A 1153433-nucleotide genomic window follows, 5' to 3' on the forward strand; every position below is an offset into this window, starting at 1 on the left:
GACATGTCTGCCTTATGGGGAAAGGGCTCGGAGGGCCCACGCCAGAACAACTAATTTAAGCCCAGTCCCTTCTTGAAACCTGAGAAGAGGAAACTCAAGGTAGTTGGGGTCAGGGGTGCAGAACAGGTCTATGCTGGAGTCCCCTCCCTGCAGCTTCGCTCTCATGCTGGGAGCAAGTACATAAGCGCACAACTCATTCACAGTAACAAAGGGAATAAATCCCTTGCAGTAAATATTCTGCCCTCTTACTTGTTCAAAATAATGGAGTCTTAATACCAAAAGTTCTCACTGCAGCCCGAGGATATTAAACATTTGCTGAAAAGAGGCATGATTCTGTTGGGCTAGTTCTCAAAGTGTGCACAATCACCTTTTCACATATCACTGATCAAAAGCGAAATTTACCACAACCCCAATTCAGCAAAGCACATGATTAAAGTCCCGTTGAATTCAATGGGAGTTAAGCACATGCTTACGTGTGTTGCTGAATCAGAGGCCTGACATCCTAATGCACCAGGCTGTGTGTGTCTAACTCCAGAGCAGTCGAACTCACTGAACCTCTTCCCAGCTCCCTGGCTCCATCAGCGCGCACATGAAATAACTTGTGAACATGCAAATCCAAACCAAAGTCATTTCAGACAATAGTCGCTGGTGGGTTTTTTAATTTTGAAGTTTATTTTACCAAAAAAAGAGAGAGAGAGAGAGCCAAGCAGCAGTTATACCAACTTACAATTTATTGATTTTTTTAAAAAATGACATGAAACACAAGTAAAAATAAATACATCATATAAACAACAAATTGTTCAAAGTCTCTGTTCTGGGAGATCAGTGAGCACACCCCGTTAGACAGAGAGAAGAGGGAAGCACATGATCATGTGTGCAGCTGGCCAACCGACTTACCCTGCTACAGTAACTCCTCCTTCTGCTCACAAAAGACAGGCTAAGGCGGTATTAAAAACGGAAAAAACAAAATAAAAAACAAACATCAATGGATTCGCTCATGCTCCCCTATACAAGCAAATCTACCAGAGAGAGTTTCTGACTGCAAGCTGGATGGCTAACAATACAGGATCCAAGACACAGTGCAGCTTTGGGCAGCTGTTAGTGGTATTGTTTCAGTACAGGGGAATAGGGTGGAGCATATGGGGATTTCTGCTCTCTATTCCCTCCACCCTACACAGTTGATCACTTACAACATCCTCTCTCTTTGCAGATGGGCTTCTTTTCCTATTCAGCTTGCAAGGAGTCATTCCCAGTATATCCTAGTTGGTCTAAATTCCCCCCCACCCTCCGTCCCCCTCAAATTTGGGCTACCTGATCTCACTTGAAAGAGCAGAGAAGCACATTCATTGTGAATGGAGTTGCCGTATTTTGCCCCTTTCTGTTTGCAGAATGTCCACAGACCATGATTTTCTCTAATTTAGCAATTATTTGAAGTTATTAGCCAACAGTTATCTGCTTACTGGTGCAAATGCCCATGAAAACCAACCTGAATTTGCTTGCCTGAAGTATTCAAATGTGCAAGGTGAAAGGGCGCTCTCCCATCTCCCATCAGTATTTGTACTAGTGAAATTCAATCGCATGATTGTTCCCGGAGAGCACACCACCAAGTGAATTCTTTCATTCCCAGCAAAGCTTGAGAGAAGCTTGTTTGGCAGTTTTTGGAACTGACTGTGAGATGCTCCATCCTGCAGAACTGCGTGAACATACACTGCCCAAGACTGGACTGAGATTAGGTACATCCTAGAAAACTCACAGAAACATCACAGTTATGAGGTCACCTCTTCCCCTAATTCTGTCTTAGTATCTTGTAGCAGTACAGTGCGGAATTTGCCCTGATATCCCTGCTGCTCCAGAAATTGCCATCTAAACAGTTTGGCCTAAGTAAGTAAAATTTACTCATTACAGTTAGACAGTGACTGAAAGGGGCAGCCAAAGTGCAACCCAAGGATTCCACAAGTCCCCAGGGCTTCTGTGCTCTGCCCAGGAATCTTCCTTAGTGTCCAAGTGCTTATCAGAGAGTCCCTGTTCCTACTCTCAGTGTTATCGGCAGCACAAATATGAACTATAAGCTACTTTGGTCAGTCCATTTGGAGTCAGAAAATTAGCAGAGAAAGCCCCATCACAGGGGTCAGGAAAGTAAAGAGAGGACCTATGTGTCAGCTAGAGAAAAGAGGAGTCTGGAAAGGAGAGATCAGGGAAAGAGGGAGGACTGAGGGTTGTGGAAGAGGAGCGAGGTGACTAGGGCCTAGTCTACACCTAAAACTTAGGTACACCTAGCTACATTGCTCAGGACTGCGAACAATTTCACACCATAGTTAGGTCGACCTAACCCCCAGTCAAGACACAGGTAGGTCAATAGAAGGATTCTTTTATCCATCTAGCTTCCCCCTCTCGGAGAGGTGCAATACCTATGGCGATGGAAAAACTCTGCCATCCATGGAGGAAGAGCCCATACTAGGGCATCACAGCAGCGCAGCCACAGTGCGCAACTGTGCCACTGTAGTGGCTGTAATGTAGACATACCCTAGGTAAGAAAGTGTTGTGGAACAGGATTCAGAGACGTCTTCATTGTCAATACCACCTCTGAATGTCCAAGATATTCTTGAAGATTAAAGCAGCATCAGATAAAGGACTTTCTGACCTTCTATGCAAAAGTCATTAAACAATTCTGATTCCTGGCCTCCGCCATTAAATAGTTCTGATTCCATGGTCTCAGTCTGCATTCCCTGCACTTAATGTACTCAGAAGCACAGCCAGCCATCTGGCACTAGTAGCTGCAACTTCCTGGAAGATGTTGCACACCCAGTGGATCTCAGTGGTCAGCATCTGGGAGATGGGGGCTTTATCAGCACTAACAGAAAACTAAAGCAGAGGAAATCACCTTCACAACCCTTCCTTCACTCCAGGTGATAAGACCATCTCTCCCAAAGGTTGTGATGCCCCAAATCAATGGGGATTCATCTTTAAACCACTAGCTAGCTTTTGGGAGAGGACACATAGAAACTGGGAGGGTTTGTGGGGGAGGAGGTAGTCTGGATTGAGCATTTGTCAGGATGAAGCAGGAGAGAGAGAGGAACCCACCCCACCAAGTGCTGGCTGGGGTACAGGATGGGGGTTCGACCCAGGCACTTGTGGAGCTAATTAGTCTCCAGTAATTTATGGAGGATGTGCACTCTAAGCACTGAATATACTACGAACAGATAGGAGGAGATAGAAGTTTGCCAGGGACAGAGAAAGATCCCTGTTTACAAGAGTCAGTTTAATGCAGGAATCTGCACAATGCAAAGAGCATTAGTTCTCCTTGCTTTCTTGACTGAATATAAAAACCAGTGTTCAAAACAAGCACATTTTTAAACCTACTTGCTTGCAAGAAGTAAATATTCCATGTGAAACAACACTGTCATCCAGCAGCTGGGGAAGTAAATTACAGGGGTCCATTTCCTATGGCTATGAGAGGATCCATCAGTCTCCAGCTCCTATGGCTACAGGGCTTGGTTAAATTAATCCCATATGCACCTATTCCTGTGAGCAGAAACATTCCCATATTCCACCCACCAAAGTGAGGGTGTGCCAGAGGCCTGCCCAATTCAGTGCCTGCCAAAGTGCCCTCCAGAGGCCTCTGGTGCTTTCCTCGTGAGGCAATGAGCAAAGTCTCTGTGAAAGCTCATGCAATTACAGGTACAGCATCCAGAAACATACATTAACCTACTGTTTAGAGTCAAATCTTTATGCCTCATCTGAGCAGAGAAAAGACACACAACATGCCCCCATTACAAAGAACTAGCAGGATCATTCGGATTAAACTGTTACCCTGGCACAAACAACAAAGGAACCATAATCCATGCCAAAGGACTCTGGTTAAAAGGTCTCCTCTAACCCTAAATCAACAGTTGCCTTCTACAAGTACTGTTTAGATTTCCAGCAGGTCAGAATCCTTGCTACTCTTGATAAGAAACCCCGTTGCCTAGGTCCACTTCCCAAATCCACTGGAGTTTTTGAGAGCCTTACAAAGATACACCAGACAGCTGTAATACAATCAGCGTCACAGTATTTTGCACAAGATGGACACACAAACTGCAAAGGGCATGACTCACAGATGCAGCACTGTCAAGTCTTTGGAGAAACTCACATGGACACCATCAGTGAGTTTGCTTTGTTATTGGGAGGTGAGAGGGGAAGGGGAGTGAGTTTGTTTATTTCCATGGTGCATCCAAAGACAAGTTGTTCAGAAGTTTGCTCAGAACCCCTCGGTTTTCAACTCCTAGGATATGTTAAAGAAGAAAGCACTATTTCAATGTTTGTTTTTTAAAATAATTTGCATAGCTAAACTGTAGATCTAAGGCTTCTATGAATGGTGTGGTTATTTCTGACAGACAAGTTCCATTAAAACAGAGAACGACAGAGAGAAAGCCCCATAACGTCCTACTTTTGTCATGGTATACACAAACACACGCACTGCACCACCTTCCCTCAATAAAGCAGTTCCCCGTTCTTCATGGCTACCTTACACAATATGCCAGAATGCCTTGTCCCTCCCTCCTGAGCTGGTCTGAGTAGATCTCAACAACCATGCTGAAGCATCAGCCCTCGAGGTCTGCTGATAACAGGTTTGTGCCAACAGTTGCATTGGTCCAATGGCATGGACCACTTTCCAAGGACATTCACAGTCTCTCTCGTTCCCTGAGGTGGTGACATTTAGGTCCAGATCCTCAAAGGTATTTAAGATTCTAAACTTCCATTGAAGTCAATGGGATTTAGGAGCCTACATCCCTTCGAGGATCTGGGTCTTTAAGCAGGCATTGAGTTTCCAAGATTACTTAGCAGTTATCAGTGCGTGTGCACGCACACAGCGGACAGGATTGCAGGCCATCTATCTCAGGTGCCCAAACTCATGTAAATGTGGCATTTCAATGCCAAGAGCATGATTTGAATGCAGACCCCGAGAGGTAAACAGTCTGTGCTAGAGGCATTCTCTCGCTTTTTACTCTCATGTGACACCTCTCCAGTTGGGAAGGGCTGAAGTCCAGCAACAGCGCTCCACATGTCAGCCAGGGGGTCTGTTAAACCAACAGGAGCTCAAGCCTGCTGCCATGAGATCCCAAGCCCACCTGTCATGAGCCAAGATAACCAATCTCTCAGAGAGATAAGGATTCACTTTAATTTCTCAGCCGCCCAGCAAACTTTGTGTCAGAGTGATCCCAACCCCAAGACCAAAGGTTTCTCATTATCCCTTGCACTGCATGGACAGACACTGTAACTACCCCGTGCTACTGTCACACACTCCCCCAAAGGGGTGTATATGGCACAGGCCATGCCACATTATTGTAACAGAACCAAACGAGAGAACTGGCTACTGGGGAACATTCACAGTTGGTCCTGCTTTCAGATTATGCTTTGGTCAAATGGTCATTATGTCTCATCTCCCACATATGGACAATCCAACTATCAACTACTGCATTATGGAGGCCAGCAGGTTTGTTTTTCTTTTAAACAATAAAATTAATAAAACATAGAAAGAAACTCCCCAAACAAATAAATATTTGCCTTCATGAAATAAATTAATGTAGAGATTCTGCGGAGGGGGCAGTCGCTCCGGTCACAAAGTCAATGGAGACGGGCGCTGAGTCCACAATGGTATCCCTTTTCAACCTGTCCTGCTTGCTGGGGTTGATAGGAGTCGAGCTGCTCCACCTGCTCCCCCTGAGGCCTCCTCCTGGAGCCTGAGGGCATACTCCTCAATAGCCTGGTGAGGAGGCCACCACTGGAAGAGACGGAGGAACTGGGAAAGTCCCCAAGATTCCTCTCAAACCGCTACAAGATTTAAAGGATTCCTAACCCAACCCAAGCTCGAGAAAAAGCGCCAAAACTACAGGATCAACCTACTAGAGTCACTGCCTTCAGAGGGCTTCATAGAGAAGGCCCCCTGGAGGAGCAGACTGGAGAGTCATGTCACAGCTCAGCATTCCCCCCACTCCCCATCTCATCCTCCAGCAAGGGCCTGGCACAAGCTATCAGATTATTGTGTTTTGAATTTTTAAGAGGATGAAAGACAAATCAGTTTTCACATTTACCCCCCAACCCCACCCCTTGCCCTCCCCTCCAACACACACAACATATAGCCTGCTCCTCCCCAACCCCAATTAAAAATGCTCTTCATCGACCCTCTCCTGGGGCACACCCCCAGCCCGTGCCTCCTTGAGCGAGAAAAGTTCACAGATAAGGCAGTTCGCGCGAGAGGGAGCTCTTCCACACACAGAGATCAACCCAGTGTCTCCAGGCCTGAGAAGGGGCACTGAATCGCAATGTCAAGGCTCCCTTTCAGACAACACGGACAGACACACGGACAATGCAGGAGAGGAAGCAAGGGAGGCACTCCTATGGTTTGCAATGCTGCCCCCACTCTTGCAAGTCCGTTCAGGTTTTGTTCTCCCCACCCTCCCTCCCCAATACAATGCAGATCCTTGACATCTAAAAATTCTCGTCCTCCAGCCCTGCTGCCACAGCCCAGAGGGGAAATCCTGACTCCAGAGAGGTCCTGAAACTTTTGCCTCCTGGCTAAGCTGAGATCTAACAGGAACTGGGCCTGTTATTTCCCTGTGATCTCTATTACATCGTCGTCTTTGTCCTCGTCATCATTGGAGCTGCATCCCACCTCTGAGGCCTCCTGGGATTCAAACTGAGGCACCTGGGACCGCAGGAGGCCCCCAGCCGGGTAGCCCGAATGAGGGGACATGTAGCCAGGGTAGGCAGATGCCATGCTCCTGGGAAGGCTGCTAGACAAAACAGGGGCTGGGAAAGGAGCAAACATCCTGGGCTCAGGCAGGAGTGACTGCGTGAAGGGAAGTGAGTAGCTGGGCAGCATCCCCGTCATAGAGGGGTTTAGCATGAACGAGGGGACACTGGCGGTGGCTGAGGTAGCAGCAGAGGAGCTGGCGGTGCCGGCTGTCAGCAGAGGGTCAGTAGTCACAGGGAACACCAGCTGGGGATCTGGTAGTAAATTGGGCAGCTGGTAGTAGGATGAGCCAGTGCCCATGTACAAGGAGTTTCCTGCTTGGGGGGCAAATGGATGGGTTAGGTTATGGTTTAAAGAAATAGGGGGCATGGTGAACCCACCAGAGACTGGGTACCCGTGTTCGTATGACTGAACAGACGTTGGCAGGTGGCGCTTTTTCTGCTGCCGACGGGCTGGTTCCTCCGGGACAGAGGGCGAGGTCGACTTGCGCTTGTTGCCCCGTAAGTCCAGCACTGAGTGACCATCAACATGTTGGCTGGTGGCTGGCAGGACTGAAGAAACTGACGGAGCCAAGCAATGGAGGCCCAATCGCTGCTCAGCTCCCCGGGCTGCTAAGGTGGCTGCGTTGTCTGTCCGGGCAGGATGTCCGTGCACAGTGTTAGTGCTGGGGGAGTTGTGGCGAGACTCCCGGGCAGCGGCTGCCTCGGCATACTGCTGCAGCTCGCTGATTATCTCCGGGCTATCGGGGGAAATGGGCCGAGTGAGCTCCTCTGTGTTAGGGAGCTTGGGCGACGAGGCACTGTGTCTGCCATTGCTTGTGGATTCCAGAGACAGACCCTGAGAGCCTGGAGGCGACAAGGAGACGGAGTGGGTGAAACAGAGAAACATCTGGGCACTGGGAAAAGGGAGGAGAGGGGGGACTGAATAGACTCGGCGTGGGATGCGGGGGGGCGGGCAGGGGGCTGCCATGGAATCAGCCAGGGAGGAGACAAAATGTGGAATTTAAAGAAGTGAGAAGAGAGAAAGCTGGGGAAGACAGTGTGGTGAAACACCCCCCACAGAAACTCAACGGAGGAGAGCACTCAGGGCGTGATTCCCATGTAAGGAAATTCAGCCCCTACCTGAGGCAGCTGTTCGACGGTCTTCACTGCCCTTCGGCTTCCCAGTGGTCCGGATAGCAAAAATCCGCCCATCGCTGGTGCGGATGTACGTCCCTGAAACAGACGGAGGAAGCAACGGGTCAGACACAGGAACAGGTCCATGCCCAGCTGCTTGCTCCCTGCCTCAGGGAAAGGCTGCAGAACTCGCAGGCAGGCAGGGAGAGAAAAGGGCAGCAGAGAGGACACACTAGCCCCTAATCCCCAAACACTTGATCTCTCGCTCCATGTCCGTGAGCACTGCCATGGGGCAATGCTGGTGTCACAGTGCTGTGTCAGTGTCAGAGGCCTACAGGTCCATTACAGACAGGCCAGAGAAACCTAATCTGTGGCCAGGTGAGGGTGGTGCTAGCAACATGCCAGGGGCCTGCAGCCCGCATGCCATTTACCTAAAACGGAGCAGATTGTAAAACCAGGATGCAGCAGCTCCTAGGCCTGTACCTTGTCTAGCAACAAGGGCAGCCACAGACTGTGTTCTTGAACACTCTCAGTGCTGGAGTGCCCCTGCACTCAGGTGCACACTGGTTCTGTCCTTTAGAGCCTGTCTCCAGTCTGTCCCTGAAAAATCCCTCCCTCTGCTTCCCTCTGTCCCAGGGTTACACACACACACGTGGCTCTCCGCTGAATCGCTGCAGGACCCGAATCCCCTTCCTGTGCTCCCTTTTCTCCCCTAGGAGAGTCAAACACATTTTCAGGTCATCATTTCTGCCAGTGGCAATGACTCTGGTTCCACTTTCCCTTATGCACTGATGTCGGTGTATTTCAATGGCACTCAACTAGGCTCTGTTCAAATAACTGAAACATACGGTCCCTGTCCCGAGGGCCCCAACCGATCAGCCCTCCAGCGTTACAGCACTGAGAACAGGCCAAGCCCTGCCCCATCTCTGAGAAATGATGCCTGGCCAGCTGCTCCACCGTTGTTGGGAGAAGGCTTGTGGAAAGAGCTAGAGCTTGCAATACGCTCGAAAGGTGACAAGACGGACTCCACTGGAAGGGAGAATGTGCCGCCACATCTCCTCACAGTCTGACCTGGGACTCTGTTAGCTGCAACTTCTCCACTGGTTGCAACAGTCTAGTAAGTCGAGAGCTATTCATCCCCAAAACACGACAGAAGACTGTGTGTCAACATAATGAGATGGGCAACCCTGGAGCTTGAAATTGCTTCCATCCTCTTCAGAAGGGAAGGATGGCAGACCATTCCCCCTTTGGGGCACTGGCAGGAAATTCCAGTATCAGTGGCCTGGCCCCCTTCATCTCCCCATCATGGTTAAACCCATAACTAAGGCTTCTGTTTTTTCTGACTCTTCAAGCTTTGAAGAAGCCTGTTTAGTAAATGCATCTTGCCAGCAGAGCACTGGAAACAGGAATCGGGGGGGGTTATGGTGTTATAAGGGCCAGGAGATTAGCAGTTACTTCTTCCTCAAGACTGGGATTTACCTTTAGTCCCCCGAATTATGTGGATGCTCTCACCAGCACTGATTCTCGCCTGCACATCGGTGGATGTGTTTGTGCCTGGAATCACAATATCTGGTGGAGAAAGCCAGCATTTGAGAAGTTACATTATGGGCTCAAGAAGTCAGAGAGAGATCCAGGGCTAAATTCCCTCACCATCCAGCTAGCTTCCTCAATAAATTCTGCTACAAATGAGATCAGGCTTTAATTATGAGTAGCACAGAAGGCATAGGAGGCAGAAGTGGAATCCCTTGGGACTGAGAGCCCAAGAAGGAGTGGGGCTCAGGGGAAATGAAAGGCAAGTTGCCCCAGTACACAAGCCCCATCAATTAGAACACAGAAAATAGGACTGGGCAGAGCACTGGAAGGGGTACCACAGTGTAGCACGCCTGGCTTTTGAAATATGTTTGGTCTGCAAACTGCAAAGGGATCAGGGGGCCCCAATCAGTACTTTGGGGCAGATTCACTGCCCTGTTTTACGCCCTTTGCACACCTGTGGTGCAAAACCTGCTGCTGGGGATTCTGCAGGTATGAGGGAATCCATAACAGGCAGAGCTGGCATAGCTGGCTCCTACGCCTCCCTCCCTGGTAGGTAAAGGTTAGAGAGGGGTAGGGAAAGGGATTGGCTGGAGCCCGCTGCACTCTGGCTGTCCCCAGCTGGTGTATGGTCCCTAGCCACTGTTGCCAGTAGGTGCAAGATAGCACTGCTCTAACCTATGCTGGGGCCAGGACAGAGAATTAGAGTCAGGCACTAGAACAGCCAGAGTAACTCCTCTCCTCCGTTCCTTGCCATGAGGCAGGGGAGGTGTTGAGCAGCTGCAGTAGAGAAGGGACAACTCCCAGCCAAGCTGCTGCAGGGAAAGCAGCACTCCTCTTGCCTCCGGTCTGCACTAATGAATCTGATTCCAGCACTTCTGTTTAAAAACCACGGCACATGCTTCAAGGGACACATTTCAGTTCATAATCAAACACTTTTCTTCTTGACACAATCCCCCTCAAGAGGCTTAGCCAGCTCCTTAGGCCACAGATGAGATACCATGGCTGTCTAGGACACTGTTCCATCCCCAAGGGATGGACTGCCTGTCTTCCATCTCTGGATCCCAGGACTTTGTCTCAACCAGCTGTGTTCCCAGGGGGTCTTGGTTCCAAAGAAACGACTGACCTGTTGTGGTGACAATCTTCTGAACAAGGACACCAGCTCGCTGCAGATAGTTGATGGGGAAGTTGACAGCAGGGTTGGAACCAGATGCCGAACCCATGCCACCCAACGGGACATGCCGAGGCATCATAGGAATGGGGGTGGACTGAACAGGGCGGACGCTTGCCACTGGCTTGTCCTCACCCTTGAAGACTGGTCGCCTAGTGAGAAGAGAGAAAAGAAAAGTATCAAACTGAGTTATGTTCTTTTGGAGGGAGAGTCCCAACTGTATTTGGTTCCAGCATTCTCAGCTGTTCACATGGGCAATCGTGAGGCTCTTCACAGAGGAAATTGCTCCTGGAGGCAGAAACACCCAAAATGCAAAGCCCTGAAACTCTCTGGCTCTGCTCACGGTTCTGGAGAGTGGCAGTAGGAAACTCACTGGTCCAGGATCGCTGAGAGAGAATGAAATTGCTACATGGCAGGGAGTTTGATCTCTGAGTTAAAGCACAGGCCTGGCAGTCAGGACTCCCAGCCTCTATTCCTGACTGTCACTGACCTTGGGCAAGTCACTTCACCTCAGTGTCCCCATCTGTAAACGGGGGGGGGGGGGGGGGTGAAGACTTTCTTACCGACAGCAGAGACATGCAGAGTGAAGGCAGATGATGACACAGTGACTCTGGATATTAGCCAAAAAGGTTGGGGAGTGAGGGGAGGAGGCAGGTCTTGACACTTTCACTACCGGTCTGGGCATAGTACCATACTGAGAGATGCAGAATCCTTTCTCTCAGCCACAGCCATTGCAATCAGTGACACCCCCCTCCTACCCCACTCAGAAAGGCTGCATGTGCCCCCAAGGCTGCAAAGGGAGCCTTCCTCCCTAGTCAGCTGTTTTCCCCACCTTACTTGCTTCATTCCCCTTCTTCATGGATGCGTATTTATAGCTGGCAGGGGAAGGAGAGGGGGCATCACCCAGCCTCAGTATTCCCATTTCCTAGGAGCCAAGTGAGAATGCCCAGGGTAACAGGTTAGTCTTCATCTACCCCAGCTGTTTTTCCTGCCCCTGCCTTTCCTCTCGATTGAAGTCCTCAGCAGAACATGGAAAGAAATAAGCACCCACCAATTCCTTTGACTGAAGGCAGGGATGCTTGTCAGGCTCTGGTCACTGGCTGGGTAATACTGTGCATAGGACGGACGGGTGTAGGGGACGGATGCTCGCTTCTCTTCTTCATAGCTCTTCTTTGCTGCCTTCTTCTCTGCCTTGGTCAGCTTGTGCTCCTTCCGGTCAATCAGCAGCGACTCATGCTGGAAAGGCTCCTATGGTCACAGCACATAAACATACTTAGACACCAACATACCACAAGAGGGCAGTAGACGAACCCAAATGACAGCAATCCCTTCCTGTCTCCCAGGTAGGATAACATGGCAAATGGCAGGCTCTGGGCAGTATTCTGGGTGGGCTCTTGAGGAAGGAGTTCGAAACTAGTGCAATAGGCACATATGGTTACTTCTTGTAAAGAACCTGTGCACAAACTCCACAATGTTCTCACCACAGAACACTCCCAGGAACATGCTTATTCACAATACCCACAACACACGCAATATGACAGCATATAAATGGAGCAATTCTACTACTGCACTAAATGCCCCATAGCAGGCTTTCCTTTTAACCATGAATCTCTGCATAGAGACAGACAGGCAGACACAGTCCGTCATTTCTCCTCTCTTCAAACAGCCCTAACCATACTACCCCAAACTGTGTTCTTCCTAGATGCTCCACCTACTCCTGAGGGCATTCTGTGGCAAAAAATTAAAAATTCTGTGCACAATATTTTATAATTCTGCAGATTTTATTTGGCAAAGAAATGTGGAAGCTCCAGCCCCCCTTAACTGCACAGAAGTGGTAGATCACTTTGTAGCTCCCCCTGGGGGACAGACTCAGCGGTGAGGTTGCACCCAACCCTGACAACGCAAAGACTGGGCCTGCCCCAGAAACACCCAGTGCCCTGCCGCTCTGTGTGAGGTACACCTAGATGTGGGCATGCAGGCTCAGCCTGGCAGAATCCAAGTGTGGAGGGGCTTAGTGTGGGAGGATCCAGGCGTGGATTGAGAGGGTTCTGTGTGGGGCCATCTGGGTGTGGGAGGTTCAGTGGGGGATCCAGATGCACAGGGGATCTGGATGTACAGAAGCTTGTTGGGGGGGTTCTGGATGCAAAGGTAATGGAATGATGCAGTGGGGTCCAGGTGAAGGTGGTTGGGGCTCAGTGGGTGGGGCCTGGGAAGGTCTGGGTGTGGGAGAGATAGAGCTCGGCAGAGGGCGTGGGGGGGGTTTCAATGGAGAAGACAGATGCTGGGGGAGTGGGGCACAGTGGGCTGGCGATCCAGGTGGAGCTGGTTGGGGCACAGTGGAGTGGGAACCTGGGTGTGGGTGGCTCATTAGGGTGATCCAGCAGCAGCGGGCTCCTCAAGGGGGTTCTGAGTGCGGGCAGGTCTGGGCAGGAGGGTGTCTGGATACATGGCAGTTGGGTGGATGGAGGAGCAGTTCCCTATACAGTCATCCCTCCCCCTGCAGCTGAGGAGCGATGGGTGCAGGAAGCGGTGGGGGGAGGAAGGGGAGTTGCAGAGATTCCTGCAGCTGGAGGAGAAATCTGGGAGTGGGTCTGACCCAGCCCAGGATGCTATGCAGGGGAAGAGGAAGTCCTATCCTCCTCAGCTCAGCCGGGACTAGCTGAGCCACCAGCCAGGTCTTCCCCAGTCCCATGCCCTGCCCCATAGTGATTTAGCTCTCTGTCAGCTGCCCAGGGCACCCAAAACATACTGCTGGGGAAGGTCAAATGACTGCTCTTGTGGCTTCCCTTTACTTCCCAATCAGAAAGTCATTCTTCTGCGGGGAAGCAAAGAAATCTGCGGGGGGACATAAATTCAGCACATAGTTCCCCCAGGAGTATCTACCAAAGGCCTAAGGAAATCTGCACACGAACCTCAGGTCTTGGTTGGAACAACAGTTTTCCTGATACCCGACAGTGATCATGGACTTGTCTCAGAGAAATGCACACTCCCTTATAACAAATATTGTTTTGGAATACTCTTATCTTAACCAAGGTATCACACCACACGCAGGTCCATTTTCTCCTGAGGCAGACAGTTACTCATTGAGCTCAGTGTCATCCCTCACTGGCAATGATATCTGGAAGCAGCATTGTGTATCTTTGTTCTTACCCTGGTGATAAGGTGAGGGTATTTGAGACAGGCTAGCTGTAAGACAGACTCCTTCATCTTGTCTGGGTCCAATGCCAACTGGGCAGGATCTGACTCCTCTTCTACGAAGTGCAGCAGGTTCTCCACCTCCCTCCGGGTGAAGTTCAGTACTGGATTCAGATCATCTACAACACGATCTGGAGAAGGGATGGAATGCATCATTCAGAGAAAGGAGGAAACAGTTTACTGCTCTCTGCTGTACTCAATTTCCCAGCTCTTTATCTGTGCTTTCCACAGTACCCTGCTGTGGATATCTGCGGAGGGACAGGGATCATTCCACTGCATTTTGAGACATGACCATGCAGGTGTTTGAATATTGACACAAATCAGGCTAGGGAATGCTTTGCAAGGTGATGTGCGCCATTCACATCACGGCATACACAAAGCTGGAAGCTGAAGATACTGTACTTACAATATGGTTGAAGAAGTTCCCCATCTCACACTTGCACATCAGATGGCTGAAAATATTATGTGGACATTGTAATAAAAAGGCAGCTGCAAAGATGAAGATGAGCAACTGACGAGCCAGAACCACTGAGAAAGGCTCAAAAGTTTATAGTGACTAACCAGGGACTCAGGTTTCCAGGGACTACAACCATCAGATTCTGTTAAATTATTTGAAAGTTCTGGATAACAGCTGAGATCCCCATTCTCACCTCCACAACTTAAAAGAGGCTGAACTATTTCCCTGGACTTGATATCTGTATATGTGTCAAGATGGGTGTGGGTGTGGGTATGTGTCAGACAAAAGGAAGCATTACCAAAATCATACAGATTCCGTTCATGGACTACAGAATATAAGGAAATTAAGCACGATGACGTATTGGGAAAAGTATTTAAGTCTACCTGACATCCCCTGCTTGGAGACCTGGCGGTCATAGATTTTCTTCTCCAGGGTGTAATCCGAAACTAGTCGGTAAATGTGGCATGGCTTCCTTTGTCCATAGCGGTACACCCGGCAAACTGCTTGTGCATCATGGCATGGGTTCCAAGAAGCATCAAACACCACCACTCTGTTTGCTCCAATCAGGTTGACACCCAAACATCCAGCTCTTAAACAAAACAAAAATTAAGTTTCAAAATAATTTTTCTTCCCAGTCTTCAATACCTTTACACTTTAAGGAGTTACCATCCTGTATGATCTTAAGCCAAATCTTTCAAACAGAGCAAGTGCAAAAATCCTCTCGTCTGAACAGCCTCCACCACATCAATCAAACCCACTCTTTCACCCCACTCCTCCGTTCCAGGCAGGTGGCCAACTCACCGTGTGGACAAAAGGAAGAGCCAAACAGAGCTGTTGCTGGGGTCATTGAACTGGTTAATCAATCGTTCCCTTTCTGAGGCAGAAGTGCTGCCATCCAGTCCTGGTAAGAAAATTAGAAGGGTATTTAAAAACCCTTTGTAGTGTGGGATCCATCAAAACAAAACAGTTCCTGTCTGGTTCTTAGATTACCTGCACTGTGAAGAATGCCATTTCCCTGCAGACTCCGCAGAGATCCAGCTAGGGCAGAGCTTCCAGCCATCTCAGGCAATTGACCCAGCTTATCAAAACAAGCCTCAGCTGTCCCAGCCAATGCCCACATCCTCCCAGTCAAACATACACAGTGTACTCAGCCAGGGAGCTCGGGCTATGTCTAGCTGCAATATTGCATGAGTGCAAAACAGGAGTCTGGCATAGCCCAAGTTCCACAGCGGGCTACAATGCATATAGCCAAATCAAAGACAAGCAGTTTTAGTGCACTGGGATCCTACACTGAGGCTCATCATTCAGGTAAGAAGTCTGCAGTACCAGTCAGAAAAGCCTGAAATACCTGTATTGGTAATAGGCAAAGGTATATAATAGACCCATTGAGCTGGGATAGCACAAAAACAACCCAAGCGGCTGGCAAAACCCCACTGGACCAAATATGAGCATATGCAGAAGAATCAGAGAAGAAGAATGCAGAAAGACAGTGCATACTTGTGGTCATGGGCAGAACTCACTCATGATGAAGAGATGCTGCCACCCAGACCTTGAGTTAAAAGAGGAGTTAGAGCAGTTTATACGCACCAAGCATGCTTGCCAGGAGCTCTCAGGGACACCATGTCCATCCAGCTACCCTAAACACTCCTGTTGCCCTGGCACAAGAGTCAACTACTGAAGGGGACAAAGACTAGAACAGGAGGGAAAACTCACAATCACCAAAACAAGCAGTAAAGATTCTAGAATTAGAAAGTGTCCAAGTGGTGCAAGGGAAGAATGAAGATTTTTTTTTAAAGTTTTAAGAAGTGATAGTTAAGCTATTCAGAGAGCCATTAAAAAGAAAAGGGGGAACTGTGAAATTATCAGTTATTCTTCATCAAAACTAAAAACATGCACCCAAGATAATTCAGACAAATCAACTGAAAATGGCTGAGAAAGAAAAACAGATCTGCACGCCCACGGAAAAGCACAGGTAAGTGTGGAGAGAAACCGGAGGAAATCGCTGCAACATCAGAGGTTAGCCCAGCCACAGAGGATCAAATAGGGTCCCAGGTGAAGGAAGGAAGGACAGTTTGTACTCACTGTAATAGTTGAGATTTCGGACCCAGTTATGAACGCCTTGCACAGCTGAGCCTGAAGGATTGGGCATTGGTCTCTTGGCCAAGAACTCCTCAATGACAGACAACGTGGACAGACTCTGGCTGCAAAAATCAAAGTCTCTGCTCAAGAAAGCCTCTAATAGTGTAACTAGAACAACAGAACTCCATCTTTTCCCTGCTAGCAGTCTGAGGGTGCCACAGGACACCCCCTTACCACTGACAGCTATACGGATGAAGAGACTACAAAATCAATGGACAACAAAAAAGATTAAACCAAACAATGGGAAAAGACCAAACAACATTGCACAGCAGTGGGCAGCTGTCATGGGAGAAACATCATCAGTCTCATTCTACCACTTCTAATCTCCAAATACAGCACAGCTCAGGGCTCAGAGGAGCAGCCATTCATACTTCCTCTTACCTGAAGACCAAGATCTTGTCTCCGTGCTTCACGCTTTCCTCAATCAGGTGGAACAGTAACACCATCTTGGGCGAGTTCTCCAAAACTCCCGTTTGGTAATCACACAAAATGTCCTTGGCCTACCCAGAAACAAGATACTCAGTTACATGGGGAGGTACTCAAGTCACTGGTTAGTTCTATAAAACATACTTTCCATAAGAGGCTCCAGGTTCATGTACCCTATACAAAGAGCCAGATCTCCACATAGCCCTCCCAAGTTCCAAACACACACATCCCCATATTGAGAATAACTGGCCATCACCCCTGTCATTTAAGTCTGGGGACTGTTAGATTGAGTGTGAAAACTGCTGTGGCAATTCACAGGAAACAGCAGCCTCTAAGTGCCCTTAAAGGACTTCAGTCTACAAAGTCAATTCCCTGAATTGCATCTGGAAGTGAACAGGAAACCAATGCAATTCCTGGAGAACTAATATAAAAGGTGAAGACAGCCAGCGGAATCTAGCTGAGACATTCTGCCAGCTGTAGCTTCCAAGTGATCTTCAAAGGTAGCCCCTTGTGGAGCATGTTACAAGAACTCTGTCTCAAGGTGACTGTCATAAACAGATAGTTAAGGGTTAATGCCTTTTTTACCTGTAAAGGGTTAAGAAGCTCAGTAAACCTGGCTGACACCTGACCAGAGGACCAATAAGGGGACAAGATACTTTCAAAACTTGGTGGGGGAAGTCTTTGTTTGTGCTCTTCGTTTTGGAGGTTGTTCGCTCTTGGGACTAAGAGGGACCAGATGTCAATCCAGGCTCTCCAAATCTTTCTGAATCAGTCTCTCATGTTTCAAACTTGTAAGTAACAGCCAGGCAAGGCATGTTAGTCTTATTTTTGTTTTCTCAACTTGTAAATATTCCTATTTGCTGGGAGGATTTTACCTCTGTTTGCTGTAACTTTGAACCTAAGGCTAGAGTGGGTTCCTCTGGGCTACATGAATCTGATTACCCTGTAAAGTATTTTCCATCCTGATTTTACAGAGATGATTTTTACCTTTCTTTCTTTAATTAAAAGATTTCTTTTTAAGAACCTGATTGATTTTTCCTTGTTTTAAGATCCAAGGGAATTGGATCTGGACTCATCAGGAATTGGTGGGGGAAAGGAGGGAGGGATGGTTAAATTCTCCTTGTGTTAAGATCCAAAGGGTTGGATCGATGTTCACCAGGAACTTGGTGAAAAAGCCTCTCAAGACCGCCCAGGGAGGGGAAGGTTTTGGGGGGACAGGAAGTGTTCCAGACACTGAAATTTCTGGATGGTGGCAGTGTTACCAGATCTAAGCTAGTAATTAAACTTAGAGGTGTCCATGCAGGTCCCCACTTCCGTACCCTAAAGTTCAGAGTGGGGGAAGAATCTTGACAATGACAGAGGAATAAATTACTGTGGCACAGTCTGGATCCACAAGCATTCAGGTAGGTCCAGATGAAAGAGATGGTTTTGGCCATTTCTGACTCCCAAAGCCACAGAGGATCCAGGAGTTTCAAACTGCAGATTTCTTGGGCAATAGGTGGACAAAAACTTTTGAGTACAGGAACAGGAATCACTTCTGCCATAGCCTCAGGATGCCCACTAGCATCAGCACTGCCTTATTCTGCTTAAGTTTCAGCCATCTCACTCTCATCCAAGTCCTGATCTCAGCTATGCTGGTGAGAAAACACAGACACTGCACCATCCAGGTCTGATGAAAACAAGATGTACAGCACAGGGCCAGCTGTACAGTGGTCACATAATTCCCATTAGTAGCCTTTTATACACACTAATCAAGACAGACAGCAAGACAGAGCTTCATAGCAGAGATCATCTAGTCCAGTCCCCTGCACTCAAGACAGGACTAAGTATTATTTAGACCACCCCTGACAGGTGTTTGTCTAATCTGCTCTTCAGAATCTCAAACGATGGAGATTCCACAGCCTCCCTGGGCAATTTATTCCAGTGCTTAACCACCCTGACAGTTAGGAAGTTTTTCCTGATGTCAAACCTAAACCTCCCTTGTGGCAATTTAAGCCCATTGCTTCTTGTCCTATCCTTAGAGGTTAAGAATAATAATTTTTCTCCCTCCTCCTTGTAACAACCTTTTATGTACTTGAAAACTGTTATGTCCCCTCTCAGTCTTCTCTTTTCCAGACTAAACAAACCCAATTTTTTCAATCTTCCCTCATAGGTCATATTTTCTAGACTTTTAATCATTTTTGTTGCTCTTTTCTGGACTTTCTCCAATTTGTCCATATCTTTCCTGAAATGTGGTGCCCAGAACTGGACACAATACTCCAGCTGAGGCCTAATCAACGTGGAGTAGAGCTGAAGAATTACTTCTCATGTTTTGCTTACAACACTCCTGCTAAATACATCCCAGAATGATGTTTGCTTTTTTTGCAACAGTGTCACATTGTTGACTCATGTTTAGCTTGAGATCTACTATGACCCCCAGATCCCTTTCCAAACTACTCCTTCCTCAGCAGTCATTTCTCATTTTGTATGTGTGCAACTGATTTTTCCTTCCTAAGTGGAGTACTTTGCATTTGTCCTTATTGAATTTCATCCTACTTACTTCAGATCACTTCACTAGTTTGTACAGATCATTTTGAATTATAATCCTAACCTCCAAAAGCACGTTGTGACAGGTGAGAAAGTCCCAGAACTAAAAGCAAGGGTTTTTTCCACTGCTTTTCTCCAATTTATAATCAGCACAAAAGGGTCATGGGCCTTTGACCAATTAAGCATTCAGCTCATGTTTATTGAAAAAAAGCCATGAGACTCCTAGCTCTGAGATTGGTACTCACCCACTCGTAAGTAACTACTTGATTTGCTCTCTCCTGAAAGGGGTTGAAGCCAATGCCCTGAAGGAACTTGCTGTTGGTAGCTTCTCCAACTGGTGATGCCAAAGCATTAGTCTCTGTTTTGACTTTTATTCCCTGTGGCTGACAGCGAGAATTAGTTCCAGCTGTGCCAAGGTCATCCACATCCAGGTCCTGCTCATTTGCCAGATTCTCTTTTTGCAGTGCCTCATACAGCACATCTGGGTGATTCCAGATCTGAGAGATGAAGAAAAGGTAAAAAGTAACACTGCACTAGCACAAACCCAATCAAGGTGCTTGTGGATTTACAGCACCTCACATGCAATCAAATGCTAATTCCCCTGCAGGAATGCACAGACAATTTGTTAATCTAATTATTCCCCTCCAAATTCAGCTGAAAGGGAGTTTGTAAAGTGCCACAAATTAAGCAGGTCTCACCACTTTAGAATAATTTAATGCCAGGGACTCTGCCTGTGTAGTATGAAGTCCTCTGTAGTTAACTAGCATGGACTGAAACTTTGCCTGCTATAGAAGCTAGGCAGATTCCAGTCAACAAGTAAAAAGGAAAGTGCAATTTTGTCACAGCACAGGTACATGCTGTTTCAACCAAGACATGTTACCAAGTTTAATTATCTTAACGCGCCTCAGTTTGGTGACTGATGAATGAACATGCACAAGGCACACACACGCATATGCAAACACAAAGTGTGCAGCATGTTGTTTGCACTCTGGGAAATGAAGGATTATCCTGATATTAAAGGCTGGGACTTGGATCACCTGGGTTCAGTTCCTGGCTCTGCCACAGACTTTTTGCATGAATTTGGGCAGGTCAATTAAACGCTCTGTGACTCCGTTCCCCATTTTTAACATGGGAATAATGATACTATCAGGAGACTATATTACATCATGCACAGGAACTTGCACACTACTGCTTAAGATGCACCCAGATACTGCACTTGTATTATATCTAGATTCATAGACTCTAGGACTGGAAGGGACCTCGAGAGGTCATCGAGTCCAGTCCCCTGCCCTCATGGCAGGACCAAATACTGTCTAGACCATCCCTGACAGACATTTATCTAACCTACTCTTAAATATCTCCAGAGATGGAGATTCCACACCTCCCTAGGCAATTTATTCTAGTGTTTAACTACCCTGACAGTTAGGAACTTTTTCCTAAAGTCCAACCTAAATCTCCCTTGCTGCAGTTTAAGCCCATTGCTTCTTGTTCTATCATTAGAGGCTAAGGTGAACAAGTTTTCTCCCTCCTCCTGATGACACCCTTTTAGATTCCTGAAAACTGCTATCATGTCCCCTCTCAGTCTTCTCTTCTCCAAACTAAACAAACCCAGCTCCTTCAGCCTTCCTTCATAGGTCATGTTCTCAAGACCTTTAATCATTCTTGTTGCTCTTCTCTGGGCCTTCTCCAATTTCTCCACATCTTTCTTGAAATGCAGTGCCCAGAACTGGACACAATACTCCAGTTGAGGCCTAACCAGTGCAGAGTAAAGCGGAAGAATGACTTCTCGTGTCTTGTTTACAACACACTTGTTAATCTACATCACTCTTCTTGCCAATATTTTGACAGACTCCTACCCTTTCCCTGTATACTGCAGGAGAAGCTACTCTCTTGCCTATACCCACCTTACAACAGACACAGAAGGCCTTGAGTGGGTTCAATCCCAGCCAGCCACTGTTGCCTGCATCCCGGAACCGGTTCATGAATTCTGTGTAGAGAGCCCGTTGGATTTTTGACAGACGTACCAGGATGACATGTTCTTCTTTATAGGGAAGCTGAGCTTTTAGTACGTTATGGCCTCTCCTGCAGAAGCAATCAAGAAAGGAAGATCAGAAGAGAGCAAGAATGTTCAGGGCTAGCATCTCAGGGGCTGCCTTCGGGGTAAGATTTCTGACGACAGCAAAGAGAAGGAACTCTAGTTGTGAATGTTTCTAATGTAGGACACTCAGAAGACATTACAATTGAAGCCAAATAAAAAGTACAGTAAGTTCTATTACTAAAACAGCAAGCATTATAATACCCCAGGATAGTGTTAAGAAAGGGGATAAAGGTCTTGCTAACCCTGGTGCTAAATCAGGAAGAATGAGCTTGTGGCCGAAACGCTGCACTGAAAATTAAGAGACCTGGTGTCTATTTCTGTCTTTGCCAATGGCTTGCTCAGGCCACGTCACTTACTCCTTCTGTGCCTCTGAGTCCTCATCTGTAAAATGGGGAGGATTTCTAGTCCCCTTTCTTCTCTCCCCCGTAAGAGTACTGTGATGCTTACACTGTTTGCAGTTTGTAAAATGCTTTCAGATCCTTGGATGGAAGATGATACAGAAATGCATCTACCAATCTCCTACTAATACTTCTAAAGGAAATTAGGGAGCACTGTGCTGCCCTCTACCAGTCCCACAGGACAGTACTGGCAACTTTACACCTGCCACTAAGTCAGGGAGAAGCCCCCAAAGATCACTTCTTAACGGACAGGCTAAACCAGATGAAGTGCTTTTGAGAGAAACATGCAGGTGCTAACTTTGGGGTCCTCTCTAAGATTTCTCCTGTATGTCTACAATCTCCTTAAAGGACAACAGGGAATCCAGGGTAAAAATCAAGCTCGGGAAGACAACAGGAATTTGCTGTAATGAATACACTTCTCAATCAATGTGGCTAAACTATGATCAAGGAGCTGACTGCACAGACTACATTACTGAACACTTGATGTGGACTCACCTCTGCACAAACCCCTCCAGCAGACTATGCAGGACATGACTGCGGTACCTCATGAGACGGACATCCTGCGGCGTACTGTCAATACACTGCCCGTTCAGGATGGGGCGCTCAAACATGTTGCTGAACTCCTGCCGGGTACCCAAGAAGTCAGGACGGACAAAGTCTACCATGCACCAGTACTCAATCAGGTTGTTCTGGAGCGGGTAGCCCGTCAGTACCACCCGCCGCCTGGAGCGGATGTTCTTCAGGGCCTGGGATGTGCTGGCATGGCAGTTCTTTATCCGGTGTCCCTCATCACAGATAACTACATCTGGGCCAGGGCGGGATAAAGCCTTCTCGATCCCTGAGGGAAAGGAACATTGGGAGTTACTTGGTCAGCTGATGTTCCTGCTTCATGTAGCTCTACAGAAGGAAAAATGAGTAATTATGAAAGTTGAAAAATAATACTAGTAGTTTGTAGTGTTATTGCAGCTGTGGTGGTCCCAGGATATGAGAGAGACAAGGTGGGTGAGGTAATACCTTTCATTAGCCCAGCTCCTGTTGATGAGAGAGACAACCTTGCAAGTTTACACAGATCTCTTCTTCTGACCTGAAGGATATTAGAGAGCGGGTCTGAGACTGAGGAAGAGCTCTGTGTAAGCTCAAAAGCGTGTCTCTCTCACCAACAGAAGCTGGTCCAATAAAATATATTAGTTCACCCACCTTGGCTCGCTGAAATTAATTTTTGGCAGAGTGCCAGGATGGCTCTAGGAATTGGGAAAGGGCTACAGGGCCACCAGCTCCTATCCTGCCTAGGCTGGTAGTGACCCAAGTCACTGTCACCTCGTGTTTATTCAGTAGCCTAGGTGAAGGAAGTTGGGAGTTTCAGTCTAGTTCCTAGTGGTCCTTCTTGTACACATCTTTCACTAGCAAAAAAGTACTCATTGGCTCCTTTATTTGCAGCCTCAGCAGAGAAATCAAGGATTGAATGGGTATGAACACCTTTCTAATTCCAAGAATGATCCTTAGAGAATAGGGCTGGTTCAGATCAGTGATGCTGATAGGCAGCTACCTATTCTGCACCTGCTCTGCATAAAAACTGGGGGACTTCAGTTTCTAGCTAAGTCGCTCCTGCATCTTTTGCTAGCACTGAATTCATTTAGAACCTACACAGGAATAAGCTGTCAGCAAATATAGTGACTGTGTTAAAGACAACCACCTCTGATGTTGGTGCCTATGTACAATAAACTAACTATTTTCTGCTGCCAAGTGACCATTTGCTTATGGAGCCAGCTGGCATTAGTAGAATCTCCCAGCTGCAGTTCTGTAGACAGGAGGTTATTTCCCAGCAAGACTCGCCTCCCACCTTTCAGAAGCTCCTGCTGCCGGTCCTCCTCATCTAAGTCGATAATGACTGGGCCAGTTTGTTTCTTTGTTTTCTTCTTCCTGCCAGTGGCAAAGGACTTCTTCAGTGAGAGGAGACGGTACATCTCATAGCCCATCAGCAGCACCCCGCCATCTGTCACCCAGTCAGTCACCACCTTTGCACGGGCAGCCGTCGTTCTAGAAAAACAAACGTACAAAAAATGAGACCTCTTCCTTGGATACATCTAAACTTGCTAAAACGGATGCCTGCTAAGGGAAAGGACCTTTTCAAACAACTTAAAACATACGCTGGCATCAGACCAAATCAGCAGACAAGTGCGATGAACCCTTTTACATGAATATCTGGTAGAAACTTCCAGCACACTGAGGGTAACATGGCAGAGAAAGGTGAACCATTATAGGATGTTAATGGCTGCATGAAGAAGTTTGCTGTATATGAACCTAAATCAGATTTCACAGAGCAATGGAATCCTCTTATGGGAAGTATTAGGAAAGAGACCTCTTCAAAGCACATATTTGCATGAGGTGCTGATGTATGTGGCTGTCTTACTCTACACTACTTATCACACACCTATCCAGCAATCTGACAGTTAGCTGAATTATTTCCTCTCCCTCCCACCAATATTAAGGACAGGCTCAGATACGAGGCTGTCCACTCCACCTTTTCCATACACCAGAGCACGGTAATCCCCAATCCAATATGAGATGCACATAAGAGGCTCAAAATAATATCAATTGAATAGGAAGTATATTCCTCTCGTGAGGTGAGGACCTCTGCGGCCAAGTGTGTGTAAATACCAGGTGCCCTGAGATTAATATAAATCTCACCAGATTGCATGAGACAAAATGACTAAGAGTCAAGCAGAGCTGCAGCAGCCAAAAATACATACTGTATAAAATGAAAAGGACAATACTCTGCCTTACATGATCTCTCCCTTCTGTGCAGGAATGCTAACTCGTTTAGAAGCCCTCAGGCATAGCAAAACTGAGTAAAAGTTAAAATGTCTGCAAGAAGGAATCAGAGAGGAAAGTGAAAATTCCCAAAAAAGCCAAACAGAAGATTCAATAGCAATCATGCATATGGGCCAAGAGGGTGAAGGAAAGTACCCACCACAGACAAAACAATGAACTCCCTACTGGCCAATCCATACATAGCACAAGGTCGGGCATTTGAATTTTTTCATTGCAATGCATGAGGGGAAATGTGGAGCTGAGTTGACAACCATGATGGAGGAGAGTATAAATAAGGAATGAGAGAAATCCAACCCCTCATTAAAAGATGCACCTTTTTGATGTACTGAAATCCTCATGAAGTATATATACTGCAGACGTACAGTGGGAGAGAAACTAAAAGGACAGAGCATGGAATCAAATCAAATGAACAAACTGCAGCAGTGCTACAGAGACATTGATAATACAACTCCATGAGAAGCAGATTAATTGCTCAGGAGGGACATTCATGGCACCTACTTGTGTTCATCATTCAGGATATGGACTTTGAAGAAGCGTGGCTGAATTTCTTTTGGGTTATAGTCAGCAGGGAGGGCTTCAGGTGCAGGGAGCCACATGTTGAATTCTGCCAGCCAGTTCTGGAGAGTGTTTACCTGGGGAGGAAAAAAAATGCACCCAAAAGGACTGAGGAAGTAGTCCTCAGACTACAAAATTCCGTCACCTAGCAAGCACTTAGAATTCAAAGCTAACTGGGACCTGGGAATCACATCCAACTGTCCTCAGCTAGAAAGAATGGACCATGATACAAAATCTCAAGGATGGAAGGAATGAAAGCAGTGAAAATGGGAGTGAGGGTACCCAAGGGCTCTATCTAAAGTATGAGGGACCAATCCATCCTCTCCCCACAACAATTAAAAAAAACAAGTCCAAATTGGTGGACCTGAGACTGCTTCACACAGGCTACTTACAGGTACAATGGCAAGGACAGTCTTTGCCTCCGTGTGCCGGAAAAGTACATCCAAGAAAGAGATGACCTGGATGGTCTTGCCCAGCCCCATGCTATGGGCCAAGATACACCCAAACCCACTGCTGCTTTTAAATCTCTCCAGGGATTCCACCAGATTATCATACAGGAACCGGATCCCACCAATCTATAGAGAAAATAATGGAAGAGTTGCCAAATAAGTGATGGAAAACAACAAAATGGAGATGTAGCTACAGATTGACATATACACTGTATGAGTTTATATGGAATATAAATACAAGGGGAAATTAGAGATTCATTGCAGTATTTTCAGATACAAGGACTCAATAGAATTCCTTATAAAAAATTTTCTTTAAAGATGATCCTGATCATTCTAATGTTTGTGCAGAGCCTACAGTCTTTGGGTTGTTTTTTTGTTCTTAAATAATTTGATAAAATAATGCTCATCCAAGCATGAGGTAGAGGGGGAAAATCTCTATTAATACAATGTCATAATAGCTGGTTTTGAAACTTTTCCGAGCATCACTCTACTCCAGGGCTTGGCAACCGCTGGCACACGGTTCGCCAGGGTAAGCACCCTGGCGGGCTGGGCCAGTTTGTTTGCCTGCCGCGTCAGGAGATTCGGCCGACCGCGGCTCCCACTGGCCATGGTTTGCCGTCCCAGGCCAATGGGGGCGGCAGGAAGCGGCATGGGCGAGGGATGTGCTGGCCGCAGCTTCCCACCTCCCCCACTGGCAAGCCGCGTGCCAGAGGTTGCTGACCCCTGCTCTATTCTAATAAGCCTAAATACTTTGCATTTGACACTTGAAGGAATTTGATTTACAAACAATGAAGTTATAAACATGAAAATATTCGTATTTCTACATATTTTGACAACGTAATAGCACAGGCTCTAGGTCTAAGATGTGAAAAGCCTGCTTATCAGATAACAATAGTCAAAGAAATATGGGGCTCAGGATCTCCTTTAATATCTCTCCATCGTTTAACTGTCTGCACTGGGCACAGCCACAAATCCTGGCCACAAGCTTCAGGGCTGCAGCTCTGCCAAGAACATAACTATGGCCAACCATCAACCCACATGACATCAACAGCATGATTTCAGCTCCTGGGATAAGAAGGAGGTTTTGCTGAAGTCCCTGTGTGTTCTGGGCCTCGACTTCCTGTACCTGGTGAGGCTTTACTGCCCGTGCAAGCTGCGGAGCCAGGAAAATGTCCTCTTCATTGGGTGGATGGTTGATGTTGACAATGACCTGCCCCAGAGAATCCGACTGATTTAAGGCGTCATTCACATGAGAGCCACTGCTCTCTTCAGTACCATCCCCATCTTCTCCCTCGTTGGCAGAGTCGCTGCTGTCCACAATCTGGAGGGCCTCATCCTCTCCTGAACTCAATTCGATCACTTCTGTGAAAGAGCCAGAGTGGGGAGGGGGCATTAACTTTTCACTGGACTTGTAGACAGGAATCAAATTCTGTTAATTTTCAGCAAAGGACTCAAAAATACCAATTTCAAATGCAAGCTGAATACTCAAATACAGGGTATAGCCAGTGCTTGGCCCAAGGTGATTCGGCTCATTTTGGAAAGGTTAATTAAGGGCAATTTGGGAGTGGGACTACCAGAATCAGCACTACAGTCATAAAAAAACCTTTAGATACATAAAATCTGAAGATAGATAGCTTTGTGGGAGAACTGGCTGGATGCAACTGGGTAAATGGGACCATCTGGGAGATACATGGATGTGTGATGGATTGGTTGTGAGCCTTACCATCTTTAATGCTATGTAGTATGCCTTTCGTGTCATCTTCACTGCCACTGCTGGTGCTATCCAAGCAGATCACTTCCTCAGCTAACACCTGAGGTGGAAGCTGAGTGGCCTCCGCTGTTCTTAAAACTATTTCTTCTACACAAAAATAGTAAACAATAGTTAGCAATACTAATAATAATTAGGAAAGATACAAAACTGTTCAGAGTTAAGTCAACATTCCCTTCTACACTTGCTCCAGTCAATCAGTCCTGGGATTTTCCATAATCAACTCTTGCTGTTTAACCTATTGCTATGTCTCAGCTTAGCGGGTCATTTCGTCTCCTTTCCCCCACCTCAATGTGCTCAATGCTTCTCTCTAAACAAGATTCCCATTGCTGGGTAGCTCCCTATTATAAGCCACATGTGGAGTATATTCCTCACTGAGGGCATGGCTACACTTGCAGATATAGAGTGCAGTGAGTTAAACCCGCCTTTGGAGAGTGCAGTAGGGAAAGCGCTGCAGTCTGTCCACACTGACAGCTGCTTGCACACTGGCGTGGCCACATTTGTGGCACTTGCAGCGGCACTGGGAGCAGTGCATTATGGGCAGCTATCCCAGCATGCAAGTGACTGCAACATGCTTTTCAAATGGGGGGGGTGGGATGGAGTGCAACAGGGAGTATGTTATATGTATAAGGGGGGAAAGAGAGTGGGGTTTTGGGCGGCTGAGAGCATGTCAGCATGCTGTCTTGTAAGTTCAGACAGCAGCAGACCTCCCCCTCCACACCCCCCGCCTCTCTCTCTCTCTCACTCGCAGCATTCCACATTAATGGCTTGCTATAAACGGAGCTTTGAAAGGACATTTCCGCATTCCTACAGGAGTTCAAAACAATGACAAGAGTGGCCACTTGACTTAAGGAGATTACGGGATGTTTCCCAGAGGACGATCAGAGCGCAATAACCCAACACCTTGTTCACACGATGCCTGTGCGTTGTAGCCAAGGCACAGCAAACGTTATTCCTCTCGCTGAAGTGGAGTACCGGCAGCGCTGTAGCTGCAGAGTCAGAGCACTCTACATGCCTTGCCAGTGTGGACGGAGAGTGAGCTAGTGCGCCCGGGGCTCCTTTATTGTGCTGTAACTCACAAGTGTAGCCAAGCCCTGAGACTCCAAAGCCCATTTTGTTCCAAAAGCTGAGAAAAACAGGGCCATCTTTTAACCATCCAGTGCCATACAACAAGGGAAATAAAGTTCCCTTTTCCTTACTTTGCACTACATCCTGTAGAGAAAGCACAAGTGCTTAGGGCTAAATGGGGCCAGCTGTGGTCATCTTTTCCCAGCACTCTTGTGGTTACTTAAGTCTTTATGTTTGTGAAAAACATTTTTAAAATGCGAAGAGAGTGTAACTAATACAATGTTGTCTTCATGGGTCTGCAGATAGCCTGGAAAAAATAGCTCTGAGAGGTGTGAACTGCCTCATTCATTTCAATGAGTGTTGATTCTGAAGCCTAGCTGTTCTAATTTAAATGTCTACATTGTCCAGTATTTCACTGCTGGTCAAAACATGAAAGAAACAAGTGTGAGCATTTGCACCAACTACTCAGAGTGATGTTTGGTTTGAGTGTGGGACAAGGGCAGGGGTGGGCAAACTTTTTGGCGTAAGGGCCACATCTGGGTACGGAAATTGTATGCCGGGCCATGAATGTTCACAAAACTGGGGGTTGGGGTGTGGGAGAAGGTGAGGGCTCCAGCTGGGAGTGCGGCCAGAAATGAGGAGTTCAGGTGAGGGAGGGGGCTCCGGGCTGGGGGTGGAGCAGAGGGGTTCAGCGTATGGGAAGGGGCTCCAGGCTGAGGTAAGGGGTTGGGGTGTTGGAGGAGGTACGGGCTCTGGACTGGGGGTGCGGGTTCCAGGGTGGGGCCAGAAATAAGGGGTTCAGGATGGGTTGGGGAGGGGTCTGGGGGTTGGGGAGGGGACTCCAGGCTGGGGCTGAGGGGTTTGGAGTGCAGGAGGGGGATCACAGCTGGGACAGGGGGCTGGGGTGTGGGAAGAGGTCAGGGGTGTAGGCTTACCTCTCACAGCTCCCGGAAGAAGCGGCATGTCCCCCTTCCAGCTCCTACATGGAGGTGCGGCCAGGTGGCTCTGCGAGCTGCCCCGTCTGCACACGCCACCCCTGCAGCTCCCATTGGACACGGTTTCTGGCCAATGGGCACTACTGAGCCAGCAGCTGAGGTGGGGGTGGTGTGCGGAGCCCCCTGGCTGCCCCTATGCACAGGAGCCAGAGGGAGACATGCCAATGCTTCCTGGAAGCTGCGTGGAGCCACAGCACGCGCGGAGTGGGGAAAACCCCCCGACCTTGCTCCCTGTTTGGAGTGCAGGAGTGGGGCAAGCCCCCAACCCTGCTCCCCAGCGGGAGCTTAAGGGCTGGATTAAAAGGTCTGATGGGCCGGATGCCCATAGTTTGCCCACTCCTGGGCTAGGGAGAGCACCACTTTCTGCTCCTCTTCAGCTGCTACCCTTAAAACTTGCTTTAGTGAACACCCCCCTCTGCTTACCTGGAAGGAACTCTAGCGGTACAGTGGGGATAGCTGCTGGATAATCCTTTCGCTGCTGCTCCAGCCGTTTCCTTCTCTCCAACTCTTCCAGCTGGGCTGCTTTTGTCACAGCCTCAAGCTGATCCTCCCGCAACAGCTTTCTGAGCACAGGGGCAAACACAGAAAATGTTATTTCATTACACCCAGAAACAGTCTATCCTAAATAACTTGGATGGTTTCACAGCTGACCCACGAGAGGAATGACAAGCTCCAGAAAGAACGTAAGCTACGCAGACAAAGGACATCATAGCCAAAAGCCATAGCATGACAACTACAATTTTAGGGAAGGCTGCTCGCTTTTTCAGCTGCCTGTAACTGCTACTGTTGTATGAGGAAAGGGCTCATGTTTGACAGGAGCAAAATGCTAGATAGATGGAAAAGGTGCACGGACAAGTGTGTGTCTATGCTGAGATGCCTCGTAGCAGTAAACTTGAAAGGATCTTTCTGTAAACAGCAGAGGATATGTATGTTATTTATTTCTATGGTATTAGAGGCCACGTACAGCAGCAATGGCACATCATCAGGGAAATTTGTTAGGAGACAAAGCACGTGTCTAAAAGCCTTCAACAGCAAGAGAGGAAATAAGTACTTTCAAGCCACTTTTTTATTCTCCTGGTTCTTTCCAGGAACCGTGACCCCACATGCATTCCAAATATGCTTAGGGGTTAACTTAAATACACCACTTTATAGGTAATCCCATGAGTTTTGGAAAGTTCCATTTTTTCCCTTTCAGATTAATGTGAAAGGTGTGAGCTTTGCAGCTCTGAAGACTGAATTCCTCTATCCAGAATATAGGTACAGTCTGATCAGTGGCAGTCCAAGACTTCCCCACCCTGCCCTGCCAATTCACTCTAGCCCTCAAATGTAGGCACCTCCTCCTCTATGAGTAAGGAGGTATCTTAGTATCCAGGGCCCACTAAACTATTGTTCCTTGGGTTGAGGCTGCCAACAAGAGGGCTAATTACTACTAATTGCCATGTGAACCAGATCAAGACAACTAATTCTTTTCACACAAGGGGCATCAAACCGCCATCAGCTGGTGTAAGGCTCCACATTCCATTATGACTGCTCTGAGACATCTAGTTCCCCATAAATAAATGTTATTGCAAACTTCTTACAGCCCTACATCCTGCCACAGAATATAGGAGGGGATCTAAAAAAATCTCAGTTACTACAATGTAAAATGAAGGAGACACTGATTTTCAACTTCTTAGTCACTGGCTGTGCTCGGAGCTTTCTTGCAAATAAACACCTAAAGTAAGTGCAGGAAAAGGATTCATTTTAGGCTACTTACAATATCATCAGCTCTAGCAGAGGAGAGAGACACCCTGAACTCAGGCATTGATTAGAATGTAATGGTGGGATTGATTTTCATGTATTTGGTTTTAAAACCAATATGCGAGTTATTTTGCTAATTTCATATATTTGCTGCTGTGGAGCTGAACATGTTAATCTTCTGAGATCTCAAACAGTTTACTTGCATCCCGCCACAAGTAAAATGCTTTGGTTTTAAGAGACTGTCTTGTTTGCTACCGAAGCTGGTGGCAAAGTCCTAGAAGCAATACAAATTCAATCGAATAGACTCCACTTTCTCCCATTAAGACTGTGGGACCCTCTGCCCTTCCCAATTCTATTGCTGCCCACCTTATGTTCCTCCTCATGTGAGAAGGTTTCTGAGCCCTCTTCTTTTTGGTGTCCTCAGAGGCTAGGCTCTTGTGCTGGTTCTGCAAAAGTCGCTCCGTCCGCTCACTCTGAGATGAGGTAGTTGAAGTAGAGCGTTGCCATTCCCCATCGTCCCCATGCTGAACATGATCATTGCTGAACACATCTTCCCGGGGCTGGTCTGAAAAGACAGGGCAAGAACAAATTGTAAACAACCATCCCACTCTGTCAGGCAGTTTTTACACACCTGTTAACCCCACACCGAGCTCAGAGACCAACTGGACTCACTCATCCCTCTTCTGGTTCATTTGGTTGTATGTTTCTTCGAAGGCCAAAACTGTGAACTGACCTTTCTGCCCTGAAGATGCTACTGAACACAGTGTTAAAGTTTTCAGGCCAGTGTCTGTCTCCTGTAACAGAGAAGGCTGCACCACTAAAAACAAAGCCAGAGAGAAAGAAAACCTCTAGGGCCCTAACATGAAAACAAAGTGAACAGATTCTAACTCAGGCACAAAGTTTTCTGGCCTGAGACTCCACTTCCTTCTAGCAGCCAGAACTAGTATTGATTAGGAGAGGGAGCAAAAAATACCCCATACCCATATATACTGCATTTGGGCAACCTACAAGTCTAGATGCCGCTAAAAGTCAATGTGCGTTAGATGCATGCTCCTAAGGGCTGTAAGAGCATAAGAATGGCCATAACAGGTTAGACCCATGGTCCATACAACCTAGTATCCTGTCTTCTGACAGTGGCCAGACGCTTCAGAGGGAATGAACAGAACAGGGCAATTATCGAGTGATTCATCCTGTTGTCCAGCCCCAGCATCAGGCAGAGATTTAGGGACACGCAGAGCATAGAGACTGCATCCCTGACCAACTTGGCTTATAGCAATTGATGGACATATCCTCCATTAACTTATCTAACTCTTTTTTGAACCCCGTTATACGTTTGGCCTTCACAGCATCCCCTGGCAATGAGTTCCTCTTGGGAGGGAAGTTCCCACAAGCTTTGTAAAAGGAAAATGGTCCAGCATGCCATGAAAACTGCTGTCCAGTTTTAACAGCAGAGGGATAACCCGTACCCCATCTCAGGATCAACTCTGATCCTCCTATACAAAGAGTTAAATCAGAGAACTACAGTGACTGGAAAAGGGTCTGCCGGTGGGGAGTGGGGAAGGTGGAAGTCTGTGACAAGAAAGAGGAAAACATACAATATGTCAGTGATACCAGCATCTCTGGAAACTAGTGGAGTCCCCTCTGAAAGGAGAACATTGGCCTGCTAAACCCAGGGTTGTGAGTTCAATCCTTGAGGGGGCCATTTAGGGATCTGGAGTAAAAATCTGTCCGGGATTGGTCCTGCTTTGAGCAGGGAGTTGGACTAGATGACCTTTCGAGATCCCTTCCAACTCTGATATTCTATGATTCTATGCAGAAGGAGAGATGGCTACGGTAACGAAGGTTATATATGGAGATACACCTATCTCATAGAACTGAAAGAGACCCCGAAGGTCATCTAGTCCAGCCCCCTGCCTTCACTAGCAGGACCAACCAGGGTACCACAGTGTAACATGTCATGCACACAGGTGCCACTAGAGGCTGCCACATTAACACACAAATTACATTAGTCTTGCCACCAATTTCTTCCCCTCAAAGCTGGAGTCCCAAGAACAGTATTTTGCTAGCTGAGCAAAGTGAACAGTACTGCAAGCTCAGCCCAGCGGAGATTCCATTAGACATCTCCCAGAACTAAGTGCATTTGCCCCCAATCTAAATCAGAACTAGTGCAGGACTTCTGAACACAGCACATCCTGAGCCACAGAATGGGCCATTTTCTATGCACATCCATACCATTAAGCCTTGTCTACGCTAGAAGAATGGTTATCAGCAACAGGTGCCAGCAATAGGTACAGTTTACCTTGTGCTGAACAGGGAACACTGTTTTGCTGCAAATGTAGACATAGACAAACTGATCTCAGTGTTATGAACCTGGTGGGTTTTCTAGCATAGACAAAGCTTTAGAGCCTGATACTACAATATGCCTCCCTAAACAAAACAGGCTCACAGACCATGCATTACATTCATTTACAGGGAGAAATCGGTGCTCAGAAAAGAATCCAGTTTCCTGGGCTTCCCAGATAAGAGCTCTGCCATTCGAGTAAAAATGCAGCTTGGTCACATTACCCACAGGTCTAACATTGCTTTGTCTTGATTCACAATTATATAACTAGATCAAAAGATTGAATAAAATAGGGCAAAGGGAAACAGCAACAGCAGCAACGTGACAACATTCTACAGGATGAGTCATTAAACCAGTAACTTTCCCAGGGCCAAACAAAGCCATTGTTTTCCCTGCTGCCATCCTACTCTGAGCCCTTGAGACCTGGACACAATTAGAGAGGAAACATAAAGGCATGTTCATTTTGGAGAGGGAACCATCTCTCTTTCTGCCCCCGACAATTACTGATGCAGCACTCGTTCTTCCCTTTGCACTGACTATTCTCCAGCAGAATACCAGTAGAGGGTACTGCAGGGCAAACTCAAGCCAGAATCTACACAGAGGAAGGTAGGGCTGTATCCAAAACATGTTTCCCTATCTGTCATTCAGTCTCTCCGCATATTTACTTCTCTTCTATATTTGCGCCAAACCATATTTAACCAGCTGTGTGTCACCTATTTAACACATTAGGTGACGCACAGCTGTGCCCAGAATTTTTTTTAAAAAACCCACTCTTACCTGAGCAAGAATATGAAATTCAACTCTGATAAAATGGTTTGTCCCTGTTCAAACAAAATATAACTCTTCAAGCTAGAACCTTGCTCAACCATAACCATATTTCATTTAATAGTTAAACACAGTTGTTTGCCCTGTGTATACAATTCCTAAGATGAGGACTGCAGTATGACAACACACATGGTACATACCCAACTGGACAATATCATCTTGTCCACATTAGGGACTTATCAAAAAATCTCATCGGTTCAGCTGAAGAGGTATTAGAATCAGTGGGAGCCATCGTGTAGCAAGGTTCCCATGGCTGGGTGCATTTTTACCACTATGTTAAATAAAGCTGTAGGCTCAACACACACAAACCACCAGAAGATACTGGAATCTTGTCTAGGCTACAACTCCCAGTGGCTCTAACACCTGTGCACCTGAGCTGACATTAGAACCAGTGGGGTTTATTTTTTGTTAAATTCCCTACTGTAGACACACTTTAAATCTTGTGCTAAACACTGATCTCCCATCAGTCTTGCACTAGTAACACTTTTTCTCTTTGTGACAGAGGGAGTGAAGAAATGTTACACAGCAGCACTGCTCCCACTACACATTTGATTGAACTGCTAATTTAACACAGCTTCAATAAGCAGCTTTTTTCACAATGTAACAATTCGTCAATCATGTTTGAACATCCACAGCTGCCTAACCATGTTTACACCGTCAGTGCCCTCTGGGAAAGTCTCGGCAGTTATTCCATACTGCCTCAGCCAAGAGAGTGCCACCAGCAACATGTGCAGCACTGCACACTGGATAATCCTACCCACCCAGGGTTCTGGAGGAAGGCCCACCAGCCAAACTGGCTGCACTGGCACAGTTCGGGGGTTTTCGCTAAACACAGTTACAACCTGGATACAGGACAATAGTCATGTGCCAGCCCGGGGAGCTGGCAAGGATGAATCTGGTTTAGCTTCTGTGGTTACTAACCGTGTATCCAACGTGCTGCGTGTCAACACAAACCATATTTAGAACCAACTAGACTATAAACACTTTTGGACAAGGAACATCTTTTTGTTGCATGTTTGTACAGCATCTGGCACAACCAGGTCCCAATCCGTGACTGGGGATCCTAAGTGCTATCACTTGTATTAACACAAATAAATAATAGTTATGGCACCAACTGTTTACTCATTTAGCTAAAGGCTAGCGTAGATGGAGGCACAATGAGCCTTCTACACTAACAATTAAGTCAAGAGACCTGGTTACAACCTGGTTCTAGTTTGTAAGGCAGATAGGATCGTGACAGTGTTCTGTACCTGGCCTTGGACACACCGCATCTGCACGAGAGATTAGAATGGTTTTCTAAAAATCAGAGTACTGCCACATTGTAATTAGGTCTAATTCAGATGTGTAGATCTGCCCATAGATGCTCTGTCTGCACCATAAATCGCACTGTTGCAACTTTTACTGCTGCAAATGAACAGGTGGAAGCTGTAATGGTGTACAGCATGCACAGCAGGCATCTTCTATTAGGAGCCCAAAGTGTACCACAACCATACACAGCCCCTGCAGCTACTGTTGAAAGTCATGGGGATTGTTGCAAATATCCCACAATGCGCAGCACAACTACTAGGAGCAGGTTCATATTCTCTATGGTTAGGCAGTTGTGCAAAATTATAGGTTTTAAGCATTTTTTATTTTCATGTATTTAAATATTCAGTTGTGGAAAACTATAGGGGGGAATCAGACAATTGTTTAATTCGAGTAGATGTTGATATTCAAAAAGTTAAAGCTTTGTACTGTTAAAACACAAACTGTCAACATCACATGTCAAAATATACAAAGTAAATATCCTTAAATCAAACTCTAATCAGTTCTCAAGAAGCATTTTTCTTACTTTCCCAATCAGTAAATTTCTATAATTATTGCTGGATATATTTTTCATGGGTTTGTGTGTGTACAGTGACACCAGCATTTACCGATATTTACCAATAAAAATCTAATCTTTCCAAGCCTATCTGTGGTGCACAGTATACGCTGCGCACAGTTCTGTCCTGCACAGCAGCTGTAAGTGCACAGAGGAGAATGGACTACACTTGATATTTGCAGACTCCATGGTGAAGAGTCAACTGCTTCCTCTCCAACCCACGGGTGGTGTGTATAATAGGCTGGGCAAGGCTGTGGCTCCTCAAACAGCCTCATGTGGCCTCACTCACACTCCGCCATAAGGCCCCCTCCTGCTGCTAGTTGGCCCCAGCCCAGGCAGGCTGCTTCTCTTCCAGGAAGTGAAGCCTGTTGGGGTGGGGCAGGGGCGGCTGGAACGGGGCCACCTAGCACTGGAAGAGCCCCCTGTGCTGGGGCTGCATCTCCCAGCACTCCAGTGCTGGGGGGAAGGAGGGTCTCCATGCCACCCACTGGGTGCTCCAGGGCTGGGGAGGGGGGGGAGGCCACATGCTGCTCCCCCAACCAGTGCTCCAGGGCTGGGGGAAGGGGGAGGGGCATGTGCCACCTGCCCGACACTTTGGGGTTGGGGGTGTCTGTGCTATCTGCCAGGTGCTCTTAGGCTGGAAGGACTCAGGGCCCCAGGGCTGGAGGGTACTGGGAGGCACTGGGCTTGGGAGGGACAGACGGGGGGGCTGAGGCGGAAGGGAGGGCCAGGACGGGAGCGAGCCTCCCCAAGCCCATGGTTCACCCATTGCCCATGCTGCAACCACTGCCAGACTAGCAGGTAGGCCTCAAGGCCACTTTAGGTGTTGGTAATGTGGGGCAGGGATTCCATTTAATTCTTTTTCTGGGCAGGTTTAGTTTTGACAAAAGACAACTGAGCGGGACCTGATAACAGTCTTCAAATACATTAAGCAGCATTATGAGGAAGATGGTGATCAATTGTTCTCCATGTCCACTGAAGGAAGGACAGGCAGTAATGGGGTTAATCTGCAAGAGGGAAGATTTTGGTTAGACACTAGGAAAAACTTCATAATTATAAAGATATAAAGCACTGGAACGGGCTTCCAAGGGAGGCTGCAGAATCCCCATCACTGGAGGTTTTTGAGAATAGACTGAACAAACAACTGAGAGCGATGGTCTAGGTCAGGGGTAGGCAACCTATGGCACACGCGCCGAAGGCGGCACACAAGCTGATTTTCAGTGGCACTCACACTGCCCGGGTCCTGGCCACTGGTTTGGGGGGCTCTGCATTTTAATTTAATTTTAAATGAAGCTTCTTCAACATTTTAAAAACCTTATTTACTTGACATACAACAATAGTTTATTTATATATTATAGACTTATAGAAACAGACCTTCTAAAAACATTAACATGTATTACTGGCATGCAAAACCTTAAATTAAAGTGAATAAATGAAGACTCGGCACAGCACTTCTGAAAGGTTGCCGACCCCTGGTCTAGGTTTACTTGGTCTTGCCTCACTCAGCACAAGGGGCTGGGACTTGATGACTTCTAGAGGTCTCTTCCAGCCTTGTATTTCCATTATTCTGTGATAATCCCTGGTGATATGTGCCCAGACAAATTAATCCACCTCTTAGGGAAGGAAAAGAAAAACAGTCCCCACCAGCTCACAGGGTCCAGAGCCTTTGAAAACCTCTGCAGTTTCTATCAGGCCAGCTAATTAGAGAGAAAAAACAACTCTGTTCTCGTTTTAAAATAATCAGCCTCAGCCCTTCAAGCAACAAAGCAGCTTTAGGCCCCTCCCACCCAGAGTAGCCTAACAAAGAACTAATTATGTAACCATTATGTAAGCTGACACACCCACTCACTCCAGCACACATATACAACCACTCTTTCCCGGTCCCCCAAAAGCTAGCAGGGCCAAGGGGAATACACAAGAAATCTTCCCCGCCCCTCCCCTTGAATAGATCATCATGCTGTATGGACAACCAGCTCTATAACCAGCATCCATCACAGTTAGCCCTTTCACTTAGGTCTGTGATCCACTACATTTCATTCTTAGCTTTTGCTATCTTCCTCTTTTCTCTCACTCACATTCTCTTCTCTGTCCTACATTTTTTGCTTTTCCAGGTACTCAGCTCTTTTCTAGTCACTCTACTTCCCCTTTCCTATTTTCCCCACTCAAGCCTACCTTATGGCAGGGGCAGCGGCGCCTTCCCAAAAGTGGGGGGGGGAGCAGAAGCAGCCACCAGCTTTTTTGCCGCCCTAGGCAGCAGAAGGTCCCGCCCCCGAAATATCGCTGACGACTGGGGTGGCCGAAGATCTGGCCGCTGCGGTCGCTGCCCCCCAAATGTTAGCGCCCTAGGTGACCGCCTAGGTCGCCTAATGGGTTGCCCTGGCCCTGGGGGGGGAGGGACCGCTGCCCCCTCTGTGGCCCGCCCCATCCCCTTCTTCCCCCCAAGGCCCCATCTCTGGCCAAGCCAGAAACCAGGGAGCCTGCCCTCCCCAGCCTGTGTCCCCACCCCCCATATCCCCCACCCAGGGCAGGAGGATGGACCCTTAGTCCCCATAGCTGCCTGTGCAGCTCTCACCCCAACCCAGCTCCGGCTGGGGGTCCAGGCCTCGAAGCCATGGTAAGAGCCACCCGGGCAGCTGTGGGGAACCATGAACCCTCACTTGCCCTGGGTGGGAGGTCCAGGGGGCAGGGACATGGGCCTGAGGCTGTTCTCACCCCTCCACCCTGGGCAAATGGAGGGTCTGCGGCTCCCCACAGCTGCTCAAGCTCCCCAGCTGGTTGGAGACTGGGGGGAAGAGGAGGAGTGAGGCTGATGGTGAAAAGTGGACAAGACAGGCCCCTCCACTTTCAGAAAATTGGAGGGCCATGCCCCCTGGCCCTCCCTGTTCTGCCATTCCCGCCTTGTGGGGACTGAACAGAGGACTGCAGAAAACAACTTTCAATGTCACTCCACTGGAGAAGTTTGCTAAAGAGCCAAGTGAGGCATCCCCTCACCCTGCAGAAGTAGCCCAATGCAGCTCAGAAGTCTGCAATGCATAGCAAAGTCTTTGCTGCAGAGATGCAACTTGCAGAGACTACTGCTCCCAGCAGGAAATGCTTCATCTTGACCCCAGCTGGGCAAAGAAGTCGGTCACTACTGCTTAGGGACCCTAAACTCTGATCCCTTGGAAAGCACAGCAGCCTCTCTTAGCATAGCCTATACTTTACCCTCATTAGGGTACATAACCTAATTCCCACTCACTCTCCCTCCTCAGATTTGCACACAGTGTAGGCTGCTATAGCTTGTACCTTGCTATGAGTCACGATCATGGCTATACTCTGAGGCACAAAAGTGAATCTTCCAGTCTGTACATGCTCAAGCCCTGGAGCTTTCCTTCTGATGACTGATGCTTCCTCTGGCCTGTCACACAGCACACATATCAACTCTGTTGTCCTCATTAGCACTGCTGATTTATCTAGAAGTTAACAACGCCAGGTCTCTCTTTTGTACCAGTCTCAAAAACGAGAGGCAGAGTATTTTGTAGGAGTATAACAAACAGCTTAACTTGCAGTTCTAGTAACACATTTTTCATTTTTCTAGATATTTATGAAGTGATCACTCACTGTAGTATAAAGGCAGCATCCTTGGGGCCTGCAGAGAGAGGGAACAAGGCAGAGCACTCTGTATAACAGGACTCCCATCTGGCTCTGGAACGGAGGGATAACATGTTAACAGGCTCTGAAGAAGGTACCATTGAAGACTCTTCAGGACACAGTTATAGGGGTGCAAGTAAGAAAAGGACAAATTTTGAAGGGAGAGGAGGAGAGTGATCTCCAAATTCCTTCTGGGTGTGAAGGAACCCACAACACTGGAAGTTTAAAGAAAAATTAAAGATTTCCTCTCTTTTTCTGAGTTTTTCATAGTGCATCAGTTGCAGATGATGTATGCTACACAAGAAAACTTATTTCCAGGCCTAAAAGAATCATTCACAAGTAAGAAGAACCAATCAAACAGGAAAAAAAGGAGACAGAAAGAAGCAACACAAAAATGAAGAAGGAATGAAAAGGGCCAAGAGTGCTTAGAGGCAAACTGGAACATCAAAAGGCCAACTTTGGTGACAGACAATGTATCTTCTAACCCTGGGATTATGCAAGCAGAACCAGATCCCAGATATCCAAAAGCTCTTGTTCTGGCCAGGCCTCACTGCTGCATATACTAAAGAGACCCAAGTTACATAAACACTAAAGAGTACTTATATAAGCTTTTGTATGAAACACACTTACAAACATCGACACCCGGAGCTGAACGAGGAAAGCAGGTAGTTGTTCCAGCCAAGACCAAGCTATGCATAACTACATCCATCTCATAACAGCCCCCTTCTTAGTCTAGGTGCTAGACAACACTACTCCCAACACACAAAATTTGAAATGCATGCCACTGTTCAAATAACATCCTCTTCCTAACCTATGCCAAGAACCATGGTCTAATGGCTAGAGCCCAGGACTGAGAGCTAGGGAACCTGCTTTCTATTTCTAGCTTTGACACAGATGTACTGTCACCCCAACAGGGATGTTGTAAAGCTCAATTAAATATTCACATAGTGCTTTGTGATCCTCAGATGGAAGGACCCAGAGAAATGCAGGGTATTATTATCCAGCATCCTTATTATAAAATCTAGAATGTATTGACTTTTATAACCACCGCCCTCTCATACACACACAATTCAGGCACTAGCCAATACACCCCAAAATCATGAAACTGTACTCCATCATCTAGTATCAACCCATCTGTGATTCACTCACATTTGTCCTTGCAATCATCCTCCTCCACACCCAATTTAGTTAAACAAAACAAACGTCTGCATGACTCTGATGCTATAAAGCCAGGAAATGTTTCAGTTTCCAGAGCCGAGAAGTTTTCAGCAAGCTGCTACTTCAGTAACTGTATGTAGGAAGGCACTGAAACCTCACCTTCTGGTTAGCCCAGTTAACCAGTATTCTAGTAACCCAGGATATATTTTTTAAACTAGGCTGCCAAAAATTAGGTACCAAAATAAAAGTGACCCGATTTTACACAGAGCACCTACTGATTTCAGTGGAAGTTCAGAACCTCTAAAAATAAGGCCATTTTCATTTAAGTGCTTAAATATGGCATTAGACACCCAAGTTGAAAATTTCAGCCCCAGTAAACAGAAATATTCCTCGGCTTATCATGTGTCCTGCAAGATGGGTCAGTCTTGAAACTATCATTATTTTTGTAGATCCATGTAATATTCAGGGGCTCGGAAAACAGGATGAGCAGAGAAGATGAGGGAGCAGGCATTTTGCTGTATGCAATGATTACATAAGGATTAGTTTACTGTAGGAGGTTGGGAGTCATGGTATTAGTTTTATACTAGGATAGCCTCAGAGTAATGAGAGATAATAAAGAGGGGATTATTGCTGCCACACGCTTCTAAGGCCACCAAAATGGCAAAAAAAGCAACTACAGCAAATAGAACTTTATGCTAATCTTTGCTCCCAGCCCTCACCACAGCCTCATTCAGGGCTTGTTTACAAAAAAGGATATTTAATCTTGATCAGTGTTTAAAGAGCTGCATGAAAGACAATCCCTTCACAAAGTATCCTTCAGTGTCTGAGTGCCCCTTTGCCATCACTGGTATTGTTTATGGTGGCAATGGTGCAATGGAAGAGCGGTGAAACAGTAATACCTGGCACTTTCACAGCATTTTATGTCAAAGGGCTTTAACAAGCATTAAACGATCCTCAGGATAGCTATGTGAAGTAAGTAAATATCATGCCTATTTTACGGACAGGGAAAATGAGGCAATGAAATTAGGTAGCTTTCCTGAAGCCAGTTAGTATCAGTGCTGAGATGAGAACTCCTGAATTCCTAGCCCTGGTCCTACACTCAGACCACTAGACTAGGCTTCCTTCCTTAAACATAATTTTTACTGGAAAAATGGATATGGTATTTAGAATTTAAAAAAAACCCACAGGCCTCAACTCAATTGCCACTTTCTGCTTCAGTCCATAAAATAATTTCAGGGGAATTCTTAAGGACTTTGTTTAATTAGAAAGACTTCACTTGAAGAAAGATGCAAATTCAAGAGTTTGAGTCACTGTGTCATTGCCATGCCTTAGCATTTCTCCTGTTTTCCACGGCCAGAAGAACAACAGAAAGCATCTTGAAAAGCTGAATAAGATTGATATGAAACATCAGAGCTTGGAGAACTATTTGTTTTTGGGTTCATTCTAAAATATTGGTGCTGTTTAGCATACTCTAAGACAGGAGCATTGAACCAATCTGACACAGAACACAAAAGGGCTGCAAAACTGTTCAGAAAAATCACATCAGTCAGAGCCTGAAGAAGCAGCCATGATGTCAAGAGGAGGCACCACTATCAACCCCAGGCCCATAACATTTAAGATAGGAACAACTGGCTCAATAGATTCCAGAAAGAAAACAGTGTTCCCACAACAAGGACTGGTCCTGCACTGGGCTCACTGAAGGAAGATATTACAATCAGCACTGCCATCACAGAGAAGGGGTCTTGTAGTTTAGTTTTTTCATTAGCAGTCAGTCATTTACCTTACATGATGATATACTCAGCTGAAATAGGGTGCGACAGTGTACAGGAACACTGCAAAATTTCACCACATGGTGGTACCATAAAAATTTGAAAAATTTCCAAATCCAAAAACATGTTACAAAATGCAGAGCTGACAACTGGAACATAAATGCTGTGTGTCCAGCACATAGTGGCTGATCTACCCCTAAAGAGCTGTATATTGAATTAGACCAATCAATAGCCATTTGGGGGGATAGGGGGAGAAACGGAAGCACCAATCTGTGCAGAACCAGACAGGAGGTAGGATATCTGGGTTCTATTCCTAGCTCTGCCACTGACACATTGTGTGATCTTGTGCAAATTACCTAACCTCTCTGTGCCTGAGCTTTTCCCCGCTATTAAATGGGGGTAAGGATGATTCCCTACCTCACATGGGTAACTGTAATGCTGAATTGTTTTCAAGGTACTTCGAGATCCTGAGACGGAAAGTGGCTACAAAACATAAAGTATCACTGATGAGGATTATTAAAATTTAGTAAAAAGCAACAGAGTGTCCTGTGGCACCTTATCGACTAACAGACGTATTGGAGCATAAGCTTTCGTGGGTGAATACCCACTTCGATAGACGCATGCTCCAATACGTCTGTTAGTCGATAAGGTGCCACAGGACACTCTGTTGCTTTTTACAGATCCAGACTAACACGGCTACCCTTCTGAAAATTTAGTAAGTACACAGTGTTTGATCTCTGATCAGGGCTTTATGCCAATACAAATAAGAATGGGAAACTATTCTAACTTAACTTAAACATCCTAGAATTCTATTTCCCCCTGCCCCCCATCACATCCCCCACCCACACGACGCAGGAAACCCAAGTCCTGAGGATCCTCTAAATGAATCCTTCCCAAAAACGTGTACCATTGCAAACATCCTTGTCATTGGAGAGGGGCTGCTCCAGAACACATCAGCCAGACAGGGACTGCTGCAGAACACAAGCAAAATTCTCCCTCAACCCTCAGAGCTGTCTGTGCTCTGACAGCCTGGAATCTAGGACAGAGCTCAAGCCTCAAACTTCAATCCCTGTGCTATACAATGCTGTGCAGGACTAATCTGTGGTCTTGCCCCAGCTTTCATAACTTTCACCAACTTGATTTTTCCATTTATAATTCTTGGTTTTACTCTAACCTGGGGCTCTCCCCATCTCTAATCTGTAACCTCCAAGTGCACCACCACTGAAACCACCTTCCCTTCTTATTTTTTCCCCATCTTAAGCTCTGTTACCCTACATTGGGTTGCATAAATCATTTATATGTTCCATATTCCTAGCTTATCCAAGTCATTCTGAACTTAATCCCCTTCCCTTTTCTATCATGCCCTCCCTTCCAATCCTGCCTGCACAGTCACTCTTCCAGATAAAGGCATATAAAGCTAACAAAATGGATTCTAATAAGACTTCAGGAGGCTGTTCACTGGTCAGATACACACTGAACTGCTTGCTTTTACTCCAAATGAGGACCACACACATGGAGCCCTATGCATGATAGGGAACTTAAAGGTGGACCCTGCAGAGTCCATTGTTTCCTTTACATGAGGTTCATGAGCTAGAGCAATAGATCCCATAACCTGTATCCTTCCGGTGGGGTAAGAAGAAAAAAGAGCTCCATCTTTGACATGGGGTCCACCTGATACTAAAACCAAGATGTAGTACAGTAAGTGTAAATTGCTAAAGGAGAAGTTTCTCTCAAACATTACTTTTTCACATTAGAGACCAATTTTAGAGGCTCCACCTCAATGAGGCACACTATATGTCAATATTCCTTAGCACATCCCCCCTTAATGGGAGAGGGAAAATAAAGAAAAAAAGAGCTGAGCAGTTCTTGGCAGCCAGACACAAATTAGAGACTGCTAGGAAATAGGGAATGATGCTAGAGAGATCATGTATTACTTGACCAGTGCCCTGAGGTATTGCAGTTGTCAGCAAGGGTTTAACAAGTAGCAAGCGGCTTCAATATGTGATCACCATCCTCTCTCAGCAAAGATTTCACTAACATGTGTTCTTAGAACTCCATCAGGAACAGAGGAAAAAGAAATGCATCAAAAAAGGGAAAAGGACAGAGGATACTGAAAATACAATATCCTTGTTCACTAAATAACTACTCCTACAACTCAAAGAGCCACAGAAACTAGAGCTGTGATCCCATCAGACAGATGCAGGAGGTTTTATCACTTTCTTTACTAAAAATGTCAATTTTACAAACAAAACCAGTAACGCAAATAAATAAACAAATAATACTACGCAAGGAAAGATTTTCTTAAATTTGCTCAATCAGAATTATATGTGCATTGAAAGACCCTGAAAACTGAGCCAAATCCATCACCGTCAGACAAATGCCAAATCAAAAACCGTGCCTCACAAAACTCCCTTGGATCCCAAGTGAGCGATTCTAGGGGGAGCTCTCCAAGTATCAAATGCCATATCCCAACATGGAGGTATTAAAATGAATAGTGTCACCATAAAGCAGGAAAAGAAAGAGACAAAAGAAAAAAAAAACCTGCGTCTTACCTGGAAACTGCTGAGACTCATCCAAGAGTAACATGCTGTTCACTGTACTCCGCTGACTGAGGCAAGATCTCCGTCAGTGACTGAGTGGCTGGTTCAGCGTTTTAGCAGCGGGTCAATAAGGCAACAAGTTATCAGCCTCCTCAGCTATTCTAGTCTCGGGGTCCTCAGGCCAAAAGTTTCTAGTCACTCTCAACAGTTTGTTATCTCTGCGAGGAGCACAGTAAGCACTAAAGATGCTCTGCTAGCTTTGTGAATGTGTAACTGGGAACATGCCTCGTGACAAAGTAGTCCAGGGCGGAACACAGACTAAGTAAAATCCTGGTGCTTCGTATTCCTGAAAATAACTTTGGTAAATAGCACTTAGTGCTCTGTTCCACAAGCCCAGTGTTTGGGAATCTGTGAGCATATATCCTCCAGAACTCAGCTGTGCTGAGTAGGGTCACTGCTCTATTACTGGTTAAATATGTCTGGTTTCTACCCTCAGTAGAAGCGTCACTATCTCCCTCCTTTGCTCAGATACTCAAACTGCACAGTCCAGCGTAAGGTAGGCGCTGGATAGCTAGGAACCAACCATCAGAACTATTCTGTCCTCTTAGCTTGGGATCAGCACATGTGCTAAATCAGAGGCAGTAACCCCAGCCACTCTTGAGAAAGGGGAAGGTTTTAAAAGGCAGAAGAAGAGCATGTAAGTGAGGTGTGTGTATATGTGGGCAGGTGTCTCTTCTCTCTCTGGTGGCTTGAGCAGCAGCTGTGCACGCTGCTCAGATCTGATCCTATTCACTTTGCCTGCAATCCATTTCAACTAACAGCAGCAGAGGCGCAGACCAGAATAAAACAAAACTCCTTACATAACCATTCAAACGCAACTGGGGCCCCACAGAGGGGGAATTTCAACAGGCAATAGGAAATCTACAGCCAGAGATGCACAGAATCTTAACTATACACCAGAGATGATCAGGGCAAAGGGAAAGGGGGGAAATTAGAAAATAAGTAGTCTTTGGCTGTGGAAAGAGTTTTGTTATCTGTGATTTTGCTAATTGCTCACATGGTGTTTGCTAACCTAAAACAGACCACGCAAGTGAAACTAGAAGACTGGAAAAAAATCACTCAGGAACCTGTAACCACCTTACACAAGAGACAACAGAGTAACCTGTTGATTTTTTCCTTACATTAATGTGTTTTATATCATACCCCCTCAAAGGATCTGAACACAATGAAAATGCCACTAATAAGATTTGGGGTGTTGTAAAAGACAGATCTTTAGTGTTTTCCCCAGAAACTGAAATTACGGGGAGTGTTCGAATATACGGGGGAGGGGGAGGATGGATGAGGCTTGAGATTGCAAAGGTGAAGGTGGGCTGTATGGTATCATAATAAAAACTGAAAAATGTTTCACAATCATTTTATCAGATTTAACTCACGTTTTAAAATCATCCCAGAAATTAATGTTGGCTACTCAAGCCTACTATGAAGCACAACATCTACATCCTTCTTTGTTTCTTGTTGTAATTTTTGTATAACTCTGGTGTCTTCTTGTGTGTCCGTTACTTCCAGTTCTTCATGATATGCTCATGATCAGGTAGAAGGCGGCTTCTTTCAGAACACAAAATTCTATTCATTGAGGAAAAAACACTCAACTGTAGCTGTTGTGACTGGGAGTAGCAAGAGATGAATTCCTGCTTCTTTCATCCCAGGAACTATAGCATAAAGATCAGGTCAAACCTCTAGTGATGATAAAGAAGAAGTTGAGGTTAAAACTTCATTAGTTCGTTGTATGATATTCTACTCTGTGTTCAAAATTATCTATTCTATCGTGATCACATGGCAGCCCCACTTCTGGTAGTGCCTCACTCCACTCAACTGCAGGTGTTTTATAAGACAGGCATCTATAAAAGCTACACAGAGGTGGAGTAGAAACCAGAAATCGCTATTGTAGGTTTGTAAGAATCAAGTCTGTGTACTTTTTCAGCTGGCTTAAAAAGCACTTCTTGTCATCTTCACTTATGGAGTCAATATAAGTACCTTCATTAGTCAACTTCTGGACGGAAGTCTTTGTTTTTTCCAGTACATTTTCAATGAATATTTCTGATTGATCCAAGGGTAGCTTCTATTGATGGACAGAGATATATTACTGTTGTAGCAGATGCCTGGATGACATTGTTTAATGATCCAAGTGGTTTCAACAGTAGATTTACAAGAGAGAGAATGGCGATAGTCTTCTCTAAACTTAGTAACAAAAGCAGCCCACCAACCTCACTATTTGAATCTGTCCTATCTTGTTGGATACTTTCCAAAGCCAGTAATAATGGTTGCAATAATTTTAAGACCACAGCCAAGAATCGCTCATGAGAAAGCCAGTAGGTTTCCCCAGGTTTGTCTAATTAGAACTTCAGCCCCAGTGTATCTTCTATTTGTTTCCAACACATTCAGTCCTTTTGGACTCCTGCTGAAAAAAAGAGTACAAAAAAGCCATTACATTTATAGCTTTTAATGTCTTTTGAAGATTCTGCAGCTCGTACTAGCATGAGCTGGAGTAGATGGCCTCTGCAGTGTATATAGGAGAGATTAGGGTTACACTGTTCTCTGAGTAAAGCTTGTGCTCCACCATGTCTTCCAGAGAAGTTTGCAGCTCCATCAAATGCATAAGCAGCCATCTCGGGTTCAATTTACAAGTATTTAACTCTTCTAAGATGTCACAGATGCAGCTGATGGTGTCTTCTATAAACTGAACATCTAAACTGCATCTACTAGCCTATCATGGACAACAAGATAACATACGCAATGACTTAATATTTGATGCCTATTTGCATTGGTGCATTCATCAGCCACGTATGCTATCAAGGTCTCATTCCCACTTTGAACTTTAGCGTCCAGAAAGTGGGAACCGGCATGTACCCCTCTAAACTTAATTCCTAGCTTAGATCTTATAGTGCTGCCACCAACCAGAGATTTCAGTGTCTGGTGCGCTCCTTGTCCCTCCAAAACCTTCCCTGGGCAGACCAAGACCCAAACCCCTTGGGTCTTAAAACAAGGGAAATAAATCATTCCCCTACCTTTCCCCTCCCAGACTTTCCCCTCCCTGGGTTACCCTGAGAGATACTGTGATATAAACTCCTTGAATCTTAAAACAGAGAGAAATTCACCTTCCCCTCTTCTCCTTTCCCCCCCACCAATCCCTGGTGAGTTCAGACCCAGTCCTCTGGGGTCTACACAAGGACAAAATCAATCAGGTTCTTGAAAAGAAAAGCTTTTAATTAAAGAAAGAAAAAAGTAAAAATTATCTCTGTAAAATCAAGATGGAAAATGTTTACAGGGTCTCAGATTTACATAGACCACAGGGACTCCCTCCCCCCTAGCCTAAGTATAAATTACAGCAAACAGAGGTAAAATATTCTTCCAGCAAAATACACATTTGCAAATCAAGAAAACAAATATAAAGACTAATTCACCTTCTATCTAGTACTTACTAGTTAGAACATGAGGGTCTGTTTCAGAAAGATTGGAGAAACCTGGTTGCATGTCTGGCTCCTCTTAATCCTGAGAAAGAACAAACAACAACCCAAAAAGCACAAAACAAAGACTTCCCTCCACCAAGATTTGAAAGTATCTTGTCCCCCGATTGGTCCTCTGGTCAGCTGTCAGCCAGGTTCACTGAGCTTGTTAACCCTTTTCAGGTAAAAGAGACATTAACCCTTAACTATCTGTTTATGACATATGCACATTTTTTGAACATAGTAAGAGAGTTCTTCACTTTTTCAGCTGCTGAGTCTTTCACTGTTGTACTGCATGCTTCTAGAGAGTCAACTGAGTTGTTTTTTCCAGAAAGATAGAGAGCATTTGCCAGTCTTGTTCGAAACCAGTGTCCAACTTCAGGATTAACAAGTGACAATGCTCTTAACACTGACCTCCAGTTTGCAGTGGGTGGTATCTCTTGCTTAAAAAGAAAGTATGATGCAACAGCCTTGTTGGTTCACATAAACTGAGTTGTGTCTCCAGCATTCTTAACAGCCTCATTAAGTTCTTCTAAAAATAGCACTGACAGTGACTGGCTTATAAGGCTTTCTGCATGTTGAGGCAGTCCAGAGGCATGGTGTTTCCAGTTTTTTCATATAGGTTGCCAATATTGGCTTAACTGATCAGTCTGGCAAACCAAGCTCCTCCAGTTTTACCATATAAATCCATGATATGCCCACTTCTTGAATACTAAGGGCAGTTCTGGTCACCCCTCTCAAAAATGATATATTGGAATTGGAAAAAGTACAGAGAAGGGCAATAAAAATGAGTAGGGGTATGGAACAGCTTCCATATGAGGAGAGATTAAAAAGACTGGGACTGTTCTGCTTGGAAAAGAGATAACTAAGGGAGATTTGACAAAGGCTTATAAAATCTTGACTGGTATGGAGAAAATGAATAAGGAAGTATTATTTACCCCTTCACTTAAGACAAGAACCAGGGTTCAACCCAATGAAATTAATAGGCAGCAAGTTTAAAACATACAAAAGGAAGTATTTCTTCACACAACACACAGTCACCCATGGAACTTTATGCCAGGGATGATGTGAAGGCCATAATTATAAATAGGGTTAAAAAAAAGAACTAGATAAGTTCATGGAGGTTAAGTCCATCAATGGTTATTAGCAAGGATGGACAGGGATGCAACACTATCTCTCTCTCTAAACATGAGAGAGGGGCAGTCAAATAGTGCCTGTGATTCTTAGGGAAAGCCCACACCACCAAGCAAAACACCTGTGCCCCTCCCTCTCTTCATTAGGATAAGGCATCCAAACCTCCTGCTTAGGGAGTGCTGTTCAGTTGCAGGTAACCAGTGCTTAATTTGTAATAAAAAAGCAGTTACATGCTGGGTGCTGGGGAAATTCAGGGGGGTGTACTTCCCCTCTGGGGAGGTGTGGGGAAATCCCACTCACCTCTTCTCCCCACACACAGGAAAGTCACTCTTCTGTACTAGCAGGGCTGTCACACCATAACACTGGTAACAGGAGGGAACAAGTGCTTTCACGGCTATGTTTGACAAACTACGCAGCTAATGATCACGCATGACTAATCTTGCTACAGAGACCTTCTCCATGTCAGATTCCATTCACAGAAAAACTCAATCATAGTAGAAAGCAATGTGCCTGTGGGTGATGGACTGGAATGAAGCATCCACTGACTAGGGAATTCTTACATTACTATTATACAAATAAAAACCTCATTCACTGAACATATGATCATCTCAGACACGATGTTATCACAAGAGACAGCAAGGCCCTTTTCTCAAAAAAGGTGGGAGTAGAAAGTATATATATTTCTTCTCTTGTTACTCAGCTAGAGTTAAGCCCCTTTGTTTTCAGTTTAACAGATTTTTACAGGAAAAAATCCCAGGTTTTACAAAAAGTATTATTCAGTTTTTGCTGATTTTCACCCTACTTTTGTATCATTCAAATATATAACAAAAATTGTTTTATTAGGAAAATACAATACATTGCATGATATATATGTATTACAATAATACATTAGTCTGTGTGTATATGCAAAGCTGCCTGTTGAAGTAAGGACATGTATTAGTCTAGAAGATACACACAATAAACAAACAGGCACACACGTGTGCGCATCTGAATCTCATGCCCATCACATACACATTTCAAGTTGTTAGTAGATAACAGTTTAAAGATGTGACACACTAAAATGGGAAGAAAAGGAAAATCTGTATCAGAATACATTTCAGAACAAAGAAATATTCGAAAGTTTTCAAAAAACAAACTGGAGAAAAAGGATGAAGTTGCATGTAAGCAGTGCAAATGGTATGGCCCCATGTTTTAGTTCTGCAGCAAACCACATCCTCCTGTCCTTCCGTCAAACAAAATAAACCTTGATATTTACCTAGAAAAAAATAAGGTTTTTTTCCCACCAATTTTCACCTGTTTTTGTTGTCGTAGTAATAAACACTGATAAATTCCTGGGAAAAATAAAATAAAATTAAAAACTGAAAATGAAGGTCCCTAGCTACAGTGAAGAAAAATACTGTGGAGACATAATTTTACGTCTTTCACTCTTGTCACCTGAGAGGGGAGAGCACAAGAAACTAAATACTGCAGCAGCATAATGCAAGAATACGACCTCTAGAACAGTGGCATGTGAAATCAGTTTGACAAAACGTCAACTATTTCTTTGTGAACAAAAACAGTCCACAATATGAAACAACTGGTAGACAATACTAGGAGAGGATCAGCAAGAGCAGCCTGTGACTGAGAAATACCGGCACAGATATGCGGGGACTCCAGGAGTGAAATAGTATAATATGATCCATTTATTTAAGGACTGAAGTTCACTCAGAGGTCTGTTTCAGAAACTTGGGCAGTACCTATCGGCACGATGTGCAATTATAGCCATTGGTATTAGGCATCATTTTCAATGGCGTTAGAAGCATCAAAATATTTTTATTGCTTTGGAGTATATCACAACTTTGAAATATATTAGGACTGTATAGTAATTAGGGCTTGCCTGTATACATCTTATTGAGAAGAAGTTATCAACTCGGTAAAAGAAGGAATTGGATGGTTCAAAGGCTAGAGAACGGGATGCAGAGCCTTTCATCTCCATGTAACTGATTCAAATTCAGCCCAGTCTCGTACTTCCTCCAGGAAAAGTTTGCAATGGCCAACAGGGACAAATATATTAGGGAAATCAAACATGAGGCCGAGGCTTCTGCAGCAGGCCTTACAATACATGAATGGGATCGGTACAAGTGATCCAAGCATGAGCAGAAAGTCTGAGCAAACACATTTATGAAACTAGGAAGTAAGATTTAAAGGCAGGCATCCGAATGACAAGAGGGTAGTTTCCATAACACATTCGTTATGAGGATGAAACATCAGGAAAATGAAAGACTACTGCATCAGAGAAATAGGATGACCTAGGTCTTTCCTTTTCCATGGTTGAATAAACAGCACATTCCCTTCTGTGTCTTACAATGGAGAGTGGAAGTGAACTTTTCCATACAAGGCAAAGAACCAGTGCTGTCATCACCATTTACCATGACAGATATGCACCACGTATCATCAGCACACTCAAGTAGAGTTCTTGTGCCAGAAACTGTCAGTTCATAAAATGATCTCTTCATGGGAGGTAATTTATTATAGATAAGCCCATTTACGGAATATCCTTTTGTGAGGCCAGTCTTGTCAGAGTAACTAGGAAATTGCTCCTCCACTCATTTCTTTGGATCCAATGTTTTTGTCATATCCCAACTGTATTACACAGACACAGTATGAAAGATCTCCATGGCTGGACAATGGCCATGCTACATACTCTCTGCCAGCTGTGATGGTCCCCTCCTTTTCTTTCCTACCACTTCTTACATGCTGTTCACCTTCCAATAAGAACATACAAATGCTCATACTGGGTAAGGCTAATGATCCATCTAGCCCATCTGACAGACCACAAGAGCTACAGAACAACAACAGCTACTTTCTGCAAGCCAGACCACTCCTGCTCTTTCCCATCTTAACTACTCTGTGCCATCTGTGCTACGCCTCCTCATTCCCGCAGCTGTCTCGCATGCTGCTGAATTTCTAACAGCTGCTCTCTGCACACCCCATTGCTCATCAACAAGTTGAGGCTGTCTACAAATCTGGATTGCTTTAAGTTACTGAGAAGAATGGAAGGAGGACATACCTATTAGCATCTAGTACGAGCACAAACAATATTCTATGTGCTAGTACTAGATGATAATTGTTATGTCCTCCTTCCATTCGCCTGTTCAAATGCACTAAGTAACTTGTATTAGAAAAGGGATTTTATCAAATATGGAAGTAAAGTATAAAGCCTGAAGTTGCAGCTTTATGTCTATTTTTGTGTTACTTGTATATGTTTCCTCTCTCTATTTCATCTTTGAATCGGTGGTTTTTCTATTAAAGAACCTTTTGGTTTATTTTTACCCCAAGCAGGTCCCCAGTGTGCATGTGCGGAGTGTGTCTCCCAAAGAAAGTTGGTAACTGGGAGACTAGTTTCACGTCTTTGGGGGTGACAAACCAGTGAGGCACAGTCAAAAGTACTGATAATTAGAACTCAGGGAGGATGAATTTGGGGAGATTCAGGACTGGGCGAGCGGGGGGTGGGAGCGGTTACCTGGTGTCACCTTGCAAGGAGTAACTGGCCTGACAAAAGCCAGAGTGAGACCTTATGCTTGTGGGCTGGCTACTGGTGTCAGAGATCTGAACCACCATGAAGGCTCCCAATGTCACAGAGCAGTTATGACACAATCCCTTACTGATCTGGGTGGTCCCCAAAACATCACACCCTCTCCGTAACTTCATCGCCATCATGGAAAAAAAACACGAGAACATGGGGAGAAGATGAGGGGAGGGATGGTTTAGATGCTGCTAATTAATCTATAACTTCTGAACTACATCAAATTCTACCTACAAAATATGCTTATATGTACTATGGTTTGGGGGTTGGATTTTTTTTTTAAAACAGAATTTCATCCAAAGCCCACTGGGAGTCTTTCTACTGACTTTAATGGTCTTTCGATCAGGCCAAAAATACAAATTTGATCAACTTTATATCTTTGTTCATGTAATTTTGGTGTGTTTTCTTTCCCACATTAATTCACTGAAACACTCAATTACACTATCCATGAGCAATCCAACAATTATAAACCAGAGAGTACATAATGGGAAGCAAAAATGCAGTAATGGAACACATTTATCCATACCTACAACGCCTTTTGCAGGTCAGAAAGCACTATCTCAGCTACAAACTACATACAGTTTCAGATTTCAGCCTCATGATTCTGAAGGAGGATTTTTAAACTATATTGAGAAAAACAACTTATTTTTAGGGAATACCTTGACATTTAACTAAAAATATCTTCCTCCAAACCTGCTCTTGCACCCCTGCAACATGTAATATACAGTAAAATAAGTACATCTTTGATTTAACCTGAGCTACCATGTTTTGGTGAAACCAGCATATTCTAGTAAAATGCCTGCTGAAATTAAAGAAAAATTAAACCAGGAGCTGATATTTAGTCTAAGCCCACCCCTCAAAAGGAAGCGTTTAACTATGTTCATCATACGCTTCAGGTAACACTATTGGAGGTGTTGTCTAAAAGACAGAGCAGAGGACTGAGAGTTAAGATTCATGGATTCTGTTCCCAGCTTCATCACTGACTGACTAGGTGACCTTAGCCAAGTAGTACACCTCTACCCCGATATAACACGAATTCGGATATAACATAGTAAAGCAGTGTTCCGGGGAGGCGGGGCTGTGCACTCCGGTGGATCAAAGCAAGTTCGATATAATGCAGTTTCACTTATAATGTGGTAATATTTTTTGGCTCCTGAGGACAGTGTTATATCGAGGTAGAGGTGTAGTTATAATTCCACCTTGTTTTACTAGATCAGCGAGACCCAACACCCCAATTAGTGGGTTCAAGGGAAGGAGAGCTCTGGTGACATCACCTCCTTTTAAAGAAGTAAGGCAAGTCATTACTCCAGGTTCATAACATTTTGACTACACCAGGCTTTATGCCACTCTCTCAGAAAGGAAGCTGCTGTCAGAAAGCTGGGGTGGATAGGGAAAGAGACGCAGTGGGAGAGGTAAGAACATCACTTTTGCTTGGAACTTTTCTTTACAAAAATCACTGAAGACTAGGAACCAGAGTTTGTGCATTTTGAAAGGCTAAACACAGTGAGAGAGACGGACAGACTGGCCTGAAGCATTGTTAGTCTGTAATACCCTGAAAGGGGGGTGGGGAGTTAGGGAGGGCCTTGTCCTTTCTTCCCACATCACCATTCAGGCCATGCCTTTTAAATAACACTAGATAACCCAGTTCATGGGGTTAGTTAAAATGCTGGAGTCAGCCAGAAAGGCGCCCCCTCATCTTTTAAACCCAATAGTATTTCCCCATGTTCCTCCAAGACTTACTAAGTTATATCCTGTATACACTAAAATGCCCCCTCCCTCCCTCCTTTACACCCCTGGCAGAATATGCTCTACACAAATAGAACACAAGACACAAGTTCACAGAGAAAACTAGCAATACAGTCAACTGGCCCATGCCAGATTTACTAGAAAAGAAAAACAGAAATCAAAATGAAGTACACAGTGTTCTTCCCAAAACACAGAGAAGGGATTTTCAGTGTCACCACTGCAGACTTAGCAAAATGTCTATATACAGGACATGTTCTTACAGTAGCTGGTGCGGTTCTACAGAACATGTCCTGTACACAGACATTTTGCTGAGGCCTGGTCTACACTATGGTGTTAGGTTGAAATTAGCTGCGTTAGGTCAATTTAAAAATTAATGCGTCCACACAACCAACCCCGTTCCGTCGACCTACAGGGCTCTCAAAATCGACTTCAGTACTCCTCCCCAGCAAGGACCTTTGCTGGGTCGAATTCGGGATAATGTGGAGCAAATCAACAGTATTGGCCTCCGGGAGCTATCCCAGAGTGCTCCATTGTGACCACTCTGGACAGCACTTTGAACTCTGATGCACTAGCCAGGTACACAGGAAAAGCCCCGGGAACTTTTGAATTTCATTTCCTATTTGGTCAGTGTGGTGAACTCAGCAGAACAGGTGACCATGCATTCCCCACAGAATTGTAGAGCATAGAATGTTTCTATGCTCCCTTTATCATCTCCATCCCTAAGGTTATCACAGATTAGAAGGCAAAAAAAAACGCACTCGCGATGACATGATTTCCGAGCTCATGAAGTCCTCCCGCACTGATAGGGCACAGCTGAATCCATGGAGGCATTCAGTGGCAGGAAAGAATTAAGTGAGCGTGAAGAGTGGAGGCAGGACACGATGCTGAGGCTATTGGGGGAGCAAACGGACATGATGAAGCGTCTTTTGGAGCTGCAGGAAAGCCAACAAGAGCACAGACCCCCACTGCATCCGCTGTATAACCGCCTACCCTCCTCCCCATGTTCCACAGCTTCCTCATCCAGACGCCCAAGAACGTGGGGGCGGGGGGAGGCTCCAGGCAGCCAGCCACTCCACCGCAGAAGATGGCCCAAGCAACAGAAGGCTGTCATTCATTTTGATTTTTAGTGTGGTTACAATAAGCAATGTGGCCTTGTCCTTCCCTCCTCTCCCACCCCACCTGGGCTACCTTGTCCATTATCTCATTTTTTTTTAATTAATAAAGAAAGATGGTTTCAAAACAATAGTTACTTTATTTCGAAGGGGGGAGGATGGTTGGCTTACAGGGAATTAAAATCAACAAAGGGAGCAGGTTTGCACCAAGGAGAAACACACACAACTGTCACACCGAACCCTGGCCAGTCATGAAATTGGTTTTCACAGCCTCTCTCATGCACAGCACACCCTGCTGGTATCTGGTGCAAAATGATTGTCTGCCGTTGCTTTCACAGAGGGAGGGATGGAGGGGCAACTGACAACATGTACCCAAAACCACCCGTGACAATGTTTTTGCCCCATCAGTCATTGGGAGCTAAACCCAGAATTCCAATGGTGGCGGAGATTGCGGGAACTGTGAGATAGCTACCCACAGTGTACCGCTCTGTAAGTCTATGCTAGCCACAGTAGTGAGGACGCACTCCGCAGACTTAATGCGCTTAGTGTGGAAATATGCAATCGACTTCTATAAAATGGACCTAATTTCACAGTGTAGACATACCCTGAGTCTGCAGGGCCAATTCCCTCGTCTTGCATGAATTTACTATACTTTTCTCTGACAAAAATGTAAGACTTATTGTATCAAAAGGATACTGGTAGGTCCAAAATAAGGGGCGAAACCTGCAATCCTACTTACTCAAGCAAAGCTCCCATTGAAATTAATGGTGTTTTTGCCTAAATAAGAACCATAGGACTTACCCCACATTTAAAAAAAAAACAAAAAAACACACAACCTTACCTGTATTAATAATTCTTTAGATCATTAAAATGAAAGCATCAATATCACTTTATTTTCACCATTAATGTTGCTTATTAATTTATTATTATTATTATTTTGTATTAGTGAAGCATCCAGGAGCCCTAGTAACAGACCATGACCCCTCTGTGCTAGGTACTGTACAAACACAGAGCATTTCACTCATGTTGGATCATGGAAATAGAAAAGACAGTTTCTAGACATTTTTACTTTCTGTTTCTCATTAAACTAGCATAGTGCTACAATGTCTGGGCTCCAGAGACTGATGAGGTAAGTTTAAATGCAAGTAAAATATCCCTATTAAACAACTGTGGATATACTTCTATTAATTCTAGATCACTGAAAACACTTGTTTTTATAAAACAAATCTGAGACCTAAATGGACCTGAGAAACGCCTTTTTCTGATACACATACACTACATGCAGTTGAGACTCTGGGCTGGTCAACCACAACCAGCTGGCACATTATTATACACAACAGTCGTAGTCTTCAATTAATGGTAAGTCATGCTGAACATTGTGTCAGTTACTATGATCCATCAGAGTTGTGTATTAATATTATCTAATTTCCCAGCACAGAGAAGCCCACAAGGTTTAAATACATGCCAATACACAGGATGTTAACTAGCAAGTAAATCACCTGGCATGGAGAGGAGATTACTTATATGCCCAAGCTGTAATATACACCTTGCCTCAGAGTTTCCCACCAGCTGACTTAGAAGTAATGCAGATGGGCTCCAAAGGGAGCTGCATCCAGTTCTAATCAGCCAAAATAAAAAGGAGCAATGTAGAGTCCTTTAGCAGGGAAAATAAGGAGAAAAGGGAGAGATTACATACCTCGCATCCCATCAATATAAATCCTCCTGCTCTACAAATAGTATTTTGCTGGGTGAGTTATAGGCTATTGATAATGCTTTTATATTTATTTATAACTTTTATTATTTACTAGCACGGATCACTATGACATTTGCACAGAGACAGAGCAGGGCTTAAAAATACAAACCCTCCTGATTAATTTCAAAACCCTCCTGGGCTAGAGGCAAGTCCTTTCTTTTGTTTCATCCCCACCTCCATAAACAGAAGAGCCTGAGCCTCCTTTCCATACCAGTTTTATTATGTCCGACTCCACTTTTTCCCTGCCTCCTCCTCCAGTTTTCAGTCACACCAAGAAGTGCGGAACTGTTCAGACTGCTTGCATCACAGATCTGAGGCAGAATGCAAGGAGCAATAAAGTCTGTTATGCTCCTGTCTACCATAGCAGATGGAATCATCTAATAAAAATATAGTGTTCCCCAAAGAGCAGCTGCAGTGTCTTATACTGCCCAGAAAGAGGAGGAAGAAAAAAAAAATTCATTGACTTTGGGATCTACTTTCCCCTCAACATTCACCCACCCACATGAAATGCTGTTAAATCATTATTCTTAAATCTTCTGGGAAACAGCAAAAATGATACAACATTTACCCCCTTTCCTCTTGAAACAACCATCCCCACTAGAACAGGGGTTCTCTATTAGCGGTTCAAGAGATTGGAAGTCATCCATCTTCCCTCCTTGGAATCACAGTGGCATTTTAAAGACAGTCTTTCCAGGACTGAAAGGAGTTCAGCATGGGTCAAAAGCAGACAGCAACAGACTAACATCTATCTTCCAGCACTGCAGAAAAAGTGCAAAATTATATTTTTTCCCTCACCTACAGCACCTTTTTTCCACAATAAGGCCCTTCCTTGCCTTAGCCACAAATATTCCCCGATTAAATGGGATAATGTTTGATGGGCTAACAATTACAGAGACAAGGTGGGTGAGGTAATATCTTTTATTGGATCAATTTTTGTTGGTGACAGAGATAAGCTTTTCATCTTACACATAGCCCTTCTGTGTAAGACTGAAAGCTTGTCTCTCTCACCAGCAGAAGTTGGTCCAATAAAGATATTACCTCACCTACCTGGTCTCTCTAATATCCTGGGACTGACATGGCTATACCTACACTTCATACAACAATCACAGAGGCTATTGCATTCCTCCTCTATCCCTCATTTAGGATTGTACATAGACAGTAACAGGCCAATTTATAGGATGCTATCAGATTAAGTCAGGGCCCCATGCCCACCTACCTGGGTAACTGTCACATAGAGGACAAGACTCAGCAAATTTTCACTTGTCTTCCTCTCCCAATCCCACATATGTAACAGGGGGTTCAGCTTACAGAACCCACCGATCCCCACTGAAGGAACTGTCCCCAAGCAGGCCACTGTTGATGGAGCCTGCTTCAAGAAAGAACGCATAGAGTATTCACAAGAAAGAGAGGGAACTTTCTCAATATAATCCTGCGCTGCCCCTTCCCCACTTGCCAAAAGCTGGGTTCTGTGGGTTTTGGCACAAGTACCCCTACGATCACAGAAGCAGAGAGGAACACAAGTTCACATTTTTCATCTCCTTATTTGCTTTACAGATAGCACATGAGGTTGGCAAAACAAATTATTTTGGAAGTCTATTTAGTTTTTCACTATTTATGTTATGTACTACTTCCATTTCCATCAAACTAGACAATGAAAATAGGCTAGTCAGTTTCAAATCAATTTCACTTTCAATTTCATGCATCATCTTCACAATGCTGCAATTTATGGATTGCAAAATAGATGCAGAGGAATTTTTATTTAAAGAAAAAAAACACTTTTCCATTGGAATTTTAATAAATAAATTTTAAAATATATTGGTCTGAGGTTTATTTTTAAAAAACTTAAGTTATGGGGCAAAGTTGACCTAACTGTGTCCTTTTAATAATGTTAGGCATTTCTTTAATAAGGATTCAAGAATATCAAAGTTCTTTACGAACCTGAATGAAGACTACAAATCTGTGCAGCAAAGTATCATAATTTTACAAATTAGGAAACTGAGACCTGAAAAGATTAAAGACAGGCTCAAGATCATAGAGAATCAGCAACAGTGACACATCCAGGAATATACTTCTGAAGTCCTTATTTTCAGTCCCCTGCTCTAACCACAGGCCCCACTGCTGTTAGACTTCTTCGACACAAAGTTAAACTAAAGCAGGAGTCCTATGACAGTTTCTGTTAGAGACTTAAAAATACAGAAGTATATTAGATCACAGCCAGAACCACTAGATGGACAGCATGGCTGTTCCATTATTTCATTCCACCAGTACTAAATGAAGGTTTTCCAAATCCAGGTTTAAATACAAACATAACCAGAAGCCTTGGAGGACGGCATCTGAATGCCAATACTCACAACTGCATCTGTTACAGTACTCTAGATTTCATTTCCTATCAGTTATTCACCCTGAACAGCAAATTTTTGAAATGTGATTAATCCATATCATTTCTCAGAGGCAGAAAACAAGTGACTCTCTGTCAATATTAATGCTAGGACAGTACCACCAACAAACAAATGAAGTTGAATTCCAGCCACTGCAATCAGAAATAATCCCAGACATCCAGAAAGAGTGAAGACAGAACACCACAGAGGGATTCATTCAATAGTTCAAACAGCCAACATTTTTCCTCGGGAAACGTTTGATGCATGAGCAATCTCTACACTTGAAATGCTCAGCAAAACCCATAACAGATGTTTGTTTTCTCCCCTCTCTGTTTAGATTTTATTTCCATGGGGCTCCCCCAAACCATACATTGAGAATTAGCAGTTCCAATGATTATGCACAGTAAAGTATGTGTGTGTGCTCACAACCTCACTCACTCACCATTCTCATCAAGTAAGTCTTCCTCGTCATCCCCGTCATTGTCCTCCTCCATTGCCTCATCATCTTCCTCCTCCTCCTCTTCCATATCCTCCTGCTCCAAGTCCGGGTCCAGGTCTGGATCACTCCCTGAGATTGACTCGTCTGACATGATTCCCAGTGGTGCTCCTTGTGCATTACTTGCTCATGATCTATTGCAAGGCAGCCCTGCAGGAGTAGGAAGAAAAAAATCCATTCAAGAAAAACTCAGCCATGCAAAATTTCAGATACAAAAGCCACCCAAGTGCAGCCCATGACAAGTTTGTATGGTTCCATAACTGCAAGTTAACATTTATCCTGGACATCAGAATCCTCTCAGAAGAGAGAATCATGGACACAATCGTTAAATAAGAGATGAGAAAGGCAGTAACCCGCACCCAATCTATTCACAGATCTTGCTTGAGTTATTGCCAGGACTTGAAAAATTTAGCCAATACTCAAAAATTAAGCAAAGAAGCCATAGTGAAAGATGTCTATGCTTCCATGACAGAACCCACGCACCAAGGCCAAAACTTGCAGAATGCAAAGAAAATACGCATACACTGTTTATTGTGTACTGTTATTCCACTTTAGTAATTAAAAATAATAATAATCATCTCTCTTACTTTTGTAAGCTTTCTTCCCCTTGCTGGCTTCACTCCACCTATTCTTTCCTACAGCAGTGGTAATGCTGTCACTTTCTCTGTGGATTCCTCTTCTGAGTAGGTTTCCTTTTCTCCATCCTTTTTTCTCTCCCTACAGCTTGTTCACTACCTCTTCCTCTATACCATACTTCTCTTTTCTAATTTATATAATCAATTTCACTCTCTCCCTGCCACACACCCAAATCATACCCATCCACTTACACATAAGGTTTGGAAACCTAACTAGATGCCCAGGGAATTAAACGTATTAGCCAAAGTATGATATGAAAGATGGGCTACCTCCATGCTGTGCCCCGATCCACCCCCAATGAACTTTTCACATGTGCTTGCTTCCGAGACCCAAAGTGGATAAATACGAAACAAAATTAGCTCTCAACTTCTAAAAGGAAAGTTCTCACAACACAGGCAAAGTCATCTGTAGATAGCAGAGTCACCGCGCTCACCAGCAATGTACAAAGATGATGGAGACTCCGGAACCAGTATCAGAGGCTCAACTGACATGTAGCAACTAATCACTCAAGCCAGAACATCTTGATTGTTATTCTTAGTACACGCAGGCCAGGAAAATCCTCTTGTGAATACTGGCATAACAGACTGCCACTAAAATATTCATATTTTATATAAAAATGATGCAAACACCTAAAAAATTCCAAGATATTAATATCCAAATATACAACTATTAAAGACAAAGGTAACCTTTCAATCTGATTTCAGATGTTGCTCTGTCTCTGAAACATAGGCTCAAAATGCTAGCTGAAAAAGTCACTTCCAGGTAGGGTGACCAGATGTCCCGATTTTATAGGGACCGTCCCAATATTTGGGGCTGTGTGTTATATAAGTGTCCTCCCACCCCACCCCCATCCCAATTTTTCATATTTGCTATCTGGTCACCCTACTTCCTGGAAGTGGATTGAGTAGATCATTTGACACCTCTTTGTGATCCAGCAATTCAGTTTCACATACAGACTTCACGTCCTTTGGGATTTTACACTGCAGGCTATTTACTCTAGTATCCGAGTACCTTCAACTTTTCACAGTGGTCTGTGTATCTTACAGGCAAAGACAACCCTCCTTCAATATAACATGAAGAAAGACTGTGACAAGGGTTCAGGATCCATTGGCTGCACCATCCCTTTTAAAGGAAGGAAAGGAGAAGAATAAAAGCCCGGGAGGGGATAACAATACATCAGCCCAAAAAAGACAAGTTACAACTACTGCCTGTAGGGAACGGGACAGGAATGCTGGCCTATGGAGAAACTCTCACCTAGTCCCATCTCAGTTTGTCACAGTCAGAGTCTCTGTATACAATGACAAAGTAAACTGGAAGAAAAGGCCAAGGTGATCATGACTGGTTTGTCAGCTCAGACCACCTATTGCCCCAGAGTGGATTTCATGACAGATCTTTCTGTTTGGAAGTGCCTCAGCTGTGTTTCAAGGAGAACAGTGTCATATGACAGCTGTATAGGGTTAGGAAATCTTAGTACTGGATAGGGTGGGTAGAAAGCAAAGTGTCAAAGGAGAGAAAAATGAAGATAATGGCAGATAACAAATCCTTCCTTGGGAAAAAGCTAAAGAGGTGTTCAAACTTGACCTCTGAAAGGTCACTATTCAACATAACCAGCATGGCCCTACATGTGCCTTTTCAAACATTTTCCCTGTTCTTCATGGATTGTCAGTCATCTGCTTTTGCCCCTAGCATCCATGGCACTTAAGATTTAAGCAACAATGTATTTGAGAATCAAAACATACATTTTAAAAAGACATGAGTCTCAACCTCTTTTCCAAGCAGTTAAAATAAGCCTGTATGCAAGCTTTCAACATCTACATAAAACTTTTCATAACATATGCAGAACTTTCATTTTCTGGTATATTATTATTTGTATTAACGCAGTGCCCTAGTCATGGACTTGCTAAGCACTACAGGCTGGACATCCTGAAGTTAAGAAACACCTAAATAAGGCCTGAAAAAATACAAATCTAACAGCTAAGTGTGTTAAAATTATTCCAGTTAAAGTAACCAGACACCGGGAAGCTGACAGAGGCAAGAGTAACAGTGAGAATGTGTCGGCAAGACACGGAGGGAAAGCAAGAAAACAAAAGAAAATGAAACCAAGGTAAGAGGATGGCTCAGCTCTTGTGATACAGAGCCTTTCATCACTAGGTTCAATTCTAGTCTTTGATGTAAGCAACCAAAAGTTCTTACAGTTCAACAGCTGCTTAGCGGACTAAACAGGATAGGTTGGTTGTCGGAGTCCAACAAAAGGCAGATACAACACAAATCTCAACTGATTTAAATGGACCCATGGCAATTCACTCCAGCTAAGGATCTGTTCACAGATCCCCAGACTCACTGCCATTCGCTCGATGCTCGTAGGATCAGTGTTTCTCTACAACCGGTCTGTACACCGACGCTGGTCCTTGAGATCTCCCTGGCACAGTCTAGGAAGGCATCTAGCCAGTCCGTGGTATAAAAAACATTGAGAAACATTGCTCTAGATCACCCATAAATGACCACAGCAGCTGCTGAGAAAAAAGGAGGGAGCAAGGGAGGAAGCATAAGCCACTCTACTATAAAAAGTTTTTCTTGACAATAAGTGCTGTGCTAAATTCTGATGTTTATTTCAAAGCAACAAGTTATCTGCACCTGTAAGCAGCCGAAAACATACTTTCCAACTGATGCACAGATCTAAAAATATATTTCTATTTTGTTTTAGCTTAAATAGTCAGGTTGCTTTCAGACTTGTAATTGTGAAGCTGCTGGTGTTTCCTGTATAATTCCCAGAAAGATCAGTGCTGCAGCCTCACTGGATTTTTTTTTTTTTTTGGATCACTTAGTGTGTGTCTACACTGCATCATGGGTACGCATACCTGTAATAACTTTAATCTAGCTTGCCTGAGTCACAGAAGCAGTGTAGACACAATGGCATGGATTTCAGAACAAGAGTTTGCATACTGGACTTGTACTTTGCTAGCCTATGTTAAAGTGCGTGCCAACACATCTACGCTGCTATTGTTACTCATGCTAGCTAGGTTATAATTAGTATGGGTATGCCGACCCGTGCTATGGTCACACCTTCATTTTCAGCGCATCATAGAAATGCTGGGAAGAAAGGGATCTCAAGAGGTCACCTAGTCAATCCACGTGTGCTGAGGCACAACCAAGTAAATCTAGACCATCCCTGACACCTTTGTCCAACCTGTTCTTAAAAACCTCTAATGCTGCAGATTCCACAATCTCCCTTGGAAGTCTATTCCAGAGCTTAACCACCCTTATAGCTAGAAAGTTTTTCCTAATATCTAACCCAGATTTCCCTTCCTGTAGATTAAGCCTATTAGATCTCTGTCTTGCGTTCAGTAAACATGCAGAACAACTGATCACATCCACTTTATAAAGGCCCTTTACATATGTAAAGACTTATCAGGTTCCCACCCTGTCTTCTCTTGTCAAGTTTAAATATGTCTATTTTTTTAAACCTTTTCTCATTTTTGTTGCTCTCCTCTGGACTTGCTCTAATTTGTCCACATCTTCCCTAAAGTGTGGTGCCCAGAATTGGATACAGTATTCCAGCTGAGACCTCTCCATCTCTGAATTGAGCCGGACAATTACCTCCTTCATCTTACATAAACACTCCTGTTAATACACCTCAAAATATTAGCCTTTTTCACAACTGCATCATATTGTTGACTCACATTAAATTTATGATCCACTATAGCCCCTACATCCTTTTCTGCAGTATTACTCCCTAGAGACTAGCAGTTAGTCACTATTTTGAAATTGTGCATTTGATTTCTCCTTAAGGGCTTGGATACACTTGAGAGCTACAGCGCTGGTGGTGGCTTTACAGCGCTGTAACTTACTCCCCGTCCATACTGGCAAGGCACATACAGCACTGTATCTCCCTGGCTACAGCGTTGCATGTACTCCACCTGGACGAGAGGAATAAAGATAACAGTGCTGCTGTTGCAGCGCTGGGGTGCCAGTGTAAACAGTGATTAATCTTACTACATTGTAACTGACGTCTGGAACCTTCCCATAATGCTTTTAAGTAAAGATAACACTCTTTGTTTTGTCGTGATTCCTCTCTTTGTTTTGTTGTGAACTCGAGGCTCCCGGAACTGCTTATCTAAAAAACAAACACAGCTACTGTTTGCAGTGAATGAGCAGAGGCACGGGGATCCCTTTGGAATGTCCACAGCTAGTGTTTGCTTGAGGAGAGATGCAGCACGGCGGTGGGGGGGGTCCGTTTTGGAGCAACTGCTTATCTGGTCTGTGAGGAAAAAAACAAAGAAGGCTATTTGCATTCAGTGAATGAGAGGGGTGGAGGAAGGGGTTGGAACTTGCAAGGCAGCGAGCTGACACAGTGTCAGCTCCAAAAATCCACTCACTCTGTCTCCTCCATGCTCCCTGTGACACTCCACCTCACCCCCCCTTTTGAAAAGCACGTTGCAGCCACTTGAACGCTGGGATAGCTGCCCACAATGCACCACTCCCAACACCGCAGCAAATGCTGCAAATGTGGCCACACTGCAGCGCTTTCCCTACACAGCTGTACAAAGACAGCTTTAACTCCCAGCGCTGTACAGCTGCAAGTGTAGCCAAACCCTAAGTGTACGGCTTTGCACTTTCTTGTTGAATTTCACCTTGTTGATTTCAGCCCAATTCTCCAATTTGTCATGGTCATTTTGAATTGTAATCCTGTACTCTCAAGTGCTTTCAACCCCATCAAGTTTGGTGTCATGCAAATTTTATAAGCATACTCTCCACTCTGTTATTCAAGATATTAATAAAAATATTGAATAGTATCTGACCCAGGACAGATTCCTGTTGGACTCCCACTGGATACAGCCTCCCAGTTTGACAGCAAACATTGATAACCACTCTGAATACAAACTTTCAAAAAATTTGCAGTATCTTATAGCAATTTCATTTAGACCATATTCCCTAGTTTGTGTATGAGAATGTCATGTCGGACTGTGTCCAAACCCTTACTAAAATAAAGATATAGCACATCTATTGTTTCCCCTGTATCCACTAGGCCACTAATCAGGTCAAATAAGGAAATTAAACTGGTTTGACAGGTTTTGTTCTTGAGTAATCCATGTTGGCTGTTACTATAACTTTATTTTTCTTTGGTGCTTACAAATTGATTGTTTAATAATTTGTTCCAGTATCACTCCAGGTATCAAAGTTAGGCTGACTGAACTATAATTCCCTGGGTCCTTGCTGCTCCCCTTTTTAAAGAGAGGTATCATATTTGCCTTTCAACAGTCCTTTGGGAATTTACCAACCTTCCATAAGTAGATACACCCTTGGATTTCAGTAGAGTTTATTTTATTTACATATTACCAAAAGTGCCAGGTACTTTATAGTCAAAGCACAGACTTCTGCCAGAAATACAAAAGCAAACACCCCACCCCGGAGCAGTGCGGCATGCGTGCGCACACACACAGCCCTACCTATCTAAAAAGACAGCACACTGACCAAAAAGAGGGAGAATGTGATAATTGCTGAGTGTTCCTACTGTGCTAATTATGAGCTTATTCTTACATAAACGGGGGGGGGGAGGGGAAACACGGGGGGTGTCAGAAAAGTGTTCTGATTATACTAAATGAGACCTACAAGACTTCAAAATACAAGAGATTAAATAATCTAGTCTCAACACTAGTATTTTCCTGTCTCATCTTTCACATCTCAATGTTTGTAACAATTTACAAAAAAATATATTTGAAAGTGGTTAAGAGATCATAGAACACAGAACATAGAAAGGGAGTGGGTCTTCATGGTGTCTGTATTTCTGTGAATAAAATCAAAACTCAGAAGCCATCAGTTAATCACAAAAAGTACCTTTTAAAAAGAGTAGATTCCAGGCTTTTTTTTTTGATGCACAACTTATTAAGGTACTTTGAAATCAGTAGCAAGTGCATCTTAACAATCTAAATTATTCCGCAGTCTGCATGATATGCAGGGGTAAAACAGAAGCTTTTTAAAGGATTCCAGTGTAATAAAGATGATAAACTCTTCTGCTCATGTTGTCGTGTAGACATCCCTCTTGCCCCACCTCCACCCAAGATCCTGGCAGCTCCCCGAACAATTTTCAGTTGCATAAACTCTGCTTCTCTGGAGAGCTCCCAGCTTGCCTGATAAAACTGGGATACACAACCTGAACACTGAACAGGCAGGTACGAATTACACAGACACCAGCCTGCCCTTATTTCTCACACAGATATGACCCAGTTCAGAGCCTTCTCGAAGGGGAATTACATAACATACCCAGATTGCATCTGCTTCTATTGTTTCACAGCAGGGTTATTCCAACCTCTCACACACATTTAATCACTGCTGGCAGGGCACTTTGCAAGAGATAAACAGATTATCTTCAACTGATCGAAGTTACTATTCATCTGGACTTTCCAGCTCTCCCACATTAAATAAATCTGAACCTCCTCGCCCTAGAATGGAAAGAAACACATGGCATCATGCAGGGAGAAACGGAAGAGGGCAGACAGCACCAAGATATATAAACAAAGCCCTCTACTTCACAGGATTATATTAAAAAAGTCTGCGATTGATCCTGGACAAATTTCAAGAAATTGGGAGGCTGCCGAGTAAAGGGGGCAGGAGGAGCTTATTAAATGAGGAAACCCTAAAGCATTCCATCTGCTTACACAATAAAGAGAGAGAAGCTTTCGTGTTTACCACTGTTCAGGGAGTCAAAGCCTACATCAGCTGAACATCAAAATAATATCCAAGACTGCCTCTATCAGGCACTATACCTGCCCTTCAAGGAAGATAAAAGTAGTTTTGTGGTGGGGGTGGTCTGTTGTGGGGTGGTGGTGGTTGTTTTTTTTAAGTAGAATATTTTAAAATGTAATCTTCTTAAGGGAATGAGTGTCTCTTACTGTGTGTTAGCACAAGAGAGGCTCAATCCTGATTAGGGATTTAGGTGCTTCCACAGCATGAATATGTGTTTAAAAATTAGATTTTTTTTTCTTTAAATCTCAGTGTGCAAAGAGTTAAGGTCCATAATTCACTGTCTTTTCCAAGCTTTTCTCCACACTCCTGAGAGCAAGAAACTCACTTTTTCTTTTTTTTAAATGAGAGTAGGGATTCTTAACTCATCACTTGTCCTCAGGAGCTGGGCCTTTCAGTGAAGCAACAAATACTGTGACAGTCACTGAAACTGTATGCTGTACACATCATCTCTCTGCAATTTTCCATCACAGGACCCACCCACATGTAGTCCATGTCCAAACAATTTATTTAATGAAACATGATAAATATAACTGGATGAAGAAAGGTTACAGCCTGGACTGTGGAAGGAACCCTGGTGTTCGCTAAAACTCACTCTGCTTAGGGCAGGATCAAATCCGATCCACCCATTTAGAGGTGGGAAGAACTTTACTCCACAAGGGATAGCCAGAATACTCAAGCATCTGTGCTTCACCGGGACTCTCACTACCCCATCGTGCAGGTGGGATTTGGGTGCGGAGCCTGTGGGTCCACGACTGCATATATCAACCATCTAAATACCTGCAGAGGATGTAGGTTCAACCCTGCAGCCCTGAGGCAGCAATAGCAGCTGCGATGTAAAGTGGGGGAAGAAGATTCCATTCCCTGATCTCGCTTGAGCCAAGCCCATTATTTGGATTTATGGAAGATTTGTCCCTTAATGTCTGTTTCGTAAGAGATTTTGCCTTGGTTGTTGTAATGTCTGGCTATAAATAAAGTGTCAAGAATCCTGGGAAATCCTAGAACCCAAAATACTCCAGACTACCAGTGCATGCTGGGAGAGAAACTTATAGACTGGTATGATGCAATTTTGTAGCAAAGACATTTGTGTAAACAGAAATTAGGGTCAAACAGGTAATTCCAATTAGAACTGAACAAATAATTTTTTGGTTCAATGGCTGAACCAAAAAATCTGGAAAAAATATGTTTCATTTTTAACCCAAACTGATTTCTTGTCCAAAAAAAATGAAATAAAATAAAATAAAAATTGAATTCAGGTCAATCTGAATTTATGTTTTCTAAATGAGACAGTTCATTTAAAAGAAAAGTCTAAATGAACCATTTTGACCTAAAAAAAAAGTCTTCCTTTTTTATTCAGTTAAAACTATTTTCCAAATTCAACCCAAATTCATGAATAGTTTCAGTCATCCTGAAACTGAACTTTTGGGTGAGCAAAAAAATTTCACTCAGCTCTAATTCCATGCCAATTCTGCAGAAATTGTTAAGTTTCATCTTTACTATATCACTAGTCAGTTATTGTAATCAGTTGAGGGTAGGGCGTGAGGGGATTATTTTGGGTATGAATATTCCACGTATGGCCTTCAGGCACTATATAAATAAATAACATTCAGTACTTAATAGCATGCGCAAGTGCAAAACATACAAATAGATCATTAGAGAAGAAGTCATTCATTAAAGTTGCTCATGGGGGAAAAAATATATTGGTAATGTTTGTGTAATTTCAAAGTGACAATGTAATGAATATTTTGCTCTTGAATTTAAAAATACAATATGAAAGAAAGTGCAGAATGTCAGGACTAATGGTTTTGTTTAATTTAATTCTAACAATATACCTTACACAATGTATTAACATCGCCACAAATTATATTTAGTCAGTCATTATATGCTGTTGTGTAAAATAAAGACAAGTATTTGTTCAAAAAAGGCACAAGCATGTTTTCAAACAATAATCACTTAACAGGTAGTCTGTATTTCTAAATAAAGCAAATGCATGAGTCAAAATGCTTTGGCTCTTTCACAAATCAAAGAGATGGAACTTTTCTTTAGGAAAATGAAAGTTGTAATATTTAATATAAAAGTCCTGATTTAAATCAGATCCTTCTGCTGTACTCACAAATGGGATGGACTCAGTTTGCTGTAGCAGACTATTATGAAGCTAAAGCAGCAGTTCTTCACCTGTGCCTTATGGATAACTGGTAGCGCACAGAGCACATGCTCGTGATCTGTGAAGAGATGGCTGCTCACGTGATGCTGGCTCTTATTTCCACCTGTTTAATCACATCAGAAGCAGCTAAGTATACATTAAAACCTAACCCATCATATCAATCACTATTAACTTTTTCTGGAAGTAACTGATACACTTACTAATACAGCAGAATGAGAAAAGAAGTGGTCTGCGTAATTACAAATGGGAGGGGAGGATTCCACAACAGTCTCTCTGAAAACGTGGTCCATACTATGAAGAAGTTGGACAGCCCCTATCCTTAGCATTGACATTGGCAGTCCTTAGGCGAGCCCATCTGCCACCACATTCACAACTGGAAGCAAGCTCTATGTTAAAAGGGCATTTGTACAGTCCACACCAAAATGGTACATTGCTGGTTGAAGAAAACTGACTGTAATAGGCTGACAGTGTGTATGTGGAACACCCCACTCTGGAAGCAGGTGTTTATTCTGCTGGGAAATGGTTATGTGGTTTATGTTACTCACAAAGGCAGGTGGCTTACTACCCCATGCAAAGTGGGAATGGCTCGCTACAAGAATCCAGGGTATTGTTGAGCAGTCCTGAGATAGGTGCCATTGGAGCAGCTAAGCCCAGAGAGAAGTTTTGAGTTGAACTTTATGTTGCTTTATTGTAAAGGTCTGCCAATAGAAAAGGAAGCCACAGGGATGTAATGATTTGAGGCTTTATATAGTAAACTGCATTTGAGATTGGGAATAGAACCTGTGCTCACACTCACCCACTATTCTGAGGAAGAAAGGCAAACTCCCATCAGACACTGTTGAAAAGAATCTGCTCTCATCCCCAACCAGTTATAAATTGCAAGGGTTCTCACTGCTGTTGGCCAACATGATTTGTAGGGAGCAAAAGCTAGAGAAAAAACAACAAAGGGGTGCTTCAGAAACCCACTTCCACATGCCATATTTTGAAGAAATTCAGGACCCAGCCTTATTATCTTTAGGTACATGGATCATTTAGAAAGACAGCATGACACCAAAGCAACCTAAAGCAGCTCTTGCCTGGAGAAGTGAAAACAATAAGAATGTGTAAGAGGGGGTGAGAGAAAGAAAAGGACAGCTAATCCTTCCATGCTAATGTGACAATTCTGGAACGGAGAGTTTGACAATCAGCATTACATAAGGCCCAGTTCCCACTGTGATTCTGAACAAAAAGAGCTAAGGCGAGTCAATGGCAGCATCTGCAGATCATTACACAACAGAGGCAGCAGCACAGCCTGCTAATCAATCAACTGCTGCATGCCACGCAGAAACTTCTGGTGGCAGGGCGAGTACTTTCCCCCTTATGGCCTCTCATTTCATAAGGGACAGAGCCACACTACTACAAGCAATGTTGTTGATATTTTGTAACATTTAAAGAGAAAATCCTCTTCTTCATAAGGGATTATAAGTACTGAAATGCTGTTTATTTGTGAGTGGAACCAACAGAAAGGTGCTGATATATTTTTGCTCTAACAACATTGTGTATTTTTAAATATGATTTGATTTTTAGGCATATTAAATTGGACACTAGGATCATTTAAAATGTAGGAGCTTATTTGTACGAAATTCTTCTGCAAGTCCTTCCTACCCTGCTATTCTCAACAGGGCCATCTCTACATGCTCCCAAACCTAAACTGTAGCTAGTGTGCCATTTCATAGCGCATCAGACTGTGAACTCTTTGGACCAGAAACCACAGGGCCACACTATCAATCCAGAGTAATTCCACTGATGTTTTTCTGCACTGACATTACTGCAACTCAACAAAACCTGATCCCTTGTCTTATTTACTTTTTAGAATTACCATGTATATTTTTGGCTCTTGAAATTTTGTCCTTTTAAATATGGTTCACGGGGAACATGTGTTAACCCTTTTCTTTGCGAGTACCAACCTCACCCAACCACTGGCAATAGGTGACCTAATTCTAACCAATCGTAGAGGACTACAGAATTAAAACAGATTCCCCTGGGAGTTTAGGTTGTATGCATGGAAGGATGGCTTGGAACTGATTAACTGCAAGCTATGTAAAACAGAGCTGGTTCTAGGAGCACACTCCCCATGAGCCGTAAAGGCATGAGGTAGTATCCGGAGAAAGTCAGCACTGATCAGTAAAGAACTACAAAACTAATCTGTGGCACCAGCAGTTGGGATTTGCTGGCATTGCTGTTCATCTCTTTGACACAAGTGTCTCACAAAGAGACAGTTGCTGCCCATAGACAAAGTTTTCTCCTTTTGTAATAGGGAAAATGCATCTTTTCTTAACCTTGGAATCAGAGCCGTAACAAGGAATTTTTGCGCCGGAGGCAAGGGCCGGCACCAGGCTCTTCGGCGGCAATTCGGCGACGTGCCCGAGTCCCTCTCAGAGAGAAGGACCCGCTGCCGAATTGCCACCAAAGAACGAATGAAGCAGCGGTGGCAATTAGGCGGCAGACCCTTCCCTCTGAGAGGGACTCAGGGACCCGTCGCCAAAATTGCCACTGAAGCGCCGCCGATGCGGTAGAGCTGCCGCTGAAGCACCGCCGATCATGGTAGAGCTGCGCCCCTCCGCTTTGCGCGCCCGAGGCAAGTGCCTCACTCGCCTCACCCTTGTTATGGCACTGCATGGAATACCTGGTTAATTTGTCCAGAGCATTCACCATTCATATATCCCTCTCTTTTTACCACTCAGCTAGACAGATCTGATTGGTAGTGACTGACTGTCACTTCCTTTCACCCATTTTCGTGTCTAACAAGGGTCAATCATATGGCACAGAGGCATTAATAAAGCACGACCAAGTTGTGGTTATTCTGTCCCTTAGGTCATGTTTCTGCATTTCACTATCCAGAATGTTAAGGGGGGTTTTGGTTTCAATACTGCACCATTCCATCTCCTCAACATTGACTGAAAACTAGTCTTCTTGGCTCTGAATTTGAATGAAAAAAAAAATCAAAATTCCATCAGCTTCTGGCTAAAGGAAATAATGCAAAAACTTCTCCTGCCATTACCTATGACTTGGCAAAGGAAACTTCTGCTCAGGCAAGAAATAGACTTCTTGGTAAGAAACACACATGACCTTGAGTAGTTGGTCACCATCTGACCAGTTTTGAGAAAAACTGTCATCTTTATACTATAAGCTTTCATTTACTGTATGGCAAACTGGTTCAGTTGTGCCCAATCAGACACACAAGAATTCCCCAATGATTAAAAATGATTTTGACTAAGTTTCACACTAAGTTAAAAAGCCATTTAAGGATTTAAAAACAGGGGTTCTCAAACTGGGGGTCAGGACCCCTCAGGGGGTCACGAGGTCATTACATGGGGGGGCGGGGTCGCGAGCTGTCAGCCTCCATCCCAAACCCCGCTTTGCATCCAGCATTTATCATGGTGTTAAATATATAAAAAAGTAGCAAAGAGTCCTGTGGCACCTTATAGACTAACAGACGTTTTGGAGCATGAGCTTTCGTGGGTGAATACCCACTTCGTCAGATGCATATACATGTATCTGACAAAGTGGGTATTCACCCACGAAAGCTCATGCTCCAAAACGTCTGTTAGTCTATAAGGTGCCACAGGACTCTTTGCTGCTTTTACAGATCCAGACTAACACGGCTACCCCTTTGATATAAAAAAGTGTTTTTAATGTATAAGGGGGGTTGCACTCCAAGGCTTGCTATGTGAAAGGGGTCACCAGTACAAAAGTCTGAGAACCTCTGATTTAAAACCTTTAGAAACATGGACTTCATGCAGAATCATTCACTCCCTAAGGAATTCTGCTTCCTGTGACCTTTCCATGATAGCACATGCCTCTCAGGCAGGTTAGTTCAGCTGGCTCCCAACACATGTAGTTACAGCCTGATGGCCAGTCCCTGACTTTTTGCCCACCTTTAAAAGATGAAATAAGAGAAAATATGGCTCCTCCACCACCAAGCATACACACAGACTAAACACACGCTTGTTCAGTAAACATCCATGTCTTTGCTTTGCTCACATGTAAAGCGATGAGACTGACGCAGCTTACAACATTTTTCGATCCTTAAAAATGAAAGTGTAATCTAAGGTGAGGCTTCCTTTTCCCAAGCTCCAAATCTTCCTGACTCGAGAAACACACTTACATTTTTTTTGTCAAACTTACAAATGAAAGATCCAGCTCACTTCTGCTTATCCTACGCTATGTACCAGATCAAAAATATTTCTTTAGAGCAGGCCTGCACAACATGCGGCCCCCGGAGCCTCACTGTGCGGCCCGCGGGGGGATTCTAAATCCCCCACACAAGGCGCTCTGCGGGCAGCCCAGAGCCCTTTGAATCCCGGCCGCGACGGGCAATCTAAGGGCTCTGGGTTGCCCACAGCCACGGGGAGCCCAGAGTCCTTTAAATCTCAGGCGAGGAAGGGAATCAAAGGCTCTGGGCCGCCCTTTAAATCTCAGCCGCGACCGGGAGTCAAAGGGCTCTGGACTGCCCAGAGAGATTCCCAGCCACGGCTGGGATTTAAAGGGCTCAGGGCTCCCCACGGCTGACCCTAACTGCCCCCTAGGACCTCACCCCCTATCTAAATGCCGCTGCTCCTTATCCCCCGATTGCCCCCTCCCGAGACCCCTGCCCCTAACTGCACCTTTAGACCCCAGCCCCTATCTAAGCCTCCCTTCTCCTTGTCCCCAACTGCCCCCTCCTGAGACCCTCCCCAACTTCCCCCCAGGACCCCACCACCTACCTGTCCGCTGATAAACCTCTGGGACTCTCACGCCTATCCAACTGCTGCCTGTCCCGACTGCCCCCCCAAACCTCCGCCCCATCCAACTCCCCCTGCTCCCTGTCCCTTGACTGCCCCCCAGAACTCCCTACCCCTTCTCCAACCCCCAGCCCCCTTACCGTGCTACTCAGACCAGTGTGTCTGGCTCCGTGCAGCTCCAGACACGTTGCTGCCATGCTCCCCCACGGAGCCCACAGCCCCCCTCCCGCTTCAGCACCTGCTTTCCAGATTTGAATACCTCAAAATTCAGGAGTGCTCAAGCTCAGTTTGGGCAGCTGTTACTTCATTTCTCCCAAATCAAATATATTTATCCACTGTAACCTGCTGTAGAAAAAGTAGGATAAAATTGAGCAAGAAATGCTTATTAGGACTGGAGTTGCTGTTTTCAACAGCCATTGCCTTTTTGATCGTTTAAAAGGAAGACAGTGATATTACATTGGCAAATTCCCCATAGAAAGAAAGAGTGGAATAAAAGAATAATAAAGGCACCTCAACTTTTCCTCATTTTTGGAGGACAGTCTTATAATATGCATCCAGATATCCTCCAATCACACAAGCTGAAAATTGTTCCACTTTACTGCAGCTCTGTAACCACATGGGTTGTTCCACTTTACTGCAGCTCTGTGTTTTGTGCACATCCAAAATTCCTGCTGAATGACCCGCCCTGGGAGCGAGTTACCAGTGACCCAGGGCTAGGGTGGCAGGAGGTGTGGGGGGGAGCCCAGGGCTGGGGCAGCAGCAGGGTGGGGGGAGAGCACCGGTGGGGAGGAAAGGGGGAAGCCCATCGCTGGGGCGGGGGGGTGGGGGGAGAGCCCAGGACTAGGGTAGCAGGGGAGTACAGGGGGGAGCCCAGGGCTGGGATGAGGGGCGGCCAAATTTTTTTTTGCTTGGGGCAGCAAAAAACCTAGAGCCGGCCCTGCTGGGTTCCCCCAGCCGCCGGAGACCCAGGCCCTTTAATTTGACCCCGAGGGCTCCCAGCCACCTCTTTAGCTGGGAGCCCCTGGTTGATTTAAAATGAAGTATCACCTCCCCACCCCCAGCCTTCCTTTTTGGCCCACAGCTGTTTTAGTGGGGCGGCACTGGGGAAGGATAGTTTGTTTCCGCAGGGCTGGGCCCTAGGGCAGGGTGTTTGTGCCGGGCCGGGAGGTTTCAGCCCTCAGCTGTTTTCTTTGGAGTAATGTGGCCCTCGCCGCTTTATGAGTTGTGCAGGCCTGCTTTAGAGAATCACATGCATACCATAGAAATGCTCTAATCAGAGAAAATACATAACAGAAACTAAGTTATAGTAGCTCACAATGTCCCTTTAAAAATGTCAATATTGGCTTTGCACACTTGAGTTCTACTTTCAGGTAGAGTTTTAAAAACAGTACAATGCAAATTGTTCAGTACACTGACATATATAAATATAATAAAGTTATTTTAGGGGGCACCAGAGAATTTTCATAGATTCCATGGCCAAAAAGGACCACTACGGTAAACTAATCTGACTTCCTGTATAATAAAGGCCATAGAACTTCCCCCAAAATAATTCCTAGAGCATATCTGGGGCCATTATCTATAGGAGTATCAGGTCCGTCTGCAGATAGCTGATTAAAATCTTTAACAGGGAAGATATCAGTATATGCTGACTTCCATACACTTTAAGGCAGGGTGGATTTGATTATGATTAAATCATAATTTAAATCACTAGTTAGGAAGACTCAATTTAACCATGGTTTTCAACATACAAGTGAATTCTTGTTGTTTGTTATAACCTTAATACATGTTCTTCACAACTCAGAGACAGATGTAGGTTTCATTTTTAGAAGGTACACACTATACATTTTTAAACAGATATTTAATTTGAAAAATTTTCAGATTAGTTTTACGGCTACATCAAAAAATGAATGACTGTTTGGTTATTTCATTTACCAAAGGTAACTGAAACAGAGATTTATGAAGTCATTGGGAGGTGAACTATCTCCAATTCAACAGGTTAATCATTAAAATTTGGAGGAATTTCTTGTCACGCTGTATTAGGAGGAAACCATCACCAGACAGAGATTTAAATTGTTTTATTTAACGAAAACAACAATGTTAAGTATTCTGGATTTTCTTCTTCAACAACATAATATTTTAACAAAACAAGCATATGTCCCTCACTTCTCACATATATCTCCAGACTTCTTCTCCTTGTCCAGATCTATTCCGCCCCCAACAATCTTGTATTCATTGAACTTTTTGAAACTTTGGACTTCCTATCTACCCAATGGGACTTTGTGTACACAAATCTGCAAAGGGGCAACAGAGCTGAAGTCTGCTATTTCTCATCTCTATATATTATTTATTTAAAAACATTTTTGCTGTTAACAAGCATGTTACCTCTGGAGACACAAATCCACAGTCTCAGAACTGCAAAACTAAGCATCTCTGATGGTATCTTCTAGACTGAGCACTGAGTCCCATTGGGTAGATAGAAAGATTAACTCAAATAATCTATACAGAAGCCCGTGAAACCCCATAAGATTGGGTCCCTAATCTATGAACTATTAGAACTCATTTACAAAACTTTCTTAAACATTACATGAATATACTGTCTCATACTATAGAATTAGAATTTATAATCCCCATTCCATATGAGATATCTTTGAGCTATAACGTATCTTAATTAAAACTATCTTTAGATAGGTTTTTTCCTCAAAAAGCATTTTATCAAAAAAATCCGATTTAAATACAAAATCTGATTTTTAAATTTTTTTTTTAAATCACTGATTTTTATTCACCCTGCTTTAGGGATTTTATATGTTACTGCACCAGATCATAATGAGTTTTATATTAATATAAGACATAATCCAAATTTTAACTCCTAAAATTCAGAAGCAGAAAATCTCATTTTAGAAGACCACTAGACTATGCTCTTCCCAAGCCACTACCCTAGGTGCAGGAAGGACAGGTGAAAGAAGAACTATGCAGTAGTGTGGAAGAGTAGGTTTTAAGTGATCTTCACTTATAGATCTTCAATAGCTTTCAAGAGACAACTTTTTTTTTAAAGTCCGTTTAGTGTTTGTGAAAGGTGCTGACAGCCCTAAAGAGTTCGCTTTATCCACAAAGTATAAAATGAGCAGTAGCTATGCAAAAGTTCCCACAATACCTCATCCATGTGCCACAATCCTAAACTAGAGATATCACACACAGCAAGAGTAATATCCCACCACAGCCTCTGACATCTGCTAAAACAAAGGTCGGGGCAGAATTTCCTGTGCCTATCCCCCTCTTCTTCCCACTTCCATGAATGATTAATAACTGGATTGAGGTTGCCAAGTTATCCATCCAGTCCACCTAACATTCATCTAACTGTAAGAACTTTTGGTCATTGTTCACTTGGACTGAATTCAGAGATATTAATAATAACCATAACTTTTCTTTTCATGGGAGCTCATGTATGCTTAATAGCACTCGTCTCTATAAGTAACACCACATTCTATTTCATCCACAATTTTCTGAAGAAAAAATATATATCAAGACTTCCTAATGGATATTTTCTATGTCTCTCTCACATCGAAAAAGCAGATTTAAAAATAAGAATATTTCATATAAGTAGCAGAGATGAACGTCTCCATATCTCATTTTATTAAGATAAGCAGTTTCCTGCCCACCCTTTCTTGGACATAATTTTCAAACTAAGCATTCTTCGCAGACTTATTAAATCTGGTTACTATACAGAAATAAAACTCATACCACCTGTATTGCTTTTAAGAAGAAATAATCTAAGTAAGTAATAAACAAAACAGCACAACAAGTAGAGATAAAATATTAACAGGAAATAGAAACCTAAAAGGCAGAGAATATATCCTGTATCAATCAGTTTCACAAAATAGACATGATTAGGATTTATACTATTATTTACAGTCACACCTAAAAACCCCAACTGAGAGGGAGTTTCTATTGTGCTTGATGTTATCCACACACAGAGTAAGAGATAGCCCCTACCGCAAATAATTTCCTACTTAAGGAATCTGCTAATGGTTTAGTAGTAATAAAATTATTCTAACAATGAGCCAGAATGGTTCTATAGCAGCCAGTTACCAAGTTACAGTGTTGTGCCCTACCATGCAGGGAACCCAGTTTGGAATTCTAGTTCTGGTCTCTCCTCATATTCACCAGCAAAGGTAGCTTGCTCGGTTGTTGGGAGAAGAGGGGGTTTCTCACGCTGTTCCACAAGGGCTTCATTAGATAGTTAAGGAGTGAAACTGATGGCTTACAAAGAAAGTTCTTATCCACACTTGAAAAGATGGTCACTGTGGCTACTGAAAGGGAGAGAATGGGTTAGGTGGTGACAGTTCTGGGATAAGGAGAAGGGCCAAACATTTCAAGAAAAAAAGAACAGTGCTATTTTATGTATGTCTACACAAGAAATTAGGTCGATTTTATAGAAGTTGATTTTTAGAAATCGATTTTATACAGCTGACTGCATATGTTCACACTAAACACATTAAGTCGGCGAAGTGCGTCCTCACTACCGTGGCTAGCATCAACTTACGGAGCAGTGCACTGTGGGTAGCTATCCCACAGTTCCCACAGTCTCCACCGTCCACTGGAATTCTGGGTTAAGCTCCCAGTGCCTGATGGGGAAAAACATTGTTGCAGTACATGTCATCAGTACATGTCATCAGTAGCCCCTCCCTCCATGAAAGCAATGGCAGAAAATCATTTCACGCCTTTTTTCCATGCAGATGCCGTACCACGGCAAGCATGCAGTCCGCTCAGCTCAGCTCACCAACACTGCCATTGTTGTGTCCTGGGTGCTTCCTGGGTGCTGCTGGCAGCAGACAGTGCAATAGGACTGCAAACCATCGTCATACACCACTTCCACTGCAACTCTGCTTTCCTGGTCTCCTTCAGACCCCATACCATAGCAAGCATGCAGCCTGCTCAGCTCAGCTCACTGCCACCACCACTGTTGTGTCCTGGGTGCTGCTGGCAGCAGATGATGCAGTAGGACTGCAAACCATCGTCATACACCGCTTCCGCTGCAACTCTGCTCTGCTGATATTGCCTCAACAGCGAATTTCTCCATGTTGTCTGTCATGGGTTCCCGGGTCCTCAGGAAATTTGCACAGTGCTAACTGTCATCTTCCACTGCTTCTGCTACAACTCTGCTCTCCTGGTGCCATGAATCCACCTCGCAGGTCCTCTCGTCGTTCGGTATAAATATCTATTCTCATGGCATCCATCATCATCCGCCAATTCTACTGCAACTCTGCTTTCCTGCTCTCCTTCAGACACCAAACCATGACGAACATGGAATCCGCTCAGCTCACCGCTGCTGTTGTGAGCACTGTAAACACCTTGCGCATTATCATGCGGTACATGCAGAACCAGAATCTGCAAAAGCAGGCAAGGAGGCAACGGCAGCGTGGTGACGAGAGTGATGAGGACATGGACACAAACGGGCCCTGGCAATATGAACGTCATGGTGGTAATGGGGCAGATTCATGCTGTGGAATGCTGATTCTGGGACCGGGAAACAAGCACAGACTGGTGGGACCGCATAGTGTTGCGGGTCTGGGATGATTCCCAGTGGCTGCAAAACTTTCATATGCATAAGGGCACTTTCAAGGAACTTAATGATTTGCTTTCCCCTACCTTGAAGCGCAAGAATACCAAGATGAGAGCAGCCCTCACAGTTGAGAAGTGAGTGGCAATAGCCTTCTGTAAGTTTGCAACATCAGACAGCTACCAGTCAGTAATCAGTTTGGAGTGGGTAAATCTACTGTTGGGGCTGCTGCAATCCAAGTACCCAATGCAATCACTGAGCTGCTATCAAGGGTAGTGACTCCAGGAAATGTGCAGCCCATAGTGGATGACTTTGCTGCAATGTGATTCCCTGTGGTGGGGCGATAGACAGAACTCATATCACTATCTTGGGACTGGACCACCTTGGCAGGCAGTACATAAACCACAAGGGGTACTTTTCAATGGTGCTGCTAGCACTGGTGGATCACAAGGGACGTTTCACCAACATCAAAGTGGGATGGCTGAAAAAGGTACATGACACTCATGTCTTCAGGAAGACAGAACCTTAATCCACATTGACATGAAGCCAACGGTCAGAATGGCAAGGTATTTTCTTTTAACTTGGTCAAGAGGAACTTGCTTTAGTTACCATCCTCTGAAACTAGGGACTTATGCTCAGCACCATGAAGGAAGGGAGAAGAGGCCTACTCTATCCCTCTCCCATCCTCTTTTTTTGTGTTCTTTCCATTTATAAATAACTCTAGTGCCTGATTTGCTTATGTTATTCCAGGCAGGATTTATGTAGTGGAATGTGGCGCACTTTCAATATATTTAAAGGAGGACTGCAGCAAATAAGACTAAAAAATTTAAACTAACAGAAAAATCCACAATAGCAGATTTAGGAAAACAGAAAATATGAATTATTTGCAGATTTAATAGAGTTTCCCATGTGTTCTACATCACAGTTAAGCACAACAAAACACTCGAAGCCCAAGGGAAGAGGAAAGGGCTTGATGTGGCTATATGTCACCTCATGGCCTCCCAATTCTTGACTAATGCAGAGGCCAGCAATGTCCCTAACATAAGAGACAGCCTTAAAGGGCTGCCTAAATTATGGCAATCTGTCATTGCAGACCCACCTCCTCCAACAATTAAGCCCACTCCTACTGCAGGGCCTTTTGCTGCCTTTCACAAAGATTGTGCCAGGGCAAATTGTCTCCAGACCTGATCCTGGGCTCTGCCAGTCCTTTTCTGATGCCAATGCAGCATACTAGGGTCACAGAGGAGGAGTGAATCCATCCCCAAATTTGTGTTCTTCTAATTTAAGTACTTGTAAAACAGATTCAGCTGAAGGTGATCACAGAGAGAGCTGAGAGAAAGAACACATTTACTTCCTCCATTATTTGCCCCACTTGCAGTGATAGTAAGGACAAGGTGAAAAATGTGTTTACAACACCTCCCTCCCTTCTTTCCTTTGCTGTCTCTTCTTTAGTGGCAAAGTGGTAGAGAGGGAGATAAAAACAAAAGAGAGGGTCCCTTTAAAAAAGAAAATTAGGAGGTGAAATGATAAATATCTTCCTGCAAATCTCTTTTTGGTGAGCCTGTCAGCAGAGAAACCTGGGGAAAATACCTAGGTATAGAGAGAATAAAATATTTTCCTCCACTTTATGAACATAAGAACGGCCATACAGGGTCAGACCAAAGGTCCACCTAGCCCAGTATCCTGTCTTCAGGTGCCCCAGAGGGAATAACAGAACCGATAATCAAGTGATTCATCCCCGTTGCCCATTCCCAAATAGAGGCGAGGGACACCATCCCTGCCCATTGTGGCTACTAGCCATTGATGGACCTATCCCCCATGAAATAATATCTAGGAGACAAAGGGAAAAAGGGTAGCTCCAGACCTCAGGTGGATAGAGTATTGATGGAAGCAACCTTTAGCTGGTTCCTTGCAGAGGGAGAGGCTTTTAACCTTTCCCTTAATGTCCTTTTGGCTTCCAGTAGACAGGACAAAATGGCAACAGACCCCAGCTAATTTCCTGCAGTTGCCCAGAAATCTGTTAATTTCACTCTGATGCTGCTTGATAAAGCTATGAGCAAACACAAAGACAACACTGCCTCATTCTACATTTGATTCACATTCACAAGGCTACTCAACAGCACAGGGGCTGGCAACAATTTTTCAGTGAAAGATTAAATTCTGCAGAAGTTAATTGGCTTAGGCCCCCACACGTTCAACATAACCCTTCCCACCAACTACTGGTGAGTGGCCTTTGTCAACGTACACACGATTCCTGAGGAAGAGAGGGAGGGTGGGCATTGCAGCTTGTTAAAGAAGTGAGTCATGGTGGTTGTGATTTTTCCCCATTTCTTCCCAAAAGCCCATCCCCATAAACCACACATTTGGGGGCGGGGGGGGGGGGAGAGGAGGAGGAGGTCAAAAGTTTATGAAACCCAAACTAAGTGGTTTACTTCATAAGCATAACTATTCCTCAGGCAGAAAAAAGTACATGAATTGAAAGAAAAGTTTCCAATACTGTAAGTAAAACACCACCACAATAATCAAGTCCCCAGTCTACTAACTAGAGTTTAAGGACAGAAGAGACCATTAGATCACCTAGTCTGAACTCCTGCATACCACAGGCCACTAAATTTCACTTGGTTACCCATATGTTGAGCCCAACAACTACGGTTTGCCTAAATCATGTGTTCCAGAAATGCTTTAAGTCTTGATCTGAAGACGTCAAGAGACGAAGAATCCACCACTTACTTCACTTAGTAATTTGTTCCAGTGATTAATCACCCTCACTGTTAAAAATTGTGCTCAATTTCCAATTTGAAATTGTCTGGCTTTAACTTCCAGTCTTTGGTTCTTATGTCATGTCTTTCTCTGTTAGAAAGAAGAGCACGTAGGCACCCAGTATATTCTCCCCACGAAAGTACTTATAAACTGTAATCAAGTCACCTCTCAATTTTCTTTTTGATAAGTTAAACAAATTGAGCCCTTTTAGTCTCTCATTGTAAAGCATTTTTCTTCAGCCCTTTAATCGTTTTTCTGGTTCTCTTCTATACCCTTTCCAGTTTTTCAACACCCTTTTAAAAATGTCAGCGCCAGAACTCTCTCACCAATTACATCATTTCCCTATTCACCACTCCCGTTTCTACATTCAAGGATTACATTAGCTCTTTTTGCCACAATATCAGCCCTGGGAGCTCACATTCAGTTGCTTGTCCACCAAGATTACTAAATCCTTTTCAAAGATGCTGTTTTCCAGGATCCAGTCCCCCAGTCTGTAGATATGGCCTGAACTTCTTGTTCCCAGATGGATAACTTTGAATTTGGCTGTATTAAAACATATTTTGTTTGAATGTTCCTCACTTACCAAGCAACCCAGATCATTTTCTCCGACTGCCCTATTGTCACTGTTCATCACTCCATTAATATTTGTGTCATCCACAAATTTTATCAGCAGTGATTTTATATTTACTTCCAGATCATTGATCAAAATGTTGAATAGCATCAGACCCAGTATCAATCCTTGTGGAACCCCATAAGACACATTCCCATTCAATGACAATTCTTCATTGACAACTACTTTTGAGACCTGTCAGTTAGTCAGTTCTTAATCCATACAATGAGTGCTTTATTGATACTGTATAGTGCTAATTTTTTAATCAAAATGTTGTGCAGCACAAAGTCTATTACATTTACACAGTTACCTTTAGCAATCAAATCTGTAATCTCATTGAATGAAGTCAGGTTCGACAAAACTTATTTTCCATAAACCATGTTGACTGGCATTAATTATATTTCTATCCTTTAATTCTTTAACAATTGAATCTCATATCAACCATTCCATTATTTTGCCTGAGACTGATTCAGGTTAACCAGCCTTCAGATAGCTGGGTCACCCTGCTTACCCTTTTGGAATATTTGCAAAATATTACTCCCGGGTTTCTGAAATTTCCACAATATTCCAAGATATATTAAAAATTAACATCACTGGCTAGAGAGCTCTTCAGTCAACTATTTTAGGACTCTTGGGTGCAAGTTTTCTGGGCCTCCTGATTTTAAAATGTTTTTGTCTAGTAGATGTTGTTTAAAACCCTCCTTAGTTACTAATGGACTGGAAAATATGTCGTCAGCCTCATGTGATACGGCACAGCCTGCTTCTTTCCAAATACAGAAGAGAAATAGGTATTCAACACTTAATTTTTATGCAGCTTTATAAAAAAATTATTATTTCCATCTAGTAATACCAATGCTAGGATTGCGCTGGTTTCTGATATATTGAAACTCCTCCTTACTGCCCTTCACCCTGCCTGTCATGGATTTTTTCCTGATGTCTTTAGCTTCCCTTATAAACTTTCTACACTTCATAACTACTAATTGATATTGATTGCTATCTGCTGCCCCATTTGATAGACATTGCTTTTTATTTCTAATTGCTGCTTTCAATTCACCTCTGAACCAGAATGGGGTTTTTGCCAAAAGTATCCTTTTTCTTGATTGTGTAATCGTGGCTTTTTGACTATTTAATTTTTCTGCCTAATTTCCTCCCTTCCCCCCAATCATTTCACTCATAGTTTTCTTCTATTTTGGTAAACTAGCCTTTTGAAGCACCAAGTACAGAATACTCCCATTTATCTGAAACCCTATTATTGAAACCCAACACAATATCTGAATTTCTTTCTTGTCCCCCAACATGAGATACATGTTGCAGAGGGCAAGGAAGGGATCTGGATAATAAGGAGGTACAGCAAGTAGAGCAGAGACCTTCCCAGCCAAGACTGTGAGGAGAAGGACAAGCCCCTGGCCATGGGGGAAACCACTCTGCTGCTGAATGGCTCCTGTGGCAACACAGGGAGCCCTCTGCAGCCCTGTTGTCACAGGAGGCATGGAGGGAGCTACAGAGGGCTCCTGCACTGCCACAGGGTCACACACACACGATCCCTGCGGGTGGAAGATGGATGGAAGGCTGCAGTCCTGGCAGGGCAGAACAGAGTCCTGGCCAGGTGTCTCTGCTCTGACTGCAGCCTCCTCCTGCCACACCTTGCACCTGCAGGGACTGGGCGTCACTGGCCCTGCAGCAGCACAGGGACCCCTCTGCAGCCCCTGTCATGGTTGTGAGTGGGGCAAAGAAAAGACTCCTGGCCAGGACTGAGGAGGAGGAGAACGAGTCCCCTCCCAGCCGGTGAATAGCTCTGAGCTTCTCAGTTACATGAACTCCTGGTTATCCGAATAAAATCTGTCTCCCCCATGTTATTCAGATAATCAGGAGAATACTGTATATACACATTACTTGTTGGAACTATCTTATGTTTGCCCACACTGAACGTAACCAGGTCATGATCACTGGTCCCTCGGCAACCACCAACATCCAGTCCAGTGATTAATTCATTTTTATTCATCAGAAAGAGACCCAAAATAGAGTTACTGTATGTTGGGTGCAATACCCTGTGTGTCAGAAAATCATCTATAATTTTTTAAAAATCTAACAACATTCTACTGTTGGCTGCATGAGACCTCCAGCATGTTTCCCAAATTCAAGTTCCCCATAAGAACACAGTATTTTTTTCCACACAAAACAGACAGGTGCTTAAAGAGAAACTCATCCTGTTCTCTAGTTTGATTCAGTGATCTGTAACAGACTGACAGTAGTCATCCCTCCTGGCCTTTGTTAGATAGCCCATATGGGCTGAACCAGCTCCAATTCATGGCTGTGGAAAGCTGGATAAGACCCTGATATACCAACCCATTTTTACCAACTTAATCACATTTTCAAGAGGTAGTCTATTTCAGTGTATACTAAACCAGTGCAAATGCACTAGCAACATGCTTATCTGAGGCCAAGATTACAGGGTTGTTTTTTTTTTTAAATGATAAAATTCTGAATTTAACTGTCCTGTTTTCTGTCACATCACTTCCACCATTTCTCACTATTCTTATGGACTGTGCCAATCTTCACAAACTGAGATTTTGGGTAGAAACCTGGATCTTTGATTTTAAATACCAGAAGAAAAAAGAACAAACTCAGGATGATGTTACATCAGCCACGTTTCACCTCTTCTGTACTGGACTTAAAACTTGACCTTTCTATGTATTTGGAATCAGTCATACAAACTAAGAAACGGAAGGGTTCTCTCGATTATATGAATTATTCTCTTCTTGTGTAGTTCCAGTTCTTTATTAGATCAAGCAAGATTTTCAGAGAGATTGACTGTAGCATTATTTGCCTGTAATCTGTCAAATTATTACAAAACCTCCTTCCATTTTTTTAATAAGTTTAGTACCTCCTTTTAGATTCCCTTGTTATATAAAGCATGTATTATGTTTTGTGTCTTATGTCCTGATCAAAGTTCTCCTCATATTCAGTGAAAGTTTCAATATACTTATGGTATTTGGATGCAGTTGTACGGATTTGGGGCTTTTCTGCACTTTGCTCCTTTAACTCTGCATAATTAAAGCAACAAAAAAAAATCCCAGAGTAGACGCAATTATACTGGTCATTGTATCTTATTTCCATTTAGGAAATGAAATAAGCCATAATTGTGTCTACACTAGGGCTTTACCAGCAAAGTCATGTGAGCAAAGAAAAGAATCACACCCTTTACCGACAGTTATGCCATTAAAACTTTCTGCATGTAGACCAGGCCACAGTCTTCCTGTTAGTTCCATTAAGCGTTGTTGTGAACTACAGGCATCTGTTCTCCTATTTTCAACCAATCAAGAGGTTGATGTTAACTGTCAAAGAAATTTTGAACTTCCATCACATGCTTTAGGGCTGCAGTAAATGTTCCTTTAAATATTGTACTGAACACACAAAATTTTGAATGACTCCTAAGAAATACTCCCTTAGCTTCATATCTGAGCAACTGGCAAAGATCTTTTTGTTATGATTTTCTCTACATTCTTGAGGGAATCATCTGCCATTTGCATACAATTATTCAGCAGTTTAAGTAGAACACACATTCCCTCCATGGATGCTTGCCACCATTAGAGAGTCCTCTCTCATGCTTGACCAACCATCTTCCATTACTGTCAATGTTGATTCTTCTGGTTCTTCCTTTATCTTTTCCTCTATTTCTTCACTTGAAGCACACAGTGGTGGACGTGCAGGTTTAAGTCTAGGACAAAAGTATGTATCCAAGACAAAATACTTCAATCACTTCTATGTATTGCTCACTTTGGAAAACAATTAAGGTGACAATATAAAAAGGATGCAACTTTCTTGTCAAGTTCAAGTTATTTTAATGGCATTATTGCCAAGTAATCTTTGACATTTTGAGGCATCAGAGTCACACTGAGACTGGTCCTGAAGTTGATACTCAGTAGCTGCTAGAAGATCCTACACAAGATTTGAATCATCACAGCAACACTGCAATGACACCAAAGGCATTGAATATGTCTCACTTGCAGTTTTAAACTCATCAATGTTCTGCTCTTCCACTTCAACAGACAAAATTGCATTCAATGGCACATTTGATCTGGAAGAGTTTAATGAAACCAACTTCTGCACTTTTTGAGATGAGCACAAATCCATTCTAATTTTCTGTCTAATAATCCTTGAAAATGTTTAGACTTTACTTTAGAAAATGTCTCAGTTTTCATTATTTCAGTGCATTCAATTGCACATTTCCTGACACTTCCTTCAACTTACTGAATCAAATAGATGCATTCAACAATGTTTAGTAATCAATAAATGCTAACTGCCTGTACACAGTACTCACCAACAGCTTTTGTTCTTACTAGTTAGGATGAGAAAAAGATGGAATTACTTCAATATACTCCCCACCTCAGTACGTTATTAAGTATTTTTTAGAAAATATGTTAGATGCACAAAATATGCAAACTTATTTCTAAGCCAAGTTTCAAGATATCAAAGGTGTTTCCCCTCTTTGAGTATTAAATCCATGGCAAGCGTCAAGTTTTTAAAACTTAAACCCTTTTTTGTTGAGTAGAAGATACAGCAGCTGAAACGTTTCTTAACTCAAGAATACCCAAAAGTAATTTCACTCATTTGCTACACAGAATTCACATTCAGAATGAGCACAGAAAATTTCCCTGCAGAATTATTTCCCAAAAAGTTATAAACGTCTGAAAGCAGTAGAGTTAAAACTACAGCATAACTTAACTGCATGATTAGAAAGAACTGCATTATAATGTCTTTGATCTGCCACCTATAAATGTTATTTAAAAATAACACAACATCTGTGGACAACAAACTTTCTGTTTTTAAATTTCAGCTCAAATCCTGAAGGAATACTTATTTCAGCACCACCACCACCCTTACCCTAATGACCCAGTCATATTTAGAATAGTAGGTATTTGAAACAAAGAGTATTTTGGGGCAATCAAAACGAGATACAGCAAGACAGACAGGCTTGCAGGATACGGCACCTAACCAATGAGAATAAAGGTGAAATTATGGCATAGCAACAAGGAAGGGGCAGACAGTCATTTGTAGGAAATACTGGTGAAACACAAAACACTCACCCACCCATCATAATATACATATAAAATATTGAATTGATAGAATCCCAAAAGATCTTACAATGAATTCAATCTCACAACTGAAGTGCAGCCACATCTGTGATGGACCAGAGCCATTTTTTAAAAGCATACCGCCTACATTGTGCTATCGTTCAGTATAAACTGGAGTAGCATATTCCATCCAAGTGAACTTTCAAGGGGAATTTAGGGAGGCAGAAGTTACGCAGTAACTCTGGCTGGAGTCTGGCCAGTACACAATGGCTAAATGCTCATATTCTTCATTAAAAAGGCTATTGGATCTTTAAACATAAGTGGCTCAGTGATTACTGGTGGCACCCCAACCAACAGGACTGGGATATTGGTTCAGTGCTGACTCACCTCACATACTGAATCACCAACACCTCTTCTTATAGGAGCACCCGGGTTCTTCCTGGAGACCTCCTATTCAAATAGCAGGGGCCAATAATGTCATAAGAACATAAGAACGGCCATAGCGGGTCAGACCAAAGGTCCATCTAGCCCAGTATCTGTCTACCGATAGTGGCCAATGCCAGATGCCCCAGAGGGAGTGAAGCTAACAGGCAATGATCAAGTGATCTCTCTCCTGCCATCCATCTCCATCCTCTGATGAACAGAAGCTAGGGACACCATTCTTTACCCTTCCTGGCTAATAGTCATTTATGGACTTAGCCACCACGAATTTATCCAGTTCCCTTTTAAACACTGTTATAGTTCCAGCCTTCACAACGTCCTCAGGTAAGGAGTTCCACAAGTTGACTGTGCGCTGTGTGAAGAAGAACTTCCTTTTATTTGTTTTAAACCTGCTACCTATTAATTTCATTTGGTGACCCCTAGTTCTTGTATTATGAGAATAAGTAAATAACTTTTCCTTATCCACTTTCTCCACATCACTCATGATTTTATATACCTCTATCATATCCCCCCTTAGTCTCCTCTTTTCCAAGCTGAAGAGGCCTAGCCTCTTTAATCTTTCCTCATATGGGACCCTCTCCAAACCCCTAATCATTTTAGTTGCCCTTTTCTGAACCTTTTCTAGTGCTAGAATATCTTTTTTGAGGTGAGGAGACCACATCTGTACACAGTATTCGAGATGCGGGCGTACCATGGATTTATATAAGGGCAATAATATATTCTCAGTCTTATTCTCTATCCACTTTTTAATGAATCCTAACATCCTGTTTGCTTTTTTGACCGCCTCTGCGCACTGCGTGGACATCTTCAGAGAACTATCCACGATGACGCCAAGATCTTTTTCCTGACTCGCTGTAGCTAAATTAGCCCCCATCATACTGTATGTATAGATGGAGTTATTTTTTCCAGTGTGCATTACTTTACATTTATCCACATTAAATTTCATTTGCCATTTTGTTGCCCAATCACTTAGTTTTGTGAGATCTTTTTGAAGTTCTTCACAATCTGCTTTGGTCTTAACTATCTTGAGTAGTTTAGTATCATCTGCAAACTTTGCCATCTCACTGTTTACCCCTTTCTCCAGATCATTTATGAATAAATTGAATAGAATTGGTCCTAGGACTGACCCTTGGGGAACACCACTAGTTACCCCTCTCCATTCTGAAGCTGAAGCTCTTCATCCTACTGTTTTCAAAAATTATAGCTTTATACCTGGGAATGGTACTTTCAAATTACTGGACATAGGAGCATCCCAGTGAATAAGCACATTACCTGGATATTTCTAGTAGGTCTACCAACAGCTGAATAGTTAACCAAATGCAATGATGATAAGTAAGATAACTATTAACCACTTAAGATGAAGGGGCGAAGTGACATTCTGGCTCTTTTCACTGAAAAGTCTTGACAACGTAAACCCCTGCTGGCTTGGTGAGTCCGCAGTCAAGATGCTGCTGTTGTGTTTTAACTAAGAGATGTAAACTTTTTTAAAAACAAGAACTTCTATTCTAATAAATTCTATATAAATCCATGGGAAGACATATTAATGAAATGTACAAGTGTCTCACCGATGTGAGCTTCTACAGTCTTACGTCACAAACAAGAGGCATCAGTGAAAATGAACTGTACATTACTCAACATAAATACAGAATTATGGATTGGTGAAGAGGAAAATCAAATGAAAAAGTTACAGCACCACAGAATAATGAATAGCCTCCAAAACCCATCCACAAATATCATAAAGGGTCCTCACAGTCCATCCAACAATATCACAACAAAATACTAGAAACCCACATTGTTGTTTTAAGTATCTGTTTACTAATACTATTGAATGTGACTAAACAATAACATTTAAATTAGAAAAATGTTTTACACGTAGAAATTGATAGACTGGATCAGAGCCAAGATCCATCTAGGGCAGGTATCCAACCTCTGACAGCAATCCGTACCAGATGCTTCAAAGGAAAATGTAAGAACCAAACAATAGGCAAGTATGGGATAAGCTGCTGCTCCCCCCTATACACACACACCTTAGATCTCATCCTGATCACTAATAGTTAGATATTAGCATAAACCTTGAAGCAAGAGGTTTAATATCCTTTACATTATTATTAATTATAACTCTGGACGGCCTTGTTACCCATCCTAGCACTTTTTAAATCTTAGTAAGTTCTTGATCTTAACTCCTTGTGGCAATGAGTTCCACAGTCTAATTACATGTTCTGTGTAAGAGTATTTCCTTTTTTCAGTTTTGAATTTGACACCTTTTAATTCATTGAATGCCCCTTGTTCCTGTGTTATGAGGCAAGGGGAACAAGGAAGCACAATTAATTTCTCACATGCAGATCGGTTTTCTGTTTGAAGAGCAAGAAAGTGTATTCTGTTACACTATTATCTGTTCACCCTTATATAAATCTCCTTGGGGCTGTCCCTGTTCATTTAGGAGCAGGAGCCTGATTTCCAAGCTGTTACCTTCCCTGCCTCCAGTACGCACATCGCCCCGTCTCCAGACTACAGGTCCAAATTAAAAGTTCTATTTCCTCTGCTTCCACTTCACTCTGACCGTCCGCAGCTTCTGCCTAACTCAGCGGGGCTTCAACCCAGTGCTGGCCTGCCAGACCCTCCTCCTGCGGGGGTTCCGGCCCGGCGCACGGCTCTTCACTCCCCGGGAAGCCGGTTTCTCCCCTCCTCCAGTATAATCCCACAAGGCATAATTCACGTTGTCCAGGGCCAGGCTGCCCATAGTTGTGCCCCGCCCCCCTTGGACAGTGCCACACAACGGGCTCCAGCGTCTCCAGGTATTTGTCAGTCCCCAGCCTGCCCCATTACTGATGTCCCGCGTAAGGCTTGGCCCCCTCTTCCCCAGGGTGGGCGCGGCCTGGGCCTCTCCCCCAGGGCCCTGCTCCCCTGCCGCCAGCCCCGGCGCCTCCATTGTGGCACGTCCCCCGCCCCGTGCCTTCAGCGGCAGCCCAGCGCTCACCTCCCCGGCGGGGCTGCGGGCCGGGCTGCGGGGCTCGGTGACTCCTCCAGCTGCAGGTACCTTGCCGGCCCCGGGAGCGGCTCCGCTCCGCCCGCGCCTTCTCTGCTCCGCGCTCAGCCTCCGCTCGGGGTCCGCTTCGGTAAGCGTCCCCCCGGCCAGCGCAGCGATAGGATCCCCCGGGCGGCAACAGGCGCCTCCGCAGCAAAGGTTCCGCGGGGAGGAGATAGGTTCCCACCTCCCAGGGGGCGGGAGAGATGGCAGCAGGAGCCCCCTGGAGGGAGGCGCCTGGTGTTCTGAGGGAAGAATTCCTGCTGAGCCTAGTTTCCTAGCGGGGCCAGCGGAAACTCCTGCTCCCCTCCAGTCCCACAGCTCTCCACATGGCCACACCCAAACTTTGCCACCGAAGGGCTGGGTGGCAATCAGTCCTGGAACCAGAGGGTATCACGCACCATGCAGATAAACATCTGTTCCCTATCTTGAACCCACATAGGCCAAATACTCCAGTCTCCCTTGGTTGTTTATTAGAAAGTGCTGGATCCTCGAGTTCAGGTTGGACTGTAAGTCCCTGTTGCTCAGATGTGGCCTCACACTGCATGTTCTGAGACAGCAAGTGGCTGTATATGAAAATTCAGCAGGCCTCATGGGCCCTGGGAGCAGTGCATTTTGAATATCCCTGCTCTGTAAAAAAAACAATTCACCCCATCACATTAGCGCTGGCTCCACAGTCCTGAAGATGCACTTGACGCCTAATGATATCTGAGTGGTGGGGTTAAGTCAACCCCTACAATTGCTGAGAGGCAAAACAGACCGGACACGCATGACCACTATTCAGAAGCAATGTCCATTAAGTGCAGAACTGAGAGCAGGAAACTGTGAATTACAACACTTTAATTCCATCTAGGGGCTGGACCTGGTAAAGTCAGACTGCTTATTTCTAGCATTACCAATGTTGCTTTACATGGCTCCTGTGAACTGTGGCTTAGGTGTACTCACTGCTTTGTAGTACAGAGTCCAGTTGATGGTGCAGCCCAGAATTGTCATCCCAATGATGTTATCTGGGAAGTAAGTATTGCATTTGCATTGAACCATTTATAAGACTTTATTGTGCTGCTTTAGAGTGTGATTGTAGCAAACAGCCAGGTAGTGCAATTATTTAATGAACACCTACTATGTGCTTGTCCCTGTAACATACAAACTGGGCCCAAGCAGGAAGTCCAAGGAAGCAAGAGTAAGCCCACTAGGTTTACTATGGGCCATATTGTATAAACTATGCAGTGGGACTGTCCAGTTTGTATCTTGCACAGTATTAAGCTAGACTTTCACTAAAAGGAAAAAAATGGCAAAATGAACTGCTTGTTCTGGCAATCAAGTTGGCGGCCTCTCCCATATCACTGTAGCTCAACTTCTTCTTCCTTTACAGAGGTCATATACATTCTAGAGATGCAGGAGCCAAAAAAGGAGGAAAAGCAGCCTAAGAACAAAGGGCCTCAGATCACAGAAGGGCAGATTCAAAGGTTGGATCCAATTATAAACAGACTGGTGACCATCCACATTGGGGACTCAGCCAGGAGTGTGACACTGCATTACTTTGTTCATTTGAGACCTGTACTTAAGTTTTAATTTAGACTAATATTTGCTGTTATACTAGTGAGGATGCCTAAAGGTATGAATGCTAAAGTAGGGAGCAACAACATTGGTAGGGAAGTAATTATGACGAAACAAGCCCTCAGTGAAATGAACTAAAATGGTGAACAGAAACAGAAAATATCAGACTATTTTCAGAAGAGTAAGCAGTCTAAACAAATGGTTCTATTCCATTGCCAGCTAAACCCAGGGTTGTGAGTTCAATCCTTGAGGGGGCCATTTAGGGATCTGGGCAAAAATCTATCTGGGGACTGGGCCTGCTTTGAGCAGGGGCTTAGACTAGATAACCTCCTGAGGTCCCTTCCAATCCTGATATTCTACGAGTGAAATGTTTGCAGATTTTTGTGGAATGGACAACATGGTATCATATAATACAGTACTTTATTGACAGCACATCTGTAATCACTTAGGTAACATTCTGGCTGGAATGCTGCAGCTGTGTCACACTTTTTTTACCTTCAGAAGTAAATGCTGTACCCTCGGAGGCATTTTTAAGTTCTTTGTATATTGCAGTCAGTGATTTATGGTCTGTTTCAGCTTTTAAGCTATGACTGTACAGCCACATGCAAGACCTTTCCAAAAGGTCTTAAAAATCAGGAAGGCCAAATCACACTTGGAGTTGCAGCTAGCAAGGGATGTTAAGAGTAACAAGGGTTTCTTCAAGTATGTTAGCAACAAGAAAAAAGATCAAGGAAAGTGTGGGCCCCTTACTGAATGAAGAGTCAACCTAGTGACAGAGGATGTGGAAAAAAATAATCTACTCAATGCTTTTTTTGCCTCTCTGTCTTCACAAACCAGGTCGGCTGCTAGACTATGGCACTGGGAAGTACGGTATGGGGAGGAGGTGACCAGCCTTCTGTGGAGAAAGAGGTGGTTCAGGACTATTTAGAAAAGTGGGATGAGCACAAAAGTCCATGGGGCCGGATGTTCTGCATCCAAGGGTGCTAAAGGAGTTGGCAGATGTGACTGTAGAGCCATTGGCCATTATCTTTGAAAACTCATGGCAATCGGAGAATGTCCCGGATGACTGGAAAAAGGCTAATGTAGTGCCCATCTTTAAAAAAGGTAAGAAGGAGGATCCAGAGAACTATAGGCCAGTCAGCCTTACCTCAATCCCTGGAAAAATCATGGAGCAGGTCCTCAAGGAATCAATTCTGAAGCACTTAGAGGAAAGTGATCAGGAACAGTCAGCATGTATTCACCAAGGGTAAGTCATGCCTGACTAACCTATTTGCCTTCTATGATGAAATAACGGTCTCTGTGGATGACAGGAAAGCAGTGGATGTGTTATTCCTTGACTTTAGCAAAGCTTTTGATATGGTCTCCCACAGCATTCTTGCCAGCAAGTTAAAGTAGTATGGGCTGGGATGAATGGACTATAAGATGGATAGAAAGCTGGCTAGATCGTCGGGCTCAAAATGGCTCCATGTCTAGTTGACAGATGGTATCAAGCAGAGTGCCCCAAGAGTCAGTCCTGGGGCCAGTTTTGTTCAATATCTTCATTAATTATCTGGAGGATGGTGTGGACTGCACCCTCAGCAATTTTGCAGATGACACTAAACTGGGAGGAGTGGTAGATATGCTGGATGGTAGGGATAGGATACAGAGGGACCTAGACAAGTTAGAGGATTGGGCCAAAAGAAATCTGATGAGGTTCAACAAGGACAAGTGCGAGTCCTGCACTTAGGACGGAAGAATCCCATTCACTGCTACAGACTAGGAACCAAATGGCTAGGCAGCAGTTCTGCAGAAAAGGACCTAGGGGTTACAGTGGACAAGAAGCTGGATATGAGTCAACTGTGTGCCCTTGTTGCCAAGAAGGTTAACAGCATCTTGAGCTGTATAAGTAGGGGCATTGCCAGCACATCGAGGGAAGTGATTGTTCCCTTCTATTGGCATTGGTGAGGTCTCATCTGGGGTATGGTGTCCAATTATGGGCCCCACACTAGAAGAAAGATGTGGAAAAATTGGAAAGAGTCCAGTGGAGGGCAACAAAAATTATTAGGAGGCTGGAGCACATTAGGAGAGGCTGAGGGAACTGGGATTATTTAGTCTGCAGAAGAGAAGAATGAGGGGGGATTTGATAGCTGCTTTCAACTACCCGAAAAGGGGTTCCAAAGAGGATGGATCTAGACCGTTCTCAGTGGTATCAGATGACAGAACAAGGAGTAATGGTCTCAAGTTGCATTGGGGGAGATTTAGGTTGGATATTAGGAAAAACATTTTCACTAGGAGGGTGGTGAAAACACTGGAATGAGTTACTAGGGAGGTGGTGGAATCTCCTTCCTTAGAGGTTTTTAAGGTCAGGCTTGAGAAAGCCCTGGCTGGGATGATTTAGTTGGGGATTGGTCCTGAGAGTCTATGATTCTATAACCTAGCATCCCTTCCGTGATTTGCACTTACATTTTCTCTGTCACTCTCATAGCTGTCACTCCCATCATTCATTACAAGTAGACTTTAAATCCCTCGTCTCTGTAGCACGACAACTCCAAGCCCTCCCTCTGAATCATCTGTGCAGAGATGGATTTCTTTCAGCCGTGCGAAAGAACTTCAATTCTCATGTAGAAGTCAGTATTCTTTTCAAATCCTTCACACACACACACACACACACACACACACACACACACACACACACACACACACACACCCCCCTCTCTCTCTTCCTCTCCCCCTTCCCCTCTCTCCCTTCTCCCCCTCCCCTCTGGGGCTGTGCATACTCCGAAAGGCAGTCACAAGAACCAGTATCTTCCTACTGTTGCATTAAAAGAGCAAATATTGGAGTTGTCTGTGTCCATGGGAACCTGCCCATTAATCTAAATGACTGAAGAATTTAGCTCCTGCTATCTCAGCAAACATTTCACTCCTGGTGGTCAAATGGGAAAGCACTTTTAAAGTTCTTGTCCAACTTCTTTGAGCACAATGTAGACTCTAAATCTATTCTTTGTTCTCTATTATTGCTAAGGAAGTGAGCATGTGGTTTCTTTAGACTTCTTGAGGTAAGTTAATCGTTTACAGGATAAAATTTTCCAATTCAATTTTTAGTATTCAAGGCATCAACATTAAAGCCGTCCACTACTCTGTGTCTGGGATTTCTAGCTGGTGAATAGTATCATCCCACTTCCAAGCAGTAGCAGATACCCAGTTCCCAAGAAACATCTCTGATTCAAGAATTGACTAGTTAGATTGAGGCAGAGAGCAACTCCTTTGAGGCTTGCCAAATTTCCCCCAAAAATACCTTGTATCACAAAACTACAAACATGCTCATGCTCTAAAGAAAATTGTAAGACTATCATTATGGCACTATCTGTTAACTCCTACCATAACAACAGTATGTGAGGGGATAACTTTGAATTATAATAGCCCTCCATGTAGCTGCTATTATTGATGGGCCCACCAGTGCAGGTTATATCACTTACAAAAGTCCTTTCATCTCAAAAGCCTTTATTAAGTATACACACAGCATCACTGAAATGCAGACACCCCCATGCACCAGCTGGCTCCCACAATGAAGCCAACATACTGCACAACAGAAGGGAGGATTTTGGTGTGCACCTGTGTGTATAGCCCCCCACTCCTAGCTGGCCTATCAGGCATCTTATGTGACACCCATGCCAGCAGCCCCCACTATTCCTTCCTGCAGCTGTGTCATTCTGCCACACTGCTGGCTTGACTGCATGGAAGTTACTTGCATTTTTTCCTCCTGCCTCGGGCTGCTATGCCTATAGAGACTTGTTGAGCAGGCAGCCCATCTCCCTTGCTGTTCACTGCTCCCCAGGTTGGATCCAAGTGGAGAAGGATGTGTTAGTGATTTGTTAGTTTTTTAGCATATGTAGGGGATCACTTTCTGATTCAGAAAGTTGAAGAAGCAACTAAGGGGTCATCTATTTTGGATCAGGTGTTGACCAGCAGGGATGAATTAGTTGCAGATGCAAAGGTGGTCGGGAACTTGGAAGGAAGTGATCATGATCTGATAGAATTGAAGATCCTAAGGAAAGGAGGAATAAGAACAAAACAAGGACACAACTTCAGAAAGACAGATTTCAGCCAACTCAGAGAAATAGTAGGCAAGGTCCCATGGAAAGACCAATTAGGAAGAAAAGGAGTTGAAGGGGCCAGGCAGTCCTATGCAGAGGAAAGATAAGAAGAGCCACAGGAGGCCAATGTGGCTGCACAAGGAGCTTTTGGGCTATCTAAAAGCCAAAAGGGGATACATACAGGGAATGGAAAGACAGGCATGTCACCAAGGAAGTATACATGGGAGTAGTGCTAGCATGCAGGGACAAACATCAGGAAAGCCAAGACAAAGAATAGTCTCAGCTGGCAAGAAATGTTACAGACATTGATGATGGAAAGTTCCCGGAAGACTGGAGAAGAGCTAATGTAGTGCCCATCTTTAAAAAGTTGGGGAAGGAGTAGCTGGTGAACTATAGACCAGTCAGCTTGATCTCGATACCTTGGAACCTACTATACTAACTAGAGGTATATATAAAACATTCAGTTTGCAAATACCTAGAGGATGAAGAACTGATCACTAGCAGCCAGCTTGGACTTACTTAGAACAAATCATGCCAAGCCAGTTTGATTTCTTTCTTTGACAGTATAATTGGTTTGGTGGATAGTGGGAATGCAGTGGACATAATGTACCTGGACTTTAGCAAGGCTTTTCACACAGTCCCACATGGCATTCTGATAAGTAAACTGGAGAAATGCAGGCTTGGCAGAATTACCATTAAGTAGATACATTATTGGTTAAAAAACTGCAAACTACAAGTTACTATTAATGGAATGATATCAGATTAGAAAGAGGTCTTGAGTGGGGTTCCACATGGATGTGTTCTGGGTTTGGTGTTACTTAACATTTTTACTAATGATCTGGATGTAGGAATCGAGAGCATGTGACAGATTCCCCCCCAGGATGCCACCTGGAACTGGGGTACCACTGAGCCCCCCTGTCCCACCAGCCTGGGCTCCCTTTTACACTGTATTGCTGTGACAAGCTGCCAATCCCTCTCCAGGCTCCAGCCTGCACTTTCACCAGCACATATACAAGTAGGGACACACCCAGCTGCAGTTACATGCAGACATTCTGACCAGCTGCTGCATGGGAAGGCTCCAGCTAGGGTACTTCCCAGCTATTAAGGCACACACCCTCTCTTGAGTGTAAAACCAGAATTATACCATCTTGCGCTGCACAGGGAACTGTACAGCATAAGCTCATGAAATTTGCCCCTTCCCTCAGTGTGGAGAGGAAATATACAACAGCTTTCTGCCCCAAGTTATGACTCCCACACACTGGTTTTACATAAAGCAAAACCAAGTCTATTAACTACAAAAGATAGATTTTAAGTGATTATAAGGGATAGCAAACAGATTAAAGCTGATTACCTAGCAAATAAACAAAAAACATAAACTAAGCTTAATATAATACATTGATCAGATATAAATAGCAAATTCTCACCTTAAGTGATGGATACAAGCAGGCTGCAGATTCTTAAGGGGAAGGCTGCACTTGCTTACAGCTTGGAATCCCAGGGTGTTCCATTCACAGGCTAAAAATCTTTTTAGCCTGGGTCCAGCACTTCCCCCAGTTCAGTCTTTGTTCCTCAGGTGTTTCCAGGAGTCTCCTTGGGTGCGGGAGTCAATGAAGAACCACAATGATGTGGTTCTTCCCTGCCTTATATAGCTTTTACATATGGCAGGAACCCTTTCTTTCAAAGCTTGGTTCCCATGCCAGTCAGTGGAAGAATACTGACATCTCAAAATGGGGTGCCGCACCAAGTGACCTGGTCACATGTGCCTGTAGTGTCACAGCAGCCATTACTCAGTGGCTGTCTGTAGCATCCTCAGGAAGGCTCCCCAGGTGGGAGATAAGCATCTACTAAGGCCTATTCTCCTAATGGCCATTGTACTGAATAGGCTTATCCCCATCCACAGTCTAGAATGAAAATATCTTGTCTAGTGGGCATTACCCAGATGCAACTACGTGTGAGATACAGATACATAGTAAATATTCATAACTTCAGCTACAAAAGTGTTACATGCATACAAATAGGATAATCCTATTCAGCAAATCATAACCTTTCCAATTATACCTCACATGACTTATCTTGCATAAAATACATAATTATGTCATATACTCCTATCCATGTCACTATGAAGAATGTGGAGTTCAGTATCAGAGCATACTGATCAAATTTGCAGATGACACAAAGGTGGAGAGGGGTGGCAAACATTCTGGAGGACAGAGGTAAAATTCAAAGGGATCTTAATAAATTTGAGAACCAGGCAATAGACAACAAAATGGAATTCAACAAAGACAATGTAAGATGCTACATTTAAGGGAGAAAAAGCAGACGCACAAATACAGAATGGGGGAATAACTGGCTTGGCAGCAGCACTGCTGAGAAGGATCTAGGAGTTGTAGTGGATCACAACATCAACATGCATAACCAGTGTGATACTGTTGCAAAAAACAAACAAACCCCGCAAATGCAATTTTAGGTTGCATTAACAGAAGAATAGCATGCAAGTCATGGGAGATGATAATGCCACTCTATTCAGGACTCATTAGGCCTCAGTTGTAGTACCGTTTACAATTTTGGCCATCAATGTATGGAAAGGATGCAGAGAAACTGGAAAGGATCCAGAGGTGAGTGATAAAGATGATTAAATGAATGGAGTGCAACCCATATAAGCAAAGACTGAAGGAATGGGGTATGTTGGTTTGGAAAAGAGGAGATTAAAGGGAGGACATGATAGCAGTCTTCAAATACTTGAAAGGCTACCATAAAAAATATGGAGAAAAGTTTTTCTTTCTTGCTATAGAGGGCAGGACAAGAGGCAATGGGTTCAAACTAAAGCATAGCAGAAAACTTTCTAAGAACAGTAGGACAAAGGAATAGACTGCCTGGGAAGGTTGTGAAAGCTCCTTCACTGCAGGTTTTCAAAAAGAGGTTGGATAGCCATGAGTCTTGGATAGTTTAGACCAGTGTTTCCCAAACTGTGTTCCGCACGATGTGAATAGGTGTTTCGTGAAAGAATCATAATTTTAAAAAAGGGTCTTAAATTTGGCATATTTGAAGCTTAGTTTACAACTCTTTTTGAATGACTATAATTTAACATAAAACTCTTTCCGGTTATTGCTAGATCTCATATTGAACATCATGGTGACAAGAGAATGTGGCATGCAAGCATGTTGACGTCTACCCCTTTTGGGCACATTTCAGTTAGTGATGTTATGCCCTTTCCTCTCGAGGCTGCGCAAACTGCAGTGGTATGCAGACACCATTCTCTTTATGCCATGTTGAACATAACCTATTCACTCAACACATTCAAACCTGTGGGTCTTTACCATGTGTGTGGTAAGCACAACTAAAAGCTTTGCTCGGAACAGTATAGATTTCTGACAAACAAAATTTGACAAAAAAAAATCAGGATTTCTAAATATTATTACTAAACCTAATCACGATGGATTTGTGGCTAAAAGAAGAAACTTTGAAACGAAAAGGAAGTTCTTCTGGTACTCCAACTGTGGCCGAAATAAATGAGCAAAATATTGAGACACTTCAAAATGAGGATAAACAATCGCAGTCTTTTGTTGCCAAAAAAATCTGTTAGTACTAGTGAGTTATCCAAGGTGAAAATTTCCACTGAAGTATATCAAAAAACAAGAAGAAAGTGTTAAGACTGAAGCGAAAGTATGATGAAAGTTTTGTCTTTCGGTTTTACGTGTGCTGGAAATAAAGATATTCCTGATGCGCACAGCGTCGTGTGCAACAAAATACTAGCAAACAGTTCATTGGCTCCTGCTAAACCTTGTAAGCATTTGGAAACCAAGCATGCTGAATACAAAGACAAAGATATAATTTTTTTTCAAAAGGAAGCATGACTCACTTGGAGATTGTAAACTTTCGATGATTAAAATTGCTAAAACAGACAAAAGTGCAACAGAGGCATCTTATCGAGTAAGTTACGATATAGCACTTGCCGGAGAAGCTCACACTATTGGAGAAATGCTTATCAAGTCTTGCGTGAAAGATATTGTAACGTGCATGTTGAGTGAGCAGTCTGGTAAAAAAAAAGATGCAGTACAGTTGTCAAATAATATTGTTGCATGCCGTATTAAAGATCTTGCCGATGACATAGAAAAAGAGCTAGTTTGCCAACTGAAAATTTGCCATCAGTATTCATTCCAGCTAGATGAATCCACTGACGTTTCAGGACTTGCTGTGCTACTAGTATTTGTCCGATATAGATTTAATAATATTATTGAAGAGGATCTGCTCTTATGTGAATCTCTGCAAAGCAACACAACTGGAGAAGAAATATTCAACTGCATCAACAATTTTATCAGAAAGCATGAAATTAGTTGGGGAAAACGTATTGATGTATGTACTGAGGGTGCTTGGGCAATGATCGGGAAGATGAAGGGAGCTGTAATGCAAATCATAAGTGTGGCACCAAAAAGCACTAAGAGCCGTGGTGTTCTACACAGACAAGCACTTGCAGTTAAAAAAAAAATACCAGCATATCTGAAAATTGTGCTCGATTAAGCAGTACAAATTATCAATTTTGTCAAATCTCGACCACTTCAATCCAAATTATTTAAAATTGTGTGAGGAAATGGGTAATCATCACAAAGTTCTTCTTTTACATACGGAATTGAGGTGGCTATCCAAAGGAAAAGTGGTTGTGAGGCTTTTTGAGCTTCATAGTGAACTACTGGTATTCTTCACTTCAGATAATCCAGGACATAAATGTAATGACTGTCTGACAAATTCCTCATAGCTAATGATACTTGCATGTCTTGCAGATATTTTTGCAAAATTAAATTAATCTGTCACTGCAAGGAAAGAATGTGACCATTTTTACTACAATGGATAAAATTTTGTCATTAAAAAAGAAACTGGAATTCTGGGCATCTTCTGTAAAAGAGAAAAATTTCAACTGCTTTCCTACAATACATGAATCTCTAACTGAAATAAATTCTACAGTCCATGAAGAAGTTTCAAGCACCATTTTACAGCACTTATGTGACTTGCAGGCCTCTTTATTAGAAGATTTTCCTACAACTACTGATGATAACGCTTGGGTTCTAATCAATTTGTAATTACAGCCAAACCAGTCGGCTTTACTGCGCATAATTATGAAAGCTTAATTGACTTGATTTCTGACTCTGATTTGAAACAAAAGTTTAAGGATTGTCCGCTGAATAATTTTTGAAGCTGCCTAATAGAAGAGTACCCTAATGTGGCTAAACATCCAGTTTAAGTGCTCCTTCCTTTTGCTACAACTTATTTGTGTGAGACGGGATTTTCGTATTATACTGCAACAAAAACCAAATGCAGGAATAGACTTGATGCTGCACCTGACATAAGGATTCAACTTTCCAGCATTATTCCTAATATTAAGCGAATTTGTGATAGAAAAATGTAGAAATACCAATCCCCTTAAATCCAGATTTGTATTTCTATTTATAAAAACAGATTTTCCTAGTAAAAATTTAATTTGTTTAGTGTTTGTCTATATATAAAAACATGTTTTTTTAAAATAGAACACGGTTTTTAACTTTGACTCTTGCACTTGATTTTTGTACTACTTTATACACACTTTCTAGTTAGAAATTGTTAGTTCAAGTTATTTTAAATTTTTATTTTACAGAACAAAGCAAAAATACAATATATTTGAGCATAAATAATGCATTTTTTAATTTGAAAACCAAATGACTACAAAATAATATAAGTGTTCTTTAATAGGCTAAAAAGTGTTCCGTGGCCAAAAAAGTTTGGGAAATGCTGGTTTAGACAGAAGAAATCCTGCATCTTGGCGGGGGGCTTAGACTCCTTCTGGTCCTTTCTAACTCTATGGTTCTATGATTCTGTTTAAGGAGCAGAAAGGGCAGAGGCTACCATCAAGGTAACAAGATGAGGAAATAATAGAATAGTAGGTCTAGGCTTCTCACTACATAACCAACTTCTGTTCCCCCAGGCACTCACACCAGCTAGCTACTCCAACATATACGAGGCCCCCACCCAACTAGTTACCCCACCTTGCACCCACCCTAGGCAGCTACTCTAGCCACTCTCCTGTTAGCTCAGGAGTACCCATCCGTTACAATCCGGCCCTGTCCCACTCTCTGGATGGACTCAGTTGTAATGGGATCCAACTGCTGAATCCCCTGTGCTGTCCCCAGGTCTGGGGAGTGACTAGTCACTGCCCCTAGCTGAGTCTCTCAGGCACGTAGCCAGGTGCATAGCCCAGTAGCATTTAACTTCAGAAAGGGGAACTTCACAAAACTGAAGAAGCTACTGAAATGGAAATTAAAAGGTACAGTCACAAAAGTGAAATACCTGCAAGCTGCAAGGAAGCTTTTTAAAAACACCATAACAGAGGCTGAAATTAAATGTATACCCCAATTAAAAAATAATTGTAAGAAGACCAAAAAAGTGCCACCATGGCTAAACAAAGTAAAAGAAGTAGTCGGAGGCAAAAAGGCATCCTTTAAAAATTGGAAGTTAAATCCTACTGAGGAAAGTAGAAGGGAGCATAAACTCTGACAAGTCAAGTATAATTAGGGAGGTCAAAAAAAATCTGAAGCGCAACTAGACAGACTCAAAAACTAACAGCAAATTTAAAAAAAAAATACATCAGAAGCAGCATGCCTGCCAAACAATCAGCGGGGGCACTGGATGAGCAAGGTACTAAAGGTGCACTCAAGCAAGACAAGGCCATTGGAAAGAAGCCAAATGAATATTTTGCATCAGTCTTCACTGCAGAGGATGTGAGAGAGATTCCCACACCTGATCCTCTCTTTTTAGGTGACAAATCTGAGGAACTGTCCCAGATTGAAGCGTCAATAAGGGAGGTTTTGGAACCAATTGATAAATTAAACAGTAATGAGTCACCAGGACCAGATGGTATTGACCCAGGAGTTCTGAAGGACCTTGGATATGAAGTTGCAGAACTACTAACTATGGCATATAACCATTTACATGATTTAAATCACCCTGAAACCGGTGTTTCAGCCCTCCTGAGCACCCCAGCTGCTTAGATATTTTCCCCACAGTGTCCATTTGGCTGTGCAAGCTCTATTTTTCTCAATTAACCCCTTCAGGGACAATGTGGCAGTAAAGCAAGGAAATACAGGCTTAGCAAAGAAATTTCCTAAACAAATAAATACACACACACACTTTACTCTTAGAGAGCTCAGGAGAGTTACAGATCTGTGAAAAATATCACACTCATGCACTCTGTCCCCCTTGGTGTTCTCACCACCCTGGGAGACTTTGGGTTTGGTCAGCATCCTGAGCGGAGGTTAAACTGCCTCCTGAATGTAGTCTTCTGGTTCTGGTGATGAGATGACTTTTTGCTTAGGGAGCACAGCTCTTTTAAATCAGCCTCTGACCCCCTTTAGTCTGGTGGTGAGACTGCAGCAGATCTCCCAGCCTGTTTAAATCTGGGCATGGGTGAAGAGATAAAACCCCCTCCCCACAGACAGGGCTCTCTTTCAAGAGACCATTCAGAGTCAAAAGGTCCTACTGGCAGAAACCTCATTGTCCCACCAGGGTAGAGCAATTCATTGTTGATGAGCCTTAACTGTGTCAGGTTCCTGCTACAGAATGGATGCTCTAATCCACAGTAAGAGTTACAGTAGACAAGGGCATTTCCAAAACAAAATGGAGTTCTGAAGCTGGCACTGACATATCCCCTGAACTGTTACAACATCCACCCCCACTGCTACACTTGGCACCAAAACACCCCTTTCCCCAGACACCCACTCCAGTGCCACCCGCATACTTCCTAAAGATAAGGTCCATGGTAAGGTTTTCCTGTGCTGACAGGCCATGCACTCCGATAGCTGGCAATGTAGGGAAGCTCCTGCCCTATGAAACATCAGCCTCCTGGCTGGGAGAGAGGGCTGGGGGCTCTTCTACCCTCCCCATGCAGCTTCTCCTGATCCTCTCTGCTTAAGGCAGGTTCAGGGATACCCCTCCATCACTCCCTCCCTCTGTGGGATGAATGGCTACTGCGCTCAAGTTTAAAACCTCCAAGTACAGTCTCTCCAACATCCATTTTCTCCCCTTTGTTTCTTCCCATTCCCCACTCTGCATTGACTCCTCTCTCATACAGTTCACACCAGTGATAACAGGAGTGAAAGATGAGTCAGGCTCCATCTTTTAATTTTTGGGTTGCTTTGCCATGTGCACACTCTTCCAGGCCACATTAGAGAGAGTTTATCAATGGTTTAATTTACTGAGGCTAATTTTGGTTCACTGGAGTGTGGGGGGGTTGTAATTTTGCTTTTAATTGCTTTCCAAGCCCTCAAAATCCTTATACAAAAAGAGAAAGTAAATTAAGCAAAGGGTCCATTATGCAGCCAAGCAGCAAGCACCCATCATGGGGCATTGTTACAGATGGCTCAGCTTGGAAATGTTGCATAGCAACAAGAATTATGCAAAGTATGAAGGGAAATTAAAGGAAAACAGGAAAGATGAGAGAGAACAGGGCACAAAATGACAGATACTGCAGTCACATGGGATTAGAAACAATGAGTCAGATAAAGGGAGAGGTAATTCTTGATTTAGTCCTAAATGGAACCCAGGATCTGGTCCAAGGTGTAACTATAGCTGAACCACTTGGCAATAGTGACCATAACAATTATATTGAACATCTTTGTAGGAGGGATGACGTAGTGCAGTTTTTTGGTATTAACATTTAATTTTTAAAAAAAGAGTACTACACAAGAATGAGGTCACTTGTTAGATGGAAAATAAAGGGAGCTGGCACAAGGGTTAAATGCCTGAAAGCAGTATGGGGACTATTTAAAAACACCACACTAGAGGCTCAGACTAAATATATACCCCCAAATCAGAACAGACAAGAAGAGGAACAAAACAATGCCACTATGACCGGAAGAAAAGCTCTGTGTAGCTTGAAAGCTATTCTCTTTCACCACTAGCTGGTTAAGCAGTGGCTGTCCCTGCCCCAGAGAGCCAGCAATGAGCTCATATACATTGCCTACAGGCACGGTGGTTGTCATAAACAGATAGCTAAGGGTTAATGTCTCTTTCACCTGAAGCACCTGACCAGAGGACCAATCAGGAAACCGGATTTTTTCAACTTTGGGTGGAGGGAATTTTGTGTCTGAGGTCTTTGTTTTCTGTCTGCCTGCTTTCTCTGAGCTTTGGAGAAGTAGTTTCTGCTTTCTAATCTTCTGTTTCTAAGTGTAAGGACAAAGAGATCAGATAGTAAGTTATATGGTTTCTTTTCTTTGGTATTTGCATGAATATAAGTGCTGGAGTGCTTTGATTTGTATTCTTTTTGAATAAGGCTGTTTATTCATATTTCTTTTAAGCAATTAACCCTGTATTTGTCACCTTAATACAGAGAGACCATTTGTATGTATTTTTCTTTCTTTTTTATATAAAGCTTTCTTTTTTAAAACCTGTTGAAGTTTTCTTTACTGGGAAATTTCAGGGAAATTGAGTCTGTACTCACCAGGGAATTGGTGGGAGGAAGAAATCAGGGGGAGATCTGTGTGTGTTGGATTGGCTAGCCTGATTTTGCATTCCCTCTGGGTGAAGAGGAAAGTGCTTTTGTTTCCAGGACTGGGAACGGAGAGGGGGAGTCACCCTGTTTGGATTCACAGAGCTTGTGTCTGTGTATCTCTCCAGGAGCACCTGGAGGGGGGAAGGGAAAAAGGATTATTTCCCTTTGTTGTGAGACTCAAGGTATTTGGGTCTTGGGGTCCCCAGAGAAGGTTTTTCAGGGGGACCAGAGTGCCCCAAAACACTCTAATTTTTTGGGTGGTGGCAGCAAGTACCAGGTCCAAGCTGGTAACTAAGCTTGGAGGTTTTCATGCTAACCCCCATATTTTGGACGCTAAGGTCCAAATCTGGGACTAAAGTTATGATAGTGGTGCCAACGTCCCCTGCATGGGTGACCTCTGCGACATTGCGGTCGTCACGCACGCCTTCCGCCTCCTGACGTGCCCGGACGCCACGGTAAAGAACATCGCAGCGGCCGCCCTACGCACCGTCATCGAGAAGCGAATTGGCAGGCCTCCGTCCGGCCCGGATGTAGCCACTTTCCTGAGCGGCTCCCTGGATGGTGAATTCGCCCGGGATGGGGGCGACATCGCCTCACTGTGGTCCCGCGCCCGAAATGCCACACGCCGGCTGGGAAAACGACTGGGCTGCCGCTGGGTATGGAGCGAGGAACGGCAGGAGCTGGGAGTCCTGGTGCCGCGGATCGAGACGGAGGGCAACACCATCGTCAGCCCCGGAGCCAGGGCGTGCTGGAGAAATCACTGAAGGCCGCTGTCCACGCGCTCTACGTGGACACTCTGAGGAAAAAACCCGACCAGGGCAAGGCCTTTGAGGTGACCAGCAAGTGGGACTCCAGCAATCACTTTCTCCCTGCGGGCAGCTTCACCCATTTCACCGACTGGCGGTTCATACACCGTGCCCGCCTAAACTGCGTCCCGCTCAATGGAGCCGTCCACCACGGGAACCGAGACAAGCACTGCAGGATGTGCGGATACGCCCTGGAGACCTTGCCCCACGTCCTGTGCAGCTGCAAACCCCACGCCAGAGCCTGGCAGCTGCGCCACAACGCTGTCCAGGACCGGCTGGTGAAGGCCATTGCCCCACACCTGGATGATATTGCAGTCAACCGCACCATCCCCGACACCGACAGCCTGCTGCATCCGGACATCGTCGTCATGGACGAGGAACGGAAAAAGATCATCCTCGTCGACATGACAATCCTGTTTGAGAACAGGACCCCGGCCCTCCGCGAAGCCGAGCCCGCAAACTTGAAAAATATGCCCCCTTGGCTGACATCCTGCGGGCAAAGGGCTACGAGGTTTACACCGACGCCCTGATCGTCAGGGCGCTGGGTGCCTGGGACCCCTGTAATGAATGAGTACTTAGGGACTGTGGGGTGGGCCGTCGCTATGCACGGCTCATGAGACGTTTGATGGTCTCGGACACTATCCGATGGTCTAGGGACATTTACACAGAGCACATCACCGGCCACCGCCAATACCAAGAGTGAGCCGGCGTGGCTCTGTGCACCCACGGGGGGGAGGTGGCCTATAAACCCCCTACCGAACCATATCCCCTAAGCCCTAAAGCCACCGAACTAGATTCCACCATGTGAGGGTCATCCTGTCCCCATTACCCAGCCCGCTTACTTATACCCATGACTGCCTATAACCCACTGTATGAGCGATGTACCTTCACTGCTTCCCTACTGCTCCCTGATCCCACCCACCGTACACCCCGCATTGGGGCACCTTACAGACTGTATATGTTATGTGCTAACCAATTCCCAAATACCAGCATCCCCCTATACTCTGTATGTTGCCCCCAATGACCAACAACTGACGCTTTGAACTCTTTGTATCATCTTTATTTAAATATTCTCTAATAAACTTTTAAATCTGAAAGCTATTCTCTTTCACCACCAGATGTTGATACAATAAAAGACATTACCACACCCACCTTGTCTCTCTACCATGGCTAAACAGCAGAGTAATGGAGGTCATTAGAGGCAAAAAGGCATCCTTTAAAATTTGTAAGTCATATCCTCATAGGGATAAGAAGGTGGTGTAGGAACTAACTCTGGCAGGTTAAGTGTAAAAAGTATAATAAGGCAGACTAAACATGACTTTGAGGAGCAACTTGCCAAAGACACAAAATAGTAAGAATTTTTGTAAGTAGATCAGAAGCATTAAGTCTGATAGTCAGTGGGGCCACCAGACAAAGGAGTTAAAGGAGCACTCAAGGAAGACAAGACCATTGCAGAGAAGCTAAATGAATTATTTGCATGAGTCATCACTGCAGAGAATGTGAGAGAGATGGCCAAAACGGATAGCTCTGATGTGGCTGACAAATCTGAAGTACTGTCCCACACTGATGAGTCAATAGACAAGGTTTTCAAACAAGTTGATAAATTAAACTGTAAACAACTCCCCCAACCCAGATGGTGTTCACCCAAGAATTCTGAAGGAATTCAAAGATGAAACTGCAGAACTACTAAGTGTGGTATGGTGACAGGTTTCAGAGAGGTAGCCATGTTAATCTGTATCAGTAAAAAGAACAAGGAGTCCTCGTGGCACTTTAGAGACTAACTAATTTATTTGGGCATAAGCTTTCATGGGATATAACCCACTTCATCAGATGCATGGACTGGAAAATACAGTAAGCAGGTATAAATATACAGCACTGAAAAGATGGGAGATGCCTTACCAGGTGGGGGGTCAGTGCTAACAAGGCCAGTTCAATTAGGGTGGAAGTGGCCAATTCCCAACAGTTGACAAGAAGGGATGAATATCGGAGGGAAAACTATTTTTTGTAGTAACCCAGCCACTCCCAGTCTTTATTCAGACCTAATTTATGGTATCAAGTTTGGAAATTAATTCCGCAGTTTCTCGTTGAAGTCTGGTTTTGAAGTTTTTTGTTGAAGAATGCCAACTTTTAAGTCTGTTATTGAGTGTCCAGAGAGATTGAAGTGCTCTCCTACTGGTTTTTGAATGTTACAATTCTTGATGTCTGATTTGTGTCCATTTATTCTTTTGCATAGAGACTATCTGGTTTGGCCAATGTACATGGCAGAGCGGCACTGCTGGTACATGATGGCATCCCCTGGCGCCTTACTCTACTTAGGTTACATACCACACTTAAAAACAACGAGATAAATGTAGCACATCGCTGAAACAAACCTCTGATTTTTAAAAAGGCTCCAGAGGCAATCCTGACAATTACAGGCTGACAAGCCCAGCTGCAGTACCAGGTAAATTGGTTGAAACTATAGTAATGAATAGGATTATCAGATACAGATTAACATGATTTGTTGGGGAAGAGTCAGCACAGCTTTGGTAAAGGGAAACCATGTCTCAACACCATTTATAAGAATTCTTTGAGGTGGTCAACAAATATGTGGACAAGGTTGATCCAGACATGGAATTGAGGGAGACTGATTAACACACCCAAGGTCCCCTAAGAAGCCTGTAGTAGAGCTGCAAATTGAACCCAGATTTACTATAGCCCAGTCTAACCTTTGCCTTATGGGAAAGGCCCCCTAGGTTTGCACAGATGACAGTCATTTCCCTGATACAAGGTGGGTGAGGTAAAAGCTTTTCTTGGACCAACTTCTGTTGGTGAAAGAGACAAGCTTTTGAGCTACACACACCAAGCTTGTAGTCTTCAGGTCTGGAAAAGGTACTTTTCTCAGGTACCACTCCCAGCCCTGAGGAAGAGCTCCATGTAAGTGCACAAGCTTGTCTCATTCACCAACAGAAGTTGGTCCAAGAAAAGATTTTACCTCACCTACCTTGTCTCTCTAAGACCTGGTCTACACTACGATTTTAGGTCAAATTTAGCAGCGTTACCTTGATTTAAGCCTGGACCCGTCCACACGACAAAGCCCTTTTTTCCAACTTAAAGAGCTCTTTAAATCGATTTCTTTACTCTGCCTCTGACGAGGGGATTAGCGCTGAAATCGGCTTTGCCAGGTCGAATTTGGGGCAGTCTGGACGCAATTCAACGGTATTGGCCTCTGGGAGCTATCCCAGAGTGCTCCATTGTGACCGCTCTGGACAGCGCTCTCAACTCAGATGCACTGGCCAGGTAGATAGGAAAAGGCCTGAGAACTTTTGAATCTCATTTCCTGTTTAGCCAGTGTGGCAAGGTGCAGGTAAGTGCAGATCTCATCAGCAGAGTCCATGGAAACCATGGAGTCCCAGGATCGCAAAACAGCTCCAGCATGGACTGAACGGGAGGTACGGGATCTGCTCACCATATGGGGAGACAAATCCATGCTAGCTGAACTCTGTTGCAGTAAATGAAATGCCAAAACATTAGAAAAAGTCTCAAAGGGCATGAAGGACAGAGGCCAAAACAGGGACACACAGCAGTGCCGCATGAAAATTAAGGAGCTAAGGCAAGCCTACCACAAAACCAGGGAGACAAAACAGAAGGTCTGGGGCAGAGCCACAGACATGCCACTTCTACGCTGAGCTGCATGCCATGCTAGAGGGTGCAGCCACCACTACCCCAATCCTATGCTTTGACTCCATCAATGGAGAATCACGCAACAGGGAAGCGGGTTTTGGGGATGAGGAAGATGATGACAAAGATTGAAGATAGCTCATAGCAAGAAAGCAGAGAAACCTGTTTCCCCAACAGCCAAGATATGTTTCTTACCTTGGACCTGGAGTCAGTACCCCCCGAACCCACCCAAGGCATGCTCATGGACCCTGTAGGCGGAGAAGGGACCTCTGGTGAGTGTACCTTTGTAAATATTACACATGGTTTGAAAGCAAGCATGTTTAATGATTAATCTGCCTTGGCATTCACAGCCAGTACAGCTCCTGCAAAAGTCTGTTAACGTGTATGGGGATGGAGCTGAAATCCTGGTGTTTGCTGGCATTCAGACAACATCCGTCCCTTATCTCTCTGTGTTATCTTCAGAAGAGTGGTATCATTCATGGTCACCTGGTTGAAATAGGGTGCTTTTATTAAGGGGACATTCAGAGGTGCCCATTCCTACTCACTGTTAGCCAAGCGGTGGGGGGAGGGGTGAAGTGATCATCCCAGAGAATAGCATGGGGTGGAGGGGGAGTATTTGGGTTTGTGCTGCACGCTAACCCACAAACCGCAGCCCCTCCTTTTAAATTGCAAACCCATTTTAGATGGCCAACCCAATGGCTGCTTGGTATGGGAAATGGAACTGCTGTTTGAATCCATTCCCACATGTTATGAAGGTTAAAGAAGCCAAAAGACTGTGGCTTACCATGGCTGCCTCCAAGCCAAATTCTGTTGCCTGGCACTGCATGAGTGATCTCACACCACACTGGCAGGCCCTCAATATAAGAGGCAAAATGCAACCTTGTAACGAAAGCACATGTGCTGTGTAATGTGAACAGCAGGTTTAACAGGAAAGAGTGATCCTATTGTTCTCTAAAAATGTGTCTTTTTCACTACCAATCTCCCTTTTCCACCCCACCAGCTGTAAATGTTTCTCCTTCGCAGAGGCTAGCGAAGATTAGAAGGCGAAAAAAACGTACTTGGGATGAGATGTTCTCAGAGCTACTGCTGTCCTCCCACACTGACAGAGCACACCAGAATGCGCGGAGGCAGACAATTTCAGAGTGCAGGAAAGCACAACAGGAACGTGAGGAGAGCTGGCAGGCTGAAGAGGATAGGTGGCATCAGCTTGCTGACAGAAGGCAAGAGTCAATACTCCGACTGCTGGAGCATCAAACTGATATGCTCCAGTGTATGGTTGAGCTGCAGGAAAGACAGCAGGAGCACAGACGGCCGCTACAGCCCCTGCATAACCAACCACCCTCCTCCCCAAATTCCATAGCCTCCTCACCCAGACGCCCAAGAATGCGGTGGGGGGCCTCTGGCCTCCCACCCACTCCACCCCAGAGGATTGCCCAAGCAACAGAAGGTTGGCCTTCAATAAGTTTTAAAGTTTTTAAGTTTAAGTTTTAAAGTGTGGGGTGGCCTTGTCCTTCCCTCCTCCCCCACCCCACCCGGCACTTCCCTCCACCATAACCCCTCCTGGGCTACCTTGGCAGTTATCCCTCTTTGTGTGATGAATTAATAAAGAATGCATGAATGTGAAGCAACAATGACTTTATTGCCTCTGCAAGCAGTGATCGAAGTGGGGAGGGGAGGATGTTTAACTTACAGAGAACTAGAGTGAACCAAGGTGCGGGGGCTTCATCAAGGAGAAACAAACAGAACTTTCACACTGTAGCCTGGCCAGTCATGAAACTGGTTTTCAAAGCTTCTCTGATGCACAGCGTGTGCTGCTGTGCTCTTCTAACCGCCCTGGGGTTTGGCTGCATGTAATCAGCGGCCAGACGATTTGCCTCAACCTCCCACCTCGCCATAAATGTCTCCCCCTTACTCAGATATTGTGGAGCGCACAGCAAGCAGTAATAACAATGGGAATATTGGTTTCGCTGAGGTCTATCCGAGTCAGTAAACTGCACCAGCACATTTTTAAACGTACAAATGCACATTCTACCACCATTCTGCACTTGCTCAGCCTATAATTGAACAGCTCCTGACTACTGTCCAGGGTGCCTGTGTATGGCTTCATGAGCCATGGCATTAAGGGGTAGGCTGTTTCCCCAAGGATAACTATAGGCATTTCAACATCCCCAACAGTTATTTTCTGGTCTGGGAAGAAAGTCCCTTCCTGCAGCTTTTGAAAACAGACCAGAGTTCCTGAAGACGTGAGCGTCATGTACCTTTTTTGGCCATCCCACATTGATGTTGGTGAAACGTCCCTTGTGATCCACCAGTGCTTGCAGCAGCATTGAAAAGTACCCCTTTCAGTTTATGTACTCGCTGGCTTGGTGCTCCGGTCCCAAGATGGAGTGATAGATAGGGAATCTCATTGCAGCAAACCCATCCACTATGAGCTGCACATTTCCCAGAGTCACTACCCTTGATAGCAGCAGAACTTGTATTGCATGTGTTACTTGGATCACAGCAGCCCCCACAGTAGATTTGCCCACTTCAAATTGATGCCCAACTGACTGGTAGCTGTCTGGCATTGCAAGTTTCCACAGATCTATCGCCAGTCGCTTCTCCACTGTGAGGGCTGCTCTCATCTTGGTATTCTGGTGCTTCAGGGCAGGGGCAAGCAAGTCACAAAGTTCCATGAAAGTTCCCTTATGCATGCAAAAGTTTTGCACCCACTGGGACTCATCCCAGACCTGCAACACTATGCGGTCCTACCAGTCTGTGCTTGTTTCCCGGGCCCAGAATCGGCATTCCACAGCATGAACCTGCCAAATTAACACCATGATGTCCACGTTGCCGGGGCCCGTACTTTGCGAGAAGTCTATGTCCATGTCTATGTCCTCATCAGTCTCGTCAGCGTGCTGCCATCACCTTCTTGCCTCGTTTTGCTTTAGCAGGTTCTGCATATACTCCAGGATAATGCGTGTGGTGTTTACAGTGCTCATAATTGCTGCGGTGATCTCAGCGGGCTCCATGATCCCAGTGCTATGGTGTCTGGGCTGAAAAAAGGCGTGAAACGATTGTCTGCTCTGAAGGAGGGAGGGGCAACTGACAACGTGGCTTACAGGGAATTACAGTCCACAAAGGGAGTGGCTTTGCATCAAGGAGAAAACAAACTGTCACACATAGAATGGCCCCCTCAAGGATCGAACTCAAAATCCTGGGTTTAGCAGGCCGTTGATTTCACGGAGAGCAGGAGGAAGCAAATGAGTACAAAACAAAATCGGGTCTATTTCTTGTTTTGATCCACTCCATCTATCTTTTACATCTTTAGGGTGGCAGCAGACGGTGCAGTTTGGCTGCTAGCCATCATCAGCTCCTGGGTGCTTGGCAGAAGGAGTCTGCTCAGGCGCCCCTGACTGACCTCACTGAGGTCGGTTAAAAGAGCACCCAGGAATACAACAACAATGGCTACCAATCATAACGCACTGTCTGCTGCCAAAAGGCAAGGATCTGCCACTGTGTAGCAATGCAATCCCACATCTGCCAGCTGCCCAGGCACCTCTCACCGAGGTTGGTTAAAAGAGCACCTAGGAATATGACAACATTGGCTACCACTCATAACGCACTGTCTGCTGCCAAAAGGCAATGAGCTGCTGCTGTGTAGCAATGCAGTCCTATGTCTGCCAGCACCCAGGAGACTTATGGTGACAGTCAGCTGTGCAGGCTCTATGCTTGCCGTGGTATGGCATCTGCAAAGGTAACCCAGGAAAAAAGGTGTGAAACAATTGTCTGCCTTTGCTTTGAGGGAGGGAGGGAGAGAGGGGCCTGACAACATTTACCCAGAACCACCTGGGACACTGTTTTTGCCCCATCAGGTATTGGGATCTCAACCCAGCTACTCACAGCTACTCACAGTGCAATGCTCTGGAAGTCGACACTAGCCTCGGTACTGTGGACACAGTCCGCCGACTTAATGCACTTAGAGCATTTTGTGTGGGGACACACACAATCGACTGTATAAAAATGATTTCTAAAGAACCAACTTCTATAAATTTGACCTAATTTCATAGTGTAGACATACCCTAATATCCTGGGACCAACAGGGCTGCAACAACACTGCAAATGGTCTGTCCATGAAATAGGAAATTTGTCCCATTAGCACTGTATTTTAAGTTGAAACATCACTGACTACTTTGTGAAGTCATTCAGTGCCCATGGTAGGTATTGAGATGCCATGAGCAAGTTTAGCTTTTCTTCATCCTTAATCAAACTGTCTGTCACATTCATATTAGGGATTTTGAGTCTCATTTGCAGCATTCATGATATTTTCAAATTCATGTTTGAGTTTCACATTCAGTGGGGATTCCTAAGAACAACCAGACGTGAACACACCTTCACCGCAAATCTACTTTTACAGCACTTTTTAGTTTGTAGGCACTCACTGCATCAGCTGTTTCATAAGGAAAGTATATTCAGGTTTTAGACTTTTTTAAAAAACTTTCATGATTTACCTCACAGTGCGGGTGTTGGTTATATTACAGAAACTGACTACTACTGACATCAGAGCCCTAGTCCTGCACTACTAAAATCAATGAAGGTCAATGGGAGCTTTGCCATTGACTTCAATAGGCATCAGGTATCAAACATAAAACTCTCCCTTTGCTGCTGATCTGGGGTTGAAATGGTGTCAAACATGGCAGTTTTGGCAGTGTAAACAGGACCCTAAACATGATATTATTGATGTAGTCAACCCTACAAACCAACTGTTGTAAACTATTCAGATACTAATGAAACTGGAATTCAAGAATGAAACAGTCAAATCATTCCTGTTTACTCAGCTTGAGGCTATGGAATGATAGTCAATTGAGAGTGCAGAAGGCAATGCACAAATACTAAGAATCCACAAACCTTTCCTGGAGAAATCATGTCATAGCTCAGGGGTAGGCAATCTATGGCACATGTGCCGAAGGCGGCACGGGAGCTGATTTTCAGTGGCACTCACACTGCCCAGGTCCTGGCCACTGGTCTGGGGGGCTCTGCATTTTAAATTTAAATTTAAATGAAGCTTCTTAAACATTTTAAAAACCTTATTTACTTGACATACAACAATAGTTTAGTTATACATTATAGACATATAGAAAGAGACCTTCTAAAAACATTAAAATGTATTACCGGCACATGAAACCTTAAATTAGAGTGAATAAAATGAAGACTCGGCACACCTCTTCTGAAAGGTTGCCAACCCCTGCCCTAAATATTTGGGAGCCTTCAGAAGCCCACACCACACTTCAGCCTAAGTCAGCTGGCACTGGCCAGTCAGGGGTTTATCTTTGCTGTGTAGACAAACCTTCAGTGCACCTCCCCAGGTGTCAGGTTTTGTGCCTTTACCCACACCGACGAGGGTGAGAAAACACAGCCAACCAGCAGGGGGAACGCATTTCAGGACACGAGCCTTCTCAAAGGCAGTGAGAGATAGGCATCAACATCCCCCCTTCCTTACATTGGTGCACCAACTTAGCGCCTATGCTCCCTGCAGAGTTGGCATTCCATGTTTTATCCCATTTACTGGATCACAAGGTCCAGTTCTCTCTGCCTGTTTGCTCTGCTGCTGTGCCTCCTGGTGCTGCCGCTGACACTCCAGCTCTGCCAACCTCTGTCACTCCAGAGGCAGCTTCTCTCTCTAGCTGTAGCCTCTTCCACACTAGTTTCTGCTAATTTGAGGAGCTAGGACTGAATGGGGCCTGGTCGCTGCTGCTTCCGCTCTCATCATCATCCTCCAGGCCTTACTCTGTGAACTCATCCTCTGACTCTCCTGGTCCTGCAGATTATTTCTGGTCTTGGTCTTCTGGGGCATCTTCATGCCCTGTAAGGGAACTGGGGCCTCTCTATGTACTGGTATGGAGTTGGTACCTCATTCTGCCTTTGATCAGCTTCCTAGAGAAAAGACACCAGCCCTGACTTTTTCAAGATTTTTAGAGTTTATCTTCCTTTCTTTACATAGATCCCCCAGCATTGGAAAGGCTGCCACCATCTTTAGCAGACTAACTAAAAGAGCATGGAACAACTCAGTGCTTACCATCAAGGCCAAAATGCTAGTGTACTAAGCCTGCGTCTTCAGCACTCATGTATGGTGGGGAAACATGGACAACTTATACTCATCAGGAGAAAAGGTTAAACCGTTTCCACCTACATTGTTTACGTCACATACTCAACACTAAATGGCAAGATAAAGTCACCAACACAGAGGTTCTTCAAAAGGCAAATTTACCAAGTGTGACAGCCTTGCTCAAGCAAAGATGACTGCACTGGCTGGGCCATCTGAATAGGTTGGAAGACACTTACCCAAGGATATGCTATACAATGAGCTATCAGAGGGAACAAGAACAACAGGCTTTCCCAAGCATCACTATAAAAAGACACATGCAAGTGAGATATGAAGGAATTTGAAATTGATTCTGACCAATGGGAAATCTTGGCAAGTGATCATAACAAGTGGTGCCCTTGTCTCCATCAGGGTGTCAAAGTCCATAACAGAAGCTGGCTCCTACAGCTTGAAGAGAATAATACCAACAATAAAAAGTGTAACACTGTTGCAAAAAAAAAAAGTTATCATCATTCTGGGATGTATGAGCAGGAGTGTTGTAAGCAAAACACGAGAAGTAATTCTTCCACTCTCGCTGAGCTGATTAGGCCTTACTTGGAGTATTATGTCCAGTTCTGGGTGTTGTATTCCAGGAAAGATGTAGACAAATTGGAGAAAGTCCAGAGAAGAGCAACAAAAATTACTAAAAGTCTAGAAAACATGACCTCTGCGGAAAGATTGAAAAAATGGAGTATGTTTAGTCTGGAAAAGAGAAGACTGAGAGGGGACATGATAACAGTTTTCAAGTACATTAAAGGTTGTTACAAGGAGGAGGGAGAAAAATTGTTCTTCCTAACCTCTGAGGATAGGACAAGAAGCAATGGGCTTAAATTGCAGCAAGAGAGGTTTAGGTTTGACATCAGGAAAAGCTTCCTAACTGTCAGGGTGGTTAAGCACTAGAATAAATTACCTAGGGAGATTGTGGAATCTCCATCATTGAAGATTTAAGAGCAGGTTAGACAAAACACCTGTCTGTGTTAGCCCCCTCTGGGAGCAGCATGGGGCCAGGACAGGCACGGAGCCTGTCTTAGCCTTTCTGCGCCGCCGACCGAGAGCTATCCAAGGTAAGTGCCGCCCAGCAAGAGGCTGCACCCCAATCCCCAGCCTAAGCCTCTTCCTGGAGCCAGCACCCCAATCTTCAGCCCTGAACCCTTCCTGGAGCCAACATCCCATACCCCTTCCTACACCCCCAAAACCTCTCCTGCACCCCAACACCCTGCCCCAGCTCTGACCCCCTCCCAGAGCCAGCAACCTATACCCCCTCCTGCACCCTAACACTCTGCTCCAACCCAGAGCCTTCTCCTGCACCCAAACTCCCTCCAAGAACCTGCACCCCAAGACTCACCTCAGCCCAGAGCCCCCTCCTGCACATAAACTCCCTCTCAGAGCTTGCACCCCTCACCCCCTCCTATACCCCTTCCCTCATCCCTCATCCCCAGCCCAAAACCTGCACCCCCTCACAAACCCCAACCCCCAACCCAGCCCAGTGAAAGTGAGTGAGGGTGGAGGAGAGCAAGGAATGGTGCGGGGCTTTGGGGAAGGGACGGACTAGATCCTGGGTTGCCCTTATATTAAAAAAAGTGATCGTGGGTGTAAAAAGGTTGGAGACCACTGGTCTAGATAATACTTAGTCCTGCCATGAGGGCAGGAGACTGGACTAGATGACCTCTCGAGGTTCCTTCCAGTCCTATGATTCTATGATCTAAAGTCTGTATGAATACAGTACTTAATTTTTATCTATCACCATTGGGAGATCATTGACCAGCAAAACCAATGCTGTTTCCATACAAATACCCAGCTCAAGGCCAGGATCAAAGAACTCTGAGGAACGGACAGATTTACTTCCAAAGCATCTCCGCTAATGCAAAAGACCAGGTAATAATTGGCAAGGTTATCAATGTCCAAAGATGGTTTCTTCAGCAAGGGTTGAAGAATTGCTTAATTTAAAGAGGTTGGTAGTGTTTTAGACCCTTTGCATGAGTATAAATAGCAAGGCATTGGAGAATCAGACCTAATGTTGTTCGGCTCTGACTTGGTCAAACCATTTCTGGGAATGGGAAGGTACTTCATGCTCCTTGGCTGTTCCATTTCTTCTGAGACTGCGAACAAGGGGATCAATTAGTGCTGATTGTCAAGGTGGTTTCTGTGATGTAGGTACTATTTCTCCAACTCATTTCACATGGCAGAGACACCAAACAGTCAGCAAAAGGCAATAACTCATCATCCTGTTTCCATTCCCTGATAACATCCAGTCCATCAAGGTTCAAGTGTGTGTTTAGGTTATTTAAATTGAAAAAAAATCAGCTTTCCAAAATGCTAATGACACATGAGTGAACATAGAATGCTTACTTGTCTGGATAGATCTGCCTTCCTGGGAAAAGTAAAATGAGTTTAACCAATAATGGTTATTCTTTTGTCCAAACTATCAAAGCTCTTGATGATTGGCTAACTACACAGGTGTCTAATGAGAAAGCAGGGGAAAGTCAGCAGTACAGTAGTAGGCAGAGATCTTCAGAGGCAAAGCTCAGAGCAGGGGAGAATATTGAGTCTCTACAGTACACCAGTGGTATATTGTCTTTATGATCCTCCCTTTGAACATGCTGAACTTGAAGCACCATCATACCTTTCCCCCTTTGCAAAGTTTTTCTTCTTTAATGTGAGTGAAGCTAACAGTAAGCAACTGAAACAGATTTGCTAATTACTTCCAGGTGAGGGGGAACTAGCTGAGACAGCTGGAAAGAACTGGAACTGATGGATTCAGTGGCCTGTTTAGTTTATGTACAATTATCTATATTTATTTTGAAAAGCATTTAGCAGTAGTTACACAGGTGAATTTACAATGCAGCATGGAAGCCAGTATACAAATATGAACAGAGGAAAACATGCAGAAAAATACGAGTAAATACACTCTTTGGATCCAGTGTTAGTATATACAGTTTATTATATATACACAGCTGATGCAACAAAGATGTAGAGGAGTATGCACAATTACTCACTGCAGAATAAATATGTTGAGGCAGTAGATACACAAGATGATAGCATATAAACTGTTTGGAGTTAGAATAATTTTGTATAGATCCTGATTTATAAAGGGAAGACTGACATCTTTTCTGGCAGCAATACAGTGTGATTTGAATTTGGATTACTATTAACTTGTATGCTGACGTCAGGAAAGCTAAGGCCCAGATCCTCAAAGGTGTTTAGGCTCCTAATTTCCATTGATTTCAAATACGTTTGAAGACATGTGCCTAAATTTCAGGAGCCTTCTACCATCTGAGCTGTGATTTGTTCCTAGTGGGTAGGGCAGCACTCTGGAGACCTGGGTTCTAATTCTAACTCTGCCACTGACTTGTTGTGTGACCTTGGGAAAGTCATATCACCTCTTGGTGCCAGTTTCCCCATCCCCGGCTTTATCCATTTAGATTGCAAGATTTTTGGGGCAGAGGCTGTATAACTCGCAGAGGTGTAGTGAGCGCCCTCCGTACCCTCCGACCGGAGGGGGCCCCGCAAGGAAGGGGGCCCCTAAAAGTGGCAAAAAGCCCGTAAGGTATAACTAGGTAAGTGACATTTATTGACGCTATTGCACAATCCATGTCGGTTTTACTGACAAAACCGTGAAGTCATTATGATACATCATAATGCTATTGGCTACATCAGTTGTTTGTCGGTCAGTTTCGAATTTTAGTTGGACCCATTCAAAGAATGTGTATTTGCGTTCATAATGGCAGTCAGCGGATCAATGTTATTAATTTAGTTGTTTAGTTTTTTATTGTTTCCAATGCAGAAGCGTGCTTTGTGATGTCTAAGAGAATGTGTAAGAGCGGAGCTAGTAAACGAAAGGCAGCAAAAGATGCCGAGTAGGAACTTGAGAAAATTCCAAAGTTGTCAACATATTTTGTGCTGCAATCCAATGTACAGGTACAGGCATATGAAACGGACAGCGCTAGCAGCGATGAATCGTATCCAGAAGTATCCAGAAGTGCTTCAAGTGAGGTCGAAGGTGAAGCCAGTTGTTCTATCAAACAAACTGTGACAGATATTCCGTTTCTTGAAAAGGCAAACAACTTAGAAATAGACATTGCTGACATGAGAGGCCAAGCTTATGATAACGGCGCAAATATGAGAGGAAAGAATAAAGGAGTTCAAGCCCGCATGCTAGAAATAAATGACCGTGCCTTGTATGTACCATGTGGAGCTCACACTTGGAATCTTGTGATCTCAGACGCGGCAAAGTCATCGAAATATGCCGTTGACTTTTTCGGTCTGATTAACAGAATATACGTTATCTTTTCTTCTTCACCTTCACGTTGGGATATACTTCAAGAACATATGCCAATATCTGTTAAAGGGTTATCGGACACTCGTTGGGAGTCGAGAATTGATGCTGTGAAGCCATTGTGTTATCACCTTGAAGAATTGTGCAATGCTTTGTCATCTTTGCGAGAATATGCGCTCGAAAAGAAAGATCACAATACAGCAACAGAAGCTGGTGCGCTTTTAGACCATGTTACTATGTGGCCTTTTGTTCTGACTGTGTACACGTGGTACGATATACTATTTCACGTCAATAAAACCAGCAAATTAATTCAGTCACCAGATGTGTCAATTGACGTACTGCAGGCAGAAGTCAGTGCTACAATGAAATTTTTGGAAGACTATCGAAATACAGGATATAACTCTGTGGTCACAAATGCACGTGAAATAGCAGAGCATCTGGGTACTAAGCAGGTGTTTCCAGAAACCAGGGTGCAATGTAAGAAGAGAATGTTTGATTATGAATGTGCTGATGATTCGAGTCGTCTTTCTGCCGAAGAAAAATTCAAATCGCAGTTCTTTCTTGTTCTCACTGATCAGGCCATATCTTCTGTTTCGTTGCGATTTGACCAACTCGTGGAGTGGTATAAGTTGTTTGGATTTCTGTACAACTGCTAACAGCCTGAAGCAGTGTCACAGAGAAAATGAACTGGAGAATCACAGCAAAAATTTTGAAAGAAAAATGGGAGACATTGATGCCAACGAACTCATAATGGAATTGAATCGTTTTATTTATGTCATCGAGAAAGAGAGAGGACTTGTCACGGCAAACAATTTTTTAATGTACATATACAAGAACAGCCTTCAGGAGATATATCCGAATCTTTGCATTTGCATCAGAATTCTTCTGACCACACCAGTTACTGTCACTGGTGCTGAAAGGCGTTCAGTAGAATGAAACTGATCAAGAATATCCTGCGCTCAACCATGACAGATGACAGGCTTTCTGCGCTTGCAGTTATCTCAGTCGAAAACAAGATTGCCAGATCTCTGGACTATGATGCATTGATTAACCAATTTGCGGAGAACAAGGCTCAAAAGAAGCGCTTTGCGTAAATACGGAATACACGTACACTGTAGGCCTATGTATACATAATATGAACCCTGTATATTGTATAAAATAAATACCGCATTCCAGTTTCTGCATTGTAAGGGGCCCCGGACATATGTTCGGAGGGGGCCACGTTCTTTGTTGCTACGGCCCTGATAACTAGGTGTGTACAGTACCAAGTGCAATGGGGCCCTGCTTTCAGCTGGGACCTTTACGTGCTGCTGTAATACAAATACTATCTTGTATTGATTGTAGCCAGATCTGATTTGTAACTTACAAGTTTCTTTTCTGAACCATATTATCCAGGATACATTTCTTTGCAGCAGCCCCTGCTGGAACTCTTTTCCCCTAAGTTCATCCTTTGGATGTTGCCCGCAACCCACACAACTTGGGGGGATTTCATGTGATATTAGGGGAAAATATGAGGTGTAAGTTAACACTAGACAGCAGCAGAGTGGATACCAAGATAAAATGGTGTGAATTTGTCAGCCGAGAAGGGAAGTGCAAGTCTGCTGAGAATGGATCCAGATCAGAAAATTGTTAGAGGCCGACATGGCATTAACTGATAAGTGGCAATCAATTTCAAGAGTCCAGGGGACAAATCCTAGTTCTACTGAAGTCAATTGTAAACTCCCAATGACTTCAGTGAGGTCAGGCTTTCACCCCTAAAATCCAAAGACAAACCAAAATAAACCTCATTTCCTATTCGATGCACCGTGATCTGAATATGTGTATCATGGAAGCATTGCCAGTAGCAGCATTGTCTGAGAAGAGCATGGAAATATCCAAGGATGAGGATGTGCCTCACTCCCTTCCCTCCTTGGGTCATGGCCTTTGTAGCAGCCAGATTGCTAAATCCTCTACAGCAGAGGTGGCCAACTTGTGGCTCTAGAGCCACATGCGGCTCTTCAGAAGTTAATATGTGGCTCCTTGTATAGGCACTGACTCTAGGCCTGGAGCTACAGGTGCCAATTTTCCAGTGTGCCAGAGAGTGCTCACTGCTCAACCCCTGGCTCTGCCACAGGCCCTGCCCCACTCCACCCCTTCCTGCCCCCTCCCCTGAGCCTGCCCTACCCTCGATCCTCAGCCCTTCCCCCCCATCCCTCTCCAAGCCTCCTGTATACCTTGAAACAGCTGATCAGGAGGTGTGGGAAGGAAGGGGGAGGTGCTGATTGGCAGGGCTGCTGGTGGGTGGGGGAGCTGATGTGGGGCTGCTGATGTATTACTGTGGCTCTTTGGCAATGTACTTTGTTCAATTCTGGCTCCTTCTCAGGCTCAGGTTGGCCACCCCTGTTCTGCAAACATGAGTCCAAACAGCCCCTCAGTCATACAGAAACTTCATTCCTCCCCCATCTCACCTGTTTAACCTCCTCTACAGCAATTAGACAAAGACACAGGCTTTTGCTCCCAGAGTGCATGAAAATTCACTGTTAAATTCTCATATTAAAAACAAAAACCAACACCACATGAATGTTAAAGAAAAAAAATACAGAGAAAAATCATGTCCCTTCTTGTGACATCACAATGGGGGCTCATTGATGATAACAGTGGTACTTCCGATGAGGGTGGATCTTTGCCAGACACAGGGGGATTGAAGCAGAGAACAGTCATATGAAACACCAAGAGAGACTCCTACCATCACAAGGGAGCACATTAGCCCCTTCACGCAGTGGTAAGATCCAGAAGTCACTAGTCTAAAATACCAGTTCTTTTTGTGGAAGGGTCAATAATAGAAACATTTGTTTTATAAATAACTGGTTGTATTTTACAGTATTTAACCAGCATATAGCAATAAATAGATCCAGACTACAGCCAAGAGTCAGATCTGGTTATCAGGACTGAATTTTGCCTTGCAAATATAATTCATGAACAGTGACGTCCAAAATACCACATGTAAATACATTCAACAACAAATCATGTAAATGTTAGTAAAAGAAAAAAATGTGCCCAGAAGCTATAAGAATGGGCACATTACAAAAGCTTATAATGTTAGAGGAGAGAACATACGTTAAAGTGAATACATTTGAAGGCATGTGACAATTTGGAATGCAGAGATTTCAATGTATTATAAACAGAAAAAAATCAAATAGATTATATTCAATGTAAAACTATACTGACATGGCATTTGTTCCTCCTATCCAGAGCAAATGTGTTTAACATAGCTTCTCTAAAGGAACCTAGGGAACAATTTACTAACTGGCTATAAGACACAGAACTCTAACAAATTGCTTCTGAATCCCAGGCAAAGCACACAAGCAAAACTCCTAAGTCAGGATCCTGAGGTCAAGAAGGCAGAGATGAAGCAAGGGTCTTTCAGATCTCTTCTACATCCAGTTATAGGTGTTCAGTCATACAGATGCATATTGCCTTCTCTTTCTAAGAGAACCAGACATTTCAGCTATTGGCTTTTTAGTATACAGTTTCTATTGCAAACTCTCCATGCATTTTCATATAACAAGATCATTTTCTCTGCATTCTAGGATCTATAGAGTGAGCCCATAGAGACAACATGGCAGGGTTTATATCCTGTAGGAATGCAAGGAAGATGTGAATTCAAATGTCACAATTTGGGTGTCTAAACAATATCCATCAGATCCACTGTGAACACACTATGTATTCATAGGGTGTGTACTCGGTCCTGGGAGCAATTTGAAAGCCAGTAAGCTGAAAGCAAGCATTTATATATGCCAGATATTTGAACTTTCCCCAAGACATATTGTAATGGGTTCGGTCACAGAGATCCCCTTGGGACTGTCACCCGACATACTGAAATTACCTGAGCCCATCTTCCCTGTCAGCTTGGGACTTCCAGAACCCTGCCTTGTTGAGCCAGACACGCTAGCCTGCTGCAACACAGACCCAGGGGCCAGGCCATGGCCCCAGAGCTGCAGGCTTTAAGTGGAAACAGTTCTGCAGGGTACCCAACTCCAGCACCCAGACACCCAGCTCCCAATGGGATCCAAACTGCAAATAAATCCATTTTACTGTATAAAGCTTATACAGGGTAAACTCAAATTGTTCACCCTCTATAACACTGATAGAGAGATATGCACAGCTGTTTGCTTCCCTGGGTATCAATCACTTACTCTGGGTTTACTAATAAACAAAAGTATAAAAAGTAGGATTTAAGTGGTTCTCAGTAGTCACAGACAGAACAAAATAAGTCACCAACCAAAATAAAGCAAAAACACTCATGTCTAAGCCTAATATATTAAGAAACTGATTACAGGTAATCTTTCACCCTCAAAGATGTTCCAATAAGCTTCCTTCCTAGTCTGGGCCCAATCCTTTCCCCGATACAGTCCTTGTTAGTTCCATCAGACATCTTAGGTGGAAAGCAGAGACTCTCTTAAGACTGGCAACCTTCTCTGTCCTGCTCCATCCCCTTTTATAGCTTTGGCATAAAGTGGGAATCTTGTTTCACTGAGTCCCCACTCCTCCTTCTAAATGGAAGAGTACCACATTTAAGATGGATTTCATTATCAGGTGACATGGTCACATGTCCCCATGAGACCTCATTCTTCATTACCCAGGGGCTGGCCCATAAGTACACAGGAAGGCTTACAGGTAAATAAACCATTTACAATCAATTGTCGTAGCCAATGGGAGCCATCAAGATTCTAAATCATCATTAATGGCCCACACTTTGCATAATTACAACAGGACCTCAGAATTATCCTTCATATTTCTAGCTTCAGATACAAGATTGATACATGCATACAAATAGGATGAACACACTCAGTAGATTATAAGCTTTGTAATAATACCTTACAAGAGACCTTTGGGATAAAGCATATTCCAGTTACATCATAGTCACATTCATAAGCATATTTTCATAAAGCATATGGAGTGCGTTACACATATACCTTGCATTACCCATAGAGAGAGTTCTAGCTGGAATCTTGGACTTTAAACACCTCTCCACCTCTAGATCTGAGGAAAATCTGGATGTGGATACAAACAAGGTGGGCAGATATATCTCTGGATACCATCTATCAATGCTGGTTGATATTTCTAATAGGCAATATTATTATTTACTTCACACAATTGTTCAGTACAATGAGCAAACCACTATATGAGGAGCCCCTTACACAGAACTGAAAGGAGGTGCCAAAATATGAAGATTCCCAGAAGGACAAGGCTTATGGAAAATGCCTCACTGCACTTGCTAGTACAGACTTCGTGGTGCCCATGCTCATAGCCCAATAGCAGGCACTCATTTGTTTTGCATCAGATCAGACTTCTGGAAATTCAGGTCACCTCACATCCTCTTTTTTTTTTTTAATTGAGCAAAGAAGTTTGTGAAACATATTTTAGACAAGAAAATTTGCTTGCCTTCTAATATGATTATCAAGCACATAGGTCCGTCCCCCTGCCCACACACACACTATCACCCACCCAATATAATAAACAGAAGAGACATCAAAAGAGAGTTGGGAGAGAGTGCGTGTGCATGTCCTGGTACACTCGGTATCCTAAGGCACTAATAGAACTCATCTGATGGCAGCACTTGTGACCTCATAAGACTAGCTGACACATTATGAAGTCCGCAGTAACCAGGTATATTTTGGCTTGTAGTAGTTATCACCTCGGGCTGAGGTCTCTTACATTTCACAAACTAAGCTGGGTTGGAGTGACTAGTGCTTGGATGAGAGACCTCTGTGAAAATCCTATGTGCTGCAGGAAGTGATGTTTGGGGCATTCTTCCTTCTGAATCACTGCTGAATGAGGGCATCTAGCATAATAGTAGGAAGCACTAGTGATGGAGGTTATGCCTTTCAGGTTAAGAGCCCATGGCATATTTCATGGTAGAAGGGATATTTGGCAAGCTGTCCCAGGCAAGTTCCAGCTTAGGTGATTGCATTCTGCCTCCCTAAATTTCATCTGCAGCTTCAGCTTATTCTTTTTTTCCCTGTTTGAAGTTTAACACAGAATTGCTGTATGCTGCTAAATAGTTACAATGTTTCATCCCAAGTGTGGCTAATTTCAGTGGAGAGTGAAGTCCTCTCTCTTATCCATTACTGTGGTACAATATCTCAGCCTGGGTAGGGTAACACATAGTATTGGAAAGTGCTTTGTGATCTAAAGATGAAAAGCACTATAAGAGCTAGATATTATTAGTAAATACTTTAGGTACCTATATGGGAAAGTTTGAATTACTAAGGCCTTAATACATGTTTCTCTTTCAATCTCATCAGGCACGGTACATGCTATCATTTAAGTATCAGAGGGTAGCCGTGTTAGTCTGGATCTGTAAAAGCAGCAAAGAATCCTGTGGCTCCTTATAGACTAACAGACGTTTTGGAGCATGAGCTTTCGTGGGTGAATACCCACTTCCTCAGATCTGAGGAAGTGGGTATTCACCCACGAAAGCTCATGCTCCAAAACGTCTGTTAGTCTATAAGGTGCCACAGGATTCTTTGCTGCTATCATTTAAGGAAAACTTCACAAAGGTGAAGTGACCTTGGAGCTATTGAGGATTCAAAAATTAACTTTAGGGCATGGTGCTTACAGGTGCTGTGGATGCACATAGTTTCACTAATCTGTTCATTGTCTTCACATACGTCAAAATTGCCACATACAGGCAATTGACCCATTTAAGCAGAAGCCACGGGAAACAAATTATGTATGAGGGCAGATACAAAAATCAACACCGATGCTTGTCTAATAGCTCTTGAGAAGACTGCTATGAGAACTACTAAAAAGGCACCATCAATTTAAAAACCACACTGCTGCCTCACTTTTTTTTTTTAAGCTGATGTTGTTACAAGTAACCCCTAAGATCATTGTGACTGGAAGAGAATAGAGGGAATTGGTTTTGTTCCTAGTTTCTTTACTCTGGGCATTTGAGCGCACTTTGTGTATTGTCTGTGATGGTTTGCACCTGAGTAGCCAGTTTCCCTTGTTGTTTGTGAAAGTCTTTCACATGGTACTAGGACAGAGAAAGATCATTTACAAAATCTGGAAAATACTATTAAAATCACAAAAATTGACAGAGAACCTTGGAACAGGTGTAGTATCTAAATGAACTTTTCATTCACTCCTAATAAGAGAAACAGTGCAAACTGATGAGGATTGAAGCTAGCAAGGTATCAGCTAGCCCCTCTTGACCTGAGTGGTTAGCCAAATTGAGGGTGTTGTGGATTATGCAGTTAGGAGGAGACATTGATGATAAAGCCAGATGTTTGATACAATTGTGTTTATTTACAAAGTCCTGTGTCCCTGAACATCATAGAAATCCAACAGCAGGGGACATTCGTTTGCTCAAAGCTCAGAGCCTGCCTTTCTGGCCAGCACACTGTGCCCAAAAAGCAATGTCTCTTAGCTTTCTCTTAGGGCACATTACCAGCTCTTCTGTCTTTCTCTGCCCTCCAGCCACACAGACAGTTCCATCAGCCAAAGCCCTACCCACTGTATTTGCTATCAGAACTCTGGGAACAGAGCCAGCTCCAGGCACCAGCATTCCAAGCTGGTGCTTGGGACTGCAATCTGCAAGGGGCGGCAGTCCCTGTTGTTTTGCCCCCACAGCGTGCCGAATTGCCATCGCGGACTGCGGGGGCAGTCCATGCCCCCTTAGGGTGGCAGGCGCGTTTCCGCGGTGGTGGCAATTCGGCAGCAGCTTCTATATTTAGCTGTCCGCGGTGGCTTCAGTTAAACATAGAAGCTGCCGCCGCAGAAATACACCTGCCGCCCTAAAGGCACACGGACTGTCCCAGCCGTCCACGGCAGCAATTAGGTGCGCTGCTTGGGGCAGCAAAAACTGTAGAGCCGGTCCTGTCTGGGAAACCCCCTAGACCGCATGGTTCATTTTCTGCTTGAGCTTTTCCATGTGTATGTGTTTTGGGTGCTATGGTTATTATATTTTTGGGCTAAAACAATGCTTGTTTACATTTATCCTGAATGAAAGGCAGTGGTTATGCCCAGTCCATAAGGTTTAACCAAACCCCAAACAATTGCTATAATTCCTCTCTCTAGGTACTTACCACTTCAGAGTTTCTTTATGGTCTCTCTTGAATATTTTATCATCAATAATAAGTTTGAGCCCAAAATGTCCGTCTTTGCATTTGTGTAGTCTGAGACAACCTCAAAATTCTTTACAACCTCAAGTTACATGCCTGGATTATTCAATCCACTGTTGATATGTAGCTACCTCTAGAGCAGGGTTGGGCAAACTACAGCCCAGGGGCCACATCCAACCCTTCAGATGTTTTAATCTAGCCCTCGAGCTCCCGCTGGGGAGTGGGGTCTGGGGCTTGCCCTGCTCCATGTGTGCTGCGGCTCTGCACGGCTTCCGGAAGCAGAGGCATGTCCCTGCTCTGGCTCCTATGCATAGGGACAGCCAGGGAGCTCTGCATGTTGCCCCTGCCCCAAGTGCCGCCCCTGCAGCTCCCATTGGCCAGAAACCACAGCCAATGGGAGCTACAGGGGCAGTGCCTGTGTATGGGGCAGCATTCAGAACTGCCTGGACACACCCCTGCATAGGAGCCAGAGGGGGAACATGCCACTTCTCCCGGGAGCTGCTTGAGGTAAGCGTGACCTGGAGCCTGAATCCCTGACCCCCTCCTGTGCCCCAACTCCCAGTCCTGAGCCCCCTCCCACCCTCTGAACCCCTCTGTCCCAGCCCAGAGTACCCTCCTGCATCCCCAACTCCTCACCCCCAGCCCCATCTGAGAGTCCGCATGCCCAGATGAAGCCCTCCCCACACCCCAACCCACTGCTCCAGCCCGGAGCCTGCACCCCCAATTTTGAGAGCATTCATGGCCCACCATACAATTTCCATACCCAGATGTGGCCCTCGGGCCAAAAAGTTTGTCCACTCCTGCTCTAGAGTAAAACACAGCACTTATCTAACAGCATGGAGCTATACAACAGTTTGAAAGGACGTTTTCACTTGAAACTGCTGGGATAGTGTCGGGAAGCACAATGTAATGATCTGAGCTAGAATTTGACCAGGATACCAGGGTTAACAGCCACTCTGCATCCAGATTGGTTGCATGGCCAGACATAATCTTCCTCATGGCCCTGTCCTACCCCCATCTCCTGTACAGTCCTGAGTTCTCCCACCATGTTTATGTAGCTAAGCACTCATCCAGTTTGATCACTGTACTGCAGTAGTTTTGAAATTTAATTAGTCTGGCATTTTCCTATGTTTAAACTGTGCCTGGCAGACTGCATTTACTTTTGCATGATAATTGGCTGGGTTGGCATTTTCTAGTCCATCCGTTTTTTGGAGGACACAATATGCCTATGAGGTTTATTCTCTGCATAATATTTAATTAACAGGGCCTAAAGTTGGGGTACTCCCAGTGTATCTGTATCCATGTCCCTTTTTCAGAAGAGCATTTCCGGCAGGTGTCAGAAGGATGATATTTCTGGTGATCTAAATGGGTTGACATCCACTATATACTATGGGGGAAAAATAGCATTTGGTTGGACCTGGAGCTCATCCATCAGAAATTGTGAGCTGTTCTGGCAGCTGACAGACCTTTCCCATTGCTGAATAAACTTTTTGCAGCTTGGCCTCCTGGATTTTCTCTTGAGCTACAGCTGTGGTGCTAGCCTTTGGTTTAGCTATTTATAGATACTTGAGGCATGTGGTGGGAAATGATTCTGAACAGCAAGAAGTTCCAGTGTGCATCACAGACTGCTTCCTCCTTTAATCTCTGGATGGCTCTCTGGTGACTTCTTAATTGTTCATAGAGCCATATATGGTGGTTGTGCCAAGCCAGATTTGGACCTAATTTCTTTGAAGGTTTTTTGATATCTGTGAGCAGGCTAGTGCAGAACCAATTCACCAATGCTATGTAAATAAACACCAATAACAGTTTACCAAGAGTCATGATGAATTCTCCATCACTGGCCATTATTAAAATCAAGATTGGATGTGTTTCTGAAAGATCTGCTCTAGGAAGTATTTTGGGGAAGTTCTCTGGTCTGTGCTATACAGGAGGTCTGACTAGATGCTCATAATGGTCCCTTTGGACCTTAGGATCTATGAATAAATAGTTTCCAGCCCATGCAAATAATTAAATGTAAAGGCTAAAAGATTCATTGGGAGGCTGGAGCAATAAATGAGGAGAGATGCAATGGAGGAGACAGTGACCACAAATAGATTTTGAAATCTAGATACATATCTAGACTCTTAAGTATCACTGTTCAGCTAGTGTGTTCAGATTCAATCCCATTAGAGTGGGTGGAGTTGGAACTGTGAACTATCAGCTAAACTCATATCCAGGGTTCAGATCCAGTTTTAGGGCTCAGGACCATCTCTAAAGGAAAAAAGTATGTGGGTGACCAGCCTGAATTTATCTTAAGGAAGGGCATTCACTTGAATCCTTAATTGTTCTCCCACTCAATCACCCCAGACCCCACCACTGCCAGAGGGAAACAGATTATATTGATTATTTGCTTCTTATAGCAGAATGTTTCAATAGTTTAAATTGCTTAACCACTTTCCTATTAACTTCTACCTCTACATCATCATCCAAATACTCAGCTAGGCCAAGTATAAATACACTTGGTATCTGAATTGGAGTCTAAGTGGGGGTTTTAGCACCAGGATATATTTGGAGCAAAGTAATTTGGATATTAGCTGCCTGTTCATTAGCATTGGAGCCCATGAACTACATTCTCCTGTGTTTCTAGACAGATCTGGCTCCGCTCTCCAGTCTAGATTAAGTTCTCAATCAACTCTTTGCTTGGCATAGCTGGCTGATAAATTGTGTGGCTGAATTGCTGCAAACCCTAGCACTGCCTGAGGTCCATTATCCATCTGAAGTCAAGTCCTGCAGATCTTGTGTTTGTATAGGAGTTAATGTAACTGACCATGCTACTACCCTGATCTGTTGGATGAGCTGTTATCAGTTCTTTACTTGTAGAAGGTAAGTCACCATTGATAGTGGAGACCCATCTAAGGGCAGGTCTACACTACAGCCAGGATCAATGCTTTGAGATTGATCCACCAGCAGTCAATTTAACAGGTCTAGTAAAGACCCCCCAAAATCGCTCTCCAGTTGACCCCTGTACTCTACCCTCAACGAGAAGAGTAAGGTAAGTCAATGGGAGAAAATCTCCCATCGACCTTGCTGTGGTGCAGACCCTGCAGTAACTTGAATTAAGGTACGTCAACTCCAGCTACATTATTCACATAGCTGGAGTTGCATAGCATAGGTCAATTTACCAAAGTAGTTTAGACATAGCCTCAGACCTAAAAGTCTCTCCCTAATCCCAAATCATGGTGCTGGTCTTTGTTATTGTTGCTGTGCCAACTCAAGCTCAGGGAAAATGCAGCCTTGGGAAACCTGCTGCTTCTTTTCTTTTAATCCCCTTTTCTCTATATTCTCCCCACAAATACTATATTAAAAGCCTTCTGCAGCAAGGCCCTTTCTGACATCTCCCTTCTACTGCTTCCCCGTGGTCAGTCTCCATCTGGAGAGTGGAAAGATTTGATCTGCTGCTGAAAGCTTCTCTACTTCGCTGTGACTCTTCTGATGGAGAAATGACCCCAACATTATCTCTGTTTACCTGCACATCCCAATGCAGGAGTGACTCTCCCAGGCCACATAGTCAGCCACAGCAGCTTCAGCATCCACTTTCTTCTGTGCTCAGTCTCTTCACACCCTGCTCCTGAGCTGGTTCATCTCTCCTTCCCTTACCTCCTGCTGCTGCCTGTGATCTTGCTGAACAGCCCCATGAGCAGAAGATTGGACTTAATTTAACTCTGGAGCCTTCAACTGCTCCCCCTGCACCTGCCAGGTCTTTTGGATGCAGAGTCCTTGAATTACTAAAGCTTTTGTCTGTCCCCCTTTCTCCCCATCTCTATTTGTTTTGTGTGGCTAGTCCCGGTTCTGTTAAAATATCAAAGGATTGGTTGGCATAATTATTATTTAGATGTTTTGGTTTGTTTCCTTCTCTTTCCCCTCACACTAAAGAGATGATCCTTGTGTGCCTCCTCCTTGTGATTTGTCTGGGGTCTCCAGCTCAACCCCCATCATTCACATAGGGTCATATGGTATGCAATAATTTTGTCCCATGATAGCTGTCCAATCTAGTTTGTAAGTCATTTGTAGCTGGTACTGTATCTTCTATAGCTTGTAGAGCTTCTAGAGCTTGTAGAGCTGCTAGAGCGTTTAGGGTGGGGCAGGTTCATGGTATGAAGACAGCTGTCCCTACCCCACCATTGCTGGTCTAACCCTCCCAACCTTTCCACTGAAGTCTCTGGCCAGCCAAAAGTGTGCAAACGCAGGGAGCAGGGCAGACAAAGTGAGGACATCCTGGAAGTTGGCTTCATGGGCTTCTGGTGGCCAGAATCTGCAATATCCTTGGCACAGTACTTGGAAACCTAGCACTGTGCATGGAAAATGGATACTGTTGGAGCGTCTACACATCATGTAAACTCCCTCCAACAATATTTTGATGTGATGCCACTGTGACTGCTCCAGGGTATTGGCGAGTCGAGATGGATAGCACCAGGAGTGGGGCTGAGCTTTGCCATTGCAGTATACACTCCACCTGGAAACCAAGAATACCTTGCATGCACAAAAAATGAGGAAAAGCTTTCAAAGTTTTTCTGCCAGAGGGCTGCTCTATTAGCTGGACTGGGGTAGAGGCAGAGTGACCTCTAGTGGGCAATTAAGAGAAATGCCTCTACATTTCCTTAGGGCAATCCTTCATATTTCCTAGCAAAGAGGCCAATTTGTGCAGTCAGTCTGTGACACCAAAATCTGTAGCATTAGATCCTTTAGGTTGAAAATATGAGATCAGACTTTAGTCTTTATAGATCAGCTCCTGATACTGTATCCCTCCTTCAAATGCCTGCAGTTAATCAACCTGGGCACCGCACACTGTAGTAGAGGTTTAACACATATACAAGTGCTGATAGGAGACTGAATTTTGTTATCTGGTCCCCTCTCACCTGACATGGGGTTATATAGCAGGGGTCAGTAGTCAGACTCAATAACTACTGTTATACCTTCCCTTAAAACAAATCAAATGCAAATAATAAAAGTAGACAAAAATGGCATCTACAGGCTATTGTAGTCAGTTAATAAAGCCCTGTGGAAGGGTAGACTCTTCCCTAGAGCACCTTCTTCTAGCTGGGCATAGCATGGCAGCCTGTCCTCTCCAGTGCCCCCTGCTGACAGTCACTCCAGACCCACAGCAGTCAATGTCTTCTTGTAACTCAGCCCATTGGCCCGGTCACACTTATTCCTACCCTTGCTATGGTACTTCAGTCATAAGCCCACATAAAACAATACCCGGTCCTTGCAGCCCCTCTTCTCAGGCATTATTAAGACACACAAGTCCTCCCGTGGGATCTTCAAGTTAGACCATTCATTTAAAAAAAAAAAACACAACAAACACCCCAACCAACTCCCAGTACTTTGCCAAATTGTCCAGCTCCCCACCACAAAACTTCTTATCTCCTGCCATTTTAGTACTCCCTCATTTGCAATTCCATTTTTAAACCTCTTTTAGGCCTACTTCAGTGAGAATCACCACCTCCTATAAGCTTTACCTTTTAATTGTCCAGACCAAGGATTTTCTCTACCTCCATTGGCCTTCCCTAACACCCTGGGCTTCCTTGCCACATCCCCCACCCTCCTTCCCCAAGGTTTCTTGCTGCAGCTCAGGAAAGCAGGGCCTCCAGACCACCCAAACACCACTCACCCTTCTACCCTCTTCCTCAATAAATAAATAAATAAATAACCATCTACCTTTCATCTATCTCTCCTCCCTGATTTTTCTTCCACTACCTTGTGCTCCTTCCTTTATGAAGGCCCAGCCCCTCCCCAGCTGGGTTTGATTTCCAGTTATGCCTAACAGCGGCTCCAGGTGACATGCTCTGGTCTAATTGGACTCAGGCTCCTGTTAACCCATGGTTAACCAATGTGGGATTTATATACCATATCACAGCACACAAATGGAGATGTCTAGGTTGGAATTTAGGGTAAGAAACCTGAACCTTCTCAAGAGGTAAAAGGCCTCTTATTGGATATGTGTCAATAAAATCTCTCTGCACCTCAGTGACTTTCTGAAAACATGACCACTTCTTGTTATTAAAACAGTCCCCTTTGTGTGACCTGTTCAGCCGATAAGGTGGATCCGCTGCCTGGACCCTGTGTTTGTTGCTCTTCATATTTGTCAATGACAGTGACTTGGTGAGAAAGGTATTTTTGTCAGAACACAAGCACTGGAAGTAGTATTCTAGATGTTCTTAGGAAACAGAGCCAGTATATTCCTGGATTCTGTTTAGATGTCTTCTGTTCTTCCTGTTCCTTGAGCATTTGGCTCAAGAAACTTCTTAGATGCTGGTACTAAAGTTTTTGTCCTCTTGTCCATAAGTGTATGAACTGGTGATCCTAATCAAGTATTGTGAGGTGTATTGGGGTAGTATAACAATTCTAAATATGGATCTCTTGAACCTACCCTGTTAGCTCTTTTATATCTAACTCTTTATTATTCTTAACTGATTTTTTTCTGCTATCACATGTGACTGTGCATGGTAAGGGCTTGCTTGACAGGGTGTATTTTCAACTGATATATCAAAAGAATTAATTAAAATAGATCTGCACCAGCCTCGAACCAAAGATGATCACGAATCTCATGCCATTTACTGGATCTTCTTGCATTTTGTATCCTGCAGCAATTGAAGATTTCATACTTGGATTCAGTATTTTTAGTAGCAGCATTCATGCCTATGCAGGGTAGGTCTGTGATAGGGTCTTATACACCAAGGAGGAAGGAAAGGGTTAATTCAGACATTGAGAAGCAGGAAGTGCTTCAGCTGGAGTTGATTACAGAGCCTGTATCCTCAGAATGGAGAGGACTGGCTGACAGAGAGCGTGAAGAAAGGGGCTCTGAATTGAAACAACAAGGGCTGTTTAGAACTATTTACCAGCTACCAGGAAAGAAGGTTTCCATGAGAGGTTGAATAAAGCAAGCTGGCTCTGGAACCTTGTTACTATTTTAGCTTGGACTGAAGCAAAACCAAAGGAACTTATAATAACTGGACCTTTCACTCAAGAGGGGCTCATTTAGCATCTTAAAGGAATAGTATTACTGGACTGAACAGCTGCCCTGGTCAGAGCTCTCACAACTGGTAGGAAAAGTAGGGCTGTCTGGCAGCGACCGCCCCTTGAAGGTTTTGCCATAAAGGTGAAATTTAAGAGTCAGTATACTTCCTGGCCAGGAAACAAACTGTTGCCCAGGAAAGACAAGTATAAGCGCAAACTGCTATAGTGATAGGTATGGATACAAACTGCCATTCTGCACCAGAAGTTGCAGGTGGAACAGAACTAGTAGGAGGTGCAGCTGCTAGCAATAACTAATCCTGTTCATGCATCTGGCCTTCTTATGCAGCCCAAATGCATCAAGCAGGGTGAATGGTTTCTGTGGCGCTGGGCCTTTTCTTAACTAAGATGAGACCAGTCGATGACCCACAAGCCTTCCTAGAGATTTGTGAATGACTGTCCACAGGTACTTGCAGGTCCTTGAATCTGTGGAGATCTGATCTGCAGCAGCCCTGTCTCAAGTCAACTTATGGGGACTTGAATAAGCATACGGCAGTTGGACTCACAGCAAATGAGAGCTGTCATCTTCCTCACACTCAACCTCTTCCATATGGGGGGACAGCCCTCCCATTGGCTTTTCCATACCAACATTTGCCTTCTGTATTGCAATATGGGAAACGCAGGGTGACTGCAACCCTTGATGTGCCTATTTATGACACTTGCATATCCACATTCCTCTGCAGGTTAAACTGCTACAATCTAGAAATCTTAGAGACTTCGGTTCCAGGAGGATGGAGATCAGGCTGGGAGAAGTCCCAAAGCCATACTTATCAACTGTATGATCTGGACTAGAAATAGTTAAAGCCTGAATCAGTCTTCCCCTTAAGTGGCTGAACTGATCTTTTGAAGCAATTAATGCAAATGTTGCCTCTTGGCATGAAAGAATGAGTGTGCCAGCATTAGGTTGAGACTCAGCAACAAGTGGAGATGTCAATGGAAAAGTGGTAGATCACCTTTGCTGTAATCTGGGCCTGCTCAGGTCTGAAGTAAAACTGAAGAGACAAATTACAGAGAGAGAGAGAGAGAGAGAGAGAGAGAGAGCACGCTCCTCTACTTTGTCTCCTAAAGGAAATAAAATGTTCCAATACCTTTCAGCTTAGACCAAGCAAGCCCCTTGTTATGCAATGATGAGGCCCACACGGGGTAGGAAGCAATCTTACCTCCTTGGCATCTCTGTAGGACAGGTCGAGGGACTGGAAAATAATTTGTATTTGTACTGCAGGAAAGAGAACTGTGCTTCTTTGTCTCTAAGGCCTCTGAGGCTGATCGTCAACCAACATGGGGTCTCAGCATTTTGTCCATGTTGTGAAATAATTAAATGATGTAATCTACAGCCTAGATTGGGAGTTCCAATTGTGGTTCTGGAGTCATTGGGGATGGCTGTGTCTGATGACAAATGCATTAAAGAGAAGAACTAAATATTGCCCACAGGGCTTTCAGAGGGGAAGATGAAACATCCATGTGAACTTTCCTGATGATTGAGATCAGATGAGATGCTGCCCTTGGCACCACTAGAGTTGGAATTTGGGGACTAGTGGCAAGGCATTCTGGTTTGGAACTATCTCCCCTTCCTGGAAACTGCATGGTTCTGCTGACTCAAGTTTTGCTTGAGGGTAGGTTAGTTCTGAGGGAGTGTTTTCTTTCATTGCCCTGCAGATGTTGTAAACTGTTCTGATCATAGAGAGGATTGTTGGCTACCCTTTCTGTGTGTATATCTAGAACTACTCTGTGTACAACCTAAGCATGTCACAGGTGGAGGAAGGGGCACACTATAGCACTGTCAAAGTACATGACACTACAAAATGTAGAATAAGTCACTAACCCTCCCCTGCAGAGTGCACAAACTGACAGACAAAACAAAATGGAGAAAGGGGGAAATAGTTCAGGTACAGTGGTGGGCAGGTGAGAGGGCCAAGTAAATGTGTATTAGGTGATGAGCTAACCTGTCTTCTCCAAAGATGTGGAGACAAAATCTGTACACTTTGTGTCTTTGGCATAAGGTTAATGAAAAGTGGGCAGAGTTTGAAGTGGTTATGTAGATGAACGAAACAGAGACATTCTGGAGTTAAACTGAAAAACACTCTGAGAACCTCTTGGGTGTTCCAGTGAGTCATCTCTCCCGTCTTGAAGGGTGGATGTGCAAAAGAACAGACTGCTGCCTAGATCAGGGGTCAGCAACCTTTCAGAAGTGGTGTGCCGAGTCTTCATTTATTCACTCTAATTTAAGGTTTCACGTGCCAGTAATACATTTTAATGTTTTTAGAAGGTCTCTTTCTATAAGGTCTATAATAAATAAATAAACTATTGTTATAAGTAAAGTAAATAAAATTTTTAAAATGTTTAAGAAGCTTCATTTAAAAAGATCATGTTTCCTCCCTGTGATTAAAGTAACTGTGCCAAAGTGATCTGTGCATGGACAGAGTCAGAAATGGGGCGGATTTGTCTTCTTAAATGTAATAGTTTTCTATCTAAATGGCTTGCTTGGGGTTTGGTTCCTTTCTGTTCCCTGCCCGGTGAAAAGCTGCCCTGTTGCCAAAGTGAGCTGCTGTTAATGGGTGAAAGTAGTGCTGGCGCTGGGAACAGAGCCAAGGCCAAACTGATCAGTATTCATCAATGTCTCATTTCATGGTTGTGGAGAAAGACAGGAAGGGAAAGAAATTATTGAAATGAATAAAAGGGAGCTCAAAACCAAACAAATGCATTGAACTAAGGAATAGGTGAGGCTGGTATTGTGAAATGGTGACAATGAGAGATGATTTTATTATCTGGATTATATAGCCATCCATTGCTTGGTAAAGTACTGACCCCATCGTCCTTATCCCAGATTCCTGGAAGGACTTTGGAACAACCAGAGACACTGTCCCAGAGAATCCATCCCAAGTTTTATGGTGAATACAGTGCATGATGGGGTTTATTCAGCTGTGTGGATCTCTGTGTATTACAATATGAGTGCACAATTTATGTACTTAACTTATGAGATATTAGGAACGTGACCTGCTGCAGCACTATCAAAGAGGTGTCAACCATCTTGGAAGGAATGTACATGCTGCTCCGTTTGCTACAGCCTCTGTACCATCCTACAATAAAGATTTAATATCCCTAAGTAGATGTGCCCTTGCACAGAACTTATTTAGCATTTATATTATGATATCTCTTTAGAGCCCAGCCCAGTCTAAGCATTGTACAAATGCAGTAAATGATAGTTCCTGCTTCAAAGAATTTATAGTCTATAATGTGTAGGGCCCTAGCAAATTCAGGGCCATGAAAAATTCTTGACGGACTGTGAAATCTGGTCTCCCACTGTGAAATCTGGTCTTGTGTGTGCTTTTACCCTATACTATACTGATTTAATGGGAGAGAGCAGCATTTCTCAAAATTGGGGTCCTGACCCAAAAGGGAGTTGCAGGTGGGTGGTAAGATTATTTTAGGGGTATTGCCACCCTTACTTCAGCACTGCCTTCAGAGCTGGCTAGCCAGAGAGTGGTGGCTGTTGGCTGCGCACCCAGGTCTGAAGGCAGTGCCCCACCAGCAGCAGAACAGAAGTAAGGGTGGCAATACCATACCATGTCATTCTTACTTCTCTGCTGCTGCCTTCAGAGCTGGGCAGCCAGAGAGTGGTGGCTGCTGATTGAGTGCCCAGCTCTGCATGCAGCAGCAGAGAAGTAAGGGTGGCAATCCTACACCATATCATAATTACTTCTGTGCTATTGCTGGCAGCGGCTCTACCTTCAGAGCTGGGCTCCTGGCCAGCAGCTGCCGCTCTCCCGCTGCCCAGCTCTGAAAGCAGTGCAACCGCCAGCAGCAGTGCAGAAGTAAGGGTAGCAGTATCACAACCCTCCCTATGTTAACTTCCTTGTGACTCCCCTGACACCAAATCCCTTTTGGGTCAGGATTCCTACAGTTACAACACCGTGAAATTTCAGATTTAAATAGCTGAAAGCATGAAATTTACTATTTTAAAAATCCTATGACTTTGAAGTTGACCAAAATGGACCATGAATTTGGTAGGGTCCTAATAATGTGCCAAGACCATCCCTCTTGTAACTCGAGTGACTGATAGTTACTCCAGGGATAAATGGGATCCAACGTGATCAGTAATGGAGCAGGTGCAGTTGAATAGTGAAGAATAGTAATATGGTAATATTAGTCCCAGGTAATTAAAACTTGTATATTATTGTTTACACCTGGCTACATCCACGAGCATGATGTCAGGCTATTATCATGCAGTCCCATAGATGGTAAGTGCAGGGCAGGTAACACTTGGAAAGAAAATCAAGGGAAAAACAATTATTATTTATGTTCCTTTTATTTTCATGCAGGTGGTTCTCAAACAGCAGTTGAGATATTTGCACAAAAAAATGGCTTGTGCACATAAAAGGCTGTGTTGGCACTCAGCAGGTAAAGGAGCTGGCTGTTCTTCTGCAGGCAATGCCCAGCCTAAGCCCCTGTTGGTAACTTTCCAGGAGCTGGAGACTAAACCTGGTTTACATAAAATGGATCAGTTCATAGCTGCTCTTGTCTTGTCTAATAGAGGTGTGGCCTGTGACCACTACAGGTCTTGGCATGCTGGTCTCCATTTTCAGTTGAGTGACCTCTAGTAAAAAAAAACAACCAACTCTTCCCCACTCCCAGCTGCTGTACTGGTTGTAGAACTCCTTCTGGCCTTTGGGCTGCACATAATAATTTTGTCCCATGATAGCTGACCAATCTAGTTTGTAAGTAATTTGTAGCAGGTACTGTATCTCCTATAGCTTGTAGAGTTGCATTTAGGTGGGGCAGGTTCATGGTATCAAGACAGCTGTCCCTACCCCACCATTGCTGGTCTAACCCCTCAACCTTTCCACTGAAGTCTCTGGCCAGCCAAAAGTGTGCAAAGGCAGGGAGCAGGGCAGACACAATGAGGACATCCTGGAAGCTGGCTTCACGGGGTTCTGGTGGCCAGAAGCTGGTACATCAATCAATATCCTTGGCTCAGTACTATGTCTTTTTATGGGGGGTGGAGGGGAAAGGGAAGAGAGTGATTATGGGGTGGGGGCTGTGGGGAGGTTGGACTTATTGAATGCCAGGAGGCTATTCCATGGCTTGTGTCACTGAGGGGTGGGGTGCAGGGATTTATCTGTGCATGGTATCTGTTAGCTCTCCTGCCTTGGCTTGGAATCCTGCCTCACTCCTTCCCATGCTGAACCTGCCTGACCTCTGTGTGGGGATGCAGTTTTGCAAGTGCAGGACTTTGCCTGATGGGTGGAATTGGCTGGGCACTGGGGGCAGAGGAGCTGGGATGCCATTTAGGCCAGACCCAGTGAGAAGGGGGCACTGTGGGGACCGTGTATATGGTGGGCAGGGGCATAGGATGTGCCCAGAAGGAGCAGGCCACTGCCACTGTCTTCTGGGCGTTGGGCAGTAGGTACTATCCCCCTACTCTGCAAACGATGACTAGAGCCTACAGCCACGGGGAGAACTATAACTCCCAGCCTCACTTGGGCTCCCCACCATGGAGCAGAGACGCCTGCGCACTGGAGTCGTTTGCTCCCGAACTGCGTTTCCCTAGAGGCAGAGCGCGAGCTTCTTCCCTTCGCGCGCCGTGACGGCGCCGCAGCGCGGTGACGCGCAAAGTGTGTGCCCGCCATAGCAATCGCCGCCGCCGCGGTGTGTGCGGGGCCCAGCGCAGGGGCCGGGAGCAGCGGCGGGGACCCAGCGGGGCATCGGGCAGGTACCACGGGAGCGGGCACAGTGCGGCCCCCGGCGCAGCCTTATAGGCCGCTCCTCTGCCCAGTCCTCGGCGCCGGGGGTATTCACCTCACACACCGGCCGGGGGGGCTCGGCTTCCCTCTCCCGCCTCTCACGGGGCCGCCCCCAATCAGTTCCTTCCGCCGTCGGGGCTTCCTCTATTCCCCTCCCCCACTGCCAGGGGGGCTTCCACAAACATGCGGGTGTGTGGGGTGGGGTCTGACTTCTCGCCCCTCCTCCCCGCCCGTGTGTCAGGCTTCGCCTCACCCGGGTCATTGCCCCTCCCCCCAGTCAGGTGGGGGCTTCCCCTCCCCCACTCGTAGGGGGCTATAGCCTTCCCCCGCCCCCATCACAGTCACCCACCCACGGGGTGGAGCAGGTGTTATTTCTCTCGCCAGTCCCTACGAGGGGGCGGGGGGATGCGTCACTCCAGCTTCTTGCCAGGGTGATTGCAGACCGCTAGTGGGGTTTCAACTCCCTCCATGCACTTAGCCTATCCAGCTGCTGGGAGGGAGGTGTTTCGCCTCCCCATGTGTCTCCCCACGCCGCCGCCTCCTGCCGTTGTGGGGGGGCATTGCCTTCCCCCGCACACCTACGGCTGAGGTGCCTTCATGTCTCACCTTTTCTTGTGCCTTTTAATGGGGTGTGTAGTAGTGCTCCACGTATCCCTGAAGCACTTACCCTCACCTAATATTTAATCTTCTCCCCACCTGCTTTGGGTGGGGATGTGAATGCCAGCCCCCTGCAAAGGGGAGACTCCAACCACTTTCTTCCCCTTGCCATCTGATGAGTGTGTGGAACTGATGAAGTATTATGCAGTCTCTCTTTGCAGAAAGTATAGTAGTCTTTTGTAGTGGGCGTTGGAGCATGGTTTGCACAGTTTTTGTATCAGTTTTAACTATTTCAGTTAAGGGTATGATTTTTGTATCAAAATAGTTAAATCAGTACAATTGTTAGTGTTGACTCAGTTGTACCAGTATAGAAGATGTCTACTGATTTAGTTTATTCCCCTTCCCATATGGGAGTAAGCTGTACTGGTATAAGTGTATCCACTCATATAAGTATATTCCACGCTCGCTGTGTGTGTACTGCTTTAATTATACAGGCATAGTTAAAGCAGTATAACTTTTGGTTGTAGAGAAGTCCTTAATATTTCTTTTCAGTTATGTATGCAGGAATCAATTTGGAAATCTATAGCCTGAGAAATGGGGCAGCTGAAATTAGAGCATCGCCTTTTCATTGTGCTATTTTTTTTCCTGAGTTTTAATAAAGTTTTGTCATGATTGGTTAACAGCTATTTTGAGTTTTATTTCCTAGAAATTTAAATCTAGACAACTGACTGATTTAATATTTTAGGCAGGCCTTACAAAATTTTACTTGTAGTGAGTAAGCATTCCTTTTTTTTTTTGATAGGCAAGTAAAATATTGATAGTTTTAAAAAATAATTATTTAATGTTTGCAGTAAGTGCAGGTAAGTAAAGTTTTGTCTGGCTGGAGTTCAACTGGAAATAATTGGTAATGCTCTTCTAAGCTCCACCCACCTATCCCACTACAGAGTAATTTAATTCACATTAAATGGTGCAGCTTCATTAGATTTTCTTTCCTTTCTTATATAAATTTCTTTAAAATTTGTTTCTAGTTTTTCACTTCCCATTTTATAATTTTCAGTTACCAAATGAATATTTTGTGCTTGTTTCCTGACGTTAGTAAAATTTCAGATTGTACCTTATTTTTTTCTAAGAAGTTTCACGTTTACAATGCTTATCTATGCTGAAAACAACCAATTGAGTGCTTCATTATCATCCTTACTGTGAGAAAAACACAAAACTGATAAGCAAATATCTTGCTCTGTTCTTGTTGCCAGTCACATTTTCCAGTATATTGAAGTTCTACAATTCAAAAAAAAGTTGAAATACTTTGACCGGACTATACATTGTCAGGATTTGCAATTAGAAGTCAGTGGAACTTGTGATCCGAAAGTCTTTTAGGTGCATTTGAAAATCCAATGTTTAGTGCTTAAATATGGGCTTAGGAGCCTAACTGTAGGCTTCAATATTTTGGCCTTTATTCACAATAATTTTCTTATTGGCCACTGAGGCTTAAAACTTTAGTCGACATTGCAGTGGTGGTCGGAGTGTGAAAAATCCACACGAGTGCTGTAGCTATCCCAAGCCTACCTAATGTCTTATGTAGATGCAGCTAGGCCAAGAGAAGACTGCTTCTGTCTACCTAGCTACTGCCAGTCGGGGTGGTGCCACTCATACAGCGATGGGAAAACTGTTGCAGAGGGATTCCTCTGCTCTGTAGATTACGCTGTTGTGCCATGGTATGGATATGGTTTAACAGAGAAGTTTTTAATAAAAAACAAAAACAAAGAAAACATTTTAGCTCTTAACTTTGCCCTTAATTTTAAACACACGAATAATATGACTGAAGTCCATTACTATTTAGGTTTGTACAGTTACATGCCTATTTAAGTCGAATTGAGCCGAATCAGGGCCTTAATTTTCAATATTTTATATTTTCTATATAGCAGCTTCATAAAATTCAAATAAGGTACCCTGACAGGAATGGCATTAAAAAAACTGCATTTATCATTTAATTCATTATAAATTTTAATCTGTAGTTGCAGTAGCAAAAGTTTTCAGATTAGTTTTACAAGTCCTTAACCTGATTTAAATATTGATTTAAACCCAATAATGGTTTAAATTAGTGATTAAATCACTCCACCCTTTTTTTACCAGTTCCTGGAGAGCAGTTTGGGATTGAAATTGTCAACTGGTTTATTCAAGGGAAAAGATGAGAATTAGGGCTGCTCTAATAAGTATCCTCTCCTGTAGCATAGGAGCACTTCTTGACAGTTAGGCCATGTATACACTAGTGAGTTTCAGGCAGCATAACTGAACCGATGTAGCTGCACCACTTTAAGATCACTCGTGTAGCCGCTTTGTGCTGATGGGGAGAGAGAGAGTAAAGCTGCCTCAATGAGTGGGAGTAGCTATGTTGGTGGGAGAAGCTCTCCCGCCGACATGGTGATGTGCACACTACCACTTATGCCAGCAAAACTTATGTTGCTCAGGGAAGTGTGTTTTTCACATCCCTGAGCGACGTAAATTTTGCTAGCATAAATGGTAGTGTAGATATGACCCTACAATTTACACAGTTTATGATCTTGCCCTCTGCCCTTTGAGTTAAAACAGAATACTTGAATGAGGTGACGATAGTTCTGGGAGGAATTGGTTTGGATACTGTGTCTAACAGTGCCATACATGTTCTGCAAAAATGTGTGTGCTGGGAATATTGCAGTTAATACTTTGGAATGCAAGCATTGTGTAAATCTTAGGGTACATCTATAAAACCCGCCGAATCGGCAGGTAGTGATCGATCTATCGGGGATCGATTTAGATGCGATAAAATTGATCCCTGATCGCTCTGCCGTTGACTCCGGAACTCCACGGCGAGAGGCAGAAGCGGAGTCAACGGGAGAGCGGCAGCGGTCGACCGCTGTCCTCACGGCCAGGTAAATCGACCTAATAGTGTAGCTGAAGTCGGCATATCTTAGGTCAGCACCCCCCGCCCCCACTGTAGACCTAGCCATAGTGCTTTTCTACACTTAAAACACTACGGTGGCACAGCTGTGCCACTGTAGCTTCAGTCTAGATACTACCTACTCTGACGGGAAGGATTCTCCTGTTGGTGTAGGTCAGGCCTGCACAGCTCCTAAAGTGGCGAGGGCCATATTACTTCAAAGAAAACAGCTGAGGGCTGACACACCCCCAGCCCAGCCGAACTTTCCACCACCCAGCCCCCCCCCCCCCAGCACTGCTTGGCCCACGGAAGCAAACCCTCCTTCCTTAGTGCCACCCCACCAAAACAGCAGCATTGAACCTTGGAAATATGTTATAGCGGGCCCCTAAGGTTGTATAATGAAGGTAAAAGAAAACTGTCTTTTTGCTAGAAGTAGAATAAGATCTTCCCCCCACTTTGTAATCAATTGCTCTGTTAAATGAACGAGGTGTGAATGAGGAAGACTTGGAAGGCAGCACCTCCAGACAGCTGCAACCCTTGGAGAGGGGATGGGAGCCAGACCAGATCAGTAGAACAGGTCAGCCGCTCGCCTCCTCAGCTCCTCTCCCTGGCCGCTGCCTCAACTGCCCCCGCCCCCACCCACCAGTGCCTGCCTGCTCGCTCCCACCCCTGGCTTGCCTACTCATCACCTGCCACTGCCTGCCTGCTCGCCTCCTCAGCCGCCTCCTCTCCCACTGCCAGCTCACCTACCCCCCCGCCACTGCCTGCCCACTTGCTCACCTCGTCAGCTGCCGGCTCACCTGCCCCCCCGCCACTGCCTGCCCACTCGCCTCCTCAGCCCCAGCCACTTCCTGCCTGCTCACCTCCTCAGTCCCCCGGCTTGCCTACTCACTGCCCGCCTGCTTGCCTCCTCAACCCCCCCTGCCTACTCACCCTCTGCCACTGCCCACCCGCTTGCCTCCTCTCCCCCCCCCCCCCCCCGCTGCTTGCTTACTCACCCCCTGTGGGCTGCATAGTGAGCCCACATGAGCCGCCTGTTGTGCAGGTCTGGTGTAGGTAATCCCCATCTAGAGGTGGTAGCTAGGTTTACAGAAGAGTTCTTCAGTCGACCTAGCACTGTCTGCATGGGGATTTAGTCTGGCTTAACTAAACCACTCAGGGATGTGCATTTTTCACACATCTGATTGATGTAGTTATGCTGACCTAATTTTCTAGTGTAGACCAAGCCTGTCTTTTCTGATATATAGTACTTGTTCTATATGGTGGGACTTAGAATGTACTTGTTTTTGTTATAACAACAATTTTAAAAAGTGGCATGCACTAGATGCTTTGAACAAAGAGTTAAGTTTAAACTTGTGTGCATGTATGCAGATTGAAAAAAAATCAGGAATATACTAGAGCATGGCTAATTCTCGCATTAAGTCCGCATTATGACTTAAACAGGTAATGATCCAACTTTCTAGGAAAAGTTGGGTTTCCTGGTTTTTCAGGAATGGCAGTGCTGTATGTCTAGTAGGTTAGGATGAAGAATGTACATTCTTATTACTTCCAGACTTGAACTTTGCTGATCTGTTGCCAGTACTTCCAGAGCAATCTTTTTGCTTTTCCGACTGGAACTACTATGGCTGACAGGGAAGGGCTCCAAAATGAGGTGTAAACTACTCTTCACAGTTATAATGAATCAATGACATAGGGAGCTGGGAAGGCCTTATGAGGGTCATTTAGTGCCTTTGTATCCCTGGAGTACAGTACCGGGGTGGGGATGACTGAAAAGATTGGATGCAATTACAAGCCCAGCACTTAGCATTCCCAGTAGAAAAAAAGAGAATTCTTCTGTGGAAGTAATGGACTGAAATTCTTATTTGTAATGTGCAAAGACTTGAAAATGCATTAATCAGTAGCTAGTGAGTTCAGTAAGTGAGCAGGGAAACAATCAGGAAGGATTGTATATTTACTAGATATCTGCCAAGTTGTTTTAGAGGAGAGGTAACTGTCCTAAAGTGGAATCCAGCATTAGAGTCCTGGTGGGAAGTCCAGCCTGTCTTCACTCCCTGGAGCCAAGAGCTGACTTTCCTACGCCATGTCTACATCTAAAATTTTGCAGCGCTGGTTGTTACAGCTGTACTAATACAGCTGTATAGGGCCAGCGCTGCATTAGTACAGCTGTATAGGGCCAGCGCTGCAGAGTGGCCACACTTACAGCAACCAGCGCTGCAAGTGGTGTTAGATGTGGCCACACTGCAGCGCTGTTGGGCGGCTTCAAGGGGGGTTCGGGGGACCGCGAGAGTAAACCGGGAAAGGAGACCAGCTTCGCCGCGGTTTGCTCTCGCGTTCCCCGAACCACCCTGCAAACCGCAGGGAAGGAGACCTGCTTGCTCGGGGGTTCGGGGAACGAGAGAGCAAACCGGGAAAGGAGACCAGCTTCGCCGCGGTTTGCTCTCGCGTTCCCCGAACCACCCTGCAAACCGCAGGGAAGGAGACCTGCTTGCTCGGGGGTTCGGGGAACGCGAGAGCAAGCTGGGGAAGGAGACCAGTTTGATTACCAGAGGCTTCCTCGGTGATGCTGGGATACCTGCTTATTCCACGGAGGTCAAGAAAAGCGCTGGTAAGTGTCTATACTTGATTACCAGCGCTGGATCACCAGCGCTGGATCCTCTACACCCGAGACAAAACGGGAGTACAGCCAGCGCTGCAAACAGGGAGTTGCAGCGCTGATGGTGCCCTGCAGATGTGTACACCTCCTAAGTTGCAGCGCTGTAACTCCCTCACCAGCGCTGCAACTTTCTGATGTAGACAAGCCCCTAGAAAGACCACAGTGCCAGGACCCTTTGAGGGGAAGGAGAGTATCTTTTATATCTGCCTCTGACTAGTATGTATCTGTTATACGCTGAGGCCATGTCTACATCTAAAATTTTGCAGCGCTGGTTGTTACAGCTGTATTAGTACAGCTGTATAGGGCCAGCGCTGCAGAGTGGCCACACTTACAGCAACCAGCGCTGCAAGTGGTGTTAGATGTGGCCACACTGCAGCGCTGTTGGGCGGCTTCAAGGGGGGTTCCGGGAACGAGAGAGCAAACCGGGAAAGGAGACCAGCTTCGCCGCGGTTTGCTCTCGCGTTCCCGGAGCCACCCAGCAAACCGCAGGGAAGGAGACCTGCTTGCTCGGGGGTTCGGGAACGAGAGAGCAAACCGGGAAAGGAGACCAGCTTCGCCGCGGTTTGCTCTCGCGTTCCCCGAACCACCCTGCAAACCGCAGGGAAGGAGATCTGCTTGCTCGGGGGTTCCGGGAACGCGAGAGCAAACCGGGAAAGGAGACCAGCTTCGCCGCGGTTTGCTCTCGCGTTCCTGGAACCACCCAGCAAACCGCAGGGAAGGAGACCTGCTTGCTCGGGGTTCCGGGAACGAGAGAGCAAACCGGGAAAGGAGACCAGCTTCGCCGCGGTTTGCTCTCGCGTTCCCGGAGCCACCCAGCAAACCGCAGGGAAGGAGACCTGCTTGTTCGGGGTTCCGGGAACGAGAGAGCAAACCGGGAAAGGAGACCAGCTTGATTACCAGAGGCTTCCTCCTTCCACGGAGGTCAAGAAAAGCGCTGGTAAGTGTCTACATTGGATTACCAGCGCTGGATCACCAGCGCTGGATCCTCTACACCCGAGACAAAACGGGAGTACGGCCAGCGCTGCAAACAGGGAGTTGCAGCGCTGGTGATGCCCTGCAGATGTGTACACCTTCAAAGTTGCAGCGCTGTAACTCCCTCACCAGCGCTGCAACTTTCTGATGTAGACAAGCCCTGAGTCCTGCTATTCATCTAAACCTTCGTGGGTTTGGACCAGATTTCGTTCCTTATACACCTCTACTCTGATATAATGCAACTCGGGGCTTGGCTACACTCACACTTTACAGCGCTGCAACTGGGGTGTGAAAAAACACCCCCCTGAGCGCTGCAAGATACAGCGCTGTAAAGCGTCAGTGTAATCAGGGCAGCAGCGCTGGGAGCATGGCTCCCAGCGCTGCACGCTACACCCGTAAGGGATGTGGTTTACATGCAGCGCTGGGAGAGCTCTCTCCCAGCGCTGCCGCTCTGACTACACTCACACTTCAAAGCGCTGCCGTGGCAGCGCTCCGAAATTCCAAATGTAGCCATACCCTCAATATAACACAGATTCAGATATAGGGTTTGGCTACACTTGCAGCTGTACAGCGCTGGGAGTTAAAGCTGTCTTCGTACAGCTGTGTAGGGAAAGCGCTGCAGTGTGGCCACACTGAGAGCTACCAGCGCTGCAGTGCGGCACAGTTGCAGCGGTGTTGGGAGTGGTGCATTATGGGCGGCTATCCCAGCGTTCAAGTGGCTGCAACGTGCTTTTCAAAAGAGGGGGGTGGGGTGGAGTGTGACAGGGAGCGTGGGGGAGACAGAGGGAGTGGATTTTTGGAGCTGACACTGTGTCAGCTCCCTGCCTTGCAAGTTCTAAGGACTTGAAGATACACAGCACCAACCTTCAGTCATTTTAAAAGTTTCGACCCCTTCCCCCACCTCTCTCATATTCATTAAATGCAAATAGCCTTCAGACTAGATAAGCAGCTGCTCCAAAATGGACCCCCTCTCCCCCACTCCGGGCTGCTTCTCTCCTCAAGCAAACACTAGGGGATCCCCCCTCCCTGTCTCTGCTCGAGCAAACAGTAGCTATGTTTGTTTTTTAGATAAGCAGCTCCGGGAGCCCCGAGTTCACAACAAAACAAAGAGAGGCATCATAACAAAACAGTGTGTTATCTTTACTTAAAAAGCATTATGGGAAGGTTCCGGAGGTCAGTTACAGCATAGTAAGATTAATCACTGTTTACACTGGCACCCCAGCGCTGCAAGAGCAGTGCTATAGTCATCATTCCCCAGGCCGAGGTGGAGTACAGCCAGCGCTGTATGTGCCTTGCCAGTGTGGACAGGGAGTAAGTTACAGCGCTGTAACTCTCAAGTGTAGCCAAGCCTATAATATGGTAAAGCAGCACTCGGGGGGGGGGGGGGGCTGCACACTCCAGAGGATCGAAGCAAGTTCGATATAACGCAATTTCACGTATAACGCGGTAAGATTTTTGTCTCCTGAGGACAGCGTTATATCAGGATAGAGGTGTACCACATTTCAAATGACTGTATGAATTCTCATCTTCTCCTGTTTATTATGTGGAGCATTCATTCAACACATTAAGTTAGGCTGCGAGGTTTGAATCAAACATGCAGATCACTTCAGGGAGGCTCTCTTTTAAGACTGCACAAAATGAAACATTCACCTCTACCCCGATATAACACTGTCCGCGGGAGCCAAAAAAATCTTACTGTGTTATAGGTGAGACTGCGTTATATCGAGCTTGCTTTGATTCGCCACGATGTGCAGCCCGCTTCTCCCTCTTCCCCCAAGTGCTGCTTTACTGCATTATATCCAAATTCATGTTATATCAGGGTAGAGGTGTATGTCCCCTTTTCTTTATGCTTTTTTTGGGACATCCATTAGTAGATACTAACTCTTGTATGGTACTGTCAAAGTTAGACTCAGGACTCAGTTTGTCAGACCACTCTGTTTTATTAGCACAGCGCTCTACTAATAACACCCAGATAGTTTGTGTCTTGCATGGTGCTCACATTATCTTATTTATACAGATAAAAGGGCAAGAACTTAACAAGATAACAAAGGAAGCAGAATCTGATAAGTTTACCTGGGCTAGGCATGCATATCTTATTTCCTTACTAACTATTACCGCTTGTCTGTTAATGTTTTGCCATTAGCACCACTGTTTATGCCTAATGTTTCTTTTCCTAGCACCTGTATTTCAACATTTCTTATTTCTGCTTAAAGGTACATACAACATTTTTTTAATCCATTCTTATTTTTACAATATAATTCATTCTACTTTCACAATCTCTCCTTTTGGTCAAGCTATGCCATGACCAACATTTTACTGGGTTCCACATATTAACCGTTCTTAATCTCTTTGTTCATCAGCAATATTTAAAATCATCATATTAGCACTCTGTTTTGGGGCAGTCACTTGGGTGGCATGCCTTACACAATTTTGGATACAACAGGAGACTAACATACAAAAATTATCAGGATTCCAAACAGGATAGTCAGGGCTCCCTGAAACAACCAGTTTTCTATGCTAGAGAAATTGAACAGGTTACTTAGCTACTTCCATAAAGAACTCGGCTCTTCATGGGGAAGATATGCGATTTGTTCTAAGTGGCTAGCACGATCTATTACCTCATTGTTATCGTCAGGTATAAACACACAACATTGTTTTCCAGTGAGAGCACAGGTCCCTCCTTTGGCCGCCAGCACTATGTCCAATGCCTGATGGTTTTGGAGGGCCACCTATCGGATCGCCCCTGTTTCTTTGGCCAGGGCTCTTAAACTCTCTCTGGTTTCATTTGCCATTATTTTAAACTACTGCTTGTAACCTCAGGAGCCTTTTTGCATGGTGTATTACTCCAAGTGGGATAAAGGAACTGCCAGTAGCTTTTTCCCAGGTGTCATTACTGTTCCATATTGTGTTAAAACGGACAAGGTCCTCCAGTGAGGTTTGGGGAATTGAGTGGGATAGCCAGGACAGGAACACCAGTTTGAGAGTGGGCTGGGATGTGGCTGCAGACCCAGCATTTAGAAATATTAAGGGTCTGAGCTATCCACACTTGCTGCTGGATAAAAGAATTGTCATTGTGGACTCCCCAGACCTTAAGACACCAGCAGCCGAGGAACAAGCGCCATCAGAGGTGCATGTTGGAGGCAGGGCCCTTCTGGTTCTGACAACCTCAACTGAGGGAACCGCAGTGACGGTTTTACATCCACCAGACAGCAGGCGCTGGGCTTGCTACTGCTTCTTCTTGGGCCTTGCTTTAGGTCGTCGTCTGCTTCTGGCAACCCTTACGAGACTGTAGATTGTAAGATATTGCAGGTTGTTCCTCTACATCTTCTTCTGAAGTCAAAACTGACTCTGCGTGGTCCTGAGGTGGTGATTGTTTCACTGGGGGTGGTGCATTCTTACACTAGGAAGCATGTATCCACTCTGCGATGCCAGACACTTTAGCAGCTGTCTGGGTAGTAAGCAGTGCCTGATGATTCTTTGATGTTCTTAAGTCTCTTTAGTACTTCTTCCTTGACTCTGGCTATAACAGTGGCCTTCACACTTTATCTTTTCCTGATGCATACATTTCTCATTCACACAAACAGATTGAGAATAGAAACAGCAGTATTTTATATCCAGCAAAATGGCATTGTAAATTAAACGTTGTTAAGTTTTACAGTCAGTAACCAAGACAGTTTACATTGAGACCCAGGCCTTCAGTTTTTCTGTAATTTCCTTAACATAGACACAATAGAGAATCCTGTCTCTTACTAACTAAATCTTAAAACAAAGAGTTAGAGAGGGCCCAATTTGTAAAGCATATGGGAAAACAGAATCTTATAGTGCCAGAGGGTCATTTCTTTCTGCTATTCAAAAAGGGTGGCTCGCAGGATGAAATCAAATTATACATTAATTCTTATGGGACATTATAAAATCCTGCTCCTACATATCCCCCTTTTGACACTAAGATTATTAATCACCAGTGTCATTTCTTTAGTCCATGTAATAGAAAATACTGGGAGGAGATTTGGGCCTGTGGCTTTAGCTTTGGATACATTCATTTTATCCACCAGCACATTTTAAACATTAAACACATGCAATTTAAAACCAAAAACATTTAGGGGTAGTATCATTAGTATGCCAGTAGTTGTGGGAGACCATCCAGAAAATGTTACACCAATGGTAAGCTGTTACGTCTTTCTGCAGTGGCAATTCTTAACATGTCCCCATTTGCGTGTATAATATGAATGGTCCCGTTTCCCACATTGTTTTTTTTTCTAGGAACTATGTTACCTTCTAACAGGTAACTGTTTGCCATTTAATGCCAAGACTGGTAGAGAACTCAGCTAAATCACTGCTTACAGTAAGCTGAGACTTCTTTTTTGTTGTTGTTGCTGTGGCAAATAGTAAATGTGATTATTGGTAAACACAGTACTTACATGTACATTTGTCTTCTGGTGGGTTGCTAACACTTTTTAAACACTTTTCCTCAAGAATTAACACATACACATAGCCCATTATACAGTACTTTGGATTATCTGAAAGACAAATATAAAATTTTTCTACCCCTTTTGGGGTGGCATTGATTATTGATTAAAGATTCCGTTCTTTTACAAATACCCTTGCTGATTGCAGGCAAAACAGAGGAATTACCCCTATATTTTCCTGTGTCTTTTTGTTTTATAGGCAGGCCAGGTTTTAATGGCTTCTAATTTTAAAGGGTTATGGGGAAATTATTCCACTGTTTAGTTATTAAATTCATGAGGTGGTCTCCTATATAAGAGAAGAAAACTTGAGGTACACCAAGTTTGTAATGTTTTCCTGCTGTGTTATTCACAGGTAATAGCTGAGAAGCATCATTACCATATTACCTTAAAGAATTTTTCCAAAAATCATACACATTATACGTTGTTACAGGGGTACTTACTAACATTAAATTTCAATGTTTAATGTTAACAATAACATTAGCACCAAATCTATTAAAGGTATCTGGTTATACTATGTCTTTTATTCAGGCAATTTCTTTTGTGCTGGAAGTTCTCACCTTCCTTTATCAGTTAGGTAATTTGCATTAACACAGGCTTGGCTTTTGGGTTCAAAGCCATCAGCAGAGCTCAGAAACTCTGTCTTAAAAGGGACATAATCAACTTCCACCAGAGTTTTGATTTCTTTTCATTTTCAACTTCTGCTTACAAAACACACAGAGGTCTGAAAAAGAAAACAGTCTATTGCGGCTCTTTTTGGAGCCCCAATAGGATTTTAATTCAGTAGCATGTTTCATTTGTATTTCTTTTTTACCCCTTTCTACAATATATACTGCACATGTCCCAGGGAAAATGCACATTTCTTCTATACTATAACTTTTTAAAAACATTAGTTATATCAATTTTTACATAAAGTGTAACGGGTTCTTTTGTTCTTACAGAGTTTAAGTACCCTTATCAAAGTAACAGTCTGATTACACAGTCATTTTAAGGCTCAGGCCATGTCTACATCTAAAATTTTGCAGCGCTGGTTGTTACAGCTGTATTAGTACAGCTGTATAGGGCCAGCGCTGCAGAGTGGCCACACTTACAGCAACCAGCGCTGCAAGTGGTGTTAGATGTGGCCACACTGCAGCGCTGTTGGGCGGCTTCAAGGGGGGTTCCGGGACGAGAGAGCAAACCGGGAAAGGAAACCAGCTTCCCCGCGGTTTGCTCTCTCGGTCCCGGAGCCACCCAGCAAACCGCAGGGAAGGAGACCTGCTTGCTCGGGGCTCCGGGACCGAGAGAGCAAACCGGGAACGCCGCGGTTTGCTCTCTCGGTCCCGGAGCCAGCCAGCAAACCGCAGGGAAGGAGACCTGCTTGCTCGGGGTTCCGGGACCGAGAGAACAAACCGGGAACGCCGCGGTTTGCTCTCGCGTTCCCGGAGCAACCCAGCAAACCGCAGGGAAGGAGACCTGCTTGCTCGGGGTTCCGGGACCGAGAGAGCAAACCGCGGCGAAGCTGGTTTCCTTTCCCGGTTTGCTCTCTCGGTCCCGGAACCCCGAGCAAGCAGGTCTCCTTCCCTGCGGTTTGCTGGCTGGCTCCGGGACCGAGAGAGCAAACCGCGGCGTTCCCGGTTTACTCTCTCGGTCCCGGAACCCCGAGCAAGCAGGTCTCCTTCCCTGCGGTTTGCTGGGTGGCTCCGGGAACGCGAGAGCAAACCGCGGCGAAGCTGGTCTCCTTTCCCGGTTTGCTCTCTCGGTCCCGGAACCCCGAGCAAGCAGGTCTCCTTCCCTGCGGTTTGCTGGGTGGCTCCGGGACCGAGAGAGCAAACCGGGAAAGGAAACCAGCTTGATTACCAGAGGCTTCCTCCTTCCACGGAGGTCAAGAAAAGCGCTGGTAACTGTCTACATTGGATTACCAGCGCTGGATCACCAGCGCTGGATCCTCTACACCCGAGACAAAACGGGAGTACGGCCAGCGCTGCAAACAGGGAGTTGCAGCGCTGGTGGTGCCCTGCAGATGTGTACACCTTCAAAGTTGCAGCGCTGTAACTCCCTCACCAGCGCTGCAACTTTCTGATGTAGACAAGCCCTCAGTGTTTTTAACATTGCTTCTTTTTTGTTTTGTGCACTTCACCTCTGCTGTTGCTTCAGAGGGTCACTGTTAATTTCTTATTCTTTCACTACAGCTCTTATCTGCTATTGTTACAAAAAAAGCCAACCAACCAAACAAAAAGACTATAATCTCTCCCTATTCTCCTGATTTTGACTGCCCTATTGCAGCCATGACTTGGTCTTTACAAAATGTAAAATGTTTTTAAATAAAGAATCAAGTTACTCCTTAAGGGTTAAATGCTAAATCCCAAAGCCAAACAACACTAATTACCTGGGTCTTGCAAAAAGGTCTGTCAGTTTTGCAACTTTGAATTAAAAAGAGTCAAATTTTTACTGGCATTGAAAACAAAAACAAAACCAATTTCTTACACCTACAAAAGAGGAGTTTTACAAACCAGATGTGCTGATTTAGATTCTTAGAACTTTACATATTTTCACAGACAGATACAGTACACATTTTCTTTTCCTTAAAATTCCTTTACACTGCTTTGTTTTTACATAGTTGTATATATATTTGGATTATTTACAGGCACTCTTTTGGAAAAGGGCCCATTTTTCCTTCAGAATGGCTGCAAAGAAACCAAGAATTCTCTCTTTAACATGGTCCTTTTTAACATTTTCACAGAGTTGAACTGCTTAATTCTCTCCAGCCTCTGTAGAGTTAACTTTTCACTCTTTCCTTAAATCACTTGTTTATCTCCCAAAATGACACCTTTATCACCTCAGATTTCACCATTTTAAGTATTGTTCCAGGGATTCCTGCCTGCACTTACGGCTTTTCTTACTCCTGACACTATGCCCTTAGGGCTTCCAACCTGTTTTTCAGTTTCTTTATCTGTTGCTTGCCTGGGCCCGATCCTGCTTTTTCCAATGAACCGTTTGTGAGTGATATTGTGGTCATTTCACAATTTTGAAAGAAATTGTTAAGGAAAGGGACCAGGAAGGGTGGGGGCTAGTTGAGGAGCCCACTCTCCTTGCTGAATTGGTAGTGGAACATTAAAGAGTCAGTTTTTGAGGCAGACAACAAAGGGGAACAGAACAAGGGGCTTTTTGTCCTTTCTACAATGAAATGGGACTATGAAGGGGGCTGGGATCGATCTGGGGTTTGGAGAACAGGGTAAAGGGGAGCGCTCAGTCTGGTGGTGGGAGAGGAGGCTTTTAATAAAGCTTTTAACTTATTATTTGAATATTTGAAAGAGGCGAGTTTTGATTTTGTCCACCTACGATTTGTCTCTTCTCACCACTGCATGAAACAATTAACCTCTCCTTTAGCCAATTTAGTTTTAGTTTGGCCGAGTTTGTCCTTTAAGACGTCTGCTCGGTCTTTGTTCCAAGTTTTTAACAGTGTACAATGAGTTTTGGGATCGCTCTGAGTTAGCCTAGACCATTTTTCCAGAAATTTACAGGAGTCCGGACCCATCCTAAAATACATAAATGAGCTGGCGTTCGTTTAGGGAACTGTCCCTACTTAGACATCTGATTACCCATGCAGGAGGACTTCACACATCAATCGCACAAGGAGGAAATTCGGGTTCCTCAGAGCTATGCCTGGTGCAACACACAAAAGGAGCCCACAGGCTGCTGCCTCAGTCGCCCTTGCTTTCACACCAGGGGTTTTACCCAAAGTGTGGTGCTGCTGTGATTGTGCAGATTCCACTCACGGAGACCGCGGGGACAGGAACCCCTTGGTTGGCTGATCCCCGGACAGAGACGGCACCCAGACTCAAATACTCCACAGGAGGATGGATACACAAAGACAAGACAGTCCTCAGTCCGGACAAAACACAGAAATAATTACCTGACCAGATTCCTGATGTCAGAACCCGGGATCCCTACCAGAACGGAGTGGGAACCAACAGGTTTGATGGTGTAAACTTCACTGTGGTCGTGCGCCTTTCCGTTCTGGTGGAGGACCGCTCGGGCCAAATGCCCAGGTGCCGGCTGCCACATTCATCCTACTAAAACGGTCAGGAATCACACAGCTCCAGTGAAGACTGTTGCCATCTCAGTGGGACCTCCAAATTGTCAAAGTTAGATTCAGGACTCAGTGTGTCAGACCACTCTGTTTTATTAGCACAGCGCTCTGCTAATAACACCCAGATAATGTGAGCACCATGTAAGACACAAACTATCTTATTTATACAGATAAAAGGGCGAGAACTTAACAAGATAACAAAGGAAGCAGAATCTGATAAGTTTACCTGGGCTAGGCATGCATATCTTATTTCCTTACTAACTATTACCGATCTTCTGTTAATGTTTCACCATTAGCACCATTGTTTATGCCTAACGTTTCTTTTCCTGGCACCTATATTTCAACATTTCTTATTTCTGCTTAAAGGTACTGTGACAAAGTTCCTCCTCTACCTTTGGTGGGTCCTGCGCTTATTGGCTGATGTGCTCACCTCAGTGATCTTCCCCACAGTCTGGATCAGCTCCTTCTGTGTCTGATCAGGAGTTGGGAGGTTTGGGGGGAACCCGGGCCCACCCTCTACTCCAGGTTCCAGCCCAGGGCCCTATGGATTGCAGCTGTCTATAGTGCCTCTTGTAACAGCTGCATGACAGCCACAACTCCCTGGGCTACTTCCCCATGGCCTCCTCCAAACACTTTCTTTATCCTCACCACAGGACCTTCCTCCTGGTATCTGATAACGCTTGTACTCCTTAGTCTTCCAGCAGCACATCCTCTCACTCTCAGCTCCTTGTGCCTCTTGCTCCCTGCTCCTCACACACACTTCTCCTCCTCACCTGGCTGGAGTGAGCTCCTTTTTAAACCCAGATGCCCTGATTAGCCTGCCTTGATTGGCTGCAGGTGATCTAATCAGCCTGTCTTCCTTAACTGGTTCTAGCAGGTTCCTGATTACTCTAGTGCAGCCCTGCTCTGGTCACTCAGGGAACAGAAAACTACTCATCCAGTGACCAGTATATTTGCTCTCTACCAGACTCCTGTACCTCACTGGCCTGGGTCTGTCACAGTACATACAACATTTCTTTAATCCATTCTTATTTTTACAATATAATTCATTCTACTTTCACAGTACCTAGCACAATGGTGCCCCAGGGAGCTACTATAATATATATAACAAATAACCTTTGACAGGGGATTTTGTAATTGTGAGTTTAATCTTTCACTGTCTTTGAGTCTGTGTGGTATCCCTATCGCCAGGTCCATTAGTATAACTACAAATTTTTCATCCCCCCTGAACAATGTAGTTCTATCAACCTAATCACTGACGTAGATAGGCTATGTCAGTGGGAGAGCTTCTCCTAGAATCATAGACTATCAAGGTGTTTTTTGTTTTTTTAAAGTTTTTAAAATATCCCTTTCAAGTGTGTGTGTGTGTGTGTGTGTGTGTGTTTTCATAGAATCATAGAATATCAGGGTTGGAAGGGACCTCAAGAGATCATCTAGTCCAACCCCCTGCTCAAAGCAGGACCAGTTCCCAATTAAATCATCCCAGCCAGGGCTTTGTCAAGCCTGACCTTAAAAACCTCCTAAGGAAGGAGATTCCACCACCTCCCTAGGTAACCCATTCCAGTGCTTCACCACCTTCCTAGTGAAAAAGTTTTTCCTAATATCCAATCTAAACCTCCCCCACTGCAACTTGAGACCCTTACTCCTTGTTCTGTCATCTGCTACCACTGAGAATAGTCTGATCCATCCTCTTTGGAACCCCCTTTCAGGTAGTTGAAAGCAGCTATCAACCCCTCCCCCTTCTTCTCTTCTGCAGACTAAACAGTCCCAGTTCCCTCGGCCTCTCCTCATAAGTCATGTGCTCCAGCCCCCTAATCATTTTTGTTGCCCTCCGCTGGACTCTTTCCAAGTTTTCCTTATAGTGTGGGGCCCAAAACTGGACACAGTACTCCAGATGAGGCCTCACCAATGTTGAATAGAAGGGAATGATCGTGTCCCTCGATCTGCTGACAATGCCCCTACTTATACAGCCCAAAATGCCGTTAGCCTTCTTGTCAACAGGGGCACACTGTTGACTCATATCCAGCTTCTCATCCACTGTAACCCATAAGTCCTTTTCTGCAGAACTGCTTCCTAGCCATTCAGTTCCTAGTCTGTAACAGTGAATGGGATTCTTCCTTCCTAAGTGCAGAACTCTGCACTTGTCCTTGTTGAACCTCATCAGGTTTCTTTCGGCCCAATCCTCTAAATTTGTCTAGGTCCCTCTGTATCCTATCCCTACCCTCCAGCGTATCTACCACTCTTCCCAGTTTAGTGTCATCTGCAAACTTGCTGAGAGTGCAGTCCACGGCATCCTCCAGTGGTCCCCAACCTTTTTTGTCTGGCGGGCGCCAGAGGACGAGCCATGGAGATCGTTGTGGCGGACGAGTATCCTCTGAAATTCCTCAGACAAGCGGCAACGTCAGTAGGCATCACTGCCGAAATACCGACAAGCAGCGTCATCGAGAGGCGTTGCCGCCGACAAGAAGTGTCATCCAGAGGTGTTGCCGCTGAGATACCACCAAAAATTTGTGGCATTTTGGCGGCGACACCTCTGGATGATGCAGCTTATCGGCATTTTGGCGGATGCTCGTCTGCCGGCCAGTACCAGGACATACTTAGACGCCATGACGGGGACCCCTGCTCCAGATCATTAATGAAGATGTTGAACAAAACTGGCCTCAGGACCGACCCTTGGAGCACTCCGTTTGAAACCGGCTACCAACTAGATATGGCGCCATTGATCACTACCAGATGATTGAGCCCGACGATCTAGCCAGCTTTCTATCCACCTTATAGTCCATTATACAGCCCATACTTCTTTAATTTGCTGGCAAGAATACTGTGGGAGACCGTACCAGAAGCTTTGCTAAAATGAAGGAATAACACATCCACTGCTTTCCCCTCATCCACAGACCCAGTTATCTCCTCATAGAAGGCAATTAGGTTAGTCAGGCATGACTTGCCCTTGGTGAATCCATGCTTACTGTTCCTGATCACTTTCCTCTCCTCTAAGTGCTTCAGAATTGATTCCTTGAGGACCTGCTCCATGATTTTTCCAGGGATTGAGGTGAGACTGACTGGCCTGTAGTTGTCTGGATCCTCCTTCTTCCCTTTTTTAAAGATGGGCACTAGATTAGCCTTTTTCCAGTCATCTGGAACTTCTCCCAATCACCATGAGTTTTCAAAGATAATGGCCAATGACTCTGCAATCACATCCGTCAGCTCCCTCTTGCAGAGGTGGATTAACTATGCCAATGGGAGAGCTTCTCCCATGGGCGTAGGAGCATCTTCACTTAAGTACTGCAGTGATGCAGCTGCGCCGATGCAGAGTTTTTAGTGATTCCTGTCAGTTTCATGCATGACTAGTTTCCCATTTGATTGTTGCCTTGTGTCTAATAAACTAATCAATCAAAATACATTAAACTCAAAAGGACCTATGAGACAGAAGTCTGAGTAATAGAACTTACTTCATTCTGTTAACGAGAAAAATTCCAGGTCAGTGGGAGGTGCCCTGTGGTCCATATGATTTAAAATACTGACAGTTGACCGTATGAACTTCTAGCTAACCTGCGTTATCTGTAGTATTGACTAAACTGTGGTTCTCTACACGTTCTTCCCCTCAACTGACTTTCTGTAACGTATATTTGAGGAAGTGGAATGAGCACTGTGTGTGTGTTCTTCTTTTAGGTATCTGCGTTGTAAATGGCTCAGCAAAGTTTTATGTGTGTTCTGTTGTTTAATTATGACAGACTCGTTGTTTTGATAGTTGATATGCACTGGCATCTGTTACTTGTCAGTTTGTCACCACTACTCAAATACTGGAAGTCTTAGGGTATGTCTACGGCCATGTCTACATCTAAAATTTTGCAGCGCTGGTTGTTACAGCTGTATTAGTACAGCTGTATAGGGCCAGCACTGCAGAGTGGCCACACTTACAGCTACCAGCGCTGCAAGTGGTGTTAGATGTGGCCACACTGCAGCGCTGTTGGGCGGCTTCAAGGGGGGTTCGGGGAACGCGAGAGCAAACCGGGAAAGGAGACCAGCTTCGCTGCGGTTTGCTCTCGCGTTCCCCGAACCACCCTGCAAACCGCAGGGAAGGAGACCTGCTTGCTCGGGGGTTCGGGGAACGAGAGAGCAAACCGGGAAAGGAGACCAGCTTCGCCGCGGTTTGCTCTCGCGTTCCCCGAGCCCCCCTGCAAACCGCAGAGAAGGAGACCTGCTTGCTCGGGGGTTCGGGGAACGAGAGAGCAAACCGGGAAAGGAGACCAGCTTGATTACCAGAGGCTTCCTCAGGTATGCTGGGATACCTGCTTATTCCACGGAGGTCAAGAAAAGCGCTGGTAAGTGTCTATACTTGATTACCAGCGCTGGATCACCAGCGCTGGATCCTCTACACCCGAGACAAAACGGGAGTACGGCCAGCGCTGCAAACAGGGAGTTGCAGCGCTGGTGGTGCCCTGCAGATGTGTACACCTCCTAAGTTGCAGCGCTGTAACTCCCTCACCAGCGCTGCAACTTTCTGATGTAGACAAGCCCTACATCTACAATTTTGCAGCGCTGGTTGTTACAGCTGTATTAGTACAGCTGTATAGGGCCAGCGCTGCAGAGTGGCCACACTTACAGCAACCAGCGCTGCAAGTGGTGTTAGATGTGGCCACACTGCAGCGCTGTTGGGCGGCTTCAAGGGGGGCTCAGGGAACGCGAGAGCAAACCGGGGAAGGAGACCAGTTTCCCCGCGGTTTGCTCTCGCGTTCCCCGAACCCCCCTGCAAACCGCAGGGAAGGAGACCTGCGTGCTCGGGGGTTCGGGGAACGCGAGAGCAAACCAGGGAAGGAGACCAGCTTCCCCGCGGTTTGCTCTCGCGTTCCCCGAACCCCCCTGCAAACCGCAGGGAAGGAGACCTGCTTGCTCGGGGGTTCGGGGAACGCGAGAGCAAACCGCAGAGAAGGAGACCAGCTTCCCCGCGGTTTGCTCTTGCGTTCCCCGAACCCCCCTGCAAACCGCAGGGAAGGAGACCTGCTTGCTCGGGGGTTCGGGGAACGCGAGAGCAAACCGCAGAGAAGGAGACCTGCTTGCACGGGGGTTCGGGGAACGCGAGAGCAAACCGGGGAAGGAGACCTGCTTGATTACCAGAGAGGCTTCCTCAGGTATGCTGGGATACCTGCTTATTCCACGGAGGTCAAGAAAAGCGCTGGTAAGTGTCTACACTTGATTATCAGCGCTGGATCACCAGCGCTGGATCCTCTACACCCGAGACAAAACGGGAGTACGGCCAGCGCTGCAAACAGGGAGTTGCAGCACTGGTGATGCCCTGCAGATGTGTACACCTCCTAAGTTGCAGCGCTGTAACCCCCTCACCAGCGCTGCAACTTTGTGATGTAGACAAGCCCTTAACATATATTTGGAGGAGAAGGAATGTCTTTTGTAATCACTTTCCATCTCTTTCACCCTTACGAGTCACACATCATCGTGACCATCCCTGTAGATTAGGCCAGGGTACAACTGCCTTGAGATCTTCTCAGTGCCCTGCAACCATTCCACAAGAAGCTATAATCTACCTTCCCAGTAATCCAAGACCTATCAGGTTAGAAAGTGAAGGCAAAAAGAGCCTGGCTGCGTACTGAGCCATGCCCAGAGTTATGAACCATCAGTGGTTTAGAGGCATTTTTATCCAGCTTGAAAATGTTCTTTTGACGTTTGCTAGCTGGAGACCAATATGTAAGAAGAGAGGTGGTAACCTTAGTAAGGTCCAGGGGCAGAAACACCTTGGTATAAAGTCTAGTATTTTACCTTCATAGGGGCAAATCTTTTTTGTATCAGCCCCTGGTTTGCACTAAGTAGGTGTCTGATAAACTTGAAGTTATTGCTTTCTTGTTTCCTCCCATGAAGCTGTTGGAAAGGAGAATGTGTGTCTGTGTCTCTGTCACTTCCTCTTTTTCACTAGAGCCACCTGACTGTTCTTGGGAGGCTTGAAGGGACAGAGTGGTAGAGATCCTTTCTCTGCATCTCTTTTTGTCCTTAGTCCACTGTGAACAACTGTCAGTGCCTCCCTCTACTGCTGCTTGAAATCTTGTGGGACAGCAGCAGCAATGTAAGGCTAATATGATTCTTGTCACTTTCCCTGATGCCCAGAGGGTGTTGAACAGGAGCAGTGAAACTGATGAGAGTCTTGTCAGCTTTACTTTGCTGTTTCTTTGGTAAACCTAGGTGTAACAGCAAAGGGACAGGAGCAGTCTGCCTGTGGAGACTTATGTTAACCTGCAAAAAATCCTCTGACTTTGGATGCACTTGTGGTTATTACCCATCACAGTTGAGGATTTGCATACACCAGTCCAGATTTGGGTTTGCAAAGTTAGACTTGCATTTGTTTATGTACCTGAGGGTTGAAAGACAGCCCTCTGCTTTTTTTATGTCAAATTCTGTAGAATTTGATGGGTTAGCCTCCTCCCTGCCTTGCAGCTAAAGTTTGCTTGCCACTGCCAAGTGGATTTTTAAACCTTGATTTTTGACTCTCTTTGAGGAGTCAACATAACCGAGTGGGCCAGTTTGCTGGTTAACCTCACTTTATTTTTGTTCTTCCCATCTCGCTTAGGCTAAGCCATGACGTCAGGATCTGGGCATGTGGACTCCAAGGCTGAACTCACCGCTTTGCTGGAGCAATGGGAGAAAGAACATGGCAGTGGGCAAGACATGGTCCCTATCCTCACCAGGTAAGCTCTGTTAAATAAGCTCTGAGATGCAAATACCTCTGAGGCTCGACAGCAGCTTTTGGCATGTGATGACTTATACTTGAAGTTGTTCAGTTACTGGTAGCTTACGTTCTTTTTGGCCTAAAAATTAAGCAATGTGCAATACTTCACAATTCTTGTCAAAACAGTATAGTGTTACTTTGTATAGATTTTATATAAACTGTCTCCAAAGTATTTGAATTTAATACACTTAAAGTTTCTCTCCTTCTTCTACTATTTGAGATTTAGACAAGGGAGAAAAATTAGATCTGCCTCTGAAACTTGTAAAACATAGCCTGGGTGGAGAGTTACAAGTTTATTCCATCTGGTTGGGGTTACAGAGAGTCTTGCAGTAACAGTGGTCAGAATGTGTGAAGGCATGCAAGAGACTCACATAAGATGAACTGAGGTGAGCAGAGAGAGGAAGCTTGTGAGGTTGGCTTGCCAATTCCAGTGGAGAGTTTTGAAAATGAGCTGTGGCTTTCCCCCCTCCTTTAGTGGAATCCTTTAATGAACAGGGAACCAGTGGCACTTTGTGGATAGGATGCTGGTCCTATGTTGTATGTATGAGGAGATACTCTTTCCTCTGACCGTTGCTGCCTTGACTAAAGCTCTGTTTTGGTGGGAAGAGGTAGTAGCTCTGATTGCCTCAAGTAACTCAGGGTAGGAGGAGAGAAGTGTGATGTTTCTTCCACAACATCTTCACTAACTCATGGAAAAATAAGGGGCAAGAGCAGAATGGTACTCGTTGAATGGACAGCAGTATTGCCATTCTCAGACCTTTAAAAATCATTACCTAGCCCCCAAAATATCACGTTTGTTTTAAAAATCATGAGATATTAAAAACATACATTTAGGGCATTTATTATTTGTTTTCTGGTTTCCTGAGACTTCAGGGTACATTCAGTTCATGATTTTAGGCTTTTCCCTGCAACCACAAGGGCTAGAAACATACTCCTTTTTTAAGTGTAAGCCAAGATCCTTATGTTCTCTAGCTTTCCGAGCTAGGGTTTTAAGAAAAACACCAAGTATTACCAAATGTGCAAAATATTAAGAGTTTGCAACAATAAGATAGATAGCATCTATCTTGGCCCTTGAGGATTCCTGTCCAAGAATCCTCAGACATATCCAGTTGTCCTAATCTACTTAAAAATTATTTATCTGGGGTGTGTGTGGAGCGGAGGTCATATTGTTCAGAGCAGTCTTGCATTTCTGCTGCTCCAGAGAAGTACGTCATCTCTGTCCTCTACAGCATCAGTTTCCAAGTAAATTATCCTCAGAGTTTCCCCTGATCCTGCTTACAGGACTCAACATAGTACACTGATTACATATGTTTGGCAGAGAGGTTAGAAGCACCAACACCATCTTGCAGATGCTGAGGCTGATTACACCAGTGGTTCTCAAACTTTTTTACCGGTGACTGTTAGAGGGATTATTCCTTCACCCTCTCACTTCCCTGGTCCTTCTTGCATAAACAGAGAGCAATAATACCGGAAGTCTGAAGGTGCAAACAATTCAATGTTTATTGGGGTGAACTTCCAGAAAGCAATGATTCCAATTTCCTTCCTCAGTGTCCCCCTTCCCAGCTCTGACGCCTGTGTCCCTGTTCCCATTCCTACCCTTAGCAAAACATGATTCCCATTCCCCCCTCCTTACTTCTGGATTGACTGCAGACTATATAGTGAAACTTGAGTTCTGCTTAGCTATACCTTTACCAATCATTTTACTGAAATTTAACTAATCAGTCCTAACATATTGTAACATGATTATCTAGTCAGTTATATCCCACCACCTTAATTGGTTTACACCCAACAAAATTAATTATACATCAGACAGAAAAAATCACAGAACCACACAGATTATACAGACGACTAATAGGGAAATGGGGACTACAGTGATAGAACAACAAAGAAATGAGGATTTCACACTCCAGCTATTGATAAGTGAGTTCTTGCCAGATAGGATGCTATCAAACTAAGTTTTTTTAAAATCTTCTAGGCTCTTCCCTTTCTCTGGAGGTGATAGATTGGATCACTTTTTTAACAGCCTAAAACTGCCTTATTTCAGTGTGACTGGTGAGGCTGTGACTGTTGGCTTCCCAGCTTGTGGCTGCCTCTGCTGTTTTAGCCAAAGGCCTCAGCCTAAGAACAAGGCCTTAGACCAGGGGTTCTCAAACTTTTGTACTGGTGACCCCTTTCACATAGCAAGCCTCTGAGTGCAACCCCCCACTTCTACATTAAAAACACTTTTTTATAGATTTAACACCATTATAAATGCTGGTGGCAAAGCGGGGTTTGGGGTGGAGGCTGAAAGCTCGTGACCCTCCCATGTAATAACCTTGCAACTCCTGAGGGGTCCCGACCCCCAGTTTGAGAACCCCTGCCTTAAACTGTCATAGTGAGAGAAGGCCTATAAACAGGCAGACTGATTTTGATTCTTGTTTTGTACCTCTATAACTAGCTAAGTGATAAGAATACACCTAAATTCTTAAATTATAGGCCTTTGTAGACAGGCCTGAATATCTATATCTTAACAGTGACCCCTTTCACATAGCAAGCCTCTAAATGTGACACCCCCCCTTTATAAATTAAAAACTTTAAAAAATATATTTAAAACCATTATAAATGGTGGAGTTTGGCAGCTTGTGCCCCCTGCCCACCCCCCAGTGTAGTAACCTCGCTACTCCCTGAGAGGTCCCGACCCCCAGTTTGAGAACCCTTGGATTACACTGATGTTTGGAGTGAATGGTTGAGAGGATCTTTGTGTTGTCAGCCCATCTTTCACTGAACAGACTAACTAGTGGAACTTACCACAAAGAGTACTTTTACTGTGCAGACAGTTCTAATGGATCTCAGCTCCCTGCAAGGCAATCTCACTCATTCCCTGCTGGACTTGACAAACTCCATGAGCATACACTACTGCAAACAAGGTCCTCCAAGTTAGTCTGAAGACAGAGCCTTTTGGGAGAGTGGTTTCCCGAGGCTTTGCTATAGTGCTGTTCGGCGTCAATAGCTTCAGCAGAGTGGTTTGGGCAAGCAGCTGGTTGTTGCTCCTTGCTTTTGTGAAAATGATGCCAAAGCTCGGTACAGATCTGGCATGTTGTCATTTTTTGCTTCATTCAGATACAGAGATTCCTTTAAGGCAACTGGTGAAGCGGATCCATTGGACTAAGCAGTAGCTGAATTTACTTTGCTGTAGAAAGCAGTAAGAGAGTCCCAACTTTCAGGAGCTCAGCAGCATAGCTTTACTCCATCATCTGCTTTGAGGACAGGATGTAGAAGTGCTCCAGACTGGCTTCTACCTAGATTTAAGGGAGTCTCTTGGGGTGTCTCTGCTCTGGATATTAGATATTCCCCACGGAGATTGATTGTGCTCTGTGATGTTTCAAGGCACATGTGATTCTTTTGTATATTGTTGTAGACGCTAAGACTGAGGAACTTGTGGTCATGCTTGTCAGTGAGTGACATCTTTCTGTTTCCTCCCTCCTTCCAAGTTGAAATAGAGGAAATCTTTGAGGGGCAAAACTGCATGAAATTTGCTGACAGTACACACCAAAGTGTGGTGTTGAAAGCTGTATTGAAGCATCATGAGAAATGCTCTGAAAAAAATGGTTTGTCAGCTATAGGCAAACTCTAATGGTGTCAAGGCTTCAATGTAACCTGTGGTAACTATTAGAAATGTGACAGTAAAATTAAATGACAATAAATGGAAGTAGTCAGTGACTCACAGAGTGACAGGCTGCATATGAAACAATGTCTCCAAATAGGCTTGTATATCCCAGAGTGTCAGAAGGTACAAACACTGTACAAGAGAAGAGGCTGATTATAAGGCAGTGTCGATCAGCAAGTACTTCTAGAATACTTAGATATGAGAAGATGCAGCAGCATTCATTCAAGATCTGGGTGTAGTTCATATGAACCAGTTCTGTACCTGCTATGGGCCAGATTCTCAAACTCTTTACATAAGGGGATGCCTAGATGGTGTAAAGCCAGTGGCTCTATAGCACTCGTCCTGTCTGTATCCTCACCCACTTAGAATGGGGTATATCATGGTGTGAGGGGTAGCTGCAGCACACTCTGCTACAGTGATCTTTGCTAGAGGAAAGGCCCCTGGGGGCTGTAGTGATCAGGGCAAGATGAAGCAACCCTGAGACTACGCGAAGGCTATGTCTACACTACCGCCTATGTCGGCAAAACTTGTCATTCAGGGGTGTAAATAGTCTACCCCCGAGCGACATACGTTACACCAATATAAGCTCTGGCACGCACAGCACTACATTGGCGGGAGAGCTTCTCCCACCAATATAGTTTGTGCCACTTGTGGGGGGGTGTGTTTTTTTTTTTTTTTTTTTTTAATGCTGATGGGAGAGCGTCTTCACCAGAGCTGTATGTACACATGGCCTAACTTATACCACTTAGGAGAGAGAGAGTGTGTGTGTAAGTAAGTAAAGGAGGTAGAAAGCTACCTGTGCATGTCCCCTTACCTCACCCTCTCTCAGATGTGTGGAGGTTAGCTTAGGTGCACTTGAGGATCTGACCCATAGTCTTTTCAAATATAACCCGCAAAGAGAAGATTGGCAACGAACAAAACAAAATGAGGGGCATGTGCTTTTGCTTTGTCTTCACGTGAAAAACTCTAGGTTCTGCACTGTATAGATGACTGGAGAATTAGTAAGTGTATGATGTCAGATGCACCAAGGAAGTCAAGGAAACATTAACTGAGAGGGAGATGACTCTTATTCATTTTGTTCAAGACCTTATTTTTGTTTCTGGTTTTTTTTGTTTTAACAACCCCGGTTGAACTAAGCACTTGGGAAGGAGGGGAAGGGAAACTCTTAATTATTCACCACTCCCACTTCTTCAGTTAAGGGTTGACACAGCCACCAGTCAAAATTTGATTTATCCAATCAAAAAGGAAAAATGGGACTAAACACTCAAGGCATTTTTTGATTGAGGGTAAGGGGAAAAATCAAACAAACTTTCTTGGAGGGTGGTTGTGGGTGAGGCAAGAACTCTTTCAGACCACTGTCATGCATTTTGACTAGCTAAGTAATTGCACCCATTCATCTCAGTTTCAAACATAGTCCGTGATCTACCTATCTGTCTTCTGTATATCTCGTGACAAAGTTCCTTCTCTACCTTGGTGGGTCCTGTGCTTACTGGCAGATTTTGCTAGCCTCAGAGATCTTCCTGTGTTGGATCAGGAGTTGGGAGGTTTTGGGGGGAACCGAGGCCTGCCCTCTACTCCGGTTTCCAGCCCAGGGCCCTGTGGATTGCAGCTGTCTATAGTGCCTTCTGTAAGAGCTGCATGACAGCTACAACTCCCTGGGCTACTTCCCCATGGCCTCCTCCAAACACCTTCTTTATCCTCACCACAGGACCTTCCTCCTGGTGTCTGATAATGCTTGTACTCCTCAGTCCTTCACCAGCACATCCTCTCAGCTCCTTGTGCCTCTTGCTCCCAGCTCCTCACACACACACCACAAACTGAAGTGAGGTCCCATTTAAACCCAGGTGCCCTGATTAGCCTGCCTTAATTGATTCTATCAGCTTCTTGATTGGCTGCAGGTGTTCTAATCAGCCTGTCTGCCTTAATTATTTCCAGAAAGTTCCTGATTGTTCTGGAACCTTCCCTGTTACCTTACCCAGGGAAAGGGGACCTGCTTAACCTGGGGCTAATATATCTGCCTTCGATCACTCTCCTGTAGCCATCTGGCCTGAACTTGTCACAATATATATATCTATATATAGATATATCTATAGATATACACGCACATACACATCACAGCTAGATTTGTCTATGGTAATGTTCTCTTCCATGGGACCGACCGCTCATAACATGTGATTTGACTGCCCACCGAACCAGGTGGCCTGATGTTACATGTGTGTTCTGTACTATCTGTCAGTTCAGTCTTAAATTCAAGATGCTTGAAAGGCCTAGGGATGTAAAAGTGTAACTAGTTAACCAAATAAGCACAGTCTTCTCGGTTTAGGTTAACAGTTAAACTATGCTGCCTCCCATGCCTGGGTTCCCTGCGGCCAGCCCTGGGCAGCAGCCAGAGTGCCAATTCCAGGGCCAGCATGGCGGCAGCAGAGGCCCGTTCCGGCGGATGGAACCCTGGACGCAGGCTGGCAGCAGAGCCCCGCACCTGGGCCGGCAGCTGGGATGCTGGGCACAGGTGGCAGTGGAGCCCTGCATGAAATGTGGGAGTGCTGCAGCACCACACCCAAGTTCACCGCCTATGTGAACTCCTTAACAGTTAGCTATTTAGCTGATAGAATTTTAATAGGTTAAATGGTACTATTTTTAAGGCCTATTTACATCCCTTGAAAGGTCTAACTAGTCTATGGCCTGGTCTACACTAGGAAATTAGGTCTGTATAACTGTGTTGCTCAGGTGTTAGAATCCCTTCTGTCGGTGTAGGTAAGAGTCTTCACTGAAGTGCTACAGTGGTGGTGTTGTAGTGGATTATGTGTAGACAAACCCGTAGACCTGATTTCTCAGATCACATCTCCTTCTCTGCCTCCTCATGGTGTCTGTGCTCAACAGGTGCTCTCAGGGTGTTAATTCCCAAGGCAAAAAGAGTTGACAGTAGGATGTTCTATATAAAGGTGTACCCAACTTTACAACTTACTGTTGCTAGAAATCTACCAAAGCCCAGATTCAGCAACCTTTTAGTGTAAGATGCGGTTTACTTCTCTTTGGAATCAGGCCAAAATAATGATCAGTGTCTCTGATGACTTAGCATTTCCCACTCTCAGGTACCTCTTCTGGTCTTCCTAGAGGAGCAGGAACATAAGATTTCTTATAACTGTTCAGGCTACTAGTCATTGTCTGGAATTTTGCCTTTAGCTTTAATGTCATGGCTCAGGCAAGGGTAATGCACAACTTTAAAGCTGCTCCCACAACTCTCCTGTCTGGTACAGATGAACAGTTAATCTGGTGTAAGGCTCCATAGGGGGTTGGAAGGGTGGCTGCTTGAGTCCATCCTTACTCCAGCCCCACAACTGCTAACTAATTGTCTGAGGAATTGAGCAGGGGCCCAGCTGAGCAGTTTTAGATCCCTCAATGTTATTTCAGGTGGTTGAGGAGGGGGAAGAAATCGGAGGGTATACCCCCTTCGCTAACAGACTGAGCAGGGACAGGGTGGATAGCTTTCTCGTGTGACATTTAGTCTCCTTTACCTCTTGTAATAGAGTATGAGGTGGTGAGAAATTCCTCCAACCATCCCCTCCCCCCCAGCAAAAATAATAAAGCCATATGAATTGCAGTGGCTCATCTATATGTCAGGGAGGCAAAAAGCAATCTGAAGTGCTATGCAGGGGAGGCTAGAGTGGCCAGGAGTTTCCTACCTGATATCTTGTAGGCCATCAGTGCCAGAGTTTTGAGGTAGCGTGACAGCAGGATGGTTTTTCTCTTGTGTCCTCACCTTTGGCATAGCATTGAAGCAGTTCAGTTGGATGCACTGCCTCTTTCAGAGGAGGAAAAAAGCTTTCTCTCCATAGTTGGGACTCAGCAAAGAGAAGCGGTCAAGCTGTTTCAGTATAGCCTGCTAGCATATCATTAGAACATAGATATGTGATCAGTGTTTTGGGAGGGACAGCCATCCTCCTCTCACTCACTCTTATATGTATCCAGTGGATACCTGGAATCTTCTGGTGGTTCACAGAGTACAATCTGAATGTGAATTGATATGTTATTTATAGTATTTTGGCAAATAGACTGTTTAGGAGCTGTCCATGGGGGAAAGAAAATGCATGTGGCGTGTTTGTTTGATTTTTACTCCCTCCCTAGAATGTCTGAGTTAATTGAGAAGGAGACTGAAGAATACCGCAAGGGAGATCCGGACCCATTTGATGACAGACACCCTGGTAAGGCCTGGTAAACACAATGCCTTTTGTGTGAACCCACTCTGTTTCAGGAGAAAATTAGTCATTCGTATGTTTAAAATATACCCAAAAAACTAGCCTGAAAGTCCTTGCTGCTGGTTAAGTCCTGGCATCACTACTCAGCTTACTAACCTTGTTTTATAGTTTATCACCTGGCATTTCTGACTGTAAGAGGTCTCGGCTCCAGACACAATTTTGAATGGCTTTTCTGGATGTTGATGTGGGGACTAACTTGGAGATACTTTTCTTGTGCCCTGTCTATACTACAAGCATGATAGCTGCATAGTTACACTTCTGTAGCTATGTTGGCATAACCCCATAGTGTAGACACAGCCTACAGCAATGTAAGGGATTTTTCCATTGCTGTAAGTTCACCACCTCCCTGAGCGATGGTAACTAGGTTGATGGAAGCATTCTTCCATTGACCTAGCTGTGTCTACACCAAGGGTTAGGTTGACATAGCCATGGCACACAGTGGTCTCTATTTTTCACACCCCTGAGCACCAGAGCTCATGAGAACATAAGAACAAAGAACAGCCATACGGGGTCAGACCAATGGTCCATATAGCCTAGCTTCCTGTCTTCCAACAGTGGCCAATGCCACATGCTTCAGAGGGATTTAACAGAACCAATAATCATTAAGTAATCCATCCCCTGTCACCCATTACCAGCTTCTGGCAAACAGAGGCTAGGGACACATTAGAGCATGGTTTTGCATCCCTGCCTGTCCTGGCTAATAGCCATTGATGGACCTATCCTTCATGAATTTATTTCGTTCTTTTTTATAGTCTTGGCCTTCACAACATCCTCTGGCAAAGAGTTCCTCAGGTTGACTATGCGTTGTTTTAAGATATACTTCCTTCTGTTTGTTTTTAAACCTGCTGCCTATTAATTTCATTTGGTGACACCTAGTTCTTGTGTATGAGAAGGAGCAATTAATGCTTCCTTATTTACGTTTACCACACCAGTCATGATTTTATAGACCTCTATCATATTCCTCCTTAGTCATCTCTTTTCCAAGCTGAAAAATTCCAGTTTAATTAATCTGTCCTCATATGGAAGCTGTTCCATACCCCTAATAATTTTTTTTGCCCTTTTCTGTACCTTTTCTAATTCCAATATATCTTTTTGAGATGGGGCAACCAGATCTGCACGCAATATTCAAGATGAGGGGTATATCATGGATTTATATAGAGGCAATATGATGTTTTCTATCTTATTACCTATCCCTTTCCTAATGATTCCCAGCATTCTGTTAGCTTTTTTGTCTCCTGCTGCATGTTGAGTGGATGTTTTCTGACAACTATCCACAGTGACTCCAAGATTTCTTTCTTGAGTGGTAACAGCTAATTTAGATCCCATCATTTGGTATGTACAGTTGGAATTATGTTTTCCAGTGTGCATTACTTTGCATTTATCAACAGTGACTTTCATCTACCATTTTGTTGCCCAGTCACCCAGTTTTGTGAGATCGCTTTGTAACTCTTCACAGTTTGCTTTGGACTTAACTATCTTGAGTAGTTTTGTATCATCTGCAGATTTTTCCAGCTCCCTTCTTAACTCTTTATCCAGATCCGTTACCTCTGTTGACCTAAATTTTAAATGTAGACCTGGCCTAGGTCTCCAGATATCCAATTTGGAAGAGGTTAGAGATTGCAATCTGAATCTCATGCACTCTCTAGTGGCTGGACATAGAACAGCATTGCAGCCACAGAGAATAAATTGGTCCTTCAGTATTCCAGGACTACAAAAATTATAGTGGCTCCTGATGGCATTGAGTGAAAATTCTTTACACTTTGACTGGAGGCACTGTTTTAGGGAGGTGGAGCCCTTGGGCAGTATGGATTTGGAAGGAAGAATGCTACCTCAACCAGGGTGGATTTGATTTAAATCATGGTTTTCTACATAAAAGTGCATTCTTGTTGGTTGTTATAACCTTAATACATGTTCTTCACAACTCAGAGATAAATGTAGGTTTCATTTTTAGAAGGGGCACACTATAAATTTTTAAACAGTAATTTATTTTGAAAACTCTTCAGATTAATTTTACAGCTATATCAGAAAATGAATGATTTGTTATTTCATTTGCCAAGGGTAACTGAAGCAGATATTTATGAAGTCATTGGGAGGTGAACTATCTCCAATTCAACAGGTTAATCATTAATATTTGGAGGATTTTCTTGCCATGCTGTATTAGGAGGAGACCATCACCAGACAGAGATTTAAATTGTCTTATTTAACTAAAACAACAACATTTAGTATTTTGGATTTTTTTCTTCAATAGCAAACATATAATACTTTAACAAAACAAGCTTATGTCCCTCATGTCTCACATTTATCTCCATACACATTCTCCTTGTCCAGATCTGTTCTGCCCCCAGCAATCTTCTATTCATTGAACTTTTAAAAACTGCACTTTTAGAGAGAGGTAAGGAATTGACTCTATACACACAAATTTGCAGAGGGACAATTGAGGTGAGGTCTATTATTTCTCACCTCTACAATTTATTTATTTATTTAAACACATTTTTGCTGTTAACAAGCATGTTACCTCTGGAGACACAAATCCACAGTTTGAGAACTGCAAAACTAAACATCTCTGATGTATCTTCTAGACTGAGCACTAAATTCCATTGGGTAGATAGAAAGATTAACCCAAATAATCTATACAGAAGCCTGTGGAACCTCATAAGATTAGGTCCTTAATCCATGAACTGCTGGAACTCACTTGCAAAATTTTTCTTAAACATTACATGAATATATTGTCTCATACTGTAGAATTAGAATTTATAATCCCTATTCCATGATGAGATCTCTTTGAGCTATAAGGTATCTTATCTAAAACTATCTTTTAGATAGGTTTTTTCCTTTAAAAGCATTTTATCAAAAAATCTGATTTAAATAAAATCCGATTTTTAAATTTTTTTTTTAAATAATTGGTTTTTATCCACCCTGATCTCAACTACTGAATGTCTTAATTCACATGATTTCTTATGTAAGTCGTCTTTTATGTAAGATTGATCCTGCTAATTGGGGTATCCCACAGCCAGTTTTTCTGTGGCATGACCTAGTTTTATACTTCAGTGTTGGCCGTGAAGCCTAGAGCTCATTAAACGACAAGCCATTTAGAGCTGTCAAGTTTACCGAGCGACTGTCTCCTTTCTTTGCTCTTCCATTCATTTTTTGGTTTTAATATTTTGTTTGGCTAAGGAGGTTTGAATGACTAGCTCAACCCCTTCTTTGTGCCTTGCCAGGTCGAGCAGATCCAGAGTGTATGCTGGGCCATCTGCTGAGAATACTTTTTAAGAATGACGACTTCATGAATGCGGTAGGTTTGCCATTTGCATTTATCCTAAGAATTATAATTGGCAAGTGATGACACTTCCCTGTTACGGTTTGTCTTTATCTGCCTTGGGCTGGTTAGCCTCAGTGCTTGTGTTTTTTTTGTATTTTGTCCAGGCCACATTGGAGTTTTTCTACTGTTAGGAATATTTCTTACAAATTCTGGTTTTAAAACAGGGTTAAATGTGATTTGCCTCCCTCTATTAAAGTTGAGGGATGGAAGTTTTCTAAATGTAAATCATCATGCACACACTGATGTACAGTAACTCATCACTTAACGTTGTAGTTATGTTCCTGAAAAATACTACTTTAAGCGAAATGATGTTAAGCGAATCCAATTTCCCCAAAAGAATTAATGTAAATGGGGGCAGGGGATAGGTTCCAGGGACATTTTTTTTCACCAGACAAAAGTTTTAAGCAATTTAATACCGTATATAGCAATGAAGATTGTGAAGCTTGGTTGAGGTGGTGAAGTCAGAGGATGGGATATTTCCCAGGGAATGCCTTGCTGCTAAATGATGAACTAGCACTCGGCTGAGCCCTCAAGGGTAATGCATCATTGTTAATATAGCCTCACACTCTACAAGGCAACACAAATGGAGGGAAGGGAAACAGAGAGCGACAGACACACACTGTGTGTGTGTGTGTGAGAGAGAGAGAGAGAGATGCTCATTGCCCCTTTAAGTACGCTGACCCCACTCTGAGTACATTGCCTTTTTAGGTAGATTAGCAAGTTGAGACAGCAGCTTCTGCCAGCAAGCTCCCTCAGTCCTGAGCCCTGTAGTTCTTCCCCCCCCCCGTGGAGATAAGGTACAGGAGATGAGGGTACAGGAGCGGGAGAGAGAGGGATGCCCTGGCATTAGCACCCCTCTTCCCCCGCCCCCTACCCCCGCACAGCAAGCAGAAGGCTCCTGGTAGTAGCTCCAAGGCAGATGGCAGGAGCAGCACATGGCAGTGTGAGGAGGGACAGCTGAACTGCCTGGCAACTGATAGCCTGCTGGGCAGCCGCCACACAGGGAACTTAGGGGAGCAGGGAGCTGATAGGGGGGCTGCCGGGCCTCCCTAGTTCCAAGCCCCCACCAGCTAGCTCCAATGGGCTGCTCTTTCTGCAAGCAGTGGACAAAGCAGGCGGCTGCCAAACATTATAAGGGAGCACTGTGCAACTTTAAACGAGCATGTTCTCTAATTGATCAGCAACATAACGTTAACCGGGAGGACTTACTGTAATCATAGAATCATAGACTATTAGGGTTAGAAGGGACCTCAGGAGGTCATCTAGTCCAACCCCCTGCTCCAAGCAGGACCATCCCCAGATTTTTACCCCAGTTCCCTTAATGGCCCCCTCAGGGATTGAACTCACAACCCTGGGTTTAGTAGGCCAATGCTCAAACCCCTGAGCTATCCCTCCCCCCAATATATAATATATAATATGTAATATAAATAAGAAAAATGGAGTCCAGCCTGGTCAAGATTTGCCAGGTAAACTGTTAAAACAGTCTCTAATACTAGTTTGGAATTATTGCATTATATGGTTTTTAATGATTACAGGCTACACCTGTGAATGCTTTTACATGCTGGACTGGTTATGTGAGCTGGAGAAGAAAATTAGTTCTAGGGGACTGAGCAGAGGACTAAGAGTTACTGGTTCTTTTCCTCAATGCTAACGCTTTGTACTTACAACATCTTTTATTTAATATTTAAATTGCAGTAGCACCCAGAGGCCTAAATTAATATTGGCCCTATTGTTCTAGGCCATCTAAAAACTTGCATTAATACATGGACCCTTCCCCAAATTGCTTGCATATCACTTATCAGACTATAAAGACTCAGTGAAAAGAGACACAAACAAATAAGAAAAAATCTTGTGCCTTGAATTTTCTAAACGAAGTAAACGCCAGTTGTTCTCCTCTGCCTTAAGCCATCATTGATTTAGTTGGTTTCGTATAGGCATTGTAGCCTTACAGATCAGTCCAGGGTGGGCAGTATAGAAGAGAGAACTTCGTTTGGCTGAGAAAAAAATAAGTTGTGCTGTCCTTCCACTTCTTTTCTGATACAACATAGAGGAAAAGTCACCAGACAGTTGGCTGTGCTGTCTCTGAAGCTAGGTCTGTACTATAGATTGTCGGCATAACATATGTTGCTCAGATGTATGAATAAACCATGCTCCTGAGTGACATAAGTAACACCGACATGAGCGCTTTCCACACCAGTGCTTATGTCGGCAGGAGAGCTTCTCCCATCAGTATAGAGCGTCTTCATCAGTGCTGTATATGTAGACAAGCCCTAAAGTGTAGGTCAAGGGTTTACACACTGACAATACTACTGGTATCTTCCCCTTTGCTCCTGTGTTTTGTGAAGCTAGGGGAGTCACTAATGATTTCACTGTGTTGCACTGTTTTGAGTCAGAGTTGAATTTCAGGCCACTCCTATTCCTGATATTCTTCCCCCAGCTGGTGAATGCTTACGTGATGACAAGCAGGGAACCTCCATTAAATACTGCTGCCTGCCGACTCCTTCTGGACATCATGCCAGGACTGGAAACTGCCGTTGTCTTTCAAGAAAAGGTACCATGTATACTGATAGGTGCCGATTCTGTGCCCCTACCCACCCAGTGCCTTCAGTCCACCAGCAGCTCTGCTGATCAGCTCCTCCCTCTCTCTCCCAGCACCTCCCACCTGCCACAGATCAGTTGTTCCACGGCATGCAGGAGGCGCTGTGGGGAGTGGGAGTAGTGGGGGCAGGGTGCGCTTGGGGAGGGTTGGAACTGGGAGGGAAGAGACAGTGAGGGAAGAGATGGTGTGGGGTTGAGAGCTTGGGGGAAGAAGTGGAGTGAGGGCAGGGCCTAGGGCAGAGCGGGAGTGGGAAGAGGTGGGGCAAGGGTGGGAGCTTGAGGGAAGGGGTGGAATGGGGCAGGGCCTCGACCAGAGCAGGTGTTGAGCACCCCAGAAGCAAGGAGGAAGGCAGCACCTGTGACCACACTGGTTGATAAGAAGTCAGACACAATCTCCTTTAGGCATTCTAGCCTGGCTCCCATCCAGACAACCAAGTCTGATATAGTGAGAGGCTATTGAAAACACATTTCACCATATGTGAGGTTCTTACTGATCCCAAAGGATCAGACACTTACCCCAGATCAATATGTATCTCAGATCTTACACAAATATCCTTCTGGCAGCCAATCCTTAGTAAACTAACTAAAGATTTAATAATAAAAGAAGAGAGTTATAAAATATATCATATACACACAAATGATTGCAAAGTCTTTATGTCAGGTTTGTAGCAGTGATGGAATAGATGCAGGCTTGTGAAGTCTCCCTGGTAACTTCCAAAAGGTTGGAGGGTCTTCAATCTATAGTTCAAGTTGCTTCTTTTAGTTGTAAATCCACAGTCCAGAGAATTAGAGCAGGAAAGAGGCAAATTTGGTGTGTCAAGGGTCTTTTATTTACTTAAATTTACTGTCCCAAACAAATCCCACAGCCCCTGAATGTGGAAAGTTACTGGCCCAAGATGGAGTCCAGGGTCACATGAGCATATTATGTACCCTTACATGTTTTGCTGAATCACAGGGGGTGGTCATTTGCATCTGAGACATCCTCTGGAAGAGCTGTCTGGACGGGATGAATTTCTTCAATGGCCCATTCACAGAGTGGAGTGTCCTTGATAAACCACCAACACATAACTGTCTAGCCCTAATATAAATTCTCTCTGGGTGGTGTCACACAGGAATACAACACATGATTAAGATACAAGTACATAGCCAATATTCATAACTTCAGGTACAAAAATGATACATGGATATAAACAAGACATTCATACTTAGCAATTGTAATTTTTCCATTGACATCTTATATGATATATTTTGTACAAGATTTGTTGCAATTGTGTAACAATAGTAGCAACAATGATACAAATGGTACTTCTGGGGGAATTCTGCACCACTACATGTGCACAGAATTCATGGCCCCTGCAGATTTCTTTTCTTCCACACAGAAAAATGACTTGCTGACAGGGAAGCAAAGGGAAGCTGCAAGACCAGTCACACACCATTCCCTAGCTGTGCAGGTACATTGTTTCAGGCACCCAGATCAGCCAGCGGGGAGGTAAATCACCGTAGGGCTGGGGACATCCAAGCCAGTGGCTCCTACCCTGAGCCCGGATCAGCTGTTAATCCTGGCTGGGCTAGAGGCAGGAGAGGATGGGACTTCCTCTTCCCCTGCAAGGAGAGACTGGGGCTGTGTCAGACCCACCTCCAGAAACCTCCTCCAGCTGCAGAAAGCTCAGCATCCTCCCCTGCTTCCTGCCCCCATCGCTTCTCAGCTGCAGGGGGCAGGGGCACTGTACAGGGAGTTGCTCCTCCATCCACCCAACCCCCATGCATCTGGGCCTCCCATACCTACCCCTGCCAAGCCTCACCACATACACTCAGAACCCCCCTAGCCCTCCATACCTGAACCCCACCCCATTGAACCTCAACTTCTGCATCTGGAGCTCCCTGCACCCAGACCTCCTGCCTCCGGAACACCACCCCTGCACCCAGACCACCCCCCACTGAGCTTCCTGCACTCAAATCCCCACTCTGACAAACCCCCTGCACCACCCCCACATCTAGACCCCCACACCACTGACCCTCTATTAGCTGCACCCAGCCCCCACCAAACCCCACTTCCCCAGCCCCCAGATCCCCCTGCTGAGACCCTCAGACCTCTCCGCTGAGCCCCAACACTTTCACACCTGGAAGCTCTTGCCAGATTGTCCCACACAGAATCCTCTCAACCCACGCCAGCCCACACTTGAATCCTGCCTGCCTCACACCTGGTGCAGAGGGGCAGGGCCCCAGAGTGTTTTTGGGGCAGGCCAGGCCTTGTGCTGTGTCAGAGACAAGTGCAGCCTTACCACTGAGTCCGTGTCCCTGGGATGGGGGGTGGGAAGGCTGCAGGGTGATCTCCAACCTTCGTACGCTGCCATGCTGGAGCCTCTGCATTTATTTATAGACAAATAAAACTTGCAGAATTTTAAAATATTGTGTGCAGAATTTTTAATTTTTTGGTGCAGAATGCTCTCAGGAGTAAAATGGTCATCTTTCTTATACACAGCATCACACCCTTGTTATCTGTATTTGAGACTGTTTAAGCAACTGGCTTCTGACACAAAGCCCCTTAAATAAATTTGAGTGACACCAATATTTTATGGGTCTTGTAACATATTTTTGCACACACTTGGGGCTAAAACTATGACTCATCCTCCTCAAACCGATATTACTCGTTTAGACTTGAACCCAACTAGTGTCTGCCCTTTTTGAGAAGCAACATTTAAAAAGTTCTTTAGGATAAAATTTGGATCTACAGTGGAACTTGGGCCAATTTGATAAGTCAGAGAAAGTTCTGCCCACACATGCTACAAGACTGAGGATCTGTTGCAAGCAAGAATGTTGTAGGCAGCTTGACGTTGGAGTAAAGCCTTATCTACACTTAAAAGGATCTGTCGGTATAGATGTACCAGTAGAGCTATGCCAGGAACCCCCTCACCCCTCTGTCACTGGAGAGAGAGTTTATATGCCAGTGAAAAAGTTAAGTTTAAACCAGTTGCCTGAAAGGAATAAGGACTCTTTTGTTGTTATAATTGCAACTTTACTAGGGCTTTGCTGGGATAGCTATGTCAGTTAGGGGTGTGATCTCCCCTTCTTCCTCAGCTGACACAACTACACCTCTATCTCGATATAACGCTGTCCTTGGGAGCCAAAAAATCTTACCGCGTTATAAGTGAAACCGTGTTATATCGAACTTGCTTTGATCCACCGGAGTGCGCAGCCCCCCCCCGCCCCCGAGCACTACTTTACCACTTTATATCCGAATTCGTGTTATATCGGGTGATGTTATATTGAGGTAGCGGTGTATGTCTCTGTCTACAGTTAAACAGCTACAGCAGCATAGCTGCAGTGCTGTATCTGTGCTGCTGAAGCACTTCAGTATAGCCACTCACTACAGTGACAGGAGGAGATCGTCTGTCGTCGTAGTCAATCCACCTCCCTGAGAGGCAGAAGCTAGGTCAGTGGAAGAATTCTTCTATAGACCTAGCACTATCTGCATCGGGGATTAGGTCAGCTTAATTACGTTGCTTGTGAGTGTGGATTTTCATATACCTGAGTGATGAAGGTGGGTGTACTTAAATTTTTTAGTGTAGACCTGGCCTATGCCTGTAAATTTTATAGTGTAGACCAGGTCTAAGGGCAGGTCTACACTTAAAACACTGCATTGGAGCAGCTGCAGTGATGCAGCTTTGCTTCTGTAGTGCTTAAATGAAGACTCTCCTGCGCCAATGAGAGAGCTTCCTGAGTTGGTGTAGCCAAACCATCTCCCTGAGAGAAGTTCTCCCGTTGCCATAGCTCGGTCTGCACACAGGGTTAGGTTGGTATGACTGTCTCTTAATGGTGTGGATTTTTCACACCATTGAGCGACATTGTTAGATTGATATATGTCTGTAGTGTAGACCTGGCCTTAGTGGTTTTCTCAAGGTGCCATGCTTTGGCCATTGAACTTGAGTGGCACCCATGTACTGAGAGTTTGAGTCCTGCCCTATACAGCTTATTGAGGCCTTGTCTACACTTAAAAATTATGTCGCCCTAGCTATCTTGCTTAGGGCTGTGAAAAATGTAGTGTCCTGAGCCACTGTAGTTAGGTTGCCCTACCTCCCAACCCCCCGGGGTAGACATGGCTAGGTTGGCAGAAGAATTCTTTCGTCGATCTAGCTATTGGCTCTTGGAGAGATGGATTAACTCCATGACAAAGGGGAAAAAAAACCCAACCTTCTGTCCATGTAGGAAGTGTCTATGCTATGGTGCTCTAGCAGCTGTAGTGTAGACCTGCCTTGAGAGTGTGTTCTGAGAATGATTTACTCTCTGAATTTGCTTCTGCAGGGAATCCTGAAAGTTTTGCTCTTACAGCAGTGTATAAACTACAGTCAACATACAAAAATGTTACTCTAATCTACAAGACAATTTTTTTAGGGCTTTTTCACCTCTTTTAAAATGGAAATTTTGCTGCTACCACCACACCATTTAAATGCTGTGTCACATTGCTGAGGAGGCTTAAATAGAGACTTGGAATGGCTGAGCCATTACACACATTGAATCTATTTCCCCCATGTTAAATATCCTCACAGCTTCTTGTCAAACTGTCTTAAATGGGCTATCTTGATTATCACTACAAAAGTTTTTTTTTCTCCTGCTGACAGCAGTTCATCTTAATTAATTAGTCTCTTAGAGTTGGTTGGGCAATTCCCACCTTTTCATGTTCTCTGTATGTATATATATCTCCTCACTATATGTTCCATTCTATGTGTCCGATGTAGTGGGCTGTAGCCCACGAAAGGTTATGCTCAAATAAATTTGTTAGTCTCTAAGGTGCCACAAGTACTCCTGTTCTTTTTGCGGATACAGACTAACATGGCTGCTACTCTGAAACCAGTGGAATCTCAAGTAGAAGTAGAGTGATTATTTGACCTTTGCGTTTGGCACTGGTGTGACCACTGCTGGAACCTTGTGTCCAGTTCTGTGCCCACAATTCAAGGAGGATGTAGCTAAATTATAGAGGATTCAGAGAAGAGCCGCAAAAATGATTAAATGATTAGAAACATGCCTTATAGTGGTAGACTCAGAGCTCAGTCTGTTTAGTTTAACAAAGAGAAAGCTAGGCGGTGACTTAATTACAGTTTGCAAGTATCTGCATGGCGAAAAAATATTTAATAATGTGCTCTTCAGTCTACCAGAGAAAGGTATAACGTGATCCAATGGTTAGAAGTTGAAGCTGGACAAATTCAGGCTGGATATAGTATATACCGCTACCTCGATATAATGCCACCCAGTATAACACGAATTTGGATATAACACGGTAAAGCAGTTCTCCAGGGGGCAGGGAGGGCTGCACACTCTGGTGGATCAAAGCAAGTTCAATATAACACGGTTTCACCTATAACGCGGTAAGATTTTTTTGGCTCCCAAGGACAGCGTTATATCGAGGTAGAGGTGTAAATTTATACCAGTGAGAATAATTAACCATTGGAACAATTTACCAAAGATTGTGGTGGATTTTATCCATCACTTACCATTTTAAAATCAAGATGTTACTAAAAGATCTGTTCTGGGAATTAATCTTCAGAAGTTCGAGAACTGGGTGCACCGCAAGAGCGGGGCTGAAGCCCCAAGCCCCAGCAAGCACTTCCCTTGGGACCGAAGCCTCTAGACCCCCTTCCCTGCTGGGCAAAAGCCCTTAGTCCCACTATCCTGCTGCAGGGCAGAAGCTCAAACTCCCCTCTTCCCCTTCCAGTCTGGTTAAGTGGAGAATGTGGGATGGATGGAGGGCTTAGCGATCTGCACTTTAACTGTTAAAGAACCTCATGTGGCTTGCAAGCCCCAGTTTGGCCACTCCTGGACTAGATGATCACAATGGTCCCCTTCTGGCCTTCAAATCTGTTAATCTGTGGAAAACAAAAAGGGTTGAGAGACAGCAAGTCAGTTGCAGTTATCTACCCATTCTGTAAAACTGACACTATGTCTACGTGACAGCCTATTTCAGCATAATTATGTCCCTCAGGGGTGTGAATAAACCACCACCCTAAGCAACAAAAAGTGCTCGTAAGCACAGTGTTAGGTCTGCGGGAGGAGCTGCTCCCGGCGGCATACCTTCTGCCTTTCGTGGAGGTGGTTTTATTATGCTAATGAAAAAGCTCTCTCCTATCAGCATAGAGTGTCTTCGCCAGATGTGCTGCAGCAGCACAGCTGCATCGGTAGGTGTCAACATGCCCTAAGACAATACCAACCTCCAGAGGTAGTGAGGGTTAACTAGTTAATATTTATAAAAAGCTGTATAAGTATCAATATTTACTATTAAAATTAATTCCCAGTAGTGACTCCAGGACAACCTGGAAAGGAAAATCACTACATTTTTCCCTCTGTATGATTGAACTTAACACAAAATTTTCGGTATGTGTCCTGACAATAGCAAATGTTAGAACTTGGTGCTTTTGGTCAATACTAGGCTTTTTTTTAATACCATAATTTCTCCATAAGTAGGGTTCTATATTTTATCTGAATTTTTTTCAAAGATATGAAACCCTTCAGTAAATTTGGTAATTTTTTTATAACATTTTTTTCAGTCATACAGATTTTTTTGTTAACTACACAGCATTTCATTCTTTGCGTGGTGGTTACTTTTGCCATTATTTAATAGTTTTGTTTGTTCCTGGGAATAATATGGCCCTCTAGTGGTCAAAGTATTTCACATTTCATGGATTGTAAAGATTAATTTAAATGCTCTTAAAACATTCTTGAAGAAGAAAATATGAAAGAACTAAAATTGACAACATGTGTATATAAAGTAATTCACTAAAATAAAAACTAGACCGCATTTTAAACATTTGTTCTACTCAAATCTTGAGAGGTAAATTCAGGGTTCTGATTTCTTTGCAGCAATACTTGACCTTCTAGATGCCCAGTTATTATTACTCTATTATTAGTATTGTAATGGCTAGGGTAGGGATTCCAATTATGTATCAGAGCCCCGTAGTAGTAGCTGCTAATGAAACTTTGTGTTATGCTTTGGGGTCAGTGATACTGTTTCAAGAGAAAAGCAGGATTTGGCACTGTTACTTTTCACTTTTGAATTCTGTCTGAATTAGCTCTTATCTGTCAGATATTCTGTTCAAACAGAAGTAGGGTGGTATTCTTACTACAGAAAATAGCTTCCCTTTCTTAGTGAAATGATCAGTATGCTTCCACTGGTGTCTATTGCACCAAACCATTCTGGATTTAGGGCTAGATTAAGGAATCCCTTATTTTCGTTGATGAGCAATTACTTTCATTAATAGTTCTGTTGGCTCCAAAGGGATTACTTGTATGAGTAAGGGGGTTCACAATCTGGGCATAAAGAATAATACAATGTCTTGTTGAAGCAAAGCACTTTTGGCCAGATCCTGCTTCGTTATACTAGTGTAAATCCAAAGCAACTTCTCTGAGATTAGTAGAATTGCTTCAGGTTTACGCTGGTGTGACTGAGAAGAGAATTAGGCCAAATAGTCAGTGTTAACCTACTGAGTGCTGGTACTTTCTGGGCAATAAGCCAAGTGAACATGTAAGTGAATTCTGCATGCATAAAAATCCTGACCCAAACCATGTAATGTAAATTGTTGGTGTGTAACGTGGATAATGGGAAGTAAGGAGAACTGTGCCTCCACACAGTTGATGATGGGAGGGAGGACGGGAAAATTTAGTGTCTGAATGGCTTTTTTGTTTTACTTTAGGAAGGCATAGTTGAAAATCTATTTAAGTGGGCCCGAGAGGCGGATCAGCCATTGAGGACATATGCAACTGGGTTGCTAGGAGGTGCTATGGAAAACCAAGATATTGCTGCCAACTACAGAGATGAGAACTCTCAACTGGTAATGTCCACATGAGATGCTTTCCTTTTCGGGAGAGGGGCATGAAATTATAAAACCTTTTTTGTTTGCCTGAGGCTGCTGACATTTATGAAATAGTATTTTATGCACTCTTTAGTGGCTCTAATAGTAAAACTGAAGGAGTAAATGCCTTTTGGTTCATTCACCTTCTCCCCGAAGACATATTTTTTTTGATGGTATATTTTGTGACCCAATTTCTTGTGTTCTGTGGGTAGCATTTTCAAAAGTGCTTATGGGAGCTAAGAACACAAGTACCATTGACTGTCAGTGGGAGTTGTTAAGTGCATTTGAATATTCCACTCAAAGTCCATAGCTTTCACGTGTCAAAGCTCAGATACTGGACACACACTATAAAATGATAGGCTGAACAACAAAGAAACAACTTAACGTGAAATCACTTTTTTTTATATGAAGCCTGTTATCACTTTAGTTTTATGATGCCTTATGTGAGTTGTCAACACATAAATGGCATAAATTTAGATCCATACGGGACAGGTGAAATTAGCTCTCAAGTGAATACGATACATCAGTGTATGAGCAGGATTAAGTTCGTTCTTGCACATCTGAGGTGAAATTGGGGCTTGAGAGTTTTGTAGGAACTTCAGTCAAGTTTGATATAATTACTACTGCAGAGGTAGTGTGCACTTGCCACAGGCTAAGGGAGTAGAGGAAACGTGCAGGGGACACAAAGGATCTTCTAGCATATGTGTTCTGGCTATAGCATTTCTGTTGTTGATTACAACTCCCAGGCCATCTCTTCATCAGTCATAAAGATATTGAGTATTGTTGGCCTTATTTATACAGGAAGCCATTATAGCTAAAAGTACCTTCCCTTTTGCTTGATTAGAATTCTTTAGGTTTAAATATTTGAGGCAGATTATTTCTTGCCCAAATGCAGACCACAGCATGCATGATACCTTATGCCAAAGACCTGGATCTAGGGTAAGCGTGAGAAGACTTACAAATCTGGTAATGGCCAATCTTTGGAGCAGGCTAGATGCTCTATTTGGTTACTACATGAAGTCAGTGGATACATTCTCACTTGTTTGTTTTCATGACAGGTAGCTTTGGTTCTTCGACGGCTACGGGAGCTACAGGGTAATGAAATGACCGTGAAACAGGAAAACAAGCGTCCCAGTCCTCGGAAGCTGCCTTCGGAACCTCTGTTGCCTCTGGATGAAGAGGCTGTGGATATGGACTATGGGGAGATGGCAGTAGATGGGGAACAAGAGGAAGTTGCTGGGGATATGGACATCTCTTTTCATCTTGAGTCAAGCCACAAGACCAGCAGTCGAGTGAACTCTGCCACAAAGCTTGAGGACATGGGACTAAGGAAAAGCAAATCAGGGAAACAGCATGAAAGAGACAGCTTCCGGAAGGCCAAACAAAAACTGGGCTTCTCTTCTTCAGAGCCAGAGCGGATGTTCGTTGAGTTATCCAACAGCAGCTGGTCAGAAATGTCCCCATGGGTAATTGGCACCAACTATACCCTTTACCCTTTGACTCCTGCCATAGAACAGAGACTAATTCTGCAGTACCTGACCCCCTTAGGAGAATACCAAGAGGTGAGCATATAGGGGAGGGGAGGAAGCAGACTGAGTTTTAATTGTTTTGATGAGACTTTTGTATGTTTTAGGCTTGGCAAGATTTGCTTTTAATCAATAATTGTCAGTGAAAGTTGATTTCTGTTGACACACTGAAATAGACTAAAACAAATCAATTGGTGACACCAGGCAGAGGGTTTCTTGTGCTGCCTCAGCACCAGTGACACCTGATTTCGGGACTCACAAGATACAGGGAGGGGTGCGGTCCTGGTAGTACAGAGTAGAGATCTCTGGCTAGGACTGCAAGGAGGAGGAAGATGAGCCCTTGGCCGCAAGGGTGATCACCCCACTGTTGAATGGCTCCTGTGGCATGGAGGGTGCCCACTGCAGTCCTGCTGTCACAATCCCCTGCTCTTACTCATGAGTTGGGAGTGAAGGGGATCTCTGTTTTGCCCTTCCAGAACCGCGGCCTTTGCAACACCCATAGAGACTGGGTGTCACTGGCCCTGTGGCCATTCAGGCTATCCTTTGCAGCTCAGTGGTCCCTGCTTAGCTCCCTCACTCCTGTGACAGTGGAGCTGCAGAGGGCAACCTGTATGGATTGCTGGACCAGTGACATCTGATCCCTGCAGGCATAAGGTGCAAGGGAGGCTGTGGTCTCCTGGTTCAGAGAAGTGGAGACCCCTGGCCAGGACTGCAAGGAAATGGATGAGCCCCCAGCAGTTCCAGCCTGGGGCAGCCTCCATGCTTCTAGCTGGTGTGTGAGTGAGTGGAGCCAGTGACATCCGGTCCCTGCAGGCGCAAGGTGTGGGGAAAACTGCAGTCCTGGCCTGGTAGAAGAGAGACACCTGGCCAGTACTGCGAGGAGAAGTCTTCGTTGTCCCTGGCCATGGAGGATGCTACTCCAGTTCTGAATGGCTTTATTCCTGGGCAGGTGCCATTCAACAGGGTGATGTCCACCCATGCAGCTAGGGACTCACTGTCATCCTCATGGCCCTGGCCAGGGGTCTTTGCTGTACCCCATTAGAACCCCAGCCTTCCCCACATCTGCAGGGATCCAATGTCACCAGTCCTGTGGCCATCAAGGGATTCCTCTTCAGCTCTGCTGACCCTGCCCCACTTGCTCACTCACCAGCGAAGAGTGTGGGAGCTGTCCCTGGGCAGGAACTATTCAGCAGTAGGATGGCCTCCCCCCAGCTGGAGGCTCATTGTCCTGTTCAGTCCTGCCTAGGGGTCTCTGCTCCAGCAGGTCTGGATAACTGCAGCCACACCTTCAGCCCTGGTGTCTTGAGCCCCTCGGTTGCACAGTTAGCCCCTGCGGCCCCACTGTCAGCGCTGCTAACATGAACTCCAACCCTACATGCCCCACAACTGTAAAAATAAAAAGTTAAAAATAGAAAAAAAAACCCCTTAAAAATAAAAATAATTATCAAAATTAAAACCAAAAAAAAATCAAATTCTTCCAACCCTATGTATGGTATTAGGGGGAAAGATCTGAGTGCCAGGATGTGTCTTGAATGTGGCATAGGTCACAATTTACACTTTAGGAATCTATAATCTTCAGACTAATTGTTCTTTAAAATATCAGACCTAAATGGTTAAGGTGAAACTAAGTGGAAGTCCTGGGTAACAGTTATAGAGCAGTCACTGGGAATCAGACTCCTGGATTCTGTTTCTTTTTCTTAACTCTTAGTGATTTGTTGTGTGAGACGGGGCAAATATTGTAGGGAAATTGTATGTTTCAAGTTATCTGTAAAATTAAGATTAACACCCTACATTTGTAATGTGCTTTGAGAGGAAAGATGCCATGTATGTGTGAAATGTTAAAGCAAGTGCCTTGTGTGACTGCTTCAGTAATCCTGGTTTGTGGAAGTTAGCTCCATTCATGCAGCACAGAAAAGCTGAAAAATTGAGCTATTCGCTTTGTTGCATATCTGGACACAAATAGATCTGTCAAGAGGCTGTACCTTTACTTAGAAAATTTCCCTTGATTAACTTGATTTGAGATGTAACCCAGCAACACAAAATTGCCTTATGGCATACCTTATATGTGCGTATGCACCCTTTGCTTCTGAGAGAACCAAAGAAACTATGGGACTGTCATAATAATCCCCAAATATTGCTACTTGCTGGATGGCATGCAGTCTGTCAGCAATAATAAAGATATACAATTGAGTTAATACTTGTGCATATAATTTTATATGAAGGGGTTTTGGCTTTGTTGCCCTGCTGTCCTGTGTTTTGTTTGGTTGTTGGGTAGTTGTCTTTGCACAGATGGATAATGGAACCTATCGCCAGTGTGTTCCCTGTATGGACATGTCATATTCTTACAGAAGGAGTGGCTTGAGATTTCCATGTGGCCGCTGTCATGCACCTTGCTGCAGTCAGCAGATGTATTACAAGAGGTCTGTAACCTTTATTGCTTCCTATGGATGGAGCTGGGTACCTTTGACCTCTCATCACAGGTATCCTCTAATAGGGGAAAAGTGGGGTTTGGGAAAAGGGTAAAAAATAAAACAGACCTTTTAAATGCTATGAAACATTGAGAAAGTCTCTTAATTCTCACTGTTCTCAGCTGCTCCCTATCTTCATGCAACTTGGATCAAGAGAGCTGATGATGTTCTACATTGACCTGAAACGGACCAATGATGTGCTGCTCACCTTTGAAGCTCTAAAGGTAAATTACTCTCATAATGCAAAGAAGTTGTGTGTTGAATTGTGGTGTATTGAACCAGATATTTGCTCTGCAGGCTCAAAGGTTTCTGAAGTGAATGCTCTTCTCCTTCAGTAGATGTCACCTGTATGTCGTGCAGGCTGGCCTGGGATTGGAAATGGAATCAATTTGAATCAGATGCTTCCTCGCTCTGCAAGGACAAAGCAAACAACAAGTGGGAGAGACCACTTCCCATTTGTCATTTGAAATAAATGGGGAGTGATTTCTAGTGGCGAGAGCAAGTGAATAAATCTTGATTGCAGGTTCTAATCCTGGCATTACTGATAACTGGCTGTGTAACCTTGAACAAATACTGAAGTGCTGTTAGGTTAAGATTCCCTGTGTGTAAAATGAGGATTCTCTCCAGCCTTTATAAAGTTCTTTGAGTGTTAATATTCGCTTAACATCGTTTCATTTAAAGTTGCATTTTTCAGGAACATAACTACAACATTAAGTGAGGAGTTACTGTATAATAGAAAGGTGTTGATGTAAGTTAAATCTTACATTCTGCTGCCTGTGATGGTGGGGAGAATAGGAATTAGGGAACCAAATTTCTCTGCTACTTTCCTATACAAGTAGCACGGCAGGATCTTTCTCAAGTGTTGCCGAGCACTGAGAGAAGTATGGGGAATCCTACACTAACCTGATTTCTTTTCTTAGCATTTGGCATCATTGCTGCTCCACAACAAGTTTGCTACGGAGTTTGTTGCTCATGGAGGAGTGCAGAAGCTGCTAGAGATTCCTCGTCCTTCCATGGCAGCTACAGGGGTCTCCATGTGCTTATATTATCTATCCTACAACCAGGATGCCATGGAGAGGGTAAGAGACATTCCCTTACTAGGGTTGTAGTGATTCACAGGGTATCAAGAAGCTCTGTATCATGGTTGGTTCAAACAATGGAATGACCACTTCAATGGTAGAGCTGAAGAGCCAGCTACTGTTTTGAGGCCATGGCCTGTATAGATTAGGAGTGAAGTGAAGGAATATGTACAGTACCACTGAGAGTGTGTTTGAGTATGTTTAAGCATGAGGGTGTATAACTCCTTCCAGGGGGTGTATCTGGGGGAATAGCAGAACATAAAATCACAGAAAAATTCACCAACATTGCTTCCTAATTTTGTAATCTGTGTTATGTAGAAGGTCATATGATTATATTGCTCCCTTCTGGCCTTTCAGATCTATGAATTCATGGCTACTGATTTACTGGTATTGCTTTTCCACATAAAATCCAAGCTTGGGTGGCTGCTCTATTGCACGGTCCAGAGGGAGGCTCCAAAACAAGCAGTGAAACTTCATGAGGCCACCCACACTTCATTGTATAGTGCACCTGCAACAGTGATTCACTGTTAATCTTGGAGTGTGTATCTAATGGGATCCCACAGGGATTAGTCCTGGGTCTGGTATTAGTCAATATTTTAATTAATGACTTGGATAACAGAGTGAAGCAAAAGTTTATAAAATGTGCTAATGACACCACGCTGGGAGGGGTTGCAAGCACTTTGGAGGATGGGATTAGAATTCAAAATGTGATAATTTGGAGAATTGTTCTGAAATCAACAAGAAGAAATTCAGTAAAGATAACTGCCAAATACTATGCTTAAGAAGGAAAAGTCAAATACATGAGTACAAAATGGTTGTAGGCTATGTAGTACAGCTGAAAAGTATCTGCGGGTCATAGTGGATAACAAATTGAATGCGAGTCAGCAATGTGATACAGTTGCAAAAAAAGGCTAATATAATTCCGAGGTGTTTTAAAGAGTTTTGCATGTAAGATAATGGAGGTAATTGTCCCTCTCTGCTTGCCACTGGTGAGGCCTCAGCTGGATTACTTTGTTCGGTTCCAGGCACTGCACTTTAGCAAAGACGTAGATGAATTGGAGAGAATCCAGAGAAGAGCAATAAAAATCATCAAAGGTTTAGAAACCCAGAGCTGTGAGGAAAAATTAAAAAAAAACTGGGCATGTTTAATCTTGAGAAAAGAAGACTAGGGGAGGGGGAAGACCTAAAAGTCTTCAAACTTATTAAAGGCTGTTATAAAGAGCACAGTGATCAACTGTTCTCCCTGACCACTGAAGGTAGGACAAGAATTAATTAGCTTAATCTACAGCAAGGGAGAGTTAGGTTAGATATTAGGGAAAACTTTGTAACTATAATGATATTAAGCTCTGGAATACAGAGATTGTGAAATCCCCATCAACAGAAGTTTTTAAGAACAGGTTGGACAAACACTTGTTAGGGATGATTTGGGTTTTCTTGCTTCTGCCAGAGCACAGTGGACTGGACTTGGGACCTCTTGTGTCCCTTACAGCCTTGCATTTCTCTGATTCTATGAAAGCATGGACAGCAGCATCACCTTTGTTATGTAGGAGGTCAGCCCAGGTGATGATAATGGTCCCTCATGGCGTTCAGATCTATGAAGCTATGAATAGAGTAGCTGAGGAGAGTTGTTTCCTTTCCTGAATTTTTGTTTTGTATCTGCCACTAGGAAGTTTGTCCTTGTCTCCTCTTGTCAGACTATGAAAATCTGCTAACAACTTCCCTCCATTGGTCTGTTTTTAAGTTGCTTTCATAGACTATCATAGAATATCAGGGTTGGAAGGGACCTCAGGAGGTCATCTGAATAGTATGTTATAGAATGGGTGCTACAAATGTAGTTCTGTGCAATGACTGGCTGCTTCTTAAAATGAGACGGGCTGGATATAACTCTCTCAGAATACAGTAACTAGTTCTGAGTTGCCTGGAGAGGTCGCTGCGCACTAACTGAAGCTGTTCACAGTATAACTCCTGGAGCAAGGAGCCTTGCTTTTGTTGCTTCTATGATACTCTGTTCTGGTAGGTACCAAATTGAGGTACTCGATCGCTGGTCTCAAAAGGGTGTATGGTTAAGAGACTTGACCATAGATCATATCTTTCATTTAACACTCTGATTGTGGCTACGATCTCTGAGCCCCTTTAGACAGGTTTTGGTGGTACCCTGCATTTAGACCCACAGGTGTACCACACTTTCAGAGTGACAGTAGGCTACATGTGGTTCCTGGCCATATCACCATATCATCTTATGCTCTCTTTTTCAACTAAGGACAGTAGCAACTAATCTAGTAGTCAGCATAAGAAACCTACACTTCTGCCTATTAAATTCCTTAGTGTCTGGCTGTTCCTAAGTGTCTGCTTCTTTCTTTTCTGTTTGACGCCATCTCCAGTAAATAAGTAGTGTACAGATTTGTGGTTATCCTGGATGATGAGCCGTTAACCTGGCGCTAAAGAAGGGTTTCTGCTAGTATAGCCTGGTGAACACCACTATCCCAAAGCGATGGCAGTTACCCAAAATCTCAGGATAATTGACAGCCAGCACATCACTATCATCTGACTTGCTAGCCAGTTCCGCCAGCTGTTTGGCAGGAAGCAAAGGGGAATGGTTCCAGAAAACACAGGGCATTGGATAGAAAACTAGTTAGCTAGCTTGATCTAACTAGAGCACTTCTAGTTACTAGCACTTAGGATCCTCTTGTCTCTGTACACCCCTGCTGCCCTAATAAGGAGAACCTGCTAGACAGGCTTTTCCAATGATCCAAACCCCACTTTTCTGAAGCTCCTGGTTTATATTCATATGTTAACTCTGCAGGTCAAAGAACATTTCTATTAGTCTAAGCTGCCTCTCCTGTGCTTGATAAATATAAATAATAATCTGAAACAAGGTCATATTGTCTGACCTTAGCAAGGCTAATGGGCTTTTGGATTTTTTTTAAAAAGTATGGTATATGACTAAAGAGAACAGGTTAATAAAACAGCTTGTTAAAAATCACACTTCCTATCCAGAGAGGTGGGACCGTGGTGCAGTCAGCCACTGTGGGCTAAATGGGGCAAAGTCTTTTGAGCCACGCGCATGTTTTCGAGTTTTGTCCTTCGGTCTGAGATTCAGAGGTTGTGCTCATTGCTGCTCAGGATAAAAGCAGCTGTATTAGTAATTACTTCACTTCTTATGTAGCCAGTGGTGACTGTCTGAGTGTAACCACTCACTCAGTGTGTCTGTCCCCAGAGTGAGAGGGTTGTCATTGCATCTTTTGCTTTGTAGGTGTGCATGCATCCCCATAACGTGCTGTCGGATGTTGTGAACTACACTCTGTGGTTGATGGAATGCTCCCACGCCTCGGGCTGCTGCCATGCTACCATGTTCTTCTCCATTTGCTTCTCCTTCCGTGCTGTCCTGGAGCTCTTCGACAGGCATGATGGCCTCCGTCGCCTAGTGAACTTGGTAACGATTACAGTCTCCTTTTACGTTCCAAGACATTGCTTTAGTGTCAAGTATTAGAGCTCTTACCTTTATAGCTGTAAAGAGCTCCATTTTCTCCAACCCTCCCTCCCGTTGGAATGGATGGAGGTGGGATGTGAGGATTCTGTGTGATGGATATGAGTAGCCTGCCTCCCCATTTTGGGATCATTTTTACTCTCTTCTCACACTCAAAGATCCTATGATTATCAGGGTCGGCTCTAGGTATTTGCCGCCCCAGGGGAAAAAAAAAACACCTCAACACAACTGCCGAAGTGCAAAAAAAAAAAAAAAAAAAGAAAAAAAACCTCCCGGAATGCTGCTCCTGGAATTGTGCCACCCCAGGCACATGGTTGGTTTGCTAATGCCTAGAGCCAGTATTGATGATTATTGTCTTCAAGGCTGAGGACTGGGTGACGCTTCCCAAACAGCCTGTTAATGCTCCTCCTTGGTTGGGCAATGGCTTCTTGGTTGGGCAATGGTCTATTAAATTCTAACTTTGTCTTAGTTCTCAGACCTTTCACATCATGAGTGATACCATTCCACCAACATGTATTCTAATCCTCATGTGATTACTGTAGAAACATCTTCTCCAGATCTGCCCTGATGTGGCTATTGGATTTGCCTTTGGTTTTATGCATAATGGGGGAGAGGGAGCTACTCTTCCTGGAGAATATTGCTATTCACCCAGTCATATCTCTGTAAAAAGAGGCTTCCATTTAATAACTGAAAGAGAACACAAATCTACAGTTTGAGCTGTGATATTTGATATCCATCCTGATAGTGAGGTTAGCTCTGTAGGGTAAGTTTTCGTACATATGCAGTTGGCAGTTGTAGGCATCTTACTCCTGAAGAATGAGTCTAGTGAAAAGATGCTTCCCCTTTCTTGACTTGCTTTGTATAGATCAGCACCTTGGAGATCTTAAACCTGGAAGACCAGGGAGCCCTCCTGAGTGACGATGAGATCTTTGCCAGTCGCCAAACTGGGAAGCACACCTGCATGGCCCTGCGCAGGTACTTTGAAGCTCACCTTGCCATCAAACTTGAACAGGTGAAGCAGTCGCTCCAGCGCACTGAAGGTGGCATTCTGGTCCATCCGCAACCACCATATAAGGTGAGCAGTCTGTGTGTGACGTTTTCACATTATTTCATTTCCATATCTGTGACAATGTCTTCTGAAGTCGGTGGAATCCATGCAGGACACACAACAGACTGTATTTTTGGGGTTTTTTTCCCCCCAGTGATCTGATAGAAAATAGAAAAATGGCTGTAGCAAAATTTCAGGGGATATTTGGCTTCCATTTAACTGGGAGCTGCCACTTCTTTCCCATCAAAGAGTTAAGCTGAGTGTCTAATCAGAACTTTGTCATCACATACCTACTTCCTTCTCATGTCTTTCACGTCTGAAAGGGCAAGATCAAGAAAGTTTTTAAAGGTACTGAAGAGAATTTGGGTCATGTTGTGAGATTCTGCTCTGACAACAGAGGGAACAATCCTCTCTGTGCCCAAGGAGGACAATAGTCTTTAGAAATAAGTTAAGAAATCCTTGTGTTACCTTTAGTTCCTATTTTTTCCATGTGATCTTAAATTGTAAATCCATTAACCATTCGTCCTGAGGGAGCAAATTCAATACATTTATGGTTTCTATTCTGATCTTTTGCTGGGTTTTTAGATGCAAACCAAAAAGACAACTTCCCCTTCTGTGGAGTGACAAAAATTACACTTAGTTTCATTCAGAAAAACAAAGGAATTAAAAATGCAGCAATCTTATGTTAGTCACTTTTCTTTTATGTTGTAAAAACATGTTTATTGAAATATATGAAAGATGAAGTGACGACGGTTGAGAAAAAAGCCTATTCAGGTTTTTTCTTTTTTAAATGGTTTTTATGAATGGAATTTAGGGACTGTATCTCCATTTTACTGCAGCTTTCTGAGAGTTTGAATCATACTAGTGTAAAATTCTTACTGAACTCTTTCTAAATTGTGTAGTAGTTAGTGTATATTAGCCCCATGAGGCCAGAACTTTATTTTGATACAACCTCTTTCTTAGCTTTTCTCAAACTCACTTGTCATTTCTAGGTCTAGAGGGAAAATTGAAAGATATTGTTTTAGTCATTTCTCTAGCATCTATTGTAATGGCAGTTACACTAGATAGTATAGTAAGGGAATAAAGTGCAAAACAACAGCAAGTTAACTATGAATGAAATTGTATTTATTTTAGCTGCGTGGTATCTTAATGGCCACTAGACTTGGATGTTAATGCAACTTCCAAGGAGAGTGATTTCCTAAGAATATAGAGTACAATCTCTACTAAGCATATAACCTTTGTGATAGCTCTTTAATTCACCCTGCCTCCTCCCTACAGGCCTGTTCCTACACTCATGAGCAGATTGTGGAGATGATGGAGTTTCTAATAGAGTATGGCCCAGCACAGCTCTACTGGGAGCCAGCAGAAGTCTTTCTCAAATTGTCTTGTGTGCAACTCATGCTCCAGCTTATCTCTATAGCATGCAACTGGAAGACATACTATGCCAGGTGAAACAGTAGATACCCCATACTATACTGCTGCATTTCCCAAACTGTAGGGTGCAACTCTGTATTTGGGCGTTGAATACTTTAAATAAGAAATTTTTCCATTTTTGCATTAAACAGAGCCCCAACATCTAATTAAGGACACACATACACAATGTCTCGTGATCTGCAGGGAGCCTCTGCTATAGTCGTGTAGTTATTGTGTATGAAAGAAGGAGTATCATTGACAGTTGAACCACAGTGGAAACATGATGATGTGAATGCCATAAGGGCTCTACAGAGCCAGAATGCTCTAGTTTTCAAGAATCACTGGTAAAACAGAAGCTGAATAGATATTAAGCACAGTCTTAATCCACTGCATTTCCCATCCACCCCTAACTTTGCTTACTTTTCGTTGTGCTTGCTTAGTAGCAGAAAGCAATAACCACAGCATTGCTGGAGACTAGAAAACATAATCTTTCATAGTGCAGAGAGAAGGGAAAAACAAACTGTTTAGGCTGCCCTACAGAGGGCAGATCTCCATTAGCTGGGTCAAGGAGGGATACTTCTCATCTCTCTGTGTTGACTTCGCTGAATTTGGCCAGGTGTTTTGAAATATAAGCCTGTATAGAGGTTATGAATATCTGGCCAGTCAAAAAGTGGGTGTTGGAAGATGCTGATTCGCTATATTATGCTTAGACTGGTGACCTTAGAGGAAATTCTATAGTGGCCAACTCTAGAGTTGCATAGAACTAACCTGGGAGATGTCACTCCTAAAGGCCTCTCTGCTGTTTTTGACAATAGGCTCTCTACAGCGGCGTGTTGCCAGAGCATGCATCCTGAGACATCTCATCCCCCAGACCTCATCCTACATTGCAGTATCCAACCTGTAGCCAAAGAGAGAAGAATCTGCAGGGAGTCCTGTTGTAGTGTTACAAATGTTCTATCCTAGTATTTGTAATTTTTTTCTTTCACTGTACTCTTTCAGGAATGACACAGTACGCTATGCTTTGGATGTTCTGGCTATTCTTACTGTGGTTCCTAAAATCCAGTTGCAGCTGGCAGAGCCTGTAGATGTGTTGGATGAAGCGGGATCTACTGTCTCCACTGTGGGTAAGCTGAGCTTGGCCTTTAGGGTTTAAGTACTTCAACAATCATAGAATATTAGCGTTGGAAGAGACCTCAGAAGGTCATCTAGTCCAACCCGCTGTTCAAAGCAGGACCAACATGTCTTTAGTTAAATGGTATTTAGGTGACTTGTTTCATGCCCCCCACAGTAAGATACAGGGCTACAGCACTTTGTTCATAGTCACAGCCAGTGATGCAGATAAATGAGAGGAGATTGTGATATAGTACTTACATTGTAAACTACTGGAAGGCACAGCCTTTGTCTCCTCCTTGTTCTGAAGAATCCAGAGCACACTGTCAGTGCTCAACAAATAATACTGGCAAATCCTCATTTCCATGGGAGAGTGAGGGTCACTCAGCTTCCTGGACTCTTAAAGTATCCTCATGGGACATGGTATTGGAAGGGAGTACTGACTGTTAAATAATTAAACAGCTGATGAGTGTGCCTCTTTTTGATTCAGTCTCTTGGGTCAGTCATGCCACACACTCACAGCTTGCAAATGAATCAACTCTGGCTGATAGGTGGGCTCTAAATGTTAGGAGGAAGGGGCTTGGCATATTATAGAAGTCGGTGTGGGGGAGGAAAGGAGACTTGGTGTAGCTGTGAGAGAGAACCTCTCATGTGTGAGCACTTTCTCTGGGCAGCACATTGGTCCTTCCTGGAATGAAGGTTGGATTTGAAGAACAATTAATGTAATAGATGCTTTTTGACCAAAAAGCAATCAGTTCCAGCCTTTTTTCTTTGAGTCACTCTGGAGGGTGTGATGTATATTGTCCTTTTTTCATAAAAAGTTACCCTCTCCTCCATTTTGCTTTGTTACGTACATAATAGATAGCTCCTTTCTGTGATGTCAATCCCCATGGCCTAGCTGCAGTCTGGTGAGGTGCCTGGCCTAAAGCAAACATGGACCATGCCTGCTCATCTTCTGTGAGAGACCATATTTGACCCACCACTAAGTATTGCTGTGGTGTGATTCACGGAGCGTATCAGTGGGTGGTACTAGTGGAGGGGATTATCTAGCCTGGGGAGATAGAGGAACAGCTGTGGTGGTCAGAGAGAATGAGGTGACTGCAGAGGGCTCCAGATGGAGAGCGGAGCAATGTCTCATATTCTGATTTGTAGAACAGTGTGTAATGCTTAAGTAGGCTAGCATGGTAACAGAAGTATTCTCTCATTAGGTATCAGCATCATCCTGGGAGTTGCTGAGGGTGAATTCTTCATCCATGATGCAGAGATCCAGAAGTCAGCCCTTCAGATCATCATCAACTGTGTGTGTGGCCCAGATAATCGGATATCCAGTATCGGCAAATTCATCTCGGGAACACCCCGACGAAAGCTCCCCCAGGCACCCAAAAGCAGTGAGCACACACTGGCCAAGATGTGGAATGTGGTACAGTCTAACAATGGTATCAAAGTGCTGCTGTCATTGCTGTCTATAAAGATGCCAATTACGGATGCAGATCAGATCCGAGCGTTAGCCTGCAAGGCCTTGGTGGGGCTGTCTCGTAGCAGTACTGTCCGTCAGATCATCAGCAAGCTTCCCCTCTTCAGCAGCTGTCAGATCCAGCAACTGATGAAGGAGCCTGTGCTCCAGGACAAGCGCAGTGACCATGTTAAGTTCTGCAAGTATGCTGCTGAGCTGATAGAGCGTGTCTCAGGGAAGCCATTGCTGATTGGCACAGATGTCTCCTTGGCTCGGTTGCAGAAAGCGGATGTGGTGGCCCAGTCAAGGATCTCGTTTCCTGAAAAGGAGCTGCTGCTTTTGATTCGGAACCATCTCATCTCTAAGGGGCTAGGAGAAACTGCTACTGTCCTCACTAAAGAGGCAGATCTACCCATGACTGCGGCATCTCACTCCTCTGCCTTCACCCCTGTTGCAGCTGCTGCCTCCCCTGTGGCTCTGCCTCGCACACCTCGTATAGCTAATGGTATCTCCGCCCGACTGAGTAGCCATGCTTCTGTAGGTTCTACTGCCACCTCTGTCCATGCTCAGCCAAGGCCTTCTGTATCCCAGGGTCCACTTGCCCTTCCAGGTCCTTCTTATGCCAGCAACTCCCCCTTGATTGGCAGGATTAGCTTCATCAGAGAGAGGCCACCACCCTGCAATGGCAGGAAAATCAGAGTGCTGAGACAAAAATCGGACCACGGCGCCTACAGCCAGAGCCCAGCCATCAAAAAGCAGCTGGACAGACACCTCCCTTCCCCACCCACGCTGGACAGTATAATTACAGAGTACCTTAGGGAGCAGCATGCCCGCTGCAAGAACCCTGTTGCCACCTGCCCCCCTTTCTCTCTCTTTACTCCCCACCAGTGCCCTGAGCCAAAACAGAGGCGCCAGGCGCCAACTAACTTTACCTCGCGGCTGACCCGTAGGGCGGCCTTTCCGAAGTATGGAGGGGTGGACGGTGGATGCTTTGATAGACACCTTATATTCAGCAGGTAAGGAAGAAAGGAATGTTTCTCAAATCCTCTTGGGGTGGTATCTGTGCCAAAAGGTTTTACCTGCTACAAAGGTGGATGCATGTCCCAGAATCCTCATTCCTTGGACAGATAAAAACATTTCTTTTCTATGGTGACTGTTGGGAGAACTTTTCAAATCCAATTTGAGAAGCTAATCTGTTTCTCTTTGATATTTATTAGCACTTAATATAGCCCCTTCAAGCTTCAGAGTATTGTAAAGACACTAATGAAGCCTCATGACCCCACCCTGGGAGGTAAGTATTGTAATCCCCACTTTACAGGTGAGGCAATTGAGGCAGAAAGACTGAGCTACTGAAGGTATGAGTTTATCTGTCAGATCCAGGGCTTTTGGCAGATTAATGAATACAGGATCTCTATTTTGTTCTTGCAGCCTACCCATATCTCCTCTTCCTCACAGCCGCCAGTAGTGCTGTCCTACCTACACAGAAGTCTGTGACTTCTTCAGATGTGGAATAAATAGGAAGATCTGATAAGCCTGTAAAATGATCATATGTTGATGCAAATGTTTTTTGGTGGTGGTAAAACCACACTACCACCTTCAAAAGTTTATGATCCTGTGACACCTGATGTACCCTCTCTTCTTGTTTTGCTTGTTCTACGCTTCTTTCATGAGGTCTTAGCCACCTGGCCAGGTTTTCCTATGTGACCATGCCACAGATTTTCCACCAGTCCAACTTGGAAGGTGTTGAATCCAGATTTTACATGTTATGACTCAAGGATTTCATCTTTCAAGACACAAATCCCGAGATGTTACAAGTCACAGTGTCAGCTGTTTACTTCCTACGCTGCTGGTGTCATTCTCTCTAATCTTCCCCTAAAAAGAAAGCTGAAGTCATAATTGAAGCTACCTGAGCTTTCAAGCACAGGTTTTAAGATCATCCCACCCTAGTTCATTGTTGCCTTTCTTTTTCTCCCTTTTGGGTCACTTTTCTACATTCTTTCCTTCACCAGGTTTCGTCCAATTTCTGTGTTCCGGGAAGCAAATGAGGATGAAAGTGGCTTTACGTGCTGTGCATTCTCTGCACGGGAGCGATTCCTAATGCTGGGCACTTGCACTGGGCAGCTGAAGCTCTACAATGTTTTCAGTGGGCAGGAGGAGGCCAGTTACAACTGTCATAACTCTGCCATCACACACCTTGAGCCATCCAGGGTGAGGAGTCAAAGACCTCATCTGAACATTGAGTTCCTGTGGTTTAAACCTTGTCCTGTTTTTGCTCCATATGGATTACATGGACCCAAAGCACATCTTCTGGCTAGCATGCAGCATAGCCTACAAAAATACTAGCAGAATAACAGTGGAACAGTTTTTGTTCTCCTCCCTTAGAATTATATAAATCCTTCCTTTTACCTAACAGATAGCACAGGAGGGATGCAGTAGTGTTGTGTCTGCATAGATAACCTGTGTTTGTTAAGCTGACAAAGAGGGCTATTGAAGTGGCTTTGTATATGTATAGGAGAAACACAAGATGCTGTAACAAAGAACTTTCCTTTAGAAACCTGACGTGCAAGGATTTAGGAAGAAATTAAAAAAAAAAAAAGTAAGTAGCGTTCTCTTCACTCACAGGGCATTGGAGCTTAGGCAAGGATTACCCCCTTCTCATCTCATACATCATAATGTATAGCTCCTTTAGATGGCCATAACATTTTTGAGGAATATTGTATAGTGGTATAATTTACCACCTGATCACCATTCCTGAGTAGTGCAGTGAGAAAGGGTCCTTTTGAGCACTTCTTAAACCCCTGTTGTACATAATGAGAAAATACACTTGTGTAGCAATAACTCCAGTTTGTATTGATCTGCTGTTCTCTCGCACCATTGGGCTACAGGATGGATCTTTACTGCTAACATCTGCTACGTGGAGCCAACCATTGTCTGCGCTGTGGGGGATGAAATCTGTCTTTGACATGAAGTAGGTACTCTTTGATAGTCTGAAATGCACAAAATTGAAGAAGAACCTTTAAATGTACCCAAAAACCCCTGGAATGGCAAACTGCAAAAATGTATTCAAGTACTTGGCAGTTGAGAGCTGCTATGTGCTAGGAAATCTATTCCAACTAGGGCTGTCAAACAATTAAAAAAATTAATTATGATTAATCACAAGATATAAAAAAATCATGATTAATTGCAGTTTTAACCACACTGTTGATAATACAATACCATTTATTTAAATATTTTGGATGTTTTCTGTATTTGCAAATATATTGATTTCAGTAACAACACAGAATACAAAGTATACAGTGCTCATTTTATATTTCTACACCGCTACCTCGATATAACGCCGAATTTGGATATAACGTGGTTAAGCAGTGCTCCGGGGGGGGGGGCTGCGCACTCCGGTGGATCAGAGCAAGTTCAATATAACACTGTTTCACCTATAACGGTAAGATTTTTTGGCTCCCACGGACAGCGTTATATCGAGGTAGAGGTGTATTACAAATATTTGTACTGTAAAAAAGATAAAAGAAATAGTACTTTTCGGTTCACCTCATACAAGTACTGTAGTGCAATCTCTTTATTGTGAAAGTGCAACTTACAAATGTAGAATTTTTTTACATAAATGCACTCAAAAACAAAACAATGTAAAACTTTAGAACCTACAAGTCCACTCAGTCCTACTTCTTGTTCAGCCAATCACTAAGACAAATAAGTTTGTTTCTTTGTATTTTGTCAAATCTGCAGTTCAAGTGTTCTTAGATCAAAGAACATGTGCTGGGTTGTCACCTGAGACTGCCATAACACGAAATATATGGCAGACTGTGGGTAAAACCACAGAGCAGGAGACCTACAATTCTGCCCCAAAGAGTTCCATCACAAATGTAATTTAGTGCATTATTTTTTTAATGAGCATCATCAAAATGGAAATGTGTCCTCTGAAATGGTGGCTGAAGCATGAAGGGGCATATGAGTGTTTAGCATATCTAGCACGTAAATACCTTGCAACACAAGCTACAAAAGTGCCATGCAAACACCTGTTCTCGCTTTCAGGTGACGTAAATAAGAAACAGACAGCATTATCTCTCGTAAATGTACTGTTCTTTTGTTTATCCTTTTTACAGTGCAAATATTTATAATAAAAAAATTAAGTGAGCACAGTATACTTTGTATTCTGTGTTGTAATTTCAATATATTTTGAAAATGTTGAAAAAAATCTAAAAATAAGAAATTTAAATTGGTATTCTATTATTGTTAAACAGCACAATTAAAACTGTGATAAATTGCCATTAATTTTTTAATAGAATTAATTTGTATTGAGTTAATCACTTGGGTTAACTGCAGTCAATTGACAGCTCTCATTCCAACAAAGGTGTGAGTTTGGGGCAATGGGGGAAACCCCACCAGACTCCATATACTCTGAGACATTAACAACTTTTTTTTATAAAAAGAGAAAATACTTAGAGCACGATATGTACATTACACTAAATCTGGCTCTCTTAAGAGAGCATTTTATACTCAAAGGCCAAAGTAAGGAACATTTCAGCTCCTGGTTTCTTAGTAGAGTCATTGATGTGCATCCTGAAAGCAAGCTTCTGAATACTGCTTCAGTTTTAGAGATAAGGGAAAAGGAATCTTACCTATCCCGAGATTTTGTAGAAGACAGATCACAGAGTATTGACTACTTTAAAATAATCAAACAAAATCAGAACAATTAAAAGTTATCAGGAAACCAGTTAAATGAAATAACTTCAAAGGGGGAAAATGGTAGTGTTATTGTGTAAAAGGAAAGTGCAACATAACTATGACCAGAGCATTCAAATTTTTAGTGTTTGAATAAAAAAATCTGGCTCTGTTCCTATGTTGCTGTGTCTTCATCACTTCATTGGATGCAGATAGCCTTACTGTTCTATTTGCCTGGAGGATATTTACTTGAGACAGATGAGTTAAATAGTGATTTTGATAAAAAGCAAATAAGTAGCATTTTTTTTGTGTTTTGCTTCATTGGTAAATTATCAGGACAATCTTTTAAGGCTGGCTACTGAAAAAGTGTAGCATAGTAATTTGCATGGTAAATTTTGCATTACAGATGGATACTGTAAACATGGCAAAGTTAAATTCATTTCAATATTAACCATTCTTAGTCCCTTTAGAAAACAGAAGGGAGAGATTCCCATCTCTCAAAGGTTTAACCTTTGCCCACTAGACTATGAGGAATAGCATTAACTTTTTAATGTGACCATGTTTAAATTAACTGGAAGGCATGTTATGTCAGGAAATTTTATATGCTCAAATCTATGCATGTGGTAATTTTACAGTTCCCCCTAGCCTTCTTTAGCAAATATAATGTCACCTCTTGTCTTCTTGAGCAGCTGCAGTTAATGCTCTGAGGTGACTTTTGATCACAAGTTGCCTTGCTGATGTGTTTCACAGCTGTACTGTTTGTGACTGTGGATAGGAAATACTCTTCTGTCAAATGGACAACTCCCAGCTGGTGTGCACATTTTAGCACTGCCATTTGCTGTGGTCAGTGGAGCAGAGAATGCGCTTTCAGGTTTTATTTCTTGTGTGTTAAAAATTGTAACCTCTGCCAGAAGTATTTCCACAGTGTGTCTGATTCAGAATAGACAGTCTGAATCTGCTGCTCATTGACCTCGTCACTGATTGTTTTTGTGCAGGCATTCCTTCCCAGATGATCACTATGTGGAGTTCAGCAAGCACTCTCAGGATAGGGTCATTGGCACAAAAGGGGACATTGCCCACGTAAGTACCAGTGGAAATTGATTCCTTGAAGCCATGACAAGGTTATTGTCCCGCCCATACCATCTGTTAACTGATATGGGTACTGTGGAGCTGTATGTAACTGGCAAACTAAAAGGCTTTACAGGAACAGCTTCAAAAGTGTAGATTAGCTTATTCACTGCATTTAAAAGCATTGGGATAACCTGAATATTGAGTTAGGCTGTAATGCTGAATGGTATGCCACCTGCCTTTTAGACATACTGTGTCTCTAATTGTATTGGGCATATCTAGTATCTGGCCTGATGAGCCATTCATTTGAGAGATGTTCTCCAGGGAATTTTACTGGAACACATGCAACTGTGAAGAAGTTATGGCAGCTTTTTATAAATGAAAGGTTTTGCCATGAAGAGTACTTAACCAGCAGTTGAGGGAAATGGGATATTGGAAGTTTTCCAGCAGGAATGTACAGAATGAGCTCATTTTACAGTGCCAGATAAATTGGTTTAAATTATCTCTGTGTATTCTGCATAATACTCTTTGAGCATTTTGCACATATCAGGCCATGAAAATCCTGCAATCTGAGGGGTTCCTCTCCTTTTTTGAAGGTCACAGTGCTAGACAGAATTCATTACAGGGATTATCTCACCTGAAGAAACGTTGATAAAAAATGTCACAAAGCCTACTTATTCAGATTGTTCATCATTTTCCTTGCCACTCTTGCTAATTTTCATGTACATTTTTGTTTAAACAAATCAGTTATTCATCCTTGTAGAGCTCTTCCAGTGTTTTGGCACGCCAGGGAAATCAAATCTGAGTTTGCAATGTGACCATCTGGCAACAAATTGATATCCAAAAAACACAGGCTTATGGCTTCATTGCAGGGTCAGAAGGAAACTAGGCTGTGAGAAATACCTCTGAGAAAATAGTCACAGGCACAAAAAGTATGAAAGTTTTGTCTTTGGTTGTGAAAATCCTCTCAGGGAAATAAGGGCACAGTTTAGCGAGGCCATGTAGTGTATGTAATTGCCAGTAACTTGAACTCCTTCTCTCCTATATTTCAGGGTTTTCTTCACTGTGTGCTAATGGACTCTTTCTTTGCTTGTTGCCTATAAATATCACCACCTTTAAAATTAGTTTAAATATTTCTGGAGCAGATTGGCTAAATGTTGCCTTCGTCTAAAACTTTGCAACCTATTTTTCAAAACTGGGTTAGTTTTCTAGTACCAACCTCACGCTTGTTAAACATGTTAGAGAGCCCCAGATGAGCTAAGCATTGTCCAAATATATGGGGAAACACAGATTCTGGCCTGGAGAACTCTATCTGAACGTTTGATGCCTTGGAATGGAGAGTCTGACATTGGCAAGCTCTCATTTGTGATGCATAAGGAAAGCTAGGGTGAGAGGGATCACCAAAAACATTCTGGAAGGGATGGTACATAGTGTTCTTGGGCACTGATAGAACTACAAATCTTAACTAATCTTTCTCTTTCTTTTTAATCTAAAAGATCTATGATATTCAGACTGGCAACAAGCTATTGACTCTGTTTAACCCAGATCTTGCCAACAACTACAAGAAGAACTGTGCCACCTTTAACCCCACAGATGACCTTGTCCTAAATGATGGGGTGCTCTGGGATGTCCGCTCTGCACAGGCCATCCACAAGTTTGACAAATTCAACATGACCATCAGTGGAGTTTTTCATCCTAATGGGCTAGAGGTCATAGTCAATACAGAGATTGTATCCTTTTACCTCAGTTATAACACTAATGCACTGGAAACATAAAAACCTTGGACTGACAAACAGGTGGTCGGATTGCAGCAGCCTGTATAACTGTCTGGCTGCCTCATAGGATAAGGAGAAATAGAATTTCACAGACTGTGGTAGTAACCGAAGCTTTAATACATAAGTTAAATAGGGTGAGCATAGGAATTATGCAGGTTAGATCAATAGTCCATCTAAACCAGGTGTTCTCAATTTTTTTTTGGATGAGGACCCATTTACAAATGTTTAGGGCCTGTCGCAACCCAGTAAGTAGTCTAGGGGTGGAGGCTCTGGGATGGTTTTGGTTGGATCCTGCCCTTTTGGAGCCTTGGGTCATGCCCAGCACTCACCCACAGTGGCTGCTTCTGCATGTCTTGTGTTGTGGGTCTGGCTGGGCTTAGCTCTGCGCTCTGGGTGTTGCAACCTCCAGGGCTGCAATGCTGCTCATGTTTGGCCCTTCCCTCCCCCCCCGACTTGACAAAATTTGTGTGAGTGGAGTTGTGACCTGGCTCATGGGGTTGCAGTGCCATTCACGCAAATGGCCTACCTGGACTCTTGTCATCATGACAGCTGGGTTAAATCTGCGTGGCACTGGAACCCCAGAGGCTGCAGTGCCTGGAGCAGGGAAACGAGCCCAGCCCACTCCATGGGACAGGAGTCACAGGAGCTGCCACTCCACCTTTTGAAACATTCTGACAACCCAATTTTGGTTGAAAAACCCTGATCTTAACCCAGTGCCTGGTGCTTCAGAACATGATGTACCCTCTCTCTCCCCCCACATCCCCCACCCTCCCCAGTGGACACTTAGGGGCTAGCCTATCCATAGGTGAAACTTTTAACTTCGAGGATATTAATTACCTTTGGATAACTGGACATTTGGATTAAAGGTAAATGATGATTTTAGCTGCAGTTTCACACTGAAATGTCTTTCAGTCACTGACCACAATGACAGTCTACATGGGGAGTCAAAGTTCTATACCCAGCTAAAGTGGGGATAATGTTCGATACTTTGGCCTGGTCTACACTACGAGTTTATCTCAAATTTAGCAGCATTAAATCAAATTAACCCTGTGCCTGTCCACACAACGAAGCCCTTTACTTCAATATAAAGGGCTCTTAAAATCGATTTCTGTACTCCTCCCCGATGAGGGGAGTAGCGCTGAAATTGACATTGCCATTTCGCACTAGGGTTAGTGTGGCCGCAATTTGATGATGTTGGCCTCCTGGAGCTATCCCACAGTGCACCATTGTGACCGCTATGGACAGCAATCTGAACTCGGATGCACTGGTCAGGTAGAAAGGAAAAGCCTTGCGAACTTTTGAATTTTATTTCCTGTTTGTCTAGCGTAGAGCACTGATCAGCACAGGTAACGGTGCAGTCCCAGAATCAAAAAAGAGCTCCAGCATGGACTGTATGGGAAATACTGAATGTGATCCTCTGTATGGGGAGATGAATCTGTTCGATCTGAACTCTGTTCCAAAAGACGAAATGCTAAAACATTTGAAAAAATCTCCAAGGCCATGATGGACAGAGGCCACAACAGGGACTCAATACAGTGCTGCATGAAACTTAAGGAGCTGAGGCAAGTGTACCAGAAAGCCAAAGAATCAAATGGACACTCACGGAGGGAGGGGTGACTGACGACTGTAGCTATCCCACAGTTCCCGCACTCTCCAAAAACCATTTGAATTCTGGGCTGAGCTCCCAAAGCCTGAAGGGTCAAAAACATTGTCGCGGGTGGTTCAGGGTATATGTTGTTAGCCGCACGGTTGGGCCGTGAGAGCAAAGAGAAAAAAAATCATTTCTCGCCTTTTTTCAATGTCACCCTATGTCTGCTGGATGCTGCTGGCAGACATGGTGCTGCAGCGCTACACAGCAGCATCCCCTTGCCTTGCGGACGGCAGACGGTACGGTATGACTGGTATCCGTCATCGTCATCCCGTGGGTGCTCCTGGCTGGCCTCGGTGAGGTTGGCCGGGGGTGCCTGGGCAAAAGTGGGAATGACTCCAGGTCATTCTCTTCTTTAAGTTTTGTCTAATGGAGATTCAGTCCTGCCTGGAATATCATGGCAGCTGGAGGTTTCTGCCTCAGGCTGCTCTCTCAGTCAGCAGCATCGTGCAGTCGTGCCTACCCCTAGCCTACTCCTTGCTACCAGGGCTCACAATCAGATACTTAGACCTCTACTTTTTGCTGCAAATAAAAAAATTAAGCTGCCATTTAGAACTGTCACCCAACATACATATCCTGGGACATTTTGTATTTTACCAGTGTCAACCAAAGGCCCACGCACAAATAGAGATTCAGTCCTGCCTGTACTTCTATCCTAGTGCTTATCACAGATTCCCATTTTCAGCTATAGACTGAGCAAGTGCAGAATGGTGGTTCACTCTACTTTGCTGTAAGCCAGCCGCCCTCCTCTCCCCGCTTTGATCTCTGCTTGCAGAGGCAATAAAGTCAGTGTTTCTTATTCATGCATTCTTTATTACTTCATCACACAAATGAGAGGATAACTGCCATGGTAGCCCAGAAGGAGTGGGGGAGGAGGGAAGCAATGGGTGGGGTTTTTGCAGGGGCACCCCCTGGAATGGCATGCAGTTCATCATTTCTGCGGGATGCCTGGGGCTCTGACCCAGAGTGGCCATTTGCCTCTCTGGTTCTTTAGTAGGCTTGCCTATATTCTAGGCAGGACTGACTCTCCATCAGACAAAACTTAAAGAAGAGAATGACCTGGGGAGTCATTCCCATTTTTAAAAAAGAACAGGAGTACTTGTGGCACCTTAGAGACTAACAAATTTATTTGAGCATAAGCTTTCGTGGGCCACAGCCCACTTCTTTGGATGCACAGAATGGAACATATGTTGAGAAGATATATATGTACACATACAGAGATCATGAAAAAGTGGGAGCTGTCTAACCAACTCTGAGAGACCAGTTAAGTAAGAAAAAAACTTTTGAAGTGATAATCAAGATAGCCCAGTACCGACAGTTTGATAAGAAGTGTGGGAATCTGTCTCCTCTTGTAAGTATTCTCATACTTCTTATCAAACTGTCTGTACTGGGCTATCTTGATTATCTTTTTGCGGATACAGACTAACATGGCCGCTACTCCGATTCCCATTTTTGTCCAGGCGCCCCCGACCGACCTCACCGAGGCCAGCCAGGAGCACCCATGACAGCAGCAGACGGTACAGTATGACTGGTAAAAATCTTCGTCAACTTGCAAAGCAGCAGACGGTACAGTAGGGCTGGTAACGATCTTTGCTAACTTGCAAAAGGCAAGGGGATGCTGCTGTGTAGCACTGCAGTACCGCGTCTGTCAGCAGCATCCAGTAGACATATGGTGACAGTGAAAAAAGGCTGAACGGGCTCCATGGTTGCTGTGCTATGGGTCTGCCCAGGCAATCCAGGGAAAAGGGCGCAAAATGATTGTCTGCCGTTGCTTTCATGGAGGGAGGATTGACTGACGACATTTACCCATAACCACCCGCAACAAATTTTTGGCCCCATCAGGCATTGGGATCTCAACCCAGAATTCCAATGGGCGGGGGAGACTGCGGGATCTATGGGATAGCTACCCACGGTGCAAGGCTCCGGAAGTCGACGCTAGCCTCGGTACATGGATGCACACTGCCAAATTAATGTGCTTAGTGTGGTGGCGTGCACTCGACTTTATACAGTCTGTTTCCAAAAATTGACTTCTGTAAAATCGGAATAATCCCATATTGTAGACATACTCTTTCACTCAATGCATCCTTGTTTCCGATCTGACACACAAATCCTCATCCCCACATCATTTTGTTTGCCTTTTTCAAGCTTTTTTTGTTTTACTGAATTTTGTGTCTAAATAAAAAGTTCTGTGTCATTTAACACGTGACCCACAAGCTTCAATCCTCTTCACATAATTTGTTGGCATAGTGGTGGCTAATAGAGAGTTTTTGTCTGTACTATTATTTACTAGGCTATCGATTAATAACAGTTAACTCACGCGATTAACTCATAATTTAACCATGATTTAAAAGAATCACACTGTTGTACAATAGAATACTGGTTGAAATTTATTAAATATTTTTGGATGTTTTTCTACATTTTCAAGTATATTGATTTCTATTACAGCACAGAATACAAAGTGTACAGTACTCACTTTATATTATTGTTTTGATTACAAATATTTGTACTGTAAAAATGTTAAAAGATAATATTTTAAAGTCACCTCATACAAGTACTGTAGTGCAATCTCTTTATCATGAAAGTGTAATTTACAAATATAGATTACGTTTGTTACATAACTGCACTTAGAAACAAAATAATGTAAAACTTTAGAGCCTAGAAGTCCACTCAGTCCTACTTCTTGTTCAGCCAATTTCTAAGACAAGCAAGTTTGTTTACATTTACGGGAGATACTGCTGCTGGCTTCTTATTTAAAATGTCACCTGAAAGTGAGAACAAGAGTTCACATGGCACTTCTATAGCTGGTGTTGCAAGGTATTTACATCCCAGATATGCTGAACATATGTGTACCCTTCATGCTTCGACCACCATTCCAGAGAACATGCTTCAATGCTGGTGATGCTCATTAAAAAAACAATGCATTAATTACATTTGTGACTGAACTCCTTGGGGGAGAATTGTATGTCTCCTGTTTTTGTTTTACCTGCATTCTGCCATGTATTTCATGTTATAGCAGTCTCGGATGATGACCCGGCACGTGTTTAAGAACACTTTCACAGCAGATTTGACAAAATGTAAAGAAGATTCCAATCTGAGATTTCTAAAAGTAGCTACAACACTCAACCCAAGGTTTAAGAATCTGAAGTGCCGTCCAAAATCTGAGAGGGACAAGGTGTGGAGCGTGCTTTCAGAAGTCTTAAAAGAGCAACACTCAGATGTGGAAACTACAGAAGCCAAACCACCAAAAAAAAAAAAAAAAAAAAAAATCTTCTGGTGGCATCTGACTCAGATGATGAAAATGAACATGTGTCGGTCTGTTTTGCTTTGGATTGTTATCGAGCAGAACCCGTCATCTGCATGGACGCATGTCCTCTGGAAAGGTGGTTGAAGCATGAAGGGACATATGACCCTTTAGCACATCTGGCATGTAAATGTTCTGCAATGCAAGCTACAACAGTGCCATGTGAATGCCTTTTCTAATTTTCAGGTGACATTGTAAACAAGAAGCGGGCAGCATTGTCTCCTGCAAATTGTAACCAAACTTGTTTGTCTGAGCGATTGGCTGAAGTTGGACTGAGTGGACTTGTAGGCTCTAAAGTTATATGTTGTTTTATTTTTGAACGCAGTTTGTACATAATTCTACATTTGTGATTTCAATTTTCATAATACAGACATTGCACTACAGTACTTGTACTAGGTGAATGAAAAATATTTCTTTTGTTTTTTACAGTGCAAATATTTGTAATAAAAATAAATATAAAGTGAGCACTGTACACTCTGTATTCTGTGTTGTAATTGACATCAATATGTTTGAAAAAATAGAAAACATCCAAAAATATTTAAATGGCATTCTCTTATTGTTTAACAGCACCATTTTTTTTTTTATTCGCTTGGCAGCCCTATTATGTACCTGTTATTACTGGAGCACAAAGTGGCACTTCTTCCTCTGTGCTAGCTCGTTTAAGTTCAGCTTCATTGAAGTGACTGCTATGCAAAGGTAGCTCTCCAGAGACTCGTTTGTGAGCTTGTTTCAAGCATCATTCTTGAATGTGCTTCTGACTACAAATCTGGATTTGTTCATGTATCATCCGAACATTTGAGAGTACCAGGAGGGAGAGTTTCTTGAAGTTTGGGTATTTTTCTGTGTCCAGATAACGTGTCCAGGATGTCATGATTTTGGTGTTCTTGAATTCATTCTTCAGCATATCAGAGGTCTGCAGGTTGACTAGTTTTAGCTGCAGGGCCCCCTCATCTATTACCGGCAGGACCACGTGGATGTGAGATGAGAAGTCATGCTCAGGTGATATGAAGAAGAGATCATGTACAAAACCAATTACATTCTTTGGCGTGAAAAAAATCTCCAAATTGGGTGCTGAAATTGTCCTGTTGCTGTTAAAGGCAGCTTATCATGAGAGGACTGATCACATCATCTGTCTCCAGTGCTGAACAATGGTTGTGGAATTGAATAAAGCTTTCCAGAGCTCAAATCCATGAGAAATATGTCTAGCTTCTTCTGAAAAGCTTCTAGCTTCTATACAAGGTTGCGGCTTATCTTCTCCTGGCTTTGCAGCTGTACATTCAGGGTATTCAGGTGGTCAAATATGTTGCAAAGAAATGCTGATTTGACCATGAATTCAGTATCTCTAGAAGGAACAGATATTCAGATGCCTCCTTGTGACTGCTCAATAGCTTGAGCCTAGAGCTCGCAGAAGCAGGCCAGTGATGTAGCCTCACCAAGCCAGTGAATATCATTCTGGAGAAGATGATCTTCATGGTTTGCAGAGGGCCCAGCAATCAGCTCACAAGATAGTTTGTTGCGGACTTGAAAACAATCAATTTCATCAGAGCTTTCTCATCAGTCTCCTTATCTTTCAGTTCCCCATTCAACTTGGCACACAGCACGCTTTATGGAAGGCTTTCAGTTGTGATGCTAGTTCCGCTGGTTGTGCTGCCACTTGCCAGCATTGAAGGTTGCCATCTGTTACCAGAAAGCAAAAGTTGCTGAGTGAGAGTCGCTGTTTATCAAACGCTCCATTGATTTTCTTCAAATACGACATCTCCAGGGAAAAATGTTTCCAGGAGCATCAAACTCAAAAGTTCTTCTCAGAAGGTTTGGCTATCAAAGTAGCTCACATTCAAACACAGTTGCGCTATGTCTTTATTGTAATTGATTAGTCAATGGCCACTGACACAAACTCAGCACCTCTCAGACCTTTCAACAATCAATGAAACGCTTCGTCAAAGCCTGGACATGGGCGCAGTGCAGTCGTGTCTGACAGGAACTTGCTTGACAGTGTTCATGATGGCTGCCTTCATCTTCTCATCAGCTTCCACTTCCTGGAGAACAGCCAGCATACACTCTTTGGTTTTGGTTTTGGAATCAGTGAAGGGCTTTGTCTTTCATGCCAGAGTCCAGGCCACTCCTAGAGAAGCAGCCATACCCATCTCCTGTTGTGATGCAGAACTCCATGAGTATCTTACTTCCATAATTGTAAAATGTGATCAGGGAGTCGACCTTTGAATACCTTGTCTCTGAGTTCAAAGGATAATTGTCATTGAAAGTTGAGTGGTTCATATAAAAATGGTATCTCAGGTTGTATTCCTTTATGACAGAAACACACTTGTTGCACATCAAGAACACTGGCTTTACTTTGGCTACATTTGGTAGAACAAATATTCATGATCCATCACATGCCTCTGAGCACCACTCCCCATCTCCCACCCATCCCTATTGCCTGACACCTGCTGGCTTCAGAAGATGCTTTGCAGCTAGGGAGGGAAAGGAGTTGCCTGGCAGGTGAGTTCAGAGCTGGAGCCATGTAGTAGGGCCACCTTTAAAAAGGAAGCCCCAGTGGGGAGCAGGAGGGAACAATGTATGCCCGACAGGCCAAAGGGAAGGCCTCTGCAGGCTGAATGTGGTCCATGGGCTGCCATCTGAATAATGCAGGGTGAGTTCTTGAGGGGTTGTGAAAAGGGACAGTTATTGTGACACCCCGCCCCACCCAGACCTTTCTTAGTGGCATGATGGGAGAGAGGTCTGCAACTGCTTATTTTTTGTAGTATGGGGTTGTAGTGAAAAGTTTGAGAACCAATGCCCTTGTAAAACCCAGTACTTTACTTAAAAACAAAAGTGCCCTGTAAAGCAACTGTGGATGTTCTCATTATCCATATAGATGTCTATACTTCTTGGAATCCTGTTAAACCCTTGGCTTCAGTAATTCTTTGACAGTGAGTTGCAATATTAGTTAATGTATTATCTAAAAAGATTTGTTTTGTTCACTTTTAAATGTTATTGCCATTCAGTTTCATTGGACGTCCCTTGTTGTACTGTTATGAGAGGGTAAACAGGAATGCCTGACCTACCTTCTCTGTACCATTCATTATCTTATGTACTTCAGTCTTGTTCCCTCTTTGAGATGGTTTAGTATTGAGAACAATCTTTTCATGCTTGCATTTCTTGACCCTGATTCCCCCTTCTATTTCTGCTATCCCTTTTGAGCTAGGGTGGCCAGTGTTGACCCAGATAGGGGCAGACCATTGCTTTATATGAAGGCATTATGTTGTCACTTTTGTATCCCATTCCTTATACATTCTAACTTTTTGATTGCTTTTTTTAAAAAAAACACTGCTGTGCATAGAACAGAGGGTTTCTTTGTTTGTTTGTTTGTTTTCCATTGAACTGCCATACTGACAGCAGGACTTTCCTGAATGATTACTTGGTTCTAAATTGACTTGTAGTGAGTGAATAATTCAGATTATTCCTTCCAATGTACATTATCTTGTATTTGACAACATTGAATTTTATCTGCCGTTGTACTGCCTGTTTATCTAGCTTTGTTTAGGACTCTTTGAAGCTCTTCATTAATCTTGAGTGATCTAAAGACTTTTGTCCTCTGCAAATTTTACCTCTTCCTGTGCCCACGTTCATTTGCTCATTAATAAATATTTTTAAAACCGTCCTAGTATAGAACTTTGAGACATCCCCTCTAACTCTTTGGACACACTGAAAATTGACTGTTCCTACCATTTCTGTCTGATAGCCAGTTTCTAATCCAAGATGGAATGTTGCCACTTACCCTACATGCATTAGATTTCTTAACAAAGAATTTTTTTCAAAAATCTTTTATAAACTCAAATTATGTCAACTGGTTCTCCTTCTTATACCTCCTTTAATCTCCTCAAACAATTTGAGTAGATTAGAGGCACCATTTTTCTTCAGAGAAGCCATGCTATATTTGTGTATCTCACCATTCCCGTTTAGGTATTCTATTTTTCGCTGCTGTTCCAGCCAGTTTACTTACCTGATACTGAAGTAGGGATTGCTGGTCTGTAATTCTCACTCCAACACTTTTTTTTAAAGATACACGCAACCTTTTCTCCCCTCCAGTCCTTTGGTACTATAGCTGACTTTAATGATAGATTGTGTATATTTGTTAGCAGTTTAGCATATTCATTCTTAAATTCCTTTGGATTCTAGTCCTAGTAACTTCTTGCACTTTAACTCATCAGTTTGTTCCAGTACTTCTCATTTTAACAGCTTAATCCGATGTCTGTGAAGTGAAAAAAGTAGGTCTGAGGTGGGTACCCCTCCCCAGCATCTTCTGCAGTGAAGTTTGATGCACAGACATAATCTTGGGTTGTGTGCCCTGTCTTTATTCTCTTTACTTGTTTCCTTAACACTGTTAGTTCAGCAGATATAATAGCTCTTTTGCAGGCTTTCTGCTTTCAGTTTAAAGAATTTCTTGTTTGTTTTTGGTTATTTATACTTCAAATTCTCTCCTAGCCCTTCTGACTTGCAGCTTACACTTTACCTGCCTTAGGGCTTGTCTACATCAGAAAGTTGCAGCGCTGGTGAGGGAGTTACAGCACTGCAACTTAGGAGGTGTACACATCTGCAGGGCACCACCAGCGCTGCAACTCCCTGTTTGCAGCGCTGGCCGTACTCCCGTTTTGTCTCGGGTGTAGAGGATCCAGCGCTGGTGATCCAGCGCTGGTAATCAAGTATAGACACTTACCAGCACTTTTCTTGACCTCCGTGGAATAAGCAGGTATCCCAGCATACCTTAGGAAGCCTCTGGTAATCAAGCTGGTCTCCTTCCCCGGCTTGCTCTCGCGTTCCCCGAACCCCGAGCAAGCAGGTCTCCTTCCCTGAGGTTTGCTGGGTGGTTCCGGGAACGCGAGAGCAAACCGCGGCGAAGCTGGTCTCCTTTCCCGGTTTGCTCTCGCGTTCCCCGAACCCCCCTTGAAGCCACCCAACAGCGCTGCAGTGTGGCCACATCTAACACCACTTGCAGCGCTGGTTGCTGTAAGTGTGGCCACTCTGCAGCGCTGGCCCTATACAGCTGTACTAATACAGCTGTAACAACCAGCGCTGCAAAATTTTAGATGTAGATATGGCCTTAGTTTAGTCTCCATCTGGAAGGCAACATGTTCTAATGGATAGGGCACTAAACTGAGAGTCAGGAGACCTGGGTAACATTCCTAGCTCTGCCAGTGACCTGCTGTGAAACATTTCAGCAAGTCCATCTTACCCCTGTACTTCAATTTCACAATCTGAAGGTAATGATACTGACTTTATTTGGTGAAGTGCTTTGAGTGTCATGGCTGAAAAACACTATTTAAGAGAGGATTATTTATTTATTTCTAATGGCTTCACACTTCTATTTTCTGAAGGACACCTCTGAAACTGTTGAGCTTTGCCATTTAACTGTACTGTCTGTCATTTGTGTTTTATTCTTGTCCTCTTGATTCTTTTTTGCTTAATGGTTTGGTATGTTTAAATAACCTACATGTTGAGTTCTAGAATTTTAATTTCCTTTTACTTCTCACTAGCTGCTTTTATTTAATTCAATTTTTTTAATCCTCCTCAAGTTTATTATTTGGTCTAGTCTTTGGTATGATTATTTCCTTGAGGATTTGGAACTTATGTTACGGTGACTCTTGCTTAATGGCTCAACTGTAGTTACTACTTTAATCAACTCCTGTGTGTTGCTGTCCGTGACTTAAAACTAAGTCTTTCCTCTTGTGTTTTAGCACTGTCTGTTCCAAGAAGCAATCCATTTATGGAGTCAAGAAATTGCCTTACCCTTCCTTGTCTTGTTGTGACATTTGACCAATTTATGTGTAGGTGATTGAAGTTACCTATTATAATTTTTTAGACTTAGGTGCTTTGTTGTCCCTCACATTATGTTCTTTACTATTAACCTTCACATTTAAAAAAATTATTATTTGTGTTATTTTGATGTGAGAATTGTATTGGTATATGTTCTGCTGTGTGGTCCTCTGTACTAAGAAATCTTGTCTTGAGATTCTGTAGTGGTCTTTTTTAGATATATTGCTATCATATAATCTTCCTTTCTCATATAGCCTGTTGCCAGGTCTTACAATATCACATTACTTATTGCCATTCTATCATGTTTCAATAATGTCTTTGATGTCAAGGCCACTTTCTATTGTCAGGCATTTTAGTTCACTTGTTTTTTGCTTTTAAGCATATGTACTGGTGTATTATGCCATTGTATAGTTTATTTTTGGCCTTGTACCTCTTTTTACTCCTTAGTCTGATCCCCTGTTACTCTTCCAGAATTTTGCCTCTGTGATCTCAGCTAGTCACTTCTTCAGTGCAGCTGTATTTCTATTCTTTACTGGTTACAGAATTTCCTTCGTGTTTGTCCCAACTGCTCATCAGATATTGTGGCTTTTCCCCAGCTCCTACTTCAAATAAGACCCCAAAGCCTTGTTAATTTTCTCTGTCCTCAGGTTGGTTCCATTTTTGTTAGTGGAACCTATTGTTCTGCATAGGCTGTCCCTTCCCTCCACATTCCCTAGCATCTAATAAGTGTAAGCTCCTCCACTCTTCTCCATGCTCTCACCTATACACTGAGATTTTGAAATCAGGCCTGCCAAGTTGGCCCAGTTTTTAGAGAGAGAGGCTATGGAGGCCACCCCCCAATTTAACTTCCAGGATGACTTCTCTGTCTCTCTTACCAATATGGCACGTCTTATGAGCAAATCTCCAGCATTTGCTATAAGTCTGTCCAGATGTCTCTTTACCTGCACATTCAAGAGCCAAATTTCATGATCACCACATGCTGAACTGTTGATATTTCTAGTTATTTAATCTGTAACCCCATCTCTTGGAGTGACTGCCATGGTGAGTAAGAAATAATAGTGGGTTCCAACTAGGGAAATTTGTTCTTCTCTTCCACATTGGCTTCATTGGGAGACTGGCTTTCTCAGCTGGAGTTTTGGGGCAGCTAATTCTGAGGTGGGTTCAGTTTTCAGTGTTTTGTCTCTAAATATTTCTGTCTATTTGAATAATTCTAGTCTCAGGGTGCTGCATTTGGCCATAAGGCAAGCAGTCACACATTCTGCATTCTGTGCAGTAAACTGGATGCCCTTCATCTTGATCTGCTGCTGACATTCTACTACATCTCTACCCTGATATAACGCTGTCCTCGTGAGCCAAAAAATCTTACCGTGTTATAGGTAAAACCACATTATATCGAACTTTCGAATTCGTGTTCTTTTGGGTCACATTATATCGGGTGTACCATAATTTAAGCAGGAGTTTTTCCTCTGTGTATAACATTGAATGAACTAATTTAGAAGCTTACCTGCCTCAGTACCAGACTTTCACTTGGGCCACACTTCCTGTGGTAACTCTCAGTGGTGCTCTCCATGCAAGTGCAACTCCTTTCTGTTTTCATTGCGAAGGTTCTTACATCTCTGTAGTCTTGGTGGTAAGACACTGGTTATGTTAAAGATTGGGTGAGATGGGGGTGGGGTGGGGAGTTAAGACTTTCAGAAAGGGAGGCAGGAGAGGAGAGGGAAATATGGACCTCTCCAGCAACAGAGGGAGTTGAGAGGGTTTTCTGTTGATGCATGTTATATTCTGCCCTCTCAGGTGTGACTCATAGGTGTTTGTAGTTTTACCATTTTCATTTCATTCAGGGGATCATTTCTCTCCTCACCTAAAACTTCATCGTAACCACCATGCTTAGAGCTGAGGACTTCGTGCAACATGTTTAATTAAATTTTTGTTCATGCTGGAGGTCTGAGTATTTGCCTGACCTGGCAAGTAAGCTTCATTAGTTGGGCACTATTACTCTCCTGTTCACCATGGAATTAAAATGGAAAGTTTGTCGTGTGTTGTTCCTTAATTTCTTTTTTCAGTGGGATCTTCGAACGTTCCATTTGTTGCACACGGTACCAGCATTGGATCAGTGCCGTGTAGTCTTCAACTACACTGGCACAGTTATGTATGGAGGTAGGATGTCCCTGAGTATTGCACCATGGTATTGTTGTTCTCCTCAATCTCCTTGGAATTGAAGCCAGGGTAGGGGTGTTCTTTTCCTCATGTTCATGGTAAAGCAGACAAATGGAAACTTTTTCCAGCCAATGGCTGTACTTCGTAACTTACATGAGGAACGAGTGCTGTAATTGGCTTCAGTCATTTTTAAGGGAAGTTGCAACTCATAAAAGCTACAGTGAATCATTGCATGGTGGGGACCTGTAGTGTCCACCAACTCTTTAGGGTGCTGTTTAAAACTTCACTGGCTACACTTTATCCGTCCCTGTAGTAGTGGTATCTAATTTAACAGTGTGGAACTTAACTGTCAGTGGAGTGCCTATTAATCTGACGCTTCTGAATAGAGCAGTATGTTAAGGATACATGGCCACTGAACTTCAGTTGCGTTCCTCAAGGGGAATCTGAACCACTGGTTTTAGCAGTTTCTGGGGATTTTGGAACATAAGGAAATATACTGGCCACTTTTGCAGATTATGATATGATGGTCATATTATCAGATTATGATGCAGTTTGCTTCCTTTGGAGTACATTAAGTTGTAATCCTCTAGAAAGCAGAGACTCTTTGGGCCGTGGGCAAGTTGCCTTAAGGAATGAACACCCACTCAACCACGTTAAAAGAACATTAAGTTGCAATGTCAAGTAGTCCAAAGTTAGGAAATGCCACAGTTAAGATGGTCTGTGCAATGTTAATTTGGTCCCCTTTGCATATGCATTATGATAGCTTTTAATTACATTCCCTAGTCATGAATTCAGAATCTCCTGTTCTAACAATTAGATGTTCTCCTTTCCCCTGCTCAGAAGAGACCCAAGGGTCCTGACTCCAAATCCTCTGCCCATAACTTGTAGGGAGAAATTTAAAAAAAAAATCTGTTTATTTAGTAAATTTTAATAGGAGGCACAAAGAAAAGTTAGGCACTCTACTCCCACCAAAGGTCAATAGAAGTTGGGCATCAAACTCCATTTGTGCCTTTTGAAAATTTGTAATGCAGTGCAAAACTTTGGCTTGTAATGATTAGGGAAAGAATCTGCTTCCATTTATTTGCTAATCTTCGTAACCTTCAGTGTGGTGAAAGACAACTTGGGAACAGTACTTGTTGGTTAAATGGGGTTTTACCAAATTATTAAAAGCAAAAACCTAAAAAAAAAAAAAAAAAAATCATAGTATTGTGTGGACCCTGACAGGATCATAAAATGATTAGAAGTAGCATTGTAAATGGGACATGGACTTGCCTAATAGTCTTTCCCTTGTCAGCTATGTTGCAGGCGGATGATGAAGATGACCTACTGGAGGAGAGGATGAGAAGCCCCTTTGGCTCATCCTTCAGGACATTCAATGCAACGGACTATAAACCTATAGGTGAGGATGAAGATGCAGTTCCCAGGGGTTGCTTTGTGGGTTTGGTGCAGGTTGACATAAATTTTTCTTTATTTAACCCCACCTGTTACCTCCCCACAGTATCTTATGAAAACAAATTCTGCTTAATATACCCTGTTCCAAGCATGAACTTCATCTTCAACACTAAACTAGCTTGAGTTAGAATTTCTGCTCCAGTACATGATTTCTTCTCTTCACTCACTCTGTGGCCTACAGTCATCAGTTCTGGTTTTCCTTCCACCAAGTCAGACATGAATCTGAGAAATAGTCGGTGGTATGGCCTAGGCTTTAATTGCACAGCTTCATGAAAGAGCCCATTTTTCTCCCCTACATTCCCCTCTCCCATCAGGATTTGTTCCTATCTCTAGTTTAGATATCTGTCAGTTCAGCCTCCAGCCCACAGCGGTCCTGGAGCTGAGCTCAGTGCAGCAGCAACAGGCATGAGTAAACAAGGCCATGTGCTGAGATGAGAAAAGATGGCGCACACTTCTGTCCATCTCAGTCACTACCTCATTGGAAGTTGAGGGGCCAACTTGGTCTCCCCTCTTCACAGAAAACCCAGTAGCCATACTTGCACACGAGTTGGGGGTGCTCAGTATGAGAACTGACTAGCTCAGTGTTATCAGCTTAGAAATATTCTCCATTCCTGGTTGAAATTAGATAGATGTACTAAACATACTTTTGTTTTAGCTATAGCTGTCCTGCCATGTTTGTATATTGTATATTTGGCAAAGCATTGAATAATCTGCTGGTAACCATTATGTTCACTTTGTGTTGTTTTCTAGCCACCATTGATGTAAAACGGAATATCTTTGATTTGTGCACGGACAGCAAGGATTGCTATTTGGCTGTTATTGAGGTAAAGGATCTGAGATAGTTGGGGAAGAGTAAATACCAGTATTTGTGGCTGTGGTCTGAGAGCAATGCTTTAAAAAAATCAATATCTACCATCATTGGAGCTGGAAGTCCTGGAGCTCCTACTATCAGTCTCGGGTGTCTTGTGCACTAGAGTTTTGATGTGGATAGGGGAGTAGTGATCAGTTCCCAATACCTCATTGCTTGTGCTTAAATGCAGTGCTGTCTCTGTGTCTCTAGCATATGCACTGCAACAAAGTTCCTCCTCTACCTTGGTGGGTCCTGCACTTACTGGCAGATTTGCTCACCTCAGTGATCTTCCCCACAGTCTGGGTCAGCTCCTCCTGTGTCTGATCAGGAGTTGGGAGGTTTGGGGGAACCCGGGCCCGCCCTCTACTCCGAGTTCCAGCCCAGGGCCCTGTGGATTGCAGCTGTCTATAGTGCCTCCTGTAACAGCTGCATGACAGCTACAACTCCCTGGGCTACTTCCCCATGGGCTCCTCCAAACACCTTCTTTCTCCTCACCACAGGACCTTCCTCCTGGTGTCTGATAATGCTTGTACTCCTTAGTCCTCCAGCAGCATAACCTCTCACTCTCAGTTCCTTGTGCCTCTTGCTCCCTGCTCCTCACACGCACTTCCTCTCCTCTGGCTCCCCCCTGCCTGACTGGAGTGAGCTCCTTTTTAAACTCAGCAAAGAGTCCTGTGGCACCTTATAGACTAACAGACGTTTTGGAGCATGAGCTTTCGTGGGTGAATACCCACTTCGTCAGATGCATGCATTTTTAAACTCAGGTGCCCTGATTAGCCTGCCTTGATTGGCTGCAGGTGTTCTAATTAGTCTGTCTGCCTTAATTGGTTCTAGCAGGTTCCTAGCAGCCCCTGCTCTGGTCACTCAGGGAACAGAAAACTACTCATCCAGTGACCAGTATATTAGCCCTCTACCAGGCTTCTATACACCACTGGCCTGGGTATGTCACAGCACATTTTGGGGACTTCTTGGAACCCTTGCACCTGCATTCCTCAAACATTGTCTTGCTTTAAAAGAAATATACTACAGAGGGAGGAGTCCTCCTCACAGGCAGGGAGAAATACATTTTTATTTTGATTCTCTAGTCTTTGGTTGAAACTTGCACAAAAAAGGAAACTCCCTCTGTCTGGTGCACCCAGAGCTTTTATTTGGGCCTCTCTTACCCTCCCTGTTTCTTCTTGATAGGAAGGAAGCTATGGACATCCTGAAGTTAGGGGCTTGATGCAGGAATTTCTGGGTGACATTCTATGGCCTGTGTATGCAGGAGGTCAGACTAGATGGTCACAATGGTCCCTTCTGGCCTTGTAATGATCTGAGTTTCTCCATTACCCTGTAGTGATGGGGTGGCTAACAGGCTTGTATTGGTTGTCTGTTTTTTTGTATTGTAAGTTATTTATGGATCATTATAAAATTATTTCTTTCCCTGCTTGGAAGCAGTTTTAACTTTTGATAAGGCTCTCTCCTCATGCTCATACCGAGTGCCACCATAATACTAGCCCGGGGATTACTGTGCTGTTCCTGACACACCAGCAGGGTTTATGCTTAGGGGCACGATTAACAGTAATGCCATGGTCCCAATGCAAACTATTAGTGTATCAGCAGTTGGTCTATAAGAGTGGAGAGTTCAAATCCCACTTGGGACAAACTGTTTTGTTTTTAAAGCAATGGTTGTTGGCAAAGTTCAGGTGGGAAAGGAGGGGGAGAATCTAAAGGGAAGCTGGCATGCAGTTTTGGAGAGGGTGAACAAACCCAAAGTTGGACATGCGGGGTGTTGAATTGTCAAAATGGAGGTTTATGGGGTATAAAATTATTTGTTGAGAGTGGCATAGATGCTAGAATCTCAAAGCCAAACCTTTTATGCTGCTCTTGAGGTAATTCTTGCAGCATAACAGAATAATCGTTAGTACTAATTACACTATGTAAGTAGCAAATAAGATAAAATGCTTTTTTGTTGTTTGTTCTTGGTCGTAAGCTCTCTTCTGTAATGGAGATCATGATAGAGTTGAGTCACGTAAGAAAGCATAAACAGTTGCACTAGGTACTAACTGCTATGTTGGGGATTTTCTTCAGAATCAAGGGAGCATGGATGCCATGAACATGGATACAGTTTGCAGACTCTATGAGGTAGGCAGGCAGCGTTTGGCAGAAGATGAAGAGGATGAAGAGGAAGATCAGGTGAGTACTGTAGAGTCATTTTGATTGTTGCAGTCCAGTTGTGATCAAACTCTTTTCACTCATAGCTGGAATGCTGGGAGCTTCTGCTTGTTAAACTATTACTGTAAAATAGCAATTCTCTAGTCTAGTGTTCTTTTTTTTTCTAGCTGTCTTTAAGTCCGTATTTCCAAATCTTTAGGTTTAAGATTGGCTTGGTCATTTATGATTTGTAACCCTTGTAAAAATAGGATATGGAGCACAGTATTGCATTGTGAAATTGCACAATGTTTCTGTGTAATAAAGATGTTTAAGAAATTTGATAACATCTAGAGGTTTATATTGAGATGCACTAATATCTGGCATAAACTAAGCATTTGACCTCTGGATTCACTGTGTCTGACAATCTATAAAAGAGTTAAGAATTATTATTCCTCAGGATACAGTAGGTAATAGGATTACCTGCTATGCTACAGCATGTTCTATAGTTGGCTTTCAGGAGACCTCTTGGTGCCAGGTTTCATAGAACTGCCCAACACATATTGCTTTGGTTGGAGGAGAGCGGAAATCTCTCTCTCTCTCTCTCTCACACACACTCACACACACTCTCTCACACACACACACACACACACACACTGGAGTGGTTTATTATCACCTTTTTGGTGTTTGTATTGTGATACATTGATGTCTGCATCGTAGAAACACAGCCAACTTTTCTTTTTTCCTCTGTATTGGCGTGTTGAGGGGGCTGTAAAGAGAAGTTTGATTTCTTCAGACTGCATGGAAAGCTGGGGTTTTGGTATTCATTCCACTTCCTTAATCTCCTTTTAGAATAAAACTGCTTTACTGACTGTCAGAGGAACATTTGATAATAGCATCCATGGAGGAGACTGGATTTCAGTCTAATCAGTGGATTTATGCTCTGTATAATATTGGTAGTACCTCACATCACCTATACAAATTAGATTGGGAGAATGCTTTTCTTTCTCATCCCTGATACCACATTGGTTCAAAAGTTGTGTTATGGGGCGGTGGGTGCTTTACTATGAAGGAGGAATCCTCTATCTGCTACTCTTTGAGGCACACCACCAGACTGGATGGATCTGGTTTAGTAACTCTTTAAAACAGCAAAAATACTTTCTAATAGAAGAAATACCAGTTGTTGTCCTTTCCAAATAATATTCCAAAGCATGACTACCTAATAGCCAGCCAACATCTATCCCAGAGCACATGCATGTGTAAAATAAGGGTTTCTGGCTGTAGTCAGTGAGTGTGCCTCATGTTCATGCCTGTTTCCTCCTAAATTAATTTAGTATTCAGCGTTCTTGTGGTAAAATTTGTCATGATTTTGACAAATTTACAAAATAAACTTACTGTAAAACTTTTTTTTTAATAGCTGTTTCCATTTTTCACAGACAGCATTTATCAACCGTTACCAGGCAAATATCACTGTTCTCTTATCCTAAATAATAGAAAAATATTGTAGTACCAGATAATAGCTCATGGTAATGGTTGGTTGGTAATCACTGATTTTTCAGTGGTGATGTGTGTTTGTGTGGTGCCCTAAATGAACTTCTGTTTGTATATCTAGGTCTCAGGCACTGTTCGTGTACTGAAAAGCTATCACAAAACTTAAAAAGTAACAAAGCAGAACTGCTTCATTGTTTGGTACTGTGGCATCGATTGCAGAATAAGAGCATGTGGTTGACGTGTGCATTTATTGCTCTTGACTATCTTTGTCCCTTGACTTTATTAAAATGCAGTCACTTTTACAGTCACTTTTTGAGACTGTCAACATCAGTCTTGGGTGTGAAGGAGATTAATTTTAATGTAAACTACATAAAAGCTACCCAAATTTCAGTCACTGTATATGTAGCAAAATCTAAACCAGAAACATACATCCTTTTTGCTTCTGGTAACCTTTTCTCCATTGCATCCCTTTGTTTGGTTCAATACATTGACTTGCAGATTTATAGATCCTCAAAATATAGCTTTATATCTTCATAGAAACTTCCTGTGTTGAACTAGAATGGGATGGGCAAACTACGGGCTGCGGGCCACGTCTAGCCTGTCAGACCTTTTAATCCAGCCCTCGAGCTCCTGCCAGGGAGCAGGGTCGGGGGCTTGTCCCACTCCATGCTCCAGCCACTGAGCAGGGTCGGGGACTTTCTGTGCGGCTCCCAGAAGTAGCGGCATGTCCTCATTCCGGTTCTTACGCGTAGGGGCAGCCAGGGCTATAGGGGCTCCGCACGCTGCCCCTGCCCTAAGCATCACCCCCGGCAGCTCCGGAAACCATGGCCAATGGGAGTTGCAGGGTGGCGCCTGCAGACGGGGCAGGCACTGTGCCTCCATGTAGGAGCCGGAGGGGGGCATGCTGCTGCTTCTGGGAGCTGTGAGGGCGGTGCCTGCAGACAGGGCAGCGCACAGACCTTCCTGGCTGTGCCTCCATGTAGGAGTTGGAGGAAGGACATGCTGCTGCTTCCGGTAAGCACCTCCTGGAGCATGCACCCCTGAGCATGCACCCCAGCCCTAGTGCTGATCCCCCTCCTGCCCTTTGAACCCCTTGGTCCCAGCCCGGAGCACCCACCTGCACCCCAAGCCCCTCATCCCCGACTCCAGAGCCTGCACCCCCAGCTGGAGCCCTCAACCCCCCTGCACCTCTGACCCAGCCCTGATGCCACTCCCACCCTCCAAATCCCTCAGTTCCAGCCCGGAGTACACTCCTGCACCCCAAACCCCTCATCCCCAGCCCCACCCAAGAGCCTGCACCACCAGCCCTCCCCCAACCCCAATCCAGAGCCTCCTCCCATACCCCGAACTCCTCATTTCTGGCCCCACCAAAGAGCCCTCTCCTCATCCTGCACCCCAACCCTCCATACAATTTCTATACCCAGATGTGGCCCCTCAGGCCAAAAAGTTTACTCACCCCTGAGTTAGAAGGAGCAGAGAGCTCCAGACCCCTTTCCCCCACCACACGCACACTTTTCTTCCACCTGTCTTGTGTGTCTCTGTTGAGGCTGATCAAAAAAGTAATTTGTATCTTACTATATCTAATATAGTTTTGAAAGTTTGAGGTGCGTAAACAGTTCTACAGCATTGCATAGGCCCTGACAAATCAGAAGGGTACTTCCAGATTTCTCCTTGTTAGGTCTTCTCACTGAGTTCCTTGAAAATAGAGGCACAATGTCCTCCCTATAGCATATGAATCTGATGTCTCCTCTTTTGACCAGAACTCATAGATCATATGTTCTTAATCTGATTCACTAAATGTTCTAAGTGATGCTCTGGTACTAGATCAGTTGCAGCTTTTAGATAGCTGAGGTTGTTTGTTGGTTTTTTTGTATCATGGATCAATACCTCCAGGCCTTTTGCTTTCACATCTATTTCTTCTGTAAATGGTCTGCCAGCAAGTTTCCCAATTCTTGGTTTAAGTCCCCTTAGTGCAGTGAAGGAAGGAATTGAAGGTGTCCTGCTCATTTTAGTAATGGTATTTGCAACAAGTTAGGCATAGCAAGTAATAGGGGCGGATGGGAACTATAATAACCTCTTGGCTTCAGATTGTGACATCCCAGCATCAGTGTCACCGAATGGCTTTGTTTTCAGATGTTTCTGAGTAAAATGAAGCTGCAGCACTTGGGGTTTTTGTTTGTTTGTTTGTTTGTTTGTTGTTGTGTTTTTGCAAGGCATCTCTTTGCACCCTGCCCGTGATTTGATTGGGAGGGGTGGGAGAAGGTAAAATCAAACTGACTTGCTGCTGCTTAAGCTACCCTCAAACCCAGTGACCATGATGGATTAGCTGTTTTATGCATAGTGCCACTGCTATAAATCCGTGAGTGTTTTTGTTATAAAATATTTGAGGTTAATAGTTGGGGTTAGGGTGGGTTTCTGCAGCTGGTGGGTTTCTGCCTAGGCTGTTCATGCTAGACTTCATATTAGACCTCTGGAAAGCTGCCTTGTCCTAGCTGAGGGGAATACTTCAGAATATCAAGCCCAATTAAGCAAAACTAAGGTGAATCTTTGGTATTGTACTGTTAAGATGTTTCCTGGGAGTTATTACATTAAGTAAGGGGGAGATAAGGAAGAAAGGGGTTTATGATGGCCAAGTAGAGCAATGGTGAAGTTGTGGGCCTTTTTTTTTTTTATTAGGTCTTTATAACCGATGTTTGACGCTAAATATACAAATGAATTCAGTTCCACATCTAACCAGTAGGTGGCATTAACATTTTCTTTATTATAGCTTCCATTCTAACCTATTTCTCTCAGATTTAGGGGAGCCAGGTACATGTTTTGGCTTGCACACTTCCATTCCTTCTTTCTTTCCCGTTGTCTCTTAAGCTGGGAGTTTCATAAGAGGCCAAGGGAATTAGACACCCAGATCCTACTGAAATTCAATTGAAGTCTGGCATCCTTGTGCTCTTTTGAAAATTCTAGCCTTACTGACAAGTATCAGAGGGGTAGCTGTGTTAGTCCGGATCTGTAAAAAGCAATAGAGTCCTGTGGCACCTTATAGACTAACAGACATATTGGAGCATAAGCTTTTGTGGGTGAATACCCACTTTGTCAGATGAATGTGACGAAGTGGGTATTCACCCATGAAAGCTCGTGCTCCAGTACGTCTGTTAGTCTATAAGGTGCCATAGGACTCTTTGTCACTTTTTAGCCTTACTGACTGTCTTTGGCCATTAGCATTTAGTGTGTTTCAATGTGAGTTCATCATAATGCCCATCAGAAACCCTGGCAATCTTGCTTGCATAATATTTGCATACACAGTTTTTAGGCAAATAGAGTTTTAGGTGCAGGTGGCAGGCCCATTCCTGCAGTATCGTCAGGGTCCAGTTCCCCACTCTTTCTTGCCTTTAAGCCCTTTCTCTCCTTTCCTACTCCCTACAGTTTCCCTGGTCTTGCTCCTTCAGGCTTCCCCACTCTCTGAGGTTTTGACTGCACAAGTGGGCATCTGGGCTGCTGATGCAGATGAATCATAGAATATCAGGCCTGGTCCACACTACAGCGTTAAATTGATTTAACGCTGTACCCATCCACACTACAAGGCACTTTAAATCGATTTTAAGGGCTCTTAAAATCGATTTCTGTACTCCTCCCCAACGAGAGGAGTAACCCTAAAATCGATATTACTAGATCGATTTAGGGTTAGTGTGGACGGAAATCGAAGTTATTGGTCTCATTCTTTTACTGAGCTACCCAGAGTGCACCGCTCCAGAAATCGATGGTAGCCTTGGACCACGGATGCACACCACTGAATTAATGTGCCCTAGTGTGGACGCGTAAAATCGATTTTATAAAACCAGTTTTATAAAACCGGTTTTAATAATTTCGATTTTATGCTGTAGTGTAGACGTGGCCTCAGGGTTGGAAGAGACCTCAGGAGGTCATCTAAGTCCAACCCCCTGCTCAAAGCAGGACCAATCCCTAACTAAATCCCCAAATTCCTAAATGGTCCCCTCAAGGATTGAACTCACTGGGTTTAGCAATCCAGTGCTCAAACCACTGAGCTATCCCTCCCCCCTGACCATCTTTTAGCTGCTGGCCTGCTAAGGTCTCCTATTCTTCCTTCCCTAGACAGTTACTCATTTCATTCATTACCTGTCTTCTGTATTGAGGGACAAAGCAGGAGCTTTGGAGGAACTGGTACAGCGGGCAGTGAATGCACTGAGATACCAAGGAGGGAAGGGTGAAGGAGTCTCAGGTGCTGCCCACATACCCCTGCAGTAGGCAGGAAACAAGATAGATAAAAATCAATTATTTTTTTTTTAAATCAATTTTTTTAATTAAATCAGATTTTTTGATAACATGCTTTTTGAGGAAAAAACCAATCTAAAGATAATTTTAATTAAGGTGCATTATAGCTCAAAGAGATCTCATCATGGAATAGGGATTATAAATTCTAATTCTATAGTATGAGACAATATATTCATGTAATGTTTAAGAAAAGTTTTGTAAATGAATTCTAATAGTCCGTGGATTAGGGATCCAATCCTATGCTGTTCCAGGGGCTTCTGTATAGATTATTTAGGTTAATCTTTCTGTCTACCCAGTGGGACTCAGTGCTCAGTCTAGAAGATACCATCAGAGATGCTTAGTTTTGCAGTTCTCAAACTGAATTTTTCACCTTTACATATTATTTATTTGCTGGATTAACAGCAAATAAATAATATGTAAAGGTGAAAAATAACAGACCTCAACTCTTTTGTCTCTCTGCAAATTTGTGTACACAGAGTCAAAAAGTTCAATGAATAGAAGATTGTTGGGGGCTGAATAGATCTGGACAAGGAGAAGAAGTCTGGAGATAAATGTGAGAAGGGAGGGACAGGCAGTAGAAACAAAAGTGAAACTGTTTGAGCAGCATATTCTAGAAGTCTTGAGGTCTTTTTGAGTGGCAGGAGATGAAAACTTTAAAAATATTGGTTAGTCAAAAAGGCCAGAGATGGGGAGGAGGGTTGGGGAGGGGGGTTTGCTGGCAAGTAGAGTCAAAATCTACAAGTTAAATAGATCTGTGGTCTGGCCCATCACTGTTTTGAGATTAGTTGCGTAGAACGGAAAAAGTTTGGTTTATTATGCTTGTGCATTTTTGTTGATTGAAAACATTGCTTTTTTTCCTCAGTAATACTCATTAATAACTGTAAGTGTTATGGCATATAATATTTGGGGTACTCCACCACAGATGCATGAGTTTTGAGAGTCTCTGCCTACTTAAACTGTCCTGTTCACAGAGACTGGAGTCTTGAAGGGCAGGTTACAAAGCTTAGTAGTCTGTTACTGTTCCTAGACTGCTCTTGAAATGTGGTGTACTTTTTAATCATCAGTATTGAAAGGCTGTTTTTTCTTAGTCATCCTCCCACATCAGTATGTATCTAACAGAAGCTTCTCTATGTGGGAGGAGTGCTCTGTATAATTTGGGTTTTGCTTTTATGTGGATACCTTCGCCAAATGACATTTCTGAATATTTTTATTCGACTGCTGGAAATTCTGATTGTGTGGACCTACGAAACAAATATTTGGGGGAAGGGTCATTCTTCTTGTAATCCCTAGTTTAGCCAGATAGGGAACTCTCTATGTCTCAGTCTTTTTATTTTTGTATTAAGCATAAGACATTTGTGAAGCTCTGTTTTATTTCGCGTTAAAAATATCTCCTGGATACATCCTCCTCCCTCAGTGCCATCACCATCTAAACTTGGCTAGCTTTTCTGATGTTAAAAGACATGGTCTGTTTTTCTTCTTTTATATCTCTACAGAATACAGAGATTTCCCATTGCTAACATAGGTCTTTCTGAGTTGTGGATTGTGGGAAAGATATCTTGAGTTTAGGGAGATAATGTTTATATACTTCGTTAATATTTCCTAAATTCTATGGTCTTCAGGTATACTCTTGAGTGGAAGCTTAGGGTCGGGGACAAGGAATATCTGTCCATATTTTATAGCCCTAGCCAATGGTAATCTCTCCAGTATCTTCCTCTCTCACCCTTTTCATTAATTGCAGTGGAAAAATGTGGAATTCTCTATTTAAAATTTTAGAGAAAATCTATTTATACTCTGTAGTTATATGGATTTGTTCTGTGAGAATCGGTAAATGTCATTCAAGTTTAAATTATACTGGTTTTTGAGACATTCACCTTTTACAGTATAATGTCAACATTTCTATTGCAAGCTTCTGTAAATCTAGATTAGAGAGAGACTTGTTTTAGGTTTGCAAATTGGATCCTGCCAATGAAATCTCTCTTCTGCACTAACTGAAATTGTAGCTGCTTGTGGTGCTTTCATAGCATTATTTTTTCCATTATCAGCTCACATTCTGCCACTTGTGATTCCAGTTATGTTGTGTGTGTTTATTTAGGACTCTCCCTCCTCTGTCTAAAGCAAAAATCCTATGCTAAACCCATTTCTGTTAGAGAGAAGCCTGTAGTTTTCATGTTGATCCTTGTCAAAAAGCTTCCATGCAAATTGGCAGACATGTTTAAGAACCCACCAATTCTGCAAGGTGCTGAGTGCCCTCAAAAAGTCAATGGGAGTTGATGGTTCTCAACTCGTAATAAGAGGTGCTTATAATATTGCACGATAAGGTTTAATGTGAACTCCGGCACAGGATTACAGGCAGTAGTTTCTGTGAAAGAGCTTCGCTGAATAGAGGCATTATGAATGGACATTATCATACATCTTAGCAGGGCTGTCTGAAACCAGACTTCAGCCATGAGGCTAGCCATGGGATGGCTTTGATTAAAGACCTCTTTGTGACAGACAAGAGATTAGGGAAGGGCAACCTGTAAAATGGATTAAAAGGATAGTTTTTAGCCACATGCTCACCTTTGCTACATCTTTGCATGGCAACAAGAATTCCTGTTAGTTCTTGGTAAGGATTGCTAGCGTCCATCTCTGAACTATGCTGTAATTTCAGAAGGTGGCAGCCCTCTGGTACAGACAGAGGAAATTACTATAAAATACTTGCGATTTCTTAAACCTTTAGCTCTAATATCCTATAGTGCAGTTTCCCCGCTGAAAACAGAAATGAAAAAAGAACATTCAGGCTCTTCAGTCACAAAATCAAAATTTGATGCCTCCCCATAGCCCAGAGGATATTCCTGCAGCTGCAGAGCAGCTGTGATTTTAAAACAGGAAAAGCTATCACAGTTGCAGTAAAAAAATTAAACAAGGAACTAGGAGTGTAGAAATAAGGGAACATGCTTTCATCTGTGGTAGGAAAGTCAAACTACTATCAAATTGACAGTGTTTGCAAATGCTGCTGCTCTGGCATATGGGTACCAGAGGGATGGGCATATTTAAGAACATATGGGTAATAATTCAGAGTAAAGCCCTGCGCAGGACTATTTTAAATCCTGCTCCCACCCTGCAATACCCACTCCCACCCGTTCCTGCTATTAAGGCAGTGGGTCCAGAGGGACCCACGGGATCCCAATCCCACTGCAGGACTCTGCACAAGTCCTGTGCAGGGCTCTGATTCCCCAATTTCTGACTTGTGTGAGAGGAGGCGAATGGAACTAGCTGTACAGGGAAAAGGGAAAGAGTAGGAGAGCTAGTCAGAGATATTCCTGGCAGGGTGGAAACATATCAGGGTTGGATGGATTCTTTTCAAGAGTCTTGCCCAAGATTCTGTTCCTCTCCATCCCCTTCAACAAGAACCTCCTGTGAGCCTCAACAAACCCCTGGAAACTGGCCAGGCTTGAAAAAGGAGCACACTTGCAATCTTAACTCTTAGATCTTAAGGTTGAGGTCTACCTGGCCAGTGGGCTGCCTTGTCCTTTTCTGTAATAAGACCACACAGTAGCTGATGATTGTATTGATTATTTTGAGGTGGCACAATTTTAACCTGTAATAAAGTTTATATATGAAAAACAACAACAAATATTCTCCCCATTGATGGAAAAATTACCTTAACTGTGCTATTTACACAGTTAAGGAAATAATGGTTTCGGTTTAAATTGATTATTCTTAATCCCTTTATTCTTTAAAAAATTATGGTACATAGACAAACTTTATGGCCGTGTGTGACCAAACACGTTTCACATGTAAAGTAAAGGGTATTGATCATTAAAACGCTGAGCCACAATGAAGCATGATGTGAATCTCTCTGAGACTGAACTAATATCTCCAAGGTCTTGTCTAGCTGACTTGTTAAAAAGGTGTAATGGTAACCTCTTTCTTTACTGTAGATCTGTGGTTATTGTTAAACTGGCTAAGGATACTCTTACAGTATCCAGAGAATAACTGTGTTTTATCTCTTCGCTCCATTTTTGCATCTGTGACATATTGTATGCTGTGTTTGCTGTGCTCCCTGTATTACGTCTGTCCATGTCCTCTCCATCTGCATAGAAGCCTATGGTAAGAATCCTTACTCATTATATGTACTAATACATGTAGCCAGAGCTCTGTGTCTTTACTTGAATCACATCATTTCATCCACAAAGAAATTAAGCTCCAACACCAAACTAGCTGCAAAGGTGAAAGCAGGGGTAGCCACATGTTGCGGAGGACTCTGATAATGCCTAGCGTGGAGATAATAGGTGTGGGTTCAGATTTGGGGAAGGGAGGGAAAAGGAGGGCAAAGTTTAGACAGGGAAATGTGGTGATGTCATGACATGAATAAGACACAGAATGACTATTGCTATCACTAAGCATTCACTGCTATATAGTGTTTGGGGAAGCTAAAAAGTGGAGTTGGGGGAGGAAATCAGGTAACCGCTCCAACAGCAAAAAACCAGAACTTGTCTCTCCTTGAGAGTCAGTTACAGAGGGATGTGGAGCTGCTTATGGCTTTGGCAGCAGAGTGTTGAACTGTCAGAAGAATAAAGCGTAGCTTCGCTGTGGAGCAAGATAACTTACTAATATGGGGAAGGTTTCCTCCTCTGGAGTAGAACATTCTTTGTTCAACCTTTTGGATGAGCATGGAAAACAAAATCCTTTGGTATCAGGAAAAGAGGCAGATACCAATAGAATACTGACCTTCTAGAAAGGTTCGCATTGCTGAAAGTGAACTTGCTTTTCCACAGGAACAATCTGGAGAGAGAAACCAGTAAGATGTTTGTGTGTAGAAAATGGATAAACTTACCAAAGTAATCAAGACTGTGGAAGAAAGGAATTTCCTTTAAAAAACGGGAGTGGAGGGCAGTAGGGCAGAACATAATGTTCCAGAGGCCTAGAGAAAGCGGGGGGGGGGGGGGGCGGCTATGAAATTGGATCAGAAAATAAATGTATAGACTCTTCCGATTCAAACGTGAATGCGTAGAGTAGATAGTGACTGGCAGATAACTGAAGACTGCCTGAGGTGTGAAATAGGAATAGTGAGACATGAATTAAATATAAAAGACAAGATTAAGGAGGCTGGAAAGGTTCCACCACTATTTTATTCCTCTGGCCTCATGAGGCATAATGAGGGGCGAGTCTTAATACTTGGAAGTAGGAAAACAACCCCCAACAGAGGATGCACAACCGAGTAATAGAATACAAAATGTGGTTTATTTGGACTCCGAATTATTTCCTCACAGAGCAAGGAGAAGTGGTCAAAAAAATTAGACAGAGCAGAACTTATTTTGTGGTAATAGCTGTAACTATTTCAAAGGCTGAAACCCAGATTTATGTATTGTAATCCCCAAAATGAAGTTGTCTGAGGAATGCAAACCCAGCTGCAAGCATACAAAAAGGCTTGAGAGATCTTCTGATTTGATTTCAAAGCCAGAATCTAAACATGTAAGCCTGAGAAACTATATCCTCTTCCTGCTCCTCCTCCTCCTCCTACAGAGGAATCTCATTTGGTTCTGGACATCCAATCATTATGAAAGTGTTTCCAGACTTTAGAAATTCTCACAGGAAAATATTATACAGAAAGTGTTTTTTTAGTGAAAGTAAAACAAGCTGGTGTATGTTAGTCCTCATATAGTCTTTACCGTCTGTATGAGCCACTAAGCAACAGACTTGTTTGGTACCAAAAGCTCTTTGGAAATGGGATAATGAGGAAAGCCTGACCTATTTTTATAAACTAAAGTACCTATTGTGGATAAGAAGGGAATTCTAACTTTTGTAGCCTTGTTGTAATGCCATTTAATTTGCTAAAGCTCATTAATGGAGGGAAGAGACACCTTGGAAGGAGGTGAAGTACACTACAGCCCAAAGTTTTTAAGGGAAGAATGGTAATAATAAATCCCAAAAGACTGAAATCTAACACGTAGACCAAAATATGAAATTTCTACAATCTCCTATATATTTGGAGATTGTGGGCCATGAACCAATCTTTTGAGTTTAAATTTCTCTGATAGTTTGTTGTGCGACTAGACTACTCATCAGTACACTGTGGGAAATATCTGCGCCAGATCAAAGCCCATCAAATCTTTGGAAAGAGTTGGTGTCAAAGCAAGCGTCTCTAGGTCACTTCTGCTCAACTGCCTTCCAGATAATAGGAATCAGACCCTTGTATCAATCTGTGTTTAAAGCTGGCTTCCCTGTTCATGAAAACAATCCTGATAATGGGTTCCCTTTGTTTATTTGATGTTTCTAGAAGAGGAGGGATCCAACAAGTGTAACACTCCTTAATGACATGCCAACCAAAGGGAGTTTAGTCCTTCAAGAGTGAGAGGTGTAGAAAACACGTTGGGCCAGATCTCCATTAGTGTAAATCAAGATAGCTCCACTGAAGTCAGTGGAACTGTGTTAACTTACACCAGCTTAGGATCTGGTCTGTTCAGTGGAAGTATCTTTTCAATTGTTGCTGGTCTGTGCTATGCAGCTTTAAGAGATAACAGGGCAACTTCTGCTACATGTGATGGGTTGCTCTGCAGCCTTATATTCTTTAAAACGTGCAGCAGAGAAATGCTAAAACTCAACTTTACCAACAGTCTTGGAGTGAGTGAGAGAGAGTGTGTGTGTGTGTGTGTATGTACACAAAATACATATAGACAATCAGGCACCATGTCAGATCTGGACAAATAGTTGTCTAGAGAGGATGTGGAATACTGTTTTGTATCAAACAGTCCAATAGTAGTGTCCTCCCGCAGAACCTTTGTTCCATGATTCAGCTCATGTCATAATGTGGTCCTGAGTTAATCTCTTTTACACAGTATATATTCCATGGCTCAGGAGGGAAGATATCCTCTTCAGCTATGTTCTCATTCCAGGAACTTAAATAAATGTGATTACAATCTAGTGTGGTCCAGGATAAAGGGGATATTCCCTTAACTGGATAACACAGGGAAGTTCCATTGATACAGGTTGACATCCATGTCTTGTCTTGGACCCATGACTGTCGGCTGTAACCGGGGAACCTTCCTGTGTAAATGAAGGTTATATCTACTAATAGTTAAGTTTGGAATAGCACTCAATATATAGATTATGTAGCCTTATAGGTGTCACATCTCTTTGGATGCATTTGTATAAACTCCTGGCCCAGGAAAATGAATTAGGATTCCTAGTAAGATGATAATATACTTCATTTGGAGGCTGTTGTGCAGCCTGGAGGTCTGTTTGACTGAATTTTCCCTCTCCCCTCTTTCCTGTGTTTTCTCAGTTTTAGACTTCATTATCTGCACTGTTGATAAGTTTGTTTTTTTTCCAAATCTACTGGCACAATATCTTTTCTGGAGACTGAGCTCAGGAGAGTGATAACATCTGGAAAACTCCTTGACTAGCTTCTTTTATACTGAGGCTTTGTCTATACGGGGAAATATACTGGCATAATTATACTGTTACAACTGTACTGCTACTGCATATCTCTCTGTGTAGACACTTTCATTTCGGAGTTAATGCTGTTTTTCTGGTTTAGGTTAAACCACTTTCAGAGCAATGTACACCAAGCTGGAAAAACTCACTCTTATTCCAGAATAACAGTGTCTATACAGGGAGTTATATAGGTATAACTGTAGCAGTATGCTGGTAAATATCCCAGTGTAGGCAAGTACTAAGTGTGGTTCTCTTGTTACTAAATGCTAGTGTAAAACATTCTTCTTTCTTCCCCAAACTTTGGTTTTCATAATGCACAGTAAGTGTTTAACTTTCTATGGTGACCATTTGGTTTGGTAATATCTAAAATGTAGTTTTGTTTTGGTGTAAGAATGTACTACTATTTTTGATGCTCTTTGTCTGTCTACCTACCTCAGTAAGTCGGCCGATGTTGCGCTACTCCAGCTACATCAATAATGTAGCTGGAGTTGGCGTAACTTAGGTCAACTTACTGCTGTGTCTATGCTGCACTTGGTTGACGGGAGACACTCTTCCATCGACTTACCTTACTCTTCTCGTTCAGGGTGGAGTATCAGGGTTGACCGGAGAGCGACCTGTGGTCAATTTGGCTGGTCATCACTAGACCCACTAAATTGACCCCCAGTGCATCGATCACCGAATCATCGATTCAGCTGTAGTAAAGATGTGGCCTTTGTGTTCCCTTGCTCTGATAGCTCACTCTCGCTAGAAATCTGTTTTAAGATGATTTTGCCTTGATCCTTTGCAATCCATCCCTTTTTCATCCCATATTTTAAATCTACAGCTTCTCTTGTTTTCTTTATATTCTTTATTCCTTTAAATCTGGCTGTATGCAGTAAATCCCAGATCTCTCCATAATGACATGTAAAAAACCAACTTATTACTTGTGGCTCATGTGTTAACTCTCTTAATTCTTATCATAATAGTACATGGGCACAGGAAGAGACTACACTGTTCATGATTGAGCATTTTCAGCATAGCGGTTTAAAGGTTTTGATAGATCAGACAGATTCTCAAATAAGCCTAGGGGCCTGGAGAAAATCTTTACTGAGACTCACTTAAAAGTTCACGTAAATCCTTAGCCCTTGTTTTTCATTCCATCGTAGTATCCTTTTGGGAAATCTAAAATGTATAGTTAGGAGCACTGCATATTATTTAGGTTACCCAGCCTTTCCCATGATAAGACCCTGATTCTAATTGTTTATAACGTTGCCAAACTTCTAACGGTTTGTGCTGAAACTTTATATGCAGGGTGTCTGCCTTGGACTGAAAATTTGTTGTTGAAATTTCAGCTATTTGCAAGAATGGGGCTGAGGAATAATATGTTGTTCCCTCCTTCCCCCCCCCCTTTTTTTTTTTTTTTTAGGAGTAGCAAATCTGGGCAAACTTTTCTTTGAAAAGCTCTAGCACTTGAAATTTGTCAAGGCATGCCCTTTGTATTAGGAATGAGCCTTTTACCATCCCTATGAAAATCAACCCAAATTTGGCCTTTGAAAAAATCAGTTTGTACGTGCCTCAATAAAGACTTTTTAGATTTGAGCAGCTAAATTCTCTGAAAATTCTGACCACACTGAGTGTGCTGGACCCTGGGACAGAGCAGGACATTTCTGGGCTGCCGCAGGGTATGCCAGGTCCAGGTCTGAGCACCTGAACTGAGAGCAGATTAACTGAGACCAGAGGAGAGAAAAATGATCGACCCAGCTTGATGGTCTAGGCAGTGCAGAAGAGGAAGCTGCCTTATTTAAATGCAGAGTGGGCAGCAGCCGGACCTTCTGGTGTGGGGAGGGGAAGTAAATTGTGAGTAGTTTGACATGGACATGTCCCCCAATCTGTCACAGAGAGGAGACTGGGAGTTGGAGTAAGTCGAGGGAGGCAGACTAGCTGTGCAAGGAGACTGGGAGCTGGGACTGTGAGATGGGGTGGAGACTGGGTCTGGGAAGTGAGGTTAGGGAGAGGCAATGGGTTGGGTCTGATTGGGCAAGAAGACTGGCACTGTAGAACACTGGGATGGGGGGAAGGAGGTGTGAATGGAGGATGGGGAGATGGATCTGATGAGTTGAGGTGCTGGGGGAGAACTGAGACTGGCTGGGCAAAGGGACTGGGACAAGGAGCTGTAGGAGGTGCTGAAATTGGATGAAGAGCCTGGGGAGAGAGATTGGGGGGGCAGAGAGAAGATAGTTGAGATGAGGAGCTGGGAGGTGAGCCGCTAGGAATAGGTGGACAATTAAACTGGGATGGGAAGCTTGAGGAGTGGAGACTGGGCTAGGTGAAAAAGAATGGGACTGGGACAAGGTATTGGGATGGGGAAGAAGCAGGACTGAAATAGGGATAGATTCAAGGAAATAGGGCAAAAGGGGGTCAAGATTGTGGGAGGAACAGTCAAAAAGAGCCTATGCCCACTAGAGAATTTTTCCCTCCAGAATGTGGAATGGAACCCAAGTCTCACAAGTATCCACTGGCAAAGTGTTCTATCCCTCTCTAGTGCTGGTCCACGTAGAGGATGAAGACCTACCATTGCTATTACTGGCAAAAGTAGTAGATCTAAAGGTTCTATGCCTGCTGGTGAACCATGTGGGTGTCAATATGATGCTACATGATAGAATTAGTTTTTTTCATTTTGTTTTTTAAACCTAGGAAATTACACAAACTGTTAAATAACATTATTAAGGATACAAAGTCAAACACTGAAAAGTTTGGAAATGCCACAATAAAGGATATCTGTGAAAATCTTTCTTTGGCCATCTTGGGAGTATGCATTATGACAGTCTTTAATTACATACTACTTTTCCATAGTATGCCTGCCTCATTCAGTGCACAGGATGGACGGTGCTTACTTAATGAGCAGCTATTCAATATTTTGTTTTCTAATTGTTGAATGTATGGTCTTACGCCTTATTTGCTGCACACTGCCCAAACCCTAATCTGAAGACAGAATTGTTAATTTACTCATGGGCTTTGCTGTGGTGCCCATCACTACAATATCTGAGTGTTTCATAAACATTAATGAATTTATTTTCCCCCCACCCCTGTGATGTGAGGAGGTATTATCCACATTTTACAGATGGGGAACTGAGACACCTAGGACCTGATTTTTCATAGCACTTAGCATTTTATAACACGTTATATGTTCAAAACAGATTCCACTGATTTCAGTTGCTGCTTTGAGTGCTCAGCACTTCTGCAGACTAGTCCTCAGGGTGTCAAGTCAGACACCCAGAAAATGCGGCACATGCAGTTAGCAATAGTGATCACATGTGATGAGTTTGGATTAAGTGACTTGCCTACCATCACACAGGAATTCTGTGGCAGAGGCAGGGATAGTCCAATTCTCCTGAGTAGCATTCAACTGCCTTTATCATGAGACTTGCAATCTCTTGCCTCGTTCACTACACACCTTCCAACTTTTGCAACAAATGAGGCAGAGATTCTACAGACAATAGTCTTGTGGGCTACACAACCCTGATTCATCTCCAAAGCAGATGTGAATAGCATTGCTATTCTTCCATCATAACAGCAGCAGTACCTGGAATAGAACAAATGAAACTTCAGGTTTTTGTGTAAGAAAATATATATATGTTGAGGTTGTTCATGGCATCTTGTGTGATAGTGGGGCAGCTTGCTTTTCATTATCTACAGTAGCATCTTGCTAACTTGTACTAATGACTAAGGGACACCTTGTGAATAACTGAATTTTGGGAATTCATGAATCATAGTAATAATAATAATAATAATCCCTCTTGGTTCATTTATTTTTTCAGTCTAGTTTTCAGGGGTCAGATCGGTTACCAAAAAATAGGAAGATTTTAGTTCATCTCTGAAGAAATTGTACAAGAAAAAGAAACAATATTGGCATTTAAAGTTGTCGTTAGGCTTCATTGTCAACATCCAACTGCAATGAATCGGAACAATAATCCTTCCTATAGACCTCTCATTTCTGGCCGTCTGAGGACTCAGGCAGGTATCACCTGTGTCTTTTTACACTCAGGTCATATTTTAAAGGTGGTTCTTTACAACCATAAGGGCTAGAGACTTAATTTTTTTAAATAAAAGATGGAATTCCTGAGCTGAAGGTGATACCCATCTTGATGAGCTACTCCAGGCCAGCCTAACTGGACCTGTTAGTTGTATTTTTGAAGCTTAATGTTGTACTAGCATGGACCAAAAAGGGTGTTAAATCATATGGAATCCTATTATTTTTATTATTATTATTATTATTATACTTGACTCTAAAATGAAGTGCACCTTCCATGGATGTTGCTGGTATGGGGATGCTGGACTTCAGGAGGGAGAGAGTTTCTGTGAGCAAAGTTCATGATGCCTTCAGTTTCATTCCAGTCTTGTATCAGCTTGATTACAAACGCTGATCTGCCCTTGCTAAAGGAGAGCTTTGTTAGGAAGCTGGTACTGCCATTGCCACACTAGTTTATATGCAGAGTTCACCAATTTAGTTTTAAGGTGTGATTGATTTTAAAACATTTTAATTAAACTGATACAAACTCCTGCATGAACACACTTATTTCAGTGTAGTTTTAGTCAGTTAGGAACAGGTTAAACTAACTCGAAATAAGTGTCATAGAATCATAGGACTGGAAGGGCCTTGAGAGGTCATCTAGTCCTGTCCCCTGCACTCATGGCTGGACACAGTATTACCTAGACCATCCCTGACAGGTGTTTGTCTAACTTGCTCTTAAAAATCTCCAATGATGGAGATTCCACAACCTCCCCAGGCAATTTATTCCAGTGCTTAACCACCTTGACAGTTAGGAATTTTTTCCTAATGTCCAACCTAAACCTCCCTTGCTTCAATTTAAGCCCATTGCGTCTTATCCTATCCTCAGTGGTTAAGGAGAACAATTCTCCTCCCTCCTTCTTGTAACAACCTTTTACATACTGGAAAATTGTTATCTTGTCCCCTCTCAATCTTCTCTTTTCCAGACTAAACAAAATCAGTTTTTTCAATCTTCCCTCATATGTCTTGTTTTCTAGACCTTTTATCATTTTTGTCACTCTTCCCTGGACTCTCTCCAGGTTGTCCACATCCTTCCTGAAATGTGATGCCCAGAACTGGACACAATACTCCAATTGAGGCCTAATCAGTGTAGAGTAGAGCGGAAGAATTACTTCTTGTGTCTTGCTTACAACACTCCCTGTGTCCACACAGGAGTTTGTACCACTTTCACTAAAACAGTACAAATCTGTGTGTAGACACTATTTTTGGTAACATTGGGCAGGGTCTCTTTTTACCATGCTCTTTAATTATCATTTCAGCTTGTTTCTTAGCCTTAACTGTGTTATAAAGTGAACAACAGTGTACAGTACAAATCTCTTGCCGGGGCTTTTGTTGAAGCCAGGTAAAGTCAGCACTTTCCTATCAAATATCAGTAGAAAAGTGGGGCAAGCATTTTATGTATGAACCACAAGGGGCATAGATTAGAGTGGTTCTGCGTATATTTTGATTATCAGGAAGAGCTGATTTTCTGTTTCTTTACATATTACAATGGATTTCCCATGGTAGCCTATGCATGTTACATAGTTATACCACAGGAATGCTGAGGAGAAATGTTGGTACAGTGCTATGAAGGTGACGGTCAATAAAAATGTTCAGCATTCATAAACAGAACCTCTTCCTGTTTTAACTTACTACTGCATTTTTAAGGGAAGCAGTGGCTGGTGATTGACTCCTGGTGTATTCTTATCTCTCTCACTGATGTGGTGTTTTTATTTAGATTTATAGAGCAAAAAGAGGCATATATGACCTTTGACAAGTCATTTGAAGTAGGATTTTCAAAAGCACGTACGTGAGTTAGGAGCACAAGTCCCGTTGAAAGTCAGTGGCATTTGTGCACCTATTACTTAGATGCTTGTAGAGGTCCCAACCTTAATGCCCAGTTATCAAAGTTAAGCACCTAAATCTCCATTTTAGGCATCTGTGTGGTGACCTAACTGCCTAAACCAGCATGTAACTACCTAAAATGGGTGATTGTAAGGTGCTTAACCCATATTTGAAAATTGGGCCCCTTACCCCTCATGCTGATTTGCCCTGTTTCTTCAGAGTGTTGAATTTCTCCTTCCTCAGATGCAGACCCGGTTATACCGCAGACACACAAGTTTGGTTAATTTAACTTCAGTGGAGACAGGTGTGCATTTTGATTCTTCTAGATCTGTTCGCAATTTCCATTGACCACGAGGCTTGGCCAGCTAAGTTGGGGACCTTGACAGGGTTAGATTCTGGCTTTGCTGGTTCTTCTCAGATCCTAGAAGGTAATTTGCTCTTCTGCCCAGAACACCCTCTCTTGCAGAGTTGCACAGGGTTGCAGAGTTCTGTTCTGTCTGTCACTCCTTTCCAGTATGTATGGTGGTCATTGGGGAAGATTGTCACATGGTTGGGGGTGTAATTTTAATCTTCATATGGATGACAAAGTTTTGTCTTTTCTCTGAGACCTGGATGGTCTCACCTGATGAAGGTAAGGGCCTGCATTAGAATCAGCTGGTATGAACTCAGACCAAATAATGGTCTTGTAGATGAGGGATTCTCAAACTTCATTGCACTGCACCCCCCTTCTGACAACAAAAATTACTATGCGACCCCAGAAGTGGAGACTGAAGCCTAAGATCGCCCAAGCTCCACTGCCCCAAGTGGCGGGGCCCAAGCCCCACCACCCTGGGACGGAGGCCAAAGCTGAAACCCAAGGCCATCGGCCCCAGGCGGAGGGCCTGTAAAATGAGCCCTGTCACCCAGGACTGAAACCCTTGTCCCCAGTTAGTTTGGCTAGAAGATTGCAACCATTTTCACTCTTGCTAGTGTAGACCTTGCCACAGTTAGCTAGGCCTTTCACTTACACAGTCGATTACTACATTGTCCTGTACAAAGAGTTAGGCTTAAAGACTGCTCAGACACGAAAGCAGAATCCAGCTGCCTATTGTTTAGTGGGGGTACCACATTGCATCTATTCTTCAAAGTTGTACGGGCTGACATTTTGCTTCTGTGTACAATTCAGAGTGCTGCCTTTGGATCTTTAAGGCATAGATTTTAACAGGTATTTAGACAGTGCTGAACTCAGTGTTGCAGTTTCTAAATCTCATTTTCAAAAGGGATTTAGGCACTTAGGAGCCAAAATCCCATTGGTTGTCAATGTGATTTGGGCTCTTAACTGCCTAAATTCCTTTTGAAAATGAGATTTAGTCTCTTAAATCAGTTAGATGTTTCATCACTGAGCACAGCAACCCCATAATATCTTTACAGAACAGATTTGGTTCTGTTACTTAAGGTGCTCCCCTGTGTCAGATCAGATAGGGCACTTTCACTTGGTCCACCTAGACCTGAGATTATCCAACTGTTCCACCCTTTGCAGCACTCCTTTCATGAATTGCTTCCCTTCTCAGTACCCTAACCCCCTATGGCTTGGGTCTCAAAATGTTTCCTTCTGTGGCCCATTGGCAAGGGTAGATCACAGTTTGAGAATATCCTCAGATTGTAGCCTGAATGGGAGACTTGAGAAATGAGTCTGCTTTACTGGGGTTGGGGAGAGATCTGTGTAGCTGAGACAGTATTGTTGTGGTGTGTTAAAATCAGAGTGGACTGATTTAAATTGGCAAGCAAGAAACCTTGATTTAAATAATTGATTTTGATCTTATTTTGCACTGGTACTTTTTAGTTACTTTCTTAAAAGTTCATTTTCATTAGTTGATATAAATATTAAAATCTGTTAGTTTGCAACTAAATGTAGCCTTTGGTTCTTTTTGCTAACCACTAGGATAAACTATATCTATACACACTGAAGCAATTCTATAGGTCCATGTACACTTAATTTTTACCTTTTTTATTATTAGAAAAGGTTGGTTGACTTGTTTCTTATTTACTAGATGATTTTGTTTACTCATGTTTTGTGTCAAGCTTGGAATTCAATTACAAATGCACAAAACCAGCATTTTAAAATTTTTTAGTTAAATAAAACAACCCTAAATGTATTGGATGCATAAGAAAAAACTAAGTTTATTAAAGCATATTTTGCATTTAAAACTGATTTATTAAACAGTGGAAGTATATATTGTAGTTAGTGAGTTGACTGATGGTTTCCCATCACTGTGGGCCAGATATTCAAAGGTATTTTGGTGCCTAAAAGCAGGGAGAGATTTCTAGTGGGAGTTTCAAAAACGCTTAAACAGGTTAGGTACCTAACTCCTATTGAAAACAATTGGAATTGAAATCAGTAGAAGTTAGGTGCTTTAGAACATCCTACTAGGCGCCTATCTGCATCTAGGTGCCTAAGTGCCCTTGAAAATCTGGTCTCTTGGTTTTAGAATTAGTAGAGCTCATCTTCTGCTATTTGTTTTTTATTCATATATTTGAAGAGTAAAACAAGCTTTCCTGCTTTTTCAGCTCCCAGTTGGCATCTCAACTTTGAACTAGCTCAAATGAATTAAAAAAAAAAAAAAATCTGTCCACCCGCCAGCTAAACTGAAACCAAAAGTAATTAAGGATAATTCTGCACAGCAAACCGAAAGTACTTTTGGAAAAATGTAATTATTAGCATTTACTCAGTTGTAAAGGCTGACAATAATATAGTACTTGACATTGTGACATATTTATAAAACTCAAGTTGACCTCAAAAATTAGCTATTCTCCCCAATTCTGTACATAAAGCCGCACCTTTTAACTCATTGAAATTGAAGGAGGGCTTATTGATATAGCATATTGTCTTTTTATTTATTTAAATGATTTAAATAGTTTATAGTAAATTTAGGCCTTTACTGAGGTTGTTATTTCAAACTGAATTTTAAACAGGTTGATTTTGAAAAAGAAAAATGTCTTCAATTTTAATAAACTAGATTTTTTTTAAATCAGTTTTTTCTTTATTATTAACATCTATTTTTATCCATCCCATTTTAAATTATGTAAATACTTCCAGTGAGTGACAGACATACTTTGGAGGCCTTTCATGAATCTAAAAATAATAGAGCTCACTGGATGGATAGAATGTTAGGCCTTGCTGCTATTCCTAAATTTCCAGCTGTGGACAGTAAACTCAGGGTAACCCTTTATGCTGTGGATGCACATGCTTTTGGAGAACATTTACCTACTGCTTTTAGTCATAATACCATTTGCATGTATGTGTATTAGACAAAAAAAAAAGTGTGGTGTGGGGGAGCAAAGAAGATGGGGCTTCTCTTCCCTTAGCATAATTCTGAGATGGGGCTTCTCTTCCCTTAGCATAATTCTGAAAATGAAACCATCCAAAATCTGTCAATGCCACAGGAAGAGGCAGGATTGAGTATCTGTCTCATATGGGTTTGTCAAATATTCCCCAACTGCTTTATAATCTTGGAAGATGTGTCCCATATACCCCATCAGAATCCAGGGTTCAGTGATGTATTTTTCCTGCCTTCTGAAAATATTCCATCAGAGAAGAGGTGGGTGGGTGGGTGGGTGTGATATAGGTGCAAGAATACTAAAAGGGAACTGATATTCAGAGACTTTTTGGTGCAGCTGGTGTCCTCTCAGTTGTATGTAAGGATCACTCAGCGCTACCATTCTCCTTATCCCACTCATAAAACCATGCTTATACCAGAAATGACATGCAGGCTGGGAAGGGTTTAATTTATGGAATAAGAAATTCAATCACTAAACACAAACAAAAATTCCCATGGATTGTTTTCTTCTCTTTAAGCTATTCATTCAGCACACTGGTAGAATGGAGACCCTGATTCACAGTGTAAATTTCAGTAGTGAGACTGCTGAGCCACTTTAAAAGAATTTATAATCTGAGAATTGAATGGCTCGTGGTTTGGTAATGGGATAACAGAGATTTTCACTGGACCTCAAATCTCATCCTGGTCAGCAGTGACCAATACCAGTTACTCTGACTGAATTAATGGTCTCAGACCAATTGTGAAGAAACAGCTGTCTATGTAAGCCTGGCATGAGGCCAGGGATTGTATTGACCTGGGACTGAACTCATGTGCCTCTGCAGATCTGTGTGAGGCATGTTGGCAAGTAACATCATGGGGTGGAGGCATGCGATGTTACCCATAAAACAGGTATAACACAAGATAGTAACAAGGACTTCTCCGGGGCTGTCAATCTAGCATCTATCATGTGATTTAAGGGTGAAGAGGGTAGAGTTTACAAGTAATGTTGGATGATCTTTAGTTTGGGAAGGTATGCATTTCCCTCAGAAGGGTCCCCATATACTTTTGCATGTCCTAATGGGCTCTATTGCTGTCGCTGCAGGAGGAGGAAGAACAAGAGGAAGAGGATGATGATGAAGATGATGATGATACAGATGACCTAGATGAACTAGACACTGACCAGCTGCTGGAGGCCGAGCTGGAGGAGGATGAGAACAATGAGAATGCTGGTGAGGATGGAGACAATGATTTCGCTCCCTCTGATGATGAGGAGCTTGCCAACTTGCTGGAAGAGGGGGATGAAGGTGAAGATGAGGATTCTGATGCAGATGAGGAAGTTGAGCTGATCCTTGGCGATAGTAAGTATACTTCTAAACTGGTGGTCACAGGTGATCGCATCCTCACAAATATGAAAGAGAGAAATTTTCCCTCTGGAAAAATTTATTTCTCTCCTTCCGTCCCTGGATGAAAGGCACTGGTCCCCCCATTCAATCAGCTTTAGGCCTCCCAAAGAGCTTCACTGGTAAATACCAACCATGGTCTGAGGGAATCACCTTTGTTAGGTCTAGGAAGAAAACTGTTTCCATCTTTATTCCCAGATACACTTGAGAGAATTATAAAGCAGGTTTTGCAACTTCGTGTGAAGGATTGTTATATGTATGCTCACAAATCCTGCTCTCCAGAGGGACCCAGACCACTATGTAACTTCTCTCCTCTCCTCTCCTCTGCTTTGTTTATACACTCATAGAAATGGGAAGCCATTTTCTTCCTTGCTGGTTTGAGCCTCTTTCACCTTCTGCAATTACTTAGAGAATAACCCAGCATGGCATTTCTGAGCTTGCTTCTTCATTGCCCGTGACCGTTCCAATGCTAACCTAGCTCTGCGCATAAGGTTGAAGTTGTTCTCCCTCCTGGTTTGGAGAAACAGAGACTTCATTTAAAAGAAAAATAAATAAATAACGGCTTTGGAGTTTGTCTAGCACTTCAATTTTGAAAACGCTTAACAATCAAGAGAGGATGACCTTGTGGTTAAGGTGGCACTGGATTGAGACTCAAGAGATCTCAGTTCTGTTGCCACCTCTTCTACAGATTTCCTGTGTGATCTTAGGTATTCACTTAGTGTCTCTGTACTGCAGTTCCCCATCTGTCAAATAAGGGTAGTAGCACTGCCCTACCTTACATGGGTGTTGAAGATAAATGATGTTTGAGGTGCTAAAATATTGCAGTGGTGGGGCTGGATGGGAACCAAGATGGAAGCCTGACCTCTCTGGTGGCAGGTTGGAAGGCTTTGAATGGCAGTTCTGTTTCTGAGCTGGTATAGCCTTCTCCACTAAGTTCAGAGTCTCTCTCGCTGGCAGACTCATCCATGCTCTTCTTCTGTTTCGTTGTAGTGCAGCCCTGCTCCTCTGTGATCAGACTCATGAATTTGGGGGTAATGCCCCCTCAGGTCTCCAGAGATTTTCTTATATGTATGTCAGTCAGTCCACAGTTCTCTTGAAGGTGGTAGGTATTTTGTCCAAACAGGACATTTGCATAGCTCTAATTAAAAATGAATTGCACTTTAATAGATACTTAGCGGTACTGTTTTGGGAGGGTGGGGTCGAACAGGCCTATGACAGGTCCCTGAACTGAAACTAAAGGAAATCTCAGTGTAGGAGTCACCGGTGCCAGGAAGAGAAGTGACTAAAACTTGGTCCTGCAGGGCCTTTTCACCACTTTCTGGCCCTTCTGCCAGAGGGGGAGACTGGCATTCTGTGCTGCATCTGCCTTACCCCACTTACTTTACTGTTGGAGGAAAGACAAAGTCCTGTGGTGCTGCCTCTGGCCTGTCCACTAACTCTGTGTTCCTGCTTCCTCTGATGGGGCTACAGGGCCCAGTGGGAATGGTGAGGAAGCCACAAGAACCTGACATCTCTGCACTTTGGCTTGTAAGGATGCAAGGGGAATGGGTATTGAGGAAGGAGTTGAGGACAGGTAGGTAGCAGACACTGGTGGGAAGGAGAGGGGACGTTACACAGGAATGGAAAATTTGTGCACTTTGAAAAGGAGCTTATTTTAACTTGACTGTCTTTAAAAACCTCTGCATTTGCAAGTAAATTGGCTCTTAGTTCCAGTAAATGGCTGTAATGTGTACATCAGTCTGTGATTGAGTCTCAGCAGAAGACTCTGCAGCAGAGAATAAGTGATCATCTGACATCCAGGCAATGTGAATACACCTTTTCTGCTCACGACTTTACCTGTTTGAATACTGAGTCACAGAGATCACTATTTGGCTCCAAAATCTCGGATGGGCACTGAGCATTTAGACTTGATGCCTAAAGTATTAGAAACTACTCAGTCTACAGCACTGAAAAGCACATAGAAAACTCCAGGCTTATATGGGAGAGACAAAGCAGAGGCTTCCATTAGAGAGGCCAGCGGGTAACAGGTTTGACACTTAGGGGCAGTAGTTAATCATCTAACTCCTGATGCTCGAGGGAATTAGATACACCTCACCACTCATTCCTGAGTGGCCTGCGATTTATAGAAGGGGAAGGGGGTGAATGTAGAGAGGTGAGGGGTGGAGCATTACTAATATAGCAAATGGGCATGTAATATCAAGTTTATTGTGGGGTTTTAGATCTAGATTTGGACTGGTGGTTTGAGGTTGTCAACCTTGCAGTGAAATTGCAGCCTGTGAACACTGGGGGTGGGGGTGCGTGTGACCCCTTTCCAATGGGCACATTGGGGGAAAACAGGCTGGTACTCATCTGTGCTGCACCAGAGCATTGCCCATGACTAGTTTCCACCCCATCATGTGTCCCTTCTCAGCTCTCCCCCACCCCATCTCCTTGTTGCCCACTTTATTTCTCGGTGTAGTAGAAAGTAGGGAGGAGGTAGAAAAGAAGCAGAGGAAATGGGAGTCTGGGAGTTGCTGATCCCTTCCCTGTGTATGTGGTGGCCTGGACCATGGGCAGGGAGGTGGAGCCACAGCCTGATGAGGAGGAGCAGCCGCAGCAGTTGGCTGGCTCTCTTCTTGCTCTGGCTCCCCATGCTGGCTCACGTGTTTCTGCAAATACCTGAGTCAGATGCTTTTTGTGCCTCATTTCAGCATCTGCAGTTTTGAATGGTGCCTCACTAGCCATGTCAGCTAAAGTTGGGGTAGGATGGGAAGCAGGATGGGTGCATACTGGCCCTGTACATACATAGCTATTATGGACATAGTGCTCCTAAGGACAGCTTTGCAGAGAGACAGCACTGTGGGTGCTCTTGTTCAGAAGCTCGCCAAAGTGGTTTGTTGGGTAATTCCTTTAGGCTTCTTCCCACTGCCATCATAAGTCACCAGGCTAAAGGGACATGTCACAGCTTCACCTGGCCCAAGTTCCAAGCCTCTACCAAAGGGGTCATTTATGAGTAGCATCAGCACCTCTTGCACTGAGTGCGCTGCCTGCTGAGAAGTTGCTGAGCACGTGCCCTGTGATTTTGGGCTATTTGAGGCTCTACTTTGAACTTGTATAGTGCAGCTAACCCTCTGAGATGGCTGTGAAGTTCCCCTGCATCTTTGGAGTCTCTAGCTAGGGATGGGACTCTCAGCCATGCTCTGGTCAGGTTGCACTTGTATGGTTAGCTGGATGCTGTGGCGGCTCCTCTTTTTGGACTCAGCTTTCTCAGGCTAGTGTGGTCCAGGTCCAGCATGCATCTCATATTTACCTAATCATAATCTTCTCCTCTGCCTCCCCTGAGGCTGCAGTCATGTCTTACAAGTTCCCAGCCATGGGGAGACCAGTAAGCCTCAGAGACTTGGAATCTTGTATTCACTGCTTTGAGTCCAATCTTAAGATGCACTGTCTAATGTATAGCGCTTCGCCTCTCCTCCTCTGCCCCCCAGCAGTACTGGCCCTCTGATGAGATTCTTACTGGACATACTGGTATTTCTTGACAACCCTCCCTAAGCTTGGCACAGTTAGTATGCCCATGTACAGTGTTGGGACATAATAATTAAAGAAACAATGAAAATGGGGAAGTGAGTGACCTTGGTATTCATGTCCCAGGCAGGGGGTTGCCTTTTCAGGAATCACCTGTGAAAACATTTAAAATGTGCAGACATTCCTCTCGGCCTAATGCATCACTTGGGTTGGAGGAGATCTGCACAAAGGAGCTTGAAGCTTGGCCTTTCTGGACCAGGGCAATTTCTGCACCTACTGGGGTTCTTGCAAAAGCTTGTTTCACTGTCTGAGTCAGGATGTCCTTATGAAAACACTCCTAGGAAATGTGGGGCTATCTCCCTCGAGTAATGCCCTACAGAAAGAAGCTCAGCAGGAGTTCTGATGCAGGCCCTGGGAAGAAGCCTCTTGTTGACAGGCTGAACTTGTGTACCTGCAAGAAAAGTGTCCAACTAAAATGGGTATTTCTGTCTCTCTTGCTGGTGACTGGCAACTCACAGCAGAATAACTTGCTTTTGAGTGTTGGGCTGAGCTGTGAACTGCTATTCTAACACCTGGAATGGTGACTGCCAAGCTACTATGTGAGCTGTCTCCAGCCATATGTATTTGCAAATTTAAGGGTTTGTGTTTCGAGAACAGCCAGTGTTTGAATTGAAGAGCCCTACAGGACCCAGTGAAGTGTTGTGCTCTCCCTCATGGCAGTTGTAACAGGTCTGTGTGGTCTCACTTGGGCAGTGTGAGAACAGTTGACAAGATAAGTGCTTGTAAACATCTTGAAAGGTTCTGTGCTGTCTGGCCAGTGGAGTGATAGCGGTGGTACACCTGAGGCATACCTTGGGTTCTTAAGGACATGGCTGAAGGCTGATCAGCCAAGAAATTCTTTCCTCGTGAGATCAGGATGCCTCTCTCTCATTCAGTTCCCACCTGCTAGTAGTAACTTCTTTTTGGGCCTCTTTTCCTCTCCATGTTTTCTGGACTCTTCAGATCTGTTGTCCCTCCTCTTTCCCCATGTAACCTAGTTGCTATTTTACAGCAGCACTTTGTGGCTCAGCTCCCATTGCATTGCCATAGCTACTGCTCTCCTAGGCTTTACAATAGAGGCTGAGACTTGATTGGCTAGTGGGTCACAGCTGAAAGGGCAGCCAAACATTTTGGGCAGGGACACTCTGGAACTTCAGCTTTCCTTCAGCTCCCCTGACTTTTCAGCCCAGCAGCTGTTGTCCCTTGGCCAGCCCCACCCCATGGCAGAACACGCAGCTGGGTTGACTTGTACTTTCTCTTGAAACTTCTGAGATGTGTGGCAGCTGGTTCTCCTGAAGCGGTCAGAGATCTTGGCCCAGCCTGGCCACAGAAATCAGGAGCACCGGAAAGTTGCTATAAACATTTCCTCTGTATAAATCAAGACCATGGAAATAGCTCCCAGATAATCTTTTTAAGCGAAAGGAAAAGTTGAAAGGAGTCCAGCTGCTTGTGAAGTACTCCATCTGGGCATTGAGTTGTCTGGGCAGTGAGCTTGTGATACTGGATATTTCAGAATATAAAACATTTCTTTGACTAACTTTTGCCAACACATTTTTCCTACCTATATTAAAGGTACCTACAAAGGGGAAAAAACAGACTTGTGCTCTGAGCCACTCCCCCCCCCCCCTTTTTTTTTTAAGGCCTAAAAGGTTTGTCCCCTTTTTTGAGGCTTTGCTTACCCTGCAAGGCTCTCTGGAGAACTCATGAAATGTAAGCGAAATTGTAAAAGACTGGAAGCTGAGGGGAGAGTGAGTTTTGGTTATTCTTTAAAACTGCTTTTAACACCTAGTTAACTATAGCACTCAACGAATACTTAGGCCATCTTGGTTAAAGATTCAGTAACCATGTCACTTCAGCTAGGGCCTGAGAACTCATGGTACGCATCTCTGTCACTTCATACTCTCCAGCAGCACAACTGAGGGAGCCTGGACTTTCCTGTTTAAAGTTAAAGCAAGTGAGGGTGGGGTGGGGGGTAGAACTCTTGGCAAATATTTTCATGTCTTCATTCTGCCTCACAAAGCTAAAAAGGGCAAAAGCCTGGTTTTTAGAAATCCTCTGCAGGTCACCTTTAATGAGTGCTGTGCAGCTATTTCATTGTGAAGTGCTTTGTGGGAGGTGCTATAAATGATGGTGTAAGTATAATGGATTATTGACTTTCCTCACTAATGAGGTCCCAGCAGTGCCCTGCCTGGAAAGGCAACAACTGTTCAATAAGAATGTAGCTTTTGGTGTCCAGTTTGCTACATAATGAACTAGTAACTTATGCAGAGCCCACACATCAAGGTAGGATGTCATTTCTTGAAATAATGTGGTTTTGCAACACAGTTATCCCACACATCTGTCCTGTCCCAACAACATGAAGTTATGTCATTTATATGTTCCCAATAAGTTGTGCAAACAGCTTTCATATGAGTAACCTCCTGGTGGAAAGTTCCAGCCCCACTTGTGCAAGGGAGTTCTGTCAACTTACATGAATTATACTGGGCAAAATTGCACCAGTCCCTTTGATCCACTAAAATCCTAGTGCGCACTCACCTTATGCCAGTTGACTTCCTGGCCTGAAATACAATTACAGGCTGTCTCTCTCGCTGCTAATGCTAAGGAGTTCATTGGTCTGTGGTCAGTTTGCTTGAGCAGGTGGTGGTGGTCTCTTGTAACTGACTGATGCAGAACAGGCTCCATTACTTAGCTGGCCTGACAGCTGCATTTTTTCCACATACACCAAACAAATAACCCATGTGTCCCCTTTCCAGCTGACAGCTCAGATAACTCTGACTTGGAAGACGACATAATCTTGTCTTTGAATGAGTGAGGAGTGACCACCACGCAGGGTGTTGGCGTCAGGAGAAGTTCCCTTCCCAGAAGACAAGAGACCAACTCAGAAGCAATTTCTGAGCACCCCTTGGGACATCCAAGGAACTCCAGCCCATCAGTTGTGTTGGTTTGGGTCAGATCGAGACGCTTGAATAAACAGACCGGGGGTTAGGCCTCTTTCTCTCTGCCTTTTTTTTTTTTAATTTTTAATTTTAGGCTGAGATGAGACTCTCCTCTCCATGGAAACGTCTGAAGCTATTTCAGAATATATTTTCTTTGTACAAAGTTCTTTCCTAAAGAACAAAAATAGTTTTATATAAAACCAAAAAAAGGAAAAAAAAAAAAAAGAAAAGAAAAAAAGGCAGGTGTTATAGTAAAAAGGGTCTGAACTTTGTATCAGTCTAGTATCTTGTTACCATGGGTCAGGTTTGGGGGGAGAAAAATTGTTTAAAATTAACAAAGGGGCATTTTTACTGAGTACTAAATGAAATAAGAGGATCATGGTTTCTAAAATTGCCAAGAATTGAGAATTTTTTATTTAAACAGGTGTTGCCATCTGCTGCTAGCTTGTGTATGTGTCACCTGCCTTTAGGGAAAAGCCCAAGGGGGTAACTGAACCTCCAGCCTGTTTTAAGCAGAGGTTCTTGCAGCAAGAGGGGGGAGGCTGACACCCAGTATTCATGGAGACAAGGGGCTCTGGGATTGCAGTTTGGGCCCTTTTTTCCCCTTGTGATTCAAGTTTTTTTAATCTTTTTTTCTCCCTTTCACACCCTCTGTGGAAACTGCAAATTGAAGGCCTTTCTTTAATGTAAAGTGTATTTATTGAAAAAAATAAAATACAAGTCCTGTCTCTACGTATGGCTGTGAGCTGGACCCATGTTTTCCCCCTCAGACCTGCCCAAATAGTATTTGGCAGCACAGTATCTCCCAAGACTCCCCAACAAGCAGCCTTCTGTGGCTGAGTTGCAACACAAAGGACAAGGTAAATCGGATGGGAGGAAGGAGCAGCGCTGCAGTTACAAAGAACTTGTGACAGAACTTGTCCTTCACTCACTTCTGGCTGCCCACCGGAGCTCTATGCCTTGGACATCCCTGACAGCTCTTCCAGATTCCTCTTTTTACAAGGTTAGATCAAAACAAATATTTACTGATTAACAGCATATGTGGTCTGTCTTGAAACAAAACTCTTACTGCTTTACTACTGTGATTTAACATATACCTGAACATTTATGTAGTGCCCATAACAGTGTAATAAATGGTTTTGTAGTGGGGTTAACATGAGAGAGGAAGAGAGATTATTTATGCTGGCTGGATGACAGGTAAGTCAAATAAGGTGCTGCTGTTTGAGACCGCAAGGGCCCCACCTTAAAAATCACCTAGGTTAGGTGTCTAGGCTTTTGTTACACAGAGCAGAACTAAGTCGTTCACTTTCACATCAAATTCCAGGCCTGGTGCTCAAAAAACATGCCACGACTTGCCTGAAAACGTGTCTGTTCTGAAAACTTTTACACTGGTCAGTTGCTCTCTTGTCTATTCTTAGAATTCAGAATGTGAAGTTTTCACAAAAAGAATGATGTTGAGTAGAGAGCAGGGAAGCCCAGTGAGTTTCTTCCTCCTCCTTCTCCGTTCAAGCCTCAGGCAGAGAGTCAGGCCGGCACTACCCCAAGTAGAATGTTTTTAACCACAACGGGAGATGGAGGGAAGTACCACTGTGGGAGGGTTGGCAGACAGTAAACGCCAACAGTTGCTAATTCACTTTGTCTACCCTAGAGAAATTAACCATTAAAAAAGATCACTATACACGACTGTTTTAAACAGGTTATATGCATGATGTATGCCTACAGTGCCACTTCAGTGGGGGGGGCTTTCTGGTCTAACAGCACAAGTAGTACATATTTCAAAAAGCCCTTGATGCATTGTCCCACAGGGAGCAGTGCCAGGATATTTACCTGAGGGGCATTGCAATAAGTGGTTTATAGCACGGACATGGCTGAACAGTTTGTGCTCTGTGTCAGCTCTATCCTAACAACCCAATTCTCCACTAGAGCAAGACAGCCTATAAATCAGTTCAACCAGGCTCTCTTCCCAGGGTACTGTCCCCAAAAAAGGCCACTGAACTGCTGTTAAAACTAGTACAAGTGTAGACAAGGCTGAACCATTTTTACCACCATGCTGGTGTTGTGCTTTTCAGCACATTTACTAAAACAGCACACACAAAAAAATTCACTGCTGGAGCTATGTCTACACTACAATTCCCACTGCTAGTTTTAGACTAGATGGGAATTATTTTGGTGTCTCTTCCCCAGAGCAGAGACTGGCTTACATTTTCCTTCCTCCTCCCCAAAAATCTCATCTATCCACGAGGGTCAGGCAAGATTCACATTTATCAAGACCCATGCTTTTGGGGTTCCGTATGTATCTAAAAGACACTATAGGGCCAGTCTCCTACAGTCATTGAGATATTACGGTCACATGACATTACCACCTGTTGTGCCTCCCTAGGCTGGCCTTACCTAGTGCTGCCATTGTCTTGTTGCATCTTCACTGAGGCCCTGCCGTGAAGGATCTCATAGCTGGAAAAAAATCTCATAGCTCTAGCAGCACTCATGTGCTATTACTTGTCAGTACATTCCCCATGCCGTATCTGCTGTGAAGTCTGGGGGGCAAGGACCTTGGCCTTATTTTTCTACATTTAGCATACATTCAATGCTAGACTGATAACAGGCACCTGTTTTTAATAGAACCTTTAGATGTCGGAATACTCTTGACACCAGGGGCACAACCATATCCTGGGAATGATGAACTCCATTCATAAACACTCAGCCACATTGAACAGAAACCCACTCAGGAAGCAACAGTACAAGGCTAAAGCTCTAATAATCTGAAGTTCTGATGACTATTTACTTGGGCCTTGGCATTGCAGAGCTCAAGTAACATTTTTCTGGCTTTGGCCTCAGGGAATCATCTGTCTGGAACCTTCCAACTCAGATCATATAACAAGCAGTCATTGCCACTCAACCAAAGCAGCAGTAGCAGCTAGAATTCACAGCAATAGGCAGTAAAAGATTCAGTTCATAACTGCAGTTTCAATACTGAATGTCTTCAATACACAGGATGTTTGTGACAAAAGTTAGTGTTACTCTCTAAAACTGACCATGTGGAATATTTAATAGCAGTTGGTTTAAAAAAAAAACAAATGTAACACTTCAAGGTGCTGATAGCTTACATAAGGAACCGTCAACACTACAGGACTTGGCCACAACATAGTTAAAAAAAAACTGAAAGCCCTAGTCAATCCAGCTAGCCTCCAACTTTTAGACGTGTTGTACTTGGGGTGAGTGGGGGGCATTACTATGGAAACATTATTAAACTCACCAAGTAGCTCTATTTTAATATAACTGCTGTATTACATAAAAACAGCAAATTTACATTATTGAAACAAGCAACTGACCATGCACCAACACTGCTGTCCCCTAGTCTAAAACTGCAGGATAAATGGACTTTATTAGTGTGAATTAACCTCCCCCTTACATAGCTTCTGCTACCAGTCATACCAGCGTATTAGCTGACAGCACAGTTTTAAAAGGGTCTTTGCCAACTTCCTGCCACCGAGTTTCTGGCTCACACCCACATGTGCAAAGGAGATGTTTGGTTCCTCCAACAAAAAAAGTCTGGAAATTCAAAGAAACTGCTAAATTTAGGGTTTGTTGTTTTTTAAATGCTACAAACTCTTCTTGAAGACTGCTAAAGGCTAACAGCATTATAAAATAATGTAACTGTGTGGCTTTTAAATCAAGTTTGGAATGGTTAACTCCCATCATTAAGAAACTGAGAACTTAGAGAGGCAAATGTCCTAGCTTCTGTCAGACAACCACCTCACAGATTACCGGAAGGAGCCGGCCCTTCTTCAATTCCAATTTTCATTCCTTGTTTATGCTCTTACTGTGACAGGACGTCCCAAGATCTTTGGAAAATTAACTCTTAATACATTATGTTTTTAAACAGCCAAAGATATTTTTTTCCTCCTTTAGAATCCTGCAAACAATTTAACTATGGCAGTTAACCTTGTTCAGATAGTCAAGCTCTGCACTATACAAAAGAGCACCTGCAGTGCAATAAAAACTAAGCTTGTGCCCTTTATTTGTCTATGTATAACAGAGGCCCAAGACGGTTCTCTCCAAAGAGGAAAGGCAAGGGTGGTTTTTTTTATCCCCCCCCCCCCCCAAAAAAAAAAAAATTATCAGGCATGTCAAGCCATGTCTACCAATATTTTGTTGAAGCTTCTTGGTCAGTCCTTGCGACCTTTTATAAGAAGCATTTTTCTCTCAAGTGTTAAATAGCTGTTAAAAAAAAGATTTAAAACAATGAATAAAAGTCACTTCTATTCTTGATCAGGATTCACTTCCTTGGAACTTCTCTACCTGGGACGCATCTATCAAATATTGGAGAAGTAGCAGAAAAGTGTCAAGACTCAAATTCATAATATATAAAGCAAGCAGGCCAAGAACATGAATTGACATTTCAGTGTCTCTCATATATCATAAAGAAGTCTTCCCCCAATCTTCCAGGGCACCCGGAAAGAGGGAGGGGAACTATAGGTCAGAGAAACTGGAAAGGGAGGAGGCATCATCTTTTAGCTCTTGGGAACCAGCCCCTCGTAAGACCATAAAAACCAAGGTACTACACAAGATTAAAAATCCATCAGTGAACAAGGCTTTACTGACAACTTTCCATACAGTTAAAAAATAAAAATACAGAACACAGTGGACAGTGTCACATATTAAAAAACGAATAAAATTGGATCTATTCAATTGGTATTAAAATTAATTAGAAACTAAAAATCTTACAGTTTTGTTTAAGGTTTACTGGGCTTCCACCAAAATTATCGGCCTTAAAAACAACTGGGTTGTGACACACACAAAGAAAACATGGAATCTGAAGAGACAGTGTGGGCTAGGCAGTGTCTTTGACTATAACTATCACCATATGTTCTTCTTCTAACTTTCCCAATGTCCTTAGTGCTGACTGGAGGTACTGCTGAGAGAATTCACAGGGAGGGAAAGCGTAAAGCATGCCTGTGCTGTCTCTGCACTTCGCCCCTCCCACAGGCAGGCTGATCACCCCAGCAGCCTGCTTCTGTTTCAAGTAGGAGACCAGATTCCTGAGAAGCCTTCGCTGCAAGCCAGGCTCCACAACAGGAAACGTCCCCTCAGCCCCTACCCCTCCTTGGGTGGCTTGGGTAGCCAGTAGCACAGCATAACCATTAGGACTGCCTTGTTTGATACGGCGAGTTACTTCATCCAGCTTGGGCTGGTCAAGTCGAAGTCTTTGAGCAATCTTGAGCTGTGTTAACTTCCCACCAGATGAATGGTCTTTTAGGAGCCCATTTATGACACCTAGGTCTCCCTCCAGGATGTGCATAGAGGTGGGGAAGCAGCTATTTTTTAACACAAGAAGCCCGTTCCAAGCAAGTTGCAGTGTCTGAGCGAATTCTGATAAGTTCTTTACTTTTTTGGTCTCAGATTTTGGCTCCTCGTGAGTTTTTGATTCCGATTCACCAGTTCGATGATTGCGTTCGCTGTCCCTTCTTTTAGGCTGAGGAAGATCAGAAGTTTCACGATGGGGTTTCTCCTCAGATACATGCCGGTTGTTCTGAAGGGAGTTACTCTGGTCTCGTTCTGTTCCAGATTCTGTAGTGTTGTTCTCTTTCCGAACCCTGTCTGGGCTGCGATCTAAAGCTAACCCACTGGCCTTTGTCCTGCCTCTGTCCTCGTAAGGCGAATGAGCAGTCCTTCCACGGTCACTGGAAAGGCTCCGGCGTTTCCGCCTTTCTTCCCAAGGCTTGGGCACGCTGCGGTCACTGTCACTACCCCAACGTTCTCCGCTGCGGCTACGCACGGATCGACCATAGCTCTCCAAGTTATTTCTGCGTTCAGCATTTTTGGTAGGGCTAGCCCAGTCTGCCTCTGCAAAGCTCCTGTCTCTGTCCGAGTACAGGAGATGTGGAGGAGTCCTATCTCTCACCCTTAAGTCTTGCTCTAGGCTTCTGTGCCTGCTATATCCATCAGGTAACAGCTCATAATGCACAGGGAGTGGTGCAGGCTGGTACTGCTGGGGGTATCTTGTCTCTTCAGCTTTGGCAAAATCCACTCTGAGTCTCCTCTCTGGTCCGCCCAAGGGGAAGCCTCTCATCTGCGCACAGGCAGCCTGGGCAGCATCCAGGCTTTCATATTGAATATAGGCAAAGCTATCCCCCTTCACATAGTCAATAGTTCTGATGCTACCAAAGCGATCAAACTCCCTAGCAAGGGCAGCCAGGGATGTACTTGGTCCAAGGCCGCCTACCCAGAGTCGAGTAGTAGGATTGGCTTTACCATAGCCAATTTTGATGGGGTTCCTGCCAACAACCCGGCCAGACATGGCGACCTTAGCCCGATGGGCCATGTCCAAGTTTTGGAACTTGAGGAATGCATACGCCCCACCTTGACCTCGAGCAGGGCGCTTAATCACCACCTCCTCAATGATGCCATACTTCTCAAAAGCACGTCTCAGCTCCACCTCTGAAACGTTATGATCTAAGTTCCCAATGAACAGGTTCCGGGTGGCTCTCTGGTCATCCTCTGGCATCAGGTCTTCCTCAGCCACTATGGGGTAGCCATAGGGTCGGCCACGCTCATCATACAGGCCATAGTAATCCAGTGCCCTCTCCCGCTCCCGGGAGAGCCCGAGTGCAGCAGCCTCCAAGGCAAAGGCTGCAGCCGCGGCATGAGCATGTCGGGGCCTTGGCTCCCTCAATAAAGGGCTGGCAACAGGTGAGAGTGACCTCTGCTTATACTGGTAGGTGCTGTGGATGGGTGGCAGGTAGCCCAGAGGCTCTGGGGAGGGCACAGGTGGGGGTGTGCGGCTCCTGCGACCCCCACGTAGATACACAGGCTCCACTTTGAGGGGACGATCGTACAGAAGCAGCTGCCGGGCCCGGGCGTGTCTGCGGGCATCACGGGCGTCCCCCGGGTGCCGGAAGTTGACATAGGCGACACGGCCCAGCTCAGGCGTGTGGGAGAGCTTCACACTGATGTCGCCAGCGCCCCCACTCGCAAAGCGCTGGAACTGGCGGAAGAGCCCATCCTCCAGCAGCTGGTCAGGCAGCGCTGCACTCAGCCCACTCACCAGCAACGTCTTGTACTCGCAGGAGCCGGGCGGCTCCACCACCAGCCCTGGCGAGCCCCCCAGAGGGGCCAGCAGCAGGGAGGGTGCTGCCCCCGGCGGGGGGCCCGCCAGCAGCAGTGATGGGGCCACCACGGCTCCCGGTAGGGCCTTGGCCTTGGGGGGCCCCAGCGCCCGGGAGGACGAGGTGGAGGCGGGGGCGGCCTGGCTGCTGCGGGCGCTGGAGGCCGAGCTGCTCCCCGCCGTGCGGTGGTTGGAGTCGCTGCCTCCGGCCCGCTCGTCACCGCGGTGGCTGCGGGAGCTGGAGGCGCCGCTGCCGCCGCCGGGCGGGAGCTTGTCCCGGCTACTGCGGGAGGCGCCCGAGCTCCGGTGCGGGCCCCGCCGGCTGCTGCTTTCCCGTTCTCGCTCCCGGGGCCGCTTGGCGGCGGCGGCTCGGCCTCCCCCCGCCCCGCCCGGGCTGGAGTCCCGCTCGCTGCCCCGCTTCATGGCTCCCGGACCAGCGGCTCAGGAGGCGCCTCCGGCGGCCGCCGCCATCTTGGACAAAAGGGAACGAAGGCGGCTCCGGAGTCCGGCCGCGGCGCCGCGCGGGCCACACGTCATCATTCCGCGCCCCGCCGCATGGTTGCGTCAGGGGTAATGGCGAGCTGGCGCCGAGGCACCCGTCACATGACAAGGGGCACCTACACGGCCGGAGTCACGTGACCAAAAAAAAAGGCCCAATGGGATAGGACAGTCACATCTTCTCCCCCGACAGGGGACCAACTTGGAGGTCGCCGGCTTCGGGGGGAGGGGAAGAACGGGCGATGGCCCGGCCCCGCACAGCGCCCCCTGCCGCAGGAGCGGGCGGCCCCTGCTACTTGAGATCAGCCGACAGTGCCAGCCACTATGGGATTGAGGCCAGGCCCGTCCTGAGTCGAGCAGCCTTGGGCCTTGCATGGGACTATCCATCTCGGCGTCGCCCCTGGCAGGAGGTGCTTCACCCCAGGCATCCTGCTAGCAGGGCCCCGGCCCCTCTCTGCGCCTGCCCGCCCCGCAGCACTGGACCAGGAACTCCCCCCAATTCAACAAACTACAACCCAGGAGACAGGGCTAGGGTACAGCTGCATATACATTTACCTGGCCAGGCTGCAGGCTCGGGTCTCACCCCTCCCCGCAGCCCTTGCCTGACACAGCACGAGAGGCACAGTCTGTTCCCTGACTCGAGTCTGTAACTCACAGTGAAGCTTGTGCACAGTCTTGTAACACACCGAACCTCTCACCCACCCTGGGACCAGCCTCCAGCAAAGAGTCTGATTGCAGCTATGCAGCAGCTGGGAAGCATGTATGCCCACAGGGCTAGAGGAGCTCAAATTTGTGCACCAGAATAGCAGTGCTGCTCATTTTAGCAGACTAGGTTCAGCTGAGCTCTGGCTGTACCTACTTGTGATTTCTACTGAACTCCTTTCAACCCAGATTTTGTAGAAAAAGAAGAGATTTCTCCTTACTTTAATAAAAAAATTCCATACAGATTGTGATGTTCTAAACTAAACCAGAATCAAGAGAAATACAAACTAGAGACATGACATGACAGAGGTGTTGAATGAGCATTTCACAACTGCTCCAGCTCCAACTGACAGCCTTGGGAGCCCAGTTAAATAAGTTACAAAAAAGGCTTTATAAGAAACAAAAACAGATTAATGTAGTTCGTACGAGGTACTAGTATGACAGAGGCCACTACATTCGTCAGAGATCTGTCCGTGAACTGGCTGCCTTTGGTGCATATTTAGGCATCAGTTCATTGATTTTGCGAATATAGTCTGATTTTTCTGCACAGCCCTTGCATGTTTCACCCCAGTCATCTAGGATCTTCTTCAGTTCTTTCACTCTCAGTTTCTTCAGATCCACAGTACTCAGGTCAATCTGCTTGTCTAAGGAGAGAGGGGGCAGGGGGGGGACATCAGTTACTCTTAGTGAGCAATAACAAATTGATTAGAAGTTGTCAAAATTAACATCTTTCTTAAAGGATTCAGAGTAGCAGCCATGTTAGGCTGTATCTGCAGAAAGAACAGGAGTACTTGTGGCACCTTAGAGACTAACAAATTTATTTGAGCATAAGCTTGTGTGCTACAGCTCACTTCATCGGATGCATGCAGTGGAAAATACAATAGGAAGACAGACAGACACACACACGAAACGATAGGTGTTACCATACACACTATAAGGAGAGTGATCAGTTAAGGTGAGCTATTATCAGCAGGAGAAAGAGAATGGTTTGTAGTGGTAATGAAAATAGCCCATTTCCAGCAATTGACAAGAAGATGTGAGAAACTGTAAGGGGGCGGAGAGGGGGAATAGCATTCCCATGCTTATTTTCTCTCTCTCTCTCTCTCTCTCACACACACACACAGTTCCTCACATCTTCTTATCAATTTATTTTTATTATTATTATTTTGTGATGAGGCAAGGCAAAAAGGAGAATCGCAATTGAAGACAAACAAGGCTGAATTTTATGCACAAGTACACGGCATCATTAAAGAGACTGGCAGTGTCAGACTGATGCAGTTAGAGAAACAGGAAAAGAAAAAAAAATTCTAAGTATAACAGAAGCCGGAAGCCTGACGAACAGGAAGTGGGACCACTAGATGATCAAGATGCTAAAGGAGTACTCAAGAAAGACAAGGCTATTGCAGAGAAGCTAAATCAATTGTTTGCAGTGGTCTTTGCTACAAGGGATGAGTGACATTCCCCCACCTGACCCATTCTTTGTAGGTGATAGATCTGAGGAATTGTCCCAGACTGAGATATCAATAGAGGAGCTCTTGGGATAAATTAAAGAGTAATAAGTCACCACGATAAATGGTAGCCACCGAAGAGTTCTGAAGGAACTCAAATATGAAAACTGCTGAACTACGGTATGTATATCATTTAAGTCAGCCTCTGTACCAGATAACTGGAGTGGAGCTAATGTAATCTCTATTCTTTAAAAAAAAGGCTCTAAAAGGCAATTCTGATAACTATAGGCCAGGAAGCCTAACTTCAGTAACAGGCAAATTGTTTGAAACTATAGGAAAAAAAGAAAATCATCAGACACCAAGATAAAAATGGTATGTTGCTCAACACTCCTTTTATAAAGGGAAATCGTGCCTCACCAATGTATTAGAATTAGTTAAGAGTGTCAACAAGCATGTGGACAAGGGTAATCCAGTTGATATAGTGTCCCTGGCCTTTCAGAAAGCTTTTGATAAGGTCCCTCACCAAAGGCTCTTAAGCAAATTAAGCAGTCATAGGATACGAAGGAAGGGCCTTTCATGGATCAGTAACTAGTTAAAAAGACAAGAAATTAAGGATAGGAATAAATGGTCAGTTTTCATAATGGAGAGGGGTAAATAGTAGGGTCCCTCATGGATATGTGCTGTTCAACATATTCAAAAGTGATCTGAAATAAGGTGTAAACAGTGAGGTGGCAAAACTTGTAGATGATACAAAATTACACAAAAAATAGTTAGGTCCAAAGCTGACTGCAAAGAGCTACTAAACGGAATGACTAAGCAACAAAATGGCAAATGAAAATCAGTGTTGATAAATGCAAAGTAATGCACATTGGAAAACAATCTTAACTATTCATACAAAATGATGGAGTCTAAATTAGCGGTTACCAGAAAGAGATCTTAGAATCATCGTGAATAGCTCCCTCAAAACATCCTCTAAATACACAGTGGTAGTCAATAAAGGTAACAGTGTTAAGAATCATTAGAAAGGGATAGATACTAAGACAGAAAATATCATCATGCCACTATGTAAATCCATGGGTACGTCCATACCTTGAATATTGCACACAGTTCTGTTGCCTCATCTCTAAAAGGATATATTAGAGTGGAAGAGGAGAGCAACAAAAATGATTACGGGTATGGAACAACTTCCGTATCAGGAGAGATTAAAAAGACTGGGACTGTTTCGCTTAGAAAAAGAGATGAATACCGGGGAATGATAGAGGTCTATAAAATCATGAATGGTGTGAAGAAAGTGAACAAAGAAGTATCATTCACCTCTTTCACACAACACAAGAATTAGGGGTCACGCAGCAGGTTTAAAAAGGAAGTACTTGTCTACACAATGCAGAGTCAACTGGTGGAACTCTTTGCCATGGGATGTTATGAATGCCAAAAGTATAACGGGCTTAAAAAAAGTTAATCAGGTAAACTCATGGAAGACAGGTCTATCAATCGCTATTAGACAAGAAGGCTGGGGATGCAACCCCAGGATCCAAGTGTCCCTAACCATCCAACTGTCAGAAGCAGGGACATGATGACAGCAGATAGATCACTCAAAACTACCTGTGCTGTTCATTCCCTCTGAAATATCTGGCACTGGCCACTGTCAGAGACAGGATACTGGGCTAGATGGGCTATTGGTCTGACCCAATATGGCCATTCTTATATTCAGCTGCTGAAGACTGGCCCTAATGAAGGGGAGACAGTTGGGGACACCAGAAAGGTGGTGGTGGTGACAAGAGTTCAAGCGAGACAGAAACGATGCAAGAATTAGGGTTTTTGGCAGTAAGCACAGAAAGGAAAGGGCAGATTTTTGATTTTATCTATTAGAGAGAAACATAAGGCTTAGTGAAAGACTGGATGTGAGGATTCAAGGGTAACCCCAGAGCTGCAAACTCTAACAAGAGAGGACAGTGGAATTCTCCATCTCAAGAGGTGAAAGGAAAGGTTTCAAGACGAAAGATAAGAGAAACATGACAAATGGATCTTCTTAGTAAACAAACTATCCATGAGGAGACAAAACAAAAGAAAAAGATGTGGCCTGCACAGAATAAGAGGTGGATTTGAGAATCATCAAAATAGAGGTGATGAGAGAATGATAGGAATACTCACAGAGAGCAAGTACAGAAAAATGGAGTCCAAGGACAGACGCCTAGCAACTAAGAAATATTTCTGAAGGAGTGGCCAGCAAGGTAGAGATCACTTGGAGAGAATAATAATGGAGGGCTGCGATACTGACCATTAATTAGGCTTGGCAAGGAAGACCTCATTAATGGACTGTCATGAGCAGTTTCAGTGGAGCAGAACAGGAAGCCAGACTTTTAGGGAATCAAGGCGGGACCATTTAAAAATTAAATAGTCTCTTGTAAATGTCTTTGATAGGGTTTGGTAACAAGAAGCCCAATTGTATGAGGAGAGTTAAGCATCCAAGAAAGAGATTCTCAGAAGCCAACAACCTAATCAGGACTTAAGCAAAGTTAGACAGCAGCTGAGCAGTGGTTTTGTGAACGTCAGTGGTGCTTAAATGTTGGACCTAGGCATCTAGAGAGGCAGTTAGGCACCCTTTGAGAGTCTAGCTGCAAGGGTCTGGGCTAAGCTTGGGCATAAGCAATGCTGCAGGCTAGACAAACCCATGTCTGTGCAGGAACCTTCTGAGTTGGATTAGTGCCAGACACAGCAACTTTCACTGAATCACCCTATTAGGAGCCTCCAGGAACATTTACTACACATACTTGTGCTACTGCCTAACAATTCAAGCATCTCTAACGGGGTCAGCTCAAGTTATCTGTCATAATACTTACTCTGCTGATCTTGCTGAAGAATTTAAGAATAAGTGGCTTCACCTCATCAACTTTCAAAAGAAACCCACTTTAGGTTGTTTTAGATTAGCAGCAAATCCATACAAGGGATCAGGTGCGTTACCATCAGAACAAAGATCCATACTGCAGAAAAATCCAGTCATTTAACCCCATAGCTAACGTCTCCCCAAACTCACCGTATTTTAGCTCACAGATCTGGCTGTCTTTCTTCTTCAGTTTCTCACAGACCTTTTCCACAGGGATGTGGTGACTCAGAGGTTTTGATACCTCATTAACCATTTTAGTGGCTGCATCACTGGTGGCTCCAATGTAATAGCACTAGAGGGGTAGAAAGGAAAAGTATGAGGTGTCTAGTGATACTGAGGGAAAAGAATCCTTTCAGAAGAATTCAGATGATTTTCTTGGTTGCTTCCTCCCTCCTCTGTGCCAGAGACCCTGAGCTTTCTGCCATATAAATCTCAGTGTCTTGCCATGATTTCATCTCAGAATTTGTTTCATCCAGAGGAGAGGACCAGCTGCTTTGGTTCGGATTTCTAGAGCAAGCAAAGTGAAGGGGGAACAGGAACCACAGCCTCACTTTCACTCTACCTCTTGGAAGCACCTCAGCTCCAGTGGAAGATTTATTTTCACTCATAAGGAACAGAGATAACATGCTACCAAGAAATGGCTTATTTGGCCTTTTGTCATGCCCATTTTTGACAGACTAGGATGCCTGGTTTTGCAGTTTCACATTTACTGGTACAGAATATTTCTCCATGAGTCCTATTAGAGCTATGAAAAAAGCTGATTTCTCATTATGTTGATGTAGGCTGTCTTAGTACCCCCCGAGTGACGTTTTATCTGAGCTGGCCTGAAGGCAGTTTTTCCTCAGTTCAAGGACAACTTGTCTGAAGTACAATATGTCCCTGAGAATGTCTGACAAAGTCACTCCTAGTTCTCTTCAAAGATAGGGGAAAGCCTTTCTACTCAGGTCACTTCATTGTGAAAGCATTTTGGACTGCTTTCAATTAGCACTTCCTTTGGGTTAATTTCCTTTGCCATTTTTCAGTTCAAGGGCTGATAAACATTATTACTTAAACATAGTTTGTATAGCAATCTAGATGCATCATCTAATGCTCAAGGGGTTCAGCAGAAAGTAAAATTTCATAAGAAAAACTCTCTCACGGCAGTTCAATTACAGGCAGAAATGAGGTAAAGCAACAGGAAAACTGGTACCAATTTATTTATTTTTATGGTGGAGAGGGACTGCACTCCTCCTCTAATCTTCTCTATATAGGCCTATACTATATACACAACCATTCAGTGAGAGATTTTCCCAGTTTCTACCTACCTCCCAGGTGTTCTATGAATTATTCTGCAAAAGAGATGGTGATGGATCATTGTTACTCACCAGTCGGTTCTCTTTGCCTTTTGCTTCTTTGCAGGATTTCAAGAGTTCTTTTTCAACACTAGCTGGTGTGAACTCAACATCCTTGTCCTTTAGACTCTGGTAGAACCTTCCCAGGAATGTAACACACACTAAAGGGGGGAAAAATGGAGAGATTCATAACATTTGCACTAACCTGGAAGTAGCACTTGGGGAGAACTGCTATACGAAAACAAGAGAATGAAGGGATTTGTGAATGAGGTTAGGACACTGCATTAGTGACCAAGAACCTATCCTCTTGTAGGTGCACACATGACAATTACACCACAGTAAATCTTTCAGAGCATGAATGAGGACAGGTGACTCACATATAACTCACACATTTATACACCTCACCCACCTTGTCTAGCTAATACTTAGAAACAGATCCCTGAGGAGAGATCCCATCAATGACATTCATATACCATACTGGAAGAGCAGCACAGATTCAGCTGAGGCAGTGGTTCTCAACCTATTTACCATTGAGGGCCACATCCAATACTATCTCTATGGCCCTGCAAATGTCACATGGACCACAGCTCTGTGTTGACTGGCCACAGGTTGAGAACCTCTGAGCTGTGGAAATACAATGCTAGCAGCAAACAATAGAGGGAGCACTAAGTGGTGGGTGGGAAGAGCCAATTTAATGCCCAGGCTCTCTTATCCTTCCCTCCCAAAACAATAACTCAATGTCAATCCAAGGACTTTAAATATGGAACACTATTCTGAAAATGACAGACTCTAAATATGGCACTGTGGATTCCATGTTTATTGTCTCTCAGTGTGTACAGATCAAGTCCACTCAGTTTACAAAAGGAAAAAAATGCTTTGAGTGTGTCAGCTTTGGAAACTCAACTTGATCTCAACATCACTAGTATGAAAAATTCTGTGGGCCAAATGAGACCCTCAGCAGCCCTCTTGCAATTCTGTTACCTTCAATGATGAGACAAGGTGCCCAACACTGACCCCATTTTTAGGCAGAAAAAATGGCACAGGTTAGGGCTTCCATATGTTTTACTGATACCAGGAGAAGGGATCAACCAATCTCTATGGCCTTCAGCTACTTTTACACTCAATTCCAAAGTCAAAGGAGGGCATAAGAAGTTGGAAAATACAGGATCACCTATTTGAGCCCCACACAACCAAGAAGAGGTCTGCACTCCAAATATGTAACACTGGCAGAAAGCATAACCTGAACTAGATAGGCAGCTGAACTTTTTCTACATGCATGGCATCTTTTTTGGCCATTTCACATTAATTCTCCCACACAGTGCTGTCTGCTGGTCTTGTGCTGCGATCTGGTATTTGGATTCCAGGTTCTGCAGGTAATGATATTGGTGACTGAGTTATTCTTGAACCTGAGTTCCAACATGGTGTTACAGGGCACTGGGCTGCTGCAGATGCCATCTTTCAGATGAGGTGAAAAGATTAATCCCTAATTAAAGAGACTATGGGAATTTTTGCAACAGTAGTGGTGCAAAATGCCAGAACTGCAGGAAAATTCCAAATTGGATAACTACATATTTAAAGTTCCATCTGCAGAATCTGTTCACTTCTTCACTTAAGAATTGCTGTGTAACTCTTCTGTGCTGTTAAGTGGTTTAAACCTAAGAGGCTGATGCATTTCAGTGGTGCACCAACATCCCAGTGTATAGTTTGTATTATTAACTGAACACTAGCACCCTTTAGCATAAAAGGTATAATATATATTACCTGAACTGGAGTATAATGGTGACCAGTCTTGCATGATTTCTATTGTGTTAATCACCATGGTAACATTTATGCCATGTAAGGAGATAAAGTTTTTTTTAAATTACATTTCACTTATCAGGTCAGGCTTGCAATTTACAAATACATTTGAACATAGTCAAGATTCATTTTCTCCTTTACCAACCTGCCAACATTCAGGTTCAGAATTCACTTCCTTACCTATGGAAGTTCTTCCTATCACAAAACCTCTAATCAGAACATTCCTCACCCTCCCTACTTTGCTTTATTTGGAGATTATCAGCTATTACAGAAAACACACACCCTAAACCCAGGATAGAACAGAGAAGTGAAGAACCAAGTATTAAATGGATCTTTAATGAAGGTGAACTGTGAACTAAGAGCATTTAAAAAAAAAAAACGAGGGCAGCAGAGTACTAAATATCAGTATTAGGGGCAGATTTTTAAAGGTATTTAGACACCTGAAGATGGTCATCAAATACCTTCAAAAATTTGGACCCTGGTCTCAAAATTGCTCTTCTCAACTGGGTGCACATAAGAGAGAGTTGTAATCCTGGCTGACATCACTGTGAGGCCCTCCACAGATCTTTCCCAAATCAGGTCTCCCTGGTAAAAGTTTTGATTAGGTGTTTTAAAACAGGCTGCCAGAGACAACAGAAAGCTGCTCTGAAGGACAAAGCTCAGGCAGGATACACTCCAGACTTATCAACCAGTGACAAGAGGCAGCTTCCCTTTGCCTTCCTGGGCTGCTCTTCACTAGGGCCTTTTCCCCCTGAGACTTCCAGGCACCCCAGGGAGCCCCCGGGCAGCCCCCCCGGCCCAGGAGACCCCAGGCAGTTCCAGGACCCCTCCCCCCACCAGGAGCCCCACTCCTCGCAGCCCGCGCAGCGGCCGCCAGTCCGCCCACCGGGCGAGCGAGTCTCGGGTGAAGCAGCCCCACTCGGCCAGGGACTCGGCAGAGCCGGTGCCCCCTGCGCAGCCCCCCGGACAAGGACACCCGCCGGCACCTCGCTCACCCTCGCACTCCCCCTCCCGCAGGGCCCGGCTGCCGCCCGGGAGCAGAATCAGGACCAGCGCCGCCCAGAGCCCGATCGCCACCCGCATCCTGCCGCTGCGCACCCGGCTTCCTCGGTAGCACACGCCGCTCTGCGAGACCCCTTCGCACCCGGTGCCTTGACAACATGCACCGCCCACCCCCCACCCCATTGGGTGCTCCTGAGGCTTCCCTCACACGTCGAGCTCCCATTCGCCCACTCATCCATAGGCCTCCACGCTCCCTTTTCCTATTGGTCGGGCCGCTGGCCTAGACGGGAGAGTTGGCGGCTGCTGATTGGACGGGGTGCGCGAAACGGCTTCAGCCGCCGGTCTCCAGGAGACGGAACAATTCCCCCCCCCAAACGCCATCTTTGTGCGGAGCATGATCGCGCCATGGAATTCAGTGCAGCCGCCATCTTTGTGCGGGGCAAGTCCCCCAAGCCAAGAGCCGGAAACCTGGAGCCGGCGGAGGGCAGGGGCTGGCGCTTTGCTCTGGGTCTCGGGCAGGTCCCCGCTCCCAGGGGCCGGGACCCCCGTAGTTGGCAGGAACGTCCTGAAGGCAAGACGGGCTGAGCCTAGCAGGTGCCTGGGCAGCACCCTGCGGCGGGGGAGGTGGGTGCTGGAGCCAAAGGGCGTTTGGTGGCAGCCTGGGGCCCAGGCCGGCTGCCTGACCTGGCACCAAGCACGATAACCCAGGCTGACTGCGTGACAACTCGGCAAGTGCTGTGGACCAGGCTGGCTCCCTGGTCCCAGCTGCCCTGGATTCATGGGCGCACACATGCCATGCTTCCAATTCCCTTTAACAAGCAAAAGCAGCAGAGAGTCCTGTGGCACCTTATAGACAGACGTTTTGGAGTATGAGCTTTCGTGGGTGAATACCCATTTCATCAGATGCATGCACCCACGAAAGCTCATGCTCCAAAACGTCTGTTAGTCTAAAAGCTGCCACAGGATTCTTTGCTGCTTTTACAGATCCAGACTAACACGGCTACCCTCTGATACTTTAACAAGCAAAGCTTTTGCCTGAGGTTGGCTCTTGCAGTAATTGGGGATGGAAGGGATAGGATGATCGGATAGCCCAATTTTATAGGGACAATCCCAAGTTTGGGGTCTTTTTCTTATATAGACTCCTATTACCCCCCACCCCCATCCTGATTTTTCACACTTGCTCTCTGGTCACCCTAGAAAGGGACCAAGGGGACCCCAAAGACTTGGTACACAGACTGGATCTCAGTGGGTCTACACAGCATTATGGCCTATGATCATGACTTTTAGAAGAAAGCTGTTAAAGTCACAGAACCTGATTAGGGAAGCAGCCAGGAAAAAAAAAAAAAGAGTTTGTGCTGCTCTTTAGAAAGCCTAGGCCAGGCCTGCACAACTCAAAAAGCGGCAACGGCCATATTACTCCAAAGAAAACAGCTGAGGGCCTACTCCCCTGGCCAGGCCAACCCCCCCCCAGCACCGTCAAGCCCCCCTGAAACACAACACACACACACCCCCAGCACTGCCTGCCCTGCGGAAACAAACCCTCCATCCCTAGCACTGCCCCACTGAAACAGCGGTATTGAACCTTGGTAATATGTTATAGTGGGCCCCTAAGGTAGTATAATTAAGGTAAAAGAAAAATGTATTTTTGCTAGTAGTATAATAAGATCTTCCCCCCACTTTGTAATCAATTGCCCTGTTGAATGAATGAGGTGTGAATGAGGAAGGTGTGGAAGGCAGGCACCTCCAAACAGCTGCAATCCTTGGAGATCAGTAGGACAGGTCAGCCACTGACTCCTCGCTCGCCTCCTCAGCCCCCCACCCCCCTGGCTCACCTCCTCAGCCCCCCTCCCCTGCCTCCAGCTCACCTGTCCTCTTGCCACTGCCTGCCCTCTCACCTCCTCAGCCCCCCTCTCCTCCCCCAGCTTGCCTCCTCACCCCATGTCACTGCCCACCCACCTCTTCAGCCCCTTTCCCTCACCTGCTGCTTGCCTATTCACCCCTCCTACCGACAGGCCGCACAGTGAGCCTACCTACTCATCCCCCGCAGGCCACACCGTGAGCCCCCGCATGTTGTGCAGGCCTGGCCTAGGCACTAGATATGCACAGTGAACAAGGATTAAAGAGCAGGGCTTCTAACCCCACATGCTTAAAAATTGTCAGGCACTCAAAATCATAAGATTGGCTTAAAAATGAGACTTTTTTAAAATAGTAATAACTGTTGTGTATTTTTAGTTCCCATCTGGTTTTTGAGCCATTGGGATGCACATAGGTCACCATTTCAGACTTTCCCTTGCTGCCATAAAGTGGAACTTACTTAAAAAAAGAAAGCTGAGATTTCCATATAATTCTATGAATCCAGGAGTTAAGGCTTCAAGAAAAACACCAAATATTGAGAGAATTTAGATTAAAATTGCAGGAATTGGCAAACACTCCCTTTTCTAGTGTAGCTATGCTGCCTTCTACTGGATTTTGGAGTTGGATGAGAAGATTCAGAAAAAATATTTTCTCAAAGGAAAAAAATGTTGCTTAATAGCCTGTAAACCAGTGACCACTAGTTAAGGCTGCAAAATGGTTTCCATTCTAATTTCATTTTGGCCATTTAAAACTTTTGTTTGCAGCGTTATTGTAGCTATGTTGGTCCCAGGATATTATAGAAACACAAACAGGGTGAGGTAATATCTTTTAGTGGACCCACTTCCCTTGGTACAAGCTTTCAAGCATACTCAAACTTTTTAAAACTGGTTACTGACTCTAAGCTTTCAGGCTTACACTGAGCTTTACACAGAGCTGAAATATGAAAGTGTCAAAACTTTTGGCATTTTCATATTTCAGACTGAGGCAGAGAAAGAAGAGCCAAGAAGTTTCTGAGCACAAGCAGCACAGAAAAAGAATATATGGTTCCTGTGAAACAGTTCTAATTCTAACATGCATGGGTAAAAATTTGATGAAGGAGCAGAACACATCCTTATTCCAGAGTAAATTGGGTTTGAACAGTTTATGGACAATTGAAAATCAGATTCTAAGCATACTGGCATTCCAAGCATTCCATGCTTTTGCTCTGTTCATTATGAGTGAACCTAAGTTAGGAATGCTGTGTGCATGCATACACAGCTAAGCTAGCTTTATCTTGAACTGGACTGTCACCTTGTAAATATAAGGCCTTTGTCTGCAGCTATATTTTAAGGCCTAAAGCCTAAGACCTTCTGTGATAAATGAAAGGGAGTGGGGGGTTGCTCCCTTTTATGGACACCCAGACAGCCAATAGCTATAAAATCCCTCTTAGTAGCTGTTCTCTAATTGCTCTACCTGAAAAGGGTTAAAAAGTCTCACTGCTATGCATAGGTAAAAGGAAGTGAGGGGGCATATGGCCAAAAGAGCCAATGGGAAGGCTAGAACTTTTTAAAATTGAAACAAAGACTCCCCTTTGGTCTGTCGTTCTCCCAGGGAGAGGAGGACAGGACCGAGCTATGCTGTAAGACAGGGGTGGGCAAACTGCGGCCTGCGGGCTGGATCTGGCACATCAGGGCTTTGGATCCGGCCTGCGGGATTGCCACCCTCGTGGCGCCGTGGGCCACGCGCCACTCCCTGAGGGAGGGGAGGAGCAGAGGGCTCCGTGCACTGCCCTCACCTGTGGGTTCCAAACCCAGCTCCCATTGGCCAGGAACAGGGAACGGCGGCCAATGGGAGCTTCAGGGGAGGTACCCACAGGTGAGGCAGCGAGTGGAGTCCTCTGCACCCACCCCAAGGGCCGATGGGATGTAGTGCCGGCCACTTCCGGGAGCGGTGTGGTGCGGGGCCAGGGTAGGCAGGGAGCCCGCTGCACACCACTGCCACCCTGGAGCCCACACCCTGAAGCCGTCTTGCACCCCGCACCCCAATCCCCTGCCCGGAGCCCCCTGCTGCATCCTGCACCCGCAGCCCCCTTCGCTGAGCTCCCTCCCACATTCTGCACCCCAACCCCCTTCTCTGAGCCCCCTCCCGCACCCCAACCCCCTTCCCTGAGCCCCCTCCTGCACTCTGCACCCCTCCTTGCACCCCAACCCCCTGCTCTGAGCCCCCTCCCACATCCCTCCCTGCCACCCAACCCCCTGCCCTGAGCTCCGTCCTGCACTCTGCACCCCTCCCTGCACCCCAGCCCCCCATCCTGAGCCCCTTCCTGCACACCGTAACCCCTTTCCACCGTCTGCACTCTCTTCTGCACCCCAATCCCTTGCCCCAGCTCTACATTCCTGGTCCTGCATGCAATTTCCACATCCAGATGTGGCCAAAAAGTTTGTCCACCACTGGTGTAAGAGCTTGGTCCAGGTATGAACAAATCATCAGTATCATACCTAGAAACTGCTCATTTAAAACCCCAGATATGTAATCAGGAAATGTCTAGGAAGACACAATAAGCTTTATTCCTTTTATTTCATTATGGCTTGTGGACTCCTCTGTGCTAACCCCAGGGGCTTCTGTTTTGCTTGTAACCTTTAATCGACCTCAAGAAAGCTATTCTTGGTGTTTAATCCTTGTAGTTTTTTTTAAATCTAGCAATAGCCTGAGTTCCCACATGTATTTTCTTTCTTTTTTTTAATTAATAAAATTTACCTTTTTTAAGAACAGAATTGGATTTTTGTGTCTTAAGAGGTTTGTGCATGCATTGTTTAATTAGCTGGTGGCAACAACTGATTTCCGTTTTCTTTTTTTTTCTCAGCTCTTCCCCGGAAGGGGTGTGTGTGAAAGGACTTGAGGGTACCCCACAGGAAGGAATTCCCAAGTGCACCTTCCTGGCTTCTCAAAGGGTTCTGCACTTGGGTGGTGGCAGCATCTACCACTCCAAGGTCAGAGAAAAGCTGTAATCTTGGGAGGTTAATACAAGCCTGGAGTGTCCAGAGTGGGGAATTAGCCTTGACACCTTCATCTGCAGCCAGATTAAAAGAGCAACCGAGCAGCAGCCATTAGCTGAGAAGCAGAAGTCACATCTTCACATTCCATCTAAATTACATTAAAACAATGTAACATCAGGCTGTTAAGAAGGAGATCCTGTCCTAATAGCATCCACTATCACCAGATTAAAAAAACAGATCTTAAGATGGTTAAGGAAAACTTAGTTTGATAGCATCCTGTCTGGCAAGAAATCATTTATCAATAGCTGTGGATGCAAAATCCTCATTTCTTTATTGTTTTGTTATTATAGTCCTCACTTCCCTAATTGTTTATCTATATAGTCTCTGTCCGGTTCTTTAATTGTTTCTGTCTGTTACATAATTAATGTTGTTAGGTGTAAATTAATGAAGGTGGTAGGATAGGATTGGTTAGAGAATTTTGCTACACTGTGTTAGGCTTGGTTAGTACAATTTTAGTATAATGATTGGTTAAGGTATAGCTAAAAAAGGACTAAAATTTCATTCTATAAACTGGGGTCCAAAAGGAAGTTCTTTGGGAACTAACTCCAGGACATAGCCCCAAAGATCAGAGCTGCCAGACCTCAACACTCTGCCAATGACACCCTGCAGAAACTGGAATCCCCCAGATGGACCTGAGCCTGCCTGGTTGTCAGGTTTACCTGTCTTATTGGGAGTGGTGAGCAGTGTATGTGTGGCACGTGCAGTCTGTTTTTGGTAATTAATAAATAGAAGGTATGTAGTATATTACTGTATAAGGCTCTGTCACTCGTAAAAGGTCCTGCACACCTGCAGAAGTAATATATACCTGGAGCCCTATGTATTGGGAAAGGGTGTGGGTACTTAAATTGACCAGGTTAGTTACACCCGAGTCCTACGAATTGGGTACGGGTGGCCCGGCGCCCTGTGAATTGGGTAAGAGTAGGTGCTTTTCGCCTGGAGTCCTACGAATTGGGAAAAGGTGGGGGTTCCTAAATTAACCGGGTTACACCTGGAGCCCTACTGACTGGGAAAAAGTGGGGTGCCCTAATGCATGCAGGTAACCTCGGGCAAGCACTGAAGAGCTCTAGGCAGTCCTCTATGATACTCAGGAGAGGAACTTCCTTTTCTGCACTTAAGGAGAACTGCCAGTTATGCCATGGCAGACTGGCTGGGGATGGCATAGAACCATAGGATCTGAAGGGGCCGCAAGGGTCATCTAGTCTAACCCCCTGCCAAGGTGCAGATAAGTACATCAACTGGTTGACTTTTGGCAGCAACACATCTTTCACCTCGTCAGAGCAGTCTACCTCTCATTTATGGAACCAAGAAGGAGCCAAGCCTGGAGGCAGAGGACCCGAAGGTTGGGGTGAAGGATCAGCCTGTCACTTTGAGAAAGCAGGTGGGGAATGGGCTGAAATGGAACTGGAGGACATATTGCCATCTGTGTCAAGTAAGGAAACCAGACTTGTTTTGGCCAGGATGGGGCAATCAGAATAACTCTCACTTTGACCTGATCTACTCTACGAGCTTAGGTCAAATTCAGCAGTGTTAGATTGAGTTAACCCTGCACCCATCCACATGACAAAGCCATTTTTTTTGACTTAAAGAGCTCTTAAAATCGATTCCTGTACTCCTCCCCGAAGAGGGGATTAGCGCTGAAATCGACACCGCCGGGTTGAATTTGGGGAAATGTGGACGCAATTCAATGGTATTGGCCTCCAGGAGCTATCCCAGAGTGCTCCATTGTGACCACTTTGGTCAGCACTCTCAATTCAGGTGCACTGGCCAGGTAGACAGGAAAAGCCCAGCGAACTTTTGAATTTCATTTCCTGTTTGGCCAGCATGGCAAGCTGATCAGCACCGGTGAGTGTGTAGATCTCATCAGCAGAAGTGACTATAGAGTCCCAGAATTGCAAAAGAGCTCCAGCATGGACTGAATGGGAGGTACTGGCTCTGATCGTTGTATGGGGAGACAAATCCTTGCTATCAGAACTCCGTTCCAAAAGATGGAATACTTGAAAAAAATTTACCAGGGCATGAAGGACAGAGGTTATAACAGGGAACAGCAGTGCCGCATGAAACTTAAGGAGCTCAGGCAAGCCTACCAAAGAACCAGAGAGGCAAATGGCTGCTCTGGGTCAGAGCCCCAGACATGGCACTTCGATGCTGAGCTGCCTTCTGGGAGGTGCCCCTACAACTACCCCACCCCGTATTTGGACTCCTGCAAGGGAGTTTCACACAACAGAGATGAAGATTTTGGGGACGAGGAAGATCATAGAATCATAGACTTTAAGGTCAGAGGGGACCATTATGATCATCTAGTCTGACCTACTACACAATGCAGGACACAGAATCTCACCCACCCACTCCTGTATCAAACCTGTGTCTTTAAACCATCAAATCATGGTTTAAAGACCTTCCAGCAAGTGACCCATGCCCCACGCTGCAGAGGAAGGTGAAAACCCCCCAAGGCTTCTGCCAATCAAAAATGATAAGCAATTAAATATACTGATTTTATACAAAATAAAAGTGCATCAATTAAGGTCTTTTATGAAAGCCTGTGAGACAATGGTGATTCATATCATGGTGAAATGTGAGGAGATAGCGCACACCAGGCAAGTGGAGAAACCGTTCTCCCCAACAGCCAGGAACTGTTTTATCAGTCTGCAGACAGTACCTTCCCAACCCAAGGGCTCCCAGACCTTGAAGGCAGAGAAGGCACCTCTAGTGAGTGTATCTTTGTAAATATAATACATGGCTTAAAAGCAAGCATGTTTAATGATTATTTTGCCCTAAAGACTTGGGATACATTCCCGGCCAGTACAGCTACTGGAAAAGTCTGTTAATGTGTCTGGGGATGGAGCGGAAATCCTCCAGGGACATCTCAATGAAGCTCTCTTGGAGGTACTCCCAAAGCCTTTGCAAAAGGTTTCTGGGGAGGGTAGCCTTAATGCATCCGCCATGGTAGGACACTTTACCATGCCGGGCCAGTAGCACGTAGTCTGGAACCATTGCATAAGAAAGCATGGCTGAGTATGGTCCCAGTGTTTGCTGGCATTCAAGCAACATCTGTTCTTTATCTCTCTGTGTTATCCTCAGGAGAGTGATATCATTCATGGTCACCTGGTTGAAAAAGGGGAATTTTATTAAGGGGACATTCAGAGGTGGCCGTTCCTGCTGGGCTGTTTGCCTGTGTCTGAAAAGAAATCATCCCTTCTGTTAGACACGTGGTGGGGGAGGGGTGAAGCTATCATTCCAGAGAATTGGGTGTGTGTGGGGGGAGTTAGTTGGGCTTGCGCTGCACATTAATCCAAAAACCACAGCCCCGCCTTTTAAATGGCCAACCCATTTTAAATGGCCAACTCAACAAGTGCTTGGTATGGGAAATGAGGGCACTGCTGTTTGAAACCATTCCCACATGTTATGAAGGTTAAAGAAGCCAAAAGACCATGGCTTACCATGGCTGTCTGCAATCCGAATTCTGTTGCCCAGCTCTGCATGTGTGATCTCTCACCCCAAGCCGGCAGGCCCTCAATATAAGAGGCAAAATGCGACCTTGTAAAGAAAGCACATGTGCTATGTAATGTTAACAGCTTGGTTCACAATGAAAGAGTCTACCCATTGTTCTCTAAAATGTGTCTTTTTAAATACTACTCTCCCTTTTTTTCTCTCGCAGCTGCAAATGTTTCAACGCTCCCACTATCATCTCGGTTCCAGAGGCTAGCGCATATAAGGAGGCAAAAAAAAAACCCCACTCACAATGAAATGTTCTCTGAGCTCATGCAGTCCTCCCGCACTGAAAGAGCCCAGCAGAATGTGTGGAGGCAGACAATGTCAGAGTCCAGGAAAGCACAAAATGAACATGAGGACAGGAGTGACGTGCAAGAGGATAGATGGCTAAAGCAAGAGGATAGGTGGTGGCAGCGTGATGAGAGGAGGCAGGACATAATTCTGAGGCTAGTGGAGAATCAAACTGATATGCTTCGGTGTCTGGTTGAGGTGCAGGAAAGGCAGCAGGAGCACAGATGGCTGCTGCAGCCCCTGTGTAACCAACCTCCCTCCTCCTCAAGTTCCATAGTCTCCTCACCCAGATGCCCAAGAACATGGGCAGGGATGGGACTCCGGGCAACCAACCACTCCACCTCAGAGGACTGCCCAAGCAACAGAAGGCTGGCCTTCAGTAAGTTCTGAAGTACAGTGTGGCCTTGTCCTTCCCTTATGCACCACCCCTCCCATGAATTTGAAACAACAATTTTATTGCCTCTGCAAGCGGTGATCAAAGGGAGAGGGGACGGTGGTTGGCTTACAGGGAAGTAGAGTGAACCAAGGGGTTGGGTTTTCATCGAGGATAAACAAACAGAACTGTTACACCGTAGCCTGGCCAATCATGAAAGTGGTTTTTCAAAGCTTCTGTGGTGTGCAGCACGTCCTGCAGTGCTCTTCTAATCGTCCTGGTGTCTGGCTGTGCGTAATCAGCAGCCAGGCGATTTGCCTCAACCTCCCACCCTGCCATAAATGTCTCTCCCTTACTCTCACAGATATTGTGATCCACCAGTGCTTGCAGCACCATTGAAAAGTACCACTTGTGGTTTATGTGCTGGCTGTTTTGGTGGTCCAGTCTCAAGATAGGGATACGCGGTCTGTCTATCACCACACCACAGTTAGGGAATCCCATTGCAGCAAAGCCATCCACTATGAACTAAATATTTCCCAGAGTCATTACCCTTGATAGCAGCTGCTCAGTGATTGCATTGGCTACTTGGATCACAGCAGCCTTGACAGTAGATTTGCCCACTCCAAATTGATTCCCGACTGACTGGTAGCTGTCTGGCGTTGCAAGCTTCCAGAGGGCTATCGCCACTTGCTTCTCAACTGTGCGGGCTGCTCTCATCTTGGTATTCTTGTGCTTCAGGGCAGGGGAAAGCAAGTTACAAAGTTCCATGAAAGTGCCCTTACGCATGTGAAAGTTTCACAGTTACTGGGAATCATCCCAGACCTGCAACACTATGCGGTCCCACCAGTCTGTGCTTGTTTCCCGGGCCAAGAGTCAACATTCCATGGCATGAACCTGCCCCATTACCACCATGATGTCCATATTGCCAGGGCCCGTGCTTTGAGAGAAGTCTGTGTCCATGTCCTTATCACGCTCTTCACTGTGCTGCCATTGCCTACTTTTGCAGGTTCTGGTTCTGCATATGCTGCAAGATAATGCGCGATGTGTGTTTACAATGTTCATAACTGCTGCGGTGATCTGAGCGGGCTCCATGCTTGCTGTGGTATGGCGTCTGCAGGAGAGCACGAGAGCAGAGTTGCAGGGGAAGCAGTGGTTGGATGACTAGTTTTGCAGACCTACTGCACCGTCTGCTGCCAGAATACAACAGCTGAGTGGGCTGCACTCTTGCCATGGTATGGCAAAACAAGAGCAGGAGAGCAGAGTTGTAGCGGAAGCGGCAGATGACGGCGGTCATATAGAGGCCCTGCAAGACCACCAGGAAAGCAGAGTGGGAGCGGAAGCAGTGGTCGGAATGCCAGTTTTTCCAACCTATTGCACCATCTGCGGCCAGAGCAGGAGAGCAGAGTGGCAGCAGAAGCGGTCATTTGATGACAACGGTTAGCAGTCCTACTGCACCGTCTGCTGAAAGCAGTATGGTGCCCACACAGAAAAAAGGCACGAAATAATTGTCTGTCATTGCTTTCATGGAGGGAGGGGTGACTGATGACATGTACCCAAAAACCACCTGCAACAATGTTTTTGCCCACCAGACATTGGCATCTCAACCCAGAATTCCAATGGTCAGCGGAGACTGTGGGAACTGTGGGATAGCTGGCCACAGTGCAACGCTCCGAAAGTCGAAGCTTGGTACTGTGAGTGCACTCCGCCGACTTAATGCCCTTAGTGGGGACAACACATACAATCAACTGTACAAAATTGCTTCCTAAAAAATCGACTTCTGTAAATTCAACCTAATTTCATAGTGTAGACATACCCTTTGTCTCATAGAATTTTCAACAGGACGTTGGATAAAAGAGGAAATGAGGGGAAAGGCATACAAGAGGACCCTGTCCCATGGGAGGATGAGGGCATCTCCCAGTGAATGCTTCCTCAGACAAACCCTGGAGCAGTAACAAGGACATTTCTTGGTCTGGTAAGTAGCAAAGAGATCTGTAGTTGCTTGCCCTAAAGGGCAAATATGTCTTGAAGCACCTCTCTGTTGAGTTCCCATTTATGGTCATGAGAAAAGTTCGTACTGAAACTGTAGGCTGTCACATTCTGTATCCCTGGTGGACAGAAGGCTGAACTGATCACATTGCGATGGATGCACCAATTCCAAAAAGTGAGTGCTTCCAAGCTTAGAGAGGGAGATCTGGCTATTATGTAAAACATATAGGTCATATTGTCCATTATGATCTTTGAGTGAGTTTTCTTGATGAAAGGCAGAAAGTGTGCACAAGTGTTCCGATGGTCCTTAGCTCAAAAAGATTGATATTGAGGGTCACTTCTGTGGAAGACCACTTGTCTTGAACCTTGAGTTTCCGATAATTAATAAAATCATATTTGGCCATGACAGCTTGGTAGTTCATGACTCTGATGAATACGCCTTTCTCTCAAAGATATCTAGCCTTTTCCAATCCCGATTGTATGGGGTCTACTTGGAGTGATGTTGCTTGCCTCATGCATTAACTGCATCCACTATGATGGAGTTGGGTTGCGGATGTTGAAATAGAAAGTCTGCTTGGGGAGGAATGTAGTATTTTTTTGTCATCTCTCTTGCTGGTCGGTGTGATGGAGGCTGGTGTCTGCCAGATGACTTTGGCAGGATCTAGAATCACGTCATTAATTGGGAGAGCAATTCTGGATGAGGAGGAGGTGTGCAGACTATCCACCAGCTTGTGATGTGTAGCTGCCTCCTCCTGTAGGGAATCTGCAGCTCATTCATCCCCTACTTTGTAATGTCTTGGAAGTTCTTGAAATCATCAGCTAGTGACTGTGGGGGAGGGGACAGGATTACAGCCTTATCTGGCGAAGATGAGGAGAAGTCTGTTGGAGGGGGTAGCTTCCCTTTTGACCCTTTCTTCCTATTCCTCAAAATCTTTCTCCTCCTCTGGTTCAGGGACTCTGGACAGTGATGCTGTAGGAGAGTATCTGGCAGACTCTCTCTGAGAGACACTAAATGCCTGTGAAGTATGGGATCTGTACATTTCCCAGGTATTCCAATACGGCCATTGTGGGTGAAAGACATGGATGGTGTAGGGTGCCCAAGCGGGCCTATACCAAAATTGTGGGTTAGCTCAATGGAATTGAGGAGTACCCTTGTATTGTGATGGCGGGCCATGATGAGAAGCCAAGGAAATGACATCCTCTTGTTCACTGTCAGACTCACCACTTGGTATGGGTGCTGTTGACTGGGAAATTAGTGGTACATGGTCCAGAGCTGAGGGTGCTACTGGGCACCAGGGTGTGTTCAGTACTAGGGCCTTGGTTCTGAACAATGGGGAGTGTGGTTCTTCGCCATCAGGTCTCTAGGGTACCAGAACTCTTATGGTACCATCAGCAAACTCGGTACCGCAGAGTTGTGTCCATAGTACATTGTCAGTACTGATGGTTGTGAAGGTGCAGAGTGTTCCCTAGATGGGAGCTTTGTTGCACCCGGTAGCAAAGTTTTTTTCGGTGCTGCTTCATTTGTCTTTGCCTTTAGGTGGCAGTATTGCTGTCTCATGGTCTGAGCCCCTGCCATCTCTAGACAGTGTGGCAGAGCTCACAGCGATTAATCTTAATTAATTTTCAACAGGACCTTGGATAGAAGAGGAAATGAGGGGAAAGGCATACAAGCCGCCGGTATTGAGGTGGCTGCATTGGGAAACCTCTCTGGCTGGCCAATGACTCAGTTTGGGGTCTTGGAGCCCTTCTTTTCTAAGCTTTTAGGAAGAATTCTGCTGGTCTTTTCCATGACTCTACCTCCTTTGAAGTTGAAGGCTCCAGGGAGGATCCGGGATCAGCACCAAAGTTCCCTGGAGGCTGAAGTGCCTTCTCCATAAGGAGTTTTAACTTCAGCTCCCCGTTCATACCAGCTGGTGGCAGAGGGAGCATTTCTGAGGGATATGGAACTCTCCTAAGCACCGAACACACTTCTAGAGAGAGGTAAGGGATTGACTCTATGCACACAAATTTGCAGAGGGACAATAGGGTTGAGGTCTGTTATTTCTCACCTCTATATATTATTTATTTATTTTTGCTGTTAACAAGCATGTTACCTCTGGAGACACAAATCCACAGTGTGAGACCTGCAAAACTAAGCATCTCTGATGGTATCGTCTAGACTAAGCACTGAGTCCCACTGGGTAGATAGAAAGATTAACCTTAATAATCTATGTAGAGGCCCCTGGAATTCCGTAAGATTGGGTCCCTAATCCATGAACTATTGGAACTCATTTACAAAACTTTTTTAAAATATTACATGACTATATTGTCATACTATAGAATTAGAATTTATAATCCCTATTCCATGAGATATCTTTGAGCTATAATGTATCTTAATTAAAACTATCTTTAGATAGTTTTTTTTCCTGAAAAAAAATCAGATTTAAATTTAAAAATTCAGATTTTATTTTTTTTTAAAGAAATGATTGATTTTTATCCACCCTGTTGCTCATATATGTTCCTGAGAATAATCTTTTAGTCAAAACATCTTTTCACTACTCATTGTTCTGTTTTTTAGATATGACAGTTTTGGGTCAAAAATATTAATTCTATTCACTAATTTTAATCTGCGTGACTATTGTTTTTAAGGAATTTCAGTCATCTGCGCTCAAGAATGGTTATATATTTCAGGATTTTTTTAATAGGTCAGTTACCAAACAATTTCTGTATTATATAATAAAACTTAATCTTCTTTTAAAATAATAAACTGTTTTACATGATCAGCTCAGATTAGAGGTTTTTGAGGTCAGGCTTGACAAAGCCGTGGCTGGGATGATTTAGTTGGGGCTTGGTCCTGCTTTGAGCAGGGGATTGGACTAGATGACCTCCTGAGGTCTCTTCCAACCCTGATATTCTATGATTCTATGAATGAGAGTGTCTGTCTGTTATTGGAATTGACTTCTTGCAGGAGAGGCACCTCTGGAACCCAGGCATGCCCAGGGGGAGGGGACTATCACCCTCTAGCAGTGAGGAATGCAGAAGAAAGATCTTTTTTTCCTCCTCTTCTTTTCTTAAACTGAAAGAACTTAGAGAGTCTTTTAAACACCCTAGGGGAGGGGGGAATCCCTCCCTGACAAGATGGAAAACGTAAACTAAAGTTCTTTTTCCTCTTTTCTCTTTATCCCAGCAGGGTAAAAAGGAAACACGAACCATTAAAGTGAACAAAAAAGAGACAAAAATACCTACTACTTATGCTGATGACACAGATAAGAAAGAGACAACTGCTCGCTCCATGAGGCCAAAAGCAATGGAGAAGGAACTGAGGGGTATTTGCCCAGGCAGTGTGGCTGAATGGACACTGCTACCTAAAATCTCTGATTAGAGGCACAGGGACACAGATACACCTACATCTACAGTGGAGCTCCCACAGGGACACTACTCGAAAAAGAAACTCAATTTGGGTGTCCAACTTGAGATATACCTTTGCCTTGATTTTAAGAGGTACCAACTTTCTGCAGCTCCTATTGACTCCAGTAGGGGTTCAGCAGCTCTAAAATAAGACTCAAATTGTATGAAGTTAGACATCCAAAAATTGAGTGGCTAGTTTAAAGCCAGTAGCCAGTTTTAAAAAGTTTGGTCTGTGACTTTCCCTAGGCCACAAAGCTAGGAGTGAAACTAGGGAGTTTCTAATTCCCCAATTATTATTATTTGTATTATCTTATTTCTTGAGATCCAAAACAAGATCAGGGGTATTTTGCTAGGCACTGCCCACAGACAGATCAGTTCCGGCCCCCAAGAGCTTCTAGTCTAAATAGACAGATGGGCAGAGTTCAGAGAAACAAAAGTAACTTACCTGTAGTCACATAGCAGGCCAGTGGCAGAGCCAGGAATAGTACCTGGATTTCTTCACTCCCAATCCACTGTACCCTTACCCATTAAACCATGCCTTATTGCCCATCCTTCTGTACCACGCTACCTCTGTGTCATCATTTTATCATTAATAGCAATATTTTAAAAAATGGCACCTGTGTCATTAATGATACCTTAGATTACAAGAATTGAAAGTGTGTTAAAAAATCATTAAGTTTTTCATCATTTAGGCTGTTTCCTGTTTGCACTTCATTCAGCGTGGACCATAGAAACAGACTAGTCAGTTTCACTTTTATTTCCAGTTAGACTCATAGAATATCAGGGTTGGAAAGGACTTCAGGAGGGCATCTAGTCCAACCCCCTGCTCAAAGCAGGACCAATCCTCAGACAGATCTTTACCACAGTTCCCTAAATGCCCCCCTTGAGGAGCGAGTTCACAACCCTGGGTTTAGCAGGCCAATGCTCAAACCACTGAGCAATCCCTCCCCTCTTTTTATTTCTACCATATTGTAGTATTTGGGTTGCAAGCACTACAAGTAAATGGCTGAATCCAAAACTAAACTGATACGAACTTACCTTTAAACTTAGCTAGATCATTTGCTTACTGTATGTGCATGTTTTTGGCAGTCCCTAGATGCAGACTGTTATAACTGAGCTACTCTAATCCTTCCTGCATGTCAACGTGACCCCAGTGTTGCCGGCACAAAGTGCCCAAGGCCAAGCAACAGCCGGGGGGAGGGGGGTGTCCGTAGCCCGATGTGCCGTGCCAATAAACACACCAGGGTGGAGAAGCAAACCAAGTTTATTTGATATCTCAAAGCAGAGCAGGGAGACTGACGCCTCAAATCAAGCACATATAAAACAAGCAGTCTGTTCCTTTATATCCCATGAGAACTTTTCTTGCTGACTAGCTTACCTCCTACTCCCCCTCCCTCTCCTGTCCGCTGCAACATTTTCTTCTCACACACTCTTTTGTCTTCCCCTTTCCTCCCCCCCTTTCTGCTGCAGGGACATGTATGCTGTATCTAAAAGCGGTCTTGAAACTTGCTTCGATTTAGCTCCAGTGTGTTACAGCAGGGAACTGGCTGTTACAGTCAGAAAACTAACTGCTGACATTACACTTTACAGCTATTAACAGACTAGATTACACTAGGTTACACAAAGTGTTGAACATGGAGGAACAATGGTTCACTGAGGCCTACAACAGGAGGGCTTCATTGACACTCGTGGTCTACCACCCTCCCGAGTTACCTAGGGCTATGCCTAGTGACACCAACACCAGTTTTGTTTCAAACGGACATTTCTGCTATTTATGTTGTAGACCTATTCAAACAAACATTAGTGATCTAGGGTGGGGCGAGATTCCCCTGTTAACTGCTGGAAACAAACAATGAGGCTTCTCATATAAAATATTTTTTTATAATGAAAAGGGTTAGGCAACCTAAATGTGGGGGTCACTACCAGCTCGTTGTACATCCTGATAGACACAGCATAGAAGATTCAGGTCATTTGAGCAGGAGTGTGTGAGCAACGATGGATTCATGCCACCTTTATGCCCTTTTGATTCTGCACTGCTGCAAGGGTCAAACAGCTCCTGAAGCAAGATAGAGCCTAGAGCTGCACTAACTTATAGCAGCATCTCTAGGACTACCTGTGTGGTGCAATGTAGCCCAGAATTCCTGTAGCACTCAATTAGGGCTGGCAAGCAATTAAAAAAATTAATCATGATTAATTGTGCTCTTAAACAATAATAGAATACCATTTATTTAAATATTTTTTGTTGTTTTCTACATTTTCAAATATATTGATTTCAATTACAACACAGAATACTAAGTGTACAGTGCTCACTTTAATTACAAATAGATTCACAGTAAAAAACAAAAGAATTAGTATTTTTCAATTCATTTAATGTAAGTACTGTAGTGCAATGTCTTTATCATGAAAATCGAACTTACAAATGTACAAAAAATAACTGCATTCAAAAATAAAACAACGTAAAACTCTAGAGCCTACAAGTCCACTCAGTCCAACTTCAGCCAATCGCTCAGACAGTCACGTCTGGTCACAATTTGCCGCACATAATGCTGCCTGCTTCTTGTTTACAATGTCACCTGAAAGTGAGAACAGGCATTTGCATGCGACTGTTGTAGCTGGCATCACAAGATGTTTACATGCCAGATGCGCTAAAGATTCATATGTCCCTTCATGCTTCAACCACCATTCCAGAGGACATGAGTCCATGCTGCTGATGAGTTTTGCTCAATAACAATCCAAAGCAGAGCAGAACAATGTATGTTAATTTTCATCATCTGAGTCAGATGCCCCCAGCAGAAGGTTGATTTTCTTTTTTTTGGTGGTTCTGGTTCTGTAGTTTCCACATCAGAGTGTTTCTCTTTTCAGACTTCTGAAAGGATGCTCCACACCCTGTCCTGATCACATTTTGGAAGGCACTTCAGATTCTTAAACCTTGGGTCCAGTGCTGTAGCTCTTTTTAGAAATCTCACATTGGTACCTTTTCTGTGTTTTGTCAAATCTGCCTGTGAAAGTGTTCTTAAAACAAACAAGTGCTCAGTCATCATCCGAGACTGCTATAACATGAAATATATGGCAGAATGCAGGTAAAACAGAATAGGAGACATACTCCCCCAAGAAGTGTAGTCACAAATTGAATTAATGAACTATTTTTTTAACATGCATCATCAGCATAGAAGGGTGGAGAGAGATAGCTCAGTGGTTTGAGCACTGGCCTAGTAAACGCAGGGTTGTGACTTCAGTCCTTGAGGGGGCCATTTAGGGATCTGGGGATTGGTCTTGCTTGTTATGAGGTGAATTGAAAAATACTATTTCTTTCTTTCTTCATTTTTACAGTGCAAATATTTGTAATAAAAATATAAAGTGAGCACTGTACACTTTGTATTCTGTGTTGTAATAGAAATCAATATTTGAAAATGTAGAAAAATATTTAATACATTTCAATTGCTATGCTATTGTTTAACAATGCAATTAATGTTTTTAATCACAATTAATGTTTTTAGTTAATTGCATGAGTTAACTGCAACTAATCAACAGCCCTACACTCAATTCTATAGGTACGCTCCCTCCCACTTCTAGGACTGCAAATGAGGGGCACATTGGCTATACGCCGCTCCTGCCTAAGGGGAATTCTCCTTGGCCCCTGGTGGGTCTTATGTGGTTCCATATGCTGTTGCAACTGCATACAGGAATAGCAGGGACCAGAAGTGGCCCCATTCTTATTTTATTACAAAATACATATGCAGTGTTGCTATATTGGATGTATTGAGTTTGCAGTAAGTCTGTTGTTTCATGTAGGTGCAGTGTTATAGATTTGCTTCACTAATTTTTCTCTCTCTCCTCACCCCCCGCCTTTTGTAGATGCATGAATACTGAAAACAAACAATTATAGTAATTCAACTGTAGGGAGGTACTTCATCACCACCAAATGGAAGTTTAAGGTGGATCTAAAATTAATTTAAATCAACATCGACTGCAGCCCTGTATTGCATTTTCTTTGTGTGGTTGTGAATCCAAAACCTCTAGCTTTTTCTCCTGGTATTTCTCTCTCTCTCTCTCCTTTAGAGCACAGGAATTGCCATTCTGGATCTCACCAGTAGTCCATCTAGCCAGTATTCTGTTACAGACAGTGTCCAGCATCAGATGCTTCAGAGGAAGGTGCAAGAAATCCTTCAAGAGGCAATTATGGGATAACTTGCCCTCAGAATCTCCTTTTAACCCCCAATAATTAGAAATTTGCTTGTGGCCTAAAGTATGAGTGTTTATTTTCCTTCCCCAATTGTTTATTCTTTTAATATTTGCTATAAAAACTCTGAATATCCTTGTTAACCATATACAGGTCAACTTTTTTTTTTTTAATCCTAAAGTCTTGGCCTCAGTGCTTAAATGTGCTACAGAGTTCCACAGGCTAATTGTGTTGTGTGAAGAATAATATCCTATCATCAGTTTTGAATTAACCACCTTTCAATAGCTCTCAGTTTTTATGTTATGAGAGTGAATAGAAGTTCCCAGTCTACCTTCTCTAGAGCATTTATTATGTCCCCTTATTCGTCTCCTAAGATAACCTCATTCTTTTCAATCATGAGTATTTCCATAATTTGCATTGTCCATCTCTGAACCCCCTCTTCTTATGCTGTATCATTTGTAGGTGGGATGACTTGAATTGAACACAGCAATCTAGATGAAGGCATATAATTGGATTTATATGACAGACATCAGGATATGCTTCTATGGGCACAATGTTCTGAAGAATTGGAGCAGGCTGTGCAGAGGGGACAGAGGGACGGTGAAGAAATTTGGCAGCATGTGACCTCCAGAAGAAGAAAGAGGAGCGTCCATGTACCAGCAATGGAGATACAGGTGAGCAACCGTTTTCATGTTCTCTCCACAGGCACTAATGTGGAGAGTAGACTAGATGATACATCTGAAGGAAAGGAGCAGAAGGAGACTCCACCAGTTGGAAGGCATGAGATGCACTGTCCTAGGGTGGGGGTTCCACGACCACTGAGAAGAAGGCGGGTGGTGGTGGTCGGGGACTGCCTCCTCAGGGGGACTGAGTCATCTGCCATCCTGACCAAGAAAACCAAGAGGTCTGTTGCTTGCCAGGAGCTAGGATTCACGATGTGACGGAGAGACTGCCGATACTCATCAAGCCCTTGGATTGCTACCCCTTCCTGCTTCTCCACGTAGGCACCAATGATACTGCCAAGAATGACCCTGAGCGGATCACTGCAGACTACATGGCTCTGGGAAGAAGGATAAGGAGTTTGAGGTGCAAGTGGCGTTCTCGTCCCTCCTCCCTGTGCAGGGAAAAGGCCTAGGTAGAGACCTTTGAATTGTGGAAGTCAACGAATGGTTACACAGGTGGTGTTGGAGAGAAGGCTTTGGATTCTTTGACCATGGAATGGTGTTCCAAGGAGGAGGAGTGCTAGGCAGAAATGGGCTCCACCTAACAAAGAGAGGGAAGAGCATCTTCGCAAGCAGGCTGGCTAACATAGTGAGGAGGGCTTTAAACTAGGTTCACCGGAGGAAGGAGACCAAAGTCCTGAGGTAAGTGGGGAAATGGGATGCAGGGAGGAAGCATGAGCAGGAGAGAGCAAGAGGGGAGGATTCCTGTCTCAGACTGAGAAAGCAGGACAATCAGCGAGTTATCTTAAGTGCCTATACACAAATGCAAGAAGCCTGGGAAACAAGCGGGGCAAACTGGAAGTCCTGGCGCAGTCAAGGAACTATGATGTGATTGGAATAACAGAGACTTGGTGGGATAACTCACATGACTGGAGGACTGTCATGGATGGATATAAACTGTTCAGGAAGGACAGGCAGGGCAGAAAAGGTGGAGGAGTTGCATTGTATGCAAGAGAGCAGTATGACTGCTCAGAGCTCTGATATGAAACTGCAGAAAAACCTGAGAGTCTCTGGATTAAGTTTAGAAGTGTGAGCAATAAGGGTGATGTCGTGGTGGCAGTCTGCTATAGACCACCAGACCAGGGGGATGAGGTGGACAAGGTTTTCTTCAGGCAACTAACAGAAGTTACTAGATCACAGGCCCTGGTTCTCATGGGAGACTTTAATCACCCTGATATCTGCTGGGAGAGCAATACAGAGGTGCACAGACAATCCAGGAAGTTTTTGGAAAGTGTAGGGGACAATTTCCTGGTGCAAGTGCTGGAGGAACCAACTAGGGGCAGAGCTCTTCTAGACCTGCTGCTCACAAACCGGGAAGAATTAGAAGGGAAGCAAAAGTGGATGGGAACCTGGGAGGCAGTGACCATAAGATGGTCGACTTCAGGATCCTGACACAAGGAAGAAAGGAGAGCAGCAGAATATGGACATTGGACTTCAGAAAAGCAGACTTTGACTCCCTCAGGAAACTGATGGGCAGGATCCCCTTGGAGAATAACATGAGGGGGAAAGGAGTCCAGGAGAGCTGGCTGTATTTTAAAGAATCCTTATTGAGGTTGCAGGAAACCTCGATGTGTAGAAAGAATAGAAAATATGGCAGGCGACTAGCTTGGCTTAACAGTGAAATCCTTGCTGATCTTAACCACAAAAAAGAAGCTTACAAGAAGTGGAAGACTGGACAAATGACCAGGGAGGAGTATAAAAATATTGCTCAGATGCAGGAGTGAAATCAGGAAGGCCAAATCACACTTGGAGTTTCAGCTAGCAAGAGAAGAGTAACAAGAAGGGTTTCTTTAGGTATGTTAGCAACATGAAGAAAGTCAAGGGAAGTGTGGTCCCCTTACTGAATGAGGGAGGCAACCTAGTGACAGAGGATGTGGAAAAAACTAATGTACTCAATGCTTTTTTTGCCCGTGTTCACAAACAAGGTCAGCTCCCAGACGGCTGCACTGGGCAGCACAGTATAGGGAGGAGGTGACCAGCCCTCTGTGGAGAAAGTGGTTAGAATTATTTAGAAAAACTAGATGAATACAAGTCCATGGGGCCAGATGCACTGCATTCGAGGGTGCTAAAGGAGTTGGCGGATGTGATTTCAAAGATAATGGCCAATGGCTCTGCAAACTCATGGCGATTGGGGGAGGTCCCGGATGACTGGAAAAAGGCTAATGTAGTGCCCATCTTTAAAAAAGGGAAGGAGGAGGATCTGGGGAACTATAGGCCAGTCAGCCTCACCTCAGTCCCTGGAAAAATCATGGAGCAGGTCCTCAAGGAATCAATTCTGAAGCACTTAGAGGAGAGGACAGTGATCAGGAACAGTCAGCATGGATTCACCAAGGGCAAGTCATGCCTGACTAACCTAATTGCCTCCTATGAGGAGATAACTCGGCCTGTGGATGAGGGGAAAGCAGTGGATGTGTTATTCCTTGCCTTTAGCAAAACTTTGGGTGCGGTCTTCCACAGTATTCTTGCCAGCAAGTTAAAGAAGTATGGGCTGAATGAATGGACTATAAGGTGGATAGAAAGCTGGCTAGATCATCAGGCTCAACGGGTAGTGATCAATGGCTCCATGTCTATTTCGCAGCCGCTTTTGAGCAGAGTGCCCCAAAGGTTGGTCCTGGGGCTGGTTTGTTCAATATCTTCATTAATAATCTGGAGGATGGCGTGGATTGCGCCCTCAGCAAGTTTGCAGATGACACTAAACTGGGAGGAGTGGTAGATACGCTGGAGGGTAGGGATAGGATACAGAGGGACCTAGACAAATTAGAGGATTGGGCCAAAAGAAACCTGATGAGGTTCAACAAGGACAAGTGCAGAGTGCTTCACTTAGGACGGAAGAATCCCATGCACTGTTACAGACTAGGGATCGAATGGCTAGGAAGCAGTTCTGCAGAAAAGGACCTAGGGGTTACAGTGGACAAGAAGCTGGATATGAGTCAACAGTGTGCCCTTGTTGCCAAGAAGGCTAATGACATTTTGGGCTGTATAAGTAGGGGTATTGCCAGCAGATTGAGGGATGTGATCATTCCCCTCTATTTAACATTGAGGAGGCCTCATCTGGAGTACTGTGTCCAGTTTTGGGCCCTACACTACAAGAAGGATGTGGAAAACTTGGAAAGAGTCCAGCAGAGGGCAACAAAAATGATTAGGGTGCTGGAGCACATGATTTATGAAGAGAGGCTGAGGGAACTGGGATTGTTTAGTCTGCAGAAGAGAAGAATGAGGGGGGATTTGATAGCTGCTTTCAACTACCCAAAAGGGGGTTCCAAAGAGGATGGATCTAGACTGTTCTTAGTGGTACCAGATGACAGAACAAGGAGTTATGGTCTCACGTTCAGTGGGGGGGGGAGAGTGGGGGCTGTTAGGTTGGATATTAGGAAACACTATTTCACTAAGAGAGTGGTGAAGCACTGGAATGGATTACCTAGGGAGGTGGTGGAATCTCCTTTGAGGTTTTTAAGGTCAGGCTTGAGAAAATCCTGGCTGGGATGATTTAGTTGGGAATTAGTCCTGCTTTGAGCAGGTGGTTGGACTAGATGACCTCCTGAGGTCCCTTCCAACACTGATATTCTATGATTCTATAATGATATTAAATATTTATCATTTATCTAAACATTTTTCCTCAGACAGCCTAATATTTTATTTGTTTTGACTGCTGCTGCACATTAAGCGAGATGTTCACACTGAAGCTCAAATGTTCTCCCTGAATTAATAGTTAATTTAGATCCTAGTAAATTGTAAAAGTAGTTCAGATTATTTCCTCCACTTTGCATTACTTTGTATTAGTCAGCTTTGCATTTCATGTGGCATCATGTTGTCAATTTACCTTGTGTGGTTAAGTCCATCTGAAGTTCTTCAGTCTTCAGTGTTGACCATTCACATAATTGTGTGTCATCTGCAGATTTTGCTACTTCATTGCTTTACCCCCTTTTCCAGATAATTAATAAATATATTATACAACACCCATCCTAGTACAGATTCCTCAGGACATCCCATTGTTAATTTTTGCCATGATGAAAATGTACTATATTCTAATTCCCAGTGCCTGTTGCTCCCAGTAAGGGTTTAGCTGCTGGTCCAAAAGGGGGTTTAAGTAGTCTTCCATTAAAGGCTCTCTTCAAATATTTCAGTAAGTGGATTCAGAGCTGCTGTACTTACCACTAGGCCAGGTCCAAAGGAGGAAGCAAATGCAAGTCCCTTGAAGGCACAAACCAGCACTATGACTGAAAAAGAGCGTATGAACTCCAGTTACATTTTCCATATAGGAGACTGCAACTTGCCTGATAGCTAGCAGTGTACCTTCTAGGGACCAGATTCATCCCTGTGCTGGCATGGGAATAGAGGGGATGAGGCTTGCAGCTCTCCTATTCAAGGACTGTGGGAGTGTGTGGGGCCCCAATGCAGGCTACTTCTAACTTGTGCCCCTATTGCAATGGTCACTATGGACTACTGTAGAGAAACAGATTCTGCCCTGGCCATGCTCCTTCCTTACCTCTTCCCTGGAACAATTTGTGTCCTGAACTTTGTGGGGGTGGAACATAGCTGGTGGACACAGCTCTGAAACAGGTGCAGGGACCCGTGGACCAGTAGGTGTTCCCCAGAGCAGTTTTGCCTAAAACACAACCCCTTTGCTACAGCCTCGCTGGTACAAAGGAGTCAGAGGGCCAATGAGGAATCTGGCCCCAGATGTCCAAATCTTAACATATTTGGTTTTCTGTGGAAAAGCCATAGGATCCATGTGCTTTCTTTCATCCCACTGATTTTAGCAAAAACGTATGCCAGAGCTCCTTAGCTCTCCAAAGCAAAGCCTGAGCTTATTAGTGTTGAGGCACCTAGAAGATTAAACCATCTTTTTCTGGCTGGGCTGCTTTCCCCTACTATATAATATCACCCCCACAGCAAAGACAATATACACTTGTTGTTTTGTGGCTGAGAAGAGTTTCCTCTGTAACTCACGGCTAAGGAGTGAACACACTGCATGAAACACCCTATCCAAAAGATTGGAAATAGAACCTCTCACGCTGTTCTTCAGCTTCTAATTTCTTATATACTAGGATAAGGGAATCCACAGTCCTCACTTTAGCGAGAGGATTTTGGACATTACCAGGCCTCCAGCTCACTTTCTCTTCAGAGGTTCCTTACTCTTACAGTAGACTATAGAAGGGCAGCAACTCTCTTCAGTCTCCCTCTTTCATAGTATCAGTACGGTGAGGCCCTTATTTTCTATGTGTACCTGAAGAGAAAAAATATATATATTTACATTTTAACCTTTCAAAGGAGCCCCTCAGCAGCCTAGTACAGCATCCAGCTCAAGCTGATAGCCCAATCCTGCAAGGTATTGATCATCTCACATGGGATCAGCATGCCTGCAATTGGGTACATAAAAATCATGTAACATAGTAGGCATTTACAGATTTTCTTTTATGCATGGTGAAACATGATGCAGAAGACCAAGTGACTTCACCACCCTCTAAAGTTAAACACTAGGTCTTGTTTTCCTGTGTATCCTGATTTCTTGAAGTATTTTATTGCTTGTATAGTAATGTGGTTAACTCTCTCTGTGGCTGGTCGGCGTGGGCATAACCACACTTTCTTGGACTCCTTAGTGACAGTCCTCCATTTATCTGACTAATTTTAAAACAGTGTTTCAACTTCCTAGCAATATTTACAGAACTGTTATACTGATCAGTATATGTTATTTATTTGGTGCCCATTTACTTTTGCCTGAGAGCAAGGAACAATAAATAAGGGCTTCTGGGTTCTACTCTGGTTCTGCCTTTGCTACATAACACTGTGCAAGTAATTTTAACCTTTCTGTGCCTCAGTTTCCCTATATGTAAAATGGGAGTAATGATGCCAGTTTCATAGGTAGGAAGAACTGATTTCAATATACATCCTAGGGAAAAATACACAATAAAGTATACTACTGTGACAAAAGTTCCTCCTCTACCTTCCTGGGTCCTGCGCTTACAGGCGGATTTGCTTGCCTCACAAATTCACCCTGTGGGTTGGGAAACAGCTCAGAGACCTTCCCCTCTGGTAGAAGCCACAGTCCAGGTCAATTCCTCCTGTGCTGGATCAGGAGTTGGGAGGTTTGGGGGGAACCTCCTGGCACAGTTGTGCAACAGCTATAACTCCCTGGGCTACTTCCCCATGGCCTCCTCCCAACACCTTCTCTGTTCTCACCACCAGACCTTCCTCTTGATGTCTGATAACGCTTGTACTTCAGTCCTCCAGCAGTATGCCTACTCACTCTCAGCTTCTTGCACACCTCTTACTCCCAGTTCCTCGCACACATGTCTTCTTCCCTGGATGGAGTGAGCCCTTTTATAGCATCAGAGGGGCCTTAATTAGAGTCAGGTGCTTAACAGCCTCACCTGACTCTTAGCAGGTTAACTGGAGTCAGGTGTTCTCATTAGCCTGGAGCAGCCCCTAATCTGGTCACTCAGGGAACAGAAAACTGCTTATCCAGTGGCCAGTATATCTCCCTTCGACTACTCTGCTGTTCCCAACTGGTCTGGGGTCTATCACACTATATACTAATGAAGAATAGTAAAAATTGATTTAAAACTAGCTAAAATAATACAGATACAAATCTAAATCAATATAACTGCCTGCTACCAAATGCTTTTTGAAGTAAAGTATTTATTCCCCACCTATAAGCCAGCAAAAACCTAAGGGCACAAGTACAACACCCTTGTTATCTCTCCATTTTTTTTTTGAGCTAAGGGCTCTGGGTCTAGTCTAGGAGTCAATCTAGTAGCTAGACTGTGGCTCAACAAGTCTATAAAGGGCCTGGATGGCCTTTATTTAGTGACTACACTTTTCGTTAATAGTATTATTTGTTCAGTACCTTATTGTCAGATTCAGCATCAGTGGAAAATACACTCTCCTCTAGGAACACCACCTTTGCACCTTTTAGTTAGTTTTCCTTTCTCAGAGTCCCTTCATTCATACATCTTTGGATTTCATTTTCTGCAGTAACTCCTGTCTTCACTCCCATCTGTTTCCCCATTCTATCTGCTAATGAATTAGTAATTGAATGTATAATGTTGACACACCAATGAGATTAATGGGAGACAATCTATTTCACACTTCTGAGTAATTGTTTCTGGTTGTCCACAGACTTGGCCAGACATCATTACATCAGTTACACTCATCTGACAATTGGAAGATCTTCCTCATGAGCATGATGGCAAGAAACTTACTTAAAAAAATAACCTGATCTGTTATGCACAATCTGATACTATGCCGGCCACATAAACACAACTATCTGGCTGGATTTGGCTCATGGATGTATGCTTGACATCCTAGCACTAGGTGATTTAAAATGTTAAAAACCGAAAACTTTCATCTTAATTCAAACAGCAGCAATCAGTCAATTAGGGAGGCAGTTTGGAATCAGTTCCCTCTCCCCATGTAATGTTCCTGCATTTCCTTTTTGTCTCCTCAGTAGTTTCCCACACCCAAAATGCTGGGTTGTGGCTGGTTTCTTTGTTGTGGATTTTGATACCACCTGCAAGAAGAAGGTAGGGAAAGATCAACAGGATTAAGAATACACTATCTGTTTCTGTGCTGGGAGAGCAGCTGAGGCCTGATTAGGGGGCGGGGATTACCTGATTAGGGGTCCTATAAAAGTAGCCAGCCAGTCAGGCAGCTGCAGCGGCACAGCAGCCAGCAAACAGAGCTGTAAACAGGGAAGTTTCAGGAGGAGGTTGCAGGGGAGACCAAGAGACCTAGACAGAGGAACCGACAGGCTAGGAAAGGGAGTGGATGATGGTCTGTCAGTGTTCTGGTGCCTGTTGGGGGTTTGTGTTGTGCTGCAGTTCTACCAGGTTTTAGGTGGGAAGGCTATGACTGATACAGAGGTAGCAGTGAAAGACACAATGAGGATGACTGGATGTGGAAGCTGCAGCATGTACATGATCCTGGAGGGGGCACCTGAAAAGAGTTTTGTCTGCATGAAGTGCCGCCTGATAGAGCTGATGGAAGAAAAGATCCGAGGACTGGAGATGCAGGTGGAAACTCTGGTCGAGTTTAGAAAGGGGTTCGAGCAGATGATGGAGCACAGACATGAGGGGGCTGAAGGGATAAGCTCAAACTTGCAGATGGAAGCAGGACCAAAGAATTCTGAGGAGAGACTGCTGGGTGAGGAAAGTGGACAGTGGAAGTATGTGACTAAGAGAACCAGGCAGAGGAAAAGATGGGCCAGTGAAGGGGAAATAGAACTCAGGAACAGGTTTGCAGAGTTGGAAAATGAGGAAGGGGCACAGCAGGTGGTCGTTGAAGGAGAGAGGGCAAGGAAAAAGAGAAGAGCTGATAGTCCTACAGGAGGAAGGGAGGAGTCAATGGAGGCAACATCAAATATAAGCCCCAGGAGGATTGTAAGGGCGAATAGGAATCGAGAGGACTTGCAGCCAGTGGTGCAGGGGATAGACCGGAGAATCACATTGTCACCAGGAAAAGGCAGGTCTATGTGATTGGAGACTCCTTACTGAGAAGAATAGACAGGCCTGTAACTAGAGCTGATTGGGAGAACAGAAGGGTGTGCTGTCTGCCGGGTGCTAAGATACAGGATGTGGACCTGAGGCTGAAAAGGATCCTAGTTGGAGCAGGAAAGAATCCATTGATTGTCCTTCATGTGGGAACGAATGATACAGCTAGATTCTCGCTGGAATGTATCAAGAGAGACTATGCCAGACTGGGGAAGATGCTTAAGGAAATCGAGGCTCAGGTGATCTTCAGTGGGATTCTGAAGAGAAGGGCAACAAAGGTGTGACAAGATTATGGCAATCAACAGATGGCTCAGGCAGTGGTGCTATTAGGAGGGCTTTGGGATGTACGGCCATTGGGAAGCATTTATGGACAGAAGACTGTTCTCTTGGGATGGACTTCACCTGAGCAAGGAGGGAAATAGACTTCTAGGATGGAGGCTCGCCGAACTGATTAAGAGAGCTTTAAACTAGGAATTTGGGGGAGATGGTTGGGAGATGTCCAGGAGATCTCCACGCCGGAATTTAACCTTGAGAGGGAAGAAAACAAAGTAAGAGGGGATACAGCCGTGGACAGAAGAATTGACATAAGGAGAAAGGGTAGTGTAGATACCACACTAACAGGTGATGCTGGTGGTAGAATGTCTGTGCCTAACAGGGTAAAGAATGTCAGTGAAGCCAAACGGCAAAAATTAAGATCTCTGTACACAAAATGGAGGAACTAGAGCTACTGGTGCAGGAAGTGAAACCGGATATTATAGGGATAACAGAAACATGGTGGAATAGTAGTCATGACTGGAGTACAGGTATTGAAGGCTATGTCCTGTTTAGGAAAGACAGAAATAAAGGCAAAGGTGGTGGAGTAGCATTGTACATCAATGAGGAGGTTAACTGTAAAGAAATAAGAAGTGATGGAATGGACAAGACAGAGTCTGTCTGGGCAAAAATCACACTGGGAAAGAAAGCTACTAGAGCCTCCCCTGAGATAGTGCTTGGGGTGTGCTACAGACTGCCAGGATCTGATTTGGATATGGACAGAGACCTCTTCAATGTTTTTAATGAAGTAAACACTAATGGGAAATGTGTGATCATGGGAGACTTTAACTTCCCAGATATAGACTGGAGGACAAGTGCTAGCAAGAATAGTAGGGCTCAGAATTTTCTGGATGTGATAGCAGATGGATTTCTTCACCAAGTAGTTGAAGAACCAACAAGAGGGAATGCCATTTTAGATTTGGTTTTGGTGAGTAGTGAGGACCTCATAGAAGAAATGGTTGTAGGGGACAACCTTGGTTCGCATGATCATGAGCTAATTCAGTTCAAACTAGATGGAAGGATAAACAAAAATAGATCTGGGACTAGGGTTTTTGACTTCTCAAGGGCTAACTTTAAAGAATTAAGGAAATTAGTTAGGGAAGTGGATTGGACTGAAGAACTTGTGGATCTAAATGCGGAGGAGGCCTGGAATTACATTAAGTCACAGCTGCAGAAAGTATCGGAAGCCTGCATCCCAAGAAAAGGGAAAAAAAAAACATAGGCAGGAATTGTAGACCAAGCTGGATGAGCAAGCATCTCAGAGAGGTGATTAAGAAAAAGCAAAAAGCCTACAAGGAGTGGAAGAAGGGTGGGATTAGCATGGAAAGCTACCTTAGTGAGGTCAGAACATGTAGGGATAAAGTGAGAAAGGCTAAAAGCTATGTAGAGTTGGACCTTGCAAAGGGAATTAAAACCAATAGTAAAAGGTTCTATAGCCATATAAATAAGAAGAAAACAAAGAAAGAAGAAGTGGGACCGCTAAACACTGAGGATGGAATGGAGGTTAAGAATAACCTAGGCATGGCCCAATATCTAAATAAGTACTTTGCCTCAGTCTTTAATAAGGCTAATGAGAAACTTAGGCATAATGGAAGGATGACAAACAGGAATGAGGATATAGAGGTGGATATTACCACATCTGAGGTAGAAGCCAAACTTAAACAGCTTAATGGGACAAAATCGGAGGGCTCGGATAATCTTCATCCAAGAATATTAAAGGAACTGACGCATGAAATTGCAAGCCCGTTGGCAAGAATTTTTAATGAATCGGTAAACTCAGGGGTTGTACCGTACGATTGGAGAATTGCTACCATAGTTCCTATCTTTAAGAAAGGGAAAAAAAAGTGATCCGAGTAACTATAGGCCTGTTAGTTTGACATCTGTAGTATGTAAGGTCTTGGAAAAAATTTTGAAGGAGAAAGTAGTTAAGGACATTGAGGTCAATGGTAATTGGGAAAGTTACAACATGGTTTTACTAAAGGTAGATCGTGCCAAACCAACCTGATCTCCTTCTTTGAAAAGGTGACAGATTATTTAGACAAAGGAAATGCAGTAGATCTAATTTACCTCAATTTCAGTAAGGCATTTGACACGGTTCCACATGGGGAACTATTAGTTAAATTGGAAAAGATGGGGATCAATATGAAAATTGAAAGGTGGATAAAGGGTTAAAGGGGAGACTCCAATGGGTCGTACTGAAGGGTGAACTGTCAGGCTGGAAGGAGGTTACTAGTGGAGTTCCTCAAGGATCAGTTTTGGGACCAATCTTATTTAACCTTTTTATTGCTGACATTGGCACAAAAAGCGGGAATGTGCTAATAAAGTTTGCGGATGACACAAAGCTGGGGGGTATTGCTAACACAGAGAAGGACCGGGATATCATACAGGAAGATCTGGATGACCTTGTAAACTGGAGTAATAGTAATAAGATGAAATTTAACAGTGAAAAGTGCAAAGTCATGCACTTAGGGATTAATAATAAGAATTTTAGATATACATTGGGGACGCATCAGTTGGAAGCAACAGAGGAGGAGAAGGGCCTTGGAGTATTGGTTGATCGCAGGATGACTATGAGCAGCCAATGTGATATGGCCGTTAAAAAAGCTAATGCGGTTTTAGGATACATCAGGCAAGGTATTTCCAGCAAAGATAAGGAGGTGTTAGTATCGTTATATAAGGCACTGGTGAGACCTCATCTGGTTCTGGTCTCCCATGTTTAAGAAGGATGAATTCAAACTGGAACAGGTTCAGAGACGGGCTACTAGGATGATCCGAGGAATGGAAAACCTGCCTTATGAAAGGAGACTCAAAGAGCTTGGTTTGTTTAGCCTAGCCAAAAGAAGGCTGAGGGGGGATATGCTTGCTCTTTATAAATATATCAGAGGGATTAATATCAGGGAGGGAGAGGAATTATTTAAACTTAGTACCAATGTAGACACAAGAACAAATGGGTATAAACCGGACACTAGGAAGTTTAGACTTGAAATTAGATGAAGGTTTCTAACCATTAGAGGAGTGAAGTTCTGGAACAGCCTTCCAAGGGGAGTAGTAGGGGCAAAAGACATATCTAGCTTTAAGACTAAGCTTGATAAGTTTATGGAAGGGATGGTATGATGGGATAGCTTAATTTTGGCAATTGATCTTTGATTATCAGCAGATAAGTATGCCCAGTGGTCTGTGATGGGATGGGATCTGAGTTACTGCAGAGAATTCTTTCCTGAGTGCTGGCTGGTGAGTCTTGCCCACATGCTCAGGGTTTAGCTGATCACCATATTTGGGGTCGGGAAGGAATTTTCCTCCGGGGCAGATTGGCAGAAGCCCTGCAGGTTTTTTGCCTTCCTCTGCAGCGTGGGGCATGGGTCACTTGCTGGTGGATTCTCTGCAGCTTGAGGTCTTCAAGCCACAATTTGAAGATTTCAATAACTCGGACATAGGTTAGGTGTTTGTTATAGAAGTGGATGGGTAGGGTTCTGTGGCCTGCTTTGTGCAGGAGGTCAGACTCGATGATCATTTTGGTCCCTTCTGATCCTAAAGTCTATGAGTCTCTAGCACACACAGACCCTGTGAACACCAGGAGCAGCATCTAAACAACCTTCTCAGCAAGACCATAATGAATACACATTAACCCAATGTTTTAATATCAGGTATTAATCTTTAATTCCACATCACAGCAGTCGAGTGAATGGGGAAGGAAAAAAAACCCAGCAGATATTTACATCTAAAATTCACACCACTTATTTGTTGGTTCTGGAAACATGCTATCACAATATATACAATGAAATACCTTTAGGACATTTGTTCAAATTCTTTTTTTTCTTTTATGCTTGCTTTCCATTATAGTTAAGAGAGCTTTTTAAAAAAAATTTTTAAACATGAATACACAAAAGAGAAGTGGTTAGAGGTTTTTGCCTTTTTTAAATAAGCACAGAATGCCAGAGGTTAAAAACACATTTACAGGGCAGAGTACCAGTCAGACAGCACGATCTATACATTTTTTGCTCAATTTCCTGTACAAATACACAGCATTCAAATGGGATATATACAAAAAGAGCACGATGGAAGGAAAATTTAAATATCACACTTTTTTTCTGCTTCTGAGCTACAGCCTTTCCAATTTGGTTGCTCTCTCTCCCCCCGATGGATATGTAGTAACCCCTTCCCCACCCAAAGGGGGAAATAAAGGTTAAACAAAAGAAACCAAAAAAAGAGGAAAAAATCCTGTGGTCTTGCACCTGGCAACATAGTCAAAACATTCTTCCAGCCAATGAGCAACTAATGTGGCAGATTAATGCAATTCTTCTCATTGCTTCGCCTCCATCATTGCCTCTGCCCATTCCTTTTTCTCCAGACAGAGGGTGTAAACATCAATGGTGGAAAGTTTAATAGCCTGTGCATTCAGGAGAGAAGTGGTGACCCAAGAACCCAAAAGAAGTATTTTCCATTTCAAACTTAGTACATGAGTTTGGAATGACCATGTTCCTTGTAAATTATGTCTATTTACTATAATTACATAGAGCACAGCAACAAACCCTGGCGGCCAAATTCAGCCCTAATTCAGAAAATGTAGTTGTGCCCACTTACCCTAGGGCTGAATTTGGCTTTAATTTTCATGCTGCTATTGGCCAAGCATACTTGCCCCAGAGAGTAGTATAAGTTTCACATCCAGGTCTTAATTACAATAGAATGTTCCCCACCTCCTTCTCTTCCCACACAACCCCCCGACTGCCCTCTGAAATTAGGCATTTAAAAATAATATAAAATATTTTGCAACAATTTGACCATGGTTCTGAATAACTCCTTGGAGATTCAAATCTAATATGTTTGTGTTAATTGAATTTGCTCCTTCATGAAACTTGGTGGCTATGGACCCGCTGTAAAATTGGCTGACATCTGTTTATATAAGCTAACTGATCATCTAAGTTTTAGAAAAAGCCTTTACCAAAAAAATCAAATCAGATCACACATCAAAGCTGGGTGTCTCCATGCCAGACACCATCCTTCCAATCAGCACAGCATGATATGCCTTAGGGAATCCCTTAAAACTCTGGTTAGCAGTTAGCTCTAGTCAGTCCCTCTAGCTGGATGTTTAGACTAACTTGAATGTTAACTCCAACTTACTCACAAAGCTTTATGCGCAGACACCTTATTTTTTGCTCTAAAGGAGAGCTCACATTTCTAGATACAATAATGTTTAACCCTTCTACCAAAAAAGGAAAATAAGTGTCTTGTTCTAATAAAGTTTCATATGAAGATCCTGGGCCACATTCTCAGAGGTGTAGATCAGAATATTCCATTCATTTCAATGGAGTGACACTGATTTACACCAGCTGAGACTGGCTCTTAAGAGCTTCAACATTTTTCATTTCTACTCAGACCTGCCTTGACATTTATGCTAGAGAGGAAATGCCCATTGTGGACCAGATTTTAACACCTGTGTTTCAATGGTGAAGGATACAATGATTCCAGGTGTCCTGCTCTAGGAAAGCTAAAGGAAATGGGACAGATCTTTTTCTAGCTAGGCAGGCCAGTTAAGAAACAAAACCAGAACAATATTTTTTTGCATGGGCTAGAGTTTGAGAAAGAATAAATGAACAATCTCAACAGCCACTCTATACAATTGCCACCTGAGTCCACACTTGATACAGATTATCATTTTCAGGAAAATTTGGAAATGGTGTATTTGATCAGTCACTTTGCATAGAGGTAGTGCTAAAGGTGACTTGCAAAGGGGAAAAAAGTTTCCTTTTTTGCTTCTTTATAATATTTATGATATATAGGAAACAGAATAGATGGATATTTTCTTCCCTATTTTTGCTGGAAGATTTCTCAAAAGACTTGAGAACTGGGAAATTTCTCAGCCCTCTGATAAAATGGCAGTTTTATTGGATCTTTCACCAACAAAGTTCTTCTCCCGTTTGTCAGGTACTAAGCAGGCGTTAAACAAAGAAAACAAAAAACCCTAGAACTTAAAACAGCCTGACTAAAATTCCCTTCCCCATTCCACTGCTCTGGTCTCAATCTCTTGTTTTGTGTCATATCATAATTGCACTAAATTCTACAGTTCTTCACAGAGTCTGCCAGCAAAAAAGGGAAGTCGAAACTGGAAATTTGTGCAATGTAAAAAACAGAGGAAAAAAATCCTTACAATAAAACAAGAAAAACGTTTCAAACTTTCTTTACACACCATAAAGAAGCAAAAAAAGGGAATAAACGTCTCCCCCCTTTCCCCTGACAGTTCATCTTTAAAATCCCTGAAGCTGGAGTGCACACTACACACTGGGCCTTTCTTGCAGCTTATAGGGTTTCCTATCCGAAGGGAGAGATGGAGGCATTGAGCAGCAGTGGAACGTATCAGAAGGGCACATAAGATATTACAGTAACAAACACAGTTAATGGATGTTGGTGTGGATTGTGCAGACTTTCAATCCTGAGGCAAGGCCTGGATATGATGCATTCAAGCCTTCTCTTCTTATTTGCTGAGTCATCAAGCAGTTGTGGAATGAGCCACTCAACTGGTTCCTTGACTGTACAACCATTTGCCCAGAGATAGGCATGGGAAAAGGCTCAGAATTGGATTGCAGCCCTAAAGGCTACATAACTCTTTCTTACTCTGCAGTAAAGGTGGATATGGACTATGACTCCAATGGAAAAGCAGGCTGGTTTACCCAGTAAAAAAATGAAATTACGGAACAAAAACATGAAAAACCAAAGTACATGTCCATGAAAAACCAAAGGCTGCAGAGTTTATTTGAAATGATACGTCAAAAATCAATATGGAAGCCTGTCAGCACTGGTAAGATCATTTCATCACAATTGAGTCAATGCAGGAGACTACTATAAAGCTGTTTATGATCACACACCTGAAAGAGGCAGTTTCTTCATAGAACAGCCAAGTTTCCATTGCCTGCAGAGAATGCACCTTCCAGCCTGACAGTTCATGGAATCCCTGAATTCAGCAAGGAGCTTTCACTTCTATGCAGCAAAGAAACATGTCCCTAGTGCAACTGCTTCTACTTGTGTGCGTTTCAAAACTGGGAGGAAAGCTCTTTAAAACAATTCGCCACACCCCCTCTTCAATATTCCAGTTTTTTTCAGTTTCTGCAAGTCTCTATGGCTAACAGCTTACATGCCACTTTGTGTGGTCGGATAAACTGCAGAAGGAATAAAGCACCCACTGCACACAAAAAATAATAATTAAAAATAACATAAAATCAAAAAGTATAAAATGCAATAAAAAGGAAAGCAGCAACCTCACATGCCAGCCCAAGCTTTGTGTGGGCTCTGGACATTAACTCATGGCAGTAGAAAGTAAAGAATTGGATCACCGTTCTCTCCTCTGAGTCCTGAACTTTTACATCTTTCTTCTGGTCAGACCTGGAATTACTACGCAAGCTTCTTTCTAGGTAGTCCTGCTTACTGCTCACTGATGCCATGCTCCCATGCTACCCTGGCCTGCTCCTCCTTTCCACCACTAGCTGGTTGGGAGACTTTGCGATGCAGTGGCCGGTGTTTGTCTTCCTCTTCCATCATCAGCATCATTTCCTCTTCATTCTCCATGTTTGGGAGCCGAGCATGGTATGGTTTTGGGGGGAGAGCTGGAGGGTCCATAGTGTCCTGAGGAATGACTCCAGATGGAGCAGAGTGGCTTCGACATGGCTGGGATTTGAGTGACTCCAGAACATCAGGTTCAGAGAGACTGTACCTGACAGGGAGATAGGGTGTCTCTAAGTCTTCATCAGTATTCCAGGCCTGGCTAGGGACAGAATCCATGGTGTCTGTGCGAGGAGGGGGCTCAGATGAGTGTCCAAAGTTACTCTCACTTAAGGAGGACACACCACTGCTGGCACTGCCTGACAGAGTGGAGTTACTTCCATCCAAGCCAGACTGGGGACTTGTGGGTGATGCAGGAATTGGATGAAGAGGAGACTGTTCAAAGAAAAACACATGTTAACATCCGTGATAGCACAATTTTGCACCTCAGCAGCCATGTTTCAGTGTTTACAGCTCATTAGTTACTGCCTAATTGTTTTTGTGCTTAAGAAAAGAAGAACTCTGAGGCATTTATAACACCCACACACCTGATATCCATCTACAAATACCTGTTTGTACAGGCAAATGTGTTTTTCCTGTATGCATGATCAAACAGTAAAAAACTAGTGGTCATGGTGGTGACACCCTCTTCTCCAAACCTATTTAACATGTCCTACATCCCAGCATCCTCCATTCATCACACCTGCCTTGCTAGGACCTCCTACATTCCATAAATATCAGGGTATTTATGTAAAATCTTGCAACACAAATATTACAATGAAAACATTAATAATGTGTTACAAGTTTTTACACACTGATTTATTTTTTCAGGAGTTCTGCTATTTAGAAGTTAATAATTGCTATTTATTAAAATTGTTTCAGTAGCTATCTCCTTTTCTTAGTTCAATAGTACATACTCACTAGCTTCCTTTTGTCTTTTTGTTTTAAAAGATTTAATGCCACACTGTGTACCCCTGCTCTGCTTAATGCATGCTGTCTCCCCCAAATCCTGTAGCACTCATTGTGGGCATCTCCACATTTATCTTATTTCTGTCTTTTCCAATTTTCTCTTCTCTCTCTCCTTTTCCCTCTCTCTCTAATCTTTCTCAGCTGTCTTTTTTCTGGGGTTATGTCTATATTTTTCCTGTCGTTTCTCTGTTCTCCCTGTCCAATCCTCTCTCCAGCTCAAACCAAACTGTCTGCAGGTGAGGTCCAATGGGGTCTGATGGGAAAATCAATCAGTTTGGCAAGTGGCTCTGCAGCTATCCAGCCCTGTCCCCAATCTTCTCTGAGGCTGTGAGGAAGTAGCTCCACCCAAGCAGGACCTTTCACAGCCATAAGGATTTTTCATCTGTGATTTTATACTCTCATTTCTCTTTCCCTTCTCCCTCTGCTTCTTTTCCTTGTATTCTGTGCTGCTTTATTCCCCTCTTCTTCTCTTCCCTTTACTGCTTCTCCTCCCAGCCTCCACGCTGGTCTGCTGCCTGGCTTCTCAGATGAAGTAAAAGTAAAAAGTTCTCTGAAGCTCAATAGCAGTAAATGTCAGAGAGTTTTGTTAATTTCACACTTGCAGTCACCTGCTCTGCTCCTCTCTCTGCTCCACTGCTGTGATGCACACTGAGCAGGGGGTGAGGAAAAAGAACAAAGGGGGAGCAATTTATAAAGCATTCATCAAATCTTGTTAATTTCAGTGTACTGCTCTGCTGGGAGCAGCACACACACAGACAGGAGTTTTAGAAAGCATCAGTATACAGCCTACTGATGTATACTGGCCCAACCAACTTATTTGCCAGCACGTTCATGCAGGTGCACCTGTTGTGTGCATGTTTGACAATCTGGCCCTAAAGGGAAGAGCAATGAATGAACACCATTAGAAATTTGTTTGCTCTCTAATAAATAACACTCTCTTTGGCAGATTGATTCTAGAGATTTTATTATTTGATGAAAAAGACTGATTGCAGAGACATCAGGCTAAGCATTAGTTTTACCGTACATTGTGTTCATTCAGAACAATGAGTTCCAGATTAGGTCACAGACTCTTTGTTTTCAGTATGTATCAGGAAAGAGTAACTAACCCTTGCGCCTCGAGGCGCAGAGTGGAAAGAGAAAAGATGACCTGCCAAATCACTACCTGATGTTCTGTTCTTGAGGGCAAGGTAAAGAGAGCTGACAACTAAACTTTTTATCCCCCCATTCCTGCATCAGTTTGAATCAAAAGGTATAATAGGCCAACAAGATAAAAATACTGCTAGTCTGCCCTCAATCTCTCTCAAAAATCCTTATGTGAGGGGCATGAGAGTCCCAACTGTGATTAGAACTGGCTATTCAAAGGCTTGTGTGCTTGGATGAAAACCACACATATATATAGTAAAAGAGGGTGAGCCTTCTATGGGCAAAAGAGAGCACAAACATATCTATGAACTACTTGATTACTGGAACAGCAGCAAACTGTCCATTTAACGGTGTAGACAATCACCATGTCAGCCTTCAGGCTGAGCTTCTGTTTCTTAGAAATAGATGATGTATTTTCTGCTGCTCAGACAATGAGAATAAGGCAGAATGGAGAAGGTATGTGAGAGTTGGAGATTCTGAAATTGATCATAACTGCTAATGACTAGATTAGCTGGATGTGATGTCCTGCAACCTTGAGAGATCATTTTACCTTGCGCAATGTCCGCGCAGGCAGTGCTGGAGGAGCATCACTGAGCTGGTGGTGGAAGGCATCAAAGTGCAGTGAGTAGTGACCTGAAATGATACAAGGAATAAAATATTAATAAAGAATTGTTGCTGGGGGCTCACAGATCTGTACAACCTCAAGGCAGTAAGAATTCACTGTTCTAGCCCTCTGTAACATCAGGTAACCAGGTCCAACTGCTGAGAGCCCCATCTCCAGTCCAGAGCTTACTATATATCCTGGAAAGCAATCCTTGGAATGGGTAACCCAAAGTGTATCTGTTACGAAGTGAAAATGAGGAGTTTAGTAACAACAACAGAATTCTACCCACCATTGTTATCAAGGATTTCATGGCAAGACAACAGGCTCTTACACGCTGAATGTCTGGAAACACAATTAATATCTTTGTAGCCTTAATCTACTGCTGAGGATAGTCAGTGACAAGAAGCCAAGCCAGATGACACCACTAATAAACCTAATTCTAGTCCCAAAACACACTTACGACCTTATTGCTGCAGCTGATGAAATTTTAAGTATTATCTAACAGTCAACCAAGCAGACCAAATAGCCTTCTCTCCTTGCACTCCTTACAAAAGGCTCATACAAGTCAATGTTGGCTTTCATGTGGCCTAGGTTTATCTGTGCATGAGCACAGGATTTATTCAGTGGACCTATTGGGGATTTCCTTACCATGGGGTAGGCTTCGGGGAGGTACTGGTGGGGCCAAGATGCTCCCAACGTGGGCAGACAGGAATGGCAGGGCCTCTCTGGTTCCGCTGTCTAGGCTCCAGCTGCTGGGCGCTGCTGGCACAGCTGAAGGATGGAAACAGATTGAACTTGGGTAACATTACATTACAAGTTTTTCTTGGGGCTAGAGGCAATGGCATTTCTCCATTCCTCAACTGAGTATGTGGGTCTAGCTCCTTGCCATTTGATGTAGTACCTGACCACAAGGCAGACCTGAAGGCAGCAAGCACAAGAGAAACTGTGTGCTCTTTGGCTGCAAGGATGGGCCAGACTCCAGGGCCAGGGTGAATTAGGGGACTGCGATCTACAGAAAGGTCATTATTTTAAATTTAAGGGTAAAGAGAAGTAGAGTACAAGCATAAGTGGCAGACACCTCACTAAACACAACAAAACCTATTACTGCACCATAACAGTTAGATGGAGGATGACTAAGCTAATCATATCTAAACATAATGCAACAAAAACATTAACTCTTTTGCCCAGTAAAGTTAATCACTAGCTATGATAACAATTCTTCAAAATGTGTTTCTAAGGGATCAGATAATCCTATTTCAGAATTACCATCAGAAGCCCTGATTTTCTTTAGACAAAGAAGACAATAAAGCTTTCCTGTCTTCACAATCATATAATACATACTGGTTATGATCTCTAAATGCCTTCAGTTTTACATGGAAAACAGCTCAAGTAGAGAAATCCAAAGTAATACATTCAGATCTGAGAAGTAATAGCTTTTTCCTTCTGGGCTGAGTGACATTTGAAATGTCTGGAAAGATATGAACTCTTGTTATTAAAGAACATACACCCTTCTTTCTTTCAGACACACTGCACCACTTTCTTGATCACAAGAAGCAGCCAATATACTAACCAATGTGCCGGAACAGCGATTTTATCTATTTACTGCTGTGTTGGTTATTCTAAAACTGTTTAATATCTGAAGGGGGAATCAAATGATTTGGAGAGCCTAACAAAGAAAAAATGAAATGAAAAAGCTCATCACCTTCAGATATGGAAGATAGATCCAGTACAGAGAGATTAATTCCTCTGGCATAATTCTCTGTGTAGACAGGAATTACCTTTGATTAAAGCACCTATGTTTTGATGCACTGTTCTTCTGTTTCTAGAACAACCATTCTTTTCTTCATCTCTTTCAAATTTTTTCTTACCATCTCAATCCTATTCTCTACATGTATTATTTTAACAGACACTGAAACCAGTTTTGATTAAAAATATTAGATCTTCCTTGCAGGCTCTGGATGACAGAAAATACGGGTTCCAACAATAGGTCTGACAGTAGAAGATGAAAATACATGTGGGGTTACAAAAAGCTAATGCCAAGTAGCAAGTGGAAAATGCAACAGGGACTGTAGAGCAATAGATGCCAATATCTGTTAGTCTATAAGGTGCCACAAGATTCTTTGTCACTTTTTTCAGATCCAGACCAACACGGCTACTGCTCTGATAATAGATGCCAATGGAATTTTAGTTACAATTTTTTTTCTAATAGGACCTTATCCTCATTCCTCTACATCTGGTTTGGGGACATAATTGGATGAAACTAGTAGATGCTAAGGGCCTCCACTGGCAAAATATAATCCAAAGAGATGCTCAGTCAGCCTAGAATATTTTATAGGCCTTAAACTTAACTAAAGTTAATGGCGGGTGGGGGAGGGGGATAGGGTAGGAAGAGGAGATATGCCCAGGAAAGAGTTTGCATCTTGGCGAGGGGAAGAAATGCCCTTCACTCTCAGGAGTCACTGACCTGTGAATATTTCACTCTTAATATGACAGGTACTGTATATTTTCCATATTTCTGTACTTGGTGAGGTTTTTTTTAAAGGACTGGGGGCTCCACCTCCAAATCCATCAATGTCTTACCTTGGACTACACATGTATGTTCTGGAAGAGGATTGGTGATCTTGGAGAAGCTTAAAAATTCCCTAATCTTTTCCCCAGTGCAGGAAAATGTTTTACTAATGTATTTCAGAAGAGCATCCCATCAGAAGATATCCTCTATTCACATGAGTGTCAGCCCCAGGCACCTGGCCAAATGCCAATCTTCCTTCCTGATTCCACCAGCCATTCAACTGCATGAGCAAATATTACTTACCTTGTAAATCTGCTTCTCTGAATACATCATCTTGCAGGATTCACACTCCTGAGTCTCAGCTCCCTAGTGTAAACAGGCAAAACCTCCCAAGCTTTGAAGGGTTTTTTATGGTCCCTAAAAGGTCTGTGGTAGTGGACAGGAATAAATGTCACCCCACAACCAAGGTTGTGTGCCACAACTCTCATATGGAGCTTTTTAATTAGTTCCTGATTCAGCAGGAAGCAAAGGCTTCCCAAGAGAAAAAAACCAGCCAATTATAAAATCAAAATGATTGCAAAATTAGACCCTCAAACATGAACAACGTAAAGATAAACACACCTTAAAAACACCAATCCAAAAGTGGAAGGGGGGGGGCGGGAGAAGAGACCAAATGAGAATCCTAAAAGAGCTCCAGGGATGCACCTGATCTGTACAGAGTGCAGGTCAGGGAAGTATGTGCAAAGATGGCATCATGTTCAATTCTGCATTCACCTAACTCTGCTGTTTAGAATGGCCTGAGGATTACTCTAGTTTATACCAGCTGCAAATAGCCCCAAAGGCCAAAAACACAGCCAGGGATTGGTGTAGTGCCAGGTCATCCCACCAGTGTCCTTTTCTCTGCTATACTGGCATCTGGAAAAGGGAGTTGAATAAGAACCTCTATGCTGGCTCTACACCACCAATCATCTATACAGATGGATGAGGAACCTTGGGTTGCCTAAGCCAGTCTTAAGGCCAGAGTCCATCTGAGGCCTTTTCCCCCACACTTGACCTGTCATTTGGCCATTGAAGATCTGTTAATCTGCAACTCAAAAAGAGTTCCAGTTGTGGACACTTGGCAAAAGGTCTGAGGTAAGTGCTGCAGGCAATACTGCAACCTTCAGTGCAGCCTTGGAAATTACCAGGATCGATATGGTACATCACCTACAGAATCACTGCAGAGGCTCCCTGGATCTGTCTTCCAGTTCTAAAACCGTACGGAAAGGGGACAACTGCAGGTTTTGATCTGAAGTTGGGGGCTTTGGCAATGATATACTGGAGATCATCTTCCTGTGATTTCTTTTGGGGAGACAATGCCTCACACAATGCTGGAGTTCAGTGCCTGTCACAGATTGGTGATTATATATGATATAGAGAAGAATAAAGTCAAGTGGTGTCTCTTCTAAGGCAGATAGCGAGCTGAGTTGAGGCTGACATGTCCAGACAAGCAATTAACATGCCAAGGCATGGTTGTTGGATCAGAACAGAAAGTCAACTGCCTTGGGCTGCATCTAGGATTTCCCCAAATTCTCCCATTACTGTTCTAGCACTGATGCAGTTCAACTGGTAAAAGCAACTGTCAGCATTCTAGTATAGACCAGCCACAGGTATTTTTACCAGTTTGGTGCTCTATAGCATAGGGCAGTGGTTCTCAACCAGAGGTACACAGACCCCTGGGAGTACTCAGGGGTCTTCCAGAGGGCACATCAACTCATCTAGATATTTGCCTAGTTTTACAAGAGACTACATAAAAAGTCAGTACAAACTAAAATGTGATACAATGATTTATCTATACTGCTCTGTATACTACACACTGAAATGTAAGTACAATATTTATATTCAAATTCATTTATTTTATAATTATATGGCAAAAATGAGAACGTCAGCAATTTTTTAGTCATAGTGTGCTGACACTTGTATTTTTATGTCTGATTGTGTAAGCAAGTAGTTTTTAAGTGAGGTGAAACTTGGGGGTGCGCAAGACAAATCAGACTCTTGAAATGGATACCGTAGTGCCACCATTAAAAATAATATGCAACAGTTGTATGCCACAAAATGGTTACCAAGCAACAATGTTGCTACTTGAGAATACCGAGCAAAGGTCAAACATTAAACCTACACAATGTTCTACTGATCAATAGTAATCTTTCCCTGATGGGACTAAAATTGACATTTATAGTAATATTCTGTACTAGGATGATAACCACAAGCACTAAACTAGAGTTTCTTTCTTTTCCTTTCCTTGAGGCATTTTTGTTAAAAAGGAGAAATCAATAGCACTAATCAGAAGGAATCTGAAAAACAGATGTAAATCTCATCAACTAGCCCATTACACTATGTGGATCTGACCCAGCCAATATCAGTGCCTAGAACAACTGTACATGATTCTGTTAATGGATGGTTCAGAGCCTAGCTTCTACCTGTTGGAAACACTTTATCCAGCTATGCTCCAGGGAGGAAGCTACCATCGAAGCTCCTGCTGCCCTAGAGCAGCCAAACCATCTGATGGAGCCAAGTGCACTTGGTGGTCAAGTTCAGCAGTAGGAAAGCAGAAGCTGAACAGTTTTTCCCTTCAGCAGCTGGTGTCACTCTGCTGTCAATGAGAATTAGTGCAGAGGGCTTCTCATAGGAGAAGGGCTTGGACAAGTTCACGGGACATGAACATTAACAAAAAACAAGTTGGTTGATGGCACTCTTGACTTACAGACAGTGATAATGGTTCAAAAGGTTGCACATATACCTGCAGCTGCATTTATTTACATTCACAACATGGCTCAGAAACTGGGATTCCCTGATCGTCCCCTACAGAGACTAACCAATCAAGCACCTGCCCTTGATATGTGCATGAGGCATTTGTTTTTGCCAACAGGGATTCCTGTTTGTAACTTAAAAACACCCAGGACAACTTCATTGAACAAAATGTTCATCTCTATTAATGGCTATCAAATGTCAAAAGCTACCTCACAGGGTAGTTTGGAGAATCTTTTAAGAAAAAAAAGCTCAACACACATATGTATTACCTTTGGGCCAACTCCTGCAGCCTTTACTCAGTCAAAGCTCCTACTGAACTCAGTGAAAGTTTGTCTGTGTCAGGACTGCAAGATTTGGTCCATTGTTATTAATATATGGTAAAGAGCTTCTTTAGTGGAGGCATTTGTGCATCTCTTTGCAGATCTAAAGCATCAGCACAGCTGTCTTTAGGCTGGCAGAAGCTCCCAGCTTAGAAACTCTCAGCCTAAGAATGTGACAGGATGTACAGAGGTGGAAGTCCATAAATGTCCAAGCATGAACAGAGTAACACTACTACAAGATGAAGGAATATAATTAAGAAAAGGAATACCTTTCTCAGCAACAGATAGATTGGGATCACTGCAAGGTTTGCATGGTCCGATCACTTGCTGGATCAAGGCGCGCTGAAAATTTGGAGGCTAAAGACGAGGGAAGGCAGCATAGAAATGTGAAAACAGTTACAGATTTGCCAGTATAGAATCCTGTGATAGCTGAGGAGCCCAAGATAAAAATCCAGGGAAAGCTCTAGCCTCTGAGCTTTGACATGAATGTCAGTAGGCAAGGGGCAGATGGGAGACTGTTTGGAGGCATTGCATTGTTGGAAACCATTTTAGCCATTTATTGGTTAAATGCCCTAGGAAGTTTTAACTCTTAAAGACTCATAAGAGCTGGGTTCTGGTTACTCCAGAAACCACTTCTTGATCTCCATCACTCTGGTATATTCCACGGCAGCCAAGATCAGCTAATACAACCAATCTCATTGCTCCCTAGGTTTATTTGTGAAGGGATGGGTTGTTCTCAGTGAGGAGTGTTAACTATGGAAGTTGCTTCTCCCATCATTTGAGAGATCTGATTTTTTGAACTTTGTGTCATGCTGCCAGGCTCAGCTGTGCCCCCAGCCCTTTCTGGATGGCTTTCATGAGATGCTAAATGATGGGATGATGGTAGTGTTTTGAGGTTATATTTGCTTTGAAGAGCTCTGGGTTTTGAATCATGAATTAATTTGTCTTTGATTTTGGGAGACTGGGTACTATATTTCATTTATCAATTGTGGTGGCATTTTATAAAGTTGATTCATTTATTTCTACTTCTAAAATTGTGCCCATCCCATGCTCTAGGCTTTATGTACAAAGTCAAGTCATGTGACAGTTTATGATGTATCAGCATTTACTGGTCAGTTTTAAAGTAAGAAGAGCCCATCTCCATGATGAGGACCGACAATTGCAACATACTAGTACGATGCTGATTTTAGTGTATCAAAATAGTGGTTCTGAAAGGGGGAGAGAGACAAGTATAGAAATCTCTGCACAAACTGATGAGCCACTCTGTAAATGTAGCTAAGTCAGTGGTTTCTGGATGCAGGGGAAGCTAAAAAGGGAAGAAGTGAAGATAATTACAAATCACAACAGTGGATCTATATGCTAATCACAAATACGCAAATGCCACAGCTGCTTTACTAGGAAAGAACAGTAAGTCTATTACCTGTCCATTTTCCATGATAGCTGCAGGATACAGGGCACTGCTTGGTCGGTCCCGGTGGGTTGGCAGCATCATCATCGGCTCCCGAGTGTGGCGGTACTTATCTGGTAGAGAGGGAGAGCCTGTAAACAAGTGAGAATAATCACGTACATATGACAAACCACAGAAAGATCTCAGCTTGGCCCAGTGATCTAGTCCTCTTTCTTTCTTGGGACTCACAAATTACCCCAACAATCTGGATGATGATCTCACAAAACTCCAGGAAGTCATGGTGCTGAGCCCACTTAGCAGCTGACTGTAGGTAGATGCAGTAATAATCCATTTGTTATACAGTTAAGATATGGACACAGTGTTAAGTTTAGGATGTACAACTCAGCAAGTCACTAGCTGTACATTACAAGCCACTTACCCCTAAAATAAAAGTGTATTTGTCTCTGTGGAATCAGCAGCAGTTGTGGTTTAATATGCCTACTCTTCCCTGGCCAATAAGATCTCAGAGTTATGTATTCAGATGCCATAAAACTGTACTTTATGACTGAATAAGTATGAATGGGATATGAGTTTGGGATACAAATACAACTGATGCTGGAATTTGCCTCGTGCGTGTCAGAGATGGTACAGATAAATGGTGATTCCCGTGTCTGGCTTCCACTTTATTAATATTACCCAGATAAAAATGGAATGTTCTTTGACAGCGGTTTTCAATCCTTTTTCATTTGCTGATCCCTAAAAAATTTTGAATGGAGGTGAGGTCCGCTTGGAAATCTTAGATATGGTCTGTGGACCCTCAGGGGCCACAGACCAGAGGTTGAAAACCACCATTCTGTGAATTTTGAGGGCACTTTGTTTATTACTGTGCTTTCAGATGACATACAATTACTAAGCGGCATGCTGCTATTCTGAGAATACGTCAGAGGTTTGCCAACATGCTGCTATATATTAGTAGGAGGATATTTGCTCATGTGATCCCATAGTTGTTTGTAATCTGGATAATTGTCAGGAGATATTACATTACAGAGGGTCTGTGTGTTTCATGTTAAATATTTATTGGAGTACAGCATTTTGTACTAGCCTACTTGGTTTTTTTACATTAGGCACCATGTTCTGCAAGGAGCACATCACGCACCAAAGGGCGTGCTGATGTATACAGCCACAATGGTTGTGCCACAAGAATGATTCACATTAATGGGATGGCTTGTGGCTGTCTGGTAATACTGATACACACACACTCATGGATACACAATAATATGCAGAAGTTAACACCCTGAAGCTGCAGAAGTGAGCTATAACTTGTACTTATTATTTGTGCCACAAACACACACTTCACAGGCAGGAGCACATAGCGCATTCCCCAGCCATGCCTGCTTTTGGGAAAGACATGCCCCCTTTTGCAAACTTTCCACAACTATATGCGCATTACCTGAACAGCACTCCAACATTAATGAGCAAAGGCTTCCCCCACCCCAAGTTAATGCAGCTTTTCACCAACAACAGCATAACATGCACCTTTTTGGAGGGACATACAGCACACTGTGGAGGTAACAATGTAGCCAGCAGAGTGCAGAATAAAATCCTATACTTGCAACAATTTCATCAGGGGGTGTAAGGCCCAGATAAATCAAAACCCCAGCACTGCATATGTAAATGCAAAATATTTGCAACCTAACTCCAATCACAATTTCTCCACAGACATAAAACAAATACATTTAGACAGTCTTAATTCTTATACATATTATCTTTAAAAAGACAGCTTTAACACTATGCTGAGTCTCTTTTACTCACATACACATCACAGATAGTCCTATTTCTGCACGACAAATATAAAAATACTGAACTTATAGGGGTGCCAAGAACTGCATCACAGCACAAACCACACTGCAACTTTTTTCCCTTTTATTTATCATCTGATCCTCATTTTTCTGGTCGTGGAAGAAAATTGCAGCTATATGTGCCATCAGTTTAGAAAGAATCACAAACCCCACAACACTTTGCATTGCATGATCTTTAAAATCCCTTGCTCTATGCTGCTTTATGGTGGCAGAATCTAATTTTTAAAACCAGCCCTCCTTTTTGTGCCCTCAGTTTGGAATTGCAAATAACTGGTTCAAAATGTTATAAATGGTGTCTCAGCATCTGATTTGCTGGCAAAATTGTGGGTGCAAAAAGAGTGGCTCATTTGAGATCCTGTTAACAATCAGGACTGCTATCTTGGACTTGGCTCAGGCGTTCTCTAAGGCCCCCTTTTGAGTCAAGTAAACATTTAAAAACAAACTCAAACCTTTTAAAAGCTTCCAGAGCTGCCATAGGGATATCCTTCAGAACAACATTGCAATGCAGTGGCCCTGCAGACTTTACAAAACTCAGCTGCATGTACCACTGGTCTCCTATGCTTTTCAGCTTGTAGCCCTGCACATGTAATGTGTGCAGTGTTTTACACACGGTTTATAGGAAAGCAAAACTTAGTTTGTCAGGGCCTGGGGAGACTTTTAATTCTACTCCAACATTTTTAACCAAATAAAATATTAAAATTGACAAAAAAATACTGGTTTTAGCAACTCATTTTCAACTAATTGAGGAATCTGTAAATTCCTGTTAAATCCTTCCTGATTCTCCCACTTCTATTAGTATTTTGAAACCATTTGCTTCCAGCCCCAAACATGAACTTTTAGTTCTGATGAAGATTTTTATTTACTTTAAATGCCAAGTACAGAGGCTCTTTTACCATGCTGAGTAAGAAGCTGGGACCTTTGCTCTATTAGCCTGAGAAGAAGGCTGTCTAGAGGAAGCACTGAGAACGACTTGACAGCTCCCACAGTGAGTACTCAATATGAGCTGCCTTTAAAGTGTATTGAACATGCTCCAAGCCAGCTTTAAAAGGATTCCTTTTAAAACAACATTACATACCTCCTTATAGGAATCCCTGTTATAACTCCTGGTTAAGGAACTTTGGTTCACATCTTCTTTTAACCCCATTAGAATTAGAGTAGTGCTTCATCTGAGCGATCTCAAGGGGAGTGAATGCAAACTCAAAAATTCTCATTGACCTTGCCTACAACACAGTGCTGCTCTTTTGCTGGGGCTGGGACATGGTGCTTCCCAAAGGGTAAACAGGAAGTGCTGCACCAGGTTATGTTAGGGTTTGAGTCAGGCCAGGCAAAACCAGAGAGGAACATACTCTTTAAATTGGCAAATAACAGTAATTTGTAATGTGTTTCTCTATCACTAGTGCAAGCTAATGGAGTTCTTACTGTATCTTGATTACAACATTTCCTTATAATATTCAACTCCCTGGATCCTGGCTGGAGGTGATGTGCATTATAACATCACTGTAAGGTTTGCTGTGTACTATTTAATCTGTTCTTTGTGGATATCATCAGTATCAATCTATTTGCTGGATGACTATCTTCCCGCAAATAAAATGTTAAGTTATTAATACATATTTCTATTACTTTGTTTACTTGGCTTATTGTTGACCCTCAAACAACTGGTATTTTTCTCCTTCAGTGAACAGTGCCACGTTTTGGGAGTGGGGGATTAGCTCTACCATCTCCAGGGCTGGGGGATTCAAATTCTAGTTGAACCCTAAGTGCAAGTGACCTGGGTGGTCCCTTGATCAGTGTGGAAATTAATTCACCTCACAAAGACACCTCTCTGCTTAGACTGACGTTAGTAAGCATGCTGCTAGACAGGACTGCAGCTAACATGACAAGCTGGTGCAAGGATTAGGGAAATGGGATGCAGTTTTTCACCTCTAGGTTAAGATGTGAATCTACAGATGAAAGCTTTTAGCAACTGATAAATACTAGAAGTAGAAACAGAGGTAACCAATGTTCAACCTAGGACCAGAGTTGACAAGAACTGTTAAATCTGAGAAATTCTAGGTGGCCATGTGAAATGAGCTGATAGCCTTAGTACAGTTCCTGACTGATGCTGCATCTCAATTGGTAACTTTGTCAGCAGTCTCAGCAGAAAGGCTAAGGATTGAACGGGTCATGGAGACTGAACTATCCTCTCACCTCTAGAGGTGGTCCCTCCAGGACAGAGATGAGGCACATTGGTGGGGGCAGTGTGGGGAAGCTTGCACTGCTGCCGCCCGTGCTGCATCTGTTCTGTGGATAAATAGAGGGCTTCAGCCTCCAGTGTTGTCAATCCAGCACCTTTCACCAGCACTAAATTAAAAAGAATATAAATAAATATAAAAAGGATAGCGGTGCATTGGCAGAGCTGCATGTGAAGTCTGCATGGTACTTTGCTCTAGCCAGTGCCATCACTCATTTTAACAAGCATCAAATTCCCCCAATTAAAAAAAACAAAACAAAACAAAGTCAAACAAAGAAACCAAAGCCATGTTAATTTTAAACACAGTGGAACTTTTATATAGTGAAGTTGTTTTTCCTGCTTAACAATTTCACTCTAACAGGAGCTTTCATAATAACCAGATTCAAAACTTGCAAATTGTGAAGTATGGAAAAGATCTAGGACTTTCATTCCACATTACTGCAAATGGAGTTTCATAATAATTCATTAGACTGTGGAGGTAAACACTGCTTTTTGCCTAACTGAAAATGGACAAAACTGGCAGGGAAGAAATGTTTTATCTTGAATTTATCAAAATGTATTATTAAGAATGGTGAGTAAAACAAAATAAAATAAATAATATCCAAAACTGTCCCTTCAAATAATACACTTTTAAAAATCACTGTTTCTCTTGCTGTTTCCTTATTTGTAGTCAGTAGAGTTATATAGTTCTTATCTATGGGAGGTGCTGTTGACTTAAGCATCAGCCAGACATCCTTTTATATTGTTCATCACTTTGGTTCCTAAGCAACAGCAGAGACCACAGCTGAGGGGGTAGTTGGTGATGCTGGGAAGTCAGACAGCTCAGAATGACTGGCAAAGCCTGTGGCAGTGAATACTGGATATCTGAACTGGAAAATAGCTTGAAATGCTGCAAGCATCAAAATCTCACACTGCTCCCTCAAAAGATTCAGGATTCATAGAACTTGTTGGATAGGTTCATTTACAGAGCCTTCCTGACATGACAGTACCATATTCAGTTCCACCTTCTGTTCCCTGCTATGTCACCTTTATTCTAATTACATCTCTACCCCGATATAACGCTGTCCTTGGGAGCCAAAAAATCTTACCGCATTATAGGTGAAACCACGTTATATCGAACCTGCTTTGATCCGCCAGAGTGCACAGCCCCCGCCCCCATGGAGCGCTGCTTTACCATGTTATATCCGAATTCGTGTTATATCGGGTTGCGTTATATTGGTGTAGAGGTGTACTTTATTATTTGGGTTGTCATTATTTTCCTCCAGCTCTTGAAAATTAATCAAGCTATTTTCATTGACATAAAGAATCTCATTCCTCAGCTTTCTATTCCACCTGATCCTTCCGTTAAATCATCCTGCTGCATTTCTGACATGGCAACAGACTGTGATTTATGACTTCATTGTAGGATCAGGCACAAAGACAGGCTGGACTGAGAGGAAAAAAGCTCTTATTCTAGTTAGGAAGAAACAAATTCTGCCCCCTCTTCTGTGTTTACAGAGACCCCTGGCCACAGTGCAACCAGTGGAATTCTCTTGTGTGGGGAAGAGGGACAAGATCTGAGCAACTGGAGCCAAGCTCTACAGCCTGTACTGTAGAGGCCTTCTGCATGAGCCTGTGGAGGGAGATGCAGCAGTGGCTGGGGTGGGGGCAGGTAGACATGCACAGAGCTGCTACAAAAGGGAAAGGAAACAACTTGAATGGAGGTTATGAAAACTCTGAGGCTGCAGTAGCAGACATGGAATGACTCTGCCACAGTTCTGAGGCCTGAGGAAAAGGGGATTCACTACACTAAGCCTCGTTATCCTAAGAGGTAAAGGAAAACAAAACATGAGGAGGTAAAGTATTTTGTGTGGGTTTTTTTCTTGTCTTCAAGTATGATCCAGCATGAAAGTCCTCTTTTAATTCTGGTATCTCTCATTCCAAGCCCTTCAACCTTCACTGTATACATGAATGTTAACCCATCTCATGACTTCTTTAGAATGGTCTAATTTCCTTAAAACAAGACTGAACTTTGCCTTTTCTTGATATTCCACTTCTTGCAAATACTGAAACAAATTATTTACATCCTTCAGTAGATTGTTTGCCACAGGGCAGTATGGCATCCTTTCCCTTACAATGTCTGTGATTCAAGTGGTTGGCTCAATTGTGTGGAAGCACATTCAAAACCATTACATAGCTAAACTCCCTGAAGTCAGCAAGTACCAAAGGTATACACTCCACCAAATTTTGCTGAAAAGGTGACTGAGACCACTTTGAGGGTTACACAAAACATTTCAGAAGAAGTCACTGTTGAAAAAACAATCCCTAATAAAGTAAAATCGTAAAATTACTGTATATTTAAAGCATCTTAGCAGCACCATTTTTAAACTGATAGGACAAGAGTCAGGGCCATTTGGGTCCCTTCATTCTTACCTCGTGCACTGGAAGGGGCAGAGTTAATCATCTGGGATGGTGCAGAGTGGGTAGAGCTCAGGCTTGAAGTGGAAGGACTGGCCTGGGACGAGGATAAAACAGAGACGTTGGTGACTGAGCCTTGGTACCTGGAGATAGGGTAAACAAGCTGCAGGAGGCAGAGAAATGAGCAAGACAGAAAACTGAGCAGACTGGTGCATTATATATTCACCTCCCTCAGATCATCAAATGTGTGGGGAATGTGACTTCTGTCTAGGAAACAGTTACAATTAAACTCACTATTAACACTGTACAGTCACTGGGCTGTGGGACCCATTTCGGCCTTTCATATTGATTGTCATGGATTGAAAGAGATATTACTAAGTAAGATAAGCATCTCAATAAGAAAAACTAACTATTCCGCTCACTAGGTGATACCACACCCCTTATAAAGATGACCTTTACTTTGCTCTGTTCTTAGGCTACACTAGGAACTTTTAATTTACACCTATAGAAGAGTTAATAATATTTACCTTAGAAGGAAATCACTGGGAACCATCTCTGCCGCCATGACATTTCTATCAATCTTTAAGAGATACTGATCTATACACCAGGTCAGACTCTATGGGATTATTGCTATATCTTTTCAGTTCATAGCTATAGATGAATCTAAGACAGAAGAGGTCTAAGTATGTCTACTGTACATGTAAATGATTCTTGTCCCAAGTACAGCCTACAGGGCATGTTCAATTATATTACTAGCAATAGGTCCTTGATGTTGTACGGCAGTTATACCTGCATGTGGTACATATCCTCAGCGGTCTCTCCTACAGAACTGTCTGTTAGGATAACCAGGTTTCCTGTTTCACTGGAAGTATGGGAGGAAAGAGACGATGACGAGTGTCTGACTGAACCCAGCAAGTTCAATGGGCTAAAACAAAAATGGAGACAGTGGCAAAACAGAGCGCAATGGTTAGACAATATTCTTTTCCAAATCTTAGTTTTAAGTAGTGAGGCCTTATCTTCAAAGGTGTGAATGCCTGCAAGTCCCCCAGACTTTTGTGTTGAACACCTTTGAAAAATGAGGCCATAAATGCTTACCCCTTTCATTTTCATGGCAATAGTAATAAACCAATACCATTACATTTCAGTTAGCTACACACTGACAATATAAAACAAGGTCATTCAAACTTCAATCTGGGGCCAAGCTGGCATCTTTCCAGGAATCTGAGTGCTACACCTAATTTGCCTCACACAGAGCAGACTGAAACGGCTCTCGTTTTTAATGCTGAGATGCAACCTGTGGAGACAACTTCCAGGAATGTTTCATCCAGCTCCAGCAGAGGCTACTCAGATCAAGATGGAGCATTTCCTGCGTAATCTGTAGTCTCCGTGGTCCACACCTATGTATTAAAACTGAAGGCAACTGCAGCTGAATGTAGAACTCTATGGCCCAAATGGCCTGCAGGCTGCACTTTGATCCCTCATGATGTAAAATCATGTTGATATGTTCCTCTCTTACTCTGAATCACATACATAATATACACAGTAGAATCTTGCTAAATCACACCGACAACTTGGAAGCCCTTTACAAGCAGATGACTTTTGAGAAAAGTGCCATCACTCTGAGTGAGTGGTGGACTATGGAATTCTACCACACAACTTAACTTCTTGGATTTACACACCTGAGAGTGAGTTGCTGCACCCTCTCCTACTGAACAAAGCTTTAAAAACAGCTACATGGACTCACTCTTCACAAGGGAAAAACAGAGAATAGCAACTGAGACTTCACAACTCCTGTAGCATTCTTGTGTTTGTTGTTCGGTCTTGTGAGGCTATAACTCTTTTCAACTAACAGCACATTTTATAGATGCTAAAAAGATTTGTTTGTATCCTGAAGTCTGCTATTATCAGTTCTAGGGTTGGCTTTAGGGTTGGGTCCTCAATCTGAATAAGAATAAAAAAGTTCAGATGCTTATTTAAATCTTATAAGCCTCTTAAATCTGAAAACTGGCCTGTATTATTTTATACCATTCTGATCTAATACCTTGAAAGCTTCTCTTATTGTATTTTGATTCTAGTCTAGGCTGGAAATCAGAATTGTAAACACAACAATCTGAACATCTTTAGAACTTTAAACAAAGATTCAGTTTGAGTTCAGTTCCAAAAATAAGCAACAAGGTTTTTTTTTTTGGTTGTCAAAGTATATGTCTTATTCAACTTGAGCAGGCTATCAATCCCTTATTTACGTGTCAGAAATATTAAAGTTTGGACCTTCAAAGTCATTGTGAATTTTGGGCTCTGAGAAAAACCTAAGTGCCAGTTAAGGATATTTTATCTGTATGTATAAATATTGCGGTGAAGTGGCTACGTGTCAGCTTCCAGCTAACAAGCATTTAAGATCTCTATTAAATCCCTGGCTTCTCAGTGTAACACAGCTTCCAACCTAGACATGAGAAGGAACGGATGGCTTCACTTCAAAGCTTTCCAATGATGACTCTAAATCAAACATCAGTGGTCTCTGCAAACTAACAAAAGGAACACTTTTCTACAAAGGCTGATGATGCAGCCTCCACAGTACTTCTAGCCACCTTTGAGGCTAGGCTTACTTGGGCCCATAAACTTTATTAAAGAATGCTATATTTAGAACTCTCTGCTTAAACCATTAGACATTCTAGAGATTACAGCAAAAAACCAGTACCTGTGTCGATGTACCAGCTTGATGCTCTCTGGACTCATCGGGCCGTGTGACACAAGAACACTGCTGCGTGGGGTGCTGGTACCAGAACAGGCTGGACTCAATTTATCCAAACCAGGCAACTCCTACATAGGAAATACAAAATTATTTATTTACTTAAGAAATTTCTGGCTTGATCATGGGAAAAGGGGAAATAAGCTTTCTCTTTTTGTCAAAAGATTGGTGATAAATCTGTGACTATGTTCTTCACAGAGCTATTATGGTTCTGCAATTAGCCCAAGAGCTTTCAGACCCCTTCACTCCTAACCTAATTAGCTTGTTACCAACAATTCCCAGGCGCCTTCTCAGCAATTTGCTGGAAGTTTAGGCATACAATGGACCAGATTGCAACTGCCTTCATTTTTAATATGAAGATAGGCGTGCAGAGAACACAAATACCCGCATATAGTGTGGCCCAGCCACTTGTACAAAGATGGAGGACTGCAGGTTGGGAGCTGTAATCTATGAGGACCACATCTCCATATTAAAAGTGGCCATATTGCAGAATTCTGGAGGCCTCATTTGTGGCCATCCTCACATAGCTAACACTTAGAAAATGTGGATTTGCCTTTCAGCGTATAATGTAAAATTCTAGCATATGTAATTCAAAATGTTTTCTTAAATCTTTGAAAGCTGCCCCTTCTTTGTTTTTTAAAATGTTTATGAGGGAGTCAAGAGATCTGTGAAAATGACACTGTCCAATGAATAGATAAGTGGTCTGCCATTTCTTAGGACCCATTTAATCCAAACACTTCAAGGAGCTGTCCCAGAGCACTGAAGAATAAAACAGCATAAAGAGACAAGCGGACATCAAGCGACAGTGGAGTCTATGGCTTCTCTACGATGTCTGACAACATTATTAACAATCTGAGAAGCAGAGAAATTTAGATTTGTCTTGGGATCACTGACTCTGCATGAACCACTGATAAAAAAATAAACATTAATCAGACAGTCAGCACTTGCAGAGACACTAATAATTATTCTATGACTGTTCTATTTCTCCTCCCCGCCAACAGGTGTTGCCTTTTCAGTGACGTGCTTCAGGATATTGAGGATTAGGGTGGGATGTATTGGGGATAAATTGGCCATAGGGAAGAGATGATCATGAGACTACTATATGATCAGATTTCTTCAGACAGAACAGGAGCAGTCTTCTAAATGAGCTTTATTTTACACAGCGTTAACCTTTCTAATTCTGAGTTGTTTGGTTTTACAGCTTCAGCCAAATCTTGAAACACTAGTAACTGAGAGGCAGCACAGTTTGCTTTTTGTATAATTAACTTCTTATTAAGCTTTCAAACAAATTGGCAAAGAAAAAACTTTTGATCACATAACTCTTCTTGAGTGACAACACATTAACATCACATGCCTATTTATTATGTGCTATTGAAGCGAACTTATAGTCTGTATCTTTTTAAATAACCATGGATGTCCTGTGCCAGTGAATTTTAAGAAGTGATAATTACATGAAATGGACATGTCTCTGCTCATTAAGGACAGCTGAATGGCAAATGTGCTAACAAAGTAATGACTTCAGTAGCAGTTCCAAGAGGCAAGCTCTTTTTAAATCTCCCAGCAAAACCAAATGGAAATCAAATCATGTACACTTGGTTAAACAACACACTAAACAGGCCCCACTATTTCAACACTGGAGATTCACTCTGAAATTTCCTAAAACACATTTTAAGTGGAAGCCCCGATTTGTTCTTTCTATTGTTATAGAATAAAAGACACATAAAATATGATGCATATACGTGAAACGGTGACTGCCAATTATCTACCCTGAGCAGATTTCTGTGATACAGAGGTAAAATCAGCAGCAGCTGTTGGTGCCCTATTTACATTAGCTCTCCCATCATTGCAGCACTGGACTAATAGTAGGACTTTGCAGGCTAAAAAGCCTATGAGAAATAAGGGCATTCTGACTATGGGACTGATCCTCTGCCTTCTACTGCTGTCCTTGTCTGGTGAGAGGACTTCCATCCCTCAGTGCACGGAGCAGGAAAGAACTTCTCCCACAAAAGATGACTAGAAGGCATATCCCATCAACATCCTGGTCTGCACAGCTCATTGCTGAGTATGATCTGCCAAACAAGGAATGTGTCCAGCCTCGCATCTGGGTGGCACCTATGCTGCGTTCAACAGGTTGCAACAGGATGGCTGTTTTGTGAGATGGGCAACTAGTACTGTCTAGTCATCTTTCTCTCTACCCATGGCATAGCACCCTATGACAAGGGCTAAATTTTGTCCTACGTTACATAAGACAGTATAAGTATTCAGCTTCACAGACCTTCTGCCATATCACCAGCCATATAAATTAGAGGAGAGGGAGCTTGAAAAATCCCAGGGCCTATATTAAAGACTCAGTTTGCAAATCTTTTTGGGCTTTAATTCTTGCACTGGAAACAAGGTTTCCTGTAAGTTAGATAATCCCATAGGTTTAATATACACTACTTTTTTTCCAGTTCCTGTGTGCATCTCATTGTAACTGAATGAATTTTTATCATGGCTCTGTACTACTGACAATGACCCGGAAGTGGTGGGGATTAGCTTACATGGTACAGACTAGACTGCATCATTTGGAACTGATCAATCAGTTTCTTATGTAGAGGACGCATCTCTGGATGTACAAATTTCTCATGTACTGCCAGACCCACTCCAAGAACATGCACCTATTAAAAAAAAAAAAGAAATTATAACATCATGAATCAAGAACATCTTCATTCATCCTAGAAGACACTACATAATTATATCCTCAAGCTTGGTCAGCATGTGAGAGAGATCTGTAAAACAGTCTATTGTTCATTTGCAAGGTTGCTGAAAATTAGTAAACATAAGAAAGCTGACAAGTATGTGTTTAACATACATTTTAAGTAGGAGACAACCACATTTGTGATATGTTGGATTTACAGTTGCAAGAGAGAACAATAAAAAAATGACAAAATTGATTCACTCTTGTAGTCTTATTGGAAACCTGGGAGGTGGGCGGGCACAAGACCGCCCACTTCTAAAGGCCCCTCCCCCAGCCTAGCCCAGGAACCAAATGAGTATGTGGGACAACAAATGAGAAAAACAGGGACTGAGGTAAAGGTCATAGGTTCAAAATAAGGGTACTGGATGGGGACACTGACCAGAGAACCCTGGACAGTGCCCACTGCTCCTCAAAGGTGTTGAGGGAGCCAGCGGACGCTGCCCAGTGGAACTCTGACCAGATATGTGAAACTAAGGAGGAACAGAAATAGGCCCCACAGTCGCAGAACACCCCCTCATCCAGCAGCCTCCTCCGGGTAGTGTAGATGGAGAGTTTGGCCAGGGCCAGGAGGATGTTGTCAAGGAGGTCTCGCGACTTTGTGGGGCCACAGATGGGGTGTGCAAAAAGGAACAGGTGCGGGGAAAAGTGCAACCAGAACTTCAACAAAAGGTTCTGGAGGAGCTGGAATAGGGGCTGCAACCTGGCACATTCAAGATAGGCGTGTGCCAGGTTCTCCCTCAGGCAGCAAAAGGGGCAGACCTTGGGTACAGGTGTGAATTGCGCCAGGTACACGCCCATGATTACGGCTCCGTGAAGGTGCCGCCAACAGATGTCCCCGGTAGGCCGTGGAACCAAGGTGGAATAAAGGCTGGCCCACCGGGGTGCCTCACCCTCTTTAGGTCGAGGTAGTCCCGCCATTTGGTGTCACAGTGGGATGCGAGGGTGAGGAAACGCAGTGTGTGGAGCACAAGTGTGAACAGTTGGTCTCTAGGTGCAGTTTGGAACTGGACTGGCTGCAGGGTGTGCAGCTGCCTTAGGGCGTGGGCTCTCATGGAACAGGGGCCAAATAAAAATGTCTGGAAGGCCCGGGGTGAAGGGTGGGCAGAGAGCACCCTCTCGCAGGGCCCACTGCAGGAAGATGAGAGAGACAGGTGACAAGGCAACCTCCATCTCCTGGAGTACGCGCAGGGGTGCTGGAAGGGTGGAGAGCTCATGCGCCTACCTAGCACATGGGGATTCACCCAGTCCCACCTGTCATAGTCCAGGAGGTGTCCGACCCTAGTGGTTTCTGCCAAGACCAACCTCCGGCGCACTGAGGGAGACTCCACCACCTGCACACGTAGATCGGGGTTGTGCATCAGGGGCTCCGCAAGGATGTCTGCCCACTCGGTGGCCACATAGGACCTGGTCACCAAAAAGAGCTTCCAGGTCTGGAGGAGGTCCTGGTAAAAGACCGGCAGCTCTGAGAGATCTCACGGAAGACATCTCAGGTGGAGAAAAAAGAGCCACCATTCATATCGGAGGCCTCGGAGGCGATGGAGGAAGGCGTGTGCCAACGTTCTCCATACTGGACTACCTGCACCGTAAAGCAGTCTCTGCAGGGCCTAGAGGCGGAAGACATGGACCTGGCTGCGAAGGCAGACCAGGTCCTGCCCTCCCTCCTCCAGGGGAAGATTCAAAACCCCTGCAGAGACCCAGTGCAGCCCCGGCCAGAATAACTCCAGGACCATCCTCTGAAGCCTGGTCAGGCTCCCCGGGGCCGAGGTCAGGGTGTTGAGCCGGTGCCAGAGCATGGACAGGACTAGCTGGTTCAGCACCAGCGCCCTCCCTCACAGGGAGAAACAACAGAGCAGTCCTGTCCATCTCCACAGCCACTCACCCACCCTGGCCTCCAAATCCTGCCAGTTCTCCGGCGGAGAAGGATGCGTGGTGGATAAATGCCAAAATAGAGCAATGGACCCGCGCTCCACCGGATGGCTTGAAGTGTGGGCGGGAGGGAGCTTGCCTGCCACCTGTCCCCGACCACCAGGCCAGAGCTTTTGACCCAGTTGACCCGGGCGGAGGAGGCTGTCGAGTAAATGACCTGGTGCGGCCTCCACCCTCACCAGCTCGCCCAGATCCTGGACTGTGAGGAGCACGTCGTTGGCATACGCCGACAGGACCAGCCACAACTCTGGCTCCTGAAGCACCAACCCTGTCAACCTCCGGCGGAGGAGACATAGGAAGGGCTCAATCGTCAAAGCGTACAGCTGGCCCAAGAGGGGGCAACTCTGCCGTACTCCCCGCCTAAAGCTGACCAGCTCGGTCAGGGTCCAGTTGAGCCTGATCAGACACTGCATCAGCGCACAGCATCCAGAGAAAGCCCACAAACTGGGGCCTGAAGCCAAACGCCCACAGAGTGCCCAGGAGATACCTGTGGTCCATCCTGTCGAATGCCTTCTCCTGGTCCAGAGACAGGAGGGTGAATGACAGACCATCCCCACCCCGCAGCTCCAAGAGGTCCTGGACCAAATACAAGTTATGGAGTATGATCCAGCCCGAGACAGTGTAGGTCTGGTTGTGATGGACCATGTCCACCAGCATGGATCCCAGCCACAGTGATATGACCTTCACTATGACCTTATAGTCCGTGCTGAGGAGCGAGATGGGATGCCAATTCCATAGCTCGCGGAGGTCCCCCTTCTTCGGCAATAAGGCTAGCACGGCTTGCCTGCACGAGAGAGGGAGAACCCCTCTTTGCAAGGACTCGGCTCAGACGGTAACAAAGTCTGGGCTGAGGACGTCCGAGAACACACGGTAGAACTCCACAGTCAGCCCGTCCATGCCTGGGGATTTGTTCGTGGGCATAAGATGGAGGGCTTCTGAGAGCTTGTCCAGAGAAAGAGAGGCAGCTCCAGCCGATCTCAGTCGCCTGCACTGACCGTAGGGAGTTCGGTCCCGAGCACCCTGCAGGCTTTGGCGTCAGTCGGATCCGGGGAGAAAAGGCTGGTGAAGAAGGCCCTGGCCCTTCCACGCATCTCCTCCAGAGCCATGAGGGGGGTGCCGTCCTCCGCCAGGAGATAGGTGACATGCTTTTTAGCCTCCTCCTTTTTCTCCAGGGCATAGAAGAAGCGGGAGCTGCGATCCATCTCCCAAAGGAGATGGATGTGGGATTGAATGAAGGAACCCTGGGCCTGATGGTCCTCCAGGGCCTGGAGCTCCTCTTGCTTCTCCCGGTACACTGCACAGAGGGGTGGATCCTCAGGGCCGGAGGCCAGACGCCTCTCTAGCTCTAAAACCTCCCGCTCCAATTGCCCTATCACCGCATCTCTCCGCTGGCTGGCACCCCGGGAGTAGCTGCGGCAGAAGCTCACCTTCCCCGCATCCCACCACCATCTTGCCAAGGGAAAGGCATGCCTTTGCCCTCGCCAGGCCAGCCAGAACACCTGGAAAGATGCCACAAAGACCACGTCCTCCAGCAAGCTGTTGTCAAAATGCCAATAGGTTGGCCCCGGCCTCTCTGAACTGGGAGAGGCTGTCATGGTCACTAGGTTGGCCCATGCCAGGTAGAAACATGAGAAATAAATGTGGTCCAACTGCGGGTGATGTCATCGTCTGGGTGGTGGTCACACCAGACTTCTAGCAGCGAGTGATGGTCCATGATCTCCCTGAGGATGCCTATGGCTGCGTAGGATTTCTCGACTCCTGAGTGGTCCCGGTCCACGAGGGTGGTGTTGAAGTCCCTGCCCAGGACCAGGCACTCGTGAGGAACCAGGGTGCTGAGGAAGGCCGACGCCTGCCAATGTTTGGGGGCCCGTGTTTGGGGCACACATGTTGACCAAGTTTAATATTAGCCCCTCCATACAGGCCCGGATGTGCAGCAGGCGACCCAGCACGACCTTGGCGACCCCCAAACACCTCAGGCCGTAGCTCAGGGAAGAACAGGATGGCCACCCCGGCCGAGTGGGCACCGAGATGGCTAAAATATACCCCGTCCCCCTACTCCAGCCACCAGCTAGCCTCAACAGCAGGAGCTTTGTGGGTCTCCTGCAGGAAGATCACAGAGTTCCCCCCCTCCCCTCCCGAAGGAAGGAGACCACCTGGCTCCTGCGGAGACCCAACTTACAGCCCGAGGTGCATAATGTGGCAAAGATGATGGCTTTCATAGGGAGGACCCTCACAGGCAGAGTGATCGACAGCCTCCAGCACGCCCTGCAACAACCGATGTTCAACCCCAAAGGTCATGAGGGAGTTGCAGAACTTGTGGCCCAGCTGATAGGCCATGATGTCCTGCCTCTCGGTTCCTCTCCCCTCCCACAAAAGGGCCCTCACACCCGGAGGAAATGATGGAAGTCCCCCCAGCGCTGGAGGGCGAGCTGCACCTTGCCCTTAGAGCCACGGGTGTCCTTCAGGAAGTTGCGCAGCTCATCCTTCAGCGCAAAGGGGGACGCAGCAGCCAATCTGCTGCCGTCCTCTGATGGGGCCCCCCAAGAGATCCTCACTTCCTGAGATGGGCAAACAAGGGGCTTAGCCCCAGCACTACTGCGCCGGACAGCCCATCTCCATCCTCGGCAAGGAACGGGGCGGCGGAGGGAATAGTGCAGCTCCCATAATGTTGGGAAGGGGAGACACGAAAACCACCCCGAGGGTTGTCCGTGGGTAGCAGGAATGAGACAACCGCGGGGGTGGCAATAGAATGGGAGGTGGAGGGGAGAGGGACAGGTGATGCTTTGGGAACAGGAACAGGGGTGGGGGCAGGAACAGGGGCAGGTTCGGGAACTGGGACTGAGACAGGAGCAGGGGCAGGGATTGGAACGGGAACGGGGACAGAAATGGATACACGGTCCCCAGCAGCCAAGCCGCTGGGTCTCGGCTCCTCTCGACCGGGACTCGGGGCAGGAGGGGGACCTTTGCCGACGCCAGGCACTTGTGTCACTGCAAGTGCATTGCCCGCAGCCACAGCATCCGGCATGACGGAGTTGTCAGGGGGCCCCGTCCGGAGGGGAGGCTAACCGCTCTGTCCAAGGGGTAGAGGGTGCACCCACAGGCTCAGGGCCCAGCCGCTCTGCATCAGCCATCGCCCCGAGGCTGACAGGTAGGGCCAAGGGTGGCACCAAGGAAAAGAGCAGGGGCCACAGCATGAGGTGAGGGCAAGGAGAACGAGGGGGTGGCAGGGCTAAACTGCCACCCAGAACAAGGCCCGCTGGCATGGAGTCATCCTCCCCCTGGGTGACAGGGGTCAGACCCAGGGCCTCAATCTCGTCAAATATCGAGGTGAAGTCAGTTCCCGCAGCCCCCGAGTCCTCTCCGCCAGTCACAGAGGCAACAATTGCCCCGGTATCGGCGGCAGGAAGAGGTGGCATGGGGGCCAGGATTGCCTCCATCCGCTGCCATGGCTTCCATGGCCAGCGCCTCCTGCTGGGCTCTGTCCAGGGGCATGGCGGAAGATTTAGCAGCCTCAGCCCCCTGCAGCATCTTTCAGGGGGGCCGCCTCTCCTTTTTCATTGGCGGGGAGGAATGGAGCCCACAATTTATGGGCGCCGTATTTCCCCTGGACATGCACCCAACCCTCCAAGGTGGAAGTGGAGGTGGTGGGATGGTCAGCGGGGGCAGGGCCAGGGGGCAAGGGCGATGGTTTCGGGGCTTGGGATGGCAAGAGTGGGACAGCAGAGGGGGAAGGAGACCTCCCCCTGGGGTGGGCCCTCTCCCTCAGCTGGCAGGGGTCTCGCCACCCTCTCCTCCGCAGGCCCCACTGAACTGCAACCGATGGAGGCAAGGCCCACCCGCTTGGCCATCCCCACGGCCTGAGTGGGGACTAAAGCAGGAGAAGGAGGGGCAGCGGTGGCAGCGGTAGCCAGGCTACCAGAGTTGCCAGTGATGACAGGGCCGGCGCCCTCCTGGATCTCAGGGGTCCCGGATGCCCCTCTGTGCCAGGCCATGGGGCAGTGCCTCTGGATGTGCCCCATCAGCCGGCAGAGGTAGCACCAGGCCTCCCCTGTTGTATAATGGACCTGGTAATGGGCCCCCAGTAGGACATCAGGAAGGACCCCTCAAGCCCTACTCTGTCCCGCACCGCCGGCGGCAGTTGGATCTGGGCCTGCCGGCGGAAGGACAGGATGTGACAGAGGGCGGGGTCCTTACAGCCCAGCGGGAGAGGGCTGATGACGGAAATGGGCTTCCCCAGGGTGGAGAGGGAGGTAGCAGGGCAGTGTTGGGAAGGAAGGGCGGGACGGAGGTTAACACCACCTGTACGCCCAGGTCCTCCAGGAGTTCCAAGGAAACAAACATGTCCCCCACTGCCAGGTCCTTCTCCATTGCCTCCTGTGCAGCGGCCTCTGACGCCAGGAAGAATACGACCTTCCTGTACATTTTGGAGGACACCACGATGGCTGTGGGCCCCACTACCCTCGCCAGTGCCCGCATGCATGTTTTGATGTGGGACGAGGCAGGCACGAGGAGGCAGCGGATGCCATGCCTCCTGGTCATTGAGGGGAAGGGCCCCCGCCCGCCAGGGATGGTGCCAGAGGCAGCAGCTGGGGTGGATGGCGCGGTGGCACGCAGAGGGGCAACGGCCACCTGGGTCTACGCTCTGGGGGCTTGAGATGGAACTCCAGAGGTAGTGGAAGGAACAGCAGTGGAAGGAGGGGCCGTGGCAGGTGTCAGGGCTGCGGCAGGGAGGGTGGGCCTGCCGGAGGGAGGTTTTGGTTTCCAGGCGGGGCCTTTGCCCTTTTTATTCCCCTCGCCCTTTTTGCCAGTGGAAGGGGCGGCCATGGCAGCGGCGGAGTCGAAGCTAGTGGTGGCCGAGAGGCCAGCTGCTGGGGCGGGCAGGGGCTGTAACAAAGGGGACAACACAGGGTCAGCCGAGGCAGGGTCAGGGGTGGGGGTTGAAGCAGGGATTGGGACAAGGGCAGGAGCAGGATCCTCCTCCATGATGGCAAGAGGAGGCCCTAAGATGGGGGTGAGGTGATGGGCAGCTGCTCTTCCCCGCTAGGCAACACGCAGGGGAGGAGGGTCCAGCGAAAGGGGTAGGGGGGATGGGTGAGAGGGAATGGGGCTAACCACTCCTCCCTGGCTAAGCTGTGTTCAGGGAAGGAGGGCACCAGTGGGAGGGGAATTGCAGAGGGGAGCGAGGGAAAGGGAAGAAGCAACTGCTCTTCCCCGCTTGGCTGTGGCCAGGGGAGGAGGGTGCCAGCGGTGGGGTACGCAGGGGTAAAAAAAAGAGGGCGCAGGTACTGGGTAGGGATACCGGCTCCTCTGGCTGCACTGGGAAGAGGAGGGACTACAATATCAGTGGGGAGGCTGTAAACAGTGGTGGGGCCGCACCTAAAAGGGGGCACAGCACTTACGGAGGGGGCATGGGCGCACAGGTAAGAGGGACCGAACCGGGGGGGGCGACAAAGGAGGGCAGAGGAAAAAGAAAGGGGGCAGGTAAATCCCAGGAGGGAACTACAAGGGGAAGGGTGGGGCAGGCAACCAAACCAAACACCAAAGTTTGGGGTGGGGCAAGTAACAAATACTAAAGGGCTGGGGCAGAGCAGGCAAACCAACAGAAAGGGAAACTCCCAATGGGTCAAAACAGGTGGGGCAGGCTGCAGGGGGAGAGAGGCAAGCTAACACAGGGGGCCTGGGTGGCACAGCAGGGAGGGGCCCCACCAGCCAAACACAGCTGGGTGGATATGGTAAGTCCAAGGTGGGGTGGTATGTGCACCCATGTGCACTTGTGTAGCTCAGTCCTTGCTGCTCACTGCTGCAAACAGTCCCAGGTGGTAAAAGGGGGGGGGACAAACAGCCACGCTGAGGGGCGAAGAGCAGGTCCAGGTGGTGGTGGGGAGGAGCAGATGGGTGAGGGGGAGGGCTCCACACGTCTCCCCCTTGCTCCCCTCAACAGCAAAAGGAGTCACCATCACCCCAGGAGCAGAGATGGTAAAAGTCATTCAGTTTGTGAACACCCCCACTCCACAATGTCCCTTAGTAGGAATCCTCTCTTCTTACTCCTCCACAACGGCCGCAGCAGCTCTGACACAGCAGCCGCAAGCAGCAGTCAGCCAGCTAGGCAGGAGGGTCCCCAGATGGTGGTGGGGCCCGTGCTTCTCCCTCCAGAGGCCCGGGGGGCAGGCTAGCAAGGCCCTCCCACTCTCACTCAGCAACAGCAGCGGTAGTCCAGGGAGGGAGACTCCAGCCAGCAGGAGCAGCAGCAGCCCAGGAAGGGAGGGAGAGCTCCAGCCAGAAGCAGCAGCCCAGGGCAGCCAGAGAAGGAGAGCTCCAGCCAGCAGTAGCAGCCCAAGTAGACTGACCACTCCCTGTATTGGGACGGCTCCCTCACTCCCACAGAACAGGGGTTGGAAGCAAGAGAGGGCTGCAGTAGGGAAAGGGATTAAGAACAGCTGGGGAAGCTGACTGGGTAGCTGACCACAGCTATGGCCAGCTTAATCAGGGCCCAACTGGCCCTTCTAAGAGGGCTATGGGCCAGAAGCTAGAGAGACTCCCTCTCTAGCTTCTGAGAGAGAAGGACTGGGCTGCCTGGGACCTGAGCAGAGTACCTAGGGCAGAGCAGTGCAGGGAAAGGGTAGAGGGAGCTGGGGACCTCCAGCCTAGTAAAATCCCAGGCTGCAGGCCTTGTTAAAGGCCTACAAAAGGTACTGGCGCTGCAGACGGGCAGCCCAGGGATAAGAAGAGGCAGCTGGTCCAACCCCCCTTTTGCTGATGATGAGTGGTTTATAGATTGCAGTCTGCTTCAGTGAGCAGGGGCTAGATGGTGACTGGCACTAGACAGTGAGGCAAGGTGGGAATAGAGGGATTGGGGTCCTCCTGGGAGGGGAGGCCCAGATTGGGGGTTACTGCTGGGGGAAGAACCCTGATGTAGAGGAGCACTGGGGTCCGGAAGGGACATGGGGGCCAGCGGCAGGCAAGACACTGGCCTGCACAGGGTGCTTTGGGCTGGAAGAGCTAATTCCCAGGTTGACCAGCAGGAGGTGCTGCACTGGTGAGTCCCACCCTGCCACAACTCTGCAGAGCAAACAGTGTTGAGTCCTCATTCCGACAGTTCTTTGTGACACAGGAAATTCCCTTTCTCCATATCTTCACATAATGTCAGACAAGGGATCAAAGTTGCTAATGGAGATTTGTAGGGGAATTTTCTACAATTAATCTGAATAGTGACAAAGCTGCATGTACTCTACTAACTGTTGGCTCTCTATTGCTCATTATTTATTCATAAAGGTCCCATTTTTAAAGGTCATAAATATAATAGTGAGTAGGGTTATATAAACTCTCAGCTAAGAGAGCACAGCAATTCTTAATAATAATAATAATAATAATACTTTACATCATGTAGAAGTAGTACCTAATTGATCCTCACGACTCCCCTTGAGTATTGGTAAAATAACCATTCTCCTTATTTTGTAGATGGAAAATATGAGATACACAGGGATTAAGTGACCCTCAAAGTCTATGCTATCTCTGCTGAATAATCCCCAAACTCCATTCAGACTTGGACAGACTTTTTGAATACAGCTTAAGAATGACCGTACCCGGTCAGACCAATGGTCCATCTAGCTCAATATCCTGTCTTCCAACAGTAGCCAATGCCAGATGCTTCAGAGGGAATGAACAGAATAGGGTAATCATCAAGTGATCCATCCTTTGTTGTACACTACCAGCTTCTGGCAGTCAGAGGTTTAGGACACCCAGATCATGGCGCTGCACTCCAGACCATCTCGGCTAACAGCCACTGATGGACTTATCCTCCATGAGTGTATCTAATTCTTTTTTGAATCCTGTTATAGTTTTGGCCTTCACAACATCCCCTGGCAATGAGTTCCACAGGTGGACTGTTCATTGTGTGAAGAAGTACTTCCTTTTGTTTTTAATTTGCTACCTATTAATATCATTTGGCAACCCCTGGTTCTTGTGTTATGGGAGGGGTAAATATTTTGCTAATCATTCTTTAAACAGTGACATGATTTTTCTCTCTCATCACATCACTGATTTATAACCTGTCTGGTGAGATTTGATGTTTGTGCAAGTGAGACACTTAGAACACTGGATAGACCCAGGGATAGTGCAAGTAGGCTCTGTATATGCTTTCCCACATGGCTCTGCCAACATATCTCAGTCATCTATGTGCCACCCTTACTATGTCTATCTGAGACTCCACTGAGAAGAGGTTGCTAATCGTCCCATAATGATGGGTAGTTTTGTAATGTAGAAAGACATACAGTGCTTAATAAATGGAGAAGCCATACTCATTTAATTTGTTATCTAAATCAGGCTTCAACTCAGGTCTATAGAGGTGAAAGGCTAGTGCATTATTAATTCATTGGCCTTCTCACTTCCCTATGTTTTAATAAACTGCAAAGCTCCTGTGTTTCTTTGCTTCTGAATGAATTATTTATAATAATGGGTTTGCAAGGTGATTGCTGAGGAATCCACACACTATCACAGCATTCTTCCTTCATCTTTAAAAGCACTGCATTACCTGTTCCTGCATGAGCTCCTTGAGCTGTGTGATTTTTTCTGCATCTCCAGGGTGCTTGGTGATATAATCTTTATCAAAAAAGGCCTGTGGGAGAAAGAGAAATCATCTCCTTATTAGGAAACAATTCATTATGTCCACATGTCAAAGAGAGAGAGAAGAAGGAACAGAAATCCTAGGAGACCCAAGTACACTTAGCAAACTGAAAAGTCAATTTAACTGATCTCTTCTGGTATTTTGGGATCTAGGTGAAGCCACAGTACCACAGTTTTAGCTGCCTAGATAATCCTGCTCCTCAATTAGTCAAAGGGATCACTGTTGAGCAGCATAAGGTATTTCCTTCTAGCCCCAAAGGATTATGAATCTAATCAAATCTCCCCACATGACAGTGCAAAGCACTATCATTAAGCCCATTACTTGAATTTTATATAGCTTCTTTCATGTAAGTATCTTAAGAAACTGTAGGAAATGAGTGACTAAAGTAGTAAATAATATAAGGAATGAAGAGTTTTTTCTAAGCTTGTATGCAGGGCACACACAACCCAAAAATGTGGACCAGAATCATCATTTTTCAGTAAGTATCCCTGTAGCTCCCTTTTGCAACATACATCTTTAACTAACTCCTGCTGAAGGAAACAGCACATTAGGTCCCCTTAGGACTAAGACTATACTGGACACTGTCTGGCAAAGACAACTCTTTGGAAGTGCCAGCCAGCAACTTTCCCTCAGCAGGGACCATCAGCTCAGAGACCGAGTCCCACTGCTTGCTTTGCAAAATGTGTTTACAGAGTAGCAGCATATAAACTGCCTGTTTCGCTATTGTACATGCAAGATCAGCTTTGCTGTGTCAATCAGAATTCACACTTCAGAAGCTGAGTTTTCAACTATGGCCATCAAAACAGAACATCCAGAACCCATATCTGGACATTCACATTAACACTTAGCTACATACAACAGGATTTACATGTCCAAGTGCTCATATATATGCACAATTAAACATGGGATTTCAGCATCCTGTTTAGATCAAAAGTATGAAAACTGGGCACACGGGGGTAATTTCTTATAATAAAAAGTCAAATACGTCATGCTCTTTTCAACACAGCAGGAGAAATGCTACTTGGAAAGAGTTGCTAACAGGTTGATACTACACTCAGAGGTACAGTCCTTGCTTACCTCCTGGTACCGTGCTATGCCACCATTCACAGCTGCATCAATCACTCCATTCAGACACATGCTGAGCAGGTTAATATTGCCATGCATTTGCTTGTGCTGATACTGGCTTATTAATGTCCTCAGCTCCTGGTTTTTGTTCTCAACAACTTGAATGGCATTTTCCAAGGGGCTCACCTCGACCTACAAGGCAACAAAGAATAGTTCAATGCCACGGACACCTCATTGCCACCATGTTCCCTTCCCTACTATGAAACCAATTCCTACTACTGCCTGATGAGCACTCCAATTTTTTTCTGATGTGCAGACTAGCTAGCCATTTTTTTACTGTGTATCAGCAATACATCTCAGTTCACCTCACTGTGCACTCATCTTAGCAGTTACAATAGCTGTCACATGTCGCTGAACAACTGACTGAAGATGCTGTCAAGATTCAGAATCGCACCTCACTGGCACTTACTCTGACTGCTCTGTTTCCTTCACATAGCTCCTCTTGTTATGTTTAGCAATTATTTTGGCTGAGGGAATGGATTCTACAATAGCCACCAGTGAAGCATGAATTTTTTTCAACTGCAAGACCCAGTCAAGAGACTTTAAATTGCCCATCCTTCATTCTGAAGAAACTATCCATTCAAATCTCAGTTATAAGTATAACAAATGTTACCAGCTCTCGTCTCTCCACTTCAAACCACCGGGAGATCCCAGGTAAACTGTGAGTCAGTGTCAGAGTGGTACGTTCAATCCACAAGCTCTGCAAAGAATACAGTAAATGAGGGACCCAGTGAATCAGAATCTGAACACTCTTATTCTCACTGCAGTTGTTCAGGAGTTGCTGAATAGAAGAGGGCATTAATACTCTGAGCAGATATTATGTTTTCCACAATGGAATGGAACATGAAACTGAAGTCTGCTTTACATTTAAACACAAAGAAAAAAACTGTGTGCTTTAAAGCAATGCATCACACTTTTCAGTTAGTTTCTAGACCAATTAGCTGGGAACTAAGGAATCATTTTTGGTAATATGTGAATCAACAAAGCAAGCCCCATTGCTTCAGAATCCCTCTCCATGGCACTGACACAAGTATCTTCTAAACAGAGTAGGCTTTACTTATGCCAGGTGTGCAACCATTGGGCTCAACAGTCCTGCATTTTATTTGAATTAAAACAACATCTTGCAGCACCAAATTAGGATTAGAGCCCCATTGTGTGCTGTGCCGTACAAATGCAGAAGAGGAAGACACTACATGCCCTGGAAAGATTAAAATTTAGTTACTATTACTGGGTGCTCCTACCTTAAATTCATTCTCTTTGTCCTTTGGACCTTTGTGGAAAGGCCTATCATAGCGGAATTTCCTGATGTTGTTGACACGATAAAAGCTCTTTATACGATCAGGCACACGTTCCATTTGTAGTACATCAATATTGTCTGGGATGGGAGTTACTGCATATATCTGTAAATCTGAAAAACGAGGAGTCAAAGAAACACACGGAGGTATCAAATAAGAAAACAATGAGACAAAACAATACTCCCTTAGGGATGTCACATGTTACCAAAAGAAAAATGATGGAGAAAGTGTGAAATCCATACTTCCCTTTTCCTTCCATTACACATCTCTCCTTTTCACAGCTGCTTCAAACGTAGCAGCAACTCATTGGGCCAGGAGACCCTACAGTGCTGTAGGAACTTCAGGCCAGGTTTTCAAAGGCATTTAAGCAACCAAATATGCACCTAATGGGATATGCTAAAGTGTCTAAGCAGTTGATTCCCATTGATGATAAAGGAAATTAGGCATCTAACTTGCTTAGGCACTTCTGTAAATCCTACTAGGCATCTGGGCTGCATCTTTCAGCCCCCAAATACCTTTGAAAATCTGGCCTTTACTTTGGCTTTGTCTCCATGCACAGGCTGTACTGATTTAAAAAGATCAGTTTAGAAACCAATTTAATTAAACTCATGCGACTTGTGTGTAGACAAGGCATTAGAAAGCAAAGCAAAGAAAACCCAAATGATCACAACTCAAAACAAACCCTTGTTATTTGGTGTTTCGGCATCACACAGCAAGGAAAAAGTGGGTTCTGTCAGGGACGGAAGGCAGCAGTAGGAGTGGGAAATACTGACCATTCTACTCTTGGTGAATTTAACTTGAGGCTATTAGTCAGTAAAATCAAAGTACTGTTCATTATCCTAATTAGTGAACTAGGAGCCAGCAGGCAATCTTCCCCTCCCATCTCACCTAAAATGTTCACACTCTCAAACAAATGCCATGTGGTCTAGTCCTCAGATACTGCACAGCAACATTACTTTTGTGTCTGTATTTAAATTCACAACGCAGATTCGTATCAATGGGATGAAGTGGACTCAAAGTCTGATGTACTGCATAAAAGATGCAGATAGTCTGGATGGAAAGGAATGTGCAATTTAAAAGGAAGGTGAAGTGAAAAACAAACAAAACGGAAAGTATGTTGAGAATAGGTATGAATCTAATTGCACAGTTCTCTCTTGGGGAATTGTAGAAGGTAGCTGGGTGGATGTCTGGTGAAATGTAATGTTCAATAAGGGAGCGAGTGTCATGGACCAGACTGGACCCCGTGCACATCTTCCCATACAGTCCTGAAAACATACATCAGCCATGACCTGGAGTATTCCCTAAGCAAAAGTGACAATTATGTCCAACTGGTGTGCAGTGATGTAGATAAATATCCACTAAACACAAGTTGGAGATGATGAAAATCATGACACCTATCACTAAAGCCAGAGATGAACCAAGATCTTCTAAAATGAAACCATTTTCCTTTCCCTACGTCCTTTGTGTCCTACAACCATTTGATTAACATTAGGCTGCCTTTATGAAAGGATACACTGAGCATCACACTGCAAAATGGTGTCATCTGGATGGTTTGGGTGCTGCATTGCAATGGCTTGTGGGAACTCACTTAGCATTCTTTGCTGGAAGGTCTCCAGCCTTTCATAGTCATGGCCTCGACACACATACTCCTTGTTCTGCAAAACAAACAGCCATGAAAACCACTAAATCCCTAAACCATTGTCTATGCCTTTCTTGCTGTTTAACTGGAAGAGGTCTTCTTCATATATAATAACAGGCACAAATCTATATATTTTTAATTTTTTGTTTTATTACATAAAAAATAAAATTATAAATGATAAAGTTATGAAAACATCTTTAAAGGATTTAACTACTTAATTATTCATTATTACTATTAATTATTTACAATGTTTAACTTTACATCTATCTATAATATGGATGCCATCAAACATAGGAATCCACAACTCAGCCTCCAAGATGTACTCTCTGTTGGAACATGGACCGAAGCAATTGTTTAGAGTAACTATTGGAAGTAAGACATACTTTACTAATAATCTAGTTTCCTCTTTTGTCCCATTAAAGATGTAAGCTAATCCACAGCAGGCCCAAGTATGTTTTAAATTCTTTTAACAAAGTTGACAGAGTAGGAGCAACAGGTTTTGTACTGAAATGCAGAATCTCTTTTTTGCAAGCAAAATTAATGTACTGTCATTTTAAAAAATGAATATAGATAAAGGATAGAATCCTCTGAAGTCAATGGTATAACCTCAGCATGATTTGAATGGATTCAGGATAGGATCCAGCATCTCTTCTACATCCACTCCAAGAATTTGTCCTCGTTTTCATTTGACAAAATTTTGCAGTAAAGTCCAGAAAATTCCAATCACGAGACACTCCCAAAAGCAATGTGCTGACTTTTTTCACCCCAGGTTTAAGGAAGTCTTCTAGAATTTCAGCTGTAAACTGACGGAGCACTGCCACTGAACAAGGATATAAACAACTGCATCTACTTACATTGTATTTGTAACAACTGAAGTAGAGGGGTAAGCCAAAGCTTCAAGCCATGGTTTATTGTGTAAGGATAGCCTTGCAAATCTCACTCCCATAGACATTTGAGCCCTATGTATTTGAAAACATGATTTATAACAGGACCACATATTTTAGACAGAACCCGCTTAGATACCTGTCATGATAGGAGTGACTCTTCCAGATGATGTTTTTAAAAATAAGATATAGTTGCTTATGTCGAATATAGTCTGCTAAACCTATCTAATTTGTAAATACACATAGAACTCTCTGTTGGGTGAATCTTGTTTAGTTTTAAGCTGATCAAAAATCTTGTTGTGGGCTATTTGGTGAAACAATTTCCCAGATGTTTCAGCCTTTTATCTTCACTTAATTTTTTGTCTGGATCTTTAAAAACAGGAGAGAAGCCTGGAAACTCCCTCAATTGTGCACAGAGGTGCAAATCTCATTCTCATCCCACACACTGAATAATGCACTGAGAAGGTCTGCAGGGACTCAGCATGGTGAAGGAATCCTCCATGCCACACATAGAGAGCAGCTCTGCAGCTGCTCCTTCAGACACTACACCTTCTTTCATGGAAAGGAATGGCTGTGCCCCAAATCTCCATTCTTCATGAGACGTTCAGGTAGCCTCCAAAGAGCTGACTCACTGAATCCTCCTCTCCCATGCAGGAAAACCATACTGGTCATATTGCAGCCATAGCCCTCTATGCCCAGGCAAGTGGGTGCAGAAGCACTGTAATCTAGTCTCAAAATAAATACTGAGCTGTAACTTTGGGAAAAAACCTGTCACAGTCTGAGCCTTCAGTGTGGTATTCATGTTTGGATTACATTAAAAGAATGCTCCATTACTCTAAGTTAAATTAGGAAACAAGGCTTTGAGGCCCTGGTAATTTGAAGCAGTTCCTTTCATCTCTGCATGTTGTAATCATTGCTACAGTTAATGCTGCTCAGCTGTAGAATTTCCAGATTGGTAAAAGAAGGCTGATATAATCTTTAGATCTATAAAGTCTCTACACTTATTTGGGATCTTTCCATTCTGTAAGAAAAATATGATGATTTTTTTATAGAGCTCTTTTTCTAAAACCAGTTGAGCAATTAAATTATTAGAACTTGTAGCTAATACAATACCCTAGGAAAGATATGTGCATCATGTTAGCATTAATCACAAGAGATACAGGTGGAATGGACTAAGGGTGAAAGCTGCATTTAACATTGACTGGAGAAGAACATTTTATTCCTTGCCTTTCTTTACATTATATTTTTGCAAGAAACTCTTCTAATCCAGAACTAATGGGCTGTTCCACTGTCCTCTCACACATAAGTAGATTGATCCTTTGCACTGAACAACTGCTCAGCAACAAGACCACCCCTAAAAACTCATCTAAATTGCTTCTTAGCTAAATGATAGATTGCTTTTTTTATTAAACTAAGCCCAAATAAATATATAGACACACAAACATCCCCACCCCCACATCATCCAGGATTTGTCACAGAACCACCAGATGCAGCACTGTGGATTGGGAAAGTCTCTTGTCAAAATGAAATTTATAGATAAGGGACAAAAGGCTTGATGATCCCCTGACCTGGCACTAAAGGTCTCTGTCTAGTATTTTAATAATTATCCAAGCAAGATGTCATAGGCAAATAGGTGAGAAAAGCTGAGCTGCTAACTTCATGGACTTTTGGATTCTCAAAGGCAAAAACAAACCACACACACATGCTGCATTTGCTGTACCTGTGGGTAAGTGTGCTATTGAACTAATTACAAGATTCTCTTCCACATTAATCAGGAAGCTGACAGGAGAGTTTTGGTCTTCCCCACTACAAACTATACTTTATCCACTGTCAGTGCTCAAATCAACCAGCTGTCAAATTAAAGACTGATATATCACCAGCAGAGTGTCATGACCAACATGATGAAAATCTTAGGGAAGACATTCTAGGTGTCATAACAAACTGATGGACAGAAATGTCAATGTGCAATGATTCGGACTCAATGTAAACTGAAGTTATTTTAAATGGGACTCAACTTTTGGAATATGAACATAGGCATCTTTAAAATTAATGAATGCAAGGAAATTTTCTAGTTCCATTGCTGCTACATGCTGCTTAGTGTTTCCATCTTGAACTAGAATAATAGAATATCAGGGTTGGAAGGGACCTCAGGAAGTCATCTTGTCCAATCCCCTGCTCAAAGCAGGACCAATTCCCGGACAGATTTTTGCCCCAGATCCCTAAATGGTCCCCTTAAGGATTGAGCTCACAATGCTGGGTTTAGCAGGCCAATGCTCAAACCACTGAGCTCTACCTCTCTATAGGCTATGAAAGAATTTATCCAGAATTGGTTTAATTGCTCCCACTGATGTCAGTGGTAAAACTCCCACTGACTTAAATGGGAGCATAGGTAGACAACGTTATGCACTTTTGATCTACTGGAGAGGACAAACAGGAGTAGTACATTCTTTGGAATCTTTCTGACATCAAAACTTGCTTTATTGCTTGAATGTTGATCAGGTACCTAATGTCTGCCAGCAATATCTTATTTTGTTTTAAGTTTGAAGGAATTGGTGAAATGATGAAATGCATTAGGGTGGAAGGTGAAAAAATTCTACATACAGCCTATCTGAAACTAGATGGTACACGCTAATTGTTGGTGGTTTTCTCCCCTTTGTTTGAAGTGATGAATTCTGTCTTTTGGGAGAGAAGGGGATCTGCTGATATTCTGACATGAGAAGACTATTGGAGGCCTCTGTAGTTCTCAGCCTCTGGACAACTTGAATGAGAAGGCCCACATGAAACAAGAGCTAACCTTGGACTTTGCTGGAAAGCAGCCAAAGCCACAAAATTCTGAGAGAAAGACTAAGGGTGTTTCTTTTCTGGGACATAGGCTTTCTGTTCTTTTAGGTCCTTGTCTAAGTTGTCCCCAAAGTACTGACCTGGAAAAAGTAGTACCATAAAATTATGTTTGGCCTGGACATCCAGTTGCTATGAATAAAGCCATATAGCCCTCTTGTCTTTGTTAGTAAGGAGAACTAATGACAACGACTTAGCTGAAGGCAGCTTTGTGGATATACTTTGTGGCATACTGGCAAATCTCCAAGTTCTTCCTCATTTTGTATGACTTCTTAGGTATCCTCTGTTCTAGATTTGACTTAGAATCATAGAATATTAGAGTTGGAAGAGACTTCAGGAGGGCATCTAGTCCAACCCCCTGCTCAAAAGCAGGACCAACACTAACTAAATCATCCCAGCCAGGGCTTTGTCAAGACAGGCCTTAAAAACCTCTAGGGATGGAGATTCCTCCACCTCCCTAAGTAACCCATTCCAGTGCTTCACCACTCTCCTAGTGAAATAGTGTTTCCTAATATCCAAACTAGACCTCCCCCACTGCAACTTGAGACCATTACTCCTTGTTCTGTCATCTGACTTCTAGCAGTCTGTTTCCTTGAGAGCAAAATGCTGAGGCTATGCTGACTGAAATACATTTTGAGACAAGCTCTTAGTCTTTCTTAAAATGAGTATCTACTGGTCAATAACAGATTCTTGATGGCCACCGTTCATGCAAAGCAAATAGAGCTCTCTTTAATAGTGAAGGCTGACAAGTACACATTGGGAATCCATTCTTCAAATATCTCTTTGGGCAAGATACAGTTTACAGTTTGGAAAAGAAGGAGTGCTATTGGGTGAGCCTTCTCTTTAACAAAGTCGAGGAGATTTGGGTTTATGGAGAAACATGTCTTCTTTAGTCTTAAGGTAGAAGAAGCATTTGACAGATTTTCCTTTTTTGCTAGTTTCCTTCTCTGATGATAAGTACAGGACCCTGGATACTTCATCGATCAAAAAATGGGAGTTCTCTGTGGTAAAATGGTGGGACCAACTATGCCCCAGAATGTCAGTGTCTCTGACATCCTTAAGCATTTTATTTCTTTTGTTGGGGGGAAGGGGAGCTATGTCTGACTAGAGCTCTTGATCACTGTTGCCTGCAGGGCTAGGGGAGAGGTGGTGAGAGTTTTCTTTATGTTCCATGTTAAAGATCATTATTGTAATGGGAGGAGGAATATAATGATTTTTATTTTGTCTCTGGAACCTCCTGCAACCTCATCTGTGGTAGTGGGAGGTCTGTCTCTGACTGCTTTTGGCTAGGCTGCTGTTTGGGTGTTTGGCACTGAGAAATGTATCCCTGGAGACTTTGTAGGGGAAGGAGAAGTCTCTGTAAAAATGGCTTCTGGCATGGGGCTACTTGATCACAGTAAAGTTGCTGCTTCTGTAGCTCCCCTCACCACAACAGAGCTTGGTGGGAACCTGACTTCAGCATAGCCATGTAGATTGTCTTGTTAAGTCACACACTGTGCCCAGAAAAAGCCATATCAAATAAGGCCTAGTCTTGATCATGGATAGTGGTCAACAGGGAGTTGGAGCTAACTCTGTACTCCCAGAATGCCAGCCAAAGCTCTCTGAGTCCCACAACCCTGTTCACAGGGAAAGGGTGAGATGGCAGAAGGGACAGGACACCCTGGCTACAGCCTGCGAAACCACTGTTCTAAATTCCAAGCATAAAATTTCTATCCCTCTGTCCTCTGAAGGAAACAGCATAGTCCTGTGACTGCAGAAGAATGGGGTAGTAGACAAAGAACTGTAACTTTGAGGTGTGAATTGCTCTGAGGGGAGATCCTGCTACTAGAATTTTCTTCTCTGTAAAGATCCACCTACCTGTGCATGGAAGGACAATGGAGCAGCTATTAGTTCTGGACGAGGCAGCAGTTATTTTTGTCCATTCACTTTGCAGAATCCTGTATAAAGAGATTTAACCTCCACTCCAAGAAGAGGTTTACAACATTTCTAACCTTCACTGTGAAGTAGAGACAAAACTGTTTAGGGTGTCAAAACTTATCTGTCTGATTAGTCTGGAAAGGACAAAAGGTAATGAAAGAATATTAAGGTCAGCCAGAAAAACAGCACTGTTTCATCAGTTCATTAGTTGTAGTGGCAAGAGGTACATTTTAATACTCTTGTTTCATGGATGAGTCTTTCTCTGCCTTCCTCTTGAACTGGAAGTTAAGGTATCTGTGAATAATTGCTGTGTCTTCCTTCAGCTGGAAGATAATTGGAGCTAAAACATATCTCCTGTTTGTCTTGACAAAAGGTGGCAAGATAAATACAAAAAATTCTGCTAAAGAATTAAATAATTTTTTTTCATTGCCTTGCAGCATATTTAAACATTGCATGGAAAATGAGAAAGTGGATGAGCTTTATGAAGTACTAAAATTAGAAATTAAAATAATGGATTGTTCTTGGTGGCTACGATAGATCACCAGCTATTCTGTAAGGACTGTAATACAAGTAGAAAGGCACACTCTAGTGATCTTGAAGCAAAAACACTCCAAGTCCAATGGGCAAAATAAATGCTTATTCCATGGCCTCGCACTATGTCATTTTGGAACAGATATCAGTTCCATCTGTGATATCTAACTTGCCATACATCAATCACAGCAACTGTTGAACAGGAAGAAATATTACATGATGGATCTGGACAGTTTTGTGTGTAATGCACAAAGTTCCCAGCTGTTATTAACTTTGACATGAAGAGATGTACCTGTAAATAGAGACCCATTCTACTTCTTCTTGTATCTTTTTTTTTTTTTCCTTTTGACCATAGCAACCCAGGAAATTGTGAGCCTATGCATCAAATTATTATGGTTCTAACCATAATGCACTGAAAATACCTGAAATCTGCATTTAATACAGATTCTTCCCTGCAGAAGCCAGTGCAAGCTCTCAAAACATCGTTTGTCAAGCCTTACTTGTACTTCTGTAATGTAGAATCAGACAGTTTTTAATTAACTGCCCTTTATACAGCCAGGACAGAAAGAGATTCAGAATTCTTAGCAACATGAACAATGACATTTTTAGATATGTTTGCTACCAAGTGGAAGAAGTGGAAGTGAGCATGGTAATTTCCTGTTTTAAAATCTGCAGCAAGGAAACAATAAATCAGAGGAAAGTGTTGGGTGCTTATTTGATCCCTGAGAATTCCTGAATACATATTTTATTTTAAATCAGTGAAAATCTTACTCTTTAGATTAACACTAATCAATCATCTAACTATATGATCTATGCAGATAGGTCAGCTAACGGATTCAGTCTCTGAAATGTCTGTACACTATCGGTTATTAAGAGAGAAAGAAGGAGTTTATTGAGGTTGTTACATTATTAATTCCCACTCTGCTAGTAGAAACACTGCTATGGAATATAATTAGAGAATTAAGGGGAATTATAACTGTATACAGTATATTTGCTGTTTCTGTCACTAGCAGCAATTCCCACACTCTTATACAATTTAACCAAGAGTACTTGTTGTACCACCGAAAACTCATGCATATTCTTAAACATACAGGCCAGGTCACTTACTATCCAAGATGCAGCTGTATGTCCACAAATGAAAAGCAGGCTAGGTTCACTTATGGAACTACAGATCTTAGGATCTCTTCCTCTGCTCTAATGACTAGTTTTTATTGTTCATGTTCTGAAATTTCCACTGCCAGATACAAAAGGTGAAACTGAGATAATTTCCTCTAAAAATCTCCATATGTGTTGATACTGGTTTCTTCTACATTTCACCTTTCACAGTTGAACTACTGGATATGGTTATGCTTTTTCTGTTTGTTTTCTTGACCCTCAGAAATCATATTTATCATGTAAGATTCTGTAGGTTATCAGGGTTTGAGCACCTCTAATATTCCAGTCCTTAATTTTTTTTTATGTTCACTCTTCTAAGATTTGTCATCTCTTTTGATCTCTTTACCCACTTCCACTAACATTCCACATCAGAATCAAGCTAATTGACACAGGCTTTGCACATTTTAGCTTTGGCTTAACTTTCTAATCTAGTCTGTTTCTGTTTTGCTCCAGCTCCCTTTCCTCCATCCAAACTGTGTGCCTAACTGCCCTTTCGATACTTTCATGCCTCTCATGTCTGTCCCTTGTTCTATGCTGTCCTCCACCAGTGGGCACCTCTGTTGATGACCTATTCTAACATGCCTCCATCCCCTTCAAGTTTCTCCATAAAACACACTTTTTTTCAAATTACCTATACACCAGAGTTTAAATTTTTTAACTCCCTTCAAAGTACTGGTATTTTTTTTTAAATTTGGAAACCTTAAAAATATATACATTACTAACAAAGCACCCATGCACTCTCACCATTGCAGGCTCTGACTTCCCTTCCTCCTATGCACCACTAAATTGATTACAATCTCTTGTCACACCTTCCCTTGAAGAAAATCAGAAATCTGGAGTTCTAGTTGTCTCAAGTTAGCTTATCTTGTCAGTGTAGTTGCTAGGGTTCTACCTACACTAGAATTGTCAGACAAGTAAGTTTTACATGAGGTGTCAAACTATAATCAGCAACACCCATTTTAGGGACACAGGACTGGAAGGGACCTCTTGGATCATCAAGTCCAGGCCCCTGCTAGCACAAGCAACCCAATCATATCATCTCATTCATAAGCTTGTCAAGTTCCATTTTAGAATCAGTTAGGTTGTTTATCCCCACTACTCCTAGATTCTCACTTTTCTGATGCTTAGAAACCTTCCTCTAATTTCCAGCCTAAATTTATTCACAGTCAGTTTATAACCACTTGTTCTTATAAGCATTATCTTTTAGTTTAAATAGCACTTCTCCCTTTCTGGTGTTTACTTCCCAGAGACATTTATAGAGCGCAATCATATCCATTCAGAGCCTTCATTTTCCTAGGCTAGGCTTTTAGTGTTGATTCACTATTAGAAAAAAGGAGTCAACCACTCTTTTGAAACAACAGGTATTAAACCCAGTTGATTATGTATAGGCCAGTGGACAATGAGGATTGACACTAGTTTATGTAGATGAGGGGCTGTGTTTTACAGCTGTGGCTGAACATGTCTGAAAATTCTAGTGTAAAAGCAGCCTAGAAGAGCCACCAAGTTGATATTAGGCTCTGAACGTCATTTGAGACCTTGTAAGAATGATGTGTTATGAAAAAATGGAAGTTTGTAATGTACTACAGCCAAAATTGCTGCAACAGGGTGCTATGCTGAATGGAGAGAAAGAAATGCTGTTGAGTCTGGATAAGACTTCACATGCACAAACTTGCATGTATCAAAACTCCTGATATTGAGCTTGCAAATCTGTGCACCTGAAAATCCGCTCCTCTGTGTCTTCACCATGAATTATTACCAAGGGTCCAGTTCCTTTAGTTTACCCAGTAAGCTGACTTTATGGGAGCAGATATAACAAGCTACCCATTTCTCACTGTAGAAAGCAAGAGAGATTACACGCCAAGACCTGACATCTCACACCAATCAGTGTGAAAGATGGACAACTTGCCACCATGGTTTGATGTTTTACAGATCTCTGTGTTTATTGCATAAACAAAAATCAGCTGTAAGTTTCCAAAATGGTTGGTGTGGATAAAACTACCCTTGGTTGTTCCTGATAGTTACAAAACAATACAAAATATTAAAGCACAGAGTTTGAGGGCAGCAAATAGCCCAGTGGAAATGACACAAAAATGTCTCTGAGCTGGATCAATCAGTTCTATCCCTTTCAAAGCAAAATCTTATTTTTAACACTCAACAGTCACAACATTCCTCTCTCCCACAAAAAATCCAGACCTGGTTGATATGTTGCACTTTCTTCTGAACTGCCTTACCCGAAGGAAGAAGGGGAATTTCCGGCCATAAAAACCAACTCTGAAAAACTCAGGTTCCAAGCGCTGCTGTTCCATGATGTTATCGTAATAGGTAGCTTCCATTTTCTGTGGACGGAAAAAGCAGTTGATATCTAACTCAAAGTTCCTGCTACTGTTTCAGAATCTCATCATAATACTTTGCATTTACGTAGTGCCTGCTATGTAAGGACTTAACTTAAACATTTAAACATTACAGTAATTAAACAAAACTCCTGGGAAATGGGTAAGTTTAATTTAGTTTAATTATCCCCATTTTACATTAAATTTTATGGGAGTTAGAATTATGGGTTTCAGAATTAGTTAGTGGCAACTAATGGGATTAAAATCTAGATTGGCTGAATCCCAGTCTCTCAGTCTCCTGTTTTAACCATATTCTCTCCCATAGGTTAAACGGTGAACCAAAGGGCATGAAAGGGCAGGAAGTGGAGTTGGACTAGACTATCTGGAATTCTGGACATCTGTAAGTTTAACAGGGAGAAGGAAAAAAATGATTTGCGGGAAGGAAAAGGTACTTTTCTACTGATAGTATGCTGGCCTGTCCCAAAAGCGGTCTCTCAGACCCCATTGTCCAGCTGGGCTACATGCAACTCAAAGCTCAAAAAGGCTCACAGCAAGTTCACTATTAACAGTGGTGACTTTTTTGGAGAGAGGAATCCAGTTTGGAATCCTAGCCTCCAGTACAGGCGAACCTAATCGCAACTCTGGCCCAGACACAGAACTGAGTTAAGGTTCATGGTTCCTGCATACATTAATCCTTCTTTTGAAAAAGGGGCTTTAGCCTCAAAACATTACGGGTACAATAAATGAACAGACAGAATAATGTGGAAATAGAATGAAGAAGAGAGACAGAAACTGGGGGAAAAAATAGATGGGGAGAAACTCATCAAAGAAATTCATGTCTAATACAGATTTAGGAAACCTGAACCAAAAACAGATTTTTTTTTAACAGAAGAGATGAGAATAAGAATTAGGTGAATGGCTGTTACTGACTAGTCAAGATTTTTTTCACGTGACTGATTAAATCCAACCAATGAGGAAACAGCAATAATTAATTTACTGATGCAATTTTAGGATAATGATACAATACTGAATTGAGCTTCATCATTGGACAGGTGTGCTCATCAACCTGAGACTCAATTCACAAACACATGGCACTTTTTATTTTAGTGTAATACTTGATATTTTTTGGACATAAACGAGAATGGATGAACCATACAGTTCAAAATCCTTATTGATGCCTTGGTTAAGATTTTCTGATAAAAGCAGGGATGACACAAATTCACCTTGACAATTAATTACTCGCTTTTATGAGAGAATCGACATGATTGGCAGGAATACCATGAACTTCACTGTGCTTTGCATTCTATTTATCTCTCTTTATTTTCTCAAAAGCCTAGACTGACATGCTACTCTTGCTGCCCCTAGAATAAATTTTATATAAAACCATAGCACAGGCAACCCAATCATATAATCTCATTCATAAGCTTGTCAAGTTCCATCTGAGGGGGAGACCAATTTGACCGCCAATAAAGAAAATATATAAATAAATAAAATTTAATGCAGTAATACGAATATACATGTATTTGTGCTTGTGAGCATAGTTCATATTTATATATTTAACTGTTGTCCATATACTTGTTGGTAATTACAGCTGGCAGGATCAGACGTTACTTCAATGAGCCTATTTGGGAGAGTTATGTCTATTTTTTAGTAAAGGTTGCAGGAACAGATCTGTAATCTTGGCAGAGGGGGAAAAATTACATACTCAGAAAGAAGCCATCCTAACTGTGTGAGGAGTAGTATGTTTGTTTTTTAATTCAGACTTCTCTGATGCATTAGCAGTAATCACTAAGGAATGGATAAAGAGTTTGGCGGGAGAAGGGCTGGTTTCACTTACCCGAATCCAGCTGAGGCTTTGATAATCATACAGACTTTCATACTGAATGGCCAGCTCTCTGCACAGTGGGATTCCAAACTCCCAGCTCTGCAAAAGCAAACAAGACTCAGACCAACTGGGATTATCAGCCACAACTAAAGCTCTTAACAGTTACGAATAGGGAAATGCATTTTGGGGAATTCATTAGTGATTAAAACCCAAGGAGCAAACACACATGAAAACACAATGCAATACAGAGTTTTCTATTAGGTTTCATATAAATGTTTGATGCAAGACATTTAGCAACTTGATGCTAACAGATGCCTATGTTTCCATGAGTTTTACATCATTCTTAATTCACTAATCAGATCAGGAAATTCTTCAGAGAAAGATACAAGAGCTAATAAATAGGCTTACTGTAAAAAAAAGTTCTGCATAGCTACTCCACCTTCTGCCTAAATCCCAATGGAATAAAGTCAGGTTTAATCATGGGATTGGCCCTAGCTATCTGAAAGATTGCATCTCTCTCCTTGAGTATGACAACCCCCGCCTCCATGACTGCTATTTTCCACAGGAACAATGATGTTGTCAAGCACTAGAAAAGACTCTTCAGCACAGAAAAGGAGAGGTTACTTACCTGTACAGTAATTTGAGTTGTTTTCGATGGTTTGTCCCTGTGGGTGCTCCGTTGCAGGATATGTGCATGCCTTTGCACTTTTGACTGGAGACTTTTATTAGCAAGGTCCATGTCTGTGCATTATACACCTTGTGCTTCAGGATCAGGGCATTTAGGAAGGGGCAGATCCACTGCCTCTCTAGTACCTTCTCAACCATGAAGTCTTCTAGACTCTACAGCAGGGGAGGGAGGACAGTTGGTTGAGCACCTATAGGGACAATCCATCTCAAAGAACTCAAGTTACTGTATAGGTAAGTAACCTCTCCTTCTTTTTCAAGTTATTGTTCTTATGGGTGCTCCACTGTAGGAGATTCCTAAGCAGTTATTCAAGATGGATGCGGGTGCTGAAAAGGTAGATCCAAGATGGTTTGGAGGACAGCATCACTGAGGACTTTATAGTCCTGGAAGCAGTTAGGATGGAGTGAGTAATGCTTGGAGACGTTAGCTGAGGATCAGATTGTGACCCTGCAGATCTCCATGATGGGAATGCCTTTAAGAAGGGCTATGGACATGGACTGAGTCCTGGTGGAGTTGACTGTTACTTTAGGTAGGGGATGCACTCCAACAGCTTCATAGCAGGCTACAATGCAACCTGAAACCCACTTTGACAGTCTCTGAGTAGAGCTTGGCTGTTCCTTCAACTTTTCAATGAAAGATAAAAATAGTTGGGGGAAAGCCCTGAAAGTCTTTGTCCTGTCAAGACAAAAGGCAAGCACCTTTCTAATATCTAAGGTATGGCATTTAGCCTCCTCTTTCAAGGTGCGGGGCATACGATAAAACACAGAAATGGCTGTCTTGATTGATATGGAACTCTGATGAGAACTTTGGCTGACAACAAGGATGGAAAGGAGAAAAGAGGGTTGGTCACTGGCTGGTGTAATGATACCGGGGAAGAACCTCTCTCAGTGCCCCTTAAGAGGGGAGATTCCAGTTCTTCTGAGATGAGAAGATCCTCATAGGACAGGAACATGGACAGTGACAGTGGGTTAAGGTAGAGGACAGGAGGAGCCTGGGCCATAGCTGGTATCAGGGCTAGACCCAGTCCTGGAGAGACCATTGTTCCTGTGCTCTGAACTGATGCATAATGAGGAGGATGGTACTGGAGACAGATAGAAGCCAGTCTAAACGTTCTGTAGTTGTGAGACGATAGCAATACTGATGCCTTTGAGGCAGCTTTTCTAGAGCAGTGTTTCTCAACTACCCGTCTGTGGACCGGCACTGGGCCCTGAGATCTGCCTGACACAGTTTTGAAAGGCACTAAGCCAGTTCCTGGTATAAAAATGGCTCAGAAACAATGTTGTAGAGTCCTTAATCTTAGATGAGTTACTGTGTCTAGAGTGGTCTGCTCCCAATACCGAGGATGGGGCCTCTCAGTGCTGTTTTCTGTTAGATCTTTCGGAATGGGATTTTTTTTGGGAGGTGCTGACTCTTGGATACCAAGGTCTGCAGGAGCCTCAGCGGTACCTATAATGCAGTGGTGGACAAACTACGGCCCGCGGGCCACATCTGGCCCGCCAGCTGATTTAATCTGACCCTTGAGATCCTGCTGGGGAGCAGAGTCTGGGGCTTGTCCCGCTCCCATGCTCCAGCCGGGGAGTGTGGTCACGGGGTGCTCTGCGCGCACATGCCGTAGCTCTGCACAGCTCCTGGAAGCAGCGGCATGTTCCCACTCCGGCTCCTACGTTTAGGGGAAGCCAGGGGGCTCCGTGTGCTGCCCCCCACCCCAAGCGCTGCCCCTGCAGCTCCCATTGGCCAGGAACTGAGGCCAATGGGAGCTGCAGGGGCAGTGCCTGCGGATGGGGCAGTGCATAGAGATGCCTGGCCGTGCCTCCGTGTAGGAGCCAGAGTGGAGCGGAGGCACTGCTTCCGGGAGCTGCTTGAGGTAAGCACCACCTGGAACCTGAACCCCTGAGCCTCTCCCAGGCCCCAACCCCTTGCCCCAGCCCTGATCCCCCTCCTGCCATCTGAACCCTTTGATCCCAGCCTGGAGCACCCTCCTGTACCCCAAAACCCTCATCCCCAGTCCCACTCCAGAGCCTGCACCCCCAGTCAGAGCCCTCACACTCTCCCCCTCATATCCCAACCTCCTACCCCAGCCTGGAGCCCCCTCCAACACCCTGAACTCCTCATTCCTGGCCACACCCCAGAGCCCATACTCTCAACCAGGGCCCTCACCCTCTCCTGATCCCAACCCCAATTTCGTGGACCTTTGGTCTGACCCAGTACGGCCATTCTTATGTTCTTATTCATTGCCCACCATACAATTTCCATATCAGATGTGGCCCTCAGGCCAAAAAGTTTGCCCACCCCTGCTATAATAGGATGTGTGGTCTCCTTGAGTCCAGCTTTAAGAGGTGACCTTACCCCTTCTGAAGTCTTTCTTTAGGGAATGGGATTTTCTCTTCTCTGAATGCTTCTTTTCTGAAACTGCTTCTAGAGTTCAGGAAGCACCACCGGTGACGCCTGAGAGGCTAAGCTGATGAATGGAAGAGGATTTGGATCCTCCAGGCCTCAGGGAGTGCTCCATTAAGAGGCGCGTCAATCTATCCTACCTCTGTTCTTCTTCATGGAGTGCACAGTCAACTTGTGGAACTCCTTACCTGAGGAGGTTGTGAAGGCTAGGACTATAACAGCGTTTAAAAGAGAACTGGATAAATTCATGGTGGTTAAGTCCATAAATGACTATTGGCCAGGATGGGTAAGGAATGGTGTCCCTAGCCTCTGTTTGTCAGAGGATGGAGATGGATGGCAGGAGAGAGATCACTTGATCATTGTCTGTTAGGTTCACTCCCTCTGGGACACCTGGCATTGGCCACTGTCAATAGATAGATACTGGGCTAGATGGACCTTTGGTCTGACTCGGTACGGCCATTCTTATGTTCTTATTCAACGCCCACTATACAATTTCCGCAAAGAATCCTGTGGCACCTTATAGACTAACAGACGTTTTGGAGCATGAGCTTTCGTGGGTGAATACCCACTTCCTCAGATGCATGTAATGGAAATATCCAGAGGCAGGTATATATATGTGTGCTAGCAAGCAAGCTAGAGATAACGAGGTCAGTTCAATCAGGGAGGATGAGGCCCTGTTCTAGCAGTTGAGGTGTGAAAACCAAGAGAGGAGAAACTGGTTCTGTAATTGGCAAGCCATTCACAGTCTTTGTTCAATCCTGAGCTGATGGTGTCAAATTTGCAGATGAACTGAAGCTCAGCAGTTTCTCTTTGAAGTCTAGTCCTGAAGTTTTTTTGCTGCAGGATGGCCACCTTAAGGTCTGCTATAGTGTGGCCAGGGAGGTTGAAGTGCTCTCCTACAGGTTTTGTATATTGCCATTCCTAATGTCTGATTTGTGTCCATTTATCCTTTTCCGTAGAGACTGTCCAGTTTGGCCGATGTACATAGCAGAGGGGCATTGCTGGCATATGATGGCGTATATTACATTGGTGGATGTGCAGGTGAATGAACCAGTGATGGTGTGGCTGATCTGGTTAGGTCCCGTGATGGTGTCGCTGGTGTAGATATGTGGGCAGAGTTGGCATCGAGGTTTGTTGCATGGATTGGTTCCTGAGCTAGAGTTATTATGGTGTGGTGTGCAGTTACTGGTGAGAATATGTTTCAGGTTGGCAGGTTGTCTGTGGGCAAGGATTGGCCTGCCACCCAAGGCCTGTGAAAGTGTGGGATCATTGTCCAGGATGGGTTGTAGATCCTTGATGATGCGTTGGAGGGGTTTTAGCTGGGGAAACCAACAGGACTCCACTGGCCATCACATACAGCCCCCAGCTAAAACCCCTCCAACGCATCATCAAGGATCTACAACCCATCCTGGACAATGATCCCACACTTTCACAGCCTTGGGTGGCAGGCCAATCCTTGCCCACAGACATCCTGCCAACTTGAAACATATTCTCACCAGTAACTGCACACCACACCATAATAACTCTAGCTCAGGAACCAATCCATGCAACAAACCTCGATGCCAACTCTGCCCACATATCTACACCAGCGACACCATCACGGGACCTAACCAGATCAGCCACACCATCACTGGTTCATTCACCTGCACATCCACCAATGTAATATACGCCATCATATGCCAGCAATGCCCCTCTACTATGTACATCGGCCAAACTGGACAGTCTCTACGGAAAAGGATAAATGGACACAAATCAGACATTAGGAATGGCAATATACAAAAACCTGTAGGAGAGCACTTCAACCTCCCTGGCCACACTATAGCAGACCTTAAGGTGGCCATCCTGCAGCAAAAAAACTTCAGGACTAGACTTCAAAGAGAAACTGCTGAGCTTCAGTTCATCTGCAAATTTGACACCATCAGCTCAGGATTGAACAAAGACTGTGAATGGCTTGCCAATTACAGAACCAGTTTCTCCTCTCTTGGTTTTCACACCTCAACTGCTAGAACAGGGCCTCATCCTCCCTGATTGAACTGACCTCGTTATCTCTAGCTTGCTTGCTAGCACACATATATATACCTGCCTCTGGATATTTCCATTACATGCATCTGAGGAAGTGGGTATTCACCCACGAAAGCTCATGCTCCAAAACGTCTGTTAGTCTATAAGGTGCCACAGGATTCTTTGCTGCTTTTACAGATCCAGACTAACACGGCTACCCTCTGATACTATACAATTTCCATATCCAGATGTGGCTCTTGGGCCAAAAAGTTTGCCCACCCCTGCTATAATAGGATGCGTGGTCTCCTTGAGTCCAGCTTTAAGAGGGGACCTTACCCCTTCTGAAGTCTTTCTTCAGGGAATGGGATTTTCTCTTCTTTGAATGCTTCTTTTCTGAAACTGCCTCTAGAGTTCAGGAAGTACCACCGGTGATGCCTGAGAGCCTAAGCTGATGAATGGAAGAGGATGTGGATCCCCCAGGCCTCAGGGAGTGCTCCATTAGGAGGAGTGTCAATCTATCCTACCTCCGTTTGCAAGATCTGCTTTTGAACCCTGTAACGACCTTGCAATTTGATGCGTTATGTGACCCTCCAAGGCACCGGACACAGCTGGAGTGCCTGTCACTGAGGGGGAAAGATCTGTGGCAGGTCTGGCAGGGTTTGAAACCTACAGTCCTTGGCATAACCCAGATAGAGAGTGCCACAAGCAACAAAGAAAGCTTGAGGTGGGAGAACCGCCCTGAAAACACAAACTTGTACTTCAAAACTAAAACTAAAAAAAAAACCTAAACAAATCAAAACAAGAAGAACAAATACTCTTAGAGCAGCAGCAGGCACCCCAGTGATCTATCTTGAGCCAATGGCAGTTGAGAAGGAACTGGAGTGGCAATGGGTCTGCCCCTCCCTAGATGCCCTCACACTGGAGCACAAGGTGTATAATGCATAGAACAGACCTGTGGACACTGCTAATTAAAGCATCTGGTCAAGAGTGCACATGTGCATACACATCCTATGGTGGAGCACCCCTAGGGTCAATAACTTGAAAACCAGAACTTGCATAGGAATTGGGCCTATACTATTGAACTCATTGCCAAGGGACATAACTATAATCGCTAACCTCAGTATGTTCAGAACTAAATGCAAAACTCATTTCTTCACCTTAGCCTTCCCTAATTGAGTTCTTCCATACAGTATATCCACGGTCCCACAATGAAATTCTGGTGACTATTCAAACGTTTACTTCCACAGGCAGGGAAGAAAAGAGAGAGAAGGATTTTTTTGTTACTTCTTTTAAACTTTGGGAGATGCTCAGATACTATGATGATGAGGGCTTCATAAATTGATGTCTCTCAACCCTTGTCTATCTTGCCTATTTAGATTATAAGCTCTTTGGGCATGGATTGCTTCTCACTATTAGACTAACAACTATAAATAGATACTTCAAATGTTGCAAATAGGAGAATACTACATTGAGAGTAACATTAATGTAAATATGGCAATCAGAATCTGACCCTACCATTTTTTTAATAGTAACTAAGGATATGTCTAAACTGCAATAAAACACCTGCAGCTGGCCACTGTTAGGTGACTTGGGCTTGTGGTGTGGGGATATAAAATTGCAGTATTAATATTTGGGTTTGAGTTGGAGCCCAGGCTCTGCAACCCTGCAAGGGGGAAGGGTCCTGTAGCCTGGGCTCCAGCCCAAGCCCAGATGTGTACACTGCAGTTTTATTGCCCTGCAGCCTGAGCCCCTTGTGCCCAAGTCTGCTGACATGAGTCAGCCACAGGTGTTTTACTGCAGAGTAGACATACCCTATCAGACCAGTAGTAATGAATGTGGATGACGTTTTTCTTGCTATATGCACCTTTATTTAAAAAATGAACTCCCACACCACTTGATACAGTATATCATACCTCTCTTTATAAGGCTCTCCTAAATGTCTCCTCTACCATTTCTGCTCTCTCACCCTCAATACCACGGAAGACCTCTTTATAATACAACATGACTGATTCTCCAAACAGGTCTATAGCAAGGGAGCACTGTAGGCACTTACATTCAGTTTATTTTCTTTACATTATATCTATTTATTTAGGAAGTTTTAACTGGTTTACAAATCACTGTCATGTAAATAACAGAAATAAAACGTTAGTTGTCACAAAAGAGAAAGTTACTCACCTTGCAGTAACCGAGGTTCTTTGAGATGTGTGTCCCTTTAGGTGCTCCGCTCCAAGTGATGGTGCGTCCCGGTGCTGTTGATCGGAGATCTTTGGTAGCAATGCTTCGCCAGGACGCACACACTCAGCTGCTGTCTTGCAGTCTCATTAGAGTCTGCCTGAGCGCGCGCGTCCCACGCCCCCCTCAGTTCCTTCTCTACCATGGAGAGATCAGAATAGTACTCCAAAGTAGAGGGGAGGAGGGCGGGGAGTGGAGCACCCACAGGGACGCACATCTTGAAGAACCTCCGTTACTGCAAGGTGAGTAACTTTCTCTTCTTCTTTGAGTGCTGTCCCTGTGGGTGCTCCACTCCAGGTGAATGTGAAGCAGTACCCCCTATGGCTGGTGGGACTCTGGAGTTGTGGCAGTGAGTACTGTAGACAATACTGTATGGCCTACTGTATGGTGTCTGCCGTGGTATCCTGCGTGATAGCATAGTGTTTGGTAAATGTGTGTTCAGATGACTACGTGGCCACCTTACAGATATCAGGAATGGGTACATTATGGAGGAAGGTAACAGATATTGACATGGCTCTAGTAGAATGAGTTCTGATGCCTTCGAGCGGTTGAGCATTCTGAATGCGGTAACAGGATCTGATGCAGTCAGAGATCCACTTGGAAATGCATTGTTTAGAAATAGCTGCACACTTTGATCTCTCGGTAGTGGAGACAAATAGGCGTAAAGACTTATGAAATGGTTTAGTCCTGTCTAAATAGAAGGCAATTGCTCGTCTGACGTCCAGGGTATGCAGAGTTGCCTCGTGCAGAGTCATGAAGTCTGGGATAGAATGTAGGTAAGTATATTGGTTGGTTAAGGTGGAAAGTGGACACCACCTTAGGGAGAAATTTAAGATGTGGTCGCAGGGTAACTTTGTCTTTAGAGAAGGCTGTGTAGGGAGGGTAGGCCATCAGGGGGCTTATTTCCCTTACCCTAATTGCTGATGTTATAGCAACCAAAAAAGCTACCTTCCATATGGACATATGAAGAAGAGATGAGGTAGGTAAGGGCTCGAATGGAGGCTTCATAAGACCATGAAGAACGAGACTGAGATTCCATGCAGCTGCTGATGGATAAATCTCAGGGTAGAGATTTTGTAGGCCCGTGAGAAAGTGTTTTATGATGGAGTGGGAAAAGAGAGAATAGCCTTCTAACAAATCATGGAAGGTGTACTCTAATGGAGCTGAGTGAGAGTCCGTCCTGTTTTATTTTCAGGAGGTAGTCTACGATGGGTCACAATATGAGGTGATAAGTGTTTATTTGAGCACCACAGGGAGAAGCACTTCCACTTCTGCAGGTAAGTTTTACGAGTGGAGTCTTTTCTACTATGCAGGAGGACATATTGGACTTGCTCAGAACAGGCTAATTCATGGGTCAGAAACCATGAAGGAACAATGCTGTCAGGTGGAGTTTCTGGAGCTGAGAGTGAAGAATTCGTCCGTTGACCTGAGAAAGCAGATCTGGTCTGCTGGGGAGAGTCCATGGAGGACGAGTGGACATGTGGAGCAGGTAAGGATACCATATCTGTCTCGGCCAAGCTGGGGCAATGAGTATGATCCGGGCCTTGTCTCTGATCTTGCGCAGGAACCTGTGTATCAGAGGATCGGTGGAAAGGCGTACGTGAGAGAGCTGTTCCATGGGATGAGGAACGCATCTCCTGGGGATGCAGTCCCGAATCCTGCTCTGGAGCAAAATAGGTGACATTTGCAATTCTGGGTTGTGGCAAAGAGGTCTATTGATGGGGTGCCCCATTGGGAGAAGAGCTGTTGTAGTATCGCAAGGTGCAATTCCCATTCATGTTCTTTGGAGAAGTGTCTGCTGAGTGTGTTGATGGTAGTGTTGTGACAGCTGGGTAGGTACGATGCAATAATTTGTATGTGGTGTTGTATGCACCAATTCTACAATTGGATGGCTTCTATGCATAGGGAGTGCAATCGTCTCACTGCTCTGAGCTCTAGGAGATTTATGTGTAGACATGTCTCTGGCGTGGACCAGTGGCCTTGTGCTGTGTGTCCCTCCAGATGCACTCCCCAACTGATCAGGGAAGCGTCCGTGGTGAGCATGAGTGTGGGGGATTTTTTTTTAAAGGGAACGCCTATGCAAAGGTTCTCTGGTCTTCTCCACCATTGCAGGGAAGCTAGTATGTTGCTGGAGGAGTTAACAGCATGCAGAGGCTGTGCCTGCTGTGTTTGTAGTTTGAGTTGAGCCAGCCCTGAAGATATCTCATGTGCAGCCTGGTGTACTTGACCATGAAGGTGGTGGCAGCCGTGTGGCCAAGGAGCTGTAGGCACATTCTTGCCTGTATCCTGGGACAAACAGAGTGCGTACGTACGAGATGTATAATAGTGAGGAATCTGTTGTCTGGGAGTGAGGCTCTGGTTCGAATTCAGTCCAGGTGAGTTCCAATGAATTTGATCTGCTGTGTAGCTGTCAGGGTGGATTTTTGGACGTTTATTTTCAGGCCCAAGTTATGGAAGAAGGAAATGGTGAAATGGGTAGCTTGTAGCATCTCATCGTATGAGTTGTCCTTGATGAGGCAATCGTCTAGGTAGGGGAAATGTATGATCCCGTGTCTGTGGAGGTGGGCCATGGCTATGGCTAGGATCTTGGAGAATACTCTTGGTGCTGTGGAGAGTCCGAAATGGAGTACCTTGTATTGGAAATGGTCATGATCGATTGTGAACCACAGGAAGTGTCTGTGGGCTGGATGAATGGATATATGAAAATAGGTGTCCTGTAGGTCGAGGGCTGTGAACCAGTCCCTTTGTTCCAGCGCAGGTATTATTGTGCCCAGTGTACCATCTTGAATTTCTGTACCCTTACGAATTTGTTCAGTCAGCGTAGGTCTAGTATAGGCCTTCATCTTCCAGTCTTTTTCTAGGTCAGAAAGTAGTGGGAGTAGAACCCTTTTCCTCGATGTTGTGTCGACACAGATTCCACTGCTCCTATATGTAGAAGATGAGCCACTTCTACACGAAGCAGGTGTTCATGAAAGGGGTCCCTGAAGAGGGAAGGATAGGAGCATAGGATATAAAAGGGATACAGTAACCGGACTGAACTATTTCCAGGACCCCACGGTCCTGTATAATCTGCTGCAAGGCATGGTGCAAAACTGGAGGCAGTGGCCAAATGGGCAAGTAGGTGGTCGAGTCAAGGGGTGGTCATGCAGATCCTCGACCAATGCTTCAAAATTGTTGTTTATTTCCCGATGGGTGGGAGGTAGCTGTTTGCGCTTGGTTTTGTTTGCGCCTAGGAAGTCTAGGGCGATTCTTGGGTATATCACGTGGTCTGTTCTGAGGCTGGTGATACTGTTGTCTCCTGGGAAGGGATGGGTAGATGCCCAGGGTGTGCAGGATTGCTCTAGAATCTTTCATGGTGAAAGACTTTTTCGGTTTTCATGGTGAAGGACTTTCATGTGAAGGACTTTGTCGGTTTTCTTGGAAAAGAGTTTGTCATTATCAAAGGGGAGGTCCTCCACTTTGGTCTGCAGGTCTTTGGGGATACCGGATGTAGAGAGTCAGGAAGATCTGTGCATAACCATTGCAGTTGCAGTAGTGTAGGCAGCTGTATCTGCCATGTCCAGAGATGCTTGTAGGGCCATTCTGGAGACCAATTGGCCCTCGACAAGGACTGACTTAAAGTCTGCTCTCCTGTCCTCTGGAATATGGCAGATAAAATCAAAGAGTTTATTGTAGTTATCAAAGTCGTAACTTGCAAGTAGGGTTGGATAGTTTGCAATTCTGAATTGCAGAGTGGAGGAGGTATAAACCTTGTGGCCCAAGATGTCAAGGCATTTGAGGTCCTTGTCCTGCGGGGTGGTCCGGTAGTCGCTGCATCCACTACAAGAGAATTTGGTTGTGGATGGAAGAATAAAAAGTCAACATCCTTAGCAGGAACATAATATTTACGTTCAGCCTTTTTGCAAGTTGGTAAGATAGAGGCTTGGGTATGCCAGCGAGTGTCAGCTGGTTCTAGGAGTGCTTCATTTATGGGAAGCGCAATCTTTGAGAGCGCAGAGGGTTGGAAGATTTTGAAGAGTTTGTGTTGTGTCTCCTGGACCTCCTCTAAAGGGATGTCTTGGGTGAATGCCACCCTCTTGAAAATTCCTGGAACTGTTAGAAGTCGTCCACATTCTGTGGGGGCAGAGGCATGAGGGCTCCATCTGGAACCGATGGAGAGTAAGGAATTGGCGAATCAGGGTATGGTCCATAGCCCACCTCTTCAGAGGGGAGTTCAGGTGCTCTAGAAGTAGACGGAGATAGAGATAGAGATGAGGAAGGAGCTTGTGGTCTGGTGGAAGAAACATGAGGGTGAGTGGCAGTAGGAGCTGGCCACGGATACCAATGAGGCCAAGGCATCAGAAAAGAAAGTTAGGTGCCACCCACGGGGGGGGCGAAGTAGGGAAACTGAGGCCGGTGGTTGTAAGCCATGACCTGAGGTGCAAAAGATTCCAGTGGAGGAGGAGAGGCAGGTGGGGAGAACTCCACCTGCTGCTGCATATCAGGCTTGCTGTCAATAAAGATAGCCAGGTCAGGTGGGGAGAGCAGCTGGTAAAAGAGTGAGCACTGTGTGTCCAGGAGCGGAGAGTTAGGCTCAGGTGCCACTGAAAGGTCGTCCTGACTCAGGAACTGTTGTTGCTGTTCCCTAGGCTCTGACTCCGCTGCACGCAATCTGTGCTCAAAGGCGTGCACAGACCTTTTTTTGGCTTTTCCCAGTGCCAGGGGTCTCTTCTAGGTGCTCTGTGGGAGGACCACTGCTGCTATCTGAGTAGCAGGCAGGCATGGTGCCGACGTTCTTTTCGGCACCAGGGCAAAGTGCGCTGTCGGCAACAGGTCTATTTTCAGTGCTAAGGAGACCTTCCTGGCACAGGAAGTCGGGTCCCTGCCTCTGCACTCCATGGGAGCCATGGCTAGGTGCTGGGATGGTCGGAGGCACCTGCCTTCGGTGCTGTCAGTACTGAGAGTAAGGATCTCGCAGGAGACCCTTTACCCTTGTGAAAGTCTCTGCTTGGAGACAGTTGGACTTCTTGCCTCTTTGCCTGAGAGGGTGAAGCCAGGCTCCCAATTGGTTCGGACCTGGCCGGGGAGTGTGAGGGAGAGGGTTTGACATTGCAGTCTCCAGAAGTGGCTGCAGGGATTTCTGCATGAGAAGCATTTTCAGCCGCAGGTCCCTGTCATGACGAGCCCGTTTTGAGGCTCGTGCAATGGACACACTTGGCAGGGACGTGTGTCTCGCCAAGGCACTTCACACAATGTGGAAGTCCATCGGACCTTGACATAGTCCTGACAGGAAGCACATTTCTTGAATCCTGAAGCCCCTGGCATTATTGAACTAGGAATGCCGGGGGAGAGTGTCGCCGCGGGAGACAAGCTTGAGGGAAAAAAGATGATTTTTTTTTTAAAAACTAAGTAACTGTTCTAAGGTAGGGGAAACAACTGGGATGTTACAACTAACTATTTCTATATTCTTTGTAATTGTTTCCTTCAGAGACCTGGGAAGAGGATCAGCACTGCCCCAAGTCCCGTCTTCAGCCAAGGACAGTTGAGAAGGAACTGAGGGGGGCGCGGGACGCATACTCTCAAGCAGACTCTAACGAGACCTCGAGACAGCAGCTGAGCATGTGAGTCCTGGCCAGGCATTGCTACCGAAGATCTCCGATCAATGGTGCTGGGACGCACCATCACCTAGAGTGGAGCACCCACAGGGACAGCACTCGAAGAAGAACTGAGAGATGCTGTATCTTTTATTTGAAGAAGCTCAAAACATGGTAAGTGAGATCTTGGGAACATTTAGAAAAGAAAGCATAAATCCAAGAATTAAAAAAACAAAAATAACCATCCTAAATTTCTGCAGCTTTTGTGAATGGCAAAAAACGAATATAAGATTTTTTGCATCAGCTTTTTCAGGGTTTTTTTTTGGTTGTTCTGGTAATATATATAGCTTTAAATGATGAAAATCTTTTGCACTGAGGACACGAGTTCTATTTAGATAGTCAACAACATAACAGGAAACCAGCTGGAAGACCAGTTGCTTGGGTGCTCAGAATATCACTCAGGCTTTATGATCTCATAACAATAGCATCTTTGCTGTGAGTTTCCAATTCAAATGAACTGATACATACTTACAGGCCAAAAATTTCCTTTTCAAACATTACATGGTTAAGGGTTTATATTTGCCATCCAAATGGCATTTATTTTTTATTTATCACACAAACATTTTTAAATGTCAATGTATGGACTCTTTGCCTCCTCAGATATTCTGGATTTATCTAAAAGAACAGAACTGAAAAATGAATTCTAAAGCAGTTTGAAAGGAGTAAGAGTCGTTTTCTGAATCCAGAGATTCAGAAATCCAACTGGGATGTTACAACTGAAGCTTATATGAATGTCTAGTGTCTAGTTTTAGACAGAGGACAGTGAAAAAATGGAAGCTATTCCTCTGACTTGACCCTATAGATGTCTTCCCCTCCTGCTTGCATGTTCTCTTTTTTCCTGTGATCTGAATGCTATTATAATTTTATCGCAGTTTTCATTATTTCTACCAGCTCTGTCAAATGTACTTTGATATTACACGTGTCATCCTAAATGAAGCTCTCTCTTTTGGTTACATTTCAACATGGAGATATTCTATTGCACTGCGTGAACATTTTGTAGCTACAAATTGAGATACCAGGGAGGAAAACTCCAGGATATGACTACTGTCTCCATCTTTTACAGAAGAGAGAAAGGAAGACAGAGAGTGTAGATTTGAAAAGGATATAGAGAGAATAAACAGACAACTGAAGTGTGGTGCTGTAATTCCACTCAAGGATTCTGGCAATATCGCACATGGAAGTTACCCTTGAAACATTAGATCCCCTTGATTAAAATCTATGCCTTAAATGAGACTCATCTGTAATTTTATATAATCAAAGATCTGAGTTCTAGCTGTAGGCCCTGTGCAAGTTCCTGTCCTCTCTATGATGTCATTCCTCTTTCCCTCTTCTCACCATGACTTCTTCATCTGACCTTGATCCTCCACTCACCTTGTTCCTGATCTGTTTTCAGCTTTTACAGCCTCCTTCACTTGCTGAGCATCTCTCATCTATCCCCTTATTACAACCTTGCTCTATGGTGCCAGCAGTTCTACACTGATTAACACCAAACACACTCAGAAGGCACTGATAAAGCAAATCTCAAAATTCACAAATTGCAACATTTACATGAGCTGCAGTGGATTTATGTGGCAGATTTTCAAAAGTGCTCAGCATGCACAATTGGGGGCAGATTTTCAGAAGACCTCAGAACTCAATATGCTGAACTCTTTTGGAAACTTGGCTACTTATTTTGGAGCACAAATGTCAGCTGAGCTCCAGTTGTGGGTTCTGGGCATTTGAACATGCACTCTTTTGAAAATCTGGCTTTGTGCACCCCTGCTCAAAACAGTAAGGGAGAAGAATGTACACTGAGATGTCACAAACAGGATGGGCTTCATTAGGCTGGTAAATATTGCTAATGATGGGGCCTAGCAGTGGACTTGATGCAAAATGCGGCTTAATTCTAAATCTCTATCCACCAAGAGAATGAATCACATTTAGTCTGTTCCATTCAGTGTCTGAAACTAAAAGTCTCAGTAGCTTTTAAGGTGCTGTCAATGAATATTTGGGTCTGAGAACAGCAAATAAAATCTCTTAAATCTTGATTTCCAGTACAAAGGTTACATTTCTGACCCTGGCTAATTAACTGTACCTCAGGGAAGAACAAAAAAGACAGAGAAATGGACAAAAAATGTCTGCCAGCAAGAAGCTGGTGACTTTACTGAATTCCCTTCTTCTTCCTCAAGCTCTGCTGCAACTGGAGAGGTTACAACCTGGAAGCTGCTAGAATCATTGTCAAAGAATGCAGATAAGATGCAGTCAAACCGAGATGAAGTATTTTAATACTGGGAAATAAGGTGGAATCACTAGAATTCACATTTACTGAGAGCAAGTTGAAATCTTCATATGTGAAAATGATACACAAGGAGTTTTATAAGACAAAACGTTGACTGAGATCCTTGAGATTTAAAAAAATCTGTTAAAACAAGGTTTTTGCACAAATTGCAAATTAGACAGAGAAAATCAAGCCAGTGCTTAAAATCTTAGCGCTACTGGCTTCTTGAGATACAAACCCATTAAGGACAGAGTGGAAGTGATGGAACAAAAAACATCTTTTCTGCAGCCTGTGTGGGTGTTAATGTGGCAATTCTGGGCTGCTCCATGGGCTGAAGTGGCTCTTGACATAACTTAGACAGTCATGTAAGGGCTGCTTATGGGCAGCAGCACCACCCACAATCACTTAGTGCTATGAGCTGTGGCCCTGTCCTGAAACACCCCTCCTGTCCTCAGCCCAGCCCTGGCATGCCCTTCTTGTCAATGGTTGCGAAGGGGTCCTCAAAAAACGGCCCATAGCTGTTGTCTTCCTCAATTTCTGTGCTGGAGGAATTCTCCTCCAGCTATATTCAGGAGTTTTAGATCTCCTTTATGCTACTGCAGACCTTTTACAAAGTGTTAAGAGGCTAGAACGGGGTAAGAATCTCACCCCTAGAATGCTGCTAAGGAAATCCTTATAAAGGACAGATAGAACAAATTACAGCAAGCAGCACAATAGCAGCCATTGGTGGTAGAGGCAGAGAAAGGCTTCTTCTGGCTGCCCAGAAAAAAAGAGCTAACAGAAATTGATAGCTGCAAAATTCTGCTATTCCCTGACCTGAGCCCTGCTACACAGCAATGGAAAAATGTGCTGAATAGTGTCAAAATAATTTTACTGCTCAAGGCATTTCAGTTCTACTCCTGTGTCTAGAAAAACTGAGCTACATACCCAGGAAAAAAAATACTTGTTTTGGGAGGCTAATTCAGTGATTCAGTTGCTGTCTAAGGTAAAAGGAAGCAAACATACAGCAGACAACCCCATAAATGTCCATCTGGAAGAACAGTAGAAACATAATAGTGCAAGAACCAGTAGTACTTTTGTTATATTGTCTCATACAACTGATAACGTGTCAAACAAGACTTTACTAACCAATAATAGTTAGAGAATACACTATTTTATATATATGCTCTCTGTACTCTTTGTCTAATCAGGTAGTCCTGAGATACTAGCTGAAGTTGATAAATCTGTGGAATGTAGTTGGCTAAATACTGAGAATATCTGAAGCTTTATAGAGGGGGTGATAGTCAGTTTTACTATACAAGAACACTACCCTGAGAACAAAGTATTTCTTTGTTAATGTAACAAATTACTTGTAAATACGCCATTCCCTTCCCCCAGTAAATTGAGGATAGATTTTTCCCATTATAGATATATGTAGTATGTGTCTTTGCCAAAGTACAGCTCCTTCACTGACCGTGGCCAACGAGGAACTAAATGAAATATTAATCCCATTCTCTGTATGGTGCAGAGGTGTTTGTGCTTTATGCTGCAGCCACTGCCCTCCTGGGTGAAAAAACCCCTGCCAGCAATAAAAAATCTTTAAAACTCAGGGAATTCTGCTAGTCTTGCTCTATGGAGCTAAGACTCGGGAGTTTTTAGAGAATGGAGATAATGTAGACAGGGGGATAATCTGGTCTTTAATTTTTACAAAATTGTATAAATACCTTCTAAGACTCACCTAATGAAACCATCCCGAAGTATCATAACATAAGGGATCATAGCTCATATATCAGTACAGTAGTTTAAAATTTGTTTATTTACTGTAGGAAAGATATGTCAAATAAGTGACGTTTGCAAGTTGTTGCATTTTGTTCTGAGGCAGTGAATGGATAATGGAGTCCAATTGGAACCCCAAACCTGGGAGCAAAACAACAGTTGAGGTGAGGAGGATTAGTCTTAAATTCCACTGACCATTCATATTTAACCTTGCAGGTCAGAAAATAACCAAACCTTAACATGAATCACAATACATATAAGTGGAAATTTTCAGAACTTTCTACAAAGAGAGACTTTTTGGAAATAAAGCAACTGAAATTCACAGGGTTCTTTATCAGTCCAACTGATTCAGAATTTGGATAGAAGGTGCAGGAATTTGCTGGATTCTTTTTTCTGGATCTAACTCATCTAGTTCTGAGTTTTATGTTTTATCCTCACTCATTTTCTCAGCTACTCTCTAGCTATCTGCTGTTTAGTCTACAATGCTGAAGGTCCACTTATCACAGCATAAGATTTTTCAATATACTACTTAATTGAAAAGATGGGTTGGGAGGGAAAAAAGCAAGTCAGGGAAACAGAGGGAAGATGTTGGAGGAGAGCAGTAGTTGGCATACCTTCCCTTTGTTGAAGTAGTGGATAATCTTCCGGCATAGCCCCTCCTTACGTTGCCACTCTGTCTGTGATGGGTAGTGCAAGAACTCTCGCAGAGGTCTGTCTTCCCACTGAAGTAGCTCACAGTACAGAAGCAATGTAAATGCAGCCTCTGTTAGAACAACAATCAGTGAAGACTGAGTGAATTACGACAAATAAATACAATTAATGGGTTTGATTTGCACTTGGATTTGTCAACCAAATCATGATCTGAAATTTACCTACAGAATAACCCAGTGAGGAACAAAGTGCTTGAAAACTAAGATCCCTTTTCTGAAACATCTGAGAGATGGAAGCTACTTTGTCAGTGGATCAACAACTTCATGCTGCAGCATTACAAAGATGACATGTCCTGGTCATTCAGTGGAAAATGTGTTGGACTCCATTCCTGTCATCTGGACAGGGAATAGGGAGCTAACATGATGGGTTTTTGCAACTGCTATCTAACTGTAGCGCCAATTACACTTTCTTGATGAATGTTCTCTGAAATGGAAAAAGCACCTTACTAATGTTTGTACTTTCCCCTTCAAAGTCATCTTTCTAACTTCCTCCAAGTTCCCCAAAGTTGTGCAGATGTATATAATTTAAAAATAGATTCTCATATTTCAACTGAGATATAAACATAGCAACATATCAGACTGCTAATGCTTTTATGATTCATTTCTCCTTAGGTTTTCTCCCTCGCTTATAAACACCTCCTGAACAAGATACATGACTAATACGTGGATTCTGCCAATACCGAACATTAGCAAAGGGCTACCATCCACAAGGTCCCTTCAACACCCTTTTTCCTTGATGTACTGTTTCAAAATCAACCTCTTCATTAGGTTTCTAAATTTACAAACTGGTCTGTTTCTTAAAGGGCATCAAAGCAAGTTGATTAGGAATATGAAACAACAGGGCTTCTACCTCTTCTAACTGCAGTAGCTGATCTTCACAAAAATTCCTAGAAAAGTCTTTGATGAATATTCTAAGAGAATGCTGGGAGACTCAACACTTCTGGCCTGCTTTCTAACAGACCCTGAAGAAAGCCTCCTCATTCATTACTAACCAGTGTAGTTCTCAGCCTGTAAGTGCATGTCACACAGCTTGTGGATGTAGCGGATATACATCTCTTCCTTGTTAATTTCAGATTTATAAAAGTTCTGAAAAAGAGTTGAAAATTAATATTCAGAAACAATCTTGAGATACTTTTTCAGTGGAAAATAACCCCCTACTTCCAGGCAGCTAATAGAAACTGAATATAATATGAAGAAAGTGCATTAATAATATGAAAGATTGGGCCCAATACTGCATTAATTTAAACTGGTGTAAATGAGGAGTAACTCCACTAACTTCAATGAAGTTATGCTGGACTTAACATGAGTGCAAAGGAGAAAATAATCAGGCCCATTGTATCCACATAAATATGAGTGTGAAAGAGCAAGGTACAAGAGAGTGAATGCCCACAAATATGTACTGGTGATTCATTCCCTCTGCACTCTAAAAATACTACTGCCATCTCGAGAATCTACAGAAAAGGAGATGTGAGTGGGGGAGTGTTTGTATAGGAGGAGATTAAAGAGGAGGAAGGGAAAAGGATAAAATGCCTGTAGAAATATTCTTTGCTAAGAGTCACACTTGCTCATCTGCTCTGCTCTCTTGCCTCCTGTCTTGATGGAACCATTTTACTACACACTCCTGTAAATTCAAAATGGAAAAAATCCTAAATTTTCATCTGCAGCATGCTGAGGCTATTAACCCTCTCTGCAGATCATCATACCTAAACCTTACCATTCCAGATTAAAATACTGTGTATAGGATCATGATGTACAGGTCAATAAATACAAAAAGAACGTGTTCTTACCATCAGGTTAACAGTGCAGCCAATCTTCTTGTTTTCTGTTTCATCTCCTTTCATGCAGTCTCTGAAAAGAGAAACACTGTTGAGATATTTAGACTGCAAGAGCGTGTTTCTTAACTAAAGATGAAACTGTTCTAGAACCAGAATTCTCTCAGATGCAAAAACAATAGTTAAGGCTAAAGTTTATTCTTAAAGCACCCCTCAAAAGAGACTCCATACAGTGCACATCTAAATAAGTTATTTAAGGAAGTTAGTCTTCAAATGAGCAAAATTTTAAAGTTAAATTAGGGCTATTAAAAGGTTCTGGATTGAGTGCCTTAGAGACAAGAATTACCTTTTCCGTAACTGGTGTTCTTTGAGATGTGTTGCTCATGTCTATTCCACAGTAGGTGTGCATGCTTGCCATGTGCACTGGTGCCAGAAGTTTTTCCCCGAGCAGTACCCGTAAGAGGGAGCGCCCCCCATGACCCTTGGAGTGGCACCTGCCTGGCACGGTGTAAGGGGAGCTGTGCACTCCTCCCACCCTCAGTTTCTTTTTGCCAGACAACTCTGACAGAAGGGGAAGGAGGGTGGGATGTGGAACAGACATGAGCAACACATCTTGAAGAACACTGGTTACGGAAAGGGTAACTGTCTTTTCTTCTTTGAGTGATTGCTCATGTGTATTCCACAATAGGTGATTCCAAGCTATATCTGTTGGAAGTCGGTAGGAGTTCACAAATTCCCAGGATGGAGGACAGCCCTGCCGAACCTGGCGTCATCCCTGGTCTGGGGAACGAGCGCGTAGTGTGAGATGAATGTGTGAATCAAAGACCACATGGCAGCCCTACAAATGTCCTGGATGGGAACGTGGGCCACAAAGGCAGCCGACAAAGTCTGCACCTGAGTCGAGCGTGCCCTCACAATGGGTGGCGAGGGGACACCCGCCAGCTCATAATAGGAACAGATGCACCAAGTGATCCAATTGGAAAGCCGCTGAGTGGAAATCGGTTGGGCCCTCAGCTGAGGCGACAAACAGTTGCGAGGACTTTCTGAACAGCTTAGTCCGCTCGAGGTAGAAAGCCAGAGCCGCCACACATTGAGCGTGTGGAGACGGCGCTCCTCACTAGAGGCTTGGGGCAGAGGACCGGTAGAAAAATATCCTGACCCATGTGGTAGGCGCAAATCACCTTTGGGAGGAATGTGGGGTGTGGGAGGAGCTGGACCTTGTCCTTATGAAAGATTGTGTACGGGCGGCTTGGAGATCAGGGCACTGAGCTCCGAGACTCGCCTGCCAGACATGATTGCAACCAGGAAGGCCACCTTCCATGACAGGTGAGATCAGGAGCACGTGGCCAGTGGTTTAAACGGGGGCCCCATGAGGTGAACCAACACCAGGTTTAGGTCCCACTGTGGGACTGGAGGTCCAGAATATGGAAAAAGACAGTCCAAACCCTTAAGGAACCAGCCAGTCTTAGCACGGGAAAATACTGTGTGCCCTTGCACCAGCAGATGGAAGGCAGATATGGCTGCCAGGTGCACCTGAACTGACGAGGGTGCCAGGCCCTGGGCCCTCAGGTGGAGGAGGTAATCAAGGATAAGATAGATCAGTGCGGTCACCGGGGAGACACCCTGGTCCACCGCCCACCGAGAAAACCGGGACCACTTCGCCAAATAAGTGCAGAGAGTGGAGGGCTGTCTTGAGGAGGATGCGCTGAACCTGCTCTGAATACATCCTTTCCTCTCCACTTAACCATTGAGCAGCCACACCGTAAGGTGAAGAGCTGCGATGTTGGGATGGAGGAGGTGGCCATGGTCCTGAGAGAGCAGGTCCGGGCGGAGTGGCAACGGCCATGGCGCAGCTACCGCCAGGCCTGTGAGGGTCCCATACCAATGCTGCCTGGGCCACGCCAGGGCAATCAGGGCCCTTGTCCGACGGCTCCTCTATCTCCTCTGCCTGGAGGTGTAGGCTTGCTGCTACCCACTTTAAGAGTTCTTGGTGTTCCCTAGAGTCCTCCTGTGGGACGGAGTGGGGCGGGGCTGCAATCGCCTCCTTCAGGCAGGGTGAAGAGGCTGGTGCAGTCCTATGGTGTCGGCTGGCACCGGAGGGTCCACCACCTGGTCGGACTCCGGGCACGGTGCTGAGGATGTATGTCCCACTGACTCCTTTCTCGGGGGTCTGGAAAGGGAGACCGACGGTGCTTCTGAAGCTCCGGTCCGGGGCTGCGCTGGAGGCCATGGTGCCCACTGGTACCATTCGGCCAGCCACGATGCTCGGTGCCACTGCACCTGCTGTGGCACCAGAGGGACCGGCTGTCCAGGTTGGCTGGCCTGGCCCATCAAAGGACGGCTACGGATGGAGACCGGGCTGGCGTACGATCCACTGCTGTCCCTTGACCTGGAGTAGCAGCGGTGCCGGGATCTATGACGGCCACGGGACTGCGATCTCGACGTGGAGGACTGGTACCGATAGTAATAGCTGCTCCGCTAACGGCCTCAATGGGCGGACCCACGATGGCGAGACACCGGCGATCGACCCCTGGGGCCGCGATGTCTTGACGGAGACCTGGAGTGGGAGTTCGAGTGGGAACGATGTCGATGATTGTGCCATGACTGATTGCAGTACCCTCTCCAAGACGAGGATTGACAGTGACGCCTGCCGCGGTCCTGCCGATGTTCGCCCCTTCAGGACGAGCGGTGCTGCAAGTCCGGGCTGGATGGGACCCAGACAGACAGTCTGGTCAGCATTGAGGGCAATCCACCTGGACTCTGCCCCAAGTGGTTGCTGGGTGGTGATCGGCCTCGGGAATATTCCCTTGACTGAGATCGGAGATCCCAGTGGTGGCTTGTCACTGGAGCGTGGGGCTGACATCAGCGTTGCTTCAGACATGGAAAGCATTTGGACATCTGGAGAGGCCTGTTCTGAAAGGGATGGGCTACTCTGCTCAGCTTAAGTTGGAGGCCTGGGGCTTGGTGGGGATCGAGGACAGCCCAACATGGGCCTAGCCCAAGTGTGGGCAAACTTTTTGGCCTGAGGGCCACATCGGGGTTGTGCAACTGTATGGAGGGCCGGGCAGTGAAGGCTGTGCCTCCCTAAACAGCTTGGCCCCGCCCCCTATCTGCCCCATCCCACTTCCTGCCCCCTGACTGCCCCGCTCAGAATCCCCAACCTATCTAACTCCCCCCTGCTTCTTGTCCCCTCACCTCCCCCTTCCGGGACCCCCATCCCCTATCCAACCGCACCTGCTCCCTGACTCCTATCCATACCCCTGCCCCCTGACAGCCCCCCTGGGACTCCCACCCCCTATCATAATGCCCTCTGCTCCTCATCCCCTGACCACCCCCTCCCGGGAACCCTTGCCCCTAACTGCCTCCTGGGATCCCACTCCCTTATTCAACCCCTACTGCTCCCTGTCTCCTGACTGCCCTTCCGACCCCAATCCACACCCCCACCCCTGACAGGCCCCCCGAACCTCCGCCCGATTCAACCGCCCCCTCCTCCCTGACTGCCCCCCAGGACCTCCCCGCTCCCTTACCCACCCCCCGCTCCCCACCCCCTTACCAGCAGCAGGAGCTCATACTCATGACACCTGGCCAGAGCCAGTTGCGCTCCCCACGCTGCCCAGCGGGAGCAGCGGGCCAGAGTGTGGCCCGTGTGGCAGCACGGCCGTGGGGAAGTGGGGATAGCGGGGGAGGGGCTGGGAACTAGGCTCCCCGGCTGGGAGCTCAGGGACCAGGTGGGACAGTCCCACAGGCCATAGTTTGCCCACGTCTGGCCTAGCCTCTGTCCCAGATCTCCCTTGGTGCCACTGCGAAGAGGGAGTCTTCCTGGCCCTTTTGGTGTGCCCCGTGGACAGGGAGTGGTGCCGATTGGTCGATGGTACCGGAGGGTTGCTGTGCACTGACGCCCCAGTGCCAGATACCGGTTTGGAGCGGCATGCCAGGGCCGGGGTCAGCGCCGACTCCATTAGTATGGCCCGGAGCCTAATGTCCCTTTCTGTTTTGGTCCGAGGCTTTAATGACTTGCAAATCTTGCACCTTTTGCTGATATAGGTTTCTCTCAAACCGTGCAAACAGTTTGTGTGTGGGTCACTTCTTGGCACAGAACGCCTGCAAGAGCTGCACGACTTTAACTCTGGGGCTTGGGGCATGCTGCGGCCCAGGCTCACTGACTAACTAAACTAACTAAACAGCTAACTAACTACAGGTGCTAACACTGAACCAACAAACAATTCTGGGAATGAGCTACAGCAAAGCTGGAGTAGAGCAGTTCTGACGCACCTTTACTGGCAGCAAGAAGGAACAGAGGGTGAGGGGAGCACACAGCACCACTCCAGGGATCATGAGGGGTGCTCCCCCCTACGGGTACTTCTAGGGGAAAAACTTCTGGCACCAGTGCATGTGGAGAGCACGCACACCTATTGTGGAATACACATGAGCAATCACTTGAAGACGAATGAGACCTTCCTCTCACTGGAAGGTTCTTCTCCTAGCTGCAGTTGTCGGGTTGGCTGTGGAGCCCCCTAGAGTGGCACTCAATATATGATCCTGCTGACCCAGTACCTGTTCAGTTCCTTCTTGCCGGTTACTCCAGGGTTTGGAATAGATATTAGCAATACATCTCGAAGAATAACAGTTACAAGAATTGAGTAACCATTTTTTTCTTCTTCGAGTGATTGCTCATATCGATTCCAGTTAGGTGACTCCCAAGCTGTACCTAGGTGGTGGGGTCAGAGTTAAGGAAACACTGATCGTACCACCACTCTGCTGAAGCTGCATCATTTCTGGCATGCTGGACGATGACGAAATGAGAGCTGAAGGTATGTACCAAGGACCAAGTTCCTGCCCTGCAGATTTATTGGATCAGGACCTGGGCCAAGACTGCTGCCCACGAAGCCTGGGCCCTCGTGGAGTGTGCCATAAGAGCCATGGCCGGTACTCTGGCCAACTTATAGCACATGCGGATGCATGACGTGATCCTGGAGGATATTCTTTGAGATGAGACCAGGAGTCCTTTTATTCGATTACTATGAACAACTGGTTTGACTTCCTGAACGGCTTAATGTGCTCAATGTAGAAAGCTAGTGCTCGCCAAACATTGAGAGAGTACAGTCTCTGCTCCCAGTAACTGGCATGAGGTTTAGGGTAAAAGACAGGCAGGAAAATGTCCTGACTGGTGTGGAAGTGCAACACCAGTCAGGCCAGAGTTGCACCTTATTCCTGTGGAAAACCATGTAAGGTGGGTCAGATGTGAGGGCCTTTAAGCTCAGACACCCTCCTCACAGAAGTAATGGTGACCATTCATAGAACTACAATTCATAGAATCTCAAGGTTGGAAGGGACCTCAGGAGGTCATCTAGTCCACCCCCCTGCTGAAAGCAGGACCAATCCACAGACAGATTTTTGTCCTAGATCCCTAAATGGCCCCCTCAATGATTGAACTCACAACCCTGGGTTTAGCAGGCCAATGCTCAAACCACTGAGCTATCCCTCCCCAACCAGGAAGGCCACCTTCTATGACAGATATAGGAGGGAGCAAGTTGCCAATGGTTTGAATGGGGGCCTCCATGAGCCCGGAGGGGACCAGGTTAAGGTCCCACACAGGGACAGGCTGCCGGATCTGGGGATGTAGGCGGTCCAGACTTTTGAGGAAGCGACCAACCACAGGGTTGGTGAAGATGGATCAACCAGACACTCCTGGGTGGAAGGCCGAGATAACAGGGAGGTGTATTCTTATGGAGGATGCTGCCAGGCCTTGATGTTTCAGGTGTATGAGGTACTCCAAGATCAGAGGTACAGGTACCTGGAGAGGGGGTGTATGACGCTGGTCACACTTACGCGAGAATCTCTTCCACTTTGCCAGATACATGGCTCTAGTGGAGGGCTTCCTGCTGACGAGGAGGACCTCCCTTACTTGTTCTGATAACAGAAGTTTCATGGGGTTCAGCCATGAAGCTTCCAAGTCATGAGGTGGAGGGACTGCAGGTCGGGGTGATGGAGGTGACCATGGTCCTGAGTAAGTCGGGGAGGAGAGGTAACGTCACTGGTGCATCCACTGAGATTTCCAGGAGTGTGGTGTACCAGTGCTGTCGAGGTCAGGCTGGAGGTATCAAAATGATCTCTGCCCCTTCCCTGTGGACCCTGAGCAGGACCTTATGCATGAGAGGAAACGGGGGAAAGGCATACAGCAGGTGATCTCTTCAGGGTAGCAGGAATGCATCTGTGAGTGGGCCTGGACTGTGACCCTGGAAGGAGCAGAACATTGGACATTTCCTGTTGCATCACGTGGCAAACAGGTCGACCCGGGGAAACTCCCAACTTTGGAAAACAAGGTGTATGACATCCAGCCGGATGGACCACTCGTGTGTGTGTAAGGACCTGCTGAGGTGGTCTGCCAGCATGTTCTGAACTCCTGGTAGAAAGGAGGCTTCCAGGTGAATGGAGTGGACTATGCAGAACTCCCACAGCTGGAGGGCCTCCTGGCACAGGGGAGAGGAATGGGCTTCACTCTGCTTGTTGATGGAAACATGTCGATGGTGTTCTCCGTTAGAACTGAAAGGTGAACTGTCAGGCTGGAAGGAGGTTACTAGTGGAGTTCCTCAGGGATCAGTTTTGGGACTAATCTTATTTAATCTTTTTATTACTGACCTTGGCACAAAAAGTGGGAATGTGCTAATAAAGTTTGCAGATGACACAAAGCTGGGAGGTATTGCTAACACAGAGAAGGACCGGGATACCCTACAGGAAGATCTGGATGACCTTGTAAACTGGAGTAATAGTAATAGGATGAAATATAATAGTGAAAAGTGCAAGGTCATGCATTTAGGGATTAATAACAAGAATTTTGGTTATAAATTGGGGACACATCAGCTGGAAGTAACAGAGGAGGAGAAGGACCTCGGAGTATTCGTTGATCACAGAATGACTATGAGCCGCCAATGTGATATGACCGTTAAAAAAGCTAATGGAGTTTTAGGATGCCTCAGGCGAGGTATTTCCAGCAAAGATAAGGAGGTGTTAGTACCGTTATACAAGGCACTGGTGAGACCTCATCTGGAATACTGTGTGCCGTTCTGGTCTCCCATGTTCAAGAAGGATGAATTTAAACTGGAACAGGTTCAGAGACGGGCTACTAGGATGATCCGAGGAATGGAAAACCTGTCTTATGAAAGGAGGCTGAAGGAGCTTGGCTTGTTTAGCCTAACCAAAAAAAGGTTGAGGGGGATATGACTGCTCTTTATAAATATATCAGAGAGATAAATATTAGGGAGGGAGAGGAATTATTTAAGATTAGTACCAATGGATATAAACTGGACACTGGGAAGTTTAGACTTGAAATTAGACGAAGGTTTCTAACTATTAGAGGAGTGAAGTTCTGGAACAGCCTTCCAAGGGGAGTAGTGGGGGCAAAAGACCTATCTGGCTTTAAGACTAAGTTTGATAAGTTTATGGAGGGGATAGTATGATGGGATAGCCTAATTCTGGCAATTAATTTGGCAACTGACCTTTGATTATCAGCAGGTAAGTATGCCCAGTGGTCTGTGATGGGATGTTAAATGGGATGGGATTTGAGTTACTACAGAGAATTCTTTCCTGGGTGCTGGCTGGTGAGTCTTGCCCACATGCTCAGGATTTAACTGATCGCCATATTTGGGGTTGGGAAGGAATTTTCCTCCAGGGCAGATTAGCAGAGGCCCTGGAGGTTTTTCGCCTTCCTCTGCAGCATGGAGCATGGGTCACTTGCTGGAGGATTCTCTGCAGCTTGAGGTCTTCAAACCACAATTTGAGGACTTCAATAACTCAGACATAGGTTAAGGGTTTGTTATTGAAGTGGATGGGTGAGATTCTGTGGCCTGCATTGTGCAAGAGGTCAGACTAGATGATCATAATGGTCCCTTCTGACCTTAAAGTCTATGAGTCTATGAACTGCTATGCACTGGCCTTGTAGTCAGGCCTGAAAGGCCTGGCAGGCTGGGCACACTTCCCTCAGATCTTTGATGTTGATATGTAGGGAGAGCTCATCCTGCGACCACAGGTTCTGTGTCCGGAAGTCTCCCAGATGTGCACCCCATCCCAGAGCTGACGCGGCCCTAACCAGGGACAAGGAAGGCTGAGGGTTGTGGAAGGGGACTCCTTTGCACGCTGCTTGAGGGTTGAGCCACCAGTAGAGGGACATGAGGACCTGCCCTGGCACCGTGACCACTGAATTCAAGCTGTTGCACCTTTGGAAGGTAAGCTGAGGTGAGCCATGCCTGTAACAGTCTGAGCTGCAGCCTGGAGTGCTGGGTCATAAGCAGCCATGTGGCGGAGGAGACTCAGGCACTCCCTTGTTATTGTGCTTAGGATTTGCTGGAGGCTTTGAATTATGTCCATGATGGCTCAGAATCGGGTCTCTAGCAGAAGTTCTCACACCTGAACCGAATCTAACACCTTCCCAATGAATTCTATTCTTTGGGTTGGTTCCAAGGTCAACTTCCCCAAGTTGAGGAGGAGATCCAGTCGCTCAAATGTATACCTGACCAAATGGATGTGGGACTGCACCTGCCCCCTGGTGCGGCCCTTGAGCAGCCAGTTGTCAAATAGGGGTATATTGCATCTGCTGTCAACAGAGGAAAGCAGCCATGACTGACATGCACTTGGTGAACACTCAGGGGACTGCTGAGAGGCCGAATGGTAGGACAGTGAATTGGTAATGCTTGTGGTTGACGACAAAGCATAGGAAGTGCTGGTGTGTGGGAAGAATCGCTATATGGAAATATGCAACCTTCATGTCGAGGGCGGCATACCAGTCTCCCAGATCCAATCCAGGGAGTGGATAATGGTGCCCAGGGAGACCATGCGGAACTTCAACTTTACCATGGATTTGTTGAGTCTGCGCAGATCTAGAATGGGTCTAAGACCCCCCTTGGCCTTGGGGATTAGGAAGTATCGGGAATAGAATTTCTTGCCCCTTAACTCCTGAGGAACCTCCTCCACTGTGCCTAAACCTCCTGGATAAGGAGTTGCTCATGAGAAGGGTCCCTGAAGAGGGATGGGGAAGGTGGGCTGGAGGGAGGGTAGGAGCAGAACTGGAGAAAATATCCCACTTCCACCATATGGAGGACCCAGCAGTCCGAACTTATTTGGGACCAAGCATGGTAGAAGTGGGACAGATGATTCAAAAAAGAGGGAGAAGGATCTGGAATCAAAGCTGGTGCACCATCCTTGGGTGCACCTTCAAACAGCCTGCTTGGAACTAAACAATGGTTTAGTTGGGCCCTGCCCAGAAGAGGGGTTGGAAGGCTTCCTTTTGCCATTCCTGTCCCTTTTCCTGTAAAAGTCCTTCCTTGGCTGAGGATGGTAGGGGTGCTGCTGCTGCTACTGGGGCCTGAAATGTTTGCATTGGGTTGCTGGGGTATGCATATCCAAAGATTTCAGAGTAGCCCTTGAGTATTTTAGGCTATGCAGCCGAGAGTCAGTCTGCTCCACAAACAGGCCCGCCTCATCAAAAGGCAGGTCCTGCATCGTCTGTTGAACTTCGGGCAGGAGGCCCAAGGCCTGCAACCAGGAGCTACACCTCATGGTGATACCAGAGAACAAGGTGCGCACCACCGAGTCCGCAGCATCCAGTGAGGCCTGTAAAGAGGCCAGTATCACCGCCTTGCCTTCCTCCACGATTGCGCCAAACTCCTCCCTGGACTCTGTTGGCACCAGCTCCTTGAATTTGAGCATCGAGTTCCAGGAGATTAAAGTATCAGAGGGGTAGCCGTGTTAGTCTGGATCTATAAAAGCAGAAAAGAGTCCTGTGGCACCTTATAGACTAACAGACGTATAGGACCATGAGCTTTTGTGGGTGAATACCCACTTCATCGGATGCATGAGATGAAACTACATCAGCTCAGAATTGCCTGCTGATTGGCAATCCTTAGCTGGAGCCCCCCCCCGCGGAGCTTGGTGTCCTTGGACTTAGGTCCTGAGGCTTGTTGCCCCTGCCTCTCCTTCTCATTCACTACCACAACTAACAAAGAACAAGGCTGCGGGTGCGTGAAGAGGTATTTGTACCCCGTCAATGGGATGAAGTATTCCCTCTCAACGCCCTTGGCGGTGGGATGGATGGAGGCTGGGGTCTGCCAGATGGTCTTGGCATTGGTCTGTATGGTCTTGATGGGGGCAGAGCCACCCTCAAAGGACCTTCTGGGGCCAAGATGTCGACCACTGGGTCCTCCAACTCCATCACCTCCTTGGCCTGCGGACCCATGTTGTGTCCCATCCTGTGAAGAGGTTCTGGTGGGCACGGCTGTCTATGGGGGTTGGTGCAGAGACAGAAGTGCTTGCAACAGCTGCATCTAGGGAGGAGGATGAGGAGGCTAATTGGGGAATAGCGTCCTCCTGTCCCTCCTGCTTGTCAAGGACCTCTCATCCTGTCTCACTCGCTGGACCAGGTAGACAACAGTCCTGCTCAGGAATTGGAGTTGGTTCCATGGGTGGGATGTGGGCATGGCACCTCCTTGGCACCCCTAGGGGTTGGGGCGACTGGCGGAAGCCTCTGGCACCTGTGGTTGAGAGGTGGCCAATTGGGAGCCTTTAGACTGGGCGCCCTGCGCTTGGCAGTATGCTCACGGGGTCCAAAATGGCCACTGTGGTGGTCCCTGCCACTGAGCAGGCCATGGCCTTGCCCCCACCTCAGAGCATCCATGGCCCAACTGGTGCTGACCCCACTCTGAGTATCTAGATCCCGTCTCCAAGTCCGAAGACCGGGATCGGGAATGCCGTGGTCAGGGTGGTGACAAGAGGAGCTGATCCTGCAGGCAGCGCCACACTGGGGAGTAGTGTTCCAATGCCAGAGAGTGGTGCTGTGAGGCTGGAGAGCGGTGCTGTGAGGCTGGAGTAGCATCGCGATCTGGAGATGTGTGGGGTTGCTGAGGCCTGGCCTACACTACGCGTTTAAACCGACTTTAGCAGCGTTAAACCGATTTAACGCTGTACCCGTCCACACTACGAGGCCCTTTATATCAATATAAAGGGCTCTTTATATCGGTTTCTGTAGTCCTCCCCAACGAGAGGAGTAGCGCTAAAATCGGTATTACCATATCGGATTAGGGTTAGTGTGGCCGCAAATCGACGGTATGGGCTTCCAGGCGGTATCCCACAGTGCACCACTGTGACCACTCTGGACAGCAATCTCAGCTCGGATGCAGTGGCCAGGTAAACAGGAAAAGCCCCGCGAAATTTTGATTTACATTTCCTGTTTGCCCAGCGTGGAGCTCTGATCAGCACAGGTGGCAATGCAGTCCCAAGTCCAAAAAAAGCTCCAGCACGGACCGTATGGGAGATACTGAATCTGATTGCTGTATGGGGAAACAAATCTGTTCTATCAGAGCTCCACTACAGAAGACGAAATGCCAAAGTGTTTGAAAAAAAAATCTACAGGCTACACAGTGCTGCGTGACAAGCGTAACCGGAAGCCAGAGACTCAAATGGACGCTCATGGAGGGAGGGAGGGGATACTGAGGACTCCAGCTATCCCACAGTCCACAGCAATCTCCGAAAAGTATTTGCATTCTTGGCTGAGCTCCCAATGCCTGTAGGGTCAAACACATTGTCCGGCTTGGTTCAGGGAATAGCTCGTCAATTTACTCCCTCCCCCCCACGTGAAAGAAAAGGGAAAGAAAACGTTTCTTGACTTTTTTCAGTGTCACCCTATGTCTACTGAATGCTGCTGGTAGATGCAATGCTGCAGCAGTGAAGAGAAGTATCCGCTCCTCTCCCCTCCTTGGTGGCAGACGGTACAATATGACTGATATCCGTCGTCACCATTAGCCCGTGAGTGCTCCTGGCTTGCCTCAGGTGAGGTCGGCTGGGGGCGCCTGGCTAAAATTGGAATGATTCCTGGTCATTCCCAGTAGATGGGACAGAACGGCTGGTAACCGTCCTCATCATAGCAACTGGGGGCTGAGCTCCATCAGCCCTCTCCCTTTCCTGTGTAAAGAAAAGATTCTGTACTGCCTGGACTGTCATAGCACCGGGAGGCTGCCCCCCCACCTCATTTTATCTCACTAACAAGTCACTGTTTCTTATTCCTGCATTCTTTATAACTTCATGACACAAATGGGGGGACACTGCCACGGTAGCCCAGGAAGGTTGGGGGAGGAGGGAAGCAGGGGTTGTTGCAGGGGCACCCCCCGTGAATCGCATGTAGTTCATCATTTCTGCGGGATCTGACACGGAGAAGCTGTACTCTCTGATACACTGCTTCTCTAGTACACTTGCCCCAAATTCTAGGCAGGACTGACTCTATATTTTTAGAAACCATAAAGGAGGGATTGACTCGGGGAGTCATTCCCAGTTTTGCTTTTGCGCCCCCGGCCGATCTCAGCCAGGGGCACCCATGATAGCAGCAGACAGCACAGAAGGACAGATAACCGTCATCTCATTGTCAAATTACCCTGGCAGCAGACGGTACAGAATGACTGGTAACCATCTCTGCTATCATGCAAAAGCAAATGAATGCTGCTGTGTAGCACTGGAGTATCGCCTCTGTCCGTGGCATCCAATACACATACGGTGACTGTAAAATAAAAAAAGCTGAATGGGCTCCATAGTTGCCATGCTATGGCGTCTGCCAGGACAATCCAGGGAAAAAGAGCGTGAAATGATTGTCTGCCATTGCTTTCCCGGAGGAAGGAATGACTGACGACATTTACCCAGAACCACCCGCGACAATGATTTTTGCCCCATCAGCCCCTGGGCTCTCAACCCAGAATTCTAAGGGGCAGGGGAGACTATGGGAACTATGGGATAGCTACAGAATAGCTACCCACAGTGCAACGCTCCGGAAATCGATGCTAGCCTTGGACCATGGATGCACACTGCCGAATTAATGTGCTTAGTGTGGCCGCGTGCACTCGACTTTATACAATCTGTTTTATAAAACCGGTTTATGTAAAATCGGAATTATCCTGTAGTGTAGACGTACCCTGAGTGGCACTGGGACTGGTGCTGGAAGTGGGACTTGCTGTGCAACACAGATCAATGTGCAGATAAGCGTTGTGAGTGGAAGCGCTGGTGTGACCTGGAGTGGTGCTGCAAGTCCAACCAGTGCCATGATTGCGAGCAGTGCTGGGACTCCTAGCGATGCCATGATTTTAGCAGCATGGTCAAAGGATGGAGCGTCACCAGTTTGCCTCAAGACGGTGCCATGGTGACCTCAGCGCTGTCATAGTAATGAGTTCTCTCGTGACCTCAAAGGCATCTGGGGTGGATGGCAGTTCCACCTCCTCAATGAATGGGCTGAGGAGTCTGAAAACACTAGATTCGATGGTCCCCCTTGCAGGGCCGAAGTCAACAGTGCCATCTCCGCAGACTTCAGTGCTGGTACTCTCTTGACGACATGCCCCATTGGCCGGCTGTAGAGAGGTGAACCTTTGGGATGGAGACCTGCTCTTTCCTTGCTTCTGGTGCCGCTTCAGTGCCAGGGAGTGGTGCTGGGTCGATCCTGCCGGTTTTGGTGCCGCAGGTGTCTGCCAGTGTTCTTCCACAGTGCCGCTTCCACCACTGTCACTGGGGCGCTATGCACCGATGAACTCGGTGCCGGGTCTTGCTGCGCCGGTGGAGGCTCTGGTCTAAGTGCCTCCTCCATAAGGAGCTGTTTGAGGTGAAAGTCTTGCTCCTTTTTGGTTCTGGGGTGAAACCACTTACAAATCCCACACCTGTCGGCTTGGTGAGCCTCCCCCAGACACTTCAGACAAGCGTCATGGGGGTTGCCCATTGGCATGGGCTTGCTGCAGGACTTGCAGGGCTTGAACCCCTGAGACTTGGGCATGTAAGCCCTCCCAAGGAAAAGCAGTTGGGATAGAGGGTAGACCCCCCCCCCCCAGCCCAACTGCTAACTACCACCTAAGAACTAACTAATAAGTACAGAGAACACAAACAAAGCTAGGGAAATGTGGTAGAACTTCCTGAGCAAGATGTCACAGTTCCAACAATCATCACTGGCGGTCAGAAGGAACTGTGGAGGCATCAGGTTTGCAGGGTCATATATTGAGCGCCATGAAGGTGCCACTCCAGGGGGCTCCACAGTCGACCCGATGGGTGCTGCTAGGGGAAGAACTTTCCAACAACTGTGCATGTGGCGTGCGCACACCTAATTGGAATTGATATGAACAATCACTTGAAGAAGAACTGGAGGTTTTGTCATGTGGGTGGGGACAACTGGGGCTTCTGGCACATGAACATGGAAAATTATTTGAGATTGTTGAATAAAGCACATTAGCCAAATATTTCAGTTACGATGATCAACAGCAAAACAGCCAATTATTAGTTAAACTCTGGTCTTTAAGTTCAAGAGATAACAGTCCACAAAGATGAACGGGACAGTTCACTACTCTTTCATTACATCTGTTTACGTTCTGTTTACACTTTCAAGATTTTCTTTACAACCATTAAGGTTAGAAACTTTTTTTAAAATAAATGAATGTTGAGATTAATGAACATGTGGTGGGGTGGCAGCCCCACCCCCATGTGAGAGAGGGCTAGAGTAGGCCAGAGAGGCTGCGCAGGCTGGCAGCCAATCAGGAAAGGGCTGAGAGCCAATGGGGGCTGAGATTGGAGAGAGCCAATCAGGGCTCAGCTTGGCCCTATATAAAGGCTGCCCAGAAGAGCAGCAGGCAGTCTCTCCCAGATCTTCAGAGGGGAAGGTCTGTCTCCTGAGTGAGGAGACCCGCACCTGGGACAGCGCAGCGCAGTGCTGGGCAGGCTTGGGGGAGTAGAAGGGAATTCCAGCCCTCTACTTGCCAGGCTGCAGGCCCTGAGAGAAGGGCCTAGCCAGTGCAAAGGGGCCAAAGGGGAAGCAGCTCAGGGAGAGAGGTGCACAAGGGAGAGGAGGAGGGCAGGAAGGTTGCCACCAAAGGATCCCTGGGTCAGGATCCAGTGTAGAGGGTGGGCCTGGGTCCCCCCTTTGCATGAACACCCAGCTAGTGGATGTTGTGATAGTGGACTACACCAGACCCTTAACACTAAGGGTTAGACTTTGGGGTGTGGTTGACCATGGTGGCTGGGGTGCAGAGACCCCCAGAAGGGGGTGAGATCGGAGCAGTGGGCACTGCCGGAGGGCAGTGTCCTGAAGAGGATGTCGCTGAGCAGGAAGCGTGGGTCCAGACAACAACAAAGGAGCAGAGGACAGATGGGACACCACCAGCAGCGGGAGCCCCACCAAGGTAATGAGCTAATTCTTGGAGTGACCAGCGGGAGGCGCCGTGGTGGTGAGTCCCAACCCCGGCACAGAATACTATCCACTTCAGTGGTCACTGAGACATGGAATACATGGGGCCCTGCTTTTAAAAATGTCTCCCTTAGCTGAGTTAGAAGATATGGTGTTAGACTTTGATGAATCAGGGCCAAATATTCTAAGAAGAGAGTCAAATTAATAACTTCTAACATTTCTATAGTCCTTTAGCCTCATCAAGTAAACTAAACACCAGTTTCTTCATTCTGACAATTTATCAAGAATGAACAAGAAGTAAATGAGAACGTGTGCATCCACTGTCTTAATTCAGAAACCAACAGTTCTGTGTAATGGTTGCACTTACATTACTCCACACCACCGAATTAACTGATTGCTTTAAAACCAATACAAAACAGTTCTCTATACAAAAAGAATTTGGTGCATTACTAATTCTGTACACCCTTCTTGCAGAATGCTAGAATACTTATACTCAGAACACTTTATTGCTGTGACCAGGTACCTGTAGTCAAGGAGACGCTCCATGAGGCGAGTAACTGATGTAACAAAAGAGACGCCAGTCTCCCGCCACGTCTCTTGTTCAATTTTCTCCAGCAGGCTGTTTGGAAATGAAGAGGCAGCATATGAGGCTTTTCTGGAAATGGTATAGATCCTAGAGGGAGCCAGGAGCAACTTTCTCTCTCTCTCTCTCTCATACAGAAGACTGACAGAATTACAGTCTTACCTGGGGTAGGGCCCAAAGAGCTGGGTTCTACTCCATGCAGCATAAAGCAAAGACAAGAAAAGATGAAATTGGCAGCAAAAGGTAAAATTTCCCATCACAATACTGTTTCAAACATAGGAAAGAGAACACTGAACGTAACAAAAACTGGTTCCCAAGCTGCTAATGGTAGCTGCTTATAGCAATGGAAAGCTATGACTGGGAAGGAGCCTAAACCCACTGTAACACATTTTATCTCCTCAGTTAAACTGTTTAATTCTGGTCTCTAATGAGCAATCCCAGTTCAACATCTTGCATCACAACTGTTATCAGAGATATCATCAGCCAAAGCAAGGGAAACACAGAACATTGTTTTTGCCAGGTAAATAAAAAGAAAAACAATTTTTCCATTATTTGCTTTTCAAATGTATTTGCCATTTTTGCATGTACACTGATGGAGCCAAACTTCCAAAAAGTGGTTTCCATTTGTTTGCACTCAAATACAAGTGCATACTTTCTGTGTATTAACATAGAGGTGCACAGGTTATAGATTTACCTTCATACCCAAAATGATGTGTGTGCACAAATAAATTCTATAATTTCCATCCAGAGGTGTTGGTGCACCAACAATGCATGTACATGTTTGCATACAACAAGCTGCATGCATATAAATGGAGACTGGATTGAGATCCTTTTGAAAATTTGCCCTGTATTCCGTTACTGATCTCAGAGGGACCACTGGATCAATTAAAGAGTCAAGATTTAACTCAGTGGAGATCAGAGTGAGTCACAATATATGCCTTCAAACCAAGATCAGCATCCAACAAGGGAGGCATTTGAAAATCAGACTTGGACATACAGCTCAGCACCCTAGAACTAACGATGTGGGAGGGTCAGATCTTGAGATTTCAGGTTAGCCGCCTACTATCATTATTGTTTCTTGGGTTGGAAGGGACTGGAAATGCTGTGAACTTACAGGCTTTGGAAGGAGCAGTTTCCAACTTTCAATTAATGTATGACCTTCAAGAGCAAGGTAAGCAAAGGGAGAAAATGGAGGGAAATCCTAGATGCCCCAAAACTGGTTTGAACTGCTTTATGGTTTAGCTGGCTCTCTGAGCAGTCTGAAGACTATGATGTCATACAGTGATGTCACAAAGCTGAGCACTGGCACATCTAGTGTGTCTGTGATAGGAACGTAGAAACCACATGGCACACTGGATACTGTAACCTATGCAGCATCGATACTAGATTTTATTGCATGAAAGATACAAAAAAATTTTTTTATATTCTTGTCAGTGTAAAAGGGATGGCAAGCTTTTTCATAGCTCTCTCTGATTTGTGGCCCATGTCACAATAACCTGCCAAAAGTCCCTTACATTACTGTGTTCTGAGGGAGGCCACTTCCATTGCTGATATTTTACAATTGATCATTACATTGAAATTTCACCAAGTCTTCTAAGGTGACTTTGTAACATGCAAGATGAAGGGAGACTGGCATTGCTTACAGTAGACTGAAGAGCTCCCTGTAGTTCTCATCTCCTTTTCCTTCTGATACCAAGCTGTCCAGCTTATCAATCAATTCAGCTTCCACCTGGATCAGGGAGAAATGAGGGGTTAGAAATTAACTGTGTTTGCAGAGAAGGTAAATTTCAAACATCAAGAAGGCTGAGATTGTGTTTCATGGATAATTTCTTACACTCTGCAAGTTGTCTGATTTTATGGATGGATGATTTCTGCTCTGATATAAAAAAGCATCTGTAATAAAACAGACCCCATTCAAATCTACAAAACAATGGCTCAGTGGATTCAGTGAAACAACTGGCCTCATATGGGTCAGTGGAAGAGGTGGACCTCAGAGTTCAATTATCCTCTGGCTGAGCAGAGAGGTAAAATGGGCTTCCCTGTGGAGAGAGGCTTTTTTGTTTCTTACCGGAGTCCTTGTCATCCACTTCCTTTGTTTTTATCAATACCTAGATGTGGATTTTCTAAAAACGAATGTATCAAGTAGAATCTTACCCTGTCCTACCTGTCAGTAAGAGGGGGAAAAAATGGTTACCTACCTTTCGTAAAAGACAGTTCCTTCTTGCCAGAAACTCCGACAGTGGGGAAGGAGGGTGGGTCATGGAATAGACATGAGCAACACATCTCGAAGAACACCAGTTAAAGAAGAAAAGACAGTTACCTTTTCTGTGAGTGCTTGTTCATCACCATTCCATATTAGGTGATTCCCAAGCAGTACCCTTGGAGGTGGGTGGAAGTTCACTGACATGTAGATTACAACACAGCTCTGTCAAAACAGTGTCTTCCCTGGCCTGCTGAGTGATGGCACAAGTAGTGGCAAATGTGTGAACAGAGGACCACGTTGCGGCTCTACAGATGTCCTGGATAGCGATGTGCACCAGGAAGGCCGACAAAGATGCCTGCGCTCTCACTGAGTGGGCTCTGACAATCAGCGGCGGCGGAACCCCTCATCCAGGTAAGTCAGTCTAGTTGAGAGCTTCTTTCTTTCAGGAGGACCTGTTGGACTCCTTCTGAACAGGTCTGCTTCTCCGGGTTCAGTCATGCAGCATCCATACTGAGAGGTGGAGGAACATGAGGTTGGGGCACAGGAGTTGACCGTGGTCCTGTGACAGCAGGTCCGGTTGGTTCGGCTGGGCCAGGGAGGGGCCACTGACAGGCTCGTGAGCATGCTGATCCAGTGCTGGCGAGGCCACGTCAGGGCAATCATGATGACCTGTGCCTTATCTCTCTTGATCTTTGCCAGGGCCCTGCTGATGAGCGGAATCGTAGGGAACATGTAGGGGCAGGCTCCCTGACCATGACAGGAGGAAGGCGTCTGAGAGGGAGCCACTGCTCAGACCTTGACGAGAAAAAAAACCAGTGGCATTTCCTGTTCTATCTGGTAGTGAACAGGTCCACTTGGGGAGTTCCCCACCTTTGTAAGATCATGTAGGCTACCTCTGGATGGAGTGACCACTTGTGTTGAGGGGAGAAGCCCTGCTGAGCTGGTCCGCCGGCATAATTCTGATGCTGGGAAGGTAACAAGCTTCTGGGTGGATCTCATGGCTGATGCAGAAGTGCCATAGACAGAGGGCCTCCTCACAGAGAGCTGATGAGCACAGTCCCCCTTGTCTGTTGATGTAGAACATTGAGGCTGTGTTGTCTGTCAGGACTCGTATCAATTTGCTCGACAGGTGGGGCAAGACTCCGCATGTCAGCCGGACTGCTCAGAGCTCTTTGATGTTTATGTGTAAGCGTGCTTCATCCGGGGACCACATCCTGAGCCTGGAGGACACCGATATGTGCCCCCCCGCTAAGGTCCGAGGCATCTGACACCAATTTGATGGAGTCAGGGGGGGTTGTCGAACAGAACGCCTTCCAGGACTGTTCTGTGGTTGGTCCATCACCTCAGCGAGGTAAGAATTGTCTGGGGAAGAGCAATGATCTTTTCCGGGGGTCTCGGGACTGGGAATAGACCATCGCCAGCCACTGTTGCAGGGGCCGCATCCAGAGCCTGTCATGGTGGACCATGTAAGTGCACGCTGCCATGTGGCCCAGCAGGAGCAGACAGACCTTGGCTGTAGTCAGAGGGAATGCCGAGATTTCTGTGATGAGGTTTGTCAGTGCATGGAGCCTTTCCAGTTGCAGGAACACCCTGGTGCAGGTTGAGTTGAGGACTGCTCTGATGAACTCTATCCTCTGCACTGGCACTAACACTGACTTTTTGTCTTTTACTAGTAGGCCCAGAGAGGGCACATAGTGAAACACCGCAACATCCCTTTGGACTTGAGACCTGGAGCTGCCCTTGACAAGCCAGTCATCGAGGTATGGGTAGATGTGGATACCTCGGTGCCTGAGGAAAGCTGCCACCACCAACATGCACTTGGTGAACTCCCTCGGTGCCGCTGCCAGGCTGAACAGGAGGACCACAAACTTGTAGTGGTGGGGCCTCACCGTAAACTGGAGGATGCATCTGTGTCCTTGAAAGATCGCAATATGGAAGTATGCGTCCTTCAAGTCAAGGGCGGCATACCAGTCTCCTGGATCCAGGGAGGGGATAATAGAAGCTAGAGAGACCATGCGGAGCTTTAGCTTCTTTAAGTATCTGTTGAAGTCTCACAGGTCCAAGATGGGCCAAAGACCACCCTCTCCCTTTGGGATTAAAAAGTACCGGGAACAGAACCCCTTGTTCCTGTGCTCGAGAGGAACTTCTTCCACCACATCCAGTTGTAGCAACCCCTTTACCTCCTGCGTGAGAAGACTCTCATGAGAGAGATCTCTGAAGAGGGACGGGGAAGGCGGGTGGGAACAGGGGGGTAGAAAGGAATTGGAGGGTATAACTCTGTTCCACAGTGCTGAGGACCCTCATGTCCGAGATTATAGTCGTCCAGGCAGGAAGAGGGAAAGGCAGTAGGAGAACACTGGGAAAGATGGATCTGGGGAATAGTCTGGTAGGTTGCCCTCAGGTGCATCCTCAAAATGACCATTTGGCCCCCTGCTTATTACGGGTCAAGCCTGACAGGGCAGAGGGTGGAGGTAGGTGGCTCAGGCAGCACTTGTAGCCCTTGGCTCATTTATGGGGCTGGTCCTGCCGAGGCTGGCTCCCCTGGCCCTGCAGCTACTGTGGTTTGAACCGCTTACATGCCGAGGCTGGGACGTAGAGAGACCAAGGGTTTTCAGGGTGGTGTGGAAGTCCTTGCGGCCATGCAATTTGCTGTCTGTTTGCTCTGCAAATAGGGCCCAGCTGGCAAAGGAAAATCCACTTTCCCTTGCTCCCTGTGCAGTGAGTGCAACACTGTGTTCTGTATTAATAGGAGAAATGGCTACTTGGAAAATGCCTTACACAAATGTTCATATAATGGTGGGACTTTGGTAGCAGTGTTGTAAAGGATGTTACTTTTTAATTAAGATCGATCTATCTATCCATCCACATCAACAGCTCCCTCACATTCAGAAACAAACTAGCAGTACTTCTAGTACAGTGTTGCAGAAGGGAAGAACAACACAGAGGATATAGCAAGAACCTGGAAAACCATTTCACCTGTTTGAAGTTGCCATTTTTCCTCTGCTCCCAGTCCATCATGTCATGAAAGATGGGGATCATGATGTTGCGGACCTCTGTCTGTGGGACCAGTGTGACACCAAGAAAGGGGCCAATCATTCCCGGGATAAAGTGAATTTTATGTTCACCTGGGCAACACAAAGCAAGTTACATTTAATGAAAGCCTTCTTTTTTTCATCCTTTCTTGCTGAGAAGAAGGTGAGACACTTTGGTAAAGAACATGCAACCTGTCCCTGAATTAAGCCTAAAGAAGCAAACAGGTTCTTTCTCCAAAAATTATCAAATCAATCCTACTTTAAGTTTTCCATTTTCCATGGTGAAGTCTGCCTGGTTATCTTTACATTAATTAATCTTTACATTTAGCAGAAACTGCAGATCCTACAGGGAAACTCATTCAATAGCTGCTCCACCTTTACGTGCTAGCACACATTCATTCTGCCAGAGAAGACTGAGAGATTCCACTGCTGTTTTGGGGGCTCGGGCTCCTAAGAAGAAAGGGCTTTTTCAAAGGAACTGTGGCAATAGTATTTAATGGATCAGCTACAGGTCCTTTAGACTTTTTAGAGTTCCTTAACTTCAGTGGTGTGAAATTTGCAATCGAATGGATAAGAACCTTGACTTCGAACCAAACAGTGTCACCTCTAAGTAGCAGGAATATACAGCATTGTTAGCAATCACTTTTATAGTGTGCTTCCACTGTGAAACTTTAGTAAATAAAACAAAATTATCGGAAAACCCCCCCCCACTGATAGGGCAATATTGTTTTGAGATATCATTTCTCCCCAAAATTATCCTTCAGATTAACATACACATACATATTGGAGGTTTTCCTCTAGTAAATTAATCAGCCTCTTAGGTGGTCCCACAACTGCAAAAAGGCAGGGGTAGGAAGAGAGAAATAAATAAATCAGGAAAAGCAGAAAGGAATTATTTTGATTTAAAGAGATAGAGCATATGTTATTAACTCTGCAATATTAAAACTCTTATTTCTTTTCTGTCATTGTGTATGTGAAACATAAAGCAGACAGTTTGGTCTATTCCTCAGAATCATGATCTGGATGATTACAATTTAGAAATACTGGATTTTGTCTTTTAAGCTGCATGTGACATTTGTTTAAGCCTGTAAACAATTTCATGAATATTGCTATCTGCTTTTCAGACAAATAATGAGAAGCAAAGTTTCAGAGTAGCAGCCGTGTTAGTCTGTATCCGCAAAAAGAACAGGAGTACTTGTGGCACCTTAGAGATTAACAAATCTTTTTATGTTCTCTGTATGTATAAATATCTCCTGTCTGTGTGTTCCATTCTGTGCACCCGAAGAAGTGAGCTGTAGCTCATGAAAGCTCATGCTGAAATAAATTTGTTAGTCTCTAAGGTGCCACAAGTACTCCTGTTCTTTTTAGGAAGCAAAATGTGTTTCTAACATAACTAATACAGTGGAGTCAATGTGATACATTCCCTGCCAATGTGATGTGGCACATGCCATAAGATGCTACACTGCATCCCAGCTCACTTCAACCAGAAGATGTTATTTAGATCAGAAATAAGCACAATTCATAATTTTGTAGATTATGACAGCAGGAGTGGCGAGTTGTATGGGCCCCTAGTGCCTGGGTTCCAGCAAATTCAGGGCCCGGCGGGCCCGGCTCCACCAAATGTTCAGGACCCCAACACCCCCTCCCGCTCCCTCTTCTGTACCCCAACCCACTGTCCAAGCCCAAAGCTCGTATCCAGAACCCAAACTCCTTCCCAGAGCCTGCACCCATCCCGTACCCAAATTCTCTCCTAGAGCCTGCAATCCAAACCCCCTCCTGCACCCCAACCTCCTGCCCCAGCCCAGAGCCTGCACCTAGCACCCAAACTCCATCTCAGAGCCTTAGGCAGGTGTGTGTGTGTGTGTGTGGGGGGGGGGGAACTTGAACCCATTCTGGGCACCACCAAAAATTATACAAACCTGCCACCCCTGAAGGCCAGAAGGGATCATAGTTATCATCTAATCTAACCTCATGTATAACACAGGCCATAGGATTTCCCTGAATTAATTCCTGTTTGAACTAGACCATATCATTTAGAAAAACATCCAATCTTGATTTTAAAATTGGCAGTGACGGAGAATCCACCACAGCCCTTGGTAAGTTGTTCCAAAGGGTAACTACCCTCACCGTTAAAAATGTACGCCTTATTTCTAGGGTGAATTTGTCTAGCTGCAATTTCCAGCCATTAGATTTTGCTATATCTTTGTCTGCCAGATTGAAGAGCCTTCTGTTACCTGTTCCATATACAGATTCTTATAGACTGAGACCAAGTCACCCCTTAATATTGTCTTTGTTAAGCTAACAGATTGAGCTCCTTGGGTCCTTCACTATATGGTATGTTTTCAATTCTCTCATCATTTTTGTGGCTCTTTTCTGAATCCTTTCTAATATCAATGTCTTTCATGAATTTTGGAAACCAGAAGTGGGCACTATATTCCAGTAGCAGTTGCACCTGTGCCAAATATAGAGGAAAAATAACCCCTCTACTCCTATTCAACATTCCCTGTTTTTTTTATAATCAAGAAACACATTAGTGCTTTTGGCCATAGCTTTACTCTGGGAGATCTTGTTCAGCTGATTATCCACCATGACCCCCAAGTCCTTTTTGGAGTCACTGCTTGCAAGGACAGAATCCCCCCACATCCTAAAAGTAAGGCCTACATTCTTGGTTCCTAGATGTGGGATTTTATATGTAGCCACACTGAAAGCTTATTTGTTGCTTGCGCCCAGTTTACCAAGTGATCCAGGTCATTCTGTAGCAGTGACTTATCCTCTTCATTATTTACTACTCACCCAATCTTTGTGTCATCTACAAACTTTACCAGGAATGATTGTATGTACTCTTCCCAGACAGATAAATATGTTAAATAGCATAGGGCCAATAAAGATCCCTGCGGGGCTCCACTAAGAACACACTTGCTTGATTATAATTTCCCATTTACAATCACATTTTGTGAGCTATCAGTTAGCTAGTTTTAGTACATTCAATATATGCTGTGTTGATTTAGTAGCTTTCCAGTGTCTTAATCAAAATATCATGTGGTACAAATTCAAATAACTTACAGAAAGGTAAGTCTATTACAACTGGTGTAAAAAATATTGCATAATTGTGGGCAAACTTTTGTTTTTTTTAACCAGTAACAGAATTTGTTATCACGCTTATTAGACACATTAATACAGCAATCATAAATATGCACTTTACTGCATGTCATGTCTATACATGATCGCTGACTGTTCACTTTTAGAATTCTGTATCACTCTGACTTGTTCTGTTGTACCATTTCCAAATGGATGAAATTGGACACAGCTGTAAAGGTTTAGTTTCAGCTATGCCAACATAGACCAGATTAAAGTCAAGAGTGTGCAAGCGTATCTCTAATACCAGATTAGATTGCAGCACAATAGCAGGGCTTTCCAAATGTTAATGCAGTACATCATCTGGGAATACCAAAGAAAATCTGTTGAAACCAGTCATTACAAGATTTGAGAGTAAAGTATTCAAATTCATAGACATGAGTTATTTCAAAAGAGAAAAATATCACCATGGAGCTATGCAGAAAGTCATTTTTTTTAATTAAAAATTCCTGAAGAACTACAAAACCCAGCATGAGCTCTGTGGTTTTACATCACTAAAGCTGAATATTAATAATGCAATTCTTAGACAACTTTAATTTTGGTGATTAGGAGCAGAACAGGAGACAGAGAGACATACCCAGGTTCTGCCACATGCTGAATAACTCATATGCCATCATCACTCGCATGTCACCATATCTGAAAGAGATGGCATAGACACAACCCCTTAATGGGACAAAATACAGCAAGTCGGTGATCTAATGCAATTAATATTCAAATAAAGGTTATACTTTTTTAAGAACATCAAGGAATTTATCTAATTGTTGAAGAGTTGTCCTATGATCTCTACTCAGGACTGGCGCTAGAGTTTTTCACGCCCTAGGAGCACGGCCATTTCGCCGACCTGCACGCCGCTCCCGCGGCTCTGGTGGACCTGCCGCAGCCATTTCTGCGGAAGGTCCATTGGTCCGCGGCTCTGGTGGAGCTGCCGCAGCCGTGCCTGTGGGAGGTCCACCAGAGCCGCGTGGGACCAGTGGACCGTCTGCAGGCATGGCTGCGGCAGCTCCACCGGAGCCGCGGACCAATGGACCCTCCACAGGCACGACTGCAGCAGGTCCACCGGAGCCGCCTGCTGCCCACCCCCGGCAAAATGCCACCCCCCTAAAATCCTGGCGCCCTAGGCGATTGCCTAGTTTGCCTCAATGGAAGCGCCGGCCCTGTCTCTACTTATGATTTTTCTGGGGCGATTCCTCCCACGCCTGTAATGTATGGGAGTTTGTGATAAAAACTTCTGTCCTACTTTTGAGGTGACGGAAAAAATCAGAGTTTCAGAGGCAAGGAGATCAGATTCTTACTTGTCCAGAATCTTCTTTCTCTTAGCTGAAGTGACAGTTTCTAGCTGCAGGCTTGGCTGGTTTATAAACAGAACTGCCAAGCTGAAATAGGAGTTCCACACCTAGAAAACAGGAAGGAAATTAAATACATGATAGTCCAAAGGCAGAACAAGTTCTGAACACAAACATACATGCCATGCATACATTTTGCAGAAGGCATCAGGTTGTTCCACCTTAAATCAGAGGAAAGTAGATAATTATGTCTAAATAAACCAGATGTAATAATAAAATAAGTTAAATCAGTGCCAGGAATTATACAAACACTAGAGGAAATGACAAAAGAACCCAGCAACAAGGGAGTGCTGGGGTTTCAAACATAGGCCTTTTACTTCTTGACACCTGAATTAAACTCTGCCTTGGGCCAAAAGTGAAATGAGTTTGGTAGTTTTAAATAGTCCTAGTGAACACTTTTTCATACCCTAAACCACACCATAGAGTGTGCTTTGAATTACATTAGACACTATACATTCTTGCCTTTAGCCAATGCAAGCGGTCTCACTTTTCAAACCATTAGAATTCATAATGCTTTTGCTCTTTCAGGATTTCCCAGTTCAGTCAAAGCCTCAGCAGAGTTTGATGACTGTCTGTATCAGCTAGTTTATTTTCTGAGCTAACAAACATAGTGAACATAATCCATTAACATAGAGTAACTGCTGTTCCTGCATTGCTGCTAGTTTTAAAGGATGTCATGAAATTTTCCCGATTTCAAACTTTACCTTAAAATCAAAGTCTGTTTCTGTGAAGTTCTTGTGCAGGGCAGAGGACAGGTACTGGACTGTCGTAACTATGATACTATAATTAAAAAAAAAGATCCTTTTCAATCTGCAGTACAAATCACATTCAAAGAGTCTTTGAATAGCTCTGAGCACTGGTGATTTCTGTTATATTTCAAAATGCATTTTGGCACTCTTTATGCAGTCATTTCTAGATATCACCATAAAGGTCACTGTTTTCTTTAAACCAAGACTTCATATTAAATAATGTAAGGCAGAATTCACAAATATGTTTTCCTAAAATATTGTAGATTTTGGAAACGGAAGAGTATCTTTGTAATTCTTGAGTTTATTTTCAAAAGTCCAGTACTACAGTTAATAAATAAAGGGACAAACATAACTTATTTATGTTTGTTTCTGTGCATTTCTTTAACAAAAAAGGGAGAACTTTTCAGGGAGGCACAATCCTCTACAGTTTTTGGACTTCGCTGTAAATTGATCTCCTCTGTACATTTTGGTAATATTTTGCAAGCTCTGGGTTCACTGGGAAACTTAATTTTTTTTGTAAGTGTATAAAAGCCTTTAATTAAATGGGAATAAATCATGTAACAACATGCAAGAATTAACAAAGTCTAATTTGCTTTGGTATAAAAAAGTAATAGGCTAAAGCTCAGCATCTCATTCGTGCGATACTTTCAGTGACATTGATAAATGCACCTTATTTCAACCTGAAGAGATTTCCAGCTAAGCAGCGCCAGCAGGATCAGGCTATCTAGGTAACCAGGTCTTTTTACTTTATATGGATTTCTCTTTTTCTACAGTACAGCATGTAATCTGGGGCTCTACAACATCTAAAGCCACTTCTTTCACTTCCCATTAGCACTGTGAACTCAGAGAACATACAACACTTCAGCTGACCAATCAGCCTTCAGGAAGAGGTCTATGACATCATTTTGCAATATGGACCCCTCCAGTACTTCAGTTAATCAACTGTGATGCTACAGTTAGGTTAGCTAATAAAATGAGACACTAGTAGGTAATCCCAGCCTCTGGGTATAATCCTGGCTCTCAGCCTGCTGCTGCTACCTCCTAAAACAACAGAAAAAGCTTGACAAGGCAAAAATAAAAAACAAAACTAAATAAATGCAAGCCCAAATGACAACTGCATAATCAAAAAATGATTTCAATCTGATACTCTGTCATCTGGTTTAAGGACTGTGGTCTGCCCCTCCTTTTCTCAAAAAAATTGAGTCCACCACTGATCTAAGCTGAGTTGCTCTGGTCTTTCACCCAAAGAGCAGTTTTAGAGCCAGTAGGGATGCTGGCACTGCCAAGCAGTAGCCCAAGGTAGTGCACCAGGCACAGACTGTGAGAAAACTCCTTGGTGAGTTTTGTTGCTGTTTTTGAAATTGAGACACAATGATGACAGAAAGGTAACAATGTAGGTAAAGGGAAAATTAAGACTATGAGCACTATATATCCAAGAGCTATGTATTCCTTAGAAGCTCCTTCCACTTCAGTAACTTGGCTGAAATGGCAGAGCCAGTCTTTTTGGCTGTCACTCTTTGCAACTCAGACTATTGATGAAGTGCATCTATCACATGGCAAGAGGAAATCATGCCTCCCTCGGTCAGGGAAGGATTTCAGGGGTACTTGTGGATACAGTCATAGATAACTGGAATTGGTATCTAGTTCTACTTGACACTTAAAGAGTGTTGCCTGTCTTCAAAGCAATGGACCTAAGCAAAGCAATTACCTAAACTTTACAGATGGGAAAACAGACAAAGGGGCAGATGTACAAAGGGGTAAATATACTCCGTACGTGACCAACTTTGGGCAAATCATTTTAGCTCACTATCACTTGTGTGCATAAATGATAGAATTTACATACAGGAAGCCTATTTGCACTTGGTTTTTGTGGGAAAAAAAAGAAGTTTATAGTATTAACTATATAGTATGCATGCCCACTGGTAGCATGTAAAACTCATTCATTCACAGAAGCCCTAATTTGGCCCTGATATCTTAAGTAATTTTGCAGAACCAGGATTAGTACTCAGGAGGAGTTCCTGCCTAGAGTCCCATCCCTCAGTCCACTAAAACACACTGTTTCTCTGGGACTAGAGCACCCACAGCGTTTTTATACAAACGTTCAGTGTTTTAAACATGTCTTCACTCACTTGCTGGTGAGCAACCTCATCACCATCCAGTCCCGAGGAAAGACACTCATCTTCATCAGGTTTCGAAACACACAGAAAATCTTCAGCAGGAACTCCTAATACACAGAAAGAGGAGAATAATAAGCAGTGGCAGCTGTAGGCAAATGTACTTTCCTAGCCACAGCCAAGACAATTAAGCTAATTATGTTTCCCTTGCTTGATCCCTGTGTCACTACTGTACATAGCTCAGAACATGGAAGCAGTATATATGGGAATGAGGCAGATACAGTTTTTTCAGCAGGTGCATTCTCCTGTATTTTAAAGCTTACAATGCAGACCTTAATTTTACTTTATTCCATATGACATTTCAATAGTGTCATGCAGAATTCTGGTCTGAGTTCCCAGTGTGCCTTTTGGAGGAATTGTTATTTATTTAATTTATATTAAAAAGGGTATGTTTTCATGGTTCTAGGCACCCCTGTCATAAAATAGAAAAAATTCTTTTATAGGTTATGTAATATGATAATATAACATCCCATTTATGATGAAGAAAGGACTTGCTAAAGGCATCCCACCCAGATGTCTGTTTCCAAAAGGACCACTTCAGAGAGAGAGAGAGAGAGAGAGAGAGAGAGAGAGAGAGAGAGAGAGAGAGAGAGAGAGAGAGAGAGAGAGAGAGAGAGAGAGAGAGAGAGAGAGACTGACTGACTGACTGACTGACTATCTGTGTCTGTGATGTAGTTCTGAGCAAAGGATCGAGGAAAAACTCCTGAGATCAAATCCTGGCTCTGCCAATGACTTACCTTTTGACTCTGAACAAATCACTTAGCAAGTCACTATCTGCCTCAATTTTCACTTTTATATAACAGTGATAGTAATCCTCTCAACCCATAAAAGGGGTATACATTATTATTGTTACAACAACATAGTTCCATCTCTATCTCCATAGCCAATTTAATCACAGGTCTTTTTACTGAGACTATCAAGAAGGTTGCCAGCTATGATAGTGGTATTTGTGATGTCAGGTGAGAACAACTTCAAAACTTTTATTAAGTGAACTCCTCAATATAGCTGGTCAAAACTTTGACTTTTTGGTTTATGGGAAATTTCAAAATTCCTTTCTTCTGATTCAGGTAGAAAACAAATATTTTTGAAATTTCCTAATTACCTAAAATTCTTCCCCCCTCGCCCTCCCCAATGCAGTTTTCGAAGAGATTAATTTTGAAATTTCATTTTGGATTTCTCAGTTTTGTTTTGGAAGCTTGTTTTTTGTTCTGGAATTTCAAAACTTTGTTTCAAATTTGATTTGATTTTTTAAAATTTTTATTATACTTAATATTATTTCATGACATGTAGATGTAGTAAATATCATTAAAAGCAGCTGCTTCTTAGTACTGACTGAAACATATTAATAGCTGCCCTTAATGTTTTAAAAAATAAAATATATATTAAAAATAGAATATTTAAACTATTATATATTATGAGTCAGTAGCTACAGTGCATAATGTGCAATGCTACTAACATAAAATAATGTAAAAATAATGTAACAATAAAAACAGGTACAAATAAAATAGAATTCAAAATGAAATTTTGAAATTTCAAAGCAAAAATTCAAATCCCAAAGCAAAAATTTGAAAATCTGAAATATTTGTTTGTTTTGAAATTTGATTAAAATTGACAACTTTTTCAGAAACATTTCAGTTATGATGAAACCAACATTTTCTGTTAAAAAATCCCTCAAAAATTTCCAACAAGCTCTATTCCTATGTATATTCCATGTCTACTTAAGACTCAGTATGAGAGTGCCAACTCTTATCATGTGGACTACTGAAGAAGTCATCAAAAGTTAACTTTAGGCCTGGTCTACACTAGTCGGTTATTTCAGAATTAACCAAGTTAATTCGAAAAAAAAAGATTCTGTCCACACGACCAAACTGTTTTTTTTTATTTAAAGAGCTCTTTAATCCGATTTCTGTACTCCACCTCGGCAAGTGGAATAGCGCTTAAAATTGAGATCGCAACCCTGGGTTAAAGGTATTGTGGATGCAATTCAACGTTATTGGCTTCCAGGAGCTATCCCAGAATGTTCCCTTGTGACCGCTCTGGACAACACTCTCAACTCTGATGCACTAGCCAGGGGGGCAGGAAAAGCCCCGGGAACTTTTGAATTTCATTTCCTGTTTGGTCACCATCAGCACAGTCCACCATCACAGATGACCATGCAGAGTCGACCTTCACAAGAGATCACGCAGTCCCAGATTTTCAGACAAGCTCCAGCATGGTCCGAATGGGAGGTACTGGATCTCATTGCATGTTGGGGAGATGAACCTGTTATGGCAGAACTATATTCCAAAAAAAGGAATGCAAATACGTACACTAAAGTCTCCAGGGCCATGACGGAAAGAGGCTACTCCAGGGACACAAAGCAGTGTACAAAAATCAAGGAGCTCAAGCAAGCATACCAAAAAGCCAGGGAGGCGGACAGGCACTCTGGGTCACATCCCCATACATTCTGCTTCTACCGTGAGCTGCATGCATTTATGAGGGGTGACACCACCACTACCCCACCACTGTCCGTGGACACCTGCAAGGGGGAGTTGCACGGAATGAGGAAGAGTCATTGGAGGAGGAGAATAGTGCACAGGCGGCAAGTAGGGAATCCGTTTCCCCCGCTAGTCAGGAACTATCCTTAACACTGAAGCCAACAGCCTCCCTCCACTCCCAAGGTGGGCTCATGGACCATGACCCTGGAGAAGGTAATTCTGGTGAGTGAGAGCCTGGTCGAAGCCATGCGGTGGGGGGCAGGGGAACCTAGCCACGCTGGGCTGTTCACGTTTAGTTTAGAGTCATCCCTGCTCAGAGCCTCATCGGAGTCATGCGGTGGGTGCGGGGTGTGTGTGTGTTGTGTGAAGTGATCATCCCAGAGAGCCCACAGGCCCTCCTTTTATATGGCAGACCCACCAGGCATTGCTTGCTATGGGAAAGGGGGCCCGGCAGTTTGAAAGCATTGAAATGAATGTAGAAGAAGCAGAACCTTGCATGCCCCTAGGCTGCCTGCAAGCTGAATTCTGTTGCCCGGCCGTGTGTGATGGCTTACTCACACCAAAGTGGAAGGCACTTCAGTATAAGAGGCAAAATGCTAACTTGTACAGAAAGAACATGTGCTGTGTACTATGAATTGCCTGTTTCACTGAGAAGGAGTGTCCCCTTTGCTCTCTGAAATGTATCTTTTAAAATACTATCCTCCCTTTTTCTTCTCCCACCGGTGCACATGTTTCAACACGGCCCTTATCTACTTCGTCCCAGTTGCTGGTCCAAATTAGAATGCGGACAAAACGAACTCGGGATGACATGTTCGCCAAGTTCATGCAGTCCTCCCGCACTGATAGAGCCCACAGAATGCGTGGAGGCAAACAATTGTGGAGTCCCATAAAGCATTATAGGAACACAAAGAGAGGAGGAATGTGTGTGATGAGAGCAGGCAGGACGCTATGGTCAAGTTCATGGGTGAGAAAACTGACATGCTCCGCTGTATGGTGGATCTAATGCAGGAAAGGCAGCAAGACCACAGATTGCCACTGCAGCCCCTGTATAACCGCCCTCCCTCCTCCCCAAGTTCCATAGCCTCCTCACCTAGACACCCAAGAACCCAAGCGGGGAGGCTGTGGGGACCCATACACTCAATCCCAGAAGATTGCCCAAGCAGCAGAAAGCTAGCATATGCGAACTTTTGATTTGATTTCTAGACTTGTCCTTCCCTCCTCCTCCACTCCCCAACCCAATACTCCTCCCCCTCATCCCCCCTCCCCCGGTCTACCTTCTGATTTCTCTCAGTGTGTTGTGCAACAAATAATAAAGAACAGTTTTTAAACAATTTTGACTTTATTTATTTCCTTTCATATATATAGGGGGTGAGTAACTTCAAGAGAAACAAACACAACTGTCACACTGTACCCTGGCCAGTCATGAAACTGGCTTTCAAAGCTTCTCTGATGCGCAGCACGCTCTGCTGCGCTCTTCTAATCACCTTGTTGTCTGGCTGTGCGAAATTGGCCAACACGCGAGTTGCCTCAACCTCCCACCCCACCATAAACGTCTCCCCCTTACTCTCACAGATACTATGGAGCACAAAACAAGCAGCAATTACAACTGGAATATTGATTGTGCTGAGATCTAATCGAGTCAGTAACTGCGCCAGCATGCTTTCAAACGTCCAAAAGCACATTCTACCACCATTCTGCACTTGCTCAGCCTATAGTTGAACTGCTCCTTACTACTGTCCAGGGTGCCTGTGTGCGGCATCATGAGCCATGGCATTAAGGGGTAGGCTGGGTCCCCGAGGATAACTATAGGCATTTCAACATCCCCAACATTAATCTTCTGGTCTGGGAAATACATCCCTTCCTGTAGCTGTTCAAACAGAGTTCCTGAAGATGCGAGGGTCATGCACCTTTCCCGGCCATCCCATGTTGATGTCAGTCCCTTGTGATCCACGAGTGCTTGCAGCAACATGGAAAAGTACCCCTTGCGGTTTACATACTGGCCCTCCTGGTGTGACGGGGCCAAGATAGGGATATGCGTTCCGACTATCACCCCAGTTAGGGAACCCCAGCGCATTAAAGCCTTCCACAATGGTCTGCACATTTCCCAAAGTCACTACCCTTGATAGCAGCTGGTCAATGATTGCACTGGCTACTTGCAGCACAGCAGCCCCTACAGTAGATTCACCCATTCCAAACTGATTCCTGACTGACCAGTAGCTGTTGGGCGTTGCAAGCTTCCACAGTGCAATGGCCACTCGCTTCTCAACTGTGAGGGCTGCTCTCATTTTGGTATCTGTGCTTCAGGGCACAGGACAGCAAGACACAAAGTTCCATGAAAGTGGCCCTACGCATACGAAAGTTTTGCAGCCACTGTGAATCATCCCAGACCTGCAACACTATGCGGTCCCACTAGTCTGCGGTCCCGGGCCCAGAATTGGCGTTCCACGGTATGAACCTGGCCCAATGCCACCATGATCTCCCAACTGCCACATGCGGTGCTTCTAGGAACGTCTGTGTCCATGTCCTCATCAGTATAGTAATCATGCTGTTGTCTCTTTCTCGCCCGGTTTTGCAGGTACTGCACATACTGCTGGATAATGCGCAAGTGTAAACGAGCGGACTCACCCCTGCAGCGCCTCCTACTGGTCGTCCTGGGAATTAGCTCAAATTCCAACTCGGAGCGCCTTCTGCAGGCCAGTGATTCGCCTTGTTTCCTGCTACAGGACCCATGTCCCTCCCTGGACCCCGGTGCCCCTTTTACGTGGGGTTCTGCCCCCTGGCAGCAACCCCTTTTCCTTAGGGGTTTCCCCTCCCTGGGAACCCCCCACCCTCTATCCCCATTTTGCCTCAGTGTAGGCCACTGCCAGTCATTGTCTAGCCCCACGCCCTGGGGCAGACTGCAGTATCAGCCACTCATCATCAGCAAAGGGGTTTGGACCTGCTGCCTTGGCCTATCCCTGGGCTGCACCCTGCAACCCCAGTACCTCCTGGCCTAACTCTAGGCTGCAGCCTAGGGCTTTCCAGGCAGGAGCTCCCCAGCTCCTCTGCCTTTCCCCAGCACTGCTTTACTCTAGGTACCTTGTCAGTTCTATGCAGCCAGGCCCTTCTCCGTCTGAACGCAGAGAGAGACTGTCTGGGCTCCTGGCTTCTCTGCCCTTATATAAGGGCCTGTTGCTCAGTTTGGGGCGTGGCCCCAGCTGCTGTCACTTCCCCAATCAGTCCAGCCTAAAAGGCTGCTTTCTCCAGCCCCAGCCCTTCTCCAGGGCTGTTTTAACCCTTTCAGGGCCGGAGCAGGGGTCCACCCTGCTACAGCGAGGTAAGTACAATGGTCAAAACTGCAGTGGAGATCTGACTGGGGTCCATGCTTGCTATGGTGCCTGCACGGGTAATCCTGGAAAAAGGGCGCGAAACATAGGAGAGCTCTTTGGTTCAAGATGGCTGATAAAAGGCGGTAAATGGTTGTCTTCTGTAGCTTTCACAAAGGCGGGAAGCTCGCTAGAGCTGCAATATCGGGAGAGCAGAGTTTGCGGCAGAAGCTGTACACTCAGTTCATGATGGTCGAAAAAAGGCAGGAAATGGTTAGACAAAAGAGTACATAGAAAGATGATAGAACATGCGAGGTGGATTAATAGCACCAGGAGACAGACGGTGCGCTGTACTGCACTCTCTGCTCGCAGCATGGCGTCTGCCTTAGCTTTCATGGAGGGAGAAGCAAGTGATGACACATACCCAGAAACACCCGCAAGAATGTTTTTGTCCCATCATGCACTGGGAGCTTAACCCAGAATTGTAATGGGCGGTGGGGACTGTGGGATAGCTTCCCACAGTGCACTGCTCCAACATTCGGTACTGTGGACGCATTCGGTACTGTAGCCTCGGTACTGTGATGCACTCCGCTGAATTCACGCGCTTTAGTGCGGACACACAACACCGAATGTATAAAATAGCTTCCGAAAATTAAATAGAATAAGTTCGAATCAATTTTGTACTGTAGACGTACCCTTAGATCACTACGAATTTGTGCTCCATTCAACCTAGCCACTTAGAGGTAAGAGACTCTGTTATCTCAAAGTCTATTTCTCTGAACCACCCAGCCTTTCTCAGGATAAATTTTCATTGGTATATACAATAATTGGAAGTTGACAACCTCTTCCAAAAGCACTTCATGTCCTGTTCCACCTTGTTTGTTCAGTGTTTTAACAGGTTTCTATCATGGTGTCAGTATGGTATTACTATTCACTCTATTACTGAGCTGTCACACTAGCCACAAAAACATTTTGTATATAATCCCGTCATCACACTGTGAAAGGAAAGTGACAGTATGACTGTTACTTCCATCAGATTTATGTATTGCTTCTTGATGTTATTCTGCACTTCAGAGCCATTTACTGAGACATGCTTCATAAAGATGTGAAGGTAAAAGGTAGGCTTCTCTCCCTTTGAGATGGACACCTCAAAGCAGATGATTGTTGGGAAGCCACCAGGGAGGGTACATAAACTGTGTACTAAGCAACTCTCTCTTGGCCACTAATAGCTATGATTTAGATCACCACTCTCCAATGGGAATTTGGGGAGCTTGTCGGAGCATACCAGGTGGATTAGGCTGGCCAATACTCCAACAAATGGAGGAAAACTTTGCTGTTGACTTTTCTCTGCTTTGTATGCAAAAGTCAGCCTTGGAATATAATTATCTTTTGACAAAAGAACAAACTTCAAACCTTTTCTTAAGTGAGCTCCTATGTATATTCCATGCCCTTCAATAAGTTGCAGAATAAACTACTTTGGATTTTCTAGTCTGTATAGACTACGAGTCTGTAGTTCAGGCTATGTTCCACAAAGTACCATAATGATATCTATCCCAGGTATTTATCTGCTCACTATTACTATATGATCTGAACACCTTGCTATCTTTAATGTATTTATCTTCACACCACTGCCATGAGGTAGGGAAGTGCTATGGGTATAACTAACTGCAGCTGAGAGGTATTATTCCCAGTGTGGGTAGACAGATTCATGCTGGCACATTAAAAATAGCAGTGTGGAAATTGCGGTGCTGGCTTGGGCTAGTCACTTGAGCGCAGACCCAAAAGGTTGGGCAGGCTTGCACTTGGGCAGCTACCCTGAGCCACTGCTAGTGCCACAACATCCACACTCCACTAACTCAAGTTGAGCTAGTGTGAGTCTGTCTACCCACACTGGGAATCACACCTCCGAGCTGCAGTGTAGACATACTAATGAGATTCTGCATATGTCTACAATGCAGAAAAAAACCTGCAGCACAGTCTCAGGGCCTGGGTCAACAGATTTGGGCTTGCAGGACTTGGGCTACCGGGCTAAAAATAGCAGTTTTGATGTTCCTGCTCGGACTGGAGCCCAGGTCTGAGACCCTACCCCTCAGCTCCAGCCCACATGTGAATGTCTACACAGCTATTTTTAGCCCTGCAATCCAAGTCCTGTGAGCTCAAGCCAATGGAACCAGGGTCTGAGATTCGGCACCATGGGTTTTTCTTTGCAGTGTAAACAAACCTTCGGTGGCTTGTTCAAGGTCACACAGGAAGCCTGGACTCCCAACTCCTAGGCTAGTGCCCTAACCACTGGACCATCCTTTTCTCTAATAATAATAATAATAAACTAAGTATATGAAACAAATAGTGACTATATCTGTAGTGAATGTGGATGTTCAGAAGAATAAGTGAAAACACTTCCTGCATTGTCATCTATCTGATTTCTGAGGATAATATTTAATAGTTGCTTCTAAAAACCATGAAGTTATGTCCTACCTTTAGCTCATCCTTGCTCTGGAAGTTGTCCAGTAAATGTTGAAAATGAGCGTCTGACATCTGACGAAGCAGAGACAAGAGACAGGACACATACTCTCCCTGTCAAGTAAATGAAGAATTATTTAGTCCAGACGATCAGAGAATTTTTTATATGTAAAATTCAACCTGAGGTAGGAGATAAAAGGTGGGGTCTGAAATGGCATCAATGCATATGAAAGAAAAAAATCAGTTACCTACCTTTCGTAACTGTTGTTCTTCGAGATGTGTTGTTCACGTCCATTCCACATTAGGTGCGCGCACACCACGTGTACAGACGTCAGAAACTTTTTTCCTTAGCGATTCCCATCAGGTCGGCAGGGGAGCCCCCTAGAGTGGCACCGCTATGCTGGTGCATATATACCTTTGCTGACCCAACCCCCCTTCAGTTCCTTCTTGCCAGAGACTCCGACAGAGGGGAAGGAGGGTGAGAAGTGTAATGGACGTGAACAACACATCTCAAAGAACAACAGTTACGAAAGTTAGGTAACCGTTTTTTCTTTTTCGAGTGCTTGTTCACATCCATTCCACTTTAGGTGACTCACAAGCTTACCATAGGAGGAGGGTAGGAGTCATGGAGCAATTGACTGAGGAACAGCCCTGCCAACCGCTGCATCATCTCTGATCTGCTGGTTGACTGCGTAGTGGGCTGTGAATGTGTGCACTGATGACAAGGTGGCTGCTTTACAGATCTCCTGGATCAGGATGTGCGCCAGAAAAGCTGTTGAGGACGCTTGTGCCCTTGTTGCCAATGTAATGGCCACCGGAATGCCACCTTCCAGGAGAGGTGAAGGATAGAGTAAGAGGCCAGGGGCTCGAACGGGGGCCCCATAAGCTTGGAAAGGACCAGATTAAGGTTCCAGGGAGGAACCGACAGGCATGAGTAAGGGAACACTCTCTCCAGTCCCTTGAGGAACAGCACCACCATGGGGTTAGAAAATACAGAGCATCCGAATTCCCTCAGGTGGAATGCTGAAATGGCAGCTAGGAGGCTCGCTCACGCCTGCACCGAGTCCAGAACTGCCTCGATGAACTCCAGCCTTTGCGCTGGTATCAGGGAAGACTTGGGCATGTTGACGAGAAGACCCAGCCTGGGGAACGCGTCCAGGGCCACTGTTACACGGGAACAGACCTCCTCTTTGGACTGACCCACGAGGAGCCAATCGTTGAGGTATGGGTATATCCGTATTCTCCTCTTTTGCAGAAAGGCTGCCACTACTGACATGCATTTCATGGATATGTGGGTGGCTGTCGCCAGGCCGAACGGGAGGACCACAAACTGGTAATGGTGCTGGTTTATGGTGAACCGCAGGAACCACCGGTGAGCAGGGTGAATAGTGATGTGAAAGTATGCATCTTTCATGTCGAGGGCAGTGTAGCAATCCCCCAGATCGAGTGACGGGATAATAGTGCCTAGGGAGACCATGCGGAAGCGGACCTTGACTAAGAACTTGTTGAGCCCGCGAAGGTCTAAAATGGGCCGAAGGCCCCCCTTTGCCTTTGCGATGAGAAAATAATGGGAGTAAAACCCTTCCCCCTTAGTTCCCGAGAGACTTCCTCCACTGCCCCCGCCTCTAAGAGTGATTGTACCTCCTGCATCAGGAGTTGCTCGTGAGAGGGGTCCCTGAAGAGGGATGGGGAAAGGGGGTGGGTAGGAGGGAAAGAGAACTGTAGCATGTAACCCACTTGTACCGTATGCAAGACCCAATGGTCCGACGTTATATGGGACCACACCTGCAGTCAAGCGGTCCAGGAAACATGGGGAAGGATCCAGGAGCTGGGTTGGTACGCTGTCCTCGAGCGCACCTTCAAAACCCCTGCTTGTTGCCAGGCTGGGGCTTGTCCTGACCCTGGCCTTAATTAGGAATGTTATTCTGCCTGCGTCTGTTGTCTCTGCCCCTCCTGTGATAAGACTTCTGCCTAGGGCGAGGCTCGTACTGCCATTGCTGCAACAGTTGGGGCTTGAATGGCTTCCTCTGAGTCGCTGGGGTGTGCATTCCTAGCAACTTGAGGGTTGCCTGGGAGTCTTTACGGCTAGGCAGCCTGGCATCCATCTGGTCAGAAAAGAGGCCTGACCCTTCAAAGGGGAGGTCCTGGATGGTGTTCTGGACCTCTGGTGGAAGGCCTGAAGCCCGAAGCCACGCCGAGCACATCATCACCACACCTGAGGCAATTGTTCTTGCTGCTGTGTCTGCCGAGTCCAGAGAGGCCTGTAAAGAGGTCTTGGGAACTGCCTTTCCCTCTTCCACAAGGGCCGTGAACTCAGGTTGAGAGCCCTGAGGCAAGGAGTTTTAAAATTTGGAAACTGCTGCCCAGGAATTAAAATTGTGCCTGTTTAGGATCACCTGCTGGTTCACAATCCTTAATTGGAGGCACTCAGAGGAGCAGACCTTCCTTTTAAAGAGGTCCAAACATTTAGCCTCCTTGGCCTTGGGGGCCAGGGCTTCCTGGCCATGACGCTCCCATTCATTCACGGCTGAGACGACCAGCGAACAGGGGGCTGGATGACAAAATAGGAAGTCATATCCCTTGGAGGGGGCGAAGTACTTCCTCTTCATCCCCCTTGCTGTCGGTGCACTGGAGGCTGGGATTTGCCAGACTGTCTTGTAGTTAGACTGAATTTTCTTTATGAGTGGGAGCACAATTTTGGAGGGGCATTCAGGGCTTAGGATGTCCACCATAAGATCCTCCTGTTCCACCACTTCCTCTGCCTGTAGGTCCAAGTTCTGGGTGACCCTGCAGAGCAGCTCCTGATGTGCCCCGTGTTCAACCGGGAGAGGCCCTGAAACTGCCGTGCCAACCACAGCTTTGTCTGGGGATGAGGAGGAGGTGAGGTCCTGCTGTGCTTTCTCACCTGCTCTTCTTGACCCTCATCATAGGCTGGGGGCACATCTGATCCCTACCTGGTTGACTCCCCAGGATGGCCCTGAGCTTGGTGCCGCTTCCACTCACTGGTGTTTCGGAGAAGCGTCTGGCTGCCTGGATACCGTAGCCTCCTTGGGTGTAGACGGGTGCCTGTGTGGGGACTGGGACTGATGCACCGAACAGCTGGACCTCAAAGCTCTGGAGGAGGTCCCTTGCTGCTGATGATAGGCCCACGGTGTCCAAAAGGGCCATTGTCGTGGCGGGCCTCACTGGGGATGCCACGCAGTCTGGGGCTCTGTCATAAACGGATAGTTAAGAGTTAATAGAACAGAAGTACTTCATATCTCTTTTGCCTGTAAAGGGTTAACAAGATCAGTAAGCCTGGCTGTCACCTGACCAGAGGACCAATCAGGGGGCAGGATACTTTCAAATCTTGAGGGAGGGAAGTTTGTGTGTGTGCTGTTAGTATTTGGTTGTTGTTCTCTCTGGGTTCTGAGAGTGACCAGACATGCAACCAGGTTTCTCTCCCATCTCTCTAATACAGGCTCTTATGTACTCAGAATAGTAAGTACTAGGTAAATAAGGCAAGTTAGGCTTATGTTTGTTTTCTTTATTTGCAAATGTGTATTTGGCTGGGAGGAATTCAAATGTGTATTTGTCTGGGAGGAGTTCAAATGTGTATTTTGCTAAAAGGATTTTAATTTGTACTTGTATACTTAGGCTGGGAGGGTATTCCCAGTGTCTATAGCTGAAAGACCCTGTAACATATTCCATTTTAAATTTACAAAGATAATTTTTACTGTTTTTTCTTTCTTTAATTAAAAGCTTTTCTTGTTTAAGAACCTGATTTTTTTTATTCTGGTGAGACCCCAAGGGACTGGGTCTGGATCCACCAGGAAATTGGTGGGGAGAAAGGAGGGAAGGGGCAGAGAGAGGCTAATTTCTCTCTGTGTTAGGATTACTGTCTCTCAGGGAGAGTCTGGGAGGGGGAAAGAGAAGGAGGGGGGAAAGTGAATTTTCCTCTCTGTTTTAAGATTCAAGGAGTTTGAATCACAGTAATCTTCCAGGGTAACCCAGGGAGGGGAAGTCTGGGAGAGGCAACGGTGAGGGAAAGGGTTTACTTTCCGTGTGTTAAGATCCAGAGGGACTGGGCCTTGGGGGTCCCCGGGCAAGTTTTTGGGGGGACCAGAGTGTACCAGGCACTGGAATTCTTGGTTAGTGGTAGCACTACAAGTACTAAGCCGATAATTGAGCTTAGAGGTTCAGAGTGGGGAATTATACCATGACAGGCTCCCTGCTAGCCGGTGCCCTGTGGGTGTAGCTGGAACTGCTTGAGTTGACCTCGGATTCCGAGAATGCCAACCTCAAAGGCCAAGGCAGTGCCGTGGCATGGTGCCGTCAGGATGCTGGAGAGCGGCACCTCACCGACTGGGACTGGGATTGGTACCAATGCTCTCGGGATTGAGATGGCTGCTTTCTACCCTGAGCTGGGGACTACGGCCTTATATCCCCTTGGTGCCGTTTTAGTGACGCTGCTGGGGAGCAGTGTGCCAGCGGAGCTGGTGCCATATGCTGGCTCAGGTTCCGGTGCCATCGAGTCCCGCTGAGCCAAAGGTAACTGGGGGTCCACAGAGGCTGAGTTTGACTGGGACCGGCACCGGGAGGGTGACCTTGAGTAGCGCACCATTGCCGACTTGTCTCTGGATGGCACCCTCCATCATGGTGCCGGAGGCTTCTCCTTGCCAGGGAGGGGGCTTTCCGCCAACAGCTCAATGAGGTCTTTTGCCGCCTCAAAGGTGTCTGGCATAGAGGGCTGTTCTAGGATGTCTTCCAGCCCTTCTCTGCATGCAACCCATTTAGCCTGGGGCTCGATGGGCCCTGCGGCACCGGAGCCACCGGTGCCGGTATATGTCCTGGGACCACAATGCCCCTCTGAGTGCTCGGTCCCCTGAAAGATGCCGCCTTCTTATGTGGGAAGCGCCCTCTATTGTCTTTAGGCTGCCCCTTTGACTGTACTGGAGAGGCTGAGCGGTGCCGGAGCTTGTCCTGTTGCTTCGGTGCCCCACCGGTGCCAGATCACAGACTGATGCCGGGGCACTCCGCACCGAGGACACCGGCACCGAAGCCGGATGGTCCGAGGCCGTAGGTTGCAGTGCGGCCTCCATGAGTAACTGCACTCAATCTGGTGCAATTCTCCCAAACAGCGGAGACAGGAGTCGTGGGGATCACTGATTGGCATAGGCTTGCGGCACGTGGCACAAACCTTAAACCCTTGGGCCTGCGGCATGCCCCGCAGCCCAGGGGTGGTGCTAGAAAAAACTTTCAGACACCTAAAACAAAGGAAGCTTAACTGTAGTATAAAGAAGTACTAACTACTGGTAACTATTAACTACAAATAACTGCTAACTACTGATAACTGCTACAATTGTGCTAAGGGATCACTCGCAAGCTGGAAGAATTGTTCCAACGCCGCCATGGATGGTAAGAAGGAACTAAAGGGTGGTCGGGTCGGCAGGGGTATATATGCACCAGCATAGAGGTGCCACTCTAGGGGGCTCCCCTGTTGACCTGACGGGACCCACTAAGGGAAAAAAGTTTCTGACATCTGTGCACGCGGCACGTGCACATCTAATGTGGAATCGATGTGAACGAACACTTGAAGAAGAAGCTCATTTGCAGAGATTAAAAATACTGTATGACAAATTCTCTCTATTGCCTGTTAATACAAAGCAAAAACTCTCAGAGGCTCAGCTGTGTGTGCTCTTTTTTTCATAGGACTTATTACAAATATCAGAGTTTAAACAGTCAATACAGACAGTCAAGGGGTCTCTCTCCCAGTATGTAGGAGAAGCTGCTCTGAAATCAAGGTGTTACATAGTAAATAATGCTTTGCAGTTATATAGCTCCTTTCACTACAGCCTCTCAAAGTGCTTTACAAAAGTGAGTAAAAATCCCCATTTTTACACATTTGAAGAGTACAGCTGTCATAAACAGATAAGAAAAGTTAATAGCACAGAAGTACTTTATATCTCTTTGACTGTAAAGGGTTAACAAATTCAGTAAGCCTGGCTGTCACCTGACCAGAGGACCAATCAGAGGACAGGATACTTTCAAATCTTGAGGGAGGGAAGTTTTTGTGCTGTGCTGTTAGTTTTGGTTGTTGTTCACTCTGGGGGCTCAGAGGGATCAGACGTGCAAACAGGTTTCTCTCCAATACAGGCTCTTATAAGTTCAGAATAGTGAGTACTAGATAGATGAAGTGAGTTAGGTTATGTTTGATTTCTTTATTTGCAAATGTGCATTTGGCTGAAAGGAGTTCAAATTGGTATTTTGCTGAAAAGATTTTAATTTGTACTTGTATACTTAGGCTGGGAGAGTATTCCCAGTGTCTATAGCTGAAAGACCCTGTACCTATTCCATTTTTTTTTAAATTTACAAAGATAATTTTTACTGTTTTTTCTTTCTTTAATTAAAAGCTTTTCTTGTTTAAGAACCCAATTGTTTTTTTATTCTGGTGAGACCCCAGGGGACTGTGTCTGGATTCACCAGGGAATTGGTGGGGAGAAAGGAGGGAAGAGGGAGAGAGAGGCTGATTTCTCTCTGTGCCAGGATTACTTTCTCTCAGGAAGAGTCTGGGAGGGGGAAAGAGAAGGAAGGAGGAAGGTGAATTGTCCTCTCTGTTTTGTGATTCAAGGAGTTTGAATCACACAGTGATCTTCCAGGGTAACCCAGGGAGGGGAAGCCTGGGAGAGGCAACAGTGAGGGAAAGGGTTTACTTTCCTTGTGTTAAGATCCAGAGGGACTGGGTCTTCAGGGTCCCCGGGCCAGGTTTTGGGGGGACCAGAGTGTACGAGACACTGGAATTCCTGGTTGGTGGCAGCGCTACAGGTTCTAAGCTGGTAAATAAGCTTAGAGGAATTCATGCTGGTACCCCATCTTTTTGGACGCTAAGGTTCAGAGTGGGGATTATACCATGACAACAGCATAAAGGGGTTAGGCATTGTGTCAAAGGTAAGGTTGCAAGTTAGTGGCTGTCAGGAATGGTATCTGTCTCAACATTACTAGTTCCCTGCTATGACTATGTCTCCTTGTAGCAATTGTGTCCCTAAGCCATTGAAAAAGACGGTTACTCACCTTTGTAACTGTTGTTCTTTGAGATGTGTTGCTCATATCCATTCCAGTTAGGTGTGCGCGCGCCGCGTGCACGTTCGTCAGAGATTTTTACCCTAGCAACACTCGGTGGGCCGGCAGGGCGCCCTCTGGAGTGGCGCCGCTATGGCGTCTGATATATACCCCTGCCGGCCCATCTGCTCCTCAGTTCCTTCTTGCTGGCTACTCCGACAGTGGGGAAGGAGAGCGGGTGTGGAATGGATATGAGCAACACATCTCGAAGAACAAGTTACAAAGGTGAGTAACCGTCTTTTCTTCTTCGAGTGCTTGCTAATATCCATTCCAGTTAGGTGATTCCCAAGCCTTACCTAGGCGGTGGGGTCGGAGCGAGACGTTGCGGAATGTAAGACCGTTGAACCGAAGGCAGCATCGTCTCTGGACTGTTGGACCAATGCATAGTGCGATGCAAAGGTGTGGATGGAAGACCAGGTGGCCGCGCGACAGATGTCCTGTATGGGAACATGGGCCAAGAACGCGGCAGATGAGGATTGAGTCTGAGTAGAGTGGGCAGTGAGATGGCCAGTCGGGACGTGAGCCAAGTCGTAGCATGCCCGAATGCAGGATGTCACCCAAGATGCAATCCATTGGGAAGAGATTGCCATGCCCTTCATATGTTCTGCCACCGCTACAAATAGCTGAGGTGAACGCCGGAAGGGTTTGGTCCTCTCGATGTAAAAGGCGAGAGCCCTGGGGACATCCAGAGTATGCAGCTGCTGTTCCCGTCGTGATGAGTGCGGCTTTGGAAAAAAGGCTGGCAGGAAGATGTCCTGATTAACATGAAAGGCAGAGACAACCTTAGGGAGGAACACCGGGTGTGGTCGCAGCTGTACCTTGTCCTTATGGAACACTGTATACGGAGGATCCACAGTCAAAGCTTGAAGCTCTGAGACTCGTCTAGCCGAGGCGACAGCAACTAGGAATGCTGTCTTCCAGGACAAGTACAGTAGCGAGCATGTGGCTAAAGGCTCAAAGGGGGCCCCCATGAGCCTGGTTAAGACGAGGTTCAGGTCCCAGGTAGGGGTTGGGCGTTTGACCTAGGGATAGAGTCGCTCCAAGCCCTTGAGGAATCTGGAAAGTATAGGGTGGGAAAAACGGAACTGCCAGCCTCCCCGGGATGGAAGGTGGAAATAGCTGCAAGGTGCACTCTTAGAGAAGAGATCGCTAGACCTTGCTCTTTGAGAGACCATAAATAGTCCAAGATAGTGGGGACTAATACAGACCGCGGAGAAAGGTCCTGCTGGGCGCACCAGTGACAGAAGCGCTTCCATTTAGCGAGGTATGTTGATCGCGTGGAGGGCTTTCTGCTTCTCAGCAGCACCTGCTGCACTGCGGCGGAACAACGCAACTCTGATTGGCTCAACCAGCCAGTAGCCATGCAGTCAGATGAAGGGACTGCAGGTCCGGGTAGTGCAGCCTGCTGAAGTCCTGTGTGATCAGGTCCGGGCAGAGTGGCAGGGGAATTGGGTCTGACAGAGACAGGTCGAGCAGCATGGTGTACCAATGCTGCCTCGGCCAAGCCGGAGCGATCAAGATAAGGCGGGCTTTGTCCCTGTGGAGCTTGAGTAGAACTTGGTGGACGAGAGGAAACGATGGGAAGGCATAACAGAGGTGGTCCATCCACGGAATGAGGAACGCGTCCGACAGGGAGCCCGGGGAGCGACCTTGTAGGGAGCAGAACACCTGGCATTTCCTGTTCTCCCAGGAGGCAAAGAGGTCTATGTGGGAAAGCCCCACCTCCGGAAAACTGAATGGAGAATGTCCGGATGGATGGACCACTCGTGTGCCAGGAAGGACCTACTCAGATGATCTGTGAGCGTGTTCCGGATTCCTGGGAGGAAGGAGGCTACTAGGTCTATGGAGTGGGCTATACAGAAGTCCCACAGTTGGATCGCTTCCTGACACAAGGGAGAGGACCGTGTCCCTCCCTGTTTGTTTATATAATACATGGCCGTTGTGTTGTCCATGAATACTGCAACACAACGGCCCTGCAGATGGCGCTGGAATGCTTGGCACGCCAGCCGGACCACTCTCAGCTCCCGGACATTGATGTGTAGCGTCAACTCCTGGGACGACCAAAGGCCTTGGGTGCGCAGGTGCCTTAGGTGAGCACCCCAGCCCAGAGAGGACGCGTCCGTTGTTAGGGATGTAGAGGGATGGGGGGATGGAACGGCAGACCTGCACACACCCGGGACGATGTTTGCCACCAGTCAAGGGAGCCGAGAATGCTCGGCGGAACTGTCAGAATGTCTATGGTGTCTCTGCCCGGCCGATAGATGGAGGCGAGCCAGATTTGGAGAGGACGCATACGCAGCCTGGCGTGCTTTGTGACGAATGTGCATGCAGCCATGTGACCGAGGAGACCAAGGCAAGTGCGAGCAGAGGTTGTTGGAAAACTCTGAAGACTTTGGACAAGGGAGACTATGACCTGAAACCGGTGGGGGGGTAAACTGGCTGTCGCCAGGTTGGAGTTCAGCATTGCCCCGATAAACTCTATCCTCTGCGTAGGTACCAGAGTGGACTTGTCTAGACTGAGGATCAGGCCTAGACGCATAAACAGGTCCTTAATAATGGTCATATGGCTGATGACTTGTGCCTTGGAGGCCCCTCGGATAAGCCAGTTGTCGAGGTAAGGGAAGACGTGTATTCAACGATGGCGTAGGGAAGCAGTGACGACCGCCATACACTTCGTGAAGACACGAGGGGCTGAGGAGAGGCCAAAGGGGAGGACAGTAAACTGGCAGTGTCGATGATTTACCACAAAGTGCAGATACCTCCTGTGCAGGGGATAAAATGCAATGTGGAAATATGCATCCTGCATGTCGAGAGCGGCGTACCAATCTCTGGGATCCAGGGAAGGAATAATGGTTCCCGGGGATACCATGCGGAACTTGAACTTTCTGATAAATTTGTTCAGTCCTCGCAGGTCTAGGATAGGCCAGAGGCCCCCTTTCGCCTTGGGAATTAGGAAATATCGGGAATAAAACCCCTTGCCCCTTAACTCCTCCGGAACCTCCTCTATAGCTCCGATTGAGAGGAGCCTGCGGACCTCCTGGATGAGGAGTTGCTCGTGAGAGGGATCCCTGAAGAGGGATGAGGAGGGGGGATGGAAGGGAGGGGGTGAAACAAACTGAAGATGGTATCCAAGCTCCACCGTATGTAGGACCCAACGATCTGACGTCAACTGGGACCATGCAGGAAGGAACGGGGAAAGGCGTTTGTAGAACTGAAAGGGATCCGGGGAGGCAATTGGTACACTGCTCTCGGGTGCACCCTCAAAAATTTGATTTGGGTCCCGGTGTTGGTTTGGTGGGATCGGAATTGTTACCCCCTTGAGGTCCAGACTGACGTCTGCGATTGGTACAACCTCGTCTTCTGGCAAAGTCTTGCCTTGGCCAAGGTGGGGGGTAAGGGTGCTGAGGTTGGGAGCGGAAGGACCGTCTTTGAGTCTGAGGCGTATGCATTCCCAACAAATGCATAATTACTCAGTTGTCCTTTAGACTCTGCAGTCTGGGGCCCGTCTTTTGTGAGAACAAGCCTTGTCCATCAAACGGCAAGTCTTGTATGGTATGTTGCAACTCAGGAGGCAGGCCGGACACTATCAACCATGATATACGGCGCATGGCTATGCCAGAGGCGACCGTTCTAGCCGCTAAATCGGCGGCATCTAGCGAGGCTTGTAAGGAGGTCCTCGCGACCCTCTTCCCCTCCTCCAGGAGTGCTGCAAATTCCTGGTGGGAATCCTGCGGGACCAACTCGGCAAACTTGCCGACTGCCTCCCAGGTATTGTAATTGTATCTGCCCAGGAGGGCTTGTTGGTTCGCTATGCGGAGTTGGAGGCCTCCTGCGGAATAGATTTTCCGTCCCAACAAATCCATGTGCCGGGCCTCCCTAGATTTTGGCGCGGGGGCTTGTTGGCTGTGGCGCTCCCGTTCGTTGACGGACTGTACCACCAAAGGACAGGGAGCGGGGTGCAAGTAGAGGTACTCGTACCCCTTGGAAGGCACCATGTACTTCCGTTCGACCCCCTTGGCTGTGGGTGGGATGGAAGCCGGGGATTGCCAGATAGTGTCTGCTCTAGCCTGGATCGAACGGATAAAGGGGAGAGCCATTCTGGTGGGTGTCTCTGCGGACAAGATGCTAATCACCAGGTCCTCCACCTCTGGAACCTCCTCTACCGGCAGGCTGATATTCTGGGCAACATGCCGCAGAAGGTCCTGGTGTGACCGGAGGTCAATTAGAGGTGGCCCCGATGATGACGTCCCCGCTACTGCCTCATCCGGGGAAGAGGAAGATGACAGCCCCGGGACGAGTGGGTCCTGCATTGACGCCTGGTCGGGGGGCACCTCTGTCTCCGGAAGATCCTGCGGGTCTGGTGTGTGTGCACTGGTTTCCTCTGTGCCAGCAGGGGGAGGTCGACTGACGGTGGCCTCGGGCACACGGTGCTCTGAGTGACCGGAGCGTGATGGGCCAGTCGGTTCGCCTTGGGCTTGATGATACGCCCAAGATGTCCAAAAGGATCACTGATGAGGTCCGTGGTCCAGGCCATGGGCATGCATATCCGAGTCCCCGTAGGAGGCACTGTCTGCATGGGAGGAGACGGATGGATGACGTGAAGGCCAAGGAGGAGCCAAAGTCGATTGGACCAGATCTCTGTGTCCATTGGACTCCTGCCTGCGCGGGACCGGCGAACGGTACCGAGAGTCACAGCGGTGCCAGGAGCGGGACCGGGACCTGCAACCAGCGTGGTGCCGGGAGGTCGACCGGTGCCTCACGTCTCCATGCCAAGATCGGCTGCGAGAGATACGGCGGTGCCGGGATCTGTACCGGTGCTGAGAGTACCGGGATGGAGACCGGGACCTCGAGCGGTGCCGCGAGTATGACCGGTACCGGGATGGAGAGCGGTACCGGGACTGCGAGTGGCGCCGGGATCGGGAGCGATGGCGGGACTGAGAGTGTCTGCGGGACTTGGATTGGGACCTGCGGGGTTCTGCAGTGCCCGGCGAAGATGGCCTCATCATGGCGGGCTTGCCCAATAACTGAACAACCTGTACCAGCGGTGCTGGGGGTTGGGGCAGTCAGGCTCCGTCAGAGCAATCAGTTCCCGAGCTGTGGAGAAGGTCTCCGGCGTCGAGGGCACGACGATCTTGACCACAGCATGCGCTGGGGAGCTGGTAGGCACTGGACTCGACAGCTCCTGAGAGATCGGAATCAACGGTGCGGAGGCAAGTGGTGCTGCGGCAGTTGACGGTGCCGGGCGGTCTGCCTTGGATGGATGCTCCGACTGCGGTGTAGATACAGGTGCCGCAGGAGCCTTGTGCCTCTTGCTCCTTGGGGGAGAGGGATTGGTGCCGGCCAGAAGGTTGAGCCGGTGAAGGCTGGTGCCGAGGAGCCTTTACTGGATCAGTGCGCTCCGGTGTGGAGGGAGCACTCGTCCCCGGTGCCGGAGTCGGTGCCGAGGATGGAGTAATTAGAGCTGCCTCCATCAAAAGTTGCTTGAGGCGAATGTCCCGCTCTCTCTTCGTCCGGGGCTTGAAAGCCTTGCAGATTCGGCACTTGTTCGCAAGGTGAGATTCAAACAGGAGTCGTGCGGGTCTCCTGTGGGCATCGGCCAATGACAGGCCGCGCAGGGTTTGAAGCCCGGTGAACTGGGCATGGGCCCCGGTACCAGGGGGAGGAGAAGGAGCTAGCCCCCGATCCCCTCTAACTATATACACAACTACTATAAGAACTACTAATATAAATGCTAACTAGAACTACAGAAAACGAACTATGTACACAATAACTATATAAATGAGCGAAGAGCTAGGGAGGTGGAGATCAGCGAAGCCACGCTCCACTGTTCCAACGACCGACACGGGCGGTAAGAAGGAACTGAGGAGTGGACGGGCCGGCAGGGGTATATATCAGGGGCCATAGCGGCACCACTCCAGAGGGCGCCCTGCCAGCCCACCGAGTGTTGCTAGGGTAAAAATCTCCGACGAATGTGCACGCGGCATGCGCACATCTAACTGGAATGGATATGAGCAAGCACCCGAAGAAGAACAATTTATTTTTAAACAATTGCAAAGATTTTTTAAGAAGTACCTAATCTTGTGTCACACATTACAGATACTGTGCTAAATATGAATGTTCATGAAGAATGTCTCTGAAGAGATTTTATATCTGAGAGCATCCTGGGCAATTTCCTTTTTCAGATGGACTCAGGTATCTGCCCACAGGCTCTGGAATGTTTATAAACTTTTCTGAGCTACTCCAATTAATGTTAATACCTTGTCTTTATTAAGAAAAAGGTGTATTCTTACCATGTGTTAGCTAACAGATGTAAGTGAAAGAATGTAAAATAGTGAAGAAAAGGCAATTGCGGTTCTAACATGTTAGCAAGTGAAGGTAAACCCCAGACTCGCCCCTACAAACTGCCTTGTCTTCATTAGGAATTTACCTTATGTTTGTTACTGCATTTTAGCTAACAAGAGGTTAGGAAACAACTTTGTTATTAGTGTGGAGGCACTGACTGTACATCTACCTGCTCAAAACACATAAATTCCCAGCCAATTTGTAAGAAAATTAACACTGGGTGGAAGGTGTTTTGGAGAACAGATTGACAACACAAATGATGCTGATCTCAGCTCAGTGTTTGAATCAAGTAAAAATAGGGTTAGGATAGAATATGTAGTGCAATGAGTCCAGGGAGAAGGCTGGACGGGAATTTTATTCTTTCCCCCCTCTTTTAGTGAAGGACAAGGAAGAATTCTCATTCCGTCTTTATCCCATGCTGCTGAGTAATTTGGGCCAGCTGTAAGCGTATTAGCACCCTTTGTAAAGACCAGGTTTGGTGCTATTTTCATCTCTCTTTGCTCCTTTCCTCCCACCCAGCTCAGCAACACACTCGATTCTCTATCTGTTATTTCCTTCTCCAGAAGGATGCACCTGTTTCATTTGTGGGAAGTGATAACTATGCATCAGTTGAGCAGAATCTCTCCAGGAACTGAAGTGAATGGCACTGGCCTGCTGGTGAGCAATCAAGATATTCCCAATGCTATTTTGGTGCCCATTTAGATGTGGAGCCCTAAATCAACACCTAATTAGCATCTGCCAAAGACTATCAAATGGTAATTTGCAATCATAGCTTCAAATGTAATCCAAGACAGTAACAACAGCAACCGGAAAGCTTTCTGGGCCTCATCAGTTGCTGATGTAAACATGAAGCAGCCTGACTAGTACACTGTAACAGATTTTTTCAGAGTTGAAGGAATGAATTCATGAGTGGGAAGGAAAGGAGAGAAAGCTGTGATTGTTCATGCAGGAGAGATGGTAATGAGGTATAGGTGGTTGTGAGGGAGTTGGATAAAGGGAGCTGAATGTTAGAGAAGCAGGAAATAGAACCTGATTGTTAGTTACTAACAGTGATTTCAGCTGTGCACTGCGGGCAACGCTGCCCTCTTACCGCCTCCTGAGACTGCGATTTACTCATGATAGCAAGCAGAGTTTGTAAAAGTACATCCAGGAGGCTCTCCACCATCATCTCAACCTCCTCCACAACATCTGCCTCCTACAATGAGCAGTAAGAAAACAGACAATTAGTAGCTGAGGACAGAAATGGCAAGCCAAATGTGCAGCTCCAACCATGCCAGGAACAGCCTTCCTAATGGGATTCTGATAATTTTAGAGAAGCTCGGGAAGAATTGTTACCAAAAGAGATTCCTGGAGATGGAGGTTTGAGGGAGAAAATAAACATCACCCTACATAGCAGACACTATCATGTGGCTGCAATATTACAGTATGTGACTTCTCACCTCTTCCCTCCCTGACAGAAGGATATTGGAACACGTCAAAAGATATAAATTAGGGCTGTTGACGAATCACAGTTAACTCACGTGATTAACTCAAAAAAATCATGATTAAAAATTTAATCACGATTAATTGCACTGTTAAACAATAGAATACCAATTCAAATTTATTAAATATTTTGGATGTTTTTCTACATTTTCAAGAATATTGATTTCTATTACAGCATAGAATACGAAGTGTAGAGTGCTCACTTTATATTATTAATTTTGATTACAAATATTTGCACTGTTAAAATGATAAAAGAAAGTATTTTTCAAGTCACCTCATACAAGTACTGTAGTGCAATCTCTTTATCATGAAAGTGTAACTTACAAATGTAGATTATTTTTGTTACATAACTGCACTCAAAAACAAAACAATGTAAAACTTTAGAGCCTACAAGTCCACTCAGTTGTACTTCTTGTTCAGCCAATCTCTAAGACATTTACATTTACAGGAGATACTGCTGCCTGCTCCTTATTTAAAACGTCACCTGAAAGTGAGAACAGGCATTCACATGGCATTTTTGTAGCCAGTGTGGCAAGGTATTTACATCCCAGATATGTTAAACATCTGTATGCCCCTTCATGCTCCGGCCAACATTCCAGAGGACATGCTTCCATGCTGATGATGCTCGTTAAAAAATAATGCATTAATTAAATTTGTGACTGAACTCCTTGGGGGAGAATTGTATGTTTCCTGTTCTGTTTTACCCGCATTCTGCCACATATTTCATGTTATAGCAGTCTTGGATGATGATCCAGCACGTTTGTTTTAAGAACACTTCCACAGCAGATCTGACAAAACGCAAAGAGGGTCCCAATGTGAGATTGGGCCCAAAGTTTAAGAATCTGAAGTGCCATCCAAAATCTGAGAGGGACGAGGTGTGGAGCATGCTTTCAGAAGTCTTAAAAGAGCAACACTCAGATGTGGAAACTACAGAACCTGAACCACCAAAAAAGAAAGTTGACCTTCTGCTGGTGGCATCTGACTCAGATGATGAAAATGAACATGTGTCAGTCTGTTCTGCTTTCGATCGTTATCGATCAGAACCCATCATCAGCATAGACTCATGTCCTCTGGAATGGTTGTTGAAGCATGAAGGGACGTATGAACCTTTAGCACCTCTGGCATGTAAATGTCTTGCTGTGACAGCTTATAACAGAGCCATGTGAATGCCTGTTCTCACTTTCTGGTGACATTGTAAACAAGAAGTGGGCAGCATTGTCTCCTGTAAATTGTAACCAAACTTGTTTGTCTGAGCGACTGGCTGAAGTAGGACTGAGTGGACTTGTAGGCTCTAAAGATATACATTGTTTTATTTTTTAAAAGTTTGTTTGTGCATAATTCTACCTTTATAAGTTCAACTTTTATAATAAAGAGATTGCACTACAGTACTTGTATTAGATGAATTGAAAAATATTATTTTGTTTGTTTTTTACAGTGCAAATATTTGTAATAAAAATAAATATAAAGTGAGCACTGTACACCTTGTATTCTGTTGTAATTGAAATAAATATATTTGAAAATGTAGAAAACATCCAGAAATATTTAACTAAATGTTATACTATTATTAACAGTGCAATTAATTGCGCTTAATTTTTTTAATCGTGTGCTTAATTTTTTTAATTGTGTGCTTAATTTTTTTAATCGCTTGACAGCCCTAATATAAATCCATAATAAGAGACCTATGTACTCCATGGGACCAACTTCTGTTCCCCTATGTTCTGTGGAAACATTACTTTATTTTATTGTTTCTTTCATCCCATTCAAACTTACAGAACTACAGCGTACAGTTCAAAATACTCATTGATGTCACTTATTTTAAATGCCATAGACTTCCTCCTTTGAAGTAACTTGGGATATTTCACTGCCCTGTAGGAAACTCTGAACATTTTAAAAAATGACTGAGGTGGCATTCGAGATAAGAGTATCCTGAAGATCAAAGCCAGCTGTTTAAATCAGCAGCAATTTCTGAAAATAAGCATGATTTCATTGATTAGATAATTTTACAGAGTTCTCTTAACATTCACAATAAAGTGCTAATTACTGTCTCCTACACAACTGCAAGTGACAGGACTGGGTAGGGCTTTTGAGCACCACAGATAAGTGAGTTCCAGGCTAGGGTGAAGAAAATTAAACAGTGTCAGTCTTGCTAGGTTTGTCTGAGGGCTCTGTGTGTGTGTGGGTGTGTGTGTGTGTGTGTTTTCACAGCAAGAACATGCTGTAACCAGAATGCTATGAGTCATACACACAAAGGCAGTCGTTCACTTAAGGAATTCTCTTGCTGCTAATAAAGTTAGAGTTCTGTTATAAAAAGATTCACTGAAAAAGATATATATCCAATAGAAACTATCTTGGATTGTTCTTCAGTAATTTAGTGTTGGAATGGAGAAGATAGGTGGGCAGATTACCATGGTGCTGGCCTTGATAATGGAGAAGATACTACTGAGAATCCCAGAGCAGATGAGTAACTCCTTCTGCTGTCTCAGATGAAGGTGAATGTGATGAAGAACCACAGGGAGCAAGATTCGCCGGGATTCTAAAAGAGGGAAACAAGACTCAGAATTATTCTAGGATGGACCTGAATTTCAGCAACCTTGATATTATCCAAGAACTTTGTACAGTAACTCCTCACACAAAGTCATCCCGGTTAACGTTGTTTCAAAGCTGATCAATTAAGGAACATGCTCATTTAAAGTTGTGCAATGCTCCTTTCTAAGGTCATTTGGCAGCTGCCTGCCTTGTCCACTACTTGCAGGAAGAGCAGCCCGGTGGAGGTAGGTGGTGGGTGGTTGGAACCAGGGTGGACCGACAGCCCCCCTATCAGCTTCCCGCTCCCCTAAGTTCCCTGTGCAGCAGCTGCCCAGAAGGCTAGCAATTGCAGCAGTCCCTCCCCACACTGCCATGTGCTGCTCCTGCCCTCTGCCTTGGAGCTGCTCCCCGAGACTCCTGCTTGCTGTGTGGGGGGGAGGAGAAGGGGGGGTTATTGTCAGGATGTCCTCCTCCCCCCTGCTCCTGCACCCCGCTTACCCCATCTTCCATAGAGCAGGGGAAACACACAACAGAGGGAGCTTCCAGGTAGCAGCAGCTGCAGCTGCGGTCTGGTCTCAGCTTGCTGAACTAATTAACAAGGGAGGGTACTTCTGACTTCACTCTTCATACCTATAGGGGCAATGCGCATCTCTCTCTCTCTCTCTCACACACACACACACAAATGAGACTTTAAGCGAAACGATGTTAAGCGAATCCAATTTCCCAATAAGAATTAATGTAAATGAGGAGGTTAGGTTCCACGGAAAAATTTTTCACCAGTCAAAAAACAATATTATACTTAAAAGACTATATTGTACACATGTGTATAATATAGTCTTTTGACTGGTGAAATTTTTTTCTCTGGAACCTAACCCCCTCATTTACATTACTTCTTATCGGGAAATTGGATTCACTCAACATCATTTCGCTTAAAGTCGCATTTTTCAGGAACATAAGTACAATGTTAAGTGAGGAGTTACTGTATGTGGAAACCGAGGAATTAGTATTAATATAGGATGCTGATACAGTAGAATTCACTTAATTGGGCCTCTGATAAACAGCATGCCTGATTAATTGGTGGGATTGCTAGAGAACAGATTTTCAGTGCAATGCATTTCAAAGTCACTAAACAATGAATTAATGGTGCACCTACATGGCATGCCTGATGTTAACTACTGTGAATGTAAAAACAATGAGGAGTCCTTGTGACACCTTAGAGACTAACAAATTTATTTGGGCATAAGCTTTCGTGGACTAGAACCCACTTCATCGGATGCATGAAGTGAAAAATACAGGAGCAGGTATAAATACATGAAAGGATGGAGGTTGCTTTACCAAGTGTGAGGTCAGTCTAACAAGATAAATCAATTAACAGCAGGACACCAAGGGAGGCAAAATAACTTTTGAAGTGGTAAGAATACTGTGAATATGCTTGCAAACAACAGGTGTGAATTGCAATTTGCTAGAATTAATTTCCTGCTGTGTGACCCTTTGTTCACTTCATGCTGCTTTCACAGCAGCTCAGTGAGTCAAACTCTGTATATATTTAACTCTTAGGAAATTAACTTATCTTTATGGGTTCATCACCTTAAGGACCTGACTGTATTCATTGCACAAAATAGTGGAAAGGGTGCAATGTTGGAAGCAGGGAGGTTTTCTGGCTATTGGGAGGCAAGGCCACACATCAGGATTCTTGCCTGCAGTGAGTTCTGGTTGGCCCAGACTTCTCACTGCTAGGATTTCCTCATTCTTTCCTCTAGTATGCCTGGCCAATGATCTTACCCCTGTAGAAAGGCTGCAAAAGACTCATGTGCTGGGAGAAAATAAAAATCAGCACCAAAGGCAGCCATGTGTTTGAGTGGATAGGTGCAAGGAAAACAGGCCAGTAGGAAGAGGAACTCCTGCACATCTACCAATGTGATATATGCCATTGTGTGCCAGAAATGCCCCTCTGCCATGTACACTGGCCAAACCGGACAGTCTCTATGCAAAAGAATAAATGGACACAAATCAGAAGTTAAGAATTATAACATTTAAAAACCAGTCGGAGAACACTTCAACCTCCCTGGTCACTTGATTACAGACCTCAAAAAGTCACAATACTCCAACAAAAAAACTTCAAAAACAGACTCCAACGAGAAACTACAAAATTGGAATTTATTTGCAAACTGGACACCATTAAATTAGGCTTGAATAAAGACTGGGAGAGGATGGGTCATTACACAAAGTAAAACCTATCTCCCCATGTTAATTTTTCCCCTAATTGTTACTCACACCTTCTTGTCAACTGTTGGAAATGGGCCATTCTGATTATCACTACAAAAGTTTTTTTTTCTCCTGCTGATAATAGCCCACCTTAACTGATTACTTTTGTTATAGTTAGTATGGCAACACCCATTTTTTCATGTCCTCTATGTATATATATTGTGATGGGGCAAGGCCAGATGGCTACAGTAAAGTAGTAAGGAATAGGTATGTAGCCCCAGGCTAACCAAATCCCTAGTACCATGGTAACCAAATGGCAGCTGCTCCAGATTAATCAAGACACCTGGGGCCAATTAAGATCTTTCTAGAAGGCAGTGGAGATAGCTACAATGATTGGGCCACCTGAAGCCAATCAAGGGCTGGCTGGAACTAGTTAAAAGCCTCCCAGTTAGTCAGTCAGATTCGTGTGTGAGGAGCTGGGAGCAAGAGGCACAAGGAGCTGAGAGTGAGAGAGTGTACTGCTGACGGATTGAGGAGTACAAGCATTATCAGACACCAGGAGGAAGCTCCTGTGGTGAGGATAAAGGTGTTTGGAGGAGGCCATGGGGAAGTAGCCCAGGGAGTTGTAGCTGTCATGCAACTGTTACAGGAGGCACTACAGACAGCTGCGATCCACAGGGCCCTGGGCTGGAACCTGGAGTAGAGGGAGGGCCCAGGTTCCCCCTAAACCTCCCAACTCCTGATCAGACACAGAAGGAGTTGACCCAGACTGTGGGTTCCACAAGAGGGGAAGAACACTGAGGTGAGCAAATCCGCCAATAAGCGCAGGATCCACCAAAGTGGAGGAGGAACTTTGTCACAATATCTTTCTACTGTATTTTCCACTGTGCATCCGATGAAGTGGGTTTTAGCCCACGAAAGCTGGTGCTCACATAAATTTGTTAGTCTCTAAGGTGCCACAAGTACTCCTCATTCTTTTTGCTGATACAGGCTACCACTCTGAAACAAGAAGGAACAGTGAGGCTTTCTGTTCATTGGAATGCAATGAGGTTAAGAAGCTGTAGGGTTGGCAGTGTGGCAAACTCAGGACACTTAGCTACCAAGAGTGGGGTAGTAATTAGTCCCAGAAGGCTTAACCATGGAGGAATAAGGTTCAGCTGGAAAAGGGGTTACCAGGGAGGTAATTAGTTTCAGCTGGCCCCAATGGCTGGAGCCCTTTTTAAACCCTCCCTGGCAGGGAAGCATGGGGGGAGGAGAGAAGTAGAGTAGCTGCCAGCGAGTAGAGGCAGCTGAACTCTAAAGAAAAGACGGTTACTCACCTTTGTAACTGTTGTTCTTCGAGATGTGTTGCTCATATCCATTCCAGGTAGGTGTACGCGCCGCGCATGCACGTCTGCCGGAAACTTTTTACCCTAGCAACTCCAGTGGGCCGGCAGGTTGCCCCCTAGAGTGGCGCCAGTATGGCACCAGATATATACCCCTGCCGGCCCGCCCACTCCTCAGTTCCTTCTTGCCGGCTACTCCGACAGTGGGGAAGGAGGGCGGGTGTGGAATGGATATGAGCAACACATCTCGAAGAACAACAGTTACAAAGGTGAGTAACCGTCTTTTCTTCTTCGAGTGATTGCTCATATCCATTCCAGGTAGGTGATTCCCAAGCCTTACCTAGGCGGTGGGGTCGGAGTGAGAGGTCGCGGCCTGGAGCACTGCAGAGCCAAAGGCCGCATCATCTCTGGACTGCTGGACCAGGGCGTAATGGGAAGCGAATGTGTGGACCGAAGACCAGGTCGCCGCCCTACAAAACTCTTGGATTGGCACGCGGGCAAGGAAAGCCAGCGATGATGCCTGTGCTCTGGTGGAGTGAGCAGTCACACGGCCCGTCAGAACGTGGGCCAGGTCGTAGCAGGTCCTGATGCAGGAGGTAACCCAGGAAGATAACCTCTGGGAGGAAATCGGCAGCCCCTTGACCCGGTCCGCTACCGCCACAAATAACTGGGGGGACTTGCGGAAGGGTTTGGTCCTGTCCACATAAAATGCTAGCGCCCGACGGACATCTAGTGAGTGGAGCTGTTGCTCCCTGCGGGACGAATGGGGCTTTGGGAAAAAGACTAGGAGGAAAATCTCTTGGTTAACATGGAAAGCTGAGACCACCTTGGGAAGAAAGGTAGGGTGAGGCCTCAGCTGTACCTTGTCTTTATGGAAGACGGTATACGGTGGGTCCACTGTGAGGACCCTCAGCTCTGACACTCGTCTAGCTGAGGTAATGGCCACTAGGAAGGCGGTCTTCCACGAGAGGTAGAGCAGGGAGCAAGTAGCTAATGGCTCGAATGGAGGGCCCATGAGCCGAGTTAGGACCAGGTTGAGGTCCCATGAAGGGGCCGGAGGGCGGATTTGTGGATAGAGCCGCTCCAGTCCCTTCAGGAATCTCGCCACCATAGGGTGGGAGAAGACAGAACATCCGTCCATTCCAGGATGAAACGTGGAGATGGCCGCTAGGTGGACCCGGAGGGACGACAACGCCAGACCCTGGGTCTTGAGGGACCAGATGTAGTCTAAAATAGTGGTGACAGGAGTCTCCATAGGGCGAAGAGCTTTCTCTGAACACCAGCAGGAGAAACGCTTCCACTTAGCTGAGTAAGTCGCCCTGGTGGAAGGCTTTCTACTGCCCATGAGAACCTCCCAAACCGGGGTAGAACAGCGCAACTCAGAGCCTGTCAACCACGCAGGAGCCATGCCGTAAGGTGTAGAGACGGAAGGTCTGGGTGACAGAGCCTGCCGTGGTCCTGGGTGATCAGGTCCCGATGTAGGGGCAGGGTAACTGGGTTGGCTACTGAGAGGTCCAGCAACATGGGGTACCAATGCTGTCTGGCCCATGCTGGAGCTATGAGAATCACCCGGGCTCTGTCTCTGCGCACCTTGAGGAGAACCCTGTGTATCAGCGGAACGGGAGGGAATGCGTAACACAGGTGGGCTATCCATGGGATCCAGAATGCATCTGCCAGAGACCCTGGTTCCCGACCCTGGAAGGAGCAGAATACTCGACACTTCCTGTTCTGCCTGGACACAAAGAGGTCCATCCGGGGACGACCCCACCTCTGGAAGAGTGAGAGGGCGACGTCCGGACGGAGGGACCACTTGTGCGAACGGAAGGATCTGCTCAGCCGATCCGCTAGAGTGTTCCGCACTCCCGGGAGATAGGAGGCGGAAAGGTGAACCGAATGGGCTATGCAAAACTCCCAGAGGCGCATTGCCTCGAGACACAGGGGAGAGGACCTGGTGCCGCCCTGCTTGTTGATGTAAAACATGGTCGTCGTGTTGTCGGTGAACACCGCGACACAATGACCTTGAAGGAGATGGACAAACGCTTGACAAGCAAGGCGGACCGCTCTCAACTCTCGTATGTTGATATGGAGGTTGATCTCTTGAGGTGTCCACAAGCCCTGAGTTCTCTGGGTGCCGCAGTGTGCCCCCGACCCAGATCTGAGGCGTCCGTGGTCAGGGATGCCGAGGGTTGGGGCAGATGGAACGGGAGCCCCGCACAGACTACGGACTGGTCCAGCCACCAGCGAAGGGAGTCCAGCATCCTCTGAGGAATGGTGACGACTGTGTCCAACGAATGTCTGGCCGGCCGATAGTGCGCGATGAGCCATGATTGAAGAGGCCTCATGCGGAGTCGGGCATATGCCGTTACGAACGTACAGGCTGCCATGTGGCCTAGAAGTGCCAGACATGTTCGTAGAGAGGTCAGCGGGGCCGCCTGCAAGCGCAGAATGATGGCCGACAGCGACTGGAACCTAGGCAAGGGTAGCAAGGCCCTGGCCAGGGTAGAGTCCAGAACGGCCCCGATGAACTCTATCCGCTGCGTGGGGAGCAGAGTAGACTTGTCCACATTGATGACGAGGCCCAAGGCAGCAAAGAGGGTGCTGATCCTGTCGACATGGTGGCGGACCTGCAGCTCCGATGTGCCTCGGATCAGCCAGTCGTCCAGGTAGGGGAAGACGTGAATGCGGCAACGTCGAAGGTGTGTGACGACGACTGCCATGCATTTTGTAAACACCCTCGGGGCCGTAGAGAGGCCAAACGGAAGGACTGCAAATTGATAATGTTGGTGGTCGACCACAAAGCGGAGGAAACGTCTGTGTTGGGGGGCAATGGAGATGTGAAAGTAAGTGTCCTGCATGTCGAGGGCGGCGTACCAGTCTCCGGGATCCAGGGATGGGATGATGGTTCCAAGGGATACCATATGGAACTTCAACTTCACGATATACTTGTTGAGTTCCCGCAGGTCGAGGATGGGCCTGAGGCCGCCCTTGGATTTGGGGATTAGAAAGTAGCGGGAATAAAACTCCTTGCCCTTCTCGTTGTCCGGAACCGCCTCTATGGCTCCCTTGACAAGGAGCGCGCGTACTTCCTGACGGAGGAATTGCTCGTGAGAGGGGTCCCTGAAGAGGGACGGGGATGGAGGGTGGCGGGGGGGGGGGAAGAAAACTGCAGGCGATAACCGGCCTGCACCATACGCAAGACCCAACAGTCCGACGTTATTTGGGTCCACGCCGGGAGGAAAAAAGAAAGGCGGTTGGAAAACTGCGGGGAGGGATCCGGAGGGGAAACTGGTACTGCGCCCTCGGGCGCACCTTCAAAAGGAAGGCTTAGGCCTTGGAGGGGCCTTGGCGGAGCCTTGGTTCTGCCCCGTTTGGCCACCGGACTGCCTGCGGCGGTTGTTCCTGCCGCGGTGCCTAGAGAGGTCCTAGAGAGGCGGAACTGGGGGTACGGCCGCCGCTGCTGCTGCTGGTTTTGCTGCCGGAATGGCCTGCGCTGCCTTGCAGTCGTATGCATTCCCAGCGACCGTATTATGACCCTGTTAGCCTTGAGGTCTTTTAGTCTCGGGTCTGTTTTATCAGAAAACAGGCCCTGGTCTTCAAAGGGGAGATCCTGGATTGTATGTTGGAGCTCCGGTGAAAGGCCAGAGACCTGCAGCCAAGAAATATGGCGCATCGTGAGCCCCGAGGCCAGGGTCCAAGCGGCCGAGTCGGCAGCATCAAGGGAGGCCTGTAGCGATGTTCTTGCTACTTTCTTGCCCTCGTCCAGGATGGTGGAAAACTCCTGGCGGGCGTCCTGAGGCAAGAGCTCCGCGAACTTCCGCGCCGCTACCCACGAGTTGAAGGAGTAGCGGCTGAGGAGGGCCTGCTGGTTTGAGACCCGGAGCTGTAGCGCCCCCGCCGAATAGACCTTGCGGCCCAGGAGGTCCATTCTTCTCGCCTCCTTCGACTTGGGCGCTGGGGCCTCTTGCCCGTGGCGCTCCCTGTCGTTCACCGACTGGACCACCAACGAGAAGGGTGTCGGGTGAACGTATAAGTATTCATAGCCCTTCGAGGGGGCCATGTACTTTCATTCCACCCCTCGAGTGGTCGGAGGGATGGAGGCCGGTGACTGCCAGATGTTATTGGCGTTGGCCTGGATTGTCTTTATAAAGGGCAGGGCCACTCTGGTGGGCGCATCGGCGGAAAGGATGCTCACCACCGGGTCCTCAATTTCAGACACCTCCTCCGCTTGCAAGTCCAGGTTCTGTGCCACCCGGCGGAGGAGGTCTTGGTGCGCCCTAAGATCTAGCGGGGGAGGACTGGAGGACGAGGTACCCGCCACTGCCTCATCCGGAGAAGAGGACGAGGAAACCCCCGGCAACAAAGTGTCCACGGGGGGGTCCGTGTGGGGCTGCACCTCCGTCCCTGGAGGGAGCTCTGGGTCCCGGTGACTGGACCTGCCGTCTGCTTCTGGGGAGTGAGGGGGTCTCGATACCGTCGCCTCCAGAGGTCTGCGTTCCCCTGTAGGGCGGGGGGTAATGTGCTGCAGACCCTGAGCCTGGGAATACGCCCATGGGGTCCAAAACCCCCACTGTTGAGGCCCTCGCTCTTGTGGGGGAGGGTCCTGGAACAGGGCCGAGTGCGTGTCCTGGCCCATGGCATAGGCGCTGTCAGTCTAGGAAGAGACCGATGGCTCCCTAGACGGCCACGGAGGCACGGAGCCTGATTGGTACGCGACTCTGTGCGCCGAGACCGACGCTCCCCTCGGTGCCGAGGCTCGGTGCCGCGACCCACATCGGTGCCGGGATCGGGATCGGGAACGGCGTGATGACCGGTGCCGGGATCCGGATCAGGACTGGGAGCGATGTCGGTGCCGGGAGCGGGACCGCGACCTTCGATGAGCGTGGTGCCGGGACGGCAGCGGAGACCGGGACCTGCCACCGGCGCGGTGCCGGGAGGTCGACCGGGATCGGGACCTACCACCGGTTCGGTGCCGGGAGGTCGACCGAGGAGCCGAACACCGAGGTGAACGGCTCCTGGAGTCTCGGTGCCGGCGGTGAGACGAGCCCGACCGGGACTGTGCAGATGGTGATCGGTGCCACGAGTACGACTGGTACCGCCTGGGAGAGTGGTGCCGGGACTCCGAGTGGCGCCCCGAGCGCGAGCATTCACGCCTCCGGGGTGATCGGTGCCGGGACTTGGGAGACAGCGCTCGAAGCATCGGTTTACCCCTGGAGGTTACCCGTCGCGGGGGTGCCGGCTGAGGCTGCAATGGCTCTGTCATCGCAATCAGGTCCCGAGCCGAGGCAAAGGTCTCCGGCGTAGACGGTACCCGTAGCTCGACCCCGGATCTTAAGGGGGAGCTAGGAGGGGCTGGACTCGACGGACCTTCCGGGCCCGGAGTCGACAGCAGTCCTGCAGGTGGTGCCGCGGCCAGGGTAGGCGCCGGGCGCTCCACTCGGGCCTGCCTGGATGGTGTTGCAGACGCCGAGGGACGAGAGTCTGCTCCCGGTGCCGGAGATGGTCGGTGCTGGGGAGTCTTGCCAGTGCCGGCGCGGTCCGGTGCCGGAGTAGAACTGGCTGACTGCGCCGCCAGTGCCGGAGACAGAGCCGCCTCCATAAGGAGAGCGTGGAGTCTTTGGTCTCTCTCCTTCTTCGTGCGAGGCTTGAAGGCCTTGCAAATGCGGCATTTTTCGCTGATGTGCGATTCCCCCAGGCACTTAAGGCACGCGTCGTGGGGATCGCTCGTAGGCATCGGCTTCTTGCATGCCGAGCACTGCTTGAAGCCTGGCGAGCCAGGCATGGGCCCGGTGCCGGGTGCCGGGGAGGGCAACGGCCCACCAGCAAGCGATGTTAGACAACTATATACAAGATTCTAACTAACTACTATGCTAACAGTCTATCTACTAATTAACTATTTACAACGAAAAACGACGAACAAGTACAGGAGAGCTAGGGACGTGGAGGTCAGCAAGCCGCACTCCACAGTTCCAGCAACCGACATGGCGGTAAGAAGGAACTGAGGAGCGGGCGGGCCGGCAGGGGTATATATCTGGTGCCATACTGGCGCCACTCTAGGGGGCGACCTGCCGGCCCACTGGAGTTGCTAGGGTAAAAAGTTTCCGGCAGACGTGCACGCGCGGTGCGTACACCTACCTGGAATGGATATGAGCAATCACTCGAAGAAGAACTTTTCTTGCAAGGCAGGTTGCACTCTCCCCAGAAGGAGAGGAAAACAGAGCAAGGGCCTGACTGATAGGGGATCAGCCAGACCCTGCGCGACTGTGAAGGGCTTTTGCTTTGCCCAAGCCTGTGTCTCCAAGGCTGAGGAGGACTGAGCTAGGAGAGGAGAGACAGGTACTTTGCCACAGCAGGTAAAGGAGGGCTTTGGATGCCGGAATCCCTTGTTAAAGAGAGGAGGAGGAAATGGAGAGGCTAACAGAGAGGAGTCAGGTTTACTTAGCTCCTGCCTTTAGAACCCTAAGGAAAATATATTAACCCATAGGGTTAAAGTATTTAAAAAAACAGAATCCATTGCCTGCCAGTCAGACAACATCACTGCCCTCTTTGATGTGCTTCACTTGTTCCCCCTTGTCACCCACTTCAGTAAAGTTTAATCCTTTCTTCCTCACCTTCAAGGCCCTGCTAGACTCAGCCCTGGCTTATTGGATCTCACTGTCTATAGTGTTTCCTCTCTGTCCCTTTCTTTGGACAAATATGCCAGCATCTAAAACCCTTTTGTTTTCTTCTTCCACTCCTGTCTTCTTAACTTCTTTCATGTAGACCCTTATACATGGAATTACCTTCTCAACTCAGTGCACCAGGCTCTCACCTTTTCCTCATTCAAATGCCTCCAAAACACCCACTTCTTTTATAAACCCCATACATGTGAAAATAAAAATGTTCAGATTAAGAATTTTTTAAAAATATATATCTGAAGTGACTCTTTCCTGGGTCTCTCATTGCAGCTCCTCTTTCAGTGAGTGTTTTCCAGGCTGCAAGCTTGCTGGGGCAGGGACTGTCTTCATATCTGTGTCTTGTTCAATGCAGTTGTAATAAGAAATAATATTAGAGTTGTAGCACAGTGTATTCCTTGGAGCACTGATAATCATAATAATTGGGTGATCACTTAATAAGTGTGTTTTTAATCAGTGAATATGCTAATTAAGAGTATTGTTCTGTATCCTAAATCTCATGTTTTCTCCACTATCTGCAATCACACAAAATTTATTTATGGGCGCATATCACAGAGTACAACACATTGTTCACTGTAGGAAAAGCTCCATATATGTAGAACAATATATACATCAAGTGCATACATACACCAGAAGTACAACATAGCTAACAGTTTCTCCAAATTTATTTGTATTCTTCATGGTATAGTTCTCCACAAAGCAGCTACAAAAAATGCAATATGATCCTACTATCACTTGGCCGGATTTACCAGGGGCATTCAGCTGCAAGTGTTACAAATGGATGCTACTGTCTTACCCGAGAAAGAAAAAAGGCGGCTGTCCACAGTGCGTGCTATAGATTGCAGCTTAACTACATCCATCGACTGTCCGATATGCACTGTACTAGGCATGCTTCCTAGAGTTCCTCTCACAAACTCTGCTACTTCCTGCACGGTGAACATCTGCAATAGCTCATCGAAGATTGCAGGGAAGGAATTCAGTAAAGCAGCCTGAAAAAAGAAAATGAACAAGCTATGATAGTTTTGAGTTCTGTAACTACAGAATAGGGACATTTGTGTGAAATACAAATAAGCAATGGTAAAACAGAGTTAAGGGTCTGAAAAAAGCTATTACATTCAAAATGATGGCTGATGTTCTATCTTTGTATCACCCTGCAGCTCCCAAAAGCAAAGCACTTCTGGTATATAAGATCATGCTCTGTTCTGAAGCTTTGCAATATCAACATATTATATAATAAATTGAGAACAGAACAATTTAAAAAAACAAAAAACCACAATAGTACTGGCCATATTATAGCCTCATGTTTTTTTAAAGACAGGAGAACAAAAAAGAAAAAGTCCCAAACTGGTCCAAATATTTTTTCTTGATTTTATCTTTTAATGGAAAAAAAAGTGCTTCTGAGTTAAAGAAATTCTATAAAGTTTTTTTGCACTGAAACAACTTAATAAGAGAGATTTACAAACCATTCTGAAAGGTTGTTTATAAATAAGATACTGTGAAACTCTTAAAAGCACCACCACATGATATTACTGTATTTGTACAACAGTGACGCAGGGTATTTTGCATGAAAATTATGCATCATACCATGCAAATAATAGAGCAAAATTATTTCTGTTATAAGGGGATATCTTCAGTAGCTTGGAGTTATCTGTGAAGGTATCTCTGGACCGGAGGAAGGACCTCAATATAACAAAAACCTAACTCTTCATTTCACACTCATGTCCTTCCTTCATATTCACTTCTCCATAACAGCAGATAATTCCATGAGCCCTTCCAATCTCCAGGCCCACACACCTGATGTTATCCTTAACTCCTCCCATTTACCCCTCATTTTCAGGATGTTTTAAAATCCTTCTGTTTTCTCCTTTACAGTGCATTCAAAATCTCTGTGCATGTCTTAACAACCTCCCATCTGGACTATTGTAACCTCTTCTCTAGTCTTCCCAACAACTGCCTCACTACTATCCAGTCTATCCAAAATGTCACCATGAAACTCACTTTTTGACCACATCATCCCCTTTTATGAATCCCTTAACTGACTCTACAGTCCTTTGTGTAACAATTTCAAAATCACTGAACTCAATTTGTTAGACTCTTTCCAGCTCTGCTCTTGCCTACATCTCATTAGTGGCTGTCCACCACTCTCCTCTATTCTGCCAATCTTTCTTCCCTCCCCATACTTTTTCTTTTCTCCCAGAAGTACTTCTGTGCCTTCTCTCATGCTCGCCCTTAGACTTGGAATATCTTCCCTGATTCTATACACTACACAATTTCCCTCTTCAAAACACCTTTATCCACAATCCTTCCAACAAACAATAATCCTCTAGCTAATGTCCCTTACACAATAAAAATAAAAAAATGCAATTATGAATAAAATAAAAACAAAAGCCTTTCAGAACTAACAATTTGTCCTGTATAGTCTGTGACATTCTCTATATTCCTTCACCCCTTCCTCCATTTCTCTTGCCTGTTATATCCCCCCGCATCTTGTCTTGTAATCAATTTTGATTACATAGTGGCCTAAAGAGCTTACAAGGGCCATCACATGCAACATATAGATTTTTAATTAAACTAATAACAATCTGAGAGTTTTGAAATATTTCAAGGTATCTCTTTGAAGGCTATTACAATGGCTGTGAATCTCTACATCAGTTTATCTCTGTGATAATCTGATGATTCTGTAGACTAATTTTGGGAGATCTGTGACAGCCTTTGGGCTGGGTATTATGGCCCTGGGTATTCTTGCAACAGTTTGCCTGAAGCCTGCCTATAAATCTTTCTTCTGAGAGGGAGGATTTCTGTAATGATTTAGGAAACCTAGTAACAGTTCAATAATATGCTAGATAACCTGCGGGATCTCTGTGATGGTTTATTAATTCTTAGAAGGGTATGGCTGCACTCTGTACAAGTATCTGCAATGGTCTGGTATATTCCTCTTGTCAGATCATTGAACTGGAAAGAGGGCAGAATCAATTTCACTGTGATGGTTGAGAAAGAAGCATGGAGAGCGAGATCTCTAACATCCTGGGTGAAAGGAGACGTGTGAAGAAAGATTTTTGCTAAGGCCTTGAGCATTTCTGTCATGGCTTAATAGTTTTCCAGTTATCTGGATTGCTTTTTTATTCATTCAAAAGACCTAACTCTGGATCAGTGTATGAAAATATAAACAATGAAACAGGAACAGGGCTGTTCTAAATAACCAGCTTCATTATTAGATTTAAGTCTTTGCTAGAAAATTACTGGATCAGTATTGATATGAAATACTCAACAGACAAGCACTGGACTAGCGTTACTATCATACGATGATACATGCACTTAAAGAACCTAATCATTATAACAAAAGGCTTGAACTTGTAAATTGCCATTTGTCACAATCATCCTGGTAGAAGCAGAAAGGATGAGCAAGGTCCAAGTATGTCTTCTCTTTCATCATTTGTCTAAAATATCTTCTCTCCTACCATTGCTTCTCCTGACTATTAACATGTTAAGCATCCTTTATAATGAAGGATGCATAAGATCCAATATCTCTTCTCTTTCAATATTGGATCTAAAATATTTTCTTTCTCGTCATTGTTTTTCATGACCATGTAGTTATTAAATATATCTTGTTTACTGATGGATGAATACGATCCAGTATCTGTTCTCTTTCATGACTGACTGGATATATTTTTTCCACTCATTGTTGGTTCTCCTGAGCAAGTTGACTCACGTAGGTATTGATGACCACTTGTACTGTATTTTCAGTGTTTGAAATCCTACATGTTCAATCCATCACCAGAATATTCCACATCTCTTTCTCTATTTTCAAAAAAACCTGAACAGTTATACACTGCACTCCAAGATTATATGCAGGAAAAGATGGATTTGGGTAGGGAAAGGAGAGTCACGAGGAACATCCATGATGAAAGAGTGGTGCAGGCAAGGTGATTGTTACTTACAGAATTAAACGATGGCCTTGAAGTACCACCACACTTTTGTGGGGCACATATCCCAGCTCCGCTCACCTGTCCTCCAGGCTGAGGGGCCTATGGGGCAATGAGGGTCGAGGGGGCAACACAATGGCAAGTGGGAAACAAAAAGTAAATTTTTCAAATATTAAACAGGACAGGTTTTATAAATATACAAATGCCTGAAATGAAGACACTTCGAAAGACAGTAGTAACACAGGGCAAAAAGAGAGAGAGAGAACTATCCTGTCCTCAGTTCAGCTTCCCTTATGTATTTACGATAGCCCAAATGAAAAACAAAAGAATAGTTTCCCCAGACACTATTTTTCCCCGAATGTCAGTTTCCTGGTAGAAAGTTGCAGTGATTTCTGATGACACTGGTCCATACTCTTGCTAAGTGATTAAACCAAAGGCTGTAGCAGTGGTTCTCAAACTTTGCCATAATGTGGACCACATCTTGAGAGAGATTGTCTTGCTGACCACTTTCCCTCCCACTGGGATAATTAAACTTTATTGTGACAACTACAGCAATTGCTTCCATGGAAAATCCTATTAGGACAATATTAAACGTATCTGTAACTGTCTTTTATTGCATTTTAACAATGGAGAATGTCGAGAACCAGCACCGCATTACCAGTCAGCTCTATGCAAATCACAATTTGAGAGCCTCTGAGCTAGGGTATGTACATACAACAAAAGATCCTACTGTGTAAAGTGTTAAGTTTTAAATGTTAGTATAGTGATCCTTACAATAACACAGAGCCAGACTGTGACATCCTTACTCACACTGAGGAGCGTCTTACCTTATGTGAACTCCTACTGAAGTCAACGGGACTGTTTGCAGAGTAAGGCATTACCAAACATGAATAAGGATATCATAATACGGTTGTTGTCAATCCACAATTGATTCCAGTAGTGATGGTGAAACTGAGGATGTGAATTTTTCTAGGGTTTCCTAGTTGTTAATGACACATCAATCAGAACTCTTCCACTATGAGCAGCTGCTGTGACCTATGGTATTGACTTGAGCTGTTACTTTTCTTTGTGACTAATAAAGGAATTTAAATTCCTCTGTGCCAATTCTGAGACGTGTTTATGAATGAGACACAACGTAAAAACAACAAGAATATGGAATGTCTACTCTAACCATATAACATGACAATCCATTTGTCTCCCTTCTTCACGGTAAAACTGCCCAGCTGTTCTGCATCTGTTCACTGTCTAAAATTACTGTGCAACTATGTTACTCATTTCTGTAAAATCAGTCGGTAAAAGAGCACAAATTATGGCTCTTAAATATTGGATGAATATGTTGCTTGTGCACAAAATAGTTACCTCTGCACTTCCTGTATTCAAGTATAGAAAATAGCTAACCTGTGTGAAGATGAGAGTCTCTGAGCTCCTGCTGTCCAAGCTGAGCACGAATCTGATGGACTGGAAAAGCTCTTGGATACTGGAGCGAAATTGTTCCTCCTCCATTCCACAAGTAGCTCTCGAGTAAAGGATCCGAGATTGGACAATGAACTTGAAAAGATATTCCAAGGCCTTAATGAATAAGAGAGGAATGGGAGTAACAAAGAAAGAGAGGGATAAAGGAGCTTTAAAGAGAGCCAGGAAGATTTTAATAACATTATGAATAATGGAATTCTTCATTGACAGAGAACAGGGAAAAAAAAACAGGTTTTGTAAATAAAAACACAGTTATGTACAACCTGCTCGTAGCTAAGTATTCTCTCCTCACCAACAATCTTCACTATGGAAATGTCTAACTAGGATAAAAGTTCTGTTCTTAATTCAAATTAACTGAATTAAGGCAAAATCTTAGTGAAGATAATGCAGTAGGCAGTTTTTGTGTAAGTTAGCCGCTTGAGCTAAAAACTATGGGGGAGCCTAGTCTTTCAGTCAACTTTCTAACTTACATGAGAACTACAAACAACTTTGTCTTCAACAGGATTTTACCCCGAGTTAACTAACTTGAGTTGAGAATACATCTTTTGTTTCTAGAAAAGATAGCAATGATATTGCAGCTGCCTGGGCTAGCCACTTGAGTAAATACCAGGGTCATGGGTAGGCTTGTATAGCCCCTGCTGCTGCAGCTTCACTGCTATTGGAATTCAAGCTAGCCAGATCAAAGCAAGCTTAGGTACATCTACATGTGCTGCAGTCACACCACTGATTGCTGTGTAGAGATACCCAAGATGGCATAATATGTTAGGCATGTACTTGGAGTGGTTAGACCCTACTGATGCTTGTGCTGCTGTGGCTATGCTATTTGTAGCATGCTTTGCTCAATCAGAGCTAGCACAAATACGTCTCCTCAAACTGGAAATTATACCTCCAGCTCCAAATGTTCAAATACCCTTAGAGTAACAGAAGAGGGCCTACCAGGGAAAAAAAACCCTGCTCTTCACTCTGGACATGATGGCCCGGCCTCTCTTTAGCCTGTGCAACTGCGTGTAGAAATAGCAGTATGTGTGCGTAGAAGGAGGCAGGAGCAGGATGTGAGGGTCTCTGGAAGGCCATAACTTTAGTACCAGCAAGGAGCAGTTGTACAGTAGCAAACAGGCTTCCCTTTTCTCCCAGCTGAATACAGTTGCAGGGGGAGTTAGGGATTCTTCTTTCTCTCTCCCCATATAGCAACTTCTTTTTGTCCCTATTTAGCCCAGGCAGAGGGGGGAATAATCCCCTTGAAATACAGCATTTAACACTATATAGTGAGTGATAATTACTGCGGTTCCAGAGGATTACCTCAGTGAGTTTTTTACAGTAGAGTGAAATGTCACAATATGGCTTGTACAGACTAAGATAAATGGTGTATTTTAAAAATGTGTTTGCTAAAATGCTTTAACTAACATATTTTAAAAAACACTGATCTAAACAGCACAACTAGCTGTATTTCTATGATTTTATAATTCTACGTATCAATTGGTAGAGAAGCACTCTGGGGTGAGCTAAGTGTCAGTGTAAGAAAAAAATACTGTCATAGTGAATGCTTTATTATGCTAACTAGCCCAGCATGATCAGCAATAGTAATCACAGGACTCACAGCTAGCTGAGAAAATGGATAGAACTGTGTGTCAGTATCCCATATGAAAACATAGTGCTCTCCACTCTCATCACATGGAGTACACAAGCAGCAGCAATGAGGCCATGCCATTTTGCTTCAGTAGGCACCTCCCCCTTCCCTTCAGTCTTCCATTTTGGCATGGCTGAAGTAGTAGTTGAAGTGCTGTTTGATGCCATCCTCATAGTCTGGGTACCTATAACTACATTGTCTAAGGAAGCAAAGGATAGGCTGGATCTCTACAGCTGGCAGAGACACATTATTAATGTCCCTACTCGTGAAAAAAGACGGTTACTCACCTATGTAACTGTTGTTCTTCGAGATGTGTTGCTCATATCCATTCCAATTAGCTGTGCACAAGCACGATTGTCAGAAGATTTTTACCCTAGCAACAGTCGGTGGGTCAGCTGAGGCGCCCCCTGGAGTGGCACCTTCATGGCGCCGGATATAAACCCCAGCTGACCCAGCACTCCCTCAATTCCTTCTTGCTAGCTACTCTGACAGAGGGGAAGGGGGGGTGGGTTTGGAATGGATATGAGCAACACATCTCGAAGAACAACAGTCACAAAGGTGAAGAAGAAAAGATGGTTACTCGAGTGCTTGCTCATATTGATTCCAATTAGGTGACTCCCAAGCCTTACCCAGGCGGTGGGGTTGGAGTAAGATGTTGCGGAGTGCAGAACTGCTGAGCAAAATGCCGTGTCACCCCTTGACTGTTGGACTATCACATAGTTGGTAGCAAAGATATGCACCGATGACCAAGTTGCTGCCCTACATATCTCCTGTATGAGTATATGAACCAGGAAAGCAGAGGACGAAGCTTGAGCCTCAGTGGAGTGGGCAGTAAGTTGTGTAGTTGGGACACCAGCCAAGTCATAGCACACATGGATACATGATGTGATCCAGGACAAGATGCGCTGGGTGGCGACCAGAAGGCCCTTCATCCTGTCTGCCACAGCTATGAAGAGCTGGATAGTCTTCCTAAAAGGTTTTGTTCATTAAATGTAAAAGACAAGGGCCCTGCAAACGTCTAGGGAGTGCAGCTGTTGGTCCCGTCAAGAAGTGTGCAGCTTCAGATAGAAGACCGGGAGGAAGATGTCTTGGTTGACACGGAAGGCAGACACCACCTTAGGAAGGAAGGCAGGGTGTGGTCGCTGAGGTGATAGCTACGAGGAAGGCTGTCTTCCAGGAAAGGTACAGGAGTGAGCAGGTGGCCATCGGCTCGAATGGGGCACCCATAAGTCTGGATAGGACCAGGCTGAGGTCCCACGTAGGGGCTGTATGTCGAATGTGCAGGTACCGACGTTCTAATCCCTTGAGGAACCTGCTGACCATGGGATTGGAGAAGACCGAGTGCCTATTTTCACCTGGGTGGAAGGCTGAAATCACTGCTAGGTGTACTCTGATGGATGAAACTGCTAGGCCCTGCTGTTTCAAGGACAAGAGGTAGTCTAAGATGATAGGTACTGGTGCCTGCAGGGGGGCAGTATTGCTCAGAGTACACCTGCAGGAAAAACGCTTCCACTTGGCCAAATACGTGGACCTGGTAGAGGGCTTTCTGCTACCCAAAAGTACCTGCTGTACCGAGCAGGAGCAACGTAGCTCAGATTGAGTAAGCCATGCAGCATCCACGCTGTGAGGTGTAGGGATTGCAGATTGGGATGTCAGAGTTGTCCGTGTTTCTGAGTGATCAGGTCCAGCCATAACGGAAGTGGAGTTGGAGTGGTCACCGACAGATCTAGGAGAGTGGTATACCAATGCTGCCTGGGCCACGCCAGGGCACCAAAATTAAGCGGGCTCTGTCCCTGTACAACTTGAGCAGGATCCTGTGGACTAACGGGAAATGAGGAAAGGCGTAATACAGGTGGTCTTTCCACACTATTAGGAAGGCGTCTGACAGGGAACCCAGGGAGTGTCCCTGGAGAGAGCAGAATCCCTGGCACTTCCGACTCTTGCGAGAGGTGAAAAGGTTTATCTGGGGAATCTCTCACTTCCGGAAAACACAATGGATGACGTCCGGGCGAATCGACCACTCGTGAGCCTGGAAGGATCTGCTGAGGCGGTCTGCTAAGGTGTTCTGGATTCCTGGGAGAAATGACACCACCAGGTAGATTGAATGGGCTATGCAAAATTCCCACAGGTGAATGGCTTCCTGACAGAGGGGGGATGATCGCGCTTCCCCTTGTTTGTTGATATAAAACATGGTTGTTGTGTTGTCTGTGAAAACTGCAACACAACAGCCCTGAAGGTGCTTGCGGAACACTTGACAAGCCTGGTGCACTGCTCTCAGCTCCTGTACATTGATGTGGAGGGATATCTCTTGTGTGGACCAAAGGCTCTGTGTGTGAAGGTCCACAAGGTGAGCGCCCCAGCCCAAAGATGATGCATCCGTGGTTAGGGCCAGGGAGGGCTGTGGGGCATGGAATGGTACTCCTTGGCATACTGAGTTGGGGTTCAGCCACCAGTCCAGTGAGGTTAAGACTTCTGGCGGTACCGTGACCACTGTGCCCATGCTGTCCCGGCCTGGGTGGTATATGGTTGAGAGCCAGGTCTGAAGTGGATGGAGGTGCAGTCTGGTGTGTCTGGTCATGAAGTTACAAGACGCTATGTGTCCCAGGAGACCCAGGCAGGTCCATACTGTCTAGGTCGGGAAGCCTTGGAAGCCGTGGGTGATGCTCACCAAGGACTGAAAGAGCTCATGCGGTAGACACGCATGGGCGACTCTCGAATCTAGGACTGCGCTGATGAAGTTTATTCTTTGGGTTGGCTCCAAAGTGGACTTTCTGACATTGAGCAGCAGGCCCAGCTGTCTGAACAAACTCATGGTGAACTGAACATGAGATTGCACCTGATCCCTGGAGTGACCCTGAATGAGCCAGTCATCGAGGTACAGAAACACTTGGATCCAATGTCAAACGAGTGAGGCAGCTATGACAACCGTACACTTTGTAAAGACCCTTGGTGCCATGGATAGACCAAAGGGAAGGACGGTAAATTGGAAGTGCTGTTGGTTGACCACAAAGCAAAGGAAACGCCTGTGCGGTGGGTAAATCGCTATGTAGAAGTACACGTCCTTCATGTCGAGGGCAGCGTACCAGTCTCCAGGATCCAAGGAAGGAATAATGGTCCCCAGGGAAACCATGTTGAACTTCAACCTTACCACAAATTTGTTGAGTCTGCGCAGATCCAGGATGGGCCGTAGCCCTCCCTTTGCCTTGGGGATTAGGAAATAATGTAAGTAAACCCCCTGCCTCTCAGTTCCCTTAGAACCTCCTCTATCGCTCCAATAGCTAGGAGCAGTTGCACCTCCTGTAGAAGGAATTGCTCATGAAGAGGGATGGGCGGGAGGGAGGGAAAAACAAATTTAAGGTGGTATCCACTTTCCACCATATGTAGGACCCAATGGTCTGACGTTATACGGGACCACGCATGGAGGAAATAGGAGAGGTGGTTGTTGAAAGGCAGGGAAGGATCCTGGTGCTCCGCCCTCGGGCACACATTCAAAAATTTTGTTTGGGCCCTGCCAATGGCTTGGGGGGAACCTGGTTCTGGTCCGTCTTTGTACCAGACTGTCTTCGCCTACCACCCCGGCTGCATCATCTAAAAGAAGTTCTGTCTCGACTGGGGGTTAGGGTAGGTGTGCTGTGGTTGGGGTCGAAAGGGCCTATGTTGCGTCACCAGGGTATGTATGCCCAGTGAACGCATGATGGCCCAGTTGTCCTTCAGACTGTGAAGCCTGGAGTCCGTCTTCTCTGAAAAGAGACCTTGACCATCAAAGGGTAGGTCCTGTATAGTCTGCTGGAGTTCCAGTGGGAGCCTGGAGACCTGTAGCCACGAGATGCGGTGCATAGCTATGCCTAAGGCTAGAGACCTAGCCACCGAGTCTGCCGCATGTATTGAGGCTTGTAAAGATGTCCCTGCTACCTTCTTGCCCTCCTCTAGTAGGGTCCCGAACTCCTCCCTGGACTCCTGAGGAATAAGTTCTTTGAACTTCTGCATTGAGTTCCAGGTATTATAATTGTATCAGCTCAAGAGGGCCTTGCTGGTTAGCCACTCTGAGCTGCAAGTCGTCAGTGGAGTAAATTTTGTGCTCAAATATATTCAGGGGTCTAGTATCCTCGGATTTAGGAGCGGGAGCTTGTTAGTCATATCTTTCTCTCTCGTTAACGGACTGTACAACGAGGGAGCACAGCTGGGGGTGAGTATACAAGTATTTGTAGTCTTTGGAGGGGACCAAATACTTCCTCTCTGGTGATTGCCAGATTGTAGTGGCATTAGCCTGAATAGTGCGGATAAAGGACAAGGCTATTCTGGTTGGTGGGTCAGCAGACAGACTGTCCACTACCGGATCCTCTATCTCCACCACCTACTCCACCTGCAGGCTCATGTTCTGTGCCACTGTGTGGAGAAACTCCTGGTGGGCACGGAGATCTATAGGTGGGGGGCCAGAGGAGGATGTACCCACCACCGCCTCGTTGGGTGAAGACGAGGAGGATACTTCTGGGGACGAATGGGTCCTGGGAAATGTCTTGTAGGGGAGGATCCGGCTGCCCTAGGTCCAACATGCTAGGGGCAGGGGCCTGGCCTGGGGGCAGGGCCGTTGCCTCCTAGCCACCCGAGGGAGGGCGACTCACAGTGGCGTCCAGTACCAGGGGCTCCAAGTAAGCAGAGCAAGAAACCCCCGAGGGGACACCCTGGGCCTGATGGTAAGCCCAAGGTATCCAAAAGGACCATTGCAAAGGTCCCTGACCAGGATCCTGGCCCTCATCCTGCCATTGGCTAACACCATCCACATTTAGGTTCTGGACTTGTTAGTCACTTCCTGCTTGGGAGGACCTCGAGGTGGGGTGGTATGGCCAAGGTGGAGTCGAGCACATTTGCTGTGTCACCTTGTTGTGCAGTACCGCACTGTGCTGTGGAGATGGAGATCGGCGCTGTGCTCTCGAGCAGTACTGCGATCCCGATAGGGACCGGCAGTCATATTGGTGCCCAGAGATGGATCAGGACCTTGATGAAGATTTATGGCTGGAACGGTGCCGGGATCGACTACGAGTAGATTGGCACTCAGACTGGCTTTGGGATCGGTGCTGGGAGCTGGACCGGTACCGACCATAACTGAGAAGTAGATCTTTGTGAGGTGGAGTGGAGCTGCGGGTGCGACTGGCACTGAGACGGTGATCCGTGCTGGGACTGCGGGCGGTGCCGTGAACAAGACCAGCGTCTGGATCGAGACTGTCACCGGGATTGGGACTGGGATCGGTGCCGTCCTATCTCACTCTGAGACAGAGGGCGCAGTATGGAGGGCTTTCCTTTTGAGGAATAGCCCATACCAGCCGTACCGAAGGCTATGATGGTCTCGACTTTGTGAGTGCAATGAGGTTGCACGCTGTGGATAATGTCTCTGGAATGGACGGCAGCCTGAGCTCAACCACGGTACACACCGGGGAGCTTATGTGCACCAGACTTGACGGCCCTTAGCGTTCCGAGTCAACAGTACCGGGGTTGATGCCTTTGCCAGACACTCCAACACGGGATGTGGCTCCGAGGGAAGCACAGGTGGCAACGGTGACTGCAAGGGGGCAGCAGATTGCTTGCGCTGCTTCTTCGGTCCCAGAGACAAGGAGAAATGCCATGCTGATAAGAGTGCTGGAGATGTCTGGTGCCAGGAGTCTTTGCCGGTGTCTGGATATGGCGCTGACCCTTCCGGTGCCGCAGGCATGCTTCGAACCAACAAAGTCAGCACCGGGTCTCGGTGCGGGGCCAAGGACATTGGGCTAAGTGACGCTTCCATAAGAAGCTGATTCAGGCGAAAGTCCCGCTCCTTTTTAATCCGAGGCTTGAATGCCTTACAAATGCGGCACTTGTCAGATTGATGGGATTCCCCCAGGCACTTCAAGCAGGAGTCGTGGGGTTCTCCCATAGGCATCAGTTTAAGGCAGGCTGAGAACGGTTTGAAACCCGGGGACTAGGCATCAGCCTGGGTACTGGTAGGGTGGGGAGGGGAGAAGCCCCTTACCCCCAACTACTATTTACACTAAGAAAAATAACTATTAAGTACTACTAAAGAACTAATAACAACTACTTAAAACTATTTACAACTACAAACAAGTGCTACACAAAAAGTTGGGGAAGTGGAATTCAGCTAAGCTGCGCTCCACAGTTCCAACGATCATCACAGGCGGTTAGAAAGAACTGAGGGGCCACTGGGTCGCCTGGGGTAGATATCCGGCGCTGTGAAGGTGCCATCCAGGAGGCGCCTCAGCCGACTCACCAAGTGTTGCTAGGATAAAAATCTTCCAACGATCGTGCACATGGCATGCACACACCTAATTGGAATTGATACGAGCAAGCACTCGAAGAAGAACTATTCCTGCCTGTCACAAGTGGAATTCTTTAACATTCTCACATCATGCATCTTGCCTGGTCAGCCAGTGTGAGTTCCAGAACTTGCTCTCTAAGATTTGCAACAGCCAGTAAGGCTTATGTTTGCAGAAATCAGTGGACTGATTTTAAGGACAAAGAATTGGGAAATGAGATTCATCAATAGTCCCAGCACAGTTTGAGAAGTCACAATCTTCAAAGTCTTCCATTATCTCTGGTACAGTGGTAACCTTGATCACATGGGTCAGTTCAACTTCCTTTTAATTTATACAACACTGTCTCATTAGTATATAACATTTGACCTGACCCAGAAACCACTTTCCTCATGATCCAGTTTGGAATCTTCCTCTTCATTTGCATCTTCCTTCTTTACAGAGTGCTCTGAGTGTATTACAATTTCTGCCCTGCTTTGCTTACAGACTGCACCACCAAATTCCAGAAGTGACTGGAAGCAATGTGAAGTGACTTGAAATTCTCCATAAAAGGGAAAGGTCACTGTGACCCAAGGAAGAGGATTATAGGATTTGTACATTATGTTTCATAATCCTCTATGAAAAAAGGGGTCCTTAAAAAGACCCATGCTTCTGGAGGCAGGCAGCTATTGCTGCAATGGCTGCCCAGAATGCCCTCACGGAGTTAGGTAGAGCACTAGTTGTGGGTGCAAACACATGGCTGGGATGGCAGAAAAGCAGGCGCATGGACACTAACAAATCATGTTAAATGTTGGAAGTTCGGTTAGTCTACAAAATCACAGTTGTAGAGTGTAAGGCCCTTAGAGAAGTAAAAATCAATTGAAAGGCCCTGAAACCTTCTGTTTTCTTGAACGCTATTATCTTGGAGGCATTGTCTGACAATTAACAGAGACAAAAGAGACTTCAGTCCCTAACTGGAAATTAAGTTTCTGCAAGCGGCAAAGGCAAAATAGTGTGTGTGTGCGTGTGGCACCAAAGCCCTCTGCTTTAGTTTGCAAATACTCAATGAATCCTACTGTTTTACAGCACAGACACTATGAAGAACAAAAGATTGGAAATACAGCTTGAAGGAGGTGGTAGAGAACATTTAAACCCAGGGAAAGACTGTCAGACAAGCACAGAGAAATTAACAAAAAGTAATTTTTCAGGAATTAAGTACATTTTCTTCAAGTCTGATACCAGTCTTGTGATCGTAGGGACTTAAAGAAGTAGCAACTCAGAAGTGTGGACTCTTTGTTGGATTACTACTTGGTGAAACCTTCTACCAAAGGCTACACAGACAACTTGAAATGATGCTAGTAGCAGTAATGGTCCATCTCTATACAGATGCTTTACATAGCTCCTGAACTGAAGCTAATGTTCAGGATGCAGACACAGCAATTAACTCTAAAATGTGAAGTCAACAAATGGACCGTGACCTTACAGGCCTTTGACATAAAACTATCCATCCTTCAAAAAAAAAAAAAAGAGCATTCAAAGTCTGATCTGTGTCAGAGCATCATTAGCATAAATGTGAAGGTGTATACCAGCTGGAAATGTCATTTATGAGAAAAGGTGACATATTTCTGTTTGCCTGTCCCAGAATCTACTGAAAAAGGTTGGATCTGCTCAAGATGAAATGATCTATTTGAGAACCTATCAGTGAAGCCAACCTTCATTCCTCTGGGTTCAACAAAGGCGAACTCAGAAAGCAGTTTGTGTTTCTCCACCTAGTGAACATCTGAAAACCAAACTCTACGGACTTTCTATAGTAAATCTCTTAATCCTAGTGACTTTGAGTAATTGCTGTTATACTATAATTGTAGTAAAAAGGTAGTATTTTATTTGTTTTCTGTGGAACTGAACTAGAGCAAAAATGATTCCCCTGGTTCACGCACAGGGATGGGAAGCTGTGTTTTCTTTCAAAATCACGCTCTGTTCATTGACAACTGATCCATGCTCTATGGGATGATATCTGTCATTACCATGGTCCACTCAAGGGTCCATTTACTGTTAAAATAGTCTAGAGCTTCATCCAGTCTGTGTCACTGCCAGATATAAAAATCAGAACTACAGACTCCCAGTCTGTACTCTAATCGCTATAAAATGTTACTTTTATAAAGGTGAAATTTACTACTGTGCAGAGGGCCAGCACAAGGCCAACACTGCACAAAAATATCACTTAAATTCACAAAATAGGGTTTTGGTAGGAGTTAAGGAGGCATAGACCTTGTACTGCCCTCTGCACAAGGGTGAATTTCACCTTAAGATTAGAATTTGAGCAGTTTTTGACAAAAAGTTGAAATTTGCTCTGGACAAATGAGTACTGGAAATCTGTTCAAGAACAGGTTTCATGTGCCTTAGAGCAGCCTCAGCTGTGTAGAAGCCACAGCTACATTGAACATACAGGTATTTACAACAAACACATACCCTCATTGCTTCCTGGATATGATCTTGTCGTACAAGCTCAGCTGATCGGTCCATGTACCACTTCAAACATCGGATCAGTTCTCTGAGTAAAAGACACATTGACAGAAACATCAAGCAATTAACTGAAAGTGGCCAACCCTGAAACCTTTTGTTTTTCTTTTTAAACGACTTGGCAGTTGTTTCCTTAGACAGCAAGAAATGCAATGTGCTCTCTTGTTACATTCACTTCTAATAATTAGGCACATTAGTCTAAACAACCAAGTTTACAGTAATGCATATACATTAATTTAAATGTAAAAAAGAAATTTCTGACACCAAAAAATAACTCTCCTTTCATAATTAACTCAGACGGCAAGAAACAAAGAATCAAAAAGGGGTTATAACAAATCACTTCAAATAAAGAAAATAATCAGTTTACAGAAAATAAAATACATGTAGTATTTCTCTTTGGCTAAGCAATCTGAGTAAGGCTCTTATAGATAAGCAATTTTCAGAAACTATTTGAAATTGGAAGAGACCAACTTATGCAAAAACAGAGAGAAAATACCTCCATCTAATTTCCTAAAGTGCACAAGACTGTTTAGAATGCCCTGAGGTATTACATATGCTGAAGAACAAGTTTGTTTAGACACCAGCTCATCAAAAGAAAGTAGAACTGTAAATAACATTTCTCTTAGATCAAAGATGACACTGATTATTAAAAATTGTGAAACTGCTTTCTCATCATTCTGAACTTCACTGTGCTTTGTGATCCCATACCAAGCATACAGTTTCCAATCTGTTTTAAAAGAACATTTTTAATGTAACCTATTTAAGATTTTTTCAATACACTATAGCTTGAGACTCCTATAATATCAGGATCAAGAATGATGGAGCTAGAAGATCGTTGTCTTCACTTTGTTTTGACCCAGTTTGGGAGCCACTAAATTATGCACAAGAAGCAATTTGGAAGAAAGGTAAATTACAATCCTGGCTAATAATTGCTACTGCTTTCTAAATCTGGAAAAGAAGGCTCACCACTCTTTTGAATGTTAATGGAAATTAATTTTCTAATTCTCTGTTGAAATGAACATTCTGCCTTTAATCTCACAGAATAGAATACCTTGATCTAATCTGAATATTTGCCCTCTTCTTTGAAACTAGCCATAAGAAAAGGTATTAGAGAATAGGTGATTTGTCTCCCTAAAGTGGAAGCTATTGGTTTTGTGCCAGTGGATACATTCCTGATAAGAAATGTAAGAATCATTTCCATGATCTCTGCTTAAGTTTCATGCAGGCCTCAAGTAGCCAGCATCCTTCTAGTATAGGAAGGATGGATGCTCTATGGGGCCCATCAAACAACACAGCCTCTAATTAGTTGCTGCTGAGTGACACGAAGTACTTCCTCACTTCACAGCATTCCTAGCCCCTGCAGGATAAGACTGGAACTAGGACTGGCATGACATTCAGCAACTTCTCTCTGTGGCTAGATTTAGAAGTCATGCTATGATTTTTTTTCTCCAGAATGTTTGCTTTTGAATACCAGATATACTCTGCTACTGTAAAAGTGATGACTCTGGTGCCCATACTACTCAAAAGTCTGAGAGTGTTACTGTACGAAGTGATGACAAAACACAACCTACTTGTAAGCCAGTGCTCCTGCAAAGTGTTTCTGAATATACATATCCATAACAGGTCGGAAATGGAAATACTTGCTGTCACGTAGCAGATTTATGATGAACACCTGCAGAAGATAGAGAAGGGAACCCATAACAGAGCAAACTGCACATGTTACCTGGGATTAAATGAACAAGCTAAACAGGCTAAGAAACAGTCAGATGTTAATGCGTTTTTTTCATATGCTGACAATGGAAATGCTCCTCTCTGACTTATTGTTTGCCCCTCCCATACCGATGGATGTAATCCTTCTCTCCTCACATTTTGGCTATGGTTATTCTACTCCTTGCACCCAATAAAGTTACAAAAAAGTACAGGTGTACAACCTCCAGCTGAATCTCTCATACATTTTAAGGTAATAAGATAATAGCAATAAGGCATGGTGATAAGGTAATAAGAGCACGGGAAATACTGACCAACAGAGAAAGAAAACTACTAATTTAATGGAATGGGGTTACTTACCAGTGACTGGAAGACCAACAGGCCATACTTTTCTGTGTTGTCATCCAAAATCACAAACAACGTGTCTAGAATATCTTGCAGGAACTGAAATGGTAGGAAGAGACAGAGAATTTAAATCTACAAACCCTGCTTACATTCAATAGCACTGCTTTTATTCTCAGATGTGTCATACTTTCCTATGCCTTTACCACCATTCTGCAGGAACAGACCACTTAAGATTCATCCATAGTATGTGTATGAAAAATTACTCATTGCCAAGAATGTCTCCCTTCCCTTTACAAAGAACAATTATAAAAGAAAATGACAGAAAACAGAAAAAATATTTTATTACAAACTATTTTCACTTAATTTACATAGTGTTTGCCTTTCACTGTCTCTGGGCAGATCAGCAGTATTGCCCAAGACTGACAAAACTGTTCACTATTCCGCAGTCCTAACCTCATGTCAGATAGCATTCCACATCTGATACAAGCACATCCACTGATTCACAGTAGACAGTAAATGTTTCAAGACATTGTTAGTACAAAATGGTTGTATTTTACAGGACAGACATTCAGGTTTTTGTTTTTTAAATCAAGTATCTGTGCAACAATTTAGCTATATAATGTCAGCCCCTTTTGTCCATGACATGGCAGACTGCTCAGTGTGCTGATCTCCCATTGCTTTCCATTTCAATAAACAGGACCCACTGGAGAAGAAGATAGCGAAGTGACAGTGCTATAGGTAGGGTGACCAGATTTCCCGATTTATAGGGATAGTTGGGGCTTTTTCTTATACAGGCTCCTATTACCCTCCACACCCTGTCCCGATTTTTCACCCTTGCTGTCTAGTCACCCTAGCTATACGTGAAACTGATAGCTGGCATTGTAGGTTAGCTTTGTGCAATCTATTCCACCGGGTTCTCTGATGTGGAAAAATAAGAAAAAAACCCCAAAATGATTTATGAAGTTCCCGAAAAAAAGATACAGCTGTCACTGAATGGTAGTGAATTCCAAAAGGGAGTCAGACACCACTTCACTTGGAATATGTTAAGTCCACATATTTTTTACGATTTCCAAAAGAAAAATGATCCCTGTGCAGACCCTTGCTGTACTGCATTGAACACAACATTTATTCTCAAAATTATGGAATTTTGTGAAGAATTCAAATATGGACATGGAGGAGTAGGCCTGTTTTGCTCATAGTCATATAAGTCAACATTCAATAATTAGTATTGTTCAAAAATGAGTACTATTAGAGTGGACAGGTTTTTTGGGTTCACTATCCTAGAGCTCAAACACACCTCCTTCCAAATCTCAAATTCTGCAAAATAAATTGCAGAAAGAGCTCTCTGCATTTCTGGAACTAGTGGAAGGGATAGCTACTGTCTTCATATCTGGCATGCATATGTCCTTCGCCAGGCTCACAAGTGTGTGAATGTATTCTGAAATATCATCTTTGATCTGGAAAAGCCTGGGGCATGTAAGATAACAGAAGAGTTGGAACTCAGCACAATAGAGATTGCCAAAATTTGTTTTTGTTCTGTATTGGAAGGAAAACAAAACCTTTTTAATTTTTTTGCAAAATGAAATTGTCTCTAAACATCTATGTTTGGATTGAAAAGGCCAGGTTTTCAAATTGGGGTTTCTCTCTCTCTCTCCTTGGAAATGACCAGAGAGTCCACTCTGGACCTTGGAAATGTTCTTGTTAAAAACTTAATCAAAATATATATATATGTCTGTGAAACATTTCAGTGTTGGTGAAACAGCTTACTTTGATGAAAAAACATTTTGTGAAAAATGTTCTGACCAGCTCTAGTTTTGAGGACTAAGGAGAGATTTGGAAAAGTGGAGAGAGATAAAGAAGGCCTCTTGTAGATTGTTAAGCAGTTGGTGTCATGGTAAGGGAGAATGATCTACTTGCTCTGAAGGGAAGGATCTGGGCAAGACATAGAAGAAAAGAGACCTAAAAAGTTGAAATAAATCTGATTAGCCATCTGGCATTTTCTGAGCCTATTCAGGTCCAAATGTTGAAATTTTTGAGGTTTCTCAGTCATAACTAATAGCCACCAGGTTGTTGCTTTGTGAACAAGCAGAGCCGCATATTTAGCTCAGAAATCAAACTGTCGACTGGAGTTTCAGTTCCATCATTGCCTCCATGCAACTAATGAATTTTTGAGTATTCTTGCTTATTTAGGAAGGGAGTTCAGAGACAGTCACCTTTTCAATATTTCCACACAAAAAAACATGGTTAATTTAGAGGTAAGATTGCTTAGCTGTACTTTCTCACAACAATGCAAATACTAAAATACAAGGAAATCATAATTTAAGGCAACATTCACCCCAAACACAATAATGGCTAGAGACCCCTTTTACAACTACAGACAGAAATCAAGTCTTTACACATTCATCCTGAACATACAAGCTGCAGACCCCCAGCAGACTAGACCTGAGAGTTCTCCCATAGCTCTTACAGGCCAAAATGATAGGTGAAGGTTATATAATCAAATAACAAAAAACCATCCAGGTTATTTTAATTTATAGACATAACAAAGAAGGTTTCCTTTCTTTCGTGTTGCAAGAATAAGAGGAGGATAAAGAGGGGTTAATTACCAGTACAGAAACTGGAATGCTTCGAGATGTTCTGTCCCTATGGATGCGCACGTGCCCATGAGCTTTTAATCAGAGATTTTTCATCAGCAGTATCTGTGGGTCTCACCTGCACCCTGTGCATAGTCATTGTCTGGACTGAGGGAATATAGGAAGGGGAATTAATCAATTAATGACGAGTTAATGATGGAATTATTGCTGCTAGGGATGCCATCCTGAATCTCTGCAATTTTTTTTAAAGTGTTTAGAGACCTGGGGTCCAGGCAGGAGTGCCGCCAGCTTTTTTGGCGGAAGTTCCCGTGCCCAAAATGGCACCCCCGACAGAGGTGGTGGACGGTCCCACCCCTGAAATACCGCCAACAACCGGGGTGGCTGCCGCCCCCCAAATGTTAGTGCCCTAGGCGACCCTCTAGGTCACCTTATGGGTTGCGCCAGCCCAGGGTCCAGGTTCAGTCTCCATCTCCCTTTCCAAAAGCGATGAGGAAGAGGGAATGGGACTGAACTGGATGGTGTAACCTGACTATAATACTTCAAGTATCCATCTGTCTGATCTGATGTATTCTGGGAGAGGTGTACATCACAGAGTAGCAATTGGGCAGGGTGGTGCACCACAGGATTCATAGTGAGGTGATTTGTGACCCTGGACGAAATAGTCAAAATGAACAAGAGGCTGTACTAGCAGCATCGAGAGAGGCCTGCAAAGAAGCTTTGGTATCACGTGGTGTAAAGAGGTTAGCTGGGGCTCATCCCTCTCCGGGGCAGCAGGGAGCCACACTGCCTCACTATACACTGTTGATGTCTTGGGGGAATTAGTCCAGCAGTGGGAGTCTCCATCGGCGGCTCTTGCAGCAACTGAAAGAAGCACAGTAAGTCCGGGCCCTAGGTCAGGGCAGGGCAACAGTGAGTCAGGTGCTCAGTCCCTCAGGTAGGGTGGAGCACTAACAGTACAAATAGTAGCAATAAGCCCAGGCCCTGGCTCAGAGTGTGGCAACAATGACTCAGAAGCTCAAGCCCTCAGGCAGGGGCTGAGCGGTAGTAACACAAACAGTAGCAATAAGCCCAGGCCCTGGGTCAGGGCAGGGCAACAATGGGGGTGTGGGGGAGTCGAGAGTGACCTGCGAGCGATGCTGCTACTGCGGGGCGGGGGGGGAGGAGGGAACACGATGGCATCGGAGCACGAGTTGGGCAGGAAGTGGGATTGGTGTCTGGCCTACTCGGTCGTCAAACTGGGTGCTAGTTTTGGATTAGGAATTGTTTTCTCAGTTATCTTCTTTAAAAGAAAGACACAGCCTGTTGCATTTGGGTCAGGGATGGGATTAGGAATGGCTTATTCCAATTGTCAGCATGATTTCCAGTCTCCATATCTTCTCCATGGCAAATTTGTAAAAGAACAGTGACTAATGACTTAAGAACATCCCAGTGGGACGAAAGGAGAAATTATGGTTATTCCTCATGGTTATTCCTGAAGTGCCCCTGGAGTAAGCCAACGTTCTTCTGAAACACTTATCGGTTGCTCTTTATACTCCAACAGGCTGTTTATGTACATGAAACAAAGTTTTGCATCTTGTTTTGTATTTTCTCTCTGGAAAGGGCCAGGAGGAACTCTTCTGAGAAATAAATAAAACAAAAGTGGACCCCTCCCCCTCCAAAAAAACCAAAAACCAACCAACCAACCAAACAAAAAACAATGAGTCAGGAGCTCAGGCAGGGCAGAGCAGTAGCAATGTGAACAGTAGCAATGAGCCCAGGCCTCCAAAGGACCTGGGAAAGGGGAAGACAAGTTGGATAGCAGGGGGGATGCAGGCCTTCCCACTCCACTGCGTCCCAGCCTGGGGCCCTAGCAGTGGCAGAAGACCTGCTGCTGGGTCAGTGGGGATCCTGGCTGCAACACACTGACATGGGTTCTGGCAGTGTTGCTGGAGAATATGGTCCCAGTGCCTGCTTTTCTTGATAAGTCCTCTTCTGTGAGAGCATTCTATAAAATTAGTCAGCATAAGAAGCTCAAGGGTTCCAGAAAGCCCAAAGTGGAGGTGTATAAGGAAAGCAGAAGGGACTGTAAGGATTCTCCTGCCAAGGTTGGCAGGTTGGAAGTTGGCTCATTCCAGGGGTCTTGTACTTACAGTACACTGCTGGAGAGGGAGGCTGGAATGGAAATGTAGTGGAATCCTGGACAGAAATGTCTGAGTCCAAGGAGGTGTTGCCTCCCTGTATCTAACGGAGGAGCTAGGAGTTGTTGGTACTGTTGGTTATGTCTGTACTGGTGGTTGTGTTGATACTGGATTCTGAGTTGGAACCAGTGGCTAACTTTTAGTGTGGAGGTGCACAGAAGCTGGGCAGTATGTCAGGATAGGTGGGTACATTGGTACTGGTAGGAAATCCCTGTGTACCTTTCAGTACAGAGGATTCAGGCTGTGACTTGGAGAGCCTCGTGACAGAGGAAACTGGTTGGTATCAGCAATTCTGGACACTGCTCCTCAGGCTGAGGTGAATTGAGTGGTACTGGAGACAGTATGGATGGGTGGTCCATATGTTCCTTATGCACAAAGCCTGAGGAGGGTGCCTGGATTGGGGTCAATGGCAGTTTTTTCAAATCTTCAGGTTGGAGGGCTCCAAGGGTACCGACAATCGTGCTGAACAATTGTCCTAAGACTTCTCAGTATGTGCACTGGAAGTCTTATTCATAAGTACCGACATCTTGATACCAGAGGAGGTAGAAGCCTAGTTGTACCCATCCTGCCTTCTCAATCCCTGGCCTTTGGGGTGACTTTCCCCTTCTTTTATATGCCACATATGGGGGTAGTGATGTCTGTTCTTTTTAGAGGGCTTTGAACTCTCTGAAGCTACCCTTTCTCTGCTCACCGGAGCCAAAGTCATCATCAGAATGCTCTGAGAGGTTGATGCAAATGTATGCACAGGGAGTTGGACCCTGAAGTGATGGTGGCTCTCAAGGACTGCTCCATAAGAAGTAACTTTAGTCTGTCCTCCCTCAGCTTCCTGGATCTGCTCCTGAAACCAGAGCAGACCTTACACTTTGTAGGATGTGGGACTCTCTGAGGCAGCCGGAATGCCCGTTGCCAAGGGGAAGGACCCATGGCAGGTCTGGCAGGGTTTAAAATCCAGGTTTTGGGGCATAGCCCAAGGAGGAAGGCTGCAGACAAAGGAGGTCAAAGGGCAGAGGCCCTTGCTGTGAAAAACAAGGGTGGGGGAACCTCCAAAAGCACAGCTTGTACCAAGAAGAAACAAAAATAAGAAAATAATAAAATAAATGGTCAGCTAGGTATGCTAAGCTAGCAGACACCACAATGCCCCCTCTCTAGCTACAGGTGATTGAAAAGGAACTGGAGCTGCAGTGGGTCTGCTCCTCACTAATATACCGTTGGTCCAGAGCACGAGGATGTGTAGGGAGCAGGCAGAGATGTGGACACTGCTGGTGAAAAATCTCTGATCAAAAGTGCCTGGATGTGTGTCTGCCTAAAGTGGAGCCCCTTTGGGACAATAACTCCAAGGAGAAGCTGTGGTTGGCAAGGATAATATGGATTTACTGTGCGTTTCTGGAGTTTAGGATTTTTGAATTACAGTGTTTTAAATTCCCAGCTTTCATACATTTATTTTCTTAAACTTGTCTAAATTCTCTTTCAAATGTATTAAATAACTGCAACATTCTAATGTTGTTAAAGATTAATGTGTAATGTTCAACATTATCTCAATCTTTAACTTTTTTTGGTCGAGGAATAAAGCAAAAACATGACTTTTCCTTATCTACACACTGAAAAAATATATATACAAAACCCTGAGCCCCCTAAAAAATACCAGGTACATAACATCTCAGATAACAGTCATATTATCCGGACTTTAAAAATTGACAGCAGAGAGTCAATCACAGGAAGGCCTCTTCTGGTTTGCTCCTTTGTTATCATAAAAAATAATTTTTCCATTAGTAAGAGTGACCATTAGTTGACTCAGTACCTTAACAATTTCCTCGCCATTGACATGCCTCAGTCTTCCTAGGATATCCATTACACGGTCTGGGTAAGCCTTCCATTTTAAGAGGGCAAGCAAGTCAACTGTAAAATGACACAAGAAAGGAACATGCACTCTGATATACTATAAAGCACAAGGACACTGAAGAATGTCTAGTACAGGCAGTACATAGCTGGGATACTAAAGTTCAGAATCAGTATGACAACTATCGAGGCCCAGACTGGCCATTAAAAGAAAGAAAGAAATGTTTCAGTTTTCACTGCACGTTCAGATCTTATCTGTGGTCTCTCTCCTGCTTTTCATGCAATATGATGAAAGACTGAAACACGGTATAAGTTTAAGTGAAGCCTCTAAAACAGTTAACAACAGTTCAAGAATCCTTCCCATAACAAAAGCTTGTGGGTTAGAAACACACACAGAACCACTCAAAATTTATAAACAAGTAAGGCAGGAAGAAACCCACCCCCAAAATGTGATAGAGATTGAAGAGACAATACTTGTTCCATGAATTACTCCTCAGCTCAAAAAGAAAACCTAAGGAGTAAACCTAGAAACATATCTTACATTATTGCGAAAGAAATGAATGGTGTTTAAAAAGTAAAGGTTGTATTTTGTCTTGATGTTGCATTGTGGGCAGCCACATTTCGCCCTCTGGTGTCTCTGAGGACTTGAAGTAAGCAACATCAAGCCTTGATCACAGAAACCTTCAATACAAAGCCCAACAGAGTTAATTTAGAATTGAGTAAACAAGTTAACTTTGAATTTATTATTCTCATGAGTTTAATCAGAATTAACAATGTTTTATCCTAGCCTTTGTGCCTCTATTTACAGAATATACCTGCTATCTCGGTTACAAGTTAGTATGCTCATTTCCTTAAAAAAACCCTTTCTCTACTCATTCCAGTAGCACTGGAGCTTAGTAAATATAAGCACAGCTAATATTAACCCATAGAAAAAAGGGACATTATAGTGAAAAAACAGAACATGTTTCAATGGCCTTGTTTTCAGAAGGGACAGTTATGGTACCGTTTTGGGTGAGTTTGGTGGAGGAGAGCTGGGTGGAGATCGAGAAGGTCTCTTTGGTACTACGCTGGAAAATGAGGCTAGAAGGGATGTTAGGGCAGCCGTTGTAGTCCTCTTTGCAGCAGGGCAGCCCCAGGTACAGAGCATGATTATTAAATGTGCTGTTCTCATCACACTGCAGATACAGAAAGGAAACTAAATTTTACCCAGCTGATTTACTTTATCCCACACATTCATGACCTGCTAGCCTGAATTATTATTTGTATTATCATAGCATCTAGGATACCTAGTCATAAATCAGAATGCCATTGTACAATCCTCTGAGTGCACAGAAAATCTATACACAGAAGCCTATGCTTGCCATCCTCAGGTACAGTACATTAAGTCACTTGTGCTTAAGAAAATGTGGTCTCTCACTCACAGATCCCTTCACAACTTGTAAGGATCTTCCAGATGTAATGCATCTGTTTGAGAGCTATATATATACACTGAAGGAAAAAACTAGGGTAACCTTGTAAGGACAAAATTACTCTGCTAGGGTATTGCCGAGCAGGATTATGGTGTCTCACATTACTAGTCTTGTCCATAACAGCATGTTTTCAGAGCATAAAAGCGTATAGTTATAACATACCCTCATAGCATTCTTGGGTGGTTATGAATACTAGTGAGATTGAATTTAAAACCAGAGAGGAGTAACAAAGGTCATTATAATTTGAGGAGGATCCTATAAATTGGGATCTGTTATAAATAGGTTCAGAATCCTATCACTATTTCCTCATGTAATGAAAAACAGCATTATCAGAAATGCAATGACATTTACTCAAATGTATCTACACTGAAGTAGGGATAAATGAGTGGCAGGTCTGCAGTGCAGCATTAGAAGAGTTGTGAGCATTGGTACCTTATAAACATAAAGCTCATGGATATCATCCGATAGGGTGGTGCCATCATCCCTCATCAGAGGAGTGAATGCAAAGCCAAAAAGCTTTTTTTCTCCTTTGTCTTTAGCTGCAACAGGAAATAAAGAACACCGAGAAACATTTCTGCATATGCTGCAAGTGTGTGTGTGCATTTCCCCCCCTCACTCTCTACACTACACACTCACTCCTTAGCCTCTCTGTATTTCTAACAATCAATGCATGAAGCCACATCAGGATTAATTTTTCTATCTAATCTATCTATCTATCTATCGATAGACACACGCACTCTACTAGGTTGCAGTTTATGCTATTGACCACAAAATTAGTCTCTACAAATGTAAAACAGACAAGCCTTTATCAAGATTGTGTTGACCAGAGTAAATCATATGCACAACTTGAAAAAACAATATGTCAAAGAACACAGTAGGAAAACAATATGGGAGTCTCTTGTACTGAATAGCATGTTCTAATTTAGACCCCTTTTTTATATTCTCTAACAACTCTTGATAGCACCAGAATCCTTAACACTGTACTTATTATACTTTAAGATTCCCTCCTCCAGTGACATAGCATTTTAATCTTCTACTTGTAATGGAAAGAAATCAACATTTTTAGATTTGTTTTGGACAAAGGATCATGTTGCACTCACTGGAGCAATGCCTGAACTCAAAGCGAAGGTGAGACCCACGGAACCTGTCAATGGGGATGGGTAGCTTGATAATTTCCCCCCAACGAGGGCTGTTACTGTGGTAGAGGACAAAAGAGTGATATGCACTTCTGTTTGGCTCTCCTGAGCCTAAACTGATACAGTCCTAGAACAAAACAAAAAAGAAAGAATAAAAGACATCACACTGCTACACAAGTCATTTTATTACATTGTGTGAGCCTCATGCTGAGGTTTCTGAAATCTAGTGTCTTTTTTTCTCTGTATAATTCATACCCTTCTGCAAACACAAGGACAGAGATAGAAGGAGAATCCTGGATGCAAAGGAATCTGAAGTTTTTTGAAGGGAGATTTTTAGACTGTGCTTTGGATCAGAGGTACAACTCTGGGACCTGTGTCTCAAGCGGCATTCAAACAGGATTTCTTTGCTTTCCGTTTTCCTCAGATTATTATTTAGTTTGACCGTTGTATCAAGTAAGTACAGGATATATATTAACAAAGAGACCAGAAGGAAAAAATGGGTAGTAACAGATAATTACTCACTTGTAATTAGGCTTCTCTGAAAACATTATTTAGCTAGATTCCTACTTTTGGGTCTCAGCTCACTAATGTGATTCAGGGAAGAACTCTCTGAGCTCTCAAATTTTTTTGGCTCTTTGAAGCACTGGCCATATAATCTCATTCTGAGATCAAATGCCAGTGCCCCAGTGCCCTTAGATAGAACATTTTATTTCATGTCACTGAGTAATGGCAAGCAAAGAACATTCAGGTTAATAATTACCACCTAATGATACCAGAGTGGATTCCCACTCTTGGAGACTAAAAAACTCTTGACAAATCTATACATTCTCAACCCATGGAGGAACAAAAACTGTACAGATCAATTTAATTTAGGAGTATCATGGAAACTTCCTGAATCTTCCATTCACAACAGGAGGTAGGACAGTTGGGAGAAATAGTGAGCAGGTGGCAAACAGCTGGGGAAAGGGCCGCATGTTCCCAAGGAGGAGACACTCCAGGGTTTGCATTGAAATACAGATATACAAAAAGGTAAAGCACAAGTGCATGCACTGGGCTGGACACTTGCAAAGCAACCTGGAAGATCTGACTACACCATACATCTTAAAACAAAGCAGAAAAAGGACAGCTGAAAGAATCTGCAAGGTATAACTTCCAAGAAAAATTGATTTTGTTTATGTTACCCCCATTCTCCCCCAGGAAAATAGTAACCCAGTATTTGGATTATTGATTTTTTGTTTTTTGGGTGGGGTAGGTTCGTCCCTTTTAATGTTTTGAGCTTCTCTATCAATTTGAAATAGGTATATGGAAGGAACAGAACAGAATGACTTCCAAACAGAACAGGTGCAGAAAATGGCAACTAGGATGATCCAAGGAATGGAAAACCCACCTTATGAGAGGAGACTCGAAGAACTTGGCTTATTTAGATTAACCAAAAGAAGGCTAAGGGGAGATATGATTGCTCTCTATAAATACATCAGAGGGATAAATATCAGGGAGGGAGAGAAGGTATTTAAGTTAAGCCCCAACATGGACACAAGAACAAATGGATATAAACTGGCCATCAACAAGTTTAGGCTTGAAATTAGATAAAGGTTTCTAACCATCAGAGGAGTGAAGTTCTGGAACAGCCTTCCCAGGGGAGCAGTGGGGGCAAAAAACCTAACTGGCTTCAAGACTGAGCATGATAAGTTTATGGAGGGGTGGTATGATGAGACTGACAATAACGGCATGAAGCCGATCTGTGACTGTTAACAGCAAATATCTCCAATGGCTGAGGACGGGACACTAGATGGGGGGGCTTTGAGGTACTACAGAGAATTTGTTCCCAGGTGACTGGCTAGTGGTTCTTGCCCACATGCTCAGGGTCTAAAACTGATCACCATATTTGGGGTCGGGTAGGATTTTTCCCCCTGGGTCAGACTGGTAGAGACTCTGGGAGCTTTTTTTGCCTTCCTTTATAGCGTTGGGGCATGATTTGAGGACTTCTGTAACTCAGCCTGAGGTTAGGGGTCTGTTACAGGAGTGAGTGGGTGAGGTTCTGAGGCCTGCAATGTGTAGGAGGTGACTAGAGGATAATGATGGTCTTTTCTGACCTTAAAGTCTACAAGATTATAATGTAACAGAATACTCTGGGGGCACTAGGACCCAAGTGCCCCCTCTCCCCAGGGAAAATGGCAGAGAGTAACCAGCCAGAAGGAACAAAGGCAGCCAAAGCAGGGAACACTGGATATTCAGACAACTTTCTAAAACTTTGACTGGATTTTCTGTGCCCTATGCTGACTGGAGGTTTGCTTAAAGGAGAAACCTGCATAGATACAAAATTTGTATCTGCATTAGATCCACGATCTGCAAAAATATTCCATGGATACAAGGTGGATAACTGTAGAGTTGCAGGGCTCTAGCTCCAACCCTCTCCCTCCTTCGCAGTCTCTCCACCTTAACCCCCCCTTCCCTATCAGCCTCACACTCATTCCCTACCCTTTATATTTAGCTTATCTCCTTCTAAGTAACCCCACAATAAATAAATATAATCATGTAACTAATATGACATTTGCTGCCATTACATTGTTCACACTGCTTGTGTATTATACCCTCTTCCCCAGCCCTGTGTCAATCTTGTCTATTTAGACTGTAGACTCTTTGGGGCAGGGACTCTCTACTACTGTGTATTTTTACAGTGCCTAGAACAATGGGGCTGGCTCTTAGGCACTACAATAATATATACAGTATAATCTCTTTAAATATTGCTAGAAGCTAGGATATAACAGATAAACTGATCAGCACTATAAGGAATTTATATCATGGAAGTAGATATGCAGTAAGATTGGATACAGGCCTGGGTGAATGGTTCAATACTGTGACCGGAGTTAGACAAGGGCGTGTGTTATCATCAATCCTCTTTGCATTGGCGATAGATTGGGTGATGAAGCAGACAATGGAAGGCATCATGGACGGTGTAAAATTGGTTAACAGAGACTAGTTACACAATCTTAACTTTGCTGACAACATTGCTTTACTGAGGCCAGGTCTACACTACCGGCTAAATCAGCACTGCTGTGATCCCTGCAGCGGGGTGGATTTAGCAGGTCTGATGAAGACACGCTAAATTGACGGGGAAAGCACTCTCCGATTGATTTGTCTACTCCACCTCTCCACCAAGAAGCATAAGGGAAGTCGGTGGGAGAGCGTCTCCCATCGACACAGCGCAGTGTGGACACTGCGGTAAGTGGATTTAGCTACACTGACTTCAGTTATGTAACTGAAGTAGTGTAACTTAGTTCAATTTACTGCCATAGTGTAGACCAGCCCTAAGTATGACGTGGAATGGAATGACTGTCCTTACATCAGAGGTAGAACAGGAAGCAGCAAAATTTGGACTGAAAATAAATGCAGAGAAAAAACAATATTATGAAAACAGAAAACTGGACAACAGATACAAAGGTGTACATGGATGGAAAAGAAATTGAACAGCTAGAAATGTTCTATTACCTGGGTGTGTGTGATGTCATTCAAAGGTGGCTGTGATAAACATATTCGCACAAGATTAGGAAAAGCAAACACCACTTTTGGAAGGATGACCAAATTTGGTCAAACAGATCTTCACACCAAATGATAGGTCAGATTATACCATGTGATTGTACTGAGCATGTTTCTGTAAAGAGCAGAGACATGGCCAATGACTGTGGCTAACAAAAAGAGATTGGAGGCTTCCCATCAAAGATGGTGAAGGAAAATACTGAATATTTCACGGAAAGACAAAATTACAAATATAAGAGTAAAGGAGCTGAGAGAGCAGGACATGTTATAAAATATCATCAAAGAAAGACGAGTCAGCTGCCTGGGATATATATACCATAGGGAAGACGAGACATGCTAAGCAAGTATTGAAATAGGTATCTGAGAAAGGAAAGAGAAAGCAAGAAAGGTCAAGGAAGAAATGACAGAAGACAGTGCCAGAGGACACTGAATGATCTGGCAGCAGCTGGGATGAAGTACCACAACAACTGGTGAGTAACCATAATCAGTGGAGGAACTAGACTTTCCAATTTGTCAGCAGCTCAGGAGGAACTAAGATTAAAGGTGAGGTTTCTCTCTTTCTGCATGTCCCCTCACCCATACAGCAGATTTTTGTATATCAGTGTTTCCCAAACTTGGGACACTGCTTGTGTAGGGAAAGCCCCTGGCAGGCCGGGCTGGTTTGTTTACCTGCCCCGTCCGCAGGTTCGGCCAATCGCGGGTCCCACTAGCTACGGTTCTCTGCTCCAGGCCAATGGGAGCTGCTGGAAGCGGTGCAGGGATGTGCTGGTCACTGCTTCCAGCAGCTCCCATTGGCCTGGAGCAGTGAACCTCAGCCAGTGGGAGCCGCAATCAGCCGAAAAGACGGTTACTCACCTTTGTAACTGTTGTTCTTCAAAATGTGTTGCTCATATCCATTCCAGTTAGGTGTGCGCGCCGCGGGTGCATGTTCATCGGAAGATTTTTACCCTAGCACCTCCGGCGGGCTGGCAGGTCGCCCCCTAGAGTGGCGCCACTATGGCGCCTGATATATACCCCTGCCGGCCCGTCCGCTCCTCAGTTCCTTCTTGTCGGCTACTCCGACAGTGGGGAAGGAGGGCAGGTGTGGAATGGATATGAGCAACACATCTTGAAGAACAACAGTTACAAAGGTGAGTAACCGTCTTTTCTTCTTCGAGTGATTGCTCATATCCATTCCAATTAGGTGAATCCCAAGCCTTACCTAGGCGGTCGGGTCGGAGTGAGAAGTCGCGGCGTGGAGCATGGCGAAGCCGAAGGCTGCGTCATCTCTGGACTGCTGGACCAGGGCATAATGGGAAGTGAAAGTATGAACGGAAGACTAGGTCGCTGCCCTACAGATCTCCTGGATGGGCACGTGGGAGAGGAAAGCCATTGATGAGGCTTGAGCCCTGCTAGAGTGCGCAGTCACGTGGCCCGGAGGGGAATGAGCCAAGTCATAACAGGCTCGGATACAGGACGTCACCCACGAGGAGATTCTTTGAGATGAGACGGGCAACACTTTGACACGTTCCGCTACTGCCACAAAGAGTTGGGGGGATTTGCGGAATGGCTTGGTTCTCTCTATATAAAAGGCGAGCGCCCTACGGACGTCCAGTGAGTGCAGCTGCTGCTCCCTGCGGGATGAATGGGGTTTCGGGAAAAAGACAGGGAGAAAGATCTCCTGGTTGACGTGAAAGGCCGAGACCACCTTGGGGAGAAAGGCTGGGTGCGGTCTCAGCTGCACCTTGTCTCTGTGGAACACAGTATAGGGGGGATCTACCGTGAGGGGCCGGAGCTCCGACACCCGTCTCGCGGAGGTGATGGCCACCAGGAAGGCGGTCTTCCAGGAGAGGTAGAGAAGGGAGCAAGTTGCCAAAGGCTTCAAAGGGAGGGGACATGAGCCGGGCCAGAACCAGGTTCAGGTCCCAGGTGGGGGCGGGGCGGCGAATCTGTGGGTAAAGACGCTCCAGACCTTTAAGGAACCTAGTCACCATCGGGTGAGAAAACACCGAGCGGCCATCCCTTCCTGGGTGGAAGGTGGAAATGGCCGCCAAGTGAACCCTTAGAGATGACGCCGCCAGGCCCTGTTGTTTGAGGGACCAGAGGTAGTCAAGGATAGTAGAAATGGAGACTGCAGTGGGAAGGAAGTTCCGATTAGGACACCAGCACGTGAAGCGCTTCCATTTGGCCGAATACGTCGCTCTGGTGGAAGGCTTCCTGCTCTCCAGGAGCACCTGACGCACTGGGGTAGAGCAATGCATTTCAGACCGGGTCAGCCACTCAGGAGCCACGCTGTGAGCTGCAGCAATTGAAGGTCTGGGTGACGGAGCCTGCCGTGGTCCTGAGTGATCAGGTCCAGGTGAAGAGGCAGGGGGACAGGGTCGGCCAGAGACAGGTCCAGCAACATGGAGTACCAATGTTGCCGGGGCCATGCTGGAGCTATCATGATCAAGCAGGCCCTGCCCCTGCGCACCTTCAGAAGGACCTTGTGGACGAGTGGAAATGGAGGGAATGCGTAGAACAGGTGCGTCGTCCACGGAATAAGGAAGGCATCCGCTACCGAACCCGGTTCCAGACCTTGAAAGGAGCAGAACATCTGGCACTTCCTGTTCCCTCGAGACACGAAGAGGTCCATCCGGGGACATCCCCACCTCCGGAAGAGCGAAAGGGCGACGTCTGGGCGAAGGGACCATTCATGGGAAAGGAAGGATATGCTCAGATGATCCGCCAGCGTGTTCCGAACCCCAAGAAGGAAGGATGCGATGAGGTGAATGGAGTGGGCTATGCAGAAGTCCCAGAGACTCACGGTCTCCTGACACAGGGAAGAAGACCTCGTGCCGCCCTGCTTGTTTATATAATACATGGTTGTTGTGTTGTCGGTGAACACCGAGACACAGCGGCCCTGAAGTTGATGACGGAACGTTTGGCAAGCAAGGCAGACTGCCCTCAATTCCCGTACGTTGATATGGAGGGTCAGCTCATGAGGTGACCACCAGCCCTGGGTCCGCAGGGTGCCAAGATGGGCCCCCCAGCCTAGATCTGAGGCATCCATTGTCAGGGACACCGAGGACTGGGGCGGATGGAACGGGAGCCCCACGCACACCACGGACTGATCCAGCCACCACTGCAGGGAACCTAATATGTCCTGGGGGACGGTGACAATCGTGTCCAGAGGGTGCCTGGCCGGACAGTACTGAGTGATGAGCCAGGACTGGAGGGGCCTCATGCGAAGCCGCGCATACCCTGTGACAAACGTACAGGCCGCCATGTGGCCCAATAGAGTCAGGCAAGTGCGTATTGAGGTCAAGGGTGCTGCCTGCAGTTGTTGTATGATGGCTGTCAAGGTCTGGAACCTTGATAGAGGAAGAACGGCTCTGGCCAGAGTAGAGTCCAGAAGGGCTCCAATAAACTCTATCCTCTGAGTGGGGATTAGTGTTGACTTTTCTATATTGAGGATTAGACCCAAGCTCACGAAAAGTCTGTTGACCATGCGGACGTGGCTGAGGACTTGTGCCTCTGATGATCCCCGTATCAGCCAGTCGTCGAGGTATGGGAATACATGTATGCGACTGCGATGAAGATGGGCGACGACTACAGCCATACACTTGGTGAACACCCTCGGGGCCGTAGAGAGGCCGAACGGGAGGACCGCGAATTGATAGTGGCAGCGGTTGACCACAAACCGAAGGAACCGTCTGTGGGGCGGGAAGATGGCTATATGAAAGTATGCGTCTTGCATGTCGAGGGCGACGTACCAGTCTCCAGGATCCAAGGATGGGATAATGGTCCCCAAGGATACCATACGGAACTTCAACTTCACCACGTATCTGTTGAGTTCCCTCAGGTCGAGGATAGGTCTGAGGCCTCCCTTGGCTTTGTGGATCAGAAAGTAATGGGAATAAAACCCCTTGCCCCGCTCACTCTCTGGAACCTCCTCTATGGCTCCTTTGGCGAGGAGCATTCACACCTCCTGAAGGAGGAGTTGCTCATGAGAGGGGTCCCTGAAGAGGGACAAGGGAGGGTGCAAAACGAATTGCAGATGGTATCCAACTTGCAACGTGCATAAGACCCATCGGTTGGATGTTAGCCGGAACCATGCAGGGAGGAAAAACGAAAGACGGTTGGAAAAGGGAGGGGATGGATCCGGGAGGGAAACTGGTGCAGCGCCCTCGGGCGCACCTTCAAAATGAAGGTTTCGGGCCAGAGGGAGCCTTGGAGGAGCTCTGGTTTTGTCCTCGTTGGTTGCCCGATTGTCTACGTTGGCCATTTCTACTTCGTCGTCTGGCGAAGTCTTGCCTCTGCCGGGATTGTGGGTAGGGCCGGCATTGTTGTTGAGGCTGGAAGGGTCTGCGCTGGGTGACAGGTGTATGCATCCCCAGTGAGCGCATAATGACCCTATTGTCTTTGAGGCTTTGTAGCCTGGGGTCCATCTTGTCGGAGAACAGGCCCTGGCCTTCAAACGGGAGATCCTGGATGGTATACTGGAGCTTCGGAGGGAGGCCAGAGACCTGTAGCCAGGAAATGCGGCGCATGGTAACGCCAGAAGCTAGAGTCCTGGCGGCCGAATCTGCGGCGTCCAGAGATGCTTGTAGGGAAGTTCTCGCTACCTTCTTGCCCTCATCAAGGATCGCAGCGAATTCCTGACACGCATCTCGCGGAAGCAGCTCCTTAAATTTGTCCGCTGCCGCCCAGGTGTTGTAAGTGTAGCAGCTAAGGAGAGCCTGTTGATTGGACACCCGAAGTTGGAGGGCGCACGCAGAATAGACCTTTCGGCCAAGCGGATCCATGCGCCTCTCTTCCTTAGACTTTGGTCCTGGGGCCTGTTGGTCATGGCGCTCCCTCTCGTTCACAGATTGTATGACGAGGGAGCATGGGGGCGGGTGAACATATAGATACTCGTACCCCTTCAAGGGCACCATGTATTTGTGCTCCACTCTGCGTGCAGCGGGGGGAACGGATGCCGGTGATTGCCAGATGGTATTGGCATTGGCCTGAATGGTCCGGATGAAAGGAAGGGCGACTCGAGTGGCTGTATCGGCAGATAATATGCTCAGCACCGGATCCTCAATTTCTGAGACCTCCTCAGCCTGTAAGTTCATGTTCTGTGTCACGTGCCTGAGGAGGTCCTGATGCGCCCTGAGGTCAAGCGGAGGAAGGCTGGTGGATGTCGTTCCAGCCACTGCTTCATCCGGGGAGGATGATGAGGAGACACCCGACAGGAGTGGATCTGCAGGAGGCTCTGCCTGGAGCACTGCATCCGACTTTGGAGGGAGATCAGGGTCCTGATGGTGAGACAATCCCTCCTCTGCAGGGGAAGGGGGAGGACGAGACAATGTGGCCTCTGGAGCCCTGTGTTCAGATGCCGTCGAACGCGGGGGAATCTGCTGAGGGCCTTGGGCTTGATGATACGCCCAGGGAGTCCAGAAGCGCCACTGTTGTGGTCCATGTTCCTGGGGGGGGGATCATGGAAGAGAGCAGCAGGCCTGTCAGTGTCCATGGTGTATGCGCTGTCTGTTTGGGAGGAGACAGACGGCTGTCGGGACGGCCAGGGAGGAACCGAATGGGAGTGATATGGGTCCCTCGCTCTAGACGGCGGAGACCTCCTCGGTGCTGGGGACCGGTGCCGGGAGTCATAGTGGTGCCGGGATTGAGACCGGGACCTGCCACCAGCGCGGTGCCGGGAGGTCGACTGGGATCTAGAATGCCAACGTTGGGAACGGCTTCTCGAACCTTGGCGCCAGTAGCGATGGCTCGAGCCAGAGCGGTGCTGGGAGTATCGGGACTGTTGTGAAGAGGACTGGTGCCGCAAGTACGACTGGTACCGCCGTGGAGAGCAGTGCTGGGACTGCGAGCAGTGCCTTGATCGAGACCGCCCACGGGACCGGGAACGGTGCAGGGACCGCGATGAGGATCGGTGCTGGCTTGGTGAATCCAGAGACGGCGCTCGCATGGCCACAGGCTTGCCTTTAGAACCCGCACCGGAGGCACCGGGGGTTGAGGCAGCGTAGACTCAGTTAGTGCTATCAGATCCCTAGCCGAGAAAAATGTCTCAGGCGTCGAGGGGACCATTAGCTCAACCCCGGATCTTATGGGGGAGCTGTGAGGGACCGGACTCGACGGACCCCCCGGGCCCGGAGTTGACGGAATCCCTGGTAACGGTGCTGCGGCAGTAGTCGGTGTCGGGCGCTCCGTTCGAGTCTGCTTGGCCGGAGTGGTGGACGTCGAAAGTCTTGCGTCGGGGCCCGGTGCCGGGGAAGGTCGATGCCAAGGTGTTTTCCCGGGCCTGGCGCGGTCCGGTGCCGGAGCGGAGCCGGCACTCGGTGTTGAGGATGGAGGGTTAAGCGCTGCTTCCATGAGGAGAGTCTTTAAGCGCTGATCTCTCTCCTTCTTGGTCCTTGGCTTAAATGCCTTACAAATGCGGCACTTCTTGGAAATATGCGATTCCCCAAGGCACTTCAAGCAGGAGTCATGGGGATCGCTCGTGGGCATCGGCTTCTTGCAGGCCGAGCAGTGTTTGAACCCTGGCAAACTGGGCATGAGCCCGGCGCCGGGGAGGGCTAGAGCCCAAGCCCGCTAACTATATACAATAAGTAAATACAACTATCAACTAATATTCTATACTCTAACTACAACTACAACTAAATACAACTAGTAGAACAACGATACAATGGAGAGCTAGGGACGTGGAGGACAGCTATGCCGCGCTCCACAGTTCCAACGACCGACACAGCGGTAAGAAGGAACTCAGGAGCGGATGGGCTGGCAGGGGTATATATCAGGCGCCATGGAGGCGCCACTCTAGGGGGCGACCTGCCGGCCCGCTGGAGTTGCTAGGGTAAAAATCTTCTGATGAACGTGCACGTGCAGCGCGCACACCTAACTGGAATGGATATGAGCAATCACTCGAAGAAGAACCTGTAGATGAGGCAGGTAAACAAACCGGTCTGGCCCACCAGGGGCTTTCCCTACACAAGCAGTTGGGAAACACTGCTGTATATGATGTGGCAAGGCACCTTTTTGGCCATGTCAGCCTCAGCATTTCTCTCTGTGGTGGCAGAGGCACAGCTGGAGTAAATCAGTCCTACTCTAGAGGTTTTTAAGTTCTTAACTTTGGTTTATTTACAATATTTACAAGGTCAGGCTCAGGGTAGGCTAGAACAGTTCTCTTAAGCAAAAAAACCCTATAATACAAAAGAAATACATCTCCTTGATCCCTGACTAGAGTATTAACTTATTATGCTGGTTTCTGGTTACTAGCCATTCCCCAAAACATATGTAAATTCAATGTTTCCTGTGTAAGGAGGAGACCAGCCTTCTTACCTAGGAGAACCCTTTTCTTCCTGCTGCCCCTAACCCTGCTGCAGCTTGTTTCTTCTCCCTCCTCCCACTCTCAAACTGGAGGAGGGGTTTTTAAAGGTCACTGGAAGCCCCTTAATCGGACTTGCATGTCTCTAATTAATCTGAGATAACGTCTTTTCAGTTCATAGGAAAAAGGGCCTTCACCGTTCTAGGAATGATATACACGCCTTCCACCACTCTCTTATAGCTGTGAGGTTTGACTTTGTCACAATGATCAAAAATTTTGTTAACAAGTGCTTATTGTTATATCACATGCTTCCACATATAGTAGAAAAACAGAGTTTATTTGTAAGGTGCCAGTTCCTGAAGCATTCAAAGTATAGGAATTCATATTAACTAATAACAATTCCATCTCACCTATCTTTCCCTCCACTACAATAAAATGGTCTTTTTATCCTGTTTCTCAAAAGAGACTTAACACTCAAGTGCCCATGTATCAAAATCATTGTCACTCAGTCTACTTAATACATCCATTCTTGCTTGTAATTTGGTAAGAAATTAGGTGGATCTCTTGTAAGAAAGTTATTTGTGGTCCTGGCTTCTCCGAGGAGGACCCAATGCTCTTTTATTTACTTGGATTTGGGATACCTTCGAAATGAAATATTTTTAAAATCAGTCACTTATAAAAAACAATCTACCTAACAATCTATATGTGTCTCTAACCTCTCAAATCTGTGATATCTGAAACTCTGTCCTAATTCCTTACATGACTTCACCATCATCCAACAAAGGAAATACTCTAAAAGGTTTCATTAGGAAAAAGAGAAACTTTAATCATAATTATTATTGAACACATCAATAATAATAAATGTGCCAAATCTATACAATTAGTCAACATATAATGTTGATTCTAAGTAAGAGGAACTGAATATATTGCCAGCTCTCTGAGCATCCTCATTTCAACAGGATGGACCATTTCAATATCGACCCATATTTTTGTTATTATTTATATTATAGTAGCACCTAGAGGCTACAACTGAGACTGGGGTTTCATTGTACTAGGTACTGTACAAACAGACACCATAGCAAGAGACAGTCCTTGCCCAAAAGAATTTACAATCCAAACAGATGAATTCAAGTGGACACACCCTCAAAATGGAGAGATTGTGTGCTCAATGCACAAAGAAGCTCATGTGTTTTTAAACTTCAGACCAAATATTTAATTGAAACATAGAAGGCCAGATTCTCAACTCGTATCAGTCAACACAGCTTGACTAAAAACAATGGAGATATTTCAATTTACACCAGCTGAGGATCTGACCCAAAATTCAAAAGAATGTTATACAGCATTTCAAATGTTCAAACAGTTGTCCAAAAAGGAACTGATTAACAACAACTGAGGATTCCTAAATAGGAAACACTGTGGAATATGGACTATGGGATCTGACATACCTAGTAACAAGTAAGCAAAATATCCATCCTGGTACAATAATAGCCCACAAGAGAAAGCAGAACTTTGCTCCCATTAATCTGAATATCTGTATAGTTTATTACTTCAGAACAGCAGCATGAAACATATCAAATTTAACATCTATTGAACTGAATTTAGATAATTTCAAAAATGACAATTGCCAATATGCAGAAATAATCACTACCACATAACAGAAACACACTATATGGGAATTAAATGTGGAGACTAATCCTGTCGCAACTCTTTGCTCACTGTGGAGTTTTCTGCTTGATGTAAAAATTTTGCCAATTCATCTGCCAAAGTAAAAGCAAATGAGACCAGCCATCTGGGGATTACTGTTAATTTAGTGGGGTAAATTATCATTGAACATTAATATCCTTGTCCTTGCAGAAGAAGTTGACCTATCAAGTGTATACTGGTGTTGTAAATTTGTAGAAAAACCCAGAAAAACAGAAAATGTCAGCTCCTCAAACATTAGATTTCCAGTTTGTGTCAGCCTTCAAAATGCCGCAAAGATTAGATAAAGAAAGTTTGTATTCAAGGTCTTCCTCTTAATTTAGGTGAAGATCTCCGAGAATGATGAGATATATCACTTTTAATAGTCTCATCTTTGTAATGGATATTAAGACGTCTAGGCATTCATTTGCCAAAAAACTACACAGGTTTATTACCCTAGGTGTTTTCAGTATGACACTAAATTAATATTTTTTTATCTTTTATTTTCAGATCATTCTGCTTTTGTTTCAAACTATCTGCAAAATTTCAAGGTATTTTGTTTTACACTTCATACGTGTGGTCTAGTTAATCTTCATTTTGGGCATTTAGAGCAAGTGGGCTTTTAACTGAATACTTGTGACGTCCCTGCCATTTCCTATCAGGAGTGAGGCAGATTTTACTCAAGGTCAGATAGGATTTTGATATTAAACAGAAGGAGAAGCTGCTGCTGCAAAGACACTGTCAGCCAGAGAACTTCAACTGCAATAATCAATATAATAGGAAAGAAAATGCAAAAGAATGCATTAAAGATTAATAATTTTTATTGTAAACATTAATAGTAAGGAGTTTCTGGAAGAGCTAATTTGATCCAATATCGTCAGTGTTTATATTTGTTTTCCCAGAAGGATCACCTGAGTTCCTTGAGGCTGCTTACACAGTGGGATGCAGACATTTTCTCCAAGTTTCTTTTGTTTAATTATAGGGTGAATGGCTTGCCAACTACAGAACCAGTTTCTCCTCTCTTGGTTTTCACACCTCAACTGCTAGAACAGGGCCTCATCCTCCCTGATTGAACTGACCTCGTTATCTCTAGCTTGCTTGCTAGCATATATATACCTGCCCCTGGAAATTTCCACTACACGCATCTGAGGAAGTAGGTATTCACCCACGAAAGCTCATGCTCCAAAACGTCTGTTAGTCTATAAGGTGCCACAGGATTCTTTGCTGCTTTTACAGATCCAGACTAACACGGCTACCCCTCTGATGTTTACCAGAAGTAGCTAACACACATTTCAAGGGACCATTCAAGATGAAATGGTCCGTTAACATCCCTCCAGTCAAATGGAGGAAAGGAAAGGGGGGCTTGGTAGTGGGTAATAGATTATTTTAATAAACCAAAAATCCATTGTCTCTATTCAGTCAGATATAGAGCGAACTATTCAGTTCTCATCCTCAAAGGAAACTTTCATAATACTTTCAAAAAACAAGCCTGGGAGCTTAACTTCATAACTTTTGCTAGACACTAAAAATTGTGATCCTGCCCCACACACCCTGCAGCAGTGGCTCTTTCCCCTGGGGCTGGGCCTGGCTCCCCATTCTGGGCACAGGGTTACAGCACCATTCACATTTGGCCCAGCCACACCTCCATCATTAACAAAGAGGCAACTGGGCCAAACCTGAGCAATGCTGTGATCCCATGCACCAGAGCACAATGCATTCATTCAATTTTAGTCAGTCACACCCTTCTCCCCTCCCATCGCTGGCATGGAATTCTTGAGTTTTGATCCACTATGAGTGAAAATTTTAACTACATTAGCTTTTCACTTACTGTTTGTTAATATTTTGTCCAAATCCCCAAATTCAGAGGTTTACCATTATTTCTCCACTAGCAGAACGGCCCTAAACTAATTCAAACCTAGTAGCTGAATCTCTTTATCATAGTATTGAAGTAAATAAAGAAACCAAAAGGCCCCAAAAGTTAAAGGAAATAATTTTATTCAAAACTTTCCAGGGTATTAGAGAAGGCAAGAGAAGATGTACATGGAACAAGGAGGTTGATATTGATGTAACTCAGCACAGAAACAAACTTATTTGCTTACCTTCAGGATCTCTCCATCTGCATAAAGAACATACATGGTCACTTCGATGTTCTTCTGAACACTCTTCCCACCTCTCTCAAAATCCCCCTTCTCTAGTGTCAGGTACAAGTCATTACGTATATCACCTAAAATGAGAGACAGGCGTCACGTTTAAAGACCACGCCAAAGATATGGTGCCTCTATGGAGACAACTCACTGACTGTGTTCTTCAAGATATTGACTGGAGCCCAACTCATTCCAAGCAGCAAGTTAATAAAAAAAAAAAAAAAGAATATTTGACCAACAATGCATTAAAGCAGAGGGTTGTTAGTAACGTTTGTATTAAATCTGGATTCAGAATCAATAATTGCATTATTATGGGTGGAGTGAAGGGAATGGGAAAATAACCTCACAATCTTTTGCTGAGTCATCTGATGTGGAATGATCCGGGTAAGTTTAACAAATAGTCAATAACACTTGATTAACTGTCTCTTGTATGCTTTAAAAATTATATTTTGTAGCAATTAATAGAAAATTAAATTCAAGTAATTCTTTTCACAACAACACTAATATTTATTATTACTGTAACAAAAGCAAAAGCTGTTCTTTGTTTTGGAGATCTGTTTGTAATTCAAACCTCAGCTGAGGTGGAGTGGGTGAGAATTAATACATTTCTTTCTGCTGGTTTCCTGGCTAGCTTGCACACTCGATGCAGGAGTACTAGGGAGAGAGCACTAGAAATGCCTGCCAATTTTTCATCACCTTGTTTTCAAGTGCTTTCAGAGCAGATGATTATATCCAGAAATACAGATGCTAGAGTATTGGGGGTAACAATCTGTCAACCCCTTGTTGATTTGAATTTGACAGCTTCTAGTCCACTTCTCTAGTATTTACTGCTGTTGTGGGAAAATCAGCTTTCAAATCTAATGCAGTCAGCTCTAAAGTGTTTATGTTTTGTAACAAAAGGAGACTAGAGAACAGTCATTTTTCTTTAGGTTTTTCATTTATTTATTTTTAACTGTCACTGGCTTCTAAAGATACATTTTTTCATGTGTGTTGGTTTTCCACATAGCATACTGAAGGGTAGCTCATGCTAACACTGTGTGAAAAATGTGTAAGGTTAAAAAACAAAAAAATCAAACTCTTTCAGGCAAATATTGTGTTAAGCAGCCCAAAGAAACTAAATAATGAAGTAATGGAATGGCTATCCAGCAATGCAGAGCCTGTTTGGAAGCATGTTTTTTTCCACTTCAGTACTTGGAGAAGCTGATGCATTTAAATCTGTTTATTAACCAGAAGCACAAGGAAAGATGCAGTAAGGGAAATCATGTATCTGTCATAAATGTACTGTCTTTCTTGTAGTCTACACCCAAACTGAAATGTTCCTTAACCCCCTTCCTAAATCCACTGTATGGATCAATACTACAAGCTTTCAGCCTTGTCTTTATCTCACTTGTTGCTGGTGACAGTTATAGCTCTTTAGCACTTAATATTAGATACAGAGCTATATTATTTTGCCAAGACTTCTGCTGGGAGTTATTTATGAACGAGTATCTATATACAGTGCCTCCTCCTTATCCACTATCCCCACTCCCAATGTGTAGCCCCATGAAGTTTGCAGCCTGAAGCATCTCACAATTACAGATCTGAAAATGCCAAGGCTAATTAATGGGGGGTGGGAGAGGAGGGAGGGTGGAATTGTTATATGGAAACTGACAACAGATGTTTCTGAAGACCTAGCTTTTCTTACTAATGTTTAGTGGTCAAACTTAACACCTAGCAAACCACAATGATGGGAAAGTGATAATGCATTTCTAATCAGTCTCATTGCTCAAAATGCAGACTGAGCCATTTATGCACTTGCTATGGGACTATTAAAGAAATGTAACAGTCTGTTGACATGAAAGCGAAAAGTAGGGCAGAGTTGGTTATTTGTTTGGAAATTGCTCCTGGTCAGTCTTCAGTGACAAGTGCACCCATTTTCCTTAGAACACTTCATATGGTGAGAGGAATTAATTTACATCTATAAACTAACTTTCTGGAAATACATTTTCATAATTATAATTGGGTTTTTGGAGCCTCTTCCTGGTGACCCCACTTTGCTGAAGACTGACTCTGCAAATACAGAGTTCTAGTGACAGATTGCATATCAGTCCCTAACCTGGTTTAATAACAATATTTGATATTTACATAGCATCTTACATTTCAAGATGCTTTACATAGGTATATATAAAGGAAATCCATAAGATACAGACAGCTTAGATACCGTGATTGACATCACAATGAGAAATAATGAGGGGAGAAGGCATTTTAGTCAAGCACCTTGGTGCAACTGTATTTACAAAAAAATGGCTTGGCGTCTGTAATGTTAATGCAGAGCAAACAGGACCTTTTAAAAAATAAGGTGTTTCCCACAGCAAAGGGTACAAGATAAAAATTATGTACTTTGGCATAGAGAAGGGGTGAGTAAACTTGATCAGGTATTGAACCTATGATTGCAGAGAGTCTAGTTCCAAAATCAGAAGCTTAAACTGCTGAATTAAGTTCTTCACTTTAACGATGAAAATAATTTTACTGTCTTGAAAATATTTACTTAAATATTACATTGGTTTATCACTTCTTCCATTGGCCCCCATGAGTTGGGGTCACATTTCCCTGAGATGGTAGCTATCAGCAGGAAGTTTCTAAGCCCAGCGGCACTAAGATCTTGCTTACACTACACAGTTTTGTTGACAACAGTCAGGTTTCGTTGACAAAACAGCAGAGGTGTACACACTACAATGCTCCATCTGCCGACAAAATTCGCCTGCTTTGCTGATAAAATAAAACCACCTCAATGAGAGGTGTAGAGATTTTTGTGCCTAAGTTATATCGACAAAGTGTTAGTGTAGACACTGTGCTTGGTTATGTCGCTGTAAATGGCCTCCAGAAGATTTCCCACAATGCCCCTCCTGACTGCTCTGTCAGCAATTCAAACTCTGCTGCCCTTCACTCCCCTCACACCGTCGCTCTGGTGCTGCGCTCAAGACCTGCCACTTCTGTAAGGAGCTGGATGCCATCCTTGGCAGCAACCCTACCTCCACCACCAAGAGCCCCATGGATACTTCGGTGGGGCTGGAGGCAATGGACAGTGAACTCAACGGCAAGGACAAAGTCGTGGATGAGGAGGTCAAGATGGAGGACGATGTGCAGCACACGGCAGGGTCACCTGTGGCACAGTGAGTCAGGAGCCCTTTTCCATTCCGGAGGCGTCTAGCCAGTCCAAGCAGTCCATCTCTGGTGCGCATGATACAGGAGAGGAGAACTCTGGTAAGTGATCTTCTTGAGTTGATGTTGCTTGGTTATATGAGGTAGAGCTGTCTTTTGCTTTGTATATCCTAGAAGTGAGTAAAGGGATAGAAATGTACAAGACTAGTTATGTTTGAATGTGCTATACATTCCCCTGTGCAGCTAAGCAGCGCGGTGGAACAGTGTGTTAATGCACACCGAGATTTCACGGGAATCCTCCAGAGATATCTCTAGGAAACTTTTGTGTAGGTACTCGCCAATCCTCTGCTGAATGTTCCTTGGCAGAGCTGCTTTGTTTCTTCCAGCATTGTAGGAAACTTTCCCGTGCCAACTGGTAATCACTTGTGCAGGGACTAAAGCAGCACACAAGTGAGCAGCATAGGGACCCAGTCTGAAGCTGCATGCATGCAAAAGATGCACCCTTGCTTACCCTCAGGAGTGAAATATTGGCTTTGATAACCCACCTGTGGAAAATGGTGGCAGAATTTACAATATTGTCCCTAGTCACCTGCACCAATCCCCTTAAAAAACAACCTAGACCCTTTGCCCCATCTTGAACACTCAACCCCCACCTGGGCCGAACTCACCATGCTTAGGGTGTTCGTCAAGATGTGTGCTTGCCAAGGGACAGTGAGAAAGTGATTTGTATGTTAAAAGAGATGTATTTTACTGTAATGTTTCAATGCTGTGTGTGAACTAACAATCATGCTTCCTTGTATTTTTTCTTGTGCTCCTGCAGATGTGGCCTTCAGGGGAACCCTCTTCACACAGGCAAAGAGCCGCTGCTAGATAAGGAAGCAACCAAGGCGGAGCAAGGAGGACATGTTCCGAGAGGTGCCCCAATCCTCAGAGGCCGAAAAAAGAGAACGCAGGGAGTGGCAAGAGACCCTGAGGAAAAAATTTAAAATAGAAAGGCAGGACAGAAAGGAGAGCAAGGAGTGCATTTGTAAAGGGCCAGGAGCAGATGATAAAAGGATGGAGGAGCAAACAGAGATAGTGAAGTCCCTAATCATGCTCCAGGCAGAACACATGGATGCTCTCCCCGCCGCCCCACAGACCGATACAGAACTGCTTTCCATGTCCTTCCCAAACTCCTCCCACACATTTCTTGCAACTTCCCAGAACATCTCGGTACCCCATTCACTCCACCACTTCAGACAGCTTCCAAAATGATAGCTGGACTTACACACTGCTATGAGAGCCTACACTGCCCTGCACTCTTATCTCCCTTCCCACTAAGCCATTTGTTGTTAATTGGTATTTAATAAAAACAAACTCTCTGAAAGATAACCAGTCTTTATTTGTCTCCTATGCATGGTGTTTGTTGCTGGTAGAAATACATAGTGGTAGTTTGATCATTTGCTGACCTCAAATCCTGGTCAGGAATCATCACAACTTTCATGCAAGGCAGCTTGTTAACAAAGCATGTGTCATAGGTCTCACTCTACTTTGAACTTTAGGGTACAGATGTGGTGACCTGCATGAACACCTCTAAGCTTAACTACCAGCTTAGATTTGGTCTCACTGCCACCATCCAGATGTTTGAGTTATCTGGAGAAAACTATCTTCCTCCCCAAAACCTTCCCCTCCCTGGATAGCCTTGAGAGACTCCTCCACCAATTTTCTGGTGAGTCCAGATCCAATTCCCTTGGATCTCAAAAACAAAGAAGAATTACTCCTTCCCCCTCCCTTCCCCCCCCACCAATCCCTGTGAGTCCAGAGCCAATTCCCTTGGATCTAAAATACAGGGGAAAAAAATCAATCAGGTTCTTAAAATGAAGGCTTTTAATTAAAGAAAAGAAAGGTAAAAGAAAAAACCTCTGGGAGACAGCATACAAGCTGATCTCACAGACTACAGATTTAAAACACAGGATGTTCCCCTGGGCAAAAACCTTAGTACACACAAGAATACCCAAATTTGATTATTCCCCTAATTGCACAAAGACATGTTACAAAAGAAGATAAACATAAACCTATTTATTCCTTTCTAGAACTTACTATTCTGATAAGAAGCTGGTTCCTTGATCTTTTTCACTCCAGCTGAAATTGAAACTGACTCTAAACAAAGGAAACTTCCCTCCTTCCTTCTGAAACATCTTGTTCCCACATTGGTTCCTCTGGTCAGGTGTCAGCCAGGCTAGGTGAACTTCTTAACCCTTTGCAGGTAAAAGAGGCATTAACCCTTAACTATCGGTTTATGACAGCATGCCAGAGTGCTGTATAGAAAGACAAATTACTGGTGCTCCTTATCAAAATCTTGCCTCAAAGCCTCCCTGATTTGAATAGTCCCCTGTTGTGCTCCTCTAATAACCCTGGTATCTGGCTGCTCAAATTCAGCTGCCAGGGAATCCACCTCCACACTCCACTCTGTGGGAAAACTTTTCACTCTTGGCCTCACAAATATTATGGGGCATGCAGCAAGCTGCTATGATTATGGGAATGTTTTCTTCATTTAGAACTAACCTGCCATAAAGGCAGCACTAGCATACTTTTAGTCAGCCAAAGGCACATTCCACAGTCATTCTGCACCTGCTCAGCCTATTCTTGAAGTGCTCCATGATGCTGTCCAGATTTCCTGTGCAAGGCTTCATGAGCCATGGGAGTAAGATGTATGCTGGGTCTCCCAGGATCACGGTGGGCATTTCAACATCCCCCACTGGAATCAACTGGTCTGGAAAGAAAGTCCTTGCTTGCAGCTTTCTGTACAGGCCAGTGCTCCCGAAGACACATGCATCATGCACCTTCTGAGACCACCCTGCGCTCATGTCAGTGAAACGTCTGCATGACCCACAAGTGCTTGAAATATCATAGAGAAGTACCCCTTTCTATTGAGGTACTCCATCACAAGATGGTCTGGGGCCAAAATTGGAATATGCATGCCATCTATTGCCCTTTCGCAGTTAGGGAATCCCATAGCTGTAAAGCCATCCACTGTTTCACACACATTGCCAAGAGTCACAGTCTTTCATAACAAGATGCAATTAATGGTTCTGCACAATTGCGTTAACGCAGTCTCAATGGTCGACTTCCTGACTCTAAACTGATTCACAACTGCCTGGTAGCAGTCTGGATTAAACAGCTTCTACATAGCGATCGTCACACATTTCTCCACTGAGAGGGCTGCTCTCATTTTGGAGTCCTTGTGCCGCAGTACAGGGGTGAGCTCCACACACGGTTCCTAGAAGGTGGCTTTCCACATCTGAAAGTTATGCAGCCACTGCTCATCATCCCAGACCTGCATAATGATGCAATTGTACCATTCAGTACTTGTTTCCCGAGTCCAAAAGCAACAGTCCATCATGTTCAGCTGCTCTGTGAATCTCAAAAGTAATCTGATGTTGTTCTTTCCATGGCTTGCAGCAGATCAGGCACCTCTGACGTCCGTTCAGATTTGAAGCTCATGATATACTGCATGACCATCCACAGTGTGTTCATAACAATGACCACAACAGTAGAGAGCAGTGCAGGATCCATCCTTTCAGACAGAGATGGTGGGTGCACAGAAAACAGGGGCCATTGAAAAATGCGGTGAAACGCAGCCGGAAGCTCATGGAAAGCTGGGACAGAAAGAATTGCATCATGGGACATTGAGCCTGCACCCACGATGCACTGCGATCCACTCCACCTTCCCACAACTCTTAGCTGCAGAAGGTGGCAAGTAGCATAGTGGGCTAGCTACCCACAGTGCACTGCTCTCATTGTTGATGCTAGAGCACCAAGTGTATATGCACTCTGCTGACAGAAGGAGCACAGTGTGAACATGCACACGTGGTGTAATTATAACCATTTTTTATTGTCGGCTTAACTTGCGTCGACAAAACTCTATAGCGTAGACAAGGCCTAAGGGTTGCACAGAAACCACAGCAAATCTTCAGTCCCACATCAGTTCATTAACTGCAATTATCTATGTTCTTTAATTACACTTAGAAAGCAAGAGGTGCCATCCTGCAACAGATGTTTAAACAGAAATGAGAGTGCAGCTTGCATGTGACTAAAAAGGTCTGGTCCATGACTTTAGAAAATGATCTAAGTCAGCTTTAACACAGAATGGCAATGTGATTTCAAATCAAAAGGCCTGGTTAACAGAATTTGTGCTCTTTAAATCAGATCTTTCACATCATTTATAGAACAAAAATAAACAAAGCAGGACTTTTCTCACATACCAGCTAATCTATTTCCTGTGTGTGGCAAACGTGTAAATTGCAATGGCTCCCTGAAGCAGCAATAACTGATATTTCTCTATTCATGATTTTGGGAGAAGGACAGTGTGGCTTGGAAGCATGGATTGTTTAGGACTTCTTATCTTTGTAAGGAGAATATTGCAGATTAGAAAATGAGATTAGCTGTAGCCTCATACCTTTATGGCAGGAATAATACTACTATAAGATTCATTTTGGGTGGCTGTCTAGGTTGAAATGAAATATGTAATGGCAATTTTCAATAGCATAGCATGAGTGTCTCTGCTTATGTTACTTCTCTCAACAAAACTGAGTCTAATTTCCAAAGCTAGGTATTAGCTGTTACTGAGCATAAAAAGTTTATAGAATTCACCTAGCCAGTGACTGAAATTTATTTTTCAGTGAAATGCCTTGAAAATGCTTTTGAGTGTGAAAAATGTTACATAAGACCAATTTATATTCTTCTGTATTTTATCAGAAAAATATACCCAATGGCCCCTTCTTCCCTCCACTGGAGTTTTTTCCCCTCTCTGTTTATGAAGCCTCAGGTTCAGAAAACAAATCCTGAGCAAGCTATAACCTAGCAAGCTTTGGCAACTTCACTTAGATGAAAATGAAAGCCTCTATCTTCTAACCTAAAAATGCCATGAAAAGCTGTTATAACTATATATTGGTTTTGTATTTGTATATGTACCAGAAATTGAAAAATGTATGCAGAACGTTTGAAAATCGCTAATGCTCATCCTTTGTTTTAACGGCTTTAAGCTGAAAATACCTTTAAAAATATGAACTACTCTAGTTTAGTGACAACTTAGTAGCCGACATCTATTAGAGTAAAGAGGAGATTTTTGCTAAAAGGATTTTCATGTTCTCTGTTGAAAGGGTTTACCATGATGTTCTGGCCACAAAGTAATCATACCTTATAGTAACAGCATGCGTCACCCACGAAAGCTCATGCTCCAATACATCTGTTAGTCTATAAGGTGCCACAGGACTCTTTGTCGCGTTTTACAGTCTGCATTTATGTAGCACTTTTCATTAGAGGATCTAAAAATTTTTCAACTACATTTACAATGACCTTTTGAGGAAAGAAATGATTATTATCCCTATTTTATATGTGGGAAAAATTAAGTAAAGAGGTTATATGACTTGTTAAGGTCATAGGATAAGCTAGAGACAGAACAGTAAATAAAACCTTGAAGTCTTGACTCTCAACTTCAGTTTACAGAGTGGTCAGCTTTCTCCAGCTTTGCAGCCTTCTGAAATGGACTTAATACATCAATGTCCATTTGGGGGAAAAAGGCAGCTCAGGTTAGTTGGTATTTGTACCTTAGATGCACCCAGCTTTCTGAATAATTGAGGAATATTTCAGTAAAAAGGAGTGTTTATCCAGGGAGTCTTTACAGGATTTTTTAAAGTAAAAATCCAGTCTCTCATGGCCTGTAAAGCCAGGTGATCGAGGACTATATTAAAAACCCAACATGTGTGTCTGTTTATACACAACTGTTGAAATGGCCCTATTTATGAAGAGTCCGATCTTGTGAGCTACTGAGCTCCCTCTATACCATCTTAAGTCACTGGGGCTCAGCAATAGGAAGTGATAACATTTTACAGGATTGGACCCCTATACGCTATAAAAGAATGCCTGGTGCTCATGGAGAGACAGTGGGGTAGAAAGGGCAATCAAAATATATTTGTTTTTCAATTCCCTGGTTCTGAAACAAACAAAACAAAACAAAACAAACAAACAAGAAACAATCAGCCCAGACCACACGCCACATGTAAAAATTAGGGTTCAGATCCTCAGCTAGTATAGATCAGCATATCTCAGTTTTGATCTTAGGCAGCCTGATTTTGCCACTCTTACATTGAGTAGTAACTTCATCCATGAATAGTCCAACTGAAATAAATAGAACTACTTAGTATGGTAATTTTCCAAATACGCTCAGATGACAGAATCAGGGCCATGGTTAGCAGTATGATCATAAATTGTGTATCTTTTAAGCCTTACTAGATTTTTCTTGTAAGAAATCACAATTAACTATAATCCGTATGTTGTACAGGAACCCTTAAGCAAACATTTCTCTTATACTATATCATGCGATATCTGATTTATAACTACTCCCTTGTTCTTCCAATCACCACTGAAAACCTGTTAAGGGTCTACTGGGCCTGATTTGCATTTACGCTAAGGACAATTTTCACTGTTTTGGCAGTGAAAGAATCCTTAAAGTTGATGTAAATATAATTTGTCATATCATAAATGAGTATCAGGTCCTATTCTTTCTTTAAAATATGCATAAGACTATATTACTGTTAATAGGAACAATGTGAAAGTAGAAAGGGGACACACAACATCTATTATTATTTATTCTTTGTATTTAAGTCTCATTATTGAGATTAGTACATGCATTTTAACCAGGGCCGGCGCAAGGAAGTTTCGTGCCCTAGGCGAAACTTCCACCTTGTACCCCCCCAGCTAACCCTGCCCCCCCCCAGGGCAGTTAACTCAGCCCCCCACCCGGGGAGCCTGCTCCCACAGCATCTACCCCCCCCCACCACGACAGCTAACCCCTCCCCCCCGCCCCCCCATGGCAACTAACCCTGCCTGGGGAGACTTCCCCTCTTCCCCCCTCCCCGCAGCTAACCCTGCCTGGGGAGACTTCTCCCCTTCCCCCCACTCCCCTGGCAGCTAACCCTACCTGGGGAGACTTCCCCCCCTCCTCCCCTGGCAGCTAACCCTGTCTGAGGAGACTCACCCCCCCGCAGCTAACCCTGCCTGGGGAGACCTCCCGTGGAAGCTAAGCCTGCCTGAGTAGCCCGCCCCAGCTCACCTCGGCTCCGCCTCCTCCATTGAGCACGTCAGCACTGTTCTAATTCTCCTCCCCGCCCAGGCTTGCAGCGCTGATTGGAGGAGACTTAGAGCTGGGCTGTGTGCTCAGCGGAGGAGGCAGAGTGGAGGTGAGCTCGGGCAGGGAGCGGTTCCCCTGTGCGCCCCCCCTCGTTATTGCGGGCAAGCCTCTCCAAGTGCCCCCCCACCCAGCTAGCGTCCACCTCCTCGCCTGAGGGGGCTTTTAGGCACCCCCAACCACTAGGCGCCCTAGGCGGCTGCCTAGTTTGCCTAAATGGTTGCACCGGCCCTGATTTTAACCCGTGATGAACACTCTGGCTTTTGGTGAAGAAAATGGTCAGGCTGTATTCCCCTCTGCTTCTGAGGGGAACTAGGGAAAGACAGACTGTCACATTAATCTGCTTTCTAATAACAGATATTTAGACCTGTGGATCCAAAGGAATTAATACAGTATGATGGGGGCTAATTTAGCTACAACGGGTCAGGAAAAAGATCTTGGAGTCATTGTGGACAGTCCTCTGAAGATGTCCATAAAGTGTGCAGAGGCAGTCAAAAAAGCAAACAGGATGTTAGGAATCATTAAAAAGGGGATAGAGAATAAGACTGAGAATATATTATTGCCCTTATCTAAATCCATGGTACGCCCACATCTCGAATACTGTGTACAGATGTGGTCTCCTCACACCAAAAAAGATATACTGGCACTAGAAAAGGTTCAGAAAAGGGCAACTAAAATGATTAGGGGTTTGGAGAGGGTCCCATATGAGGAAAGATTAAAGAGGTTAGCACTCTTCAGCCTGGAAAAGAGGAGACTAAGGGGGGATATGATAGAGGTATATAAAATCATGAGTGATGTGGAGAAAGTGGATAAGGAAAAGTTATTTACTTATTCTCATAATACAAGAACTAGGGGTCATCAAATGAAATTAATAGGAAGCAGGTTTAAAATAAATAAAAGGAAGTTCTTCACGCAGCGCTCAGTCAACTTGTGGAACTCTGCCTGAGGAGGTTGTGAAGGCTGGGACTATAACAGCGTTTAAAAGGGAACTGAATAAATTCATCGTGGCTAAGTCCATAAATGGCTATTAGCCAGGAAGGGTAAAGAATGGTATCCCTAGCCTCTGTTCATCAGATGATGGAGATGGATGGCAGGAGAGAGATCACTTGATCATTTCCTGTTAGCTTCACTCCCTCTGGGGCACCTGGCATTGGCCACTGTCGGTAGACAGATACTGGGCTAGATGGACCTTTGGTCTGACCCGGTACGGCCATTCTTATGTTCTTATTTTAATTAACAGATTTTAGAGCCAGCAGGACATATCTACACAAATATTTGTATTTAGTGTCATGGTTTTGCTCCCAGATTAAATTGGAGAAAGTTGATCACTCTATTTCCTCTCCTTCAACAAGATTTCTTTTTCATACCGATAGAATCATGCAATCTTTAGGGTGGGTAAGGCACACTAGTGGATATCCAGCATATGCCCTTGCGTAAATAAATGACTGGTTTCATTATCCATCCTGTCCCGGTTAGATAGGTTTCTTTTCTGTCCTTGAATATCAATCAGTGATTCCAGAAACTTCCTTGACAGACTGTTCCATTTTTTCTCTCTGGTTTTACGAACAGATTCTTCTAATATTTTACCTAAATTTTCCTTGCTCCATCTTAACCCTTGCTTATTTTCTTTTTTCTGACTAATGAAAATGATTGGTCTTCATTCTCTTTGTAACACTTAACAATTTTTTATAAATTTGTATGCCTTTTTTTACTCCTGTTAACCCTCTTCCCACAATTGTGCTCTGAGCAGCTGACAAGCCCTGTCACATCCTACTATTAATGTTTCTCTTGCTATGATTTCGTGAACATTCAAAGCATTGATGCCCATAGCTTTCTAAGCAGGGATACTGATTCATCCTGTTATACTTAGCAACTCTGTCTGGAATACATTAGTATGAAGAAATACCGCTAATACACTGATAATGCCCATCTGTTACCAAAGCTTCCCCACAATGTTATTATGGTTTGTTATTTTGACCAATCCCCAACATTCCATGAAAAAAACATGAAGTAAAGATGGGGAAAAAAATCAAGCAATAAGCAGAAATTACACAGAAAAGCAAAAACTTACACCCAACTATCTTCATCTCTGCATCAGAAAGAAAGAGGAGAAAATGAAGGAAAAGTAAAGAGAGGAACCAGGACAATTAGAAAGGAGAGAGAGAGAAAAGAGAAAGAAACATCATTCACAAGTAAAAGATGAAGCATGCACTTTTCATCAGAGAATCGAAGTAAAAAGACAGAATATGTATCAGCGCATGGGGAAGGGAAGGGATGGCCTTTTGGAAACTGACAAACACCATGCCTATGAAATAAATTTCTGATAGCAAGTTCTGTATACCAAAAAATTTGCAATCCAAAAGGCAAGCAGCACATGCCTCATTGCTTTTATCTCTGAGGAAAGGTAAAATTATTGTCAGGATTAAATGGATGTTCTTAAATCCGATAGCAATTTAGAAAGAAACTTGATAAGGCTGGTCTGACTGAATCCATTCTGATTCACAAGGACACAGAAGATCATTAAGTTTACCAGAATGCTCTTCTCAGATCGCAACACAATGAAAATCTCAGAACTTCTAAATTTAACATTGAAACAGACATGATTGTCCAAAGAGACTTTAGCAATGCTCTGTACAGCTATGCAGGACATATGCATGACTTGACTGGTTCCAGTAATTCTGTTCCCTAACAATTGCTGGATATCAGTCAAGATTCTTGGTCGATGGGGGAGAGGTTTATTAGAAGAATCCTCATCAGTGCCATTAAAAAAGCCAGGGAGGAAGAAGGGAAACTGGGAGAAAAGTAGTAACCTTAGAATTTTAATATTTGGATGCCTGAGGGCAAAGGGAACTTGCTGACTCCTCATAAAAAAGGAAGAGAAAAGAATGTTAAAGTTCATTTGAAATCGGTTTGAATATATTAGTTATTTGCTTTCTTTTGACAGTTTTTTGCTTCACAATCTGATCAGTGTATATAAGCAACATTAGGTGACAGAGCCTCTACATGGTTATTAATCCTCTTTTGACCGTCACCTTTTGAAAACGTGCACCTACTTGCAAAGTATGATGCTAATAGAAACCTTTGAGCTCACTAGTAATCGTTTCAGAGAGAAGAAACCTTGTCTTTAATAACACAGCAACAGCTCCGAAGTAAAGCAGGGAGAAAGCAGTCTGAAAGAGAGAGTTAACAAATATGTGGACATGCTCAAGAGCTACCAAAAGCACCCAAAAGGTTTTGACTTGGTAACCAGTAGTCTTTTCTAAATCACTGAAAATACAAAAAAAGTTGCCAGAAAATGAAGACTTTTGAATTTGACAATAACATCGGAACCAAAGATCATGTAAACTTTATTTTCATAGTTCTGCTAATTCAATCCTGATTTATACTATCTCTGGTTCTCTAATACTGGACTTCTGCTAAACAGAGTCTATCAAGTGTGTCAAACTGCATGAGATGGATAAATATCTACTATGGAATGGACAAGATCAAACATATTTTCACTTGTAAAAACATGTATCTCCAGAGGTGAAGGGGCACTAACCTGTATCATTGAAATTCCCTTATTTTTTTTAGTATACTGATTTTGCTGATGGAGAGTTGTCCAGGTAGTTAAGTGATTGCATTATGCATCACTTCACATATGACTACTTCTTTCTTCCTACCCTACTTACACTGTGGTTATGTGCTCCTTTATACCTACTCTTCGTCTGTGCACAAACTCTTCAAAGAAGGGTACTGGTTGCCACGGAGTGTCCAATGTGCTTTTCTCCATTTCTGACATACCTGAGCCAAATTTTTCAAATGTGAGTGCCTAAAGTTAGACACCTAATTCCATATTTAGGCACCTAAATAAGAGGCCTAATTTTCGGATATGCAGAACATCTGCAGACACCACTGGATTTAACAGAGTTCTGGTGTTCAGCACCTCTAAAAAGAAAGAAACAATAATTTACTGTGGTCCTTCAAGATGACTGTCCATGTAGGCCCACACTTTGGGGAGATGCACACCCCTGGTTCACAAGTATGGACATTCTAGTAATCAATATCTGATGAGGCTTTGGTTGCACACAGCCTCTCTCCACTCACTAATAATTGCCCCAACTGCCCCTCTGCATCCTTCTTTTAGTTCAGGAATCCTTAATAAGAGACTCCAAATAAGTGGCAAGGTGAGTGTGAATCCGTATCCACAGTCATCTCAAAGAATCACAGTTACTCTGGTAAGTAGCTGGTTTTTCTCCTTCAAAGATTGGCAGTATGGATTTCCACTCTAGGGAGATTAACAAGCAGCAGGAGGTGTCTCTGAGGACTACTGGCTGAAAAGAGAATGCAGGACAGGCTCTCTTTAATTGGGCACCAGATCTAGAGGCCAAGTCAAGTGCATACAGCTGAATATGGAACTGGAAGTCACAGCCCAGCATATCTCAAAGATAGAAATGCTTTGAAGGCATTCTGTAGAAGCTGCTTTTAGTTTAATATTCCTGATGTCTCCCAGTGGCTGAACACCAGCAAAGTCATAACAATAATGTACCCATAATTTTATTCATTTGGACAGCTTTTGTGTTGAGATGGACTGACTGCTAGACTAACCCCCTAAGCCACAGTCTAGAAGATTTGTAGACTGAGTTGATACTATTAGAGGAAACCTCTTAGGCTTAGACTGGGGACAGCCCTTATATGGAGACTGCTCCCCTTCGATTCCTTTGCAAACAAATTGCCTAAAAGAGGAGAGACATGGAGGAGGCAGGGAAACCCCCACTTTATGACAGCCCCCAGAGCAGGGCTGGTGCCCCAGGAAGAGCAAAAACAATGAAGGAAGCATTGAGACCATTGAGCTCTTCTTTGAACTTGCTATACCTGCAGTGATCTGAAGGAATCAAGGGGCAGTTCAATATACCCCAGAGTATGGATCCATATGAGTAATTCATGAAGGAGAATCAGGCCACTTATCCAGGTGTCTAAATATGGATTTAAGCACTGGAATTTCAGAAGTCTGGCCCTGATGTCAACTACAGTAGTCCACTGAGTGGGAGTTGTGATTTTATCCTGATATACAACCTCTTGAATAGCAGACTGCAGAGTGATGTGATGCCATCATGCCATTGGGCCTGGCTTGTAGAACACAGGTTTAGAATATAGATAAATAAATGAAATTCTTTAGCATGTTCTTAGGCCAAAAAATATCTTTGGTAAATTCACTAAAAAGACATTCACGTTAAATATGTGTCAATTAAACTTCTTTAGCTTTATTCAGATTTATACATTTTTTTGTGATCAATAAAACACAATTTTAATTTGAAATTGTTTCTTTTTAAATTCCCATGTAATTATCACAAAATAGAATTTGGGAGTTAGCATCCCTGTGTGCTCATCCTCCTCTCTCACCCATCTTAATGCAAGAAATCCTGGTACTTTCAAGTGTGTCAAAATATATATGGTTCTAAACTTCTGATCATATCATTTACACTATATTTTCTAAAAATACTTCCCCCATAACCCCTGCTGAGCTTTTCGCTATGGTTTCTATAAAGACTGCCTGATCAGATTGCACCAACCGAAGGTGTTAATGTGTCAGCACAGTTTTTCCGGTACAGAAATCCAACATTTCTCCCAAACATTGCTCACACAAAATTTCCCAAATCTAAAAAAGCCTTATTTGGGTCTGATTCGTAATGTGAAGTGAGGGAGTGGCATTTCAAATTCTGGTATATGAAGTTTATGTATGACAGAGAGTTTCAAGGCCAGTTCCTCATTACACTGCATGAATCAGTCTATATGATGCCAACCTTCATGCCCATTTATCATAGAACTGGCCATGTGCTACTTTGGCCCCTAAATCAACTCAGTAGACTCAAGGCTCCTCTAATTTTTGCCCAGATGACAATGGACCCAAGATGCTGTTCTGGCAGCCAGGGATAGCTAGAATGCTGCAGCACTGTGGCTAAGACATCTGTTGGAGGACTGAGTGTTGTGTAGAATTAGGGAATTGGGGTGAGGGGGGAATTAGGCAGTTTTACACGCCCTTTGTGCTGTCAAACAATGAAGAAGAGTTATATTAAACCTGAGAATCAGCTCCACAATGTGGAAACTCTCCCGTTTTCCCAGGCGTTTTATTATGGGGAAGAAGGGGTGTGATAACTCTCCCTAGTTCTGAAACAGACAGCCCTACACTTAGACTATGCAGGGATTTCGAATTAAAAAAAAAAAGAACAAAACAGTTTGTTGAATACATGTTATGTATGTCAATTTAATGCATTCTATTATGGTTCTGTACTGCTTCAGTGAAAAATACTTCAAATTGGCAATAAGTATGCTTTACTGAAATCTGGAATTTGTAATATGGAAACATCCAAGGCATCTCTGACATTATTGTCCATCCTTGAGTGAAAAACCATCTAGTTATCAATGATTAAGAAAGATTGTGAATAATAGCATCTGCATTTTACAGTTCGAGGCGATCTACCTACCTGGCATTATGACATCAGGGAAACCAAGTTTTCTGGTAACAGACACCCCCCTGTTAAAGATCATGGGGTTCTCCCTTCGAATCTGCTCCATGTCCCCACGAAGAAGCTGTAGAGAAATTATAAGTCCTGCAAGAAACAAAGTTATTTATTTTTCCAGATCCGAGAGTTATAACTTACTTCACATCAAGCTATATGTGGGAAATAATGGCTTGTATTACATACAGTATGTACAACATGATAATACACACAGCATTTTTTTTATTTGAATAATATCATGTATCTAAATCTGAAGAAATGCTGGAGAAACCAAACTGTTCTAAAGAACTAGTTAGGAGCATAGTGTAATGTTATACAGGACTGTGAATTTGGAAGTAAAAAATTAAACATTGCAGGTTGACTGTAAAACACTTATGAGGTACTATGTTTTTTCCTGGTACACACTAGGCTAGAGCCACTTGGGAATAATAACGTAAGCCTTTATCTTAATTACCACATCAGTACAATGCTATAGGGTTTCCTTGAACTGTCTCAGCCCAAGTGGTTAAAGTTTTGCAAAGTTATGAGCAACTGTAAAGAGAGTCTTATAACAAGAAGTGTTGGGCGACCTTACCTATAGGTGGCATTACAAACTCTACCTATAACATAACCCTGCTTGCTAACTGCTTCATTTGCCTTCAGCAGTACTTAATGCCCTTTATGCTAATGTGAATTACTGCAAATTCAGTGACAGCATATTTGATATGTAAACAACTGAAATCCAGAAGAGATTAGGATTTAAACCTCAATGGGGTCCTGCTGAATTATAAATTTATTTTGCAACAAAAGCAAAACTGCCTGTACCTTTAAATGACTGTACATTAAGGGTAACATACAGTAGCATTTGGAATGGAATAGCAATTGCATTTCCAAATTAGCTATCTATGGCACTTATAAACTGAGGAAGCTGACAGGATAAGGAGAAAGATTAATTTACTCAGCAAATCACAAATTTATCTTTAATAGATTTATTTAATTTAAGAAATCTGGACTCAGAATACAGTAAGAACTCTGCCAAGACAATAACTCCCCTGGCTATATATGAAGCACTCTGCGCTGCAACTATTAGAGCTAGTGTTCATGATAATTAATCTTCAGGTATAAATTCACTGGTCTCTCTCTGGAAAAATCAGATAAGTATCTTAAAGAAATGCAATGTTTATCCCTTCACAAATAGATTCATGGTGTCCTAAGATGAGAGTGTCTCAGGTATGTGTCACTGCGGGAATCTTCATGGGAATACTTAGGTGGTATGATCCAGAAAAATCAAGAGAGATTCTAATTACATTTTTGAGTCCTGTACAAATCCTTCAGCTCCTGTGGAACTTCCCTCGATTTCTATCTAGGAACACTTAATAAGAAACATTGCTCCAAATGGATATTTAAAATATTTTTGCCATTGCAGTTAGCTGCTGATATTGTACACTTTCCTTGGTTACTGGTTTTCATAAGTAAGGGTAAAATGCCTAACAAAAGTAAGAGTGGTCACAAATTAAAAATCAGAAAGCCACTAGTAGCCTCCATTTTGATCTACAGACAATGACATTGTACAGATATAATAAAGGAGAGACTTTAATGTGCAGAATCTTTATTAATGCCAATAGTGCATGAGCAAGACAGAGTCTGCATTGACTTTCTGTATTCAGGGCAAATTTGTAGGAGTGGTAGTTAGAGATTTTTTTTTAACCTGTAAACTGAAGAAATTTTATATGGAAATTATTAAAAACACAAACATTGAACCCCAAAATGCTATTTTCAGAGAGTCAGTTTTCAGAGTTGTAATGCAGTATAAATCTTTACCTGACAAAGTACGAACACCAGCACAAATAAACAAACAACTAGAAAGAATGTATGATAATTGGCAATGGGCTAGGTGTCACAGCATATCTTGTGGAACTTCTCTGCCCACTAAGAATTCTCAGTCTTATCAAACTACACTTTAAGGGTTCTCTAGCCAAAAATAAATACATAAAATAAAAAAAAATTACCATAGTTTGAGCTGGGTGCTGTGTACTTGGTACTGGACTTGCGGATAATGTTTTCATGGATCTGATACCATTCATTTTCATTGTTGCACCTAAAATAAAAGGGACACCAGTTAAAGTTACCTGCTCTTTTTTTTATCCAAATGATAAAAAGAGAGAAAGGTTTTACTGCATAAGTTGTATGATTCTGTTTTGTGGGAGAAATCCAACACAAGCCTCTTTTTAACAGACAATAATGGGACATTGGGCCACAAGGGAAACCAGTCTTGTCTCATCTTCCAGTATTAATCTCTTTATCTTGGACACTTTTGAGCCTGTGGTGGCTTCTGTAATTTTGGGAAGAGTTTCATATTGCACATTATGATACAGTGTGGGAAAGTTTGCACACTTTTTAATTGAATTTTGAAAAAAAAAAAAAGATCAATTTAATCCTAAAATTAATTGCTGCTATTTATTACCCTTTCACATTTGGCAACAAATCAAGTTACATCCCAAAACTTAAAACAGGGTAATTGAAAGGTGAAATAACAAAGAGACTCTTGAGTATTTCAGTTATTTGCAAAAAGTCTTATGCTAAACTATGTTGAACAGACTATCTAGCAATATAAGACAAATCCAAAAAAACTATGGGATAACAAACAAAAATCTACAGAGAAAGAGAGAGTTTCTTTTGCTGGGATTGGGGAAAGGTTTCTTCCAATTATTTATTCACCATCAGCCCCCGTGCATATGTAATTTGAATTAGGTCCTGCAAATACTATTACAGTATTGTATTTATAAAGTCAATATAATGATATATTTTCAAAAAGTTTCCAGGATAGCAACTACAATATGTTTACTCATCTATCACTAGTACATAAGTTAAGTCTATTTTTTCATTGATTAAAAAAGTCAACTATTGATGTCAGTCCAGATGATGCATTGGTAATTTGTTCTACGAATAAATGTCATTTAACAATATTCATCTAAGATAGCCAACTGTACTGATCTTTAATAGTACAAACCATCCAGACACATTTCTGAGCTAGTCTTAGGAGAAATAATGCCTATGAGCAGGGTACGTTCTGAAATATTTTCTAACCAATATATCTTGGCCATGGTACTAGCTGCTTCAGATTTTATTGCAGAATGATTATATAATAATGCATACATCCACAGGATGTGTAAAAGCTGATGTCTCCTGTTCCATTTTTACAGATTGTTGATCTTCCACTTTTTACAGTTAGCTTTTCTATGTCCCATCCACTTCTGATCTCTTCTTCAACTTTGTTCTCTCAAACAGTAACTTAAAAATGAATGTTAATAATGAGTAATTAGAAAGGCAACGAAGCCCTCATCTACACTACAGGTTTAGGTCAAATTTAGCCGCATTAGGTCAATTTTATAATGAATGCATTTACACAAACAAACATATTCCATTGACCTAAAGGACTCTTAAAATTGACTTAAAATCCCCGGCGAGGAGTCAGATTTGGGGTAGTGCGGATGCAAATTGATGTCATTGGCCTCTGGAAGCTATCCCTGAGTGCTCCAATGTGACCGCTCTGGACAGCACTTTCAACTCCAATGCTGTCATAAACATACAGCTAAGGGTAGCATAAAATCCCTTTTTACTCTGTAAAGGGTTAATTCTTCTTTTACCTATAAAGGGTTAGGAAGCTCAGATAACCTGGGTGGCACCTGACCAAAAGGACCAATAAGGGGAGAAGATAATTTCAAATCTGTGGGGGAAGGTTTCTTGTCTGGTTTTCCCAGAGTCAACAAGGAAACAGGGCAGGGAAAATATATCTCCCTAAGCCATATCTGAACTAAGCATCTAGTCTTGCAGAAATAGTAAGTAATAGCAAAGAAATGCGTTAGATTGCCTTTTGTTTTAGCTTTTGAATTTTCCCTGTGCTAAGAGGGAGGTTTATCCCTGTTTTGGAACTTTAAAGTTTTGCTTAGAGGGGAAATCCTCTGTGTTTTTGAGTCTTTTGCTATTCTGTAAAGTACTTACCATCCTGATTTTACAGAGGTGATTCTTTTACCTTTTCCTTAATTAAAATTCTTCTATTAAGAACTCGATTGATTTTTCATTGTTCTTAAGATCCAAGGGTTTGGGTCTGTGTTCATCTGTACCAATTGGTGAGGATATTATTCTTAAGCCTTCCCCAGGAAAGGGAGGTGCAGGGCTTGGGGGAATATTTTGGGGGAAAAGGACTCCAAGTGGTCCTTTCCCTGATTCTCTGTTTAAATCACATGGTGGTGGCAGCATACTGTTCAAAAACAAGGTGGAATTTGTGCCTTGGGAAAGTTTTTAACGTAAGCTGATAAAAATAAGCGTAGGGGAATCTTTCATGCAGGTCCCCACATCTGTACCCCAGAGTTCAGAGTGGGGAAGGAACCTTGACAGATGCACTAGTCAGGTACACAGGAAAAGCCCTGGGAACTTTGCCCCGGGAACTTTTGAATTTCATTTCCTGTTTGGTTTCCTGGCGAGCTCAGCAGCACTACATGTCCCCCCAGAATCGTAAACAAGCTCCAGCATGGAGCTAACAGGAGACATTGGATCTGATTGCTGTATGGGGAGAAGAATCTGTGCAGGCAGAACTCCGATCAAAAAGAAGAAATGCTAATATATATGCCAACATCGCACAGGGCATGATGGACAGAGGCTACAAAAGGGACACACAGCAGTGCACGTGAAAGTCAAGGAGCTCAGGCAAGCCTACCAAAAGACAAAGGATGCAAACGGTCGCTCTGGGTCAGAGCCCCATACATGCCACTTCTATGATCAGCGGCATGGCATTCTAGGGGGGACCCTACCACTACCCCACCACTGTCCATGGACACTTGCACCATACTGGCAGGCGCTCAATATAAAAGGCAAAATGTGACCTTGTACCTAAAGCACATGTGTTGTCTGCTGTGAATTGCCTGATTCACTGTGAAAGAGTCTACCTTTTGTTCTCAGAAATGTATCATCTTAAATTTTTCTCTTCCTTTTTTATCCCCCCGCAGGTGCAGAAGTTTCTATGCTCCCCCTATCATCTCCGTTCCTGAGATTATTGCAGATTAGAAGGTGAAAAAACCGCACTTGCGATGACATGTTTTCCAAGATCATGCAGTCTTCCCGCACTGACGGGGCACAGCTGAATGCATGGAGGAATTCAGTGGCAGAGTCTAGGAAAGCACTAAGTGAGCATGATGAGAAGAGGCAGGATGCAATGCTAAGGCTAATGGGGGAGCAAACGGACATGCTCAGGTGTCTTGTGGAGCTGCAGGAAAGCCAACAAGAGCACAGACTGCCACTGCATCCACTGTACAACTGCCTGCCCTCCTCCTCAAGTTCCATATCCTCCTCACCCAGACGCCCAATGCCCAAGAAAGAGGGGGGAGACTCCAGGCAACCAGCCACTCCACTCCAGAGGATGGCCCAAGCAATAAAAGACTGTCATTCAAACAGTTTGATTTGTACTGTGGCTACAATAAGCAATGTGGCCTTGTCCTTCCCTCCTCCCCCACCCCACCCTACCCCACCCGGGCTACCTTATCAGTTATCTACATTTTTTTTAATTAATAAAGAAAGAATGCATGGTTTCAAAACAATAGTGACTTTATTTCCTTTGCCAGCTGTGATCGAAGGGAGGAGGGTGGTTGGTTTACAGGGAATTAAAATCAACAAAGGGGGTGGGTTTGCACCAAGAAGAAACACACACAACTGTCACACCGCAGCCTAGCCAGTCATGAAACTAATTTTCAAAGCCTCTCTGATGTGCAGCATGCCTACCTGTGCTCTTCTAATCGCCCTGGTGTCTGGCTGTTCAAAATTGGCAGCCAGGCGATTTGCCTCAACCTCCCACCCCACCATAAACATCTCCCCTTACTTTCACAGATATTATGGAACACACAGCAAGCAGTAATTACAATGAGAATACTGGTTGCGCTGAGGTCTAACTTAGTCAGCAAACAGTGCCAGCGAGCTTTTAAATGTCCAAAGGCACATCCTACCACCATTCTGCACTTGCTCAGTTGAACTGCTCCTTACTACTGTCCAGGCTGCCTGTGTATGGCTTCAGGAGTTATGGGAGCAAGGGGTAGGCTGGGTCTCCACGGATAACTATTGGCATTTCAACATCCCCAACAGTAATTTTCTGGTCTGGGAAGTAGGTCCCTTCTTGCAGCTGCTCAAACAGCCCAGAGTTCCTAAAGATGCAAACGTCATGCACCTTTCCTGGTCATCCCACATTGATGTCAGTGAAACGTCCCTTATGATCCACCAGTGCTTGCAGCACCATTGAGAAGTACCCCTTGCGGTTTATGTACTGGTTGGCAAGGTGGTCCAGTGCGAAGATAGGGATATGCATTCTATGTATCATCCCACAGTTAGGGAAACCCATTGTAGCAAAGCCATCCACTATGACCTGTACATTTCCCAAAGTCTCTATCCTTGATAGCAGAATGTCACTGATTGCATTGGCTACTTGAATCACAGCAGTTCCCGCAGCAGATTTGCCCACTCCAAATTGATTCTCGCTGGCCCCCCATGCGTCCCCCTCACCATGCTTGGGCTCTGCGGCTCCTGGGAGTCTGAGCCACCACCACCGCTGCCCGTCCCAGAGCAGGCTCAGGGCCCTGTGCCCCGGCGGCTCACACGCCCGGGAGCCGCAAAGCCCGAGTGTGGTGAGGGGGGAGCCAGGGGGTGCACGGGGGCCGCCGACTGCATGCATCTGCTGCAGCCTGCAGGGGCCCTGGTGGGGTGGGGGCGCTCCAGGCTGCAACCTGGGCAGAAGGGGCGGGGGGCGCAGCTGCTCGTTGTTAGTGGTGCCGCCACTTTTGCAGGGCTGCTGCCCTCCTGTGCCATGCTAGCTCCTCCATGGCTGGGGCTTGCTGCCCCAGCAAGCTGACACTTTGGCTCTCCGGTGCTTCCAGAAGGCGGCTCCTCCCTGCCGAGCCAGGGCACTACTTTTTTAGGTTACCATATTTCAACAATCAAAGAAGAGGATGGGGGGAGAGCCCCACCTGAGCCTTGCCCCATCCACTCCCTCCTACTTCCCACCCCCTAAGAACTCCCAACCCCCCCGCTCCTTTTCCCCTGACTGCCCCCTCCTGAGACTCCCCCACCCTAACTGCCCCCCTAGGACCTTACCCCCTACCCATCCCCTGGCTGCCACAACCCTTACCCACACCCCCACTCCCAGACAGACCCCTGGGACACTCACACCCCATCCACCCACTTCCCACCCCTGACAGCCCCGCCCAGAACTCCTGACCCATCCAATCCTCCCCCGCCCCCCAGAACTTCTGACCCATCCAACCTTCCCCCTGCTCCCTGTCCCCTGACTGCTCTGATCCCTCTCCACACACACACACCCTGACAGCCCCCACCGAACTCCTGACCCAGCCAACCCTCCCCCTGCTCCTTGACTGTCCCCCAGGACTCCCCTTACCACCATGCCACTCCAGCTGCTGGCTTCACGTGGATCCAACCAAACAAGCTGCCAAGCACACAGCCCCTCCCCTGCAGAGCTGCAATGTGACACGACGCTGAGGCACGGGGAAGGAGGGAGCGGGGGAGGGACTCTGCCAGCTAGAGGCCAATGGGAGCAGCTAAATCAGGCTCAGCTGCCCAATCAGCTGCTCCGCACTCTGCGTGAGGAGAAGGGAGAGGAGGGAGGAAAAATCCCGGACAGTTGCACTGGCCCTGGGCGAACCCGACAGCCCCACCACGCCACTTGCCCGCGGGCCGCACAGTGAGCCCACGCGGGCCGCATGTTGTGCACACCTGTTGCAGACAGTATTTTTTTCTTAGATTCTTATATATTAGGTGGGTAAATTTAATTAATGGAGATTACTGCAACTCTATTTTCCTTATTCTTAAAGTTGCTGAAGAACTGAACAGTAACTGACTACCCAAGGTCATTTAGTGAGTTGGTGACCCTCAGTCCTTTGCTCTAACCATTGGAACACAATGAATGAGTAAGACAAGCAACCACAATAGCCAGCATAAAATATGCAATAGAAGACTGGGAAAGCAAGGAGATATACAGCTTGGAAAAAGCACATGGTCTCCCCTCTTTCCTCAGAATCTAGGGAGAACAGAACATTGTCTAAAGTGAATACAATCCATTTGTTGAAGTCCCATTGGTAACTGAGCAATGAGAGGCTCTGACAAATTTTACAATCCCTTAAAGGCTTGACATTTGTAACTTCTTCATTTGCCAGATCAGCCAATACCTTGAAGTATTACACAGGTGTAAAAATACTTATACCAGACTTGCTGCTTTGTCAGGCTTCCTTGAAGCTTTCTAGGTCTACAAGATTGCAAGAGCAACTTGCTATAAATATATGTATATCTCATAGAACTGGAAGAAACCCTAAAGGGTCATGGAGTTGAGTCCAGCCCCCTGCCTTTGCTGGCAGGACCAAGTACTGATTTTGCCCCAGATCTCTAAGTGGGCCCCTCAAGGATTGAACTCACAACCCTTAGTTTAGCAGCTCAATGCTCAAACCACTGAGTTATCCTTTCCCCCAACTGTAACATAGCCACAGGGCAGAAAGAGCCCATAAGACTTCTAATCTCCACATTCATATAGCAGCTCTACAGCTTTAATGAAAAATATAGGTCTCTTCTATAAAGACAGTTTAGCAAAGCAGACAAATTTACACCTAGATGAAGAGTAGCTTATGGGTTTAGTGATTTCAGTGACTGATGACATTAAGTTTCATAAGAAGAGTAGATTTACCAGTTTTTCACAGATCTTACTAATAAGACATTTTATGATGACTTGGGAGCTTGCAGAGCAGGAGCTGCTGAAACCTTGTACAGTATGTGTTTCACTGTTTCTTCCACTTCGCTGCTGACCTCTTTACTTTAAGAAATTAAGTCACCTAGCAAATGCTACATGAAAACTATGCAAAGGGACTAATATGAAGCAGTAACACAAGAAAATTAATTGTAAAATATCCAAGTTAAATGGAGACAATTAATACTGTGCTGAAAACATGTATTTTTAAATTCCGATTCAAAATTTTTTCTTTAAGCAGAAATTTAGTCCTGGAATTATGACAATCTACATTTATGGATAATTTTTTTAGGGTACAAAAATGTGGAATGAAATTTAATTTTGGAACTGACATGTGGGATGACATCTTTGGAAGATATATGAAACATGTCAGGGATGAGTTATGATGTGCTGAGTGTCAATACATCTTGCTTCATCCTCTAACCACTGGAAAAATGATAATAGCTCAGAGTTATAGGGCGAATATGTGAGCTGTGCACAGTTGTTTCACTTATGAAAAAAGTCAGTTTATAAAAACTTAAATATTACTAAGAATATGTACGTATTTACTTTTTAAAGTGAAATAACTCCTTAATTATTTTTTTAATAGAAACATTAGGGACTGATTAAACTTATCCTGTCAAGAACACAAAATTGACACAAAGGAGAAATTAGTTACTAGATGAGAATTAAAGTGTATATTGGGACATGTGGGGGAGCGGAACTAGCTTTCTGCCAATTTTCACTTCTTTGAGATATATGATATATAAGGAAGGCTTGAAATATTTTAATCAAAACAAAACATCCCAAACAACAAGCAACATGTTGTTGATATTGGAAACTCAAGTCTTGTATGCCCTTGAACCACAGAAAAGTAGAGTTGGAAGGGACCATAGAGAATAGTCTCCGATAACTGGAGAATTAGGCCTTAATCTACACTAGAAAGAGTTTGCAGGCAAAACTGCTAGTGGAGATGCAGTTTACACCAGTACCCTGAACAAAACCTGTCCTGGCTGTCATGGCTGAGGGGTGATCCATACCTTCTATCCCTTTTTGTCCCTGAGGTGACAGGCCTAACATCCTCCACCTCTCTCAAGGATGGACCCATGCAGTTCAAACAACCTAGGACAGGATCTTTGGGTGACAGCTTCTCTGTTTACCAACTGTGTTAACATGACAGGCCCAGCTGTTTTTGTCATCTGAAACCCCTTTTCTTCCAGGAGTCTGTGACAGCAGCTGATTAAAGTGACTCAGAAACAGCCTCTTCAAAACCAAAGCATTATTTATTCACCCAAATATATATATAGCACACAGAGCAAAGGGTAAAAACAATAAAGGCTGATATACACATACGCTTCCCCTTATGTAAACCTTAATATTTCCTTGAAATTTCTGGTAAGGTCCATTCAGCCCAGTTATCTCCAGCTCTGGGCTGAAAGAAGTGGTTGTGCTGCTGTATCATGCTCTGTATGTCCCTCTAGGTACTGCGCTACAGCATGGCCAGAGGGCAGCAGAAGAGGGTTAGAAGGAAGCCTTATTCCCTGTAGAGGGGAAAAAAGTTTGCTATAGACCAATTAGAGCACCTGAAGCCAGTCACCTGATAAAACCCCCCTGCTTCAATCAGACAAGTGGAGGTGTTGGAGCAGAGAGCAGTTTGGAGGAGTTGGAGCAGAGTGGATTGGTGTTGGAGCAGAGAAAAGTTTGGAGAAGTGCTGCGGTAGGCTAAGAAGACCAAGACCCTAGGTAAAGGGACATCTGGCTTGTGCAGAGGGAGGGCAGAAAGCCCCCACAAGCTGAAGGGCAGGAGAGAGAAGTAGCCCAAAGGAAAGAACTGCTAGTTCAAGTGGTTCACCACTATCACTAGGGCTCCTGGGCTGGGACCCGGAGTAGATGTGGGCCCGGGTCCCTCCCTCTCCACTCCCCTCCTCTAGGACACTAGTGGGGCAGTTAATATCCCAGTTCAGAGGCAAGAAACGGTGCCCTGAACCCCCCACAAGAAGAGAAAGTAGTGCCGGCAATTTGCCACAGTACATATACACTGCATGCTTCTTTCAGCACTATGCAGAGTACATACATACATGGTCCCCCTAGCACAGGGGTGGGCAAACTTTTTGGCCTGAGGGCCACATCAGGATTGCAAAATGGTATGGAGGGCTGAATAGGGAAGGCTGTGCCTCCCCAAACAGCCTGGCACCTGCCCCCTATCTGCCCCCTCCCACTTCCCGCCCCCTGACTGCCCCCCTCAGAACTCCCAACCCACCCTGCTCCTTGTCCCCTGACTGCCCCCTCCTGGGACCCCCTGCCCCAACTGCCCCCTTGGTACCTCCCTCATCTGACTCCCCCTCAGCCCCATTCAGAATGTGGCCCTGCGAACACGGGTAGAGGACTCAGGAGGAGTAGGGGCGGCAGGAGAGAAGTGGCGGTTTTCCCTTCAAAGTGACGCTTCTCTCCAGCTGGCTGCACCGTCACCTGGTGCGCCTCCTGAATCCTCCACCCATGTTCGCAGTGCTCCTGCCACCTGCACCTCCCGCCTGCTCCCCTGAGGCTGCGGGTGAGCCTTCCTCCCTGCTCTCCTCTGCCCACCCCCGTGGGGGGGGGGTGCCGGTACTGAGCTGCCCGGCGGCACAGTGAGCTGAGGCTGTGGGGGAGGGGGAACAGCAGGGGAGGAGCCAGGGGCTAGCCTCCCTGGCCGGGAACTCAGGGGCTGGGCAGGACGGTACCACGGGCCGTACTTTGCCTACCTCTGCCCTAGCATAAGTATAAATAGCAGTGTAGATGGTGAGGCACAACATAGGTGAATAAAGACATGCCTGAAGAATTATGTGAATACCTTACATACTCTCTGCTTGCCCAAGTCATGCCCCTCTGTTTGCACTGCTGTTTTTAGCAGTGTAGTGTCCCGCTGCCTCCTCACTGCTGGAGCCTTTACTGTCTGCAGGAAAAGACTCCCTCAGCCAGGAAAGGCTCTGACATTGGGAGGCAGCAGGGAAAGCCTTGGCCAGCTCCCCAGCTTTCCCTGCCACAGGGCTCAGCCTTTCACAGCTGCCTCAAGCTCCCAGAGCCTTTCCCTACCACAGTGAAAGGCTCTGGCAGCGGGAAGCTGCTGAAGCTTTTCCCTGCTGTCTCCCCTCACCAGACCCTTTCACCACCTGCTTTTCACTTTGGCACATAGCTATCACATACCATACATGCCATCACCACTGGCGTGTAGTATAGATGTAGGCTCATCTCCCCCTTTCTTTTTTCTAAGCCTGGAGTCCTTTAATGATCTAGTACCTCTTTGATCCTAGGCTCAGGCCTGGGAAGGATAAACCTTGCTAGCAGTGGCGTAGCAAGGTCCGAGAGGGCCCTGGTCCAAGAATAGATAGAGGTCTCCTTTCCAGTTCCAAAATCTAAAGTTTTGCTTACCTTTATCATCTTGGAAAATCATAATTTATCCATCATATTCATAAACACGCAGTCTGCATATTGTTCCATCACAAGATAAAGCATCCATATACAAAACCTAAGTATCATTTTACTAGTAAATGTTATCTAACTGAAAATCTGCACAACAGCAATCATGAGGCTTCACACATAAGAACATAAGAACGGCCATACTGGGTCAGACCAAAGGTTCATCAAGCCCAGTATCCTGTCCTCTGACAGCGGCCAATGGCAGATGCCCCAAAGGGAATGAACAGACAGGTTATCATCAAGTGATCCATGCTTATGTTGTATCAACATAAACATTAGTAATAAACACACATTGTATCAACATAAAAATATGTAACTCAAGTTTTGTGTGCCAAACTTAAAACTACACATAAAGCATGTCCCAAGTATACATGTAGTTTGCCAAAAAGCACAAAGATGTGAGTCACCATTGTGTTACTCCTGTCTCAAGTTGGTGCAATTCTACTGGAACTCAGTGAATAGAGAGGGTGAGTAATACAACAGGAAATCAAGCCCCAAATCTTTATATATCTGAACACACAATTTTGTCTATGGCAAAACATGCAATTTGAGCACACACAGCATTTGCATTGACCAGTCATGTGTGGGTGGGCACCAAATGAAAACAAGTATTGTTACAAACATATAGATCACTCTAAATGTGGTCTCTGTGTCACAGAAACCAAGCACAGAGATCCATACTGCCATGTCCAATAAAAAACAAAACAACTAACTAGTAAAACAACTACATCTTCAGCACTTTTCAAAGATCATGAAAGCTAGTCCATTTTACATTACTGACTAAGTCAGGCATTTATTACAACTAGGAGCAAAGAATCCTGTGGCACCTTATAGACTAACAGACGTTTTGGAGCATGAGCTTTCGTGGGTGAATACCCACTTCCTCAGATGCATGTAATGGAAATATCCAGGGGCAGGTATATATATGTGTGCTAGCAAGCAAGCTAGAGATAACGAGGTCAATTCAATCAGGGAGGATGAGGCCCTGTTCTAGCAGTTGAGGTGTGAAAACCAAGAGAGGAGAAACTGGTTCTGTAATTGGCAAGCCATTCACAGTCTTTGTTCAATCCTGAGCTGATGGTGTCAAATTTGCAGATGAACTGAAGCTCAGCAGTTTCTCTTTGAAGTCTGGTCCTGAAGTTTTTTTGCTGCAGGATGGCCACCTTAAGGTCTGCTATAGTGTGGCCAGGGAGGTTGAAGTGCTCTCCTACAGGTTTTTGTATATTGCCATTCCTAATGTCTGATTTGTGTCCGTTTATCCTTTTCCGTAGAGACTGTCCAGTTTGGCCGATGTACATAGCAGAGGGGCATTGCTGGCATATGATGGCGTATATTACATTGGTGGATGTGCAGGTGAATGAACCAGTGATGGTGTGGCTGATCTGGTTAGGTCCTGTGATGATGTCGCTGGTGTAGATATGTGGGCAGAGTTGGCATCGAGGTTTGTTGCATGGATTGGTTCCTGAGTTAGAGTTATTATGGTGTGGTGTGTAGTTACTGGTGAGAATATGTTTCAGGTTGGCAGGTTGTCTGTGGGCAAGGATTGGCCTGCCGACACGGCTACCCTCTGATACATTACAACTAGGGGCATTCTGTGCCACTTCACATGTGCAGAATTCATGTCCAGTGAAGAATTTTTTCCCCACAGCAGAAGTGCTGCAGTTCTGCCTTTCACCCACCAGAGGCCACTGTGGCACCAGAACAATCAGCAGCTAGCTGCGTTTATCACAGCATCCTGCCCATGGAGCCAGGTTAGGACAGACAGAGTGGGGTACACGGGGGTGCTGGGGGCCACAGACTGTGATTCAGAAGGGCTAGTGGGTGAGACAGACTGGGGAACAGGCTCAGGAACTAGTGGGCTGACAGCGTTGAGACAAGGGCTGAATGATAGGGGTGCTGCAGGGCTACATAGGGCTAGATGGTAGGGGGCTGCAGGAATTCATGGGGAAGAGGGGCAGATGTGCCTGACTGAATGGGAGAGGGTTGGGGTCAGCCAGGGTCTGCATGCAGAAGACTTCTCAACTCCCTAACAATTTTGCAGAATTTTATAATACTGTGCACAGCATTTTAAATTTTTAGCGCAGAATTCTCCCAAGAGTAACGTATGGTATGTCTGTTTCCATATCATATCATTTGTCCAACACCCTGACAACCTTGAACTGCCCACTTCAAGGAGTCTCCTACTGCATGTGTGAACCCCTTATGCTTAACTATCTATTCTAACTTGTATTTAGCTCACTCTGTTTACCTTCCCCAAACTTAGAAGAAGAGCTCTGTGATACTGAAAAGCTTGTCCCTTTTGTGACGTTGCACTCTATATGATTTTATGAAAGTATGCTGATGAGTGTGAAAATAATGTAACTAAAGTATGCTTCATGCAAAAGGTCTCTTGTAAGGTATCATTACAAAGCTTATAATCTACTGAGTGTGGTCATACTGTTCGTATAAATGTATCAATCTTGTATCTGAATCTAGAAATATGAAATACAACTCTGAGGTCCTATTGTAGTTATGCAAAGTGTGGGCCATTAATGGTGGTTTGGAATCTTAATAGCGCCCATTAAACAGGACAATTGACTGCAGATGGCTCTTTTTACTCAGGGGCGGCTCTAGGCATTTTGCCGCCCCATGCACGGCAGGCAGGCTGCCTTCGGCGGCTTGCCTGCGGAGGGTCCGCTGGTCCCATGGCTTCGGGAGACCTCCCTTGCCTGCGGGACCAGGGGACCCTCTACAGGCACGACTGCGGGAGGTCCGCCGAAGCCGCGGGACCAGTGGACCCTCCACAGGCAAGCTGCCCCCCCCCACTTGCCGCCCCAAGCACGCGCTTGGTGTGTTGGGGCCTGGAGCCGCCCTGGTTTTACTTGTAAGTTTTCCTGTATATGTGTGTGCTGGCAAGTGGGTAATGAAGTCTTACAGTAACATGTTATCATGTCACCTGAACTGGAATCCATCTTTAACCTGGTGCTTTTCCATTGAGAAGGAGGGGTCGGAAGCAGGGCCAGTGCAAGGATATTTTGCGCCCTAGGCGAAACTTCCATCTTGCACACCCCCCCCCCAAGAGCATCGCTTATTAACAACTTTCAAAAATGAATGCTGCATAAGGTGGCATTGTTCATTAGAATTAATACACGTTCGGCTTGAAAATGTATTAGTTTAATTATTTAGTCTACATATTTAATGAAAATAAATGAATAACCTGACAGTGTTGACACTATTATTGTTTTCATTTTGCACAACATAGCATGGATCTTAAAATAAATCACATACCTTATACACAGTCACAAAGTAACACGTTATAATTTATTTTTCCATGCTTTCAGTTTAGCAAATTTAGAAACAAGTTCCTCCAAGTCAATGCTGTGAGCAACGTCAAGTTCTATTGACAAGGTAGATAGCCCAACAAGACTTTGTTGCAACATTGATGTTAGCACATATATTTGTATCAACTTGAGCTTTGAGATGCTTCGCTCACCACAGAAACTGGGAGAGTCACAGAATATCACTGTTGGAAGGGACCTCAGGAGGTCATCTAGTCCAATCCCCTGCTCAAAGCAGGACCAATCCCCAGACAGATTTTTGCCCCATATCCCTCAATGGCCCCCTCAAGAATTGAACTCACAACTCTGGGGTTTAGCAGGCTAATGCTCAAACCACTGAGCTATCCCTGAAGCCTAACAAGAGGATGCCAAGAGCAATAACTGTGTTGGTGACACTGTCAGTTTATTTGTGCATATGAAGTTCAACACATCTTGCGGTGATGCACTCTTCTGGACTCATCATGCAATAGCTTGCAATTCATTGCACAAGTCAAAGACATCAGTATCTTTGGATTCACTTTGTTGCAAAGCTTGCTCCAGATTCAAGCAATGTTCCATAATTTGCTTTGGTGTTGTATATTGCAAACTGTAAACATCATATAGGAAGCCAAATACTGAACTAATTTGTTGCATCAATGTGAATCTTTCTTCAACTGAATGTATTGCTGCGTTGATGACTGCAAAGTAAAAGTTCACTTTGAATTTTTCTTTCAGATTATAAATAGGTTTGTCATCTGCTTCATATGTGAACTACTTCCTCTTTTTCCTAATACGGATTGGATCTGGTTCAAAATGTGCCGGTACATCCAACTCCTCCGCAAGTTCACCTGCATCTACCAATGTTTTCTCAAAGTCTGCGTCACTTCTGCGGCTTACAAGAAACTTCCTGGTTTCTCCAAGTTGATTAATGGCGTCACTTATGTCGAATTATTTCACCTAAAGTTGTTTGCTAGTCATGTTGATCTCAAACAATATGTCATAACACACAATAAGAGAAACAAGAAACTTGAAATCATATGGCTTTTGCAAGATCCTTTGCATCAACTCATGACGTATTGCCAGATGATCCTGTTAGAGTAGTGTCTTCATAGATGTCTATCAGAGCATCACAGATGTTACCAAGCTGATAGCGAAGAGGTTTCAAGGCATCAATTCGACTTTCCCATCTTGTTTCACTCAATGGTTTAACTGTGAGATTAGATATGTGGTGTGTTAGAACTTCCCAGTGATGTGTAGAAGCTGAGAAATACACATACATATGTTGAGCTAAATCAAAGAAGGCAGTTGCCTCCAAGCAACACTTTGCAGCATCATTAACAACCAAATTCAATAATGTGCACTGCAAGGAACGAAAAAGGCTCGTGGATTAATATCCAAAATTCTTCGCTGGACACCATTTTCTTTCCCTTTCATATTGCTCCCATTATTGTACCCTTGACCACACAAGTTTTCTATAGGCAGTGACATCTCTTCTAACTGGTGAAGAATAGTTTCTGTCATACCAATTCCAATTGTCTCCGTAAGCGACACAAATCCCAAGAAGTGTTCCTTTATGAATACTGATTCAGTCTCATTCTCTGTCTTTGAAGTAGGCTTATCCACAAACCAAATGATTATGATCATTTGTTCAATGTAGCCTGCATCCGGTGTACAAGCTAGAATGATCGAAAAATATTTTGCAGCACAAGCAGATGCAAGGATTTTTTGTTTTATGGCATTGGATAGAAGCTGAATAAGTTCATTCTGTATGTCTTTCCCTAGGTGACGTAAACATTGATTAAAAGATCAGGATGACTTTTCCTGAAAATTAAGCAATGTTGATTGTAATCAGAAATACACCCTTTTTGGTCACCTATGCTTCCTTCCTTCTTTCATATCAAAATCTACTACTTTTTATTCTACCTTTATAATATTGAATTATTGTTATTTATAAAATTTATAAAATTAGAATGGTAGATACTCCGTCATACTGGGGTATTGGATTAGGTGGGGAAGGGAAGCAGACTGGGTTCAGGGTGGTGAGGGATTGGGTTTGGCTGGGGAGTGGAAGAGAAGCAGACCGGGTTTGGGTGTGGAGGGGGGTAGCGGACAGGGTAAGATTCAAAGAGCCGCAAGGTGAAATGGGTGCTCTCCTCTCCAGTCCCTGGCATGCAGCAGTGGGCCAAGTCACAGTGCAATTGCAACAGGGCTATGGGAGCATGTCACCAGTCTGTCCTGCGCCCAGGCTGGGGAGCTGAATGCTGGGCTCTTGTTCCGGCAGGGGGGCATGGGGCAGAGAGTGCCTGGCCCTAACACCAAAGCAGGGTTGAGAGGGTAGAAAGCTGGGGCACAGGGAGATGGGTTAAAGCGTCTTAGCCGTCCCTCCATACAAGAGAGCCCACAGAGCTGCCAGCCAAGGCCTCCCTCCCTTCTCTCCCCAGGGAGCAGAGCCTCTGCCCTGGAAAACCTGCAGCCTGCTCTCCGAGGAGTATGCCATGCAAGCCAGCCCCAGCTGCACTGCACTGACAGCACAGCTCAGCCCCAGCTAGGGTGACCAGACAGCAAATGTGAAAAATTGGGATGAGGGTTGGGGTTAATAGGAACCTAGATAAGAAAAAGACCCAAAAATCAGGACTGTCCCTATAAAATTGGGACATCTGGTCACCCTAGCCCCAGCAGGGGGTCTTACACCCCCCCCCCACTCCAGGCTGCTCCACTATCCTTCTGGCTGTTGCTGTGCAATCTACTACAAGACAGAGGAGCTAGTACTGTAATAATGCACCTACCAACACAGCAATCTGTACAATTATTGATTCACAATCAAAGGACTTCACATGGCAGAAGTCAGAGAGCAATTGGGACTTCCCTGGTTTTCTAAATGGCAGGAGACAGGAGTCAGACAGCAATTCATTCGGAGCATGGTTCTTATCACTTCCCTATAGTCTGTGATCTAATCGAAGAACTTCGCTGGCTTCCTAAATGGCAGTAGTTGGAGAGCAATTCATTGGGAGCGTGATTCTTATCACCTCCTTGTAGTCTGTGATCTAATCAAAGGACTTCCCTAATCACTGGCTTTGTAAATGGCAGGAGAGCAATTCAGTGGGAGTGTAGTTCTTATCTACATCCTCCCTACAGTCTGCGATCTGCAACCTGAGCCTGTGTCTATTTTTAGGCACCGGCTTTTTAGCACTCCCCAGATCTCATCGCCCTATGCAGCTGCCTAACTTGTCTAGTGCTTCCACCGGCCCTGGTCGGAAGCCAGAAAGGGACAAAGGATTCCCGCCTTATGTAAAAATATATATAAGTGGGTGAAAAAAGAACAAAGGGGCGGTCATCATGAGAAATCCCCTAGCTACCACCTGAGCTGGAACAAGGGCTGTACCAGGATAAAGGATTGTGCCCAGACTAGGAAGGCATCCAGTCTGTGAAAGAAACTTATTGAAACATCTTTGAGGGTAAGATTTTATCTGTATTCAGTTTTATTACTGTGTTAGGCTTAGACCTGCATATTTTATTTTATTTTGCTTGGCAATTCACTTTGTTCTTTCTGCTATTACTTTCTGTATTTAATAAAATCACTTTTTACTTTTTAATTAACCCAGAGTATATATTAATACCTGGTGGGCGGGGGGAGAGGCAAACAGCTGTACATATCTCTCTATCAGTGTTATAGAGAGTGAACAATTTATGAGTTTACCCTGTATAAGCTTTATACAGGATAAAATGGATTTATTTGGGGGTTTGGACGCCACTGGGAGTTGGGCATCTGAGTGTTAAAGACAGGAACACTTCTTAAGTCGCTTTCAGTTAAGTCTGCAGCTTTGGGGCACGTGGTTCAGACCCTGGGTCTGTGTTGGAGCAGACTGGCGTGTCTGGCTCAACAAGATAGGGTGCTGGAGTCCCAAGCTGGCAGGGAAAGTAGGGGCAGAAGTAGTCTTGGCACATCAGTTGGCAGCCCCAACGGGGTTTCTGTGATCTAACCCATCACACCTTTCACCAATAAAAAAAATACTACCTTCTCTCTCTCATATCCTGGGACCAACATGGCTACAACATCACTGCAAATATCATAGAAATGTTACCTGACCTAGATAAAAAGCCAGCCCTCACCAACAACTGTAACATTTTCTAAGTACCTCCAAGATATACACACTTTTCGGATGCAGTATGATTGTACCTCATACTGTATAAGATTCACTGGTATGCTCCAGCTACTTTTGGGCCACTCCATAAACCAAATTTACCTGGCTGATTAGATCAGGTTGCCAATAGTTTCCATTGTCAAAAGGTTGCATAGGAAACACAGTGAATCAGTGAATCTAGCCTAGTTAGGAGAAACACATTCTAACACAGTAGAGAGATTAATTCTAATCAGGGGCTGATCCCCATCTGCCTTTTGCAACCTCCCCTGGCCTCCTCCTCCATCCCCTGGGATCAGGGCCACATCCCACACAACCCCTCCCTGGAGCCTCTCAGCTCAACCACTTCAGGACTCAGCCCCCCGACCCCCTATACTCTGTCCCCCAGCCTGCACTCCACACTCTCAGCCCACCCCCACACGCTGTAGACCCCCAGTCCACATTCTGCACCTTCCTGGATGAGCTCCTCACTGCTGAAGCAGTGGCCACAGTGCAAGTTCAGGTTAGTGATGGTCAGGGACTGCCTGGGTGGCAGGGCCCACGGGGACAGAAAAGCTTCAAAAACAAATACCAACGAGAAACTGCTGAACCTGAATCAATATGCAAACTAGATACCATTAATTTGGGCTTGAATAGACTGGGAGTGGCTGGGTCATTACACAAATTGAATCTATTTCCCCATGTTAAGTATCCTCACATCTTTTGGTCAACTGTCTGAAATGGGCCATCTTGATTACCACTACAAAAGATTTTTTTCTTCTGCTGATAATAGCTCATCTTAATTAATTAGCCTCTTACGGTTGGTATGGCAACTTCCAACTTTTCATGTTCTCCGTATGTATATTGTGACAGACCCAGGCCAGTGAGGTACAGGAGTCTGGTAGAGGACAAATATACTGGTCACTGGGTGAGTAGTTTTCTGTTCCCTGAGTGACCAGAGCAGGTGTTTGGAGGAGGCCATGGGGAATTAGCCCAGGGAGTTGTAGCTGTCATGAAGCTGTTACAGGAGGCACTATAGGTAGCTGCAACCCACAGGGCCCTGGGCTGGAACCCAGAGTAGAGGGCGGGCCTGGGTTCCCCTCAAACCTCCCAACTCCTGATCAGACACAGGAGGAGTTGACCCAGACTGTGGGGAAGATAACTGAGGTGAGCAAATCTGCCAATAAGCGCAGGACCCACCAAGGTAGAGGAGGAACTTTGTTACAACTGGTGCAAGGGGTGGGATCTGGTGTGCACAGCGCTGTGGAAGAAGGAGGGTGATTTAAAAAAAAAAAAAGGAGAGGGTTTATTTTTTTTTTCACCACAATGGATGACGTAGTGCGGGCATTGATACAAGTTATGGCAGCCCAGCAGGAGGCTACCCGTGTCCAGGCAACCGCCCAACAGGAGGCAGTGCGGCTGCAGCAAGAGACTAATCGCCTGCTGAGGGACCAGGCTTCTCAAGATCGAGCTATGTTGCGGGAACTGGTAATCCTGGTAAAGACCCTTACAGAGCTGAACCGCGGCCACGATCGGATGCAGTTCATATGGGCCAGCCATTGGCTGCAGAAAATGACGTGGGAGGATGATGTAGAGGCATACCTTCTGGCCTTTGAGAGGACAGCCCTACAGGAGGCCTGGCCTCGAGATCAGTGGCCTGGCATCCTTGTCCCATTCCTCTGTGGGGAGGCCCAGAAGGCCTACTATGATCTGCCTGAAAAGGCTGCAGCAGACTACCCCCAGCTGAAAGCAGAGATCCTGGCCAGATCTGGGGTAACAACTACAGTGCGGGCCCAGCGGTATCACAAATGGAGATACCAGGAAAACAAAACCCTGCAGTCCCAATTGTATGACCTCATCCATCTCGCACAAAAGTGGTTGCGAACAGAATCCCGGAGTCCGGAAAAGATACTAGAAGTTCTGGTCATCGATCGATACATGAGGGGGCTACCGCCAGACCTTCGTACCTAGGTAAGCCAGAACGAACCCTCCACCTATGATGAGGTTGTTGCACTGGTAGAGAGGCGAAGGACAGCAAGGCAGTTGACCCAACCAGTTAAGGAAGAAGCACCCCGGGTTAAACTAGCAGCACTAAGCCCTAGAACTCGAGTGACAGGCCACCAGGAGAGCCCAGGTGGAAAAAGAGAGGGGCCGAAGGCTCACCAGAAGCCACAAAGAGTCAGAGCACGGAGGGAGAAGAGAATCGTGATGTTAGACTGCCCAAACCAAGAGACCGGGGAATGCCTAAGGCCCCAAACAGATGTTATGCCTGCGGGGAGTGGGGACATATAGCTGCACAGTGTCCTAAGGCTGAGGAGCCGATGCAGTGTAACCTGGGGAACTGGCAGACACATGCTCCCTAATCCACCTTGTGGGGGTCTCATTAACCCCACATATGTACACCAGACCAGTAAAGCTAAATGGGGTAGAGACCACAGCACTGGTTGATTCGGAGAGTGCTATCACGCTTGTCTCGGGGAAGCTCGTGAAGTGTAGTCAGCTGCTGCGGGCTAAGTGTACGGGGATTACATGAGTCCATGGGACAGTTGGTTATTACCCCACTATCCCAGTAAAAATCGAGATTCAGGGGAACACTACTGAGGTAGCAGCAGGTGTAGTCCCTAAACTCCCATACCCGGTGCTCATAGGGAGGGACTTCCCAGGGTTTGGAGACTTACTCCCAGTAGGAGGATTGGAGAAAGAGGGGAACCCTGAAGTTAGTGAGGCATCCACAGTAGACTGTCTTCTCTGAAATATCCACAGATTTATTTTCCATTCCCAGACAGGGTAGAAAGTCGAAAAGGGAAAGGAGGGCAGCTAAGGCCTTGGGAACCCAAATACTGACCCAAAGCCAGAGGGTCGCTCTCGTAGGTAGGCAGACCCGAGCAGCTGAAAAGGAGGCCACCCCGGAGGGAGAAGCACCCGAGTCTGACCCCCACCCTAATGTTTCTGAACCAGTAGAGGCAACAGAGACTGGGACCCTAGATCTTGGGCAGATTAGCCCCGGAAGAGGAAATTTTGGACGGGACCAGGCCGAAGACCCAAGGTACGACATTAGAAAGGAGGTGACTGAAATAGATGGGGTCCCCATGGAAAAGAAAACCCAGGGACCAGGACCCTATTTCATAATGAAGAAGAATCTCTTATACCGGGTTGCACCAGTACAGGGGCAGAAGATACAGCAGATCCTAGTACCTCACAAACACCAGAACACTGTATTAAGTCTTGCTCATAGTCATCTTTCTGGGGGGCACTTGGGGGTAGAGAAGACCCTGGCACGTGTCCTACGACGGTTCTTCTGGCCCGGAGTACACGAAGAAGTGCGGAGGTACTGTGCGTCCTGCCCAGAGTGTCAGCTGCACAGTCCCCGTCCCCACCTGAGGGCACCTTTAGTACCCCTTCCCATCATAGAGGTCCCTTTTGAGCAAATAGCCATGGATCTAGTGGGACCCCTGGAGAAGACGGCTTGGGGCCACCAATTTATACTTGTTTTGGACTATGCTACTCACTACCCAGAAGCCACCCCCCTGTGGAACACGGCCTCTAAAACGATAGCCAAAGAGCTGGTGGGGATCTTTGCCCGAGTGGGGCTACCAAAGGAGATATTAACAGACCAAGGAACCCCATTTATGTCAAAGCTAATGAAGGACCTGTGTACGCTGCTCCATATACATACCCTGAGAACTTTAGTCTACCATCCGCAGACTGATGGTTTGGTAGAAAGGTTTAACCGAACCCTCAAAGCTATTATAAGGAAGGTGGTAAGTTGGGACGGGAAGGATTGGGACACCCTACTGCACTACCTGATGTTCGCTATCCAGGAGGTACCTCAGGCCTCAACTGGGTTTTCCCCATTCGAGTTATTATACAGGTGTCACCCCCGTGGCATACTAGATATTGCCAAAGAGATCTGGGAAGAGGAACCCAATGAGGGGAGAAATATAATAGAACATGTAATACAGATGCGAGACCGGATAGCCCGGGTCACCCCTATTGTACGGTAACATTTGGAAAAGGCACAGGAGGCCCAGAGAACCCGTTACAATCGCCAGGCAAAAGTCCGGGCATTCCTAGGTGTAGTGGGGTATTACCGACGATTTATCTCCCACTTTGCCACAAGGGCAACCCCCTGACAGACCTAGTGAAAGCCCAAGGACCTGATCTGGTGAGGTGGTCTGATGCAGCAGAGGAAGCATTCACAGACCTACGGACTGCACTCTGCAGTAACCCCGTACTGATAGACCCTGATTTCTCCAAGGAATTTATCCTGCAGACAGGTGCATCGGAAGTAGGGTTGGGGGCCGTTCTATCAGATGGTTGGGGAGGAGGAACACCCAGTTCTCTACCTCAGTAGGAAACTCCTTCTGAGGGAACAAAAATATGCAGTGGTGGAGAGAGAATGCCTCGCCGTAAAATGGGCCATGGAAGCATTGCGCTACTACTTGCTCGCGCGCAGATTTGTCCTCGTGACCGACCATGCCCCTCTCCAATGGATGCAGTGGAACAAGAGGAAGAATACAAGGGTGACCAGGTGGTTCTTATCCCTCCAACCTTTCCAGTTCCATGTGCAACACAGGGCAGGAAGTCATCACGGTAATGCCGATGGCTTGTCACGTGTGCACTGTCTGGCATCCCAAGCTGCCCAACCCCTTCGTGTTGAGCAGCGGGGAGGGATATGTGACAGACCCAGGCCAGTGGGGTTCAGGAGTCTGGTAGAGGGCAAATATACTGGTCACCGGGTGAGAAGTTTTCTGTTCCCTGAGTGACCAGAGCAGGTGCTGCACTAGAGTAATCAGGAACCTGCTAGAACCAATTAAGGCAGACAGGCTGATTAGAACACCTGCAGCCAATCAAGGCAGGCTAATCAGGGCACCTGGGTTTAAAAAGGAGCTCACTCCAGTCAGGGAGGGGGGAGCCAGAGGAGAGGAAGTGCGTGTGAGGAGCTGGGCGCAAGAGACGCAAGGAGTTGAGAGTGAGAAGGTGTGCTGCTGGAGGACTAAGGAGTATCAGCATTATCAGACACCAGGAGGAAGGTCCTGTGGTGAGGATAACGAAGGTATTTGGAGCACGCCATGGGGAATTAGCCCAGGGAGTTGTAGCTGTCATGCAGCTGTTACAGGAGGCACTATAGGCAGCTGCAATCCACCGGGCCCTGGGCTGGAACCCGGAGTAGAGGGTGGGCCCGGGTTCCCCCCAAACATCCCAACTCCTGATCAGACACAGGAGGAGCTGACCCTGACTGTGAGGGAGATCACTGAGGTGAGCAAATCTGCCAATAAGTGCAGGACCCACCAAGGTAGAGGAGGAACTTTGTCACAATATATATCTTCTTACTATATGTTCCATTCTATGCATCTGATGAAGTGGGCTGTAGCCCACGAAAACTTATGCTCAGATAAATTTGTTAGTCTCTAAGGTGCCACAAGTACTCTTGTTCTTTTTACAGATATCTTCCTCATTCTCCATACCAACAGAAGACTTTTTTTGCCAGTATAACTGCATCTACACTAGAGCTTTTGCCAACATAGCTATGTTGGATAGGGGTGTACTTTTTCACACTTCTAACTGATACAGCTATGCCAATAAAACTTTTAAGTGTAGATCAGGCCTTTGTCTCAAGAGGCTGAAAGGTGAGCAACTAAAAGAGGAGAGGAGTTTTAGTCAGACTTTTTAAGACTATTTTTGCTAACATCTGTTTTATGTCAGACTAATTAACATTCACTTGAACAATGACAGTAGGGAACACACATTCTTTGAGACATCTGTGTGGTCTTCAAGCAAAACCAAAGATGATCACACCTGATATGCGACATTTCTAATGTTAAAAACAAGTAGAACACCTCCCCAGGTCAAAACAGGATTCCTTTTTAAGCCAGCCCTATACAGCAACCCAGTGGCTGTCTTGACCCTGTAAGTTTACTCTCCCCTTGTTTCTGCCCTCCTCCCCTCAAGCCCGGTACCCACATCCATCCACACTCACTCAGCCTGGGACTCACATATAACTGAGGGAGAGGTTGCCTTTTCAGTCTTTCAGTCCTCAATATAAATGCACACATTTTCAATAAATTATTACACTAACTAAGTATGTAAATGTAGCATCTAATTCTCATTAGTACTCTCCTCTTCATGTAAAGCAGTGGTTCTTAACCTTATTTGATCAGGCCCCCCTTCTTTGTATCTGTAGTCGTTTATGCCCCCCGCCCCCACAAGTACATATACCGCCACTCAGCTCTGAAGACAGAGTGGAGACCAGCAGCTGCTGGACAGGTGCCTAGCTTTAAAGACAGTGCCACACCAGCAGCCACACAGAAGGGAGGCAATGTGACAAGTGATATTTGTAACAACTTTTCATAGCAGACTAAGTGCCCCATTGACGCCATTATGTCTGTGCTGCTGCTGCCACCCTGGGGCTGACAGTCAGAGCCCGGCTATCTGCAGCTGAGTGATTGCCAGGTGGAAGAGAGCCTGAGCCCGGGCTGCCTCCTGGTGAGGGATGTGGAAGGGGGGAAAGAGAGTGAAAGCCTGGGCAGTTGGGCTCTGGCTGTCAGCCCCAAGTGGCAAAGCTCTGCCTGATCCCTTTATCCTTGTCTCCCAGGTGTGCCTAGCCCTTTTGCACAAGCCCCAGGCACCTGGGGCTGACAGCCACAGCTCTTAAAAAAAAGGTACACACCTCGCGCCTTCCTTGACACATTTCCTCACCTCCCTTTGGAGATCCGCCCCATAGTTTGAGAACTCCTGATGTAAAGTAAAAGCTTTGGTTGAACTCCATTTCTACACTTGGCTAAATTATTTATATCTGCAAATAAAGATAATTCAAGGGATCTTTTCTCTGTAAATACTGATCGTGGAACAGACTCAAGAAGTCTCTTTGCGTATGTCTACACTGCAATTAAAAGCCTGCAGCTGGCCTGTGCCAGATGACTTGGTATAATAGGCTGTTTAATCTCATCAGGGCATGTATGGGACAAACCCAGCCCAGCCTCACAAGAACAAAGGACACTAGCTTAGGCAGCAACAAAGGATCGGTTGGACTCTCAAGTGAGTCACCCCCCTTCCCTTGGTCAGTTTGGGACTATGACGTGGTAATGTTCACCTGACTCTAAGTGGGGGAGGCAAAGCCAAGAGGGAAGAAAGTACATGATAAAAGGGAGAGATGTTTGCCATGCTCTTTCGCTTCCACTTCCATCTACAGACATCACCACCAAGCGACTGAAGTGCTTATCAAAGGAGAGAGCCTGGCTGAAGGGCAACCAGACAGCCTGTGATGAGAAGCATCTAAGTTTGTAAGGGCACTGAAAGTGTTAAGACCAGCTTAGAATGCATTTTGCTTTTATTTCATTTGACCAAATCTGACTTCTTGTGCTTTGACTTATAATCACTTAAAATCTATGTTTTGTAGTTAATAAATTTGTTTATTTCTTCTACCTGAAGCAGAGGGTTTGGTTTGAAGTATGTCAGAGACTCTCCTTGGGATAACAAGCCTGGTACATATCAATTTCTTTGTTAAACTGACGAACTCATACAAGCTTGCAGCGTCCAGCGGGCATAACTGGACACTGCAAGATGGAGGTTCCTAGGGTTGTGTCTGGGTCTGGAGATATTGGCTAGTGTCATTCAGTTGCACAATCCAAGCAGCGTCTGGCCAAAAGTGCTCACTCATGTAGCTGGGAGCAGCTTACATGCTAGAGGCTGTGCATGAACAGCCCAGGAGTGGGGGTTCTCATAGCAGAGCAGGGTAAGGCTGGCTCCCAGAGTCAAGGATTGGAGTGACCTAGCAGTCCACCAGTCCAGATAACACCAGGGGAATGTCACACCTTGGTAAATTCTTCCAATGGTTAATTACCCTCACTGTTAAAAAATTATGCCTTGTTTCCAGTCTGAATTCATCTAACTTCATTGGATCGTGTATACCTTTCTTTGCTACTTGTCTTGCTTTATCTATACTGACATAGTTAAAGCAGTATGACCTTTCCTAGTGTGGATGAAGTTATACTAGTATAAAAGTCCTTATAGTAGTATAGCTTATTCCCATATTGGAGGAATGGCTCAGTAGTTTGAGCATTGGCCTGCTAAACCCAGGATTATGAGCTCAATCCTTGAGGAGGCCATTTAGGGATCTGAGGCAAAAATCTGTCTGGGGATTGGTCGTGCTTTGAGCTGCACGTTGGACTAGATGACCTCCTGAGGTCCCTTCCAACCCTGACATTCTATGATAGGGAATAAGCTATACTGGTATAAGGCACTACTGCACTGATATAACAGCATTCAAACTAGAGGTTGTACCGGTATATACAACAGAACCTCAGAGTTACGAACACCTCAGGAATAGAAGTTGTTTGTAACTGAAATGTTTTTAACTCTGAACAAACCATACGGTTCTTTCCAAAGTTTAAACTGAACATTGACTTAATATAACTTTGAAACATGATTATGCAGAAGAAAAAATGGTGCTTTTAACCATCTTAATTTAAATGAAATAAGCGCAGAAATAGTTTCCTTACCTTGTCAAATCTTTTTTTTTGGTAAACTTTCCCTTTATTTTGCTTAGTAGTTTATGTTAACACAGCACTGTACTGTATTTCCTTTTTTGGTCTCCGCTGTTGCCTGACTGCATACTTCTGGTTGCAAATGAGGCGTGTGGTTGACTGGTCAGTTCGTAACTGTGAGGTTCTAATATAACTACATCAGTAAAAAACCAGAACACACTCCCACCCCAATCTTTCCTAACTGATATAGTTCTTCTGGTACAAAAACTTAGACCAGGACTAAGATCTTCTCAATTCTGACTACTGGCCAGGTTATTTTGAATATAACACAGCTACAAGATGTTTAAGATGCCTTTGAAGTCATGATAACATAACATATGGGGATATACCTATCTCATAGAACTGGAAGGGACCCTGAAAGATCATTGAGTCCAAGCCCCCTGCCTTCACTAGCAGGACCTAGTACTGGTTTTGCCCCAGATCCCTAAGAGGCCCCCTCAAGAACTGAACTCACAACCCTAGGTTTAGCAGGCCAATGCTCAAACCACTGAGCTATCCCTCCTCCATTGCTATATTTTTCCTCAACAGCAAAGAGACCTAATTATTCTGACGAAATGTTGGCTTGTTATTAAACTAAACCTCTGGCCTACTGATTTTCCTCATTTGTTCATCTTTACAGACCATAGCTTTTAGCTGCTGAAAAGATGCAAAACTTCAGGAAGATAAAAGCAGTTTACCCTGAGGCTTTCCTTTTATGAAGGATGTTAATTCCTCTTTTTTAAAAGGGCACATAATGTTGGCAAAATTAGACAGGAGAAAAACCAGCTGTTGTCAAGACAGACAAAAACATCAACAATTTTTCAGCATTTATGTTCATGGAACTTGAGCACTCAATGGCATAAGGAGTAACAGGCTAACTGTAAAGAAGTAACTGGTCATTTTCTACAGCTTTCACATTATAGACCCATGTTCTGTTAGGTATAATAAGTTACCAGAAGCTTCTGCTCTAGCTTGACAGCCTTTTAGAAAATGCTGAATATTATAACAGTAAAAAGTTGTGTGTACAACAGGAAACAGGATGCTATATTTCAAGCATACCATCTGAGCAGTGAAAAAGAACTAAAAAGTAAAACTAATTTTTCCCAGAATATGTTCAAAAGGGAATTAAATAACTGAAAAGTTTGGTAGTGGGGTATGTATGGACTCCTTTCACTTCTAGACCACTGGTTTCATACAGATTTGTAAGGTTTCAATCTAAGTCTTAGTTGTACAGGTGTCAATATCCCTCTCTAAAGTCACATCTGGCATATCTGTTGCCTGTCGCAGCATGATAGCTATGGAGAATGAACTACCCTCTGTGACAGACCAAGGCCAGTGGGGTGCAGGAGTCTGGTAGAGGGCAAATATACTGGTCCTATTGGCATCCAGCGGGGGTGGGCGGGCGAAGCCCGCCCACTTCTAAAGGGCCTCCCCCCAGCCTAAGGGGAGGACCCACAGGTCTGGGACACCAAATAATTACGGGGAACAACTAATGAAAAAAACAGGATCGGGAGTGAGGTCATAGGGCTAAACGAAGGGAACCCGATGGGGACACCGAGCAGAGAACCCCGGACAACGCCCACTGCTCCTCGAAGACGTCAAGGGAGCCAGTGGACGCCGCCCAGAGGAACTCTGCCCGGATGCGTGAGCAGACGGAGGAACGGAAATAGGCCCTACAGTCGCAGGAAATCCCGTCGGCCAACCTCCTCTCCCTGGTGTTGTAGATGGCCAGTTTGGCCAGGGCCAAGAGGAGGTTGAGAAGGAGATCCCGCGACTTCGTGGGGCCACGGATGGGGAGCGTGTAGAGAAACAAATATACTGGTCACTGGGTGAGTAGTTTTCTGTTCCCTGAGTAACCAGAGCAGGGTTTGCACTAGAGTAGTCAGGAACTTGCTAGAACCAATTAAGGCAGACAGGCTGATTAGAACACCTGCAGCCAATCAAGGCAGGCTAATCAGGGCACCTGGGTTTTAAAAGGAGCTCTCTCCAGTCAGATGGGGAGGAGCCAGAGGAGAGGAAGTGCATGTGAGGATCTAGGAGCAAGAGACACAAGGAGCTGAGACTGAGAGGGTGTGCTGCTGGACGTATAAGGAGTAAAAGCGTTATCAGACACCAGGAGGATAAAGAAGGTGTTTGGAGGAGGCCTTGGGGAAGTAGCCCAGGGAGGTGTAGCTGTCATACAGCTGTTACAAGAGGCATTATAGACAGCTGCAAATCCATAGGGCCCTGGGCTGGAACCCGGAGTAGGGGGCGGGCCCGGGTTCCCCCCAAAGCTCCCAAGTCCTGATCAGACACAGGAGGAGCTGATCCAGACTGTGGGGGAGATCACTGAGGTGAGCAAATCTGCAAATAAGCGCAGGACCCATCAAGGTAGAGGAGGAACTATGTCACAACTGGTGTCAGGAGTGGGATCTTGGTGCGCACAGCGCGGCAGAAGAAGGAGGGTGATTTCAAAAAAAAATAAAGGAGGTAGAGGGTTTATTTATTTTCACCACAATGGAAGACTTAGTGAGGACATTGACACAAGCGACGGCGGCCCAGCAGGACGCTACCCGTCTCCAGGCAGCTGCCCAACAGGAGGCAGTGAGGCTGCAGCAAGAGACTAATGGCCTGCTGATGGACCAGGCTTCTTAAGACCGAGCTATGTTGCGAGAACTGGTAAACCAGGTAAAGACCCTTACAGAGCTGAACCATGGCCATGATAGGATGCAGTTCATATGGGGCAGCCATTGGCTGCCGAAAATGACGTGGGAGGATGATATAGAGGCATACCTCCTGGCCTTTGAGAGGACAGCCCTATGGGAGGTCTGGCATCCTTGCCCCATTCCTGTGTGGAGGGGCCCAGAAGGCTTACTATGATCTGCCTGAAGAGGCTGCAGCAGACTACCCCCAGCTGAAAGCAGAGATCCTGGCCAGATCTGGGGTAACGACTGCAGTGCGGGCCCAGCAGTATCATGAGTGGAGGTACCAGGAAAATAAAACCCTGCGGTCCCAATTGTATGACCTAATCCATCTCACATGAAAGTGGTTGCGAACGGAGTCCTGGAGTCCAGAAGACATACTAGAGGTTCTGGTCATCGACCGATACATGAGGGAGCTACCGCCAGACCTTCGTACCTGGGTAAACCAGAACGAACCCTCCACCTATGATGAGGTTGTTGCACTAGTAGAGAGGCGAAGGACAGCGAGAGAGCTGACCTGACCAGTTAAGGAAGAAGCACCCCGAGTTAAACTAGCAGCACTAAGCCCTAGAGGTCGAGTGACGGGGCCACCAGGGGAGCCCAGGTGGAAAAAGAGATGGGCTGAAGGCCCACCAGAAGCCACAAAGAGTCAGAGAACTGAGAGAGAAGAGGATCATGAGGTTGGACTGCCCAAACCAAGAGACCGGGGAATGCCTATGGCTCCATATAGATGTTATGCCTGCGGGGAATGGGGACATATAGCTGCACAGTGTCCCAATGCTGAGAAGCCGATGCAGTGTAACCTGGGGAACTGGGCAGACCCGTGCTCCTTAATCCACCTTGTGGGGGTCTCACTAACCCCACATATGTACACCAGACCAGTAAAGCTAAATGGAGTAGAAACCACAGCACTGATTGATTCGGGGTGTGCTATCACGCTTGTCTCGGGGAAGCTTGTGAAGTGTAGTCAGTTGCTGCGGGCTAAGCGTACGGGGATAACATGCGTCCATGGGACAGTTGGTTATTACCCCACCATCCCAGTAAAACTCGAAATTCAGGGGAATATTACTGAGGTAGCAGCAGGTGTAGTCCCTAAACTCCCATACCCGGTGCTCATAGGGAGGGACTTCCCAGGGTTTGGAAACTTACTCCCAGTAGGAGGATTGGAGGAAAAGGGGAACCCTGAAGTTAGTGAGGCCTCCATAGTAGACTGTCAACCCCCGGTTTTCTCTGAAATATCCCCAGATTTATTTTCCATTCCCAGACAGGGTAGAAAGTCGAAAAGGGAAAGGAGGGCAGCTAAGGCCTTGGGATCCCAAATACTGACTCAAAGCCAGAGGGTCTCTCTCGTAGTCAGGCGGACCTGAGCAGCTGAAAAGGAGGCCACCCCGGAGGGAGAAGCATCCGAATCTGACCCCCACCCTAATGTTTCTGAACCAGTAGAGGCAACAGAGACTGGGACCCTAGATCTTGGGCAGATTAGTCCCGGAAGAGGAAATTTTGGATGGGACCAGGCCGAAGACCAAGGTACAACAACATTAGGAAGGAGGTGACTGAAATAGATGGGGTCCCCGTGGAAGCGAAAACCCAGGGACCAGGACCCTATTTCATATTGAAGAAGAATCTCTTATACCGGGTTGCAACAGTACAGGGGCAGAAGATAACAGCAGATCCTAGTACCTCACAAACACCAGAATGCTGTATTAAGTCTTGCTTGTAGTCACCTTTTTGGGGGGCATTTGGGCATAGAGAAGACCCTGGCACGAGTCCTATGATGGTTCTTCTGGCCCGGAGTACACGAAGAAGTATGGAGATACTGTGCGTCCTGTCCAGAGTGTCAGCTGCACAGTCCCCGTCCGCACCTGAGGGCACCTTTAGTACCCCTTCCCATCATAGAGGTCCCCTTTGAGCGAATAACCATGGATCTAGTGGGACCCCTGGAGAAGACGGCACGGGCCACCAATATATACTTGTTGTTTTGGACTATGCTACTCACTACCCAGAAGCCATCCCCCTGCGGAACACGGCCTCTAAAATGATAGCCAAAGAGCTGGTGGGGATCTTTGCCCGAGTGGGGCTACCAAAGGAGATATTAATAGACCAAGGAACCCCATTTATGTCAAAACTAATGAAGGAGCTCTTTACGCTACTCCATATACATACCCTGAGAACTTCAGTCTACCATCCACAGACTGATGGGTTGGTAGAAAGGTTTAACCGAACCCTCAAAGCTATGATAAGGAAGGTGGTAAGTTGGGACGGGAAGGATTGGGACGCCCTACTACCCTATCTTATGTTCGCTATCCGGGAGGTACCTCAGGCCTCAACTGGGTTTTCCCCATTCGAGTTATTATACGGGCGTCACCCCCGTGGCATACTAGACATCGCCAAAGAGATCTGTGAAGAGGATCCCAATGAGGGGAGAAATATAATAGAACATGTAATACTGATGCGAGACCGGATAGTCTGGGTCACCCCTATTGTACGGGAACATTTGGAAAAGGCCCAGGAGGCCCAGAGAACCTATTACAATTGCCAGGCAAAAGTCCAACAGTTCCAACCAGGGGATTGGGTGATGGTGTTGGTACCCATGGCAGAAAGCAAGCTTTTGGCCCAATGGCAGGGGCCCTCTGAAGTGGTTGAACCCGTGGTAGAAGTAACCTACAAGGTGCGGCAGCCAGGACGCCGAAAACAAGAACAGATTTATCACATCAACCTTCTGAAACCCTGGCATGCACAAGAGGCGTGCATAAGTGTCCAAAAAGACCTAACCCATGAAAACAACCTTCCAAACAGGTGAGAGTGTCTCCTGATTTAACACCAGACCAAAAGAATGAAGTGTCTGAGATGATCTTCCGGAACCATGATGTGTTCTCGACAAAACCGAGACGTATCACCACATTGTTACGAACCCTGGGGCCAGAATAACAATGAGGCCCTATTGAGTGCCAGTGGCCATAAGGGAGGAAATAAAAGCAGAAGTAAAAAAAATGCTGGAGTTGGGGATCATCGAAGAATCCAACAGTCAGTGGTCCAGCCCAATCGTGCTGGTGCCCAAACCTGATGGCACCACAAGGTTTTGCAATGACTTCCGGCGACTAAATGAAGTATCCCAATGTCATAAACCGAGTGTTAAGGGTTAATGTCTCTTATACCTGTAAAGGGTTACAAGCAGGAAACTGGACACCTGACCAGAAGACCAATCAGAAGACAAGATACTTTTAAATTCGGGTGGAGGGAAGTTTGGGTGTGAGTTCTTTGTTCTTCTCTCGGAGGGTCTGAGAGAGACCAGACATTACTACAGGCTCTCTAAGTTTCTTTTCAAATAGAAGGTAAAAACCAGGCGGTTTAGGCTTTTTAATTGTTTTACTCTATTTGCAATTGTGGATCTGGCTGGTTAACTTTTATATGTGTAGTTGCTGGGAATATTTTGATTTGTATTGGTACTAGGAGGAAAGTCTCTCTCTGGTATCTGTAAGCTATAGGACCCTGTATATTTACATCTTGAAGTTAGAGATAATTCTTTAGTTTTTCTTTCTTTTATTAAAAGATTTCTTTTTAAAGAACCTAATTGATTTTTTTCTTGTTTCCTTTGTTTTATCCCAGGGGACTGGGATAACTCACCAGGACTGGTGGGGGAGACGGGAGGAGGCAGAGATAGAATCTCTCTCTGTTTTCCTTGAATCTGTTTACCTCTTTGTGAGAGGGAAGGGAGATGCTTCTCTGTATGTTGATTTAAGAGGTTGGATCAGTATCTCTCAGAATAGCCCAGGGAGGGAAATTCTGGGAGGGGGAGAGGTAGGGGAATGGCTTATTTCTCCTTGTTTTAAGAACCCAAGGGATCTGGGTTCTTGGGGTCCCCAGGGAAGATTTTGGGGGGACCAGAGGGTATCAGGCCCTGGAAAATTCCTGATTGGTGGCAGCATAGCAGATCTAAGCTGGTAATTAAGCTTAGGGAAACTCATGCTAGTACCCATATTTTGGACGCTAAGGTCCAGAACTGGGAAGGAATGCTATGACATGGTGTGCAGCGTATGGGAAAGATAAGAATCCAAAAGCCAGTAAGATTATTAATTTGCTTCTCTTCTAGGTGGTTATAAGCAGAGGGAAAGGGTTTATTTTTTTAAACTGCAGCTAGAGAATTTTTTTTCCTTGCTCCATCTAGCTGTGCATAGGGAGGGCTATTAAGGTTTAACGACAGTTGTTTGTAAAACAAAGCAGCCTTAAGTGGTCAGCAACGCACTCGAACGAGAACACATCTGTAAATGAAAGAGAGTTCTCTTTTGCTTTTTAACTCTTCGGGAGAGGCTAGTAAGTTAAAAAGGACTCTATTGCTAAGCAACCCCAGGAGACAACAGAGAGCCAGCAGTTCAGACAAAAAAAACACCAGAGGGCACCCCAACACAAGAAAACAGGAACCATGACTTCCAAGGCAAAAATGGATGCAGAGGTTCAAATCAAAGAAGCAGACCACAGGCGACAAATGGAAAAAAGAGAAAAAGAGGTGGAGCTGAAAGAAAGGGAAGAAAACATCAAACTGGCAGCCTACAAAAGAGAACAAGCAGCCAAAGAGGCAGCCCATAAAAGAGAACAAGCAGCCAAAGATGCAGCCCACCAAAGAGAACTGGAAAAACAACAAAAACAGAGTGAAGAGAGGGAAAAAGAGAGAAAGCATGAAATGGACTTGGCGCGGGCCAGGCAGGATGCTCCAGCCAATCCTAACAACCCTGCGCCAATGATTGTTCCACATCACAAGAAATTTCCCACCTACAAGGCAGGTGATGACACTAAGGCCTTCTTAGAAAATTTTGAAAGGGCCTGCCTTGGGTACAGCATCTCTGAAGACCAGTACATGGTAGAACTGAGGCCACAGCTCAGTGGACCCTTAGCAGAGGTGGCGGCTGAAATGCCTAAGGAGAACACGAACGATTATAAACTTTTTCAAACCAAGGCCAGATACAGAATGGGGATAATACCTGAACATGCCCGTCGACGGTTCAGAACCCTAAAATGGAAACCAGATGTGTCATTCCCCCGACACGCCTACCACATTGCAAACAATTATGAGGCCTGGATATCAGGAACAAAGGTTACCAATATGGATGAGCTGCACCTCCTGATACAAATGGAGCAGTTCTTAGATGGTGTTCCTGAGGAAATAGAAGGTACATCCTAGATGGAAAACCCAAAACGGTAATCGAGGCGGGGGAGATTGGAGCCAAATGGATGGAAGTGGCAGAAAAGAAAAAAGCTACTGTCAAGGGGAACGAATACCCCAGAGGGCACACCGACAATAAACCCTACAACCGAGGGCAGCCAAAGACCCCACCTACAACCCAAGCAAAGCCACAGACACCCTATTCTTCCACCTCACCAGTCTCCAGTAACCCACCTCGACCCAGTGACCAGTCAGCTGGAAGATGCTTTAAGTGTAATGAACTGGGACATATAAAGGCCAACTGCCCAAAGAACCCCAACCGAGTGCAGTTCATTACACCACCATCACACCAAAGATCCCCAGGCCCAGATGCCTCTCAGATACCCTTGGAGCGAAGAGAAATTTTGAGAGTAGGCGGAAAGAAGGTTACCGCATGGAGAGACACGGGGGCACAAGTGTCAGCTATCCACCAATCCTTCGTCGACCCCAAATTCATCAACCCAAAGGCCCAAGTGACCATTTACCCCTTCATGTCAGAAGCTGTAGACAGCTGAACTGCCTGTCCAGTACAAAGGCTGGTCAGGAATGTGGACTTTTGCAGTCTATGACAATTATTCCATCCCCATGCTACTGGGGGAAGATTTGGCCAACCAGGTGAAGCAGCCCAAGAGAGTGGGAATGGTTACACGTAGCCAAACCAGGCAAGCTTCCAGACCCATTCCTGTTCCTGAGCCGTCCACAGAGGCCCCGTCTGTGTTACCAGAGACCCAGACAGAGGCAGTGGACCCGGATCCCATGCCAACAACGGAAACAGCCACAGTGCTTCCAGTCCCAAACCAGGAACTGGGAAAGCAGCCAGCACCAGAACCGTTGCCAGCACTGACGCCAGCGCTTATTTCTCCTTGTTTTAAGAACCCAAGGGATCTGGGTTCTTGGGGTCCCCAGGGAAGGTTTTGAGGGGACCAGAGGGTATCAGGCCATGGAAAATTCCTGATTGGTGGCAGCATATCAGACCTAAGCTGGTAATTAAGCTCAGGGAAACTCATGCTAGTACCCATATTTTGGACGCTAAGGTCCAGAACTGGGAAGGAATGCTATGACATCCAGTTTGACACGTACCCCATACCTAGCATAGATGAGCTAGTGGACCGTCTGGGTAATGCCTGGTACTTGACTACTCTAGACTTGACAAAGGGGTACTGGCAGATTCCCCTTGCGGAAGACGCAAAGGAAAAGACTGCGTTCTGTACACCAGAGGGTCTTTTTCAATATACTGTCCTCCCTTTTGGACTACATGGGGGCCCCAGCTACTTTCCAGCACCTTATGGATAAGCTATTACGCCCGCATAACAGTTATTCTGCTGCCTACTTGGACGATGTGGTCATTCATATCCCAGACTGGGAAAGTCACCTAGAGAAGGTGGAGACAGTCCTTGTTACCTTCAGGAGAGGTGGCCTTACAGCAAACCCTGCCAAGTGCGCTGTAGGGTTTACGGAGGCCAAATATCTTGGCTACATTGTGGGAAAAGGTCTGGTAAAACCCCAAGTGAACAAGTTGGAGGCCATCCAAAATTGGCCGCGACCATATCGCAAGAAACAAGTCTGGGCATTCCTAGGTGTAGTGGGATATTACCGATGATTTATCTCCCACTTTGCCACAAGGGCAAGCCCCCTGACAGACCTAGTGAAAGCCCATGGACCTGATCTGGTGAGGTGGTCTGATGCAGCAGAGGAAGCATTCACAGACCTACGGACTGCCCTCTGCAGTAACCCTGTCCTCATAGCCCCTGATTTCACCAAGGAATTTATCCTGCAGACAGATGCATCGGAAGTGGGGCTGGGGGCCGTTCTATCAGATGGTCGGGGAGGAGGAACACCCAGTTCTCTACCTCAGTAAGAAACTCCTTCCGAGGGAACAAAAATATGCAGTGGTGGAGAGGGAGTGCCTTGCCGTAAAATGGGCCATGGAAGCATTGCACTACTATTTGCTCGGGCGCAGATTTGTCCTCGTGACCGACCATGCCCCTCTCCAATGGATGCAGCGGAACAGGGAGAAGAGCACAAGGGTGACCAGGTGGTTCTTATCCCTCCAACCTTTCCAGTTCCAAGGAGCCGTCACGGCAACGCCGATGGCTTGTCACGTGTGCACTGTCTGGCTTCCGAAGCTACCCAACCCCTTGGTGTTGAGCAGGGGGGAGGGATATGTGACAGACCCAGGCCAGTGGGGTGCAGGAATCTGGTAGAGGGCAAATATACTGGGTCACTGGGTGAGTAGTTTTCTGTTCCCTGAGTGACCAGAGCAGGGTTTGCACTAGAGTAATCAGGAACTTGCTAGAACCAATTAAGGCAGACAGGCTGATTAGAACATCTGCAGCCAAACAAGGCAGGCTAATCAGCGCACCTGGGTTTTAAAAGGAGCTCTCTCCAGTCAGATGGGGAGGAGCCAGAGGAGAGGAAGTGCGTGTGAGGAGCTGGGAGCAAGAGACACAAGGAGGTGAGACTGAGAGGATGTGCTGTTGGAGGAATAAGGAGTACAAGCGTTATCAGACACCAGGAGGAAGGTCCTGTGGTGAGGATAAAGAAGGTGTTTGGAGGAGGCCTTGGGGAAGTAGCCCAGGGAGGTGTAGCTGTCAAACAGCTGTTACAAGAGGCACTATAGACAGCTGCAAATCCATAGGGCCCTGGGCTGGAAACCTGGAGTAGAGGGCGGGCCCGGGTTCCCCCCAAACCTCCCAAGTCCTGATCAGACACAGGAGGAGCTGATCCAGACTATGGGGGAGATCACTGAGGTGAGCAAATCTGCCAATAAGCGCAGGACCCACCAACGTAGAGGGTCACACCTCTTACTCTTAAAGAGGATCTCTGCAAAAAAAGGTAGAGGTACATAAGAGTGGCAGTGTAGGGAAGGCTGAACTGCTGTTATCCATGTTATTCTGAGGGTACAGGACTTTAGTTTACAGAGCTGAACTGTTCCTTTCACCAGCATTAAATTTACTTTTGAGAAAAAGAGTATTTTCTTTGTATTTTTTATATCAAGATACTACAGATTTGTATCTCTGCCCCATGTCAGTGTTGATATCTATTGTCTAAATAAAAGCTTCTCTTTGTATTGTGTGACACTGTACCAGTAAATTCAATAATTCAGCAGATTTCATACGGCCTACGCAGTACATTTAGAATTGTTCAATTTAGATACAATTTTAAAGCTTTCCCACCCACTGCATGATGAGCAAGAAACTCCTTTGCCATTTCTATTGCCCCAAGCTGTCCAGCAATAGCATAAGGAGAGAAAGTACTTTCTCAGAGAACACTCTTGGTCATTTTCTTTTTTATTGAATGAAAATAGATGTCTGTCCTGATATAGCTAGGAACTTCAAATCGACTTTACATTCTCTCATCCTTCAACGTGATAAATTGGATAGTGCTACAATCCTGGGTAACATTGGCTTCCATGAATGTGTCCAACTCCCTCTTGAATTGATTTTTTTTTTGGTTTAAATCTATTGCTGACTCTGGCAGCTTGTTCCATGCCAGCCATCATTTGTGTTAAGAAACCTGGCCCAAATTTCTTATACCATAGTTCCTCATTAATTTCATTCACTGACCTCTTGTTTTTGCAATTATATTTCTCTCAATCCATTCCTCTCCTTTCAAGATCCTGGAATCCTTTCACAGGTCCCTTTCTTCCTAAACTACTAAAGCCGAATCTAGCTGGCCTTTCTTTGCAATTCTTACTCCAGAACGTCAAATAAATTTGATCTTTAACATACCTTTGTATTCTAAGAAAGATCATCCCTATGATAAATGAACTGAATACCAGACAATATTTGCAACATGATACCATTTACATAACACAAGAATATGACTGCCAATTTATGCCTCTTTATTTACATCACAAGATTTTGTTTGCTTTCTCTGAAACAAGCAAACATTGAGCAGATGGTTTTAACATATTACTTACAAGCAGCCCCATGTTACTTGCCTACCCTGCATTCTGTATTGTGACTCGTTTTAGAAAAGCACATGCAAGTTAGAGCAGCCTTTAGCCTACTCTACCTTATGACAGAGGACCTGTTTAAGATAAACTGGCCCAAAACCTAGATATCAAAAAGGTGGCCTAAAGCCATTTTTGCACCAACCACTCTTTTAAGTTGCACCAACCACCCTTTTAAGTTGCACTTTTTGGCCAAAGCCAAGGATCTGATTCTAGCTGGTTAATTTTAGGCATCTAAGTTTGAAAATTTAGACCTAAATACATTCATCATTAATAAACTTTTCATAGTTTTCTTTGGGCATTTTACTAGTGATCAAATATATTTCTATTTAAATAAAAAGTCCTTCTTTGCAGTCCAAATTTCCTTTTTCATTGGTTGCTTCCATAGTAAATTCACAATGCTGAATGTTTCACACATAGCATTAGGCTATAATGTCAAACACTGTGGGGGCAGAAGTAAAATGAAGGCACTACCCAGTTGGGCAAATAGCAATAAAAGAGTGTTACAAGAGGAAAAGCATTTAGGCAATATACTTGCAACAAGAAAAAGGAATTTTAAAACCAAAAGGTTCTGTCAGATAAGGAAAAAGGGGAAGAGAGTAATAGGACTGTGGAAGAGAGGACAAAAAGGAAAACTGAAAGCAGGAATAAGAAAAAAGTGAGATTGGTTTAAGGAAGACGGAAAGGAAAACCAATGGAGATAAGGTAAAAGGAACAAAGAATTAAAGACAAAAAGGTCATATAGAAATATAAAAATACAGGCAACCAAGAAAAGTGAGATAAAAATGATTTATACAGTTAGATTTATTAGTTTTTACTTCATTTTAAAAAATAGTTTTATGGGTATATAATTAAAATGTATTATTAATAAAGTAAATCTTTTCATGGTTTATGTAATAAGCTTATAACTGTGGAATTATATCCTCTTTGCAAGGTTGTAATATAACTGTAGGATTAAGAAGCAGGAAAAACTGGATTGTGAAAGGAACAATCTTGTTCAGACATAAATCTTTAACAACAAGAAGTCAGGCTCTAAAAGAATGGTAAGATAAACTGAATTTTTGTACAACCATTCTGATTTGCACACCTGTAAAATCCCTGTTTAAATATTATATACCTTTCAGTCTTGTTTACATTTCCTATATTCTCCACCTAAAAAAGCTTATCTGGCCCAATGTTGAGTAGTTCAGTTATGGCAATTGTATGCTGTGAGGGTATGTCTACAGCAGACTTGGGCTCGCGGAGCTTGGGATAAGGGACTGTTTAACTGCAGTGTAGGCATTTGGGCTTGGACTGGAGCCTGAGCTCTGGGACACTCCCTCCTTGCAGGATTCGAGAGCCCAGACTCCAGTCCAAGCCTGAACATCTACACACGGCAATTAAACAGCCCCTTAGCCTGAGTCCCACAACCCCGAGTCAGCTGACACAGGCCAGACATGGTTATTTAATTGCAGTGTAGACATACCCTGAGACTAGCTAAAGCTGTCAGGCTCCATCCAAACCAGAAGCATGAAACAAACTTTTGCTCTACTCAGGCCACAGTTCCTTCCCCTGTGTCTATGCACACTTCTCCCCTGGCTGCAAAGGGGAAGCGTTCTCCCACCCTCAGCCCCAGACAACTCCTAAACATGTGAAGGCGTCCACATTAGATCTCAGTCCAAGCTGCTACTTTTGCCTCAAGGTTGTTTCCTACACCTACTTCCAGCACAAATTCACCTCTTTCACTCTTTAATCAAGGGTTACAAGAAATCCTTTATCACATAGTCTCTTCCCATTGTCCCACCCACACCTTCCTCTACATTGGGAGCACCACCCTGACTGCTGATATGAGGCCTTTAGACTGTTCTAACTTATGCTGAGGGGATCGGTCCATAATATGCCAGTTCCAGGACTGGGGAGTGCAATGGTGGCTGAGAACACTGCGAATCTTCCATAAAGGCATAAAGAGTATTGTTAAGCCTGAACTGTCTCGGAGTGGGGAAAAGGTCAAGATCCAGAAACAGAATACTGTTCTATTAAAAGGCTTGCAGGGTGTGTGTAACATAAGAATAAGGCAACATTCAATTAAATAAAAAGTAGGAAATTCAAAACCAATAAGGGAAAATGTTTTTTCATACAACATGTAGTTAAACGGTAGAATTTATCACTAGACAAAGTTGTTGAGACCAAGAAATCAGCAAAATGCAAAAAGCAATTAGATATTTATATGGATATCAAGAACATCCAGAGTTGTTGTTTTTAATGAAAATATAACTTTTGGAAGGGATATTAACTTTGTACTTCAGGGCTTAAGACAATCTCTAACTAACAGAAATCAGGATGAGACCTATATGTGGGTCAGATTATTCCACATATGCCTGCTGAAAGATTCTTATCTCTGGTTCTGACCAATTGTAAACTGAATACAGGACCAGATGGACTGCTTGACTAGATGGACTGCTAGAACGCAGAAATTTTATGTCTCTATGTGTGTTAAGATAAACTTAAAAGACCTGGAAGGATGCACTCAAAAGAGTAGTGATGGAGCAAAATAGGTTGACAAGCTCACTCGTTTCACTCTTTATATGCAATTAAAAAAAAAGAGAGGAATAAATAGATAATGAGATAAACACCTTTCACCTTTAGGTCACTGGACTGAATCCACCCCAAGTTGATAGTGACTGAAAGTTGGTACCATCTAGTGGCAACTGATAGCCTATAGTATTTGCAATGGATTGGTGGTGTCAGTCTAACTCCTAGCACACAGATATCCACATCATAAAATCTCCACCAAACTGGCCAGTTTGATAGTCTGGGCAGAGACATAAGAATGGTCAGGCTGGGTCAGTCCAAAGATCCATCTAGCCCAGTACCTGTTTTCCGACAGTGGTCAATGCCAGGTGCCCCAGAGGGAATGAACAGAACCGGTAATCATCATGTGATCCATCCCGTCGCCCATTCCCAGCCTCTGGCAAACAGAGACTAGGGACACCATCCCTGCCCATCCTGGCTAATAGCCATTGATGGACCCATCCTCCATGAATTTATCTAGTTCTTTTTTGAACCTTATTATAGTCTTGGCCTTCACAACATTCTCTGGCAAGGAGTTCCACAGGTTGACGATACACTGTGTGAAAAATTACTTCTTTTGTTTGTTTTAAACCTCCTGCCTATTAATTTCATTTGATGGCCCTTAATTATTGTGTTATGAGAAGGAGTAAATAAGACTTCCTTATTTACTTTCTCCACATCAGTCATGATTTTATAGACCTCAATCATATCCCCCCTCAGTAGTCTCTTTTCCAAGCTGAAAAGTCCCAGTCTTATTAATCTCTCATCATATGGCAGCTATTCCATACCCCTAATCATTTTTGTTGCCCTTTTCTGGACCTTTTCCAATTCCAATATATCTTTTTTGAGATGGCATGACCACATCTGCACATAGTATTCAAGATGTGAGCATATCATGGATTTATATAGAGGCTATATGATATTTTCTGTCTTATTATCTATACCTTTCTTAATGATTCCCAACATTCTATTAGCTTTTTTGACTGCCGCTGCACATTGATTGGATGTTTTCGGAGAACTATCCACAATGACTCCAAGATCTCTTTCTTGAGTGGTAACAGCTAATTTAGACCTCATCTTTTTATATGTATAGTTGGCATTATGTTTTCCAATGTGCAATACTTTGCATTTATCAACACTGAATTTCATCTACCATTTTATTGCCCAGTCATCTAGTTTTGAGAGATCCTTTTGTAGCTCTTCGCAGTCTGCCTGGGACGTAACTATCTTGAGTAGACCAAGAACCATATGACACTCTTGCCCCAGAATGGCCCCTTATGGCCAGGATTGAAGCCGGCTAGTGACCTTAAGGCCATGCAAATGTACATAGCCACTCTTCCTGATCCAGGTGCATATGGCTAAAGCAGCACCCAGAGTGCTTGTCTCCCAACAGCAGTTCTGTCTGATTCTGTACTCAATGGGGCAAAATAATTTACCCATCTCTCTCCATGGAAAAGTTAACTTTATGCACAACCTTCTGGCTGCCTGGTCCATTCAGGGAATTAATTGAAGCTGTAAAGCCGCAGTCTGAAGAGTGGGATGATGGTGGATGTGGAAACAACATATAGACAAGAATTGGCCATTCTGGGTATGCAAAAGTGGGAGCACGTGGTCATAGGTAGGGAGGATCTAGCTAGGTCTAGCATGTATTACTAGTACTTCACATAGGACTCTGAAAAGAAACCTATGGGAGCTCTGTTGAAGTACAGAAGTAGCTGGCTGTGTAGGGAAGTGCCTAACATGCTTTATCTGATCTATGGTTAAATAGAGGACTTCAGTTCCCAGCGTTGTCAATTCAACATCTTTCATAAGTAAAAAAATCAATTTAAAATTTAGAAAATAAATTAAATAATTGTGAAGTCTCAGGGATAATCTGTACCATGTTAAACAATGACATTTATGAGGGTTACTGCAATGTGAAAGGAATATAAATATCCTATAATATAGACTATATAAAATGTAAGTCAAAAGAAATAGCATAGACCACAAGAGAAATGACAACACTGGAGGCTATGACACATACTTCTAAGTACAGTACAAGCATCAATTCAATGACGGTATGCCAGCCTACATAGGGAGTAGAAAACAATAAAATCCACCAGTAAAATAGTGAGGATTCCATCAGGATACTACATCTGACCCTGCAACTTTTGCATTTTTTACTTCAATATTGTATAGTGCTTTAGAAAAAAAAAGCAAACAAACAAACAAAAAACAACCAAAGTCTCAATGTACATTTAGGATAAGGCTATTTTTAAACAGAGTGTACAATTCTGCATGTGAAATTTTAAATTCTAAATCCTGATACTTTAGAAGAGAAAGATAGAGCACTTCATCCTGTACTACTGGTGGTGCCTCTGCTAAATGAGGAAGAAGAAATTAGCATTCTCATCTTCAAATATAGCTTCCTTTTGGGATTCACAACTTTCTAATAGATACATAAACTGCTGATAGACTGAAAGGAAGGTATACAATTTAAAACATACAGTTATACTATGGTTCCTGAAGTTACATCATGCCATTATAAACACAGACAATGTTTTAGGGCCAGATTTTCAAAGCTATTTAGGTGTCTAAAGATGCAGGTAGGAGCCTAGTGGGATTTTTCAAAGCTGCCTAACTCCCGTTGGATGTATGAACCTAGGCACTTTTGAAAGTTCCAAGTGCCTAAGTTCCAAAGGGAGTTAGGCAGTTTTGAAAAATCCCACTAGGCTCCTATGTGGACCTTTAGGCATATAAATATCTTTAAAAATCTGGCCCTTAGTTACCGATACAGACGAATAGCCTTTTGTCCTGAAGTGGGCACAGTGCACAAGAACACGAAACTGAATCTAAACAAAAGGTATTTGAAAAGACATGCCTGACTGAAGGAGAAGTGCACCAATGACTGAATCTGCTTTAATGGAAGCTGACATGAGCTATTGCACATTTTATCATTTTCTGTTATTTAAAGAGGTGATGACTGTGAGAACTGATGAATATTTTCTCACTTGTTTCACAAGTTGTCCAGAAGAAATGTAATGTTTGCCAATTTTCATCATCCTTATTGGATGCTGTAGGACCATCAGCTGTTAAGAAGTACAAAAGCCTTACTTTGTTTGACACCTAAACCTCTGACTCAACACAATATCCATCCATCATTTCTCCTACAGCTAGTCTTAACAAAGCCCTTCAACAACAAATGCATGGTATAGCTTGTACAGACTGATAGTTCAAGTGGATTTAAATCCCACACAGATCTACTAAAGAATTCCAGAACGGCAAGCAAATCACTTCGAAAATAATCTGAATTTACAGCCATAATTCCCAAACGTAACATATATTTTAATCTCTATTAATGATCCTAAAACAAGAAAGCACCTTCAACCTTGAAAATCTGAGTATTTTACCTTTTTAAATTAAAAATATTTCAGACTGTAAACCTTTGAAAGCAACAGCTAAAATATTAATCCTTGTTATTGCAAAACAATCTCTTGGGGCGAAAGAACAGCTGGTGGTTGCTTTTAAGGCAATTAAACCTACCAGCATGTTTTCAAAAAGTCTGTCACTCAAACACCAGTATGGAACAGAATTTGAATACTGATGGGAATGTGCAGGTAGAAGAAAGTCTTGGGTCAGGTGTGTGTGGGTATTTATTCACTAATCTGATTAGCATCTTTCAAAGGATGAAGGTAAACTACTAGTGGACCTCCTGTACAAAGTGACAGTCTATGAACAATCCCAGCACACTGAGAAAATAACCGTCAATGTTCTCTATTTAATTAACCATCAGAAAGCAATACTGATCCAATAAAGCAGCCTCTGTGAGCAGTTGTGAATAGAAGCCAAACAGACAATTTCAGTTTAGCCTGGAAAATCTGACAGATTTATTTTAAGCAGGTCAAAGGCAGATGATGCCACTGAGGTTAAAGCTAGAAGTAAACTGCATATTAAAGGTTCAAAATAAGACTTCAATCTACAAACTTGACTGAAAAATAGAAATATGCTTGAACTTTTCATGCTTTTCCATCAGGAAAGTCTTCACTCATATTATGAATGACAGTCAATATTTCAGTCTTTAACCCAGTGGTTCCCTGGCTTTTACTTATATGCAATAGACTGATCTATGGGCTCCGTGGAAGCCCCCACAACCCTTTATGGCATGGCAGTATCTCTGCTTTTTTCTATCAATTCTCTCTCTTCCCGTCAATCTCCCTGTTTCCATGCTTTTTTTACCCTCTACATCTCCCTCCCTGCTTTTCTGCTTTCTATTTTTGTACATATTTGCTCTCTCATGTTTTGCTGCCTTTTCCTTGTCGCCCCCTCCTGCCTGTTTCACCTTTTCTGCAAAAGTGGGGGTGTACATCAGAAATCTGTAAGCCTGGACACATGCTCCTGAAGAGGTACTCTTTTGTGGGAGCAGAGACAAAGCTTCAGCTGATGATGTGCTTCTTAAAACTGTAGTCCGGTATGCATGAGTTGCTCCTATAGCTCTGTGCATTAGGAAACTGTACCAAGTGCAGGGAGGGAATGTAGTTTTTCAAGGAGATGCCAAATGATTTAGTCACAGCAGCACTTTTGCAGTGGACATTCAGAGTGGATCTATGGTCATGCAGCTTTCCCCACCTTTAAGCCTTACTGCTCCTTTCCTCTTCCCTGCACCCGCGTACCCAAACCTAGGCTTCTCTCTCCCCCACTTCTAGATTGCAGAATACTGCTCTAGCCATTCTTTAAGCTTTTAAAAGTTATGCTTAGTAGTACTGAGAGCAACATCAGTAAGAAACAGGAAAAAGGACAGTTTATGAATTCTCTCAAGTGATGTATATTCAAGGAATATTCCAAAATATGTCTTCTTTTCATGCAACCTGGCTGAAACATCATATCTTTAAAATGGAGCTGCATGTAGTTTTAGCATATCTCCTATAGGCTCACTAGCTGTCTTGCAACTGTAAGAAAAAGCAAGGACAAGTAGAAACTTCCCTGCTCATGCTCTCCCCCCCATCCCCAAGCTTGCTTCCCTATGAAAAGAAACATCTGAAAAGTGTGCTACAACGTTTATTCTTTAAAGAGCTCAGCATTAGCATCAGCCAGCTAAGTAAAATGGATTAGAAGGCTGGAGAATTCATCAGCGTAAGCATCATACACTTGCACATTTCTGCAAGAGATTTATTTAGATTATTTTTTTGTATGCATGAGAGCAGGTCATGCTAACCTGTCACAGAGAGGATCTCACAAAAAAATATAAATCCTTTACATGTAATTTATAGCTCAGTGCTGAATCTCTGGTTTGTGGCACATGTGTACTCATGTAGTATTAAGACACCTGACCTATACTAATTGCTCACACAATTTCTTTCTCCCTCTGGTGTGTTACTCACGTGTAAACTTTGAGAACAAAATCTTTTTCTTCCTTTAGTTCAGAGATTGATTGAAGTACATCCATGATGCTCAATACTGCACAGCCATAGGGGCGACGATAATGTAGATGGGAGGGGCCCTTTTTGGAATCATTCAGCAGCATGCGACCTGAAACAGACAGCTTTGTTAGAAATTAACATGCAGCTGCTCTCTCTGCTCCAATCTTTCTGTTCTCTCTATGTGAATGTGTACACATACATACAGTACAAACTACAGTATAGAGTTATCAATGTATTGTACAGGTATTCTAGACTGTCTATGTGCCTCTTTTCATATTCTTATATATATGAATTATGCTTTCAATTGTTACATAGAAACTTTTTAACTGGGACATTTCTGTAGACAGGCTATTATTTTGATTAAATTATTGTCCCACTAAGAGATGAGATTTTTAAACAGCTTTAAAAAACCAGAAATAAAATAGTATACTTGACACAAATACAAGAAACATTTATCCGGCCTCTTCTCAATTAAACCCCAATATCTTAATACCTTGGCACTGGTTAAATGCATCCCCATTAAGCAGGTTTTTTGCCAACAGTGTGTCTCAAAAAGCTGCCACAGCCATTTATGGTCATCGGGCACACAACAAAAAATAGTTCCTGTATTTATCCATCTGCAAATGATTTACTATTCTGAATGACCAGGTACACTGACATTAGGGTGACCAGATGTCCCATTTTTTGGGACTTTCCTACATCTTGTGTTCAAGGTTTAGAAGGGTGCACGATAAAACTGATAATCTTCTCTTTCCAAATGGGTATTTACCCAAGTCTTATGTTCCAGATCAAGAAAATCACTGTCTACCAATTACTAAAACGTATTAACACTTATCTATAATGCCATGATTTGAACTTGTGTTTCAACAAAGAGGTAGGGTCTGTGATGGAGCTTTCTAACTGGAAAAATTCATCACAGTGTTAATTCAGTATGAGATACGTTTTAAAAATACTTTTCATTTTGAGCTAATATAAAAAAAATTTACTTAGCAAACCATACTGTACCTATTCGAATTACATGTGCAACTATGTACAAGTCTCTCTTCATATCCTTGCTGCTGAGATCCTAACAAATTGAAAAAAAAAAAAAGTTAAAATAAATAACACAACACACTTTTGAACCTTAAAGCAGGTCTGCAAAATTACTCAAACAAACACATCCCACAAATAATAATAAAAAGTAATATTTTTCACTTATTTAACTTCTTCCATCTTTAAATCTGTTTTACAAAGGTGAGAAGGTTATGGATGAAGAAAAATAAGGCACAGATAGGTTATGTTTTGGCTAGCAGAGTTCTATAAAAGAAAAAATAAAAATCAACTGTCTACCTCGGTAAGTGAAACTATGTTGAAATTCTGTCAACAGTCATTTTCAAACATGTATTTAATCCTTTGATCCTAACACACCCTACTTGAGATGAAATCTATGAGCTGCAGCACTACACAATATTAGGAAATTAGACAGCTCTGCCGCACTGCTCCGCGCTGTCTGATGGCCACTTGCCATTTGCAGGGCATCTATGTGAAGTCCCATCCATGCATTCATGAGACATTACGTCTTGGTCCAAGACCCCTCTGCTGACACATCCTTTGGGGCTGCAGTTTTACATACAGCCATACTCTGCATCCTTATACTCTCCTTTCTTACTACTGCTTGTCAGATACCTACAGTGGAATACACATAGGAACCAACACTTGAAGAAGAAAGGGAAGCTACTTACCTCGTTGAAACTGGTGCTCTTCGAGATGTGTGGTCCCTATCTGTATTCCACTACCCACCCTCCTTCCTCCTACTTCAGATAATGACTGGATTCATGACAGAGAAGGAACTGGAGCAGTGGTCAGTCCACCCTACCCCTTATACTCTTAGTGCAAAGCATGAGGATGGCAGGGGCACAGGAGTGGATCAACAGACACTACTTGCAAGAATTCTCTCTCTTTCAGGCACATGGAGCACATGCATACCCACAATGGAATACACACAGGGATCAGCACTCAAAGAAGAAGAGAACAATGTCTAAGAGTCATTTAAATAGTTGTCATTCATAGAATATTTAGAAAATTATGAAGTTTTGGTTCTGTTACTATATTAAATATAAAAAAGTCATAGTAATACTAAACGGAGAAATACATACCTACAAACAGAAATTCTAAATGAAGTTGTAACTTAACTCATCTTTATTGTTCCTAGTAAGAGGAAATAGTCGTCTCACTTCATTTGAGACCCAAGATGAAAAAACCCCATGCATTTTACAATCACTAGACTTAATAAAATGAGAATAGGATGTTGTAGAGGCCTCAGTTCCCAATCTAAAAGCTATGAGAGCTTACGTCTGACCCTTAATGTTATTTTAATATAATAGCTGGGGATTCAAATTTTTCATGTTTTCTTTCCCTTTAATTAAACTATGACCTCCATCTTAGTGATGGTGGCATACTCCGAAATGTTTGAGTGAGAGAGTGTTACAGCATTATTAGGTTTGCTTATACAGTAACAAGGCTTGTTCTACTACTAAGTTTTGTAAAATATAAAAAACTCAACTTTGTTTCTCACTAGCAAATTTTCAAAATGAAAGCACTCATAAGTCAAATGACACTACAGCCATTGTGAAAAGAAAAGAAAACAATTTTTAGTACAGGTAAAAGTGGAGAATTCTGGTTTTGCAATTCTATAACTTAAAATCAATTTAGAGAATTAAAAAGGTTTTTTTTTGTTGAAAAGAAAATATGAATCCTACCTGTCACCTTGCATGGAAGATTTCTGTCCTATGTGATTTGAGAGAGGAAATCTCAAAAATTGAGGTTTCTGATAGCAATGCAGACAGTGAAATATAGAAGTACAGCTAAAATAAATGCATATGGACAGTTACACTTCTAACTACAGTAAAGATCATATTTTTTAAGCAAAGTTCTAAGAGAAAAATTCTGCCCTTTACATATGTGGCCATGCATGCTGAGTGCGGGGAGAGAGGGAAGGGGAAAATATCAACCAGAGCTGTGTTTCCAGCATTAGAACCACTCTGCTAGCACAGTGCAGGATGGCTGAAGGGGAGCTATAAACTGATGGGGATATCTTGCTACTTACTCCTTTGAAAAGAAATAGTGTATTTCCCTGGATAGTGCATGCTGCTTATTGTAAATATCATGCTGGAGACTGGTCACGCCTATTACTTTAAAGGCCAGAAGGGGACCGTTACAATCTAGTTTGACCTCCCAAACATTGTAGGCCACAACCTCACCCACCCACTTCTGTAATAGGCCCAAAACTCTGACTGAGTTACTGAAGTCCGCAAATCTTGATTTAAAGACTTCAAATTACACACAATCCATCGTTTACTCTGGTTTAAACCAGCAAGTGACTGATGCCCGCAGCTGCAAAGGAAGGCGAAATCCCGCAAGGGACTCTGCCAATCTGACCTGGGGAAAAATTCCTTCCCGACTTCAAATATGGTAATCGGTTATGCCCTGAGCACATGGGTGAGACCCACCAGCCAGATACCTGGGAAAAAATTCTCTGTAATAACTCAGAGCCCTCCCCAGCTGGTCTACCATCTCCAGCCAGTGAAGATATTTGCCAAGGCAATGGAGGTTGGGACATATGCCATTGTAGGCAATCATATCTTCCCCTCCATAAATTTATCAATCTTGGTCTTAGAACAAATTAGGTTTTTTGTCCCTGCTACTCCCCTTGGAAGGCTGTCACTTCTCTCATAGTTAGAAATCTTTGTCTAATTTCAAGCCTAAATTTATTGATGGCTAATTTATATCCATTTGTTTGGAGTTGCCTTTTTTTTTTAATTTTTTTTGGCCAACATTGACCTTTAACTTAAATAACTCATCTCCCTCCCTGGCATTTATCCCTCTGACGTATTTGCAAAGAGCAATCATATATCCATTTAGCCTTCATTTTGTTACGCTAAACAAGCCAAGTTCCTTAAGTCTCCTCTCATAAGGTAGATTCTCCATTCCTCTGATCACCCTAGTAGCCCTTCTCTGCATCTGTTCCAATTTGAATTCATCTTTCAAACATGGGAGATCAGAATTGCACACAGTATTCCAGATGCGTTACTAAATTTCATCCCATTTCTATTACTCCGGTTTTCAAAGTGGTCCAAATCTTCTTGTATGGTATTCTGTTTCTCCTTTGTATCAGCAGTACTTTCCAACTTTGTGTCATCTGCAAATTTTATTAGCGCACTCCCACTTTTTGTGCAAACATCAGTAATGAAAATGACCAATGTCTGAGGAACTCCACTAGTAATCTCCCTCCAGACTGACAGTTCAATTTTCATATTGATCCACTGTATCCTTTAACCAGTTCCTTACCTCTCCTTTAATCAGTTCTTTATCCATCATTTGATTCTCATGTTAATCCCAATCTTCTCCAACAGAACTAGTAATTTCCCACATGGAACTGTATCAAATGCTTTACTGAAATCCAGATAGACTAGATCTAGTGCATTTGCTTTGTCTAGAAAATCAGTTATCTCCTCAAAGAAAGAGATAAGGTTTGTATGATACGATCTACCTTTTGTAAAACTATGCTGTGTTTTATCCCAATCACCGTTTACCTCTATGTCATTAACTATTCTCTCTTTCAAAATTTCTCAAACCTTACATACAACTGAGGTCAAACTAATGGGCCTGCAGTTTCCTGGATCACTTTTTCTCCCCTTTCTTATATATAGGTACTATATTTGCAATTCTCCAGTCACAGGATATGATCCCTGAGTTTGCAGATTCATTAAAAAGCCTTGCTATTGGGCTTGCAAATTTCATGTGCCTGTTCCTTTAATATTCTCAGATGGAGATTATTTGGGTGCTCTGATCTGGTCCCATCAAGGTGTTTGAGTTTAGCTTCCACCTCAGATATGGTAATTTCTACTTCCATATTTTTAAGTGTTTTCCCTAGCTGGATGTAGTCTTCCTTGATGCATTCCTGACAGAAACTAGCAGTATAGTTTGTTCCCAAGTGAAGGACAATTGGTGGATTCTTTCCTGATCTCATTAGGATCCTCTTCAGCTTCAGGTCCACATCCCGTATCTTAGCTCCTGGCAGATAATACACCTTCTTGTTCTCTGGATCAGCTCAAGTGACAAGCCTGTCTGTTCTTAATAGGGAGTCCCCAGTCACATAGACCTACTTCTTCCCGGTGTTGATGTGATCTTCTGTCCATTCCCCTTCTGTTTTTTATTGGCTGCATGTCTTATCTTCTGTTCATTCCCTATCCTCCCAGAGCTCCAAACTCTGGCTATCTTCAGTGTCTCTTCCCCTCTTCTTATAGGGAACCAGTAGTTCTTCTCTTCTTCCTTGCTCTTCCATCTTCTGTTACTGCCTGACTCCTTCCTTCATTTTCCAACTCACTGAACCTGTTCCTCAGCTCTGTTTCACCTTTGGTAGCCATTCCTTTCCTCTGCTTTGCTCTCAGAGCCACAGGCTTTCACTGGTCACTCTCCTCATTCAACTGTCTACCCTCACAGTTCTCTGGTCCATCATGTATCCGCAAGTGTTTATGTTTCCCTTTAGCCTCCTGTCCCCTTCCCTTCATTATTCACTCAAATACTCTTCAAAACTCTTATCAGAGTTTCTAGCTGCATCTCCAAACCTTGGATCTTCTCTTCCATCAAACCATTCAGCCAGCACTTCATACAAACAAAGCACCTTTCAGATACCCACTCCAGAAGAATATACATCCTGCAGCTTCCACCTTCAGTCATCTTCACCATCTCTTTCATTTTTCAGTTCACTAGCAGGGCTGCTTCTGTAGGCTTACTTCCTAAGCTCCTGTCAAGAAGGAAAAACACCTCACAAAAATACCACCTCCTCCAAACTTCCTGTAGAAATTCCCACTCAAATTCCTGTTTCAGCTCTGTTTGCTAGCTTCTGTGCTGCCTCTGCTCTCTAGCTAGCAAATCATGCCTCTTTGGGGCTGAGGAGTGAAAGCTGCATAAAATTTTCCTAGTATTCTTTCTCTCCTGCTGCATAGGTAAGGGATAAGCTTTCTATGCTCTCTTTACTGTCTAGTGCACCAGTGCAGCATATGGCAAGATTTAGCCCTGTGTGTCTTGGAAAAAATGAAGCTCAATGATAAGAAGGGATTTTGTGCAGTTTTAATCTTCACAGCTATCATTAGCTCATCTTCAGCCGGTAAGGTTCTTCTATTTCCCAGTGTTCCGGGGATGCTTATCCTGCTAACGTCGTCTCATACCAGGATTAAAAATTATAGACCAACCCTAGTAAGAAGTGTTTGTCTGTTGTTTTTGTTCAGTAGTGCCTCATGCACACGGAGTATTTGTGAAAACAGAGTACAAATGTAAAAGCAAGTTAATTCACCATATTTTAAAATATTAAAATTATGGATAATTATTAGAATATTTACAGTACAGGCTTCCACGTTTTCACTTGTTAGAAGTACCACTGCTTAAATACTTTCTTTCCTTTGTAATTCTCCCTTTGAGAAAGTGAATGGTGACAAGCAAAGAAACTCAGAAACAGGCCAGGGACACACAACTGTAGTCAGTCTTCCTAGACAGTAAAGGGCATTTGAAAACATGCATGGTTCCTTAACAAACTCTTTACTTTTTGATGTGATCATAGAATCACAGAATCATAAAAGATTAGGGTTGGAAGAGACCTCAGGAGGGCACTGGTTCCAACCCCCTGCTCAACCGACTAAATCATCCCAGCCAGGGCTTTGTCAAGCCGAGCCTCAAAAACCTCTAAGGATTGAGATTCCACCACCTCCCTAGGTAACCCATTCCAATGCTTCACCACTCTCCTAGTGAAATAGTGTTTCCTAATATTCAGCCTAGACCTCCCTCACTGCAATTTGAGATGATTGCGCCTTGTTCTGTCATCTGCCACCACTGAGAACAGCCGAGCTCCATCCTCTTTGGAACCCCGCTTCAGGTAGCTGAAGGCTGCTATCAAATCCCTCCTTACTCTTCTCTTCTGCAGACTAAACAAGCCCAGTTCCCTCTGTGTCTCCTCATAAGTCATGTGCCCCAGCCCCCTGATCATTTTTGTTGTCCTCCACTGGACTCTCTAATTTGTCCACATCCTTTGGGGGGGGGCACAAAACTGGACACAGTACTCCAAATGTGGCCTCACCAGTGCCGAATTGAGGGAGGTGATTATTCCCCTCTATCTGCTGGCAATGCTCCTACTAATGCGGCCCAATATGCCATTAGCCTTCTTGGCAACAAGACTGGTTGTATTTTCTAATTTGACAGTGAAAAGTTAACATTACTTTTGTTTAGGTTTTACATATAAGGGGAAACACCCTTTGCCTAATTAAAGTATTATATGGATGATGAGCAGATATTGAAATAGCTACAGCTGTACATGTTCATTACTCTATTTGGAGAAGTAGCATTTTTATTTTCAGTATGACAAATTGATTTATAGAGGGGACTATTTTTTAAGCGGAAAATGTCAAAATATTGGGGAGAAGTGAGGAAACATACTGTACTTTCTTCAGCTCCATAGAAAATACTAAAAACATTAATAGAGCCCCAGGGGCTGCAGGTCACAGCCAGAGGCCATAGGACCTCAGTGCAGATGGCCTTGAGATCTGCCAAGGTTGAGGGTGGCTTTTTTGCAAGGGTTGAAAATATTGCCTCACCCCTGAAAGGAGAATGCAAGAATATCTATGAGGAAATCCAGACAATTCCAGACAAAAAGTTCCCTTCTCCTGGGTTTTAATGTAGGAGGGGACAATCTGAGCCAATTACTTATTTGTGTCCCATGGAACTAAAGTGATTTGTTGAACTGTGCTCTCAATATTGCCTCTGCAGCAGGTGTAAACTATTCCCCCTACAGAGCTGACATTTTCAAGTGACGCTGGTTGACAGATAAAACGTAGTAAACCAAAAGACCATGATAATTAATGCTTCATTAGGAATACAGGTTAAAAAAAGTTTGCCAAATGGAAAACAACAAATTTTCATTAAAAAGAATGGTTATTGAACTTTACAGTACCCGTGGTTCTTCCAGATGTTGTCATCTCCTCTATGTGATCGATATGCAGTGCCCCAACTGGAAGGAGGTATTCATATTAAGGAGTCCTGACTGCCACTATCTAAATAGTGATGTGATGGGGCACCTGCCCCACACTGGTCTCTAAGGGGTTAATAGAGCCCTAGGGAGGCTGTGTAGGAGGCAGACAATCAGAGAAGAGCTGAAGGGAGCAGCCAATCAGTGCCAAGCAGGACCATATAAACAGGGAGCTTCAGGGCAGTGGAGTTCAGTTCTCTACTGGGAGCCCAGGGAGGAAGGACTGTGTCTTGAGGGCTGAGAGAGATGTCAGCAACCTGGACAGAGAAGTGCTGCTAGCAGAGGTTGGGGGAGTGAGAGACAGCTCCTGGCTGGCTGCTGAGGTTTGCAGGCTGAGGACCTGAGGCAAGGGCAAAGAGGATGCTGGAGCCATGAGGAAGTGGCCAGACAATTTGCTGCAGTAGCCACTAAGGGAAGTGGCTGAACAGAAGACTACAGGTCCCCTGGAGGGGGAGCACAGTGTGTGGCACGGTCAGAGGGCTGTGTTTCTGAAAGGGACGCCGTGGTCCTTGGAGAGATGTGGGTCCTACAGCAGGAGTGACCACGGTGAGGCATCACCCAAAAAGAGTGCACTAACACATAGAGCTAATTCCCAAGACAGCCAGCAGGAGGACCCACAGTGGTGAGTGAACCCTGTTACAAGTAACTTAACACTGTCCTGCCAAATTTGGCATCTGATCTTGTGGTCATGTCAAGGGCATAGTATTTAACCAAAGTAAGGAATTACCCTGCACATTTCAGATATGGGGATGTTTCTAAAGCCTGGAGAGGATGCAATTTGCACTCTAGGGAAGTGAACTTTAATATTTGGAGGAAGAGATGTACCAGTCCTATAACACCAGATCAAAATACAGTGCATATAATTTATTTTGGTAGCCTCTGGGAGGAGATGGGTTGACCTCTAAGAGCACCAGAGATGGCAAACAAAAGAAATTGAGGTAGTCAAGTTATGGACATGGTGTAAATAACACAAATGAACCCCCAAAGCTGTTCATCTACCAGGAATCAACCTAGCAGACTTCCTAGCAGACAGTCCAGAAACCATTTGTGGTTGCTGATGGAGTGTCTGCTTAGAAATTCTGCTGAGCTGTTGCTCACTCCTGGTAGATGAAGAGCTTTTGGGGTTCATTTTGTGCTACTGACACCATGTCCATAACTTGACTGCCTCCCGACAGATAAATGGGCACCTCCTTGCTTGTTTATACAGTATGTTGCGGTTGTGTTGTCTATGAGAATTTGCAGAGTGGAATTCTGCAGAATTGGAATGATCTTGTAGGTTGGAATGCTGTGTAGCTAAGCTAGAAGACGGAACACTAACCGTCGTTACAACCCGGCAGCAGCCTCCAAGATCCAGAAGCTGTACAGATCGAACCGCCTCAAAGCTGTAAGAGAGGTCCTCGACGGCCCCCCGTCCTACTGCACGATCCCGCCCAAGCGCCTCTACAGCTACTTCCTTGGAGTATTTGGTGGCAAACCCAGGAATGACACGCAGCGCCCGGAGTGCCTCCGCCCCCTGCCCCGCATCACCAATACAGACAACCTAGAGGCTGACTTCACGCCCAAAGAGGTGGCAGCCAGGCTTTCCAGAACGAAGAACACGGCGCCCGGAAAGGATGGCATCCCCTACAGCCTCCTCAAGAAGCGAGACCCTGGCTGCTTCGTGCTCTCTTGCATCTTTAACCTGTGCCGGCGCTTTGGCAAGTCTCCCACCTCCTGGAAGAGGGCCATGACCATCCTGATTCACAAAAAGGGCGAACGAGACGACCCCAGCAACTGGAGACCCATCTCCCTCTGTTCCACGATGTACAAACTGTACACCAGCTGCCTGGCAGCCAGGATCACGGAGTGGGCAACGGTCGGGGGAGCCATCAGCCCAGCCCAGAAGGGCTTCATGCCGTCAGAGGGGTGCTACGAGCACAACTTTCTACTCCAGACCGTTCTCCAGATGACCAAGAGGGCGCGGAAGCAGTGCGCGATAGCGTGGCTCGACCTATCCAACGCCTTCGGGTCCATCCCCCACCACCACATCTTCAGCACGCTACGGGAGTTTGGGATGCCAGAGACCTTCCTTGGCCTGATCCGGGAACTCTATGAGGACTGCAGCACCACCATCCGCTCGGTAGAAGGAGAAACCGCCGAGATCTTGATCCGCAGTGGCGTGAAGCAGGGCTGCCCCCTCAGCCCAATCATATTTAACCTGGCCATGGAGCCGCTCCTGCGGGCGATTTCGGACCGCGCTGACGGCTTTGACCTGCACGGCGAGAGGGTGAGCATTCTGGCCTATGCGGATGACCTGGTCCTTATTGCGGATGTCCCCGAAAGACTCCAGAGCATGCTCAACACTATTGGGGGAGTCGCAGACTGGACGGGACTCCGCTTTAATGCCAAGAAGTGCGCGTCCCTCCATGTTGACGGGAGTATGAGAGACTCAGTACAGGCGACGGAGTTCCAGATCCAGGGCGAGTCCGTCATTCCCCTGGCAGATGGACAGGCGTACCAACACCTCGGCACGCCGACGGGTGTCCGCGTCCGGCAGACCCCTGAAGACACCATCCGGGTGATACTACAGGACGCTGCCAAGATCGACGCATCCCTGCTGGCGCCGTGGCAGAAGATCAACGCCCTCAATACTTTCCTGATCCCCCGCATCGCCTTCGTCCTGAGAGGTTCCGCTGTGGCAAAGGTGCCCTTCAACAAGGCAGACAACACCATCCGGCGGCTGGTTAAACAGTGGCTGTCCCTGCCCCAGAGAGCCAGCAATGAGCTTATATACATTGCCCACAGGCACGGTGGTGCCAACGTCCCCCGCATGGGTGACCTCTGCGACATCGCGGTCGTCACGCACGCCTTCCGCCTCCTGACGTGCCCGGACGCCATAGTAAAGAACGTCGCAGCGGCCGCCCTACGCACCGTCATTGAGAAGCGAATTGGTAGGCCTCCCTCAGGCCCGGATGTAGCCACTTTCCTGAGCGGCTCCCTGGACGGCGAATTCGCCCGGGATGGGGGCGACATTGCTTCGCTGTGGTCCCGTGCCCGCAACGCCACGCGCCGGCTAGGAAAACGACTGGGCTGCCGCTGGGTTTGGAGTGAGGAACGACAGGAGCTGGGAGTCCTGGTGCCACGGATCGAGACAGAGGGCAACACCATCGTCAGCCCTGGAGCCAGAGGCGTGCTGGAGAAATCACTGAAGGCCGCTGTCCGCGCGCTCTACGTGGACACCCTGAGGAAAAAACCCGACCAGGGCAAGGCCTTTGAGGTGACCAGCAAGTGGGACTCCAGCAACCACTTTCTCCCTGCGGGCAGTTTCACCCGTTTTGCCGACTGGCGATTCATACACCGCGCCCGCTTGAACTGCGTCCCGCTCAATGGAGCCGTCCGCCACGGGAACCGAGACAAGCGCTGCAGGAAGTGTGGGTATGCTCTGGAGACTCTGCCCCACGTCCTGTGTAGCTGCAAACCCCACGCCAGAGCCTGGCAGCTGCGCCATAACGCCGTCCAGGACCGGCTGGTGAAGGCCATTGCCCCACACCTGGGTGAGATCGCAGTCAACCACACCATCCCCGACACCGACAGCCTGCTACGCCCAGATATCGTCGTCACGGATGAGGAGCGGAAAAAGATCATCCTCGTTGACGTGACGATCCCGTTTGAGAATAGGACCCCAGCTTTCCATGAAGCCCGAGCCCGTAAACTCGAAAAATATGCCCCCCTGGTGGACACCCTGCGGGCAAAGGGCTACAAGGTCTACACCGATGCCCTGATTGTCGGGGCACTGGGTGCCTGGGACCCCTGTAATGAACAAGTACTTAGGGCCTGTGGGGTGGGCCGTCACTATGCACGACTCATGAGACGTTTGATGGTCTCGGACACTATCCGGTGGTCTAGGGACATTTACACAGAGCACATCACCGGCCACCGCCAATACCAAGAGTGAGTCAGCATGGCTCTGTGCATCCATGGGGGGGTTGAGGCCTATAAACACCCCCCTACTAAACCATATCCCCTAAGCCCTAAACCCACCGAACTAGATTGCACCAGGTGAGGGTCATCCTGTCCCCATTACCCAGCCTATTTACTTATATCCATGACTGCGTGTAACTCACTGTATGAGCAATGTACCCTCACTGCTTCCTTACTGCTTCCTGATCCCACCCACCGTACACCCCACATTGGGGACCTTACGGACTATATATGTTATATGCTAACCAATCCCCAAACACCAGCTTCCCACTATACTCTGTATGTTGCCCCCAATGACCAACAACTGACGCTTTGAACTCTTTGTATCATCTTTATTTAAATATTCTCTAATAAACTTTTATATCTGATTACTCTTAGTTCTAGAATATATATACCATGAAACAACATTGCAGGAGACAGAGCAGAGAAGGGAATCCCTCCAAAATGTTCTTGGGGGTCTAGCCAACAGTGTTGACAGAATGCCAAGGACCACAAATCACATGCTCATTTGATATCTTGGAGGATGACCTTAACCAGACTTCTTATGAACACAGGTGAAGTCCGGCTAGCAGTATCACATATGTGCAAGCCAACAAGAAGCCAAGAAGTTTGACTGTTTGTTTTTTATATTGGTCATTAGCATTTTGGGAAGTCTCTTCATATTATGGAAAGATTGAATGACACATGGCAGCCTTGTACTGCTAATGATTGGGCCATAGAATCATAGAATATCAAGGTTGGAAGGGACCTCAGGAGGTCATCTAGTCCAACCCGCTGCTCAAAGCAGGACCAATCCCCATATAGGTATATGCCATATAGGTACTTCCTGTGGGACAGATGGATGGCAATATGGAAGTGTGTGTCTTGCAACTCAAGAGATATGAACAAGTCTTAAGCCTGAAAGAAAAAGGATGATCCAAGTAAGCTTTGCTATCCTGAATCTGAGATGGCATATACATTTATTCAGTCTACTCAGTTCTAGTATAGGATGAAGACCCCCTTTTTGCTTCAGGACAAAGAAATAAATATAAGGGAGTAGAAACCTGTTCCTCTGTACTTCAGAGGTACCATGTCCTCTGTGACTCCTTGGCAAAGTGGAAAAGACAATTCTTCCTTTAGCTGATTTTCATGAGAAGCGTCTCTGAAGAACAATAGGTAAGGGAGGGTGGGTAGGGGGTAAAGCCTGAAATTAGATGGAATAGTCATGAGACACAACTTCTAGCACCCATTTGTCTGTTATTGCAGTCCAAGTTTGAAGGAAGGTCCATCAATGGCTATTGGGCAGGAATGGTGTCCCTAGCCTCTGTTTGCCAGAAGCTGGGAATGAGCAACAGGGGATGGATCACTTGATGAGTACCTGTTCTGTTCATTCCCTCTGGGGCACCTGGCACTGGCCACTGTCAGAAGACAGGATACTGGGCTAGATGGACCTTTGGTCTGACCCAATAGGGCCATTCTTATGTTCTTAAGAAAGCAAGATAGCATCCAAAGGAAGGGCTTGGAGTGGCTCTTAAGTGATTTGAATGAAGTCTGGCTCTGGAATCCTATAGGAAGTGTAGTGTGTCATCCGTGTGTGGCCTGTGCCCTTGAGGGGCAAACTGCTAGTTGTGCTCTGCACATCTCTGAGAATGCCAGAGGCTTACAGCCATGCATCTCTTCACACAGCTACCGTGGTGGCCATGGATCAGCTGCTGTGTTGATACATCCAGTGCAGTTTGCATGAGGTTATCCTTAGAGGCTAAGATGAACAAGTTTTCTTCCTCCTCCTTATGACACCCTTTCAGATACCTGAAAACTGTCTTGTGGAAGTTTAGCTAGAAAGGGGGATACCCCATGTTAAATAACTGGCTGTGTTCCATGTTGCAACTGGACCAACATTTGGATCCCATGTGCTTCCATACCAACTGGGTTTGGGCAGCACCCAGTCACTGTTTAAAACTCTGGGCCTCTCAGGTACAATTCTGGGTGCAGAACTCCTGTCCATCCTCCTTTCTTGGGAAGTGGGACTTTGCAGCCCAACTGCCATAGGCCCTGAAACCAGTGTTCTGCCTTTATCATGATGAGTGGAACTGGAGTCAGAGGGTCCATGTTTCCTGGAGGGACTTTTATTGACAGTACACCAATAGAAACAGGAAGCAAGGAAGTTAGGCTGGGAGCAACTCATCCATATGGACAAAACAGTGCACAGAATTTAATAAAGTTTTACTTGTTCATCTCAACTTTCATTCATTGTGAATGAAACATGGTGGGAGTGTTGGAGCTATGAGTTCTCTGAAGTGCAGCAGCTAGCAGTGTGAACTATGGAGCCTTGGATTTTGCAGATACAAACCTAGCCCAGTGATTGGCCAAGTGGAAGAGGAGTTTGGGCAGTACACAGACATGCCCATGCAGGATAACAACAATAGCAGAGAAGTAAAACTGTTACTTTACCTTATTGGGAATAAGGCAGAGAGGTCTGCTGCACTCTGAAGCTCACCACTGCCTCAAGCCATACAGCAGTCCAAGGAGCCTGGGAGAACTATTGCTCACAAAAAAAAGAAACTATGGCCTGACACAAGTTTTTCACTAGAGACAAATCTGAAGGGACAGAGATAAACCCCTATGGTTACTGCCTTATGCACTCTGGCTGTTCCATGCAATTTTGGGGACTTGGCAGACTCCCTAATAACAGATGGTCTACAGCACTTGGGATCAAAACTTGTGGGAGTGGAAGCTCCAGGAAGGCAACCTCACACGAGGTAGATGAGGCATGCAGTGAAAATAAAGACAAAGGATGAAAGCCCTAGGAGGCACAACACCTCCAGAAATATATGAAGTGAGACAACAGCAAAGGAGAGGAGGTGGCCAGGATTCCATACGCATACTGAAATGTATTCACTGTGGGACACTGCATATGTGGGACAGCATTACAAGGAATGTGGCAAGTTGAACCATTTTAGCATCGTGTACAAGAACTGGAGAAAGTCTCAGATTCAATAAGCCTTGTACAAGAAGGAGAGTGGATATCAGATTGTTGTGGTGACAGCATAACTTTCTCCTTGACTCCACAAGACTATTAGATACAGACTGTCAGGACAGGAAAGCAACTAGGGACAATATCAACCTCCATGCACCCCCACACCCTGTCGTGCAATTTCAGATGGATAGCATGGCCTCCTGCAACATGATTCCTCAGTGTGAACTGGACTCGAACATACCCATTAGAAAAAGCAGGTGTACCCTCCTAATGTACAACGAGAGCATAATACAGCCCATAGGAAAATGTGACTTCATAGTAACTAACATTAAAAACAGATGGTACAATTGATGTTTGTTGTTGTGGATGGTTGGATATTAGGAAAAACTTTTTCAGTAGGAGGGTGGTGAAGCACTGGAATGAGTTACCTCGGGAGATGGTGAAATCTCCTTCCTTAGAAGTTTTTAAGGTCAGGCTTGACAAAGCCCTGGCTGGGATGATTTAGTTGGGAATTGGTCCTGCTTTGAGCAGGGGGTTGGACTAGATGACCTCCTGAGGTCCCTTCCAACCCTGATATTCTATGATTCTATGAACCACAGATCCCTCTTGGGGAATACAGCAATACAAGCTACAGATCTGATAAAAGAGCAAGCACCAGAATTTTACAGCTGCAGTGCAAGAAGCAAAAGAGGGAGTCCCATGGACAATGGAGACAATTCTGAAAGCATATGAGGATTTTTCAAAAGAGATGAGTGCCTCAAAGGAAATCTGTGACCGTAAATAGACCGTACAGTGGAATCGGTGTGTTTATCACGAAGGAAATTTCCAGTGGCAATACATAATCCAGTACACAAGGAGCTCAAAAGTCTGCTGAGCAGATGCATCACAGCACCTGCAGAGGCATTGGTATCATAGCACCTGAAGAAGCTAGTACCGCCTGGGTAAGCAGCATGGTGGTGGTAAAGAAGCCTTCAGGCAAATTATGCATCTGCACAGACCCAAAGCCACTGAACTGGGCATTGACAAGATGCCATTGCCCACTGCTCACAATTGATGACATCTTGACAGAACATTTCAAAGCCAGAATATTTATGATCTGTGATGTGAGGAACATGTTTTGGCACATAAGCCTGGATAAAGAGTCAGGCATAACACTATTTGGTTGCTACAGATGGCTATGCATGCTGATAGGCATAAGCTCAGCACCAGAGGTGGTCCAGAGAAGACTCACTCAACCACTGGAAGGACTGCTTGTGGTGAAAATAACTGAAGGTGTTATCTTCATTATAGGTGAAGGGAGAAGTGACACAGAAGATGAATGAGACCATGACAGAAAACTACAAGATTTCCTACAGCCATGCAGGGACCAGAACATTAAGCTCAATCCAGAAAAAAAAGTTATTCAAAAAGCATGAGATGACATATATTGTACAACTGCGCCCAGCAAAGGCATTGAAAGCAGATCCCAACAAGATTAAGGCAGTCAGAGACACATCAGCTCCAGTGTATATAGAAGGGGTATGGCGCTTCAGAGGAATGATAAATTTTTCTGTCCACACCTGGCTGCAGTGGTAGAACCCATATGTCAGCTCACAAGGCGGGATGTGGAGTGGGACTGGGAAAGTCACCAACTCCAAATATTTTACATGCTGAAACTAATAACAGATGCCCCTCTCCTGAAGTACCACCAAGCAGGAGAGCCACTGACCCTCCAGAGTGATGCATCAGAGAAAATACTGGGCATATTTCTTTTGCAGGAGAATTTAGTCACTTATGCCAACAGAGTCCTGTCAAAGACAGACGTACAACCAAATAGAAGAGGTTACTCACCCTTGTGCCTTAACTGGAGTTCTTCAAGGTGTGTATCCCTGTAGTTGCTCCACTTCAGGAGTGCATGTGTCCCTGAACCTTTGGTTGAAAATTATTGGTAGCAGCACCTATTTGGCCTGCATATGTGCCCTACACATCCTCATTCCCCATTTCAAGGACATATAGGGCTGCATAGGAAAACTGCCCTCAGTTACTTCTCTACCACAGAGTTCCACAGGGGAAACTCCCAAGAGAGGGGAAGGAGGGTGGGTAGTGGAACATCTTGAATAACTCCAGTTACTACACAAGTTAAGCTCCCCTTCTCTGAGTAGTGTCCCTATGGATCCTCCATTTCAAGTGACTTCCAAGAAGCACCTCCATAAGAAGGAGGGAGCTTCAGAACAGAGTTCAGTACTGAAGAGAAAACTGCATTATCAACTGCAGCATCTGATTTAGAAGCAAAGCAGAGCATAATGCTTGGAGAAAGTATGTACAGAGGTTCAGGTTGCAGCTCTGTAGATTTCAGTAACTGGAACGTCTTTGAGTAATGCCACAGACAAAGACTGACCTGTAGAATGAGCTATTACTCTAGAAAGAGGCTGAACATCAGCCAAATCATAACATGCAATAATATACCCCAAGATCCATCTTGAGAAACTTTGAGAGGAGAGTGCAGATCCCTTGAATATGTCTATAGCTGAAACAAAGAGTGTAGAAGACCTTATGAACAGTTTGATTCTGTCCAGATAGAAGACTAACATCCTTCTGACATTAAGAATATGGAAGGTTGCTTCTTGTCTAGTCTGATATGCTTTTGGAAAAGTAACTGGGAGATAAATGGTCTGATTAATATAAAATTCAGAAGACATCTTAGGCAGAAACTTGAGATCTGGTCACAAATTACCTTTTCCTTGAGAAACAATGTAAAAGGAAGGTCTGCCATTCAAGCTCCCAGTTCTCTTACTTTCCAGGCAGAAGTGCTGGCCACCAAGAAAGCTGTTTTCATGGATAAGTAAAGCAATAAATATATTGTAGCTAATGGCTCAAAAGGGCGTTTTGTAAGGTTCAACAAGGTTCAAGTCCCATACTGGAGTAGGTTCTCTAATCTTATGCAAAAGATTCATCAGTCCTCTGAGAAATCCTGAGTTTGCAGGGTGAGCAAAGATCAAAAAACCTTCTACAAATGAGTAAGAGACTGTAATAGCTGCCAAGTCAACCCTGATGAAACTCGTAGTGAGACCTGAAGTCTTTAATTGGTCAAGGATGGTGGGAAGAGAAGAGAACAGGAGAGACTTGTTGACAGGTATACCAGTGGTAAAATCTCTTCCATTTTTGAAGGTACATATTTCTGGCAGATGTTTTCTGCTGTTTAATAATATATGTTGCTCCTACCTTGATCAGGAGGTCTCTGTCCCCAAGAACCATTCAGGAGCCACACCTCGAGTAGCAGAACTTTTAGATTGGGGTGAAAAATCTGACCAGCATCCTGAGACAACAGAATGCCAACTAGCTGGAAGTCTCATGAGTGGACAAGAAGCAAGTTGAATGATGAAAGGTTACCAGACTTACCTCGACCAGAATGTTGCAATTAAAATGACCCTGGCCTTGTCTTGTTTGATTTTATTCAATACTTTCCAAAGTAATGTTGGAAGGCCTCTCATCCATGAGATGAGAAAGAAATCCCCCAGTAATTGAGGGTATAGTCTCTTTAGCAAAATTTCTTGCACTTTCTATTGGCAGAAGTTGCAAAGAGGTCTACGTCTGGAAGCACCCAAGTTAATAATATGTTGTTGAGGACTCATGAGTTCAGCTCCCATTTGTAATTTTGGGGGAAATGCCTGCTGAGGTCATCAGCTACAGTTTTTTGCACATCTAGAAAGTAAGAAGCTGAGATGATTCCTGGTTGGGTATGCACCAGTTTTATTGCTTCAGCATGGAATGAGGGGAGACATCCTCTCCCTGACAACTGATATAAAACATCCAGGCCACATTGTCTGTCATGATCTTGATTGGATTTGGCTCTTATCAAAAGAAGAAATTGAAGGCCAACATTTCTGAACTCTCTCAACTCTAGAAGCTTGACATGGAGTAACTGCTCTTGGGATGACCTTTTGCCCTGGATTGTGTGATTTCCAACCCAAGAGGAAAGTGTCTGTTATCACAATGGTCCGGAACTCGTGAATAAATGGGACTCCTGCACAGACTCTGGAAGGATCCTTCCATGAGTTGAGAGACAGCAGAACCTAGTTGACTACAGACACTTGCTTGTCCAGACTGTTTGTTTGGTATGTAGAGTATCCTGAGACATCCATGGAGGCATCAAAGATGTAACCTGGTGTTTTGGGTTACAAAAACATGGCCCAATAGTTGAAGGCAATTCCTCACTCAAGTGTGAAGCTGAGCTGAATTGTTAAGATACTTTAGGGTGAGAAATATATCAGTAGGTAAAAGTTAGCCCTACCTGTCACTGCATTCAGTGATGTCCCTATGAAATCTGTTCTGTGATGTTCCCCTGGTGTTATCTGGACTGGTGATCTGCTAGGTCACTCCAATCCTTGACTCTGGGAGCCAGCCTTACCCTGCTCTGCTGTGAGAACCCCCACTCCTGGGTTGTTGATGCACAGCCTCTGGCATGTAAGCCGTTCCTTGGATTGTGCAACCAAATGACACTGGCCAATATCGCCAGTCCCAGACATAACCCTAGAAACCTCCGTTTTGCAATGTCCAGTTATGCCAGCTGGATGCTGCAAGCTTACATGAGTTCATCAGTTTAACGAAGAAATTGATATGTACCAGGCTTGTTATCCCCAGGGGAGTCTCTGACTTGCTTCAAATCAAAAGCACTGCTTCAGGTAGAATAAACAAACAAATGTATTAACTACAAAGATAGATTTTAAGTGATTATAAATCAAAGCACAACAAATCAGATTTGGTCAAATGAAATAAAAGCAAAACACATTCTAAGCTGATCTTAACATTTTCAGTGCCCTTACAAACTTAGAAGCTTCTCATCAAAGGCTGGCTGGTTGCCTTTCAGCCAGGCTCTCTCTTTTGATCAGCGCTTCAGTCGCTTGGTGGTGATGTCTGTAGATGGAAGTGGAAGAGAGAGAGAGAGCATGGCAAACGTCTCTCCCTTTTATCATGTTCTTTCTTCCCTCTTGGCTTTGCCCCCCCTTCCAAGGTCAGGTGAGCATTACCTCCATTGTAGTTCCAAACTGACAAAGGGAAGGGGGGTGACTCACTCAAGAGTCCAACAGATCCTTTGTTGCTGCCTAGGCTAGTGTCCTTTGTTCCTGTGAGGCTGGGCTGGGTTTGTCCCATACACACCCTTATGAGGTGTGAACTGCCTCTCTGCTCTTGGAGAGTTTTGCCTGGGCCTATTTTAAGCCACGAGGACACATTTTCAGTGTCATAACTATATACATGAAATTATAACCTATAACATTACTATAACATTACTGTAACAACAATTACTATAACATCACTATACTAACAATGCTCAGTGCATCATGAGCCTTCCAAAGACACCCGCCATGACAAACTTTGCATTGGATACCACACAATCATATTATAAGGATGCACATCGGGGTGTAGGGTGTTCCCCTGAGGTTCAGAGCATTACAGATGTCCCTGTGAAATCTATTCACTGTACTGGTGTCAAAGCAGACCTCTCAAAATCTAGTTGGAGGCCTACTGTGGAGTAACAAGTTTGTTTGTACTGATGACCATTTGTCTCGATAATATCAGCCCCTGGGGAACCAATCCTCTTTTGACGGCTGCTGTTCTTCCTTCTGTGCAGACGGGATCTGTCAAGGGGATTGAGACCCTCTCCATTTCCATGAATGATAAGAAGGAGATTGGCTCCTGCATGGTGGTCTCCAGTATGATCCATAGGGCCAAGGTGGAGCATCATTTTGACAATGCTGGTTCTGACAAGGCTGACCAGGCCATTGCCATGCCGGAAGCAGATGATTTCCAGCTCTAAAGTGAGAATCCCTGATCTGTAGAGAGAGGTCTTATCTTGATCTATGATCTGAGGAGGAGAAAAGCTGTCCCCCAAACGTTGGTACTGGTCAGAAATATGCACTAGTTCCAAATATAGAGATATTGGTGCCAACACTGGTACTGGGATGGAGTCATCTCCACCAACATTAAATCAGCCGGAGCTGTTAAAACGTCCATTGACAGGGCTGACATTGGTTCTGGTGCATATGTTGAGATTAGTGTTGTCACATTTGGTACACATGCCTAAAAGTACTAGTAACAGGCACTGTGCTTCTTCAGTATCTAGCCAGAGCCGAACCAACATCACTTGCCCCGCTGAATGAGCAGGCTTAGTGCTCTCTTCTTGGGAGAGCAAAGATTTGAGTCCCCTTAAGGGAAGAAACAGACTGGTGACAACATGTTGGGTTTTGCATGCTAGCTAGCAGGGTCCCTGTCTGACAAAGATTTAGAAGAGGCAGGATCCATGCTGGAAGTTGATCCTTCCTCTTCAAGGTCTGAAGTTCTTATCATTGATCGTTTGAGGAAGTATAACTTCAAATAAGTGTCCTTGGACTTTCTTGTTATGAAGGAATGACACGCTAAGTAGCTGTCACTGAGACAAAATAGCTGTGGCTGTCCATGGGTGGAATGAGAACATCCCAACACAGCAAGTGTTTGAAGCCTGAAAGCTCTGAATCTACCATTTTGACCCGGATAGTGGCTCAGAATGCTAAGAGGCAAATTAAATTTAGGGTTGCGGGGGGGGCTAAAATAAGAAAAAAAGGGGCAGTCATTTAAAGGGCATTAACACTAACTAATCACCTAATTTGCAACTGAAGCAGATTCCACTAAGGGTAATAGGTGGACACTGCTTGCTCCATCTAACTGACATGAGTGGTAAAAGAGTACCGAGGGATGGCTCTGGCCTTTATGCCAGCATGGGGGAGGGGGAGAGGGAGAGTACACATGGCATAGGTGTGGCCCTGCAGATACTGCTATTCAAATATTCCAATAGACTCATAGACTCATAGACTCATAGGTCAGAAGGGACCAATCTGATCATCTAGTCTGACCTCCTGCACAAGGCAGGCCACAGAATCCCACCCATCCAATTTTATAACAACCCCTATCCCAGGAGCGAGTTATTGAAATCCTCAAAATTGGTTTGAAGACCTCAAGCTGCAGAGAAACCACCAGCAAGCGACCGGTGCCCCACGCTGCAGGGGAAGGCGAAAAACCTCCAGGGCCCCTGCCAATCCGCCCTGGAGGAAAATTCCTTCCCGACCCCAAATATGGCGATCAGCTAAACCCTGGGCATGTGGGCAAGAGTCACCAGCCAGCACCCAAGAAGGAATTCTCTGCAGTAACTCAGTTCCCATTCCATCCAACATCTCCCCGCAGACCACTGAGCAGACCTATCTGGTGGTAATCCAAGATCAATTGCCCAAATTAACGACCTTATCATAACATCTCCTCCATATACTTATCAAGCTTTGTCTTAAAGCCAGGAAAGTCTTTCGCCCCCACTACTTCCCTCGGAAGGCTGTTCCAGAACTTCACTCCCCTAATGGTTAGAAACCTTCGTCTAATTTCAAGTCTAAATTTCCTAATATCCAGTTTATACCCATTCGTCCTCGTGCCTACATTAGTACTAAACTTAAATAATTCCTCTCCCTCCCTAATGTTAACCCCCCTGATATATTTATATAGAGCAAGCATATCCCCCCGCAGCCTTCTTTTGGCCAGGCTAAACAAGCCAAGCTCTTTGAGTCTCCTTTCATAAGGCAGTTTTTCCATTCCTCGGATCATCCTTGTAGCCCGTCTCTGAACCTGTTCCAGTTTGAATTCATCCTTCTTGAACATGGGACACCAGAACTGCACACAGTATTCCAAATGGGGTCTCACCAACGCCTTGAGGTACTAACACCTCCTTATCCTTGCAGGAAATACCCCGCCTGATGCATCCCAAAATCGCATTTGCTTTTTTAACAGCCGTATCGCATTGGCGACTCATAGTCATCCTGCTATCAACCAGTACCCCAAGGTCCTTCTCCTCCTCCGTCGCTTCCAACTGATGCGCCCCCAACGTATATCCAAAATTCTTATTATTAATTCCTAAATGCATAACCTTGCACTTTTCACTATTGTATTTCATCCTATTTCTATTACTCCAGTTTACAAGGTGGTTCAGATCTTCCTGAATAGTATCCCTGTCCTTCTCCGTGTTAGCAATACCCCCCAGCTTCGTGTCATCCGCAAACTTTATTAGCACATTCCCGCTCTTTGTGCCAAGGTCAGTAATAAAAAGGTTAAATAAGATCGGTCCCAAAACCGATCCTTGAGGGACTCCGCTAGTGACCTCCTTCCAGCCTGACAATTCACCTTTCAATACGACCCTCTGGAGTCTCCCCTTTAACCAGTTCCTTATCCACCTTACAACTTTCATATTCATTCCCATCTTTTCCAATTTGACTAACAGTTCCCCGTGCGGAACCGTGTCGAACGCCTTACTGAAATCTAGGTAAATTATATCTACCGCATTTCCTTTATCTAAGTAATCCGTCATCTTCTCAAAGAAGGAGATCAGATTGGTTTGACACGATCTACCTTTACTAAATCCGTGTTGCAATTCATCCCAATTACCATTGGCCTCTATGTCCTTAACTACTTTCTCCCTTAAAATTTTTTCCAAGACCTTGCATACTACGGACGTCAAGCTAACAGGCCTATAATTACCCGGATCACTTTTATTCCCTTTCTTAAAAATAGGAACTACATTAGCAATCCTCCAGTCATACGGCACAACCCCCAAGTTTATCGATTGCTTAAAAATTCTCGCTAACGGGCTCGCAATTTCACGCGCCAGTTCCTTTAATATCCTCGGATGGAGATTGTCCGGGCCCTCCGACTTCGTCCCATCGAGCTGTTCAAGTACGGCCTCTACCTCAGTTGCGGTAATATCCACTTCCATATCCACATTCCCGTTTATCATCCCTCCATCATCGCAAGGTTCCTCACTAGTCTTATTAAAAACTGAAGCAAAGTACTTGTTTAGATGTTGGGCCATGCCTAGGTTGTCCTTAACCTCCATTCCATCCTCAGTGTATAGCGGCCCCACTTCTTCTTTCTTTGTTTTCTTCTTATTTATGTGGCTGTAGAACCTTTTACTATTGGTTTTGATTCCCTTTGCAAGGTCCAGTTCAATGCGGCTTTTAGCCTTCCTCACTTTATCCCTACATGTTCTGACCTCACCAAGGTAGCTTTCCTTACTGATCCTGCCTTTCTTCCACTCCCTGTAAGCTTTCTGCTTTTGTCTAATCCCCTCTCTGAGTTGCTTGCTCATCCAGTTTGGCCTACAACTCCTGCCCATGGTTTTTTTCCCCTTTCTCGGGATGCAGGCTTCCGACAGTCTCCGCAGCTGCGACTTAAAGTAATTCCAGGCCTCCTCCGCATTTAAATCCACTAATTCCTCCGTCCAATCCACTTCCCTAACTAATTTCCTTAACTCTTTAAAATTAGCCCTCGAGAAGTCAAAAACCCTAATCCCAGATCTGCATTTGTTTATCCTTCCATCTAGTTTGAACTGAATCAGCTCATGATCACTCGAACCAAGGTTGTCCCCTACCACCATTTCTTCTACGAGGTCCTCACTGCTCACCAACACCAAATCTAAAATGGCATCTCCTCTCGTAGGTACTTCAACTACTTGATGAAGAAATCCATCCGCTATCACATCCAGAAAAATCTGACCCCTATTATTCTTGCAAGCACTCGTCCTCCAGTCTATATCCGGGAAGTTGAAGTCCCCCATAATCACACATTTCCCCTTTGTGTTTACTTCATTAAAGACATTAAAGAGGTCTCTATCCATATCCCAATCAGATCCCGGCGGTCTGTAGCACACGCCAAGCACTATCTCAGGGGAAGCTCTAATTGCTTTTTTACCCAGTGAATAGTGGGATCCACACAAACAGTCAAAAAAGAAATAATTTCCCATCTTCTGTTTTCTAAGAGTATAATACATGCAATGGGCATTAAAAAATGAAAACTGTGAAAAAGTATCTGATGTCCCCTTACTTGCAAAAGATCAATTTTTCTGGAAGATTATTTCAGTTTTGTTATGTTAACATTTCATTAAATTGAGCAGAAATATACAGTTTTCATTTTCCTCAGTATACAGGAAAGAGAGAATTTCTATTTGTTCCCAGAGTGATTGTGCCCACAGTCAAACAATCTTCAAGAGAAGTCTCAGTTCACAGTTAGATAGGGAAAGAGAATGAGAATTCATACATACTGTGAAAAGGCCACACATCCGTTCTATCTTTTCTGGATTCCTCGGGCCTCCGTTCTTGTTTAACCTCACCAGAAACCGCTCACTAAAGAGCAAAGGAAACAAAGGAAACTTACTTGCAACAAACTTAAATACAAAAGAATAAATATTTAAAACTGTGTGTTAAACCCTGTCATTTCTGAATTTCTCAAAGCATAAGGAACTGTATTCAGCGACTCAGGTAGAATTACATTGTGAAGCCATAAGTAATTATTGTAGAAGGCTTTGTTTTACAGGAAGTACCTCTCCATGAAAAGCTGCAGTGCTGATACATCTTACTGGCAGATTATCATACTAAAATAACAGACTTGGGTTACAGCTATTTTTCAAGTGCATGAAGTCTCATGAAAGCACAGGACTTGAACAAGTGCTGCAGATAAGGACTAAAAAGCATGTGGCAGAGCTCGTGACACAAGACTAGAATAGCAGGAATGCTGCAGTGCAGGATTGATGTCTACTGACAGAGCTGTTTGGGGTCGGAAAATACTTCAAGTAAGAACTGAAGTGCATTTGCAGAGCTGTGTAAAGGAAAGGTACAAAGCACCTGCCTGCATGATGCTTGGTTCAAGTCAGTTCTGTCTGCCTTTCACTTTCATGATAACTGAAATTCACTCAAAATGTAAGACATCATAACAAAAGAAGGATACAGAGATGAGAAAAATGTGTCTGAATGCTTACTCATTTTAAACAAAACCAATAAAATACTGTAGTAATTCTTGAATCTTAGGACCTGATTTACCAAACTTTTTATTATTCATAAATTGAACAGCCCTACTGCAAAGCCAGGATGGAGTCTAAATCAACAAAATGGGTTTGAAAACCAAATCATCCACCCACTAATGGAGACACAATATGGTAATTACACAAAAGTCATGACAGAGAAGTTACTTATATACATATACAAAACCAAGATCAGTAGATTTAATTATTTGCTGGGCTTGTGACTATGCATTTGTATACACATCTAAATAACTCTCAGCCTTCAACTGTGCACCTTAGAATATGTAGCTTGGTAACTTTTCCAACCTTGTGCAATTATGTAATTATTAATGTTCTTAAAGTGAGACATTTATTTGCACTATTAAACTTAAGATATGGATGGCTCCATGGTTTGGAATGGCATCTGAAACACTGTTTCCTGGTGACCATCCCTGTAAGGCTTGTGAAGGGCACATACAGTTGGGGGATCTTGCAATTTTTCAATCAGTAGCTCAGGAAGTGTTAAGTCAGTTCAAATAGGGTTGCATGGTAATCACCTTCCACAATTCTATTTGGTGCCGTCTACACTGACTTTTTCACAAGGTTTAAAAACTGTGCTTAAGATGGCCTCTCAAACTATACGCCCACGAAAGCTCATGCTCCAAAACGTCTGTTAGTCTATAAGGTGCCACAGGACTCTTTGCTGCTATTAATAAACAACTCTAGTAAGGATTAACTAAATTCAATGAAACATAGTCTGCAATATATTGTTTCTTTGTACAGTAACTCCTCAATTAAAGTTGTCCCGGTTAACGTTCAGCTCCCTGTGCCCCTAAGTTCCCTGTGCAGCAGCCACCCAGCAGGCTATCAATTGCCAGCAGTTCAGCTGTCCCTCCCCGCACTGCCATGTGCTGCTCCTGCCCTCTGCCTTGGAGCTGCTCCCAGGAGCCTCCTGCTTGCTGTGCCAGTGAAGGAGAGGGGGGCTAATGTCAGGGTGTCCTCTTTCCTCCTGCTCCTGCCTGCCGCTTACCCCTTTTCCATAGAGCGGGGGGAACAGACATGACAGGGGTCAGGACTGAGGGAGCTTGCTGGCAGCAGCTGCTGTCTCAACTTGCTGATCTACTTAAAAATGCAATGTACTTAGAGTGGAGTCAACGTACTTAAAGGGGCAATGCGCATCTCTCACTCACACAAGGATGTGTGTCTGTCTCTGTCTGCCATGCTGTCTCCCCTCCCTCCGTTTGTGCTGCCTCATAGAGTGTGAGGCTACATTAACAACAATGTGTTAACCCTTGAAGGCTCAGCTGTTCTAGTTCATCATTTAGCAGTAAGGCATTCCCTGGGAAATATCCTACCCTCTTCCACCGTCTGACTTCACCACCTCAACGTGTGTGTGTGTGTGTGTGTGTGTGTGTGTGTGTGTGTGTGTGTGTGTGTGTGTGTGTGTGGTCTTTTGTCTGGTGAAAAAAATTTCCCTGGAACCTAATCCTCTCATTTACATTAATTCTTATGGGGAAATTGGATTCGCTTAACATTGTCATGGTATAATCCCCAACTCTGAACCTTAGCGTCCAAAAGATGAGGTACCAGCATGAATTCCTCTAAGCTCAATTACCAGCTTAGTACTTGTAGCGCTGCCACCAACCAGGAATACCAGTGCCTGGTACACTCTGGTCCCCCCAAAACCTTGCCCGGGGACCCCCAAGACCCAGTCCCTCTGGATCTTAACACACGGAAAGTAAACTCTTTCCCTCACCGTTGCCTCTCCCAGGCTTCCCCTCCCTGGGTTACCCTGGAAGATCACTGTGATTCAAACTCCTTGAATCTTAAAACAGAGAGGAAAATTCACCTTCCCCGCTCCTTCTCTCTCCCCCTCCCAGACTCTCCCTGAGAGAGAAAGTAATCCTAACACAGAGAGAAAATTAACCTTTCTCTCCCCCTTCCCTCCTTTCTCCCCACCAATTCCCTGGTGAATCCAGACCCAGTCCCCTGGGGTCTCACCAGAATAAAACAAAAATTGGGTTCTTAAACAAGAAAAGCTTTTAATTAAAGAAAGAAAAAACAGTAAAAATTATCTTTGTAAATTTAAGATGGAATATGTACAGGGTCTTTCAGCTATAGACACTGGGAATACCCTCCCAGCCTAAGTATACAAGTACAAAGTAAAATCCTTTCAGCAAAATACAAATTTGAACTCCTTCCAGCCAAATACACATTTGAACTCCTCCCAGCCAAATACACATTTGCAAATAAAGAAAACAAACATAAGCCTAACTCGCCTTATCACCTAGTACTTACTATTTTGAATCTATAAGACCCTGTATCAGGGAGATTGGAGAGAAATTTGGTTGCACGTCTGGTCACTCTCAGAACCCAGAGAGAACAACAACCAAAAACTAACAGCACACACAAAAACTTCCCTCCCTCAAGATTTGAAAGTATCCTGTCCCCTGACTGGTCCTCTGGTCAGGTGACAGCCAGGCTCACTGATCTTGTTAACCCTTTACAGGCAAAAGAGACATGAAGTACTTCTGTTCCATTAACTCTTACTTATCTATTTATCACAAACATCATTTCGCTTAAAGTCGCATTTTTCAGGAACATAACTACGTTAAGCGAGGAGTTACTGTACATATAAACACAAAATTTATAGTAAACATATATAATGTGAGTTTACATTTTAGATTTAAGTTAAAAATTGCGACCTGACAATTTAAACCAGATTGTCACTGCATTGCTCTACTACTCATAAGTAGAATGGTTGAGCCAGAACTTCGGAGGAATACAAATAAATCTTTTACTTTGTGTAGAGCATGGTGAGGTATATTTACACTACATCAAGCAATATAACTGTCCATAAACTGATGCTTCTTTCTTAGTGTGAGAGATTTAATTTGAAAGCATTCTGAATCTTGACTGTTCTGTTGTATGTTTAAACATGGCTATGATGTGATTATATATATTTATTACTCCCATGACCTGCCAAAGTAGGCTGAGACATGGTCATATACCCTTAATAAGGTTTGCACTAAAATATCCTCATAAATTATCAAGAATTTTTGGCACCAAAAATGATCTGTGGCTGAAACAGGATCATGTGACCCTGTAATATAGAATATGCTGTAAAACTGATGTCCCTGTGAAATAAAATTCTTAAGACATAAAAAGAGAAGTCTTATAGCAGGTCCTATGTCATCCTGCTAGATGTTTAGGGTAAGAGACCATGTTTTTCAGATATTAAAACTTATTCCACAGAACATGAAGCATTTTGGGCAAATTTCCTGCCTCTTCTGTTTCTTTTTAAGGTTGTATCAGCTGCAATATAGGCCACAAACAATGTAGTAAAAATTAAGGCAAATGGCATAAAAATAAAAGTGACAAAAATGCTTTTAAAATTTCCCAGGGGAAAAAGATAGTTCAGTACCCACTAAGGTTCTGAATATATGTTAAGGAAAAATAGTTACATAAGTAGAGAAAATTCTCACTTCCATTTCCCCACTAATGGCTGTTCTTATTTCTGCTAGAGCTTCCTTCTGGCTGATTGGAGTGGAGAGCTCTTAAAGCTGGAGCCGATGTAGTAAGAAAGAAGTGAATCTCAAGAGCCTTGGAGTGAGATTTTCAAAAGTGTTCAGTGTTGGCCTAACTCTGCTTCCACTGAAGTCAATTGAATTTAATGGAAGCAGAATTAGGCCAACATTAAGCATTTTAAAAATTCCAACCTTGAACCTCAGAAATTTGGGCAGGGTTTGGGGGATCAATGTCCCCCCAGCAGTATATGTTAGTGGAGTGGTGGCTGGCGATGGCCTCCACCCAGGGCCAGAGGAGCCCAGTGTCCTGGCAGGTGGCAGAGGGAGAAACAGAGCCACTAGGTGGTGGGGGGAGGGCAAGGAGAAGGAGTTGGCCCTGAGGGTGGCTGGAGGTTTCATGGCCATTGCCTTTGAGTCACCACATCCTGCGATCCATGCCTGTTGGGTCCCCTGGAGGATCTGCAGCTGCTGCAGGGATTGGGGCTTGGCGGTGCCGCTGTTCCCACCTGGACAACGCCATGACTAAGATTGGGATCAATAAGGTAATGGCCAGGCCTGGCCTGAGTGCCTGCTTTTTTCCTGGCACTGACAGCCCCCGAGCCCTTTTCTCGTTCCCTGTGAGGCAGACCAGGGTGCTGGGTGGGTGACTGGGGCAGGTCTGCCAGGTGAGGAGCACGGGGCCAACCTTAAGGGGTTGGTGGGTGATTGCCCAGGGCGTCCTGGTCAGGGGAGCACTGTGGTCAAGAGGCAAGAAGCAGGGTGGGCCTGGGGTGCGAGACCACGGAAGGGAGCTTGAAGTAATGAGGGGAGAAGGCAGTGAGGTCTGTGGGAGGATGGATTGGGAGGCAGTGGGGTCCAGGGGCTATGGGGGAGGAGCATGTGGAGGCAGCAGGGGCCTGGAGCAATGAGGATGAGCCCCAGAGGCAGTGGAAGCCAGGGGCGATAGATGAGGAGGCAGAGGGGTCCCAGGATGATCAGGGGATGGGTGGAGAGCCTGGAGAGGCAGAGGGGCCCAAGACAATGGGGGAGCTTGGGGAGACGGGGGCAGGGTCAACAAAACACAAGTTTTCTCAGGGTACCATTTTTCCTAAGGCTGGCCCTGGATGAGCTCAAGGCTCTCACATATCATCTGACATGTTTTGCCACAACCTTTTTAACAATTTTTCCTGAAAATGAAAACTAGACAGAGGTCAATAAATAGCAAGATTGTCAGAGTCAAGCCAATAGCTTTCTTAAGGTCTGCTGTTATTCTATCCCCACAGTGACATACACAATCCACAATGGGCCCAGTACTTCTTCACTGGTCTCCAACAGCCAGGATGGACATATATTCAACTTAAGTTGTGGACCTGAGCATTTCCACAAACTCAGACTCTGGATAAATAGAGGCATACTGTGATATTTTTATATGGTCACTTTTCAGATAAGAATTACACTACAGTAGCTTTAAAGTTCTGCACTAATTTTAGGAGATAATAATGAACTGATAGCTTTTAAAAAGTAGATGCATTCCCTGAACCACAGGAACTATACAAAGGAGGCTTTTTCTATACTTCCAAAAATACTTTTCAGAAAGACTTGAAAAATAGTTATTAGGTCACCTCTGCACAGACATTTATCTCAACAGATGCAGCTATTTTAATTCTTAAACCAGTTTTAATATGCAGTCTTGCAGTTATATGAGAAAACATTTTTTTAATTTCTCTTGCAATTATAATTCATATCACATATCTTCTCCATAAAGCTTTGTATCTGGTTGACTGGTTTCATAAGGAAAATCTGAGTTCCAAAGAAAAGAACAGCAAATCCAAAAAGGCCTAGAATTATCTATCAAGATTGTTGCAGATAGCATCATGACCCTCAAACACATGACGATTACTTCTGTAACAGAGGTTCTAAGACTGTGTTTATCCCTCACTAAAACTGAACGTGACAGGGTGCACTCACCTCTCCTGAGCGCTGCCTGTCAGTTGGGTGTGAACCTGCACCCTCTCTGTTCACAATGCTCCTGGTCAGCTGTTGCCCTCATCAGGCGTGTCTTCAGTGGCTCAGTCCTCTGGCTAAGTCAAACATAGTCTAAAATGGATGAACCCCTTCCATGGCAACAAATGTCCAACAAGGACTATCACCGTGCACTTGTTGGTATCTGCAGCCCTGCCTCTGGGCTCAGTTCTCAGCCTCTTCTGGGCTAACTTTAAGTCTGTCCCTGTCCTGTTATAAAGCAGCGTCCCCAGGGCTTTCTCCCTGGAGACTGTTTGCCTTTAATTGTTCTCTGGTATCCCAGCTCTCCAGCCATGTCAGTCCTTAATTTCAGTCCCCTTCGTGGGAGTGGGGGGAGGGAAACAAAGTTCAACAAAGGGTTGGCCCTCTCTGGGGTCTTCAGCCGTGTCCCTGGGCCTGTTTGGGCTTTTAATAGTCTTATCCCCTTCTTGGGGTTTAGCCACTTTTCCGGTGGCTGGGGGGAAGGAGTGTCTCGGGCCTGCCCACTACACCAGATCCCAACTTAGGGACCTTTTAGACAGCAGCTTTCCTTTACTTGGTTGCTGCTGCTACTCTCTGGGCCGCTTCCCATTTGGTCCCATAACCTTCACTCTACCTTAAGTTACAGCAGGGGTCGGCAACCTATGGCACACGTGCCAAAGACGGCACACGAACCGATTTTTAATGGCACACTGCTGCCTGCCAGGACTCCAGTGTGCCATTAAAAATCCAATCGGTGCGGCAAGCCGCAGGGCCCATCCTCCCAGGCATGAGCGTCCGGCCAAGCGCAGCAAGCCGCCGGCCCCTCCCCTGCCTTTCCCCTCTTCCCCTGGAGCCCTGCCGCCACGTGTGCAGTGCCCTGGGGGCCAGGGCTGCACGCTCCCGCAGGGCAGTGTTTGGCTCTGCAGGGAGGGAAAGATGCTCCCGTTCATCCGGAGCCCTGCCGCCACGTGTGCAGCATTCTGAGGGGTGGAGCTGCATGCTCCCACGGGGGCAGCGTATCTGGCTCTGCTTGGAGCCTCATGGTAAAGGGGTTGGGATGGCTGAATAAGGGGTAAGAGCAGTCAGGGGACAGGGGCAGGGTGGGTTGGATGGGGATTGGATCCCAAGGGGGGGTGGCTATAAGTGGGGGTCTCTGGAGGGGGCAGTCAGGGAGCAGGGTGGGTGGATGGGGCATGGGAGTTCCGGGGTCTGTTGGGGGTGGGGGGTGGGTAGGGGTCAGGGCAGTCGGGGACAGGGAGCAAGGAGGGTCCTGGAGGGGGCAGTTAGGGTGGGGGGTCTCTGGAGGGGGTGGTCAGGGGACAAGGAGCTGGGGAGGTTGGATGAGTTGGGAGTTCTGGGGGGGCTGTCAGGAGGCAGGGGGTGGAGAGGAGTTGGGGCAGGCAGGGAGCAGGAGGGGGCATTGTATGGGTCCGGAGTTCTGGGGGTTCTGTCAGGGGGCTAGGCGTGGGAGTCCCGGGGGTCTGTCTGGGAGCGCAGGTATGGATAAGGTTCGGAGCAGTCAAGGGACAGGTTGGGGGTAGGGTCCTATGGGGATAGTCAGGGGACAAGGAGCAGGGAGGCTTAGATAGGGGATAGGAACCTGGGGGCAGTTAGGGGCAGGAGTCCCAGGAGAGGGTAGTCAGGGGACAAGGAGTGGGGGGGGGCTTGGGAGTTCTGAGGGGGGAAGTCACCCAGCCCTCTGCCCTGTACCTTCACACACACCCCAGGCCCCTGCCCTGAGCCCTGTACCTCCCTCATACACACCCAGCCCTGTGTTGACTCCTTCACCCCCCCCAACCCCAGCCCTGACTCTGGCACCCTCACACATACCCAGCCCCCCCTGCCCTGACACCTGCACCCCCTCACATGCCCCCAGCCCTCTGCCCTGACTATTGCCCCCGCATATCCCCAGCCCCCCCCTCCCATGCACTCTACACATCCCCACTCCAACCCTGAGCAGCAAACAGGAGATCCTGCACCCCCACACCATTCCCATCTGCACCCCTCACACCAAATGGGAGCTGCCCAGGTAAGTGCCCCCAAATCCAAACCTCCTGCCCCAACCCTGAGCCTCCTCCCTCATTCTAGCTCCTGGCCAGACCCTTCACCCCCAGCCCTGTACTCAGTGCACTCCCACCCTCAGCTCAGTGCAGAGAGAGGAAGAGAATGGGCCAGAACCAGGGAGAAGGTAAGTACCCACTGTATGTGGGCAGGGCCAGGATCCCAGACCAGCAACAGGATGAGCGGGTCCGGCAGTCGGGATCCCGGCTGGCAGGAGCCAGCAGATGGAACCCCTGAGCAGCAGTGGGCTGAGCCACTCAGCCCACTGCTGGTCTGGGATCCCGGCTGCAGGCCAAGCACAGCCTGCTGCCAGTCTGGGGTTCTGGCTGCTGGACCCTTCCCAGCTGGGGTCCCGGCCGCAGGCCCCGCTCAGCCCACTGCCAGCCTAGGTGAACAGAACCCCAGACCAGCAGTGGGCTGAGTGAGCCGGCAGCATAAGATCAACATTTTAATTTAATTTTAAATGAAGCTTCTTAAACATTTTGAAAACCTTGTTTATTTTACAATACAACACTAGTTTAGTTATATAATAAATATGGACTTGTAGAGAGAGACCTTCTAAAAAACATTAAAATGTATTACCGGCACACAAAACCTTAAATTAGAGTGAATAAATGAAGACTCGGCACACCACTTCTGAAATGTTGCCAACCCCTGAGTTACAGTCTTTGGGTTCTATTTCTCTCATTCCTTGTTTGCGCAGGGTTTCTTCCAGGCCTCCTTGACTGGAGAGATTTTCTGTCATACTCTTGCTTGAGTAGGGCTTCTCCCAAGCCTCCTTGCCTGGAGAATTTCTCCATCTTCCAGGACTTTCTCAGCCTTCTGGTCTCAACCAGGGACTGAACTGCTCTGGCCCAGCAGCTCCTTTTAACTGAGTCCTGATTGGCTGATTCCCTACAGCCTTTCTAGGCAGGCCTGAAGGACCCACCTTCACTGCTCCTTTCCTGGGGCAGGATGTGGTAGGACCACAAGGCCTCAAAGGACCTGGTATGCCCTGTCACACCAAATTATAAAGCGTTCCAATATCTAAAAAATGTAACCTTTTTTTGGTAACTGCTGGATGCAAATCTTCCACTGCTGTCTAATGCACAGTTGCCAACTTTCATGTGGTAAATAAGCACCCCAACATTCACAACAAACCAAAAATCAAGCTAATCCCATTTCAAAACAAGGCCAAACTAGCCGATCCCTAAGAACTCCAACACTCTATGTGATTAGATCCCCCCAGTATGCAGTCTGGGACTGTGGTGGGCCCGCTGTGCATCCCTGACTCTCTTCCCCACTTCCCCCTGCTTGCCGGGAGCCAATCAAAAAAAAAAGAAGCAACATGCTACAACAAGCAACAAGCCAAACAAGCAACAAGATACAAGCCAAAAACTAGCCAACAAGCAACTCACAAGCCAATTATGCAAAAACCAAGCCCAATTTCTGAGTTTTTTTCATGGGCTTGGCATGTCTGGTCTACTGCAGTATTGCAAATTACAACTAGTAAGTACTCATCACAGGTGATAACCATCCCCTATTTTGTTGAATAAGGATATAAAATGCATGAATATCCAGCTGTCTCCATAGACAACATCTTGGGCCTGCTTCATTCTTATTTCTGCCGGGAAAACCCAGGCTATGGGAGACCTGTGACAGATAGTTCGCTCAATGGAAGCACACTGGCATAAGCTCCCATCAACTTGTGCTCTGCCAGAGGGCCTTGAAGCACACTGGCATAGCCCTTAAAGACAACAGGGACAGTTAGAGAGGGGGAGAAACAAGCCACTACGTCACCTCTGCCAACTTGAATTTAAGACACATCATAGTTTAAACTGCTCCCCACTGGTAAAGCTTCCATGGTGGATTCAAGGGAGCAAAGCAACCCCTCAACATTAGAGAATCAAAAAAGCATCAACCTAAAAAGAATGTCTTAGTATAGCCACTTCATGTTTGTTGTACAGTTGCTTACTAATTTATGAGCAGCAAATTGTCTGAGAATACTTAGGAGGTACTGAGTAAGCTTCTCTAATGACAGAATTTATTTTCATATAAGAAAACAAGGCAGAAAAATATTTCATTTTGCAATTTGCAAATCAATGAGTGTATTAAACTTGGGTTTTGCTGCAAAGTTACAGCAATGTGTATCTTAATACTCCCTCCCAAACCAGCCTTCATTCTGGGCACTATGCAAAAACTCTAAAATAGTTTTCCTCCCTTAAAATATAAATCTGTAGAAGGACTAATGAGATGAGTTTACAACACTAAAGCATACAAACATAAAATACACTCTTTAATTATTTAATACTTGTCCTCCCACACTCAACTCTCTCACTTCTTGTTTATTGTCATACCTCACTTTGTTAACCATACTATAGACCTGGATCCTGCAACTGGATCTGCAGAGATGGTTTCCTGTGCCTGACTTCAATGGGGTTCTGCTACAAAGGATTTAGCCCTTAGAGTGTAAACTCTTTTGGGTAGGAACCTGTCATTTTATTTGTCTGTAATGTATTCTATAATGCCTTTTTATATAAGGATCTCAAAGCACTTTACAAACATTAATTCATTAAGCTTCTTAACATTTTGTGAGGTAGGAATTATCCTTCCACAGATGAGGAAACTAACCCCATAGAAAGGTTAACTGAGCTACCCCAGAGATATAAAGCAAGTTGGTGGCAGAGGTGGAAATAGAACACAGTGGTATTGACTCTGTCAAGTACTATTTTCTAACCACTATACTGCGGTTTTGACTCTGTCAAGTACTATTTTCTAACAAATATACTATACTATACTAATACTTGTAAAATGCTGGACTTGTCACAAATAAAAAAAAATCTAAACTCCACCAAATGCAATTCAGTGCTTCCATATTCAAACTGGTGAATGTTTCTTCAGAGTCTGAAACATTTTTTATAAAATTATTATTATTTACTGGTGTCAAGGTGCCACCCCCACTCTGAACTTTATTGTACAGATGTTGGGACTTGCAAGAGATAACCCCTAAGCTTATTTACCAGCTTAGATCTAGTAGCTGCCACCATCAAATAGTTTAAACAAACATTTATGGGAGAAGCATTTGGAAACTCTGTCTTCCACGCAAATATTTCCCCAGTCTTTATCTCCCTTTTCCTGGCAGGATTGAGACTGATTCACCTCCCACCAATTCCTGGTGAACCCAGATTCAAAAAACCTTTGGATCCTAAAACAAGGAAAAATCAATCAGGTTCTTAGAAGAAGACTTTTAACTAAAGAATAAGGGTGAAAGGAATACCTCTGTGAGATTAGCATGCAAGCTATTCTCACAAAGGACAGATTCACAACACAGAGAATTTCCTTCTGGGTAAAACCTTAAAGTTACACAAAAGAAACCCAATTTGATTCTCCCTCTTATACAAAATAAAGTCACAAAAGAAAATAAACATAATCTAATACATTCCTTCTCAAATCACTTACTACTTTTAGGAAATGTTAGATGTCTGATTCCTGGATCCTTCACTCTGGCACAAACGTTTCTGATCAGACAAAAGACTGATTTCCCTCCTCTCGCTTTGAAAACATCTTGTCCCCCCATTGGTTCCTCTGGTCATGTGTCAGCTAGGCTATGTGAACTTTTTAACCCTTTACAGGTAAAAGAGGAATTAACCCTTAACTGTCTATGACAACTGGCCTCAAATTTTCAGGTAGTTTTTCTTTTTCAAGTGTACACATTCTGCTGGAATTTGCCATGTGATATGAGAAACAAATGAATAATCCCTTCTGCTAAAGTTGAAATATTCTTAATAATTTATTCAACCATTCTCATCCAATTCAACTCATAATAAACTTGGAATTTATAGCCTGACAGCTCTGTGAGTGCTAAAGTAGTATGAAGGTAAAATATAATTCAAAAATATTTGAAAAAAACTAAGGAGAAGAAATAAAGATTAATTTTCCACCTTTAATGGCCAGTTTGGCTGTGCTAGCTTTGATTTACTTCCTACTTTAAACAATTTTAAAAGAAAAACCAAAAGAGAAAAAAGAAAAAAAAAAGAGCGCACGAGCACGAAAAGAATGATATAGCATCTGCAGACAATGTGAGAAGGAAACTGCCTATCAATTCACTATTCTTGTCTTTTACCAGATATGAGAGTCAAAGCCGATACAGGCAAGATGCTCATCTTCACCCTGTCCATTAAACCGATTCTTATCTCAGTGGAAGTGAACACCAAGCCATTAATTACTAAGAAGACAGAAATTGTGATTAAATACTAAAGTGTGTTCATTTGGGATTAACAGGCTCTAAATGGAAGGCTTCTGACACGTGAACTTGATGCAATCTATTTAGTTAATCCGACAGCTTTCCCTTCTTGCCCATATGTTTTGTAAGAACATGACCTCTAAATTCCCTCCCACTTTCTAAAATAAAGACATAAAAGATAAAACTTAGTTCTTTGTAATTCTTGTTCTACATAGGTTCTTATACAATGCTCATAGGATCTGAGGGCTAGATCCAGAAAGGGGACTTAGGTACCCTGCCACCTAACAGAATCCACAGCTTTGGGTTAGGCACCCAGGCTTCTTATACAATGCACAATGACTGTTAGACACCTAAGAAAGGAATTTCCAAAAGCCTGCAAGCTGAGTGGAGAGCTGCCTAAGCTAGTCAATAGAAAATGCTGAGGAGAGGGGTGGGGCTTAAGCCCTGTCCCTCAAAGGGAGTTTGGTGCCTAAATCGAGGTTGCAGTGAGGTGCCTATCTCTGCTTCGGATTCACAGCCATGAAACCTCCCTAGAATTAAGGCACCTAAGCCATTTTTCACAAACAAGACAAACAGGAGGTGGTCTTGGTGCCTCCATATTACCTTTATCCAAACGGTTAGAGCACTCCCACAGGTTGTGGGAGACCCACATAAATTTAATTATTTATACAAAGTGGAACAGTTTCAACAGGAGAGATTGAGGGAGATCCACCTTAGAATATCCTATTGCTCAGCTATTAGGGCACTCTCCGATGAGATGGGAGATTTGGGTTCAAATTCCTGCTCCAATTTCTTTCCAGAGGAGGAAATTGAACCTGGGTATCTCACATCCTAGGTGAGTTCTCTAACAATTGGAATAAAGGTTATATAGTTATAAAGGGGATGCAGAGACCACCAGCACCATCTATGCAGAGCCTGATCCAATAAACATGGTTTTAGGAAGCCTCTGAGAACACCTACTGGACCAGCCTCCACAAGCAAGATAGGTAAAAAGGACCAGATCTATCAAGATATATAGGTACTTGACTCTATCTGAAATCAATAAGAGCTAGGTGCCTAAATACCTTTCAGGATCTGGGTTGGAATGCCAAGTTTGAGGATCACACTGGAACTTAGGCATGAGCTGGGTGCCCATGCGTCGGGACTTTGGTGTTTGTGTGCATGCTCAATAGCATAAGTTCCCCATGATACCTAAAAATAACAGCAGAAACAAAGGCACAATGGTATTTAGGTGTCCACAGGGTTAGGCAGCAACTGCGTGGAGGTTTTGAGGATTTAAATTTTAGACTTAGAGCTTGTACACTCCAGTGTTTACTTCCATATAACTGAAGTTGTTCAGGGGTGTGGAAAAGCCTCCCCCTGAGTGATGCAAGTTAAACTGACCTAAGCACCAGTGTGGACAGTGCTATGTCAGTGAAAGAGGCTCTCTCCCTTCGGCACTAGGGTCTGCCCTAGCAGCGCTACAGTGGCACAACTACATCAGTACAGCTGAGCCGCTGAAAGGATTCTAGTGTAGACTAGTCCTTAGGCACTGAATCTGGCAACTAGATGCCTAAATACCTTTGTGGATCTAGCCCTGAGTGCCTTTCAGCAGTGTTTCACATGGCTATGTTCTCTCATCCTCTTCCCAAGGGAGAACTGGGTGTGTCGTTGAATGTCTTGTTTTGGATTATTTTAAACACAAACACACACACACAGAGCTATATGTTTATGTTAGAGAAGGCAAGGTCAAAGAAATGCACCTTGCTCTTAGTGGTGAGGTTTGTAACAGTCCCTGGTTCCTGTGGGAGTTCACTCCACAGTTCTGGGTCAGCTCCAAAGAAAGTTCTGTTATTTGCACAGATGAGCTTTACTTTTATTGTAGAAAGTTTCATTGTGCCAGAGGAGCAAAGTTGTTGACGTAGTCTTCATCCCAGGGCTTTAGTTTATCTTTTAGACACTCTGGGCACAGGCCATTGAGTATCTTGAAGTTAAGGACAGAGACCTTGAACTTGATATTCTATGGGAAGCCAGTGTAGGGAGAGAAGGACAGGCCTGATGTGTTTGCCATAGCCAGTATTCTGAAAAGCCATGCTGTAGTATTCTGTACCAGTTGGAGTTTCCCAAGTGCAGAATGTCTCACGCCCAGGTATGTTGTATTACCATAGTCCATCTGAGAGGTGGCAAAGCCATGAATAACCGAGGCCTGTCACCATTTGCCAGGATGGGGCAGTCTCCTAGCCAACTGGAGATAGCAGTATCAGCAAATAATGCTTTCACTATGGGAGAGCTTAGTATCAGTGAGGAATCCAGGAGCATGCCAAAAATACAAAATGAATTGACTAATTGTGAGTATGTACCTTCAACCAAAGAAGACTGCACTGCAGCAGCAAACTCTTCAAGGTGCTTTCCTCTGCCCACCAGAATAATCTCTATCTTACCTGGATTCAGCTTCAATCAGCCGTTCTTCTTCCAAAGACAGAGCTTATCCAAGCACTGGGACATCTTGGTGGTAGTGACTTGGCCATATGTGTTCATGGATCAATAGAGCTGTGTGCCATCTCTACACTGCTATAACTTCTCAAAAGGTAATAATTCCAATAAAGATGACCATTCTTAATGCTGTGCTTTCTGTATTTGATTGGCTTAAGATGCTTGTGCTCCATGCCCTGAGCTGTTAAACCAATGTTCTCATCGATGCCTACTTATTACAGGGAGTGCAGGTAACAACATCTATATTCAAGGTTTCCCAACTTTTTCTGTTATAAGATTGTTTTCATTTGCTTACAACTTTGCCAAACAGATCATTCAGGCTGAAATTTTCCATGTTATTTGTCTGCCTCAGGCTGAATTTTTTGAAAAGTTTCAAAGCTCAGTTGTTTCCGAGAGCAATATTTGAGAAAATACATTGTTTTGCCCATATTAAAAAAAAATTCTTCCAGCTGTTTTGTTGAGATGCTCAGGGGCCTCCATGCTTTGGAGCAGGGACTTAAATTTGGCAGGGGATTACTCCATCATCTCACAGCTCCTATGTGCCAATTGGACTGTGCATGTACCACCAGCACATAACTACTGATCATGCTCCAAATAGCTGGAGATTCAAGGGCTGCACTTGCTCTCCCTGACTTGCATGCTCAGGCACCAGAATTGACAGTAAGGAGATTGTCTCCCCTGTGCTCTCAATGCTCCCCATGCTACTGTCCAGACAACATGGTGGAGAAGGAAGATTCAGTCTTACTCAAATCCAGAGGGGTGAAGAATTATCAAGCATGTGTAGGAAATTATAGTAAAGAAATTATATTAACAGAAAAATAAGATGGCAAAGCCACACATTCAAAAGTTAGGAACCCATTCAGGGAACACTGTCCAGCCTCTGAACAGAGTGATGCAGGAGTCTGTGGAAAAATAGTATGTGATCATATAATTAAACACTATCATAATGCATACACACAAGGGAGCCAAATTAAGATTGTATGGGCAATCTTACTTCCCAGCATTTCCTAACTTTTGAGTGTTTGACTCTCCAATCTTAATTTCCCTTTAATTGACGAGGTGCTATGGCCAACAACTGCCTCAGCCATCAATGGGTTTTGGAGTAAATAGTAACAGAATTATAATATATAAAACAAAGATTCCCTAACTCTAGAGAATATGAGTGGGAGCCTATTATAACCACTATTACCTGTATATTTTGTTTTCAGAATTTATTGTCAGGTTCCAGAAATTTATTTAATAATACTATCAAAACCCTGTAACTGACAGGTCAATGAAAAGACAATAATTGATTTATAAACAAGAAGAATACCATAACTAAAAAATGAAAAAGGAAAGAAAGGTAACATTCATGCCAGTGACTGGAGATGCTGGTAACCTAATGTAAGTGAGAAAACTGCATATGCAAAAATGTAACTTGCTAAAGTTTTAGACACTGGAAAGCTTGTTTTGTTTTGTTTTGTTTGTAACTATATCTGTCTTTTTTTCTCTTGCTTAGTATCACTTAAATCTCTGTTCTTTATTAATAAACTTCAGAGAGCTTGTCTCCAGGGAACTCAGGAACTGGGGTTCACTGATTATTACCTGCAAGGAAAGATTAAGACTGACAGAGTCTCAAGGAATTTGCTGTTGAGGCAGACAGTCTGGCATGGCAGGGAGATGGCACACAGTTTAAGCCTCAGCAAAGTTCTCCGCGGCTGAGGCAGAGGGGTAACATAGTGGCTTACAGTTCTGGGTATCCTTAGGACAGCATCATACTTATACTCCAAAAGAAATAAATGTAAATAAAAGGGAGGCTCAGAATCGGAGGTCTAAAAGTTTCTGTAGAATTCTTACAGCATTTACCATATAATTTTGCTAACTCTTTCTGCTGATTTCTTTTGGCCATGACAGTGGTCTTACATGACATCTATAATTAATAAATCACAGTAAGAAGTGGTGCTGTTCTTTTCTGTGACTCATGCTATCAAAAAGAAGGGATTGCTACATGGAGTCGAATTCTCTCATCCATCAGCATAACCACAGCATAAAGAGGTGCAACTTGGATTAGTCTGCATAAAAATTAGCATGGTGGTGATGGAGGAGTTTGAAGGAATATATAAATGAAAGTGCAAAACTTGAACAAATCTTCAGAGTTTTTTTCCTGCATGGGTCTTGGAAAATGGAGCCAAAGTCAATAAACTAATTTTGTAATCTGACAGATACTAATTCCTAGACTTCACCTATACCTCTAAAGTTTCTGACCTAGAAAATCAAAGATAATGTTCATAAAACCAAGAAGTCTAAAATTAGAGAGAGAGTTTCTGGGAGAAGGTAATAAACACTCAGAGAAGCTGTGCATTTTAGGATTTTTAAATAAAGAAATCACTGTAAAAAACTGATAAATCCTGTCCAATTTTATTCTGCTTGAGATTCCAGGCTTGGACACTGGAGATTTTGATTAATATTAATATTCTTAATTTTATTCAGAATGAAGAACTGATAAATCAATACATTATTACAGATACAGGCATATATTATGAGCCTATCTTAGGAAAGGAACACAATCTAGCAGAGAAATAGTAAAATTACATTTTTCTTTAAATTAAAATATCATGTAGCAGAATGGACTAATGAAGCCAAAATGCTTCAAAATGTTATGGAATTAGATTCTGTCAGCACATATAAAATTACAGGAAAATGCCTCTACCTTCAAAAAACTGACACTCACATTCAAAATTACAGCTAGCATATCAATCATAAATTGACCTCTTGTGTCCATACTTCTTCCAAGACATGCCCTTACATTTTATGCTGGCCAAATTATGGCTGCTGGGAAAATTATAACAGCTTTGAAATTCCTGCCTTTTGTCCATTTAAATTCTCAGTCATAAAACTCCATTAACATAGGTTTGGGGTTTTTTTGCGTTGAATAAAATATATGAGATTGAGGGGCACCATTGTTGATCTTCATGTAAAAGTCAAAAGCCTCACATCTTCACTTGCATTACAATATCTAATGGCAGAGCTAGTCCTCTTTTCACTTAGAAGTGGCCTATGTAGCTAGGCAGTTTGAAAGGAACCACACAGCTCAGTAGTATAGGCTGCGGCGTGAGGAGAGGGGCCACCCGAACTATTCCCCAACCACTTTTAGACAGGAATATGTCTTTACCTGAAGATCTCAGAGCGAGAGATGAGAAGTGGGTGTTTCATGGAACAGCGGATCTAATTGTCAGTCTGGATGACTCCCTCTGAATATGAGGTGGGTGTAGCAAGTGCACCTGGCCCTAGTGAGGGAGTTGAGGGGTATTGCCTCTGGAAGCACGGGCAGCAGCAGGATGTCTCCAGCTGGAGCTATCCAATCTGCACTATGCTGTTCACTCCCTGCAGTATGTCTAGCCCTCTGGAGGAGGCCGGTGCACAGAGGGAGAAGGCTAGGGAATTAAGTGTTCCACAGGTTGGCTCTGGCTGGGACGCAGGTGAGGAGCAGAAGGGAAGGGAGCTGGGAGCCTTTCTGTGTCCGTGGGGTACTTCCAGTGAATCCTCCCAAGTCTGTGTGTGAGATTTGTTAAGTCACTGTGAAAGGAGAAGCTGACACAGCTGCCTGTCCAGGAGAGGGAGCTGCAAGCAGTAACATACTTTCAGTGAGAAGACACCAGGGCATCTATGAATCCGACAGTCAGGGATAGGCCCTACCCATAGGAACTCTTACCCTAAGTCCTATGTCTCCTATCCACAGGAATCCTAACCCTAGCTTCAGGAACCCCTATGAATAGAAACTCCAACTCTAACTCCAAGTACTCTATGCACAGAAAACCTAACCACAGGGCAGGAACCTAACCCATAGGAACTCTAACCCTAGGTTCAAGTGTTGCCCTGGATTTGAGGGGTATACATATCCCAGAATGTGATCAAGCTAATTACAACCATATTATGAGCATTCAGCCACCTTGAAGTAATGAAATAGAATACCTCATCGTTAAGGGTTAATTTGAAGACAGGCTTTCAAAAGCAAGGTCAAAACTAGCTACAGTTTCTGCTTATCAGAATGAGAGGAGGAGACGGACAAGTAAACAACTGAGACTGAAAATCTTGGTGGTTGGAAAACCATGAATCTAGATGCCGCTGATATTAAAAGTGTATTGAACGTTAGAGAAGTGATGATCCAGTCGGGGTCATTATGAACTATGTGTTTTGTAGAAGTTAGTTATAAAAGATTAGCTAACAGAGTGTACTTTGGAACAATCCTCTGAAGCCATCTTGAAAGATGTTTTTTCTGACACCTTCTCTCTCCTCAGCGGGTGAGCAATTGACCACTGCAAACCTGCTGTTAATTACTCAATACCATTCCAGATGTTAGGTAAATATCTGGGATGTTCTAAACCAATTGTTTATGTTAGTGTGTGCTTAAATCTAATAAACTGCATTGTTAGATAAGAGCATGCTTACTTGCATTTAATCCTTGATCAGACATAATTGCTGTGTTTCTATTGATTTATTCCGGACACCGCCTGGAGTAAAATAGTTTAGTTACCACTGTTGAGGGGTCTGAAAACCCCGGGTAACACAATTACCCTAGTCATAGGAACTCTAAACTTATCTCCAATTATCCTACCCATAGGAACCCTAACTCTAGGGAGGAGAGCCCTAACCTACCCTAGGAACTCTAACACTAGCTCCAAGTACTCACCCAAAGGAACCCGAACCCTAACTCTAAGTTCCTTATCCATTGAAACCCTAACCCTAGCTACAAGTACCCTACTCATAGGAACACTAATCCTAGGGAGCAGAGCCTTACCCATAGAAACTCCTTACTCTAGGGTGGGGAGCCCTGGCCACAGGAAGAGAGGGTTACTGACCTTGTACAGTAACTGAGGTTCTTCGAGATAGTTGTCCCTGTGGGTGCTCCACTTTAGGTGTCTTGGCGCCCTGTGCTTGTAATCAGAGATTTGTAGTAGCAGTGCCCCGGTTGTCCATGCATGCGCACCAGCTGTCTTGCACCGTTCCCAGTGGCCACTTAGCATGCACAGCCAACCATCTCTCAGTTCCTTTTCTATCCCAGAGAATCAGCGTGAAACTCTGAAGTAGAGGAGAGGAAGGAGAGTAGTGGAGCACCCACAGGACAACCATCTTGACGAACCTCAGTTACTGCACAAGGCGAGTAACCTTCTCTTCTTCTTTGAGGAGTGTCCTTATGGGTGCTCCACTTTAGGTGACCATGGAGCAGTTCTCCTTGATGGAAGGAAGGGCTTTGGAATATCTCTGTTGACGGTAGATAGCACCGAGACTATGAACTGAGTGTCAGCAGAGGAATGTTGTTCTGGGGCATAGTGTTTGGCAAACGTGTGGGCCGAGGCCCAGATAGCTGCCCTGCAAATGTCTATGATGGGTACATAGTTGAGGAAGGCTACTGATGTGAATAGTGCTCTGGTGGAGTGCGTATGAATCCCAGGTGGAGCCGGAATGCTGCTCTGATGATAGCACAGGTGGATATAGCTAGAAATCCACTTAGACAGTCTTTGTTTAGAGATGGCCTCACCCTTCGATCGCTCTGCGACCAAGAGAAAGAGACATGATTTTCTAAATGTCTTTGTTCTTTCTAGGTAGAAGGCCAGAGCTCTATTGATGTCGAGAGTGTGAAGGGATGCCACCCTGGCGTCAGCGTGGGGTTTCGGAAAAAACACAGGTAAGTAAATGGGCTGGTTTAAATGAAATGAAGAGGTTACTTTAGGTATACATTTAGGGTGGGTTCTTAGGATCACTTTTCTTTATAGAATGTGGTATACAGTGGGTGTGCCATTAGGGCCCTTAGCTCCCCTACTCTTCTTGGTGAAGTGATTGCGATAAGGAAGAAGACCTTCACTGACAGATGTAGCAATGAGCAAGTTGCAAGAGGTTCAAATGGTTTTCCCATGGGGGTGCATAGTACAAGGTTAAGGTCCCATATAGGAGTAGGGTGATTTAGGGGAGGGTAGATGTTGGTCATGCCTTTTAAGAATCATTTAGTTGTTGGATGAGCAAAGATCATGGGTTCCATCTACCTTATCATGTAGTGAGGTGATTTCTGCTAAGTGTCCCTTTATGGAACTATTGGAGAGGCCCATCTTTTTAAGGCCTAGTATATAGTCCAGGACTCTGGATAAAGGGGCAGAATGAGGAGACATAAGGTGAGCCTTGCACCAGGTGCAGAAACATACTCACTTATGAGCATATGTTTTGTGTGTGCTTGGTTTGCGACTATTCAAGAGAATGTCTTTAACCGCCTCAAGTAATCCTGATCCAGCCCAGTTAGCCATGGAGTAACCAGGCTTTGAGGCAGAGAATTACTAGGTTGGGGCAAATGACGCGGCCGGCGTCCTGTGTAAGGAGGTGAGATAATTGTGGAAGGGTTCGAGGAGGTTTCACTGCCATCTGTGTTAGGTTTGGGAACCACATCTGTCTGGGCCATGTGGTGTGATGAGTATGACCCTGGCCTTGTCCTGTGTGACTTCGTGTAACATCCATCTCAGTAGAGGAATCGAGGGGAATGTGTATATTAGTGGTGCTTCCCATTTTGTGAGGAGGGCATCGCCCAGTGAGTGGTGCCCAAGCCCTGCTCGGACACAATATTGAGGGTATTCTTTGAATTGTGAGCTGTTGCAAATAAATCTATAGTAGGGAATCCCACTGGCTGAATATGGTCACGAGGGTCAGGTAGTCCATCTCCCACACGTGGGTTTGTGAGAAGTGTCTGCTCAGATGGTCTGCCCTGGTATTCTGAAGTCCTGGATGGTAAGCTGCAGAAATGTCTATCTTGTCGGATATGCACCATTGCCACAGGTGTAGTGCCTTGAAGCAGAGAGGGTATGAACGAGCTCCACCCTGTTGGTTCATATAAAACATTCAGGCTGTGTTGTCCATGAGGACTTTGATGGTATTGTTGCAGATAAGTGGAAGGAAATGTTCACATGCTTTTCTGACTGCTCGGAGCCCTAGAATGTTTATACATAGGTTGTTTTCCGCTGGGGACCAGCATCCCTGGATGGTGGTGTTGTCCAGATGGGCTCGCCATCCCATGAGGTGGTGATTGCTATAGTGTGAGATTTTTGTTGAAATGGGACCCCTGAGCAGATGTTTTGTGGTTGCATCCACCACTTGAGGGAGTCCTTCACTCTGCGGGGTATAGTGAGCTGTTTGTGGGGGAATGCTTGTGTATATAGCAGATGTGGAGCCAGGCCTGTTGGCATCTCAGATGCAGTAGGGCATGTCTGACTACATAAGTTGTAATATCCATATGCCCAAGAAGTTGTAGGCAGGCTCTGGCAGATGTTTGGAGGCTGTCTGTGATCGTTGTTATCAGCCTAGTTAGGCTGAGGAATCACTGTTGGGGTAATCTCGCTTGTGCTGCGAGGCAGTCAGGATAGGCCCCTATAAACACTAGTTGTTGGACAGGGACCAGGATGGACTTTTGGACGTTTATTTGAGACCCTAGGTTGGTGAAGAGGCTTATAGTGGTCTGTGTAGCTTATACTGCCATCTACTGAGCTAGTGCTCTTATGAGGCAGTCATCCAAGTATGGGAAGATCATTACCCCTAGTCTGTGGAGGTGAGCTGTGGTGACGGCTAGGACTTTGGAGAATACCCTTTGGGCTGCTGACAAGCTGAAGGTTAGTACATTGTAATGTTTGGCCTAGTGTGAAGGGCAGAAATCATCTGTGTGCTGGGTGAATGGTGACATGAAAGTAAGTGTCCCATAGGTCATAGGGACAAGAACCAATTTCCTTTCTCTAATACTGAAATTATGGTTGCCAGGGTTATCATTTTGAAGTGCTTCATCCTTACAAACTTGTTGAGTTTGTGTAAATCCGGAATGGGTCTTAAGCCCCCTTTCTTTTTCTGTGTGAGAAAATAACATGAATAAAACCCTCTTTCCCTGTGTTAGAGTGGTACTGTTTCCACCGCTCCTAGTTACAAGAGATGATTTATTTCCTCTTGCAACAGGGTTTTGTGAGAGGGGTCATTGAAGGGGGTCGGGGAAGGCTGGTGAATAGAGGTAGTAGAAATAAATGAGATAGAGTAACCTTTCTGGAGGATTTCCAGCATCCATTTGTCTTTAGTGATGCTGTTCCAGACTGGGTAGTGTGGTAGCAGGCAGTCTCCAAAGGGACTGGAGGTCATCTGATAATCCGGCATGGGAGAAGATAGAGGTCTTGAGCCCTCGACCAATACTTCAAAACGATTGATGTGATGTTGAAGGTTGAGACGTGGCAGGCTGATCCTGGTTCTGCCCATGCCTCGCTTGTTTTTGCTTGTGGCGTTGGTTGTATTGTCTTTGGGGTTGGGAGTATGGCCCTGTTTTTTTCTTGTTTGGGGGGAACTAAATACCTAAGTCTTCAAGGTGGTTCTCAAGTCCTTTAAGGTATGTACGGATGCATCTGTGCTCTCTGCAAATAGTTTTTGTCCCTCAAAGGGCATGTCCTCAACTGTGCCTTGTACTTCCCTAGGAAATCCAGAGAGCTGGAGCCATGATGCTGTTTTGGTAATTAAGGGGCCCTCCGCAATGTTAGCTTTGTATTGCTCCTTTGACTCCTCTGGCATTTGTTCAATAAAATATGTCATTTTATTAAACAAGTTGTAAGTGGATTTCACCAACAGAGCAGAGTAGTTTGCTATGCAAAACTGCAGTGAGGCCGAGGAATAGGCTTTTCATCCAAAGAGGTCAAGCCCTTTCCAGTCTTTGTCATAAGGGGTGGTTTTTGACTGGTGCTGTTATCCCCTTTGGTTTATTGCCTCTATGACCAGTGAATTTGGAGCTGGGTGAGTAAATAAGAACTCAGCCCCTTTTTCTGGTACATAATGATTTAGTTGGGGATTAGTCCTGCCTTGAGCAGGGGATTGGACTAGATGACCTCCTGAGGTTGCCTCCATCCCTGATATTCTATGATTCTATGATAATATTTTCTGTCCAAACATTTACAGTAGAGTGGGACAGTGGCTGGTGTCTGTCATATTATCTCTGCAGGATCCATTACAGCAGTGTTGATGGGCAGAGCTATCTTTGCTGATGGGAATGCCTGCAAGATGTCAGTAAGTTTGTGCTAGGTCTATGGCAGCTCTGCTAAAGAGATGTCCAAGGATTCTGCAACTCTTTTGAATAAGTCCTGGAAGGACTTGAAATCATCTCCTGTGATGGGAGGTCGTGACATAATTGTTTCGTCTGGGGACGAGGACAAAATATGGTTGCCAACAGTGTGTTGCCTTCAGGAGCCTCTTCCGGCTCCTCTCCTTCTTCCTCCTGGACTTCCGATGGTGGTGGGTTCGTGGGTGAACAGGACTGTGTGGCCCTTTACGCTGGTGGATTGGGGGGTTTAAGATTTTCGGCTCTGTAGATTGCCCATGGGTCCCAGTATGGCCAGTTGGGTGGCATAACAATGGGTGATGGTATCCATGGTTGTGCCTGCTAGCTTTGCCCTTGTATAGGTGGTTGTAGGTGAGAGAGTCCTGGTTTTGGTGAGAAATTATGAGGCGTATAAAGACCTGAATCATCTTCATCACTAGATAGTGGAGGTGAAGATCCACCAGGAGTGCCTATTTGGCTCAGTCATGATCTGACTGGGGTACCATCGGTGCTGAAGGGGGGTGTTCCAGGCATAGAGGGGATTGCCAGGTCTGCCTGCCTGGTAAAGGGTTGTAGTACCAGGAAGCTTGGTGCCGTGGATGGCAGCATAGTATGCTCTGATGGTGCCATGGTCTTGTGAGGCTGTGTTTATGCAGCAGGTGGCACCATAACACTAGCCGGTGCCGAGCTAGGGAGCTTAGCTTTGGCTTGTGCACCTGAGTGAGAGCCTGGCCACATCGGCACCTTGGCTATTTGGGATGTCTCAGTACTGGACGTTCCCACTGCCTCTCGGTTCAAGATTCTCGGTGCTGTTGGTAGCGGGGCAGATTTCTCACCAGAAGCCCACTTCTTCTTAGAGGGATCTCTCTGTGGCGATGACTGCAACCGATATTTGGCAGCCTTCTTAGGCGCCGGATCCTTAGACACAGTTTGTGTGGAACCCTTGTCTGAGGCTGCTGCTGGAGACCGTTGGCCAGGAGGAAGTCCTGGACTCTGGGTTGGAGGCTGGCCTGAGGGATTTCTCCATCATTAATAATTTTAGTTGAAGGTCTCTGGCTTTCAGGATCCTGGCAGATAATTTCTTGCAATGTGGACACTTCTATGGTATATGGGTTTCTCCGAGACAGCAGTTGCACTGAGCATTACCATCTGATACAGAAATTGATAACCCGCAGGTCAGGCAACTTTTAAAGCTGGGGGAACCAGGAATGCCTGAGGAGATCCAGATCTGTAGAAAACGTTTGTAGTTGTCACTTTGGCAGAGACCCACTGGGAGCGGGAGGGGGACAAATGAAATATTTTTTTAATGGATAAATAAGGATGGGAAAACAGAAGAAAACTGGTAAAAAGGATAAATAAATCTCGGAATATAAGCAATTTATGAAATAGAAGAGCGCAGCTGTAGCTCCAACTCAAGCCAAAGGCAGTAGAGAAGGAACTGAGTGATAGTTGGCTGTGCATGCTAAGTGGCCATTCAGAGCAGTGTGAGATGGCTGCCACGCGTGCGCAGCCAACCAAGGCACTGCTGCTACAAATCTCCAATTACAAGCACAGGGTGCCAAGGCACCTAAAGTGGAGCATCCACAGGGATACTCCTCAGAGAAAACCCCCCTATTCTAGCTCTAAGTTCCATACCCATAGGAACCCTAACTCAAGGGGGGACAGATCTACCTACAGGAGCTGTAACAGTAGGGTGGGGAGCCCTAACCCATAGGAATCATAGAATATTAGGGTTGGGAGAGACCTCAGGAGGTCATCTAGTCCAATCCCCCGCTCAAAACAGGACCAACACCAACTAAATCATCCCAGCCAAAGCTTTGTCAAGCCTGGTCTTGAAAACCTTTAAAGATGGAGATTTCACCACCTTCCTAGGTAACCCATTCCAGTGCTCCACCACCCTCCTAGTGAAATAGTGTTTTCTAATATGCAACCTAGACCTCCCCAACTGCAACATGAGACAATTTCTTCTTGTTCTGTCATCTGCCACCACTGAGAACAGCAGAGCTCCATCCTCTTTGGAACCCCCCTTCAGGTAGCTGAAGGCTGCTATCAAATCCCCCCTCACTCTTCTCTTCTGCAGACTAAATAACCCCAGTTCCCTCAGCCTCCTAAATCTAGTTCCAAGCACCCTACCCATAGGAACCCTAACTCTAGCTCTGAGCACCCTACCCTTTTCTGGGACGGGGTGTGGCAGGCAGCGAGGCTCCAGCAGGCTAGTCACATCATATTTCAAAGTACCCTACTCATAGGAACCTTCGCCATAGCTCCAAATCTCTCTGCCCACAGGAATCCTCACCCTAGCTTTAAGTACCTTACTCATATAAACTCTAACCCTTGCTCCAAGTATCCAAGCCAAAAAAGCCCTCACTCTAGGATGGGAAGCCCAACCCACAGGATCCCTAAACCTATCTCCAAGTACCCCCCCCCATAAGAACCAAACCCTAGCTCAAACACCCTACCCACAGAAACCCTAAGCCTAGCTCCAAGTACCCTACCCATAGGAACCCTCACCCTAGCTCCAAGTACCCTACCCATAGGAACCCTTAATCCTAGACTGGCAAACCCTACCCATTGGAACTCTAACTCTAGGGCAGGGAGCCCTATCCATAGGAATCCTAACCCTAGAAATCCCTCCTCTCCATTGCCGGGAAGATCCTTGCTCACTTCCTTTCGAACTGTCTCCTCCCTCTTGCTGAAGACATCCTTCAGGAATCCCAGTGTGGGTTCAAACTATCTTGAGGCATCACTGACATGACTTTTGTTGCATGACAGATTCAAGAGAAGTGTAGAGAATACCATGAGCCATTGTTTATGGCCTTTATTGACTTAAGGCCCTTGATTCCATCTGTCGTGAAGCATTATGGAAGGTGCTGTCCAGGTTCAGTTGTCCATTGAAGTTCATTCTTGTTCTCAGGATATTTCATGATGAGATGATTGCCACCATCCTCTGTAATGGGTTGGAGAGGGACCCATTCACCATCTACACTGTTAAGCAGGTCTGTGTTATTGCCACAACCCTTTTATTATCTATCTTGCTGTAATCTTGATTCTTATTCATGACTGCCTTTCTTCTGGAATTGGGATTAAGTATCTCATTGAGAGCCAGCTTTTCAAGCTTCTGGAGTCTTATTAGGAATTTACTGGTGTCAATATATATCCCTATGGGATGCACCAACAGTTACTCTCTTGCTAATCTGAACACGTATAAGCAAGTAGCGTCCTAGTTAAAGGAAGACATTTAGTTTAGAGAAAACTTTCAGATGTAACAAAATAGGGACTAGATTATCATTTTACGGTTTGCCCTAAGCAAGGGCAGCATGTAGTTGTGCTGTCCAAGGTAAAAGTCTGGGAAGCTGATTGTGACTCAGTTTTTCCCTGGCTTTGGGGAGGAAATACACTGAACTAGCACAGTGTATGGTTTCCCAGTGCATTGACACAAGTAATTGGGACATTATGAAGTTGGAGGGGCAAAGCTAAGGCTCCATCTTTACTTCTCCTTACTCTCTTGCACACCTATGTAGAGTTAGTGATGATCTTGTACTAAATCTTACATCCATTTATTATTCAGATGCTTTTACTACTTTTTTCTTATCACATTTGCCGACTAATAAAAATATTTGTATTTAAAAAGGACTACCTAACTCCACAGTAAAATCATAAACTACTTCTGGTGACACCTCAGTCATTTCCTGATGTCATTAATACAGGACTGATGCTGCCTAAATGATACAAAAGAAGGAGATGATGAGCAATAAGGGAACACGTTCTAATGAAACCACAAATATCTACTATAGCAAAAGGCTTCAGTGTTGATGTTCATTAAAAAATTACTGGGGCTCTGCAGAAGGCCATCTCCAGACATCTCATTGCAGAATCAGGGAAACAGTTTATTTTCATTTTCCCTTTTGTCAAATATGCTGAAGCATGAGTATATGTTATCTGCCCCACTTTAAAAGACAAAACCTAGTTTATTTTCATTTTCCCTTTTGTCAAATATGCTGAAGCATCAGTATATGTTATCTGCCCCACTTTAAAAGACAAAACCTTCACTAGCTCAAAAATTAGATTTGGAAAAGATATATTAGTACATTTCTCAGGAGTCAGTTTACGACTGTTCCCTACAGTAAATATAATTGTGCATTTTCTATTGTTAGTATTTACCTAGTTAGATTTGCTATGTTAGGCCATCTCTTCTAGAAAAAACAATGAGGAATACTTTTGGCACCTTAGAGACTAACACATTTATTTGTTAGTCTCTAAGGTGCCAAAAGTGCTTCTCTTTGTTTTTGCTGATACAGACTAACACGGCTACCACTCTGAAATCTCTTCTAGAAAAGTCTATTCAGTTTCTCTCAACTGCTGTCTGACATGACCCAATATTACAATCTTCTTCCTCTCCACAGGATGAAGGGAACATGATCAAGTCATCCAATCCTCAGCCAGCACAACATGGTTGTGAGAGAAAATGAGTCATGTAGGGCAAAGAGTGTGTTCAGGATGACACTGTGCCTTTATGAAGAGCTCACATTCCATTTACAAACCTACCCAACCCCTCAATCTAGACTTTATGGCACCACACTATTCTGAACAATCTTTAGTACTTAGTATTATCTCTAATAAGCCAACAGAAGTCACTCAAGGAACAGGAGACTCACCTTCCTCCACACATTCACAGCCAGAAGCATCACCTCTGCTGTTCTCCTAGTTTAAAAATTGTTTGATTAAATTATGATGGCCATTAAAAGGAAATATGATTCACAGACTGTGGTTAAAATGTTCATTTTCACGCAAGTCTTTACATTATCTTTTTTTCATCAGCTGCTTTGCTAAAATGACCTGCAGTAACCCCAGTTTCAAAAACAAGTCTATAAAAGTGCTTTGCTTTGGTTTATGGAGTGTACTTTAAAAAGACATCTTGGAGAAAAGAACCCCAAATTTGTGAGGGAAATGAGTTTGGTTAAGAAAAAACAGCTCCAAGCAACACAGTTTGCTTTCCAACAAATTCAGGCTTAGTGCTCATGAATTATTAAGTTACCATCTTGGCTAGAAGCCACAGGGAAGGATTACAGAGCATACAGTAATACTGTCACTGCAAATACTGGGTTTCCATAGAAACACAAATTAGTTAAAATAACTACCTGTCATTCCAGATTCAAGCAAAAACAATGAAAAATGCTTGAAAATGTACTAAAGACTGCAGAAGCAATAAAACTAAGTACCAATTACAGATTCTCCTTGGATTCTTGTAAATCTGCCACACAACAACATTTGATGTTCTAGTTAGCATTTTTTTTGTTATTTGAAATCAGGAAAGGTTCATATTAGCATTGATGAAAGGCACTGGAAACTGATTTGTCCCCATTAATTGGAAAAGATTTCTGACTTCCAAAGGAGAGAAGTCAGTCACAAAATGTGATCCCTCATTTCTACCATCCTTGTCAGAGGCCCTCAACACAGAAATGGTGACAAAAGAGTTTGACACAATCCTGCAGTTTGACACAATCCTAATGTGAAATGTTGTAAACTTGATTGTGGAGGGGACTTCTAAACATTGACTACTGATATTTTAGGGATGATGGCATTTCAGATTAAAACTAGTGCTTCAATAATTAAAATCCACTGATTAATCTCTAGTTTATTTATATTTTTAAAGTCTTGACTGTTATTGTCTGATATTGACACATTTTCTCACTGAGGCCTATCTAGATAAGCTTTGCATTTTGTTCTACCAAGAAACTACCTCTCTTCTCAGTTATGATAACTGAAAGTGGAAAAAACCCACAGCATTATAATATGATCACTACACACGTCAATGGTCCTGGTATCAGTAAAGCAGCATTATTGGTTCAATGAACAGATTTACATCAGAAGCAACTGCATTTGATTTGACTGAAGAAAATGTTGAAAAATAATCTAAATAATCTGAAAATCAACCTTCTGCTGACCAGCTTTCTACATACAACAGCATGTGGCACTCAGCCAATTAGAGGCATCAGTATCAACTGTGAAAGCAGCAGACTGCTAGGTCTTCCAAAACTAAGGGCTTGTCTAAGCTACAGATGCTGCAGCGATGGTGCTGTAGCTGTGCCACCATAGCACCGTGGTGCAGACACTTTCTAGAGCAATGGAAGGTGTTTTCCCATTGCTGTGGTTAATCTACCCCTCAAGAAGCGGTATTTAGGTCTGAAGATTTCTTTCTTTGGTTGACTGGTGTCTATGCCCCTGGACGATGTAGCTAGGTTGACCTAAGTTTTAGGTGTAGATCAGGACTAAGGATAAAAGAGGTAGGCCTAGTCTACACTACAGAGTTAGGTCGACGTAAGGCAGATTACACTGACCTAACTATACAAGTGTTTACCCTGGAATGGTGCTCCCGCCAATGTAAGTCATCCACTACAACAACCTAATAACATTGCCTCTGCAAGACACATAGCATGTAAGTCGATGTAGTTAGGGCGATGCACTGTCTGTGTAGACACTGTTATTGACATTGCTTGTTGGCTGTCAACCCTGCACGGGGGCTCACAGCTGGACCCCCACGATTAGGACTGACACCCCAGAGCCCCACTGCTGCCTCCTGGTGACAGATTAGGGGGTGGAGGAAGGAAAGCTTGAGCCTGTCCGCTGCCCGGCTTGGGCTCTCCTCTCCCACCCAATCCCTCACCGGGAGGTGGCCAGGCTTGGCTTCTCCTCTTTCTCCCCCAAACCTTCTCCAGGAGGCAGTAGCAGGGCTCCCAGCAGGAGCCACCACATCCCCCACCCCAGGGTTCACAGTGGGAGCAACCTACGGCTGACATCAAATTTCACAGCAGGAAGCCTACCAGCCGTGAAATTGATATTTTTGTCAGTTTCATGGCTACTGTTATTTCATGTTTAGTCTCCAGCTCCTGGCTGTCAGCTCCAAAACTGGGGAAGGGTGGGGGGAGAAGAGGGTTTCCAGCTGTGAACCCGGCACTGGTTGACAGCAGGAGCCAGAGAAGAAATGTGAAATAGCAGCATCCAGGAAACTGACAGGAATGCCAAATTCACTGCTGGTAGGCTCCCTGCTGTGAAATTGAGCTGCGCCTGGCTCACAGCTGTGGTAGTCAACTCTGGGGTGGGGGTGTGAGGCTCCAGCTGTGAGCCGCGTGGCTGTCAGCTGGAGTGTGTGGCCCTGTCAGTACCTCACAATACCCTACTTCAGTCGGTGCAAGCGCTCCTGGTGACGACGCACACCAACAGCTGATTTATTTACTGCAGTGGCTGTACGTCGACCTAACGTAAGTCAACCTAATTTTGTAGTATAGACTAGCCCGTAGTAAAGCAACAGTGGCAGCAAAGGGAAAGAGAAAGCCATTTATTTGTTTACAGATAAATTATGTGCTTAACTCATTTTGTTAATTAGGTTAAACATTCATGCAGGAATTCCTCTTAGAAAATTCATACATCGGTAACCCTTACCATACATTTGTAAATGCTACTGATATCCTTGAAAGCTACACCGTGTTTTGCTGTGGTACTTAAATCATCCACACCATGGGAATGAAAGAACTGAAGTGGAAATTCCTTCTGTAACTTTCTGAGGCAATAACGTAGTCTTCACATTTCATTCTGACAGTCAGATCGTTCATTTTCTTTTCTGTTTCTAAAACCAGACTGTTCGCTGATACCCTGTTTAGGTACTGCTGCCCTGTCATGAGCTATTTATAAATCTTCCCCAGCCTCATGATACTGACCTCTTCTCTTCCTGTTTTGTATAACCTTTAAAGCAGTCTAAGCCAGAAGCCTCTAATTTGCCAGCAATATGTTTTCAGGTGTCATACATTAGTTGTCACATTTATTTAGTTCTGGCTCTATAAACAGTTCTTATTATAAGGTTTGGGTGGGGTGGAGCTGAATAACTACAAAGGTCTGTTTTTCTAATGTGAGCACCAAAACAACAGTATCACAAGAATGCAGTACAGTATTAATGACATGATGTCTTCTTGCAGATTAAGCTGTTCTTTTCTAGTAAACAAACTAATTTAATATTTAAAATAATCTAGTAGGAAATTGTATTCATTCTGCACTAGTTGAACTATAGTATCTCTTTTTTTAAAAATGGAGATGTCATCAATATCTGATGGAGTAATGTTTCCATATAAAATATACTTGTATGGAGAGGCAGACGTATAAGAAAATTCCATAACAAAGAAAAGCAACACAAGCATAATAAGAGAAAGGAATTGGCTATGACTGTTAATATGTATGAGCACATCATAAATGTCCCTACACTACAACTATCTTTTTTGTTGTGTTTGTTTGGGGTATTGGTACCTGAGATATGTGACCAAAATATACTAAACAAGTAATGTGTCTGTTTTCTGTGGAACTACACATAAGTGTTTATGTACTACTATTTGAAATTCTAATTGGTGAGAAAGTCAGGTCCAGATCATCACATGTGTCAGAACCACCTTTGTACTTCCCTGATCCCCAAGGGCGCTGGGGACTAGTTTGATTTCCAATATAAATGAGAACGACCTCAGGGCTACTCTACTATGTGCTGACATGTAACAGCCATGGCACATCCCAGACAATGAGTATGGAGAAGGGGTGGTATAAAGCTAGTTATTCCAGCTCTACACCAGTCAGGAATGTGTGTGCGCCTGGGGAATCTCCAGCTGCTTGTTTAGCACAGCTTTACACTCCCTTTGCATCAATTATAGGCATAAATTAGCAACAGCTAAAAGATTGAATATGAATAATTTCTTTTACCAGTTAATTGCTTTTGTAAGATACTATATTTAAAATGGAAATGTACATTATTTAAAAAATTCAAAACCTGGTCAGAGTTACACAGTAAACCAAACAAAAGTACAGTCCTGATAACAGGTTAAAGTTATTAATTTGACCTAAAATTTCCTGGCACCTGAACTGGGCAAGTTAGCTTTAATTCAGATATCTAATTGTACAGGAAGCAGTGTGATTCATTGGATGGTTCACAACACTGAGATTCAGGTCAGTACCATTCCTAATTTAGCCACTGATTAGGTAAGTAAACCTAAGTCACTTATCCCCTATGTGTATCAGTTTCTCCATCGGCATCTGTGCAACATGGATAATAGCACCTATCCATCTTTAGAAAGCACTTTGAGATCTATGAATGAAAAACACTATGTAAGTTCTAAGTAATACTATTACTAACAACGAACAAATTCTGCACTTACTTATAAACTCTGTAACCCACTGAAGACAATGGGTGGTTTGCATATAACTGAAAGCAGAATTTGGGTTTAAGCCATTACAAGATATTTATTTTTCTGCAGCCCTCTGTCTCTCACAATTCTGGACTTTTGGGATGCTCTCCTTTCTCTGCCTAGGAAAGGCATGATGTGATGGATACATGGAGATATGCATCTGCTAGATTTACTGAAGTTAAGAAGTCCACCAGGAGAGGGATGACATTGTAGAGGCCAGGGTCTCCATCCAAAAGATCATTTTTCCTTTATCCAACTGTTGAGCTTTGTGAGGTTGAGAAGGATTCTGATACCCCTGGGCGCTTTTGTACAATAAAGAAGATGGCGTAGAACTTCAAGAACCTTTCTTCTGAGGGGACACTATCACTCCCATATCCAGAAGATGAGACATTTCATTCTGGATTAGATTGAGTTTTACAGGGTCATTGGAGCTGAGTGACTGGATGAAGAACGAAAGGGTGGAGCCCCAGTTTTAGGGAGTATCCCTGGCTCACTATTTTCCTGACCCACTGGTCAGTGGTCGATGAAAATCATTTCTCCAGGAAATGAGAAATCTTGTCCCTAGCTTCAGTTCTAGGCAGATGCCTGTGTGATCTGTATTACTAAGTGGATTAGGGGAAGCAGAGGTCCCTTTGGACTTCCCCCTGAACCCTGATTCCACTGTTTCCCCTTGGGGAATCTGTTGTTCCTTTGCTGGTACCTCTGTATTTTTCTCCCATCCTGCTCAGATTCAAAGCCAGACAGCTCACTTTTCTTCAGTGGAGAAGGGAGATGAGAAGTCATATGACTCATTTTTTAGATTTTTTGTGCTTTTTCTTTTCCATTTTAGCCTTTTTAGATATTTTAAACCTTCTTTATGTGCCTTGGAGCATAGAAACTCTGCTGTGGCTTTGGTGAAACCTTTTTCACCTTGCTTTTCTAAGGGTCAGGAGTGCTACCCAGAGGTCTGTCTCAGAATCCTCCCCCACTGGGTCCCAATTCCCCTGAGGAGGAGGGCTGATTAGTAATCCTTTTTCTTTCCCCTAGCTCTCAAGACCCACCTTAAAATTTGGGAGGTTAGGGGTGAATGATGGCCCCACAAGCCTCCCCTCTTTGTTCTGTAAGGTTCCCCTGGGACTTAGCCCCAACTCCAGTAGTCAGGGTACTCCTTGCTTTTTGAGCCTCTTCTTGGTCTGCACTGGGTCCACTTTCCTGGTCCACTTTCCCCCTGCTAGAGTCACGGCTGCCTTGGTGGGTAGAAGACCCCATTGCCAGTCTGACTCTTAGCCCTGGGACCTAGCAGATTCCTTGTCCATGTGGATCCCACTTGTGGATACTATCAAGCAGTAATCCACATAGGAGAGACTGAGGAGTCTTATGTTACTGCCTAAGCTAATGTGGTGCCAATATTTAAAAAGGGTAAACAGGCCAACACAGATAACTATAGGCCTGTCAGTTTGACACTGATCTGGGAAAAATGATGGAACATCTGATGTGGGACTCAATAAAGAATTAACGGAGAATAATTACTACTCCCCCAATCTTTGTGTCATCAGCAAACTTCATCAGTAGTGATTTTATGTTTTCTCCCAGGTCATTGATAAAATGTTAAATAGAATAGAACCCCCAGCCAATACATGCAGGACCCTGCTCAATATCAGTGCCAAAACCAATGTCATTGGTACTGGACCAATGGACATCCCACAGAGGATACCAGGAATTGACAGTACAGTACCAATCTGTTCTCATCTCAGTGCTGGGGGGTGGGTAGATGGCCCTGCTCTATCCTGAGCACTTGAAGAGTCTTTGTGAAGCCCCACGTTCTTCTTAGAAGTGGAGAAAGAGTCTCTCTGACCCCTGATTAGTTTCTCTTCTCGGTGGATCAGAGGAAGGAGAACAATCCCTTCTCTGTAGAGAAAAAATCTGACACTGGCATTCTAAAAAAGACCTGCACTGGCTCAGACGTAGTTTGAGGGGCTGGGCAATCTGTATAAGGTCCCGGAGCTGAAGTGGGCCTCATATCTCACTCCATGTTGATGCTGCTTCAGGCACAGATCTCTGGCAACGTGTTTTCTTTTCGAATGACTGGCAAATTGTGCAATTTTCTTTAGTCTCTGGCAACGTGTTTTCTTTTCGAATGACTGGCAAATTGTGCAATTTTCTTTAGTATGCTCCTCTCCTGGGCACAACAAGCACTGAATGTATGTGTGTGGGGGTCGTTACTTGGGATAGCCTCCTCACACAAAGGATAATGCTTAAAACCTGGTGAAGGCACTGCACCAGCTTTAATATCCAACTACTAATTATATGCAGTGTTGTAGTCAATTAAACTACTAAATCTAACTATACAGTACTACTAAGCTAAAATTAAATATTTACAAAGCACACAGAAATCTTGCTGTGGTGCAGTAACTGAGAGAAAAAAAATACATGTGAAGCTCAGACTTAAGCTGTGAGCAGTGAGAAGTAGCTGAGGAGGACTGGGGCAGCCCCACCCTTACACAGCCTGAGGAAGTGGCTATGAGGAGTTGTGGGGGCACATACACTGCTCTGATCATAGGCGTCAACTCCGTGGGTGCTCCGAGCTTGAGCACACACAGAAAAATATAGTGGGTGCTCAACATCCACCAGCCACCCGCTGATCAGCTGTTCGGCAATGAGCAGGAGACAGCGGGGAGAAAGGGCGGAGTGCGGTCAGGGGAGGGAGTGGAGTGGGAGCGGGAATAGGTGAAGAGAGGGCAGAGGCTTGGTGAAAGGGCAGAGTTGGGGTCTTGCGGTGGAGCAGGCCACCCACCCAGAAAAATGAAAGTCGGCACCTGTGGCCCTGATGCTTACTGTCACACAAAGTTTCTGGCTTTGTTTTGCTGGGCACACACACACCTGAGTTGAATACATGTCTGCAACCACTCAAAGAAGAAATGTGCTCTGAACGCTGTGACACTCTGTGCCTCAGGGGAACACTCTGCACCCCCAGGTTCATCCTTATAAAATGATTGTGTGGTATCCAATGCAAAGTTTGCCAGGTCGGGTGCCTTCGGAAGGCTCATGATGCACTGAGCATTGTTGTCATAGTAATGTTATATGTTGTAATTTCATGTATATAGTTATGAGGCTGAAAATGTGTCCTCACGGCTTAAAGCAAGCCCGGGCAAAACTCTCGAGGAGCAGAGGGGCAGTTCACACCTCATCAGGGCATGTATGGGACAAACCCAGCCCAGCCTCACAGGAATAAAGAACACTAGCCTAGACAGCAACAAAGGATCTGTTGGGCTCTCAAGTGAGTTACCCTCTTCCCTTGGTCAGTTTGGGACTACAATGAGGTAATGCTCACCTGACTATGAAGGGGGGAAGGCAAAGCCAAGAGGGAAGAAAGAATATGATAAAAGGGAGAGACGTTTGCCATGCTCTCTCTCTTCCACCTCCATCTACAGACATCACCACCAAGTGACTGAAGCACTGATCAAAGGGGAGAGTCTGGCTGAAGGGCAACCAGACAGCCTGTGATGAGAAGCATCTAAATTTGTAAGGGTACTGAAAGTGTTAAGATCAGCTTATAATTTTGCTTTTATTTCATTTGACCAAATCTGACTTGTTGTGCTTTGACTTATAATCACTTAAAATCTATTTTTTGTAGTTAATAAATTTGTTTGTTTGTTCTACCTGAAGCACAGCATTTGGTTTGAAGCATGTCAGAGGCTCTCCTTGGGATAACAAGCCTGGGTACATATCAATTTCTTTGTTAAATTGATGAACTCATACAAGCTTGCAGCATCCAGTGGGCATAACTGGACACTGAGAGACAGAGATTCCTAGGGTTGTGTCTGGGTCCGGAGATATTGGCTAGTGTCATTCAGTTGCACAATCCAAGCAGCATCTGGCCAAAAGTGCTCACTCACGTAACTGGGAGCAGCTTACATGCTGTGCGTGAACAGCCTGGGAGTGGGGGTTCTCACAGTGGAGCAGGGTAAATTGGCTCTCAGAGTCAAGGATTGGAGTGATCTAGCAGATCACTGGTCCAGATAACACCAGGGGAATGTCAGAAACACATAAAGTGCTATATATATATGTATAAAATGATGTACTCTGAAAAAATCAGGTCCTAGGTGTCTCAAAGTGGGCAGCCAAAATCAGTGGATATTTTTAACCTGTGTTTCAGTTCTCCATTTGCAAAATGAGAATAACAATATTCCCTCATCTCACTGGGGTGTTATGAAAATAAATTTATTAATATTTGTGAAGCACTCAGCTACTATAGTGATGCATGCCATAGAAATGACCATAAGGCATTTAAAAATTCTGTTTTCAGAGCAGGGTTTGAGTAGTAAGCAGTCAATAAGACATAGGAACACATATTGAACAATGAGGAGAAAAATATTGAATTCTGCTCGTTAAGTGAGCACTGTCTATTCTATGCACTGAATGAAATATGTTCCTATGGAAAATATAGTATATGATCATGTAATTAAAGTGTTTATTAATATCCATAAGCAGAATGTGGCTGAACTAAGGTTGCACAAGCAACCTTCATACTGGCATTTGCTAACTTTTGAGTACTTGGTTTTGCAATTTTAATAATGCACACTTTATGTCTTTCTTGTATAATATATATGTGTATATACATATGCCTGTGTGTTTGTGTATATATACAAATATATATATTTTACAAACACGATGCTGTCATTTGCACAGATATTTTCTAGTCTAGCAATTTTGTCACCAAGAATGTTCTTAACGGCCAATCTTCACTGTAATCCTGTATTTAAAAATCAGGGAAAGCAAAATTGGTGCTACTGGTGAAAACATGTAGGCTACAGATGTTCAGACATTTAAAATGGCCATTTCTTACTTACACCCCTCATGTTACCTACCATCCAATAATACTGACTCATCGTTTCTGGAAGCTGGGAATGTATAAGGCAATAATAAACAGTATTTCGATATTTAAAAGTCAGACGTAGTTTGACACTATAGTCAATTTAATGTGGTAAGAAATGTATAGTGGGGCAGATACCCAAACAGTCCTCTCAAAACAATCCACACACACACATTCCGGAGGTACATCTGACTCCAATTAAGTTGTATTCCCACATCTTATTTAGATCTTCTTTTCATCAATACATACATCTTCATAATAATTGAAAATTTAAAAATAAATTCTTCAGCGCATGTGTAAAATGTTCTGTCAAGCTCTTCATGAGATTCATGAGACTTGGAAGTTTAAAAGTGTGATGAACTGGGAATGTTCTTAATGTGTTCTTTGAATGCTGAGTGGGGACTGTTGGCCTGGGAAGGTTGCAGGGGAATTTTGCTGGGACTGTCTGCATTGGGGATGGAGGACTTTCCTTGAGGGAGGATACCTGAGCACATAACATGAGAACCCAGGAAGGGAGTTGGAGGTCAGGTGACACCTCTGCCTGGGAAACTGGACAAAGGGTGGGGGAGGAGCCGGGGGGAGGCTGAGTGAGATGGCTGGAGGCAGTTTCAGTTTGGAGCTGGCTGGGAGAATGGAGGAGAGCCGAGATGGGGCTCTGGTCTCCCAGTGCGGCTCTGGCCTCCCTGGCCCCCCAGATGGACCTAACTGAGGGGGTCCTTTTGTCTGCACCTGCAAGGCCTGTCTTGGACTGTGTTCCTGTTGTCTAAATAAACCTTCTGTTTTACTGGCTGGCTGAGAGTCATGGTGAATCACAGGAAGCCGGGGGTGCTGGGTCTTGACTCCCCCACACTCCATGACAAAAAGATGGTTGCTTCAAAATAGGATTAAACAGGGATTTTAACCAGAGTCCTACTCTATTATATAGTATTCCTGGTTGTCTTATGTAACCCCAGTATGTTCAATAGAGTTGCAAAGGGGTAAGTGAGGGCATAATTTAGCTATGCCATTGGAATTGAGCAATCAGTTGATGATCTGTGAGAAGAATTAGAATCACTTCCAAATAGCCATGCAGCTCTGCTGTGCCAACAGCAATAAAAAATATATACTCTTTTTTTGGTCTCAGGGATTGTATATGTTGAACAAGAAAGTGCCATATGATAGAGTCATTATTCAGATTAGAAGTACATTTTGGACAATGCTCAAAAGCCTGGTCAAAACCTTTACTTGTTCATTTATAATGCTTTCTACAGATTCTTCAAGTTTTTTGATCTTCCGTAAAAACACGTCAGCCTTTTGATCCATAAACTGAATAAGATTATACACCTCTTGGAAGAATAGATCTGCATGAAAAGGTGCCTAAATTCCCTGCTCCATTTAGTTCTGGAATTAAATTAATTTCAATTGCCTTTATTTCCCTGGATTCTCAAGTGACTTTCTTCTTTGGGGCTGTGTATCACCAAAAGATCCACACCTCAAAAGTCAGACCAAAAGGGCAGTCAAGCACACACAAGAACATAACCTCCTAATTAAATACTTGGATCACTAATAACAAAAGAACTGAAAAAATAAATGAAGAATGTCACAATTCTTCAATAAAACCTTAGGGCATGTATGTAAGGTGGTAAAGTACATGAACATGTTGTGCATTAGTTGGTTTGTGTGAACCCTGTCGGCACACACTAAAAATTCCCTAGTGTACCATGTTAAAGTGCAGTAGATAATTTGTGGTGTGCAAAAGTAGGCTCTACAGACACCAATTAATGAAAAACATATTAGTGTGCATTAGAAATCCACCCTTTTACTTAGCATTATACCACTGTGTAAACAAGTCCTAAACGTATGGAACCTACACACACAGTGGAAGCATATTAAATGTTCACCCATTCTTCATTACAACTTTTTTCCTAACAAATGTTTTCAGCAGAAGAGAAAGTGAGAAGAAAACAATTGAATAGGTTGTTAGGAGTACCTTGCTGTTTACCACCAATAAAACTTCCTATATTTAAATAAAATGTTCTCATTCTTTTACAAGTCTAAGAAAGGCAGTACAGCCAGAAAACTGATAAATCTCTTCTCTATGCTGTGACGTATGCATGTACAAAGTCAAATCCCCAACTAGCTGAGGCTTTGAGCAGCATCCAGGAGTATGTTTTTCGTTCTTCTTGTACTCCAAAATTATTAACAAAATGCATATTATGGACCTGTCTGTACTCCAAAGGTATGGATTGGGAGTTGTTAGGTTGAAGAAAGCCAAGCAAGAATTAAGCATGCAGTTTTGAAAAAGATGCAAAAAGGAGATGGTCTAATATTCATTGAGATCATACAAGTATTTTTGTGGCAGGAAATAAACCTAACTGATTTGGGGGAGATGATATAATGAATAACCACTAACCCAAATTAGTGGAGTTTTAGGGAAGACAAAGATGTGTTTGCTATAAAGCACAGTAATTTAATCTTTGAGATATGCTACATTGGAAAGACTTCCTGGGGACTACACATACCTTTCAAACTGGAAACAAGGGCTGTAGCTGAGTTACAGGTTTTTGCCTTGCTTAACCCATATTATGTGACTAATCTGGGGGTCTGCTTAGAAGCATTATTTATGACATTAAATTAACAATATATGTATAACTAAATTCAATTTTATGGTTCACTCTCTATTTTCTGGTTTCATCAGTAGCTGTGTTAGTCTGTACCAGCAAAAAACCTGAGGAGTCCCTGTAGCACCTTAGAGACTAACAAATTTATTTGGGCATAACCTTTCATGGGTAGAACCCACCTCCTCAGATGTATAATGTAAAAATACAGGAGCAGGTATAAATACATGAAAGGATGGGGGTTGCTTTACCAAGTGTTAAGTCAGTCTAAAGAGATAAATCAATTAACAGCAGATACCAAGGAAGGAAAAATAACTTTTGAAGTGGTAAGAGAGAGGCCCATTACAGACAGTTGACAAGAAGTTGTGAGTAACAGTAGGGAGAAACTAGTATTGGGAAAATTAAGTATAGGTTTTGTAATGTCCCAACCACTCCCAGTCTTTATTCAGGCCTAATCTGATGATATCTAGTTTGCAAATTAATTCCAGTTCTGCAGCTTCACATTGGAGTCTGTTTTTGAAGTTTTTTTTTCTTGAAGAATTGCCACTTTTAGGTCTGTTACTGAGTGACCAGAGAGATTGAAGTGTTCTCCTACTGGTTTTTGAATGTTATGATTCCTGATGTCAGATTTGTGTCCATTTATTCTTTTGCGTAGAGACTGTCCAGTCTGGCCAATGCACATGGCAGAGGGGCATGGCTGGTACATGGTGGCATATATCACATTGGTAGATGTGCAGGTGAAGAGCCCCGGATGGTGTGACTGATGTGGTTAGGTCCTATGATGGTGTCCCTTGAATAGTTATGTGGACAGAGTTGGCACCGGGGTTTGTAGCAGGGTTTGGTTCCTGGGTTGGTGGTTTGTTGTGTGGTGTGTAGTTGCTGTGAGTATTTGCTTCAGGTTCGGCGGGCTGTCTGTAGGTGAGGACTGGCCTGTCTCCCAAGGTCTGTGAGAGTGAGGGATCATCCTTCAGGATAGGTTGTAGATCCTTGATGATGAGCTGGCGAGGTTTTAGTTGGGGGCTGTAGGTGACAGCCAGTCACATTCGGTTACTTTCTTTGTTAGGCCTTGTCATAAACAGATAGCTAAGGGTTAACATCTCTTTCACCTGGAAAGAAGTAATCTGAACACCTGACCAGAGGACCAATCAAAAAACAGGATTTTTTCAACTCGGGGTGGAGGGAAGGTTGTGTCTGAAGTCTTTGTTTTCTTCTGCCTGCTTTTCTCTGAGCTTTGGAGAAGTAGTTTCTGCTTTCTAATCTTCTGTTTTCAAGTTGTGAGTACCAAAGAGTTTGTTTCTTTTGTATTTACATGTCTATAGTTGTTGGAGTGCTTTGATTTGTATTCTTTTTGAATAAGGCTGTTTATTCAATATTCTTTTAAGCAATTGACCCTGTATTTGTCACCTTAATACAGAGAGACCATTTGTATGTATTTTTTCTTTCTTTTTATATCAAACTTTCTTTTTAAGATCTGTTGGAGTTTTCTTTACTGGGAAACTTCAGGAAAATTGAGTCTGTACTCACCAGGGAATTGGTGGGAGGAAGAAGTCAGAGGGAGGTCTGTGTGTGTTGGATTTGTTCGCCTGACTTTGCATTCCCTCTGGGTGAAGAGGAAAGTGCTTGTGTTTCCAGGACTGGAATTACAGAGGGTGGATTCCCTCTGCTTTGATTCACGGAGGTTGCTTCTGTGTATCTCTCCAGGAGCACCTGGAGGGGGGGAAGGGAAAAAGGATTATTTCCCTTTGTTGTGAGACTCAAGGGATTTGGGTCTTGGGGTCCCCAGGGAAGGTTTTTCAGGGGGACCAGAGTGCCCCAAAACACTCTAATTTTTTGGGTGGTGGCAGCAAGTACCAGGTCCAAGCTGGTAACTAAGCTTGGAGGTTTTCATGCTAACCCCCATATTTTGGACGCTAAGGTCCAAATCTGGGACTAAGGTTTGACAGGCCTGTCTTGTAATAAGTGACTTCTCGGTACCATTCTGACTCTATCAATCTGTTTCTTCACTTCACCAGATGGGTATTGCAGTTTTAGGGTATGTCTACACTACGGGATTATTCCAATTTTACAGAAACCGTTTTTTAAAAACAGATTGTATAATGTCGAGTGCATGCAGCCACAAGCATATTAATTCGGCGGTGTGCGTCCATGTACCGAGGCTAGCGTTGATTTCCAGAACATTGCACTGTGGGTAGCTATCCCATAGTTCCCGCAGTCTCCCCCGCCCATTGGAATTCTGGGTTGAGATCCCAATGCATGATGGGGCAAAAACAGTGTCGCGGGTGATTCTGGGTAAATGTCGACACTCAATCCTTCCTCTGTGAAAGCAACGGCAGACAATCATTTAGCGCCCTTTTTCCCTGGATTGCCCTGGCAGACGCCATAGCATGGCAACCATGGAGCTCGTTTTGCCTTTTGTCACTGTCACCATACGTGTACTGGATGCTGCTGACAGACGCGGTACTGCAGTGCTACACAGCAGCATTCATTTGTCTTTGCAAGGTAGCAGAGACGGTTACCAGCCCTATGGCACCGTCTGCTTCTTTGGAAATTGGCGATGACTGTTACCAGTCCTTTTGTATCGTCTGCTGCTTTGGAAATTGGTGATGACGGTTACCAGTCCTTTTGTACCATCTGCTGCTGTCATTGGTGCTCCTGGCTGGCCTTGCTGAGGTCGGCCAGGGGTGCATGGACAAAAATGGGAATGACTCCCCAGGTCATTCCCTTCTTTATTTGTTTGTCTAAAAATAGAGTCAGTCCTGCCTAGACTATGGGGCAAGTCTACTAGAGAACCAGAGATCACAGCTGCTCCGGGTCAGAGCCCCAGATATCCCGCAGAAATGATGAGCTGCATGCCATTCTAGAGGGTGCCTCTGCAACAACCCCACTCGTTGCTTTCCTCCTCCCACACCCCTTCTGGGATACCATGGCAGTGTCCCCCCATTTGTGTGATGAAGTAATAAAGAATGCAGGAATAAGAAACACTGACTTTTTAGTGAGAGAAAAAGAGGGGGAGGCAGCCTCCAGCTGCTATGATATTCCAGGCAGTACAGAATCTCCATTACTTATTAAAGGGTGGGGGGGGAGAGGAGAGCAGTCTCCTGCTGCTATGGTAGTCCAGGCACTACAGATTCTTCATTAGACATGAAACGGGGTCGGTGGGTGGGGAGAGGAGCTCAGCCTCCAGCTGCTATGATGAGGACGGTTACCAAGCCTTTTGTACTGCCTGCCATCAGGAAAGGAAGGGGAGGGGATGCTGCTGTTCAGCGCCGCAGCACCGTGTCTACCAGCACCACGCAGCAGACATACAGTGACCGGTGGCATTGAAAAAAGGCAAGAAATGATTTTTTCCCCTTTTTTTCACGAGGGAGGGAGGGGGGTAAATTGATGATATATACCCTGAACCACCTGGGGACAATGTTTTTGACCCTTCAAGCATTGGGAGCTCAGCTAAGAATGCAAATGCTTTTCGGAGACTGCGGGGACTGTGGGACAGCTGGAGTCCTCAGTCTCCCCTCCCTCCCTCCATGAGCGTCCATTTGATTCTGTGGCTTTCCGTTACGCTTGTCACGCAGCACTATGTTGAGTCCATGCTGTGGCCTCTGTCTATCAAAGCCTGGAGATTTTTTCAAATGCTTTGGCATTTCGTCTTCTGGAATGGAGCTCTGATAGAACAGATTCGTCTCCCCATAAAGTGATCAGATCCAGTATCTCCTGTACAGTCCATGCTGATCAGCGCTCCACGCTGGGCAAACAGGAAATGAAATTCAAAAGTTCGCAGGGCTTTTCCTGTCTACCTGGCCAGTGCATCCGAGTTCAGATTGCTGTCCAGAGTGGTCACAATGGTGCACTGTGGGATAGCGCCCAGAGGCCAATACCGTTGAATTGCAGCCATACTAACCCTAATCCGACATGGCAATACCGATTTCAGCGCTACTCCCCTCGTTGGGAAGGAGTATAGATATCGGTATAAAGAACCCTTTATATCGAAATAAAGGGCTTCATTGTGTGGAAGGGTGCAGGGTTAATTCGGTTTAACGCTGCTAAATTCAGTATAAACGCGTAGTGTAGACCAGGCCTCAAGAACACTTGACAGAGATTCTGTAGATGTTTGTCTCCGTCTGGGGGGATCAGAGCAAATGCGGTTATATCTTAGAGCTTAGTTGTAGACAATGGATCATGTGATGTGGTCTGGATGAAAGCTGGAGGTGTGTAGGTAAGTATAGCGGTCAGCAGGTTTCCGGTATAGGGTGGTTTTTATGTGGTCATCGCTTATTAGCACTGTAGTGTCTAGGAAGTGGACCTCTTGTGTGGACTGGTTTAGGCTGAGGTTGATGGTAGGATGGAAACCACTGAAATCTTGAGCACCCTCCTGCAGCAGGCCACAGCACAACATGGATACCTGCCACAATTTACCCGTAAGAGGAATGCAGTCTCTCTCAGTGTCCAATACAAAGTCCTACCTACGGGCATAATGTATTCATATACATCAATGCAGTAGTTCCCCAAAATCCTTATGGTAAAACCATTCTCCAGTTACCACAATAAAACACATAAATGGTACACAGCTTTTCCATTCCCATCTCCAAGGACATAACTTCCAGGTTACCCATTCAACAGTTCACCAACTCCTAGTTCCTTTTGTTCCTGTTCCAGGGCGCCACTCTCCAAGGCCTCCACCTGAGTGACTAGACTCTTCTACCACAGCCCCCCAAACAGGTCTCCCATGAGACAGCTCTCTGCAGTGTTCCACTCCCCAGCCCCCCTGTCTGGGAGTCCTAGCCTTGCTCAGGAAATGTCCTTTCAGGACCAACCTCTTGTTCCTGACTCCTCCTGCAGAGCTTTGCAGACGGCTTCCCCTCCTGCACTGTTTCACTTCCCAGGCCTCCTTGACTGTGAGTTTTCTGCATGAACCTGGTGATGCACTCTCCAATAACAATCCTTTTGCTTCTGGGCTCAGCTTCCCTTGATCGAGCTGGATATTCCCATTTCCCTAGGGTTCTTTGCCCAAGCCTTTTGCTCATGAGGGTTCCCCAGTTTTGGTCAGTTCCAACCAATAGTTCTCTTCTAGCTCTTATCAGAACTCAGCTCTTTCCCTCTAGGGTCCTCTGCAGTTTTCTCCCACGCTTTCCATGGCACTTCTCTGTCTCTGGCAGCTCTCACCTGCCACTTCCTGACTCTCTGTGTCTGTTATTAAGCACCTCTATGGCCCAGGTGCCCTCTTAAGCCCAACCAGGGGTCAGTTGACCAGTCACAGGTGCACTGGCCTCTTCCATCTTAAATGGCCAGTGTCACCCTGTGACATATTCCCACCAATCTAAAACTACGTATGCACATCAAGCATTTACACTTTTTAATCTTATGTGTTTTAGGGAAAGTAATGGATGTCATAACATCATGGAAAAGCACAGAGGAATCAACAGAGATCCTGGCCATCAGTTTCTCTCTTTATCTCATTCTGTATTAGCATCAATTACCTGGCAGAAATGCAGAAGTTCACCACTGTTTGTATGTAGGAGGTTGCTGAGCACATAATGACACCTTCTTTGCTTGTACACAGCCACTTATCTGTCATTATGGAAGTAAATGCCTCTGTAGGTGTCCTTCCCTATTATGCCTGTTGCTAGGTGTCCAAATATGCTAACAATAAAAAACTCAGATCATTCCCATTTCAATCCAAATATGATACAATAAAAAATATCAAGACCCCCACAGAGCCCCAGAATCCCTGTTTTTAAGGGGGAGGGTGGAAGGAGGGTGCAAGGGGATGCTAGGAAAGAATGGTTACTTACCCTACAGTAACTGTGATTTGAGATGTGTTGTCCAAATATATTCCACTTCTGGTGTGCATGTGCGCCATGCTCATGAGACCGGAATCTTTCTGAGCAACAGTGTTCATCAGGGCTACATCTGTGCCCTGCATGCCTTCCCATGCTCCACAGCCAAGGACATCAAGGGCAGGGTAACCACAATGGCTTTGCAATTCCTTCCCTAATACTGAACCCTATTTGGTAAGAACTCTGCAGTAGCAGGGAAGGAGGGCAGGTCATGGAATACAAGTGGACAATACACCTCTAAGACCCACAGTTACAGTAGGATAAGTAACCATTCTTTCTTCAAGTGATTGTCCATACACATCCCAGGAAATAGTGCTGGGAGAAGGATTGAACTGAACTCCTGGTAGCACCACCTATAGTGATGTTCTTACAATTAGTCTGCCCTCATTGACTAGGAAAAAACTGTCTAGCATTCTCCAGTAGCAGCTTTCTGAACATTTCCATGGAACCTGTAGTGGAGTGGTGACCAGCTCCAGCCCTGACAGGGTTGGAACCAGCCCTGGGAGAGGGCTAGCAGGCTGGGAGAACAGCCCAGGCTGAGTGGGGAAATAGCCGCAGATGTGGCCACGCCCCAAACAGACTCAGCTTGCCCTATAAAGGGACTGCTGGGCTGAAGGAGTCTCAGTCTCTCTCTGCGTTCAGAGAGAGAAGGGCCTGGCTGCTGGAAGTTGAGAGTGTATCTGAGGGAAGCAGGGCTGGGGAGCAGGGCAAGGAAGCTGTAGGGCTCCACCTGGTAAAACCCCCAGGCTGCGGCCTAGTGTAAGGGCAGGCAGGTACTGGGGATACAGAGGGGTAGCCATGGGTAGCCGGAGGTAGCTGGTCCAAATCCCTTTGCCTGTGATGAGTGGCTGATACATTGCAGTCTGCCCCAGGGAATGGGGGCTAAGTGATGACTGGCAGTAGCCAAGACTGAGGTGAGGTGGGGATAGTGGGTTGGTTGTTCCCCAGGGAGGGGAGACCCAGATCGGTGGGGTACTGCCAGGAGGCAGCACCCCAGCTAAAGGGGCACTGGGGTCCAGGGAGGGACACAGGGGCCAGAGAGCAGGCAGATCACCAGCCTGCAGAGGGCGCTCCGGAGCTGGAATGAGCTAATTCCTGGAAGTCACCAGCAGGAGAGGCCGTAGGGGTGAGTCTGCATTTCTACACAGCCCCATAAATTAAAGTCACACTGCCCCAGCAGAGCCTGTTGGTTAGCAATATGGAGCTGTAAACCCTGCATTGAACAAATCTTTCTTCCAAATAAGTCCAGACTTTTAGCGTTCTTTTATTTGAAAATCACAGCTTGGTGCCCTGGATATATTCTTTCACTAGCAGCTGTCACAGCTATTGAGTCCATGGTGGATGAGTGTAGAAGTACTCAAAGCTTGGGGAGCGTACATAATATTTTCTTTCTGCTCTTTTTGAGGTGAGAGAAAGCAAAGATGGAGTTTGCCATAGAGCTTTTATAGGCTCTAAGACTGCCTTGTTAATTGGCAGAGCTACCTTAGAAGGACTGACCAATGAAAAAATGTCAACCAGATGATGCAAAGACTCCCTGACCTCTTTGTCCTATACATCTAAGCTAGCAGCCACTCTCTTCGGCCAATGTTCCCTCTAATTTTTTCCATCCATGTGCAGAATGAATTTTGTTCTGTGCAGCACTAATATTGAGTTAATGTGCAGATGTGTGCCCCCAGTAGAAACAAAAAACTGAGATATAATATATATTTTTAAAAAGTTATAACCATAATGAAGCTGAGGCAGCCCAAGAGAGAAAAGGCATCACACTGAAGACTGCTGTGGTGGCAAAATGATGCTAGTGGGAGCTGGGGTCACATAGAGAGATGATTCTGTCACCCACAACGACCTCTATTGGAGTCTCACAAACCCTACCCCCTGGGAGAGATAGGTTTGTGGATTTGAAGGGGCACCCCCAACCCCAGGGCTGCAGTGGGGAGAGAGGATTTCCCTGGGCCCTTTCACCTCACCTTAGCCCCGGCTGGGAGAGACAGGTGTCTCTCCCTGCTACAGCCCCAGAGCTGGGGGAGTCCTCTTCCTCTCTCCCTGCCATAGCCCTGGGGTTGGGGGAGAGGTGTCTCTCCCTGGCCATCTCAGTCCTACACGCCCCAAGCTCCCCACTCCCATCTTACCCCACTGCCTCCACCCACCCTTTATTCCCCCCACCTTATCTTCTTACACATCCTCTCCAGGGTCCCGGCACGCATATGGCTGCATGCCTGCATGGCTCCACTAATTAGGTGCACGGCCTTTGATGCCCTCTTGCGTGGCCATGCAGGCATGCACCTTAGAAGGAACACAGTCTTCAGCAACTCCTGATGAACTTTAAAATCAGGAGGAGGTGAAATCATGTTGGACAAAGTGGCTTTGTCTGGTGAAGATGAAGAGGAAGCCAAGACTGGAGAGGATAGAATCTCCTCTACTGGTTGTTGCTGTGGCTCTGGAACCTCCTCCGGGATGCTCGGTACCGCACCTGGTACTCGACTCTGGGGACAGAGCTGCTCAGTGTGTAGACTCAGCCCTTCTAGGTGAGGATACTTAACATACACAGTGTGGGGAAGATTAGAAAGTTGGGGGAAATCTCCAAGGGTTCCAAAAGAACCACTGATATGAGGCAGGGCGTTCCCATGGGTCCCACTGAAGGGTTGCTGTGGTAAATAGGAAGAAAGGATCTGTGCATAGACCTGTGGGTCTTGCTTCATGGTTGATTGGTCCTGTTCTGAGCAGGGGGTTGGACTAGATGATCTCCTGAGGTCCCTTTCAACCCTGACATTCTATGATTCTACGACTCAAAGATTCCCTTTCCTCTGACAATGGCAGAGCTGATCCCATCAGTGCCAGGGATTGATGCTGGGAGCCAGGCAATGAGCAGAGCAATGCCATCATAGCAAGCTTCCTCTTAGAGGGTACCAAGAGGTTGCCTATCTGGGAAGTAAGCAACAGCAGTACTGGAGGTTGAATCACTGGCCACAGTACCAGGGGACTGGACTCTTGTAAGGATGGAGACACCAGTACCAAAATGCAAAGCAGGTTTCTTGCTGCCTGTAAGGGTCCGGTGTTGGGGCTCGTCCCTTTCAGGCACGGCGGGGAGCCAGGGCGCCTCGCTACAAAGCAGCAATCTGTCCAGGGCTCAGACCCTTCAGTGGGGCTGAGCAAACAAACAGTCTCTAAGCAAGTCAGTGTCCCGGCCCTTCAACAGGGGCTGGGCGGACACAGAGCCTGTAAGCCCGGCCCTGGAGCAGGGCGGGGCAGCAAATAGTACAGGCTCAGGCCTTTCAGCAGGGCTGAGGAAAGACAGAGTCTATAAGCCCGGCCCTGGAGCAGGGCGAGGCAGCAAACAGTACAGGCTCAGGCCTTTCAGCAGGGCTGAGCAAAGACAGAGTCTATAAGCCCGGCCCTGGAGCAGGGCGGGGCAGCAAACAGTTCAGGCTCAGGCCTTTCAGCAGGGCTGAGCGAATATAGTGAGTTAAACAGTACAGAAGGCCTCCTCAGGCCAGGGGGAGGGGGAGTCTGTCACCCTTGGAAGGGTGGCAGGGGGGACACAGGCCCTCCCACTCCATTGCGTCCCGGCCTGGGGCCCTGGCAGCGGCAAAGATTCGCTGCAGTCAGTGGGGATCCTGGCCGCAACACACTGACATTGGTTCGGGGTCCCCTGGAGCCAGACTGGGGTCGGCTACCCCCCGGCCACTTCCAATCTCCCCCTCTCTAGGTACCTGTCTCTCGCCGGCTTCGTCCGGTGGGTCCCAGACCATGGGCTCCTCAGGATACCGGCCGCAGGGGAGCTCAGGCGACTCCTCTGGATAGCGGGCATGGGGAAGCTCAGGTAGCTCCTCTGGATTCCGGGCGTAGGGAAGCTCAGGTAGCTCCTCTGGATACCGGGTATGGGGAAGCTCAGGCAGCTCCTCTGGATACCGGGTATGGGGAAGCTCAGGCAGCTCCTCTGGATACCGGCCACGAGGAAGCTCAGGCCAGCGCTCTTCTGGATACCGGGCACGGGGAAGCTCAGGCCAGCGCTCCTCTGGATACTGAGCACGGGGCAGCTCAGGCCAGCGCTCTTCTGGATACCGAGCAGGGGGCAGGCTGGGCCCGGCGGGAGCTCGAGCACCAGCGTCTGTCCCCTCCGGCGGCCTGCGCCTAACTGAGTGCTGGGGGTGGGTCTTTATACTTCCTGTCCCACCCCTTAACTTCTGGGGGGCGGGGACTGGCAGCGGTGGCTCCACCCACCTCAGCATCTGTTCTGGTTCTTCCCATTCAGGCTCGGCGGGGAGCCAGGGCGCCTCGTTACACTGCCAAAAATGCCACTGCAGTAGTTGGCATCAAGATAGTCTCTTGTTACAGTGCAGAAGAAGTTGATACTGCCTCTCCCAGCATTGGGCCTGATGGTGCCCCTTGTGGCATGGAGTCGACTGTGCCAACTTAGGCATGGATTTGGAGGAGGAGTGCTTAGGTTTCAGATGCTCTCTACTCAATTCCTTCTCAACCCTCTTACCAGACTTAAGAGGGTGGAGATCTTCCTCTGGTTTCCTCTCTAGAAGCTTTGTATTTCTTCCTCAGTATGGACAAGGAAGCATGGTACTGTGATTCCACTAATTCTGGAGATGTGCTTCTTTTTGAAGCTGCAGTACTCAGCACTGACTCAGACTGGCACAGCTCGATGGTGGCCTGAGTGCTGCATCCATTAGCAAGAATTTCAGCGTAGCCTCCCTAGCCTTCATCTCCCTGCAAATCTGGCATCAGTCCTTCATGTGAGCCTCTCCCAACCATTTCAGGCAGCAACTATGCAGTTTGCTCACCAGCATAGGCCTGGAGCAAGAAGCATATGGCTTGAAACCTGGTAATAATAATTGGAGATATACCAATCTCCTAGAACTGGAAGGGACCTTGAAAGGTCATCGAGTCCAGCCCACTGCCTTCACTAGCAGGACCAATTTTTGCCCCAGATCCCTAAGTGGCCCCCTCAAGGATTGAACTCACAACCCTGGGTTTAGCAGGCCAATGCTCAAACCTGGTGACCAGGAATACTTTGGTACTGAGACTAGAAAAAAAAACAAAAACAAATGGGGAAACAAGAAGTCTGAAAAACCTTTTTTTAAAATAACAGAACTAAAACTTACTAACTATCCTAACAACACTAGGAACTAAACTAAACTAAATATATGAGTATGCCATGCTGAGAGAAGAACTGTCCTGGTGTAGAACAGAGTTCCAATAACCATCATGGGTGGTAAGAAGGAACTGAGGACGACTGGGGAGGATCTCCCCTTTATACCTGCACGCAGTGGTACACAGCAGCAGGGGAGGCTCAAGCCACCCAACCACTGAAGGAAAAAGTTTCTGATGGTCGTTCACTGAGTGCACATACACGATAGTGGAATGCACTAGTGCAATCATTCAAAGAGGAACAGTGACTTGCCTGGAAGTACACTGTCCTTACCCAGTATTGTACTGGCTGCAGGCAAAGTCTGGCAAGTGGTGTCATATGCAGAGGTGTCCTAATAACCTCAGGAACATGCAAACCATTGTGTATGGTCTTGTTCTTATGTCATATAAAAGCTCCTGAAGGGACCTAAATCTACCCTCCAGCAGAGTTGCTCATGCTAACCATGAGTCCAATAGGGATCCTATGAACTCTATCATCTAGAATACCGTGAAACACAATTTTTCTAAGTTCACCAGGAACCTTAACTGAGAGAACAGAGCGTGGACTCAATTTAGGGCTGTCTTTATTTTAATCCTGGGACTTGCTCCTGATCAGCCAACCCTTCTATGTACAAATGGACATGAAATTGCTGTTTCCTTAGATGTGCCACTACCAATGCTGGGAACTTGTTGAAAAGTCTCAGTGCCATGGAGAGTCTGAAAGGCAGAACCCTGTATTGATTACCTGAAGAACGTCCTGTGTGCCATGCAGTGTGGCAGGCAGTGTTGAAGTACATGTCATACAAGTCAAGAACTGCTAACCAGTCTTGAGTCTGGAGCAATGGAACAAAGGAGGCAAGCACTACCATCCTGAATTTGAGGCAATATAAGTATTTGTTGAGTAGCCTCAGGACTAGGACAGGACAAAGACCCCATCTTTTCTTTGGAAGAAGAATATATAGTTTGTAAAAAGGCTCCCATAAAAAGGATCTCTGAAGGGGGATAGGGAAGGAGGTGGTAAAGGAACTGGATGGTATAGCCAGGGGTGATGATATTCAGCACCCATTTGTTGGTGGTAATGTCTGAGTATGCCTGATGGAATGAGGTGAGGAGGCTTCTGAAAGAGGTGCTCCATAGACTGACTCTGCTGTAGCTCTCAATCTGTCAAATCTGATGGTGTGTGAGCAAAGTGCTGTGCATTGCTGAAACTGAGGAAGACTGATGTCCTCAAGTGTATCTCTGCTGCTTTTGAATCCTGTGGCACCTTATAGACTAACAGACATTTAGGAGCATGAGCTTTTGTGGGTGAATATCCACTTCGTCGGATGCATGTAGTGGAAATTTCCAGGGGCAGGTATATATATGCAAGCAAGAAGCAAGCTAGAGATAACAAGGTTAGTTTAATCAGGGAGAATGAGGTCCTGTTCTAGCAGTTGAGGTGTGAAAACCAAGGGAGGAGAAACTGGTTTTGTAGTTGGCAAGCCATTCACAGTCTTTGTTTAATCCTGAGCTGATGGTGTCAAATTTGCAGATGAACTGAAGCTCAGCAGTTTCTCTTTGAAGTCTGGTCCTGATGTTTTTTTGCTGCAGTATGACCACCTTAAGATCTGATATTGTGTGGCCAGGGAGGTTGAAGTGTTCTCCTACAGGTTTTTGTATATTGCCATTTCTAAAATCTGATTTCTGTCCATTTATCCTTTTCCATAGAGACTGTCAAGTTTGGCCGATGTACATAGCAGAGGGGCATTGCTGGCATATGATGGTGTATATTACATTGGTGGATGTGCAGACAGACAGAGACCAACACCTACAAGATCTCCACCAAGTATTCTCAAAACTACAATACCCGCACGAGGAAATAAGGAAACAGATCAACAGAGCCAGACATGTACCCAGAAGCCTCCTACTGCAAGACAAACCCAAGAAAGAAACCAATAGGACTCCATTGGCCATCACATACAGTCACCAGCTAAAACCCCTCCAACGCATCATCAGGGATCTACAACCCATCCTGGACAATGATCCCACACTTTCACAGGCCTTGGGTGGCAGGCCAGTCCTGGCCTACAGACAACCTGCCAACCTGAAGCATATTCTCACCAGTAACTGCACACCGCACCATAGTAACTCTAGCTCAGGAACCAATCCATGCAACAAACCTTGATGCCAACTCTACCCACATATCTACACCAGCGACACCATCACAGGACCTAACCAGATCAGCCACACCATCACCGGTTCATTCACTTGCACCTGTAGGAGAACACTTCAGCCTCCCTGGCCACACAATATCAGATCTTAAGGTGGACATACTGCAGCAAAAAAACATCAGGACCAGACTTCAAAGAGAAACTGCTGAGCTTCAGTTCATCTGCAAATTTGACACCATCAGCTCAGGATTAAACAAAGACTGTGAATGGCTTGCCAACTACAAAACCAGTTTCTCCTCCGTTGGTTTTTACACCTGAACTGCTAGAACAGGGCCTCATTTTCTCTGATTGAACTAACCTTGTTATCTCTAGCTTGCTTCTTGCTTGCATATATATACCTGCCTCTGGAAATTTCCACTACATGCGTCCGATGAAGCGGGTATTCACTCATGAAAGCTCATGCTCCTAAACAAAGTCTGTTAGTCTATAAGGTGCCAAAGGATTCTTTGCTGCTTTTACAGATCCAGACTAACACGGCTACCCCTCTGATACTCTGCTGCTTTTTACAGTGGTATTCTGGCTGACTACAGTAGGGCAACATAAGTTGTATTTGCTGGTGCTGTAGCTGATGGTACGAATTTTGCAGTACACTGGAGATGTGCAAATCCAAGCGAACATAGAATTACCTTGAAGTCCTTGAGTAAGTGTAAGATACTGTTGGTTTTCTTGCTAAAAAGCCTCTAAGAACATAAGATCGATCATACTGGGTCAGATCAAAGGTCCATCTAGCCCAGTATCCTGTTTTCCAACAGGAGCCAATGCCAGGTGCCCCAAAGGGAATGAACAGAAGAGGTAATCATCAACTGATCCATTTCCTGTCACCCATCCCCAGCCTCTGGCAAACAGAGGCTAGGAACACTATCCCTCCCATCCTGGCTAACAGACATCGATGGACCTATCCTCCATGAATTTATCTAGTTCTTTTTTGAACCCTGTTATAGTCTTGGCCTTCACAACATCCTCTGGCAAGGAGTTCCACAGGTTGACTAACTGTGCATTGTGGGAAGAAATACTTCCTTTTGTTTGTTTTAAACCTGCTGCTTATTAATTTCATTTGGTGACCCCTAGTTCTTGTGTTATGAGAAGGAGTAAATAACACTTCCTTATTTACTTTCTCCACACGAGTCATGATTTTATAGACCTCAATCATATCTTCCCTTGGTAGCCTCTTTTCCAAGCTGAAAAGTCCTAGTCTTATTAATCTCTCCTCATATCCCTAATCATTTTTGTTGCCCTTTTCTGAACCTTTTTCAACTCCAATACATCTTTTTTGAGATGAGATGATCACATCTGCATGCAGTATTCAAGATATGGGCATACCATGGATTTATATAGAGGCAATATGATATTTTCGGTCTTATCATCTATCCCTTTCTAAATGATTCCCGACATTGTTTGCTTTTTTGATTGCCGCTGCAATGTTTTCAGAGAACTATCGACAATGACTCGAAGACCTCTTTCTTGAGTGGTAACTACTAATTTAGACCCCATCACTTTATATGTACAGTTGGGATTGCTTTACTCCAATCTGTTGCAGCTATTTCCCTGGGCCTCTTCCTACCAGGCCCATTTTATCTCCAGCCCTATCTCACGGCCAGCATCCTCAGATTTGTTGCTATCTCCAAGCCAGAATGAAGCACCTTTCTTCATTTGTCTGGTCCTACCCAGGAACTGACCTGCTAAGACCCTGCAGCTCCTTTTATCTGAGCATACTGGACTCTGACTGGCTGCTTCCATGAGGCCTCTCTAGGCAGGCCTGAAGCGCCCACCTTCGCTGCTCCTTTCCTGTCACTTTGCTGTTTCCTGGGACATGGTTTAGTATGACTGTGTGGCCTCCTGTAGGGAGCCACAAAAGCTAAGTACACCATGTCACAGTGCCTTAGAGCAGTTTAGCTTATTTCCCTTTCCATACAGGAACAGCTATAGTACTATAAAGCACCTCTATACTACATCCACATTGGAGATGGGGGCTGCATTGCTTTAACTATTCTGGTATAGTTGAAGCAATACAACTTGTGAATAGGTCTCCCTATGTGTGAGATAGACTAATGATTGCCACTTGCAATTTTTCTTAATTCATTGGAGCTGTAGTCTGCAGTCTCCAGCCTTCAAGTTGCAGATTCTTGGTCATGGTTTGTACTTCTGGGGTCAGAGTGTGAACAGAAGTACTTTAACCCGGAAAGTACTCAAACCTGGTATATTTTCTTGATATGCTTTGCCATTAGTGCTGTAGTGGCGAGTGCCTACCACAGAGCTCTTGCTGGGTCTAACAGTCCCTCATTTATGGCTGATTCAGAGGCTTATAAAATATCAAACAGATATCTCATTGATTGCTTCAAGAGATGGAGCTTCAGTCTTGGTTCTTTCAATTTTTGAGTATGAATGCAGGAGAGGCAAACCAAGCAACTGCATAGCATTCACCCACGCATAACTTGTCTGTAAGAAGAATTAGTCTATCACAGGATGAACAAGACTTGAAGACTGCAGATTTTCAGTCTGCAATCTTGAGGTCCTTATACGGGGGGAGGGGGAAGGATGGAAGGGGGATCTGGACAAGGGTGGTCTCATTGAAGAAATCTGAACCAGACAGAGGCTTATTCTGTCCAAGATGTTAAAACTAAAGGACTGAAGGCTGTTATGAAAATTTTCAGAAGTTAAACAAAAATAGCTCATGATAGAGAGCCCGCAGGTGGTACACCACAAGGTTCTTTCTCACTGTTGTAGGCAGTAAGATGGAACTGAGGGAGGGACAGTCACTTTGCCCTTTATGTCCTCGCACAGTAACCAGGGCCATCTGTGGCCTCAACATACACTGCTAGCCAAAAAAATCTGATCTTCCCTGCATGAAGTATATGCATACCTACAGTGGGATTCACACATATCAAAAGAACACACAGTTACTGGTGCGAGTGATTAGCCAATGTTTGGGGTCCTACCATTTGTTTCCATTAGGATGAGAAGCTGATGATAGAGTCAGGTGTTCCTTTGATGCAATCTCATTTATTTATAAATCCTGTTTTCCTGAACACAATAGGAATCAAACAACAGGAGACAGGTTTTTTGCTCACAGTTCCAAACCTCTTTCCAGTCAGCACTCTGTCCAAAAAGCTCTCTCAGAACATTTCCAGTGCTTTTCTTAATGACTCATTGGTTTTTCTGCATCTATCTCTGTCTGCTTCTGGCAGCTTCTCATTCCCAGACACAGCTTCACCAAACAAAGCAACCATCATGCTCACCAGCTTCAACAAGGTTTGTGACTGCCTATATGCTTAAGACATGCTTGCTGGGAACCATCCAACCTTCAGCCTGGGAATAACTAAGAAAATCACTGTTTTCTTCATTGAGAACTGAATGCACAGAGGTTTGCTTGGTTTCACTCTGATGTACTATTTTCCAATAGAAAATAGGTGTAGTGGCTAAGTGGTTAAGGCACTTGACTAGAATCTTGAAGCTCATGGATTAAAGTCTTGCTCAATCTCATACTGAAAGGCACCTCCAGTTCATTCAGCTGCAAAATGTGTACCTGATCCATCCAGTTAGGGCTGTCAGACATGATGTTGGCTGCATCGCCCCCTTGTATACTGTTGGCTATGACATTGACATTCCTGAACCACATCAGCCTATCGAGCCATTGACTCGGGAATATTTGACTATTTTCCAAAGCATACTGACAGGGGGGAAAACCTTTATTGCTCAAAAGCTAAAAAAACATTTTTATATCTACTTTAAAAGAAACATTTATCTTTGTTTTCTTTTCTGGTTTAGGAAAGATAATTTCCTGTCTTCAAGAGTTAAGTGCAGCTCAGCCTCTCATCCCAGTCTTCCTGCACCTCTTCCTTTGGGAAGTTAGGGCAATATTAAAACTGATGTTGTTGTCACTATAGATGCTCACTCGTGCATGATACAACCCCAAGAGCACAATAACAACTGTTTGCATTTCTGAGGCACTTTTGTATGCATTCAAGTATCTCAGAAGCCCTTGTACTTTCCTCTTCATGGTCAGCATTATTTTCAGCTTCTTTTGGTTGCCAGTTATACAAAAAGCCTCTTCAGGTATTTCCCATCTTCCTTTGTGCACCATTCCCCCAGATGTTGCCATTCAGGCCCTGATTCAGCAAAGTGTTTAAGCACATCATTAACAAAGATTGTGGGTAACTTCATCCCTATTCAGAAAAGCACTTAAGGATGAAGTCACATTTAGTTCAAAAGGATTTAAGCACATACTTAACTGTTTTCCTGAACTGGGTCATAGAATGATAAGATCATAGGACTGTAAGGGACCTTGAGGGGTCCAACCTAAATTTAAGCCCATTTTTTCTTGTCCTGGCCTCAGTGATAAGGAGAACATTTTATCACCTCTGCTTTATAACAACCATTTATGTACTTGAAGATTGTTATCATGTCCCCTTTTAGTCTTCTCTTCTCCAGATTAAACAAACACAATTTTTTCAATTTTTCTTCATAGGTCATGTTATCTAGACCTTTAATCATTTTTGTTTCTTTCCTCTGGACTTTCTCCAGTGTCTCCACATATTTCCTGAAATGTGGTGCCCAGAACTGGACACAATACTGCAGTTGAGGCCTTATCAGCATAGAGTAGAGCAGAAGAATTACTTCTTGTGTCATGCTTACCACACTCCTGCTAATACATTCAAGGAACGATGTTTGCTTTTTTTGCAACAGTCTTACACTGTTGTCTCATATTTATCTTGTAAGCAATGATGACCCCCAGATCCCTTTCCACAGCACTCCTTCCTAGGCAGTCCATTCTCATTTTGTATGTGTGCAACTGATTGTTCCTTCCTAAGGGAGTACTTTGCATTCCTCTTTATTGAATTTAATCCTATTTACTTCAGACCATTTCTCCATTTTTTCCAGATCATTTTGAATTTTAATCTTATCATCCAAAACACCTGCAACCCCTCTCAATTTGGTATTGTCTGCAAACTTTTTTTTTGCAAGTCTTACACTGTTGTCTCATATTTATCTTGTAAGCTAAACTTACTAAACCACTACCACTACTTTATTAGTGTACTCTCTATGCCATTAGCTAAATCACTGATTAAGATATTGATGAGAAACAGAACCAGGACCAATCCCTGTGGGACCCCACCTGATATGTCCTTCCAGCTTGACCGTGAACCACTGATAACTACTCTCTGGAAACAGTTTCCCAACCAGTTATGCACCCACCTTATAGTAGCTCCATCTAGGTTGCATTTCCCTAGTTGTTTATGAGAAGGTCATGAGAGACAGCATCAAAAGGCTTACTAAAGTCAAGATATACATCATCTACTGCTTTCCTACATCCACAAGGATTGTTACCCTGTCAAAGAAAGCTATTAGCTTGGTTTGACACGATCTGTTTTTGACAAATCCGTGCTCATTGTTACTTACCTTATCATTCTCTAGGCAATTGTAAATTGATTGCTTACTTATCTGTGCCATTATCTTTCCAGGTACTGAAGTTAAGGTGACTGGTCTGTCATTCCCCAGGTTGTCCTTATTTCCCTTTGTATACATTGGCACTATATTTTCCATGATTTTTTGAAGATAATCGCTAATACACCACTACCTCGATATAATGCCACCTGATATAACACAAATTTGGATATAACGCGGTAAAGCAGTCCTACGGGGGCTGGGGGGAGGGGCTGCACACTCCAGTGGATCAAAGCAAGTTCAATATAACACGGTTTCACCTATAACGCAGTAAGATTTTTTGGCTCCCAAGGACAGTGTTATATCGAGGTAGAGGTGTAACTCAAATATCTCTTCAGTTAGCTCCTTGAGTATTCTAGAATGTACTTCATCAGATCCTGGCTACTTGAAGACATCTAACTTGTCTAAGTAATTTTAACTTGTTCTTTGCCTATTTTAGCCTCTGATCCTACCCCATTTTCACTGGCGTTCACTATGTTAGAAGTCCAATCGCAAATAAACTTTTTGGAGAAAACTGAAACACGAAAAAGTTATTGTTATTGTCTCCCCCTGCCATTGAGTAACAGGCCTATCTTGTCCTTGGTATTCTGCTTGCTTGTAATGTATTTGTAGAATGTCTTCTTGTTACCCTTTATGTCTCTAGCTAGTTTAATCTCATTTCATGCCTGGGCCTTTCTAATTTTATCCCTACATGCTTGTGCTGTTTATATTGATCCTTTGTAATTTGACCTAGTTTCCCCTTCTTGTAGGATTCCTTTTTGAGTTTCAGATAATTTAAGATCTCCTGGTTAAGCCAGTGTGGTCTCTTATGTGACAACTTCTCTCCATCTGAAGCTATTAGAGGCCTTGCACAGGCTTATTTTCTAGCTGCACATTTGTCTTGCCCATTTCCGACTGCTGCTCTTGAACTCAGCAGTTTCTGATACTTCAGTTAATTGTTATAGAAACTGAATGTGTTTATTTGAAGTATCTAGATGTGCCATTCTCACACTAAACTTTTGGTGATAGCTATTTTTTGTTCTATTCTCTTGAGGAGCACCATGACTTTGAGTGTTTTGACCAGCCAAAATAAATGTTTTAATAACTCCTGTGGATAGAGGGAATCAAACAGCTGACTCAATATCAGGTCAGACTCCCTCCCTACATTCCTTAAAAGTGTTCTTGAAGACGCCCAGCTAATTGGTGGCAGACACATTTTTTAACTATAAGAGTTAACTGATTTATTTAGGGTATTCCAATATTTCAACTTTTTTTAGTACTCTGGAGAGCCCCAAATATTAGTTGTTCTACCCCACAACTTCTTTGGAAGAATAATTTTTTCAAAATGAAACAAAAGGCAGAAAGAGCTCTGAAATTTGTTTTTTTCCCAGCTTGGGACACATTTAAATGTCAAAATGTACAAGATAGTTGTGATCACAATGGCATAAAATTCTTTTAGGGAAATGTTAAATATCTCTGTCCAAGGACCCAGACATAATTTAATCAAAGCTCAAAAGAATGATTTATAAGTGCTGCTTTTTTTCAAATAAATTGTAGATGATACCTTCCTTTTATCCTATAATTAGAATTTAAAAAAGCTTTAGTCTGGAAATCTTCAGTTTTTTCTCTAACCTGTTTTCATCACTTGTTTTTGTTGTGCAGGAGTAAGATGACATCAATAAGAGTTAAGTCAAGGATTCCCAGTGATACTAGACCTTTGCCTGCAACATTTTCTTCAGCATAAGGTGTCTCAATGACTTCTCTTGATAAACACATATACTAACTGCACTACTCAGATACAAGGCACTTGATGTGGTCATTTTCTGTTAATTTTCATCCTGGTATTTCCAAAGACCACTTATGAGAAGGAAAAAAATAGGAACTATTTCCTATCATATTGAAACCTTTAGTTTTGAGGATCGTGCTTCCCTGGCCCCCTGGCCTCCCCTGAAGCCAGGGCCAGGACTGGGCTGCAGCTGGGCAGGGGGAACATGGATGGGGCAAGGGCGCTGAGGCTGGGGCCGCAGCTGAGGGTGGGTCTAGGGCCGGAGCCTCGCCAGGGGCCAAGGCTGGGGTGCAAGAAGAGACACAGGCGGGCTTGTGGTCGGGTGTAGCTCCGCTCCCATCCCTGGGCTGGAAATGGAGACGTGGCCAGGCCTGCAGCTGGGTTTGTCTCTGCTTCCTCCCCAGCCAGGGGTTGAGGGTGGGGCTGGAATGGCAGCTGAGCCCGCGTCCAGGTGCGGAGCCGCACCAAGGCTGGGGACGGGGTCAGACACAGGGCTGAGAATGGGGGATGTGGCTGGGGGTGGGATCAGAGAAAAACTTGGGGCAGGGCTGGGTGGCGCTCCTGGCCCACCCTCCAGGGGGGCTGGCCCCGCCCACCACAATTCCCCAAATGCTCTTCTGCACCCCCCTAGGGGGCGTGCCCCACAATTTGGGGACCTCTGCTCTAGTGGCTGCCTGTAACATACTGTACAGTCAAACTAGCCAGAAGAATGGATACCTGCAGCCATATTTAAGTATTTATATCTAACTCAGAGTGAGGAACACAAATTATTATGGTAATTCTAGCATCTCTCCAATCCACTATGATCCTTCTTAGATCACGAGGGAAAGAGTGTTTGATGATCTCAGCCAAGCACATAAACAAACAGCTGGGCTCCTTTCAAAACTCTCATATAATATGGCACAAATCAGCATTATCACTTTTTACAGAGTAACAACTTTAACTCTGCACAAGACCTGGACTACATTAGAAAACTTTTTTAAGGCTAAGCTTTAGGACTGATCTGGAAGTTTGTACAATGACTGCCCATGCTATGTCTACTGTTAGTCAATGCTCCGAGTCACTCACTTTCCTGAGAACTACATTTCTTACACAAAAAAGACCATACTTTGATATTTTGATGTATGCATCACAAAACTGCCAGTTGCTGAATTCATTATCAAAATGCCTCATGACAAGTGTGAGAGGAGATAGTTCAGACATTTTTCCTCCAACCTTTGTATTCTTTGAATTCACATTCTTCCACATGTGATGAAATGCAAACAAGAAGTTGATATTGTCCTACCTGATCTGCTTGCCCTCTCGAACATCATACAAAGAAAAGAAGACATCTGTGTCCTCCCCAATAGTATTATAGGTGAAGCTCTTTAGACTGACGAAGAAGTGGTGGGACACTGGCATACGGCAAGCTTCCCCATGCCGCTGACGAATTGTATCCACCTGATATTTAAAAATCAAAAACAAGTATTATTTTCTTCACAAATAAGGGGCACATAACTCACATGGCAGAGTCATAACTCAGTTCTTCCTTCTCCCTGGAGTAGAAGTTCAGCCTCATGAATTAGGTGCTACATCAGAGACATATGGCAGACGTGTTTTCAGTTTTTCTAGTTTTAACTTATATATTTGTTTTTCATTGCAGTGGTTTTGGAAACAGAGATAAGATGATGTGTGGTGTTACCAATCTGAAATCAATTTATCTAACCATCAAACAGACTACATCAATTCTATTTCTCAGCCAGCGCTCCTGATTCTAGAAAATACAATTCTTCTTGTTGAGTCACACTGTTAGCAGGTATTAGAATTCTGAAAAAAATGCTTCAGAAACTGCTTCTTGCTGACTTTTTATAATAGTTGTAGCTCATTAACCACCCTGGAGATGAGAGATGTGGAACTGGCTATGTGAGATTAGGGGGAAGGAGGGATTTGGGGTCTAAAATAGTGAGGAAACTTTCCTCTGTTAGGAAAGTCTAGGAACAATTTAGAGAGAAAGCTTAGGCTGGGGGGTGTGTGGGCATATCTTTTATTTTTGATATTTGAGTAACCAAAAGAGCCAAATCCCAAGAAGGGTGTACATTTGGGCCTAATACCAGTTACATCATTTATACCAGTGGAAAGCATGTGTAAAATACTACCATTCTAATTTGACAGTGTTTTATTTCTATTTTGCACTGGTGTAAATAAAAACGCTATGTGCAGGTCAACAATCAATTTGAGCCAATTCTGTTCAGAATGAGCTGGGAATGTATTTCTGTACAGGGACAATGTTAAGATTTTAGTTTTCAAATTTGCCCTATCTTTGAAGATACAATCTAAATGTAAAAATTCTCTAAATTTTACAATAAATCAAGGTATAACAGAGTACATTCACAACCTACAATACCTGTTAGAAGCCCCAGTCATTTAAAGCTGGAAATTTTGGGAACTACCAATCCGATTCCAGAGATTTTGTGACGAAGCAGAAACTAGGTGACAGTAAGGCTAATTAAAAGGCAGCTTTTCAGGGGAAACAGTGTGGGGATGGAGAGGAGAGAGACCTAGATAGGTAGTTGTTACTTGTGGGTGACTCCATGGCAGAAGCCCTGGTAAGAGCAGCAGCTTGAGTTAAGGAAAAGGAGGCTCAGACATAGGCTAGAGAGGGACCCAGGGAAAGGATGAATGATGCTTTGAGATCTTTGAATGAAAGGCTCTATATAAGTATCAGTCAGTCAGCAATTTGCATTATTTCTTTACATTCAGATACATTATCACAGACTTCATGGAAAAAAAAGACATAATGCCAGGGTTTTGTAGCAATCTTACCTGTGTTGTGCTTTGCTGGACACTGTGCCTACTTGATAAATGCTGTGGAGGAAAAAAGAATAAAAATAGAAATTGTTTATTATATGAGAAACATTTGTATTCACTTTATACAGTATTGGACCACTATTTTTAAAAATTAATTTTCAACCCTAAAATTCTCCTGCCTGTACTCTCTTCTCTCTATATATTCCTCTAACTGTTACTGTGTCCTTTATCATAAATATACTAGATATTTCTGAGATCAGAACAAACTGATTTTTCAGTTTATTTTCATAATTCAGAATGATTTTCTTTTATTTGTGTTATTCATTCAGACATACACCAATACCACTAGCTTTTCTGACAATCTTTTTAAACTTAATTGAGATAATTTAAGGGTGGTGTTGCCTTAACTTTGAACGTAAAAGGCTCTTACAGACCTGATAGCATTTAAAATTGTCTTTGTATTTCATTTGATACTTTCCATGTTCAAATTTTGCACAGATCTGAACTGTGTGATACAAAATGAAATGCCAGTAAACATTTGAAGACATTTTCACTAATCTCAAATAGTCAACACCTGTACAAAAACATTTGTAGTAAGAGCAACATCTCTGAAATTGTAACTCACAGGATGATCCTGTTTTTTCATGCTAAAGAGTAACATTATAATCAGAAAATGGACTGCAAGTCTCTAACTGTGCTTGTTTAATTACAGAGGAGAGATTTAAATATTAATCTAAATCTAAATTGATGTTTGAGAGTTTTGTTTTTTTAATGTCTTGTTAATGATTTTGCCATGCCTCATTATGTACATTCATTTAAACTTTAGTATTTAAAAAATGAAATATCTTGTCAACATGATCAACAGAATAGATTATGTCCTTCCCCTCTCTTAATATCCTACCCCTTTCAGACACGTCTAAGACCTTGTTCTGACAAACCTGAACACACTACCTAGCAAAACCTGCATGATTTGTTGTCAAAATGGCAGCGGTTGCAGGAACAGAAATTCAACAAACCAAGAGCCTCAGCAACATCATCTCCTGACCACAGCATTCTTATGAGTCTTGCAGTCAGAAAAAATGAATAAAAACAGAGGAAAAAGGCCATTTTATTTATGGAATTGAAAGATAGTCTATACAAAAGAATAAGCTTTACAAGGGACTGAAATTAAATAATACAATTGGAGATCAATTAATTTGCATTTTAACAGTAGTGGGCCACTGTATTGATGATCTGATAGGACACAGCAATGACCTACAAAAAAGTGGAAATGAGTAAGCCACTGCTGCATGACTCAGATGCACTAAGAGGCACAAGAGGTTAAATCCATAAAGAGATTTAGGCACCTAAGTGTCTGCTGGTAAAGTCCCTTAAACCTGCCACTGGGCACGTGCACAGCAATCTCAGTCCTGTGCCTAGTTGGGATCCTCAGACTAGGCATTCTCTCTCCTATCTTGCTTGCAGGGCCTGATCTGGCAGGCATTCTCAGAGGTCACCTAACAGATCAGATCCCACACAAAACTTATCTAGAGGAGGAAGTGATGATGGTGATGTTGCTTCCACCTTACAACATTTGGCCCTATGGTTAAAGCACTTCCCATGGACATGGGAGACTTGGGCTCAACCGCCCCCTCCCCCCCAGCCCGGATAGTCTAGGCTGGGTCTCTCTCCAACTCTCCCATAGAAGCCATTCTACTTTGTATAAATAATTAAATATTTATTGGGTCAGAGAAAGAGCCGGAATGATTCTCTAACCCAGTGGCTAGGGCATTCACCCAGTACGTGAGAGACCTAAGTTTGAGTCCTTCTTCCAATCCTGTCCCATCTTCTTTTTGCAAGAAAGGAGTTAGGTGCCTCGCTCCAGGAGAAGGTTCATGGCTGTGAATCTCAAACGAAAATAGGCATTTCCCTCAGACCTGGACTTAGGCATGTAACTTCCTTTGAGGGGCAGGGTTTAGGTCATACCAGGGCTTAAGTCTTCAGCGTTTCATATTAGTTAGTTTAGACAGTTCCCCACTCAACTTGCTGGCATTTGTGATCCCATTCTTAGGTACTTAACTCTCCGCAGGAGTTATACAGGGTACCTGGTTCAGTGTTATAAATTCCATTAGATGACAGGGAGTCTAAAATGTAGGCACTGCAATGCTTAGACTAAGTCCTATTTTAGGATCTAGTCCAAGGCCTTTTGTCTTCTTTAACCACAAGAGAATTGCAGCAATAGCTTACTAATGCACACCCACTCCTATTTCTGACTCATCATAGCTTACTACTACATTATAATGACTAATAGGGCTATTAAGAATATGGCTTATTAATCTTATACTTCATTATTTTTGAACACCCTTCCTAAAGTTTTGTGGTTTTTTTTATGCAATGTATCCATCAACCGTGAAAAATGATCGTTTCAATCCTCATGTTGAATATACTTATTGTTTATTTTTCTAGCCCACTCTCTCTTTTAAAAAGTTGTTCCCTGAACTGTTTGCATCCTCTTCCCCTCCCTCCACTCCATCCCTATCCCCAGAAGTAGGGAACAGGTGTTCTCAGTGAGTTTCAATGATGAGGTCTCAATGTGCCTATAGAGAGTTTGGTGTACGACTATGGATTCATCAAAAAAGCCCAAACAGCACATTACATTTGCATTTGAACTAACACTATTCCTACAGATAAACTAAAAATATTTTGTACTCAGCTCTGAAAACAGTCTCTCCCCTCCATTACCGTCACAGATCACCACAGTACACAGATGACATGCAAAAAATGGCATGAAATGGAAGATGGCTAGAATTTGGCACATGATATCTGAGTCTCACTTCTATAAAACATTTTTAATCTTATCTTGTGGCTGTGATGGAGGCAAAGATGAGTTTTTTCCCTTCCCTCAGGGCATCTACAAAGCCCCAATCAGTAGTGTTCTAGGTAATGAGCATCCACACTGTGTCTACTTGCATGCAAAGGCAAAATGCTTCAAATTGTGGGGAATTTTTAATGTATACATGCTATTTTCATTTTTATTATATATTTACAAATATTTTTTAGAAAGCTTAGAGAGGTTTCCAGTTCTGTATAACAGCTGTATAAAAGCTGCCATGCTCAACTCTGTTTGAGCTCCCTATGTATCTTGTTGTTTTGACATCAAATGCTATGTTCATTGCAAGTCTATTTCTAGTTTCTCTCTACTTCAAAACTTCCTTCACAACTAGTGTATTTGTAAGAAATCCTGATATATTACTTATCTTATCTTAAAAATAAAAAGTTCAATTTAAAGACAAACAGCTGAGGCATGGAAGAAACATGATCAGTAGCTCTGTCTTCTGCCCATCTACAGTACTCACCCTGTAGGCATTTCAGAATGATGCATAAATAAACGTTCAATTAATCAAAACGAAGGCTAAACAAATGTTTAGAGGCTAGATTTAAACCCTTCTAAAGATTTGCAGATATCTCCAATGTCCCACTGTTACTGCTGTGCTGCTGGGTCTATACCACTGACCGATGTAGATTAAATCCAGCAGCAATTCCAATGGCAAGCTGATTTACAGGAAGCTCCATGGAACAGTTTCACAACTCAGAATATATTTCCTCACAATGTTATATAGGTTAAAAACAATGTACATACCAGCAAATACTATTCAGTTTATACCATTTAAAAAAATGCACATTTTCATATGGAAAGGGTAATTTGTTTTTCTTAGAAAACAACATTAATTTTAGGTAAATTTTGTTCATGTTAAGCCACATTGTTCAGCTTCATAATCAGTAACCTGATTCACAAGGCCTAAGACAAAATGATTCTGACAAGAGAGGAGATGAAAAAGAAAAGTTATTTACCTGTACAATAACTGGAGTTTATCTTAGATGTGTGGTTCCCTATCTGTAGTCTATTAGAAGAGTATATGTACTCTATGTGCCCAAGACTGGAAGATCTCTTCTTGCAGACTCCATTGGTCCATAGCTGCATTCTTCTCCTTCTTGAGCTTTGAACTGAGGGCATAAGTGGCAGTGTGGACTGACTGCCTATCTTGTTTCCTTTCTACCCATCTCCCACACAAAGGTCCACTTGACCAGAGCCCAGGCTGCAACTGTTGCTTCACTTCAAGATAGCCCTCTTCTGGAGATCTGTAGAGCAGCTCTGTTCACACCTTTGTGAACCATTATGCTCTTGTATGATCTTCTACAGTAGATTGTAGCATTCGCAGATTCAGGCCGTGCTCCAGGAGGAGATACACTGTGATGTGACTGGCAGTCCCCTCATCCTGTCGGCCATGGCAACAAAGAGCTGGGTTGATTTCCTGAACGGGTTTGGTCCTTTCAATATAGAATGCTAGGGCCCTGCAGATGTCCAGGGAATGCAGTCTGCGCTCTGTGCTGGAGGAGTATGGCTTTGGATAGAACACAGGGAGAAAAATGTCTTGACCCATGTGAATTGGGAGACTATCTTCGGAAGGAACGCCAGATGTGACCTAAGTTGGACCTTATCTTTATGAAAGACAGTGTATGGGGGCGCGGATGTCAGCGTCCTGAGCTCCGAGACCCTCCTGGCCGAGGTGATAGCCACAAGGAATGCGACCTCATATGAGCGATATAGCAGAAAGCACAAAGCCAGAGACTCGAAGGGGGGCCTTGTGAGGGCAGAAAGAACCAAATTGAGGTCCCAGGCCGGGGCTGGTTGTCGAATATGTGGAAACAGTCTGTCCCAGCCCTTGAGGAAGCAACCAACCAGTGGGTTCGCGAAAACCGAAGCAACTTGCTCTCCTGGGTGGAATGCTGAGATGGCCACCAAGTGGACCCTGTCATACCTTTAGTCCCAGATTTGGACCTTAGTGTCCAAAATATGGGGGTTAGCATGAAAACCTCCAAGCTTAGTTACCAGCTTGGACCTGGTACTTGCTGCCACCACCCAAAAAATTAGAGTGTTTTGGGGCACTCTGGTCCCCCTGAAAAACCTTCCCTGGGGACCCCAAGACCCAAATCCCTTGAGTCTCACAACAAAGGGAAATAATCGTTTTTCCCTTCCCCCCTCCAGGTGCTCCTAGAGAGATACACAGACACAAGCTCTGTGAATCTACACAGAGTGACTCCCCCTCTCCGTTCTCAGTCCTGGAAACAAAAGCACTTTCCTCTTCACCCAGAGGGAATGCAAAATCAGGCTAGCAAATCCAACACACACAGATCTCCCCTTGATTTCTTCCTCCCACCAATTCCCTGGTGAGTACAGACTCAATTTCCCTGAAATTTCCCAGTAAAGAAAACTTTAACAGGTTTTAAAAAGAAAGCTTTATATAAAAAAGAAAGAAAAATGCATACAAATGGTCTCTCTGTATTAAGGTGACAAAATACAGGGTCGATTGCTTAGAAGAAATATGAATAAACAGCCTTATTCAAAAAGAATACAAATCAAAGCACTCCAGCACTTATATTCATGCAAATACCAAAGAAAAGAAACCATATAACTTACTATCTGATCTCTTTGTCCTTACACTTAGAAACAGAAGATTAGAAAGCAGAAACTACTTCTCCAAAGCTCAGAGAAAGCAGGCAGACAGAAAACAAAGACCTCAGACACAAAATACCCTCCACCCAAAGTTGAAAAAATCCGGTTTCCTGATTGGTCTTCTGGTCAGGTGCTTCAGGTGAAAGAGACATTAACCCTTAGCTATCTGTTTATGACACGCCCCCAAATTGCAGACAGTGGGGAAGCTCACTGGCGGCGATTTCCTTCTAGAACTTTGAAAATAAACAGATTACTACAACACATGCACCTTTACATATACTACTAAGTATATAACTAACAGACTTCTACATTTTAAGAACACTTTTTAACTACTGAATTCTGGGAAACTCTCACGGGAGAGTGCATCAGCAAGTTTGTTAGAAGCTCCTGTGATGTGTTGAATTTCAAAATCAAAATCTTGGAGAGATAAACTCCAACGAAGAAGTTTCTTGTTGTTCCCCTTGGCAGTATGAAGCCACTTTAGTGCAGCATGGTCAGTTTGTAGTTGGAACCGCCGTCCCCAAACATATGGGCGTAGCTTTTCCAGGGCGTACACAATGGCATAGCATTCCTTTTCACTGACTGACCAGTGACTTTCCCTCTCAGACAGTTTCTTGCTGAGAAACACGACAGGATGGAAGTTGTGATCTGTTGCTTCCTGCATGAGCGCTGCTCCTATACCACGCTCAGATGCATCCATGGTTACTAGGAATGGTTTGTCAAAGTCCGGGGCCCTGAGTACAGGGTCAGACATGAGCGTTGCCTTAAGTTGGGTAAAGGCCTTTTGACACTCATCAGTCCACTTAACTGCATTTGGCTGGGTCTTTTTGGTCAGGTCGGTCAGTGGGGCAGCGATTTGGCTGTAGTGTGGTACAAATCGCCTGTAGTATCCGGCCAAGCCTAAGAAGGATTGGACCTACTTTTTGGACCGTGGGACAGGCCACTTTTGAATAGCATCCACCTTAGCCTGTAGGGGGTTTATGGTTCCTCGACCCACCTGGTGCCCCAGGTAAGTCACTCTGTTTTGGCCTATTTGACACTTTTTGGCCTTAACAGTTAGTCCGGCCTGCCTGATGCGCTCAAAGACCTTTTCCAGGTGTAATAGGTGTTAGGTAGGCAACTGCAAATTCTCCCAGTCCTGCTAGTAGACCATCTACCAGCCTCTGGAAGGTGGCAGGTGCATTTCGAAGGCCGAAAGGAAGGACATTGAATTCATACACCCCCGCATGGGTGACGAATGCTGACCTCTCCTTGGCAGGTTCATCTAGCGGTACTTGCCAGTACCCCTTGGTTAAGTCTATTGTAGAGATGAACTGGGCACGTCCCAACTTCTCCAGTAGCTCATCGGTACGTGGCATTGGATAGTTGTCCGGACGAGTTACCGCATTTAGCTTACGGTAGTCCACGCAAAAGCGTATTTCCCCATCGTGTTTGGGTACCAGAACTACTGGAGATGCCCATGCACTGGTAGATGAGCGGATTATACCCATCTGTAGCATGTTCCGGATCTCCCGTTCTATAGCAGCTTGGGCATGAGGAGACACCCGGTAGGGTGGGGTTCTGATTGGGTGAGCATTACCTGTGTCAATGGAGTGGTATGCCCGTTCAGTCCGTCCTGGGGTGGCTGAGAACAATTGGGCGAAGCTAGTGCACAGCTCCTTGATTTGTCGCCGCTGCAGACGTTCCAGGGTGGTTGAGAGGTTCACCTCTTCCATGCCACCGTCTTTTTTTCCGTCATAGTAGACACCGTCAGGCCACTCAGCATTATCTCCCTGGACTGTAAACTGACAAACCTGTAAGTCTCTGGAATAGAAAGGCTTGAGAGAATTAACATGGTAAACTCTAGGTTTTAGTGAGGAATTGGGAATGCTATGAGGTAGTTCACAGTTCCCAGGCGCTCTTGGACCGTGAATGGCCCTTCCCATGATGCTTCCATCTTATGGGCCTGTTGCGCCTTCAAGACCATAACCTGGTCTCCTACATTGAAGGAACGTTCTCTGGCATCTCTGTCATACCAGGCCTTTTGCTCTTCCTGAGCATCCTTTAGGTTCTCTCTAGCAAGGGCTAAAGAGTGTCGGAGGGTGCTTTGTAGGTTGCTTACAAAGTCCAGAATGTTAGTTCCTGGAGAAGGCGTAAACCCCTCCCATTGTTGCTTCACCAACTGTAATAGTCCCTTAACCTCGTGGCCATACACAAGTTCAAACGGTGAAAACCCTAAACTGGGATGTGGTACAGCCCTGTAGGCAAACAGCAACTGCTGCAACACTAGGTCCCAACTATTGAAGAATTTGTTGATGAATTTTCGTATCATGGCCCCCAAAGTTCCATTGAACCTTTCCACCAGGCCATTAGTTTGATGGTGGTACGGGGTGGCAACCAAGTGATTCACCCCATGCGTTTCCCACAGTTTTTCCATGGTCCCTGCCAGGAAATTAGACCCTGAATCTGTAAGGATGTCGGAGGGCCAACCTACCCTGGCAAAGATGTCTGTTAGGGCCAGGCACACAGTGTTAGCCCTGGTGTTGCCTAGAGCTACTGCTTCCGGCCATCGGGTAGCAAAGTCCACTAAAGTCAGTACGTACTGCTTTCCTTTGGGCGTCTTTTTTGGGAAAGGGCCCAGAATATCCACAGCTACTCGCTGAAATGGGACCTCAATTATGGGGAGTGGCTGGAGAGGGGCCTTGATCTGGTCTTGAGGCTTACCCACTGTTTGGCATACCTCACAAGACCGAACATACTTGGCAACGTCCTTGCCCATCCCCTCCCAGTGGAAGGACTTCCCCAACCGGTCCTTGGTTCTGTTCACCCCAGCATGGCCACTGGGATGATCATGGGCTAAGCTTAAGAGCTTCCCCCGGTACTTAGTTGGAACCACCAACTGTTTTTGCGGCTGCCATTCTTCCCGGTGTCCACCAGAAAGAATTTCCTTGTATAAAAGTCCTTGGTCTATAACAAACCGGGATCGATTAGTAGAGCTGAGAGGCGGTGGGGTGCTCCGTGCCGCCGCCCAAGCTTTCTGAAGGCTGTCATCTGCTTCCTGCTCAGTCTGGAACTGTTCCCTTGAGGCTGGGGTTACCAGTTCTTCCTCAGACTGTGGACTTGGGCTTGGTCCCTCTGGAAGCGATGTAGATGATGGGGTTGTTTCCGTTGCTGGTGAACCGCTCTCCGCTGGTGCACCTGAGTGTATTTCAGGCTCTGGCTGAGCCTTTTGGGTATGGCTGTCTTTTGCTTCTGCCAGTTCTGGCTCGCTGGCGCCCTCTGGCATTGAGTTTGAAGATGTGGTTGCACTTGCTGGTGCTGGTTGCTGTTCCAGTTCCGGGCCTGGGACTGGAGGGGCTGTGGCTGTTTCAGTGGTAGGCATGGAATCCGGGTCCACTACCTCTGTCTGGGTCTCTGGTAACACAGACGGGGCCTCTGTGGATGGCTCAGGAACAGGAATGGGTCTGGAAGCTTGCCTGGTTTAGCTACGTGTAACCATTCCCACTCTCTTGGCCCGCTTCACCTGGTTGGCCAAGTCTTCCCCCAGTAGCATGGGGATAGGATAATTGTCATAGACTGCAAAAGTCCACATTCCTGACCAGCCTTTGTACTGGACAGGCAGTTCAGCTGTAGGCAAGTCTACAGCTTGTGACATGAAGGGGTAAATTGTAACTTTGGCCTTTGGGTTGATGAATTTGGGGTCAACGAAGGATTGGTGGATAGCTGACACTTGTGCCCCCGTGTCTCTCCACGCAGTAACCTTCTTTCCGCCCACTCTCAAATTTTCCCTTCGCTTCAAGGGTATTTGAGAGGCATCCGGACTTGGGGATCTTTGGTGTGATGGTGGTGTAATGAATTGCACTCGCATGGTGTTCTTGGGACAGTTGGCCTTGATATGTCCCAGTTCATTACACTTAAAGCATCTTCCATCTGATGGGTCACTGGGCCGAGGTGAGTTACTGGAGACTGGTGAGGTGGACGAATAGGGCGTCTGTGGCTTGACTTGGGTTGTATGTGGGGTCTTTGGCTGTCCTCGGTTGTAGGGTTTATGGTCGGTGTGCCCCCTGGGGTATTCGTTCCCCTTGACCGTAGCTTTCTTGCTTTCTGCCACTTCCATCCATCTGGCTCCAATCTCCCCCGCCTCTGCGAGATTTTTGGGTTTTCCATCTTGTATGTACCGTGTTATGTCCTCAGGAACACCATCCAAGAACTGCTTCATTTGTATGAGGAGGTGCAGTTCTTCCAAGGATTTAACATTGTGTCCTGATATCCAGGCCTCATAATTTTTCCCAACGTAGTAGGCGTGTTTGGGAAATGACACATCTGGTTTCCACTTTTGGGTTCTGAAACGCCTACGAGCATGATCCGGGGTTATCCCCATTCTGTATCTGGCCTTGGTTTGAAAAAGTTTATAATCATTCATTTGCTACTTAGGCATTTCAGCTGCCACCTCTGCTAAAGGTCCACTGAGCTGTGGCCTCAATTCAACCATGTACTGGTCTTCAGGGATGCCGTACCCAAGACAGGCTCTTTCAAAATTTTCCAAGAAGGCCTCGGTGTCATCACCTGCCTTGTAGGTGGGAAATTTCCTATGTTGTGGAACAATCATTGGTGCAGGGTTGTTAGGGTTGGCTGTGTTTTGCTTAGCCTTTTCTAATTCCATGGCCTCTCGGTGGGCTTCCCTCTGGAGTTCCAGCTGTTTTTGGTGGTCTGCATCTTTGGCTGCTTGCTCTCTTTTGTAGGCGGCCTCTCTTTCTCTTTCTCTTTCTCTCAGCTCCATCTCTTTTTGTTTTATTTCTAGTTCCTGTATTTTTTTTTCCATATCTTGCCTGTGTTCGGCTTCTTTGATTTGTTCTTCGGCCTCAATTTTTGCCTTAGAAGTCATGGTTCCAGTTTTCTTGTGTTGGGGTGCCCTCCGGTGTTTATCTTCTGAACTGCAGGCTCTGTTGCCTCCTGGGGTCTGCCTAGCAACAGGGCTTTTGCCCTTTGTTTTCAATGTAAAGCAAACCAGAAAAACCACTTTATTTCCATGTATATAGTGCTGGTAATTGACTCCTAATGGGAGTGCTATTGTGTGACAAAAGACCCTTAACAGTCTCTTAATGGCTTCTTGCTTACTATGCAAGCCACAAACTGCCAGAGAGAGCAGAAAAAGAAATTCTCTCTGGTTCCCTTTTAAAACCAAACTGTTTCTCTCTGCTAAAAAGCCCTTAGCAGAGAAAAGAAAAATATAATATTCCTACTGGCTTCTGGATTCTGTCTATCCTGTAACCGCTGCCACTCATGTCATACCTTTAGTCCCAGATTTGGACCTTAGCGTCCAAAATATGGGGGTTAGCATGAAAACCTCCAAGCTTAGTTACCAGCTTGGACCTGGTACTTGCTGCCACCACCCAAAAAATTAGAGTGTTTTGGGGCACTCTGGTCCCCCTGAAAAACCTTCCCTGGGGACCCCAAGACCCAAATCCCTTGAGTCTCACAACAAAGGGAAATAATCCTTTTTCCCTTCCCTCCTCCAGGTGCTCCTAGAGAGATACACAGACACAAGCTCTGTGAATCTACACAGAGTGACTCTCCCTCTCCGTTCCCAGTCCTGGAAACAAAAGCACTTTCCTCTTCATCCAGAGGGAATGCAAAATCAGGCTAGCAAATCCAACACACACAGATCTTCCCCTGATTTCTTCCTCCCACCAATTCCCTGGTGAGTACAGACTCAATTTCCCTGAAATTTCCCAGTAAAGAAAACTTTAACAGGTTTTAAAAAGAAAGCTTTATATAAAAAAGAAAGAAAAATGCATACAAATGGTCTCTCTGTATTAAGGTGACAAAATACAGGGTCGATTGCTTAGAAGAAATATGAATAAACAGCCTTATTCAAAAAGAATACAAATCAAAGCACTCCAGCACTTATATTCATGCAAATACCAAAGAAAAGAAACCATATAACTTACTATCTGATCTCTTTGTCCTTACACTTAGAAACAGAAGATTAGAAAGCAGAAACTACTTCTCCAAAGCTCAGAGAAAGCAGGCAGACAGAAAACAAAGACCTCAGACACAAAATACCCTCCACCCAAAGTTGAAAAAATCCGGTTTCCTGATTGGTCCTCTGGTCAGGTGCTTCAGGTGAAAGAGACATTAACCCTTAGCTATCTGTTTATGACAGACCCGAATGGAAGAGATGGAAGGTCCTAGCTGTCTCAGACGAAGAAAATAATCCAGGATAAGAGGGATCGGGGTGAGCAAAGGAGCCTGTCCCCGCTGTTCGGCCCAGATGGAGAAGCGTTTCCACTTAGTCATGTAAGTGGCCCTGGTAGAGGATTTTTCTGCTACCAAGCAGGACTTGCCTGACCTGTTGAGAGCACTGCATCTCCACAGGGTTCAGCCACGGAGCATCCAGGCTGTGAGGGGGAGTGACTCCAGATTTGGGTGTCGGAGGTGGCCCTGATCCTGTGTGATCAAGTCTGGGAGCAGGGGCAGAGTGAGGGGCGCCCGAGTAGACATATGCAGGAGTGATGTGTACCAGTGTTGGCACGGCCATGCCAGCGCTATCAGGATGACACAAGCGCGATCCCTGCGGATCCTGAGGAGTACCCTGTGGACCATGGGAATCAGGGGAAAGGCGTAAGCAAACCCTCTTCCCAGGAGAGGAGGAAGGCATCCGTCAAAGACCCCGGACTGCAGCCTACGAGGGAGCAGAAACATTGACACTTCTTGTTTTCTCTCGAGGCAAACAGGTCTACCTGGGGATAGCCCCCGAGACAGAAAATTGACCATACTACATCTCAGTGAAGGGACCACTCTTGATCCTGGAATGAGCGGCTGAGAGCGTCCACCAGTCCGTTCTGCTCCCCTGGAAGGTAGGATTCTGTCAGGCAAATTGCATTCCGAACGCAAAAGTCCCATAACGCGAGGGCTTCCCGGCACAGAGGAGAGGAGCATGCATCCCCCTGTTTTTTTATATAGAACATTGCCGATGTATTGTCCGTGAGGACTGAAACACACCTGCGTGCCGGGTGAGATTTGAAGGTTAGGCATGCTAGATGCACTGCTCGCAGCTCCCTGACCTTGATGTGCAAGGAGAGGTCCTCTGGTGACCACAGGCCTTGGGTCCTGAGGTTCCCCAGATGTGCCCCCCACCCCAGATCTGATGCGTCTGTTACCAAGGAAAGGGAGGGCTGGGGCCTGGCAAAAGGTACCCCCGCGCACACCTCCCGCGGGTCAAGCCACCACTGGAGGGAATCAAGCACCGTTCAGGGGAGCGTCACCACAGAGTCTAGGGTGTCCCTGGCTGACAGGTACACAGTCGCCAACCAGGACTGGAGAAGGTGCAGCCTGAGCCTGGCGTGGCTCACCACATAAGTGCACGCCGCCATGTGACCCAGTAACCTGAGGCAGTTTCTTGCTGTGGTGATCAGGACACGTTGGAGACCGAGAATGACCTTGGACATGGACTGGAACCTGGACTCCAGTAGGTACGCCCCGGCGTGTGTTGAGTCCAGAACTGCCCCTATAAATTTTATCATTTGAGTGGGAGACAGGGTGGACTTGGCTTCGTTCAGCAGGAGGCCGAGCTCGAGGAAGGTTTGTCTGATGAAGACCACCTGAGCCTCTACCTGTGCCTTGGCACGGCCCTTGATGAGCCAATCGTCCAGGTAGGGGACGATCCTCTGCTTGCTCAGGAAGGCTGCCACAACTACCATGCACTTTGTGAAAACCCTCAGGGCTGCTGAGATGTCCGAAAGGCAGTACTGTGAACTGAAGACGAGTGTTGCCCACAACGAATCTGAGGTAATGCCTGTGCTGGGGGATTATGACAATATGAAAATATGCATCCTTCAAGTCTAGGGCGGCATACCAGTCCCCTGGATCCATGGACGGAATGATAGAGGACAGGGAGATCATTCAGAACTTGAGCTTCTTTACAAACTTGTTCAGATGCCGCAAGTCCAGAATAGGTCTGAGGTCCCCTTTCACCTTTGGTATTAGGAAATAATAGGGAGTAGAAGCCCCTGCCCCCGAGTTCCTGAGGAACTTCCTCCATTGCCCCTGCTGTGAGGAAGGACTGTACCTCCTGAGTTAGAAGTTGCTCGTGAGAAGGGTCCCTGAAGAGGGACGGGGAGGGGGACTGGTGGACCGGGAGGGAGGAGAACTGGATAGAATATCCCCTCTCTACCATGCGAAGCAGCCAACTATCCAATGTGATTCGGGACCAGGCACGGTAAAAAGGGACAGACGTGACCCAAAGGTAGGGTTGGGAGGATCCAGAGTCCTGACTGGTAGGTCGTCCCTGACCGTACCATCAAACTGGGGGCCTAGGCCCCGATGGTGGCCTTGTCTGGTCGGATGACTGGCCGGAGGGCTGATGTTGGTGCCTCCTTCTGCCATTCCTGCCTCGCCTGCGCCCGGCGTCTGAGCGGTTCTGAAGCTGGTAAGGACGTGGGGCTGGTTGCGGTCTGAATTGCCTGCGCTGGGTTACTGGGGTGTGCAAGCTCAGGGAGTGAAGGGTAGCCCTCGAATCCTTCAGGCTGTGTAACCTCTTGTCTGTCTTTTCGGAGAAGAGTATGGGCCCCTCGAAGGGGAGGTCCTGGATGGTCTGTTGAACTTCATGAGGAAGGCCTGAGACATGAAGCCAGGCTCCCCACCTCATGACCAGGCCAGTCGCCAGTGTGCAGGAGGCTGCATCTGCTGCATCTAAGGCTGCCTGGAGGGATGCTCGGGAGATCAACTTCCCCTCCTCATCCAAGACCAAAAACTCTGTTCACGAATCCTGGGGAAGAAGTTCAGCAAACTTAGACAATGCCGAGCATGTATTGTGTCCATACCAGCTCACTATACCCTGTTGGTTGGCCATACGTAACTGCAACCCCCCTGCTGAATACACTTTTTGCCAAACAGGTCCAACTTTTTGGCCTCTCTGTTCTTAGGTGTAGACCCTTGGAAACCCTGATACTCCCTTTGGTTGGCCACATCCACTGCTAAAGAGTCTGGGGGAGGGTGGGCAAACAGGTGCTCGTGGCCCCTGGAGGGCACGAAGTAGCGCCTCTCTGTCTTTTTGGCCGTAGAGGCCAGTGAAGCTGGTGTCTGCCACAAAGAATGGTACGTGTCAGCTATCTTTTTGATCAACGGTAAGGCCACCCTGGATGGGCCCGAGGGGGCCAGGATGTCCACTAGCAGGTTCACATCCACCTCAATGTCCTTTGCTTGGATTGCCAGGGTCTGGGCTGCCCTCTTGAGTAGCTGCTGGAGCATCCGGTTGTCCTCTAGGGCTGGTGCCGCTGTAGTACCCGTGATCACCTCATCCGGAGATGAAGAGGAGATCACCTGCAGCGAACCTTCCTCTGCACCGTCCATCTCTTCAGGGGCTTGCGGCACACAGTATTGTGGTTGCGTGGCCAGTGTGAATTCGAAATGCGGCATGGCAGCTGGTACCAGGGTCGACACCGAACAACAAGACGTGCCTGGCGGTGCTGGAACCATGGCCCCCACCGGTGCCTGTGCATGGCTAGGGGATGCTGGACTTTGTTGCAGCACACCCCTGCCGGATGGAGGTGCTAGTGGTAGAGGTATTTGTGCTGGAGTCACTGACGTCGAGGAGATTGATGCGGACCTGGAGCAAGGTCTGAATGCCTATCCCATGGGCTGATGGTAGGCCCAGGGAGTCCAGAATGGCCACTGGGAGGGCGGTTGCCACTGCTGCTGCCACTGCAGCGGGTAAGGTTGATGGGTTGCCTATGAAGCCAACCTCCTGCTCCTCAACCTACTGGAGTGGTAGGACTCCGCCTCCGAGGTCTCTGAATAGGAGGACCTAGGGGGAGCAGTACCCACTCTTGCTATGGAGTGGTGCCACAGGGCCAGAGAACGCTCTCTCAGCACCAGAGCCAATGGGGTGGTGTGGGGCAGGGACCGAGGCAACATCATGGCTGGCTTGCCCTGTGATCGTATTGGGGGACAGGCCGGGCAGCGGCTCCTTGTGCTGGTGTGGAGAGATCGACACCGGGAGGCTCAACAAGTCAGAGGCTGCCTCGAACGCTTCAGGCGTCGATGGAAGACGCACATCCTCGCTGAGGTCCAGGGACCTGGGCTGGTCTGGACTCAACCGCCCCCTCTCTGGTGCGGGAATTGACGGAGCAACAAGAGGATGAGTCTGTGGCCCGGCTTGTCCACTTGCACTCGTGGATGGAGTCGGCCTTTTAAGGTCCTGGTGGGGTGATCATTCCCTCACCGGCTTCTTTTTTTTAGCGGGCACCGGAGAAGGTGAACGGTGCCTCACGGAGGACAATTTTTTGTGTCCCGACTCCCTCCGGTGCCGGGATTTGGAGGCTTTGGCCTGGGCCTCATGTCTTGATACCGGTGCCAGGGCGCTACGCACCGAAGATGAGGTGTTGGGCACCGGGTTGGCCGGCTCGGGGTTGGATGGTGGCTGCAAGGCCGCATCCATCAGGAGCATTTTGAGTCTCTGCTCTCTGTCCTTAAGAGTCCTGGGACGGAAGCCCCTGCAGATACTGCACTGGTCTCTTTGGTGGCTCTCTCCAAGGCACCTTAAGCAGGAAAGTGTGGTTCATTCTTTGGCATAAACTTCCCGCAGTCCCTGCAGAGCTTAAACCCTGGGGACCCGGGCATGCCCCAGCAGGGCGACGAATACGTTGGGGGACCCCCCTACAACAATCATCAACTATGTACAACTAACTCTAAGCTAAAACTAAACTATATACATGGACAACGGGACACTGCTAATCTCGCTGTAAGAGTGAGTAAGGTTCCAGCTAGCTGCCACCGGCGGTAAGAAGGAACTAAGGGGGTAGAGGGTCGGTGGGCCCCTATATAGGGTGCCACGGAGGTGCCACTCAAGGGGGCGCCAAGGCCGACCCTACGGACGCTGCTGGGGAAAATCTTCCAGCTGGTGTGCACGCGGCGTGCAGACACTTTCACTCAAAGAAGAACAGGGTGATCTGGTGGCGAATGAACCAGTTCCAGAGATTGACTATTTCTATGAAAAGAGAGGTTGACCTTTGCTCTCCCATGTTAGTTCATATGAAACTGTTGTCATGTTATCTGATATGACTTGAACATGCAAAGTCTGGATAAATGGTAGGAATTGTTTGCAGGCTCTGTGTACTGCATGAAGCTCCAGAAGGTTTATGTGCAATTGGCATTTTTGGTGAGTCCAGATATCCTGCACTACGTGTTCACTCAGAATGGCTCCAACCCTAGTAGGGTGGCATCTGTAATCAGTCTTTCTGTGGGTAGTGGAGGGATGAAATACCATCTTCCTGTTCTTGAACCAAGAGAGAGAAGCCAGAACTCTGTGGGAAAGCAGCATCAGTTTGCGCAGACTGTGCTTGCTTAAATGTTCCGTAATCAAGCCTATAGACATAGATGGCAAACTCTCACAAAAGGTATCACATAGGTACACTTGGCCATGTGACCTAAGAGGAGCAGCCATGATCAAACTGTCATCTGGGGGCTCAGCTGTAGCTGAGTGATGAGATCCCTCAAAACTTGGAATATATCATCAAGTAGGTATGCTTTGGCATTCATTGAGTCTAGGGTCATCCCAATAAAGTCTGTAGTCTGTGAGGGAACTAAAATGGACTTTTCTACATTTACTTGAAGCTCTTAGAAGAGTTAGAGATTGAGGATGGACAGGGTTGTTGCCCATTCTTCTTGATATGAATTCCCCCGTGAACAATCAATCATTGAAGAAGGGGAACACTGACAAACCATGACAGTACCAATAGTACGTTCATATATAGTCTCACTACCACTGAGAGGCCTAAGAGGAGCACTCTCTCTTGATAACGATCTAGGTCCATGGTGAATCAGAGGAATCTCCTGCATGCAGGGTGGATATCTATGTGGAAACAAATGTCCATTAAATTGAGAGCTGTGAACTAATTGTTCTTGTCCAGTGAAGGGATTCCAGAAGCTAGGGTGATCATTCTGAACTGCAGATTGTAGATAAAGATATTCAGCTGCTTGAGATCTGGTATAGGCCTCCAGTCTCCTTTCTTCTTGGAGATGAGGAAATATCTTGAATAAAATCCTTTTTGTCTGTACTGAGAAGCTACTGGCTTTAAAGCTCCCAAATGGAATAGGGAGTCTAATACCTTGACTAAGCAACCTCTCATGAGAAGGGTTTCTGAAGAGGGATGGGAAAGTGTTTTCTCAGGGTCATGGGAAGGGAGAGGAATTATACTGTATAACTAGAGGTAATTATCTCCAGAACCAATCTGTCTGATGTTATTAGGTGCCAAGCCTGGGAAAAATGAGCTAGGCAGCCACCAAATGGGGTGCAGGAGTCCTGACAAGTAAATATGGCAAGGGAACTGTTTCGCAGCTTTTGAAAGTCCCATTAAATAAATTTCTTGGTGGGAGGCTGGAAGGAGAATGAAGGTGGAAAATTATGCTTATTATGCCACATTCTCTTGCATTTCTTAGGTGGGTCATAAGCCCTCTGGTGGTAGAATAGTTCAGGGGCTTGGCTGTGGTCTGTAAGGTTGAGTCTTGGGTTATATCCTCCGTGGTGCGGGGGTATAGATACTTAGTAAGCCAAGGGTTGCTCCTGAGTTGTGGAGGGAATTTCATGACTTATCTGTCTTCTCACTAAATAGATTATTTCCTTCAAAGGCAAATCCTCCATGATGGATTGGCTTTCTTTGGGAAATCTGGAGGATTGTGCCAAAAAGCCCGTCTCATGACTATGGAAATTGCCACTGAGTGGGAGACTGTATCTGCTGCATCTCTTATTGCCTGAGGGCCAATCTAGTCAACAATTTACCTTCATCAATAACTGCTTGGAAATGAGGTCTATCTTCTTGGTGGAGTTTGTTGGTGAATTCTGAGAATGTACTGCAATCAATAAAATCATGTTTCAACATTAAAGCTTGGTAGTTTGCTATGGAGAATTGTAAGCTTGCCAAAGTGAAGTTTTTTCTAAAAAATGGTCTAAACATTTGGCCTCCTTATAAGAAGGTGTAGAGCTAGTGTGGTTTTGCTTGTTCATTTCACTGATAGCTTGCACCATGAAAGAGTTCAGAGCATAGCGTGAGAATAAGTATTCTTCTCCCTTGGAAGGCAGAAAGTGTTTCTTCTCTGTTCTCTTTGAAGTGGGAGCACAATTGCCTGGAGTATGCCAGACCATCTTTAATTGTCAGACCTCATTAATTGTCACCTTTCTGGGACCTTGTCAAGGTTTCTTTCCCCACTCTGAACTTATGGGTACAAATGCATGGACACTTCTAAGCCTAATTACTAGCGTAGATCTGGGATACACTGCCACCATCCAGAATTCCAGTCTCTGGGGCACTCTCTGTTCCCCCAAAACTTCGTCCCCTCCCTGGGTTGCCTTGAGGGACTTCACCAATTCCCTGGTGAACACAGATCCAAACCCCTTGGATCTTAGAACAAGGAGAAATTTACCATCCCCCTCCTTTCCCCCCATCAATCCCTGGTGAGTCCAGATCCAGTCCCCTTGGATCTTAACACAAGGTGAAATTAACTATCCCCCCTCCTGTTGCCCACCAATCCCTGGTGAGTCCAGATCCAATCCCCTTGGATCTATAAACAAGGAAAAATCAATCAAGTTCTTAAAAAGAAAGCTTTTAATTAAAGAAAGAAAAGGTAAAAATTATCTCTGTAAAATCAGGATGGAAAATGCTTTACAGGGTAATCAGATTCCTATAGACCAGAGGGGGCACCCCTAGCTTTAGGTACAAAGTTACAACAAACAGAGGTAAAATCCTTCCAGCAAAAAGAAACATTTACAAGTTGAGAAAACAAACATAAGACTAACACGCCTTGCCTGGCTAATTACTTACAAGTTTGAAACATGAGAGACTGATTCAGAAAGATTTGGAGAGCCTGGATTGATGTCCTGTCCCTCTCAGTCCCGAGAGCGAACAACAACACCACAAAGATCACAAATAAAAGACTTCCCTCCACCAAGATTTGAAAGTATCTTGTCCCCCTATTGGTCTTCTGGTCAGGTGTCAGCCAGGTTTACTGAGCTTCTTAATCCTTTACAGATAAAAGAGACATTAACCCTTAACTATCTGTTTATGACACGCCCCCCAAATCTCAGACAGTGTGGAACCACACTGGTGATTTCTTCCTAGAACTTTAGAATAAACAGATTAATAAAACACATGCACCTTTACATATACTACTAATTATGTAAAACTACAAGATTTTCCACATTTCAAGGACAATTTTTAACCCGTTGATTCTGGGAAACTTTCATGGAGGAGTGCATCAGCTACTTTGTTAGAAGCTCCTGAAACATGTTGAATTTCGAAATCAAAATCTTGGAGAGCTAAACTCCATCGAAGAAATTTTTTGTTGTTTCCCTTGGCAGTATGAAGCCACTTTAGCGCAGCATGGTCGGTTTGTAGCTGGAAACACCATCCCCAAACGTATGGGCGTAGCTTTTCCAGGGCATACACAATGGCGTAGCATTCTTTTTCACTGATTGACCAGTGGCTTTCCCTCTCAGACAGTTTCTTGCTGAGAAACACGACAGGATGAAATTCTTGATCCAGTCCTTCCTGCATTAAAACTGCTCCTACACCATGCTCAGACGCATCTGTGGTTACTAGGAATGGTTTGTCAAAGTCTGGGGCCCTTAGCACGGGGTCAGACATGAGTGTTGCCTTAAGCTAGTGATCACACAGAGAAAAACACTTATTATAGACCACTCTCGGGAAAGAACCCTGACATCACTATTTACCTGATTTTTCATTTTAAAAAAAGTTCAGATTGAAAATAATGAGACTCACTGATACTGGAAGCTTTATAGAGTGATATGTAACAAACCCAGAAATACTCATCTTTCGTAGCATCAGCTAAGGACTAGCACCAATCGCTCCCCTTCTCCCCCACCAATATTAGTAATATTGAAAACAATAAAAAAAGATTTAGTTCACCCGCTCCCCTCAAACAAGAAATACAAATAAGGAAAGGAAAATCTCTTCCCCACAAACAAAGGACTTTCACCTGAGTCTTCTTACCATTTTATAAAGATCTGAGATGCTGATCTGATCTGAATCCACCACCTCAAAGTCCTTCCGAGGAACTAGATCCAGGCCCAAATGTCTATGAAAGAGAAAGGCAGATGGAACAACAGTTAGTACATTTATCTACTCTGCATGCACATACAGGAACAATGACACTTGAACCACTAAGGTGCATGCTATCCTTCAAATACTGTTGGTTTTCAACACAGATAATCCTTTTAAATATAAAAATAAATAACAAAAACAAACAAAAACATAGGATCAAGCGCCTTATATGTTGTAAATTAGCTGGCTCCACTAACTTCAGTGGAGCTATCCCAGTGTATATCAGCTGAGGATCTGGGCCACTATGTTGATGCAATGGGATGAGTTATTGTCACAAAAGTTAGGAAATTTAGAGTTAAGATTCTCACCCATATAATTTCAGCAGGTTCTTTTGTTACATGATTAAACAACACATATAGAGCAACAAAAAATGTTCATGTACGTATATATATTTTAAAAATAGTATTCAATTTACTTATGCAGTCCAACTGGAGGAGGACTAGAGAAAAAAATCACTTTCCATTTTACGGTCTGATTTGCCAACCAGTATATCACATTGTTTCAGTATTGTGTAATCTTTTAATAGAAGGCATATACGCAAGGAAACAGTGTAGGATGCATTGGGAAATTCACTCTGAACGTAATGACTTTTGTGTAACTAAAACCCAACTTTAACACTGAGTAATTTATTTATTTTGCAAAATAGGGTCCAGTGGTATAAATGGGTTGAAAATCTGTCTTATTTGGCCAGCTGAGTCCCCTAGAGTGTAAGGCATTTCTGTGCATAGCTAAGGAAGCAGCATTGCTACGCTTTAGCAATCAGTAGCAACCAGAATGGCCCACTGGGGCATTTGGCTATCAGGCACAAAACTCACTCCCAATGAATCAGGCAGGACTCAATGGATTTTTTTTTAATGCTCCTAAATTATCTACTCACAGAAGCACTGTACAGCCCTCTTTCATTTATACCATTGGAAGACAGTTGTTAAAAGGTGCTATAATTTTTATAAAACTACTGCAGGTAGGCAAACTACAATTTTCAAACCCTCATATCTTTGCCAAACACAATTAGATTTACACCAGGACATTGAAGGCAATCTTCCTTCCTAAGCATTCCCTATCAAACGTCAGTTTCTACCCTAAGCACACTTTAGAGCTAATCATGTTAAAAATGGTGGCACAATTTATTTATGCTTTTTATTAATAGGAAATGTGTATCTTTCACTACTGTCTTTATTCTCAAAAATGGCTAGCCTATTTTTGCTGAAACTTACCAAATATATTTCACCTCTGTACAGGCCAAAAGATGAAAAATGATGACATTCATTAGCAACTGAAAATGGGGGTTTATAATAGAACGGTTTAGGTAATTTTAAAATGTGCTGTCACTAGAGTGCCAGATATAATAAAAGATATAGTGTTTATATTTTAATCATAATATGCATTAACGTCAGCAGCATGTAGAAACTATGGTGATTAGTGTTGGGATGGTGCCAAATTATTATTGTGAATTGTTGTGTTTGATAAGAATCAATGTGGTGAACATGAGTTTGGTATGGCTGGATACGTCTAAATTTGCTAGAGGATGCTGAGAGCAGGGTTGTCTTAACATCAGATAATTTGTATGGAAATTTACTGAAAGTGCTGGAATTCGTTAATCAGAGACTCTATCTGTGTGCGTGTTTCAACAATGGACTTTGAAATATATCAGTTGATGGCGAGCTCACGAAAGTAAATATGTAGAAGACACAGGAGCTTGGTACAGGCTGACCTGGGTCAAATGATCCTTTAGGATGGCACCACACCAAGAGCTCAAGTGAATGATTAATGAGAGGGTAAACGTCAACTGATCTTTGGTCTCTGTCCATTTTGCAGTCTCTTCTAAAATATTAATTAAAAAAAACACAGTAATGGAACATCCAACAGGTCATATTTCTGCAATATGTGACTCCTTTGAGAACAAGAGGTATAAATGCTAAGCAGAGTTAGTTAGTTCCCCAATTAATATCTGGAGAAGTCTGTGATGCTGTGAGGTAGAGGGTCTCAGGGCAGCCAACACCCTGCTATGAGTGACTTTTGTAGACTTTTGAACCAGAGGGCCTTGGGGTAACCAATACCCTGCTTCAGGGGACGTTTGACAGACCAAGTACCTGAAAGGGTAAGAGAAGAGAAGAAAAGAAGTCTCCATCTAGAACCGGTAGCTATATCTCCTTTGTTTGCAAATCAGGATACTGTGTAAGGCCAATACAACTACTGAGGGTTTACGCTTGGGGAATTGAGGCTTATTAGGAAGATGTACAGTATTATATAACCTTTTACTGCTTGTGTGATTCTTTCTCAAATAAACTGCTGTGCATTGCGCAAATTGAATGTGAATTTTCATTGGTACAGGTAACAATCTGCCCAGCTGTGGGCCCTTAAAGATTCATTTCAACAATTAGCACCATTAAATAACATAGATTAGAAAGTTCTCCTGAGTCTAAAAGGCTTCCGCTAAAACAACAATGCATACACAAGTGAACATTTATAAGAAGTAATCCCTCCCGAACATGTGGTTCTCAGGTGACAAAAAATAAACTGATGCTTTCTAATAGTATTATCAAAAGAACAGAATACACAGAACTACCCTTTATGTGTAGTTACAGACTACCATTACATCATTACAGAAAAGGCTGCCAAAGCTGATCACCATTTAAAACTGTTCCATTCTCATGATTTCAACTCTCTTTGGAACTGCCAACTCAAACAGTGGCAGGATATGTTATTCAGTATGTGACAAAGATGCTATCCTCTAGTTAATAACATTTGACACAAATGCCACAGTAGCACTCTGAAACTATTACCTTTGAAACTTATTTGGCACTCTAAATTTAGTAAAATCTTCTAACACCATGGATTTCCAGTCTAGAGGATTCTCATCCTCTAATACTATGGTAATCTTGTAGAGTACCTACACCCTTTAAGCTGGTACCTGTGTGCACTGCCACAGTAACCAAATTAAATCTTTTTCTACTAGCTCTTAAGAACCTAACATGTTCTTATCTGTAATGTGGGCTGAAGTTCAAGCCATATTATGTAAAATGTTTAATTGGGTTGATAAGACTTGCTCTATGCAGGGTCAGTTGACACAATGGTTAAAATGCCAGAGCCCATTCACGCTAAAGCTCCCACTGTTGCTAGCAGTGATGGCCCTGAGGCAGATTAATCAACAGAAGGAAATTTTTTGGAAAAGTTCCCTGGTGCAAATGAGAATTAGATGACATGGAGCTCCATTTATTGGGCAGTTCCCTCTACATAGGACTTTCTCTTTCTACTTTTGCCTCAGTCTGATTACTCTTTGAAGCAGTTCTGCAAGTAAGTCACTTAGGAAAAAATCCTGAGATGACAGACAGCTTCTCCAAATGACATCAGTGTTGGACAAAGTCAGTATTGAATTGGCAGGAGGTTGTGCAAGTCTCTTTTTCCATGGAGCCAGATTTTGGACCCTATAAAGAGAATCTTAGCGTTCTTTGAAAACAGTATTTAAATCTCTGGCCCTTTTCCTTGCAATGATTAGCTTAAAAACAAACTGACGTAAAGCAGTGCTAAACAATTGCTAAGACTAAAGAGGGTTATGCAGCTGGGCCTCATCTTCTGATTTAGTTGGGGTTGGTCCTGCTTTTGAGCAGGGGTTGGACTAGATGACTTCATGAGGTCTCTTCCAACTCTAATCTTCTATGATTCTGCAGTAGGAGGTTGAGTGGGAATGTAAAAACCCATCCCCAAAAGATTTTATTAAAACACACGTCTGTTAAGTTTGCATTATATTTCAAGATATGACCTCAGTAACAATCCCCGCAATCTTTTTGGATTCATAGATTCCAAGGCCAGAAGGGACATTAGGTTATTTAGCCTGACCTCCTATAAAACACAAATCATAGAATTTCATCCAGTTACCCCTGTATTGAGCCTAATAACGTGTGTTTGACTAAAGACAAAAAGGCACCCCACACTGGTGTAAAGACAGTAAGAGATGGGGAATCTACCACTTCCCTTTGTTGGTTTTTCCTCACTGTTAAAAACATGTGCCTTATTTCTAATTTCAATTTATCTGGCTTTAACCTCCATTTATTGATTTTTATTATGTTAGATTAAAGCGACCTTTAGCACCCAGTACATTCTCACTGTGAAGCTACTTAGACACACATCTTAAACGGCCTATAAAAAGTGGTATGATAATTGGGGAGAGAAACTGATTACATTTAAAGGTAGGCTGCAAAAATTTGTTTGGCAACCCTTTCAAAAATGGTTGGCTCTGAGTGTTAAAATTTCCAGCCCCGAGTAAGATCATTATTGTTGTGATCATGGCAACTACTGTAAAAGGAATCCTTTCTTGGGTGCTGTCAAGGCTGATTCTCCACTCTGGCACTTTGAGTGCAGAAGATGGGGGCCCACAAGGATTCTAAAAACTAATACTGGCCACTCCAGACTTGTATTAAACTCCCAAGGTCAGAGTTTCTCTCTGACCTTAGATGCTACCACCACCCAAGTACAAAAAAAAAAACCCTCTGGGTCCCAGGAAGGCGCACTTGGGAATTCCTCCCTCTGGGATACCCCCAAGCCCTTTCACCCCCCATCCGCCTGGGGAAGAGCTGAGAAAGAAAGCAAAGGAAATCAGCTGTTTCCACCAGCTAATTAAACAACATGCACAAACCTCTTAGGACACCAAAAATCCAATTCTGTCCTTAAAAAGGTAAATTTTATTAAAAACAAAAAGAAAGAAAATACATCTGGCACGTAGGCTTTTGCTAGATTTAAAAAAACCACTTACAAAAATTAAACATCAAGAATAATCTTCTTGAGGTCCGGCTTAAAGGTTACAAGCAAAACAAAATGCATTTGGGGTTATCACAGAGAAGTCTACAAGCCAATAAGAAACACACAGAAATAAACCTAATTGCATCTTTTCTAGACATTCTCTAATTTACTTACATATCTGTAGTTTCAGGTAAGCAATCTCTAGGTATGATCTGATGGGTTTTCATACCTGGCTTAAAGCTTCTCACAACATAACTGCTGCCCTGTTTCCCTCTGATCTGGACAACCACAACACACAGACAAAGGGAAGTTTTTTCCCAATTTGAAAAAGTTCTAGCCCTTCCATTGGCTCTTTGGTCAGGTGTCCACTCCTTTCCTTTTACCTTTGGGCTTGTTAACCTTTTACAGGTAAAGCAAGTAGGAAAAAGTTACTAAGAGGAATTTTATAACTAACTGGCTGGGTGGGTGTCCAAAAAAGGGAGCTATCCCCCACGCCTTCATTTATAACAGGTGCGAAACCCTTCCCATCAGTCATACCAGCAGCACACCAGGAAGAGATGGGGCCAAGTTGCCACTAAAGTGACTATAGCCACTCTAGTCCACCAGTCTCCCCATTGGTGCCTACCCAGCCCCTCTCCTAGCCTAGAGTCTGTGGAGTTCATACTATGGAGGAGCCTAAAGCCCTGTTCATCCACTCATAAGCCAAGAGAGACTTTTCCTCCCAGCCCCACTCCCACTCTTTTGTCCAAGCTAAGAAAGATCTTCAGTAGTTCAAGAACTGCCTACTTCATGACCAAAGGGGATCTTTTCCTCAGATGGCTATGCAGTCCACCATCAAAAGATACCCATTCCCCACCTGATCATCCACTCCACAGCCACAGCCCACAGAACAACTTGCCTTCACTGCTATTGCTGCAGCGAGCAAAGGATGTCATGTAGGAGAGATGTTTAGAGGATCCTCAATGAGGTACTGAAGAGAGAGCAGTATGGTGAACTGGCCCAGAAGGTGATGGTGGTAGAAGGACTAATGAATTTGGGAAGGGGGAAGAGTATGGAATTCATGGAGTTTTTCTGTTTTGCTTTTAGGGGAGAGGTGGAGAAAGAGAGAATGTAGAACTGATGACTATTTTGTGTAGCAAGGAGGAGTGTTGTACTGAAGGAATGTAAAGTGTACCACTGAGACAGAACATTTTTAATAGTCAAAGGCTCTGAAATTATACACAATGCTAAGGTTTTCCGCTGATGTGGACCGGAGTAAGAAAGAACGAAATAGCAGATGACACCATCCAATCTTGTGGTATTTGTTAGTTCAGATAAAATAGAGTACAAAGATTTCCCAGAGACACAGAAGATAGAGAGATAATTTGAATAACTAAGAGTTATGCAGTTACTTATAAAATTAATAAAACGTTAAAAGTAATAGGTTGCTTAGCTGGAAGCCATCTTAGAATAGGTATAATGTAATAGGACAGTTTATTAGGGAAGTGGGAATTGAATTATTAATTTGCCAAATTATGTAAATATCAGCAATATTTGGTGACCCAAATGTTTTAGAATATTTTTGTTTGACGTTTGTGTTAGTCAAACATTCAGCCATATGAGAGTGGTAGGACATAGCTAAGAGAACTGATAGCAACTAGTTTGGCAACTGAATATTCAAGCAATACAAATATTAGTCAACTATAATTGAAAATATATGGCACCCAGAAACAACAAGGAGTTAGGGGAATGTGAAGGTAGAATGCTGCCTGTGTTCCAACTCAGAAGATGGTCAAGGGATGTGAGGCAGAGAAACAGCAAAAATGGAATAACGGTCACTGAAGAGTTTGGAGCAAGAAAGAGAAAGCAGAAGAAGAAATAGGAAGGTAGTGGGAACCATCAATAAATGAAGTTTGGGGGTGGGAGAGTTGGTGTCAAGGGGAGTACAGAGAAACCGTATCAAATAGGGCAGGGGAAGATAGATTCAGAAGGAGCTACAGAGAAATCAGCTTCAGGTAGAGAAGGAAAAGAGCTGCAGCAGAAGGGAGAAAACAGGGGCTGTCAGAAAATCTATGTAGTGGAGAAACTGCCTCAGTGGAAGCCAGAGCTGATTGAGAGATCAGATTTATGTATTGTTTAAAATGAATAAGTAATTACATATTTTAAGTAAGCATCAAAAGATGTATGGCATCAAATGATGGGCAATTTCTACACAAAGCAAATTCACTAAGTATGTGTTTACCAGGACAACTGAGGGCTCAGGGAGAGCAAAGACAGTAACTGTTCATGAAGATACAAAAAGTACTTTTTAAACTAGAATTTACATTATTTCAAGACCTGCACAAAACATCTTAAAAGCATATAAATATACATTATCCCATTGGTTGACATGAGAGTTAAGACAAAAAAAGGAGGAATGAAAATGAAAGGTTTTAGGAGGAAATGAAAAGTATGATATGGAATGCATCGTCCGAGGGGTGGAAAACAGGGGCCAGGGAGCAAGTACCAAGTGAGAACCAAAAAATAAAGACACCAGGACCTCTTTGATGAAGTGTTCCTCACACAGGCTTCTCTGGAGTGAGGATGTCTTGCAACATGTCCCAGAATACAGAGAAATTGCTTAGTTTGCCTCTTCAGAATCCTTTCTATCTTACAACTTAGTACTTTTAATCATGAATGGTATTTTATAAACATAAAACTAATTCACACAATGCTGTTATGAGGCAAGATTGTACTATTATTATCCTCCCTTGTACAAATAAATAAATGCAGACAGAGAGGGCAAGTCCCAAACCCATAGAGAAAGTTAATGTAAGTGCCAGGATTAAAATTTGGGAGTTCTTAGTTCCCAGTCATCTGCTTAGGTCACATAACTCTTCATTAACTATACAATATTACTCATTTCGATATTCAGTAAGTGCTAGTATTGCAACTGCCAGTGCGTAAAATAATTTTCATATAAGTGAAGATCAGGGAAAGACCATGAATTTCAAAGCAGGGTTTAATTTCACTCAGACCACAGTGTAAAAGACTATACTTTCCTCTAGCAATTCTCGCTGAATTGCAACTGTTGGCCATTTGTGTTCTTTCTAGTTGTTTTCAGCTATTTACTGCTATGATTGAAGTGATTTAAAAAAAATAGTTGTAATGCATTTTATAAGGAAAAATAACCTTTTACTATCAAGTAATGCACGCCTTTACTTGTTAATTCCTATGGTCCCATTTCAAGTCCCATATTACTGATGTCTCCTTCTTCCCTACTCTGTTTCTAAGTATAAGGAATAACACTCCTATCTTTAAAGGATAAGAAAGTAAGTATCTCTCAGTATTATAATGGGGAGAGTGATTGTACTCAGAAGTGTGGCTGCACTGAGTCTATCACGTAAATAGATGTCTAATTCACAATCAGAAGGAGCATCTGGTTTTCCGAATGAATGTCTTTTCTATCTCCTTTTCTGTAGCCAACTGGTTACCACTTCTCTCTGCATGGTCCTTTTTATATTTACGGCCAGACTGCTCCCTCAGTTAAACCTTTGACCTTTCCCAGAGTGCAGGAAAAGGCAAGAGAGAAGCTTCCGCCTGACCTGTCCCATTGGCCCGGAGCAGCAAATTGTGGCTACTGGGAGCTACGATCGGCTGAACCTGTGGACACGGCAGGTACACAAACCAGCCTGGCCCACCAGGGGCTTTCCCTGCTCAAGCGGCAGAACAAGTTTGAGAATCACAGATTTAGGTTAATCTTTCTATCTACCCAATGGGACTCAGTGCTCAGTATAGAAGATACCATCAGAGATGCTTAGTTTTGCAGTTCTCAAACTGTGGATTTGTGTCTCCAGAGATAACATGCTTGTTAACAGCAAAAAATGTTTTTAAATAAATAAATATATAGAGGTGAGAAATAACAGACCTCAACCCTATTGTCCCTCTGCAAATTTGTGTACACAGAGTCAATCCCTTACCTTTCTTTAAAAGTGCAAAGTTTCAAAAAGTTCAATGAATAGAGGATTATTGGGGGCAGAATAGATCTGAACAAAGAGAAGAAGTTTGGAGATAAATGGGAGAAGGGAGGGACAGGCAGTAGAAACAAAAGTGAAACTGTTTGAGCAGCACATTCCAAAAGTCTTGAGGTCTTTCTGAGTGTGGCCTTCATTGATTTAAGATCTACCATACCATTCTCTCACTAGAAGGAAAAACCTAAAATTGCAGCAGGCTTTGAAAGAGATCTAGTTTGGGAATATTTTAATGAAGTTCCTCTACCTGTGGGTAAGACAGGCATGCGTGCATAATAGAAACATTGCAACAAAGAAATGCAAGGCCTGCTTGCCAGAATGAAACAACATCATGAGAAGTGTTCCTTCTCAGAAGGAAGCTGCGTTGAAGATGATGAAAGGAACACGTCTGAACATGCAGGATCTTCAGGCTGATAAATTTTTTTTATTTCATACTTCTTTCTTAAGGACTGTCTGTCTTCCTTCTGATCTATTCTTAAATTCTCATGTTTGAGCAAAAAATACAGTTGTTACTCTATGGTACTATCATTTTAGATGCAATTGAGATAAAAAATAAATAGCTGAAATAGGCAGATCTTCCTTTTACACTTTCACCTTTTAAATAGTACTGAGTGTCAGTGAATGAAATGAGTAATACTAAATGAGCAGTATGGTAATACTAATTAAATAACTACATTGACTTATTTTGTTTAGGAGAATCCATCCTCAATATACAGGATTCTGAAGATTATCCACCTTCTAGATCACCATCATTTTTTATAATTGCAGAGTTATCTGCCAATTATAGTGTTTAAGTCACATCATGTATGTCACATAGCCACAGTCTATCACCTGTAGCAAAAAGAAAAATAAAATTCCTTCATCCAGAAACAACCATCAATAAGTTTGTGATAAGAACCAGCAGATTACAAAAAGAGGTAATTGATGAAAAAATTGCCTGGTTTGTTTATGCAACAAACTCCTTTTCGTATGATTGAGAACCCACACTTCATTAACATGGTTCAGTCATTAAGACCAGGATACGGTCCACCCAATAGAGCAGATGTCACACGCAAATCGCTGGATGAAGTGTATGAAAGAGAAATTGAGCAGTGTGCAAAAGGTCTAGAGGGTGAAATTGTTAACCTGAGTCTTGATGGGTGGAGCAATGTCCACAATGGTCCTGTTGTATGTGCTTCTATGACAACAGAAGAAGAAAATGTCTTCCTTACAGAAACAATTGATACATCAGGAAATGCATACACAGCAGAATACTTACAAGAAGTAGCAGTAAAAGCTATAACAAACCTTGAAAAAAAATTCAAATGTCTAGTATGCAGCTTGGTCACAGACAACGCTGCAAATATATCCAAGATGAGAAGAAATTATTCAGAAGAGAGTCCCAAATTAATAACCTACAGTTGCAGTGCTCATTTGATGCACCTCCAAGCCAAAGACTTCAGAATTCCAGAAATAAAGGCTAATGTTGCTGAAATAGCAAAATACTTCCATAACAACCACTTTGAAGCAGCTACTCTGAAAAAAACTAGGTGCAACCAAGCTAACTCTCCCACAAGACGTGCGATGGAACTCAGTAGTGGACTGTTTTGAGCACTATATCAAGAACTGGCCTAATCTGATGACAGTTTGTGAACAAAATTGTGAAAAAAATAGATGGCACTGTCACAGCTTCTCAACATTGGGCTTAAGAGAAATGTTGAACACACACTAGTACCCTGAAGCCTATTTCTGTAGCCTTGAACAAAATGCAGAGAAATAGCTGTTTTATTGCTGACATTGTTGAAATTTGGAAGGAACTGAGTGAGATCTTAAAAAGAGAAATATGCAATGACAGAGTTACATTACAAGCATTGAAAGAACAAATGGGACAAGCACTATCTCCAGCTCATTTTCTTGCAAACACTCTCAATACTCGGTACCAGGGTCAAACCTTAACTGCTCAAGAAGAGGGGTTGGCTATGATATGGACATCCAGCAATCACCCCCCTATAATGCCAACTATAATAAACTTTAGAACTAAGGGTGAACCATTCAAGAAATATATGTTTGCTGATGATGTTTTAAAGAAAGTCACATTAGTGAACTGGTGGAAGCCACTTAAGCACCTGGATTCAGAAACTGTTGAAGTGATAATTTCACTTTTAACAGCAGTAGAAAGAATATTTTCTTCCTTTGGACCAATTCATTCCAAATTAACTTCAGAGATAAGGGTGAACCATTCAAAAATATATGTTTGCTGATGATGTTTTAAAGAAAATCACACCAGTGAACTGGTGGAAGTCATGTAAGGACTTGGATTCAGAGACTGCTGAAGTGATAATCTCACTTTTAACAGCAGTAGCTTCTTATTAGCTTCTTCCGCCAGTGTAGAAAGAATATTTTCTTCCTTTGGTCTAATTCATTCGAAATTGAGAAATTGTTTGGGACCTGAAAAAGCAGGAAAGCTTGTTTTTCTTTTCCAGATTAGAACAAACAGGAAAATGAAGGTGAAGATGACTGAGTTAGCTGCAGAAGCCAATATTTTAAGTTTCTCATGTTGACCTGGCTGACAGTCGATTTAATTATTTTTTAAAAATATTTCATTTGACTATTTTAAAAACAATTTTAACAAAAACACACCTGATTTTAAAAAACTTGAATGTTTTACTAAATTCAAAAATTCATATGCCTCTTTTGTTAAAATTTTAAAAATCAAGAATATATAACTTTGTTGTTTTAGTTAAATAAAACAATTTAAATATCTGCCTGGTGATGTTCTTCTCCTACTACAGCATGGCAAGAAAATCATCCAAATATTAATGATTAACCTGTTGAATTGGAGACTGTTCACCTCCCAATGACTTCATAAATCTCTGCTTCAATTACCTTTGGTAAATGAAATAACCAAGCGATCATTCATTTTCTTATATAGCTGTAAAACTAATCTGAAAAGTTTTCAAAAGAAATTACTTTAAAAATGTATAGTGTGTACATTCTAAAAATGAAACCTACATCTATCTCTGAGTTCTGAAGAATATGTATTAAGGTTATAACAACCAACAAGAATGCACTTTTATGTAGAAATCCATGATTAAATCAAGTCTTCCTGACTAATGATTTAAATCAATTTGATTTAAATCAAATCCATCCAGAGAGGAACTTGAGCCAAGAACGCCACTGAAGATGCCTGCACCCTTGTGTAGTGTGCTGTCAGTGCGGGGGCAGGTATCTTTGACAAATCACATCCCATCCAGACACAGGACATGATACAAGAAGAGATCCTTTGGAATGAGACTGGAAGCCCCTTCATATACTGGCAATTGCAGTGAAGAGTTGCGTTGATTTTCAAAATGGCTTTGTTCTTTCAATGTAGAATGCTAATGCTTGTCTGACATCCACGGAGTGGAGCATACGTTCCCTGCTGCTAGTGTGCAACTTAGGAAAGAACATAGGAAGAAAAATGTCCTGGTTCACATGGAATTGCGAAACTACTTTCGGGAGGAAGGCTGGGTGCAGTTGCAACTGCATCTTGTCCTTAAAGAAGACTGTGTACAGGGGTTCCTGGGTTAAGGCCCTAAGCTCAGACGCCTGCCTAGCTGAAGTTATAATTACCAAGAACACTAATTTCCAGGAAAGATAAAGGAGGGAGGCTGTTACTAAGGGTTTGAAAGAAGGTCCCATCAATCTAGAGAGCACAAGGTTAAGATCCCATGAGGGAGCTGGCTGTTTTACTTGAGTGTACATTCTATCTAATCCCTTGAGGAAACAGCCCACCATGGGGTTTGCGAAAACTCAGTGACCAGCCAAACTGAGGTGGAAAGCTGAGATAGCGACCAGGTGCACTTTTATTGATGATACCGGCAGACCCTGCTTTTTTAGATGCAGCAAATAGTCCAGAATAAAGGGAATTGATGACTGTAAGGGGGAGTGCTTTGGTAATGCTCAAATGGCATGTTCCTTTTCCACTTGGCCAGATAGGTGGCCCTAGTGGATGGTTTCCTGCTGCAAAGAAGGACCTCTCTAACAGGGTCTAAGCATGTGAGCTCTGAGGGGTCAGCCATGGCGTTTCCATGCTGTGAGATGGAGAGACTGCAGATTGGGATGCTGGAGGTGGCTGTGGTCCTGGGTGATCAAGTCTGGGACCAGTGGCAGGGTTATTGGCATGTGCACTGACAGGTCTAGAAGGGTGGTAAACCAATGCTGGTGAGGCCATGCTGATGCTATTAAGATCAATGATACTCCCTTCTGACTTTGAGCAGTATTTTGTGCACAAGCGGGAAGGGTGGGAAAGTATATAGTAGATAGGTCCTTCCAAGAGAGGAGAAAACTGTGAATGAGCCTGGGCTGTGATTCAGGAAGGAGCAACACTGGTGACATTTCCTGTTGTTCTTTGTCACAAATAAATCTATTTGAGGAAACCCCCAACACTGGAAGATGTTGATCACAACGTCCAGGCAGAAGGACCACTCATGATTGTAAAATGACCTGCTGAGACAATCGGCCAGTTCATTCTGGGAACCTGGAAAGTATGATGCCTCTAGATGTATTGAATGGGTGATGCAGAAGTCCCAAAGCTTGAGAGCTTTCTGGCACAGGGGAGAGAAGTGAGCATCACCCTATCTGTTTAAATAAAACAGTGCTGTGGTGTCGTCAGTCAATTCAGATACACATCTGCCCTCCACATGGGCCTGGAATGTCTGGCAAGCAAGGCAGACCGCTTTTAGCTCCCTGACGTTGATAAAAGCAGCAAAGAATCCTGTGGCACCTTATAGACTAACAGACGTTTTGAAGCATGCGCTTTCGTGGGTGAATACTCACTTAGTCGGATGCATGTAGTGGAAATTTCCAGGGGCAGGTATATATATGCAAGCAAGAAGCAAGCTAGAGATAACAAGGTCAGTTCAATCAGGGAGGATGAGGCCCTGTTCTAGCAGTTGAGGTGTGAAAACCAATGGAGGAGAAACTGGTTTTGTAGCTGGCAAGCCATTCACAGTCTTTGTTTAATCCTGAGCTGATGGTGTCAAATTTGCAGATGAACTGAAGCTCAGCAATTTCTCTTTGAAGTCTGGTCCTGAAGTTTTTTTTGCTGCAGGATGGCCACCTTAAGATCAGCTACTGTGTGGCCAGGGAGGTTGAAGTATTCTCCTACAGGTTTTTGTATATTGCCATTCCTAATATCTGATTTGTGTCCATTTATCCTCTTCCGTAGAGACTGTCCAGTTTGGCCAATGTATATAGCAGAGGGGCATTGCTGGCATATGATGGCGTACATTACATTGGTGGACGTACAGGTGAATGAACCGGTGATGGTGTGGTTGATCTGGTTAGGTCCTGTGATGGTGTCGCTGGTGTAGATATGTGGGCAGAGTTGGCATAAAGGTTTGTTGCATGGATTGGTTCCTGAGCTAGAGTTACTATGGTGCGGTGTGCAGTTACTGGTGAGAATATGCTTCAGGTTGGCAGGTTGTCTGTGGGCGAGGACTGGCCTGCCACCCAAGGCCTGTGAAAGTGTGGGATCATTGTCCAGGATGGGTTGTAGATCCCTGATGATGCATTGGAGGGGTTTTAGCTGGGGACTGTATGTGATGACCAATGGAGTCCTATTGGTTTCTTTCTTGGGTTTGTCTTGCAGTAGGAGGCTTCTGGGTACATGTCTGGCTCTGTTGATTTATTTCCTTATTTCCTCGTGCGGGTAATGTAGATTTGAGAATGCTTGGTGGAGATTTTGTAGGTGCTGGTCTCTGTTTCAGGGGTTAGAGCAGATGCAGTTGTACCTCAGTGCTTGGCTGTAGACAATGGATCGTGTGGTGTGCCTGGGATGGAAGCTGGAGGCATGAAAGTAGGCATAGTGGTCAGTAGGTTTTTGGTAGAAGGTGGTGTTAATGTGACCATCACTTATTTGCACCGTGGTGTCTAGGAAGTGGACCTCCTGTGTAGATTGGTCCAGGCTGAGGCTGATGGTGGGGTGGAAGCTATTGAAATCGTGGTCGAATTTTTCCAGAGTCTCCTTCCCATGGGTCCAGATGATGAAGATGTCATCAATGTAGCGTAGGTAGAGAAGGGGCGTGAGTGGACGAGAGCTGAGGAAGCGTTGTTCCAGGTCGGCCATAAAAATATTGGCATATTGTGAGGCCATGCGGGTGCCTATAGCGGTGCCACTGATCTGGAGATATATATTGTCATCAAATTTGAAATAGTTGTGTGTGAGGATAAAGGCACAGAGCTCGGCAACCAGTTGTGCTGTGGCATCATCAGGGATACTGTTCCTGACAGCTTGTATTCCATCTGTGTGTGGGATGTTTGTGTAGAGAGCCTCTACATCCATGGTGGCTAGGATAGTGTTTTCTGAAAGGTCACCAATGCATTGTAGTTTTCTCAGGAAATCAGTGGTGTCACGGTGCTTCCTGCTGGGTCCTGAGTCCCTCTTGGACCCCAGTGCTCCTTTCAGACTCTGGGGTACTGTAGGGGCCAGCACCCCAGTGCCTCTTTCAGACTGCGGGGTACTGCAGGAGGCAGTACCCTGGTCTGAAAGGGGCACCAGGGTCAAAGAGGGACTTGGGACCCAGTGGCAAGCGGGACTCAAGCCGGCAGAGGGCGCTCCTGGGTCGAAGAGCTAATTCCCAGGATGACCGACAGGAGGTGCCGCAGGGGTGAGTCGCTGCCCCGTTACATTAGTGGTGGAGAATGCAGGCACGGACAGTCCACTCCTGATACAAGGGGCAGGGAAAAGGACTGTGGGACTATTGCCTGGACACTGCAGCTGGAAGGAGGGATGATGGATCCTGGGTATGCTGGGATGTTTTATGCTGAGACCCCAGGTGCCATCCCTGGCTGGGCCCCGGTGTCAGCACCATAGCGGAAGGGGGCTGATGACCTGCAGGGAATCCAGGAGGCCCAGGAGGGATTGTGGGAGGTGCAAGAGGCTCTCCAGGAAGAGTTGGGCCAGCTGGTACAGAAATAGTGGGCCTTGGTAAACCTCCTCAGGAAGGAGTTCCAGAGGAGTGGTGGAGACGGATGGGAGAGGCGGAGAGCTGGGACCAGGACCTGTGGCCGAGCGCCGGACATGTTATGCCTGTTTAAGGCGAGGACATTGTGACAGACCCAGGCCAGTGAGTTACAGGAGTCTGGTAGAGAGCAAATATACTGGTCACTGGATGAGTAGTTTTCTGTTCCCTGAGTGACCAGAGCAGGGTCTGCACTAGAGTAGTCAGGAACTTGCTAGAACCAATTAAGGCAGACAGCCTGATTAGAACACCTGCAGCCAATCAAGGCAGGCTAATCAGGGCACCTGGGTTTTAAAAGGAGCTCTCTCCAGTCAGATGGGGAGGAGCCAGAGGAGAGGAAGTGCATGTGAGGAGCTGGGAGCAAGAGGCGCAAGGAGCTGAGAGTGAGAGGGTGTGCTGCTGGAGGACTAAGGAGTACAAATGTTATCAGACACCAGGAGGAAGTTGTTGTGGTGAGGATAAAGAAGGTGTTTGGAGAAGGCTTGGGGAAGTAGCCCAGGGAGGTGTAGCTGTCACACAGCTGTTACAAGAGGAACTATAGACAGCTGCAAATCCTTAGGGCCCTGGGCTGGAACCTGGAGTAGAGGGCGGGCCCGGGTTCCCCCCAAACCTCCCAACTCCTGATCAGACACAGGAGGAGTTGATCCAGACTGTGGGGGAGATCACTGAGGTGAGCAAATCTGCCAATAAGCGCAGGACCCACCAAGGTAGAGGAGGAACTTTGTCACAACATATAAAGAGGGATTGTCCCTACTGGGGCGGGGGCTGGGCGCCTCACCCAGGAGAGAGACAGGGGCAAGTCCCGGGGACAGTCCGCTGGGTGAGGGAACCTGAGCAGCTGCCAATATATTGGGCCTCTGGGCAGAAGGGCCACACGCAGTGAGCATGCCCAGGCCCAAGTTGGAGGGTCCAGGTCTACCCTGGTGGAAGAGTGGGACCTGAGAAGGACTGAGGAGCTAAGGCAGCAAAGAGGCAGGGAGCCTGAAGGGGCTGCCATATCCCAGGACACAGTAGGAGGCACTGCCCCCTCACAGGAGTTGAGGGTTGGGCGAAGGAAGTGCCTGGAGGCCCGGAAGGGGCCGCACAGGACCCGGTAAAGGTGACAGAGGCCGAGGCAGAGAAGGCCGGGACCCCGAAGGACGGGGACCCAGACCGTCGCTAAGCCAGTCGCCAAGGGGGAAACCCAGATGGAGTGGGCCCAGCACGAGGCTGGAGTCTAGGCGGTCCAGGAAAAACAAACTAAATGGATTGAGGCCCTGGAGAAGGAGGGCCTGGGGGACCCCGACCTCTGGGTTCACCTGGAGGCCACGGAGTTGGCTAGCCAGAAGGCGGAGGTGCACGCTCGGGAGATGAGCTGAGGTTGGGAAGCAGCCGAGAGGAGAGTGGCAGCCCTGGAGGGTCAACTTTGGGGAGACCAAGCCGAGAAACCCCCCTATACCCAAGGGTGAGGGTTTGGGGGGGGTGTAGTGGGGTGGTCACCCGCTCCAGCCCTGGAAGGGTTAAAGCCAGCCCTGGGAGAGGGCTGAGGCTGTGAAGCAAAGCCTGGGCTGATTGGGGAAGGCAGTAACAGCAAGAGCCACATCCCAATCAGGCTCAGCTGGTTCCTATAAGAGGTTGCGAGCCAGAAGCCCAAACACTCTCTCTGCTTGTAGAGAGAGAATGGCCTGGCTGCTAGGGAGCTGAGCAGGGTACAGGGAGCGGAGTAGGGCTGGAGGAAGGCTAGAGGAGCTGGGGAGCTCCAGTCCGGAAAACCCCCAGGCTGCGGGCCTAACTGAGGGCCTAAGACAAGTACTGGGATTGCAAAGGGGCAGCCCAGCAATAGGTAGAGGCAGCAGGTCCAGACCCAACCTTGCCTATGATGAGTGGCTTACATTCTAGTCTGCCCCAGTGCGTGGGGGTGAGTTGGTGACTGGCAGTAGCCTATGACTGAGGCGAGGTGGGGGTAGTGGGTGGGTGTTCCGCTGAGTGGGGAGACCTGGAGAAACAGTGAGGGTACTGCCAGGGGGCAGCACACAGTGAAAGGTTCACTCAGGTTCCGGGAGGGACACGGGGCCAGTGGCAAAGTGAGACACCGGCTAACTGAGGGTATTCTAGAGGCTAATTCCCCGAGATGATGAGCAGGAGGTGCTGCTGGGTGAGTCTATGCACTGTTACAGAGCCCTAAGGTAAGGGTGAAGAAGGCATTAAGAGAAAGAAGTGGGAGAACTGTGGGGAAGTGGATCAGGGAAGTGTAGCAGCCCTAGCAGTGAAAGGTTGGCTGCCAATAGCTGCTGCCATTAGGGTCCCTGGGCCGGAACCCGGAGTAGAGAGCGGGCCCAAGTTCCCCACAACCTGCCACTACAGAAACACCTCCTGGAAGGGAAGACAGACCCCTGTCAGGACAGGAGGCTAAACTGTTCTTGAACAATCCCATAGGGACAGCAGAGATTGGGAGTTCTCTCACCAACTTCCTTGCTGGCTTATGATGAAAAGGGCTCAGTAGACTGTAACCCTGGCTCTAGAGAGAGAAGGGCTACATGGAGGGTCGCAATGAGCCTCTGAGGCTAGCATAAACCGCCTGGAAGCACGGGTCCCATGGGAGACAAGGTTGGAGCTTTGCCACAGCTAGCACATATTTATTGAAATGCTCCTAAACTCAATATCTGAGTTCTTAACTGGCACTTTGTCCTTTATCATTTCAGTATGGTACAGTTTTTTACATAAGCACATGTCAAAAAGTAAAACAATGCTTTCACTGTATTCCCATTGTACCATGTTACTATGTCTTCCCAAAACTTTATTCTCTATTAGTCTGACTTTTTAACAGCACTGGACAGGGAAGTGGACAGAAGGTGAGATATTTTACTCTCCTGGCTGAAACTATTTGAGAGAAACTTACTAAAATTGCATGGCCCTATTCAATGTTATTCTATGCTAAATCAATCTTTAAGGAACTGGTATTAGTTTACCTGAACCAAAACTGAATTTTGTGTTCTTTGTTCTAGATGATAATGCACAGTTTACAGAAGTTCAAGTACTTTATTATGGCATCCAATCTAACTTAGTTATGCATTTACTTTTTAAAAATATTATTTTATTACTGCCAACAATGTCAAAGAGATTAAATTCTCTTTTAGGAGCAAATCTTGTCTACTTACTCTGATAGATATGGAGGGCCATGGACCTAGCAGAACAGGTGGAGATTATACTGTGGGGAGACCATGCTCCTTGCATGCCATAGATTTCCATAGAGGTTTTCACGACACTACTTTATAGAGAGGAGATTTTTGTGATGTGTGGGGTAAAATCTGAACCCTAGGGATCTACTGGCCAACCCCTCCAAAAGAGTACTAATGCTTTTTCTGCATGGCTCTTTTTTTTTTTATTTTTATTTTTTTTTTTTTGTGGTATGGTAGATGGACTTATATCATGTTAAGAAGCTGTGACATTGCACCCCATATTCTTCATAGTTGTATGATTATGATATAATTATTATGCAATTCATATAAAAATGTCTTGTCAGGTGTCTGGAAAAGTTATGATTTGTAGAATATGACTATCTTATTTGTATGCATGTATCATTTTTGTATCTGAAGTTATGAAAACTATGTATCTGTATTTCAAATGTGGTTACACCTGGGTAACACCCACTAGGCAAAAGGCTTCCAGTCTAGACAGCCGGTTGTGAAGGGCCTATTCAGGGTAATGTGACATTAAAAAAAAATATAGGCCTTAGGAGAAGCTTATCCTCCACATGGTGAGCCTTACTGAGAATGCTCCAGCCAGCCTGTAAGTAATGGCTACTATGACTCATCAAGGGCATGTGACCAGGTGACATGACATGAGAAGCCGGAGAGAAGCCGCGAGGACAGAGAACACTGGCGCCCGCAGCCCAGTAACACATTCGTTTTCAGAAGAGTGTGGCGGGCGCCAACAATTTTTCAAGGCTTATTTTGTATTTGTACATTAAATAATATGAAAAACATCATATTTAATATTACATAACATAGGAATCCAGAGAGAAGCCGCGAGGACAGAGAACACTGGCGCCCGCAGCCCTGGAGTAATCTGTCCCCAACAGGAGTGGGGCCCCAGCTTCTCTCCCCTGCTGGGCACTAGGCGGGCCCAGCGCCTGCCGGGGACAGAGAACACTGGCGCCCGCAGCCTGCAGCCCTAGAGTTCTCTGTCCCTGGCAGGCATGGGGCCGTGACTTCTCTCTAGCTTAAGCCCCTGGCCCCTGACTGCCCCCCCGGCAACCCGCTGCCCCTTATCCAACCCTCCCCACCCTCTTACCATGCCTCTCAGAGCACCAGGACTGGCAGCCGTGCCACCGCGCAGTCTAGAGCACCAGAGCAGGCAGCAGCTCTCACAGCAACACTGCCCTGCAGGAGCTCGCAGCCCCACCACCCAGAGCACTGGTGGCGTGGTGAGCTGAGGCTGCGGGGGATGGGGGACAGCAGGGGAGGGGCCACCTCTGATTTAGATGGCAAACGGTTCCGGGACAGGATGGTCTCTCGCCATGTATATGTACAGTGCCTGACACCGGGGGGGGGGCCTTGATCTCAGGCACAGTCCCTAGGTGCTGCTACTCACGTACACAACAGTAATCCCCTGTAACATCACAGGACCGTTCATTACCTATAAATAGGCCCAGAGGAGCGCAGGGTAGTCAGGTCAGCTAGCTTCCTTGACAGACTGCAACTTGTTCCTGGCTTGAATTGTCCAGCAGACAATATGGCAAAGTGGTAGAAGACTCAGGCTGGGGGCCTGCCAACCCGGTCTCTATCCATATGAATTCAGTGGGTGCTGACCAGCACAGAGAGACCTGTCCGAGCACACAGAACAGACAGACAAAGCCTGTATTTGGGGAAGATAGGGCTCCAAGTGGCCCTCCCTAAATGTTTGTTTAAATCACTTGGTGGTGGCAGCATTACTTAATCCAAGGTATAAGAGAGAAATTGTGCCTTGGGGAGTTTTTAACCTAAACTGGTTGAAATAAGATTAGAGGGTATTTCATGCAGATCCCCATGTCTGTACCCTAGAGTACAGAGTTGGGAAGGAACCTTGACAGTTGGTAAGAAACTCAGTCATGCCTGGACATGTGACTTGCCCATGTGACTTCAAAACTCAATCGTGGAGCTGCACTTTGCATAGCAGAAAGGAGGGGGCTCCACCTACAAGAGAAAGTCTACTTAAATTCCTGGGAGACCCCTCCATTTTGTCTTCAGCTGGGTAAAGAGATAGCCTCTCCACCCACAAGGATACCTGAAATAAACTGGAACAAAGGACAGTAACTATAGGAGGTGTGAGGGATTGCTGGACCCAGACTAGAAGGAGATTAGTCTGTAAAAGGAAGCTTAGTGGAATTCCTCTAAGGATGAGGTTTTTATCTGTGCTCAGTTTTCTTACTGTATTAGACTCAGACTTGCATATTTTATTTTACTTGGTAATTCACTTTGTTCTGTCTGCTATTACTTAAATCCTACTTTCTGTATTTAATAAAATCACTTTTTACTTATTAATTAACCCAGAGTATGTATTAATATCGGGGGGGGAAGGAAACAGCTGTGCATACCTCTCTATCAGTGTTACAGAGGTCGAAAAGTTTGAGTTTACCCTGTATAATCTTTATACAGGGTAAAACGGATTTATTTGGGGTTTGGACCCCACTGGGAGTTGGGCATCTGAATGTTAGAGACAGGAACACTTCTGTAAGTTGCTTTCAGTTTAAGCTTACAGCTGTTAGGTTCAGAGCCTGGGTCGGAGCTGGAGCAGACTGGTGTGTCTGGCTCAACAAGACAGGGTGCTGGAGTCCCAGGCTGGCAGGGAAAGCAGGGGAAGAAGTAATCTTGGCACATTGGCTGGCAGTTCCCAAGGGGGTTTCTGTGATCCAACCCATCACAAACAGAGCCTGGTGAGGCTGGTTGTGTCTCCAACAGAGCAGGAAAAGCAGGGCCAGCCCAGTTGTGTGTCTTAGAAGGGTGCAGCGGTTCTCTTGGTTCTCAGACTGCACCCCAGGGGTGAAAACCTGTCACACAGTCCACTTCACCTTAAATGGTCCCTTGAAATGTGTTAACTACTTACGCTAAACAATCTATTCCACCTTGTATTTAGCTGTGACGCTCTGAGTACATTTCCAGACCTAATAAAAAGTTCAGTGTAAGTTCAAAAGCTTGTCTCTCTCACCAACAGAAGTCAGACCAATGAAAGATATTGCCTCACCAACTATGTCTCATTTGTACTATGTAGATATCCAGGCAATTTGCCTGGCAATTTACTGAGCCAGACTCATTATCCATCTCCTCAGCCATACTAATTTTGAATGCCAAATTCACATTTCTATTCTTCTGACCTCTCTCATGAATTATAGGGCTAGATTGGGATAGCCATCCTCAGGTTGGAAAACTTTATACTATAAGTAGCCTCACTAAAATTAGTGGAACTAGCTGTAGAGTGAGGTACAACTTAATATAAAGGTATGAATATCCAGCCCATCATGAGTATTCTGAGATGATCAGTAGTGATCTACAGGTTTCTGCAAAGTTCTTCTATATAACTCCAGAATAAGGCCTTCCTACATTTTTACATGATTTGGGGAGCTGATTTATTTTGAAGCCTCTTCAAATGTTCCTTCTGTAGCAATGATACAGAAAATATGGACTTTATTAACAACAACATTATAGACATCCACAAACAGGCTGCAATCTTGTCAAAACTTACATCTAAGCCTTTAAAAGATATAGAAGAGCAGATACTACAGAGGAGATGTAGGTTGCTATACTATAACAGCTAATTAGCTAGACCTAATCCCAAATTCTTATTAAGCTGTGAAGTTACTTCCTCATCTGTGCCTATAAATTGGTAATAGAGATGCCATAGATCAAGCTATACTAGTTGATACAGTATGACAAGATATAATGTTTTTAGTAGATAAAGAAATCTAACAGGTGTCAATTCAGATTTAAGAAACGATATTAGAAAATTAAAGCTATGCTACAGGCATTATGTCATAGACTCCTTCAAATTTGAGGATTTTTCATCCCTTAGGGAACCTCATCATAAAATACTGCAAATACTTCAGAGCATGATGTCTATCTGAAATAGAAAATCCAATCAACATATATAACTAAAAGTAATAGCTAACAAAATACTCGTTTTGTATTAAAGAAGCTGATCCATTCAAGTGGTATGTTGAGGATACAAAGTGAGGTATAAATCTTTTAAGTGAACCAACAAAAATGTTATAATGCCCTAAGACCTGATCAAGCATATGACTGACAGTTGCACAGAGAGCGTTTCACATATGAAGTAATCTTACCACCCGTATCACTGTGGTATATGGAATAATCAAGCACTGGTATGGAGATGTGCACAACTGTTTTGATTGACCTACTTTTGACTGGCATACCAAACGAGTCAAATACTTTTATACTGCTGAATTGTGAAAACTACTAAACAAGGGCAGAACCATCATGAATTGTGAACAGACTTTACATTCTGCTCTAAATTAAAAATGGACACTACTGCAGACAGTTAAAAATGCTGATGGAAAGAGCATGGAGCTGTGCAAAGTTGGCCAAAGGATCAGAGGAGACCCACAGAAAATAATTTGCAGAAATATGTTGCTGTCTGAAGCTAAGCTGGCAGCTGTTCACTGTATGGTCCAAAATGTCTTACATAAAGTAGTATGGGACAAGATGTTCTACATGAAGATACTGGAATTTTCCAGACGAAGTAGGTGAGTGGCAGACACCACTGACTTAATGTACCCCCTCTAAACACATGCACATCATTTGAAAGCTTATGTGTACTTAAAGAGAGACATGATATAGAGCTGTCAAGAGGTGCCTTTACCACAGAAATGGAGATGAACAATAACATCAACATGCTAAAACTATCATTGCAAATGAAATATTTGCATTCATTTCTGTTTCTTAATGACTGTACATATTATTTCAAGACATAAAATTGGATTTCTTTGTGACCTCAAACCATCACTATGACAATCTAAAGGGTAAAACAAAATCTAATAATCAAAATTTGTACTGGTATCATTGAAATGTAATACCACTGGTGACATTTCTAGTTAACAGCATTATCATCATATTATTCATCATTATGATCTCTGTCAAGAGCCTGTGGGTAACCAGAGTCTTCACTATCTTGTCATATACACAGTGCTCTGCAGGGAAGATTGTTCAGACTACAGATACAGTTGACTGTTCAGTGCCCTCCTACCCATACAGGCACAAGTAAGGTCTTGTAGAAGCTCAGATGCCATTCATCCCTTGAAGAGTACAGGAAGTAGCTCATCATACAGGTTTTCCCATCCATATTGGAATGGTGATCTAATATCTGATTTACCTACATGCAAAGACATCCAAATTTCTATTTGTCCAGATGCTTTTTTGATATGCTCTTCAAAACTGTCCTCACATGGTGGGAGTTTGGCTTGCGATTTGACCTTTTTGATGGCCAGATTAAGGCACAAGCAATTCTGGTATTTGTGGTTCTCCTTTTCTCTCTCACTCTGTCATGCAGCACTGCTACCAACTTCCTCGTTGAAGAAATTGCAATTATCCATCATTCTCTCCCAATTTGGCAAGATCTCTGAGGCAGTAAGCTTCCTTTACTTTGACAATATCAAACTTGGATTTTTTTCTCCCCAATACCAAATAGGGATGACACAGAGTTACATCTTGTTAATGTGTGTACACTGAAACTTCTCTGCATCTTGCTACAAACAGGGTTCTAGGGAAAACAATTTCTGGACTGACAGCTGCTGTAATTGTCCCTCCCTTGTCAGACTAAAATTTGGTCGTCTTGACTGGGTTGAAGAAGCTTCATGTCCCCTCAGAAACAAAAGGACCTCTCACAAATCTTTCCATTTCTTCTTTGCCAACATCGGCTATTTTTTGTACATCTGATGTTCCCTGAAGTCCAACTGATACATTGGTAAGCATTTCTGGATGTGATTCAGGGTCAACTGTGTTTGTCATATTTTTGATGACAAGGTTATTAAATGCTGTAACACACTTTTCATTCATTTCAGTGCAGAGGCAAGGATTTTTTTGTGGACTTTGTCTTCACTATTTCTTGTTAGGTCACATCTTTCTCTCATATCTTTTGCATATTCACTCAGGACCAGTCTTTTGAGGGTCCACCTGACAAAGGATAGCATCTTTCTTGTCAGTCCTATAATCCCAGTACTGCCTTTGAGTCTTTGATGGCACATTCCAATACAAGAACTAGTAATCTGATGCACAGCAAATTCCCTTGATTCAAATGCACTGTGTATTTTTTCAGGGAGATTTCACATATCACAAACGGAGACTGATATCCACCAGGGATAGCTGGGCTTATCTGTAGTTAAGAATTATGGAAGCATGGCATGCTGTTTGCAGGTGAACTTTCCAATCACAATCTCTCTGCACGGACATTTAGATCTGCACAACCTGGAGAAAACGATCCCAGAACTTGAATGTAGGAGACTAGGCATGCCCCCATGTCTGAAGTTCCTCCAGTAATGATAGCATATACTCAGTTATATCATCATCAAACTCTTTAAGGAGTCAGTGTCTTCAAACTTAAACACCTTTTGAGTGCTAGCCAACATTTACCAGACAAATGCTGGAACTACATGAGTACCTCTCCCTGCTCATACACTGAACAAATGAATAAAGTTTCAGAACATTCAGGGCATGGATGTTAAAGTCAAGCCACATGTAGCACAACAGAATTGTTTACCAGCAAGCATTTGAGCTGCAGTACAAGATGCATTCATATCAGAATCAACAAGAAGGAGAAGAGGAGGAGGAAACTATTTAACTACACTATACTCGAGTCTAAAAAGGAGAAAATACAGAAAACAAACACTTGCAATATATTCTCAGAAATGATGCAGTAGCAAAAGGAGCTGAGGACACAAAAGATTCCGACTTGGACCATGCAGCGGTAAGAAGGGACTGGAGAAGTGTTTGTCTGCACCATCCCTTACACCTTTAGTTCAGAGTATGAGGAAAGCTATGCCACACGTGGACCAACGGACAGCAATTACTAAAAAATTCTGGATTTGGGTCCATGGTGCGCATGCATATCCCATGTGTGCAATATATATAGGAACCATCACCCAAAGAAGTAGTGAAAAGTTTCTTAGACAAAAAGACAAGAAGCTTTAAACTAGCTTGTAGGTTTAAATATTTTTATTTAATATTATATTGAATATCAAATATGATATGAACTTTGGTTAAAGTGACACAAGAGATTACAGTACTGGTTAAGTTCCAGATAAATTAGAATAGTTTCAAACCCTTAATCTTGCCTTTTTTAGATTGTAAGATCTTCAAGGCTCACACTGTCTTTTACTATGCGTTTATACAGTGCCTAGCACAATAGACCTGTTCTTTCAGTTTAGATGATACTGTAAAACAAAGCAATAGTTATTGTCTAAGCAACTGGGGGCCCAACAATCCCCCCTAGAATGTGAATATTAGCACCAAGTGGCAAATATACCCCTCAATTAAAGTGACAAAAATAAATCTTCACCATGTCCCCTAGCTGATTCCCCCAACCTACCTATATAACCTCAGTCTTATCTAGGTCTACCATCTTATCTATCCAGCTTATCCTGACCCATTTCTACTAAATACGGTCTTTAACAGGAGTGGATGGACTGAATACAATAAAAACAAACAAACAAGGAGTCATAAGCATACTGAAAACACCAGAGCTCATGCTACCTCACTAATCCTCTCATCTACTGAACAAGAGAGGGGGCAAGAGGCCCCTAAGGAACTCCAAATGAGAGTACCCTTGCAGCAAAAGAGCAACTGTCCGAAATTATCACCTGGGATCTCTCAGAGAGAGAAAACCAAAGTCACTGAAGGTCAACCTTTCTTCTACCCCCGCATATGCGGGTGAGTCAACAACATCTTGTGATCAACAATATCAAAGGTAGTGGATAGATCTCACAATATCAATATGGACATCTGATATATATCTATGGCCAGAAGGTGATAATGTACCAATGCTGCCAATGCAGTTTCCATGCCATACTCAGATTTGTAACCAGACTGACAAGCATCAAGGAGATCTGAGGCAACCAGATATGTTAAGAGGTGTCTATTATAACATTAACAATTCTAACTAGAAAGGAAAGATCAGCTACTGGACAATGGTTAGCCAGATTGTGAATATCAAACATTTTTTTGAGTGATAGTTGTACAACACCTTCCTTAAAGAATCCAGCGACCTGATCTTCCTCGAGGAGATTTTGACAGTATCCAGTTCTTCCCTAATGGCCTTAACCAGCCAGGAAGGATTTGGACCCTAAGCATATGTAGTAACTAAGGCCACAAAATTATGCGTTACTACATTTAAGAACTGCCCACAGATTAAGGCATTTGAGAAAAAAGAAACAATGGAGGTCTAAAAGAATAAAACCCCACAAGGTCTAGCTTTCTTCAAGTGTGAGGAAACTTAGAGTTGCTGCAGCCTTTCACAAGTGTTTATTGCTTGTGCAGCTAAACAGACACCCCTTTTTTCCTGTCTGTGAATAGGTAAATGAATTAAAAATCATTCAAATTAATATATTATATGATGTGCCAAATATAGCAGTAAAATGGGGAATGTGATGGAATCTAATATGATTAAAATGTATATAAAAACAAAGTGAACTATAAGTGATACAGCTTTGAGCAATATATTGACAGGCAGAGCTTACATCACGGGTAATCCTCTTATGTAAGAAATGGGTTGCATTCATATTGATTGCTTTTACTTTAAGTGACAAAGTGAAGAAGTAAGACTAAAGTTTGCAATCAAGCATGCTTATGGTATAAAGTTAGTGAAATACAACTATGCCGAAAGAGGCAGTAAATAAAAGGAACTAAAACAAATTAGATACAATTAACTTAGGCTTAAACAGAGACTTGGAATGGTTGGGTCATTACACTAATTGAATCTATTTCCCTATGTTAAGTTCTCCTCACGCCTTCTATGGGTCATCTCAATTATCACTTCAAAGGTTTTTTTTCTCCTGCTGATGATAGCTCATCTCAATTGATTGGACTCTTACAGTTGGTATGCGTACTTCCACCTTTTCATGTTCTGTAAACCTGAATAGTCACCAGTCTTGTACTGTACACACTCCAATGATTAGTCTTCCTCTTCCCCTGACAACACTATTATTGAGTCGTCAGGGCTTGATGTCAATCCAGGAGACGATGGGCCAGGCTTGGGTGACGGAGAGCAAGTCGTAGACGAAGTGATTGGCTCTGGTTCAGCTTGAGAAGTTGATTGTATAGGCTCTGCTGCTGCTGGTTGTTTTTTCTTTAAAAACATGGTGATTGGCAACTGTCGCTGTTGTCTCTTGAGCTCCTCAAACATTTCTTTGTATGGTCTCAAATCATCCATAATACTATGTGTGATTATGAGGCTTCGTTCCATAGAGGGATCATATTCAGAAATTAAATCATTCAAGTGTTTTGCTGCTTGGAACACTTCAGAAAATTTATGAAGATTCCAAGTTGCTGGCTTCTCCTGTTCGTCATCATCTTCGTCTTCTGTAGATGATTTTATCAGTTCCTCTAACTCTTCGTTAGTCAATATTTCTCTATGGCCCTCAATTAATTCCTCAATTTCTTCCTCGAGGATGTCGACGAAGCCATCACCACCCACTGGCCTGGCCACATGAACAATGACTTGCACTTCTTTATCAATGGTCGGGAAACCCTTAAAATCACTCACACAGTCTTCCCATAGGTTTCACCAACATGCATTAACTGTTTCAGGCTTGACTACATCCATTGCCTGTTTAATATAAGTGATGCAATCAGCAATGTTGAAGGACTTCCAACACTTCATCACATTAACATTGAGATCAGCATCCATAGCAGTAAGGATCCGTGAGAATGTAAGCCTCATGTACGTGGCCTTGAAACAGCTAATGAAGCCTTGGTCGAGAGGTTGAAGGATGGAGGTGGTATTGGGGGGGAGAAAGACGACTTCAACATTGTTATGCGCAAACCAGAGTGCGGCAGGATGGCCAGGAGCATTGTCTACAATCAGCAACACTTTAAAGTCAAGTCCTTTTTCTTCAAGGTACTGCCTGACCTCCAGAATGAAACATTTGTGGAACCAATCCAGAAATAATGCTGCTGTCACCCAAGCCTTTTTATTTGATTGCCAGAACACAGGCAGGAGATTTTTGTTCTTACCTTTTAGTGCACAGGGATTTGCAGCCCTGTAGAGCAAGCTCGGCTTTATTAAATGCTCAGCCGCATTGCCACAAAGCAACACAGTCACACAGTCTTTAGGTGCTTTGAAGCCAGGGGCTTGTCTTTCTGATTTTGAAACCTAAGTGCAGGTGGGCGTTTTTTCCAGAAGAGCCCAGTCTCGTCAGCATTAAAAACTTGTTCTGAAAGATAGCCCCTTTCCTCTATGATTTTCTTTAATTGTTCGGGGTAGGCTTTTGCTGCGTCCTCATTGGCAGATGCAGCTTCACCAGTAGTCTGCACATTTTTGAGGTTGAAGTGGTTCCTAAAACTCTTAAGCCAGTCTTGGCTGGCTTTGAATTCCCTCTTATCAGAAGGCTGTCCCTCTTCGGTGGGAGGTTTGAACAGCACATAGATGCTAAGAGACTTTTCCTGCAACATGTTGCCGTTGATAGGCACACGTTTATGGTTCGTGTCTTCCAGCCATAAGTTTAATGCCTTTTCAGTCTTCACTAAAGTCTTATCACACACTTGGCTCGTCACCTTAGCAGTTACTGGAGCACTGTCTCTCGAATCTTGATGGCACAGATGCTAGATTAATTGCGGCCGTATTTACGCGCCACATTGGTGATGGACATAAAGTCTCTCAATAAGTCCAACACGGCCAGTTTTAGCTCCAGCGTTGGAGCACATTGCTGTTTCTTTCGTTGAGCACCAGAAGAAGTAGGTGGCTTGCGTTTAGAGGCCATGTTATACAGTACGAAAATACGTATTGTCTTTTTAAACAGTACAGGCACAGCAGAATCTCACTCAGCATGGTGAGATGTGCACAGTATGAGAGGCACAGGGGGACTGAGTACTGTAATGGGAACAGCAGATTCTCTTCTCCCATCTCACACTCACTCCAGGGCAGATACACTATTTAAACATTTTTTTTTTTTTTGCCAATCCTCCAGGGTTACTATAGGGGAGACCCTTATCACAGGCCTAAAGATATGCTGTTGCTGTCAAGTCCCCCCAAAAAAATATTTTAGTGGGAACAGCAGATTCGCGTCTCACGCTGATGGAATCGCCTGTTGTTTTTTTTCCTTTCTCCCAACCGCACAAAGCTGAAATCGCGTATGTTAAATGCACGTAAGATGCGACAGACCTGTATAGGTTTTCTCCCTGCCAGGAGGGAAGACAGCTACCTACCTGTCTCCAATGTAAATTAAGCATTATGGAATCAAAACAACGGAAGCCCCATTTCTGTATGATGGGAAGTAAACAGGCAGGGAATAACAACAGAAGCCTTTCTGCCTCTTGAAGGAGGGACAATGAACTTTAGGAAGACAGCATGACATCTACATCCCAGGAGGAGAGAGAAGCTTTGTCTGGGCTTACTTGTAAAATAATAAATTTCAAAGGTTTACTGGACTATAAATAGAACCCTCATAATTATCCATCACTTGAGAAATTAAAGGGGCCAGAGCTCTTGAAATCATGGAATGTTGTATCCTTCAAACAAGTGAGTTGAAGTTTTTGAGACCTGAATTTAGGTGAGAAGCCTGCTTAGGCAAAAACTGTAACTTGCTGAAAATAAGTTTTAGCCTTAGAAATGTATTTTTACTTTTGTTTGCTATTAACCCTTTTTAATCTTTATTCCTTTTACTTGGTATCACTTAATCCTATGTCCTTTTGTTAAATAAACTTGTTTTACTTTTACTAAAAACCAATTCAGTCTACATCTTTCAGAGTCTCTTTTTCAACTAAGAAGAGAATAATATATTAATTTAACAAGAGGGACCAGTTGAGTTTTTGTCAGTTCATTTCAGTACTCTTCTCCATGGGAGTCCTGACACAGGTGGTCAAGGAATGTGGACATGACTAGAGTAAGTTAGGGAGGAAAAATTGACTTTTTTCTGTTTTTGATAACTTACACAGAATTTTACTCTGTACTTTAATTATAACATACCCACATCCTGGTGGAAGAAAGGTTGTTGTAGGCCTAAGGAGAGTGACATTTCCTCCGAAAAGGTCATGTGCATGCCACGCATAACATATCTGTGCACAGCACTTTGCCTTAGAACTAGGCAAGCTAAGCTTTCTACTTGCTGTTTTTCAAGAGTCGATTCTGGGATAGGGCTAGGTTTTTTTTTAAGTAATTAATTATAATTCTAGATTCAACTCTAAATTACTATAAATCCCTTTGGCTCCATAAAAAGAAGATTCACATGGTCACCTCTTTACAAAAGGACTGATGATCAGTGCACAAAATCTGAGAAAGCATCAGCAGAGAATTATATGGATTACAAGACCTAAAACAAAATTAAATCTGAATATTATAATCCTCAATTCCACAGTGTTAATCATTTGATCAGACAGTGTCAGTTCTGGCTATTCTACAGTGTTGCCTAACAACAAAGCTGAACAGTTGTTCCACTGACCGTAACTATTTTTCAAATGGCAAAATGGTAATATTAATAATAATGCAGATGAATTACAATGTATAGACTACCTCAGATTTAATATTCACTGTACAACTTAAGCAATAAGGCCTAAAACACATTGAAAAATACAGACTTCTTCAGAAAGGAATGAATGGTAGAAGCAAATCATACATTTCTAGAATTTTTAATTATGTATATCTATGGGGGAGAAGGTACGTCGTAAACTCATAATGTAAAAAGTGATATTTGATTTCAGTTGCCAACAACTAGAAGATAGTTCAACAGTTTGCAAATTCCATTACACAAAAAAAATCCATATTAATTAAAACAGATGGCACTCAGATGATACTTGTACTTACTCATTACCCCAGTCCAGTCGCACTGTAAGGTGTCTCTTGACTTCTCGTACCTGATCCTGTGTCAAGTGACCTGACAGTAGCTGTCTACGCAGGTCAATGAGTTCATTCATCACATGGCGCAGTTTGTAGAAAAGATCTATCTTATGCTTCTGTAAAAGTACATTTTGGTGGTAAGTGGGGGGGAGGGGAGAGAGATTAAAAAAATCAAGTGAGATTTTCATCAATTATCCAAGAAAAAAAACTCACATAAGAATCATTCGTTTCTCCATGTATGTATCAATGTCATGATGCTTCCAGAAAATAAATAAATACAAACTCCAGATTCCTTCACCAAGCTGTCACAGTCATTCCATTTCCTTTTTTCTGCAGTTTGTTTTGCTTCAACTAGTAAAAAATACTCTACAATAGCTTCCGCTTAAGTATTATGGCCACAAAAAGGCAATCAACTGTAAACCTTGAAACTGAATTGTACGTTAATTGCTGTGGCCTTGAATATTTTAGCAGTACTAGAAAGGTACATGGACCACGAGGCAGTTTTAGGTACTGTTTTCTTGCCTGAAGCCTAAATCACAGAAAGAGAAGGAAAAAACCCATGAATTTATAGATATGTAATTCAATCCTACTCTTGAAAGTGTACCTAACCTTCAGGATGGAGTAATTTAAAACAACCCAATTTAAATCACTTGATTCCCCCTGCCCCCCCAATAATTGATTTAAATCAGGTTCAGTCTTTGTAAAAGTAATTTGAAAAACTGCTCTATAGCATCTTTAGATTAAAATGTATAATACACTAAATTATAATTATTGTTTGTTTTTAATGCCAATAGTAGGAGGCTGTCTGCAAACAGTTAAGCGGTTACATAACTTTACTTACATGTAGAATCCCATTGACTTCAATCGGACTACTTACAAGTAAGTATATGCATCAGGGAGTAAAAACTGTATTTTTTTTTCTTAATGGCATAAAATCTTCATAGTAAAATAAATTTTCTTCATTTTTAACAATGAGAAGTTATTTAGACCTTTAGTACATAAACAAAATTACTGTAAACTCTTTTATGCACATAGACCAAAAAGTTCAAGGGTAGGAGTCTAGAGTAAGGCTCTTAACCCTATATTTCGGCACCTAAGGTGGGGATGCACATAAGGCAGGATTTTTAGACGTATTCAGCATTGGTCTAATTCTGCTCCATTTACAGTCAATGGTAAAACTCCCAGGGTGATATCCTGGCCCTACTAAAGTCAATGGGAGTTTTGCCATTGACTTCAATAGCTCCAGAATGCTACTTCTATTGACTTCACTGGCTGGCAGCAGAGCTCAGCTCACACCAAACATTTTTTAAAGTGACATCTGTAACTCTTAAGGTACTAAGGTCCAGCATTTAATAGAAGTACCTAGTATAAACTAAAAACACAGGCAAAGGTCCCCAAAACTTGTCTATCACAATCAAAAGAATGAAAAACATTTAAGTCAGTACCAACATAGGCAATAATAAATCACAACAAAATAATTCTTCACAGTGCCTGCAACAAATACAGGCAACACATATTGATGGGGACATATCAATAAACGGACTCAGGTGTCTGTCTCAATGTAAGCACCACTGAGATCCACAAAACTGCCATTCAGCTGCTGCCTGACTAAACTCAACCAACATGTAAATTTTTGGCTGTAAAAGTTCCATAGGCTTCTAAGTTTCTGTCTCTGAACATGTGCATTGCTGCTTCACTGTAGGCATAATTCTAGACACACATCTTGTCTCAGCCCCAGTGCAATCCTCAAACTAGGGGAAGAATACAGGAAAAAATACTATTAATCATTTAAAAAAATATTTAGAAGTAGTCTAAAACAAAATATTTCTATCATTTAACCATATGGGAAGTCTGAAGAGTCTGTGTAAATCCACTGTTAAAATAATGTCATGAAGAAAAGATTTGACACGAGATGCTAAATTTTTTGGCCGAGCTTGTGAAGACCTTACTACCCACTTGATAGTATTTTTCTGTCAGTCTGTAACACAGTAACTTTTGAATGTCCTATCCGATAAATTCAAAAATGTCAAAGACTGTTCTAGGTATCAGTAGCCAGAATTCTATTAATTTTTGGATAAACCAGAAAACAGGAGACACATGGAGTCCCTGCCATCTGATTAGCACAACCACAGTTTCAAGCACTCCGCAATTGTCTATAAGGAATAAACTAATGGCACTCATTAATGACTTTCAACATAACAATACCTTATCTGAACTCTGCTCATTCTCTGAAGAGTTTCACATGATGACATCCTGAATGACTTATCACCCAGACAAAACATGGTGGGAAACAAACAGTGCCTGGCATGGGATGGAGAATGAGGGAGAGAGGGATATGGGGACACAGAACCCTGACATAGAGGAGAGAATGGAGGATGCTGGTATAGGGTGAGGAGATAATGTGGAGCACTCAGAACTCGTGGTGCGGGAGAGATTGGGGGACCCTACTATGGGGGAAAATGGGAATGGGGGAACAAAGAGCCAATGGAATGGGGGATCTAATTAATTGTATAACATCTAAGTTATACAATATAGCCTCCTTTTTGTCCTGGTGAGGCTTGGGGTAGAAGATAGGAAGGTGAATCAGTTGATTCATGTGAAATTGTGAGGTTGCCTTTGAGATGAATTTTGAAGGCTGACTGAGTGTAACCTTTTCTGGAAAAATTATCATATGGGGAGATGCACCATTAGGTTTGCTATCTCTGCAATTTTCCTGGCCAAGGTAATTGCTATCAGGAAGGCTGTTTTCATTGACAGGAATGTCAGCGAACAGGTGGCCAGGGGTTTGAAGCGAGGCCTAGTCAGTCCTTCAATAGTAAGTTTAGGTTCCACATGTGGGTAGGAAGTTGAGGTTGTAGGAAGAGGTTTACTATACCCGAGAAAACTTTTAGTCCAGGGATCGGCAACCTGAGGCACGCAAGCCAATTTTTACTGGCACGATGGCTGAGTTCCCAGCTGCCGCCCCCACTCAGACCGCTGCTGGCCTGTGTGAATGGAACCCCAGGCCCGCTGCGGGCTGAGTGGGGCCGGCAGCCGAGACCCCAGCTGGCAGGAGCCGGCGGCCGGAACTCCAGACTGGCGGTGGGCTGAGCCACTCAGTCCGCCACCAGTCTGGGGTTTTGTCCGCTGGTGTAGTGTATTAAATTTCTCCCAGTAAGAACGTGCTACTTGCGGAGCACCAGGACTGGCAGCCGTGAGTAGTACACTGTAAGTAGCACATTCCTATGGGGAGAAATTTAATACACTACACCCGGGTAGGGAAGGCTGTGTTTTCCCAAACAGCCCACCCCCTATCCGCCCCCTCCCACTTCCCGCCCCCTGACTGCCCCCCTCATAACCCCTGACCCATCCAACCCCCCTGCTCCTTGTCCCCTGACAACACCCTCCCAGGACCCACTGCCCCCCTCAGAATCCCCCACCCATCCAACCCCCCCTGCTCCTTGTCCCCTGACCACTCCGTCCCGGGACCCCCTGCCCCCGACTGCCTCCTCAGAACTCCCCACCCATCCAACTCCCCCTACTCCTTGTCTCCTGACCACCCCCTCCCGGGACCCCCACCCCATCCGCCCCCTGGGACACTCCCCACATCCAAGCCCCCCTGCTCCCTGTCCCCTGACTGTCCCGACCCCTGACAGGCCCCTTGGGACTCCCACACCTATCCAACCAACCCTGTTCCCTGTCCCCACACCATGCTGCTCGGAGCATCAGGACAGGCAGCCCTAAGTAGTACACCATAAGTAGCACATTCCTATGGGGAGCAATTTAATACACTACACTCAGCCCCGCTAAGCCCGCTGACGGTCTGGAGTTCTCAAAATATGTTCTTGCACCCCTTATCAAAAATTACACTACAATTAGCTTAAAAACTTATAAACTTTGTATATTAAAGTAATTTTTTAAAACGTATAATGTTAATAAATACATAGGCTTGATGAAACACAGTAGTTGAACTTATCTGCCTGTGCTTAATTTGTGCTTTCAATGATCTACCTTCTAAAAAAATCTTGCATGTCTCGCACCCCCAGAAAGGGCATGCACCCCAGGTTAAAAACCACTGCACTAAACTGATAAGATCCATATTTTAATTTAATTTTAAATGAAGATTCTTAAACATTTTAAAAACCTTATTTACTTTACATACAACAATAGTTTAGTTATATAATATAGACTTATAGAGAGAGACCTTCAAAAAATGTTAAAATGTATTACTGGCATGTGTCATAAAAAGATAGCTAAGGGTTAACGTCTCTTTCACCTGGAAAGAAGTAATCTGAACCACCTGACCAGAGGACCAATCAGGAAACAGGATTTTTTTCAACTCTGGGTGGAGGAAATTGTGTGTCTGAGTTCTTTGTCTGTCTGCCTGTATGCTCTCTCAGATGAGGAGTGATTTCTATTTCCTGCTTTCTAATCTTCTGTTTCCCAGTTGTAAGTACAAAAAGATCAGATAGGATTTATATGTTTTTTTTGTATTTACATGAATATAGTTGCTGGAGTGCTTTAAATTGTATTCTGTTTGAATAAGGCTGTTTATTCAATGTTCTTTTAAGCAATTGACCCTGTATTTGTCACCTTAATACAGAGAGACCATTTTTATGTATTTTTCTTTCTTTTTATATAAAGCTTTCTTTTTAAGACCTGTTGGAGTTTTTCTTTAGTGGGGAATTCCAGGGAATTGAGTCTGTACTCACCAGGGAATTGGTGGGAGGAAGAAGTCAGAGGGAACTCTGTGTGTGTTAGATTTACTAGCTTGATTTTGCATTCCCTCTGGGTGAAGAGGGAGGTAATTCTGTTCTCCAGGACTGGGAACGGGGGAGGGTGGAGTCCCTCTGCTTAGATTCACGGAGGTTGCTTCTGTGTATCTCTCCAGGAGCACCTGGAGGGGGGAAGGGAAAAGATTTCTTTCCCTTTGTTGTGAGACTCAAGGGTTTGGGTCTTGGGGTCCCCAGGGAAGGTTTTCGGGGGGACGAGAGTGCCCCAAAACACTCTAATTTTTTGGGTGGTGGCAGCAGTACCAGGTCCAAGCTGGTAACTAAGCTTGGAGGTTTTCATGCTAACCCCCATATTTTGGACGCTAAGGTCCAAATCTGGGACTAGGTTATGACATGGTGGCAGCGTTTATGGGAAAGATAGAATCCAGAAGCCAGTAGGAATATTATATTTTTCTTTTCTCTGCTAGGGGCTTTTTAGCAGAGAGAAACAGTTTGGTTTTAAAAGGGAACCAGAGAGAAATTTTTTTTTCTGCTCTCTCTGGCAGTTTTTGGCTTGCATAGTAAGCAAGGAACCATTAAGCTGTGACAAACAGGTCTTTTGTGACAATAGCACTCCCATTGAGAGTCATTACCAGCACTATATACATGCAAATAAAGTGGTTTTTCTGGTTTACTTTACATTAAAAACAATTAGCTAGGAAGAAAGGGAAAAAGGCACTGTTGCTAGGCAGACCCCAGGAGGCAACAGAGCCTGCAGTTCAGAAGATAAACACCGGAGGGTACCCCAACACAAGAAAACAGGAACCATGCCTACCAAAGGAAAAATTGAGGCCGAAGAACAATTCGAAGAAGCTGAACACAGGCAACAACTGGAAATAAAACAAAAAGAGATGGAACTAAGAGAAAGAGAAAGAGAGGCAGCCTACCAAAGAGAACAAGCAGCCAGAGAGGCAGCCTACAAAAGAGAGCAAGCAGCCAAAGATGCAGACCACCAAAAACAGCTGGAACTCCAGAGGGAAGCCCACCGACAGGCCATGGAATTAGAAAAGGCTAAGCAAAACACAGCCAACCATAACAACCCTGCACCAATGATTGTTCCACAGCACAGGAAATTTCCCACCTACAAGGCAGGTGATGACACCGAGGCCTTCTTGGAAAATTTTGAAAGAGCCTGTCTTGGGTACAGCATCCCTGAAGACCAGTACATGGTAGAATTGAGGCCACAGCTCAGTGGACCTTTAGCAGAGGTGGCAGCTGAAATGCCTAAGCAGAACATGAACGACTATAAACTTTTTCAAACCAAGGCCAGATACAGAATGGGGATCACCCCAGATCATGCCCATCAGCGTTTCAGAACCCAAGAGTGGAAACCAGAGGTGTCATTTCCCAAACACGCCTACTATGTTGGGAAAAATTATGAGGCCTGGATATCAGGACACAATGTTAAATCCTTGGAAGAACTGCACCTCCTCATACAAATGGAGCAGTTCTTGGATGGTGTTCCTGAGGACATCACACGGTACATACAAGATGGAAAACCCAAAAATCTCGCAGAGGCGGGGGAGATTGGAGCCAGATGGATGGAAGTGGCAGAAAGCAAGAAAGCTACGGTCAAGGGGAACGAATACCCCAGGGGGCACACCGACCATAAACCCTACAACCGAGGACAGCCAAAGACCCCACATACAACCCAAGTAAAGCCACAGACGCCCTATTCTTCCACCTCACCAGTCACCTCGACCCAGTGACCCATCAGATGGAAGATGCTTTAAGTGTAATGAACTGGGACATATCAAGGCCAACTGTCCAAAGAACGTCATCCGAGTGCACTTCATTACACCACCATCACCCAGAAGATTCCCAGGCCCAGATGCCTCTCAAATATACTTGGAGCGAAGGGAAAATTTGAGAGTGGGCGGAAAGAAGGTTACTGCGTGGAGAGACACAGGGGCACAAGTGTCAGCTATCCACCAATCCTTCGTAGACCCCAAATTCATCAACCCAAAGGCCAAAGTGACAATTTACCCCTTCATGTCACAAGCTGTAGACTTGCCTACAGCTGAACTGCCTGTCCAGTACAAAGGCTGGTCAGGAATGTGGACTTTTGCAGTCTATGACAATTATCCTATCCCCATGCTACTGGGGGAAGACTTGGCCAACCAGGTGAAGCGGGCCAAGAGAGTGGGAATGGTTACACGTAGCCAAACCAGGCAAGCTTCCAGACCCATTCCTGTTCCTGAGCCGTCCACAGGCACCCCGTCTGTGTTACCAGAGACCCAGACAGAGGTAATGGACCGGATTCCATGCCAACCACTGAAACAGCCACAGCACCTCCAGTCCCAGGCCCGGAAGTGGAAAGCAACCAGCACCAGCAATTGCAACCACATCTTCAAACTCAACGCCAGAGGGCACCAACGAGCCAGAACTGGCAGAAGCAACAGACAGCCATACCCAAAAGGCTCAGCCAGAGCCTGAAATACACTCAGGTGCACCAGCGGAGAGCGGTTCACCAGCAACGGAAACAACCCCATCACCTACATCACTTCCAGAGGGACCAAGCCCAAGTCCACAGTCTGAGGAAGAACTGGTGACCCCAGCCTGAAGGGAACAGTTCCAGACTGAGCAGGAAGCAGACGACAGCCTTCAGAAGGCTTGGGCGGCGGCACAGAGCACCCCACCGCCTCTCAGCTCTTCTAATCGATCCCGGTTTGTTATAGACCAAGGACTTTTATACAAGGAAATTCTTTCTGGTGGACACCGGGAAGAATGGCAGCCACAAAAACAGTTGGTGGTTCCAACTAAGTACCGGGGGAAGCTCTTAAGCTTAGCCCATGATCATCCCAGTGGCCATGCTGGGGTGAACAGAACCAAGGACCGGTTGGGGAAGTCCTTCCACTGGGAGGGGATGGGCAAGGACGTTGCCAAGTATGTCCGGTCTTGTGAGGTATGCCAAAGAGTGGGAAAACCCCAAGACCAGGTCAAGGCCCCTCTCCAGCCACTCCCCATAATTGAGGTCCCATTTCAGCGAGTAGCTGTGGATATTCTGGGTCCTTTCCCAAAAAAGACACCCAGAGGAAAGCAGTACATACTGACTTTCGTGGACTTTGCTACCCGATGGCCGGAAGCAGTAGCTCTAGGCAACACCAGGGCTAACACTGTGTGCCTGGCCCTAACAGACATTTTTGCCAGGGTAGGTTGGCCCTCCGACATCCTTACTGATTCAGGATCTAATTTCCTGGCAGGGACTATGCAAAAACTGTGGGAAACTCATGGGGTGAATCACTTGGTTGCCACCCCGTACCACCATCAAACCAATGGCCTGATGGAAAGGTTTAATGGAACTTTGGGGGCCATGATACGTAAATTCGTCAACGAATTCTCCAATAATTGGGACCTAGTGTTGCAGCAGTTGCTGTTTGCCTACAGGGCTGTACCACATCCCAGTTTAGGGTTTTCACCGTTTGAACTTGTGTATGGTCACGAGGTTAAGGGGCCATTACAGTTGGTGAAGCAGCAATGGGAGGGGTTTACGCCTTCTCCAGGAACTAACATTCTGGACTTTGTAAGCAACCTACAAAGCACCCTCCAACACTCTTTAGCCCTTGCTAGAGAGAACCTAAAGGATGCTCAGGAAGAGCAAAAGGCCTGGTATGACAGACATACCAGAGAACGTTCCTTCAAAGTAGGAGACCAGGTAATGGTCTTGAAGGCGCAACAGGCCCATAAGATGGAAGCATCATGGGAAGGGCCATTCACGGTCCAAGAGTGCCTGGGAACTGTGAACTACCTCATAGCATTTCCCAATTCCTCACTAAAGCCCAGAGTGTACCATGTTAATTCTCTCAAGCCTTTCTAGTCCAGAGACTTACAGGTTTGTCAGTTTACAGTCCAGGGAGATGATGCTGAGTGGCCTGACGGTGTCTACTATGACAGGAAAAAAGACGGTGGCGTGGAAGAGGTGAACCTCTCAACCACCCTGGAACGTCTGCAGCGGCGACAAATCAAGGAGCTGTGCATTAGCTTCGCCCCATTGTTCTCAGCCACCCCAGGACGGACTGAACGGGCATACCACTCCATTGACACAGGTAATGCTCACCCCATTAGAACCCCACCCTACCGGGTGTCTCCTCATGCCCAAGCTGCTATAGAATGGGAGATCCGGAACATGCTACAGATGGGTATAATCCGCTCATCTACCAGTGCATGGGCATCTCCAGTGGTTCTGGTACCCAAACACGATGGGGAAATACGCTTTTGCGTGGATTACCGTAAGCTAAATGCGGTAACTCGTCCGGACAACTATCAAATGCCTCGCACCGATGAGCTATTGGAGAAGTTGGGACGTGCTCAGTTCATCTCTACAATAGACTTAACCAAGGGGTACTGGCAAGTACCGCTAGATGAACCTGCCAAGGAGAGGTCAGCATTCGTCACCCATGCGGGGGTGTATGAATTCAATGTCCTTCCTTTCGGCCTTCGAAATGCACCTGCCACCTTCCAGAGGCTGGTAGATGGTCTACTAGCAGGACTGGGAGAATTTGCAGTTGCCTACCTCGATGATGTGGCCATTTTTTCAGACTCCTGGCCCGAACACCTACTACACCTGGAAAAGGTTTTTGAGCGCATCAGGCAGGCTGGACTAACTGTTAAGGCCAAAAAGTGTCAAATAGGCCAAAACAGAGTGACTTACCTGGGGCACCAGGTGGGTCGAGGAACCATAAACCCCCTACAGGCCAAGGTGGATGCTATCCAAAAGTGGCCTGTCCCAAGGTCAAAGAAACAGGTCCAATCCTTCTTAGGCTTGGCCGGATACTACAGGCGATTTGTACCACACTACAGCCAAATCGCTGCCCCACTGACCGACCTGACCAAAAAGACCCAGCCAAATGCAGTTAAGTGGACTAATGAGTGTCAAAACGCCTTTACCCAACTTAAGGCAACGCTCATGTCTGACCCTGTGCTCAGGGCCCCGGACTTTGAAAAGCCATTCCTAGTAACCACAGATGCATCTGAGCGTGGTATAGGAGCAGTGCTCATGCAGTAAGCAACGGATCACAACTTCCATCCTGTCGTGTTTCTCAGCAAGAAACTGTCTGAGAGGGAAAGTCACTGGTCAGTCAGTGAAAAGGAATGCTATGCCATTGTGTACACCCTGGAAAAGCTACGCCCATATGTTTGGGGATGGCGGTTACAGCTACAAACTGACCATGCTGCACTAAATTGGCTTCATACTGCCAAGGGGAACAACAAGAAACTTCTTCGTTGGAGTTTAGCTCTCCAAGATTTTGATTTTGATATTCAGCACATCTCAGGAGCTTCTAACAAAGTAGCTGATGCACTCTCCCGTGAGAGTTTCCCAGAATTCAGTAGTTAAAAAGTGTTCTTAAAATGTAGAAGTCTGTTAGTTATATACTTAGTGGTATATGTAAAGGTGCATGTGTTGTATTAATCTGTTTATTTTCAAAGTTCTAGAAGGAAATCGCCGCCAGTGAGCTTCCCCACTGTCTGCAATTTGGGGGCGTGTCATAAACAGATAGCTAAGGGTTAACGTCTCTTTCACCTGGAAAGAAGTAATCTGAACCACCTGACCAGAGGACCAATCAGGAAACAGGATTTTTTTCAACTCTGGGTGGAGGGAATTGTGTGTCTGAGTTCTTTGTCTGTCTGCCTGTATGCTCTCTCAGATGAGGAATGATTTCTATTTCCTGCTTTCTAATCTTCTGTTTCCCAGTTGTAAATACAAAAAGATCAGATAGGATTTATATGTTTTTTTTGTATTTACATGAATATAGTTGCTGGAGTGCTTTAAATTGTATTCTGTTTGAATAAGGCTGTTTATTCAATGTTCTTTTAAGCAATTGACCCTGTATTTGTCACCTTAATACAGAGAGACCATTTTTATGTATTTTTCTTTCTTTTTATATAAAGCTTTCTTTTTAAGACCTGTTGGAGTTTTTCTTTAGTGGGGAATTCCAGGGAATTGAGTCTGTACTCACCAGGGAATTGGTGGGAGGAAGAAGTCAGAGGGAACTCTGTGTGTGTTAGATTTACTAGCTTGATTTTGCATTCCCTCTGGGTGAAGAGGGAGGTAATTCTGTTCTCCAGGACTGGGAACGGGGAGGGTGGAGTCCCTCTGCTTAGATTCACGGAGGTTGCTTCTGTGTATCTCTCCAGGAGCACCTGGAGGGGGGAAGGGAAAAGATTTCTTTCCCTTTGTTGTGAGACTCAAGGGTTTGGGTCTTGGGGTCCCCAGGGAAGGTTTTCGGGGGGACGAGAGTGCCCCAAAACACTCTAATTTTTTGGGTGGTGGCAGCAGTACCAGGTCCAAGCTGGTAACTAAGCTTGGAGGTTTTCATGCTAACCCCCATATTTTGGACGCTAAAGTCCAAATCTGGAACTAGGTTATGACAGCATGCGAAACCTTAAATTAGAGTAAATAAATGAAGACTCAGCACACCACTTCTGAAAAGTTGCCGACCCTTGTTTTAGTCATTGGGTGTGACAGCACTGAGTACCCCTCTACAAGTTGGTAGAAAGCCACTGGATCAGTGTTTCCCAAACCTGGGACGCTGCTTGTTTAGGGAAAGCCCCTGGTGGGCTGGGCCAGTTTGTTTACCTGCTGTGTCCACAGATCCAGCCGATCGCGGCTCCCATTAGCCACAGCTCGCTGCTCCAGGATGCGGCGGCCAGGACATCCCTCCACTCGCGCCACTTCCTGCAGCTCCCACTGGCCTGGAGCAGTGATTGGCTGGACCTGCAGATGGCGCAGGTAAACCCACGTTTGGGAAACACTGCACTAGCTGGACCCTGAGAGAACTCAAAGAGAGTCCCGACCTCTTTAGGTTCAGTGCATAGTCTAGGATATGTGGGAAAGTCACAGATGTTTGAGAAATTTGTTGAGATGTGCACCAAATCTGGAGCCTAGATCATTTCTGCAGGTAAGTATGTCGTGTTGAGGACTTTCTACTGTGTAATAGAACCTTTTGTACGTCTCTTAAACAGGAACTTTCTAGGTATTAGAAAAAAGCAGGATCCCTGCCTTGAGGCAAAGACCGCCAAGTTGGGATGTAGGATATGTCCTCTGTTCTGCAAGAGGAGGTGTGGAATCCCTGTGAGAGGGATTGGAGGACACAGCACAAGCTGTGACAGGTAAAGGTACCAAGTCTGTCTCAGCCAAGTAGGAGCAATCAGAATGACATGAGCCCTGCCCTGTTTTATTTTCAGCAGGACATTATATGGTAGGGGAAATGGGGAAAAGGCATAGAGAAGGTCACTGTCCCAGAGGAGGAGGAGAGCATCCTATCTCTGCCCTAGAACACTAGCATTAACATTTCTTGCTCAGATGAGTGGTAACATTTGAACTGGTCATGAGGTATTGTTGGGTCTATTTCCCACTCATGTTCATGTGGGAATTTGCAACTGAGACTGCCCGCTATTCAATTGTGTGTGCCTGAGAGGTAAGCAGCAGAGAGCATGCCATCGTGGGAGATATACCAGTTCCAGAACCTCGTTGCTTCTGTGCAGCAAAGGGAGACATGGCTTGCCCCTATCTATTGATATAGTACATACAGGCCACGTTGCCTGTCCGGATCTTTGTGTGTGATCCTTTGATCGGCAGGAGGAATAGGCCACAGGCGTTCCTGACGGCTCTTAACTTGAGGAGATTATGTGCAGGGATATCTCCATGGGTGAACACTTGCTTGTACTGTGAGGTTGTTTAGATGCACACCACACTCTAAAGTGGTGCATTGGTGGTGAGCAGTAATGATGGTGGGGCTTGCGAGACGGGGATCCCTTTGCAAATGTTAACTGAGTCCTTCCACCAGTTTAGGGACGTTTTGATCCTGGTGGGTGGTGAAACGGCTTCTCCAGTCTGTCCGTTTGGTCTGCAAACTGAACTGAACCACATTTGAAAGCGCTGCACATGAAGCCTGTCTTATAGTATCACTGCCATGCCCACTGCGATATACCCCTCAAGAGTTGGAGGCCAAGTCTGGATGATATTCACAGGCTGCTCTGAACAGTCTCTATGAGCATAGCCAGGCAGAGGAACCTGTGCTGAGGTAAGAGAGCACTGGCCTGTAATGAATCGAGGCTGGCACCTATGAATTCCAGGCATTGCACTGGAGTGAGGGTAGGTTTCTGGGTGTTGATCTGTAGGGCCATTTCCATAAATAAGTGCATTGCAGCACTGGTGACTCACTGAGCCTCCTGGAGGCTTTGAAGGGGCAGTCATCCCAGTATGGGTAATTCATGATCACTTGGGAGGATAGTTGAGCAGCCACCACTGAGAGGACCTTGGAAAACACTCTTGGGGCTGATGATAGCCCAAAGGGAAGTATTCTGTTAATAGTGGTCTTGTCCCAGAGTGAATCTGAGAAATCGACTGTGAGTTGGTAGGACGGAAATATGAAAAATAGGTGTCCTGAAGGTCTAGAAAGTCTTGTAGTTTACATACTTAGTAGTATATGTAAAGGTGCATGTGTTGTATTAATCTGTTTATTCCAAAGTTCTAGGAAGAAATCACCGCCAGTGAGGTTCCCCACTGTCTGCGATTTGGGGGGCATGTCATAAACAGATAGTTAAGGGTTAATGTCTCTTTTACCTGTAAAGGGTTAACAAACAGGGAACCAAACACCTGACCAGGGGACCAATCAGGAGACAAGATACTTTCAAATCTCGGTGGAGGGAAACCTTTGTTTGTGTTTTTTGGGTTTTGCTTTGTTCTCTCTGGGCTCTAAGAGTAACCACACGTACCTACAGGCTCTCTAATCTTCTATTCCAATTTTGTAAGTACAAAGGTAAAAAGGCGGTATAGTCTTTTTATTTGTTTTTTCTTTATTTGCAAATGTGTATTGGGCTGAAAGTAATTTAAATTGTATTTCTGCTGGAGGAGGCTATTTCTCCAATGTCTATAAGCTGACAGACCCTGTAATATTCCATCTTGAATTTACAGTGATTTTCTTTATTCTTTTTTTTCTTTTATTAAAAGTTTTGCTTTTAAGATCTGTCTGATTTTTCCCCTTGTTGAGGCTCAAGGGAATTGAGTCTGTACTTAACAGGAAAGGAGAAGGGAGGGGGAGAGAAAGGGGGGGAACCCACCTGATTTCTCTGTGTTGTGATTCAAGTAGTTTGAATCACGGTGATCTCCTAGTGTACCCAGGGCGCGAAAGATCTGGGAGGAAGAAAGGAGAAGGGGGAATCCCTTTGTTTAGATTCACGGAGCTTGAATCTGTATCTCTCTCCAGGAGCCCAGGGAGGGAACACCTGGAGGGGAGGAGAAGGGGAGGGAAATGGTTTATTCCCCTGTGTTGTAAGACTAAGGAATTTGGGTCTTGGGGTCCTCAGGGAAGGTTTTGGGGGGACCAGAGTGTATCAGGCACTGGAATTCCTAATTGGTGGCAGCTTATCAGATCTAAGCAGGTAATTACGCTTAGAGAAATTCATGCTAGGACCCCAACTTTTGGACTCTAAGGTTCAGATTGGGGAAAGATACTATGACAAGTGGTCTTGTCCCAGAGTGAATCTGAGAAATCGACTGTGAGTTGGTAGGATGGAAATATGAAAAATAGGTGTCCTGAAGGTTAAGGGCTGAAAACCAGTCTCCCTGTTCTAATGCTGGAATAATCATTGCTAAGGTGACCATCTTGAACTTTTGAGCCTTGACAAACTTGTTGAGAGCTCTGATGTTTAGTATGGATCTCCAACATCCCTTATTCTTCGGGATTAGGAAATAACAAGAGTAGAACCTTTGTCTCTTAGATTTTGAGGTACCAGTTCTATGGCTAGTAACTGGAGACAATCTACCTCTTGTCACAGTAAACTCTCGTGAGAAGGGTCCCTGAAGAGGGACATGGAAGGGTGTTGTGGAGGGGCTAGGGAAGGTAATGTGGATGGAGTATCCAGTTCAAGTGATCTCTAAGACCCATCGGTCTGTTATTAAGCATTCCCAAGCACTGCTGAATGCTGACAATGTGTAGCCATGGGTGTGAAGCCATGATCTGCAGAATTAGTCGGGAAGAGTGGTCAAACATTACCTCAACCTGCCCATCAAAACTAGTGTTTGGACGTAGAGGGCTGGGATGAAGAAAACTGCTGGACAGATGGTTTACATATGGGGAATTTGCCTTTCTTCCTCAGCTCATAGTAGCTTTGAGCTGTGTACTGATATGTGTGCGGTCTGTGCTGGGATTGGGGACTGAACCATCTTATTTGTCCTCCCATATAGATGCCCGGTGATCAGAAAATTGTCCTAAAATCCTACAAGGTGTGAAGGGAGGCATCGGGCTTCTTGGCAAAGAGCTTTGTGCCCGCAAGTGGGAGGTCTTCCACCATAGACTGTACCTTTTTCGGGAAGGCTGACAGGTGGAGCCAAAATGCCCACTGCACCACCACAGCCGTGGAAATGGAGCTAGCCACTGTGTCAGCTGCACTGAGGGCACACTGCACCGATGTCTTTGCCACTAACTGGCCCACTGGACAAAGGGCTTAAATTGGTCATGATGTGACTCCGGCACCCATTCAATAAAGTCATTCAGTTTTGAACAGTTTATGTAGCCATACTTTGCTGTGAGGGCCTGGTAGCTAGCAATATGGAATGAAAGAGTGGCCGAAGAGTACGCTTTCTTTCTGAAAAGGTCCAGGCACTTCCAATTCCTGTCACTGGGAGTAGCCTTCAACTGGTGTTTTCAGCCGCAGGACTTGATGGTGTCCATCACGACCGAGTTGGGTAGCTGATGGTAAAAAAGCAATTCAAATTCCTTGGCAGGCACATAGACTTTTTTGTCTGCCTTCTTGCAGGTAGGCGCTACTTACAGTTATGTCAGGACTCAATGTGGGGACTTTCCAATCATTTCTTAGATTATTTATGAGAGGAGTCTACAGTTTGTTTCTTCGATCCACCACCCTTAGATGTAGAGGGCTGAGGGGAAGACTCATGTCTGCCAGGTGACTCAGGCCTGAGAGCAGCCACCATGAAGATGATCTTCTGTCAAGCTCTCAGTCCATGTGGAAAGAGTTATTGGCAGAAACCACACTTTTGCTGGATGTGGCCTTCTCCGAGGCAGCGAATGCACTGAGTGCTTGTCTGCAATCAGGATTGTCTCTTTGCAAGTGAGGTATTCCTTAAAGCCAAGTGAACCACTGGATAGAAGGGTCCCCAGCAAGGAAAAAAGAGCCAGAAAAGAAATTAAAGTCTTTTTCTTTTTAATTTTAATTTTCAAGGGTAAAATTAGAAAACAGAAAAAACTACAACTGTAACTATAACAAGGAAATTAACTATAGATATGTAAATTAAAGCGATAGTTTTAATGGACTGTGAATTGCTATGTCTCTTGTCAGGAGTGGTTGAGAAGGAATTGAGGTGGCTAACCCGCTTGGGCTGACTAGCCTCATGGCACAGCATGGGGTCAGTGCACATGTGGGCCTAACGAACACTGCTACCTAAGTTCTCTGATCAGCAGCACAAGGACACATGCACACCTACAGTGGAGCACTCATAGGGACACTATTTGAAGAAGAAATCCCTATTATATCTGGAAGAATAATGTTGGTTTTGTTGACTGGAGTAACATAAAGACTTGAAAATATACAGGTATAACTTCCCTTTCGGTTATAAAAGAACTACATAGAGAGGATTATGGACTTCCAAAAACACAAACCAGTGAGAAATGTCACACACAAAATAGAGAACACAACTGCAGTTTATTACTTTAAGTAATGAAAAATGAACTTTATACAGTTTGAACTATAGAGATACCCTAGCAAAGCAAAACAAGCATTAAGAAGGGAGCAAATTTTAAATCTCATTCTCAGAACGGGTAAGAAACGATTCTCAGAATGGATAAGAAATGAAATGAATTCCAGGGCAGATGAATGCCCTGGAGAAGATTTTGTTTTTCATATAGCACACAGCATCTGTTCAGTCATTGCATTCTCTCCCTGGTGACAGTACACAGGAGAAAGAATGACAGCAATGATTCTGCCAGTATTAAAAAAAGGTATACTAAACATACATATTGAGCTACTCTGGCCATTCAGCCAGTACAAAGTGATATAAACACTATTCCTCCCTTTTTTCCTGTACAAGATACATGCTTTGAATGCAAAAAGCCAAAGGAAAAACAGAAAAAAACAGAAAAGGCAAAGTAATGGTGTTAATGCTTTTAAAATAACATCACATTTATAAATAACTGGGCCACAAGACAGACAGTCTTGTACAAACTGGCCGAGAGAAGGGAGAGGGCTCAAGGAGTCTCCCACCAGCCTTGAATCACTGTAAAATCCCATTATTTCCACTCATGTGAGAACAAGGGTTGCATGAGTGCGACATTACTGGCAGCACTAGGCTCACCCAAGGAGGCAGGATGTATGGGCTTGGGCAGGGCTATGACCCTGTTCCCCAAACTTGAGTATCGGAGTGGGCACACGGCACAGGAACACATTGATTCCTGTAAAATAGTGTTCCCCAAAGTGTGCGGTGCACCCTCCTCCACAGACGTGTGTGAATGACTAGACAGAATGCCTGGACAGACTTCTCAATTGCTCTCCAGTTTCATATTCCTTGCAAGTCTCTAGCTACTACAATTGTGCAGAAAATCTTGACAACGTGACTCAGGTGTAACCAATGCAGGAATGTCTGCCTGAAATGAAGGTTAATCACCCATAACAGGAGGTCATGACCCTGTTTGTACTGCACACATGGGTATGCATGGGCTCCATGCATTTGACATTGGTGCTTTGTAAGCAAGCAGTGTCTGTTGGTCCACACCTAGACAGATGCTCTCCTTGTGCTCTGATCTGAGGACATAAAGGAGATGTTGACTGAAATCTCCAGTTTCTCCTCTTACTGCAAATCAGACAATATCCGCAGCAGAGAGGAAGAAGTGTGGGTAGTGGAATACAGATAGGGATCACACATCTTGAAGAAACTCCAGTTACAAGTGAGTAACCTCCATTTCTTCAGGTGCTGGTTCCTGTGTGTATTCCACACATGGGTGATTAGTAAATAGTATTCGGAGAGTAGTAGAATACTAATACTGCTGTTCCAAATGTTCCATCTACAGAAGAGGTCTGGACTAAGGTGTAATGCCTTCTGAAAGTGTGGATGAAACTTTCAGAAGGCATTACAAATGTCCAGAATAAGTACATCTCCAAATAATGACGCTGAAGTTGCCTCTGCTGTAGTGGAATGGACTCTTACCCCTTCAGGGGAAGTGAGATGATCCAACTGATATAGAAAAAGGATACATCCATAAATCTACTTAGTGTCTGAGCAAATAATGCTTATTCCCATTTTCATTCTGCTATAGCAAGAAAAAGCCTAGAAGTTTTTTAATTGGTTTTGTTTTCTGCAGATAAAAAGCCAAACTTCATCTGACATCGAGAGAGTGAAATCTCCTCTCTTCCCCAGAAGCATGAGGGTTAGTAAAGAAAATCAGTTGATTCATGTGGAACTCAATCACTTTAGGAATGAATTTTGGATGGAGATGAAAAGAAACTTTCTTCTTATGAAATATGGTGGGTCTGCCATCAGCCCTCCTAATACGCTAACCCTTCTCGTTGACGTGATGGCAACTAGGAAGGTGACTACTTACATGGAGAAGTGGGACATGGAACAAGCGACAGCAGCTCAAACGGAGGTCTGGTCAGTGTGGAAAGTACAAGACTGAAGTCCCATTGTGGTGCTGGCTTCAGGAAGGCCTTAATGAGGCCTCTCAGAAATCTGACTAATGTAGGGTGAGGGGCAGTGATTTCCCTACACCCCTCCTGAATTTCCCCAACACTCCCTTCAGTTTTGTGAACTAGTTACATGCCAAACTTGGTGGCTGAACTTTGCGACTTTGTCCTCACCCACAACTATTTCACATTTTTGGACAATATATAACTTCAAGTCAGTGGCACTGCTATGGGTACCCACCTGTCCCCATAGGATGCCAACATCTTTACGGCTGACTTAGAACAATGCTTCCTTAGCTCTCGTTCCCTAACGCCCCTACTCTACTTGTGCTACATTGATGACATCTTCATCATCTTGACCTGTCAAGGTTCCTTCCCCACTCTGAACTTTAGGGTACAGATGTGGGGTCCTGCATGGACACTTCTAAGCTTAATTACGAGCTTAGATCTGGTAACATTGCCACCATCCAGAATTTCAGTGTCTGGAGCACTCCCTGTCCCCCCCAAATTTTCCTCTCCCTGGGTTGCTTTGAAGGACTTCACCAATTCCCTGGTGAACATAGATCCAAAGCCCTTGGATCTTAAAACAAGAAGAAATTAACCATCCCCCCTTTTTCCCCCCACCAATCCCTGGTGAGTCCAGATCCAATCCCTTTGGATCAAAAAAAAACCACAAGGAAAATATCAATCAGGTATTAAGAAAAAAAAAGGCTTTTAATTAAAGAAATTAAATTTAATTAAAGAAAAGAAAGGTGAAAGAAAACCCTCTGGGAGAGATTAGCATACCAGCTACTCTCACAGACAACAGATTAAAAACACAGAGGATGTTCCCCTGGGCACAAATTAAGTTACACAAAGAAAAAAATACCCAAATACCCAATTTTTGATAATTCCCTTAATGATACCAAGACAAGTTACAAAGAAAATAAACATAAACCTATTTATCCCTTTCTAAAACTTACTACTCTGATAAGAGGCTGGTTCCTCGATCTTTTTCACTCCGGCTGAAACTGAAACTCTCCAAACAAAGGAAAAACTTTCCTCCTTTCTTTTGAAACATCTTGTTCCCCCATTGGTTCATCTGGTCAGAAGTTAGCTAGGCTAGGTGAACTTTTTAACCCTTTACAGGTAAAAGAGGGACTAACCCTTAAACAGATGGTTATGACACACCCCTCAAATCTCAGACAGTGTGGAACACTGGTGGTGATTTCTTCCTAGAACTTTAGAATAAACAGATTAATAAAACACATGCACCTTTACATATACTATTAATTATGTAAAACTACAAGATCTTTTACATTCCAAAGACAATTTAACTAGTTAACTCCAGGAAACGTTCACGGGAGAGGGCATCAGCTATGTTTGTTAGAAGCTCCTGAAATGTGTTGAATTTCGAAATCAAGATCTTGGAGAGCTAAACTCCATCGAAGAAGTTTTTTGTTGTTTCCCTTGGCAGTATGAAGCCACTTTAGAGCAGCATGGTCGGTCTGTAGCTGGAAATACTGTCCCCAAACGTATGGGCGTAGCTTTTCCAGGGCATTTCACAATGGCGTAGCATTCTTTTTCACTGATTGACCAGTGGCTTTCCCTCTCAGACAGTTTCTTGCTGAGAAACATGACAGGATGAAATTCTTGATCCGGTCCTTCCTGCATTAAAACTGCTCCTACATCACGCTCAGATGCATCTGTGGTTACTAGGAATGGTTTGTAAAAGTCTGGGGCCCTTAGCACAGGGTCAGACATGAGTGTTGTCTTAGGCTGGTTAAAGGCCTTCTGGCACTCATCAGTCCACTTAACTGCATTTGGCTGGGTCTTTCTGGCCAGGTCTGTTAGTGGGGCAGCAATTTGGCTGTAGTGTGGTACAAATCGCCTGTAATATCCGGCCAAGCCTAAGAAGGATTGGACCTGTTTCTTTGACTTTGGGACAGGCCACTTTTGGATAGCATCCACTTTGGCCTGTAGGGGGTTTATCGTTCCTTGACCCACCTGGTGTCCAAGATAAGTCACTCTGTTTTGGCCTATTTGACACTTCTTAGCCTTAACAATTAGTCCTGCCTGCCTGATGCGCTTGAAGACTTTTTCCAGGTGCTCCAGGTGTTCTGCCCATGAATCAGAAAAAATGGCCACATCATCGAGATAGGCAACTGCAGATTCTCCCAATCCTGCTAGGAGACCGCCCACAAGTCTTTGGAAGGTAGCTGGTCCATTTCGCAGCCCGAAAGGAAGCACATTAAATTCATACACCCCTGCATGGGTGATGAAGGCTGACCTTTCCTTGGTGGGTTCATCTAGCGGTACTTGCCAGTACCCCTTGGTTAAGTCTATTTTAAAGACGAACTGGGCCCGTCCCAATTTCTCCAACAGCTCATTGGTGCATGGCATTGGATAGTTGTCGGGATGAGTTACAGCATTTAGCTTACGGTAGTCTACGCAAAAGCGTATTTCCCCATCTGGTTTGGGAACTAGAACCACGGGAGGTGCCCATGCACTGTTAGAGGGGTGGATTATACCCATCTGTAGCATGCTTTGGATTTCCCGTTCTATAGCAGCTTGGGCATGAGAAGACACTCAGTAGGGTGGGGTTCTAATTGGGTGAGCATTACCTGTGTCAGTGGAGTGGTATGCCTGTTCAGTCCGTCCTGGGGTGGCTGAGAACATTGGGGTGAAGCTAGTGCACAGCTCCTTGATCTGTTGCCGCTGCAGACGTTCCAGGACTGTGGAGAGGTTCACCTCTTCCACGCCACCATCACTTTTTCCTTCGTAGTAGACACTTTCAGGCCACTCAGCGTCATCTCCTCCCTGGGCTGTAAACTGACAAACCTTTAAGTCTCTGGAATAAAAGGGCTTGAGAGAATTAACATGGTACACTTTAGGCTTTAGGGTTGAGGTGGGGAATGCTATGAGACAGTTAACAGCTCCTAGGTGCTCTTGGACCATGAATGGGCCCTTCCCATGACGCTTCCATCTCATGGGCCTGTTGCACCTTCAAGACCATAACCTGGTCCCCTACTTTGAAGGAACGCTCTCTGGTATGTTTATCATACCAGGTCTTTTGCTCTTCCTGAGCATCTTTTAGGTTTTCTTTAGCAAGGGTTAAAGAATGTCGGGGGGTGCTTTGTAGGTTGCTTACTAAGTCTAGAATGTTAGTTCCTGGAGAAGGCGTAAACCCCTCCCATTGCTGCTCCACCAACTGTAATGGCCCCTTAACCTCGTGGCCATACACAAGTTTGAATGGTGAAAACCCTAAACTGGGATGTGGTACAGCCCTGTAGGCAAAAAGCAACTGCTGCAACACTAGGTCTCAATCATTGGAGTGTTCATTTATGAATTTATGTATCATGGCCCCCAAAGTTCCATTAAACCTCTCCACCAGGCCATTGGTTTGATGGTGGTAAAGGGTGGCAACCAAGTGATTCACCCCATGAGCTTCTGATAGGGAAAAATAATACCCCCTCCTTAATGGGGGCCTTCCTGTTATTCCCCTGTAAAGGACTTTCTAGCTACCAAGACAATTTTGCAGGCCTAACCTTTAGCCAATGTACCCTCAGGGCTGGCTGTGTAAGTTTAGTTCCTTAAAAGCTGTTTACACAGTTTCAGCTAGGAGCAAAGGGGGATCCGGGGGGAGCCATTGCAGCTTTGTGGGTTATATTGTAGCAACAAGTGCTTGCTTAAGGTAACTGCCTATCACAGGGCACATAACACCCAGACCCTCATGACCACCTAAAGACAATAACAGGAAAGGTTGTGACAACATGCTGCTGGAATTGCAATATGTAAGCCATACAAGGAAAGTTATTAATCATGTTCTGCAATATTAACTATGTAAATGCCAAATAAGGAATGTATCAAATGTATTACTACTGAGTGACGCTTTGCGGTTTAAAGTTTTAAAAGCTGAGTGAAAATTTGTGAAGGGTACAGCAGCCTTCCCTTTGCGTAAACAAACGCTGGCTCTCCCTGTGTGCAACTTGTAATCAATAAAAAAAGCCTTGGCCTGTCTGATCTGAAATCAACGGTGTGGTCGATTTTCCACAACACTTCCCACAGGTTTTTCATTGTCCCTGCCAGGAAATTAGTTCCCGAATCTGTAAGGATATTGGAGGTCCAATCTACCCTGGCAAAAATGGCTGGCACACAGCTTTAGCCCTGGTGTTGCTTAGAGCTACTGCTTCCAGCCATCGGGTAGCAAAATCCATGAAAGTCAGTATGTACTCCTTTCCTCTGGGGGGTCTTTTTTGGGAAAGGACCCAGAATATCCACAGCTACTCGCTGAAATGGGACCTCAATTATGGGGAGTGGCTGGAGACCTGGTCTTGAGGCTTCCCCACCCGTTGGCACACTTCACAAGACCAGACATAATTAGCAATGTCCTTGCCCATTCCCTCCCAGTGGAAAGACTTCCCCAACCGGTCCTTGATTCTGTTCACCCCAGAATGACCACTGGGATGATGATCATGGGATAAGCTCAAGAGCTTTACCCGGTACTTAGTTGGAACTACCAACTGTCTCTGAGGACGCCAGTCTTCCTGGTGTCCACCAGAAAGAGTCTCCTTTTATAAAAGTCCTTGTTCTACAACAAACCGGGATCGGTTAGAAGAGCTGAGAGGCGGTTGAGTGCTCCGTGCCGCCACCCAAGCTGTTGCAGTCGTTGGCAGGGGATCCGGTTCCACCACCACTGTCTGGGTCTCTAGTAACACAGATGGGGCCCTTGTGGACGGCTCAGGAACAGGGATGGGTGTGGAAGCTTGCTTGGCCTGGCTGCAGGTGACCATTCCAACCCTCTTGGCCAGCTTCACCTGGTCGGCCAAGTTTTCCCCCAGTAGCATGGGCATGGGATAATTGTCATAGACTGCAAAAGTCCACATTCCTGACCAGCCCTTGTACTAGACAGGCAACTCAGATGTAGGCAAGTTTAAAGATTTTGACATGAATGGGTGTCCACTAAGGATTGTCACTTGGGCCTCTGGATTGATGAATTTGGTGTCCACTAAGGATTGATGGATAGCTGACACTTGTGCCCCCGTGTCTCTCCACACAATAACCTTCTTTCCGTCCACTCTCAAGATTTCCCTTCGCTCCGAGGGTATTTGAGAGGCATCTGTGCCTGGGGATCTTTGGTGTGATTGTGGTGTAATGAACTGTAATCGGTTAGGGTTCTTGGGGCAGTGGGCCTTTATATGTCCCAGTTCATTACATTTAAAACATCGCCCAGCTGACTAGTCACTGGGACGAGCTGGGTTGCTGGAGACTGGTGAGGTGGGACAATAAGGTGTCTGGGGCTTTCTTTGGGTTGTAGGTGGGGTCTTGGGATGCCCCTGGTGATAGGGTTTAGTTTCGGTTTGCCCCCTCTGATATTTGCTCCAAGCTGCTAGTAGTTTTTTTCTTTTCTGCCACCTCCACCCATTTGGCTCCAATCTCCCCCACCTCGGTTACAGTTTTGGGTTTCCCATCTAGGATGTACCTTTCTATTTCCTCAGGAACACCATCTACGAACTGCTCCATTTGCATTAGGAAGGACAGCTCTTCCAGAGAGTTAGCACTTGCTCCTGATATCCAGGCATCCCAATTCTTTCCAATGTGGTAGGCGTGTTGGGTAAATGACACATCTGGTTTCCCCTTGGGGCTCTGAACGGCTAACGGGCATGCTCAGGTGTTAGCCCCATTCTGATTCTGGCCTTGGTTTGAAAAAGGTTATAATCGTTCATGTGTTCCTTAGGCATTTCAGCCGCCACCTCTGCTAAGGGTCCACTGAGCTGTGGCCTCAGCTCGTACTGGTCTGTAGGGATGTTGTACCCATGGCAGGCCCTTTCGAAATTTTCTAAGAAGGCCTCAGTATCATCACCTGCCTTGTAGGTGGGGAATTTTCTGGGATGGGAAACAGTACCTGGAGAAGGGTTGTTAGGGTTGGCTGGTACATCCTGCTTAGCCCTTGCCAATTCCAGGGCTTGCTTGTGGGCCTCCCTCTGGATCTCCATAGCCCTCCGGTGGTCAGCCTCTTTGGCTTTCTCATCTCTTTCTCTCGCCTCCGTCTCTTTTTGTTTCTCCTCCATAGCTCTTTTGTGGGCAGCCTCAGCTCTTTTGTGAGCAGCCTCCTTGGCTCTCTCTTCTCTCTGGTAGGCAGCCTCATCTCTGGCCATCTGTCTGTCATGTGGTCCCTTCTGACCTATGAGTCTATGTTCCTTCTGGCTTTCCTCTGCCTGGAGTTTGGCTAACTCCAGCTGCTGTTGGATGGTTTTTTTTCTTTGCCTGACATTTTTCCCTGCTCTGCCTGAGCTATCTTGGTTTGCGAGGCAGAAAAAACCCCACAGCTTTTAACGGGACTTCTCAGAATGAGAAGAAACCAGAAAAACTGGTTTGTAACAATTACCCTCCAGCTAAGCCCAGCTGGAATCCTTTCTAACAAAGCCTTGTTAGAAAAACCTTTATCTGTTTGCCTTCAGGGTATCTCTCCTTCACTGCTTCCCCAGCATCTCAAAGGAGGGAAAAAAAAAATCTGGCTTTTGGTTCCTAAAAAATCCCTCACCACTGCTCACCAATACCCAATTTTTGATAATTCCCTTAATGATACCAAGACAAGTTACAAAGAAAATAAACATAAACCTATTTATCCCTTTCTAAAATTTACTAGCTGGTTCCTTGATCTTTTTCACTCCGGCTGAAACTGAAACTCTCCAAACAAAGGAAAAACTTCCCTCCTTCTTTTGAAACATCGTGTTCCTCCATTGGTTCATCTGGTCAGGTGTTACCTAGGCTAGGTGAACTTTTTAACCCTTTACAGGTAAAAGAGGCACTAACCCTTATCCATCTGTTTATGACAGGACCCATGGAAAAGAAGCCCTTGAGGAATTCCACCATGATTTCAACAATTTCCATCCCACCATCAACCTCAGCATAGACCAGTCCACACAAGCGGTCCATTTCCTTGACATTACTGTGTTGGTCACACAAACACCACCCTATACCAGAAACCTACTGACCGCTATACTTACCCACATGCCTCCAGCTTCCATCCAGGACACACCACACAGTCCATTGTCTACAGCCAAGCTCTAAGATACAATCACATTTGCTCCGATCCCTCAGACAGAGACAAACACCTACAAGATCTCTATCAAGCATTCTTAAAACTGCAATACCCACCTGCTGAAGTGAAAAAAATAGATTGACAGAGCCAGAAGAGTATCCAGAAGTCATCTACTACAAGACAGGCCCAACACAGAAGATAACAGAATGCCACTAGCCGTTACCTTCATCCCCCAACTAAAACCTCTCCAGCGCATCATCAAAGATCTACAACCTATCCTGAAAGATGATCCCTCATTCTCCCAGATCTTGGGAGACAGACCTGTCCTCGCTTATAGACAGCCCCCCAACCTGAAGCAAATACTCACCAGCAACCACACACCACAGAACAAAAACACTAACCTAGGAACTTATCCTTGCAACAAAGCCCGATGCCAACTCTGTCCACATATCTATTCAAATGACACCATAATAGGACCTAATCACATCAGCCACATCATCAGGGGCTCATTCACCTGCACATCTACCAATGTGATATATGCCATCATGTGCCAGCAATGCCCCTCTGCCATGTACATTGGTCAAACCAGACAGTCTCTATGCAAAAGAACAAATGGACACAAACCTGACATCAGGAATCATAACATTCAAAAACCAGTAGGAGAAAACTTCAACCTCTCTGGCCATTCAGTAACAGATTTAAAGGTGGCAATTTTGCAACAGAAAAGCTTTAAAAACAGACTTCAACTAGAAACTGCTGAATTTGAATTAATATGCAAACTAGATACAATCAACTTAGGCATAAATAGAGACTGGGAATGGCTGAGCCATTACACACATTGAATCTATTTCCCCATGTTAAGAATCCTCACACCTTCTTGTCAAACAGTCTTGAGTATCACTATAAAAGTTTTTAGCGCATCTTAATTAATTAGCCTCTTAGAGTTGGTTGGGAAACTCCCACCTTTTCATGTTCTCTGTATGGATAAATATCTCCTCACTATAAGTTCCATTCTATGCATCCGATGAAGTGGACCCATGAAAGCGTATGCTCAAATACATTTGTTAGTCTCTAAGGTGCCATAGGTACTCCTGTTCTTTTTGCGGATACAGACTAACATGGCTGCTACTCTGAAACATGCCAATTTAGTGACTGTTTGGAAATTTGAATAGAAATTGAAACATTAATACACACTTTAAAAGCATACACAGTGTATGATAAAATGTGTGTATCTGAAAGTATAATAGATTTGAAAAGTATGAACATAGACTAGCTTCCTTATACAGCTGTTGTTTTTTATGACAATGTCAGTGCATTTATTTCAGTGATGCTGGCTAACCTAATAATTTCAATTGATGATTTGTTAGCAAAGTCTAAATGAGCTCTCCCTGACAGCTAATGATGAGCTGGGGGCTGGGGGGAAAGGCTTCAGGACCAGACTGTATTTACATTCACACCTAATCTACCAAGATATCCAGCAAACAGAGCTGTGTTGCCCAAGTGACAGATTTTGGCTGGGGTTGGGTTACAAATCACTTGAATGCAGGGGGTGGGGGTGAGGTTGGGATTAAATTATTCTTATTGGATGAGTAAAGGGAAGTAGAATGGGATTTAGCTTGTGCTGACTGAGGGCAACAAAAGAGAGGGTGTGGACCTGTCCCTCTCCACTGTTTAAAAACAGAGCTTATTAGGCTCCACAGAGAGTCTTTTGTTCTGTTAAGTAACCACTGCAGCTGCAATCACTGATAATCAGGTCTAAGTGCTTAGTCCTGCTGCAGGGACAGTGTTCCTGTGGGCAGTGTTTTTGTGTAAAAAACAGCCTAGACTGTACTAGCAGCCAGGTTCCCCCACTGAGAGCTCAGTTGAAATCACTGAGAGCTGGGTTGAACCTCAAGAGACCAACTCATAGAGGTCACAGTGGCAGGTGACAGCAGAAGGTGACTGCACAGGGCCATTAGCAACAGAGTGGTGGAGTGAACAGTGACACAACTAACAGTCGTGGCCAGAGCACACAGTGAGCAGCTGGAGGAATGAGTAAGGTGCCTTCTTGCCCCCCACCTGGGAGGTGAACTCACTTGAAAGCACCTCTGATGGCTTAAATAAGGGGCACATTAAATAAACATTTGTTTGTTGGACTATATTTTAGTGACTTTGCTCCAGAATGCTAGATTTGTGACTGGGAATGGAAACTTATATAAATATGTTTCCTAGTAGGCCAAGATTTTTAAAATGCAGTATTTGTCAAGGCTGTTATCTCACATTGTTGCTATCTTGAGAGGTCATTATGTTGGAGAGCTTCTGTACTGAACATTTTTATTATTATAATTAATTTTTACATAAGAATGATCATACTGGGTCAGACCAATGGTCCATATAGCCCAGTATCCTGTCTTCCAACAGTGGTCAAGACCAGGTGCTTCAGAGGGAATGAACAGAACAGGTAATCATCAAGTGATCCATCCCCTGTCGCCCATTCCCAGCTTCTGGCAAACAGGCTAGGCACACTCAGAGCATGGTGTTGCATCCCTCCCCATCCTGGCTAATAGCCACTGATGGACCTATTCTCTAGGACTTTATCAAGTTATTTTTTAAATCCTGTTATAGTTTTGGTCTTCACAGCATCCGCTGGCAAAGAGTTCCACGAGTTGACTTTATGTTGTGTGAAGAAGTACTTCCTTTTGTTTTTTAAAAAACTGCTACCTATTAATTTCATTGAGTGACTGCTAGTTCTTGTGTTATGTGAAGGATTAAATAACATTTCCTTATTCACTTTCTTCATACCAGTCAAGATTTTATAGACCTCTATCATATCCCCCCTTAGTCGTCTCTTTTCTAAGCTGAAAATTCCCAGTCATTTTAATTTCTCCTCCTGTTTCATACCCCTAATCATTTTAGTTGCCCATCTCTGTACCTTTTCCATTTCCAATATATCTTTTTTGGGATGGGGTGACCAGATCTGCACACAGTATTCAAGGTGTGGACATACCATGGATTTATACAGAGGCAATACGATATTTTCTATCTTATTATCTATCCCTTTCTTTAAAAAGCAAAGGTTTCAGAGTAGCAGCTGTGTTAGGCTGTATCTGCAAAAGAACAGGAGTACGTGTAGCACCTTAGAGACTAACAAATTTATTTGAGCATACGCTTTTGTGGGCTACATCTCTCTCCATTCTGAAAACTGATTTTATTCCTACCCTTTGTTTCCCATCTTTTAATCAGTTACTGATCCATGAGAGGACTTCCCTCTTATCCCATTATGGCTTACTTTTCAAAAGTCAATTTAAATACATTTAAAAAAAAAAACTATATGTTTTTAGAAATCTAGACCTGTTATATGTTTTGGTGTAACTTGCATTATCTTTATGTTAAACTTGCATTATTCTAACAAAACATTTACTTTATTCATATCTTTATATATCTCATTGGTCCTGACACCCTCCCCCCGTAAATTTGAACACCCTCCTAATTTCAATTCCTGGGGAACACACTCGTGAGGGGGAAAAAATATATCCTTCAGCTGGAGGATTAAAGGCGCTGACTGCTGCTAGGTGGACCCACAGAGTGGTAACAGAAAGGCCTGACATCTTAAGATGAAGCATGTAGTCAAGAACAACAGGAATGACCATAGCACCTGAACAGAAATGGTTCTGCTGCACACAGGTGGAGAAACATCTCCATTTAGCCAGATAGCATTTTGTGGTGGAGTCTTTTCTACTTTGACTGAGAATAGCCAGAATGTTCTCTGAACAGGAAAGTTTCTAGGTCTGATGCCCATTCAAACACCATACCGTGAGGTGCACAGGGTCTGGATGGGGTTGTCTGCTTGTGCTGTTTTCCTGGGTCAACAGATCTCTGATGCTGATGGGAAGATGGCTGGTATTTGTAGAAGATCGGACAACCAGAACTGTCTGGGCCAGTTGGATGCAATGACAATCATCATGAGAAAGCTCGAGTCAATCTTTCTCAGTACCTATAGTTGTAGTGGAATGGGAAGAAATGTGTACTTCACATAGTCTGTCCAGAACAGGAGAAGGGCATCCCCCTTAGAACCCTTGGCCGGGGCTGCTCTGGAGCAATAAAGGCTGAATTTCTTCTTTGTCTGGGAAGTGAGCAGGTCCCAGGGTGGTGTTCCCTAATGGGTGAATCTCTCATTCAGGATGGAATTGTATAACTCCCATTTGTGGTCTGTGGAGAAATGTCCGATGAGATTGCCTGCCAGGGAATTCTGTGCCCTTGGAAGATATGTTGACATGAATGCTATGTGGTTCCTGATGCACCAGTTCTATAAGTTGACTGCCTCAACTCACAAAGGAAGGGATCTTGCTCCACTCTGTTTAAGTAGAAGACAGTCATGTTGTCTGACATTATTTGGACATAGCTGGATAAAATCAGTAGAAGGAACACATTACAGGCTAGGCAGACTGCTCTGAAGAGGTCTAGAAGATTGATATGCATGCTAGCTTCTTGAGGGGTCCAGGTGCCTTGCACAGCAGGAGTTCCCAGGGGGCATCCCATTCTATAAAGGATGCATCTGTGATAATGGTCACATTGGTTGTGGGTGGAATAAAAGATACTCCCACACACACTTGCTCTGGTTTTGTCCAGCAAACCAAAAAGGCTGCAGCTTGGCAGGAACTGATACTCTAATGTTCACGTAGTCACTGTCTCAAGAGTAAACAGAGCTGAGCTGGGCCTGCAGATAATGGAGACAGAGTCTGGCAAACAGCATTACATAAGTATGAGGGCACGTTGCTCAGTACAGACAGATAAACCATGACTGATGTTTGAGAATCAAGACTGACTTTTCTTATTAAAGAGTTCATGGCATGGAATCTCTCCATAGGGAATAGGCCTCTTGCTAAGATTTAATCAAGGGTTGACCCTAAAAAATCTATAGTCCTCATGGGAATCAAAGTGGGATATTACACAGACTCCCAAGGATGCCAGGAGACTCAGTAAAAAGATGGTTGCTGACTGGAACTCCTGACTAGATCTGCCCATAAGCAGCCAATCATCCAGGTATGGGAAGACAGTGTAACTATTTCATCTCATCTGGGTCAACACTACGGATAAGACCTTTGTGAAGACCCTGAGTGCTGTGGCTAGCCTGAATGGAAAAAAATTTCAAGGAGGGGATCAACACCAGTGTAATCATGTGGAGACAGCTGACGTAGCTGTCCCAGTTCACAGGACTACCGACACACCAGTGAAGGAGGAGATGCCTCAGGGTGTATCTGACACACCAGTGGAGGAGGAGGCTCAGGGTGGACACAGCCAGCTGGTTACTTCTAGCAGCAGGCAGTGCTCCACCGCTGCTGCGAACCCTCCTGCTGTGGTAAAAGATAACCGTTATGCTCTTCTTGATACAGGAGAGAAGGAATCACCCCCAACAGTTAAGGAGGTGAAGCCTCGTACCCCAAAGGCTGGGAGGTCTGCTGCCACCACTGATAAGAAACGTAGGGTAGTGGTGGTTGGAAACTCTCTGCTGAGGGGGACGGAGACACCCATCTGTCGCCCTGACCGTTCATCCCGGGAGGTATTCTGCCTGCCAGGGGCCCGTATCCAAGATGTTACAGAGGCATTGTCGAGGATTATCCGGCCTTCTGACTACTACGCCATGCTACTCATCCATGTGGGCACAAATGATACTGCGAGGTGTGACACTGAGCAGATCAAGAGTGACTACAAGGCTCTGGGAGTACGGGTTAAGGAGTTTGGAGCGCAGGTGGTATTCTCTTCGATTCTTCCTGTTGGAAGGTAGGGGTCCGGGCAGAGACAGATGCATCATGGAGGTGAATGCCTGGCTGCGAAGATGGTGTCGCCAGGAGGGCTTTGGCTTCCTCGACCACGGAATGCTATTCGAGGAAGGACTGCTAGGAACAGATGGCGTTCACCTTTCGAAGAGGGGAAAGGCCTTATTTGCGCAAAGACTAGCTAACCTAGTAAGGAGGGCTTTAAACTAGGTTCGACGGGGACAGGTGAGCAAAGCCCACAGGTAAGTGGGGAACAAGACCTGTGAGATGGGTTGGAAACAGGAGGGAGCACGGGCTATAATGCCAGAGAGGAAGGAGGGTCAGGGCAAAGCTGGGAGGCAAGATCAAACCAGTATCTTAGATGCCTATATACAAATGCAAGAAGTATGGGTAATAAGCAGGAAGAACTGGAAGTGCTAATAAATAAATACAACTATGACATTATTGGCATTACTGAAACTTGGTGGGATAATACACACGACTGGAATGTTGGTGTGGATGGGTATAGTTTGCTCAGGAAGGATAGACAGGGGGAAAAGGGAGGAGGTGTTGCCTTATATATTAAAAATGTACACACTTGGACTGAGGTGGAGATGGACATAGGAGACAGAAGTGTGGAGAGTCTCTGGGTTAGACTAAAAGGGGTAAAAAACACGGGTGATGTCGTGCTGGGAGTCTACTACAGGCCACCTAATCAGGTGGAAGAGGTGGATGAGGCTTTTTTCAAACAACTAACAAAATCATCCAAAGCCCAAGATTTGGTGGTGATGGGGGACTTCAACTATCCAGATATATGTTGGGAAAATAACACCGCGGGGCACAGACTATCTAATAAATTCCTGGACTGCATTGCAGACAACTTTTTATTTCAGAAAGTTGAAAAAGCTACTAGGGGGGAAGCTGTTCTAGACTTGATTTTAACAAATAGGGAGGAACTTGTTGAGAATTTGAAAGTAGTAGGAAGCTTGGGAGAAAGTGATCATGAAATCATAGAATTTGCAATTCTAAGGAAGGGTAGAAGGGAGTACAGTAGAATAGAGACAATGGATTTCAGGAAGGCGGATTTTGGTAAGCTCAGAGAGCTGATAGGCAAGGTCCCATGGGAATTAAGACTGAGGGGAAAAACAACTGAAGAAAGTTGGCAGTTTTTCAAAGGGACACTATTAAGGGCCCAAAAGCAAGTTATTCCGATGGTTAGGAAAGATAGAAAATGTGGCAAAAGACCACCTTGGCTTAACCACGAGATCTTGAGTGACCTACAAAATAAAAAGGCGTCATATAAAAAATGGAAACTAGGTCAGATTACAAAGGATGAATATAGGCAAATAACACAGGAATGCAGAGGCAAGATTAGAAAAGCAAAGGCACAAAATGAACTCAAACTAGCTATGGGAATAAAGGGAAATAAGAAGACTTTTTATCAATACATTAGAAGCAAGAGGAAGACCAAGGACAGGGTAGGCCCACTGCTCAATGAGGAGGGGGAAACAGTAACGGGAGACTTGGAAATGGCAGAGATGCTTAATGACTTCTTTTTTTTTTCAGTCTTCACTGAGAAGTCTGAAGGAATGTCTAGTATAGTGAATGCTTACAGGAAGAGGGTAGGTTTAGAAGAGAAAATAAAAAAAGAGCAAGTAAAAAATCACTTAGAAAAGTTAGATGCCTGCAAGTCACCAGGACCTGATGAAATGCATCCTAGAATACTCAAGGAGTTAATAGAAGAGGTATCTGAGCCTCTAGCTATTATCTTTGGGAAATCATGGGAGACGGGGGAGATTCCAGAAGACTGGAAGGGGGCAAATATAGTGCCCATCTATAAAAAGGGAAATAAAAACAACCCAGGAAACTACAGACCAGTTAGTTTAACTTCTGTGCCAGGGAAGATAATGGAGCAGGTAATCAAAGAAATTATCTGCAAACACTTGGAAGGTGGTAAGGTGATAGGGAATAGCCAGCATGGATATGTAAAGAACAAATCGTGTCAAACTAATCTGATAGCGTTCTTTGATAGGTAACGAGCCTTGTGGATAAGGGAGAAGCGGTGGATGTGATATACCTAGACTTTAGTAAGACATTTGATACAGTCTCGCATGATATTCTTATAGATAAACTAGGAAAGTACAATTTAGATGGGGCTACTATAAGGTGGGTGCATAACTGGCTGGATAACCGTACTCAGAGAGTAGTTGTTAATGGCTCCCAATCCTGCTGGAAAGGTATAACAAGTGGGGTTCCGCAGGGGTCTGTTTTGGGACCGGTTCTGTTCAATATCTTCATCAACTATTTAGATATTGGCATAGAAAGTACGCTTATTAAGTTTGCGGACGATACCAAACTGGGAGGGATTGCAACTGCTTTGGAGGACAGGGTCAAAATTCAAAACGATCTGGACAAATTGGAGAAATGGTCTGAGGTAAACAGGATGAAGTTCAATAAAGATAAATGCAAAGTGCTCCACCTAGGAAGGAACAATCAGTTTCACACATACAGAATGGGAAGAGACTGTCTAGGAAGGAGTATGGCAGAAAGAGATCTAGGGGTCATAGTAGACCACAAGCTTAATATGAGTCAACAGTGTGATACTGTTGCAAAAAAAGCAAACGTGATTCTGGGATTCATTAACAGGTGTGTTGTAAACAAGACACGAGAAGTCATTCTTTCACTTTACTCTGCGCTGGTTAGGCCTCAACTGGAGTATTGTGTCCAGTTCTGGGCACCGCATTTCAAGAAAGATGTGGAGAAATTGGAGAGGGTCTAGAGAAGAGCAACAAGAATGATTAAAGGTCTTGAGAACATGACCTATGAAGGAAGGCTGAAGGAACTGGGTTTGTTTAGTTTGGAAAAGAGAAGACTGAGAGGGGACATGATAGCAGTTTTCAGGTATCTAAAAGGGTGTCATCAGGAGGAGGGAGAAAACTTGTTCACCTTAGCCTCCAATGATAGAACAAGAAGCAATGGGCTTAAACTGCAGCAAGGGAGATTTAGGGTTGGACATTAGGAAAAAGTTCCTAACTGTCAGGGTAGTTAAACACTGGAATAGATTGCCTAGGGAAGTTGTGGAATCTCCATCTCTGGAGATATTTAAGAGTAGGTTAGATAAATGTCTATTAGGGATGGTCTAGACAGTATTTGGTCCTGCCATGAGGGCAGGGGACTGGACTCGATGACCTCTCGAGGTCCCTTCCAGTCCTAGAGTCTATGAGTCTATGAATTCTGACATGTGAATACAAACATTTTACTATCGAAGATCAAGAATAGGGCCTCTGGCCTTCATTTTTCTTGGCAACTAGAAAGTATGGTAAATGGCTTTCCCCTGATATTGAGGAGGTACTTATTCTATGGCTCCCCACTGGAGGAGAGAACCCACTTCCTGATAGAAAATCACCTCATGAGAGAGGTCCCTGTAGAGGGCCCAGGATGGGGGTCTGAGTGGAAGGAGAGTGGAAATTGATGGTGCAAATTGATAGTGCAGCTAAGGTGAGTGATCTCTAGTAACCATCTGTCTGTTGTTATTGCTCTCCAGTTATATATGAAGAGGGTGAGTGGGCCACCAAATGTTTGGATAGCAGTATATAATGTCATTGATAACGGTAAGCAGTTCTTGAGCATCCTTTCAAAATAAACCTGGTGGGTGGGATTGGGCAGCAGTAGCTGAGGTTGAGAAAGCTGTATATGAAATATGGGTTTATGCATACTCTACCTTTCAACATGGTGGGCTGTGAGGACATTGGTGATAAAATGCCTGAGGATGGGGTCTGATGAGATGAGAAAATGTTCCACCCCAGAAGGTCAAGTCATTTATCACCCTTAAATTGACCTGGGGTGCTGTAATCTGGATCACTGTACCATCAAGGAATCTGGTGCTGGGTGGGTGAAACACTAAAAATCCCTGTATTCACACCCTACACATTACTGTAATAATCTTTGTAGAAAATACACCTTGTGTGGAACCACATGAAAACTAACAACTCATTGATCATTAATATTCTTGTGCAATGTTTGTGCATGGGGTTATTAAAAGTTATGGATATATGCTAGAATTATGACTAAAGTGTGTTTAAAACAGGCATGTCGGGGTAGTAGGTAAACAAGTCTGCCTTAGACGAAAGAATGTGTATTTGATTCTCTGACCAGCCCGAAGTTCAAGCAGAGACAATGAAGGTACATTTTTACATATTAAGTAAACAAAACTATTAAGCTAGCAAGTGGGGGAAGAAAGTGCATAGTACATCCTTCACCACAAGACTCCATCTCACCTTCCTCTCCACTTGAATCATCTTTACTTTGAAGGGTATCCCTTGGAAAAATCGATTCCAAAGGTTTATTGGTCTATAAAGACGAGGACTGAACCTCAAGTGATAAGCGATTGACAATATTACTGTATTATAAAAGTATATAGAGTAAGGTCTTCCCTGAAAACTAATGACACTAATGGTGATTAATATCATTGTGAAATGTATGTATTAACACTATATGAAGAAATATAGATACTTAATGATAGTACATTTTGAAGTCTGTGGTCAAACAGGAAGGAAGACGTTCCCTCCCAGACACGAGAGAAGGCAGCTGTTTACCTGTCTCATATGTAAATTAAGCATGGTGAAATCAAAACAACGGAAGCCCCATTTTCATAGAGGGGGATGGGAAGCCCACAGTAAGGTAAGAACAGCAAGAGATCATCCAGCCTCTTGAAACAAAGTCATTGACTTTTGGAAGATATAACCAAACATAAAAGCCATCTTTGGCATCCATCATTAAACAGACACAAGGGAAGAGAGCTCTTGCAAACTGAGAAAGATGGTCCTTCAACCAATAGGGGTTGAGGTCTCTGCAAACTGAATATAAGTGAGAAACATGCATAGGCAAAGATCTTTCACCTAAGAAGGCAAGGGAAAACAGCCTCTTGTACTTCTGTGAAAGGTTCTGACTGAATGAAAGTCAGTCTCTCTCTGAAGAAGGAAGACTGGTGAGAGACACTGTCTTGAACAAAGTCTGTACTTTGCTAGACTTAGTTTTAGACTTTTAGATGTGTTTTCACTTTTATTTGCTTGTAACACTTTCTAACTTTATCTCTTATACTTGAAATCATTTAAAATCCTATCTTCTTTTGTTAATAAACTTGTTTTACTATTAATATAAACCAACTGGGGGTTTTGTTTAAATGGAAAGGTGTATTTACCCTATTTATGTTAATAAGCAATGGTGTGCTTTTGCATCTTTAGAGGAACTAACAAATCTTATTATTTCTCTGAATTGACAAGGAGAAGACTAGGCATTACAGTACACACGATTTTGGGAAAATGTGGAACTGGGAGTGCGTTGAGTTACCTTGCTGGTTGTAACCATGGCTGGGCCAGTTGAGGAAGATGGTCAGTGTGATTCCTGCACAAATCTGGAATGCCTAGGATACAGTTCCCAGAGGCCAAAATAAGGTGAAAAGATGGGAGAACTGGCTGGGGCGGTGTCCTCCAAGACACTGTCTGATAGGAGAATGGTTCCAAAACGTCCTTGATGATCTTTCTAAGCTGGTCTCCCTACGAGGGAGGGTGAAGGTTTATACCAAATGTCATATTCCTCCAATGAGAAAGTTGGGTCATGTTCTACTGGTGGTGCCTGCGGTAGAATATTCCCATTGTATTGAGAGAGAACCTGTTTCTCCCGAAAGTGGTAACCTCTGGTGCAGGAATGTCTCTAATGAGGACCGGCCTTGAGAAGAGAAGAGATTGTGGGTATGGGAATGCAAAAATATCCTCCACGGAGGTGAAAGTCTCAGTTTAACCCAGAGTATGTGGAGTACCAGAAGTTGGTACCAATGGATCTGGGATGTCGGAGAGCAGACCTGTCTTGGCTGAAGCAGTACCAGGGAAGGGAAATCCAACATGGAACTCCCAAACAAGGCTGTTGGATGCCAGTCTTTTGGTCAGTGAGATGGAGATGGAGCCAGTACCAACAGATCCTTTCCCCTTTCACCCATTTCCTTCTTGAATGGAAGATTTAAGCAGGCTTAAGTCCTTAGGTCTCGTGCATGAGGACTTGCCCAACCTGGAAAGGTATCTTTTCTTTCAGAGGCATATCTGGAAGGGGGTCTGTCCTGGAGTCTATGGTCATGCCCATTACTCTCATGAGAGGGTCTTTTAGGCTTAAAACAAACTCCACCTCAGCCCCAAATCTTGTGGTTGGAAGGGGACTACTCACAGACTGAGGCTGCTACACATGGGGATCTCCCTAGCCTTGGTCCAACTGTGGTGTAATGGCCTTCTCTATTAGATGTTCCTTAAGCATAGCTCCCTTTCTTTCTGGGTTGAGAGAGAGAAGGAGCAGTAAATGCTGCGCTTGAAGGCAAAATGAGGCTTTCCAAGGCAACAGAGGCAGTGCTTATGTTCATCACAATGAAGAAGTAATGGGGGTAAGATAATACAGTTATTAAGCCCCAGGACCCTGAGCATAATTTCTCTCTGTGGGGAAAAATTTCCCAGAGCAGAAAGAACTAAACTAACCATGAATTTCTAAAGCTAGAAAACTATAAAAGCTATATAATGATGTACAATATCCACATTACAGATTCAGAATAAAACAAGGATAGCTGAAGATTCCAACTCAAGCCATGCAGTGGTAAGAAGGAACTGGAGAAGCATCAATCCACACGGTGATGGGTTGGGACTGCCACATGATGTGCTGAGACTACCTCTTAGCCCATTTTCCCTGCTAGCTAGGGACTTCAGTACCCTGTCTTGTTGAGCCAGACATGCTATCCTGCTACAAACACAGACCCAGGTCTGAACCATGTCCCCCAAAAGCTGCAGAATTAATTTAACTGAAAACAGCTTAAAAAGTGCGCTTGTCTCCAGCACCCAGATATCCAGTTCCCAAGGGGGTCCAAACCCCAAATAAATCCATTTTACTCTGTATAAAGCTTATACAGGGTAAACTCATCAATTGTTTGCTCTCTATAACACTGATAGAGCGATATGCACACCTGTTTGCTCCCCCAGGAATTACTTACTTACTCTGGGTTAATTTATAAGCAAAAGTGATGTTATTAAATATAAAAAGTAGGATTTAAGTGGTTCCAAGTAGTAACAGACAGAACAAAGTAAGTTGCCAAGCAAAATAAAACAAAAACACACAAGTCTAATCCTAATACATTAAGAAATTGATTACAGATAAATTTCACCCTCAGATATGTTTTAATAAGCTTCTTTCACAGACTAGACTCTTTCACAGTCTGGGCCCAGTCTTTTCCCCTGGTACAGTCCTTGTTCCAGCTCAGGTGGTAGCTAGGAGATTTCTAATGATGGCAGCACCCTTTGTTCTGTTCCACTCCCTTATATAGCTTTGGCATAACGCTGGATTTTTGCATCTCTCTGGGTCCCCACCCCTCCTTCTAAATGGAAAAGCCCTAGGTTAAGATGGATTCCAGTACCAAGTGACATGGTCACATGTCCTGTGAGACCCTAGCCTTCATTCTTCCTGGCCTGACTCTCACAGGAAGGCTTTCAAGTAAACAGAGCCATCTACCGTCAATTGTCTTAGTTGATGGGAGCCATCAAGATTCTAAACCACCATTAATGGCCCACACTTTGCATAACTACAATGGGACCTCAGAGTTATATTTTATATTCCTAGTTTCAGATACAAGGATGATACATTAATACAAATAGGATGAACACACTCAGTAGATTATAAGCTTTGTAATGATACCTTACAAGAGACCTTTTGCATGAAGCATATTCCAGTTATATTTTATTCACACTTATTAGCATGTTTTCATAAGGTCATATGGCGTGCAACGTCACACACACTACATTTATGCCTTTGAATTAGAGCACAAGGAAGGCATCTGTGCAGACGTGGACCATCAGACACTGCTTGCTGCTAGCTACATCTCCGCATGGAGAACATGCATATCCATGTGTGGAATACACATAGGGACCAGCACTAGAAGAAAAGATATGACAACTCTGAGGTGTGAAATGTCCTATTCTTTGTAATGGGTGATTCTTCAGATGTGAACATTATTAACTATGTCAATGTGCATCGAAGCATGTAAGAAAGGAGAGGAATAATTACACAGTGTTTCCCACAGCCAAAGTGTGTGGTCAAAAGAAAAGGGGAAGGGGGACACAGAAGATGTATAAATTAAAAATGTAGGCCTTTCGCAAGACATGATTAGACTGTAATGGGATAGATAATTGTTTTCATTTTTCTGAAGGAGGGATCAGCTTTTAAAAGTTTAAGAATCTGTGCTTAAAAGCTGAGTACAAATTGTTCAGTCTCTCTTCATCCAGCTCCTCCCACTGAAGACTGTGGTTCAGAGACACAATATGTTCTCTAAGGGGGCTTATGAAAAAGGCTCCCAGAAAGCATTTTATATAAAAAATATCTTTATCCTAATAAGACATAAAATAACTGGTTCAGCTTGTTTACCCATGAGGTTAGCCATGGAAGCGACCTCATAAAAGACCCGAACAGCCAGATTTCTTACTCTCTATGCACACCTTACTATGTAGCAGAGGCACCACTACGGGGGGGGAGCAGGGGGCAAACAGGATCATGTTCCCCTAGGGTGACCAGATGTCCCAATTTCATAGGGACAGTTCTGATTTTGGGGTCTTTTTCTTATATAAGCTCCTATTACCCACTCATCCCCGTCTCGATTTTTCACACTTGCTGTCTGGTCACCCTACATTCCCCCCAGATTTGCTGCTTGGCCTGTGAGCATGCTCTCACACACTGAGCATGCACCGTAACACTGCTGAAGCTGGCTGCCCTCACTCTGTCCCCACACTATTGACAGGCATGGGTCGTCTCTGTTATGTAGTTCGGCAGTGCCAAATGTGGCTGAACTACAAGCATTCTGATGGTCTCCTAAAGACACCTTATCTAGTGCCATTTGGTCAAGAAAGATTACTCTACTGAATACCCTTGGAAGCTGGGGTAGAGGGTTCCCTATACTGAAGAAGAAAATAATTGTGAAAGAGATGTTTGCATAATGCTACACCAATGTCCCCATCTAGCTGAGTATTATGTGAAGATTTTAATTCCATATCAAAGGTTTGCCCATCCTCTGGAAATGGCACTGTTAAGCTTCTGAAACAAAGTAGTATTGTGAAATTAAGTTGTTTGTAATATGGTGCAACCAGAGACAATTACTGTAGATTTTTGGAACTGAATGCAGTGTTCAGTTGTAGGTCACATCTTCAAGATACAAATAAATATTATTAACAGCATATCCTGCACAGCTGACAAGAGTTCTGATATGAAGAATTTTCCCACTCTGTCCTAAGTACATGCAGTCCCCGGCAATGTCCAAAGTCTGATCTAGTTCTGGAGAAGATTATAAACAACATTCTGTGTAGTCTGTGACAAGGTCTCCGGATTCTGCAGCACTGTGGTGGAAATTACACAGCAGCTTCAGATAAATTAAAAACATGAGGTTTTAAGTAATTCTACAAATAAAAAGTAGTCAGCACAGGAGCCTCTCTTTTATTTATTTTTATATGAAATTCAATTTACTTTATACTGTTCCAGCATTTTCAGTTTTCAACATGCCACACATTTTTGTATTTGTAACACTTAATTGTATCAGAATTTGTCATGGGCAAAACTGGAGCTTTAGACAATTGGGTAGAGGACAGAATTGAAGCTTTTGGTGACACAAAGGGAGGAGTTGGAGACGGTTTGGGACTGTAGGATAAGCAAGTTAGCTGCATATTTCCATTAAAATGATCAGGAGTGAAATAATAGTTAAGAATTATGACATTAAAATTGTCTTATTCAGGTTTCAGAATTAACCCATTGAGACGAATGGGGCACTTCAAAAACACTCATGCTATTGTTTCAAGTTATTGGTAAACTCTCAAGAACACTACATTGGTTAAATTAAAATCACATTTTCAATGTTGTCTTCAGAATCATAAGCACATATATAATTTAAATTAAAGAGATTCTGAAGCACAATTCTGCTGCAAGGTGCAAATTCTACTGAAAATTCTGCAATATAGATTTGGCAAACACACAGAGCTCCAGATGAAGTATTTTAAGAACAGAAGGGCCTATTTTAGTGCTCAGTTATTCCAATCCTCTGTCTCTTTTGGCTGCAGCTGACAATGCTGTTCTTTAGCAGATTACTTCTTTGCCATTGTCAGCAGGAGAGGTAGATGTTGATGGCTAGGGAGCTGAGAAGATTATGCCCACGTAAGCAGGGACGGCTCTAGGCATTTTGCTGCCCCAAGCACGGCAGGCAGGCTGCCTTCGGCGGCTTGCCTGCGGAGGGTCCGCTGGTCCGGCAGCTTCGGGAGGTCCGCCGAAGCTGCGGGACCAGTGGACCCTCCGCAGGCAAGTCGCTGAAGGCAGCCTGCCTGTCACCCACGCGGCGACCAGCAGAGCGCCCCCAGTGGCTTGCCGCCCCAAGCATGCGCTTGGGGTGCTGGTGCCTGGAGCCGCCCCTACACGTAAGGAAGATAGGTGTTTAATCTCTACCTAAGGGTAAAAGAAACAGGGGTAGTCATGGGTGAGGCTCTGTGGGAATAAGAGAATTTATGGTGACAGCTCAGAAGCTCTGGAGTACAGCAAAGATTGGGGAGCCATGAAAATGGAGTAAAGAAGGAGACCTGTATTGGAGGAGAGAAATCTGGATGAGCTGAGGTAGTTCTGAAATGAGGGACTGAGGACAGTAATGTGATGGTTGAAATAATCTTTCTTTTTTTTAAATAAACCAGGAATCTGGGGATTGCTAGGGTCCATTCAACAGAGGGGTTTGCACACATTTTGGTGAATTTCAGTTACTTTTCTCTGCCTTTTTCTCTCAACTTTCTAAGAAGAAAAACCTAAAATTCACTACCATGTTAGCAATATCTGGATTCGCCACACCTCACCCTATTTGAAGAGGAAACTGCTTGAATTACCAAACATGATCCTGAACACCTCCTTTTCTGACAAACTATCAAAGTTCATTAGTAATTAAAGTGGGGAAACTTTAGTCAAAAGAGTAATCCCATAATAAAAATATTTTTTTTAATAAATCAAACATGCTAATCAGACCTCTTCAAATTTGTCAGATATTATTTGTAACTGTTCATTATGTTTTTAGTTGTCTCTCATGTAACTTATTATAGCTTTCACTTCAGGCTGCTCTGTCATGTCACGGGCTGCCAGGCAACAAAAGTCTTGTCAGTTTGTCTGTAGTGAACTACACTGCACTTGCATGAACAAATTCTGCAAATCTCTCTTGTACCTAGGATATCTTAGTAAACATATACACAATTTGTTTATAATAGTAATAATAATAGAAGATGGCTAAAGGCTAACTGTACTTGGTCAGACTTGATATTATGTGTTGCTGGATCTCATATCACACGCAGCACAAGTCTATCATCCACTAAATCTTGTTCCCATGTTTTATGTTCCAGATACAGACCATTTCCTAGGCTTCTACGGCATCATCTATTACTACTGACAACTCACAGTATCAGCACTGCTAAGACTGTCCTAAGTGCAGTGATACTCAGAATAGTTACATTGTGAGGTTCCATATTAATTCTCTCTCAGTGATTCTATATCAACTTTGTGGAGTTTACAAATCAAAAGATGATTTTTCTAATTGGCAGTTCTTTAAAAACTCAACCTTGGTTCCCAAAATCACAATGAGCATTTTCTGCCTCCTACTCAAGCACTCATAATAAAGATTCTAAAATTAGAATTTGGCTGATTATTGTGTTTATGCATGAAACATCTCACTTTTCCATACCTAGCTTTGCAATGCTACAAAAAGTCTACAGTTGTTTTTTGTCACTAAGATAAACAGATACTGCATGCCACGAAGATACATAGGAAGCAAGTGTATTGTGGAAGGCGACATGTTAATAGCCACTTTTTATCATCATAACTATATTTAAAGGTATGTAAAGAAAACAACATCTTTGTATTTCTATAGTGCAATCTGAAAAATTCGACTGACACTTGTCTGAGGTATAATTTTTTTAAAAGGTGAGTTATATCTATTTTTTTCTTATCATAATTATTATAAGACTGGATGATTAGATTTTGTCCCTAGGCTAATAAATTTTCTGATGTCTAAATATGGATTTAGGTGTCTAATTTTCCACATTAAAGTCTGAAAAATGATAATGTAAGTGCAAGATAGTAATAGAACTGGGAACAGAACATAGACCTCGTGCCACCATGTTCTCAGTTTTAACCACTAAACAAATCCTCTCTCAATAAAACTCAGTTGGAATATACAGTGTTGTGCCTTATTTATGGTTTAAAACTTACTGCAAGTCTCTAATGTTATAAATGCAACCAAATCCCTTAAGCATGACAAAATATACTTTATACATAATACTGTGTCTAACAGTTCAACCAAATTCCAAACAGTAATGTTACTATGAGGCTTCCTGCCATCAACAGAGAATTAATCTCTGATTATGCACAGTAGAACTATACAATTAAAATAATAAGTTTTAATGCAGAAAGACAAAACACTTATAAAAAACAAAGAAGGGTAAATTACTAGCAGGTAATTTGGCAATTCTGAATATATCATTTGACTAAATCCCTACTCTTGAGTTCTGTGCTCTTGTGAACACCTTCAGTTATAGAAGAGATAACTTGGGATATCAGTAGCTGAGTCTCAGGCTCAGACCTAGGGGCTCAGATGTTACTGGGAAAATTATTTATGTTCGCGTAGTATATCCAACATACTAGACTTTGTCCATAAACACTGCTCCAAGAGCTTACTATCTTAAAAAAACACCCCAAGCAACATGCAAAGGACAAAACATAATCAAAATCTATTGATCAAATTGTTTAAATAAGTAACAATTATCTGCAACTGCCTCTCTATTTGGCCATTGGGAGTTAGCTAATTTCTCTGAGATATCACAATAGAAGTGGGCCTTGAGGAGGAATTTGATGTAGTAAAAAGTTAGAGGCTTTACAAATCAATTCAGTGAGGTTGTTCCAGGGTTAAGAGGAGGAGTGTAGGGAAGTATAAATCTGATTGGGAGAGAAGCAGACAAATGGCTGATTAAAGATGGTATTCTTAATGAAGCAGAGGGGATGGAGGGAACTCAGTAAAAGATAAGAGCAGATAAATAGGAAAGGGCAGAGGTGTCAAGAACCTTGAGGTATATGTTACAACGACACACCAAGTGCCAGTGCCTCAGTGTCCCCAGAATATTTCACCTCAATTCTGGAAAAGCAGAATACAAAGAGTCCCCAAATTCTAAATGTAGTTTTCAAACAACAGGCATATGACAAGATGAACACCAAAAAGGAGTCACTGACAATCTTTCACTTCCAAACTCTAAGACTAAAACAGACAGGTAAGCAGGAATCTAGTCAAATAATTTTGAGAGCAGCCAAACTATACATATATATATATATTTTTAAAGACCTCATATTGTCTTGATTCCTACTCCTGGAGACAAATAAGCCCAGACAGGTCTCCACAGAAATGCACTTTCCAAATACAGCGATCTAAAGAAGCCATTTTGTATACCCAGAAGAATCCATTAGACTTCGCAACAAGGAAGGTGAACAATTTCTTCGGTGACCTCTCTACCATTTTGAGGGGCAAAGTTTCAGAAGACTGATCAAGGGAAAAAGGTAGTAACAATGATGTAAAATATATAGATGTGGAGTTAAAATTGATCGTAAAGTAAGGGGTGAAGGCTCCATAGAAAGTACAGGGGCTAATATGTAAAGTATCAAAAACTTATACCCTTCCCCCCACTCCTTTATATGCTATCTAAATTGATATTATACTCTCTGTCTTACTATGCTTTTTTATTGTCTTGAGTTGCTAGCATTTTGACAGCACAGCCTATGATGCTGACCAGTATTGTCTCATCAGTCTGTCTGTCTATACCCATCTGTTCTCTCCTGTCTCATACTTAGACTGTGAGCTTTTTGGGGCAGAGACAGTCTTTTTGTTCTGTATTTGTACAGTGCCTACCACAATGAAGTCCTGGTCCACGACTGGGGCTCCTAAGTTCTACGATATACAAATAAACTAACTAACTAACTAAACAGATGATGCCTGTAAAGAGCCTAGAACACATAGGTGAAGATTTTCAGCTGATGTAAATCAGCAAGCTCCACTAAAACTAATGGCCCTATATAATGGCCTTGCAGTCAACAACTTCAAAAGAACTGGATATGGAGCTCCCTCGACAATTAATGTTGATTTTCAATACGTTTGCAAACACTGAAGAAGTTTCTGAAGACTGGAAGAAAGCTAATGTGCCAATTTTTTAAAAGGGTGAACAGGACGACCTGGGTAAACAGAGGTTACTTACCTGTAACTGGAGTTCCTTTGAGACGTGTGGTACTTACTTGTATTCCACAAGTGGGTACGCATGTGCACAATGTGCCTGCTACAGAGATTTTTAGTAAGCAGTGTTCTTCGGTATGCTCATGTTCAATTTTTCTCCTTGTGCTCTAAACCGAGGATATAAAGGGCAGTGCGGAACACTTCTCCAGTTCCTTTTTTTACTGCAAATCTAATCATAATCTACACCACAGTGGATGGAGGAGGGGTAATGGAATACAGATATGGACCACAAGTCATGAAGAACAGCCAGTTACAAATGAGTAACCTCTATTTCTTCTTCCAGTGACGGTCCCTATGTATATTCCATGTTTGGGAGATTAGTAAGCAGAGTAAAACAGGAGGCAGGTATGAGGATGCAGATACCATGGATGTCTGTAGTACTGTCATTCCCACAGCTGTACCTACAGTAGAAGTCTGGACCAATGTGTAACGTTATGATGTGACAGTCTATACCATGGGGGAGGGCCCTGTAACCCCCATATTCCTCATTTATATATCATTGTGATCTTGCATATAAAACATTCTGTGTTAAGTATCAGGGGAAAGGTTATGATCTGCTAAAAGTCACTGTTCTAGCTAAATATGTATATCGTCAGTACATATGAAGTTATGAGATTGTATTGTATGGTTGTCACTAAAACATACTGTAAGCTGGGGATTCTGCCAGATATTAGCTTCCTAGAGACAACAGCAAGGAAAGAAACAAATGTCCTGGTGGGGTGTGAAACAACGCATCAACAACCATTGTCCAGCAAGGGAGCTACAATTCAATGACTCACCTGCATAAGGCCAAACCAGGGGAATTGCTCAACCTTGCCCAGGAACTCAGCAATGCCCACTAGACATGCCTGGACTTATGTTCTCCAAGCGAATAGACTAAAGGTATAAAAGAGAACACAAGGGACCCACTTCTTGGCCTTTCTCCTACTCTTACCTATGCTGCAAGCAACAACGACACTCAGAAGACTGAAGACTCCAACAGAGGAGACTGGCCCAGGTTTAAGAGACAAACCTGTATATTAAGGACTGAAATATCTAGTGGAGTGAGAAAAACTGCTTAATCTAGATGTTGCCCAGTCTAATAGGGTTGAGAGTTTAGACTGCATGCTTATATTTTATTTTGGTAACTAACTCTGACTTTTTGCTTATCACTTATAATTACTTAAAATCTATCCGGTGTCGTCAATACATTTGTTTACCTGTTTATCTTTTCCCAGTGAGTTTGCCTGAAGTGTTTGGTGAATCTGCTCAAGTTTAAAAAGGCTGGTGTACATCCACTTTTCATTATAAAAGAATTAATAAATTTGCGCTGCTTATCTTGAGCAGTGCAAGACAGTATATTCCTGAGATACAAGGCTGGGAACTGGGGAGATTTGGCTGGTGCCTTACTCTGATTCAGGAGTGGCTCTGGGAACATTCAGCTATCTAGCTGGGTGTGGGGCTCCACATGTGATTGTGCTGAGTGATAACAGCACCTGGAGGGGTTTGCTGCTTGTCACTAGCAAAGCATTGTGAGAGACAGCACAGGCTGCAGAGTTAGGGGGCACAGTGGTCCCACAGTCCCAGGGATCCCATCACACATGTAAAGGAGTGTATGGAGTTCCAGGTAGCCTCCCTTCATAATCCTAAGTAGGGCACATCTCACAGAGATGCTTCAGAGGTCACTTGCGCTGTGGTGGAACAGGTTCTCACCCCGTCCGTGTCAGGAATTTGAGTTAGTTGTTAACAAAAGATGACGGAGTGCAAGATCCACTTAAGGAGTCTCCTTGATTGCTCTGCTAGGGTGATAAAAAGTCTAGGTGTTTTCCTAATTCTTTTGTTCTCAGTAGGTAAAACACCAGTCCCTGTCAAACGTCTAGAGAGTGAAACCTTTTCTCCTCATCAGAGGCATGACGTTTTGGAAAAAATACTGGTAATGGATGATTTGATTCATGTGAAACTCCAGTTATGATAGGGATGAATTTTGGATGGAGGCGTTTCTCTTTATGAAAAATGGTATATGGTGGATCTGCCATGAATGCTCCCAACTCGCTCGCCCTCCTGGATAATGTGATTAGGAAGGCAACTTGAATCAAGAGACTGGACCAAGAACAGATAAGCTAATGGTTCGAAGGCAGGTTTGGTGAGAAGGGAAAAGATGAGATTGAGATCTACAGGACAGGTGAATGTCTATGGGAAAGTATCTCTCATGATGAGAACTAGGAACCATGTTCTGTCTCCTAGATAGGAGATTATAGATGTTAATGTGTCCATGCAGAATTTTAATTTCCAGAGGAATACATTTAGTTGACATAGATCAAGAATAGGTCTCTATCCCTCTTTCTTTTGGGGGACCAAGAAATATGGGTAATAAAATCCCTTCCCGTTATGTTGGGATGGCACCAATTCTATGCCCCTTTCTGAAGGAGAGAATTTACCTCTTGACAAAGAATCTACACATAAACCGGCCCCTGAGAAGGGCCCGAGAAGGAGGTTTGTGGTGGGGGAAGTGTGACCCTAGACACTGCTATATTCACATCCTACACACTATTGCAATGATATTTGTACAAAGTATGCCTTATGAGCTATCAGTTGAAAACTAACACCAACTGGTCTATAATACCATTGTAAAATATATGTAACATTATATGTAGGGCCCTACCAATTTCATAGCAGTGAAAAACACGTCACAGACCGTGAAATAAGCCCTTCCCCATGAAATCCAATGTCCCTTTCTTCCTAAGAGTGCCCCAACAAAGGGGATTCTTAGCTCCAGCTGCACTGGGGAAGGACAGGACTTGTCCATACCCTGCACAGATGCCAAGGAGGGTTGGGGGAGACCAGACCCAACTCCTAGTGCCTCACTCTACTGCAGGACACTCTAGGACTGAGCAGCAGCCCCAGAGTTTCCTATAACTGGAGGAGGCTTGTGGATTTGGGTCCAAACTTTCCAGTGCTGCTGGGCGTGCCTAGTAAAGGGGGCTCCTAGCTGCTAGTCCAGGCAGGGCTGGGGCAGGACAGGACTTGCTCTTTCCCTGCAGGGCTGCTCTTGGGTATCTCTCCCAGCTGCAGATAGCTCTGCACCCCTTCCTCCCCACTCTGTTCAGCTCTGAAGGCTGCACAAAAGTGAGGATGGAAATCCCATGACCGCCCTACAACAGGTTTACGACCCCCCCCCAATACCTTTTTGGGTCAAAACCCCCACGATTACAACATTCTGAAATTTAAATATCTGAAAATGTGAAATTTACAATTTTCAAATCCTATGGCTATGAAATTGACCACAATGGGCTGTGAATTTGGTAGGCCCCTAGTTACATGTAAAGCTATAAATTCTCTCTGTGTGATGTTACTAAAACATATTGAAACCCAGATGGCCTAGCCTAGGTAAAAGTATTAAATAGGTTTGTCCTAAATAAAGGAATGTGGGTTTACCTCAAACTACATATTAGCAGTAAAGAAAGCCATCCAGCTAAAACAGTGGGGGTTATTGTGAGAATGAACCTGAGACAGGGAATTAACATGGCTCCTGCACCCCAGACAGACACAGGAGACTGAAACCCCAAGGCAGCCTTTTTGACTTTTAGAACAAAGCCAATTCCTTTGGGAATATAAGGGACAGAATGAGATTCCATCTTTATCCTACACTTGTGCTCCAAGTGTTGGGTCCTGGCCAGCGGGTCTTGTCAGACATGCTGGACAAAGAATGATTGGTGAGAAAACTACATTGAGTAACATCTGTTGCTCATTTAGTTCTTACACATTAGACAGTGTATTTTTATTTTTGTTTGATTGTAATCCATTCTATCCTTAATCTCTTCTATTTGGTATAATTTAACCTATGTTCTTTTGTTAATAAACCTGCTTTATTTTTACTATAATCCAACTCAGTGCTGTGTCTGAAGTGAAAGGATTGCTAATTCCAGTTAAAGCGATAAACTCTACTTTTGTCTTTTTAAAGGACCAACAAACTTTATTATTTCCTTGAGTGTTCCTGGAGAAGACTGGATACTTCAGGGAAGATGTTTTAGGGAAAATTTTGGGACTGTGGGTCTGTTGGGGTCACCTTGCAAGTAGTAACAAAGCCTGGTGCAGACCACGGTGGGTCTGCCGTGTTATACAAAGGCTGCTGGAGTCCGAGCACTGAACCAGTGCTGCACAGTACACAGACACTCAGGAAACTACACTCTTGTCTGCAGGCTGTTGGTGGCTGGGGTGTGAGCCATGGTGACAGAGCATTTAAGACACCCCAGGTTACAGGACATGCGGTGACAGCCTCTCACTGGTCTGGGTTGAACCCCAAAACATTACAGGACATGTGATACACTTGATTGTGTAGCCAGAGCGGATGATCTCCAGCATCCACTTCTCTGTTGTTATTGCCTCCCAGCTGGGATCAAAGTGGGCAAGGCAGCCACCAAAGGTTGTGGAGGCAATAAGGCATCAATACTGGTATGGGGTCCTTGGGAGTGCCATCAAGAGAACCCATTGGACAGCTGGTGAGGTGGGCAGCAGGTGTAGAGGTGGAAAAAGCTGCATATCTAGATCTTTGAACACTAAGTCTTTTGTGTGCAAGCTTATAAGGACACTGGTGGCTGAACACCTGAGGGGGAGATCTGGGCCTGTAGGTTTTCTTATGTTTCCTCTCTGAGGCTGAGGTGTAAATAGCCTGATAGCGGAGGGTTGCCCTAGAACCTTCAAGAAAGTGTATAGACTCATTGGTCTTTTTCATTAAAGAAGTTAGACTCATCAAAGGGAAGGTCCTCGATGGTATTGCAGACCTCCCTGAGGGACCCTGAAGATTGCGACCACGATTCATGTCTCATGACTACAGCTACAGCTCTAGAGGCAGTATCAGCTGCATCTACTGCCACTTGGAGTGATGTCTTGTCCACCAGACTGCCTTCATCAATGAGGGCTTGGAACAGGTCCCTGCCTTCCTGAGAGAGTTTATCTTTAATGTCTAGAAATTTTGAATAGTTCAGGAAATCATATTTTGTTAGCAGTGTTTGGTGGTTAGGAACTCTGGAGACTAGATGCTGAAAATATTTTCCTCCTGAAGAGCTCGAGGTGTTTAGCACTCTCATAAACAGATAGCTAAGGTTAATGCCTCTTTTACCTGTAAAGGGTTAAGAAGATCACCTAGCCTAGCTGACACCTGACCAGAGAAACCAATGGGGGAACAAGATGTTTCAAAAGGAAGGAGGGAAGTTTCTTTGTTTAGTCAGTTTCAGTTTCAGCCGGAGTGAAAAAGATCAAGAAATCAGCCTCTTATCAGAGTTTTAGAAAGGGATAAATAGGTTTATGTTTATTTTCTTTGTAACTTGTCTTGGTGCCACTAAGGGAATTATCAAATTGGGTATTCTTGTGTGTATTCAGATTTTTGCCAAGGGGAACATCCTGTGTTTTTTATCTGTTGTTTGTGAGGTCAGCTGTATGCTGTCTCCCAGAGGCTTTTTTCTTTTACCTTTCTTTTCTTTAATTAAAAGCCTTCTTTTTAAGAACCTGATTGATTTTTCCTGGTTTTAAGATCCAAGGGGATTGGATCTGGACTCACCAGGAATTGGTGGGGGGAAGAAAGGGAGATGGCTAAATTCTCCTTGTTTTAAGATCCAAGGGATTTGGATCAGTGTCCACCAGGGAATTGGTGGAGGAGTCTCTCAAGGCTACCCAGGGAGAGGAAGGTTTTGTGGGGAAAGGGAGTGATCCAGATACTCAGAAATTCTGGATGGTGGAAGCGAGACCAGATCTAAGCTGGTAATTAAGCTTAGAAGTGTCCATGCAGGTCCCCACATCTGTACCCTAAAGTTCAGAGTGGGGGTGAGACCTATGACAAGCACCTTTGTCAATTAAGGTAGTCTTGGGGTGCTGTGCCTTAGACCTTTCTATAGCCACTAGCACCTCTATGGTGTTGGGTGCTTGGTAAGTAAATAAAATCTCTATACCTTTATCTGGCACAAAGTATTATTTTCATCCTTCTTCAGGATAGGGGCACTGGAGGCAGGGATATGTGACACTGCTCTGGTGAGTTCCAAAATGTCCCAATTGACTGGAAGGGCCATCCCAGAAGGACCAGAAGGCTGAAGGATGTCCACTAGACCATGTTGTGTGTTCTGGACCTCCTGCAGTGGTATCTGGAGCTCGGTTGCTACCCTCTGTAACCCTAGTATAGCTTGTGATTGTTCGGCAGTGAGAGAGATAATGCAGCAGCCACCTCATGAGGTGAGGAGTATGACACATTTGTCAGAACAAGCAGATCCATGTAGAACAGCGTGCACTCACTGCCACAGCGCCTCCTACTGGTCAGCTCTTTCCAGCTTCGGAGTTAGCTCTTTCCAGCCTTGGAGTTCCTCTTGCTGGCTGGTTTCTCTCCCGTGGTTATTGGCCCTGTTGTCTCCACCCCCTCTGGCCCCATGTCCTTCCCAGACCCTGATGCCCTTATCTTGGGGTGCTGCCCCACAGCAGTGCCCCACCGTCTGGGTCTCCCCTTCCCAGGGGAACCCCCTCCCCCTATGCCCGCCTTGCCTCAGTGGCAAATGCCAGTCATCATCTACCCCCTTTCTCTGGGTCAAATTGCAGTCTGTACTGGCCACTCATCATTGGCAAGGGGGCTGGACCTGCTGCCTTCCCCTGCAGCTCCACTACTTCCTTAGGCCTTCCTGCCCAGCCTCAACCTGAGAGGTAGCCAGGCCTGAGCTCCCCAGCTCAGCCTGCCCCTTCCCCAGCACTGCTCTATCGAAGGTACCTTGTCTCTCTCAGGCAGCTAGATCCTTCTAACCTTTCTCTCCTAGCTGATACTAACTGGCTCCATGGGAGTCTGCAGAAGAAGTCGGGGTGGATTGTAGCGGAGCGGTTACCCCGCTTCTGGGATAAAAGGAGTGAGAACAGCTGAGGGAGGGTGGCTAGGTAGCTGGCCACAGGTGTGGCCAGCTCAATCAGGGCACAGCTGGCCCTGATAAGAGGGCTGTGAGTAAGGAGCTGAGAGAGTCTGTGCCCTGACTGAGCTGGCCACACCTGTGGCCAGCTACCAAGCCAGCCTCCCTCAGCTGTTCTCATTCCTTTTATCCAAGAAGTGGGGTAACCACCCCGCTACAACCCACCTCAACGACTTCTTCTGCAAACTCCCATGGAGCCAGTTAGTATCAGCTAGGAGAGAAGGGCCAGAATGATTCTTGCAAGGATCCAGGATGTCTTGTTATATGGATCCCACAGGGTACAATAAGCCAAGAAAGAAGACCTGTCCGGAGGAGGAGGGCCCCAAAGCATCAGGTACTAGGGGTTCTCTGGTTAGCCATATCCTGAAACTGGTGGATGATTCCAATACCTTTGGTAGGTTCTGTCCATGTTTTCTTCTGCTGAGAAGAGATTCATCTGGAGCCTCAGATTCACTCCATGAAATAATAGGCTCCTGCTCTACCTGCCATCGATACTGGTGAGAGGATGCTCTGAGCTGTGGACACAGTAGGTGAAGATCCTCTTCTCCTCCAAGTGGTTTCTTCAGGCATAAAGAAGCCTCTATGGAGGACCAGGCCCGAACAGAAGAGGAAATTGTGGGTAGGAGAGTGAAAATATCCTCCATTGAGGTAAAGTTTGGAGAGCTCTTGAGGAAGGCACTGGCAGATTCTGGGGCATCCGATGGTCTAGTATTTGGAGGATCCCCAGAGTATATCAGATCCTCCACTGAATGGGGGGTCCAGTGTGGAACTCCCAGACAGCACCGATGTGAACCGATCTTATGGTTTGTGGGACCGAGCTGGAACTAGTATCAACAAATCCTTCTACTTTTGTGCTTTACCTTCTTGAATGGAAGGTTCATGTGACCCAAATTCCTTAGGATGGGCAGGCAAGGATTCAACCGACTTAGACCAAGGGAGATAGGGATCCTTTTTCTTAGAGGCAGATCTGGATGAGGACTTGTCCTTATGCCAACCGTCATGTCCCCATCTCTTGTGAAAGGGTTTCTTAGACTTAAGTGTTTTAGCCTCTACTTCAGAGCTCATACTAAGAAGGACGCTGCACGCAGTTTGAGGCCGTTGCATGGCGGGAGCAGGGGCATCTCTTCAACCTGGATCCAAATGGGACCTCATAGCCTGCTCCAAGAGTTGCTTCTGCAGGTGGGGCCCTTGCCCCTCACACATTCAGGGAAGAAAGGAGTGGCAGATACTATACTTGATGGCGACATGAAGCTCCTCAAGGCAATAAAGGCTGACAAACAAACATTCCTTAACACACCAATCCCTTCTCCTGCCGCTGCATCCCACTCACAGTTACTAGCCCTTGGTTAATGAAGACCCAGAGTTCAGAGGTGCATTCATGAGGGTTCACTTCCTGCCCCTGGGGGGTGTTGTGTAATGTCTTTGCTGCTGCAGGCACCTCTGCAACTGGCTCACAGTTGCTGCTGTTTCTCTGCTGTTGCTGACTGCTGATGCCTTTCTGCTGCCTGTCTGCTACCGCTGGCCACTGCGGTCTCTCTACCCCACTGGCTGCTGCTGTCACTGTTACTCTGTTTCCATACACTGCAAGATCACATTCTGAGGTTCCACCACTTTACCTAGCTCTTAGTGATTGCAAACTCTCCTGGATTTCAGAAGGTAGTGGAGAACCTCATTGCCAGTGTAGTTGCTATGTTGTCTTTTCCTGCAGCACTGTTCCTGCACAAAGTCCGAGGCTTAGCTCCTAGAACTGCTAAGCAGTGATATCAGCTCCAGGAATCACCAACTACAAAAAAGGACTTTCAATTGAGTCTAATCAACTCTGTTTTTAAAAGCTGGAGAGGGGCAGGTTAAGTGGTGTCTAGGACTCTTTAGGCAGTGTCCATACCATCATGCAGAAACACCTTTTCCCACCCACTCTCTCCTTACTGGGATTTGGCAACCCTAATTAGGAAGCAAGGTTCAGTTTAGGATGATCTCCCTCAATCAGGGCATGTTAAGCACAATTGGCTGCATTTTACTTGGACAATAAGTATAGCAAAATTTCACTATCCCTGCATTCAAATATTAAAGTGATTTGTAACCCAAAACCAGACAAAACTGATAATTTTGGCAAAGCAGCTCCATCTACTGCACACCTAGGCAGAGCAGATATGTCTGTGCAAATATAGTCTGCTCCCAAATCCCGCCCCTCCACTTCATCACTAGATGTTACGGGAGAGCTCATCCAGATTCTTGCATACATTCTAAATAGTAAAGAAATAATACATTAGCTTGAGAGACAGAGGAAACGCTTTCACCTCCACTAAAATACAGTCAAGTCTGATAAATGCAGTGACTGTTAACAGTGCACATCACCATTAAACAACAGATTTAAAGAAAAGAAGTCAATAATAACTTCTCCAATTTAAAACTATAAGGTGAATTTTACAAGAATTTAAATATCTACTCTGGAATTCAGACATGAGTCCATGGCGGATATCCCATTTCTTAGAAAGTGTGTCACTAACTCTTTAGGGTATGCCTAACTGCAAAAAAAAAAAGGATGTGTTTTGAAATTGGTTCAGCTAACCTGTGTTAGCTAACTCGGACTGAGATAACAGTAAAAACCTGACAACTCTGCTTAACTTGGTTTAGCAGCTCATGTTAAAATCTATGTGGAAGCCTGGGGTCGATCTTGAACTGCTAACTCAAGTTAAAAGCCAAGTTTCCATGCCTTCACTTCTATTCTGACCTGAGATAGCTAATGTGGATTAGCTAACCTGAGTTAAGAATCCTCTCCCTTTTTCCTTCCAGTGTAGACATCCATCCCCTTAATAAACACATGAAAGGGGGATCAGAACTTTGAATGTCTTCATTTTTATATGCTTAAGCTCTCAACTAGTGAATAAAGATGCATTAATCTATTTATTCCTACTGATAGATAATTAAGATATTTTGCTTCAAGAAGAAATCATCAATGTATTGTACTATATATCTGTTGTTTATTTGGTTCTCAACTGTCTTCATAAACAGAGTTTGCATTAAAGCAAGATAACAAAGTGACAGAAAAAAATATTTCTCATTGCTCATAGAATACTATTTACAGACTATTAACCAGTGGAAAATGTGTTACGGCAACAACTTGCCTAAGTTTTAAATATTAGTGTGTGACATTAGAAAAAATAAAGAGACATAAGGAATGTCAGAACATTTTACATTAAAGCAAATAAAAACAGAGTAAAATAGAAAGCAGAGATTTGGTTACATAATTTCCATTTATGTTAATATGACTAACGTGGCTGCATCACTGTATATTGTTCTTATAAAGTAGTCAAAATAATTATTTACTTCTGAATACATCTGGAATTTCAGGGCCAGGAGTTGTGAATGCTGCAAATTCTACATATTTCACCTTTGAGGGAGCACCTAATATGTGACTGAAAACCAATGCCTCTGGATAATTAAACAGAATTTTGTGGTGCAAAATTGCACAAAAAAAATTTATTTGGCATTCCTTGAGTTATGAGAAAAAATAATGGGATTTCCATCCTATCCTATCCTCTGATTAAAGAAGTATGATCATTGTGATGTGAAGTCTTAAAATATGAGGAACAGGAGGTTTTAAAGATTATATGTGGGAATCCTGAAGGATCTATTCTGCATATGCAAATTCCTCTTTTCTCCTCACCACCTCTATTTTCTAGAAATATTTAAGGTCTATATAACTTGCACAAACTTAATTCTTTATGATATTTTAATGCTCTGCTCCACAGTAATTTCTCTACAGTGCTATAGCAGCAAATGACTCCTTACAACATTTTTTCAATTCTCTGAGCATTGCACATTTCTGCACTACTCAAAACAAATAAAACCCAGTTAAATTAATTAAAATTCTATATGACAAACGGAAAAACATAATTATTTGATCTAAGAATAAACCAGCGTGTTCATATATATCAAAGCCAACAGAATGAATACATCTGGTGATTTAGTGTACCTGGAGCACACCAAACCAACATTGTTAAGTCATGACTCGTGGCTTCTATAAAAATGATTCAGAAAGGGTTCTAAGTAACATTATTCCAATACCAAAATTCAAGGAAATTGCATAGAATGAGAGCAGAGGGAGAGATTCCATGGTTTTCTAAAACCTAGTAATTCCTTGAAAAGTTTTGTTTTCTTCCTTCATTACTATCTGACTGCAAAGAACAGTGGGGCAAATGACTAATACTCAAACCCATTATCACAGTACTCTGCAATTAACAAGTCAACTTAGTCTGAAGTTCCAAGATTTTTCACATTATTAGCAAGAGAAATTAAATTACAAGGGATTTATGCCAAATTGCAGTCTTTTCTCACATGAAAAATGGCAGATTCTCTCTTATTCATGCTTCATAGTCTTCATTGTCCACAAACATCTAAACCACATTCCCCTTACAAATTTAATTCAGATCCTTTTTCAAAACTTTTTCAAAATTAAAATGTTGTTTACTACTATAATCAAAATGGTACAGGCAGGGGCGGCTCTCTGTTTTTTGCCACCCCAAGCATGGCAGTCAGGGAGCCTTCAGCAGCATTTCTGCGGGAGGTCCACTGGTCACGTGGATTTGGCGGTGTTTCTGCAGGAGGCTCACCGGTCCCGCGCCTTCGGCGTACCCGCCATGGAATTACCACCAAATCCGCAGGACCAGCGGACTTCCCACAGAAACACCACCGAAGGCTCCCTGACTGCTGCCCTCAACGACTGGCACGCCCTCCCCCCCCCCCAACTTGCCGCCCCAGGCACGCGCTTGCTGCGCTGTTGCCTGGAGCCATCCCTGGGTACAGGAATAAACCAGATTTGGTCTATCACATGTTAACTACACAAATTGTGGTGGTTGTGAGGTATATCCTCATGTATGACACTAGTAATTAAGGGTGTATAGCAGGCCCACATTCCTGAAGTTTATTCATTTTTTCCCCTTTAAATATTAATTTTGAAAGGAAACAACAATAACTATACTAGTGTACTAAAAAAGTCACAAAAGTAAACAAATTGCACATCACAATGTAGTCTGTAAATTGTGAAAGAAGGAGTTCATAAAATAGAGTATTTTTTTAAAGAAAAAAACGTTGATTTGAAGTAGCATTTCAGCCACAAGGCTTTCCTTGAGCTGTGGGAAAAAATAAACAAGGGAGAGGACAATTACATAAGCTTGCTCTACTTCTAAAGAAGTCTTTACATTAGAAACACAGCCTTTCATCTTATTTTCCATATTTTAAAATCAAAATTTCAGATGAAAACTGTTCTCAAAGTAGCATAAGGCACAGAATACAAAGCCTCAGCAGTCGTACAATTTTTATATAAGCAAGTTTTGCCTCTCAAAAATATTTTTAGCAAATGTGCCAATAATCCCCAAATTAAAAAATATTAAACTATCACCATCAAAGGCTCTATTTTCTCCTTATTTATAACCCCAGGCAGATCAGTTTTCAAGACAGTTTGAAGAAACAAAAATGTATGTAGTTTTCTCACATAAATTATACCAATTTACCAGTCCCAATGTCAAAGGCAAAATTCCCCATTGACTTTATGGGGAGCAAGACTGGGCATATAGCTGTGCTTTTGAAAATTTTACCCCAAGAGACTTTAAGGGCACTTAAGCACTTGAACAAGTTATGCAGAGAGTTTTTAGAATTCCTGGCATTGGAGGCTTTTAAGAACAGGCTAGACAAACATCTCTCATGGTCTAAGCATACTTAAATGCTGACTCAGCCAGAGGAATGGACTAGATAGCCCCTCGAGGTTCCTTCCAGCCCTACATTTTTATGATTCTATATTCCCTGCATTGTTCAATGGAACTAGGCAACAGGGGGCTGTGAATATTTTTACATTCTATATAAGTTCTTATATTGTGCTCATGACCCTAGAATCTGAGTGCATTGTAGTGCCTCCCCTCAGCAACACAGGCTAGCATGAGCACTCAGACTAGACTTTTGTTCACTACTCTGGGTCTCTATAGAATATCAAGTCAAATTCAAGGTCTCAGTGCTTATCTTCAGGGAATTCAGTGGTCTGGGCCCAGGATACATAAAAGTTCTCTTACAGCACTGGAATGACTGCCATGATTTCCAAATGCACTCCTTAGGTATAAAAGAAGGTCCACCTCATCTGTGCAGAATACAGAGCTTTTCCACATCAGCAACAATCACAGGGCACATCTGATGTATTCCTAGAGCAAGGCACAAAAAGCTACAGTTCCCCAGCTTTTCACCTTCAGCCCAGACATGCTTCCATTTTAGCTATGGTGCTGAGCTTGCACAAAGAGACTGCTGGTGAGCTGCCTTCACACTTCACGTGGGGCTCTATCAAAGATAATATGGATCAACACTACCAAGAAAACTGATTGTCAGATTTGTTTATTCAAAAATATTACCAAACACAACAAAACACAGGCAAATAGAATGAAGTGTGCTAATTTTCAGTCCTATGTGTTCTGTTATTTTGATGACTGACAGATATGATAAAACCAGCAACTATAAAAGGTTGAACTAGGAGAATACAAAAAACAAGAAATTCTCTTTGATTCAATAATAAAAAATTTGCACATGGTAATTTTTGGTATGATGGAAAAAATAATTTTTTTGCAATAAAATGTGTTTGTTCTTATAGTAATGAAAATAAATGTAATGTATTTAATAAGTAAATGATTTGGGATAGGCTGCACTATATGAGTTGAAACAAGAGAAAAAGTCATTTATGACATTAATCTTACTGCAGTTAACATGCTTAAAACTACATACTGAAATAAAGTAAATTTTATGTCCAAGCAACTACCCCCTTCAATTCCATTTCCTCGTGCTTTATTAACACTTTATTATTACATTATAAAAGGAGGTTAATATTGCTGTTACTTCTTCTAATGATGGATTAACTTCAATTCTGTTTCAATAAAATAGTATTAAACTGCAATTCCATTGCTGCTTTCTTATTGTGCAGATTCCCCGCCCCCTCCTAGTCCCCATCCAGCATCAGGATGGCAGTGAGTATTTATAGGGCCTGGGACAACATGTCAACTTGGGGCCCTCTTACAAACCCACTGCTGGAGCAGCCTGGTCCGCATATTGTCTGTCTCTGACTTTGTCCCCTGTAGCCCTTCCCACTCCCCACTGGGAAATACATTCCTTCCTTGTTTTTGACTGGTCCTCCTTGATGTTTCAATTCCCCTGTCACCAAGACAGCTCTTCATTCACCCTACATTCACTCACAGCCAAGCTCCTAAGTCACCGTGGCATCCTAGCTCTCTCACTTTTCTCCTCCTGTTGTTGATGAGCCTAAGGGAACCTACAGCCTGCTTTATATGTCCATGGAGGGACAGGGTAGAGAGCCAGGGGACTGTAGCCCCAAAGAGGAACTACTTGCTGCTGCCACAGGAGAATGGAGAAGAGCGTGAGGGCCTGTAGGATCTCTCTCTCTCCCCTCACCTCTACCCCAGTTTTTGCAGCATGGGAAGGTGGAGAGAGCAGTATTTAGTAAATCTGGGGACATTATTGCAAGTGCTGTAATATTAGATGTTTCTTAATGTCACGATTTTTAAACACTTGGCATTAGCAATACTGAGACGATATGGGAAAACACAGAAAAGCAGGTAGTGCTACACTCCCTGAAGCACTGGTGAAGCAGGGTGCAGTTCTTGGAGGTGGCTTGAGAAGACATCCCGCAGCGAAAAGAGGCAGAACAGCCAGCCAGCTCAAGCAGCGGTACCAGTATTGAAAATCCTAAATATTCTATCATCATAAGTCAGACCTCCAAAACTCATGATATTGGCTTAAAAATCACGAGATTTTAAACAGTAGTAAGTTATTGATCCTTTCTAGTCACCTTCTTGTTGAACCTTTATGGTTTGTGTTTTCAAGCACTTCTCTGCAAGCATCAGTCCTTGAATTTTTTTTCTTTTTTTCAATGAAAGCATACATTCTCACATAATCACAGGACTCCACGATCTTGGGCTTTAAGAAAAACAACAAATATCATGAAATTCATGATAAAAGCTCTAGAGTTAGCAACACTGCAACACATCTGTCCCAAAAGTCTCTGCCAGTCCTGGCACTCCATCAGGCTTTGGTCCAATTCTCACCATATTTCTCAGTCCAGTCATAAACGCTACTTTAAGTGCTCGTGCATCCTATTTAATTTTGGATAGACCCATTTCTCTGCAGCCAGCAACTTCCTCTTTTTAATTACCTATAGTTATGGATTATGTGGGTATCTCAGATTGCATTCTATAATTCATAGGATCGTAGCATTCAAGAATTTCAAAGAAAAGGTAGATTGCAATAGAGAAGCCAGTGTCTAAAAGAGGAAGCAGAAGAATAAATAATTGCAAAACTAGAGTGGAGTTGTGATAACTGTGTCTACAAATTTACCCTAAATGTAATATCAGTTGTAAAAAGTATATTAAATTTTATGAAATGAATAACCTATAATAACCTAAAATAACAAATGTTGATTGAAAGTACATCAAGTTGCTTTCAATAATGAATGTTATCAAAAAGACTCAAGAAAAAAAGATAGACTAAATTAGTACGAACAAACAAACAAAAAAGATATGATCCAAAGGACTATGTTGAAATCATGCTTGGTAAAAACAGAAGATGGGGAACTGGAAATTAATTAACCATTTGTTGGATTCAAAAAAAAAGGTCCTGCATCAGTTTCTACTCAGGTTATTTAACTAAAAGTCTTGTCTATTGGTCCCTGGAAAATCCAGCATACGTGAGCCTCTCTCCAGGTGGCGGTACCTATTTCGAGTTGCTACAACCTGAGCGAATTTCCCTAGTCCTTGGAAGTCTATGGTCCTTCTCCCAAATGGAATTACACAGCCCCTAGTCCACAACATAACGTAAACACAATTCAATAAGGTTTGTTCAGAATATTGCAAGAAATTGCCCTGTCATAGGCATGACATTGGAGCCAGAAACTCCAAAGAGGAAACAGCCCTTCAGACTTATGCAGCACTGGACATGGTGATTGCAAACACATTTTCAGTGGAGGAAAAGCCACCTCATAACTTATGCGAGTGGAGGACACAAGTCTCAAATAGATTTATTTTTTAACAAGAAGAAATAATAGGTCACAAATTAAGTAATTGTAAGGTAATGCCTGGCGAACATTATGAACCAGGACAGACTTATAGACTTCAGAATATAGAGATCTCAGAATCATCTGAACCCATGGGCACCAGAAATGTGTAAGTGGTAGAAACATAAAGATAGGAATGACAAGATCTTTAAACAAAAAGTAATGCTGACTACACAGTGGAATGCCTGGAGGATAACTGGTACAAACTAAGTTAACATTGCTGTAAATGGCATATGAAATCCTAGGAGTGATGAAACTAGTCCCAAAAAGGGTAAGAAGGGAGACTTGGTGGTGGAATCTTCTAGTTAAAGAATGCAGTGAGAAGAAAAAAAGTAACTTAAAAAAAATGTCAGAGCAGTGGCTTGAGCAGTGACAAGATGGTGTATATGGAGGAAAAAAAGGAGGCCAAAAGAAGTGTTGTGACAGCTAAAAATTTGGCCTGTGATGAGCTAAATAACCAACTAGGACAATATGTCTGAGGGAGAAAAGACCATCTCACTATGGCTAGACACATATCGACAAACGACATGAAAGAGTTTGCTTATATTAGAAATGAACATGATATATTGCAAATGAATGGTGAAACAATCAGTGAACTCTGGAGTAATAACTTTGAAAGAATGAAGAAATCTAGTGTGATGAACTAAGAAATGTAAGTCAAGTCTGATCAATCGGATACAAGAGGAAGAGGTTGTAAAGGCACTTAGAAAAATGAAAAAAGAGAAAGCACCTTGTTCTGATGAAGTACCAGTGGATGTGCTGAAGTCATTGAGAAGGGAAGTCATCGAGAAGGGAAGTCATCAAGTATTTTACAAGTCTGTTGTATTATATTCTTCAGAGAGAATGATGGATGGAATGACATAAAAGCTTTATGATGTCCATTTTTAAACGTAAAGGAGATATTACACTGTGTGCTAAATATCATGCAATTAAGCTGTTGTCACATGCTATGAAAGTATGGGAGAAAATTATTGAAAAGAATCTGCATGGAACAGTTGAAATTTGGAAGGCTCTGCGGCATTATGCCCCATATTCTTCATAGTAATATTATTATGATATGAATATGGCATAATTATGATGTATTTAGTGCAAGATAAAGCATGTGAGATATCATTGGAAATCTTATGATTTACTGAATATGATTATCATATTTGTATGCATGTATCATTTTTGTATCTGAAGTTAGGAATATTGTCTATGCCCTTATTACAAATGTGTTTACACCTGGGGAATGCCCACCCATTAGACAGAATGCAATCAGTCTAGATCAGTGTTTCCCAAGATGAAGTTGGGATGCCACTTGTGTAGGGAAAGCCCCTGGCAGGCTAGGCTGGTTTCTTTACCTGCTGCGTCCGGAGGTTCAGCTGATCGCGGCTCCCACTAGCTGTGGTTTGCTGCTCCAGGCCAATGGGAGCTGCTGGAAGCAGTGGCCAGCATGTCCCTTGGCCTGTGCTGCTTCCAGCAGTTCCTATTGTCCTGGAGCAGTGAACCGCAGTCGGGGGAGCCACGATCAGCCAGACCTGCGTAAGCGGCAGGTAAATGAACCGGCTGGCCTACCAGGGGCTTTCCCTACACAAGCGTTGTCCCAAGTTTGGGAAACACTGGTCTAGATTTCTGGCTGGAAAGGGCCATTAGGAAGAACAATAGGTCTTAGAAGATGGTAATCTTTCACCAGGAATGCCTTCTTGGGGACGCTGCAAACAGACTCTGAGTTATGACTGCAGGGCCATGTGATCAAGTCACCTGATACCAGACACCATGATAATATTAGTATTTTTCCACTGACCGGGGGTGGAAATCACACTGGAAGACAAAGGATTCCCACAATATGTAAAACCTATTTAAGGCAGGGGAGTAACACAATCATGGTTCATTGTTTACTGCATCCCTGTCCAAGGTGACTGCTGTAAACATCTAAGAAACAAAGACCAATCTGGGGGAGAAGGACTGAGCCCAGGCTGGAAGGTTGTCTAGCCTGTGAATGAAATATCTGAAGGTTTAAGCTGCAGGCAAGTGCAGCTGGCTTTCAAGAATCTCCACAATTTTCCTAAAACAACATTTACGGTGAGAAATTATTACTTGTATACAGTTTCTTCAGTATCTTAAGCTTAGATTGCATTTTTGTTTTAATTGCTGGGTAATCTGCTTTGATCTGTTTGCTATCCCTTATAATAACTTAAAATCTATCTTTTGTAGTTAATAAACTTGTTTTCATTTTGTCTAAAATCCAGTACGTGGAATTCATAACTGGGGAGCAAAAAGCTGTAGCATCTATCTCTCTTCACAATGAGGGAGGATACAAATTTCTTGAATTTACACTGTGTAGTGCAAGATGGTATAATTTTGGGTTTATCCTCTAGAGGGGTGAATGCACTTCAATACTGGGCAATTCCTTAGCTGAGTCTTCCCATGCAGAGCTGATTTCTGTATCTGTGTGTTTCTGAAGCTGCTTGTGTGCCTACTTGTGTGCTGGTAAAAGTGTGAGACCAGAAGCATGTCTGCAGCTAACCACAGCTTTACAGGGAGAAAGGGAGCCCAGGCAAGTGAGTCAGGTGGGCTCAGTGGTATGCAGTCCCAGTTGGCAAACTGCGGAAAGGGGGGGGGGAACCCATCACAGGGTCAGTATGGATTTATGCCGGGAAGGAGTACATCTGATGCCATATTTGCTTTATGAATCCTCATGAAGAAGCTCAGAGAAAGGAGACAGTAACTAGGCATAGTCTTTGTGGACTTGGAGAAGGCATACAATTGTGTGCCAAGAGAATTTGTTTGGTGGAGTTTACAGGTGTGCCAGAAGGATATGTCCATCTTATCCAGGATGATGATGATGATGATGATGGAGTAACTACCACAATCAAAACCAAATGGCAGCTACAGCCGAGAATTTCCCGTAAACAGTGGCCAGCACCTGGAGTCACAGTTAAGCCTTTTTTTTGTTTGTGATTGTCTTGGATGTGATCATTGAGAATATACAAAGGCAATCATCTTGGAATTTGCTGTTCTCAGATGTCTTAGTGATACATACAGATGACTAGGAGACCCTGCAAACCAACTTTGAACAGCAGGACTTAGAATGAATGTTGGTAAGACTGATGCTATGATAACTGATGGAGGAGGACCCATCATAAAGAACATTACAGGTAGAGAGCTTAGAAGAGTTAAAGAATGTAAATGCCTAGAATCAATGGTTGCTGACAATGGTGCCCTCCTGAGCAATGCCCAGCTGTACGCTTAAACTGTTTAGTGCAAATATCAGGAGCTGATCCTAGTTCTCTGTAATTAAAAAAGATGCCAATAAAGTTAAAAGTTAGAGTGCATAAAAATATAATTCAACCAGTCCTAATGTACGGAGCAGAGACTGGACCAAGAAAACAAATCACTATGCTCTCCACCTCCACCACAGTAATGAAAATACTGAAGGTGGTCAAATGGTTAGACACTCCATGACAGGAAGTGAAATGAAGTTGTGACGGCCTAATGGAGGTTGACCCAATTGAAAACAAGTTCAGGGAGGCTAGGCTACGTTGGTATGAACATGTACAGTGGAGATCTGAGAGCTATATTGGTAGGATGACCCTTGCAATGATCGTGGATGGAAGATGACCAAGGGGGAGGCCAAAGACTCAATACACAGACTGGATATCAGCAGACCATAAAGAGACCAATTTGCATGACAGCGAGGTGTACATTCATGAGTTTTGGAAGAAAGCTATAAAAAAGTCAATGCCCAGGAATAGAGAAATGGCAAGAAAGAAGAGGAAGACAACTGTACCTTATATTTCTCTAGTCACTTCCATCTAAACACATCAAAGCAGTTACAAACATCAGTGAATGCAGTCTCAACACTGCTCGTGAAGCAGGTAATTCTCTCAATTTTAGAATAACAGATACCAGAAAAGGAGTGGGTGGGTGAAATTCTGTGGCCTGCATTCGCAGGTGGTCAGATAAGATTATCATAATGGTCCCTTCTGACCTTAAAGTATATGAGTCTATGATGTATCATCATACTATGGCTTACAACAGTCTTACCATTAAGATGTATCTGAACAAAAAACAAGATATGGAACAAATTACTACCTAAATGAAACCATCCTAGGTCCAGTCAAAGAAAGGTGAGCCTTAGCAGATCTAGCACTTGCACCACATAAAAGAACATAAACCAACAGACCCACAACCTCAGATCCAAAACACAATGCAAACATAAAACAATTCCTGCATACTAAGGAAATATGATGTTATCTATGTATGTTCTGAAAGTGTAACTGCTTACTCAGTTGTGTACTTTCCTGTAATTATCCCTTTGAAACACAAAACAATTGGAGAAGAAAGATTTATGCTTTACAGTTCCCTATATAAAGGAACACTTGTTCCCAAAACTGTAATATGCATGAAAATTTACCATCACTCAAACCCCATTTAGACACTACTGGACAATTCTGTATTTTGAAATCCTTTAAGCAGAATACAGTGAAATTATGCATTTGTACTGCTGTGCTGAAGGCCCGAGGGAAAAACATAATCATAAAATGCTGGAAGAGAGCTCCGACTTATATTTTTTACTTATTTTTGAAAACGATTTTACTTAAATGCCATTGAATTGGTAATGTATTGTGCAATGATATGCATTAGTAGCTCAGCTAGGATTAAGTATGGAAGGATTTAATAACTACAATACATTTCAGGACTTGCAAGAGCAACAGGCCTTTATATGATGGTGCAAAATTAAAGATTTGGTTTAAACAGAGCTTGAAAAGTTCAGATTGGCAAACACCTGGCCCCATCAGCAAGGCTGGACACTCAGTGGGTTCCCAGTCTAATAACTTGATTTTTTTTTTCAGGGCAATAAAATAGATTTCAGTGAGACCTAGAAGGATCATCCCTCCTTGGAGCCTAAACAAGGTGATTAATAGCCTCTATACTTGACTCTTTGAACCCCTGGCATTAGAATCCTTATTTTGGCTCTCACTAAAAGCAGCCTTTTCCATAACTATAACCTCTTTTTGGAGAGCAAGTGAGTTTATGGCTTTCTTTTGCTGGCAAATATTTCTAGTTTTCCATTATAGAAATTGGCATATTTCAGATCTATGGACCACCTAGTTCAGTCCAGCATCCTGCTACCAACAGGGGCCAGTACCAGGTGCTTTAGAAGATGCAAGAACCATAGAGCAGGCAAATATGGTATACTATGACCCATAAATGTCTCAATATAATCCCTAATAGTTAAAGATTAGTTTAAGCCTTGAAACTTTCCAGGCTTCCCTTCCAAAATCTTCATTTTACCTTAATTGTTATAACTGGATGTTTCTGTTATCCTTCTTTTGAGAGACAAGATGCATGAGCTAATATCTTTTATTGGACCAACTTCTATTGGTGAAAGAGACAAGACTTCAAATTTACACAGAGCTTTTCTTCAGGTCGGGACCAACATGGCCACAACACCACTGAAAACAATCCCTCTTGAATGTTTTTAAGTTATTGGCCTCAGTGACACCCTCTGGCTGTAAGTTCTGCAGAGCAATTATGGTTCAGTGGAAGAGTATTTCCTTTTCTCAGCTCTGAATTTGCTACCTTTCAAATTCATGGAATGTCTCCTTGTTCTTGTTTTGTAAGACAGGGAGAACAAAAAGTTCCTGATCTACCCTTTCTACACTATTAATAATTTTACATACTTCTATCATGGGGTGGAGATGGCCCAACATCTACATGAATATTTTGCCTCCATTTTCAATAAGAGTAATGAGGAGGTTGGGGACAGCACAAGGTATCTAATGGAAATTAGCATATGGAAGTAGAATTACCACATGAGGTGGAAGCCAAACTCACACCACTTAAAATGGGACCAAATCAGGGGCCCAGATAATCTGCTCCCAAGAATATTAAAGGAATTGGCACATGAATTTGAAAGCCCAATAGCAAGGATTTTTAATGAATCTAGAAACTCGGAGGTTGTACCCTATGACTGGAAAATTGCAAATATAGTATCTATATTTAAGAAAGGAAAAAAACTAATCCAGTAAATTACAGGCTCATTAGGTTGACCTCAATTGTATTCAAGGTCTTAGAGAGAGTAGTTAAGGTTATAGAGCAAGGGTGGCTAACCTGAGCCTGAGAAGGAGCCAGAATTTACCGATGTGCATTGCCAAAGAGCCACAGTAACACATCAGGAGCCCCCTGTCAGCTTCCCGTCCCCTCGCCCCCCGCATCTCCCACCTGCCAGCAGCACCGCCGATCAGCACCTAACCCTCCATTCCTGCGCCTTCCACTCACCGTGATCAGCTGTTTTACGGTGTGCAGGAGGAGGAGGAGTAAGGGTGCGGCAGACTCAGGAGATGGGGTGGAGGCCTTGGGGGAAGGAGTGGAGTGGGGCTGGGACCTGGGGCAGAGCAGGGGTTGAGCAGTGAGCACCCTGTAGCACACTGGAAAGTTGGTGCCTGTAGCTCAAGCCCCAGAGTTGGTGCCTATGCAAGGAGCTGCATATTAATTTCTGAAGAGCCGCATGTGGCTCAAGAGCCACAGGCTGGCCACCCCTGACACAGAGGGAAACAGCAATTAGGATAAAATACGACTTGATTTTATGAAAGGTAGATTGTGCCAGAGCAAAGTGATCTTTTTGAGATGATAAAAAATGGTTACTCATCTTTTAGTAACTGTTGTTCTTCGAGAGGTGTTGTTCATGTCCATTCCAAGCAGGTGTGTGCACGCCAGCCAGAAGGTTTTCCCCTAGCAGCGTCCGTAGGGTCGGCCTTGATGCCCCCTAGAGTGGCGCCACCACGGCGCCCTATATAGGGGCCCGCCAACCCTCCATCCCCTCAGTTCCTTCTTGCCAGCACTCCGACAGAGGGGCAGGAAGGTTCTTCGAGTGATTGCTCATGTCCATTCCAAGCAGGTGACTCACAAGCCTGAACCTAGGCGGTGGGGTCGAAGTTCACTGCTGACTGAAGCACAGCACGGCTGAAAGCTGTGTCATCTCTGGCCTGGTGCGTGATGGCACAGTGCGACGTAAACGTGTGGATGGAGGACCACATGGCAGCTCTACATATTTCCTGAGTCAGGAACGCTGCGGAGGCGGCCTGTGCCCTTGTAGAGTGGGCCGTGATCGGAGGAATAGGGACCTTGGCCCGGCAGTAACATTCCTGGATGCAGGCCGCGATGCATGAGGAGATCCGCTGAGACGAGACTAGGAGCCCCCTCATCCTATCTGCCACAGCAATGAAGAGCTAGGTTGATTTCCTAAACCATTTGGTCCATTCATTATAGAAAGCGAGGGCCCTGCAGACATCCAGGGAATGCAGCCTACGCTTTGTACCCAAAGTGTGTGGTTTTGGATAGAACACAGGGAGAAAGATATCCTGACCCATGTGGAATTGGGAGACTACCTTTGGAAGGAACACCGGGTGTGGCCTGAGTTGGACCTTGTCTTTACAGAAGACGGTGTATGGAGGCTCAAATGTCAGCGCTCTTAGTGATAGCGACAAGGAATGCAACCTTGTATGAGAGGTATAGCAGAGAGCACGAAGCCAGGGGCTCAAAGGGAGGCCCTGTGACGGCGGAAAGGACCAAATTGAGGTTCCAGGTGGGGGCTGTTTGTCGAATATGTGGGAACAGCCTGTCCAGGCCCTTGAGGAAGTGACCAACCAGCGGGTTCGCAAAATCCGAAGTACCCTGCTCTCTTGGATGGAACGCTGAGATGGCCGCTAAATGAACTCAAACTGAAGAGAGGGAAAGCCCTAGCTGTCTCAGATGAAGCAAATAATCCAGGATAAAAGGGATCGGGGCCAGCAATGGAGCCTGTCCCCGCTGTTCAGCCCAGATGGAGAAGCGTTTCCAAATTAGCCAGGTAGATGGTTTTCTGCCACCAAGCAGGACTTGCCTGGCCTGTTGAGAGCATTGCATCTCCATGGGTTTCAGCCATGGAGCATCCAGGCAGTGAGGTGGAGCGATTCCAGATTTGGGTGGCGGAGGCAGCCCTGATCCTGTGTGATCAGGTCCGGGAGCAGAGGCAGAATGAGGGGTGCTCAAGTGGACTTGTGCAGAAGTGACGTGTACCAGTGTTGGCATGGCCACGCCGGTGCTATCAGGATTACGCGGGCGTGATCCTTGCAGATCTTGAGAATCACCCTGTGAACCATGGGAATCGGGGGGAAAGGCGTAGAGCAGACCGCCTCCCCAGGGAGGAGGAAGGCATCCGACAGAGACTCCGGACTGCGACCCATGAGGGAGCAGAAACATTGACACTTCCTGTTCTCTCTCGAGGCAAACAGATCTATCTGGAAATAACCTCAGAGGTGGAAAATTGAGCGTACTACATCCCGGCGAACGGACCACTTGTGACCATGGAATGAGCGGCTGAGGGCATCCACCAAGCCATTCTGTTCCCCCGGGAGGTAGGATGCTGACAGGTGAATTGTGTTCCGTAGGCAAAAGTCTCATAACGCGAGGGCTTCCCAGCATAGGGGAGAGGAGCATGCACCCCCGTTTGTTGATATAAAACATCGCTGATGTGTTGTCCGTGAGGACTGAAACACATCTGCCTGCCAGATGGGATTTGAAGATTAGGCATGCCAGATGCACCGCTCGCAGCTCCCTGACGTTGATGTGCAAGGAGAGATCTTCTGGACACCACAAGCCTTGGATCCTGAGGTTCCCTAGGTACGCCCCCACCCTCGATCCGATGCGTCCGTCACCAAGGAAAGCGAGGGCTGGGGGCTGCCGAAGGGCACTCCCGCGCACACTTCTTGTGGGTTGAGCCACCGCAGAAGGGAGACCAGCACCATACGGGGGAGCATCACCACCAAGTCTAGGGTGTCCCTGGACAGGTAGTATACGGTCACCAACCAAGACTGGAGAGGACACAACCTGAGTCTGGCGTGGCTCACCACATAGGTACATGCCACCATGTGGCCCAGCAACTTGAGGTAGTTTCTTGCTGTGGTGGTCGGGGCGCATTGGAGACTGAGAATGATTCCGGACATGGACTGGAACCTGGACTCCAGTAGGTACACCCTGGTGTGGGTCAAGTCCAGAACTGCCCCTATAAACTCTATCCTTTGAGTGGTAGACAGAGTGGACTTGGCCTCATTCAGCAGGAGGCCGAGCTCGAGGAAGGTCGGTCTGATGAAGAGCACCTGAACCTCCACTTGTGCCCTGGTACGGCCCTTTATGAGCCAAGCGTACAGGTAGGGGAATACCTGAATCCCGTGCGTGCGCAGGAAGGCTGCCACGACTGCAATGCACTTTGTGAAAACCCTCGGGGCTGCTGACAGGCTGAAAGGCAGCACTGTGAACTGAAGATGGACATCAGCTACGACGAATCTGAGGTAACGCCTGTGATGGGGGATTATGGCTATATGGAAATACGCGTCCTTCAAGTCGAGGGCGGCATACCAGTGCCCTGGATCAAGGAGGAAACGATCGAGGACAGGGAGACCATGTGGAACTTGAACTTCTTTACAAACTTGTTCAGATGCCACAAGTCCAGAATAGGTCTGAGGCCCCCTTTCGCTTTCGGTATCAGGAAGTATCGGGAGTAGAAACCCCTGCGACTGAGTTCCTGAGAAACTTCCTCCACCGCCCCCCTGTTTCGAGGAAAGACTGCACTTCCTGAGTCAGAAGTTGCTCGTGAGAGGGGTCCCTGGAGAGGGACGGGCAGGGGGGCTGGTGGGGCAGGAGGGAGGAGAACTGACTAGAATATCCCTTCTCTACCGTGCGAAGCACCCAGCTGTCTGATGTGAATCAGGACCAGGCATGATAGAAGGGGGATAGACGTGACCCAAAGGTAGGAATGGGAGGATCCAGAGTTCTGACTGGTAGATCGTCCTCGACCATACCATCAAACTGGAGGCCTGGGCCCGATGGTGGCCTTGTCTGGCAGGATGACTGGCCCGAGGGCTGACGTTGGTGCCTCCTCCTGCCATTCCTGCCTCGCCTATGCCCGGTATCCGGGCAGTTCTGAGGCTGGTATGGGCGCGAGGCCTTTTGCGGCGTGAACTGCCTGCACTGGGTTACTGGGGTGTGCGGGCCCAGAGAGCAAAGAGTAGCCCTTGAGTCCTTCAAGCTATGCAATCGCTTGTCCGTTTTCTCCGAAAATAGCATTGGCCCCTCGAATGGGAGGTCCTGGATGGTCTGTTGGACCTCATGAGGAAGGCCTGAGACTTGAAGCCAGGCTCCCCGTCTCATGACCAGGCCAGCTGCCAACGTGCGCGAGGCTGAATCTGCCACATTCAGAGCTGCCTGGAGGGATGCTCGGGATATCAATTTCCCTATCTCGACCAGAACCAAAAATTCCGTTTGTGCCTCCTAGGGAAGAAGTTCAGCAAACTTAAACAATGCCGAGCATGTATTGTGTCCAAACTGGCTCACTATAGCCTGTTGATTGGCTATACGCAATTGCAGCCCCCTCGTTGAATACACCTTTCTGCCAAACAGGTCCAACTTTTTGGCCTCTGGTTTTGGATGTCGATCCCTGGAACCCCTGGTGCACCCTCTGGTTGGCAGCATCTACCACCAAGGAGTCCAGGGGAGGATGCGCATACAGGTGCTCATGGCACTTGGAGGGTACAAAGTAGCGCCTCTTCATCTTTTTGGCTGTGGGAGCCAATGAAGCCGGCGTCTGCCATAAAGTACGAGACGTGTCTGCTATCGTCTTGATCAATGGCAGGGCTACCTTGGATGGGCCCGAGGGGGCCAGGATGTCCACTACCGGATTCACGTACACTTCAATCTCCTCCGCTTGGATCGCCAAGCTCTGGGCTGCCCGCTTAAGCAGCTGTTGGAGCACTCAGTTGTCCTCGATGGCCATTGCTGTTGCCGTGCCTGAGACAGCCTCATCTGGAAATGAAGAGGAGGAGATCACCTGTAGCGGTCCCTCCTCTAACCTGTCCATGCCTTCAGGGGCCTGTGGCACATCGTACTGTGGTTGTGGGGCTGGTACGGGTTCAAGATGCCGCACCGCGGCTGGTACCAGGGTCGATAGTGAGCGACGAGGCGTCGGGCGGTGCATGCGGTATCGGAACCACGGTCGCCACCAGTGCCGATACCTGGCTAGGGGGCGCTGGACTTTGATTCGGCACACCCCTGCCAGATGATGGTGCCGGTGGATGAGGCAACTGCGCCGGTGCCACCGATGTCAAGGAGATCGATGCGGACCTGGAGCTAGGACCAAACGCCTGTCCCACCGACTGATAGTAGGCCCAGGGGGTCCAGAATGGCCATTGGGAGGGTGGTTGCCATTGCTGCCGCCACGGCGGCGGGTAAGGTTGATGGCTCGCCCGTGAAGCTGACCTCCTGCTCCTCGATCTACTGGAGTGGTAGGATTCCACCTCCGAGTCCGAGGTCTCCAAATAGGAGGACCTGGGGGAGCAGTACCCACTGTCACCGGGGAGCAGTGCCGCAGGGATGGGGAACATTCCCTCTGCCCCAGTGCCGCCCGGGTGGTGCGGAGTGGGGAGCGAAGCGACATCATGGCTGGCTTGACCCGTGATTGTACTGGGGGTCGGGCCACGGCCGGCGGCTTCATGCGGCAGTGCAGAGAGGCCGGCACCGGGAGGCTCAACAAGTCAGAGGCCGCCCCGAACACCTCGGGAATTGATGGGAGACGCACATCCTCACTGAGGTCCGGGGATCTCAGCCGGTCCAGACTTGACCACCTTCTCTCCGGTGCGGGAGTCGACGAAGCAGCTGGAGGATGAGTCTGGGGCCCAGTCTGTCCACTTTCACTCGTGGAAGGTCCTAGTGGAGTGATCGTTCCCTCACCGGCCTCTTCTTTTTAGTGGGCACTGGAGAGGGTGAGCGGTGCAGCACAGAGACCAATTTCCTGTGACCAGATTCCCTCCAGTGCCGGGATTTGGATGCTTTGGTCTGGGCCCCAAGTCCTGATGCCGGTGCCAGGGCACTACGCACCGAAGATGAGGTGCTGGGTGCTGGCTCAGGGTTGGAGGGTGGCCGCAAGGCCGCCTCCATCAGGAGCGCTCTAAGTCTCTGCTCTCTGTCCTTAAGAGTCCTGGGATGGAAGCCCTGCAGATGCTGCACCGGTCTCTTTGGTGGCCCTCTCTGAGGCAACTCAAGCAAGCTTGAGTGCGGGTCACTCTTTGGCATACACTTCCCGCAGTCCCTGCAGAGTTTAAACCCTGGGGACCCAGGCATGCCCCAGCGGGGCGACGAGTATGTTGGGGGGAGCCCCCCCAACAACTATGTACAACTACTCTAATCTAAGAACTAAACTATATACATGAACGAGTCACTGCTAAACTTGCTGTAAGGGAGCAAGGTTTCAGCTAGCCGTCACCCGCGGTAAGAAGAAACTGAGGGGTGGACGGTTGGCAGGTCCCTATATAGGGCTGGCGCCACTGCAGGGGCCACCGAGGACGACCCTACGGACACTGCTAGGGGAAAATCTTCTGGCTGGCGTGTACGCGGCACGCACACACCTGCTTAGAATGGACATGAACAATCACTCGAAGAAGAACTGATTTTCTAGACAAAGGAAATGCAGTAGATTGAATCTATCTGGATTTCAGTAAAGCATTTGATATAGTTCCACAAGAAAAATTATTAGTTCAATTGGAGAAGATGGGGATTAATACAAGAATCAAAAGGTGGGTAAGAAATTGGTTAAAGGGGAGACTACAATGGGTCATACTGAAAGATGAATAAGTTTAGGCTTGAAATTAGATGAAAATTTCTGGACTATCAGAGGAGTGACATTCTGGAACAGTCTTCCAAGGGGAGTATTAGGGATATAAAAACTAACTTGTTTTAGGATTGAGCTTGATACATTTATGGAGTGAATTGTATGGTGAGATTGCTTAAAATGGCATATGGTCCGTTCATGACTGCAGTAATCTAATTTCTCCAATGGACAAAGATGGGACACCAGATGGGAAGGGCTCTGAGTTACTAAAGAGAATCCTTTCCCAGGTATCTGGCTAGTGGGTCTCACCCATATGTTCAGGGCCTAAATGACTGTCAAATTTGGGGTTGGGGAGGAATTTCCCACCCATTCAAATTAGCAGAAACGTTTCCTGGATTTGAGGGGTGTGTATAACCCAGAATGTGATCAAGCTAATTCCAACTATATTATGTGCATTCAGACACCCTGAAGTAATGAAACAGAACACCACATAGCTAAGGGTTAATTTGGAGACAGGTTTTTAGAAGCAAGGTCATATCTAGCTGGCAGTTTCTGCTAATCAGAATGGGAGGAGAGGACAAACATGTAAATAATTGAGACTATTTTCTGTGATTGGAACAACACATACAGCACTTTTACCTCTTGACTGCAATGACTGGAGAAGAATCTGTAGGTTTGGATATCCTGCTTGACTGAGAAACTTTTCACACTGATATTCTGAATATCTGTGTCCAGTAACGGTATAAAGTCTCACAGAGATTCCATTCTGCCGGCTCCTCCATTTGCATGCTCAGTCAGCCTCTAATGTGAGCTGGTCTTTGATATATAGTCTTTGACACAAATCCACATCAGATTTTTCTCTGCCCATATGTAATCGGGTTCACTAACCACAGATGCACCTCTTTATGACCAGGCATGGCACTTCCTGCCAACGGTCTCTCTGTCACTGTGGTGGTCTCTCTTCCCGCAATTTGGCCCTTTGTCCACCCATTCCGAGGTAACAGAGAATCCAACCAAGTTACAGCTCAATGACCTTACAGCAGGTCTTCCATCTGTCTCTTGGTTCTGTAGTCCTTATATCCTTTATCTCCCCATAAGTTGAAATCATATCGGCTCAGTAGGGCTTGGTGATTTGCCACCCTGAACTGGAAGCTCACCGATTAATAAACCTTCCTGCCAAAGGTGTCCAGTCTCCTGGCGTCTTTATCCTTGGGGGTGGGAGCGGATTGACCATGCCTCTCTCGGTGCTTTACAGACTCTACCACCAGAGAGTTGGGTGCCGGGTGAGAGTACAAGTAACCATGCCCCTTTGCTGGCAAAAAATACTTTCTCTCCACCTTTTTAGAAATAGGTTCAAGGAGGCTGGGGTTCGCCTGGTGGAGAGGTAGGGCCACACGGCCCGATGCCGAGGAGGACAACACATCAAACAGGGTGTCCAATGGCTCCTCCATCTCCTCAGCCTGAAGCTGGAGATTTGAAGCCACCTGCTTAAGGACCTCTTGATGAGCCTTAAAATCTTCCTGTAGGGCGGGTGGTAGCACCGCTATGGATTCCTCCAGTGCCGGTGATCGGACCAGTTCTGCCCCCAGGGCATCTGGCGGTACCAATGGTTCAACCCTCAATTCCGAGCCCGGGTGTGGTGCCGCTGGTTTGGTATCAGTTGACTTTTCCCGGTGCCGAGGCAGGGACGTAGAGAGTACCTGTGATACTCCAGCCACTGAAGGGGTCTCACCGGTGCAGGTAATTGGGGCCACGGTGCCCATGACACCACTGCCCTTGCCAAGGCGCCCCTTGCCATTGACCTGCTTGGGGATCGAGCAGAGCCTTTTGATCGTAGGGGGCAGCACAGCCAGGGATGGGCAGCTGGATGCCGAAGCCGAAGTCGCTGAGGAACGCACGGTGCCGTACGAGCGTGAGGAGCATCCATGGCCGTGTCGGTGCCGACCTTGAGATTTAAACCTTGATGACCAAGATGTGTACCCATCGGAGGTGCTGCTTCTAGATTCTCCCCAGCGACCATGGCTACAACGCCTGGGTGCCGATGATGGTCGAGGGGCATTCCGAGCATTACGTCTGTCGGAGCAAACACTCGAATCTGAGCATCGTTGCCGATGCGTTAAGACCTGGTCCTGTAGCTTTGGTGGGAAGAGGAGCGTCAACACCTCTTGTCTCGGTGCCCGCAACCTCTGTCGGTAGTGGAGAACCCTCGAGACTCCCTCTCAGGTGAATCGGCCAACGGAGTGTAAGTCTGGTGGGGGCTCTGGGATGGCCCCTCAGAACAGGTAGGTATCTTGTCCTCAGAGTGGGAGCTATGCCGTAAAGGGAGGGTTGATGAGCTCCCAATGGTGGCTTCCCTCGGGATCAGGGGTCCATCTCAGGCAGCATACCCAGCACCGGAAGGGCGAGGATGTCACGCGCTGCCTGTGCTGCCTCCAGCATCGACCGCATTCTCACCGCAGGAGAGGCACACACGGACGGGACTGGACTACTCTGCTCAGCGCAAATCGGAGGTCTGGTTCCTGAGGGGGATCGTAGGCTGCCCAACTCAGGTCCAGCCTCACCCCTGTCCTCCTCTCAGTGGTGCTGAGTCTTCCCTTGCTTCTTGGCGGGGGAGCAGTGCCGACTAGTGGATGGAGGCTCGCACTGCACCGATGACATGGTGCCCGGCGCCGAGTCGGGTTGGTGCACTGGTGCCGGGGCCAATGCCATTAGCAGGGCCCAGAGTCGGATATCTCTTTCACTCTTCGTTCAAGGCTTGAACGATCTGTAGATTTTACAACGCTTACTTATGTGAGTCTCGCCCAGACAGCGAAGACACTGAGACTGTGGGTCACACCTGGGCACAGATCTGCGACAGGAGTAGCACGATTTGAAGCCTGGGGCATGGGCCATGCCCCAAGCCAGGCAACTAACTAGAGAAGCAATCTATGAAGAAGAGTTGTACTACTAAGGCTAGAAGCGCTACAGCAGAGCTGGAGCACGAAGTTCTGACTACTTTCACTGGTGGCAAGAAGGAACTGAGGATAGGGGGAGTGCGCAGCTCCCCATATAGCGCGATATAGAGGTGTCATTGTAGGGGTCGCAGCGGTGCTCCCCCATTATAGGTACTGCTAAGGTAAAAACTTCTGGCACTAGTGCATGTGGCGAGCACGCACACCTACTGTGGAATAGACATGAGCAATCACTCGAAGAACAACTGTAAGAAAACATGGAGTAACAATAACATTAAAACTGTACTAACAGTAATTATTCTTGTTATGCAAATGTATCAGTGTTTTTTATTGTACAGTACATGAATTAGCAGCTGAATTAGAATTTCTTGCCACACAGGCAAAAAGCTAGAAACTATGCCTGACAAATGGATATCTTGGGTCTCAAATAAACAAAGAAATAGTATCAATATGGCAGTATAGCTTAAAGAGCCACATAGAGTGCACTGTGTGGAAAAGTAATAGACCGTGTGTCAGAAAGTTCAAATTCTGTGTTCTTGAGCTCTTGACCCATGCAGTAATACATTTACCCAACTCAGCTATATGAGAGGCTTGGTCATTGGAGGAGAATGGGTGAGACGTTGCTGTGACGTTATTGATATAAACTGGGACCATATAGAACATGGTTTGCAACCAAGGTCCTATAGTGGCACCAAATCCTATGTAAAGGGGGTCATATAAGGTGTCTAAGACCAGGTTATCGGTTACTGGTTATGATTATGCTGTCTGTATGTCTGTATCATTATGTAGTTGAAGTTATAAGTATTGGCTGTATACTGTCTGTATTTCAAATTGGTGCTGCAGTTCTGGGAAACATCCCAGACAAGTTGGTGTTAGCTCTGCTTAGCCTGCTTGATGGCCCATTAAGGACCATCAGCTACACAATTGACCCATTGAGAGGAGGCAGATACGCCTTGTAACTCAGCAAAGTATGCAGGGACTTGCCCATGTGACTCCAAACTCCACTTTGCTATAATTTTCCACAGTAAGAACAAAGAAGTGTTCTTACACCTGGAAGTGCCTATATAAGGCTGATGCCTCATCTCCATCCTGTCTTCAATCCTGCTTCCTACCTCTGGAGGGACTTTGCTACAAGCTGAAGCTCTACACAAGGCACTGATGACCCATACCAGCGGGGGATGTTCTCCAGAGACTTGATTTAAACCTGCAGTTTACTCCATTACTGCTACAACCCTGAACTAAGAACTTTGCCATTACTGTATGTAATTGATTCCATTTAACAATTCTAGCTCTCATCTCTATCTTTTTCCTTTTATGAATAAACCTTTATATTTTAGATTCTAAAGGATTGGCAACAGCATGATTTGTGGGTAAGATCTGATGTGTATATTAACCTAGGTCTTGGGCTTGGTCCTTTGGGATCGAGAGAACCTTTTTCTTTTACTGGGGTGTTGGTTTTCATAACCATTCATCCCCAGGACGAGCGGCACTGGTGGCAATACTGGGAGGCTAGAGTGTCTAAGGAAATTGCTTGTGTGACTTGTGGTTAGCCAGCGGGGTGAAACTAAAGTCCTTTTTGTCTGGCTGGTTTGGTTTGCCTTAGAGGTGGAAAAACCCCAGCCTTGGGCTGTGACTGCCCTGTTTGAGCAATTGGTCCTCAATTGGCACTCTCAGTTGGGTCCTGCCAGAACCGCAACGTCACAGTTGCTTAGTAGTAAATACATAAATATATAAATATGCAAGTACAGTAAAAGCTTTGTTATCCTGCATGTTGGGGGAATGGGGAGTGCCAGCTAGTCAAAAATCCCAGTTAACTAAGAGTTATACTTACCAATGGAGGAAGGGAGTTTGGGTGCAGGAGGGAGCTCGGGTCAGGGGGTTGGGGCACGGGAAAGGTTCTGGGGTGCCGGATCCAGGCAGTGCTCACCTTGGGTAGCTCCCTGGAAATGGCAGCATGTCCCTGCTGCTCCTACATGGCAGAGACACAGCTCCCATTGGCCACAGTTCCTGGCCAATGAGAGCTGCGGAGCCAGCACTTAGGGCAGGGGCAGCGTATAGAACCTCAATGGTCGTTCCTCCACATAGGAGCAGCAGGGACATGTCGCTGCTTCCAGAGAGCCACATGGAGCCAGGCAGGGAGCCTACTGGCACTGTGCCAACCAGACTTTTAATTTGTATTGGGAGATACCAGAAATGCCGGTTTCTAGAGTTTTCCGGTTGATAAAGTGCTAGATAATACAGTTTTTACTGTAATTATAATTTAGAACATACAGTGTTTCTGTCAAAAATAAAAGGTTACTGGGACATCATGAAATGATGGGATTTAAGTTGTTTCACAGATAAAGCGTACTATAGGAAAAAAGACTTAACCTTTGTCTGTTCTCTCTAGAATTGTATTTTAATGACGGCATTCTGTGCTTTATTTCAAATAGTATTGTTACAATACTATCGTTTCCAAGCTAGCGTATTTTTTCAAAGTAAATTAAATATGTCCCTGATACTTACAAGTTATTTCTAATTGCTTCAGTTCCCCCAAAGTAAGCTATTTGGACAAAAAGATATACTGGGGAAAATGTCCAGTATAACAGTATTTTCACTAGGTCTTTTAAAAGGTCTTAAGAAGAAAAATCACATCCCGAAATGACATCATTATACTGGCAAAAGTTTCTAGTGTAGACCTGGCCTACAAAACTGACATCCTGATCCCGATTACTGACCTAGCCTCTGAAACTACTGTAAATGATAATGTTATGTAAGTTCTGCTTCAAGTTATGTTCACTAAACTGCAAGGAGTTACCTTGCAGATACCATATTAGGAAAAGGAACTTTGCTAAGGCAAATCTTCTACATTGCCATATTTCTATTAGAATGAACCTTCAACATTTTCTGCACTAGAACATAAATCATCTTATTATAGCTAGCTTCAATTCACTGCCTGAATTGCCAAGACAGTTGTTGGATTTCCTCTTGGTTTTTATGTAAGTGATATAGAAGAGATGACAACGTTTTTCATTCTCTCAATGTAAAGATGAAAAACTAATTTCATATGAAACTTCTGTTGAATTGTGCTAGAAGAATCACATCCCAAGGGAAAAAAACTGGAAGGAAGAGCAATAAGGTGAATTAGATGGAACCACCTTAGAAAGAATTTTAGGGTTAAGAACTTCTTTGTCTTTATGGAAAGCAGGGAAAAGAGAATAAGCTATAAGGGATTTTAGGGGAGTACAAGTTACCTTCAAGGAAGAGGAGTAGAATGAACATTTCCTCAATAGTTCAGGAGGAGGATCAAAATTTAATGAGGTTCAGACTAATGTCCCAACACTGATTAGAGAATTTCACCCGTGGATAAAGACAAAGGAACCTTTCATGAAGTGTTTCATCTGAGGGTGAGCAAATGGAATTTTCTCTTCCAGTGACTCTCAGAAGGCAAAACAGGCTCTAGAGAAATCTTAACAGATGTTACTCTACAGAAGTGAATGAGTGAGAAGTCCAAGAGGACTTCCAGAGTGATAATTTACAAGATTAAAGAATATTCTGTGCTTCCTCAGATGCAGAAGTGTCATTTGGTCACAGCATCCCAAGATCGACAAAGCGAAGTAAAAAGAATGAGGAATACTTGTGGCACCTTAGAGACTAACCAATTTATTTGGCATAAGCTTTCGTGGGCTAAAATCCACTTCATCAGATGCATGGAGTGGAAAATACTTTAAGCAGATATATATATATATATATATACACATACACATATACACAGAGAACATGAAAAGATGTGGGTTGCCATACCAACTCTAACAAGACAAATCAATTAAGGTGAACTATTATAAGCAGGAGAAAAAAACTTGTATAGTGATATTTCTCAATGCCAATTTCCCCCCTACTGTTACTCACACCTTCCTATCAATTGTTTGAAATGGGCCATCCAGATTATCACTACAAAAGTTTTTTTTTCTCCTGGTAATAGCTCACCTTAATTGATTTGTCTTGTTAACAGTTGATATGGCAACCCCCATCTTTTCATGTTCCCTGTATATCTGTCTATCTATCTATCTATCTATCTATATGCATCTTCCTACTGTATTTTCCACTCCATGCAGCTGATGAAGTGGGTTTTAGCCCACGAAAGCTTATGCCCAAATAAATTGATTAGTCTCTAAGGTGCCACAAGTAGTCCTCGTTCTTTCTGTTGATACAGACTAACAAGGCTACCACTCTGAAAGCTAAGTAAAGAAAGGCTGAATCTAGATTGCGAGGGTGTTTGGCAAATGGGAAGAAAGAGGCTGTTCCAAGTGTGTGACACGGGCATTTCACTTAGGGCTTGATTCTGGCTTGCCTTTATGCAGGCACACAGTGGAAAGAGAGAGTATGTCAGTAAGGAGCCCCTACATAACTTGCATATATGGCTTGGGCAGGAGCTGGAAAGAATGGCACTTACTATATGTGGGGAAACAGAAGGGGTTCTTATTACAAGTTTTGCAACTTAGCATAGCTTGGAAGCCTGGAAGACTGAAAATCTCACTTTTCAGGTTGTTGGGGTTTTTTTTACCCCTTTTCACCACCATTTTTCTTAAAATAAAATTAAACAAAACACAACACACGTTAGTAAATAAAATGCAAAAACCCAAGTTAACACAATGTTAAAGACTGCACCGTTAAACCCTCAGTAAGTAGGAAATGTCAATGCTAAGGCTGAATGTGCAATCCTAACTTGACTCCCATGTGTGTATGCATTATGATACAGGGCCAAACTATACCTTCAGTTACATCCACCTATACCCAAAGACACTTCAATGACTTGTAACAATATTTTCACTGGGTTGCCTGAAGGAATTGAAACAAGGACCTCTGGATCTCAAAGCATTACCTCTGTTACTTTGAATAATTAACCAAACCCAGTGGCCCAAACCAAATAACACTCACACCTTTATACGTGATCCAGCTCCAGCGGAGGGAGGAGGAACCACACGACAAAGGGCCACCTTATGTTACCAAGTGTTATATGCTCCCTATAGCCGAGGAAACTCATTGCATGCTCATTCCAGATTTATTCTGATGTGACAGCAGAATTGGGCCAACTGCCAAAAGATTCATTACGGCATTAGGAAGACAGGCCACATGAAAAGTGCTAACTTGCCATTTTAAAAATAGTTGAATTTTCTTAGAACAATTCAGCAGTTTGCCCAGATCTAGCTTCAACCAACAGTATTTAGCATTATTTCTGAATACAATTCTAGAAGAATCAAAAGTAGGACTCCAACTGAATATCCTACATGTTGTGCCCAAGTATTTAAGGAGTCTCAAAACAATGGGTAATACTACAGCTCAGACAGTGGTAAAATGATTTTGGTATGATATTTTTTCCATGCAACATATTACAGGTTAGGCATGTCACAGAGTAAATTATTTGATATGCAGTAACAAGTAACATATTTATGCATAATATATTAGAAAACATCCCAAAGAAATTCCTAATTTAACTCCTTCACCAGTTCATGGGCTGTTTATTGCCCTATTTTATATCAACAAGGATTACAGACATATGCCCAAGTCACAATATCTGGAGACGAGAATCCCAAATGGGGTTGCAGGGTTTCTACCAATCCCGTCATTTTGAACCACTGTTTCAATCCTGAACCCCTCTACTTTCTATAAAAAGTCTCTAACTTCTACTCAACTCAACACAAGGAGATTCTCTAAATACTAGATTCTCAAACCTTAAGAACATTATTTATCTCTGCAATTCTCCAAAACTCGGTTAGACAGTCCAGGAGGTCAAATCTCTTATACGTCTACACTACGGGATTATTCCAATTTTACATAAACCGGTTTTGTAAAACAGATTGTATAAAGTTGAGTGCACGCGGCCACACTAAGCACATTAATTCGGCGGTGTGCATCCATGGTCCGAGGCTAGCGTCGATTTCCGGAGCGTTGCACTGTGGGTAGCTATTCCATAGCTATCCCATAGTTCCCGGAGTCTCCCCCACCCCTTAGAATTCTGGGTTGAGAGCCCAGTGGCTGATGGGGCAAAAATCATTGCCGCGGGTGGTTCTGGGTAAATGTCGTCAGTCATTCCTTCCTCCGGGAAAGCAACAGCAGACAATAATTTCGCGCCCTTTTTCCCTGGATTGCCCTGGCAGACGCCATAGCACGGCAACCATGGAGCCCGTTCATCTTTTTTTTTTTTTTTTTTTTTTTTTTTTTTTTTTTTACAGTCACCATATGTATACTGGATGCCGCGGACAGAGGCGATACTCCAGCGCTACCCAGCAGCATTCATTTGCTTTTGCATGATAGCAGAGATGGTTACCAGTCGCTCTGTACCGTCTGCTGCCAGGGTAATTTGGCAATGAGATGACGGTTATCTGTCCTTCTGTGCTGTCTGCTGCTATCATGGGTGTCCCTGGCTGAGATCGGCCGGGGGCGCAAAAGCAAAACTGGGAATGACTCGCCGAGTCAATCCCTCCTTTATGGTTTCTAAAAATATAGAGTCAGTTCTGCCTAGAATATGGGGCAAATGTACTAGAGAAGCAGTGTATCAGAGAGTATAGCTGCTCTGTATCAGATCCCGCAGAAATGATGAGCTACATGCCATTCACGGGGGGTGCCCCTGCAACAACCCCATCCATTGCTTCCCTCCTCCCCCAGCCTTCCTGGGCTACCATAGCAGTGTCCCCCCATTTGTGTCATGAAGTAATAAAGAATGCAGGAATAAGAAACACTGAGTTTTTAGTGACATAAAATGAGGGGGAGGCAGCCTCCTGGTGCTATGATAGTCCAGGCAGGACATTAAGAAGTGTGGGGGAGAGGAGCCCAGCATCCCACTGCTATGATAGTCCAGGCAGTACAGAATCTTTTCTTTTCACCTGAAAGGGAGGGGGCTGATTGAAGCTCAGCCCCCAGTTGCTATGATGAAGACGGTTACCAGCCGTTCTGTACCATCTACTGAGAATGACCGGGAGTCATTCCTATTTTCACCCAGGCGCCCCCGGCCAGCCTCACCTGAAGCCAGCCAGGAGCACTCACGGGTTGATAAGAAGGATGGTTACCAGTCCTACTGCACCGTCTGCCACTGGGGGGGGGGAAGAGGAGCTGATACTGCTCTTCACTGCTGCAGCATCGCGTCTACCACCTGCATTCAGTAGACATAGGGTGACATTGAAAAAAGTCAAGAAATAATTTCTTTCCCTTTTCTTTCACATGGGGGGGGGAGGGAGTAAATTGACGAGCTATTCCCTGAACCACGCCGGACAATGTGTTTGAACCTACAGGCATTGGGAGCTCAGCCAAGAATGCAAATACTTTTCGGAGACTGCTGTGGACTGTGGGATAGCTGGAGTCTTCAGTACCCCCTCCCTCCCTCTGTGAGCGTCCATTTGAGTCTCTGGCTTCCCGTTACGCCTGTCACGCAGCACTGTGTAGCCTGGAGATTTTTTTTTCAAACGCTTTGGCATTTCATCTTCTGTAATGGAGCTCTGATAGAACAGATTTGTTTCCCTATACAGCGATCAGATTCAGTATCTCCCGTACGGTCCATGCTGGAGCTCTTTTTGGATTTGGGACTGCATTGCCACCCGTGCTGATCAGAGCTCCACGCTGGGCAAACAGGAAATGAAAATCAAAATTTCGCGGGGCTTTTCCTGTTTACCTGGCCACTGCATCTGAGCTGAGATTGCTGTCCAGAGTGGTCACAGTGGTGCACTGTGGGATACCGCCCGGAGACCAATACCGTCGATTTGCAGCCACACTAACCCTAATCCGATATGGTAATACCGATTTTAGCGCTACTCCTCTCGTTGGGGAGGAGTACAGAAACCGATATAAAGAGCCCTTTATAGCGATATAAAGGGCCTCGTAGTGTGGACGGGTACAGCGTTAAATCGGTTTAACGCTGCTAAAATTGGTTTAAACGCGTAGTGTAGACCAGACCTTAGTTAAAGAAAAACCTGAGCACTGTGGACTATCCCCTAATGGACATTTTAATTAGAGCCAAGTGTCAGAGGGGTAGCCGTGTTAGTCTGGATCTGTAAAAGCAGCAAAGAGTCCTGTGGCACCTTATAGACTAACAGACATATTGGAGCATGAGCTTTCGTGGGTGAATACCCACTTGCATCCGACGAAGTGGGTATTCACCCACGAAAGCTCATGCTCCAATACGTCGGTTAGTCTATAAGATGCCACAGGACTCTTTGCTGATTTTAATTAGAGGACATTTTTAGAAGGTTTTCATACTGACCCCTCACTGTCATACCCTCCCACTTCATTGAAAGACATTAACAGGAATAACATTTATAATGTTTTTTTTAGCAGCCCATTTTGATTTTTCACTTTCCTTAGGGACAGATGTTCTGCAGAGACTCCATTCATACTATGATGAAATTCAGAAACTGTCTCAAATTACTGATACTGAAACTGTCATGATGTACAACAAACGACACCTTTTTTAAACAGGAATTGTTTCTATCTACCACAAATCATTCTCATAAAGTGCTAAACTGCAGAAGAAACTTTGATGTTTATCTCCATCCCTTTTGGGCATGCAAACATGTTTATTTAAATCAGCAGGAGAAATGAGTCACTCTACTGCTAAATAATTCAAAGATTTGCAAAGGCTGATTCTTTGAAAACCATGGGCAGCCTGTGTTTAAGCAGTCATTGTTGGAAGAGGCCCGCTGGAAGCAGGAAGGGGAAAACTACCCTAAAAAGTTTTGTTGTTTTTTTTTAAAGATGGAAGAAATTTAAAGTAATGGTAACCGAAGTTAACTAGAATAGAGGGGATAAAAGAAAAAGGAAGGAATATAAACTTTCTACGAAGCTGAAGGGGCGCTGCTGTCGCTCCAACTCAAACCAAGGGCAGTAGAGAAGGAACTGGGGGTCAATTGGCTGCGCATGCTAGGTAGCCGCTGTATCGTGCTGCTCCGAGCGGCAATGCGTGTGCAGCCAGCTGGGGCACTGCTACTACAAATCTCTGAATATAAGCACAGGGTGCCAAGACACCTAAAGTGGAGCACCAACAGGAACACTACTCAAAGAAGGAGGAGTGGATTTGAGATATCTAGATCTCTCTGCGGCAGCCTGGATGACCAGAATGTTTGATGCAGAGTAGGTAAAGAGAAATTCTGCTCCCTTAACTGGAACGAAACAGCATTTCTCTGCCCTCTTGGGAATAGGGGCACCCGAGGCTGGTGTATGACAGACTGTGCTAGGAGGTTCCAGAATAGCTTCATTAACTGGAAATGTATTTGACTGGATCTAGTGGTTTCTAGGATATGTTCGTGCTGAGGGTCCTGGACCTCCTCTAGGGAGATCTGGAGTCCCTTTGCAACCTTTCACAATAAATCCAGAAACTGTTTATGGTCATCTGGAAAGGACTGAGATGCCACGGTGGCTGCTTCTTTGGGAAATGAAGACAATCTCTTCTGTACTGAAAGAACCAGTTCATATTCGTCCTCTTCTGTAGAGTCAGGAGGAGGCTCTCAAAGTTCCTTCAGAAGGGAATGGTAGAGTGATTCTCTAGGAGAATGCATGGATTCTATACATCTTGCATACAGAACCCTGTTTCCCATTATGGCCTGTATGATGGTTAAGGAGGGAATCCCCTAAGTGATAAATGTTGAGATGGAGGTTGGTACCAGGAGGCTCTGGATCTCCTATCTGGACTAACATGTTTCAGAGGAGAAGAAAATTGCTCCTTTGGTGGCCCTAATTCTCCCAAGGAAGAGAAGAAAGGGTCCAGTTCCAATGGTGGTACCAACAGTTATAACAGAGGAAAGGCACAGCTGGCAGATAGAAGAGGGGATAGGCATCTGTCAAAGGTAGCATCCCCTGGTGGAGTCACAATCTTCCTAGTGAGAGAAGGACCTGATGAAGGTGGAAACTGAGGCTTCGGTGTAGCATTAAATCTCTGATATCCCTGGAGTGTGAGGGGTCCAATCCACTCATGTCAGATGGGTTGGAGAAGGGAGGCTTCATGAGGCTGGAGTGTTAAGATATGACAATACCATCAGTGGTAGAAGCTCTGATCATGCCAGAACTGTTGGAACCTGGCTTTTTGACTTGGACCGTACCAGTGGAGCGGACGTGGCTGCTATGGGGATCCGCTACTGGTGAGCCCTGGTCTTATGAACTTTAAAGTCATGACCCTGGGACTTAGTACGTCCATATCAGACATCTTCAAAGCAGAGTTAGGGAGAGACCTGCTTTTATGCTTGGAAAGGCAGAGTACACTTGCTCAATGGGGGCGTGGGGATCCATAGGTATGGATTCTCCTGACACAGAGTTGGACCTTGTGGCAGGAGGCATGCTCCGTATCAGTTCAGGCCAACACACTGGGGGGGGGAGGGGAAGAGGTGTTCTTTGTCTGGGTCTGATTGAGGCTTCATGGGCTTCTCCATGAGGTGTTTTCTAAGCCAGAGTTCCCTCATCTCACAGATCTGGCTAAGGGGAAATGTGGCAGATATTTCACGTAGCCACAATCTGTGCCTTCCTGAAACAGTATAAACAATGCTGGTGATCATCACTGACCAAGAAGGAACGGGGGCAGGACACACATATCTGAATCCCGGAGTTCTGAGCACAGTAATAGCGGAGGTGGGAAGTCCCCAAGGCAGGGAATCTAACTAACTAGAAAAAACTCTGCTAAAGGTCTATAAAAACTATTACATATGTACTCACTATAAAGAACTACATACAAGAAAGACACTGAGGCAATCTTTGAAATATTTACAGATAGGAGAAATTGAAGGAAAGCCCTGGGCACTGGATACATGGACACCCAGGCCATGCGGCAGTAAGAAAGAACTGGAGAGGGGGTTGGTCCACTCTGCACTTCATGTCTTTGGTTGGAAACACGAGGAAAGCAAGGGCTCATGCACGGACCAGATACGGTTTGCAAAAAATTCTCTGACTCCAAGTGCATGGAGCACAGCCACATAGGGACCAGCACTCAAAGACGAAAATATGGTTTCATTTAATAGAAGGAAAATGTATTTAACAGATTAGGACCTTTAGCAGTTCATCTTTCTAATGCAATTTTATTCATTTCACTTGTCTTAGATTTAATTCTTTTCAATATTAATTGAAAATCTATTTAAAAAAAAAACTTTGAAAATCCAAAATAAAAAAACAAACTACGTGTAGGGGAAATGTTACTAACCCATTTACTCTTTTAAACAAACTATTTGAAAATTTTTACTCGGCAGCCAAGACTTCATTGCAGGATTGTTTCGTTATAACAGGGTGCAGTGGAGCGGATTGGCCGCCCACAAACCCGGAGTGGGAGGAACCCCTCATTGAACTCTGGTGGGCAGAGCCAGCCCACGCTCAACCCTCCTGTCAGAAGTCAATGAGCGGGACTGGAAGTACAAATGGCATGCCAGAGAACTCAATTGAGAGGCAGCCACCAGAAGAGCCAGACGCCTCCTGTGAGCTCTGCCTCCTGTGAGCTCCTGAGCTGGGAGGCCACTGCAGACCCCAAGGGAGCCAAGGACTGGCCAGGATCGCCAGAGCCATTTACAGACTGAGTATGGAGGAGCTGCAAGCACGGACAGAGGCCTTCTTCCCCAACAACCAAGACGACCCTCTACAGAGCCAGGTACATCCTGAGGGGGAGTTGGGAAGTGGCCCCGTTGATCCAGTGGCAGACAGCTCTATCAAAGTTAGGGACATGGGCCGGGACGCAGTGGAGTGGGGGAACTTGTGACCCCACCCCCCACCACCCCAGTCCATGGGCGGCAGTCACTCCCTCTCTCAGGCAAGAAGCCTGCGATTGTCGGCCCTCTGCCAGAGCTAGGAGGCCCAACTGTTTGCTACTCAGCCTGCATGCTGGCCTGAGCCCTCAGACTCTCTAGTGCTCTGCCCTGATCAAGGGCATGTGCTAACTGACTGTTTGATGCCCAGCATGAGTACAGGCCTGAGCCTGAAACTCTTTGTTGCCCTGGGGCTCCGAAACTGAGTTTGTTGTTTGGCTCTGATCACAGGCCCGAGCTCACATTCCCCGTCACCCCACTGATTCCCCAGGTGACCTCTGGATTGGCCACCCACAGACTCGGAGGGAAAGGAGACCCCCTTGGGACTGTCACCTGATGTGCTGAAACTACCTCTGAGCCCATTTTCCCTGTTAGCTTGGGACTCCAGAACCCTATCTTGTTGAGCCAGACATGCAAGCCTGCTGCAGCACAGACCCAGAGTCTGAACCACATCACCAAAGCTGCAGACTTTAACTGAAAACCACTGAGCAGGCACTCCTGTCTCCAGCACCCAGAAACCCAACTCCCAATGAGATCCAAACCCCAAATAAATCCATTTTACTCTGTATAAAGCTTATACAGGGCAAACTCAAATTGTCTGCCCTCTATAACACTGATAGAGAGAGATGCACAGCTGTTTGCTCATCCAGGTATTAATCGCTTACTCTGGGTTCAATAATAAACAAGAGATTTCATTAAGAATAAAAAGTAGGATTTAAGTGGTTCCAAGTAACAACAGACAGAACAAAGGAAGTCACCAAGTAAAATAAAGCAAAAACACGCAAGTCTAAGCCTAATACATTAAGAAACTGAATACAGGTAAATCTCACCCTCGGAGATGTTCCAATAAGCTTCTTTCACAGACTCCTTCCTACTCTGGGCTCAATTCTTTCCCCTGGTACAGACCTTGTTAGTTCCAGCAGGCATCTTACATGAAAAGCAGGGGATTCAACATGACTCTGTCCCCCTTTGCTCTGTTCCACCCCCTTTAATAGCTTTGGCACAAGGCTGGAATCCTTTCTGTCTCTCTGGGTTCCCACCCCTCCATCTAAATGGAAAAGCACCAGGTTAAAGATGGATTCCAGTTCAGGTGACATGATTACATGTCCTGTGAGACTTCATTACCCACTTGCTGGCACACACATATACAGGAAGTCCTACAAGTAAACAGAGCCATTTATAACCAATTGTTCTGGTTAATGGTAGCCATCAAGATTCCAAACCAGCGTTAATGGCCCACACTTTGCAAAATTACAACAGGACCTCAGAGTTATATTTCATATTCCTAGTTTCAGATACAAGAATGATACATTCAGACAAATAGGCTGACCACACTCAGTAGATTATAAGCTTTGTAATGATACCTTACAAGAGACCTTTTGCATAAAGCATATTCCAGTTACATCATATCCACACTTATAAACATATTTTTATTAAAAATGTGGACTGCAACATCACAGAGCCACTCCCCCCAACAGACTACATGGGGTAACATTGTGTGTGGGGAAGAGGCACAGGGAAAGAAGAGAACAGTTAAGATTTTATGAAAACAAGTAGAAAATTTCCCTGACTCCATATATTTTGATGGAGAGAGTTTAATAATTGCTTCCATAGATGTCATAAGTGTCTCTCTAGGTGTTAAAATTCTTCTGTTGTCAGATAGGCGGCTAGACATATGGGCTCCCTAGTAAGTTAATAGGGCTGCAGTTAGAAGATATGAGTTCAAATAAGACACAGGTAGAGGCTGCTTTAAGAAGGGAAGCATGTTACTGCACTAAGTACTCTTCAGGATTCACAGCCAAGGTTTATAGAATTCTACGAAGAATATATCAGGGAAACGTTTGGTGAAGGGAGATCATATTTCTATGAGAAGCCACGGCATATTAAATTATGTTCTTCAAACACTATTGTTAGAATGGAATGTTTTTTTAAAGAAGCAAGAGTGAGTTCTCTTAAATCCCAGTAACCATTGCTGCTTCTCGCAATAGCAAAAATACTATATCTAGAAAGAAAATTTACCTCACAGTATTTCAAACTTTTCAGCCTGGCGTTGATTCAAGAAAACAGTCTTTTCCCCAAAGAAAATGAAAAGGTACAGATATAATATATATTATGGGTTATTTAAACAGAGCAGCCACTTAGCTTTTTTATGAAGATTTTTTTTTCACCGACCACATAATTAACTCAAAATATAAGAGTATTTAAATATTTCTGCATTTGTGTGTGTATGTATATATATATATATATATACACATATATATACACACATACATACATATATATATATATACACACATACATACATACATATATATATATATAAAAATGAATCAATACATTTGAAGGCAAACAACTTTGACTGAGATAATTTTACATGGATGGAAGGTCACATCTTTATTCCTATTGTCTAACTCACAAATCAGAAGACAGATGCAAATCTTACAAAAAGAACAGGAGTACTTGTGGCACCTTCGAGACTAACACATTTATTTGAGCATAAGCTTTCATGGGCTACAAATAAGCTTATGCTCAAATAAATTTGTTAGTCTCTAAGGTGTCACAAGTACTCCTGTTCTTTTTGCAGATACAGACTAACACGCCTGCTACTCTGAAACCAAATCTTACAATGCATCCTAATTATTTAAGGACTTCTTAAATTAATATGCACTTGGCCTTTCAAATAAAAATCTGTGTAAAGAACACTAATAAAAATGCTGATCCTATTCAGAGAGTCTGAGAGATATTAGAGACATGCAAAGCAAAATATGTAAGTACCATGATGACTATTATCAAGTAATAATTTGCTAACAGTTATCACACTTGATACTTGACACACAACAGTTTTTTCCTCATGCTTGGGATATGTCTGCGGGCTAGCCTGTCTGATGTAGACTGAATCTAGCTAGCACAAGTAAAAATATCAGTGAAGACACTACAGCACTTGCTTCAACAAAGGTATTAAAAATGCAGCACAGACCCTGACTCATAAGTAGAGCCGTACCAAAATGTGTCACGGACCATGAAATTTGGTCTTTCCCCATGAAATCTGATCTTTTGTATGAGTTTACCCTATATTATACAGATTTCACCAGGGAAACTAGCATTTTTCAAATTGGGGGTCCTGACCCAAAAGGTAGTTGCAGGAGGGTCACGGTATTGCCATGTTGACTTTTGCCCAACAATTTATGTTCTTCTATGTGCCTGACAATTTTATTCCTTACTATTGTTTCAACTAATTTGCCTGATACTGACATTAGACTTACCAATCTGTAATTGCCAGGATCACCTCTAGAGCCCTTTTTAAATATTGGCATTACATTAGCTACCTTCCAGTCACTGGGTACATAAGCTGATTTAAAGGACAGGTTACAAACCATAGTGAATAGTTCCAGAATTTCACATTTGAGTTCTTTCAGAACTCTTGGGTGAATGTCACTGGGACCAGATGGCTTGTTACTGTTAAATTTATCAATTAATTCCAAAACCTCCTCTAATGACACTTCAATCTGTGACAATTCCTCAAATTTGTCACCTACAAAGGATGGCTCAGGTTTGGGAATCACCCTAACATCCTCAGCTGTGAAGACTGACACAAAGAATTAATTTAGTTTCTCCGCAATAACTTTATCGTCTTCAAGTATTGTCAAATAAAAGTGAAGGCTCCAGCATGGCATTGAGGAGCACAGGCCACTGGTGAGGAAAGGAGAAGTTTGCAGAGCTTCCTGCAGCTGGGGGAAAAATCTGGGGATGGGTCTGACCCGGCCCCGGATGCCATGCAGGGTAAGAGGAAGTCGCATCCTCCCCATCCCAGCTGGGACTAGCAGCTGAGCCTGACGCAGGGTAGGAGCCATCAGTCAGGTCTTCCCCACCCCCGTCCCTTGCCCCAGAGTGATTTACCTCTCTGCTGGCTGCCCTGGGCACCTGTAACATACTGCCGGGGAGGGTCACATGACCGCTCCTGTGGCTTCTCTTTGCTTCCCTGTCAGAAAGTCATTTTTCTGTGGGGAAACAAAGAAATCTGAGGGGAACATAAATTCTGTGCATGCAGAGTGATGCAGAATTCCCTCAGGAGTAACACAATCTACTGTAGATGGCAAATAGACTACGAGTATTTAGGCTTAATAGAGAAGCAAAGCCACACCAGCAACACATGGAGAAATTCCTTTTAAGTCAAGGGAAGTTTCAAGCATGGCTCACCTGGAGCCTCTGGCCCTAACACAGCAGATACAGTAATCATAGATAAACAGACCATAAAAGAAAATTAAAAGAAATTTTCTAATATGCAAGCTGCCTTTCTTGCTTTCTGTTCCCTTTGACCATGGGATCAGGCCAGCCATTTCTCAAAATGCTGTGTGGCCAGAAAACTGGAATGAAATGTAGCATCAATGAAAACAAGAATGTTACCACGAAAGTTAATTTTAAAAGAAAATCAGCTCAACAAGTCTCTTCTTAATTTATTTAACACATTTTTGTTTCTGACGAGAGACAATGATTTAACTCAGAATTTATTTTGCTAGGGCTCTCTCTATTTTTGAGCACCAATTAGGTTAAGTTTTGAAAAAGCTGATACTATGCTATAGGAAATATTTACATTTACGAACTGTGTTGAATAATCCTTCAGAGTCATTTATGGAAAAGTTCTTAAAGGTAGCCCTTGGTAGTTCAAGGTAGTTCATGTGTTTGTTATTAAACAGAGATACTCACACACAGATACCATAAGAATCCTTAAAATGTTGAATGATCAATCAATAAAAATCACCATCAGTTTTTGGCAATGGAAATTTTAGACATCAGAAGAGTTGAGACCATCCACAATTTCAGATGTAGTCAACAGCAGCTGCAGATGCTCACTACCTCTAAAAGTCACTCCCAGAATAATTTGCTAATATTATTCCACAGGTTCCCAAGATGCCACACGTACAGCAATCATTTCTTAGATGGAGTTAATGGTGTGCAACACAACACTTGTTTCTACATATGGTGGAATAAAAAACAGTGTTCTCACTGTACCTACCACATACAACTGTTTCCAGAGGATAGCCCATTCCTGGAGCGTTGCTGTGACTTCAGTCACTACAGAATCTTCAAGTGGAACTACTGTTTCATATTGCCTGTAAAAGAGAGAAAAATATTGTTTATAAAGGCTCTCATGAAAAGGTAGAAACAACAAAAATGACCTGAAATCCATGTGAGCAATATATAGCGAAAAGGACAATTATTACAACTTGCTCTCCAAAAACTGACCAATTAGACTGCCTTTCCAGGGGGCTCTAAATTGAGCTCTGAAGCCATAGGAATGTTTACACTGTTTTCTTTTTATATCAAATTTTACTTTGTGACACAAAGACATATTATTTATATTACAAACAATTAAAGAAAAATAGGTACTTTGCATTTCTAATTTCTATAGATTTAGTCTATTAAATGTTAAATATTTCTAAGAATTTTTAAAGACAGTATTTTAGCACTAGCCCTCTGCTATGCTGACCACCATTACATATCATCTTCAGGAAGCAGCTCAACTGTCACTCCATTATCTCTCACAGGAACCTGCAAGGAGAGGGAGTATTTTCTAATTATATGAGGGCACTATTTAATTATAATTGTAGTAAAGTTCAGTATTAGAGTCTTCTTGATTATGATGCACTAATATTCCTTATGCCCCATCCAATGTCCATCCCACAGCCAAAGTAACCAGGTTGTGCCTGGGGAGTTCCACAGGACTGAGTTTTCTCCTCAAGACTATGCTGATCCTCTCCCCTATGTTCAGCACTCAGGCCAACAAATCCATTACTCTATGGATCCACTAGCTCTGTACCTTCCTCAGCCCAGAGAGCATTTAATGCAGTGGGTTACATTGTCTCTGTGTGGGTTTCCTGTCCACCAACTAAGCAGAAGTATCACACTAGTTCCACTGTGTTCAGGGTCTTCCACACCCATAGAGCAAGCAGCAAGATTCCTTCACACCCTCTGAACACACGGTATGGTAATAATATAATGTGATGTAATGTAATAATCTGCTTTTTATATTATCGGAGCCAGGGGTGGCTCTAGGTATTTTGCCACCCCAAGCACAGCAGGTAGGCTGCCTTTGACAGCTTGCCTGCAGGAGGTCCCTGGTCCTGCAGATTCGGCGGCATACCTGCGGGAGGTCCGCTGAAGCCGCGGGACCAGCAGACCCTTCACAGGCAGGCCACTGAAGGCAATCCGCCTGACGCCTTCGCGGCGACCAGCAAAGCGCCCCCGTGGCTTGCCACCGTAGGCACGCGCTTGGCGTGCTGGAGTCTGGAGCCACCAGTTCCTTTACTTAGCCTTTTAAGTGGAACAAATACAAATGCTAGGTATTGTACAACAACTGGCAAAAACTATAAAAGTAAAGTGTATCTCAAGCTTCTACTATTCCAGCAATTAAAAAACAAAAACAAAAATCTGTGACAGGCATCAGTGTTTCTGAAATACAAATGCTAGATTGTGGAATTTATTCACAGATCTGAGTAGAGGAGTGATGTAGGAGCTACACTGAGGGCTTGTCTACATCAGAAAGTTGCAGCGCTGGTGAGGGAGTTACAGCGCTGCAACTTTGAAGGTGTACACATCTGCAGGGCATCACCAGCGCTGCAACTCCCTGTTTGCAGCGCTGGCCGTACTCCCGTTTTGTCTCGGGTGTAGAGGATCCAGCGCTGGTGATCCAGCGCTGGTAATCCAATGTAAACACTTACCAGCGCTTTTCTTGACCTCCGTGGAAGGAGGAAGCCTCTGGTAATCAAGCTGATCTCCTTTCCCGGTTTGCTCTCTCGTTCCCGGAACCCCGAGCAAGCAGGTAAGGAGAACCGCTTGCTCGGCGGTTCGGGGAACGAGAGAGCAAACCGGGAAAGGAGACCAGCTTTGCCGCGGTTTGCTCTCTCGTTCCCGGAGCCACCCTGCAAACCGCAGGGAAGGAGAACCGCTTGCTCGGCGGTTCGGGGAACGAGAGAGCAAACCGGGAAAGGAGACCAGCTTCGCCGCGGTTTGCTCTCTCGTTCCCAGAACCCCGAGCAAGCAGGTCTCCTTCCCTGCGGTTTGCAGGGTGGCTCCGGGAACGCGAGAGCAAACCGCGGCGAAGCTGGTCTCCTTTCCCGGTTTGCTCTCTCGTTCCCTGAACCGCCGAGCAAGCGGTTCTCCTTCCCTGCGGTTTGCAGGGTGGCTCCGGGAACGAGAGAGCAAACCGCGGCAAAGCTGGTCTCCTTTCCCGGTTTGCTCTCTCGTTCCCCGAACCGCCGAGCAAGCGGTTCTCCTTACCTGCTTGCTCGGGGTTCCGGGAACTAGAGAGCAAACCGGGGAAGGAGACCAGCTTCGCCGCGGTTTGCTCTCGCGTTCCCGGAGCCACCCAGCAAACCGCAGGGAAGGAGACCTGCTTGCTCGGGGTTCCGGGAACGAGAGAGCAAGCCGGGGAAGGAGACCAGCTTCGCCGCGGTTTGCTCTCTCGTTCCCGGAACCCCGAGCAAGCAGGTCTCCTTCCCTGCGGTTTGCAGGGTGGCTCCGGGAACGCGAGAGCAAACCGTGGCGAAGCTGGTCTCCTTCCCCGGTTTGCTCTCGCGTTCCCGGAACCCCCCTTGAAGCCGCCCAACAGCGCTGCAGTGTGGCCACATCTAACACCACTTGCAGCGCTGGTTGCTGTAAGTGTGGCCACTCTGCAGCGCTGGCCCTATACAGCTGTACTAATACAGCTGTAACAACCAGCGCTGCAAAATTTTAGATGTAGACATGGCCTGACTCTAAAGAATCTTCAGAAGAAACTGCTTCAGGAGGCACAATCCCAGTACTTCAAAGAACACTAGAGGCATGCAACCACTGCCCTTCCTCTTGGATGGTACAGTTTGCTCTCTGCACCTAGCCAGCTCTGTGAACTTTTGCAGCAGGTAGGGTTATGGTTTCTACTACTCCCCACCACATTTCAGCTACTTGTCTCCCCCACACCCATGCAGGATGTGAAAGACAGAGAAAGAAAGCAAAGTCATTTTTCCCCTTACCTTCCCCTTGTGTATTCATGCTAGCTCCAAATAAATAACAGAAATTGAAGATTTATCTAAATAAAAAGACTGAATCTTTTTACATGTAAAACCAAATTCTCAAAACAAACTTTCATTTGGTTTTCCCATCATCTTTGCAACATTTAATTTTAATCCATTTATCCAAGAGTTTTATAATTGTGCCTCACTACAAACTAAAGCTAATGTTAGAAAATGGTTACAAAATTGAGTGAATATGTGTTTCTCTAAATACTCAGGGACTAGAAAACTAGCACATACAATGACCCTTACAGCATTCCTAGCTTTCCCCAAACTCCCATTTAAATCAATGATTTAAATTAATTCATATTCGCTTACTGATTTGGGATATTAAACAGGATATTTTCCCTTGTTCTATCATCTCTTTTACCCCATCCTATCCAGGAACAGAAATTATAAACTGCTGATTCAGCCACCAATGGGCTAAAGGAGGCCGATGTACCTTACAGTGGTGGTTGGTGCACACAGCAATCAACAAACGTCAGCAAAGACTGATACAATTGTTAATGCCAGATGAAGGTGTGAGATGATCAGCTAGTCTCCTCACAATTTTCTGAGGCAGATGCTTATGCCCTACGAGCCAAGAAGTTGTCACACTTCTTGTTACCTGGGGTTCTTTCAACCCAAAGCTCTTGGTAACTTTACTCTGTGCGAGGAGGTGTCAGGAAATAAATCAGGGGAGACACGGCCGACTGACCGATAGATGGCTGGCACAAACAGGACAACACAAGAGTGCTTTCACTTAAAGCTAAACTTTACTTAGTCTCAAGCACTTACACATGTCCACAACAAGTCAGTAAAACACCCCCAACCCTTGATAATTATCAAAGCTGTGTGGCTTTCAAATGATACAGCAGCAGCCCGTCTGCTACTGGGGAACACAAGATGCATCCAAAGGAAGAGGCCAGTCCTGAAACGAGTCCCACCTGTCTCAAGCTTTTTCCCCTTATTTATACATTAGTAATTAAAGAAACCTTGTTAAATAAGCAGTTTCAAACAAGAGGTTCCTTCTGATTATTGATTAACCAGGTGTGGGTTTTTCCAGAACTTGCAGCCTTGAGACCTCAATAGACATTCCTGGGGCATATCCTCCTCTTTGAAAACGCATGTATCAGCAAATTTAACCCAATTCTTATCAGGAAGGACGCGGGGTCATGCCGCCCTTTCGGTGGCACCCTAAACCTCCTCCCCTCCTGCCTTGGTCAAGCTGAGACTTGCTTTTAACAGCTTGCTGACTAGGCTGTCTAACAATAAGCCGTAGTGGTTTCAGGCACTTTACTGGTTTGCCAAAGTCTCCCTATACACTCTTATTTGATGGCATTTAAAATTTTGGATCTGGCCATTTGGCCTAGTCATTATAGTGGAGTGGTAGCTTTCCTACAGTTGAAGTGGAGAGTGGCTTACTGTTTAAAAGATGACTATATTAAGTACTCTAAAATCCACATGATGGTTCAGTTTGTCTTGCAGTTTGCCGTAAATCATAGGGGGTGCAAGGAGCACAGGGTTTGTGGTACAATTATGAGGTCATTTGAGAGAAGGGTTTTCGAGATACAGCTCCACCTACAAAAAATGTGTTTATAAAACATGGTTCTTATAATGTTTTTTATACACACCTGGAGCTAAAATGATGGCTCTGTTCCCCCGAAATTGGTATCATCCCTTCTAATTTATTTTAGCGATTGATCAGCAACCATTGCCCCTTTGAGGAAGTAATAGCGAAAAGATACTGAGGACAGAATTTGTTACTCCAACATGGAGTAAACAGACTAACTAAGAGACTGAAACGTACACGATGACATATTGTGGCCATTGAAACTGAGCTACAATGAAGTACTATAAGTTTGAGCTCTACCCTTGGCAGCATTTGTGGAATGTGTGTTTTACTTGTTCATTGCTCTCTCTCTGCATTCTGCAGGGGCTGCTTTTGGATACATTGATCTGAGATCGAAAGTTTTGGTTTAAGAGCAATATTTTAAAATGCTCAAAAATCAGCATGCACACCTGATTTTTAAATTATTTATTTTATTTATTTATTTTTACTTCAGAAATATTGTCAAGGAAAATAGCTGTGATTAAATACAGGGGAGATGAAAGACTAGTAAACAAGGTAATACAGGCATGACATGTTTACAGCTAAGATTTTGTCACGGATATTTTAGTAAAAGTCATGGACAGGTCATGGGCAATAATGAAAAATTCACGGAAGCCTGTGACCTGTCTCTGACTTTTACTAAAATATCCATGACAAAATGAGGCACCTTGGCAGCTGTGGGCAGGTTGGGAGCTCCAGGGTCCCCCTCCACTGGCAGCTCCAAGCTGCAGAGGTCCCACCTGCCTCTGGGGGTACCCTCTGCCACTCGTGGTAGCGGGGGTATCCCACAGCTCTCTGCCTTCGCAGGTGGCAGAGAACCCTGCAGATCCCAGCCAGTGCTGGCTGAAGTCATGGCGGTCTTTGGAAGTCACAAAATCCATGACTTCCGTGACCTCCATGACTAAATTGCAGCCTTATTCCTGTTCAACAATTTCCTATGTGACTGAGTGAGATCAAAGCAAAGCAAGTCACTGGGTCAACTGGTCAAGGGGTTAAATGATATAAAGCCCTTCTAACATGAACTGCTCATAACATTTTCAGATTCTCATAACTTTTCGGTGCAGAGTTGGAAAAAAGAGGGAGAATTTCAGGGTGTATTGGTGCATGGTACTGTAAATCCATACCTCCTTGTAGTGGGGCAGCTGCCCCACTACCGCAGAACAAGTGTTTAAAGCAGCCCAGGAGATGGCTGTGGCTGGGATAAGCAGTGACAGCAGCTGAGGGAGTAGCTGACCACAAGTGTGGTCAGCTCAATCAGAGCCCAGCTGGCCCTGATAAGAGGGCTGGGAGTCAGGCGCTGAAGAAGTCTCACTCCAGCCCTGGAGTGGGAAGGGCTAGCTGCCTGAGAGCAAGGTACCTGAAGCAATGCAGTGCTCGGGAAAATGACAAGGGGAGCGCCAGCCTGGTAAACCCCGAGGCTGCAGGCCTTGTTGAAGGCCTACAAAGGTACCAGGGCTACAGAGATGTAGCCCAGGGTTAGGCAAAGGCAGCTGGTCCAACCCCCTTGCCAACGATGAGTGACCAGTACAGACTGCAGTTTGCCCCAGTGAGAGGAGGCTAGGTGATGACTGGCAGTAGCCACTGAGGCAAGCTGAGTATAGTGAGTTGGGGGTTCCCCTGGGAGGGGAGACCTAGAGTGAGAGGGTACTGCTGGGACAGAACCCCAAGGTAAAGGGGCACTGGGGTCCAGGAGGGAAACGGGGCCTGAGGCAGGCAAGCCACTGGCCCACAGAGGGCACTCCAGAGCTGGAGTTGAGCTAATTCCCAAGATGACCAGCAGGAGGTGCCATGATAATGAGTCTTTGACTTTGCTACACTCCTCCATTTCTGTCCCCCGCTTCAAAGCTTGCCCTCACTGACTCCATTTCACACCTTGCACCATTCACGCATCTTCTGCCTATCTCCTGTGAACAGCTGAGTGCTGAAAGGGGTCATGGAATTCACTGTGAGGAAAAGACCACATAGTTGTCATGACCACCTCCCCCTGAATTACTGGCACCTCATAGGAACTCTCCCCATTTTCCTCCTGTTGTGATGTGGCCTGAAAAAACTGCCAGTTCTGCAGGTGGAGATGAAGCACAGTGGCATTTTACTTGGCTTTTCCCATACAGGAGGCCCCATATAGAGAAGACAAAGGAGAAAAATCTCTGTATGTGAGAACTCATGTACAAGGGACCCACAACCAGGGACTAAAGAGTAGACTTTCATCCAGCACAGTGCTTGTAGCTCCCAGCTGGCTTGTCTTTTACCAGTTTTACATTCTGTAGATTAAGGCATTAGAGGATCCAAAATGGCATTTCAGCATGAAACACTAGCTGTTTCTCTGGGTATGAGTCAAGGAATGATGGGGAAGCCTAGACGGGGAGGAGCTGGGAACAAAAATTCCTGTATCCTAATTGGACACCATGTGTCTGATGGACCAAATACACAAACACCCATCTATCTGTACCAATGCTGATCATGCCACAGATAAATAATAATGTGCATAACTCTGCACTGGCATTTGTATGAACTCCTTGATTTCAAAGGTTTGCATAGGTATACCTGAAGGAAGAACAGAGATCTGTGAGTCTTGTAATTAATAATCTTGTTCTTAATGTATTTGAAAAGTTCATATTTGCCTCTGAAAAATCTTCTATAGTCCATTTATCATTTTAGTGTGCCTTCAGGATCCCTGTTAAAGAAGTTTCTTTATCAGCCTATAATAGACTAGTATTGCCTTTTATGGGGAACTGAGATTTACACAGTAAGTCAAAGATCATATCAGTGGCTCGCACTGACAATATACACCAAAAGGAGAATCAAAAGGCTTGCCTGTTGGCAACAATTTGAGAACAGGGAATCAGGAAAGCTGAAAATCGTCTAGTTTCTGTTGAGCTCTTCCTAAAATGTCACTGAACTACAAAAGAGACGTTGAAAAATAACCCAGTATACATTCAAGAAACCTTCTACGGGCAGGAAAAAAACCCAGACAATATTGTTTTACGTGACAATACGTAAATAATAATTTCACTGAATCTGAAGAAAACGTTTCTTAAAAGATTTTTTTTGGAAAATGGTTTGTAAGCTTCTTTCATTGCTGACAAGAAAGAACATTCTGCTAGATTAACTCTAACCTTCAAGAATGTGATTGAATTTAAAGAGAGTGCATAACAGGATTAGAGTTAAACCATTTAAACATCATGGCTCAGATTCCTATAAACTTGCATTCTATTCTTGTCTATACTTTCAATGAAATGTCATGTTGTGTCTGTCTAAATTTTAAATTGGTCAAATGTCCTGCTGTACAATCTAATAAAAGGTCTTTATTGGTCTACTTTATAACATCATGAACCTTTTTTTTAACCTGTAAATTGCATTTCTTCAATGGACAAGGTCAGACTCTAAATAGATATGCTTGTTCAAGTGTGACGTACATGAAAACCTGAGTGACTAATGTTTAAATTCCAATGCAGGTTGTCTTGAGGCTCCCTTTAGCTCCCCCAGCCTTGAATGCCAGAATGTTTCTAATGAAATACATTTACAAGCTGGCCACTGAAAGAAACTAAGCTAAAATAAAACTGGGTTCAAAAAGAAATAGTTCTTACTAAAGGTTAGCTAAAGGGAATTTTTATCCAGAAACTGTAAATTATGATATACTGTGTCTGTCTTTAGATAATGTTGGGATTCCCTCCAAGACCTTTTCTACTCGGTTTACAGATGTTTACCAGAAACAGGGCATTAATAAGTGATAATTATGGGTATTGGATAAGTTAGTGTGCATATTTTTGTTACACATTTGTTTTAAAAATCCATGTTACATTTAATATTATATAAAAAACCTAGAGATATTAAACTGGATGCCTTTTACCAATTTAAAACTAAATTAATAATTTGCAAATAAGCATTAAATCAGTAACAACTAAGGATTATAAGAGACTTGCTGCCTCCCTGAGGGGGGAAAAAAAACCCACATATAGGAATTCAGTGTACTATACTGTCATAAACAGATAGCTAAGGGTTAATGTCTCTTTCACCTGAAGCACCTGACCAGAGGACCAATCAGGAAACCGGATTTTTTCAACTTTGGGTGGAGGGAATTTTGTGTCTGAGGTCTTTGTTTTCTGTCTGCCTGCTTTCTCTGAGCTTTGGAGAAGTAGTTTCTGCTTTCTAATCTTCTGTTTCTAAGTGTAAGGACAAAGAGATCAGATAGTAAGTTATATGGTTTCTTTTCTTTGGTATTTGCATGAATATAAGTGCTGGAGTGCTTTGATTTGTATTCTTTTTGAATAAGGCTGTTTATTCATATTTCTTTTAAGCAATTAACCCTGTATTTTGTCACCTTAATACGAGAGACCATTTGTATGTATTTTTCTTTCTTTTTTATATAAAGCTTTCTTTTCAGACATGGTGGAGTTTTTCTTTACTTCAGGGAAATTGAGTCTGCACTCACCAGGGAATTGGTGGGAGGAAGAAATCAGGGGGAGATCTGTGTGTGTGTTGGATTTGCTAGCCTGATTTTGCATTCCCTCTGGGTGAAGAGGAAAGTGCTTTTGTTTCCAGGACTGGGAACGGAGAGGGGGAGTCACTCTGTTTGGATTCACAGAGCTTGTGTCTGTGTATCTCTCCAGGAGCACCTGGAGGGGGGAAGGGAAAAAGGATTATTTCCCTTTGTTGTGAGACTCAAGGGATTTGGGTCTTGGGGTCCCCAGGGAAGGTTTTTCAGGGGGACCAGAGTGCCCCAAAACACTCTAATTTTTTGGGTGGTGGCAGCAAGTACCAGGTCCAAGCTGGTAGCTAAGCTTGGAGGTTTTCATGCTAACCCCCATATTTTGGACGCCAAGGTCCAAATCTGGGACTAAAGTTATGACATATACACATTATATTCCATCCTAAAAGTACATTAAAAGAACATTAAGAGAGCAATAGCAAGCCTTCAAAAGTTAGAAAATGCCAGTATTAAGGCTATCCATGCAACCTTAATTCTGTCCCATTGTAACTATGCATTACAGTACAATCTTTAATTACACACTCACGTAGGTCCCCTGCCTCTTTCGGTCAATGGGTACTTATTCAACACTTTTTAGTCTCCATATTCAATGTATGGCCCCAGGTCTTATTTAACAGATACTATCCAAATCCTGCACCGAACACAAAATTATTAATTTACTAATGGGCATTTCTGTAGTATTCTCATCATGGTAAGTGAGTGCTTCTCAAACATTAATGAATTCTCTAGCCTGCTTCTTGCTTGCATATATATATATACCTGCCCCTGGAAATTTCCACTACATGCATCCAACGAAGTGGGTATTCACCCACGAAAGCTCATGCTCCAAAACGTCTGTTAGTCTATAAGGTGCCACAGGACTCTTTGCTGCTATTAATGAATTTGCCTTTGCAACACCTCTGTGAGATTAGATAGCATAATCATCTACATTTTACAGATGAAAAACTGAGGCACAAAATGATTAAGGCCAGTACTGTCAAAACTGTCCTGTAATATTGGGCATCCAACTACAGGAAACTAAGGCCTGATTTTTCAAAAGCACTTAGCACTTTAGAGCACTTTATATGTTCAAAATACAGCTCCAATTGACTTCAGTTGCAATTGTGAGTGCTCAACAATTCTGTAAAATCTGGCCCCAGATGTCTCTGACACAAAGGCCCACTGGTGGTTTACAACTCTGTGTTAGCAACTCTTGTCAGACCTGACATACTCATTACATCTAACACACTGTTGTCATGACAGATACCCAAAACAATATCTCACTGGAAAACTACTAACTCACTGATCATTAGTATTATTGCATAATATATGTATGAGGCATGTACAAAATTATAAATATGTGCTAAAATTATGTTATTAAAATGTGTTTGTCAAACAATGCATAATCTCAGTCTGCTTTAGACAAAAGAATGTGTATATGCTTGTCTGACCAGCTTGGTCATTAGGAAGAGACAATGCAAATATATTTACATATAAGCTAACAAAGCTATCAAGCTAACAAGGAGGGGGAAGATAGCGTGTCATCTATACCTCACTAGGAGAGACCAACTTAATCTGAGAATACATTTCAAAGGTTTACTGGTCTATAAAGACGGGGAGTCTGAACTTCAAATCATAGAATCATAGACTTTAAGGTCAGAAGGGACCACCATGATCATCTAGTCTGACCTCCTACACAATGCAGGACACAGAATCTCACCCACCCACTCCTGTATCAAACCTGTGTCTTTAAACCATCAAATCATGGTTTAGAGACTTCAAGGTGCAGAGAACCTTCCAGCAAGTGACCCATGCCCCACGCTGCAGAGGAAGGCGAAAACCCCCCAGGGCTTCTGCCAATCAAAAATGATAAGCAATTAAATATACTGATTTTATACAAAATAAAAATGCATCAATTAAGGTCTTTTAAGAAAGCCTGTGAGACAATGGTGATTCATATTATGGTGAAATGTACACATTAACACTATATGAGTAGTTATGGGTACTCACTGATATCATGCTTCAAAGTCTGTGACCAAACACAAGGGAAAAACTAGTTTTCTCCTCCACAGGAGGGATCTGTCTCCAATGTAAATTAAACATTATGGAATCAAAACAATGGAAGCCCTATTTACATAGGAATCAGCAGGGGAATGGAAAGTCAACAGGAAGGGAAGAACAGCAGGAAGCCTTCCTTTCTTTTGTAACCAGGTCAAAGAACTTTGGGAGACATCAGCAGAAACAGAAAGCCATTTTAGCATGCACTACTGGGCAGGTACAAGAAGCCAGAGCTCTTGTACATCTAAGAAAAGTGAATCCTTCAACTAACGAGATTGAAATCTCTGGGAACTGAATTTAGATGAGAAATCTGCTTAGGCAAAGATTGTAACTTGCTGAAATTAAATTTCAGTCTCAAAAGCGTATTTTTACTTTTTGTTTGTTTGTAGCCCTTTATTCCTTGCACTTGGTATCACTTAATCCTACATCTTCTTGTTAAATAAACTTTTACTTTTACTATAAACCAATTCAGTGCACCAGTTAAGTGAACAAGCTGCAGTATATTATGTCTTATAAAAAGCAACAAACTTAATAACTATTATGAATGTTTCGGGAGAGGGTTGGACACTGCAGGGAGACATCTCTGGGGAACCCGGGTGTTCGAGTTCACAGTTTGTTACCTGCAAAGCAAGCTTTGAACTGGTAGAATCCTGAAGGATAAGGCCCCATTGTCATGGAAGGACACAGTGAGAAAGGAATCCGCCAACCACCTTAACCCTAAGTAAACTAGACTTAAGATAACTAAAAGTAAAAATGAAATAACTATTTACAATTATTTAAAGATAAATGTCAAGTGAAAGAAGAAAATACAGACACAGGAGTATTTCATTCCAGACCGTGAGCCGCAGAAAAGGAACGGAAGAGGTAGTCCGTCCACAACACCATCTATGCCAGTGGTTTTCAACATGAGGAGGCATGCAGGCACAGATTAATAGACACCGCTACTGAAGAACCTTTGGTCCCAAGTGAACAGAATGCATGCACATCCCACAGAGAATACCCAGAGGGACCAGTACTCGAAAAAGAACAACATCGGAACCTTTTAGAGGTATTGATGCGAAGCCTCTCTAAATAGGGATTTTAAAGTGCAATGAATTATCAAGACTGATGGGAAAGAAGTGAGAATTCATCTTAGAACTGCCTAGCTCCAAACCATACGCACAATAAACTAGGACAGCAGTTCTCAAACATTAGCAACCCGAGGACCCCCATTTTGATTTAAAAATTTTCACGGACCCCCCAAGTCACCCCATTCAGCCCCATGCTCCATCCCGACTCCGCCCTTCCTCCAAGACCCCACCCCTGCCCCATCTCCTTCCGCTCCTGCTCCACTCCTGCCCCTCCTCTTCCACCTCATCCCTGTGCCTCCTGCACAATGCCAAACAGCTGTTCCCTGGCATGCAGGAGGCACTGGAAGGGAGGGGGAGGAGTTGATCAGCAGGGCCGGCAGCCCCCGACATGATTCCACCCCTCCTTTAAGCGCACCCCATCCTTGTTCCTCCCCCTCTCTCCCAGTACCACCCTGCACACCGCTGAATAGCTGTTCTCTGGCGTGCAGGAGGTGCTGGTAGGGAGGGAGAGCAGTTGAGGGAGGGGGAGGAGTTGATCAGCGGGACCTGCAGACACCTGGGGTACCCCTGTTTGAGAACTGCTGAACTAGGATATCAGTGAACTGGTTTGGAATGCAGGAATACGATCCCTCCCTCTATCAGATCCTTCCTGCATCTCCCACAGTATCTTCCTGGCTGGCTGGGAGCAATTCTGATGATTAAGGAGTGTGCAATGCAGAGGAACAAATTCAGAAAAATTGCAACTTTCAGTGCATCAAGATTTGAATCTCTTTTCAGAAAGTGCTGAGCACCTGCCCTCTGAAATCAGGCCCTTTTATGGTATCTCAAATTGGTCACTGAAAACTTGGAAGCACCTCAAATCACTAGACACTTCTGAAAATCTTGGCCAAGATTTCCACAGCACACCTAACACTAAGGCCAAGATTCTCAAAGGTATCTAGGCACCTAACTTCCATTGAAATCAGTGGGAGTTAGGTGCCTAAATATCTTTTGAGGATATAGACCTCAATAGCTTACATCTTTGCATTACTATAAGATTTTAGATTATATGATGGCACAACATCTATACACATTCAAAATGCTACATACAATATAGGTATCTAGGCTGACAGAAAAGTGATACCATAGAGCAACAATTTGATCATGATTAAGACATTTTAGTGGTTGTGGTCCTGGGTTTGCAATGCTTATTTTGGGGATAATTACAATATTATTTGAAATTTTTTTTACCCCATGTTACCTGATGTGTACTTTCAACTTTCACTTTAGTTTAATATAGGTTTTTGTCTGTGAATAATAACTAGATCCCTACTCTTGGATCTCAACTCCTTAGCACAAGAAAGGCTGGAACTCCCCTAGACCTCTAAGATATTTGGCCCTCTAAAGTACCAGTAGGCAAGATATTTGGCCTTCTGAAATCACCTTCCAATACCACAGTGCCTTCTAGAACATGCTACTTTTATATTCCTTTCTGAACACAGCTAAGTAGCCCGCCTATGCGACTGCAGCCATTTAGGTTAGTTCCAGCTCTCTGTTGCTCTTATTACTGGCTTTATTTTGGACAGTGTTTCTGTATCCCTTGATTGTTTTGCCCTGCACTCCTACAGTTCCTCAATATGCCAGAGCAATTCTTCACAGCAATGATCTCCTTCAGCATCTTTGCAGCTCAGTCTTAGTTGCTAACACATCATGGAAGCAAGGAGATGTTGCCTTCAATGGTTCATACACCGATTTTGCTGCTTTGTGGGTCACTGATCTCATTGTTTCCTTTGGAAGTTTATATTCCTTTGGTACATAACACCACCTCAACGCTCCACCCAATGCACAGAGTTTTTTCAGTCTGTAATGGTTCAATGGACTGATACTTATCTTGAAGTGTCAAGTCCCTCTTCTAAGTTATTAGCGTAGTTACCTTCTCTTGAAACATGTTATGTCAACAAAATATTGCATGAAAGGGGTCACAGAACAGCAAGGCCTTCTGTTCCCAAGTATTGACTGTGTACAGCTGATAATTTTTAAAGATGTGCCCTGAGTTATTGTATATTAATATCACACTCTGCTCTTAGGTGACAATACCTAGATTTCATCATCAGCACACTCTTTTACACACACAAAGTAAAATTTTCAAAAGTGCCTGCCTAATTCCCTTTTGAAAAAACAGGGACTTTGGCTCTTCAATGCTTTTGAAAATTATATTCCTAGTTCAATTTTCAAAAGTAACTTAAGCACTTAGGAGGCTAAGAATAATTAGAAGTAATTGAAGGTCTGATCATAGCAAAATAAGAGGTGCTGGTTACATATCTGTTGTCCCTTAGCATACTATAATCAATAAAACAGTGAGCCCATGTATCTTACAGAACAGTGAGCAGGGAGTGTGAATGGTTTCTTAAAAGTGTACATATTACTGATGACATCATCCATATGTTACTTTTCCAGTGCACAACCAGAGGAGTGTAGATACAGCCATTTTTATTCTTCCAATATTAAAAATACAATTGTGACATTTGATAAATGGAGATCAGAACCCCAGAGAATGACATTTGATTTTCAAGGTTCAAAGAGTATCATTAGGACCCTACCAAATTTACAGTCCATTTTGATCAATTTCACTCTCATAGGATTCTAAAAATCAAATGTCATGACTTCAGCTATTTAAATCTGAAATTTCATGGTGTTGTAATTGTAGGGGTCCTGACCCAAAAAGGAGTGGGGGGGACGTCATAAGGTTATTGTACAGGGGGTTACGGTATTGCTACTCTTACTTCTGCACTGCTACAGACTACGGCAGTGCTGCCTCCAGAGCAGGGCAGCTGGAGAGCAGCAGCTGCTGGCTGGAAGCCCAGATCTGAAGGCGGAGTCACTGCCAGCAACAGCGCAGAAGTAAGGATGGCATGGTATGGTACTGACACTATTACTTCTGCGGTGATGCCTGCAGAGCTGTGCCCTCAGTCAGCGGTGACCACTCTCCAGCCACCCAGCTCTGAAGGCAGCAAAGCAGAAGTGAGGGTATTGCATTTTGCAACCCTTACTTCTGCACTGCTGCTGGCAGGGCACTGCCTTCAGAGCTGGGCTCCCTGCAAACAGCTGCTGTTCTCCAGCCACCCAGCTCTGCAGGCAGCACAGAAGTAATGGTGGCAAATACTGCAAGCCCCCTAAAATAACCTTCCAACCTCCCTGCAACTCCCTTCTGGGTCAGGGCCCCCAATTTGGGAAAGGCTGGTCCCCCCGTGAAATCAGTATAGTATAGGATAAAAGCATAAAAAAGACCAGATTTCAAAGGGGTAGACCAGATTTCACAGTCTGTGACACCTTTTTCATAGCCGTGAATTTGGTAGAGCCCTAAGTATCATACACAACAAGAAAGAAAAATTAATACATTTTGTAGGAAAGTTTTTTACAATATCCCTTCAAAATTCCAATCAGATCATTTCTCAGATTCTCTCCATTTACACAAATGAGGCAACTTCTTAATAATCAAGAAAAATACTCACCCTCTGTTACTGACGATTGCCTTTTTCAAGTGAATATAGTTAGCAGGAAAAATCCCCTGCAAGAGAGAATAATAATTCTACTTGTCAGAAAAATACAATCATAGCTTTGAACAGTTTTCATTATAACAAAATTAGCAAACATTTCATAACTGCCAACTTTCCAATTTCATCATGGTGCAAAACAAGCTCTCATTGTCAAAATCAATATTCAAATTATACTCACATCACGTGGCTTCAACTTATCTCAGCATAGGCCAATATGTTGATTTGACAATTATGTAAGTTATATAATCTTTCATTCTTGAAAAAAAAAACTTGTGTATGCATCCAACAAAAATATCACAGCAAACAGATCAAAACATCTGAAAGCTCTATAATTCTAAAAATCAACTTTAAAAAAATCATTAATTTTCTGGTTTGAAATAGAATACTGGTCTCCAACAATACTTTCTACTTTTTCCTCTTTGCTCTTTACAAGAGTTTTAATTTTTGCTATTAATTTAAAGAACATTTACACTGTTATCTATTGTGGTTTCTCTGACTGTCAAATTATGGACTTAATCCTCAGAATGAACCTATTTTCCATCACACTCCACCCTTGAAAATGTATCATCCCTCTTTTTATCCTCTGATTTGACACTTTAAGGCTAAACTTTGTGATTGTATACATTACAGATGGTGCAGAATGCTGTTGCCAGGATAACAAGTTCTATAACAATAAAAAATCAACTTTACATCATCTGCAGTGGCTTTCTGGAATGTAGCAGATCAATTTGGTATTTCATATATAGCACAAAAGACCTGATCTTGAGAAATAATTATTCAGGACATGTGTAACATTACTTACTGGGGCATTCCTATTGACATCAATGAATTTTCCCACGAGTGAAGTTACATACATAGAATCATAGAACTGGGAGGGACCTTGAGAGATCATCTAGTCCAGTCCCCTGCACTTATGGCAGGACTAAGTATTATCTGGATCCTTCCTGACAGGTGTTTGTCTAACCTGCTCTTAAAAATCTCCAATGATGGAGGTTCCACAACCTCCCTAGGCAATTTATTCCAGTGTTTAACCACCCTGACAGTTCGGAAGTTTTTCCTAATGTCCAACCTTAACATCCCTTGCTGTAATTTAAGCCCATTGCTTCTGGTCCTATTCTCATAGGTTATTTCTCTCCCTTCTCCTTGTAACAACCTTTTACATACTTGAAAACTGTTATGTCCCCCCTCAGTCTTCTCTTTTCCAGACTAAAGAAACACAATTTTTTAAATCTACCCTCATAAAAATGATTAAGGTCTAGAAAACATGACCTGTTACTCTTCTCTGGACTTTGCCCAATTTGTCCACATCCTTCCTGAAATGTGGTCACCAGAACTGGACACAATACTTGAGTTGAGGCCTAATCAGTGCAGAGTAGAGCAGAAGAATTACTTCTCATGTCTTGCTTACAACACTCCTGCTAATACATCCCTAAAAGATGTTTGCTTTTTTTTTTTTGCAACAGTGTAACACTGTTGACTCATATTTAGCTTGTGATCCACTATAACCCTCAGATCCCTCTTTGCAATACTCCTTCCTAGGCACTAATTTCCAATTCTGTACGTGTGCAACTGACTATTCTTTCCTAAATAGAGTACTTTGCATTTGTCCTTTCTGAATTTCATCCTATTTACTTCAGACCATTTCTTCAGTTTCTCCAGATCATTTTGAATTTTAATCATATCCTCCATAAAATCATAAAATATTAGGGTTGGAAGAGACCTCAGGAGGTCATCTAATCTAATTCTCTGCTCAAAGAAGGACCATTTTGAAGCACCTGGAGGAGAGGAAGTTGATCAGTGCACTTGCAACCCAGCTTGGTATCACCTGCAAAATTTATAAGTGTACTCTCTATGCCATTATCTAAATCATTGATGAAGATATGGAACAGATCGGACCCAGCACTTCCAGCATGACTGTGATCCAATGATAACTACTCTCTGGGAATAGTTTTCTAACCAGTTTTGCACTCATCTTATAGTAGCTCCATCAAGGTTGCATTTCCCTAGTTTGTTTATGAGATAGTCATGTGAGACAGTATTAAAAGCTTTATTAAAGTCAAGATATACCACATCTACCGCTTCCGCCCTATCCAGATGGCTTGTTACCCTGTCAAAGAAAGCTATCTGGTTGGTTTGACAAGATTTGTTCTTGACAAATCCCTGATGACTTATTTATCATCTTATTATCTTAACTGATTGCTTAATTATTTGCTCCATTATCTTTTCGGATACAGAAGTTAAGATGACTGGTCTGTAATTCCCCAGGTTGTCCTTACTTCCCTTTTTATACATTGGGACTACTTTTGCCCTTTTCCAGTCTTCTGGAATGTCTCCCATCTTCCATGACTTTTCAAAGATAATCGCTAATGGCTCAGATGTCTCCTAAGTCAGCTCCTTGACTATTCAAGGATGCATTTCATCAGGCTCTGGTGACTTGAAGACATCTAATTTGTCTAAGTAACTTTAAACTTGTTCTTTCCTTATTTCAGCCTCTTCTGATCCTACCTCATTGTCACTGGCATTCACTATGTTAGACATCCAATCAACACAAATCTTCTTTGTTTTGGTTTTCACCAAGAAGTCATTAAGCACCTCTGCCGTTTCCACATTTCCTGTTATTGTTCCCCCCTACCCTCATTGAGTAATGGGCCTACTCTGTCCTTGGTCTTCCTCTTGCTTCTAATGTATTTGTAGAATGTTTTCTTGTTGCCGTTTATGTCTCTAGCTAGTTTGATCTCATTTTGTGCTTTGGCTTTTCTAATTTTGTTCCTACATACTTGCGTCACTTGTTTATATTCATCCATTGTAATGTGACCCAGTTTCCACTTTTTGTAGGACTCTTTTTTGATTTTCAGATCATTGAAGATTTCCTGGTTAAGCCAGGGTGGTCTCTTGCCATACTTCCTATCTTTCCTATGCAGTGGGATAGTTTGCTCTTGTGCCCTTAATAATGTCTGTTTGAAAAACTGCCAATGTCTTCAATTGTTTTTCCCCTTAGACTTGCTTTCCATGGGATCTCACCTATCAACTCCTGGAGTTTGCTAAAGTCAGCCTTCTTGAAATCCACTATTTTTATTTAGCTGTTCTCCCTCCTACCATTCCTTAGAATCATGAACTCTACCATTTCATTCCAGTAGAAGAACACTTCAATCTCCCTCGACATTCTATACCAGATTTAAAAGTAGCCATACTTCAACAAAAAAAAACTTCAGAAACAGACTTCAAAGAGAAACTGCAGAGCTATAATTCATTTGCAAATTTAACACCATTAATTTGGACTTGAATAGGGCCTGGGAACAGCTGACTCACTACAAAAGCAAATTTTCCCACTCTTGGTATTGACACCTCCTCATCATCTATTGGGAGTGGACCACATCCATCCTGATTGAATTGGTCCTGTCAACACTGGTTGTCCTCTTGTAAGGTAACTCACTTCTCTTCATGTGGCAGTATATTTATGCCTGCATCTGTAATTTTCACTCCATGCATCTGAAGCCGCAGCCAGCACATCCCTTGGCCCGTGCAGCTTCCTGCAGCCCCCACTGGCCTGGAGCAGTGAACCGCGGCCAGTGGGAGCAGCGATTGGCCAAACCTGCGGAAGCAGCAGGTAAACAAACTGGCCTGGCCCACCAAGGTGCTTACCCTGGTGGGCCGCATGCCAAAAGTTGCCAATCCCTGGTCTAGTCTGACCTCCTGCACAACGCAGACCACAGAATCTCACCCACCCACTCCTGTATCAAACCCCTAACCTATGTCTGAGCTATTGAAGTCCTCAAATTGTGGTTTAAAGACTTCAGGGTGCAGAGAATCCTCCACGAAGTGACCCGTGCCCCACATTGCAGAGGAAGGCAAAAAAAAACAACACCCTGGGCCTCTGCCAATCTGCCCTCGAGCAAAATTCCTTCCTGACCTCAAATATGGCGATCACCTAAACCCTGAGCATGTGGGCAAGACTCACCAGCCAGACACCCTGGAAAGAATTCTCTGTAGTAACTCAGATCCCACCCCATCTAACATCCCATCATAGGCCATTGGGCATATTTACTGCTAATAGTCAAAGATCAATTAATTGCCAAAATTAGGCTATCCCATCATACCACCCCATCCATAAACTTATCAAGCTCAGTCTTGAAGCCAGATATGTCTTTTGCCCCCACAACTCCCCTTGGAAGGCTGCTCCAGAACTTCTCTCCCCTGATGGTTAGAAACCTTTATCTAATTTCAAGTCTAAATTTCCTGACGGCCAGTTTATATCAATTTGTTCTTGTGCCCACACTTGTACTGAGCTTAAATAATTCCTCTCCCTCCCTGATATTTATTCCTCTGATACATTTATAGAGAGCAATCAAATCTCCCCTCAGCCTTCTTTTGGTTAGGCTAAACAAGCCAAGCTCTTTGAGTCTCCTTTCATAAGACAGGTGTTCCATTCCTTGGATCATCCTAGTAGCCCTTCTCTGTACCTGCTCCTGTGTGCATTCTTCCTTCTTAAACATGGGAGACCAGAACTGCACACAGTATTCCAGATGAGGTCTCATCATGCCTTGAATAACGGTCCTAACACCTCCTTATCTCTACTGGAAATACCTCGCCTGATGCATCCCAAGATTGCATTAGCTTTTTTACGGCTATTTCTACGGCCATCTACATTACCCTTCCTCCGTATGTGCATTCTCCTACCCATGGCTGTATCCCTTCTTTCTTTGTTTTCTTCCCTCTCAATGTTAAAATTCGGCGTGGAGATTACCTGGACATCTCTCAATCATCTCCTCCCAATTCCTAGTTTAAACCTCTCTTAATCAGTTGTGCCAACCTCCATGCTAGGAGTCTATTTCCCTCTCTACTCAGGTGAGGTCCATCCCAAGAGAACAGTCCTCTGTCCATGAATGCCTCCCAGTGGCCATACATCCCAAAGCCCTCCTTATAGCACCACTGCCTGAGCCATCTGTTAATCATCATAATCTTGTCACATCTTTGTCGCCCTTCTCTAGGAACAGGCAGAATCCCACTGAAGATCACCTGAGCCTCGATTTCCTTAAGCATCTTCCCCAGCCTGGCACAGTCTCCCTTGATACATTCCAGCGAGAATCTAGCCGTATCATTCGTTTCCACATGAAGGACAATCAGTGGATTCTTTCCAGCTCCTGTTAGGATCCTCTTCAGCCTCAGGTCCACATCCCATATCTTAGCACCCGGCAGACAGCACACCCTTCTGTTCTCTGGAACAGCTCTGGTTACAGACCTGTCTATTCTTCTCAGTAAGGAGTCTCCAATCACGTAGTCAAGCCTTTTCCAGGTGACAGTGCGATTCTCTGGTCTATCTCCTGTTCCCTCTGGCTGCAAGTCCTCTCAATTCCTGTTCACCCTTGCAATCCTCTGCAACCCATCCCGTATCCTCCTGGGGCTCATATTTGATGTTATCTCCATTGACTCTTCTTATAGGACTAGCTGCTCTTCTCTTCTTTCTTGTCTTTTCACCTTCAGCAACCACCTGCTATGCCCCTTCTTCATTTTCCAACTCTGCAAACCTGTTCCTGAGCTCTATTGCTCCTTTACTGGGCCGTCTTTTCCTCTGCCTGGTTCTTAGTCACATGCTTCTACTCTCCACTTTCCTCACCCAGCAGTCTCGCCTCAGAGTTCTTTGGTCCTGCTTCCATCTGCAAGTCTGAGCTTCTAAACTCCCTTCTAAACTCAACCAGAGTTTCCACCTGCATCTCCAGTCCTCGGGTCTTTTCTTCCATCAGCTCTATCAGGCAGCACTTCATGCAGACGAAACTCTTTTTAGGTACCCCCTTCAGGATCATGTACATGCCGCAGCTTCTACATCCAGTCATCTTCATTGTGTCTTCCACTGCTTGGGTCACTACCACTGCTGTCTCTGTATCTGTCATAGGCTTCCCATCTAAATCCTGTAAATCCGGGAAACACAAACCAAACCACAACACCATCACCCACAGCAAAACAAACACCCAAATAAATCTGTTAGTCTTTATGGTGCCACCGGACTCCTCCTTGTTTTTACCATTTCATGATCACTTTCATCCAAGTTTCCTTCACTTTCAAATCTCAACCAGTTCTTCCCTATTTGCCAAAATCAAATCTAAAACAGCCTCTCCCCTAGTAGCTTTCTCCACCTTCTTCCACCGTGCTTAGGTGTTTGCAGATTTGGGGCCCTAATGACTTATGGTATCTTTCTCTCTGATATAATATTTTGTGTCTGAGTTTGCAATTGTAGGTCACAAGGAAAGAGGGAAAAAATGTGAAACAGATTTTTTGAAGACCTATCAGTAACAGTGCATATGTAGAATATGCTCCATGTGACCAGAATATCCTTTTCAGAGACATTTCTTTTGAGTGCTTCTTCAGGTAATTTTTAAAAGCCTTTAAAGGAGTCATGTTAAGTTCTATTTTATTTGTTATATTTTCAGAAAAAAATTACCTATAAATTTATTGTCATTAGTGTTTGTCACAGAATGGCTGGCACTTGAAGGGAAGTTAGTCCCAGCTTCACCTATGATTGATCAGCTAAAAGCCAGCAAGTGGCTCCATTAGAAATAGGCCTGCAGATGCGAGACTGGCTCCTGTGGCAGGCCCTGAACAAGGGGATAGAGATGCAAGGGGAAAAGCCTCTGAGCCACACAGAAGACCCCAGGTTGAGGGAAAAAGCAAGGTTTATGTGTGGAACTTGTGTTAACCTAGGGGGAGGGACGTCTTTCAAAGAATAAACTATGCCCTGAAGGAAGACCTCGAAAAGATTTTGATCTGGAGGAGTCATCTCAATAAGTGAGAGAGACTTGTAGACCGTATTGCAATTAATTGGGTAATACATTTTAGGTAACACAATAGCAGCAGAGAAAGGCAGTACTTAGTGTAGCGAGTAGGCAGTGACTTAAAAGGAGTAAATGTATCAGATATTAACCAGTGCAAAGCAGCATAAAGAAAAATAGATGACTGGTGCAAAGAAGTCCAAATTGTAGAATATTGCAATTCTGCAATCATTGTTCAATTAAATATCCCTCTCACTGATACCTCCTAATGATTGGTTACTGCTTTCACATTTTCCAAGAGCAGAAATATATACAGGCAATAGTCAAAAGCAATAGGAAAGATATACACTTCTGACTGGAATTCATGCAGACTGATAATAGATTTAGACTTCCTCCCCCTCCCGCCTGATTTCTTTGGAGTCCATATTTGCCTCTGAGGAAGTAGAAAGAAATGAAAGTATGTGGGGGCCATGCCTGCTTACATAACCTTACCTGAAGGATTCCATGTCTTCCAACAGGATCCTTATAGCCTGGCAATGATCAGCTTTTTGGAGAGTCCCAACATTGGTGTGGTAGTGTGCAGGTGAAGCTCAAGACCATGAATACATACTGATAAGCAATTCAAGAATTCCAACTACAGGAGAACAATTCTTCTGTATTACCTTCCAAAAACCTTTCACAGACTCTGTCGCAGGTCTTTTATTTAGTGGCTCTTAATTTTTCAAAGAACAAGTTACCAAAAATTAGGAAAAATGTATCTATGCTTTCCTGAAAGCACAGATAAAGAAAAATCTTATTGAGTAATAATATCCGGAGATCCATTAGAATGGAATTTCTACAACACTTTGCCCTCAGGATCGGAAGCAGGATCATTGTTTAAATATGAACATCCAAACAGGAGCTATATTATAGAAAAGAAAGAAAGAAGAAAATCTGATGAGGTTCAACAAGGACAAGTGCAGAGTCCTGCACGTAGGAAGGAAGAATCTCATACACTGCTACAGGCTGGGACAGACTAGATAAGCAGCAGTTCTGCAGAAAGAACCTAGGGATTACAGTGGACAAGAAGCTGGATATGAGTCAGCAGTGTGCCCTTGTTACCAAGAAGGCTAATGGCATATTGGGCTGCATTAGTAAGAGCATTGCCAGCAGATCAAGGGAAGTGATTATTCCCCTCTGTTTGGCACTGGAGAGGCCATATCTGGAATATTGCGTCCAGTTTTGAACCTCCCACCACAGAAAGAATGTGGACAAATTGGAGAGAGTCCAGTGGAGGGCAACAAAAATGATTAGGGGGCTGGAGCACATGACTTATGAGGAGAGCCTGTGGGAACTAGGCTTGTTTAGTCTGCAGAGAAGAGTGAGGGACGATTTGATAGCAGCCTTCAACTACTTGAAGTGGGGGTTCCAAAGAGGATGGAGCTAGGCTGTTCTCAGTGGTGGCAGATAACAAAACAAGGAACAATGGTCTCAAGTTGCAGTGGGAGAGGTCTAGGTTGGCTATTGGGAAACACTATTTCACTAGGAGGGTGGTGAAGCACTGGAATGGATTACCTAGGGAGGTGGTGGAATCTCCATCCTTAGAGGTTTCTAAGGCCCGGCTTAACAAAGCCTTGGCTGGGATGATTTAGTTGGGGTTGGTCATGCTTTGAGCAGGGAGTTGGACTAGATGACCTCCTGAGGTCTCTTACAACCCTAATCTTCTGTGATTCTATATATTCTCCATCTTCACCTAGGCACTAATATGTGGAGAAGTCTTCTGCCAAAAATGGAAGTGGGTAAAGACTGGGTGACTCATATGTAAAATTTTGATGAATTTATGCAATGATCACCATCTGGCTGTTTACCAGGTCTTAATGCAGTAGACAAGACTTCTCTACACTGAGACTGTCATGGCTCCTAAGAAATGGACTTTGCTGCTTAAAAGAAGAATAAACTTTTTTTAATTTTCTTTGGGAATGAATGCTATGACAGTTATGACCTCATTTTGATTAGAACTATAGGTAGCCATTTTCTCCCAAACTCAAAGAGTCTAGCACCAATCAGAATTATAACTCCAGAGAGGGCTGGTTGAAAATCTTGCAGACCGTGCTGAGGCAACTGTGAGTACCTACTGACATCACCTCAATACCAAAGCTATTAATTCAAGAATGGTATTTTCTCATTTTGTACTTCAAACTCTTTCAACTTGCCATACAATTTGTGTTCCTTTCTATAATGTCTGACAGGAGCCAGGATTGTAAATCAACTTTTGAAGTGACTCTGAATACTCTCAGCTTTCCACAAAGTTTCCCCTGGTATCAATAAGACAGATGGGAATTGATTTTCCTGATCATTGGATCTCAAGGATGAAAGCCACATGCACCAGTGAGAAACACATTTACATCTCAGTACATTGTTCATAGAGTATCCTTCAGGCCATTGGATTTTTAGGCTGAGAGGGACAATATTTGCAATAATTTCAACCCACATTATCATTCCTTGTGAAAGCATGGAGAGGAACTTAAGGCATCAGATGGCAGCAATGCAAGGTTGAATTTGAATTTGTGTAAACTAAGGAATTCTCTGGCCTCATTAGGTGGAGGCCCGGGGCTAAGAAATAAACAGTGGGGCAAAAAGATCCCTTTACTGCCTGATTGACTGCAGCCCAGATGGGGAAGAACAATCTCATCACTCCATGGTCAGCTGCTGTGGGGAGGAAGGGGAGATTGTGGGGAGACAGCAGAAGCAGTTGGGAACAATAACCTGGATGTTATGACATGGTGACCCACAGTAAGAGATCATAGAATATCAGGGTTGGAAGGGACATCAGGAGGTCATCTAGTCCAACCACCTGCTCAAATTCCAAATAAATCATCCCAGCCAGGGCTTTGTCAAGCCTGACCTTAAAAACCTCTAAGGAAGGAGATTCCACCACCTCCCCAAGTAATCCATTCCAGTACTTCACCACTCTCCTAGTGAAAAAGTTTTCCTAATATCCAACCTAAACCTCCCCCAATGCAACTTGAGAAAATTACTCCTTGGTCTGTCATCTGCTACCACTGAGAACAGTCTACATCCATCTTCTTTGGAACCCCCTTTCAGGTAGTTGAAAGCAGCTATCAAATCCCCCCTCATTCTTCTCTTCTGCAGACTAAACAATCCCAGTTCCCTCAGTCTCTCCTCATAAATCATGTGCTCCAGCCCCTTAATCATTTTTGCTGCCCTCCTCTGGACTCTTTCCAATTTTTCCACACCCTTCTTGTAGTGTGGGGCCCAAAAGTGGACACACTAGTCCAGATGAGGCCGGACCAATGCCGAATAGGGGGAATGATCACATCCCTCCATCTGCTGGTAATGCCACTACTTATACAGCCCAAAATGCTGTTAGCCTTCTTGGCAATAAGGGCATACTGTCAACTCATATCCATCTTCTCGTCCACTGTAACCCCTAGGTCCTTCTCTGCTGAACTGCTGCCTAGTCATTCGGTCCCTAGTCTGTAGCATGGGATTCTTCCGTCTTAAGTGTAGGACTCTGAACTTGTCCTTGTTGAACCTGTATCCTATCCCTACCACTCCTCCCAGTTTAGTGTCATCTGCAAACTTGCTGAGGGTGCAGTTCGCGCCATCCTCCAGATCATTAATGAAGATATTGAACAAAACCAACCCCAGGACTGACCCTTGGGGCACTCTGCTTGATACCGGCTGCAACTAGACATCGAGTCATTGATCATTACCCGTTGAGCCCGATGATCTAGCCAGCTTTCTAACCACCTTATAATTATAGTCCATTCATTCAGCCCATACTTCTTTAACTTGCTGGCAAAAGTACTGTGGGAGACCGTAGCAAAAGCTTTGCTAAAGTCAAGAAATAACACGTCCACTGCTTCCCCCTCATCCAAAGAGACAGCTATCTTGTCATAGAAGGCAATTAGGTTAGTCAGGCATGACTTGCCCTTGGTGAATACATGCTGACTGTTCCTGATCACTTTCCTCTCCTCTAAGTGCTTCAGAATTGATTCCTTGAGGACCTGCTCCATGATTTTTCCAGGGACTGAGGTGAGGCTGACTGGCCTGTAGTTCCCCAGATCCTCTTTCTTCTCTTTTTTAAAGATTGGCACTACGCCAGCCTTTTTACAGTCATCTGGGACGTCCCCCGATCGCCATGAGTTTTCAAAGATAATGGCCAATGGCTCTGCAATCACATCCGCCAACTCCTTTAGCACCCTCGGATGCAGTGCATCCAGTCCCATGGACATATGCTCACTCAGCTTTTCTAAATAGTCCTGAACCACTTCTTTCTCCCCAGAGGGCTGGTCACCTCCTCCCCATGCTGTCCTGCCCAGTGCAGTAGTCTGGGAGCTGACCTCATTCGTGAAGACAGAGTCAAAAAAAGCACTGAGTAAATTAGCTTTTTCCACATCCTCTGTCACTAATCCACATTAGGTATGATAGCCCAATAGTTAGGGCAACTGGCAGCAGCAACTGGTGATGACAGCCCAATATTTTCTTAGTCTTTTAGGAGAGTCAAGAAATTTCATCCCTTTATAATCTTCCCACACAAGGAGGCATATACTGCTATACAACTTGTCTATAGCAGTGGCAGCCCTCGTAAGCATAAATTTCACAGCACTCTGTAATAAGCTATCCTTTGAGGGTTTGCTGGGAGGGGAGAGGGGTTGGCTATTTTTCAAACATAAATATGTTATTATTTGACCCCTTAGGGCAGCCGTCCAAATCAGAGTTTTCTCCCCTCAGGAGGAACAGTCCCCTTTTGCGTGTGTGTGTTGGGAGATGTGTGTGCAAATCCAAAGGAATCAGCACATCTGAGGCACAGCTGCCTCATTATCCTCCTTCAAATCTCACCTTAAAACTCTCCTCTGCCATGCTGCCTACAAAAAAATCAACAACAGTTAGGCCACTGGTGCACTGAGACCACTATCATGCTGACCAATACTTCTCATTGTTACCCTATCTGACATCTCATCTTACACTTAGGCCATGTCTATACGAACAGCACTATAGTGGAGAGTAAGGATGCTCTATGCCAACAGGAGAGAGCTCTCCTGCTGACATAGCGCTGTACCCATGATCACTTATGTCGGTGTAACTTAAGTCGCTTAGGGGGGCGGAATATTCACATTCCTGAGCTACATACGTTTTGCCAGCATAGGCTGCAGTGTAAACATAGCCTAAGATTGTAAACTCTTCAGGGCAGGGACTGTCTTTTTGTTCTATGTTCATACAGTGCCTAGCCAATCTGGTTCTTTGTTGTGACTAGGGCTCCAAGGCTCTATGGTAAAACAAAATAGTAATAATTCCCGACTGTTCCGATTCTGCCCTGAAGAAGCAAGCTGGCTCAAGTATCCGTTGTAACAGATCTGTGTACCTTAGCATGATGAAAAAATGGAGAACTAATTGGCATATTCTTATCTTCCTCCTTTTGTTTCTCCTTAACACAGATTAGATTTACTACAGTGCAAATTCTCCATATTTTTCAGCCAATTACTTTAGCAGTTGAAACAGTATTCTGTAGACTCAGAGTATAAAACATAATGTTCTTTTTCTGTCTTTCTGTCTTCTTTTAAAAAAAAGAAAGCATAAACACATTGTTCTGCCAAAATAGACTACTCAAAAACATCAGGTCTCCAATAAGAGGTTAAATGCATCACAGAAGTGATATGTTCATTCTCCAGGTAGAAGGCTGGCAGAATCTGTGTCCCGCAACGTAATTCATACATCAGTGGCTCCAGAAGGCACCTCTCTTACCCTACTTCCTTCCCCTATGCAGTCACCCATAAAATGTAAGATTCTGCTATAGGCAAAAACAACAGTATATTCTGATATCCTGCTTTTAATATTTGAGTGACTTCTTTAAAAGGATTCTAAAAATTAATAATTACTTAATTTCAGAAAGACCTCATTTCAAAAGCATGTTGATACAAATAGCCTAAAAAGATAAAAGTACATTCATTAAGTCTGCTCTGCTGTGGAGGGCCAGTGCTGCCAGACACCAATGCCACATCAGGGATCAAAATCAAAGAGAGATTCTAGATTCTCACTTTTGGAAGAATGGATGTAAGGTAGGCTGAACCTGATCTTGATAGAGGCTATTCCCATTTCATTTCATATAAACATATCAAGAATCAGAGTATCATTCCACAGAATTTTGTTCCAGCATCAGAAAAGTAGTATCAAGAAATTCCAAATGAGATATTCTTCAGTGGTAAATCTTAATTATCACCTTTTTGATATAAGGGATATGTGGTGTCCTTTATTAAATCCTCTAGGCAGAACATTTTGTACTGAATGTTTATGAAAAGATTATGCTGTCTCACTTAACTCCCTATTACCTTAACTCTTAATGAACACCAACTCATAAATGATTGGCTGAGGACACAGGGATACTTAAAACTGTACTTGATAAAAATATATGACTATAACAATGTCCGAAATGATTATCTGCCTAACTACCAGGGAATAGAACAGATTCATAGATTCTAGGACTGGAAGGGACCTCAAGAGGTCATCGAGTCCAGTCCCCTGCACTCACGGCAGGACCAAATACTGTCTAGACCATCCCTGATAGATATTTATCTAACCTACTCTTAAATATCTCCAGAGACGGAGATTCCACAACCTCTCTAGGCAATTTATTCCAGTGTTTAACCACCCTGACAGTTAGGAACTTTTTCCTAACGTCCAACCGAAACCTCCCTTGCTGCAGTTTAAGCCCATTGCTTCTTGTTCTATCCTTAGAGGCTAAGGTGAACAAGTTTTCTCCCTCCTCCTTATGACACCCTTTTTAGATACCTGAAAACTGCTATCATGTCCCCTCTCAGTCTTCTCTTTTCCAAACTAAACAAACCCAATTCTTTCAGCCTTCCTTCATAGGTCATGTTCTCAAGACCCTTAATCATTCTTGTTCTTCTCTGGACCCTCTCCAATTTCTCCACATCTTTCTTGATATGTGGTGCCCAGAACTGGACACAATATTCCAGTTGAGACCTAACCAGCACAGAGTAGAGCAGAAGAATGACTTCTCGTGTCTTGCTTACAACACACTTGTTAATGCATCCCAGAATCACATTTGCTTTTTTTGCAGCAGCATCACACTGTTGACTCATATTTAGCTTGTGGTCCACTATAACCCCTAGATCCTTTTCTGCCATACTCCTTCCTAGACAGTCTCTTCCCATTTTGTACGTGAGAAACTGATTGTTCCTTCCTAAGTGGAGCACTTTGCATTGGTCTTTGTTAAACTTCATCCGGTTTACCTCAGACCATTTCTCCAATTTGTCCAGATCATTTTGAATTATGACCCTGTTCTCCAAAGCAGTTGCAATCCCTCTCAGTTTGGTATCATCTGCAAAACTAATAAGTGTACTTTCTATGCCAATATCTAAGTCGTTGATGAAGATATTGAACAGAGCCGGTCCCAAAACAGACCCCTGCGGAATCCCACTTGTTATACCTTTCCAGCAGGATTGAGAACCATTAATCATGTCAATTCCAAGTAGGTGACTCCCAAGCAGTCCCCTGGAGGAGGACTCAAAGTTCACCAAGCTGCAGACCGGAGTACTGCTCTGCCAAACCCGGCATCATCTCTAGCCTACTGAGTGATGGCGTAGTGACACGTAAAAGCATGAATAGATGACCCATCGCCGCCCTGCAGATGTACTGGATAGGGACCTGCGCCAGGTACACTGCAGATGAAGCTTGCACTCTTAATGGAGTGTGCCGTCAGTCCTGGGGCTAGAATCTTCACCAGGATATAGCACACAGGCTGTGATCCAAGATGAGATTCGTTAGGATGAGATGGGCAAACCTTTCATTCTCTCAGCAACGGTATCAAAGAGTTATGCTGATTTCCTAAATGGCTTTGTTCGCTCAATTTAAAAAGCCAGGGAACATCTAACATCTAGGAGAATGGAGTCTGCCTTGAGGTTTCACAAAGAACACTGGCAAAAAAGATGTCCTGACTTGTATGAAACTGTGAAGCAATTTTAGGGAGAAAGGCCGGGTGTGCCCACTATTGCACCTTATCCTTACAAAAAACTGTATAAGGAGGCTCAGATATTAAAGCTTTGAGCTCAGACACTCTTCTGGCAGATGAGATAGACACTAGACATGTTACCTTCCAAGCGAGGTAAAGCAACGAAAAAGTTGCTAGAGGTTTGAAAGAGGGCCCCATGAGCCTTGACAGGACCAAGTTAAGATCCCAGCGGGGAGGACCAGTTGCCACACTTGGGGGTACAGACTGTTTAGTCCTTTAAGGAAATGTCCAACTATGGAGTTAGCAAATACTGATTGCCCTGCTGCGCCCGGATAGAAAGCAGAAATAGCTGCCAAGAGTACCTTAACTGATGAGACTCCCAGCTCTTGCCGCTTTAAGTAGAATAAGTAGTCCAGTATTAAGGGAACTGAGTACTTCAGCGGAGGGGTGCCCTTCTGTGTGGCCCAAATAAAGAACCTTTTCCACTTGGCTAGATAAGTGGCATGAATGAAAGCTTTTTATTGCCAAGGAGAACCTTGGTAACTGAATCAGAGTACTGGAGCTCTAATGGGTTTAGCCATGGAATTCCCATGCATTTTTCTTATTTAGATAGGCTTTTTTTGATAAAATGATTTTTGAGGGAAAAAACCATCTAAAGATCATTTTAATTAAGATACATTATAGCTCAAAGATATATCATCATGGAATAGGGATTCTAGAGTATGAGACAACACATTAATGTAATGTTTAAGAAAAGTTTTGTAAATGAGTTCCGATAGATCATGGATTAGGGACCCAATCTTCTGAGGTTCCAGGGGCTTCTCTACAGTTTATTTAGGTTAATATTTCTATTTACCTAATAAGACTCAGTACTCAGTCTACAAGATACCATCAGAGATGCTTTGTTTTGCAGTTCTCAAACTGTGCATTTGTGTCTCCAGAGAAAACCTGCTTGTTAACAGCAAAAGGGTTTTAAATAAATAAATAAATAAATGTGAGAAATAACAGACCTCAACCCTATTGTCTCTCTGCAAATTTGTGTACACAGAGTCGATCCCTTAACTCTATCTAAAAGTGCAAAGTTTCAAAAAGTTCAATGAATAGAAGATTGTTGAGGGCAGAATAGATCTGGACAAGAAGAAGTCTGGAGATAAATGTGAAAAGGGAAGGATAGGCAGTAGAAACAAAACAGTGAAACTGTTTGAGCAGAATATTCCACAAGTCTTGAGGTCCTTCTCAGGGTGGCCTTCATTGATTTGAGATCTACCATACCATTCTCTCACTAGAAAGGAAAATCTATAATGGCAGCAGGACCTAAAAGAGACCTAGTTGGCGAATATTTTAATGAAGTTACTCATCATTTCAGATACAGTTGTGATAAAAAATAAATAGCTGAAATAGGCAGATCTTCCTCTTACAGTTTCACCTTTAAAGTAGTACTGAGTGTCAGTAAATGCAATGATTAACACAAAATGAGCATTATGGTAATAATAATTAAATAACAGCATTGACTTATTTTGTTTAGGAGAATCCATCTTCAACATACAAGATTCTGAAGATTATCCATGTCATAGGTTTCACCCCCACTCTGAACTTTAGGGTACAGATGTGGGGACCTGCATGAGAACCCCTAAGCTTAATTACCAGCTTAGATCAGCATGCTGCCACCACCCAAATCGTTTAAAACAGCTGCTGTTTATGAGTCATTTGGGAAACTTCCCCCCAAAAATCTCTCCCTCCCAAGTACTGTAACTCTTCCCTGGGTAATCTTGAGAGACTTTTTCACCAATTTCCTGGTGAACACCAACCCAAACCCCTTGGATCTTAAAACAAGGAAAAAATCAATCGGGTTCTTAAAAAGAAGGCTTTTAATTAAAGAAAAGGGGTAAAAGAAATACCTCTGTGAGATTAGCATACAAGCTACTCTCATAGACAACAGATTCAAAACACAGAGGATGTTCCCCTGGGCAAAACCTTAGCTACACAAAAGAAAACCCAATTTGATTATCCCTCTAATGCAAAAGGACAAGTCACAAAAAAAATAAACATAAGCTAATTTATTTCTTCTCTAATACTCACTACCCTGATAGGAGGCTGATTCTTGGATCTTTTCTCTCCAGCATACAATTTAATGAATGGACTGAACAAAGGACTTTTCCCTCCTTCCTGGGCGAAACATTTTGTCCTCCCATTGGTTCCTCTGGTCAGATGTCAGCTAGGCTACGTGAACGTCTTAACCCTTTACAGGTAAAAGAGGCATTAACCCTTAACTGTCTGTTTATGACAATCCACCTTCCAGATCACCATCATTTTGTATAGCTTCAGAGTTATCTGCCAATGACAGTGTTTCAGTCACTTCATGTATGTCACATAGCCACAGTATATCACCTGTAGCAAAAAGAAAAAAAATCTCCATCATCCAGAAACAACCATCAATGAATTTGTGATAAAAAACAGCAGATTACAAAAAGAGATAATGATGAAAAAAGTACCCAGTCTGTTTAGGCAACAAACTCTCAATTCCATATGATTGAGAACCCACACTTTATTAACATGGTTCAGTCATTAAGACCAGGACACAGTCCACCTAACAGAGCAGATGTTGCAGGCAAACTGCTGGATAACATGTAAGAAAGAGAAATTGAGCAGTGTGCATAAGGTTTAGAGGATGAAATTGTTAACCTGATTCTTGATGGGAGGAGCAATGTCCACAATGATCCTGTTGTATATGTGCTTGTGTGACAACAGAAGAAGGGAATGTCTTCCTTACAGAAACAATTCATACATCAGGAAATGCCTACACAGCAGAATACTTACAAGAAGTTGCAGTACAAGCTATAACAAACTGTGAAAAAAAATTCAAATATTTAGTATGCAGCTTGGTCACAGATCATGCTGCAACTGTATCCAAGATGAGAAGAAATTATTTAGAAGAGAGTCCCAAGCTAATAACATAACAGTTGCAGGCTCATTTGATGCACTTCCTAGCCAAAGACTTTAGTGTTCCAGAAATAAAGGGTAATATTTTTGAAATTGCAAAATACTACCGTAACAACCACTTTGCAGCAGCTGTTCTGATAAAAGTGGGAGGAACCAAGCTAACTCTTCCACAAGACGTGATGGAACTAGGTCGTGGACTGTTTTGAGCATTATATTAAGAACTGGCCTAATCTGATGACAATTTGTGAACAAAATTGTGAAAAAAATAGATGGTACTGTCACAGCCAAAGTTCTCAACATTGGGCTTAAGAAAAATGTTGAACACATGCTGAGTATCCTGAAGCCTATTTCTGTAGCCTTGAACAAAATGCAGGGAAACAGCTGTTTTAGTGATGATGCTGTCGAAATTTGGAAGGAACTGAGTGAGATCTTAAAAAGAGAAATATACAATGACAGAGTTACATTACAAGCACTGAAAGAACGAATAGGACAAGCACTATCTCCAGCTCATTTTCTTGCAAATATTCTCAATACTCGGTACCAGGGTCAAACCTTAACTGCTCAAGAAGAGGGGTTGGCTATGATATGGACATCCAGCAATCACCCCTTTATAATGCCAACTATAATAAACTTCAGAACTAAGGGTGAACCATTCAAGAAATATATGTTTGCGGATGATGTTTTAAAGAAAGTCACATTAGTGAACTGGTGGAAGCCACATAAGCACCTGGATTCAGAAACAGTTGAAGTGATAATTTCACTTTTAACAGCAGTAGAAAGAATATTTTCTTCCTTTGGACGAATTCATTCCAAATTGAGAAATCGTTTGGGACTTGAAAAAGCAGGAAAGCTTGTTTGTCTTTTCCAGATTATGAACAAACTGGAAAATGAAGGTGAAGACAACTGAGTTAGCTGCAGAAGCCAATATTTTAAGTTCTCATGTTGACCTGGCTGACACAGTCGATTTCATTTTTGGTTTTTTTATTTAAATATTTAATTTAACTATTTTAGTTAAAAACAATTTTAACAAAAATCTGATTTAAAAAACCTAGAAAGTTTACCTAAATTCAAAAATTCATACACTTGTTTTGTTAAAACATTATATGTCTGTTGTTGAAGAAAAAAATCCAGAATACATAACACTGTTGTTTTAGTTAAATAAAACAATTTAAATGTCTGTCTGGTGATGTTTTCCTCCTAATACAGTAACTCCTCACTTAAAGTCATCCTGATTAACGTTGTTTCATTGTTACATTGTTGATCAATTAGAGAACATGCTTGATTAAAGTTGCACAATGCTCCCTTATAACGTTGTTTGGCAGCTGCCTGCTTTGTTCACCACTTACAAAAAGAGCAGTCTGTTGCAGCTGGCTGGTGGGGTAAAGACTTGGGGAGGAAGAATTAGTCTCAAATCTGCCCAGGAAAGGGGGTTTAGGGACTTGGGAAATATTTGGGGAAAGGCAAAGTTCCAAGTGGCTCTTCCCTAAGATTTGAAACACGCTTGGTGGTGGCAGATTACTGTTAACCTAAGCAGGTAAATAAGCTTAGGGAGTCTTTCATGCAGGTCCCCACATCTGTACCCTAAAGTTCAGAGTGGGGAGGGAACCTTGACAGGGGGCTTGAAACCAGGGTGGACCGGAAGCCTCCCTATTGGCTCCCCACTCCCCTAAGTTCCCTGCGCGGCAGCAGCCCAGCAGGCTATCAATTGCCGGCAGTTTAACTGTCCCTCCCCCCACTGACATGTGCTGCTCCTGCCCTCTGCCTTGGATCTGCTCCCGGGAGCCTCCTGCTTGCTGTGGGGGGAGGGGGAAGAAGGGTGCTAATGTCAGGGTGTCCCCCTCCCCCTCATTTATCCCATCTCCATAGAGCAGGGGTGGGGAGAGGAGAGATGCATGATAGGGCTCAGGACGGAGGGAGCTCGCAAGCAGCAGCTGCTGTCTCTACTTGCTGATCTACTTAAAAAGGCAATGTACGTAGAGTGGGGTGAGCATACCTAAAAGCGCAGTGCGCATCTCTCTCTTACACACACATAGGGTGTGTGTCTCTGTCTCCCATGCTGTCTCCCCTCCCTCCATTTGTGCTGCCTTGTAGAGTGTGAGGCTACATTAATAACAATGTGTTAACCCTTGAGGGCTCAGCCGAGCGCTAGTTCATCATTCAGCACAAAGGCATTCCCTGGGAAATATTCCACTCTTTGACTCCACCACCTCAACCAAGCTTCACAATTATCATTGCTGTGTACAGTATTAAATTGTTTGTTTAAAACTTATAGTGTGTGTGTGTGTGTGTGTGTGTGTGTGTGTGTGTGTGTGTGTGTGTGTGTGTGTGTGTGTGTGTGTGTGTGGTGTCTTTTGTCTGGTGAAAAAAATTTCCCTGGAAACTAACTCCACTATTTACATTAATTCTTATGGGGAAGTTGGATTCGCTTAACATTGTTTTGCTTAAAGTCACCTTTTTTTGAGGAACATAACTACAACCTTAAGCGAGGAGTTATAGTACAGCATGGCAAGAAAATCCTCCAAATATTAATGATTAACCTGTTGAACTGGAGATAGTTTACCTCACAATGACTTCATAAATATCTGCTTCAGTTACCTTTGGTAAATGAAATAACCAAACAATCATTCATTTTCTGATATAGCTGTAAAACTTCCTGTTGCTTCATGTCATGAACAAGTCCACCTGGTGAGATTCCCACTTCAGGAAGATATTGCTGATGTCCAGTCGGAGAGACCAGTCGGAGAGACCATTCACGGCCACAGAAAGATCTGCTGAGGTGATTGGCCAGTTCGTTTTGTGCACCTGGCAGATACGATGCCTCCAGTTGTATCAAGTGGATGATGCAAAAGTTCCACAACCTGAGTTCTTCCTGGCACAGGAGAGAGGAGTGAGTACCCCATTTTTTTTATACAGAACATTACCGTGGTGTTATCTGTTAACACCGATACACATTTGCCTCAAGGTGGGTCTGAAACGTCTGACAAGCTAGGCGCATCACCTGTAGCTCCCTGACATGGATGTGCAACAATAGTTATGCCTGAAATCATAAACCCTGAGGTTGCTCAGGTGCGCTCCACACCCAAGCACTGACACATCTGTGACTAGTGACAGAAACAGCTGAGGTTTGGAAAAGGGTACCCCAGCACAAACTGTTTGTGGATCGAGCCACCACCGTAGAGACTTGAGAGCCCGAGGAGAAAGTGTGACCAGACTGTCTAGATGGTCCCTGTTTGGTCTGTACACTTGGTGCAGCTTGCATGCTGCACCACGTAAGTGCATGCTGCCATATGCCCAAGTAATTTTAGGCTGTTCCTGACCATCGTGGTGGGGAACCAATGGAGACCTTGTACTATGGTACTCATGGCTAAAAATGAGACAGACTGAAATGCCCTAGCCTGGGTGGAGTCCCGGAGAGCCCCAATGAATTCTATCCTTTGAGTGGGAACCAGGGTCAACTTCACCACATTGAGGATGAGACCAAGATTGCGGAATGTTCTTTGCACTAGGTTCACATAGTCCTCCACCTGGGCTCAGGACCAGCACTTGATGAGCCAGTTGTCTAGGTATGGGAAGACTTGCACCTGACGCTTCCAAAGGCAGGCCACCATGACTGCCTTGCACTTGGTGAACACCCAAGGGGCTGACAACAAGCCAAAGGGGAGGACTGTGAACTAATTGGAGTTGGTGACCACAAATCACAGAAACCGTCTGTGGGACAAGGTTATGGAGACACGGAAGTACGCACCCTTCAAGTTGAGGATGGTGAACTAGTCCCCCAGATCCAGAGATAGAATGATGGAGGGCAGGGAGACCACGTGGAACTTCAGTTTCTTCATGAATTTGGTGATGTTTCGCAGGTCTAAAATAGGCCTGAGCCTGCCCTTGGCCTTGGGGATTAAGTAGTAAGGAGAATAGAAACCCCTGCCCCAGAACTCCAGAGGAACCTCCTCTACCACCCCCAGCTATGGAAGCATTTGCATCTCCTACACTAGAAGTTGCTCGTGAGACAGGTCCCTGAAGAGGGATACAGATGGGAGATAGGAGGATGTGAGGGAACAAAATTGAAGAGAATATCCCAATTCTACCGTGCTCAAGACCCATTGGTCTGAGGTTATTTGAGCCCAGGCATGGTAGAAATGGGATAGGCAGTTAACAAAGGGAGGGGAAGGATCCAAGTATTGAACTGGTGCTCCATCCAAAAGTTTGGTTTTGAGCCTGAGGGCTGCTTAGCTGAGACCTGCCCTTGGCTGGAGAAGGACTGAGATGGGTGCCTCCTCTTGCTTCTGTCCTGCTTCCTATTGTAGTCTTGTCTAGGAGGGGCAGGGTAGAAATGTTGGGTGGCCAAGGGCATGAATGTCTTTGCGGGGCTGGTGTATGAAATCCCTTAAGACTATGTAGCCTTGAGTCTGTCTGTTCTGCAAAGAGTCTGGAGCAGCCAAAGGGCAGGCCCTGAATTGTATTCTGGACCTTGTGCGGGAACCCTGAGATCTGTATCCAAGAGCTGTGTGTCTCATGGCTATGGCGGTGGCCATGGTGCGGGTGGTGGAGTCAACTGAGTCCAGGGCGGCTTGAAGAGAGGTCCTGGCCACCACCTGTCCCTCCTCCAGAACGGCTCCAAATAGGAGTCCGCAGGAAGCAATTCCTGGAATTTGACCAGAGAGTTCCAAGAATTATAAGCACAGCGGCTCAGTACTGCTTGCTGATTTGCTATGCGAAGCTGGAGCCCCCCAGTGGAGTAGACTTTCCGACCAAAGAGGTCCAGATTCTTAGCATCCTTGGATTTGGGGAGAGACCCCAGTTGTCCACAGTGCTCTTTGTGGTTTGCTGCCTCCACCACCAGGATCCCGGGCTGGGGGTGGGTGAAGAGGTGCTCATACCCTTAGAAGGCACAAAGTACTTGCGCTCTGCTCACTTGGCTATCAGTGGGATTGAGGCTGGCGTATGCCACAGCACCTTTGTGGTATTTTGTATGGTTTTGATGAGAGGCAGAGCCACCCTCAAGGGCCCTTCTGGGACCAGAATATCCACCATGCGATCTGTGTCCTCAGAGATCTCCTCTGCCTGCAAGTTTAAGTTCTGGGCCACCCTCCTGAGTGTTCATAGCAGGCAGAGTGATGGAGGTGGCTGCTACTGGGGACGACGAAGATGACACCCTCAGATGCACTGGGTTCTCTTGCCCTTATGGCTCAGGGGAATCCTCTTGGGCCACTTGAGAGGTGCAGGAAGTGGTAGCAGCACCTGGTGCCACAGCCACTTCGGTGCTGGTGCTGACCTTCTCATCAGCCTGGGCTTGAGCATCCCTACGCTGGGGAGGTTTCACGGGCTACAGACATGGCCGATGGAGGGATTCACGCCTCCAACACCACCGACAGGGCCCTGGAACCAGGACCCTGGACTTGGTGGTAGGCCCATGGTGTCCAAATGGCCACTGTGTCAATCTCTGCCCTTGTGGAGGCCAGGATATTAAAGGCACGGGCTGTCCCTTGTCTTGTCCAAGGCAGTACTGGGAGTGATGCCAGCTCCACCTGGCAGCTAGTACCATGCGGAGTGCCCCAAGGGTCAGTCCTGGGGCCAATTTTGTTCAATAACTTCATTAATGATCTGGAGGATGGTGTGGATTGCACCCTCAGCAAGTTTTCAGATGACACTAAACTGGGGAGTGGTAGGGATAGGATACAGAGGGACCTAGACAAATCAGAGGATAGGGCCAAAAGAAATCTGATGAGGTTCAACAAGGACAAGTTAGGAAGGAGAATCCCATGCACTGCTACAGAGTGGCTAGGCAGCAGTTCTGCAGAAAAGGACCTGGGGTTACAGTGGATGAGAAGCTGGATATGAGTCAACAGTGTGCCTTTATTGCCAAGAAGGCTTATGGCATTTTGGGCTATATAAGTAGGAGCATTGCCAGAAGATCAAGGGACCTGATCATTTCCCTCTGTTCAGCATTGGTGAGGCCTCACCTGGAGTATTCTGTCCAGTTTTGGGCCCCACACTAGAAGAAGAATGTGGAAAAACTGGAAAGAGTCCAGCAGAGGGCAACAAAAATGATTAGGGGGCTGGAGCACATGACTTATGAGGAGAAGTTGAGGGAACTGGGATTGTTTAGTCTACAGAAGAGAAGAATGAGGGAGGATTTGATAGCTGCTTCCAATTACCTGAAAGGGGGTTCCAAAGTGGATGGATCTAGACTGTTCTCAGTGGTACCAGATGACAGAACAAGAAGTAATGGTCTCAAGTTGCATTGGGGGAGGTTTAGGTTGGATATTAGGAAAAACCTTTTCACTATGAGGATGGTGAAGCACTGGAATGGGTTACCTAGGGAGGTGGTGGAATCTCCTCAGAGGTTTTTAAGGCCCAGCTTGACAAAGCCCCGGCTGGGATGATTTAGTTGGGGATTGGTCCTGCTTTGAGTAGAGGTTGGACCAGATGACGTCCTGAGGTCCCTTCCAACCCTGATATTCTATGATTCTATGAGTCCACCTCTGATTCCGAGGATAAGCCTGAATCTGATCAGGGAGGTGCAGATTGAGATGGTGCCAGAGATTGGTACCACAACGAATGAGATCAGTGCCACATGATAGTGGGCTTTCCCCTATGTCGGATCGGTGTCTGTGCCAACCATGTTGCCTGTGCTGGACCTGGGGCCTGAGCTGGTGCACCTCCTGGTGGAGCAGGGAACTGCGCCATCATGACAATCAACTCCTTGTCTACCTCGAATGTGTCTGGTGTGGAGGGAGCATCCAAGTTTTCCCCACATCTTCCCGCACCGGGGAGTGGCTGGACTTAACAGACCTCCACGAGAGGCCAGAGTCGATGGCGCCAGTCTAGGCGGGCCCAAGGCTGGGTGTCCCAACGTGGGATCCATCTCACTAGTTCTCGCCTGCTCCCCTGCCCTAGCAGGGGAGCGCCTCCTATCAGCTTTCTTCTTCTTGTGCGGCACCGGTGACTGTGAGCAGTGCCTTGCACTAGAGTTGGTCCTCACTGTCAGTGGAATGGCGGTGTCGTGGCACTTTGACAGAGTCCTTTCTCGGTGCCAAGGCTTCCCTTACCGAGGCTGGTGCGCACCAAAGCTGGGTCAGACACCATCTGAGGCAGTTGGGGTTGAAGAGCTGATGCCATCAGAAGGAACTTTAAGCAAAAGTCTTGCTCCTTCTTAGTTCTGGGCTAACCCCTTGCAGATTTTGCACTTGTGAGCCTGGTGTCCCTCTCCAAGACAGTTTAGACAGGAGTCATGTGGGTCTCCCTTTGGCATGGGTTTCAGGCATGACCCACAAGGCTTAACGCCCTGAGACTGAGGCATGCTCCAGTCCCTGAGACAGGAACAAAGTGTGGGGGGGTAACCCACAGCTAAAACTTTAACTACGACACAGAACAGAAACTATAACTTTATCACTAACTATACCAGCGGTCCCCAACACAGTACCCGCGGGCACCACGGTGCCCAATGGGGCATCTAAGTGCCCCGCATACTGGCCAGCAGACGAGCATCTGCCAAAATGCCACTGACAAGCTGCGTCATCCAGAGACATCACCGCCGATTTTCAGCAGTATTTCGGCAGCGACGCCTCTGGATGACGCTGCTTGTATAAGTAGGGGTATTGCTGTGTAAGTAGAAGCATTGCCAGCAGATATACGGATGTGATCATTCCCTCTATTCTACATTGGTGAGGCCTCATCTGGATTACTGTGTCCAGTTTTGGGCCCCACACTACAAGAAGGATGTTGAAAAATTGGAAAGAGTCCAGCAGAGGGCAACAAAAATGATTAGGGGGCTGGAGAACATGACTTATGAGGAGAGGCTGAGGGAACTGGGATTGTTCAGTCTGCAGAAGAGAAGAAGGAGGGGGGATTTGATAGCTGCTTTCAACTACCTGAAAGGGGATTCCAAAGAGGATGGATCTAGACTGTTCTCAGTGGTAGCAGAGGTCAGAACAAGGAGTAACGGTCTCAAGCTGCAGAGGGGGAGGTTTAGATTGGATATTAGGAAAAACTTTTTCACTAAGAGGGTGGTGAAGCACTGGAATGGGTTACCTAGGGAGGTGGTAGAATCTCCTTCCTTAGAGGCTTTTAAGGTCAGGCTTGACAAAGCCCTGGCTGGGATGATTTAGTTGGGAACTAGTCCTGCTTTGAGCAGGGGGTTGGACTAGATGACCTCTTGAGGTCCCTTCGAACCCTTATATTCTATGATTCTATGCTTGTCAGCAGCATTTCGGCGGCGACACCTATTGATGTTGCCGCTTGTCAGCAGAATTTCAGTGGATGCTCGTCCACCACTACGGTCCTCCGTGGCTCATCGTCTGGCGCCCGCCAGACAAAAAAGCTTGGGGACCACTGAACTATACTTTTAAACTATTTGCAGAGAGAAAAGAAAGAAACCACTAGAGAATCGCTTGCTAATGCAAGAGAGGAGCTGCTCCAATGACATCACTGGCAGTAAAAAGGAACTGAAGAGGCGGCAGGTCGGCAGGGACCTATATACATGGCCATGAAGGTGCCACTCCAGGGGGCTATACAGCTGACCCGACGGGTACCACCAGGGAAAAACCTTCTGCCGATCGTGCATGCAGCACACACACACACACACACCCTTACTTGGAATTGACATGAGCAATCACTTGAAGATGAATAAAAATGTTACAGAAAAGGGCACTATGAATGTACTAATTCTGCTACAGTAAGAACAGAAGGTACAAAAAGTGCAATAAAACCTGTTCTCACTAGACTCCCAGGCTAGACAGATTGATATTTCTAGATAAATATCCAAACTTTTCAATATTTGACTGAACCAAGCTAATCATCTCTTCAGGATCTCCCACTGCTACTATAATTATAGGCAGTGCTTGCAGTGCAGATTATTACAATTTTATTACAGACGCGACTTGTAGTACTGAATATTATTAAGGTTGCTCGACACTTCCCAATTTAAGACTTCCCATTTTAAGACCCTGTTTTCAACTGCTTATAACTTAAACTAACTGTTTGGACTGAACTTTTCTATCCCTTGTGTCTGCCTAAGTCTGGATGGTAGTTGTGGTTGTTTAATTTCAGCTAAAATAATTCAGAAACTTTTGAGAAAGAGGCTAGGAATCACACATTATTTCTCTCATGTTTCAAAATTCAAGTGACCATTTCTTTGAAAACCTCTAGCACTCCCATGCTTTAGAGCAGAAACTTGAAATTTCGCAGGGGGTGGCCTTTGTGTTAGCAATGAGCCTTTTGCCAATTGCTTGGTCCAAATTTGGCCAAACAATAAGTCTTTGAAAAAAATCACAGTTCTCACACTCTCACCAGAGACTTAGATTCTTCCAGCTAAATTCCCTGAAGATTCTGTCTGCACTGAGCATGCTTCAGACCACGACTCAGCAGGACTGTACCTGCCAGAGGCCATGACAAGTCCAGCTATCTGAACTAACAGCAAGGAGGCTGGCTCTACAGAGTTTTCCATGATTCCCTGCTGGGTAGAGACAGGGTGGAGGAGTAAGTTGCCTGATGTGAATGCAAATGGGACAAGAGCTAGATACGCAGTGGGGAAGGAGGTATAGATTGGGGCAAGGAGCCTGGGGTGGAGAGACTAGGAGTGGACGATAGTAAGGGGGGGAAGAGGAACGAAACTGGTATGGGGGTGGAGAGATTAGGACTGAGACCCGGGGGGAGATTGGGACTGGGAACCAATAGGTGGGGGCGGGTTAGACTGGATAAAGAGCTAGGGGGACACTATGATTGAGGGTCAGTGGGTCAGGGAAAGGAGATGGGAGGAATGTGAGACCGATTTGATAAAGAACTGAGATATAGGGGGAGACCTGGTACTGCCTGGGCAAAAAGACTGGGACAAAGAGTAGCAGGGTAACAAGAGAGACAGGATAGTGAGTTTGGATGAGGAGCCCATTTAGGAAGCCAGTGGGGATAGGGAACGTGTGGTGGTGGGGGAGACTAGGGCTGAGATGGGGAGTTTGGAAGGGAGAGACTAAGACTTGCTTGGCAAGGAAACTGGTATGCGAAGCTTGGTGACTTGGACTGCTAGATGAAAAGGGTGGAGCTGGAATGAGGAAGCAGCAATTGAGACAAGATAGAATTGGGAAAAGGAGAGGTTGGCAGGGATGGGACTGAAGGTGTCACTCTTGAGGGTAAAAGGCAGAACAAACTGTGCCAACTAGAACATATTCCCTTCCAGAGCCTGAAATGGAACCCGATTACCAAGTTTCATCATTGCTCTGCTGTCAGCAGGTATCTCCAAACTCCACTGGCAAAAGGTGTCAAGTTCCCTCTACTGCATGACCACACAGAGAATGACAACCTAAGGCTGCTATCAGTTACGCCTTTAGCTCAGGTGGCAGAGGGTGTGATGTATTTAACAGTCCCAATCCTGTTGATGATCCATGTATGTGGATTCTTTTCCTCCATTCTATATGATGCTAAACAAGTCATTTACCCAACCTTTTCACAGGCTGTCACTAACTGAGTAGTCCACATTTTCTGAGTGCCTAACTTGAGACCCTGCAGTCTGACTTGTAGAAGTGCTGAGCATTAACTACTGCAACTGAAATCAATCAGAAGCTGAGCTCCAAGCAAATGAAGTGCTATAAAATGCTAAATACTCTGAAAAATCAGGTTCTAGGTGTCTCAAATTGGGCACCCAGAATTAGTAGCTACTTTAAGCCTTAATCTCTCTCAGTGCCTCAATTCCCCATCTGCAAAATGGGAATAATAATCCTCCCTCATCTCACAGGGGAGTTGTAAAAATATATTCATTCATATTGATGAAGCACTCAGACATCGTAGTGACGAGTGCCATAGAAAAGCCCATGTGGAAATTAACAATTCTGTCTTCAGAGCAGGGTTTCAATAGTATGCAGTAAATAAGCCATGGGGCCACACAACAATAGAGAAAACAGTATCAAATAGCTGCTCATTAAGCAGGCACTTTCCATTCTGTTTGTCTACTGAGGCTCACATTGTCTGTTCCAATCTACTCACCTTCTCACTCCCAAACTCCGTTCTGTTCTCTGCTCCTCTCTCTCCCATCTTCACCCCTGCTACTCAACATCCTGACTTCCACAGCTCCCCTCTGTTCGTCAGCCTCCACTTTCAAGTCAACTTGCTTGATCATTCTCTTCCATTCTGCCACTACAGAAGCAGAAGCATTGAGAGCAAAGGAGAGAGTCTCCCTGCTCTTACTTCTGGTGCCTGGTGCCACAGTGTCCCTTTGCTGCCAGGAGGTGCAATTGCAGGTAAAGTCATGCATGGCTCCTGCAGTCCTAGGATACAGCATGCTCAGTTACTGTGTCAGGATGGCACAGACAATCGCCAGTACATAGGAGCTCTGTAGTGGTGGTGGAGCACATTTTGTACAGACTGAATCTTCAGAACCTTTAACAAAACTCTACTAATCATGTCCAAACTGTGATTTTCCAGGGACTTATAAACTTGGCCAAATTTGAGAAGATTTTCACTGGGACAAAAGATCACTCTGACACCAGAGTGACCCATTTACCAAATTTCAAACGTCTGCTGCAAAGCATGGACGTGCTAGAGCAGGGGTTCTCAAACTAGGGGTCAGAACCCCATAGGGGGTGGTAAGGTTATTATATGGGGGGGGGCTTCAAGCTGTCAGCCTCCACCCCAAACCCCACTTTGCCTCTAGCATTTATAATGGTGTTAAATATATTAAAAAGTGCTTTTAATTTATATGCGGAGGGTCACACTCAGAGGCTTGCTATGTGAAAGGAGTCACCAGTACAAAAGTTTGAGAATCTCTGTGCTAGAGTATCTCAAAGAAAGAGTTGAGAATTTTTTAATGTGAGCAAAACTATGTATTTTTCCCTCACCTTGGTGTAAGAAATGGCTGAAACATTTTAGCTGAAACTTTCCAAAAACAGTCAACCCGAGAGAAACAACTGACATGGGAAATATAAGTCTGAACGGTTTATGTCTGGCAAAGTGAAAACAAGGTCTCATAATGGAAAGCACTGCATCTTCAACAGGCGTAACTACTAGCTTTGCCTACAATTAGTTGTACACATACAATTTTAAATACAGTCATACCAAAAAATGGCTACTTTTCTCTACTTTTCACAGTATCCCTAGAAAAGATGTCAAGATTCAAAATACACAGCTGCTCAACATCAAGAAAATATACAAGCCATCCACACAGAGGTCAAAATCTAGCAGACAGGCAATATACACAGGAGCTAAAAATAAACTAGTTCAACAATTTAAAAAAAAACTCACTGAAGTACTAAAATGAAGAATTTTCAAGGAAAAAAATAAAGGCGGAAAAATCCCTTTCCATTGAAATACAAACTTGAAGCAGACTCTTCCATAGGTTCTCCCAACAAGAGTGACTTCATCAGGAAAGTGAATAATGAACACATATATTTTAACCATACAGAAATACTGGAAAGGTAGAAATGCTGCTTGGAATTACTTTATCTGATTTACTCCAACTTTATGCAGTCTGTTTCTGAGGCACTGTGTTGGTCACCTAGGAAACTGGTCAGTTTGAATGGTTCTTGTGTCAGAACTGTGAACACAGATTTATGCAGTGTACAATGTAACAATAAATGCGCAAGTGAATGAAATGCTCGACAACTTAGTGGAGTTTTATCAGAAGAAAAATGTAACTGAACACTATGTATGTTATATTTTTGAAAAAAAACAAAAAATTCATTAGACACTAGTGTTCATTAATATACTTTTACAAATTACATTGAAAATTACAGTATTTTAAACTAAAGCCAGTTGAATGTTGGAAATAGCTTGTGTCTTTGTATACTTAAGCATACATGAACTCACACAAAAATTCACAGCCAGCGTAAAGAGCCCTCCTAAAGCAAAATTTCCTTGATTAGACTATAAAATCTGTGAAATATAAAATGTTCAAAATATTCTCTCCCAGTTAAGTTTATTTTAAAAATTCTCTTATTTATATTTTGATAAAGTGAATTTATTTAAATTTGTTTAAAAAATCCTGAATTAAGAATTGTACAGACTTGTTTAGGCATTTGGGCTTTTTTGAAAAAAAGTCAAAATGGATGCAGCCTACATGCATGCAGGTGGAAAGGGTCTCTGAACCTTTGGGATGACTAGGAAGCAATGTTTATCAATTCAGAAGAGAATTCAGTACAATTATGTACGTCAAAATAATTGTAAATGGAAGTGGAATCTTAAGAGTGATGGAGAAAATGGGTTAGGGCTGCAAACAGCAAGGTGGAAAGCCCTCATTCTCAAAAAAATTTTAAAATAGAGACTGTATTTACACTTACCTTTACATTGGGCTTCTTAATGGAAACTCCTCTGTACCAGCCTAAAACAGGACAAAATATACTGTATTAAATTGTGGCACTGCATTTCTTTATACTGAAATAATCTGACTGCCACTGGCAAAACAGTCCAAATGCTGAGGCCATCATTTACTCCTGAGGGCATTTTGTGCCAAAAAATTCTGTGCCAACAGAATTAAAATTGTGCACACAATATTTTAAAATTCTGCAAAATTCTGCAAATATTATTTCTCAAATAAATGTGGAGGCTCCAGCATAGCACTGGAGAGCACAGGCCACTAGCTGCACAGAGGTGGGAGATCACTGTACAGTTACTCCCCCTCACTCCCGAGGGACACAGACTCAGCAGGGAGGCTGCACCCAACCCTGACACAATGCAAGAACTGGGACGGTGCCTCAACACCAGGTGCACCAGGTGTGGAAAGGCTGGCTCAGCAGGACAGTATCCAAGTGTGGAGGGGCTTAGTATTGGGGGATCCAGGTGTGGGTTGAGAGGGTTCTCTGTGGGGTAATCTGGGTGCAGGTGGCTCAGTGGGGTTCTGGATGCACAGGGGCTTGTTGTGGGGTTCTGGGTGCAATGGTAATGGGATTCTGTAGGGGGTACAGGTGAAGGTGGTTGGGGCTCAACAGGGGGGAATTTCTGGGTTTGGGTGTATAGAGCTCATCAGGGGAATCTGGGTGTGTGGGGCTCAGTGGGGTGGGATCCAGGTGCAACTGGTTGGGGCTAGGTGGGGTGGGGATACAGGTCTGGGTGGCTTAACGGGGTGGTCCAGGTGGGTTCTAAGTGCAGGGGGGTGAGGCTCGGTGAGAGGGTCTGGGTATGACGGGGTCTGGATTCCTGGGGGTTAGGCCGATGGAGGAGCAGCTCCCTGTATAGGGATCCCTCCCCCTACAGCTGAAGTGCAATGGGTGCATGAAGCACATTCCCTTCCAGAACTGGAATTGAACCCAGGATTCCTGAGTTTTAAAAATAATTATAAAACTCGAAGTTTGTCTCTCATACATCTCTAGAGATATGTCTACACAGATAACAGTCTTCAACTGCTACCTGTTAATCTGTGGGTGTGTACATATCCATTATGATAAAGTCTTTAACTATATGATCCTATACTATTGTTTCAATAAGACCCCTGCCTCATTCAGTGCACAGAATGGACAGTGCTCAGGGAATGAATCAGGGATGTGTACTGAATAAGGCTGTTGTCTGTAGGACTCATGCCTCAGTGTTGTGGGAGTTACAAGGTGTATAGTGAATGAGCTAGTATAATTGCAGATTATCATAACGGATAGGCACACAGAGTAAATTAATGAATCACAGACAACCTTAATTCCGGCATTTCCTAACTACTGAGGTCTTGACATTGCAACCGTAAGATTCTTTTACTGTTATTTTTGTATATTATTATTACTATAGTACTGAGGTTTTCTCTTTTTAAAACAATCTCTTATAAAAATGTACACATAGCAAATTTTTCAATAATCAGCAATTCTAATATACTATTACTGTTATTAATCATTTGTATTATGGCTGCATGTAAAAGCTTTATTCAATATCAGGGCCTAAAAATGCTTGGCGTTTTACAAACACCAATAAAGAGGAGGCCCCTGCCCTGGATTATAAAATGTTCCCAGTCTCTACTATGATAGTATGTTAAAGAATCAAAAATAAATATTCATACTCAGTTCCTCTGACCAAAAAAAAAAAAATATTACAAAATTAATTATGGCATCAATACTGACTCCATAGTTGAGACTGAGTTGATTCTAGCACATAAAGGAGGCATACAGGTTTGTTATGGACAGAAAAACAAAGCATATCCTCTTTAAAATTATAGCAGTTCACATACAGAATAATTTTTGACAGTTTACAAGTAAATCTTTTAATTACTTAGGAATGAAAAATAATTAAAAATTAAGTACCCAGTGTCAGACCTTTGCCTCTAATAATCTTAGTAACAGAATAAAAGACTTTTCAAATTTCTCATACAAGTAAAACTAACTGAAATGTTACACATAGGCCATATTTGATTTTTTTCTTATTAATGGCCATTTTCCCCATTACTTTTCATAACTGAAAGTTTCTCTTTCAGAAGAGGCTAAAGGATACAATGGTGTGCCACAGAATTTCACGAAGAACAGCCATTTTCCAAAACAGTTGCCATTTCTCAGTGTTCTCAACAGTCTGGAAGCTATAACAGCCTTCAGATGGATGACATTTTGAGAAGCGTTTCTCTTATTCATTTTTCTCAATGACTCTTCCCTTGGACTGCGTGTAAAACCATCAAAGGAAAAGACCCTGAAGATCAGAAAGTTTAAAATAGCCATCTCTCTAAAGGGACACTGACTGATACGTCACTCCAACAACTGCCCAAAGATAGGCTGTAACTTTGCTCAGGCTTTTTACAAAAAATCCATATCAATTATTGCCAACTATATGACATCAAAAATCATGAGAACCCAAAAATCATGAGATTGAATTTAAAAAAAAAATTAATGTATTTGGGAGCCAAATTGTGTTTTTTAGTCAGTCTTTTGACTTTCCAACTCCCCTCTGCTATTTTGCCAGGGTGTGAGAGAGAGAATATCAGCTTGAAAAGTCAACCCTTAACTAACACTAAAATTTACTACACCCCCTCTCCCTGGCTTCTAGGATGGCAACTCTACTCACTCGCTCCATACCCCTAAGATGGGGAACAGCCTTCCATTTCCCATCATAGCCCTGCCTCTACCCTCTGAGTTTCCCCCTTTTCCATCATATTCCCCTCCTCATTCTTCCTCTGTGATCTGCCTTTGCATTCTCCTGCCTCCTGTCCAATCACCTGCATGTTCATAAGTCAGGCACAAAAAAATCAAATGAACAATGAACATCCAAGAAAGGATATTTTCTTGCTACAAATCACAAAGAACTCTCCTTATGTATCAAGTTTTCCAAATATTTTATCATAAAGATTTATGTGAGCTGCAAAGATCTTTACATGCAAGAATGTCTTTAAAGCATAATCACCTTGCTAACTGCAGGAAATCTCTAAGGCAAGCAGAGTTTCCTATAACTCATTCAGCGCAGTACTTTTATTTGTAAGTTTAATTTTAAAAAAATAATTCTCACATTCAAAGAATTTCAAAAATAATTTAAACCATTCTACATTGTTGTACAATTTAGATAATTGTGTTAATATATAAGTTATGTAGTAATAACAAATTAAGGTTTTTTAAAAACATCATAATTAACTGTCTAAATAATTGTTGGATGAAGTTTAACACACTCTGGCCAAAATGCCTAGGTTTATTAATTCAACATTTTTATGAACCAAAAGCATACCTTGCAGTTACAATTACTATAAAAGCAATGAATGGCAGATAGGCAGAAAAAGACAACAGCCAGTTATATTTTCTTAAGAGGGCAGGCAGGTCATGATGGATTTCTCCTACAATCCTCCAACTACCCCTTTACCTCCTAGCATCTGTCTTCAAACCAATTTCAAATTACATACCCATAACTATCCTCCAACAAACATTAGGAAATATGTCTTATATAACTCATACACTATGAATTCACAAGCTTAGACGTACAAATTTTTTGCTGTCTGTGCTATCTCATTATCTCCACATTATCATCTCTTTTCCAAATGGTTTACTTCCATTGTTCACACATTAATCATGCATGCTGACCAGGCCATCTACCCCTTACTCAATGCTGGGACTTTCCTGTTTTTCTGTAATCGCCATTTGTCAGTATATTTTGTATATCCATTGAATATGCATTTGTCAGTACATTTCTGTGGTCAGAACATTACCCTTGTCCTATACAGCAGCTATAATCATTGTCCAAGCTTACATAAGGGCAAGTCAACAAGACAACACCCATGCCGAGCCAAGACTAGATAAAAGTCAACCAGCCTAGCCTAAGTATTATCTTGGTCTGTCCAAACTTATTCCCTATACATGCCCCATACTTGTGATGTTTCCAACATTGCTAAAAATCAGTGTGGATAAAAATAGATTTTTTTAATTTTTAAAAATCAGATTATTGTACTTAAATATCAGATTTTTACAATTATTTAAATTATAAGTTTTTCCTTTAAAAAATAAACTATATAAAATGAAATCTGAATTTAAGGCAAAGTATGTTAAGGCCTACATTTATTGCAATCTTTTAAAACATTTAAATAAAAAAAAATATGCTGAATCCATGAGGCTTTATCAAAAATGTTGAGTTAAAGGCTTCCTTTCTATGTAAAGAAATAATCATGGAAAAACATCTAACTTTGAGGTTAAGCTTTATAAACATGGCACAAAAGGTCATGTATTGTATTAAGGTCTTGATGCAGTGGGGGACTGAGAGGCTGTGCTAGGGGGTGCAAGAGACTGGCAAAGTCATCACAGTTTCTTGGACCCAGCCTCTGATTCCAGGAGACACCATCAAGTATCTCGTCAAGTTCATCCATTGAGACCATGTGTGTGGTCTCGTACTCCTATTTTATAGCTTCTCCCTACCTGAGCTCTGATTGGCTCAGTTCTCAAATTATGAATATTCATACTCCAACCAATATGGAAACTTATGCTTCAGTGCATGGAAAAACACTGATCTGCCCAGTAACTATTAGCCCTTGCTTCTCAATAGTTCTGGGCCCTTTGAGTAAATGGCCTTGCTCTGTCCCCTTCCATGTGTACACGGACAGAGAGACAAAAAGAAATCCATTAAATTCTTCACAGCCTCCCTCTCTGTAAATAAAATACTGAAATGCAAAAGGCATGTGGGTTACACAAGCAGAAGTCTTGCATGGTTGTTGTTCATTTTTGTTTTTGTGTGTGTGTGTGTGTGTGTGTGTGTGTGTGTGTGTGTGTGTGTGTGTGTGTGTGTGTGTGTGTGTGTGTGTGATGTAATAAGGTGGAAAGAACAGAGCGTACAACCAGAAAGGAGCAACATTGGTGTCAAAAGCAGGACACTGTCGGGAAAAAGTAGTAACATTCTTCCAAGTGAAGCTTCTAGTGTTGATTTCAAAACCTGTGTAGGGGAGAAAAGAACTGCCATGGTTAGAGGTCATAAAAAAGACTCTCTCTGGGAATATTTTCAATAAATTTCTGTACCTTTATGTAAAAAAGGAACACGTTCAGGGGCTGGTTCCAACACAGGACACATCACCTCCTTCATCAGGTGAACTTTTAGGCAGAAGTCCTCTGCTTCTTTGTATTGGTGGGTACAAGGTACAAACTGGACATTTGTCCCTCGTGTGTCCTTCCCCCTAGGCAGATTAAGCAGCTTTTGTGCCTGTCCATGACAGGGAAAATTGCCCTGCAGGTGGCACACTACTTGAAACCTGTTGATTTTTTCATAATAAATTCCCAGATCACTACACTAAATACTTACAACGAACTAAACTATCTATAACTATATACATCAAGCTTTCCAGAAAACGCTGGCTAACCAATGTAAATAGCTACGGGGAGCTCTGACTCTCACCACTGGTAGTCAAAAGGAACCAAGAAGGAGATATATCCCTTTTTATAGCCCCAGCACAACTCACAAAAAGTTGTGGCCATGGTGCGGGTGGTTGAATCAACTGAGTCCAGGGAAGCCGGAAGAGAAGTCCTGGCCACCACCTGTCCCTCCTCCAGAACGGCTCCAAACTCTGAACGGGAGTCTGCTGGAAGCAATTCCTGGAATTTGGCCAGAGAGTTCCAAGAATTATAAGCACAGCGGCTCAGTACTGCTTGCTGATTCATTATGTGAAGCTGGAGCCCCCCAGTGGAGTAGACTTTCCAACCAAAGAGGTCCAGATTCTTAGCATCCTTGGATTTGAGGGAGGCCCCAGTTGCCCCTGGTGCTCTTTGTGGTTTGCCACCGCCCCCACCACCAGGGTCCCGGGCTGGGGGTGGGTGAAGAGGTGCTCATACTCTTAGAAGGCACAAAGTACTTGCACTCTACTCACTTGGCTATCAGTGGGATAGAGGCGAGCATGTGCCACAGCACCTTGGTGGTATTTTGTACAGTTTTGATGGTGGAAGAGTCATCCTTGAGGGCCCTTCTGGGACCAGAATATCTACCATGGGATCCATGTCCTCACAGACCTCCTCTGCCTGTAAGTTCAAGTTCTGGGCCACCATCCTGAGTAGGTCTTGATGGGGTATGGTGTCCATAGTGGGCAGAGTGATGATTTCTAGTAAGACTTTTTAAGTGACTCATTTTTCCATAGGAATAGGAGTAGGTCTCTGATCCGCTAATTGGATTGCTTCAAAAGTAGTAATGAATAGTGGAGAGTGTTAAAAGGATTGGAAGGAGAGAAAGAAACAGGCTTCACACATCCATAGACCCGCTTAAGCGTAATAGTAAAACCAGTTTATACTCATTTTTCTATTATACCTCCCTCAATTTTCTTCCTTTATATTGAGATACAATCAATGACAAGGAGTAAAGAAGCCTTGCAAAAAGGCATAAAACACAAAATTGAGGTTACAATGCTAACAATATAAAGGAAATAAAACCACCTAAATAGAATAGGAAAATTATGGTAGGCCGCATTGGGAAATCTGCTCAATATAAATAAGGAAAAGGAGAATATGATGAATAATTCAGTAGTGATTTACAATCAAAGATAAAAAAACACTGCAGCAGGAGACAAAGCTCCTCATTTCCTTGAGATCACTTCCAAATTCTCAAATGATAAGACCAATGAGAGTAAAACAACTGCATCACTATATTAAAGAGAGAAAAAAAAGAAGTTCAAGAGCGACAGCTAGGCACATACCCAAGCAGCAGCATTTTTTACTTCCTCTCCCAGTGATGAGGTCATAATTAGATGGGCCAATGACATTTCATATCTGGACAAACATCATAAATTCAAACTCAAATTCTGAGTTTTACTGAAAAATGCCTGTTGAAGCGTCAGTCTGCCTTCACTTCCATAAAGTGATGCTTTAATTTAATTTTTTGTTTAAAAAAAATAATGATCTATTCAGTGGTCTGAAATTGTCTTCTGTGTGTCTTACAATAAAATGTTTTGTTCTTTATTAACACTGTTCTAAACTGTAAGACTAATACACTGCATGTGCTAAACTTACTTTATTGTAAGGGTGATTGTCTATTAACAACAAAAGTTGCACCTCTAGAAGCACAAACACAAAATATGAACCAATACTATCCAGCTAATACTATCAGTTACCTGATGACTTAACAGAAAAAAGTCCTTATGACAGAAGTACAAAAATATCACAAGACTAGAAGATACAGTAATCATTTTACCTGATGCTGTTTAGTTATTTAAATCTACTGATATTTAGATTCATTTTCTGTTTGCATGCATTGCTTGAAAATAGCCATTATATTCAATAATCTACTATAACAAAAATGTTAATATTCCATGCAATACAATATTTTTCAATTCTAATCCTCCTTCCCTTTTAGCTTTATGTATATTCTATACAAGGGTTTCATTTTTAAAATGCTGTGCATTTCAAGGTTTAATCAAAATTTCAAAGTTTATGGTGTTCTTGCACATTTATATCACAACTAAATTCCCAAGGAGGTTAAGACGACCACTTTTAGAGTGCAACAAAAAAAATTGTACTATATATTTTAATCAAGATCATAAGTGGCATTAAAGTTACATACAACCCATAATGGCACTAAAATATTCAGTAACCAAGTGATGTTGTAAAATAACCATTTTAATATTTTAAAAAATGGCATAGGAAATATGAAAAATATCAATATATAAATATGTATTTAATTACCCACAATATATTTCCTTGCACATTAAGTCAGTTGTATACAATCTGGCTTCTCAAGCTGTAAATTGTGTTTTTTCTCAACCTGAAAAGGGGGAAGGGAAGACTGTTCCTGTTACTGAAACCGCCCATTAAAAAAACCTCAGGCCTCAGAATGATTAGGTTTTATCAAATAACACATAAAAATACACTTCATAAGCATAATTATTCCTCAAACACACATTTTCCAAAATGTAAAGCTTGCATTCTTTAAAAAACAAACAAGACCCATATTAGTAGATTCCCCACCTTATAAACTACTTGGACCTACCATTAGATAACAAGCACTGCCTAGAATCTCTGCAACACTGCGTGCTGAAGCCCATCTCTCACTAAACTCCTTACATCAGGGCTTGTGAGGCAATCCACAGAAGAAGTTACTCACCTTGTGCAGTAACGATGATTCTTCAAGATGTGTGCCCCTATGGGTGCTCCAGTATAAGTGTCCCTGTACTGCTGATAGGAGAAAATTTTGGTAACAGTGTCCATTAGGCCCACACATGTGGTGTCATTCCTCATGCTGCCCAAGAGGCTAGTCAGCGCATGTGGGCTAGCCCCCCTCAGTTCTTTCTCTACTGCAGAATTATTTACAAGAATTCCAAAGTAGAGGGGAGGAGGACAGGTTGCGGAGCACCCATAGGGATACACATATAGAAGAACCATCGTTACTGCATAAGGGGAGTAATTTCTTCTGTTTTGAATAGTGTCCCTATGAGTGCTCCGCTGTAGGTGACTCCTTCTGGAGGGCTGGAATTTCAGAGACAGGTCAGTCACAGATGACAGTACTGTGAAGCTGAAGATGGCATCAGATGCAGAATCGCCGATGATCACAAAATGTTCTGCGAAAGCATGGACCGACACCTATGCCGCCTCTATACAGATCTCTGAGATAGGGACATTCTTGAAGAAGGCGACAAATTAGGAGATCTGGTGGAATATGTACGAATTGTATATTGCGAACTTGGTAACAGTGTCTGATGCAGTTTCAGACCCACTTGGAGAGTCTTTGTGCTGATATTGCTGAGCCCTTGGATCTTTCCGCAAGGGGGAGGAAAAGCCTGGGAGACTTCCTTCATCCTGTCCAGGCAAAAGGCTAGAGCACTCCTGATATCTAGAGAGTGCAATATAGCCTCTCTGTTGTTTCAGTGAGGCTTGGAGTAAAAGGTTGGAAGATGAATCAACTGGTTGATGAAGACTGTGTTAGGAATGAATTTCAGATGTGGCCTGAGTGTAACCTTGTCCCAAAAGAATACCATGTAGGGGGAGATGTGCCATTAGAGCTATTTCTCCTATTCAAGTGGTTTTCATTGAGAGGTAAATAGGTGAACAGGTGGCCATGGGTTCGAAGAGAGGTGTAGTCAGTCCTTTCAGCACCAGGTTTAGGTCCCATGTGGGAGTAGGAAATCGAGGTTATAGGAGGAGGTTTACTATACCCTTGAGGAACCTTTTAGAAGTCAGGTGTGACAGCACCAAGTATCCCTATACTGATAGGTTGATGGCTGTTATCACTGCTAAGTGGACTCACAGAGCTTAGAGGTAGCCCTAATTTTTTTTAGGGAAAGTATACAGTCTAAGGTATGTGGAAGAGTAGAGTATTTCACAGAGATTTGGTGGGAAGTACACCAAATCTGAAACCTGGACCATTTTTGCAGATAGGTATGTTTGTGTCAAGGACTTTCTACTGTGTAATACCTTCCCTTACACCTCCTTCAAACAGGAGCTTTCTAGGTGTTTGAACCAAGAAGGAGCCACACCTTGAGATAGAGAATCCCCAAGTTGGGATGTAAGGTACATCCTCTGTCCTGAGAGAGGGGTCCAGAGTGACTGGGAGAGAGATGCAACAGGTAAGGGTACCAGATCTGTCATGGACAAGAAGGAGCAATTAGAAAAACATGTGTTCTCTCTCTTTATTTTCAGTAGGACCTTTGATAGCAGGGCAAAAGGAAGAAAGGCACAAAGGAGGTCCCTCTCCCTGCGGGAGGTGGAAACCATTGCCCAACGAGTGTTCTCCTATCCCCACTCTGGAGCAGTAGCATGGACATTTCTGGTTCAGGTAAGTACTGCAGTGAACAAATCTCTGGTCAGTGCCCCCATACCGCCTGAATTGATCATAGGTCTAGCTGGGACTGCGTCTAGCTCCCACATTTGGTCGTGTGGGAATTTGTGACTGAGGCTGTACGCTATGGAGTTTTGTGTGCCTGGGAGGTAGGCTCCTGAGATCGTGATGTCATGAGAGATACACCAGTTCCACAGCCTCATTGCTTCTGTACAAGGGGAGGGTGCCCTGGCTCACTCTTGTTGATTTATGTAATACATGCAGACTATGTTGTCTGTTAAAACTCTCGCGTGTGATCCTTTAATCAATGCCAGGAAGTGGGTGCAAGCATTCCTAACGGCTCTGAGCTTAAGGAGATTGATGTGAAGGAACACCTCTGTGGGTGACCACTTGCCTTGTGTGGTGAGGTTGTTTAAATGTGCACCCTACTCTGCGTGATGAATCAGTGATGAGAAGCAACAATGGGTGAAGTTGCGAGAAGGGAATCCCTCTGCAAACATTGGCCGGGTCTTTCCACCAATCTAAGGAGTTTTTGATCCTGGAGGGTAGTGACAGGGGTTTCTCTAACCTGTCCCTGTTTGGTCTGTAAACTGAGCTGTACCACATCTGAAGGCATCGCATATGAAGCCAGGCATGTGGTATTACCACTGTGCTCGCTGCCATATGCCCCAAGAGTTGGAGGCAATGTCTGGCTAATATTTGTGGGCTCTATAAGTGTAACCAGGGAGAAAAATCTTTGTTGAGGTAGAAGAGTTCTGGCCTGTAGTGAGTAGAGGTCTGCACCTATGAATTCCTGGTGCTGTACTGGAACAGGGGTTGAATTCTGGGCACTGATCTGTAGGCCCAATTCTGTAAAAGGGCATACTTTAGCCTTGGTGACTTGCTGAGCCTCCAGGAGAGATGGGGCTCTCAGGAGATAATCGTCCAGATAAGGGTAAATCAGGCTTCCTTGGGAGTGTAATTTCATGGCTACTATTGAGAGAACCTTGGAAAATACTTTCAGAGCCAATGATAGTCTGAAGGGGAGCACTGTGAATTGGTAGTGCTCTTGTCCTAGAGTGAATCTAGGAAATTACAGCCGATTGAGATATGAAAGTAGTCGTCCTTAAGGTCAAGGGCCAAAAACCAGCCTCTCTGTTCCAATGATGGAATGATTGTTGCTAGAGTGACCATCTTGAATTTTTGACTTTTGACAAACTTGTTGAAAGCTCTGAAGTCTAACATGGGTCTCCAGCCTCCCTTCCTCTTGGGTATTAAGAAATACCAAGAGTAGAACCCTTTGCCTTGTAGATGTTGAGGTACCGGTTCTATGGCTCCTAACTGGAAGAGATGATCTCTTTCTTGAGATGTGTCCGGGGTAGGGAGGTAAAATGGATGAAGTACCCAATGTGAATGATATCTAGGACCTATTGGTCTAATGTTATGCACTCCCAGGCACTGCAGAAGGCTGCCAATCAGTGGCCAAATGGGTGTACAGCATTTTCGGCCATAGTGGTTGGGGGGAAAAGTGGTCTATCGACACCTCAACCAGCCTTTCAAAAACTGGTGTTTGAAAGTAGATGGCTGGGATGAGGAAAATTGCTGCCCAGATGGTTTATGCCTAGAAAATTTACTTTTCTTTCTCTGCAGCTCATAGTGGCGTTGAGTCAGATATTGGGATGTGTGTGATCTATGATGAGATTGGGGACTGAATCCTCCTTTTTTGTCCTGGCAAGAAATGCCCAGAGAATGGAGAGTGGCCCAAGAGGGCTTGAGCGTGAAGGGAGGCATCAATATTTTCTTAGAAGAGCTTTGTGCCCTCAAAAAGGAAAGTCTAACAGTCGACTATACCTCCTTCGGGAAGCCCGATAGATGGAGCCACGATGTTCATCACATCACCACTACCATGGAGATGGAACTAGCTGTCAGCTGCATTGAGGGCAGACTGCAGTGTTGTCTTTGCCTCTAATTGGTCCTCCTGGATAATGGCCTTAAATTGGTCACATGTGACTCCAGCAGTCATTCAATAAAATGATTCAGTTTTGAATAATTTATATAATCATATTTTGCCGTGAGAGCTTGGTAGTTGGCTATACAGAATTGAAGCATGGCCGAGGAGTACACTTTTCTTCTGAAAAGGTCCAGATGCTTTCAGTTCCTATCATAGAGAGTGGATCTCATCTGGTGTTGACAGCCGCAGGAATTAACAGTGTCCACCACGAGGGAGCTGAGTGGAGGGTGGGAGAAGAGGATTTCAGATTCCTTAGCTGGGACTTAGTATTTTTGTCCAACCGCTTGCAAGTAGGCACTACCAATGCTGGGGTTTGCCAGATGGTTCTTCCCAGAGCCAAGATGGGCTTATAAATAGGAAAGATGATCTTTGAGGAAGAGGATGAATGGAGAATGCCAAGGAGATAATGGTGGGTGTCTTCGGCTACTTCCAGTTGTATCTGGCGAGTGTATGTAACTCTCTTTATTACATCAGCCAGAAATGGTGGGGAAGGCATGACGGCTTCTTCCAGCGAGGAGGAGAATATGGTCCCCAGGGTCACTTCTTCCTCAGCACTGCCCTCATGTTCCTCAATGTCGTCTTATGGAGGCTCTGAAGCTACAGATGTTGCAGCCAAAGGGGTGCATTAAGTGCCTTAAGAGTTCTTGAGTGAGGCTTGAAGCTCGAGAGGCATGAGGCGACATGCCACTCGAGGGTCCCAATATGGCCACTGGGGTTGTGGTGGCATAGAGCCAGGCAGTGGTGCTCAAGCCAGGATGGTGGTGGTGAGGCCATCTGAGGGCATACTCTAAGGGCCCGTTGATATTGGGCACCATATGGAGCCTGGGAGGAGTTGCGTGACGCCACCTCCTCTGGCTCAGTATCTGAACCCTTGCTAGAGAGCTGGGGAATGTGGCATGGCAGTGGGGATGATTTCCGTGCTAGGCAGAGGCTTGGTGTGGAAGTCCCAATACCAAGATGCAGAGAGACTGGTACATCCAATATGCGGAGGTTTCTAGAGTGGTGGAATTCTGCTGGTACCGACTGGCTCGATGCCAATGGTGGAGCCGGGGATCTTGCCTATTCTGGTTGCTCTGGTGCTGTATGAGGCACTGATGACAGTACCAAAACAGACTCACATAATGGGAGACCCTTTTTAGTGGAGTGCTTACTCCTGTCCCTTGGTGCCAATGACTCGGTGGGCATGTCTACAAGTACCTACTGCTGTCGGTTTCTGTAAGCCATGGGTACCTGATTGGGAAGGTCTCTGTGCCAAGAGTGCCGAAGATATCGAGCGCAATGGGAATCACTTATGGCCAACTTGGGGCTCACTTTGGGGGCTTCCGCCTTCTTCTTTAATGATTTGTGAAAAGGGTCAGCAGCTTGCTTCTTCAATTCATAGCCTTTAAATGTAGAGGACTGTGGAGAAGACTCACTGTCTGCCAAGTGACTCATACTGCAGGCCCTGAGAGGGTCTGAGAGCCACCTCCATGCAAATACATTTTTGTTGGAGCTCTCTGATCTTACATGAACTTGGCCTGAGCTGCTGACAGAGACCACACTTCCGCTGGATGTGGCCTTCCGCAAAGCAGCGAATGCACTGGGAGTGCTTGTCTTCAACCAGGATTGCCTCCCTTGCAAGTAAGACACTTCTTGAAGCCTGGTGAACTGGATATACTCAGTAGGATAAAGAGACCCCAATGACAAAGAAGAAGCAAGGGAGGTGGAGTTCTTTTTCTTTTAAGAGAAAAAACAGGGTAAAGAAAAAACTACAACTATACTAATTTAGAGACTAATTAACTATAGAAATGCAAATAGAAAGTAAAGATCCTAACAGACTGTGAATAGCTCCATCTCTAGCCAGGGGCAGTTCAGAGGGAACTGAGAGGGGTTAGCTCAGGCGCTGACTAGCCTTGTGGTGCAGCACAAGGAGAGATAAAGGACACTTACTGAAGTTCTCCAATCAGCAGCACAGGGATGCAAGCACACCTACAGTGGAGCACCCATAGAGACACTAATTGACAACTTTACGGTTGTCTTCCTCATTTCCTGCACTGGGGGGAATACTTCCTTGGACAGAATTACAGCTTAAGGCCCATATACACCTCTCAGTCTAATTTACTCCAAGTAAAGGAGCCAGAGTAGGGATGAGGATCTCATGCTAAATATTTTTTCTTTGCTTTTTCTCGTTTGTTTGTTTAAAATTTCTATATCACTGTAAAGCATTACCGTGAATATAATATATACCTGAAAGGAAGACTTGGGAAGTCTTTGCTATTGGTCGACTGGTGTGCCATGTTTTTAAATACTGAAGAAAAAATTAATTTTCCTGTCCTTCCTCCTGCAACCGTCATATTTTGTTTAGAGGAAATTGTGGCAATCTCCTTCATAAGCAAAGATTGGGAAAGAAGTTGGACTTTTAATTTTAAATAGCAAAATAGAAGACAGCAAAGAAGATGAAATGTGTTCCACCAGTCACGTTTCAGCATCTTCTTGTTCTGGGCTCACCGAATGATTTTTTTTATGTGGGATCATTCATGTTGGCTAAGTAATGGTAAAGTTTCAGAGTTTCTCTCATTTTTTGATGTTTTTCTTTTGTGGTTCCATTTCTTTATTAATTAAATCAAATCAGATTTCCATTGAGACTAGAAAAGTTTCAACTTTGATTACTAATTTCCCTTTAAATTTCCTGCAATTACTTTTGTAAGTTGTGCGCCTCTTTGTAAAGTTGTTATATACAAACTTTACTATATTTTGATAAAAAGTCCTCATTATGCGCATTGCACATTTTAACATACCTATGGTAGTAATATCCAATTGCATACCTGTCAACACTTCCTAGCAAAAAACTACAGGTTCTGTTTTATACATTTATATAAATATGCATAAATTTACATAAAAAAGCATTCTTCAGATAGAAAGAGAAAAGTAAATGGGGGAAAATCCAGAAAATTCAACAAAATGCTCTAGGCTGGTTTTCTCCCATAAAACAAACTGTTCATTTGTCATGACTGCTCATACTAATGATTGAAATCTACACTGGTTAAAATCTTTGGTTAATCTCAAATAATTTCTTTCAAAAGATCCAGAAAGAATAAGTGTTTACATAAGTGTCTGCAAAACTCCAACAGAGAAGAAAGGTCTTTTGAAGAGAATCCCACTTTGAAATTTAATAATTATTTGATATAGCGTTTGAAGTACTTATATACAGTAACTCCTCGCTTAACATTGTACTTATGTTCCTGAAACTTTAAGCAAAATAATTTTAAGCGAATCCAATTTCCCCATAAGAATTAATGTAAATCGAGGGGTTAGGTTCCAGGGAAATTTTTTTCACCAGACAAAAGACTACACACACACACACACACACACACACACACACACACACACACACACACACACACACACACACACACACACACACACACAGTATAAGTTTTAAACAAACAATTTAATACTGTACACAGCAATGATGATTGTGAAGCTTGGTTGAGGTGGTGGAGTCAGAGAGTGGAATATCGCCCAGGAAATGCCTTCATGCTGAATGATGAACTAGTACTCGGCTGAGCCCTCAAGGGTTAACAAATTGTTGTTAATGTAGCCTCACACTCTATAAGGCAGCACAAATGGAGGGAGAGGAGACAGCATGGGAGACAGAGACACACACCCTGTGTGTGAAAGAGAGAGATGTGCATTATCCCTTTAAGTACGCTGATGCCACTCTAAATACATTGCCCTTTTAAGTAGATCAGCAAGTAGAGACAGCAGCTGAAGCTAGCAAGCTTCCTCCGTCCTGAGCCCTGTCGTGCCCCCGCCCCGCTCTATGGAGATGGAGTAAGTGGGGGGCAGGAGCAGGGAGGGAATAGGGATACCTTGACATTAGCACCCTTCTTCCTCCCCCGAGCCAGCAAGCAGGAGGCTCCTGGCAGAGGGCAGGAGCAGCACATGACAGTGGGGGGAGGGACAGCTGAACTGCCGGCAATCAATAGCCTGCTGAGCAGCTGCCGGACAGGGAACTTAAGGGAATGGGGAGCTGATAAGGGGGGCTGCCAGTCCACCCTGGTTCAAGATCCCACCAGCCAGCTGCAATGGGCTGCTCTTTCTGCAAGTGGAGGACATAGCAGGTGGCTGCCAAACAATGTTATAAGGGAGCATTGCGAACCTTTAAACAAGCATGTTCTCTAATTGATCAGCAACATAACAACGAAACAACATTAACTGGGACAACTTTAAGTGAAGTGTTATTGTATATACTGATGGTGCAATGCTTATTGAGGAATGTTTTCAATAACAGCTAAAAGCTGCCAGTAACAGTCTTTCCAGTAATTGATAGCTGTCAACCTTTAAAGGACACAAACACATTCAGTGGTATAGAAAATTTCTGGATGAATCCAAAATCGGATTCTACAGTTTTACAGATCTATAACACACACACATAATCTGTGTCATTATGTTTAGTGTGGATCAAGCAATTGATATGTACTGTCCTTGTTAATCCAGGATACAAGCCATCAAATTAGGTTAACTGAGTATAAAGTCTATTTTCCAGGAACGAAGGCAGATAAAGAAAAGTTCCAGAAATAAAATAGAAATAAACTGGCAAATCCTAAGCAATGAGGATTGGTACTAAATTTGGGAATATAAAAGTCTATAAGAAGAACTATGGTGGGTGTTTAGCACCCACTGGCAGTCCCCCATCAACGCCTCCCTCTTCCCCCAGTGGCTCCTGCCTGCCAGCAGGCCCCACCAAGCAGCACCTCCCCTTCCCTCCCAGCGCCTACCGTATATCAGCTGTTTTGCAGTGTCTGGAGGCACTGGTGGGGGGGAGGAGCAAGGGCGCAGCGTGCTGGGGGGAGGGGGAAGAACTGGGCCAGGAAGAGACGGGACGGGGGTGAGGCATTAGGGAAGGGATGGAGTGAGGGCGAGGCCAGGGAGGAGCACTCCCCAGCAGATTAGAAACTCTGTGCCCAGGGCTGGCGCTACCATTTAGGCAGCCTAGGCAATCGCCTAGGGCGCCAGAATAATTGGTGGGAGCCGTTTTGCCGGAGGGGGCGGCAGGCGGCTCCGGTGGAGCTGCAGCAGTGGTGCCTGCGAAGGGTCCGATGCTCCGCGGCTCCGGTGGAGCTGCAGCAGTGGTGCCTGCGAAGGGTCCGATGCTCCGCGGCTCCAGTGAAGCTGCAACAGTCGTGCCTGCAGATGGTCGGCTCCTCGCGCAGCTCCAGTGGACCGCCCGCAGGCATGACTGCAGCAGCTCCACCGGAGCCGCGGAGCACCGGATCCTCCCCAGGCACCACTGCGGCAGCTCCACCGGAGCCGCGGGACAAGTGCGCTGGGCGGCGAAATTACCATGCGCCTAGGGCGCTCAAACCCCTAGCGCCGGTCCTGTCTGTGCCTATGTCACTTCCTGCAATACACTGACAGTTGTGATCAGCAAATGTACTGATAGATCCTTCCTGACATAACAAATAGGGGCCAGCTGATATGACTCTAGAATTCCCACCATTTGTGGTACAAAATAGATTAGACTAGTCAACTTTCAAGACATGTTGCAAAAGGGCCCATTTGTTTCCCCTGGCCCTTGAAGAGAGGTAGGTATATACCATGGAATTGGAGAATTAGCTTTTAATTACAAACCACTGCTTGTTTGAAGCGTTTTTGTAGCCATGCAGGTCCCAGGCTAGTAGAGAGACAAGGTGGGTCAGATAATATCTTTTATTGGACCAATTTCTGTTAGTGAAGGAGACAAGCTTTCGAGCTACACAGAGCTCTTCTTCAGGTCTGGGAAGGATGTTTGGATTTTTTTTACAAGTTTAGTTGCACAGAACAAAGACTCGTAAGATAGGTACCATCATTAACATATGCCATCTCAGGAAAAATGATCTACCTTTGAGCAGAGAAATTCCAGTAAGCAATTGTTTCCTTTAAGTCCATAGTATTAATGGTCTAATAACCTTATATAATACTTTCGGTATTCAAGAATCTGGTCTACAAAGGTGTGTACTGTAACCATTCACAAAATGATAAGTATGTATATTATTTTGCCTTCTAGCTCAAGAGCCATGTAGTTTTGGACTGGCCACTTTTTGTCACACCAGATAATTAAGATTTCTCAGCCATCTGACAAGAGTATTTTATTAGCCTTCAAACCCAGTTCCCAGGAAAAATTCTATGCAGCCTTTGTCAACATGAAATCAGCTTTTGAGTCTACTGACAGAGATCATCTCTGGGAGAAACTTGCGAAGGCTAGCATAGACTCTAGGTTTCTTTATCTTGAAAGCCCTCCATAGACAAACAGTGTCAAGATTAGGATTGGGTGGCGAGATAAACTAATTTACTTATCCATCATAAAAGGCATCCCGCAGGGTTGCTTATTGGCCCATTTTCTCCTTAATTTTTACATTAATGAGATTGTGACAGCTTTAGAAGCAGCACAACATTTCCCTCCCAAAATTCTGAACCGATTTGTGTTGGTCCTTCTTTATGCAGACAACATGGTTCTGTGGTCTAAACTCCCCTAGGCTTAAAGTATATGTTAAATGACTTTAGCTCTTTTTGCAAGTAGGAGAATCTGACCATAAACTATTAGAAAACTAAAGTAATGTTCTCTGGCCACACACCAAGACTGCATACATGGATGATTGATGGCCATTATATTGAACAAGTCAGGTTTTTCCCCTGTTTGGATATCTGTTTTACACATAATGGCCAGTAGGATAAACATATAGAGGAGGTAAAGAAGAAAGCCCGAGGTTCTATGCAAGCAGTGCTGTGTTCATTCACGTTTACCGGGGCAATCCAGCCCTTCCAGCTCTTAGAGTTTAAAGCTAAAGTGTGTTCCCAAATACTGTATAATACAGAAATTTGGGGCTGGAAGAATCATAGCGAATTACAGGGCGTATAAAACAATTTTTTAAGGAGAATGCTCAGCTTCCTAAGTTACACCCAAGCTGCTTTACTCAGGGCAGAGGTAGGGGAATATGCTATTTCAACAAAAGCCCAATGCCTTAATATTTATTGGCTCTGTATGCAGCATATGAATTGACAGTGCTTGCCATGATTTTGTGTGAAGGAAAAGCTCAGTAAGGTATATCCTCTGACATTCCCTTGGCTTTTGCAAGTTCACTATTGCCTCCATTCGTTGGGCTTTTTGGAATTTGTCTTTGTTACCTCTGTAGACAAAACTGAGAAAACCTTAATTAAGTTCAGAGCAGAATATAATTGTAAACAATTGGATGTGGCAGTTGTTCAGACAATAAATGTCTCCTTGACTTTCTAACAAAGAATATCTACAGATATGAGAAATATTTGAGTTTTTTAAACAACAGTATGTTAAGGAAGGTCTTTAGAGGTCTCTGTTTCAAACTATGCAAAGGGCCTATTTGGAAGGAAGGGAGTTATACTGGTATTGAGAGACCATCATCTTTGTCCATGTACGTTTGGCCAGGCTGCAGACTTAACACACTATTTATAGTCTTGTAACCTATACTGCCACATGAGAAATAAATGGCTATTTTCATTCCTGGCCTAGATGCCTTTTACTGCATCAGTTCAGAAATCAGTATACTTGTTATGCATTGAAAACATTTCAGTTATATAGACTGTTACCCTATTTGCTCGGTTGGCCATAAACATAAGAAAAAATAAGTGTGAGAGAGGCCACTTTTAACCAAAATGAAATATTGCACTCCTAATTTTTTTAATCTTATTTTCATACAATGTTTTAGGAGTGGCGATTTTAAAGGTATAATTGATATAGGGGAAGGATAAATCTTGTGTTTTTAATTTGTGCTTTTAAAACTCTATGTTTTTCGGAGTTATCAATTTAAAATTTGTATTTACTGTAGTATGCACAGTGGTCTATGGCTAAAATGGTATACTGATAAACTATGCTAAACTACTGAGTAAATTTTAATACACTGCAATCCAAATCTGAAAAAAAAAATTCTAATTGTTCTTTGGTGTGATGCAACATTCACAAATTACAAGATTCCTATTCATGGATGTTAGAGACAAAAGACTGCATGGCCCATGGATTTGCAGCTCAGATTCATAACTATGGATCTGGGACCTGGAATAATTTTTTGAAGACATTTTTGGATTAAGGATCTATAATTCCATCTCAGAGGTTTTAGTGAAACGTGCTCTCATGTTTTATGTTGTCAAAAGTATGCCTCAAAGGTATTACAAACAAATAATTTACAGTTGCTTGCTTTTTCTGTACAATAGGGGACAAATCCTTTACATATGTGATTAGCAGCACTGACTTCAACTGGTTTATTCCCATGAGTAAGGCAGCAGGCTTGGACCCTATATGTATACATTCAAAGAGAGAGAATGGCTGCTACTGTTGTAATGTACTGGAAATGGCATTTACTTTTAAGAGTAAAAAGAAGGTAAAGAAGGTTAATTGTAAAACACTCTCCTACATAAATCAGGTTTCAGAGTAGCAGCCGTGTTAGTCTGTATCCGCAAAAAGAACAAGAGTACTTGTGGAACCTTAGAGACTAACAAATCTATTTCAGCATGAGCTTTCGTGAGCTATAGCTCACTTCTTCAGATGCACAGAATGGAACACACAGACAGGAGATATTTATACATACAGAGAACATGAAAAGATGGAAGTATGCATACCAACAGGAAGAGTCTAATCAATTGAGATGAGCTATTGTCAGCAGGGGAAAAAAAACTTTTGAAGTGATAATTAAGATGACCCATAGAAGGCGTGAGGAGAACTTAACATAGGGAAATAGATTCAATTAGTGTAATGATCCAGCCATTCCCAGTCTCTGTTAAGGCCTGAGTTCATTGTGTCTAATTTGCATATTAATTCGAGTTCAGCAGTCTCTCTTTGGAGTCTGTTTTTGAAGTTTTTTTGTTGCAAAACTGCCACCTTCAAGTCTTCACTGAGTGGTTAGAGAGGTTGAAGTGTTCTCCCACTGGTTTTTGAATGTTATGATTCCTGATGTCAGATTTGTGTCCATTTATTCATCAGGAATCATAACATTCAAAAACCAGTGGGAGAACACTTCAACCTCTCTAACCACTCAGTGAAGACTTGAAGGTGGCAGTTTTGCAACAAAAAAACTTCAAAAACAGACTCCAAAGAGACACTGCTGAACTCGAATTAATATGCAAATTAGACACAATGAACTCAAGCCTTAACAGAAACTGGGAATGGCTGGGTCATTACACTAATTGAATCTATTTCCCTATGTTAAGTTCTCCTAACGCCTTCTATGGGTCATCTTAATTATCACTTCAAAAGTTTTTTTCCCCTGCTGACAATAGCTCATCTCAATTGATTAGACTCTTCCTGTTGGTATGCATACTTCCATCTTTTCATGTTCTCTGTATGTATAAATATCTCCTGTCTGCGTGTTCCATTCTGTGCATCTGAAGAAGTGAGCTGTAGCTCACGAAAGCTCATGCGGAAATAAATTTGTTAGTCTCTAAGGTGCCACAAGTACTCTTGTTCTTTTTACATAAATCAGTAACTTCAACAAATTATTCTTTTTCACAGTCTTGGTCCCAACCAAATCACTACTATATTTCATTAAGCATATTTTCAAATACTTATGGAAAATGAATAACGTTGGTAAGCTCAACTTAATGGGAAGGGGATAAAATCTAGATATTTGTTCAAAAGTCAACATGATGAAAATTCACCACTAGACACAACAACCATAAAACGCTCAAGTCAGGGTCTGAACATTTTCTGGACAGATGGTTTACTTAAACACGCTGACCTCCTATCAGACTGGATTACTGCCAGTAAAGCTCTAGCCTTTCCTATGGTAAGTGGGTCAAATGAGGTTTTATCAGAGTATTTTGATGATCTGATACATCGTGGTCCCAAAATGACTGTAAATTTGTTTATATATTTCTACTGCAAATAAGATTTATCTTTGGGAAACACACCCCACTTCAACCCATCATACTAACCTTCACATTTTTCCAGGATCTGGACAGTTTCTCCTAGTTCCAAGACTAAGCCTTGTGGTATAGATCCTCGGAAGCTGCATATCACTAGAAAAAATAAAAGATAAAGGTTACATATTGTCTTGTTTTATTCTTAAAATAAAGGAGAATCACAAATTAGCTTAATTTATTTATACACAAAGAGCTGTTACATATCTGCTTAAAAAAAAAATCTTTCCCATTTTGCCACTTACTTCCTCTTGTACGTCCTTCTCCCTCTTACCACAACCTTGAACTCCATCATGTTTAAAAATGATCTATACTTTTAGGGAAAATAATCCAGGCTGAGGAAGACCTCAACCACTTTTTATAACTGATCCCAGATGAAATCATGCTGTATACCAAGATTCACTTCATCTATACAACTTATCAAATGAAAGAAATAGCACTGATTTTATTTGGATCAGTAATATTATTCTTGAGCATTAATGTACATAAAAAGGGAAGTAGATTGCAGAGATTACTTTTCTCCAATATTTCTATTCATCTTCAAGCGCGGTCTGGCGCTAATTTAATATAGGAAAGCTGTTATTTTTAGATATTTATGATTAAGGCTATTAGAGAATGTGTTTTTTGTTTAGAATTACTGAATAGGTTGTAGAGTTTTAATAATTTAGAGATGACAGCCTTAAGTGTTGTGTCTTTTCTTCCAGGTTTTTTATTGGTTAATTACTGTAGAACTGAATTAAGAAAAATCACTTTATGAAATGTCTTGTCTTAAAAATGAACATAGGAAAATATAAATAAAATAAATTACCACTCAGAACCTAAATCTAACAAGAAAGGAATTATTTGTTGGAAATGCGTAACAAAGTCTTCCTTACCCATGATACTTGTTAAAATGCCATAGTGGCATGGTTACTGATTTGTTTGGGTTTTTTTGGTGGTGGTTTATTTTTTGGTGGGGGTTGTATTTTTTTTTTTACATTAATAGGTCATGTCATCAGTAACTAGGATTACATATAAATTATGATCATTCTTTTAAAAACCTTTGTATCTATAAGTTTCATTATGGACACATCAGAGATGTGTTTATTAGAAAATGGAGAAAACAGAAAACCCACTTTCTCCTGGAGAACTAATTTTAAGATGATTTATATATACACTGACAATACACACATCTTGTATATACATTTTACACACACACACACAGCGGAGATTTATAATGGAAAACCATGAGTTGAAATAGTGACCTCCAGTGGGGAATAATATACTCAGGTTAAAACTTTAGACATTTGCCTATAAGTAATTTTTTTTCAATTTAAGAATAAATATGTTTTCCTTTCAAATTAAACTCAAGATTATGGGCCTAATTCTCCATTCAGTTTAGCTGCTTCTCACTTCTTTACTTCATACAGGCATTTTCATATAACAAGGAGCCACTGTAGAGAGTCCTGTGTATAAAAGCCCATCCATGCAGAAGGCACAGCTTTCTCAGGGGCTGGTCTGATACTGTAGAAAAAACTCCCACGAGAACTTGGGACCATCAAACGTCACCATTTTCTGCTCCAAGTGCAAATCACATTTCTTCAACCTTTTCCAACATGTAACACGGTGTATTTAAAAAAACCAAAACCTAAACTTTAGCAAAACAAAAATTTCATTGCACACACAATTTTCTCCCTGTGGAGAGGATGAGAGAGGAACAAACCACATGACCAGGTTAGTCACATTGCTTAATGCACTAATGGAAACTGCTCAGATTCTACAGTAACAATGGAAGTATAAGAACCTACATACGATAGAATTTGTGCCTCTTCCTGCTTCCTGGAGGTCTCTATGCAGTGTGCACAGTCAAGGAAAAGAGGTCATGGCTGGACTTCTCCACCAAACCCCAGCCATTATAACAGCTCTTTGGGTCTAGTGGCAGCCACTCTAGGCTAGAGCAGACTTCACTCTTCTAATTTATGTCAGACAGGACAAGCGTCCAGACAGCTCCAGGACCAGAGGAGTCTCAGGGTGACTTAAAGCCTGACTGAGGCAATAGTGGAAAAATCCTTTAAATCACATACGAGTATTCTCAATCCACTGATTTCACTTTCAATCACAGAGGAATTATTATATATAATTATAAATAGGTCCCGTTATTGAGGATAAGTACCAAAATACTAAGCGCCAAAGAAGAATAAAGTTATTGAGATCAGTTACAACATTCAGAAGTTATAGGCTCCGATCAATACGCTACAGCAGTGGTTCTCAAACTTCTTTAATCATGCCCCCTTCTTCATGTCTGTAGTAGTTTACACCCCCCACCAGGTAGCTGGACAGCAAGAGAAGGTTACTCACCTTGTGCAGTAACTGACGTTCTTCGAGATGAGTGTCCCTGTGGGTGCTCCACTCTAGGTGTCGGTGCGCCCCTGCGCCTTTGATCGGAGATTTCTGCAGCAGTATTTGTACTGGTCACGCATGCTCAGAGCCTGGCCCCTGCTCTGAGTATACCTCCAGTGAGCATGCGCAGCCGGTTCCCTCAGTTCCTTTTCTACAACGGAGGCTACCCCAACTCCGAAGTAGAGGGGAGGAGGGTGGGTAGTGGAGCACCCACAGGGACACTCATCTCGAAGAACGTCAGTTACTGCACAAGGTGAGCAACCTCCTCTTCTTCTTTGAGAGATGTCCCTGTGGGTGCTCCACTCTAGGTGACTTCGAAGCAGTGTATCTCAAGGAGGTAGGGACTTTGGATCTGGCAGGAATGCAGTAGATAATACTGCCCTGCCTAATCAAGTGTCAGAGAGAGGGCCCTGAGTAAGGGCATAGTGGTTGACAAATGTGTGATGGGAGGAACAAGTGGCTGCTCTACAAATGTCAGTCAATAGTAAGAAGGTGACAGAGGTAGATACAGATCTAGTGGAATGTGTTCTGATCAATACTGGAGGTGTAACGTTTTTTATCTGAGAGCAAAGTCGTATGCAATCGGAGATCCAGTTCAAAAGTCTCTGGTAGAGATAGGCATGCCTTTGGAGCGCTCCGCGATGGAGACAAAGAGTCTAGGAGAGTTTCTGAAGGGTTTGGTTCTGTCCACATAGAAGGATAAGGACCTGCGCACATCAAGTGTGTGCATTGTGGCTTCGAAGGAGTTTGCATGTGGTTTCGGAAAGAAAGTTGGTAGATGTATTGGTTCATTGATGTGAAATGAAGCGTGAACTTTTGGAAGGAATTTTGGGTGTAGGCGTAGAGTAACTTTGCCCTTGAAGAACAGCGTACATGGTGGATCTGCCATAAAGGCTGCTATCTAGTCTGCCCGTCTGGCGGAGGTAATCGCCACCAAAAAGGCTGTTTTCATCAAGAGGTGCAAGACGGAGCAGGTGGCTAAGGGCTCAAAGGGTTGATGAGTTAAACAGGACAATACTAGGTGAAGATCCCATGGAGGGGTAGGTGGCTTAATGTCTGGATATAAGGTTTGGAGTCCATTCAGGAAACGCTTGGTGATGCGATGAGCGAAGACCGAGGTATTGTCAACTGTACCATGAAAGGTTGTGATGGCAGCTAAGTGGACTCTGATGGAGCTGAAGGAAAGGCCGGATTGCTAAATGTCCAATAGATAGTCGAGTATGCAGAGAAGAGGTGCCAAGGTAGGAGACAGTTATTTAGTTGAACACTATTTTGTGAATCATTTCCACTCTCGGAGATAGGTGGTACGGGTGGATTGTGTTCTGCTGTGTAGAAGTACTCTCTGAACTTGGTCGGAACAGTCTAGTTCTCGTTGGGAGAACCATGCAGGTACCAGGCTTTGAGATGAAGCATGGAGAGATTGGGGTGAAGAAGCCGGCCGTGTTGCTGTGATAAAAGGTTCAGGATGAGAGGCAGGGAGATCGGTGGTCGAATTGACATTCTGGTGAGGAAAGGAAACCACGGTTGTCTCGGCCATGAAGGTGCGATCAAGATCACCCTGGCAAGATCCATTCGTATCTTTATGAGGACCCTGTTGAGCAATGGTATTGGAGGAAATGCATAAGGTAAGTTCCGGTGCAATGGGATCATGAATGCGTCTCCGAGGGAGTGTTTGCCCAGTCCTGCCCTGGAGCAAAAATTGAGGCATTTCATGTTTTTCGCAGTTGCAAAGAGATCTATGGTTGGGTGACCCCAAGTGCGAAATATGTTGTAGATGATTCCCTCGTCTATCTTCCATTCGTGCTCCGAAGGGAAATGTCTGCTTAACTCGTCGGCAGGGGTGTTCATCACCCCTGGGAGATAAGCAGCTGATATGCGGATGTGGTTCGCAAGGCTCCAATTCCAGAGTTGTATGGCCTCTGAGCAAAGAGAGTGGGAACGAGCCCCTCCTTGTCTGTTTACGTAGAACATGCAGGCAATGTTGTCTGTCATTATGCGTACATGCTGATTCTTGATTAGTGGAAGGAAGCAGCGGCAGGTATTCCGTATAGCTCGAAGTTCTAGAACATTTATGTGCAGGGAGGTCTCGGAATGAGACCAAAGCCCGTGGACTGTTTGGTGAAAGATATGTGCCCCCCAGCCCTTGAGGGATGCATCAGTCGCCATTATCAGAGTTGGGGAGGTCTGGAGGAAGGGGACTCCAGAGCAGAGGTTGTAGGGGACTGTCCACCATATGAGAGAGTCTTTGACTCAGTAGGGTATGGCCAGGTGTTTGTTTAGTGAGTGCACGTTTGGTTTGTAAACCGTGGCCAGCCAAGCTTGGAAGCACCTCATGCAGAGACGTGCATTCTGGACCACGAAGGTGCATGAGGCCATGTGCCCTAGTAGTTGGAGGCAGTCTTGGGCAGTGACCCGGGGGCTGTTGCGAAGTCTCATAGCCAGCAGTTTTATGGTATTGAATCAGTCGGGTGGGAGAGATGCCAGTCCGGTTGTGGAGTCGAGGCTCGCTCCTATAAACTCCAGGTGCTGGGTAGGACTTAATGTGGATTTGCTTTGGTTATTTGCAGGCCCAGGGATTGGAAGCAATCGATGGTGAGTTGTGTGAAGTGGAGGGCCTCGTTGAATGTGGAGGCCTTCAGGAAGCAATCGTCCAGGTAAGGGAATATTATGACTCCTTTTTTCCTGAGGTAGACAGTGACTACCACTAGGAGCTTGGAGAAAACTCAAGGGGCAGTGGAAAGGCCGAATGGTAGAACTCTGTATTGGAAATGCGTTGAGCCAAGGTTAAAATGAAGAAAACGTCTGTGGGCCAGGTGGACAGTGACGTGAAAGTAGGTGTCTTGTAGATCGAGGGCTGAAAACCAATCACCCTGCTCCAGGGCTGGAATTATGGTGGAGAGAGTAACCATCTTGAACTTTTGCTTTTTGACAAATTTGTTGAGCCTCCTGAGGTCGAGGATTGGTCGCCATCCTCCAGTTTTCTTTTCTGTTAAGAAATAATGGGAGTAGAACCCTTTCCCCTTGTGGCATTCGGGCACAAGTTCAATAGCCCCCAGGTGAAGGAGATATTGTACTTCTTGCTGGAGGTGTAGCTCATGAGAGGTGTCCCTGCAGAGGGGCGGGGAGGGTGGATGGGTGGGTGGGAGGTAAGGAGAGGAAGGGGATAGAATACCCAGTTGTGATGACCTCTAGAACCCACTTGTCGGTGGTAATATTCTGCCATTGGTGCAAAAATGGCTGTAGGCAGTGTCCAAAGATAGTTGTAGGCAGTGCATATGCTGAAGTTGGGACAATGTTTACGAGACCCTCGACCAAAGGTTCAAATCTGCTTATTAGTTGAAAGAAGTTGGGACATCCCGGAAGAATTGGGGTGACACCGCTGGTATCTGGATCTCTGGCGTTGGTGTTGCTGTTGTTGATCCTGAGATCTTGGGAAATGCTGAGTATATGGGGGGTAGCGTGGACGGTGGTAAGGTTGATATCTGTACTGTCGCCTTCTGGTTGTAAGGGTTTGGATGCCTAAGGATCGAAGAGTTGCCCTTGAGTCCTTCATTGAGTGGAGCACCTCATTCGTGATGGAAGCAAAGAGTTTATCACCATCAAAAGGGAGATCCTCTATGGTGCTCTGAACCTCACGAGGAAAGAGGAGAGCCATGAATCTCAGCGCATGACCACCGCCGTAGCAGTGGATCTTGCTGCGGTATTGGCTGCATCCAGAGCTGCTTGAAAAAAGCCGTGCATGATACAATTTGGCCCTCAGAAACTAAAGCTGTAAACTGTTGTTTCTTCTGGTCTGGAATGTGTTCAGTAAAGTCCATGAACTTGTTATAGTTTCTATGGTCGTACTTTGCCAGAATTGTGGTATAACTGGCAATTCGAAATTGTAAGGTTGATGAGGCATACACTTTGCGACCCAGCAGGTCTAAGCGTTTGCCTTCCTTGTTGGCTGGGGTATGGTGGAAATACTGTTGTTTGTTCCTTTGATTGGCTGTGTCCACTACCAGTGAGTTTGGCCCAGGATGTGAGAAAAGGAATTCAGAGCCCTTAGAGGGAATGAAGTATTTACTGTCCACTTGTTTGCAGGTAGGCTGGCTTGTGGCTGGAGCCTGCCAGATGGACTTAGCAGGTTCCAGAAGGGCTGCATAGATTGGTAATGCCAGTCTGGATGAAGAAGAGGGTTGCAGGATGTCCGTTAACTCATGTTGTTGATCCGGTACTTCCTCTAGATTGATTCTAAGCTCGCTGGCAACCCTTTTGAAGAGATCCTAGAATTTCGAAAAATCGTCTGAGGACGGTAGAGGGGAGGGAAATAAAGCTTCTTCAGGCATTACTTCAGTTGGTACTTCAGTTAGTACTGGGTCAGGAGCAGGAGTAAACTGACCCTGAGAATGGGAGGGTGCCGCCAAGTGAGTCATATCATTTGGACGTTCGCGTCTCGTTGGATTGGAATAGCGGGTGTGCTGCCGAGGGAAAGGTGCCCATGGGGCCCAATACTGCCATGGGGGTGGAAAAGGCATAGGTGGTGCCATCCAGGGGTTAACGCACCAGGAGGCAGGGTCTCGAGGATAGTCTGAGACCACTTTCCTGTGCCCGCGGGTGACAGGACTCCGAGAATAGAATTCTGATCGCATTGAAACAACACCCTGTAGTTCAGACTCCTCCTCACTGGAGAGAGGCTTTTCTGAACCTGAATCATTCATAACGGAGAAGCAGTCTTTAAGGAAGGACGATTGCAGCATAGGTGACACTAAGAGGTCACTTGACTGGGTAAACGGCAGCACTGAGGCAGCTGAAGGTGAAGGCTGATAGAATTACTGTGAGGGAACCCAGGCTTGCACTGGAGTTCTTAATCTTGGCTCCGTGCCAAGTAGTGCTGTTAATGCCGGTGCTGGAGTCGGTGCTGCACTATTAATAGCAGGCTGCAGTGCCTCAGGGGGGTCCTCGAATGTTGGCACTGCGTTCACCGCAGTGCCAATAGGTGCCATAATCAAGGCAAGCAACTGAAAGCCTGTCGCCTCGGCACCCGAGCTTCGCACTGCCGCCGAAAGCACAGGCGGGTTTAACGCGGTGCCGGAGGAGCCTGACTCGTCGAAAGTGCTCAGGTGGGGGAGCACCGGTAAGGAGACTGTGGATCTGACCGGAGAAGGTTTGTGTCTACGGGCTTCTTTTGAATTGACAGAAGGTGCCCTTGTTTTGCTGCTTTCTTCTGCTTTTTAGAAGTGGGAGAGCTGTGTCGGTGAGCAGAGGCAGAGTCCACACCAGGGTCTGAGGCGAACCCTAGGGATTTTTGAAGTAGAATAAGTTTAAGTTTTAGCTCCCTGTCCTTTCCCACTCTGGAGCTTAGTTTAGTGCAGTGAGCACGTTTTTGGGGAATATGGGTCTCCCCCAAACATTTTATGCACTGTGAATGTCCACCGGAGAGAGGGATAGCGTCCTTACAGGAGGAGCAGCGCTTAAAGCCTGTGGAGCCAGGCATATCTGAAGCGGCTGAGAGAACAATTTTTTTTTAACAGTAGAAACAGGGTAAGTAACACTAACTAACAACTAACTAACAAGAAACTGTCTAACTAAAAGTTATTTTAAGATGAGGAAAGAAATTCTTTAAGGAGTCTGCTGAGCTCCATCTCAAGCCGGGGACAGTAGAGAAGGAACTGAGGGAACCAGCCGCACATGCTCACTAGAGGTATACTCAGAGCGGGGGCCAGGCTCTGAGCATGCGTGGCCGGTATGAGTACTGCTGAAGAAATCTCCGATCAAAGGCGCAGGACTGCACCAACACCTAGAGTGGAGCACCCACAGGGACATCTCTCGAAGAAGAACTGCCGCTCTCCAGCCATCCAGCTCTGCAGGCAGAACAGAGAGCAGTGGCAGCTGCCCAGGAGCCAAGCTATAAAGGCAGTGCCGCTGCCAGCAACAGCAGAGAAGTAAAGGGTGTATGGTATGGTATTGCCACCTTTTCTTCTCCTCTGCTGCTGGCAGCAGCACTACATTCAGAGCTGGGCGCCCGACCAGCAGTCCCCGCTCTCTAGCTCTCTAGCCTCCCAACTCTGACTGGCATGTCCCTGCAGCTCCTAGGGGAGGGGCAGCCAGAGAAGCTCCATGCACTGCTCCCTCCACAAGTGCTGGCTCTGCAGCTCCCATTGGCTGGGAACTGCAGCCAATGGGAGCTGCAGGGGTGGCGCCTGTGGGCGCAGGCAGCACAGAGCCCCCTAGCCCCTCCACCTAGGAGCTGCAGGGACATGCGGGTGGGAGCTGGGAAGCCCCCCACCCAGGTAAGTGCTGCCCTGCATCCCAACTCGTTGCCTGAGCCCGGAGTCCCCTCCCACACATCCAAACTGCTGCTGCTGCCACCCTGAGCCAGCACCAGCCACTGCAGAAATCATGAAGGTCACAGAAAGTCACAGAATCCATGACTTCCGTGACCTCCATGACAGACACACAGCCTTACTTATAAGGGATAGTGCGGGAGGACAGACTGGGGCAAAGACTGAATGGGAGTGGAGGCAACGGGTCACAGGGAAGAGGGGTGTAGCGCCACATGGGGACAATGGAGTGGTTGAATGGGGGCACAGAGACACATGAGGATGGGGAGGGGATACACACACACATGGGGATGGGGGAATGGGTGTCTGAGTGGAGGTAGAGGGACACGTGGACAGGGGGTGCAAGGACACATGGGGACAGGAGCAGATGTGCCTGGCTGAATGGGAGTGAGGGGTCCACCAGAGTCTGCATGGGGGACACTCCCTAACAATCTCTCCCCACCTCCCCCTACAAAAACTTGTTCCATACTTCTCCCACTCATACCCAACAACTCTTCAAGTTCATACCCGGGCTCTTTCACAACAATTACTTTCTTATAGACTCATAGACTTTAAGGTCAGAAGGGACGATTATGATCATCTAGTCTGACCTCCTGCACAATGCAGGCCACAGAATCTCACCCATCCACTTCAATAACAAACCCCTAACCTATGTCTGAGTTATGCTACTCAGAAAGCTGAGAGGTGCTGCTAGTTGCTCCAACTCGAGCCAACCATGGTAGAGAAGGAACTGAGGGAGGGCTGGTCGCACAGCACCAATTAATCGCCTGAAGTGGTGCAAGACGGGACCGTACATGTGTGACCCAGCCGGACACTGCTACCATAAATCTCCAATTACAAGCACAGGGGTACACAAACACCTAAATTGGAACACCCATAGGGACATTACTCGAAGAACTACTCCAACTTCCAGTGACACTAAGTGTTTAAATGGCACTTACCAACTGATTGTATTTATCTGTATCCCATGGGCCTACTACCCACCTTTACTCCCCAAGCACAGGTCCTGGAACCTTCTCAGAGTTTAGAAACCTGATCCAGTTTGGGCCGGGGCATTAAGTAAGAATGCTTCTTTCCACGTCTTCCAACATGCCATAGCCCCAAGAGGGAATGCCCATCTCCCTAGCCAGCTAATGTATGGGGAACAGAAGATGCTAGCTGGGTGCTCACGCTACTCCTTTCCAAAGGCTAAAATCTACCCACATCTGCTGAAGTTCTTCTCCCTCAGCTCCTCTGTTACACCTGACTCCATCAAGCCTTTGCACTGCTTCTGAGGGGTTCAGGAAATACGGTTCTGTACTGTAGTTTAAATGAATTATTACTCAGAGTTCTGTATGAATATGCCTAGTAAGAAATCTATTTGTCAAAAAACATTTCTTGAATCTTTTTTTGTTGTGTTAACAATACAGACACATAATTGCTGACAGGTATTTTGAAATAAATTACCAAAATAATTGAAACTGGTGTGATTATATTGTGTTATTTTGATAAATAAAATATGCAGAATTTTGCAGAATTTTAAAATACCGCATGCAGAATTTTTAATATTTTGGTGCAGAATTCCCCAGGAGCAACCCTGATGCTGTTTCAGCTAAATTTGCAAATGCTGGATCAGCAGAAATACATACAAAAAGCAAGAACTCCTTTATATTTTCTTAAACTATATACATAATATTAATTTCTCTAACATTATTTAGTATATATATTTGACTAAGAATTAGTTTTCTAACATCTTCTGTCAAAACGAAAAAAGTGAAAATTTATCTTGCATTCACTGCATACATCAATATGCCTTTGAAAATGCAAGTCAAATTAATCCTAGTCTAAACTGATGCAATATCATTGAAGTCACTGAATTTGCATCCATTAAATTGGCCCAATAAGTTAAAGTGGATGCAGTGATCTCCAGACCAACCTGTATCTATATTCTTTTTATTTTCCGTACTTCCTCTCCACCCACTCCGTGACATCTCATTCTTTTAGCTTCAACTCTCATTCTTCATCATTTTCTTTGTATCCATACTCCTACTCTCATTTTCATGCCTTCCTCCATGTTGCTTCATACATCTGGAACTTGCTCCTGCCTCTGATGTGCATAATGGCTGTTCCTTCTTCTTTCAAGACACCACTAAAAAGCATGGATGAGATTCTGAGCTGCATCCCTTAGTGGTGCAACACAAAACTTGCAGCCAGAGGGGCTAAACTGGCTTCGAGACACTGTTGCATCCTACCGATCCTGGGCTACTCAGGGACGTGGAGAGGCCCCTTCATACTGTTCCAGCCCTTTTACCTAGCATAAGAGTGCCCAAACAGGTGAGGGTTTCATCCCTTATGTCTTCCCTGACTCCTTCACCCACCCTCACACGTCCGCAGCCCTCGTCAGGGAGGAGTACAGAAATCGATTTTAATAGCCCTTTATGTAGAAGTAAATGGCTTTGTTGTGTGGACAAGTGCAGGCTTAATTCAATTTAGTGCTGCTAAATTTGACCTAAATGTGTAGTGTAGACCAGGCCTACCTGTGGGTAAGACAGGCATGCATGCAAAATACAAACAGTGCAATAAATAAATGCAAGGCCTGCTTGCCAGAATGAAACAACATCATGAGAAGAAATTCCTTCTCAGGAGGAAGCTGTGTTGAAGATGATGAAAGGAACATCTCTGAAAACACAGGATCTTCAGGTTAGTAAACTTTTTTTATTTCAGACTTCTTTCTTAAGGACTGCATGTATTCCTTCTGGACTATTCTTGAATTCTGATGTTTGAGAAAAAATATATAGTTGTTACTCTATGGTACTATCATTTTAGATGCAGTTGAGATAAAAAATAAATAGCTGAAATAGGCAGATCTTCCTTTTACAATTTCACCTTTAAAGTAGATTACAAAAAGAGGTAATGATGAAAAAATGACCCAGTTTGTTTATGCAACAAACTCTCCCTTCTGTATGACTGAGGACTCACACTTCATTAACATGGTTCAGTATTTAAGATCAGGATACTGTCCACCCAACAGAGCAGATGTCACAGGCAAATTACTGGATAAAGAGAAAGAGAAATTGAGCAGTGTCCAAAATGTCCAGAGGATGAAATTGTTAACCTCAGTCTTGATGGGTGGAGCAATGTCCACAGTAATCCTGTTTTAGGTGCTCGTGTGACTACAGAAGAAGGGAAGAAGAGAATGTCTTTCTTACAGAAACAACTGGTACCTCAGGAAATGCATACACAGGAGAATACTTACAAGAAGTAGCTATAACAAAGTCTGGAAAAAACATTCAAATATCTAGTACGCAGCTTGGTCACACACAATGCTGCAAATGTATCCAAGATGAGAAGAAATTATTTAGAAGAGAGTCCCAAGCTAATAACATTCGGTTGCAGTGCTCATTTGATGCACCTCCAAGCCAAAGACTTCAATGTTCCAGAAATGTTGAAATTGTAAAATACTACTGTAACAACCACTTTGCAGCAGCTGCTCTGATAAAAGTGGGAGGAACCAAACTAACTCTCCCACAAGATGTGAAATGGAACTCAGTAGTGGACTGTTTTGAACACTATATCAAGAATTGGCCTAATCTGATGACAGTTTGTCACAGCCAAAGTTCTCAACATTGGGCTTAAGAGAAATGTTGAACACATGCTGAGTAACCTGAAGCCTATTTCTGTAGCCTTGAACAAAATGCAGGGAAAAGCTGTTTTATTGATGATGCTGTTGAAATTTGGAAGGAACTGAGTGAGATCTTAAAAAGAGAAATATGCAGAGTTACACTGCAAGCATTAAAAAAATGAATGGGACAAGCACTATCTCCATCTCATTGTCTTGCAAATATTCTCAATACTTGGTACATGGGTCAAACCTTAACTGCTGAAGAAGAGGAGTTGGCTATAACATGAACATCCAGCAATCATCCTTCCATGATGCCAACTATAATAAACTTTGGAACTAAGGGTGAACCATTCAAGAAATATATGTTTGCTGATGATGTTTTAAAGAAAGTCACATCAGTGAACTGGTGGAAGTCACTTAAGCACTTGGATTCAGAGACTGTTGAAGTGATCATCTCACTTTTAACAGCAGTAGCTTCTTCTGCCGGCGTAGAAAGAATATTTTCTTCCTTTGGATGAATTCATTCCAAATTGAGAAATCATTTGGGACCTGAAAAAGGAGAAAGCTTGTTTTTCTTTTCCAGATTATGAACAAACAGGAAAATGAAGGTGAAGACAATTAAGTTAGCTGCATAAGCCAATATTTTAAGTTTCTCATGTTGACCTGGCTGACATAGTCGATTTAATTTTTGTTTTTATATAACTATATTAGTTAAAAACAATTTTAACAAAAATCTGATTTAAAAAAAACTTGAATGTTTAACTAAATTCAAAAATTCATATGCTTGTTTTGTTAAAATATTATGTTTGTTGTTGAAGAAAAAAAATCCAGAATACATAACCATTGTTGTTTTAATTAAATAAAACAATTTAAATGTCTATCTGGTGATGTTCTTCTCCTAATACAGCATCTGAAGAAAATCCTCCAAATATTAATGATTAACCTGTTGAATTGGAGATAGTTCACATCCCAATGACTTCATAAATCTCTCCTTCAATTACCTTTGGTAAATGAAATAACCAAACAATCATTCATCTTCTGACATAGCTGTAAAACTAATCTGAAAAGTTTTGAAAATAAATCACTTTAAAAATGTATAGTGTGTACCTTCTAAAAATGAAATCTTCATTTATCTCTAAGTTGTGAAAATGTATTAAGGTTATAACAACCAACAAGAATGCACTTTTATGTAGAAATCCATGATTAAATTGAGTCTTCCTGACTAGTTAATTAAATCATCATTTACATCAATTTGATTTAAATAAAATCCACCCTGCTGGAAGAGCACCAAACAACCCAATCACATCAGTGAATTGGGCCTTAGAAGGATGTTTACAGGACTATGCTGTCAATAAGACTGTTAGATATTGTCATTTTCTAAGCTTCTTGTGGTTGTTCCATCTTGTACTGCAAATGCACTTAAAGACTTGAGGTCTAAGACCACTCTAGGTCTGCTGTGCTTCTGTGGCAAACGCAAATATTAAACAATCTCATGAGAACCCAGACTGAGCAACTGCTCTCTGACCTTTACATGTTTTTCCAGGAAAAGTGAAATTGCATTCTATATAGGTTGTTTGTTTGTTTCTAATTATGGGTAAGTCTTCACTACCCGCCGTATCGGCGGGTAGCAATCACTTGCTCGGGAATTGATATATCGCGTCTCATCTAGACGCGATATATCGATCCCCGAACGCACTTATATCGATTCCGTAACTCCACCAACCCGAAGGGAGTTGCGGAATTGACAGGGGGAGCCGCAGACATCGATCCCGCGCCGTGAGGATGGTGAGTAATTCGATCTTGGATACTTTGGCTGAAGTTGCGTATCTAAGATCGATTTTCCTCCGTAGTGTAGACCAGCCCTATATTTCTGCTAAGCTGGAACATGGCTGATCGCCTCACACAAGGAAAGTTCTTACCTATTAGATACCTTTTTATTACCATAACAAATAACTGGATACAATCATATCCAATATACAGATAACCTCTGGCTTTATTATTTGACACATTGTGACAAACTGAATACGAGTCATCCATGTGCGGCAGCTGCAAAAAAGGTTAATATGATTCTGGGGTATATTAACAGGAGTTTTGTATGTAAGGAGGTAACTGTCCTGATCTTTTCACCCTGGTAAGGCTCCACCTGGAGCACTGTGTCCAATTCTGGGCACCTACAGTTTAGAAAAGATGTGGACAAATTGGAAAGAGTCCAGAGAAGAACAACAAAAATGATAAAAGATTTAGAAAACCTGACCTATGAGGAAAGGTTAAAAAAACTGGGCATGCTTAAGTCTTGAGAAAAAAAAAAAACTGAGGGGGGACCTGATAACAGTCTTCCAATATGTTAAAGGGCTGTTACGAACAGTACGGTGGTCAGTTGTTCTCCATGTACACTAAAGGCAGGACAAGGAGTAATGGCCTTAATCTGCAGCAAGAGAGATTTAGGTTAGATATTAGCAACAACTTTGTAACTATAAGAGTAGTTAAGGTCTGGAATAGGCTTTTAAGGGAGGTCATGGAGTCCCCATTATTGAAAGCTTTTAAAAACAAGTTGGACAAACCCCTGTCAGGGATGGTCTAGGTTTACTTAGTAACTTCTCAAAGTCGCTTCCAGCCCTATATTGCTATGATTTTATGTCCACCTAGCAAAGAAAAAGGCTGTAACAGATTTTTTTCCTAATAAAAAGTACACCTCTACCTCGATATAATGCTGTCCTTGGGAGCCAAAAAATCTTACCGCGTTATAGGTGAAACCATGTTATAATGAACTTGCTTTGATCCACCGGAGTGCACGCCCCCCCCGCCCCCCGGAAGCACTGCTTTACCGTCTTATATTGGGTGGCGTTATATCAAGGTAGTGGTGTATGATTAGTAATGAATAACCAGAGTTGATATTATCACACAAAGCTTATTGAAAGGAAAATCATGATAAATTTATTCAGCCATAAAAAGGCCTGGTGCTCAGTGGCATTAGTCCCCTTTAACAGACCCTGAAGAATTTTAACTTGCATCATATGCATACACATAGGCTTCAGTACAATCACATTCATCAGTCTGGAAGAAAATACAGAACTTTCACAAGTCTATATCATGTTTCAAAGATTGAAATGTATCTCATTATTCAAACTACTGATAGTATATAATTTTATATGAAATTAAGTATCTACAAATCTGCAATGCTCTACTTAAGTCAGGGAAAATTATCTCAGACTCATGCTAAAAAGTAGTAAAGGAGGAAGTAGGGTAGGATATAGTACTTTGGATCAGTCAAGGAGCAACTTCTTTTAGGAACCTTTATTCAAAATTCAGAAATATGCAAGTTGATTTATAATGTTATCTTTAATCTACAGATTTCAAATATCACCAATTAAAAACATAGGATGTGCACAAAATTATAAGTAATTTTCAAGATGTCCCACTCTAATGATACTCTGCCTTGATGTGTGTATTATATTTTTTTTTATTTTCAATTTCATTCAAAATTCTTGATATAAGTCTATTACATAAAATCACACACAAGCATGTGCATTTAATGAAACTACTCCAGGGAAATATCCCAGGTCAAAACAAACAGAAAAAAAAATTTGTCCCTATCTATCTAGGTACTTACACCACTGTGATATCTGTGCCCCCTCATAATCATCAATGGATTTTAATCTCAATACACCCAAGAGGTAGAGAAGCATTATCAACATTTTATATAGAAGAACTACTGAAGCACAGGGTAGATTAAGTGACTTACCCAAGATCACAAAGGCAGTCTATGCGTAAACCAGGGGCAGGCAAACTTTTTGGCCTGAGGGCCGCATCAGGTTTTGTAAATGGTATGGAGTGCCACTTAGGGGAGGAGGTCATGGCCTGGCCCCCATCTCCTATCTGCCCCCTGCCCGGGACTCCTGCCCCATCCAAACCCCCCCATTCCCTGATAGCCCCCTGGAGACCCCTACCCCATCCACACACACCCCCGCTCCCTGTCCCCTGACCGCGCCCAGAACCCCTGCCCCCTGCTGCCCCATCCAACCCCCCCTCCTTCCTGACTGCCCCTCCATTCAACCTCCACCTCCCCTCGACCACCCCAACCCCTATCCACACCCCTGCCCCTGACCACCTTAACTCCTCTGCCCTCTATCCAACCCCCCCTGCTCCCTGCCCTCTTAACACGCTGCCTGGAGCACCAGTGGGTGGCAGCGCTACAGCCGCGCCACCCGGCTAGAGCCAGGCCACACTGCCGCCGCCACCACCACGCAGCAGAGAGACTGGGTCAGGCTGGGCTCTGCAGCTATGTTGCCCCAGGAGCTCACAGCCCCGCTGCACAGAGCATTGCACTGGCAGCAGAGCAAGCAAGCTGAGGCTGCGGGGGAGGGGGAATAGGAGGGGAGGAGCCAGGGCTAGCCTCCTGGGCCAGGAGCTCAGAGGCCAGGCAGGATGGTCCCATGGGCCAGGTGTGGCCCGCGGGCTGTAGTTTGCCCACCTCTGGGCTAAATAAAAAAATTAAACCAGGTCTCCCATGTCTTAGTCAATGACCTGTCCATTATCCTTCCTATATTACATACAATAAACAAGTTCCAGAATAATATGTAGTTAATATTTATATTTTGAATTAAATACACCATGTAACAAATCAGATTTTGACTCTGAAGTAGCCTGAGAATTTGAAAATGTGCATAAGCATTACATATACACAATGAAAGGTAAGATACATTTTTTCACAGACGCAGATTGCACAGAGACTTTCTCAGATATCTGCATCCAGATTAGCCTTTGGTGCTAAGGTGAATGATTTAGCTCTCTCCTTAGGTGCCTAAGGGGAGTTCATTAATAATAAAGAGCAAACTGTTTCAAATCAATGTCTCCCCTTTCTGTTAAAACAAGACTTCAAACTGTAGATGAGTAAAATGGGTTGCATTTGGCTTTTGTTTCCATCTAGGAACAAAATATTTGCATTACACTAGTCAGGCTCAGCAAATTGCTTCTAGGCAAGTCAAGAAATCGAGTAATGTCTCAGAAAGAACAGCTGTGGAGAAATCAGTTGCAGTGGTTATAATTTTCTAGGAGACTGAAATACAGAAATTAAAATCCCTGTTTCCTTATTTGGTAAATGGGTGCCCAGCTGGGATACAAAAAAGACAATATATCTGAGGAAAAAATTCTATTTTTTTGTTCAATGACAAGGTGTTATTTAACTATGCTAGAAAACTTACTGCTTTGAATGATCTTGAACGATGCTTACCAAAGAATGACCTTTAGAAAAAGGAGACTGCAGCATTTTTAGACTTAATAAAACACAGTGGAAGTGACTGACTTGATCTAAGTAATGGAGAAAATTGTAACCTGATTTTGGACATGGGTCTGGATATCTGAAGTTCACTAATTACACTTTTGTCATTTTCAGAACCTCTTTGTCCAGTGTGAATTCTGGGCCTAAACTCATTCTTCTCAGAATGCTGTATTGCAGCTCCTGAAACTACTGTATATACTCGTTCATTAGCCCGTTTGTTTATAAGCCGACCCCCCAAGATGGTTAGGTAAAAACAGCAAAAACTGTATGACCCTTTCATAAGCCGATCTTATATTTCAGGGGTTGGCAAACTTTGGCTCCCGGCCATCAGGGTAAGCTGCTGGCGGGTCAGGACGTTTTGTTTACTTGGAGTGTCTGCAGGCATGGAGCCCCTCAGCTCCCTGTGGCCGCAGTTTGCCATTCTCAGCCAATGGGAGCTGTGGGAAGTGGTGGAGCTAGGGGCTCCATGCCTGCAGATGCTCCAGGTAAACAAAACGACAATGTATTAGATATTCAATTCAATGATTCCATTAAAATCATCAAATTTTGGTGTAGACCCACTTATAAGCCGACCCCTACTCCTTGATGTGTCACTTTTTTACCAAAAATAGTTGGCTTATGAACAAGTATATGCAGTAATTAATTGTTATGTTCCACAGTTCTGATAGAATGCTGAACAACCAATGAACTGCTATGGTAACTTGTATCTGGGTGCACCATTATAACACTGAAATGATTATATATGTCAGCAAGTCACATCATGCAGTTTGGTTAATGTTTTCAACTAGGATTAAAATAATTTGTAGGCCACAGAAATGAAGTAGATCTAATTTAAATGTCCTTCAGTAAAGCATTTGATACACTGCCACATAAGAAAATTATTAGTTAGGATGGAGAAAATGTGGATTAGAAAAAAATTGCAAGTTACCAATGGAGTTCCTCAAGAATCAATTTTGGGACTAATCTTATGAAAATATTTTCATTGATGACCTTGACACACAAATGTATGAAAATTTGCTGATGACTCAAGCTAGGAGGCATTATCAACAAAGATCATCATACAGGAAGAGCTGGATGACCTCAAGGACTGCAGTAATAGAAATGGGATGAAATTTAGTAACACAAAGTGCAAGGTCATGCACTTAGGGACTAATAAGAATTTCTTCTACAAACGGAGGGCTCATCAGCTGGAAATAACAGAGAAAGAGAAAGACTTTGGTGGCCTGTAGTCATCTTGTGATCAACTACTACACCTATATGATACAGCTATGAAAAGGCACATGCCATCCTCAGGTGTATCAGGAAAAGCATTTCCAGTAGAGATAGAGAAGTAATACCATTGTACAAGGCATTAATAAGACCTTACCTGGAATACTGTGTAAAATATAAATATAATTTCTGTTGGCATCCTTCCCCTGGGTCACCAGTATAACTTGTGAGCTTAATGAAGCTAGTCAATCTGCCTGTAGAGACAGGGGTTAGAGGAAGAACACTTCCCCACATGGATAGGCAACTCTTACAGAGGAGACTGTGCCTCCCATCCCCGACACCCGGTATTGAAAGACATTAGCAAACGTGTTTCCAAAGTATTGTCAGAGTTTAACACATGAAGCACAAAATGGGGTCAAACATAATAAAATATAACAGTTACTTCAGAATGCTCTGAACTTCCTTCTCCATTGAAAACACTAATCCACACTTTGATTCTCCTCGAGTGGCTACACCACATATTCAGATTCCTGATTCTGTTCCTGCCTTTAAACTAATGGCATCTGTCCTTCACTTCAAACAGTAGCAGTTCATGCTTTTAAAACCAGAGGTCTACAGTGCTTTCTTCCACATATGACCCAACTAGGAGCAATGTTACATATTATCAAGTCACTAGAGGGGTCAAAAAGTATAACGTTTCAGAGGGGTAGCCATGTTAGTCTGTATCACTAAAAACAACGAGGAGTCCTTGTGGCACATAAGGTCTCTAGAGGTGCCACAAGGATTCCTCGTTGTTAATGTTTGTATAAGTTGCCTACTCATCCTGGCCAGGAAACCTTCTCCTAAAGCTGAAGAGTTCCCCAGAAATTTAAGTCACTGTAGCGGAGTGGTCACCCGCTCCTGCCCTGAGGTGTTTAAAGACAGCCCTTGGAGAAGGTTGTTGCAGGGGGAAGCAGCTACTAGGCTGATTGGGGAGGCAGCTGCAGCTGGCCCACGCCCCAATCAGGCCTCAACTGGCCCTATATAAGAGGCTGGGAGCCAGGAGCTCAGCAGACTTCCTCTAGCTTCTGAGAAGGAGGGAGCTGGCTGCAGGGACCTGAGTAGAGTACCTGAGAAGAGCAGGGCTGGGGAAAGGCATAGGAGCTGGGGAGCTTCAGCCTGGAAAGCCCCACGCTACAGCCTAGCAGAAGGTCAACGGGTACTGAGGGTTGCAGAGGGCAGCGCAGGGGTAGGCAAAAGCAGCAGGTCCAAACCTAACTTTGCCAGTGATGAGTAGACTGATACTGCAGTCTGTCCCAGGGTGTGGGGCCTAGACAATGACTGACCATAGCCTTATACTGAGGCAAGATGGGGATAGTGGGTGGGGGTTCCCTTGGGAGGGGAGGCCCTGAGAGAAAAAGGTTAGTGCCAAGGGGCAGCACCCCAGATAACGGGGCATCGGGTCCGGGAGGGACACAGGCGCCAAGCAACAGGGGACACTGGTCTGCAGAGGGCGCTCCAGAGGCTGGATGAGCTAATTCCCAGATGTGACCAGCAGAAGACGCAGCAGAGGTGAGTCCCGCACACATACAGTCACCTACATGCATCTGTGGGGAATGAAATTAGTACCTCTGGATCTAAAACCATGATCCTGTAGGTACTAAGATGAAGAACCAGCTCAAAGAAAGGAACATGCTCAAACTATTATCTGTACTCTAGCCCACAGAGGAGGACAAAGAACCACTTCGTGTTAGGATGAGTAACAATTGCAATGTCTTCAGTCCTGTAGAGAGATAGTAAATAGTGTATCTGACACATTTTCTGTCTAAATGATCTCTTCAGTTCAGATAAGGGCAGTGCTATCATTACAGGTTGAGTCTTCAATAACATGTCAACAAACTCTCAAGCCACCATTATATCTTGTGTCATCAATGTTCACATTCAAACCAGTCTTTTTTTTAAATCTTAAATAACTAAATTATTAGGGCTGTCAATTAATCACAGTTAACTCATGCGATTAACTCAAATAAATTAACTGTGATTAATCGCACTGTTAAACAATAGAATACCAATTGAAATTTAGTAAATATTTTCAAATATATTGATTTCTATTACAACACTGAATACAAAGTGCATAGTGCTCATTTTATAGTTTTTATTACAAATATTTGAACTGTAAAAATGATAAACAAAAGAAATAGTATTTTCAATTCACCTCCTACAAGTACTGCAGTTCAATGTTTATTGTGAAAGTGTAACTTGCAAGTGTACATTTTTTTTTGTTACACAACTGCACTCAAAAACAAAACAATGTCAAACTTTAGAGCCTACACGTCCACTTAGTCCTACTTCTTATTCAGCCTATCGCTAAGACTAACAAGTTTGTTTACATTTACAGGAGATAATCCTGCCTGCTTCTTATTTACAATGTCACCTGAAAGTGAGAACAGGCATTCGCATGGCACTTTTGTAGCCAGCGTTGCAAAGTATTTACGTGCCAGATATGCTAAACATTCATATGTCCCATCATGCTTCAGCCACCATTCCGGAGGACATGCTTCCATGCTGATGATGTTCGTTTAAAAAAGAAATTAGTGCATTAATTAAATTAGTGACTGAACTCCTGGGGGGAGAACTGTATGTTCCCTGCTCTCTTTTACCCGCATTCTGCCATATATTTCATATTATAGCAGTCTCAGATGATGACATGTTGTTTGATTTACGAACACTGTCACTGCAGATTTGACAAAACACAAAGAAGGTACCAATGTGAGATTTCTAAAAATACCTACAGCATTCGACCCAAGGTTTAAGAATCTGAAATGCCATCCAAAATCTGATCGGGACAAGGAGTGGAGCATGCTCTCAGAAGTCTTAAGAGTTCCGATGCAGAAACTACTGAACCCGAACCACCAGAAACAAAAACAAACAAACAAACAAAAAAACAAAACAAAAAAAACCTTCTGCTGGTGGCATCCAACTCCGATGATGAAAATGAATATGCATCAGTCAGCTCTGCTTTGGATTGTTATTGAGCAGAACCCGTCATCAGCATGGCCACATATCATCTGGAATGGAGGTTGAAGCATGAAGGGACATATGAATCTTTAGCATATCTAGCATGTCAATATCTTGCAACACAGGCTACAACAGTGCCATGCGAAGGCCTGTTCTCATTTTCAGATGATACTGTAAACAAGAAGCGGGCACCATTATCTCCTGCAAATGTAACCAAATTTGTTTGTCTGAGTGATTGGCTGAAGGAGGACTGTGTGGACTTGTAGGCTCTAAAGTTTTACATTGTTTTATTTCTGAATGCAGTTTTTTTGTACATAATTCTACACTTGAAAGTTCAACTTTCATGATAAAGAGATTGCACTACAGTGGCTGTATTAGGTGAATTGAAATACTATTTTTTACAGTGCAAATATTTGTATTCAATAATAGAAATGAGCACTGTACACTTTGTATTCCATGTTGTACTTGAAATCAATATATTTGAAAATGTAAACCCAACAATATTTAAATAAATGGTATTCTTATTGTTTAACAGTGCAATTAGTTTTTTTTAATCATGCGATTAATCGTAATTAATTTTTTTGAACACTTGACAGCCCTAATTTTTAAAGAAAACTTCAAACAGTAGAAAAAAATTTAGTCAGATGGCACTTTTTAAAAACCGTCAACTAACCCTATCACCACTATAACCGGGTTAAAAAAAACTTGATAAGTTCATGAAGGATAGGTCCATCCATGGCTATTAGCCAGGATGGGCAGGGATAGTGTCCCCAGCCTCTGTTTGCCAGAAGCTGGGAATGAGCAACAGGGGATTGATCACTTGATGGATCACCTGTTCTGTTAATTCCCTCTGGAGCACCTGGCATTGGCCACTGTCGGAAGACAGGATACAGGGCTAGATGGACCTTTGGTCTGACCCAGTATGGCCATTCTTATGTTCAAACTGTCAGAGAAAATTCAAATTCTTCATAAAGTATAGTGATCATCCTCTAACTCAAAACACAGACCCTTGCTAGGTCTTTTGCACAATTCCTGCTACTGCCATAAGCAGTTGCTATTTCCAAATTCAATAGGAACTACTGTACATAAAGAACAAAAAGTTAGAGAGACAAAATATTTTCAAAAAATACCCAAGTTCATTGTTTTGTCAGAGAAAGATAATCCAAAACCAGACTCCCTAGTAACATGTCACCACCGAATGATCTCTCTTCAACACAGGGTTTGGATTTTATTTGTTATACATACTGTAAGAATATATGTCATAAAATAAGCCAAATCCCTAAATCAGTTTGACACCTTCAAAACTGAATTATTTTCTATGGCAAGGTGCTCAGCAATAATAGTTCATAAACTGGACTCCTGAAGGACTTATGAACTAGCTCCTGTTGGGGCTGATCACAAGTTACATTGGCCTGTTGTTACAGAATGGTCCAGGTGTAGCTAGTGACCAGTCAGGCTGGTATGCAGCCACTCTGACTGGATAAACAAGTAAAGAGATAAGGAAGGCCTGAGAGTGTTAAGTGTGGAAATAGAAAGCGGCAGTGTTTCCTGCCAGAGCCTGCTTGTGGATGTATACACCCCCCTGAGAAAGAGATGATGATAAAAACGGCTATGAAAATTGCTTTAGACAAAGTCTCACCTGCAGACCTTCGCCTTGTGGGTGCCCAGGAATTTCCCACCCTGGAGCAGCGCCTGCTACGAGCCCTCAAGGACAAGGCTGGAGGGTCCAGGACTGTCTGTAGCAGAAGGGGCATAAGCACTGATGCTTGCTTGCTTGCTAGGTTGCTGGAAAGCATATATTTAGTAACACGTGAAGGCTGGGAAGCTTCTTAGATTTTGGCAATAAAACCAATCATACTTATGCACCTGGTGTCTCTTCATTGAGTGTATCCGAGCCCTCCTTTAGCCTGACAGCTCCCAAGGTAAGCTAAACAAGGTGCATTAGAATTTAAGTGCCAAGATGTGAACTTGTTTTGGCAAAAGAGCTTTTTCCTTGTCTGCCTCTTGTTTCTTATCTCTTTTAAAAGGAATGCAGTCAGCTTGAAATTTAGTAAAAAGAACAGGAGTACTTGAGGCACCGTAGAGACTCATGAAAGCTTATGCTGAAATAAATTTATTAGTCTCTTAGGTGCCACAAGTACTCCTGTTCTTTTTGCAGATACAGACTAACACGGCTGCTACTCTGAAACTTGAAATTTAGTATCGCTCAAAAAAAAAAAAAAGTTAAAGTAATGTCAAGAGAGCATCTAGAATACAGGTGGTTAGGAGCTCTCCTCTCCCTATGTCCATTATACAGCTCCTGATTTTGTGTGCCCATATTTGGGTAGTCTTACAATTATATTTCACTCCTTTTTTTTTTCTTTAAAACACATGCAATAAGAGAAGCATTTAAAGCCCCACAAAAACATTAAGGGAAACTGACAACACAGAAAGTGCTATCAGATGCACAAAGTGAAAAATACAGAAAAATATTCTGTCTAGTATTTCTATTTTAGTTACAGTAATTTAAGTGTGAGTCACATATAAAGTAAAACATACTTAATTTTTCACTGACATTTTCTCAACCCAGAATTCCAGTAGGCGGGGCAGACTGCGGGAACTCTGGGATAGCTATGGGATAGCTACCCACAGTGCAACGCTCCAGAAATCAACGCTAGCCTTGGTACATGGATACACACCACCGAATTAATGTGCTTAGTGTGGCCGCATGCACTCGACTTTATACAATCTGTTTCCAAAAACCGGTTTCTGTAAAATCGGAATAATCCCATCGTGTAGACATACCCATAATGTCTATAATTTTACAATATGGAAGTTTATCCCATGTGTTTGTTGGGTGAATGTCATATTGAGTGAATGTGAGGTTGTGTGTGGAATTATTTCAGTTCCAACTTTAATGCTTGCTTTGCATGTTTAAGGTTGGGGATTTTTTTGTTTTTGTTGCTGTTCTTTAAAACAAAACACTTTTGCAAGTTTGTGCAAGATGATGCAAATCCTGATTAGCGAAAAAATCTAATGACAATTTCTCCAAATTAGCAAACGTATAAAAATTATTCTCAGACAGTGTGACATTCCCCAGGGCATTCCTCTCAATTATCCAAACTGGGGTGACTTTTACACTGCTTCACTGTGAGAGCCACCACTCCTGGTCAGCTCTCACAAGGCCTCCAGCATGTAAATTACTCCTAGCTATACTGTATGAGAGCTGTGGCCAGCCACTCTTGAATGACACTGCAGAGCAATAGAGCAAATTCCCAGGCCCCGACTTTCACACAGAAATGTTTCTCTTGTACTGCCCAGCCTTCTCGGGGACAACACAAGCTCATATAAAGTCCATCAATTTATTAATAGAAAGTATGTACCTCAAATGGAGTTTCCCCAACACTTCCATCCAAGCACACAGGTTTAGATAAAACAAGTTTACTAACTATAAAAAGACTAATTTTAAGTGATTACAAGTAATGAGGCATAAAAGTCAGCCGGACCTGCTGACGGGGCAGGTAAACAAAAAGGCCTGGCCCGCCAGGGGCTCTCTCTACACAAGCGGCATCCCAAGTTTGGGAAACACTGCCTGAGAGCCTTTAAAAACACAAAACTATAGACCTTTATTTAAAATGAACTGTAGTCTGTAATTAGCCTTACTATTAAACTGAAAGATCTTTCTAACACTTCCATCACAGACAAACAGAAAATACAGTTCTTCCTCCATTGGCCTCCACCAAAATGCTAAATGACAATAATATCTGCTGATGTTGTTGGGCTCCAAGAACCCTGCCACATATGCTCTTGAGAATATTCCATGATTAAAGGATTTTGAGAGGTGTTGCATTTCAGGATTTCCATCATCCACCAAGACAGTGTTTCATTCAGGCCCAAACTATTCAGATTGAGGGCAATTCCAAGGTCACTAGATCTCAGATTTGTGAAGAATGCTGGTTTATTCATGCCACTAGTGGCTAAAACTAGTGCTGCAGAGAAAAGGTCTCAAATGCCCGCACATATAGATGATAGGGATTGTGAACTTTAAGACAACTTCACTCAAAAACTTGAGACTCAAAAACATTAGAACGCATATGAATTTTACTCTTTGACACATATTAATCAGTGATCCACTGTTATACTTATAAACATTTACATTAAGCTACTACTTCTCTTTATTCACTGAACACCCTGTGGACCACCCTTCTCCTGCACCAGATCACTGTCCCCATGTTCATCCTTGCTGTGGGACCTAGCATTGCAGCTTCTCTGCCTCAGCTTCCCTGACAGAGTTTCCAGCCCGCTCTGGGGACTTATGGCTCAGCTGCCTTGCCAGTCACTATAAAAATTCAATTCTCCTTTTTGGGGCAGCAGAGTCCAAAGTCACAATCCCAAAATAAGGAAAAATAAAAAAGACTTTATTCCAGCTGGGCTTACTACTCAGCCTCTGAGGTTATTCATCTGCCCACTCTTAGGCCCCAGCTCTCCAACCCTCTGTCACGGCATGGCATAATAATAATCAGCCAGCCCTGGCAATCCCAAACTGTCCTGTGTCAGGCCTACCTTCCCTCCAGTAAATAAGCACAACTTCAAAGGCAAGCATTTAGTTGCAATGCTTGAAGGCAAGACCCTGACCTGGTACTGACGAGCTCCTCTTCTCTCCCACTCTCATCCAGCAGGGCTCCTGAGAAGCAAACAAGCCTTTTTAACTGGCCTGCTGGCTCCTGATTGGTCAGCATCTCCTCCTGGCACTTCTACGCCTCTGGAGGACTGAGGGCTTTGTACATACTACCATTTATGTTGGTTTAATTTATGTTGCTCAGGGGTGTGAATAAGCCAGTGTGGACAGCACTATGTCGGCAGGAGAGCTTCTCCCACCGACGTAGCTACTACCTCTCACGGAGGTAGTTTTATTATGCTTATGAGAGAGCTCTCTCCCATCAGCAGAGTGTCTTCACCAGACGCACTACAGTGGCACATCTGCATTGGTGCAGCTTCACTACTGTAGTGCTTCTAATGTAGACTAGTCTTGTTGGAAGCCCGCTCCAAGTGGGTTTTCCTTGAGCAGGGAGGTGTCAGGACACAACCACCTCCAGCAGTGGGCAAAATAATGGCCTCATAGACACCCCTTTCACACCTTCTCTTCTGCTTTCCCCCTATCAATTCTTTCCTTCTTTTTTTCTAGAGAGCTCAAATCCCTCTTCCCTAGACTGACTGTGCAACTGCACACCTATCTAAAATCCAATATGTGTCTCTGAAAATAAATATATAAAAATAAAAAATAAAATAAGTAAGATCTATTCCAGAAATAATTTCCCCTTTCTCAAAAATACAAGTGTCATAAACAGATAGCTAAGGGATAATGTTCTTTTACCTGTAAAGGGCTAACAAAGGGAACCAAACACCTGACCAGAGGACCAATCAGGAAACAAGACTTTTTCAAATCTGGGTGGAGGGAAGTTTTGGGTGTGAGTTCTTTGTTCTTGGTTCGGTGACCCTCTCGGCTCTGAGAGTGAGCTTTCTATCTCCAGGCTTTCTAATCTTCTGTTTCCAAGTTGTAAGTACAAGGATAGTAAGACAATAGGTTTATATTGGTTTTTTTTGTATTTACATGTGTGTAGTTGCTGGAATGTTTTAAATTGTATTCTTTTTGGATAAGGCTGTTTATTCATTTTTTCCTTTAAGCAATTGACCCTGTATATTGTCACCTTGAAACAGAGACCATTTTATGTCCTTTTTCTTTCTTTTTATATAAAGCTTTCTTTTTAAGACCTGTTTGAGTGTTTTTCAATGGTTAAGGCTAAGAAACGAAGGGAGGGGGAAAATCTCTTTGTGTTAGATTTACTAAGTCTGACTTTGCATACCCTCTGGGTGAGGGGGGAGAGAGATTAGATCTCTCGGTACTTGTGTTTCAAGGACTTGAAGCAGGGAATCTCCCAGAGTACCCAGGGCAGGGAAACCTGGGAGGAGGTAAAGAGGGTGGAATCCCTTTGTTTGGCTTCACGGAGCTTGAATCTGTATATCTCTCCAGGAACCCAGGGAGGGAACACCTGGAGGGGAACAGGGAGAAGGGAAGTGGGTTATTTCCCTTTGTGGTGAGACTCAGGGCATCTGAGTCTTGGGGGTTCCCCAGGGAAGGTTTTGGGGAGACCAGAGTGAGCCAGACACTGAAATTTTGGCTGGTGGCAGCGATATCAGATCCAAGCTGGTAATTAAGTTTTGAGGTTTCATGCTAGCTTCTCATGTTCTGAACTCTAAGGTTCAGATCTGAGTAGGAGAGTTATGACAACAAGACACACCCAAATTAAGATTTAGGAGGACCAAAACTTGCAAAAATATTGATTTGAATGGAAATTAAGTAGTAGTACACTTAGGGTAACACATCATTCTTTGTTTTCAGCGCACCTACAAAAAAATTTCAAAATAAATTGCAATATACTTTACAGGGTCTCTTCAAAAAGCTTGGATTTTTTTCTTTTAAAAAAACCCCACTCAAACAAACCTAATCCACACCTCCATTTAGAAGACAAGTAAATCATTACTGCAGTATGAACAGTTACAATTATGGCTCCAAAGAATTACCTGTGTAGTTTTCTGATGCAGAAATAAAAGACATTAAATGGAAATTCCTCCTTAAAGGATAACTTCTTTATTTTATGTATTAACCACTGAAATAATGGATATATACTGCATTGAACTGTATAGTCAACAGTTGAAGCAGTTAACCATACAGTATTTCTTTTACTGAAGCTATACAATATTTGGAAATTTTCATAGTGATATTTTTATGGAGTGTCCAATTACTCAAGTAAATTACATTATAACCATATCAACATACTTATTAGGTAATCAAAAATTTATGTAGAATATTTTTTTCAAACTGTCATTTCCAAAAGTTGTCTTGCCATGTTACATATTGATGAAAATAAATCTATACTACAAAAAAGACTGTGTTTAAGATACTTTATTATGTAACCAATTTTAAAAAATCTTATTTTTATTCTTCACTTCTGAATCATCTTGGAGAATGCCCCTTAAACTGGATTTGAAATTTGCTTAAGTTCATATTTGCAAAATATATCAGCACAGCCAGCTTTTAAGTTTTTATAAACCTTACTGACTTCTTGATAGTAAAAATACTCCCTGGCAACACATTTAAATCATAACAAAACCAATAGAACTCATAGTTGTAGAAGCACAACAGGCAATGCATCTTCTCGGGGTGAGTACGCAAAACAAGTAAACCTAGAAAGAAAGGAAACAAGGATAGGAGGAGTCCCAGAACACAGAAGAGACACTTAAAAAGACAGACTGTGATCAAAAAGAAGGGCACAAAGTGAGAGGAAAGAGAAGCAGAGGAAGCACTTAATAAAGAAGGCCAAAGTAAAAACATAACTGAAAAAATCCAAACCTGAAAAGATAACCCACCTGAACGAGACTAAGAAATGTGCACTTTTCAAAAAACTGCGTTTTTCTAGCGAATACAAGAGATACATGAGAATACACAAGAACCTATAGACAGAGAAACAGAGGCTAGAGAGAATTTGAACAGGGAATGCAACAATAAAGCCGATAAAGGAGAGTTGCATTTTAAGTCAGGGTAATAGAACACTTTCTGTTTATGCTCCGTATTACAAAAAACACACACACACACACACATATGCACACACGCGCGCGCGCACACACACACACACACACACTTGTCTCTTGTTATTTTGTTCATTTCCAAGGAAAATAAGTCTTAACATCATGTTTAATTTTGCATATTCAGGTTTTCCAATAAAAATGGTGACCAGTGTAGCACAAAATTAAATAATCTTCTTATTTCAAGTTTGTCTTCTCATGGCAAGCAACCTATTCTTCGGGTGAAGACTAATGGGTTGACCATGTCCATCTGTACACACAGAAGCAGCTCAATGGTGATGATTTTTGCATCAAATCAAATTTCCTATCTATGTCTGTTCACTGCTTCACAGCTCCAGCAGACATCTTCCAGTTTTCAGAATACTTATTATACACATATTTACAAGACAGAGAGAAATAATTACACACATATTTACAAGGGAGAGAAATTTCAGACTAATAGATTTCCTGGTATGAGAAATTAACAAAAAGAAGATTGTCTGTTCACATACAGTCAATTAATTTGTGAGGGAAAGGGCCATTGGGATTTAGGAAGCAGTCCAAACCAAACAAAATAAAAAGGAGTTTTACCAGCCTTCCTTTAATTGCTTTTAAAGCTTTCAGATTTTGGCATCAGATTTACTGAAGGATACTGTCCTATGACTCAACAGATATTCAGGTAATGCCATCTCACTTCTCTCTGAGACAAATTAAGACAAAAATAAAGGTGAAGTAATTATCTATTCACACAATATGGAGAGACTACCTTAGGTAGGAATTCTTGTGTATTGTGAAGTACTATTTTGTCAGAGAAAAACTGAAGAGAAGAGTATTAACTAAAAAGGCACTCAAATCACTGATCCTTCTCATATAGGAATTGCCACAAGAGAGGCCACTTTAACAGAAATAGAAAAACAGATGCTGGAGCCACCAGTTCAAAAAGGCTGCCCCATCAATTATTCCAGGACTAGATTTAGCTTCCAGCTGGCAATAGGAGTCTTGACAGGAGACAAAACATCGCTACTGTTTTAATAAAACTGGCAACATGAAAATGTGAAGCAAGACTATTTCCCAAAAAATACTCAAATGACTCTCAAAGCTGACACATGGATTTCAAAATGTGCTGAGGACAAGTACTATTACCGAATCCATCAAAAAATAAATTAACTCAAGTCCTGACTGAAGTTAACTTTGAATTAAGACCATGTTTAAAGCACCCAGGATCTGAAGACTTTCCAAATATGATAATAGCGCTGATGTATTGTCCTTCCTGCATTGAATGAGGGGTATCTACCATTTGTTCCAAATAGCCAAATCTGAAAGATTCATCCTCTCAGGTTCCAGTCTGGCAAATTAAATATGTCTGGATCTTGGCTGCATAAAGAACCCAGCCTCAGAAAATCTTTAATGAAGAGAACCTCCCAGAGAAAAGGACACCAAACATTTCCTTCTGATATAAAAACTAGTCTGAGCTGCCAGAAAGGACCTATTAGAAGTATGCTGGCCTTATCCTCCTCAGTCTTCTTGGCCGTTCAAGTTAAGAGCAAGAAAGGAAAGACAGCATATATCAGATGGTCTGGCCAGCTAAATCAGAAGATATTTTGTCCTCCATGCTTGCATTTCACAATATCTGGGGCAACACACATTCATATTTCTGTCTGTATTGGAGACAAATCAATTTGGAGAGTTTCCTATTCCAAGTAATTTTTTGAAACATCTTGCTATTTAAATCCTCTCCTGGAGGCATCATTTGACAATTCAACCAGTTGAGGGGTGGGGGTGAACGGATAGCTCAGTGGTTTGAGCATTGGCCAGCTAAACCCAGGGTGGCAAGTTCAGTCCTTGAGGGGACCATTTGGGGATTGGTCCTGCTTTGAGCAGGGGGCTGGACTAGATGATCTCCTGAGGTCCTTTCCAACCCTAATATTTTATTATTTGAATGTTGAGCTTGTCTTGAATGTTGAGCTTGTCTTGAACATATGGAACTAAAATTATGACTTCTGCCCAGATGAGAATTTTAAAGGGATTCCATTCTGAAAAGGCAGCAAAGAATCCTGTGGCACCTTATAGACTAACAGACGTTTTGGAGCATGAGCTTTCGTGGGTGAATACCCACTTCCTCAGATGCATCTTTCTTGGATTCTTTGCTGCTTTTACAGATCCAGACTAACACGGCTACATTCTGAAAAGTAAACTGAATGTTCAGTTTCCCTGCTGGTAAGATACAGTCTGACCATACAATTACAGTATCATGAAGAATAAAGAGGTTGAAAAAGGGATGAGAAATTTCATGGCATTCTCAATTACTTTCAATTTCTGCCAAATCATTTTATTTTTGCATTCTGAATGAGACTACTTCAGATACAGCTATCTCAGATACAGTCCCCCATTCTGTAGGCGTGACCTGCATTCTTTGTTCCTATATATATTATAACCTTGCATTTAGCTGTATTAAAAAGAATTTTGTTTGAACAGGCCCAGCTTAACAAGTGATCCCAATTGATCTGTATGACTGTCCTGTCTTCACCGATCATTCTGCCAATCAGCAATGATTTTATATCTACTTTCAGTTCACAGAATCATAGAAGATTAGGGTTGGAAGAGATCTCAGGAGGTCATCTAATCCAACCCGCTGCTCAAAACAGGACCAAACACCAACTAAATCATCCCAGTCAGGGCTTTGCCAAGCCTGGCCTTAAAAACCTCTAAGGATGGAAATTCCACTATTTCCCTAGGTAACCAATTCCAGTGCTTCACCACCCTCCTAGTGAAACAGTGTTTCCTAATATCTAGTCTAGACCTCCCCCAAGGCAATTTGAGACCATTGTTCCTTATTCTGTCATCTGCCCCCATTGAGAACAGCTGAGCTCCATCCTCTTTGGAACCCCCTTCAGGTAGTTGAAGGCTGCTATCAAATCCCCCCTCACTCTTCTCTTCTGGAGACTGATACAAATATTGAATAGTGTTGTGCCTATAAATGATCTCTGCAGAACACCACTACTAATACCCCTATTTGATAATTATTTCCCATTGACAGCTAATTTTTGACATCTATCATCAGTTCTTAATTTAACTTATGGATTATGTTAAATTCATCAGCCAAAGACTGACATTGTTTTGTGTTTGGAGGAGTTCAGGCATCGGAGAGATGCAATGGATTATGGTGGTGGGTGAAAGGGAAGAATAAGGAAGGGCAATAAAAGCAGTATTGCCCACCCCAATCATTCAAAGATTATGAATCAGACATCAGGACTGGCGGTTATTTGTATTTAAAACTTATGAATGACATTTCTGTCTGTCTTCTGATTGTTGAGTTTTTAGGGAGAAACCACTGACACATACCCCTCAATTATTTTGAAATTACTTCAAGTTCAAAATTCTACCTTACATGGGAAGGCAAAATATAAGCCTTGAATTGGCTACTTGGAGAAGGATGCCACTTTCCCATACCTGTAGGAGTAAAGATGGGATAAATTAACAGTTCTCTCTCTCCTCATACCTTTGGGGTGAAATATGCCATTCTTTCACTCTCCCTCCCTGCTCAGTAAAAACATAGGTGACAATCAGTGTAACATTTATGAAAAGAGGTTTCACATAAAAGTGAACATTCTTCCCCAGATTTCACATCAAATATAAATTGTTCTCATATAGATTTAAGGCCACATTCTTTGTGAAATAAAACGCTTGCTCACTTAAAAACAAACCAAATGAAAAAACATAATAAAAAAGCAGGTGGTAAGATACAGGTAAACCAAAGGAGACCTAGGTTTTCCAAATTTTATTTACATTTCTGCTCAGCTCTTACAAAATCTTACTAGACAGATAACAGGAAAACAATTCCACCTAGACTAAAACAGAACAATACTGTACTAGTAAATGTCATCTTAGCAATTAACATTTTTAGCCTAATGAACAAGTACTTGTAAGGATTGCTTCCCATCGCCCTTTGGATTATGTTTAGTAAAACAAAAAATAAACAGACACAAGGTGGGTAAGAGAATCTCTTTTACTGAACCAGCTTCTGTTGGTGAGAGAGACAAGATTTCAAGTCACACAGCTCTTCTTTGGGTCTCCCTAATATCCTGTGACCAAGACAGTTATAACTATACTGAATACAAAATGCAAACTGCTCAGATAAAATTTACCCACACACTACTTTGAGGATGTCTACAAGTATGGAGAGCCATTTACAAAAGAAAATTTCAGACAAATTTGTTTCGTAAGTATCTACTCTATTTAATGATCCCAACTTCCCTACAGGAATGGGAAGTATCTGAGGAATGGACTCAGAAGAATTCATTCTATTACAAAGATTTTCTGACAAGGAAAAATATAGCTCCGTTTGCCCCCAACCTATGTCAGTAGAAGAATCAATTAGACCACAATCTGAGAATGCTATTATATAAGCAGCAAAGTATTTTATCAAATAAAACACACACATATAACCAAACCACAAAGAAAAAAGGGTGAAGACTTTGGGGGGAAAATTACATTTCATTATGTTAAAGGATATTAAAAATAGCAACTACTAAGGAGTAGACTTTTGACCTGGCCTTAACAATCATGCATCCATGCCTCTTTAAAAAGTCTGTTTACTGCCTTGTCCCAACTACCCACGCCACCACCCACAGCAAAGATGGTGAAGCACTCTCCATATAGCCACTGTGAGCCAATCCTGTCCCCAATCATACAGGTGGGCAGAAAATATGCCAGCAGACATACACTACACCTGATATAGACCTTGCACAGTTTACTCCCTTGTTGATGCAATAGGTAGACTGTGAAGGAGATTGTTATTTTGCTGAATCACAAATCTCCCTTCTAGACAGCACAACAACATGCTGCTTCCTGTTCAGGGAAAATCATTAACTCATAATCTAACCCTAAATCAGTTCATAAGCTTAATCAAAAATGGCAAAAAATCCAATTACATCAAGAATCCAAGACAAGTTGAGCAAAGTCATTGAAACACACACTTGTAAAATCAAATATGGCAAACATTTAAGATCCGTAGGCTAGAATATCTATAACTAATATTAACTTAGACTGTAAAAATCAAGGCACTCCAAAATTAGGAAATGGCAGTGTGATGGGGTATATTGCCCACACTGGCCCTCGAAGAACTGAATTAGGCCAAGTGGGCCCAATCAGCCCACTATGCTGGAAAAAGAAAAGATTTAGGCTGAAAGAAGTCAATTGGAGGGAGACTTACCTGTGAGGAAACAGGTGGAACTTAGCTAAAAGGAAATTAGAAGCAGAGGGCTGCAGGAAGGTAGTATGCAGTCACTCCCTGGGAGAAGGGAGCTGAGAGGGTGGCAAACCCAGAGGAGTAAGGAGAACCAGGAGGTAAGTAAAAGGCTCAAGAAAAGCCAGCAAAGTGCAAGAGGGAACCACATCTTGGCTGCTGTTTAGAGGATTCCTGATCAGGAACTCAGAGTAGAGGGCAGATCCAGGTCCCCCTACAAGCCACTGAGGGAGTGGCACCTGGGGCAGGGACTGGGAGGCCTGCCTGAGATGGCTGGTGAGCAGGGACTTTGATACACACCCTTGAAAGGGGAGGGCCAAGTCACTAAGAGGACACTGCAATTCCTGGAGCAAGAGAGGGGCCGCAGAGGGAGGAAGAGATGGTGTGCTACCACAGGAAGGGGCTTCGGCCACACAGAGCTAATCCTCAGAAGAGCTAGAAGGCGATGCCATCCTGCAGTGAGTAGAGTCCCCCAGTCACAGGCAGATTTACAGTCGCCGATGCACCCTCAATCCTAACCTTTTGTGTGTCCAAACAATACACTAAATGAGGCAGGGGTCCTGCAGAAAGCACACATTCAAATCTTGTTATTAAAGTCTGTATCATAATGCGTATGCACCAGGTGGCAGAATTAAAATTACATTGTGTTATCACAAATCTGGCATATCCTACCTTTGGAGTCTTTACTTTTGCTACCTAAAGAACTAACAGTTTTTGTAACTAATTTCCTGTTTTATGTTTGGGTGTTTAAAGAAAAAAGTAAATTATGTAAAACCAACAACCCCACCCTTGACACCTCCCCCTCCAAAATGACATAACTATGGTTTAAAATGAACCCTGAAACTTCAATACTGTAGACAATCACCTAAGCTACGAGATTAACAGTTAGATGGCAATAGGAGAATACTGATACTCTGAGGTCAAGGAAAATGGAACCAGGTGCTGTGTTGAGAGGACAGACATGGGGAGAAGAGCTCAGACCAGCCCATCCTTCCCCTTCCCCACACAGTGTTCCCAGAGGAAGAGATGGGCCACGTGCTGGGTGCCTGGCTCTCCCCACACTCTTCAGCTGCTCTCACTGTTCCCAGGCATTCCCAGTGCAGTGGTATGAAACCAGCCTTAGAATGTTCATGTTCAGCTGTTATTTTGCTAGGCTCCAAAATTTTCCTGAGGAATGCAAGTAACAAAAGGGAAATGGCAATTTCCAACAGTTTATATCTCAGCAAAACCTGAGTGGAATTTCACAGGACCAAAATAAATAAATAAAATAAAATAAAATAAAATAAAAAGACACCTTTCTAGCCAGAAGCCTTTCCCTGCCAAAATTTCAAATGCCTGGTGCAAACAATGGAGGTGCTAAAAAAAGCACACAAATCTTTTATAATAGAAACTGTTAGATAACTAAAAAAGGGTTGCTACAGGTTCCCTTATAATACCTTTATTTAGGCCTTTAATGTTTTCATTTTGCTACACCCAATATATGCAAGAAGGTTAATTCAGATTCTAAAACACTCAACTTGGCAGTATCCCTACCCGCTTATAGTGATCATAAACAGGAATGAGACTTAAGATACATCCTTCAAGTGCTCTTTCCTCAGGGTAAAAAGTTGTGTGTATTTGAGAAGAAATGGGATAAAGAGGTATTATATATATATATATATTATATACACACACACACACACACTACATTAGCTATTGCAAAAAATGTCCACATACAGCAAATAAATTTAATAAATAATTAAATCAATACACTTAATAAAATTAACTATGGAACAAATTATGTACAGTTTTTGACATAATAAAAAGTGTAAAGGTAAGCGGACCTTGATGCTAGAACATTTTTAAAACAAGAACACTATCTTATCTTCCCTTTGCTACTGATGATGAATACTGTGTTAATTTTGTACTCAATTACACATAAAGACAACAGCATTGCATGTATTTATAGAACCTATTTATCATAAATGTAACATTTACTATTGACTATACTGTTATACACAACAAAGTTAAATAAGGCTGAGTACTACATCTACTAAAGCATGAAACAAAAAAGTTCTGTAACAAGATCACTATGCTTCTTTCCTTATCCAAAAGGATGGCAGACCCTTCCGTAGTGTGGTGATTAATACCATTTAAGAGGAGATCATGAACTAAGATAATGATTTTTCATGATTTTGCAAAAGATGTGGTTAAACAGAGATCAACCTTTAGAAGAACTAGGGAACTTGCCATGCCTTCCAAAAACCAAAAGAAGCCAAAAAATTGTTGGTTGTTTTTTTTTTTAAAACAGCCTGCAATGTAGTGAGTACCTGTTCTGTTTTACATCGAAGTTATTTCTGCCCTGCTTGCACATACAAACTTATCTAGTAACTGTGACTAACTTCATTTCCCCAACCTAACATCTTCTACAAACTCAGACCTTTAGTACATGGAGTATGACTTTGTACAGAAAATTCACTTGCTGGATTGGCTTATTTGTTGTGTTCTCTGCTGCAGCAATTTACAATTTAAGGGAGCAGTCATATTTCTTCCCTGTCAGTTATATACCCATTTAATATGGGGAAAGGACACTGAATGTTTGGTTGTAAACAAAAGGGATGGGAGCATGTGGATCTGGGAAAATAATCCAACATATATCTCACTCAGTGCACCAAACTATATTACCAATACTCTGGCATTCAATTTGACAAATTAAACAGATTACAACTAGGGGATGATGGTGATTGTCACCTCCATTTCAAGGATGACAAACACCAACAATCATAGATTGTATTCATGGGTCTTTGTGTGACTCCACAGACCCAATGCAGGAAGAACGTTTACCGCACTGGCCATAGAGCCCATTGCCAAGTTCTGTTGATTGAGGTGCATGTTCTTTCTGTGCCCGGCGCCGTGTATCCGGCTGTTCAACACCATTCTTCTCAAATTCATGGACACCCACACTTACAGAGTGGTACCCATGCAATACGATCAGTATCCAGTTATTCAAAGGTTGAGCCAGAAATGTTTGTTTTTTGCAGATTTGTTTCAGGGAGTCTAAAGCATTTAATCTGCCCTCCACATTTACAACTGCCAGTGCTTAATTTGGAATATGACTTGTTTTGTTAAATGAGTCTCAGGCATCCTAATTACATAGCCAGTACATCTCACATGGGTGAAGATCAAATCAGACTCAATCCCAATTGAACAAGCTTTCACCAGGACTTCCATATTTAAAACCCAGTCCTGCCATGATGTCCAGCAATTATCATAGGTGTCACAAAAACAGGTTTTTTATGTGCTGTTGATAAAAAGGTCCACGTTTCACACTTGTAGAGCAATGTCATGAGGACAACAGCATGACAAAAAAGTCAAACAAAGACTTTAGTCTGTAGAAAAATTCCATGTTGCTTATAGATCTGGTGATGGAGGCTACCATATGCAGCACTGGCTTTCTTAATTTATGTATCCATGTTATGATCAATTGTCACTTTATTGTTCAACAAGCTGCTGAGATAAGTGAACTGTTTGCAAGCCTGGAGTGTGGTACCTTTCAAGTGTATTGCAGATCTTAGTAGAGTTATTGAGGAGTGATTTTCATTCAGCTGATGGTGAGGCCAAAGTTTTTAGCCGTCACAACAAAGCAGATTATAAGATCTTGTAGTGCTGCATCAGAGTGTGCCATCAAGGCACAATCATCGGAGTAAAGCAGTTCCTGGATCAACACTTTATCATCTTGGTGTTCACACATAAATGCAGAATGAAGATTTCACCAGTGCAGAAGTGTATAAAGACACCATTTGAAGAGCCACAAAGGGCTTCCTCTGGCATCGCAGCAAAGAATAGACCAAAAAGGCTAGGAGCGAGGACACATTCTTGCTTCACCCTGTTCATAACTGGAAATGGATCTGTTAGATAAACATCAATGCTAACTTTTCCAGCCATATGTTCATGAAATTGCCAAACAATGTTAATACATTTTTCTGGTCATCCAAATTTAGCAAGTAGTTTCCAGAGAGCACTGTGGCTGACCGTGTTGAATGCTTTGGTTAGCTCGAAAAACATGATGTGCAAAGGTTGGTGCTGTTCACAACATTTTTCCTGTAACTGTTGAATGAAGAAAATAGTGTCAATAGTGCTCCTCTGAGCACAAAAGTAGCACTGTGACTCAGATAGAACACTGGTGATGATGTGGGTCAGGAGTCATTTCAGGCAGATCTGGACAAGAATCCTGCAGGCCACAGACTGCAAAGACATGCCGCTATAATTACCACAGTTGCTTTTTGAGCCTTTACGCTTATAGATGTTGCTAGCTTTCAGTTGTTGTGATATGATTTTTTGAAGCCAGACATGTGAGAAAAATTCAAAAAGCCTATCAATAAGAATTTCTTCATGTTTGAAAGGTTCAGCTGGAATAGCATTAGGACCAGAAGATTTATTATTCTTTCTTACCTGAACCATAGACAACCTTTGCCTGCTGACAGTGGAGGGAGACCGCAATTCCAGAACAACTTGAGTTACGCCCCCACCAAGCGGCAGCCCCTGCGTGCAGCTCCCAGCTGTCACTCTGCCTCTCCTGGTAGAGTAAAGTGGTGGCCCCTCCTGCAGCTCTGCCTCTCAATGTCTGATGCAGCTCCCCAGCTCAGCTTCTCCGCAAGGGTGGAGCCTGGCCACAACACATGACTGAGCAATCTAAGAGGGGGCATTTGACCCCACATATAGCCCCCCAACCACATCACCTCTGACTTTGAACACCCTCCAATACCTTGGCTCATGTAGGTGGAGATGGGCAACTTGCGGACATTGTCCAGTGACCCATCAGAAACAGTAGATAAACAACAGGTTCACACCACCACTGATTGATGGCAGTGCAATCTGTGATGAGAGATGCAACATTAGCAGTAACAAGGCAGATCGGGTAGGGCCCTACACAGCACTGACACCATCACAGAAACCTTTGAAGTCGTGTTTATCAGCAAGAGCCTATGGTTCCATCTGCTTTACAGTCAAACCACATATTTTGCATTTGGCAGAGTTTGCACTGGAACATGCTGCAATATCCCCAGCATGTGGCCTTTTCTGACACAGAAAGGGTCAGCTAAGAGCGCAACTGTGATTGACATTTGATATCAAGGCAATTTGATAGTTCAGGATCATCATCACTGCACCAGTCTGGATAACAGCATTTCATGTACCCAACACAGTCCACAACAGTGTCATAGAGTGTGTCATGCAGGGATACCCATTTGGCAGATACATCATCACTATTCATTGGAAGAGTTTCTAAAAAACAGTTGTTAGCTCTGTTGATCGTCAAACAACTTTCACCAAATCTTTCAATCAGGCAGTATTTATGTGTTTACCTGACTTTTTTTCCCCCATTTTTGGCCAAATAAAGAGGGAAAGCTTTGATTGAACAAGATGGTGATGAGTCAAACAATTAGCTCCATGTAATACCCAAGTTGCAGGCACATCTTATACGTTATGCTGTTGGACCAACACACACTCGATCAGATGCTAGTGATGTGAGCAAGAGTGCATCCAGGTAGTTTTATATTTGTCAGGGAGTTGGAAGACAGTGGAGCTCAACACGTCATCAGCAAATGTAGGCCATTGAGGTTCATTTTGCCGACACCACGTTTGCCCACTATGCCACACCATTATGGTCAACATGAACACTAAAGTCACCTAAAATAATCCACTTTTTGTGGGGAGTCAATCAGATCAGGTCATTTAGTTTGAACAAAACTTCTCCTTACTCTCAGTTAGTCATTGTCAGTGCCTAAGTACTAATCAGTAAAGCATAATGTCCATCTCTTGGGGTAGGCACAGCTTCATCAGTCTATCATTTATACAGATGGGTAGTATCTCCAAATGAGACAAGAGTCTTGCTGATAGGAAAGCCGATTCCTGGGATGCACGTCTTGTTTTGTAGGTGTCCCTTCCAGAAAAACCTTGTACCTGGCATTCTCCTCATCCAGTTGACCCTCCTCAGCAAGTTGCATCTCATTCAGCACTATAATGTCTATACCAGTGGTCACCAACCCATTGAGCGTGATTGACTGGTTGTCCTGGGGACTCTCCCAGTAGATCACAATCTTCGGCTGCTGTGGTGCAGTGGGGCTGCTCATAAGCACAGCCCCCACAGGCCAGGAATGGAGAGCTGTGGCCAATGGGAGCTGCATGGCGGTGACTGCAGAAAGGGCCAGCACGCATTGGCCCCTTCTGGGAACAGAGTGGCCACATGGTGCACTACTGGCTGGCAGAGTAGGGGACGGTGATTGGCTCGTGATGAAGTGTAGGTCCCATGTGCCTGAGTGGGGCAGGGGCAGGCAGGCAGGCCAGCCTTAGTCCTGCTGCACCACCCATCGGGAGCCACCAGAGGTAAGTGCCCCCTGGTGGGAGCCCACACCCCATACCACCTCCTGCACCCCAACACTATTCCTCACCCCAGAGCCCCCTCCTGCACCAATACTCCCTCCCAGATCCCACACCCCGCACCCACTCCTGCACCCCAACCCCCCTGCCCAGGCTCAGCCTGGAGCCCCCCGCACACTGAGAAGCCCTCAGCCCAGAGCCTGCACCCCCTCCCAAACCCTTGCCCCAGCAGTGAAAGTGAATGAAGGTGCAGGAGAGTGAGCAACAGGGGGGGGAATGGAGTGAGCGGGGCAGGGCCTCGAAGAAGGGGCAGGGTAGATCCTGGGTTGCCCTTAAATTCAAAAAGTGATCCTGGGCATTAAAAGGTTGGAGACCACTGGTCTATATAATATCTTCCAAACCCTCACACAACTAGAGTAGTCCGCCTAGCAAGATATTCAGTTTGGTTTGGAGTTCAAGGAGCGTACAAATATTCCACATCACAACCCTGAAATAAAAGGAAAAACTTTTCAAGGCTTGATTGAATTTTGACCACATTATGGGTCACCCTCAAGTCAGGGTAAGGTGGTCAGGACTCCTCAGACTGAGGTCAGCTGTGCTGTCCCTGAACAGAGCAGCCAAGTTGATCAAGATGCTGTCGGACTACAATGCCACCCCAGGTCAATGCAGAGTAACCAAAGTTTTGACCTGCCCTTCATGCAGGTTCACATCTATGACTGCCAGCAATATCCACTGCATGTCAATTTCACCATTGCCCCATCGCTGCCGGACTGGTTGGATTTTCAAAGACTTTGTGAGAATTTTTTTAAATCGATTAGCAGTTGTGTGCCAACAAGACCATTTCCAGTGGCAAGGTAAACCAAAACTGAAGGACTTGCTGGCAGCAGGTTTATTTTCAGAGTGATCTTCTCTTAGATCAGCTGCTCAACTGCTCAAGCTAATAAGCCTAGTCTGCTTGATCAAAGCCACGTTAGCCAGGGTGTTTCAGAGTAAATACCTGTACGCCTTCATGGCTACCATAACAGCCTGAAGAGCAGAGTTTGCCATCATACTTCACCCTACAAAGCAATCCCCTACTTGTCCCGTTTCCACTGTCCCACTACTTGGAGAAAGGATTGGACTTTCAGGTGGTACAATATACTCAGGCATATCCTTGACATACCAGATTAAGAAAAGTCATGTATGCAGAGCCTGTGATCCTTTTCTAGCTCTTTAAGAAGTGCTTACTTTGTTGCAGTATGAAAAATATAGGATGCCTGTTGGAAAATATAATTTAAAATAATAGGTATTTGGCAAAAATACCAGCCTGCTTGGGTGAGCCTCCTCAGCCCACCCTCTGGAACTTAAAATTGGTTTAGCTTTGTTTACAGTGTTAAGTACTTGACAACTCTTGCTTTTTCACTCAGATTTACCTTTAACGTGGGCCCCTGATGCCCAGTACCACATACCAAAAACAGCCAGTCATGCTCTGGAATATTTCAATTTAGGGAATGTGTCAACTTTTATGTTTTTGCTTTAATGTCTTTTTTGGCTTTGCACTTTTCCACTCCAGAACCCTCTCCTATATTCTCCTTATCACCTTCACTCTTTCCACCTCTCTCTAGACCAGTGGTCCCCAACCTTTTTGTGGCCAGTAGCACATTCATGTTTTCAGAAGAGTATGGCGGGCGCCAACAATTTTTCAAGGCTTATTTTGTATTTGTACATTAAATAATACGAAAAACATCATATTTAATATAACATAATATATGAATCCAGAGAGACGAGAGAAACTGGGGAGAAGCTGCGAGGACAGAGAACACCGGCGCCCACAGTCTGCAGCCCCGGAGTTCTCTGTCCCCAGCAGGCACGGGGCTGCGGCTTCTCTCTGGGCTTATGCTACGGCCCCGCACCTGCCAGGGACTAAGAACATCGGCACCTGCAGCCCCCAGAGTTCTCTGTCCCCGGCAGGCGCGGAGCCGCAGCTTGTCTCCTTTGCTGGGCACTAGGTGGGCCCCGCACCTGCTGGGAACAGAGAACACCATGCTCACAGCCTGAGTTCTCTGTCCCCATCAGGTGCTGGGCCAAGGCTTCTCTCCCCTGCTGGGCACTAGGCGGGCGCACATAAATGCCCCGGCGGACGCCATAGCACCCGCGGGCACCACGTTGGGGACCACTGCTCTAGATCAACATTACTCAGGAAAATTGCACCCTGCATGACAGTGAATTGCATCAAGCTTCTGCAGGTGGCTGCAACTAAGGCTACATCTACACTTACCAGTAGATTGGTGCTGCTGCAATCGATGCAGCCGGTATCAATTTAGCGGATCTAGTGAAGATCCGCTAAATCAACAGCAGAGTGCTCTCCAGTGAACTCCAGTACTCCACCGGAATGAGAAGAGTAAGGTAAGTCAACAGGAGGGAGTCCCTCGTCAACGCAGCGCAGTGCAGACTCCACAGTAAGTCGACCTAAAATATGTCGACTCCAGTTCTGTTATTCACATAACTGAAGTAGCGTAACTTAGGTCAACTTATCACAGTAGTGTAGACAAGCCTAATGCTGATGCTTCCCCCCATGCTTCTGCACCTATATTATTCTCTGGAGGTCTGGCAAGTGGCAAACATCTGGCAAGGTAATCCAAAAGTCTGCAGAGTAAGCAACTGAAGCATTTAATCCATAGATGACACTCCGCACCCTATGGAATTCTATGTGGTGAATAGGATGACAAATACACAAACATTCCATCACACTCATTTATAAGGTCCAAAATGACAAAAATTCTTAACATAGCCAATGGTCCTGAATCTCAATTTTATTTCCTGGAACGTAGAGACTCTAAACTACAATTAAAAGAAACAAAGTATACTCATTACTAAAGAATGCAAAGGCAAATGTAGTGCTTTTGCAACAAACACACTTGACCACAGATCAGACTGCTCAATTAGAATGTGACTGGGTGGGAAAAGCAGTGTCTTGCTGCTTCTCATCCAAATCTGTAGAGGTAGCCATAACATTCCATAAAGCACTGGCGGTAAAAGTCTAAATCAATTTCACATTATCAGGGCAGATTTTTAATCCTTGAAGTCACCATAAATGAATCTGAATTAATTACTGCTAATAGGCATGAAGTCTCAATGATCCTGAAACCTTTCAGGAGGTTTTTTACTACGTTATACAGAAAACCTCATATTCCTGTTGTGATTGCTAAGGAAATGAATAAAGTGCTTGATTCTTTTGTGAATAAATCTCACACTCAGTGTCATAAACCAACCAAAACTAGAATAGCCCTGGAATTGCATATCAAAGGCCTAAGACTATTTGATATTGGTGGCTCATACATCCATACCCATACTCATTCAGACTTTGACCCAATACGTGGGTCCTATTCCTGTGTGGATTTCTTTTTGATCTCCAGAGACTTGGTTAATTCTCAGAGGGTAGCCGTGTTAGTCTGGATCTGTAAAAGCAGCAAAGAATCCTGTGGCACCTTATAGACTAACAGACGTTTTGGAGCATGAGCTTTCGTGGGTGAATACCCACTTCCTCAGATGCATGTAATGGAAATATCCAGGGGCAGGTATATATATGTGTGCTAGCAAGCAAGCTAGAGATAACGAGGTCAGTTCAATCAGGGAGGATGAGGCCCTGTTCTAGCAGTTGAGGTGTGAAAACCAAGAGAGGAGAAACTGGTTCTGTAATTGGCAAGCCATTCACAGTCTTTGTTCAATCCTGAGCTGATGGTGTCAAATTTGCAGATGAACTGAAGCTCAGCAGTTTCTCTTTGAAGTCTGGTCCTGAAGTTTTTTTGCTGCAGGATGGCCACCTTAAGGTCTGTTATAGTGTGGCCAGGGAGGTTGAAGTGCTCTCCTACAGGTTTTTGTATATTGCCATTCCTAATGTCTGATTTGTGTCCATTTATCCTTTTCCGTAGGGACTGTCCAGTTTGGCCGATGTACATAGCAGAGGGGCATTGCTGGCATATGATGGCGTATATTACATTGGTGGATGTGCAGGTGAATGAGCCAGTGATGGTGTGGCTGATCTGGTTAGGTCCTGTGATGGTGTCGCTGGTGTAGATATGTGGGCAGAGTTGGCATCGAGGTTTGTTGCATGGATTGGTTCCTGAGCAAGAGTTATTATGGTGTGGTGTGCAGTTACTGGTGAGAATATGTTTCAGGTTGGCAGGTTGTCTGTGGGCAAGGATTGGCCTGCCACCCAAGGCCTGTGAAAGTGTGGGATCATTGTCCAGGATGGGTTGTAGATCCTTGATGATGCGTTGGAGGGGTTTTAGCTGGGGGCTGTATGTGATGGCCAGTGGAGTCCTGTTGGTTTCTCTCTTGGGTTTGTCTTGCAGTAGGAGGCTTCTGGGTACACGTCTGGCTTTGTTGATCTGTTTCCTTATTTCCTCGTGCGGGTATTGTAGTTTTGAGAATGCTTGGTGGAGATTTTGTAGGTGTTGGTCTCTGTCTGAGGGGTTAGAGCAGACCCCATCCCAAAAGAAATCTTTCCTAAATCCCCTCTTCTGGCCTTCAAACACACTCCCCTCTGAAAGCTCATAATCAGAAGCAAGTGTAACACCGACAGACCCCGGTTGGTGGTGGGATGGATCAAACCTGGGACCTCTGGAGCTTACTGCATGAGCCTCTACCACATGAGCTAAAAGCCAACTGGCTCTTAGCTAAGGCTATAGAGCAGACTCATTTAACTCTCTCTAAGTGGTATCAGTGCCACTAGATGGGGCAGAACACCACACCCAGAAGGTGTGTGGTTTATACAAGTTCCCCACAGACCAGGACACACAAACTCAAAGAGGCACCAGATCCTGGCAGGACAACAGATGCAAAACCTGTAGACTTATCTCCACAGCTACAATGATCAATTTCCCCCACAACACACCTTTCAGGATCCATGGATCTTACGGATGCCTATCATAACATGTGGGGTCCTCATCCAGTGCACTAAATGCCCCAACAACAACTATGTGGGTGAAACCCGACAGTCACTACGTTCTCAAATGAACTCATACAGAAAAATGATTAAAAAAAAAAAAGACGAATGCCATTCTGATTTAAATCATTAGTCAGGAAGACTCGTTTTAATCATAGATTTCTACATAAAAGTGCATTCTTGTTGCTTGTTACAACCTTAATACATATTTTTCACAACTCAGAGATAGATGTAGATTTCATTTTTAGAAGGTACACACTATACATTTTTAAAGTGATTTATTTTCAAAACTTTTCAGATTAGTTTTACAGCTATATCAGAAAATGAATGATCGTTTGGTTATTTCATTTACCAAAGATAATTGAAGCAGAGACTTATGAAGTCATGCAGGTGAACTATCTCCAATTCAACAGGTTAATCATTAATATTTGGAGGATTTTCTTGCCATGCTGTATTAGTAGGAGAACATCACCAGACAGACATTTAAATTGTTTATTTAACTAAAACTATATTATGTATTCCTGATTTTTTAAAATATTTTAACAAAACAAGCATATGAATTTTTGAATTTAGTAAAACGTTCAAGTTTTTTAAAATCAGGTTTCTTTGTTAAACTTGTTTTTAAACTGAAATAGTTAAATGAAATATTAAAAAAAATACAAAAATTAATATCAACTGTGTCAGCCAGGTCAACAGGAGAAACTTAAAATATTAGCTTCTGCAGCTAAGTTAGTCGTCTTCACCTTCATTTTCCTGTTTGTTCATAATCTGGAAAAGAAAAGCATGCTTTCCTGCTTTTTCAGATCCCCCAAAATTTCTCAATTTGGAATAAATTCATCCAAAGGAAGAAAATATTCTTTCTACACCGGCAGAAGAAGCTATTGCTGTTAAAAATGAGATTATCACTTCAACAGTCTCTGAATCCAAATGCTTAAGTGAATTCCACCAGTTCATTGGTGTGACTTTCTTTAAAACATCATCAGTAAACATATTTCTTGAATGGTTCACCCTTAGCTCTCAAGTTGTTATACTTGGCCTTATGGAGGGATGATTGCTGGATGTCCATGTCATAGCCAACTCTTCCTAAGCAGTTAAGGTTTGACTCTGGTACCGAATATTGAAAATATTTGCAAGAAAATGAGCTGGAGATAGTGCTTGTCCCATTCATTTTTTTAATACTTGTAATTTAATTTTGTCATTGCACAGTTCTCTTTTAAGTTCTCACTCAGTTCCTTCCAAATTTCAACAGCGACATCAATAAAAACAGCTATTTCCCGGCATTTTGTTCAAGGCTACAGAAATAGGCTTCAGGGTACTCAACATGTGTTCAACATTTCTCTTAAGCCCAATGTTGAGAACTTCGGCTGTGACAGTGTCATCAGATTAGGCCAGTTTTGATACAGTGATCAAAACAGTCCACTACTGAGTTCCAACGCACGGCTTGTGGAAGAGTTAGCTTGGTTCCTCCCACTTTTATCAGAGCAGCTGCTGCAAAGTGGTTGTTATGGAAGTATTTTGCAATTTCAACAACATTACCCTTTATTTCTGGAACACTGAAGTCGTTAGCTAGGAGGTGCATCAAATGAGCACTGTAACCATATGTTATTAACTTGGGACTCTCTTCACTCTATTCTGAATAATTTCTTCTCATCTTGGATACATTTGCAGCATTGTGTGTGACCAAGTTGCATACTAGACATTCGAATTTTTTTTCCATAGTTTGTTTTGGCTTTTTCTGCTACATCTTGCAAGTACTTTGCTATGTGTGCATTTCGTGATGTATGTTTCTGTAAGGAAGACATTCCCTTTTTCTGTTGTCACGCAAGCACATACAACAGGATCATGGTGGACATTACTCCACCCATCAAGACTCAGGTTAACAATTTCACCCTCTAGACCTTTTACACACTGCTCAATTTCTCTTTCATACACTTTATCCAGCAATTTGCCTGTGACATCTGCTCTGTGGAGTGGACTGTATCCTGGTCTTAATGACTGAACTGTGTCAATGAAGTGTGCATTCTCAATAATACAGAAAGGACAGTTTGTTGCATAAACAAACCGAGTAATTTTTTCATCAATTACCTTGCTGGCTCTTATCACAAATTTATCGATGGTTGTTTCTGGATGATGGAGATTATTTTTTCTTTTTGCTACAGGTGATATGCTGTGGCTATGACACATAATTATAGTGTTTCAGTCACATCACGTGGCAGATAACTCAAACTATAGAAAATTATGATGATCTGGAAGGTGGATAGTTTTCAGAACCCTGTATGTTGAGAATGCATTCTCCTAAACAGGTCAATACAGTTATTTATTATTACCATACTGCTCATTTAGTATTGCTCATTGCATTCACTGTCACTCAGTACTACTTTAAAGGTGAAATTATAAAATGAAGATCTGCCTATTTCAGCTATTTATTTTTTATCACAACTGCATCTAAAAGGATAGTAGCATAGAACAACAACTATATTTTTTACTCAAACATGAGAATTCAAGAATAGTCCAGAAGGAAGATAGGCAGTCCTTGAGAAAGAAGTATGAAATACAAAAGTTTAGCAACCTGAAGATCCTGCATGTTCAGACATGTTCCTTTCATCATCTTCCTCCTGAGAAGGAACATGTCTCGTGATGTTGTTTCATTCGGGTGACCAGGCCTTGCATTTCTTTGTTGCGCTGTTAGCATTTTGCACACATACCTGTCTTACCCATAGGTAGAGGAACTTCATTCAAATATTCCCAAACTGGGTCTCTTTTATGGCCTGCTGCCATTATACATTTTTCCTTTTAGTGAGAGAATGGTATGGTAGGTCTCAAATCAGTGAAGACCAAGACTTCTGGAATATTCTGTTCAAACAGTTTCACTTTGGTTTCTACTGCCTGTCCCTCCCCTCTCACATTTATCTCCAAACTTCTTCTCCTTATGCAGATCTATTACAACCGCAACAATCTTCTATTCATTGAACTTTTTGAAACTTTTAGATAGAGTTAAGGGATTGACTCTGTGTACACAAATTTGCAGAGGGACAATAGGGCTGAGGTCTGTTATTTCTCACCTCTATATTTAAAAACATTTTTGCTATTAACAAGTCCACAATTTGAGAACTGCAAAACTAAACATCTTTGATGATATCTTCTAAACCAGAGGTGGTCAATCTGTGGCTCTTCAGAAGTTAATATGCAGCTCCTTGTATAGGCACAGACTCCGGGGCTGGAGCTACAGGTGCCAACTTTCCAATATGCCAGAGGGTGCTCACTGTTCAACCCCTGGCTCTGCCACAGGCCTTGCCTTCACTTCACCCCTTCCTGCCCGCTCCCCTGAGCCTGCTGTGCCCTAGCTGCCTCCCCTCTCCACTCCCTAGAACCTCCTGCAGGCCATCAAACAGCTGATCGGGAAGTGCAGGGAGAGACGGAGAGGCACCGATTGGCGGGGCTGCTGGTGGGTGCTGGGAGCAGGGTGGGGGTGCTGATGGGGGGCTGCAGACATATCACTGTGGCTCTTTGGCAATGTACATTGGTAAATTCTAGCTCCTTCTCAGGCTCAGGTTGGCCACCCCCGTTCTAGACTGACCACTGAGTCCCATTGGGTAGATAGAAAGATTAATTTAAATAATCTATATAGAAGCCCTTGGAACCCCATAAAATTGGTTCCTAATCCATGAACTATTGGAACTCAACTACAAACTTTTCTTAAACATTACAGGAATATATTCTCATACTACAGAATTAGAATTTATAATCCCTATTCCATGATGAGAGAGTTTTAATTAAGATACATTATACATCTCTACCTCAATATAACACAATCCAATATAACACGAATTCAGATATAACGCGTTAAAGCAGTGCTCCAGGAGGGCAGGCTGCGTGCTCTGGTGGATCAAAGCAAGTTCGATATAACGCGGTTTCACCTATAACGTGGTAAGATTTTTTGGGTCCCGAGGGCAGCGTTATATAGAGGTAGAGGTGTAGTTCAAAGAAATCTTTAGATAGGTTTTTTCCCTCAAAAAGCATTTTAATCAAAAATCTGATTTAAATAAAAAATGGATTTTTTTTTAAATAATTGATTTTTGTCCACCCTGAATGCCATGTCCCCTGTGGGTGAACACTTTTTATAAAACAATCAATCTGTATCTAACCTATCAGTCCCCATCCTCAAAGGCAACCTGCACAACACTTTAAAAAGACAAGCCTGGAAGCTTAAACTGATAATTTTGCTGGACACTAAAAATCACGGTCTAAATAACTATCTGTAATCCACTGACACACACACACACACATACAATTTTGTCCTATGACTACAGGAGTGTTAACAGGCCATTTCACCTTAAATGATCCCTTAGATAGAGTATCTGCCAAACATCCGTTTCATCTTGTATTTAGTTGTGACCCGGAAGTTATGTCTACATCACAAAATTACATCAATCTAACTTACATTGCCATAGAGTGCTGCAGTAATTAAGTCACTTATGCATATCCACACTGCATTCCTTGGGTCGGTGGTGCACATCCACATCAGAAGTGCTCGTACCAACTGTACTGTCAGTGGAAGGCATTGTGGGACAGCTTCTAAAAGCCAGTAACAGTCGATGTAAGCAACACTGTTTACACGAACACCACAAGTAATTTGGATGGATACAGGAGCCTTCTTCTCAACTGTAGTTATGCTATACAGTTCATTCACTATTAAGATTAAGGTAACAAAACAACCACTGAAAACCTCAATCTTCTGGGGGATTTAGGCTTCCATTTTTATGAACCTGGAGACCCACAGTCTGCATGGCAAATAACATGTCTTCAGAATTACATTTGGCCTATTTTGTATGCCACTGATGGGTTTGTTCTTGGTGAAAAGACATTGTCTGTCTTCCAGGTTCAGGGATTTCATCATCAAGAGCAAACTCTTGGCATCTTTCTGTTGTTGCAGGTTACAAATAAGATTACATTCTGGAGAGACCACTTGGTGGACAGATTATTGCAGATGCCTTGGCTCAGCTCCACTTGCCTGCTGCCAGAGCACAACTGAGCCAATGGCTTTGAAGTTTGTCTTGGAACATGCTCCTCTAATAAAGGATCCCCGATTTCCCAATGAGAGGATTCTGAATAATGCTGTTTATTCCACTCTGGCAATTTGTGTATTTAGAATAATGGAAATTATCCTTCTCTCGGAATAGCATTTTATGGTCCGTATTATGCAGGAGATCAGATTAGATTACCCTAGTATCCCCTTCTGGCCCTGAAGTCTAAGAAGCTCCAGTGGGAGCTCCTTTCACCCTTAAGCAACTAGAAATGGGTTGATCTTCAAATTTATAGAAGATTTCATGGCCAGAGGCAGATTCAGAGCGTTATTGTTTGTATCAAAATCCAAAAGATAGCACTCTATTAAAAATCTCAACACCATACTCATTCCCATCAGTTTCCCCATACTCATTCTCATCACCTAGGGGCACTGAAAAAAATCATTAGATTTTAATCAAGTAATTCATTTGGTGTTTTTTACTTGCCTTCTCCTTTGAGTATTTAGAGTGCATGTGTCACATGTTAAATATTTTTGCAATCATGAGGGCTTAAAAAACACATAGTTTTAAATAAAAGCTGAGATTTCCACCTTATCACATGCCTCCAGGAGCTAGGGCTTTAAAGAAAAGGAGATACCGAATACTGTGAGACTTGAAATACAATCATTAGAGTTCACAACACTGCATGGGTAGCTCCTGAAAATCGCTGTTAAGTCCCCACTAATGTCCTTCATGTATACTAATGTGTAATGGATATTTGGTAAGGTTTTTAAATCATCAATATGATTTATCAGAGGAGAGAAAGAAAATAAGAACAATCTCTTTAAATTCTCTAAGTTGCCCTCTTTTATATGACATTTAAAACCCAGCTGCCTGAAGTGGAACCAATCCAGATAGAGAAAAGCAAGTGTTTGATCTATTGTGTACATTTAAGAACTGTTGAGCTGATGAAGTTACCTTATCCTTTGGAAGGCTGCTTATCCCCAGTCACTACTTAGCATCACAGAAAGTCAACACACATGCAGAATGTACTGCCATTTCAATGGCAGAACATATCAGTTTGTCAGAAAGGATTGATATTTTCTACTTCTGTAACTAAGTTTTATATATATATATATCAATGGTTATACCTTATTTAGGAAGGATTGGGGTGGCACTTTATGTGCAAAAATGGCATTACCTGTTTTTGAGTCTCTAATAATTTGGAAAAAAAGTGACACTGAATGCTTATGGATCAATGTCCTAACAGATAAAGCATAAGATCGGATATTAGTTGGCATCTGCTACAGACCACCAAATTATACTAAGGAACAGGATGACTGGCTCCTTACACACTATCTGTAATATTTAGGTTAAAAAGACACATGAACATGAGGGGCTTCAATTTGAGTGACATGTATTGGAGATCTCATGCTGCCAGTAGTAAAACATCCTCAGAATTTCTTAACATTATAGATGACAATTTCCTTACTCAAAAAGAATTCCATCCAACACAGGGGAATTTTATATTAGACTTAGTCTAAAGAGGAACTGATCACAGAAGTAAAAATGAATGGTAGCTTAGGTATAAATGATAGTGACTTGATTGCATTTATAATATGCCAATAGAATACGGTCCAGTCCAGCTTTCATAAATATAAAGGGATGAGTAACAACCGTTATGTATGCAATAACATACAATCTCTCCTGGCCAGAGGTATAGAATCACTTACCTGTAAGGGGTTAATCAGTTCAATTAACCTTGTTGGCACCTGACCAGAAGGACCAATGGAAAAAGAAGATACTTTCAAAATCGGGGGGGGGGAGGTTTTGTTGGTGCTCTTTTTGTTGGTTCCCTCTCAGGACAAAGAGACAGACCAAGCAGGTAAACCAGCTCCTAACAAGATCCTGAAATGATACATCTAAAATTACAGAAATTGTAAGTAATAGCAAGGAAATGCATTAGATTATCTTCTGTTTTAGCTTGTGAATTTTCTCAATGCTAAGAGGTAATTTTATTCCTGTTTTGTAACTGGGAAGCAGAGTCAGAGGGGAATCCTCTGTGTTTTAAATCTTTTTATTTACCCCATAAAGTTATCTTCCATCCTGATTTTGCAGGTGTGATTCTTTTACTTTTTTTTTTTTTAAATAAAATTCTTTAAGAACCTGATTGATTTTCTGTGTCCTAAAAACCAGGGATTTGGTCTGTGCTGAGTTTGTTAACCTATTGGTTGGTATATTATTCTCAAGCACCCCCAGGTGAAGGGCTTGGGTGATATTTTGAGAGTGATAGGGCTCTAAGTGGACTCTCCCTGAATGTTTGTTTAAATCACTTGGTAGCGGCAGCAATGCCGTCCAAGGACAAGGAAAGGAATTAGTGCCTTGGGGAAGTTTTTAAACTTAAGCTGGTGAAATATAAGCTTATGGGATCTTTCATGCAGGTCCCCGCATCTGTACTCCAGAGTTCAGAGTGGGGAGGGAACCCTGACACCAGTAATAGATGTACTTGGTGCTTTAAAAGGGCCAGTTTCACAAAACTGAAAACTATTATGAGCCAAATCAGCTGGGTGGAAGAATTTAATCAGAAAAATGTGAGTAACTGGGAATTGCTTAAGAATATTTTACTAGATCCCAAAAAAACCACAATCAAGGAAGAGGGAAGTGAAGGCAGCTATAAAAATATATATAACAAATGAAAGAAAAAGGAAGCTTATAGTAATTAATATAACCATATGATTGTAAAAAAATATATATATATTTGGGAAGTAAAGACACACAGATTTCTCAATGATCTGCAGAATTAAGAGTAAGAAAGAGGATTCTTTTTTTTCCCCAATATACTTTTTAAAAAGTTGTATTTGTCCATTACTAGATGGACGTGGTATAATTATCAATAATAATGCAGAAAAGGCCAAAGTGTTAAATAAATATTTCTGTTCTATATCTGAGAAAATACATATTACTATATCATGATGATAACTCTTTATTTGCCTAGTATTTTGAGAGGATGTTAAACGTCTGCTACAGAAGTTAGATATCTTTAAATCAGCAGGTCCAGATAACTTGCATCCAAGAGTTTTTACATAGCTGGCTGGTGTACTCTCTGGGTTTTTAATCTTGACTTTTCAATAAGTCTCTGAACACTCGGAAATTCCAGAAAACTGGAAGAAAGTTAATGTTGTGTCAATTTTAAAAAGGGTAAAAGGAATGATCCAGGTAATCATAAATTTGTTAGTCTGACACTGATCCTGGACAAGATAATGGAGTAATTGATATTGGACTCAATTAATAGAGAATTAAAGGAGGGTAACAAATATTGCCAATCAATATGGATTTATGGGAAAAAAAATCTTGTCAATTAACTTTTGTTTTAAATGAGATTAAATCTTTGGTTGATAAGGCTAATAGTGTTGATGTACTATACTTAGACTTCTGTGGGGCATTTGACTTGGTACCGCACAATATTTTGACTAAAAAAACCAGCATGATATAAAATTAAAATGGCATTAAATGGATTAAAAACTAGCTACTGATAGGTCTCAAAATGCACCTATTTGGGGGTAAGGGCATTTTTAGTGGGATCCCCAGGGACAGGTTCTTGGCCCTATGCTAGTTAACATTTTTATCAATGACCTAGAAGAAAACATAAAATCATTGATAAAGTTTGCAGGTGACAGAAAAATTGGGAGAGTAGTAAATAATGAAGAGGACAGGTCACAGATACAGAGCAATCTGGATCACTCGGTAAACTGAGTGCAAGTAAACAATATGCCTTTTAATATGGCTAGATGTAAATGTACCTATCAAGGATCAAAAAATGTAGGCCATATTTACATGAAGGGGGGCTCTCTCCTTGGAAGCAGTGACTCTGAAAAAGACCTGGAGAGTCATGGTGGATAATCAGACGAACATGAATCCTGTGTTATGCTGTGGCTATAAAAGCTGATGCAATATTTTGGTGCATAAACAGAGGTATCTTGAGTAGGAGAAGAGAGGTTATTTTACCTCTGTATTTGACACTCGTGCAACTTGTGCTGGAATCCTGTGTCCAGGTCCTGTGCCCACAATTCAAAAAGGATGTTGCTAAGTTGGAAAGCAGCTCAATTTATCATTTTAGCAAAGAGAAAATTAAGGGGTGACTTGACTGTTGTCTTTAAGTACCTACATGGGGAACAAATATTTAATAATGGGCTCTTCCACCTAGCAGCGAGAGGCATAACATGACCCAATGGCTGGAAATTGAAGCTAGACAAATTTTGACTGGAAATAAGATGTACATTTTTAATAGAGAGGGTAAGTAACTACCGGACCCATTTACCAATGGTTGTGATGAAGTCTACATCACTGGCAATTTTAAAATCAAGATTGGATGTTTTTGTAAGAGACATGCTCTATGAATTATTTTGGGGGAAGTACTATGGCCTGTGTTATACAGGAGATCAGACCAGATTATCACAATGGTTCCTTCTGGTCTTGAAACCTACGAATCTATGGGTTTTTATTTTGCTCTGAAATCCCTCCACTGTAAGACAGTTAGTTGAAAACACCAGTTTTATTTATAAAATTTCTACTTGATGTGATTTAAGGAGAAAAGTCTCTGATTCTTAAAAGAAATATAATGCAATCAGATTGGATAACTGACCAGGACCCTCATTTTTTCAAGGTGAAGGGCTGGTAAAAAGAAGAAAGCCTCACTGCGTATAAGTTGTTGCAAGGATTTGACAGAGTTATGTCAAATTCTGACTAAAACGTCACATCCAAAGGATCTGAACGTTATTCCTTTGACATGTAAGACAAATACACTAGATTTTAAGTACACAATCCTGATTAATATTAATGGGAATTCTCAGGTGCCACTGGCAGCAATGATATTGGTTTACATATGTAGTAGAAATATCACAGGAAAAGATTAAACAGAATATAAAAGATAGAGTTCAAAACAATATAGATTCTCTAGTTCACACCAGAAGCTACATGCAGAGCTTCACAACTTTACAGTCACTAGCCAGGTGGTTAATTCAATAGCTAGGACATACTGCCATTATTTCTACTTCCCCCTAATCCATGCTGCAAAACTTGACTTTTCTCTTGTTGTTAGCCTTTTTCTTTAAATTGCCCCATAACACCATCTCCCTCATCAGCCTCGGTTATGAAATTCCTGTCTCAACAGGGCCAGGAGCTGCTGCTAAAACAGAGTCTCGGACTTCTCTCTCCTTTCACCTCTATGCTGTGCAGCCAGCGTGCATATTACTTTTGCTCCTGCTATCAACAGATAGACTAAAGGCCAGGGAGTTGGTGAAAGAAGAAACAGTGTTGTGAGGCAGCCACATAAGACACTGATTTATTCTTTGAGCAAAATAGGAGTTTTCATGTATTTAACCTATAAAGCAGGGTCCCTTAAGACAGTGTTCATCCACATCAAGGTATACAATATTCTACTCCTGATTCCAGCCCAGGGCCCTGTGGATTGCAGCTGTCTTTAGTGTCTCCTGTAACAGCTGCGTGATAGCTAGAACTTCCTGGGCTACTTCTCCATGGCCTCATTCCAACACTTTCTTTGTTCTCTGCACCAGACCTTCCTCCTGATGTCTCATAACGCTTGTACTTCTCAGTCCTCCAGTATTACACCTACTCACTCTCAGCTTCTTACACACCTCTTGCTCCCAGCTCCTCAAATGCCCCTCACTGACTGCAGTGAGGTCCTTTTTAAACCAGGTGTCCTGATTAGCCTGCCAGCCTTAATTGGTTCCAGCAAGTTCCTGATGGTTCTGGAACTGCCCGTTACCTTACCCGGGAAAAAGGGACCCACTCATTCTGAAGGCTGAGATACCTGCCTTCCACTCTTTTGAGTCTGTCTTGCTGGCTGGTTGCCCCCTTGGCTGTCGCTGTTGTGGGGAGGACCCTGCTGGTGTGACTGTCAGAGGGGAGTGTGAGGCCCCACTTTTTCCATCATCTTTGGGACCTCCCCTGGCTGGGTTGCTACTGCCCTTGCTGCTGCTGGAGAGCCTGTTACTGCTGCTGGAGCTGAGGAGACCCTGCTTTGTGGAGGGGGTTTGTAACATCCTTGCTTCTGTGGTGCTGGGTACTGCTGTAGTAGGGAGATGGAGGAGTGGTGTGGAGCATCCCCCTGGTCAGTCCACTCCCCTACTGCCACCATTACCCCCTCCACCTTTCCAGTTATCATCTGGCTCTGTTCTTCACTCCCCAGCCCAGCAGTTTACTCTGTCCTTTTTCCCATCTTGGGACATTAGCAGCAGCAAGTGGGCACTAGTTTTCTGGGCACTCGTGGATGCATATTTCCTTTCCCCTCCCTTGGCTTTGCCCTCCCCCTCCTGCTGCATTTGGCCGGTGGGCTCCCTTCCCCTCCTCTTTGCCCACTGCCCTGTTCTTGCAGCTGTTTGCCCCCTTTCCCTTTGCTGCCTTTCCCGCCCATCCCCTTTCTAGCCACCCTGTTTCCTCTGTTCTGTTTTTTGATCCTTGGTTAGTTTGTTTGCCCTGCCCTCGTCCCGCGGTACGGCGTGGTTGCCAGCCCCATATCCCCCTTTTTGGTTTGGTTGTTTTTGAATCCACCCCGTTTTTTGCTCCACATCTGAGGCATACCTGATCTGACCCTCCCCTTCATTCCGTCCCCTTGCTTCTTGCTCCCCGTCCCAGTCTGCCCTCACTGCCTGTATGCCCAAATTCTGCTGTTGGCACTTGAGATCCCCCCCTTTTTTTCCCATTAATCCCTTCGCTGATGCACACTTCCCTATGACATCTTAGTTTTCCCTTCCTTTCCTTAGTGCAGCCAGGGGAGCCGGTTTCTTTCATCTTGTGCTGGGAGTTGTGTTCCTTGTTTTTCCTCTGCCCCTTTCTGCTGGTGCTCTCCTGCCCTGCTTTCAGCCTAGCAGGAGGGTGTGGTAGCTGTTCCCACCTCCCCATCCCACTCTTCCCTTCCGTTGTTGCTGCCACGACCTCTGCCGCCTCCACCTCTGAGACTGCTCCCTCGGCCGGTGGGAAAGGTCGGGGGACGAAGAAGAACAAGGGCCCTGCCCGGAAAGTGAAACCCCCCATGGCAGTGGTTCTTTCTCCCGCTGCAGCCCCATTAACAGCCACAACCCCCTTTCTCCCCCAACCCACTGTTCCCTCCGCCAGCCCTGGATGTGCCGCTCCCTCGACCCCTTGCATATGCCCAGGTGGCCGCAACCCCTCTGATCGCCACTTCGCCGTCTGCCCCAGCCACCTCCCAAAATACCATTCCCACCAGCCGCGTTTCCCACCCTCACCAGGGAGACAGGGTGCGTTGCCTTCTGCTGTTGGCCTCGCCCCATGTAGAAACCTACATGCAGCCATTGGCACGGGTGGTGGGGCCCATGGGGCCGTGGCGGCGGCCTCTAAGATGTTTGGGAAGGTGGTGTTCTTCCTGGCATCGGAGGCCCCTGCCCAGGAGGCGGTGAAGAGGGGATTGGCGGCAGGTGGTGCTCTCCTCTGTTCCTCCCTTCCTCCCCAATGCCGCCCTTTTGCCGTTCCTCTCCACCCAGGGGAAGCCCGTGTCCATCCTGAGCCCCCTTCTGTTGGGCTGTAAGGACCCCGCCCTCTGCCACGTTTTGTCGTTCCGCCGGCAGGTGCAGGTTCAAGTGCCACCAGCGGCACATGACGGGCACGCTTTGAAGGGGTCCTTTCTGGTGCCCCATCAAGGGGCCCAGTACCAGGTTTACTATTCTTCAGGGGAGGCCTGGTGCTTTCTCTGCCGGGCAGCAGGGCACATCTGGAGGGACTGCCCCCTGGCCCAGCTTAGAGGGGCATTTCCTTGCTATTACTTACAATTTTTTAATTTTAGATATATCATTTCAGGATCTTGTTAGGAGCTGGTTTACCTGCTTGGTCTCTTTCTTTGTCCCAAGAGGGAACCAACAAAAAGAGCACCAACAAAACCTCCCCCCGATTTGAAACTATCTTCTTTTCGCATTGGCCCTTGTCACCCTCCAGTGCTGTAATCATGGGTGCCTTAGTTGGTGAGGCGCCTGAGCCTAGCACTGTGGAAATGCCCCAATCCCTTGCTGCCCCTTTGACCATCATGCCGGGTCAAGAGGCACTGTGTCTCCGTGGCTCTGCCACTCAGGCCCGATTTTTGTCCCATTCCTGCCCTGATCCTGTTCCCATCCAAGATTTGTGTCCTGTCCCTATCCCTGACCCCCTTCCAGCCTCTGTTCCTGTCCTTAACCTTTATTCCTTCCCTCCTCCTGTTGCTGCTGCCCCCAAGGTTGCCCCATTTTTATTTTTATTTTTAAACGAAGGCCCCCAGGAGGTGGATTTTCTTTTTCCTTCTCCTGGCCCATCCGGGGCTGCAGTTCTCCCTCCGCCAACGTCCCTAGGGCCAAGTGCTGAGTCAGGTGGTGCAGCACTGGAGGGACAAGTGCCACGGCAGGGATCTGATCCCTGCTTGCCCATCTCAATAGGCCACGGGGCTGGCAGGGGGGTTCAATCGGGGGATGCCCCAGGGTCCATGACCCTGGTCCTTGTTGCTCAGAGGAACGAGATGTGCTGTTTCTTGGAGGACATTCATGGCTCCAACAACAGAGTGCATCTCGTTCTTCAGCGTTGGGGTGATTTCCATGTTGTTCTCCAGACCACGAGGGCCATTTTGGGGGGGCAAAGAGACCGAGAAGAGGGACGCTGCAGTCCTACCAGCAGACCCGCAACTTCTGTGATGCCCTGATGGCTTTTGGGGTCAGTTACGGTTTGCTGCGGGGTCCAATGGGAACCGATAGCGCCCCGTCCGCGAGGATCATCCCCAGCTCTCCTTATGTCGCCATCCATCTTTGCCACTTTAAACACCCAGGGCTGTAGGCTGGGTCTCCGCAGGTGCCAGGTGCTCTCCTTTCTTCAGGATGGGGGGTAGTCAGTTATCCAGTGGGAGGGATAGCTCAGTGGTTTGAGCACTGGCCTGCTAAACCCAGGGCTGAGAGTTCATCCTTGAGGGGACCACTTAGGGATCTGGGGATTGGTCCTGCTTTGAGCCGAGGGTTGGACTAGATGTCCTCCTGAGGTCCCTTCCAACCCCGATATTCTATGATGATTCTATTTTCCTGCAGGAGACCCACATGGACCCAGCCGCCAAAGCAAGCTGGCAGCTGGAGTGGGGGGGACAGGGTCTATTTTTGCCACCTTTCGGCCCGTCAGGCCGGGGTGACGACCCTGTTCTCCCCGCACCAACAGCCCGAGGTGCTGGGGATTACCGAGGTCGTGTCGGGTTGCCTGCTGCACCTTTGGGCTCAGGCGGAAGGGCTGCATCTTGACAATGTCTATGCCCCGACATCCAACCCAGAGCATATGCGTTTCTTCCAGCAGGTGTCCACTTTCCTTGGTTCTTTAGATCCGCGCGAGTGTCTGGTCCTGGACGGAGATTTCAACTGCACCCTCGAGGAGCGGTACCGGATGGTGACTGAGCCAAGCCCGGCCACCAGAAACGTCCTCAGGAAGATAGTAGCTCATTACTCCTTGGTGAACATCTGGTGCGACCACCACCTGGATGACGACTCTATGTTCACTTATGTCCGGGTGGAGGAACAATGAGCCACTGCTGGTTGGATTGCATTTATTTTTCTCGCTGTCATCTTTCACAGGTCCATTCCTCCAGCATTCGGCTGGCCCAATTCTCAGACTACCATTTGGTGACGGCCTCTCTTTCTTCGGAGAGGCTATGGCCAGCCTATTGGCATTTCAATAACAGCCTACTAAAGGATGTGGGATTTGTGGCATCCTTCTGGGAGTTCTGGCTGGCCTGGCGGGAACAAAGGCATGCCTTTCCCTCTGCGCAGCGGTGGTGGGATGTGGGGAAGGTGCATGCCTGGCTCTTCTGCCATAGCCACATCCTGGGCGCCAGACGGCAGAGGGATGTGGTGATAGAGCAGTTGGAGTTGGAGATTTTAGAGCTGGACAGGCATCTGGCTGCCAGTCCCGGTGATCCACCCCTCTGTGGAGCGTACAGGGAGAAGTGGGAGGAGCTCCGGGCCCTTGACAATCTTCGGTCCTGGGGCACCTTTGTTAGAAGATGGTGGAGATGCGTGAGAGGGCCAAGGCCTTCTATGCTGGCCTTTTCTCCCTGGATCCAACCGATGCCAATGCCTGCAGAGTGCTTTGGGATGGACTCCCGACGCTCAGCATGGGCAACCGGGACTGGCTGGAGCAGCCTCTCACTCTGGCAGAGTTCTCGGAAGCCCTTTGTCTCATGCCCACCAACAAATCTCTGGGCATGGATGGGCTGTCCATGGAGTTCTACCACATGTTCTGGGACGTCCTCGGCCCAGACCTTGTCACCATCTGGGCCGAGTCCTTGGAAAGCAGGATCCTCTCTCTGTCGTGCAGACAAGCAGTGCTCGCGTTGCTGCCAAAGAAGGGGGACCTCCATGATCTCTGGAATTGGCATCCCATCTCGCTCCTCAGCACAGACTATAAAGTTGTGGCAAAGGCCATCTCGCTGCAGTCCGTGCTGGTGGACATGGGCTGTCCAGACCGGACCTACACCGTCCCGCGCCATACCATCTTTTATAATCTCTCTCTGGTCCAGGATCTCTTGGAGGTTGGGTACAGGGATGGTCTATCGTTCACCCTTCTGTCCTTGGATCAGGACCTTTTGACCAGATGGACCATTGGTATCTCTTGGGCACTCTGCAGGCATTCGGCTTTGGGCCCCAGTTTGTGGGGTTTCTCCAGGTGCTGTATGCCTCTGCAGAGTGTTTGGTCAGGCTCAACGGGACCTTGACCGCACCTGTCAACTTCAGGTGAGGGGTGCCCGCTGCCGGGTCAGCTGTAAACACTGGCGATTGAGCCCTTTCTTTGTCTCCTTCGGAAGAGGTTGACAGTGTTGGTGCTGTGTGAGCCGGAGGTGCGGCTGGTCCTGGAAGCGTACGCCAATAGCGTGCTCCTCATGATCAAGGACCTGGATGACCTGGTGCAGGTCGATGCTCATCAAGCTGTTTCTTCAGCAGCCTCCTCTGCCCAGGTCAACTGGGTCAAGAATTCTGGTCTGTGGTTGGGGCCGGGTGCCAGGCAAGCTCCCTCCCACCCGCGCTTCAGGCCATCTGGTGAGGTGTGCATCTGCTGTTCTATCTTGGTGTTTACCTTTCTGCCACATATTTGTCTCTGCCGGAGAACTGGCACAGTTTAGAGGACAGGGTGACTGGGCGGTTGCAGGGCTGGACAGGACTGCTCTAGTGCCTGTCCCTCTAGGGGAGAGGCACTGGTGCTTAACAAACTGGTCCTATCCATGTTCTGGCATGGACTCAACATCCTGTGCCTGTCCCCAGTGTTCCTGGCCAATCTCCAGAGGTTGGTTCTGGCGTTTTTTTGGCCAGGACTGCACTGGGTCTCTGCAGGGGTTCTCCATCTCCCCCTGGAGGAGGGAGGACAGGGCCTGACGTGTATGCACAAGCAGGTCCGTGTCTTCTGCCTCCTGGCCCTGCAGAGACTCCTTTATATTGCAGATGGCTTGGTGTACAGCCTATTGGCACACGCCTTCCTCCGCCACCTGCATGGGCTCCAATATGACCAGCTGCTCCTTTTTCTCCATCCGAGAGATCTTCCACGAGACCTCTCCGAGCTGCTGGTCTTCTACCAGGACCTCCTCCGGGCCTGGAGGCTGGTTTCAGCAACCAGGTCCTTTGTGGCCACCGAGGGGGTAGATCTCCTTGCAGAGCCTCTGCTACACAATCCCTATCTTTGTGTGCAGGTAGCAGAGTCCCCCTTGGTGTCTCAGAGGTTGGTCCTGGCGGGAGTCATCAAGATCGGAGACCTCCTGGACTATGACCTGGGGGTTGGGTGGATCCCTGGGTGCTCGGTCGGCACAAGGGGCTCTCCACCCTTACGACCCCCTGGCATGTACTCCAGGAGGTGGAGGCAGCCATGCCTCTCGCGGCTTGGTTTTTCCTCGAGCAGGTCCTGAGAGAAGGTGCGCCTCGCCTGCCCCTCACTCCAGGTCCGGATCTTTCCATCACCCCCTGCCCCATGAGTCTTCCCAGCCTCCCTCTCCTTATACCTCAAGCCAGCTGCGTGCATTGCAGTTGGTTCATTTCCAAACCACGGCAAGGGACCATCTATATGCGCCTGTGCTGCACACACTTCATTACCCCACCCTCGTGTCCCTCCCTGATACCAAGGGGCGGGACCTTTCACCAGCAGTGGAGGATGGGGAACTCCGGTGGGCCAGTTTATATTTCATCTTGATCCCGCAGCCTGCCGAGGATATCAACTGGTGGCTCCTCCATGGAGTCGAGAGCACAGGCATGTACTTGGCGTAGTTCACCTCTATCACTGAAACCTGTCCCTTTGTGGCGTGAGGGAGACCTTAGCACATGCGTATCTTCAGTGTGCCAGGCTGCAGCTCCTCTTCCTGCTCCTTCAGAACTCTTATTGAGGTTCTGGCTGCACTTCTCCCCACGCTTGTTTATTTATGCACACCTGATTCGAGGCTCCACAAAGTTGCAGGACCACCTCGTCAACCTCCTCCTGGCCAGGGCAGTCAGGAGTAACACCAGGGAAAGGAGGTTGGCAGAGGGGGAGCCCTGCGACTGTTGGACTGTTTTTTGTTCATTTATCCGTTCACATATCCAGGCAGAGTTCGTCTGGGTAGCATCCGCCAGCTCTCTTGATGCTTTCAAGGAGCAGTGGGTGCTGTCCGGGGCGCTCTGCTCGGTGTACCCTTTTGGTTCCCTAGTTTTTGCCCTTTGACTCCCACGCCTGTTCCTGTTATTGCATTTGTTGTCCCCTGAACTCAGTTGGGTTCTGGGTTTAGTAGCCCCTCCCTAGGCTGGGGGGGAGGCTTTTAGCAGTGGTAGTCAAAAGGATCTCTCTCCTGTAGCCATCTGGCCCAACCCTGTCACAAGGTGTTACAGGAAGATGTCCAAGACTCCAGAAACTTTCATTATATCCCCCTTGTTGTCACTTACTCATTTCTCACTTTAGGTGAACTTTTCCAGGCTTGTTTAGAGCCCAAGAGTGATCCCTCTCTGCCTCAGATTAAGCAAAATCAATACAGTTGCTTTTGAGTTAAGAAGGCAGAATGCTTTTTGGTTTTTCCACCATGACTACGTACAACACTCAAAAGAGACAATATTAAAACCATCAAACTTCATGTGCTGTTAGTCCACAGTGAGGAAGAATCAGTTTATAAATGGGATAGAATGAGAATTCAAGAAAATGATTAAAAATTCACTCTCACATCAGAGTAAAAAAAGGTTTTAGTTACGTTATTGCCACATTGTCAAACTTCAGAGTTCTGCAGCTGGGATTTTCCTGCATCTACAGTCAATTTAAAGCAAAGTTAAACAGTTACCCAAAAAACACCAACAAAACAAACAAACATGGTACCCCGATATACAATTTTTTATATATAAACTTCAAATACAAAAAGCTTACTTTAATACAACATTACAGATGCTAATATGAAGTTAAACACATCAGAAGATTTACTTGAGATTCTCAACACAAAAACTATATATAATATTACTGATTACAATATAGGTTCTTTTGAGAGGTTAAAATTTGTATTTTACACAGTATACACACTGTGGTAACAATACTGCTGCAGGTATGTAAACTGAACTTTCCCCTGGGTTTTTTAATTAAATTTGTAGTAGTAGTAAATTACAGCCTTATTACATGTATTATATGTAAAAAGCTATGATAATACATGTATCTCTGGTAGTAACATACACCACATTTAATTGTATTTCTGATAAAAATGCATTCCTTATGTGTCTATACATTAATAAGTTCTATCATGCTTGTTCTAAGCAAATAAAATTTGTTTTTACCACATGTATAAATCTAGCTGTAATAAAACTACAACACAGCTGAGAATACTTTGTCATGTTACTGGTCCTCTACACCGCTCAAAAATTGCTCTAAATCGTTAACATTTTAATTTTATAGTTGAGCAGAAGTGAACTGTCACTTCAGAAGGTGAGGTTTTCCCAGATCCTAGAGATACCAATTTTCACCATAAAATATCAAGTGTTGATAAAAAGTATTCAAAATATACCAAGTTTACAAGAAACAAGACATGTCTGTAAAAATATAATGAATGTTGACTATTACGAGTATTTGTTAGTACATGTGCATTATGGCATCTGATCAAAACCACATCTACTATTAACACCCAGGAAAAATAATCAATGTTAGCAGAAAGTATAATGTATTTTTACAGACATTTTCAGGGATATTACACAAGATGTGAATTTTTTACAAATTTTGAAATGGAACAAACGGTCACCTAAGTATACTTCATATTATACATAACACCATACTACTTAGTTTCACCATTAAAAGGTGTTGGGGGGTTCGTTTTGGTTTTTCCAGTAGCTCTGGGTTACTAGTGTAAAGTGCTGCCAGAATCCAAAAATGCTCATCAGTTTTCAATATCATAGCCCGGACTTAGTACAGAACCAGGTTTTAACATTTATCTATTTGTTACATCTTCTGTCTCTTTTCCTGGAAGGATACCAGCACTCAGAGCAGGTGCATCGCTGGCGCCCCCTAATGACATGTCATCATGATCATTCCCTTTCTCTAAACTCAACCATATAAACAACACTACAGACCACAGATTAAAATAGAGAGAAAAAGGAACAGCAGTTAAGTAGATTAAGGTTGAGACAATCGTTTACTGTTTAATTCCGCAAAGAGAACCTACAAGTGGACCCTGGAAGCCTACTCCTCTCCTTCCACTCCCTTACCATCTCAAAAAGAAACACACACAAAACAAGTATGCACAGTTCAATTGGATTTCCAATTAATATAAACACTGGACTCCAGACTCAAAAATCCGAAAGGACTAAAGTCCCAAGCAGATGTTTCACCTCACACACAGACCTCATGATGTTCATCTTATTTTTAGCGGGCAGCCCTTCAACGTATATGGGAGATGGGACCAGCCCCATAACATGGCCCTCCTTCGTTTCCTATTGTACCTGCAAGGCGATGGGGGATGCTCAGGCCTGTGGTGCAGTTGGGAACAGTGGGATGCGAACATTGCTGCACACGTTACTGTTTTCAAAAGGCGGAGAAACGACCGCTGTCATCCAGCAGCAACAGCCCCATCCCCGCATCCCTCCACCCCCGGCCCACCACGACCCTTCCCGCTACAGCAAGTTTGGGTTCGTTGTACAACGCCCGCCCGCGACACAAGAGCTGGGGCTGCTCAGAGGAGGGGCAGCCCCACCACCACCCCCGGACCGCGAGAGGTCAGTTCGGGATACAGACCCACACCTAGTGCGGAGGGGGCAGCTCCCCAGCCCGCTGAGGCAGTAAAAGGGGGTCGCCGTGCTACCAGCGGGAAGGGAAGAGGGGGCTGGGCACCTACCTACGCCGTATTTCTCCTCCTCGGTCGGGGTCCACATGCTGGTGCCGGCGGCGGCCGCGGTTCCCCCCTCACGGAGCGCAGCAGCCGAGCCCTGCTCATGGAGCGGAGGCGGTTTCCCCAGCTGACAGCGGGGCCGCTGCTCCGCACAGCCCCCGGAGCACGGTAACGTCTCCTCCTCGCTCTCACTTGGGCCAGGCGCAGGTGCGGGGGGGCGCTCCCTGGGGAGCCGCCGCGGCAGGTGCCGGATCCCTCAGCGCTCGGCAGCACCCAGCGCGGAGCTGCAAATAGCCCCCGGTGACAGGGATGGTACTGGCGGCTCTCGGCCTCTCACAGTCCAACCCCTCGGCTGCAGGGGTCCCCACTTCCCTCCCTTAGGTCACTCTGATGAGCTCCAGCCTCCTCACTGTCGTCGTCGTCACCGAAGAACTGGCGCTATTGCCGCCGCCAGCCCGCCCACCTTCACATTGCGCGCATGCGCAGACACCTCTCTTGCCTGCCTGCACTCCCTGGTCCCGGGGCCCCACGGTACCCGCAGAGGGGAACGAAAAGGGCGGGAAATGGGGGCACACGCGCGAGGCGTTAGTGATTCTGCGCCACAGCAGATTCTGAGGGAAAATAAGGAAAGATGCCTCCAGGAGCTGGGGCTGCATGAAGAAAAGCCACACTTCCTCTATCACACGTCTCCTGCTAAAACAAACCGCAAGGCCTGGCAACAGCTAAAACGGCAGGTTTGGGGGTGCCAACACGTAACCCCCACCAGCAGCCGCCTTTGTGAACTGCCACCTGCAGAAATCACTGGGCCATTTCAAAACAACTAGAGCTGTGAGTTTTTATTTTTCCTTCTACCTCTTTTGAAGGAGGACTCTGCCAGCTAGTGGAGAGCACAGAATTAGAGCTGTCTGCCTCATGTAATTTGAATTTGTAAACTTTGTAAACAAAGTTATTGTTTAATCCACAGCAGTGTGTATGTGTGTGGGGGGGGTACGTCTACACTACGAGATTATTCTGATTTTACATAAACTGGTTTTGTAAAACATTGTATAAAATCGAGTGCACGCAGCCACACTAAGCACATTAATTCGGCGGTGTGCGTCCATGTACTGAGGCTAGCGTTGATTTCAGGAGCGTTGCACTGTGGGTAGCTATCCCATAGCTATTCCATAGTTCCTGCAGTTTCCCCCACCTATTGGAATTCTGGGTTGAGATCCCAATGCATGGTGGTGCAAAAACAGTGTCGCGGGTGATTCTGGGTAAATGTCGTCACTCATTCCTTCCTCCATGAAAGCAATTGCAGACAATCATTTTGCGCCCTTTTTCCCTGGATTGCCCTGGCAGACGCCATAGCATGGCAACCATGGAGCCCGTTTTGCCATTTCTCACTGTTACCGTATGTGTACTGGATGCCGCTGACAGAGTCGGTACTGCAGTGCTACACAGTAGCATTCATTTGCCATTGCAAGGTAGCAGAGACGGTTTCCAGTCGTTCTGTACCATCTGCTGTGCCACTGTAAATTGGCGATGAGATGACAGTTATCAGTCATTCTCTACCGTCTGCTGCTGTCATAGATGCTCCTGGCTGGCCTTCGCTGAGGTCGGCCGGGGGCGCAAAGACAAAAATGGGAATGACTCCCTGAGTCAATCTGTCCTTTATGGTTTATCTAAAAATAGAGTCAGTCCTGCCTAGAATATGGGGCAAGTGTACTAGAGAACCAGAGAGCACAGCCACTCTGTGTCAGATCCCGCAGAAATTATTAGCTGCATGCCATTCACGAGGGGTGCCCCTGCAACAACCCCACCTGTTGCTTCCCTCCTCCTCCAATCTTCCTGGGCCACCGTGGCAGTGTCCCCCATATTTGTGTCATGAAATTATAAAGAATGCAGGAATAAGAAACACTGAGTTTGTAGTGAGATAAAATGAGGGGGAGGCAGCCTCCAGCTGCTATGATAGTCCAGGCAGGACATTAAACAGTGCGGGGGAGAGGAGCCCAGCATCCCGCTGCTACGATAGTCCAGGCAGTACAGAATCTTTTCTTTAGACATGAAGGGGCGGGGATGATGGAACTCAGCCCCCAGTTGCTATGATGAAGACGGTTACCAGCCGTTCTGTACCATCTACTGGGAATGACCGGGAGTCATTCCTATTTTTACCCAGGCGCCCCTGGCCGACCTCACCTGAGGCCAGCCAGGAGCACTCACAGGATGATGAGGACAGCTATCAGTCCTTTTGTATGGTACCGTCTGCCACCGGGGAGGGGAGTGGAGAGGATGCTGCTATTCATTGCCGCAGCACCGCGTCTACCAGCAGCATGCAGTAGACATAGGGTGACATATAAAAAAGTCAAGAAACGATTTTTTTCCCTTTGCTTTCACAGGGAGGGAGGGGTGATAAATTGACGACATATACCCTGAACCACCCCGGACAATGTGTTTGACCCTACAGGCATTGGGAGCTCAGCCAAGAATGCAAATGTTTTTCGGAGACTGTTAGGACTGTGGGATAGCTGGAGTCCTCAGTACCCCCTCCCTCCCTCCATGAGCGTCCATTTGATTCTTTGGCTTTCCGTTACGCTTGTCACGCAGCACTGTGCTGTGGACTCTGTATCATAGCCTGGAGATTTTTTCAAATGCTCTGTCATTTCGTCTTCTGTAACAGAGCTCTGATAGAACAGATTTGTCTCACCATACAGCGATCAGATACAGTATCTCCTGTACGGTCCATGCTGGAGCTCTTTTTGGATTTGGGATTGCATCGCCACCCATGCTTATCAGAGCTCCACGCTAGGCAAACAGGAAATGAAATTCAAAAGTTCGTGGGGCTTTTCCTGTCTACCTGGCCAGTGCATCCGAGTTCAGATGGCTTTCCAGAGCGGTTACAATGGTGCACTGTGGGATACCGCCCGGAGGCCCATACTGTCGATTTGCAGCCACACTAACCCTAATCCGATATGGTAGTACCGATTTCAGTGCTACTCCTCTCGTCGGGGAGGAGTACAGAAACCGGTTTAAAGAGCCCTTTATATCGATATAAAGGGCCTCGTTGTGTGGACAGGTGCAGCGTTAAATTGGTTTAACACTGCTAAAATCGGTTTAAACGCGTAGTGTAGACCAGGCTTGAGAGTCACTATTACACCAATGTTGTTGGATAATAAGTGTTGCGGTTGTCCATGCTTTGTAGTTAACCGGATCTCTTCCACCAGTACTATCTGGGAGAAGTTGTATACAAGTGTGTACCTCAACTAACTGTGAAGAGATAAACCAACCCTTGCTCTAATCTTCAGTTTATGACATTTTAATGGGCACATTCACTGTATGGCCTTTATTAACTCACATTTATATTGCTGATTTCTTCTTAAAGCATCTCAAAGTGCTTCCCCAACTAAATCCATAATAAAAGCTCCCTCAGATTGCAGGTATCTGGCAAATGAACAGCAGACAGGACGCACAATGAATGGAATTTTGGCCACACACACAGAAGGACAAATGCTTACTTAAAAGAATAAGAGGGTTATTGAGAATCTTAGATTTTTGTTTATATCTCATCTGAAAAACTTCACAGTAAACTTCATCATATTCAATGTATCTACTTCAGTAGAATAAACCAAGATGACTACTAGGATTCAAACTTCTTGTTCCCAGAAGTGTAGGAATTTCAGTCCCCTAAGGTCATATACTATAGAATGTTTGCATGGTACAGTGAGTACCATATGAATATTCGTGGTCTAGAAAACATACTCTTTGAGCATGCAGGAATCATAGGAGTTAAGTTCAAATTCATATTCAGTACTTCAGTCCTGGTACAAATACTTAATACAGATTACATGAGGAAAAAAACTAACAATTTGGATTATTATTGTCCTGATACGAACTTTAACATTGATATTCCACCCTATTCAGTGGCTTTACAAATTGAACTAGTATTTCCATTTAGCACTCCTATTCTCAATAAGAGACCTTTCAGGCTGGAACTTCAAAGATTTTTAGCCCAGGGGCTCATGGAAAGTTTTCCAAGTACAGTAAAACCTGCCAAAAGTTACCATGCATGGGAGTTAGCAAAAGTGTTCTCTTGTGAGAGATGGTCTCTCTTCAAAGATTTGCAGACCAGAGAGCAGCTGTGTTCTGTGGCCTCTGCAAGTAGTTGGTCGTGACAGGGATGGTCTCTAAGGCAGATTTTACTGTAATTTTTGCATTGTTTGATTATTGAAAATCATTATTTCTCCAGTCTGTTTTTCTTTAAAAAAAAATAAATGTGGTTGTTGTACTATTAAGCCTGAGATTGTAGTTGTATTGGAAATTTACATATGCATTACAATAGGGGCTTTCACAATATATTCATCTAACACTAGCTAATGTGACACTCTTCTGAGAGTTATGTAATCCTGTAATGTGGAGATTATGAACAGTTTGACAAGTTTCTAAGTAGAAGTAAGCGGTGTTTATGCATATCATTGGAAAAGCAGTTATCTATCATTTGTATTAAGTGTTTAGACTTCACCTATGACTTCTACTTAACCTCTGATGTCAAAGGGTCAGATATGAATTCTTCACAGAGCCTTAGAAGTTGAAGGATGTGTCATTCTAGATGTTTCCTAGGATTTCAATAAGTTTTATATTGGGTTCATCAGTTCAATTTCCTGATAATTTAGCTATTTTTTCAATACATACTGTCCCTAATATAATGGAAGAAGACTGCTCTTTTTGTACAGCTCTTCCAGAAAATCTGTCAATAAGATGTGTAATATACAATTTTATGGTTACATAGTACTTTTGTAATATAACATTTTGTTTTACTAAATATGTGTTCTGCGATTATGTAATTAAATAATAAAGGTTGCTGAATTGAGCTACTGAGCTGAGGTTGCCATGGAAACCTTCATTATAAATTTTCTGACTTTTGTGCAACTAAATTTTCAACATTGATGATGTACTGACAGCATTTTTTAAGAGTACAAATACAATGCCAATATGCAGGCATGTGTTCCTACAGTCTTGATTTAGAAAACTACAGTTATTTTATCATACCTTACTCTACACATAAATGTAAGCATACATATTTTGCATTCGTTTTGATATTTATCTTCCTAAGAACTCTCATAGCGTACAAGAGTAGCTTTTAGTAGTAACAAAAATTGAGAAATCTTGAGATTTTTGTTGTTACAGCTAGGATGCTACTAGCTTTTAGGATTTTTCTATTCACTTTAACATTCGTAATATAATACTTAATCTCTTACTTTTATCTGTACCTGCTCAATTTTAAATATTAGACATTTTACTTATCCTAAACTTTCTAAAGACAAGAGACGGTCCCTCTGCTACGGCCATCTCTCTACGCTCTGCTCTCAGGGATTCTACCTAGCCCTCTCCTAACTGCCCTGTTCTTTACAGAGATAACAAATGCTTCTCCTCACAGCCCTAGTGCTACTCCTCTTTGAGGAAGAACTCAACAGGATGATGATGCTATATGCAGAGCGCTTCTGAGCACCCTTATCCACTGAAGACAATACAGACTGAGGGTATATAACACCACACAAGATTAAATTAAAACAAACTCTAAAGAGATGGTGGGGCTAGTAATTAGAAGTGGGGACAGACAAAGCCTTCGGAGGACCAAAATATTTTGTTTTAAAGACAGATTGGTCATTTATATATCTGACCATTATATAAAATGGTGGTATCAGCAGTTCCAGTCATTCTTTAAGTATTGAAACATTTTAAGATTTATTTGCAACATTCTACAGATTAGATATTTAATCCCCAATTATCTCCTCAGATACAGTTATCTTGTTAGTTAGTACATTTGTACTTCCCAAAGAGTGACATGAGGGGCAGATATCCTAATTAACAAATCACTATCCTCTACAGTACAGTAGATGGAATTCAATTTTACATAATTTAAAGTTATCAGATGTATTTACTCCTGTTTCATTGATGTGCATTCACAAACTGAATGAGTCCTCTACCAGCCCAACACAAATCCTGATTTCTTTAACAAACATTCTTACCAATGCTAAATATATATCTTGTCCTGTGAAGGAGCCACAGGAGCTAGTCCACTGGGGAGGAAGAAGGAGCTTAGGGTCAGCCATATGCAACAAAGGAAGCCCAGAGCAACATATAGTAGCCTTGCAAATAAAGCCAACTTTAGCACTTTTGGGCAGGCCTGCAGAACAATGTTGTGCCTCTTCTCCTCCCTCCAAATGTAATTGACTGTCTAATCATGATGATCACATCACTATGCATAGGTATAGCACAATGATTCGTTGATACACCCCAAATGTAAGATTTATTTTATATAAGGATTGCATGCTTGTTCATTCCATCTCTATTGTCAGTGTAGATTTTTATGTTTTAGAGGGTCTTGGCAAGGAAAAATTCTGGAAATTTATTTTAGAAATCAAAATGAAAGATAAGATTTTCCTTGAATATCTAGGGCCCCTAAATCTAAATGGTTGAGGGTGGGCTTCATGGGTTCCAGATACTGGCTGTACTGGCAGATCACCAACCTTATCTCCCCTCTCAGGCCTGGTCTACACTACGTGTTTAAACCAAATTTAGCAGCATTAAACCGATTTAACCCTGCACCCATCCACACAACTAAGCCCTTTATATCGATATAAAGGGCTCTTTAAACCAGTTTCTGTACTCCTCCCCGACGAGAGGAGTAGCGCTGAAATCGGTATTGCCATGTCGGATTAGGGTTAGTGTGGCTGCAATTCGACGGTATTGGCCTCTGGGCAGTATCCCACAGTGTACAATTGTGACTGCTCTGGAAAGCCATCTGAACTCGGATGCACTGGCCAGGTAGACAGGAAAAGCCCCACGAACTTTTGAATTTCATTTCCTGTTTGACCAGCGTGGAGAGCTCACCAGCACAGGTGACCACGCAGAGCTCATCAGCACAGGTAACAATGCAGTCTCCTGAGAATCGAAAAAGAGCTCCAGCATGGACTGCACGGGAGGTACTGGATCTGATCGCTGTATGGGGAGAGGATTCCATACTAACAGAACTCCGTTCCAAAAGACTAAATGAAAAAATTTTGAAAAAATTTCCAAGGCCATGATGCAGAGAGGCCACACCAAGGACTCAGTACAGTGCCGTGTGAAAGTTAAGGAGCTCAGACAAGCCTACCAGAAAACCAAAGAAGCAAACGGAAGGTCTGAGGCAGGGCCGAAAACATGCCGCTTCTACACTGAGCTGCATGCAATTCTCGAGGGGTCTGCCACCACTACCCCACCCCTATCTGTGGATTCCGAGGTGGGGGTGGTAATCTCAGCCATGGCTGAAGATTCCGTGGACAGGGAAGATGAGGAGGAAGAGGAGGACGAGCTTGTAGAGAACACACAGCACTCCTTTCTCCCCAACAGCCAGGAGCTTTTTCTCACCTTGACGGAATTACCCTCCCAGCCCTCCCAAGGCACTATCCCACACAATGAAGCCGTGGAAGCGACCTCTGGTGAGTGTACCTTTGTAAATATAAAACATGGTTTAAAAGCAAGTGTTTTTTAATGATTAATTTGCCTTGAGGACTTGGGATGCATTCGCAGCCAGTACAGTTACTGGAAAAGTCTGTTAACATGTCTGGGGATGGAGCGGAAATCCTCCAGGGACATCTCCATGAAGCTCTCTTGGAGGTACTCCAAAAGCCTTTGCAGAAGGTTTCTGGGCAGGGCAGGCTTATTCTGTCCTCCATGGTAGGGCACTTGACCATGCCATGCATGTAGCAAGTAATCTGGTATCACTGCATGACAAAGTCTAGCTGCGTATGGTTCCAGTGTTTGCTGGCATTGAAGCAACATTCATTCTTTATCTCACTGAGTTATCCTCAGGAGAGTGATATCGTTCATGGTAACCTGGTTGAAATTCCGGAATTTAATTAAGGGGACAGAGATGGCCATTCCTACTGGGCTGTTTGCCTGTTGCTTAAAAGAAATCCTTCCTTGCAGGTAGCCAAGCAGGGGGAAGGAGGGCGGGTGATTGGCACTGAGCTTTTTCGCGTTTAGGTAGCAGGGATCTCCCCTGCTACCAGCCACACGGTGGGAGGAGGGGTAAAGCGATCATCCCAGAGAATTGGATGGGGGGGTGGTTTCTGCTGCTGCAAGTTAACAGAAAAGAAGCAGCACTGAACGGGCTTTGCTTGCTATTTGGTGAAGGAGGGCGCTGGATATATGAAGGCTGCAGAAGACAATGGCTTACCGTGGCCGCATGCAAGCCGAATTCTGCTGCCCAGACCTGCGTCCGTGAGATCTCTAACACCAGAGCTGCAGGCACTCAGTATTAAGATGCAAAATGCGACCTTGTAGTCAAATCACATGTCCTATGTAAGGTGAATAGTGTTGTTCACCGTGAAAGAGTATAAGCATTGTTCTGTAAAATGTACCTTTTAAATATTTCTCTCCCTTTTTTCCCTCCCTCATGCACCTGAAAATTTTTCAAGCCTCCCTACTCCCTACTCCATCCCGAAGGCTATCTCAGATAAGACGGCGGAAAAAAAAAGACATGAGAGGAAATGTTCTCGGAAATCATGGAAGTGACCCGCAATGAAAGAGCTCATCTGAATGAGTGGAAGGACGTGGTATCAAATTACAGGAAAGATGCCAGTGAACGTGAGGACAGGAGGGATCCTCGAGATGAGAGGTGGCGGCAGGAAGATCAGAGGTGTAGGCAGGAAGATCAGTGGTGGCGGGATGCAACTCTGGGGCTGCTGCGTGATCAAACTGACGTGCTCCGGCGTCTGGTGGAGTTTCATGAACAGCAGCAGGATCACAAAGTGCCGCTGCAGCCCCTGTGTAACCACCCTCACCATGTTCCACATCCTCCTCACCCAGACGTGTAAGAATGCGTGGGGGGAGGCTCTGTGCACCCGCCCACTCCACCCCCGTGGACAGCCCAACCAAAAGGCTGTCATTACTTTGAAATTTTTTTAGTGGCCTTTTCCTTCCCTCCTATCCTTCTCCCAAACACACCCGGGCTACCTTGTCAGTTCTCTCCCTCTATTTATAATGAATTAATAAAGAATACATGATTTTTAAACGATAGTGACTTTATTTCCTTAAGCAAGCTGTAATCTAAGGGGAGGGTGGGTTGTTTACAGGGAATGAGTCAATCAAGGGGGATGCGGTTCATCAAAGGGAAACAAACACAGCAGTCACACCGTACCCTGGCCCGTGATGAAACTCGTTTTCAAAGCTGCTCTGATGTGCAGCGCTTCATGGTATGCTCTTCTAATCACCCTCATGTCTGGCTGTGCGTAATCAGCGGCCAGGTGATTTGCCTCAGCCTCCCACTTCACCATAAAAGTCTCCCCCTTACTCTTACAGAGATTGTGGAGCACACAGCAAGCAGCAATAACAAAGGAGACATCAGTTTGGCTGAGGTCTGAGCGAGTGAGTAATGTGCGCCAGCATGCCTTTAAATGGCCAAATGCACATTCTACCACCATTCTGCGCTTGCTCAGCCTGTAGTTGAACAATTCCTGACTACTGTCCAGGCTCCTGTGTATGGCTTCATGAGCCATGGCATCAAGGGGTAGGCTGGGTACCTCAGGATAACTACAGGCATTTCAGCATCCCCAACTGTTATTTTCTGGTCTGGAAGTAATTCCCTTGCTGCAGCCGTTTAAACAGAGTAGTGTTCCTGAAGACGCGACTGTGATGAACCCTTCCTGGCCATCCCACATGGATGTTGGTGAAACGCCCCTAGTGATCCACCAGTGCTTGCAGCACCATTGAAAAGTACCCCTTGCGGTTTACGTACTGGGTGCCCTGGTGCTCTGGTGCCAAGATAGGGATATGTGTTCCATCTGTTGCACCACCACAGTTAGGGAATCCCATTGCAGCAAAGCCATCCGCTATGACCTGCACATTTCCCAGAGTCACAACCTTTCGTAGCAGCAGCTTAATGATTGCTTTGGCTACTTGCATCACAGCAGCCCCCACAGTAGATTTTCCCACTCCAAATTGATTTCCGACTGACCAGTAGCTGTCTGGCGTTGCAAGCTTCCAAAGGGCTATTGCCACTCGCTTCTCAACTGTGGGGGCTGCTCTCATCTTGGTATTCTAGCGTTTCAGGGCAGGGGAAAGCAAGTCACAAAGTTCCATGAAAGTGCCCTTACGCATGCGAAAGTTTCACAGCCACTGGGAATCGTCCCAAACCTGCAAAACTATGCAGTCCCACCAGTCTGTGCTTGTTTCCCGGGCCCAAAACCGGCATTCAATGGCTAGAATCTGCCCCATTACCAGCAGGATCTCTAAAGTGCAGGGGCCCGCGGTTTGAGAGAATTCTGTGTCCATGTCCTCATCACTCTTGTGACCGCTCTGCCGTAGCCGCCGCCTCCTCGCCTTGTTTTGCAGGTCCTGGGTCAGCATAGACTGCATGATAATGCGCAAGGTCTTTACAACGTCCATGATTGCTGTCTTGAGCTCAGTAGGGTCCATGCTTGCTGTGCTATGGCGTTTGCACAGTTCACGCAGGAAAAAAGGCGCGAAACAGTTGTCTGCTGCTTTCATGGAGGGAGGGGTGAGGCTGTACCCAGAACCACCCACGACAATGTTTTTTGCCCCATCAGGCACTGGGATCTCAACCCAGAATTCCAAGGGCGGGAGAGACTGCAGGAACTATGGGATAGCTACCCACAGTGCAACGCTCCGGAAATCAACACCAGCCTCAGTACATGGATGCTCATCACCGAATTAATGTGCTTAGTGTGGTCACGTGCACTCGTCTTTATACAATCTGTTTTAAAAAACTGGTTTCTGTAAAATCGGTATAATCCTGTAGTGTAGACTTACCCACAGTGACCCTTTGAGCTGTCATTGTCTATGAAGCAGCATTGCAAGTCTCTTTCCTCAGACCTCTGTCTCACAAACTAAAGAAGGAATGCCAAATCCCCCACACTGATGCCTATTTACACTGGGAAAACACGTTAGAAAAAAAATGTTTAACAAACACAATATTAAACATGACAATGGTAGACAAAATAGTTGTGTTTAAAATGTTCATTGGTCATGTTTAACTTAGGGTCTATTTTAAACACAACTGTCCCTGTCTATACATAGTGTCAAATCATGTTGAACGTTGTTTTAGTTAAAATGCATTAGTTAGCACATTTTACAGCATAATGTTTTTTCATAGTATACACATGATCTGCGAGATAGGAGGCTGGGAAAGGAAAGACTTGCAAAAATGTCCTCCTGTACATAGATCAAAGAGCCAGGAGGAGGAAAGAGCTGAATGGTCACTTCAGATACTCCTCAAAAGACATGTGGGGATCAGACAGTGCAGGCAGCTGGCACTGAGTTATTCTTGCACAATCCCACAATCAGCTGTCTCCTCATCCTCTCAGTCCTCAGGTATCTTGGGATACTTATCACTATTGCCCCTTCCACTTCCATATGCCTAGGAAGGACACATATACTTTTGTCTTTCTCCTCTGTCCCTTCAGTCCTTAGGGTTGGTGGTGATACTAAATGGAGGCATCAGTGATTAAAGTCTGTGTTCAAGACCGGCTGCTACTGGCCTACCCCCTGCTAACATAGTAAACAAGGGGTGGATTTTGTTTCTCTCCTATAATTCAGATCCCAGAATGGAATAAGCTAGTTGTCCATGCCTCAGTTTCCCACACTCTGTGTCTCTGTTTCCCTTCAAGTACGCAGTCTCTCCCTATTGATAGGCTGGTCTGGTCTGTTGAAGCAACTTGGTTCTCCAGCTAAATCATAAATCTGCCCTTCCAGGGGAAATTAAAGGAGCTAAGTAAATAAACCAAACAAGTCCACTCTTTTTCACAGCCACAATGGTCTGTATTCTCCCTTTTGTGACAGAGGTTTTCCCCTTGGCCTCTAAATGCAGAGGCTTTTCAAGTTGAAGCTAGACAAACTCAGATGAACTAAGGCATATATTTTTAACTGTAAGGGTAATTAACCATTGGAACAACTTGCCAAGGGTTACTGTGGATTTTTCATCACTGACAATTTTTAAATCAGGATTGTATGTTTTTCTGAATGAAATGCTCTAGGAATTATTCTGGGGAAGTTCTATGGTATGTGTTATATGGTCGTCAGACTAGATGATGACAATGATCCTTTCTGGCCTTGGAATCTATGAATCTGTTAACCATATTTCAATGGCTAGGCCACTGTCCCAGCTTCAGGAATGCTACTCCCCATAGCCCTTTCCTATACTGAAGTAATACTTTAGCCCAGTGGTTCTCAAACTTTTGTTCTGGTGACCCCTTTCATATAGCAAGCCTCTGAATGTGACCCCCTTATAAATTAAAAACAACTTTTTTTTTATTTAACACCATTATAAATGCTGGTGGCATAGTGGGATTTGGGGTAGAGGCTGACAGCTCGTGACCCCTCCATGTAATAACCTCATCACCCCCTGAGGGGTCCTGAACCCCAATTTGAGAACCCCTACTTCAGCCATTTTCCCCATGTTTAAAAAGAATTCCTCAGCTCCTACTGAATCGATACACAGTAGTCTTTCTCCTCTTACTACAGGTGCTCCTCACAGACTTCACCGTAGGACTGCAATCAATCCATCACCTTTGGTAAGAGAGTTGTCTACTCACCTCTTACAGCGGACATTGCAAAAAGATCCAAGGTAGCTCGGACCCTCCCTCTAAGGCCCTAACTAGTGAAATAGCCATCTGCTCTATGCTCATCCATGTCATTGTTCTATCAGAGCTACTTCTGACATTGCTTAGGTTGCCTTTTATCTTAGGTCTTTATCACAGAACTTCTTCAGCTCCTCTACACATATCTTCCTAGGCCTCTTCTGGCTAAGCCCTTCACAGACAAGCCTTTTTCCTGACCTTTTCCCCCATAAGAAATATAGATGTCAAATATGCCCTGAAAATTTAACAACTATAGTTTTCTTTCTGCCCCTTTTCATAAGGAAACCATCTATCTGTGCCAGCTAACATTATAACCACACACCCTTATGCATTATCCAAAACTAGCTTCTTGTTGGAGCTAAAGGCATTGAGAACCAATATTCACATCCAACAGGGTGGGTCATCTTGTCTGGGGAATATCAGTTAAACTGAAGTTGAAGTACACATTCCCCAGGAAGGGAAAGCTTGAGAAGGAGTCTTCCAACTATTGTTAGATCCTCAGACCAAAGACTCATAATTTACTCGTGGATGAAAATTCCATCTCTTGCTTGGTCTAGCTACAGGATGACAGACAACAATAACTGCCCTTTTTCCTGTGCAGAGTGTAAGTGTTAACCAAGCACCAGATATGAGTAAAGAAACTGTAGGAGTTAAACCAACTGAAAATAACTTACTGTGGGAACTGGAAAATTAAGAAGTCCAAAACAACTAGCCTTCACCACAAATGTGAAACTACATGTGTTTGCTTTCTGAATCAAAAGCACCATCTTTCCATATGTGAATAATCTGTTTTGTTCCTTCAGTATGTCTTTCATCCCAAATTAGAAGCCGTAAATTCCTCTGCCTTATGAATCAGATAGCCCATGTCTATGTATGTCATATTCTATTTAAGCTGTAACCATGTGAAAAGAAAAGTAAGAGATATAACCAAAGAATGCACAGACTACGTCAACTAAATTGAGAGGAAATTTAAGGGATTCTTGTTTTAATTCTAAATGATTGATGCACTACAGAAGTGGAATGAATGGTACAACACAAGAAGGAAAAAAGGAATATTGAAAGATATAAGCACATAACTGGAGTATAACTGGAAATATTGAAAGAAATTGCTTAAAAAGTGATATTCCAGTTCATAGTCCAGGACTTTTACTGAAATACAATCCTTGAAATTAAACAAACATAAAAAATCCCTGACTAAGAAAAGGATTGAAGAAATTTGTTGTATATCAACAAGAGCAGCAGAGAAAGAGAGTGAGGAAATCTCAGCACTGAGTTGATAAGTTTGTCTGATAAAAACAAGAAGGTGGCCCCACTCTGACAAACTCCCAAGCAAAGTATGTAAAACTGAGGTCACCATGTGGGACCTCAGAACTAACTGAACCCACATGGTTCTCCCCTCCTCCAGGGTACAGTACTAAGAAAAGAAATAACTGAACACACAAATAAGCTTCAGAATCCAGAAATGCTATCAGACACTTAGACCAGCCTCATGGATAGCTCTCCCCACTTCCAGGGTTAATAAGACAGAAGAAGCAGTAGAGAAATTTCATTTCAGAGATTGTATTTTTCTTCATGCTCTTTAATATAAATAACTAAGAGTTATCTTCTTGAGTCTACTCTTTCAGGTGAGACCTCAAATAACCATACTTTGGATTTTAACCAACTAATGTTTCTTCTTTATACACCCAAGCAAATTGGCCTAAGAGAGACTTAGCCAATAACTTTAAGCAATTTCTCTTGATATTTTAAACTACTCCCTTTTGTAACATGCCATTAAAATAGACATATGCATCCTTTCTCATTGGAGAATTACTGGAAGAGTAATAAATATATTAGAGCTACTAAAGAATTGATATCTGAAGATTGTAAGTAAATGTTACAAGAAATCTTGCAGATTTGTAGTGTTCCTTGGCATAGCTGCTGGGCCCTGGCACTGACCTGTGTTAATTGCTTACAAGATTACATGTATATTTTCTGTTCAGTACATGCCTAGAAAGTTGGTTGTATCTACATTTGATTGATGAACCGTTGATTGTTCTGGGTGAGTTAGTAAGTTGTTGATTAGTTAAGAATAGTCAAATGTCTTGATCTAAGAAATACTGTCCAAGGTAAAAGTAGACCTGAAAAGAACCTAGTGCTAAAGTTAATAAGCTAGCGCTCTCTGGACTCAATAAAAATAAATTATCCTAATTAAATCCATTCAAATATTGATTATAATACTTATCAAATTGATAAATCTAGTTTATTAGATTTTGGCTTAAAATCTAGCTGGCACTGTGGCACAATGATAAAGTTGACCCTTGTTCACACTTACATCCAAACCCTGGTCTCTTAAGGAGAGAAGGGCAGCCACCTCTTATAGAAGTCACATGACTCTACCATCATATGCGCCTTCTGATCAGGGGTTTTATGTGGGAGCACCCCCGTCTCATGATTCAAGCGGGGGGGAGATACAGCTAGAAATAGCTCAAACTTCCCATGTTTCACCCAAATGAAAAAAGAGGGGCTCTCAGAAGTCCCCAAAATACCTAGATTAAAATAATCATTTTGTAAAAATACCAATATTCATCTAGCAACACAATTCTCACTTTTATACCAAGTGAGGGTCAGAATAAAAATGGTTCCAACTGAGGTTTAAAATATCTGAGTGTTTTGTTGGTTTTTATTCTTTATTTTTTAATTTTTTGGGAAAGCACTATATAGTTGAATTTCAACACTACATTAGAAGTTGAATTAAAAAAATAAAACTAATAACTATATTCAAATATCAAAAATTTCATGTACTATATTTGCAATGTTGTTTTTGTCATCATGTAATAAAATTTATCTCCAATGAAAATAAATTAAAATGAGAGAGGATCAGGATTCAGATAGGAAGAGCTGTTATGGGTCAAGCTTGGGGTGCCTTGGCACAGCTGTTTGTGGAAAGTTTGCATGATGTTTGCTTCTCCTATGTCTGGATCAAATGAGGGCTATCCACTCTTCGCTTTTATGAACATTACATTAAATTACAAATTTAAAATTATTTCAGTTTAATACTTTAATACAGAGAGAACATAATCAAATACAAGTATAATAAATTCATGGTATAGCCTAGGATTCTTTGGTCTTTTAGATGTTGATTTGAAAAATATCAAAGATTACACTAAACAAATACATATTTATGATACTAAGAGAGTTAGAATATTTTGCTCTCCAATTACTACCAAAGAAGATTCCTCTGAATTTTCATGTGTGTTCCATAAATAATGGAGAAATTCTGGAAAATGCTACTCTGATCTTATTTTTACTTTTCCTCTGATAGGAACTGTAGAGTTCTTACTGCAGCAGATTGCTTGGTGATGATAATAGAAATCATAAAAGATTAATTAGCAATTTTCTGACAAATGGATACTATTTTCTTTTTATTTCTTGTAATGTTTTAGGATATGAGGGATTTTCTGCATTCTGGAGAAATCATGGCAAACTGTTAGCATTTAGTTTCTTTCAAGTGGCCGAGTTCAGAAATCTTTTTTTGATTTGGTTTACTTCTTACCATGTATTTATTTATTTTCTTGAAAGGATATATTTGCTTTCATTCCATTAATTTTGTTTCATTTGAATCAAGCCTTTGAGAGCTGGTTTCATTGCATCTGAAAATGCAACCAGGTTAGCATTCCAGAGCTTGTCTTAATTGACACTAGTAATCACTTAGGCCATTTCTAGCATAACTGTCTACAATTTAACAGAGTAATTCATTTCTAAAAGTGCTTTCTCTAATGCTATTGTTTCACAGAAAATTGAATGTTAGGTTTTTTCCCCTCCACAGTGAACCAATATACCTCCTGGAACTAGTGGCTGTAGAATAACATTTATTATATACCTTTATTAATGTTCAGCTGTACAACAAGAATGCCGCAGATTTATTTCATTTTGCATTGGTTTAAAGGTCAAACAAAAATACCTTCCTATTATTGTTCTGTCCCTTATCTCACAGCCTCTCTGTTCCACGGGTTAGTCACAGCACCCTTACTATCAAATTAAATATTCCATGGTAGTTATTTTTAGAAGAATTCTTCCTTATCCTAGCTTGTGCAGTAAATGTTTGGGCACCATCCATTTTGTAAGACATACAGTAGATCAGAACAAAGCTATGTTGCTTGCACAAATCCCTCCAAAATATAGCATACTTCACACACTGTCTTCAAAGAAATAGAATAAATGGCAAGGAGCTATCCATGGTGCTGGTGTGCTCTAGTAAATTATCCTATATGAAGAACTGTGACATTTATATTATGATGATGTAATGTTTGCACACTGTTCCTTCTCTGTTATGCTGTTACCAGTGACCTTCTGTATTCAACCAGAGTTGTTATATTTATAGTATTAGTCACAGATTTTATGAGATATTTTAGACACAAAACGTGACAAACAAAAAGACCCTGGGTTTAAATATAAAACCCTCTTATTTTTTTTTAAATAGATGCAGAGATAAGTACTTATCAAAATAAAACCACACAATACATACCTGATATGAACACACAAAAATGTAATAGAAATAACACTATGTTTGTAATTTAAAATGAAGAAAGTAAGAAAATGTAAGCCCCACCTGGAATCCTACTAACTAGCCAACACAGGTTGCTGGGCAGTAGTATCATGCTCAGACCTAGATACTCAACAAGTAGACCACTGCCTTTTATACCACCTTCAGTTTCCAGAGCTGATTTAAGGTGTAGTCCAATATAAACGACATTAGAATAGTTTAATCTTGAAGTGAAAGAATCTTGGATGGCAGTAATAAGATCTGTATCAAAGAAAAAGAGTAAAATACTTGACCAGATGCAGATAGGAAAAAACACATCTTATCCTGCTGCTTTATGACCATCCTGCTACAGATGTGAGACTTAACAAGACCCACAAATTAAAAGCTTGAGTGAAAAATCGGTCACACATCTTCAGTAAGAAGAGCCAATCTAACCTTTACCATATCTCCTAGTTTTTTTCTCCCAACCTGCCAATACCATTCAGTCTTCTCTGGATTGAGCTTCAGCCAGTTTGCTCTCATCCATGCACAATCACCAACAGACACTGAGGAAAAAACTCAGCTGCACCCTTAGAGTCAGTTGAAATGGAAAGATAGCATACAGCAATATTTTCATATCGAAAGAACCTCAATCTGTGCCTCCTCAGTAACCTTCCTAATGATCCTATGTTCACAATAGGGAAGATAAGTAAAACCTTATGGAACATAACACAAAATAACCCACAGGACACATCAGCAATTACCTTAAACTATCCTTTGAAATCTGAGAGAAAAAGATGAAGCCTCTAGAAGACAATCCCATCTGCTCCTGCTCAGCTCTACAAGTGAGTAACATTGTGACCAACAGCATCAAAGGCACACGAAAAACATTATCAAAGGCAGATGATTGACCTAACAATCATAACATGGACAACTCATCTTCGTCTATCGTCAGGACCAGATAATCAATGAGCACAGTCTCAATGCTAAAATTTAATATAATATAATATAAATTTAATATAAAATTTAAGATTGACAAGGCCAACTAACACATCTAGATACTCAGAATTCTCTCACCATAATTGCCTTCGCTCTGTGTTCTTATTCAAAAGTATAAGATTAAATATTGGTCTATAGTTGGCTAAATTATAGTCATGAAATGATGTTTTCTTGAGAAAAGTTCATACATACAAGTTCTTAAGAGTGCTCAGTACTCTGCCCTCCTTAAAGCGGTTGTTGACAATCTCCACTAGCTAACAAATCTGATAGTTTTCTCCAGCCTAGGGGTAGATGGGTTCAAAATATGGGATGCAGTATTAATTTCTCCCAGAACATTCAGAAACTCAATGAGCAACACTGGTGGAAACTCAAGCAGTCACCTCAATATGCTGTTTGGCTGCCATGGATGCAGACAGCTCAGTCAAAATTAGAATTATTTCTCTACAATAATAACAAATTTCTTCATGACAGGAGATGCTTGAATCAATCCCTGGGGGCAAAAATGTTGGGGGGGAATCTACATTCCAAGATATTGCGTATGCTATATTAAAGGGGAAAAAAAACTTTTTTCTCAAATAGAATCTTCTAATAAAATCTTAAGAGTTCTTTATGTGTAGTCAGTTACCTTCAGTCCTGAATATCCACCATAGGTTCCAGCAGTTTGCTCTTGTTTCATCTACTGCACATCATCAAAAAGCCAAGAAGACCTGTGACAATGAAACAGAGGAAGAGGAGGACAGGGAGCCACCTAATTGATGATGAAAAACAAAAGAAAATGGTCAATCAGAAGCAACTAGTTTGCTGTGAAGCCATCTGGAAATGATCCGTCACCCTCCAAGAGCAGACCATTAAAAAAGTCCCTTGCCTCAACAGAAGAGGTTCTCCCCAGACATAAAGCGCAAAAGGCAATGATTGGTGCATGAGATAGGTACAGTATCTAGCTCGCCAATTCCAATGTAAGCAGCAGATCCAGACACACACAAATTATAGATGGCATGGGTAGCAACGCCTATAGTTAAGATAGTTCTCTGCCTTGTAAGTCCATGTTTTCAGCTGCTTATAATTTTGCCAAAATGTAACTGAATTTTTCCATGCCAGATGTTGATTTTTTTTTCAGCACACATATAGTTCAGCCATTTCTGAGAACAAGGATAGGATAAAATACATTGCCAATGTTAAAAATGTGTACATTCTATTCTATTCTATTGCCTCATGGGATATGGGGCCTTTCCCATCTAGGGCTGTTTCTGATCTGGCCCCAAGGCAGGGGGCTGGCAGGCCCAGGGGGCAGGGAATGGGACATGGGGCCTTTCCCTTCTAGAGCCTATTCTATTGCCTCATGCTTTGGAACAGGGACTTGTAATTTGGCACATGGGGTACCTTGGTGTCAAGAATGTGTCTTTTGCATCCCCATGAAAATCTGCCCAAAATGGTTAAGTTATAAATATCTGAAAAGTTTTAGTTTACACGTGCTCATTTGAGTTTCCAAAGTTGGCTCTAAATTCTCCAGAGATTCAATCTGCACTGAGTATGTTCCAGCCAAAGGCTTCAGAGGATGAGCAGGACTTTCCTTGTAATGGCAGCTGGGCAGAACAAAAGAGCCACTGTGGCTCTGGGCATGGGGGTGGAGAGCAGGGAGTCTGTCTCTCCTGTGCTGCCAGTAGTCCTAATGTGGGTGCCCTGGCCATGAGGAGGAGAATGAGGATGCTGCAAGACTGAAATGCATAGGAGTGAATATCCAAGCTTGCAGGGATGCAGAGAGTGGGGAGGACTGTGATGAGGAAGCAGAGTCAGGGACTGGGATGTGGAACTTGGGGTGGGAGAATGGGATATGGAGATGAGGTATGGGGACTAAGCGTGGAACAAGAAGCCAAGGGGTAGTTGGTGGTGAGGCTGGGACTGTGACAAGGAGCCAAGGAAATCAGGGAAGACTGGGACAAGGAAAAGCTAGATGTGCCAGGGACAGAAGGAGTTAGGCTGGGAAGGGGGGTACAGTACACTCCCCTCAGAACCTGGAATAGAAACCAGGATTGCTGAGTTTCAACATTCCTGTGCTGTAAGCAAATAGCAGTGAAACCCACTAGCAAAATGCCTCATCTTCCACTAGTGGCTCGCCCCTTTAAATTATGACAACCTACTGTTACTAACTGTTACTCTGTTATCTCAAGTAGCAGAGGGCTGTGCTGTGGACTTAAAGGTTCTAACCTTGCTGATGGACCATGTGGGAGTCAATGTGTTTCCACATGTTGGAACTTCTTTTGTATTTTTTCCGGTATACTTTTTTAAACAATCTACGAATTTACATTTAAAAAATGATATTAAAAGAACATTGAAACTGCAAAGTCAAGCACTCAAATGTTAAGAAATGCCAGTCCATTCTTAATTCACCCCCTTTATGTGTATGCATTATGATACACTTTTTAATTACATGTTCACATATTTTTTCCACAGCATCACTAATTACTATTAATTCCCAGAGCACTGTCCACTCTGTTCACTGAATGAGGCAGGGGCCCCATAAATGTAGTATTTGATATAATATACATTTAATACACATGCTTGTCAAATGTATTCATTCTTGTGTTTTATTTTGTTATAAACTGTACCAGTGGTTTTCCTGTTGTCTGTTATCCCCCTGTATACTTTTAAACATTTAGGGTGAAAGCCTTGCCTCATGCAAGTCAATGTTATAATCTTCATTGATGTCACTGGGGCCAGGATTTCACCCTCAGCCTATTATATTATAAGAACGGCCATACTGGGTCAGACCAATGGTCCATCTAGCTCAGGGGGTCTCACAGCAAATTTTTGGTGGCCTCAGAATATGGCCACCAACTCTTTCTGGTGGCTGCTCTGACAATTTTTCCTAAAATACTTAATTAACTTTAGGAAAAACAAATAAATATGCACATATACCTGTCCAAATCAGTGTACTTTATTTATGTAGGAGGGTTTTTTTTCCCCAGACTCAATAATGAAAATAATGTACAGTTGTCTCAATTTTTTATTGGACCTAAGCAGAATAGAAACAAATAAGGTGCTTTGCACATTCTTGTCTCTTTTTGTTGTTTCTTTTGCTATTTGGTAGCTTTTTTAAAAAAGACTGGCTTGATAGCTAATAAGTCTGCTGTTGCCAAAAGTAATATTTGTAAGTACTATTGCTTTTCACAGCCTCCCATCTAGCTAGAATGTCTGCTGTGAAAAGTGATATTAACAAACATACACATATCAATTTCCACAGCAGACTTACTCAGCCCTGGCAAACCAGTGGACAAATTAAGCCCTGGATGGGGAGGTGGATAGGAAGACAGCAGGGGCCAGTGGCAGGTGAGCCGAGGACCGGGGTCCAAGACCAAAATCCAAAGACCCATGACCAGATCTGGAAGCCTGCACCTCACTGCCCCCAGGAAGGTGGGGAAACTCACTGGCTGCCTGCTCCTCTGGTGTTTGTGGCTCCAGAGGGGGGGCAGGGCCCAACCCCTGCTGGTGGCCCTTGGGGAGGCTCCACTGCTTTGCTCCTCCCCCCACTTCCCAAGAGGCTGTCATGGCCACAAGAAAAGGGTTCAGAGAAATTGTTGTGCCTAAAAGGCCACAATTGTGTAGTCTTGGCATTATGAACATTTTAAGAACTTCATTGTTGACAACACTGGCTAAGAAAGCAATCCTGAGAGCATGAATGAACCCAACAGGACCATAACAAGTTGTAGAACTGATCAGAGTAAACTTCATAATGGAGCAAGCCTCAGCAAGAGCAACCCAGAACTTGGACCAGTTCAAAAGGAAATTGGAAATAATCAATTATTTAAAAACAAAATTACATAGATCTAATCTTACCATACAGATTGGTATCCCTTTGATACGGTAGAATACTGTATCCAGTTCTGGTCTCCACACTTCCAGAAAGAATGCTACAAACTTGGAAATGCTTCAGAAAAGATCTACAAGAATGATTTGAGGTCTGAAAAATCTTCCTAACTGGGAGAGATTTAAGAAGCTCAATCTATTTAGCTTTAACAAAGAGAAGGTTAAAGCATGGCTTGATTACAGAATGTCAGTACCTACACGGGGAGATTTCTAATAGCACTTGAATCTAGTGAGCAAAGGCACAACAAAATCAAATGGCTGGAAGTTGAAGTGAGACGTGTTCAGACTGGAAATAAAGTACAGTTTTTAACCAAGAGGATCACTGGGACAATTTACCAAGGGACGTGGTGAATTAAGCATCATTTGAAGTCTAACTCGAGTTTGGATGTTTTTCTAAAACGATGCTTTAGCTCAACCAGACGTTATGGACTTGATGCAGGAATTACTGGGCGATATTCTATGGCCTGTGTTTTGGAGGAGGTCAAACTAGATAATCACAGTCATCCCCCTATGGCTGTGGTTTTCAATCTGTGGTTTGTGGACCCTGTAAGATTTCCAAAGGGGTCCGCACCGCCATTCAAAATTTTGTAGGGGTCTGCAAATGGAGAGAAAAAAAGCTTGAAAGCCACTGCTCTATGGCCTGAACTTTGATGAACCCAGAAATTATTATGTAAGTATAGTATCACCCTCATTTAGATTTACATTTGTTATTGAAAAAAAGCATATTTTATATATATATATATTTTTGTTATATTATTAAAAAGAGGCATTTTAAAAACTTGTATCACCCTGGAGAGCATGCATTTTGTATGTGTAGCACCTAGCACAATGGGGTCCTGGTCCATGACTGAGACTGCTAGTTACTTCAGTAATACAAATAATAATAATATGCACATTTTGCAGGGGAACCATTTTAGAAATGTTGGAAAGACTTCAAAAACATATTTTGGTGAAGCAGCAAAGAGTCCTGTGGCACCTTATAGACTAACAGATGTATTGGAGCATTTCACCCACAAAAGCTCATGCTCCAAAACATCTGTTAGTCTATAAGGTGCCACAGGACTCTTTGCTGCTTTTACAGATCCAGACTAACACGGCTACCCCTCTGATATTTTGGTGACTATTTTTTTGCATTCTTCCACCTATGAAGCCAAAGTCCAGTTGTACAGGACACTGATAGTGACCTAAAATAGCCTTTCTATATATGAAAATATTGTGACTATAAAGCTCAATATCTTAGGAACTTTCAAAGCTAGAAACAAGTGCTTTAATTACTGGCCAATTTGAAATCTCTGTAGTAGGTTTTGCTTGAGGGACAGCAGGTCTAGTGTTCAAGCTATGGCCAAACAGTCTCTCTGTGTCATGGGATAGATCTTCCAGGCAGTCCAGGAGGCCTGTCAGCCAAGTCACAATTCATCACCCCAACTCCTAGCTGAGTAGGAGCGAGGGGGAAGCTCCCCAGCTCACTCACATAGTCCAGTTGTTACTCCTTGTCAGGGAGAAGTGTGGAGGGGTCAGGGCCTCACCTGAGTCTTACTCACAGTCTCAGTCCTTCCCCTGTCAATCACTCTGGCTGAGCAGCTATAGACAGCCTTCTTGAAGCCAATCTCTCCTTCCCTCCTACCACCTGACTGCCAGAGCTCCCTTTTTAAGCAGGTCCTCCATAGGAGCATGCCCAGCAGCTGCTCAGAGATGGGGCATTCTTGGCCCAAAATTACTCCAGCATTCCTATAACTTTAGTTTGGGGTCTGTAAACCCCATTACACTCCCCCTTCTAATGGTATAAAGCTCCCATTGTTAGACTGGATGGGTCAAGAGATGATAGATTTTAAACTTGATGTTGGAACAGGACTGAGTATTAACTGTCCTGGGTCTCAGACCCTTGGGGAGAACCTTCTACATTTGGTGTGGAAAAAGGAACCTCAGGTCTCTGATGGCCATGGGTCTATGATTTTGGAGCAAAAAGAAGCACGTATATTCTATCTCTACTTATGACCATGCATTCCATAGGGCTTGATGGCCATGAAGTACTAGGTAGCCACAGATTTATAAAATACACATTTTGCCAGTAAACACACACTAAAACAAATTTCCAAATCAAAACAATCCCCTGCATGCATTTCTTCCCAAGGGAGAGGCTGAGAGAACAAGTATGTGATGCTAGTCATATTACTTAATGCACTACTAGAAAGCACTCAGATACTACACCCATGAACAGAGGAGAACCCATAAGACTTCTGGCCAGCCCTGAGTTCGTTTTTGTTTGTGTGAGTGCATGTGTGTGTTTTTTCTCCTCTTGCTTCAAAGTCAGGACAGGAAATAAAGAAAAGCAAAGACTTGGAGTGTATGTGAGGCTACTTAGCTGTCCTAGGAACAGATCTAATAATAGTTGACTGGGGTATTTATCACAGAAAACAGATTGGTAAAATACTGATTTATAATTAGTGCAAATCAGGTTAATGATAAAAATATCAAGCTAATTGGCTTGCTAGGCAATGCAGAGTGGGAGGACCCTACAGGATTTCTGGAGTCCTGGTTTTCTATGGCTCTGCTGCTTGACAGTGAGGAGCTAATTTATATGAAAAATGGCCTTCAGGAGTCTGATAAAGAGGACAGAGAAGTAGATACAAAGGAATCCTCAAGGAAGCAATCTGATCTTTATTATTAGTGACAGAGAATCATCCCCATGGCTAGAAAGAAGTGTGATTTATTTAAGGATGAATAAGTGTTTGTGTTTATAGATATCACTTCCATGACATGAGAAGCATCAGGAAGGAGTTCCCATAAAAAGATAATTTGTGGAGGCTTTGGTCCTGTACTCACTTAAATTCCACATTTGCCATGAAAGCTGATGTAGAACAAAAAAAAATCAGAGGCTATATCTGCTACACAGTCTTGTTCAGAAACAGATGTGGATACAAATGAGTGACTGGTTAAATGTTTTGACTTTTAACAACAACAGCTTTAAAAATGCCAGAGTTGCTTTTCATGATTTAATTTTTTAAAATGTTTCAGCTATTTTTGTTATATTGTTGCTGCTGAATTTGGAAAAGTTGATGTGAATATATCTTATAAAGGTCTGTATCATCAAAAAAAACAAACATTCATCAATTCTAATTCTAGCACTGTCATTCATTTGTTATCTGTCTTTAGGAAGTCACATGTCAAAATCTTTAAAAGTATTGAGCACTTATGGTGCCAATATGCAAAGTGAAACTCTAGCGTCTATGTTTCTAAAACTGGACACGGAAAATTAATGAATACTTTTGAGAATTATGGCCTTAACTTTTTTGTTCCTCAATTTTTCAATCTATAAAATGGACCTACCCTCTGAGTCTATTGTCAGGATTAATTAAATTAAATGGCTATGGTGATGTATATAGAGATGTAATTTACATATCAGTGAGCATCTATAGGAGTCTAAATTAGTGTAATTTATATGGTGGTGGTATACTAGGTTAGACTAGGGCTGTCAATTAATCACAGTTAACTCAGGCGATTGACTGAAAAAAATCATGATTAATTGCAGTTTTAATCACACTGTTAATAGAATATCAACTGAAGTTTATTAACTATCTTTGGATGTTTTTCTACATTTTCAAATATATTGACTTAAATTACAAGACAAAATGCAAAGTGTACAGTGCTCACTTTATACTATTATTTTTATTATAAATATTTGCTCTATAAAAAAGATAAACAAAAGAAGTAGTATTTTTCAATTCACCTCCTACAAGTACCATAATTTTTTTTTGTTACATAACTGCTCTCAAAAATAAAACAATGTAAAACTTTAAAACCTACAAGTCCGCTCAGTCCTACTTCTTATTCAGCCAATCGCTAAGACAAACAAGTTTGTTTACATTTACGGGAGATAATGCTGCCAACTTCTTATTTACAATGTCACCTGAAAGTGAGAACAGGTTTTCACATGGCATTTTTGTAGCTGTCATTGCAAGGTATTTATGTGCCAGATATGCTAAACATTCGTATGCCCCTTCATGCTTTAGCCACCATTCCAAAGGACATGCTTCCATGCTGATGATGCTCCTAAAAAAAAAAAAAAAGTGTTAATTACATTTTGACTGAACTCTTTGAGGGGAGAATAGTATGTCTCCTGCTCTGTTTTACCCACATTCTGCCATGTATTTCATATTATAACAATCTCAGATGATGACTCAGCACATGTTCATTTTAAGAACACTTTCACTGCAGATCTGACAAAATGCAAAGAAAGTACCAATATGAGATTTCTAAAGATAGCTACAGCACTTGACCCAAGGTCCAAGAATTGAAGTGTCTTCCAAAATCTGAGAGGGAAAACGTATGAAGCATGCTTTCAGAAATCTTAAAAGAGCAACGCTCCAATGTGGAAACTACAGAACTCAAAAAAGAAAATCAACCGTCTGCTGGTGGCATCTGACTCATGATGAAAGTGAACATGCGTTGGTCTGCACTGCTTTTAGTCATTATTGAACAGAACCCATCATCAGCATGAACGCGTGTCCTCTGGAATGATGGTTGAAGATGAAGGGACGTATGAATCTTTAGCACATCTGGCACATAAATATCTTGCAACGCCAGCTACAACGCCATGTGAATGTCTGTTCTCACTTCCATTATCTCCTGCAAATTTAAACAAACTTGTTTGTCTGAATGACTGGCTGAACAAGAAGTAGGACTGAATGGACTTGTAGGCTTTAAAGTTTTGCATTGTTTTATTTTTGAATGTAATTTTTTTGGGATACATAATTCTACATTTGTAAGTTCAATTTTCATGATAAAGAGATTGCATCACAGTATGAGATGAATTGAAAAAGATTATTTCTTTTGTTTTTTATAGTGCAAATATTTGTAATAAAAAATAAATATAAAGTGAGCACTGTACGCTTTGTATTCTGTGTTGTAACTGAAATCAACATATTTGAAAATATAGAAAACATCCAAAAATATTTAAATAGTATTCTATTATTAACAGTGTGATTAATCGTGATTAATTTTTTTAATCACTCAATTAGTTGTGATTTTTTTTATTACTTGACAGGCCTAGTTTAGACTCATCTCTGAATTTGGCCTTATTCCAAACATGTTTGGAGATGAAAAGAGATATTAAAGATATGGGTAGATTTGCAAAGGTTCTAATGGAAGTTAGTTGCCCAAATGCCACTGAAAATCAATGGAAGTTGGGTGCTTACTGCCTAGAGTGACCAGATGTCCCAGTTTTATAGGGACAGTCCTGATTTTTGGGTCTTTTTCTTATATAGGCTCCTATTACCCTGCACCATCCTAATTTTTCACATTTGCTGTCTGGTCACGCTATTACTGCCCTTTTTGCCTGTTCCCATATATATTTTTAAAAAAATTAAATGGCTCATTATGCCCTCTAAGCTGAAATGTTTTGAAACTGTACTCAGCATGGCATATTTGATAAATAATCTGTAGTAGATATTAATAATATTTACTACAGTTGTGGTTAACAACCAACCAAGACTGAGGCCCAATTGTGTTATACATGCACAAACAGAGTAATAGACAGTCACTGCCCCAAAGAGCTTACAATCTAAATAGAGAGCAGACAAATACAAGTTGCTGAAAAAGGTTTAATAATCAAGCAGAATGAATTGTGTGGTAGCATCAAACATCATGTTAGTTCCACAGCTGTTATTATTTTGGGGACAGGTTTAGGTAGGAGGGGATAAGCTAAATTGAAAGAAAAGTGACGGGAGAGGAGACATTGAAGGGAAGGGAATAAGAGGGACAGGGCAGAGAGAAGGAAAGAAGGGCAGGTGTGGAGTGAATCTGAAGTGAAAAGACTGTGAGGGAGAAGGAGGGCTATCTTAGAGAGATATGTTGGTTCCACTGACAAAGGCTATGGCATGAGTCCCCTGCCTGTTCCCAGACAGCTGTGAAAATCTGTCCTCTGCTTTGTATGTATATGTGTGTGTTTGTGTATGTGTATGTATAATTTTTCTATTGTTTGAAAAATCTAATAAAAATAAAAAATTCTATTTGTCATCAAAAAAGAATTAGATAAACTAGATAAATTCATGGAGGATAGGTCTATCAATGGCTGTTAGCCAGGATAGGCAGGGTTGGTGTCCCTAGCCTCTGTTTCCCGAAGCTGGAAATGGGCAACAGGATGGTTCACTTGATGATTACCTGTTCTCGTCATTCCCTCTGTGCACCTGCCATTGGCCACTGTTGGAAGAGAAGATACTGAACTGAATGGACCTGTGGTCTAATCCAGTATGGCCATTCTTATGTTCATAGACTTATAGACTTTAAGGTCAGAAGGGACCATTATGATCATCTAGTCTGACCTCCTGCACAATGCAGGCCCCAGAATCTCACCCACCCACTCCTGTAACAAACCCCTAACCTATGTCTGAGTTATTGAAGTCCTCAAATCATGGTTTGAAGACCTCAAGCTGCAGAGAATCCTCCAGCAAGTGACCCGTGCCCTGTGCTGCAGAGGAAGGCAAAAAACCTCCAGGGCCTCTGCCAATCTGCCCTGGAGGAAAATTCCTTCCCAACCCCAAATATGGCGATCAGTTAAACTCTGAGCATGTGGGCAAGATTCACCAGCCAGCACCCAGGAAAGAATTCTCTGTAATAACTCAGATCCCACCCATCTAACATCCCATCACAGACCACTGGGCATACTTACCTGCTGGTAATCAAAGATCAATTGCCAAATTAATTGCCAAAATTAGGCTATCCCATCATACCATCCCCTCCACAAACTTATCAAGCTTAATCTTGAAGCCAGATACTTACTGACCCATGAAAGCTTATGCTCCTATACATCTGTTAGTCTTAAAGGTGCCACAGGACTCTCTGTTAGTTTCTTACTATAAATTTACACTGCAGCTGGCTGTGCCCGTCCCAGCGACAGTGAAGACATCCTTTAGTGAGGAGTCCTCGATTCTGATACTCATGTTCAACCTATTCATCTGCATTTGGCAACCTAACAGACTCATTACACAGCTTACCATTTTCCCTGGTTTCTTCCGGAGCAGAGGCTGGCAGGTGTGGAGGGAGCAGAAGAGCTGAGGAGAGTTTTGGGGTGGATAGAACAGGATCAGTTTGTTCTACCAGTTTGTAGGTGACAGGGGGTAATCTTCGTCTGGTGATTGCACAGTCTCCAGGCCTCTGAATGGGCATTTAGTATATTTAAATAAATACAATGATGCAACACTTGTGATTGTGGACACCTCACACACAGCTTCGAGGTCAGAACACATTTTGCTTGGAACTTTGGCATTAGCACTGAGGTTCTCTCATATTTTTTTTAAACTCACCCATATGATCTCCAGTTGTCAGTTGGACCATGATGAACAGAAAGTATTTCCTTCACATCTCACGCAAAGGATGGCATGTCTGACAGTGCAAAATGCTTCCACCATTGCCTGTAGGGGTCAGCGTTGTTATCACAGTGCTAATGTATAGTTTGCACAATACCCCACTCCCCAAAATCAGCTCACATGTTCCAGTAGAGAAATGATGACAAAGATCCACTTCAGCACCCCACCTTTCTTCTTTCATCATCCAATGATTACCAGTTTACCTTGAATTTATCCTAAAAGTGCAGTCTTTCGTAGGTAGAATTTTTCAAATTTTAGAGGAGTCATTACAATGACTCTTGAGAAACAGTGTATCAGTGGGTATGTCTACACTACAGGATTATTCCGATTTTACAGAAATCGATTTTTGGAAACATTGTATCAAGTCGAGTGGCCACACTAAGCACATTAATTCAGCGGTGTGCGTCCATGTACCGAGGTTAGCGTCGACTTCCGGAGCATTGCAATGTAGGTAGCTATCCCATAGCTATCCCATAGTTCCTGCAGTCTCCCCCGCCCATTGAAATTCTGGGTTGAGATCCCAGTGCATGATGGGGCCAAAAATTTGTTGCAGGTGGTTATGGGTAAATGTCATCAGTCAATCCTCCCTCCGTGAAAGCAATGGCATACAATCATTTCGCGCCCTTTTCCCTGGATTGCCCGGGCAGACGCCATAGCACGCCAACCATGGAGCCCATTCGGCCTTTTTTCACTGTCACCATATGTATACTGGATGCTGCTGACAGACGTGGTACTGCAGTGCTACACAGCAACATCCCTTGCCTTTTGCAAGTTAGCAAAGACGGTTACCAGCCCTACTATACCATCTGCTGCTTTACAAGTTGACAAAGACAGTTACTAGTCATACTGTACCGTCTGCTGCTATTATCGGTGCTGCTGGCCAGGCTCAGCGAGGTCGGTCAGGAGCACCTGGATAAAAATGGGAATGACTGCCCAGGTCATTCTCTTCTTTAAGTTTTGTCTAATGGAGAGTCAGTCCTGCCTAGACTATCAGGCAAGCCTACTAAAGAACTAGAGAGACAAACAGCCGCTCCAGGTCAGAGCCCCAGACATCCCGCAGAAATGATGAACTGCCTGCTATTCTAGGGGGTGCCTCTGCAACAACTTTACCTGTTGCTTCCCTCCTCCCCCACCCTTCCTGGGCTACCGTGGCAGTTATCCCCCCATTTGTGTGATGAAGTAATAAAGAATGCATGAATAAGAAACACCACTGACTTCATTACCTCTGCAAGCAGAGATCAAAGGTGGGAGGGGAGGGCGATTGGCTTACAGCGAAGTAGAGTGAACCACCATTCTGCACTTGCTCAGTCTATAGCTGAAAATGGGAATCTGTGATAAGCACTAGGATAGAAGCACAGGCAGGACTGAATCTCCATTTGTGTGTGGGCCTTTGGTTGAAACTAGTAAAATACAAAATGTCCCAGGATATGTATGTTGGGTGACAGTTCTAAATGGCAGCTTAATTTTTTTTATTTGCAGCAAAATGTAGAGGTCTAAGTATCCGATTGTGAGCCCTGTTAGCAAGGAGTAGGCTGGGGTAGGCGCGACAGTGCGGTGCTGCTGTCTCGGAGAGCAGCCTGAGGCAGAAGCCTCCAGCTGCCATGATATTCTAGACAGGACTGAATCTCCATTAGACAAAACTTAAAGAAGAGAATGACCTGGAGTCATTCCCATTTTTGCCCAGGTGCCTCCGGCCGACCTCAGCGAGGCCAGCCAGGAGCACCCATGGGATGATGACGACGGATACCAGTCCTACTGTACTGTCTGCCGTCCGCAAGGCAAGGCAAGGGGATGCTGCTGTGTAGCGCTGCAGCACCGCGTCTGCCAGCAGCATCTGGTAGACATACGGAGACATTGAAAAAAGGTGAGAAAAGATTTTTTCCCTTTGCTTTCACAGAAGGAGGAGGGGGGCTTACGACATATACCCTGAACCACCTGCGACAATGTTTTTGACCCTTCAGGCTTTGGGAGCTCAGCCCAGAATTCAAATGGTTTTTGGAGTGTGCAGGAACTGTGGGATAGCTACGGTTGTCAGTCGCCCCTCCCTCCATGAGCGTCCATATGATTCTTTGGCTTTCTGGTACGCTTGTCTCAGCTCCTTAAGTTTCATGCAGCACAGTATTGAGTCCCTGTTGTGGCCTCTGTCCATCATGGCCTTGGAGATTTTTTCAAATGTTTTGACATTTTGTCTTTTGGAACGGAGTTCTGATAGAACAGATTCATCTCCCCATACAGAGATCAGCTTCAGTGTCTCCCGTACAGTCCATGCTGGAGCTCTTTTTTGATTCTAGGACTGCATGGTCTTCTGTGCTGATCAGCTCTCCCCGCTGGGCAAACAGGAAATGAAATTCAGAAGTTCATGGGGCTTTTCCTGTCTACCTGCGCAGTGCATCCGAGTTTAGATCGCTGTCCAGAGCAGTCACAATGATGCACTGTGGGATAGCTCCCAGAGGCCAATACCGTCGAATTGCAGCCACGCCAACCCTAATTCGAAATGGCAATGTCGATTTCAGCGCTATCCCCCTCATCAGGGAGAAGTACAGAAATCAATTTTAAGAGCCCTTTGTATCAAAGTAAAGGGTGCAGGGTTAATTCGATTTAACACTGCTAAATTCGAGATAAACTTGTAGTGTAGACCAGGCCAGTGTTACAAATCTGAGCAGGTTAATGAAATTTCAGGTAGCACTACTTAGGAAAATGATTTTAATAAAAAAATCTTACTTCTTTGACTATCTATATGATTATGCAGGATGATCATAGGTCTTTACTTCCCATCTTTGTTTTTTCTCTTAATAGCTGTAGATAGAAGCCTCACTGAACAGGCATGTGTAGACCTTGACATATTGCTCCTTTGAACAGCCAGCTACGCTGGGATTCAAACTCACAGACTCCAAATCCAAGAAGATTAACATGCTGCTGCCCTACAAAACATATCCTTAGTGTCCTTTCAGTGATCTAATTTAATCAACTTGAGGTTTAAGAAGAAATGAAGATAATTCTAGGGAATATTCCCTGAAAGAAAGAGCTGCCTACAGTGTTTCAAAATAAAAGGTCTGTCATCTTCCCCTTGTAACAGTGATTTCCATGTTGAGGATTATTAACACTGCTTAAGTTCTCACAAGGGGACACAGTTTGTAAGGTACAGAATTAAATTAGTTGTTGACACCATCTAAAAAGTATTGGTGCATTTTCCTTTAAATTTAGAAACATTTAAAGAACAATAATCACTTCAATTTCTTTCCTCTACAGGAGCAGTTGTTTTCTGTAGTAGTCAGTTTGAGTGAGAGAATCAGAAGGAGAGGTTCTCTTCATCTGCCTTAATCACTGTATACTGTATAGAGGTCATGAATTCCTCCAGCACATGAGCAGTACAGAGACAGTAGAAATGGTGCTGTGTTTCTCCACTAATAAGCTCTGGCACAGTGAGCATGTTGCAGGGGCAAGAGGGGGATTTTGCTGGTCTCTTTGGAGTGCATGAATTTACAGAGATTCTGGGCTGTGAAACAGCTCATAGGCAGTCTTCAGAAGGCTACCATAAATTAGATTAGCTACTGGGTGTTATAATTTACCAACAGGGGCTATGCCTGTACTCAGAGCAGCCCACACTTTCCAAGAGGCACAGCACAGAATTGTACCCAGTGTATGTACAACAGTGAGAAGGATGCTGAGCTCTGGAGCTACACAGCTCTCCAGACCTTAAACTAGCCATGATAATGTGAGTGGATGCACAAAGATCCCCTGGTTCTGGAGAACTTTGAAGAATAAATGTTTTGTTTCTTCCTGCCTCCCTCTGCCCCACTTGATTTTTTAGTTTGAGAGGGCAGGTGGAACACATTTTTAAAACAGACATACTTTTGCATGGGCCTGACTTGAGCGCACAAATCTCCTGATATATGTTATAAAAGTTGGGAGTTGATGCAGATTTACAGTGAAATATCAAGAAAAGTTATATTAGGAAAGAAGATTTCCCTAAAGCTTCTCTCCCTTGACAGATTGCTGTTCTTGCTGATGCTGCTTCTGTGCCTTTGCCAGTGGCCCATACATTCCCTGTTGGAACTCTCTTCACCCAGTAGAGCAGGAACTATTTTTTGATGTTTTCTGTAATTAGCTAGATGGTTATTTATATGTCTTGCTTTTCTTTGCTGAAAGGATGTCCTTTTTGAATATGTCTTTTCCCCTTTTGATTCTTGAGGTATTTAAAAAATAATGAGTGGACAGTTATAGGAGACATCCAAAAAAAAGAGGGAATCTGCCCCCCATCATATTCTTCTTTGGCCAGAGCAGCACTGAATGCAGCATGTCAGCTCCTTAGCTCCTGTAAATCAGTATAGCTCCATTGAAGTCAGTACCATCTGAGAATCTGGCTCAGTATGTTCTGTATATAAATTGTCTTCTATCTTCAAAGATATCATTCATCTGTGTTTCCTTTAATACAAGCTTTAGAGTCTTCTTGCAATGAATCTGAAACTGAATCAGCTCATTTAGTTCTAAGATTTTTTTAAATCAAAGAACATTACAAAAATCATAGGGAAAACATCTGAATTGCAATCACAGTATGACATTTCAGTTACTCAATGGAGTCTTCATACAGGATAATGATTTGCTTCATTGCAAAATTGAAATTATTGAAAATAGGATCAAGCCATGTAACATTAGAATTTTAGAAAGCTATGTACATTGATTTGTACAACAGTCTCTTCATTACTGGAAACCACACATGAACAAAAGAAAACGATCAATTTTTAACAAATAGGCAAAGCTTTTAGAATGCCCAGTACACCTCTTTCACCAGTTATTTCTGACTTTTCCTTATTGCGTAGCTCACTTTTGTTACATTTCTTTCTGTATTATTTAAGAAAAGAGCTATGACTACAAAAGTTTGGCTGTCTCTAGAGCAATTTAGGTACAGTGGAGAATATTGCTGAATTTAAGATAAGAATTTGCTTCTGTAGCTATACCTACACTGACACTATAACCTGTTAAAATGTGATTGTGCTTTAATTGAAAGCAATTAACATTTTATGGATTACAGTGATGCCAAATGTCTTTTCATTTATGCATATAAGAAGCAAGACATGAGAATGGAGCACTTTAGAGCCTGGTTCAATGCCCATGGCACATAGCTACAACAACACTGGAAACATGGGAGTTAGGTCTGTTGATGTTAATGAGAATGGATTAGGTCTATAATACATCAGAATAATATCTAATTGCATTCTATTGTACCTGAATTCAAATATTAAATATTAACTATTTTGGATAATTCTATTTATAAAAAAGGAATTTATATCCCAACAAGCAATACTGTTTTTGTTTTAATGCCTTTGTCTAATGAATGTCTAGTTATTGTTTGTGTTCATTATATCATGTAAAATTTTGTACTTTCTTTTCAAATTGCTTAAACTAGTTATTGAAATCTCATGCTGTCTTACGGGTGGGGCAGCTGGGCCACGTAGTGCACCATCTGTGCCATCTCCCTCATACGTCCAATTAAACTTTAGCTGTAGAGTAAGGGTGGTGATTGGTTGCATTACTTCTGATGTCACAATGGAGTAGGACCCTTGCTGTATAGATACGTAGATATAGTATAGATACATGCCTTTCTGTGAGACAGTTGTAAGAACTTAAAAACTGGATGGTAATTGGATGGTAATTGTAGGATTAGATAGGTCTAAAAGGGTTAAATTAGCTTAACTGGAAAAAAAGATATGGCTTGGTTTGCAGTTAGCAGTTGTGGAGAGGTCTTGAAAGATGGTAGGCTTGATTAGAAATAGTGGACTTGGAATGTGGCTGTGACAGGCTGTACTCCTATGTTCACCCTTTTTATAAAACTATGTATAAAGCAGATTGTGTAAAGTGTTATTTGAAAACTCTAGATTTGCTGATTATTATCCTGGTAAAGTATGTGTGACAGCATTGTGTAAAGATGGAAGATTCCACTGTGTGATTTTACCAAGACATGTTCCAATGTTTTCTCAAGGGCAGTCACAAACAAGTTCCCCAGAGACAAAAAGCTAGTCAATCCCTCTGCCAGCTGCCAATATGCTGAGGGTGGTGGCAATAAATAAATAAATAAATAAATAAAATCTACATAGTGACAAAGAAGCAGCTTAAGGTTCCTGGTCACACAGATTTTCTGTTTCCTGATCAGCTGGAGATATTCTTGTGCAAGAGAAAGGGCTATAAAGAGGAAAGGGCAGATACCCCCAAATCATCTCTCCCTTGCTCTCTACCCACAGCATTATCAATACCTGGAGAACAAAGGAAGCAGCATTGGACTAGGGGAGGGAACCTGACTGAAAGAGGTTCAACGAGTAAGACTGCTGGAACATATGGTGGGGGAGACCTTTGCTTTATATTAATTTAGCTTCTTAAGTTAGGTGTTAGTTGCGTTTTACCATTTATTTCCTTGTAACAAATTCTGACTTATATGCCTCATTACTTGTAGTCACTTAAAGTTTATCTTCCTGTAGTTAAATAAAATCTACATAGTGACAAAGAAGCAGCTTAGATTCATAGACTTAAGGTCAGAAGGGACCGTTATGGTCATCTAGTCTGACCTCCTGCACACCGCAGGCCAAAGGATCTCACCCACCCAGTCCTATGTCCCTAACCCCTAACCTATGTCTGAGTTACTGAAGTCCTCAAATCGTGGTTTAAAGACCTCAAGGTATAGAGAATCCTCCTGCAAGTGACCCATGCCCCATGCTGCAGAGGAAGGCGATCAGTTAAACCCTAAGCATGTGGGCAAGACTCACCGGCCAGCACTCAGGAAAGAATTTGTTGTAGTAACCCAGATCCCACCCCATCTAGCATCCCATCACAGACCATTGGGCCTATTTACCTGGTAATAATCAAAGATCAATTAATTGCCAAAATTAGGCTATCCCATCATACCATCTCCTCCATAAACTTATCAAGCTTAGTCTTGAAGCCAGATATGTCTTTTGCCCCCACTACTCCCCTTGGAAGGCTGTTCCAGAACTTCACTCTAATGATTAGAAACCTTCATCTAATTTCAAGTCTAAACTTCCTAGTGTCCAGTTTATATCCGTTTGTTCTTGTGTCCACATTGCTACTAAGCTTAAATAATTCCTCTCCCTCCCTGATGCTTATCCCTCTGATATATTTATAAAGAGCAATCATATCTCCCTTCAGCCTTCTTTTGGTTAGGCTAAACAAGCCAAGCTCTTTCATAAGACAGGTTTTCCATTCCTCGGATCATCCTAGTAGCCCTTCTCTGTACCTGTTCCAGTTTGAATTCATCCTTCTTAAGCATGGGAGACTATGCACACAGTATTCCAGATGAGATCTCACCAGTGCCTTGTATAACGGTACTAACACCTCTTTATCTTTACTAGAAATACCTCGTCTGAGGCATCCTAAAAGCACATTAGCTTTTTTAACAGCCTTATCACATTGGTGGCTCAGTCATCCTGTGATCAACCAATACTCTGAGGTCCTTCTTCTCCTCTGTTACTTCAAACTGATGCCTCCTCAGCTTATAACAATAGTTCTTGTTATTAATCCCTAAATGCATGACCTTGCACTTTTCACTATTAAATTTCATCCTATTACTATTACTCCAGTTTACAAGGTCATCCAGATCTTCCTGTATGATATCCTGGTCCTTCTCTGTATTGGCAATACCTCCCAGCTTTGTGTCATCCGCAACCTTTATTAGCACATTCCCACTTTTTGTGCCAAGGTCAGTAATAAAAAGATTAAATAAGATTGGTCCCTAAACCGATCCCTGAGGAACTCCACTTATAACCTCTTTCCAGCCTGACAGTTCACCTTTCAGTATGACCTGTTGTAGTCTCCCCTTTAACCAGTTCCTTATCCACCTTTCAGTTTTCATATTGATCCCCATCTTTTCCAATTTAGCTAATAATTCCCCATGTGAAACTGTATCAAATGCCTTACTGAAAACGAGATAAATTAGATCCACTGTGTTTCCTTTGTCTAAAAAATCTGTTACCTTCTCAAAGAAGGACATCAGGTTGGTTTGGCACAATCTATCTTTTGTAAAACCATGTTGTATTTTGTCCCAATTACCATTGACCTCAATGTCCTTAACTACTTTCTCCTTCAAAATTTTTTCCAAGACCTTGCATACTACAGATGTTAAACTAACAGGCCTATAGTTACTCAGATCACTTTTTTTCTCTTTTTTAAAAATAGGAACTATGTTAGCAATTTTCCAGTCGTACGTTACAACCCCTGAGTTAACTGATTCATTAAAAATTCTTCCTAATGGGCTTGTAATTTCATGTGCCAGTTCCTTTAATATTCTTGAATGAAGATTATCTGGGCCCTCCGATTTCGTCCCATTAAGCTGTTCGAGTTTAGCTTCTACCTTGGATGTGATAATATCTACCTCCATATCTTCATTCCCATTTGTCATCCTACCATTATTCCTAAGCTCCTCATTAGGCTCATTAAAGACTGAGGCAAAGTATTTGTTTACATATTGGGCCATGCCTAGATTATCCTTAACCTCCACTCCATCCTCAGTGTTTAGCGGTCCCACTTCTTTTTTCTTTGTTTTCTTCTTATTTATATGGCTATAGAACCTTTTACTATTGGTTTTAATTCCCTTTGCAAGGTCCAACTCTACATGGCTTTTGGCCTCTCACTTTATCCCTACATGTTCTGACCTCAATAAGGTAGCTTTCCTTGCTGATCCCTCCCATCTTCCACTCCTTGTAGGCTTTCTGCTTTTTCTTAATCACCTCTCTGAGATGCTTGCTCATCCAGCTTGGTCTACAACTCCTGCCTATGATTTTTCGCCTTTCTTGGGATGCAGGCTTCAGATAGTTTCTGCAACTTTGACTTGAAGTAACTCCAGGCCTCCTCCACCTTTAGATCCACAAGTTCTTCAGTCCAATCCACTTCCCTAACTAATTTCCTTAATTCTTTAAAGTTACTCTTTTGAAATCAAAAACCCTAATCCCAGATCTATTTTTCTTTATCCTTCCATCTACTTTGAACTGAAATAGCTCATGATCACTCGAACCAAGGTTGTCCCCTACAACCATGTCCTCTGTGAGGTCCTCATTACTCACCAAAACCAAATCTAAAATGGCATCCCCTCTTGTTGGTTCTTCAACTACTCGGTGAAGGAATCTATCAGCTATGTGTTTTGTTGTTTTATCTAAACCAGTGAGTTTGGATTGAAGTGTTTGGGAAACTCCATTTGGGATAACAAGATTTATGCATATCATTTTCTGTTAATAAATGAGAGACTTTATATGACCTTGTGTTGTCCAAGAGGGTGCTGGACAATACAAAGTGCACATTTCTGGAGGGAAGTCTGGAACTTGGGAGTTTGCTGGTGTTGCTCTAAAGTGTAATACATGAATGGGTCACGATAGCAGTCATTCAGTATAGCTAGCAATGAATTACATAATGGAGGCTGTATGAGAGCAGACCAGGAGTGATTGATCTCACAGCGAAGCTGTGTACAAGGCACCCCAGGTTAGGGAATTGAGTGGGGGAGTGTTATCCATCAATCCAGATTTTACCCTGGGTAATTTCACGGTGGCTTAAGTGGAAAAACTGAATTTGAAAGATAACTGATAAGATAGGAGGAAAAGTGCTTGGAAAAAAGGTCCCACTCATTAGAAATAATTCTAACTAATTTGGACAATAAAGGATTGCGCATGTTGAACCTGTAGTAATCCCAAACTAGCCAAAACCTGTTTTTTTAGCTAAAATAGTAAGATTCAGTAAAGCATCACTTGTTTGTTCTGCTGTGTAAAAGAACAAGACTTGCAATAGGTATTTATCAGATCCTACCTGATTATGCTTGAGCAAGTCAGGATGAGAGAGTTATCCCCAGTACTGATCCTTTCATGAGTAGTCTGATCAAATGCTTAGGAATGTTTGTTACTGTATGGATGTAGCAATTGCTTATTATTTACACATGCTTGGAGCAATTGTACAAATACCATTCAGCCTTTGCAATGCATAAAGGAATTTATGGTTGAATTGGGATCATAGTGGTATTGGAATAAACAATGGTATGAATAAACTTCCAACAGTAACAGACTGCAAAACCCAGTTATGATTCAACCTGATGATATTCTGAACCAAAAGAACTATCCATCATGCTTGTAGCTGTTGCCATCGCTTCCACTCAATCAGACATTCTAAGCTTCAGAGTAACACCCAGAATAACAATCCTGGAATATTATATTGATTGCAACTACTACTTTTATTAAATAATTTTTTTCTAGTTTGTGTTACCAGTTTTCAAGTACACCTCTACCTTGCTATAACACGACCCGATATAACAAGGGTTCGCGTATAGTGCGGTAGTAGCGGGGCTCCGGTGGTGCTTTGAAAGGTCCAGGGCTCCAGCTGCTGCGGGGAGCCCCAAACCCTTTAAAACCTGCTGGAGCCCTGCCGCTGCTACCCCAGGGCTGCGGCAGCAGTGCTTGCCGGCGATTTAAAGGGCCCAGGGCTTCGGCTGCTGCGTGGAGCCCCGGGCCCTTTAAATCACCACCAGAGCCCTGCTGCCCCTACCCCGATATAACAGGATTTTAGCTATAACGCGGTAGGGATTTTTGGCTCCCCACGTCCGCGTTATAGCGGGGTAGAGGTATATACAATTATTGATGTTTAAAAACATAAGTGTAAATAAAATGTTAAAAATACATAAGTAGAACAAGGTAACAACACTTGATTTAAATAGTGCCTTTTATAAGAGAAGCTTAAAGTCCTTTCCTATATTAAATGAAAAAACAAAATTATAGAATTAAAAATTTATTATAAAGCAAAGTGCAATTGTACAATGAGAAATTCTGGATGTGTAATAGGCTGACAGTAATGGAAGAGGGGAAGACTTCCCTGTGGAAATAATTTCATAGTAGAAACATATGGATGCTACATAAGCAAAAAGTTCAAAACCCTTTATTAGCAGACTTTTGCAAAATACAATATTAGAGTCAAAGTGTTGCAGAGGAACAGGGGAATTCAGTGCATACAGTGCCTGCAGCCATCTCATCTCGGGCTGTGATTTTATAAGACAAGCAGTGTCAAGGCCTGACCAAAACTTGTGTGAGAGATCTTCAAGTAAAGCGCAACTGCTTCAGGAAGTGGTATTGATGGTTCAATGGAGTGTCAGTGAATGCAATGAGTAATACTAAATGAGCAGTATGGAATAATAAATGCATTGACTTACTTTGTTTGGGAGAATGCATCCTCAACATACAGGATTCTGAAGACTATCCACCTTCCAGATCACCATCATTTTGTATAGTTTCAGAGTTATCGGCCAATGACAGTGTTTCAGTCATATCATGTATGTGGCATAGCCACAGTATATCACCTGTAACAAAAAGAAAAAATAATCTCCATCATCCAGAAACAACCATTGATAAGTTTGTGATAAGAATCAGCAGATTACAAAAATTATCTCTCCATAATGCCAACTATAATAAACTTCAGAGGTAAGGGTGAACAATTCAAGAAATATGTGTTTGCTGATAATGTTTTAAAGAAAGTCACACCATTGAACTGGTGGAAGTCACATAAGCAGTTGGATTCAGAGAGTGTTGAAAAAGTAATTTCACTTTTAATAGCAGTAGCTTCTTCTGCCAGTGTAGAAAGAATATTTTCTTCCTTTGGACTAATTCATTAAACTGATAAATCATTTGGGACCTGAAAAAGCAGGAAAGCTTGTTTTTCTTTTCCAGATTAGAACAAACAGGAAACTGAAGGTGAAGATGACTGAGTTAGCTGCAGAAGCCAATATTTTAAGTTTCTCATGTTGACTTGGCTGACACAGTCGATATAATTTTTGTTTGTTTTTTAAATATTTCATTTGACTATTTTAAAAACAATTTTAACAAAAACAAACCTGATTTTAAAAAACTTGAATGTTTTACTAAATTCAAAAATTCATATGCTTGTTTTGTTAAAATATTATATGTTAGCTGTTGAAAAAAAATCTAAAATACATAACCGTTGTTGTTTTAGTTAAATAAAACAATTTAAATGTCTGTCTGGTGATGGTCTCCTCCTAATACAGCATGGCAAGAAAATCCTTCAAATATTAATGATTAACCTGTTGAATTGGAAATAGTTCATCTCTCAATGACTTCATAAATCTCTGCTTCAGTTACCTTTGGTAAATGAAATAACCAAATAATCATTCATTTTCTGATATAGCTGTAAAACTAATCTGAAAAATTTTCAAAATAAATCACTTTAAAAATGTATAGTGTGCTTTCTAAAAATGAAACCTACATCTATCTCTGAGTTGTGAAGAATATGTGTTAAGATTATAACAACTAACAAGAATGCACTTTTATGTAGAAATCCATGATTAAATCAAATCTTCCTGACTAGTGTTTTAAATCATGATTTAAATCAAACTGATTTAAATCAAATTCACCCTGCTTAAAAGTGGTGCTGCTTTAACGGTGCCAGCATAGTTAAAGAGGCAACTTCTTTCTTCTTCCACCCTGCCCCCAGATAGACAGTGTTATACCAATATAAAAAGTTGCTTAGAGCAGTGTAGCTTATTCCAGTTTGGTGAAACAAAAAACTATACCAACATAAGGAACCTTTATACTGGAAAAAGACAAATATAGTGCCCATATTTTAAAAAGGGAAGAAAAAGAACCCGGGAAACTACAGACCAGTCAGCCTCACTTCAGTGCCCGGCAAAATCATGGAGCAGGTCCTCAAGGAAACTATTTTGAAGCACTTGGAGGAAAGGAAGGTGATCAGGAACAGTCAGCATGGATTCACCAAGGGCAAGTCATGCCTGACCAACCCGATTGCCTTCTATGATGAGATAACTGACTTTGTGGATATTGGGAAAGCGGTAGATGTCATATATCTTGACTTTAGCAAAGCTTTTGATACGGTCTCCCCCAATATTCTTGCCAGCAAGTTAAAAATGTATTGATTGGATGAATGGACCATAAAGTGGATAGAAAGCTGGCTAGATTGTCGGGCTCAACAGGTAGTGATCAACGACTTGATGTCTAGTTGGCAGCTGGTATCAAACGGAGTATCCCAGGGGTCAGTCCTGGGGCCGGTTTTGTTCAACATCTTTATTAATGATCTGGATGATGGGATTAATTGCATCCTCAGCAGTTTTGCAGATGAACTAAATTGAGGGAAGAGGTAGATATTCTGGAGGATAGGGATAGGGTCCAGAGTGACCTAGACAAATTGGAGAATTGGGCCAAAAGAAATCTGATGAGGTTCAACAAGGACAAGTGCAGAGTCCTGCACTTAGGAAGAAAGAATCCCATGCACCACTACAGGCTCAGGACCGACTGGCTAAGCACCAGTTCTGCAGAAAAGGACTTGGGGATTACAGTGGATGAGAAGCTGGATATGAGTCAACAGTGTGCCTTCATTGCCAAGAAGGCCAACAGCATATTGGGCTGTATTAGTAGGGGCATTGCCAGCAGGTTGAGGGAAGTGATTATTCCCCTCTATTCAGCACTGGTGAGGCCACACCTGGAGTATTGCATCCAGTTTTGGTCTCCCCCACTACAGAAGGGATGTAGACAAATTGGAGAGAGTCCAGCAGAGGGCAATGAAAATGATTAGGGGGCTGGGGCACATGATGTATGAGGAGAGGCTGTGGGACCTGGGGTTATTTAGTCTGCAGAAGAGAAGAGTAAGGAGGGATTTGACAGCACTCTTCAACTACCTGAAGGAGGGTTCCAAAAAGGATGGAGCTCAGCTGTTCTCAGTGGGGGCAGATGACAGAACAAGGAGCAATAGTCTCAAGTTGCATATTAGGAAACACTATTTCACTAGGAGGGTGGTGAAGCACTGGAATGGGTTACCTAGGGAGGTGGTGGAATCTCCATCCTTAGAGGTTTTTAAGGCCCAGCTTGACAAAGCCTTGGCTGAGATGATTTAATTACTGTTGGTCCTTCTTTGAGCAGGGGATTGGACTAGATGACCTCCTGAGGTCTCTTCCAACCCTAATTAATATTCTTAGCCCTGGTCTACACTATGAGTTCAGGTCAAATTTAGCAGCGTTAGATCGATTTAACCCTGCACCTGTCCACACGATGAAGCCATTTTTGTCAACTTAAAATCGATTTCTGTACTCCTCCAGACAAGGGTATTAGCACTGAAATTGACCTTGCTGGGTCGAATTTGGGATAGTTTGGATGCAATTCAACGGCATTGGTCTCCGGGAGCTATCCCAGAGTGTTCCATTGTGACTGCTCTGGTCAGCACTCCCAACTCAGATGCACTTGGCAGGTAGACAGGAAAAGCCCCGCGAACTTTTGAATTCCATTTCCTGTTTGGCCAACATGGTGAGCTGATCAGCACAGGTGACCATGCAGCGCTCATCAGCACAGGTGACCATGGAGTCCTAGAATCGCAAAAGAGCTCCAGTATGGACCAAATGGGAGGTACTGCATCTGATTGCTGAATGGGTAGACGAATCTGTGCCATCCGAACTCCGTTCCAAAAGACAAAATGCCGGAATATTTGAAAAAATCTCCCAGGGCATGAAGGACAGAGGTTATAACAGGGACCAGCAGTGCCGCGTGAAACATAAGGAGCTCAGGCAAGCCTACCAAAGAACAAGAGAGGCAAATGGCTGCTCCGGGTTAGAGCCCCAGACATGCCACTTCTATGAAGAGCTGCCATTCTGGGGCTGCCCCTACAACTACCCCACCCTGTGCTTCCCTCCTCCCCCACCCTTCCCAGGCTACCTTGGCAGTCATCCCCCCATTTGTGTGATGAATTAATAAAGAATGCATGAATTTGAAACAACAATGACTTTATTGCCTCTGCAAGCGGAGATCAAAGGGGGGAGGGGAGGATGGTTGGCTTACAGGGAAGTAGAGTGAACCAAAGGGGCAGGTTTTCATCAAGGAGAAACAAACAGAAATTTCACACCGTAACCTGGCCAGTCATGAAACTGGTTTTCAAAGCTTCTCTAATGTGCAGCGCGCCCTGCTGTGCTCTTCTAACCGCCCTGGTGTCTGGCTGCGTGTAATCAGTGGTCAGGTGATTTGCCTCAACCTCCCGCCCTCCCATAAATGTCTCCCCCTTACTCTCACAGATATTGTGGAGCACACAGCAAGCAGTGATAATGATGGGAATATTTGTTTCACTGAGGTCTGACCGAATCAGCAAACTGCACCAGTGAGCTTTTAAATGTCCAAAGGCACATTCTACCACCATTATGCACTTGCTCAGCCTATAGTTTAACTGTTCCTTATTAGTGTCCAGGCTTCATGACCCGTAGGAGCAAGGGATAGGCTGGGGTAAGTGTGACCGCACAGTGCTGCCGCCTGGGAGAGCAGCCTGAGGCAGAAGCCACCAGGTGCCATGATATTCCAGGCAGGACTGAATCTCCATTAGACAAAACTTAAAGAAGAGAATGACCTGGAGTCACTCCCATTTTTGTCCAGGCGTTCCTGACCAACCTAACTGAGGTCAGCCAGGAGCAACCACGGCTCGACAACGACAGTTAGCAGTCGTATTGCAATGTCTGCCGTCCACAAGGCAAGGCAAGGCAAGAGGGGATGCTGCTGTGTAGCACTGCAGTACCATGTCTGCCAGCAGCACCCAGGAGACCTACGGTGACAATGAGTTGAGCAGGTATGTTGTCTGCATGGGTAACCCAGGAAAAAAGGCGAAAAACAATTTTTTGCCTTTGCTTTCACGGAGGAGGGAGGGAGAGTGTGGGGCCTGACGACATACCCAGAACCACTCGTGACAATGTTTTTTCCCCATCAGGCATTGGGAGCTCAGAATTCCAATGGGCAGCAGAGACTGCCAGAACTGTGGGATAGCTACCACAGTGTAACGCTCCGAAAGTTGACGCTAGCCTCGGTACTGTGGACACACACCGCCAACTTAATGTGCTTAGTGGGGACACACACAATTGACTGTATCAAATCAATTTCTAAAAAATCAACTTCTATTAAATCGGCCTAATTTCATAGTATAGACATACCCTGTGATTCTATGAGTAGCTTCACTTTAGAAGTCTATTATTTTGAGAGAGATTACTTTTTTCAGAGGTATCCTTCATTTAAGTAATGGGACTGTCTTTCACAGGAGTACTCTCTCTCAAACTGGGAGATTTATTTATTTATTTTATTTTAAAGTGTGACCACGGTATCTCTGCAATAGAGTTGGGCAATACTTCCATGTGCTTTGCCAGACTAAATATATAATAGTGTCTTGGGCATTCTAAATCCTGGAGTGCACCAGTATAGCATATAGGGATAGAACTGCATTCTTTTAAACAGTTTGTGAAATCTCTAGTGGCACTCACAGTGTTATATATTTCAGAAGCAACAATGGACCATGGGAGACACCCATCTACACTGAGTGGACTGTCATGTAAACATGCTGTCTGGAATGTAAGTAATGGCTTCATAGCGAGCCCTTGCATGTTTGTGTGTATTTAATAGGGCTGTTGATGAATTGCAGTTAACTGTGGAAGTAGTGAAAAAATTGACAAGGATTTGTAGGGGATCTTAATGCATGTCAGTCTGTTAGCAAAAGTCAGGCTAGCAGTTAACAAGAGTTAGGCCAGCTGTAACCCTAATGACACAAGACTTGTAAAAGCAAGGATGGTGTAAGGCGAGTAAAAAAGAACTGTGTAAAAAGTTCTCACGACCTTGCACTAATAACCAAATATGTAGATTGGTGTCTTCTAAAACGAAAAAAAATAAAATAGCAGGATGGCCTATGTATAAACAAAATGCAGCTGTTGCTTATTATTGTCTGTATTATTGCTTGTTATTGTCTGTAACAAAGGTATAAATGCTTGCTGTAATTGTTTACCTGTTGAGAGACCTGTCCGGGACTGGGGCAACCCTGTGTCCTAGGACACGCCCTCCCTTTATTGCAATTGCTAAAAACTTAAGTATTTGATTTTGCTGCACCCAAACAAAAAGCAAAAACTAAGTTTTTCTCTGACAATTTGGGGGCTCGTCCGGGATGGAAACACCTACTGAGACACAGGCAGCTGCTACAGATCGTTCCCCTTCAAATTCCATGGCGCCACAAGAAAGGTATAAGACCTTTTAAAATCTCTATTGGGGTGTTGTCGGAGGACTGTCCATGGGGCCTTCTGTCTCTGTTGGGCTCACGCTCAGCTAACCCAAGTACAGGCTAAAATTGGTAAGTTACATATTATTTCCACCCTTAGTTCTATCACCCAAAAATTACTAACAAAAATAGTATTAAATATCACTAAGGCTAAAAAGGCATTGCAGTAAAATCTAGTATGTTTAAAAATTCAAAATTTCCTAAATAACCAGCTAATGGCCATTCAAAGTAATCTTAAGCACCAAACTTAGCCCACTGCCCTTACAAACACATCAAAAGTACCATCCAATCTGTGGCTATAAAAACATGCTAAAAACTTTCTAAGTAAAAGTGTAAACATTCACAGTGCTCCTTCTAAGCATTTAGATGGGTTAAAAAAGTGTGGGCTCCCACATACCAAATCCTAACAAGTCCATAAAAAAAATGCATATAAAACTAAATTATTCACCAAAACATCTAAAAAATTAAACCACCTAGTACACCTAACTAATTTATAGTCAGTGCCCCTAAAATAACACCTAATATTTTAAATAGCAATAAAAAGTCCATAAACATTTGGCTGTTAAAACCCCTACAGCTTCAAGTGTATCCATAAACTAAAGTCAAAAAAAGTTGTCACTGTTAATAATGTTTGCCAAAAAAATAAAAAACAAAAAACTATCCTAACTGAACATCTACTTTTTCAAGCTAATAATAGCTGTGTATATGTTAAAACCACCAAATTGCAAAATATACATTTTAATCTCATTACCACTGCAGGCAAACATTGTTTATTGGCCTGCAAATAAAATTTTGCAAATAGCCCTTAGTTTCCAAATACCTTTTAATTAAACCAACTTAATACCGAATCAATTTCAAAATTTGCTTTCATTGTTACCAAAAATTCAAAAAATCTCTAAAATATAAAAACAAATTCACATGCTTCAAAATATATATCAAGCTAAAAAAAATGCCTTTCATACAGCTTATAAAGTGTCTATTTTATGTACTAATATATTGTGTTTTATAACCAAAACTGTACAACAACCTCATCATATTATTGCTATAAAAATATTATTGCTTACATTGCTGTTAGTTTAACATTATGTTATTGTTATTATAAAAAACATAATAATAGTAATACCTTTTATGTCCATGCTAATCATGCATTATCATTACTTCCAATAAAACCCCCTAAGATTAAAACATCTAATATAAAATCAAAAATCCATAGCTTAATGCAAATAAAAAATTAAAAATATCTATTGTACTAAAAATACAAAAAAAAGTAAAAAAAAAAATTAACAAAAATTTATAAAAAATCTTAATGCATATCAGTCTGTTAGCAAAAGTCAGGCTAGCAGTTAACAAAAGTTAGGCCAGCTATAACCCTAATAACACAAAACTTGTAAAAGCAAAAATAGTGTAAAGCAAATAAAAAAATGTGTAAAAAGTTGTCACGACCTTGCACTAATAACCAAATATGTAAACTGGCGTCTTCTAAAAATAAAAAAAATAAAATAGCAAAATGGCCTATGTATAAACAAAATGCAGCTATTGCTTATTATTGTCTATATTATTGCTTGTTATTGTCTGTAACAAAAATATAAATGCTTGCTATAATTGTTTACCTATTAAAAATCCTGTCCGAAACTAGGGCAACCCTGTGTCCTAGGGCACTCCCTCCCTCTATTGCAATTGCTAAAAAAATAATAAAGTATTTGATTTTGCTGCACCCAAACAAAAAGCAAAAACTAAGTTTTTCTCCGACATAACTCACGCGATTTATACAAAAAAAATTAATTGCAATTAATCCTACTGTTAAACAATAGAATACCAATTGAAATTTGTTAAATATTTTTGGATATTTTTCTACATTTTCAAATACAATGATTTCAATTACAATACAGAATACAAAGTGTACAGATTTAAATCTAGTCAGGCCCAAGATGGATAACTAGATAGAAAGTAAGGATATCTTCTGGAGTGTCATCTTGGGTCTGGGAAGCAAGGTTCTAACTACAACTGTCAGGATGGAAACAGGAAACAGCCTTATTGAAGGTCTCTGGGTAAGGATAAAAGGGGTGAAAAACAAGGGTGCTGTCATGGTGGGGGGTCTACTACAGAACACCTCACCAGGAGGAAGAGGTGGATGAGGCTTTTTTTAAACAACTAACAAAATCATCCAAAGCACAAGACTTGGTGGTGAGCGGGGACTTCAACTACTCAGACATCTGTTGAGAAAACAGCACAGCTGGGCACAGATTATCCAACAAGTTCTTGGAATGTATTAGAGACAATTTTTTATTTCAGAAGGTGGGGAAAACTATTGGGGAGAGGCTGTTCTAGATTTGATTCTGACAAATAGGAAGGAACTGGTTGAGAATTTGAAAATGGAAGGAAACTTGGGTGAAATGATAGAGTTCATGATTCCCTGGAGTGGGGTGGGGGGTGAAAGGGCTTGAGGGTACCCTACAGGAAGGAATTCCCAAGTGCGCCTTCCTGAGCTCTCAAAGGGGATCTGCACTTGGGTGGTGACAGCATCTACCAATCCAAGGTCAGAGAAAAGCTGTAACCTTGGGAGTTTAATACACTTAATTATTAATTTCTAGAATCCTTGCAGGCCCCCACCTTCTGCACTCTAAGTGCCAGAGTGGGGAATTAGCCTTGACAATTGTGCATGTGCAGTATGATACAATCTTTAATTACATGATCACATACTGTTTTCTTCATGGGACCCTGGCCTCATTGAGTCTACAAGCTAGACCTACTCTGGGGATAAATCAAGAATGTGTAGTGACAGTGACTGACTATTGGCTGTAGGACCTCTAATTCATTTGTTGAAGAAGCTAAAACAAAAAAAAAATGTGTAAGTTACACTTTCACGATAAAGAGATTGCACTACAGTACTTGGATGAGGTGAATTGAAAAATACTATTTCTTTTGTTTATCATTTTTACAGTGCAAATATTTGTAATAAAAAATAATACACTTTGATTTCAATTACAACACAGAATACAATATATATGAAAATGTAGAAAAACAAACATTTTTTATACATTTCAATTGGTATTCTGTTGTTTAACAGTGTGATAAAAACTGCAATTAATCATGATTTTTTTTAATCACAATTAATTTTTTGAGTTAAATCACATGAGTTAACTGCAATGAATCGACAGCCCTAGTTCTGACCAAACATAGTGGACTTTGTTGGTTACTTAGGTAAGAGCTTGAAGCAGTGGATCTGACCTGGTAGAATGGTGGCAGTGAACTGGATGGGAGCTGCCACCTGAGGATGGAGAAGAACTGGTCAGGCAGTGGCAGACTGGATGGAGGCAATTTCAGTAAGTTAATGAAAGGCCACAGCTGAGGGAAAACTACCCCAATTATCTACTTCTCTTAATTAACTGCTCCTCTATACTTTAATTCTTCAGTATATACTGTTCAATTTATTAATGTATTTTAAATTGTTAATCTTCCTCCAAATGGAATGACTAAGTGTTAAATCTGCATCAGGGTGTTCTAGAAAAGGATGAGTAATTATTACCTGTAGCTATACTATCTTTTCTGTGATCCCAGGAGATCATGGAACCAAAGCAAGGTCACACCATTCTGTAATTGGATGGATATCCAGGAACACCTACATGCTCCAGGAAGTGGGGTTGGAATTTCAGTAGGTAGCAGTCTTTCCTCAGGATCTGCACAGAATCAGTGCTCTAGCATTTTGTCTAGCAGGAACACTGTGATACTGAAGTACTGTTATAGGACACAAAACTGGAATCAATTATAAACTAGAATTTTAGAAGGAGCCTAGGAGTGTTAGGCTCCTTTGAAAAAAAAATTTAAGGTTTAAAAGCATTCAGGGATCAGGTTAGTCAAGAGAGAAAGCACAGTATTTTCTATTAACTATATGAGCATTCAGTCAGACTCCTGTGAGTACTGGTCTGGCCAGGTTCCAACTTTGCTAATTACGTTTTTTGTCCTTAAATTCCCCCTGCAGGTTCATTTGGATAAAAAGGTAGTCTTCACTTCCTATCACAAAGGTTGGTATTTGAATGGAGAATGAAGTGATCCTTAATTATAGTTTGTTGCACAGTTTGCAAAGTGCTTTGCGAACCTTCAAGTGAAGGCTATGTAAAAGTGATATGATTAATCATTAGTCCATTCTGTGATGGGATGTAACCAAAAAATCATGTACCAGTTATGTTTTTCCTCTCTATCAAATTTCTATATTTCAGTATCCAGAGTGCTTGTGATGTTGCACCTCTCCACCACCTCAAAAATTTGATTTGAAAGTTATTCTAATTTCATAGTACCTACAAGAGAAACAAATTTCATCTGTCTCTTCCAAACAAAGGAAATTAAATGAAGGAATCAAACACAAAAGTACACTTGCTAAACTCTTCTGATTGGCATCTATACCATTTGCTTAAAAAAACAACCCTATATTCAGGGAAGCTGCAAAGAGTAACTGTGTTCCAGGAGGAGCCCATATGACCTCTTGCTCAGTTGGTCACCAATTGACCAACTTTAAAAAAACCAAGGCCACTTTTAACATACTGCATAGGAATTTCTGATTGGTTTATTTGTACATCCAGATCTATTCAGCAGAGAATATGATTTCCAAGGGAGATAAAGAGGCCAGATGAATATAAATGTTACAAAAGCTATAAAAGGATAAACATATCCTTTTTCTTGATCCTTGAAAAGCATCATTTCAAAAGAAGATGTAGAAATAAAAAGAGACTGGAACCAAAATAAATGCAGTTTCCTGCTTGATATATGTGAAATGCTTTAGTGTATCTTATCTGGACTTTCCTAGTCACTAGGACAATAAAACAGCTATTCACTATTAACTAATTAATTATTAAGGATAGCAGTCCAAAAAAACCCAAATTCTACTCAAATTATGAAAGCTTGATGGAAAGTGGTGGGGTTTTATTTTGTGCTTCAGCACAGATTAATTTTACTGAAAAATATGCTTTATATGTATTCTTATATATGCATGAAATGCCATTGGCACGCTGTATAATATATAGACAACCATAGTTTAATTTCTGCAGAAATACATAATGTATTGTTTTTGCTGTAGCAGCATGAGAGAGAACATATAACTAACGAGAGTCAATGTAATCATAATAGCATTCCACCCCAGAAACTGTTTTTCAGAGAGGTGCATCAGTAGGTGATTTGACTTTGACATGTGTCAGAGTTCTATAGCACACTGCAGGAGACTAGGAGCCAATGGAAATGATGTTTTAGTAGAGTAAGTTAACATTTTCTTCAACTTTAAAAAAAATATATTGTGATGATTTGGCTAGGAACCTGTAGTAGAGCAGCACCGGGGCTCAACCCTCCTTGCGGGTGGAGGGGAACCACACCTGCCCACCGCGCTCTGTCGACTCGGGGTCCGTCCCTTGCTGTGGGGCGGTGTGAACCCACAATAGTTAGCAAGTGGCCCAGGCCCTTGGGCAGGGCGGGGCAACACACACAGTCTACGCTCAGGCCTCTTCAGCGGGGCTGAGCACAGGAGAACAGTATATAAATATGCACAGGCCCTTGGGCAGGGCGGGGCAACACACACAGTCTAGGCTCAGGCCTCGTCAGCGGAGCTGAGCACAGGGGACCAGTATATAGCTTCCACCGGTCAGGGGAGGGGGAGTCTGCCACCCTTGAAGGGGTGGCAGGGTGAACGCAGGCCCTCCCACTCCACTGCGTTCCAGCCCGGGTCCCTAGTAGCGGTCAACACCGCTAGCGGTCAATGGGGGATCCTGACCGAAACACACTGCCATCGGCTCAAGTGAGCCTGCAGCCTGACTGGGATCGGCTGCCCCCGGGCCACTTCCAACCTCCCCCTCACTGAGTACCTGCCCTCTGCCAGCGTAGTCTGGGGGGTCCCAGATCATGAGTTCCTCAGGGTGTCCGGCGTTGGGAGGTCCATTCCACTCGTCGGGGTATTGGGTGGTCCAGTCTACTCCTCGGGGTACTGGGCGCCGGGAGGTCCAGACAGCTCCTCCACAGGCTGAGCGCCAGACCACTCAGTCAGCTCCTCTGAGCCCCAGGGGAGGTCAGGGCAGTACCCCTCCGGGTACCGGGCACGGAGTGGGCCGGGCCCAGCAGGAGCTCGGGCCCTAGCGTCTGCCTTCTCTGGCAGCCTCCTCCTAACTGAGCGCTGGGGCCGGGCTTTTGTACTTCTGGTCCCGCACCCTGACTTCTGTGGGCGGGGACAGGTGGGACAGGCCTTGGACTTCCTGTCCCACCCCTTGACTTCCGGGGGGTGGGGACTCCACCCGTGGCCGCACCTTCTCTGGCCTATGTCCCTCAGGAGCGCGGGGGAGTGGGGCTCCCTCGCTACAGAACCGCTCTGTATACAACTTAAGGAGTCTGGTTGATTTGAAGAAATCGCTGAATCACTGAATGCCTCAGTATATATGGATTCCACCAGCTACTCTCAGGGCTGGGTCATATATCTTCCAGATCAGGGACAACAGAGAGTCTTTAAACCTTGATGATTGCATATTCAAGGGAAGTACCTTAAGACAGTGGATGGGCTGAAGCTAGTAGTACCAGTTTTTCTGCAGGAGTTTGGGGTTTGAAGGAGTGGAGTTTCCCAAGAAGCAGATCAAGTTTTAGTGCTGATTCTTAAAAACCATAGAGCCTCTGGGTGGAGCTGAGAGGAACAGAGGCATAGGCTTTTATCTTGGATGGTACAATCAGCTATGGTCAAAGGAAGCTGGCTGGAGGAATGAGAGAGGACTCTATGATTCAAGAGAGAAGCCCAACCTGGATAAGAGGAGTCCCAGAGAAGGTACCTGGAACCTCAAGAGACACTGAAACAGCTCCTGAAGAGCACTCCAGTGTGGTAAGGAAATTGAAGCTGTGAATGGCATAAGTATTTTCTTGTTTCTGCCTGTGTAATGGGGTTTCACTCACCACTGGGGGGAGGTGGGGGGCACCCACACTCATTCACCTCATGGCCTCTCTCATTCTCCAGACTCAGTAGTCAGGTCACTGTATAGTTTTCCTCTTCAGGGGAAGCCAAGTCCCACTAGATAATCTGCCTATGTGCTCTCCCATTCCATCCTCTGTGCCACTTCCCAGTATGTGCTATTGCCCCACTAGCTGGTAGAGGAACCTGGGTTTATTCTTACTCTGGGTTCCAGCTGATGGCCCCTATAATCAGCAGCCAAGGTCTACATAGTCTTAGTCCTTGCTGTGCTTTCCTTGAGCTTCTTCCTACTCTGCCTTCCACAGGCTCTCTTTCCTACAACTCCTCTGAGTAAATCCTTCCCACAGAGCTAGGATCCCAGAGCTTTTGCTCTCTCCTGGGTTTATTCTTACCCACCTCAGTACCCAGAGAGCAACTGCTCATTTTCTCCCTGGAGCCCCTTTTTGTGCTCAGCATCCTGGCTTTATTTGTGCCCAGCCTGCTCCTGCCCAGCTGGACTTCATTTTCAATTACTGAATATCAATGGCCCCCCTTTTGAGCCACTTTAACAGTTTTAGGGCTGTGGAGTGAACACCCTCTTCCAGTCCAGATGTTTGTTTCTTGTGCTATCTAAAGTAAAGAGCAATTGGTTTTGGAACCTTTGCAAAGGCTGTGTGTTATATGCTTCAACTATCACATATCCCTCCTGAAGAGGTAAACAATAAGCCGCTGTGCCCACAAATTTGGAGTTCTGGGAATCAGTGCTTAAGAGTCTGTGGAGCCTGGAAGAGCCAGCACTAATCACTGGGCTTAGGCAGCTGGATTGTAAGGTTTTAGGCCTGGTCTACACTGGAGGGGGGAGCGCGGGAGTCAACCAAGATATGCAACTTCAGATACAAGAATAGCGTAGCTGAAGTTGACATATCTTAGATCGACTTACTTCATGTCCTCACGGTGCTGGATCGATGGCCGCCGCTTCCCCGTCAACTCCACTTCGGCCTCTCGCCCTGGTGGAGTTCCGGAGTTGACGGGGAGTGCGTCTGGGGATCAACGTATCGTGTCTAGACAAGATCCAGGTAGTGAAAACACAGCAGCCTGATAAATGCCAGGAGGGGAAGCCTTTTTTTTTTTGGTAACAGTCTACCAAAAATGCATTTAACAGTCATCCTGCAGTGCTGAGTTAGTAGTTGAATCTTTATTTGGCACTGTTGAGATGGCCAATATACGGCATCATGAACCAGGATAGTCTATGTCTCCCATAATCATAAGCATTTCAACATCACCAATAGTAATCCACCAGTCAGCAAATAATGTCCTGGTTTGCAGCTTTTGGAAAAGTCCTGTGTTCTTAAAGATATGAGCACCATGCACCTTCCCTGACAAGCCCACATTGACATCAGTGAAGCATCCCCAGTGATCCATTAGCACTTGGATAGCCATGGAAAAAGTATCCCTTCTGTTTATATAATCGCTGATGAGGTGAGGTGGTGCCAGAATAAGAGTGCCATCTGTCACCCCAGCACAATTTGGGCACCCCACTGTTGTCAATCCGTCCACTATTTCCAGCACATTGCTGAGAGTCACAGTCGTCTGTAGCAGGATACACTTAATGGCCTTGCACACTTGGATGAGTGTTAGATGGCCCCCACTGTGGCTTTTCCAGCTCCAGACTGTTTGGTCATGGAGTGGTAACAATCTGGCATTGTAAGCTTCCACTGCGTGATCACCACTTGCTTCTCCATTGTCAGTGCAGCTCTTATTCTGGTGTCCCTGCACTGAAGCAGGCTCAGCACACAGAACCTGAAATCCAAAAATCTGAATTTTGCATCCGAAAATTCTGCAGATCACTGCTTATCATTCCAATCATGCACTATAATGTGATCACACCAATCAGTGCTTGTTTCTCAATACCAGAAGCAGTGAGCCACCATGTAGAGCTGCTCTGGGAATACCAGCAGCAACCTGGCATTTTCATTCACTGTGTCCATCAGCATACAGTCATCATTGCTGAATACCTCTTCTTTCTCCTCACACACACCCAGCTGTAGTAGTACTTGTTGAAGTTCTGCAAATACTGGAGAATCATGTGTCCTTTACTAGCAGTAGTCATTAAAATTGCGCTGAGTCCTTCAGGATCCAGGCTTCTGCCAGAGAGATGGCAGAAACTGAAGAGTGACACACTGAACTGTAGAAGTTTTAAAATAAAGCATTAAAATTATGGGATCGAGACAATAACATTGTGGGAATTTGACACCCAGTTCCCAGAAATCCCAGGCAAATAGCTGCTATCCCACAAAGCACTGCAAAAATATCCCATAAAGCATTGGTCTGGACAGCAGCAGGGGGCAAGCTGGAATACCTGCCAATGGTGCATCGCATTTTCCATCCTCATAGCCACTTGTGATGTGTATGCACAGTTCCAATGCAAGTAGCCAAGTTTGCATTTGCCTGAGCAATATACAAAAGTCATTGGTTTTATGCTAATGTAACTTGTCAACCAAACTTTGTAATGTAGAGATGACCTTCTTACAGTAGCAGGAGCAGAATGTTGACAGTTTTTCTTCCCACATAGTCCTTGAGTTTAATCAAGTCAAATATGAGTTATGAAATTTATTCAGAAAAGTCAGAGAAACTTTTCTGATACAAATTATACATGTTGGGAAACAACAAGGTTCTCCTGTGGCTATTTTTTTAAAATGTTTTCTCTTTTTACTCTACTAGGATATTTCCCAGCAAATACTATAAGTTACTGGAAAAAGCCTCCATGTTTAGGTCAGTTTAACTAATTAATAAAGTCAGTAAGCATAAAGGAGCTCAGAAATCTGCAAACCTTCTTCTCCCAGACTGGAGCTGAAACCTTTTGTGATAATAAAACAAAAATTGAAAGGAACTCTTTATCCACTAACCTAATTTTGTACAGGGAAAGAAAAGGAACAGATACAAGCATGTGTTTGATTTCAGTAGCTAATAGGAGCATTAATTCTAAATAAAAAGGTTGCTAGCTGTAGCCAAAAGGAAATTGATTGTAAAAACTCCATGCAGTGCACAGGGGGGAGACAAAAAGCTGAAGACTTGTCCATGGGCACATAGCTGAGCTGTAGGTTAACATGCAGTCTAATCATGTTCTTTAGTCCTTTGGATCCCTTCACTGAGAGTTCTTGACAGCTTGAATACATAAACTGACAGTTTTGTAGATTTACAGAGAAACACAATAGAACCTCAGCATGTGCAGAAAAAAACATTTCCTTTTGAAGGCCAATATCCTCATTAAGCAAGACCACTGGAAAATATCAGTAGCTTAATAAGAATTGCAGCTGTGCAATTACTGTGTTTTGTAATTTTTCCAGTTCAGGCAGATTTCCAACCCATTTTAACTGAATATTACTGCTGCTGCTAGGCCACCTCTTTCCTGCTGCAGTAAATCAGGAGTTCCAGCACTAGCATCTCTTTAGTTCATCAAGGTAGCTGGCAAAGTCCCTGCACGTGAGTGGTGCTGTCTGAATTAATCAAAGAAGCAGGAAATTATAAACTCGCATGAGGAAAGGAAGCAAAAAAATTGCTTGTGGGGTGAAGAGTAATGAAGAAGACACAGGGTGGAGGGAAAAGAAGGTGAAGGTAGGAAAGGAAAGAAGATAAAGCAGTGGTTCAAACACAAGACTGAGAGTTAGGGACTCCCAATTACTAATTCTGGCACTAATACCAAATCCACCTAGGCAAGTCACTTTTCTAATGGAGTTGTTCTCATGTATGACAGGTTTCAGTGCTAGTCGTGTTAGTCTGTATCAGAAAACAAAAACAAAAAAAAACAGGGAGTGGGTTCTAGCCCACAAAAGCTTATGCCCAAATAAATTTGTTAGTCTCTAAAGGTGCCACAAGGACCCCTTGTTTTTTTTACTCATGTGTGTTCCTCACAGAAATATTAGACAACTTACAGTGTTTTGAAGTTTAAAAGTTATTTAATATTAATAAAGGTAAGATACAGAAAGAGGAAAGAAAACAGCAAGGGTAAAAGAGACACTTAGAAGAATAACTAATTTAGGGGAACGTGTGAAAGTTTCCCAGCTGATGTGAGCTCTAGTGCAGCAATAAAAAAAAAATCAAATCTATTAATAGGATGTCACAGCCAAAACTGCCTATAAGAAGTGATTGGAGGGTTATCAAGTGAGTTTAAATGTTGCCAACAAATGCCTAATAGGGTCTTTATTACTTAGGGAAAGAGGTTATTTCCCTGATCTTTCTCAATTTAATTCTAATAGCAGCATATTACCAAGAATGGATCACTCAGGCTAAATTTTCTGGGTAAACTTCCCTAGCTTTGAATAATCACAAAGGAGGAAGAAAAAGAATAGTAATCAACTTCTCTTTTTAACACCCTAAATGATAGGTGAGATGTGGAATGCTGACACAGAAAGTGGCTAGAATATTTTAGCTACAAAGCAGTTGTTTTAACAAGAAACAAATAAAACTTGACAAATAAAAAATAGAAAACAAAAAGTCTATTTAGTTCACTCTGATAGGCTTTACACTAGTTCTCTAAGCTTCCTCTCAACTTTTCTGCTGCTGAACTCATGTGCTTGAGCTACTGTGATCTCTTATTGATATCCCAGAATACATTGTAAGGGAAACTGTTGACTCAGGTCCCTGTCTTGCAAAGGCTTATACATGTGCTTTAAAGTACTTGAGCAGAGACACTGAAGTTAGTGGACTACTTGTATGCTTAAAATTAAGTACATTACAAAAGCGCTTTCAGGATTGGGGTCTCAGTTTACTCTGCCTAGTATACACATGCTTCTCAAATGCAGCTTTCAAGTCAGGCAGCTCAATACTTAAACTGAGCTGCAGAATTTGGACTCTATCATAAAAGTGAAGTGAGAAAATAAAGTGATCCTTTTACTTCCAATTGTCACATGAAGTAAATATGAGACATGTGGAAAGAATTATTTTTCCTTATTACAGATGGGAACAGTTGGAATATATGTGAAAATCATCATATTGTAAGGTACCAATTACTGGTCCTTAACTAAATCTAAACAGTATACCGCAACAATAGACTCAGAGTACATCTGTACTGCATCTGGAAGTGCAATTTCCAGCTTGGGTAGACAAACATCTGATAAAAACACCAGTGTAGCCATGGCATAGTGGGCAGCAGCACAGGCTAGCCATTCGTGGCACTTTTACTGCCTGTGCTGTCTTGGCTACATTGGAGCTCAGATAAAGCTAGTGTAACTATGTTTACCATAGCTGGAAATTACAATTCCAGTTGCAGTGCAGATGTACCGTCAGTGCACCACTAAGTTCTCCCCCAGCATGTTTGCAGAGATAATTTGGACTCCAATAATCACCTTCTGGGTAAACTAACTGACATCTTGGGAATAATTTCCTTTCTGATGAGATCACAGGAGGATTTGTGCAACTTGGGATGCCATCTCTCCCCCTAACAATAATAATAAATATCTGGCTCTTATATAGTGCCTTTCCTCAGTATATCTCAAAGCACTTCACAATCTGTAATGTATATATTCTCACAATACCCTTGCAAGGTAAGGAAATACTATTATTCCCATTTTCAGTCTTCGTTCTTCCTGTACAAAAATCCTTTCACTGCTCCTGTGAGTTGAAGTGCATCTTTTGTGCTGAAAGGCAATCTTCTTCTTCGAGTGATTGCTCATATGTATTCCACAATAGGTGTGCATGCTTGCCATAGTCAGTGGTGCCGGAAGTTTTTCCCCTAGCAGTACCCATAGGGGAGCACACCTAGTGACCCCCTGACGTGGCACCTCTAAGGTGCAGTATAAGGGGTGCTGCGCGCTCCCCACACCCTCAGTTCCTTCTTGCTGCCAGTGAAGGTGTATCGGAACTTCTCTGCTCCAGCTTGTCTGCAGCTTTCCTCTAGAACTTTTGTCCATTCATAGTAGTAGTATCTGTAGTTGAAGTAGTTTAAATATATGAAGATATACCTATCTCATAGAACTGGAAGGGACCCCAAAAGGTCATCAAGTCCAGCCCCCTGCCTTCACTAGGAGGACCAAGTACTGATTTTGCCCTAGATCTCTAAGTGGCCCCCTTAAGGATTAGAACTCACAACCCTGGGTTTACCAGACCAATGCTCAAACCACTGAGATATCCCTAGATTAGTATTAGTTTAGGTTTAGGGTGTATGGGATGGCCAGGGAGGGGTCATACCTCTTATGGAGGGACTTGTCGTACCCCTTCGGGGATAGTCCATCCACTTTGGTCCCCACCTGTCATTCAGCTCTCACCTGTGGCTCCAAGTAGCTGCAACATGTGCAGCAGCCACACCCCGGGCAATGACTTCGACAGGCCGGCCAAACCAGGTGAGTGTAACTGATGGGACTCAAACCCTCAGTGAATTAAGGATATGCCTACCCTGCATGCGACGTCAGCTCCGGTGGACTGGGTGAAAGAAATCACTAAGATCCAACGGCCAAGAAGGCAGTTCTGCAACACTTTGTGGAAAGCGAAGGGTTTGACGAGGCACGAAAGACGTCAAGGCCATCCACTGCAACCAAAGAAGTTACCAGTCGTGACGATTTTTTGTACCATTGGTGTCTGGCTTCTAAGGTCGAGAGAGTGGGATTCCTCCCGTGCAACAGCTCTACAACTTAAAAAGCTTTCACCCACAGGTCCTGTGCAAATCATCAAACATCATCATCATACCACCAAGTCCTGCAGTGATGGGGGAGGGGCAAAGCGACAGGTAGAGGTTACCACTGGGAGTCGTAGTCCAAATCCTGCACGCAGGTGGCCTGTAGATAGGTGGTCGTCCAGCTCTGTACTTGGGCCAGCAGAGTTGCCTGGCAGCATCCCAGGCGTCTGAGCAGCCCTCTTCAGGACAGACCTGCTCACCCTAGTAAGGAGGGGCCTAGAAAAGGTAGCCTAAAAATTACCTGTCCTACATCAACCAGCCAGCAAGCCGCGGCTGGCAGTTCAACCCAATTTGCAGCCATAACCAAAAGAAAAATCTAAGAAAACTTACCATTGGTGTATGGAATGTTCGTACCCTCATGGATCGAGAAGCTGTTGCAAGACCTGAGAGAAGGACAGCTGTCATTGCTCGAGAGCTGGTCTGCTACAACATCGATATAGCAGCATTAAATGAAACAAGATTGCCTGGAGAAGGTTTCTTGAGTGAACCAGGAAGTGGTTACACCTTCTTCTGGAAGGGTAAGACTGAGACAGAGGACAGAATACATGGAGTTGGTCTGGCAATAAAAACCTTATTGATGCATCTGTCATAAACAGATAATTAAGGGTTAATGCCTCTTTTACCTGTAAAGGGTTAAGAAGTTCACCTAACCTAGCTGACAGCTGACCAGAGGGACCAATGGGGGAACAAGATGTTTCAAAAGGAAGGAGGGAAGTTTTCCTTTGTTGAGAGTTCAGTTTTCAGTCGGAGTGAAAAAGATCAAAGAACCAGCCTCTTATCAGAGTAGTAAGTTTTAGAAAGGGATAAATAGGTTTATGTTTATTTTCTTTGTAACTTGTCTTGGTACCATTAAGGGAATTATCAAATTTGGGTATTCTTTTTGTGTATTAAGATTTTTGCCCAGGGGAACATCCTCTGTGTTTTGAATCTGTTGTCTGTGAGAGTAGCTGGTATGCTAATCTCTCCCAGAGGGTTTTCTTTTACCTTTCTTTTCTTTAATTAAAAGCCTTTTTCTTAATACCTGATTGATTTTTTCCTTGTTTTTAGATCCAAGGGAGTGGATCTAGATCCACCAGGAGTTGGTGGGAGAAAGGAGGGGGGATGGTTAATTTCTCCTTGTTTTAAGATCCAAGGGTTTGGATCTGTGTTCACCAGGGAATTGATGAAGTCCCTGAAGACTATCCAGGGAAAAAAGGTAGTACTTGGGGGTGGTGGCAGCGATACCAGATCTAAGCTAGTAATTAAGCTTAGAAGTGTCCATGCAGGTCCCCACATCTGTACCCTAAAGTTCAGAGTGGGGAAGGAACCTTGACAGCATCAACTTCCAGACCTTCCAGTGGGTATCAATGAAAGATTGCTGAAGCTACACTTCCCACTAAAAGCCAAACGTCATGTCACTATCATCAGTGCATATGCACTCACTTTAACATGCTCTGACAACTCAAAGGAACAATGCTATGAAGATCTCGACAGACTGATCAAGGCTACACCTGTAACAGACAAACTACGTCTACTTGGAGATTTCAGTGCCTGAGTTGGGGCTGACAGTGAGAACTGGAAAGGAGTAATTGGGCCACCTGGTGTAGGCAAAATGAACAGCAATGGACTACTCCTTTTGAGTCTTTGCTCTGAAAATGACCTGACCATTACCACCACTCTGTTCTGACAAGCAGACAAGTACAAAATGACGTGGATGCACCCTAGGTCCAAACAGTGGCATCTGATAGATTATGCCATTGTTAGAAGGCGAGACATCCAAGACGTACTGATTACCAAGGTAATGCGAGGCGCAGAGTGCTGGACAGATCACAGATTAATCAGGACGTCTCTTCAACTTTACATCGCCCCCTCGTGGCACAAATGCCCTAAGCATGTGCGACCTGCTTTCAATATAGCCAAACTGAAGGATGCTCAATGTTTCAACAATTTCCAGAAGAGTCTTGTTGACAAACTGATGTCCCACGGACAACTGATCGGTACCGTAACCGAAAAGTGGAACCAGTTCAAGAAGATAGTGACTGACACAGCAATAATATCTCTTGGACCAAAGAAAAGAACACATCAGAATTGGTTTGACGAGAACCAAGAAGAAATATGCTCAGCACTGGAAGTAAAGAGAAAAGCCTTTATTGAATGACAGAATGACCCCTCCTCAGTCTCTAAACGGGACCATTTCAACTACCTTCAGAGCATAACACAGAAAGACCTCTGTCAGATACAAGACAACTGGTGGGAGAGCAAAGCCAAAGAAATTGAGCACCATGCTGAGACCCACAACTTAAAGATGTTCTTCAGTGCTATTAAGACTGTCTATGGACCTTCTAAACCAAGGACCACCCCATTGCTCTCAGTAGACAACACAACTCTGATTAAAGATAAAGAAGGCATCAATGAAAGATGGCAAGAACACTTTAGCAACCTTCTCAATAGGCCATCAGCCATGAATAATAATGTCCTCAATGAAATTCCACAACAACCTGCTCTGACAGATCTTGACTTTCCGCCCACTATAGATGAGATTAAGAAAGCTGTTAGCTGGATGAGTTCAGGAAAAGCTCCTGGAAAAGATGGGGTACCAGCAGAGATATACAAAGCAGCAGGTCCAGCAGCACTAGCAGCGTTCCACAGCGTGATCATCAGCATCTGGGAGGATGAAAACATACCACAGGACCTCCGCGACGCTACTATGGTCTCTCTTTTCAAGAACAAAGGCAGCAAAGCAGAATGTGAAAACTATAGAGGCATATCCCTCCTCTCCATTGGAAGGAAGATCATCGCCCGTATCATCTTGAACCACCTAATAACCAGTATTTCTGAGGCAAATCTATCTCAAAGTCAATGTGGTTTTTGACCTGGCCGGAGCACAGTTGACATGGTGTTTGCTGTCAGACAAATACAAGAGACAGCTGCAGCGGCACAGGAGCCAGCAAACAGAGCTGCCAATGGGAGTTTCAGAGGGAGTTCTGTTGGAGGAGCTGTTTTTTGTAGTTTGTGGATTGTATTCTGTAGTGTGTGTGTGTGTGTGTGTAGGCTGCTACGGGCAGTGTGCTGGGAGAGCAGCGGAGCCCTGATTAGGGGGCGGGGCTTACCTGATTAGGGGTCCTATAAAAGTAGCCAGCCAGTCAGGCAGCGGCACAGACAGCTGCAGCAACACAGAAGCCAGCAAACAGAGCTGTCAACAGGGGAGTTTCAGAGGGAGTTTACAGGGGGAGCTTGCAGGGGAGACTAAGACAGAGGAACTGACGGGCTAGTTAAGGGAGTGGGTGGTGGTCTGGTGCCTGCTGGGAGTTTGTGTTGTGTTCTGTTCCATGCACTACCAGGCTTTAGGTGGGAAGGCTATGACTGATACAGAGGTAGCAGTGAAAGACACAATGAGGATGACTGGATGTGGAAGCTGCGGCATGTACATGATCCTGGAGGGGTGCCTGAAAGGAGTTTTGTCTGCATGAAGTGCCGCCTGATAGAGTTGATGGAAGAAAAGATCCGAGGACTGGAGATGCAGGTGGAAACTCTGGTTGAGTGTAGAAGGGGGTTTGAGCAGATGATGGAGCACAGACACGAGGAGGCTGAAGGGATGAGCTCAGACGTGCAGATGGAAGCAGGACCAAAGACTTCAGAGGAGAGACTGCTGGGGGAGGAAAGTGGACAGTGGAAGCATGTGAGTAAGAGAACCAGGCAGAGGAAAAGACTGGCCAGTGAAGGAGAAACAGAACTCAGGAACAGGTTTGCAGAGTTGGAAAATGAAGAAGGGGCACAGCAGGTGGTCACTGAAGGAGAGAGGGCAAGGAAAAAGAGAAGAGCTGATAGTCCTACAAGGGGAGGGGAGGAGTCAATGGAGGCAACACCAAATATAAGCCCCAGGAGGATTGCAAGGGTGAACAGGAATCGAAAGGACTTGCAGCCGGTGGGTGCGGGGGATAGACTGGAGAATCACACTGTCACCAGGAAAAGGCAGGTCTACGTGATTGGAGACTCCTTACTGAGAAGAATAGACAGGCCTGTAACTAGAGCTGATCGGGAGAACAGAAGGGTGTGCTGTCTGCAGGGTGCTAAGATACAGGATGTGGACCTGAGGCTGAAAAGGATCCTAGCGGGAGCGGGAAAGAATCCGTTGATTGTCCTTCATGTGGGAACGAATGATACGGCTAGATATTCTCTGGAATGTATCAAGGGAGACTATGCAAGACTGGGGAAGACGCTCAAGGAAATCGAAGCTCAGGTGATCTTCAGTGGGATTCTGCCAGTTCCTAGAGAAGGGCAACAAAGGTGTAACAAGATTATGGCGGTCAACAGATGGCGCAGGCAGTGGTGCTATAAGGAGGGCTTTGGGATGTATGGCCATTGGGAAGCATTTATGAACAGAGGACTGTTCTCTCGGGATGGACTTCACCTGAGTAAGGAGGGAAATAGACTTCTAGGATGGAGGCTCGCCGAACTGATTAAGAGAGCTTTAAACTAGGAATTTGGGGGAGATGGTTGGGAGATGTCCAGGAGATCTCCACGCCGGAATTTAATCTTGAGAGGGAGGTAAACAAAGTAAGAGGGGATACAGCCGTGGACAGAAGAATTGACATAAGGAGGAAGGGTAGTGTAGATAGCAGATTAACAGGTGATGCTGGTGGTAGAATGTCTCTACCTAACAGGGTAAAGAATGTCAGTGAAGCGAAATGGCAAAAATTAAGATGTCTGTATACTAATGCGAGGAGCCTAGGGAACAAAATGGAGGAACTAGAGCTACTGGTGCAGGAAGTGAAACCGGATATTATAGGGATAACAGAAACATGGTGGAATAGTAGTCATGACTGGAGTACAGGTATTGAAGGCTATGTGCTCTTTAGGAAAGAGAGAAATAAAGGAAGAGGTGGTGGAGTAGCATTGTATATCAATAAGGAGGTTAACTGTAAAGAAATAAGAAGTGATGGAATGGACAAGACAGAGTCTGTCTGGGCAAAAATCACACTGGGAAAGAAAGCCACTAGAGCCTCCCCTGAGATAGTGCTTGGGGTGTGCTACAGACCGCCGGGATCTGATTTGGATATGGATAGAGACCTCTTTAATGTTTTTGATGAAGTAAACACTAATGGGAAATGTGTGATCATGGGAGACTTTAACTTCCCAGATATAGACTGGAGGACAAGTGCTAGCGAGAATAATAGGGCTCAGATTTTTCTGGATGTGATAGCAGATGGATTTCTTCACCAAGTAGTTGAAGAACCAACAAGAGGGGATGCCATTTTAGATTTGGTTTTGGTGAGTAGTGAGGACCTCATAGAAGAAATGGTTGTAGGGGACAACCTTGGTTCGAGTGATCATGAGCTAATTCAGTTCAAACTAGATGGAAGGATAAACAAAAATAGATCTGGGACTAGGGTTTTTGACTTCTCAAGGGCTAACTTTAAAGAATTAAGGAAATTAGTTAGGGAAGTGGACTGGACTGAAGAACTTGTGGATCTAAATGCAGAGGAGGCCTGGAATTACTTTAAGTCGCAGCTGCAGAAACTATCAGAAGCCTGCATCCCAAGAAAGGGGGAAAAAATCATAGGCAGGAGTTGTAGACCAAGCTGGATGAGCAAGCATCTCAGAGAGGTGATTAAGAAAAAGCAGAAAGCCTACAAGGAGTGGAATAAGGGGGAGATTAGCAAGGAAAGCTACCTTAGTGAGGTCAGAACATGTGGGGATAAAGTGAGAAAGGCTAAAAGCCAAGTAGAGTTGGACCTTGCAAAGGGAATTAAAACCAATAGTAAAAGGTTCTATAGCCATATAAATAAGAAGAAAACGAAGAAAGAAGAAGTGGGACCACTAAACACTGAGGATGGAAAGGAGGTTAAGGATAACCTAGGCATGGCCCAATATCTAAATAAGTACTTTGCCTCAGTCTTTAATAAGGCTAATGAGGAGCTTAGGGATAATGGAAGGATGACAAATGGGAATGAGGATATGGAGGTGGATATTACCACATCTGAGGTAGAAGCCAAACTTGAACACCTTAATGGGACAAAATCAGAGGGCCCAGACAATCTTCATCCAAGAATATTAAAGGAACTGCCGCATGAAATTGCAAGCCTGTTAGCAATAATTTTTAATGAATCAGTAAACTCAGGGGTTGTACCATACGACTGGAGAATTGCTAACATAGTTCCTATCTTTAAGAAAGGGAAAAAAAGTGATCCGAGTAACTATAGGCCTGTTAGTTTGACATCTGTAGTATGTAAGGTATTGGAAAAAATTTTGAAGGAGAAAGTAGTTAAAGACATTGAGGTAAATGGTAATTGGGACAAATTATAACATGGTTTTACTAAGGGTAGATCGTGCCAAACCAACCTGATCTCCTTCTTTGAGAAGGTGACAAATTATTTAGACAAAGGAAATGCAGTAGACCTAATTTACCTTGATTTCAGTAAGGCATTTGACACAGTTCCACATGGGGAATTATTAGTTAAATTGGAAAAGATGGGGATCAATATGAAAATTGAAAGGTGGATAAGGAACTGGTTAAAGGGGAGACTCCAACGGGTCGTACTGAAGGGTGAACTGTCAGGCTGGAAGGAGGTTACTAGTGGAGTTCCTCAAGGATCGGTTTTGGGACCAATCTTATTTAACCTTTTTATTACTGACCTTGGCACAAAAAGCGGGAATGTGCTAATAAAGTTTGCGGATGACACGAAGCTGGGGGGTAATGCTAACACAGAGAAGGACCGGGATATCATACAGGAAGATCTGGATGACCTTGTAAACTGGAGTAATAATAATAGGATGAAATGTAATAGTGAAAAGTGCAAGGTCATGCACTTAGGGATTAATAATAAGAATTTTAGATATACATTGGGGACGCATCAGTTGGAAGCAACAGAGGAGGAGAAGGACCTTGGAGTATTGGTTGATCACAGGATGACTATGAGCCGCCAATGTGATATGGCCGTGAAAAAAGCTAATGCGGTTTTAGGATGCATCAGGCGAGGTATTTCCAGCAAAGATAAGGAGGTGTTAGTACCATTATATAAGGCACTGGTGAGACCTCATCTGGAATACTGTGTGCAGTTCTGGTCTCCCATGTTTAAGAAGGATGAATTCAAACTGGAACAGGTTCAGAGACAGGCTACTAGGATGATCCGAGGAATGGAAAACCTGTCATATGAAAGGAGACTCAAAGAGCTTGGCTTGTTTAGTCTAGCCAAAAGAAGGCTGAGGGGGGATATGCTTGCTCTTTATAAATATATCAGAGGAATTAATATTAGGGAGGGAGAGGAATTATTTAAGCTTAGTACCAATGTAGACACAAGAACAAATGGGTATAAACTGGACACTAGGAAGTTTAGACTTGAAATTAGATGAAGATTTCTAACCATTAGAGGAGTAAAGTTCTGGAACAGCCTTCCAAGGGAAGTAGTGGGGGCAAAAGACATATCTGGCTTTAAGACTAAGCTTGATAAGTTTATGGAAGGGATGGTATGATGGGATAGCTTAATTTTGGCAATTTATCTTTGATTATCAGCAGATAAGTATGCCCAGTGGTCGGTGATGGGATGTTGGATGGGATGGGATCTGAGTTACTGCAGAGAATTCTTTCCTGAGTGCTGGCTGGTGAGTCTTGCCCACATGCTCAGGGTTTAACTGATCGCCATATTTGGGGTCGGGAAGGAATTCTCCTCCAGGGCAGACTGGCAGAGGCCCTGGAGGTTTTTCACCTTCCTCTGCAGCATGGGTCACTTGCTGGTGGATTCTCTGCAGCTTGAGGTCTTCAAACCACAATTTGAAGACTTCAATAACTCGGACATAGGTTAGGGTAGTGGATGGGTAGGGTTTTGTGGCCTGCTTTGTGCAGGAGGTCAGACTAGATGATCACATTGGTCCCTTCTGACCCTAAAGTCTATGAATCTATGAGAAGTGCATTGAACAGAACATGCACCTGTATGCTGTCTTCGTAGATCTGACAAAGGCATTTAATACCGTCAACAGGGAAACCCTTTGGACCATTTTAACACGAATTGGCTGCCCAAGAAAATTTGCCCAGATTATACACCTTTTTCATGACAGCATGACAGGCGAAGTATTGTCTGATGGAGCCACATCAGCCCTCTTCAACATCACCAATGGTGTGAAACAAGGATGTGTTCTCTCTCTTGTCCTATTTAACCTGTTCTTTGCATGTGTCCTTAACAATGCAGTGAAAGATCTGGACTGAGGTATACTTGAAATACTGGCACAATGGTTCATTTTTTGACCTCCGTCGCCTGAATGCAAAGACTAAGACAGTGCAGAAACTCCTTCTTGAGGCACTCTTTGCTGACGACTGTGCCCTCATGGCTCACACTGAAAATGATCCTTAGCACATTGTCAACAAGTTTGCTGAGGCCTCGCAACTTTTTGGACTATCAGCCTCGGAAAGACAGAAGTTCTCCATCAACCTGCACCTGGAGCAAATGCTTCTGTCCCGAGTATCTCCATTGACGGCACTCATCTGAAAGTAGTGGAGAACTTTAAATACCTAGGTAGTGTCATATCCAGTGATGGATCACTGGATAATGAAATCAACGCACGAATATCCAAAGCAAGCCAGGCACTTGGCTGTTTGCGTGTCAAAGTTTTAAATCACAACATCCGGATGTCAATAAAACTGCTTGTGTACAGAGTTGTTGTTCTTTCATCTCTTTTGTACGGGTGCGAAACATGGACACTATATAGGTGTCACATCAAGCAGCTCGAAGCATTCCACATGCGCTGCCTCCACAACATCATGAAGATCCGCTGGCAAGACAAAGTGCCCAATCTCAAGGTCCTCGAGAGAGCCCAGATGACAAGCATCGAAATGATGATCATGAAGTCACAGCTACATTGGACCGGTCATGTCAGCCTCATGGATGCCAACAGAATCCCCCATCAGCTTCTGTATGGTGAGCTCTCCCAGGGCACCCGGCATATAGGTCGTCCGCGGAAACGTTACAAGGACACCATCAAAGCCAATCTGCAGTATAGCAGTATCAAACCTAGGGACCTTGAGGCCGCTGCCAGCGACAGAACACAGTGGCGTGCAACAGTTAGAAATACCTGCATTGCCTTTGAGGAAGACTGCTGCCGGTGTCTACAAGAGGCACGTGAACGACGTCACAGAGCAGCAGCAGCGCACAATCCACTGACCGCAAACTTCCCATGCACCATCTGCAGTAAAATGTGCTTCTAGAATTGGCTTGTATAGTCATCAGAGGGCACACTATGAGACCAACAATAGATGATCTGCACAGATTTGTCATCATCGTATCGATGGACTACCAAGAGTTTTAGTTTCGTTTAGTGCGCCCTGGTCAGGTGTGCCCCAGGCTTTAAGTTGTGTGACACTTCCAGGTGGCCGATGCCAGTGAGTGACCCACAAGCAGACTGTTTATGCTGTCTGGGGGAAACCTGTCTGAGAAATCGGTGCATGATTTGCAGATCTTTCAAGCCTCCAAACAAGAAACAAAGGGACATTTAGCGCTGAGCCATTCTGATGGAGTCGGTGCTGACCCCAACTCCGGTGCACCACTCTGAGTCAGCACCAGGTATCGTGGCATCGGTGCACGGCGACCTTCAGTGCCTTCCACCAGTCAGCAGCGCTCCCCATCCGCAGGGCAACCAAGAAGGCTAAGAAGAGGTCTTTGCCGAGGCACTGGAGCAAGACTGGGGGAGAGACTAGACCCACGTTGGGCAGTTCTTGGTCCCCGTCGGCCTCCAGCTCAGGTTGAGCGGAATAGCCTGGCCCAGTCAGTGCAGGCTTCTCTGGATGTCCAGGTGCCCTCCATGCCGGAGGCCCTGCAAGCAGCCTGGGACATTATGTCCTTGCCAGTACCAGGGGCACTGCCACCTTTGGCTCCCTAGTCCAGAGGCAAGCCACAGTCACCTCCTGGTTGGTACCGTTGGCAGTTGAGGGAATGTTTCTGATGCCAATCACTGCTCAGTGACCATCTTGTGCATAGTCCACGCTGGTCACCATGAACCCCCACCAGGTTATCTGACTGGGTTCCAACTGACAGCGGTTCCAGGCACTGCTCCATCTCGAGGGACTGTAGATCTCGCGAAGGGAGTGGTCCCCATTGAGACTGAGACAGATGGCACCAAAGGTCCTTATCTCTGAGAGGCTACTATAGCCTGTCGCAATATGGGCGTTGACGCCATTTCCATTCTTCATCTGGCTTCCCACAGTCCCGTGCATCGATCGCCAACACCTTGCCATCGTGGATCCACCCGCCAGAGCCAATCGCAGAGCAGCTGCTACTGGCAGTATCATTCCTCCACATTGGAATCATGGTCTCGTGGTCAGCACTGTTCCTGACGCCACCGGTCCTCCCAGTCCAGGGACAGTGGCAGGTTGTATGCCAGCCCAGCCTCCCTTTGTAGTCATCAGTCAATGTGATAACGCTAGTCAGGCTGAACAGCCTGCTCCCCCAGTGCCCAAACAGGTGCAGTGGCACCAGGCTCCTTGGCTGGCACCGTGATACCAATGGGCCCCATGGCTCCCAACACAGCCCCCAATGGGGGCTCGCTCGGTGGCTGGAGCCTCGGAACAACCGCCAGCCTCCCTTTCCCAGTCTCCCAGAAAGGAGTCAGTGGGATGTGCGTCTTCCGTTCTGTGCCCAGAGGGCGACTAAGTGGTAGGACCTCCAGTACCAAAGGGTACACAGAGTACCGTGCCTGCATCCTCACCTCCCGTGAGGAGATGATTACGGCCTCTCCTCCCTCTGTTCCGCAGGAGGACTCTAAGGCCCACCAGGAACTATTGAAAAGGGTGGCATCAAGCCTCAGCCTTCAGGCCAAGGAGGTGGAGGAACCCTCAGACTCCCTCTTCAATGTCCTATCGGCCTTGGTACCAGGCAGGGTGGCCCTTCCACTCCACAAAGCGGTGGCAAAAGTTTCAAATGCCTTGTGGAAAACCCCGGCTTCCTTGCCCCCCATCTCTAAGCGGGCAGAAGAGAAGTACTTTGTGTCTGCCAAGGGGCATGAATACCTGCACACCCGCCCTGCCCCCAACTCTGTGGTTGCTGAGTCGATCAACCACAGGGAGAGGCAGGGCCAACCAGCTCCTACTCCGAAAAATAAAGACTCAAGGAGGCTGGACTTAATTCGGAGAAAGGTTTATTCGTCCTCAAGTTTCCAGTAAGGGTGGCGAACCATCAGGTTCTCCTGGGTTGGTGTGAGTTCAGTTTGTGGGGCTCTCTACCCAAATTCAAAGACTCCCTCCAGGAATGTGACAGGAAGGAGTTCAAAGCTCTGGTGGAGAAGGGTAGAGCGGCTGCCCACTCTAAATATGAGCCCCCTTATAAAAAGTCGCGGGACTATAAGAAATGCCTGCAGAGGCAGTCCCACTCTGCCCCCCAGCCTGGCTTTCTTGTCAAGGGGCATAGGGTGTATGTCAGTGTAGTAGGGCCATAGGCACCGACTCCATGGGTGCTGCGGGGCTGGAGCGCCCATGGGGAAAAATTAGGTGCTCTGCACCCACCTGCAGCTAAGCTCCCCCCACCCCAACCCCTCCTCCTCCCCTGAGCGCACCGCGTCCCCACTCTTCCCCCTCCCAGTGCTTCCCCCCTGCCACCTAACAGCTGTTTGGTGGTGCTTAGGACTTTCTGAGAGGAGTGAGGATGCAGCACGCTCAGGGGAGTAGGCAGGAAGAAGTGGGGCAGGGACTTGGGGAAACAGGGAGAATTGAGGCAGGGTGAGGGTGGGGCAGGGGTGGGTTGAGCACCCACGGGGCACAGTGGAAGTTGGCACCTATGAGTAGGGCACTTACATCAGCAGGACTAGGCTCTAGTTTGTACACTGACATAATTAGGTCAATGTAAGCTGCCTTACATCAATCTAACTCTGTAATGTAGACCAGGCCTCAGTTTGCACAGATCTAGATTTTTGACCTACCAAAAGCCCTCCTGATGTTTCCTTTCACCTAAATTGGGAACCTCTCCAACCTTACCATTTCCATCTTTTAATAGGACCCAGAGCCTGACCACAACTTCTCTCCCTACTGCTCTCTCCTGGGAAGAGGTGATTTTCTCTGGCTGCTCCTCTCTTCCCTGTCTCCTAGCCTCAGAGGAACCACAGTGAGGATAGGAGTGGCACTGCTTCCCTAAGTAAGTGCATGAAGTATCCCATTAGCCTAAATAGCAACAGGTTTCCCAGCAGCTATGCCTAAAGATTGAGTATCCTCTACTATTCTAAGGTTTATTATGAGGGGGCATCTGTTCAAATTCTACTGCTCCAGGGTTTTTTTGTTTTTTTTTTTAAAGGGGTGTCAGTCAGCTTCCAGCCCCTCAAAGAATCTTCTAGATTTGGCAAGGAGAGTGGCCTGTAGCTAGAGGTCCTCTTGAAGCAAGAAAATAGGGCTCATTCCCCCAGCAGCCTTAGAAGGCCCTGTGCTTGGACAACAAGACTAAGCAAATCCATTGCACTTTTGTTTATAAACTGCAGTTCAATCTATTTTTTTCCATGGGTTCCCTTGCAGTAACCCAAATGTTACAATGTATATTTTTCACCCCAATGTAATATTTCTATACATATCCATTTTTAACACCACTATCTGGACTCTTCCCTCACATCATCTATTTTGATTATTTAATTCCTACACTTGTGAGGGATCATCGTCTGCTATTTTTAGCAACTGCCATTGGGTTTAGTTGTAAATGAACCTTGCATCATTCAAGCCTAAGCATTTTAATGCTGTCTTTTTTTAATTTCTTTCTTTATAGAGCTAGCTGTATAATGACTGAGTCTGGGGTTTTCCCCCCTCATCAGACTCTCCAATGTATACATTGCCTTGTTATTGTTGTTTCTCTTGTTTTCTCTCTTATCTACCTAATTACGTTCTGGAGTAGGCTTCCAAAGGAAGTTGTGGAATCTCCATCATTGGAGGTTTTTAAGAACAGGTTAGACAAACACCTTTCAGGCATGGTCTAAATTTACTTGGGTCTGCCTTCACATAAACAAGATACATTAGATGATCTCCTGAGGCCCCTCTCAGCTGTACATTTCTGATTCCTTGACCTTATAATCCTTTACACTTTTCCCTGGGAATACCTGTTCTCCTCTCCTCTTCGAGTCCCTTTGCCTTGTTAATTATCCTCAATCTTTGATCAAACTCCTAGATCCCATTCCGCTCTTCCCATCCCTGGCTCTAGATCCAACTTGCTCCTCCACTTCTTTGCTTCCTACAGCCCTAGGCCCTGATCCAGAAAGGTATGTAGGCCCCTAAATCCCAGTTTTAGGCACCACTGTAATCCACAAAACTCTCGCCAAACACTGTAGGTGCCTAAACGTACTTGGTGCTTAAGTTTTCAGGGAGAAAGTTTCCTTGATGCCTAAATTTCTGCCACCAGGCATGTCCACTGTTGTCTCTCTCTAGGCATCCAGCTGCCTAGCTCTCACCTAAGCCTAAGAGTGATCCACCAACTGGAGGAAGATAGGCAGACAAATGCCCCCACACGTGGTGCTAATCAGAGGTCACTTACTGGATCAGGTCCCATTCAAAATCTGGCAGGAGGAAGAGGAAGTATGCTGGCACTTCCCATTTTATAAGTTTTAACCCAGCAGCTAGAGCACTTGCATAGTATGTGGGAGATCCCACAGGATCAATTCCCCCCTCTGGCTGAGCGGGAGACAAAACTTGAACTAGGATCTTCCACCTCTCAGAAGAGTTTGCTAACCACAGAACTATGGGACAGTATGATGTAAGGCTCCCTCAGTCTCTCCTGTTAAATCTGTTTCACTGTGGATAAACAACAACAAAAAAAGAAAGTCATTTGAGCAAAGGGACTGGACTCTGGGTCTCCCACCTCCAAGGTGGGTGCCCTAGCCACCAGGCTACAGCATCATTCCCTTCCTTTCTTCTGGCCCAATGATGATTTGACTGGGATAAATATTTAAATAGTCACTGGGCCAGGGAAAGGAGGCATTTCAGTGCCTAAGTCCCTTTATGGATTTAGGCCCAAGCCTCTTCTCTAGCCACACAGGCTCCTCTTTAAGAATGAATGGCACGTGATTATAAGGGAATAGTTTCCAACATCAGTGGTCTTAAAAAATAATTGTAGGATCTCTTAGGTAAATTCTAATTTTAGGACCGCTCATGAATTGAGTGGTTACAGGAGTGAAATATGAGCTGGTTTAAGGGGTGAGTTATTGCTGTGAAATGTACTCCTACCTATGTGGATAACACTTTTTGAATATGTAATTTGCTGTTTGAAAACTCTGTGGCTGCATTGTAGGCACTGGTTTCTTTTTTCATAATTATAGTCTTTTAGAAAAAAAATCAAACAGTTTCCTGCTTTTTCTCATGCACTTAAATGCTGAGCAAAATTTCCTGTGTCTCAAATTAAGTCAGTTGGGTGCTTCTAGTTTGACTGTTTCCTCAATACAGAGGTCACCAGGTAGCAACTACTATAATTAAATTCTGATCAGGAGTTCTATGACAATACCCTCCCTTCTTGTCCTGCTTTCAGTTTCTCATAGCTTACTGAAAATTTTTCCTATTTAGCTGAAAGTTATTCATTCTTCATTACCCAAATGTAATTTTTTTCTGTTGTGCAAAACTTACAGAAGAACCTCTTCACCTGCTTTTGAATTATACAATGATGGAAAAAGTGTACTTCATCAACTGTAAAACATTGAACATTTTTAAAGATCCTTCAAGATACAAAATCCTCTTTATAATTAGAGTTTCATTTGTAGTATATGGATCTTACTAAGTAATACTCTCCTACTTTACAAGAGATATGTGGCCTGCTGTAGAGATGATGTGTGTTTATACAGAAAGGAAGGATGCTCCAGTGGTTAAGGTGTTGAATCTCAGTTTGCCGAGTACCAGGGCAAGTCCCTGCTCTCTTACAGATTCCATATGTGACCTTGAGTAAGTCACTTAGGCCCAGACCCACAAAGGTATTAGGTGCCTACATCCTTTTGTGGATATGGACCTTAGTCTCTCTATGCCCTCATGTCTCATGTGTAAAACATAATATATTTTTTACCTCACAGGGGTGTTATGCAGATAAATACACTGAAGTGCTTGGTTACTACAGTGATGGGGGCCACAGCAATAGAGAGAGAGCTACTGGATGTGTTCTTGTGAAAGCCTCTCTATCTCCCCTCAGCTCCTTCTATTGGTACAACAGAGAAATTAAGACATAAAACTTGTTATAATGCTTCTTTCCAAGTGTTTCTGCAGTTTGCAGACATTCATAGGCAACTCTGTGCTCTTCATTGCTCACCTACAAGCCATTCCTTTCAAATGGATGTGAACCACCCAAATCCTTGTAGGTGCTCTTTGATTCTGCGAGCTTTGGTGTTCTAGTCCCCTTAGCAACAAAGTGCTCCAGCACATAGCACAAGTGTGGGCATGGTGGAATGGGGGTGTTTTGGCAAAAAACCCAGTAGCCTCAATACACATTCCACCTACAGTTTTTTTCCCTCCAAACATGCAATTGTACCTATGAGTCATTTTATTAATCCAGAGAAGAACAGAAAACAAGTGAACAAACACCCTGTTTCACAAGCATCTGTCTGCACTATTTACTTCTCTGCTAATGAATGAACAGCTAAAACAGTTTATTCTAATTGGCAGCAGCTTCAAAGGGCATTGTTTGCTCTTTGTCAATAGCTGCTGCATGGGTCCTGCCAAGGATTACACTATATTGTCAGAAGATGATATTTAATGGCTCACAACCAAAGGCAATATAACTGAAATTTTTCCAAGGAAAACAGTATGAGGAAATGTATCTACAAGTCAAGGAATAGAGGGTAGATAATAAGGCTTCCAAAATGACTGCATCCAGAGGCACTGACTTCCCCAGTTCCTGGGAGTGCTCGACCCCTGCTCTGCCCAAGGCCCCACCCTCACTCTACCCCTTCCCCCAAGCCCTTGCCCCGCCTCTTTGCCCTTGCTCCACCCATCCCCCTCTTCCTGCCTCCTCCACCCCGGTACCTCCTGAATGCTGCTGAATAGTTGATCTTGGCAAGTGCTGGGAGGGATGGGGAGGAGCTGATCAGGAAGGCCCACCAGGAGATGGGATGGCTGGGGGTTAGGGGAAGGAGTTGATCAGTGGGGCTGATAGTGGATGCTGAGCATTTTTCCCCCCATGGGTGCTCCAGCCCCAGAACACCCACAGAATTAGCACCTATAGCTGCATCTTTTCTTTACAAAAACCATTAAACAATGACACACATGGAGAAATTAGAAATAGAACTCTAATATTGTCAGGCACAGGATCAAACCTGAACTCCAGTGCATGGCAAGATCAGGTTTTTTAGTTTGCATGTAGCAAGTCATGTGATTAAACAGAGGCCCTCAGTGCATTTTTTGGACGTGGAGGGGAAGGGGTGGGGAACATGGTGGAGTGAGACATTTCTTAAACAAATTATTCAAGTAGTTGCTTGAAACCTCCCGTGCTCTCATGAAAATTTTGCAAGTGATGGTTAAGGGAAGGCTCAGTACAACAACACAAACCAAGCTCTACTCACAGTACTGCAGGCTGGGAACTTGCTGTTTTATTTTACTGCATAACACCTCACAGTGTATTGGGGAAGAGGGGAAGAGGATGACTCACAAAACAGGAAGTAAGGGAGGAGTGGAACATGGCTTCACTCCAGTTATGTGGGTAACCCAGTTATGACCACTTTACTACAGGAGGACTGATCCTACCTCTAGCAGCAGGAATGGAGAGGAAAAACAAAATTAAGTTTTGCCCTCCATGACAACAGGAGGGGAGGGAACTCAAGATCGGATTCCCTCATGCCAGGATATTGGACCCCATTCTTACCTGAGGCCTGAAAACATAAGTCCACCTGGGTGGATGAAGAGAAAGATATACGGCTATCCTGAGGAATCATGTATAATAAATTTTATTCCCAAATGCCTTACAAAAAGTTTCATTTATTATTTAACAGCATGTCTGGCTTAATTCTCACAGCAGCAGCAGATTCCACGGTTATATTTTACATTGTTTTATTTGAAAATTGCATACAGGGATGGGGTGGAGAAAGAAATAGATGGGATTCCTTTATAAACTCATATCGTACAGCCAGAGTCCAAGTTAACAACGACAACTGCTTGGAACCTAGTTCTTGCAAAAATATAATACATTTTCTGTCCAAGTTCTGTCCCCACTGTTTTCAGTAGTAGAACTCATATGTCAGCTCATAAGGCAGAATGTGCAGTGGGATTGAGTAGATCCCCAAAAGCAAGCATTTGACATGTTGAAACAAATTATGACATGTGTCATGGTATAATTCCCCAGTCTGAACCTTAGAGTCCAAAAGATGGGGTACCAGCATGAATTCCTCTAAGCTTAATTACCAGCTTAGATCTGATAAGCTGCCACCACCCAAAAATATAGTGTTTTGGGGCACTCTGGTCCCCCCAAAAACCTTCCCTGGGGACCCCAAGACCCAAATTCCTTGAGTCTCACAACAAAGGGGAATAAACCATTTCCCCTCCTTCTCCTTTCTTCCTCCCAGATCTTTCCTGCCCTGGGTATACTAGGAGATCACCGTGATTCAAACTCCTTGAATCACAACACAGAGAAATCAGGTTTTTTCTCCCCCCTTCTCTCCCCCTCCCAGGCTTTCCCTCCCTGAGCTATCCTGGAGAGATAGACAGATTCAAGCTCCGTGAATCTAAAACAAATGGATTCCACCTTTCCCCCCCTCCCTTCTCTCTCCCTGTCTCCCACTAATTCTCTGGTAAGTACAACTCAATTCCCTTGAGCCTCAACAAGGGGGAAAAAAATCAAACAGGTCTTAAAAAGCAAAACTTTTAATAAAAAGAAAGAAAAAAAGTAAAAGTTGTCTCTGTAATTTAGATGGTAAAAGTTACAGGGTCTTTCAGCTTATAGACACTAGAGAGAAGCCTCCCCCCAGCAAAAATACAATTTAAAATACTTCCAGCAAAATACACATTTGCAAGTACAGAAAACAATCAAAAGACTATAACCGCCTTTTCTACTTAATACTCACTATTCTGAATATATAAGAGACTGTAGCAGGGAGATTGGCAAGAAACCTGGTTGCACGTTTAGTCCCTTTCAGGACCCAGAGAGAACAAAGCAAAACCCAAAAAACACAAACAAAGGCTTCCCTCCACAGAGATTTGAAAGTATCTTGTTTCCTGATTGGTCCTCTGGTCAGGTGTCTCAGGTTCCCTGTTTGTTAACCCTTTACAGGTAAAAGAGACATTAACCCTTAACTATCTGTTTATGACAACATTCCCCTGTCCTGAAGTACTAACAGCCAGGTGAGCCTCTGACACTTCAGTGGGATGCATGGCAGAAAGGATTGCTCTTTTCCAGAAGCAGACAGTCAGAGGTTGATCATAGGTAGGCCCAATTAGAAACAGAGTTTCTGGTTGTGGTATTTGGAGTGTAGCAATTCCAGCAGCACATCTACAGCCACCCAGTAATACTGCAATCAGACCACAAACCCCTAGAGACAGTCATGGCAAAATTCCTTAGTGTGCCAAAGACATGGCAGCACATGCTGATGTGCCTCCAGTAATACCATATAGAGATCAGATATTGTTCAGGATGATTAGACTGTTAGCTAACACTCTTAGTAGGGCATATACCATCAGGGCACTGAATCCATTAACATGTTGCACTCCCAATTTCAACAGTGAAGCTGATGGAAATCAAAGAAGCTATGGAAAAGGACATCCAGTTACAGACATCAAGAGAGCGATACTAGCAGGATGTCCAGAAGACAAAAGCCAAGTAAGTAGGACCAGAACCATATTTTCAGTTTAAAGATGAGCTAAGTGTGCAAGATGGAGTCCTATTTCGAGGACAGAGAGCTGTTTTCCCACCACATTATGTAAGGATGTCTTGAAGAAAATACACGCCTCACACCTGGGCCATGACAGCCAGGGGCAGCTCCAGGCACCAGCACACCAAGCGCTGCTTGGGGCAGCAACCCATGGGGGGCGCTCTGCTTGTCATCGCGAGGGCGGCAGGCAGGTTGCCTTCGGTGGCATGCCTGCGGAGGGTCCGGTGGTCCCATAGCTTCAGCGGACCTCCCGCAGGCTGCCGCCGAATTCGCAGGACCGGGGACCTCCTGCAGACAAGCCGCCGAAGGCATCCTGCCTGCCATGCTTGGGGCAGCAAAATACCTAGAGCCGCCCCTGATGACAGCGGTCTTAGATGGGATCATGTGTTTACAGGCCATGAATGAATATAAGTCCACTCCTTGATGGAAGGATGTGACACCTCCCAGTCATGTGATAACCACCAGCAGAAAAAAAACTAACCACATGAGCTGCCCACCTGACCATGAGAAAAGGTGGGAATGGACTTGTTTACCTTCAAGGAAAAGCAGTACTTGATTACAGTGAACTGTTATTCTAACTTTTGGGAGGTTGAGGCCCCGCCTGATACAAGAAGCAAGTCAGGGATTGGCAAACTGAGGGCCCACTTAACAAGTTATGTCATTCCAGACAGTATTCAACAACAACAGATCCCAATTTGGCTTGGAAAAATTTAAAGGAATTTGCATACAAATGGGAGTTTGACCACCACACTTCCTGTCTGGCGTTCTCTCAGATGAATGGTAAGATGCAATCAGCAACACTGCTACCAGGGAGGGGAGACCTGCTACAGCCAAAAAGATGAAGATACCACCAAGAGCCTTGGCCAGCAGTCAGAGAAAGAAGGCAGTAGAATATGACACTTTAGCCAAGGACCTACTGGTCCTGGAGACAGGTACTTCTTGAAGAAGCAGCCATTTGAGAGACACTAGAAAGAGTGGACTAAAGGAGGTCTAAAGGGTGCAGTGGCACCAGGTCATATAAGGTGACTACACAAGAGGAACAAATGATCTGAAAATTGCTCTCCTGAAGAGCCACAGTATTTCATTAGCTAAAACCAATACATCCTCTATAGTTTTTTTGACAGGAGAGAGACTGTTTCTAATGGCGTAAGATTTTTCTCCCTTCATTTTCCCATAGAGTTCCATTTCTCATACATTCCACCCCCTTCCACAAATCAAACCGAACTGAAATGCCACATTGTTAATTTACAGCTGCATCCTCATACATGATTCATGAGCACTGGGTGCAAATGGGGAGGGGGTGCAAAGTTGTCATTTCATGGTGGTGGGCAACTTGTGGGAGGGACACAGGGGCACCAGCTAAAGGGGAGGACACATGACTCCTCCCCAACCCACCCCCAGCCTGGGGCCCCTACACTTTCTCCATCTTCTCCGCATCCCATATTATGAGGGTGGGGGGCAAGAGACACTCTGTCCTCTCAGTGCACTGGCTCCCCCAACATGTTCGGCTGCTCTTCCTGGTGGCCAGGCCCCAGAGCTGCTACTGGATGCTGTCCCATGCAGCATAGCAGCTGCCTGGGAGAGTACCTGGCTGTGGCAGCAGTAGGCTGCCTCCTGCCTGGGCTTGACTTCCAGAACATGGGCCGAGCGAATTGGAGTCTCCCCATCCCGTTGGCTTGCTCAGAGTCTGCTCCTGTCCCCAGGCTCAGCCTGCTCCCAGCCCTGGCTCAGGAGCCAACTCTCATCATGCTGGGGGGTGGGGTACGTCTGACTGTCTAGCCTGGGTGGGGGGCAGCCTTCTACTGCTGCAGCCGGGCACTCTCCCAGTCAGCCACTGCCAGGGCCAGCTCCAGGCACCAGCCAACCAAGCACATGTTTGGGGTGGCACCTTGGGGCAGGGCGGCGCTCGGGTGTTTTTTTGTTTTTGTTTTTGCTTTATTCGTTGGGGAAGCGCTGGAGGGGAGGGTTGTATTTCGGTGGCACGGCGCTCAGGGGGGCAGGCCTTCAGGCAGTGCGGTGCTCGGGGGTCAGGGCTTGGTGTGGCACTTGGGGGCAAGGGCTGGTACAGCACTCGGAGGGAGGCGGGGGCTTGGGGCAGCGCAGAGCTTGGAGGCGGGCAGGGACTTGGTGCAGTGCTCGGAAGGGGGGGCAGGGGCTTCGGGCAGCGCGGCACTTGGGGGCGGGGCTTCAGGTGGCTTGGGGGTGGGGGTTTCGGCGGCGCATTGCTGGGGGCGGCAGCACTCTTCGTTTTTGCTTGGTTTTGCACTGCTCTAGACAGCATCCGAGGCAGCATGGCTGGAAGAGGAGAGGCTCTGGCCCCACCTCTTCCCTTCCGCCTCTGGCCTCACCCCTTCCTCTCCCAGCCCAAGCTGGCTGCTGAGGGCACTTGACCCTTTGTTCAGCTCCCACAAGTCACGTATTTGGCACTCCCAATTCTGGGGCTGGTTTTCCAGTGCCTCCATCCTCAGTGTATTCTGAACTACAATGGCATATAACTCTGTCCTCCTAGGCTCCACCGCCTCCTGCTCAAAAGAGGCCCTTACACTGGCTCAGATTTCCAGATTACAGAAGGGGTGGTAGGTTTGTATAATTTTTATTGGTGCCCAGAATGGGTCCAAGTCCTGTTGCTGTGCCACTCCCCCCGCCCCCACACCCAGACACACACTTGCTTAAGGTTCTTGGAGGGAGTTTGGGTACAGGAAGCGGTTTGGGGTGCAGGCTCTGGGACAGAGTTTGGGTGCTGGGTGTGGGCTCTGGGCTGGAATGGGGGTTAGTGCAGAAGGGGGTGCTAGGTGCAGGCTCCAGGATGGGGGGTTGGGCACTAGGTGCAGGCTCTGGGCTGGAACAGAGAGTTGGGGTGTGGGTCATGGGGCTGGGGATGAATTTGGGGTGCAGCAGGCAGGCTGCCCTGGGGCTGGGGTGGGGAGCCAGAGGACTTTCCCCAGCCCTCTCCCTATGAGCAGCAGCAGCGAGCTCCAGGGGAGAGGGAGGACATTCACCCATGCCCCCTAGCCTGCTGCTCAGGCTGTCCAGCCAGGATAAGCCCCCACAAACGCACCCCCTCCCTCAACAGGGCAGCAGCTCCCTCAGCCTGCCCCCAGCACTACTCCCATGTAGCCAGCAGTAGCCAGTGAGGGAGTTCAGCACGGAGCTGCAGAGGGCAGCTGCTTGCTGCCCAAGGCAGGCAGGGATGCTTGAAGGAGGCACACAGGGGTGGCAGGTGGGGCTAGAGAACGCTTGGAGGAAGTGTGCCCGCCCCCAGCCCTGAATTTGCTGGAGCTTGGGCATCATGGACCCATACAACTCACTGCCCCTCGCAGTACACACTAGCTACAACCCCTCCAACTCTTGGCAACCCAGTCTCCTATGTTGGTGGGGCTTGGAAGAAGTGGTGTGGATATGGTAATACTGGCTCTATCCCAAACAAGCATTCTGGAGGAAATCCATTGTTACCAAGTTGTGACATTTCTGTCCCCTTTGCACTGTCAGAGGAATACAAAGAGGCTGGGGTGAGGGCCACCCTCTAGTCTTTACCACTAAGGTTGCCTAAGTGTTTTTCCTCACAACTCAAAACAATAAACAGGCAAAGACTTAATAAGGCAAATGATCATACTATCTTCATATTCCATAAAGTAAATGGGAGGAGCAAAATTACATATTTGAGATTTTTTACCTCAAGCCAGAAACTCCTACTGTGTATTTAGACTTTTTAGACACTTATTAGCTTATTGAATAAAACCATATTCATTCTTAAAATGTACATGTACACTGTTTAACAATCATGTATGTATTATCCAAGAAGCTGCTACTTGCCCAACCCTTTGTTATAAAAGATTCTTGTGGCCTTTTCTTTTATAAGATCTCATACTTCTATTGTTTACAAGCAGACCTTTCATATTTGGCAGAGTGAGTGCCCTTAGGCTAGGAAAGTGTCTTGTCTTTGTTCAATACAATTCTGTTCAGCTTTTTCTGAAATAGAAACTGTTAAAAATGGCCAATTTTCCTTCTCCCACTTTTCTTCAACAAAATTTTGGCAGCCTACCCAAATAATGACTAAATGTGCAGACATCTGAACACTGGGTTTGTACCACTGCAACAGCAGCAGATGAGACTATGTTTGGAACAGCTGGGGACTGCCAAAGCAACTGTGGGCAGAGTGTGAAGATAGCCAGGCTGGACTCCCCTCACATGGTCACAGTGGCTTATGTTTCCCTTGGGGCACCACATTCAGCAGGAAATGGGCGAGACTTCTCTCTCCACCCCATCCCCACAGACTCAGCATGCTGTTTCACCATAGCAGCACATTCCCCCCATTTCTTAAGGCACTACATGGAGGTGGCACTCCCCCACTTCCCAAGAATAGTGAGGAAAAATAGCTAGGCCCGTTTCCCCACAACCATCCAACAGACTCAGCACCTGGTGCCAGCAGTCTCTCCCCATCTCTGAAGGTACCACATGGGGCAGGAGCTCTCCCAAGTCCAGAGTGAAGGAGAGCAAGCACACATCAGGGTGGGATGGCCCATGCCCTGGAATAATAGCCTTCTCTTGGTGACAGATAACATATTTAATCCTGTTGCTCATGTGGTAGCAGTCTCTCTTGCACTGTTGAATGTGCAGGGTTCAAGCTCTGCTGATAATGCATGATGGGGAGGCTGTTACAGTTGTATAAAAGTATAACTTTTTATTCTTTTCCATTAAAAAACCCTTAGAAAATTACATTAAAAAAATAAATAGGTTGCAAAGTCAAGAATGCATGCTAGAAAAGGCCAGATCTAGTTGTCTGTGAAACTTTAATACTGCCCTCATGTTTCTATGCATTACTGTACAGTCATTACACTGTACTGTAATGCATAGAAACATGTTCCCCCCCCACCCCCAAAGGACCCCTGCCTAGTTCAGGACACAGGCTGCACACGATATGGGTCAAATTTATATAGATAGCCATGAAACAGGAATTTTCTAACTTTGGCGTCTTAGACTTTGCAACTTAAAAGGTTGAAAGAATGTTATTATGCAAGATATATGTCATAAGCTGTACTGTGGCTGTCAGTTCTTCAACATATTAGAGAAATTGTGGGGGGCATGTTGTGATTGAATGTCTTCTTGTGCTTGTAGAAGGGTACTGCACTAGGTGCATATGTTGTCTTAACTTATGATTCTTCTTCGAGTGCTTGCTCATATCCATTCCAGTTAGGTGTGCGCGCGCCGCGTGCACGCTCGTCGGAGACTTTTTACCCTAGCAACACTCGGTGGGCCAGCAGGTCGCCCCCTGGAGTGGCGCCGGCATGACGCCTGATATATACCCCTGCTGGCCCGCCCGCTCCTCAGTTCCTTCTTACCGCCCGTGTCGGTCGTTGGAACTGTGGAGCACGCCTAGCCGTTCTCCACCTTCCTAGCGTTTCACTCTTCTGTAGTCTAGTGTATATAGTTCAGTTATTATAGTGTTAGTTGTAGTTATAAAGTTAAGTAAGTATAGTTGTAAATAGTTATACTGAGGATCGGGGGTTCGCCCCTTTTTCCTCCCCGCGGTGCCGGGGCCCATGCCCGGTTCACCCGGCTTTAAGCCTTGTGTAGCCTGTCATCGGCCGATGCCAACAGGAGACCCGCACGACTCCTGTCTGAGGTGCCTAGGCGAGTCCCACCTTGTGGACAAGTGTCGGATCTGCAAGGCGTTCAAGCCCCGAACTAAGAAGGAGCAGGACAGTCGCCTGAAGCAGATCCTGATGGAGGCAGCGCTGACTCCCCCACCGTCGGCACCGACTCCGGCACCGGGACCAAGTGTCGCCTCCGCTCCGGACCGCCCGGCGCTGGCGAGGGCTCCAACTTCCCGCTCGGCACCAGCCCGGCACCCTAGCCGGCACTGCTCCCTCTCCCCTAGGAGCAAAAAGCACAGGGCTCCTGCGGTGCCTGCAACTGCACCACAGTCAGAGCGTGCCTCGAAATCTGACCGCCCGGCACCGTCATCTGCCGCGGCACCGAGCATCGCCGCACCGTTGACTCCGGCCCCTCAGAGACCGTTGAGTCCGGTGCCATTCAGCTCCCCGGTGAGGACAGGGGTCGAGCTCGTCGCGCCCTCCACGCCGGAGACCTTCTCAGCGGCATGCAACATCATCGCATTGACAGAGCCTGAGCTGCCCCAACCCCCGGCACGCCGGTGCGGGTTATACAATCGCTGGGCAAGCCCGCCATGGTACGGCCGCATTCGCCAGGCACTACCGAGCAGCGGTCCCGATCTAAATCGAGGGACCACTCACAGTGTCGCCGCTTGAGATCTAGATGCCGCTCGCAGTACCTGCGACACCGGTCGTACTCGCGGCACCGTTCGAGATCCCGGTCGCCGTCGTACTACTCTCGGCACCGGTCTAGATCGCGGCACCGACGTTCATACCGCAGCCGATCCTGGCACGGCAGTGGACGGCACCGGTCGACCTCCCGGCACCGAGCCGGTAGCAGGTCCCGGTCTAGATCACGGTACCACCATGACTCCCGGTACCGTTCACCGGCACCGTGCAGCGACGTCGGGATGCGCAAAGGCCTGCCACAGTCATCGGCGGCTCCTCCCTGGCCTTCGAGGCACTCGTCCGCTTCATCCCATATGGACAGCGCCTCTTACGGGGGTTCAGATGTGCATGCCCGCACGGACCAGGGTCCACCTCAATGGTCCTTTTGGACACCCTGGGCATACCACCAAGCCCAGGGTGAACCTTCGGGACAAGCTCGCTCCAACCCATCGGAGTGTCGTGCACCAGAGGCCACAATCAGTCGGCCCCCCCCCCTCAGGTACGGAGGAAGACCCCACGGATACCATGGGGCAGCAGGATTCCCGGGAAACGGAGGCCCCTCTGGACGAGGCTTCAGTGCAAGCACCGCTTCTCCCTGGGGTGTCTTCGTCCTCGTCCCCGGATGAGGCAGTAGCGGGCACGTCTTCATCAGGGCCCCCGCCGATTGATCTCCGGGCACATCAGGACCTGTTGAGGCGAGTGGCCCAAAACATAAACCTTCCTGTAGAGGAAGTCCCGGAAGTAGAGGACCCGGTAGTAAGCATCCTCTCGGCGGAGGCACCGACCAGGGTAGCCCTCCCCTTCATTAAGTCGATCCAGGCAAAGGCGGACACCATCTGGCAGTCTCCGGCCTCCATTCCACCCACTGCCTGCGGCGTGGAAAGGAAGTATATGGTACCATCCAAGGGGTATGAGTACCTCTACGTACACCCCGCTCCCTGCTCCTTGGTGGTACAGTCAGTCAATGACCGGGAACGCCACGGCCAACAGGCTCCTGCTCCAAAATCCAGGGAAGCCAGGCGCATGGACTTGCTGGGACGTAAAATTTATTCTGCTGGAGGCCTTCAGCTCCGTGTGGTGAACCAGCAGGCCCTCCTGAGCCGTTACAGCCACAACACCTGGGAGGCTGTCGGCAAATTTGCAGAGCTGCTCCCTCAGGGCTCACGACAGGAATTTTCATCTCTCCTGGAAGAGGGCAGGAGGGTCGCCAGAACCTCGCTACAGGCGTCCTTAGATGCCACAGATTCAGCAGCGAGGACTCTGGCGTCGGGCGTAGCCATGCGCCGTATATCGTGGCTGCAGTCTTCCGGACTACCGCCGGAGCTGCAATACACGATCCAGGACCTGCCATTCAACCAGCAGGGCCTCTTCTCTGAAAAGACGGATCCCAGGCTACAGAGCCTAAAGGATAACCGGGTCATCATGCGTTCTCTGGGAATGCACACGCCCCAGACTCAGAGAAGGCCATTCTGCCCCTACCATCAGCGCACTTACCCCCCGCCTCGCCCCAGACAAGACTTCAACCGGAGGCAAAGACGGCCAAATCGCAGACGACAGTCAGGTCCTCAAAGGGGTAACACTTCCGGGTCCGAAAAGCCACCTCAGGGACCCAAGGCGAACTTTTGAAGGTGCGCCCGAGAGCAGCGTACCAATCCCCTCTCTGGATCCACTCCATTTCCTCAACCGCCTCCTACCGTCATGGTCCCAGCTGACTTCGGATCGTTGGGTCCTGAGCACGGTGCAGTTTGGTTACCATCTTCAGTTTGTTTCTCCAACCCCCTCCTATCCTCCCTCCTCGTCCCTCTTCAGGGACCCCTCTCACGAGCAACTTATCGTCCAGGAGGTTCACAAGCTCCTGTCCATTGGAGCTATAGAGGAGGTGCCAAGGGAGCTAAGGGGCAAGGGGTTTTATTCCCGGTACTTCTTAATCCCCAGTCAAAAGGGGGCCTACGACCCATCCTGGACCTGCGAGGCCTGAAGAAATTCATCAAAAAGTTCCGCATGGTAACATTAGGAACCATCATTCCTTCCCTGGATTCCGGAGATTGGTACGCCGCTCTTGACATGAAGGATGCGTACTTCCACATTGCGATCTTCCCCCCACACAGACGGTATCTCCGCTTTTTGGTGAATCAGGACCACTACCAGTTCACGGTCCTCCCCTTTGGGCTCTCCTCGGCCCCCCGGGTATTCACCAAATGTATGGCGGTCGTCGCTGCTGCCCTGTGACGTCGTCGTATCCATGTCTTCCCTTACCTCGACGACTGTCTCATCCGAGGCACGTCGGAAGAGCAGGTGACCAGACACATCGCCATCATCACGGAGCTGTTTGCGAGCCTAGGCCTGACCATCAATCCGGAGAAGTCCACTCTGGTGCCTACGCGGAGTATAGAATTCATAGGGGCAGTGCTGGACTCCAACCTCGCGACGGCCAGCCTCCCCCGGCACCGATTCCAAGCCATAGTGTCCATGGTCACAAGCCTGCGGGCCTTCCCGACCACATCTGCTCGAACGTGCCTCGCTCTCCTGGGGCACATGGCCGCATTCACCTTTGTCACCAGACACGCAAGACTCCGCATGCGCCCGTTGCAGACCTGGCTCGCGTCGGTCTATCGACCACGCAGGGATGCCATAGACACAATCGTAACGATTCCACCGAATGTTCTAGGCTCCCTAGGCTGGTGGACAATGCCCTCCCAAGTGTGTGCGGGCCTACCGTTTCACGCCCCACAGCCATCAGTGTCCCTGACAACGGACGCATCATCGCTGGGTTGGGGGGCGCACCTGTGGACCCTGCGTACACAGGGCCTGTGGTCACAGAGAGAGTTGACTCTTCACATCAATGTGCGGGAGCTACGGGCCGTTCGCCTAGCATGCCAGACATTCCAATGCCATTTGCATGGTCGTTGTGTTGCGGTATTCACGGACAACACAACGGCCATGTATTACATCAACAAGCAGGGCTGGACCCAGTCCTCCCCGCTGTGTCAGGAAGCAATACGTCTGTGGGACTTTTGCATAGCCCACTCTATTCATCTAGTGGCCTTCTTTCTCCCGGGAGTGCGGAACACCCTGGCGGATCACCTGAGCAGATCCTTCCTGTCCCACGAATGGTCCATCCGTCCGGACGTCCTCTATGTCATTTTCCAGAGGTGGGGGTTTCCCCAGATAGACCTGTTTGCCTCCAGATCGAACAGGAAATGCCAGGTGTTCTGCTCTCTGCAGGGTCGCTCCCCGGGATCCCTGTCGGATGCGTTTCTCATACTGTGGACGGGTCGCCTTTGCTATGCCTTCCCACCCTTCCCTCTCGTCCATCGAGTCCTGATCAAGGTCCGGAGAGACAAGGCCCCCCTCATCCTCATCGCTCCGGCGTGGCCGCGGCAGCCTTGGTACACCATGCTGCTCGATCTGTCCCTGGCGAATCCGATTGCCCTACCTCTTTGGCCGGACCTGATCACGCAGGACTTCGGCAGGATGCGCCATCCGGATCTACAGTCCCTCCATCTGTCTGCATGGCTCCTGGCTGGTTAAGCCAATCCGAGTTGCGCTATTCCAATGCAGTACAACAAGTGTTGTTGGGCAGCAGGAAGCCTTCCACGCATTCAACCTACCTAGCGAAATGGAAACGCTTCTGCTGCTGGTGCAGTCAGCACAGCCACGATCCACTCGCCGTACTAGTCCCCACCATCTTGGACTACGTGTGGTCTCTCAAGCAGCACGGCTTGGTAATCTCCTCCCTACGCGTCCACCTCGCGGCTATATCCACCTTCCACCCAGGCGAGGCTGGCAAGTCCGTCTTTTCTCACCCAATGGTGTCAAGATTTATCAAGGGCCTGGAGCGGCTCTACCCCCAGGTCAAACGGCCTACCCCTACTTGGGACCTGAACCTGGTTCTAACCAGGCTCATGGCGCCCCCCTTCGAGCCCTTAGCCACATGCTCGCTGCTGTACCTATCCTGGAAGGTGGCCTTCCTAGTCACTATTACATCGGCCCGGCGAGTCTCGGAGCTTCGGGCTCTGACCGTGGACCCTCCGTACACGGTGTTCCATAAGGACAAGGTACAGCTGCGACCGCACCCGGCGTTCCTCCCTAAGGTCGTTTCCGCCTTCCATATTAACCAAGACGTCTTCCTGCCAGTCTTTTACCCAAAGCCGCATTCATCCCAAAGAGAGCAACAGCTCCACTCCTTGGACGTCCGAAGAGCTCTCACGTTCTACATTGAGAGAACAAAACCCTTCCGGCGTTCACCACAATTGTTTGTGGCAGTAGCAGAACGCATGAGAGGCATGGCAATCTCCTCCCAGCGTATCGCATCCTGGGTCACATCCTGCATCAGGACATGTTACGACTTGGCCAGTGTGCCAACGGGACCCCTGACTGCCCATTCTACCAGGGCTCAGGCTTCCTCGGCCGCGTTTTTGGCTCATGTGCCCATACAGGAAATCTGCCGTGCGGCCACATGGTCTTCTGTGCACACCTTCGCATCACACTATGCACTGGTACAGCAAGCTAGAGACGATGCCGCTTTTGGCACAGCGGTTTTGCAGTCCGCAATGTCTCACTCCGACCCCACCGCCTAGGTAAGGCTTGGGAATCACCTAACTGGAATGGATATGAGCAAGCACTCGAAGAAGAAAAGAAGGTTACTCACCTTTGTAACTGTTGTTCTTCGAGATGTGTTGCTCATATCCATTCCACACCCGCCCTCCTTCCCCACTGTCGGAGTAGCTGGCAAGAAGGAACTGAGGAGCGGGCGGGCCAGCAGGGGTATATATCAGGCACCATGCCGGCGCCACTCCAGGGGGCGACCTGCTGGCCCACCGAGTGTTGCTAGGGTAAAAAGTCTCCGACGAGCATGCACGCGGCGCGCGCACACCTAACTGGAATGGATATGAGCAACACATCTCGAAGAACAACAGTTACAAAGGTGAGTAACCGTCTTTTCCTTGTAGTCTGGTGTGTGTGTTGTCATGAGAAACTAGACAAAAATTTCCATACAAACTATCATTAACTTAATTTTACGTGCATAAGTGTGGGAGCAGGGGATGCAGTGTTTCCTCTTTCCATCAGCATCACTTCAGTTTTCCCTGGCTGTAGTCCAAGTCAAAGGTGGTGCCAGGGGTGTTATTTAAAGCTTTCTCCACTGAATGTGAAGAGTATATATGTTTGTTTTTTTTTACTCTGCTAACTCTAAAGTGTTTATACCCTGGAACCATCTACTTGTCTCCATCCTATGCTCTCAGACCTAAGCAGACATCTTTTGCTATCCCCCTTGCGACTGCTTCAGCCAGTTTTCTTCTTATGAACTATAAACACTTATGCCAACATATTTTGCAAGTATAACTTTTGTATGTTAAAATGTAATGTGCTTATAGTTTACAAGTACACTGGATGAGGCAGGGGAGTGGGAGGGATGATAACAGTAGTAGAAGACATTGGATCGGGCAAGATGCTGATCAAATGGCTCTTTCCAAATTCTCTAGAAGAGCTCCTTAGGTAATGAACAGAAGAGAAGCTCTTCACCCGAGTATCATAGGAAGCCTGCAGGAGGGCAGTTTCCCTCTTAGAAGACTTACAAAGGATGAGGAAGTCCAGGAGACAAGAAGGTTCTTTGGATATTGCTCAGAAAGTAGGCTGCTGAAACTCTACTTAGATGAGCTGCAAGACACTCCTTTTGACAAAGAATGCTTCTTTTCCATCAGTTTCCTTTTAGGAAACAGCCTGTAAAAATATATTATATAACCTCTTCTCCAAACACAAGTGACCAGTACAAAAAAGTCAGTTGTATAGCCCCAGTAGTCATTGTTAAAATATATTTTCTGACAAATTTGATAAAAATCAGCATACTTAAAATGGTTATGACTAAGTATGCACAGTAATAATCTTAATAGCCTGGAGACTGTTAAAAAAATATCTAAGCTACAAGTGACAATTCTTAAAAGAAAAAAATAAGGGGTCACATTTAATGCTTATAACTCATAACACGATTAACAGATTTACTCATAAATTTCCAGAAAATTCATTCTGTACTCAGAGTAAATGCTGTAACTTTGGGGAGTAGAAACTATGCATAACAAAGATGTTTAATTCCTAATAAGAGTACAAATCTCTCACTATGGAGCTGCTATGTCACCACCATAATAAATCCTGAGGGATTATTGAAACCATGTTTCCAAAGAAGTACGAGATGACACACCTTGCATAATGAGCTAGTGGGTAACTATCAGAAAAGCTGAGGTGAAAACCATTCAATGCAATGGAGAACAATCTTGCATTGGCAGAAAGATGGCCCATATGACCTAGCAAGTCTTTTAAAAACACAGGATTCTACTGTTCTGATTAATATGAATATTCTGGAAGATTTCGAATACTCACCCCTACTAGTCATTCCTCAAGAGAGAAAGTTGCAAAGGGACTACTAGCAAAATGCAACGTATCTAGCCAACTTTTCACTTCCCCACATCTAGTATATTCCACCCCCTCCGAGAACATGTTAAAAGAGCAAGAATGAATGTGAGCTTCAAATTTTTACATTTTAGCACACATTCTGAAATTAAGTTTTTTTTCAATAGATTTGCTTTCTGTATTGTGGCAAGGCACCTTCTCAGTCTCACCAGCCTCCACTGCATTTTAGCCTTGGTGAGACAGGCTTGGATAAAAAGAGTCCCTCTTGGTTGCACAGGGAAAATCCATTCCTTTTCTCCACCAGTCTTTTGGGCTGTTTTTTCTTCCTTATGGGAAGCAATGCAGCTTCCCCTCCTGGTGAAGCTCGCTGCTCCCAACCTACTGGCGGTAGCATCCATCCATCTCTTTCTGTCTCTCTCACAGACAGACACACACACTCCCCCTCTTCTCCCAACAAGGGAGGGTTTAAAAAGGTCTCAGGCAGGCCTTAGTTGGAATCAGCTGATCCTAACTGACCTCAGATAACTCCCTCTCAGCTGATCCTAATTGTCCTGTAGTTACCCCTCCTCAGTTGATAGGGAGGAGTGCCTTTTAACTTTCTGGGACTGTTTTCTACCCCACCCCCTTGCAGCTGTCTGTCCTGAGTTTCACAGTATGCACTTAGTACAGTAATCTGCTTTGTTTATTGCGTCCCTGCACTGCAGAGCTAATGAAGCTAAGTGAAAGTGAGAGGAGTTCTACTCCTTCACCTGCATCATCATCAGCATTTGTTCTAAGTTCCAACCAGTTACATCTGTGAAAACTCACTGAAGGCAATAGAACCACAGGGACATTAGTAGGCATAATTTAAAGGCAATGGGATTGCACAGAAGTGAAAGCCTAAGTTGCACCACAAAACCTTTATTATTAGTGTTGATGCATGTCAGGGTTCCCTCCCCACTCTGAAGTACAGATTTGGGGACCCACATGAAACCCCCTGCGCTTATATTCCACCAGCTTAGGTTAAAAACTTCCCCAAGGCACAAATTCATTTCTTTGTCCTTAGAAGTTATTGCTGCTGCCACCACCAAGTGATTTAAACAAACATTCAGGGAGGGGTCATATAGAGCCCTATCCCCCACCAAAACATTCTCCCAAGCCCCTTCACCCCCTTTCCTGGAGGGGATTGAGAAGAATATACCAACTGATAGGTTAAAGTGAGCACAGACCAAATCCCTGGTTTTAATCAAAGTCTTAAAAAGTAAAAGAATCACACCGGCAAAATCAGGGTGGTAGATAAATCTTTTCATTTACCCTGTAAAGTTAAAACCCAGAGGATTTCCCTCTAACTCTGCTTCCCAGTTCCAAACTGGAATAAAGTTACCTCTTAGCATAGGGAAAATTTACAAGCTAAAACAAAAGAATCTAATGGATTTCCTTGCTATTGCTTACAATTTCTGTAATTTTACATGTATAATTTCAGGATCTTTTTAGGAGATGTTTTTCCAGCCCTGCTCCATCTCTCTGTCTGAGAGGGCACAAACAAAGAGAGCAGAAAGAAAACCTCCCCCCAGATTTGAAAGTATCTTCTTTTCCCATTGGTCCTTCTAGTCAGGTGCCAACTAGGTTAATTAAACTGATTAACCCTTACAGGTAAGTGATTCTGTACCTCTGGCCAAGAGGGAGGTTATGTTACTGCATAAATAAGGGTTGTTACCCTTCCCTTTACATTTATGACATGCTCCTCAAATCACAGACGGTGCTGGACAGCCTGTTCCGCACTGGCTGTGATTTCTTCCTGGAACTCTAGGAGAAGACAGTTAAGACACATGCACCTTTAGATATACTACTGATTATATAAAAAGCAAACAATATTTTTCACATTTTGAGGATGATTTTAACCAGTTGATTTTGGGAAACTTTCATGAGAGACAAGTATCAGAGGGGTAGCCATGTTAGTCTGGATCTATAAAAAGCAACAAAGAGTCCTGTGGCACCTTAAAGACTAACAGATGTATTGGAGCTTTCGTGGGTGAATACCCACTTCGTGAGACCCATGTAATGGAAATTTCCAGAGGCAGGTATAAATATGCAGGCAAGATTCAGTCTGGAGAGAACGAGGTTAGTTCAATCAGGGAGGGTGAGACCCTCTTCTAGCAGTTGAGGTGTGAACACCAAGGGGGGAGAAACTGTTTTTGTAGTTGGCTAGCCACTCACAGTCTTTGCAAATTTGACACCATCAGATCAGGATTAAACAAAGACTATGAATGGCTAGCCAACTACAAAAGCAGTTTGGTCCGTCCTGGGGTGGCTGAGAAGCTTGGCACGAAGCTAGTACACAGCTCCTTGATCGCTGTTGCTGCATATGTCTGAGGGTCATTGAGAGGTTCACCTCTTCCACGCCACCATCACTTTTTCCTTCATAGTAGACTCTTTCAAGCCACTCAGTGTCATCCTCCCTGGGCTGCAAACTGACAGACCTTTAATTCTCTGGAATAAAAGGGCTTTAGAGAATTAACATAGTACACTTTAGGCTTTAGATTTGAGGTGGGGGATGCTAGGAGATAGTTATACTGCCCCCAGGTGCTCTTGAACCATAAATGGCCCTTTCCACAACACTTCCATCTTATGGGCCTGGAGTGCCTTCAAAACCATGACCTGGTCCCTACTTTGAAGGAACGCTCTCTGGCATGTTTATCATACCAGGCCTTTTGCTCTTCCTGAGCATCTTTTAGGTTCTCTCTAGTAAGGGCTAAAGGGTTTTGGAGGGTGTTTTGTAGGTTGTTTACAAAATCCAGAATGTTAGTTCCTGGAGAAAGTTCCCTCCCATTGCTGCTTCACCAGCTGTAAGGCCCCTTAACCTCATGGCCATACACAAGTTCAAATGGTGAAAACCCTAAACTGGGATGTGATACAGCCCTGCAGGGAAAGAGCAACTGCTGCAACACTAGGTCCCGATCATTGGAGTGCTCATTTACGAATTTACATATCATGGCCCCCTAAGTTCCATTAAACTTCTCCACCAGGCCATTTATTTGATGGTGGTAAGGGGTGGCAACCAAGTGGTTCACCCCCATGAGCTTCCCAAAGGCTTTTCGTGGTCCCTGCCAGGAAATTAGTTCCTGAACCCATAAGGATGTTGGAGGGCCAACCTACCCTGGCAAAAATGTCTGTCACACACTTTTAGCCCTGATGTTGCTTAAAGCTACTGATTCTGGCCATGGAGTGGCAAAATCCATGAAAGTCAGTATGTACTGGATGTCTTTTTCAGAAAAGGATCCAAAATATCCACAGCTACTTGCTGAAATGGAACCTCAATTATGGGGAGTAGCTGGAGAGGGGCTTTGACCTGGTCTTGGGGTTTTCCCACTCTTTGGCACACCTCACCATGACCAAACACAGGTAGAAATGTCCTTGCCCATTCCCTCCCAGTGGAAGAACTTCCCCAAATGGTCTTTGGTCCTGTTTTCCCCAGCATGGCCACTAGGATGATCGTGGGCTAAGCTCAAGAGCTTCGCCCGGTACTTAGTTGCAACTACCAACTGTCTCTGAGAATGCCAGTCTTCCTGGTGTCCACCAGAAAGAGTTTCCTTGTATAAAAGTCCTCTTTCTACAACAAACCAAGATCGATTAGAAGAGCTGAGAGGCGGTGAGTTGTTCCATGCTGCCGTCCAAGCCCCCTGGAGGCTTTCATCTGCTTCCTGCTCAGCCTGGAACTGTTTCCTTGATGCTAGAGACATCAGTTCCTCACTGGATTGTGGACTTGGGCTTGGTCCCTCTGGAAGTGATGTAGGTGATGGGGCTGTTTCCGCTGACTGTGAACTGCTCTCTTCTGGTGCACTGTTGTATTTCAGGCTCTGGCTGAGCCTGTTGCATAGGTTTATCTGCTGCTGCCTGGGCAGGCTTGGTGGTGCCCTCTGGTGTTGGAGTTGTAGATGGGGTTGCAAACATTGGATTCAGTGCTGGCAATGGTTTTGGTGTTGATTGCTCTGCCAGTTCCCATTCTGGGACTGGTTCTGGCTGGGTCTCTGGAACTGGATCCACTACTGCTGTCGCAGATGTTGGCGTAGGGTCCGGTTCCACCACCTCAGTCGGTGTCTCTGGTAACTCAGATGGGGCCCTTGTAGAAAACTCAGGAACAGGAATAAGTGTGAAGGCTTGCTTAGCCTGGCTGTGGGTGACTATTCCCACCCTCTTGGCTAGCTTCAAGTGGTGGGTCAAGTCTTCCGCCAGCAGCATGGAAATGGGATAATCATCATAGACTGCAAAAGTCCACATTCCTGACCAGCCCTTGTACTGGACAGGCAACCCGGCTGTAAGCAAGTCAAAAGAGTTTGACTTGAAGGGTTGAATTGTCACTTGGGCCTCTGGGTTGAGGAATTTGGGATCCACTAAGGACTGGTGGATAGCTGACACCTGTGCTCCAGTGTCCCTCCATGTGATAACCTTCCTCCCGCCCACACTCAGTTTTCTTTCACTCTGAGGGTATCTGGGAGACATCTGGACCTGAGGACCTTTGGTGAGACCCCGGTGCAGTGTACTGTAACCTGTTGGGGTTCTTAGGGCAGTTGGCCTTTCACTGGGACTAGGTGGGTTGCTGAGATAAGGTGTCTGGGGTTTTCCTTGGGGTGTAGGTGGGGCCTTAGGCTTCCCCTGGTGGTGTGGTGTGGCCTTGGGGTGTCCCTTCTGGTATCCACCCAAACTGCAACCCAGGTTGTTCCTCTCTGCTACCTCCACCTGCTTTGTTCCAATTTGCCCTGCCTCTCAGACAGTCTGGGACTGCTCCTGTTGATCAGAATAAGAAGCAAGACTTTCTGCCGAGTCCATTTTCTTATCCCATAAATACTATTTTACATCATCATTGGTCAGAGTCAGGAACTGCTCCTGTACAACCAAATCTCACATTCCTTCACATCTAGTTACACCCCATCCTTTGACCCATGTATCTAACAGATCCTTCATCTGGTTTACATAAGCCACATTACTTAGTCCAGCCACTCTCTTAAGGGCTCTAAATTTCAGGTATAAGTTGAAATTGTTTCAAAACCAAATCCTTAAAATTTACCATAGTCAGAACCATCCTCAATAGGAATCTTGTTGAATATGTCCAGAGCTCTTCCAGTCAATTTTGCTACTAATGTGGTTATCTTGTGATCTTCAGGAATTGCATGGGGGGGTGCACAGTCTCTCAAAGGTGATGAAATATTCAGCAATATCACTGGATTCATCATACTGTGAATATAGTCACTCCCATTTGTGGATTTTGGGGGAAGTGGAGCCAGCTGCTGAAGGGTTCCATCTTTTCAACGCCAAAATCTGGGCCTGTATTTCTCTGTCTTTTAACTCCAGGGCTCTTTTATGGGAAGTCTTCTCCCTGGCTGCCTCTGCCTCCAAGCATTTTGCCTCCTTCTCCTCCATGTCCAACTCCAAGTGCTTTAAGGCCATTTGTCTTTCATGTTCTGTCTCTCTTCAGCTTCCAATAAGGCTAATTCTAGTTTCTTTTGTACCTCATTTTCCATCATTCTAGCCTTCCTGCACTTAGCCTAGCCTAACCAGAGAGCTAGAAAGAAAAAACACATACACACCACATTCCCTGGTTTTCAAGCAGCTAAAAGGAAAAAAAAGTGTCCTTTTAAAATCGCAAGATCTGCGCTTCTGGTTCAAAATGATCCCCCCGTGCTGCCACCATGTCAGGGTTCTCTCCCCTCTCTGAATTCTTGGCAAACTGGGTCCCCCCTGCAGTTGCTGGGGTGCATGGTGCAGAGCATCCACAACAGCTTCTGTACTGAGCAAGCCCAAGCCTCAAGAGCTGGTCATTTTTCCACCCTAACCTGTTCCATTGAAGATGGCAGCCTCATGCTGGGGTCAGAATATCAGGGTTGGAAGGGACCTCAGGAGGTCATCTAGTCCAACCCCCTGCTCAAAGCAGGACCAACTCCTCAGGGATTGAACTCACAACCCTGGGTTTAACAGGCCAATGCTCAATCCCTACCCCTCCACTGCTAGTTCCACTTATACTGTTCTAATGGATGTAGGGTACTTAGACTTTCAGAAAGCCTTTGACAAGGTACCTCACCAAAGGGTCTTAAAGCAAAGTAAGCAGTCATGAGGTAACAGGGAAGGTCCTCTCATGGATCAGTAACTGATTAAAAGATAGGGAACACAGGATAGGGATAAGTGGTCAGTTTTCACAATGGAGAGACGTAAATAGCAGGTCCCCCAAGGTTCTGTACTGGGACCTGTGCTGTACAATACACTTATAAACGGTCTGGAAAAAGGGGTAAACAGTGGGGTGGCAAAATTTGCAGACAATACAAAATTACTCAAGATAGTTAAATCCAAAAGTGACTGCAAAGAGTTCCAAAGGGATCCCACAAAACAGGGTGACTGGGAACACAATGGCAGATAATATAGAATATTGATAAGTGCAAAATAATGCATAACATAATCCCAACTAAACCTACAAAATGATGGGATCTAAAGTAACTGTTATCACTCAGGAAGATCTTGGCGTCACTGGATAGTTCTCTGAAAAACCTTTGCTCAATGTGCAGCAGCAGTCAAAAAAGCCCACAGAATGGTAGGAACCATCAGGAAATAGATAGACGGAAAATATCATAATGCCACTATGTAAATCCATGGTACACCTAGACCACTGCATGCAGTTCTGGTTGACTTATCTCAAAGATATATTAGAATTGGAAAACGTACAGAGATTAGCAACAAAAATTAGTAGTATAGAACAGTTTCCATATAAGGAGAGATTAAAAGGACCGGGACTGTCAATTTTAGAAAAGGAGACGATTAGAGGTGATATGACAGAGGTCTATAAAATTATGAATGGTGTGGAGAAAGTTGTTCATGCCTTCACATAACACAAGAACCAGGGGTTACCCAATGAAACTAACTGGTATCAGGTTTAAAAGCAAACATGAGGAAGCACCTCTTCATACACACACAGTCAACCTGTGGAACTCATCGCCAGGGGATGTTGTGAAGGCCAGAAGCACAACTGGGTTCAAAAGAGAACTAGATAAGTTCAATGGCTATTAGCCAAGGTGGTCAGGGGTGCAACTCTATGTTCTGGGGGTCCCTAAACCTCTGACTGCCAGATGCTAGGACTGGCCAACAGGGGATGGATCACTCAATAATTGCCCTGTTCTGTTCATTCTCTGAAGCATCTGGCACCGGCCACTATCAGAATACAGGAGACTGGATTAGAAGGACCATTTCTCTGACCCAGTATAGGCATTATGTTCTTAGAAGTGACAGGAGATGTGGCACTGTCATTTATAGTGGAAGCAGTGTCATACAAAGAGACCTTTTTATTATTTGAGAGTCAGACAACTGCTGAGTGTTACCTGAACTGCTTCCACTTCCTCTTTAAATCTTTCAGATCAGAGGGCAGGCTTTCTGAGGTGAAATCACTGAAAATACAATGTTTCACAGAAGCCCAGAGCACCTGGGGGGGCGGGGGGAAGGGAAGGACAGAGAAGCAAGATAGATGGCAATTATTGCTGCCTTTCAGCAAAGATGTCATGCAATCACAGCCTCACTCAAAGGCTGAGCCTGGCACTAAACAGAGAGCTGCTGCTCACACTGTGACATCACATGGGTCAGCTGAAATAATCAGAAACAATGTGCAGTCAGATCCAGTGAAAGACGACACATGGCAGTATGAGACAGGTCAATCCCAGTACACAATCCCTCAAATGAAATTTTTCCACATCGAGTCAAAATACAACAATAAAATGAAATTAAACAACAAGAAAGTCCAAATAGACAGAATGAGAAAGTCAAACTGAAATGATAAAGTTAAACAAAATATTGTCATTCAAATCATGTCACCTTTTCCATTGATATAGACATGTTCCTTTGAAACATTTTGATGACGCAGAACTTTCTGACAGAAAACTGTTCTGACAAAGTTTTCAACCAGCTCTACTGATTTATAGATGTGTTATAGCAACTGCTTGTTGTCTTCTCGTGAAATAGATCCATCTCTGTAAAACCATGGATCTGGGAGACTCACCAGCACCTTTCATACAGAGGCCTTGTGCTTTCACTGTTTCTTGACCTCTCCCTGCCTCCACAGTCCATAGGTAATACTGTGCATTCGAAAGCAACCAATCCTTGTGTCCCACAATCTTGGGTTTCTTCAAGTAAGACAGTTGCTGAGGGGGGCAACATTCTTTCAGGGTGACTCAGAGGAAGCTGCCACAGAGGAACCATGCCACACACTCCCAGTACCCAGAGCTCTATCTGGGCTGATTTCATTGGCAGAGTTGTCCATTGTCTCTGGTCTTGGCGTGCAAATGTAGGGGAGATCTCAGGAGTCTGGCATGGCACAGGGATACACCTTCCATTCCTAGATATTTTGGGCTTTTCCTTCTCACTGGTTTGCACATAATATAGAATCCTATTTTGAAAGTTTCCTGCCAAACAATCCCTTGATATTTCCCCCTGCCCTACGTGATTGTAAGAGATGGAGTGGCAGGCAGCCTCTTAAGTTGAAACAAAGATAAAGAGACATCATGGAATAGGTCTCTGGCTTGAGGCAAATGAAATAAATCTTCATCCAGGTCAGAAATTTGTAAGATTGACAAAGGATTATTAAAAAGGGAAGGTCTACTTTGCCTGATCATATATCTTTCTTTAAAAACAAAGAGTGAGATCAGCCAAATAACTTTGAGAGAGTGGGACTGTATCTGATAACACATGGACAGCGCATTTGTTCAGTTATTGGCTGCTCTAAAAATTGAGCCTATTAGGTAAATTAAGGTAAGTACTCAAATGACTCATTCATATCCATAAGGCACAGCCTTGCATTAGCATTCTCCAGAAATAGGTAGAATACATGTTGTACTTGTTTTTAGGGAGATTTAATTACTTCTGAATTCAGGAACTGCTCTGAGATGGGGCAATAGCTAATATCCAAACCAGAATTTTCCTGATTCATTAGTGAAGCAATACGTTTTAGATTTAAAATCTGAGTTCCCCGCACCCCCTCCTCCCCAGTGTTTCTCCACCAACACATTTTATTCTTATGTTAGTGTTTTAAGAAGTTTCTCTTCCAGCCCTACCCACCCTTTTCACATTTAAATTTTCAGTTTCAGAGAGCTCAGTTTTAGCAGATGTTTCAGTAGCTAAGCAATAAGAAATGTCTCCTGAGAACAGTATTGCAAGCTTCTCAAAGCGGTAAGCAAGGAAATTTCAGGAGAGCAACTATAGTCCAAATAACCATTCCATTTAATTGCAAGGACTTGAATAAAACTGATGCAACAAAAAAAGGAGGGAGCATCTATAATTCCTGTTAACGGATAAAGTGATCAGAAATGGTTGTGAAACAAAAAGCATTTGTAATTAAACTTCAATACATTGGAATTCAGCACAAGTCAATTCTATAAGAAAACCATGCAACTTCCAATTTTTGGATTCTTTATGCTCCATACAGTCCATGCTTGGCAGTTACAGTTGAACTCCATAAAGTATGGCCCAATGTAACAATGAAAAATAATACCCCATCCACTTGACAGACATTACTAACAACGCTTTACTTCATGCCAGACTTAGTAGGGGGAGGAGGGGAGAGGGCAGAGGTACCTATACCATCTTTGAGTTCCAACTCTCCTTTAGTCAGCTAGGGGATACATTGGCTCATGGTGATACTTACAACTGTTTCAGGGCAACTCTTTATGCCTGACTGACTATAGCTCTAAGGTGCCATTCCAGCAGCCAGGGATTGCTGGAATGCAGTAGCACTCCCACCTTGTTTGTCTCTACCCCTACAACACAGGATGTGGTGAGGGGAATGCCATCAATGCTGCCTGGAGATTCCCTCATGCCAGGAGAATCCACAGTTGAATGGCTAAGTTGGCTTTATGGCCCATTTATGCTACTGGAGCATGTAAAGGGTACCACAGCAGAGCCAACTATCTGAAAACATGAGGTATCAAGAGTAAAAACAAGGGGAAAACCAAACAACAATAAAGAAATTGAAAATCTCTCCTGCTAAGTAGCAGAAGATTGGAAAGACAAGTAGGACTGCACTGGGCAAGGACACTGGCATCTGGATTGGGACCCCCAGGAATGTCTCAGGGTACGTCTACACTATGGGATTATTCCGATTTTACATAAACCGGTTTTGTAAAACAGATTGTATAAGGTTGAGTGCACACGGCCACACTAAGCACATTAATTCGGTGGTGTGCATCCATGGTCCGAGGCTAGCGTCTATTTCCAGAGCGTTGCGCTGTGGGTAGCTATTCCGTAGCTATCCCATAGTTCCCGCAGTCTCCCCCGCCCCTTGGAATTCTGGGTTGAGATCCCAGTGCCTGATGGGGCAAAAATCATTGTCGTGTGGTGGTTCTGGGTAAATGTCGTCACTCATTCCTTCCTCTGGGAAAACAACAGCAGACAATCATTTCGCGCCCTTTTTCCCTGATTGCCCTGGCAGATGCCATAGCATGGCAACCATGGAGCCCATTCAGCTTTTTTTTTTTTTTTACTGTCGCCGTATGTGTACTGGATGCCACTGACAGAGGCGTTACTGCAGCGCTACACAGCAGCATTCATTTGCTTTTGCATGATAGCAGAGATGGTTATCAGTTGTTCTGTACCGTCTGATGCCATTGTAAATTGGCAATAAGATGATGGTTATCTGTCATTCTGTACTGTCTGCTGCTATCATGGGTGCCCCTGGCTGAGGTCGGCCGGGGGTCAAAGGCAAAAATGGGAATGACTCCCTGAGTCAATCTCTCCTTTATGGTATCTAAAAATAGAGTCAGTCCTGCCTAGAATATGGGGCAAGTGTACTAGAGAACTAGTATATCAGAGAGCACAGCTGCTCCATGTCAGATCCCGCAGAAATGACGAGCTGCATGCCATTCATGGGGGTTGCCCCTGCAACAACCCCACCCGTTGCTTCCCTCCTCCCCAACCTTCCTGGGCTACCGTGGCAGTGTCCCCCCCCCCCCCCCGTTTGTGTCATGAAATTATAAAGAATGCAGGAATAAGAAACAGTGACTTTTTAGTGAGATAAAATGAGGGGGAGGGCAGCCTTCCACTGCTATGACAGTCCAGGCAGAACATTAAGCAGTGCGGGGGAGAGGAGCCCAGCATCCCACTGCTATGATAGTTTTATCAGTACAGAATCTTTTCTTTACACAGGAAAGGGAGGGGGCTGATGGAGCTCAGCCCCCAGTTGCTATGATGGGGACGGTTACCAGCCATTCTGTACCATCTACTGGGAATGACCAGGAATCATTCCTATTTTTACCCAGGCGCCCCCAGCCAGCCTCACCTGAGGCCAGCCAGGAGCACTCACGGGCTGATGGTGACGACGGATAGCAGTCATATTGTACCGTCTGCCACAGGAGAGGGGAGAAAAGAGAATACTGCTCTTCACTGCTGCAGCATCGCGTCTACCACCAGCATTCAGTAGACATAGGGTGACATTGAAAAAGGTCAAGAAACAATTTCTTTCCCTTTCTTTCACGTGGTGGGGGAAGGGAGTAAATTGACGAGCTATACCCTGAACCATGCCGGACAATGTGTTTTAACCTACAGGCACTGGGAGCTCAGCTAAGAATGCAAATAGTTTTCGGAGACTGCTGGGGACTGTAGGATAGCTGGTGTCCTCAGTACTGCCTCCCTCCCTCCATGAGCATCCATTTGATTCTTTGGCTTTCCGTTATGCTTGTCACGCAGCACTGTGTAGCCTGGAGATTTTTTTCAAATGCTTTGGCATTTCATCTTCTGTAACGGAGCTCTGATAGAACAGATTTGTCTCCCCACACAGTGATCAGATCCAGTATCTCCCGTACGGTCCATGCTGGAGCTCTTTTTGGATTTGGGACTGCATCGCCACCCGTGCTGATCAGAGCTCCACGCTGGGCAAACAGGAAATGTAATTCAAAAGTTCGCGGGGCTTTTCCTGTTTACCTGGCCATTGCATCCGAGTTCAGATTGCTGTCCAGAGCGGTCACAGTGGTGCACTGTGGGATACCGCCCGGAGGCCAATACCGTCGATTTGCAGCCACACTAACCCTAATCTGATATGGTAATACCAATTTTAGTGCTACTCCTCTCGTTGGGGAAGAGTACAGAAACCGATTTAAAGAGCCCTTTATAGCGATATAAAGGGCCTCATAGTGTGGATGGGTGAGCCGTTAAATCAGTTTAATGCTGCTAAAATCGGTTTAAACGCGTAGTGTAGACCAGGCCTCAGCCAGACACAAGAAAGTCTCACAGAAGGAAACTTCCCCAAAGAACAATAGTGCTTCATAATACAACTGCCCCTATAATCTTCCTCCACTGATATGTTTAGAGTATACTTTTGGATTTGGAAGTGGTTAGTACAGGTAGATTCCAAACTCTTGAGGAATGCTGAGTGCATGAATGCAAGGTGGGTGTCAAGGTGTCACCCCTCACTCTGAACTTTAGTGTACAGATGTGGGGACCTGCATGAGATAACTCCTAAGCTTATTTACCAGCTTAGATCTAGTAGCTGCCACCATCAAATAGTTTAAACACACATTTATGGGAGAGTCATTTGGAAACTCTGTCTTCCCCCCAAATATTTCCCCCGTCTTTATCCCCCTTTTCCTGGCAGGATTGAGACTGATTCACCTCCCACCAATTCCTGGTGAGCCCAGATCCAAAAAACCCCTTGGATCTTAAAACAAGGAAAAGTCAATCAGGTTCTTAGGAGACTTTTAACTAAGAAAAAGGGTGAAAGGAATACCTCTGTGAGATTAGCATGCCAGCCACTCTCACAGACAACAGATTTAAAACACAGAGAATGTCCCTCTGGGCAAAAATCTTAGTTACACAAAGAAACCCAATTTGATTCTCCCTCTATGCAAAACAAAGTCACAAAAGAAAATAAACATAATCTAATACATTCCTTCTCTAAACACTTACTACTTTTAAGAAATGCTAGATGGCTGATTCCTGGATCCTTCACTCCAGCACAAACTTTTCTGAACAGACAAAAGACTGATTTCCCTGCTCCTTCTTTAAAACCATCTTGTTCCCCCATTGGTTCCTCTGGTCAGGTGTCAGCTAGGCTATGTGAACTTCTTAACCCTTTACAGGTAAAAGAAAAATTAACCTTCGACTGTCTTATGACAGTGAGCATGTAATTTCTTGAATGGATCTAAAAGTTCTCTGCTTCTGAAAGTTGCTGGGCAGGTTTGGAAATAAGGTTAGATTTATTCATTCAGAACATTTCTGCTGGAGAGGAGTTTATAATATCACTTGTCATGATAGGGATGTACTCACATGTGTGCAGGGGTCTTATTCCATTAGCAAGGTGTGCATGTATAGAGCATTGCACATAGTAAATTAGGATTTTGCCTGATGAGGTTCTTCAGGACTCAGGGTACTATTTCTTGTGGGGGAAATTGTTTAATCAGATCCCTAGCTACCTTCCAGGAGGCCAGTATTCCAGTGGTTATTACATCTCCATTTTCTAAATCCTCAGTCTTGTTCCTCAAGACAGATACCATTTAAAGAAATTATAACTATGCCACATAAGGATGACCATAGAACCCATGTTAACCTCCACTTGCTTGAGTCTTGAACCTTGACTTCCAAATTTCTTGCTTAATTGTCCAGAGGTATGGATACATTTAGATCCTAGGGGGAGCATTCACAGGATGACCAAGCCAGTCAGCTGTAATTGTGCAGCTCTAGGCCTCTGCACTAAAACAAAATAAATAAAGCATATCTGGGGTACAGCACAGAACTCATGACACTAGACAGTTTTCAATTCTCACTCCCTTTTCATTATGATGTGTTTCTTTCTTAATAGCCCACTGTATAAGAAAATCTCATTATTAAGGCTGCATTTCATTCACAGAAAATGCTTTTATTTCTAATGAAAAACATTTCATCAAATTTATTTAATAGCTAAGACTGACTTTACAGTTTCAACTGGAATGTTTCAGTACATTTGCTCCTTTGCCTAAGCACTATCCTCCATGGCTTTTTACCTACAGGCACTTCTTCCTACTAGATTTTCCCACTGACCTCCTTCCCTGGGGACTCCCACAGAGACTTCTCAACTTCTTATAGTCCCTTCCTCAGGGCTTTCCACAGGAGCTTGACCTATTCCTTGCAGATCTCTCCAGCCTACCTTCCCCAGCCCTCCCTAGAGAGAGGAAACTCCCCTTGTAGCTCTCTCTGGGATCTTCTTCCTCTGAGTTTTCCTCTTTCAGCATGTAGTTTTCCCTGTCTCTGTATGTAGGCCTCCCTGACCCTTTCACAGCGAGGGTCACTAATGGTAATTAAGTCATCAGAGCAGGATCAGCTGGGGGTTAACTAGTAGGTCACAGGCAAGCTTGAGCCTGATTTCCCTTAACAGGACAGATACCCTGTGATGGTTCTTCTTCAAGCAGCTTAAACAAGGAGCCTACCCTGCAGATCAGACCACTAAAAATAGCAAGGTGAGGAGAGAGAGAACAAGAGTTTAGGAGAAAGAGGACCCTTGTTCTGATCAGAGGGAAAAAGTATGGTGTTTTTTTTTGAGGAAGTTAGGTCCACTTTCTAAGTGCATAATTATTCTTTTCCTTTCTCTCTTTACCCCACTTTAGTTTGTAGGTAGTCTGAAAAAGCAGTAATGAATGAACAGGGGTTGGTAGGTAGGGGAGATATCAGTGGCAGCAAGTTCATAGAGATTTTAGCAAAAAAGGAGCAGGAGTTGATTTGGCTCTTGATATGAACGGGGAATTCACAGAGTTAGGGAATGGTGTGGGTATGAGGGGAGTGATGGGGCAATGCTTCCTTTCATCTGTGAAAAAATACAGGTGGGTATCCAGCATATGATGGTGTCTGGGAAACCAGGACACAGGGAGGCTTTACATGATGGAATTGCAATTGCCAAAGTGAAAGGAGACAAAAGCATGGGAAGGAAGATGCAGAGACAAAGATGAAACAAACCTATATTGCAGGGAAGGGAGGCAGATTGCAGGTCTGAGTCTGGAAGAAAAGTAGAAGAGGTGATGTACAGTTTGAGAATGAACCTCTCAGTTCAAGAATTAATTCTTCTCCCAGTGGAGGCAGGAAAATTTCCTGGGGCTAGTTTAATTGTGGGTGTATGTATGTGAAAGCAGCAGCCCCCTAACAGATGTTTCAAAACATTGCAAAAAATGTTTTCACAAATGTACCTCCAAGACCACCACCTCCCCATCCCACCAAATATCCCTCTTCTCAAAAAGGCTCACAATCAGAACTTGGTCATATAGTGGCCAAAAAAAACCAAGTTAATTGAAATGAGAACAGGAAATTAGATCAAACTGCGTATGTAGCACCCTACTTTTTCACAAGTTCAGGCAAATCAGGAGCTGCAATATAAATGGGCTTCCAAACCCCAGTCAATTAAGAGTTAAGACATGCAGTCCCAAGACTGCATGCTGTGTTTTCTCAATTAGAAGACACAGCAGTAGAACAATGGCTCACAATTAAAATTAGTTTTGAAATGTAGTGTGTCAGAAAAGGTTCATCAGAATGTACATTTTATCAAAGACAAGGAGGTAGTCAGATGTGTAATATAGGCAGAGAAAAGCTGGTGGAGGGAATTACTATATCTGTGTGTGAGAGAGTGCACGCATGAGAGGGAGAGAGATGGGCTAGAGACATGCACAAGGGAAGTGGCAGCCCATAAGCAATCATTAAAAGAAATGGGCAGGGAATTGTGCATACAGTTTCTTATTCAGCTTCTGCATAAAAGGTTCCCGCCCCTCTTTTAATCTGTGTTTTCTTTGCAGCCTGTCCTATTGGCCATTCACTTCTCTTCCTGGCTGTGTCACCTCATCCATGTGCCTGATGAATATGCAAATAAATCAGTTTGATAATAGTCTATCCTCTTTAAAAACAAGCAATACATTTGGACTCCCAAGCAGTATGTTCCAAAGAAGCTATTATACCAAGTGGGAGGACTGCATGGGAGTGAAGGTAGGGTTCATGTAAGATCCAAGTACCATAGCTAATAATCGGAGCACTTTACAATGTGTGAGTGTGTTGTGATGGTTATTTTGTATAACTGAGCTAAAGACCGCAAGGGAAAGGTCTTCTATGAAACATGAGAATCCATAGAATACAGAGCACCATTCACGCCTTATCTTGCAAACCTCTTCCATGGCAGAGTAACCTGCATTAAGGTAGGCACCCAAAAAAAAAAAAAAAATCACTGCGCTTTGAACAGTTGCAACATTTCAGTATCATTACAAAAATCTTTAGGGTGTGGATGTTATCCATTAAAAGCAATTTTGTTTTACTTTGTTCTATGTTAATACCATCCTTGCTTCTTACTGATGTTGAGACTTACCACTTTTTAATGCTGTAACAAGTGCAGTGATGCCAAAGGACCAGCAGGTAGCTCCACATCCACAAAAAAACCTTGTGAAATTTAAAAGCCTTCATTTTCCAAGGCTTTGTCTAATCTACATTTTTAGCCATGTGACGGGGAGGGGGGGGAAGGAAAGGTTACAACATAATTATCCCCAGATTCAGTTACAAAACACTTGCATATTTTAGTGAGGATGGCACATTAACCACATGCTCAAGCCCTGCTGAAATCTTTGATGTATCTAAGGCTTTGGTGTGGCTCAGTAACAAGGTTAAAACAAAGCTTGTTTATATTGTAAATGGAACTAGATTGTGTAATAACCATGTTGTAGCCAGTTTCCCCTACATGGCTGAAGTTGTAGCACATTTGGGCTTGAAGGCTTGACATATATTACATGGAATTTACCTCACATGTTCCTCTGTCCCTCATTAAAAGACGTTAAGCAGAAATATGCCCTCATGCCCCCTCTCCCCATTTTCACACTGTACTTTGGAGATCTTCCTGGGGTTGCCCCTTGTGGATTGACTTAGTCCATTCCTAGATGTCACGGTACAACAGAATGTGATGGCATTAGTCAGAAAAATAATATGTCACAGCTTCCACTGTCCAGGGACTGGAATTTGAGTACCTGAGGGCCTGACTCACCAATTTGTCACTCCAGTTTTCCAGTGGCGTAACTCCATTGATTTTGAGGAAATTACACTGCTGTAAACGTGGGGTAATGTGGTGATGAATTGGGCCCTTAGTATATTTTGGAGTTCTCCATCAGAAATGACCAATGTTTAAGCACATCCCTTAAAACAGTGGCTCTCAACCATTCCAGACTACTGTACCCCTTCCTTGAAGGAGTCTGATTTGTCTTGCACACCCTCAAGTTTCACCTTACTTAAAAACTACTTGCTTACAAAATCAGACAAACATACAAAAGTGTCACAGCACACTATTTCTGAAAAATTGCTTATGTTCTCATTTTATACAATTATAAAATCAATTGGAATACAAATATTGTACTTATTTTAGTGTACAGTATATAGAGCAGTATAAACAAGTCATTGTATGAAATTTTAGTTTGTACTGACTTCATTAGTGCTTTTTATGTAGCCAGTTATAAAACTAGGCAAATATCTAGATGAGTCGATGTACCCCTGGAAGACCTCTGCATACCTGCAGTATTACATGTACCCCTGGTTGAGAACCACTGCCTTAAAGCGCTCCAGACTGCTTGAACTGACAAGTTAAGAAAAAACATGAGCCATTGTTTTGCAGGAGACCAACGGCTCAGACTTTTAACCTTTTAGATGATGGGAAACCCCCTGCAGAGGATGAACAACACTGGGACCATGATGGCTGTCATATTTCTATATAATCAAAAACAGGCAGATTATTAGAAACACATCCTTTGCACTCCTTGCCCTACTAGCTGGGATATTGGAGAACAAATTCCAACTTGAAGAGGTGTACAACTCAGATGGCTGGTATGATGTGGTAGCTACCCTCTGAAAACAGATGAACTCTTGGGAGGAAGGATGGATGGTCTTGTAGTAAAGGCACTAAATTGGGACTAAGGAGATCAGTTCCTAGCTCTAACACACACCCTCATCCATGTGACCATGGGCATGTCACTTAATCACTCTCTGCCTTATTATCCTATTTTAGAGATAGGGGAGTAATGTTTCTCCCTCATACCAGAGCCTAAAGGATAAATCAATTAATGTGAGATACACTATTGTCATGGGAGTACCTAGACTGGTAACATGAAATAACCCTTCAGTGCTTTCATTTACATAGATATATATATTTTAAAAACAGCTTTGCAAGCAAAAAGATGTTCAGATATGCTGGCCAGCCTTTGAGTGCAGGTGATATTTTTCCTTTTTAAACTTTTCCTTTCCTGCCAAAATCCTCAAAGATGACTGTACCTGGTACTGTATCCAGGGCCGGCTCCAGAGTTTTTGCCGCCCCAAATGATGGGGTGGGGCGGGGGAAGCCAAGATTGGAGCTTTACCGCTGCCACTTCGCCTTTTTGCAGCAATTCGGTGGCAGGTCCTTCCCTCTGAGAGGGACTGAGGGACACGCTGCTGAACAGCTGGACGTGTTGCCCCTTTCCGTTGGCCACCCCAAGCACCTGCTTGCTGCGCTGGTGCCTAGAGCCGGCCCTGACTGTATCATGAAACCACACATTTCAATGAAAACAGGGACTACTGTAGTGCTGGAAATGCTGGAACATCATGATTTATTAAAATGATTTTGTAAAATCCTAAGATTACACAAAAAAAGTGGATGGTTTGTAGGGATAGCCAGTGCTTCCTGTATGGGAGCACAGCCCATCTGTAAGGTCAAAGCATCAAGCAAATCTTCAGTGGAGAGGTAAAAGTTCAGTGTGGCTTTCAGATAGATTGGAAGATCCAGACCCTGTTTGGCATGATTGCTTTGCTTCCTATACACTGTTGTCCTCTTGTCTGACCCTTTCAGGCCCTCATTTCCCATGTTACAATGTGTTTATTTTCACCAATGGAAGCACTTAATTTCACATTAAAAACTCTCAACATTCTTGATGATATTTTGCTTGCCTCAAATGAAACCCGTAATGAAGTAAGAGGAAACAATCTGAACATAAAGTAGAAGAACAAATTAACAAACCACAGCTAGAATACCATAAAACAGAAGTTTGAGTTAGGAAAAAAAGACAATGGGTGCATATCTATATTGGGACTCTGGATCCAGCAGTATTGCTGACATAGGTTTACACTTGCTAGTGTCAGAATGGGTCAAGATACTCCCCAAGATTTAAAGTTTGCTTGTTAAAGCACAGCACGTAAAACCTAACAGAAATAAGCACCTTACATCAGGCATAAGACCTGCATGTAATATACTGGATGAAGTCAGCCAATGGGATTTCCTACAGAGAACAACACTTTCCATTTCTTTGTGGACTTCAGACGCCTCTCTTTAGAGCAGAGGTGTGTATATGATAGTTATCCAGGTGTGTTCACTGAAGGTTCACAGACTCAGAAGGATTAATGACATGTTCTGAGTTCTAATTAAAAACAAACAGTTTTATGTAAAATATTGCCATGGATTTTAAAAACAAAAACAAAAAACGCAAGAGAGGGATATGCCAATAGAACAGACACGGCATCATTGTAACTGTAGAAAATGAACAAACTACTGAATTAGAAAAGTACTACAAAACCTGAATTTCACATAAGACTAAGGATCTGTGTGAATAAGGAAATGCAAGAAGAAACCCTTATTCCATCCATTAGCTGCACAGGAAGGTTTTCCCAAACCAAGGACAGTGGTTCCCTGTTCAGCTGATAATGTGCAGCTGTAGGAGTTAAACCTGAAAAACACTCACTGTTCTAACCAATGCTAGCATGAGCTGCGATTCAGATGCGCCAGCAACACCAAGAGTTGACACTGTGCTGCTTGTGTGAAGAAGGCAGTGATGTTTCACTCCATTCCCCGTGCCTGAACTCTTGAACCTCTCCTACCAGAACACTTTGGTCTTCCCCTCCACAAGCTTAAAATCACAGTAGAAGTCACTCTCACAGGCCTTTGTGCATCAGTATCCTAAGACTTGATCTCCTGTACCCTCTGCTGCCCCAAAACAGCTAAAGCTGTGTCAAAATTCCACAATTTCTGGTACTGCTAGGTACCCCTGGCAAAATGCAAAAATCATATGACAAGAACAAATCCCCCTTGAAAAGCAAAGCCCAGAAAAAGTTCTAGAATGATGTAATCTTTAACACTTCCCCCCCTTTTGCAGGCCAGGTTCCTCTTTTTGTCAGGCCAGCCCCTTTGTGGTATAGGGTGAGCTGACTGTTCATTTTTATTTGTTCCTTTTAATTTTAACCCTCAAGTCCTCAGCCTCCTCTCCTTTATTCTCATTGGTTGTTACATCCTGGGGCTGCGGAGGAGGTGCCTGCCTGTTTCTGTTTCTTGCGGCGTTTGTTGAGGAGGCGGTTGTTGGATGTTTTCAAGTCTTTGATTTTCACTTGGTCGTAGTCCACTCTCATGGTAGCCAAAGCACTTGTCATCTCTTCCTGAAACGACATCGAACAATTGTGAAACTCAGACATAGGCAAGACAGCCATTCCATCCTACTGATGAGTGACTGTTTGACAGAATGGAGCCCTCTTGTAGCTTATATTATAATCAATAATAAATTAGACCTTTCTGTTGCCTGGGAGAGTTATCACCTGCTAACAAGGTAAGGGAGCAAAAATCTTACTCTCACTCAATATAGGCTGCCTATGTGAGTGTCAATGAATTTTGCAAACAGAAAATAGTTCAAATTTACAAGAGAATGCACCAGACTAGTGGTCAAGTGATCAGAGAACATCCAAGAGGCCTGAACAAAATACATACAATCAAATAGAGACATGGGACTGAAAAATCATAAATGAAACTATCATCTCAATCCCTTTAATGACATTTTATGAGAGTCTTGGCCTTGCCTTAACTCATTTCGCAGACAAAACTCCGTCTTAATGTAGTTTAAAAATTAAGAGAACGTATGACTAATTTAGGTTAAAATACATTACAGGGATGTTGCAATTATCCCAAACTCAAACATTATAAAATACAGTTAACCTTAAAAGAAATGCAAATATGTTAAGGTATGGAAACAGAGTTAGAGAATCCAAACAACCTTAAGTCTGCCCTGTAATGACAATGTAATAATCATACAGTTATGGTCAATGCACAACAGTGTTTGGAGTCCCAGATTAGATTAAAATGATTTTTTAAGAAGACAAATTAGATCTTTTTCACTCTTTTTCCTCGTGGTGTCTCAGGGCAGAGTTAAGGTGCTTTGGGTGCCCATAATGTGTATTTCCATACATTAACATGTTTGGATTTCTTTCATTCCAAGCAAAGAAAGGCCTCTCCATCCCTTCTCAAACCCCCGTTCTGGGAAGAATCTCCAATAACCACAAAACTAATAATTCATGCAGCTGTTCTTTGGCTGACCTTCACTTCATCCCAGTGGTCTTTATCCTCTTGCAGGACCCGTGCAGTATGAAGAGGGGTTGGCGGTACCACCATTGATTTCTAAGGAGAGAAATAAAACCAGAAAGAAGCATGAATGTATGTGAGGCAGAAGACCTATCTAAGCTACTAAATGGCCTCCTATTACCTTAGAATCTGAGTGCTCAACAATCAAATGCATTTATCCTGTAAGGTAGAGAAGTACTATTATCCCTCTAAAATATCACCAAGGCAAAGAGGATGTAGAAGCCACAGTCTGGAATTTCATTTGTTTTTTATTCTTTTCTAGGATTTTTTTAAACCATATATTGTGTATTCTTATTATACTTTGTTTTTAACAACTGTTCATTCATTAAGTATCCCATTCAAAGCAGTTCATTATTTTTCTTCTAGCATTTGTGATAGGGGAAATTTCATTCTGCACATATAGTACTACTGGCTATGATCTCATCAGACCTTAAATGTAGGGAGGGATACAGTAGTACTCCCATAGGAAACCTTTCAGGAAAAGTAAGGTCTGCGTGAATTGGCAGGTGGAAACACAATTGAAAGTTTGGAACAGGTGACTAGGAATTCAGTCACTTGAGCTCTATTCCCAGCTCTGCTCAGTATTTGCTGCAAATAACCAAGCTACTTTGTGCCTCAGTTTCCCCATCAGTAAAATAAGAACAATGAAACTGACCTCCTTTTGTAAAGCACTTTGATATCTACTGATGAAAAGTGCTATATATGAGTGAGAGTGTTATATACAAGTGAGGGATTATTATTCATCCAAATGTAAAATAGGTACACAATAACTCACAGGAAAAGGTTGGGAGGCTCAATTAATGGCTGAAAATAATTGAGATCCTTGGCTGACAGGTGCTACAGAAGAGCAATGTATAGTTTTATTATCTTGAGTAAGTACACATTCAATGCCCCAACAACCGTTTTGCTTGAGATGCTCTTTCAGATAAGAATTAAGACTGAGGTCCGTGATCTCTTGTCAAGAAAGGTTTTGTAGATCTTTTTGGTAGAGTAGAGTTGTTAGCTCAATTTCCGTGCTGAATTCCAGCTGAGCAATGACATTTTGCCTGTCTACAGCTCACACTATAGATTCAGTTGGGCACAGAATTCTCCTGCTGTTGCATTCCATACCAAAGCAAGCTGCATTTCAGCAAAGGGTGAAGAGATCTCTGTACATTTATATTGTAGTAGTGCCTAAAGGCCACCCAGGTCAGGGTGCCATAAAATTAAATCCTGCTCTAGCTAATATGGCAAGAGGAAGCCAAAAGCATGGCTGATGCCTTCTCTGGAAAAAGTCTCCTGCTGACCAAGGCATGATTTGCTAAGGATAGGCTAGGGAGGAGGGAATGGAAAACTGGCACCATGGAGTGCATTTTAGTTTCTCTGAACAGGAGCTGAGTGTGCCCCCACCTGCTGACAGTTAGCTTGCCAACTGCCACTTCCATACCAACTGACTGGAGGACAACATGCTCTTCCTAAATGACAAACCACATCCTCTTGCACATGAGATGCATGGGCTGCAATGATAATGCCCTCATCCATGCTTCAAACACAAAATGAGGACACCCAGCTGATTCACAGGGGGCTAATAAGGCTACATTCCTTCATGTTTGTAAAGGGCTTTGAGATCTTCAGATGAAAGGCATTGCAGAAGTGCAGACTTATCTTCAGCAATGAATACAATAAAATAAGACACAATATGAAGTTATGTTGTTTTTTGTGTCTCTTCCTCCTGGGGTGAGCATAGACAGGGAAGTTCCTTAGAACCGCCATCCCTGGGAGAAAGGATTGTGCACTGTAAGCATTCTGTTTCCTTTGGGTTTGTTTTCATGGGAGTGAGAACCAGGCTCTGTGTTAGGCATGAACATCGAAAATTTAAAACATTCTCAGTGACATCTACAGAGCAGAGATCGCATCCTAAAAGCCATTGTGCTTGACTCATCCCGATAGCACCTTGGAACCCTAGCAGGAATTTGCTTCCTGCTTGAGATAATAAATATTACTTTATGAAATAGAGGCATCAGCTCAAACACTTGGGAGAAAAAAAAAACAAGTGACAAAGCAAGACTTGAACTGGTTTCCTCAACACCATCATGTATACCAGTCTCTGTTGTTTTCTCATAGGTTACAGTGCATAAATCCATCCCCTTTCCCAGGCATCTATACCAAGGATGAGAATTCCCTTCGCGTGAGGTTCTGAATTCATATCAACATAGCTAAGTCTGGGACTTCTAATAATAGCTCTTCATAAGTTCTGCAACAATGAAGTACCATGGCTTTTTTTAAAGGGAGGAGGGTGGTGCATGCTACAGTCAGTAGCAACTCCTGGCTGAGAGTAGGTAGGGATGTACTTAGTTCTTGCTCACAAGAACTGTAAAGTGTGTCCTCTGGTACCACAGTGAGGAACTGTCTCTTTGCAGACAGGTGTCCTTTTACAGAGAGCACATTGGGTAGAGTCTTTGCTAATTAACAATGAGTAATAACAACAACAATGCTCCCCCTTCCTGTGCCAGGCAGAGCAGCATTTCAGGCTCTGCAAGTAAGAATCTATCCCTCTCCTTTGTAAAAATCACACAGGACTCACATTAATCCAAGGATGATTCATAAACTGAGAAATCGTCATTCTCTCAGTCGGGTCTGTCTTAAGCAAGTGACGAATCAGCTGCTTGGCTGAAAGACAAGGACCAACATAGCACACTGTATTCAGCTATATCCAGCACAATCTTCAGAACAAGAATTAAGAAGGGTAAGGTATACAGCTCAAGACACCTAGCTGTGTCTACTCTCATGTTGAAAAGCAGAGGAGATGGGAGAGACAGAGAGAGAACATACGTACACGTACACACAAACACAGGAAAGGTAGTAGGAAGAGGAGACGAGGGTTAGGGATTTTATGAGCCAGTCTACACACTGAAACTAACCTGTTGCTGACTACAGGTGTCAGAAGTGGGTCCCGCTGGACCAGTGTTGAAAACCATACACCTTGGCTGTTGTCTAAAAGAGGGTTTTCTGTAGCTCTACATCAACATAATATCTAAACCTTTAATGACCCTGGCATATACCAGACAAAATTGTTCTCAGCATTGTTGGTGTATCATTCTTTCTGTAATCAGTTTTGTCCCATCCATACTAGCAGTTAAACAGTTTTCAGCACTGGTTCAAGGGGACCCACTGCTGAATTTGGTTTGTAGAGAGGGCTGAATAGCTTCAAATTAGGAGGGAACTACCCTCAATCACATCCATATGAAAACAAGTTTTCCAAGTAAATTACTTCTCTCCACCTTCCTTTAGTATTTTAATAACTGCTGTCCTGGGAGAGGATAAGAACAGAATGTAGGGGAGAATGAGCATTCATCCAGGGACATACAACTGATGCATCATCCTTCACATTAAATGTGCAGTGGCCCACTCCGCATGCACATCCGTGAGATCCCATAATGGGCAGCTGTACCACATCTCACAATGTGACACAGTGATGATATCTGGTTTTCACTCAATAAGGAAAAATTAAAGGGTGTTATCACAGCATAACCCGCTTCTTTTCTAACAAGCCATCCTATCATTAGAAGTATGATCAGAAGCTGCTGAACTTATTTCCCTGACACATGGTTTGGCAAATGAGAGTAGGTGGTCTAGGAAACTGGTGTAGTAACAGAGAATCAGAACCTTCCACTTCTAGCACACTGATTTTAATTCATCCAGGTCACCACTCAACAGCTGACTTTGGTCACTAGTTTAGCTGAAATAGATTGTTGACGTCAGTCTAATACCTGGATGATAAGTGTCCACATCGCAACATTTATTTTGAGAAGTTGGCAGTATCAATAAGGAGGCCAATGTCTGAGTTCTCCCCTGCAGCACACCTTGCACCACACTGTTACCTGTTCTATAGGTTAAGGTCTTCAGTTTCCAGGGATGTGTAACACCTCTCACGAGCACTAAGTGCCCTTTAATAAAAGTTTTCTGTTATTTACATTCCACACTGCTCAGGAAATGCATCAATCCCTAGCCCTTCCCTGTATCATTTTATAAAATCGTGATTTCAAGGACATCACAAAAGAAAGACTCCTTAAAACAGTCTGAAATGTAAACACCATCTCACCAGCCAGTGTGTATGTGTGAGCAACAGAGACACAGGCTAGTTCAATTACCTTCTTCTGATACTTCAGACCATTCTGGATTGGGAAACCCATATTGCCCCATCCGAATTCTCCTTTTCATCCCTGGGGAAATGGCTTGTCCGGTGTTGGAGTAAAATGGAGGAAACCCACACAGGCTGTAAGAGAGGTGCACGGAATGGTTATAACGAGGAAATCCCCATATTCCTTTGTCCCATATAAAGTCATACAGCCTATGATTCTTCCAAAGATGGGATGAGTAAAATCCCAGTGACTAGTCCATTACTTAGTGCAATGGTATCTGGGATGGAGGTAGGCAAGACATATGGGTCGAGAGTCTGCTAATAGCTGGCCTACCCTTGTTTATTCATCTGTCCCTATATCTCATACTTACAGAATATATGTGATAACACCAAGAGACCACATGTCACATGATTTGTCATATTTCTCAGGACCAAGGACTTCCGGGGCTGAGGAAGGGAAAAATCAGAAACAGTTGATTCCCAGATATTTTCTTCACCTCTAAACAGCAAGTAGCAGTATAAAATGACAACAAAGATACGTTGCAGGAAAAAATAAACGATTGCTATCACTAGGTAATCTTTTCTATTTACAAACTGCTGTGTGATCTCTATGAAGCTCCAAATGTGTGGGTGTCAATCTGAAAAACTGCACAATTCCTCATTGGCAAATCTCTGCTCAGGAGAAGTCCTGAGCTAAAGTAGCAGAGGGTGCTGCAGCTGAGGACTTTATGGGGAGCCAGGATTGGAATAACCAGGAGTGCATATTGCAGAGATTGGAACTGAAGTGCAGTGACAGAGCTATGTGGGGAAGTCTTGCACAGCACCTGCCTGGAATGTGGTTGGCTCCAGTCAGAATTATTATACTCCACCGCATCTAATTCTTACAAAAGTACAAAAATGAGAAAAAAAGATATCAGGGGCTTGGGAGATGGGGAAAATTGTTTTTTTCTTAGGCGAAACAAATTGTTTTTAGGTTTGCTTAGCAAGAAAAAGGTTCTCTGAGTATATTAGCAATTCATGCTGGTTTATAGAGGTATGGAAAGGGAAAAGTCAGCCTGTTCATGTGCAAATATATAGGACATTAAAATATGTGGATATGAATTCCTTTAACATGTCAGTGTGCTGATCCTACGCATGGTGGGTACAGTCCAATGTTGTTTTCCTAGTGCTATTTTTCTTTACATGGTTTCTGCCCTGATCACTTGTGTTTTGCCCCACCCTCCATGAAGATACTTAACCCATTAAAAATATCAAATAGGCGTTCATCTGTATAGCAAAGGGGACCAGCTCTGCCAAAATAGTGAAGGCTTTTTATTATCCCTTCTCATCCCCAAAGAGGTGTTATGAGTGCAAACTGACTCAGCCATACAAAAGGGAGAGTGACTTTTCATCCTATCTTGAGGAAATCACTGTCCTAAAGATTGCAGTGGGTGTACCCTAGAATTAGTACAAGTACAGCATAATGAGACATTCAATACATTGGTACACATTGCTGGATGCAAGCAAGGCAATATTTCAGCCAAGACTAAATTTTGTTCTTGGATTACAAATTCTTGCATTTTTAAACTAGGAAAATGGATCTTTATAGTTGGGGGAATACTCAAATCACCCTGTTTTCTCCCATCATGTTTTTATGCTGAGCAACGTTTTGCAAGAAAACATCCAATGGTTGTGAAGGCTGGGTTCAGATTATGGATTTAATCACATCAACCCGCAGTGAAAAAGCCAACATTACTTCTGTGTAGCCAAGTTTGCCATTACGTTTTCTCTCTCCTTCCCACGCAGAAGGGCTTGAACTCTGTGTTGGGACTAAGTTAGTGTCCAAGTATGACCTCAATTAAAATTCTGGGTTCCTCTTTTTCATCTCTGTGGGAGAGAAGAGGTGCCCTTCACAGCATGGGGAGCTTTCCTGAGGTCTCCAGGCTCACTGAGATGACTATACATGTGGAGGAGGGCCTCTCAGAAGACTCACCCACATAATAAGGAGTGTAACAGGGCGTCTGCAGTGCATTCTGTACAGTGGTCTCTTTGGCAAACCCAAAGTCTGTGAGCTTGAGTACTGCATTCTTTTCTTTGGATGTGTAAAGTAGGTTTTCAGGCTGCAATGGCACCAAGAGAAAAGGTAATTGCAACAACACAGAAGAAGGGTCTCAAAATAAATTCTACTGGGCTATACTCCTAAATTCATCCACACGGCCACCCATTAACAACCATGAACTGCTGTACTCTCTCTCCTCACTTCTGCACCCAGATTTAGGATCATTCCCCTTCCACAGTAGGCAGGATCTTTGCCTAGAGCAGGCATCAAAATCTTTCCCAACCCAATAATCACAGAAAAATGGGCTCAGTCCTGCACACACTGGAGTCAATGACAAAATTTCCATTGACTGCAATGGGTGTAGGACCATGCTTTCTATGAATTCCTCTTTAGAACATTACACTTTGGGGGATTATTCTTTCTGATCTACATGGCATCTAATCTGATTAAGATATCGGTCCATGCTTTGTGTTTCCATGAGGCATTCAGGCAGTAGGAGCTAAAAACCAGGGTACTGGTAACAACTCATCTTAAGAACCGGATCCATGGTCAGTGTCTGACACTACTCTATTAAAACCAGCACAAAGATACAGCTTTTCCCCCAAACTGAACTAATTCTGTCCTTACAATCTGTGTACTAGCATCCTTGCACAGTGCACTGTGAGAGAAGAGGAAGAAGGTTCTTAAGCACTGAGTCAAAGGGCACTGAGAGTTAAAATATTAGTAAGTAAGGACTTTATTTAACTTCACTGGGAGGGAGAAGAAAACACTCTGAAATTACAGTTCTGTACACAGATATGCCCTTTTCCACACTGGGGCTATTAGGATGGAAGAAACACGTTTTGAGGAAGGACTTGAAGGAGGAGGGAATTGAGGGATGGCTAACCAGTTTGTACCATTTCTGCATTAACCTGCTGTGCATATGGCACGTGTTGTGTAGCCAGCCAGCATCTAGTTCTCATGCTTATGTTTGGCAGTGGCACAAATTCAGCTCTGCCAAAGTACATGGAATGTAGTCCCTTAACTTGTAAATCATCCTCCAAGTCCCTCTTTAAAACACACTCCTTCCATGAGCCCTACAAACTCTAGTCCTCCTTTCAACTAAATGTGAACAGAAATAGATGCTAGAAAACACACACAAATGAATAAGTTGTGGAATGGGAATAGGACAGATGCTAACCCCCACCACTAAATCGATTGTTCTTTGTTACAGCCCATCCCTCATTTGTACATTGAGTATTTAGATTGTACACTCTTTGGGGGCACTGGTCTTGTCTTTATTTTTGCTAAGCACATTATAAACACTATGTAAATACAGTAATTTAATAGCAAAAGCCTGCCAAATCTCCCTCACTAAATAGGCTGGCAAATATTAGCTAGTACCTTAAATCAGTTCTACATGGTAGTGTTAAATGAGCTCTCCCTACTCCTCCTGATTCTGAACTCAGCAATAACATTAAGAATATTTGAAAAGTTGCATTTACATCTTGACTGCCTCAGAGCTGAGTTTGCAAGAGCTGTAAGCAGTGCCACTGCCATAACAAATGGGTGCCAACCATAAAACACATCCTACGTATAAAGTGGGCTCGCACAGAAATGGTACAAGTGTGTCAAATATCTATTTCATGTATGTCCTCTGCTGAATGGGACTGAGGCATTATCAGCGATGCTGAGGAACACTAAATAGCCAGGGGTATAGTTCTACATGACCTTATGGAGAGGATAGCTGAGTGCACCAACATCTGTCTTGCAACTGTGTATACTGTATGCAGGCCAGGCATTCTTGCTTCTCTGGAATAGCCTGAGGTTCTTATCACTGTTCTAAATCAGGGTCTGAAATCCAGACCTGCTTTCTGGAATGATTCTCTTCAGTATTGTGCCACAAATAATTACCAGGTACTAGCACCTTCCAACATCATCCTCTCTTTCATTAGCTATTTTAAAACATTCTTGAAGAGAGAGCCAACTTAAGAAATATTCAGACGGGACTGCACTTTTTTTTTTCCCCTGCTGTTGTTACAACACCTTAGATTGCTAATGAAAAGAGATTTGATTTAAAAAATCATAGAATCATAGTAATGTAGGACTGGAAGGGACCTATGTTAGCAACAAGAAGAAAGTCAAGGGAAGTGTGGGCCCCTTACTGAATGAGGGAGGCAACCTAGTGACAGAAGATGTGGAAAAAGCTAATGTACTCAATGCTTTTTTTGCCTCTGTCTTCAAAAACAAGGTCAGCTCCCAGACTGCTGCACTGGGCAGCACAGCATGGGGAGGAGGTGACCAGCCCTCTGTGGAGAAACAAGTGATTCAGGACTATTTAGAAAAGCTGGACGAGCACGAGTCCATGGGGCCTGATGCGCTGCATCCAAGGGTGCTAAAGAAGTTGGCAGATGTGACTGCAGAGCCATTGGACATTATCTTTGAAAACTCAAGGTGATCAGGGGAGGTCCCGGATGACTGGAAAAAGGCTAATGTAGTGCCCATCTTTAAAAAAGGAAAGGAGGAGGATCTGGAGAACTACAGGCCAGTCAGCCTCACCTCAGTTTCTGGAAAAATCATGGAGCAGGTCCTCAAGGAATCAATTCTGAAGCACTTAGAGGAAAGTGATCAGGAACAGTCAGCGTGGATTCACCTGGGGCAAGTCATGCCTGACTAACCTAATTGCCTTCTATGACAAGACAACTGGCTCTGTGGATGAGGGAAATGCAGTGGATGTGTTATTCCTTGACTTTAGCAAAGCTTTTGCTACAGTCTCCCACAGTATTCTTGCCAGCAAGTTAAAGAAGTATGGGCTGGATGAATGGACTATAAGGTGGATAGAAAGCTGGCTAGATCGTCAGGCTCAATGGGTAGTGATCAATGGCTCTATGTCTATTTGGCAGCCACTTTTGAGCAGAGTGCCCCAAGGGTCGGTCCTGGGGTCGTTTTTTTTTCAGTTTCTTCATTAATGATCTGGAGAAAGGCGTGGACTGCACCCTCAGCAAGTTTGCAGATAACACTAAACTGGGAGGAGTGGTAGATATGCGGGAGGGTAGGGATAGGATACAGAGGGACCTAGACAAATTAAAGGACTGGGCCAAAATAAATTTGATGAGGTTCAACAAGGACAAGTGCAGAGTCCTGCTCTTAGGACAGAAGAATACCATGCATTACTATAGACTAGGGACCGAATGGCTAGGCAGCAATTCTGCAGAAAAGGACCTAGGGGTTACAGTGGACAAGAAGTTGGATATGAGTCGACAGTGTGCCTTTGTTGCCAAGAAGGCTAACGGCATTTTGGGCTGTATAAGTAGGAGCATTGCCAGCAGATCAAGGGACGTGATCATTCCCTTCTATTTGACATTGGTGAGGCCTCATCTGGAGTACTGTGTCCAGTTTTGGGCCCCACACTACAAGAAGGATGTGGAAAAATTGGAAAGAATCCATCAGAGGGCAACAAAAATGATTAGGGGGCTGGAGCACATGATTTATGAGGAGAGGTTGAGGGAATTGGGATTGTTTAGTCTACAGAAGAGAAGAATGAGGGGGATTTGATAGCTGCTTTCAACTACCTGAAAGGGGGTTCCAAAGAGGATGGATCTAGACTGTTCTCAGTGGTAGCAGAGGACAGAACAAGGAGCAATGGTCTCAAGTTGCAGTGGGGGAGGTTTAGATTGGATATTAGGAAAAACTTTTTCACTAGGAGGGTGGTGAAGCACTGGACTGGGTTACTTGGGGAGGTGGTCCAATCTCCTTCCTTAGAGGTTTTTAAGGTCAGGCTTGACAAAGCCCTGGTTGGGATGATTTAGTTGGGGATTGGTCCTGCTTTGAGCAGGGGGTTGGACTAGATGACCTCCTGAGGTCCCTTCCAACCCTGATATTCTATGATTCTTGAGAGGTCATCTAATCCACCTCGCACACCCTGAAGCAGGACCAAGCATAACATCCTAGACAATCCCTGACAGTTGTTTGTCTTACCTGTTCTCAAAAACCTCCACAGCCTCCCTTGGAAACCCATCCCAATACTCAGCTATCCTTACAGATAGAAAAATTTTCCTAATATCTAACCTAAATCTCCCTTACTGAAGATTAAGTCCATTACTTCTTGGCCTACCTTCAGTGGACATAAAAAAACCATTGATTACCGTCCTTTTTATAACATTCCTTAACATATCGGAAGATTTATCAGGTTCCCCTCAGTCTTCTTTTCTCAGGACAAAACAGACCCAGTTATTTTAACATTTCCTCATAGGTTAGTTTCTTAAACTTTTTAACATTTTTGTTGCTCTCCTCTAGATTCTCTCCAGTTTGTCTACATCTTTCCTAAAGTGTGGTGCCCAAAACTGGATACAATATTCTGCTGGATAGACCAGGACAATAAACTCCCTTGTCTTACATATAATACTCCTGTTAGTACACCACAGAATATTAGCCTTTTTTTATAATTGCATCATATTGATGAGTCACATTCAATTTGTGATCCACTGTAACCCCAGATCTTTTTCAGCTGTATTGTGTCTAGCAGTTTTTCCCCATTTTGTAGTTTCGCATTTGATTTTTCCTTCCTAAGTTTAGTACTTTGTCTGAAATCAACAAGATGAAATTCAATAAAAGGCCAATTCTGCAATTTGTCAAGGTCATTTTGAATTCTAATCCTGTCCTCAAAAGTGCTTGCAACCCTCCCAGTTTGGTATCAGCTGTACATTTTTTGAGTACGACCTTTCAACCAGTTGTACACCCACTTTATAGTGTGGGCCACATTTTCCTAGTTTGCTTATGAGAATGTCATGTGGGACTGTGTCAAAAGCCTTATTAAAATTAAGATGTATCACCACTACTGCTTTCCCCTGTCTCGTAGGTCAGTAACCCTGTCAAAGAAGGAAATTAGGTTGGCTTGGCATGATTTGTTCTTCACAGATCTATATTTGCTACTAGTTAGCACCGTATTATTCTCTAGTTGTTTCTAAACTGATTGTTTACTAATTTGTTCCAGTATCTTTCCAGGTATCAAAGTTAAGCTGACTGGTTATAATTCCCCAGCTCCTCTTTGTTCCCCTTTTTAAAGATTTGCCCTTCTCCAGTCCTCTGAGAACTCATGGAGGACAGGTGAGGTCCCAAAGATAATCGCTAACGGTTCTTAGATTGCTTCAGCGAGTTCATTAAGTACCTTACGATGAATTTCATCAGGCCTTGCCAACTTGAATACATCTTAAATATCTAAATATTCTTTAACCTATTTTTTTCCTATTCCGGCTTGTGTCCTTCTCCCTGGTTGTTAATATTCATTATAGTCACATTGAAACCTTTTTTTTTAGTGACGACTAAAACAAAACAAAATACCCCAAGCTTCTTGAAGTCTTCCATCATTAGCTCTCTTTTCCCACTAAGTAGTATACCCGTGCTTTTCTTCATCTTTTTCCTTCTCCTAATGTATTTATAAAACCTCTTATTGTCTTTTATATTCCTTGCTTGATGTAACTCATTTCGCACCTTAGCCTTTTTTATTTTGTCCCTACACATTTGCACTGTTCTTTTGTATTCATCCTTAGCAATTTGTCCATGTTTCTCTGTAGGATTCCTTTTTGATTTTAAGCAGTCAAACTGATTTCTTGCTAGTCCTACTATCTCTTCTTCACAACAGGATAGTTTACCGTTGTGCCTTTACTATTGTCACTGAGAAACTGCCAGCTCTTCTGAATTCTTTTTTCCTTAGAATTTTCTTCCCTTGGGACCTTACCTACTAGTTCTGAGTTTTCTGAAGTCTGCTTTTTTAAAGGCCATTGTCCTTATTCCGCTGTTCTCATTCCTTCCTTTCCTTAGAATCATGAAATCGGTCATTTCATGATCAACCCCAAGTTGCCTTCCTCCTTTGCAACCAATACCTTCCTGTTAGTCAGGATCAAGTCTAAGATTAATTTCTCTTCCCCCTCCCCAGTTTGTTTATTTTGTGTGAAATTGGTTTCATATTTTCCTCTACATAGGCAGTTTCTCCTTTTTCTGTGGTCTTTTTGAAAACATAAAATAGGAAAATATGATTCTGAAACCACAAAAACTGACAAGGGGACTTCAGGTGTGGGTGCAGTATCTGAAACAACTTAATACATTTTTTTTAATTAACTCGACTTCAAGTTGAATGTCTCTTTAATACCAGTTATGACTACCTAGATCTGTGTTGAATATGTAACTGAAAACCACTGGCTTTGGTATGGGTGGGTATTCAGACCCTGAACTGATTGGGCATGACATATCCTCCCAATACAGGTACACTTTAGTTACTTTACTGCAAGGGTGCTGGAAAAATTTGTATAGTGAGGGTGCTGAGAGCCACTGAACAAAACTGTAAACTCTGTATATAATGGAAATCACTTCAACCCAGGGGGTGCAGCAGCACCGCTACTTCCAGCACCTATGCTTTACTGTACTCATAAATGTTATATAAATCAGCATCATCCACTTGTTTTCACTTTAACTTTTCTCCCCTACACAAGCACATTCAGGCCTCACCTTGACATCTCTATGGGCAATGTTCATTGCATGCAGATACTGGATGGCTGTTCCGATGTCTCTCATTATTTCAGAGGCCTCTATAAATACAATTTTAGAGAAAGATCATATTAACATTCCCACTGTAGCGCAGAGACATGCTTGGGAATGTTTCTGAGTTACATCCAGCTTGTCTCTATACAGGGCTAGCGTCAATGCTGGAAAACCTAAGATTAGCCTTAACAGCTGTGTTTTTGTTTTGAAGGAAATCATACCCCACAATCCCCCTGGCAGCTCAGCCATTCTCATGAGCAGGCACAGTAACTTAAATAGTTGAGACTCCTGCTCTGTGTGTACTTGTAAATTAATGCTCTGCTGTGCTCATCAGAACAGAGTATTAAGGGCATAACAGAGTGATGGAGCAATGTGCAAGATCATGAAGAAAGTGCCCCTGGGTATATTTTTGGGTTGCCCAGCAGAATAGTTTAACTAACAGTGCTAACTTCTGGAGGGGCTAAAAGTTCTTTTAGCATCAGATCAACATCATAATAAAATAATACCATGGTAAGTTACATTTTTGGTCCTCATCAGCCTTAACAGTGTCTCCTCATATAAAAATAAAAGTGAATTAACCATTTTATCCAGCAAAGCCTATCCTAGTATATTTTTTCACCAATTTATTTTTATGTCTAATTTCTGCACTTGATACATACTCCAGCAGGAAATTCTAGTGGCCAGTGAGCTGTCTGTCCCCCCAGCAACAGATTTCATGATGTGCAGCCTGGAAGAGTTCATCAACTTGCAGCAACCAGAAGAGCTTTATGTGGGAGGTCATTTCAGAGAAAGAGGGTTGTGGCCTCCCCCGGCTCTGTGTGCTGAGCAGCTATTGTTGAGCAAGTGCTGGTTTTGGCTTCAACCCCCTAAGGTACTTCACTTGCAGTCTCTCTCTTATTTTCTCTGTTCCCACTGTTATGGGTCAACAGTATCTTAAATCCACAAGTCTACAGAAATATCTACATTATCCAATATTGTCTGAATTAACAGAGGTCAGAGTTAATATCTTTAACTTGGCCATTTGTTTCCTGCACAGGTAGAAGCATAATTAAAGTGATGCTCTCAGCTTCAGAGGCTGAGGAGAAAAGCCAAGATTATTGTACTGTACCCAGGAAAACCTAGTTTATATAGACCCATCTGGGTATAAAGCAAGTCTCCTGCTTTGGCTGGAATATCCAGGTCTGGACTGATACAGAGATGCTTTTGCTTGAGAGCATAAACTGTGCCCTGTCAGGCAGGAACAATCAAAGGGAGGAAAAATGCATCCCATTGGGAAGCTGTGAGGCTAAAAGCTTGTATACCCTTCTCCTTTACTACCTAGGCCTTGAGCACTGGGAAGCTATCTGCTAGGTGGGTGGAGAGTGGAAGGTCAGTGGATCTTGGGAGGTCCCTCAAAGAAAGAGGGATATTAATTTCTCAGCGCCTGTTGCGCAAGTGGAGTATTTTTCTCTTGTAGTCCCCAAAGGTTTGTGAATGGGTATCTGGGAGAAAACACACTAGGTATACAATGCATAGAAGTCATGTTGTTATCAGGGTAGAATCACCTACAGTCACAGAATGATTCTTTCCCTCTGGAGTCTTGTATCTGACAGAATTACACAGAACACTCCTTAGAACTGCATCCAGTTCATGTGCTCCACATGAGTCACTCGAGGGATTCGTCACAGATTAGAGATTAGCATATGAAACTGGGAATCAGAAAACCTGGCCTCTATACCAACCTTGCACAATGGTCACGATAATTTACAATCCAGGTATAAATTCCACTCACCTATCCATTTTGCGAGGACAATAATGAAACAACTCTAATAATATTTTACTCTTCAGTAAAAGTAAGCCACTTCTCCTGCAGAGAGTGGGCAACTAGAATTTTGCAGTCACGTGCATTTATGGTACTGTCCAAATAATAAGTAATAATGATAATTAATAAACAACAAGGCTGTTGTGTTCCAGGCTCTCTCACTGATTCACTGTGGGACCTTAAACAAGTCATGAAGCCTTTCTGTATGAAGTGTTTGTTATAATCATTTATTCACAACACAGCTGAACACAACTGATGCTACTCAAGGGAGGGACTGCATGTCAGGATCGGGGTACACTGGCAGAGCTGTGTGAGGACCAGGAATTAGAACAGCAGTGGCTCCTGCAGTTTAGTACTGAAATGTATAGGCAGATGTGTGTCAGGAAGTTTTCATCTAGCTTTCCACATTATGTCTAAATCTAGCCAATTCTGGTAGCTTCTCATTTTCTTGAGCTGTGACATTAAATTGTTTTAAAGATAAAAAATAGAAATGTAAAACATCAGGAAACAAAACTGAACCCCACAAAGTTCCTGCAAAAACTACGCAAACATTTTCCATTTATTTTGGGTAGTGTGGGAGGGTGAAAGAAATAAAACCTCACCAACTTTCTCATGATATTCTACCTTTCTCCGTGAAAGCTTGGTCTCCTCGCTCCTGGATCCTACTGAATAGCTCCCCTCCCTCCATGCTGAAATAGAGAACACATACAAAACAAACTCAGGGGGATGAACAAAAGAAAATCTCCACCAGACTGTGCATCATCTTGTATGCATGGATCTGCAGCAACTGTGGTTTTATGTAAGTTAGGTAAACTGCCTGCCTTGCTAAATAATCTGTAATATAGTAATAACCTTGCTAAATAATCTGTTCCTGATAGGTCCAGTGCAGATTGCTGTCCTGCTCTACCATTAAATTAAAAAAACCCTAAAAACCCAGGAGTTTTGAGGCTCGTGATTTAATATGTAGTGAGGCATTTCACAGAAAACAGAATCACTGACATTGGTAACATGCCACACATCTCTGCTGGGGGACGAGAAATGACAGGTTAGATAGATACTAGTTCAGAAGGTTGATAGCTATCTTGTGGTCTTACTGCATTGCTAAAAAGTTATTTAAGGTTTGGGGATGAGGAAAACAACCCAAGCAAAAATGCAAATAAGGAACTGATAAGAGAATTTAAACGCTCCCCCCCCCCCGAGGAAGACGACATTGCAACAGTGGCACCAAGAGGGTAGGGGACAGTGGGAAGAATTAGGGTTAGGTAATAGTCTGAGGGGAGCCAAATGCCCTTATAAGGACAGTCAGCCCCCATGAGAATGTATCGAGGAAAGTGACAGATGCATGTTTGAATATATGTATTAATTACACCCACGTTTCCATAAAGATACTTTTCTCTGAGTGCAAAGGAAGGTTAATTTCATGATTAGTTTTCTTGTTCCTCCCACAGACAGGCTGCTTGGAGCAGCTGCAGGTTTCCCCATAAATCCTATAAAGAGAGACACACACTAGGCTACTGCATGGCAAGACTGTGCAGCCAGGACTGTTCCCAGCTCTTACATCTAGAGGTCACATTGCCTCTACTCTCCAGAATATGGATCAGGTGGAAGAGACTTCCCTGGTTCGTACCATTCCATGACGATGAGGAGGCATCTTTTCCCCTGATGTATGTTCTCATACACATCCAGAATGTGGACAATATGGGGACACCCTGACGCCTTCCAGTGATGATCCACCTCCTGTCGTGCTTTTGGGCTGTCATACAGGAGCTGTAAGGAGACAGGAGAGAGCAATGCTATCAGTCCAAGCCAAGGGTTCTCAAACTATAGGGCAGGCCTCCCAAGAGAGACACGGGAATGCGTCAAGGCAGGGGCAAGCTGTGTGCTCCCCTCCCTCCCCAACCCCGCTTTAAGAGCTCTGTCAGCCCCAGGCAGCCAGAGCTTGTGCAGAAGGGCCAATGTGGGGATAAACAGGACAGCCATAGCCCCGGGCTCTCCTCCCCACCCCTCAATCCCTCAGCAGGATGCGGTGTGACTCCAGCTGTCAGCCTCAGGATGGCAGTAGCAGCATAGAAGTAAGGGGCAATAGGGCACTAAGTCCGCTGTGAAAAGTTATATTGATGAATGTCACTTTTCATATTGCCTCTCTTACTTCTGTGCTGCTACTGGCGTGGCGCTGCCTTCAGAGCTGGCTGGCAGTCTATGTACTTGTGGGAGAGGGGCGTAAACAACTATAGACAAAAAGAAGGGGGGCCTGAACAAGTAAGTCTGAGAACCACTGGTCTAAGCTATTCTGCTTAAATCTAGTACCTAGGGTTCAAAGGGCAGTTGCACGCAAGACTGTGACAGGAATCCTCTTTGGCTGTCCTCTCAGCCCATAGGATGCTAGCCCATCCTGAGAAGGTTTATGCTATAAGGACTGACAAGCTTCCTGGACTAGTGGGAAGGCTATAGAGGGCTATTGTTCCTTGGAGAAGAAAGGGTCTGTGGGTGCAAAAAGGAAGGCAGCATAGGAATTCCTAGATGGAGGCAGTCCTACCCTACCTACTCCTTGCTAGGAACATTCCCTTCCTCACTGGCTTGCATGGGATCCTAACACTGCCACACACGTAGAGAAGCAGGTCTGCTCAGAGCAGCAGCTGTGGAGAGGGACTTCTTGACATGGAGCCCAGAAAAGGCACCATGCAGAGAGGCTGGCCAGCCAGTGAAGTTGGACATGTGGGGAAAGAATGTGACGCTGTTCACCTGTTGGAGGAAGTGGGGGCAACAGAGGGGCAGGAGGTGGTCTCGTGTAGCTGGCAGGGATTAAAGCATTAGCATCTAATAGCAGCGAGAGGCTAGCACTGCTCTTGGGCTTCTCCATAATAGAAGCAACTGATAGTGTGAATGAAGTAGGAGGCTCCAGCTGTCCAGACGATTTTGAAAGCAACTCTTCCTCCCCACTCCAGCCACCACAGAGCCTGAAAAAGTCAAGGTGCACTACAGGGCCCTAAAATGTAGTGAGATTTTAAATGTGTGCAGTGACTATGTATACAGTCCTCTGTTTGTGAGTATGCTCCTTGAGTATTAACAAACCTCTAATGTTCCCAGGATTGCTGGCTAGATACTCATGCTTCTCTATTATATTCAGTGACATATAATATTAACCCCCTCAGAAGGTAGGTTAGGTTAGAGATTAGCTTTCCTGGTCATAGGGAGCTCTGCACAACAAGAAACATATTCCCTCCCTCCCCAAAAATTATTCTGAGCCGCACAAGAGCTTTCTGATATTACCATTCCAATTATTCATCTGCCAGAAAACACCATGACTCAAAATGAACTGTGCCAGCCGGATCCGATGCCCAGTGTTCTGCATGAAACACTGTATACTGGCAGGCAAGAGACCTGAGTTCTACTCTAGACTCTTGTCATAATTATAAAGGGAAGGGTAATAACCCTCCTGTATACAATTCTATAAAATCCCTCCTATAAAGAGAGACACACACTAGGCTACTGCATGGCAAGACTGTGCAGCCAGGACTGTATACAGTCTATAAAATCCCTCCTGGCCAGAGGCACCAAAATCCTTTTAGCTGTAAAGGGTTAAGAAGCTCAGGTAACTTGGCTGACACCTGACCCAAAGGATCAATAAGGGGACAAGATACTTTCAAATCTTGGGGGGAGGGGAGGCTTTTGTTTGTGCTCTTTGCTTTGGTGGTGTTCACTCTTGGGACTAAGAGGGACCGGACATCAATCCATGTTCTCCAAATCTTTCTGAACCAGTCTCTCATATTTCAAACTTGTAAGTAACAGCCAGGCAAGGCATGTTAGTTTTATCTTTGTTTTCTCAACTTGCCTTTGCTAGAGGGATGTTTATCCCTGTTTGGCTGTACTTTGAAACTAAGGCTAGAGGGGGTTCCTCTGGGCTCTTTGAATCTGATTATCCTGTAAAGTTATTTCCATCCTGATTTTACAGAGATAAACTTTACCTTTTCTTTTAATAAAATCCTTCTTTTAAGAACCTGATTGATTTTTCATTGTTTTAAGATCCAAGGGTTTTGGATCTGTGTTCACCAGGACTAACTGATGAGGGTATACTCTCAAGGCTACTCAGGAAAGGGGGTGTAAGGACTTGGGAGGTGAGGAATTAGTCTCAAATCTGCCCAGGAAAGGGGGGGTTAGGGACTTGGGAAATACCTGAGGGAATGCAAAGTTCCAAGTGGCTCTACCCTAAGATTCAGAACACACTTGGTAGTAGCAGCTTAAACTGTTAACCTAAGCTGGTAAATAAGCTTAGCGGGTCTTTCATGCAGGTCCCCACATCTGTCCCCTAAAGTTCAGAGTGGGGAAGGAACCCTGACAACTCTTCTACTGACCTGTTGTATGACGTGGGGCAAGTCACTTCACTCAGGCTTGTCTACACTGGGGCATCCAGGAAAATTAATCTGAATTAATTAAAGGTGCATTTGAAGTGGATTAGTGAAACTCTTGCATTAAACTGTTGTGCGAACACCGCTGTTCAGAACTGAAGTGACTTTAATTCTGTTTACTTTGATTCACTTCCAAAGTGAATTAAGCTAAACTGAATTAAGAACACTTTGAATAACAGCATCCACACAGGGATTTAATGCAATTTGATTAATTCACTTTAAATTCATACCTTTAGTTAATTTGGATTAACTTTACTGGATATCCCCATACAGGATATCAGTTGTGACTTCTCTTCCACTCCTTCCCTCTGTTTTGTCTATTTTGACATTGTAAACTCTTTAGGGCAAGAACTGTCTCATATAGTGTATCAGTACAGTGATTAGCACAATGCGTTCTTGATATTGGTTGATGCATCTCAGTGCTAATATAATAGCAGCATTAACAGGACTGGAGAAATAATGAAACTGGCTCTCTACACATTACTGTCAAATGCACAAAGTAAAAAGAAGGAAAAAAAAATTTTCTATAATTTCTTTCAGTTACTGGGGCCTTAGGAGTTAAGTATAGCAACAGTAGGTGAAATATTTTCAGATAAATTGGCAACATTGTTATCATTGGCTTTATGAGGCCAAAGTCTGCCTCATGTCTCATTCGTTTATTATATTAGATCTCAGTCAAAACGGAACTGAAGATACTTCTTGAGAACAAGTATCAGCATGTATTCTGTCATTGGTACACTAAGTGCTTAGAGAAAGCAGCATGGTCTAAAGGTTGGAGCAAGGAACTGATAGCAGCAATTCTGGTTTCTTTTCCAGGCTCTGATACAGACTCTCCATGTGACACTGGGCCAGCCGTTTACTCTCTGTGCTTCAGTTCTCCTTTTTGTAAAATGGGGGCAGCCATACAAAACTACTTCATAGGGCCTTATTATGCTTAAATCAATTAAATATTTGTGAAGTACTTTGAGATCCTTAGATGACAGGTACCACCGCCTCTTTCTCCCTGGCAGCAGCCCCTGTTCTGGATGCAGGGAAGAGGAAGACATCGGAGTGACTATGGTGATTCTACATTACTTGGGGATTCCCCCAGGCCGGAGACTTTAGGAAATCTTCATGCTCCTGGAGGTGGTGGAAAGCTGTCTCAGTGCAACTGAAGATGAGACCCAGAGTCTCTTCCAAAGACCTGCCTCCTCTTTAGTTAAATGGCTAAGGATCCCACTGACTGGGAGTGGATGGGTCACTACAAAAGGTAATTTTCCCTCTCTTGATATTCACCCCTTCTTGTCAACTGTTGAGAATAGGCCACTTCCACCTTAATTGAATTGGCCTTATTAGTACTGACCCCCCACTTGCTAAGGCAACTCCCATCTTTTCATGTGCTCTCTTTCTATATATATATATTTCTTACTGTATTTTTCACTCCATGCATCTGATGAAGTGGGTTTTAGCCCACGAAAGCTTATGCCCAAACAAATTTGTTAGTCTCTAAGGTGCCACAAAGACGCCTCGTTGTTTTTGCTGATACAGACTAACACGGCTACCACTCTTAAACTTGCCTCTCACTGGAGTTCTTAGAAGGCTATTTTCTGTATAGATCAGAGTTCCTGCTACTCTTCCCTTTTACATAATGCTCAATCAATGCAAGTTCAATTAGCAAATGCAGATACAGTGTAATTTCCTAGTCTCCTTTTTTTTCAACAGAAATGATCAAAAGAAATTTCACAGAGCAAGGCTAGAGCAGGCATTCTGAGGCAGGCCTCAATTTTTTTTTTTTAAACACATAATTGCTAGCCAGAGGTAGACACAAAAGATGACAAGCAAGGCCGAGGGACAAATGTCCTTTGGAGGAGCTCAGTCTTGCCTCCGCCACCAGCTACTGGAATGGGAATGTGTTCTAGAATTTCTACCAGAATCCTGGCCTTGTTCCTGTCATATACACTGAACCTCTTCCTCTCCCCCAGAGCCTTCCTGGCTGCTGCAAAGAGCTGAGGGGAGGACAAGGAAATAGGGGTTCTATTACTTTAGATCTTTCCTAGCCTCCGTTTTTGGGTCTTCCCATGAAGAACTCTGGTTCTTGTTTCAGCTGCCTCTCTGAACCAACAGCATGAAAAAAACATGATGCTTTAATTTCCTTGATGTTTTCAGAGTTCTGAAAATCATCAGTGAAACTGATTTCTAGTCTTACCAGTTTTGCTTTGCTGTTGTTTGGCAAGCTATTAGCAGCACGAGGACCAGTGCCATCTTTCTACAGACTCAGGAAGATGACACCGCTCCAGTTTACACTCAGTGCAAATTTGGAAAATGTTCTTTGCACTCATAAGAGCTAGAATCCTAATAGTGGTTTTAAATGACAGCCTACATTTTGCAGAAATTGTTTGTAGGCCCTGCACACACCAAGGAAAGTTTTCTTCTTGGCACAGGTGAGTGGCTTTTCCAAGTACCATTCCAAGGTATGATAAAGGCATCTCATTTTACATTTGAAACCAAAGGTTACTTTAATTTTTGCAGTACTCTTACCAGTAAAGATTTGACTGTGAAGAGTTAATATAAATCTAACCACCCCTGAAATGTGAACCAAGTCCCCACATTTCTGCTCTTGATTTTTGTGTGTGCTCTCTCCCTCTCCCACTCTCTCCAGCTGTCATCTTGACGTTACCATAGTCAAGTCTGGCACTACGGAGCACACCTGGACTGTTGGCCAGAAGTGAAGAAAGGAGGAGGTGCAGCAATCGTTATATGTCAAAGTGCCTGCCAAAAGCCTTTTTTAGAGGGTGAGGGTTAAAATCTGGAAAATATCCTTTGTATTTATTTGGTACACAGATACCAAAAATAAGCCCTTTGCATACTACATACAGGTATAAACATATGCAGCATTTTATGCAATTAATGGTAGTAATGGAATCTGTGGCTGGTGCAGTAGGAAACTGAGCATGGTATGCTGTCCTCTGACAACTGTGTGATTTCCCATCGATGTACACCAAGAACTACTAAGTGATTGGTGTGTAACGTTTCCATGGAAGGTGATTTTACTATTTTGTCTGATTTCTGGGGCTTAAGGATACTGTTACATTGCAAAAACTCATATCAGCAATGAGACTCTGCGCCTGGGTCAACTGATTGGGACTCACACTAAAGGTCTAAAAATAGCAGTGTAGATGTTCCCACTCGGGCTGGAACCTGGGCTTTGAGACCCTCCTCCCTCACCAGGTTTTGGAGGCCAGGCTCCAGACTGAAGTCGAACTCATAGCAAGAGCCCAAGTCAACTGAGCGTGGCTGTGGGTCTTGTTTTGCAGGGTAGACATATCCACTGACATTGTCCCTCTGTAGTAGATTAAGAACAATCATCCTCTTTTTCAAGTCCCTGTGATTCCAACAAGTTCTGAGACTTGTGTTAGACCCCTAGCAGACTCACTGACTACTACTTTAGGCATCTGCACTTGAATTTAGTTGTCCCAGTAACATCTGATTTTACAGGTGGTCCTCTCTAGGTTCACTCATTTACTCCCATTCCCAGCACCTAGCTTCTCCTGCAAACAGAAACTAAGTGTCCTCACCTTTCTGTTGCTCATTTCAGTCAGAGATAAGGCTGTAAGATTAGTAGAGATGGGCCTGAACTAAATGTCCAGTTATGTATGATTAATGCAGCTTTTACTTGTCCCTTTCCTCTTCCCTCACCCACAAAATGTCTCTACCACCATGGCTTTGGACCACATGTAGTCTTGCAGTCAATTCCTTATTTCTACACTTACTCTATAAAGGCAGATCTGGATGGTCTAATGCATAATGAATGTGAACATGCTGGGGAGACCACTTGTGTGCCATTAGAGTGGAAAGAGAGAAGGACACTGAATCAACCAGAAAGGTTTTTAAACAAGATGATTGCACCTCAATTTCAGCAAAGGCATGTTCTGATAGTTTTACTTCACTGGTTGTTAAATCATATTTTTATTAATTCAGGAAACCTTAAAAAGGCCTTTGCAAATACTGTGAATTCTGGTGACTAAAAGGTGCAGCAGGGGAAGGGAATGGAGGAGAGCCCATTGATTAATGCCATTCAATAAGAGATACCGCACTGTCTTTCTCTAAGTGCTGTAATTCCCCAAAGAGGATCATGTTTTGCATTTTGCTTTACTGCTTGCTCTTAACATTAACAGCTTTTTGACCTTGAAAACAGAAACCTCTATGGGGAAGCTCAGGTATCAGTGAGATGCTGTTTCACTCACTATTTTTTCAAGACACTTCTCAACTGGAGAGGGGGTGGGGAACAGACAGTGATAGGTAAGGCTGCGAGTTTGTCACAGAGGTCACAGATTCCATGACTTTCTGGGACCTCTGCAGCGGCCAGTGCGGCTGGCCCACGGGCCACCTAAGCACCTCCGGCAGCCTCTGGGCCAGCTGCACCAGCTGCTGCTGGGGCAGTCTCAGAGCACTGCTCCCCTCTCCCAGCAGCAGAAGTTTGGGGGTGTGTGGGAGGGGGCTCAGGGCTGGGGGTTGGAGTGCAGGAGGGGGTAAGGGCTCTGGATGGTGCTTACCTTGGGGTGCTCCCCAGAAGCGGCAACATGTCCCTCTTTCAGCCCCTAGCTCCACTCGCTGCCTCCACCCACAGGCCAATGGGAGCTGTGGAGTCGGTGCTTGGGGCAGGGGCAGTGCGTGGAGCTAGACAGATGCAGCGGCATAGGAGCCAGCAAACAGAGCTGCACACAGGGGATTTTGAGTGGGAGTTTGGGGGAAGACTAAGAGAGGCAGGCAGAGGAACAAAGGCTACTGAAGGGAGTGTGCAGTGTTCTAGCAGTGTCTTGGTGCTTGCTGGGGGTTTGTTTTGCTGTGGGTGGTGGTGTTTTGGGTTGGTTTGTGTTTTCCAGATTTACAGGATTTAGGTGGGAAGCCTATGATAGATACAGAGGCAGCAGTTGTAGTGACCCCAGCAGTGGAAGACACAATGAAGATGACTGGATGTGGAAGCTGCAGCATGTACATGATCCTGGAGGGGGTACCTGAAAAGAGTTTTGTCTGCATGAAGTGCCGCCTGTTAGAGCTGATGGAAGAAAAGATCTGAGGATTGAAGATGCAGGTGGAAACTCTGGTTGAGTTTAGAAGGGGGTTTGAGCAGATGATGGAGCAAAGACATGAGGAGGCCGAAGGGAAAAGCTCAGACTTGCAGATGGAAGCAGGACCAAAGAACTCCGAGGGGAGACTGCTGGGTGAGGAAAGTGGACGATGGAAGCATGTGACTAAGTGAACCAGGCAGAGGAAAAGACAGGCTAGTGAAGGAGCAATAGAGCTCAAGAACAGGTTTGCAGAGTTGGAAAATGAAGAAGGGGCACAGCAGGTGGTTGCTGAAGGTGAGAGGGCAAGAAAGAAGAGAAGAGCAGCTAGTCCTATAAGAAGAGGGGAAGAGTCAATGGAGATGACATCAAACATAAGCCCCAGGAGGATACGGGATGGGTTGCAGAGGATTGCAAGGATGAATAGGAATCGAGAGGACTTGCAGCCAGAGGGAACAAGGGATAGACCGGAGAATCGTACCGTCACCAGGAAAAGGCAGGTCTATGTGATTAGGGACTCCTTAATGAGAAGAATAGACAGGCCTGTCACCAGAGCTGATCCAGAGAACAGAAGGGTGTGCTGTCTGCCGGGTGCTAAGATACGGAATGTGGACCTGAGGCTGAAGAGGATCCTAACGGGAGCGGGAAAGAATCCGCTGATTGTCCTTCATGTGAGAACGAATGATATGGCTAGATTCTTGCTGGAACATATCAAGGGAGATTATGCCAGGCTCGGGAAGACACTTAAGGAAATCAAGGCTCAGGTGATCTTCAGTGGGATTCTGCCTGTTCCCAGAGAAGGGGCAACAAAGGTGTGACAAAATTATGGAGATCAACAGATGGCGCAGGCAGTGGTGCTATAAGCAGGGCTTTGAGATGTATGGCCACTGGGAGGCATTCATGGACAGAGGACTGTTCTCTTGGGATGGACTTCACCTGAGTAGGGAGGGAAATAGACTTCTAGGATGGAGGCTGGCACAACTGATTAAGAGAGCTTTAAACTAGGAATTGGGAGGAGATGGTTAGGAGATGTCCAAGTAATCTCCATGCTGGATTTTAACATCGAGAGGGAAAAAAACGAAGCAAGAAAGGATACTGTTGTCGGTAGGAGAATGGATATACGGAAGAAGGGTACTGTAGATACAGTTCTAATAGGTGATACTGGCGGTAGAACGTCTTGGCCTAATTGGATAAAGAATGTGAGTGAAGCCAACCAGCAAATATTAGGATGTTTATACACCAATGCGAGGAGTCTAGGTAACAAAATGGAGGAACTAGAGATACTGGTGCAGGAAGTGAAACCAGATATTATAGGGATAACAGAAACATGATGGAGTAGTAGTCATGACTGGAGTACAGGTATTGAAGGCTATGTGCTGTTTAGGAAAGAGAGAAATAAAGGCAAAGGTGGTGAAGTAACATTGTATATCAATGATGAGGTAGACTGTAAAGAAATAAGGGATGGAATGGATAAGAGAGTCTGTCTGGGCAAAAATCACATTGGGGAAGGAAGCTACTAGACCCTCCCATGAGATAGTGCTTGGGGTGTGCTATAGACTGCTGGGATCTGGTTTGGATATGGATAGAGACCTTTGTAATGTTTTTAATGAAATAATTACTAATGGGAATTGTGTGATCATGGGAGACTTCCCAGATATAGACTGGAGGACAAGTGATAGTAATAATAATAGGGCTCAGATTTTCCTAGATGCGATAGCTGATGGATTCCTTCACCAAGTAGTTTCTGAACCAACAGGAGGGGAGGCCATTTTAGATTTGGTTTTGGTGAGTAGTGAGGACCTCATAGAAGAAATGGTTGTAGGGGACAGCCTTGGTTCGAGTGATCATGAGCTAATTCAGTTTAAACTAAACAGAAGGATAAACAAAAACAGATCTGTGACTAGGGTTTTTTATGTCAAAAGGGCTAACTTTAAAGAATTAAGGAAATTAGTTAGGGAAGTGGACTGGACTGAAGAATTTGGGGATCTAAAGGTGGAGGAGGCCAGGAGTTGTAGACCAAGCTGACAAATAGGAATGAGGATATGGAGGTAGATATTACCACTTTTGAGGCAGAAGCCAAACTCGAACAGCTTAATGGGATGAAATTGAGGGCCCAGATAATCTTCATCCAAAAATATTAAAGGAAGTGGCACATGAAATTGCAAGCCCATTAGCAAGAATTTTTAATGAATCTGTAAACTCAGGGGTTGTACTGTATGACTGGAGAATTACTAACAGAGTTCCTATCTTTATGAAGGGGAAGAAAAAGTGATCCGGGTAACTACAGGCCTGTTAGTTTGACATCTGTAGTATGCAAGGTCTTGGAAAAAATTTTGAAGGAAAAAGTAGTCAAGGACATTGAGGTCAATGGTAACTGGGACAAAATACAACATGGTTTTACAAAAGGTAGATCGTGCCAAACCAACCTGATCTCCTTCTTTGAGAAGGTAACAGATTTTTTAGACAAAGGAAATGCAGTGGATCTAATTTATCTCGTTTTCAGTAAGGCAATTGATACAGTTCCACATGGGGAATTATTGGCTAAATTGGAAAAGATGGGGATCAATATGAAAATTGAAAGGTGGATAAGGAACCGGTTAAAGGGGAGACTACAATGGGTCATACTGAAAGGTGAACTGTCAGGCTGGAGGGAAGTTACTAGTGGAATTCCTCAGGGATCAGTTTTGGGACCAATCTTATTTAATCTTTTTATTACTGACCTTGGCACAAAAAGTGGGAATGTGCTAATAAAGGTTGCGGATGACACAAAGCGGGAGGTATTGCCAATACACAGAAGGACCAGGATATCATACAGGAAGATCTGGATGACCTTGTAAACTGGAGTAATAGTAATAGGATGAAATTTAATAGTGAAAAGTGCAAGGTCATGCATTTAGGGATTAATAACAAGAACTATTGTTATAAGCTGAGGAGGCATCAGCTGGAAGTAACAGAGGAGGAGAAGGACCTCAGAGTATTGGTTGATCACAGGATGACTATGAGCCATCAATGTGATATGAGTGTGAAAAAAGCTAATGCAGTCTTGGGATGCATTAGGCGAGGTATTTCCAGTAGAGCTAAAGAGGTGTTAGTACCATTATACGAGGCACTGGTGAGACATCATCTGGAATACTGTATGCAGTTCTGGTCTCCCATGTTTGAATTCATCCTTCTTAACCTGGAAGAGGTACAGAGAAGGGATACTAGGATGATCCGAGGAATGGAAAACCTGTCATATGAAAGGAGACTCAAAGAGCTTGGCTTGTTTAGCTTAACCAAAAGAAGGCTGAGGGGAGATATGATTGCTCTCTATAAATATATCAGAGGAATAAATATCAGGGAGGGAGAGGAATTATTTAAGCTTAGTACCGATGTAGACACAAGAACAAATGGGTATAAACTGGACACTAGGAAGTTTAGACTTGAAATTAGATGAAGGTTTCTAACCATCAGAGGAGATAAGTTCTGGAACAGCCTTCCAAGAGGAGTAATGGGGGCAAAAGACATATCTGGCTTCAAGACTAAGCTTGATAGGTTTATGGAGGGGATGGTATAATGGGATAGCCTAATTTTGGCAATTAATTCGTCTTTGACTACTAGCGATAAATATGCCCAGTGGCTTGTGATGGGATATTAGATGGGGTGGGATCTGAGTTACTACAGAGAATTCTTTCCTAGGTGCTGGCTGGTGAGTCTTGCCCACATGCTCAGGGTTTAGCTGACTGTCATATTTGAGGTCAGGAAGCAATTTTCCTCCAGGGCAGATTGGCAGAAGCTCTGGTTTTTTTTGGCGGAGGGGCGGCCCAGGGGTACTACAAGTGCTTGGGGGGGGCAGCCCAGGAACCCTGCTGGTACTTGGGAGGGCAGCGGCATGTGGTCCAGGAAAGTTTTCTGCTCCTTGAAGTCTTTAAACCATGATTTGAGGACTTCAGTGGCTAGGACACAGGTTTGATACAGGAGTGGGTGGGTGAAATTCTGTGGCCTGCATTGTGCAGGTCAAACTAGATGATTATAATGGTCCCTTCTGACCTTAAAGTCTATGATTCTAAGGGAGGGACATGTTGCCGCTTCTGGGGAGCCAGGAGGAGCCAGGTAGGAAGCCTGCCAGCCCTGCCAACCTTACCCCTGGCAGCACCAGCGGGGATCCTGGACCACATGCCGCTGCCCTCCCAAGTACCAGCAGGGTTCCTGGGCTGCCCCCCCCAAGCACTTGTAGTACCCCTGGGCCGCCCCTCCGCCAAGATTTAATCAGGGGTATATAGTACAAGTCATGGACAGATCATGGGCCGTGAATTTTATTTTACTGTCCGTGACCTGTCCACGACTTTTATTACAAATATCCATGACTAAAACGTAGCCTTAGTGATAGGTAGATGGAAGCAAGACCGTGTTTCTGGCTTGTGTTACCCACAGAGGTGAAAAAATCCTTATAGGAGAAGAGCCTCAGTTGGTGGAGAAGTGTCCACATTCTCCCTTAAATAGTGGGGAAAGGGAAAAATGCAGTAGGAACATACCCCTCTGAATAGGTTTCTCTTCTGCTTTCAGTAGGGGGAAAAAAAAAAAAACACACCCAAAATTTCCAGCAGAGAACACAGGCCTGCAAACCCTCACTGAAAAAGTGTGTTGTTTTTTTTTTAAATCTTTCAGTGACTGTTGTATATTTAAAAATAACCAGATGGATTGGATGGATCAGGGGATTGGTGGTGGGTCACAAAGCCTTTCACTTCTAGGTCTCTACACCAGGGTGTTAGTGACCAAAACTGTTTGGTGGCCCAAGTGTAGTGAACAGCTAGTCCCTCCAATTCCAGTGGAGCTGTTCAAATTACCAAAACTACCATTGCTGTCAGCACTAATGGGCACACTTAGTAGAAAGACAAACCCCACAGGTGGTCCCTCCAGGTTAGTAAAAAAGCACTCTGCAGTGCCAAAGCTTGCATTGCTCCTGCCTGCGCTATACTTGTACATGGGAGTTCAGTCAAGAGCTTTCATTCACCTTTCATAAGCCTACACAGGGATAAAGCCATTCAAAACCTGAACAATGCCAAAGTGTCTAGAACAAGTTTTAAAAGATGGCTCTGGTTTTATACCTATACTCTAGTTAATCTAAGCACTAAATCAAGGGCTTTCTTTGTCTGCTTTAGGAATCCTTCTTCCTCCTCCTGTCTCCGTTCTTCTAATTTATACCCAGCTAATCACTCTAAACGCAAAAGCTGGAAGACTGATATTCAGTGTCTTGCCACAATGAGCTAGAGTGAAGAGGGCTAAAGAGGAGTACTTGCATGTTGTGTCAGAAGAAGACTCGCTTACATGCTGACACTCAAACCTTGAACACTGTTCCATAAGAAGTTTTAAAGAGAACTGTGGCAAATTGCTGGCACTATTATGATGGGTCTCGCGCTTTCTCTTCTTTGGGGAGGTTCAGGGTGCCATTTCTTGCCCCTAAATTGGAATATTAATTGCCCCACTAGTGTCCTAGAGGAGGGGAGTGGAGAGGGAGGGACCTGGGCCCACCCTCTACTCCAGGTGCCAGCCCAGGAGCCCTGAGGATAGCAGTGAACCACTTGAATTGACAGTTCCTTCCCCTGGGCTACTTCCCTCTCCTGCCCTTCAGATTGTGGAGGACTTCCTGCCCTCCCTCTGCACAAGCCAGGTGCCCCTCACCTAGGGTCTAGGACTTCTCAGCCCACCGCAGCACTTCTCCAAACTGTCCTCTGCTTCCCTTCAAACTGTTCTCTGCTCCAACGCCAATTCTTTCTGCTCCAACTCCTCCAAACTGTCTGACTGAAGCAGGGGTTTTTATCATGTGACTGACTGCAGGTGCTCTAATTGGCTTCAGGTGCTCTAATTAATCTACTGCAAACTTTCTTCCCTTTACAGGGAATAAGGCTCCCTTCTAACCCTCTCCTGCTGTATCACAAGCACATTTAGGAGAAAAACAAAAAGAGGCAAAGAGGAGAAGACACACAAGCAGAGAGAGGTATGATCCTTTATAAATCTGACCATTTGTAAAACTTGCTTGCTTGCAGACCAGATGTGGTCAATTTATGAGATGCACATCTCAGTAAGAAATAACCACATGTTTCAGCAGCAGCAGAGATGGGAAGCAGCAAGAGGAACAGAAGTTTTATGTCAAGATTCCTCTATTTTTAGAATAACACAAGGATCTCTGTGCATTTATGGAGAGGATGATTTATTAGCCTTCTGGACACACTACAAAGTCCAACTCTTTTCCCAAGCATTTGGGAGTTAGTTGGATTTGGTAGGAGGAATTAAGGAGTCCTCTGAGTATAACTGGTTTCCATGGTGGGTAATTTTGGGCAGTGGCTTCAAATATATCTATTTAATGTATGTCACAGTATACTTTATTGTAGAGGTACCCAGAAGATGGCCTGGGTGCCCAGCAATATGATTGTACAAACTGAAATAAATAAATGAGACATACAGCTATTAACTCTAATTACACATATCGCTAGCCACTGACTCTGCAAAGGTCAAGTGTCTCTGCTCATAACATCAGCAGAGACGGAGCAAGGGCAACCGAAATGGCAAAATAACAGAGAGAGATATATATATATATTTCAAAGGTATCCTCTGCACGTGAGGTTAGCATACAGTAAAGCAAAAAAACTATAATTTATATTAACACAAACCAATGAGCTGTTATATTTAATAGTATGAGTATGTTTTCCTAACTGAAGTATGGTGACCCAACTACTCAGGTTTATGTTTATACCACACTGCATACATAATTTGATTTAAAAGTCTAATTTCCTTTCATTTTTTGGCTATCTCAGTTGGTAGAGCATGAGACTCTTAGTTTCAGGGTCATGGGTTCAAGCCCCATGTTGGGCACTTGTTCAGGGGGGAGCGATAGCTCAGTGGTTTGAGCATTGGCCTGCTAAACCCAGGGTTGTGAGTTCAATCCTTGAGGGAGCAATTTAGGAATCTGGGGCAAAAATCTGTCTGGGGATTGGTCCTACCTTGAGCAGGGGGTTGGACTAGATGACCTCCTGAGGTCCCTTCCAACCCTGATATTCTATGATAAGAACTGTACATTTGTGTTTTAACACTATACTTGCTTTGCAAGCTGGATAGATAAAGCCATCTGATACATGCCATAAGAATAAAAGTTACATTCATTTGTAGTGGGGAGAGAGGAAAGGTGGGTCAAGAAGGTGCTGGTGGTGAGATAGGAAAGAATGAGGGAAGCCAACTTCACAGCTCAGGCACTCTCATTTCCCAAATGTTGATAAATATTAGCCCTTTATTGAAAGGCTTCCAATTTTCCATAAGCCAAAAAGGAGGTGGTGTTCTAGTGCTGTTTGCATAGAGTAACCTTGTTCCACCTCCTCCACCAACTTTTGTTAGCATTTTAGAACAGAATAAGATTTAAGCTACAGCCTGCCACAAATGGTTTCTATGGTATTCTAAACACTGTAACCATATTTTGTTTAAAAAGCCACAGCCACAAACAAATTTTTTTCTCCCACAAAATTCTTAGTCTGACAATTTGTTTAGGCAGGTCTAGGACTCCATTTCCCAGTCCATCATTACTTCTCAACAGGGCCATCCTTAGGATTTATGGGGACCTATGCATTATTATTAAACTGGTGCCCCTGTGCCGGTGCATTTGGCTCTGTGAATACTGGTGCCCCTATACTGGTGCCCTTATGCCAGCACATTCGGCTCTGTGAATACGGCCCCTGCCTTCTGCCTAATAAGGAGATGGTAGCGCGCGCTGGGTATGTGGGAGCCGACCCACTCTTACCTGCTGTTCCAGTCATAGGCACAGACTTCGTGGGTGGGTGCTTCACGGCTGGACCATCCATGGGGAAAATTTAGTGGGTGCACAGCATCCACCAATGCCAAGCTCCCTCCCCCACTGCTGCCTCTCATGCACTGAGGTGGGGAAGGGGTGTGGTGGGGGCAGGGCCTGGAGAGGAGGGCAGGGTGTCGAGCACCCCTTAGCAAGATGAGAAGTTGGCGCATATGGTCCTGGTGGTGTTTCAAATTTTCGAGTGCCCTAAGCAGCCACATATGCTATGCATGCCTAAGGATGGCCCTGTTTCTCAAGTACTATTAGCATGATATGCTACTGATGACCTAAGCATCCAGTACTAGAATAACTCTAGGCTCAACAGTCATCATCCAGGTAGAATCCTCTGTCTCAAAGCCCTGCCACGGACAAGCTTCTTTCCGTTAGCACAGTAGTAGACTTAAAGACTGCTTGCCATCACAGTAATCTGAGTCTTCTCCCCTCTCCCTCCTCTCCACCAACATGCAGGATGCAGAATGACTGGGCAGACCACAAATTCTTGCTTGAAGCTCTTGTGCTGGATGTTTGGTCATTCATCACTGAGGGGAATCTCAGCCTGCTCCAGCTGTGTGCATAAATCTAGTTGTTTGGAGATGAGCAAATTAAATTTCCACCTGACCAAAGCCAGGATTCGAACTAGTATCGGGAGGTAAAAGTCTAGTATGTTAGACAACTGTGACACCTAAAATCCTGGCCTGTTTGGCCTGATAGACCATCATTGTTCTGACTGCAGCATATTCGGGCTAATTGCTAGTGATAAACCTTCCAAGGATATTTACTGCAGGGAGAAAGTGAGCACCCTATGTGCAGTAAATTGGGCTTCTCAATCAAATGACCTCAACTGAAGCTCTACCACTGCTATTCAAGTAGTGATTTGGAAAAAGGCAGTTTAAAATCCCACCTGAAATAATTACACTTTTCACTTGTGGTCCTACTCTGGAAATTGAAATAAAAGTTTCCTCGTAGGAGAAAAAATATCACTACTGCCAATTTATAAATCCCTCACAATAAGGAATCATCCATCCCTGACAAGCAATGACCTGTCCTCTTTTATTCTCCTTGCAGATGGACTAAATCAACGCAATATTCCTGGGCATGAAGGCTTAGGAAACTCCAACAGTACCATATATTGCAGCATGTCTCCTCAGCAACATAGGCTACTGCAAACACATCAAACTTGTTCTCCGCTCTTTACACTGGCTACCCAGTTAATCAAGTTCAAGGTCTTGGTCCTTATCTTCAGGGAGAATACTCTGCCCCCAGCATGATGTTTGTTAATCTAAACCTGGAACTGTCAAGATGCATCATCCCTGTGTATTGCAGCTGTCTGAGATGGCTGCAGAGAATGAGGCAGTTACTATGATAACAGACTGGGACCAAAATAAATGTTTTCTGGCTAGATCAGGGATTTCAAAATGGACAGAACAGTGGCATTTGTGAGGTATCATTCCTTTATTACCAATGACATGGTGCAATCATGCATCAGTTTAAGTTATGTTCAAGCCCAGTGGGTAGATTTCTGAGCAGAAAGGGAGCAGTTTAGTGGATAGTTGAAGAAAACAGTATTCTTCATTACTAGAGCAATGTGCATGTTCAAGAGCAGCAAAGAATTCTGCATGAGCCTGTGGCTTAACAAAATTTTGACTGTCTGTGATCTGATGCTCTCAGTCAATGGGGAGGACAGATTACCATCAACTTCCTTGAAATGTTTCCACTTTTCTGGAGGGAGCTTGAACCACCCGCTCTTCATCCATCCATTTATTTCTTCAAGGCATTGTGATGTCTATGCCAGAGGCTCTATTAGTGGAAGAGGAGACATGCAGATGAATGCAGTCCCAATGTTGGTGGCATGTGGCCCGTATACTGGTGGACCATGGTATCTCACAGTCTGTAACAGGAGAGGTGCAGAATCTCGAAAGAATCCATATAACTCCAGGTAACATAGAAGAGCTGCCCACCATTACTCTCTGTTATCTATCCAACTAGAATGACTGGATCCAATGCACTGCAACACCATTTTCTCCAGCAATGTGTCATATGTGTGAACTACTTCTCTTGCATTAATTCTTGTCTGCAAAATCTTTCAACAAGAAAAACCTATTTCTGGCTTATGGAACTCTGGTAGAGTACCAGAGTCGACAGCAGAGCATTTGGTGGTGGATTTATCGCATCTAGACTAGACACGATAAATCTACCCCTGCTGGATTTATCGCTCCACAGGTAAGTGTAGACATGTTTTAAGTTACAGCCCAACTTGCAGCAGGAGTAATACATTAGAACAGTGGTTCTCAACCCGTGGCCCAGTCAGCACAGAGCTGCGGCCCATGTGATATCCTCAGGGCCATAAAGGTAGCATATATATTGTGTGGATGCGGACCACATAACACAGAGAGAGCTGCATATGAGACCCACAATGGTAAATAGGTTGAGAACCACAGCATTAGAGCAACAGATCAAGAGGATCACCGGGATCTGCACATCTTGTGCAAGGCACAGTTGACACAGCAAGGGGTGAAAAATCAGAACTGTTCCAAATGCAGGTGCCATTTCTGTATTGCTACTCAAGAGAGCAGATACAAGAAGTAGGAATAACTTTGGTGAAAATAACTCTCTCCGAACTGCTGCTTGTGCTTGCTTTTCTGAGTATGCAGCTTCTAGAGCCAAGAAAATTAATAAATTCAAAGTGAAGAAAACAAAATTTTAAAGTAAAAAGTCAAAGGTGGACTCAGTTCATATGGGTGACAGTACAGTAAGTCTATTAATCATGTCCAAGGGGCTGTTTGTTAATAGGCAATCACCCAAGAATACAATTAATATGAAGCATCTTGTGCGGCGTAAGATTTTACTATTAGGATAGAAGAGATGGTTACAAGGAGATTATTAGCACAGGTTTCAATGCATAGTCCCCTCCCATAGTTCGCCCTCTCTCAAAGTCCAGGCTTTTGGAAGTCTTTAATTAACCCTGGAAAGCATGACATTTAGGTGGTCTGTCAGACTCTATGATAACCTGCAGTGTAGAGAGGAAAGTGCAGATATGGGAAATAAGCTCAGACTTACAGGACAGCAGTTTGCAAATACACACTTCTGAAGATGACTGTGCCCAATAGTACTGAAAAAAAAACCACACATGTTCTGGTGTATTAATACACTATCAAATCATTCACACTCATGCAATCATCCATTCATTGGGGTTGGTGTTTAGCTATGAATATAAGCAGTCATCTGTTTTTTAGGTTAAAGCAACAAACCCTTCACCCTCCTGTAAGAAGGTCAAAACATTTCTTAAACAATCATATTTTATTTCTTGCACATATATTGCACAATATAGACTTGCCTTGCAAATGCATTTTAACAGCTAACTGGTATTACAAGACAACAGATAAACATCATACTTTGAGAACTGTATCACAAAAATCCCCACATTAACATTTGGGATGCATGTGCCTGTAGCTATGTGTCTGGAACCTTTTGCTGGCAGTGATTGCTGAAGCCACGAACTCCTTGTGCAGGGAACTTATGAGAAGCTATAAATGAGGTGTAGCTCCTAATAGTCACCTTGTTTCCTTTTCACAGTCAACTACTGCAATAGCTCAGAAGCTTGGAGTGAGTTAGACAGTCCAACTAATTTTGCTGCAAATTGGGGATCTAGGCTTAAAGTATTCTTGTGGTTAACTGCATTGTAGTACTGGATAGTCCTAGGTATTCAGTTAGTTTTAGCTGTAAGTAGCTTTAGGACTCTTCTCACACACATACCCCCTTCATATTCTAGGCCTAGAAGCCATTTGGGGCTTTTATGCAGCACTGGATTTGAGTATGGCTAAACCAGAGAGGCATCTGAGCTTGTAACAGTACAACAACTGCAAGCCCATGTCAGTTACTGCCTTTGCTGTCAGGGAAAAGGGCATTCTCCCGGCTAGTGCAGCCTGCGCTGCCTTTTCCTCCATCCATAGCTTCTTCCAAATGGCTACAATTCATCCAACTAGGGAAGAGAGAAAATAATTCAATCTTGTTTCATCCTCAATTCCAGATATCTTCGAGATTATCTACTTCAGTTGAAAGATTCTATTTCCTCAATGTCCTTTGCTGAAAGTGCACAGGAGCAACATGAGATTACCATGTATCTCTGAAAGGTAGGTTCTCGTCACTCATCCAACACTGAAGAGATTTCTAAAGGGTCCTTTGCAAGCTGTGTGAAATTTGAAATCTAAATTTAAATAGAATGCTGTTGGGACTACCCATGTGAACCACTGTTGCAGTTTTCACTGTTTCACTTTGATTATTAACCCTACAATTCTCACAGCAACAACATAAGCCACGTGTTCTTGCAGCAGATACTCTACTCGCTATATTCCCTAAAGTGGTGCTAAATCCTTACACACAATTTATCTCTAAGGAGGTGTCAGATTTTAACTTTGATATTTGTTTGGGTTTGCCAGTATTCATCTCCAAAACCTCAGTTATCCTGGAGAGGCAGAACACATTAGTGTTTGTCAGTCTCTCTCCTGTGACCTTGGGAGCACATCAATGCCAAAGGCAAAGGGCCCCCCCCCAAACTGTAACTCATATCAGGACTCAGGCCTGACACTCATTGCCCTAACATACTGTTGTCGTAATATTTTGATAGATTAGATAGACAGATAGATAATCATAGGCATCGTGCAAGATGTGTGTAAACTGGTGACAAGCTGGTCCCAAAAATCATTATTTGATGTATGTATGGATTGTGTACAAGTGATATAAATATGTGATAGGAATATGTTCTTAAAATGTGTTTGGAAGACAGAGCATAAGCTCAGCCTGCCCTAGACAAAGGAATGTGTATTTACCCATCTGATCAGCTTGTTTATAGGCAGAGGACAACAGAAGTACATATATAAGGTAAACAAAGTCATCAAGTTAAATGAACAGGGAACAAGACCATTTACAATAGAATCACAGAAGATTAGGGTTAGAAGAGACCTCAGGAGGTCATTTAGTCCAACTCCCTGCTCAAAGCAGGACCAACACCAACTAAATCACCCCAGCCAGGGCTTTGTCAAGCTGGGCCTTAAAAACCTCTAAGGATGGAGATTTCACCACCTCCCTAGGTAACCCATTCCAGTGCCTCACCACCCTTCTAGTGAAATAGTATTTCCTAATATACAACCTAGACCTCCCTCACTGCAATTGCCACCACTAAGAACAGCCGAGCTCCGTCCTCTTTGGAACCGCCCCCCTTCAGGTAGTTGAAGGCTGCTATCAAATCCTCTCACTCTTCTCTTCTGCAGACTAAACAATCCCACTTCCCTCAGCCTCTCCTTGTAAGTGATGTGCCCCAGCCCCCTGATCATTTTCGTTGCCCTCTGCTGGACTCTCTCTAATTTGTCCACATCTTTTCTGTAGTGGGGAGCCCAAAACTGGACGCAATACTCCAGATGTGGCCTCAACAGTGCCAAACAGATGGGAATAATCACTTCCCTTGATCTGCTAGCAATGCTCCTATTAATGCAGCCCAATATGCCATTAGCCTTCTTGGCAGCCAGGGCACACGCTGATTCATATCCAACTTCTCATCCACTGTAATCCCCAGGTCCTTTTCTGCAGATCCCCAGCCTGCAGCGGTGCATGGGATTCTTCCATCCTAAGTGCAGGACTCTGCACTTGTCCTTGTTGAATCTCATCAGATTATTTTGGCCCAATCCCCTCTTGCTGGGGGACAGAATACGAATCCGAGGAAGACTTCCTGGCTCGAGGCAGAAATAATGGACTCTGAGTAATATAAGGGGAGCAAAAAGACCTTTTAGGGATCCATCACTGAGGAGACGATAGGGTACAGAACCCTTTGCGCCTTTGAACCTGGATCCTCTTGGCCTAAAAGGCAAGAGCTACTGGAAACTTGATGAGAGTGAGAAATCTGCTTAACCAACCATAATTTGCTGAAATCATGTTTTAGTCAACAAAAAGAATGTTTTGTTTTGCTTATAACCATACCTGTCTTTTTTATTCTTGCTTAGTATCACTTCAATCTCTATTCTTTGCTAACAAACTTATTCTTGTTTTATTACAAAACCACCTCAGGGCTGTGTATTATGGGAGTCCTCAGCAAAACTGACACACTTGTGCATGTTCTGTCTCTTTGGAGGCAGCAAACTTGATCATTTCTAAGAGTGTCACAGTGAGAGGGACTGGACCCGGCAGAGACACACCTCTGGGGAATATGGGTTCACTGATTGTTACCTGCAAGGCGAGGTTTGGACTGGCAGAGTCCGGAAGAGTTTCCCAGCAAGACAGACAGGCTGGTGTGTCAGAGAGCTGATGCACAGCTTTAGCAACAGAAAAACTCTCCCTTACTGAGGCAGAGAGGGGTAAAACAGCAGCTCATAATCCTGGGTGTCCTGAGCAGGATGTCACACCATGCTCTGTACACCATGACTCTAGAAAGTGTTCTAGCTGCTTCAACTGCTATGCCTGATAGGGTCCAGCAACTGGCAGGTTTTCCAGACACCCTCACCAACTGCCTCCAGAAACACTATACTCCTGCAAGGTCCCCAGATACCATGTCTCTATGACCCTCACCTCACCAACTGCCACATAACCATCCTGCACTCCTGGCCTAGAACCTTCACAAGTGGGAGGAAAAGAGCAGCAGCAGATTCATAACAATGCACTTTCCTGACGTAAAACCACTCAGCAGACTTGTTGCACTAGCATTCAGGACATTATCTATAGCTCAGGATTTCCAAACAAACAATGAAAGCATTTGAAATAGGTCCCTGCACTAAGTAGCCTAGAAAGCATCTTTCTCAGAGAAGGAGTGGAGAGAACAAAGAGTGGAAAAGGAGAAGAACTTGATTCCTTTGCTGGGTACATTCCAACTGTCTAGAGTTCCACTGGCTTGTGTCTCCCACTGATTGGGTCCCTACAGGCTCAGGGCTTCCCCACTGCTTGGTTCCCTTCTCTAGATGGTTAATTGTCCATGTAGCAGGGTGGACCCCTGCTCCTGCCCTGAGGGGTTAAAAACAGCCCTGGGAAGGGGCTGTGGCTAGAGAGAGCAGCCTTTAGGCTGCACTGATTGGGGGAAGTGACTGCAGCTGGGGCCATGCCCCAAACTGAGCAGCTGGCCTATATAAAGAGGCTAGGAGCCAGGGGCTCAGGAGTCTTCCTCTGCCTGTAGAGGGAGATGGGCCTAGCTGCTGGGAACTAGAGACAAGGTACCTGAGTGAAGCAGGGCTGGGGAAAGGCTGAAAAGCTGGGGAGCTCAAGCCTAGAAGGCTCCAGGCTGTGGCCTAGCATTGGGTTAACAGGTACTGGGGGTTGCAGAGGGCAGCCCAGTGGCAGGCCAAGGCAGCATGTCCAAACCCTCCTTGCCAGTGATGAATAGGTTGATACTGCAGTCTGCCCCAGGGCGTGGGGATAGACAATGACTGGCAATAGCCATACACTGAGGTGAGGTGGGAATAGAGGGTGGGGGGTCCCCGGAAAGGAGAGACCCTGAGAGAAAGGGGGTTACTGCCAGGGGGCAGAACCCCATGTAAAAGGGCACCGGGTCCTGGGAGGGACACGGGGGCCAGACGACAGGAGGATCACCAGCCTGCAGAGGGCACTCTGGAGCTGGAACTGAGCTAATTCCCAGAAGTCACCAGCAGGAGGCGCCGCAGGGGTGAGTCCACATGTCTACAGTCCATTACTCTGTTCTGTTCCCTTCAGTTGTCTACTTCCTGCTGGTCTCCTGCCAATCTGCTGCTCTCTGCAGCTTAGCCTGCTCCATGCTGCTGCTCCTTAGCTAACCTCAGCTGCTGCTCCTAAGCTATCTCTCTATCACTCCAAGTTGGGAAATGGGGCAGAGAAGAGGGAGGAAGCAGGACATAGTGTTGTGATCATGAACTGCAACTAGTTCTGCACAGTGGGAAACAGACAAGAATGGGAAGGCTGTGGCCACCAAAGAGAAGAGGACCAGGAAGAATTCTACATAGCTAGAATTTCCAGTCAAAATCAGGTCCTCACCATGGAAATTGCAAAAGATACCTCAAGATCCAGCTGGTCCAAGGGAATGGAGAGACACCCACAGTTGGCAGCTGGGCTCAATCTGTAAGAAAATCAAGTTTGCCCACAAAGACATCTCCAGCTGTCCAAGGAAGAGAGACGATCCTTGCTGGGGATTCAAAACTCAGAAGATTTGAAAGAACATTTTGCAAGGGACAAGTGGAAAACAGGATGATGTGCCATCTTCCCAGAGCCAAGACATGAGCCATCTCTCTCAGACTGGATAGGCTTCTGACGTCAATGGGCAAGGAGTCATTGGTGATGGTTCATATTGGCACTAATGCTGCTGCATCGCAGGATCTCTCACAGATAACAGATGACTCCAGGGCAATCAGAAGCATGCAAACAAAGAAAGACAAAAGGCAGAAGATTTAAGACATGAACTGCTGGCTAGGTAAGTGGTTTAGTTGAACATTGGTCCATCTTCTATGGGGAGAGGGGGATGTATAGTTTGGATGGCCTTCACTTCAGTAAAAAGGGAACTAATCTCCTCAGGGACCAGCCGGCTAAAGTAGCCAAAAGGGGGTTAAGCTAATAAGAAAAGGGGAAGGGGAAGAGAGGGAAGGTAGGAACACTCATTTAGCACAAAAATCGAGATGTTGAGAATAAAATTAATCAAGGAACCAGAGGATGTGAAGAGAAGAAATCCTTTAATTGCCTCTACATCAATGCTAGAAGCATGGGTAACTAACAAGAGAAATTGGAATTGCTCATTCAGGAGCATAAATTCAATCTAGGTGGTAGTACTGAAACCCGATGGGATGATTTGCATGATTGGAATGTTACAATCAATGGTCATAACCTATTTAGGAAGAAAAGAGTTGGCAAAAGGGAAGGGAGAGTGACACTCTGTCAAAAATGGCAATAGCTGTTTCAGAGTCACTCACAACCTGGAAAAACATGATCCTGAATAATTATGATCAATGTCCTAACAGATAAAGCACAAGATGGGGTATTTACTCAATTAAGTCCACTGCAGACTGCGAAGAGGTACAAAGAAATTGCACTAACCTGGGGGACTAGACAACAAAATGGCAGATGAAATTCAGTGTTGATAAATACAAAGTAACACACACTGGAACACATAATCCCAACCATACACACAAAATGGTGGGATATGAATTAGCCATTCTCACAGAAAAAAGAGATCTTGAGAGTCCTTGTGGATAGTTCTCTGAGCACATCTGCTCAGTGTGCAGTCAAAAAAGCTAACAGAATGGTAGGAACCATTAGGAAAGGGATAGCTAATAAGACGGAAAATATCATGATGCCACTATATACATCCATGGTGCGCTCACACCTGGAATATTGCATGCAGTTCTGGTCACCTTATCTCAAAAAAGATATATTAGAAATTGAAAAGGTACAGAACAAGGCAACAAAAATGATTAGGAGTATCGAACAGCTTCCATATGAGGAGAAATAATAAAGACCAGGACAGTTTTGAAAAGAGGTTACTAACAGGGAATACGATAGAGGGCTATAAAATCATGCATGATGTGGAGAAAGTGAAGAAGTGTTACTTTTCCCTTCACATAACACAAAAACCAGGGGTCACCCCATAAAATTAAAAGGCAGCCTGTTCAAAACAAACAAAAAAGTACTTCTTCACACAATGCACAGTCAACCTGTGAAACTTATTGCCAGGGGATGTTGTGAAGGCCAAAAGTATAACTGGATTCAAAAAAGAATTAAATAAGTTCATGGAGGATAGGTCCATCAACAGCTATTAGTCAAGATGGTCAGGGATGCAACCCCTGCTCTGGATGTCCCTAGGCCTATGACTGCCAGATGCTGGGACTGACCAACAAGGGATGGATCACCTGATGATTGCCCTGTTCTGTTCATTTCCTTTGAAGCATCTGGCATTGACCACTGTCAGAAGACAGGATACTGGGCTAGATGGATCATTGATCTGACCCAGTATGGCCATTCTTATGTATGTTCTTAAGTTTTGGTGACAACAATTAAAAAGCATGTTGACAAAATAGAAAGGATTCAGAGAAAATCCACAAGAATGATTAAAGGTTTAGAAAATGTGTCTTATAATGACACACTCAAGGAGCTCAATTATTTAGCTTAACTAAAGGTGTGATTGTTAGGTTAAAAGTTAGGTTGACATAGTTATGTTGGTCAGGGGTATGAAAAATGCATGCCCCTGACCAACAGAAGAATGTTTCTGTCAATGTAGCTGCCATTGCTTGAGGGAATGGTGTTCCTACGCTGACGTGAAAAACCTATTTTGTCAGTATATTGTGTCTACACGTAGCGATGCTGGTATAGTCTCCATAATGCAGACGTACCCAAAGAGGTTAAGGGGTGACTTTATCACAGTTCATAAGTACCCATGTGGGGAATAAATATTTGATAATGGGCTCTTCAATCTAGCAGAAAAAGGTGCAACATGATCCAATGGCCAGAAGTTGAAGCTAGACAAATTCAGACTGGAAATAAGGTATATGTTTTTAACAGTGAGGGTACTTAACCATTGGAACAACTTACCAAGAGTCCTGGAGGATTCTCCATTACTGGCAATATTTAAATCAAGACTGAATGTTTTGCTAAAATATCTACTCTAGGAGTTATTTTGGGGAAGTTATATGACCAGTGGTAGACAAGAGGTCAGACTAGATGATCAAAACGGACCCTTCTGGCCTTGAATCAAATGCTCATCATCCATCGGAATGTAATATACAGAATACCCCTCAGATCCCCAATCTCCTTTTCCACTTGCCCTGCGGCAACCGGAGTTTTCCAATCCCAAAGACAGAAAATGTAATTTTGACTCTAATCTCCACCTCATTGCAGTTTCCATCCTTGTGACCTTCCTCTGAAGTCTCTCCCTAGCCAAGATTATGGTATGGAGGAGGGGAGGCAGAGTTTTTCCACCTATTCCAAGATCTGTGATCCAATTTTCCAGGCATTAGAAAGAAAGCAATCTCCTTTGCACTCCCTGCTATTGGATTACAGGGTTGCAGAGAATCAAACGTAGTGAAGTATGAACAGGGCAATTCAAATGGAAAAGAGTATGTTGCTATAATCAAAAGAGGCTTTTTAAATGTTCCTAAATAGACTTCCTCTCCATTCTTCTTCAGCAGTGCTTTTCAACCGGAGGTCCGAGTACATCTGGGTATCCACAGACTATGTCTAAGATTTCCAAAGGGGTCCATACTGCCACTTTAAATGTATTAGAAGTCTGCAAATGAGATAAGGTTGAAAACTGCTGCTCTATAGTATTGCCACTTTATGCCTACTCGATGACCATGCACATTAGAGGAAAGGGAGAAATTCCAAGAATATTTGGAAGACTAAGGCTTATTCTTCCTTTAAACTGGGGATAAAACAGAGGGAAGAAAAGTAAGACATTGCAAAGGTGGAAAACAAAGTCATTCTAGTTGTTTCAATTCTTTCTTAAGCAAGCTGTGAAACACACCTCCAATTGCCTCTTATAGGATCCTGTCTTTCTCCTCCTGTCCCTGCAACGATTTATTTCTGTGTCAGTCTGCAATGTTGGCTCATTTCCAAAAGTCAGTGGGTTTCTAAGATAAAAGTGTGGGTTTTGTAGAAGGAGAAAGAGGAGCAGGGAGGTGGGGTAAAAGGGAGAAATAGCACTGATGTGACTTTTGATCAGACTCTACACAGCTCTCTTATTCTAAACCTAGCAAGGGGAGCTGCAGCAGCTGCTTCATGAAATTGTAAAATGCTTTTTGAAGAGATGGATTTCACTGACATGATGTGCCATCCATTATCATTCTCCTGGACATGATGTGCCAGGGAAACACTCACACTAAGGCTATGTTAACAGAGAGGCAGATTGTCCGACTGGTGCAGCTGCAAGTCCCTCTCAAAAGAGCTGAGCTAACATTTCACACCAGGCAAGTGGCAGGAGGAGGACGAAGCTGCCAGTGATGTTTATTCCATCTGTGCAAGAGAAGGATCACAGAGACAAGTCAAGCTGGAGAAGGAGAAGAGTCACTGATCTATCATTGCACAGCACTTCATGATACTAAGTAGATTACCTACCCATTGCAGGTTCTCTCCCTGGATCTAAATGGTGGTGGTCATTTTCAATTCTCATATGTTCCACATCTTGTAAAAATCTACTTCTTTATTTACACTGACTGTTAGGCACATATAAGCACACACACACAAAACTACCCCCTTTTTAAACAGAGAGAGCATCAGTTGGTTTATCTTCACCCTTTCATAAAAGGAAGTAAAAGAGAAAGAGATACTGAATTTTCTTATCCAAACTCACAGGCACAATCCCGACCAGTTAGTTAACTATTCTTGACAGTAAGTGGGGGCACTCATGAGCCTCAAACAGATCCTGTCCAGTTCAGCTCCTACAAGTTCACTGGGGGATCTGGGTTCTACAGTACCTGAACCTCAAAATAAAATTCCAGCTACTGGGTACCCACTACACCCTAAGCTTCATCTTTCTTTAGGGAAGAGGGTGAAGAACATAGTATTCTATTAAACCAGCATTAGATAGCACCCCATAATCCCTAGCACTTTAGATACAGAATGTTTTCCTGCTTGTTTCCTCTTTTTTGGGGTGGGGTGGAGAAGCAGAGGAAAGCAGGGAGATGGAGTAGAGACAGACAGGTGCCTCTTGAAGACCTTTTGAATGGTAAGCTTAGGGGACAAGTCCAATAAGCACAACGTGTTCAGAAAGAACTGACAAACACTATCCACCTCCTCCCTGCATCATTGACCTTCAACACTGAAAAGGTGAATAAAACTCTCTCACTCAAAAAAGCTAGGAAAGCTGCAGGGCCTGATGGCTTCTTTCCAGAATTTCTTAAAAACCTTTGATTTAAAGGGAGAAATGGCTGGAAGCACTGTTCTCCAATATCCATTCCTCAGGACTTGTCCCAGGGATCTGCTATGAGGCGTGGTCATAGCCATTGACAAGCCCAACCATTGTAGTGGCCCATGTCACTCCTCTGCATATTACACAAGGTCATGGAGAGAATATTATTGGCAAAGATTATGCCACTTGTAGAAGAAATGTTACTGAATAAACAAGTAGGTTCCTGACCAGGCCGCAGCTGTGCTAACCAAGTATTAGCCTGACCACAACACACTGAGGCACAATTCCAGTGAGAAAACAAGACTGGGGCAATTTTCTTAGATTTATCTGATGCCTATGACACCATAGGGAGGAACGTCTTTCTCTTGAAAGCCTGTGTTGATTGAGATAATTTTGCTATGATCAAACAAACACTCCAAGACATTTTGGCCAGCTGTAGGTTTTACTTTTTTGTTGGTGACCAGATCAGCAGGCCATGCACTCACAATGACGGCCTACCACAGCAACCAGCTTAGCACTGATCTTGTTTAATATCTGCCCCACTAACTGTCCCCAAACATCATTGAAATCAGTCTATGCTGATAAAATTGCTCTGACTACACAGGCATGAAATCTACCTACTTTGGTTAGGGTTTGTCCTATAGAACATTAAAACCACAGAATAGTTTTTATATTGGAGGCTAAAACCAAAACCCACTAAGAATGCCATGTCAGAATTTCATCTAAGCAATAGAGATGCTAGGATGGACCTGCACACAGACTTCAGTGGCCAGCAGCTTTTTGTTATCCTAGCTTGAACTGTTGTGGAATGACATTAGACCAAAGCCCTGCATACCACCAGCATCTGAAAAGTATCCACGACAAAATAAAGAGGCATGTAAATATTATCCAGAAACCAGCAGGAACAACCTGGGAAGCCAGTGCAAATAAACTCTGCAGACCTCTACACTAGCCTTTGTCCACTCTACTGCAGTCTTAAGTTAAAAAAACATCAATTTGCCTTATTTTTCCTTGTCTTCCAGGCAGAGTTAGCATCTGTATCTAGACTATATTGTCTAATATAGATACAATGTTAAGTGTCTTAGGGTACATCTATACTACCCGCTGGATCGGCAGGTAGTGTTCAATGTATCAGGGATCCATTTATTGCATCTCGTCTAGATGCGATAAATAGATCCCCGAATCAACGCCTGTACTCCACCTCGGCAGGAGGAGTAAGCCGAGTCGATGGAGGAGCTGCAGTGGTCGACTCGCCACTGTGAGGATGGCCAGGTAAGTCAAACTAAGATACTTCAACTTCAGCCACACTAAGTTGCGTATCTTAATTCGAACACCACCACCACCCCCAGTGTAGCCCAGGCCTTAGAAATGCACATATATGTATTAAAAACTCAAACTGGGGTTTCATGAATATGGATAGTCAGAAATTTCAAGTACTGGCAATGGAAGGGGGTAGATAAGCACTGAATAATTTAAGTACTAGAATTTAATGATAATACCAGGGTGGGTAAAAATCAATGCTTTTTTAAAAAAAATGATTTTTTAATTTAAATTGGATTTTTTTGATAAAATGCTTTTTGAGGAAATAACCTACCTAAAGATAATTTTATATAAGATACATTATAGCTCAAAAAGATATCATCATGGAATAGGGATTATAAATTCTAACTCTATAGTATGAGACAATATATTCATGTAATATTTAAAAAAAGTTTTGTAAATGAGTTCTAATAGTTCATGGATTAGGGACCCAACCTTAGAGGACCTTCTGTATAGACTAGTGCTCAGTCTAGAAGATACCATCAAAGATGCTTAGTATTGCAGTTCTCAAACTGTGGATTTTTGTCTCCAGAAATAACATGCTTGTTAACAGCAAAAATGTTTTAAAATAAATAAATAATATATAGAGGTGAGAAATAACAGACCTCAACTCTATTGTCCCTCTGCAAATTTGTGTACACAGAGTCAATCCCTTACCTCTCTCTAAAAGTTCAAAGTTTAAAAAAGTTCAATGAATAGAAGATTGTTGGGAGCGGAACAGATCTGGATAAGGAGATGATGTCTGGAGATAAACGTGAGGAGAGAGAGACAGGCAGCAGAAACAAAAGTGAAACTGTTTGAGCAGCATATTCCAGAAGTCTTGAGGTCAACCTTCATTGATTTGAGGTCTATCATACCATTCTCTCACTAGAAGGGAAAACCTATAATGGCAGGAGGCTGTAAAAGAGACCCAGTTTGGGAATATTTTAATTAAGTTCCTCTACCTGTGGGTGAAAAATGCAAACAGTGCAACAAAGAAATGCAAGGCCTGGTTGCCCGAATAAAACAATATCATGAGAAATGTTCCTTCTCAGGAGGAAGCTGCACTGAAGATGATGAAAGGAACATGTCTGAACATACAGGATCTTCAGGTTAGTAAACTTTTTTATTTCATACTTCTTTCTTAAGAACTGCCTGTATTCCTTCTGGACTATTCTTGAATTCTTATGTTTGAGCAAAAAAATATAGTTGTTACTCTATGGTACTATCCTTTTAGATGCAGTTGTGATAAAAAATAAGTAGCTGAAATAGGCAGATCTTCCTTTTACAATTTCATGTTTAAAGTAGTACTGAGTGTCAGTGAATGCAATAAGTAATACTAAATGAGCAGTATGGTAATAATAATTAAATAACTGCACTGACTTATTTTGTTTAGGAGAATTCATCCTCAACATACAGGATTCTGAAGACTATCCACCTTCAAGATCACCATCATTTTCTATAGTTCAGAGTTATCTGCCAATGATAGTGTTTCAGTCACATCATCTATGTCACACAGCCACAGTATATCACCTGTAGCAAAAAGAAAAATAAAATTCCATCATCCAGAAACAACCATCGATAAATTTGTGATAAGAACCAGATTACAAAAAGAGGTAATTGATGAAAAACTCTCCTTTCTGTATGCTTGAGAACCCACACTTCATTAACATGGTTCAGTTATTAAGACCAGGATACAGTCCACTCAACAGAGCAGGTGTCGCAGGCAAATTGCTGAATAAAGTGTATGAAAGAGAAAATTAGCAGTGTGCAAAAGGTCTAGAGGGTGAAATTGTTAACCTGAATCTTGATGGATGGAGCAATGTCCACAATGATCCTCTTGTATGTGCCTGTGTAACAACAGAAGTGGGGAATGTCTTCCTTACAGAAACAATTGATACACTGGGAAATGCACACACAGCAGAATACTTACAAGTAGGAGCAGTAAAAGCTATAACAAACTGTGGAAAAAAAAATCAAATGTCTAGTATGCACCTTGGTCACAGACAATGCTGCAAATGTATCCAAGATGAGAAGACATTATTTAGAAGAGCGTCCCAAGCTAATAACATACGGTTGCAGTGCTCATTTGATGCACCTCTTAGCCGAAGACTTCAGTGTTCCAGAAATAAAGACTAATGTTGCTGAAATTGCAAAATACTTCCGTATTAACCACTTTGCAGCAGCTGCTCTGAAAAAAGTTGGAGAAACCAGAAGACGTGCAATAAAATTCCGTAGTGGACTGTTTTGAGCACTATATCAAGAATTGGCCTAATCTGATGTCAGTTTGTGAACAAAATTGTGAAAAAATAGACGGCACGGTCATAGCCAAAGTTCTTAACATTGGGCTTAAAAGAAATGTTGAACACATGCTGAGTACCCTGAAGCCGATTTCTGTAGCCTTGAACAAAATGCAGGGAAATAGCTGTTTTATTGCTGACACTGTTGAAATTTGGAAGGAATTCAGTGAGATCTTAATAAGAGAAATATGCAATGACAGCATTAAATTAAAAAACGAATGGGACAAGCACTATCCCCAGCTCATTTTCTTGCAAATATTCTCAATACTCAGTACCAGGGTCGAACCTTAACTGCTGAAGATGATGAGTTGGCTACGACATGGACATTGAGCAATCATCCCTCCATAATGCCAACTATAATAAACTTGAGAGCTAAGGGTGAACCATTCAAGAAATATATGTTTGCTGATGTTGTTTTAAGAAAATCAAACCAATGAACTGGTGGAATTCACTTAAGCACTTGGATTCAGAGACTGTTGAAATGATAATCTCACTTTTAACAGCAGTAGCTTCTTCTGCCGGTGTAGAAGGAATATTTTCTTCCTTTGGACTAATTCATTCCAAATTGAGAAATAATTTGGGATCTGAAAAAGCAGGAAAGATTGTTTTTCTTTTCCAGATTACGAGCAAACAGGAACATGAAGGTGAAGACAACTGAGTTAGCTGCAGAAGCCAATATTTCACGTTTCTCATGTTGACCTGGCTGATGCAGTTGTTTTAATTTTTGTTGTTTTTTTTTAATATTTAACTATTTTAGTTAAAAACAATTTTAACAAAAACCTGATTTAAAAAAAACTTGAATGTTTTACTAAATTCAAAAATTCATATGCTTGTATTGTTAAAATATTACGTGTTTAAATGTCTTTGTTTGGTGATGTTCTCCTGCTAATACAGCATGCCAAGAAAATCCTCCAAATGTTAATGATTAACCTGTTGAATTGGAGATAGTTCACCTCCCAATGACTTTATAAATATCTGCTTCAATTACCTTTGGTAAATGAAATAACCAAACAATCATTCATTTTCTGATATAGCTGTAAAACTAATCTGAAAAGTTTTCAAAATAAATCACTTAAAAAATGTATAGTGCGTACCTTCTAAAAATGAAACCTACATCTATCACTGAGTTGTGAAGAATCACAATACTCAACAGAACTAACAGGAAAATGTAAACTAAAGCCCCAGTCCTGCAAGGATATACACAATATACTTATCTTTAGAAATTAGTATTTGAGTCAACTTCAGAGGAACTACTCATGTCGCTAAACTTGAGCATGTATGTAAATCTGCAACATTGGAGCCTAAGTATCCCTCTCCATTTCCCCCACTTACTCCACAAATATATTTATACTCTTCCCTTTCTGACTGAAGCAGCATAGTCAGAAGCACCCACTCCCACACCATGAGTAAAATAGCTGTCTTCACTTTGTTCAGATTCTGGAGTTAAAATGCCATAAGAGCTGCTCCGGGATTTTTCACACACTTAAATATTCCCTTACACAGCTAGGTTGTCATAGCCATGGCACTGAACTTTCTAATTAAAACACAGCCATTACAATTTTACTTCTTACCAACTGCATGTCGGATATTTGCTATACTCATTACTTGCACACAAAAGCATATGTAAAAGAAATTGCATGTAATTGAAAGAAGTTATCTGAAGTTCTGGTTCAGTTTGTTCAAATGAAGAACCATTTGAACCACACTGCAAGTGAGAAAGTAATACCTGATTTCCCTCTTCTTCCCAATACAAGGCAATTAGCATTTCATTAAGCAACAGAGGAAGGAAGAGCCTGACTGGCTATCATTATTGGACAGGCTATTGACTAACAGAAGCTAAAGAGAGGAAGGATGGTGAAACCCCTGCTCTAAGAATGCTCAAATGCAGGTCATTAGACTAACCCTAGAAGGGAGAAAGGAGTATCTTAATTCACTGCTTGTAGTTTTCCCAGACCTGAAGAGCAGCTCTGTGTAGCTCAAAAGCTTGTCTAACATCAACAGAAGTTGGTTCAATAAAAGATATTACCTCCCCGCCTTGTCTCTAATTGATTGAGTCAGGTTTCCACCGAGAAGCATCAGTGGGGTGAAGTAGTCATAAGCAGAACATACACAATGTTGTTGTTTTGTTACAAAATAAAGTTGTTTAGAATATATACACTGAATGTCCCCATAGGCTTGAATTAAAATGGTATACTGCAATATAAGAAATAAAAAGCAAAACAAACATACAGAATACCAATAATCTCTGCATTTGGAGATCACAGCACTCGTATGATAAATCATGCAAAAACTGACATGTGAGAAACAACCACTCACAGCTATCATCAATACTTTCACGTCCTATTGTTAATGAACTTCCACCCAACCTATTCTCACTTTATACTAATACTCTCTTCCTAGGGTCCAGTCCTGGACCACTGTTCCTTTTCAAATCTTCATGTCCTTCCTAAAATTTCTACTATGAACTCCACCCCGCATTATAGGATACAAACAATTTCCTGGCAAATATATTTTAAAAATCTTAAAAAAAAAAAAAAAAAAAAAAAGGCTGAACACGTCAAAATGGTTAAGCCAAATTACCTAATACAGTTTTAGAGAGACAAGGCGGTGAGGTCTCTTTTATTGGACCAATTTCTGTTGGTGAGAGAGACAAGCTTCCCAGCCACACACAGTTCTTGTGACTGCACAGCCACAACTACACTAGTACAATGTTGTAGGGGGAGAGGGGGGAGTGGAAGTTGGGGGTATTTTTCTTAAACAACAAACTTTGATATTGCTTCATTGGAAGCAATTCTGAGCATTTTTTCCCTGTATTCTTCCTATGTGAATTGACTTTTGTGCACCAGTATATAACACTGAAACTGTTTTTGCTGCCCACTACCAATTATTCAGATAGCTGAGAGATGTGAAAGGCTCAGTTAATCTCTCTTTTAAGCCTTTTCTCAATAATGTATATTATTGTTTTCTTCCCCACCCTATTGCAGAAAGAGGTTAGAATTTTCAGATCTTTATTGCAACATCCTATTTATGAATAGCAATAGGCATGTAGCCCCATTACAAGTCAAGGCAGTTACACCACCAGTTAAATAAAGGTGCACCTGACAATCAGGATTTCTGAAATGCACTTGTCTTACTAGTAACCCCAAGTTCTTTTGCCCTCCACCCTCAAAAGGCCTTTAATCACAGTATCTCAGCAACAAGAGAAAGTTATTACAGAGCTGAAAGACTATTCCACTCAGTGCCAATCCTTCATAACTGAGACAGTTTCTACATTAATTGGCCGTTCCTGAGCTTGCTCGCTCTCTGGTGCTGGAAATCCTGGCAATTTCCAAATACTGTAAAGTGAAGAACCTAATGAGATCCAACCCAGTTAATCCTGCAAGAGGTTTACCTTGTAAAACAACAAATTCCAACATACCAGATGCAGACAATGCACAGATTTTCCCTTTTGCTACCCAGGTTATTTGTGTACATAACTGGAGGATTCCTACAGTACATAAGGCACCTGCCTGAAAGTAACATACAGGTACAGTAATAAAATACATCTGACTGCAAAAAAAGGGCTATAAAACTTTTGTGTTGTTTTAATTATTAATGTGAGAGAGACCTAAATTTGAGTTACATCCTTGCATGCATTTGGGTAAAATCTGATTTTACTGTGTATTTGAAACATATTATATAGAAATATTTTAAACCAGCTTATTTCCACTCCATTTCAAATCCCTGGTTAAACGTAATTTTAATAGGAATTACCTGGTTGTAGCTTTTTTCTTTCTATTAAAGGCTAATAAAGTAGCAGACAGTGCACCCAAAAATAAGATTTTTAAAAAAGAAAAAATGAGGACAGCATAATGCTCCAGGAGTAGCACAGTAACCATATTAGAGCCGATAGGATGACTCCAGGTCCCTGATCCTGCAAACACCTAGGGCTTGTCTACATGGGGAAATTGATTAGAATAGCTATTCTGCAATAGCTCAGTGTGGACACTCAGATTCCGGAATAAGCCTTTTTTCCAGTTTAGGTCTCTAATTCTTGTATCAGAATAAGTGTCCACACAGGGAGCTATTCTGTAATAGCTGATGTGCTTTAAATTCACTTCCTACCTTATTCTGGAATAACTCTCCCTGTGGACAACCTCTTACACGTGCATAACTTTTTGCATGTGAATGACATTACTCATGTCCATAAGCACTTGCAAAATCGAGACCTAGCTCCACTTCTCTCTCCTTGGTTAGCAGAATGCTATACTTGCTGAGGTGGTATATTTAGCAGCAGGGAAAAGGAGAGAATCAGCTACTTCCTTGAAGCATGGGTACTATCACTGCAAGCTAACACAAAGCTTACATAGCACTATTAGTTTCAAAACATAAAAGTTTATATAACTTGCTTGCAGAGATACATGTTTCATTAAGGTTCATAAACATGACCCAGTCCCTTTTAAAATCCTGATAGCATTGGTCTCACTGACATTGGAGCAGAGAATTCCACAGGTTCACTAAATATTAATAAAAGTAACATGCTGTTTAAGGATGGGATTTTCCTAAGGGAGTTAGATGCCCACGTCCCATCCTTAGGTTCCTTTGAAAACTCAATGCCCTTTAAGCTCTTTGAGTGTCCTCTTGGTTTCATATTACAGCACAGGGTGAAGGGATAGATCATTTTTCACACTACCTTCATAAAAGGGCTGTGAGCTAAAGTGAAAGAGGATGGCGTGTCTATGTGTTATTTTAGTTATAAACACAAACTGAATGCTGCAGGTTCTGTATGTATGCAAGTGCTTTGTTGTTCACAGAAACTTTCTTTTAAACACAGAGGACAACAGCAGTATCCTTGAGATTGGAGGGTCTGAAAGAACAGGAACGCTTCACAGTATCAAGCCAATGTCAAGCCCCGTCACTCTCCCATGTGTCAAAGTTTGATTGTAAATTGATTGGAAAGAGAAGAGGAGAACAAAATAAAAGGCTTTTACTCCTCACAAAAACAATGGAGACCTTGTACTGTAGTGTGGCTCCAGCAGGAGCTTCTACTGTGGAGAGGCAGCTGAGCCAGAGAAACCCGCTCTCCCCCTCTCCCCACCTTCAAGCAATGACATCTTTGCTATTAACAACTCTGTTGCTGTGGCAACCAGACTGCTTTTGACAAAGCCACATTGACCGAAAGCAACATGTGGGAAACCGGAATCGTTATAAAGCTCTGTGAGAAATGAATTCTTAAAAGAAAAAAAATTAGGATTTTAGGGTTTTGGTAAAAACAACAAACAAGCCCCCAAACAGACACACAGATCTGCAAATAAGGAGAATGTTTTGTTCCCTATGCCCTATGGTATTGTGAACAGGGCTTTAAATATCCCACAACAGTAATATCCAATCTGCCATAAACCTTAGAGAGATCTTAAGACTTTCAGGATATATATGCACAGAACAGTGTGCAAGAAAGACACTAGTAGTTCACCATCCAGGCTTTTCCCTCCCTCCTTTCCCTCAAAAAAAAATATTTACCTGAAAACCAATAATGGTTATCTGTTATCTTACCTACTCATGTGTTTGTAAGAGGCAACAGAGATATTGAATATAAGGGGCATCATGGCTAGTTTACAAGGCAATTCACTCTCACTAGCCAAAATCTCAATGGACAGCAACCAAAGAGTACCATTCTGGCTACTCTTTGTGGCTTCCAGAGATGGGGGCCCTGAGCATTCCAACAGAATTCTGCACTTCTCAACTCCACCCTTGAAATAGGCATCAAAAATTTGTCCTAGACTGTAGCTGGCTCAAATCCCACAAGCTGCTCGAGGGCTTATTACTTAACCATTAGCACGCTCAAAACAGGAATCAGGAAGAACTAATAATTTTGGGAAAAGGCCTGTGGAGAAGAGCCAGATTTTGAACTGACAATAGGTCAGACTCGAGATCAGTTCAACTTTAACAAGCTCTGGCTCTTTGGCCAGCTTGGTTGGTATCTGAAATTAATTTTTAAAGAAAAACATTCAGAGTATTTTATCAAAAGTTTGGCATTGTTAAAGTTGCTTTGGAATAAATTAATTTTAAAAAATTTGTGTTTGCTATTCCTCTCAAAGCAGTTTTCAGACTCTGCTGCATGAAATGCCATATTGTAAAGATTCAGAAAATAGGAAGCCCAGGGCTGATTAGCAAGCAGGCTGAACTAGAATTCTTTCCTCCCTTCAGTTTAGAGGTATTAAAATGCAAGGGAGTTATAGCTTAATCTCATTAAGAGAGCTTTGAATCATCTTAAATACCTGGGAAGTCTCTGTAAAGTATCACAATCCAGACAATTTACACGCTCTAATCCAGAGAGGCTGCTGATTCCATTGGTTAGGGGAGGGAGAAGTTCTCACGTTTTTCCAGTCAACTAGGTTTCTACTCTAGTTCCATCACTGGACACATGTGCACCACACTGCTGTTCAAGAAGGTTTCCATGTGGATATCTGCAGTATTAAAACCATGAAGCGGAGCAGTTCAACAAACTCTTATTGTGGCAAAAGAAATAAGGACTGCTAAACAGCAACCATTGCCATTGGTACATTACACATAGCCCTAAACAGTTTGGCTTTTTAAATTAAATACATCTTTAATTTAGGAAAATCAAGAAAAAAATGGGAATGTAGCTATTATCCCATCATATGGAACAATAATCATTTCATGCTAACAATGGCTGCTTTTCAAGAGTGAGTGAAATGTACTTTGCAAACTATTTTAGAATGGAGTGTTGTACAGATGTGAACTGATCAATAGTGGTTAATTTACATCTGCTTTAAATTGGTTCATTTAATATACAATTAAAATATTAATATTAAACATTCTATGTATGCTAAGCACCTTTATCTATTAAGTGTCTTAGGTGCATGTTGGCATATGGTCCCAGTTAACGCAGAATGTTACTAATCTGTGCTCCCTATCACTTTAACACAGCAAAATGGGGGTTTCTTCCCATTTTTTGGGCAGAGATTTAATAGCAGAGGGCTAGCAGAGCTCCTCATTTTTCTAAGGCTGCATTACTTGTACACAGGACACCTCACCACGTTTACTAGTGCACTATGAAGGCAAACCGGGCCTGAGCCTTCACATTCAAAGGAGGATGTGTTTTTCCTCAAACTGCAGAAGGCTGGATCAGACGTTCAGTTCAGACATCCCTGTGCTGCGACGTATTACCAGAAGTAATTAAAACTGAAGCAGACTTGTCTAAATAAATGAACGTTTTGTTATTCTAGCTTACTGGGTGTTTACATTAAAACTGATCTGCAAAATCCAGTTATCTGTAATGAGATGCCCAGTCAGTGTGAATTAGTGAGGTTCTACTGTCCTTAAATGGAACAGAAGGATTTAAACTATAAAGGGGGAAGAGATGGGGAGAAGGGTCATCTATTCCTAACACAAAGCAATCTTAGTCAGGTCTGATGAACAGACAGACAGACCCAGGTGACAAGATTTGTATCTGTGACAGTTTTTCAGATCTTCAAATCTGCTTGAAGCCACAGAGACACACCTTGATCTTCCTAAGCTTTGTTACAACACACGTCTGGATGGAACATGTTTCAGCTTGTTGGCACACTAGAAGAGAACATAAAAAGCACAGAGGGAACAGCAATACAGCTTGCTTTTCACAGAGACCTTAATCGTTTTACAGCATCCCCTTCTTTTCTGCATTTCCACTTTACAGGCTTGATGAGTTAGCATCCACTTGCTATACCCCTATTATACAACTCTTCTATGGTTAGAAATCAGCCCACGCTGGCAATAACCACAAAAGACTACTAGACTAACCAACTTATTTACATCCGTAGAGTGCAAGCAATTGACAAACTCCACTGATAACCAAACCAAAACAACTGGTCCATAAGATGCAGTAGCTCTAGACCAACTGCAGATAGGTAAGTGCTTGAATGATCCTGGTCTTTCAAGTAACCCATTGATTTGCAAAAAGTTTCTTGGGACAGATAAAATAATCCACTATCCACCCAGTGGATGTTTATTTTAGGTATTTCATACATGATCTGGGTTTGGCATCTAAGAACAAAGTTCAGGGTACCAGTCTCACACTATGCATATTTTAGGTTCTGCTCCAGTTCAGGTGGAATCTTCCTGAAGTATGCTTGTTTCACCCAGCATCTGCCTTCTCCCACATCCCATTAGCTCCCTGGAGCTCGAGCTCATTACATGTAATTGTTTGTGATAATGATTCTAGAAGTCCTGTACCAATGAGACAGATTGGCGTAAACAGATGGCAAGGGTTTAAAAAAAAAAGTTGAGATTAAGATGAAGTGTCCTGTAGTCAGAAGTCCGAAAATTCCACCTACATAACACAATCATTCTTACATGCGTTACAAAATTCCAACTCTGATAATTATATTCTAACACCCTGAATTCCCGTGCAGTTTCGGCATGACCCAGCATTCTTATTTCCTGTCCTAAAATGATGCAGTGTTGTTTTACACTGTTACGCAGTTGGAATTCTTCACTCTAAAGGATGACTTCAATGGAAAGAGAATTAATACCAACTTCTATCAACCAGGAAACTTGCTAACATTTCTCGTTCTGTATCAAATCATCTGCTGAAAATCACGTCCACATTCTTCAAGAAGCAAAAGGTATTGATCCTTCACAGGAAAATACCAGCCCAAACATCTCAAGAAAATGGCAATGATACCCATTATCAGGGGATGATTTTATGCACTACAATCATAACCATTGCCTGCATCTGCACTTTGAAAATGTTGATTCACTGCCTTGGTCTCAGTCATGTAAAACTGCAAATTTTTTGCACTCTGTAAATGCTGCTCTCATATGAACTTTGTATTCTCTCTCTCAAACTTTTTACCCTCTCAGGTAATAATAAAAAAGGCACTTAAGAAAGCAAAAGTTACCTGCAATATAGGTAAGTTTCCTGTTTGGTTTCCTGTTGCTGAGCTGTTCTGATGTGAATTCAAGGCCTGCTTTCCCAGAAGCTGGGAATGGGTGACAGGAGATGGATCACTTGATGATTACCTGTTCTGTTCATTCCCTCTGAAGCACCTATAATTGGCCACTGTCAGAAGACAAGATATTGGGCTAGATGCACCTTTGATCTGACACAGTATAGCCTCTCATATTTTTATATGTTCTAATGTTCTCGGGGCATTAGCTTATGGGTAGCCATAATCTCCAATTCTTAACTTTTCCAGCAGCCAGAAGATGACAGCCTAGTTTGTTCTAGGCTAGAAGCCCTGAGGAAGCAGGCCCATTCATACACCAAACTCATGTTGCCCTAACCAAGATGAGGAGGGTGTTAGTGTATATTGTGTGTGTGTGCGCAAGAGCGAAAAACTCACAGGCAGCCACTCTGCAATTTTAGTCCTTTTTCGTAGTGTATCAAAACGCTCAAACCACTGCCTTTGACCTTTCTGGAAATCTCAGTGTTACCCCTGCTCAGCTACTAAGTTCAGACTAGCTCAAAAGGAAAGAGATCCAGGGATTAGTAAAAGACACAGCCTGCCCATGGTCTGCAAGTCTCAAATAAAAAAACAGTTTTGTGATCTACAAGCCGTAATGCACTGATTCTCACTCAGTGGGGTGTGAAGCAGAAGTGGGTTAAAGAGGATGCACAGTGAGTCACATCCAGCTGCTGACCAATGTAAAAGTCTCAAACTCTGGGACACTGTGACAACGCAATAACAAAAAGAAAGAAGAGGCTCACTCCTGCTGATGCTATCCCTGAACAGCCACCCCTGAGTTTGAGGACAATTGTTTTCTCCCTCCACACTGTGGAAGGCTTCAGGGCAAGAGGAAGCAGTGCTCTAAGGATCTGTTTGACCAGCTTCTCATCCACTAGCAGCAGTTCATTGCCACCCTGGAACGGAGCACTGTGCAAGCACAGAAAAGCCTCCATGACCCAGAAGACCCTCCAGCCTCCTCACCTTTTTTGATACACCTCCATCCTATAAATCTAAATCACATCATCCTCATCCACTGAGATTTGTGGGATAGGGTGGGTGATAGGATGATTTTTTTGGCCACTTTGTGAGTCTCATTCCACAGAAGAAGAAAAAAGTGTTGAGAACCACTGGCCTTTTTCAAGAAGGCAACTTTCAGTAACCGTCATGTTTAACATCTTTGTCCCAGATAGAAAGCTGGCCCAGATTCCTTTATCTCCATAAAGAAGGGACATAATAGAGTGCTTTCAGGCTGATTGCAATGCAAGCAGAAGGGAAGTTAAGTATCAGCACTTTCTCCAAGTCTAGCTCCACAGGGAAGCAGAACTATGAAGAATGGGGTCAGGACACAAAGGAAGGGACAAAAATGCAAGAGGGCTTGTGAAATTACCTAAGTTATGAAAGTGAATCTAGGTTAGTTGCCTACCTGGTAGAAAAATAATAGATGTGTGGACTACTCAAAATTGCCTTCTAGAAGGCCACTGTCCTGTACACCAGTTTGTTTACTCCTCCACCCTTATTGTTTGGAAACATTGCTGTACAGCCAACGTGTCATTATGCGTATAAGCAAGTAGCCAGATTAGATTTTCTGAACTGTGGAAGCAGTGTGGGTGGCATTTCAATCTAATAGAAACAAAGGTGACAGCCCTTTTAAAAAGCGTATAACTGAATACTATGCCAAGCAGAGTAAACGAAGCCACATAACACTTCAGAAAAATAAGCAAAGCCACAGTCAGAACCCCTGCAGTATCCTGGGAGGATGCCTTGTGTTTTCCCAGTCTACAATGATTAGTAAAATTCTAACTAGTTCCAATTACAGGCACGGACTAAAGAAGACAACAGGGACCTCCCAATTACAATATGTAGTGCTTGACTGACACATGGCTCTGCGGATGAATGTTTCTGCCTCTTCAGGCGTTTTTCTCTTGAGTACCTCCGTAAAAATTCCTTCTGTTGAGTAAGCTCTGTGCTGGCTTTGTTCCCTTGTGAAAGAAAACCTGCTGGCAGAAAGCAGTGCCATCTGCCAAGTCAGGAGCAGATCTGATGGGAGAGTTTGGTGGTAAAGAGAACCTACTGTTGATAAGCTCTACCTTCAGCAGCAAGAGGATTTTTTGATTTTGTTCAGGGGACTTGGTTACAGGGAGCAGAGAGGTAATGGAGGAAGTGTGTGTGCATGTGCACACGCATACGTTGGTCCTGCTTTGAGCAGGGGATTGGACTAGATGACCTCTTAAGGTCTCTTCCAATCCTAATATTCTAAAACACTATGCATTATATGACACGCACAAATAAAGCCCTAAAAATACCCACTTCTGTCCCTCTTTCCAGCTTTTGGCTCCCTATACAAAAAAATTTACACACAAAGTAACATTTGCATTTCTCTACTTTTGAGTGTTTTTATAATAATTCATCCGCCCCTACCGTTTAACCCCACCAATGCGAGACAATTACATGCAAGCGGGAAATAGAAAGCAATGGTAGACTGAGAGCTCTTGAACCTATTTTCCTCCAAAAGGAGAACAAGCCTTACACTGTAGGATATAAAAGCAGAGTTTCTGAACAGAACGTATTTCCAGAAGTTTTTACACGGCTATTTTGTCTGGATGGGCTGTTCTGAGGTCCCATGAGGAGCAGGAGAGGGACTTGTGCTGCTTGGTTCAGGGTCCCCATGAAACAATGACAACATCCTCTCTGAACATTGCCACCCCTTAGTATCTTCAGGGCTCAATACAGATTTTTCAGTTCAGGACAATTAAATGATTTTGTCTATCCTTCCATGGTTATTTTTCTCTTTCTCATTTTTTGGGAGTGGCTGCACTCTTAGCCACTGGCAGGTTTACATAATTGCATATTTTATTTTGTACTTGGCACTCAGACCCATACTGATGAAAACTGTATACACAGAATATAGCATCAGCTGCTATTTCAGCTCCCTATGGCCTTTACACACATCTTAACACCTTTCTGTCCATTTCAGCAGAACAAGGGTGCACTCCCTGAAGTGCAGACATTCCACTGGAACATCACAACAAGACTTCAGTGGTATACCAGGTATATCAGACAGAATATAGTTTTGGTTGTGTATGTGTGTGTGGGAGGTGAGGTAGGGGATGGGGTTTTGTGTGCCCTATGTATGTTAGCACTGAAGGGGTTAACTGATTTTTCAGCATCATTTTTGATTACAGGGAACCTCAACATTGGAAGTCTCAGATCTCTTTCTCCATCATTACTTCTTCCTGCTCATTAGGCAAAGGGAAGCCTGTTAAAAAGCACATTACCTTTAATCTCCGACATTCTTCTCTGTAGCTTCATCAGTACTGAATTAGTTTTTTAAAATTACATCTATATCCAAGACACAGTTTATTACATGATTTCACAGTTACAGAATTTGCTTTCAAATTGATCTATTACCACAGAACCACGCTCTAGAACAGAGACTCTCAACCTTTCCAGACAACTGTACCCTTTTCAGAAGTCCGATTTGTCTTGCATACCTGTTACACCTCACTTAAAAAGTACTTGCTTACAAAATCAGACATAAAAATACAAAAAAGTGTAACAGCACACTATTACTGAAAACTTGCTGACTTTCTCATATTTACCATATAATTATAAAATAAATCAATTAGAATATAAATATTGTACTTACAATTCAGTGTATAGTATGTAGAGCAGTATAAACAAGTCATTGTCTGTATGAAATTTTAGTTTGTACTGACTTCATTAGTGCTTTATATATAGCCTGTTGTAAACGTAGGCAAATATCTAGATGAGTTGATGTATCCCATGGAAGACCTCTGGGCATCCAGAGGGGGTATGCGTACCCCTGGTTGTGAACCACTGTTCTAGAACAGGAGTGGGCAAACTACAGCCCCGGGGGCCACATCCAGCCCTCCAGACATTTTAATCAGGCCCTCAAGCTCCCACTGGGAAGCGGGTCAGGGGCTTTCCCCGCTCTGGCGCTCCAGCCAGGGAGCAGGGTCGGGGTCTTTCCCCACTCCACATAGCTCCCGGAAGCAGCAGCATGTACCCACCTCTGGCTCCTACACCTAGGGGAAGATGACGCTCTGCATGCTGCCGCTGCCCCAAGCCCCACCCCCTTAGCTCCCATTGGCCGGGAACCACAGCCAATGGGAGCTACAGGGGTGGCACCTGCAGACAGGGCAGCACACAGAGCCGCCTGCCGCACCTCCGCATAGGAGCCAGAGAGGGGACATGCTGCTGCTTCTAGGAGCCGCTGGAGGTAAGTGCCTGCCCCAGCCTTGATCCCCTCCCATCCTCTGAACCCCTCTGTCCCAGCCTGGAGACTTTCTTGCACCCCCAACCCCTCATCCCCAGCCACACCCCACAGCCTGCACCCGCAGCTGGAGTCTTCCTGCACCCCAACTCCCAATTTCATGAGCATTCATGGCCCGCCATACCATTTCCACACCCAGATGTGGTCCCCAAGCCAAAAAGTTTGCCCACCCCTGCTCTAGAAAGTAAGCTCACGTTTTAAAAATGTCTAGCTCTTAGAGCTGCAACGAAAACTTTGAAAATGTGAACCAAGCATAAACTTATATAATGAGGCCTGCCTGAGTCTGCAGACACTGTGAAATAGCTCTGAATGTCAATTGTTCCCTTCATTTTAATGAGTTAGGTCTGAAAATTAAATAAGTGTCAATATTAACTAATTCACTACGACAGACATGACTACGACTACACTCCATAATTCATTGCTGATCATTTTAATCAGAAACAAGCTAATGTACTTATCCAACAATCTCAAACACCCTCCTATGCCTGCCTGTGTGCCAGAAGCCTGAACGTTCCCCCACCCACTTATCAAAACCTGCAACTCCATCCCAATAAACTTCTGCAATTCAACTATGCGTTGTCAATACAGAAATCAGCAGGAAAACTGAAGATGTGAGCAATGCATTAATTAGTCCCTATGTTATTTTGAGCCCACATTTCTGTACAGATTGATATTTTCATGTTTAATCAATTAAAAGTCCAATATTTCTGTCTGCCACACCAGCATAGTACAGAATGCAAGAACCTTGCTGTAGAATTCAGGTCCAGCCTGCTAGAGACAAGGTCTTGTCCATACCACAACAAGTCATCCAGAAGATCACTAGCAGATTTGTCCTACTCTCTGCCAATGCATTCAGGGTTTGAAGGGGGGGACAGAAAAAGGTATCTGAAGTCTTCTAGATATTCTAGTTATCCCAATTAATGCAAAAGAAGCAGTAATGAGCTCTGAGGCAGTTCACACAATTTTGTTGCTTATGCCTGTTTACAGACTCAGTAAAGATTAACTTTGCCACTATTAGGGTTAAATTTGTACAATACTGCACAAACTGATAGGTAAGCCCTACACTTATTAGTGCATGTTTCCTGCTCTATTTATCTAAACGACACTTATTACCCTAATATCAGCTCATCATTGATAAGTGGGTAAACACATTTGCCCAAACCTGATATCTCTGATCTTTTTCATATGCCCTACTCTTTTGGAAGTAGATAAGAAAATGGAATTACTCACTCACCCTGCAGTTTTTATTCAACAACTGGAAAAGCTCCTTAAAGCCCCAAGAAATATTTTATAAGAAAAACAAACAGGCAAATATTTGTCAGGGACTCCTTTCCATCAGACCTGTAAGTCTTGGACCCCAGGATCCATATTGCCCATTAGTACTTTTTTTAAAGATGGAAAACCAGAAGACTGGCAATACTCACCAGCAACTACACACCACACCACAGATCCCCACCAGCCCAGGAACCAATCCCTGTAGCAAACCTCGCTGCCTACTCTGTCCCCATATCTACTCTGGCGACACCATCAGAGGACCCAAACACATCAGCCACGCCATCAAGGGCTTATTAACCTGCACATCTACTAATGTTATATATGCCATGTGCCAGCAATGCCCCTCTGCCATGTACACTGACCAAACCCGACAGTCCCTACGTAAAAAAATTAATGGATGCAAATTGGACATCAGGAATGGTAACATACAAAAGCCAATAGGTGAACACTTCAATCTCCCTGGACATTCTATAACAGATTTAAAAGTCACAATTCTTGAACAAAAAAACTTCAGAAACAGACTTCAAAGAGAAACAGCAGAACTAAAATTCATGTGTAAATTTAACACCATTAATTTGGGCTTGAATAGGAACTGGGAGTGGCTGGCTCATTACAGAAGCAGCTTTGTCTCTCCTGGAATTGACACCTCCTCATCTATTATTGGGAGTGGACTGCATTCACCCTGATCGAATTGGCCCTGTCAACACTGGTTCTCCACTTGTCAGGTAACTCCCTTCTCTTCATGTGTCATTATATAATGCCTGCATCTGTAACTTTCACTCCATGCATCTGAAGAAGTGAAGTATTTTTACACGTGAAAGCTCATGGCCAAATAAATCTGTTAGTCCTGAAGGTGCCATAGGACTCCTTGTTGTTTTTGTGGATACAGACTGACACGGCTACCCCCTGATACAATACACATAAAGGCATCAGGCCCTAGACCAGGGGTTCTCAAACTGGGGGTTGGGACCCCTTATGAGGTCATGAGGTTATTACATGGGGGGTCACAAGCTGCCAGCCTCCACCCTAAACCCTGCTTTGCCTCCAGCATTTAGACTGGTGTTAAATATACAAACAAGTGTTTTTAATTTGTAGGGGGGGGTCGCACTCAGACACTTGCTATGTGAAAGGGGTCACCAGTACAGAAGTTTGAGAACCATTGCCCTAGACCTATTGCAACAGATTCCTGACTGTTGATTGCATAGTATCCGTAATAAAAACCCTGACTAAACCACTCAGGGGAGAGGGCTGGAGGGGTTTCAGTACTGGTAGAAAAACACAGTCAGTTATATAAATGATAATTATTACAGAAACTCACTCAAGAACAGTCTGAAAAAGACCTCTTGAGTTTGAAACAACATACTGTTACACTAGACTGTCTCTCTGCATATCCAAGAATCTCCAATGTATCTATCTGTTTTACTTAGGCACCAACAGAAAAGATGGCCTTCTATGGGATTTTGAGAGATGAGCTTTGGCCTCAAAAATGTATACAAGAAAAGGTCTACATACCTTTAAAGCGCATTTCTGCTCTGTCACCTTGTTAAAACACTCCAGTACTTTGCCATTAACACCCAAGCCTAGCACCCGTTTGGAGAGCTTATAGTCATCTGTAACTGCGTGTTTTTTTATTTCTCCCCAGACATGGACAGGTCCCCCAGGCAACGATTTCACATTGCTCTTGCTGTCCTCATGACTCTCTGGCTGGGGCACCTGCTCACCCTCACTTTGTTCCATAGCACTGAGAAGTTAGAGGTTACAGATGTAGACACCAGATCCTCAGCAGATCAAAGCAAAAGCTTCGAGGAGTCCATTTGGTTGTATTTCACTCAGTTTTCCTAAACAAAAATGCAAATAAATATTAGCAATTTACTTGGTAGAATCAAACTCTGCTCCTACACAAGAGCCTCTCTCTCCTCCCTTCTTCATATTTAGATATCTGGCAATACCAGACTTACAAATGACTGAAGATGGCTGTTCACGTCAGAAAAGTAACTTTCACCTATCAGCATAAAGAACTTGATCAAGTTGCCTTGAATCATTTATTCAGAGGTAACAGTCAATCACTATTTATCTACAGTGTGGCAGAGCCTGGGGCCTACACCACGGACCCAGATCCCATTGTGCCAGGTGCCATACAAACACAACAAAAAGATGGTCCCTATATCCCAAGGAGCTTACAATCTCTAATGACAAATGTTGAAGACAGTTGTACCTATGATCTGAATATCAGCCTTACAGCACTGAACAGTGACTGAAAGGTTCAAAATCACCCAGTTAATTACAGGCCTAAGTGAACTTGGTTTCAAATGAGTCACTGATGCACCGACTCAGGAACAGGACTGTGTAGAGAGATAGAAGGAAGCCCTAAATCAGAGGTTACCTAGTTGCCCTGGTACATAAGCTGGAGAAAAAGCAGGGGGGAGGGTGTCCCCAGCTGAGTGGCAACCTGGCTATCCCAGTGCACAGGTCAAAAGGAAGTAAGTCCCAAGGTCTGGGGTTCATTGATAATACATAATTGAACAAGTTTTTGGGAGAAGGAAGCCCCCAGCCAAGGGATTACCTGGCAATTCCAGTGCAGGAGTAGTCCCTAGGTGAAGTCAGGTTGGGGGAAAAGGCCCTCAGGTGAAGAATCACCTGGCCACTCCAGTGCTGGGTCAAGAAGAGGGGCAGGTTTTAGGTGAAATGAAGTACATGGAGAAGGATAAGGCTGCCCTAGTGAAGAGTTTTGGGGCAGGCATAAAACATGTGAGGAGTTATGTGGCCATTCTGGTGCACGGATCAAGGGAATTGGGGAGAAGGCCTTCAAGTGAGGGTTTACCCAGCTGCTCTATTGCAGAATTCAAGGAGATGAAGGCCCTAGATGAGAGGTACATATAGGGTGACCAGATGTCCCGATTTTATAGGGCCAGTCCTGATTTTTGGGTCTTTTTCTTATATAGGCTCCTATCACCCCCCACCCCCATCCTGATTTTTCACATTTGCTGTCTGGTCACCCTACGTACATGACTACCCCCATTCAGCATCAAAGGCATGTGGAAGAGCTGGCCCCCAGATGAGGTGGTAATGACAGCCCTGGTGGAGAATCACAGGAGAGAACCCCAAAGTAAGGAGTTACCTGGCTAATCTATAGCAGACTGGAGGAGAGGAGGCCTCAGGTGAGGTGTTACCTAGTCACTACAATTAGAGCACTCTGGACATAGGGGGAGGGCACAGTTGGATGGCAGATGAGGGCCCTTCTGAGCTTCCTCTAGGCCAGGTCACAGAGGTGGGGGGAGGGTGCAAGTGTGGGCCCACCTGGGTTTCACCCAGGACCTAGGCAGGGGGGGAGCGGCAGAGCCCAGGTGAGAGCCCACCTGGGTTTCACCCAGGACACAGGCAGGGGGGGAGGGGCAGAGCCCAGGTGTGGACCCACCTGGGTTTAGGGTGACCAGATGTCCCAGTTTTATAGGGCCAGTCCTGATACTTGGGGCATTTTTTAATATGGGCTCCTATTACCCCCCACCCGCTGTCCCGATTTTTCACACTTGCTATCTGGTCATCCTACCTGGGTTTCACCCAAGACACAGGCAGGGGGGTGGGGGAGAGGCAGGTGAGGGCCCACCTGGGTTTCACCCAGGGCCCAGCCGGGGGGGGGGGGGGAGGAGGGCCCACCTGGGCTTCCCACAGGACAAAGACGGGGGAGGGGCAGAGCCAGGCAGGTTACCTGGCTGCCCCGCGCAGAGCTAGGGGCGGGACGGGCCCAGGTGCGCTACTGGGGGGGGGTTACCTGGAGGTGCCCACCGCAGGTGAGGGGGGGTGTCCCAGGGGGACGGGGCTGGTACAGCCGCGGGCCGCCTCCCACACAGGGTCCGGCGCGGTCTGTTCCACCAGCCGCCAGGAGAGGCGGCCGCTCATGTGACGCCCCGGTCCCGCCTTCCTGCCACCGCCGGTCCCGGCGGAGACACGCGGCCCAGGGGAGGGGCAGGAGCACGTGCTGCGCCAGCAGTCTGGGAAGGGGAGGGGCGCCGCCGCCTAGGGTACCAGCCAGCCAGGCGGGGGGAACGTACAGGGTACCAGCCAGCGAGCCATGGAGAGAGTGGCGGGGCGTGATGCACAGGGTACCAGGCAGCCATAGGGAGTCTGTGTGAGAGGGGGAGGGGAATGCACAGGGTACCAGTCAGCCATAGGGAGCGTGGGAGGGGGTGGGGGATGCATAGGGTACGAGCCAGCCATGAGGGGAGAGTGTGTGTGTGTGTGAGATGCACAGGGTAAGAGCCAGCCCTGGCGGTGGGGCGGGCACAGAGTACCAGCCAACCATGGGAGTGGACTGGGCCGGGGGGTGGGGGAGATGCACAGAGCACGAGCTAGCTGAGAAGGGTGGTACGAGCCAGCCAGGTGGGAGCAGACGGGTGAGAGGCACAGGGTACCTGCTAGCCAAGGGGGGAACGCACATGAGCTAGGCAGGCAGGGGTGGGAGGGACACACAGGATACCTGCCAGACAGGGAGAGGGGGCACCACACAGGGTGCCAGGCAGGGAGTGGGGGCACACAGGGTACCAGTCAGCCCAGGAGGGGGAGCAGGGACCAAGCACCAGCCTCTTGACTAGGAGATGTGCAAAGGGCAGGGGGCATTAGCCACAGGGGCACTGCCAGGTCAGACACACAAGATAGCAGAGGAGGAGGTGGTATTAAGAAGGAGGGACACGTTGGCAGGGTGTGGGTTATGGTGGGGAGGGACACAAGGATTATGTGTTAATTAGCTGGATGGGGAAACAGGCAGAAATCAGCTTTGAGGCAAAAGGAACTGATGTGAAATACCCTCCTGGTAGAGAGCAAAAGGATGAGTCAGAGGGCAGGGAGAACCTTAGCATGAGTGAGTGAGGCAGGCATGACTAGTAGAGACAGGGGAATAAAAATAAAGACACAAACCCACACTGAAGGCCCCCGTGCCTGCTGTAATGTAGTACTGACAAACCTCACAAGGGTTCTGTCCTTTAAATTGTTTGCTTCTTTTCTTTTTCTGGCAACACTTGTAATGCCAATAAAGTATTGCTCACAGAACTGATAAAGCTATAATCTTCCATGGGAAGCATTATGACTCAGAAGTCTCCTTTGGTTTCTTCTAAATTCAGGTACCGTATTCTCTGCTGCTGCAGCTCCCCCAGAGGATACGATGGTAGAGGGTAGGTAACAGACACACCTGGAGTATTTTTACCACTGTGTCCAGTAACCTAGTTCAGACCAGCTCTAATCAATATGTTTAGACACTACAGCAGCCCATCCATATAGGCATCCCAACATTGTCCACAGCAGTGTAGCTGAACTCGGGATTTTTTTTAAAGTGACCCTAGGGTGGACAAGGCCCAGTTGTCACTTCAGTGCCTGTGTGCAGATGCAGGCAACATATACAAGAGAGGCAATAATAAAAGAGCTGTATTTCTTCCTCACTGAGAAAGCCAAGGACATGCCTCTCCAGCAGCAGGCAATCAGGCTTGCATTGAATACTCTGAGATGGAAGGCTCCAGCACCAGCTGGATGGCCCACTCTTTGGGATGCAGGGGGAAGGAAGATGCATTCATTATAGCTGGGAATAATTTGGGATGATCTTTTAGGATAGGTGTCACAGTAGTTATATGATGGGAATACCATGCATGCATGGTGAAGCTGTTAGAAGACCAATGAGCAGCAGACCAAAACGAGAAGAGGCTGCTACAAAACCTGAGACTCTAAAACAGCAGCAAAGGAATTGTCACTCCTTTCTTAGGGCACCCTCAGTAGAGAAGGGTTACTAATGGCAAAGAAGCCTAGCTTGCAGAAGCTTTTGCCCTGTTCACTTAACAGATGAGTCAGTCGCTGCATCAGTACAACAGGTCCTGGGAAGAAAGACTTTTTTTATATATATCTAAAGGTGGGGGGTGGGGCGGAGAATTCCAAGTACCACTGCCAGTAACACCCTTCCCTGAGGCACAGATTGATTAGTAAAGAGGAGGAAACCACTTACAAAACACAGCTGCATTAGCCTTCTTTGAATTTTGGTATCACTCCACTTTTGATACGGTAGCAGTATGACACCTTCTGGTGATAATGGGCATATCCCAATAGCAAACTGGTAAAGCATAACAGGGAAGATTGAAGCAATCTTCTCAAAGGCTGTATCAAATGTGTGTCCCGCACCTGTTATTTTAAAAGTGAGACAGGATTGTCACATTCAGTCTAAATAAAGTCTGTTTATTAACCTGTAAAATTTCTTCTACAAAGCTAAGCAAAAGGAATTAGTAAAGCAATTTGGACAGGCTACACAGGGTTGTTCTTACCCATATGCAAAGTATGCAGCTGCGTAGGGCACCAGGAAATTTGGGGCACCAAACTCACCGCGCCGCCAATGAGTGCTGGGGAGCAGTGCCCCTTTCCCCCCAAGCCTGGGAGCCAGGGGAGCAGAGCAGGCTGGGGCCGGGTCACTCCACTTCCTGCAGGAAGTGGCCAGCCCCTGTCCCATGGAGCCTGGGAGCCCCACAGAGCCCCCCTGCAGGGGGGCTGCATAGGGCACCCAAATAGCTAGGGATGGCCCTGAGGCTACATCTCCATGGATATGCAGTTTACTGGAATATTCAGCATTGTTATCCAAGTCACACACACACCCACATACACACACAACCCATCTCAACTGTGCAATGTTTCATTACACAGCTGAATGCTCAGTCAGGATATTAAAAAATATGATAGTTCTCACACCATCACTCATAACTGTTGCACAGAGTGCTGTTATGTGGATGTGAGATGCTAAGCTCTTTGTACAAGTGAAGATATTAATCATTCCATTGAAAAGAGCTGTATTTGTTTCAATGCAAGGATCTCCATGTATCCATTCTTTAAGGATTAAAAGGGAGATTTCACATTTTACGTAAAACAGCAGCATCTGCAATTATAGAGAGTAGGATAACAGTTACAGTGGTTCATGAAACCCCCAGGGTATAAGATGGGGTTAAGATAGAGGGTGTAGTTCCAGAGCAGGCGCCTGTGTGGTCTGGCACTGCAGTCAACCTGCCTCAGTTTCCCTCCTGGGTTTTCAGTGACTCAGTTTCTGAGGTGGCTTGGCTTTCTGGCTAAGTCTAACCCTTCTGAGGTAATCAAAGTCCAAAGAAAAACATCAGTCTTCCATCTTGAACCTGTGCCGGTCACATAACAGGCTTTGTCTTTCTATTCCCAGGCTCAAATTCCTGAGCTCTGGTTAGTTCTGTCTACCTCCTCTTAGTGGCAGCTGTTGCTGCACTCTCTACCTGGATGGTAGCCTAGGGAGAACCTACACCCACCCTCTGCCATGAGTTTCCAGACCCGGAAATCCTAAATAATCAGTCTTTCTGCCCCTCAAGTTATCCTGTTTCTCCTTCCCAGCACCTCCTTCTCAGCCCAAACTTCCTTCTGCCTTGAGATGAAATTATCACAGCCCCACAGGACTGTGCTGTAATCCTCACTGGCTTCTCTAGTTACCCTTATCAGGCTACAGGTTCTGCTCCAGGGAACTTCTCTCCAGACCCGGCCCCATCTTTTTACCTGCTAAGGATTGTAGGCATGTTAGTAAAACCCCTGGCCCCCATTCTGATGAAATACTTACCTTTAAAGAAGTTTACCTTGGCACAGGGATTTGGCAGGCCCCTGGGCCTACCACCCCTTAAAGGGGACAGACCACATTTTTACAATTAGGAGCAACCCTCCTGATGCGGCTGTAGACATTTAGGTGCACTATAGTGGTTATGTACCTTCCTCTGAGGCATTGTCAACTATCTGGGTAGTATACATTATTAAATGTATCAGGTCTGTTCTAGTATGCCTTCCATTTGCTATCTAAGGTGTTTATATAGCTCCCATTACTGTATGAGCTGAGCACCTCATTGTCTGATGCATTTATCCTCAGTGCCTGGGAGACAGGAAAATACTATTATCTCCATTTTACAGATGGAGAGAAGTCTGTGATGGAGCATGGAATTCATCTTGGGTCTCCCAAGTCCCAGGCTAGCACCCTATCCACAAGACAGCCCGACCTCCTTCACCTCCTCTTGGGCAGATGGACAGGATTTAGACACAAAACATGACATTTTTCACTCTTCCAACATGCTTTTAACACATTGAGGAGTCTGGATTCTAGTATTGTCTGAGGTGGTCTCCCTTAGCCACACTGGGTTATTCCACCAAAATGCTAACGTTGGGAACACATTGGTTAGGAGCATCCAGAGATCTGTGGGCCTGCTTCCATTTACTTCAATGAGATCATGCCCCAACAGAAAGAGGTTTCAATAATTTTGGGTGCATAGGTCATTACCTAGTTCAAAGGTGTAAACTACAGGCTGCAGTTACTGTGTCATTCTGTGCACAATTCATTCATCTGTGACTCCAAGCTATTCAATTCCACCTACAAGCTGGTATAATTTCGAGTGCACACACTTCATTGTGGATCAAATTAATGTAAGTGTTTTATTTAGCCAGTTCATTACTTGCCCTCCCAGTCCTCCCCAAAAGGTACCTTTTGTACACAAAGAGAAATCTGTGTGTGCCTCCCAAAAAGCAAATGCAGTAATAGTAATCACTGAAATCAGCATCCTCTGACAGGCATTAACATTTAGCTGTGATCATGTGTCAAGTTGTCTCTTGTTTCTGTCAAAGGTCTAACTCTGATAGTAAGAACTACATTGTTCTGCCTGACTTTGCTTTTGAGCATTCCTGCAGTAGGCAGGGGTGTGTACAGTAAGTTTTTGTTTTGTTTTTAAAGTAATTTTTAGGATCAAAATAGAAGTTAGACTTAAACAAGTTCAGAGCCATGCCTTGGAGCAGCCAGAGGCAGAGTATTCCTACATGGTTAGTCTTGTCTCCCTCTCTGGGCCCCTCAAGCCCCATTTTGTTGCAGCAGCATTTACACTGATGTATACACTAAGAAGTTTTCCCTGATTTTTCCCACCAATGCTTCCACCAGTTCAGCTATCACTATCCACAGACAAGGTGCTGACAAATGCTGATATCTGAAGCATCATGTCATGAAGACCATCCTGTACAGAATTAAGTGACAGTGTTTAAATGCAGACTACTGCGTGTCTATACTATCAGTCCCACTGGTGGATACTTTAAGACAAAGAGGGACTGTCTAGTCTAGTCAAGGCTCCAATCTCAAAATATAAGCCAGACAGGCATATTTTATATAGAGAAATGACGTTGCCATGAGGCTCATGTGTTGTGAAGCATGAGTGATGAAGGAGAATTGATGGATTACTGGATCTGAACTCCCTCACCAATGAGAGTTGTCTACCATCACTACATTGAAAGATGCAACTAGAACCACTGGAGAGTGATTCCAGACACAAACTTCCCTTTGTCACCAAAGTAACACCACATGGTCCAGGGCTGGCCTTACCATGAAGCGAACTGAGGTGGCCACCTCAGGTGCCAGACTGACCCAGAGTATAGAAAATTGTCTCCGCTGCTGGTGCATGTATTCTCTCTGCTCTAGATACCAGAGATGGTGGAATGCTGTGCTGGAGGAAGGAGGGCACAAGAGACATAACAGGAAGGCAGGAGAAAAAGTGAGAGGGAATAACAGAAAGCAGCAGGAGCTGAAGGAAGAGCGAGGAGGAGGAGCCTCTTATGTACCTCTAGCACCCCCAGGAGCCTGGCCTGATTAACACCAGCTTCTCAGGGAGCTTCCTGTTTCCTGCTGCTTCTCTGAACCCACTTGAGGAGAACAGGCAGTCAACTGAAGTAGTCGGAGCCAGTTAGGCTCTTAAGATGCTGATAACTTCTCTCACTCAGGCCCTGCTACCAGCCTGCTTATTTGTCCCCTTCAACTGAGGGTTGAGAGGCACTATACCTGGCACAAACAGTGATCATGAGTGAAAGAAGAAAATGCCCCTCTGGGGCAGCATTCAGAAAAAGCAAGCAAGCAAAGGAAGCTTTTCTATCTAAGCAGGAAGGAGCTCTCCTGAGATACATAGACACAAGTGTTCATGGTGAGCCTTCAGGCCCCAGTGAGGATGTGAGTGGTGAGGAGATGCCTGATCTTCCAGTTAGTCAGAGTGCAGGTGACCTGGCAGCTACTGCAGCATCCATATCTCCATCTCAAATGGATGTAACCATGCACATTCCTGAAGAAAAGTGTAGATCAGAGAAGAGTATGGTGGAGACACAAGAAACAGTTGCTGCTCAGTTTAGTTCCTTAAGTCTAGATGATCCAGGACTGTGGACCCACTTGAGCAGTAGCCTGAGGGACTTCCTTGTACTGCATGATCCACAGCAAGTGAAAAACTTCATGTTCCCCAAAGACAATGAAAATAGAAGTTTCCATCCAACACATTACTGGTGTGAAATCCCCAGCGGTGACAAAGTAGAGAGTGTTAGGGGGCTTATTCCTTCACCCTCTCACTTCCCTGGTCCTTCTTGCATGAACAGAGAGCAACAATATCTGAAGTCCAAAGGTGCAAACAATTCGATGTTTATTGGGGTGAACTTCCAGCAAGCACAATTCCAGTTTCCTTCCTCAGTGTCCCCCTTCCTAGCTCTGACACCACAGAGCCTTGCCTGTGTCCCTGTTTCTGTTCCCATCCCCTGTTCCTATTTCCCCCTTTAGCAAAACATGATCCCAATTCCCCCATCCCCAGTCCCTGTTCCCATTCCCCTGCCCCTTTCTGATTGACTGCAGATTATATAGTAAAACCTGAGTTTTGTTTAGCTATTCCTTAACCAATCATTTTTACTAAAATTTAATTAACCAATCCTAACATATTGTAACATGGTTATTTAACCAATTATACCCCCCTACCTTAATTGGTTTACACCCAACAAAATTAATTATACATCAGACTGAAACAATTACAGAACCAGACAGAGACCATGCAAATAAACATACAAAACAATACAGAAGTGAGGATTTCACAACTACATCTATACAGACATAAGGGTTTTCCAACTGTGTCTATTGATAAGTGAGTTCTTGCCAGACAGGATGCTATCAAACTAAGTTTCCTTTTACATCTTCTAGGCTCTTCCTTTTCTCTGGAGGTGATAGGAATATCAGGACAGGATTGTATTCCTAATAGCTCAATAGCACCTTATTTCAATGTGACTAGTTTGGAATGTGAGGATGTGACCATACACTTCCCAGCTTATGGCTGCCTAACTACATCTTAGCTGAAGGCCTTAGCCTTAGCCTCTCACAGTAAGAGAAGGCCATTACGCAGACAGTGATTCTGATTCTTTCTTTTATACCTCTATAACTAGCTAAGTGATAAGAATACACTTACATTCTTAAAGTATAGGCCTTTGCAGACAGGCCTGAATATCTATATCCTAACAGAGAGGCCATGGCTTATGTACTCAAAAACCAGAATGCTGCATACTGGTTTTGTTGCAAACTCTTCCAGTCTAATGTTCCAGCCACACTGGGTTCTACAGGAAAAAAGGGCTGGAAAAATCTGGCTAGAAATCTGGCATGTCATGAGAAGGCAGCAAATCATCAGAGAGCATTCCATAGGTGGAAAGAGCTTGAGATGAGACTAAGGTTAAAAGCCACCATAGATGATCAGCATCAAGAGAAGATTGCATCAGAGTCTCTTTACTGGCAAAATGTTCTGAAAAGGCTCATTGCCATTGTGAGAATGCTTGCTACCCCAAACTTAACGCTGCGTGGCACTTCAGATCAGCTGTATGTACCAACAATGGAAACAATTGTGGAGCTGATGGCGGAGTTTGATGCTGTACTCCAGGAGCATCTAAGAAGAATCACCACCCAAGAAATGTACACACACCACTACCTTGGAAAAACAATTCAAAATGAGATCATACAGTTCCTGGCAACAAAAGTCAAACAGAAGATTGTGGCAGATCTGAAGTCAGCAAGATATTACTCTGTTATTCTGGACTGCACACCTGACACCATTAAAGTCATTTGTTCCATATGGCTGATGTGTTTTGTAACAACAGAACCTAGTGAAAATGTCCCTGCAATGGTGACTGTCAGAAAGCATTTTCTAGAATTTATTGACATTGATGATACTACAGGAGCTGGTATGACAAATGTGCTTCTTAAAAAGCTGGAAGATACAGGAATTGCGAGAGCTGACAGGAGAGGTCACGGCTACGATACTGGTGCCAACATGAGAGGAAAGAACAGAGGAGTGCAGACCATGGAACGGAGAGTTAAACCCTCGAGCTTTTTTTGTCCCAGGCAGTTCTCATTCATTGAACTTGGTGGTCAGTGATGAAGCATCAGCTTCCAGTGAGGCTGCTGAAGTTTTTAATGTAAGTCAAAGCATCTATGTATTTTTCTCTGCATCAACTCATCAATGGCAAATTTTGAAGCAACATCTGGGAAAATCCTCTCTGACACTGAAACCACTGAGTGTCACATGATGGGAAAGTTGAGTGGAGGCGACACCAGATTGGGAAGACAGATGATGCCATAGTTGCCGTTATGGAGGATAATACTATGACAGGAACTGTTCATGGAAGAACAATGGCAGAGGGAAATGGACTCACCAGAAACATACATAACTTCAAATTTCTGTGTGGTTTAGGGTTGTGGCATGACATACTGTTTGAAATAAATGTTGTAAGCAAGAGATTCCAAGGTGTTGACCTTGATATATCTGGAGCAATGGAACAACTGGACAAAGCAAAGTCATACCTACAGTCTTACCGGTTGATGAGGGATTTCAAAATGTTCTGAAGAGTTCACAGAAGTTGGCAAAAGCATTTCACACTGGTGCTATTTTCCTACCAATTCAAGAATACAAGAGTCACTGAAGAAGACGACATTTTGATTACAAGACACGGGATAATCCCATAAGAGATCCCAAACAACAATTGAAAGTTGAATTCTTTAACCTGGTGCTAGATTGTGCAATACAGTCAGTTGAAGAACATTTCATGCAGCTCAAGGAACTCAGCAGTATATCTATGATGTTGTATGATATTCCAAAACTCCTCACTGTACCCGAAGAAGACCTACACCAGCAATGCAGGGCACTAGAGACAGTGTTGATACATGATGACATGTGCGATATTGATACAAGTGATTTAGGTGATGAACTGAAAGCCCTTTCAAGATACCTTTCAGAAGGATCAACTCCAAAGGCTGTTCTGGAATATATGTGCACAAATAAGATGATCACCCTCTTTCCAAATGCTTTTGTTGCTCTGCACATACTTCTAACACTTCCTGTAACAGTTGCCAGTGGAGAACGCAGCTTCTCCAAGCTGAAGTTAATAAAAACACATCTACGCTCCACAATTACACAGGAGAAGCTGGTTGGCCTTGCAACCGTCTCAACAGAGCATAAGCTGGCCTAGACTGTGACCTTCAGGAAGCAGATCAAATCTTTGCAACCAAGAAGGCACTGAAAGCATCACTTTGATTATTGAAACAGATATTTTTATTTATTTAATTTATAAAAATCCCAGTGTTTACTATGCAGACAAGAAAATTTACACTTGCTGTTCAGGTGTTTGAAAGTTAAGTGTTACTTAAAATTTTTGAACAAGGCATTTTAAATTGTTAGTTCTCCTTTATTGGGGTAGGTAGCAGAGCAGTACCATGAGAGGAGTAGAACAGGGAGAAGGCAGAATTGAGACCTTTCCAAGTTTTGGCCCAAGAGAGGAAGTGTGGGGGCGGCATTTGAGCTCCCCACCTCAGATGCCAAAATGTTGTGATATGGTCAGTCATATCAAAATGTGATGAAAGGTTCAGCCTGATCAAAGCAGCCAGCTAACCCTATTTAACGCTAGCCCAAGATAATCTGTACCCTACCCAGCGCAATGTCAATCACAAGAGAAGGCATGAATTCAAACTGGAACCTCCCTAGGAAATCATTGGTGTTAAGTTACATCTCTGGAGCCCATAAGGTGCATCTTCAGCCAAAAAGTTAATTAACAAGTCACCATTTCCCCTAACCAAGTATCATGAGAGACTAATAAATGCACACAGTACAGAGTTGCCCATAAAAGATGGTTACTCATCTTTGTAACTGTTGTTCTTCGAGATGGGTTGCTCATATCCATTCCAATTAGATGTTGTGCGCACCACATGCACGTTCACCGGAAGATTTTTACCCTAGCAACACTCGGTGGGTCGGCTGGGTCACCCCCTGGAGTGGCGCCGTTATGGCGCTAGATATATAACCCTGCCGACCCAACGGCCCCCCAGTTCCTTCTTGCCGGCTACTCTGACAGAGGGGAAGGAAGGCGGGTTTGGAATGGATATGAGCAACACATCTTGAAGAACAACAGTTACAAAGGTGAGTAACCGTCTTTTCTTCTTCACGTGCTTGCTCATATCGATTCCAATTAGGTGACTCCCAAGTCTTACCTAGGTGGTGGGGTCGGAGTGAGATGTTGCAGAATGTAGAACTGCTGAGCCAAATGCCGCGTCATCCCTGGACTGTTGTACCAATGCATAATGTGACGCAGCTGCACGACATATCTCCTGGATGGGTACATGAGCCAGGAAGGCAGCAGATGAAGCTTGAGCCCTAGTGGAATGGGCGGTAAAGTGGCTCATCAGAATGTGAGCCAAGTCATAGCAGGTACGGATGCACGACGTCACCCAAGATGAAATCCTCTGGGAGGAGACAGGTAGGCCCTTCATTCATTCTGCCACTGCAACAAAGAGTTGGGGCATCTTCCGAAAGGGTTTTGTTCGATCAATATAAAAGGCAAGAGCCCTACAGACGTCTAGGGAGTGCAGCTGCTGTTCGATGAGTGAGGCTTCGGGAAGAAGACCGAAAGGAAGATGTCTTGATTGATATGGAAGGCCGATACCACTTTAGGGAGGAAGGCCGGGTGTGGTCACAGCTGTACCTTGTCCTTGTGAAACACTGTATACGGGGGGTCCACAGTGAGGTCCCAAAGTTCGGAGACTCATCTTTCCGATGTAATGGCTATGAGGAATGCTGTCTTCCAGGACAGGTACAGCAGCGAGCAGGTGGCTAGCAACTCAAAGGGAGCATCCATAAGCTTGGCTAAAACTAGATTGAGGTCCCAAGTTGGGGCGGGGCGTTGGACCTGCGAGTACAAACGTTCCAAGCCCTTGAGGAACCTTGAAACCATGGGGTGAGAGAAGACCAAACGGCCACTCTCCCCCGGGTGGAAGGCAGAAATGGCCGTCAAACGCACCTTTATTGAAGAAACCGCTAGGCCGTGTTGTTTCAGGGACCAGAGGTAGTCCAAGACAGTAGGAACTGTTACCTGGGTGGGAACAGCGTTACGCTGAGCGCACCAGCAGAAGAAATGCTTCCACTTGGCCAGATATGTCAACCTAGTGGAAGGTTTCCTACTACCCAGGAGTATGTGTTGTACCGAGGCAGAGCAACGTAACTCGGACTGGCTTAACCACGCAGCAACCATGCTGTGAGGTGAAGAGACTGTAGGTCTGGGTAGTGAAGTCTGCTGTAGTCCTGAGTTATAAGATCCGGGCAGAGTGGTAGGGGAATTGGGTTGGCCACCGACAGGTCAAACAACATGGTGTACCAGTGCTGCCTCGGCCATGCTGGAGCGATCATGATCAGGTGGGCCCTGTCTCTGCGGAGCTTGAGCAGGACCCTGTGGACCAGTGGGAACAGTGGAAAGGCGTAGAGTAGATGGTACGTCCACGGTATCAGGAATGCGTCTGAGAGGGAGCCCGGGGAGTGACCCTGGAAGGAGCAGAACATGTGGCACTTCCAATTCTCATGAGAGGCAAAGAGGTCTATGTGGGGAAAGCCCCACTTCCGGAAAACAAAATGGATGACGTCTGAACGAATCGACCACTCGTGAGACAGGAAGGATCTGCTGAGGTGATCCGCCAGGGTGTTCTGAACTCCTGGGAGAAAGGACGCTACCAGATCGATCGAGTGGGCTATGCAAAAGTCCCAGAGCTCAATGGCTTCCTGAAAAAGGAGGGAGGAGCGTGCTCCATCCTGCTTGTTTATGTAAAACATGGCCGTTGTGTTGTCTGTGAACACTGAGACATAACGGCCTTGGAGACGCTTTTGAAACACCTGGCATGCAAGGCGAACAGCCCTCAGCTCCTGCACATTGATGTATAAGGTTAGTTCTTGAACAGACCAAAGGCCTTGACTGTGGAGACCCTCGAGGTGGGCACCTCAACCCAGAGATGATGTGTCCGTGGTTAGGGCCATTGAAGGTTGAGGTAGGTGGAATGGCATCCCTGCACAGACCAGGGTGGGAGTCAGCCACCAGTCCAGGGAGCATAGGATGCTCGTGGGAATCGTGAGGATCATGTCCAGGCTGTCTTGGCCCGGCCGGTATACCGAGGTGAGCCAAGTTTGAAGTGGACGGAGGCGTAGTGTGGCGTGTTTGGACACGAAGGTGCAGGCAGCCATGTGGCCTAGGAGGCCGAGACAAGTGCGAGCCGAGGTTGTCAGGAAGTTTTGGAGGCCTTGAATAATTGTTACCATCGTCTGAAACCGAGGCTGTGGTAAGCAGGCTCTGGCGAGATTGGAGTCCAGGATTGCCCCAATGAAGTCTATTCTCTGTGTGAGAACCAGAGTGGACTTCTTTATATTGATCATCAGGCCTAGTCACCTGAAGAGATCTTTGACGATGCCCACATGACGGCTCACTTGCGTCTCGGAGGTCCCTTGAATGAGCCAATCGTCGAGATACGGGAAGACGTGCACTTGACGATGACGGAGGGAGGCGGCAACTACAGCCATGCATTTTATGAATACTCGTGGGGCCGCAGAAAGGCCGAATGGAAAGACCGTAAATTGAAAATGTTGATGGTTGACCACAAAACGGAGGTACCATCTGTGTGATGGGTAAATTGCGATGAGGAAATTAGCATCCTTCATATTGAGGGTGGCATACCAGTCTCCAGGATCCAATGACGGGATAATGGTCCCCAGGGATACCATACGGAACTTCAACTTTATCATGAACTTGTTGAGTCCTCGCAGGTCTAGGATCGATCTTAGACCTCCCTTTGCCTTGGGGATTAGGAAGTAGCGGGAATAAAACCCCTTGCCCCTCAAGTCTTTCGGTACCTCCTCTATAGCTCCCATGGTGAGGAGCGTCCGTACCTCTTGTAAGTGGAATTGCTCGTGAGAAGGGTCCCTGAAGAGGGACGAGGAGGGGGGGTGGGAAGGTGGGGGCGAAACAAACTGAAGGTGGTATCCCAATTCCACCGTGTGTAGGACCCAACAATCTGATGTTAGCTGGGACCATGCAGGGAGGAAATGGGAGAGGCGGTTGTAGAAGGGTGGAAAAGGATCCTGGGAAACAACTGGTGCGCCGTCCTTGGGCGTCTCTTCAAAAGTTCAGTTTGGGTCCCACAGGTGGTTTGGGGGGGCCCTGATTTTGACCCCCTTGGGGCCCAGATTGCCTTTTGCGATTCCCCCGGCCACGCCTTCTGCCGAAGTCCTGTTGCGGCCTACGGGGGGGTAAGCGCAGTGAGGCTGAGGACGGAAGGACCTGCGCTGGGTCACCGAAGTGTGCATTCCCAGTGAGCGCATGATTACCCTGTTGTCCTTTAGGCTTTGAAGCCTAGAATCAGTCTTTTCGGAAAATAGCCCTTGGCCTTCAAAGGGCAAGTCTTGTAGAGTTTGCTGTAACTCAGGTGGAAGGCCTGACACCTGAAGCCATGATATTCTCCTCATGGCCACTCCTGAAGCCAGAGTCCTGGCTGTGGAGTCGGCTGCGTCCAGTGAGGCTTGGAGAGAGGTTCTCGCCACCTTTTTTCCTTCCTCCAAGAGGGCTGCAAACTCCTGGCGTGAGTCTTGGGGAACTAGTTCCGTGAATTTCCCCATTGCCGCCCAGGTGTTGTAGTTGTAGTGACTGAGTAGGGATTGCTGGTTTGCCACCCTAAGTTGGAGGCCTCCAGCAGAGTATACTTTGCGGCCCAGTAAGTCCATGCGCCTAGCCTCCTTGGACTTTGGAGCAGGAGCTTGCTGGCCATGGCGCTCCCTTTCATTAACCGATTGTACGACTAGGCAGCAGGGAGGAGGGTGCACGTACAGATACTCATACTCTTTAGAGGGTACCATGTACTTCCGCTCTACTCCCCTGGCTGTGGGTGGGATGGAGGCTGGGCATTGCCAGATTGTACTGGCGTTCGCCTGAATAGTACGAATAAAAGGCAGGGCCACTCTTGTGGGGGTGTCAGCTGATAAAATGTATATGACTGGGTCTTCTATTTCCGGGACCTCCTCCATCTGAAGATTCATGTTCTGAGCCACCCTTCTCAGAAGGTCCTGATGAGCCCTCAGGTCAATTGGGGGAGAGCCGGAGGAGGATGTCCCTGCCACCGCCTCATCTGGAGAGGAGGAAGAGGAGAGGCCAGGGACAAGAGGGTCCTGCAGGGGCTCTTGTTCTTGGGTGGTGGCAGGCTCAGGTGGGGCCTGGGTGTCTGCCGGTGGAACGGAAGCCTCATCCTATCCGCAGGAGGGGGGCGGCTTACGGATGCCTCTGGCACCTGGTGTTCCTATGGCACGGATCGTGGTGCATCTGGGGGAGCACCCTGGGCTTGGGGGTACACCCAAGGTGTCCAGAATGACCACTGATGAGGGCCTTGCTCGTGGCCTTGGCTCTCCTGGAACACGCGGCTGGGCACGTCCGAGTCACGTTCCTGTGCATAGGAGCGCTGCCAGCATGAGATGCTACCTCTATGGCCAAGGAGGTGCTGAGAAACACTGAGAAGGAGCCACGTCTTTAGTTGGTCTTTCTCGCGATGGCACCAGAGAGCTGTACCAGGAGCTGTAACGGTACTGGGAACGAGACCGGGACCTACGACCGTAACAGTGCCGGGAGGTCAACCGGGATCTTGAAACTCTTCACCTGGAATGGCTGCGAGATGTGCGGTGCCGGGAGCGGTGCCGGGAGCTGGATTGGTACCAGGAGTACCAGGCAGGCGAATGGGATGCTGAGCGGTGCCACGAGTGCGACCGGTACCGCGATGGAGAGCGGTGCCGGGACTGCGAGCAGCGTCGGGACCGGGATCGGCGATGGGACTGAGATGGAGGGTGGCCTCAGCAGGGCAGGCTTGCCAATAGACTGAATGACCCGCACCAGTGGTGCTGGGGGTTGAGGCAGTGCGGTCTCTGGTATTGCAATTAAATCCCTCACCGTGGAAAAGGACTCCGGGGTACATAGGATAGTGAACTCAACCACAGCGTGAGTCAGGGAGCTTTCAGATACCGGACTCAATGGCCCTTGCAGGACCAGAATCGATGGGGCTGAAGCTAGTGGTACTGCGGCAGGTGTCGGTGCCGGGCGATCTGACTTAGGCGGGTGCTCCAACTGTGGTGTGGACGGCACCAAAGCAGCAGGAGCCTTATGATGCTTCCTGACCCACGGGGACAGGGAGCAGTGCTGAGCCGACATTGGTGCCGGCGACGGTCGGTGCCGGTGGGCCTTTGCGGTACCAGGGCGATCCGGAGACGAAAGAGCACTTCTCTCTGATGTAGACTGTTCAGCGCTCGGTGCCGAGGGCGTTGGACTAAGAGCTGCCTCCATCAGGAGCTGTTTGAGATGAAAGTCCTGCTCCTTCTTCGTCCTCGGCTTAAAGGCCTTACAGATCCAGCACTTGTCTGGCAGATGGGATTCCCCGAGGCACTTAAGGCAGGAGTCGTGGGGATCTCCTCTTGGCATCGGCTTTTGGCATGCCGAGCACGGTTTGAATCCCGGTGACCCGGGCATTAGCCCCGGTACTGGGTGGGGGGAAGGGGCTAATCCCCGATCCCCTCGCAACTATATACACTAACTATATATACAAACGACTAAAACTAACTAAAACTATAAAATAAAACTGGAACTATATACACAACTATTAGTAAAGAACTACGAGTAGCTAGGGAAGTGGAGATTAGCTAAGTCATGCTCCACTGTTCCAACGACTGACACAGGCAGTAAGAAGGAACTAAGGGGCCATTGGGTCGACAGGGGCATACATCTAGCGCCATAATGGCACCACTCCAGGGGGCGACCCAGCCGACCCACCTAGTGTTGCTAGGGTAAAAATCTTCCAACGAACGTGCACGCGGTGCGCGCACACCTAATTGGAATCTATATGAGCAAGCACTCAAAGAAGAAAAAATAAAATCAAGGAATGTGATTGCTGTGTTCCACTCTCTGATGTTTCCTAGTTCTAAACAACCTAGAAAGGAACAGTTTTTTCATAGGTGGCAAACAAACAGTTCCTCAGCAGGACAAAATTAAATAGTAGTCCCTAATAGGTAGGGTGTTATGAAGTCACTATTTAAAGTGCTGTATCACAGAAATAGCTCTCAAGCACTGGTTTGAGTTAATTGCTGTTCTGATTTTGAGGAGTTTGTCCTGTGTCCCGACCAGAGTACGGTTGGGACGCCATTTGTCCCGATATTTTGTTTCCTGGTCTTCGGCAGCAATTCAGCAGAGAGTCCTTCAGTTGCAGACGGTCCTCAGCGGTATTTCGGCGGCGGGTGCTTCTGTCTTTGGTGGCAAGGTTTATTATCCCCCACCGAAATATCGCCAAAGACCGTCCGTGACTGAAGGGCTCTCCGCCAAATTGCCACCAAACTCCTGGATGGGTGATTGTAAAAAAAAAAAAAAAAAAAAAAAAGCGCTCCCCCCCCTCCACTGCGGCGGTCCCAGTATTTTCCCATTAACATCTGGTCACCCTATCATGGCTGGATGTTAATAGGATATATTCTTAGCAGGTAAAACATGTCCTTCTGCAGACAGCCAGAATAGAGGCTATGCACCACTTACATCTACAACACAGGGCTTGAGTGGTGATTAGTAAGAGGGTCTTATAGCAGTCCTCTTCACAGGAGTGAGTTTCACCTTTTGTATACTCTGAAGAATCTCTTCCAGCATCGGCACAAGTATTTAATAGCCTCACCATTGGGGCTACTGTATCCAAATTTGTTGCCAGAGAACAGAGAAGACACTTGTTATCTTGCTCTGCATAGAAATTGCGCCTTTTAGGCAGGTTTCCCAAACACAAATAGTTCAACAATCTCCCCACCTCAATTGGTGAGTACAAAGTCCTTACAACTGGTTGCAACAATACTTAATAACAATAAGGAAACAACTTCCTTAATACTGTTAAATCAAAGGTTCCTCTAACTTCTTTTTTCAGCAGGCTGTTTTTAAGCACTTGTGGAGTGTAGCTACTTGCCTCTAATGAGCAACTCATGACAGCTACAGACAGGGCCAGTTCCAGCTTTTTTGCGGCACCAAGTGGTGAGAAAGGGGGAAAAAAAAAAAAGATTGAACTACTGCCAAAATGCTGCCAAGGTAAACAGGGAGTGAAGGACCCGCCACCGAAGACTGAAGCGGACTGATAGTGCCACTGCTGCTACCCCCAACCTGGATGTGCTGCCCCAACAATGGACGGACTGCCATCCCTTTTGATTGGCTGCCCCAGGCACCTGCTTCCTTCACTGGTGCCTGGAGCCGGCACTGTAGAATGCATCCTCTCCTATTAACTCCTTAAATCTCCTTTCCCTCCAGAACAGGAGCTTATTCAACCCGATTCCCCTTCCCACTTAGTGCTTTTCATTTTGTGTTAGTTTGGCCAAAATGAAGCAGAGCCGAGAATTTGTTTTAGGCATAACAGCGTTACAATGAGTTAGCCATACTGCATAAATCATGCTTTTTAAGGTCATAATCCATGCAGCTCTCCATGCTGGAATGACCATTCTGAAATTCTTTTGGTCATAAAATCCTGACTTCTCCAATCTAAGTACAGATATTCATATGTTCTTCAATATTCTTCTCTTGAACCAGTTAACATTTTATAATTTCTCTGCCAAGCTTTCTGAAGGAGCAAGCATGCTGGGTCAAGAAATACCTGAGGATGCAGTTTACCCTCACTCCACACACGTGGGGCAAGAGAAGAGAATGGAACTTCTGTACTGTCACCTTCTCTGCACCTTAGGCTGTAGAAACCTCTGCAATATGTGCTTTGCTGTGCCCGCCCTCAAATACTAGTTTTGGATTTCCTGGGGACTGATTATATTAAATATGATCCAGAAATTGCACTGTGGATCCTACTGCTTCCCTTGTGCTTCTGGCAGCTCTAGTGGCTTAGAATCCTTTTGAGATACTAATGAAGGGGATGCTGACAGGCCCACTGCAGCTGAGAGGGTAATGGGGCATTTTTCTTTTGGTTAGCATTTTTTTTTATTTGATGTTTGCTCTCTGTTGAGCATTATTGTTGCTGGATAAGAGCCCAGCAAGGGCAAGAGTTCTTTCATCCTTATTTAAACAACACAAACCTAAGTTTGCAAGTTAAATATTAATCTAGGTTTTACTCAAAATAAACCCCAGATTTTAATCACAGAATTTAAAAGTCAGGCTGTTTCTGCTATGGCCCCAAAACTTGCAGTCGGTGGGTGGGTGGTGGTGGTGGTGAACAAGTATAGGTCCCAATCCTGCAATTAGCTGTGTGCCAGCGGACCCCTCAGCCTGCATGTAACTCAAGTAAGGCTCCAGATTTTTCCTTTTGGATATTTGGTGGTACTCTTTGTGACTTATTTGACATGAACTGTGACCGTATAGATCATTGTTGCAAACAAGGTCCTACAGTTGCACCAAATCTTGTACAAAGGAGGTCAAGGGGGTGGGGATGGGCCACTACACTTCTCACCGCCAGTGAGTGCAGGCCTGACCCTACTACAGTCCTCAGGGGGAGTGGGGGCAGGGCTGAGGTGGAGCAGGGGTGGGAAGAGGCAGGGCTGGGGTGGAGCAGAGGCAGAGCAGAGCAAGGGTGGGGGCTATGGGAAGAGGCGGAGCAGGGGCTGAAGCAGCATGCAGCTGTGCAGGGCACCAGGAAATTTCCTGGTGCCCTACACAGCTGCGTACTTTGCATATGGGTAAGGACAGCCCTGGATGTACCTGCTTTTCCATGGGGACACTTCTGTCAACCTTCATAGTGAAAAAACACATTTTTGCAGAGAGAGAATCTCTGTCACTATCTACAACAATCACAGATGCATCGGTTCCGAAAGAACCTTCTGGGGAAGTTTAACAAGGGTATAGTAATTGCCCAGTCAGCCAAAGATCTGTCCTCACTTGATCCCAAAATATAGAGTGTATCAGCTACCTAGTGACAGCCTACATCACTAGATAGTGGATTTCCCACAAGACAAAAAAATACAGAGATTGCTCAGAGGAGGTGATATTAGAAAGAAACAAGTCAATATGTTTTCTTCCACTGGTGTTTTCTTTATTGAAACTACCATTATCCCCTCAAGAAGTTGCCACTGAAGGATAAATTTCTGAATAATTCACCATCTGTAGACATAAAGACCAAGATGACTTCAGAGTTTGCATAAGAGGAGGAAAACATGATGACTTTAGATCTCCTGGCTTTCCAGATGATTGTGTGATGAGATCTCATTTCTTTTCTTGAAAAGAGCACAGTGTTTGAACAGGTGGAGAGCACAGATGTTTCTCAATAATCACTGAATGGGTATTGCCTGGTGAAAGGGACATTCAATGTGTGATAGCCAAAGTTAGCCCCTCACCCTTCTTCTGTTTAAATATTATTGCCTCCATATAAACCTAGATGAACTCTAATTGGACACTCCCACACCAATTCCTGTATCCAATCAGTCACCCATCTACAATAACGATCAACTCAGAAGAAAGTGCTCAGTTTTGTGCACTCAGATATTTAAAAAAAAACTTGTGAAAAAATGTAAATAGTGGGCCTGTAGCAGGGTGCTGGTGCAAAAGCACCTAATTAACCCCTGCCCAGTCAGCTCCAATCAGGGGAAACAGAAAAGGCCTGATGCTAGCCTGAGGATTGGCAACACCAAGGGCTATAAAGCCTGGGCAGGAGCTAGAAGAGGAGGGGGAGGAGCAGCCAGGGAGAAGTGAGTGAGTGAGTGAGTGAGTGAACGAATGAACGAACGAACTGAAGGCCGACTCTGCCTGTAAAAGAGGTTGAATAATCCTGTAAAGCTTGTAAATAGATTGATACTGGTGGTGGGATAACTGTAAGTAAATAAAGACATGGGTGTTGCACGACCCTGAAGCCTCTCTGAGCCTTATTGGGGGCAGCAAGCAGGCCCCAGGAGGAGGGGCAGGTCGTGAAACCTGTTATAGGAACATATTTAGAGGGGAGTCTAAAGGGTACGTCTACACTACCCGCCGGATCGGTGGGTAGTGATCAATCTATCGGGGATTGATTTATCATGTCTAGTGTAGAGGAGATAAAATCGATCCCCGATCACTCTGCTGTTGACTCTGGAACTCCACCGCTGCAAGAGGCGGAAGCAGAGTCGACGGGGAAGCAGTAGCGGTTGTCTTGCAGCCATCTGCACAGCCAGGTAAATCAACCTAAGACACAACTTCAGCTACGCGATCTTATGTTGACCCCCCCAGCCCCTCCCCAGTATGGACCTAGCCTAAGAAAATCTAGAGGAGAACGAAGTTAGTGTAATGTATGCTTTTTTCTGCTCTTCTCGGTGTGTATGCTACACTAATTTAGGACCCCTCCATAAGCCTATAAACTGACTTAAATCCCCATAGGCTTACAGGTCCTGACAAATGTAGAACTTACTCTGCTCTTACTCCTTATGTAGCACCTATAAATTTGGCTTAGTAGTCTAGCTGCTGTAACTGACGTGCTGAGGTGCCAAAATGTTTGGCTTGTAAGATGGTGTGAGGTCACAGACCTTCCTAGTTAAACATAGACTCTGCTTCTACCATTCCAAGGCACAGTGAGGAGAACACAGCAACCTGCCAGTCTGAGACACTAAGGATTGCCTGATATAAGCACAACACCACTCAGAATATGAGCCAAATTCAGAAGTGGTGTTCAAAGAGCTATAAACTAGATTCCCTTACAATAGTCAGAGTTGTTAGTCTCACTGGAACCCACTCACCAATGCATAACCAAGGGGATCTAAACTGGTGTAAAGTAAATTGTGGGCGAGCCAGAAGAAGTTGGAAGTTTAAGTGCACTTTCTTATACTCTTATTTTGTTTGTTCTCCTCCTGGCTACATTTCTTCCTTCAGGCGCTGAAATCTTAATCACTCATTTAGACTCCCTTGCCCTCTGACTTAATGGACCAGATACAAAGAATGGAGGGGGTAACTAGTGGTGTTCCCCAAGGGTCAGTCCTAGGACCAGTCCTGTTCAACTTATTCATAAATGATCTGGAGGAAGGGGTAAACAGTGAGGTGGCAAAGTCTGCAGATGATACTAAACTGCTCAAGATAGTTAAGACCAAAGCAGACTGTGAAGAACTTCAAAAAGATCTCACAAAACTAAGTGATTGGGCAACAAAATGGTAAATTAAATTTAATGTGGATAAATGTAAAGTAATGCATATTGGAAAAAATAACCCCAACTATATATACAACATGATGGGGGCTAATTTAGCTACAGCTAATCAGGAAAAAGATCTTGGCATCATCATGGATAGTTCTCTGAAGACATCCTCGCAGTGTGCGGCGGCAGTCAAAAAAGCAAACAGGATGTTGGGAATCATTAAAAAAGAGATAGAGAATAAGACAGAGGATATCTTATTGCCCTTATATAAATCCATGGTACACCCACATCTTGAATACTGTGTACAGATATGGTCTCCTCTTCTCAAAACAGATATACTGGCATTAGAAAAAGTTCAGAAAAAGGCAACTAAAATGATTAGGGGTTTGGAACGGATCCCATATGAGGAGATATTAAAGAGGCTAGGACTTGTCAGCCTGGAAAAGAGGAGACTAAGGGGGGATATGATAGAGGTATATCAAATCATGAGTGGTGTGGGAAAAGTGAATAAGGGGAAGTTATTTACTGGTTCCCATAATATAAGAACTAGGGGCCACGAAATGAAATTAATGGACAGCAGGTTTAAAACAAATAAAAGGAAGTTTTCCTTCACACAGCGCACAGTCAACCTGTGGAACTCCTTGCCTGAGGAGGTTGAGAAGGCTAAGACTATAACAAGGTTTAAAAAAGAACTAGAATAATTCATGGAGGCTAACTCCATTAATGGCTATTAACCAGGATGGATAAAGAATGGTGTTCCTAGCCTCTTTGTCAGAGGGTGGAGATGGATGGCAGGAGAGAGATCATTTCATCATTACCTGTTAGGTTCACTCCCTCTGGGGCACCTGGCATTGGCCCCTGTCGGTAGACAGGATACTGGGCTGGATGGACCTTTGGTCTGACCCAGTAGGGCCATTCTTATGCTCTTATGTAAAGGTGATGTGTAAGTTGGGATATAAGTTATGCCCTGGTAAAGGAAAGTCAAGTCTGGTAAGAGCCAGTTATTACCAGTTGTGATGGAGGTTTTTTTATATGGAAAGTGCACTTAAACGAATACCTTATTCTGGCTCCTCAGTGAGTAATTAGGAAGCTGAGACCTGTCATCTTGTTGCCTACATTGTATGCCATCAGAATTTTGACTTCTAAATGATAAATGCTTTGCTTCGTGTTTTAAAATCATGTGTATTATTCACTTTTAGTTTGGGATGATAAAAAAATCTAAAATGGTAGCAAATGTAAAATAGTATAAACATCTCAAAATTCCAGTATGAGAAGAGTGATGGGTTTGGTCATGGAGACCCCCTTGGGACTGTCACCTGATATGCTGAGACTATCTCTGAGCCTGTTTTCTCTGCCAGTTTGGAACTCCAGAACCCTGTCTTGTTGAGCCAGATATGCTAATCTGCTGCAACACAGACCCAGGGTCTCTCAAGCCAGATCCTCCCCAACAGAGGCCTGGGGCCAGCCCTACCCCCCGCGGAGGCCTGCCCCCTTGCGGGGGGAGGGGCTGCGTAGGGCCCCAGAATAGCTAGGGATGGCCCTGGTTACATCTCAGGCCTTGTCTACACTACCACTTAAAAAGAATAGGAGTATTTGTGGCACCTTAGAGACTAACACATTTATCGTAGCATAAGCATAAATTTGTTAATCTCTAAGGTGCCACAGTACTCCTATTCTTTTTGCGGATACAGACTAATATGGCTACTACTATGAAAACTATCACTTAAGTTGATGTAAGTTATGCCACTCAGGGGTGTGAAAAAACCACTCCCCTGAGCAACATAACTTATGTCATCTTAATGCAGTGTCTGCAGCACACTATGTCGGCAGGAGACGCTCCCCTGCCAGCTTCTGACTCTCCTTGAGGTGGATTAATTACATCGATGGGAGAGCTTGTTCCTGCCCTTTCTTCACCAGATGCACTAATCGACACCACTGCATCAATCACCGTGGTACCGATATAGCGCGGTAGTGAAGACAAGCCCTCAGTCATTGGATCATTAAACATTTCACAACTTTTTTAAAATCTCGCTGCTCCAGGAACCAAAAAAACCCACTATGTTAGGGAGTGATTAAGGTGAGTCACTTAGGTTGTAACCACCTCCAGAGAGGTGCCTCTCCTTGCCCAGCTTGCATATACTGGTTCAAAGTGGGTTTTCCCAGACCAACACACAAAGAAAGAGTATTATATATATAAAAAGCTAGGTTTAAATGGACTCAGGCAAACAGACAGGACCTTCTGTGCAAGGACACTTCCCCAACCTTTGCAGAAGGGATGGAAAAACTTTGGCCCACTAGGGCCCCATAAGACTGATGGGTGACTCCTAGTGTGTTTAATTTGTGGTTAAATCTGTTTATTGTTTGTTTTCTCTGTAATGCTTTTAACTCAAGAATAAATGTGCTTGCTTAGAAAGAGCTGTGTGGGAACTTGCAACTGCTGGCAATACACGGTTCATAGCCCTTGGTGTGAAAGCAACAGATAAGCCCGGGCCTTTAGGCAGACTGGCTTGCTGGGGATAGTACAGAAGCCTTAAAACTTCCCATTCAGAAAGGAATGAGAAAAACAGGTGATGGCTGGAGACCTGACTGGGCCCTCCTGGAGGGGAGCCAGGGGGAGGGAGAGAAGAGAGAAACAGAGAGATACAGATGCAGTATCTTGAAACTATGACACAACCTTCCAGAAGAAGGGGCAGGACAGCCTGATGGTTTACAACCCCCTTCAGTTCTGATGTCTTTGGGAACCAATCTATCCTCATCTTGTCTTCAGAGGGGCCAAACAATAGACCTGTTGCTATCCACTCCTAATGCAGGAGAGGCTTTCTTAAAGGCAGATATTTTATGGGGTTTGGGGGGAGGGAGGTATAGGGGGAAGGTGGGCAAGGGGAAGGCACATTTGTAGAATTTATAAAAACAGGAAAAAAAGCCTTTTGCTGCCTGGGATCTTCTTTTCCAGTCTCTCCTAGATACAAAATTTTTCTGCATCTGCCTCAAACTCTTTACAAAGACAAGAAAAAATAAAACAAAAAAACAAAGCGAGTAGTTTCTCTTACCCACAGATTCCATAGAAGCCTATCAGCAAAGCTTGGCCCCACTTCTGTTCAGTGGCAGTAACATAGGTTGATATGATGCAAAAATCTTAGCTAATTGGAAAATTTATACCCTTCCCAGCATGCGTGGCCCTGGACTAGAACTATGTTTCCTGGGATCTCAGGGAAGACTCTGACTGGAAACTGAGGAGAGTCAGAAGTGCCAGCCTACTGAATTCTAGCCTTTTGTCCTAAAAACAAAGGATCAGTACAAGCTGTTTTATGAACTCCACGCTGCTTCTTCCTGACCACTTCTTCCCCATCAGCATCCATATTCACATTCACATAGCTATTTGTCACAAGCTCACCTGAGCCAGTGGAGCATCTCCCAAAGTATGCTTCCCTAGTCATACAACAGTCAAACGAATATTCAACTCAGGGTGGCACACCTAGGCTCTTTCTTCCACCAAGTAGTCTTTCACTGAATGAAACAAAGGTGCAGTTGGAGATTAGCCCTGACTAGGCCAGGCTTGTTTGGTTAACAGGGAGCAAGCCTTCCTCCATGGTCCTAGCTTTGCTGAGAACTCATCCTTTAGAAGCAGCAGCCAGCCCTTTTTATCCTTCTAGTCCCTGGAGGACCAATTCTCATTGGTTCCACCTACATCTGTCCTGGGTGGCCTTCCTAGGCAACTCCTAAACTCAGGGAGTTTTTCCCCCTAAAGGATGCTTTGGGGTAGGATCCGTGAAGGGGAGGAAAGACACCTGGTGCAAGGCATCACAATATTATTCTAGGAAAACCTAAGACAGGGTGGTACTATCTTAGGAGATTTCCCTTTGTAACTCTGGGCTCATACACTCTATTAAAGGCAGGCCCACTAGTCATCCATAAGGCTCTAATATTTCCCACTCTTGCTCCTCTATTGATGGCTACCCCATTCTGAGGTCAGAGATATCTCACACCAACTGCAACATCTGTGAGGTAGCTATCTCACGTGGTTGGGTTGTGGGGCTATGGTGCTGACACGGGCTTGTGCCTGGGACCATGCTAGTGTTCACACCTGTTATAACCTTATTCCCAGATTCTGGACCTTAGCGTCCAAAATATGGGGGTTAGCATGAAAACCTCCAAGCTTAGTTACCAGCTTGGACCTGGTACTGCTGCCACCACCCAAAAAATTAGAGTGTTTTGGGGCACTCTGGTCCCCCTGAAAAACCTTCCCTGGGGACCCCAAGACCCAAATCCCTTGAGTCTCACAACAAAGGGAAATAATCCTTTTTCCCTTCCCCCCTCCAGATGCTCCTGGAGAGATACCCAGACACAAGCTCTGTGAAACTACGCAGAGTGATTCCCCCTCTCCGTTCCCAATCCTGGAACAAAAGCACTTTCCTCTTCACCCAGAGGAAATGCCAAATCAGGCTAGCAATCCAACACACAGCTCTCCCCTTGATTTCTTCCTCCCACCAATTCCCTGGTGAGTACAGACTTAATTTCCCTGAAGTAAAGAAAAACTCCAACAGGTCTTAAAAGAAAACTTTATATAAAAAAGAAAGAAAAAATACAAATGTTCTCTCTGTATTAAGATGATACAACACAGGGTCAATTGCTTAAAAGAATATTGAATAAACAGCCTTATTCAAAAAGAATACAAATCAAAGCACCCAGCACTTATATTCATGCAAATACCAAAGAAAAGAAACCATATAACTTACTATCTGATCTCTTTGTCCTTACTCTTAGAAACAGAAGACTAGAAAGTAGAAAGTACTTCTCCAAAGCTCAGAGAAGCAGGCAGGCAGACAAAAGACTCAGAGACACACTTCCCTCCACCCAAAGTTGAAAAAATCCGGTTTCCTGATTGGTTCTCTGGTCAGGTGTTTCAGGTGAAAGAGACATTAACCCTTAGCTATCTGTTTATGACACGCCCCCCAAATTGCAGACAGTGGGGAAGCTCACTGGCGGCAATTTCCTTCTAGAACTTGAAAATAAACAGATTAATACAACACATGCACCTTTACATATACTACTAAGTATATAACTAACAGACTTTTACATTTTAAGAACACTTTTTTAACTACTGGATTCTGGGAAACTCTCACGGGAGAGTGCATCAGCAACTTTGTTAGAAGCTCCTGTGATGTGTTGAATTTCAAAATCAAAATCTTGGAGAGCTAAACTCCACCGAAGAAGTTTCTTGTTGTTCCCCTTGGCAGTATGAAGCCACTTTAGTGCAGCATGGTCAGTTTGTAGTTGGAACCGCCGTCCCCAAACATATGGGCGTAGCTTCTCCAGGGCGTACACAATGGCATAGCATTCCTTTTCACTGACTGACCAGTGACTTTCCCTCTCAGACAGTTTTTTGCTGAGAAACACGACAGGATGGAAGTTGTGATCTGTTGCTTCCTGCATGAGCACTGCTCCTATACCACGCTCAGATGCATCTGTGGTTACTAGGAATGGCTTGTCAAAGTCCGGGGCCCTGAGCACAGGGTCCGACATGAGCGTTGCCTTAAGCTGGGTAAAGGCTTTTTGACACTCATCAGTCCACTTAACGGCATTTGGCTGGGTCTTTTTGGTCAGGTCGGTCAATGGGGCAGCGATTTGGCTGTAGTGTGGTACAAATCGCCTGTAGTATCCGGCCAAGCCTAAGAAGGATTGGACTTGCTTTTTGGACCGTGGGACAGGCCACTTTTGGATAGCATCCACTTTGGCCTGTAGGGGGTTTATGGTTCCTCGACCCACCTGGTGCCCCAGGTAAGTCACTCTGTTTTGGCCTATTTGACACTTTTTGGCCTTAACAGTTAGTCCTGCCTGCCTGATGCGCTCAAAGACCTTTTCCAGGTGTAGTAGGTGTTCGGGCCAGGAGTCTGAAAAAATGGCCACATCATCGAGGTAGGCAACTGCGAATTCTCCCAGTCCAGCTAGTAGACCATCTACCAGCCTCTGGAAGGTGGCGGGTGCATTTCGAAGGCCGAAAGGAAGGACATTGAATTCATACACCCCCGCATGGGTGACGAATGCTGACCTCTCCTTGGCAGGTTCATCTAGCGGTACTTGCCAGTACCCCTTGGTTAAGTCTATTGTAGAGATGAACTGGGCACGTCCCAACTTTTCCAATAGCTCATCGGTACGTGGCATTGGATAGTTGTCCGGACGAGTTACAGCATTTAGCTTATGGTAGTCCACGCAAAAGCGTATTTCCCCATCTGGTTTGGGTACCAGAACCACTGGAGATGCCCATGCACTGGTAGATGGGCGGATTATACCCATCTGTAGCATGTTCTGGATCTCCCGTTCTATAGCAGCTTGGGCATGAGGAGACACCCGGTAGGGTGGGGTTCTGATTGGGTGAGCATTACCTGTATCAATGGAGTGGTATGCCCGTTCAGTCCGTCCTGGGTTGGCTGAGAACAATGGGGCGAAGCTAGTGCACAGCTCCTTGATTTGTTGCCGCTGCAGACGTTCCAGGGTGGTTGAGAGGTTCACCTCTTCCACGCCACCGTCTTTTTTCCCGTCGTAGTAGACACCGTCAGGCCACTCAGCATCATCTCCCTGGACTGTAAACTGACAAACCTGTAAGTCTCTGGAATAGAAAGGCTTGAGAGAATTAACATGGTACACTTTAGGCTTTAGTGAGGAATTGGGAAATGCTATGAGGTAGTTTACAGCTCCCAGGCGCTCTTGGACCGTGAATGGCCCTTTCCATGATGCTTCCATCTTATGGGCCTGTTGCGCCTTCAAGACCATAACCTGGTCTCCTACCTTGAAGGAACGTTCTCTGGCATGTCTGTCATACCAGGCCTTTTGCTCTTCTTGAGCATCCTTTAGGTTCTCTCTAGCAAGGGCTAAAGAGTGTCGGAGGGTGCTTTGTAGGTTGCTTACAAAGTCCAGAATGTTAGTTCCTGGAGAAGGCGTAAACCCCTCCCATTGCTGCTTCACCAACTGTAATGGCCCCTTAACCTCGTGACCATACACAAGTTCAAATGGTGAAAACCCTAAACTGGGATGTGGTACAGCCCTGTAGGCAAACAGCAACTGCTGCAACACTAGGTCCCAATTATTGGAGAATTCGTTGATGAATTTTCTTATCATGGCCCCCAAAGTTCCATTGAACCTTTCCACCAGGCCATTGGTTTGATGGTGGTACGGGGTGGCAACCAAGTGCTTCACCCCATGAGTTTCCCACAGTTTTTCCATGGTCCCTGCCAGGAAATTAGACCCTGAATCTGTAAGGATGTCAGAGGGCCAACCTACCCTGGCAAAGATGTCTGTTAGGGCCAGGCACACAGTGTTAGCCCTGGTGTTGCCTAGAGCTACTGCTTCTGGCCATCGGGTAGCAAAGTCCACTAAAGTCAGTACGTACTGCTTTCCTCTGGGCGTCTTTTTTGGGAAAGGGCCCAGAATATCCACAGCTACTCGCTGAAATGGGACCTCAATTATGGGGAGTGGCTGGAGAGGGGCCTTGACCTGGTCTTGAGGCTTACCCACTCTTTGGCATACCTCACAAGACCGGACATACTTGGCAACATCCTTGCCCATCCCCTCCCAGTGGAAGGACTTCCCCAACCGGTCCTTGGTTCTGTTCACCCCAGCATGGCCACTGGGATGATCATGGGCTAAGCTTAAGAGCTTCTCCCGGTACTTAGTTGGAACCACCAACTGTTTTTGCGGCTGCCATTCTTCCCGGTGTCCACCAGAAAGAATTTCCTTGTATAAAAGTCCTTGGTCTATAACAAACCGGGATCGATTAGAAGAGCTGAGAGGCGGTGGGGTGCTCCGTGCCGCCGCCCACGCTTCCTGAAGGCTGTCATCTGCTTCCTGCTCAGCCTGGAACTGTTCCCTTGAGGCTGGGGTCACCAGTTTTTCCTCAGACTGTGGACTTGGGCTTGGTCCCTCTGGAAGCGATGTAGGTGATGGGGTTGTTTCCGTTGCTGGTGAACCGCTCTCCGCTGGTGCACCTGAGGGTATTTCAGGCTCTGGCTGAGCCTTTTGGGTATGGCTGTCTTTTGCTTCTGCCAGTTCTGGCTTGCTGGCGCCCTCTGGCGTTGAGGTTGAAGATGTGGTTGCACTTGCTGGTGCTGGTTGCTGTTCCAGTTCCGGGCCTGGGACTGGAGATGCTGTGGCTGTTTCAGTGGTAGGCATGGAATCCGGGTCCACTGCCTCTGTCTGGGTCTCTGGTAACACAGACGGGGCTTCTGTGGACGGCTCAGGAACAGGAATGGGTCTGGAAGCTTGCCTGGTTTGGCTACGGGTAACCATTCCCACTCTCTTGGCCCGCCTCACCTGGTTGGCCAAGTCTTCCCCCAGTAGCATGGGGATAGGATAATTGTCATAGACGGCAAAAGTCCACATTCCTGACCAGCCTTTGTACTGGACAGGCAGTTGAGCTGTAGGCAAGTCTACAGCTTGTGACATGAAGGGGTAAATTGTAACTTTGGCCTTTGGGTTGATGAATTTGGGGTCAAAGAAGGATTGGTGGATAGCTGACACTTGTGCCCCCGTGTCTCTCCACGCAGTAACCTTCTTTCCGCCCACTCTCAAATTTTCCCTTCGCTCCAAGGGTATTTGAGAGGCATCCGGGCCTGGGGATCTTTGGTGTGATGGTGGTGTAATGAATTGCACTCGCATGGTGTTTTTGGGACAGTTGGCCTTGATATGTCCCGGTTCATTACACTTAAAGCATCTTCCATCTGATGGGTCACTGGGCCGAGGTGAGTTACTGGAGACTGGTGAGGTTGAAGAGTAGGGTATCTGTGGCTTTACTTGGGTGGTATGGAGGGTCTTTGGCTGTCCTCGGTTGTAGGGTTTATGGTCTGTGTGCCCCCTGGGGTAATCGTTCCCCTTGACAGTAGCTTTTTTGCTTTCTGCCAGTTCCATCCATTTGGCTCCAATCTCCCCCGCCTCAGCGATTGTTTTGGGATTTCTATCTTGTATGTACCGTGTGATGTCTTCAGGAACACCATCCAAGAACTGCTCCATTTGTATGAGGAGGTTCACTTCTTCCAAGGTTTGAATGTTGTTTCCTGTTAACCAGGCCTCATAGTTTTTTGCAATGTAGTAGGCGTGTTTGGGAAATGACACCTCTGGTTTCCATTTTTGGGTTCTGAAGCGCCGACGGGCATGATCTGGGGTTATCCCCATCCTGTATCTGGCCTTGGTTTGAAAAAGTTTATAGTCATTCATTTGCGGCTTGGGCATTTCAGCTGCCACCTCTGCTAAAGGTCCACTGAGGTGTGGCCTTAATTCTACCATGTACTGGTCTTCGGGGATGCTGTACCCAAGACAGGCTCTTTCAAAATTTTCCAAGAAGGCCTCGGTGTCATCACCTGCCTTGTAGGTGGGAAATTTCCTGTGCTGTGGAGCAAGACTTGGCGCCGGGTTGTTAGGGTTGGCTGGCACATGCAGCCCAGCTTTTGCCATCTCCAGTTCATGTTTTCTCTGTTTTTCCTTTTCTTCATTCTCTTTTTGTTGTTTTTCCATTTCTCGGCGGTGGGCCACCTCTTCTTCTTCTAGTTTTCTTTTGTGTGCTGCCTCTTGGGCTGCCTGTTCTCTTTGGAAGGCTGCCAGTTTGAGGCTTTCTTCCTTTTCTTTCATCTCCATCTGTCGCCTGTGTTCAGCGTCTTTGATTTGTTCTTCGGCGTCAATCTTTGCCTTAGAAGTCATGGTTCCTGTTTTCTTGTGTTGGGGTGCCCTCCGGTGTTTATTTTCTGAACTGCAGGCTCTCTGTTGCCTCCTGAAGTCTGCCTAGCAACAGTGCTTTTTTCCTTTTCTCTCTCTAGCTAATGTTCAATGAAGGGAAACCAGAAAAACCACTTTATTTGCATGCATATAGAGTGCTGGTATGACTCTCAATGGGAGTGCTATTGTGTGACAATAGACTGTCAATAGTCTGCTAATGGCTTCTTGCTTACTATGCAAGCCACAAACTGCTAGAGAGAGCAGAAAAAAAAAATTCTCTCTCTGGTTCCCTTTTAAAACCAAACTGTTTCTCTCTGCTAAAAAGCCCTTAGCAGAGAAAAGAAAAATATAATATTCCTACTGGCTTCTGGGTTCTGTCTATATCCCGCCGCTGCTACACCATGTTATAACCTTATTCCCAGATTCTGGACCTTAGCGTCCAAAATATGGGGGTTAGCATGAAAACCTCCAAGCTTAGTTACCAGCTTGGACCTGGTACTGCTGCCACCACCCAAAAAATTAGAGTGTTTTGGGGCACTCTGGTCCCCCTGAAAAACCTTCCCTGGGGACCCCAAGACCCAAATCCCTTGAGTCTCACAACAAAGGGAAATAATCCTTTTTCCCTTCCCCCCTCCAGATGCTCCTGGAGAGATACCCAGACACAAGCTCTGTGAAACTACGCAGAGTGATTCCCCCTCTCCGTTCCCAATCCTGGAACAAAAGCACTTTCCTCTTCACCCAGAGGAAATGCCAAATCAGGCTAGCAATCCAACACACAGCTCTCCCCTTGATTTCTTCCTCCCACCAATTCCCTGGTGAGTACAGACTTAATTTCCCTGAAGTAAAGAAAAACTCCAACAGGTCTTAAAAGAAAACTTTATATAAAAAAGAAAGAAAAAATACAAATGTTCTCTCTGTATTAAGATGATACAACACAGGGTCAATTGCTTAAAAGAATATTGAATAAACAGCCTTATTCAAAAAGAATACAAATCAAAGCACCCAGCACTTATATTCATGCAAATACCAAAGAAAAGAAACCATATAACTTACTATCTGATCTCTTTGTCCTTACTCTTAGAAACAGAAGACTAGAAAGTAGAAAGTACTTCTCCAAAGCTCAGAGAAGCAGGCAGGCAGACAAAAGACTCAGAGACACACTTCCCTCCACCCAAAGTTGAAAAAATCCGGTTTCCTGATTGGTTCTCTGGTCAGGTGTTTCAGGTGAAAGAGACATTAACCCTTAGCTATCTGTTTATGACAACACCTTGCTGCAAAAGTTATGGGACCTGGAAAGGCACCTGTGCTATGGCAATCACACATATCTAGCCAACAGTACCGGTAATGGAAACGGCATAGGAGGAGGCCTGAGTGTTCAGTTCAGAAACATCACCACGGAGGACAGCATAACAAGCTGGCCTTCTGCCCCACTGGCAAAGGGCCAGTACCGTACCCAAAGCCTCTTTCCTGGTAGTTTATTTTCCCCAATACAGGTAAAGTTAACAAAACCAGTTCCTCAGTCCACCCTGGGCTATGGCTCCCAGGAGGTTTTCCCAGTACCACTCAGCCTTTCCTGCAGGAAGTTTCAATGTTCTGTTCACACAGCACCATCCCCAGGGCTCTCTACCTAGAAGCTTCTTTCCCCCCCCAGAAAGTTCCCATTGCCTCCGCTCCCAGGGAACAACCTGCTGCTTCTTGCAGCAACCTTGCTCTGATTCACCAGGTCTCTCTCAACAGGCTCCCGCTGCTTCACCTCCCAGGGGACTCTGGCAGTCACTTCAGGGAATTTTTCAGACCATTCTCCCAATTCCCAGGGAGCTGGCAGTTAGCAGCCCCTCATCCACTCTCTCAGATATAATTCACTCACATTTCCCCTCTGCAAGGCCCAGATGCCTTCTCTTATAGCCCAACCAGGGGTCAGCTGGCCAGGCACAGTTGCAATGGCCCTGCTCCCTCTTACAGGGCCAGTGCCACTCTGTGATAATTTACATGGGCGAAGGAAAATGGGGGTCAGGAATTGAAAGTAAGGGTCATACTTCACCATTCCCTCTTGTTTTCCTGCCTGAGGTGACCCAAGGGTTAATGCAAGCAAAACTTGGCCTCCTGTTACCAGGATCAAGATTTAAATGTACAATCTGACGTACCTCCATCCTTCACCCACTTGCCCTAAACACCAATGCCAGCTGAGGAGCTTTAATCCCATTGGGGCAGAAACAGGGGGAGACAGGCTGCAATATGTGTCCAGCAGATCTCTAGAGGAAAGGGCCCTAGATTATAAATCAGGAGATGTGGGTTCGGTGCCTGCCTCTGCTCCATAGTACTGTCTAACCTTTCGCAAATCACTGCCTCTCTTTCCCTTCACTTTATCTTGTCTATTTAGACTCAAACCTCTTTGGGGCAGGGACTGTCTCTCACAGTCTGTGTACAGCACCTCGCACACTGAGGCCCCAATCTCAGGTGGGGTCACTGGGTGCTACTGTAGCAAAATTTGTATGTGTGTTCATGGAGTGAGCTGGGGTAGAGGTGGGGGCATTATATAGTTCCAGTTAAAAAGAAGGAGCAGCTGGGAAACCAGCAATAAAGGGGAAACATTTCCCAGGGGTCTCAAGTGATCCTCACAAAGCTCCCAGTCAAACTGTAGCAGCTTGTACGTCATACCACACACTAATGGAGCATGAGCAGTGACTCACAGCAGCATCAGCCGGCCCCTGATGGAGTGGGACTATGTGCTCCATGGGACTGTATAACTGAAGGTATGGCAGCACTGTTTGAACAGGCTTGGCATGGCCTTCTGCATCCTCCTGAATCTGTTTCTTTAGAAACTGTGATTCTTGTATGAGATTAACAAGAGGAAAAGTTTCTAGAGGGGTGGTTTCTGTCATTTCTTGTGTCGTTAGCAGCATCTCTCCTGATTTCTGTCTCCTTGGATTTTACTCTGTCTCTAACCTCTTTCTGTCTTGCTTCGATCTGTCCTCTCTTATCTTCTCTTCCAATGGCCACCTCATCTCACTACCTTGTCTCCAACCCATATAACAGGGGTGGCCAAACTTAGTGACCCTCCAAGCCGCATTCAACAATCTTCAGAAGTTTGAGAGCTGGGGTGTGCCCCGTGAGGCTGATACCCCTCTCCCCGCTGGGCAGAAGCCCCTACTCCACCACCCTGCTGCAAGGCAGAGTCCCGAGCTCCCTTCCCCCCAAGTCTGGTAGGTGGAGAATAGGTGAGGGCCCCCTCCATGAGCAGCACTTTAACTGTAAAAGAGCCATATGCGGCTCACAAGTCATGGTTTGGCCACTCCTGCCATATAATGTTAGTGGTGTTTTTAACAGCAGACAATAGCAGCACACTGCTGTCATCTCTCAGATTACATTGTATGCCAAGCTTGCCCAGAGGAACTGAATGTAAATTCTGCACAGATGGTTGTGGCGCAGTACAGTAGGCTGAAATGACCCAGTTCCTGTGACTGAGATCTCACATTCATAACCTGCAGGGATGCTCTGCATCACAGAGAGACATCTGTGAACAGGCTGCCAAACATGTATATGCATCTATCATGTCCAGAGCTGTGCTAACATGCAGAGGCTTCCATCTCCTTGCCACCTCACACTACTAGACCACATGGCAAATGTGCTGACCTACAGAGCCAGCTGACACTTTTGGCATCTGCCACACACAGCCTGCAGGACTTTTGTGCTGGCTCCAGCTAGCCTCAGTGCAGTGGCTGTCTCTCATCTTCGTCTGCAGAGATACTGGACAGGCAAGAAACTCAAACAAATGGGATTCTGTTCTCATTGTCTGACAGGACAACTATTACAGAGTGACTGCTATTCACTCCACAGTTACGGTTGCAGCTAAGTTTCTGTTTAAAACTGAATTTTTGCATCCTCTCTAAAATCCTAAGGAAATTTAAAATCAGCTTGAAAATTGGTAGGTCGGGTCTGGAGCAAGGGAAACTTAGAAGTCCTTTGACCAAGAGGTTACCAAGATAAGGCACTCTAAAAATCAGCTGTTTTAAAGGTAGAAAATTCTTTGAACACTTTGTGTGAACAGCTATGGAAAAAACAATGAGTAGGAACACAGAAAACATATCTCATTAGATTCTCCTTGATAAGATCCAGTGTATGGTTGCAAAAGCAAGGTCTACCATTTGAAATATAAAAACCTACCAGATCTTGGTTTTGGAACTAAAAAGCAACATAATTAGGGGAACTACACAAAAATGAGGAGGTTAGTGAAACAGAAATTTAAAGGTACAGTGCTCAAAGTGAAATCCCTGCAAGCTGCGTGGAAATGGTTTAAAGACACCATAATAGAGGCTCAACTCAAATGTAAACCCCAAATTAAAAAAACACGGTAAGAGAACTAAAAAAGTGCCACTGTGGCTAAACAACAAAGTAAAAGATGAAGTGAAAGGCAAAAAGGCATCCTTTAAACAGTGGAAGTTAAATCCTAGTGAGAAAAATAGAAAGGTGCATAAACTCTGGCAAATGAAGTGTAAAAATATAATTAGGAAGGCCAAAAAAGAATTTGAAGGACAGTTAGCTAAAGACTCAAAAAGTAATAACAAACATTTTTTTAAGTACACTAGAAGCAGGAAGCCTGCTAACCAACCAGTGGGGCCACTGGACAATGGAGATGCTAAAGAAGCACTCAAGGATAATACGGCCATTGCAGAGAAACTAAATGAATTCTTTGCCTCGTGTTACACGGCTGAGGATATGAGGGAGATTCCCAAACCTGAGCCATTCTTTTTTGGTGACAAATCAGAGGAACTGTCCCAGACTGAGGTGTTATTAGAGGAGTTTTTTGAACAAATTGACAAACTAAACAGTGGGGTTGTCAAGCAATTAAAAAAATGAATTGTGTGATTAATCACACTGTTAAACAATAATAGAATACCATTTATTTAAATATTTTTGGATGTTTTCTACATTTTCAAATATATTGATTTCAATTACAACACAGAACACAAAGTGCATAGTACTCACTTTATTTTTATTACAAATATTTGCACTGTAAAAAACAAAAGAAATAGTATATTTCAATTCACCTAATACAAGTACAGTTGTGCAATCTCTTTATAATGAAAGTTGAACTTACAAATGTAGAATTATGTACTAAAAATAACTGCATTCAAAAATAAAACAATGTAAAACTTTAGAACCTACAAGTCCACTCAGTCCTACTTCAGCCAATCGCTCAGACAAACAAGTGTCTTTATATTTGCTGGAGATAATGCTGCCCAAGTCTTTTGCATGGCGTTTGCATGGCACAGTCGTAGCCAGCATCGCAAGATATTTACATGCCAGATGCACTAAAGATTCACATGTCCCTTCATCCTTCAACCACCTTTCCAGAATACATGCGTCCATGCTGACAGATTCTGCTTGATAACGACCAAAGCAGAATGGACTGATGCATATTCATTTTCATCATCTGAGTCAGATGCCACCAGCAGAAGGTTGATTTATTTTTTGGTGGTTCGGGTTCTGTAGATTTGGCATCAGAGTGTTGCTCTTTTAAGACATTTGAAAGCATTCTCCAAACCCCGTCACTCTCAGATTTTGGAAGGCACTTCAGATTCTTAAGCCTTGGGTCGAGTGCTGTATCTATCCTTAGAAATCTCACATTGGTACCTTCTTTGCATTTTGTCAAATCTGCTGTGAGTGTTCTTAAAACAAACGTGCTGGGTCATCATCCGAGACTGCTATAACATGAAATATATGGCAGAATGCGGGTAAAGCAGTTACAAATTTAATTAATGCATTTTTTTTAATGAGCATCATCAGCATGGAAGCATGTTCTCCGGAATGGTGGCTGAAGCATGAAGGGGCATATGAATGTTTAGCATATCTGGCATGTAAATACCTTGCAACGCCGGCTACAAAAGTGCCATGCGAACATCTGTTCTCACTTTCAGGTGACACTGTAAATAAGAAGCAGTCAGCAATATCTCCCATAAATGTAAACAACCTTGCTTGTCTTAGCAATTGGCTGAACAAGAAGTAGGACTGAGTAGACTTGTAGGCTCCAAAGTTTTACATTGTTTTGTTTTTGAGTGCAGTTATTTAACAAAAAAATCTTCATTTGTAAGTTACACTTTCACAATAAAGATATTGCACTACAGTACTTGTACGAGGTAAATTGAAAAATACTATTTCTTTTGTTCATCATATTTACAGTGCAAGTATTTGTAATAAAAAATAATGATATAAAGTGAGCACTGTACACTTTGCATTATGTTGTAATAGAAATCAATATATTTGAAAATGTAGAAAAACATCCAAAATATTTAATACATTTAAATTGGTATTCTATTGTTTAACAGTGTGATTAACTGTGATTAATTGTTTTTAATCATGGTTAATTTTTTGAGTTAATTGCATGAATTAATTGTGATTAATCAACAGCCCTACTAAACAGTAATAAGTTACCATGACCAGATGGTATTCATCCAAGAGTTCTGAAGGAACTCAAATGTGAAATTGAAGAACTAATAACTGTAGTCTGTAACCTATCTTTTAGATCAGCTTCTGTACCAAATGACTGGAGGATGGCTAATGTGATGCCAATTTTTAAAAAGGGCTCCAGAGGCAACCCTGGCAATTACAGGCTGGTAAGCCTGACTTCGGTAGCGGGCAAACTGGTTGAAACGATAGTAAAGAACAATATAGTCAGACACATAGATTAACATAATTTGTTGGGGAAGAGCCAACATGGTTTTTGTAAAGGGAAATCATGCCTCACCAATCTACTAGAATTCTTTGAGGGGGTCAACAAGTATGTGGACAAGGGGGATCCAGTGGATATAGTGTACTTAGATTTTCAGAAAGCCTTTGATAAGTTCTCCCACCAAAGGCTTTTAAGAAAGTAAGCTGTCATGGGATAAGAGAGAAGGTCCTCTCATGGATCAGTAACTGGTTAAAAGATAGGAAACAAGGGTTAGGAATAAATGGTCAGTTTTCAGAATGGAGAAAGGTAAATCGTGGTGTCCCCCAGGATTCTGTACTGGGCCCAGTCCTTATCAATATATTCATAAGTTATCTGAAAAAAGAGGTAAACAGTGAGGTGGCAAAATTTGCAGATGATACAAAATTGATCAAGATAGTTAAGTCCCAGGCAGACTGTGGAGAGTGACAAAAGGGTCTCAAAATTGGGTGACGGGGCAACAAAATGGCAGATGAAATTCAATTTTGATAAATACAAAGTAATGTACATTGGGAAAACATAATCCCAACTATATATATAAAATGATGGGGTCTAAACTGGCTGTCCAACTCAAGAAAGAGATCTTGGAGCATTGTGGATAGTTCTCTGAAAACATCTATCAACAGTCAAAAATGCAAACAGAATAGATAATAAGACAGAAAATATCATATTGCCTCTATATAAATCCATGGTACGCCCATATCTTGAATACTGTGTGCAGATGTGGTTGCCCCATTTCAAAAAAGATATATTGGACTTCGAAAAGGTTCAGAAAAGGGCAACAAATATGATTAGGGGTATGGAATGGCTGCCATAAAAGGAGAGATTAATAAAACTGGGACTTTTCAGCTTGGAAAAGAGATGACTAAGGGGAAATATGATAGAGGGCTATGAAATCATGACTGGTGTGGAGAAAGTAAATAAGGAAGTGTTATTTGGTCCTTCTCATAACACAAGAACTAGGGGTCACCAAATAAAATTAATGGGCAACAAGTTTAAAACAAACAAAAGGAAGCAATTTTTCACACAACACACCATCAACCTGTGGAACTCTTTGCCAGAACATAAGAACAGCCATACTGGGTCAGATCAAAAGTCCATTTAGCCCAATATCCTCTCTTCTGACAGTGGCCAATGCCAGGTGCTCCTGAGGGAATGAACAGAACAGGTAATCATCAAGTGATCCATCCCCCGTCACCTAGTCCCAGCTTCTGGCAAACAGAGGCTACGGACACCATTCCTGTCCATCTTGGCTAATAGCCATTGATGGACCTATCCAAAAGAGCTAGATAAGTTCACATGTTAAGTCAATGTTCAGTTGCAGGAACTTAGCAGGGCTTTCTCTGCAATTGATCCCTCAGGCTGCCAGGCCTGCTGTGGCATCAGGCACCAGAACTGAGAGCAGGGAAACAAATCTCTTCTGTGCTCTTAATGCTCCCCCTGTTGGCACCCAGGTGGCATGGAGAAGAATTCAGCCTGATTCCCTAATGCAGAGGAATGAAGAAGACAGTGACAACGGGGAAGAAATGGCTGGGGGGGCAGGAACCTGAACCCCAGGGGAGGAAGGAAGATAGGAATCTGGGGAAAGGGGGTTAGGAGCAGGAGGCAGGGACAGAAATTAGTGGGTGCTAAGCCAAGCTCTTCCCCACTCCCTCTCGCCCCAGCGCCTCTCACCCACCCATGGTCCTGCTGATCAGTTCCTCCATCGCCCTCCCAGCGCCTGCTGGCCCACGTGATCAGCTGTTCTGTGGTGTGCAGGAGGTGCTGGGAGGGAGAGCAAGGAGCGGGGATGGGGTGCAGTAAGAGGAGAGGGTGGAAAGAGGCAGGGAAGAGGCAGGGCGGAGGGAGGATGGAAGAGGTGGGGCGGGGGCCTGGGAGAAGGGATGAACTGGGGGTAGGGCCTGGGGCAGAGGGGAGGGGTCGAGCACCCTCCCCCTTCCTGGTAGAAATGAAGTCAGCACCTATGAGTACAGGTACAAAGTAGATACAGGGGCAGGAGCAGAGAAAGGGAGTAGGAGTCAGGTGAAGAGACAGGGGCAACTTTTCCTATGTCATATAATCCATGTAGTCTAACTGGGTGCAGTATGATATATTTCTGTACCTGCTCATTGTTTACCCATATCTGTAAAATAAACATTTGCTGACTAGCAGGCAGCTTCCCCAGTGTTCTGTGACCTTATTATTGAAACAATCCATCACAGCTCAAGCATAAGAATGGTCTTCCAACAATGGCTAGTGCCAGATGCCTCTGAGGGACTGAACAGAACAGGACAATTTTGAGCGATCCATCCCCTGTTGTGCAGGCCCAGCTTCTGGCAGCTGGAGGTGGGACTGCATCCTGGACCATCCTGGCTAACAGTCATTGATGGACCTATCCTCCATGAACTTATCTAATATTTTTAATCCAGTTATAGTTTTGGTCTTCACAACATCCCCTGGCAACAAGTTCCACAGGTTGACTGTGCATTGTATGAAGAAATATTTCCTTTTGTTTGTTTTAAGCCTGCCGCCTATTAATTTCATTTGGTGACCCATACTTCTTGTGGTATGAGAAGAGGTAATAACACTTCCTTATTCACTTTCTCCACACCAGTCATGATTTTATAGCCTTCTCTCACATACTCCTTTAGTCATCTCTTTTCTAACACGAAGAGTCCAACTCTTTTTAATCTCTCCCCTTATAGAAGCTGTTCCATAACCCTGATAATTTTTGTTACCCTTCTCTGTACCTTTTCCAGTTCTAATATTTCTTTTTTTGAGATGGAGTGACCAGAACTGCATGCAGCATTCAAGATGTGGGTGTATCATGCATTTATACAATGGCATTATGATATTTACTGTCTTATCATTAAGGCTGCATCTCTGTCACAAAGGTTGCAGAACTCATGGATTCCATGACTTCTGTGACCTCCGTGACCTCTGCAGCGGCCAGTGTGGTTTACCCCAGGGCTACCCAAACAGTTGGCCCTGGGGCCAGCTGATCAAGTGACCCCCAGGGACACTGTTGCTGCTGGAGCAGCCCCACAGCCAGCCACTCAGGTGGCCCCAGGCAGCTGGTGCCATTGGCCCTGAGGATCGCCTGAGCAGTGGCCTTGGAGGTGGCCAGAGCAGTGGCCCGGAGGGCGGCTGCACCAGCCGCTGGCCCCTGGCCCCGGGGACCACCCAAGTAGCAGTCAGTGGGGCTGGCCTTGGGGGCCTCCCAGAGCAGTGGCACTCAGGGGCCCCACAACTAAGATTTAGTCAGGAGTATTTATAGTTAAGGTCATGGACCGGTCACAGGCCTTGATTTTTTGTTTATTGCCCGTGATCGATCCATGACTTTTACTAGAAAAACCCCTGACTAAATTGTAGCCTTACCTATCATCTGTATCTTTCCTAATGGTTCCTAACATTCTGATAGTTTTTCTGACTGCTACTGCACATTAAGCAGATGTTTTCAGAGAACTATCCATGACGACTCCAAGATCTGTTTCTTGAATGGTAACAGATAATTTACACCCCATCATTTTGTATGTATAGTTGGGATTATGTTTTCCAGTGTGCATTACTTTGCACTTATCAATATTGAATTTTATCAGCCATTCTGTTGCCTAGTCACCCAGTTTTGTGAGATCTCTTTGTAACTCCTTGCAACCAGCTTTGGACTTAACTATCTTGAGTTATTGTGTATTGTCTGCAAACTTAGTCCCCTCACTGTTCACACCCTTTTCCAGATCATTTATGAATAGATGGAACAGCACAGGTCCCAGTAAGGACCCCTGTCATAAACAGATAGTTAAGGGTTAATGCCTCTTTTACCTGTAAAGAGTTAAGAAGCTCAGTAAATCTGGCTGACACCTGACCAGAGGACCAATAAGGGGACAAGATACTTTCAGACCTTGGTGGAGGAAAGTCTTTGTTTGTGCTCTTTGTTTTGGGGGTTGTTCGCTCTTGGGACTAAGAGGGACCAGATGTCCATCCAGGCTCACCAAATCTTTCTAAACTAATCTCTCATGTTTCAAAATTGTAAGTAACAGCCAGGCAAGGCGGATTAGTTTTATTTTTGTTTTCTCAACTTGTAAATGTCCTTTTTTGTTGAGAGGATTTTACCTCTGTTTGCTGTAACTTTGAATCTAAGGCTAGAGGGGGTTCCTCTGGGCTATACAAATTTGAGTACCCTGTAAAGTATTTTCCATCCTGATTTTACAGAGATGATTTTTACCTTTCTTCTTTAATTAAAAGCTTTCTTTTTTAAGAACCTGATTGATTTTTCCTTGTTTTAAGTTCCAAGGGGATTAGATCTGGACTCACCAGGGACTGGTGAGGGAAAGGAGGGGGAATGGTTAATTTCTCCTTGTTTTAAGATCCAAGAGGTTTGGATCTGTGTTCACCAGGGAATTGGTGAAGCCTCTCAAGGCTGCCCAGGGAGGGGAAGGTTTTGGGGGGGACAAGAAGTGCTCCAGACACTGAAATTTCTGGATGGTGGCAGAGTTACCAGATCTAAGCTAGTAATTAAGCTTAGAAGTGTCCATGCAGGTCCCCACATTTGTACCCTAAAGTTCAGAGTGGGGAACGAACCTTGACAACCCCGCTACATACTGCTCTGCAATGGGAAAACTGACCATTTATTCCTACCCTTTGTTTCCTGTCTTTTAACCAGTTACTGGTCCATGAGAAGATGTTCCCTCTTAGCCCATGACTCCTTACTCTGCTTAAGAGCCTTCGGTGAGGGACCTTGTCAAAGGCTTTCTGAAAGTCCAAGTACACTATATCCACTATCAGAGGGGTAGCCGTGTTAGTCTGGATCTGTAGAAAGCGACAAAGAGTCCTGTGGCACCTTATAGACTAACAGACGTATTGGAACAATAGCTTTCATGGGTGAATACTCACTTCATCATCTGAAGAAATGAGTATTCACCCATGAAAGTTTATTCTCCAATACTTCTGCTAGTCTATAAGGTGCCACAGGACTCTTTGTCGCTTTCCATTATATCCACTGAATCACCTTCATCCACATGTTTGTTGATACACTCAAAGAATTGTAATAGATTGGTGAGGCATGAAATTTCCCTTTATAAAAGCTGGATTGACTCTTCCCCAACATATTGTGTTTATCTATGTGTCTGATAATTGTGTTCTTTCCTATAATTTCAACCAATGATCTGGAGAAAGGGGTAAAAAGTGAGGTGGCAAAGTTTGCAGATGATACTAAACTGCTCAAGATAGTTAAGACCAAAGCAGACGGTGAAGAACTTCAAAAAGATCTCACAAAACTAAGTGATTGGGCAACAAAATGGCAAATTAAATTTAATGTGGATAAATATAAAGTAATGCACACTGGGAAAAATAACCTCAACTATACATACAATATAATGGGGGCTAATTTAGCCACAACTAATCAGGAAAAAGATCTTGGAGTCATCGTGGATAGTTCTCTGAAGACATCCACACGGTGTGCAATGGCAGTCAAAAAGCAAACAGGATGTTAGAAATCATTAAAAAGGGGATAGAAAATAAGACGGAGAATAGGTTATTGCCCTTATATAAATCCAGGGGTACGCCCACATCTTGAATACTGTGTACAGATGTGATCTCCTCATCTCAAAAAAGATGGCATTAGAAAAAGTTCAGAAAAGGGCAACTAAAATGATTAAGGGTTTGGAACAGGTCCCATATGAGGAGAGATTAAAGAGGCTAGGATTTGTCAGCCTGGGAAAGAGGAGACTAAGGGGGGATATGATAGAGGTATCATGAATGGTGTGGAGAAAGTGAATAAGGAAAAGTTATTTACTTGTTCCCATAATATAAGAACTAGCGGCCACGAAATGAAATTAATGGACAGCAGGTTTAAAACAAATAAAAGGAAGTTCTTCTTCACACAGCACACAGTCAACTTGTGGAACTCCTTGCCTGAGGAGGTTGTGAAGGCTAGGACTATAACCGGGTTTAAAAGAGAACTGGATAAATTCATGGAGGTTAAGTCCATTAATGGCTATTAGCCAGGATGGGTAAAGAATGGTGTCCCTATCCTCTGTCTGTCAGAGGGTGGTGATGGATGGCAAGAGAGAGATCAGTTGAACATTACCTGTTAGGTTCACTCCCTCTGGGGCACCTGGCATTGGCCCCTGTTGGTAGACAGGATAATGGGCTGGAAGGACCTTTAGTCTGACCCAGTATTGCCATTTTTATGTTCTTATGTACTGAAATTAGTCTTACCAGCCTATAACTGCCAGGATTGCTTCTGGAGCCTTTTTTAAAATTACCCGTTACATTAGCTACCCTCCAGTCATCAGGTAGAGGGGCTGATTTAAGTGATTGGTTACACACCACAATTAATAGTTCTGCTATTTCATTTTTGAGTTTCTTCAGAACTCTTGGGTGAATATCGTTTAGCCTGGGAACTTATTATTATTTAATTTACCAATTTGTTCCAAAACCACCTCAATCTGGGCCAGTTCCTCAGATGTGTCACCTAAAAAGAATGGCTCAAGTTTGGGAATCTCCCTCAGATACTCTGCAGTGAAGACTGATGCAAAGAATTCATTTAGCTCTTAATCATCCAGTGGCCCCACTAACTGTTTGGCTGGCTTCCTGCTCTTGATATACTAAAAAAAAAATTGCTGTTACTTTTTGTATCTTTTGCTAGTTGATCTTCACATTCTTTTTTGGCCTGCCTAATTATACTTTACACTGGACCTGCCAGCGTTTATTCTATTTTCCTCGGTTGGATTTGCCTTCCAATTTTTAAAGGATGACTTTTTACTTCTAACCACCTCTTTTACTCTGTGATTTAGCCATAGTGGCATTTTTTTTTGATCCTCTTACAGTGTTTTTTAATTTGGGGGTAAATATTTAGTTTGAGTCCTAAATAGTTTCCATGCAGTTTTCAGACATTTCACCCTTGTGACTGTTCCTTCTAATTTCTGTTTAACTAGCTTCCTCATTTTTGTGTAGCTCCACTTTTTGAAGTGAAATGCTTGGTGAGTTGCCTTGGTATTTCCTGCTCCCCCATAAGGATGTTAAATTTAATTACATTACGGTGGCTATAACTGAGTGGTTCAGCTATATATACAATGTGGACCAGATCCTGCCCTCCACTTGGTAGTAAATCAAGAATTGTCTCTCCTCTTGTGGATTCCAGGACAAGCTGCTCCAAGAAGCAGTCATTAATGGTGTCTAAAAATGTTATCTCTGGAACAGATATGGGAATAGTTGAAATCCCCTATTATTAAAGGGTTTTCAGTTTTTGTAGCCTCTCTAATCTCCCTAAGCATTTCACAATCACTGTCATCAACTTCGTCAGGTGGTCAGTAGTAAATTCCTACTGCTATACTCTTAATATTCAATCATGGAATTTCTATCTATACAGTTTGTATGGTACAGTTTGAGTCATTTAGTATTTTTACTATATTTGACTCTTTGCTTTCTTTCACATATAGTGTTACATTTCCCACCAGCGTGACCTACCCTGTCATTGTTATATATTTTGAACACTGGTATTACTGTGTCCCATTAATTATCATCATTCCACCAAGTTTCCATGCTACCTATTACATCCATATCCTCATTTAATACCAGGACTCAAGTTCATCCATCTTAGTATTTACACTTCTAGCATTTGTACACAAGTGCTTATTTGTCTGCCTTCATGTGATGTAACTGAATGGGACTCTTTTTCATTTGACTGTTTCTCTTTAGTTCCTACTGTAACTTTATCAACTTCCATTCTCTCCTCTTTACTAGGATACAGAGAATCCCCTTTAATAAATCCTCACCTAAGGGATATGTCTGTCTGAACCACGGGCTCCTCCGCACCAGTTGGCTTTCTCTCCAGCCCTTAGTTTAAAAACTCCTCTATGATCTTTTCAATTTTACATGTTTAACCCCCAATACCAAAAAAGAGAAAAGATTCACCCTGCTGAGTGGGTGGCGGGATCCAAAAGAACCCAGACCTGTCCATCAAAACCTGTAAGAGGATTGCCATTAAAGGAGGTAACCAGGTGGAGGAGGGCGCTACACATGCCAGCCATCTAGTTTTGTTTCGTTTTAGGTAGAGCCTATTCTTCCTGTACAGGCTCCTCCTTTCCCAAAAGGTTCCCAGTTCCTAATAAACCTAAATCATTCCTCTCAGCACCCCTGTCTCATCAACACATTGAGACCCTGCTGTTCTGCCTGTTTAACTGGCCCTGCACATGGTACTGGAAGCATTTCAGAGAATGCTACCATGGAGGTCCTGGACTTTAATCTCTTACCTAGCAGCCTAAATTTGGCCTCCACGACCTCTCTCCTACCTTTCCTTATTTCATTGGTACCTACATGTACCACAACTGCCAGCTCCTCCCCAGCGGCAGCACTAAACATAAGTCTGTCCAGGTGTCTTGAGAGATCTGCAACCTTCACATCTGGTAGGAAATTCACCATGTGGGTCTCCTGGTTATCACAAACCCAACTATCTATATTTCTAATAATCAAATTCCCCGTTACAACTACCTGTCTCTTCCTAATAACTGGGGTTCCCTCCCCAGGAGAGAATCTTCAGTGCGAGAGGCTACAACGACATCATCTGGGATCATTTCCCTCCATGCCAGCTTGATATTCTCCTTCCCTGAGACTTTCATCATCCTCAACAGCAGAGAGGCTGTCAGATTGGGGGTCGGACCACTCTACTGTGTCCCTGAAGGTCTTGTCTATGTGCATCTCTGTCTCCCTTAGCTCCTTTAGTTCAGCCACTCTGGTCTCAAGAGCCAGTACTCTGTCTCTGAGGGCCATGGGTTGATCGCACCAAATGTTCACTTATGCCATCTGCTCACAAGGCAGGAAATTGTACATGCTGCATTCAGTGCAATAAACTAGATAGCCCCCATCTGTTGTTGGATTTCTGCCTGCATTATTTTTACTATTGTGGGGTTTTTTGTTTGTTCTTTGTTTTGGGGGGGGGGATTATTGGCCTAAATTTAGAGTGTGTTTGTTGGATGTGTCTGGTTCTCACGCTCCCTCGCAAAACTCTCCTGTTTCCTGCTCCTGTTCACTAGCTCCTCTGGTGGCTTGGGAGGTGGCTTGTTAAATTTAAGTTCTTCCTCAGTTAGCTCTGCCCCATTGTCAAGGGATCCTACAGGGATTAAGGATCAAATGATAGCAGATTTGAGCAGCTGGGTTAGATTTAAGGCTGTTGTGAAAACATGACCTATGAATTTCCTGTGCTTTGTGGGTATAACATTTTACATTTAGGGGTAAATCTAGCACATGAAACATTTCTGGGCCTGATTCTCATTTACAATAAGGCCACTTTACACCCCTCTGGCAGTGTGAATGGACTTTAAAGTGGACAACAATTATATTTAAACCCACTGTAAGGGCCATTTGCATCACTAGTGAAAGTGTCAGTGAAAAGGAGAGTCAGGACCATTTATCTTTTCGTATATACAGACATTTACCAGTAGATGGTGATAGTGCATTGGTGGAATTTTGTAAGGGATGCTGTCATCTTATTCACTTTTATATTTTTTACTTCCCATTATCATTACTGTAAACCTTCCCAGAGCTCTGATATCCTTTGAAACTCTTAAACAAATTCTCTTTCATTTGGTCAGCAGTAAGTAATGCTGTGTCTTTTAAGTCTCAATTCAAAGTCCTTCTCCATTGACTTGTACCTTCTGCAGACATTTACACAGGGAGCGAAAGAGGGTATAGAACGCTACCTTGTCGGAATGGCAGTGGGTTACACTGGCTTTGCACAGGGTAGATGACTACACAAGGTGAAGGACAATGGTGAATCGGGTGCTCTGTTTTGTTTATCTTTTTTGTGCATTGGTGCAAGCATCAGGCATGTCAGGAGTGGGAATGATAGACAAGAATCTCAGCTGATGTACCATGACATAGAGCTATTGAAGTCAATGGAACTTTGAGGATCTGCCCCACCATCTGTAAATTAAATACAGACAGAAGAGGGAGTGTGTGTAGATCTGACTAAAATGTAGCTGTTCTCTTTCCATATTTTGCTGACAGGTTTTAGTAATAGATCCAGTACTTAGAAACAGGACATTCACTGGAACACATTTACCCACCACTTTTCAGGGGATTACCAAGTTGAGTTATATATACACAGCAGTACACTTCTTTACTGATGTGCACATCCACCTACCACCACTCCTATAGCACCAAAGAACTGAGTTATCAAATTGAGTGCATTTGTTGATTTTTGGCTTTTGCCACTCCGTACTTAGTTATGTATGAAGTGGCAACTTGGAGAGAGAAGTGTTTTTGAGAAAATGGCCACTAGATAGAGACTGATTACAAATCTAAGAAATCTGTGAAGATGCCTTTTCCATGACCCTACTGAGCCGCCGTGCTCCTGCCTAAGATATAATAACTGTATTACCTCAATAAACTCCCCTTCATAACTGAAGAGGAAGATGCACTGTGAATGTAAAGGTTAATTAGCCATTGCCAGAGACTACTACCTGGAAAGTGAGGAAGATACACATGGAATTTTTTGGCAGCTTGTAGGGGACCTGCTCTGTTCTCTCCCTCCCCCCCCCCAAGGCCACATGGCTATATTAAAAATGACTCTGAAGGTAGGGAGAAGCACTGGTTTTATATACCTTATCCAGAGGCTAGGATGGTCTTCAAAGACTAGGAGATTCGCAGGTTACGAGGGCACTTGGCCAACTACATAGCCCAACGTCTACTGTTCAGCTGTCTTTTCTGACTATAAGGGACTCCTCACTGGCACTCTTGTAGACAGTCCCAGTGGAGGTTCCAAGGATTCCATTTCTCTAGAGCAGAGGTCCTCTAGGGGGACATACAGGAACATTTGGGGGGGAGGGCGTGGCTGGGGCTAGGCCAACCCTCACTGGGTGGGGGGGAAAGGAGCACCACCCAGCTCCACTTCTGGCCCTGGCCCATGCCTGAGGCTACGCCCCCTCCTCCATCTTCAGCTATGGCCCCCTTACTCCTGTCTGCATCCTCTTCCCCCCTCCCCCCAGAGCTGCGGCCCTGCTCCCGGCCCTGGGGGAGAGGCACAGACAGGACTGAAGGGGAGCATAAGGTAAAAAGTTTGGGGACCACTGCTCTAGAGCTCAACCTGCTCACTCTCTTATCCCTTAAGGTGGTCTCTACAGATCAGTGACTTAATTGCATTAGCCTGGGTGGTATGGAATTTATTCATTTAGCCATTAATAAATCTAAGTGGGACAGTAGAAAAAGGTTTCTAACCATCAGAGAAGTGAGGCTCTGGAACAGCATCCCAGTAGGAGGAACGGGGGCAAACAAGCTAATTAGTTTGAAGAGGGAACTTGACAAATTTAGGAATGGGATTATAGGATGGGGTTGCCTGCAATAGCAGGAACTGGACTCAATGACCCAGGAAGTTCCTTCCAGTCCTACCTTCTATGTTCCTTGGAAGGTGTTTGCTCAGCTGTTACCCCTGCAGTCCTTGTTCTGTGAATTAAAGAGAAATTATCTCTGGGGCTCTCAACTCAGCACCTTTCACGTTCACCAAATCCACTTAGAAAACATGATTCTCAGTGTTGAAATCTCAGCCTGTCTGGCCAGACACTGCCGGGTTGGCGAGGAACGGGAAAGATTGTTTGTTTTTATGAGAAAGCAAGGGGAATTGGCAAGTTTGGTGCTGCAAGTTAAAGCTAGAGGAGGGGAATTTTCTTGATCTCAGCCTTATGGTACAAAGCCTAATAAGGAGGCTACTTGCCGATATTTGGAGCAGGGGGTGCATTGCAGCTGCTCTTTGGTTTCACATAGCCATCTGGGAATGGCCAGCAAGGTATCTAATCTCGCTTTTTCCTAATCACATGATCAAAGAGCCCCTAGTGATTGCAACTGATGCCTACATTTCCCTCCCTCTTCTGCAGTGTGCGTATGTTTCTCTGTGACTGTGGGGGCTGGGCTCATTACAGCTTGTAGCGTCAGCCCAGCCTCATTCACCTCTGATTGGCAGACCTCTGAGGTCCTGCCCAGCCTCGGTTTGCTCTGATTGGCAGAGTTCTATGGTCCAGCCCAGCTTTCCTGGAAAGTTCTTGGAAATCTATCAAAGGTATTTCTGTGAACACATAGAGGGGACAGCAGCCAAATGCTTTATAAAACAGAAAACAACTTACAACTTTTCAGCTGAGTCCCTGGAAGGAGCTGACCAATCTGACCTGACCCTGCCTTTTTCCTTGGGGATTTTGGTATATTTTGGAAGCTCTCCCCGCACCCTAATTCTCTGGAGTACAGTGCTGACATCAAGATGTCCATTTCGGACACATCTATTTATACTTTTTGTTTTTTAATGTCAGAACAGTGATGTGAATACAATACAATTCCAGGAATCCGTCACTTCCTGGAACAGATTAAAAGGGGCAAACAAAAGATTACTTAGTTGTGTTTTTTCCCAGAGCTTCATTACTCCTGGAGCCAGCGTCCAAGTAGGTTGCAGTTCTCCCAGCTCCACATTCAGGGAGAGATTATTTATTGATACCTATTTATTGTTATTTCGGAGGTGCTTTATATCCTGACTTGAAAGGTCATTTTGAAGGAGATTTCATTCCTTCTTTTAAAATCGTTTTTCCTTTTCTCTGATCATTTTTATTTTTTTTCTTTTTAATCAGAGCAAGAATATATTTTATTATCTTGAGAAGCACCAAGACTGCGCACATTTTCCTAGCTAAAGTTGCTCAAAAATCAGTAAAATCTTTCTCTGGGCAGCCTGATTTGCTTTCTGCTTGGCTTCTCCCGGTGTGTGAACTCCAGAGTGCAGTGGAAGAGGTTTGTTGGGAGCAGTCCAGTCTTTTTCTTCCTGTGAATTCCTAACTAAAGATTTGTCCTAGCTCCTCTGGGGAACAAAGAAGGCGGTAAGGAAAAAGGGAAGACCATTTCCCATCCTATTGAAGACTTAATGCGTTTTTCTTGGTCCTGGAGTGACATGATCATCTGTGTTCAGGGGTAAGATTCCTTGCAGCCTTCATTTTAAACGCTTGATTTGAGAATTGTCAATAACAGACTCTGGGGCAGATCCTCAGCTGGTATAAACTGGTGTAGGTCTATTCAGGTTAATGGGGCTATGCTGATTTGCATCAGCTGAGTATCTGGCCCTCAGTACATGTGAGTGTCTTTGGTTTCTGGGGGTTTTATATCTTTTGTCTAAGAAGGGCATGAACAGACACCCTGATATCCATGCTCTCTCTATAGCTGAGAAATCACATGGCACTCAAGGTTCTTACAGGTAAAAATTAGAGGGAGAGTCTGACTATGCTATACAATATATCATATGTAAAACTAGAGAGGAGAGAAGCACAGAATAATAGGAGCTATCCGATTTCTCTATAGAAACAAACTACTTACAGGGAAAAGCTTTTCAGGAATTTTTTTTAAAACTGTCTATGTCTAATTCCAAATGAATATATAGAATTAATATATATTTCTTTTTGCATAGCTTTTCTATACAAGGTTATGTGTGTACACATGCATGTGTATACACACAGTGCATTATAAAAATTAAAGCTGGGGAAAGCCCTAGTGCCCCAGATAGCCAATAAGGTGCAAATAAATTCTTGTGCATGCCTAATTTTATCATATAAGTACCCCTGGCTAGTGCATGCATATTGGTATTTGCATGCTCACATGGTCAGTTAGGCACTACATGGGTCATCTACATATGTACGTACCTGATCTGCATGAATATATTAAGCATTTGTGCTCTTGGAAATATTTGCAAGCTCTCACCTTCATTAATGGCTGGCCATGATGTCATTTTAACCATCCTGTTTGCCACTAGAAGATTTTCCTCACAGCATTATACTTTTGCTCTGTCTACTTTTAAGTGACTCAAGTCTGGGGATTTCCACCACTTCCCCTGAGAGCCCCCATGTCTCATAGAGCTCACTATTACAAATATTTTCCTGCTGCTCAACCTGTGTCTTCCTTTGCTTGACTTCACCCATGTTTTCAGCCCACATGATAGTGCTCATAGCCAAACTGCTTGAAATTAATTTTTCAATTTAGGCTTTGCAGGACACTGTCATATGCTTTATTGAAGTGCCAATATATCATCTCTACAGCCTACCTATCATCTATACCTATAACCTGTCCCTCATTCAATTAGGGCAAGTTTGTCCACTGTTTGTCTTTATAAAGCTGCTTGTTCCATTGTCCTCTAAGATTGTATGCATTTTGGACCCAATCCTGCCCTTCTTACTCAGGCAAAAGTCCTGTGGGAGTTGATGGGAGTTTGCCAATATAAGGAGTGTAGGACTGGTCTTCCTGTACTATTTCACTATGTGTGTCATTATGAAGTTTGACTTATCACAGAGGAAATGGTAAATGATACCACCTGTGTCTGCGCTCTTGTATCTTCTTAATTCTCCAGGGCTTTTCTCGAGGAGTCAGAAAAAGTTTGTTTGCTGATTCTTTTAGGACAAAAAGATGGATCTCAACTGGACCTGCTGATTTTTATAAATACACTTTCTTCCACATAGTTCTTTATCTGGTTCATAATAGCAGCTATAGTCACACGTATTCTGTTCATTCCTGATCCTTGACCTCTTTTCTATATTTGTCTTGTTTAGTAGCTCAGCCCTTTTGAATCATCATTAATTAGACTCCATTAATGAGTCCACGTTCCTGCCACACATAAATTTTAAAACTTTCTTTCACTGCAGTGTGTTCATTAGAGGTTCTGTAACCCCAGGCTTTTTTATACGTATGGAAGGGGAGAAAAATCCATGCAGCATCCCCTGTTACCTTTCCCTGGATATTGTGGAAGAACCCTACTGGAAATGCACGGAGGTTTGGGCTACATGGATTTTAGGTGGCAGGATAGTCAGGGAGCATATGGGAGCCAGAGGATGACCACTGTAGGTGAACTCATCTTTCTCCAATCCACACTGGCCCCACTTCACAAGAGCTTTTGTGACTACGGAGAGGGGATTGTACATAGTGGTGTTAGAACAAGTTTTATAGTGGGGGTGCTGAGAGCCACTGAACTGAACTGTAAACCCTGTATATAATGGAAACCACTTCAAGCCAGAGGGTGCAACAGCACCCCCTGCACTCCTAGTTCCAGCACCTATGATTGTACACAGTTTAAAGACTTGAGCCCTTTCTACATCTCTGAAGTGAAATGTGAATTGATTCACAGCTTCCTTTAGTGAAAGGAGAATGGGCTCCCCAAGGTGGCTTCAAGATGAGTCCTGGAGGTTCAGAGTCCGCATTCCATGAGACAATGGAAGTTACAGAAGCAGCATAGTCAAAGCAGGAGCAGAACTTTCTAATAAATGATCAGTTAAGATACCCAGTGATTGTCTAAAGATTCCATTCAAAACCGCTTCCTGGTCTCTCCATCTCCCCCAGACAAATCTTAATCCCCTTCCCAAATCTAGTGTCTAAAAAGCAAAATGGTTCTCATGCTAGCAACAAGAAAACATTTCTTTAAACAAAAGGCTTTGCCTGAGGGCGTAGCAGAAACATTTCCAAGAAGAAGCAAGCTCAATTCTGGAATCCAAGCTGCAGCATTATTGTTCTCGAGCTGGGAATGAGGTCTATGCACCATGGGACCCCTTCTCCCCTACCTTTCACCTTTGTCAGTCATTCATCTCTCTGCAGTGCAAACTGCTGGTGTAGAAAGCTACCAAAACTGAATCCTCCACTGAGGGTAGCATTTGACACCCACTTTTCACAGTGATTACACAAGGTGCAAGGCAGTGGAGGATTAGGACTGTACTACTTCTTTTTGAAAGAGCACAGGCAGTGCCCAAAAGCTATTGAATATAACCCAGGTCAGACTTTTCTTGGAGAAAGTGTCTGTGCTTCCTTCACGACAGTGCTACCATGGAAGGGAATCTTATCCAGAGCCGTTGCCTGCAAAACAAGAGCCACAGAGAAACGCTTTGTACACTAGATATCAGAGAATACTGGTGAAAACCAGGGGCTAAAACAAAGATTTAGCAGGTAAGGTCTTCTGGGATAGAAATTAATAGGCAGGATTCAAAGTCCATGCATGTCATATCTTGCTTTTCCTAAAGTAGAGATTGGCTGAAGAAGACCAGGGATGTATTTGGCTGATGTTTTAACTCACAACAGTCTCTTCTGAAAGTCTGTGGAGCATTTGATTTTGTGGGATCAGTGTGTCATCTTTGACTGCCCTTCATTGTTTAAGAATACTGAATGTCCCTCACTTTAGAGCCAGATTTACCTATGGCCCCATAAATGCAGAACTGTGGAACTCTGACTGCAGCTCGCTTTCTCTCTTACAGGAAAAACTCCCCTTCAATCCTCTGTGCTATTGTTCTTCATGTCTCTCCTTGTGGGTCTTTGTCCCACAATTGGGACACAGCAGGGCAAGAGGGCTGGAGAGAGGAGTGGGCCAAGTCAAGGTAGGGTGAGGAAGATCAGTCTGTAACCTTACCCCTGCCTCATCCACTTTTGTGTGCCCATTAAATGTCACTGTCTATACAAAGGACAAAGTTAAGATTGGAGGAGAAACGCCAGGGACATCCGTCCTCTCTCCTCCTCTTTTTCCTATGATGTGGGAGAATGCTGCAGCTGCCTTTTAAATCTCCATTAGCTTCAGGCAGTCCCTATGTCTCAAGTTGGGGATGGTACTGCATTTCCCTGGGAACACATTTACCTTATTTTTTTGACCCTAGAGAGGTCACCTTGGTGCCAGGTGCAGTAGGGATAAACATTTGAGATGTGCTGCAGCACAGGGTTGAGTGAGGGTGAAGAGTGACAGAAGGCCTGAGCCAGGCCCAGTCAGACCCTCCTATCAGCTGCTCTCTTTTTATTCTCTTTCCTTTAATTTTGCATTTCACTCTTGCCAGCTCTGTAGGATTTTCACATGCAGGAGCAATACAAGTAGGGTGCTGCTCACCTAGAGCACTGACACACATGCTGCTTATTTTCAGCCTCCTCTGCAGGACATGCAGCTTTGTACATTCCCCTGGCAGTGAAAACTCCGGGCTACTTCCTCAGACTCAGAAGTCTGACTGGCAATGAGAGCTCCTTCCTTACACTCAATCATCCTGTACTCTCATCACAGATTAACATTCCGCATGGTACAGAGAAGGACTTGTCACAGACCACAGGGCAACGGGACACATTGCAGCTAGTTGCTAGAAGGCTACAATCCTGCTCCCTTGAAAGATTTATAATCACACTGAACAATGCTCACCATGGCACTACCTTGTTGAAACCCTTCTACCATTATAAACATGCCAGGGCTGGGTGGTTCCAGTTTACACTAAGTTTCCTTCATGCCATTTGAATGCCAGGGCCTGTGTAGTGCCAGGGATTAGCTAGTTATTCTGCTGTGATGGTATTTCAAGATCAGCACACACTTAGCTTCTAACAGACCTGACAAGATCAGGCCAACCTGTAGTGACAGGAAGATAACGGGGGAAGGAGGGGGACGGTGATTCTCCTCTCAGACACACTGTCATAAATCTGGAGTAACGCCACCGAAGTTTAAACCAGTGAAACAGAATCAGGCCCACTGCATGTCATCAGGAATCCTATCTGTATCTCCTCCCCACAGCCTTATTAAAAATGCAATATCTGATATATTAGTTCAGTGGCTCTCAACCTTTCCAGACTACTGTATCCATTCCTTGAAGGACTCTGATTTGTCTTGCGTATCCTGAAGTTTCACCTCACTTAAAACTACTTGCTTACAAAATCAGACATAAAAATGCCCAAGTGTCAAAGCACACTAATACTGAAAAATTGCTGACTTTCTCATTTTTACCCATATAATTATAAAATAAATCAACTGGAATATAAATATTGCACTTACATTTCAGTGTATAATATATAGAGCAGTATAAACAAGCCTTTGTCTGTATGAAATTGTAGTTTGTACTGACTTCGCTAGTGCTTTTTATGTAGCCTGGTGTAAAACTAGGCAACTATCTAGATGAGTTGATGTACCCCCTGGAAGACTCTGCGTACCCCTCAGAGGTATGCATACCCTGAGTTGAGGACCTATGGATTAAAGGAATGTCAGACTCTTGGTAGAGTTACACGGTGTTTGAACTAGTGTCCCTTCCAAGGTGGAAAAAGCCACCCATGCCTCCCTGCATCGAGGGGTTCATCTTTAGCTCTGTGATGTTTGTTTTTTCCTTTTCTACTTCTGTTGGAAACATAACCATAGTGAGGATCTGTTTACAGAACATGTGCTGTAGCACAGCAGAGCAGACGCTGAGCTGATAATGCAACTTTAGGCAAGACAAGCTAAAAATCACACAATACATCCTTCATTTCAGACCCCATCCTTTGCTGGCAGAGGAGAAGATCAGGAGACAGTCGCTCAGAGGCATTGCAGTGGATTTGTCCGAGCAGATCATGCAACCTCGCTCCGTTATGGTCTTCCAGGGAGAATCTGCTCCTGCCTTCATGGTACCTGCTCCTGAGAATAACCTGCCTCGGATGCGAGATCCTGAAGAAGACTTGCTATGCATTGCAAAAACCTTCTCCTATCTGCGAGAATCCGGTAAGGCTCTACCCACCAGCATGAGGTCACTGGGTGAGGAGGCCACAGGGTGTGGGGAAGAACTCTCTGTGAGTCACCTCTAAGAAGAATTTCCTCTCCTAGGAAGGTCGCTGGGCACTACGGTTGGTCTGCTGTAAGTGTCTTGCCCCAGAAGCTGTCACAGCAGAAACTTATCAATGCAACGAGTGGTCCTGGTCTCAGCCACCACACAGTCAGTGTTTATATCACAAAGTAGCCTACCACTAGCATACACGGGAGCTTTGCCTTTAATAGCTCAATTGACAGAAAGGGGAACTGGCTCCTCTGTCTGTGTAAGCCCCAAACACTGCAGAAGTGGCCTCCCCTCCTCCATCCTAAGCACACTGATGAAAAACGTAGGCTGGAAACCTTGCAGGGCTTGGCTATGCCATCTCTACTGTATTTCCCATGAAGCCTGCTCCTGCCTCCCTGATATGAGCAGCCTGTGTTTTCAGTCTAGTGATGATTCTTTCTTTCTAAATGAAATCTCTCTTTGGGATTCCTTTCCAGGCTGGTATTGGGGGTCTATCACAGCCAGTGAGGCCAAGCAGCATCTTCAGAAGATGCCTGAGGGTACCTTCCTGGTACGGGACAGCACCCACCCCAGCTACCTGTTCACACTCTCCGTCAAGACCAACCGGGGTCCCACCAATGTGCGCATTGAATATGCCGACAGCAAGTTCCGGCTCGACTCGAACTGCCTGTCCAAACCCCGCATCTTGGCCTTCCCAGATGTGGTCAGCCTTATCCAGCACTATGTCATGTCCTGCACAGTGGAGAACAAGAATGAGGCCCCTTACCCACCGCCTTCGCCCCTGTCCTCCATGCAAAAGGAGATGGTGGCTGCGGCAGTGCACTTGAAGCTGATACGGCCACTCAGCCGCAAGGACAGTGTCCCCAGCCTACAGCACCTGTGCCGGCTACAGATTAACAAGTTGACAGAGGAGGTGGACCAGCTGCCCCTGCCGAGGAGGATGGGGGACTATTTGAAGCAATATCCCTTCCAGCTCTGAGGTACAGCTAACTGGCCTCAGACCAACAGACTAGAATCTTGATGTCTTTTTGTCTCGTTGAAGCAGGGCATCAAGGGGGTACAGTAAAGACATGGTCATCAGCAGTGATTGCATCCACTTTTCCTCTCCCCTCCCCCAATTCCATGTCTACACCAGGGAGGGGGTTGATGGTACCTG

General features: G+C 44.2%; 7 protein-coding genes and 1 long non-coding RNA gene across 30 annotated transcripts in view; 2 read left to right on the top strand and 6 right to left on the bottom strand.

The window, feature by feature from the left end:
• Positions 1-709: 709 nt before the first annotated feature.
• On the bottom strand, positions 710-92858 carry RAD54L2 (RAD54 like 2). 6 transcript variants are annotated; one of them, XM_030568314.1, is made up of 25 exons: positions 92731-92858; positions 70497-70650; positions 67904-68082; positions 60953-61156; positions 39823-39906; positions 31562-31760; positions 29879-30018; positions 27348-27482; positions 26751-26986; positions 25568-25750; positions 25119-25252; positions 23629-23825; positions 22284-22626; positions 21197-21374; positions 19538-19789; positions 16722-16840; positions 16284-16402; positions 15003-15102; positions 14585-14790; positions 13700-13875; positions 11601-11797; positions 10505-10701; positions 9328-9417; positions 7855-7947; positions 710-7578 (listed from the first exon to the last, which is right to left on the bottom strand). In XM_030568314.1, exons 4-25 carry the CDS (start codon positions 61098-61100, stop codon positions 6587-6589), a joined length of 4518 nt encoding a protein of 1505 aa, XP_030424174.1. In that variant the 5' UTR covers positions 61101-61156; positions 67904-68082; positions 70497-70650; positions 92731-92858; the 3' UTR covers positions 710-6586. The 6 variants fall into 6 exon arrangements, with proteins under 6 accessions (XP_030424174.1, XP_030424179.1, XP_030424176.1 ...); XM_030568319.1 differs by lacking the exon at positions 92731-92858 and having other exon boundaries at positions 710-4261; positions 7114-7578; XM_030568316.1 differs by lacking the exon at positions 92731-92858 and having other exon boundaries at positions 70559-70650.
• Positions 92859-143558: 50700 nt separating this feature from the next.
• On the top strand, positions 143559-257602 carry DCAF1 (DDB1 and CUL4 associated factor 1). Of its 6 annotated transcripts, none has more exons than XM_030568333.1 (26): positions 143559-143656; positions 165936-166053; positions 173866-173942; positions 177215-177288; positions 179753-179866; positions 187596-187733; positions 188813-189316; positions 191629-191760; positions 191871-191972; positions 192669-192827; positions 196081-196260; positions 197180-197389; positions 198641-198810; positions 199775-199899; positions 201094-202354; positions 203348-203546; positions 204224-204306; positions 207008-207092; positions 208577-208810; positions 221679-221772; positions 223067-223171; positions 223975-224048; positions 226145-226249; positions 236066-236074; positions 249672-249927; positions 256266-257602. In XM_030568333.1, the coding sequence occupies exons 2-26, from the start codon at positions 165944-165946 to the stop codon at positions 256322-256324; spliced, it is 4659 nt and encodes a 1552-aa protein (XP_030424193.1). In that variant the 5' UTR covers positions 143559-143656; positions 165936-165943; the 3' UTR covers positions 256325-257602. The 6 variants fall into 6 exon arrangements, with proteins under 6 accessions (XP_030424193.1, XP_030424195.1, XP_030424196.1 ...); XM_030568334.1 differs by having other exon boundaries at positions 143566-143652; XM_030568335.1 differs by lacking the exon at positions 236066-236074.
• Positions 168198-168546, bottom strand: LOC115654298. The gene is made up of 3 exons (XR_004001154.1): positions 168462-168546; positions 168409-168415; positions 168198-168225 (listed from the first exon to the last, which is right to left on the bottom strand). It is a non-coding gene; the product is annotated as an uncharacterized LOC115654298 (long non-coding RNA).
• Positions 257603-261016: 3414 nt separating the features above from the next.
• RBM15B (RNA binding motif protein 15B) lies at positions 261017-264016 on the bottom strand. The gene has a single exon (XM_030569861.1). It carries the CDS (start codon positions 263974-263976, stop codon positions 261280-261282), a length of 2697 nt encoding a protein of 898 aa, XP_030425721.1. The 5' UTR covers positions 263977-264016; the 3' UTR covers positions 261017-261279.
• A 211-nt stretch (positions 264017-264227) lies between these two features.
• On the bottom strand, positions 264228-273401 carry MANF (mesencephalic astrocyte derived neurotrophic factor). 2 transcript variants are annotated; one of them, XM_030569863.1, is made up of 4 exons: positions 273312-273401; positions 270450-270577; positions 269236-269377; positions 264228-265397 (listed from the first exon to the last, which is right to left on the bottom strand). In XM_030569863.1, the coding sequence occupies exons 1-4, from the start codon at positions 273373-273375 to the stop codon at positions 265213-265215; spliced, it is 519 nt and encodes a 172-aa protein (XP_030425723.1). In that variant the 5' UTR covers positions 273376-273401; the 3' UTR covers positions 264228-265212. The 2 variants fall into 2 exon arrangements, with proteins under 2 accessions (XP_030425723.1, XP_030425722.1); XM_030569862.1 differs by having other exon boundaries at positions 264230-265397; positions 273209-273374.
• Positions 273402-304980: 31579 nt separating this feature from the next.
• On the bottom strand, positions 304981-917077 carry DOCK3 (dedicator of cytokinesis 3). 9 transcript variants are annotated; one of them, XM_030569027.1, is made up of 55 exons: positions 916672-917077; positions 850426-850509; positions 828677-828717; positions 797691-797746; positions 781979-782075; positions 688088-688236; positions 656287-656371; positions 635821-635862; positions 634304-634458; positions 571910-571991; positions 547856-547916; positions 546812-546959; positions 500916-501004; positions 498892-499017; positions 482074-482198; positions 467437-467599; positions 466769-466875; positions 465871-466042; positions 464830-464927; positions 458276-458359; positions 457780-457880; positions 456158-456239; positions 445706-445876; positions 441181-441373; positions 430063-430190; positions 427266-427370; positions 412751-412849; positions 404449-404543; positions 402275-402350; positions 401520-401620; positions 400805-400863; positions 397037-397185; positions 393501-393586; positions 392020-392046; positions 391798-391893; positions 376100-376160; positions 375305-375398; positions 374217-374365; positions 356658-356744; positions 354722-354826; positions 345040-345181; positions 343473-343639; positions 342845-342931; positions 342184-342363; positions 341014-341097; positions 330361-330477; positions 327770-327891; positions 325864-325999; positions 325090-325237; positions 322635-322787; positions 318622-318740; positions 317471-317558; positions 312228-312350; positions 311526-311608; positions 304981-309259 (listed from the first exon to the last, which is right to left on the bottom strand). In XM_030569027.1, exons 1-55 carry the CDS (start codon positions 916706-916708, stop codon positions 308747-308749), a joined length of 6327 nt encoding a protein of 2108 aa, XP_030424887.1. In that variant the 5' UTR covers positions 916709-917077; the 3' UTR covers positions 304981-308746. The 9 variants fall into 9 exon arrangements, with proteins under 9 accessions (XP_030424887.1, XP_030424888.1, XP_030424885.1 ...); XM_030569028.1 differs by having other exon boundaries at positions 325090-325171; positions 427224-427370; XM_030569025.1 differs by having other exon boundaries at positions 318622-318722; positions 427224-427370.
• Positions 917078-1026662: 109585 nt separating this feature from the next.
• Positions 1026663-1096012, bottom strand: MAPKAPK3 (MAPK activated protein kinase 3). 3 transcript variants are annotated; one of them, XM_030570928.1, is made up of 12 exons: positions 1095905-1096012; positions 1094699-1094787; positions 1093648-1093973; positions 1045560-1045699; positions 1044557-1044621; positions 1042099-1042178; positions 1035550-1035676; positions 1033949-1034024; positions 1033588-1033712; positions 1032021-1032106; positions 1029413-1029493; positions 1026663-1028484 (listed from the first exon to the last, which is right to left on the bottom strand). In XM_030570928.1, exons 3-12 carry the CDS (start codon positions 1093870-1093872, stop codon positions 1028326-1028328), a joined length of 1164 nt encoding a protein of 387 aa, XP_030426788.1. In that variant the 5' UTR covers positions 1093873-1093973; positions 1094699-1094787; positions 1095905-1096012; the 3' UTR covers positions 1026663-1028325. The 3 variants fall into 3 exon arrangements, with proteins under 3 accessions (XP_030426788.1, XP_030426787.1, XP_030426789.1); XM_030570927.1 differs by lacking the exon at positions 1094699-1094787; XM_030570929.1 differs by lacking the exon at positions 1094699-1094787 and having other exon boundaries at positions 1028392-1028480.
• A 49816-nt stretch (positions 1096013-1145828) lies between these two features.
• Positions 1145829-1153433, top strand: part of CISH (cytokine inducible SH2 containing protein) — a 10227-nt gene continuing 2622 nt past the window's right edge. Inside the window, exons 1-3 of one of the 2 annotated variants that reach the window (XM_030568817.1) lie at positions 1145829-1146683; positions 1151999-1152225; positions 1152754-1153433. The exon at positions 1152754-1153433 is cut by the window's right edge and continues 2622 nt beyond it. In XM_030568817.1, the coding sequence (XP_030424677.1) occupies positions 1146637-1146683; positions 1151999-1152225; positions 1152754-1153256 (777 nt within the window). In that variant the 5' untranslated portion in view covers positions 1145829-1146636 and the 3' untranslated portion in view covers positions 1153257-1153433. Of the gene's footprint in view, positions 1146684-1149929; positions 1150112-1151998; positions 1152226-1152753 lie in introns of those variants that run through there. The other variant, XM_030568815.1, reaches the window with a different exon arrangement.

Source organism: Gopherus evgoodei, chromosome 7, assembly GCF_007399415.2.
Source record: "Gopherus evgoodei ecotype Sinaloan lineage chromosome 7, rGopEvg1_v1.p, whole genome shotgun sequence".
Lineage (NCBI taxonomy): Eukaryota > Metazoa > Chordata > Testudines > Testudinidae > Gopherus > Gopherus evgoodei.

Excerpts from the sequence above, each read along its gene's own strand:
- MANF (XM_030569862.1), bottom strand. The coding sequence starts at position 273,296 with ATGCGGGTGGCGATCGGGCTCTGGGCGGCGCTGGTCCTGATTCTGCTC. Across the intron at positions 269,378-270,449 it reads AAGGCAAAGAGAACCGACTG|TGCTATTACATTGGAGCCAC; the intron begins GTGAGTAACAAT and ends CTACCCCTCTAG. Across the intron at positions 265,398-269,235 it reads GATCTGTGAGCTAAAATACG|ACAAGCAGATTGACCTGAGT; the intron begins GTGAGTTTGGGG and ends CTCTCTCCTTAG.
- RBM15B (XM_030569861.1), bottom strand. The coding sequence starts at position 263,976 with ATGAAGCGGGGCAGCGAGCGGGACTCCAGCCCGGGCGGGGCGGGGGGA.
- DOCK3 (XM_030569024.1), bottom strand. The coding sequence starts at position 916,708 with ATGTGGACCCCGACCGAGGAGGAGAAATACGGCGTAG. Across the intron at positions 571,992-634,303 it reads CGAGAGGGCAAGCAGATCAG|TGAGCGGTTTCTGGTGAGGT; the intron begins GTAGGACAATAT and ends TTTGCTCTTTAG. Across the intron at positions 441,374-445,705 it reads AGACTCTCATCTTCACACAG|GCTGCTTTACTGAATTCCTT; the intron begins GTTAGCTATTTT and ends TTCTTTTTTCAG.
- DCAF1 (XM_030568333.1), top strand. The coding sequence starts at position 165,944 with ATGACGTCAGGATCTGGGCATGTGGACTCCAAGGCTGAACTCACCGCT. Across the intron at positions 196,261-197,179 it reads TCCGTCGCCTAGTGAACTTG|ATCAGCACCTTGGAGATCTT; the intron begins GTAACGATTACA and ends TGCTTTGTATAG. Across the intron at positions 204,307-207,007 it reads AAATCTGTCTTTGACATGAA|GCATTCCTTCCCAGATGATC; the intron begins GTAGGTACTCTT and ends GTTTTTGTGCAG.
- MAPKAPK3 (XM_030570927.1), bottom strand. The coding sequence starts at position 1,093,872 with ATGGAACAAAGTGAGGGTGAGCAGGTGCCCCAGCCAGAGAGTCATGAG. Across the intron at positions 1,042,179-1,044,556 it reads CCAAGCTTTCACGGAGAAAG|AGGCCTCTGAAATAATGAGA; the intron begins GTAGAATATCAT and ends TTGTATTTATAG. Across the intron at positions 1,028,485-1,029,412 it reads ACCACTGGGATGAAGTGAAG|GAAGAGATGACAAGTGCTTT; the intron begins GTCAGCCAAAGA and ends ATGTCGTTTCAG.
- RAD54L2 (XM_030568315.1), bottom strand. The coding sequence starts at position 61,100 with ATGTCAGACGAGTCAATCTCAGGGAGTGATCCAGACCTGGACCCGGAC. Across the intron at positions 39,907-60,952 it reads AGACTTACTTGATGAGAATG|AGCCAGATGGGAGTCCTGTT; the intron begins GTGAGTGAGTGA and ends CCTCCGTTCCAG. Across the intron at positions 25,751-26,750 it reads GGGCAGTAAAGCCTCACCAG|ATTGGTGGGATCCGGTTCCT; the intron begins GTACAGGAAGTC and ends TTTTCTCTATAG.